At 41.0% G+C, this 1,153,433-nt stretch overlaps 4 protein-coding genes, 10 long non-coding RNA genes, 1 other non-coding gene and 4 pseudogenes across 33 annotated transcripts, besides 35 other annotated features; 10 read left to right on the top strand and 9 right to left on the bottom strand.

Moving 5' to 3' along the window:
- Positions 18,114 to 18,213: a silencer, noted in NCBI's record as "silent region_9299". NCBI's record gives its function as "represses an Ori minimal core promoter by ATAC-STARR-seq in GM12878 lymphoblastoid cells {active_cell/tissue: GM12878}" and the evidence as "EXISTENCE:reporter gene assay evidence [ECO:0000049][PMID:35858748]".
- Positions 80,129 to 80,629: an enhancer, noted in NCBI's record as "H3K4me1 hESC enhancer chr18:11519045-11519545 (GRCh37/hg19 assembly coordinates)". NCBI's record gives its function as "activates a minimal SCP1, AML or CMV promoter by ChIP-STARR-seq in naive H9 embryonic stem cells {active_cell/tissue: H9 hESC(naive)}" and the evidence as "EXISTENCE:reporter gene assay evidence [ECO:0000049][PMID:30033119]".
- Positions 92,692 to 111,105, bottom strand: LINC01255 (long intergenic non-protein coding RNA 1255). Of its 2 annotated transcripts, NR_110779.1 has the most exons (4): positions 111,080 to 111,105; positions 110,753 to 110,841; positions 93,039 to 93,143; positions 92,692 to 92,918 (listed from the first exon to the last, which is right to left on the bottom strand). It is a non-coding gene; the product is annotated as a long intergenic non-protein coding RNA 1255 (long non-coding RNA). The 2 variants fall into 2 exon arrangements; NR_110778.1 differs by lacking the exons at positions 110,753 to 110,841; positions 111,080 to 111,105 and adding an exon at positions 109,434 to 109,627.
- On the top strand, positions 109,737 to 232,570 carry LOC107985173 (uncharacterized). Of its 5 annotated transcripts, XR_001753355.3 has the most exons (4): positions 109,737 to 110,349; positions 110,553 to 110,642; positions 132,060 to 132,132; positions 151,685 to 151,924. It is a non-coding gene; the product is annotated as an uncharacterized LOC107985173 (long non-coding RNA). The 5 variants fall into 5 exon arrangements; XR_007066289.1 differs by lacking the exons at positions 110,553 to 110,642; positions 132,060 to 132,132; positions 151,685 to 151,924 and adding exons at positions 231,023 to 231,142; positions 232,228 to 232,570; XR_007066291.1 differs by lacking the exon at positions 110,553 to 110,642.
- On the bottom strand, positions 133,679 to 145,197 carry LINC01928 (long intergenic non-protein coding RNA 1928). The gene is made up of 4 exons (NR_146901.1): positions 145,142 to 145,197; positions 144,837 to 144,923; positions 134,165 to 134,398; positions 133,679 to 133,805 (listed from the first exon to the last, which is right to left on the bottom strand). It is a non-coding gene; the product is annotated as a long intergenic non-protein coding RNA 1928 (long non-coding RNA).
- LOC124904250 (uncharacterized) lies at positions 167,680 to 223,513 on the top strand. The gene is made up of 2 exons (XR_007066292.1): positions 167,680 to 167,997; positions 221,269 to 223,513. It is a non-coding gene; the product is annotated as an uncharacterized LOC124904250 (long non-coding RNA).
- Positions 172,668 to 172,903: a silencer, noted in NCBI's record as "fragment chr18:11426771-11427006 (GRCh37/hg19 assembly coordinates)". NCBI's record gives its function as "represses an EF-1alpha promoter that drives an FKBP-Casp9 reporter gene in an ReSE screen in K562 erythroleukemia cells {active_cell/tissue: K562}" and the evidence as "EXISTENCE:reporter gene assay evidence [ECO:0000049][PMID:32094911]".
- Positions 207,900 to 209,642, top strand: LOC105371995 (uncharacterized). The gene is made up of 2 exons (NR_188006.1): positions 207,900 to 207,989; positions 209,183 to 209,642. It is a non-coding gene; the product is annotated as an uncharacterized LOC105371995 (long non-coding RNA).
- Positions 269,214 to 273,536, bottom strand: LOC100130329 (solute carrier family 41 member 2 pseudogene; annotated as a pseudogene).
- Positions 280,656 to 282,927, top strand: LOC105371993 (uncharacterized). The gene is made up of 3 exons (XR_935154.3): positions 280,656 to 280,846; positions 281,408 to 281,469; positions 282,387 to 282,927. It is a non-coding gene; the product is annotated as an uncharacterized LOC105371993 (long non-coding RNA).
- Positions 449,754 to 450,203: a silencer, noted in NCBI's record as "silent region_9298". NCBI's record gives its function as "represses an Ori minimal core promoter by ATAC-STARR-seq in GM12878 lymphoblastoid cells {active_cell/tissue: GM12878}" and the evidence as "EXISTENCE:reporter gene assay evidence [ECO:0000049][PMID:35858748]".
- PIEZO2 (piezo type mechanosensitive ion channel component 2) lies at positions 450,106 to 929,428 on the top strand. 11 transcript variants are annotated; one of them, NM_001378183.1, is made up of 56 exons: positions 450,106 to 451,150; positions 533,453 to 533,548; positions 620,015 to 620,140; positions 688,447 to 688,489; positions 728,260 to 728,422; positions 742,464 to 742,674; positions 744,109 to 744,322; positions 792,401 to 792,563; positions 795,681 to 795,800; positions 798,247 to 798,285; positions 799,200 to 799,338; positions 802,153 to 802,301; positions 804,673 to 804,903; positions 808,351 to 808,474; positions 810,310 to 810,596; positions 812,491 to 812,639; positions 814,718 to 814,891; positions 819,309 to 819,350; positions 825,637 to 825,669; positions 826,046 to 826,263; positions 829,367 to 829,527; positions 836,577 to 836,753; positions 837,050 to 837,175; positions 838,564 to 838,764; positions 839,766 to 839,970; positions 840,092 to 840,193; positions 841,541 to 841,706; positions 846,796 to 847,039; positions 849,488 to 849,584; positions 851,045 to 851,204; positions 855,444 to 855,533; positions 857,060 to 857,181; positions 858,573 to 858,644; positions 862,965 to 863,071; positions 864,345 to 864,443; positions 868,154 to 868,268; positions 881,416 to 881,475; positions 883,859 to 884,025; positions 884,745 to 884,911; positions 891,236 to 891,400; positions 893,929 to 894,339; positions 895,023 to 895,281; positions 897,504 to 897,686; positions 900,498 to 900,750; positions 901,795 to 901,927; positions 903,136 to 903,283; positions 903,387 to 903,601; positions 908,292 to 908,450; positions 909,873 to 910,020; positions 917,383 to 917,571; positions 917,922 to 918,014; positions 919,304 to 919,476; positions 921,800 to 921,928; positions 924,387 to 924,466; positions 926,802 to 926,985; positions 927,896 to 929,428. In NM_001378183.1, exons 1-56 carry the CDS (start codon positions 451,087 to 451,089, stop codon positions 928,146 to 928,148), a joined length of 8,598 nt encoding a protein of 2,865 aa, NP_001365112.1. In that variant the 5' UTR covers positions 450,106 to 451,086; the 3' UTR covers positions 928,149 to 929,428. The 11 variants fall into 11 exon arrangements, with proteins under 11 accessions (NP_001365112.1, XP_011524025.1, XP_016881407.1 ...); XM_011525723.4 differs by lacking the exons at positions 864,345 to 864,443; positions 891,236 to 891,400 and adding an exon at positions 825,111 to 825,167; XM_017025918.3 differs by lacking the exons at positions 798,247 to 798,285; positions 864,345 to 864,443; positions 891,236 to 891,400 and adding an exon at positions 825,111 to 825,167.
- Positions 450,444 to 450,723: a silencer, noted in NCBI's record as "silent region_9297". NCBI's record gives its function as "represses an Ori minimal core promoter by ATAC-STARR-seq in GM12878 lymphoblastoid cells {active_cell/tissue: GM12878}" and the evidence as "EXISTENCE:reporter gene assay evidence [ECO:0000049][PMID:35858748]".
- Positions 450,697 to 451,535: an enhancer, noted in NCBI's record as "H3K4me1 hESC enhancer chr18:11148139-11148977 (GRCh37/hg19 assembly coordinates)". NCBI's record gives its function as "activates a minimal SCP1, AML or CMV promoter by ChIP-STARR-seq in naive H9 embryonic stem cells {active_cell/tissue: H9 hESC(naive)}" and the evidence as "EXISTENCE:reporter gene assay evidence [ECO:0000049][PMID:30033119]".
- Positions 450,744 to 450,923: a silencer, noted in NCBI's record as "silent region_9296". NCBI's record gives its function as "represses an Ori minimal core promoter by ATAC-STARR-seq in GM12878 lymphoblastoid cells {active_cell/tissue: GM12878}" and the evidence as "EXISTENCE:reporter gene assay evidence [ECO:0000049][PMID:35858748]".
- Positions 450,934 to 451,003: a silencer, noted in NCBI's record as "silent region_9295". NCBI's record gives its function as "represses an Ori minimal core promoter by ATAC-STARR-seq in GM12878 lymphoblastoid cells {active_cell/tissue: GM12878}" and the evidence as "EXISTENCE:reporter gene assay evidence [ECO:0000049][PMID:35858748]".
- Positions 451,159 to 462,676, top strand: LOC124904249 (uncharacterized). The gene is made up of 2 exons (XR_007066288.1): positions 451,159 to 461,747; positions 461,856 to 462,676. It is a non-coding gene; the product is annotated as an uncharacterized LOC124904249 (long non-coding RNA).
- Positions 451,564 to 451,613: an enhancer, noted in NCBI's record as "active region_13094". NCBI's record gives its function as "activates an Ori minimal core promoter by ATAC-STARR-seq in GM12878 lymphoblastoid cells {active_cell/tissue: GM12878}" and the evidence as "EXISTENCE:reporter gene assay evidence [ECO:0000049][PMID:35858748]".
- Positions 520,713 to 520,792: an enhancer, noted in NCBI's record as "active region_13093". NCBI's record gives its function as "activates an Ori minimal core promoter by ATAC-STARR-seq in GM12878 lymphoblastoid cells {active_cell/tissue: GM12878}" and the evidence as "EXISTENCE:reporter gene assay evidence [ECO:0000049][PMID:35858748]".
- Positions 521,713 to 521,882: a silencer, noted in NCBI's record as "silent region_9294". NCBI's record gives its function as "represses an Ori minimal core promoter by ATAC-STARR-seq in GM12878 lymphoblastoid cells {active_cell/tissue: GM12878}" and the evidence as "EXISTENCE:reporter gene assay evidence [ECO:0000049][PMID:35858748]".
- Positions 564,491 to 564,550: an enhancer, noted in NCBI's record as "active region_13092". NCBI's record gives its function as "activates an Ori minimal core promoter by ATAC-STARR-seq in GM12878 lymphoblastoid cells {active_cell/tissue: GM12878}" and the evidence as "EXISTENCE:reporter gene assay evidence [ECO:0000049][PMID:35858748]".
- Positions 574,170 to 574,464: a silencer, noted in NCBI's record as "tiled region #14785; HepG2 Repressive non-DNase unmatched - State 23:Low". NCBI's record gives its function as "represses a minimal TATA promoter and a strong SV40 promoter by Sharpr-MPRA in HepG2 cells {active_cell/tissue: HepG2}" and the evidence as "EXISTENCE:reporter gene assay evidence [ECO:0000049][PMID:27701403]".
- Positions 589,157 to 589,376: an enhancer, noted in NCBI's record as "active region_13091". NCBI's record gives its function as "activates an Ori minimal core promoter by ATAC-STARR-seq in GM12878 lymphoblastoid cells {active_cell/tissue: GM12878}" and the evidence as "EXISTENCE:reporter gene assay evidence [ECO:0000049][PMID:35858748]".
- Positions 593,731 to 594,220: an enhancer, noted in NCBI's record as "active region_13090". NCBI's record gives its function as "activates an Ori minimal core promoter by ATAC-STARR-seq in GM12878 lymphoblastoid cells {active_cell/tissue: GM12878}" and the evidence as "EXISTENCE:reporter gene assay evidence [ECO:0000049][PMID:35858748]".
- Positions 647,528 to 647,677: an enhancer, noted in NCBI's record as "active region_13089". NCBI's record gives its function as "activates an Ori minimal core promoter by ATAC-STARR-seq in GM12878 lymphoblastoid cells {active_cell/tissue: GM12878}" and the evidence as "EXISTENCE:reporter gene assay evidence [ECO:0000049][PMID:35858748]".
- Positions 649,910 to 650,069: an enhancer, noted in NCBI's record as "active region_13088". NCBI's record gives its function as "activates an Ori minimal core promoter by ATAC-STARR-seq in GM12878 lymphoblastoid cells {active_cell/tissue: GM12878}" and the evidence as "EXISTENCE:reporter gene assay evidence [ECO:0000049][PMID:35858748]".
- Positions 670,308 to 670,397: an enhancer, noted in NCBI's record as "active region_13087". NCBI's record gives its function as "activates an Ori minimal core promoter by ATAC-STARR-seq in GM12878 lymphoblastoid cells {active_cell/tissue: GM12878}" and the evidence as "EXISTENCE:reporter gene assay evidence [ECO:0000049][PMID:35858748]".
- Positions 670,408 to 670,517: an enhancer, noted in NCBI's record as "active region_13086". NCBI's record gives its function as "activates an Ori minimal core promoter by ATAC-STARR-seq in GM12878 lymphoblastoid cells {active_cell/tissue: GM12878}" and the evidence as "EXISTENCE:reporter gene assay evidence [ECO:0000049][PMID:35858748]".
- Positions 677,357 to 677,858: an enhancer, noted in NCBI's record as "NANOG hESC enhancer chr18:10921815-10922316 (GRCh37/hg19 assembly coordinates)". NCBI's record gives its function as "activates a minimal SCP1, AML or CMV promoter by ChIP-STARR-seq in naive H9 embryonic stem cells {active_cell/tissue: H9 hESC(naive)}" and the evidence as "EXISTENCE:reporter gene assay evidence [ECO:0000049][PMID:30033119]".
- Positions 720,744 to 720,973: an enhancer, noted in NCBI's record as "active region_13085". NCBI's record gives its function as "activates an Ori minimal core promoter by ATAC-STARR-seq in GM12878 lymphoblastoid cells {active_cell/tissue: GM12878}" and the evidence as "EXISTENCE:reporter gene assay evidence [ECO:0000049][PMID:35858748]".
- Positions 828,940 to 830,139: an enhancer, noted in NCBI's record as "BRD4-independent group 4 enhancer chr18:10769534-10770733 (GRCh37/hg19 assembly coordinates)". NCBI's record gives its function as "activates an origin of replication core promoter dependent on BRD2, P300/CBP, MED14 and CDK7 cofactors, and independent of BRD4, by STARR-seq in HCT116 cells {active_cell/tissue: HCT116}" and the evidence as "EXISTENCE:reporter gene assay evidence [ECO:0000049][PMID:35650434]".
- On the top strand, positions 840,026 to 840,091 carry MIR6788 (microRNA 6788). The gene has a single exon (NR_106846.1). It is a non-coding gene; the product is annotated as a microRNA 6788 (primary transcript).
- Positions 874,214 to 875,115, bottom strand: KIAA0895LP1 (KIAA00895L pseudogene 1; annotated as a pseudogene).
- Positions 913,839 to 913,908: an enhancer, noted in NCBI's record as "active region_13084". NCBI's record gives its function as "activates an Ori minimal core promoter by ATAC-STARR-seq in GM12878 lymphoblastoid cells {active_cell/tissue: GM12878}" and the evidence as "EXISTENCE:reporter gene assay evidence [ECO:0000049][PMID:35858748]".
- On the bottom strand, positions 932,788 to 937,742 carry LOC101927410 (uncharacterized). The gene is made up of 3 exons (NR_110777.1): positions 937,495 to 937,742; positions 936,101 to 936,354; positions 932,788 to 935,851 (listed from the first exon to the last, which is right to left on the bottom strand). It is a non-coding gene; the product is annotated as an uncharacterized LOC101927410 (long non-coding RNA).
- Positions 937,743 to 960,299: 22,557 nt separating this feature from the next.
- On the top strand, positions 960,300 to 961,354 carry LOC107987262 (uncharacterized). The gene is made up of 3 exons (XR_001753527.1): positions 960,300 to 960,422; positions 960,708 to 960,828; positions 961,299 to 961,354. It is a non-coding gene; the product is annotated as an uncharacterized LOC107987262 (long non-coding RNA).
- Positions 962,118 to 963,049, bottom strand: PMM2P1 (phosphomannomutase 2 pseudogene 1; annotated as a pseudogene).
- LINC01887 (long intergenic non-protein coding RNA 1887) lies at positions 973,255 to 988,677 on the top strand. The gene is made up of 3 exons (NR_146509.1): positions 973,255 to 973,446; positions 982,658 to 982,853; positions 986,822 to 988,677. It is a non-coding gene; the product is annotated as a long intergenic non-protein coding RNA 1887 (long non-coding RNA).
- Positions 975,362 to 976,059, top strand: MIX23P1 (MIX23 pseudogene 1; annotated as a pseudogene).
- Positions 989,690 to 990,189: an enhancer, noted in NCBI's record as "H3K4me1 hESC enhancer chr18:10609483-10609982 (GRCh37/hg19 assembly coordinates)". NCBI's record gives its function as "activates a minimal SCP1, AML or CMV promoter by ChIP-STARR-seq in primed H9 embryonic stem cells {active_cell/tissue: H9 hESC(primed)}" and the evidence as "EXISTENCE:reporter gene assay evidence [ECO:0000049][PMID:30033119]".
- Positions 990,190 to 990,691: an enhancer, noted in NCBI's record as "H3K4me1 hESC enhancer chr18:10608981-10609482 (GRCh37/hg19 assembly coordinates)". NCBI's record gives its function as "activates a minimal SCP1, AML or CMV promoter by ChIP-STARR-seq in primed H9 embryonic stem cells {active_cell/tissue: H9 hESC(primed)}" and the evidence as "EXISTENCE:reporter gene assay evidence [ECO:0000049][PMID:30033119]".
- On the bottom strand, positions 992,939 to 994,927 carry LOC124904248 (uncharacterized). The gene has a single exon (XM_047437981.1). It carries the CDS (start codon positions 994,826 to 994,828, stop codon positions 994,040 to 994,042), a length of 789 nt encoding a protein of 262 aa, XP_047293937.1. The 5' UTR covers positions 994,829 to 994,927; the 3' UTR covers positions 992,939 to 994,039.
- Positions 1,021,235 to 1,021,816: an enhancer, noted in NCBI's record as "OCT4-NANOG-H3K27ac-H3K4me1 hESC enhancer chr18:10577856-10578437 (GRCh37/hg19 assembly coordinates)". NCBI's record gives its function as "activates a minimal SCP1, AML or CMV promoter by ChIP-STARR-seq in naive H9 embryonic stem cells {active_cell/tissue: H9 hESC(naive)}" and the evidence as "EXISTENCE:reporter gene assay evidence [ECO:0000049][PMID:30033119]".
- Positions 1,038,759 to 1,039,261: an enhancer, noted in NCBI's record as "H3K27ac-H3K4me1 hESC enhancer chr18:10560411-10560913 (GRCh37/hg19 assembly coordinates)". NCBI's record gives its function as "activates a minimal SCP1, AML or CMV promoter by ChIP-STARR-seq in naive H9 embryonic stem cells {active_cell/tissue: H9 hESC(naive)}" and the evidence as "EXISTENCE:reporter gene assay evidence [ECO:0000049][PMID:30033119]".
- Positions 1,038,889 to 1,039,183: a silencer, noted in NCBI's record as "tiled region #9434; K562 Repressive DNase unmatched - State 25:Art". NCBI's record gives its function as "represses a minimal TATA promoter and a strong SV40 promoter by Sharpr-MPRA in K562 cells {active_cell/tissue: K562}" and the evidence as "EXISTENCE:reporter gene assay evidence [ECO:0000049][PMID:27701403]".
- Positions 1,039,614 to 1,039,673: an enhancer, noted in NCBI's record as "active region_13083". NCBI's record gives its function as "activates an Ori minimal core promoter by ATAC-STARR-seq in GM12878 lymphoblastoid cells {active_cell/tissue: GM12878}" and the evidence as "EXISTENCE:reporter gene assay evidence [ECO:0000049][PMID:35858748]".
- On the bottom strand, positions 1,046,911 to 1,073,648 carry NAPG (NSF attachment protein gamma). 4 transcript variants are annotated; one of them, XM_011525754.3, is made up of 13 exons: positions 1,072,910 to 1,073,228; positions 1,070,630 to 1,070,674; positions 1,068,838 to 1,068,905; positions 1,066,880 to 1,066,964; positions 1,066,122 to 1,066,139; positions 1,065,179 to 1,065,209; positions 1,059,804 to 1,059,913; positions 1,059,621 to 1,059,687; positions 1,059,276 to 1,059,346; positions 1,053,271 to 1,053,349; positions 1,051,297 to 1,051,376; positions 1,050,579 to 1,050,708; positions 1,046,911 to 1,049,598 (listed from the first exon to the last, which is right to left on the bottom strand). In XM_011525754.3, exons 1-13 carry the CDS (start codon positions 1,073,098 to 1,073,100, stop codon positions 1,049,455 to 1,049,457), a joined length of 1,119 nt encoding a protein of 372 aa, XP_011524056.1. In that variant the 5' UTR covers positions 1,073,101 to 1,073,228; the 3' UTR covers positions 1,046,911 to 1,049,454. The 4 variants fall into 4 exon arrangements, with proteins under 4 accessions (XP_011524056.1, NP_003817.1, XP_011524058.1 ...); NM_003826.3 differs by lacking the exons at positions 1,070,630 to 1,070,674; positions 1,072,910 to 1,073,228 and adding an exon at positions 1,073,517 to 1,073,648; XM_011525756.3 differs by lacking the exons at positions 1,068,838 to 1,068,905; positions 1,070,630 to 1,070,674; positions 1,072,910 to 1,073,228 and having other exon boundaries at positions 1,066,122 to 1,066,153; positions 1,066,880 to 1,066,931.
- Positions 1,073,256 to 1,073,505: a silencer, noted in NCBI's record as "silent region_9293". NCBI's record gives its function as "represses an Ori minimal core promoter by ATAC-STARR-seq in GM12878 lymphoblastoid cells {active_cell/tissue: GM12878}" and the evidence as "EXISTENCE:reporter gene assay evidence [ECO:0000049][PMID:35858748]".
- On the bottom strand, positions 1,109,726 to 1,145,040 carry APCDD1 (APC down-regulated 1). The gene is made up of 5 exons (NM_153000.5): positions 1,144,636 to 1,145,040; positions 1,131,023 to 1,131,206; positions 1,127,614 to 1,128,145; positions 1,113,892 to 1,114,213; positions 1,109,726 to 1,112,085 (listed from the first exon to the last, which is right to left on the bottom strand). Exons 1-5 carry the CDS (start codon positions 1,144,691 to 1,144,693, stop codon positions 1,111,637 to 1,111,639), a joined length of 1,545 nt encoding a protein of 514 aa, NP_694545.1. The 5' UTR covers positions 1,144,694 to 1,145,040; the 3' UTR covers positions 1,109,726 to 1,111,636.
- Positions 1,113,552 to 1,113,751: a silencer, noted in NCBI's record as "fragment chr18:10485921-10486120 (GRCh37/hg19 assembly coordinates)". NCBI's record gives its function as "represses an EF-1alpha promoter that drives an FKBP-Casp9 reporter gene in an ReSE screen in phorbol 12-myristate 13-acetate-treated (for megakaryocytic differentiation) K562 erythroleukemia cells {active_cell/tissue: K562(+PMA)}" and the evidence as "EXISTENCE:reporter gene assay evidence [ECO:0000049][PMID:32094911]".
- Positions 1,116,362 to 1,116,551: an enhancer, noted in NCBI's record as "active region_13082". NCBI's record gives its function as "activates an Ori minimal core promoter by ATAC-STARR-seq in GM12878 lymphoblastoid cells {active_cell/tissue: GM12878}" and the evidence as "EXISTENCE:reporter gene assay evidence [ECO:0000049][PMID:35858748]".
- Positions 1,116,592 to 1,116,641: an enhancer, noted in NCBI's record as "active region_13081". NCBI's record gives its function as "activates an Ori minimal core promoter by ATAC-STARR-seq in GM12878 lymphoblastoid cells {active_cell/tissue: GM12878}" and the evidence as "EXISTENCE:reporter gene assay evidence [ECO:0000049][PMID:35858748]".
- Positions 1,116,662 to 1,116,831: an enhancer, noted in NCBI's record as "active region_13080". NCBI's record gives its function as "activates an Ori minimal core promoter by ATAC-STARR-seq in GM12878 lymphoblastoid cells {active_cell/tissue: GM12878}" and the evidence as "EXISTENCE:reporter gene assay evidence [ECO:0000049][PMID:35858748]".
- Positions 1,121,869 to 1,122,163: a silencer, noted in NCBI's record as "tiled region #1128; K562 Repressive non-DNase unmatched - State 22:ReprW". NCBI's record gives its function as "represses a minimal TATA promoter and a strong SV40 promoter by Sharpr-MPRA in K562 cells {active_cell/tissue: K562}" and the evidence as "EXISTENCE:reporter gene assay evidence [ECO:0000049][PMID:27701403]".

The following is a 1,153,433-nucleotide window of genomic DNA, read 5'->3' as shown; positions in this document are numbered from 1 at the left end:
CATGGTTTCTGAAGAGATGTACAATTGTAGTTATTATCCTTATTTCTCTACAGGTAAGGTGATTTTTCTCTTCTGGTTTCATTCAATATTTACTCTATCTTTAGTTTTCTGCAGTTTGATAGGATATGCTAAGTGTAGAATGTTTTGATATTTATCCTGCTTGGCATTCTCCAAGCTTCCTTGTATTTGCATTATGTGTATACCTGTTATAATTGTCCCACAGTTCCTTGATATTCTATCATCTTCATTCTTTTTTCTTTGCAATTCAGTTTTAAAAGTTTCTATTGACATTTCTTCAAGCTCACGGATTCTTTCCTTGCTATGTCCAGTCTATTGATGAACTAATCAAAGTCATTCTTCACTTGTTATAGTGTTTATTTATAACATTTTCTATTCTTTTTTAGAATTTCTATCTGTCTACTTACTTTACCTACCTACTTTTCTTGCATGTGTTGATGAAAAAAGAGTCAAACTCTGTAAAATATTTGAAGAGATTTATTCTGAGCCAAATATGAGTGACTGGTGGTTCGTGACACAACCCTCCGGAGAACATGTGCCCAAGGTGGACAGGGCACAGCTTGATTTTATACATTTTAGGGAGACATGAGACATTAATCAAATACATTTAAGATATACATTGGTTTGGTCCAGAAAGGCAGGGCAACTTGAAGCGTGGGCCTCCAGCTTATAGATAGATTTAAAAATTTTCTGATTGGCAATTGGTTGAAAGAGTTGTCAATAGCAAGGAATGTCTGGGCTGTGATGAGAGGTTGTGGAGACCACAGTTTATCATGAAGCTGAAGCCTCCAGGTAGCATGCTCCAAAGACAATAGATTGTAAATGTTTCTTATCAGACCTAAAGGCTGTGTTGATGCTCAAGGCTGGTCAGTTTTTCCTGAATTCTAAAAGGAAGGAGGAAATAATGAGGCCTGTCTGACCACCCCTTCCTGTCATGGCCTGAAGCAGTTTTTCAGGCTAACTTTGGAGTGCTCTGGCCCAGAGGAGGGAGTCTATTCAGATGGCTGGGGTGGGGGGCTTAGAATTTTATTTTTGGTTTACACACGTTTTCCATTTTTGCCTTTAGCACTCTCATCATCTTACTAGGATTGTTGTAAATTCCTGATCTGATAATTCAAAAATCTCTGCCATATCAGAGTCTGGCTCTGATGCTCTGTCTTTTCATACTGTATGTTGTCTTTTTGTCTGCCTTGCAATATTTTGTTCCAAGCCAAACATCATTTACTGGGTAAGAGGAACTGAGTTAAATAGGTCTTTAGTGAGAGGTTTTATGCTTATCTGGCTAGGAGTTAGGCAGTGTTTACTGTTTGCTGTTTGCTGTTACTGTTTACTGTTTGCTAAAATTTTCTATGGTGTCCTTGTTTCTGCCTACCCTGGTAGGGTTCCTGGAAGTAAAATTCATGGAAGTATGGGTTTCCCCCATGTGTCTGTCCTCCATACTCCCTGGAGTTTTCAACTCTTAAGCTTGTCCACCCTGAGCCTCCAGGAATTCATCAATTACAGTTTAGGTGTTCTAACTCCAGTCCTGACTCCAGGGCAGGCTTCTGCTCCCGGTGAGCTATGATTATCTGTATATACCTGCTTGATTCTCCTTTTTTTAAGGTGGTGATTGCCCTGAAGTCTCAATTATCTGACGCGTCTAAGAAGACTTGATGATTTTCAGTTTGTTCTGTTCTCTTCTTGCCACGGTGATGGGGGTGATGACTTCCATGATCCTCAGATGCTGGAGCCGGAGCCAGAAGTTTATGCCTTTGGTTTTGTAAACTGTTCTCATTCATTGTCTTTGTTACTAAAGCACCACTGAGTAAATGTTGACTGATCAAAATGTCTCTCAGTATATGTCTGTCCGCTCATATTGAAGAGTGAGGCACTAAAGAGCTTGTTGGAAGCTGGGTGTGTGGTTGGTTAAATAATGGAATTCTTGTGGGATTACTGATTGGGAACCAAATGATTTCTTTGAGGGACCCCAAACACCAGTATCTGTTACTCTCTGTGCCTGTCAGTTTCTCTGAGAGGACTTTACAGTCTTCTGTCTTTGGGCCAGAAGGCTGCTGCCAGGATTTTGAGTTCTGAGTAGGGAAAGTAGACTGTGGGACTCAATTTTTTTTGGTGTTTTTGCATTTAGCCCCTTACCTTGTCCCTCCTTTTTTCTGTGCCTGGTGTTCTGAGGCCCAGATCCCATAGGCCTGATTTTGTTTTTTCTCAAAGAGTAAATCTTTTGTATTCTGCCTGGTCAGAGTAGGTGACTTTGGGGAATGAACTGCCCTTTACTTCATACCTTCTACCGGTTTTGCTGTTTCCAGCATACCCCTCTTTATCTTCAACATTGGTTGATGCCTATAATTTCTAATACTTTATGGGGCATAGTTTTACTTGCTGCTTTCTGGCTTTGCTTTTTTAGGTAGTTGGTTTTAGCTTTCTTTACGTTGCTGTATCACTTGCACCTGTCCATGTGCTTTTTCTATTTTACCTTTTTTTTTTTTTTTTTTTTTTTTCAGACGGAGTCTCGCTCTGTTACCCAGGCTGGAGTGCAGTGGTGCGATGTTGGCTCACCGCAAGCTCCGCCTCCCGGGTTCATGCCAGTGTCCTGCCTCAGCCTCCCGAGTAGCTGGGACTACAGTCGCCCGCCACCACGCCCGGGTAATTTTTTTTTTTTTTGTATTTTTATTAGAGATGGGGTTTCACCGTGTTAGCCAGGATTGTCTCGATCTCCTGACCTCGTGATCCACCCGCCTCGGCCCCCCAGAGTGCTGGGATTACAGGTGTGAGCCACTGCACCCGGCCGGCCAGGCTGGTCTTAAACTCCTGACCTCGTGATCCACCCACCTCGGCCTCCCAAAGTGCTGAGATTACAGGTGTGAGCCACCGTGCCCAGCCTCTTTCTATTTTTTTATTTTTATATTTATTTATTTATTTGTTTGTTTATTTATTTATTTTTTGAGACAGAGTCTCGCTCTGTTGCCCAGGCTGGAGTGCAGTGGCATGATCTCGGCTCGCTGCAAGCTCCGCCTCCTGGGTTCACGCCATTCTCCTGCTTCAGCCTCCCGAGTAGCTGGGACTACAGGTGCCTGCCACCACGCCCGGCTAATTTTTTTGTATTTTTTAGTAGAGACGGGGTTTCACCGTGTTAGCCAAGATGGTCTCGATCTCCTGACCTCATGGTCCGCCTGCCTCAGCCTCCCCGCCAATTTTTAACATTTTGTTGTATCTCTCATCTGATGTTATTTTCTCTCATTGTCTCTATCTTTGTGGGTTTTTACCTTTTAAAAATGCTATTTGATATGTGTATGCTTCAATACGATGTATTCAGGTTGGAAGTCTTCTCTTTCTTCATTACTCCTGAGGTCTTTCTGATTTATGCACTAGACTGATCCCTGAACAATTTCTCAGAAAGGTCTTGGAGTTGAAGAATAATTTTCCACAAAATGATGCCGCTCACTCTATGTTCCTTTCAATACCACTAGCTAACACTCACTGAGAACCTACTATGTGCTAGATGTTGGGCTAAACCATTTAAAACCCATCACAACCTTACAGGGTAGAACTATTATGCTGATTGCACACATGAGGAAATGAAGCGTTGAGAGGGTCAACAATATACTCAATGTCATACAGCTTGCAAGTGGAAGAACCTTGATTTGAACCAGGGAACTTAGCTCCAGAGCTCAGTCCACATGGGATGCAGATCTCCAATTCTGCAAAGGGCTAATATTAATGATATTTAATTTTGATGTAAAATAAAAATTAGGGCAAAGTATAAAACTTCTGAATTTTTGGCTGTTGTCATCTTAGCTATGGATAGGTTTTCTTTTTCAGAAGTCAAAATACTCTGTGCTGGCACAATGGCTGTCTTGTCAATAAAGATCTTTTGAAATTAGCTATAGAGCTTCCAGTTTTGATAATGGTGGACTGTAATTTGGAACAATGCTGCCAATGAAGAAGACTAAAAATACCATACAAAATATGTGCTTGAAGAAATCATATTGTTTATAAGACAGAAAAGAACATTAGCCCAATCCACACAGCAGGCGAAAGGTTCAGAGCAGCCTAGGCTGTGAAATCCCAGAGCTCATAGACTTCCTGCTTTACTCTACTCCTCTTTTAGATGGCAACTCATGTCTTCAGAATATATCAGCCTCCTGTTGTTAAGGACATAGAAAAGAAAAAGACGACAGGAGGCTGAGGATGGAGGATCCCTTGACCACCTGTCACATGACTTCTCCATTACGTGCTTTTGATACATGGCGTTGGCTGCTGAAGAGACCACCCGCACCTATATGTGAGTTGTGAATAATAGGTGCAATACAAAAGTTCTTGGTGAAGAATCACAAAGATACCTCAGCTCTGACCCTTTGGTAAAGGGGGTTGTCTGGGAGGGGATCTGGAGCCATGTTGAGAAGATGATGTAATGTTTTGGCGTAGACTAGGAAGACTTTCTGGTCTGAACTAGGCAACGGCGGTGGCTTTTCCTGAAGCCCCCAGCAGGAAGACTCCATCTGCCATATGAAATCGTCTGAGTACCTACCAGGGAGCGGCATCTTTATCTTTCTTCAGTGATTTCAGGGCCATAGCTGCTAGGCAGATGGTTCCTGTATCAGCACAGAGTTTCAGTGTGCTTACGTCTACTTTCTTGAAGAAATCAGTAGTTCTCTCTCTCCTCTCTTTTTGTTCCTAAAGGTTAATTTCAGCATGTTCAAATGTTTTGTTATATCAATAAGAATGCAGCAGCTGGCAAACCACTAGGGAGAGAGTCATAATTCTAAAAAGTTCTTGATCTGAGAAAGCAACCCGTAAATCTCCTCATCAAGGTTCCTGTGTTTAACCATATGACTAAAGAAAATGAAATCCCTTTACTAGCCTTTGAAGCCTTGTATTTCTCAGCCCAGTAAGAGTCCAGCTTCCCCCATTACCTCGTTCAACAAACCAGACCTACAGATTTCACAGCACAAACTTCTGATCAATTATGCAATGGAATCTGAATATAAGGATGTTATGACCCTTGACACCTCCCCCCACCCCAGACTTCATTGCAGGTACTCTGTTTTCTTGCTGATTTAACTCAAGGTTTCCATGTTTTGACTAAACTCAAGTTCTTTACTGGCAGATGGCTAGGCTCTAAAAGTTCACGAATGCAGACTAATTAGGTAAAAACTCTAAATTGACAAGTGGTTTGCATCCTGAGAGCAGGCAGATTCCCAGATCACCTACTGGGTGCTCTTGGCCATTCTAGGTTTAGGGCACCCCTAAATGCTGGAGGAAGGAAAGGAAGCTCTGTTCCTTCCTTGAAGACCCCTCTCACTGATGTAGTTAAGAGCCCTTTTAGGCATAGCAAGTTTGGGGGTCCTGAGATTTTTTTTCTGGGCTGAGGGTAGTGACTCATCCCTGTAGTCCCAGCAATTTGGGAGGCCGAGATGAGAGGATTACTTGAGCCCAGGAGTTCAAGACCAGCCTAGGCAACATGGTGAAACCTTGTCTCTACAAAAGATTAAAAAAATTAGCCTGTGTGGTGGCATGCACCTGTCGTCCCATCTACTCGGGAGGCTGAGGATGGAGGATCCCTCGAACCCAGAGGTCAAGGCAGCAGTGAACCAAGATCATATCACTGTACTCCAGCCTGGGCGACAGAGCAAGACTCTGACTCAAAATAAAATAAGGTCCCTTCTCATTAAAAAACTGAACCCCAAAAAGCAGAGAGGCCAAGAAGAAGCAAAGTATGACCAGGGGCAGTTAGGAGACACTGAAGAAAGACCACCCAAAAAATGCAAACACAAACCACAGTTTTATGATTAAGCAAGTAAATGAGAATTCCTTGAGTAGAGGACAGGGAAAAGAGAACAGAAAATAGGTTTGAGCAGTCTTAAAAAAGGCATTTACTTGATTCATGTCTCAGCAGCAGAGGTGTAAATATGAAGTTGTCTTAATTAACTTAGAAAAGTGTTCATACTAAGATAGCAGCATACTGCCTCCCTCCTCCCTGCCAGCCTCATGTCAGGCCACTTTTCTTTTTTTTGAGACGGCGTCTCTGTCTGTCACCCAGGTTGGAGTGTAGTGGCACGATCTCGGCTCACTGCAACCTCTGCCTCCCAGGTTCCAGCAATTCTCTGCCTTGGCCTCCCAAGTAGCTGGGATTATAGGTGCCTGCCACCATGCCTGGTTAATTTTTTTTTTTTTCGTATTTTTAGTAGAGATGGGGTTTCACCATCTTGGCCAGGCTGGTCCTGAACTCCTGACCGCATGATCCACCTGTCTCAGCCTCCCAAAGTGTTTGGATTACAGGCAGGAGACACCACGCCCGGCCGAGGCCACTTTCTTTTTCATGCGTCATGGTCTTTCGGCTTCTCCATGAATACCACTCCCCCACTAAGGCTCCCATGGGCTGGCTCTTCTGCCTGAAATGTTCTTTCCCATATTCTTTGCATTGTTTGGTTCCTTATCAAGAATAAGAGACAAGTAGATATAAGAGAGGTGTTATTGGAGCAGACAAAATTCTTCTAGGCAATATCCCAGCAGAAGCAGGGGCCTGGTGAGACTTCTGTGAGCTCTCACCCTACTGCCAAAGAGCCATGAGCTTGCATTATTCACAGGCACAGGCCCTGAATGCCTGTGTCCCTGTTTCTTTGGACCCTTTCCTGCATCCAGCCTACTGGTGTGTTTCTTGTAGCATCTTCTGTACCGATTGTAATGGTTAAAATTACTCCAAGTCTGCACTGTACCATGGTCTTTCCTTGGAGAAGACTTGAGAAGTTGAAAAGAAATGAAGAAAATTAAAAAATATCTACCTGGTTCAACTTGCAGCACAAAGATAGCCTGTGGCTCTGCTCTGCAAGAACGGTTTTATTATCAACTGGGAACATCTTTATGCATTTGAAGCTTTTGCTTCTCATTAATTTTCCTGAGATGAACAGGCAACTATACATATACATGTTTACCTAAGCAAAATGTTATTTATTTCATGTTGGTGGTTTCTTTTTCTTTCTTTCTTTCTTTTTTTTTTTCTTGAGATGAAGTCTCACTCTCTAACCCCCAGGCTGGAGTGCACGGGTGCGATCTCAGCTCACTGCAACCTCTGTCTCCTTGGTTCAAGCGATTCTCCTGCCTCAGCATCCCAAGTAACTGGGATTATAGGCACCTGCCACCATGCCCAGCTGATTTTTGTATTTTTAGTAGAGACAGGGCTTCACTATGTTGGTCAGGCTGGCTCGAATGTCTGACCTCAAGTGATCCACCCGCCTCGGCCTCCCAAAGTGCTGGGATTACAGGTGTGAGCCGCGCCCAGCCTGGTGGCTTATTTTTCTCCAACAAATGTGTGCCTACCAGATGCTAGGCTCTCCTGTTTGGGCAAGGAGGAGGTCATCCAGATGGCCATATGGGGTCCTGACAATCACCTCCACATGGGGGCAAAGCACATCTTTATCCAAGTTCATCCAGGTGGCTTCAGTCAAAGGCCTCACACAAGATGGTTGGAGAGAAATCTGTTGTGATTAGAAAAACAAGAGTTCATCAGAGACTTGCCAGGTGAGGGAGCCCTCACCAAAGGAATTCAGTAGATTAAACACGAGTTTTTTTGGAGCAGGTTTGACATAGGGTGATTTTAGGTGGGAGGTAGTAGGTAGGGCTTGGCAGCAATTGGTTAGAATTTAGAAACTAGGGAACTTAGGCCAGGTGCGGTGGCTCACGCCTGTAATCCCAGAACTTTGGGAGGCCAAGGCGGGCAGATCAGGAGGTCAAGAAATCGAGATCATCCTGGCAACATGGTGTAACCCCGTCTGTACTAAAAATGCAAAAATTAGCCAGGCTTGGTAGTACATACCTGTAGTCTCAGCTACTCAGGAGGCTGAGGCAGGAGAATCAGTTGAACCCGGGAGGCGGAGGTTGCAGTGAGCCGAGATCGTGCCATTGCACTACAGCCTGGCAGCAGAGCGAGACTCCTTTTCAAAAAAAAAAAAAGAAAGAAAAGAAAAAGAAAAACTAGGGAACTTACTAGTTTGGTGTGAAGCAAGTCAATAGCTGAAACTATGGTTTTATTTTTCTAGAACAAAGTCTGAATCAGATGTTGCTAAAGCAGGTGGAACTTTAATGGTTTGTGTTTTAAGATGTAGTTTCTGTATAGTTTATGTGTTTTGCAAGTTACGGATTCTGTGCAGTGTGTTTTGCATACTATGGATTATAGAAACCCCACTCCTCAGCCCCATCTTTTAGTTACACTTAAACCAAGATTCCAGGATGGTTACCTTCTCAGGGCAGTGCTCGTTCTAGATCCACAGTGCTGGTCACAGTATCTGTAGCTGTGTGGGAGGTCACTTGAGTTTCAGCAAACTTTATAATGTTTTGTAGTGTCTGTCGAATGGTCATTTGTTGGATCATTTGGTGAGACAGTGGCTGAGTAACAGAATTTTAGACCTGGAGGATTACACATCTGAACCCTGCAAAGCATGCAAATTCTAAGATGTAGACCAAAAATAAAATTCTAAGCCCAAACCCGACTGAATGGACCCCTACTCTCAGCCAAGAGGATTCCAAAGTAAACCTGAAAAACTAGTTCAGGCTGGGATGAGAAGTGGGGGTAGGACATGCTTGGTTATACCTTCCCTGCTTTGGAATTCAGGCACAACTGACCAGCATTAATGTTAAAAAAGATCTTAAGACTGATGAAACAAACTCTTTGTAGCCACATGATACCAAATTCCAACCTGACTCTAATGTAGCAGCACATGACAGCACGCTCTGAAAGAAATTGAAGTATTTTACCCCAAAAGATATTTCTTTGATGTATTTTGAATTGGCCCTATAAAGATGTCTCTTGTGAAAAAAATCTACATTCTATAGAGGAATCCCTTCCCTTTCCAGGTCTTTTCCTGATCCAGGAGAGATTTAACTAAGAGTCTGGACCCTTTTGGTGTCTGATAAGAAACATTTGCCATCTAATCTTTCTGAAGCCTGCTACCTAGAGGCTTCATCTACATAACAAGAACCTTGGCTTCCACAACCCCACTTAAGTACCAACATTTCTTTCTGCTGACTTCAACTATTTAGGCAGAGTTTATGGAGTTTTCACTCTTGTTGCCCAGGCTGGAGTGTAGTGGTGCGATCTTGGCTCACTGCAACCTTTGCCTCCTGGATTCAAGAGATTTTCCTGCCTCAGCCTCCAGAGTAGCTGGGATTACAGGCACCCGCCATCATGCCTGGCTAACTTTTTCCATTTATTTTTATTTTTTTAGTAGAGATGGGGTTTCACCATGTTGGCCAGGCTGGTCTCAAACTTCCGACCTCAGGTGATCTACCTGCCTTGGCCTCCCAAAGTGCTGGAATTACAGGGATGAGTCACCATGCCCGGCCAACTCTTTCAAAAAATTGCCTATTGGAAATGTTTAATTCTACCTGTAAATGACCTGTGAGCCTCCCTCCTGATCCCCCACTCCAGCCCCCGAATTTCAAGATGTCCTGCCTTTTCAGACCAAACCAAGGTAGGTCTTACCTGTGTTGATGTCTGCCTAAGATGTATAACTTTTGTCTGAACTTCTGTGTCCCTAAAATGTATAACATTGAGCTGTAACCCCAGCACCTTGGACACATGTTCCCAGGACCTCTTGATAGTGTGCCTAAGTCCAGGATCACTCATATATGGCTCAGAACAAACCTCTAAAAATGTTTATAGAGTTTGGCTGGGTGCGGTGGCTCATGGCTGTAATTCCAGCACTTTGGGAGGCCAAGGCGGGCAGATCACGAGGTCAGGAGATCGAGACCATCCTGGCTAACACGGTGAAACCCCGTCTCTGCTAAAAATACAAAAACAAAATTAGCCGGGCGTGGTGGCAGGAGCCTGTAGTCCCAGCTACTCGGGAGGCTGAGGTGGGAGAATGGCGTGAACCCGGGAGGCAGAGTTTGCAGTGAGCTGAGATCGCACCACTGCACTCCAACCTGGGGGACACAGCGAGACTCCGTCTCAAGAAAAAAAAATTGTTTACAGAGTTTTATTTACTCTTTTCATCAACAAAGAAGAAGGATCATGATCAGAGTGTATAGCTCACTTTTAGGCTAGGAGCCAAGAATAGCCAAATAAACCAGGGAATATATCCCATCCTTGATCTGTGGAGCCTGTCGTAGTGGACATAGTGGGAAAGGGTTAAACAAGAAAGATCATCTGATTTCATCATATGTTTTCCAGATCCTTGTGGGAATATTAAAGATTCTGGAAAATTTTGTGGGATCAAGGACAGCATTCTTCCCGTAAGATGACACATGAGCTGTCTTGAACACTGCGTGACCAGGGCTGCCCTTTTTCAAACTACTGTCGGTCACTCTCATGAAATTCGCTGCTGAGGAGATCTATACCCTTAGGGACATTGTCTAGTCCCCTGTAGTTCTTAGAATCATAATGTGTAGATTTTTTCACACTTTCCAAGCCTACTTTATTTATTTTTTTATTTTTATTTTTTTTCTGAGACAGAGTCTCACTCTGTCACCCAGGTTGGGGTGCAGTGGCGCGATCTCCGCTCACTGCAAGCTCCGCCTCCCAGGTTCATGCCATTCTCCTGCCTCAGCCTTCCGAGTAGCTGGGACTACAGGTGCCCTCCACCACGCCTGGCTAATTTTTTGTATTTTTAGTAGAGATGGGGTTTCACCGTGTTAGCCAGGATGGTCTCGATCTCCTGACCTCGTGAGCCACCCGCCTTGGCCTCTCAAAGTGCTGGGATTATAGGCGTGAGCCACCGTGCGCAGCTGCAAGCCTACTTTAAAGCTTGACATGAGGAGGTGTGTGGAAAGAAAAAAGCAGCCTAGGATGAGAGTCAAGTTCACAAATTCAGGATCAGTTTTCCTTCTTCATGAATTAAGTTATTTAAAAGGGTATGTCTTTTTCTAAGAATGTAAATTGACATGCCAAAATGGGCCTTGAGTGATACTTTAGGATGGGGCATCCTAAAGGTAGATGTCAGTTTACCAAGAAAGCAAGTCCCTGTCTAATTTGTAGGCAGTAGCCAAGAGGTTTGTGCTGAAAATCACACGAGTCATGTGGAATATCTACGTACTCCTATGTGGTCATCTGGTATGCCATACAATTTTATCTTGAGTATAGTGTTGCATGAGGCAATGAAATTTAACCCTTTTCCCGTTTAGAAAAAATAAGTGCAGCTTGTTACCAGCGCTCATTTCATTTTACATAAACACGTTCTTTGAGGCTGAAGCAAATCTGACTGATTTTCAATGCGAAAAATAAAATATAAAAGCTGTTGTTGGAGTTATTTCTAAACAGAACTAACATCAGAATCATCGGAATCATCTATTTTGTAAAACTTGGATTCATCAAATCTTTGGCCAACAAATGTTCGAGAATGATGTTAACATTATGCACAGGAATGCTGTCTTCTAGGATTTGACATTTTCAGCTATTGGGAATTATTCTATTTTGTAAACGGAAATACCACCACTAAATCAGGATGCTATAAATAGAATGATGTCTTTTGTTTACAAAGTCAATATACTAGAGCAATGTGAAACTGATAATAAAAGTGAGATATTTTGTGGCAAAGTTATCTCGGGGTAAATGCTGCAGCTGCAAGCACTGCCAATGAGTCTTGTTGCGGTAAATGGGAAAAGGGTTAAACCAGAAAGATCATCTGATATGCCTGTGGTAAGACAGTGTGAACTTCTGTTTAAGTCATAAATCTTAAGTATAGATCTTCTGAAGGAAATAAAAATATTTTACCCCCAAGTATATTTCTTTGACATATTTTGAAATGACAGCTGCAGGGCCAGCAGAGTGAGGTGGCTCTGCAAAGCTGTTTTTTCTTTTGTGGGGGGTGTGGAATTTGTATTTGTAGAGAATCTTCATTAATGCAGCCAGGCCTTCCCTTTCTAGGTCTCTCCAGATCTAGGAGAGGTAAGCTGAGAGTCTGACACCTTTAAAGTTCTGAAAACAGACATTTTCCATCTATTTTCTCTGAGGGCTACTACCTGTGAGGCACCATCTACATAATAGACCACCTTTGCTAACCAAGCCTCTTCCTTTTTCCTGCTCTTAACCTGTCTTGCCACTAAGACCTGGTTTTGGGCTTTTTGACTGTGCACCCACATTCTTTCTGTAACCTCAAGATGGCCTAGAAGTTTCTGTACTTCACTGGTGGGTTGGTTCTTCGTTCTCAAGGCTACCACGTATACACATTAATTAAATTTGTATGCCTTTTCTCTTATTAATCAATCTGCCTAAGGTTAGTGATTTTTTTCAGCAAATCTTTAGGGGTGCAAGGGCCTTGGCACTGCCCACCCCCAACTGTAGGGTTGTAGGGTTTATAAAAATGAAGCATCTTCTACTTGTCCTTCATTTCTTAGTTCCTAAGTTTTATTTCTATGAAAGTTTGGCTAGATCCTGTAAAGGTAGAAGTCTCTCTCGCAGTTGAGAAGGGATTTGGGCTTTCGGCTATCTGGTCTGTTGTGCTCTTTGCCATATGAAATGTTACATAGTAGCTGTGTCCAATTATGTAGGAAACAGACTGATTCCTTTAAATAACTAAAGGGTATTGTGTGGCACCCAGAGGAAAATTGGTGCCAATTAAAAAGTGGCTACTGCCCAAATGAAAGTGAGTCCAAACCCAACAGATGGCTCAATGGTATTGCTAATGGTGGAGGGTGTCCGGGTTCTTGGCATCTTGAACAAAGAATTGGACAAAATGCACAAACAAAGCAAGGAAGGAATGAAGAGTTTTATTGAAAATGAAAATACACTTCACATTGTGGGAGAGGTCTGGGCATAGGAGCTCAAGGCCCTATTACAGAATTTTGGGGAGTTTAAATACCCCCTAGAGGATTCCATTGGTTACTTGGGGTACACCCTATGTAAATGGAGAGGATGAAGTTACAGAGCTGTTTACGACATATGCCGTATAGAGAGGATATTTCCTGTTATAGCTGAAGTGTGAATCGGCCTTATTATGCTCCCTGCCTCCAGACCCTATTTTCCTGCCTCAGTATGTTTTAGATAAATCAAGTGAGTTATAGCCGAGCATTATACCTACACTAAGAAGGGAATATAAATCACAGCATTAAGGATAGAGGCATAAGTCCTATTGTGAACAGAGTTTTCAGCAGTGGTGAATCCGTACGAGTCTGCAGCAACTCACTTCTTATCTCCTCAGAAGAAATAATTCAACTGAAGGGCATAAGGCAGAGGGAGAGAGCATGGCACATTTTAGAGCAGGAAGGAAAGTTTATTAAAAAAATTTTAGAGCAGGAATGAAAGGAAGTACACTTGGAAGAGGGCCAAGTGGGCAACTTGAGAGATTCAAGTGCACAGTTGACCTTTGAGTTGGGGTTTTATTTATTCATTTATTTATTTGAGATGGAGTCTCACTCTGTGGCCCAGGCTGGAGTGCAGTGGCACTATCTCAGCTCCCTGCAACCTCAGCCTCCTGGGTTCAAGTGATTCTCCAGCCTTAGCCTCTGGAGTAGCTGGGATTACAGGCGTGCACCACCACGTCACCACGCCACCATGCCCAGCTAGTTTTTGCATTTTTAGTAGAGACGGGGTTTCACCATGTTGGCCAGGATGGTCTTGAACTCCTGACCTCAGGTGATCCACCCGCCTCCGAAAGTGCTGGGATTACAGGCATGAACTACCATGCCCGGCCTGACTTGGGGTTTTATACATTGTCCTGCTTCCAGGATCTTGAGTCTCTTCTGTGATTCTTCCCTTGGGGTGGGCTGTCCACATGCACAGTGGCCTGCCAGCACTTGGGAGGGGCGGCATGCACAGTGTGTTTACCGAAGTTGTGTGCGTGCTCGCGTGAGGCATTTTTCCCTTACTAGTCGAGGGTTCCTAGAGGTTGGTCACATATCAGTTAAATTACACCATTTTGCCTCTTAGTGCGCATGCTTGAGCCCACTTGCTCAACTCCTAAGATCTTAATCATGAAGTGGCTAATCAGCAGTTTCAGGTGTTTTCTGTTTATTGGGAGAGTGCCATTTCCTGGTGCCAGCTGCAACCAATCATTTCTTTAGAGAGACACCTGACTATCACCTGACATTCCTGATGGAGGGCCCTCTCCTGCCCTGCTTATGTCTGCCTAACTACCCACTCAAACATTTCCCCCCTCAAGAGCCCCAGACCCAACTCTTTGGGAAAACGGATGAAGGTCAGTCTTCTGTAACTGCTTCCTGCTGACAGAGGGGCAGTGGTTGTCGTTCTGAGGGTCTTGGCCTCTTGCTAGCTGTCAGGGCAGGGTGGCTCCATGGGTTGGTAAAAGCAGTATCCAGCCAGGGCCAAGGGAAATAGCGCAGGGTTTCACCTCTGTCATGTCCCACTGATGGGCAGTCTAGGGGTCTTCTGTAGAGGGTGATTCTTGAATATTGAGAGGATGGTATCTGGATCCATCCTCTGAGGATCCACTGAGGATCATCTGGAGCTTGATGGCCTGAACAGCAGACCAGGTTATTAGATTTAGAAAACATGAAATATTTAGAAAACCAGAAAGTAGAAAAAGTAGGAGACTGACAAGTGGGCCTAAAAAGGGAAGAACCCAGGAGAACCATTTCCAGGTTCCTTTCCAATTTAACCAACCCTGAGAGGCTTGTTCCCGTAAATTGAAGGGTTGATTTAGGATTTGTCTGATGTCATCTTGTACTTTTCTTGGTTGATTTACCCAAAAGGGGTATTTTTCATCTAAGGCTAAACAAATTCTTCCCCGTGCTGCTGTTAATATATTTAGTCCTCAGTGATTTCGGAGGACTACAGCTGCTAAAGAGTCGATTTGTTCTTGCATGTTTGTTACGGTTTTAGCGATGGCATCAATGTTGTTGGTTATTTCCTTTGAGATTTGGGTATAGGCTAAGGAGGCTTTTGTGATTTCAGCAATTCTGGTTCCCATACTGGCTATAATGCCAAGTCCCACAAAAAGGGGAGTTAAATAAATAGCTTTTAAATTAATATTTGTCCTCTAGAATTCTAGAATTCTCCTGAAAATTAAAGATGATAAGCTGGGAGTGGTGGCTCGCGCCTGTAATCCCAGCACTTTGGGAGGCCGAGGTGGGTGGATCATGAGGTCAGGAGATCGAGACCATTCTGGCTAACATGGTGAAACCCCATCTCTACTAAAAATACAAAAAATTAGCTGGGCATGGTGTCGGGCGCCTGTAGTCCCAGCTACTCGGGAGGCTGAGGCAGGAGAATCTCTTGAACCCGGGAGGCGGAGGTTGCAGTGAGCCGAGATCACGCCACTGCACTCCAGCCTGGGTGACAGAGCAAGACTCTGTCTCAAAAAAAAAAAAAAAAAAAAAAAGAAGAAAGAAAATTAAAGATAATGTAGACAGTGGAATTTTTGAGTAAGTGGTAGGAGTTTTCAAAGCTTCTCGATGACGGTTTCGGTGAAGTGGGTTCCTCTAATATTGAAGATGTAGACTGGAGTTCTTTAGGTAGGATGATGGTGATTGTATGAAATTCATCTGGAAGTGTCCAAGGAGGTCTTGAGGGCTGGTGTCTTATCCATATTCTACCGTTAAAGTTTTCAGAGGATCATGTTGGTGACAAATGAGATATGCATTAGGTACTCACTCCACAAATGTAGCAGTCTCCCTACCAGAGTTAGGTACACCTTACTCTGGTGGGTAATTTTACATATAATGTTTGTAAGGCTCCATTTGTGAAGTTCTATGGCACCACCAGAAGGCTAATGCAAGAGTGGGAGAGATTACCCTCATACAATACAGAGCCACATTATTACCGATATCTTTTTGTCTGACTCTGGAACCAATTTTTGATATCACACAGTAGTCTGTGATCCTGTCAAATAATTCACTTGTGTGTTGTGTTAGCAGGCCTAGCTGTAGGGAGGACTGCCCGCCTAGCATCGTGCTGCCCAGAGCATCTCGTTTCACCTCTAAATACACTCCTTTGTGTGTGCTTCTACCTTTATAATGGCATCTGCTTTAGGGAGCATCCCGGTATTTAGGAGTTCATCAATCTGGTGACCATTTTTAATTGGGCTTCCCTCTGATCTATTTCCAGAGCTTCCCCAACTCGTGTGTCTCCCTATAAGTGTGCCTGCTGTCAGTGTATACATCAATCCTTTTATCCTGAGCCACAGTGACAGGCTTTAATGAGTGTGTTGAGCTCCATCATTTGGATTGCTTTTGCCTCTGGTAAGAGGTGACACTCTAGAGATGAGTTGTGACGTGTTATGAAATGCCAGTCCTGAGGACCAGGACAAATTGATACCCTCATGGGTTTCTTAGAACCGAAAATCCAATTTCAGATGTATCTATCAACAAATGATATTTGATCTAGATTTTCTATGAGAGTCTGTAAGAAATTTATTTAAGGCCTGGAAAGTTCCCAAGAAGACATTAGCAACTGTGAGTTTTTCCTTCTACCAGTAGAAGCATAACAGATGTCCAGGCATGATGAGAGTTCACATGAGGTGCTTCTGCTTGCTGAAAGTGATGAATTTTCCCCATGAGTGGCAATGATTATATATACCACCAGGGACAACTATGCTCTGAGGCGATCCTAGGTCTCTACGTGCTTAGCTGATGCTGCCACTGCTCTGCAACCAGGCAGAAATGCCTTTTCCATCAGGGAAAAGTTGTAGTAAGCTGTTGGTCTCTGTCACACTCATAAGGCTGAGTGAAAGCCCCACAGGCTTGTCCAGAATGTTTGTGTACAAACAACTGGATACATTATAATGATTAGGTAGATTTCTTATAGGGAGCTGTTAAAGAGCTAATTTTAAATCCCAAAATGCCCACTCATGGTTAGGTTTCCAGTGGAAGGGCCCTGATACTATGAGCTTAGTGAAGTTGTATAGAAATGTAGTAGTTCAAGAAAAAATAAGAACCCATTGAAGCAACTGATTAAGGTCTTGGTTAAGGATTTATGAAAAGCAATAAAAGTCTTCTGTGGAATCCTGAGGCACAATTTGCAGTTATATCGTTGACCTTCCAAGGAAGAAAATAAAGAGAAATTGGCTGTTCTAATTTAGAGGAATCCTGGAGAAAGCAAAGATCCGTACAGGGAAGTACAACTGTGAAATAAGAGAACTTGGTACCTAGGGTAGGAGGATATTGGGGTTTGGTATCACAGGTAAGGCTATTTTATAGCTGTGATATGCTGGGTAATTGATGGCATTATCTGCTGGCTGTTTTAACTCCAAAGAAAGGAGTGCAACAAGGACTGGTACAAAGATGATTAGGTTTCTACCCATCTGATCTTCCTCTATGATTTTCCATCTCCCTGTAAATTTCAGTTTAAAGGGTTCTGTAAGGGTTCGGGCTGTAATGGCCTTGGCACCAGTGCTTCTGCCAGTCAGTGGAACTCTTCACTCATGGGAGTCTAGATCCTTATAGAATTATTCAATCTTCGTTTTAAATATATATATATACATATAAAAATGTGATTTAATAAATATATATTATTTAAATATAAGGACATTGGTAGGCTAGTATTTCAAATAACTACAATTTGCATCTTCAGGTTTCAGGGAAGAAATCTTCAGACATACCAGTCTTCTGGTAATCCCATGAACACAGTAAATCTCAATTAAATCAGCAGGCCTGGTATCACAAAGAAGGAGGAAATGTCCAAGAGGGTCAGTTAGAGGCTTAGGCATGGAGAGTTTGGGGATCATGGAAGATGTCCATCACCTGGGCTGTACAACAGTGGGGGGAGCTAGACACTTATTTCTCTCCTGTGTGGGCATCCTTTCCTTCCCTCCCCCTCCCCTAGCTCTCTTTCTCAGGGTCTCACTCTTGCCCAGGCTGGAGTGCAGTGGTGTGACCTTGGCTCACTGCAGCCTCCACCTCCTGGGCTCAAGTGATCCTCCTACCTCAGTCTCCCCGAGTAGCTGGGTAGGGGCTGCACCACTATGTTTGGCTAATTTTTTGTATTTTTTTTTGTAGAGATAGAACCTTGCTATGTTAGCCAGGCTGGTCTCGAACTCCTGGGCTCAAGTGATCTGCCTGCTTTGGTCTCCCAAAGTGCTGGAATTACAGGCATGAACCACTGCACCCAGCAGGCATCATATTGTTAAAACAAATTTAGCTTAAAGCTGACTCCTTGTCAGCTTTAAGTTTGGCCTAAAGGTTTCCCTATATATAGTGAACTGTAGCCTAAATGGAGTTGTAAACAGACTGTAGCATCTTGTGGCAATCACTGAGTTTCGGCCAATCAAAGGTGGCCAATTGTTCAAACCATATTCAAATGAGGCAAACACCATGCTGTAACCAATCCAGCTGTTTCTGCACCTCACTTCTGTTATCTGTACATCACTTTCCTTTTTCTGTTCATAAATCCTCTTCCACCAGGTGGCTGAGTTGGAGTCTCAGAGCCTATTCTGGAATCGTTCTTTGGTCAATTAAACTTTGTTAAACTCAATTCAGCTAAGGTTTTTATTGTAACAATATTTTTCTACTTCAGTTTCTTATCTTTCACGTCCAATAATCTTTTCAATGGCACTTTGCTTGAAGTATCTGCAAGAGTCTTTATCTGGGACATTCTCCTACTGTGGGGTTAAGCAATTATTTCTACATGTTAGGGCATATAACTGTTTGATTTGGAGACTTTAAAGGTAATTTTGAGTTGTGGCTTATTTTTAATCTTTTACACTGTCAAAACATTCTTTCAGATGCTGTAGTTGAATTTCAAAGGGGGTAATTTCCTGTCCTCAAGTTTAATCTAATAAAATCTCTGATTTCAGGTTTTAAGCAATTGACAAATAGAAATGTCTAAGCTGTGGTCCCTCTGACATCAGAGTCTATGCCTGAGTATGTAAATATGCTTACCAACCTCCAATGGCTTCATCGGCCCTCTGCTTACAAAACTGAAAACCTCAGGGAATCTTTACAAGTTTGTTGTCTTGTATAACCCATAAGAAAGCTGGTCCTATCTTGGCAACCCTGTTGAACCCGTTAGCTGCTCCATGGAACCACTGCCCTTGATGTCCTCTACAGTGAACCTTTCCATCAAGGCTTTTGCATCTTAAAGGCCTGCCAGCTTGCAGGCTACTTGATGTGTCTGCCAGTTGGGGTTACAGCTTTTCTGAGCTACTCTTGGTGGACTATTATCTTTTTTAGACTTAGGAAAGTCTTTGATTATGCCTCTTAATTTTGGCCTAGCCCATGGATTAAAGTCTACTTTTAAGGGCTCCCTGTCAGCTTGTTTAGCTTTAAGGTGGTTCAGATGGACTGGCAAGATAGGGAAGGGCTGGAAGGGATGACAGAGCCAAAGGCAGAGGACAAGTGTGGAAGACAGAGGGAGACGTAGGCAGGTAAAACCAAGAAGGGCTGGTGTCTGTCCCCTCAAGGAATTTGTTAAAGATGCAATTTCGGGATCCTCATTTCTTTCTGAAGTCTCCTCATACCACAGTGTGCTAACCAGTGGGTGTTAGAGATCCTGGGCCCCTTTTGTCCTATAGTGCCTCTTAAGTGGATTCAAAATTTTTCTGAAGTGTCCACTGCAGTTCTAAAATATTCATTGTGAAATTGTATTATTCCCAAAGATAACACAAGACTCCGGGTTATAATGAGAAAATGTGTCAGGAGCCCGTGTCCCGCCCGCCAGTGGCCGACATCGACCCCGAATCACTCCCGTGATGGACAAGTCATCCGCGTGTCACAGATGTCGCTTGTTTACCTGTGCCCCAGCCTCCTCGGTCGAGATGATTTAGCGCTCTCCTGTCACTAACCTGGCAGTCAGAGACTCAGGGCATAATTTCAGGGAGTGGATCTCTCCAATCGCAAAAGCCTCATGCAGGAGAGCAGGTGGAGGTGCAGGGCCATAAGGCTTTCACAGGTGACTGGCCACGTTTGTCTCAGGGAGGGCACTGGTCTACTGAGATCCTCATTCCTCAGGACCAGCTTGGATAGAGACTTGTTGGACCTGTGTCTGCCTCTCATTCTAGGAAGTTCTGTTATAAACAGACACCATCTACGACGTGCACAGCGAGACAGGGACATTAATAAAATAAAAGCAAACCAAAAACTTTGGCATATTTTCACCAAGGGATACAAACACAAACTTGATCAAATTAACAATATTCAAGAGGCTAAAAGAGGTCCCCCACAAAGGGCCAAAATCCTAGGAAGCAAAATAAGCTCAGTGAGGGAAGTGAATACAGTGGACGTGGAGTGAGGCTGGGGAGGCTTCCTCACCGTGAGGGGCCAAGCCTCCTGTCAGGGACTATGGGCCCCTCTGCACTGTTAGGGAACTGGCTTTTATGACTGCTTACTCTGGGGCACTTCTGCTGGCTGGCCTCGGTGCTCATGATGGGGGCATGTGGTTGCGCTGTGCTATAGCAAAAATAACCATTTGTTCGTTCATTCAATATTTACAGGGAGAATGCTGTGTGCTATGCGTGGGGGAGGCCATGAAGCAGCAGCTCTCAGTCTTTACCATACAACTTCACCACTGGGACAGCTAGGATCTGGATTCAGGAGACCTGGGGTTAGGCCTGAGAAATTTTGATTCCAGCAATCTCCCAGGGGATTTTTGCTCTGGGTCTGGAGTCCACACTTTGAGAATCACTGCAATGGAGAATCAAATACCCCACAGAGATTGGTCAGGGCTGAGGACAGCTGCTCTGCACACCCATCTTGTTGTTTAGGCTTCCACCTGAAGGCGCTGTCCACTTCAGGAGGCCCTGGGAGAGTTTATCTGGTGTCAGTTCTGTAATGAATCAGGGATGGAAGTGTGTGGTGATTAGAGCAGTGCGTCTAACTCCAGTGATGTCTTCACATCCTCAATGATGGCAGGCCCTTGTTCTCATCCTTCCCCCGCCCCAGCAGCTTCCTAGGGGGCCTTCCCCTGAGTACAGCCCCCTCCTCCTGCATTTCCTCAAAGGTAGCTTAAATTAAGTCTCCTGGTTGTATACACTGTCTACTTTCCCAAGGTGATATTTCTGACTTTTATCTCTTTCTAGGAGGTAAAAAGAGCTCAGTTTTAGTGTCACACAGTCCCAAGCTTGAATCCTGGCTTTCCCCTCACTGGCTGCATGATTTTGAGAAAACCGACTGTTTACATTCTCTTCTGAGTAATGAGAATGATCACACCTACCTCATAAAGATGTTGTGAGAATTAAATAAAATAATGCCTGACTGTTCAACAAAGTTGTCTACATTCTCCTTTTTTTTTTTTGAAAAAAAAAAAAAGAGATGTGGTTATGTAATTCTGAATGGCAAATGGTATACATGTATATTTTTATGGCAAAACACCACCTCCATTCCGGATCAACACAAATTTTTCCTGAAGTCAGGTTTATGTTTCTCATTCATAAAACTGAAATTAAAAATTCAGCATATAATATAAGGAGAGAAATAATTTTTTTAGGCATGCATGTGGCTTTCATTTCAGTTTTCTTCTCCATCAGAAACGTGTAATACAGCATCTATGGTGGATCTAAAGGAGGAGATCCCGAGGCTGGAGGAAGATATTTGAGGACTATCTTTACACAGTGTTCTCTCTGGATCTGTCATTCCAAGATTCTTGTCTGTAATGCGGTGAGATGTTAAAATCTTCCCATGGGACACTGTGGTGCCTCGGGAAGTTCCGAGAATTGGCAGATGGTTCTGGTGGGGATGATTTTGGTTCTCTCTGGCTTTCGGCTTGCTGGTGGACCACAGGCCCCAAGCGTCCCTTATACTTCCTCCCTGCCCCTCCAGCATGCTTGATGGTCCTGCCGGGAGGTTCTACCAGGATGCTTCCTGACATCTTACTGTTTTTTTGGTCTGCCTACTTTCACAGACCCTATAACCACATCCTTCATAGCACAGCATAAAGGAAGAACTTCCTCCCTTATCTCTCCTTTTGATCGTAGAATCAGAAACAGGCCTTTGGTATTAACCCCCATTAGAGAGATTAAGACATAAAAGGAATATGACAATAAGAGGAGAAGAAGATGAGAACATTTCAGCAGCTCCCCCGGCTGTCTGGCTGATGCCCTTGATGGCTCTTCCTTCTGTCTGCCTCCCACCTTCCCCTTCCCCTTTAACTTCCAACAGGTTTTGCTATTATTAAACCCAGGGAGACTGAAGGGGTGACTCATCACTGAAAATGGTCCCTTCAAAGGAATAGTTATTTCTAGAGGGATTTAAAAAATATTGCCAGGTGCCTGAGGGGTGTGTGTGCTATTTGTGTTGGAGAGAGCTGAAACCTTTTTCGACCTTAGAGAGGTAAAATTAGATACTTTCTTTCATCAGTTTTGCTCTAAAAAAAGAAAATCCTTACTATTTCTAGAAGCAGCTGAGCAACACTGGTAGTGGTTAAGATGACAGGCCCAGGAGTTTGACAGAAGCAGCTTTAAATCCTGTGTTTTTGCCAACTTATTCAACCCTTGTGAGCCTGAGATGGGGGCATCAAATCATACGAGCATCCCAGTGCTCTTGTTGAAGGGGCTTCTCAGGGGACAGAGGTGAAATGGAACAGATGTGGTGAGACTGGAAATACTGGACTGTTTCTCAACCTGAGGGAGCCAGCGTTCAGTGTTTTACCATTAACTGTGATGTTATCTGTAGATTTTTTAGAAAGATGCTCTTAATCAAATTGAAGAGGTTCCCTTTCATACCTAGTTTGGCAAATATCATGAATGGGTATTGGATTTTGGTAAATACTTTTTCTGTGTTACATAACTGCTAACATTGTGAATTCTGTTGATCGACTTTACAGAGTTAAAGCAAACTTGCTTTCCTGGGAAAAACCCTAGTTGGTCATTTTGTATTACTATTTTTATAGTTTATTAGATTTGATTTGCAAGTATTTTGTTAAAAAATTCTGTGTCTATGTTTATGAAAGACACTAGTCTGTAATTTTCTTTTTCTGCGATGTTTGTCAGGTTCTTTAAAATTAGTGCTATAATGGCCTAATAAATTACACTTGGAAGTGTTCCCACCTCCTTTATTTTCTATTACAGTTCATGTTCAATTCGTTCTTTGAAAGTTTGAGAATTCACTGATTAAACTCTCTGGGGCTTGAGTTTTTTTGGTGGGAAAGTTTGTGATAAATTCATTTAACACTTATAAAGCTGTTTATATTTCTTTTTAATTTTTTGAGTCAATTTTGGTAAATTGTATTTTTCAAAGAATGTGTTCATTTTGACTATCTTGCCCCAAAATTTCTTGGCATTAAGTTCATAACATTCTCTTGTTATCTATTCTTTTAACATCTGTGGGAGTTACAGTGATGACATCTTTTTCGTTGTTATTGGTGGATTGTGTTTGCTTTCTTTTTTCTTGATCAATATAGTGAGGAGTTTATCACATTTATGGATTCTTAATGCAGAACAAGTTTTTGGTTTGTTCATTTTCTCCATTGTTTTCTGTTAACTTCTGCTCTTACCTTCACTATTTCATTATTTTGTACTTACATGATTTATTTTAGATGTATAGACTGATATACATTAATGACTGCTTCTAAGTCTAAGTCTATTTACATTTCTGATAGACATTCTCACTCTCCTCCTCCCCAGGCAGGCTTCCACAGTTCACAAGCACGCCCATTTCTTCTTGCCACCATGGCACTGGCTGCTGTCACTTTAAAAAATGGTTTCCAATATGATAGATAATGGGTTTTTTATCTTATTATTGTTTTCCTTTGTATTTTTGTAGTTACTGGTGAAGATGACCATCTTTTTGTACTTTAGAGATTTGTGTGTGTGTAAACTCTGTGTTCGTGGCCTATATTAATTTTTTCGCTGGGTTGTCTTTATTCTAAATGATTTTTAGGAATGTTGTATATATTATAATTCTTAGTTTGTTCTATATGTTGCACATCATTGTCAGGTTCTTTAAAATTAGTGTTATAATAGCTTAATAAAATACACTTGGAAGTGTTCCCACCTATTTTATTTTCTATAAAAGCTCACATACAATTTATCCTTTCAAAATTTGATAGAATTCACTGATTAAACTCTCTGGGGCTGAGTTCTTTTAGTGGGAAGATTTTTGATACATTTTATGTCTTTAAATTTTTAAAATAATTTTTTACATAGAACTTAAAAAATAGGTAGTCAAAACTCTTAGTTCTAAAATGGGTTAATTTGTGTTGCTTAAGTAAGTTTACTTATGTAATATAAAATTATTATATGTGGCACTTGTTTCCATCTAGGATTCACTTCTGGGAATGGGAAGAGGCAGAAATTTAGTTTTATGTTTTCCCAGAGAGACAGATAATTGTCCTAATTTTTCCCCCCACTAGTTGAAGTGCCACTTTTAACATGTTATAAATTCCCATATATAAATATGTCTTTCTCAGAATTTTATTTTTTATTCCATGGGCCTACTTGTCTTCTTAAATGAAGAAAATACATTTAATTATTATCAGACTATGTTTGAGTTCTATCTTCATTGCTTTTAATTTTTTTTACCCTTCCAATTAATTTTTAAAATAGATGTATCAAGTTTTATAAAAACAAATTGCTTTGGGAATGTCATTGGAAGTAATATTTATTGTTACATTATGTGGAAGGAAAGGTCACTTTTAAACACAACATTATATCTTTCTCCCTAAGAACATGGTACATTTCTCCATTTAATTGGGCTGTTGAAAAGATCCTTCAAGAAAGTCTATAGTTTTCTTCAAGTAGTTTTTGTACATTTCTTATGCTTAGATTTTTAAACATTTTTTGATGCTATAGACAACAGTGGTTATTTATCCATTACAATTCTCCCTTAGATTGTGTTGGTCCATAGGAAAGCTGTCATCTTTGACACATTTGCCTTGTATCTAGCAACAGGTCTATGCTCTCCTACTAGTTCCAAGGGCTTTTCCTTTGTGGACAGTCATATAAATAAAAAATAATGAGTTTGTCATTAACTTTCTCTTTTCCTTCCTTCCTCCCGCCCTCCTTCCTTTCTCTCTCTCTCTTTTCTTTTTCTTTTTTCTTTTTCTTTCCCTCCCTCCCTTTCTTTCTTTCTCTTTCTCCTTCCTTCCTTTCTTCCCTCCCTCCCTCTTGCGCTCTTTCCTTCCTTCCTTTCTTTCTCTCTTCCTTCCTTCCTTTCTTTCCTTTCTCTTTCTTTCTTTCCTTCCTTCCTTTCTTTCTCTTTTCTTTTCCCTCCTTCCTTCCCTCCCTCCCTCCCTCCTTCCTTTTCTTTCTTCTTTCCGTGGCTGGGGCCACCAGTAAAATGTTGACTAGTAGCACAAGCAGGTGTCTTTGTCTTCTTCCAGATTTTAAAGCAAATCTTTTTGCTGTTTTAACATTGAAGATCTGTGGTATACTCTTTAATTGGGATAACAAAGTTTTTCTTTATTTTAAGCTTTCTATGAGTTTGTTTTTAAGTTTATAAATGTTTTTAAATTTTAGTATTTCCCTCAGATCTATTGAGATAATCAGATGGTTTTCTGCTTTCACAAACCATTCATTTGAAGTTACCTTAACAGATATCCTAATGTTGAAATGGCTTGAACTCCATGTATTAGCCCTTTTGTTCAGTGATGGATTTATTTTGCTAACATTTTGTTTAAGACTTCTGCATCTATGTTTAACAGTGAGACTGGCCTGCAGTTTTTTTCTTTGTTTTGTCCCTTTCTGGGGGTGATTTTATTTAGTTTTAGAAATGAGATAATAAATCTTCCCTCTTTTTCTGTTATCTAAAAGATTTTATTCAGATACTAATCATTTGTTTCTTATATAAGTTTGGTAGATCTCTTGAATCCAGGATCCAGGTTATTATTATTATTATTATTATTATTTTTTGGGCAGATTTTAAACTACGCAATACTGAAACAGTTACACGGTATTTTTTATTTAAGGGAAAATACAGACGATTATGAACTTTTCTTCAAGCTGACACTAAAACAATTCTCTACTTGGGATTTATAAGGGAGTCTGAGAACACATAGCTAGCAAATCATACGTTAACATTTTTGTAGCAATGCAGCAATGAATTTCGTGGACTTTTTTCTTGAAATGATCTCTTACACATGCTGAGGGCATGGTATAAAAATGCATCTCTTGAAAGTATTGTTAGGTGAAACTTAAGCTGAAATGATCATTTGTGTATTTAGACTAACGATAATCTGACTTAATTCAAATGTAGAATGCATGGATTTCTTAGGGAAGTGGATAGATTATGTATCTTCCAAATAATCCTCTATAAATGTGTTTTCTCTTGTTTAGGCTTTTGATAGGAATTAGATAAGAGGTAGTTTGAGATTCTGTTTTACGGTGGGAAACCACAGAGATAGCATTCTGTGATAAATGTTAGGAAGACTTATGTTTGCTTTAAAAATTAGGCGATGGAAATTCAGCAACTAGTCAGAGTAAATCTCAGTAGAGGAAAAAAAAGAAAAGTAGCTTTATAATGAGAGTCATGGGGATTCTATTCTGTGATTGATCAAAACTTGGGCTCCCAGAAACTTCACTCTGGCTTTAATTTTTAGTCTAAATACCCATCAGCTGCACACATTGTTATCAATCCAACCTCCCCACGGCCTTTCAGAGCAACTGAACGCAGGAGCTGGAGACTAAGAAATGGCTCTTCTACTTTTAATTTTTGGACTTTAAATCTAAGCCATGAGCAGGGCTGTCTGTATGAGATGAGAAGACTATTCATGGTTGGCATATATTCTTGTTTCATTTCTGTGTTGCATCATTGACAAGAATCAGAACAGAGAAAAATCACTGGGAGACGGGTGCATTTGCAATCTCATCTGCAAAGCAAGAAATATGAAGAGGATTCAGCAGCGGTGGGAAAGGTATTACGTTCACACTCCAAGCCTGTGATTCTGCGTTTCTGGGGTTCTTTACTAGATCATATGCCAGGGAGGAGGATTTTGAAGAAACAGAAGCAGTAAGCCCTGAGTTTAGGGACAGTAGAAACAACACCATGAGAGATCATGGAGGAGAACTGTTCAGGTCCATTGCTGATGGGTCCGCAGGATGAAAAATACTAGGGCAGTCAGGCATAGTGCCATGGGCCGGAGCTCCAGGGAATCAAGAAAGAGCGAAGCAATCTCTGCCCTCAACACTTGATGTCTAGTGCAGCACTGTCTAATAGAAGTGTAAGGTGAGCCTCATGTGCGATTTTAATTTTCTGGTAGCCACAGTGAAAAAAATGAAAAGAAATGGGTGACATTTATTTTAATAATATGTTATATTTAACCTAAGACACCTTAATTATGAAAATGAATTATCAACATAAAATTATGAATAGGATTTTTTTACATTTAAAAAAAGTGCCATGTCTTTGAAAGCACATCCCAGCTGCACATGCTCAAGGGCCACGTGTAGTCAGTGGCTACTGCCCGGGGCGGCACAGATCTCCAGGGAAAGAAACAGACTTGCAAACAAAGGAAGGCATAAGGCTGTGGGAAGGGCCGAGACTGCCAGACCTTGGCAAGAGTGTCGACTCATTGCTGGATGGATCCGAGGGTGACTGCTCTTGGGCAGCAAGGATCATTTTAGTTTTCTGAACCTGAGTAGGTGGTCACCAGGCAAGGTCGTTTGCAGGCTGCTCAGCGATGGCTTCATTCATTAAACCGCTCTTCACCTTCTCTGTGAGCAGATGCTTCCTGAGCCCCTGCATATTCTGGGCAGGTGCCCCAGTGCAGTGCTAGTGTGGCTCCATTGCCCATGGTCTCCCCTTCCCCGCTGCCCCATGGTCCTCCCGCAAAGGGGTTCTTCCCAGGCTCCTCCCAGGGCACCCTGACTGCTTTTCAGAATGACTGAACATAATGTGGATAATCTCATGGAATCCAGCAGTATCCCTGGGGAAGTCTCTCTTTATGAATTTTACAAATGTGGAAACTGAAGCTAGGAGAAGATGACTTGCCCAAGGTCACAAGGTTGGCCCGTGGACCAGCAAGGGTTTCAAATCAACTGAGTGCCTCCCGAGTCCTCAGTCTGCTCTGTGGATGCACAGCATTCAATCCTTTTAATGGATTAGAAAGTTATAAAAACACGAACTTGAGACATCTTCCTTTTTTTTTTTTTTTTTTTTTTTTTTGAGACAGAGTCTGGCTCTTTTGCCCAGGCTGGAGTACAGTGGTGTGATCTCAGCTCACTGCAACCTCATCTCCCAGGTTCAAGCGATTCTCCTGCCTCAGCCTCTGGAGTAGCTGGGACTACAGCTGCGTGCCACCATGACTGGCTAATGTTTTGTATTTTAAGTAGAGATGGGGTTTCACCATGTTGGCCAGGCTGGTATCGAACTCCTGATCTCAAGTGATCCACCAGCCTCAGCCTCCCAAAGTGTTGGGATTACAGGCGTGAGCCACCACACCCAGTCTGAAATATCTTTCTCAGCATCTTTTCCTCACAGTATTTCTCTCCTCAAAGCAATTAGTGATCTCCTATTTTCTGTTAAATGCCTCGATTTCAAGAAGCTCCGTATTTTAGCGCATCCTAAGGTTCCCAGTGCCACCCGCTGTCCGTCTCATCAGGGACTCTACCCGGGGTGCCGCTGGTGCTTCATTACTTCTCTGCACTTCCTGATGTACAGTTGTCTAAGAAAGATCAAAGCAGCTGGGAGTGGTGGCGTGTGTGTATAGTCCCAGCTACTTAGGAGGCTGAGGCAGGAGGATGCTTTGAGCCCAGGAGTTCCAGGCTACAGTGAGCTATGATATGCACCATCACACTCCAGCCTCGGCAACATAAGCAAGATACTGTCTCTTAAAAAAGAAAAAAAAACACGCAAAATAGGAGTGTCTCATAAGAAAGCAGCAAACCCAAATATGTTAATGAAAACATTATGTTGTGCTTATAACATAAGAGGGCGCCGTTCGCTAAAAAAGATGTTTCGGTTTCATCAGAGCCACAATGACCTAAACTTGAGCCTTATCACCATAATATTTATTTTTTGGGGGAATTTTTGATGTCCTTTCCACCTACCACTTGGTAACACAGTCAGAAAGATAAGAAACTTAGACATCTATGAGTTATTTGTTGTGAATTATTTTCTTCTTTGCACTTTCCAAATAAATACATAATCAGAATTTAATTCTTTGACAAGGTATTATATAGGTATTTCAGGACAATTTGCTTAACATTTTGTATACATACAATGACATTTTTATCCATGATTTGAGCTGTCTACTTAGAAATATGTCCACTAAAGTGAAAATCCCATTTTTTTCCCCTGGTATTTTACAGGACTATTAGAAATTGAACAATTGTGGGAAAGTAGATTTTATGCGATGTTGGCCAGGGTTCATCGCAGGCCTTGGCTGGGACTACAAACAATCAGGCACTTTGCTTTTGCAGGGCCTGGGGCCTGGGCATTTACTCGGATGGGGAGCGCTAAGGACAACCCAGGGAAATGAGGCGGAAGTCAGAACCGAGGAACAAGGTGGGATGGCGAGTCTCAGAGAGCTTTGCAGAGCTTCTCTTCCCATTTGTGCCCCTTGTGGAAGACTGGTCCAGAGGCTGCAGGTGGAGTGGCCAGTACTGACTGGCTGTGGCTGAGGGTGGAGGGGTGCAGGAGAGAGCTCAAGGCAACACAGAATGGGGAGTTTCCGGTTTTTGCCCCTAGGAAGACGAGGCAGCTGGCCAGGCCAGGAGGAGCTGTGCTGTTCTCTTGGTGTGCAGAGGGGGAATGGGGAGGTGGGCGGGAGGATGAGCAGAGGTTCAGGCAGGGCTCCACCCATTCCTTTCTCTTCCTGGCCCTGACCTGAGCTCTGAAACATTTTCCTCTATGTCTGGATTTCTTTCACTTATTTCAGTTTTGTTTCAGCATTCACTGTTTAAAAGTTAACAAAAGAAAAAATGTCTACCTTATAATTAACTAAGATTTTCCTGTGAAGCATTCCAATTTTTCAGAGATCTGAAACATTTAGTCCCAATATTTTATTATTTCCATAGCTCTCTTTCTTGTGTTTCTTTTTCAATTTTTAACTTTCTTAGGGATATTCTCAATTGTTCAGGTCATTTTCAGTTTTCTTTTTCTTTTTCTTTTTTGACATGGAGTCTTGCTCTGTCGCCCAGGCTGGAGTGCGGTGGCACGATCTCGGCTCACTGCAAGCTCTGCCTCCCAGGTTCACGCCATTCTCCTGCCTCAGCCTCCCCAGTAGCTGGGACTACAGGTGCCTGCCACCACACCTGGCTAATATTTTGTATTTTTAGTAGAGACGGGATTTCACCATGTTAGCCAGGATGGTCTCGATCTCCTGACCTTGTGATTCACCCGCCTCAGCCTCCCAAAGTGCTGGGATTACAGGCGTGAGCCACCGCGCCCGGCCTCAGTTTTCTTAAGTGCCAAATTGTATGACCTTTCCCTATCGAATGATGTTAGCTCTAGCCTACAGATTGTTATAGGTAGTGTTTTCATTGTTAGTATTTTCCTGTCCAAAGATGCTGGAGATGGAAGGGGTACCAACTACATGGCATTAAGTTTCACTGCCCCTGTGTACCAGTGGGAGATGGTGGAAGGGTTGTGGGAGTTCAGTTGTTTGCAGTTCTCTTGCTTTTAGGTGGAATTTTGCAGGCAATAAAACACGGCTTATTTTTATTTTTATTTTTATTTTTATTTTTATTTTTATTTTTACAGGGAGACAAGGTGCCTTCCAGTAGTGGTTCAACACAGTTCTGCAAAACACGACACTCTTGATAAGTTTATCCTGTGATAGAAGGAGATGAAAACTCAGAAATGACTGCTAGCCTGGACAAGTCCAAGTCTGTGATTCGAGTGCCACAGCAATCTAGTAAAATTATCTGGAGAGAAAAACCCTTGATATGCAGGTGAGGAGCAGCTGATGTCTGAAGTCTGACATGGCAAGAAAGTTCCAGATTCTGGAAGAAGAAACTAAATCCATGAAAACATAAGTGAGAGCACTACAACCAGATTAAAACAATATGGACAATTGAAAAAAGACTGAGAATGTTCACATACATTGCTGGGGCCTGTGAGGAGAGTTAGGTCCCGTGTCTGCTGCAGTGCTGGTTGCAAAGAGCAGAGAGCCCGCAGCTCCCCTGGGAGAAGAAGGCAGGGGACATGATGTAGGGTCAGGGTGTGGAGACAAAGTTAATGGCACGGAGAAGGGATCAGGAGGAAGCTGCGCGGTCCAGTGGGCACTGAACATTCAGGACCGGGAGAAAATATCAGTTCTACCCCAAGATTGCTAAGAAGAGGGGAAAAGCCCACTGGATAGGTCATCATAGAGGCGTCCACACTGAGAGTGTCACCTGAAAGAGCAGGTCAGAATCTTAGGCAAGAGCAGAAGAAAGGACCGTACTTGGTTGAAAGACAGAAATGGAGCATCCTGTATATGAGCTGACCTGCACAGCACAGGTGGCATGGTGTGTCAAAGCAGATGACCTGGTGGCCCACGAAGAGGAAGGGCTGGCGACCTACAGAAAGCAATTCAAAGATCTTGGGGGAAAACTGGAAAGAATAATTTCTTCTTTTCAGAGACAGATCCTGTCCCAGGAGGGAAGAGCTCATGATCACTGGTGGAAGCTTGGAGGATGAATAAAACCTCATTATTTCCAGATGGGAGATCACAGACCTGAAACAAAGAGAACTAAAAAGACAATTTATCTCAAGCCTCTTGTTTGTAATTTTAATTTTTAATTTTTGTGGGTACATAGTAGGTGTGTATATTTATGGGGTACATATGGTATTTTGGTACAGGCATGCAATATGTAATAATCACATCATGGAAAATTGGGTATTAATCCCCTCAAGCATTTATCCTTTGAAACTGCTGCTTCTTCTCCTCCTCCTTCTTCCTCTTCTTCTCCTCCTTCTCCTCCTTCTTCTCCTCCTCATCTTCCTCCTGCTCCTTTCTTCTTCCCTCCTCCTCCTCCTCTCCTCCTCCTCCTCCTCTCCTCCTCCTCCTCCTTCTCCTCCTTCTCCTCCTCTTCTTTTTAAGGGCAGGGTCTTGCTCTGTCACCCAGGCTGGAGTACAGTGGTATGATCATGGCTCACTGCAGCCTCAACCTCCTGGGCTCAAGCAATTGTCCTGCCTCAGCCTCCCAGGTAGCTGGGACTACAGCACCTCAAGCTTCTTGAAGTGGATCTTAATGCATTTGACAATCCTGGTGGGGCATTAGGCAGAGAGTAAATACATCCTGACCTCTGAGACCGAAGTGTCCCTCGTGCTTCTCCTCAGACCCTCCCCTTGGCTGCCAGGCTGTGTTCCCCTCCCCTCTCCTTCTCCTTCTCCCTCCTCCTCTGCCATTCTCCAATCCAGTGCTTCGTGTGCATCCAAACGGAGAGGAGCGGTCTTGTTAAAGAGCACTCCCTCTTCCTCCACCTCCTCCAGGACTCTACGCACCCCGCATCCCAGCTGGCTCCCCAGCAAGGGGTCTTAGGCCTCCTTTTTCTCCATCACAGTCTGGGTTTTTCTGGCACACCTCTATCCAGAAAATGGAAGTGACTTACCTTTTGGTTTCCCTCAGCCTCCATCTGACCCTAGCAGTAAAAATCCTGAAACACTGCAAAGACATCAAGTCATTAGGTTTTGTCTTTTTTCCTTGAAATATTGTTGACTTCTATATATTTAATTTTAGGATAGATAGCTGTTTTTTTATGCAAGTGATTTTATTTTCTCTCATTTTGCTTCTTGATACTAATATAAATTTCAGGTTAGATTTAGAAAATAAAGATCACTTGAATACTCCTGTTACATTATACGCTCTAGAAAATGTAAGTAGCAGAGTTTTATCTGATAAGTCAGTCTACATGATCATATAACATCATCCGTGAACAGTTTATCCCATGGGGACATTGAAAGTAGAAAACACTTTTCCATCTGTTAATGTTTGTATCTGCCGCTGTTACAGGAAAAGGGTGAAAATGACTTGATGGTCCCAGTAAATTACAGTCGAATTAAAGCATGGTCAAGGTGTGGTGGTCAAACGCAGAAGGCAGTCTGTGGAGTGGGGAGTTCTGCAGGCTGGGGCCCCTCTGTCTGCTGTGCTCTCGCTGTGCAGGGCTCTGGAAGGGTGAGCCCAGCCACAGCTGCTCAGTGAGGAGGGAGACAGGCTCAGGCTGTGGCTCTTTAACTCCCCAGGAGACCTGGGCCACTGGGACCCCAGAATCTTCATTTGGAGCAACAGTTCTTCACAAAGCTGTCTGTAGGCTTCACAGACTGATGCCCTTGGTAGCATCTTGTGCCAGGCCTCAGGATGGGCCTGGGTCCTTGCTTCTGGAGAATAGAGTATGGAGGTGGCTCCTGCCAGCCTGAGATAGAGTCAAGTGTGTCTCCAGGGTTGTTGTAGTTACTGAGCAGAGTCTTGTGTCTGAGACCCATATGCATTAGTCTGCTGGGGCTGCCATAACAAAGGCCTGCAGACTGAGTGGCTTAAACAACAGACATTTGTTTTCTCACAGTTCTGGAGGCTGGAGGTCCAACGTCCAGGTGTTGGTGTTGGCAGAGTTGGTTTCTCCTGAGGCCTCTTTCCTTGGCTTGCCTTCTCCCCTTGTCCTTACACGGCCTTCTCTCTGTGCATGCATCCCTGGTGTCTCTTTTTCTCCTTATAAGGACCCCAGTCACCTAATTCACCCTTACTTGTGTCTTGAAGGCCCTGTCTCCAAATGCAGCCACAGAGGGGTTAGGGCTTCAGCATCTCTGGGGACACAGTTCAGTCCGCAGCACCATTCCTGTCCCACCCTACAGAACAACAGACTGGCTGTGATTGGAGCCTGGTCCTGAGCCTCCACCAAGCTGTCCCAGTGTTCAGGGCAGTGTGCTCCAGTGCCTTTGGGGTCGGTCTGACCACAGTGTGTATGGGCTCTGGAAATGGGAGGTTGTGTGGCTCCTGCAGCCATCAGTCAGAGAACGCATGGCCGTTCAGGGCAGGCCGGCCTTAGTCACAGTCCCCACGGCTGCTCTGGTTGCTCCTCCTGCCCTGGTGACTTCCTTTTCTCAACTCCCTTAGGCACACAAAGACCCATGCATGCTTCCTCCCTCCTTCACCAATGTCCCCAGGGAAGATTAAAACATAGGTCCACATGAATATCTAAGTGGGTGAGACAAAGAAGTTCTTATTGTGCTCTTAATTTCAGCTTGGTCCAAGTTACAGCTGCTGTGAGTCTCATCTAATACATACCTATAGTCATATATGTTATATATATTTATACATGCTCACATGTGTGTGCATGTGTGTGTGTACGTGTGTGTATACAAACTTCCTCTTTAAAATATTCCTGGATCATTTTTAACTTCCTCTTACTTTAAAATATTCCTGGATATATCATTGCTTAAAGTACATAAACTTGCATGAAATGATTCAATGTTTCCAAGATTCTCAAAAGGTTAGAAAAGGAAATAAATGTCTCCCATCTTTCCAAAATCTATCATTATAACTAGGCAATGTCTAGATGTGGCTTAGTTCCTGTAGCAACTTCCGGGAATGAGCAAAGTGATCGCCTCCGAGGTGGTGCAGTGGCCTGTGGAGTCTAAGAGTTTATAGCTTGAAAACTGCTCCTGTAACAAAAGTTGTATTCATATCTGAGATGTTAAAAGGTGAAGATTTTTGCACATTTTCTTTGTTATGATAAAATACCACTTTTGAGTTTGCCGATCTCACCACTGTGAACAACGTTAGTTCTCCACATACGATGGCATTTGCCAGCTGTGCCCTCAGATTTCATTGGCTCCGTGTCTGGGTGAGTGGGAATCATTTATGTGGGAAATTCTCCATTACAGGACAGTTAATGCACCAATGGCATCATTGTGAGGTTGGAGATTTGGGGTGATGATCTGGCTGCTTGGCACCTCCAGGCTGGCAGACAGCACGGCTGTGGCCAGGAGGTAGCAGCACTAATCAGGGGCAGCAGTGATGAGTCCAGGTGTTCCTAATGAGAATTTGATGTGAATGAAACACATTACGTGGCGGTCCCAATTCAGAATGGTTGCACTTATTATATTTCTATATGGAAGTGTTTATTTAACACCACATTTGTCGGAAATTACACATATCTCAAAGCCTGTATAGGATCCAACTGTTAACAGGGAGAAGAACCACTTCTAGAAAGTTGTTTTGTTTTTACCAAATCCTCTAAAATCGATCATATTTTAGATAAATTGTTTATTTGAAAACTTTCCTCTATGACCTATAATTGGGATTGAGTCTGAACTGACAATAAATATAATTACAACTGTTCAGTAGGTTGAAAATAGAATTTATTCCTTAGTTTTGGCTACTTTGCATGAAAATGCTAATTGTATTTGCATATAAAGGAAGACTAATTACTAAGACCTGAACCTAAAATTGTATTTTCCTATGTTTAGCAAGCTGAATTGCTTATTAACATCAACAAAAATGGATGTTTCTCTCAAGAAAAAAAAGTTATGAGAGTGGTTCTTGGAACAACAAGCATAGAGATTGTCTGCAGAGGGTCTCTGACAGGCTTTTCATATCATGAGCGGAGACATTGTCTGTAGAGGGTCTCTTGGGGGTGTTTAATGCCATATGCATAGATGTGTCTGCACAAGGTCTTTTAGGGATGCTTAATACCATATCCAAGTTTGCTTCTGAGGTCATGATCAGTGGAAAATAGTGCAAAGTCCAGTTGAAAATTGTATTAGCTTCCAGTGGCTGCTGTAAGAAACTACCACAAACATGGTGGCTATGACAAGAGCTTTAAGGTTTCTGGAATCTAGAAGTCCAAATCAATGTCACGGGGCTGAAATGAATCTCAGCAGAGGCTTACTCCCGCGAAGGCTGAAGGGAGAATGTGTGCCTCGTCCCTTCCAGCTTCTGGTGGCTGCCGCTATTCTCTGGCACGTGGCAACCCCGCTCCAATCCCCGCCTGCATTGTCCACGGCTTTCTCCTCTTTCTGAGTCAACTCTCCCTCTGCCTCTCTATGAGAAGGACACCGTGAGTGTATTTAGAGCCCACCTGGATAATCCAGAATAACCTTCCCAACTCAAGATCCTAACTTACACACAATTACAAAGTCCTTTTTCCTGCTTAAGGTGATATTCACACATTCTAGGGATCAGGGCATGGATTTCCTTTGGGGGCCATTATTCAACCTTCTACAAAAATTCAAACTGTCTGGTAAAATTGAACTAAAGCAAGTGGGAGGGTGTGTCCATGTCAAACCCCAAATTCTGGGAACTCAGAAGCCTTGAAACAGGAATCCCTATAGAATTTCCAGCACAGCTCAGAGCAGACCCTTAGATAACCCACTGATACCTGGGATGGGCAGCTTGCCCCATGCCTGGGAGTGAGCAGGTCGTGGGAAAGATGGGCTGATTCTGTAGGCCGGAATGTAATGAGTTTCACTGAGGTATTTCAGGGAGCTTTGATAACACTGCTTCCAGTAGTCCTGGGATTCAAGCCCTGGATGAAATTTCCTTGAGTGGTTTTATGTTGGATCAATTGTCTTTTCTTTATGTGGCAACCTCAGAGAATCTTTGAGAGTCTCTGAAGCCATTTCATAATTCATAGGTATGGCCTTGGGCACTGTGCTATTTTGTGGTGACTAAGTCATTTGTCTAAAGATAAATATTAATATTGAATGAGAAGAAATACAATTTTTAAAGGGATCTAGAAAAAATAAATGGAAAACTCAATTTGTAATTCAGGATTAAAAAAGTCTATCTTATTGATAAAAAATGCTAATTAACTTTTATTACAATGAATACTTTTAGTTGTGGAAGATAGTTTGATTTTCTTAAACTATTATTACTTTTTAATTGCTATATAGTTAAAACAGATGAAAATTATTATTTTTCCTCCTATGTCTTAATTTGTTCATTTTTTATTTGCGATGTCAGTTGGTGTAGTTTGTAAAATGCTTCATGGTGTTACGTGTATGTATTTAATGATCCATTTCTCGATGTTAATAAAAGTGTGCTTTATGCTCATATGAAGGATGAAGAGCACAGGGAAAAAACTTTACTTTACACCCAAATCATTATTATGTGATGATGCGTTTATAACAAGGGATGTGTTATCTGGCCTTTAACCAATCCTCCTGACTGTCAAGAAATTGGTATTATTAGGCTGTTTCCTAACCTTCATTCTGTGGCCAGTTAGCATAGCTTTTTCTATACTAGTGGCTTAAATACATTTTGATGACAGAATTGGCTTAGTACCTAGCAGAAAGAAAAGTCATCCAATTTATTTATGTAAATTGATCTCCTTTCAGGAACTGTCTGTAGTTTTAGAGGGTAACACCATTCAGGGAACCACTGTGATATTGCTTAGAACCATGAAACTTTAAACTAGAAGACTCCTAAGAAAGTATGTCTTCCAAATGTCTCATTGATAGTGTGAAAATCAAAGACTGCTTTTCCAGTCACATAGCTAATTAATGGAAGAACCCATTCTAGAATTCAGATTTCTTAGTGCATTCATGGTTCTCTGTCTTTACCCTATGTTTTATTATTAAGGTGGAGGAGTGCTTCTTAAGCACTGGGCCATGGCACTCTGGTGTATCCTAGATTATTCACAGGACTATTGCCTGATTTACACCACTTGTGAATGAATTTATGTTGCTCCAGTCAGAGAGGTACTCTTCAGTAGTGTCTATTGGGAGGAATTTGAGCTGAGCTGTTGTGGGGAATTACGTGGAGTCAGGCAGGCTTGCTGCGAGTAGTAGCATTTCCAGCTCATGCCCAGGAGAGCTTGGGTTTAGTCAGGACAAGCTGAGATGCAGCAGAAATGAGTTTTGGTCAAACAGTGGCCCCTGGATGAAGGGTGGCCCAATGGGAAGGTGATGATGGCTTTGTTCTTCTGGGCATTGTTATGTTGTTGGGATGACAGCATCATAATTCTTGATGATCTGTTTCGGGTTGTTGTGAGTTGTTTGGGCCTTTCTAGTGTGCCACCAAAGATTCTGATGTTTGAAAATGTGATAAGAAGACAAACCAGAGAACCATTGAGTGAGATAGCTGGGCTGCGATGACCACTCAGATAGCTTCCTGTGCTGACAGCCTATGAGTTTATGATTCCTAGGTGTGTCAGTAGGGACTTTGGGGGCAATGAAAATAAAAATGTGTTAATTACAGTGCTTGATTATTTAACTGGCTCTCCAATTCCCTCAATATATTAGAAAACAAAGCTTTATATACTATGCATATCATTTCAATGGACACTGTCAGTGATAGTTAATACTAAAACCCACGTAGGCAGGTTGTGGCAGATTCAGCTGTTTGGAACAGGTTCCAAATTTTGGTGGGATGGATTCATTAAAGCAGAATATGTGAGCTTCTCTTTTGGGTGGGTGTGACCTCAAGTGGCCCGATCAGCAGTTCTTCCTTGGATGCATGTCATCCCTCAACAGCAATCATGTTAACGACTTATTGAAGGAACAATGGGCTCATTGTAACTGGAGTTTTTAGGGAAACACTCACAAGAAAGGCTTGTTTGAGCTAACATGTTGAACTTATTCGTTCTGAAAGGCTCTTCACTAATTAGCTAAGTGAATTTGGAAAAGTGCATCCAAGTTTCCTCCTTTGGAAAATAAGGCTTTTGCCAGAGATACCTTCCAAGGTAACTGCTGGCTATAACATTTTGTTGTTCAACGAGATCACGGTGGCTTCATGAAAAATGTCGCCTTCAGCCCTAGCAGATAGTTCCTGAAAAGAAGAAAATCTAATGAATCTTTTTTTTGTTTGTTTTTCAGGGGCTGGGGTGGGGTTGGCTCTTGAACAACCGATTCTTTCATTCTTTCAACCTTAAAAACAAAACAAAACAAAACAAACCCCAAATAAAAGTCAAACTATACCTTCAGGGAATGTTTGTATTTTAGCTGAAGTAGTACTTATGAAAGTCAGACTAGAAAAATGCTGAATACCAACAGAGTTACTAGCTTCACGCCGCACATGCTTTTTAAAAAGCCTCCCTCCGCGTAGGTAGCCATTTGTGCTTTCTCATTCCAAATGGTGCATATTTATGTTTTCTCCCATTTCTCATGGTCCCACCTTCGACCATCTTAGAACCTCCAATTGGACTTACAGGATTGAATTTCTCTGGCGAGCTTGATGCTGATGTAAGCATCAAGATATTTCTCATGCCGTTATTCTTTGCCATTGGGCTTGTAACTTTAATTGCATTCCTTCACTGATACGGTTTGGATGTTTGTCCCCTCTAAATCTCATGTTGAGATGTAACCCCCAATGTTGGAGGTGGGGCCTGGTGGGAGGTGTTCGGATCATGCGGACAGATCCCTCATGAATGGCTTGGGCCGGCCGCTTGGTGATGAGTGAGTTCTCACTCTGATTTCATATGAGATCTGGTTGTTTAAAAGTGTGTGGCACCTCCCCCATATCTCTCTTGCTCCCACTCTCGCCATGTGACATGCCTGCTTTCTCGTTGCCTTCTGCCATGAGTAAAAGCCTCACTAGAAGTCAAGCAGATGCTGGCACTATGCTTCCTGTACAGCCAGCAGACCGTGAAACAACTACACATCCTTTTTTTGTAAATTACCCAGCCTCAGACATTCCTTTACAACGACACGAAAACAGCCTAATCCACCCACTCCCAATCCCATTTAAGGATGATGTACTTGTCCTCTTATGAAGAAAGAGACAGCAGCAGGACGGTTTTGTAAGGCCCAAGGAAGTGACCTCTTCTGTGACAGCGAAGCGTGGTGGGAATCCTGGCCATCACTTTTCTGTGAAGAAATGCTCAGGCTAGAGCGTCATTGCTAAAACTCTGCCTGTCATCCCAGTGAACCCGAATGCCGAGAGCCTGCAGTGGTAGCACTGCTGTGAGTGCGTGGCTGCTTGCTGCAGGAGGCCAGTGGTCAGGGCACAGGTTTGGTGCTGGGAAAAAAGATGTTTGAGACCCGACCCTGCCAGCTCCTGGCTGTGGGAAGTCATTTAATTTTTTTTTTTTTTTGAGACGGAGTCTCGATCTGTCACCCAGGCTGGAATGCAGTGGCGCGATCTCGGCTCACTGCGAGCTCCCCCTCCCGGGTTCACGCCATTCTCCTGCCTCAGGCTCCTGAGTAGCTGGGACTACAGGCGCCCACCACCACGCCCAGCTAATTTTTTGTATTTTTAGTAGAGACGGGGTTTCACCGTGGTCTCGATCTCCTGACCTCATGATCCGCTCGCCTCGACCTCCCAAAGTGCTGGGATTACAGGCATGAGCCACCGCGCCCGGCCGGGAAGTCATTTAATTTTTGTGAGCTTCAGCTTCCTCCCCTGTAAGGAGGAGTTAATAATATTTCAGACCTCATAGAACTGTTAGGAGGATGAAATGAGGTAACAGAGGACAAACACCAGCCTGGGGCCTAGGACAGAGTAAGCACTGACAAGCACAGCTATCGTTATTCCTGAAGTTCTGGAATCTGGGTTCTTAGATCTCTTCAGGTGAAACTGAATTTCCCTGCAGTCCCTAGCGTAGGTGCACAGATTTTTCCTTTGGTTACTCAAAGGAAAAAACCCCAACTGTAAATCTGTCACATTTTCTGTTGATGCAATAGTTTTAGATATTTAAATATTCATGCGTTTGGCAAATGCATTAGGGCCAGAGTGATAAATGTAAAACATATAGATGGTTATTGGAGACATTAAAGGGAGACAGATGGTCTTTTGGGCATCAGGGATTGACCGAGTATGTATTAGTAATTCAGACTGCAACATGTCATTAAGTTTGAAGCCATTTTTCTTTCTTTTCTCTATAGGCTGCAACACTAGGTATGCTGTATTGACAAGAGCAAAGTATAACGCAGATCAATATGATCAGCTTTAAAGGGAACTGGAAGTACGGAGGATATATACCTTTAAACATATGATTTTTCTTGTAATGGGAAGTAGCTTTATTATTTCAGTTGTAGGTCAGCAGATGTAAATATTATACAAGCAATTCATTTTTGTGTGAAAAAAATTTTGAGAATATAGAGGTAAGAAGAAAAAAATTTTCTATAGTCTTTCCACTCCCAACACATCACTTAAAATGTTTTGCTGCGTTTTTTTCCAATATAAAATTTCTTCCACATATAAGGTTTTTCTTTACTTTGTTATGGTGATATTGTATGCATTATTGATTTTCTAATTCTCTTCCTTTTCACCTATTGTTATGTCATAAACTTTGAAACCCATTTTAATCTTAATAAATAATAATAATTATGGCTAACACTTATTGAGTGCTTACTATCAGACACTAACCAATTGCATGAATTAATACCTTTCCTCTTCACAGCAACCCTACCAGGCAGATCTATTGCTAGCCTCATGTTACAGACAAGAAGACAGAAGCCCAGAGAAGTTTCAAGAACTTGCCCATATGATAGACAAGAGCACACAAGAGAGTGAGGATTAGCACATAGGCAATCTGGATCCTGAGTTCGATTCTAACAACTGCTCTAAGTCATTCTCAAACAAATTATCAAGGTTATGAGGCAATGTTTATTTTAAGCAGAGGCACTGACAATTTTCACATGTAATCTTGCCTATTAATGTTGATATATCCATCACCTTGTAAAGTGCATAGCTCATAACAAGGACTCGGTGCATGCTTTTTTTTTTTGAATGAATGAATTAATTTCTAATTTGGATACAAGACATTAGCAAAATGCCATAGTAGATAAATATGTTGCATTGACTCAGTGAAATGTAAGTGAGGTAGAAAGTGTTTTCCGAAAATGGTGGCAAAAATGTTTCCCATCCTACTTGCCCTACCAGAACCTTGCCACTCCCTTTCAAATACTGAGTCCATGGCTGCTCTCCTTGAATCTTAGTGGCTCTTTGTAAGTCAGCCTCAGCTAATTAAGAGTGAGATAATTGATGCCATATGACTTCTGAGGCTCCGTCAAAACAGATGAAACAGCTTCTGCCCCACTCTCACCTGGGATGCTTGATTTTGGAACTCAGCCAGATTCTGGGTGGGAGCCAAGCAGCTGTGTGGAGGGGCCTTGGGGATGGGTGTTCCAGCCCACAGCTGCTGTCAGTCTCCAGACAGGTGAACACTGAGTCTTCAGATGACCTCAGCCCCAGGAGCTGCCCCTACTGATGCCACATGCAGCAGAAATGAGCCAGTCTCTCTGAGCCCAACCCAAATGTAGATTCATGAGGTCCATGAATGCTTGCTCTTGCTTACGCCACTGGGTTTGGGGCTGCTTGCTACATAGTAACAGGTAGCTAGGACATGAGGCTCACTGTTCATATTTATACATTTTAAGAATCACTTGGGGGCCAGGCACGGTGGCTCACGCCTGTAATCCCAGCACTTTGGGAGGCCGAGGAGGTTGAATCACAAGGTCAGGAGATCAAGACCATCCTGTGAATGGTGAAACCTCGTCTCTCCTATATATACAAAAAGTTAGCCGGGCGTGGTGGCAGGCACCTGTAGTCCCAGCTACTCGGGAGGCTGAGGCAGGAGAATGGCGTGAACCCGGGAGGCGGAGCTTGCAGGTGAGCCAAGATTGTGCCACCGCACTCCAGCCTGGGGGACAGAGCGAGACTCCGTCTCAAAAAAAAAAAAAAAAAAAAAAAAAGAATCACTTGGCTAAATAGGTAGTTGGAAACCAATTTGTGGATTAAAACAGCATCGATTTATTTGTAAAATTCTAGTATTTTATTTAGACTTTTACTATCACCTGCAGAAGTAGATACATTCTCTGACAGATAATTGTCTACTTTCAGCTAGACAATTATCAATGTTTTAACTTCTAGGACAAATTTACTTTCACTTTTAAAACAAATTTAGACTTGTGTGTGTGTGTGTGTGTGTGTGTGTGTGTGTGTGTGACTTGTTCAAGATCTAAGTAATCATGATCATCTCATTATCTTCTCTTCAGTTAAAAGGACCAAACCCATAAAAAGTGGCAGAAATAAAAACAGCAACAAACATAAATGGAAAACTTAGACCCTGAAATCTCAGAGGTTTGCTTTAAAATAATTGAAAAAAGAAAATCAAAGAGAATTTTATTTACTAATTTTATAGCTAGGTTGATTTAGGACTTGCTAGAAAAGTAGCAATATTATACTTTATTGATTTATGACTCTAGTTTTTCAATTGATATCTTTAGTTATTTAAAATATAAATGTATTGTGCCCTGATCTTGAGGATTGTATGTAAAATTGCTCAGAATCTTTACATACATCATCCCAATTAATTCTCACATAATCCCCTGACATAGTACTACATCACTCCATTTTCATAGAAGAGGACACTGAGGTTCATAGAAGTACAGTAATGCACTGCCTAACAAGGCTTTGGTCAGTGACAGACCCGGTATGGATGGTGGGCTCATAAGATTATGATGGAGCTGGACAAGCACGAATCATCTAGTGACATTGTAGCCTTTCTATGTCACAGTGCAGTACATTATTCATGTGTTTGTGATGGTGCTGGTATCAACAAAACTACTGTGCTGCCAGGGGTGTAACACTATAGCACACAATATAAGGTACAATATATAATACTTAATAATGAAAATAACTACGTTACTAGTTTATGGGTTTACTGTACTTTTTATTGTTATTTTAGAATGTAATCTTTCTACTTATTAAAAAAGGTTAACTGTAAAGCAGCCTCAGGCAGATCCCTCAGGAGGTGTTCAGAAGGCACTGTTATTCCAGGAGATGGCAGATCCATGCATGTTATTGCCCCTGAAAATCTTCCACTGGGACAGGATGTGGAGATGGAAGACAGTGATGTTGATGATCCTGACCCTGTGTAGGCCTACATGGGCTAATGCAGGTGGTGTTTGTGTGTTAGCTTTTAACAAAAAAAAAAATATTAAAAAGCTAAAAAAAAAGAAAAGAAAAAAGCTTATAGAATATTTTTGTACAGCTGTACAACCTGTGTTTTAAGCTGTTATTACAAGTCAAAAAATTAAGAAAAATTAAGTTTATAAAGTCAAAAAGCTACAGTAAGCTAAGGTTAATTTATTATTGAAGAAAAAATTAAAAACATATTTAGTGCAGCCTAAGTGTACGGTGTTTAATAAAGACTACAGTAGTGCACAGTAATGTCCTAGCCTTCACATTCAGCCACCACTCATTCACTGACTCAGAGCAAATTCCAGTCCTGCAAGCTACATTCATCGCAAGTCCCCTCTTGAGGTATATCGTATTTTATCTTTCATGCCCTATTTTTAACTGTTCCTTTTCTGTGTTTAGATATGTTTAGGTACACAAATACCATTGTGTTGCAATTGCCTGCAGTATTCAGTACAGTAACATGTGGTACAGGTTTGTAGCCTAGGAGCAATAGGCCCTATCATACAGCCTAGGTGTGTAGTAGGCTGTTCCATCTAAGTCTGTGGAAATGCGCTTTCATCATTCATGCAAAGAGACAAACATCTTATGACACATTTCTAAGAATGTATCTATGTTGTTCATTGATGACTGACTGTATGTGATCACATTTTATCAGCAATTGATGCAGACCCTAATCTGGACATAATGCAGTGCAACCATTCACTATTGCTAATGCAATAACATTCTTCAAAGCTGCATTGGATGAATTAAAACCAGAAATTGTAGATGCCTGCTACAGGAACTTATGGAGTGAAGCCATGAATGATTTTAAAAGCCTCTCTGGGGTCAGTGGAGAAGTTAGGAAAATCATTCGTGCAGCAAGACAGGTTGGTGGAGAAGGGTTGCTGACATGCTTGCTGAAGTGGCAGAAGATATTGAAGGACATCAAGAAGTGTTAACAAATGAGGATTTGGAAGAATTTGTTGAGTCGTCTGCAGAGAAAGATGAAGAAATGAAGCAGAACCAGCAATATGGACATAATCGAAGTGTGCTGAAGTGTTTCAAATTGCACAGACATTAAAGAACCAAATTATGGCATATCTTAGGATGGAATGCAGTGTTAAAATTACTCATATTCTCACTGAAGAATTATAATCTCTGCAGCAACACTTTGATGAATTGAAAATAAAGACACAACATCTGATTGCAATGTTCTTCCAGCAGGTCTTGGCAAAAAAAAAAAATAAATAAAATAACACAACAAAAAAACAAAAAAGAAAAACCCTTCAATTCTCCAGGATCCCCAAACATCAGCATCGTCTGCTCCTGACACCCAGCAAAAAATACGTTGTCATGGTGCGATGCTCTGGGGCCATGTGAAGCAGGTGATCCTCTCCCTGATGTATCATCAGGAGGGCAGTAGTAGCCTAACAATATGTCAAAATGTCTCCATTCGCCTCACTTCATGTCATCCCGTAGGCACCGTATCATCTCACATTACCACAGGAAGGGTGAGTGCAGAACAGTAAGATATTTTGAGAGAGAGAAAGGGAGGCCACAGTCACATGACTTTTATTACAGCCTATTGTCTTAATTGTTCTATTTTATTAGTAGTTATGGTTGTTAATCACGTATGGTGCCCAGTTTATAAATTAAACTGTATTTCTGGTATGTATATATGCATGTATAGTAAAAAAATATATAGCATATATAGTGTTGTGTACTATCTGCAGTATTAGGCATTCACTGGGGGTCTTGGAACTATTCCCTGCAGATAAGGAGGAACTACTATACACATTTGGAGAGATACATTTTCTTCCATAAATCCACAGAAAATCAAGATGCTCCTTGTTGAAATACCTTAAGGGCTCACAGGACATCAGTAAAGAACATACAGCCAGCTGCACGTCTTGGTGAGCCTATGGAGGGGGATATTCCCTACCTCCAAGCTGTCTGGCCCTTTGTCGGGGTGAGGGGGCAGATTTCTAAGGGCAACAAGGATTTCCTGGAGCTCCTAAATGCAAAGCTCATTTGCTTTTTATCACAAAATGTGGTCCAAAAAAACAGAGTTCTTATGGCATAAATGCTATTGTCCTAACCTCTTTGGAAGAAAAATCCATTTTTCAAAATACTACACAAAAGACATATCTAGAAAACCATTGTGAGGTTTTAGTTGCTGTAATTAAGAGCTTTCAAACTTTTGTGTAGAATGTCCTTTAAACCATTGAGCATCCCAAGTGTTTATGGTAAAAAGAATCTTACAGTTAAATGACATTGGTGCTGATATGGAAACACTGAAAATGGGTGCACTTTTGTGTATAAGTCGAATGCCCATTCAAGCCTGCAAAGGAAACACCTACTTTAAATATCCTCTCTTCTTCACACATGTTGTCATAACATAAATTGTGGTCAAGACCACGTCTCTCCACCCAACCCCATCAAACAAAAACAAAAGGTCTGCTCTTGAAAACCCTGCCCTCGTTGCTAAATCTCTATGTTAAATAAAGAGGGCGTAGAGCCATTTCTACCAGGTGCTGTGATGCATTTTTCAGTCCCTTTGCCCACCTGCTCCTCACGGCTCTTGTTGTGCAGTACCACATGTCTCCTGTAGATGGCTCTACCTTCCCATTATCTCCCTCTATCCAGAAGTGGCTGCAAGTCTTTAAGCTCCTATTAGTAGTTCTATTGGCGTTTGAATCAGGGACTATGAAATGTAGCTCCAAACCTCACTGACCTAAGTGATAGTGGATACTGTTTATGTAGAAAGGAAAGCCATGAAACATTGAAATAAGGGGAGGCTGGAAAGATCCACTTGGTGGGATGTCCTGAAGGGTGGCATGGTTTAGCCTCAGCAGAGACGCACCGAGGTGCACTAACTTTGGGTAAATCTGTAGAGTCTTTGAAGCATCACAAAGCATTTTAGTATTTTGAAAAGCTCTGATAAGTTCTGTAGAAAAAAACCTTGTTGATTTGCAAGCATTTTTTAGAGATTCTACATGCTAATTTTAACTATCAATATACATTTTTTTTTTGCCTTCTGCTTCTTGTGACTGTTCCTGTCAGAAACATTCTTCTTGGCTTCATCTAATACCTTTATACTATAAGTTTAGGGGTCAAAACTACAGTATGGTAGCCACCGCTGATTTTATATATAAAAATTTTTGGAACACAGCCACAGGCATTTGTTGACCTATCATCCCTGGGTGCCGCTTCTGTGCTACAAGGGTAGAGTCGAATGGTTGTGACACAGAAGGTGTGACTTGCAAAACCAAAAATATTTACTATCTGGCCCTGCAGGGCTGGGTGGGGTCAGGGGCAGCTCCGTGGTGTTCTGAGCGGCATTTAGCAGCAAGGTCTTCACTTTGGTGCTGTGAGGTCAAGAGGCGCGTGGCCCTGCAAGCTGCTTTGGGTGTCCTTCTCAGGCCCCTCAGAGTCGGAGTCGCTATCAGAGGAGCGGGTGAGAGCAGTGGGCACACGGGCTCCTTGTTCTCAGCATTGATGTCAGCACCAACCTTCAGAAGGAGGAAGGGGAGAGTCAGGGACCCCAGTCCAGCTGCCAGGTGCAGGGGTTTGTTTCCTGCAAAGGTGTGAGCATTCACGTTGGCCCAGAACTTGGTGACCAAATGGGTGACAAACCCCAGCTCCTCCATCTCTGTGGCTAGATGCAAGGCTGTTCAGCCCCCCTGCCACTCTGTGGCTTCCACTTCAGCCCCACTGTTCACCAGCAGATCCAGGCACTCAGGGCTTCAGGCTTGGACTGCCAGGTGTACTCTTGCGTCGCAAGAGTGGAAATGGGAAGAAAAGCATCAAAACCTAGTCCGTTGGAGTGTATGTTAAAGAATTTCAAGAAAGGTTTTGGTGGAGATTATGGAGTTCAACTGACCCCTGCAAAGATTGAAAACTCTTTGTGAATTAAAATGGCCTTCTTTTAATGTCGGGTGGCCAGCTGAAGGAACAATAGATAGGGAAGCAATTGGCCATGTGTTCAGGGTAGTAACCGGAGTTGGAGGACAGCCTGAGCACCCAGATCAGTTTCCATACATTGACTCCTGGTTAAACGTAGTCTAGACTCACCCCAAATGGCTTCAGCCCTGTCTGGTAACCTATTGTAAAGCCTTGGTGGTCCAGGCTGAGCCTAAGGCAGCTGAAAAATCAATTACGCTTAGAACCTCGGAAAAAAGAAAAGGCAACAGGAGAGTTAGGAAAAGCTGGTTCTACAAGCTCCTCCAGAGGATAGGGAATTTCCTCCCCCTTATGCTCTGATATATCCATCCTTCTTAGAGCTAAGACAAGGCATGGAGCAAATGGCCCTTGAGGAATCAGGCTCAGAGGAAAGTGAGTCTCAACCATCACCCCACAGGGGAGAATCCGAGCCTTTGCCTGTAAAAGTTAAGGAGGAAAAGCAAAGTGACGCAGTGGGCCACCTCCAGTCTGGCCACACCCGAGCCTTACAAATGCCCCTCCATGAGACTTGAGCACAAATTTATCATGATGAGCAAGGCCAGGTTCAAGTAGGGCAGCAGATTTTCATCTACCAGCCCTTCTCTGCCACAGACCTCCTAAATTGGAAACAACATACTCCCTCCTATACGGAAAAGACTCAAGCCCTCATAGACTTGATGAGATCCATTTTTCTGACCCATAACCCCACCTGGTCAGACTGCCAACAGCTCCTTTTAACACTGTTCAACACAGAGGAGCAAAGGAGAGTGACTCTAGCAGCCCTCCAATGGCTAGAGAACAATGTGCCAGATGGTACAAGAGATGTCTGGCATTATGCCTAGGAAGAGTTCCCAGAGATAGACCCCAACGGGGACCTAAATGATGCAGAGGAGCTTCAGCATCTGCAAAGGTATCAGGAGGCACTTCTAAATGGGATAAAGTCCAGTGGAAAGAAAGCAATGAATATAGGAAAGATTTCAGAGGTGCTCCAAAAGACTGATGAGAACCCCAGTCAGTTTTATGAGAGGCTCTGTGAGTCATACCAGCTCTATACTCCATTTGATCCAGAGGCTACTGAAAATCAGCTCATGGTGAATACATCATTTCTTAGCCAGGTGCAGGGTGACATTAAGTGGAAACTTCAGAAACTGGAAGGTTTCGCAGGCATGAATTGCTACTCAGCTTACAGAGGTGGCTACTAAGGTGTATGTTAACCATGAACAAGAGGAAAAGAAGGAAGCTGAGCAGAGGCTTAAGAAAAAGCCTGAGCTATTAGCGGCTGCCCTGGTTGAAAGAGAGACTGGCATTGTGAGGGGACACAGATATGGTCGCAGATGTGGTCGTGGAAGAGGTTAGGCTAGACCAGGTTTTGAAGGCCGGACAAGGCTGGAGAAGGATCAATGTGCATTGTGCAAAAAGAAAGGACACTGGAAGGATGAATGTCCAGAGAAAGATAAGGGCAATAGCCATGACCAGGGAGCTTGGCTGGAGCCTCTGGCCACCAGCCGCTGTGTTCTGAGACCGGTCATCAATCTAATCAGCCTAGCAGAGGCAGCAGGCTATGAGGACTGAGACAGACTGGGCTCCATTTCTTTAGCCCCCAGGAGCCTATGGTCTCAGTGGAGATAGGGGGCCAACAGATGGATTTTATGGTAGATACCGGAGCTGAGCATTCGGTAGTGATGCAACCTATAGGGCCACTATCCAGGAATTACACAACTATTATTGGGGCAACCGGAGTCTCAGAGAGGAGACCCTTCTGCCAGTCAAGGAGGTGTATTATTGGAGGATGAGAAGTCCAGCATGAGTTTCTATACCTTCCAAATTGTCCAGTCCCCTTGCTAGGAAGAGACTTACTCCAAAAACTGCAGGTGCAAATTTCTTTCGAGCTGCAAGGGAACATGTCTTTAAACCTGAGTCAGCCAAAGACTATGGTATTAACCCTCACCTTCCCAAGGGCTGATAAATGGAGGCTATATGCAGAAACAGCACTTAGGCTAGAACTACCAGGACCACTTGAAATGTATGGATTACTTGCAAAGATTCCGGGGGTGTGGGCTGAAGACAATCCACCCGGATTGGCTGTCTTGGTGGAGCTAAAACTTGGAGTGACTCCGGTATGGGTTCGTCAATACCCGTTGTTCATAGAGGCCATAAGTGGCATTCAAAAACACATAGATTGGCTCTTTAAGCATGGCATCATAGTGAAGTGCAGGTCCCCTTGGAACACACCCCTTTTGCTGGTATGGAAGCCAACTGATGAATATAGGCCAGTGCAAGATTTACACACAGTGAACCAGGCTACAGTTTCCATTCATCCAGTGGTACCTAACCCACTGGATGGTTATGTACTGGGCAGTTGATGGGTCACATTCCACGAGTGTTGCATAGTTTACTTGCCTGGATCTCAAAGATGCATTCTTCTGTCTACCGCTAGCCCCTGTGAGCCAGCCTATCTTTGCATTTCATTGGGGAAAAACTCAGTATACCTGGACGTGGCTCCCACAAGGGTTTAAAAACTCCCCAGTGATTTTTGAGGAGGCACTGGCATCAGATCTTAGGGCTTTCACCCCATCCAATGACAAATGTGTCCTGTTACAGTATATAGCTGATCTTTTACTTGCAACCCCTACCTGGGTTGACTGCCTTTAAGGCACTGATAACCTCCTCCATCTCCTATGGGAAACAGGATACAGAGTATCTAAAGAAAAGGCAAAATTATGCTCAGAAGGAGTTAAGTACCTAGGCTTTGAAATAAGTCAAGCAAAACGTGAGCTTGGCAGTGAACGGAAGTGGACTGTGTGTGCACTACCTACTCCAGCCACCCGGTGTCAAATAAGGGAATTTTTAGGAGCACCGCAGGTTTCTGCCATATTTGGATTCTAAATTTCTCACTCATGGCAAAACTGCTATATGGAAACCACAAAGCAGGGAGAAAAGGAGCCCCTCCTCTGGCGGGGGCCTGACCAGAAAAAGGCCTTTAAAGAAAACAAGACAGCTCTAATACAGGCCCCAGCCTTAGGGCTGCCAAAACAGACTAAGCTTTTCTTCCTATGTGTCCATGAGCAAAAAGGAATGGCTATTGGAGTTCTGATGATCCAAATGATGAGGTCATGGCAGCGGCTGGGGACATATTTATCTAAACAGACACCATAGCACAAGGCTGGCCCCCTTGTTTTAAAGCGCTAGCAGCCACAGCCCTGCTGGCACAACAAGCCAAAAAACTAACTTTAGGACAGAAATTAATCATTTGAGTGCTACACTCATTTATAACTCTCATGGACCAAAGAGGGCACCACAGGTTATCAAACCCAAGAATGACTAAATATCAAGACCTCCTATGTGAAAATCCATATATAACTGTAGAAACTGTCAATACTTAAAATCCAACCACTCTGCTGCCCATAGAAAAGCTGAGGGATCCCCTCCCTCAACATTATTGCATAGATGTAGTAGACGAAGTATTCTCCAGCTGAAGGGACTTAGCAGATCAGCCCCTTGGAGGCCCAGATGTTGAGTACTTCACAGATGGAGGCAGCTTCATATCAGAAGGGGTCTGCCAAGCTGGGTATGCAGTAGTGACCTGTGACTCAGTGGTAGAGGCTCAACCACTGCCTGCTGGGACATCAGCCCAGAGGGTGGAGCTAATAGCCCTAACAAGAGACTTACTACTAGCAAAAGGAAAAGTAGTCAACATTTATACTGACTTTAAGCATGCTTTTGCTACACTGTATGTCCATGGGACAATATATAAAGAAAGAGAACTTCTAACTGCAGGAGGCAAAGAAATAAAGTATAAGGAAGAAATTCTACAGCTCTTAGATGCTGTATGGGCTCCAGAAAAGGTGGCTGTCATTCACTGCAAAGGACATGAGGCAGCAGGAACTTTTGAGTCAAAAGGAAACAGGAAAGTGGACAGGGAAGCAAAGTGAGCAGCAAAGATGAGTTTGCCCTCTAAGGAGGAAGCTCTGGTTATGCCTCTCCTCCCAGAGATTTCTCTCCCAGAGACACCCAGCTACACTCCAAGTGAAAAGGCCTGGTTTGCCCAGGAGAATGGGAGCTACATTGAAGGAGGATGGCGGAAGTTCTCCGATGGGAGATTAGTCATACCTGAGATGGTGGCTCCCAGATTTGTTAATCAGTTTCACCAAGGGACTCACATGGGAAAGATAGCACTAGAGACTTTGCTGGGGCGACACTTTTATGTGCCACGACTCACCGCCATTACTCAAACTGTTTGTGAGCAATGTCTAACCTGTGCCCAAAACAACCCATGGCAGGGACCAACCAGGCCTCCAGGAATTCAGGAAGTTGGAGCAGCACCTTGTGAGAACCTACTTGTGGATTTTACCAAATTGCCTCTGGCTGGGGGCTATCGGTACATGTTGGTGTTTGTCTGCACCTTTTCAGGATGGGTAGAGGCTTTCCCCACCCAAACAGAAAAGGCACAAGAGGTAACCCAGGTGTTGCTAAGAGACATTATTCCCAGATTTGGACTGCCTTTAACTTTAAGATCGATAATAGACCAGCATTTGTGGCTGAAATAGTCCAGGACTTGACTTGGCTGTTAAAGATAAAATGGTAGTTGTACACAGCCTACTGTCTGCAGAGCTCAGGAAAAGTAGAACGGATGAACTGGACACTCAAGCAAGTGCTGAAGAAGTTCTGTCAAGAAGCTCACCTTAGATGGGATCAGGTCTTGCCTCCAAGTCAGGTGCACCCCTACCAAACAAACTGGGTATTTGCCCTATGAGATTATGTTCGGCCGACCACCCCCAGTCATAAATCAGATTAAAGGTGATCTCCAGGAACTAGGGGAATTAACTTTAAGAAAGCAAATGCAGGCTTTAGGAATAGCCATGCAAGAGGTCCATGGTTGGGTACAGGAAAGAATACCTGTAAGTCTAGTTGACCCAGTACATCCTTTTAGCCCTAGAGACTCTGTTTCTGTTACAAAATGGAATCCAACCACTCTAGGACCCATATGGGATGGGCCCCATACTGTAATACTGTCTACCCCTACTGTTGTTAAAAGTTGCAGGTATGGGGCCCTGGATCCACCACAGTCACCTGAAACCAGCGGCACAGGACAAGTGGACCAGTCAACAGGACCCAGACCATCCGATCTGACTGATCCTGCGATGGAACCAAACCACTGCAGAGAAAGACGACAGTCCTGCTCTGGCCAATCAGGAGGCCGGCCAGTCTACACAAGGCTGAAGATTGAGGAGTCATCAAGCCCTGCTCTAGTCACACTGGAAGCTGACTAGTCTACACACAGCCGAAGCTTGAGGAGTCTTCATCAGATTAGTAAATGTGGATAGAAGTTTTAAGTTTGATTGCTATTTTAGTAATATTAATTGTTCTGTTACACTATGCTATCATTTTTGCCAATCTTTCCTCCCAGGAAAGGACCTTTCCTGTCCGTGTTTAGTATAGATATGTTGTTTACCATTTTCCTTTTATTGGCACCCCTGCATATGCTAAAGGGAAAGCCCCTAGAAGAGTGTTCTTACTGTATGCATAACACATGGCAAGGGAAGACAAAAATTAAGACTATCTTGTCCCTTACATATTATGAATGCTCCAGGACCCACCTAGGGACCTGTATCTACAATCAGGCAACCTATTCAGTTTGTGACCCAAGAAACAGTCAGTCCTATACATGCTATGATCCAAAATTCCAGCCTGGGATTTGGTTTGAGATCCATAATGGGATGAAAGAAGGGAGGCTTCTAAACCAAGTTAGAGTCTCACCTACAAAGAGACAGACTCATCTCTGTACTATAATTCTTGTCAAGTGGCATTCACGGGATCTGCCTATCCTATAGTCTCAACTACCACAGGGAGCTCAAGGAGTAGCAGTTGTGGAAAAAGGAACTGCATGTTTCCTAACTCTACCAGCAAGGTGCCAGAATTAACTTGCTGGGATTGTGTATCGAGCTCCACCAGTTCCCTGACTACCACAAAACAGCTCATGGTATATATTAAACTGTGAGCAAAGCCTGATTGCAAAACAGATACCTGTAGTCTTATAAATCTCACTATCCTGGAACCAGATCAATCTATATGGGCTACAGGTTATCCCATAATGCTATAAAATGCAGTCAGCAAAAAAGGATAGCTTACATATTATAAGGAAGGCAAAAACCCATTCCATTCCACAATTCCAGGTCCAAAAGGAACTCCTCTCTCCAACAAAGAATCTGTTTGCCCACGTAACCTGAGAATACAGCTGACAGCCTAGGAATATCCTCATGTTATGTATGTGGAAGAACTAACATGGGAGATCAATGGCCATGGCAGGCAAGGGATTAATGCCTCAAGATGATTTCACTTTGCCTGACTCCACCACCGACCTAACTGTTTCTGGTCCAAGTGTCTGGCTGTTAAAAACCTCCATAATAGGAAGATTCTGCATTGCTCGATGGGGAAAGTCTTTCACAGATCTAGTAGGAGGACTTACTTGTCTGGGGCAATAGTATTATGATGAAACTAAAGGGAAGACCTTATGGATGTCAGAAAATAGTACCTCATTTCCTGATTTAAACCCTTTTCTTCAGATTTCCTACTTTAAACCACTCCTGGTATCAGCTAGAAGCTCTAAACACCTGGCAAGCACCTTCAGGCCTTTACTGGATCTGTGGAACGTGAGCATAGACAACTGCCTGCCAAATGGACAGGAGCCTGCATATTAGGAACAATCAGACCATTCTTTTTCCTAATTCCCCTAAAACAAGGAGAGGCTCTAGGATACTCTGTTTATGATGAAGATAAAAGTCAAAAGAAGCATAGACACAAACAGAAAAAAGGACATAGATGTAGGGGATTGGAAAGATAATGAGTGGTCCCCTGAAAGGATTATCAAATATTATGGACCTGCCACTTGGGCACAGGATGGGTCATGGGGATACCGTACCCCTATCTATATGCTTAACAGAATCATAATATTACAAGCTGTTCTTGAAATCATAAGTAATGAAACAGCAAAAGCTTTAGACTTGCTAGCCAAGCAAGCCACACAAATGAGGAATGCTGTCTACCAGAATAGACTAGTATTAGATTGCCTACTTGCCCAGGAAGGGGAGTACGTGGAAAATTCAACCTAACAAATTGCTGCCTAGAAATTGATGATAATGGAAAAGCAATCATGGAAATTACTGCCACAATGTGAAAACTAGCCCATGTTCCAGTTCAAACCTGGAAAGGGTGGTCTCCAGACTCCCTCTTCACAGGATGGTTTTCATCTATTGGTGGATTTAAGACTTTGATAGGGGGCTTCTTAGCCATCCTGGGCAGGTGCCTGATTCTGTCTTGTCTCTTGCCTTTCCTAATCAGAAGCATTCAGTTGACTATAGAAGCAATCGTAACCAGGCAAACCACTACTCAAATAATGGCCTTGACCAAATATCGATCACTGCCCAAAGAGGAATGTGTGCCACCCTACGAAGAAATAGAATATAGTGGTGCTTTCTATTAAAATATTGCCTTTATAAAAAGCACCAAAGGGGGGAATGAAGTAGAAAATTAAAAATAAGGAGTTTCTTTTTCCTATGATAGAAAGTTACTATTTAAAGTTTAAAGGCCCCAAACAACCAACCCCCACCAAGTGGGAAGTTTAAAAAGAATATTAACTGCCTGTCTGTGTACCATTAACCATATCTTTCCCCGACATATTTTGCAAGTTTGTAAATTCCTGTTTTTTTTTTCTGCTGCACAGCTGCAAGGTCACAAAACAGATAAGCATAGGCTGCAAAACATGTTTTCCCAAGATTAAGACATGTCATAGAATGATTAACTGCCTTTGTTCTTGCTTCTGTAAGCTTGCTTCCTGCATCATGTTTTCCGCACCCTTGCTTCCATAAAAGACGCACGCCCTCTTTGTTTGGTGCTCAGACTTTCTGGACACAGGTCCACTGAGCCAGTGTACACCTTAATAAATCCTTCTGTAACCCTATTGGTCTCTCCAGCTCTCTGATTTCCTGCTCCAAGCTGGTTCTTGATCCACTCAACATTTCCCTTATAGAGCACTTTATAAACCATTTTAAAGTGATTTAACTAACAAAATTAAGTATATACAGCACTTCATTTTTCATATACATAATGAAAGAAATAATTCCCATAATAGGTTATTTTCTGGGCTGAAAATTATTCAGGTAAAATTCAGTATCCATTTTATTTTATTTTTTTTTGAGATGGAGTCATGCAATTTGTTTTTCTCAGTACTGCTTAAAATAGCAATGTATTACAAAGAACCTATATAATGGATGCCATAAATAAATTTCATAAAATTCACAAGATGTTGTAATAAGGAAACTTTGAAGGTGTCAGTTGGTGTGTGAAGATGTACTTTGGTATATCAATGGGTTCAATTACACATACACGTAAACAGAGTATGTGTCTTTGTTAGCCATATATACACACACAAAAAAATATGGTAACATTTGCTCTTTCTTGGCATGTGTATTATAAGTGAATGTTTTTTTTCTTATCTGTGGATCTCTGCAATAAGCATGTATAAAACTTCTAGTAAAAGTTTAGGATTAATGAAATAATCCTTGGGAGGAGAAGGAATATGAATCTGGCACGAGCCAAAATAATTTCTCACTATTTTATTTTTGTCTGTTGTTATCTTCTGTGAACTTTTAGCCTCTTCAAAAGTAAAGAGGATATTTTTATGTGTGTTTGTAGATTTTTATGCATACATTTTATTTTATATATATTTTTATTATACACAGGTTTATTACACATATGCAAACAATAACAATGAACTCTTCAGCTCTATGTATTCATTCTTTCAATCCATTTATTTCTCCAACATAAGCCAAATACCTATTATGTAGCAGACACATTCTACCATCTCTCAGGACCCTTCCATCCTTAAAAATTTCATGTTTACCTGCCCAGCCTGAGCAAGCTGAGAGATTTAAAAATGGAGGATTAGGACTGAATCTCAATTGAAGCTTTTATTCCCTTTTTTCAAATGAAAGCATTTCTGAAGTTAGAAAATATTTGTAAAAAATAACCTTTAAATGCTCTCCTGAAAATATGTAACAGTCTTAAATATTACTATTATCAGAAATACCTGAGTCAATACATTCTATACATCTAAGTATTTAAAAAAGAGCTGTACCTATTCATTTGAATGCTGAGTTTTCTTTGGCTTTAAGTTTTTTGAAAAAGTAAGAATTACTTTGTTTACAAAGTTTGTTATTTTCATTTCAGCCCTCTTTTTTGTGGTACTTCTAAGAATGAATATGTATTTAGATGCCAATCATATGAGTAGAACTGCCTGTTCTATTATACCATATCCCACTTAATGTAAGGCACTGTGAATTATGGGATGCCCCATTATTTTATGTATTAGTAAGATAATGTTTAAAATGCTGCCAATAGGCTGAGCGCGGTGGCTCATGCCTGCAATCCCAGCACTTTGGGAGGCCGAGGCAGGAGGATCACCTGAGGTCAGGAGTTTGAAACCAGTCTGGCTAACATGGTGAAACCCTGTCTGTACTAAAAATACAAAAATTTAGCTGGGTGTGATGGTGTGCGCTGTAATCATAGCTACTCAGGAGGCTGAGGCAGGAGAATCACTTGAACCCAGGAGGTAGAGGTTGTTTACAATTACATGCGTCGGGTTTTTTCTTCTTTTCACTTCTAGTGTATTTTGATGCTATTTTTAATTAGTATGGGCAGAGGGAAAAAAGATAGCTTCAAATGGGTAAAGTTTTCTTTTTCTTTCTTTCTTTTTTTTTTTTTGTCTGAGACGGAGTCTCACTCTGTCGCCCAGGCTGGAGTGCAGTGGCACTATCTCGGCTCACTGCGAGCTCCGCCTCCCGGGTTCACGCCGTTCTCCTGCCTCAGCCTCCTGAGTAGCTGGGTCTACAGGCGCCTGCCACCACGCCCAGCTAATTTTTTGTATTTTTAGTAGAGATGGGGTTTCACCGTGTTAGCAAGGATGGTCTGCATCTCCCGACCTCGTGATCCGCCCGCCTTGGCCTCCCAAAGTGCTGGGATTACAGGCTTGAGCCACTGTGCCTGGCCTAAACTTTTTTTTTAATGAATACAAGCCATGGGTGGCTGACAATGAGAAAAAAAGATAGGCTTTAGATTCCCACAAGACTGGGTTTAATTCCTAGCTTTTCTACTTGCTAGATGTGTGACTTTGGGAACATTGCTTATCACCATGTATGTTTTCCTGTATGAAAAAGAGGATAATAATATATCCTTCAAAGGTGGTTGTGTATAAGTAATGTATGTATATATGGCATTTAATCCAGTGCCTCATACATGATTATCAGCATTATTAACTGAAACTACTGTGGCTATTATTAGCATTACTATTATTGTTTTAAACCTGCAGATAGCTCTTACTTATTGACCCCAAGCTTATTTTGAATCATAAAATATTATATCAGACTAGGGAAGAAATGGATAATTCTTTGCTTAAATTTTTAGCTACTTTAGATAAGTAACCTGAGCATAGTATCCTGCCCATCAAAGGACTTTATTTTAGTAACTTCTGCAATGTCATTTCCCAGTGGGACAAGAGGCTTCCTTATTGTCTCTTCCTTTTGGCTTTGGTGGCAATTTACAAAGATGAATCCTTGAGCACCCAAGATGGCATTCTCATCTATAGTTTTAGCACACAAAAGTGGACTATAAGGTAAATAACAAGTTCCAGGATAAACAGTGAAAGTCTTAGTAGAATAGCTCTTAAGCTCTGAGGGATCCAGATGGACAGCTCCGAGAACCAATCAGACATGGGGTTACTAGCAGAGAGAGACTTGGGTCAGAAGTTGTTAGACAGACAGATTGGGATATACAGGAAAGAACAAATTTAAATATACTGCCCCATAATTTTCAGTCAGCTTCCTAGTTCTGAAACTAGATCAGTTCAGTTAAACAGCTGTTTTCTATATCAGGAGGTGGCATGCAGATGGGCTATGCCTCTTCAGTTACAGAGGAGGAAGGTGGTGACAATCTGACATGTTTTTTGCTGCCTATATTACAAGTAGTAAGCTTAAGCTTGCAGGACCTCAGTTAAAAGGTAGGAGCAATTTCATTGAGTGCAAGACAGAAAAATGGAAGAAAAATCTGAAAGCATTAGTTTGGAGACCTACGGCCCACAAAAAATTCAGGATTTAGTTCAAACTGTAGAAAATAATAAAAACTCAAGAACAACTAACAACACATGTACTACAGTTTTTGCAAACATCATGTTTCTCTCTCCAGTCCCCCGTTAATAAAAATAAATCATAGTAAGTCAAATTTACTTGCAAAGTAAGTCTTAGTCTTATTATATTTGACCTGATTATTTGCATAAAGTGCAGTAGGAATAATTATTTGCCATACTGGCTCTTTTTATTTTTTTGAGATGGAGTCTCGCACTGTTGCCTGGGCTGGAGTGCAGTGGCGCTATCTCGGCTCACTGCAACCTCTGCCCCCGCGGGTTCAAGCAATTCTCCTGCCTCAGCCTCCCGAGTAGCTGGGATTACAGGCACCCACCACCACACCTGGCTAATTTTTTGTATTTTTAGTAGAGACAGGGTTTCACTATGTTGGCCAGGCTGGTCTCAAAATCCTGACCTCATGATCCACCTGCCTCGGCCTCATCCCAAAGTGCTGGGATTACAGGCGTGAGCCACCGTGCTTGGCCTCATACTGGCCCTTTTTAAAATTGCTTTGCTAAAACTTTTCTCCTTGAGGAATCTCAGGTTATACTCCTTGAAGCTTTGAGCCCAGTCATGAATTTGTGCCAGACACAACAGGTCATAAATATTTAGATGAGTTGGGCAAATTCCTCTCCTCTTGAGGTTCCACGATGACTTGGGGCTCCTAAGCCTGACAGAATGTGACATTCATTACTTACCTCAGGCCAGGAAACTTGTACAGGGACTCTGTAGACAAGGTATGAGGCCAGTTTTTCCAAGGGGTTTTACTGGCTTTGTTATTCAACTTTGACACCTTAAAGTATGTGTTTGTATTTGAAAGCATGCCATTCTAGTAAAAGCCTTGATAAAATAAGCAGCATCTCCACTCATTTTCTATTACAAAAGAAAACAGATTTTCATTGCACTTACGCAAATAACTATATTGCCGTAAGTTGAGAATACTCAAAAATAGTTTCTAAACCCTGAAGAAGTCAGGTAGAGAGAAAGCAATATGCTAATTTTGCTTACAGGAGTATACTTTACTCAGATTGCTGAAAGTTGTAAACAGCTCGAAAGGTTCTCTTGACTCTGAAAAACAGAAGGATTCGCAATGTTTAACATATCACCTTTCCACGAGAGTTTTAGAAGTTTGTTGTTTTGCTTCTCTCTATTCACAATCTTTTAGTTAATTAATTAATTTTTTAAGACAGAGTGTTGCTCTGCTGCCCAGGCTGGAGTGCAGTGGTACGATCTTGGCTCACCGCAACCTCCACCTTCTGAATTCAAGCAATTCTCCTGCCTCAGCTTCCTGCGTAGCTGGGATTACAGGCACATGCCACCATGCCTGGCCTATTTTTGTATTTCTGGTAGAGAATAGGTTTCACCATGTTGGCCAGGCTGGTCTTGAACTCCTGGCCTCAAGTGATCTCCCCGCCTTGGCCTCCCAAAGTACTAGAATTACGGGCATGAGCCACCATGCCCAACTCACAATTTTTAAAGTTGTCAAGACATGCATTCAAGAGTACCCCTCAGCATTCTATATCTAATTATAAACCACCTTTTGAGAAGGATTAAAACAAGACAGCAATTGTCTGTGGGTGACAAAACTCTCAGGACTGGCATAGTTAGTATGTAATCAACAAGGAAATCTGGTCATCTCTATGACACAAAACAATTTAACATAAGACTTATAATTATTACTGATAACGTATGCTGAGACACAATTATAGAAATCTTATACAATAACATATTTGTATGAATATAACCTAAAGTTAAACACCATTTTATATTTGACAATGCTTTCTATATGGTTTTAATATATCAAATAAGCTGAGTCTTTTTTTAACCTTAGAATTTGATCTTGGAAAGTTTGTCAAATATGAAAGGCTTAAAACACTGGATATCACAAAAGAGAATCCCAGGTCAATGTAAGTCATTTATTTAGCCAAAAATGATAACTCAAAAATTTTAGAAAGGGAAAAACCTTTACTCTGATAGGAGACTTAGCTTTCCAAACAAAACTTAGTAGAGATAGCATGAGGCCAACTAAATCTGTCACTTCTCTCTCCCCTCCTTTTTGTTTTAATTTACTCAAAAGGCAAACAAATCTTTTATTGTCTCTCAATATTACATAAAAATCTTTTTAAAAAGAAAACCAAATTTTATTTTTGTATTAGTGCATCTTTAATGCTAAAGCTACTTTTTAATAAAATGTTATGAATCTATCTAGTTTTAATTAATTTGAGTATAAAGTAAGATTTTCATAACTATTTATAACTCTATATTTTTTTCTTGTTAAAGAACGGATCAATGTTCAAAAAAGCCCTATTATTTTGACATATGGGCCCTGTTTCAGTATGCTTTTGTTTTAATATTTAATTTATGGAAGAACTAAATAATACCCTTTTAATTTTTGTCAACTTTCTTACAGACAGAATTCTTTACAAAGTTAATTTTCATAAACTTCCTATAACTTGCTTAGACTTTATTTTCTTCCAACTAAAAGTAATTCTTTAACTTTCTAAATTAGGCAACACTTGGTTTTTTTTTAAAACCATATTACCATGTCTTTTAAAAATGAAAAACACTTTTTTTTGTTTTTATGTGTGTGTGCGTGCGTGTGTGTGCGTGTGTGTGTGTGTGTAAGCAGTTTTAGTTACGTACCAGGTGCATAGTCTAGGAAGCAAGACAGAACTGCAGATAAAGTCTGACTCTTTCCAGCACAGCTAGGAGGCATGGCTAACTCCGCCTGACCCCAGGCCTTACCTAGAAATCTAATGGCTTCAAACCAGGTAAACTGGACAATTTTCCAAAGTCAAAGAAGCGGTGTATGACATTAAAGCACTTAGCAAATTTAACCTCTGACTTAATTTAGACCAAATGTCTAAATTTTGAAGATATTTTCGTTTTACCAATAATTTTAAAACTGTATTTCCCAAAGATTACTGCAGTCACATGAACTAAAAGGCATTAGAGTTTCTATTTTCTGACAAAATATTTAAGAGCCTTCATTTTTTTTTGAAGCCAATTAATTAGAGCCTCTTTATGCAAACATCACTCAATACTTCTAGGCAGGAGATGATCTAGCAGTTGTACCTTTTCTTTCCCATTTTATGCATTTCTGACTTGTCCTGTATTTCCCTCTTTTCTAAATAATTAGTCCTACTTTAGGACAAGAATTGGCCATACAAGATCCTCTCTCATATAAAATTTATTTCCTTCCTAACCTTTCTTACCATAGATACATCTTCATATCCATAACTTTTATTAGCCCTCTCCCCACTACTAATTTCTGATGTCTGCCCAAATCAAAAAGGTCAGGTAAAGCAAGGCAAAACTGAGCACAGCCTTAGGTTTTGAGAGGGAACTTTCTGCTTACACTTCCTGGGATTCCATGAGGAAAACAGAGGTTTCTCCTAAAATGGGGTCTGTGGCACCTTCTGTTTTGCCAAGGAGTCCCAGGCCTGTGAGAAATTACCTTAGGTCTTCTCATGTGGGCATCAAGAGTGGCAACAAGAAAGACTAGGGAAACAATTCAGTCAACTGGAAAAAACTCAAAAACTTAGTACTGTCCCCATGGTAAAGATGGATAGACTGAGGCACTGTGCAGTTTAAAAATTCATGTTCACAAGAGTTAAGCTCCACAGCTCACTCTCTTAACTATCCTGTAATTCTGCCGACTCTATGCCCAGTCACTGATGCACCTGTATTTTAGCTCATGGCCCCCTTATAGCTTAGAACCTGGATTTCATTCCTGCTCTACAGCTATATAGTTTAACAATTTTTCCTCTGAATTTGTTGTATTCTAGCACTGTATATTTCAAATTTTATTAATATTACTGAATTTTAAAAGGGGCTGTGATGTCTTTAGTCTTTAGAAATATTAAACAGCCTGTTGTGGGAAGTCAGGGACCCCAAACGGAGGGACCAGCTGAAGCCATGGCAGAAGAATGTGGATTGTAAAGATTTCATGGACATTTATTAGTTCCCCAAATTAATACTCTAGTAATTTCTTATGCCTGTCTTTACTGCAATCTCTAAACATAAATTGTAAAGATTTCATGGACACTTATCACTTCCCCAATCAATACCCTTGTGATTTCCTATGCCTGTCTTTACTTTAATCTCTTAATCCTGTCAGCTGAGGAGGATGTATATCACCTCAGGACCATGTGATAATTGCGTTAACTACACATATTGTACAGCATGTGTGTTTGAGCAATATGAAATGTGGGCACCTTGAAAAAAGAGCAGGATAACAGCAATTATTCAGGGAGTAAGAGAGATAACCTTAAACTCTGACTGCTGGTGAGCCGGGCAGAACAGAGCCATATTTCTCTTCTTTCAAAAGCAAACGGGAGAAATATCGCTGAATTCTTTTCCTCAGCATGGAACATCCCTGAGAAAGAGAATACGTGCCTGGAGGTATAGGCTTATAAACAGCTTCCCCAGGTGCGCCTGTCTCTTATGGTTGAGGCTGCAGAGATGAAATAGACCAGTCTCCCATAGCACTCCCAGGCTTGTTAGGAAGAGGAAATTCCCGCCTAATAAGTTTTGGTCAGACTGGTTGATCTCAAAACCAACTCCTGATAAGATGTTATCAATGACAATGGTGCCCGAAACTTCATTAGCAATTTTAATTTCGCCTCGGTCATGTGGTCCTGTGGTCTCGCCCTGCCTCCACTTGCCTTGTGGTATTCTATTACCCTGTTAAGTACTTGATGTCTGTCACCCACACCTATTCACACACTCCCTCTAAAAACTTGCTGGTTTTTGTGGCTTGTGGGGCATCACGGATCCTACCAATGTGTGATGTCTCCCCTGGACGCCCAGCTTTAAAATTTCTCTCTTTTGTACTCTGTCCCTTTATTTCTCAAGCCGGCTGACACTTAGGAAAAATAGAAAAGAACCTACGTGATTATCGGGGCAGGTCCCCCGATATCTGGCATTGCCCCGCTTTAAAATTTCTCTCTTTTGTACTCTGTCCCTTTATTTCTCAAGCTGGCTGATGCTTAGGGAAAATAGAAAAGAACCTACTTGAATATCGGGGCAGGTTCCCCGATAACAGCCTATAAACAAAGGACTATATGTTAAACAGTATTCAAATTTCTATGGACTTTAAAACTGAGGCAATGTATTGAGAAACACACCTCAGAAACTGCAACCAATCTACTCTGGACAAAAATTTAGACACTATCTCTTCAAAATAAGCTATCTGGTTGTACTTATGCATATACTTACATATATTGACAGTATAAAATAATTTAAAAGTGTCAAAATTATAGGCCTTACACATTTCTGTGGGCTTAAAAAATACGATACAATATAGATTTTTTAAAGTAGTCAATAAAATGCATAAACTTCTAGAGTAATCACTGAAAATGAAAATAAGAAAAAGAAAAAGGTTCATAACAAAGGTAGTAATACTAGGAATAAAAGAGGGCTCAACATTAATAAAGTCTTGTTTTTGGTTGTGAATCTTGGCCTAAAAATGTTATACATGATCCTCCCCTTCCTTTTCCTGTTGCAAATATGTAGTGATGAACCAGGTTTGCTCATGCAGATGACAATACTCCTGAAAATGGTGGCAGAGAAATAATATGAAGGGAGTATGGTTCACTTAATGATCTCATAAATTGGAACTTATTACCCCTCTGCCTCTTGCATGTCTTCAGACTACTATGTGAGAGAGATGAAATGGCTGTTTGCTACCAGTATTTTATTTGTGCTTTGTTTATTAAGTTCCTGAATAACTACTTCCAACACATTAACAGGATCATGAAAGCACAGCTACTCAAGTAACTAAATAATTACGCAAATAATTTTTTTCCTCATCTCTAAAACATGGTAATGGACAGACTATTTTTAAAATACAACACAGTAACAAGTAGTTTATTCTTAAAACTCAGTTTTGGTTTGTTGTTAAGGCCATTGCTTGGGAAAAAGGAAACAAGAGGAGGAGGAGGAACAAGAAGATGATGATAAGGAGAAGAAAACACAGACTAGAAGGAAGGAAAAAGAACACGTGAGGGAATTAGAAGACCTATTATGATACCTTTTTTCCCCTCCCTGATTCATGAAATTTGAGTAAGTCCAATATAAACAAACAAACAAACAAACAAAAAAAGCAAAAAGATACACAGTCACCCCCTAAATTTTGTTAAGAGATAATGCCGAAGCAGGTGGATCACCTGAGGTCAGGAGTTTGTGACCAGCCTGGCCAACGTGGTGAAACCCTGTCTCTACTAAAAATACAAAAATTAGCTGGATGCTGTGGCACACTCCTGTAGTCCCAGCTACTCCAGAGGCTGAGGCAGGAGAATCACTTGAACCCAGGAGACAGAGGTTGCAGTGAGCCGAGATCGTGCCACTGAACTCCAGCCTAGGTGACAGAGCGAGACTCCCCATCTCAGAAAAAAAAAAAAAGTGAGATAATGCTGCTACTCACACCTGGCTGAAGCGCCAGCAGGAGGAGGGTGCCCTGCAGAGACTGCAGGAGAAGGAGGACTCCTCCTCCTTGCCCTGGCTGTTCCTCCACTGCTGCCACTGAGGCCTGAGGTACAGCACCCAAAGCTTCCTACCCACCCGAAGCACCCTACTCATCCAAGGCCTGGCAGGGCAGGCCCCGAAGCGCTCCTACTCCCCCTTCCCGGCCTGCATACTTGCTGTCACTGCCATCACTAGCACCAATGCCAATACAACCATGGCTGCTTCCCTCAATGCACTGGCCCACCCTACAATGTTCCTACCACCTGGCCACTGCCCAGCCGTGCCCTTGCTGTGGCCGCAGCTCGCCGCCCTCCTACCGCTCCTGGGCGCTGTAGTTCTCATAGCTGCCACCAACCCCAGCAAGGCGAGTTGCAGCCGCAGGCTATCTGCAAGCTCCAGCCTCCAGCATGCAGCATGCAGGTGACTCACCCTTCTCCTGGCTGGTAACAGCTGGGTGGGCAAAGCCAGAAAATCCTAGAGGAGGATGCAGGGAGTAGCAGCATTAGAGCCTCACCTTGTCATGCTGGCCACTGGGTGGCAGGGGCCGGTTTCAATGAAGGCACTCATACCCACCCACCAAAGTCCAGCCTCTCCTTTTGGCCCAAGCTGGCCAGGAACTGGGGCCTAGAGTGGGGACTGGAAACACCACATTGCCCGGCTCCCCAGTCCACAGGAACTGCTGGGCCCACCAGGGCTGCGCTCCTTGGGGAGCAGAACCAGCAGGAACTCAGACCCAGCCAGCCCTCCCACCCAAGTGCTGTTTCCGATCCTGATGCCTCCACCCACAGGGCCCTGTCCCCCTGTGGTGTCCGCTACTCCGTGTCCAGCATGCTCAGGGGTCCCAGCCGGTCTCTGCAACACAGAGAGAGAGGAAGCAGGCCTGGGAATCACGGCGGATGTGGGGGCCCTGCCGTACCCAGGATTCCCGTGGAAACGTTGTGCACGCGTGCCACTGGAGCAGGAGCAGGAGGAGGTCGCCCTCTAGAGTCTGGAGTCTGGGGAGAGGAGGAAGCCTCCTTTCTTGGAGACCACTGCTGTTGCTGCAACCTCTGCCCCTGTTGGCAGGGCAGCCCGATAGCGCCCCTAACACCCCACCTCCTCGCCACGCAGTGTAGTAGCCCATAGCACCCCAACACATCCCTGCCTCCGACATTACAGCACCAGATAGCGCCCCAACCTGCTCTTGCTGTGGGCAGCGCAGCCCCGGATAGCGCCCCCAACCCTCTCCCTGCGGTGACCCATGCAGCCATGGATAGGACTCCTAACCAGCCCCCCGCTGAAGGCAGTGACACCCCAGCAGTGACGTCTCAGAGAGCGCTACAGCCTGCTCCCCACAGTGAATAGTGCAGCCACGGATCCTTAAGGCCCCCAATCCGCTCCCCACGATGGGGAGCAGCCCCGGATAGCGGATAGCAACCCCAACCTTTCCCTAACCGTGGGGAATGACGCCCCAGTTAGTGCACCCAACCTGCACCCCACCGCGGGCAGTGTGGCCCCTGACAGCGCCCCTAAGCAGTATCCCACTGTCAGCAGTGTAGTCCCAATAGCGCAACAAACCCGACCCCCGCCACAGGCAATGCAGCAGCTGATAGTGCCCCTAACTAGCCCCCGCTGACGGCAGTGCAGCCCCCGATGGTGCCCAGAACCCACCCCACCACCCTGCGATGGGTATCGCCCCAAACCCCTTCTTGCCACAGGCTGTGTAGCCCCCGATAGTGCACCCAACCTGGCCTCTATTCATGGGCTGTCTGGCCCCGGATAGCCACCACCGAATCCCGCCCCCCACACCTCCCTGCACTCCCGGCTCTTACTATCTTGTTTGTTTTTTGGTTGCATTGTGGCCTTCTCTTCCTTTTTTTTTTCCTGTCTTCCTCTTAGTGAAAGTGATTTTCTCTAATATGATGTGATTTTTTTGCTTTTTACTTTTTGCTTATCCTTTGTATGTTTTTGATTTGAGGTTACCATGAGATGGTCCCATAAAATTATAATGGAGCTGAAAAATTCCTATGAATTAGCGATGTCGTAGCCTTGGTAAGGTCATAGTGCGACACATTACTTCACTCGTTTGTGGTGCTGTTGATATAAACTAACCTACTGTGCTGCCAGTCATATAAAATCCAGCACGTGCGATTATGCACAGTACAGTATTGGCATTGTGCTAGCGGTGGCAGCAGCAGCAAGTCCAGGGGCCAGGAAGGGGGAGTAGGAACTCTGCAGGGCCGGCCCGGTGGTGTTAGTCTGTTAGTTTTTAACAAAAAATGTTAAAAAGTAAAAAAAAAGGTAACACATTTTTAAAACAGAAAAAAGTTTATAGAATAAGGATATAAAGAAAAAAATATTTTTGTACAGCTGTACAATGTATTTGTGTTTTAAGCAAAGTGTCATTACAAAAGAGTCAAGTTTAAAAAAATTGAAAAGTTTATAAAGTAAAACTGTTACAGTAAGGTAGGGTGAATTTATTACTGAAGAAAGAAAATTTTAAAAACAAATGTAGTGTAGCCTAAGTATACAGTGTTCATAAGGTCTGCAGTCATTTACATGATGTCCTGGGCCTTCCCACTCACTCCCTGCTCACTATCTGACTCTCCCAGAGCAGCTACCAGTCTTGCAAGCTCCATTCATGGTTATTACCCTTTACAGGTATATTATTTTCCCATATTTATACCGTACCTTTTCTATGTTTAAGCCCAGATACTTACCATTATGTTACAGTGGCCTGTAGTACTCAGTACAGTCACACACTGCCCAGGTTTGTAGCCCAGGAGCAATAGGCAATACCATATAGCCTAGGTGTGTAGTAGATTCTACTATCTGTTTGTGTAAGTACACTCTGTGATGTTCACACAATGACAAAATTGCCTAATGATGCATTTCTCAGAAGGCATCCCCGTCGTTAGGCGATGCATGATTGTAATTTGTTTAAAGTCTCATCAAAAGTGGAAGGACTGGTACCCAGGCCTGGCCAACCCCCAAAGCCCATGCTCTTAATTAGCCACTTTACTGCCTTTTTAGTTCAGGAAATTCACTAAAATCTCAGCTGGTTATGCCAATTTTTGATTAACTGGATTTCTTCTTGTAAACATTTAAAAAGGAAAATAATAGGAAGGCAATTTGATAATGAAGTTGTTTAGCAAGTCAATTCTGGTATCAGCTGTGAGTGCTACAAACTGAGAGGTCCCAGGGCTGTTCAGAGCCAGCCTGGCTACATCAGAGGCTGAAGACAGTGCAACTGGACTAAAGACAGATGCCAGAGACAGTGTAACTGGGACTAACGGGAACAGATAAGGGCACAAGAGAACTCCAGAACAAAGCAACAGTCCATGAACCCAACATGTTTGCCACCCAGGAGCTCAAACTGTGGCTGACCTCTCCCAGCGCTCAGCACAAATTGTAGATCGGGAGGTCAGATGAGCAGGCAAGTTCACCCAGTCATGGAGTGGCCTTACCAGTACTCCTGGCCCCATCTGAAGGTTCCAGACATGATTCCTATTAGGGAATAGGTTCAAATGACCCAACCAATAGCATTCAGCATCTGCCATGTGTAAGGCACCCCTTTAGAGTGTGGATGCCAAGAAGAATGGAATAGGGCTTTACTTGCCAAACACATCCAGCCAGAGGACACAGATAACCAAATGTCCTTCGCAGGCCACGGCAGGGAGCAGGTCCCCAGGAACCTTGCTGGGAATGGTAGTGCCTGCCGTTGCCTCCTCCCCACCACACTCCACAGCATCAGGTGGCTTTCTGTTTCCAGGGCACAGCCTGGGCCTCCCCTGTGTGCCCTGAACTGAGGATGTCTTTTTCTACCTGTGAAACTCATCACATCCTTCATAATCACCTAGAAAGCTGTCTCCGTCGGGAAGCCTTCTCCCCATTGCCTTGTATTCTGCATTGACCTGCACCCTCCCGCTGGCTGCCTTGCATTGGGAGCTTGCTAATTTGTTCTGCCCATCAGACAGTAGGGTCCTCAAAAGCAAGGCACATCCATTTTCCCAAGAGCCTGGCATTTATTGAGTTCCTGTGTGGACCAGACGCCAGGTTAGGTGCTTTATATATATATTGTCTATTTTATAATTTCCCTTCTCCACACATGAGGAAAAAAAGGCTCAGAGAGGTTAAGTTGAGCAAAGGCACACAGATGCTAAGTCCGTCTGACCCTTTCCACTAAATGATCCTGACTTTTGCATAATGAACCTTCCACAAGTGTTGAAAGAATGAATGACAGCAAGTAAGAGGCTGGACCTGACAAGAAAGTGGAGTCAGAGAGTGATTACTAAATGGAATCCTAGAAAGTGCTTGCAGGTGGTGAGCCCTCATGAAAACAACCAAATCTACCTTTAACATGGAAGAGTTACATTTTCCTAGTCTGTTCCTGATTTACAAATGTTCTCTTCTTCTCTTTGTCCTACAGCTATCTTGTTCTCATTCATTCATTTACTCATTCAAAAGATATTGTCTACCACGTGCCAGATAGCATTTGAAATGCTGAGAATTTAGCAATACATAAAATCAATCTCTGCTCATCTTGAGTTTTATGTCTTGTGTCTGTGTGTGTGTAAAATGCAGAGAGAGAGAGAGAGAGAGAGGGAGAGAGAGAGAGAATGTGGCATATCGTATAGTAGCAAGTGCTAAGAAGAAAATCAAGCAGGCTAAGGACACAGAAGAGGTGGGAGCTCCTATTTTATATAGGGTGTCTCGGGATCAGGGATAAAGTACAGGAATGGAAACATTTCCAGCTAAAACACTGAATATATTTTCCTAGACTGACTGAAGTTTACCCAATTAGATAAAGAAGAGCGGCAGAGGTGACACAAGACTCTCCCAGTTTCGTGACCAGCCCCTGACCCAGGCTGTCACTGAAGTCTAGGAAAGTGGCCAAAGAAATTGTGTGTTTCAAAATAAGTGGGGTGGAGAAGGATATTTTTGTGTTGAGTATTTTATTGAGAGACCTTATTAGACAATCTAAATTTCATAATCCAGCAATGTAAAAAGACCTATCAAAGGGTATCTTGCCCAAGTTGATGCTTATCTACACATTTGAAGACCATTCTGTCAGTCTAAAAGGTCGGATGCGATTGGGTAGTATGATGTGTGACAGGACCAGGAGATCCTCTTCCCACCTCCTCTGTTATAAAGCAGAGCGTTGGTCCGATGCAATAATGCAGGAAGTACTGTGTCTAATGGCCAAACCCTATGAGAGCTGACAGATGTTCTGACTGAGGCTCTGTGGGCAGAAGAAAGCCTAAACCTTACTTGGACAGTGTATTCATTCCTGTCTGTGCGAATCACTGCCCCTTCCAGCATAGAAAGGCTCCATGTAATCAGCTTGTCACCAAGTAGTTAGTTGGACTCCGTGAGTGAGGGCATCATGTTGCGGGTGAAGCATTCACACCACAAATATTGAATAATACCCATGTTGAGGCCTTACATAGAATATCTACTCTTGTATGTTCACCTCTGCAAGCCTTTTATGAGTTCTTCCATTCTCTGCCTCAGCAGTTCTGATATTTCAACTTCATTTAATGTGGGCCATTGCTACCCAGGCTTTCAAGAACCATCCTACCATGCTCCTTGCTGTATATTCAGTTCTTTATTAGAGGAAAGTGCTCTCATTTCAGTGAGCTTTTCCAACTTTATGCTCCACCAATCCTGATGCAGCCCCCTCAGCATATCCAGTCCCCTACAGAGTCTCCTGGCTTTTGCTGGTGCAAGTTGGCTGTGACCTGCAGTAACTTCAGCATATAATTTTCAAATGTAGTGGCTCAACACAACAATTGTATTATAGCTTACATATTTCAGGGTTAGGAATACAAGCCAGGCTCGGCCAGGTGAGTCTTATTCCATACATCACTGGAGTTCATTTGGTGGTGTTTATCTAGACAGTGGGCTGGCCTGGAGGGTCTCAGATAGCTTTACTCATGAGTCTGGTGTCTCGACAGGCATCTGCAAGGCTTCTCCAGTGTGATGATCTGTGGGTGATCAGACTGCTCATATGGCATCCCACAGTTACCCGACAGTATGTTACAAGAGACTCCGGTAGAAACTAGAAGGCTTCTTATGCCCTAGCCCCAGAAATCCTATTCTTCTATTTTCTGTTGGCCAAACAAGTCATGAAACCAGCCCAGATACAAGCAAAAGAGATTAGATTTAGCTCTTAATGGGAAGAGTAGCAAAGAGTTTGTCACCATCTTTAATCTACCTTACTTCCTTAGCTGACTGACGTGAATTTACCTGGCTAAGTTATGTTATGGTTTGACCCTCATTACCGACCCTGTTGGCCAGGATGGCATCTGGAGGTGAGCTTTGAGAGTAGTACACATTGTCCCACAAGGCAGAGGCCTCTGCATCAACCTTGTGCTAGTGGAAACATGAGTCATTCATAGGGAGGAAGGGCCACTTCTGCAGACCCTGAGGGCTCAGGGAAGGAGACAGATTCAAAGTGTTCCCGGGTATTCCTATCTCAATCTCAGGATTTCACTTCTTTTCATTTAGGGCCTTGACTTTGAGACATTAGACTTGCCAGGGTTGAGCCTCTTTTTGGCTTCCTTCAAAATTAAGTCCTGGTGTGACCTTTGGCTGTCCCGGCCCTCCTGCTGGAGGAGATGAAAGTCTCTTTCTGCATTGCCTTGGTGGCCCAGTAGTGTTCACATTTTACATCAAATAGGAGGTTCATTTAATGCGGCCTTAATTGTCTTTCTGCAGTGCATTGATGGCTTCCAGAAGAGAGTTTCATTCCACAGACCTTATGATTCTACTATTCCACCAGAACCTCCTGACTGCCTGGGCTATCACCCCCAGCATGGGACTCCTTCACCCTGACCTGCCCAAAGGCACCACAGTGAAATCTGCAGTAGTTTCCCGGCCGCAACCTGCCAGGGGGCATGGGTGCCCCAGGGTGGCAGTCAGTGCTGGCCAGAGGAAGGTGAGTGAGCTTCCTGTGACCTTCCCTGGACTATCCCCAGTGCCAAATGTCTTAGTTTGAGTTCTTCTGGGAAGGAACTAAGAGGCAGATGTTCGCATGCAGGATTTTTGGGGGTTAGTGCCCTCCAGAACAGCACCCATAAGAAGAGAGGGAAGCAGCACCCATAAGAGGAGAAGGTGAGCTGTCCTTGGCTCCTTCAGGGGGCTCTGAGCTCCCATGGCCCAGACTTAATCCTGGGCACCCGGTCTCTATGCTCCCATTTTGAGCAGCCCCTGTGTCCTGTGTTCACAGGTCCCTGTGTTCAGCAAGGGGCATGACCATGAGCAAGAGAGCTTCCTTCAACCAGGACACTCCTGGGGAGGGCACAGCTGGGATCCATCAACAGCGAACATCCTGGCAGGAGGAGAAAGCCTGCCTCAGCTCTGAAGAGAAAGCTCATTGGTGTCTAGTAGCATTTACTACATACCCATCCCTTTTTTTTTTTTTTTTTTTTTTTTTGAGACAAGGTGTTGCTCTGTTGCCCAGGCTAGAATGCAGTGGCTCAATCATAGCTCACTGCACCCTCCAACTCCTGTCCTCAAGAGATCCTCCTGCCTTGGCCTCCAAAAGCACTGGGACTCAGGTGTGAGCCACCATCCCTGGCCTATACACACATTGATTGGGTCAGTGGGATGATATCCTGGAGACAGGAATGAGCAGTCAGCTGGGACTATGCACAGACCACAGACTGGGAGGTCTGAGATCACAGCTCTGAAGTGGGCTTGTTACCAACAACAGCAATCAGAGAAAGGGCAACAGCAGCATCAGGGCACATGGTAGGTGCTGAGTGTTTATTGAACGGAAAGTTTTGAATGAATCTGAGTTCAGAATAACAGAAAATTAGGACTCAGGGACTGTTCTGCATTGGTTGACTGTGCTGAAATTCCCCTTTCATGTTTGAGCTGTGTTCACCCCTTTCAGAGTTTCTAAATTAAGTGTAGGGTAAGTATTATACCAAGTCCTTTCTTTTGGCTGGGCACAGTGGCTCACACTTGTAATCCCTGTGCTTAAAGCCAGGTGTTGGAGACCAGCCTGGAAAACATACTGAGACTCTGTCTGTACAAAAAAATACAAAAATTAGCTGGGCATGGTGGTGCGTGCCTGTAGTCCCAGCTATTTAGGAGGCTGAGCCCCAGGCATCTCTTGAGCCCAAGAGTTCAAGGCTGCAGTGAGCTATGATCACGCCACTGCACTCCAGCCTGGGCAGCAGAATGAGACCTTGTCTTTAAAAGAAAAAGAAAAAAAGAGTCTTTTCTTTGAGGAAGACCTGGCATGGATACTGCACATGGTAGCATTTATTAAGATGTATTATCTGAATAAATTATATTTAATATATTTCTCATGAGTAAAATGATCTTTTATGAACTAGTTTGGAAAAGCAACAATTTCTAATAATGTTTTCGTTGCATAGTGTAGTTGAAGTTCTAAGTAATTCAAAAAAATGAATTTTTGGAATAAGCTTATTAGTATTGTTAGGAAGTGTTTGTGCACTAATTCCGGACTTAGGAAAGCAGGGTAATTCTAGAAAGACTTCTAGCAGCAAGGATTGAAAGAATGAGAGGCTTCTGATCAACTAGGTGGCTCAGCCAAATGTCTGTAGCAAGTATAACCAGGGGCAGAAGATAAAGGTCTTATGTTGGAACAACATGTTTATTTGCTCCCTTGCCAGAGATGATATTTGTAGGAAGTCCCAAATAGAGCAAATATTAAAAACAGTGACAGAGATTTGAGTATAGGCCCCATATCAGAAGATTTAGAAAAACTGTAAAATGAGGACTATTGATAGGATACATAATTTAGTGATTGGGCTCAGAACTTGAATTCAGAGAAAGTGACATTTCTCTAACTCAGAGTGCAGAGAGTAGTGATGGATGGCTCTGTTCAGTCCCACACCTTCCATAGACAACTGTGGCTTCTTTTTAAAGTTTTCAATAAGACTGTAGCCTTTAAAGAAGCCTCTTGAAAATGCTGTTTTCTCCTGAACCCTGCATTTATTCCCATTTATTAGTTTAAAAATTGATGAAACATCACAAAAGTACATAGACATTTTAATTTTTTTTAGAGATGAATTCTCACTTTGTTGCCCAGGCTGGAGTATAGTGGTGTGATCATAGCTCACTGCAGCCTCAAATTCTTGAGTTCAAGGGATCCCCCCACCTCAGCTTCCCAAGTAGCTGAGACTAAAGCACGTGCCACCACACCTGGATAGTTTACAATTTTTTTTTGTAGAGAAAGTGTTTTACTGTGTTGCCCAGGTGGTCTCGAACTCCTGGGTGCAAGCAATCCTCCCGCTTCCCAAAGTGCTGGCATTACAGACATGAGTCACCGCACCTGGCCAATACACAGACATTTTTGAGCCATTCTAGATTTTAAAGCTATGAATTATTTTTTACATGAACATTTACAAATATAAAAATTTCAGCTCTACTCAGGATGCAAAAAAAGCACGCTCCACCCTGACCGAAGGAATTTCAGCACCAGACATGAATAAATACAACCTTTGAATTGGTTTCTTTGTACTCCATATTGCGAACAAATTGCCAAGTTAGCAGTCTAGAAAGTGAAAAAATAATTCTTCTGTCAATTTTTGGATAAGTTGAAAAGGACTTTTAAAATGTAGTGTTTGAACCCAGGAAGTAAATTTTCTAGAAACATTTATAACCTCTGATTTAACTTATAATTCCTAGTTTATGGCAGAGGGTCAAAGGCAGCGGTGGCCAGTCAGACCAAGCCTCCGGCGAGGTTGCCGAGTTTTTCTGGGGAGGTAAAGGGAATATTTGTACTTAAATTATTTTACTGAGCTCATTAAGGACTCTTGTCTTATACTAGATACTTATTGAAAACACTAATTGGGGATAAAACATTTTAGATCACATCAGTTGAGCAGCATGAGACACACTTTTTGATATAATTTGCCACTATTTTGACCAACTGTGGCATTGGAGTGCGTGCTAGAACTAGAGCCTATGATCAAGAATTAGATGTGGGCTTTGCCACTTACCTGGCTGAGTGAGCTCAGCACCCTGTAAACTTTCTGAGCTTCCTTTTCATCACCCACAAACTGAGGGCTCCTGTCCCAGAGTGATTGTGACAATCTGTGATGACAGATAAAAGTGTGCAGCTTTCCTGCTCAGCCCCCGGATTGATGCCTGAAAATGCTGGTAAACTTGGATTTATCCAATGAGATAGTGCATATGTAGCACTCAGCATAATGCACATAATGCCTGACATTTAGTGAAGAATCAAGGCAATTTTTTTGAAAATTCAAAAAAGAATGTTTTTCTTTGGCCTGTATATTGGGTGGTAGGGCACATTCATAAAAAGGAGACGTCAATACCACCACCTCCTTATCCTGGACTCATTAGCAAAGCTATTTTTTTAAATGACCTCTATATTTTGCTCATGCAAAAATATTTTTTCAACAAATATTAGTAATGCAAGAGTTATGTGCCAGAGTCTGTGTTAGATGCTGGGCATACAGTGATGAGCAAATTGAACTTGGCTCCACTGTGCTCAATTTCATGGGAGAGACGTTGTAGGGTGTTGTGAGAGCCTGAGAGGGCTGAAGGAAGGATGTTTATTATGAATCTTGAGCTGTGAAGTGACAGATTAATAGTGGCTAACAAGATAAATCAAGTGGGAAAAAGCAAGGGCGTGGAGGAGGGGAAAGGAGGGTGAGTTGGAGGCAGGAAGGGAGTGAATCACACCAGGTCATTGCAGGACTTTGAGGTCAGGTGCAAGATTTCAACCTGGAGAGCCATGGGGAGCAGCTGGGGGGCTTTGGGCAGGTGCAGCACAGAGACTAGGCTGTATCAATGGCAGATTTTAGAAGGTGGGGTGGATTTGGGCAGACCTAGGTCCTTTCAGAGGAGCAAATGTGTAATACTTGCAGCTCGGACTAGAGAGGTGATGGTAGAGAGGGAGAAAGTAAATGGATTTTGTATTTGTCTGGGAATGTAAATTTACAAGACCTGGTGACAAATTGACTATGCCAGGTGGGTAACAGGGAGTTTTGAGGGATTGCCTCCACTTTCCGGATTGCATATCTGGAAGGATAACTGTGCCATTCTCTGGTGGAGACACACATAAGCCTGTGAAGATCTGCGCTCCCTTTGAACATGTGGCTGGAGGTACTTCTGAGACTCCACTTAATGAACACAGGGATCTGGAATCCAGGTGAATGTCTAGCCATGGGGATTTGGCAGCTATGATCCCATATGAGGAGTGAGTGAGAAGTGAGGAGGGAAGAGGAGCTCCACTATGAGGGTCTACATGGGCACAGGCCAGGAATATGGCAGGAATGCTGTGGACAATTGTTCTATTAATAAGATAAACATGATAAGAAATTCCCCAACGACTGGGAGCCACTTACAGACTGGTTTCCTGCTTGTCTAGAATCAAGAAGGGACTGAGTTGGGAGTGTGGAGCGTACGCGTGTGTGTGGATTGGCATGACTCATGCCTTTTAGATGGAAGGCGAGACTCAAGAGAACACAAATGTAAATGCATTTCTGATATGCTTTGTCTTTGATGCTGGAACTGGAGCTCCACACTTAGGGGAACCCTTGACACACAGGCTTGGTTGCATACAGAACTGGAGGAAAGGAAATGTGTTGATGGCAGCCAACCATCAGTTTCTTTTTTAGAAGGCTTCCGGATCAAAGCTGCAAATACACACATGCAATTGTACACAGACTCATACACAACTAGACGGACTCCATATTAGTCGATATAGTCTGACAGCTAGCTCAAGGAGATGAAGGCGAATGGCTCTATTTATTTTCCTGTTAGAAGACAAAATATAAGGATGTGAAGCTGCTTACTTATCTTTCCCCTCATTGACTTAATGAAGAAAAAACAGAAAACTTTCTCAGGCAAGAATCATTGAGTCAAGTGTGTCATGATTGCTAGGAATGCTGGCAACCTCAAAACGTTGGTTCAAAAAGAAGTGGGGATAAAGAGCTGTGATTGGCAAAACTCTGTGTGGCATTAGGCATCTGTTGGGTACACCCAACCTTACCTTAAGAGGTGCCTCTAGAAAAAAAAAACACCTAAAGAGATTCATAACCAAAAATAAAATAAGAACATAGTTTATGGTAATGCATTAGTATTACAGGAATACTTATGGAAATATACATGTTATTTTATATTGTTACATAAATAACAAAAGGAAAAATCGCATTGCAGTATTTGTAAGTAAAAAAGAATTGTACAAGAACCAATGTTAAATGGTATAAAAAAGGTGGAAAATCATATACAGTATACAGGCGACAGGAAGGCAATGGATCGCTGAAAGCAGTAAAGGACAGTAGAGGACCACTTAAATTAGAATCTTCCTAGTTGTATCATCTTTCTGCTGTGTGCTTCACATGGAATCACATGGCTATCATATCATCAATAGATCCTTCTAGAAGTAACAGAGTGTTCCTACTTTGCAGAGGAATAAGTGAAAACCCAAGACTAAGCTTTATGGCCAGCGAGGTCGTCTTTCAAAGTCTCATTATGAGTGAAGGAGGGATGAAATTCTTTTGGTCACAACTCAGCTGTCTACTAGATTGCTCATGGCCGTGTCTCACTCATCAAAAGCAAATGGTTCTGCAAGTGTTTGGTGAAAGGAGATTGTCCTAAGCATTCTGGAGGATACGATTTTTGTGTCCTGTGTGTGACTGTTGTATTAAATGTGAACTGTTTGAGGCATCCTCCCAAAAATGAGTACTCTAGAGTAATTGCGGAGAAGGCCTCAGGGAGGGGGCCACTGGTAGACACTAATGGCTGTGAAGGTGAAGGTCACTGGTACACACTGATGGGTATGAAGGTGAGGGTCACCAGTACACACTGTTGGCTGTGAAGGTACACACTGATGGCTGTGAAAGTGAGGGTCACTGGTACACACTGATGGGTGTGAAGGTGAGGTCACTGGTACACAGTGATGGGTGTGAAGGGGAGGTCACCGGTACACACTGATGGGTGTGAAGGGGAGGTCACCGGTACACACTGATGGGTGTGAAGGGGAGGTCACCGGTACACAGTGATGGGTGTGAAGGGGAGGTCACTGGTACACAGTGACGGGTGTGAAGGGGAGGTCACCGGTACACAGTGATGGGTGTGAAGGGGAGGTCACTGGTACACAGTGATGGGTGTGAAGGGGAGGTCACCGGTACACACTGATGGGCGTGAAGGGGAGGTCACTGGTACACACTGATGGGTGTGAAGGTTTCTGGTACACATTCATGTGGTGTGAAGGGGTGGTCACTGGTACACACTGATGGCCATGAAGGTGAACGTCACTGGTACACAACGATATGTGTGAAGGTCACTGGTACACACTCATGTGGTGTGAAGGGGGGTCACTGTTACACTGTAATGAGGCATAAAAGTGAAGGTCACTGGTACACCTTAATGAGTGTGAAGGTATCACTGGTACACACTGATGGGTATGAAGGTGAAAGTCACTGGTACACACTAAGTGTGAAGGTCACTGTATACACTGATAGATGTGAAGGTCACTGGTACACACTGATGGGTGTGAAGGTCACTGGTATGCACTGACAGGCTGCAGAGATGAAGGTCACTGATACACATTGATTGACCTATGAGTACAACTTTCAGAGCCTCAGACAATAATAGCCCCACTGGAAAGAATTGAACCTGGACAAGTAATATATGAAAGAAATAAAAAGAGCAACATGTTTCATTTCTAGGGCCCATGATCACAGATAGTTTTTCTTTGCTTGTTTATCACGTAGACCTTTTCCATAGTAGGAGAAGCCATTTCCACTTAGAAGCACGAAAGCACCAAGCAGGAGAGTACCCACCCCAAGAATCGGGACTCCAGCCTGGTGATTCATCATGCCTGAGCCAGGAGTTCCCCTCGGATAACGCTGTGGTTTGGAATCAGACTGGGTTTAAGGAGAAGTCTTGTCAATACTAAATAGGCATGTCGAGAGATCAGTATGCAAACTCTCCTTTTTCCTATTCCAGCTTTGCATAAGGTGAGAGCAGTGACATTAATTCATTTTAAAGCACATAAATATACAGTTGTGTTTTGTGTTGTCCACACATATTCTTGCCTTACTGCATATTTTGTACATATGAACACTGGTTTTAAAGAGGTAAAACATGGTTTTTGACCTCAAGTTCTGTTGGAAATGGTACATAGATAAAGGTTAGCAAATAAAGACAGCTTCTCCTCTTTCTAATATATAATCTTACTATTTTCTGAAAATTACAGTTGATTAAAATTTAAAATTTTATCTCCCCTTTCTCTCTTATCTGGTGGAATTTTAGGGTGCACATTGCATACAGTTTAAAAATTTTTTAGAATGGTTGAAAACAATCTCTTTTTTTTTAAAGAGAAAAAATTGCATTGCTGGCTGGTGTTTTTAAAAGTTGTATATAGGCCGGATGCGGTGGCTCACATCTGTAATCCCTGCACTTTGGGAGTCCAAGGCGGGAGGATCATGAGGTTGGGAGATCGAGACCATCCTGGCCAACGTGGTGAAACCCCGTCTCTACTAATATACAAAACATTAGCCAGGGGTGGTGACGTGTGCCTGTAATCCTAGCTACTTAGGAGGCTGAGGCAGGGGATGGCTTGAACCCGAGAAGTTGAGGTTCTAGTTAGCCAAGATTATGCCACTGCACTCCAGCCTGGTGACAGAGCAGGACTCCATCTCAAAAATAAAAGTTGTGTATATTAAATAAAAATTAAAAAATAAATCAGAGCTTAAACAGGTTTAAATTTTAAATAAATAAATTACAGCATACCATGAATATAAGAGTCTGAATGGGAGGTCTAAAATTATTTTACATTAAAAACTGAATTTACCTTCCTGGAAGAAAAAAACATTTCTAGGGCTATTTTATGGTAAAGTAGTTTCAGAACTGGTTGGAAGGAAATAGGGGATTTGCCAAAATGAAAGGCATTTTTTAATTGCTGAAAACATGCTCCGTTGCTACCAAGATTTGAGGCGATTTGAGCCCCTTTGAAATTTGGTTTTGTTTTCACAGAGACACTTTTATGCATCTGCAAATTAAGTGTCATTAAAAAAATATTCTGTTGGCCAATGGGTAGACGACCTGCCCTGCCCCATGGCCACCCGGGAAGGGTCTGTAGTCATGTGGTGTTTTTTTCAAGGTCTCGTCGGTGGAGTTGTCCTTTCATTGATCTTCTTATTTATATATTTTCAGCAAAACTGTGTGTGCATTTTCAGAAGTGTGGGTTTGGGGAGATAAACGCATAGCTTTCATATTCTGAATGGGATGTACAACTCCCCCAGTGTTAAGGACAGAATTGGCTGCCATAAATTGCCACTAGAGGGCACGCATCCGCCAACAGAGGTGCAAGAACCTGCCCCCAAGGGCCCAGCAATGCAAGGACACCCAAAGCCGGCTTCGCATAGCAGAGCCCAAACCCACTACCCTCGCTCTCACCTCGCAGCTCCGCAGAATCTGTTCTTTCTCAATGCTCTGCCATCTCCTGCCATCCAAAGGTCCTCGCCTATCCTGACCCCATCCTGTGCCCCTGGAGGTCCCGTCAGCTCCATGCCTCCTGTGCGACAGCCGTGATCCTTCCTGTGCTCCCATGCCTGTTTTCTCCAGCGCACCTGGCACTGGGGCAGAGGCAGCCTCTCCAGCCAAGAGCTCCAGACGCCCGTTGGAGATCCCCACACGTGGAAGGCGTGTTTTGGTAGAAAATGAAGCATTCACCCTTCGCTATTAAGCACAGCAGAAAGATGCTGCCAGGCTCTGAAAATTCACATGAAAGCCTTTAAAAAAACTGAGCTCCTTTTATGAGAATGAAACTCACCTCTTTTAGGCATTGATGGTTTGATCCATAATTAATTAGGGGACTTGTATCTTGCTCCAGAAAAAACATAAGTGGCCAGATGTCAGTGTGCTGTTCCTGAAAAGTTAGCATATATGCAGGTGCTCCTTTTAATACAGAAGAATTGGGAGTTGTAGTGTCAGTGCTAGGCAGAGAGTAGAACAGCATGCAGAGAAACTTCTGCCTGGCCTCTGTGTCCCTTCACTGAGGTGGTCAAGCTCTTTAGTTCTGGTTCTCCCATGGGCTGGACAAACCCAGTGTTCCAGGCCAAGTCCAAGCAGATACCGAAGATCAGCTCGTGGCCTCTGAAAGTTTCTTAGTGTCAGTCGCTGAGATGCTTTCCCTGGGAGCCAGAGGCTCCCTCCTCTCCAAACTTTGAATTTAAAATTATTGGCTCCCTAAGGACCCCCACCCAAAGTATGGCTGCAGTTGCCTGTTGATGAGTCAGACTCTGTCATTGTTGGGTAGATGAGATAAAGAAGCTCATTTCTTTTGCCTTTCCCATTGATGCTGGGCACCCCATGGCCCTACTGTGTCTGCACCTGTGAGGGCGGCCACGTGAGTCTGCTCATGCAGGGACTGCCACACCCACAGCCTCCAAAGCCCTCAGCACCTTTTGCTGGATTCTCATTTTATATCAAGCCATGGGCATCGAGTAGGTCCCCCACAGTACAGTCCTGTTCCTTTGCTGAGTGGGTCAGAAGAAACCAGCCACCTTCCAAGCAACATGATGACAATTTGGAATTCTTCCAAAACACTGTGCCTGGGCTGCTTTCGTTCTGAGAGGGAGCGCCTCATCCATCTGGTGAAACATGGGCAGAGGCTGTGAGCGGGGGAATGCTGTGATAGGGTGGAAGCCTACCAGTCCTGCTCTTAGCCTGTAGTCTAGAGTTGGCAGGCCTCTGTAAAGGGTCAGATAGTAAATGTCTTAAGCTTAGCAGTCTCTGCCACAATAATTCAACTCTAGCAATGTAGCATGGAAGTGGCCATGGGTGATATGCAAATGTAAGGATAGTGTGTATGTTATGGTAAAACTTTATTTATAAAAATAGGTGGCAGACCCATTGGGCCGTAGCTCTAAGCCACTCTAATGGGAGATTAACTCTACAGAAAAATGGCCAATAAAGCAACCTTCTCACAATAAAGACTCAGAGCCAGGAATAAAAGAGACAGACATCTGTTTTTAACTCTCTTAAATCCTTATGTGGGCTCTTGTCACCCCTAAAAGCCTCTGAAGTCCTAATAGATTGCTGAATGAGATGTCTTATGCAGACAGCCTTCTCCCAGGGCAGGAAAACATAGTCACCATCTGGCACAGACCAGAGCCCATGCCTCATGCACATCTGTAGATGCTCAGATTTTGTCTATTAGGGTGAGCCTGTGGGGAGCGGGATTCTTCATACAACAGGCTGTTTTCCCCATAGAATATTTGCAAGAGAGACACTTTTTTCCCCTCCCTCCTTAACTGCATTGCAAAATGTATGTTCCATGGAAAATTCTCCAACTAACACTTAATCAAACGGCCCAACTGGCCACTTTTCCTCTCAGCTGGCCTCCAGCTTTGAAGATAATCACTGGCACCTGGCCTGGGAGTCTGGAGCTCAGACGCGGGTTGGGAAATTCTCCTGTCATGGCTGCTACAGCTTGGGAGTCCTAGGATGTCTGCTGTCTGAACTTCCAGTGTCACCAATTAGATACCTAACGATTTTATTTGGTTGTCGCAGTGATTAAAACAGTGGGCCAAGTATTGTAGATGAATTAGGTCTTGCCTCCTCCAGTATTGCTGTGTGGTCGAATGATGGGATCCTTGTCGCTGTCTTTGCTGAGCGCAGCATGCTCCAGTGAAGTCAGCCTTGGCTGGAACCTGAGCGTGGGGCCGCAGCTGAGGCACTTCAGCATTTGTTGAGGAATGGACAAGACAGACCTGCCGTTGATGGTCTGTTGAACCGCTCCCCGTCTCACTATTCCATGAGTCCTTCCAGGATCACTCAGATGGATGGAGGGTTGTGTCTAAAAATGATAATGGCTGCTTAAACTATGGCAATAACTTGTATGTACATATATTTTCTTCCAAGAAGTAAAATCTGCTTTATAGATGGTATTTCAATAATCTTCCTCCTTTTTCTTTGGAATTTTAAATGATGTGGCCTATAAAACTGGAAAGGCAGCAAAACAATAATTTGCTTTGATAAAAATTTCAATATTATTGTTTCCCTTTTCTTGAGGAATTCTTTTTTTTTTTTGATAAATTGCAGTTTCTTTGGGCACCAATAGTGTAAGACTGTCATCATTTCTCTTATGTGAAAATAATAGACTTTGTCTATTTTTACTTCCTCTATTCAGTCAACCCAAATTTTCTTTTTTTCCCCTTTTCTCACATTTCTTTACCTATTTCTAGAGCTTTCTGATCAATGTTGATTGACCAGTCTCCAACATTTCCTATGAAATGGAAGAAGAAAGTCAATAGCCTCTTGTTTCAAGTCTACACTCCTTTGCCCAGTTCTCTTCTTCTTTTTCTTCTTCTTCTTCTTCTTTTTTTTTTTTTTTTTTTTTTTTTTAGACAGAGTCTCCCTCTGTTGCCCATGCTGGAGTGTGCAGTGGTGCGATCTCGGCTCACTGCAACCTGCGCCTCCCGTGTTCAGGCAATTATCCTGCCTCAGCCTACTGAGTAGCTGGGATTTCAGACACCCGCCACCATGCCTGGATAATTTTTGCATTTTTAGTAGAGGTGGGGTTTGCCATGTTGGTCAGGCTGGTCTTGAACTCCTGGCCTCAACTGATCTGGCCACCTCAGCCTCCCAAAGTGCTGGGAATAAAGGCAAGAGCCACTGCGCCCAGCCGCTTATTCTTTTTTTCTCTTTCTCTCTCCTTCTTTTCCTTCAAATGGTTCAAAAATGCAGTCATTAAAACATTAATCTCTGCCTCCTACCTGATTCCCACAGCCCCACTTCTAAGACAATCATGACGAAGAATTTGCTGTGTCTTTCAGATATTTTCCCACACATGCACACGCAGTCCTGTGTCGCCCTCTAAAGAAGCAATAAATGGCATGCTGTTGTCAGTGCTCTGAGCTCTGACTTTCCACTCAATGCTCTGTCTTGAGGATGGTTCCCAGGCAGCACAGGGGGGCCTACCTCACCCTCTCTCTTGGCTCCCAGCTGGCTTCCAGAGCACCATAATCAGCTCCATCTTTCCCTCCTGAACATTACCCTCATGGTCCTCAGCATCCTTGAGTGTGTTGGGCTGGTTTTCTCCTGTTCTTCAAGGTTTTGTGTTTATTCCTACTCTGATGTCTTAGCCACATTTCCTCTTCCCCTGTTTGGCACCTTTAATCCAGTGCATGAGTTGTCCAGCTCCAGCCCTGTCCCTTTATAAGGCCATCAGGGCTGTGCTAGGCAGGTGGTACTCCCCAGGAACGCAATTAGGGCTTACAGTGGCCACTTTAAACCAGCACTCAAAATGTTTCCTTCGCTTCCTCTTGTTTTCCCTGGGCAGAGCCTTAAGTCCTTATGACAAATTGGATCATTGTCCACATGGATCATGGGCAGGGACATCAACAATCTTGTTCCTTCAAAGTACTGAGCACAGTGCCAGGAACGAATTTTGTTTCATGAATCCTCAGAGGGATGGCCATGTCTACCAGCCTTCCCTTGTAGATTGTGAGTGTTTTTAGGGAAGGGGCTCTGGCCTGCTTTTGCCCAGGCCACCCGGATCCCAAGGCATGCTCCAGATGCTTACCCCAAATAAACTGAGTCTCACTTTTATTGATCTCTTTGTTAATCTTTTATTTATTGTCATTTTAAAAAGTCTGAAGCCATGGTTTTATTTTACTCTGTGTTAGGATTTTCCCAGGTTGCTCATAAAATTCTAACATTTTTGTAATCGTTGACTTAGACAACATTGCATCAGATACAGGCATTTTTTCATGTCCATTAAAAGACATACCAAGATCAGAATCGAGAGCAATTCAAGATGCACAATTTTAGAGAAGGAAGAGACTTCAGCATCATTTCACACAGTTTTGTTTTATAGATGGGGCCCTGTAAGTCAGAGAGCCCCAGCTTGATGGAGATGAGAATTCAGGCCTTGCCGTCCAGGCTGTGTGCTCTATTTGGTCACTCTGCTGTCTCTGTTCAGCTCATTCTTGACCCCCCGCCCACTGTGTACTAAGACTCTCTAATTTCCATCATGTAATGGGGCCTCCTCCATCTCTTCCTTCTCAGAAGGCAGAAGCATTTGCAAGCATTTCAGCAGATGGAATTCATTGGTTAGGCATTGGTGGCTTTCTTGGTTAGGAGGGAGTAATGCTGCTTGGTAGTTCTGCTGCAGATCAAAGTCCAAAACATCACTTGGAAAGCCTCCCATTGCTGTTTGAAAGTTCTGCCTCTTGAGATAATTTTCTTGATGTCATTTTTCTTTAGAGAATCCTTCAGTCCCAGGGAAACAAACCTTGAGAGGCTATAGTTTAGCCAAATGATAAAGAGCTGGCATATTCTAAATAAATTAATTTGCTGTCTCCACTTAAGGTGAGTCCTCTTGAGTTTCCTTCACCCTGTCGGTGGGTGCTGAGGGTTTGTGATCATTCTCATGTGAAGGAAGAATCTTTTTCTCATGCAAGTTTATATTCCAGCTTTCAAAGACAAAAAAATCTCTGAATAAAAACAGTGATAGAATATTTTTTTTGGCAGACAAGGCCCCATTGAAGTGGAAATTTGAGTGTCAGGACTAAGGAATAATTAAAGATGTGTATGAGATGATTGCAACTGGTAGATGAAATGTGGGAAAAAAGGATAAAAATATATTTGGAAAGACAGAGGTAACAAACATGTCTCTTTATTTTCTAATCAATGTTTGCATTCACAAAATGTTTTAGAGGAAATGAAGTATAATACAACAAATATTATTAAATGCTGCCAGAACTCTTTCTTAAGGACAATAACAGCTAATATGTACTCTCTAAGTACATAGCAGTTTAATAAATGTTTGCTGATCCCATTTCAGAAGTGGTGCAACAAACTTTATTAAACTCCCTGTGCTTTTACTAATCTTTTAGAGACACTTTTTTTTTCAGTATGATCTCTTAGGTACCATAAGATGCAACTGTAAGCATAAACTCATAGACACAAATAATAACTATTAGAATATTGGTTCTTTTTTACAGCTTGAAAGGTTATTCTAATTTTCTGTTGAAGGACTGAATGAATTAGAAAAAGGAGGTAATTCGAGATATCTAGATAACTATTGTCTATAGAGGACTGGAGAAAGAATGCTAATTTATTTTCTTGTTTAGACATGTAGATGGCAAACAATTTGTATCCAAATTGTATGTCAATATTTAAGATGTCTCAAATCAACATTAGTGTTATCTAGTTTTGGGGATGCTATGTGACTAAAGATGCTGATTGCATGAACGAAGGTATTTGCTTTCACCTGTTGATGAAGTGTGACTGCTTCACAAGCCATATGCATGTAACAAAGGTCTAGTGTTATAAACGTCCCTCCCCTTGTTGCTGTTAGATTCGGCTGGAATTAATGCTGTATCTCTGGACTGCCACTGAAAATATAACTCCTGAAAGATGGATTATTTTGTTATGGCAACACAATTGCTATTCGGTCCCTAGTAGATCTAGGAAAGACATTGATAGTTACCACTGAATCATAAAAAATGGGAAATCTTTGCTATTGAGGTCACAGATCAGGACCTTTCCCATTCTTCTATTCTCTAGTGACTCTCTTTTTCTCTGTCTTGTCCACTTTAGCACAGAAATTATATCTTTTCCGTGGGATAAGGAAACTTATCTTTACTATGGAGTAAGGACACTTTAGGGAACGTGCTAAATGCAGCTCAGCAGTGAGCTTGACACAGATTTGGAATATTAAACCTTTTGGATCAGTGCCTCTCATACCTGCACACTCCATTTCCACATGGTGGCAGCTGCAACCCTAGAAATGGGAAAGCAAGTGCCAGTCAGCAGGACAGGAGGGAGGCAACCTCAGAATTTAGAAGCTTGTGTGATAGTCATGAACCTCCTTCTAGAACAATCCCATCGTGAGGAAAGTTGGTATTGTTGTGCTAAATTTTCATGGTGGACCTGTCTGGAATTTTAGGAGTGTAATCTTCTCATTTCCTTTAGAAAAAAAAAAAAAGCCAGCTAGAAAGGGAGGATGCACCATGCTAAAAATTACCTAATGAAACCGAATGCAACTGAGAAAAATACTTGGACTTGGTTGTTTCAACAACCTGTTCTTCCCTTGTGAAATAAAATCAGCCACACTGCTGTGTAGAATGTAATAAAGATGGGGAGTGTCCTGCTTTTAACAGTGTGCTGGGAGAATGTGTTTCTGTGCCAGTCCCTGTAAGGTTATGTGATATGCTAAGTTTTGCAAGCCTGGTTCCTTTCCTGGCAAGGGAAAACCGATAAGATAAGGGAAAACCATTTTGCTATGGACTTGCCCCAAGATGCATTCATAATGTCACAGCTCCCTTAGTCTAGCTGGGCCTCGCTGGGGCTGCCTCAAGCTGTTGGCCATTCTGTTATCTGGTCCACTCTGCTATTTTGTTATGGCAACACAATTGCTATTCGGTCCCTGGTAGATCTAGGACAGACATTGATAGTTACCACTGAGGCATAAAAAATGGGAAATCTTTGCTATCGAGATCACAGATCAGGACCTTTCCCATTCTTCTCTTCTCCAGTGACTCTCTTTTTCTCTCTGTCTTGTCCACTTTAGCACAGAAATTATATCTTTTCTGCAGGATGAGGAAACTTATCTCTACTATAGAGTAAGGACACTTTAAGGAACATGCTAAATGCAACTCAGCAGTGAGCTTGACACAGATTTGGAACGCCGTTAGTTTCAGTGTGATTTGCAGGCCCAGAAAAATAACAACAGCTTCGCATTCTGCAGTCTAAGTTACAGAGGTTTTCCTGGTAGAAGTGGATATTTGAGGTCAGGAGTAAGAGTTTTAATTAAAAATGCTTTTTAAAAACACTTTTATGTATACAATTAGAAATGTATAAAATTTAGAAAAAGACATAAATACAAAAAATACCTCTTTCATAATGGTTTCACTTCTCTTGTTTTGAAGCATGCGAAGTAAAAAGTGAAACTCTCTTTTCTTTCCCTCTGATCCTGAAAGTAACCACAGCTGGCAGTTGAACAGCCATCACCCCACCTGTTCCCTAGGCCTCCGTGTCCCACTGGACATATATGCGAAGATCTAGTTTTATAGTATTTTAGTATGTTGGATCATACTATGCATATCATTTGACAGCATCTCTTTTTACTTAAGTTTTGACATGTATATTTTTCCAAGTCAGTTCATATAAATCTACTGTGTATATGTATATGCTAAAAGTTACTAAGTCTCATACTTTTGATGAATCTGCAGGTTAATTTTGAGAAGGGTACATTATAAATAACAAACATTTAGACCATAGAGATCATCTATTTCTCTTTCTATAAATGAGGAAATTGAAACCCAGAAAGGCTGAATGACTCCCATAATTAATAGAGAATCATCAACAGAATACACGTATATTTCCTGCTTTCTATTACCTTATGTGTTTAGGCATGAGAACTCAATCTGTGTTACAAAAAACACAAGGATCTGGGCCGGGCGTGGTGGCTCACACCTGTAATCCCAGTACTTTGGGAGGCCAAGGCAGGCAGATCACAAGGTCAGGAGATCGAGACCATCCTGGCTAACACGGTGAAACCCCGTCTCTACTAAAAATACAAAAAATTAGCTGGGCGTGGTGGCGGGTGCCTGTAGTCCCAGCTACTCGGGAGGCTGAGGCAGGAGAATGGCGTGAACCCGGGAGGCGGAGCTTGCAGTGAGCCGAGATCTCGCCACTGCACTCCAGCCTGGGCCACAGAGCAAGACTCCGTCTCAAAATAAATAAATAAATAAATAAATAAATAAATAAAAGGATCTGAGAGAGCTCGTGGGAGGCTAGAGAGGCAAAGAAGCCTTCATCATTCACTCCTTCACTGAGGTTCTATTCTAGTTGCTAGGGACACATCACGCAAGAAAACAGAAAACAACCTCTACCCTCAGGAAGCTCACAGTTCAGTGGCATGGGCAGGAGGCAGATATAAACAAAACAAGTAAATAACATACGTTATATTGGAAAGTGATAAAATCCATGGAGAAAAATTAAGGAAGAGATAGGTGGGGTAGGTGGGCAATATTGTAATTTTAAGTGAGGGGGTTATTCAGAGAAGCCCTCATTGATAAGGTGACTTAAAATAACTTGAGGTGTATTGACATACAAAATACACGGATTTGAAGTGAACTCTTTTGACAAATGTGTACACTCAAGAAGCAGTCACCACAATCAAGATAAGGAACATTTCCACCACTCTCAGTAGTTTCCTCATCCCCCTTGGTAACCCATCTCACTTATCTCCCTGTCTCCCCCCCACAGCAACCGTTGATGTGCTTCTTGTCACTATATAGCAGCAGGAATTTTCTAGATACTAATATAAATGAAATCTTATGAGACGTACTTTTTTGGGAGGGATATGGCTTCTTTCACTCAGCATAATTATTTTGAGTTTCAACCCTCTCATTGAGTGTTTCAATAATAGTTTATTCTTTTTTATTGCTGAGTAGAATTTCATTATCTATTAACCTTTTGATGGACATGTAGATTGTTCCTAGTTTTCAGCTGTTCTAAACAAAGCTGCTATGAATATTTGCGTACATGTCTTTGTGTGGACATGTGCTTTGTTTGTCCTGGATGAAGCCTAGGAATGAAACGATTGTGTGATACAGTAGCTACGAGTTTAACACTTCTAAGAAATTGCCAAGCTCTTTTCTTTTATTTCTTTTTTGAGACAGGTCTCACTCTGTTGTCCAGGCTGGAGTGCAGTGGTGAAATCTTGGCTCACTGTAGCCTCAACCTCCCAGGCTCCATCTATCCTCCCACCTCAGCCTCCAGAGTAGCTTGGCCTACAGGCATGTGCCAACATGCCTGGCTAATTAAAATTTTTCTTTTTTTTTTTTTTGTAGAGACAGGGTCTCACTATGTTGCCCAGATTGGTCTCAAACTCTTGGGCTCCAGTGATCCTCCCACCTCGGCCTCCAAAGTGCTGGGATTATAGGTATGAGTCACTGTGCCCAGCCTCCAAAATCTCTTCTAAAGTGGCTATAATATTGCTGATTCCCACCAGCAGTCCATGAAGTCTCAATTGCTGTAAATCCTCATTAATGCTTGAGGTGATTAGTCTTTTTAATTTTAGACATTTTCAAATGTATGTAGTGGGATCTTATCGAGGTTTTAATTTGCATTTCCCTAATGAATATTGATATTGAATATCTTTTCATGTGCTTGTTTGCCTTCTTATATATTTTTTTGATGATCTCTCTATTAAGATCTTTTGCCATGTTTAAACACTAGGGTTGTTTTCCCTTGCAGAGTTTTGAGAGTTCTTTAAATGTTCTGAATACCTTTAGTACGTCTTTTATCAGAAAAGTAATTTGCAAATAATTTCTCCTAGTCTATGGCTTATCTTTTCATTCCCTTAGAAGTGTCTTTTGAGAGTTCTTAAGTTTGACAAAATCCAATTGACTATATTTCTAAGGCTTTTGTTGTTGGTAAGAAATTGTTGTCTAGCCCTCAGATTACAGATTTTCCCTTATGTTTTTTTCTGAAAGTTTTATAGTTTAATGTTTTGCATTTATCATCTTTTTTGACTAATTTTTGTGTATGGTGTGAATTATGAATTACGACTCTAAAATTCATAATAGTGTCCAATTGTTTCAGCATCATTTGTTGAAGACACCATTCTTTCTCCATTGACTTGATTTTGTAACTTTGTGGAAAATAAATTGGCCCAGCACAAATGGGTTTATTCTGTGACTCTGTTCTGTTCTGTTTGTCTTTATGTCTATCAGTTCACGAATGCAAGACTCTCTTGGTTATTGTAGCTTTGTAATAATCTTGATATCAGGTAATGTAAGTCCTCTCACTATATTCTTTTTCAAAGTTATTGTTGGAATTAGGTACTCTAAGTTGTTTGCATTCCACGTGAATTTTTGAGTCATCTTGTTAATTTCTACAGAAATCCCTGCTTATTGATACTGAGTCTTTTGATCTATGAAGATGGTATATGCCTCCACTTATGTAGGTCTTCTTTAATTTTCTGTCAGCAATATTTTCTAGTTTTCAGTGTATAAGTATTTTACATTTTTCTCAGATTTATTTCAAAGTAACTTTTGTTTTCTGATTCTGTTGTAAATGGGATTTCTTAAAAAGTTTAAATTTCTCATTGTTAGTTAACATGTAGAAATACAATTGACTTTATATATCTTATATTCAGCAACATTGCTAAGCTCCCCTATTTGTTCTCATGACTTTTATTTTTTTGAGATTCCATGGGATTTTTTAAATAGACAATCATGTTTTCTGTGAATAAAGAATGTTTCTCCTTTTCAATCTAGACACATTTTATTTCTTTGTCTTGCTTTATTGTACAGGGTAGAAATTCTAGTACAAAGTTGGATATGAGTGGTGAGAATGGGTATCTTTGCCTTATTCCTGATCTTACTGGGAAGCCATACAGTCTTTCACCATAAACTGACATTCTTATTACGTTTATGAATTACGTTGGATATAGGTTTTTAAAATAAATACCCTTTATCAGGTTAAGAAAGTTTTCTTTTATTTCTAATTTATGAGAGTTTTATCAATAACACTTTGTATTTTTTCAAAAATTTTTTCTAAATCTATAGACATAATTGTTTTTTTCTATGAATTATTACCTTATTTTGTTATAATATAATGAATTATATTGATAGATTTTTAATGTTAAAACAGTCTTGCATTCTTGAAATAAACCATACTTGGTCATGACGTATTTATGTATTTTTGGACTTGATTTGCTGAAATTTTGTTTATAATTTTAAATCTATACTCATCTGAAATACTGGTCTGTATTTTCTTTATAAGGTCTTTGTCTAGTTTTGTTATCAAATTAATGCTGGCCTCATAGAATGAGTTAGGAAGTATCCCTCCCTCTTTAATTTTATTGAAAAATTTGTGTGCAGTTGGTATTATTTCTTCCTTAAATATTTGGTAGCCTTTGGCCAGGCACGGTGGCTCACACCTGTAATCCCAGCACTTTGGGAGGCCGAGGCAGGCGGATCACAAGGTCAGGAGATTGAGACCATCCTGGCTAACACGGTGAAACCCTGTCTCTACTAAAAATACAAAAAATTAGGCAGGCGTGGTGGCGGGCACCTATAGTCCCAGCTACTTGGGAGGCTGAGGCAGGAGAATGGCGTGAACCCGGGAGGTGGAGCTTGCAGTGAGCCAAGATCGCGCCACTGCACTCCAGCCTGGGTGACAGAGCGAGACTCTATCTCAGAAAAAAAAAAAAATTTGGTAGCCTTTGTGTGTGTGAAGGGTTTGAACTATAATTCCTGCTTTCAAATAGATACAGGACTATACAAGGTTACTTATTTTTCTTTAGTGAATTTTGGTAGTTCTCATTTCTTAACAGATTTGGCCATTTCATCCAAGTTATCACATTCATTATTATTTATTGTTTGGAGACAAACCTGATTCTAACTGATACAAAATTTGATTTCTGGCATTGTAAATGGCTCGTCACTACTTTTAGCACCAAGTTGACTATGAGATATGAACAGTACACTGGGCATGATAAGGAATGGATGAGTCAGTCCTACAATAACATTTTAAAGTAAAAGACGACTCAAGGGAACTTGATATAGTTATCCAAGTAGTGCATAACTAGTTAGACCAAAGCGAGAGCCAGTTCGAGAAGATTGGTTTTATTTGTTGTTGCTGCTTTATTTTGTCATTTTGCCTCTAAGCTGTTTCTAGATATCTCAGAAGCTCCGCCTCCTGGACTGTGTGTAACGTGTCTTGTACAGTGGGTAAGCAGTTAACCTGGAGGCAGAAGTTCCTCATGTTTGTAGGTTTGAGGTCTGTATCATAACATTGTAGGGAGATGACCTTTTATCACAGCACAGACATTCTGTGAAAATAGGACATTGTAATTTTAAAAATGGGTCTTCCCCCGGAAAGGGAAAGACAAAGCTTTCCCCAGTCTCCCCTTTTGCAAGCCTGGGTTGTCCACTCAAGCCGACGGGCTCACCTAACAGTTCCAGGTTCACACAGAGTCAGGTGGTGGTTGGATGAGGGGGGTCTGTCCTCATGCTCAAGGCTTCCTTCTAAAGGCTCCTCTACATTTGAAAAGTTCCTGTAACAGTATTTAATGTCACTGAAATTACTGTTAGTTCGGCTGGAAAATTCTGGGGAAAAATATACCATGGGAAAAGAAGGGTTAAGTCATTGAGCCCCTGCACTAGCTGGGTTGGAGCCCCTAAGGATTCTGGAAACACTCATTTAAGAACTGACTTGATGTGATTCATTGCAGGTGAACAGATACGTCATCATTTATTTTAATGTAGAAAATAGTATTAATGAGTCTGAAGCCCCTGACGCAGCTGGGACTAGAGTGTGCCCTGCTTCTGGCAAGACATGGTGGTTGCATGGGCACAGGGTGGCCAGCACCCCTCCTCAGGTGCGCTTTTTTGTGGTTCTGAAGTCAGCTATGCAGGAGGGATCTCTTACCAGTCTACACGATCTTCCTGATAGCATCACCTCCCCCTCCCTAGGGAGCATCTACATCTTGGCCAAACATTATGAACTTAATATTTAATGTTAAAAGAGAAACTGTTTAGAAAGTCTAGAAACCTCTCATGTGCCTCGTGGCAATTATAAGATCCCTGGGCCCCCCTTAAACAAAGAGCTTTGTTCTTTTAAAGCAATTACCAGAAGTAAAAAAGCAATAATGCCAGTAAAACCTTTAAAGGCACATGTGCAGGAAGACAATTGGAGTTCAGGCTGTCTGTGGGTAGCTGGTGATCTAGCCATGGCACAGGAAGATGCTGTCTTCTGGAGGGTGAAATCTTAGTGTCCCTACAGCCATTGCTCCTGCAAACCCCATCTGTGGTTGGTGGAGACATTAGCATTTAGTTGACACTTTTAACCTTGGTTGAATGGAAGGTATTACATTACTATGGAGCATCCTCACATCTTGACGTATTGTCTACTAGGTTGCCAGCATCTTCAGCAGCAAGCTATAGTTAGGTTAGTCAAGTGATTCAGTCAGCAAAAATGGTGAGGTCGCCAGGCACCATGGCTCACACCTGTAATCCCAGCACTTTGGGAGGCCAAGGTAAGAGAATGACTTGAGGCTAGGAGCTCAAGACCAGCCTAAGCAACATAGGGAGACCCCGTATCTGCAAAAAATAAAAAAATTAGCTGGGTATGATGGCGCACACCTGTAGTCCCAGCTACTCAGGAGGCTGAGGTGCCAGGATCCTTTCAGCCCAGGAGTTTGAGGCTGCAGTGAGCTGTGACTGCACTACTGCACTCCAGCCTGGGCAACAGAGTGAGATCTGTCTAAAAAAGAAAAAAAACGTGGTGAAGCATTAGGAAAGAATTTTGCTTGTGAGTTGCCCTTTGGTGGTTGGAAGGAAGCTCGTGTCCTGGCTTCCATACTTGCAGCATCTGCCCCATGCTGCCTTCTTAGCCCCACCTGCACCCATCCGAAGCTCTGTCCATGGTGCCACCCCTCCCGCCTTTGGTGCATGTCCTTCAGCCTGGAGTGATTTCTCAATGTGGCCGCCACCTTCACTGCATGCGAGCTCCTTGTCTCCAGAGCCTACCTGCAGCTTTGACTTTCTCTTTCTGGAGAAACCCCTCCCCAGGATCTGGTTTTCTCTGGCAGGCACTGTCCTCACTGCAGAAAGCTTGCCCTTCCTCCTTTCCATGCTTCATGCTAACTTCAAATCCTTGTCTTCAAAGTTCTTTTTTCTCCCCATTTTCCTCACTCTCACACCTGTCCCAATGTTTTCGATGTCAAATGGGCTACATTTGTAGTCTTGGTCAAGAATTCCTGTTGAATAAGAGCGGGATGTCTCTCTTTCTCTCTGTGTTTTTATTGAGATGATCAGATTTATGTATGTGTATGTGGGAGCTGTTTTAAAAACTTAAAATTATGCAAGACCTCTGTAAACTTATTTTCATTCATCTGAATACATGATTTACTTACCTTAGTTAAAAATGACAGAAGGCCCTACTTATATTTCTACAGTTTGTTTTCAGACAACATGACATTTAAAGATCTTTTCATGTTAGTACATGTAGATTATCCTAATTCTTTTCAACCTTTGCATGTAATGCTATGCTATGAATTCACTGTTGTATAGAAACATTTCCCTACTGATATTGGGACTAAAGAGTACATTCCTATAAAATATTTTAATCATTTAAAAACACTTCTGTGTTTCTGTGCTTTCTGTAGAAAGTAAAAATGTTATGTTTTAAGAATTCCACCATTGAAGGGTATTAGTCACATGAAGATAAAGAGTAACTTCGTTTTGTAAAATAATCAGTTCCAGTTTCCTGTGTTTAAATATATACATGTATTTAGTTTGATACATATATATTTAATTTGTATGTATCATATAGATTTATGACTTGGGGGTATAGTGCAGATGTGTTACATGGATATATTGTGTAGTAGTGAAGTCTGGGTGTTTAGTGCACCTGTTGCTTGAATAGTGAACATTGTACCCTATAGGTAATTTTTCAACCCTCACCCCCATCTCACCAGTGTCTATTATTGCACTCTATAAGTCCCTGTGTACAATGGAACAAAAACTCTGTAACAAGTGCTATGCCTGGCATTGCAGACACACAGAGATGAATAGGGCTGTACCCTGAGGAGCCTCAGACAACCTAGACCACTGGTAATACAAGGCAAGGGAAGAAGTAGTATTGTCTTCTAAAATAGGAACAGCTGGTTTTGACTTGGGACCAGGCATAAGGGGACAGACCTGGGTCTGGGGAACAGGCTGTGGGTAGGGTGTTCCTGGGAGTTGGGAAATCAGCCTCAGATCTGCAAGAAGGAGCTTCTCTTCATCCTTAGGCGGTGGGTGTCTTCAAATGAGAGGACCCGGGAGCAGCAGGTTCTTGGACCACTGAAGGCTGTGACAAAGGTTAATAAACACCCTCTGCCCCCAATCCCACCTCGAGATAACAGCCATGTATGTGCTCTTCAGCACCTTCTGGCTCAGAGGTCATTTAAAAATTTTTTTTACAAGAATGTAATATGTAATATGTATATGTATATTTGGTGTGTGTGTTTATCTTTATATATACTGGTACTCTTGTTTTCACTGGACCGATTTATAAGAATGAACTGAAGTTTATATATATATATTTTTTTTTTGCTGCAGATCATATTCCAGCCAATAGCTTAAGAGCACAAATTGTGGTCTCCTGACAGTAACTGTGCATGCTGTATGGTTTTTAACATCGTTTTAATCAGTAACTATTCATTTTCTTATTCCGCTTTTTCTCATTTCACATTATCTTATGCATCCTTCTTTACATAGCTTCCTAACCTCCATATTTACCACTTTTTAATAACTTTCTATCCTTTCTTTGATAGAAAGGCTCAGTACAGGCTGACAGTTCCTCAGCTGTTGGGTTTAACTGGTGAGGAGGGGAAGGGCCCTTGGGAAAGAAGTCTCACTTATTGATCTTTCTCTTCACACCTGTGCACAGGTGCAATGGCTGGATTTACTGAAATGATAGAGAAAAAAACCCACCATGGTACTGTTTAACACAAAGTACTTAAGCATACTCTAGGTTCTTTGAGCAGGAGATCCTGAAACATTTGGGGTATATTTTACTAACAGAAAAAAGTACAAGTCTTCCAATATGTAAACACAATTGAATTTACTATAAATTAGAGAAAAGATTAGTGAATTCTTATTTCTTATTTTCCAATTATCCCATCTACAGCACTTTGAGGCTGCTTGCTGTTCTGACATCTTCCATAGTGTTTCATGGTCTTGAAATTTTATAAGAATTTAGAAAAAGACTAATTACTTAGCTACTGAGGGCTTCAAAGAGCTTGGTTCAAATTGAATATCTGGCTTACAATATGGAATCACCCTATTGCTTTTTCCTTCTATTGTCAGATCACTTGGTCATTTTGAAAAAGCTGCATACAGTGATACTAGAAAAAAATTATTTGCTTGGTAGCTTTTGTTAGCTTCTTAGAACATCTGTTATCAAGCTAAGTTCATCATTCCTGGAGAGCAACTAAAGCCCTAACCAAATGTGACTTCACTGCCCATGTCATGGAAGACGATGGAGTTGGATTGGAATGTTGAGTGTTTGCCTTTGGTTTCTGAGGTCTGCTCTCCAAAACAACATGGTGAAAATTGAGTTGTACACTTTACTTTTCCAGAAAGCACTGGGTATATATGATACCCAATTGGTTTAAGAACCTCAGATTTCAGGAGGCAGCTCAGTTATCTCCCTGTAATAACAGCCAATTCCACAAACCAGTTGTTTGATATGTGGGGCTTGCAGGCCCCCTGGTTTGGGGATGGAAACAAAAACACCAAATTGGAGTTGGCCTGAAACACAGCTACCCCTGAACACTCAGCTGTCTCTGGTCACACGGGCTTGGCTTTGGAGACTGGGTTATAGCCTAGAGAGGACACGAGTCAAGTCCTTGATGCTACACGATGGAAGGACATAAGGGCCTGGTCGTGGCAGGTCCATGGGACTCTAAAAATGAAGAGCAACATCATGGAAAATATTGTGACTTAAGAGAGCATCTAAGAGGCAAAAAAAAGTGATTTTTTTCCCAAAGCAATGTAGACGAGGTGTTACTTAGGAAGGTGTTAAATTGAAGTAACACTTGGCCCATTTGAAAAATCACAGGAATACCAATACAAAATGGGAAGGGACTGAAGAATTTGCTTCCTGATGAGGCAACATTAACTTTGGAATTAGGTACATCTGGCTGCACTAATAGTGGTTTTCCAACTCACTGGCAGTGTTTATCAAAATGCAGATTCCTAGGTTCTTGCCCAGATCTAGTGAATCATGATCTCTTGAGGAGGTTCCCAGGTATCCTAATCTTTAGTGAGCTCTCCAGGTGATTTTAAAACACAGCTAAAGCTTTTAAGAGCTTACGATGTGCCAGGCACTGTTTCGACTGCTTGCTATGCATGATCTCACTTAGAATGTAAAATGATGGTACGAGCTCAGTATTATCATCTGTGTTTCATAGCCAAGGAAGCCAAGGCTTAGAGTAGCCATTGGACTTGCCTGCAGTCACACAGTGGATGATGGAGCAGGGATGTAAACACATGCAGCATGTCTTTAGAGTCCACACTCCTAAGCACCATGGTGCCTGCTCAGCTTTTTATGCTCTTTGTACTCTGGGAACCACTAAACAAATTAATTAACTTCTCTGGCTGTCAATTTCCTCATTGGTAAAACGGATACAAACAAATTTAAAAGTGTAAAGCCTGTAATGGTAAATCTTGATAATGAAGAGAAGTCCAGCAGCTCTACTTTCTTAGGCTATGAAGAACATCTTTGTGATGCAATGTTCTATATTTGTGGTTTGCATTTATGGACAAACTTCAAATATGGGAATGATAGTAATAATGAAGAATTTTTTTTAGTATAGTATGCTTTCTTAGATGTCCCCTGTGCTGAGCAATTTCACTGTGGCTAAATCTGGATCCCTTCTAATCTTTGAAAATTTCCGTTTTCTTTATTTGATTTTTCTACGTTTAAAAACTTTTAGCCTGATAAAGAAAAGATGCCCTCTTCTTGGGGTCAAATATTTAAAGGCCAACCAGTTTAAACACAACTATCTGTATAAGCAATAGTAAATACACCATCCCTTTGTCTATAGTGAAGAACTTTTGACCGGTGACCTGCTCACCTTTAGAAAATACATGAAAGCCTCCAGGCCTCTATTTTTTGCCCTGGCAAAGATAACTTGCCAGGAATCTTTACAGAGGATAAAGAGAATCACTTGTTTTTAAAATTAAAATCTTTTTTTTTTAAGGTGACAAATCTATCCTTTCAAATTTAAGAGCAGGAACTTAATTCAACAGTACACTTACAAATTTACTGCCTGTTGCTAAGGCTAAATTTGACAAGGTGATCTTTTATTAGTCATTCGGCCAGAAAAAAAAAAAATGGAATCTCCGTCAAGACTTTGCTCTTTCCAGCCGCACAGGGTGACTCATGTGAGGTTGAAAGCAAGTAGCTTTGGGCAGGACTGCCCTGGGGCACAGCTGTGACCTCTAGTTTTGGTGAGTCACAAAAATAGCTGTAGCTTACTTCCACTTGTCCATTCTCATGAGGCATTTAAACAATGTGAATTGATGAACCACAAACTGATTTTTGTTAAGGGTTTCAGTACCTTTCCTAGAAAAACGTTTCTAGCATGACCTGTAAGTAGGCAGAGTAAGTCGCCCTCTCATCTATCTCTAGGAGGCAAGTTGTCTCTTCTAGAAGACAAATAATGAGTGAAATTGCTGAAGTCAGGCTGGTTGAGGACAGGGCAGGGGAGGAGAGGGAATCTACTTGACTGATAACTCAAGAATATACTATCCCTCCTGAATAATCCAGCCTGTTGCAAAAGTTTGCATAAAAAGGGTGAAATCATTGACTGATATTAGTGAATATTTATCAAGTGCCTGCTATATGCCAGGTCCTGGCTACACACCGTGATTTGTACAGAAAACAATGAAACCTGAAGTGGTTCCTAAGCCCAAAGATGTGGAGCCTCGGAACATGCAGTCACATACACACAGAGGAAGTGCGGAAGCCCAGCAGTGGCCAGCGCTTCCAGGAGAGGCCGAGAGCCGGGAAGCGTGGTGAGGGGCTGAGCTAGACGGGACACTCAGGAAAGCCTTTCTGGAGGGGTCATGTTTCAGCTGAGATCTGAAGGAGAAATAGGGTTGAACTTGCCGAAGGATGAGGAGTACCTTCTGAGTAGAGGGAAAATGTCTTCAAGGCCTGGTGGAGGTGGCAGAGGTGGGGAAAGGAATGGTTTGTCTGATGAGCTGAAAGCACTGGGTGTCGCCGGTGCTTGGGCATCCTGGGGTGGGGGGAGTAGGGTGCAGATGGAGTGAATGACTTAGGCAGGAGAAGACCACGAAGAGCCTATGGGCTTTATACCTGGAGTTGGGGTAAGCTGCGGAAGGATTTTAGGCAAAGGGTGGTAAAATCAGGTTTGCATTTTGTAAAGAACTTTCTGTTCACCATGTGGAGAACAAACGCAGATGGACAGGCCAGATGTATGGAGACAAATCAAGAGGTTGCGGCATGGGCAGGCATGGTTTCTAGGATGAGGGTGGTGGTGAGGATGGAGACAGAGAAACCTAGGAAGGAAAATCTCCCTTGACTGGGAGAGAGACAATTTACACACAGTGAGAGAGAGAAAGACTGGATTGACTGCCAGCGTTGAAGCATCTCCAAATGGTGGATGCTGGTTTTACTCAGAGAGGAACCACTGGAAGCAGACTAAGGTTGTTATTGTGGGAAATGTTACGAATTCAGAAGCATATAGTGTTGAAGTGTGTCTTTCTGATATCCCAATAGAGACAGCTAGAAAGACATCCATCTAGCTATATAGCTCTGGATCTCAGAAGAGTAATCAAGATTGGACAAAGGAATTTGGGAGTCTCTGTATGGCCATGGGTATTGATAGAGTGTGAAAGGAATGAACTATAAATGAACTTTGAGAAATTACAACATTTAATGACTGGGTGGAGGAGGATGAGCCAGCAAGGAAGATTGAGAGGGACATGCAGGAGGAAAACCAAGAGAATATAGTTTCCTGGAAACCAAAGGAAGGTGGTATTTCAAGGAGAGAGAATAATAGTCAATGGTGCCAAAAGCTACAGATGGTCCAGTAAGATGAGGAGGGAAGAAATTCCACTGGATTTAGCAACACAGAGATTCTCAGTAACTTCAGGAAGATTAACTTCAGAAATTAATGTGAAATCCAAGGGCAGGGGCACGTTTTACCCAATGCAGACTATAACAATATTTTTAGGGCACTAATCATAAAGTTTAAAGCACAGATACATACTGACCTCTGGCTGACTGATTTCAGAGATATGCCATATGGATATTTCTGGAAAGATTTGTAGCTTTCTGGACAAACAATGGGGTGGGGAAGAAACGTAGCAAGTTTACGTGTGGGCGAAAAGAAAAGCAGTCAGAAGCCCTGAGTGTTAGTCTTTGCAGCCAAAATTCAAAAGCAGGCCAGGTGATCAGAGGTGCAGCTCTTGCATCTCTAAAGCTGCAGGGCTAGGATATAATTGCCAGAATCTATGAAAGTGTGAGTGCTGTGGGTTTTGCCCATGAAGGCAGAAAGGTGCAAGTGAGGGTCTTGTCCATTCTATTGCCAGCCATATTAGTCTGTTCTCATGCTGCTAATAAAGATGTACCCAAGATCAGGTAATTTATAAAGGAAAGAGGTTTAATGGACTCAGAGTTCCACATGACTAGGGAGGCCTCACAGTCATGGCAGAAGTCGAGGGGAAAAGCAAAGGCACGCCTTATATGGCGGCAGGCAAGACAGCTTGTGCAGGGGACACAATTTATAAAACCATCAGATCTTGTGAGACTTATTCACTACCACAAGAATCAACTCCATGATTCAATTATCTCCCCCGGTCCCACCCTTGACTCCTGGGGATTACTAAAATTCAAGGTGAGATTTGGGTGGCGACACAGCCAAACCGTATCACCAGCTCTGCATTATACTGGGGGTAACTCTGCTTTTTTTTGTTGTTGTTGTTGTTTTGTTTTTTTGTTTGTTTTCAATTGGGAATGAGGCTGTCCTAGGTTTTTTTCCTGAGGTCATTTGCAGTTTTGAAATTGTAATAATTATGTTCATCAAGGTGAACATCTAATTTTGCATGCTCAATTAAGCTAATTTGGCATTTGCTGTCTTGTCTTCATCATTGGATGAGCTAATTTTTTGTACTTTTTTTTTTAATCACAGTATTTTGTCTCCCCACTTGCCTTTTAATCCTCTGTGCATGTGGCAGTGAGCTGTGGCTCTCCCTCACAGGATGAGGTCATGTTTGCTCCCCTGAGGCCTTCTTTGTGCAATCGTGGTCTCTGTATAACACCAAGGCCGCAATTTTCAGGAATAAACATAGATGGGAATGGATGATTCCCTGGTTTCATAAAACCTCTAAGCAACATTAGATAATACTCATTGATAGAAGTAAAACTGAATTATTCTCTGTGCCAGTAGTTTTTATGTCTCATAAGAGATTCTACTGGAGGGATCACTGGGTATTTCAAAGATGCTTGGAAACAACACGTTGATGGAATTGTCTTCAATGGAAAGTCATAAATGTTTGCTGATGATTTTTGGTGGGTCTATCAAAATCAATTAACCCTACCATTGTTGCATTTTGTGCTCACTTAAAAAAAATTATTGAAGAGGATGAATTTTGCAGCAAAGGGGCAAATACTCCTAAATACTGAAAACTCTTTGAATTCTAGAAGAATAGAAACCTGAGAATTGTTCTTCAATGGAAGAAATATTTAGAAAGGCAATTTTCATCACTTTGTATTTTTCCGTGAAAGTGGAATAATTAAAAACATAGTGATTTAAGCTGACTCAGAGTATGATGAAAGAAACATTAAATTTCTTCTGAGTGGGGTATTTAAAAATCATATTGAAATCTGAGGATGCTATGCAAGCTGTTAAAAGTTTATGTACTGGAATATGCACAACATATATGTTGCACAGGAAAAATATATTTTTTGATATAATGACATTTATGATATAAAATAGGACACAACTTCAACTTGGATGTTTAAGAGGAATTAAATGAGATCATGGCTGTAAAGTTCTCAGCACAGTGCCTGGCGCGGCACCAGTGCAGATGGCAGCTGGTGTTACAAGCCTCTCTCTTCTCTAAAGCACTCTTCACTAGAGCAATGCTGTTGACATGTCTGCAAGTCATGAGAACTTTTGGGAATCTTATGTACGCCCAATGTCTTTTCTCAAGACAAGCTGCACACTCACAAAGGCCAGGTGCATTGCCTCAAACTGACTGGCCCAGCTTGGGGCATTAACCAACAGTGGCCGAATATGAGATGTAATTTGTTTACAAGGTGCTTCAGCCGTTCTGTGGTGAGGTTGCATATTGAGTAGTTATCAGTTGACACATCTGACATTTTTTCAATGTCATAAAAGATTCTCGGTAACCTCAGGAAGATTGACTTCAGAAATTAATGTGTAATCCAATGGCAGGGACATATTTTATCCAATTTTTTTCAATGTTTTACATTGAAAAAATGTCAGATGAGTCAACTGGTAAAAATAAAAGGGATGTGTCATAAGATCAATCAGTAAAAACAAAGGGGTTGTATCATAAGAGGGAGAAGGGAAAGACTTGGATGGAGGAGGGGGCAGAGACAGAGAAGCTGCATCATGGCAATAATGGCATCAGTGGAGGGGCAGTCGTGGGCATCTGCTGATGAAGGGTCCTCATGGTCCAGTAAGATGGGGAGAGACCATGAGCTGTGTGGGGCTCAGACAGTACGGAGCCTACTTCATTTCTCCACTAGGCCTGGCTGTGTAGTTTCAGAGATGTCCTCTGAGTTTTCTTTCTTCATTATCATAAACCTCCAACACCTAAGGCTGTGCTTCTCAGAATTTCCAATGAAAGTGTCCCACAGTCTGATAGTCGAGATGGGGAGCCTTGGAGATCTGGAGATCCAGGCTGGAGCTGCAGGCAGCAAGCATGAGATTCCCTTCACTTTTTCTTAGGATCTCAAAAATGTACCTGATTTTCATACTTCAGTCTATAATAGGTTTATTTTAATGGGGGGAAGCCTGTCATCAAGGGAACAGATCCACTAAGAAAATGTGCTGCTATTTGAGTACCACATTTGGAGAATTGATTTGAGCAACCTGGCACATCTCTGTTCTTTACAAACTAAATGGCCAGAGAATAAGATGACTTCACTTTTTCCCAGAAAGTGGAGAGGGTCATTTGCAGTCTCTTGTAAAGATTGAAAGGGGGTCTGTAAGCCAAGCTACAGGCTCTCCTCATGCAGCTGGTCCTGGGATCCTAATTAGTATTTATCATTTTCTTTCTTTACTGCCCATTCAAGATTCTTCACTACTAACCAACATTTCAGCCGGTCTGACCAATTGGATAATCCAGGCCTTTAGCCCTGAGGGGTCTGAACTCTTAGTCGCCTTGCTTTTATAGGCGTGTGATTGAAGACATTGCTATTTCCGGCTGCCACGGAGCATGGAGGCACCTTGTGGGGCTGTAGGCAACAATGCAGCTGTGGAGAGATGCATAAACTACACTTGGCATGACAGCCCACTGTGGACAGTGGTGGTTCAGAGTCCTTGATATTTTGCTCTTTTCAGGTAATGTTTCTTAGACGCATTTCCAAGTAGCAATAGAATTCACACATGGAGCAGTTCATTTTTAGCTTCTCTACTTCTCTACAGTGTTTTAAGTACACTGATATGTTATAATTTCTTTAGTCAGTATTCAACTACAAGATACTTATCTCTATATTATTTTTTGGCTCACAGTTTTTGGGATATCCAGCTTACTTGGGCAATACTTCTCAGTGATCTTTCCAGTTGGATATTTGAAAATACAGTGGAAATAATTACATCTTAGTCACAAAAATCTACTTGATGTTATATCAGTTTATAAAAGAGGAGATGTAGACTTCCAAAATTTCAAAATCAGAACTTTTAGTAATCATCTAAAGTTATTTCATAAATTAAAAAATAATTCCAAGGATTTAATGATATGCTTTACCATAATCACAGTAAGTTGTGCAAACATATTCATAGAAATCATTAGTATATGTTAAGTACCATGCTAAGCAGTTTACTGGTATAACCTCATATAATAATCACCTGTGGTTATCCACATTTTATAGATAAGAAAATACATCCAATCAGTAGTGGAGCTGGGACTCAAAACTGAGATTGTGGAGACAGCAAATCCCATCTCACAAGGCCAGCGAGAAGACATCAGGTCAGCTTCAAAGTAAAGGCATTAAAAGACATGTAGGAACACCTTTAGGCATAAGATGGGCCCCAACCATCTGCATTTATGCTGAACCCACTGAAATGTCAAACATCAAATCCCTTTAAAAACTGTACTCTGCTGAGTCTAAGAACAAGAACTGGATTTCACCACATAAGGCCATATGTCTGCAGCCCTCCAATTCTCATGGAAGCATTTTGAAAGCACTTTCACTCCAAAACAAGTAAAAAAGATTGCTCTAATCAGCAACTCAACAATTTAAACTACATGTTGGCTTAATTAAAATACTTAGATCACAGTTGGATATTATTTCTCTATTGAAATACTTTCCACAAGGATATCATTTTTTGTGAGGTAGATTAGTAAATAGATGAAGGTAAAATATCTGAGACATGGGCTCATTCATTGGACAGAATTTATTGTATTCCCTTTGGAGTTGTTGTGGGATAATGACAGGAATGGAAACATGCATTCACATAACAATCATTTACTCATTTATCAAGAATGTATTCAGCTGGTGCTATGTGGCAGACATCCTGTTAGTTGCTATGTCTACAGATAGTGCAAAGTACTATTTTCTTAGTACAGTGCAGATTGTTTTAAAGTGTCACTAATGAGGTATTTCCATAGTTCATCTGTAGAAGCAGTGTTTTTAGAAGTTTACTGTTCTGTACTTTTATTCTTTAATAGTTATAACAATTATATAAAAGGACTAGGGATGTCATCTTACAGTTATGGAATGTTAGATTTGGAATTACATCAAGGACACCTTCTTCATTCCACAGATAGGGAACTGAGGCCAGGAAGCACAGTGACCCAGAAAAGTTTGCAGAACAATTTAGAGGTGCAGGCAGGAGTGAAACCAAGCCTCCTTATTTCTACCTTGTCCTTATTTTACTACTCTACTGAAAATAAAGTCATAAATGTTTATCCTCAAGGTGAGAAATCCATTTTAACCCATTCTAGATATATAATGTTATGAATATCTCCTGCAAAGCTCATAACTCTCCAAATAATCTCAACGGGTTGAGCATGCAATGCCAAGAAATTCTTCATTATAAACTAAATAGTTCATTAAGATATTAAATCCATACCTGCTTTGTATTTTTTAATGAAAAAGTATAACAATAGATGATTCACTTAATTTTGATAAATGTTCATTATAAACAATAAATTCCTCCAAATTTTATAAATTTTTGGGGCGTATTTTGAGGCTATTTGGAGCAACAAATATTCAGTTTTAGATGATATATTGTATATATATAACAAATATGTGTCAGATTATGTATAACATATGGTCAGCCCTCCATACTTGTGGGTTTTACATTCACAGATTCAACCAACTGTGGATCAAAAATATTTGGGAAAAAAAGGATGATTACATCTGTACTGAACATGTGCAGATTTGTTTCCTTGTCATTATTCTCTAAACAATACAGTGTAACAACTATTTGCCAACATTTACATGGCATTAGGTATTATAGATAATGTAGAGATGAGAGTGTACAAATCCTAAAAAGAGACTACCAGATAAGCCAATAAAGTGATATTCAAGATAATAAAGAACTGATAATTATAAGATCACTGCCACCAATAATTCCTCAGTGACTGAAACCTGAATATAAACTTGTAACATGAATGGTTCTTCTGAAAATCTCACAGACTCCAATTTGGCAGTGATGAATAACCTTGCAGGGTTTTGAGGCAAAGGCTTTAAATGGAGAATAAAATGACTATTAAAGAGAACACAGGCTCTTCGTGGTCTTCCCCTGAATTAGTACAGGGGAGGATGTGCATAGGTTATATGAAAATACTTTGTATCAGAGACTTGAGCATTCATGGCTTTTGGTATTTGAGGGAGGGTCTTGGAACAAATTCTCCAGCAACAACAAGAGACAGCTATATTTGTCCAATCTAGGTCACCTACAACTTTGGATGTCTTTCTTTCTTCTATCATATATCTCTATCTATCTATCTATCTATCTATCTATCTATCTATCTATCTATCTATCTATCCACACACACACACACACACACACACACACACACGTTGTAGTTTGGTTTCCACTGGAAACAGACTCTGATATTTACATGCAGATAGCTGGTTTAATGGGAAATAACACTATTTCCCACTAAGGCTGAGGAACAACACCTATTGGAGGTGAGAAGATTGGGTTGGGCCAGGAGGTATTAATATTGGAAACTCGATGGGATTGCAACAGTGGCCTCAGCCAATTCTGCAAGGAGCTCTGGGACTAGGTTGGCTTTTCAGAGTTGTCCAGCCTTGAGACAAGGAGCCCGGGCCTCTAAATGTCCCCAGCCCCTGTCTAGTCATTGGAAAAGGGATTCCTCTGGGCATGGAACAGGAGTTTAGGAGAGGAGTAGAGTTGGTCTGGGACCTGTCTGCTGCTCTATAAAATAGTCTTTGAAGAATGAGTGACTGAAATCACATTGAGAAAATGAGACTTGAGGCAATTGGTGAGTAGATGTTATTATACTTAACATAGTTGATAAGGCTGAAGGTAGAGAGATGAGTTATAATTTTGACATGTCTCCTTTTTACTTTTCTGACAATGCAATCCAGATTCTTTTGCTGGAAGGGAGACGTTTAAATGGCATAAGCCTTCCCCTTGATTGTCTGGAGCTGTGGTTGGGAAGCCCAAACAGGCAATGACTGCGGATCAATTGCCGCATTGAAAAAAGTTTTATTCAACATTAACTTCTTAGCAGGACTTTGGAAATTGGCCCAGTTCTCTATTGGCTTAGCAAATGCCTGGAAAATGGGACTTAAAAACAATAACATAAATCAAAGGGTTAGGACAAGGAGATATGGATGTCTGGGAGAACAGCTACAGGTTCTTGAAGATTAAGCTTTTCCTGTGCAGTTTGGTATCACAGCCTGATAAGCAATGCGTTTGGGAGGTTGATCCTGCTTGAGAGTAGGATAGAGAAATTAGGAAAGAAATTAAGAGTTCTAAAGGGAATTTTTTTAGATTTAGGAAGGTAAATAATTCAAAATAACAACTCTAAAAATTAAAAAAATCTCAAATGTCTTATGTTCATCATTATGGAAATAATGTTTATCTTCTATCCAAGTCATAATCACAAGATGTGATTAGAGATATTTGTGACATATTTGAATAGTCTTGGGCCTCCAGGATGTTGAAGATCAGAAAACTGTGTCATAGCTGGGATCATTGAGAGAAAAGAGGGTGTTCAGCCTGGACCCCTTCTAACAAGAGAGCTGATGATGTCCTTTGAATATGAAATTCTGATGTGCACAAAAGAAAATAAACTTATTTACATCATGTTGCTCCAGAGAAAAGAACAGGAAGCAAAGAGAAGACACAGGGAGAGAGATTTTGATTCAACCTAAGAAAGCACCTTCTGACATTAGTGTCAGGGAGACCTGGGGAAGTGGCTCTCCTCCCACTGGACGTCCTCCTGCAGAGGGAGGTGACCATCTGCAGGGACCCTGAGGAGGCGTTTTCTAGACTGAACGGGACAGCAGGCCATATATCCGCTAAAGGCCTTCCTTATCCTGGGATTTTACTACTCTGGGTCCTCAGAGACAAATTTTTCATGGTGGTTCCATTTTGTTTTTAGATATCACACCACCATGACCATGACTAGGTTGGCATGTAAAGGGGGCAGTCATTAGACATGGCCTCTTCGCCTGCAACTGCGATGTTGGTGTGGCCCAGAGAAGGGGGCAAGGCCTTGTAGTAGAAAGAGTGTGGATTTGGAATCGGGCAGTTTTACATTTAAATTCTAGCTGTTATGTTGCCTTGTATAAGTCATGCCACTTTTCTAATTATTCGACTTCTCTGCATAATACCTAAGTTAATTAGTACTTGAGTAATGATACTTAAGTTAGGTGACAGGAACTATTCGAAAGTGCCTAGCTCCCAGCAGGCGTCCACAAATGCGAATTTCTCTTTCTCCAGGACTCTGAGTGTTTCCCTTCCGATTGCAGTTATTACATGATCGCACATAATGTTCAACAGCTCAGCTCCCTCTGGTACTTCCTTCTGCCAAAACTAGGTCTCAGAGACTCACTGTGGCTGAAAAAAGTCAGGAAGGAAAATAGGCCAAGAGGCAAAGCACAGCCTGGCCTGGTATCTCTCATCTTCTTCAGAACCCAGAACATCACCTTTCCCACTAAGTTGCCTCCTTTATTTCTTACTTCTCTTTGTGACATCATCATTGTCCACATCATCTGGCCCCTGGTCCCATCTGTCTTGGGCAGGTGGCTGGAAATTTGAGCCAGTGTCCCGGGGAGATACTACCAGACTTCCTCCACGGAAGACAGGAGCATAAATGACTGGAAGAGCGGAGAGCTGGATGGAGTATGGTGCAAGGAACAGGTGCAGGTTGAACATTCCCGTCACACTGTGAAGTCCCCTGACATGGGACCTCCATCCCTGTTGCCTCTCCCAGTACCCTGAACGTGCCTGGATGTTGGCGGGATAGATGGATAAGGAAATCTGTCACTTCAGTAGAGTTTGGGAAATGCTCTTCTAAAAATTTAAAAGAGATGATAAAAATCTGATATGACATTTTACATGAGAGAGAAAAATCTAAATACTTACAAGGAAATCAATACAGTTCCTCTGTGATGATATTGTTGAAAATACCAGAGACTCTTCATGGTTTGCTCAGCATTTGTTTGTATAAATCTGAGTCTATGACATGCGTCACTATGAGGGAGGACCCTTTCACTGGTTCTATGTGCTGATGTCCTGGATATACCAGGGGCTGCTACCAGTGGTTTGGACCTGCAAGCCTCTCTGCACAGTTGCCGTGGGGAATGGAGCTGCTTGCATTATTTCTCACTTCTCTTTGTGACATCATCATTGTCTACATCATCTGCCTCTGGTCCCTCCTGCAGGCCTAGGCATCTTGGGCAGGTGACTGAACACTGGAGCCAGTGTCCCTGGGAGATAGGGAAGTCCCTCCCCATGAAGGGACCTAGGTTCTTTGTATCCTCTCCTGTAGTCCTGGGCCAATAACTGACTGCTTTATGGAAAACACACACACACAAAACAAACAAACAAACAAAGAAACCACCTTGCATTCATGCCCCAAGACTGAGCAGACCCTGTGGTACAGTTTATTCCCCAGAGGCCCCATGGGATCAAGCTGAAGCCCAGCTGCATCGGAGACCACATCCTTTTTCATTTTTCTTTCCTCCCTTCCCAATATGGCTCCCACCGACCCCTACATGTTTCTTGTGAGTGCACTCCATTGATAAATGTCTTGCACAAACATCCCCTTCTCAGGTTCTGCTCCAGGGAACTGTACCCAAGACACTACCAGCATCTGTCCCTCAATGCCACACACCTGTCATCCCACACATCAAAAGGAATCCCACGTAATAGGATACAAGCACAACTGCAAACACACTCACTGCCCCCGCCCCCTCCAACAAGGAGACAAATGAAAAGTCCATCACTCATCCAGAGAAGACTTTTTAGAGCCACTGTTCTTGGAGCCTGTTACCTCTGGGTGAGATCCATTTTCCCCCTATTTCTGTTTTAATTTTTTATATTTTCAAAATGAGAAAAAAAGGTGGGTGCAATGGCTCACATCTGTAATCCCAGCACTTTGAAAGGCTGAGGTGGGAGGATCACTTTAGGGCAGGAGGCTGAGGCAGGAGAATGGCTCGAACCAGGGAGGCAAGGTTGTAGTGAGCCATCATGCCATTGCAGTCCAGCCTGGGTGACAAGTGAAACTCCATCTCAGAAAAAAAAAATTGATAAAGGAGGAAGGCTGAACAAATCACCAAGATCATGTCGCAGGTTGGTTGAGACTAGAGGCTTCTACAGGGATGATGAAGTAAATGAAATGACTGACAACTCTCATAAATGTTAATTTGATGATTAATCTATTTGATAACAAAGTAAATTACCTGGTCACCCAGAAAGACTGCCACAGACTCTGTCCTCCGGGAGAATTTTGCTTGGCCATTGTTCTTCCAGAGCATCTCGGAGATTCTCTCTGTGGAGGTGGGACAGGGAGGTCTTAGTCACAATCACCCATTACCAACATCATTTATACTTATGCTTGAACATTTCAGGGGGCTGTTAGTTTGAGGGATTTTTCTTGTGTGACCATTCTTGTAAAACTATGGTCAGCCATGTGCCAGTTTCATTTTTGAGAATTTTATTTGTCAGGATAGTGTTGAAACATCTTTGTGAATCTCCTGGCTGGCTATACTTTCAGGGCTAAGCCATACCTGTGAGTCTTCTGATTTTTAGAGGAAATTCTGGGGCTCCACCTATTTTCATGATTTTTTTCCTTAATGACCTCAGAGCATGAGCAGGATATTATAGATTGGAGTATTGGCATGGGTTTCAGGGTGCATTTCTTCGCAAATCTGCTTTGGAGTCTTGCCAAAATGTTGCATCACAGCCAACCGAGTATTACAAGGGGAGGAATCTTCATTTTCACTTGGTGGTGGAGAAGGTACATTCTGAAGGGCTTGCTCACATTTCTGGCTCCTCCTTCCTATATATCCTCATTCCAGTTGCTGGTAATCTTCAGTTTTTCAATCAGTTCATAATCTCTCTCTCTCTCACACACATACACCCCTGGTGGCCACCACAGTTTGTCCAAACTAATAGTGGATGCTGTGCTCTGATTCTCTGCGTCAGTGGGCTGTCCTCTATTCTCTTCTGGTGACTTCCATGGAGCAGCGTCGGCTGAGGCTTGCCACTTCTCTGACCTTTACTGAAGGCCATAAGGAATCGATAACTCAATCTGATATTCTGACATTTAAAATGATGAATTCCTCTAAAGTCTAGCTATCTGATGAAGTAAGACATCTGATTCCCAAGGAACAAGACATACTGCTATCGTTAAACGTGCATTGCAGCTCTCTATCCCAGGACAATAACTTCTTGCTGGTCCCAATCCACTCTGACACTTTTTCTCTGCAACCCCATTTTGAATACCAATTTAATATGAATTTCAGTGGTTTGACAGCAAGTGATAGAAATCCTCACAACCTAGTAGAAATCCTCAAAATCTACAGAAGACTAAAAGAGAATACAGTAGGATCTCCTGGAATTCTAGGGTAAGAGTAAACTTAAGCCTCTGTTCCATTTTGTGCTGCTGGGAAACCAACAACTCCAAAATGTAGTGGCATAGAACAACCATTTTATATGCTCTGACTACTGTGGGTGAGGAATTCAGACAGGACATGACAGGGCTGGCATGGGTTGCATGTACTCCACAATGTCTGGGCCTCCGCTGGAGGATTCAGAGCCTGGGGATATGCAGGCATCTGGGAACTAGAGTCCTGGAGATGTTATCATCTGTGTGTGTGGTGGCTGATGCTGGTTGTCAGCAGACCCTCATTTGGGGCTGTCACTGGAACATCTATGTGACCTCTCCATGTGGCTTGGGCTCCTCACAACATGGTGGTCTTAGGATGGTCAGACTCTTTATACAGCGGCACAGAACACCAAAGGCGAATGCCCCAGCTTAGAAGGCAGAAGCGGACTTGCCTTTTGTGACCTAGCTTTAGAAGTCACACAGCGTTAATTCTGCTGCATTCTCTTGGTCACAAGCCTAACCAGACTCAAAAGGAGGTGAACTGGACTTTACCTCTTAATGGGAAAATGAATAGCAAGGTCTTAGAAGAGCATAGGGAATGGGAGATGATACTGTTTTAGTCATCTTTGGAAAACACAATCTGGAGCCTCCCCATGATATTTGCAAACCATCAAGTACACGAACAGTTTCTTTACACCTATTTCATACTTCTTTCCTTATTCTTATGAGTTGCTTTCCAATTCACCTGTGGGATAGGGGAGAAGATGTTATTCCATGATCTTCAATATTATGCTTTTAAAATTGGGTCAGCAATCCGTCATAAGTTTGTTTCTTTATTTTTTTTGAATTAGTGAGATACTCTAGATAAAAGAGTATTACACACTAAATTAAGGTTGTGTAGCTCCAATTACAAACTACCAAGAATGATAATATAATTTTTCTGAATGGGATCCGGTGCCCTCCCTGGTTCAGACAGCTGGGCTGGGACAAGGGTCATGGGCCCAAGCATGACCTCAGGGGCTCTCTTTAAACCAGGCGGACACTCTACAAGGGCCTGTCACATTTCCTTTGCATCATTTTGCTTCCCCCAGCTTATTTTAAAACTCTGTGTTGTCAGACGCAGAATTTCTATTCTCCCATTAAAAGTATGCACCCTCTTAGAATTCCCCAAGTGCCCTTTGCAATTAGCAAGGCCTGTGTAAATAGTTAATGAGACTCATCAGACTCACAATACAGATGGCAATGTTGCTTTGGCACAGCACTTTGTGGGCATCAATTTATTCTTCTTTCTTATACCATTTTTGTTTGAGGCAGGCCTAGGATAAATCTTGAGGTTGGCAAACTTGCCTCAGTTTTCTTTGCATGACTACTTTCAGTATCCATGCCAAACATGGTGGGTGTGAGTATGCATACACACACACACACACACACACACACCCCTAGGGATTCAGTGCCCAGGGTCTTAGACCTCATCCTTTCCTGACAGTCATAACGGCCATGTCTAATGGCCATGTCTTGGCCTGCTCTACCTGGCAGTGTTCATCACCTCTTGAACTTGCTTTGACAAACTAATTCTAGCCTGGTTCCAAGTAGGCTGTAACATCAAAACGAACAACAGAGACATTCTATTGTTGATAGCCATGCTACGGTAGAATAAAATTCTTAAGGGGGAAGAGACTTCAGTTTTTTTTTTTTTATCAATTGCTGTATCAACAGCATCTAGAACAGTGCCCAGCATATAGTGGCTGCTCAATGAGTACTTGTTCCATGTGAGATGCACAGGTTCATGTGCCATCCCTCAAAGGGATATTTGCAGTTTTGTGCTCAGGGCTTAAAAACTTGAAAAAATGAAAGACTGCCAGTCATAAGCTTTAAGGTAGAGATATTTCTGGGGGAGATGTAGCCCACAGTGCCCGTTAAGTAACAATTAGGGAGCTACTTTCACCCATTAATGCTTTTGCACGTGCCAAACCCACTTTCTCTATTCATATTCTTGGTTACTATCTGCTCAAATTCAGCAAGAGAAGGTGGGTTTCAGGATTTGGTGACTAGTGCAATTTGTGGGCCAGTGACTCACCTTAGTACTCGCTTGCATGACTTGAGAGTCTTGGATTTTGCCTGAACTATGACATGGAATAATTTTGCTATCAAAAGTGGCCTAGAGTTTGTTCCCCATTTGGTCCCCTTGACTTTCTTTTTCTTCTTTTTTGGAGACAGAATTAGAAGCAGAAACTAGGGGATATGTTTTCATATGACTTTGTAAGGCAACAAAGTTCTGCACAGAATTGAGCAGAAGGGAATTTAGTTCATTTCTACTGAAACCTTGCCTTGCTCTGGCCCACCATGCACGGTCCCTTTGGAGATCTGATTTCTGCTTTCATGGCTCAGTACTGAGCTAATGGCATTGCCAAGCCCCCAAGCTGTGCTGGCAACAGTTTCTGAGACAAGGACTGGCATAACCCATGGCTTCTTCAGGACAACGGATGTATGAATTTTTAGGTATGTACTTAGACTATACAAATAAAAAGTCAGGAAGAGATTTGCAGAGTTGCTAATTATCAATAAAATTATTAAAGAAGAATTCTGAGTTTCATGCTAACGTTAATTCATTATGTTATTCCCATTTACGTTGTCAAATTAATTTTTTGTGACCACTTGTATTTTTACGGCAGCAATTGCCAGTATTTTTTCCATAAATCACTTGTCCCATACTATATATACTCCTTAAAAACAATTCTCCTATTGAATAGGTTTTTGGGGTGCACTTCATACTATATTACTGTCTTGGACATTTTCAATGCTCATTAGCATATTAAATCCTAAAGAAATATTTAGTAAGGAAATACTGGTCTTTCTTTTTTTTTTTTGTTTCGTTTTGTTTTGAGATGCAGTCTCGCTCTGTCGCCCAGGCTGGAGTGCAGTGGCGCGATCTCGGCTCACTGCAAGCTCCGCCTCCCGGGTTCACGCCATTCTACTGTCTCAGCCTCCCGCGTAGCTGGGACTACAGGCTCCCACCACCACGCCCGGCTAATTTTTTGTATTTTTCAGTAGAGACGGGGTTTCACCGTGTTAGGCCAGGATGGTCTCGATCTCCTGACCTTGTGATCCACCTGCCTCGGCCTCCCAAAGTGCTGGGATTACAGGCATGAGCCACCGCGTCCGGCCATACTGGTCTTTCTTAACCTACAGTATCTAAAACTTACATGACCATAGGAAGCCTTCAACTGCATTCCCCCCCCCCGCCCCAAGAAATCTTTAATATGGAAAACTGATAGACTCAGACCACTATTAGGAAAACCTTGTTTGACAGAAGTCATTAGTTTATCTGCTTTAAATGCAAGTCCTGGACTACTGTTTCTAGGCTTAGAAGAACTTCTAAGGAAATGCTTTTCTCATGGACCCTATTGCTGTTTCGGTTACAATCTATTGAGTCCCTGCTGTGGATGGATTAGGCACTGGGCCAGGTTTTTACATATGTCTTCTTGAATGCTCACAATATCACAACTAGGAGAGTATGAAAATAGCTATTTCACCAATGAGGAAATTGAGCACCGTGTAGGTTAATTAATTTGCCAAAAGTCCAAGTAAACCCATGTCTGTCTGCCTATACACACTTTTGACAATGCAATATTGCCTTTCAAATAATTCACTTTTTTGCAACCTGGGTCACCCCTAGATGGTCAACCAATAGATACATATAGTCCTTTTTCATTGCTTAAGATGAATAACTTTTTCTTGTCATCATTCCTTATATAGTTCCTTGTTTAGTACTGCTTGCATGTGCAGTAGTACTGTGAGCAAGGAGGCAATGGTAGTGATGGATTATGCATAAGCTCCTTAAATAATGGATTACAAACAGGACACTAAGAGGATATGTGTTTAGTTGCTGATGTAAGCATGAGAAAAGTGGATAATGTTGGATCACGAAAGGAGAGGAGCTAAAAAATGCTGCTTTCTGTGAATGTGCTGAGCAGTGAATCTGACAAAATTACTTCTTCGGTTCTCTTGACTGCTTCCTTCCCACTTCTCCCCACTCTAGCCCCAAACTCACATTTCCAGCTATCTGAGAGTACCTGAAAGTCATTCTTTGAGTTTCTGTTGTTGGCTTTGGAAGGTTACTTCTTTTAATGCTGCACTAAAACCCCCGCTTGGGCTGCTGGTGTCGAAATGGCCTCATATCAGTTTTCTAGGTGACAGCATATTTGAAAATCCAATTCAAGCTATTACATTTTACAAACCTAAGTGTGAAACACTCCATTTATTTTGTAACAATTTGCTTTGTATTTTCAGAAGAAAAATTATTTTGCTCTTTTAAGAACAATTGTATATAATACTGTTCAATTTTCTTTTCATCTGAGAAAATTGGGCCCCAATTTCTTTGGGACTCAACTAGATGACATTTAAAATTGCATGATTTTATGCTTTTGGTGACAGTTTATGATTAGTGAGGGGATACTCGTGTGTTCAGAGACTTCCTTCTCTTCCGAAACATGTTGCTATGAATTGCAATTGTAATTACTATGCAGCTCTATGGGTAAAGTTCAAAGAGCAGGCTATCTCCAATTAGTCAGTCTACAGAATGTGTTCTTCATGGTCACTTCTAGATAATGTCATCAGAATTAGGACATCAACAAATATGCTGAGGTTAGAAAACAATTCCAAAATGTATCGTCAATGAAATTTAAAGTGCCATCTCCAGTGTGTGTGAAGTTGCAAAATGACAAATAATGTTCTACATTTGTCAGATGTCTAAAAGATATTCAACTTTAATAAGAAACAGGAGACAGAGAAGTGAGGACTAAACTAAAAATTACCTACAACATATCACAATTTAATTTTAAATGAATTTATTTGATTATTGCCTTTCATCTTACCTTCAGTTTGCCTAAATCCTGAGTTAAGTATATCACAAACTTTAATCCTGGAAAGAGTAAAAAATCAAGAGGTAAAGCATTGCATTCATGAAAGAGTTTGAGATGTCTAAGGCGTTTCTCAACTCAACTACCCAGAAAGAAAGTCAGTAAGTCTATGAGCTAATCTTGTTGTGATTAACTTCTGAACCTGTTCACTGAAGTCTTCATATTACTGCCTATGCATAAGGGCTCCTTTAGAAGAAAATTCTCTAAAAGGGGTGTATATTTTTCTAGGAATTTGTGTTGGAAGTAGCTTGGACAACAGGAGCTTCTCCAGTCAGCTTGCTTAGTTAGAAGGGGAGAATCTTCTAAAGCTGTGGCTGACCACAATGCAGCCATGCTGTTTTCCTGAAAAACCTGGACATTCTACCTTTATCTTTCTTGGCACAGGGCTATCATTTCAGGAAGTGGGGAGGTTATGTGACTGTGGGCCTTGAGGTAATTTTGTCTTGTGATATGACAATAAAATGTGCTAACCCATTTGAGTCACTTAACTAGAAATTTTTAAAAATTAGCTATTGTATTACTTGAAGCACATTATCTTTTTTTCCATCCCTGAACCACAGACTTAGGGAAATCTTTTAGGTATTTGGTTGACAATGAGAGAAGACAGACAGCAGATATTCATCTTAAAATACAAAGGATGATTCCTTCCTATTTCAAAGGAGTGGAGCCACATAGAAATTTATTTCCCAAGGAACTAGACTTATTTGACTGTTTAGTCTCTACTTTTAGAAGATTGGTTGCCTCTTGAGTAACTAGATGAATATTTTCCAACTCAGCTTAGAACCCTGGGTTAAATCGGCATCTCCAGTCAATTCTGGAATGGATCTGGGTTGGTCAAAATTAAAGTGAAAAAGTAAGATGCATGCATGAAAGAGATTATATGAAATTTTAGAACAGCCACACCTACAGGTTTCCCAGTCTGTAAACATGGCCAATTTCCCTTATTATAAGAAATGTTTTTTTTTTTTAAATTCTTACAAATTTTATGCTTTATCAATGTGCATTTCAAGTCAACCATAGCAGTCCCTCCCAAACAATGTATGCTTACTGATATCATTACATTTATTTCCAAATGTATGTCTGCTTGTTGAAATTTAGTGTAAATAAAATATTTTACATATTCTGTAACTCCTCAAAACGTCTGTGTTTAGAGAGTTGCTACTTTTATGAAACTTAAGTTGGATGTTTTGAAAAGAGAGTATAAGTGATGGGTTAAAACTTTTATGTTGAATTAGCTATGAGTGAGATTACAGTTTTAAAATTGGAATAGTGTAAAGTAGTTTGGAAACCTAGAAAGGGCCTTCATTTGGGTTGATTTCCACAGTGTTTTAAATACCATTCTTCACTAAAAATATTAGGAATCTTAGATATTGCTTTATGGGTGTAGTTTATGCAAGAAAGACACTGCAAAAGGCAGACCGACAAAGAAAATGGTTTATCCTTAGATCAAAAGAGTGGCAGAAATCTACGCATACTTTTCTTTAAAGGAAAGTGATTAAAACATGAACATATTATCAATTTATGATTCCCTAACTTGCCAACTTTCTTCAACCCACATTTCTACTACCAGTCTGGATTTTGACAGACAAATGGGATTTCATTGTAGTACTTACCTGTGAAGCAGTAGTTCTCAACACTTTTGGTTGCAGAACCTGTTAACTCCTTTAAATATTATTGAGGACCCCAAAAAGTCCATATTAATTTACCATATTAGAAAGTAAAAATAAGAAGCTCTCAAATATCTTTAATATGTTTATTTAAAACTAACAATATAATTTTTAATGGAAAGTAACTATATTTTCCAAAACAAAGAATACTTCTGTGAGAACAGTGGCATTGTTTTACATTTCCCAAATCTCTTTAGTATCATTAATGTCTCTTTAGTAATAGAAAACATCTGGATTTGTATCTGCCTCTGCATTCAATCTTGTTCTTTGTCATTTTGGCTAAAGTACGTAATGAAAATCTGGCCTCACACAGAAGTGTAGTTGGAAAAGGGAGGAATATTTTAATAGCTTTCAAGCAGGTTGTGGGTATTCTTCTATGAGACTACACCAAAACTCCACAAGTTATAGTTTCCCAATGGCTAGCTGCAATGTGTAATCTGAAACCACACCAGGGAACTTTTTGTATTTGATTACATTGAATCCATTAGTCTAGTTTCCACTTTGAATGGATCTTTTACCTTGAATGATTTTGTAGCATCATGCATGGGTTCCCTGAGCTATGTGGATCTTCCAAATGTTTATCCATTTTATTACATGATAACCCAAACCCCCACTTTTGTCAACATTCTCACTGACCTCATCAAAAAGCATTTAAGATTGGAAAGACGTTAAGCTCACTATGATACACAGTTTTCAAATTTTAAATTTAAATTTTAATTAAAAAATTTTTTTTTGCTTGAAAGTTCTATTTTTCTTTTTCTTTTTTTATTATACTTTAAGTTTTTGGGTATACATATGAAAGTTCTATTTTTTTTTATTGGGAACAGATACTCTTAGTTGTTTTTCTTAAAGTCACGTGCTTACTTTATTTTCAAGAAAATGGCTTCCAGATACCCATCTGAATAATCATAATTGATATATCAGTCATTCTCACAAGCACTATAAAAATGGTATACCATGAAAGTAGAAGTTGGGTCAGCTCACACTCAGATAACTGTACAAGTGTTTTTCTTTAAGATGATGGTTTTCTTCTATGTGCAGTAGAAGTACTTTGTGAGAACTTCCCATTTGTCTCACAGAATAATAAAAAGATGGGAACTCAAGGGTGGAGATTTAATAAAATAAAAAATTGTTACACCTTTATCAAAAACTTTCTTAAGTAAAACTGACTTCTTTTTAAATGTGGGTAGTGAGGAATGCAATGGCCACCCATACAGGTTCATACCGCTGCACTGGTTTGTGCTAAGGCACCAGCAATTTCCCCCAACATTCCTTGTGTGCCATCAGTACAAATGTCCGTGCAGTGAACTGGTTCCAGGCAAGATGGCCGAATAGAAACAGCTCCAGTCTGCAGCTCCCAGCAAGACCAACACAGAAGGCAGGTGATTTTGCATTTCCAACTGAGGTGCCTGGTTCATCTCACTGGGTGCAGCCCACGGAGGGTGAGCCGAAGCAGGGTGGCGGCATCGCCTCACCTGGGAAGTGCAAGGGATCTGGGAACTCCCTCTTCTAGCCAAAGGAAGCTGTGAGAGACTGTGCAGTGAGGGAAGGTGCTATCTGGCCCAGATTCTATGCATTTCCCACGGTTTTTGCAACTTGCAGACCAGGAGATTCCCTGGGGTCCCTACACCACCAGGGCCCTGGGTTTCAAGCACAAAACTGGGCGGCCATTTGAGCAGACACCAAGCTAGCTGCAGGAGTTTTTCTTCATACCCCAGTGGTGCCTGGAACCCCAGTGAGACAGAACTGTTCACTCACCTGGAAAGGGGCTGAGACCAGAAAGCCAAGTGGTCTTGCTCAGCAGGTCCCAGCCCCACGGAGCCCAGCAAGCTAAGATCCACTGGCTGGAAATTTCTCGTTGCCAGCACAGCAGTCTGAAGTCGACCTGGGGCACTGGAGCTTGGTGGAGGGAGGGGCATCCACCATTACTGAGGCTTGAGTAGGCGGTTTTCCCTTCACAGTGTAAACAAAGCCACCTGGAAGTTTGAGCTTGGCAGAACCCACCGCAGCGCAGCAAAGCCACTGTAGCCAGACTGCCTCTCTAGATTCCTCCTCTCTGGGCAGGGAATCTCTGAAAGAAAGGCAGCAGCCCCAGTCAGATCGGGTTCTCTGGGACAGAGCACCTGGGGCAAGGGGCAGCTGTGGGTGCAGCTTCAGCAGACTTAAACCTTCCTGCCTGCTGGATCTGAAGAGAGCAGCGAATCTCCCAGCACAGCGCTTGAGCTCTGCTAAGGGACAGACTTCCTCCTCAAGCGGGTCCCTGACCCCTGTGCCTCCTGACCAGGAGACACCTCCCAGCAGGGGTCAACAGACACCTCATACAGGAGAGCTCCGGCTGGTATCTAGTGGGTGCCCCTCTGGGACGAAGCTTCCAGAGGAAGGAGCAGGCAGCAAACTTTGCTGTTCTGCAGCCCCCACTGGTGATACCCAGGCAAACAGGGCCTAGAGTGGACCTCCAGCAAACTACAGCAGACATGCAGAAGAGAGGCCTGACTGTAGAGGGAAAACTAACAAACAGAAAGCAATAACATTGACATCAACAAAAAGGATGCCCATGCAAAAACCCCATTCAAAGGTCATCAGCATCAAAGATCAAAGGTAGATAAATCCATGAAGATGAGGAAAAACCAGTGCAAAAATGCTGAAAATTCCAGAAACCAGAATTCCTCTTCTCCTCCAAAGGATCACAACTCACAACTCCTTGCCAGCAAGGGAAGAAAACCAGATAGAGAATGAGTTTGATAAACTGACAGAAGTAGGCTTCAGAAGGTGGGTAATAACAAACTCCTCTGAGTTAAAGGAGCATATTCTAACCCAATGCAAGGAGGCTAAGAACCTTGATAAAAGGTTACAGGAACTGCTAACTAGAATAACTGGTTTAGAGAAGAACATAAATGACCTGATGTAGCTGACAAACACAGCATGAGAACTTCGTGAAGCATACACAAGTATCAATAGCCAAATCAGTCAAGCGGAAGAAAGGATATCAGAGATTGAAGATCAACTTAATGAAATGAAGCATGAACACAGGATTAGAGAAAAAAGAATGAAAAGGAACAAACAAAGCTTCCAAGAAATATGGGACTATGTGAAAAGACCAAACCTACGATTGATCAGTGTACCTGAAAGTGACGGGGAGAATGGAAACAAGTAGGAAAACATACTTCAGGATATTATCCAGGAGAACTTCCCCAACCTAGCAAGACAGGCCAACATTCAAATCTGGGAAATACAGAGAACACCACTAAGATAATCCTCGAGAAGAGCAACCCCAAGACACATACTTGTCAGATTCACCAAGGTTGAAACGAAGGAAAAAATGTTAAGGGCAGCCAGAGAGAAAGGTCAGGTTACCCACAGAGGGAAGCCCATCAGAGTAACAGCGGATCTCTCTGCAGAAACCTTGCAAGCCAGAAGAGAGTGGGGGACAATATTCAACATTCCTAGAGAAAAGAATTTTCAACCCAGAATTTCATATCCAGCCAAACTAAGCTTCATAAGCAAAGGAGTAATAAAATCCTTTCCAGACAAGCAAATCCTGAGGAATTTTGTCACCACCAGGCCTGCCTTATAAGAGCTCCTGAAGGAAGCACTAAATATGGAAAGGAGAAACTGGTATTAGCCACTGCAAAAACATACCAAAATATAAAAACCAATGACATCATGAAGAAAGTGCATCAACTAATGTGCAAAATAACCAGCTAGCATCATGATGACAGGATCAAAATCACACATAACAATGTTAACCTTAAATGTAAATGGGCTAAATGCCCCAATTAAAAGACACAGCCTGGCGAATTGGACACAGTCAAGACCTATTGATGTGCTGTATTCAGAAGACCCATCTCACATGCAAAGACAGACATAGGCTCAATATAAAAGGATGGAGGACTATTTACCAAGCAAAAAAAAAAAAAAAAAAAAAAGCATGTATTGCAATCCTAGTCTCTGATAAAACAAACTTTAAACCTATAAAGATTAAAAAAAGACAAAGAAGGGCATTACGTAATGGTAAAGGGATCAATGCAACAAGAGGAGCTAACTATTCTAAATATATATGCACCCAATACAGGAGCACCCAGATTCATAAAGCAAGTCCTTAGGGACCTACAAAGAGACTTAGACTCCCACACGGCAATAGTGGGAGACTTTAACACCCCACTGTCAATATTAGACAGATCAACGAGACAGAAAATTAACAAGGATATTCAGGACTTGAACTCAGCTCTGGACCAAGTGGATCTAATAGACATCTACAGAACTCTCCACCCTAAATCAACAGAATATATATTCTTCTCAGCACCACATAGCACTTATTCTAAAACTGGCCACATAACTGGAAGTAAAACACTCCTCAGCAAATGTAAAAGAATGGAAATCATAACAAACAGTCTCTGAGATTACAGTGCAATCAAATTATAACTCAGGATTAAGAAACTCACTCAAAACTGCGCAACTACATGGAAACTGAACAACCTGCTCCTGAATGACTACTGGGTGCATAACGAAATTAAGGCAGAAATTAATAAGTTCTTTGAAACCAATGAGAACAAAGACACAACATACCAGAATCTCTGGGACACATTTAAGCAGTGTTGACAGGGAAATTTATAGCACTAAATGCCCACTGGAGAAAGCAGGAGAGATCTAAAATCGACACCCTAACATGACAATTAAAAGAACTAGAGAAGCAAGAGCAAACACATTCAAAAGCTAGCAGAAGACAAGAAATAACTAAAATCAGAGCAGAACTGAAGGAGATAGAGACACGAAAAACCCTTCAAAAAATCAATGAATCCAGGAGCAGATTTTTTGAAAAGATTAACAAAACAGATAGACCGCTAGCCAGACTAATAAAGAAGAAAAGAGAGAAGAATCAAATAGACACAATAAAAAATGATAAATGGGATATCACACTGATCCCACAGAAATACAAACTACCATCAGAGAATACTATGAACACCTCTACGCAAATAAACTAGAAAATCTAGAAGAAAGGGATAAATTCCTTGACACATAAACCCTCCCGAGACTAAACAAGGAAGAAGTCGAATCCCTGAATATACCAATAACAAGTTCTGAAATTGAGGCAGTAATTAATAGCCTACCAACCAAAAAAAGTCCAGGTCCAGATGAATTCACAGCTGAATTCTACCAGAGCTACAAAGAGGAGCTGGTACCATTTCTTCTGAAACTATTCCAAACAATAGAAAAAGAAGGACTCCTCCCTAACTCATTTTATGGGGCCAGCATCATCCTGATACCAAAACCTGGCAGAAACACAACAAAAAAGAAAATTTCAGGTCACTATCCCTGATGAACATCGATGTGAAAGCCCTCAATAAAATACTGGCAAACCAAATCCAGCAGCACATGAAAAACTTATCCACCACGATCAAGTTGGCTTCATCCCTGGGAGGCAAGGCTGGTTCAACATATGCAAATCAATAAATGTAATCCATCACATAAACAGAACCAATGACAAAAAACACATGATTATCTCAAAGGATGCAGAAAAGGCCTTCAATAAACCTCATCACCCCTTCATGCTAAAAACACTCAATAAACTAGGGCTTGATGGAACAAACTTCAAAATAATAAGAGCTATTTATGACACACCCACAGCCAACATCATACTGAATGGGCATAAGCTGGAAGCATTCCCTTTGAAAACCGGCACAAGACAAGGATGCTGTCTCTCACCACTCCTATTTAACATAGTATTGGAAGTTCTAGGCAGGGCAATCAGGCAAGAGAAAGAAATAAAGGGTATTCAAATAGGAAGAGAGGAAGTCAAATTGCCTCTGTTTACAGATGACATGATTGTGTATTTAGGAAACCCCATTGCAGTGAAACCCTGTCTCTAATAAAAATACACACACACACACACACACACACACACACACACAAAATCAGCCAGGTGTGGTGGCGGGCTCCTGTGGTCCCAGCTGCTCGAGAGGCTGAGGCAGGAGCATGGTGTGAACCCAGGAGGCAGAGCTTGCAGTGAGTGGAGATCGCACCACTGCACTCCAGCCTGGGTGACAGAGTGAGACTCTGTCTCAAAAAAAAAGAAAAAAAAAAAAAGGAAAACCCCATTGTCTCAGCCCAAAAACTCCTTAAGTTGATAAACAACTTCAGCAAAGTCTCAGGATACAAAATCAATGTGCAAAAATCACAAGCATTCCTGTACACTAAACATAGACAAACAGAGAACAAAATCATGAGTGAACTCTCATTCACAATTGCTACAAAAAGAATAAAATACCTAGGAATGTAACTTACAAGGTATGTGAAGGATCTCTTCAAGGAGAACTATGAACCACTGCTCAAGGAAGTAAGAGAGGACACAAACAAATGGAAAAACATTCCATGTTCATGGATAGGAAGAATTAATATCATGAAAATGGCCATACTGCCTAAAGTAATATATAGATTCAATGCTATTCCCACCTATCTACCACTGATTTTCTTCACAGAATTAGAAAAAACTACTTTAAATTTCATATGGAACCAAAAAAGAGCCCATATAGCCAAGACAATCCTAAGCAAAAAGAACAAAGCTGGAGGCATCACGCCACCTGACTTCAAACTATACTACAAGGCTACAGTAACCAAAACAGCATGGTACTGGTACCAAAACAGATATATAGACCAATGGAAGAGAACAGAAGCCTCAGAAATAACACCACACATCTATAGTCACCTAATCTTTGACAAACCTAGCAAAAACAAGCAATGAGGAAACGATTCCCTATTTAATAAATGGTGTTGGGAAAACTGGCTAGCCATATGCAGAACACTGAAACTGGATCCCTTCCTTACACCTCATACAAAAATTAACTCAAGATAGATTAAAGACTTAAACGTAAGACCTAAAACCATAAAAACCCTAGAAGAAAACCTAGGCAATACCATTCAGGACATAGGCATAGGCAAAGACTTCATGACTAAAACACCAAAAGCAATTGCAACAAAAGCCAAAACTGACAAATGGGATCTAATTAAACTAAAGAGCTTCTGCACAGCAAAGGAAACTATCATCAGAGTGAACAGGCAACATACAGAATGGGAGAAAATTTTTGCAATCTATCCACATAACAAAGGGCTAATATCCAGAATCTACAAGGAACTTAAACAAATTTACAAGAAAAAAACAAGCCCATCAAAAAGTGGGTGAAGGATATGAACAGACACTTCTCAAAAGAAGACATTTATGCAGCCAACGAACCTATGAAAAAAAGCTCATCATCCCTGGTCATTAGAGAAATGCAAATCGAAACGACAATGAGATACCATCTCATGCCAGTTAGAATGGCGATCATTAAAAAGTCAGGAAACAATAGATGCTGGAGAGCATGTGGAGAAATAGGAACACTTTTACACTGTTGGTGGTAGTGCAAATTAGTTCAACCATTGTGGAAGACAGTGTGGTGATTCCTCAAGGATTTAGAACCAGAAATACCATTTGACCCAGCAATCCCATTACTGGGTATATACCCAAAGGATTATAAATCATTCTACTATAAAGACACATGCACACGTATGTTTATTGCACCACTATTCACAATAGAAAAGACTTGGAACTAACCCAAATAAATGTCCATCAATGATAGACTGGATAAAGAAAATGTGGCACATATACACCATGGAATACTATGCAGCCGTAGAAAAGAATGAGTTCATGTCCTTTGTAGGAACATGGATGAAGCTGGAAACCATCATTCTCAGCAAACTAACACAGGAACAGAAAAACAAACACTGCATGTGCTCATTCATAAGTGAGATTTGAACAATGAGAACACGTGGACACAGGGGCCCACGTGGACACACTGGGGCCCATCGGTGGGTGGAGGATAAGGGGAGGGATAGCATTAGGAGAAATACCTAATGTAGATGATGGGTTAATGGGTGCAGCAAACCACCATGGAACATGTATACCTATGTAACAAACCTGCATGTTCTGCACATGTATCCCAGAACTTAAAGTATAATAAAAAATAAATAAGTAAATAAATAAATTTTAAAAAAAGAATCCATAGAACTTAAAAAGAATGTCAGTGCTGTGAGAAAGGCAAATAATGTCATAGTAGTATTTAAAAAAGGTATAAATTATAAAAGTAAAATGATTAAAAATAGTATCATTTAAATATATATAAAATGTTATTAATATAGAAGTTACAATACAATATTAAAATAAAATAATAAAAAAGTAATGTGCCATAGGGAACTCCCAGGGATCCATGGACATACTCTTAGAATCTCTGCTCTGAGGGTTACTGGAGGGGTTAAATTAGCTAATGCACACAACATACATGGCACGGCATGTATATAGGACACCAGGGAGCCCTTCATCCCCAGGACCAATTTTCCCAGAGCTCTTGCAGCACCCAGAATGCCTCAAGTTCGCAGATACGTCTGGACCCTGTCTCAGGAAACTGGCAGTTAGTTTAGATTTCCTTTGGAGAACAAAGGGGAGAATTAAGATTGAAAGGAAAGGATATAATCAGTTAGATTTTCCCTTAGTGTCCTTGCATATCTGATTCATTATATTCTAATATTTATAACAAGGGAAGTCTGTCAGGCCACAGCACATCTTAAAAGTGTGTGGTTGCCCACTGGGATGCAGATGTCTTAATGCTGACTAGACCTGGCTCTGACTATTGGTTTGTTAGCACAAGGGGCGCTTAGAACCTGAGAAATCAGCTACAAGTGGCCAAAATACTGATTATTGTGCCACAAAGGTAATTTGTACCTCAGGATGGGTAGTCATTCTGTTTCCTTCTGGGAAGACCAATAATGATCATGAGTCTGCTAAGAGTACTGGCATTTTGCTTTCTTTGAGATGTGTTGGAGAGGAGAGTGAATATGTAGATCAATATTACATACAGGATGACAACTTTTTAAAGGGGACGTATTTTAAAGATCCCTTTGGATTTGGGCAACTTACAGGAAGCCTGGGGTTCGTGCATGTGCTCGTGTGTGTATATAGTTTGCCATGAGTTCCGCTGTTTTTTTTTGATAAGTTTTGGGGAGATGAAGACCAATTTGCCATCTGCTCACCTTGCATTTGTTAAAAGAATGTACCCGCAAAGGAGAGCAGGACAGCCTGAGCTCTACCTGTTTCTTCTCCAGAATGTCAGCAGCTTCTTTTCCTGAGGGAGCTGAGGAGCATTCACAAGTAATTGGATCCCAAGAAGATTTATGCTTTTAAAGTAACATTCTTTTATCTTGCTAGTCATCTGTCTGATTTCAGATACACGAGCAATATCAGATCATCTCTTAAAGTAAAGGCTTTGAGCAAACACTGAAATATTGCAAAATCTGAAATGCATTGACACAATAAGTATTTTAGAAATATAAACAGTGTTGAAATGTAGAAATATAGTTTAATAAAAGGTTATTCTAGGCCGGGCGCAGTGGCTCACGCCTGTAATTCCAGCACTTTGGGAGGCTGAGGCAGGTGGATCACAAGGTCAGGAGATCGAGACCATCCTGGCTAACATGGTGAAACCCCATCTCTACTAAAAATACAAAAAATTAGCCGGGCGTGGTGGCGGGTGCCTGTAGTCCCAGCTACTTGGGAGGCTGAGGCAGGAGAATGGCTTGAACCCGGGAGGCGGAGCTTGCAATGAGCGGAGATGGCGCCACTGCACTCCAGCCTGGGTGACACAGCGAGACTCCATCTCAAAAAAAAAAAAAAGTTGTTCTAAAATAAAACACACAAAAATACAATTTAAATTGTACCTCCTAATATGCTATTTTCAAACATGGTTAAATGTTTCACTAAAAAATGTAAATGAATTCATTTATTTGAGAATCTCCAAGGTTCCTTATAGCTCCAATATTCTGAGGCTATTTGGTTTCAGTCACAGTTCATGGATGATTTTAGGCAGTGGTCTATCTTGCAGCTTCTTCTCTACGCATGGCTCTGTGTGCAGTGTTCGCCTGATTCTGAAGATGGCCCACCGTTCCTGATGGGTTGTTGGAACGTTTGATGTGGCCCCTCTGTGGCTTCTCTCAGTGCTCGTGCCCCACCAGCTGTCATGCCATGGTTTCCCCGTGGCCTTTCTGGAGACAGGAGGGACAGATGAGTCTGAATGGATCCTATTTAGCTGCTTCCTGCATTCAGTTCTGTTCCTGCATTCACAGATGAGTTGGAACAATTGCCACCATTTACCCAACACTTCCTTTTCATTCCTTTCAATGCTTCCAATATAATGTGCTCGGTTTTTCAATTCTATACTTTTTGCAAAGCATGAAAGACTACCTTTTAAACTAAATTTGCTCTTTTGTTAATTCTCAGCATTCTCCTGTGATTCTTATTTTGGACTAGTAAGCATAGAAGAGGAGCTAAGATGTTATTTTTTATATAAATGGGTCATTTTAATTGTCATTTAGAAATGCCTGTTATACTATGTTACAGTATACACGGGTTATACATTGCATGAAAACTTGTGTTCTTAAGATTAAGTCAGAATCTTCTTTTTCTTTTAGAATGGAATATCTTCAAGGGTTTTTGACACAAATATCCATGACATTCATTTTAAAACAAAACAAAACAAAGTAAAACAACAACAAGAAACCTACTTTTCCACCCTTGGGAACAACACAACTATGATTTTGTCCTGTGATATATATACCCTAAGCAAAAGTCTTTTAATTGACCCAAATATGAGCTAGTGCCACTTGTAATAGGCCAGATGACATTTTTCTCTTATAATTGAAGAACATTTTGTTTATTATGACATAATCCAAGCGTGATCCTTGAAGAAGAAAAGGTTCAGGGACAGAATTTGTGTAAGATGTAATCAGAACATGTTCATCATAGGAAGTAATATGAGTTCCCACTAAACTGAATCTATGCCTTTCCAAATCATGATAAAGCTTTATTGCAAACTTTGTTTTATTGTGTTTGTTCCTGATATGGTTTGGTTCTGTGTTTCCACCCAAATCTCATCACCAGTTGTAATCCCCATGTGTCAGGAGAGGAATCTGGTGGGAAGTGATTGGATCATAGGGGTGGACTTCTCCCTTGCTGTTCTTGTGACAGTGAGTGAGTTGTCACGAGATCTGGTTGTTTGAAAGTGTGTAGTACTTTTCCCTTCACTCGCTGTCTCTCCTGCCACCATGTGAAGAAGGTGCTTGCTTGCCCTTCTCCTTCCACCATGATTGTAAGTTTCCGAGGCCTCTTAGTCATGCTTCCTCTTAAGCTTGAGGAACTGTGAGCCAATTAAACCTCTTTTCTTCATAAATTACCCAGTCTCAGGTAGTTCTTTAGAGCAGTGTGAAATGGCCTAATACAGTTCTTTTAAAAATAACATGCTTATTCTGCAAGCTTTCTAATTCATGCCCACCATAAGGTAATGTTTATAAGCGAACTTTACTGGGCATCCAGTAAAGTTCACAAACTGAAAATACATGCAACAAAACAATTTAAAAAATTCAAAACAAAAAAGTCAAGAATTTAAATGGACAACAAAAAAAGCATTTGTTACTTAAAAGCTAAGTAACAAAGCTTATAGTTTCAGAAATGTTTTCCTTTTGTAAGACCTGGGGTCTAGCCCTTGCTATGTCATTGACCATCTATGTACTTGAAATGGATTCATTTCGTGCCTCTGTGCCTCTAATAGTCTATCCTAAAATGGATGGTGAAATCCATACACATCACACATAAAAAGAAGTAAGATAGTCTTCTCACCTTTGCCACCTGGTATAACACCTGAGTAATACACCTGTCCCGCCCCGACTCCTTTGAGTTTAAGCAGGATTGTGACCCCCTCACTCCATTTCCTATCCTTTTTTTTTCTTTTTTTGAGACAGGGTCTTACTCTGTCTCCAAGGCTGGAGTGTAGTTGTGCAGTCATAGCTCACTGAAGCCTGGAACTCCTGGGCTCAAGCGATTCTCCCATCTCAGCCTCCCAGGTAACTGGGACCACAGGTGTGTGCCACCATGCCTGGCAAATTATTATTATCATTATTATTATTATTTTGTAGAGACAGTGGTCTCACTATGTTGCCCAGACTGGTCTCAAACTCCTGGGCTCAAGTGATCCACACACTTTGACCTCCCAAAGTGCTGAGATTACAGGCATGAGCCACCGCACCTGGCCTGTGACTTGCTTCTAATCAATTGCTAATGGGGCATCACTCCCTTGATTATATTAGATAGCAAAGCTGTGAGTGCTCATGCCCATGATTATGTCACGTTATGTAAGACTCTGTCTTAACAGTCTTGAGGGAGTCTCTCACTGGCCTGGAGGAGGCAGGCAGGCACTTTGTGTGGGGCCTAGGAGGAGGTGCATGTGGAGAGGAACCTGGGGGCCTCTATTCCCAGAGAGCTGCCTCCACCAGCAGAAAACTTGGACTCCTAGTTATTAGCCCACATGGAACTAATTCTTCCAACATTCACATGTATTAGCCCACATGGAACTAATTCTTGCAACATTCACATGAACTTGGAAGAAGACTCCATGTTCCTGGAAGGAAAGCAGCCAGACTGACACCTTGATTGCAGCCCAGAGAACCTTAGCAGGGGTTCTAGCTGAGCCTGCCGGGACTCCTGACCTGTGGAAACTGTGAGACAGCAAATGGGCAGGGAGTTTCTCCACTCTCTGCACCCACTTTCACTGCCCCCGCATGGTATCATCGTGCATTACTGTGACATATTTATCAAAACTGAGGAACAACTTAGGGACAATGCTATTAAAGTTAACTCCAGCCCTTATTCCGATTTCACCAGTTTTTCCATTAATACTTTTTTATTGCTCCAAGGTCTAATCCAGGATCTTGTGTTTAGTTGTGATGTTCCCTTCCCTTCCTGTGGTCTGGGTCAGTTTCTCATTCTTTCCTAGTTTTTCATGACTTGACAGTTTTGAAGAATACTGGTCAGGTCTTTTTTGCAATGTCGCTTGATTTGGGTTTGTGGAATGTTCTTCTCGTCATTAGACTGGGGTTATGGATTTATGGAGAGAATGATGAGAGAATTTTTGGAAGTGATGGAAATGTTCAATTTTTTTTGTTGTGGTGGATTCATGGGTGTATATGTTTATTAAAACAAATTACACTATGGCATAAAAATGAGTACATTTTATTGTGGGTATCATACCTCAATAAAGTTTTTGGAAATAGATATTTCATATGCACATAAATACATATGCAAACATATCAATCAATAATTAGAATTAATTATATATCTAATTGGTTCTTTACCACAAGACTGCTTAGAATTTTTAAGATTCTAAATGTACTAATGTTTCCTGTGAGTCTATAAGCATTAGATATCTCATGGAGCACTTCCAAACTTCTTAGAATCTGAGATTTTTTTTTTCTAACACTTCATAGAACCTGATACAAGATTGAGACATCCTGGTTTAAGTAAATTACACTTGAATGTGTAGGAAAGACAACAAAAACAAGGAGCGTTGTGCAATTTTTCTAGCATGGCTGGCCAAAGATTGGGAAAATATTTTTGTCCATTGAAGTGGAAATATCTCTCAGGTTTAGCATGTTATTATGTCTGTAAACGTGAAAATGTAATAACATTTTGTATTTTTCATTTAATCCATTACCTTAGAAACTGTTTGGAAACAGGCAAGGTGGAGGACTTCAGTGGAAGAAGGAAGGAACCCAGGCCCACCGGCAGCCCGGTATTATGCGGTGGTAGCTGCTAAATCTGGAACTCTTTTTCACCCTTTGACATTGCTCAGTACTTGAGCCCTGGATCTGGATGGAGTCGGGAGAGGGCTGAGGTGCTAGGGCCAGCAGCTGAGGGCCTGAGGGATGGCCCTTAACTTACAAATGGGAGGAAGAAAGTGGGGTAATGGTGAACTCTAGAAGCAGTACCCCCACTCCCTGGAAGACCCCTGGTTCATACAGTCATTATTTGATATGGTTCAGTTACTGGACACAAAAACGTATCTCTTTATTAACCTACCTGCATCTCTGTGAGCTCAAACAGTTCTCTGTTTAGAAGCTGAATTCAAGCATGAAACAGCATTAGCTGATTTTTATCTTGAGTTGTGTTTTGATGCTTTGACAAGACTTACTGGCAGGTTATGATTTATGACTTGTTTTACATGATTCGTGGGTCATGTTTGCAATTATATTGATAAGCATTCCTTGCATATGCAATTCCATTATGCACTTAAATACTAGACAGTATTGAATGCTGAAAGCATTGAATTGCTTGAAAAGTTTTTCTCAGTGGGCCTCAGACCCAAAGTCTGCAATAACAATGATTTATAATGTTTGGGGAGATTGTAAATGTACTTAAAAGTATTCAACCTATTATAATTGTGTTTGCTGCTTCCTGGCCAGTGCTGTGTCCTGAGAAATGGCAAGCACGGTCCAGGTGACCATGGTGGGTGGAGGCCGATGGTCAGGGGCTGGCACCTGGAACTGAAAGTAGCTGACTTGGATAAGGCAAGTTTGGGACTCAGACCCAGCGGCAGCACCTGGTGAAGGTCTAGCCTGGCAACCTGCGTGTGGTGTCTCAGCTGGATGGTGCCTACGGGGTAAGTGTAAGGCATCCAGGGGTCTGACCTGAAGGGAGGTGGAGGTTACTTGTTGCAGTTTGAAGAGAACAAGCAATGAGAGTTATCCCCAAGGAAGACCGGCTGTCCACAAGGCATGTCTCCCTAAGAATGCAGGAGGCCCATTGGCCTTACCGTGGTCCTTGGCTTTTCAGGATCAGAATGTGATTGTTCATCTTCTCAGAAGTATTAGAGCGAGAGGACTCACACAAAATTCACCGGGGACTGATGATTAAAAACCAAAATACCAATTTATTACTTTACAATAAGAACTCAAAGCAGAGTAGATAATTTGCTCCGCTGCACAGCTTATTCTCTATTTGCAGACAAGTCTTCGTGGAAGCCAAATTACCATCAGGAGCGTCTCAGGGAGCAGGCACTCTTAGCAAGAGGAGGCTGATGTGGCCGCCCCATGAGCTCATTCCCTTAATGGGACATCCTGCCCCATGACCAGGTTTCTGCTCTCTGGTGATAGAACATCTGTGCACAGGGCAGAAGACATGGCCAAAATTTGCTCCTCACTTGCTCTTTTCTCTGTTTGCATTACTGATCATTCTCCTTCTTCTTGACACACTGTTTCTAAGGTAGTCCAGCATCTTTCTAATTTTAATCAGGTATTGCTGTCCTGAGAGCTATTCTGGCTTTTGATAATAAATTGGCATAATTATGTTCCAATCTGCTAAGTGTTTGTTTTGGAATTTAGCTGTCAGAGATGATCCACTTTCCAAGTTCCTGGAGTAGGGAAGTTGTGGGAGAAAGAATCCCTCATAGTTGAACTGAAGCACTACCTGTAGTGACTAGTTAAGTAAAGTGATAAGGATGCCAGGAAGAGCCATGTTTAAAGACCTAAGACCCAGGAAAGCATGCAACAGGGCTAAAAACACCATTATATTCATTGGTGCATCACTTTTGGCATCCTAACTGCATGAGACACAACCTGCTCTATGATTAGGTTCAGTATTGCAGATAGAAGACAGCAAAAACATTCCTTCCCTTACCCCTCTCTCCTTCCTTCCTTTTCTCCATTCCTTCCAGCAATTAAGGCTTAATGGCTTCCATATACATCCTCACTTAAAATACAATCTGTCAAGTACTAATTCTGATTAATAACAATTTGCATTGTGTACCTGAAACATTCCATGTTTACCTGATATTGTCAGCATTTGTTTGTCATGCTCAGCTTCTATCTTGGAGACTTGCTTTTCATTTAGTGTAAGTTCCAGATAATTGGAGTAGTTTTATTCCTCCTTATCCATCAACTCCATCTTGATTTACTCCTTCAGAGATTTTTTTGCTATTGTTTACCTTCTTTTGGTCTCCTTCTTTCCTCCCAGTGGGATGATGCTAGATGGATGCTTCATTTTCTTTACCGATTGCCTCCCTGAAACATTTGCTTCAATTAGAGGAATTGGCAAATCTAAAAGGTTCTTAAATATTTCAGAAAAATAAATGGCAGACAAATTTCTTAAATAGTTAATTGTTGGAACTTCCACTTCTGGGAAGATGGAGTAGATATAGTTTTCCCTATTCCTCCCACTAAGTACAACTAACAACCTTGAACATTATATGTAAAAAAAAATAAGAAGAAGACTCTGAACAGTGGGGAGAAGAAAGCACTCTCTAGGGATGTGGGAACCCAAGAAACAGCATAATGATGGGTTCCCTAGATTTTCTTTTTTGCCTCCTGTCTTCTAGACTTGGAGCTAAAGAAATCAGCACCCTGTAAACATCAATGGACATAGACGAATAGACGAAAAGAGCCCCAACAAAAGCCTTCTCTATCTAGACAAAGGCCCGGGCAGGGAGCGGTATAGCCAGATAGAAAACTTTTAGATAACAATTGCTCTACTGCTGCTGCCAAACACCACAGAAAAAATGATGGCCAACCCAGGTGAAGGGGAGCCTAGACCTCCACTCTTATCAGGACCCTCAATCCCTCCATGGGGTGGTGTCAGAAGAGGCAGAGTAAAGAGCTTGGACTTCTACCCCTGCCAGCCAGCAGTGAGACCCCCACTTCTCAGTGTCATTTGAGGCCATGTGGGAAGCCTGTACTTCCTACACACCCAACAGGAATAAAGCTTGTGCTATAGGAGGCCTAGTGGAGATTCAGGACTTTTGCTGCCGTCCTGAGGAGTACTGAGGCCCTGGGGGGTCAATGGAGGCTATGTGGGGACAGTGTGGGGACAGTAGTGAGGCACTCCTGCTACTCCCAGTCAGAGTGATAGCTGCAGAGGTCTAGTGGGAAGCTAAGCCTCCCCTCCCGCTTCTGTCCAGCAATACTGAGGATCCTCTCCCCTGTAGGGGTTATAACATAGTCTGAATGGGAAATGTGGACTTCTACCCCCATCTGGTGCTAATGAGGCAGCTCTCCCCACCTGCTTCTACTGAAGTGGTGTCAGAGGAAGCCAGTAAGGTTTAAATAAGATTCAGAGTCTCATAAAATACCCAAAGTGTCCAGGTTTCAAAAACAAACTACTTGCCATATCAAGAACCAGGGAAACATCAACTTGAATGAAAAAATGTAATCGACAGGTGCTAACACTGAAATGTTGGAATTATCTGACAAAGATTTTAAAGTAGCTATCACAAAAATGTTTCATTAAACTATAAACAAATGCTTGAAACAAATAAAAAAGATAGTTTTATTAACTAAATAAATAATATAAAAAAAAACCAAATGGAAATTTTGTAACTGCAGAAATATGATTATCCAAAATTTAAAAACCAAGCTGATTGGCTCATTAACAGAAGAATGAGTATGAGGAAGGAAAGAATCAGTAAATCTGAAGGAAGAGAAATAAAAATTACCCCATCTGAAGAAAGAGAAAATAGACTGAAAGAAAAGCCTCAGGGTCCTTTAGGACAATATCTAAAAGTCTAATTTTTTGTTGTTGCTGTTGTTGAGAGAGGATCTTGCTCTGTTGCCCAGGCTGGAGTGCAGTGGTGTGATCATAGCTCACTGCAACCTTGACCTCTTGGGCTCAAGAAACCCTCCCACCTCAGCCTCTTAAGTAGTTGGGAGTTACAGGCATGTGACACCAAACCTGGCTATTTTTTTTTTTTTTTTACTTTTAGTAGAGATGAGGTATTGCTATGTTGTCCAGGCTGGTCTGAGTCTCAACTTCCTGAATTCAAGTGATCCTCTTGCCTTGGCCACCCTAAGTGTTGGGATTACAGGTATGAGCCACTGTGCCTGGCTAAAATCTAACATTTGTGTCACTGTAGTCCCAGAAAGGCAGGAGAAAGAAGATAAAGCTGAAAAAGCATTAAAGAAATAATGGGTGAAAACTTCTGCAATTATTATAATTTTTTTTTTTAGAGACAGGATCTCACTCTGTCACCCAGACTGGAGTACAGTGGCACAATTATAGCTCATTGCAGTCTCAAACTCCTGGGCTGAAGTAATCCTCCTGCCTTAGCCTCCGGCATAGCTAGGACTACAGGCATACACCACTGTGCCCAGCTAATAACTTTCAGTTTAGACAAGATTCACACATCTACAGATTTAAGTAGCTGGAAGAATCCCTGAACAGTTCACATCCAAATAAATCTACATCAGGACACATCATAGTCAAACATCTAAAAACTAAGGACAAAACATCTTGTAAGTCACAAAAGAGAAAATATATTTTACATGTAGGGAAACTAAAATTCAAATGACAATGATTCCTCATCAGAAACTAGAAAACCCAGAGGAAGGGGCACACCATTTTTGAAGTCCCAACCTGAAAGAAAGCAATTGTCAACCTAGAATTCTATACACTGAAAATATCCTTCAGGGATGAAGAAGAAATCAAGATGAAGGGGAAACTCTCACCAGCAGTTCTTTCCTAAAAGAACAGTAAAAGAAATTCTTTACAACGAAAGGAAAAGATACGAGAAGGAAACTTGGAACATCAGTGTACTAGACTGTTCTCACACTGCTATAAAGAACTACCTGAGACTGAGTAATATGTGAAGAAAAGAGGTTAATTGAGTTATAGTTCCATAGGCTTAAAAGGAAGCAGGACTGGGAGGCCTCAGGAAACTTATAATCATGACAGAAGGCGAAGGGGAAGCAAGTACTTTCTTCACATGGCAGCAGGAGAGAGAAAGAGAAGGAAGTGCTACACACATTTCAACAACCAGCTCTCCTGAGAACTCACTCATGAGACAGCACTAGGGGAAGGGTGCTAAACTACTAGAAACTGCCCCCATGATCCAATCACCGCTCAGCAGGCCCCTCATCAACATGTAGAGATAACAATTCAACATGCAATTTGGGTGGGGATCCAGGGACAAATCATATCAATCAGGAAGGAAGAAAGAATAACGGAAAGAGAAAAATCTGCATAAATACAATACATGCTACCTCTCTTGAGTTTTCTAAATTTATTTGATATGTAAAGCAAAAACTATTGTGCTTTCTGATGTGTACCTAAATGTGTATAGAAGAAATATGTAAGAAAATTGTAGATGTGTGATGGTAAAGAGAGGTAAATTTTCCAAACCTCACTTGACCTGGTGAAAGGTTGACACCAGTAGACTGTGCTAATATATATATATATATATATATATATATATATATATATATATATATATATATATATATCTCCCTAGAGTAACCATTAAGAAAGCTACACAAAGAGAATAAAAAGCATTGTAGATGAGTCAAAACAAGGTTCTAAATGAATGTTTAAATAACAGGAAGGAAAAAACAGAAAGGAAAATCAGAAAAGATAAATGGAAGACAAAAATGGAAGACTTCAGATGTCAATAATATTACATTTAATGTAAATAGTCTACATACACCAACTAAGACAGAAATGGACAATAATTGATTAAAAAATGACCAACCATATACATTGTATAAGAAACTCATACCATGTTCATGGATTGAAAGATTTAACATATTAAAGATGTCAGTTCTCAAATTGAGGTTTAATGCAATTCTTATACAAGTTTAATATGATTCTTATCAAAATTACAAAATTTGGTTTTGCCTATTTATCTTTCCAGCTCAATCCATTTTTTCTTTACATATTTTGCAGCTCTGTTTTTTTTTTTTTTGGTGTGTGTGTATATACTTTGCTATGTCTTACTTGGTGGATTGACTCTTTTGTAATTATAGATATCAATGGACTTACCCTAAAATTTATAAGGAAATAAAAAAAACTTAAATAACTAAAATAATTTTGAAAAAGAATAATAAAGTGGGAAGAGCCAGTCTACTTGATTTCAAGACTTACTATGTACCTTCGGTAATTAAGACTGTGTAGTATTAGTGAAGGAATAGTCACATAGACAAATGGAACAGATTCAAGAACTGAGAAGTAGCCCCACACAAATATGCTCAAATGAGTTTTAGCAAAGGTGCGAAAGTAATTCAATGGTGGAAGGATATCCTTTTCAGCAACTGATGCTGGAGTAATTGAACATCCATAGACTAAAAGGTGAACTTCAACCCAATTCCCACACTTTATACAAAAATTATCTCACAGTTAATCACAGACCTAAAAGTAAAATTTTAAATAATAAAACTCCTAGAAAAAAATAGGAGAAAATCTTTGATATCTAAGGCTAGGCAAAATGTTCTTAGACTTGACATTAAAAGCACAATTCAGAAAAGGAAAAAAACAATAATTTAAACCTCATTAAAATTTAAACCTTTACTTTGCAAACGGCCCTGTTAGGAATAATAAACTAAAAATGGGAGAAAATATTTGAAAACTACATTTTAATCAAAGTACTAATATCTAGGATATGTAAAATTGTTCAAAATTCAACCATTAAAAAATTCAATTAGAAAATATGCAAAGGCATGAGTAGAAATCTTACCAAAGAGGATATACAGATGGCAAATAAACATATGAAAGATATTCAACATCTTTAGCCTTCAGGTAAACACACATTAAAATTACAAAAGCTACTGAGGATGTGGAGAAACCGGAACACTTACACATTGCTGATGGTAATGTAAAACAGTGTAGTTACACTGGAAAATAGTTTATCAAATGAAATAAAAAATGAAACGTGCAGCCAACATGTGACCCAGCAATTGTATTCTTGGCCATTTATGCCAAAAATGAAACTTGCGTTCACACAAAACTTTGTACCTGGATGTTCACAGCAGCTTTATTCATAATCATGCCAAACTGGAAACAACCCAGATGTCTTTCACTCAGTGAATGGTTAAACTAACTGTGCTATGTCCATACCACAGAATACTACTTGCAGTAAGAAAGAACAAACTATTTACATGTACAACACCTTGGATGAATCTCTAGAGAATGATGCTGGGGAAAAAGCTCATCCGAAGGACTGTACCTTATAGAACTCTACTTATAAAGAATTATTAAAATGATAAAATTATAGAAATAGACAATAAATGAAGTTCCCAGAGGTGAGAGGGAGGCCCAGATGGAAGCAGATGTGACTATACAAGGTATCGAAATAGATTATTTGGTGATGAAATTGTTCTGTATCTTGAGTGCACATTGTCAATATCATGATTGTGGCAATGCACTGTTATTTTGAAAGAAATTATCATTGGGTAATCTGGATAAAGAGTACATGGGACCTCTCTGTATTATATCTTAGACCTACAAGTAAGTCTAGAATTGTCTAAAAATTAAAAGTTAAATTTAAAAAGAGTTAATTATTATAAATAATGAATTGATTTTAATATAAATTTTGTAACACTCTGGGAAGAATTTACTTTGGAGCTATTTGTCTCTTATTCACCTTACTCCTAGTCATAAATGAGTGTTTTTCCATTTGAAAGTTTCTGGTTTTTATTTTTAGAGTTAATTAATTTACCCATTTATCAAGCATCATCTCTTAATTCAGTACTGAATTAAGCAATTTTAATTAGTAAAAGAAAAATTATAAAACTTAGCAGTGTTTCAACCTATGAGATTCTGAAAATTGATTACAATTAGAGTTTTAGATTTTTCTTCCCCAAATTATATGAATTTCAGATCCTAGTGTTTGTTATCTTTATATTTTATTTTTAAAGATGATAAACACAGTTTTGCTTTACTTGTATTCCACTTGGAGAAAAAACATCTGGTATCACCAAGGAGCAGAGGAAACATGGAAAAACAGCAAGTTATGACAAACATAGGAGGTAGCATTACATAAAATAAATTTCACCTAAATTCATCTTACTAAGCAAATGAATTAACCTATGAGAAGCTATTTCTACACCTATAAAGTTGGTGTTATAGTATCTATTGTACTGGGTTGGGAGGAAGGCTTCCTAACTTGTGAAGTGTCCTGCAAATGTAAGTGAAGTCTTATATGGTGCAGGCAGGACAAGAGTAACTGAAAAAGTCTTTCATACAAAATGGATTATGGGTAGTGTGACATTTATTTAAATTTTAGAAGACACATAAAGAGGCATCCTTAGGTAAATTAGTAAGATATTTGAGATCATGTTGAGGTTTTCAACTATGAAAATACTGGAGGAAGTACGGAGCTGATAGGCCTTGTATGGGAGGGATTTTCACTTGCTTCTGACTTTGCACTTATTAATATTTTAAATTATGTTATTCAGGTTACATTTTAAAATATAACTGGTAAAAATAAATATTTCTGAGATATTTATAATTCACTTGTATTTCCCCATGCCCTTTAATCCACATACCTTTTGGGGCTTTAGTTATGTTTATTGATTTATAAAATATTTTTACATATTGATCCTTTGTCATGTCTTTTACTCATTTTTAAATGATTTGTTTTAAATGTTCAACTATTATTATTAAGGGCTCAGGAATTCTTAATCTTTAGGTACATTTTTATTTTTTCTTTGCTAATTTTTTATATCTTTAAAATTTCCTGTTTATGTAATAAAAAATATATTTGCGTCTATTCTTTCTAGTTTTCTAATTTTTTTACATTTGTTGCTTTAATCTATCTGTTATGTATTTGATTTTATAGTGTGAGGAGAATATCTGCAACATTTTGACTTTCAAATGTTTGTTTTGTCTCTAATTTTCACTTTAAGTATTGTCAGTTCTTGATCAATAATCACTGAGATCAGCATAAATTTATAAATATTAATTTCATTCAGTAACTTCAACTGTTGCTACCACCAAAACTTTTATCAATATACTTGAGTAGAAATCAAATGAATTGATATACAATAGTTCCTCGTTTATCCTTGGAGAATACATTCCAGGACCTCCAGTGGATGACTGAAACTGTGGCTAGTACTAAACCCTATACGTACTATGTTTTTTCCTACACATACATACCTGTGATGAAGTTTGATTCATAAATTAGTCACAGTAAGAGGTTAACAATAACTAATAATAAACTAGAGTAATTATAACAATATACTGTAATTAAAGTTATGTGAATATGATCTCTCTCTCTCCCAAAATATGTTATTGTACTGACACGGATTTCAGTCTGCTGTTAACTGTAGGTAATGGAACCGCAGCTAAGAGGAGATCTCTGTATTTACTATACTCTTCTGCCTGTGGAGTTGCAAGTGTAATCTTTCTTGACAGCAAGAGTGCTCATAGGCTGGGCACAGAGGCTCACGCCTGTAATCCTAACACTTTGGGAGGCTGAGGCAGGTGGACTGCTTGAGCTCAGGAGTTTGAGACCAGCCTGGGCAACATAGTGAGATCCTGTCTCTACAAAAAGTAAGAAGACAAAAAAATCAGTCAGGCATGGTGGCACACGCCTGCAGTCCCAGCTACTTAGGAGGCTGAGGTGAGAGGACTGCTTGAGCTCAGGAGGTCAAGGCTGCAGTGAGTTATGATTGCACCACTGCACTCCAGCCTGGGAGACAGAGTGAGATCCTGTCTCCAAAAAGAAAAAAAAAACCCAAAAACCAACAACAAAAAGAAACCAAAACAAACAAAAAAGAAAGTGCTCACCAAAAATTAGCTGCAGAAAGTTTGCAACACGTGGTCAGGGTGCTCTGGGAAAAGTTATTATTTTGGTGCAAAAGTAATTGCTGGTTTTGCCATTACTTTGAATGCCATTACTTTTAATGGCAAAACCAGCAATAACTTTTGCACCAACTAATATTCACAGCACTTAGGGAATTCAGTTGCATTTGCTGTGGTCATCATGAAGTGGAAAGAAAACTGAGATCTAAACATATTAGTGGCTAGCCCAAGTTTACCCAGCATGTTAGAGGCAGGACTTGTACTAGGAAAAACTACTGCTCCTTTCCTGCTCAGTTTTCTTTCCGTCGCACTGTAAATAACCTGAAAACCGCCCATTCATCACAGAGCATGGATTTGAAACCTAGACTGAGTAATGATGCCGATTCAGCTCTCTTTACTCCTGGGTTTTTCTTGTGTGGGAGAAAAATGGGATTAAAATATGGGCTTGTAAACTATTTGGTATTTGTAAAACAGAAATAGCCACAAATCTGTTTCTTTCTATTGTATTCTTCTTTTGTGCATTTAAAAAAATCTCTCCTCAAATTTTGTTTTTTCACAAGTTTAGCAATGAGAGCTAATACGCATGTAACACGACATCAGAGCAAGTGATATGAGATTACATTAGCATGTTCCGTTAGTTTATTATTTATTTTATTGACTGGCCTTAATGGAACTGGCATTCTTTATAAAAATGTTTCTATATCCCGTGAAGGGAATATTCAAATGATTTCATCATCGTTCAGGATCCTTCCTTAAGGTTCTAGAAATCAGTATTGGTGAAGCACTAGGTTATGTAGAAACAGTGTGAATTGGGGTGGTTAAAGGTTTAGTATGAATGTGATTAGAATGTTAAAAAGCTACTCAAATGCATTGAGATTAAGGGAAGAGACCCTGGCTACACGATCAAACAAGGCTCATATGTGCTTCTCTTTGAGGGTGGAGGTGACAGAAGTAAGAGTAAATATATAAATTATTTAGAACATATTAACATTAATTATTTCTAAAGATTGTATTCTGATGTTTCAAATTTATTTGGCTATAAAAGTTAGAATTATTAGTACTAGAAGTCATAAAATGGAAATCAAAAATTTCTGATGCCTCATCAGTAAGGCATGTTGTTTTTTCTTTTTTTTTCCCCCAGGTATTTCAGTATACTTGCTGGAGACACTGATGAATGGCCCGTCCTGGAGCCTTCACAGAGGCATGGGGTGCTTAGATACTAAAACAAAATTATTTGGCAGGGAAAAGATTGTTTATGCTTTTCTTTTATTGCTTACTAAAGGCCAACATTCTACTTTAGAGAGATCAATATTCCTGAATTGCAAACTTTTTAGAAGCCTAAAGGAAATGAATCCTTGTCGAGCTAAATGTTAACCCTCTCCCTATTACTGAAAACAGCAAAGCTGTTTTCCTGCTACAATTTTTTAATTATACTTTAAGTTCTATGGTACATGTGCACAATGTGCAGGTTTGTTACTTATGTATACATGTGCCATGTTGGTGGGCTGCATCTATTAACTGGTCATTTACATTAAGGATTTCTCCTAATGCCATCCCTCCCCCCTCCTCCCACCCTACAACAGGCCCCGGTGTGTGATGTTCCCCTTCCTGTGTCGATGTGTTCTCATTGTTCAGTTCCCACCTATGAGTGAGAACATGCAGTGTTTGGTTTCTGCCCTTGCGATAGTTTGCTCAGAATGATGGTTTCCAGCTTCATCCATGTCCCTACAAAGGACATGAACTCATCATTTTTTATGGCTGCATAGTATTCCATGGTGTATATGTGCCACATTTTCTTAATCCAGTCTATCATTGTTGGACATTTAATTTTGCTCTGCTTTAGAAGAAAGAAGAGGTAATCTCCGAGGAGCCCATGACTGGTTAGCTTTAGTTTTAATATTACAGCCAACCATTTCTTCCTCTCTTAAAAAATGTAATCTGGGTCTGTAGCTCCTGAAAACAATGTGAATATTTGTTAAGTGTTCAAAGGCCCCCCAGACCTCGCATGTGTCCCTTGTCTCACTGGGCCATGATTAAATTACCTCTTCTTTCTCAAGGCTTCAGCTTAAGCATTATCTCTAGGGCAACTTCCCTGGCTCCTTAGAGCAGTTGGCCTTCCTGGCACATGTCCTCAGAGCTGCCTATTTTTCTTCTGTCATAGCACTTCTTATTTTATTCTTAATGTTCACTTAATTTTGTCTTCTCTGCTACACTGTAAACTCCATGAAAACAAATACTACGTCTAATTTGCTTTTAAGAGCAGTGTTTTGTGCAGATTAAGGCACCTGATAAATATACATATTGCAGGACTGACTGAAAGTCATTAACCAGGCTTGCACTATGCCCAAGGCCCTTGGAGCCTAGGTGGGCATCACTACATTCACCTCAGACATGAAGACATGAAAATTCAGAGAGCTGGCACAATTTTCTCTGGGTTCGCAATGAGAGGTATTTCTGGTAGTTTCAAACCCAACCCTATACACTGCCCAAGTATATGCTCCTTTTGCTATAACATGCTTCTTTCAACATTTTCCTAAGCTCCAGATAGTTTTGGGAGGCAGGATATAGGATGCCCCTGGTTTCCCATTCCCTGTGGTCTTGTTGAAAACACTGCCCAGAGAAGTCTTCTTGCCCACTCTCAACTAAAATTATGTCAACAGGCGGTAGACTGAAGGCGGCACTCTCATCCTCTGGCTAACTCATAACTTTCTCTGATTGTTGCAGTGGACAACCAGAGAAAACTTTCTGGGTTCTGACTTGGGGTGGTAGCTTTACAGTTAGAATTTAAGACTGGGGCCTCATTTTGAAATGCTCTGGGATGCACTAGGACCACAGATTGCCAGCAACGCCACTATCCTGGAATATGTTAGAGTTTCAGAGTCCCAGGAGAAAAGTAAACCTGTCGCAGCCTACCTCACAGCCTCAAAGACATACCTAACCAGAGCAGTCTTCTACTTAGTTCAAATGAAGCTCTGTGGCCCCAGGGAGTCCAGGTCTGGTCCAGCACCTGTTTGGTATGGCCTGCAAGATAAGAATGGTTTTTACTGTTTTAGAATAATTGGAAAAATGTCAAAGGAAGTATAATATTTCATGACACAGGAGAGCTATACGAAATCCAAACTTCTGTGTTCATGAATAAGGTTTATTGGTACATAGCCACACTCATTTACTTACATATTTTCAGTGGTCAGTTTTGCACTAAACACTAGAGTTGAGTGGCTGCAACAGAGAATACCTACCCTGTAAAGCTTAAAATATTTACTGTGTTGAGCTTTAGAGAAAATGTTTGCCAATTCATACTGTAGTTGAACATTATAAAGAAGAAATTCATGCCGTTAATCAGATGGCGAGGTTGTCTCTCCCAGCAATCTTTCAATCTAAAAATCTTCAACTACTAAAAGTTAATAATCTGTGAAACTTTTTCATTGGTTCCAAAAATAGCAGCAACTACAAGTGCAAATTTCCACATCTCTCCAACCTTTAAAACCAGAGTTGGCCAAGCCAGAGTTTTTCTCATCTTGTGGGCTGGGGTCACATGTTCTGTTACCACGTCAGAGGATGTTACCATCACCGTGTCTGTGATCAGAACTTAGGCATAAGCTACTTCCACTCTCCAACATGCAAAACTACTCTTCCAAGTTGTGGGTAAAAGGAAGTGTTTGAAGACTAGGGTGCCAGCCAGTATGAACTGAGAGATGGGAAGAGTGATGCAAGCTGAGATTGAAGAGACACGTGTGATTCTGATCACGCTGAATCTTATGACCCATGTAAGAGTTTGCATTTTACACTAAAAACAATGTAGCAGTATTAAACTGCTTTAAGCAGGGAAGTGTTATAATATGGTCCTTATTTAATATATTTAGTTGGGCTGCTCGTGGAGGATATGTCAGAGAAGGATAGAATAAGGAGCCTAGTTGGAGGCATTGCAACAAACCAAATAAAAGATGCTAAGGTCTGATGTTAGAATGATGTTAGTGAAGAGTTAAGTGGGCTGATTTAAGATGCATTTTGGAGGACTATTGAAAGAACTTGGGAAAGGAGATGAATAATAGTGTTATTTACTGGGATGTAGAAGTTTGGAGGAAAGAGAATTGATAGAAAAATTCAGGAGCTCTATTTTCAGTATATAATGTTTGAAGGTCCTATTAGATCTCAAAATGGTATATTAAGTAAATAGTTTGAACTGGAAATAAACCAAGAGGAAACTGGAAAATAAACATGGTAAACTGTCTCTCTAGTTGCCATAGCAGGAGCTACTTACATCAAGAACCAAAAAGATTGGGCTTAAATGGCCTCACAGGGACAGGAGTTCAGGTATGTCATGTGATGCAAGGCTAATTGCTGAGTTGGAGATTTTATATGGAATTCGGACTTTTGAAATACCGTCAGTGAAAGAGTGAGTAGAAAATTTTACCTTTGCACAGTCAGATGACAAATGAATTTGTCTATCTCAGCCTGAGTTCTGGGTACAAAGGAAGAGTTATACCTGAGAATTTGTAACCACAGGCCTATCTTCATGTAGTTTGTGGTTTGAATACATATTGCCTACTTGATTTAGTAAACCATAAACCCATAAGCCCAATTAATATTTAAACATAGTTTATGGAGCCCGATCCAGAAATAGTGTAATATCTGTCATCAGACTAATCCTCTCGAACATAACAATTATAAACTCTGAATGAAATACTTTTTAAAGCACAGCTATTAGAAGTCACTGAAGAATAAGCAAAATCAGGAGGAAACTGATTGAACCTGGAGGAAATTTGACCCTGGAAAGAAAAAAAAATTCACTGAGAGCTACATTCACACCATTTTTCTCCTAAAAACAATCCCTAGTCCACATATTGCGGTGATAGCTAGAATTCAAGCAGAAAAAACAGTACTGTTTTATTAGGATAAGATGTGAAAATATGGAGTTCAGGGTTGTCAAAGAGACTGGAAATGGAGGAAAAAAATCTTGAAAGGAGGGAGATACAGAGGAAAGAGCACACAAATCAAATATCTACTACCCTCATATGCTTGGCTTGCCCATGAGCTGTGCAAGAGAATACCAGGAGGATGGAAGAACGCAAAAACATTAAGGCTGAAAAATCTAAGCAGAGTTTTAACTGAGTAAAAACAGAGTTGGATGTTTGAATCTTGTCAAGTTAAAAGAACTTGGCCTTTCCATGGAAATCCAAGAGAGACCATAACTTAGGAAAAACTGTTATGTCCCAACAATAAAGATGAGTTCTAAGATGAAAAGAAAACCTGGACATTTGGTATGATAACAAACATGTAGCCTCCACATGTGCAGGGTGATGAGTAAGTAATTAAATTACATTCAAGAACAAAAGTAAACACTCTTCAGAATAGAATAACAAAGTCAAGAATCTCTCTGTAGTGTCAACCACAATGCCCAGTATACAACATAAAATTACTGCACATGGGAAAAGTTAAGTAAAAGATGACAGAATCAAGAGGAAAAGCAGTCACTAGGCACAGACTATAAAACCTCCCCAATGTTAGAATTAATAGATAACAAATTTTAAAAAATTTAAAGCAAAAAAGTTTTAAAGCAAAAAATTTAAAATACAAATTGTAAAATCAATGTGAACTTACAGTAAAAGATAGTCACAGCAAGTGAGTAGGTATGGTATCCTGGTAAAGAAATGGAAAATATACAAAAAGCCAAATGAAAATAAAATGAAAAAAGTGATTTAAATTGAAAATGAGATGAATTGGACTTAATAGCAAATTAGAGAAGGCAAAAAAAATTCAGTCAATTTGAAGAATTATCAACAGAAATCATCTGATTTGAAGAGAAAAAAAGGATTTAAAAACACAGACTCAGTGACTTGTGGGGCAATTTCGGACAATATGGAATATTCTAACATGTGTAATTGAACTTCCCAAAGGCAGAGAGGGAGATAATGGAGAATAAAATTAATTGAAGAAATAATAGTCCCCAACTTACCAAGTTGTGTAACCCCCCATTACTTCATAGATTCAGGAAACACATAGAACTCCAAACTTGATAAGTGAAGAAGCAAACAAACTAACCACACCACATCTCCACATAACATGGCCAAAATGCTAAACCCAAAATTAAAAAAATCTTGAAAGTAAACATACCATATAGTGAACAAGATACTGAGTGTCTCTGAAAGGAAAAGAAAATCAAAAATCTAAAAGAAACCCTCAAAAATCTATATCCAACAAACTTCTTCAGTAAGAAGATGAAATGAGTTTTCAGATAAATGAAAGGTGAGAGAATGAATCACCATCAGACTTCAACTTAAAGAGATGGTAAAAGAAGTTCTTCAGGTTGTAGGAAAATGATGCCAGACAGAAATCTGGTTATACAAGAAGGAATAAAGAGCAGCTGCACGACAAATATTTGGACAAATATGTATTAGAACAAATATGTGAAAATGTTCTAAATTGATTGTGGTGATGGTTTTGCGACTCTGAATACACTAAAAATTCTTAAATGTATGCTTTAAATGGGGAAATAGTATGGTGCATAAATTATATCTCAATAAAACTGTTTTCTAAAATTAACTTCAACTTTTATTGTATTTCAGGAGGTACATGTGCAGGTTGATACCTGGGTATATTGTATGATGCTGAGGTTTGGGGTATGGTGGATTCCATAACCCAGATACTGAGCATAGCACCCAATAGTTAGTTTTTCAGCCCTTGCCTTCTTCTCTCCTTCCTGCTTCTAGTAGTCCTCAGTGTCTACTATTGCCATCTTTATGTCCATGAATACTCATTGCTTAGTTCCCACTTATAAGTGAGACATGTGGTATTTGTTTTTCTGTTCTTGTGTTAATTCACGTAGGATAATGGCCTCCAGCTGCATCCAAGTTGCTGCAAAGAACATGATGTTGTTCTTTTTTATGGCTGCATAGTATTCCATGGTGTGTATGTACCACATGTTATTTATCCAATCCACTGTTGATGGGCACTTAGGTTTATTTCATGTCTTTGCTTTTGACTAGTGCTGTGATGAACATACAAGTACATGTGTCTTTTTGGTAAAATGATTTATTTTCCTTTGCGTATATACCCAGTAATGGGATTGCTGAGTCAAATGGTAGTTCCGTTTTAAGTTCTTTGACAAATCTCCAAACTACTTTCCAGAGTGGCTGGCCTAATTTACATTCTCACCAACAGTGTATAAACATTTCCTTTTTCTCTGAAGTCTTGTCAGCATCTGTTATTTTTTGACTTTTTAATAAAACTGACTGGTGTGAAGTGGTATCTCATTGTGGTTTTGATTTGCATTTCTCTGATGATTAGTGATGTTGAGCATTTTTATATATTTGTCAACCCCTTGGATGTCTTCCTTTGAGAAGTGGTTGTTCATGTCTTCTGACAATTTATTTATTTATTTACTTATTTTTTGGAGATGGAGTCTTGCTCTGTCACCAGGTTGCAGTGCAGTGGCATAATCTCGGCTCACTGCAACCTCTGCCTCCTGGGTTGAAGCAATTATCCTGCCTCAGTCTCCCCTTTTGCCCATTTTTAACAGGATTATTTGGTTTTTGCTTGTTCAGTTGTATAAGTTCCTTTATAGATTATGGATATTAGCCCTTTCTTGGATGAATAGTTTGTGAATATTTTCTCTCATTCTATAGGTTGTCTGTTTACTCTGTTGATAAGAGCAGTTTAATAAGGTTCCACTTGTCAATTTTTGTTTTTGTTGCAATTGCTTTTGAGGACTTACTCATAAATTTTTTGCTAAGGCTGATGTCCAGAATGGTATTTCCTAAAGTTTCTTCTAGGATTTTTAAAGTTTGAGGCCTTACCTTTAAGTCTTTAATCCATCTTGAGTTAATTTTTATATGTAGTGATAGGTAGGAGTCCATTTCATTCTTCTGCATATGGCTTGCCAGCTATCCAAGCATCATTTATTGAATACGGATTTCTGTCCCCATTGTTCTTTTTTGTTGACTTTATCAAAGATCAGATGGCTGTAGATGTGTGGCTTTGTTTCTGTGTTCTTTATTCCTTTCCATTTTTCTATGTACCTGTTTTTGTACCAGTACCATGCTATTTTGGTTACTGTAGCCTTACAGCACAGTTTAAAGTCTGGTAATATGATGCCTCCAGCTTTGCCCTTTTTGCTTAAGATTGCTTTGGCTACTCAGGCTCATTTTGGTTCCACATGAATTAGAGAATAATTTTTTCTAAAATTATGTTGATAGCTTGATAGGAATAGCATTGGATCTATAGATTGCCATAGGCAGTATGGTTACTTTAATGATATTGATTCTTCCAATCCATGAGATGGAATTCTTTTTGTGTTATCTAAGGTTTATTTCAGCAATATTTTGTAGTTCTCCTTGGAGAGATCTTTTACCATCTTGGTTAGAAGTATTCCTAGTTTTTCTGTGGCAAGTGTAAATAGGATTGCATTCTTGATTTGGCTCTTAGCTTGAATATTATTAATGTATAAAAATGCTATTGATTTTTGTACATTGATTTTGTATCCTGAAACTTTACTAAAGTTATTTGTCAGTTCCAGGAGCATTTTGGTGGAGTCTTTGGGGTTATCTAGGTATAAAATCATATTGTCAGTGAAGAGAGATCATTTCTTTTTTTCCTATTAGGATGCCTTTTATTTCTTTTTCTTGTCTGATTGCTCTGGCTAGGACTGCCAGTATTATATTGAGTAGGAGTGGTGGGAGTGGGCATTCTTGTCTTGTTCTAGTTCTTAAAAGGAATGCTTCCAGTTTTTGTCCATTCAGTATGATGTGGCTGTGGGTTTGTCATAGATGGCTCTTGTTATTTTGATGTGTATTTCTTAAACGTCTGGTTTCTGGAGATTTTTTTTTTTATCATGAAGGAATGTTGGATTTTATCAAAAGCTTTTTCTATGTATATTGAGATGATCCTATGTTTTTTGTTTTTAATTTTGTTTATGTGGTGAATCACATTTCTTGATTTGAATATGTTGAACTAGCCTTGCATCTCAGGAATGAAGCCTATTTTGTCATGGTGAATTAATATTTTGATGTGCTGCTGGATTTGGTTTGCTAGTATCTTGTTGACGATTTTTACATCTATGTTCATCAGGAATATTGGCCTGTAGTTTTCTTTTTTCGTTGTGTCTTTGCTGGGTTTTAGTATAAGGGTGATGTTGGCTTCATAGAATAAGTTAGGGAGGTGTCCTACTTCTCAGTTTTTTGGTATAGTTTCAGTAGGATTTGTGCCAGCTCTTCTTTGTACATCTGGTAGAATTTGACCATGAATCCATCTGACATGGGGCTTTTGTGGGGGCTAGTAGGCTTTATTACTGATTCAATTTTGAAACTCTCTATTGGTCTGTTTAGTGTTTCAATTTCTTACTGATTAAGCCTTGGGAAATTGTATGTTTCCAAGAATTTGTTCATTTCCTCCAGATTTTCTAGTGTGTTTGCATAGAGGTGTCCATGATAGTCTCTGAGGGTATTTTGTGCTTCTGTGAGATTAGGTCTAATGTCACATTTTCCATTTCTGATGATTCATTTCATTTCTGATTTTCTTTGTAAATATAGGGTGGTCTATCAATCGTGTTTACCATTTCAAAGAAACAACTTTTGGTTTTGTCAATCCTTTGTTTGCATTTTTAGGTATCAATTTTATTCAGTTCTGCTCTGATTTTAGTTATTTCTTTTCTTCTGCTAGCTGTGGAGTTACTTTGTTCTTGTTTTTTTAGTTACTCTAAGTGTGATGCTAGATTGATAGTTTGAAATCTTTTTAACTTTTTGAGGTAAGCCTTCAGCACGGTAAACTTTCCTCTTGTCTTTCAGGAGAAACTGCAACTGTAGCAGCATTCCTTCCCCCCAGGAATGTGACAAAGATGAGCACCATTCCAACACCTGTTGCTGAGGCACTTTCCAGGGGTCTAGCTGTGGAGGCCCCTACTCTTCTCTAGAGCAGGCACTTCAATCTTCAGGCCAAAACTAAAATGTCTGCATGACCACACTGCCAGGTTGCCCAAGATTGGCTGACTTTGTATGCATCCTGATTAAAAATGGCATCTTGCTCTCTGGTCTGGGAAAATGCTGTGGCTTTTCCCTGTGACTTTTCTTCACAGCGTCTCCAAACTTCTCCCCAAGTTAGTTCCAGGGCTTAGGAGAAAAAAAGTGCTCTCCCTCGGCCTGGGCTGCTCAGATCCCCAGTGGAAAGGTGAATCACAGAGGGAGCTTCTCTGCCTTTCTCACGCACTGGGAATTCACTCACTTTTATCTGCTGGATGCTTGTATGGGGGCTGTTGGGTTGCATTTTCCTTCCTGGAATCTGGGATGTCCTTCATGATTCTGGTGGAATCCTGTTTACCTTCTTGAATTAAAGCTCACAGAATTGATCTTCATGCTTTTCCAAATGGCTGAGGCATGGTAAAAACCTCTCTGATCCACCATCTTTGAAAATAAGACTGTTTAAAAAGAAATCCTTGCTTTTCTTTGTCTTAACAGATGATTGAAAATTTATTTAAAAATATAATGCCATAATTTTGAGTTTATAACAGGTACAAATATTTAAAAAATGACAAAATGGCAGGAGGATAGATAAATATCTGACAAGGTAGGTAAATAGAATTTTACTGTTGCAAGATTTTAAAATTTTATATTAAATAGTATACTGTGAGCTCTAAGGAGACTATGATAAGTTAGAGATGCATATTGTAATCTTTTAAGTACCACTAAAATAGTAAAAAATTCTATTTAAAATCAGAGGAAAGAACATAGAATAATTTAAAAATCATACCAAAATAATTCATGGTAGGAGTAACTAAAGAACAAAAAGAAATGAGAAAGCATAAAAATGTAAAATGGTAGTCTAGAGCCCAGTCATATTAATATTGACATTATGAACTCCTGAATAAATACTTCTATTAAAAGGTACATATTATGAGACTGGTTAAGAAAGCAAGGCCCGCCGGGCGCGGTGGCTCACGCCTGTAATCCCAGCACTTTGGGAGGCCGAGGTGGGCGGATCACGAGGTCAGGAGATCGAGACCATCCCGGCTAAAACGGTGAAACCCCGTCTCTACTAAAAATACAAAAAATTAGCCGGGCGTGGTGGCGGGCGCCTGTAGTCCCAGCTACTTGGGAGGCTGAGGCAGGAGAATGGCATGAACCCGGGAGGCGGAGCTTGCAGTGAGCCGAGATCCCGCCACTGCACTCCAGCCTGGGCGACAGAGCGAGACTCCGTCTCAAAAAAAAAAAAAAAAAAAAAGAAAGCAAGGTCCAACTTTATGTTACTTCTAAAGTAGTTTGATTTTACAGACAGGGAGAAAATTTAAAAATGGAAAAACATATATCCTGCAACTTGTAGATATAAGAAAAACAGTGGAAGTATATTAATATTATACAAAGTATATGTATATTTCAAACAGTATAAATATAAATGCCATACCAAGAGTATTTCAAACTAAGAATTATTACCAAGATAAAGAATAACATTTTATGATGATAAAAGGAAAAATACATAAAGAAGCTATAACAATCCTAAACATGTATATGCCTAATAATAAAGCTTAAAAATTCATGAGGCAAAAATAGACATACCTAAAGGGAGAAATATACAAATGCAAAACTATGGTGAGAGATTTTAACAATGCTTTCCTGGTAATTAAAATAACTATTAAACAAAATAACAATAACGGCATAAACTGATTTGACCTAATTGATAGTCATAGAACATTAGATCGAACAACTTCTTAATACACATTTGGTGCAAAAGAACACTCAACAAGACAGAACATGTGCTATGCCATAAAATAAATGTCAATACATTTCATAAAACTAAAATTTTATAAAGTATATTTTCTGACGACAATGCCTTTAAATTAAATATTACTATAGTAAGAGCTCTAGAATAAAATTCTTCAATATTTGTCATCTAAATCACACACTCCTGAACAATCCATGGTTTAATAGTGAAAGCATAGGCTGGGTGCGATGGCTCACGCCTGTAATCCCAGCACTTTGGGAGGCCAAGGTGGGCAAATCACAAGGTCAAAAGATCGAGAGCATCCTGACCAACATGGTGAAACCCCATCTGTAGTAAAAATACAAGAATTAGCTGGGCGTGGTGGCACATGCCTGTAGTCCCAGATTCTCAGGAGGCTGAGGCAGGAGAATCACTTGAACCCGGGAGGCAGAGGTTGCAGTGAGCCGAGATCGCGCCACTGCGCTCCAGCCTGGTGACAGAGCAAGACTCCGCCCCTCCTCCCCAAAAAAGTGAAAGCATAAATGGAATTATGACATATTTCACAATAAAAATGAAAATGCAATATATAAAAGTTTGTATGAATGCAATTGAAGCAGTACTTAGAGAGAAACTAAAACAGTTCTGGACCAAGCAGACCTAATAGACATCTACAGAACTCTCCACCACAAATGAACAAAATATACATTCTTCTCAGCACCATATCGAACTTATTCTAAAATTGGCCACATAATGGGAAGTAAAACACTCCTCAGCAAATGCAAAAGAATGGAAATCATAACAAACAGTCTCTCAGACCACAGTGCAATCAAATTAGAATTTAAGATTAAGAAACTCGCTCAAAACCACACAACGACATGGAAACTGAACAAACTGCTCCTGAATGACTACTCGGTAAACAGTTTTAAATGCTTATATTAAAAAAGAAAATTGTTGTAAAGTCAATGATCTAATTAATTTTCTTTCATAAGAAAGTTGATAAAGATTAACAAATCAAAGCCAAAGTAAGTAACAAGAAGAAAATAATAAAATAAGAATAAAAATGAATGAAAAATCTTAAAAATAGGTAGATGATACTTCTGGGGTTCATGGAAGGAGCTAAATTAAAACTGTTTGACAGGTATGTATCTCCAGCCAGTCAAAGAAAATTCCTATAAGTAACGTGTCACTGAAAATACTTATAAGCCAAAATAATAGAATAATTGAGAAAATAATCTACCATGAACAAATTTTAGCTGACAATGAATACTTCATATTTGAGGCTTTCATATCATGTCTATCAAATAAAGATGTTAAAAGTGGTTAAGAATAAAGAAAAACATGAGATAAATGAAAGCTCATGAAAAGTATGAAATACATTTAATAGAAACAGAACATCCATAAATGAAAAATGTAGTTTTTGAGATTAAAACTCAGTTGATACATACAGTTGAAAGGACAGTGGAGAATTACACTATGGAACAAAGAAGATTTACCAGAATAATGCAAAAGATTTCCAAACATTATAATTATATAACTGAGATAAAAAGACAAGGAAAATAGAATAAGAAGGTCCAGAATAAATCATATAGAAGTATGTTTATTGCGGCACTATTCACAATAGCAAAGACCTGGAACCAACCCAAACGTCCAACAATGATAGACTGGATTAAGAAAATGCGACACATATACACCATGGAATACTATGCAGCCATAAAAAAGGATGAGTTCATGTCCTTTGTAGGGACATGGATGAAGCTGGAAACCATCATTCTCAGCAAACCATCGCAAGAACAAAAAAACCAAACACCACATGTTCTCACTCATAGGTGGGAATTGAACAGCAAGAACACTTGGACACAGGAAGGGGAACATTACACACTGGGGCCTGTTGTGGGGAGAGGGAAGGGGGGAGGGAAAGCATTAGGAGATACACCTAATGTAAATGACCAGTTAATGGGTGCAGCCCACCAACATGGCACATGTATACATATGTAACAAACCTGCATGTTGTGCACATGTACCATAGAACTTAAAGTATAATAAAGAAAAGAAAAATAGTAAAAAAAAATAAATAAATAAAGTAAAAAAATTGTCTTGCATAGAGAGAGAGAAGGGTGGAAAGGCAATACTTAATAAAAAGTACAGTACTTTTCCAGAATCAAAGGTATGAATTCTTCCATACAGGAGCCTGAAACTTAAGCATGATTTTTAAAATTTCATCTAGGAATATAAAACTGAAGCGAGAATAGCAAAGATAAAGAAAAATCTTAAAAATGACTCAAAAGGAAGACAGATTCCTAAAAGGAAATAACAGACTGATAGAAGACTTTTTGAAAACGATAGAAATAGAAATCCAAGTTTTCAGAGAAAATAACTCCAAACTATAATTCTATATATCAAAATAATATTTTAAGACTAAGGATTAAATAAGGACATTTTCAGACAAAAAGTGGAAATAATTAACCAGTTGTAGACCTTCACTGAAAGAACTATTTAAAGGACTTAGTCCAGAAAAAGAAATTTAATAAAGAAGAAAAGACTCAGATGAAATAATAAATGATGATTGAAGAAGCTGTTACTCATGTGGGTACATTTAAATATGTATAGACTATATTTTTTGATAGGTTATTTGAAAAAAATTTTTGTAAGAACATACAAGAAACAATTTACTTTTGAGAAATAATTTTCCAATAAAAAATGGGAGAAAGACTTTTAATTTTCTTTGTTATGAGTCTACAAAAAAGTAAACAAATTTTGACATTAGAGAACTCATTTGGATTTATTTTCTTAGAAATTTGAATTTTCATCCTAGATAGACAAAAAACTCTTTTAGATGGAAGAATAAAAAATTAGTGACCTTGAAGGTAGGTAATAAAAATTATATAATTTGTAAAAACAATGTCAAAAATTGAAGAAAAATGAACAAACCTCAGAGATTTGTGGAACAATACAAAGAGCTCCAATATATATGAAACTGGAACTTTAGAGGGAGAGAAGAAAGAAAATGGAGGATAAAACACTTGACAATGCTGAAATTCCTAAACTTGTTGAACACCTTTAACTTAACAGATCCAAGAGATCAATCTTGAAGAAGGTGAATACAAAGAAACTAGACTACACATCATAATCAAATTTCCAAAAAAGTAAAAATGAAGAAAAAGTCATGAAAGCAGCCAAAAAATGACTTAGTGTATACAGATAAACAATGATAAGATTGGTGGACAACATTTCAACAGAAACAATGGAAGACAGGTGATGTTGGAATGTCACAAGAGACTGAAAGAAAAATAAAACTGTAACCAATAATTTTATATCCTTCAAAACTATCTTTCAAAATTGAAGTATTAAATTAAGCCGTTTTCAGATGAACAACAAAGAATTTCACTGCTAGCTGCCACTGCACTCCAGCCTGGCAACAGAGCAAGACTCCATCTGAAAAGAAAAAAAAATTTTTTTTTACTGCTAGCGGATTTGTACCTTAAAGTATACAAAGAAAGTCTTTCAGAATGAAGAAAAGTAACACCTGATAGTAACTCAATCCTGAACAAGGAAGTAAAAGCATTAGAAACGGCAAATATGTGAGTATATATGTGTGTATATATACATATTTCCCCTCAATTTGTATGAATTTCTATTGAAAAGTTTCAACATTTCATCAAAAGTAATTAAAAATTTAGCTTTAAGTAGGTTGTGATAAATTAAAGATGCATGTTTTAATTTCCAAAGCAACCTCTAAAAACAATTCAATGAAATGATATTAAAAGTGCCCACAACAAATACCCATGCTGACAGGATGTTTGACAGAAGCCCTTGATTGCCAACCAGTGATGACCACTCAATATTTTAAATTAGAAAACTGCTTGAGATGGCTGTCAGGTAAACTCTTTTTGAGAGACCACTATTAGCCTTTTATTGATCCCTGTTGGAAACTGTATCTATTACTAAATGACACAAATTATTTTGAAACCTGGAATACTCTGCATGTAATGGGTTATATAAGACAAATACTCCAATTGGGAGCTAACTGCACAAAGGGACTGCATCAAAAAGAAATGGTGTATTCAAGAATACGTCACAGGGGAATCCACTGAAGGAACCCATTGCAAGCACAAGCAAGTGGCAGCTATGTCTAGGAGCCCTACATCAATCTCCCTGATGACTTATTTAAATCCATATCTGAATGAGTATTTTTGGAGGATCCCCAAAAGTAGCACAGCTTACAGAATGTAGTTCAAATGTGGAGGGCCCACAGTCACCTCAAAGTTGGCTGCATTGTAACCTGCTTATGGCTAGACAATTATTGAAGGGAAAGATTCATTCACTCAGTGGACAGAATTCAGAGTGGTGTTCATAAATATATTAACAAAACTAAGTGATATTAACAAAAGTGAGGTATGGATTGATAATGACTCTTGGGCCACAGCCAGTAAATTGATGATATGATCTGGAATATGGGTCTTAGATGACTAGAAATTAAAAGAAATCATAGTAAGGGGTACAATGTTATGGAAAAGCATTTTAGGCTTCCTAAGCCAGCTTCCAACATGGCCCCAAATAATTCCTACCTCTTGGTATTTACAACCTTGTGTGGTTCCCTCCCTTGTCATATTAAGGATGGTCTATGTGACCAATAGAGATAACTTACTCCTTTGGTCTCCCTTGTGTCAGTCATTCCAGAAAAAGCCAGCTGAAGTGTGATAAGCGGCCTTATTTAAAGGCCAGCATGGTGAGAAAAAACAGCCATTCAAGTGACATGAAAAGCAGATCTACCAGCCACCACACTCAAGCCTTCAGATGACTGCAGCCCTAACAGACAGCTTGATCACCACTCCATGAAAGCTTCTAAGGCACAACCACCCAACTAAGTTGCTACTGAATTTCTTATCCTCAGAAATTATGTGAGATAATAAGTATTATTATCTTACATTGTTTGGGGGCATAATTTGTTCCACAGCAGTAGTTTAATACAGATATAAAAAGAAAAAATCAAAGTGTGTTATGTTGATACTCAACAGTAAAACTTTCTTTCACTTTTGGAAGGGCATTGGAGGCAATAAAACAATGTTCTAGTCCTCCCTGGAGGTGGCCTAGTATGTACACGAGGTTAGTGGTCATGGGGGCAGTCAAGCAATTTAAGAAAGGCAGATCCCCCTGACTACCTCTCAGGCTCAAAATGAGACTAACTTTTATTATTTTTTTCCTATAGGTTAACTATAGACTAAAGGATTTTATGTACTGAGAGGATACGGGTAGGCAGTGGACTACACTGGCCTTTGCCTGTGGCCCCAGAAGGATAGGGATGGGTTTTGAATGTGCTGAACACTATTTTAGAGTTGGATTTAGTAATGGGAGCAAATACTTTGAATATCATCAGATGATTAGAAAAATAAATTTTATTTCAATTTAGATCCTCTACTGATGTATCTTCATATCGAGGACCCTGTTTCACCGAGGATACAGTGCAATGATAGGCTAAAATGCCACATACAATAGATGTATGTATCATACCATCCACAGAGCAGTGGATTATTAGAAAACTAGCATGGACGATCAAAACACCTGCTTACTAAATTGGGGAAATGTGTTGAAATGAAGGATTAAAGGAATGGCTTGTATGAATAAATGAATATGTGTCACATCTTCCCATGTGTGACATGAAAGATCATCGGACCAGTTGAAAGATATATTGGAAATGAAAGAAGAGGGAAGGGAGAAGATATTGTCACTTATTTAATCATTTTTACTCCTCATTTTTTATGGATACATAATATTTCATTTATTTATGGGATACATGTCAGTATTTGCTACACACATAGAATGTGTATTGCTCAAGTCAGGGCACTTGGGGTATCCATCATCACCTTAAGCACTTAACCATTTCTTTGTGTTGTGGACAGTTCAAGTCTTCCAGCTACTTTGAAATATACAATGCATTGTTGCTAACTATATTTACCCTACTCTGCTATTGAACATTAGAACTTATTCTTCCTATCTAACTGTACATTTGTATCCATCAACAAATCTCTCTTCATCCCCACCTTCCACCCATACACCCTCCCTGGTTTCTGGTATCTATCATTCCACTCTCTACCTCTGTGAGATCAACTTTTTTAGCTCCCACATATGAGTGAAAACATGTGATGTGTGTTTTTTTGTGCCTTGTTATTTTACTTAACATAATGACCTCCAGTTACATCCATGTTGCTGCAAGTGACATGATTTCATTCCTTTTTGTGGCTGAGTGGTATTCCATTGTGTATATATTGTGAAAGGAAAATAAATCTTGGGGCTCCAAAATCACTAAGCTAAAGGGAAAAGTCAAGCTGGGAACTGCTTTAGGGCAAACCTGCCTCCCATTCTATTCAAAGTCATCCCTTTGCTCACTGGGATAAATGCCTATATGATTGCCTCCTTTGGAAAGGCTGATCAGAAACACAAAAGAATACAATTATTTGTCTTTGCCTACCTATGACCTGGAAGACACCTTCCCACTTTGAGTTGTTCCACTTTTCCAGACTAAGCCAATGTTCATCTTACACATATTGATTAATGTCTCACGTCTCCCTAAAATGAATGAAACCAAGCTGTGCTTGGACCACCTTGGGCACATGTCATTAGGACCTCCTGAGGCTGTGTCATGGGTGAGCATCCTTCACTTTGGCACAATACATTTCCTAAATTGAGAACTGCTTCAGATATTTGGGGTTCACAATATACACCACATTTTCTTTATCCATTCATCCTTTGATGGGCACTTATGTTGAGTCCATATCTTGCTACTGTGAATAGCGCTACAGTAAGCACGCAAGTGCAGGTATCTCTAATACACTGATTTCTTTTCCTTTGGATAAATACCCAGTAGTGGGATTGCTGGATCATATGATAGTTCTATTTTTAGTTTTTTCAGAAGTCCCTATCATATTTCCCATAGTGGCTACACTAATTTACATTATCACCAACAGTATATGTGTTCCCTTTTCTCTGCATCTATGCCAGCCTCTTTTATTTTTTGTCTTATCATAGCCATTCTAACAGGAGCGATATGATGATATCTCTTTGTAATTTTGATTTGCCTTTCCTGATGATTAATGATGTTGAGCATTTAAAAAAAAACCTGTTAGCCATTTGTGTATCTTCTTTTGAGAAATGTCTATTCATGTCTTTTGCCTACTGTTTAATGGGATTATTACTATTATTATTAATTATTTTACGTTGTTTGAGTTCTTGGTATATTCTAGATATGAGTTTCTTCTCATATGAACAGGTTGCAAATATTTTCTCCCATTCTACAGATTGTCTCTTCACTCTGTTGATTGTTGCCTTTGCTGTGTGGAAGGTTTTTATTTAATATGGTTTCATTTGCCTATTTTTGTTTTTGTTGTCTGTCCTTTTAAAATCTTAGCTATAAAATATTTGCCTAGACCAGTATATTGAAGTGTTTTCCCCTAGTAGTTTTATAGTTTCAGGTCTTATATTTAAGTCTTTAATTCATCTTGAGTTGATTTTTATGCATGGTCAGAGATAGAGGTTCAGCTTCATTCTTCTGCATATGGATATCAAATTTTCCTAGCACCATTTATTAAAGACAGTGTCCTTTCCCCAATCTGTGTTCTTGGCACCTATATTGAAAAGCAGTTGGCTATAAATACATGGATTTATTTCTGGATTCTCTGTTCCATTGGTCTATATGTCTATTTTTATACTAATGCCAAGCTGTTTTAGTTACTATAGCCTTCTACTATATTTTGAGGTCAGGTAATGTGATGCCTCCAGCTTTATTCTTTATTCTCAGGATTTCTTCAGCTATTCAGGCTGCATTTTGGTTCCATACAAATTTTAGGACTTTAAAAAAAATCTGTGAAAATGTCATTATTATTTTGATAGAGATTGTGTTGAATTTTTAGATTGCTTTGGGAAGTATGGACATTTTAATAATATTAATTATCATGATCCTTGAGCATGGGATGTCTTTCCATTTGTTTGTGTCCTCTTCAATTTCTTTCATCAGTATTTTGCAGTTTTCCTTATAGAGATTTTTCACTTCCTTGATTAAATTTATTCCTAGGTAATTTTTTATAGCTATTATAAATTGGGTTGCCTTCTTGATTTCTTTCTTATCTAGTTCATTATTGGTGTATAGAAAGGCTACTGATTTTATATGTTGATTTTGTATCCTGCAACTTTATTTAATTTATTTATCAGATTTAAGAGTTTCTTGATGGAACCTTTAGGTTTTTGTCGATATAAGATTCTATCATCAGCAAAGAGGGACAATTTGACTTCTTCTTTTCCAGTTTGAATGGCTTTTATTTCTTTCTCTTGCGTGACTGTTCTGGCTAGGACTGCAAGCACCATGTTGGATAAGAGTGGTAAGAGTGCGGATCCTTTTCTTGTTTCAGTTCTTAGAGAGATTGCTTTCAACTTTTACCCATTCACTACGATGTTAGCTGTGAGTCTGTCATATATGGCCTTTATTATGTTGAGATTCATTTCTTATATGCCTACTTTGTTGAGAGTTTTTATCATAAACAGATGTTGAATGTTGTCAAATGCTCCTGTGTCTATTGAGATGATTATATGCTTCTTGTCCTTCATTCTGTTGATGTGATGTATCACATATATTAATTTGTGTTACCTTGAGCCATCTTACATGCCTGGAATAAACCCCACTTGATTATCATGTATTATCTTTTTAATGTGCTCTTGGGTTTGGCTTGCTAGTTTTTTGTTGATGATTTTTGTGTCTACGTTCATCAGAGTTACTGGCCTGTCATATTTTTTTTGCATCCTTGTCTGTTTTTGGTATGTGAGTAATTCCATCCTTGCAGAATGAGTTATGGAAAGTCCCCTTCCCTTTAACTTTTTGGAATAGTTTGAGGACACTTGGTATTTGTTCTTTGAAAGTTTGGTAGAATTTGGCAATGATGCAATCTGGTCCTGCACTTTTCTTTCTCAGGAAAGTTTTTATTACTGTTTCTATTACATTATTTGTTATTGGTTTCTTCAGGTTCTCTATTTTTTCGTGATTCAATCTTGGTAGATTGTATGTACTGCAAAATTTATTCATTTTCTCCAGGTTTTTCAGTTTGTTACTGTATAGTTGTTCATAATAGTTTCTGATGATCTTTTATATTTCTGTGACATCAGTTGTAATGTCTCCTTTTTCATTTCTGATTTTTCTGTTTTAGCCTACTCTCAGTTTTTATTGGTTAGTCTACCAAGTGGTTTATCCATTTTTAAAAATCTTTTCAAAAACGAACTTCTCACTTTGTTGATCCTTTGTACTTTTAAAGTATCTATTTCACTTACTTCTGCTCTCAATTTTATTATTGCTTTTTTTCCTGCTAATTTTGAGTTTGGTTTGTTCTTGCTTTTCTAGTTCCTTGTGGTGCATCATTAAGCTGTTTATTTGAAAACTTTCCACTTTTTTAATGTAGGCTCTTATTGCTCTAACATTCTCTCTTTGCGCTGATTTTGTTGTATTCCAAAGGTTTCATATGTTGTATTTTGATTTTCATTTATTTTTAGACTTTTTATTCTCTCTTTAATTCCTTTCTTGACCCAATGTTCATTCAGGAGTATGTTCTTTAATTTCCATGTATTTGTACAGTTTCCATAGTTCCTCTTGTTACTAACTGCTAGTTTTATTCCCTTGTTGTCTGAGAAGATACTTGATATGACTTTGATTCTTTTAAATTTGTTGAGACTTTGTTTTGTTTTGTGTCTTAACATAAGGTCTATCTTGAAGAATGTTCCAGGTACTGAGGAGAGAAGTGTGTATTCTGTAGCTGTTCAATAAAATTTTTGCAAATGTCCATAAGGTCCATTTAGTTCTAATGTACAGTTTAAATTCAATATTTATTTGTTGATTTTTCTCTCTAGATGATGTCTAATGTTGAGAGTGAGGTGTTGAAGTGGGGACTATTATTGTATTGAAGTCTACCTCTTCCTTTAAGTTTAAAAGTATTTACTTTAAAAGTATGAGTGCTCCACAGTTGTACGTATATATGTTTAGAATAATAATGATAATAACTTCTTTGCCTCCTTCTACTATTTTTTACTTTAAGTATGTTTTATCTGATGTAATTGTAGCTATTCCTGCTCACTTTTGGTTTCCAATTGCATGAAATATCTTTTCCCACTTTTTCACTTTTGGTCTGTATGTGACTTTACAGGTGAGATGAGTTTCTTGTAGGCAGCATGTAGTTGGTTCACTTTTTAATCCAGACAGTCTATATCTTTTAAGTGGAAAGTTTAATCCATTTACATTCAAGGCTATTATTGATATGTGGGGACTTATTCCTGTCATTTTGTTAATTGATTTCTGGTTCTTTTCTTTTCTTTCTTTTCTTTCCTCTTTCTATTTCTTGTTGTTTATCATTGACTTAATTTTTGCATATGGTGATAGGTAGAGGTCCATTTCATTCTTCTGCTTATAGATAACCAGTTATTCCAACATCATTTATTGAATAGAAAGTCCTTTTCCAATTGCTTATTTTTGTAAACTTTGTTGAAGATGAGATAGTTGTGAATGTGTGGCTTTATTGCTGGATTCTCTATTCTGTTCTATTGGTCTATATGCCTGTTTTTGTACCAATACCATGCTGTTTTGATAACTATGGCCTTGTAGTAAAGTTCGGTAATGTGATGCATGTGGCTTTGTTCTTTTTGCTTAGCATTGCTTTGGCTATTTAGCCTGTTTTTTGCTTTCATATGAATTTTAGAATAGTGTTTTTAGTTCAGTGAAAAAATGATTTGGTAGTTTGATGGAAATACTGGTAGATAGCAATCCATAGATTGCTTTGGGCAGTATGGGCATTTTAGCAATATTGATTCTTCCAATCCATGAGCATAGAATGTTTTTCCATGTTTGTGTTTGTGTCATTGATGATTTATTTTAGCAGTATTTTATAGCTCTCCTTGTAGAGATTGTTAACCTTTGTTTGATGCATTCCTAGATATTTCATTTTTTGTTGCTATTGTAAATGGGACTGCATTCTTGATTTGACTCTCAGCTTGAACACTGTTGATGTATAGACATGCTATTGAGTTTTGTATGTTGAATTTTGTATCCTGAAGCTTTATTTAAGTAATCTGTTAGTTCTAGAAGCACTTTGATGGAGTCTTTAGGGTTTTCCAAGTATCGAATTCTATTGTCAGTGAATAGAGGTAATTTCACACCTTATTTTCTTATTTGGATGCCTTTTTTTTTTCTTTTTCTTTCCTGGTTGCTCTGGATATGACTTACAGTACTTTGTTGAATAAGAGTGGTGAAAATGGGCATTCTCATCTTGTATCAGTTCTCAAGAGGAATGCTTTCTGTTTTTCTCATTCACTATGTTCTTGACTGTGAGTTTGTTATAGATAGCTCTTATTATTTTTGAGATATGGTCCTTTCATGTGTAGTTCCTTGAGGGTTTTTATCATGAAGAGATGTTGGATTTTATCAAAAGCTTTTTCTGTGTCTCTTGAGATGATCGTATGATTTTTGTTTTTAATTCTGTTTACGTGGTGAATCACATTTATTGCCTCAAGTGAGTTGAACCAATCCTGCATCTCAGGAATGAAACCTACTTGATCATGGTGAATTGTTGTGCTGTTGGATTTGGTTTGCTAGAATTTTCTTGAGGATTTTTTTATCTATGTTCATCAGGGATATTGGCCTACGGTTTTCTTTTTTTTATTGTGTGTTTGGCAGGCTTTGGTATGAGGGTGACGTTGGCTTCATAGAATGAATTAGAGAGGTGTTCCTACTCAATTTTTTTGGAGTAGTTTCAGTAGAATTGGTACCAGCTCTTTTTTGTACGAGTGGCAGAATCCTTTTGGTCCAGATTTTTATTTATTGGTTGGTATATTTTTGATTACAGATTCAATTTTGGAACTCTCTATTCGTCTGTTCAGGGTTTCATTTCTTCCAGATTCAATCTTGGGGGGTTGTGTATTTCCATGAATTTATTCATTTCCTTTAGATTTTCTGATTTGTGTGCTTAGAGGTGTTCATAATAGCCACTTAGGATCTTTTGTATTTCTTTGGGTTTGGTTGTAATGTCATCTTTTTCATTTCTGATTGTGCTCATTTGGATCTTCTCTCTTGTCTTTGCAAGTCTAGCTAGCCATTTATCTATCTTGTTTGTCCTTTCAAAAAACACACTTTTGATTTTGTTTATCTTTTGTATGGAATTTTGGGTCTCAATTTCATTCAGCTCTGCTCTGATTTTAGTTATTTATTTTCTTCTACTTGACTTGGGGTTAATTTGCTCTTGTTTTTTAAATTCCTCTAGGTATGATGTTAGATCGTTAATTTGAGATCTTTCTAACTTTTTGAGGTAGGCGTTTAGTGATGTAAACTTTCCTCTTTAACTACTTTTGCTGCATCCCAGATATTTTGGTATGTTGTGTCTCTGTTTTCATTTGTTTCAAATAATTTTTTACTTCTGCCTTCATTTCATTGTTTATCCAAAAGTTATTCATGAACAAGTTGTTTAATTTCCATATGATTGTGTGGTTTTGAGAGTTCTTATTGGTATTGATTTCTATTTTTATGCCACCCCAGGTATGAGATTATGGTGGGTATGATTTTGACTTTTTAAAATTTATTGAGACTTGCTTCATGGCCAAGCATGTGGTTGATCTTAGAGTATGTTCTATGTGCAGCTGAGAGGCATCTCTCTATATATATATATAAAATATATATATAAAATATATAAATATGATTATATGTTGTGTTTGATATTCTATAGATGCGTATTAGGCCCAGTTGCTCATGTGTCTAATTTAATTCCAGATTTGTTAGTTTTCTGCCTAAACGATCTGTTTAAAATCGTCACTGGGGTGCTGAAGTCTCCCACTATTACTGTGTGGCTTTCTTTGTCTTTTCATAGGTCTAGAAATACTTGTTTAATGAATGTGAGTGCTCCAATATTGGGTGCATATATATTTAGGGTAGTTAAGTGTTCTCATTGAATTGAACTCTTTGTGCCTTTTTTTGTACCTATTTATTGTTGTTGGTTTCATTTGTGTTTTATTTGATATAGGAATTGTAATCCCTGCTCTTTTTTGTTACCCATCTGCATAATAGATTTTTCTCCAGCTCTTAACTTTTGAGCCTATAGGTATCGTTATATGTGGAATGGGTCTCTAGAAGACAGCAGACAGTTGTGTGTTTTCTTGGTCCAACTTGCCACCCTGCACCTTTTAAGTAGGAGCATTTAGACTATTTTCATTTAAGGTTAATATTGGTGAGAGGTGACAACATGCTAGCAGCCCTCGCTGGCTCTCAGCGCTTCCTTGGCCTCGCGGCGTCTGCTTTGGCGGAGTTTGAGGAGTCCTTCAGCCTGCCGCTGCCTGTGGGACCCCTCTGGGACTGGACGAGGCCGGAGCCGGCTCCCTCTGCTTGCAGGCAGGTGCGGAGGGAGAGGCGCCGGAGAGAACCATGACTGCGCACAGCGTTTCCGAGCCAGCACGAGTTCTGGATGGGCGCGGGCTTGGTGGACCCCGCACTCGGAGAGGCCGGCTGGCGCTGCCCAGCCCGGACAATGAGGGGCTTAGCACCCGGGCCAGCAGCTGCAAAGGGTGCGTCGGATCCACCAACGCTGCTGGCCGGTCTGCACCACGCTTGCCACACTCGAATTCTCGCCGGGCCTCAACCACCTCCCCGTGGGACACGGCTGGGGACCTGCAGCCCACCATGCCCGAGCCACCCTCCCTGCGGTGGGCTCCCCTGCAGCCCAAGCCTTCCCAACAGGCGCCGCCCCCTGCTCCGAGGGCGCCAGGTGCCATCCATTGCCCAAGGACTGAAGAGTGCAGGTGCAGGACTGTCACGCAGGATTCACTAGGTGAAGCCAGGTAGGCTTCTGAGTGAGGTGGGGACTTGGAGAACATTTATGTCTCGCTAAAGGATTGTAAATGCACCAATCAGCACTCTGGGTCTAGCTCAAGGTTTGTAAATGCACCAATCGGCACCCTGTCAAAACGGACCAATCAGCTCTCTGTAAAATGGGCCAATCAGCTCTCTGTAAAATGGACCAATCAGCAGGATGTGGGTGGTGTCAGATGAGGGAATAAAAGCAGGCTGCCCCAGCTGTGTGTCGCAACCGGCTGCGGTGGGTTTGTGTGGTGTGGACGGTTAGTTCTTTTTGTTCTTCCCAATAATATTTGCTGCTGTTCATTGATTGGGTCCTGGCTGCCTTTATGAGCTGTAACACTCACTGTGAAGGTCTGCAGCTTCACTCCTGAAGCCCACGAGACCAGGAACCCACCAGAAGGAAAAAATTCGGGATATATCTGAACATCAGAGGGAGCAAACTCCGGACCCACCATCTTTAAGAACTGTAACACTCACTGTGAGGGTCTGCAGCGTGTTCTTGAAGTCCGGGAGACCAAGAACCCACCAATTCCGGACACAGTGGTAGGTGATGTTTTGATGATACTGTGAGATTGTTAATTGATTCCTTTGAGTTTCCACTGTATGGTTGCTTTATAGGGTCTGTGGGCTATGTTCTTAGGGTGTTTTTATGGTGGCAGATACTGTTCTTTCATGTCCATGTGAGAACTCTTCTAAGGATCTCTTGTAAGGCTGGTCTAAGTAGCAAATTCCCTCAGTTACTGTCTGTCTGGAAAAAGTTTTATTTCTCCTTTGCTTGTGAAGCTTCATTTGGTGGGATATGAAATTCTTGTTGGAAATTTCTTTTCCTTGAGAATGGTAAAAATAGGTCCCCCTATCTCTTTTGCCTTGTAAAGTTTGACCAGGTTATTTCAAAAGATCTGTCTTCAAGTTCTTCGTTTCTTTCTTCTGCTTCATCTATACTATTGATGAAGCTTTAAAATGTGTTTTGTATTTCATTTGAATGCACTCTTCAGTTCCAGAATTTGTTTTTTTATTCTTTTAAAAAATTTTTCATTCATATCTTGAATTTCTTTTTCCGATTCTTTCGTATTATTTTTAAGTATTCTCAAAAAAATGGGCAAAGGGCAGGGACATTCACTAGTCAAAAGAAGACATACATGTAGCGAACAATCATAAGAAAAAAAGCTCAACATCACTGATCATTAGATAAATACAAATCAAAGCCACAGTGAGAGACCATCTAACACCAACCAGAATGGCTGTTATTAAAAAGTCAAAAAGTAACAGATGCTGCCAAGGTTGTGGAGAAAAAGGAACATTTATACACTAGGAGCGAGTGTAGATTATTTCAGCCATTGTGGAAAACTGTGTGAAGTTATTAGTGGAGATTGTGGTGAAGTTTTGCTGAGGACTGAAACGCCATGTGAGCCAGCCATTTGGGCCATTGTTGTAGCAGTGAGCTGAGCATGCTTGTGCTGGGCCAGTGTACACAGTGTGGTGTGCACTGGCATTAGTGCGTCCAGATGGGTCAATTTTTGAGCCTACAAGTGGCTTACTTAGGTGCCAGGAGGAGTAGTGGTGGTTGAGGTGGGTGGGTTCTTGGACCACTGGGCAAAAGGTGTGGTGGGGCAGTGGCAGTAGCAACCATCTGGGTCTAGAGAAGTACATGCTAGTATTGCCGGTAGCTCCAATGGGCTAAGGTAGGGCAGTCTCCAGGCCAATAGGTGGCATGTGCATGTGATACTATCTGTAGTAGTGGTGACAGGGTGAGTTGGCCCCCGGGCCCCGGGGAGTAGTGCCTAGGTGCCAATGGTGTTGGACTGGGATGGGCGATACCAAGGACCCTGTACTGCATGCTTTACATGAGTAGGGGTTGAAACTGGGCTAGGTGGAATTATCCTCTTGCCTCCCCGCCTCCCCCTCACCCCCCGCGATGGGGCATACTGGTGCTGGCTGTGTGAGGCAGGGTGGGATTATCCCCAGGTCTCTGAAGAAATGCTTGGGTTAGGGGCAGCAACAGTTGCATAATGTCCCTACTACCTGTGAGGGTGGGGTTGGTTTCAGTGGTAGCCATATGCAGGCTGAGTAGGAACAGGTGCTTTGCTTGTGATTTAGTCCCAGTGGCATCAGCCCACACTTGGCTTGTATTTCTGCCCTGGCGGCAGCAGCCTGCACATCACTCGTGCTTCAGCCCTGGCAGCACAGTGATGGCAGCTGCAGGCAGGGGGACTTTGTCCAGACATGTGAAAATACATGGTGTTTCCACTTCTCAAATCTACAAGATTGTGTCTGGTGGCACATGATGCTTCAGCCCAAGTAGTAGCAGCAAACTGCAGTGTTAGTTGTAGGCAGGGGAAATCAGTGGGCCTCCAGGGATGTGGAGATGCAGGGGCTGTTGAGCCCTATGGCAGGGTACAGTTTATCATGGACCAGGCTCTCAATGACACTGTACTGTAGCTGCTTAGGGTTTGGGGGTGTGAAACCCAGTGTTACCTCTCTCTCTGGAGCAATGTCATTGTATAGTCTTCAGGAACCTCACTCTGTTAGTTTCATGGCCCACGAGGGCTGAGGAACTTTAGCATGGCTAGGATTGCAGGAGTACCCGATGGGAATGTGGACCACTGAGTATCTCTTTTCCCTTTTCCGCTTTGGGGAGTCTCTCCAGGCTCCCAGCCAATCCTGGTCGAGTAGACTCCGGATCCCTCTCCTTCATTTAGGTGTTTCCTGTCACTTCTCTCTTTGAATTCTAGTGTTCTCTCTTGGATTGTCTATTCGAAGTTTGATTACCTACTCAATATTTAAGTTCTTCTTTGTGGACGAGGTGCGAGATGTCTCTATGTAGCCATCTTGAAGCCCCCCCTAAAAAATTTTCTGTTTCTTCACTTGACCTCATAAAATGGGTCCCAGATTGCTTCTAGAATTTCTATTGCTAAACAAGACAAAATGGCAATGCCTTTGAATATAATTGGCTAAGTTCCAAAGGGCATAATCATTGTCAACTTTTCCTTTCTCATTTAAACATCTTTAGGCTCCTATCTGCTTAGCAGATGAGATAATCCTATATGCTTATATTTATCCAATCTTTCCCGGAGTCATTGGGAATGAATGAAAAGGAAAGTATAGGTTTGATTTATATTGCTACTAGCTTTATGGGCTAATCCTTTTGTTGTGCCTAATAGTTGTATATTGAGGAGGGGCATAGGTAAATTTAATAAGTGGAAATAAAGCAAATGATTACTGAGGGAAAGGAAATTAATATGTGCATAATGGAATATTGCTTTAGTGTCCATGAGACTAGTTCAGGATTAGAAAATAGTATTACCTCTTAGTTATATTACATACGTCACCTTCAAATAAAGCCAGATTATCAGACAGGACAAAGAGCAACCATATCCAACTTTATGCTATTTATAATAAATGTAGTGTGAATAATACAAAGAGGCAAATAGGTTGAAAGTAAAAATACTGAAAAAAGATATGAAAACGGTAAGTATAACAAAGAAAAATTATATTATTAAAAATAGATGGTAAGGAGTTTTGCTACAGAGATTTTTATAATGATATTTAATTTAGCAGGAAGAGGTAACACTTAAAAATATATGTGTGTGTTATAATGGAGTCCAAAATATATTAAACAAAACTGTCAAAACTAAAGGAAGAAATGGAAAAAGGACCAATTATAGTGGGAAATTTCACTACTCCTTTCTAATTGATGAAAGTAGACAATCAATAAACATAGAGACTTGAATAACACTACCAAACAACGTGATCTAAATAACACAGCTAGAATCCTCCACCCAGCAACAAAAAAACACATGTTCTTTTCCAGTGCACATGAATATTCATCAAGATAAACTATATACCGAGGCTGGGTGTGGTGGCTCACGCCTGTAATCCCAGCACTTTGGGAGGCTGGGGTGGGTGGGTAATGAGATTCAGAGATCGAGACCATCCTGGCTAACATGGTGAAACTCTGTCTCTGCTAAAAATACAAAAAATTTACTGGCCAAAGAAGAAATCAAAAGGGAAACTAGAAAATATTTTGAATTCAATAACAAAGTACAGCATATCAAAAGTTGTGAGATGTAGCTAAAATAGTATTAGAGAGTTCATTTATTGCTTTAAGGAATATTGCTATAAGGAAGAAAAGCATAAAATATCTAAATTTCCATCTAAGAAGGTAAATAAAACATATTAAACCGAAGGAAATTCCAATATCAGGAGTAAAAGAGTGGACATCCTTCCAGTTTCTATAGATAGTAAAAGAAAAGAAAATATCATGACAACTTAAATGAAATAGTCATATTTTTAAAGAAACCACATTTACCAAAACTGACTTAAGAAACAGACAACTGAACTGTCCCGTATCAATGAAAGAAATTGAATTCATAATTTAAAATATTCACAAATAGAAATGTCCAGACTCAGCTGGCTTCATTGGTTAATTCTATCAAATATTTTAGGAGGAAAAAGAAAATACTAAAGCCATAAAAGCAGTTGCATAAAATTGAGGCAAAATAACCCTTCTCAACTCACCTTACAAGGCCAGTATTACTCTCACACCAAAGCCAAAGAATTAAAAGAATAGAAAGAAATGTCCCGCATGAACATAAACGCAAAAATCCTTAACATATTTTCAAAGAAAATGATACAATATACAAAACAAGTTACAAACAACTGGGTTTTATCTCAGGAATGCAAGATTATTTAATAGCTGACAAATCCATATATTTCATATTAACATTGACAAATCATAATATTACATATTAACAATCAGGGAGAATAAGTAGGATTTTTCTCAATTGGGGTAAAAAAAGCATTTCGTGTAATTTGACTCAAAACAGCAAAAACTCTTAGCAGCCTAGAAATAAAAGATAACTTTCTCAACCTGATAAGAGACAGATATGAAAAATCTACAACCAACATCACACTTAATGGTAAAAGACTGAATACATTGTACTTGAGATTAGGGACAAGCCAGAATGCCCTTTCAACATTGCACTGGGATTTCTGTAAGGTCAGAAAACAAAGCAAAGAGAATACAGATCAGAAATGAGCAAAATTAACTTTTTTTGTAGTTAACATGTTAATGTAGGCAGAAAATCCAAAGAAATCTACAGAAATAAAGCTAAAGAAAAGAAGTGACTTTAGCGAGGTTTTTACAAAAAATAAGGTTGAGATTAAAAATGCCATTGCCTTTTTCTTTTTCCTTTTTTTTTTGAGACCGACTCTCCTTCTGTCGCCCAGGCTGGAGTGCAGTGGCACAATCTCTGCTCACTGCAAGCTCCGCCTCCCGAGTTTATGCTATTCTCCTGCCTCAGCCTCCGGAGTAGCTGGGACTACAGGCGGCCGGCCACCACACCCAGCTAATTTTTTTTTTTTTATTTTTAGTAGAGACGGGGTATCTCTGTGTTAGCCAGGATGGTCTTGATCTCCTGACCTCGTGATCCGCCGGCCTCGGCCTCCCAAAGTGCTGGGATTACAGGCGTGAGCCACCGGGCCCAGCCAAAAAAAAATGCCATTGCCTTTCTATATATCAGTTAGGAAAACACCTATTGGATGTTGAAATGAGGAACAACTCAGTTTTCAAAGCAAGTCTGTTTACAAAAGCACAAATAAAATTCCTTTGAATAAACTTAAGAAAAGACGAGTGAAAAGTATACATCTTATTCACTGAAAACTACAAAATTTTGTTGAGAGAAGTTAAAGACCTAAATAAATGGAGAAATATATCATTTTATGTATTGTAAGACATGGTAGCTAAGGTAGTAATTTTCCCCGGGTGCAGCAAGTTTTTGTAGCAATTGTCAAGGGATGGGCACCAACATTTATATGGAATCAAAGGACCTAGAAAAACCAAAAATATTTTAAAAAGAAAAAGTTGGAAATTATATACTTTTTGATTTCAAGGCTTATTATAAAGCTACAGCAACCAAGACATTGTGGTATCGGCTAAAGGATTTTCTGCCTACATGAACATGTTACAATATTAGAAAATAGAGTTGGAAATAGACCCACACATATATGTTCAATTGATTTTTGACAAGGGCTCCGAGGTAATTCAATGGTGAAAGCAGATTCTTTTCAAAGACTTGGTCTGAAGCTGTTGAATATGTGAATGATTTTAAAAAAAAGGGGGACAAAAGCAAAACTTACTTAGACTCCATCTCACATAATTCACAACTCTTAACTCAAAGTGTATCATAGACTACATATAAGAGGCATGAAGTTTTCAGAAGGAAACACAAGACAATTCTCGTGACCTTGAGTAGACAATTTCTTAAATTGAGCCCCCAGCTCCTGCCAAATGAACCATGAAATAAATAGATGAATTAGACTTTACTGAAATTTAAAATTTTTTCTTTAAGAAAATGAAAAGGCAACTCTCAGAGTACTTACCCAACACATATCTGAAGAATGACTATTATCAAGAACATATATTTAAAAAAACAAAGTCACAACTCAAAAAAGACACATGCTTTTAAAAAATATTAGAGGATTTCAAGAGACATTTCACAAAAGAAGTTATGTAAATGACCAATAATGTGAGAAGTTGGTCAGTATTACTAGTTTTCAGGAAAATGAATATTAGAACCACTAGGTACTCCCTAGAATAGCTAGAACTTAAAACACAAAACGTACAATCCCAAGTGTGAGAAAGAATGTGAAGCAACCGTAACTCATACATTGCTTGTGGGAAAATGGTGGCGCCACTTTGGAAAGCAGTTTTTGCAGTTCATTTTATAGTTAAATGCATACTTACCTTGTGATTCAGCAATTCTGATTCTAGGCTTTTACGCATGAGAATGTGTACATTCATACTAAGACTTGGATGTATTCACACCAGCATAATTTATTATAATCAAAACTGGAAATGACCCAAATGGCTGTCAACTGGAGAATGGGTAGATAAAATACAGTAAAGTCGTAACATGGAGAAACACTCAGCTGTAAAAACAAATGAGCTACTGATGGCACGCAACATGAGAAGTCTGAGAAGCGTCACACTAAGCAGCATATACTGTGTGATTCCATTGATAGAAAACTGTGGAAAAGGCAAAACTGTAGTGACCTAAAAGTTCATCAGAGCTTGCGTAAAACAAGTGGCAGTGGAGATGGCGGGGAGGGACGACAGTGACAGGAAATGAGGAACATGTCTGGGTGGAGGAAATGGTCAGTATCTGGAGTGTGGTTGGGCTCTATGATGATGTGCATTAGCCAAAAATCATCAAAATAGACACTTAAATTATTAGGCCCCAGTAAACTAATTTAAATATGGGAGGCAAAAAAAGTTTACAATAATACAAATACTAAACATTAAAACTTGTGAGTTGTAACTATAGTGACATTTCCAGAATTTTGTATAGATTTAAATGGTTATACTATTAATAAAAAAGAATACTCGTGGATTATTGGCTCATATCATGATTTACAATCAAGCAACATGAGGAATGGGCAGATTAGCTCTTACAGGAAAGGGCTGTAATCAGCCGAAGTCACACTTCTGAATATTCAGCTCAGTGGTATGGTGGCGTTGGGCCATTTTCTTCTCTTGAAGCTTCTGTTCTCTGAAGCTGGTACTATGGAGAATTCTCAGAACAGCTTCATTACTTTTGATGAGTTATTCTATGGGGCTAACTGGGTCTAAGGATTCAGTTGACTGTTATGGCTGCTGGAGGAGGAATGGGGCATACAACTGGAACGCTCTGGAGACAGAGGAATATCTCTCATCAAGATGTGTTAGAGGAGAGAAGAGCCAGAGTCCAAGAAGTGATAGTGAAGCTGAGATGAGAAGGTGGACTCTGGAGGGATGCAGGAGGAACATTGGTAGTTAATAGATTGGTGCATGTGTGTGCGTGTGTGTGTGTGTAGAAGGTGATTCAACATATTACCTTTGCTTTGGGAGAATGGCTAGAATAGTGGAGTAATTTGCTGAGGTAGGAAATATGGGAGGAGGAACCCACTAGGATGGGGTACGCTGGGCACATTGAGGAGTGAGGTGGGTTCAGAAGGAGACCTCCAATATGTCATTGGTGGTAGAGGTGTGGTGAAGGTGAAAGAAGCTTTAACTGGAATATTTGAGATTCATCCATGTAGATGAGATCATGGAAGTCATTAGCATGATGCTTACTGCTTGAGGATCACGTCAGGATGGGAGAAGGCTGGGGGATGGAACTGTGGAAGCACTAATGCTTAGAGATGAATCCACAGTGAAGACTGAGAAGAAGGGAAGCAGTAGGAAATTCAGAAGGAAATGAAGACAGCAACTTTGGCCAATGGACACTTTCTTAGTTCTTATTGACTCGGAACCAAGTTATTTCCCTTCTCTGGACCTAAGTTTTCTCATCAGGCTGATTTCGGGTTAGATAATTTCTTGATTCCTTCCAGTTTTAAAATTCTCTCATGTAAACATAGTTTTTTTATTGTCAAAGAAGTAATAATAGTTTAAACACATTTTGTGGTATTTTCATGAGAAATACGGCACATGTACATGCATATGCAAACACCTGAGAGAACAAACACCACTTCTATCAGTGTGGTTTGTCTCAAGGGAATGGCATAAAAAGATGGAAGAACAAATTGGTCAGTTAATCCAATGCAGCATCAGAAATACTCTGTTGACACAGCAAACCACAAGGAGTGTTGAAAAAGTGGCAGTGTAGACTGCTTTCTGTGCAAACATCAAGGGATTAGAAGGCAGAAGATGGAGGGTGGCCTAGTGGGTGTGACCCCACCAAAGTCACAGGGACCTGGAGAGTGAAAAATGAAAGGCAAAACCTCAACACAGAAAGCTTCTGGGCTCCTGGCCTCTGATACCCACTGCTGTTTGGAAAGTTCAACTTTAAATATAAAAGTTACATTCAGCTTTTAGCTGATTAATGGGTTCAGGCCACAACCACTGGGAAGGCTGCTGAAATCAGTGCATATCTCAAGTTTACAATTGCTTTTCAACAAGACACCCGGTGGAAAATGATGAGAGATTTAAAGATAATTTTTTTCCTAGACTAACGCATTCTTCGCATTGCCTCACTTCTCTTTAACACACTATGATTATTAAGTAATAATTTCCCATTGATGCTACCACATTTTCTTTTCAACTGATAGTGTAATACAGGCATGCTTTGTTTTGTTGTGCTTCACAGATATGGTGTTTTGTGAATTGAAAGTTTGTGACAACCCTGTGTTGAGCAATCTATTGGTGCCATTTTTCCAACAGCATGTGTTCACTTTGTCTCTGTGTCACATTTTGCTAATTCTCAAAATATCTTCAACATTTTTATTATTACTATATCTGTTATGTTGACCTGTGATCAGTGATCTTTGATGTTAGTATTGTGATTTTTTCGAGGTTCCATTAACCGTGCCCATATGAGATAGAGAAAGTAATTAATATTATATGTATTCTGACTGATCCACTCATCAACAGTTCCCCATATCTCTCTCCCTCTCCTTGGGACTCCCTATTCCCTGAGACACACAATATTGAAATTAGACCAATTAATAACCCTACGATGGCCTCTAAGTGTTCAAGTGAAAGGAATCATCACACACATCTCTCACTTTCAATCAACAGCTAGAAATGATTAAGCTTAGTAAGAAGGGCACGTCAAACAAAAGCTGAGATAGGCTGGAAAAAAGGTGTCTTGTACCAGTTAGCTAAGTTATAAATGCAAAAGAAAAGTTCTTGAAGGAAATTAAAAGTGCTACTCCAGTGAACGCACGAATAATAATAATAAAAAAAGTGAAACAGCCTATTGCTGATATGGAGAAGTTTGAGTGGTCTGTATAGAAGATCAAGCCAACCACAACATTCTCTTAAGCCAAAGCTTAACCTGGAGCAAGGCCCTAACTCTTTAATTCTGTGAAGGCTGAGAGAGGGGAGGAAGCTGCAGAAGAAAAATTTCAAGCTAACAGAGATTGGTATGAATTTTAAGGAAAGAAGCCATCCCCATAATATTAGAAACACAAGGTGAAGCAGCAAGTGCTGATGGAGAAGCTGCAGCAAATTATCCAGAAGATCTAGCTAAGTCCATTGATGAAGGTCGCTACACTGAACAAGGTAGACAAAACAGCCTTCTCTTGGAAGAAGATCACATCTAGGACTTTCATAGCTAGAGAAAAGTCAACGCATGGCTTCAAAGCTTCAAAGGACAGGCTGAATCTTGTTAGGGACTGATGCATCTGGTGACTTTGAAGTTGAAGCCAATGGTTATTTACTATTCTAAAAATCCTAGGGCTCTTAGGAGTTATGCTAAATCTACTCTGCCTGTGCTTTAGAAATAGAACAACAAAGCCTGGATGATAGCACATCTGTTTACACATAGTTAGCATTTTGAGCCCATTGTTGAGACTACTGCTCAGAAAAAAAAGTTCAAACTATTAGTGCTCATTACTATTCACAATACAAAGACATGAAATCAACCCAAATGCCCATCAATGATAGACTGGATAAAGAAAATGTGGTAAATATACAACATGGAATACTATTCAGCCCTAAAAAGGAATAAGATCATTTCCTTTGCAGGGGCATGGATGGAACTGGAAGCCATTATTCTTAGCATACTGACACAGGAACAGAAAACCAAACACCACATGTTCTCACTTACAAGTGGGAGCTGAACAATGAAAACGCATGGACACAGGGAGGAAGACAACACACAATGGGGCCTGTGGGGGGATGAGGGGAGGAGGGAAAGCATCAGGATAAATAGCTAATGCTTGTAGGGCTTAATACCTAGGTGATGGGTTGATAGGTGCAGCAAACCACCATGGCACATGTTTATCTATGCAACAAACCTGCATGTCCTGCGCATGTATCCTGGAAATTAAAATTAAAAAATTAGTGCTCATTGACAATGCACCTGGTCACCCAAGAGCTCTGATGGAGATATAAATAGAGATTAATGTTTTTAATGCCTGCTAACACAGTATCCTTTCTTCAGCCCATGGATGAAGGAGTAATTTCAAATTTCTAGTCTTATTATTTCAAAAATACATTTTGTAAGACTATGGCTGCCATAGACAGTGATTCCTCTGATGGGTCTGGGTAAAGTAAATTGAAGTCCTTCTGGAAGGGACTCAGCATTCTAGATGCCATTAAGAACATTCATGATTCATAGGAGGAGGTCAGATTACCAGCATTAACAGGAGTTAGTTGATTCCAACCTTCATGGATGACTTTGAGGGGTTCAAGACTTCAGTGGAGGAAGTAACTACAGATGTGTTGACTATGGAAAGAGAAGTAGAATCACAAGTGGAGCTTGAAGATGTAACTAAATTGCTGCAATCTCATCATCAAACTTGAACAGATGAGGAATTGTTTCTTATGGATGAGCAAAGAAAGTGGTTTCTTGAGATGGAATCTACTCTTGGTGAAGACTGAACGTGAACATTTTTGAAATGAAAGTAAAGAATATTACATCAGCCTAGTTGATAAAGCAGCAGTAGGGTTTGAGAGGACTGTCTCCGATTTTGAAAGAAGTTCCACTGCAGGTAAAATATTATCAAGCAGCATTACATGCCACAGATAAATCTTTCATGAAAGGCAGAGTCAATCGATGTAGCAAACTTCATTGTTGTCTAATTTTAACAAATCACCACAGCCAGCAGGACTTTCATCTACTACTACCCTGATGAGTCAGGAGCCATCAACATCGAGACAAGGCTGTCCACAAGCAAAAGATTAGGACTCACTAAAAGATCAGGTGATCTTTAGCATTTTTTAGCAATTAAATATTTTTAAATTAAGGTCTGTATACTTTTAGACATAATGCTACTGCACAAAATAGTATAATGCAAAGCTAACTTTTCTCTTTTTTTATTATACTTTTAAGTTCTAGGGTACATGTGCACAACGTGCAGGTTTTTTACATATGTATACATGTGCCATGTTGGTGTGCTGCACCCATTAACTCGTCATTTACATTAGGTATATCTCTAATGCTATCCCCCCCACCCCACGACAGGCCCCGGTGTGTGACGTTCCCCTTCCTGTGTCCAAGTGTTCAGTTCCCACCTATGTGTGAGAACATGTGGTGTTTGCAAACCTAACTTTTATGTGCACTGGGAAACCAAAAAATTTATGTGACTTGTTTTATTTTGACATTAATTTTATTGTTGTGGTCTGGAACTCAACTGTAGTATCTCCAACGTATGCCTGTAATCATAATTTTTTGTAGGATCAAATGATTGTAGACTTGCATAATGATTATGTTACTTTAAAGAGTAGAATATGTAATCTCAGTGGTTGAAAGGGACTTAGCTTTGAGCCTATGCATTCTGTGCGTACTGAATCGTTTTCAAGGATGGACTGGAAATGGCTTGAATTGTAACCTCCTCTATCCTGGTGTGGCCCACTGCTCAGGCAAGTGAAGTTGGTCTTCAGGTTCCCAAGACCCTCTCTTCTAAACTTCTAAATTAAAAAGAAGAATAAATCTTCCAAAGGACTCTATATAAATAATAGTTGAAATTTGAAGAAGCTTTTGTGTTATTTAAACAAATGGAGATTAGAAATAAAAGTATAGTATGTCTAAGTGTTGAGTATTATGAGAAGCAAATAGAAAGCTAGAATTATGTAGATTGGAAGGCCTGATACACTGAGTCTTAATTGCACTCTGCTGTTTTTCCATAGTGATACTGAATTAAGTTACAAAATGTATTTTCGTTTTCAGATTCCACTCTGGGACAATAAGAGGAAGTAGCATTGTTTTGAGACCAAACTGTAGACTTCTAGAGTGTTTTGCTGCAGTACATGTGGGAGTTGATTGTGGAAGTGTTTATCTTACCCTGAGAAAACCTGAGAAAAGAAAATCTTTCTAAATGACCTAGAGAAACACACATAACTGAAAAAATATATAAATAATAATAATATCTCTACCTATATATGTTAAAATATATTCTAGACTTCTAGAGTGTTCTGCTGCAGTATATGTGGGAGTTCATTGTGAAAGTGTTTATCTTACCCTGAGAAAACCTGAGAAAAGAAAATCTTTCTAAATGACCTACAGAAACACACATAACTGAAAAAAATATATAAATAATAATATCTCTGCCTATATATGTTAAAATATATTCTACCTATGATTATCAGATGTTGGTTGGCATCAAGTATGCTGGACAACTGGCATGAGGATAGGACATTTTTTTCTGAAATATTTTTAGAATCTTGCAGTTTTTACAAATTCAAACCTAAGCCCAAAGTGTACATTTGCATTTGCTGTATTTAAACCTTAGGAAGTTTTTCCATCTTGTTGAATTCATGTCTATGTTTTACTTCCATGCTTTTCTAAGAACTAAAGGGACCACTATTTTAGGGTTTCTAATGGAATTAATTTGCGTATCTGAAACACGTCTTTGCATATTTCTCTAGAAAAACCACGTAGGATATCCTATTTGCTATGTATACAAAAGAACTGTGGAATGTGTAGTGAAAGAAATTAAAGATTTCCACTGTATAGATCTCTTCTTCAGTGGAATATGTTCTTAAAACTTTCCTAAAATTTATATTTTATTTTATTTTGTTTTATGGAGTCTTGCTCTGTCACCCAGGCTGGAGTACAGTGGCGCGATCTCAGCTCACTGCAACCTCCACCTCCCGGGTTCAAGCGATTCCCCTGCCTTAGCCTCCTGAGTAGCTGGAATTACACCACCATGCCCAGCTAATTTTTGTATGTTTAGTGGAGATGGGTTTCCACCATGCTAGCCAGGATAGTCTTGAACTCCTGGCCTTGAGTGATCCACCTGCTTCAGCCTCCCAAAGTGCTGGAATTACAGGCATGAGACACTGTGCCTGGCCCTAAAATTGATTCTTAATCGTGCTTTTTGAGAAAAAAGTTCTTAGTAGCTACTGTAAAGAAAGACCAGCTGGGGTTCCCAGGCCATGTAAAGGACTTGGTCTTCATCACAGGACAGTATGTTATGTAGCCACTGAAGGGCATGGAGTGCCAAAATTAAACAGATGCAGATGGCAGCATTCTGTTCAATTCTGTATTTGATTTTTGTCACGACAATTCTGACACTGTTTGTGCAATGAGTTATGCAGCGCTAGAGACTGTTATGCTCACTGTTGCATACCTCACGTTTACCACGGCAATGAGCACTCAAAGGAGGTAGGACAGTAAGTATATGGTAGATGAACTGAGGAAGAAACAATCGAAATATATACATTAGAAAGCATGCCTAAACCTACATAAGAAAAAACTGATTTTGTCTATTTATAGTATTTTCAAGAGATTCCAACTGTGTGTGTGTCTGTTGGCCACATAGTGTCCTCATACCCTAGACGCTGACAGTCTCACAGAGGCAGTCCTGATGGAAATGTAGGTAGACTGTAGAGAATGTGTTTTCTTTCAGAAGTTCAAAAAGTGATAACCCTGAAAATGAAATGTTTTTCAGAACTCCCGAGTCTAGATGGAAACGATTTCTCCTTTAGATTTAGTGAGTCAAGTTCCATTGCTTGGGCCCGTGTGCAGAAGAGTACAATTATTAAAAATGTGACTAGAAGGGTCATTCTCCACTGACTTCTTAGGGATGTACTTGCTAGTTTGACAGAGGCAGGGTCATGGAAGTGATGCTTTGGAAGGCGGGCTGTGTGCAGGATGCTCGGGAGGAGCTGAGGACGGCTGCTTGATATTCAAGGGAGAGCTTCCTCTTTAAGTCTGTGGATGGTCAACAGAAAGCCATCACAGGCTTCAGATATATTCACGTATTTTAGAACTCCCAGTAATGTTTTCAGCTTTGTTGGTGTAAACTTTTGATAATTTTTCTTAAATAACTGACGTCAAATGAGAAAGATGTCGTTGGTTGCCTGCATCCTGTTGGCAGTGTGGCCAGAGCACCCAGTTTCCTTTCTCTCTGCAGTTGGTCTGGGGAAACTGCTATAGGAGAATCATGGCACATCAGAGCTCACTTCTGTGATTCCAGTGAGGCTGCATTCCTTCAGGCTTGACTCTAGGATTGGTGTGTGTGTGTTCTTTTTTTCTAGAATGATAAGAGTAGGAAAAGAGTAGAGTGGACCAGTTAGCTTATTACCAATGCTGTGCAACAGAAGACAGTAAGTTCCACAGTGGGGCTTTGGAGGAGGCTTCTCTGTGCCCTCTCAGACCTCAAGCATGATGGCTTTTAAAATGCTTGCCGTGGCCAAGTCACACATTCAAAGTGGAACAGGTGTTGTGGTGCCCACACGTGTCTCCTTGCTTACTGCTGCCATGCCCTGGCCTGACTTAGTGTCAACTCCTGCATTCCTTTATCTATGGGCTTGTTTTCTGGCCACCAAAACCCACAGTGTTGGCCCATGCAACAGAGCAGCAATGGGGTTACTTTGATGTGTGGGGGAGGGAATTAATATCCCCTGGGAGTCGTTCTCAGCCAATGAGACAGGTGGAGGATAAATCCCTTCAGTACTTCATCGCTTGGTTGCAAGGTGAGGCCTCTGGGCACATGCTCTGCCGTGGCTCCTGGAACTTTCTGGGGCCTCAGCACCTACTGGTCTAATGAGGCTACATGCACTGGCTGTCTTCACTCCCTTGTCTCATGGCCCTGCTCCCACTGTGATGTTTCCTTCACCTCCCCAATAAACTACCTGAGCTCAAATCCTTGTCTCAAGGTCTACTCCTGTGAGGACCAAAAAAAAATTATGTAAATCAAGTAACTTTTAGTGACAATCTGGAGCGAGGCTGAGCAGCTGCAGAGAGGACGCTCATTATACCCACAGATCACTGCCTGATGCTGTGAAAGTCTTCCGCCTGTACCACTCTCTGTGTAGTTAGAGCAAGCAATACTAACAAAGTGAAAACAACCTTCCTTAGCCCACTTTGATGATTTATCTATGTTCGCTCTTTCTATATATTCTTTTTCAATATTTAAAAAGTCTCAAGGAGATGAACTCTAGATGTTTATTCTTCTATATGAACTGAAGTTGTGCTTGAGAAGGGTAAGAACATTACAGGATCAGCTCTAAAGGATCTTGATCATTTTTAATCTATCTCCATAGGAAAATGTGGCCATCTCCATGGTTGTTGAGGTTGTCTTTTTCAGGATAAAGGATCATACTATATTTCAGGTAAAAATTCACCTTTAGAATAATGTCTGTTATTTCTAATTTTTCCCATTGGTTCATGGAACAAAGATTTATTCCGCACTTACTGTGTGTGAGGTCTGTAATAGACTCCAGTGATTCATGTGTTTTGGGAAGTATTTAATGAAGAAACATAACTCTTAATACTTTAAAAATTTTATTAACAATTTAAACCCATTTATTCAGTAGGAAGTATATTTTCTCTGCTCTAAACACGCAGATCACTTTTATTTTTCTGATGGCATTTACATTTTAGCTTGCAATATGTTTTTGTAAATATCTTCTGTAAATAGACTCTACTAGATTATAAACTCCTTGAGGAACAAACCATGTAGTATTAGCATCATTGCTCCTATGTTTCTTAAAATATACTCTATTTAAAATAGAAGCCAAGTGAATATTTCTTATATAACTTTCAGGTAATATTCCTTCTAAAACTTGTTCATGATGAAACTTAGTTACCACTTTCATATCCATGCATAATTTATTGAGATCGTCTTAGACTTACTTCTCTACACTTGGGCATTTTATTATTTAGAGAAACACAAGAAAACAAGACAACTAAAGATCATATTCTTTCTTAGTGATTAGCATACTGGGGGGATGGGCTGGGAAGGTGAATTTCTGCTTTGAGTTGGTACATGGGTAAATGGTCTCCAGGTTTCTCCCCATTGTTGAGATTCTATAAATTAGTTAGTAGGGGAAACGTGCTTATTGATAGCTGAGCAAGACCAGTGAAAGGGAAGGTTCTTCTTTTGCTATTAAGAGCACATCCCATTTAGCTTATGTAAACTTAATGGTCATAAAAAGCATTTCCATATGATGAGTGCATCTAGATAATTCTAAAAATCTAACGCCATTGCCAGTATGGAGTTTAACTATTCGAGTACCAAGAAATTTGGTGAAAATTCACAGCTAACTGGATTATTTCTTGAATTTTACTGGATGAATACTTTTGAGTGAATGTGGGAGACCACATGGATTTCTTATTCACCTGGATTTTTAAAGGAATAGGTGGGTTAAAGTGAATAAATCTAGCCTGGGCGTTGATGAAGGCATGGCAGTCTTTGAAGTGAATGGTAGGGATATGAGTGTGATTTACTATTGTTATCATAATTGAGGTTTTATTGGTTGAGGTTTTATTGGTTTTATTGGTTGAATTTGTACACAATTCTTAACATACGTATCTAAAATAATCTAAGAAGCCATGTATTTTTTTTTTAACAACCAGAAAATAGTGTGGGATATTTAATTGTGGGAGGCTTTGACTGTCTTGGGCATCAGCCTCCTCCTGCTGCTGGAGGTGGGAGAACCCATGGAACCCGATTGGGACCCCACTTCCTCCTCCACACCAGACCCTGCCAGTGGCTCCTCCTCCCAGCCATAATTATTGTTATTACGGATTAATGTGGAGAAAGCAATCCTCATAAGAACCAGAGTTGCTGCTGTAATTTCCTCTAGTTGGCCTGGAGGGCTCCCAGCGTTAGGCCAGTGTGTGGGTCAGGCCAGACACAGAGGAGGCAGCATGGCACAGCACCTGGTAAACAGAAGCAGGTCATTACCTGGAGACCCCAGTGGCAAGTGGGCTGCCCACCAGGCCGCCAGGAAGTCTGCAGACAGTAGGGAGCCCAACCAGCAGGAGGGAAGTCCCACAGGGAGAGGACCTGCAGGACTGGGCCTTTAGTGAGGCTGGTGGGCGTTATCCATCAGGGCTTCCCTTGGGGAGCGGTGGTTGGCTGGCTTAAACAAAACACACATGATGGGGACCTTTCTTACCTGACTCTGGGCTTAGTCAGGTTTCATCGTGGTCAGTGGCTGTGAGAGATGCTGGGGTTGGTGAGATGAGGAACCAGCTGTCTGCATTGCATGGGAAGGGGAAGTTTTAAAGAAGCTAAAGATATAATAACTGGATATGACTGGATTTCAAACAACTTACGGCAGGCCTAGAAATGGGTGGTGAAACAACATAAAATTATAGTAATTCACTGCATGGTTAAATATTACTGAGACCTGGCATCAAACTTCTCAGATCAAGTCAGATGGCGTAGTCGAATAGTGGCGAACTAGACCCAGGAAGAGAGAGAGGTGAGCAGGAGCTGGAGGAAAGGATTGTGTTTATGTGCCAGGCTGTGCTAGGTACTTTCACACATGCAATTTTATTTAATTTTCACAGAAATTTTGCAAAGGAGGTATTTCTTCAGGCTTGCTGGAAGTCTGGATAAACTTGTTGGGGGGTCAGTCACGTAACTTGCAAATGAGAGAGCTGGCCTCAAACCCAAGCCTACGTGACACCAAAGCCCTCGATTCCAACAGGACACAGGAGGGAAGGAAGGAGGGAGGCTGAGAGGGAGGGAGGGAGAGAGAGAGAGAGAAGGAAAGCAGGAAAGGAAGGGAAGGAAGGGGAAGGGAAGGGAGGAAGGAGAAGAGAAGGGAAGGGAGGAAGGAAGGGTAACACTCATGAACAAAGGGCCACAGCATGGCAGGGTGGAAACAGGCAGGAATGCCACCAGGAGGTGCTGGGTGGCTTAGCGTCCAGCTTGGGTCTTGCAGATCCACTGCACTCACAGGGAGACAGGGGTGGGTCTCCTGGAGGGTGCTGCTTCGCTTTTCCTCAAATCACCTAAGTTGAGCCTGGCAAAAGAATATTATTTTGAATCAGTTATTTGTGGGGAAAGGGCATGGACAATTATTATGATTGTCTTGAAATAGTGAAAAGGATGCTCCAAGGAAAAAGTTTTATGTGCCTGGGGTGTTTTACTTGGCCTTGGCTTTCCATGGCAGAAATACAATCAATCAAATTCTGAAAATAATTATTAAAACAATTACTCCTTGCTTGAGAGAGGAAAACTGATTAGATCCAAAGTTGAAAAGTCTCCACAGGCAGATGGAGGAATCAGGAAGGGCTGGGCCGTCGGCAGGCCTTGCAGCAGGTGCTGGGCTGAGGCCTGGGGGATGCTCCCTCTCTCTTCCCTCTGATGCCTGTGAGAGGGCCTCGGGCTCTGGGGGGGGCCTCAGTGGTTAATGTGCAGTTTGTAAATGCACTTGCATTTATGAGCAGGACATCAGGATGCATTATTAATGCCCAACTGAGAAGAATAACAAGAGGCTTTTGTGGTTTATGCAGTAAACTGTGTTTTCACTTAAGAGTGGAACATAGTAAATACAAATTGATGATACAGGCAATAGTAATCATAAAACCACAGCACAGGCAGGCTGACAAGAGAGGTCCCGTGCCAATTTGCAGCTATTTCCATGGCACGCATTTGCCTTTAGAACGTTTCCATGCTGGGTAGTTGGGTATCAGCAAATACTCCTGTCACTTCAGGAAGCTTTGTTTACGCACAGATCTCTGAGTTACTGTGGTCTAGAAAGACCAATTATCGTTCAGATACAATTTAGCTGACAAACTTATTTAATGGTTATTATTTTCAGAACACAGCTCTTTTATTTTTAAATAATGTGATTAAGAATATGATGAATTGAAACCAATTTTTCTTTTTTTAAAATTTCTAATAATAGAAAAATACTAGTTCTCCTTGAGACTTTTTTTTTACCCTTCTTGTTCTGAGAGAACTTGGTGTTTATGAAAACTTTAGGGTTTTCAGCAGCTAAATATGCATGTCAACAAAGAGACAGCTTGGACATGCAGGTCTCTGGTACATGAATCCTTGATTTATGAGTCATTGGACAGCACAAGTGGGCTTTTCTGGCTGCTCCCACATTGCTGAAGCCACAGCTACAGGAGCCATTGCTCTTGGTCAGGACCATGTCAGCGGCAGTTTGGGTAAAATGGGTTTCTATGGGCTGGCCAGGTAGTCTAAATCACCATGTGTAGTTACCTGGGGAAAGAGACGTTAATTGCAAACAGTCAGGTTGGAAAGGGTGATGGGAAAGGGTGAGGGAGCTCTCAGGTTGAGAGCTACCCTCAATGATTCATCAAGTCAATTCTACGTAGGCTTACTTCTAAATGTGACATATCAGAATATCTCCCCAACAAAGCCCTTGAAAGAACACTTAAGGTCAAGATACAGAAAGCCTAGCAGCAGTTCTCATGGGGTTCTTCTTAAAACACCAACAACAACAACTGTTTGTTTCTGTGTATTTGAATATTTCAGATATTTGTCTAAAATTTGCAGTGTTATGGATGTCAGATTTACAAATTATTTTCTTTCCACTCATCATAATCTATGCTCTTTATAGAAAGGGAAAGCACATCCTCAAATTCCATCTTTGTCACTTTTAGCAATAAACAATCAATTTAGGAACAAAGAAAAGACCCCATGTACATAAAAGTAAAGAGGTTGGTTGATGGTGTGTTTATGTCATGCAAAATGTGGTCTATTTTAAAGAAAACAAAGAGCACTAGAGATTTTACTCTCTTGTTTATTACTTATTTTTAAATTATGCACATTGCTTTCATTTTCTTAAAAACAAAAGATGGCATAAGTGATCACAAAAGGAATTGGGCAATTTATTGGGGGGAAATTTCTCCTTTAATAGTAAAAAATAAATTTGCAAAGAGTATAAAGCTTCAGCTGCAGAGCCATCCAGCTCCAGAGATCGTCTTTCTGATTTGTTCCAAGCCTTTCCAACATATTCACCTCTCTGTCTCTGTCTTTCTCTGACACTCATGATGTTGCTCTTTAGTGATCATAGAAGCTGCCCAATATAAACATTTCCCATTTCCTTTTCATAAACCATAGAAAAGTATAAGAAGGACTGGTATTTCTGAATCTCTTTGTTCAGAAAACATGGAGCTGGATGTAGTGGTTGCATGACTGATTTCTGAGGATAAGTAGCTAAATTATTTAGAAATGAAAACTGTATGCTTTAATGTTAGATTATGGTTTTGCATTCTTTAGTTTGTCATAGAATTTATTGCTCTGAAGAATGATTACATGATGTTTTCAGATTAGGGCCAGATGTATATCCAGAATTTAAAACTGCAGAGAGAAATGTATAACATATGGTCTGGAATTCTTAGGAAAGTTATGAAACTTCTGGGTCTCAAGAATTACTATGACATGAATGTTACAAAATGAGGTCACTTTAAAGATATTTATACTTTTTAAAATTACAGTTCTGTTATTAGCTGAAAAAAAATGAGATACTGGGAGGTTTGGGGCCAAAAACTTAGTGGCACAAACTTCTTGTCTCTGTAGAGTGTGTATTATATTCTTACCCCAGTGCCTGCAAGCCTGCAGCACCATCTTCACCATGGAAAGAGGAACACATCTGCTCTTCATGAGTTGAATTGCTGCTCTTCGCTAAGCTAGCTGCGTGGTTGGTGGAACTGGTACCCAGAGACACTAGGATGATTCTGGAGGCCTGGGTTATTTTCCTTCTTGAGGTTTGTAGCTACTTTTAGATTAAGTTTGAGCACATTGCTAGGTGTTACGGAAAAAATGTTTGTGTCCCTCCCAAATCCATGTGTTGAAGCTCTAACCCCTAATATAATGGTGTTTGAAGGTGGGGCCTTCGGGAGGTGATTAAGATTAGATGAGTTCACGAGGGTGGGGTCTCCTGATAGGATTAGTACCCTTATAAGCAGAGACACCAGAGAGCTCCTTCTTTCTCTCCCGCCGAGTGCACAAAGAAGAGACTGTGTGTATAGCAAGACAGCAAAGATGCTGTCTTCCAGCCAGGGAGAGAGTCCTCTCTAGAACCTTACCTTGCTGGCACCATGATTTCAGTCCCAGCCTCCAGAACTCTGAGACAATAATCACTCAATCTATGGTATTTTCGTATGGCAGCCTGAGCAGACTGCAGCATCGGGTGTAAAAAGAGAAGATTGAACTAAATAAAAGAGACTGTCTTACCCTCTGTAGTAGGCTGAATAATGGCCACCCAAGATAACAGGTCCTAATCCCTGGAACCTATAAATGTGACCCTATAAGGAGAGAAATTCAAGTTAAAGATCCCCCCCCCTTTTTTTTTTTTTGAGACAGTCTTGCTCTGTCGCTCAGGCTGGAGTGCAGTGGCGCGATCTCTGCTCACTGCAACCTCCACCTCCCGGGTTCAAGCAGTTCTCTGCCTCAGCTTCCCAAGTAGCTGGGATTACAGGCATTTGCCACCATGCCGGCTAATTTTTGTATTACTAGTAGAGACGGGGTTTTATCATCTTGGCCAGGCTGATCTTGAACTCCTGACCTCGTGATCCACCCACCTTGGCCTCCCAAAGTGCTGGGATTACAGGCAAGTTAAAGATCTTAACATGGGAAGATTATCCTTAATTCTCCAGCTGGGGCCTACATCCAATCACAAGTGTCTTTATAAGAAAGGGACAGAGGGAGACCCCCACACACACACAAGAGGAAGAGGGCATGTGACCATGGAGGCAGAGATTGTAGTGATGTGGCCACCAGGAACGAGAGGAAAAAAGGAGTGGGTTTTCCCCTAGGATCTCAGGAGGGGCCATGGCTCTGGTGACACCTCGCTTTTGGACTTTGGGCCTCCAGACCTGTGAGACAATTACTTTGTTGTTTTAAGCCACTCAGTTTGTGGTAATCTGTTATCTGCCACAGGAAACTAGTATCCTCCAACTTCTTACTTCTTCTGACTACAGGGCTTGTTAACTGCATATGCAAAGCTCTTACCTTGAGGTTTGGGCTTCCCTCTGTAGGTAGCACAATTCAAGTCTTAAGCCTGGCTGTCTTATAGAACAAGAGAAGGTCTGAGAGAAATTATTTTACCCTCTGGGTAATTGCTGACAATAATATGTCTCCTGTCAGGCCCAGAGATCAGACTCAAGTACAGTATGTATGATGGTATTTGGCAATTTAGCCTTTTGTTATTTCTATAGGATAGTCCATTGACTGTGTCAAGGGCATGGTGCAGAAAAGACAACTGATGATAATTAGAAAATTACTCTGCTACCAAATCGCATCTTAATTCTTTGAAAGCGCTACACTAATTTTCTTTTTAATATTTCTGTTTTGCTTTCTGTTTATGGCAAAGAATGCTTGAGGTGATGTTTCTGGAGTATGAACGTTTTATATGGCAACCAAACAAGTAGAGATAACGTTAGTCTAATAAGAGCCTCAACATTATCCTTTTTCTATAAATTATTCTAATGTTTGGATTAGAGGAAAGCCATTTGGTTGTTGGAAAGGTCATTTTATTCTCAAAGGACCAAGAGAAGGGGATCCTCTGAGAACTCTTTTACTCAAAAAGACCAAAAAAAATCCGGCCAAAATTAATTGGAAATTTAATTTTGAATCTCTGTTGGGGTTTTGGCTGAGGATCAGCCCAATAATGGATAGCACATGCATAAACTCTTTTGCTACCTCCATCTTCTCCTCTGGATTTCCTTCCTTTTTTGAGATCTGCATCGAATATTTTTCGAGTGTCTATGCTTGTTGTTCATATTTGCCAGGAAAAAAACAGTATGTGCCTTGTTCTCTTGTCAGTCAACTTCTTCTTGTGACTGTTATAGATGGCTGGGCCAATTGCCCAGTTCCCTATTTTTCTGCTTTAAATGGTCAAAACTTAAAGCATAAATACTAACCAATGCCATTGTGTCATTTTTCTAAAATCTTTCTGGTAATCTTCTAAGCTACTAATTAGTTACTCATGAAGAAAATAAAGCATGAACAAAAGCTCTGCAAATCTCTGCCTTCCTGTTTATGATGAGAAACTTTGAACAAACAAATATTTCCAGAGTTAATACCTGAGAAGTTATGCTAGAGATTGCATTAAAAAAGCATACTCTGCACAGGGGATTCAACTGTGTGCTAGAAAGTCTCATTGTCGAATTATTTCATTTCCCCCATCCTTGGCCTTTTGGGGGGTTACCCATGATCTAGTTAAAGAATCACTTACATTTTTAATTCATTCAGCATCTGAAGCATTCACACATTTGCCATGTGTTAAATTTGAGTAAAGCCCTTGAAGTGTGATGACAGAAGAAAGGATGCTAAAAAGAGAGGAGAATATCTCCCACATGTGTAGACAACCAGTATTCAGGGATCAGAAGAGCCAACAGTTCTTGGCCGCCGTTCTGATAGAGGCCTGGTTTTGACCAAATCTGAGATGTGCAAGTACAATATGCAGCAGCCCTGGGGAAAGTGCTCAGGCTTAAGCAAGCCCTGTCGAGGAGATTCTATATATCTTAGTCATCATCTATATTTGGAGCTCAGTAATTCCTGGATGGGCTGTACAGTGTGACTGAAAAATGTTTCTCAGCTCAGAGATGTCAATAATGCACATTTTTTCCTCCATAGATTTGTCTACCTTAATTTGGTGATTGCAACTAAACAGTGTTTCCTATTTGTACCAACCAGAAGAATTTTAAAAATTATTCTTTAGAACAGTTTTATTCACTCAGTCATGAACATTCCCAGACATTTGTGGCCTTCTGGATTCTGAATAAGGTAAGTCGCATAACATGTACAAGCAACTTGGAGGCTTGAAAACGACGTTGATAACAACGAGAGCCATCTCTATACGAAGTAGGCAGCTCATCATAAGAGACCATGGTTATTGGCTAATGTCACGTGTTTCTATTCCAGAGAGTTACAATTAACAGCACCAGTGATCATTGTAATGCAGTGCTCTAGGTTTCCATGAATTGAAGCTTTCTGTTTTGTAAGTACCTGGTGCCAACCAATTGTGCAATTGGAGCTACCATAGTTAAAGTTTTCTGAATTGTTACAAACTAAGTAACATCTTTAATTTGCCAGAGGAAATTGGGGGTGCTCAATGCATAAAAATTGCATTCTCCTTATCTAAAAATTAGCGAGATTTTAGTAAGTTTAATGTTTATCTAATGTCTATGTGAGATCCTATGCTAGGGATTAATGAATATAGCACATAGAATTTCTTTGGGGCAGAGAGACAAAATGAAAAAAAAAAAAATTTAAGCCAGCTGTGGTGGCTCATGCCTGTAATCTCAGTACTTTGGGAGCCCGAGGTGGGTGGATCACAAGGTCAAGAGATCAAGACCATCCTGGCCAACATGGTGAAACCCCGTCTCTACTAAAAATACAAAAATTAGCCGGGCATGGTGGTGGGCACCTGTAGTCCCAGCTACTCGGGAGGCTGAGGCAGGAGAATCACTTGAACCTGGGAAGCGGAAGTTGCAGTGAGCAGAGATGGAGCCACTGCCCTCCAGCCTGCCGACAGAGTGAGACTCCATCTCAAGAAAAAGAAAAAAACATTAAATGTGATAAACAATCAAATATATAGGGGCAATGGAAACAGAGATTTGAGGACACTGAGCTCAGCCTGAGGAGGCCAGGAGAGGTGATGCCTAACCTGAGTTTTGAAGTATACATAGGAGTTTAGCAAATACAACTGAGAAGGACAATTCACAAAGAAAGAAGAGCATAAGCAAAGGCACAGACGCGTACACATCTATGTAGGCATGATAGCTTGGAATTTTGGGAAGCAAAATGCAATCTAGAAACTGGTGAGAAAGCAAATGCAGACATCTGGTCACAAGAAACCTTGGATTCCATGTGGAGAATATTGGGCCTTATCTTCCACACGTTAGAAAGGTCATTCCAGCAGTAATGGAGACAGTAATTATAATGCCCCAGGCAAAACAAGGTAAAGGATTAGGGTGAAGCAGTCTGGTAGAGATGGAGAAAAAGAAGATGGATTTAAATTTCTTTATAGTTTTGGTTTCTTCTAAGTTTACAGTCTAGTAAATCATAACTGGGTGTGAGGTGAGCATCAACACATGAAAAACTATTCTGGGGCTGGGTGCAGTGGCTCATACCTGTAATCCCAGTATTTTGGGAGGCTGAGGCGGGTGGATCACCTGAGGTCAGGAGTTCAAGACCAGCCTGACCAACATGGTGAAACCCTGTCTCTACTAAAAACACAAAAATTAGCTGGGTATGGTGGCGGGCGCCTGTAATCTCAGCTACTCAGGTGGCTGAGGCAGAAGAATCATTTGAACCCAGGAGGCGGAGATTGCAATGAGCTGAGCTCACGCCATTGCACTCCAGCCTGGGCAACAAGAGTAAAACTTTGTCCCAAAAAAAAGAAAAAAAACAAAAAAGAAAAACTATTCTGCATGTCAGGAAATCCTGAAGTCTGGGTTAACTCCTCTGGGGCAGCCCCAGTGAATCGTACTAGGAGCTCTGTAGCGATTGTGGAGATGGATGCTCTCCCTTTTCTGGTTAGAACCAATATAAAGGTCACAGTCTCAGGGTGTGTCACGTGACTCCGATAGGCAGAAGACGGAATAAAATCCAATGAAGCCAGTGAGGTAAGCAGAATTTTTGTTCCCATTCTTTGGGAAACTATGAACATTTTAGCTAAAATTTATTTAAAAAAAAAAAAAACTGTAGCCCTTTTGTCTCTTGGTCACAATAATTATAGAGTCAGCTATTGAAGTATACAACATTTTAAGGATGTAGTTTCCTTCTGAAAAAATAAGCTAAAATAATTGCATCACTTTAAAAGTTAAATTAGTATGTAAACTATAATATTTTGTAACGACACTTTAATCCATTTGCGTTTACTTCTACACAGATACCTAGAAGTCATCTATTCACATTCAATATGCAATTACTGAGCTACTACCTTGTAACATGCACTGAGCTACTTGATCAAGGCATAAAGAAAAAGAAGTGATTTTGCCATTAATCACTTGTGGTAATCTCTGCAAATCTCTTGATGTTAGTTTATTCATGCATCTAAAAAAAAAGACATTTAGCCAGATGTCCTATGAGGTCCTTAATTTCTCTCTAAGCATTATTTTGTCTACGCCTGAAAAATTTTAACATTTTGCGTTTCATGACAATTTTATTTAATCACTGAATGATATTCTTTGTGATTTCTTGTTTCACCCATTAATTATTTCAAAATGTTGAATTTCTAAACATTTGGGATTTTCCTATGTATTTTGTTGTTGATTTCTAATTCAATCCTATCTTGGTCAGAACACGTGACTTGAAACTTTAAATTTGAGACCTTAAATTACTAAGCATATGGACCATTCTAGTAAATGTAGCTTACGTACTTGTAAAGAATATGTATTCTGTTGTTGGGTGGCTGGGTAGCTCTATAAATATCAGTTTACTCTAGGTTACTGATAGTGTTGTTCAAACATTCTCTGTCTTTGCTGATTCTTTTGTTGAACTCATCTATAAATTGCTGGCCCACAGGCTGTCAAATTAAGAATGATTTTTACATTCTTAAAAGGTCACACACACACACACTCACAAAAAGAATATGTTCAAAGCCTGAAATATTTACTCTTTGGTCCTTTGGGAAAAAAGTTGGCAGACTCTTATGTTAAAATATATAATTTGGAGTGTGGAATTATCTGTTTTTTGTTTAATTGGATCAAGTTTTGATTCATGTACTTTGAAGCTTTGTTAAATTCATAACTTGCACATCTTCCTGATGATTTGACTACTTTATCATACTGTCTGTCTTTACCTCTGGTAATATTTTTGTCTTTAAATTTGTATTATGTTATATTAATTGAGGCCTGTAGGCTTCTCATGCTTATGTTTGCATGGCGTATCATTTTCTATCCATTTACTTTCAGTATATCTGTAATTATACCTAATCTACATTTTTGGTAGACAACATGTTATTTGATTTTTAACATGCATTCTAGTAATTTCTTCATTTAGTTGCATCATTCAGTTCTTTAACATTTAATGTAATTATTCTATAGAAAAAAAACCCAAAAACTAAAAACATTTAATGTAATTATTCCAATGATTAGATATGAAGATATCATTTTATTATTTGTTTTCTACTTATCCCTTCCCTTGTTTGGATTATTTGAATACTTTCATAATTTCAATTTAATTTTCCTATTGACTTTTAGCTATATTTCTTTGCATTATAGTGATGGTCCTAGAGATTATGGTACATATAACTTTAGCCTTTTACTGCCCACTTTAATATTTTACCACCTCCTATAAGATATAGAAACCTTACAACACTATGTGTCTATATATACTCATATTTTTGATGCTACAGTTGTTTGCGCTACACCTCTACTTTAAATGGCAAATAAGAGTAAGGGAATGTGACTCACTTATGGTTTCCAGTGATCTTCATTCCTTTCTGAGAATCCAAGTTTCCATCTGCTATCATTTTCTTCAGTCTGAAGACTTTCTTTAGAAACTTTTATAATGATTTCCTTAGTTTATCTTTTATCTGAAAATATTTCTATTTTGCATTAATTCTTTAAGTATAGGTTCACCAGTTATAGAATTCTTGAGTTGTTCAGCCTCTTCTTTGACCACTTGAAAAATGTTGTTTGACTCTCTTCTGGCCACTTTGACTTTTGATGAGACAACCCCACTAACTGAATTGTTTTTCTTTATTTAATGTGTTATTTTTCTCTTTCTGCTTTCAAGATTTGCTCATCCCTTTGACGTGGAAATTTTTTATTATGATGGACTTCATGTTTATTCTGTTAGGTGTTTGTTGATCATCTTGTGTCTTTAAATTTCTGTCTTTCATCAGATGGGGACATTTTCAGTCAGTATTTCCTCAGATACATTACTTTTTCCCCATTACCTTTCTGTTCTTCTGGTACTCTAATTAAATTTATGTTGCATTGTTTTGTATTATTTAACAAGTCAGTCCCTGGTACTCTATTCATGCTTTTGATTTTTTAGCTTTTATTTCTGTTTGTCTTAGTCTGTTTCTGTTGCTTATAACAGAATACCTAAAATGGTGTAATTTTAAAGAAAAGGAATTTATTTTTTTCAGTTATGGAGACTGAGAAATCCAAGGTTGAGGGGCTGTATCTGGTGAGGGCCTTTTTGCTGGTGAGGACTCTGTAGAGTCCCACAGTGGTACAGGGCATCACATGTTGAGAAGGTGAGCTAGGTCAGGTCTGTCTTTTCTTATGAAGCCAGTAATGTCACTCCCGTGATAACTCGTTAATCCCTGAGTGGATTAATCCATTCACGAGGGCAGAGCCAACATGACACAGTCACCTCTTGAAAATTCAACCTTTAGATATGCCATATTGGAGATTAAGTTTCAACATGAGTTTCCGAGGGGACAGATATCCAAACTACGGCACTATTCTTCACATTGTGCTGGGTCGTATTCATTGCTCTGTCTTCAAGTTCACTTATTCTTTCCTCTGACATCTCCATTCAGCTATTACATTTATTCATCTAGGACCTAACTGGGACCCAATAGCAAGCCAAGAATTGATTTTTAAAAGAAGAGTTACTTATTGCAGATAATTTATTTTTTCAATTTTAGAATTTCCATTTGGCTCATTGTTGTTATTTCTATTTCTAAGGTGAGATTTCCTAAAATTTCACTTATTGAGAACATATTTATTGTACCCTCTAAAGATAGTTATCACAGCCACTTCAAAATCATCAATTATTAGTTTTAATATCTGAGTCATCTTGGGGTGATTCACAGGTGATTTTGTTTTCTCTCGAGAATGTGTTCCCTTTTCCTGGTTCTTTTTACTTTGGTCATTTTGGACATTATAACATTTTCTCCAATGCTTGTTTTAATTTTGCAGGCAATTGTCTTGTTTGAACTTGAATTGAAAACTTTATTAGATGGTGGCTCTGTTCTCAGTTTAGGTAGTTTGTCATTAGCTAAACTGCTTTGAGTCTATTCTATGAAGGCAGGTTCCTAAGTCACTCAAAGATGTGGGTAGGCATATTTTGGAATCTCTTCTTGGATTTTTCTGTTCCAAGTTTTTCCCACTCTAAACAACAGTTTTCCCAAATCAGTTTTCTAATTTCCCAGGTCAGAGAAGTTAAGTTTTCTCTCCTGGTGTCTCCACTGCCTCGTGCTATGCCAACAATACTTGTCCCCAAGCTAAAGGCCCTGAAAATGATACCTCCCTTTGTACAACTACCTTCCTGTAAGTATGTGTCTCTACTGCTGTTATGTCTACTTCTGCTCACTCCTGATGATGCCTTCAGTCTGGTGCAACAAAAAACACCCATTTCATTTATAGCAACCTGGATTAGTTCATTTTCAACCAGGATCCAACAGCAAGCCAAGAGCTGGTTTTTAGAAGAAAAGCTGCTTGCTGAAGAGAGTGGAGCTTTGTTGCAAAACTCAGGGGCATTCTCTGTGATTTTCCTATTGGAATTTGCCACAGGAATTTGCCACAGCCTCCCAATAAACTATAGACACAGTGAGGGGAGGGTCTTTTCAATTCACTGAATCATAAAAGCTAACGGGCAAGGTATTTTGCCCTGTAGTCCAAAGGGTTGCTTCATAAATGAGTTAGAACAATACATTCAAATATGGAAGTGTTCTCTTTAAAATTTAATGGGCCAATTAAGCACAATAATTTTTTTAATGGTAGGTGTTCCCAGTGTAGCAAATTGTCTTTAACTTGGGAGGTGATATTTGAACATACCCTAGACAAATTGGCCTCCTCAATTTTTACGGGATTCAGTCTTCATCCTTTGTCATGCATATGTCTTACCAGGGCATCTAAGGTACCGATGATTTTTCTAGCATCAGGTCCCATCTTTGTGATGTCACTAATGCAGCGGACCAACAAAATATCCTTCGCTGGCGGGAGGAGGATGATAGGATCAACGTCTCTGATGATTGAATTTTGCATGGCAGGAGCTATAGAATTGATGTAGTCCTGAGATAAGAACATAAATGTGTACTGATAATCTAGACAAGTGACAAATAGATTCTAGTGTTTTCTGCTTATTGGAATGTGAGAAAAACATTTCTTCTAGGTCAAGAGCTTCTTACTAAATACCTGGTATGTGTTGATTTACTCTGGGAAACATATCCAAAGGAAATAGCAGCTGCCATTGGAGTTAACAAATAGTCACTATGATAATCCACTATATATCGAGGATTTGGTATTGTTTTAATGGAAAACTTTTGAAGAATAAATTAAATTAGAAATAGAATTTTTTTTTTTTTTGGAGTGTGTACCATTCTCTGTTAGGTCGCATGTTGTAATTGGTCCCTGGTGTGTGTATTCTTGGATCTGGCTTTATTTGTTTTTTGTGGAATGAGGAGTGGTAGAGATGGAGAGTAGTATCATCGTATCTCAGTTCTTTGGAGGTGCCATTTACATGGGCTGAGATGAGAAATGTGCCCTCTGGAGTCCTTCCACCAATGGCTCTATGGGCAGTCAGTAAGAGAGTTGGAACTTCCTCACAAGGTAGCTAACTAACACAGATAAACTCATTTCACGGCCTTCAAACAAGTTAAAATCCATAAAATATGAAGAAAAATGAGTAACAGTGCATCAGGGAATTAAGCAGAGATGTTATACAGCCAGGATCCAAAAATTCAGAAGAAATATCCAGTCTGCACTAGCAGAACCCCAAGGGTCCTGCTTAGAATCCAAGACAAAATGTTTTGGAAACTCTAAGCTCTCCTACAACTGATGCAGAACTACCTAACACCCTTTCCCTGTGTTTGCCAGAAGACTTCATTTCTCTTCATGTCTTCCACCTCTGCTGCTCTCTTCTACCTCAGAATTCTTGCATGGGTTCATCTGCTTAACAGAAAGTTGACCTCAGAGGAAACTATTTGCAATAGAGACTGGGAAAGGTAGTTTTCATCTTTCCCGATTTTGATATTACAGCAAGACAAACTAAAAGTGAACAGAAACAGGTGTTGAATGACCCAGTCTACACTATTTACCACAGTTGACTTTCTAGCCCAATCACCTTTCCATCACACTTCCCATCATTTTTAATTGAAAAGTATTTTAAAGTGCTCATGACTTGGGTCATTGATAGAAATCCTTAGTATTAGCCCATGTTGAAGACTGTAATTCTTAATGCACTACATTTTTGTTTCAGACAAAAACAATCTAAGAGAGATGGTACTTTAGTAGGTTCTTGGAAAGTGCAGCCTGATGTAATAAGGCTTTTCCTCCTAATTGTAGCTCTGAGATAGCAGAGTGATAGAACACAAAATCCTTGAGGCGTAAAACCAAAGGAAATCTACAAACCCCACCATCCATCCTTATCTGCCTCTAGTTAATGATTGGAGATTATATACTTGAGTTGGCAGACAGTAGAAAAAAATGAAGATTCATAAACCCAGTTTATTGACAAACTCTTGAGCATTATTAAAGATGAGCAAACAGATTTAAAAAATATCATGGACCCTTGAAAAAGTACCCTAAATCCAGGCAGAGAGAGCACTCTAATGGAATCATAGGGCACATATGAATCTAGAAAAAAATAACAGAAGAATAAAATTCAAAAAGCTCTTTGTAATCATAAATAAAGGAAAATATAGCCTCTATGAAAAAAGAGTAAAATAATAAAGAGGCAAGCAACTGCGATAAATAAAAGAAAGGGAAGAAAAGGGAGATGAATGAAATAGGAAGAACTTCTAGGGTGCTAAAAATTTCATAATTAAAATCCATATATATTCATGTAAAAACCAGAATTGGTTCTACAGAAGATAGTATCAATAAATGTGAAGGATGAACTTGAGAAAAACTTTCCGCACAATACAGAAAAAATAAAGATGGAAAAATTATGAGCGTAGTGAATTCTTATGATTTTATGTTGCCCTGACAACATCCATTTTAAATACGTTTAGCTTTCTCATATCAGAAGCAGGACTCAATCACGCTTGACACACTTTTTAGTTCTACACCTCTCCCCAGTTCGTCAGTATGGTCTATCCAGGCGTCTTCTTACACAGCTGCTTCCTGGTGACCACCTCCCTATGGGACAGCCAGATCCCACCTGCTTGACTGGCCCTGCTGAGCGCTACACCTTGCAGGGACTGTGAGACATGCTGCAGTGACCCTCTCTCAGTCATAGCATGGAACTCATGCTTGTTTCTTTCAAATCTACCAATGAAAACTTCTCTCCAGAAGTGTGTTTGGACACTGTCCTGAACCTCAATAAAGGTGTTGACCCATGGATCCCTCATTCTCTTTCCCTGTCTGATCTCCCTGACCTCAGTGTGCAGCCTCTGGGCGTGCCGTGTGCCCCCCAACCTGTAGGTAATAAAATCTATATTTCTATCTTGTGTTTCTCCTAATTATTGAAGGGGTCTGCTGTGTTTTAAAGATTCTAAATCAAAACAGGCCAGGTGCAGTGGCACACAAGTAGTCTCAGCTACTTGGGAGGCTGAGGCAGGAGGATCGTTTGAGCCCAGGAGGTTGAGGCTGCAGTAAGCCATGATTGCACCACTGCACTCTGGCCTGGGTGACAGAGCAAGACCCTGTTTAAATAAACAAATACAAACAATGAAATAACATAGTACACATATAAAGATGAAAAGGGACCCAACACAGAGATAATTGACTGGAACAGAAACCAGGGTAATTTAACAGAAGCAATAATTAAAGATGTGATGAGGCGGAGGTGGCAGTAGAGAGCAACTTTTCTGAGCTGGGCATACAGATGAAAAGATTTTATCACATGATGCCAAGACAAAGGGACTACAGATATTCTGGCAAAATTTTCTAACTAGAAGAATAAAGCTAGCGTTTATAATCATCTAGGGTGAGATATGGGAGAGGAAGGAGGGAAAAAAGATTGACTTCTCACAAAGGAAAAAGTCAGCCTCATCTGAGACTTCTCAGATGCAATAGTAAATGCTGCTCCGAATTTTGTCCTGTCACTTTTGATTTTTTATTTTTAGAGACAGGGTCTCATTCTGTTGCCCAGGCTGAGTGCAGCTATGTGATCATAGCTCACTGCACCCTCGAACTGCTGGGCTCAAGTGATTCTCCCACCTCAGCCTTCCGAGGAGCTGGACTACAGGCATGCACCGCCATACCTGGCTAATTTCTTTTTTCTTTTTTGAGACAGGGTCTCACTCTGTCACCAAGGCTGCAGTGCAGTGGCATGATCATGGCTCACTGCAGCCTTGACCTTCCAGGCTCAAGTGATCCTCCTACCTCAGCCTCCTGAGTAGCTAGGATCACAGGTATTGCACCACCACACTTGGCTAAAGTTTTAAATTTTTTTAATTTTTTTAATTTTTTTAATTTTTTTTTTTTTTGTAGAGTTAGGGCCTAACTATTTCACCCAGGCTGGTGTCAAACTCCTGGGCTCAAGTGATCCTCCTTGCTCAGACTCCCAAAGTGCTGAGATTACAGGTATGAGCCACTGCACCAAGCCTGATTTTGTCCTCTATAATCACCACCTTTTAATGTGTCAAGACAAAATAAACACATGCTCACACATGGTTCATGCACGTGTTTGTGATATCTATCTGAAGGTAACCCATCTCTTTGAAAGATAGGTCTACATTAATCTCAAAAAGGGGGAGACAAGTAGCAAGAGAAGTATGGCAAATGGGAAAAAAGTTGAACAATTGAAATAAATAAAAACACCCGTATACCTGATTTAGAAAATTCAAATGTCAAACATTTTCTCAAAAAAGAACATGTATATTTAAAAATGATAATATAATAAAATATTTAGAATTTTAATTATACAAATAAAGTCTAGCAGTGGGGACGAAGGGAAGAGTAGATGGAAACAAAATATAATTAAAATATTCTACTGCATAGAGAAGAAAACAAAAATATACTGTTTTTGACTTAACTATGACAATGAAAAAAGGAATAGGTTAAGAAGTATAGATTAAGTACAGTTTTGAAAAGCCTGAAACTGGTTGTTGAAAACAAGATATGATGTATCTATAAATTGATTAATCTGTCAATCATCTATCTTGCCAATCTCTCTATCCATTATGTATGAAAACACTGGTTGTGATAAAAATGAAGGTCGTGTAGTTTATTTGGCTAGAGAACAAAAATAAAAGAAACAGCAAGAAAATTTAAAAACATGAAAGAGCAAGATAAAAAGATGTCTAAATAGTTCAGTTATATATGCTGTTGGTTTAACTACCGTATTAAAAGACAAAGCCTTTCACATTTTATTTTGTATAAATAAACATATCTAAAGCAAAGCTGCCTTTAAAAGAATGAAAGCATAAGTGTGGACACATAAATCATGAAAATGGAAACAAACCAAACTTCAGTATACTAAATAGTAAAAGATAATTCAATGCAAACGGCTTAAAGTGGGAGAACAAGGATTATTTGATAGATATAAGGTACAATTCTTTTTTTAAAAAATTACAATGTAAATAGTTTCACATTGCATATGTTCTTCTGTACTAGCTTATTTTTGCTAAATAGGGTTTTTAGATTTATATCACTTGAAAAGTCTTACTCAAGGTCATTTATTTTTATTGCTGCGTAAAATTCCACTATATAAGTATCCTATAATACTATATTATTTATGAATGTTCTAGCAAAGGTATAAAAATTTATGAGAAATATAAACCTAAAAATTAGTATAAAGGTTTTAATTGGGATGAATGAAGATGGATAGCCCGGGGAGAGATCACAAAGATGAACTAACTGTTCAGTCAGTGTTTTGGTTTTCAAGTTGATTTGGTGGTACACAGGCATCTGTGTGTTATTTTTATAATTTTGTATATTTCTTGTGAAATAAAAATTAAAAACAAAACAATTATTCATTTTGTCGGTATAACATCTATGACACTCTGTGCTAAAACAAATTGAATTAAAGTATGTAAAGCAAAAGATCTTAGCATTTCAACAGGAAATTGACAGAAACATGATAGCATTGGGAAACTTTAAAATAGCTCTCTCAGCATGGTGATACAGAAAACAGAGGATTTGAAAATTTACTAAATTACTAAATTTTAATAAAATACAAATAATTTGCTAAATTATATAAGCTATTCTAATAAATGCATATGAACTTCTATCCTGTACACAAAAATGACTCTCCCGTTGTTCATCGAATATATTTTTTAAATTAATGATATATTAGACAATAAAAAGGCAACATTTTTCCCAAATCAAAAATTACGGAGGCCACATTTTGTGAACTCTACTGTCATTAATTTCTGATTAGTCCATCATTTCATTGTTTAAATGTCGTATTTGACCTAGTAGTTATTAAGCGTTTGTTACTTGTTTTTTATTTCAGCATAGTGTATTCTTTTTTTTCCCTTCAACTTTTATTTCAGATTCAGGGGCTACATATACAGGCTTATTATCGGGGTATATTGTGCGATGCTGAGGTTTGGGGTGTGAATGAGCCTGTCACCTAGGTACTGAGTATATACCCAACAGTTTGTTTTTCAGCCCTTTCTCCTCTCCCTCCTCTAGTAGTCCCCAGTGTCTACTGCTGCCATCTTTATGTCCATGAGTATCCAATGTTTAGCTCCCACTTGTGTGTGAGAAGACATCGTATTTGGTTTGCTGTTCTTGCATTACTTCATTTAGGATAATGTCCAGCTGCATTCATGTTGTTGCAAATGACATGATCTCTTTCCCTTTTTACGGCTGCACAGTATTCTATGGTGTGCATATACCCAGTATGGTGGATTATCTTCGATCACATTTTGGCTAAGCGAGTTTTGAAATGGCGTAAGTCTTTTTCCCTCCAGTGTTTTATTCATTCATTATTGATATTAACTAGTATTTATAGACTCATTTATTATAGACTCAATCACTTTCTACTGTCAAATGGGAAATGAAAAAGACTCACTGATGTTTCTTGGTGTTGTGTATTGATGGTATAATTATTGGAAATTTCCTATACAGGGGACTATTGTCAAGGATCAGAACTTCTTTTATCCTGCTCCTTTGCAGATGGATCACTTTTCGTATTCATTGCTGTTTTTTAGAATAGTTTTCCATTCAGAACAAAGGGTAGATTCAGTTGGGCAGCAAGGAGATTTGTCTAACAGGAGCAAAAAAGGAGATCTGAAAAAGGAAGAAGGGATTATCCAGACTATGATGGCCAGATGGAAAGCAGGGCCGGGCATCAGGCGATGAGGACAGCCCACAAGGAGACAGTTTGTGTCTATGAATGGTACAGTCCTACACTCATGAGGTCGACTTGTAAAACCATTTGAGTGGTTGATTCACACTGAGAGATGAAAACTCATTTTCTTGATTGTTTTGGTTAGGAAGGGTTCTAGAAGAAAATAGTTGACTGAGTTTCTTGAAGGGAGAATGATGAAGAACAGAGAGAGCACTGCAATTATCCTGCTTTGAGACTGCTGAATGTACACGTTTTATTTCAGCCAGGGTTATGTGAAAAGATGAGGCTGTAAAAATAAGGATGAAATAAAAATAGGTGGAGATAAGTGCATTGCATTTCTAATTACCTACTGAGCAGTAGTACATAATGAGAGAATTGATACTAAATGCAACAATGCAATTAGAAATATTTTATTGGGTTTTTGCAAGTAACATTTGATATCTGTTTTTTAGTGATTAAAGAATCATGAATTCCAGCAAGTACACAATTGTACATTTTTGCAATTCATTATCATCGGTATAGGCAGAATGAGTTGCCGTATTATTTACATGGGGCAGAACCAAATGGGTTGATCACAGCCCTCAAGGTCTCCCTGCCCAATAACAGCCATTTTGGACACATTCCAGAAAATGGTTTAACTTTGTAAATAATGCAATCTTTCTACAATTTCCTTTCCCTCTAGGTTTTGTCTCTCGAATAATTTCAGGTGTGATCCTTGGTGTCATTGCACTAAGACCCAGCAAGGGTCTGGTGCTGGACAGGTAACGTTGAACAGAGAAACCGGAATGTTCACCCGCACTGCTGGGCTCTGCAGTTTGCACTGCAGCATCGTTTGGTAAAATAACTTGTGAGAGGAGATAATGTTGTTTGAAAGAGTTCTTTAGATCCAGTTATATATGCATTTTCTTTGGTTTTCTTTAGTGATTGCCATTCTTCCTGTCACGCTGAGAGGAGCACCTGGAGACGCTGATGTCTTCCTTTTCCTTGTGAAAGGAAGGCCACGGGTGGCTCAGGTGGTGCGCCCACTGACACAGTAACGGGAAAGGAAATTCATGGTCTCAGGCCATTGTGACCTTCGACATTTTGACATGGAAGATTTTAAAATACAAACTTAAAAAATTATAATTATGGCAACACTGAGACATTGTTCATCAAGCTTGTGGCTTCTGAAACAGATCCCATAATGTCAAACTAAGTTATGGGTCAGTGTTTTATATGGCACAGTTAAATAGCTTCCATATTTCCATGTAATTTTCTCATTGGAATTAACTTTTATATTTAACACACAGATTTGATTCCTTTAAGGAATATTTTCTGCCATCAAATTTGACAGACTCACTTCTCCTGTTGTGAATTTTTATTTACAGTAATTATATCTCTTGACAAATTTTTATAGATCGAATTTTGCAGTTCTACAATTCAGGATATTGTGATTTATCTGCCAGTTTTAAAGCAACAGAAAATCTTACTGTATGCGGTTTCAGTCAGTGTCAGTTTTACCTCTTTTTAATTATTTTCTGAAGTGAATGCACCATTTTGCCTCACCAGCAACACTGGAATTGTGTAACTAGGAGGATTATGGCTGCCTCTGCTGAGTCCTGCAGGTTGGAAGTGGAGGAAAGCCAGCAGTAACGGGCCTCAGCCAGCTCCCACACAAACTGAAGGGCCGGGTCTCTCTCCCACCACACCCCACACGACAGCCCAAAGTCTGTTTCCAGGAAGAGGGTGAGAAGGACTTGAAAATTTGCCTGAAGCTATCCGCCTCCCAGCTGTGAGAGAAAAGGGCTTGGTTCTTCCCCTGCCTGTGAATTCCTGCCCTCCCTGAGTTCTGGCCAGGAGGTTTCTCACTGGGTTCAAATTGTTACAAAGTTAAGGGAGAGAATTCCTTCTCCCTGTGGAGTTTTACCCCCTGCTCCTCTGCCCACCTTCCCAATGGATCCTTGTGGTGCCAGGCAGGAATGGGCTGCTGGGGACCGAGCGAGCTCCCAGGGCCTTTCTGCTGCTTTGTCCTACCCCTGTATTTCACTGGCTCTCTAACTTGACTCAGCTCCGGGTCAAGTCCAAAACTTCTCCCGCAAACAGACCTTCAGCTTCTCTAGTTGGTGGGGTGTGTTCGGGGGAGGAGGGTCTCCCTTTCCCACCTCTGCACCTGGGGCACTCACAGTATTTGGGGTGTCCTGCAAGGAGCTGTCTGCTTCTTTCAGAGAGCCTGCAGGTCCTCTGAGAATTGCTGATTTGTTCTTGCAGTCCATCTGGAGCTAAAATTCACAATGCAAGCCTCTGCATGCTACTCTGTCCAGAGCTGCAAACTAGTCCTCTCTACCATATTTTTCTAACATGATTTCTGAGTTTTCTCTTCTTTTCAAGGACTCCTTATGCCACACTGATTTTCTTCTGTTTTCTTCTAGAAGTTTTAGAGTTTTAGCTCATACATTTAGAACTATAACACCTTTTTGTATTAATGTTTTATGTATATTGTGAGGCAATGGTTGAGCTTAATTTTTCCTCCCAAACTGTTACCCAATTATTACAGCAAGCATTCTTTAAAAGGACTGTTTTGTTCTCATTGAATTTTCTTGGAATCTTTACCAAAAGCCAACTGACTATGTATGTTTGCATCGGTTTTTGTATACTCTGTTCTGTTCCATTGATGTGTATATTGTGCCAATACTACACTCTTTTGATTAGTTTAGTTTGCTGTAATTTTTTAAAACCAATTGCATAAGTCCTCCAAACTTATTCTTGTTTTTCAATTTGTCTTGGCTATTCTAGGTCACTTCCATAGGTTCTGAGAATAAGAGAATCAGTAGTTTCTGGTATTCTTCCTTGTGTCCTTTGTACGAGAGTGGATGCCTGGGCAAGGTATGCTGCTGAAAGACTGCATAGCCCAGCAGTTTTCTTTCACCTAGATATGGTCATGTGACACATTTCTGGCCAATCAGATGCAAGCATAAGTGTTGCCTTAGGACTTCCAAGAAGGCTCTTTGCGGGAGTAAGGCGGCACCCTTCTGGCTTTTCTTTGTCTTTGTTTGAAATGAAATGTAGAAGTAATGACGGGCTAGAGCTTTTGAAAGACAGATACTTTTAACGATGAGATAATCTATTGAAGATGGAAGCCGGCACTGAAGAGCAGAACAATAGGAACTGGAAGCCCTTGATTATTTTTTGTTTCCTTTTTTAAAACCATAGCGTCACCAGACCAGATTTTTTCTGGATTCTTTTATGTGAAAGGAAAATAAACTTCTATGTTGCTTAATCCTGGTATTTTGCATTGTTCTGTCACATGCAGCCAAACTGACATGGGTTCTAAGATTTACCTTTTCTGTCCACACATCTTAGAGAGAAGGTAATTTTATCCTTGCCTGTTCCAATGCAGTGTAAATGGATCTTTATTCTTCATAGGTTTATTCCCTGATTAATGGGGACAGTTTGAATTAAATTCTCTCTCATTAAAATGAGTACTCTTTCAAATAGTACCTAGATAGTCGTTGTGTATCCATTTCTCCCTAGTCAGCTCTTGTACTTAGGAGAAAGCTGATCCTTAGCTTTGGGGTGTTTCCTTTCGGTTTGTGTCAATTAACATAAAAGATAACTGTGCACCAGCGGCCCGTGACCTAAGCATGAGCTGTTCCTGCAGCCAACATAGAATTAGTAATCTGCAAAAGACATAGTGACGAGACAGCATCTCTTAGCATCTGGGTCAAGAAAACTTGTACTTTATTCCTCAATTGGACTTCCAGGTACGTGAACCAATACATAATTATTTAATCCAGTCTAAGTTGAGTTTTCTGCAATGTAAATATGCCTGCATTGATGAATATATTGTTTTATGGAGCTCTCTAAGAAAGTACAGAAGGAGTTACAGGCAATGGTTGTGCTGTTGGTATCTGGAAGCCATGTTGCTTTGTCTCCCAGGGCTTTTTCTTGGTATTTACTAAAATCCATCATCTGACAGGTTCTCTCAACGGGGAGTGCATCCCAAGAAATTTTTGTCTTCCCTCTCAAACTTGATCTGTTCTGTCCACTGTGAGAGTGAATTCATTACTTTCATGTGAAGTTATTTTAAGTAGATAGCCTTCACATCAAGAAATTTAGTTTGTGGTGTTTACATGCATATTTTTCTGCTTTAGCTTGCTCAAGTTGAAATTCACCTGCAAAAAAAAAATGAGTTCAAGAAGGTTTTGAAAGTGTCTCCCTCAAATTTCAGCTCTTGTACTTGCCATCCAGATTAGGAGGGTGTTATGCACTTGTCAAAAATATGTATGATGTTATTAGAAAGCCAAGTTAGGAGGAAAAAAGCAAATTCTTTTGTTGCTTTTTGCTCTATCCTTTTATTATAGAATCAAATATGTTCATCTGTTTTGCTCCAAGTTCTTATCTGTGTCCTTCTAAATTTAGGGATATTCAGTTTTCAAAATTTACCCAATTTACTTCAGACCACACTACACTGTTCTCTCAAAAATGGAAGATGTGTGAAGGAATATGCTGATGAACATTTTCTCAGTAAGCCTACATGTATACCTAGGGAGAATCAAACTTACTCTAGACAAATTGGGATTATACATAGATATGAATATGTATTCATAATAATTATTCATAACCATTAATATATCACATTTTATTTGCGTTATCTCACTGAAAATTCCTATCAGTATATACAAGGACTGTCATACTTAAATCTATTTTTTAGATGAGAAAATAGGTGCTCTGAGAGGTTAAATAACTTTTCTTAAGGTTAATCAGTTAAGTGATGAAGCTGGAATTTGAATCCAATTATGTCTGACTGCCAAATTGATTCCTTTTTTGCTATGCCATGCTGCCTTTAATTCATAGTGATTGTTACTTCAAAATCAATCTTGCTGCAGTATATATGGACTGGACTAGCTCCGTCATGCTCTTTCAGCTTGCTATTTACCCGTATTACTTTCACTAGGTACTGTCTAGAAGGGGTCCAGTAGAACCAGAAGAGTTTTCTCAGAGAGGAAGCAACATTTTACAACTGAATCTACACTACATATACAGAAGAGTCCAAAGTTGGAAACCTAAGCAATCCAAGAAATCGCTGTCCCTACAGAAGTTAAACAATAGGATACTTTCTCTCCTGCTTTAATAAATGGTTGTTATCTTGCTCTGAAGATAATTGAAGCAGTGGACATCTCATATCCTTTTCTACTTATTGGGCTAGAGTCAGAGTCACCCTGACTCTGACTTATTTTTTAATTGATAAGCTCTTCAAGTCAGAGAGAACTTGGTGCAACTCCAGGCTCTCCTAATTATTTATGGAAATAAATAAATATGGACAAGTCCATTACTAAGTCTGTAAAATCGAGAAAATATGATAAACCATGCATGATTATATTGAGTATTTAATAAAGGATCTTTGGTACCAGGCACTTAGTAGGCTATGGCTGTTGCTATGTCACTCCCATGCTGTCTACTCTTAAAAGGACTCCTTAGGTAGAATTAATTAATTGTGGCTAATAATCTGGGTCAGATTATGGAAAGTGAAACGTCTGGAAGAAGGAGAAAATTGTGGTTGTCTCCAGTGAAATCTATTTTTTGTGACCTCCCCTTGCCAGAAGTACCAAGTGGTAGACACATATGTGTGACATTGTAAAACAGGCAATCAATTCATCTCTTGCTACATCTGATGCATAAAATCAAGTAGAAGCACATAGACCTAAGCACAGATTTAGGGTTGATAAAAAAAAAAAGGCACTTTTATTGAAGTGATTTATGGGCCTTTTGGATAGGAAATGTTAAAGAAAGGGGCAGCTTAAGTCATTTTAATTATTTATGATTTTATTGTACCAGCGGAAGTCTCCGGTTCGCTCTAACTTGGAGATGCTTCTACTAATGCTGAAGGAAAAAATCTCGTGATAATGGAAGACTCAATTCTTGTGTTGTTAACTGAAAACATTACTCACGCTCATCAAAGTAGTTCACGGAAGTCATTTAATGTGGTTGTCTTTTCAGTTGAAAGTATGCTGACTCTGTTGATGGTTTCTGCTAATGCATAGGACACAAATAGCAGGCATGTCTTCATTTGTGAGTCTTTGTCATTATCTGCATTGATGGTTTTCTTAAATTTTAATTTTCCCATTTAGTAGATAAATATTTAGCACTGAACCCCAATACTGTCCCTGGCACTAAAAAGACTTCCTCCATGGAACTCTAATAGACCTCAAAGGTAAGAGCTGCAGCCCCACTAGCTCAGGGTTCAATTAAATAGGTAATCAATCAGAAAGGAATGACTTTGTTCCAGACAGGGATGCTCACACTTGGGTTAATCATAAGAATGAAGATGCCTCTGCGTTCCACACTTTCCTCATCAGCCACACAGGCATAATTATCCTGGTGCTGCCGGCTTTACAAGCAATTTGCGGGAATCAAATGAGTTAATGCACTTGTGATTTCTCTGAGAAGCGGAAGCATCTGAAAGAATGTCATTAATTTTCCTGTCTGGATTTCACTCTTCTCACTTGTTATCAGTTCCCTTGGCTGTGTGGTCCTCAGCACAGACATGCATATGCATATGTGTTTTTGCATGTGAGAAGGTGAGAAAAAAAGGAAGTGATGGGAAGAGGGACCAAGATTTAGGACCTGCAATACTGTACTTAAGAGAGGGACCAAGATTTAGGACCTGCAATACTGTACTTAAACTAATAATAGTTCTTTAACACAAAGGATTTCTTTTGCACACTTCCACTTAGTTTGGTTCTTCTTATCAAGTTGGACAGATGTTTTTCAATGTCTGGGAGGAAGAGTAAGTGGCCTTATAAATGTGGAAGTCTTTGCTGGCCTGGGAATACTCAAGCCAGCTCTATGCAGTAGTTGTAGCCTCCTTTCTTCATTCTTTCTACCAGCTTATGGTTTTTCCTTTCAGTTCTAGCTCATCAGCTTTCAGGTGCATATAATGAATATTTACGACTATTACTACCATTACTGTCAGGGAACCTATATGCTTTATAATTGTGATGACTGCAATTATTAATGAGATAATACCTTGGCTGATGATGATAAACAAAATTTGGTTTTAATCTAAGGGCATTCTAACGCTTTCAAGTCAGGCACAGGTGTAGTGGAAAGAACCCCTGACCTGGAGTAGGTCACCTGGCTCTGTCCCGGTTGTGCCAGTAATTAGATATGTATTCTTGGACGCTCTTTTAACTTCTGTGGGCCTCCAATGTCCCATCTCTAAGATGAAAATGATTTTTACAGCTCTGAAAATTCAGTGAAGCTGTGGAAATGCTATGATTCTATGTAGAGTACGTCAAAACAGTTCATGTTAGTGCCTCCAGGATTCCCAGCCCAAACTGGCAAGTGGCCAGATGTGTCAGCAGTTCCTTTCTGTCCCGCTTGGTGGCTGTTGTGCCCTTGTGTTGTCCAAGGTACCATCGTCTGATCACTGCCTTAGCTGCCCAGGAATCCTGTCCTCCTCTTCCTGCAAACTGCACTGGCTTGTAGATCACACCCTTTCTCTGTGTCTCACCCTGACTCTGTGCCTAGTCCTGTGTTGTGTGCTCTTGGGGCCTCTTTGTTAAGGCAATTCTCTTTGAAATTCAAACCAAAGCATCATTGCTTCAGTTTTTCTTTTTTAAAAAAGGACTTTGCATTTTAAGTCTTTAGATTATCAGACCCAAAGAGTGACTAATGCGAATAATGAAATTTCAGAGATGAGCCTGGGTTAGGGGCAGTAGAAGTGGTGTGGATGACTCTGGATACCATTGAGTGGCACCATGCAGGTTACTGATTGGGTATTTGATAAAAGGTAGAGCTGTGTCAGTCAATGGATCTCCAGTTGAGAAAACGTAGGGAAAAATGGTCATCGTAAAATTGAAATTATATCAGATATAGGCAGAAAAATATACCTTAAGGGAAATAAAAATTTCTTCCCATATGTATTTTTTTACTTTTTAGACTTTCCTGTTTCTAGGAAGATTACTTTGTGAGTTGCATCTTTCGGGATCACTATAAGCAACCTAATGAAATAGGAAAGACAGCCCAAAGGGAGAAGTGACTGTTTACACATGCTGTGGTACACATGAATCTCCATGTACTCACATAGAGTGTAAGGAGCCAGACCAAAATATCTATATAAAACATAACGTGTGTCAGAAACGTACCCAATTCTAGAAAATACAATTCTATCGTGTCGGAAAGCAGATCTGTAGTTGCCTGGGAGAAAAAAGGGTGGGCATTACAAAGGTGGGCATGAGAATATTAGGACAGGTGATGGATGTGTGGTATTCATGATTTGATTGTAAATTTCCTGGTGCACACAATTCAGTACTCATTAAATGTACGATTATTTTAGTTTTTCCTCCCACCCCCATCCCCAGGCAACTACATATCCGCGTACCACAGCATGTGTAAATTGTTGCGCTTATGGCTGTGTAGTTTTCCCTTGCGTGAGGATACAACAATTTGCTTATCCATCTGTTGATGGACATTGTATTAGTTTTTTAGCAAAACTAACAAAATGTCACCGAGTGCTTTAAAAAACAGACGTTTATTTTTCACAGTTCGAGAGGCTAGAAGTCTGAGATTAGCAGGTGTTGGCAGGTTTGGTTTCTCCCGAGGCCGCTCTCCTCGGCTTTCAGACGTCTTTGCATGGTCTTTTCTCTGTGTGTGCATCGCTGATGTCTCTTCGTGTATCCAAATGTCCTCTTCTGGAGGAGGAACCAGCCTAATAGCTTCATTTTAACTTAATCACCCTTTTAAAGGCCCTATTTCCAAATAGGCACATTCTGAGGGATTGGGGTCCAGAGCTTCAATATACACACTTTGGGTAGATACAGTTCAGCCCTTGACAGACATTTGGGTTGTTTCCAGTGTTTGCTTATTACAAATAAAGTTTCTATAATTATATCTGTAAAAGTGTATATGTGGACATATGCTTACATTCCTCTTGCATAAGTATCTAGGAGTGAAATTGCTGCATCTAATGGTAGTTTGTTTATTTATTTATTTGAGACAGAGTCTTGCTCTTGTTGCCCAGGCTGGAGTGCAGTGGCTCTATCTCAGCTCACTGCAACCCCTGCCCCCTGTCCAAGCAATTCTCCTGCCTCAGCCTCCTGAGTATTTGGGATTATAAGTGCCTGCCACCGCACCCGGCTAATATTTGTATTTTTAGTAGAGATGGCGGTCTCACCAGGTTGGCCAGGCTGGTCTCGAACTCCTGACCTCAAGTGATCCACCCACCTCAGCCTCCCAAAGTGCTGGGATTACAGGCATGAGCCACCATGCCCAGCCAGTTTATGTTTTATTTTTATAAAACTGTCAAACCTTTTCAAAACAGTCCTTCCATTTTTGATTTTCATCAACACTGTGTGACCATTCCAGTTATCTTGACAACATTTGGCATTATCGGCCTTTAAAAATGTTAGACCTCCTGGTGTAGTGGTCCCTTCTTTATAGTTCTGCTGTGCACATCTGTGATAACTAATGATGTTGAGCATCTTTGTACATGTTGTGTGCCATATTTATATAATATTTTGATTAAGTATCTGCTAAAATATATATTTTTAATTGGATTTTACCATTTAAAAAGTTATTTGTATATTCTTTGTGTATTCCCAGATAGAAGTACTTAGTCATACTTAGCATATATTTCCCACAGTGTGTGGCTTACCTTTTCATTTTCTAAAGTGTCTTTTGAAGAGAAAGTTTTTTTAGTCTTGATGAAATTTATCAGTCCTTTTCTCTTAAAATTCATGCCTTGTTATTTTGCTTGCCACTCATCGAGGTTCTTGGTTCTGGAAGCTTATAATTTTCATTACATTTGGATAATTTTTAACCATCAGATTTTCAAGTGTGTTTTTATGCTCCATCTGGCACTCCAGTTACAGATATAGCATACCTTTTTACATTGTCCCTTTTTCTCTAGCTCCCTTGTGTTTATTTCTGATCATGTGTATTGCTGCGTTTTCTAATGTATTGCTCTTTCATTATACAATGTCTAATCTGCTGATAGTCCTGTCAAATGTATTTTTCTGCAGATGTTCAACCTGGGCTTTAAAATATCTTTTGTGTCCCTCCTTCACATGTTCATGCCTTCCTACACCTTCTTGAACATACAGAAGAAAGGCATAGTGACTGGAAATGTCCTTGTCTACAAATATTGTTATCGTTATCATTTCTGGGTCTATTTCTATTGGCTAATAATTTTCTTTATTATGGGTTATTTCCTGATGCTTTGCAGAACTGGTAATTTTTGACTGAATGCCCAACATTGTGATTTTATGTTGCCAATTCTGGGAATTTTTTTATTCTTATAAATATATATGAGTTACTTTCTAGAGCACAGTTACGTTCCGTGGAAACAGTCTGATTATTTTACAGTTTGCTCTTAAACTTTCTTAGGCAATAGCAGTACAGCCTGTAATGGAAGACTAATTCGGTGGCACTGCCAAGGTGAGGTCCTTCTAAGTCCTCTTCCTTTCACTCTGTGCACTGTGAGGTCTGTACCAATCTGGCTGTTGGGAGCAAACGGTCCTCCTGGCCACGTGTGAGATCCAGGAATTATTTCATTTTGCCTTTGCAATGCGTCTTCCCCAGGCTGTGGGTAGTGTTCTTTATAGCTGAAAGTTATTGATGCCCTCTATTACTTCATTGTTTTCCAAAGTGGAATTTTGTTTTGTTTTGTTTTTGTTTTATTTTATTCCAAAGTCCTGGGATTACAGGCGTGAGCCACCGCGCCCAGCCATATTATCATTATTTTTTATTTTATTTATTTATTTTTTTGTAGATGGAGTCTTGCTCTGTCGCCCAGGCTGGAATGCAGTAGCGCAATCTCGGCTCACTGCAAGCTCCGCCTCCCGGGTTCACACCATTCTCCTGCCTCAGCCTCCCGAGTAGCTGGGACTACAGGCGCCTGCCACCACGCCCAGCTAATTTGTTGTATTTTTTAGTAGAGATGGGGTTTCACTGCGTTAGCCAGGATGGTCTCAATCTCCTGACCTTGTGATCCACCCACCTTGGCCTCCCAAAGTGCTGGGATTACAGGTGTGAGCCACCACGCCTGGCCCAGATTATTTTTTTAAAAAGCAAGTAGTAGACATCCAACAGGAAAGCAGTTGAAAAATTTCAAAAGTTCCGAACTTTAATCAGAAACTTTTCAACTCTTGAGAGCTCCATGTGGCTCTATGCAATTAAATTTTTTTTTGGTGATTTTTCATATTGTCTATACTAAATTACTGCTTATTTCATCTTTCTCTACTTCCTGGTTGACTCACTAAGTTCCATGAGGAGAGTAACATCAATGCAGAACAGTAAATATGTGTATTATTTGCCCATAGAGAAATCCATACGTGGCTAAAGGAAAGATCTTTCTCTCTATAATCAAGAATAATAGTGCTTTCTTTCTCTTTTTTGAGACACCTTCCTTGAGTCCAAATATTTGTTTTACCCTGTTAAAAAGATAAAATGCTCTTCTTTTTCTTATTTGCACCCTTTTACCTATCCTAAGATATGAAAAGGAAATGAGGTATTCAGTTGGTTTTCTTAATGGAATTGTCCCTTCTCCCAAAATAAACTAAAGTGAAACTCTAGAATCCTGGGGATTCTTTCACATTTGATGTGAATTTTCAACAGGACTTTAGTTCTCCTGTTTGTTTTATTATTGGTTTGACTTTTGTTTTCCTTTGGTAACATGACAGATAGTCTTTTTCCAGCAACTCCATAGTTCATGCCACCTCTTTTCTGCTTTCACACCAGGGATAATAGTGAGCTGAAGAAACTCCAGCCTCTCCAGAATGGTAGGCATGGCAGCTCCTGAATTCTGCCTTATTTCTTAGCACACAGAGCTGTGAAGGAACTTGTTCTTATTCTCAGTAGGGCTGACTGCCAAAGTTTTCCCTGAGTTTGAAAATTTCCTTCATTTTTGGCTTTCAACTCCAAGTTCCCTGGGGGGGCACACAAAATCATAGTTCTTGAAAAGTAGTTTTTCCATTAAAAAAAAAATGGGCTTTTCCAATCATTTTGTACCGAAGTGGATGAATCTGCTGATATTTCTGAGAGAAAAACAAGTACAAAAAGTTCAAAAGTTTGCTCTTTATGAGAAATGTTTTACTAATTTCCCTTTTCCTGCTCTGGGTGACTAGAGTGTTATCAATTGTTATGCTGGGCAGATTTTTCAAAACAACCATCAGGAGCCCTTCCCCATTTTCAAGTAATGTAACTGATCCCAGAAAAAACACTATGTCATATGGAGTCAATAATTCTGTTATAAATCTTGTCAATGAATGAAACAACAGGGTCAAGGATGGAAGATTAAGGACTGTTACTAAAATGACTGATTGAAATCTGGCAGTTGCTAGCACTAAATTTTAAATGAGATTTTGGAAAAAAATTAAATTAATGGGAATAAATGTGGGCACCAAAGATATAGACTCAACGCCCTGTAAAATATGATTCCCTTGGAAATGTTTTCCTCCAGTCAGGTACTCATTTTGAGGAGAGACTTGGCACATGCAGAATTTTGAATATTCAGGCAGGTAAAATAGTGATGCCATATTTATTTCCCTCTTCTACAAATGGAAGGGGCAAGACATCAAAATGTCTTCTTCTGTTATTTTTTCTTTCTGGTCTGATCAAATGTAATAAATTTACCATGGCAGAAATAAATCCATTTTCCTCCTATAGCTAAGAGTCATAATTCTTCATTTATCACAGGACTATACCTTTTCATATGCATCATCAGTTTTTGGTTGTCTATTAAATACTTTTCAGTAAGCACCAGAAGAAAATGTCTTCGTCTAACAGGCTAGTTCTTACTGAATATGTCTATCATGAGCCAGTCAGTCAACAAATACTTCTCAGTTCTGAGATCCTGATAAGGACAAGATATACAGAGTCTCTTTTATTAAGGAACTAGCATTCCAGTTGGGCACAAAAATAAATATTTTTGGTTTTAGATCCTCTACGAAGTGAACTCCATGAGACATGTTGACGTCTTGCTGGTCCCTGTATCTCTTCACCTGGGTTGATACTCAGCACAGAGGAGGAGACCAACAAATATTCTATTTAATAACAAAATAAAACCTTGTTTTTGAAGAGACTCATTATCTGTTCCTATTATGAGTTAAATATGATCTCAAACAACTCTACTAGCCCATTCAAAATGAATTCAGATCTTAGCAGGAGTCAAGCTCCCCTCTCCCCCCATGCACAGAGGCCCTGGAAATCTGCCTACAGGTCAACCCATCACTCAGGATTAGAAGCAGTCTCTCTGAGCCCATCCTGAGACTTGTGACCCTGCCAGCAAGGCTCATGACATTGCCTGGATGTCAGAATACCACCTGGCCCAGGAAGGCCTTGTTTCCCCACTGCCATTTGCAGATCTGCTTTCAGGGAACTGTGTTCCTGGAGTTGGATCAGCCTGGCTAACTACCTACTGTGTGTTGTCATACTGATATTGTTTGGCTGTGCATCCCCACCCAAATCTCATCTTGAATTGTAATCCCCACGTGTGGAGGAAGGGACCTGTTAGGAGGTAATTGGATCATGGGGATGGTTTCCCCCATGCTGTTCTTGTGATAGTGAATGAGTTCTCAGGAGATCTGATGGTTTAAAAGTGTTTGGTAATCTCCCCTCACTCTTGTCTCTCTTGCCACCTTGTGAAGAAGGTGCTTGATTTTCCTTAGCCTTCCACCATGATTGTTAAGTTTCCTGTGGCCTCCCCAGCCATGAGGAACTGTGAGTCAATTAAACTACTTTCCATTAATAAATTACCCAGTCTTGGGTAGTTCTTCATAGCAGTGTGAAAACAGACTAATACAGAAAATTGGAACCCACGTAGTGGGGCATTGCTATAAAGATACCTAAGAATGTGGAAGCAACTTTGGAACTGCATAACCAGCAGATGTCTCCAAGGCATTTTAGAGATCTTTGTGGCAGCCCCTCCCATCAGAGGCCCAGAGGCCTTGGAGGAGAAAATGGTTTTGGGAGCCAGGCCCAGGGCCCCACTGTTCTGTGCAGCCTTGGGGCAAGGCACTCTGCATCCTGGCTACTCTGGCTCCAGCCAGTTCAGTGTGAGAATGGACTAATACACATACCTCCTGGGTACTAAGCTGCTTGTAACCTAGACTCCCCCAGCCCCTGTGTCCCTACAGTTGGGCATCCAGACTGCAGTCCCTCCTGACATTTTCCCAATTCGGTAAACAGGGCCAGCAGGGGCAATGAACAGCAGTTGGATGAGCATGCTGGCTGTCTTCCATATGTCTATCCAGAGCTCCTTCACCCTGCAATGGGCTGCTGTGCCAAGGCTGCCAGGGCTGTCGGAGGCTGGAGGTCTTTGTTGTCCAGCTCCCTCCTCTGGCTCGTTGCTCCTTTCTGGCAGTGATCTTGCTCTGGCTACCTCTGGTTCACAGGTTTCAGTCCCTTTTCTTCTCTCTCTCTCTCTTTCTAGAGCTGCTTCCTCTCACTGACCTCTTAAAGGGTAGTAAGAATGTCCAGTGCTTTTAGTCCCAGGCTTTGCTCTATCCCCTTTGGCTCCTTGTACCTTAGGAAATCATCCCTTCCTCAGGCTCTCCCCACATCACCAAATTGGGCTGTGCCTTTGGATCTTACCAGGGCCCTGGCTGGCACCACGAGGACACTTACATGTCCTCGTCGAGCCCTCAAGGTAAAGCTGATGTGGTCTTGGAAAGCTAGGATGCCAGGGCACTGAGAGCAGCTGGGGCCTGTCTCAGAGCATCCTCCATTGCTGGGCTCCTTTCTGTTAGCACTCCTGCTGGTCTCCCTGACCATCGTTATTCCTGATTGACAAGAGTAACAGACGTGTTCTGCTGCTTCACATTCACCAGCTTTAATCTATCCACAGCAGATAGGCGGCCCAGTGCTTTCTTCCATAGTTGTCAGGAAAGAAGAGCCCACTTCTCCCACCAGTTTCCTCCTCTCCTCCTTTTTTGACTTTTGCACTTTTGGCATGTCTTACCTCATAAAGAAAAATGAATGACGTATTCAAGACAGCATCCAAGTTTCTCATTAGCTCTGTAATGTCACGAATAAGCTGCAATTAACCATAATGATAGTAATAACAGTAAAATAAAATCTTAATTTCCTTGTTATGAGAAATATTTCCTCTTATTGCCTGGCCACAGCATTTCTTTATTTCTATTAACTGTACAAAATGAAAGAAACAAGTTAATAGCTTAGAAACGAGCCTGCCCCAGAGTGGTGATAAATGTTAGAAAACTAATCAAGAATAGCCACCTTTCCACAAGGAGCTGTACTGTGCAAAAAGACAGTTGTCTTCAATTTTTATTGTAATTCCAATGGTCTTTGGAGCAACGGTATTTTAAAAGGATGTTTTGTTTGTTTCCCTGAATGACTGGAAGCTCTGCTTATGGATTCAGAATAACAGTCATGAAACTTATACAAGATTACAAATTCAGTACATTTCCAGTCAGTCTCTCCCAATAGCTCTGACCTACCTTATGTACTTATTCCTAGAGTGAGGACCTCTGCAAGTCCACAGCACCTTCCGGAGCCTGTGACCCGGTCCCTCTGTGTCTGTTCTCACCTAGTGCTGTGCACATCTAAGACCGCAGCGTCCTCGCCAGTGCAGCGCCCTCCAGGGTTCGCCTCAGTTAGCGCGAGATGGGAGCCTCTGTTTCTCACAGTCACACATTTTTTGGAGAAATGGTGCTTTCCTGTTAATTCTTCTGAAGACAGGATATATCTAGAAATAGCTCCTAAGTCAATAAATAGTCCATTGAAGGAGTTTTGTGAATGAGGAGAATATTTTTCTTTAATTCGAGAGCTTTTCCCAGAGGCTTGACTGTTGGAACTGGCCTGGGGTGCGGCCACCCTGCAAGCCTGTCAAATGCTTGGATATTCTATCAACAAACCACGGGTTTAACTCCATCAGGAAGGATCTCATAAGGTTACTAGCAGCTTTGAAACAAGCGACAGCGACTTTTCTGCCAGATGCGCAATTTACAATATGCCTGAGTTATTTGGTGATTTTGGGTACGGCTTGCTGGATAGGGGCAAGTTGTCATTGCCAGAGCCCAGCTCCCAAGTCTGCAGGGCTGTTTCACTCATTCTGGGCTGGAGAAACAAGGAGGCCTCTGTGTGCTTGTTTCTGGTTTATGTATCCGCACCTTGCCTACCTATAAAATGATTTCAGGGGGATTTTCCTCAGAATTAACTGGCAGTCTGTCGTCGTCCTAAAGTTGTTACCATTTGGCATGTGACGTTATGGTAAGGTTCTTGTGGGTGGACTCCAAAGCCACACGCCTTCTCCTTCTGCCATTTGCACAGGAAGCCGTTCCCCCTTGCGGAAAGGGACTTGGGGATGGTGCCTCTGCAGCTACGAGTGTGTCCGAGGGTGGGGTGGAGGGCCTGAGGAGCGGCCTCTCATCTGTGCGCCCCTTCCCCCAGGCACCTGCCAGGTGGCGTAGCATCCTGGCACTCCCGCTGCACATTTACCTTCTGTCTGGCTCCTGGGGGCCACTTCCTGGACAGAGCACATCTTTGCCCACACGAACGCATCCTCTCCCACTCTTGTCGGCAGAAGGCCACCTGAAGCCAGCTCAGATCTGATGCTTTTATGTGCGGAGGCTTGAGCATCTGGAAACGGTAATTTGTGGCTGGGCGCAGTGGCTTATGCCTGTAATCCCAGCACTTTGAGGGGACAAGATGGGAGGATCACTTGAGCCAGTGATTTTGAGACCAGCCTGGGCAAGGTAGCAAGACCCTGTCTCTACTAAAAATGAAAATCTAGCCGGGCGTAGGGGCCGGCTCCTGTAGTCCCTGCAGGTGAGGCGGGAGAATCGCTGGAGCCTGGGAGTTGGAGGCTGCAGTGAGCTGAGATCACAACTGCACTCCAGCCTAGGCGACAGAGGGAGACCCTGTCTCAAATAAATAAAGAAACGGTAACTCTTTTCTTTCTTACCACCCTCCGAATGGTGCTGTACCACAATGGGGACCTTGAAGTAGGTGACCTGCCTCCGCCATGTAGCGGGCAAAGGTAGATGCAGGTTCTGACACAGATCCCTCTGTCTCCCACAGCTTCCTCTGCGGAACTTCATCGCGGGTTCCCCAGGACTGCCCAGGCCTCCCCAGGACTGCACAGGCCTCCCCTGGGCCGGCGGAGCCGCTCTCACCTTCCACACTTCGCCGCCCTCCTGCGCTCAGGCAGCATTCTGGACACGGGATGTACAGTCTGTCTTGATTTCTCACTTTCCTTTGGCCCATGGGCAGCCTCGGCAGGAGGAAGGAGGACAGAGGAGGAACAGATTCCTCTCTGCCCTAGGGCCCAGCGTCCTTTATTGACCTCTGGTTCCCAGGCCTGGTGCCCTCCTTCTCCTCTTTGCCCTCTGTCATTAGCCCTGGGGTCCTGCCCAGCCCCTAGGCTTTCCCCATTCCTCTTCTCCACCTTTGTCAATATCCCCCTCACCAAATCCTACGCCACTCTGTTGGGCTGTGCCCTCTGTTTCCTGCAAGCACTCAAGGCAGACATACAGTCACAGCCTTATCACTCACTTACATGATGTCTTCAGCTCTCACTGAGTATTGATACAGAAATAGCGCATTTGAAAAGGTCTCAACAATCTTTTGGGAAGCTCTAATTAAATGCCTCAGGCGTCACATTAATCAATATTTTTTTTCCAAGGTACCAAGCTACCAAAGTGACCATATCTTCTGTATACAGCACTGAGTGAGGCATTCTTGGTTCAGCCAACTTATAGCCAAAGACATGTTCTACAGATGTATTGTTGGCACATATTGTTTTTTTTTTTTTTTGTCAGAAAAATAGAATTATGCTAACTCATTGTGCTTTAGGCTGGCTTCTGGGCACGGGAGACACTTGACCTATTGCAGGCACCTGATAGCATCTCCTATTATGCTTGCCTCCTATTCTAGCTATTTCATTTTTATTTTGCAACCGGCCTCAAATTATTTTAAGATGAGAGACCTCCCAAAGAAATGGATTAATCCCATCCTGACTGTCTCTTTTTGAGACAGATTCTTTTTCTGCTGAAGACAATAGCTTTTCTCTCTCCTTCAGTTGTGTTAGAGCAAATGCGATCATTGAAATAGGAAGATTAATATTCCTTCATGGTCAGAAAGATTAACGCCTAGCCTTTTAGTTCCCTGCTCAGAATTTTGGGGCTTTGCAGTGAGGTAGAACAATAGACTGATGAAAATGATAATGACTGTCAGCTAAAACAACGCAACTTTGCTTTTTTCTCCGCTGCACGGAGATTAATGGCTTAAACCAAAACTTGATTATGAACCAAATGTATAAGAGTTCTGGACTCTTATTTCAATATGTTTTTTATGAGAAAGTGATGCTTGACTGTTAGTAACTTCTTGCTTCTTTTCCCACCATACCGCATCCCCCAAGCTCCCACAAAATACCAGGGCTGTCCCTCATGTCAGACAGGATTTCAAGTTAACATAAGAGTTGTGATTTTTGGAATGCATTTCTTAGACTCGTTCAAGAGGGTTAAAAAAATCCAGGTATGCATGCCGTTTAGGATATTTAATCTCCTTCCACTGAATCACTATAAAACCAGTGCTTTATAACTTTTAAAATAAATGCTTAGTTTCACATCAAAAAGAAAATATTCCAAATAAATATAATTTGGGTCACAGGACCAACTTAAAATACCAATTATGTTTTTTTTTTAATTTCCCTCCAAATACTGATTGCTGATTCCTACATTCCTAGGGTATGAAGAGGACAGAAATCAAACCTGTCTTTGTTATATAACATGTGGGGCTTAACCCTTACTGAATTATCTTGGAGGCATTTTATAGTTATAGATTTCCTCATGCTGGAATTGAAGAAAACTGGTCGAAGCTTTGGAAGCCCAGGTTCTGCCATGTGAGGTGGAAAATTATTCCATCTTTCTTCCCCTGGATGAGAACCTCATGTAGCATCAATGGTTTCCCAGATTTTTTAGTGGAAAAGCTTTTCTTCAAAGAAATCCTTAAAAAATATATTTGTCAATTAGAAAAACTAACTAATTTAAAAATGCTTATGAAAGCCAAATACATACAACTAATATATTTGGATTTACTATGATTTTAACAGACTTGTGAACCAAGAGTACATCACACTCCCCTACCACACTCCCTCCATCCTGCCTTCTGCTCCTACCACATCATCTGAAAATTTTGGGGGTCTGTGGACCAGAAGATGGATCTCATATTTCCAGTTGTCTGTCGCTTTTGTTGAAGTTACCTATCAAACATATACAACTGGTTTAGTAGGAAAACCATATTAAATAATATGCAGTACATCTACTATGAGAATGAATTGCTGAATGATGTTGTAAGAATAATAAGAAGTGCCTCTACCTAAGTAAAACTACAAAGCAACGTTTTAAGAATGGTAACAACCCGGGACTAACCATACTCTTGTCGTTGCTCCGTCACAGACAAGAACTTAATCAGGAATGTTGTAGCAGGGAACCTTTACATACTATCTCACTTTAATGTTCACAGTGATCCCCTCAGATAATGGTATGGCTTCTTTAAATTGAGGTTCAGAGAATTTGACAGCTTGTTCAAAGTTAAATATCCAGTTAAGAGACAGTTACCAATCTTCCCAGATTTTCCCACTCTAAACTCTGGGCTCTTGGTCTGTTTTCTATAGTGGTCATGAAGACTGAGACTTTTGAGGGAAATTGATTGAAACATCCAGATTGATGAATGGGCTGTGCCTGGATTAACCATTGCGTTGAATTTTGTGGTCTTTCCTTTGAAGGAGGTTACTGACCGGTCACTTGCTGCTACTCACTTTTAAATATAGGGCTTTTATTTTTCTATCAAATAAAGTTACCCAACTGGTAAGGGTCAAACAGTCATCCAAGTTATTCTTGCTGTTACAACTTAAAAGAGAATAAAGAGCTCTCTGTGTTCAACAAAAATACCCTCATGAAAATGGTCGAATGAGGGAGGGTGCCCTGGCAGAATATATATATTTTTAATTTTTTGCAGTGTTATGTCTTTCTTTCTCTAATACTTTAGGTTGTATTTGACATCATAAGTACAAAGGGGAAAACTATATTGAATAATTTTGATTCAGAGATGTGAATTATTTAAAAACTTCGTAAATATGAGTAATAAATTACAACCCTATGTTGATTGAATGACAGGTTTCTTCTTCTGTTGTTTTTGTTTGTTTGTTTGAGACAGAGTCTCACTCTGTTGCCAGGCTGGAGTGCAGTGGCATGATCTTGGCTCACTGCAACCTTTACCTCCTGGGTTTAAGCGATTCTCCTGCCTCAGCCTCCCAAGTAGCTGGAATTACAGGTGCATGCCACCATGCCCAGCTAAGTTTTGTATTTTTAGCAGAGGCAGGGTTTCACCATGTTGGCCAGGCTGGTCTCAAATTCCTGACCTCAAGTGACCCATCCACCTTGGCCTCCCAAAGTGCTAGGATTACAGGCATGAGCCACTGTGCCTGATCTGAATAACAGCTTTCTTAGACACCGTAGTGACTTAAAGCTGGAATGATCAGAACAAAACTTGTATTATTTTCCAATGTGTTTCCCCAGTGACATTAGAGAACACAGAATCAGCAGATATTTTATGAGACTTTCATATCAGAGGTCAAAATCTACATTTCTGATAAGGTTCTTAGCCAGTGAGTGAGAGCAGCTGTTGGAGGGATAATTATACCTCCTGGCCTTAACCCATATAATTTGTGTAGTTTTTCAAAGTGAGGAATATAAACCATTTGTTTCAGATTTAGCTGGGGCACGTAATGAAAATTTAGATTCCTGAGCCCCACCACAGACCTATAGAATCAGAATTTGGTGTTACCGAGTGTTGGAATTCTCAATGACCACCCTAAGTGATTCTTGGCCACCTGAAGCTTGAGAAAAAGATAGTGTGGAAGTTAGGCAGAACTGGTCTCAAATTCTCATAGCTAATAGCTGTATGATCTCTGGAAAGTTTCTTTTTTGTTCTTATTTTTGTTTTGTTTTGTTTAAATTAGGGTCTCGCTATATTGCTCAGGCTGGTCTCGAACTCCTGGCTTCAAGTGATCTTCCTGCCTCAGCAGAAAGCTTCTTGATATCAACTTTGTGGGGTTGATATGAACCACTATGAAAGCCACTAATTCAATGCCTGGTATATCATTAGGATCTAGAAGAAATGAGCTATTACTACTTGAGGGTAAGGTTCAAGACAGTAGAGCAGTGCTTAGCACATTGCAGGCACAGTAAATATTACAGATACTCTCACAGTGTGCAGAAAAGCACTTTTTCTTAAGAGTTTAAACAATAGATAAGACCCTTCCAACAACAGAGGCATGGTGTAGCAACTACAAGGAATAGCACCAAAGGAGGCTCATGTGCATTAGGAACAGCGTGATCTGCACCAAAAGATATTTCTCACTTTGTCATAGGGACTGCTATAGGTTGAATGTGTTCCCTAAAAAGTCATGTGTTGGCAACTTGGTCCCCTGTGCAGCAGTGTTAAGAAGTGGAATCTCTGGGAAGTCATTGGGTCATGGGGACTCTACCCTCATGAAAGGATTAATCCATTCATGAATTCATGGATTCATGAGTTACTAAGGGAATGGGTTAGTTATCACGAGACTGGGTCTGTTATAAAAGCTAGTTTGGCTCATAAGCCCCCTCACCATGTGATGCCCTGTGCTGTCTCAGGACTTGGCAGAGAGTCCCCACCAGCAAGAAGGCCCTCACTAGATGCAGTCCCTCGACCCTGGATATCACAGCCTCCAGAACCATAAGAGAGAAGTTTCTTTTATATTCATAAATTACCTGGTCTTAGGTATTTGGTTATAGCACCAACGACAACAACGATGAAAAAAATTAACTGTGACAGAGACTAATTTATTCATTGAGATTCATTACTGTAGGTACAAAACTATTAACTTCAAATAATGAGATTCAGAAAATATAATTAAGTATAGAGTTTATTGAAACACAAAGCTTGAGGATGGCTACTGGGAACACCAATTCCAAGTGAATGGAGTCAGCATTTCAAAGTGGAGAATCATATAGGCAGAGACACAGAAACTGTAGAATTAAAACATTTTCAATACAGGATCAGTACATATACAGCAAGTAATTTGATTGCTTACAGATTGCTACATCCCAAGGAAGATTACTTGATTACTCTTTGATGAGGGGCAGTGGTCTGAGGAGGTCTTATCTCAGGTGCCTTTTTGTCTTCCTAACTATTTACAGGAAAAAAGTGCAGAAGTTGTAGTTGCATGTCACATGACTCAAGCTACTACATAGCCACATTTCTTTCAAAGCTCAGAATAATTTAAAGTTCCAACAGCTTTAAGTTTGAATTATTTAATTAGACAAAACCTCTTAGGGGGATAAGGCTTCTTGCAGCCCATTAACCCCTAACCTCCATCCTAACTACTTTTCATCTGTGCAGGGAAAGCTCAGTGGCAGGAACTCTGCCGGGTGGGAGAAGACGGGAGGGGAGGACAGAGGCAGCCTGGTCTTTGCCCACTCACATTTTTGTCTGGGCCTCGCTTCATTTCATCTGTTAAATTTGATCTACTCAATAACAAACTGAACAGAGAACCAACAGGCAAACTTAAATAAAATATAAAGCAGAGGATGTAATATAAAGTTAAATTTCAGTCATGAAAAGTTCTTTTTATTTTGGTATGGAGTATTATACATTATAAAGAGAGAGAGCAACACAAAGCACAAATAGGAGAGTTTAACACACCTTTTTCTCAGTCCTTCATGATCAAATATATAATAAGTACCTCTACAGAATATTTGAATGAGATAAGGTTTATCAAGTATCTAAAATACATTTAAATGTACACCTTATAAACAGACACTGAACTGATAACAACTAGTAATATATTATATTACAAACAAACAGAAAATAAGAGTAAAAATTACGTATCTCTGGCTATGAAATAATATTATAAATACCAACTGTAAAAACAAAATAGTAAAATCCCACTCATTTTGAAATTATAAAAACGGCTTAAAAACAACCTTAGGACCAAAAAGGAAGTCAAGTCTGAAATTGCAGAATATTTTGAAAATAATGATAGTAGGAGCATTCCAAATGAAAATTCATGACTTACTGCCAAACCTTATTTCTCAGAGGAAAATCTAATTTAAAATAAAACTTAGCTTGTAAAAAAGTAGTGGAAAACAAACCTAGGAAAAGCAGAAGGGAAAAATTAATAAAGTTGTATATTGTAAGTAAAAAAAAAGATAGAATTGATACATATATTAAGGGCTATACATTTAAGTGAAAAATAAATAATAATTCTAATAAAATTCAATAGATAGCTAAATCAAGAGGTAAGTAGGAAGAGATTAAGAAGGCCAAATTAGAAATGAGAAGAGAAAAAGAACCAGATTTGAGAAAAATAAAATATTTATAAAAGAATACCTCAATCAGTACTAGACAAGATTAAATCTAGGATAAAATGAAAGTATAACCACACAACTGATGAAACTGACAGAGAGAGACCAAAAGATTTACTCATTTTCAAAACTTTTGTAAGAAAGTTTTTCCAAACTTAGAAGAAACAGATGAATTTTTCTGTTACTTTGATTGTTCAAGAGTTTGTTGATTACTCTTAGCACACCTAAATAAAAGCTTTACTAAAACCAGATAAAGGTAGTATACAACAGGAAGACTATAGATCAGTATCACTTATAAATATTGATGGCAGATAAATAAAACATTAAGAAATGGATCTGGCAGTACAATGAAAGAATACATAAGGATAGTAATGGACTATAACTCATTGGTGGTAAAAGGAACTCATGTGTTCATGGAACACAAGGACGGGGCAAGGAAGGAAGAAAAGCAAGAGGGAGGAGCTAAGAAGAGGCAAAAGCTCTTCCCTATAGTAAAATGCCAACCAATAAATATACAAAAGAAATGACAGAGTTTGAAATACTATGTTGCAACCAGCATAGTAATATTTGATACAGGCAAAAATCATTAAGAGATTCTAAAATTTATGGGTAAAATTTAGATAAGAAAAAGATACTTTGTAATCTTGGGTATTGGCCCACCTCTACAGATTACTTATTAATTACAAAAAAGAAAATGTTAATTTAACCTCTTAGGCATCATGGTATCTAGGTTCACATGACCAAAAATGGATAGACTGACATCCGATGTCTCCTGATAGGTGGGATGCGCTGAAAGGACACAGCGTCAATTCTACCGTATTCCTGCTAAAAATGCATAAGCTGAGTCTAATCATTAGGAAACAGAAAGACTAGATTTGAGGGGCAATCTGTAAGCTATTGACCTGTATTACTCAAAATTTCACTGTCATGAAAGAAAAATAAATCCGGAGAAACGTGTCCACATTAAAACAGGCTAAAGGGACAAGACAACTAAATTGAATGCACCAGATTGGGTTGGATCCTGGATCAGAGGAATAAAAGCTGTAAAAAACATTGTGGGGACAATGGCAAAATTTAAATGGAGACTGTCGTTTAAATAATAGCATTGAGTCAATATTAACAATTTCCTAATTTGATAATTGTCCCTGTGATTGTGTAAGAGAATAATCTGGTTTTTAGTACATAGATGTTGAAGCATTTAGAGGAATAGGTTAATGATACCTGCAACTTCCTCTCTAATAGTTTAGTAAATATAACTCTAAGCAGCAGGGAATGAATATAGTAAGAGGTTAACAGTTGATAAATTTAAAGAATATAGAAAAACTCATTTTTATGTGAATTTTATAACTATAAAATTATAAAGTTTTAACTTTAATGTCTTATTTTTCAGAAATAATTTGTTAAAAAATAAAAATTATTAATCATTCTAAGAAGTTGAAGATGGTTCAATATTAGGACTGACTAAAATAATTCACAGTATTAAGGGTTCCAAAGAAGACACTGTATGTTCATCTCTACAGTTTGCAAAGTTACATTTCACAAAAATTTCACAAGTATTTGGCCGGATGCAGTGGCTCACGCCTGTAATCCCAGCACTTTGGGAGGCCGAGATGGGCGGATCACGAGGTCAAGAGATCGAGACCATCCTGGCTAACACGGTGAAACCCCGTCTCTACTAAAAATACAAAAAAATTAGCCGGGCGTGGTGGCGGGCGCCTGTACTGCCAGCTACTCGGGAGGCTGAGACAGGAGAATGGCGTGAACCCAGGAGGCGGAGCTTGCGGTGAGCCGAGATGGCGCCATTGCACTCCAGCCTGGGCGACTGAGCGGGACTTCGTCTCAAAAAAAAAAAAAAATTTCACAAGTATTTTTAATCTAAAAAATAATCACTGTATATTTATATATACATATATATTTATATATACACATAATATTTATTTGGATCAATTGATCCAACAGCTAAAAGTTAGAAATAATCTATGCCCATCAATGGATGAATGCATAAGCAAAATATGATATATCTATACAATGGAATATTACTCAGCCTTATAAAGGAGGTTCTAACATGCTACCACATGGAAGAACCCTGAGTGCATTGCAGGGAGGTAAAATATCTTTTCCTTCTTCCGTTGTGAGTTCTTGCTGGGGGAGCCTTCTAACAGCAGCAACAACTCATTCAGGTTCCTCAGTGTCCCCGCCGAAATCTCACATCGAATTGCAAGTCCCATGTGTCAGGGGAGGGCCCTGGTGGGAGGTGGTTGGATCATGGGGGTGGGTTTCCCCCTTGCTGTTCTTGTGATAGTGAGTGAGTTCTCCCCAAGATCTGATGGTTTAAAAGTGTGGCACTTCCCCCTTCACGCTCTCTCTCTTTTGCTTCGCTGTGATAAGACGTGCTTGCTTCCCTTTTGCCTTCTGGCATGATTCTAAGTTTCCTGAGGCCTCCCCAGCCATGTGGAGCTGTGAATCAATTAAACCTATTTTCTTTATAAATTACCCAGTCTCAGGTAATTCTTTGTAGCAGTGTGAGAACAGACTAACACAGGAGTTAAGACTGCCGCTTTCCTCCAAGTCTAGGAAAGCAGCTCCTGCCTGCAAGTCTTATGACCTGCTTAAGGGGAAAGCCAGAAGGACCTTCCTGCACATGCTGTTTCTCAAATTCCCTCAGCTTAAAAAATTCACTATGTCAAGGTGCCACATTTTGGGGTAGTGGATCCTGAAAACCTTTATTACATTAAGTGAATTAACCTTGTCACAAAAAGAAAAATGCTGTATGATTCCACTCATATGAGGTACTTACCTAGAGTAGATAACTCATCGAGACAGAGAGGAGAATGATGGTTGCCAAGAGGCTAGGGAGAGGGCTGAGTGGGGAGTTAGTGTTTCATGGGTACAGGATTTCAGTTTTGCAAGCTGAGTAGTTCTGGAGATGGATGGCGGTGATGGTTGCACAACAATGTAAATGTATTTAATACCACTCAACTGTACACTGTAGGAGGGGGAAAATGTTTCCTTCCACCCTTTTAGGTTCTCAACTAGGGCCTCTCTAACAAAACACTAATTAACAAGGGAAAAACAAATAGAAGTTTATGAACATGTATACTTCATGAATATGTGGGGAAGACCCAGGGAATGAGTAACCCACAGAGTGACTTAAAATTCAGGCTTACCTGTCATCTTCAGCTAAGAACAAGAAAGAAGTGTGTGAGGAAAGCTGGTTATGGGGAGGTGACTGGGAAAGGTATGGTAAACAAGAGCAAGGCTTGTTCTGCAGATTTCAGTCCTTGCTTTCTCCATTCATAAGAGTCTCTTGCACTTTAGAGTCATTCCTGTCTTCCTGGCACAGAGAGAGACACCCCTACGATAGGAGATCTCTTTATTAAATGTAAATTTACCTAACCAAAGGGTAACTTGTACTCTGTTTTCAGAGCTTCTCCTGTACCTGCAGTTTCTCACGATAATCAGCTCACAATAGTCCTTATGCCAAAGAGGCATGTGTGGAGGTGCCATATTCTGGTCTCCTACAACATTCAGTAATGGTCAAGATGGTAAGTTTTACATTATGTATATTTTACCACAATAAAAACGAAGAATCAAGTGATCCAAAACAATGTCCCTCCTCACCCAAAATCTATTAACTTGAGCAGGAAGATTGATCAGTTTGTGATGTGACTCTGCGGGAATGTAGAGTAGTGTGGGAAATCAGAAACCACATTCATGGGGAAATCTCTTATAAAAGAAAGAACATCCAACTGTGAAAATGAATAAAATTAAAAGCTGTGCAATACCCCAAACACTGTGAACCTTGAGAGAGATGTGACTGTCATCCGAGTCACATAGCGTGAATCATGGAGTTGCAACTTCTGCTTCTTAGAATTTAGATTAGCTCTCCTCCTCATTGTTCTTGTTCTGTAAATGACTAGGACAGACCACAGACCAGACCTCCTTCCCGTCTAATCACTGACCTTTGTTATAGATTGTTTGTTTGTTTGTTTGTTTTTTGAGATGGAGTTTCTCTCTGTTGCACAGTGGCATGATCTTGGCTCACTGCAACCTCCCCTTCCGGGTTCAAGCAGTTCTCCTGCCTCAGCCTCCCAAGTCGATGGGATTATAGGCACACGCCACCACGTCCAGCTAATGTTTTGTATTTTTTTTTTTTTAGTAGAGGTGGGGTTTCACCATGTTGGCCAAGCTGGTCTTGAACTCCTGACCTCAGGTGATCCAACCGCCTTGGTCTCCCAAAGTGCTGGGATTACAGGCGTGAGCCACCGTGGCTGGCTGACCTTTGTTATAGATTAGCTGCCTCTTTTGTTGTCCTGTACCTAACTCAGACCAGATGGTACAAAAGGTCCCATGACTGTTACATCTTCAGTGTGGAATGTTCAATATACCTTTCCCAAAAGAAAAAGACCACCTCAACCAATCAGATCATTGTAACCAGGCATTAAGCCTGGCTTAGAAAGATGTTGAAATTCTGTTAAACTTCCCTAGACCTTGTCTGTATAAATGACTCCAAACTTTGGAACACTGAGTTCTATTCTTTGGAATCTGTGCTTCCCAGGTGGCTGTCCTTAAGCTTTGTGTTCCAATAAATTCTACATTTGATTATATTTTCTGAATATTATTATTTAAGGTTGATGCAGGAAACAGATGGAGGGGCAGAAGTTGATACTCATCTCATTAGATCCAAAGAAGCCAAATGGTGGCCATCACCTGTGACATGAAGAGGGTATATTTTATGGAACTGGACAGCTTTCAGAATCACAAGCAACCTCTTCAAAATGTGATCTACTGAAACGTGCTTGAAAGAGAGAATAGGAGTGAGGCGGGCAAAGGAAGCAGAAGCCATTGTGAACTGCCCTAGAGAAACCTTGGGCATCTTTTTGTTGGGCAAAGTGGTAGAGGCTGAAACGGGGAATAGCATGTAACATTTTATTTGACTGAAATAAACAGCTGTTTGTTTTTTTTTTCTTTCATATGTAAGATAGACAAAAGGTGTTTGACAGATAAGGATTGGGGCAATGTTGGTATGAGTTCAGCTTTTTAGTTTGTTCTTTAAAAGTGGCCATCAAGATGTGGGTGTAAGGTATTTCACAGTGATTTGCATTCATTCTCATTGCTGTCACCATCAAGGCCCAGTTACTCAATATCCAAGTTTGTTTTTGTTGTAATTCAAACAAAATAAATACAAGTAGCAGGGCTTTCCATCCTTCCTGGGAATATTGTGTGGGTGCATCTCAGTGAATGCCAACTGCTTTCAAATAAAATGTGCCATCTGAAGGAGCACAGTTTCCACTCCAGACCTGCATGTACAAGACGCAAAACAAGGCACTAGCTGGCTTAGGGGAGTCATGCCTGAGAGAACGAGTTGTATATAAAACTCTGCTGAGGCTGAAAATAGCACAGATATGAAAGACAGAAGCAAAAGATATCGGGTGTCCTAAAGTGCCAGATGCCCAGGTCACTTAAAAGTGGATGACTCAGAGTCACACAGAGTAGCAGCATGCTGGGATCTTTGAGGAAAGCTGACCAACCACAGAGAAGGAAAGGCAAAGTGATTCCGCAGAGAATTGAACCAAATACAAATTTGCCTTTGTTTTTCATCCCACAGAATTTCCTCTTCACCCATGAGGTTTATAGCTATTTTCACATGACCATCCACTGAAAGGAAAATAAATCTGATCCTGTCCCATCTACTCGAAATGCCTTGTCCTTAGGCCACTCAGCTTGATCCTCGTAATAAAATCACATAGAATGGAATACATTTTAAGGCAAAAATGTGTATGGCTAATTAGGATATTTATGTATTGATAAGATAAAGATAGATGAGATGCTGGGAGAATAAAATAATTATAAATCTTACAACATCATGTCAAAGTATATGGTATATGGTCAAAGTATATGGTATAAAACTACAAAACTGCTAGAAAAAAATTACAAAATTATGAGAGAACTTGCACCTCTTTCAATCATGGGTAGAAAAGGCAGCAAAAAAGTTAATGGGAATTTAGAAGATTTAGGCAACATAATAATGTTGATTTGGTACATGTATAAGCCTGAAACTAACAGATGATATAAAACCTTATGGATGCCACTGAACTGTGAAATGTACACATAAAAATGCTTAACATAGCACATTTTATTATATATATCTATATATTTTATCACTGTAGGGGATAAAAAAATATTTTTTTCTCAGTGATTGCTAGGTTTATGCCTGAGGCCTCCCTAATAACGGAAAGATTAACAAGAGATAAACACACAAATTTGTTTAATAAAAGTTTCATTGGATATAGGAACCTTCACAAGAAAATGAAGATCCAAAGAAACAGGTAAACCTGTATGCTTTTACAGGTTTACAGGGTGGCCGGCGCCTGCCCTCAGAATGTTTGGAAACTAAGAAACATACATAAAATAATTCAAAAAAAATTTAAAAAAAAAGGGAAAAAAGGAAAAAGAAATCACAAGAAATATTAGAAAATATTTAGAAGAAAATGTAAATTCCAAGGGAATATTTGTGAAATATACATAAATCATTCAATAGAGGGAATTTTATAGCCTTAAAATACATGCACGAAGAAATAAATCTTTCCTGGATTTCTTTTATTCCTGCAAAATTCTGGTTCCCTGAACCACTGAAATGGATATAATATGAAGCTAGAGAATGTTTTCCTTTCCCCCCAAATATTTTACTTTTTGCACGTCTTGAGTATTAAACTGCGGTTATTTGTCTTCTTTTAGTTGGAACTAATTCCCTTCCATCTAAAGGAAAACAAAAGTGTTTTTTTAATTAAAAAATTTTAATTTATTTTTCTTCTTTAATGGAGACTAAGTAGAAATCCAAGACAAAAGTTCTTCTATTTCCCTGAGTGGGAAGAAGTTTGCATGCCCGGGTGGGGCCTGGGAAACTGGAAAGACAGACTGAATAACCTTGAGATCACCTGAGGGATTTAGAGAGTTATCTTCATAGGTGTTTACATTTCAAGGAGGTGAAACTGGCCGGTCCCAGCACTTTGGATGGCTGAGGCGGGTGGATCACTTGAGGTCAGGAGTTCGAGACCAGCCTGGCCTACATGGTGAAACCCCTTCTCTACTAAAAATACAAAAAAATCAGCTGGGTGTGGTGGTGCGTGCCTGTAATCCTAGCTACTCGGGTGGCTGAGACAGGAGAATTGCTTGAACGTGGGAGGCGGAGGTTGCAGTGAGCCAAGATTGAGCCACTGAACTCCAGCCTAGGCAACAGGACAGAGCAAGATTGTCTCAAAAAAACAAAAAACAAAACTAAAGGGGTGAAACTGAATTGGAAGCACATTTTATCTTTCCCCTGGAGACATTTATTAACATTCCGAAGGGAGACGAGGAACCTTCTCCCTATACCATAGGGGGTGTGCATATTTTCTGCTTGTATATGTGTGGAAAAATGCATATTTCTGGCATACTCCCAGGCACCTCACCTGCAGTGCAATTCCTTACCTCGCGTAGTGTTGAGTGGATGCTGCTACTGGGTTTTGCTCTCTCTCTCTGGTGCAAGTAGAATAATATCTCATATTGTTCACAATTTCTGACTTAACAACATGTTTTTTTAATGAAGAAATAATAAAAAAATTATTGAGTTAAGAATCAAACTCTAGAATTTAGAAATAAGCCTGGTGCAGTGGTTCATGCTTGTAATCCCAGAGCTTTGGGAGACTGAGGTGGGAGGATTGCTTGAGGCCAGGACTTCAAAACCAGCCTGGGCTACACAGTGAAACCCTGTCTCTACAAACACATTTACAAAATTAGCTGGGTGTGGTGACACTATCTGTATTTCCAGCTACTTAGAAGGCTGAGGTGGAAGGATCACTTGACCCCAGGAGGCCAAGGCTGCAGTAAGCCAGGATCACACCACTGTACTCCAGCAAGACCCTACCTCTAAAAAAAAAAAAAAAAAGAATTTATAAATAGAAGATAGAAGGCCAGGTGCGGTGGCTCACGCCTGTAATCCCAGCACTTTGGGTGGTCAAGGAGGGTGGATCACCTGAGGTCAGGAGTTTGAGACCAGCCTGGCCCAACATGGCGAATCCCCGTCTCTACTAAAATTATAAAAATTACCTGGGCATGGTGGTGGGTGCCTTTAATCCCAGCTACTTGGGAGGCTGAGGCAGGAGAATCACTTGAACCTGGGAGGCCGAGGTCGCAGTGAGCCAAGATCGCTCCATTGCACTCCAGCTTAGGGGACAAGAGCAAAACTCTGTCTCAAAAAAAAAAAAAAAAAAGAATTTAGAACTAGAAAGACAAATTCCGAAGAGTAGGATAGAAAATAATAAAAGCAGAAATTAATGAAATGAAAATGCAAACATAAACTTTTGATAAGGCTGAACTAATGTAAAAAAATAGAAATGCATAAATTTATAATTTAGAAAATAAAAGAAGAGGAAAATATGCAATTCTTTAAAACTGGAATTTAAAAAAAACAATGATTTTCACTTTTAGCAGGATAGGGAATTCATCTGATTGCTATAAAATATGTTAAATAGATATAAATATATAGTTTACATAAAATAAAATTCACATATTTTAGATATAATTCAATGAATTTTGACAACTGTATGTGCCCATGTAACTACCACCCAAACTTTTCCATAACTATGGACACTTCCCTGGGACCCCCTTCTAGTCAAGCCCCTCCTCCTCTGCCCACTTTGAAATGTCTGATTTCTATCACTATATATTTGTTTTCCCTATTCTTAACATTTAGATAAATAGAAACACACAGCCTGTGTTCTTTGGGTCTGGTTTCTTTCACTCAGTATAATATTTTTGAGATTCGTGAAAACACTAGTGCAAAATTTTAACTGCAACAGTGAAAGAGATCTTACCTCACTGACTCCATCTTGCTTCTAACCTCCAAAGCTGTCCTTGTTCATTCCTGGGAGTAGGCTGAACTAACTTTGGGAGGAACCTAGTTTATAGTTTAAAACAAACTTCCTTCTTGCCTGAAGACTAGACTGCTTTTGTAGGACTAACAAATTAGCCAAAAGATGAGAAATTGTGGTTTAGGAGTCATGCAGCTGGAGGCTACAAGATTCTGAGCCTCCCCAAATCTCTGCTGGGGATAACGTTACTATTGTAAAGCCTAAGATCAGTACTTGAGGTAGTCTGCAGATCCTGCACTTGATGGATCAACTGGTACCACCTAGGTAGATAAACTGAATCTTGTGGCCCACACCCAGGAACTGAGCACAACAAGACAGCTTTGACTCCCTATGATTTCATCTCCCACCCAACCAATCAGCACTCCTGACTTACTAACTCCCCCCAACCCACCAAATTATCCTTAAAAACTCTGATCCCTGAATGCTCAGGGAGACTAATTTGAGTAATAATAAAACTCCAGTCTCCAGTACAGCCAGCACTGAGTGAATTACTCTTTCTCTATTGCAATTCTACTGCTTTGACAAATGGGCTCTATCTAGGCAGCTGTCAAGGTGAACCTGTCAGGCAGTTACATTCGTAGGCGTTGCATGCATGAACAGTTCATTTCTTTATATTGTTAGGTAGTTTTTCATTTTTTGAATGTACCACAATTCATTTATTTTTTCTGTTGTTGACCTTTGCGTTGTTTCTAGATTTTGGCTATTTTGAATAAAGTTGCTATGAACATTCACATTAGGGTCTTTTTGTGAGCACATGTTGATTTCACTTAGATAAATTCCTCAAAGTGAAAATGCTGGCCAGGCGTGGTGGCTCACGCCTGTAATCCCAGCACTTTGGGGAGGCCGAGGAGGGCAGATCACAAGGTCAGGAGATGGAGACCAATCTGGCTAACACGGTGAAACCCCATCTCTACTAAAAATACAAAGAATTAGCTGGGTGTAGTGGCGGGCACCTGTAGTCCCAGCTACTCAGGATGCTGAGGCAGGAGAATGGCATGAACCTGGGAGGCAGAGCTTGCAGTGAGCGGAGATCGCCCTACTGCACTCCAGCCTGGGCGACAGACAAAGACTCCGTCTCAAAAAAAAAAAAAAAAAAAAAATGCTGAGTCATAGAGTAGGTGTATATGAAACTTTGTAAGAAATTGCCAAACAATTCTCCAAAAAGGTTGTATAATTTTAATTCCCACCAGGAATGTATAAGAATTCCACATTTTCCACATCTTTATTGACACTTGGTGGTGTCAGTCTTGTACGAATTTTAAACATACTCATGAAGGTATTGTGTTTTTTATTGTGGTTTTAATTTTTATTTCCCTGAAGATTAGTGATATTTATTAGTCGGCCTTCTTTTACTCAGCACAATGCATTTTAGATTGATTCATGCTGTTGCATATTTCAATAGTTTGCTTCTTTTTATTGCTAGCTAGTATTCCATTTTATGGACGTACAGCCAATTGTTTTTCCACTCCCCAGTTCAGGTATATTTGGATTGTTTTCAGTTTGGGGCAGTTATGAATAAAGCTGCTATAAACATTCACATACAAATCTTTATGATCATAAGTTTTCATATTTCTACATAAAAACCTAGGAGTGAAATTGGTAGGTCATATGATGACTGTGTATTTAACTTTATATGAAACAGTGCAACTGCTTTTCATAGCGTCTGTACCATTTTGCATTATTGGTAATGTGTGAAAGGCCTAAATTACTCTGCATCCTCACAAGCACTTTGTTGGGGTTCAGAAAAGAACACCCTAAAGTGAAGTCCTCAGAACCAGCCACACAAGCAAAGTTTCTCTGTGGCCTTCTCCTATCCTTCTGTCTCTCATCCCTCATTCTCCCTTGAGGCAGGCCATAGAAACTAGAATTGCCTTTCTTCAAGGCAGATTATAGTAACCAGAGCCCCTCTCCCTCAGAGCAAGCTGTGAAACCTAGAAATATTATTCTAACCTTTCCCCACCTTTCTGTCTAGGAACTGGCTACAGATAAATTCTCTGACCTTGTCCAGTAGTAGAGCATAAGACCCTCATTATAGAGATGAGAAAAATGAATGTCACATAGACAGGCTAAGAAGAATCCCAACAGACAGGCCTTGCTGTTTTTCCCACTCAGTTTATTGTTAAGATTATCTTTTTTTTTTTTTTTTGTCTAATCACATTTCTGCATGGCTGTCCACTCTTCATCATATCTAAGCATACAAGTGGACGGTTTTCCCTTGGGTATTTGGGTCTTCATTCTGAAGGCTCCTATGTCATGAAGAACTTTGGTTAAATGTTATTTTTTTTCTTCTTAACCTGTCTTTTTTTAAATAGAACTGTCAGCTGTGACCCTTATAATGGGAAGAAAAGATATCAGACCTTTCTGTTATTACAGTTCAATATTGTCATTTTTCTTTTGAATAGCTACTCTGAAAGTTTATACTATCTCATTCTAGTTTTATTTTGCATTCCCTAGTAACTAATGATGTTGAGCATCTATTAATGTACTTATTTTTCATTCATATATCTTCATTGATGAAGTGCCTATTAACATTTTTTATTAGATAATTTCTTACTGAGTTCTGAGATTTATTTATACATTTTTATATTTGGGATCCAATACCTTTGTAAGATATGAAATTTGCAAGGATTTTCTTTCCAGGTTATGTTTTCTCTTTTCATTCTCTTAAAAGTATTGTTAATTTTAAGTGCAATTATTTTTTTCTCTTCTGGCTGGTTTTTAAGGTATTGAATCTAAGAAATTTTTGGCTCACTTAAGGTCACAAAGATTTTCTCATATTTTCTTCTAAAATTTAAAAAATTGACATTTTACAATTAGGCCTATAATTCAAGCTAATTTTTATATGAAGTGTGATATTTATGTAGATCTATTTTAACACCATTTGTAGAACTACTGTTCTTTCACCATTGACTTTCCTTTTCACCTTTGTCAAAAATCAGTTGGCCATAAGGTGTGCATCTATTTTTGGGATTTTTATTTCATTGCCTTGATCATTATTACATTAAACTAAGACTTGAAATGAGATCATATATGTAATTCATCTTTTTTTGCAAAATATTTTTGCTAAACTGTTTTTTTTAACTTTCCATGTAAATTTTAGGATAAATTTGCTGGTATATACAAGAAATTCTGCAAAGGTATTGATTAAGATTGCCATGAATCTGTGGATTAACAGGTGAAAACTGAAAATTTGATCATATTGAGTCTATTCATGGACATGGAGTCTCTCTCAGTTTCTTTAGATCATTTTGATTTCTTCATCAAAGTATTATAGCTTACATAGATTCTATACATATTTTGTTAGGTTTATACCTATTTCATTTTTTGTATGCTAACCTACATAGTATTATGTTTTAACTTCAAATTCCAATTGTTTATTGTTGGCATATATGAAAGTGATAAACATATATTAACCTTATATTTTGCAATCTTGCTATAATTGCTTATTAATACTTATTAGTACTAAGAGTATATTTGTCAATTCTTTGGGATTTTCCACATAGATAATCATATCATATGTAAACAAAGACATTTTATTTCTTATTATCAATGTTTATTCCTTTTATTTTATTTTATTCTCTTGCATTAGCTGGAACTTCAGTGTGTTGTTGAGCATGAATGATAAGGGGAAATTCTTGCAATGTTCCGAATTTTAGGAGGAAAGTATCTCATTTCTAACTATTACATTGTTCAAGTTGAGGAAGTTGCCTTTTACTCCTAGTTTGCTCAAGTTTTTGTCATGAATAAGTGTTAGATTTTTTCAAATTCTTTTTTTCATCAATTGATATGACTATATGATTTATCTTCTTTAGCCTGTTGATGTGGTATGTTACATTAATTGATTCTCAAAGGTTGAACCACTCTTGCACATCTGGAAAAAAATCCAACTTAGTTCAAAGTGTGGATAATTTTTTTAATGCTTTGTTGCATTTAATTTGCTAATATTTTTGGAGGATTTTTGTGTCAATGTTCATGAGAGATATTGGTCTGTAGTTTTCCTTTCCTTTTTTGTAATGTCTTTATCTGATTTTGGTATTAAGGTAATCCTGGCCTTAAGTAATCTGTTAGTAAGTGTTCACTCTACTTCCATTTTCTGGAACAAATTATAAAGAATTGATAGTATTTCTTTTTTAAATATTTGGTAGAAATCACCTGTGAAACCATAGGGGCCTTGTACTTTATTTTTCGAGAGCTAGTTAATTGTTGAATCAGTATATTTTCTAGATATAGGCCTATTCAGATTGTCTATTTCTCTATGTGTGGGTTTTGGTATTTTGAGTCTTATTTTGTTTAGTCTCTGTTATCAAATTTGTGAGTAAAGAGTTGTACACAGTATGCCTTAATTATCCTCTTAATGTCCATGATATCAGTAGAAATGACCCCTCTTTCATTTCTGATATTAGTGATTTGTGGTTTTGTTTGTTTATTTTGGTTGGCTATGTTAGAAGTGAATCAGTTCTCTTCATCTTTCCCAAGAACCAGGTTTTGGATGCATCAATTTTCTCTATTTTCTGCTTTTAATTTTATTAGTTATTTTCTAGCTTTTTCAGTTGTTATTTTATTTTATTTTCCAGCTTTATTGAGGTATAATTGACAATAAAAATGTATATGTTTGTAATATACAATGTGATATTTTTATATAAGTGTACATACTGGATATTACCACAATTAAGTTAACTAACAGATTCATTCCTTCATGTAGCAGTGTTGTTTGTTGTTTTTTGTTTTTTGGTGGTGAGAATTTTTAAGTTCTACACTTTTAGCAAATTTCAAGTATAAAACAAAACGTTATTAGCTACAGTCACTATGCCATACATAAGATCTCCAGAGTTTATTCATCCTGCCTATTGAAACTTTGTATCTTGTGGCAAACATCTCTCTATTGTCCCTACCATTCATTCCCCCCAGCAACCACCACTCTCCTTTCTGCTTCTATGAGTTTGACGAATTTAGATTTCACATATAAAGATCATGCAATATTTGTCTTTCTGTGCCTGGCTTATTTCAATTAGCTCAGTATCCTCCAGGTGCATTAGTATTGTTGCAAATGACAAGATTTGCTTCCTTTTAAAGGATAAATGATACTCATTTGTGTGTGTGTGTGTGTATATATATGTGTGTGTGTGTGTGTCTACATGTCTTTATCCATTCATTCATTGATGGGCACTTAGGTTGATTCTGTATCTTCATTATTGCGAATACTTTTGCAATGTCCAGGGGAGTGCAGATGTCTCTCCAAGATACTTGTTTTATTTCCTTTGGATATATCTCAGAGTGACTTTGCTGGATCACATGGTAATTCTATTTTTAATTTTCTGATGAGCTTCTACTTTTTTTTATAGTAACTGTACCAGTTTACATCACTGTCAACAACATACAAGGATTCCCTTTTCTCCACTTTTCAACACTCATTATCTCCTGTCTTTTTGATAACTACCTTTCTAACAGGTGTGAAGTGATACCACCTTGGGATTTTGGTTTGCATTTTCCTCATGATTAGTGATGCTGAGCTTCTTTTCATGTACCTATTGGACATTTGTATGTCGTCTTTTGAGAAATGTCTATTTAGGTCCATTGCCAATTTATAAATTGAGTTATTTATTTTCTTGCTTGTGAGTTGTTTGAGTTCCTTACATCTTTTTTATATTAACCTCTTATCAGATGTGTGGTTTGCACATTTTTTTCCCATTGCCTCTTCAATCTGTTGATTATTTTCTCTGCTGTGTAGAAGCTTGTCTTCAATAGAATTTCATTTATATATTTTTGCTTTTGTCATGTATGATTTTAGGATTCTATCCAAAAAATTATCAGCCAGACCAATGTCAATAAGCTTTTTCCTATGTTTTTCTTGTAGTTTTACAGTTTCGGGTCTTACTTTTAAGTCATTAATCCAGTTTGAGTTGGTGTTTGTATATGGTGTGAAATAAGGGTCCAATTTCCTTCTTCTGCCTGTGGTTATTCTATATTCCAGCCCTATTTATCAAGGCAATTGTCCTTTCCCCAGTGTGTACTCTTGGTACTTTTGTCAAACATCAATTGATTGTAAATGTGTGAATTTATTTCTGGGCTCTCTATTCTATTCCTCTGGTTTATATGCCTGTTTTTATTCCAGTATTATAGCTTTGTTTTATTTACTATAGCTTTGCAGTATATTTTGAAATCAGGTAGTGTGATGCCTCTGGCTTCGTTCTTTTTACTCAAGATTTCTTTAGCTATTCAGGGTCTTTGTGGTTCTACACAAATTTTAGAATTTTTTTTTCCATTTCTGTGAAAACTGCCATTGGAATTTTGATAAAGATTGCACTGAATCTGTAGTTTGTTTTGAATAGTGTGGACATTTTAATATCAATTCTTCCAATCCATAGACACAAGACATTTTTCCATTTGTTTGTGTATTCTTCAATCTCTTTTATCAAAGTTTTATAGTTTTTATTATACAGAATTTTCATCTCATTGGTTAAATTTATTTCAAAGTATTTTTGGATGCTATTGTAAACAGCATTGTTTTTTAATTTTCTTTTCAAGTAGTTATTTGTTAGTGTATAGAAACATAACTGTTTTTGTATGCTGATTTTATATCCTGAAACTTTATTGAATTTATTAGTTCTAACTAATAAACTAATAAGTTTTTGGTGGCGTATTTAGAGTTTTTTTAATATGTAAGATCATGTCATCTGCAAATAGCAATTTCAGTTCTTCCTTTATTTGGTTACCCCTTATTTCCTTCTCTTGCCTTGTTCCTCTGGCCAGGACTTTTAGAACTATGTTGAATTGAAGTTACAAGAGTGAACATCCTTGTCTTTTTCCTTATCTTAGAGGAAAAGCTTTCAGTTTTTCACTATTGAATATGATATTAGCTGTGGGCTTGTCATTTATGGCCTTTATTATGTTGAGGTACATTTCTTCGACAATTAATGTGTTGAAAGATTTTTTAATATCATAAAAGGATGTTGAATTTTGTCAAATATTTTTTTCTGCATCTATTGAGATGATCATACTGTTTTTGTACTTCATTCTGTTAATGTGTTGTATCACATTTACGAATTTGTGTGTTTAAACTTTCCATCACAGGGATAAAGCCCACTTGATCATGGTGAATGATCCATAAATGTACTTTTGATTTCAGCTTGCTAGTAATTTTTTAAGAGTTCTCCCATCTATGTGCATCAGACATATTGGACTGTAATTCTCTTTTCTTTTAGTGTCCTTATCTGCCTTTTGTATCGGGGTAACGCTGGCCTCATTAAATCAGTTTGTAAGTATTACCTCATCTTTCACTGTTTTGAAAGAGTTTGAGAAGGATTAGTATTAATTCTTTAAATGCTTGTTAGAATTCACCAGTGAAGCAATCAGGTCCTGGACTTTATTTTGTTGGTGGGATTTTATTACTCATTCAATCTCTTTACTTGATATTGATCTCTACATATTTTTTCTTTCTTCATGATTCGGACTTGGTAGGTTGTATGCTTCTAGGAATTTATTCATTTCTTCTAGGTTATCCAATTTGTTAGCATACAATTGTTTGTAGTGGTCTCTAATGATGATTTGTAGTCTGTGGGATCATTTGTAAAATCTTTTCTTTCATTTAAAATTTCATTAATTTGAGTGGTCTTTTATCTTAGTCTAGTAAAGGCTTGTTAATTTTGCCTTTATTTTTTAAAAAATGACTCAGTTTCATTGATCTTTTCTATTGTTTTTCTAGTCTCTATTTCTGCTCTGATCTTTATTGCTTCCTTTCTTCTGCTAACTTTGTGCTTAGTTTATTATTTTTCTAATTTCCTGAGGTATAAATATAGGTTGTTTATTTGTGATCTTTCTTTTTCTTAATTTGGGCATTTGTCTAGCTTCTCTCTTAGAACTGATTTTGCTGTATCCCATAAGTTTAGTATGTTCCCTTTTTTAAAATTTATTTTTTTATTTCAATAGGTTTTTGGGGAACAGGTGATGTTTGGTTACATGAATAAGTTTAGTGATGATTTCTGAGATTTTGGTACTCCCATCACCAAGCAGTGTACAGTGTGCCCAGCGTGTAGTCGTTTAACCCTTACCACCTCTAGCTTTTCCACCGAGTCTCCAGAGTCCATTGTATCATTCTTATGCCTTTGTGTCTGCGTACCTTAGCTCTCACATATGAATGTGAACATAAAATCTTTGTTTTTTTTTTTCATTCCTGTGTCATTTCACTTAGAATAATAGTCTCCATTTCCACCCAGGCTACTGCAAATGCCATTATTTCATTCCTTTTTATGGCCAAGTAGTATTCCATTATACACATACACATACACACACACACACACACACACATCTCACATTTCCTTTATTTCCTTTATACGCTTCTTGACTGAGGCGCGTTTGGACTGGTTCCATATTTTTGTAATTTGAAATTGTGCTGCTATAAACCTGCATGTGCAAGTATAATGTCTTCTTTTCTTCTGGGTAGATACCTAGTAGTGGGATTGCTGGATCAAATGGTAGATATACTTTTAGTTTTTTAAGGAATCTCCACACTCTTTTCCATAGCGGTTGTACTCGTTTACATTCCCACCAACAGTGTAAACGTGTTCCCTTTTCACCACATCCACACCAGCATCTATTTTTTTTTAAATTTTTTGATTATGGCCATTCTTGCAGGAGTAAGGTAGTATCCCATTATGGTTTTGATTTGCATTTCCCTGATGATTAGTGATGCTGAGCATTTTTCTATATGCTTGTTGGTCATTTCTATATCTTCTTTTGAGAATTGTCTATTCATGTCCTTAGCCCATTTTTTGATGGGATTGTTTTTTTCTTGATGACTTGTTTGAGTTCTTTGTAGATTCTGGATATTAGTCCTGTGTCAGATGTTTAGATTGTGAAGATTTTCTCCCACTCTGTGGGTGGTCTGTAAACTCTGCTGATTATTTCTTTTTCTGTGCAGAAGCTTTTTAGTTTAATTATGTCCCATCTATTTATCTTTGTTTTTGTCACATTTGCTTTTGGGTTATTGGTCATGAAGTCTTTGCCTAAACCAATGTCTAGTAGGGTTTCACCAATGTTATGTTCTAGAATTTTTATGGTTTCGGTTCTTATACTTAAGTCCTTGATCCATTTTGAGTTGATTTTAGTATAAGGTGAGAAATGGGGATCCAGTTTTATTTTTCTACATATGGCTTGCCAATTATCCCAGCACCATTTGTTGAATAGAGTGTCCTTTCCCCACTTAAGTTTTTGTTCGCTTCTCAAAGATCAGTTGGCTGTATTTGGCTTTATTTCTGGGTTCTCTATTCCGTTCCATTGATCTATGTGCCTATTTTTTATGACTACCCTTCTGTTTTGGTAACTATGGCCTTATAGTATATTTGAAGTCAGGTAATGAGATGCCTCCAGATTTGTTCTTTTGCTTAGTCTTGCTTTGGTTATGTGGGCTCTTTTTGGGTTTCATATGAATTTTAGGATTGTCTTTTCTAGTTATGTGAAGAGTGATGGTGGTATTTTAATGGGAATTGCATTGAATTTGTAGATTGCGTTTGGCAGTATGGTCATTTTCACAATATTGATTCTACCCATCCATGAGCATGGGATGTGTTTCCATTTGTTTGTGTCATCTATGATTTCCTTCAGCACTGTTTTGTAGTTTTCCTTGTAGAGATCTTTCACCTTGTGGGTAGGTATGTGCCAAAGTATTTTATATTTTTTGGAAGCTATCGTAAAAGTGGTTGAGTTCTTGATTTGATTCTCATCTTGGTCACTGTTGGTGTATAGCAGAGCTACTGATTTGTGTACATTAATTTTGTATCCTGAAACTTTGATGAATTCATGTATCAGTTATAGGAGCTTCTTGGATGAGTCTTTAGGATTTTTCTGGATATACAATCATATCATCAGCAAATAGCGACAGTTTGACTTCCTTTTTACTGATTTGGATGCCTTTATTTCTTTTGTCTGATTGCTCTGGCTAAGACTTCCAGTACTATGTTGAATAAAAGTGGTGAAAGCAGGCATCCTTGTCTTGTTCCAGTTCTCAGGGGGAATGCTTTCAACTTTTCCCCATTCAGTATAACGTTGGCTGTAGGTTTGTCATAAATGGCTTTTATTACATTAAGGTATGTCCCTTCTATGCAGATTTTGTTGAGGGTTTTCATCATAGAGGGATGCTGGATTTTGTCAAATGCTTTTTCTGTATCTAATGAGATGATCATGTAATTTTTGTTTTCAATTCTGCTTAGGTAGTGTATCATATTTATTGACTTACATATGTTAAACCATCCTGCATCCCTGGTATGAAACCCACTTGATCGTGGTAGATTATCTTTTTGATGTACTGTTGGATTCAGTTTGTTAGTATTTTGTTAAGGATTTTTGCATCTTTGTTCATCAAGGATATTGGTCTGTAGTTTTCTGTTTTTGTTATATCATTCACCGGTTTTGGTATTAAGGTAATACTGACTTCATAGAATTATTTAGGGAGGATTCCCTCTTTCTCTACCTTTTGGAATAGTGTCAGTAGGATTGGTACCAATTCTTCTTTGAATGTCTGAAAGAATTCAGCCATGAATCTATCTGGTCCTGGACTTTTTTGGTGGCATTTTTTTTTTTTACGACCATTTCAGTCTCTCTGCTTGTTATTGGTCTGTTCAGAGACTCTATATCTTCCTGGTTTAATCTAGGATGGTTGTATATTTCTAGGAATTTATCCATCTTTTCCAGTTTTTCTAATTTATGCACATAAAGATGTTTATAGTAGACTTGAATAATCTTTTGTATTTCTGTGGTATCAGTAGTGATATCTCCCATTTCATTTCTGATTGGCTTATTTGTATCTTCTCTCTTCTTTTCTTGGTTAATCTTGCCAATGGTCTATCAATTTTATTTATCTTTTCAAAGAACCAGCTTTTTGTTTAATTTATCTTTTGTATATTTTTGTTTCAATTTCATTTAGTTTTGCTCTGATCTTTGTTATTTCTTTTCTTCTACTGGGTTTGGGTTTGGACTGTTCTCATTTCTCCAGTTCCATGAGGCTTCTAATGTCTAATGTCCAACTAGACATTAGATTGTCTAGTTGTGCTCTTTCAGACTTTTTGATGTAGGCATTTAATGCTATGAACTTTCCTCTTAGCACTGCTTTTGCTGTATCTCAGAGGTTTTGATAGGTTGTGTCACTATTATCATTCGGCTCAAAGAATTTGTTAATTTCCATCTTGATTTCATTGTTGACCCAATGATCATTCAGGAGCAGGTTATTTAGTTTCCATGTATTTGCATGGTTTTGAGGGTTCCTTTTGGAGTTGTTTCCAGTTTTATTCTGCTGTGGTCTGAGAGAGTACTTGATATAATTTCGATTTTCTTAAATTTACCGAGACTTTTTTGTGGCCTTTCACATGGTCTATCTTGGAGAATGTTTCATGGCTGATGAACAGAATGTGTATTCTGCAGTTGTTGGGTACAATGTTCTGTAAATATCTGTAAAGTCCATTTATTGTTGGGTATAGTTTAAGTTTGTTGTTTCTTTGTTGACTTTCTGTCTTGATGACCTGTCTACTGCTATCAGTGGAGTATTAAGTTCCCCTGCTATTGTTGTGTTGCTGTTTAATTTCTTAGGTTTAGTAGTATTTGTTTTATAAATTTGGGAGCTCCAGTGTTAGGTGCATATATATTTAGGGTTGTGGTATTTTCCTGTTGCACAAGTCCTTTTATCATTACATAATATCCCTCTTCATCTTTTTAAACTGCTGTTGCCTTAAAGATTGCTTTGCCTGATATAAGAATAGCTACTTCTGCTCACTTTTTGTGTCCATCTTCATGGATTTTTTCACCCCTTTACCTTAAGTTTATGTGAGTCCTTATGTGTTAGGTGAGTCTCCTGAAGACAGCAGAAAGTTCGTTGGTGAATTCTTATCCATTCTGCCATTCTGTGTCTTTTAAGTGGAGCATTTAGGCCATTTACATTCAATGTTAGTATTGAGATGTGAGGTGCTATTCTATTCATTGTGCTATTTGTCGCCTGAATACCTTATTGTTCTTTTTTTCATTGTGTTATTGTTAGATAGGTCCTGTGAGATTTATGCTTTAAGTGGCTCTATTTTGTTGTATTTTGAGGATTGGTTTTAAGATTTAGAGCTCCTCTTAGCAATTGTTGTAGTACTGGCTTGGTACTGGGAAATATTCTCAGCATTTGTTTGTCTGGAAGACTGTGTCTTTCCTTCATTTATGAAGCTTAGTTTCACTGGATACAAAATTCTTCGCTGATAATTGTTTTGTTTAAGGAGGCTAAAAATATGACCCCAATCTCTTCTAGCTTCTAGAGTTTCTGCTGAGAAATCTCATATTACTCTGATACGTTTTCCTTTGTAGGTTATCTGATGCTTTTGCCTCACAGCTCTTAAGATTCTTTCCTTTGTTTTGACTTTAGATAACCTGATGACTATGTGCCTAGGTGATGATCTTTTTGTGATGAATTGTCCAGGTGTTCTTTGAGCTGCTTGTATTTGAATGTGTAGATCTCTAGCAAAGCTAGGGAAGTTTTCCTCAATTATTCCCTCAAATATGTTTTCCAAACTTTTAGATTTCTCTTCTTCCTCAGGAACACCAATTATTCTTAGGTTTGGACATTTAACATAGTCCCAGACTTCTTGGAGATCTTGTTCATTTTTTTTAAATTCTTTTTTCTTTGTCTTTGATGGGTTGGGTTAATTTGAAAGCCTTGTCTTCAAGCTCTGCAATTCTTTCTTCTGCTTGTTTGATTCTATTGCTGAGACTTTGCAGTGCATTTGCACTTCTGTAAGTGTGTTCTTGATTTCCAGAAGTTGTGTTTTTTATTTATGCTATCTATTTAACTGAAGATTTTCCCTGTCATAACTTGTATAATGTTTTTGATTTCTTTAAGTTGGACTTCACCTTTCTCTGGTGCTTCCATGATTAGCCTAATAACTGACCTTTTAAATTCCTTTTCTGGCATTTCAGAGATTTCTTCTTGTTTGGATCCATTACTGATGAGTTGGTGTGATATTTTGGGCAATTCAGAGATTTCTTCTTCTGGTTTGGATCCATTGCTGAGGAGCTGGTGTGATCTTTTGGGGGTGTTAAAGAATCTTGTCTTGTCATATTACTAGAATTGTTTTTCTGTTTCCTTCTCATTTGGGTAGATTATGTTAGAGGGAAGATCTGAGACTCAAAGGCTGCTGTTCAGGGGTGCTCCGTTGATATGGTGTTCTCCCTTTTCCCCTAGAGATGGGGCTTCCTGAGAGTCAAACTGCAGTGATTGTTTTTGTTCTTCTGGGTCTAGCCACCTAATGGAGTTACCAGGTTCTGGGCTGGTACTGGGGAGTGTCTGCAAAGACTCCTGTGATGTGATTCATCTTCAGATCTTTCAGTGGTGGATACCAGCACCTGCTCTGGTGGAGGTAGCAGGGGAGTGAAGTGGAATCTGTTAAGGTCCTTGGTTGTATTTTTGTTTAGTGTGCTGGTTTTGTGTTGGTGGGCCTCCAGCCAGGAGGTGGTGCTTTCAAGAGTGCATCAGCTGCGGTCCTATAGGGAGGATGCAAACTTGCCCTAGGGACACCAGGTTAAGTATTCAGATTTCTCAGGCGGTGGGCAGGGCCATAGAGCTCCCAAGAGATTATGTACTTTGTCTTTGGCAACCAGAGCGGGTAGAGAAAGACAGCCAGGTGGGGGCATGGATAGGTATGTCTGAGCTCAGACTCTCCCTGGGCAGGGCTTGCTGTGGCTGCTGTCGGGGGTGGGGGTGTAGTTCCCATTCCAATGGAGTTATGTTATGTTCCCAGGGGGATTATGGCAGCCTCTGCTGAGTTGTAGGGATCACCAGTGAAGTGGGGGAAAGCTGGCAGTCATAGACTTTATCTTGCTCCCATGTAGCCTGCAGTCCTAATGGCTGATCTCACTCCCACCATGCCCCCACAATAGCCCTGAGTCTATTTCCAGGCAGCCGATGACCTGGGCTGAGAACTTGTCCCAGACCACCAGCCTCTCCACTGAGAAAGCAAGCAGACTCTCAGTTTTTTTGCATCTCAGGGAGCCTGCAGCCACAATCCATTTCCTTCAAAGGGTCTGTAGATTCTCTCAGCTTTCCTGGTATGCTCCTGTGGTAGTTCTTGGAGCAAAAGTTCGTGATGTGAGTCTCCACATGCTGTTCTGTCTGTTTGAGCAGGAGCTGCAAGCTAGTCCTGCCTCCTATCTTCCATCTTTATCCAACTCCTCTACTGTTCCATTTTCATTTGTTTCATGGTAATTTTTGATTTCCTTTTTGATTTTTTTCTTTGTCTTATTGGTTGTTTTGGAGTGTGTCGTTTAATGTACACATATTTGTGAATTTTTTAATTTTTCTCCTGTTATTGATTCTAGTTTCAGATCATTGTGTTCAGAAAAGATACTTGATATAATTTCAATCATCTTAAATTTGTTAAGATTGATTTTTTTCATCTAACACTTGATCTATCCTGAAGAATGTTCCATGTGTACTTGAGAAGAATTTGTACTCTGCTGCTGTTGAATGAAATGTTCTGTATATGACTGTTAGGACCCATTTGATTTAACATATTGTTAAAATCAAATGTTTCCTTATTCATTTTCTGTCTGGTTGGTCTCTCCATTGTTGAAAATTGGGTACTGAAGTCCCTACTATTATTGTATTGTCATTTCTTCCTTCAGCTATGTTAACATTTGTATTATATATTTATATGCTCTAATGTTGGATGTATATATGTTTACAATTTTCATATCCTACTTATGAATTCACCCCATTATTATTAGATAATGACCTTCTTTGTCCCTTGTGACTGTTTTTGACTTAAGGTTTATTTTGTCTACTATAAGCACAGCCACCTCCACTCTCTTTTGTTTACAATTTACATGGAATATTTTTCTCTATCCTTTCACTTTCCTTTTTAAAATATTTATTTAAAAATTATTTTGTAGAGATGGGAGTCTTTCTTTGTTGCCCAGGCTGGTCTCAAACTCCTGAGCTTAAACAATCCCCTGACCTTGGCCCTCCCAAAATGCTGGGATTACAGGCGTGAGCCAACTCACCTGGCCCATTCCATCACTTTCAGCCTATTTGTTCTTAAAGCTCATGTGAGTCTCTTGTAAGCAGCATACAGTTGGATTTTTCTTATTTTTATCAATTCATCCACTCTATGTCTTTTGATTAGTATTTTAATCCATTTACATGTAAAGTAATTATTTTTAAGTCGGGACATACTACTGCCATCTTATTAATTGTTTGTTAATTGCTGACTTTTGTAGTTCCTTTGTTTCTTTCTTCCTCTCTTGCTGCCTTCCTTTGTGATGTGATGATTTTTTGTAGTGGTATGTTTTGATTATTTTCTCTTTATTTTTTGTGTACCTACTATAAGTTTTTTCTTTGTGCTTACCACAAGGTTTACATAAAACATCTTATAATTTAAATAGTCTACTTTAAGCTGATAACAGCTTAACTTTAACTGCATACAAAATCTCTACACTTTGACTTCTCTCACTCCCCACATTTTGTGTTACCAATGTGGCAATATACATCCTTTATACATTGTTTATTCATTAACAAATTATTGTAGCTATAGTTATTTTTAATACTTTTATCTTTTAACTCATACTAGGTTTAAAAGTGATTTACATACCATCATTACAGTCTTAGACTGTTCTGAATTTGACTAATTTCTTAACTTTGCAATGAGTTTTATACTTTCATGTGTTCTTATGTTGTTATTTAGCATCCCTTTATTTCAACTTGAGGAACTCCCTTCACCATTTCTTGTGAGGTGCCCTCATCTCTACTAATTTTCTGCCTGATGGCTCAGTACATTATTGATGGAGCAATGTTAAAATCCCCAATTACAATAGTGGATTTGCATGGGCTTTTCTTTTGAAGTTTCATTTTTTTTTGCCTCAGATATTTTAATATTTTGTTGTTAGGTGCATACACATTAAGGTTTGTTATGTCTTCTTGGAGAATTCATGTCCTTATCATTTTGTAATGTCGCTCTTTATCTCTCATAATGTCTTTCTTCTTGAGTCTTTGAAATTAATATAGCTACCTCAGTTTTTTTTTTTATTGGAGTTAGGCTGGGGTATCTGTATTTATCCCTTTACTTTTAATTTATATATATTATAAATGCATTTCTTGCAGAAACGTAGGTAGGTTTTTTCAGTCCCTTATGAAAATCTCTAATTTTAATAGGTATATTTAGATAATTTATGCTTAAAGTGATTATTAATAAAGTTGTATTAATAGCTACAATGTTTATAACTGTTTTCTACTCATTGTCTTTGTTTTTTTTTTCTTTTTTTAAGCCTTTCTCTTTTTCTGCCTTGGGTGATTTTAATTGAGCATTTTATGACTCCATTATTTTCCACCTTCTACATGTCAATTCACTCTCTCTCTTTCTCTCTCTCTCCTTAGTTTTTGTACTAGTCAGTAGAATTTGCAGTGTAGTCTTAAACTAGTCTAAGTCCACTCTGAAATAACACTGTACCATTTCATGAGTGGTGCTGACACCTTATAACAGATTATACTCAATTCCTCCCTCTTATTGCTTATGACATTACTGTCATTCATTTCATTTGTCCATATGCTATCATCACCCAATATGTTGTTGTTATTATTGTTTTGAATGAACAGCTATTAAACATGAAGAATAAGAAAAATAAAATATTTTATTTTACCTTCATTCTCTGATTCTCTGATGCTCTTTCATTTTTATATAGATTTGAGTTTCTGCCCTATATTATTTTATTTCTTTCTAAGAAACTTCTTTAACATTTTAATCACAGAAGATCTACTGGCAACAAATTCCCTCTAGATTTCTGTTGTTGTTGTTGTTGTCATCTGATAGTCTTTGTACTTCAGTATAGGAGGATAACTTTGCTGGATACAGAATTCAAGGTTTGTGGTATTTTTCTTTCAACATTTCAGAAACAGTAGTCCTCTCTTATCTGTGGTTTCACTTTCCGTGATTTCAGTTATTCGTGGTCAATGGTGATCTGAAAATATTAAATGGAAAATTACAGAAATAAAATAATTCATAAGTTTTAAATTGTACACTATTCTGAGTAGTGTGATGAAATCTTATGTGGTCCTTCTCCATCTCACTTGAGATGTGAATCATCCTTTTGTCCAACCTATCCAATGTATACACTACCTACTCATTAGTCACTTAGTAACCATCTTGGTTATCAGATTGATTGTCATGGTATCAAGGTGCATGTGTTGAAGTAACCCTTATTTCACTTAATATTGGCCTCTTATTGCAAGAGTATTGTGCCTAATTTAGAAATTAAACTTTATCATAGGTATAATAACTTTATCATAAGTATAGAAAAAATATATAATATACATAAGGTTTGGTAGTATTCATGGTTTCAGGCATCCACTGAGGGTCTTGGAACATTTTCCCTGTGGATAATGGGGAACTACTGTAGTTCACTCCAATATTTTTCTTCATGTATTCTCTTCATTGGTTTTTGAAGAGAAGTCCAATGTGATTTTTATCCTTTTTCCTTTATAGGTAATGTAATATTTCCCCGTGGGCTTATTTCAATATTTTCTCATTGTCTGATTTTTTTTGCAGTTTTAATAAAATATGGCTACATATAGATTTCTTGATATTTATCCTTCTTGGTGTTTTCTGACCTTCCTGGATCTGTGATTCAGTGTTTGTCATTGATAGTTGTCATAAATACTTCCATGGTTTCTTCCATTCTTTTCTTTCTTTTTTTTTTTTTTTAATTTTTTTAGTATTTATTGATCATTCTTGGGTGTTTCTCTGAGAGGGGGATTTGGCAGGGTCATAGGACAATAGTGGAGGGAAGGTCAGCAGATAAACATGTGAACAAAGGTCTCTGGTTTTCCTAGGCAGAGGGCCCTGTTGCCTTCCACAGTGTTTGTGTCCCTGGGTACTTGAGATTAGGGAGTGGTGATGACTCTTAACGAGTATGCTGCCTTCAAGCATCTGTTTAATAAAGCACATCTTGCACTGCCCTTAATCCATTTAACCCTTAGTGGACACAGCACATGTTTCAGAGAGCACGGGGTTGGGGGCAAGGTTATAGATTAACAGCATCCCAAGGCAGAAGAATTTTTCTTAGTACAGAACAAAATGGAGTCTCCTATGTCTACTTCTTTCTACACAGACACAGTAACAATCTGATCTCTCTTTCTTTTCCCCACATTTCCCCCTTTTCTATTCGACAAAACCGCCATCGTCATCACGGCCTGTTCTCAATGAGCTGTTGGGTACACCTCCCAGACGGGGTGGCGGCCGGGCAGAGGGGCTCCTCACTTCCCAGACGGGGTGGCCAGGCAGAGGCGCCCCCCACCTCCCGGATGGGGCAGCTGCTGGGCGGAGATGCTCCTCACTTCCCAGACGGGGCGGCTGCTGGGCAGAGGGGCTCTTCACTTCCCAGATGGGGCAGCAGCCGGGCGAAGGGGCTCCTCACTTCTCAGAGGGGGCGGCCAGTCAGAGAGGCTCCTCACCTCCCAGACGGGGTTGTGGCCAGGCAGAGGCGCTCTTCACATCTCAGATGGGGCAGAGGCACTCCCCACATCCCAGATGATGGGTGGCCGGGCAGAGACACTCCTCACTTCCTAGACGGGATGACAGCCGGGAAGAGGTGCTCCTCACTTCCCAGACTGGGTGGCCGGGCAGAGGGGCTCCTCACATTCCAGATGATGGGCGGCCAGGCAGAGACGCTCCTCACTTCCTAGACAGGGTGGCGGCGGGGCAGAGTCTGCAATCTCAGCACTTTGGGAGGCCAAGGCAGGCGGCTGGGAGGTGGAGGTTGTAGCGGGCCATGATCATGCCACTGCACTCCAGCCTGGGCAACATTGAGCACTGAGTGAGCGAGACTCCGTCTGCAATCTCGGCACCTCGGGAGGCCGAGGCTGGCAGATCACTCGCGGTCAGGAGCTGGAGACCAGCCCGGCCAACACGGCAAAACCCTGTCTCCACCAAAAAATACGAAAACCAGTCAGGCGTGGTGGCGCGCGCCTGCAATCCCAGGCACTCGGCAGGCTGAGGCAGGAGAATCAGGCAGGGAGGTTGCAGTGAGCCGAGATGGCGGCAGTACACTCCAGCCTTGGCTGGGCATCAGAGGGAGACCGTGCAGAGGGTAGAGGGAGAGGGAGAGGGAGAGAAAGAGAGAGAGAGACCCTATATATTGTGTCTTACTTTTTAATCTGACTCTGGCATAACATTAGTAAGAGTTAAAGAAAGAGGAAAGAAACACAAAAGGTGGCTTAACAGTCAATGACAGGTTTATTTTGGAGAATAAACCTGAGAGGGGCTTTTGGATGATTTTGATCAGGAGCACTCTCTCTTACAGACTAAGAGTAGAGCTTGGAATGTTTCTTTGTGGGGAAGAAGTTTATGGCAGGGTTGGAGTGTCTCCAGTCAGAGGGGAGGTTATCTTGGGGCTGACATCTCTCCAGCCAGAGGGGAGGTTATCTTGGGGCTGGCATGTCTCTGGTCAGGGAGGGGTTTGGAATATTTCTGGTTGGAGATGTTATTTGTGGTTTATGGTTATGGTGACCTTAGCCATTAGGCTGATGCCCTTTGGATTTAGGCAGTTTTTGATCAAGGTCAACTTTAGAATGGCAGTGCTTATCCTAGATGGTGATGCGCCTGCTTTGTCAATTACAAGACAAAGGAAAAAATATTTAACCCCAAAATATATTTCCTTGCCATACCTTGAAATTGCCCTGCAAAGTCTCTTGTGGGAGAAAATCCACATCCTATAGAGAATCCCCTTTCCCTTTGTTTTCCTTCCTTCCTTTCCAGATCTAGGAGATAATCAACTAAGAGCCAGGCACCCTTTTAGGTCTGATAAGAAACATTTTACAGCCTGCTCTCTCTCTGAAGTCTGCTATCTGAGAGATTCCTCGGCACAGTAAAACTTTGTCTCCACAGTCCTTATCTTAACCTGAACATTCCTTTCCATTGATCCCAGGCCTTCATATAAACTCTGTTGCAGGAAGTCAGGGACACCGAATGGAGGGACCGCTGGAGCTGCGGCAGAGAAACATAAATTGTGAAGATTTCATTTTAATATGGACATCTATCAGTTCCCAAATAATACTTTTATAATTTCTTACACCTGTTTTTACTTTAATCTCTTAATCCTGTTATCTTTGTAAGCTGAGGATGTACGTCACCTCAGGACCACTGTGATAATTGTGTTAACTGTACAAATTGATTGTAAAACATGTGTTTGAATCATATGAAATCAGTGCACCTTGAAAAAGAACAGAATAACAGCAATTTTTAGGGAACAAGGGAAGACAACCATAAGGTCTGACAGCCTGTGGGGTCAGGCAAAGGAGCCAAACTTTTCTTCTTGCAGAGAGCCTATAAATGGACGTGCAAGTAGGAGAGATATTGCTAAATTCCTTTCTAGCAAGGACTATTAATATTAATACCCTGGGAAAGGAATGTGTTCCTGGGGGGGTGTCTATAAATGACCGCTCTGGGAAGGTCTGTCTTGTGCAGTTGAGATAAGGACTGAGATATGCCCTGGTCTCCTGCAGAACCCTCAGGTTTACTAGGGTGGGGAAAAACTCTGCCCTGGTAAATTTTTGGTCAGACTGGTTCTCTGCTCTTGAACCCTGTTTTCTGTTGTTTAAGATGTTTATCAAGACAATACATGCACCATTGAACATAGACCTTTATCAGTGATTCTGCTTTTTCCCTTTGTCCTGTTCCCTCAGAAGCATGTGATCTTTGTTAGACCGTTATTAGTAGTTCTGCTTTTTGCTCTTTGAAGCATGTGATCTTTGTACCTACTCTCTGTTCTTACACCCCCGCCCCTTTTGAAACCCTTAATAAAAACTTGCTGGTCTGAGACTCAGGTGGGCATCATGGTGCTACCAATATGTGACGTCACCCCCGGCACCCCAGCTGTAAAATTCCTCTCTTTATACTGTCTGTCTTTATTTCTCAGCTGGCCGACACTTATGGAAAATAGAAAGAACCTATGTTGAAATATTGGGGGTGGGTTCCCCCAATAAACTAACCAGTTGTTAACCAGAAAATTTAAATTTACCTATAGCCTGGAAGCCCCCACTTTGAGTTGTCCTGCCTTTCTAAACCAAACCAATCTATTTCTTCAGTGGATTTGATTGATGTCTTATGCCTCCCTAAAAGTATATAAAACCAAGCTGTACCCTGACCACCTTGGGCACATGTTCTCGGGACCTCCTGAGGGCTGTGTCATGGGCCATGGTCACTCATATTTGGCTCAGAATAAATCTCTTCAAATATTTTACAGAGTTTGACTCTTTTCGTCGACACCACTAAAGTAGGCTATTTTTAATGGAAAGCCTGCTGTATAGTAATCTTGAATGATAATTCAAAAGTTTTTTTTTTTGAGATGGAGTTTTGCTTTGTCACCCAGGCTGGAGTGCAGTGGCGCGATCTCGACTCACTCCAACCTCTGCCTCCAGGGTTCAAGCCATTCTCCTGCCTCAGCATCCTGAATAGCTGGGACTACAGGTGCCCACCACCACTCCCAGCTAATTTTTTGTGTTTTTTTTAGCAGAGTTGGGGTTTCACCATGTTAGCCAGGATGGTCTTGATCTCCTGACCTCGTGATCCTCCTGCCTTGGGCTCCCAAAGTGCTGGGATTACAGGCATGAGCCACCACGCCTGGCCTCAAATTGGTTGTAATTAAAAATGTCTTGCTGTTCTTATCACAGTAAATATATTTTGACTTTCTTATTTTATTGTTGTTTTCATCAAAGTGACACAAATGGAGTCTTCTACTCCATACTCCATCCTCCTTCTGGATGATGTAAATACAGAAGTACTTACTGAATCCTAAATGTAACACCATAAAGTTATTGTTGTTGTTATTTGTACTGGATATACAGCAGTGAGTGATAAAGAGGAAAGCATTGTAACTCTTTCTTCACAGAACTTAAACCGACTGAGATAATGAACAAGTAAACATATACAGAAATAATTTCAAATTATGGGGAACAATAATAGAAAATTCCTGTGGGTGATGGGGAGGAAGCAACAAATATAGGGTTGTCAGAGAGACTCTCTGAGGAGTTGAGACATTCAAGAATGAGACTGGATGAGTTTTAGCTCTCATTGGAAAGGTGGTTATGGCTTTCTCTGCTGCGTGCCTCATATCTGGTGTTATTTCGTATGCTGCATGGCTTTACATTTTGGCGTAAGTGGTAATTTCTCAAAATCTCGGTCTTCACTTTTGTAATAATAGGACTAATAACTAATAACTCACATATGATATGGTTGTATTAGGATAAAATATAATGTACAAAAAGGACTTGCCATATGGGATACATGAAAACAATAGGTGTTATTAATGTTGTTTTCATATTAGATACATCTGTTCCTTTTTCTGTTTAACCACATAATATTTAAAATATTTGCCCAGACATATGAGTAAATTGGCATCATATGAAATCACTCTCTAGTATCTATGCAGGCCTCCCGTAAGTCATTTTATGAATATCTTTTTACTACTTGAATTTTCTTCTCTAAATTCACTAATTACCTTTGATTTTTGTTTTACTCCACTCTTGTTAGGTAAGAATCTATGTCAGTCTTCTGTTTTTATTTCTTTTTCTTTAAATAAAAAACCAGTAAGCAAACCCAAAACTCCAACCCACAAAAAATCACCACTAAACAATTGATGGGATTCAGGTGCAGATGTATATAGTGCTGGTGCTAAGGGCTCTTTAACCTTAAAGAAGAAGAGAGTTTTTTAAACTTACCGGGTTTCCATAATAGGTTTTTTTCAGGAAAATGGCAAAATTAATGAATTGGTGAACATTGACTGTAATCTAAATCATGTTTATATTGTAGTCTCTCTGTATCTCAAATTTGAAAAGTAATGCTTGCCATTTGAAGGGTTATTTACAGACTTTATTTCATGTATACAAAATGTATAGGTAAGGAAAACTCTAATGCAATGTGGTTGTAATATAAAAATAATTTTAACCTGAATTTTTTAATCATTGGTTTTAGAAATTTGATTATAACATGTGTAGGTCTCATATTTGGGTTTCCATTGAGCTTCTTGGATCTGTGGGCGTATAGGTTTGAGACAATCTGGAAAATTTTAAACCATTATTTTTTCAAATATTTTTTCTCTGAGCTCCTCCACAAGAATTCAAATTACATGTATAGTAGGACCTCTGAAGTTATTCCATAGCTCTATGATGCTTTATAGATTTATTCTTCAGTGTTTTTTCCTTCTGTGTTTCAACATTTTGGCAGGTTTTCTTGCTATTTATTGTTTTAAATGTATTTACATTTACTAATCTTTTCTTCTGCATTGTCTATTCTGCTGTTTATCCTATTCAGTATATTTTTCATCCCAGACATTGTGTTTTTACCAGAATTTCAATTGGGAATATTGTATATCTTCTATGTTCCTACTTAACATCCTCAATATTTCTTCTACCTTCTTTAACATATGGAATATAGATATAAAATTGTTTTCCAGACTTTTACTGTGTTGAAATACCCATCACATAAAATTTACTGTCTTAACCATTTTTAAGTGTACAGTTCAATGGTGTTAAATACATATATAATGTTGTGCAACCATCACCATCATCCAACTCCATAAATCTTTTCATCTTATAAAACTGAAACTCTATACCCATTAAACAATAACTCCCATTCCCCAACCCTCCAGTCCCTGACAACCACCATTCTACTGCCTGTCTAATATAATAACTTTTTAATGTGCTAGTCTCTTAATTCTATCATTTCTTGGTCTGTTTCTATTAATTGATTGCTCTATTCATTATGGATTACATTTTCTGCTTCTTTGCATGCCTGGAAATATTTGACTGAGATCCCAGAAATTGTGAAATTCATCTTGTTGGACATTGGATAGTCTTATATTTCTATAAATATCCTTGAGCTTTGTTTTAGAAACAATTAGATATTTTCAAGGCTCCCTTTTGAGCTTTGTGAGTCAAGTATCCTTCTGAGTGTTCCACCTGATGCTCCATGAATTGTGAAGTTTTACACCCTGGCTGGTGGGAGCATGAGCCATTCCTAGGCCTGTGTGAGTATCAGGGATTGTTCCTTCTGCTCTTTGGGGTGCTGTTTTCCCCAGCTGTCAGTGGTTTCCTCACTTGGCTCCTTTTGAGGTGTTGCTGCCTGGAAATTGTCTCTAGGAAGTCAGCTGGGGCAAGTGTAGGGCTCACCTCGTTCATTTTACATCACTCAGTGCCTTGTATCTAATACATAAAAAACATTTTTCATTTATTTATCCAGTTTTTTAGTTGTTCCAGGTGGGAGAATGAATTTGGCCTTTGGCTGAAGGTAAAAGTAGAAGTAGAAGAGGAGAAAAAAATTTTAAGGAAATTTGTGTGCAATAATTTAAGTTCAGAGAAAGAGCTAAAGAGCTTACATAATCCCCCACCCTCCTGAGAGCATACTATAATTTTATCTATTTTACGTGATAAACTCTTAAAAAGGAAAATAGTCAATATTTTACTGAATATGAATGACAGCATTTTAGTAAAGGAAAATGAAACTCCTCTTAAGATTAAAGACATTTTAAAGTTATAGTTCTTTATTAACATTAGAAAAAAATCTGTAAGAAAAAAAATTTTAGATTCATTGTGGCTGACTAGGTGGTTTTAATTTTATAATACTCAGTTTTTTTTAATTTAGGGAATTATTTTTTAATACTTATTAAATGAATAAATTTTTCTTGGTGTTGTTTAGAGATCATCTAAGGAAAATTTATACATTTGCATGGAATGACTCTTAAACAAAAGGAATTTTCTTGAGATGGTAAAAGGAGCAGCCCTCTAAAAGTAGAGAAACAAGTTTATTAGAAATAAAATGATTTCTCAAACTGATAAAACTTCTCAGAGACAATGGTAAATTGCTTCAATCTTCTGTCTTGTAACTAGGAGAATACATTTTAATCCTGACCTTACCCAAATTTCTGAGCATTTAATATAAGCAAAATTAAATATTTAGAAATAATATGTGCCTGCCATACAGTCTATTCAGATTGAACAGAAGTAGTTTTGGTCAATTAATATGTTTATATTTCAATTAAACATTTTTTTTAAATTTAATTAAATGTTTTAAGCTTTTTGTTTATTACATAAACATGTTTTATTTTAAATTGTTTAAACAATTTGTGATGTTGGACACAATCTCAGGTAACTAGGACCTGTTTCAGTGCTGAAATCAATATGCTTTACAGTTTGGAATATTTCAAAGAGCTTTAAATATGTACAGGTACATTAAGATTTACCTCTTTGCTTCTGTATATTAGCTTCTGGATCTGAATGAACCAAATGATTAATTTATTGCAAAGAGATAAAAATGTATTCTTCAGCAATTAAGAGTCACATTTTAAAATAAATATTTTTCTACTTTTATTTTGTGGAATTCATTTCAAAGTGTTCCAAAACTCCTTTCAATAAATTTTATTCACTAGCTACTAAATGGAGCAATACCAAGGAAATTTCTCCTATGTTCCAACCTGCCGTGATTTCTTATAAAACTTATTACTGTTTGTTCTTTTTTGAGGGAGAGGTGGCTTAGATATAATATTTACCTCCCAGTTGTAGCATGAAAATTGCAAGAAAATTTCAGTAAGCAGTCTCCATTACACGTGGAAATAAGTAAAGTTCTATTTTTTAGCATGGAATCATTAAAAGCATTTTCATGCTCTAAACATTCTCAATGGTGCCGACTGAAGCACCACAGATAGGAAACAAAATGTATTGATCCTGTCAAGATGAGTCCTACAATTATATATTTAGGGCTGGGTAGTTGGTGTGGGTGTGTCTGTGGACCCAGTGAACCTACTGTGAGCTGGACCTGATACTTCCAATTATGATGTGACCCTTATATATGTCTACTCTGCAAGAGGGGCCATGATGTGCTTTGGGTCTTTGTCTGTCGATGCAACTCAGATACCATGTCCAGCAACCCTCAGAAGATGTGTGCATTACCATCACTTACCCACCTGTAAGATCCACTCCCCTTGAGGAAACACTCTCACCAGCAAGTCCTATTGATGCTCTCCCAAATCCTGAAGGTTCGTGTTAGTTGGATTATGTGGCCTCTTTGGCATTTTATCCCTTTCTTTCCTTCACAGGCCTTCACATGCCCAGTTGGTCTTCTGGAATTTGATCCTGGTTAATGGTCTGGTTGTCAAGAGAGAAGGTAGGGGCTTATCCTGAGAGGATGCAAGAATGTCTCATAAAGAATCTGCCTCAACTGAGGCCTCTGCATGATCATCAAACTACTGGGACAGTCACCTTCTGACCAGGGGAAGTGGGCCACTTCTGCAGGGCCAGTGGGTCCACGAGAATCTGGGAATTTGAAATTCTGAATTGTATCCATATGTTATTCCCATCCTAACTTTCACTGTTTTTTCCTTCATTACTGGAGCTCTGACCTTGGTGTAGGGGACTTGCCAGGCTGATAATTCAACCTTCTCTGAAGCTCTGCTATTTTTATGATGAAGCCCTGAACTTGGTTATTTACTCTATCCTTCAGCTGCAGGGTTTTATTTAATACTACCAAGGGGCCTGTCTGTTTTTGTAAAGTATTTACTAATTTCCCATCTCTATTTTTATTTCTCTTCAAAGAATCGATGGTACTCCCCACATTAGTGAAATCCCATAGTCCTTACACTCAGCCTTTCCTTCAGTCCTCTCAAGGGCAAGACATTGCATCAGCCAGTGTATCCCCTTTCACTGGTACACCATCTCATTTCAACACCGGTGAAAAAATGAACAGTCATCCCACTAGAGCATGCCAGAGGCTATGCAGACTCTGCCAACCACCAGAGATGGTGTCCTCAAAGTCAGCCTGCCAGTGAGTGACCTGCCCTTAAATCCCATCATAGAATCTGTTCTCTAGGTCACCTCCTAGCACCAACTCTCTTAGACTGAATCTGACTGCAGTGTACGTTACAATAGAGCTTAAAACAAAATATAGCCACGCATTGCTTCACAATGGGGACACCTTCTGAGAAATGCATAGTTAGGTGATTTCATGGTCATGTGAACATCACAGAGTGCACTTATACACACCTAGATGGTACAGCCTTCCACACACTTAGGCGATATTACTCCAGGCTACAAACCTGCACTGCATGTTACTCTACCAGTTACTGCAGGCAATTAGAACACAAGTGTAAGTATTTAAATGTGGTATTATAATCTTATGGAACCACCATCATATATGTGTTTTCTCATTGACCAAAACATCATTATGTGACATATGGTTGTGTGTCATTTGCAGAATGCTACACCTTTAACAGTCTCCCTGCATTGATCAGATCTTCACTTTGAGTCTGGCACTAGTGAAGCAAGTCTGTGTTTCTTTTCACTGGGATACTTAGTATTGAATGCTTTCTTACCTGAATTAGAAGAGTTTACCTGCATATAACTAGCTTCATTAAATGTTACAGGATACCAAGGGGGAGTTTTTTTGGGTTTTGCTATTTCATAGTGTCTTTCCCTGAAATCAAAGAGTGCTTATATTGATATTTGCAAAGTTATGCGTTAAAATTTAAAATGTAGCAGAAATGAAAAATGTTTTTTGATGGGCTTACTAGCAGACTGTACACAGCTGAGGAAAGAATCTCTGATATTGTAGATGTGCCAATCAAAACTTTCAAAACTAAAAGTAACAGGAAAAAAAAACTAAAACAAAAAAGGAACAGAATTTCTAAAAGCTGTGGAACAACCAAAAAAAGTGTAACATACATGTAATGGGAGTACCAGAAGAAGGGAGGAAAGAACAGAGCAGTATTTGAAGCAATAACAACTGAGAATAATCCCAAATTGAGGCCATATTCAGGAAGCTTATAGAATGCAACCAGGGTAAATGCCCCAAAAATGACACCTAGGCCTATCATTTTCAAATAGCAGAAAATCAGAGATAAAGAAGAAATCTTGAAAGATGCCAGATGGGAAAAAAATCCACCTATGTATACAGATGCAAATATAAGAATGATGCAAGCAAGAAAATAGTGAAATGAAATATTTAAAATGTTGAGAGAGAAAAATGTTCTACCAACCTAGAATTATGTTATCTGTAAAATTATCTTTCAAAAGTGAAGGAGATCTAAAGACTTTCTCAGAAAAGCAAAAATTGGGGAATTTATTACTAATAGACCTGCCTTGCAAGAAATGTTAAAAGAAGTTTTTCAGAAAAAGGAAAATGATATAGGTCAGAAATTTGAATCTGCATAAAGATATGAAATGCAATGGAGAAGGAATAAGTAAGGATAAAATAAAAACTTTTTTTTTATGCTTAATTGATCTAACATAAGAGTTTGGTCAGAATAATAGTGGTGACAATGTATTCAATGATTACAATATTTGATGTGTAAATGACATGAATAACAGCAATGAGTCAAGGGGCAGAAGGAAAGAATTAGGAAATTTTGTTATTATAAGGTACTCACACTACCTGTGAAGCAGTATAGTGTTATTTGAAGGTGAACTTGAACTAGATGTAAGTGCATATTGCAACCTCTAGGATGTGATATCATTGTGGATATATTTTGGTTCTTATCCACAATTCCTGACTGTCAGCTTCTGTAATCCATATTTTCTAAGTGACTAGAGGAATAAGAATATATTTTGTTAAAGTATTTGGCCTTTTGTCATTGGTTTCTGAAGTAGCTGCTGAACAATAAAGATAAAAATGTATTTTGCTGTGTACAAGTCCTTTCAAACACATCTGAGCTTATGTTCATGAGGCAGCATGGATGAAGCTGGAAACCATCATTCTCAGTAAACTAACACAAGAACAGGAAACCAAACACAGCATGTTCTCACCCATAAGTGGGATTTGAACAATGAGAACACACCAGGCCTGTGCGGGGGTTGGGGGCTAGGAGAGGGATAGCATTAGGAGAAATACCTAATGTAGATGACGGGTTGATGGGTGCAGCAAACCACCATGGCACGTGCATAACTTTGTAACAAACCTGCACATTCTACACATGTATCCCAGACCTTAAAGTATAATTTTAAAAAAGGAAAATAGTAATAAACATGGTAGACGTTAATCCAGCTATATCAATAATCTCTTTAATCATAAATTGTCTGAATCAATAAAGGTAGTTGACATTGAAATCTACTGACTACTTGATCTAACAGCAGGAGAATACACATTCTTCTCAAGCTTCCATGGGACATTTGCCGAGGCAGACCATATTCTGGAACATAAACACACCTTGGCAAGTTTAAAAGAATAGAAATCATCCAATGTGTTGTCTCAGATGACAGTGGAATTAAACTAGAAATCAATAACAGAAAAATATCTGGAAAATCCCCAAATACTTGGAGATTAAATAGCATACTTCTAAACAACACATGCATCAAAGAAGAAATCTCAAGAGAAACAAAATACTTTGGACTAAATGAAAATACAGCTTATCAAAATTTGTGGGATGTAGCTAAAGCAGTGCTTAGAAGGAAATTTATAGCATTGAATGCATATATTAAAAAAGAAGAAAAATCTAAAATGTATAATTTAAGCTTCTGCTATAGGAAACTAGAAAAAGAAGAGCAGATTAAATCCCAAATAAGCAGAAGAAAAGAAAGGAGAAAAATTAGAGCAGTAGTCAAATAAACTGAAAACAAGAAGTCAATAGAGAAAATCAATGTAGCCAAAAGCTGGTTTTTTGAAAAGATCAATAAAATTGATGTGTCTACCTGTGATAACTAAGACTAAAAGGCACAGATTACTGCCAGAAATGCAAGGGGTAACGCTATAAATCCCATAGACATCAAAGGATAATAAAGAATACTATAAACAACTCTATGCCTGATGTCAAATTTGATAACTTAGATGAAATTAACCAATTTTTTGAAAGACATAATCTGTTAGAGTCACACAAGAAAAAAATATGCAGTGTGAGCAGGCCTATATCTACTAAAGAATCAATAATTATTAATTTTCCAAAACAGAAAACACTAGGCCTAGATGAATTTATTGGTGAATTTTACCAACATTTAAGGAAGAAATTATACCAATTCTCTACATTCTCTTCTAGAAGACGGATGCAGTGGGAATATTAACTAACTCACTCTATGAGGCCAGTATTACCCTTCAGAAAAAATCTCTTCTCAACATAGATGCAAAAATTCTCAACAAATTATTAGCAAATTGAATCAAACAATGAACTATTATTGGATAAGTATAACTATAAAAAGAACTATTGACCACAACCAAGTGGAGTTTATCCCAAGATTAACATTCAGAAGTTAATTAATACAAATCATCAACAGACTAAAGCATATTAATCACATGATCATGTTAATTGATGCAGAAAAGAGATTTGATGAAATTCAACACCCATTCATAATAAAAGTGCTCTGCAAACTTGGAATAGAAAGGAACTTCCTCATATTGATAAAGAACAGCTACAAAAGCCTACAGCTGTTTAATGGTGCTTAATATTAAGTACTTATAATGGTAAGAAACAAGAAGTTTTCCTGCCAAGATCAGAAACAAAGCAAAGATGTCTCCTCTCACCAGTCCTTTACAACATCATATGGGAAATCTTAGCTAATGTTATTAGAAAATAAAATAAAATAAAAGGTATACTGATTGGGAAGGAAAAAATAAAACTGTTCTTTGTTTGAAGATTACATAATTTTCTGTGTAGATAATCCAAAAGAATTGACAAACCAAAACATTCTTGAAATTAATAAGGCATTATATTGATTGTAGGATACAAGATTAATATACAAAAGGCAATATTTTTCTATATACAAGCAATAAACAATAGGAATTTGAAGTTAAAAACATAATACCATTTAGTTAGGATCCTTAAAATAAAATACTTAAGTATAAATGTAACAAAATATTGTAAGAGTTGTATGAGGAAAACTACAAAACTCTGATGAAAGAAGTCAAATAATAGATGGAGAGATGTTCCATATTTATGCATAGAAATACTCAATAGTGTCAAAATGCCAGTTCTTCCCAACTTGAGCTATAGAATCAATGCAATTCCAAACAAAATCTCAGCAAGTTACTTTGTGGACATTTAAACCTGATTTAAAGTACATAAGGAGAGGCAAAAGACTCAGAGTAGCCAATAAAATGCTTAAAGAGAAGAACAAAGTTGTTAGGCTGACATTACTTGACTTTAAGACCTACTGCAAAGCAGCAGATATCAAAATGATGTGGTATTGGCAAAATATTAGACAAATGCATCAGTGGAGCAGAACGGAGAGCCCCAAAATAGACCCACATAAATAAAGTCAACTAATCTTTGACAAAGAAGCAAAGACAATATGGTGGAGCAAAGATAGTCTTTTCAACAAATGGTGCCGGAGTAACTGGACATCAACGTGTAAAAAGAATGAATCCACACACAGACTTTATACCCTTCACAAAAAATTAACTCAAAATGGACCATTGATCCACATGTAAAATGCAAAACTATAAAACTACTAGAAGATAATGTAAGAGAAAATCCAGATGACTTTGTGCATGATGAAGACTTTAAAAATACAACATCAAAGGCACAATCTATGAAAGAAATCATTGACAATCTGGACTCTATTACAATTCAAAACTTCTGCTCTGCAAAAGTTTTGATAAGGGAATGAGAGAAGCAGCAAAGACCTGGAGAACATATTTGCAAAAGGCACATCTGATGAAGGACTGTTATCTAAAATATACAAAGAACTCTTCAAACTCAACAATAAGAAACCAAACAACCCAATTTTAAAATGGGCAGAAGATCTGAATATACATTCACTAGAGAAGATATGCAGATGGTTAATAAACATATGAAAAAATGTTCGACATCCTATGTTATTAGGATATTGCAAATTGAAACAACAATGGAATAACCACCCTAAATGACCTGAAGAAACAGAGAAATAAACTACTGTTTACATCGTGGCTGAGATAGTGACCACAGGTTGCCCACATGGATGGCTGAGATAGTGACACCTTTGCTTTCTACTGGTTCAATGTAAACAAACTTTGTTTCTTGCAAATATACAAAATTATTTAAAAGTTTGTATAAAATTGCCCTCTGGCTATGTGTATAAAAGGTGTATATGGAATATAAATGAATTTCTTATTTAGACTTGAGTGCCATCCCCAGAATATCTCATTATGTATATGCAAACATTCCAGTATCCAAAAGGGTCCAAAATCTGAAACACTTCTGGTCTCAAGCATTTCAGATAAGAGATAATGAGCCTGGACCATTGTATACCTATCAGAATGGCCAAAATCCAAAAAACTAACAACACCAAAGGCTGGTGAGAATGTAGAGCAATAAGAACTCAAATTCAAAACTGTTCAAAAAAAAGAAATCTATTAGGCAAAAAGATAAATATTCATTAACTTAAACATCATTATTATTTTATAAGAATGTTTACTATACAACATTATAACTTTCTAGAGGAAAAAATTTATTATTAAATTTGTTTTCTGCCTTGGAAGCTTCATTACAAGACAGAGAGTGGAATACTTAAAGTTTAAAAATAAGCAAAAATATAAACTTTAAAACATATTTTCCTTGTTTTAAAGAGTTTAACAGGCACACTTTGTTCAATATAAACAACCTACTATTTAGATCATGCCGACACTAACACAAAACTTGTACCACAAGAATAAAAGTTAACACGATTTTTTTTTCTTTCCTTTATTTGATTAATGGACCTAAACAACCCCTACTGTATTTTTAAAAAATGAACTAGGCATTATATAAAATGCTTAACTACTAAATAATTAATTTGTTGGTTCAAGTGTTTAGAATATAGATTAGAGTTTTTTTAAAAGGTACTGGAAAAACATAGAAGTGTATGATAGAACCCCTGCTTGGAAACAAATGTGTGCAAATGAATGATGTTTGTAGGCATGTACAATAGTAGAGAAGAACTACCAATTTTTCTTTTAAAGAAGGGTAAGCTAAGAGTTTTATGGACTTCTTTCAAAAGCAAATAAATCACTTGCTCATTATAAATCTTGTTTATATTTTGGTTATATTAAATGGTATAGTTTATTTTTAATTAGAAGAAACTATTGATTACACAGATAACAAATATTACATTCTGGCCAATAGCAAAATTTTTAGACAAATGACAAAAGCATACCAATGATAAGTGTGAAGAAATAATTTCATAATGATGCTATTCCAATAGCACTAAGATCTTTGCTATCATCAATCCAAGGTTTAATTTTACAACAAAAGCAACATTTTTAATCTCTTTCTCTCTGTTAAAAGCATGCACACACACATCTATTCATGCACATATGCACAACTTCTCATGCCATACTGTCTCTATGAGCACAACTGAGGTTATCTTCTGTTTTTGACTACTTAAAAGTTTTCAGGGAAAAAAATCAATTATAATTTTACAAATCAATAATCAAAAATGAGCCCTTGCTGTAATTAAAGATCTCTCAAGGGCATTCTATATTTGAAGTGCAGCTTTCGGCCAGGCACGGTGCTCATGCCTGTAATCCCAGTACTTTGGGAGGCTGAGGCAGAAGAATCTCTTGAACCCAGGAGGTGGAGAGCAGCCCAGGCAACATGGTGAGACCCTGTCTCTACATAAAATAAAAAATTAGCTGGGCATGAGGAACATGCCTGTAGTCCCAACTACTGGGGAGGCTGAGGCAGGAGGATTGTTTGAGCCCAGAAGGTTGAGGCTGTGTGAGCCATGATCATGCCAGTGTACTCCAGCCTAGGAGACAAGGCAAGACCCTGTATCAATTTGAAAAAAATTAAAAGTGCAGCTTTCCATGAAGTCTTTCATGACAATTGATAGATGCAGGTGAAACAGAGTTTATCTTTTACTCAGCAGAACATTTTTTAGGTTAGCGAAACTTATCTATTTTTTTGTTAATCAGCAATTGTTAAATTTCTCCTCAGTTGGCATGAAGGTAAAAAAGCTTGGCTTGGCCTCCTTATTTTTATAGTTTGCTTTGAAGTACAATACATCTGTAAGATAAGGAAAGTTAAACTCGAGGTCTATTTCTCCTAACCTTACATTACAAATTAAACAATGATAAAGTACATTTCTTCTATGTGTGTGGTTCCAAAATTATTCATTGCAAAATCCTGTATCCTTTCCCATTTAATTAATTCCAGAGATTGAAATTTGTATCCTTGTCAATGTCAAATTATCATTTATATTATGAAAGGCATCACAAATACTATTCATTATAGTTCAACACCAATTCCTTTCTTTAAAGAAGAGAAGGTCATTTAATTTAATCTGGGCCAACCAAATCTTTCCTGGAAAAAGACAAATTATTGGCTTAAAATTTTTGGCAAGGAGCTGTACGTTTTTCTCCTTGATCATCTGAGAAGATTTAGCAGGATTTATTAGTCCCTAACATCTTGATCTCAGTCTCTAACAAACCACTGAAAATGAACACTTAAGGCTAATAAAGCTGACCCAGACAGATCAACCAATTCCATAAGATACAGGATGAAGAGGCTGGGCGCGGCGGCTCACGCCTGTAATCCCAGCACTCTGGGAAGCCAAGGCGGGTGGATCACGAGTTCAGGAGATCGAGACCATCCTGGCTAACACGATGAAACCCCGTCTCTACTAAAAATACAAAAGAAAAAAAAAAATTAGCCGGGCATGGTGGCGGGCACCTGTAGTCCCAACTACTCGGGAGGCTGAGGCAGGAAAATGGCGTGAACTCGGGAGGCGGAGCTTGCAATGAGTCGAGATTGCGCCACTGCACTCCAGCCTGGGCAACAGAGCAAGACTCCGTATCAAAAAAAAAAAAAAAAGATATGGGATGAAGAAATTATCAGGGTTCTTTTCTTGATTCCAGAAGTGATGGGCTATCCTGTCAGAAATTCATAACAAGGTAAATACCTGTGACACAGAAGCAAATAAGTAAATTACGGTGAAGATTACAGTTGAAGAAGTAGGATTTTTTTTTTTAACAAGTGAAAGTGTAAAGGAATAAAATGCCCTGGAATCACTAAAATCAATAAAACTTCAGCAGACCTATTACTTTTGGAACAAAAATGTCCTAAGTGGGTAATAACAACCTTTGAGTTCATCAGACAATTATCGTGGGTGCTACGCAAATTGAGTTAGGTAGAAATCCTGCTAGCATCGACAACCGCCCAATTACTACCAATATTATTAGTATATAGCAATAATCCTAATTACATTGGGTCAGATACACATGTTTCCAGAGTAAGGCCCAGTGCCACTTACAATCCTGGCTCTTAGGGCAGGCCCTGAGACCGATTGGAGAACTGCCAATGTGGTTGAATGTTTGGCAGTCATTACAATTCAGATGGGAGTTAGGGCAGAGAAAAAGGCACCAACTAATACGTAGTAATAAGTCTCAAGACAGGAGTATTAGACTCTGACTTATTCAAGATAAAAATAGAGTTGTAAGGTTGCCAAAACTAGCAGCAATGGCTGTAGTGACATTAACAGAATTTATACCATTCTTCTTTGAACCAACAATAACCTAAACTATTATTATTCTCTGCAGAAGAGATGCATGGAAGGTAGTTTTCTCTCTGTTAGAGCACAAAATGATGGAATGATCAAAGTTTTATTTTCCTTCTGGAATCCAGCCCAAAATAATTGCTGCTACAGCTGCAAGAAAACCCACTACAGTTGCCGGAATCTGCTTTAAGGCCAAACTGCCAATTCCTAGGTTCTACTTTTCAACGGGTGAATCCATCTTCCCTACATTTACTGCAGTGGTTAACCTTGATGCCAATGTCATTTCCAAGTTTTCATGGAGAACAAGAAGTGCAGAAATTAAAATGAAAACTTCTGTAACCTTTTTGAACACTTCGTATTAATTTCCCATTGCTGCTATTGCAAGTTACCACCAACTTAGTAACTTAAAACAACACAAATTTATTATACTGCAATTTTAGAGATCAGAAGTCCTAAATTTAAGGTGTCAGCAGGGCTGCATTCCTTCAGGAGGCTGTAGGGGAAAAATGTTTCTTTGCCTTTTCCAACTTCTAGAGGCCACCTGTATTCCTTGGCTCATGGTCCCTACCTCCATCTTCAGAGTTGGCAGTGTAGTATGTTAAATCTCTCTGATCTTTGCTTCCATCATCACATCTCTCTTACTCTGACCCTTTTGCCTCCTTCTTATAAGGGACCTTGTGATTCCACTGGACCCATGCAGACAATGCAGGATAATGTTCCTACTTCCAATCCTTAAATTAATCACATCAACATGGCCCCTGTGCCATGTAAGGTAACATATTCATAGGTTCTGGGGGATTAGGGCATGGACATCATTGGGGGATGGCATATTCTGTCTACCACAGTCCATGCTCTGATCCCCAAAGATCTATGTCCACTCTACATGCAAAATGTATTGACCTCATCCCAACATCTCCTCAAGTCTCAAACCATTGAAATTTCTCAGTGTTGTACTATATCTAACATAATGCCAACTGAAAATATTCCAAAACCAACTAGCAAAAATAGTGAAAGTATTTGCAATATCATAGTGTCACTGGATATCTTTGTTAATTTCTTTGTTTGTTTCCAAAATGATATCTTCCTCAACATCACTAGGAGTACCTTCATCTTTTAACATGGCAGTAGTTTCTGAAGCTTGCCATCCTTCCCAGTATGGCATAGTCACCATGTTTGGTGAAAGTTTGATAGCACCTGCCCATTTTTTCTATGAAAAGACTGCTGTGAGAAACTGATACTCCCTCCATGTGTTGTTCTGATCTATTACTAAAAGCCTGTGTTCCAGTTGATAATTTATCCTGCCAAATACCTTTGGTTTTTTTATTCCTGTCTTTCTGACTTTTCTGGTAAATGACTGGACCCATATTCAGCAGTAAGTTAAAAAAATTATCAGATTAAATTGCATTAAATTTAACTCCAATCTGCAAAACTTTCTCCAAGACTTGGACCACTATTGTGTTAGTAATAGATCTTCTTTATTATTAGTCATCTTGTCATAGCAACAGAATGTGTATTCCTCTGTTCTCAAACTGCATGAGGAACTGTAGCAGTTGAATCAGAACCACAAACACTGGTTTTAAATTAAGATACTGACTTTGGCCGGGCGGGGTGGCTCATGCCTGTAATCCCAGCACTTTGGGAGGCCTAGGCGAGTGGATCACGAGGTCAGGAGATCAAGACCATTCTGGCTAACATGGTGAAAACCCATCTCTACGGCCAGGCGTGATGGCACACACCTGTAGTACCAGCTACTCTGGAGGCTGAGGCAGGAGAATCACTTGAACCCGGGAGGCAGAGGTTGCAGTGAGCTGAGATTGTGCCACTGCACTCCAGCCTGCATGACAAAGCGAGACTCCATCTCACAAAAAATAAAATAAAATAAAAAATAAAGAAGATACTGACTTCATTGTATGGAAGAAAAATAATGTTTCCACTAATAAAAAATGTTCAGAAGGTGACAGGAAGAGGTAGATCTTAGGATGCACCTGACCCCAGCTCCTAGCAAACCTCAGGGCTTTTCTTTTACTGTCACCTGTCTCCATGTGGAGAGAGGGACAGAGACACTCTGGGCAAGGATGAAAGGACCATTCACTTCATCCTCAAGCATCTGAAGCTCCAGTCTCAGAGTTCCTTCCTGCTCAGCATCTTCTTACATCATCACTCATAAATCTACTTTTAATGTTAAATGTGATCAAGATTATCGCCCATCATAATAGACATGTTCCACAAATTTAAGCCCTATCTCTAGAAAGGCTGTAGACCATCATTTTGCTCTGAATCAGCAACGGTTTTGAGATTTTTGTGGCTTTTTTAGCCCATTGAACTAGCATGAGTCAGCCAGTCATTTTGAAACTGACAAAAGAGAAATTTGACTTTTGAAATTTTTTACACTGTATAGCACAGTGACTGTCCCTTGCCACCCTGCCAGCGTCCCACTGTCCTTGAGTTATATCAAAGCTACATATGTTGTGGGCCGGTCTGAGGCATTGTGGGCTATTTGATCCTTGCACTCTTCCACATAACCACCTGACACATGAACTGTGAAAATCTCAGTTGAGTTTGTTTAGAAAACCCTCACATGAGAAATACTCTTGGCTTTCTGAAGAACAGTCAGCAATTTCCCAGAATTTAATAGGAGTCAACAGGATTATACCATCATGGATATATGTCTAGCTAACTGTGATACAATCTTCTGGAAAAAAATAATGGAATTAATGTAAAATACTGGTAATGCCTGATATTTGACAGAACAGTAACACAGGGCCAAATATTTTTTTAAATGTTACGTGCTTGCATCCTTGGCTTTCGGGGTGAGGGGATTGAAAAGACTAATCTTTAAGATTTCTTCTCCTGAGAGCAATCCTAGGACTCTGAGACCACGTTTCCCAGTGGCTGCAGGTGACTGCTAAAGCTCCAGTGACCTCTTGATTTGAGACTCAAAGCTCTGTGTCTTGTCAAGATCAGCCAGGGCCTGGCACACAGGAAAATGTTTGCCTTCATGGCAGATAGTTGTTGAAATCTTACACCCTCCCATGATTATTATGGCGAAATCTTACACCCTCCCATGATTATTATGGCAGGCAAAACCAAACAACCCTTGAATCATAAATTTTAAACAACTGAAAAAATGCTTTCAGAGCCAAGAGAGGCTTTGATTTTTTCCCTTGTTGAAGATTTTTATCAAATGAGATAGAGAGCATTATGCTTTCTTCTTAACCATCATCTCCAAGGAGTTCAAGAAATTGTGGCTGGGTAGAGGCCCTTGGGATTCTCCTTTAATGATTAAATTAAAGAATGATTTGAAATGACTTTTTACATATAACTAACAATAATATTAAATTGTTGTTAAGTTCTGCATATAAGTATTACATCATGAAATACACCTAGAATGTTATATAACACACATAATATGTAAAGGAGCTACTTGTTTTATCTCCTCTTTGCAAATGAAGAAAGGATGCTTTAGACAGGTTGGATAACTAACCCAAGGCCACAAGTAACTAATCTGCAGAACTGACCTACCTGCCTCCAAAGCTCGGATCTTAACTACTATACTATATGGCAACCCTGGGAAAATAGAACAAAAAAACCTAACTTAAAAAGATACAACATATATCTGAGTTCAAATCCAACCTTCATCACTAACTCACTTCAAAAAGTGAGATTTTTGACAAACCTCACTTTCTTTAGTCACGAAGCTGAGGTGAGTTTTGAATGAGATAACGTATACAGTGGCACTCAGCAGAGTACCTGAACAAGATTAACTTGTTAATTGTTAACTTCTTTCCATTAAAAAATGAGATTTTCTTGGGGCAGGTGTGAACATCGCAGCTAGTGAGTGAGACTGCCTAAGCCCTCACTGCCCAATACGGTGGCCACACGGCTAGTTAAATTTAAATTAGATTTAAAGTTAAAGAACAACCTGTGTAAAAAATAAATACTACATGTCATGGAGGGATCTGTAAACACCAAGAGGAGTATGAGTCAGAACAACTGTGTGAAAGATAAGGTCAGATGGAGATAAATCCCTGGGGTGCCAAGAAAGCCCTGGGGGTGGGGGCGTGGAAGCAAAAGACAGCGGGTCTCTGCGAGTCACTCTTGTTCAGTCTCAGGACCCTGGGAGACACTCATGGTTTCCTGGGCTTTTTCCCAGGAATTTGGCATTGAACTTGATGTTAATCTGAGGGAGTTTCCAGTTCCTGGCTGCGAGGCTGGATGAGGACACGTGGCCCCGAGGCACAGAGAGCCCAGGGCTGTGGGCAGAGAAGAGTCAGAGCCTCAGGGGCCTCGCCCTGTCCAGAACTCCACGTGACATGACGCCCCACAGAGCGAACCTCTGACAAACAAGCATGGGGCCCGTGTTGCCCTAGTGGATGGAAATGGACGTGGGAAGCAAGGTATGGTACAGATGCTGCCTTAGAGAGAAAGATAATTACAGGCAAAACTGAGCTAGACGACTCTGCTCCAGTTTGAAAAGTTTGCCATTTGAATGGCAAAGACTGAACAGCATATAAGCGTCCACTTTCTGACAGTAACCACCTACATATGGTCAATTGTAACTATTTACACTAATAATATATGCTGGGGATTCTCTGTCTCCCCATCTACATCTATTCTCCCTGGCCTTGTCCCCGGGGAGAATGATTTCCGGGACCATCTTGGCAATGCCTTGTGCGCTGATCTCCGCTGGGTTTGGTGAAGAGGAGACTTGAGGAGATAGAGAAGCTGGAGGTCCAGGGGCTCTGCAGTGGCTGTGCTCATGTCCTGAGGAGCACACCCCTTGCAGGACACCTCTCCCGTGGCTGTGGTTCTGGCTGGGTCCTGGATGACAACTTCCTTCTGTTGCAGCCCCTTCAGGCCCTGGCTCGTAGTGTTTGCAGAAACGTGGTGCTTTGCCCTGCCCTGTTGTTGTTAACCAAATCACATACTGGTAACTAACTCTTTCACTAAACTCTTGCCCATTATCCATTTTGAGGGTTCCTGAGATGCCAACTGATCCTTGAATCTAATGATTTGAAGATGGCTGAGAACTCCTTAACAGGCAAAATAGGTTTTGTTGGCCGGGCGTGGTGGCTCAAGCCTCTAATCCCAGCAGTTTGGGAGGCCAAGGCGGGCAGATCACCTGAGGTCAGGAGTTCGAGACCAGCCTGGGCAACATGGTGAAACCCCGTCTCTACTAAAAATACAAAAATTAGCCGGGCATGATGACATGTGTCTGTAATCCCAGCTACTCGGGAGGCTAAGGCAGGAGAATCGCTTGAACCTGGGAGGCGGAGGTTGCAGTGAGCCGAGATTGTGCCACTGCACTCCAGCCTGGATGACAGAGTAACACTCCATCTAAAAAACAAAAAAAAAAAAAAAAAAAAGTTTTATTGTGGCTTTTCCTTGTGCTCTATGTTTATATGGATACTGATACGGTTTGACTGCGTCCCCACCCAAATCTCATCTTGAATTGTACCTCCCATAATTCCCTCGTGTGGTGGGAAGGACCAGTGGAGGGTAGTTGAATCATGGGGAGGCGGATCTTTCCTGTGCTGTGATAGTGATTAAGTCTCAGGAGATCCAATGATTTTATAAAGGGGAATTCCCCTACACAAACTCTCTCTCCCCTACCACCATGTAAGAGGTGACTTTGCTCCTCATTGGCCTTCCATCATGATTGTGAGGCCTCCCCAGCCATGTGGAACTGTGAATCAATTAAACCTTTTACCTTTATAAATTACCCAGCCTCGGGTATGTCTTTATTAGCAGGGTGAGAACAGAATAATACAGATACACTGCAATGAACCCCAGGTCTTGGCCAGGATCTTTCTCTGTCTTCATTTTTGTCCCTTTACTTTAATACTATTTATATATGGATGACTTCTACATTGATGTCACTTGCCTAAACTTCTACAGAGTTCTAAATTTGTATACCCAACTGTGTACTTGACCTTTCTTTTTGAATTTTCTATAGGCAGTTCACACAGAACATGTCCAAAGCAGAATCTGCCTTAATCCTCACCATCCTGCTCCCTAACCTGTTCTTGCCCATCTTCCCTACTTTAGATTTTGGTAAATTACACCACTATTTAACCAAACGCTCAAACTATAAACTTAGGTATTTATTTCTTAAGTTTATTTTTCTTCTATAAGCTCCCCCCACCGCTGCCACCTTTTTTTGGTCTGCAACCTAGAAAGAATCCTCTAGGAATAATTTTTTGCATTATTATTTGCTATGGTAATAACAAGGAAACATTACATTGAAATGCAGTGTTAATAGGGCATTTAATTTATTTAACTTACTTTGTAATATTGTGAACTGTCTATAAGTCTGTTCTTATTACACTAATGACAACTAACAAACCTAAGCATCCTCTAACTTTCAGTAACATTGGTAGCTATTTACGTTCATAAATTATTTCCTGTAAGCCCTCAGAGGAAAATTACCTCTTAATCTTTTCTTACCAAACGTCTCACAAAACCAGTGGCTTAAAGGGGAAATATTCCTTTTGCAACCACATCCTGTCCCCAGGCTTTCTCTGTGTGCCAAAGACACATGTTTGTGTTTATCCTCTGATTCTGAATCACTACTGAACTTAAATTTCTTCCTGGTGACTGCCTGGGGGTCGAGATGACTTATTTTAGATGAAATTTGATTAACCCAATGGGTACCACCAAGGAAAAATGCCGTAGATTTTTTATTTTGGTCCTACAATCATTATATGTGTGTGTGTGTGTGTGTGTGCGTGCGCGCGCGCGTGTGCGTGTTTTGCCATGGTAGATTTCTAGGGATGCAGGAATTTGCTTTTAGATATTTTTAGATATTTCCTTTTAGAGAGTGTTTGAGGCGAGAGGGCATAGATTGCTTTCAGATCATGCCAGTCTTCAGATGTCAGAAAAGGACAAAGACATAGCTAGTTCTGGGATTTATTTTAGAAAGGAGATTGACTGCAGGCAATGACACTGGGGAAACACAGGCAGGGCCAACCTGAGACGAAGGCAGAGAAGCAGCTCACCAGGCAGATGGGAGCCATCGGGATGCTTGCTGTTCTTGAAAAACATATCCTCTTCCTGCAGTATCTTATTGGAAATGCCACAGTTGGGGATGTATTCTCTTATCAGAAGGCTTCTTGTTCTCTATTAAAACACAACACCCCAGGAAGCTATTGCACCGAGCCTTAACAGCCACGATGCCACTATGATTAGTTTATCGGCTCGTTTCAAAGGGTGAATGGGATGGAGGAGAATATTGGGGCATGGAGGGGAGAGGTTGTCCTGCAGGTGAAAAGAGTGTGGGCAGGGGAATAATGGACTGGGAATGGTGACTGAGGATCTGTGTTAGTTGTTAGAAAGGATCAGGTAGACCAAAGTGCTAGGAGTGAAACAAATAAAAAAATTATTAGGCATGAGTAGATGTGTTTCTGCACCCATCAGATTTTGGGTAGAATTTCTCCCCATCCCTGCTGGCATCTGGTCTGGATCTCTCCACTTTTTTATTGCTCACAATCCTTGGTTTTCAGACACTTGTAATCCCACTCACTCTTCCTGGCCTTCCTGATTAACCTGAGATTTTAAAAACTGATTTTGTATTTTTAGTAGAGACGGGGTTTCACCATATTGGCCAGGCTGGTCTAGAACTCCTGACCTCGTGATCTGCCCTCCTCGGGCTCCTGAAGTACTGGGCACTAGCCAGGTCTGGTGGCATGTTCCTGTAGTCTCAGCTACTCGGGAGGCTGAGGCAGAAGAATAGCTTGAACCCAGGAAGCAGAGGTTGCAATGAGCTGATATTGTGCCACTGCACTCCAGCCTGGGCCACAAAGAGAGACTCTGTCTCAAAATAAATAAATAAAAATAAAACACAAAACAAAACAAAACTGATTTTGTTTTCTGCTCTGTCTTCTCTGATTTTATTAAGTTTCTGCATATAATTTATTAAATGGTAAAAGCGAAGGTTTGTATATTTGTGAGTGACGTGTGTGTTGACATATATATTTTCTCAGTTAATAGGTTTTAAAATAGTTTCTATGTATATCAAGAAACTGGTCAAGAGAGATTGCGTCTACCTTGAGATGGGGCAGAGAGAGGGTTTTCCAGGAAAGAGAGCAGAGCCAGACAGACATGAAGGAAGCTGCATATTGTGTCTGGGTGATATAATTGGTCCAACATTGCCCATGCAGAACGTGAGAACTGGGAAGTCATGGATTTACACAGGCAAATCTTGAGAATTTCTCCATAAAATTCCAAGACATCTAGGTGAAAACAATTACTTATTTATTTATTTATTAGAGACAGAGTTTCGCTCTTGTTGCCCAGGCTGGAGTGCGATGGCGCGATCTCAGCTCATTGCAACCCCCACCTTCCGGATTCAAGCAATTCTCCTACCTCAGCCTCCCGAGTAGCTGGGATTACAGGCAGCTGCCACCATGCCTGGCTAATTTTTGTATTTTTAGTAGAGACAGGGTTTCACCATGTTGGGCAGGCTGGTCTCAAACTCCTGACCTCAGGTGATCTGCCTGCCTTGGCCTCCCAAAGTGCTGGGATTACTGGTGTGAGCCACTGCGCCCGGTGAAAACAATTTTTAATACCTAGACATTTCTTTATTAACCCCAATTTATCTAAGTTACATTCTAAAATTTACTCAGTTTTATTATTCAACTAATATAGTACTCTTCTTAAGTGCCTTTAGGCTTACTTATGGTGTTTTTTTAATCTGCTGCCCATCTGTAAACATAGCAAGATGCATGTAAATAAATGGATTCCACAGAAGAGTGAGGCCTCATCTCAGCCTGCTGCCTGGGCACTGAAACTCACCCTGAGCTGTCTCATTAGCCCAGAATCTTGCACTTGGAAGACAGTAGATCAACGTCTTCTCGCTCTACAGGTCACCACCCTCAGACTTTGTCTTCAGGAAGAAATGCTTCCAGGTTATTTCTGACAATTTTCTCGGATTAAAAACATTTGAATGGGCACATACATGTGTTTTTTCATGAGCTGTGTAAACAGTTGGCCAGTAAACAGTGAGGGGTACAGCTATTTACCTTCCAGATTCATTGTAGGTTTCAGATGCACACACTCTGAGTTTATTTAGAGTTCCTTCTAAAAAAAAGGGCCCACATACATGACACAATGTAACTATGTCATTAGCATGATTTTAATATCTGTGTTGGCCAAAACTATGAGAGATATGCAGAATCCAATTGTATTATTTACTACTTGTTATAGCCCTATCAAAATTCTAGCATGAAAATACAGAGATTATAAATAATTATATAAATGATGTATGAAATAATCTAATGCTTTATTAATGAGATTTTTAAAATTCATAATAAACACTTAGATTTAGTGAGTTTCTGTTGTGTCTGGAAAAATATTTGTGTCAATTCCAATTGAGTTGGTGTAATTACAATGGCGTTAATTTGATTGTCTAAAAGTAAAAAAGAGTTGTTCCTTATGACCATTTTTCTCCTTAACTCTCCATACTTCAGAGAACATCACCTAAGAACAAGGGCATTCTCTTACATAACCACAGCATAATTACCAAAATCAGGTAAGTTACACAGCTGTAATACTATTATTTAACCTATAGTCATATTAAAAATTTGCCGATTATTCAATAATATCTGTTACAGCCATTTTTCCTAATCCAGGCTCCAACTGAGGATCATACATTGCCCTTAGTTTTCATGTCGCTTTAGTGTCCTTGAATTTAGAAAAGTTCTTTAATTTTTTTTTGTCTTTCATGGCACAGGTATTTTTGAAAAGTATATTTCAACTGTTTATTTTGCATACTGTCCCTTAATTTGTTTGTATTCTATGTCATCATGATTAGATTTCAGTTATGCATTTTTGGCAGAATGACTACATAATTGGTATTGTATTCCTCTTAGATCTGATCATTAAACGTGTTCATTGCTAAGGGGCTCAGTGAGTTAGATATAAAGATGGTTTTCCGAGTCAGTTACTTGAAATCTTCAAGGAACAGATAATGCTTCTAATATATAAATTATGCCCCAAAGCATAGACAATTAAGGAAACCCAATTCATTTCACTAAGCTTTCAAAATTCTCACATAAAATTGTGATAATGAGAACACACAAAACTAAAGACCAAATTCACATGTAAGTGTAGATGTAAAAATAGTGGGTAAAATTCTAGAAGACTGAGATCGAAATGTGAAAGGAAAATAAAACTTGGGACCCCAATTCACTCTGCCAAAATTAAAAATCAGGCTGAAAGCTGAGACCTACAAAGAAGCTGCCTTTCCTTTTGTTCCTAAGCAGAGAGGTACATATAAAAGGTTAAATATTTCCACAGGTAGCTACTCTATCTCCACCTTATCTTATATAAAGTGTGGATTTACTGAGCTCCAGACAAATACAAAATTGACCATTCCCTTACCTGCTCCTTTATCTTGCAACATGTGGATTCCATAATGTAACCATACTCTCTTTCCCTCCCCTCCAGTCCACTTGTTCCCGTTAAATATTGAAGCCGTCAAAATCATCTTTCAAGAAAGGCACAGACCTGTCTCCTGGTCACATCCTCGACCTTGGCAAAATAAACTTCAAAACTGATTGAGACCTGTCTCATGAATTCCTGAGAAAAACCTATTTGCATGAATTCATGAGCAGTTTAATTTATTAAATCATGAATATATAACATTACATCAATAGAACCAATAAGAAAAAACATACAATATCCTCTATGCTGAGAAAGTGGCAGAAGAATTTAATACCCATTTCTTGGAAAATGAAATATTGGAATATACAGAAAAGTGAAAAATCAAAAAGGGTGGTGTTGGCAAAAAAAGACTGGATAGATGGAAGGAACAATGGAGGTGATACAGAATGTAGCATGTGAAGAAGCAGAATGAAAAAGGATACATCACAAATCAAACAGAAAAATTTACTAAATCACTTTTTATCTACTTCCACAATAATGCTGTAAAGAAAACCACTTCAAAGCTTGGTGGAGCAAAGCAATAAACATTTATGATTGCTCATGAGCCTAGGGTCAGCTGGGTGGTTCTTCTGGTTGGGACAGGGCAAGGGTGATCTTGGTTAGGCTCACTCAGCTGGAGGGTTGTTGACTGGTGACTGGATGATCTAAGATGGTTATGCCTGGGACAGATATAAATATAGAAGAAAGTAGAAATTTGGTTTTGTTTGTAGCTCCTCTTAAAATATCCTATCTGATTTAAAAGACTACTGCCTAATGCAATAATTGTACATCTAAGTAGATTGATACACAATGTATTAAGGCCTCAAAATATATGAAGATGTATATTGGGACCATAACAGCCCTAAGGGGTAGGGGAACAAAGCTATATAGAAACAAAATTAAAAAAAATACTATTGAAGTAGTTGGTAGTAATCCAAACTAGATTATTGTAAGCTAAAATGCTAATGGTAACCCCAATAATAATCATGATAAAATACTCAAAAATATATAGTAAAAGAACTAACTGGAAAATAGAAGTGGTACTGGAAGATATCTATTTAACACAAGGCAGTAATGGAAAAAAAAAGGAAGAACAAAAAAGACGTAAGTCACGTAAAAAACAAATAACAAAATGGCAGACGTAAATTCTATCTTACTTATATTAAATAGTAATAGATTAAATTCTCCAATTAAAAGTCAGAAATTGGAAGAGTGAATGAAAAAAACATTGTATAAATATACGCTATATCTATCCAACAATATGTATACAAGAAACACACTTTTGATTCAAAGACACAAATTGGTTGAAATTAATATGATGGAAAGAGATGGATAACCAACAGAGAGCTGGAGGGACTATGCTAATATTAGACAAAATAGACACATGTTGTTCCTGGAGACAAAGGACATTTTATAATGACATAAGGGTAAATTCACCAAGAAGGTATAACAAATATAAATATATGTATATGTAACAACAGAATCTCAAAATACATGAAGCAAAACTGACAGAATTGAAGAGAGCAATAGACAATTTACCGGTAATAAAGACTTCACTATTCTACTTTCAACAACGGATAGTGCAACTAAGCAAGAGAATGAGATTTAATATCTAGCATTACCTTAATTCTATTTCTTTGTAAAATATATCTTGGCTATTTGTGTCCAATTGTTACACTTACACAAACACATTTAAAAATTAGTATTTCACACATTATATAAATGATGCTAAGCAAGCAATAGGATTCTTTATTTAATCATCACTTAATTGTTTTTTTTTAAAAACTCATCTACCTGGTATATATTTGTCCATGGTTTCATATTCAACTTTTATCTTAATTTTGATTTAAGTATATTTTTATCAAGCAACACAAAATTATTTTATTATATGAATTTGATTTTATCTCATTTAGTTAATAAATATAACCTATTCACATTTTTCATTGTAAAAATAAAATCTGTGTTCTGGCTAATTTGTTCTTCATGTAGCCCATGGCTTTTCAAATTGATTCATTTATCTGATTGTTCTATTTGAATTTATCATTTAGTAATTTTGTTTTCAGAAGGAATATTTCTCTCTCTCTCTGCATGTGTGCATGTATGTCAGTTTTTAATTTATAAAACTCTGCCTTTTTTTCTTTATTTCATAGCAGGCTATTCTTTCACATGTTAAATTTTCTGAGTCTTGGCATGTCTGTAAATATTAGTTAACTGTTAATACATAAGTGATCATTTTGCCTTAGATCTAGAAACCCGTGAAGTAGATAAAAGTCTGATACCAGTTTTTCTTTCATTGTGGGAATTTTAAGCATTTTATCTTGTTAAAATTCAAAAATTTTGTATCCTTCTCTTTTCAAATTTTCCTTTTTGACATTCAAAGGACCTTATAAAATTGGAGATTAAAATCTTCATCGCAGGAAATTATCTTTCTTCTTTTCTTAAAAATCATTTCATCTCTTCATTGTTCAATTCTTTCTAAAATTTCTATTAGATGAACATTAGACTTTCTGTAATGATCCTCTTTGCTTTCAAATTTTTCTTTCACTGAATCTATTGTTTTTTTTTCCTTTATGGTATGTTATGGGAGATTTCTCCAAGTTTATTTCCCAACAAATAGTTAGAACTTTAGCCATATAATACGGAATTATTCAGTTTTTATATTGACCTATCTCCTTCCATTTCTCTCTCTCCCTCTGTTTGTATATGTATATCAGTTTTTAATTTACAAAACTCTGTTTAATTTCATAGCTGGCTGTTCCTTTAAAAGAGCATAAATAGATTAAGGGCTTAAATCTCTGACAACATTAATTTGTATTTTTCAGAAGTTCTCTTCTTTCCCTTCTCCATCTCTGAGTATTTCTCTAGAACCTAATGTTTCCTTTGTTTATGGAGGTCTTTTTCTTGCATGTTCTGAGTTACATTCGAATCATTCGAATGCCTCTTGATTTTTTTCTTTTTCTTCTTATTTTTCTTTTTGAGACAGAGTCTCACGCTGTCAGCTAGGCTGGAGTGCGGTGGCACAATCTTGGCTCACTGCAACCTCGCCTCCCGGGCTCAGGCAATTCTCCTGCCTTAGCTTCCCGAGTAGCTGGGATTACTGGCATGTGCCACCACGCCTGGCTAACTTTTTAATTTTTAGTAGAGATGGGGTTTCACCATGTTGGCCAGGCTGGTCTCAAATTCCTGACCTCAGGTAATCCATCCGCCTCGGCCTCCCAAAGTGCTGGGATTACAGGTGTGAGCCACCACACCCTGCTGATTTTTAAAATCTGTACGTTTGTTTACGGAGGACAAAATGTTTAGAATGGGTAATTACGGAGTTTCCTCAGCAGCCATGAACGGTCTTTTCCTCGAAGGGCGTGTCCCTATGGAGAAGAGCAAACTCCAGGGCTGGAGATAGATGAGGTGAAGGTGCCAAGGGAAGCCTGCTTTTCCTGGGGCTGGCAGGGGTGTAGGCACAGGAGCTGGAGCTCAGATGAGCACCGATTGCCTTCACTTCATGGCAGGTCAGAGGTGCTATCCCCTCAGCACAGATCTGAAGCTAGCATAGCCTCTGCTATGCCTCTTTTTCTTGCCTAATAGCTTCCTCCATGGTTGGCCTCCTTCCTCTGCAGAAGCACAACTTTGTTCAAAGGTTTTTTTAAAAGGCACAATGACTCAAGCCTGTAATTTCAGCACTTTGGGAGGCCAAGGTGGGAGAATCACTTGAGCCCAGGAGTTCGAGGCTACAGTGAGCTATGATGGCCCTGCTGCACTCCAGCCTGAGCCACAGAGCCAGACCCTGTCTCTAAAAAAATAAAAAGAAGTAAACACATAAGAAAGGAAGATTTAAAACCAGGGACAAATATTAGATGCAGTTGTTCTTTGTACATGGGTGAAGGAGGAATACATCCTGTGGGTTGTTCTTGATTAAATACCATAATAATTAGCCAGATCTTGGTACCTGTACTTATTTAAAATTGTTTAAAAATATACTTTCATGCCTTCTGTTTTTATTTTATAGTTACTGTAGCCTTTCATATTTCTCCGAAAGTTCAAATTATATTTATTTTAAAAATCATCTTCTCTCTTCCGGATGCATTTTGTCCTGAAGAGTTGCACATGCTGCCTCTGTGTCATGGTGCTTGTGTTTGCTGCTTCTCAGGCTTGTAAACATCTCCCTCAAGCCTCCCAGCTCTCTCCTCCTCCATGGTCGGCTTATTCAGTCTCCACTTGTATTCAAGCCCTTCTTTCTTTCTCAGCTCAGGATGTTTTCTTGTTAATTGCCCCGAGAAGTAGTCGTGGTGGTCATGAGCCATTATCCAGATGCTGCTGCCTCCCAGGCCCAGCCCCAAAGGATCACATGCAAAACAGAGGAAATGCACTGCAGTGTGTTATCAAGCTGGGACCCCAGTCCAGAGACAGATGGGAAAGTCGGCGGAGGTGAGGGCAGATGGGTGTGAACCGGAGATGCTGGTCTTGATTCCCGGCCTCGGCTTCCTGCACCTGTCGGCCCACACTTCTGTGCACTCCCCCATCTCACCTGATAGAGCAATAATATGTCTTCTGTTTATCCCAGCATCCCAGCATCCCAGCATCTTCCCAGAAATCAGATAATCTTAGTCATTCACATTTCTTCAAGCTACTTTATGAACAGTCTTCTTATATGGCATGGTTTTTTAAAAAACTGGAAAAGATTTCCTGCCTCTAAAACAGTTTAAGCAAAATTGGAAAAGTAGCTTTTGTTCTTGCCCACTTCTGCTTATATTTCTGATTTTATGATTATGTAGGTATGATTATACCTGGTGGATATGATACGTAGCTTACCCTATTTTCAAAAAGATCATCTCTTTATTCCTTTAAGGTTATATTATATGAGTCATTTCTGTTCAAATGACGCCGGCTTCTTTCTTAGTTAAATTTAAAAATGTTTTTCCCAGGCCAATCAGGAACTTCTGGGATTTGAGCATGGCTACTCCCTTTTAATGTTATGAAGTTATATATTAAAGTTGATAAATAGTATCTTTATTAATTTTACCCCAGTTATTTGCACCCCTGGACATGTACCTGTAGTAGAATTCACTGCAGAAGCTCAATTTAAACGCCCTTGTTTCTGACCCTCACTCAAAATCTGTCCTTTATGTCACTTGCAGGTCAAGTTTAGTAGGTGTTATCTCTTGCAGGATAAGAAAATAGGAATGTGTCAAATAGGACACATTCCCGTAGGGTCAAATAGGAATGTGCTCTAAAATATTTTTTAATTTTTAAATTTGCTTTCTACAAACATATAAGCTTTTAAATCTATAACATTTCAAAAACAAAATAGTAGAAAAACAAAGCTCTTTGGATGACACCATCATTCACAGAGGAAAACAACAATAATGTACTCTTATAAATAAAGATGAAAAGATGTGGGTTTCACATCAGTAACTTTCAGAGTCAGGTGATAATATTCAATGGCAATATTTTTGTTAGACCTCCATCACCATTTTATTGTCTTCAAGATAACAAACTTATGTGGCATTTTAAGTCACTCAGTTGCCCAGAAATATACTTTACAATCCTTTTATCTTGGTGAGTGCACCAGGAAGTTTTATTACTTGGTATTAAATATTCTGTGAGAGCTTTATTGATTCTTTTTTAGTTATAAGGTGGGCATTTGATTATTCTTGATTTTAAAAATGTCTGGTTTTTGTTAACCTCAAAAGGAAAGCTTTCTGGAACTTGTTGGTAATCTGACTGTAAGGTGACTGACTTAGGACCTGCCATCAAGCTGCCTTGGAACACTCCCAGAAGACTCTCTGTGAGAGATGGGAGACCGCAGCTGTGGGTACCCACCCTGCCTCGATGGGGCTGCTGGTCATGGATTTGGTAGATACTAGGCATTCATATAAGACCTCATTTACATAAAGGGCTTAATTGTTGTAACCACCTCCAAAGCACTGCTTTATTAGCCAGAACTTTAGGGACTAGATGACCCCTTCAGCACCTTGTCATAGTGAACCTAAATTGTTCTGAGAGCAGTTGTGGCTCTGTTCATAAGTAGCCCCCTAGTCCCTATCTGTGGAGAGAGGGGATCAGGTGTGTGCCCTCTTCAGACCGCTCAGCATCACAGGAAGACCTTAGTCCTGCCTCGCCCTCCAATCAGCTAACATCTGTGGCTTCACATTAAACTGGAACCACTGTCCTTCTCTACCTAACAAAAGTTACATTGTGAGAAATATTTACAGATGATTAACTGTCATTGTCCTCCTTGAATCTGTAGCCAAAATACTTAGAACAATTTTTTTTGTGGCTTACTTACCAACATAAAAGATCTCAAGGGATGGATTTTGGTGTTACCTTTACTGCTGCTTTATCACCAGCTCTCTATTGCTTCCTCTTCTGTAATTTCTTCAGCAAGTATATTTTAAATTTTGTTACAATACTTATGTGTTTATGTAAGCTATTTACAACCCCTGTTTTTCATTTTATAAGGAAATAAAAATTTAAAAATTTGCAATCTATTTATAATGTAGGATCAATTTAAATCAGCATATTACCACTCTGAAGGATGGTAACTTGTTAAGCCTTATTTCTGATGATTCAATGAAAAGCTTTATCTAGCACCTGCACTTGACCCTAAGGACTGTGGTCTCAATGCTGACCTCTGGTGGCCATGTTCTGCCAGCCCCTGCCCTGCCATCCACCCCTGCCCTCTGCCTTTCCAACTGCTGTGTCTTGTGCTCCAGTCTTTAAAAGAGCTACCTTTGTTTTCAAGCTACAGCCATTATTGTGACAAATATATTGCTCCTACGCTAATATATATATATATCATGCCTTAACTCCAGGAGCCCATTTACAGCTAGTACTATTGAAACCAAGGGGTTAATTTCATCAGGTATGCCTGCCCTGTTTGCTTTTGATGGCCTGCTTTTTTGTTGTTTTTGTTTATTCGTGTTTTCCATGAAGCCAAAGGCCTTGACACTCAACGCTGATACTTAATCATCACTGACTACTTTATGCATAACATTAACAGGTCAACATGGTAATGGTTGCTTCTGTTGCTTTTCAGAAACTTGGGCCAGCTCCTGTTCAGTTCAAACTGGTTGAGACCACTGACACTTCAACGGAGCCTGTGCAAGTGCCCGAGAGGTGGCCTTTTGACTTCAGAAGGCCCAAAGTTCCACCCTTATGTTATGCTAATGCCGCCTTTCTATACATATGTCCTATGAAATACTGTGAACCCTGTGCAGAAAGAACCTGTTACTTCATTTTCCCCCACTGCCAATCACCTTTCCTCACCCTGTGTCCCTAACCCATAAATATCCCTCAGCCTTATCTTCAGGGAAGTGGATTTGAAAACTATTCTCCCACCTCCGCACTTGGTGTCCTTGGGAATAAATTCTTTCCCTCTTACAAAACTAGTGTTACAGTGATTGATTTACGGCACATGGGCAGAACAGACCTACACCTGGCTGGTAACACTATCAGGTACCAAACAATGAGGAAGAACAGATAATGCAGAATTTTTTGTATATCTGGCCTGGCTTGCAATGGGACTGACAGACTTCTCACATCACTTAGTGGAACTGTTCATTCCACCTTTTCTTTGGGCTTTCTCGGGTGATTATAGCAACACCTGAGAAGAAAATAATAAAGACATCAACACAGTGGAACTCTCCTGAAAAGCCCTTCTTGTGTACCTGCTCAGGGTTTCGTGCCTTTGTTACTATGCATCTCCATTAGGTGTCCAGAGACCACAGAAAGGTCAGCCAGATGAAAAGGTTACTGGGTCAAAATAAGTTCAGAAAAACTTCATCACAGCAAAATACTAGCCACAGAAATAGTTCTGAGGTAGGAGATCAGCAGGACTTGTTTTCTGATCACAACCTTGCTGATCTAAACAGGATGTAGCAGAGAAACTGGCAGAAACCAGCAGATGGCAACAAAAGCAACCTCTGGTTGTCCTCACTGCTCATTAGCAAAAAGGCACTCCCACCAGCGCCATGACAGTTTACAAATGCCATGGCAATGACCTGGAAGTTACCTTATGTAGTTCTGGGAACTCCTCTGCCCCTTTTCTAGAAAATTCCTAATAATTTGCCCTTTAATTATTATATAATTGAGATTGGGTATGAATATGGCTCGCCAGCAATCCGTGGGGACTGCTGCTCTGGGCTGCTACCCTGGCTGCTGCTGCTCCAAGATGCTCTGCCTATGGGATGGCCCTGCTCTGTCTGTGGAGTGGCCATTTTGTTGCCCACTGTTGCTCTAATAAACTTGCTTTCCTTCATGGCTAGCTCGCTGTTGAATTCTGAGTGAAGCCAAAAACACTTCCAGGCTGAGATGCAATTCTGGGGTTTGCCTGCCTCAGTTCTTTCTTTTGCCTACTAATTTCTATGAAGCAAAATGGCCATTACTCTGTCATTGTGAGAGATACAATTAGAATGCACTTCAAGAACAATCAGGAATAGCGTCCCTTGTGTCAGACCCTGGCAGACAGAGCTGGCAAATCACTCAAGATTTGTCTGATAACAGGAACTATCACAATCTTTTTCCAAACCACAGCTTACCACATGAGTCACACAAGGACAGCTAGCAGCACAATACAGAATAGTTGCCGGTTTCAATACCGTCTCACCAACCCAATCCAAAACTACAAGGGCCTAACTAAAACCCCAAGATCAGAAGTCCTACCTTGCAATGACTGACACTGGCCCATCAGAGTCACCAGCTCTTGCAGGATGCCGCCAGCACCAATAAGCTTTCTTTCAAAACAACTTGCGTAATCTCCTCTTTCCCCAATAAACTCTTGCCTTTTCCTTTGTTCCAGAGGCCACTCTGGTGAGTCTTTAGGTCCTGAATTGCAATCCTACTTTTTGTGTATTATTCTCATATAAAACCTTTGTACTTATACATTTATCTCTATTTTTTTATGTTGATGATGCAGGGCAAGCAAGCCCTCAAACTGGGGCTTAGCCGGGGAGGGTTCTTGGCTTTGCCCAGGAAAAAATTCAAGGACAAGCTGGTGGTGTTAGATAGCAACTTGTTTATTGAAGTGGCAACGTACAGCAGAAGCAGAGGTACTGCTCCTTGCAGAGCCATGCTATCCCATAGGCAGTGTGCCCCAAAGAGCAACGTATTGGCTGTGGGCTAGTTGTATTTATACCCAATTTTAACTATATGCCAATTAAGAGGCAGGTTATTTAAAACTATCTGGAAAGGGGGCAGGGAGTTTTCAGAACCATATAAGGTAACTTCTGGGCCATTGCCATGGCCCGTTGCCATGGCATTTGTAAATTGTCATGGTGTCAGTGGGAGTACCTTTCTTCTAATGAGCAGTGAGGGCAACTAGAAGCCACTTTTGTAGCTATCCGCTGGTTCTGGCTGGCTTCTATACTGCACTCTGTTTCAACCAGATCCTGCTCTGATCAGCAGGGTCACAACTAGGGTAGTGACCAGTGCTCAGAAAACAAGTCCTGCTGGTTTCTTATCTCATTGACAAAGTGATTTTGGTTCCATCTGGCACCATTAGAAAGTTTCACCTCTTCAGCTATTTGTTCATATTCAGAGTTTTTGTTACTTTCTGTTTATTGAAAGTGGATAGAACCAAATTTGGGGAAAAAAATCTTAATTTTTCAGAAGGTTTTATTTCAATTTCGAAGGTGTCATCATTTCTAAAGTTCACAAGTTTAGTCACACTACTAGCTCTCTTCCAGCAAGACCCATACCTTTGTTAATAAAAATAACAATCTGGAAACCAGTGTTTACACATTTTGTGTTCTGAGCTGGGGGTGGGAGGGGGATGGCTGATCCCAGGGAATGGTGTTGATGGAGAATCTCCCATGTGAATGTTGGGGTGGCTACATTCTAAAATGGAGAACACAGACTTTCTTATGTAAAAGGATGAAGTATGTGTTCCACTACAGAGTCATCAGGATCCTGGAAAGAAAAGATAAATATGACTTCCAAGAAATAAAAGTTAAGCTGTTCATAGTGGCTCCTGCCTGTAATCCAAGCACTTTGGGAGGCCAAGATGGGTGGATCACTTGAGCCCAGGAGTTAGACACTACCTTGGGAAATATGGTGAGACCCTGTCTTTGTAAAAAATAAAAGATAAAAATTAACTGAGCATGGTGGCACATGCCTGTGGTCCCAGCTGCATGGGAGACTGAGGCAGGAAGATTGCTTGAAGCCAGGAGGTCAGGGCTGCAGTGAGCCATGTTTGTGCCACTGCATTTCAATCCGGTCAACAGAGTGAGACCCAGTCTCAAAATAAAATAAAATAAAAAGGACTTTTTTTTTTGTTTTTTAGATGGAGTCTCGCTCTGTAGCCAGGCTGGAGTGCAGTGGCTCGATCTCGGCTCACTGCAAGCTCTGCCTCCAGGCTTCAAGTGATTCTCCTGCCTCAGCCCCATGAGTAGCTAGGACTACAGGCATGCACCACAACACCTAGCTAATGTTTTTTTATTTTTATTAGAGATGGGGTTTCACCATGTTGGCCAGGATGGTCTCAATCTCCTGACCTCGTGATCCACCCGCCTTGGCCTCCCAAAGTGCTGGGATTACAGGCATGAGCCACCGCACCCGGCCCAAGGACTTTTCTAGATTCAGAAATCAAACAGAAGATTCCTCAGTGGAACTGTGTGCATGTATCAACTATCGAAGGCAGATGTCTGGGGTTTTGTGTCTCAAAGTTTTCAGGACAGTCCTTGTTTCAAATATCCTTGTTCCCATTGTGTGTCTTCATGGTTTAAGAAGCATGGGCATATAAGCCCATGTAAAGTGTGAGCTGAGAATATGACTATGAGTAAAAGTCTATTATCTAACCTTATTTGTAACCAAATCTTCTACCTAGGGGATTTTTGCAAACACCTCTATGTTAACATACTGCTTGGCTCGAACTTTATTCACACTTTTTACCTGAATTTTTACCTTTACATTTTCAATTTAAAGCTACACCTGCCACAGTAATATTTTAATTTTAACTCTTAACTTGTCTTTTTCTTCTAATTTAATAACACGAGGGTTAGTAAGAAGCACTTGATAAGGGACCTTCCACTTTGGTTGGAGAAAGTCTTTTTTAAAATGTTTCCAGTTAACAAAATCTTCTGGTTGAAGATTGTGGGTCTTGAATTCTTTGTTTCTGCGGAGCCCATTAAGAAAATAATCTTTTGAGGGTTAGAGCAAGATGACCAAATAGAAGCCTACACCATTCATTCCCCCTGCAAGAACACCAAATTTTAACAACTAATTACAGACAAAAAGCACCATTTTATGAACTCAAAATTAGGTGAGCAAACAGTATCTGGTTTTAACTTCATGTTGCTGAAAGAGACACTGAAAGGGAGTAAGAGAGATAGTCTTGAATTTTCAAAGCCAACTCTCCCCGATCTCTTGGTAGTTGCCAAGTAGTGCAGATAATCTGTATTTTTGGGAGAGGGAGAGCACAGCAACTGGGGGACTTTACATTGAACTCAGCACTGCCCTGTCACAGCAGAAAGAAGAACTGGGCTGTACCCAGCTGACGCCCACCCACAGAGGGAGCACTTAGACCGGCCCAGGCCAGAGGGTGATCACCCATCCCATGGTCAGACCTTGAGTTCCAGCAAGCCTCACCACTGTGGGCAAGAGTGCTCTAGGGCCCTATGTAAACTTGAGGGGCAAGCTAGGCCATGAGGACTGCAATTCCTAGGCAAGCCCTAGGGCTGAGCTGGGATCAGTTAGTAAACTGGGGTGGGGGAGGGGGCATGCAACATACTAAGACACCAGCTGAGATGGCTAAGGGAGTGCTTGTGCCACTCCTCCCCCAGCCCCTGGCAACAACCACACAGCATGGAGAAACCGGTGTGCTTGGGAGACGCGGAGCACAGCAATTGTGAGACTTTATATTGAACTCAGTGCTGCCCCGTTATAGCAGAGAGCAAAACCACGCTGGGCTCAGCTACTGCCTGAACACAGAGGGAACATTTGGACCAGACTAACCCGAGGAGAATTGCCTATCACAGTGGTCACAACTTGAGTTTCTCAGCAAACCTCGCCACCATGGGCCAAGTGCTCTAGGGTCCTAGGTAAATTTGAAAGGCAGTCTAGGACACAACTGCAGTTCTTAGGCAACCGCTAGCACTGGATAGGGCTTAGAGCCAGTGGACTAAGGTGGCATGTGACCTAGAAAGACACCAGTGGGGTTGCTAAGGAAATGCTTAACCCACCCCTCCCCCAACCCCAGACAGCACAACTCACAGCAACAAAAGTGACTCCTTCCTTCTACTTGAGGAGAGGGGAGCAAAGAATAAAGACGGCTTTGTCTTGTATCTTGGATACCAGCTTATCCACAGTAGGAACACTGGGTAGAGTTGTGAGGCTTGTTGTATAAGAAATGCTAAAGGACGTTCTTTAATCTGAAACAAAATGATGTTAATGAGCAAGAAGAAATTATCTGAAGGTCCAAAACTCACTAGTAATAGTAAGCACGCAGAAAAACACAGAATAGTATAACATTGCAATTGTGGAGTGTAAACTGCTCTTCACTTAAATGATGAATCAATCAAAAACATAACTACAACTTCAAGACATAGACAGTACAATAAGACACAATAACAACAAAAAATTAAAAAGCAGGAAGATGGAGTTAAAGTGTAGAATTTTTGTTAGTTTTCTTTTCGTTGTTCATTTGTTTGTTTATGCAGTTAGGGTTAAGCAGTCACAGATTTAAAATAATGGATTATACGATAGTATTTACAAACCTTGTGGTAACCTGAAATTGGGAAATATACAATGGATACACACAAAATACAATTTTAAAAAGCAATAAATTAAATTATACTGCCAGAGAAAATCACTTTCACTAAAATGAAGACAGAAAGTAAGAAAGAAGAGAAAAAAATCACCAAAAAAAAAAAAAAATCAGAAGGCAAATAACCAAATGGCAAGAGTAAGTCCTTACTTATCAATAGTAACGTTGAATGTAAAAAGACTAAACTCTCCAATCAAAAGACACAGAGTAGCTGAGTGGATAAAAAAGCAAGAACCAGTGATCTGTTACCTGTAAGAAACACATTTCACCTGTAAAAATACACAAAGACTGGAAATAAAGGGATGAAAATAGATATTTCATGTCAACTGAAACCAAAAAAAGAGCAAGAATAGCTATTCTTAGACAAAATAGATTTCAAGATAAAAGCTGTAAGAAGAGACAAAGAAGGTCATTATATAATGATAAAGGGGTTGATTCAGCAAGAGGATATAACAATTGTTAATATATATGCACCCAACACTGGAGCACCCAGATATATAAGGGAAATATTATTAGAGCTAAAGAGAGAGATAGGCCCCAATACAATAGTAGCTGGAGATTTCAACGGCTCACTTTCAGCATTGGACAGATCTTTAAGACAGAAAAGCAACAAAGAAACATTGGACTTAATTTGCAACACAGATCAAATGGACCTAATTAAATATTTAAAGAACATTTAATCCAATGGTTACAGAATACAAATTTGTCTCCTCAGCACATGAATCATTCTCAAGGATAGACCACACGTTCGGTCACAAAACAAGACTTAAAACATTAAAAAAATTAAAATAATATCAAGCATCTTCTCCAACCACAATGGAATGAAACTAGAAATCAATAAGAAATTTTGGAACCTATACAAACACATGAAAATTAAACAACATGCTTCTGAATGACCATTGTATCAATGAAGATATTAAGAAGGAAACTGACAATTTTCTTGAAACAAATGATGATGAAAACACAACATACCAAAACTTATGGGATACAGTGAAAGCTGTACTAAAAGGGAAATTTATAGCATTAAGTGCCTACATCGAAAAAAAAGAAAAATTCAAATAAATAACCTAATGATGCATCTTAAAGAACTGGAGAAGTCATTCTGGGAGGCTAAGGCAGGTAGATTGCTTGAGTCGAAGAGTTTGAGACCAGCCTGGGCAACATGGCGAAACCCCATCTCTACAAAAAATGCCCTAGCTTGGACCCAGGGTGCGTGTCTCCCCCACAGGGGGCACCCCAAAGCGGCAAGAAGTCCCCAGGGGCACAGAGACAGGAGGCCAGGCTTGCAAGGGGACATTGAGGCAGCCGGGGAAAAAAAGCGGTGAGGCCGAGGAGGAGGCTGGGGTCGTCCCGTGGAGGTCAGTGCCTCCTTGGCAGCCCCTGTGCCTGCCCGGGGGTGTTGTGGAGTCCTGGCTTGCACGCAGGGTGCGTGTCTCCCCAATGGGAGGCACCCCAAAGGGGCAAGAACTCCCCAGGGGCACAGGGACAGGAAGCCAGGCTTGCAGGGGGTCATTGAGGCAGCCCAGGATAAAAGCAGTGAGGCCGAGGAGGGGGCTGGGGTTTTCCTGTGGAGGCCAGTGCCTTCCGGGCAGCCCCTGTGCTGGGCCCCGGGGTGTCCTGGAGTCCCTGGCTTGCACCCAGAATGCGTGTCTGCCTAGGCTGCCATGGGAAGGTTTCTTGAGCTCAGAAGCGCAAGGCTGCAGTGGGCTGTAATTACATCATGACAGTGCAGCCTAGGCCACAGAGGAAAACCCTGTCTCAAAAAAAAAAAAAAAAAAGAAAGAACTAGAAAAGCAAGAGCAAACTAAATCCCAAATTAGTAGAATTAAAGAAATAATAAAGATTAGAGGAGAAATAAATGAATATGAAATAAAACAATATCAAAGAGTAATAAAACAAAATGTTTGAGTTTGAAAAGACAGTTGACAAACATTTAGCCAGACTAGTGAAAAAAGGAGACAAGACCTAAATAAATAAAATCAGAGATGAAAAAGGAGACATTACAACTGACACCACAGAAATTTGAAGGATCATTAGTAGCTACTATGAGCAACAAGTTGGAAAATGTAGAGGAAATAAATTCCTAGACATGTATAACCTACCGAGACTGAAACATGAAGAAATCCAAACTTGGACATACCAATAACAAGTAACGAGATAGAAGCTATAATAAAAATTCTCCCAGTTAAGAAAAGCTTGGGACCCAGTGGCTTCCCTGCTGAATTCTATCAAACTTTTAAAGAAGTATTGACACCAATCCTACTCAAACTATTCTTAAAAATAGAGGAGGAGGGAATACTTTCAAACTCATTCTATGAGGCCAGTATTACCTGATACCAAAGCCAGACAAAGACATATTAAAATAAAAAACTATAGGCCAATTCCTCTGATGAATATTGGTGCAAAAATCCACAATAAAATACTAGCAAACTAAATTCAAAAATACATTATAATGATCATTCATCATGACAAGTGGGATTTATCCCTGGGATCCAAGGATGGATGGTTCAACATATCTAATTCAGTCAATGTGATACATCACATCAACAGAATAAATGACAAAAAAAATGATCATTTCAACTGATGCTGAAAAAGCAATTGAGAAAATCCACCATCACATTATGATAAAAATCCACAAAAAACTGGTTATAGAAGGAACATACCTCAACTTAATAAAAGCCATACTTTACAGACCCACAGCTAGTATCATATTGAATGGGGAAAAACCGAAAGCCTTTCCTCTAAGATCTGTAACATGACAAGGATGCCCACTTTCACCACTGTTAATTCAACATGGTACTGGAAATCATAGCTAGAGCAATCAGACAAGAGAAAGAAAGAAATAAAGGATATCTGCACTGGAAAGGAAGAAGTCAAGTTATCCTTGTTTGCAGATGACATAATCTCATATTTGAGAAAACCTAAAGACTACACCAAGAAAACTATTAGAACTCATAAATAAATTCAGTAAGTTGCAGGATACCAAATCAACATACAACAATCAGTAGCATGTCTAGACACCAAGAGTGAACAATCTGAAAAAGAAATAAAAGAAGTAATTCCATTTACAATAGACACAAATAAAATTAAATACCTAAGAAATAAGTTAACCAAAGAAAGGAAAGATCTCTACAAAAAAAACTATAAAACACTGATAAAATAAATTGAAGAGGACACCAAAAAATGAAAAGATATTCCATGTTCATTGATTGGAAGAACAAATATTTTTAAAATGTCCATACTACCCAAAGCAATCTACAAAATCAATACACTCTCTATCAGAATACCAATGACATTCTTCACAGAAATAGAAAAAACAATCCTAAAATTTATATGGAACCACAAAAGATCCCGAATAGCCAAACCTATCCTGAGCAAAAAGAACAAAACAGGAGGAATCACTTTACCTGACTTCCAATTATACTGCAGAGCTATAGTAACCAAAACAGCATGGTACTGACATAAAAACAGACACATAGATGAATGAAACAGAATAGAGAACACGGAAAAAAATCCATAAATCTACAGTGAACCCATTTTTGACAAAGGTTCCTAGAACATACACTGGGGAAAGACAGCCTCTTCGATAAATGGTGCTAAGAAAACTGGATACCCATATGCAAGAATGGATGAATGAATGAAGAATGAAAGAGAATGAAACTTCTCCCCTGTATTAGTCCATTTTCATACTGCTATAAAGACATACCCAAGATTGGGTAATTTATAAAGAAAAGAGGTTTAATTGACTCTCAGTTCTGCAGGGCTTGGGAGGCCTTGGGGAACTTACAATCATGGTAGAAGCAGAAGAGGCACTTCTTACATGGCAGCAGGCAAGAGAGAGTGGTGAGGGAAGGGGGAAGAGCCCCTTATAAAACCACCATATATGGTGAGAGCTTACTTGCTATCATGAGAACAGCATGGGAGAAATCGCCCCCATGATTCAATTACCTCCAACTCGCAGTAAGTGGAGGACAAGTGGGGATTATGGACATGGCAACCCCTATGGCTTGCCATATAAAAAAATCAAATAAAAATCATTTAAAGACTTAAATCTAAGGCCTTAAACTATGAAACCACTGCAATAAAGCCTTAGGGAAACTCTCCAGGTCATTGGTCTGGGCAAAAATTTCTTGAGTAATACACCACAAGCACTGGCAACCAAAGCAAAAATGGACAAATGGAATCAAGTCAAGTTAAAAAGCTTCTACACAGCGATGGAAACAATCAACAAAGGGAAAGGACAACCCACAGGATGGGAGAAAATATGTGCAAACTATCCATCTGACAATGGATTAGTAACCAGAATAGTGAGGAGCTCAAACAACTCTATAGGAAAAAATCTGGTCTGATTAAAAAATGGTCAAAATATTTGAATAGACATTTCTTAAAAGAAAATATACAAATGGTAAACAGGCATATGAAAAGGTGCTCAACATCACTGCTCATCAGAGATATGCAAATCAAAACTATAATGAGATACCATCTTCTCCCAGTTAAAATGTCAGTTATTCAAAAGAGAAGCAATAACAAATGCTGGTGAGAATATGGAGAAAAGGGAACCCTCAGACACTGTTGGTGGGAATGCAAATTAGTACAACCAGTATGAAGAACAGTTTGGAGGTTTCTCAAGAAACTAAACATAGAGCTACCATAAAATCCAGCAGTCCCACTGCTGTGTATATAGCCCAAAGAAAGGAAATCAGCATATCAAAGAGTTATCTGCACTGCCATGTTTGTTGTACCACTGTTCACAGTAGTCAATATTTGGAAGCAATTTAAGTGTCCTTCAACAGACTATTGGATAAAGAAAATGTGGTATATATACACAATGGAGTACTATGCAGCCATAAAAGGGAATAAGATCTTGTCATTTGCAACAACATGGATAGAACTGCAGGCCATTATGTGAAGTGAAATAAATTAGGCATAGAAAGACAAACTTCACATATTGTCATTTATTTGTGGGAGCTAAAAATCAAAACAGTTGAACCCATGGAGATAGAGAGTGGAAGCATGGTTATCAGAAGCTGGAAAGGGTAGTGGGGATAGCAGATGGGTGGGAATTGGGGATAGTTCCCCAACTGGGGATAGTAATGGGTACAAAATAAGACTGTAGTTAATAATAATTTACTTGTACATTTTAAAGTAACTAAAAAAGTATAATTGGATTATAACACAAAGATAAATGTGTGGGGGGATGAATACTCCATTTTCCATGATGTGATTATTACAAATTATATACCTGTATTTGGATATCTCATGTACCCCATAAATATATGCACCTACTATGTACCTACAAAAATTAAAAATAAATAAGAAACTTTCACTAGATAATAATTTTTAGTTAATTGTTTCATAAGATTAGAAAAATAAAGGAATATGTCTCCACTTACAGTTAAGGAGTTTTAGTTTCCTGGGGAGAGATTCATAGGTCTGTCAGTTATTATTTCAAATGAGGAAAACTGAGGTTTCCTAAAAGGGGTAACCTAAGGTTAAGCACAGTCAATGGAAGAGTCTTCAATGATGGAATCTAAAAACTTTTGTTATTTTTGCCAATTGATTCTTAATTATTCCATTTGTGTGCATCTCCAATCCAGGTGATTGGGGATAATACGCACAATGGCAGTGTTGGAGGAATGGCCAAATTTTACATACTGATTGAATTTTCTGTCCAGTAAAATGAGTACTTTCATTATTGTGGAGTTCCTTTGGAACATTCCAAGTTGGAATAATCTTTTCTAAAATAATTTTACTTGCTGCTAAACAGTCACTCTTCAGCATGAAAATGCTTTTAGCCAAAGAGAAAACATGCAAATAATGACTGGAACATACTTGTATCCTTGTGATGAAGGCAGCTGAATAAAATCTAACTGCCATCCATAAGAATGATACGTTGGACTTTGGGGAAAGGGTGGGGGTGATTAGGGGTAAAAGACTACACATTGGGTACAGTGTACACTGCTTGGGTGATGATAGATGCACCAAAATCTCAGAAATCAGCACTAAAGAACATATTCATGTAATCAAACACCACCTGTTCCCCAAAAACCTATTAGGAAAAATTAAAAAGTTTTTTAAAAAATGTAACTGCCATGCTTCAAAACACCATCAGGTAAAGCAAAATGTCCTTAGGAGCCATGTAAAGGTTTTCCTGGATTATCTTTTCGGCAGATATGGCAGCAATTGTATACCTTATGAACTATAGTTGGAGAAAAACATTTTCTCAAGCAACTATTTTTTCAGGGCTCCAATGAGTTAAATCATGTACATAGGTTAAAAATGATGATCTCCAGTAGGAAGTATAGATAAGTTGTTTGGTCCATACCATACTTCATCTTTGGGAGAATATGTTCCTCCTTTTGTCTTCTAATTTTCTGTTTGGATTTTGGAGCTCTGGATTGAGCTAATTTTATTCCAAATTCAGGTGCTTCTTTGAGACTTAATGTAGATTCCTTTTCTTGTTCAGATACGTTTAGAGCAGCCATTTTTGCTACCTTATCAGCTAACTTGTTTCTTTTATTTTCTGCAGTATCTGATTTGGAATGACTCGGAATTTTAATAATGGCCAGTGAATTTTAATATGGCTTCTAGTGATGGTGAAATAAGGTGTTCATTTTTTATGGACTGACCACAAGAAGTTAAAAAAAACCTCTTCGTTTCCATAGCATTCCAAAATCATGAGCTCCTCTGAAAGCATATCTGCCATCTATATGAATATTTGTAGTTGCCAACTGGTAGGCTCTGATTAATGTTATCAATTCTGCTTGATAAGCTGAGGTGGCTTCTGGAAGGTAAGCACTTTCTTTAGTTAAAGATAATATAGCATAATCCGAAAAGTAAGTCCCAGGTTCATCTTTTAAGTAAGAGTAAGGCAAGCTTCTTGTAGGTCTGTTCTAGGAGAGAGAACCTGGTGAGTTGAGATTATGCAATTGTGTGGTATCTCATCTGAAGGCAGAGACAGAGGAGCAGGGGGTTTAGATTTTTGCACCTAGATATTGTAATATGAGCTACAGAAAGAAAAAGAACTTCCTAAGAAGCTAATCTGCTGACAGAATAATGTTGAGTGTGCTATGAATTTAGAAATACTTGCAAAGAATTTGGCATGAAAACCAAGAGGGGAGATCCATCACTCTTTCTTCGGTTGCTCTTACTAACAGAGCAGTGGCAGTTATTGCCTTCATGCAAGGTGGCAATCCTTTAGCCACAAGGTGTAGTTGCTGACTAGTATCCTACAGGCCTATTTTGGTCTCCATGTTTTTGTTTCAGAATGTTTAAGGCGTTTCCTTGATTTTCATGAACAAACAATGAAAATGGAATATTATAATTTGGATATCCCAAAGATGCAGCATCTATAAAGTTCTTTTTAAATTTCTTCCAATATTGACTGATTTTCCTCTGTCCATTCCAAGGGGCCTGGCTTGTCTTGTTTTATAAAAGTATAGAAAGTTTTAGTTTAAAAAAAAGTTTGGAATCCAATTTCAACAGTATTCTGCCAGTCCCCCAAATCCTCTGAGTTGTTTCTTACTTTTGGGAGTAAGGAATGCCAAGATTTCTTTTATCCTATCCAGGTGGATAAAAATATCTTCCTTTGATGTTAGATTACTCAAAAATCTTACTTGTTTTTGACAAAAGTGAATGTTTTTTTTTTTGAGACCTTGTGTTTCTTTAAGGCTAATTGTAGTAATAAGTTAATCCCATCTTCCATGGAGGCTTGCCTACCCTCTGAACAGACAAGCAAATTATCTACACATTGCATTAAAATATATTTCTTAATATAGTCAATATCTGAGAGATCTGCTTTTAATATTTGTGTAAAGTAAGTTGAGCTCTCAGTGTATCCCTGAGGCATGACTGTCCATACGTATTGTCTGTCTTCCTAAGTGAAGGTGAAGATAAATTGAATGTCTTGATCCACGTAAATACTAAAGAATGCACTACATAGGCCTATTATAGTAAAGAACTCACTTTTGGTAAGGATGGTAATCAAAGTTATATGGAGGTTTGGCACTACTAGATGATGAGAAATGTCCATGTTGTTAATTTCTCTCAGATCCTCTACAAACATCTATTCTCTATCACTTGGTTTTCTTATGGGAAAGATTGCAGTATTACATGGGCTTGTACAGGGAATAATCAGATCTCTTTTTACATAGTCTAGAATTATAGACTTAGTCTATAATAATTACATTCTAATTATAGGTCTTATTCTTTCTAAAGCTTCTGGTTTTAGAGTCTTGTTTAAGGTTTGGAAGGGGTTTTAATGAGTCTATTTGAATTTTGATTGAGGTAAGTTAGATAGTTTTTCCAATATCTGTGGAAGACTTTGACCACAGTTGATCAGGTTCTGTCTTTAGCAGTTTTTGTAATTCTTCATCATTCAATAATTAAATGTCCTCTATGGCAATATAAATTGCAATTTTTGAATTAAGAGGATCAGATTCTGAAAAATTTATTGTATCTAATAATTCCATTTTGTCTTCTAATTCTCAGCACATTTTCCCCTTTTGGGAAAAGAATAAATTTTTTCCTATCTAATGGATTGAAGCTGAGGGAAATAAGAGAAAAACATGGGTATCTTGTAAAGAACTAGGCTGAAAAGCTACAGGCTGAGATTTACATGCGATTTGAATTGTTTGCCTGCTCTGAGGAAGGATGCCTTGTGGTAAGATTGGGTTTATTGTAGCTAATGTAGCTCCAGTTTCAACAAGCACTTGTATTTGTTCTATTTAGAATAATTTCTATTTCTCCCAGAGTATAGGTAAGGAGGGAAAAACAAGGTGCGTTTAAGTTCCTCGGAGCATCCCTATTCTTTCTTCTCTTCTTTTGCCCATTTTTTACCTCTGTTTTAGTTTCTGGCAGTTTTTCTTAAAGTGACGAGGTTTCTTGCAATAAATACACTCCACAGGGTGAGGTCCTTTCTGAAGTTTACTGGAGTATTCTGGAGGTCCAAACTGGGTGGATAGTTGTTTCGATTGCAAATTCATAGTCTTATTAGTTGTATCCTTTTGTTTTGCTTCTCTCTGTCTCTCTTCTTTAGTTAAGGTACAAGATAATGGATCAACCAGATTAACCAAATAAGAAGTCTGAGAAGTAGCCCAGTTAGGGCATTGTCTTTTTACTATTAGTGCCAATTCTTCATTTAACTCATTTAAGACATTAAAAATTGAGGTATGTGTCACTTGGATGATTAGCACACATGTCTTTAGATGATCTTGAATATTATTTAAAGATGTTTTCAAATCCTGCAAAATATATCAACTTTGTTGAAATTGTTTATTTTATTCCAGCTAACCACTCTTTGGAAAGCTAAATGGATGGTTTGGAGCAAAGCCTTTGCAACCTCATGAGTATGTCTGCAGTCTTCTTCTGAAAATGTATGAAAGCCCTTCAAAGGGTTCCTCCAATTTGCCTTAGTTACCTAATTTTTAGCTTTACTTTTTGACACAAATATGTAAACTAGTTGATACAAATTAGAAAAATCAGGGTCATAGCTTGAATGTTTTGTTCAAATTCCCTGGAAAATCCGATAGGGTCATGGTGGGGAATGAGGAAATTTTAAAATTATGCCTTTAAGTTCTACTTTTGACCATGCTTGATAAACTAAAACAGGTTATTCACTACCAGATACTGGCTGTCACAAAACGGAGTTAAAACAGCAGGAGTCGGAAGAAGGGAAAGAGGAGGAAAAGAAGGCAAGTCTGGGTAAGGTAGTTCAGACAAGGGGCTTTAAAGACATGGGGAAGCTGAAGGAAGAGAATAAGCTTCAGCAGTTTTCCTTAATTCATAAGTGGCCTTAGAGAGCTTTCTATTTTCTTCCTATAGAGAAACAACTTCTTCAGAGCCTCTTTTGGATGCTTCTAAGTATCATTGGAAGTAACTCTCCCAAGTATTTTGTTTAATTTTAGATTTGGATTTGTCTAATTGTGCACACAAATTAATTTAGGTACTTCAAAGATAACCCATTTTGGCCATTGTAGTTTGGAGTCTTCACAGGTGAAATAAAACTATTTTTCTAGCCATTAATAGGAGGTGGTGCCTCAGTATTACACAGGAATCCAGCTAGAATTTCTAAATGTAGATCTCTCCTTAAGGGAAGACTCTGTTTTAGGTGAGCAACTGTTCATAATTTGGGCTATCTTTTTAAGTAAACAAAGACTGAGAGGTAACGGTGTTTTGGAGTTGGTGTACTACTTAATGGGTTTTACTTCTTGGTATGTCACCCACAAGTCACTTCTCCCCTCTTATGTGTCTCAGAGAAACTCAGGAATCACAGGCATTTAAGGCAATTAGAGATCAGCCCTTCATATGTGCCCACTGGGTTAAGAAAGAGTCCCTCTATGTTCCTATTTGGGGATTCCCTCTCAGGCCATTGTACATGATGAGCAATGAGCTCAAAAACTCTTGCAAGACCTTAGTCACCTAAGGTGCCTTTGGTTCTAAGGAACAGTGTCTTTTGTCTTCAGTATTTATCTTTGTCCTTGTAGAAAGCTTTTCATTGGTATTAGTCACTGAAAAGGGGACTTTAGATATACCAAATTAACCAAGCTTCAGAGTTTAGACATTCAGAAAGAGAAACTGTTTCCTTCCCTGACCAAAGTCTGAACAAGAGAAAAGGCTGGACAAATTATAACAAGTAGTTAAGTTCCACAAACAACCATTCATCTAAAATAAAAGTGAAAATTCACACATTTGCAGACATGAGAATCTCTAGAGAACAGAAGTGAAACTCGTATCTTTTTTTTTTATTTTTTTTTTCGAGTTGGTGTCTCGCTTTGTCACCCAGGCTGGAGTGCGATGGTGCAATCTCGGCTCACTGCAAGCTCCGCCTCCCGGGTTCAAGCGATTCTCCTGCCTCAGCCTCCTGAGTAGCTGGGATTACAGGTGCCTGCCACCACACCCAGTTAATGTTTATGTTTTTAGTAGAGACGGGGTTTCACTATATTAGCCAGTCTGGTCTTGAACTCCTGACCTCATGATCCGCCCCTCTCCACCTCCCAAAGTGCTGGGATTACAGGCATGAGCCACCATGCCTGGCGAAACTCACATCTTTTAAAGCAGAACTTCAATTCCAGCTCCATCAACTGTGGAATTTGTTCACTTGAACGAAGTCTGAATCTCAACCAAAATTAGGGAGATTTGAAACTCAAGAGGAGCCTCATCATAGACCCCTGCCAGCTCCAGCAAGGCTGGGTGAGCAGAAGTTGTTTTGCCGGTACCAAGGCCCGGATTGTTGGAAAAATGGCAGGGATCACTGGCTGCTCACTTTAGGTCCCATCTGAGTTACCAAAATGTCAATCTAAAATAATTAAAAGGGTCAGAATCTAGTTTAAAGCTAGTTTATTCAAGTGCAAAGTTTGAGGAGACTGCCCAGGAAGCAGATTCCAAAGAACGAAAGGTAGTGTTTGGAAGTGTAAAAGTTCGGGTTCCTTTATACAGGAAAAGTTCAGGGAAGCTTAACAGAATTTCAACATCTTTCTGCAGAAGGTTTAAGGCACAGTTACAATAATCTGATTTGTTGAGGTGATCTTTTTCTTTTGGGAAAGGTATATTTAACATCCTACCCTGAAGATATACTAGTCACAGGGTCTTTTGGCCATCTGGCCTTAATTAGGTATAGAACAATAAAGGAAGGAGTTAATCTATAACAAAGGCCAGTGATTAGAAGGAAAGGAGGTCTGGTCTCTCCTCATCATTTATAGAACAAGACCAATGCGGAGGAGAGTTAATCTATAAGAAGCAGAAATTGCAAACTTGCTGTGTGACTCAGTTTCCAGGGCTTCACTTCTTCCTTGGCATAATACATTTAGAGGGTTCTGGAATTTTATGGGTTTTTTTTTACAATTATAATCTAAATAACTGAGAATTTTGGTTAACTACTAAGTCATAGTAGTGACTGTGCTGAATAGATTTGCTCTAGGTATAAAGATTTCAAACAAAGCAACTATTAATAATTTTTTGAAATTAATCATCATATTGTTATTCTTTTATGAGCATTCAGCTTCACAGGTTAGAAAAAGAGAAATAGATACATCCAAAGACATAAGAAGAAATGAAATAACACAAATCAGAAAAGAGAAAAAGCAATCAAAGATAGGGAAAAATAAGAATAAAAACAAAAGTTGGGTATTTGAAGACTAATACAAGAGACATAGCTCCAGCTAGACTGGTATAGAAAAAGAGAGAGAGAGAGAAACAGAGAAGGCTTGAATAAACACTAAATATGAAAATGAGACATAACCAGAGATGTATGAAAGACTAAAAAATAAGAAATAAATTCAATTGACAAATTTATACCAATAAACTTGAAGCCTTTGATAAAATGAGTGAATTCTTATGTCAACCTAAAAGGAAGAGACTGAGGAAAATATAGTTTAAAGAGTTCTTATAAGCCTACTGAGGAAAATATAGTTTAAAGAGTTCTTATAAGCCTAAGTGAGGACAGCTGCCCAAGACACTTCCAAGTTGCCTCAGGGAATGCTCTGTCAGCCTTTGTTACAAGCAGGTTTTTAAAGGCAAAAGGGAGCAAGGAGTGGGCTGATATAAATTGTCTTCAGGAATTCTCATGGTTTACCGAGGTAACGTTGATTAGTGATTGTTGAACTTCAGGGTATGAGTTATGGTGTTCAGCACATGGCTTCTTGGTGTTAGTGAATCTAGAGTCCACCTAGCCAGTTGCTTCAAGAGCTAATTATTTAACTCAAGGGGGAGTGACAGGACTGCTGTCTCATTCCAATGCCTTCTGGGCCTGATAATTTAAAGGGGCTTGCATTACTCAGATGAGAAGTTTATTTTCCTCTTTTTTTCCACACTTAGGAAGATATTTTATCAAAAATCCCTCAAGAAGAAACAAATATTAAGTAGTCCTATAACCACTAAAGCATTTGGATCAGCAATTTAAGACCTTATCATAAGAAAGCAATATCCCAGCCAACTTTCAGGGTAAATTCCAAAAATTTTCAAGGAAGAGATAATTCCAATCTTATAAAAACTTTCTCAGAGACTAGACATAGAGGGAATACTTCCAAATTTATTTTGAGTTTTCAATTTTATTTTATAAGTGTAATCTCATACCAATACCAGATAAGGACATTATAAGAAATGAAAGTAGAATTTCGGGGAGTTTAGTAGACTTGATGGTGGGAAGACAAGAAACTTTACTTCTGATTGTGCTATTTTCTCATTGAAATAATAAGCAAGTCAGCATCTAATATTCTCAAAATAGAGAAAATTTTGAAGTTTTAGATTCTGGGAAGTAAATAATAATTACAAATAGTAATTAGTAATTAATAGTAGATTTGCAACTCTGTTCCTGTCTCCTAGTTTTGACTTCAACTAGATCCCCCTGGGAACATACTAATAGAATTTAATGACTTCAGGATAAATGAGGGTGTTCCAGGGAATCCCTTGTAATGACTGCTTGTCTAAAACATCCTTTTAGCAGGATATACATGATCTTTTGTTTTAAAAAACCCACAATTAATGACTTTCTGAACCACTAATGTCCTTGAGAGACATTAAAATTAAGTGACTGATTTATGCTGCACACTGAGAGCTATTCACTTCAAATCCAAAATTCATTCCGATGTGTGGGGTGGGATGGGGACTTCCTAGACATCAATGTGTCATGCATTTCTACTGCTTCTTTGGTTAATCGTTAGAAAGCTTAGTACCCGGTAAGACTTCTGAGTTATATAAATTCAATTGAAAATTCATTCCTTTGTGATAGAGAAAACTTAATATAACACAGATGTCATTTTTTCTCTAGGTGAATAAATTCAATGCTGTGGCCATAAAAGCACCAGCTGTACATGTGGGATATTATAAAATATATATTTGGTCTTTGACCACATTCCCTAGCATACAACTCTTAAAATCCTTAGAATCTCTATGCTAATTTAGTATGCTAATGAGCTAACTGCGGGTAGCTCCTAGGTAGCTTCATGATGGGGGTGGTCACAAGAAAAGACCAAGGCATGATTAAAGAGTTGGGAATTCCAACCTCACACCAACCTCTAGGGAGAGAAGAAATGCTGAAGGTTAAGATGATGACCAATGGCCAGTGATTTCATGAATTATGCCTATGTAATGAAGCTTCAATAAAAAAAAACAGGACTGGGTTCTGAGAGCTTCCAGATGCCAAACATGTAGAGGTTCCTGGAAGGTGGTGTGCTGGGGCAGGAATGGCAGCTCTATGCCCTTCCTTCATACCTTGCCTTATGCATCTCCTCATTTATATCCTTTGTGATATCCTTTCAATAAAGCAGTAAACTTTAGTGTTTCCCTGAGTTCTGTGAGCCACTCTAGCAAATTAGTCAAATCTAAGGAGGAGGTCATGGGAACCCAGTTTAAAGCTATTTGGCCAGAAGCACAGGTAAAACAACCGTGGTGCTTTCAACTGGCATTGAAAGTGGCAGAGGGGACAGTTTTGGGGACTGAGCCCTCAATATGTGGGATCTGATGCTATCCCCAGGTAGCTAGTGTCAGAATTGGGTTTAATTAGAGGACATCCAGCTGCTATCTGCTGTAGAATTGCTTGCTTGCTTGCTTGCTTGCTTGCTGCTGGGGAGAAGTCCCCTCCTATCTGGTGTCAGACGCCAGTTGTGAGAGTATAGTGGGAGAAATTGGGTTTGTTTTTTCAACAACGGAAGTTCATGTTGGGGGAAAGTGAGCAAGTTCTGAACTTCAATGTGAAAAATACCCAAGCCCAGTAAAACTTGCCAAAATTTCCAGAAAAGAAGGACAAATGAATGGACTTCCTCTACCAGGTATTGGAATGTAATACAAAACTATATTAGGCCAGGCATGGTGGCTCATGCCTGTAATCCCAGCACTTTGGGAGGCCAAGGCAGGAGGATCACTTGAGGTCCGGAGTTTGAGACCAGCCTGGCCCACATGGTGAAACCCCATCTCTACTAAAAACACAAAGCATTAGCCAGGTGTGGTGGCATGCATCTGTAATCCCAGCTACTCAGGAGGCTGAGGCAGGAGAATTGCTTGAGCCCTGGCGGTGAGGTTTCAGGTGAGCCCATCTCATACCACTGCACTCCAGCCTGGGTGACAGAATGAGACTCTCTCTCAGGAAACAAAACAAAACAAAACACTGCATTAATTAAGACCATCTGGTAATATATTATTCAGGAGAGGTTAGGTTATGCTGCAATAACAAACCTCAAGTGTGGTTGAATGAATTATGAAATGCACATTTCATGCATTTCCATTTTTTCAAGCTTTCCTTTGTTTCCCTCAGAAACATTTAACTCTTGTCCTTATGTGAATATTGATGTTTTTGTTCAGTTTATTTCTTGATATTTTAACTGCTAATGCCATAAATGGGGTGGTTATTCCTATTGTGTTTACTATCCATTCCTGTTGGAATACATGAATGCTATTGTTTTCTGTATATTAACTTTGTACCTGTGTATCTTACTGTATTATGGTATCATTGTAATAAATATTGTATCATTGGATTTTCCAGGTACACAACTTTTAAAATGCAAATGTGATAATTTACCATCTCCTTTCTAATTATTATAATAACGCTGTCTTTATGTCATTTAATTGTATCAGTGAGGACCTCCAGAATAATAAGATTATGGTGTTGATGTATTGTCATGATACTAATAAATTCCATAGAATTTTTTTTCCCTACTAAGCATGAAGTCAGTATTTGGGGTGAGACTAATTATTTTAGTACGTACAAAAAATTCCTCCTATTTCTATTAGAAGTAGTTAAATTCAATTATACTAAAATGTTTACTGAACCTATGAATTACCCTATGATTTTTCACCTTAGGTCTATTAAAATGGTTAATTATATTAATATGCTTTCTGATATTGAAGGATCACGTCATTCCTGAAATTAACTCCTCTTGGTCATAGGATGTCAACTTTTAATGAGCTGCTGGTTTCTGTTTGTTAATATCTGATTTAGAATTTCTGCATAGTGAGAAATTTACTGTGTGTGGTCTTTTGACAGGTTTTAGGCTCAATCTTATGCTACTTCATCAAAATAATTGGAGAGTTATTTTTCTTTTCTATGCTCTGTAATAGCATCATAGTTATCTGATCTTTACAGGCATGTAGAAATCTCCTATGAAAGCCATTGGCCTGGCTATGTTTTATGAAAAAGAAAAACTTTATATATTTGTAATTGGCCTAATTACATTCATTAGAGTTCATTTTGGTATGTTACGTTTCTTAAAGAAGTATAAATTTCATTTAAGTTTTAAATTTATTTACAAAGAATAAAGGAAAATCATTTCTTATGCTTATTTTAATTATTTATTTAAATTATGTCTGTGGTCATTTTTATTTTATCATTTCTTATTATTTTATTAAATTGAACTTCCTTTCCTTTAAGATTTTGCTGGTGGTAGTTCTTATCGAAAAGTCTATAAATGGTTTGATATTTTTTGCCAGCTGCCTGAGGGCCCCTCGTCTCTGAAGCCCGGCTCTTTCTGAGCTCTGCATCCTCCACATGGGCACCTCCTCCACCTGATCCCGCTGGAAAGTCCTGTGTCCAGGTTACGGTTTGAGATTCCAGGTGCCTCTGAGTTTCGTTGGAAATGGAATTTGCATTTCTGTGTTTTAATCTCTTGATTATTAAGTAGTTTCTAATCAAGAAGACGTAAATTTCAACTTCATGCTACCACACTCAAACTCTAAGTATCACTTTATATTTTGGTATTTTGCTTTTTTGACATTTGAATGGAATTTAATTAATTCCAGTCATTTACATAGTTGGAGGACAAGAGACTTTATGTTATAATGTGTCATGACCATAATGTTTATATGATGTACATATGGATATATAAAATTTAAGTCTCTGTTTTTTCATGTTAAAATTGAAGATAAACTGGAATGGCAACTAATAAACCTATATTACCTTGCCTTACCTAAGGATAAATATAAAATAAAAAGTTTTATGCCTAAAAGTCTTTGGTGGGTTACTTAACAGAGATTTTTGTGAATTTCAAATATGATATTATATGAGAGAATATCTTGGGAACTGCAAAGCATAAAAAAAAGTAAGACTTACTATTAGTCATATATATTGTAATGAGAAAGAAAAAGACTAAAATAAGGTAGCCAGTCTTGATCTTGAGAAGTAAGGATATCAGCACTGGGGCTAAATACCAAATGAACTACTTTTATGGAAAGACAGATCCATTAAGCTTCTGACTTTGCAATGTCAGTATCATTGAATGTGTTTTTTTAAAGCTAATGAAATAATCTAAATAAAAAATACATAGCTTAGGATTCTTAGGATTCAAGTAAAAAGGAGCTATTCCGACCAATACCTTGATTGCAGTAGGGAGGTTGACATGACATCTCAAGTTTACATTATATATTAACTTTACAGAGCATTTTACTACTCAAAATACTGCAAACAACCTTTCCAAAAGAGTTATTTTCGTAAAGGTGGGGCATGGCAGCAGTCAGTTACATCATTTTTAAGGAGACATTTTTAGCTTGAAGGCTTTTATAAAGTCTTAATGAAGAAAATTAATTTCAAAGAATTAAATCAAGCTAAAATCTGTGTGTATGAGAAAAGTATTCCAGACAGAGAGGAGTGGAATAAAGAAATTGATTGTTTTTCATTGGATGGCTTGACAATAGTTTGGGTTTCAAAGACTAAGAAGCCATAACAGGGACTAAAGTAAATGGCGCCATGTGGAGCGTTTGGGGACTCGGAATTGGAGGCCTAAGTGTACCCAGGCACCCGTTCCAGGGTGTGCGCACCAACCGCTTAGTCTCTAGCCAGAATTTGTTCTATTTTAAAGAGCTATTCTAACTACTTTAAGATGTGGGTTTCAGGGTAAAAAGGATAACTAAATCCAGTTGAAACAAAACTTTGCTCCAGGCACTATCTGTAAAACAGGGTGGGTTAGGCCTCTCTCTGAGGAAGGTAGGTGATTTATTATCTAGTTTCAAAACCTTACTTCAAAGTGTGTGACCTCATCTGGACTCTGCTCAATACGCACCCTTGTCTTTTCCATCCACAGTGTACTGCCTTCTATGAGAATATATTTATTTTTCTAGAAATGAACAAGTTTGTTGTTATTGATTCACAAGAAAGAAATACAGGAATGTGTTTGCAAACAAAACAAGAATCAATGGGAATTCATTGCAATTAGGTTCTGTAAAGTGTCCAGCATTGTGCTTGCCATTTTGAAGATTTGTACTGTCCTGTATTTTTCTTTTTTTCTCTCTTTTTTTTTTTTTTTTTTGAGATGGAATCTCACTCTGTCACCCAGGCTGGAGTGCAGTGGTGCAATCTCAGCTCACTGCAACCACCACCTCCCAGGTTCAAGCAATTCTCCTACCTCAGCCTCCCGAGTAGCTGGGATTACAGGCGCACACCACCATGCCCAGCTAATTTTTTTGTATTTTTAGTAGAGGTAGGGTTTTGCCATGTTGGCCAGGCTGGTCTCAGACTCCCGACCTCAGGAGATCTACCCACCTTGGCCTCCCAAAATGCTGGGATTATAGGCGTGAGCCACTGCACCTGCCCCTATTTTTTTTAGTTTACTTGCTCTCTCATATTTAAACCTAGTGCGTGGATGGGACTAACTTGTCGTTCTGAAATGAAACACCTGAGAGAGAGAGAGTCTGCCTTCCTTGCAGCCAGTCCTGTGGAAGAATGGAAGGCCTTACAGGCATAGTTTGCCCCACCTGACTGGGCAGTAAATTCCATGAATAAAGGAAAAAAAAAAACCTACAGTATCTGGTGCCTAGCAGGCACACAGTGACCACACTATTTCATCAATTCCAAGTTGTGTGCAATTTCACATTTCATGCCCTGAAATCAGGGTCAATCTTTCAACTGATGGCTCTTACTGTCGTAACTGGTAGCATGTTTTTCTCTTAGATATACATAAAATCAGTGCACACCCAGCCGGCAATGATGTCTTAGAGGTGATGAACAACCACAGTTGTTAAATAAATGAAGATTTTGAGGTAAGGCCCTGAATCAACCATGAGACATGCCAATTCATCTTCCAGGAGATGAAACCCTTCAATGATCTCTCGTTACATTTAGGAATCAGCATTTCAATTTGATGTCTGATTTGTGAATAAGAACATCAGGTTCAAATTAGACAAAGGCCTTGGACAAAGGTCTCATGAGAACTTCACACAGAGGAACAGACAGATGTCTATGTCTATGGTCTACATCAGAAAGTGAGATGGAAGACTGTGCAACTTGCAGTGAAAAAGATGGCATTTATATAAATAACCTGGGTATTTTAAGACATGCACCCGCTCTCACTCTGTGTTTTAAACTTCATTTTAGAGAGGTGTTTGCTTTTAGCCTGTAATATACATATATTATTTTGCCTTACCCTTATTTTTCATGGATGTGGTTTAAGTCCCACCTTCTTTGGCCTTGTGTCCTGGTGGGCACTGATACCTAAAATTACCACCACATTGCTGCTTTCTGTTTATCCCGTCCGTGTATATCTAAACTGCAGACTAAACTCGACTGCAAGAATTAGTTACAAATGTGTCACAGGAAGCTGTACAAGCACAAGAATCCCCAGTGGAACTGCTCTCACTTTCTTCTATTAGGCTTGGCACGGAGGGAGTGGTGGCAACACATGCTTCCCTGTGGCCCAGTCTCTGAATCTGGCCAGAGGTCTGACCACCAGCATCTTCTGCTTATGGGCACCAGGTGCTATAATAAATATTATGAAAGGAAAACAAATGGAGCCTTTTTCTCTGCACATGTTTGGGGTGCATACAGCTCCCACCCTCCTAATACTGATGAAGAGTCTACATGTGAGTTTATAAAGCAGCCCTCCCCGGCGTTTGGGGGATGGGGGCAAGTCTTGTGACCGTCTGTGAGATAAAGATATATAAACTTTTACTTTGCAAATGCCTTTATGTTAATTTCCTGTATTACATTTATAGGGTGTAATACACATGACATATTTCTACTGTACATACAATATAAGCATTCATTGGAGAGTCAACAGTTTTCACAGGCAGTGTTAACTCTGCAATGTCAGGATGCAAATCATGTTACACATTGTTGCATACAAATATTGCTCCCGTTTACGATATTGCACACATGTATGTATTTTTTTACAAATGCAATATGCAGAAAGCATTATTTATTTAAAAAGGAGCCATAGGTTTTTCTATAGAAAGTGATGGAGAATGTTCAGCAAATTGCAGTGCTAAGCTCTAAAAGCAGCCTTGTGGGAAGATTTCTGCTAATATTCTCCATGTGTCTGCCAGGATATATAGTTAGATCTACAATGATTAGTTATTGCAGCTTCGAAAATGATTGCCAGAATCATTATAGTTCTATTAAGTGTACTCAATTTGAATCTCCAAATAATCTTTCTTGTGCTTTTTTTAAACAAATTATACTGAAGTTATATATAACATGGCTGGAAGGAAGCTATGGAGTTTTAGGGCAGTCTATTGCAGGCTTACCGGTTTGAAAGCAGGCCTGTGTAAATGCGGGTAAAGAGACTTTAGATTCAAGCCAGGTTTGCTGGGAGGTTCTTTGAGGTTTATAAATGTGGGCCAAACATTGAGGAAATCAGTGCTGAGGTTTGGGTTGGATGAAGCCCAGTGAATTCATAGTCTAGAATGGGAACAATATAGAATGTGATAGTTTCACATGGTTTCCATCCAGGACAAGGTACGACTTCAAACTGCAAACTGCCAGGAGCCAAATCAAAGAAAGGATTTCATAAAACCATCATGGGCTTGGCAAAACTTCCAGGCAGAAGGTGAGCAGAGTGCCTGTCACCAGGGTCCACAGGGGCTGGCCACGTGCAGGAAAGGGTAGAGTTTTCTGTCGCTTTTATTCCCGTGTGAGATTTCAGCCAGAAAACAGAAGCGTTCCTCTGGACTTTCACAATGTACTTAAGTAAACATTGTTTTTGTCCCCTTGTTCCATTGCGAGTGTGGCTGCAGTCAGAATATGGACATGCCAGAGGTCTGGTGTCGAAGAGAAGTGAGCAAAAGCCAGCTGGACAGGACGAGAGGAGCTGCCTGACATGGACGAGCTGCCTCCCTTAAGGTGGAGCCTTGCAATCTAAATCCATGATCTAGATGCATTTTTAAATGAAAAAAAACACTACTGAAATATTTCTAAGCATTTTGTGAATTTATGTATTTATTTATACATTTGTGAATATTCTCTTGTACAGGCATGTTTTGTACACTCTGCATTTTAAATAGAATAGAAATGTATAAAGGTTGTGGGACATGGGACCCCCAGGAGCCCGGATCCTATGCTGTGTCTTGGAGGTGGGGGGGCAAACCTAGGCAGAGCTGGACTGAGCAATCTTGTACAAAGGTCCCCCTGTGGTGGGTGCATGCACTACCCAAGGGAAAAGAAGTCGGTATGTCAGAAAGCTACCATAACTTGTATGCTTATCGTTATCGCAGCACTATTCAGAATGGCAAAGATATGGAATCAAAGTATTCACCAATGGATGACTAGATAAGCAAATATGGTATACATACACCATGGAATACTATTCAGCTATAAAAAAGAATGAAGTTGTGTCTTTTGCAGCCACAGGGTTGGAACTGGAGGCCATTATATAAGTGAAATAACTCAGAAACAGAAAGTCAAACACCACATGTCTCTTACAAGTGGGAGCTAAATAATGAGTGCACCTGGATATAGAGTGTGGAATGATAGGCTTTGGAGACTCAGAAGGGTGAGGGGTGGAGGGAAATGGATGATGAGAAATTACTTTCTGGGTACAATGTACATTACTTGGCTGATGAATACGCTAAAAGCCCTGACTTCAAGACTATGCTATCTATGCATGTAACGAAATTACACTTGTACCCCATAAATTTATACAAATAGGCCTGGCACGGTGGCTCATGCCTGTGCTTCCAGCACTTCGGGAGGGCGAGGCAGGTGGATCACCTGAAGTCAGGAGTTTGAGACCAGCCTGGCCAACATGGTGAAGCCCCATCTCTACTAAAAATACAAAATTAGCCAGGTGTGGTGGTGCATGCCTGTAATCCCAGCTACTAGGGAGGCTGAGACAGGAGAATCGCTTGAACTCAGGAGGCAGAAGTTGCAGTGAGCCGTGATCACACCATTGCGCTCCAGCCTGGGTGACAAGAGTGAAGCTCCATCTCAAAAAACACAAAAATATACAAATAAAAAAAGAAATGTATAGAGGGTAACAGCAAAATGAAATAATTATTTTCTCCTGCAAATGTGGCTGCTGTTAGACGTGTTAGCACCTTCACTTTCTTGTTCTCTTGAGCTCGTATGATGAGAATTTTCTTGGATCTATGGTTTATTTTGGATTTTGGATAGGTTAAATGTGGATAAGATAATCAGTAAGCTGTGGTCACACGTATGCAGCCTGCAGTGCATTATGTGTGGTGCACCCAGTTAGGAGGGATGCGCCCTGCCACCTTTCAGTAGTGTGGAAGTGAATGGCGCACACCCAGTGTGAGGAGAGCTTAACCAACTTCTATTCTTAGGTAAAGATAGACATGAACAGTCAGGGAAATTCGAATACTTTCATTCAGCTCTCCAGGTTGCACACCCTGGGGAAACACGTGCACCTGTTGGAGAACCCTCGTCTAACAATAAGATGACCATGGACCGTGATCTGACCACAGCAAGCATCGTTTTCTATGGCCAGTGTCCCAGTCAGTTTGGGCACTATAGTAAATTACCATTGCCTGGGTGGCTTATAAATAGCACAAATTCATTTCTGACAGTTCTGGAGGCTGGAAGTCTGAGACCAGAGTACCTGCATGGTGGGTTCTGTGTGGCCCTTTTCCGAGTTGCAGGTGGCTGCCCTGTCCCAGTGTCCTCACATGGTGGAGAGCGGAGTGAAGCAAGCTCTCTCAGGATGCTTATAAGGGCACTGATCCCATTCATGGGGGCTCAGCTCACATGACCTCAGCTAATCCTAATCACCTTCCAAAGACCTCACCTCCAGAAGGTGTAGGGTTTCAATGTATAGATGTTGCAGTCACGAACATTCAGCCAATAGCAGCAATGTTCTATTTCATGTCAGAATTGGATGCTTAAGAGATGAAGCAGGGCGCTGAGAGGTACTAGAAGAAAGATCCCACCTTTGGGATGGGAGTTAATGGGACCTTGTCCAGAAAACCAGCAGCTTTGGAAATTCTTCCCCGAGTCTCCAAAGCTGAGTCTGGCTTCTCCCCTTGGGTCCCCCAACACCCTCTGACCACCTCTATCAGAGCATGTGTCTCCCTCCATCAGAACTGTTTACTTAGCTCTCCTCAGTTGCACTGTTGGTTCCTCGAGGAAGGGAAAGGATTTTGCCTGTTCATTTTAGTATCCCCAGCACCTCACCTAAGGAAAAAAATTAACAGGTTACTGCTGAGGGAGTGAGTGAATGGAATAAAGCAATCAATCAAAACTTCTCTCAGCTGACTGTACCGGTTCAGGACCCAGATTCACCCCAGCTGGGGAGATGGGCCAGGAAGGAATTTGGGTGGGCTGGCTATTAGGGTACACATTAGGAATTAGAGGCCTCAGCCTGCTGTTCAGGCAGGAATCCCACAGGAATATGGACCACGTGAGAACCACATCTCACCAAGTGTGTGAGAGTGTTTGCAAGGAGGGGGAGCTCAAAGATAGCTGCATTGTTCTGGGGTGACCAGAGATCCTCCTCAATACCCTCACCCATCCTTCCCTCTATGTAAGACCCCGCACTTCCTCTGCAGATGCAGTTTTAAGACCTCTTTCCTAAAATTGCTCCCACCCTCTGGAAGGCCACTCCTAAGTCACTCCCACAAGGGAAGTGTCCAGCACCACTGGGGACTGGGAATGTGCTGGTATCAAGGGTGTGGAGGCAAGGATGATGGAGTAGGTAGAGGGTGAAGAGGACCGTCTGCAAATCCACCTGAAGGCTGCAGGAATGGGGGAAAGCCAGGAACCGAAAGGGCCCAAGCCTCAAGGCTTTTCATACTCAAGAAAGTCAGGCAGAAAGCATCTGCGTGGGGGTGGGGAAGCAGCCATGAGAGTGGCCAGGGGCGACTGAGACCCTGCTCACTGGCCCCCACCCTGCTCTTCCATCACGGCGACCCTGGAACAGAGTCGCAGGGCAGCTGAAACGTTGCTGTGACAGTCATAGAGAGGAGCATGGATGCCTTTATTTTCATTAAGTTCTGTGCTTCTTCTTTATAGCTGACTTCCCCCAAAACAGCACATGAATAAAGAAAGTGCCCAGTGCAGCCAATTATACACGTCTCTCTCACTAGATTCTGCCAGTTTGGTTTTCCTGGACATTAAGAAAAGCTAAGAAATCTGGATGGTAGCTTTCCCAAGATAGCACAGCCCTTCTGATATAGTTTGGATATTTGTCCCCACCCAAATCTCATGTTGAATTGTGATCCCCAGTGCTGGAGGTAGGGCTTGGTGGGAGGTGTTTGGATCATGGGGCAGATCCCTCATGGCTTGGTGCTGTCTTCACGACAGTGAGTGCCTTCTCACCAGATCTGGTCATTTAAAAGTGTGTGGTGCCTCCCTCCCAGTCTCTCACTTGCTTCTGCTTTCATCATGTAACACGCCTGCTCCCGCTTCATCTTCCGCCATGATTGCAAGCTTCCTGAGGCCTCCCTAGAAACCAGGCAGATGCCAATGTCACGCTTCCTGTAAAATCTGAAAAGCCATGAGCCAATTAAACCTCTTTTCTTTATAAATTACCCAGTCTCAGGTGTTTCTTTCCAGCAATGTAAGAATGGCCTAATCAGAGCATCTCCCTCCCTGTCTTCGTACAATTAATGGAGTTCTGCCTACAAGATGCTTCAATAAGAGACTTGGCCCCAGTTCCAGGAGAGGAAAGCCCAAGCCTCTCAGCTGCTGCAGAGATGTGGGCTGTATGCCAAGGAAGCTTGACCTGACCTTGGTTCCTGGAAGGCATTGGCAGTCAAGTGGAGCTGATGATGCCTGCACTCTGCGGTCCAAGGGTCTGTGGGCTGCTTAACCGCAGGAGGTCACAGGGGCCAAGAAGAGAGAGAAAATGAGCTGGGAGTTACTATGCAGGTAAGGAGTCTGCATGCTGGCTAAAGTATTCAAAGAGAATTATGGGCACAGATATTGCCCAAGGAGTCCAGCACACCAAAGTGAGGAAGGAAGGGATCTCCTTTTGAGAGCTTTTTATTTTGTCATTCATAGAGGGCATGATGACTCTTTCTGAAATTTTTGCTCAAGGGCCAAGAATTAGAACGTGCACCACTGTGAGCAGGTGGCTCTGAGATAACATTCATTGAAAGGCAACATTCCTGGGAATAATCAGATTAACTTGGGGTACCAGGCACAGTACCACATAACAACATTATTAAGAAAAAAATGTAGCTTGACTTTTGCCTCCCCAGTTGTTCAAAGCTTTCTTCTATCTGGACTCCTTCTCCACCTGCTGGCTTTACTCTTACCTTTGCCCAACTGTCGCCGATGTGTCGATGCTTTGCGTGTTGCTCTTCCGGTGAAGCAGGTCTTCCTTCATTTGTATTCACCTGGATTCACCAGTCTCCCTTCGTTCCACACGCTGTGCTAACGACGGAGGATACAGACTTCAAGGACAGGACTCTTGCCCTCCAGTAGCTGTAGTCCAAGAGTGAGAGAAAGACATGTAAATAGCAAGTGCTTTATGGAGTCATTGGGCCTAAAATGGAAGCATCTACACAGATAAGGAAGACTCGATTCTCTCATCGAGGGTCTCTCCAGTTCGGCACAGCTCTGGGGTCTGCCCGCTTTTTAAGTTTCATCTTCATTGCCACCACCTTAGACTCCGATCGTTTTTTTCTGTGTTCCTGAATCACCCCCTAGGCAGTTTCTGTATTTGCTCTTTCCCTCACCATTCCAGTCTCCAAACGGCCACTGTGTGGATGCAAATTCGATGATGTGCACCTCTTGCATACAATTCTCTATTTTCTTCCCACTGTTAAGGATGAAATCCTGCAAGGACTGATGTGACTGCCACATTTCCTGTCTCAGCGGGGCCCTTCTCTCCCTCCATCCTCCCACCTGCGAGCTTGCTTCCATTTTCTCAACTGGCTTCAGGGCTTTTGCGGAACTCCTCCACAGGCCCCTGTGTGTCATTAACTTCCATTCATCTTCCAGGTTTGGGGGTTGGGGGTCATTCCTTAGTGAAGCTCCCCTGTCCTCCTCCATGATGGGATTTGATGCCCTTGTTAAGTGTAATTACAGTGCCTTACATTTTCCTTCTGGTCACCATCACCACTTACCATTTAGATTTTGTGACTCTATGATTAATGTTTGCCTCTTTGTAGAAAATAAAGTAAGGACTAGTGTAAGAAAGAAGGACTATGTTTTTTTTGTACAAAATATTTGATTCCTTTAATAGGCCCCTCAAGGGCATAGTTTGTCTTTTATTGTAGAGGACATAGGTGTTCAACTTTACTTGCCCAGTGATTTACCTCCTCTTCTACTGGGCGGACAGAGAGATACAAAGTCAGGGAGAGAACAGGTAGACCCAAAAGCATGGCAGGCATTAGATAAACTTCCAATGTGAGACCCAAACATTTCAAAATTACATAAAACTATCTTTTATTTCCGGATCATCTGGGATCTCCTTCACTGCCTTTTAGGCCAGTGATTCTTCCCGATTACCACTCAGGGGTACCGCCTGTATTGTGGACATGATCAGTTGCATACCGGACCTTATTTGGGTCTAATTTTGAAGGGTCCAGGTGGGCTGGGAATGTTGCTGGCCTATCTACTCTATTATGTTATGTTGTTTATTTGACTATAAAATGTCAAGTGGGCAATTAATATAAACTTATTATTAGTAAATTCCATTATTAGGGACTTCTTGGAGTGCACTGGGAATGGTGACTTCTCATAAGAAACTCAATCCCATGGGACTCATTTGAGAGTCCCTTGCCTAAGGATGTCAGGATATAAAGAAGCAAGTTTTTGCTTGTATGGTTTGGGCTTAATCTCAACTCCCCTTCACATGGAACTTTTGACCTGTGACATGCAAAATGCTACTTCCCTTAGACTCCCAGAGGTCTTGGTGCATATAAATTGAGGATCAAGCTTCACTTGAGAATTTACTAAGAAAACAACTTTGTGACTAGGAGGAAATGACCTTTCTGGAGACATGGTGGTGGTTACATTATGGACAAAATTTCAAAGATAAAAACCCGGTGGTCAAGAAATTTAGTCAGATGTGTTCCATTTGTATTGAATTTGTAACCAGGTAATTTCATTTCTTAATCCCTATTTTCCATCAGTAGGAGAAAGTTGGTGGGCACCTTTCAACCTTCCCTGTTCAGTGGTGAATGGCACTGCCCTGCCTGATGAGAAGATCTTACTGCAGATTCTCCTGGATTGTAGAGACCAGTGACTTCTGTTCCTTTTGAAGGGAAATGGCACAATGCCATTTAAGGTAGAATTCCAGAGTTGTAAAAAGCATTCAAAAAAGTGATAAGGTGCTAATTGACTTTAATCCATAAGAGAGAGTCCACAAACTATCAACCTCAAGCTTAGTAATGAGCTGTCATTGTCTCCAGCTGGGAAAGCTGACATGGCAGCACTGTAGTACAGCACCACATGCTCTGTGCAGGTCTGTTCCCTGCCAGTCCCTGCAGGCTGACACCTTCATCCCGTTAGCACTGCAGTGGTGGAGGCTGTTGGTACCCTCCCAGGCTCCTTTACTGAGATGGTGCAACCACCTGACACCTGCTGTGAGTGCTGGCTCCTAGCAGCTTACTACTGCGATTCTTTGGAGAACTGTCCCTCAGCCAATGGTGTCACATTTGCTAGGGGAAGGGTGTTATGTGTCCTGCATGCACCAATCTCCCCTAAAGTTAGCACATGTGCCTCACTGCAGGTAATACCACCTCCCCTCTCCACTTCCACCATCAAGGAGCCAAAGATCAGGCCTAAGAACACATTTTTCTTTTTTTTTTTTTTAGACTGAGTCTTACTCTGTCACGCAGGCTGGAGTGCAATGGCATGATTTCGGCTCACTGTAACCTCCGCCTCCTGGGTTCAAGCAATTCTCCTGCCTCAGCCTCCTGAGTAGCTGGGATTACATGCGTCCGCCACCACGCCTGGTTAATTTTTGTATTTTTAGTAAAGATGGAGTTTCACCATGTTGGCCAGGCTGGTCTTGAACTCCTGACCTCAAATGATCTGCCCGCCTCAGCCTCCCAAAGTGCTGGGATTACAGGCGTGAGCCACCGCGCCCAGCCAATAGCCCTTTCCCCTCTGCCCTATCCTGCTTCCTTCACCCACCATGGGATGTTCCCCAAACAGGGCTTCCTTCAAAACTCAGACACACTCGAAACCCTGCCCAGGCACTACTTCTAGGGAGCCCAACTGAGGATGCCACTGCAGCATTTGCCCACGTCTGTGGCTCTTGCTGGAGTCCATGTTTAAATGCTCTCCTCCCCAAGAGCTTCCACTCTCATCATTCCTACATCAGGATCTGTGTCTAGTACCTCACCAAGAACCCAGCCCTTTCATTAAGGGAAGAAGTCGCAGACCCCCACCTGTCTGAGAACCATCTGTAACCTTCCACCCCAGGAGAGCTTCAGAGAGCCATCAGTGATCCTGTGCACCACAGGCCACTGCCGTCGTGTGGACTCTCCCTGGACCCTGCATCATGGATTCACTGAAGACTCTGGCAGCCCTGGAGGTTCCTGTTCTCAAGGGAGAGAGCTTATGATATTTCAATAGAAAAGACTTTTTTTTAGAGTTTAATTATTATTATACTTTAAGTTTTAGGGTACATGTGCACAACGTGCAGGTTTGTTACATATGTATACAAGTGCCATGTTGGTGTGCTGCACCCATTAACTCATCATTTAGCATTAGGTATATCTCCTATGCTATCCCTCCCCCCTTCCCCCACCCCACAACTGTCCCCGGTGTGTGATGTTCCCCTTCCTGTGTCCATAGAAAAGACTATTTTTTATTGTTATTTTTTGAGACAGAGTTTTACTCTGTTGCCCAAGCTGGAGTGCAGTGGTTCAATCTCAGCTCAACTGCAACCTCCATCTCCCAGGTTCAAGTGATTCTCCTGCCTCAGCCTCCTGAGTAGCAGGGATCACAGGTGCCCACCACCATGCTCAGCTAATTTTTTTGTATTTTTAGTAGAGATGGGGTTTTGCCCTGTTGGCCAGGCTGGTCTCGAACTCCTGACCTCAGGTGATCCACCTGCCTTGGCCTCCCAAAGTGCTGGGAGTATAGGCATAAGCTACCATACCTGGTTGAAATGATTATTTAAATAGCAGTTAGATACTGTAGTAGTCCAGGTTGGCCACATTCTGAACTAGTCATTCATTTGATCCCTATCAGAAGAAAATGGACTTTGGCCAGGCACAGTGGCTCATGCCTGTAATCCTAGCACTTTGGGAGGCTGAGGTGGACAGATCACCTGAGGTCAGGAGTTCGAGACCAGCCTGGCCAACATGGTGAAACCCTGTCTCTACTAAAAATACAAAAATTAGCCAGATGTGGTGATGCATGTCTGTAATTCCAGCTACTTGGTAGGCTGAGGCACGAGAATTGCTTGGACCTAAGAGGTAGAGGTTGCAGTGAGCCAAGATTGCACCACTGCACTCCAACCTGGGCAACAGGTTGAGACTCTGTCTCAAAAAAAAAAAGAAGAAGAAGAAGAAGAAGAAAATGGACTTTTATTGCCCTTGCTTATCAGTTTACCAGAAGAAAATAGCTATATTAACACGAAAATGGTATGTAACAAGTGAAATTATACTTATGCTCACATTGTTATTTTGACTAAACATTAATTTACTGTTGAGCTTTCTATAACCAAGACAAACAAAAAAAATCATGAGGGTTGCATAATTTTCATCATTGAATTAAAAAAGGCAGACCATTTTGCCAAGAAAGGCACTAATTTTGCAGGCAAAAAATTCTCTGACCATATGTGGCTGCCTAAATGAGAAGCATAGTATCTGTTGAGAACTGTGAAAAGTCTGAGATTTTACCCTATTTGTGAGATAACAGCTTAGCAAGTCACAGGTTCATGGATGCTGGTGAAAGACACTAGACTGCCTGGCCTGAGACTAAGACTTTATTACTCACAAAAACAGCAATACCCAGAGAATCGGCTTTTGTTGTACTGGTTCCTTGAGTTCCAGTTCTTCTAGGGTGACACAAAGAGGACCATGTAACATCAGCACACATACTGGTTGCATTCCAGGATGAGACTTTGACCTTAGGCCCCGGGCTGTAGTCATGACTGACCATTGCTCCAGGAAAACACGATCTCAATCTTCAAAGGCTGTTCACTAGAGAAACATTCTGGGAAAAGTAGCTCAGAATAAAAAAGCAGTCAGCGATTCTATTTGTAAGGTGTGCGGAAACCCAAGAAACCCATGGAGAGTTATCTCACAGCACACACTGAACGACAGTGTCACAGGCCATGCATGGCAGTCATCAGATGGCTAATCATTGATGGGCCTCATTTAAATCCAAAACTCACCTGTTGAAATACATTGTAGAGCTAGTTAATGTGATCTCCAGTACAGCTTTTTGTCAACATAATTTGATTTAACATCAAGAGAAAAGGGTGCAGGAAAAAGGATTAATGAACCAGTCCGAGGAGAGTGATCACAAGTGACAGCAAGAGGTGCCTGTTGAGATGGCCACGTCTAGCTAGTGAAGTCTGGCTCTTTTGATAGCCTTTGAGTCCTCTAATGAGGACTGATAGTGAAGGGTTATGCCCTTATCTGGTTGGGTGTGGTCTCTATTGGTTGGGTGAATATTTGGACCCTTTTGGCTTGACACCTTTTGAAATGTAAGATGGAGTCTTTTTCTAAGATGGAGTCACTTATGTCAAGGGTGTTCTATACACTGCCTCCTGGCTCCATTCAGCATCCCTAGGTCTTCTGTCTTATCCCTCTTTCATGCCCCACTCCCTCAGACATCATAAGCCTCAGGGCCTCCTCGGCCTCCTTTACTTGGCAGAGTCCCCAGCCTTGGGCCTCCCTTCTTCTTGGGGTCTGAATGCCGAACATCTCCCTAGGTCCTTGCTGGGGGCCCAAGGTGCATCTTGGTGAAGATAAATCTCAGCAAAGACGTCGCTGACTGGAACCTGCATCGTTCGCAGGGCTCTCTGTGCATTAAATGAAACATTGTGCTTCTTTACTGTTATCAGTAACATAACACTTTAATAGATCATGCCTCAGCGACTGGGCCATTTTCAGTACTGTCTAATTTAGAGGGTTGGATAAATAAACATTTCCAATCAGTAACAAATGTAGCTATCCTGTAGAGTCACCACCTCCATATTTCACAAATCCACCTACTCTTCCCCATGCCTGGTTACCTGGCTGCAGGGGAATACATCTCTGACATCTCTGCCTCCTGTCTGCATGCCCGGACTCCAGGCTTGCCCTTCCAATGGAGTCTTTCACATGCACACAGAATGATGCTCCTCAAAGGACATGCATCAAGTTTCCTGCTTAAATCTCTTTGCTAGCTCTCCACAGCTGTCAGGATACATATCAAACCTTTTAACAAGGTTTTTATGAGGCTGCTTCTACCAACCTCTCCAGCTTCATTTTTCATCACCCTGAACCCTTGTACATCACATCTCAAATTCGCTGAATGAATGCTGTATCAGTTTGTTCTTACACTGCTGATAAAGACATACCTGAGACGGGGCAATTTACAAAAAAAAAAAAAAGTTTTAACGGACTCACAGTTCCATGTGGCTGGGGAGATCTCACAATCTTGGTGGAAAGTGAAAGGCATGTCTCACATGGCAGCAGACAAGAGAAGAGAAGGTGGGCAGAGAAACTCCCCTTTATAAACCTATCGGATCTCATGAGACTTAGTCACTATAATGAGAATAGCACAGGAAATATCTGCCCCCGTGATTCAATTACCTCCCACCAGTCCCTGTCACAACACGTGGGAATTGCGGGAGCTACAATTCAAGATTAGATTTGGGTGGGGACACAGCCAAAGCATATCAAATGCCTTTCAGTTCCTGTGTCATCTCATGCTCCACGGACAGTTTGATATGTTCTGTCTGTGCCTGTGATACACCCTCACGCCCTCCACCTGTGCTTAGCAGGCTCCTGCTCATCCCGGACTTCAGTTCAGGAGGGTTTCCTCCAGATCAGCAACTCTGCCCAGGCCATTTTCTTCCATCTTCCCCTGATCTTCTCTGTGACAGCTCAAGTCATAAAGTAAGCAACATAGACATTTTTTGTCTCTTTCCTGCTAGTATATAAGCCTAATTAGAGTTACCTCTTGGCCCATTAAGAATACTTTAAAAATAATAATCATAAAAATATTTGATATTTATTGAGTCCTCATCATCCGCCAAGTACTGCTAGAAACACTTTGCCTGCATCTCTCATTAATCCTCTCTCTCAATGAGAGACAGATGTGGCTGCTATTCTTATTTTACAGATGCGGAAACTAAACACAGAGAAATTAAGGAAGTATAGGAAGGAAGTGGTAGAGTCAGGGCATCAGTGAGAAAATATCAATTGTTCTTTGAGAGACTGCAATTCTAATTCTTCCAGATAGGTATTTTGATCTTTATTTTACAAAAAACAAACTAAAGTGCAAAACATTGTACTTGCCCAGGTTGACGTAAGTAGGAAGGGGCTGCTGTGAACCCTTAGAACTCAGGGTGCCTGAACCAGGAGCCCGTGCCCCTCCCACACCTCATCCCTCTAAATGTCTCCATCTCAGTGAGGACCCGCATGGATCAAAGTTGGGCGTGCATGTCATGTTGTTTTACAATTGTCATTGGTAGGAAAAGATCCCTGAAAGGAGAAAAGTTCATATAGGAAGAAATCAGTTAACACAACAAAGTAATGGGGTTTTACCTACAGGAAATATAGATGCATGGCTTGAAATTAGGTACTTGAGGTGGATCACACATATTTTAGGATTGCCCCCTCAAATTATTTTACAAATGAACCTTCTGAAAATATATTTTTATATTTCAAATCCTTAAAAAAAACTGAAAGTTATAAGAAAGATCAAATTACAACGTTTACCATAAATTTTGTTAAAACTAACACATTATGAGAAATACATTTCTTTCTGTATTTTTGAAAGGTTTCAGTAAAGATCAGTGCTCTTACTTAGGATGGTTCTAATTGTCTGAGTCTGTTATGTGTTGGAGATAAAATACTTGATTTAGTGATATAATGTTTCGCATAAATTGTTTTTGTTAAAAGATACATATTCTTTGGAAAACATTCCAAAGCAATATTTGATATGAATGGGAAGTCAATTCATTAGCTTTATAAACTGAAGGAATAGAGACTTTTCAAATATGGATTAAATAAGTGGAAGCAAGTTTATATTCTTGTTGATAAGTTTAATTTCTCATAGAAACAGTGGGAGTTGATACCAGGTGCACTCTCTGAAATGCTGAGAACCTTGTTTCATGCTTTGCAGCTCTCCCTTTTGTGTATGTGAGTCCCTGATAATAATTGCATTTAGCTGATTAAATCAACATAAGATAGCTGTTTATGAATGTTAAATTCTTACTTTCAAGGTTATTCTTGATTTTGGATTATATTTTCTGGCAAGAGATATTTAAATTTTTCTCAACGTAAGATTGAAGGAATATGGAAATATATTACGTCAAGGACATAATCTGACACACAGCTGAACTGTAGAGGAAAACAAAATTATGAAATAATAAAAACCAAAGGTTCTACTCCCACTCAAGTCTGATTCTTTAGGGCTCATCAGTTCTCTTTCTTTTAATTATAGGAAAAGTGTGTAAACCTAGAAGTCCACAGTAAACAAACTCGGACCTTTATTATATCATAAGAAAATTAATTATACATATTTATGGAAATCCATGAGGTAATTTGGTTGCTTATTCTAAAATAAGCAGTTAGATGTAGGAATAACAAATCTGGAAGCATGGCTGAAACCAGACACTTGGAAGCTTGCTTTCAAATCTTTGATCCTTGCTGATTGAGACTGAATTTCCTTTTTTTTTTAACTGAGGAAAAAAAATCTTTTGTAGAAGGATCTCTGACAAAAGTTAAATTTGAGTGGAAAATTGTAAAATCACAACCTTTTGGATCTTTCAATAAGGGTTTAACCCAATGTCATGGCCTTATGAAGCTGAACCAGTCTAAAGATCCTCCCAAATTCAATTCAAGATGTTGTTGATAATAAAGATGCTAACAATTAGTGTCTGAAGGCATGTGGAAATGATTTAATGATAGACATACTAGGTAGGGAGGTTGTGGGAACTAGGCCTGATGCTTGTGATGCCCTCGTAAAGAAAATTTATCTGAATAAAGCCAGGCTCATTTGTTGACATATTTTTCATGACTGCTTTTGCACAACAATGGCAGAACATAATTGCTACCGTCATATGGCCCACCAAGCCTAAAATACACACACACACACACACACACACACATATATATATATATATATATTTTTTTTTTTTTTTTTTGTGAGACAGAGTCTCGCTTTATCACCCAGGCTGGGGTGCAGTGGTGTGATCTCAGCTCACTGTAACCTCCGCCTCCCGGGTTCAAGTGATTCTCCTGCCTCAGTCTCCCAAGTAGCTGGGATTACAGGTGCCCCCCACCACACCCAGCTAATTTTTGTATTTTTAGTAGAGACGGGATTTCACCATGTTGGCCAGGCTGGTCTCCAACTCCCGACCTCAGATGATCCGCCCACCTCAGCCTCTCAAAGTGCTTGGATTAACATACTTATATCTTTACAGAAAAAAATTTGCCAGCCCCTGGACTAGAAAACCAGTGAACAGAACGAAAGTGTTGGCAGATTCATTTTCTCTACTTCCACCCATCCATCCTGGCCATAGGCTTCTATGCCGGAAACGTTCTCTCACTATCTATAATTCTTAATTTTTGAGGTTAGTTTCTTCCCTTTTTTGATTTAGGGTTTATATTTGAGATTTTTTTCCATCACTGCTTCTAGGCTTAGAGATACTGTAAGTTTCTTTTCATTTTGAAATTGGAATTTCAAGCTGTGCAGACACTGCATGCAAGGCAGCCTGTACCGCAGGTCAGGGAGAGTGCATTCCTGGGAGTCAGCAAGTCTGGGTTTCCCTCCCAGTGTCGACCGAGTGAGCTGTGTGACCACTGTGAAGGTATTAGAATGCTCGGCTCTTCGGTTTTCTGGTAGAATAATTGAAGTCCATAAGCCTGGCGCGCCTCCTGGAATTGTTTCTACAGTGAAGCAAGAGATAAACATTTGAAAGGAATTTTCATTTTGAAAAGTCAAAGTGCAGTTTAGTACTATCTTCACTAAATATGGATCTCTGGAACTAAAACACAGAATTTCTTAAGAAGACAAAACCGAATTAACCTGTATTTATTAAGGATCTTCTGTGAGAAAGGAAATGACGCCCCACTGATGGGAGCTGACAATCATGCCGAACGATCATGCCGCCTGCCGACCTGACCCAGCTGAGGTTAGGGTGTCCTGTGGATGCCCTGAGCCACCAAACAGGCAAGGCTAGTCTCTGTAATCAGTCTTTCTAAACTTCCTGAACTTTAGTTAACTCGGATTTTCCAACTCATAGGCAGAAAACTGCATCTAGAATTGGCTTCTCCCCAAACATGATCTTAGCTGGATGAAAACCTAAAAAGCAGAACATCCAATTTCATCATGGAGCACATAATTTAAAGTGCTGCAGTTGAGCGCTACTTGGCAGTAGAAAAACAGTTAAGAACAAACTCTCTGCTGTGAACACTCAACTATCAGCAGCAATTCATAATCATGTCTGCATTTTTCAATGCTGTAGTTGATTAAGAAGGCAAGATTAAGCAATGCATCGTCTAACGGATTTAGCCTGTTTCTCCTTTGGAATTTAGTGACAGATTTGCAGAGTCCACAGTTCCACGGATGTTGGTTATTTTTGAATGTTTTTCTTACTAAATGCTCAATAATACGAAAACGCTGTCTGGGGAGCCTTTTCTTTTTTTACAGCACATTCTTATTTCAGACAAATTGCCATCTTTTTTACTCTTTCAATGTTTTTAAAATTCAAAGGGATAAACAATTAGTTTTCAAAGAATAAGAAAAAAATGAAAACAAAGGACTATTCATTCAGTGCTGCAGTACTTTAACAACGAGTACCCTGAGAGTGGAGAAAATATATATTGTTGTTAAATTAAAGTGTAAATAGACACCTAGGACATAAATTAACCTGCTTTTACAGGGGAAGATAGGTAAATAGAAAAAAACAGAATGACTTAGCCAGCTGTTTTGATTTATGGTTTTAAATATTTCATGCTATGATTTGTGTGAGTTAAGCCATAGGGCATTCAAAACTACTTAAATCTCCCTCAAAGACATTCATTTGCAATTAAAGCATACTCGTGAAGTTCTTTGGGGCTATTTTTCCCTTGAGTTAATGCAACAGGAGAAATTGTTTAAATTCAATGTTCTTTCCTCACAGTGTTTTACTGAACGAACCTAGAGGTTTCTCTTCCTCTCTGCTTCTTTGTGGTAATGGGTCCAATCCATCCTTCCTTCATGTTCTCCACCCACCCCCAATCTCATTTTTCGTATTTGTTCTCAACTCTGATCCACTGATTTCTGAGATACTTTTTTCCTGTTATTATCTCCATGATAGTTCCTTCTGAGTTTCTTTTCCTGGTTTTCCCTCTTCAGTTCCACATTGAAATCAGAGTTTCCATCTTCAGTTGTTCTGGGCCCTCTCCCCTGGGGGTTCATCTTCTCCCCTCTGTTGACTGCCACCCTTCTGTGACTCCCAAACACTGGCCTCTGGCCTGCCTTCTTTAGTCCATCCTGTTCTCAGCTGCCTGTGGGCATCTCCTTTCAGATGCAGGCATAGAACCTTGACTCAGTGTGTCCAGAATGGCGCTCTTGACTATCTCTGGCCCTACTTCTGTTTCTACTAAAATCCAGGAAAAAGAGACTGCTTTCTTCTGCCTCTTTCCTCAGTAAAATGCACTAGCCTTCTTCTAGGTGCTCAACCTAAACCTCTATTCATTTTTCAGTCCCATCTCTCCTTCATTCCTGTCATCCAGTCACTAAATCATATTGCTACTATATCTAAGTCGTATGTCCCATCTTCTCTTCTGTATTTCCCCCTAGAACAGATCTGCTTTTCACCTGCGTGACTCACAGTGGCCTCCCAACCCATCCTGTGCTCCTTCCCTGCTTGCTCCCACCCCCATACTGGTCTCCATAGAGGCATCAGAGCTTTTTCCCAGGCATAGGTCCAAACATATCAGTCTCTTCTCGTCAACCCTAAAAGCCATAGAGAATAAATCTAAACTCAGCCTTGTTGCCAAGACCTGCTTTAATATTGTGCCAAAGTAGCTTTTATGCCTTATTTTCTACTACACTTCACTCCTTTATAGACCTGATGTTTCTTTGCTTTTCAGCCTCTTGGTCTTTACTCAAATTGTTTTCTGCATTTATGCACCTCTTATCTCACTCTGTGGGTCCCTGAAAACCATATCAGTTTCATAAGCCAGCACGCATGTCATCTTATCAACGGATACCCCAGTTCATTCTCCAGCCCTTCCCCACACCACTTCAGTGAGGCCTTTCTTGAACAACCGACTGAAGACTGTGCCTTCACCTCTCTCCTCCTTCATGTCCATTGCACTAGAATCGTCTAGCCTGGCACGCCAGACCGATATGTATTTGGCTTATTGCTGCTTTCCCCATCAAAACATGAACTTGATGGGAGCAGCATGGGAGGAAGTGTTCTCTATCCAAATGTGCCAGAAGCGTTCTCTATCCAATCATGTCTGATGGCACTGTTTTTGTACATCGATTCTTCTCATCACACTCTAATTGGATTAGAATCGTTTCTTCATCAACCTTTTAAATTTAACACATTCAACTCAAGGTGCACTGTGAATATAACATAGAATATTCCCTCTTTGTTAATCTTAGGGAGCCCACAATCTTCCTCTAAATTCCTCCCTGTCATAACTTTGTCCTCTTATTCCTAAACTCAACAGGGTAAGTTTAGAGGAAATAGCCTTGCAACAACACAAAAATTCTATGTGGCAGATGTTAAATAATGTCTGGTGAATTGACTTTAACAGTATGAAAACAATTTATTGTTGAAGAATATGTTTTTTGGGTATGTAGACAGTAATAGTTAAATGAATCTGGGCTATGGAGTCAGGCAGTCTTGAGTTGAATTTGTGAGCCATTACTTACTCACTGTGTAATGTAACAACTCTGGCTTCAGACTAAAAAGTCTATAAAACTCACTAAAAATACATATCTGGTGTGAAGATTATTAATGATGACAGCTAACCTTACACAATCCTTATTTTTTCCTGTTTTTTAAATGTACTTCATGCATTTAACTGCTTGATATGTTCATTAATTTAATATTTTAAAAAATCCTTTAAGGTAGGTGTTTTGTTATAATCTCCAGTTTAAAAATGGGGAAAGTAGGGATAGTGAGATTGTCTTAAAGCTAGTAAGTGACTGAGCTGATTCTTGTTCTCAGATCCATGCTATTAGCTACAATATTTACCTGCCTTTATGTTATTAAGTAAAGTACAGTGTCCTCAGTATCCTCAGCTTCCACATTCAGGGATTCAACCAACTTTGGATCATATATATTGGGAGGTAACAATAAAAAATGACAGTGCAATAATAAAAGTACAAATAAAAACAATACAGTATAACAACTATTTACATGTAATTTGCATTGTATTAGGTATTATAAGTAATCTAGAGATGCTTTAAAGTATACAGAAGGATGCATGTTATGTTATATGCAAACACTGTGTCATTTGATATCAGGAACTTGAGCATACTAGGATTTTGGCATTCTGAGTGGTCCTGGAACCAATCCTCCACAGAATATGAGGAAGGACTGTAATGCATATAAAGATATACTTCTTTAGCTCTTGCCTTGTGGAAGATATTTAATCAACAGGGGCAAGTATTATGATTGCTCTAACTCTAAAGTTTATTTAACCACAAGCAATTTTGAAACATGGAGATACTCATTCAGCAAGAGCTGGGCAAAATCTTTTTAACTTTTGGAAGCAAATGTAATATTATTCAGGGCAGAAGATCCACATGGCAAAGGAAGAAAATGAGAACAGATGTCAAAATATCCCCTTAGCTAATTTTTATTTTGCTTTTGTGGCAAACCAGGTCTCACAAAAGCTAAAAAAGCAGGCCTCCACAACAACAATTTCGGCACTGACTGAATGGTTAGGTTAAATATTAAAGGCTGAGAAAGCCAGTGCCCTTAGACAAAGACTGGAATGAAATAAAGGCCCACCAAGAGTCTTGCCTAGGCCTTTCTCGGCCTTGAAGCATGACAAGAAAATGAAGGAATTTGGCCAGGTGTGGTGGCTCATGCCTGTAATCCCAGCACTTTGGGAGGCTGAGGCAGGTGGATCACGAGGTCAGCAGATCCAGACCATCCTGGCTAACATGGTGAAACTCCATCTCTACTAAAAATACAAAAAAAAAAAAAAAAAATTAGCCGGGCATGGTAGCTGGTGCCTTTAGTCCCAGCTACTTGGGAGGCTGAGGCAGGAGAATGGCATGAACCCAGGAGGTGGAGCTTGCAGTGAGCTGAGATCGTGCCACTGCACTCCAGCCTGGGCGACAGCGAGACTCCGTCTCAAAAAAAATTAAAAAAAAAGGAAATGAAGGAATTCTCACATTCCTCCTACCAGGACCCATTTAGGATTAAACAGGTTTTATTGGGGTCTAAATGAACTCCCCAGACCTCCATACTTTAGCAGAAGAAAAAATAAGGATAATTGTTGCGGGAAGTCAGGGACCCCAAACGGAGGGACCGGCTGGAGCCATGGCAGAGGAACATAAATTGTGAAGATTTCATGGACATTTATCACTTCCCTAATAATACTCTTATAATTTCTTATGCCTGTCTTACTTTAATCTCTTAATCCTGTTATCTTTGTAAACTGAGGATGTACGTCACCTCAGGTCCACTGTGATGATTGCATTAACTGTACAAATTGATTGTAAAACGTGTGTTTGAACAATATGAAATCAGTGCACCTTGAAAAAGAACAGAATAACAGCGATTTTAGGGAACAAGGGAAGACAACCATACGGTCTGACTGCCTGCAGGGTCGGGCAAAAAGAGCCATATTTTTCTTCTTGCAGAAAGCCAATAAATGGATGTGCAAGTAGGAGAGATATCACTAAATTCTTTTCCTAGCAAGGAATATTAAGATCCTAGGAAAAGAAGTGCATTCCTGGGGGAGGTCTATAAATGGCCATTCTGGGAGTGTCTGTCTTATGCAGTTGAGTAAGGACTGAAATATGCCCTGGTCTCCTGCAGTACCCTCAGGCTTATTGGAGTGGGGAAAAAAATGTTCCCTGGTAAATTTGAGTTCAGACCGATTCTCTGTTCTGAAACCATGTTTTCTGTTGTTTAAGATGTTTATCAAGAAAATACATGCATAGCTGAACATAGACCCTTATCAGTTTTTGATTTTGCCCTTTGCCTTGTGATCTTTGCTTTGCCCTTTGCATTGTGATCTTTATTGGCCTCAGAAGCATGTGATCTTTGCTCTGCTTTTTGCCTCTTAAAGCATGTGACCTACTCCCTGTTTGTACACCCCCTCTCCTTTTGAAATCCTTAGTAAAAACTTGCTGATTTTGCGGCTCAGGTGGGCATCATCGTCCTACCGATATGTGATGTCATCTCTGGAGGCCCAGCTGTAAAATTCCTCTCTTTGTACTCTTTCTCTTTATTTCTTAGACCAGCTGACACTTAAGGAAAATAGAAAGAACCTATGTTGAAATATTGGGGGTGGGTTCCCCCGATAGGTAACCACCTCTGGCTCCAAGACCCATCTAGATTAAGTAAATTTGCTGAGGCTCTGGAGGAAGATCTCCAGGACTCAGACCTTAGCTACAGATTAGAAGGAATCAATCACTTGTGTCTTTAGATGAATGCCCACTTACACGTAGACATATAGCTTAGAAGGTGTATAAACAGTGGAAAATGTTGTAATTTTGAGTTGGTCTGTAGATATTTTCTCCAGCCTTCTGGGAACAGGGTGTTCCCAGTTACAGAAATAAACTGTATTTTATTTCTGTTCTCTTGTATTAATGCAAGAGAAACAGGAAGTGAATTAAGAAGGCAAATAATCAGCAAATAGAACTAAGGAAGATGAGCTTTATTTACTATAGCTGAGGCAATGGTTAATACTGAGGGGATAGTTAATTCAATAATAATTATTATTATAAGTAAAAATAATTATAAATAATAATACCTTATGTTTGTCCAGTTTTTTTCAGAGTATTTTCACAAATATTAATTTATTTTCTTAAAAATATTATTTTAGGCTGGGCGTGGTGGCTCACACCTGTAATCCCAGCACTTTGGGAGGCCGAGGTGGGTGGTTCATGAGGTCAGGAGATCAAGACCATCCTGGCTAACATGGTGAAACCCTGTCTCACTAAAAATACAAAAAATTAGCCAGGCATGGTGGCGGGCGCCTGTAGTCCCAGCTACTCAGTAGGCTGAGGCAAGAGAATGGCATGAACCCAGAAGGCTGAGCTTGCAGTGAGCCAAGATCGCGCCACTGCACTCCAGCCTGGGCAACGGAGTGACGCTCCATCTCAAAAAAAAAAATTATTTTATTTGGCCAGGTGCAGTGGCTCATGCCTGTAATCCCAGCACTTTGGGAGGCCAAGGCAAGCAGATCATGAGGTGAGGGGTTCAAGACCGGCCTGGCCAATATGGTGAAACCCTGTCTCTACTAAAAATACAAAAATTAGCTGGGCATGGTGGCACATGCCGGTAGTCCTAGCTACATGGGAGGCTGAAGCAGAAGAATTGCTTGAACCCAGGAGGCAGAGATTTCAGTGAGCAGAGATCACAGCACTGCACTCCAGCCTGGGCGACAGAGCAAGACTCTGTCTCAAAAAAAAAAAAAAAAACACTATATATGTATAGAATATATAATTTTTATCCTAAAAATGATGCCATATATTTTATAGAGTAGATATCAATCTGCCCATTTGAAAGATGAAGAAACCAAACCTTAGTGACACTAAGTACCTTGTTTTTGGTCACATAGGAAACGATTCAGTCTTGAGAACCCGAGAGCTCTTTTTACAAACCAGTGGGCTTTATGTGGTTCTCAGAGGTTGGAAGGCTTGCCAATGTCATGATTTGGGGTATGCTCCTTGCCATGCTGAACATACCTGTGGTGTTTCATTCACTCAGCAGATATTTGCTGTGCATTGCCTCTTCACTAAGGGATCCGTTTTCAGGGCTGGGATAATCGACAAGAATGCAAAAGGTAAAAATCCCTACTCTCCTTGTGCTTATATTGTACTGGAGAGAAATCAACAGTGAACAGGGTTGCCCAATACCTGATGCCTCAAGTTTGGTTTTAGAGTCTAGGCAACCTATGAAACATCAACTAATTCCTTTCTGTGCTGTTAGAAAGACAGGATAAAGCCAGTAAATAGTAATATCATACTCCATTTGGTGTATATCCATTTTCATCATTAATTTCTTTTCCCCACTACTTGACTCCGAAATGATAGTTAATTTACTATTAATTGACATTCATAGTGATGAGTGAGAAGCTGAATATGGAGCATTCAAGAGAAGAAAATGAAGGCATTGATAGAATGGCTGAAATAGCCTTAGACAACAATGTTAATTGTGAAGCGTGTCTTCCATTGGTCAGGGATTGAGTCAATAAAGTGTCTCCAACAGTTCTCCAGAAAAAAAAAAAATCCTTCATTTTTTCATTTCTAGCTAAAAATTACAAAGCTCTAAAGTAAGAAAAACTGCAAAAGATAATCTTGAATAAGTAATTGCTTTTCAGTATTTTGGCCAAGATTGCACAGATTGCAGGTTGCTGTACTGCTCAGCAGAAGCCGGCACTCTGCCTGCCTGCCATGGTATAGATCAGCAAGGGAAGTGGAACTCCATGAATAATACATGGGTGTTTTTGCCACCTATCCAGGCCTGTTTTAATGCATATACATCCAGTTCAATTGCCCAGACGTCTTAAACTGATATTTAGAGAGGTGTTAGCTTATTACTGCACAGTATGTAAATGAATTTATAGCTTGTCATGAGATATTTATATTCACTTCCATTTAATAAACTGCACTAGTCTCAGCTTATGCAACTGCACCTATGGCTTCTAAAAGGCTAAAAGGATAAGTTGACTGTGGTGCTTAGTGGCTGGTGCAGCTGCTCCTAAGCTTAGGAATTTTATCCCAGTGTCTAAATCCAGGGGCTCAGCAGCCTTCCCTGCTGGGTAATTGCAGAGAACAAAGAAGCAACTCAATCACTTGGGAGAAAAAAGAAAACACTTAGAAGGCTTTCAGAGTCAGACAGTGCTCTCTGATGACAGTTACATTATTAAAATAACAGGAGTTCTGGGAAAGATCAACCTGTGTTTGCAGAGTAATTTGGCTATGGTCTAAAAAATTTCACTGAGAACCAGTTTATTTTGTGAGTGTGCCCAGAAAACAGGAATTATAACAGAGATAAATGGTATGAGTTGACGTAGGTAAAACAGTACAGGCTGACACATGAACCAACCTGAGAACATTGGAGCCTGCAAGCAAAGCAAGGAGAGTGGCTCCTGTTGGCCTTTCGCTGGGATGCGGACTGAAGAGTATGTCTGGATGCTTCCTTCTGCGAGCGTCTTCTCTCATTTCCATGTAGCACAGAATCACATTGATTTAGCTCAGTTAAAAGAGTTAATTCTGCAGCAGAAAATTTCTCAAGTGTCCTTGTGGTGCTTCTTCCCCTCCCTCCTGAGACCATGCTCCCCAAACCTCCCTTCTGTCCCTAAGCCTGTCTTTTCATTGTCCCGGCTTTTTCTGTCACTTTACGTATTTCCAACACTGACTTGAAGTATGAGGAAGATTCTACCATCACAATAGCCTTAATTATGCTTCATATATTTTGCTTATTAAAGACAGGGAGATGGATAGTTTTCTTTCCTATTTGTTTCTGTCCTGTCCCCAGGCCTGTCTTTTTCTTCTTTTCTTTTCTTTTCTTTTTTTTTTTTTTTAATTTGAGACGGAGTGTCAATCTGTTGCCCAGGCTGGAGTGCAGTGGTGTGATCTCGGCTCACTGCAGCCTCCACCTCCCAGGTTCAAGTGATTCTCCTGTCTCAGCCTCTCAAGTAGCTGGGATTGCAGGCATGCACAACCATACCTGGCTACTTTTTGAATTTTTAGTAGAAATCGGGTTTTCCCATGTTGGCCAGGTTGCCCTCGAACTCCTAACTTCAAGTGATTCGTCTGCGTTGGCCTTCCAAAGTGCTGGGATTACAGGCGTGAGCTGCCATGCCTGGCCCCCCAAGCCTGTCTTTTCATCATCCCAGCTCAAGAACCATCTGTCACTTTACATATTTCCAACACTGACTTGAAGTATGAGGAAGATTCTACCATCACAATAGCCTTAATTATGCTTCATATATTTTGCTTATTAAAGGCAAGGAGATGGATAGTTTTCTTTCCTATTTGTTTTCTCAGCAGATTAACTCATCAGTTAATCAGAAGAGGGAATTAATCAACACATTTCATTCCTTAGGGCTAATCAAATCTTTGCTGTAATCTGAAAAACAAAAGTGGCTTTTTTGTTTTTAGAGTTTGGGTTTCAGTCACTGATTACTTCAGGCTGGCTGTACTTTATATCATTTCAGATATTCAAAGAACACAACTATGTGATTTGACACAATGTCCTAAAAGTTTAAAAAATGAGGATGGTTACAAAATGCAACAGGCATAGCCTCCCTAACGTCTGGTCTTCGCACAGCAGCCTAAGAGATCCCGTTAAAACCAAAGTCATATGCTGTAACTCTTCTGCATCAAACCTGCTGAGGGCTTCCCGTTTCACATGAAATGAAAACCAGAGTCCTTCCAGCGGCCTCCCTGACCTTGTCCCTCTCCCCGACAAGCCTGGCTCTTTTCCTGTTCCTAGTATACGCCAGGCACAGCTCACTTCCTGCAGCGTTTGCATTTGCTGTTTCCTCTGCCTGGATTTCTCTTCCCCAGATATGGGCGTAGTCTGTCCACTTGTTCCCAATCGGTTTCACTTCCTGTTTTATCCCTAGTGCCTAGGCAGTGCCCACAGCAGAATATATGCTCAGGAAATATTTATGAATTAATGATTTTTGACTAGTGGGATCCAAAAGAAAGAAAGGGGAAAAAAAGGAAGAAAAATCATTTGCTTGGTAGTTCAATTTGGCCAAAGATTACCTGATTTTTTTTTTTTTTTTTTTTTTTTTTTTTTTGAGACGGAGTCTCGCTCTGTCGCCCAGGCCGGACTGCGGACTGCAGGGGCGCGATCTCGGCTCACTGCAAGCTCCGCCTCCCGGGTTCACGCCATTCTCCTGCCTCAGCCTCCCGAGTAGCTGGGACTACAGGCGCCCGCCACCGCGCCCGGCTAATTTTTTGTATTTTTAGTAGAGACGGGGTTTCACCGTGTTAGCCAGGATGGTCTCGATCTCCTGACCTCATGATCCACCCGCCTCGGCCTCCCAAAGTGCTGGGATTACAGGCGTGAGCCACCGCGCCCGGCCTCCCTGATATTTTTTCAGTGAATCAACAGTTTCTGTTTAGCGTATTATCTCCACATTGGATTTATGAATTTCCAGATTGTAGCAATGTAAAAACAATCAATGTTACGTTCAACAATCATTTTCAAATCTTGAAGAATAGCTTTCAAGAGGACGGCAAAAGTGCTGTGACAATGGCTCACTGGTAGGGCTGGAGAGCTAGTGCTGCTTGTAAATTTTGGTTGGGAATGTCAGGAAGCCTCCAGGCCACGTTCACTGCAACCAGGCTGCCTTCAGGTTCTTTTCTAGGTTGCTCTAGGTCAATGATAAATAAGTCTGCTAGAGGAAGGGTTGCCTTGTCTTAAAACAGGCCTTGGAAATTAATCCCAAGGCCAATAAGACCCTAGCTTTTCACCCATGCAGGGAAATCTCTGGGGAACCCTCGGAGTGGCACAGTGGGAGAGAGAGCTGCATTCCACAGGCATCTAGCACACTCCTCTCAACAAAGCAGCAGTCTCTTTAGCATCCTCTGGAGCAATAATAATGATAATTGCTGAGACAAATCGATTAAAACAGAGCATGCATAAACAGATACTGCTCCTTCCTCTTTCAAGAGAACAATGAAATGTTAAAATGAATGTGCAGAAGAATTGAAATGAGAGTTTGGAGAGGTGGCAGTTAGAAACTTGGAATGAACTCATAACAGTGAAGAAATATGAACAGAAGCAGTCATTTGGAAACTGGAATTTTGATGTGTCTCACACTGAAAGAGTGAAATGAAAAATCTTCCAGTTCATGCTCTGTTTCTAATTAGTGTTAGGCCTTCTCAAGAGTACTAGTCAATTAATCCCAAATGGAAAGGAGCCATCCATGCTGGATTTCCTCTTTATGAGATTTTATCTCTCTGATACAGTCCTGTTCTGTTGCTTGTTTTCTTTCTACTTTGTAAAAATCAAATTCCCATCTAACTGCAATGGAAATGCCTACTCCTTTTGGTTTCTTTTTTTTTTTAACTCATCAGATTCTTTCTCTAGTTACTCTCCTGCATCATGCTAAGTTTTTAGTACATGTTAGGTTTTTTTTAAGTTCTTTGGTATAGCGTATATCTACCACTTTATGCCATTGCAGATAATTATATTTGCTTTTATGTCGTTTCTGCAAGTTTTAAGGGGAAGGCAGGCTTAGAGTTAAATATATTTGCATATTGCACAAGGGATGCTGTTGTAGGTAAAATAATCAATATGTCAATATGAGTGGAAAGGAGAGAGAAGGAGAATTAAAGGAGAGCAGAAAAGGTCACTCTAGGTAGGACTTGAGAAGAGCAATTCAGAGTAGGGCATTGGCAGTAACCAAGAAGTCTGGGCTTCACAGTCAGTGCTGGTGTAAGAGAGGGCAGCCTCATAGTGGCCTCTTGGTCTTATCCAAACCCTGAGTGGGCAGCTACTGTACCTCATTGCTAGGTCTCCCAGAGGTATATGCACTGTGGACATGCTCCAGATGCCAGCGGGGCACATAACAGTGGACAATACCATCTCTTCCCACAAGGAGAGGGAGACAGACTTCATACAAGTCTCTGAGCATTTGAAACATGAATAACTGTGGGGTGGCCTTGGCCTGCCCAACCGGGAGACTGGAGAACAAAGACAAGCAGGCATCAAGGAGGGGAGGGGAGCAGGCACTGATAGAAGGCACGGAAGGATACTGAAGAGAAATTTTCTGATCCTGTTTCACCTCTTTTTGACTCCATGCCTGAGAAATAATGCTTGAAGATAATAAAGTATTTTCCACTGTCAGTTCTGCTTTAAAAAAGCCATGGTCCTACCCTGTGAACAAATAATCATATGTGCTAGTAATGCCTACAGTGAGGTTCCTGTGTGCTAGGAAAGATGGATACTGAGAAACCATGAAGAAGCTTTAAGAAAAGTTCTTAAAATAACTTCTAAAGCTGTAATTCTCAATATTTCAAAAGCTTTTTTAATATTGTAATTATGGATTAGGAAAATAAAGCCCTGCAACTGGCTGAAAAGCTCAGTATTTTAGAGTCTTTTTAAAATGTAGTAAAGGATTAGAATGGAAAAACTGTGATTCATTGAAGATGTGTTCTTATTGGCCATAAGAAATAAAAGTTCCTCTATAATCTCCGCATCTTAACCCACACTTGTGTAACCAACTGCCCTTCCTTCTGATTTGTTCCCTCCCCCAAAGTGCTTCTAGCACTTTGGAGCCATCCTTGCAGTTTGGACCAATGATATGTTGAAGGAGTGGTTAATGGACTCACGCTCACCCTGACCATCAGCCAAGGACCACTTTAGGGTAGAAGGGAGATTATCAGGCAGCGATGCCTCCTTCTGCATCCCTTTTTACCTGACCATGCTTTGTGGTTGATTTGCTTTATCTTAGAACTTGTTGCATGACCTCTGAATAGAGGTCTCAATTGAAATAACTTCATCATTGCATTGATAATGCTGCATTTTGACACCATCTGATTACCTATCTCTTTCTAACTTAGCATCAGACTTGTTTAAATCCAAACCTCATTTTTCAGAACTGCATAAAACTTTGAAGGCAATAGCTGTTATTGTCTGCCAAAATGCATTTCTGGACATGTTGTGAGCACTTCCTTCACATGTTGTCATTGAATTTGATTTTGGCTTTCTTTCTTGAAATGTGAAGCTGTGGCACCCAGAAATCAGGGGCTGAGTTTGTCACTGAAACTAGTGACTAGGATCAAATGATTCATCAAAGCAGAATATTATCCTGTGTTTGTTATCAAATCTGTCCATATAATTTGTTTTCACTCTGGTATTTACAAAATATTGAAGCATAATTGAAAGGTTCAAATATGTACTAAAACCTTACTATTTTATATCAAACATTTATTCTGACATCCTGAAGACATGACGACAGCACGTTTCACTCCAGGACTCACAACCACTGCCCACTGTTCATATTTCACTCTTGCTCTCATCCACTTCGATTGGAATTAGGGGAATGACCATTTTCCAAGTCTCAAAATGCCAGGAATGCTAAGAAAAATCTTAGAGTATCTCAAAGAAATGGATCCTGCTGGTGGAAGATGCTGTTCATTTCTTTTCATTTCGCCATTGTGCTTGGGCATTCAGTTGTCAAGGATGTAAAGAAAGAAGGCTCAGAGTGGAGGAAAAGCTGGAAAACATTCATTTATTTCCTTTCTTTGATTTTGTGGATGGCACAAATCAACTATATTCTAGAAATGTCTTTCTAGTGTAGAATCAAAATTCATTCTTGACCTTTTAAATTGTGTGGGCAGGAGACAGAAAAGGTTGAAAGACATGGCCTATAATAGTCTATCTGGCAAGATGAGCATAATGCTTCCCTTTCATCAACCTTGGCGTCCTTGGCTAGGATGTCACAAACGTTTTCACTGTTTTTTAATTGATTTTTTGTAACAAAATGAACACTTTTAATCACAAGAATACATTTCTATAATAAATTTGGGGTATATCATAATGGGATAAAATCCAACTGCTTTAAAAATAAATCTAATTTAACATGGCTCAAGACTTCAGACCATTTATAGGTCACTCTCTCACTGTGACTGACTTATTCTCCAATGTAATTCTAAGATGTGAAATGCCACGAAGATGGTCGGTGTCTACTTTATGAAAGGAAATTCACATAAAGGGGTAATTATCACCATTCAAGAGAACCCACAGGGTTAATTATCCTGTAATTAACCTGTAATCACCTGTATTCACATACAGGGATGATTATCACCATTCAAGACATCCCACAGGGTTAATTACCCTGTAATTAACCTGTATTCACCTGTATTCACATACAGGCATCCCTGTATGTGCCCTGTATGTGAATTTTGTCCTGGACTACTTACATCACCTCTGGCTCTTGCCTCAGATTCTCTGGGGCTCAGCTAGGAAATAAAGGTGCTGTAATTGGAGAACTGGGATCTGCTGGTGGTATTCAGGGTCATGCTTCTGGTAGAAGGGCGTTACTGATCAGATGTCTCAAAATTTGGCTCTTATGTATTTTTTGAAAACCTTACTTATGAGGAGATGCATACTTATTTGTGCTAAGTTAATATCAAAAGAGTTTTTTGACCACTTTTAATACATACTGGAAATCCATGGATGGCAGCCACTCAGCTGGGGTTTGATATTACTCCTCACTTTTCTAAAAGAAAAATCTTATTCTTTGAGCACCTTTATTAACATAATTATTTCCAGTTCTGAGTGATCCAAGAATGTGGAACAAGTTATAAAAATATGGTCATTTCCATGAGTGCTAATTATTTTTTAAAATGTTGTAATGATACAATCCCTACAAAACACTTAAATATTTTTGGATAGCCTGGGGTCCTCAAGGAACTGGTTCTTGTGGCCACTGGGCAAGTGTCTGTGCACACACAGACATCATTTATGACAGGTGCTCTAGTTTTTGGTGATGTCACAATATTTGTTTTACATTTACTAGCTTAGTTTTCGAGTTGCAGTGTTATTATTTGTTTTTTGTATTTTTTCTGTTTCACAACCTCCCATAAAAGAGGAAATCAGACCCCCTTTCTTTCCCTCATTGAGGTAACTCTGCTTAAGGGACAGTGCTAAAAAGGGACAATATTGGTATTCTCCTTGGCTTCAAGACACGATCGGGGTATATTTCTACTATTTTATCTTTTATCACTCTTTTCTTCAAGGGCAAAATAAGACCAAGGCAGATTTTCTACCCATTGCCTGATGTTAAACAAACACGTCTTATTTCCCTTTAGAAGTTTCACCGTCACTCCCAAGCATGACTCTGAGGTTGTGGGTAGGCAACGCCCCCAAATGTACCCACATGCACGTGAGGACAAGCTAATCCCCCCTCTTCTGGGCTTTCTTGAACTCCAGCCAACAGCCCATATACCCTTTTGTTTATTTTGAATTTCCCTTCAAAGCACCTATTGTACTTTTCGGCCTAGATCTTTTTTCAGGTAAAGCACTTAAAGTTGAACTAGTAATATTGAGGACAAGTATATTCTTATTTCTGCATTAGTAATAAAAAATTGATCTGTGAACTTTTGGTATTGAATGCAGGACAATAAATTGTGTTTGGTATAGATACATCCTTACTTTCCATTATTCATTCTGCGATAGCCTTAACATTAAACGTATGAAAGAAGGGGAGTTTTAATCCCTTCCTATGCAGACCAGCTCAACCCCCTCCAGAGGGCTGCATGTCAAGCAAAGAATACCTTTGTTCCACCTGACAGATGGTAGTAGAGCACCGATTTAAAATAAAGTTCAACTTCAAACATTCCTTCAGGGCTAGGAAAGGCTACAGGGCTTATCTGTCCATATATATGGGAGAACTTTCCCACAGTGAAGAGATGCTCTTATATGACAACTCCTGTCTATACTTCTGGAAGATAGATGGATGGATGAGTGGGTAGATAGATAGATAATTTAATCTCACCTTGTAGCACCCCATTATATACCTTGTTGGCAACAATTTGGTTATCACTGTTTTTTAGCATTTTTTCAATTAGATTGTTCACTTGGAGGGACTTGCCCAGTGCTATAGTATTATTTTTAAATAAAATAATTGACTTATCTCAGTTTTTCCCATTAGAAATGATACTATCAAGATATAGATCCTTATGAAAAATATTTTACTTTCATTCTTACACATAGAAAATATATATTAGATCTCATTAATTCTAAAACACATTTTTTTCAGATTTTGTTTTCTCTGAAACCATGAAGTGCCTTAAATTTGATGAAACACTGTCTATTCCAAGTTAGTCACCATCTGAATATGTTTTCTAGAAAAATGGTTGAATAGTTGCTATAGATCTTGAATTTGGATTAGTTTTTTAAAAATTACATAGAAGTAAAAACTATTCAATAGTTTCAATTAAGTGTACAGGTATTGGAGGTAATTGGATTAGCATTCTCAGAAATCTTAGGGATTTTAGATGATTTCGTTTGAGGTCAGTAAATCTGGTTGAATGTAATATTCATATTTAGCATGAAACATATGCAAGATAGTTAATGCTACTGATGCTGAAATACATGATGATATAATGTCTAAAATTAGGGCTTCTAATCATACCTGCCATTTAAAGACCCTCTGGAACAGACTCCAAACTTGGGACTTTTCTCATTGGTCCTGAGATTATGGTGGGGTTGCCCTAGTTACATTTCTGATGGGGAAGGTATAGATCTCAAGACTTCTTTTTGTTCATTGTTCCCTCTTCAAATTGCAAGGGTTGGTTAAAATATGTACTCTTGATATGTAGATTTGTAGCACAGACCTCAATAAAAGGCTCGGTGCAGCGTGCTTCCGGTTCAGCAGGCATGGTGCCAGTGTCCCGCACGGTGGGGCAGCATAGCTATGCCTTGTGAGGAACAGTATAGCGATGCCTCCACGTGACCACTCCTCCTCCCTACCTGCCGCTCCTGTCAGACCAGAGATACTAGGCATAGGACTCTGCTCCCCGCATCTTTCCCCATTATTTGGCTCCTACACTTCCCTTGCTGGAATGCACCTTCCCCCTCTAAGTGTCCAGCTTTTTCCCACAGTTTAGGGCTCAGCTAAAATCTGCCTCCTCAATGAAGCCTTGCTAAAAATCTAGGCAAAAAGTACTTCCTCCTTCCTTTGAATTCTTTTAACATTTTAGCTCCCCCGTCGCTCTAGAACTTGTCCTCATTCATTCGGCAACATCATGGTTTATTTACTTCCTATGTCCTGTCTACTATACTCAAGTTTCTTGATAGTAAGAACTATATCTTATACGTAGGTTTTTGTCTCCCACAAGAACATATATTTGAGAGCATTTTAAGTGGATGCTGACATGTTTTGTGAATTCCAATCACTATTAGGTAAAAGGAAAATAGTTTTTGTTTTCGAAGTTGCTAAACTCCAGTTCAATGTAATGTCCACACTCACATCCTGATTCCATTGGCACACGAGGCCCAACTCACCCTGGGAAGCCTGCAGTAGGAAGAGGTCAGTGTTGATATTTTTTCTCTTTCTGGCCTCACTTCCTCTCCTACTCATTGCTGCTTTGGAATCTGTCCAAGATTCTAGTTGAAGGTTGGGAAGAGAGGTAAGGAAGAGGAACTATCTTACTTATCTGGGTCTTGTGGATTCTAAAAGTTGATTCTTTCTTTCCTAGGGGATCTTCTGAATTTTTTTTGAAGACCAACCATATCACTGGGGTTCTCCTTCTTGGGTGTGTCCTTCTTTCTCTAATTGGCTGCCTTTGATGTCTTTGTCAGACTTATTTCTTGTGGTTTATTCTTTCTTGAATTCAACTCATCCTCCAAGCAGTCTACTTGGCTGGAGTCTCTCTCAAGAGGACTCAGACTCTGCGGTGGAGTTGGCCTCTGGCCCACAGAACTTTTGCAAGCTTTGCTGCTTAACACTGCCATTACAGTTTCCACCTCCCCTCACTCTGCCATCCCCAGGCAGCCAGCCAACACCTACCTTTACAGTTCTCTGGTATGATCAGGACACAAGTAATTGTGTCCTTTGTGTTCTAGGAAGCAAGTGCCAAGCTGTGGTTCTCTGGATGCCACCTTCACTTGGATATACCTATCCCTCTGCCTATGAGACAGAAAAACACAGGGCACAGGAATATTGATTTTCAATGGAATCCCAATTGCTGTTCTTTTCAGGCTCCACAGTGAATGATTTACTATCTCTTACAGTCTGGAGGTGGGTGATGGGCTAGTACCATAAGGACCTATTGTATAATCTCTTAGCAAGGGACTCATCGGTGGTCTAGTGGCCTCTCTTATCATGTGATCAGACTTGACAGGTAATGTAATGATTTTGGGGCCTTAGTAAAATCTCACACTTTGGGTCCTTAGCCAAAACTGGGACAGCAGGAAAAATAACTTTAAATGTCTTCTTAGAACTACATCTCTCCCACACCTGGCTGAAAGGGCATGATTTTGTTTAACACAGTTCCCTCCGACCCCCGTATATCCTCTGTACTTCATTGTGTGAACTACTGATCTTATGAGAAGACCCGAAGTCTGATAATAAAAATTGTATTCCTATATTTACAAATGATTTATTTAAGAATAATGGAATATATCACCAAATTTAGCCTGCTCTTAACATACAGTATTATTCACCATGGTTCTGCCATCATGATAAAAATTCTGCCTCACCTACCTCTATCTTTCGATGGGTAAACTATGCACAGAGAAGATTTGATGGAAACTATTTCAGCAACTGAAAAATGGGAGAAAGAAAAAACTACTCCAGAAATCACAGACACTGTTATTTCTATTTCAGGCATACTTTGCAAAAAAAAAATCATAAAGTCAGCGTTTTGGGTAAGAAAAGAAGAATTTAGTGAAGTTTTAGACAAAATATCCAATAGGTCTAGGGATCAAGGGTTAGCATTTCCCAATGAGCTTCATTTGTTTAGCATTTTTTTAAAATTATGAATTCACTAGTGATGTAGACCAGTGTTTTCCAAGGCATGCTCTCTAGCCTGCATATGGGAATGGGTTCTTTGCCCAGTGTGTGTGTGTGTTAGGGGAAGTAGGGAGTTGGTATAAACTAGGTTGAGGGAGGAAGCTAAGGTATAACTAACGATGCACCTTGGTTATATCTGTGACACACAGAGGTAGGCACTATTTTGTCCTAGATACATCGATAACTACTGATTTACCCAGCATCCCCTTCTAAAACTTCTCTGCCCAATCTCTATTCACGTGACTACTGTGGGAACCACCATAGAAGTATGGTAACCTCACCTCCTGGTTATTTGTTATTTGTCCAGGGGTGGGCATTGAACCCAATGCGGGTTAAAAACCCCCCTCTTTAGACATTTTAAGACAGAAAAATGAGGATAAGTCTTTTCTGGATGCTTCCATCTTCTGATACAAAGGTCAGAAAAAGGTGGTGGTGTGGCACACCCAGAAGCAGAGGGAGCTACCTGTCCTGAGGAGGAATCAGCTGCATCTGAACGGAAGGAGAGAGAGAGAAAATACTGATGCCAGCTGAGCCTGGGAGCCAGCCCCACCAATTGCCCTCGGTCTCTGACCTCCCAATATCTTCATCATAAGCTTTTCTTTGTAGAGTTTGAGGTGAGTTGGTATTATTTGAAAACCAGAGTCCTAACTGATGCATTTACTTTAACAAACGAAATAATATAATCTTCTCAACCTCACAGATGCTCTTCAAGCTGGTAAGTCAGGGCAGCTGTGGGTCTGTGAACTCCCATGGGAAGGTGGAGGGATCAGCACACCCACTTGTGACTTGCAGCTTGTATTCTTTCCCGTTTAGCCTGCCATTTACATTGCATGTCGCACTGAAACAAAAAAGGAGAATTCCTAAATGTTCTCACATGCAAGAGATTCATAATTTGAAATTTCCAGAAGCAGATAGAGAGCAGGTACAGGAGGCAGCTTCCTGCATGGAAATGACAGGAGAGGGAGAGAGTTAATATGTGACAGAAGTGAATGCTCTGAGAGCTTAACAAAAAGTCAGAGTCCAAGAAACACTGAAGGTTTATGATTCTTGGCTAAAGGGTTTCTTGGACTTGATAAGTAACAATTTTGCAAAATGAGCATATTTGCCAAAAAAGGAGCATTTAAAAACCCTCAATTAAGAACTCAAATTAAAGGCAATTTTCTTGGCAAGGAAGGTGGGTAGAGATGTGGGAATGAAGAGACGTCTCAACAATGTGAAAAGAGATAGGGTGCCATCCTCAGATCTCAGCTCAAAAGCAACAACTACCTTTGAGTGGTGCCACCGCTCATTCTGCTGTTTAAGTCCATCTGTGTATTACACACTTCATAGCGTGGTGTTCCATGGTACGTGAATGTGTGTCCAAAAGTGAAGACTTTGCTGATAACCACAAAGGTTCCCAGGAAACAGAGAGAGAGAGAAAAGAGAGAATGTGTGTGTGTGTGCATGTGTGTGCAGTGGGGTGTTCACACTGGTGGTAGTGAAAATGTGTTGAGTTCACTGAAGCTCTCTGGTTTAACTGGATGATGGATAAATTGTTCCAGCGATCACTTCTGAGAGTTTTCTGGTTAAAGGCAGAATATCCCAGGTTTACAGAATGCCTCTCCCCAAGTGATTCTCTTTGTGCAAAATCCACTCCATCATTCACTCAATCACTCAATCATCATTCATGGATTTAATTTGTTGAACACCGAGTATGTGCTGTGTTCTGGAGATAAAGACAATGTAGAGAAGAAAACAGGCAAGAGAACACAATGCCCCCAGCCCGCCAATCAAGGGCTCTTGCAGACCCCTGCACAGGGTTCTATGGAAGTGAGCCTGGAGTTTGTTCCTGCCAGTGGGTTCGTGGTCTTGCTGACTTCAAGAATGAAGCCGCAGACCTTCACAGTGAGTATTACAGCTCTTAAAGGTGGCATGGACCCAAAGAGTGAGCAGCAGCAAGATTTACTGTGAAGAGCGAAAGAACAAAGCTTCCACAGCGTGGACCAAGCAGGTTGCTGCTGCTGGCTGGGGTGGCCAGGTTTTATTCCCTTATTTGTCCCCTCCCATGTTCTGTTTCTGTCCTATTAGAATGCCCGTTTTCAATCTTCTTTGTGATTGGCTACTTTTAGGATCCTGCTGATTGGTGTGTTTTACAATCCTCTTGCTAGCTACAGGGCACTGATTGGTACGTTTTTACAGAGGGCTGATTAGTGCATTTTACTATCCCCTTGTTAGCTACAGAGCGCTGATTGGTGGGTTTTACAATCCTCTTGTAAGACAGAAAAGTTATCCAAGTCCCCACTCGACCCAGGAAGTCCAGCTGGCTTCACCTCTCACAAGGCCTCAGGCCTTCAGGGGAACCGGCAAAGCTGGATGGAGATTGCAGGATGTGACTAGGAGCTCTGAGGATGACTGAAAGGCACCCAGGAGCTGGGTGAGGAGAGAGTACACAGGCCAAGGCAGCAGCTCCCCCATGCCTCAGGGTGAGGGCAGCTCGGCTCATAGCAGCAGGGGCACAACCGCAGTGTGGGGAGCGTGAGGAGAGGGAGTGTGTGTGGCCTGTGAGAGTGTGTGTGACATGGGTCTGGTGTGAGGAGTGTGTGTAGTGTGTGGTGTGTGTGGTGTGAGGTGTGTGTGGGGTGTGGTGTTGGTATGGTATGAAGAGTGCATGTGAGATAGTATGTGTGTAGTGTGTGGTGTGTGTGATGTGTGTGTGGTGTGAGGTGTGTGTGAGTGTGTGGGGTGTGGTGCTGGTATGGTGTGAAGAGTCTGTGCAATAGTGTGTGGGGTGTGTGATATGTGTGAGGTATGAGGTGTGTGAGTGTGTGGGTTGTGGTGTGGGTATGGTGCAAGGAATGTGTGTGTGATTGTGTGTGTAGTGTGTGGTGTGTGTGATGTGTGTGTGGTGTGTGTATGATGTGTGTGTGGTATATGAGTGTGTGAAAGTGTGTGGTGTGAGGTGTGAGTGTGGTGTGAGATGTGTGAGGTGTAAGGTGTGTGTAACCATATATGAGGTGTGAAGTGTGTGAGCATGTGTGTGGTGTGAGATGTGTGAGGTGTGTATATGTGTAGTGTGAGGTGAGTGGTGTGAAGTGTGAAGTGTGTGTGAGCATGTGTGTGGTGTGAAGTGTGTGTGATCATGTGTGTGGTGTGAGGTGTATGTTGTCAGGTGTGAGGTGTGTGTGTGTGTCATGTAAGAGGTGTGTGAGAGAGCATGATGTCCAGGTAGTGGGTTACCTGGTCTTCAGCAGCAATGGCAGAGGGTAGCAGTGGGAGCTTCCAGAGAGCCACAGGCCTGGTTATGACTGGCTGGGATGGTGGGTCCCCCCCAAGTAGCTCCACAATAACAGTGGGCTTTTTGGTGGCCATGAGCTCATGAATCCTCTCTATGCTGTAAGAACACAAGAAAATATGTGGTTTGCATTTCACAGATTACTGTTAACATTTTACAGATGAGAGCTTGGAACAGCACGAAGACGTACTGACATAATTTACCATAATTTTGCAGCATTTCTGTGCTGTAGAGTGGAACACAGACTCGCCTTTGATCCCTTCAAGTAATCTCATTGCTCATCAGTGTCGCTGCCAAGCTCCTGGAGGAAAGAGACGATGCTATAAACGGAAGACACAGTGCTTCTCATTGCGCACTTGATGAGCGGCTTGATGGTCATCGATGTGTGTCCCCAGGGGAATTTGATTCCTAATGACAGGTGTGTCTCAGTACCTTAGAGGGCTTTTTGAAACAAAGTTAGTTGTTACCTAGTACCTTATGATTGTGGGACTGAGCAAAATGCTTACGTTATTAATTCTTGACTCGTATTACCTAAAGGTTTGATGGCATTTCAATACTCTCCAAATGTAATTTTGTAGCCAATGCTTAGGAATGAGCGGCTGTACTCTAGGGATTCCAGTCTCTTTCCCTTTCTTATTTTCCCCTCCAACGGCTCACCCTTTGTCCGAGTCATCGCATTACATCATTCTCAGAAGAGGTCGTGGCAAGAGCAGGGAGATGAAACAAAACTCATGATGGCCATTTTGTTCTCTTCTTCAGTAGCTCTCAGAAATGATTTGACAGGACATGTACCCACTGGCTAAAATGCACTTCAGGGTTCACCTTTGCACATGTAACTCCTTCATAGTTGTCGTCTCTTCCATCCCCTACTCTCCCATGCCTGCCCACCACACACACATAGACACAACCCTGCACTCAATCCTTAGCAATATACAACTGAGGGTAGGTTGTGGTTATCTGGAATTCCTAATTAAGAAGCTTAAAAAAAATTAAGAGAAACATACCATGTAACAGATCATACGAACCCTCTAGACTCAGAGTATGTTCTGGATCAACCACTAATGAAAAGAAGTTTAACTTTGGGCATATAACTCACTGTCTCTGAGCCTCACTTTTCTCCTGCAAAGCTGGGAATGTTGGCTTAAATGCTGCTCAATTCCCTTCCAATTCTGTGGAGTTCACATGAGCAAAATGAACTTTGCACCCCAGGGCATGAGGAATATTCATCTGATGCTTTAAGTTAGAGTGTTCTTTCTTTGCTGTCCAACAGCTGGAGATAATTAATTGCAAATAAAAAAAAATGGTCTGCAGCCCAGCTTTCAAGATGAGACACTCTGTCGATGGTATTTCCATGAACTTTGCAAGATGTATTAGTTGTGGAATACAGGCCGTTGGAATTTCCAGAGCCAACTTCAAGGATGGGATTGAAGCAGTACTTACAGAGGCCAGAACCTACCAAGGAAGAAGTGATGTGTGATTATCATAAGAGACCTGGAATCTCCGGTTTTAATTGTTGTAGTAAAACCAGTAGAGGTATGACCCACGAATTAAGCTAAATATTAAGTTTTTGATTTGAACTTTTACCACAAATGGAAAAAAATGCTTTCATTTTCAATCAGTTGTATGAAGTTATTTGGACATAGTCAGATCTTTCCCCCATCTTTCCAGTAGTAAATTTAATCTTCAGTTCCACATATAGGGAATTGGTCTATTCAATAAATTAGGCAAATGACAACAGGAAAGTTGAAGGACAAATAAATAAAAGCTCATTCTTCAGAAGGGTGACTAGAAGTACTCCTTTATAATTATTATCTGCCATTATTTTATTTTACATTAGCGTCAGGGATATTATTCCAAACTGCTATTTTTCCCTCAGTTGATCTGGGAATAAAGTATTGCCCAGGACTTCTAGGCTGTGTTTATACAAATATTTAGGAAAAGCCTTAAGTAGCCCTTAAGTATGTAGATATAAATTTCTCGCTATACAACTGTGTTCTACTAAATATTTTTATAATTATCACATAATGATGGGGAAAATACTAGTGTCTGTAGGGGGAAGGGGTGTCTGTGTGTGTGTGTGTGTGTGTGTGTGTGTGTGTGTGCATGTGTTTCTCCTATACTTTGAATGTCTGTGTCCCTCAGAAATTTATGGCAAAACTTAATCCCAAATGCAATAGTGTTAAGAGGTGGGGTCTTTTGGGAAATGATTAAGCCATGATGGCCGCACCCTGGTGAATGGGATTAATGCCCTCATAAAAGAGGCTCCAGACAGTTGCCTGGTCCTTCCATTTCTTCTGCAATTGTGAGGACACAATGTTAGTTCCTTTTGCCTTTCCGCCCCGTGAGGACCCAGCAAGAAATTGCCATCAACGTGGAACAGGCCCTCACCAGACACCAAGTCTGCTGGTGCCTTGATCTTAAGCTTTCCAGCCTCCAAAATCATAAAAAACAGATTTTTGTTATTTATAAGCTATCCAGCCTAAGGTATTTTGTTATAGCAGCAGAAATGGACTCGGACAGTTTTCATATCTTTTTCTTGAGGGAGATTGGGAGGAAAAGGGAAGAAGTTGTTAATTATTTAGTTAATTAAAATTGGCTTTCTGCAGCCTTAGTAAAGATTTGGAATTTTTTTTTGTTGGTCCATTGTCTAGCATGTTCCTACCATAAAAATGAAGTTCTTCCTAATTTCAGAAATGACTTTTTATTCAAGTATTCATTTCAATTATGTGTCAAGAATTCAAAAAAAGATAATTTTAATATTCTTTACTCAAGCACATTTTAGTGACTTTAATATCCAGAAGTTTGCAATAATCACATCAGTTCTTTGGTTTTGATAATGAAGCAAAAAGCAAGAGAAAGAACTGCATTGATCAAATGATAACTTGGCTTGGCATCCTTTCCTTGGTAGAAGAGAAGTGGCAAGACCAATTTCCTGCTAAGTTGGGGGTGTTTATCAAATCCTTAAGTTGGCTTCTGAAAGTTCCATTTCTTGAGTGATACTACCTTTTTGCTCATACAGAGCTTTTGCTCATTGAAGGCTACAAACAAATGTATTTGAGATATTCCCCTTTGGTTCAGTGAACAACTTCATCACTGCTGTCTCTGCTTGTCCATTGATGCTAAAGCGTTCCCAGCCTCCTCTCCTCCCAGAGCCAGGTCAAGTGCATGAGTTTCCTTACAGGTCTCTACCTTCAGGTTCTCTCTAATTTACTTTCATGAAACAGCAAACTAATTCTTCTAACACACTATTTATTATGATCAAGTTCCCATCTGAAATAACCCAGTCACTAATTTTATCTCAAACCTTGATTTCTACCCCAAGCGCCAGACTCACAAATCCCATTGCCCGCTTAGCATTTCCACGTGGATGTCTCATCATCATCTCATATTTAACATAGTCAAATTGAACTCCTGATCCCTTCAAACACCTCTCAAATCATGCCCCATTTCACTAAATGGCTCTCTTTGGCACCCTGCTACTCAAGCTCCAAACCTTGAAGTCCATCCCCGCCACACAAACCACATCCCATTTCACGCGATTCTCTTGCATCTAACTTTGAGGGGCATCCAAACATAACCCCTTCTCAGGACTTGCTCTGCTCCCTCTCCAGTGCAGGCCTCAGCAGCTCTCAGGAGGCTCCTGAAATTGCCTCTCAACTGATCGCTCTGTTTCTCCTCTTAATCTCCTGAATATCAGTGTCCACACTTTACCCAGAAGATTCTTTCAGAACATAACTCAGACTCCGTCACCCCTCTGCTCACAGCCCTTGGTGGAAGGGCTGAGAGGAAACTCTAGCCTTCACCATGGCCCTTTGGGGTCTCCTTGATAGGATGCCTGCCTCATCCCTGACTTCCTTCCCAACAGCTCCCTCACCCACGTTGCTCCAGCCTCACCAACCTCTGTGCTTGCCGGACTTGGGGGGCCCACAGTTTTTTGTTTTTTGTTTTTTGTTTTGGCGGAGGACGGAGTTTTGCTCTTGTTGTCCAGGATGGAGTGCAGTGGAGCGATCTTGGCTCACTGCAACCTCTGCCTCCCGAGTTAAAGCGACTCTCCTGCCTCAGCCTCCAGAGTAGCTGGGATTACAGGTGCGTGCCACCACGCCTAGCTAATTTTTGTATTTTTGGTAGAGACGGAGTTTCACCATGTTGGTCAGGCTGGTCTTCAACTCCTGGCCTCAGGTGATCCACCTGCCTTGGCCTCCCAAAGTGCTGGGATTAAAAGCGTGAGCCACCACACCCGGCCAGGCCTACAGTTTTCTGAAAGCTTGTGCTGTTTGTTCCCTCAGATAAAAAATCTCAAGTCCCCCTCCCACTGGCTTCACTTAGGCCCCTTCTCATGTGTCCCCTTGTCAGATTGACACACCCAGAGCAGAGATCACTCCCCTGGGAGCACTCCACACTGGTGACCATACCACCTCCCGATTTCCCTCTGTGCTCCTTACTCTGCTGGGATTTTCATAGCACCTTTCCTCACCTGTGGCGTGTTAGACAATGAGCCCTCAAGAAAGGGACTTTACTTTATTCACTGCTCTATTTCTAGCATCTGGATTACAGTCTGGCACACAGTAGGTACTCTGTAAATATTTACTGAATGAATGATTAATAAGGCCATCCCAGTGCCACTAACACTGTCAGCTGCTCATTCATTCTGGGCTGGATGGAACAGGCTGGTGATCTTTTTCTTTGTTCCCTATCTCCTATCTCAATTCATATAGTATATGTTATAATAAGAGTAATTTATACCCTCATTACTCTCCCCAGTTATCTTCCTGTCCAGACTACTCATAAAAACAATGCCTTTCCTTCTGAACAATATGCTTCTTACCCATTTACCTAATCAAGGCAACACCGGGTTCTATAATTTCTGGTTTTTAAAAAATTCACATAAAATGTACTCTTTGTTGGTGTACAATTCTGAGTTTTAACATACATATACATTCTTATAACCAATACCGCCATCAAGATACAGAATATTTTTATCATCCCAAAAAACTCTTTCACTGTGGGAGTCCCTACAAAATCAAACCCTTCCCCACCCCAAGGCCCTGGCTATCCCCAATTTCCTTCACTATAGTTTTGTGTGATCCAGAATGTCACATAAATGGAATCATACAGGATATAACCTTTTAAGATGGTTTTTTCTCCACTCAGCATAACATTTTTGAGATCCATGCCTATTCTTTTGTGCATTAGTCCCTTGATCTCATTTATTGCTTCATTATGTTCCATTGTATAGATATGCCAGAGTTTACCCATTGCTTATTGAAGGACACCTGAGTTGTTTCCAGTTTTCAACAATTATGAATAAAGCTGCTATTTACATTTGTGTACAGATTTTTGTGAGAAAGTAAGTTTTAATTTCTCTATGGTAAATGCTTGTAAGTGGGATTGCTAGGTCTTGTGTTCAACTTACAGAGTGTCTTATGAAGACACTGCCAGACTTTCCCAGAGGAGCTCTACCATGTTGCATTTCCATCAGCAGTGTATGAGAGTTCAATTTCTTCATAATCTCAATGGCATTTGGTGATATGATTTTTAAAAATCGTTATTCTAATAAGTGGACAATGATGTCTTATAGCGATTTTAGTTTCTGTTTCCCTAGAGGCTAATAATATGGAATATTATTTTATGTGCTTATTTGCCATCTGTATACCACCTTTGGCATCTATTCAAATCTTTTGCCCATTTTTATTGGGTTATTTATTTTTCTCTTATTTATTTTCAGAATTTTTTCATCTATTCTGGATATAAGTCCCCTGTCAGATATATTATTTGCAAGTATTTTCACCCTGTCTGTAGAATCTCTTTGTTCTCTTAATGTCTTTTGAAGAAAAAGCATTTTCTCATTGTAGTAAGTCCAATTTATCTTTTTTAATTTTTTTTTACTTTTATGGATAATGCTTGTGGTGTTAAATCTAAGAACTCAAGGTCACATAAAGTTTCCTTGGTTTTATTCTAAAAGTTGTATAGTTTTATGTTTTACATTTACATCTATAAGCCACCTTTAGTTAACCTGAATCATGTTTTTGCGTACGGTTGTACAATTGTTCAAAACACTAGTTGATAAGACTAATCTTACTCAATCGAATTGCCTTCTTATTTTTGTCGAAAACCAGTCAGGGAATATTTGAATGGGCCTATTACTAAATTTTGTATTTTGTTCCATTGACATATAGAAAGTAAGACTATGTGTTCTCAAATACCACACTATCTTGATTAGTATGGCTTTGTCTTAAATGGGTAGTGTGAATTCTCCAACCTTATTGTTCTTTTCCAAAATTGTGTGCTTATTCTCATTCCTTTTTCTTTACATGTAAATTTAGAATCTGCTTATATTTGCAAAAAATCCTCTTGGGATTTTGATTCTGATAATAATCAATAGAAAAAATTGGAGAGAATTGACATCTTAAATCTGATCTTTCAATTTGCTGATTTATTTAGGTTGTTGATTTTTCATCAGCTTTGCATAATTTTTGCTTTACAGATCCTGAACATGTTTTGTTAGATAAATATTCAAATATTTTTGAGAACTATTGTATACGGTATTATTTTTCAAATATTGGTTTCTAATTGTTCTTAATTATTATATAAAAATACAATTGATTTCTGAGAGATGGTCTTGTATCCCGTGGCCTTGTTAAACTTATTTATTAGTTCCAGAAGATATTTTTTGTAGATTCTTCGGTATTTTCCGGTAGAAAATATGTATTCTCTGAATACCAAAAGTTTTTTGTTTTTCCTTTACAATATTGCTTTTTCTTGCCTTATTGCACTAAGATTTTAAATATAATGTTTATAGGAGTGGTGAGATTAAACATACCGGCCTTCTTAGTCCTGGGCTGGGTGGTGGGGAAGAAATAGTCAGTATTTTACCACTAACTATAAAGTTAGATGTGGGCTTTCGAAATGTCTTTTTAAAAACCAGGTTAAGGAAGTTTTTTTCATTACTACTTTGCCAAGAATGTTTACTATGAATGGATATTGATTATTTTTAAATGCCTGTTCTACCTCATTTGATGTAATATGGTTTGCTCTTCTTTAGACTATGAATTTGATGGGTTACTCTTGATTGATTTTGACTATTGAATAACCTTGCATTCTAAGAAAAATTATACTTCTTTATGGTGTATTTTTTGTTATGTATTGGTGAATTTGATTGGCTAATACTTTTTGTGTAGTTATCAATGTCCATGAAGTGGTATTGGTCTGTAGTTTTCTTTACTTGAAATGTCCTGTGTGGTTTTTGTATGAGAATAATTCCATACTAATGAAATATATAAAATACAAAGAGTTCTGATTTTCAAGATATATGAATACTCGTTATTAAAAAGGGATATGTGTAAAGACACGTCTCACAGTATTTTTGTTCAGAATTTCAATAGTTATCTTAAAATTATATGAACTCTAACATAATAATAACTGGAAAATCTCCAAATACTTGGAACTCAAACAACAACCTTTTCAAAAAAGAAAAAAATCTTATGAGTCAAGAGGAGGTCTCAAGGGAAATTAGAAAACATTTAAAATGAGTAAAATGTTCCCTTCTCTTTTATTTATTAAACAGATTAGTGTAGAATTGGTGTTATTACTTCTTTAAATGTTTTATAGCATTCCCGAAATTATCTCTACATAGAATGTTCTTTTTGATAAGATTTTTAACTACAAATTTAATTTCTTTAATAGATATAAGACTATTCAAGTTATCTATTTCATCTTGGGTGAATTTTACTTTGCTACATTTTTACTTTTCCTACTTTTAAGGAAATGGCTCATTTTTTTCCTAAATTGTTAAATTTTTATGTAGCGAGTTGCTGGTATAATATAATAATTAAGAACAATTAGAAACTGACATTTGAAAAATATCATGTACAATAGTTCTCAAAAATATTTGAATATCTAACAAAACAAATTCAGGATCTGTAAGCTAAAAACTATGCAAAGCGGATGAGAGAAATAAAAAACCTAAACATATCAGTGAATTGGAAGACTAAATTTAAGATGTCAATTCTCCTTACTTTATTCTGTTGATTTTCCCTTATTATTCTTATAATGTATATGAGTTTATAGTGATATTCCTTCTTTCATTCCTTATATTAGTAATTTGTACCATTTCTCCTTTATATTTGTATGTCTGGCTAGAGGTTTATTATAGTGTTATTAATCTTTTAAGAATTGTTGGTTTACTCTTTTTTTGTTTTCAATTTCATTTATTTCTGCCATTATTTGTAATATTCTTTTTTCCTGTGTGTTTTGGGTCTATTTTCTTCTTTTTTCTGCTTTCCTGATGCAGAAGCTTAAAGTGCTGATTTGAAATCTTTATTCTTTTCTAATAAAAGTACTGAGTGCTATAAATTTTCCTCTAAGTTTTGCTTTAGCTATATCACACAAGTTTTGATAGGTTATATTTTCATTTTATTCAATTCAAATATTTAAAAATTTCCCTTAAGACTTGCTTTTTGACCCATGAAGTTTTTTAGAAGGGTATTGTTAATTTCCAAATATATGAAGATTTTCAGTTATTATTTTGTTAGAGTTCATATAATTTTAACATAACCACTGAAATTCTGAACAAAGACACTGCAGGAAGAATGTGTTAATTTGTTCAGAATTTCAGTGGTTTTGTTACATCCCTTTTTAATGTCTGCTATTCAGTTACTTAAATAATTTGAATCTTTAATCATTTCCCACATCATTTCTGACTCAGCCATCCTTGGCCATTTTATTCTCTTCTGGATAAAGTTATTGGATATTACCGGTCATTTGATTCCTTTCAAATTGTTCTATAGTCACGTGTTGCTTAACTACCAGGATACATTCAGAGAAGTGCATCATTAGTTGGTTTTGTCATTGTGTGAACATCACAGACCACACTTACACTTACCTAGATGGCACAGCCTACTACACACCTAGGTTGTATGATATAGCCCATTGCTCCTAGGCTACAAACCTGGACAGCAGGTTACTGTGCTGAATATTGTAGGCGATTGGAACATAATGTAAGTATTTGTGTATCTAAACATAGAAAAGATACAGTAAATGTGGCATTATATTATGGGACCACTGTCATATAAGCAGTCTGGCACTGACCAACACGTCCTTTTGCGATGCACAACTGTACATCCACCACTTCCAAATTATTTAATATTCTTTCCTATAAAAGCTTCTCTGTGTAAAATTCTCTATTCTCAGTTCTCTAAACACAATAGGCTAGAAGTCTGAAAATACTTGCCTTTTTCCCGTGACTGTGCCTTAGCTGTTACATCTGCAGACGATTTGGTGCCCTTATCCTTTTTCTCCCTTGCCTATGTCCTGCCATCCTTTCAGAGACTAATTAAATTTTATCTTCCCTTCCCAAGTCCCTTTGACATTCATGACTACTCCTCAAAAAACATTTTCATATATTAATGTAAAATGAAATTTCCAAGCCAGGTCATATAATCCTTAGATGCCTGAGGATAACAATCAAATACTGTGCCTCTCAGTACTCTGAGAGTAGAGTTCACTGCACATAGTAGCTTCTCAGTGAAAAGTTTTGCTCCTTTTGCTCCTTTCTACTGGTGATTTGGTGGTGAGTGCTCACTAGAAAATAAAACCTATTGTGTTTAGAGAACTGAGAATAGAGAGGGGCATTTTACACAGAGTAGAAGCTTTTAGAGGAAAGAATATGACATAATTTGGAAGTGGTGGATGTACAGTTGTGTGTCACAAAAGGGCGTGTTTGTCAATGCCAGACTGCTTATATGACAGTGGTCCCAGAATATAATGCCACATTTTACTATACCTTTTCTATGTTTAGATACACAAATACCATAAAACCTAGATAATTCTTTAACCACCGTCTTTACCCAAAACACAGAATAGCATTTCTCCAAATGTGTGTAGGGGTATATAAGAGGCTAATTCCAATGGAAAAAAAAAAGTTCTATTTTCAAAAATTGTTGGGAAACCATGTGTGGCAATCACCTATTCACCCCATTGGTGGAAGAGGGACTCCCCACTTTAAATAGCACAAAAGGCGGCCAAACACAGAACACTTAACACTGGGCAGATGGGCTGCACATCAGTTTATTAGTCATACATGCTCACAGCCAGGGCAGGAAGGCATCACACACTGTGATGGGCCACATGAGAGCTGCACTCAGGGGCAGAGGAAGCCAGAGGGGCTGTGGGAAGCAGAGCCATGTATACCAGGAGGGTGAGGTGACCCCTGGTTCCCATGGGAAGATGTAATTGGCTTGTTTAATTTTATGGCTGGTAGGGAGCTGAAGCCCATTCGATTGAGGACCAGAAGAAGTGCAGTCGGCCCAGCTGATAGGGGAATTAGCTAGGTGGGGAGCTTATCTGATGAGAACGGGGAGGCGAGGTCTTTGGGGCCTTATAAGGCTCAAAGAGGTCAAGTCAGCACTTTAAATTGATAATGCTAAGCAGATTTACTTATTACAGGACTTCCTGAAGACTCTAGTGTGCTAACGTCAGTGTACTTTCAAGAAGGGGTAATATATGTGGTGCTTCTTAAACCTGTTGATGCATGCTACAGTTGTTAAAGAGGAAGATTTTGTTGGTTGGTGTTTAAGAAATTCATTTTGAAAAATCCTGCTTTAGAACATTGATATATTCAACATGGTGGCTAAAAGTGATTGTCTACTTAATTAACTTTTATTATAAGAAGTTGTATGGGGAAAATAAAATAAAATAAACTGCATATTAACTAAGGTAAAATATTTCTGCATGCCTTTCTTTTATTTGAAAATTCCCATCCTTATTTATGCTCAACCTGAGTTTGTCTTTAGCAACGTGTCTTTTCTATTAAGTAGTATTTACTACACTACACAAATATTTTATGTACAGTTTTCTAAGATCATCTTTCAATTGGATAATATCTGTGAGTAAAATTATAGGTTTATTTAGAGGAACAAAGACCATGAACGAAGCCTCATATTAACTTTGCGGCATGTTTCTGAACACATTCTGCCCAGTTGAGGGCTGTCTCACATACATTCAAGGTAGCTGGGTCCAAGATAAAGTAGGTAGCAAATAGCTCCTCTATTCCTATGTTCTCTCAAATTTGCTGTCTCTTAACACACACAGCCATTCCATTTGTCCCCAGCCATTCCATTCGAGGCAGCTACTGCTTTATACTCTGCAGAACTCTTATTGTAATCCTGAAGAAATTGACTCCAGGAGGGATGGGAATGGTGATTTCCTTCTAATATTGAAGTATGGAGATGGTAAAGTATCTAACACTGTTTAAAATGCCTTCAATGGCTCCTTTCTATCCATCTGTTCTGCCGTCTTGCTTTTTCCTACCTCTGTGCCTCCACTTTTCCAAATTGTATTCCCTGGGCATGCTTTCTCCTCTTTGAAGAGTGTTTAAATTCTGGTGTGTATGAGGCATCAATTCATATTTTATTTTTTCCCATAAATTGTTCCTTGACAGTACACAAGATGTCCTCAGTAACACTTAATAGTGTGCTGAATCAAATTGTTTCTTTATTTATGCTGAGACCAATGTTTTTGTTTTAGAGAGTCATTTATGGAATATAATTGTAGCTCATATTATGCTGTAATACACACATATTACATAAATATAATTCTGATAAAATAGTTCATGTGTTAAATAGTGAATACACAAAGATTTGAAATTTACCATCACTGATGTGCTTTAGAATTCACAAGAATATTTTATTATTATTTTTTCTATTGTAAGATGTAGGGCCGGGCACGGTGGCTCACGCCTGTAATCCCAGCCCTTTGGGAGGCCGAGGCGGGTAGATCACCTACGGTCAGAAGTTCGAGGCCAGCCTTGGCCAACATGGTGAAACCGTGTCTCTACTAAAAATACAAAAATTAGCCGGGCGTGGTGGTGGGTGCCTGTAATCCCAGCTACCGGGAAGGCTGAGGCAGGAGAATCGCTGTACCCAGAAGGCAGAGGTTGTAGTCAGCAGAGATCGCACTACTGCGCTCCAGCTTGGGTGACAGAGCGAGACTCCATCTCTAAACAAACAAACAAACAAAAAGATGTAAAATTGGCTAGCACTGTAATAAACTTGGACAGTATTCTACTTGATATTGAGAAGTATAAACTTATTTTTCCTTTAAAAAATTATTTGTTGCCACAAAGCCACAAGTAGTACCTTATTTTATAACTTGTGAAATTAATCTGAACATAAATCACCCTAGAAAAAAATAGTGTAAATCATGGCAGAATGGGTAAAAGTCAATAGGCACATAAGCATCATAACAACCTGTGAAAGATGAGGTCAGACGGAGATAACTCCCTGTGGTAATAAGAGAGCCCTGGGAGGGGAGGAGCAGGAAAGACAAGGGGTCCCTGGGAGTCACTCTGTCTAGTCTTGGGATCTTGGGAGACACTCATGGTTTCCTGGGCTTTTCCCCAGGAATTTGGCATTGAACTTGATGTTAATCCGAGAGAGTTTCCAGTCCCTGACTGCAAGGCAGGATGAGGACATGTGGCCCCGAGGTGCAGGGCCTGTGGAGAGCCCAGAGCTGTGGGCAGACAACATAGTGGCCCCACAGAACCTCAGGGGCCTCGCCCTCTCCAGAGCTCCACATGAGGTGACGCCCTGCAGAGGGAACCTCTGACCAGCAGGCAGGGGCCCCATGTTGCCCTGGTGGATGGAAGTGGACGTGAGAGGCAGCATGAGACACCTGTGACAGGGTCCCACTGGGCCTGGCACTACCTGGCTGAACTGGAGTGAGGGCTTGGCTTCTCCATCATCTTTAAAGGGGATGATGCTATGTGTTGTAGATGTGGAAGCGATGTGAATAAACCTGGCACAGAGGACGCACGACATTAATAATTGTTTCATTTTCTAAGTATGTATGGCTTATCACATCCCAAAGCTGCATGAAGGATTGCTAGGGAGTAAATATACAAAAATTATGCAGGACTTGGAGCAATGCGCTGTCTTCCAGGGGAAGAAGGACACCCAGTTGGCATATCTGGGCTGGTCATGTAATTTAGAGTCCTAAGGGGAATGAGTCTGAAAGTGGGAAGGTGTGAGAGTATTAATTATGCCACTATAGTATATGCCAGAAAGGACTGTCCTGGCAAACTGTGGTGTGTGGCCACCTTAAGCCTCAGCAGAGGATTCCTGCCCTCCTTGGATGAGGCTGGGCCTCCTTTGAGTGGCTTCCGCGACATTCTGCTGTACCCACCATCACCCTAACCAAACTGTGTGGAGGCTTATTAAGGCTCTGTCACATTAACCCAAAATAAGCACCTGCTCAGGTGTCAGATGAGGTGCAATGTTGGGATCAGGAACATGTTCATTTAGATACCTATTCATCCTAGCTCTGGGCAGGTGGTTGAAGTTTAATATTTATTTGCCAAATGGTTGTAATGTTAAAGGTGAGTGGTATCTCTAACTTTTGTAATTTGGACCTCAACTACATTACATATGTGCATATGTAATGTATATATATCATGTGTGGATATATACATTACATTATATATAATGTATATATGTAATTCATATATAATGTGTGTAAATACATTACATTATATATAGTGTATATATACATAACTACATTATATATTATGTATATAACCTAAGCATGTGCTTTTATATAAAATGGAATCTATAATACAAGTATGTATAAAATAAATTCCAAAATGAGTAGTACATTGTTTATGCTATTGAACAAAAGCAATGTTAGGCTTCAACAGTCAAGGTAGGATTATGAAGAAAATGTAAACTTTATGCTAAAAAAAAGAAAAATGATTACTCTTCAGCCTTAAAAAAGAAGAAAATCCTGTTACCTGTGACACCATGGATGAATTCAGAAGATATACTAATTAGGTAAAATAACCCGGGCATAGAAAGACAAATATGCATGATCTCACATATATATGGAATCTAAAACAAAAAGCAAACTTCTAGAAGCAGAGAATAGAATGGTGGATACGAGGGGCTGGAAGGACAGGGAGATGTTGGTTAAAGGACACAGAATTTCAATTAGACAGGAGGAATACCTTCTGGAGATCTATTATACAACATGGTGCCCATAGTTAATAATAATGTGTTGTATACTTCAAATTGGCCAAAAAAGTAGATTTTCAATGTTCTCACTACAAAAGGATAAGATGTAAGGTAATAGACGTGTTAACTAGCTTGATTTAATAATTTACAACATATACATATATTCAAACTTGTCATGGTGTACCATAAATATGTAAAATTTTTTGTCAATTAAAAGTAAATAAATAAGATAAAAATATGGAGAAACATTGAGTTTGAAAATATATGTGATAGAATGAAGTACCTTATCCTGTGTATTTTGTTTTGCATTGTTTTATTAAAAAGTCAATATTTTTTCTAACTTAAAATATATTAAATGTTATGATAGAGTTAATAAAAGTAATTATAGAGATTTCATTTTCATCTCCGTTGTTTTAAAAATAAAAGAGCCTTAAAAGTTATACTTGTTTTCTGGTTTACTGCTTCACCTTTGTTGATATGATCATGGAGGATATTTAGATACACTAGGACATTTTTTCTTTAGGGTAGAATTGTTTGTTTTAACTGTGCATTAAAGATTTTTGCATTAGGATTAGATTACATCGGACGTATTAGAGTTAGTTTCCACTCAGTAGGAGACTTATTAATGTAGTTTTTGCTTTGAAAGACACTAAAGTTATGAAAAGAAAGGTCCTGAGGTTATACTAGTCATTTCTGATGGTAAAATCCGTTTTAAATATATTCGCATCAAGTTGGCAGTCTCTTGAATATTGAACTTCTGTTAAGTTTCACTGGTTACACATGACTTAATATTTTATTGGGTAGCAAATAGACGGAACACCATTTTTCCTGCCTTTAAAAAGTATATAAGGGCCAGGCGTGGTGGTTCACGCCTGTAATACCCGTACTTTGGGAGGCCAAGTCGGGCGGATCACGAGGTCAGGAGATCGAGACTATCCTGGCTAACATGGTGAAACCCCGTCTCTACTAAAAATACAAAAAAAAAAAAAAATTAGCCGGGCGTGGTGGCGGGCGCCTGTAGTCCCAGCTACTCGGGAGTCTGAGGCAGGAGAATGGCGTGAACTCTGGAGGCGGAGCTTGCCGTGAGCCGAGATCCCGCCACTGCACTCCAGCCTGAGCGACAGAGCGAGACTCCTTCTCAAAAAAAAGTATATAAGATACACATGATAGTAAAATGATTCTCCTGTATCCTTGATGATTGAATACACGGTCATTGCCTGTTTTATTACTCTAAAATTTCCCTTTTTTTTTCTAGATGTTACTGTCTGATTTTCTTCTGCCTTCTTTCTCATGTAGTCTTAAGGCATAGATAGTTTCTGTATTTAAAAGCTATGACCGAACATTTTTATTAATATTCTAAAAATAAAACCTTACATTTATGAAGTATGTGAAAAATTAATATCAGAATCTCAACACTTTAATTTTTACTGTGACTTGTCCCCAGTTACTGTCAGTTTTCTTTTAGAAATTGAAACAAAACAAAACCACAAATAATATAAAAATCCTTTTTATTTTAAAACTCACTCAATTTTTACCTTGGATTTCAACAGTAAATTTCAGTTATTGGACAACTTATTTAATTTTATATGCCTATTATACTTGATTTGAAAAGCAAAAGAACATAAATTCAAGTTATCAAGTGATAAATAAGATTGAAATTCTAAACGGGAGGATTTTTGTATTGTTTCAAATTGGGTTATACATAGTCTGCCATTTTTAACCTTTTCCTGTCTTTTTGAAGCTAGTAATTTAATTTTTTGTTTTTGTCCCAATACAGTATTTTATTTTACTGTGATAAACTTCAACTGAATTTTACCCACTGTGTTCTATTTATATTGACTTTGAGAAAACTCTTATTTATTTATGCATTGCAAAAAAAGTCATATGTAAGCAAAGTGCCTTCAGTGGATCAGGTATTATGCTAGGAGCACTGGATACAGAGATGTAAAAAGATGGTTCCTAGCCCTGTAGGAAAAAAATCATAGGTCAGCAACGGGGAGATAAGAGAGAGACACTAAATCACCAACCACAGCACAAGTGATACATTTCACAAAAGAAGAACACACAAAGAGCTGTGGAAAACCTGAAGTGTGATCACCTGAATTATATGATTTTATGCATTATGAAGGTGTGTCTATAGCTCTTCTTCCTTTCTTTATAATTTTGAGAAAACCTCTTTTTTCTGATTTTTAGATTTAAAAATTATTGGGATTATCATTAGGCTTTATGATATAATTATATATCAAGCTGTATTAGGGTCCTCCAGAGAAGCAGAACCAACAGGATGTATGTATGTATATGTGTGTGTGTACACATATATATACACACACATATACATATGTATATATACATAAATATATATATACACACATATAAATGTACACATATGTACATACTTGTATATACATATATATGTGTGTATGTGTGTGTATATGTGTATATATATGTCTCTGTGTGTGTATTTTTAGAGAATTATGGTCTATACACACACACACACACATACACACACATTAAATTGGAGGTATGTATATATCTCAATTCAATGAAGAATTGGCTCACATGAATCTGGAGACAGAATCTCCAAGCTTTGTAGTCTGAAGGCCTGAGAACTAGGAGATCCAATGGTGTAAGTTTCAGTCTAAGTCTGAAGGCAAGAGAAGACCAGTGTCCCAGCTTGAAGACAGTCAGGGAGAGAAAATGAACTCTCTCTTGCTCAGCCCTTTGTTCTATTCAGGCCTTTAAAGCAGCAGTCCCCAAACTGTTTGGCACCAGGAACTGGTTTCATGGAAGACAAAGTTTCCATGGACTGGGGGCTGAGGGGGCAGGGATGGTTTCGGAATGAAACTGTTCCACCTCAGATCATCAGGCATTAGTTAGATTCTCATAAGGATAATGCAACTTAGATCCCTCACATGCACAGTTCACAATAGGGTTCACGCACCCAACAGAATCTAATGCAGCTGCCCATCTGACAGGAGGAGGAGCTCAGGTGGTAATGCTCACTCGCTGGCTGCTCATCTCCTGCTGTGTGGCCTTGTTCCTAAGAGGCCATGGACAGGTACTGGTCCGTGGCCTGGGTGTTGGGAACTCTCGCTTTAAGGGATTAGATGAAGTGCACATACAGGGGAGGCCAGTGTGCTTTGCTCATTGACATGTTCATCTCACCCAGAAGCACCCTCACAGACACACCCAGAATAATCCCTAACCAAACATTTGGGCATCCCACAGACCAGTCAAGTTGACACATAAAAGTAATTATCACACTAGTCTATATGTGTAATGAAATCTTCTCAAAGAGGGAAACTACAGTAAATTATGTTTGAACATAAACAGGTGAATACCGGTGTTTTGGTCATCTTCTCTATACTAGTTTTCGCAAACTATGCATTATTCAAGATTGTCCTTACTTATTCATGTCTTTTTCCTGTATTTTAATTCTCTTTCTGCTTGGCCCCATAGTTACTTTTTCTTCTGTTTTTTAGCAAATATAATGTATAACAGCTCTGATCATAATTCTCTAAAAAGCATAAAATTTATGCTCTGCTAAAATTTTATTTATATCACCTAGTTTTGTTTTTATATACTAATGTAGATAGTCATCACAATCATACAATATCCAGGACTGAAAAATCACACACCAGAAAAGCAATTAAAGTGATAGCTTTCAGTTTATATTAATAATTGATAAGAGGACCATTAAAAATGCATGTGTGTGTGCACGTATATGCTCTCACACATAGACACATGTGCACACCACCATGACCTATTTCTAAAAGAGATATAGTCCAGATATATAAACTCACTTTTAATCTTCTAACACCCACCTCACTTTATTGCCCTGCAATTACTTTCTTTGATGCCCCAAAGTTCTACTGTAGCCTTGATTTAGAGAAAACAGAGAGAAGGAGGAGATCTCAGCATGCAGGATCCCACAGCTACTCCTGGTGCTAGAAAAGCTCCACTTTGCTCCCACCTTCCCAACTTGTTTCACAAAAAAACAGATCCCATTATGACGTAAATTCATTGATTATTGAGATCAAACATACCAACATTCCAAAGAGGAAGCATTATTGGTTTCCTTGTTTTAAAAGTCAATGTTACATGATTGCCAGTAGATAGTATATCCTATTAGGAGGTCACATCTGTAGAATTAGTCTGTTTTGCAAACTGTCTTGAACTTATTTTAAAAAAATATGTGTCAGGGTAGCATTTAGGTTTACAGAGCAGTGCAGAGTTCCAGTATATTTTCTCTTCCCTACCCCCCTTCTCTTCCTGTTTCCCCCATTATAAACCACTTGCATTAGTGTGGTATATGTGTCATAATTGATGAACCAGTATTGATACACTGTTATCAGCTAAAGTCTAAAGTTTACATTAGGCTACATTCTATGTTACATAATTATATGGGTTTTGGAAAATGTACATGGTCATGCATCCACCATTCCAGTATCATACAGATTAGCTGCATCACCCCCAAAATCCCCTACGTCCTGTTTTTTCATCCTCTGTGTCCTTTCTCTAAATTGCTGACGATCACTGATCTTTTTACTATCTCTATAGTTTTGCCTTTTCCAGAGTGCCATATGGTTGCAGTTAGATATTTGATTTCCTCCATCAGAGTTTTTATAGTTTCCTTACATAGGTTTTTATACATATTTTGTTCAATATATTCCTAAGTATTTCATTTGTTTGTTAATGCTAATGTAAATGGTGCTGTGTTTAATTTCACATTCTAATTGTTCATTCCTAAGAAAGGGGAAAGTAGCTGACTTTTGTATATTAACCTTATATCCTACAACACTCATATAATCACTTATTAGTTCCGGGAGTATTTTTTCTGATGTTTTGGGATTTTCTACACATTATCTGCAAGCAATGTATATTAATGGCAATCTTTTGTTACATTTGCTGATAACTGAGAAGCCGTTCCCATTCACCTAACTGCTATAGCCACCTACAATGCTAGTTACCAGTAATTTCGTTTTAGTGATCTATTAACTTTTTCAGCCATCACCATATTTGGTTGTGAATTAAGGAAAAAAGATTTCAGAAAAGGAGGGATAATTTGAATGTGTTGCACAGGCAGGAGTAATATTGTGTGTGTGTGTTGACAATAGGGTTCACGCTCCTATGAGAATCTAATGCCACTGCTCATTTGACAGGAGGTGGGGTTCAGGTGGTAATGCTCACTCACTGGCTGCCCACCTCCTGCTGTGTGTGTGTGTGTGTGTGTGTGTGTGTGTGTGTGTGTGTGTGTGTATGTGTGTGTGTGTGTGTGTGTGATCAATTCTGGTTTCCTCGAAGATATGTTTGGCATAAATATAGGAACAGAGGAGGAGGAGATTATGCCAAGAAAGGTATATAAAAGAAAAGTACAAGAAAGTAAAGATGAAAGATAGTAAATATGTATATATATACACACATATATTATATATTGCAATATAATATATTGCATATATATGCAATAATATATGTATATTATTGCATTTGTGTATATATGCAATATATTATATTGCATATATATGCAATAACATATATGTATATTATTGCATTTGTGAATAATAAACTCTTGTGTATGACTTTATAACATTCTGAGTTTTCACACTTTCTTCACGAAATTTGTTTTATATTGAATTCCTCAAACATTTTATTGCCTTACTGACCAAAAAGCAAATACTGCTACCACATCATGTTTAAGATTATAGAAATAATACATTTGTGTTCAAGTAAGTTAAATAATTATTCACCAAACCTTTATATCAACAGAAATTGTTACCTTTTATATAGCCCAAGTTCCTTAGACTATGAAACACTTTTTTCTTAGTAAAATTGAATACTGAAATCTTACTAAACATGTTAAAATTACATACTTTTCCTTCTTATTTTCATATGCTATAATGTCCTATTAATAAAGCTGTTTCTGATGCCACTTAGGAAGGAAGTAAAAAAGATTTATGTGGCTGTGCAAAATAGTGTTGTGTGCATTTGCTAGCTTTGCTCGTCTGCTGAAATACTTACACACAACAGGTACTTCTCAATTTTCTGCCTCCCAGTTTTTTCTTGTAATAAGAGTTAGTTAGCTTTTAAGTTATAACTTGTACTGGTAGCTGAGACCCTGTTATGAGGAATATTAACAGAGAAATCTAACTGTGCAAGTAAGGGCTATTTTTTTGTTTGATATATTCTTCTTTAGTAAGTTAACAAGAATGTAGAAGAGGTGTGTCATTAGGCTATTCCAGAAAGTTAGATAAGATAATGAAAAACAAAATCTGCATTCATATGGAAACTTGTAGAAGGTTAGTAAATAATCTGTTTTGATTTATAACAGTGAATCTGAAAGATGTAATAAAATATATTAAAATTTTGCCAAAGTTGACCAATTTTTGATAGATTTATTCATAAGGAGATGAAAAAATCTTGTGAAACTTTTCCAAATATCGTTATGTAAAAACTTGGGTTTCTCCATCATTCTGAGCAAACTATCGCAAGGACAGAAAACCAAACACCACATGTTCTTACTCATAGGTGGAAATTGAACAATGAGAACACTTGGACGCAGGAAGGGGAACATCACACGGGAGCCTGTTGTGGGGTGGGGGGAGGGGGGAGGGATAACATTAGGAGATATACCTAATGTAAATGACGAGTTAAAGGGTGCAGCACACCAACATGGCACATGTATACATATGTAACAAATCTGCACGTTGTGCACACGTACCCTACAACTTAAAGTATAATTAAAAAAACAAATTTTTTAAAAAGGGTAAAAAAAAAAAGAATCTTATTAGTCTTTTTCAAGAACTCAGTTTTAAGTTAATCAATCTTTTCTGCTGTATTCATTTCCCTCCCTACTTTTCCATATGCTCTCTCTTTTTTTTTTTTTTTTAACTATGTTGTGGTCTAATCGACAAATAAAAATTACATATATTCAAGGTAAAAAAAAACTTGGGTTTCTCTCTATTTAGATGGTCAATTCTTAGAAACCTTAATAAGATGTATGAAGAGGTTTTTTTTGTTGTTTTTGTTTTTTTTACCTTTTCTATAACCGACTTGATAGGAGAGATTCTACACTTCACTAGAATAATAGTTGCTTTCTTTACAGGCCTAGTGGGCATTGATCAATTTTGTGTCTAAGCCAGAAATTTTATCCTCCCATAAGTGCCTTCGCTTCTATAATGCCTTTGGAAGTGGTCATAACAACTTACTGGCTCCCTCTTTAATTAATGAGTTTGAGTAAACGTCTTTGACGTGTGCTTATTTTGTATTTGCCTGAGAGTCATGATTTTGCATTTTTGAAAGGTATACTTTAACATTTTATTACTAATAAAGAATTAATATATTGATTGAGAAGGAATTAAGTTCCTGATTTTCGACATGAGTAATGGGTCACAGCTTTAGCCTAGGTTTGGGCTATGTCCTGCCCTAGGCGGAGGGCTGGTGAGACAGACAGCCCAGCAGCTGGAGTAGGAGCCGCTGCAGCCGAGGCTTGGGTTGAGGGAGTGTGAGCAGGTGGGGGAAGGTGCGCTGGGGTGGCAGCTTTGGCTGAAACATCCCCACGGCAGGTGGAGTCAATGTTGAAAAAGTCACTCATCAAGTGATAGCTAAGCAGACTTATGTGTGAGGACCTATCATACAGTCCTGAGACTCCCAGACTTGCTCAAGCAAATTTTATGGGGGCTGGAATCTTCCAAATTGCTGGTGAGTCTGGGCTAGAGAAACGCTACTTCACAACATTGTTGTTAACCTTGTTTACTCCTAGATTGATGTAGACTGAAAAAGGACCCAAGTTAACAGCAAGATTTTTGTAATCAATTCCTTGACAGGAATGAAAACAAAACGTACCCTAGGTCCTGTAAAGGGCAGTGTCTGGAGTGCTAGGACCTAGAGTTAGCTCCATCTCTCAGTAGCTGCTAGGCTTTAGGCAAGGCTTCCTGTGACCCAGTTTCTCTTCTGTGCAAAATGGAGCTGACCTCCATGATGGTCACAGGATCGTTACAAGGATCACACAAGTACACGTGTGTCCCATGGCCAGTGACAACAACCCATATTTCTATCTCAACCCCTAGGAGCTCGGAACTATGCTGAGTGTTTTTTCTACAAAACTCATTTAACACACTCAATATGAGGGTTATGAGCCCTAGGAGGATGAGGTATTATTGTCGCCATGTTATAGATGAGGGTACTTGCCCGAAGTCATGCAGTTTTGTCCTGGGGGAGCTAGGTCTGGAATCCAGGCAATGTGTCCACAGTCCCGGTGCAGCTCCCTGTTTCAGCATGCTGAATCTAGTAGGGAAAGCTCTTCAACACCTTGTCAAAGCCTGTGTGAATGTAGAAAGCATTATTTTTGCTGTTACCCCTGTCCTCCAGGAATTCCCGATCTTATGGAGTTGGAAGATGGAGAATATTGCCAACCAAACAGATGCCATTACAAAGAAAGTCAAATGTGGTTCACCTTACCCAAATCTTCTTGTCAAAAACGTTTTGTTAACTTATTTTCTGCCATTGATATGATGACACCAGGCCTTACAATTTTTTTCCAATATAAAATTGTGTGAAACTGAATATGATTTTTCAAAGACAGAGGCCCCATGGAGATTCTGATGAGTCTCCCTAGGAGAGGATCAACCCACTGCTGCACTCTTGTAGAGAAGCAGCCTTTTAAAGAAGTGCTCACATGCAATTTAGGCTTAAGCTAAGAAGAGTAAGCAACAACGTGAAGTATTTCAGAATAAATAATAGCCCTGCATTGATGAGCACACATGTGCAGTTCTACCTACATCACCATGCACTCAAAGTGTGTACCTTTTCTGAAAATTAAAACATGGCATGTGTGCACTTTTGCAAATGGCCCCCCAGACGGGAATGTTGGCACTCCAGGATGGGCTTCACGCTTCACCGTAAAACCATTGTTTTGAGGCTCCAGCAGTGGTATTTGGCCAGCCTTTTATCCGGCACACACCCCAGCCCAGTGCAGTTGGAAGAGGTCCAGAAATGCGGAATGCTTTAGTCTGACTGCCATGTGCACGGCCAGCAGCTGGCTGTAGACATGGTGGAGATGGACAGAGAGACGACCATGATCTTGCTACCATAGGCTTTGCTTTAAGGACCCTATTGTTTGGGAGAAATTTTATTTTTATGTTCTCTTTTGTTTAGCCAATTACCTGCATTCTTACTTTTTTAATGCATACATTATAAATAACCTTTTCTCCTTTAGTTCTAAAGATACTCAAACTGTCATCTGCATCCTCCTGAAGGTGGGGACTCCTTGGACTTCAGCTGTAGTCTGAATGTTCCCCCCTTTCCTGGCTCCCACACACAATATTCAGGACCAGTGGGCACCTTAGATAGGGAGCCCTGAAGCAGCTTGATGCAGAATCAGGTCCCTTAGGATAGGCGTTCTTCCATGGTCTTGGGACGCAGTTCTTACAATTAGGCTTTTGCCTTAGTAGTGGCTGACTCCATCTTTCGTCCATCTATCAACTCGGGTCCTTTAGGAGTGGAGCTTCTTTTGTTCATGAGTCTTCCCAACCTCCCCACTGCATCCCCACAGGACTCTAGGGTCCTACTACCTTCTATCCAGCTTCTCTGACATCACTGCCTGACTGTTCAGACTCTCAAGCTTTGCCTACCCCTAGGTTCCCTGTCCCTCACTGTGGGAAGGATTGTCCTGGTGTGTTACACCCCGTACACACCTTTACACTGGGATGGGTCTTATGGCTTCCATCTCCTGTGGTTCGAGCTTGACTTACATTCAGCTTTGGCAGTGGGAACAGTCCCAGGGTGGGGCTCCAATAATTCCATTTCCCTTAACTGCACCAAGCCTACTGTTATATATCCCCTCATATGATTCAACTTAACATATTCAATTGATTTTTACAGTTCTTACAACACATTCATAATTTTATCACAAAATTAATCATAAATTACTATTGAAAGAAGATCTGATCCCTGCTGCATATCATCGGGAAAAAACAAGCTACCATAATTGCACATGAAATATTTTCACTCTTTCATTCCATTATCTGTACTGCAGTGAGGATTTTGGACCATTTTTCGTGCTCTCTGCAGAGTTCTTGTTCCCCTAGCAGCAGTACTCCATAATGGAGCAGACACTGGGGCAGGCGCAGCTCATGTTTTAGATTATGTTCTTCTCTTCCTTGTAATAGATTTACTCTTTCTATGTTTCATGGAAATAGGGAATATCTTATTCTAAATATTTGACTTCCTAGCATTGCTACAATACAACTGAAAACTTGCCATCTGCACCCTATACTACCATCTGTGGAGGAAGACACGCTGGACCAGAGAATCTTAATGGCAAGTATATCAAATAACAGCTAATATATTTTCATTTTCAAAAAATATTAGAAATACATAAAGAATAAAGTAAAAATCAATTATAATTCCACATTCACAGATGATTACTGCTGCATAGTTTGATATATGTTGATTCAAGTTTTTTCTATGAATTTACACGTTATATGTTTACAGAAATGGCGTGATTCTATGCATAACATTTTTGTGAACCATCTTTTCCTTTACAATATAGCCTAGACATTTTTATATAGAGATCCACATCACTCCATTGTATAAATACACAGCACTTAAAACAATCAACTCATTTTTGTAGATTTCTACCTTGTATGGAGTCTTCACTTTTATAAGCAGTGATGGCGCTGCTGTATTGACACTGCTCCCTTGTCAATGGTTAGTAACTACATTTCTGTGGGCCTATTTCTTGACTCTGTGTTCCATTCCACTGGTACATGTAGGCATTCTTTTGCAAGTACCATGGTGTTGTCTTGATTACCATCATTTCATAAGCCTTGATGTCAAGTAGTGTTAGTGCACTGAGTTTATTCTTTTTCGGTGTCCTGTTGGCTATTCTTTTTCTTTTACATTTTCATATAAACTTTAAATTCATTTTATCAATATCCACAAAATAGCTTGCTGGAATTTTAATTCCTATTGCCTTGAATCCACAGATCCTGTGGGACAGAATTAACCTCTTAACTATATTGAGAATTCAAATTCATGAGCATGGAATATATCTCCATTTAATTAAATCCTCTTTAATTTCTTTTATCAGACTTTTATATTTTATGTATATAGATCCTGTACATATTTTAGTAGGTTTGTACTTAAGAATTTTATTTTTTGAGCAGTTGTAACTGGTTTATTGCTTTAATTTCAAACTGCAATTGTTCATTGCTGGTATATAGGAAAACAATTGACTTTCGTATATTAACCTTGTATTCTGCAACTATGCTAAGATTGCTTATTAGTTCCAGAAGATTTCTTTGGTCAATTGTTTGTGATTTTCTACTTAGTTAATCATGCCATCTTTGAACAAAGGCAATTTATTTTTTCCTCCCCAATCTGCTTACTTTTTATTACCTTTTCTTGTCACTATTGCACTAGTGAGGGCTTCCAGTATGATGTTAAGTAGGTGTGGTGAAAGGGTCATCCTAGCTTAGCTCCTGATCTTTTCAGGAAAGCATTTGGTTGCTTGACATTAAGTATGATTTTAGCTGTAGATTTTTTGGCAGACATTCTTTTTCAAGTTGAGGAAGCTACCCTCTACTCCTAGTTTTCTGAGAGTTTTTATCGTTAAAGGGGGTTGGATTTTGTCAAATATTTTTTTCTGCATCAGTTATCTTCTTGCTATAATAGATTATATTAATTGATTTTTAAATGTTGAACCAGACTTACGTACTTGGAATAAATCTCACTTGGTTGTGGTACGTACATTTTATTTTGTTTTATTTTTTCAGACAGAGTCTCGCTCTGTTGCCTAGGCTGGAGTGCAGTGGCGCAATTGCTGCCCACTGCAACCTCTGCCTCCCAGCTTCAAGCAGTTCTCCTGCCTTGGCCTCCCAAGTAGCTGGGTTTACAGGCACGAACCACATACCACACCTGGCTGGTATGTACCTTTTAAAGATACATTGTTGAATTTGATTTGTTAAAATTTTATTGAGTTTTATTTACATCAATGTTCATGAGAGAGTTATGGTAAAGATAACTAAAGTTATTAAATTTTGGTGAAAAGGGGAAAATAAAATAAAAGTACACTCATGCATTGCTTAACAACAGGGCTGTGTTCTGAAAACTGTGACATCAGGCAATTTCATCATTGTGCCAACATCATAGGGTGTGTTTTTACAAACCCAGATGGCAGAACTTACTACACACAGGTTACACAGTGTAGCCTACTGTCCAAGGCAACAAACCTGTACAACATATGACTATACTGAATACTGTAAGCAAAATATGTAAGTAAAAATATGCTCTTACATTCTTGTGGGATCCCTTTCGTATATGTTGTCTGTCATTGACCGAAATGTCCTTATGTAATGCATGACTGTGTTTAAAGAGAAGGACATTTAAATAGTCTTGGGAAATAGGTAAGTAAGAGATTAACAGATGCACCAAATGCTATTTTATTATATTTTCAACATTTTTTTCTTTTCTTTTTCTCTTTGAGGTTCCACACATCCATCTATGTAGGTAACTAGCTAAAATTGATATGCTATATTCCAGTTCTAGTCTCTACACAATTGTCACAAATCCTAATGCTCTTAATCACCCATCTCCTGGCATGTGGCCTAGTCACAGGACTCAGCCCATTCCCCTAAAGCCTGGTCTTGTTTAAAGGAGTCTTGTATCTGATTGTGTCTCACATGAGCTAGCAGAGTGTTCTTCAGCTCATTATCACTGACATGCTTCCTTATGTCCTTGCCTGTTGCCTGCAAAGCTGTTTAAAGGAGCCTGCTGCTTCTTTGGAGGATACCAAAGTCCCCAACATTTGAGTTTTGCCTACTCATGCTCCCAAGCCCCTATTGTGAATTGCAAGATCATATTGGGGTCTATGCAGAAATGTAAAAATGACACTATCTCAAACTCTGGCCCAGTTCTTCACCTAGATGCCAAAGGAGTTCTACTTGTGTTCAATGTCAGAAAGCATCTTCTGGAAAGAACTGATCCTCCTAAAGATTTAAACTCAGTCCATGAGACTAGACAAGGAGGGATGACACACCATCTCTCGGCTCTCCAAGGCCTCTGATTCTTACCTATGAACACCTCATTGGAGTGAGATATTCCCCTCTCCAACAGGTTTTGGTCACTGTGCAGTCTCAGTCCTTACCTAGAAAAGATTTTACCTAAAATGCTAAAGCTTAATCCAAAGGTTTATTCTCAGGTTCTTAAAGATTTGCATGAGGATGTTCTAATTTTTGTTTAAGCTTTGATTATGATCTAAATTCAATGGTATATACTTAATCTGGACAAACACCTTAAAAATAAATACAGATGTTTAACTTCAGAGCCTGGGTTAGCATTTCTGTGAAGATTATGTTTGATCAGAGAAAGCTAAGTTGTACCAAGGAAGACTTCACAATATTTCAAAAAAAAATGTAACAAAAATTGAGTCATTACCCAGAACGCTAGCTTCTTAGTTTATTTAATGGAAAAGAGTCTGAGCTACAGAGGTCAGCAACCTAATGATTTGGCTATGGAGACAGTGTATTGATTGATTGTGTCTTCTTAAATACCAACTTGGAGTTTATTCCCAGTAAGTGTAGCTGTAATTATGTAATGAAGAATGTTTTTCTGTTTACAATTCTAGAGATAATTAAATGCAGATTTCAAAAATTCCACAATGCTGTCTTTTAAAAATAGTTTTCCTCAACAATAAGAACTAATCTATGTACAAATATTTCATTTGATTCTGGGAACAATTTATGAAGCAGTTTGTTCTCTTAGTTTATGGACAAAGAAATAGGGAGAACTGCTTTTCAAGATCACGTGGGTGGCAAGGGAACAGTGGTCCTGAATCTTTCTTGTTTAGCAGAATCATATTCCTCATGATGCCTCCACGGTTTCCAAGGATGTTCCTGGTTTTCTTTCATTTAACATTTGCATAAACTTTTACAAGAATTTCTCATGATACATTTAAAAATATATAACTGCGTATGTGATTAGCCATGATTTCGTGGATCACTAACTTGCACAGTGTCTTTCAGTCTCTGCCAACATCAGATTCAGCTGAGAGAAGAGGTCACCCAGCCATGTCCCCAGAGGCCCCGTCCTTCCAAGACGTCTGTCCTCTGTTCCTTTGAGAAGCTGAAAACAGCACAAGAATGCCAAAGGGATATGGATTCCTCTTTAGTACTTCATAATACGCAGGCTACCTGCTATTCCTTGTCTCTTATTTCTTCCAGGGAAAAACTCTGCTGCTTTGCTTAATGAAGTCAAACTATAATTTGAGAGTGGGGGGAAAATACAGTCAATACAGTCTAAAGAAATGTATAAGAATGAAAAAGACTTTGGTGAGATTTTCCCCATTGATGTGTATTTATTTGTATTGTATTATGAATTTGATGAGAGGTTTGAAAAGGCAACTCCTTATTTCATGGATTTAGAAAAACATTTTTTGTTAATTCATATCTTAATGTGGAATGTTTTTCCTTTGAACTGAATAACCCAGTTTGTTGATCACAGGATGATCTAGTCTAAGGGCCTGTGATATGGTTGGCAAGATGTTGGGTAATTGATCTTTCTCCCCGTTCCCCAGCACAGACCTCAGGGATGTGTTTGGACCTGGAGAGGCTGAGAGTGCTGGATGGTAGCAAGAATATAGTGCACTGTGTAAGTCTAAGATGAGTGAGGCACATCTGGCCCAGGTGAATGCATCTTCGGCATGTAACCACGTGGGGCTAATCCAAAACAGATGATTTGAAGAGGATTATATTGAGTTTGTCAGTCACAGACACAAGAAGCAAGAGTGATATGGTGAACCTGACCCCAGAAGACCTCAGTTCTAATTTAGATTCTGCCAATTGTGAGCCATGGGCAAAGAAATAGGGAGATCTGCTTTCCAAGGTCACATGGGTGGCAAAAGACCAGTGTACATAATTCAACCCCTCACTTTCTTACCCAGACCTACACCTCTTCCTGACTCACCCCCAAAACCCTGTTTTCTTCCAGGCATCCACACTTGAAACCTTGGATCACTCTGTACTCTCCTGTGTACGTCAGTGCCATCATCCAATCAGTTTCCAATACAGTTACATCATCTCCCCACCCCTCCTGCCTTTCACTACCTCACAAATTGGAAATAACCAATGAGATAGTACATTTGAAAGTATCCAATTACTTCAAAATAATTAGAAAAACAAAACATCAAAGTCAGAAAACAGAATAAGGCTCTACAAAGTTGCATTCAACAAATCAGAATCATTTCATCCTTTCAGATATTTGTATATGTACCAGATAGTGCTTATAATCAATATTGTTTTTGAATTATTAATAGTTTCTTTACCCATGTAACATGTGAATACAATTCACTTTGATGCAAGGTTTCAGCATTAAAGACAAGACTCATATTCCTTTTCAGAACCTCAAGTTGCAGCCCTCTGCCCACTCATCAGAAGTGACCGTGAAATCCTGCTGCACCTTCTACATCCTTTTACAAGCAGAGGTGCCCCCTCGGGAAAGATTCAGTATCAATTTGTGTTTATAAACTTATTATCCTCAAGTTATAAATCACATTCTCGCCTGTAATCCCAGCACTTTGGGAGGCCGAGGCGGGCGGATCACGAGGTCAGGAGATCGAGACCATCCCGGCTAAAACGGTGAAACCCCGTCTCTACTAAAAATACAAAAAATTAACCAGGCGTGGTGGCAGGCGCCTGTAGTCCCAGCTACTTGGGAGGCTGAGGCAGGAGAATGGCGTGAACCCGGGAGGCAGAGCTTGCAGTGAGCCGAGATCCCGCCACTGCACTCCAGCCTGGGCGACAGAGCGAGACTCCGTCTCAAAAAAAAAAAAAAAAAAAAAAAAATCACATTCTCTTAATTTTTTATTCGATAAATAATCCCCCCCCCAACAGACGTCATAAAGGTGCACTTTCTTATATTTATCTGCTCCTGGTCTTCCATAATATGCATACATCACAGCTTATCACCTACCTCACTGCTGTTTTTATTTTGCTATTTTGTTTTCAATTTCTCACTCTTATGAGCAATGTTGTGACATACCCTTTACATGTATGTTTTGTGCATGTGTGAGCATTCCTATGAAATAGATACTGGCAAGAGAAATTTCTGGATTGGAGGGTGTGGCTGTTTTAATGTAAACAGAGACTGCAAACTCCCTGGAGGTCTGTGCCCAATTACACTCCCACGAACAATATATCAATGCTACAAGTGTCTCCACATCCTTACTTGTATCAAAGTATCAAAGTTTTAAGTTTTTCAATCTGATAGGTGAAAAAAAAATAGAACCTTCTTAGTTTAGTGGACATTTTTTTATTGACTGGTGAGTTCAACATATGCTATTTTGTTTATTGATTATTTATATTGCTTCTTAAGTGGTCTTCCTCTTCATAAACATAGCCCATATTACTACCAGGTTATTGATCTTTATTTTAAGATTAAATTGTAGATTTCCCTTATGTATTCTGATCCCATCTTTTGTGCATTATCTATCATATTCTCACTACTACTCTCTTTTTGTGCACTATTTTCTCTCTGTGTTGGACAGAAATAAGGTTTCTTGGCAAAATCAAGAAGCTGATACACTCATTGGGACATATTTTTCTTTTTAAAATCTCTCTTCTGTAAAAGAAAGAATGCAAAAAGCAGCATACATTTACTAGTGTACAAATAACGAAAACCTCCCGAATAGCACTCTGTGATTCAGAACTCTTCACCTCAAATTCATGCTGTGTTGGAATCCTATACAAAAGAGTGTGCAAAGTGTGGGTCATTTACATTTCTGTTCTTCCCTTAAATACAGGAATGGAAATCCTAACAGGTACTCTGCTTAGACCAGTTTAAAGAATGTAGTTGAGCTTGAATTGTTTATGACAGCATTTGCAGCACACAAAATGCAATGTGTGGTTTTTAAAAGCGCTGAAGTTGTAGAAAAGTGATAGGCCTTCCAGTTGCTTTCATGTGCTCAATGTGTTGAGAAAAGGGATTCAGGAGAATATACTAAATGGACTTTTGACATAAAGTATGTAGACGAAATGTAGTCCAAATCAAGCCTGTAAGTGGAATTGGCAAGAAGGGCATGCAGAAGTGTCCTTTCAGAGAAAGTGGGCACTTAGCCTGTGGCCATGAACACTCTCTGAGCATCGGAATCACCCATGATGCATTTGCAAATAAAGAGTCCGTTGCCCTCTCCTGAAGACTAACTCATGAGCTCATGGTTGCAACACAGGCTCTGCCTTTATCGGAAATAAAAATCTATGCCTCTAGTCAAGGCTTCTCTCCCAAAGTTCTAACCAGCTACTATCTGACTGTTACCATATGATGACTGTTGGTGAATGAAATCAATGTGTACATAATTCAACCCTTCACTTTCCCACCCAGACCTACATCTTCTCCTGACTCACCCCAAAAAGCCCTGTTTTCTTCTAGGCATCCACATTTGAAATCTTGGATTACTCTGAACTCTCCTGTGTACCTCAGCCCCACCCTCCAGTCAGTTTCCAGACCACCAAGAATTCTATCAATAATATCTAGTGCCTCTGCTTCTCTCTTTCCACTAGTATCCTGATTTACACCCTCAAAATCTGGCCTCCGGATTACCTAACATTGGTCACACAAGATAATTCACAAAAGTTCAGCTTGAATCACTTAAATTTTCCTCTCTAAAACTTTCACTGGTTTCATGTAACCTACATGTGAACAACCATGTCTTTGGTCTGGTGCTGGAGGTTTGATGCAGTATCTTTCAGATGAACTTTCTGGTCTCATATCCCACTGCTCTTCTGTGCACATATGTCGCTTGCTCTAGTTGAGCTGGATTGTGAGCTGCCCTCAGAGTCTGTCCTCACTACCACCACAATTGGACTCATGCCATCCTCTATTCACGAACTCTCTTAAACCCCAACCCCTCATGATCACTCTGATCCTCGAAGGCCCATCTCTCAGGCACTTCCTCATGTAAACACTTTCTGTCATTCCTTAAGCCAGACAGCTTCACAAGAGCAGCAACTGTTTCCTTCCCTTTATACAGACAGACTTTCAGAATGTGGTGATAGGAGGTTTTTATATCTCTTAGCCCTGTGGTTCTTTTATTCTCTTCATGGCCACGATGAAAATAATAATCACATCTCTTTATTGTCATTAACCCTTTATTTCTACTGTAGTTCTTCAAAAGTGGAGAAATGGAAAAGCAAAGGAGGACATTTAATTTCCACTGTTGCATGAACATCGTGGATACTGTCTAAATCTATTCTATTCCTTCCCTGATCAGTAATGTAGTTTGAATAAGCAGTTTAAACTCAAGAAGCAAGCCTGTTGGTAGCCCTATTGTTTTCAACAATGATTGAGACTAAGCATATTGCCCCATTCTGGTCAATGATGGGAGTGCTTTGATGGAAGCTTTGGAGAAACATTTCCCTAGACACAAGCCAGACCCCCAGTCCCGTTCTTCCCCTGATCTGGGGCTATGTATACACAAGGAAGCATGAAGAACCAATTTGCTGTCTTATGACCATAAAGGAGGAGAGGTTTAGGATAATGCTGAGGCTGTAGCTGACAGACCAGAGGGGTAGAAAGCTCTGGGTCCTAGACATGATGACTGAACATGTAAATCAGTAATTCTGAAGACGAACTTGCTTCTGGACTCCCTAGTTGGTGAATGATAACATCCTTAAGTTGTAGCGGTTAAAACTGGTTTTCTGTCACCTGCTGAAAACATCACGTCTAAAAAAGGTGGCTGGGCATGGTGGCTCACGTCTGTAATCCCAGCACTTTGGGAGGCTGGCCCGGGGGGATCACCTGAGGTCAGGAATTCGAGACCAGCCTGGCCAACATGGTGAAACCCCATCTCTATTAAAAATACAAAAAATTAGCCGTGTGTGGTGGCAGATGCCTGTAATCCCAGCTGCTCAGGAGGCTGAGGCAGGAAAATTGCTTGAACCCAGAAGGCGGAGGTTACAGTGAGCCCAGATCATGCCACTGCACTCCAGCCTGGGCAACAAGAATGAAACTCCATCTCAAAAACAAAGAAAGTATGTCTTCTAAAACTGTTTGCTGCGGGCACTGGGCTCTATAAGACACGCGAGGTAGAAGCTGGGATTCCTTTCCAGAGAGAGATACTGAGAACCCACTCTCAAGGATCTGTTCAAGCCGATGCCCCACGCCGCTTGTATTCATTGTCTTTTTATGAGCTCTCTAAGGAGGAGTGTAGAAAACTTACAAGCTGTGTACAGATGGTGATTTCCCACTGCTGAGATGGGTACTGATAGGACCAATAATTCAAATACATACTTACATAACCAATACAATCTGAATGTTTGAAGTAATATCATCACCACCAGTTCACATTTCAACTTGAAATATAGCAAACCAAACACCAAGTTTTGTTTTGTTTTTTACCACTTCTCTTCTATTTTCTCCAACATTTTGTTATCTAAAAGTTATACACATTTTATATTGAACATATACTGGCCCCAAGTTTGTTTGTTTTCAGTGCTGCTTTTCAACACGTACTGTATCTGCAGTTTTAGCACTATGTCTCAGAGAAGTTTTTAAAAATACAGACATCCAAGCCTAGCCCAGACCCTTAAATCAGCATCTCTGAAGGTTTACATGGTTACCTATGTTTTTCAAAGCTCCATGGGTGATTCTGATGCATGGATGGATGGATGGATGGATGGATAGAGGGATAGATGGACGGATGGATGAATAGATGGTTCTCCAAATTCATTTACCTACAATAGATTCTTGTATTTTTCTTAGAGCACTTGGCAACCCCTTCAGTTCGAGTTTTGTTGTTGTTGCTATTTTCTTTATTAAATGTTGAACTTCTTGATGTAGTAATTGTGAGATACAATGATGTGGATTTTTGTAACTTACGCACTGCCTTTCACTAGTAGGTGAAGAAAGCACATGCCCAGGAATATAACACTTCTGTGTGGTATAATCCCAAAGTCTCTAGTCAGCTCAAAAATAAAAGGTATGGCTACTTCCCAATGTCCTTGTCTCCTTGCCACTGGCTCTTCCAATTTTAATGTGGCATATCCTGTCTTCTCAGCCACAAATGGGGATGTGTAATGGAAGCAAGAGCAATGAGTCCTAACCTGTGAGCCACATGGTTTGGTCTAACAGGCGGACATGTAACCTAAGCCAGGACAATGGTAAACTTCTCTGGAGTGTTTCTAACTGGAGCTGGTGGAAGTGGAGAGTAGGATTTTCCCTCCTGGGGCTGCATAAGTTAGAAGAATGTGAGTTTAGAGTTTCTTGCAATGCACTGCCTGCTGTGTGGTGCATGCTTGAGGGAAACTAACCCAGGGAGGACAATCAGAATGAGAGCAAGAGAGACTCTGAGGTGGTGAGAGCACCTGGCGAAGTTGTCCAGTGCCAGCTCCCCCTCTGTGATCCTATGGTTTTGTTAAACTCTCTCCTTTTTCCTTACACTCGTGTCAGTTAGGCTCTGCTACTTACAAACAATACTTTTTGACACAAAACCTGAAAGGAAAACTGGGGTCAGAGGAGCTTTTTCTCAGCTGATTCTTTTCTCCATACAGAACACTGAGGGCATTCTGATTTTGCACTAAGATGGGGGCATGGGTCTAATCTCTCAGCCACACAGGTAGGCTTGATGCTTAACTATGAGTCCTTTATTATACCAGTTTTTAAGAAAATCCATGTTAGCATCTGTCCTTTTCTCTCCATTGTCTACCTGTATTCAGGAGTGTAATTTTCACTATAAAATGCACCAGAAATGCATGATTCTATTCAAGAGATTATTTTGTTGTTGCTGTTGTGATGGAGTCTCACTCTGTCGCCCAGGCTGGAGTGCAGTGGTGCGATCTCGGCTCACTGTAGCCTTCGCCTCCCGGGTTCAAGCAATTCTCCTGCCTCAGCCTCTGAGTAGCTGCGATTACAAGTGCACACCACCACGCCCAGCTAATTTTTGTATTTTTAGAAGAGACAGGGCTTCACCATGTTGGTCAGACTGGTCTTGAACTCCTGACCTCATGATCCATCCACCTCGGCCTCCCAAAGTGCTGGGATTACAGGCGTGAACCACTGCGCCCAGCCAAGAAATTCTTATAATGGTGTGAACCATTACATGACTTTTCATGATTGAATTATGGCCTGTAAAATAAGATAATGCTTCTATCTTGGTATCAGGTTGGTGAATTAAATGTAGATACATTGATAAGCACACATTTGCATATTTTTCACTCCTTAAGGGCCACAATAATCTCTCTCTTCATGTGGGATGTGGTGGTGTTTATAATTTATTACTTTGCTGCAGGTGGAGGCTGTTTCAAGGGCTTCACCAGGAAACAAAAGGAAAAGAGAAGATAAAGAAAATAGCACATGACACTGAACCATTGCAAACTTAATCAAACAGTAGCCACAATCCCAGTGCAATCTGCAAATGGCAAGACAGCAGATCAATGCAGTCTGAGGCTACTGAGGTGGTGAGTGAGTTCTTTTCTGTCTCCATCTAAAAGGAGAAAAGCCCTCCTGAACAGATAGCAATTGCTGGACATGTTCCCTGTCTTGCCCCAGGGCTTTATCAAAGTTCCTGCTTTCTTTCACAATACGTCATCTGGAGGTTTCCTAGAACATCACGTTGGTTCACTCTATTGGTGCCATCATGTTTACTGCCGTGTAGCAGAGATCCACTGGTGAGACACATGCAGGCTGCAGAGTCAGAAATCAGTGCCAGAAAGTTTTAGGCAGCTGTCATATCAGTGAAGTCCAGTCATCTGGGAAATGTCAGGAATATTCCTTCCAAGGGGAACAACAAGTTATTATACCTTGCATCTTCTTCCACTAAGACAAAAGCATAGTGCTTGGAAAGCCTTTTGGATTTGGGAGGCAGCATATACCACACTTTGCAATTTTGCTCCAATTCACAGACCAAGTGACATGAAAGGCTACAAGTTTTAAGTAGAATCTGTAAGAGAAGGTTCTGCAGCAGGTTCATGCTATGACGCAAATACCCTTGTTACTTGGACCATGTGACCTGTCAGATACCACAATACCACAGAGATATCCATGGTACATGAAGATGCCTACGGAGTCCCTGATGAACCCCATTAGGAGATCCACAGTGCCGCCCCCTGGGGTTCTGCAGCAAGACCCTGCTGTCTACTGATGAGTACACCTCAGCTGAGCAGGACTTCTTGTCATGCTATTAGGCTCTGGTAGAAAAGGAGCATATGGCCGTGGGTCTTCTCTAAGTGTCTCTGTGGTCACAGCCACTCATCACGAGTTGGGCGAACATCTTCATCCTCCCCGAAAATTTCCTTGGGCTCCTTTGAAGTCCTCCCACCTGTCCCTTCCCTTTCAAAGGACAAGCACTTACCTCCTTTCTGTCACTCTAGATTAACTTGCATTTCCTAAAATTGTATATAAAATAAACCATATACAGATGGTCCCAGACTTACAAGGGTTCCACTTACAATGCTGCAAAAGTGATACACATTCTGAATGCTCCTCAACTTCACATGGAGTTACATCTGGATAAACCCATTGTAAATTGAAAATGTCCTAAGTCATTTTTGATGTAAAGGTTTGACTTAGATGGACATAACCCATCATAGGTGGAGAAGTATCTGGAGCAAGACTCTGTTTCTTCTGACTTTATTCACTTAGCATAATATTTCTAGATCCATCTGTATTATTGTGTGTATCGGTGGTTCACTTTCATTTTATAGCTGTATGGAGATACCACCATGTGTTTATCCATTCATTTGTTAATGGATGTTCAGATTGATTCCAGATTTTGACTGTTACAAATAAAGCTGCTATGAATATTCTTTATATGAATATGCTTTTATTTCTCTTGAGTCAACATCTAGAATTCAAATTGCTGGTTCATATGAAAGGTGTAGGTTTAACTATTTAAGACACTGTCAAATTGTTTTCAGAAAGTTGTTTATATCACTTTAAATTCCCACTAACAGTGTGTGAGAATTCTGGTTCTTCCGCGCCCTCATCAACACTTAGATGGTCGGTATTCTAATCGGTGTGAGGTGGTATCGACATCTTCTTTGGTGAAGTTTGTTAAAATATTTTGCCCATTTTGATGGGATTGTTTCCTTGTTATTCCCTTTTAGAGTCATTTACAATTCTGGATATGTCTTTTGCCATATGTAGGATTTAAAATATTTCCTCCTAGGCTGTGGGTTGTCTCTTCATTTTTGCTTTTAATGAATTAAATTTATCAACTTCTTTTTTTTTTTTTTTTTTGAGATGGAGTCTGGCTCTGTCATCTAGGCTGGAGTGCAGTGGCACGATCTTGGCTCACTGCAAGCTACACCTCCTGGGTTCACGCCATTCTCCTGCCTCAGCCTCCTGAGTAGCTGGGACTACAAGTGCCCGCCACCATGCCCGGCTAATTTTTTGTATTTTTAGTAGAGATGGGGTTTCACCGTGTTAACCAGGATGGTCTCAATCTCCTGACCTCGTGATCCACCTGCCTTGGCCTCCCAAAGTGCTGGGATTACAGGCGTGAGCCACCGCGCCTGGCCCAATTTATCAACTTCTTTATGGATTTTGTTTTGGCATCATGTCTAAGAAATATTTGCCTAAACAAGTCAGATTTTCCTCTTGTTTTCTTCTAAAAGTTTTATAAATTTAGATTCTGTATGTAGGTCTTAGATTCATTTGAATTAATTTTGGCAAGTGGTATGAGCTATTAATTGAACTTTACATTTTTTAGCTTAAGGATATTTATTATGCCAGTTATTTTGGCATCATTTATTTAAAATGACTATCCTTTCTCTACTGAATTGTCTTTGCACCTTCGTCAAAAATTACTTGTCTATAAATAAGTGGTCTATTTCTGGACTTTCTACTTACTTTGCACATTTAAATTGCTGAAACAATACTACTTTACTGTCTTGAAAACTGTAGCTTTATAATAAGTTGTGTCAGGTAGTGTTATTACTCTGATTTTTTTCTACTTTGATGTTGTTTTAGCCATTCTAAGTACATTGCAATTCCACATGAATTTTGAAATCAGCTGCTCAATTTAAAAAAAAAATGCTTGCTGTAACTTTGAAATTTCATTGAAGCTATAGGTAAATTTGGGGAGAAGTAACATCTTACTAATATTAATTCAGTATTCTTACCCATGAACATGGTATGTCTCTGCATTTATTCTTGTACTTACGCCTTTAATTTCTTTGTTGTTGTTGTTGTTGGAGACAGAGTCTTGCTCTGTCACCCAGGCTGGAGTGCAGTGGCGTGATCTCAGTTCACTGCAAACTCCGTAGGCCTTTAATTTCTATCAGCTATATTTCCTAAGGTAGAGTGAACAGGTCTTGCACAGCTTTTGTAAGATTTATCCCTAAGTTTTATTGAATTTAATTTTTAAATGTATATTTATAATATCTAGAAATACAATTGAATTTTGTATACTGATTTTGGGTCCTGCCATGTTGCTAAACACATATATTAGTTCCAGAATTTTTTTTTTTTTTTTTTTTTCTTGAGACGGAATCTCGCTCTGTCACCCAGGGTGGAGTGCAGTGGCGCGGTCTCGGCTCACTGCAGGCTCCGCCTCCAGGGTTCACGCCACTCTCCTGCCTCAGCCTCCTGAATAGCTGTGACTACAGGCGCCCGCCACCACGCCCGGCTAATTTTTTGTATTTTTAGCGGAGACGGGGTTTCACGTGTTAGCCAGGATGGTTTTGTATGTTTTATCAGATTTTCTAAACAGGTGTTCATGTTGTCCAAAAATACTTTTGAATTTTCCCATCCCAAACTTGATGACTTTTATATCTTTTTCTTGCCTGTTTTCACTGGGTAGAATCTCCAATACAATGTTGAATAAAAGTGTTGAGAGCAGATATGCTTCGGGGGAAAGCATTCAGCCTTTTACTGTTGTATCTGATATTAGCTCTAGGTTTGTCATAGATTTCGTTTTCAGATCGAGACGGTTCTCTTTAATTTCTAGTTTGCTGAGCACTTTTATCAGGAATGGATGTAAGGCTTTTTCCAAGTACTTTTTCTGCACATATTAAGTGAATAATGTGGCTTATCTTTTTTTAGTTTGTTGGTATGGGAAATCACATTGCTGGATTTTCAAATGTTGGACCAATTGTAGAATCCTGGGACAAACCCCATTTGGTTGTGTTGTATTATCATTTTGTATAATTTAAGTGGATTTGCTGGCACTTTGTTTACAATTTTTACATGTTCTATGTTCCTGAGGGATATTGGTCTATATTTCACCTTCTTTTGTAATGTATTTGTTTTGTTTTCATATCAGAGAGTAATGCTGGCTTCATATAAACAGCTGGGAAGTATTCCTTCCTTTTCCATTTTTTAGAGTGTTTCTGTAGAATTAAATCATTAAATTTTTATTTTTTATTTTAATTATTTTTATAGAGACAGGGTCTTGCTCTGTTGCCCAAGCTGGAGTGCAGTGGCACACTCAAAGCTCACTGCAGCCTTGAACTTCCGGGCTCAAGCAATCCTCCTGCCTCAGCCTCTTGAGTAGTTGGGAGCACAGGTATGCATCATCACATCCAGTTGATAAGTTTTTTAATAGTTCATAGAATTCACTAGTGAATACATCAGTCCTATGTATTTCATTGTGGGAATGTTTTCAACCCAAGTGCTTTATATATGTAGGGATATTTACATTATCTATTTCTTCTTGAGTGAGCTTTGGGAAGAGAGCAAATAATTTGTCCATTTCATATATTTTTCAAATCTATTAGCATAAATTTGTCCATAATATTTCTTAACTATTCTTTTTAATATCTATAAAATCTGTAGTGATGACATCTCTCTAATTCCAGATATTGAGAATTGGATCTCTTCTCTTGAGGTGTAGGTTTATCAGAATTTTTAATATTCTCACCATATCAGCTTTTAATTTTATTATTTTTTCTATGTTTTTGTTTTCTATTTTATTTATTTATGCTTTGTGCTTTATCTATATTAGTTTTCTATTGCTGCAAGCCAAATTGCTACAAACTTACTAGCTTAAAACAACATAAATTTATTATTTAAATTAAATTATTTAAGAAACGTATTATTTATTATTATTTTTTCATGGGTCAGAAGCCTGGGCATGGATCCTTGTATAAGGATCTCACTAGGCTGAAATCGAGGTGTCAGTTGGGCTGTGAGCTCATCTGAAGCTTAGGTCCAAGCTCACAAATTCAGAAATAAAAATAAGAATTCAGTTTCTTACAGCTGTAGTTCCCATATTCTCGCAGGCTGTTGGCCTGGGATCACTCAGCTCCTACGTGACACGTGTCTTCATTACAGTTCACAACATGGCTTTGCTATCTTCTTCAGGCCAGCAAAAACCTGTTTGTGATGCTTCACCTGTTTTTAAAAGCTCACCTAATTAGGTCAGTTCCATGCAGGATAATCTTGTTCCTTTTGATTAACATATAGTCAATTGACTCAAAACCTAATATCATATGCAGAATTCCTTTTGCCATATAAAGTAGCATAATCCTAGAAATGATAGCCTATCATATTCATAGATCCTGCCCACATTTAAGAGGAAAGTTTTCTACAGGGCATTTATACCAAGGGGCAAGAATTCTGGAAGCCATCTTAAATTCTGCCTACCACGTTATCATTTCCTTTCTTTTATTATTTTTGATTTAATTTGATTTTCTTAAAGCAGAAGTTGAAATCATTCATTTGAGACCTTTGTTCTTTCCAAAACAGCACTATAAATTTCCCCCATGTACTGCTCCCACATTCCACAAATTTTGATATCTTATATTTTCATCGAGTTCAAAATATTTTCCAATTATTCCTTTGATTTCTTCTTTAACCTATTATTTATAATTGTGTTACTTAGTTTCCAAATACTTTGGGATTTTCCAGAGACCATTCAGTTATTGATTCAATTCCATTACGGTCACAGAACATACTTTGTATGACTTGGATCTGTTGGTTTTAATTTACTGAGACTTGTTTTGTGACTCAAAACGTCATTTATCTTGGTAAATGTTTTAATGTTCTTGTGCACTTGAAAAGAATTCAGCTATTTGGCTGTTGTTGGATGAAGTGTTCTAGAAATGTCAATTAAGTCAGGTTGATTGATGGTGTTGTTTATATCATCTATATGCAAAATGGTTTTCTGTCCATCTGTTCCATCACTTATTGAGAGTGGGTACAGATATCACCACTTATAATTGTGGATTTGTCTATTTCTCCTTACAGGTCTGAGTTATTGCTTCCTTTATTTCGAGGCTCTGCTCTTTGGTATATAAACATTAAGGAGTGTTATATCCTTCAGATGAATTGGTCTTTTGGTTTTAATTCAATATTTGATATAAAACAGACCCCTTTGCCTCATTCCTGATAGTTTTCGGCATCCCACCACGTGGCTACTCTTTCTCACGATTACGGCCATCTGTGTGCTGGCAATGGCAGTAGTTGCATGAGAGCAGAGAGAGGAACTGGGAGAACAGACACCTTAGATGCCAGGACTACCAGGTATGATCTCCCCTGAGAGGTCACCTGTGATACAAAAGCTTAGCACTTTTATCACAAATCTCTAGTGTATGTAGGAAGAAAGAAAAATAGCATTTATTGAGCACCTACCCTGCTCCAGGCACAGCAGTTTTACTCGCATTACTACTCCCCTTACTAATAATGATATGATTTGTTAATCTCACCATTTGCCCGGCCACTGTGCTAAGCACTTTTTTTTAGATGGAGTCTCACTCTGTTGCCCAGGCTGGAGTGCAGTGGCACAATCTCAGCTCACTGCAACCCCCACCTCCCGGGTTCAAGCTATTCTCCTGCTTCAGCCTCCCAAGTAGCTGGGGCCTACAGGCGCTCACCACCATGCCCAGCTAATTTTTCTATTTTTAGTTCAGACAGGGCTTCACCATGTTGGCCAGGCTGGTCTCGAACTCCGAACCTCAAGTGATCCACCTGCCTCAGCCTCCCAAAGTGCTGCGATTACAGGCATGAGCCACTGCATCCCGCCAACACCTTTTATAGATAGTCCCCTGTAGTCTTTATGGCAGTTATGTGAAATATATCTTAATTAGCTTCATTTTACAAAAGAAAAACAAGTTCAAGGCTCATTGAATTTAATGAATTAGTCAAAGACCATTTAGTTTATAAGTCAGATTTACACACATGAGTGGTTGGCAGAATCCTAAAGACGCCCCTTCAAATTCCCCTCCCCTGTTCATTCTATCAAACATAATCTCATACTGCTGTGGAGATGTTTTGCAGGTGCAAATAATATTACTGAATACAGTAGCTGGCTTGAAGGGAAGGGAGTGTATGTTGGACATATTCAGGTGGGCCGATTGCAATGAATCCTTAAGAGCAGAAGAGGAAGGCAGACGAGTCTGCCAGAGAAAGGTAGCAGAGGGAGGTCAGATAAGTTCGAAGGGTGAGAAGAGGAGCAAGCCAAGGAGTAGGTGGCCTCTGAAAGCTGCGAATGAATCTCAGTTGACAGCCAGCAAGAAAACGGGGACCTCAATTGTAGGACAACATAAAACTGAATTCTGCCAACAATCTGAATGGCTTGGAAGCAGGTTCGCCCCCAGAGCCTACAGTTAAGGAGCACAGTCCTGTGGATACCTTGATTTTGGCTTTGTGAACCTCAGAGCAGAGGAGCAGCTGGGCAGAGCTGTGACATACGCTGACTGTGAGATCGTAAGTGGGTGCTGCTTTCAGCCACTTCTCTGGTGGTATCTGTTAGGACGGCAATAGACAGGGAACATGCAGTGTCTGCGTCTCTCCAAAGTCCATGCCTCTCCAGAGATGAAAAAAATAAGTGTCAGAAAATTAACTTGAGTTATTCAAGAATAAAATATATTTTATGTCAGCCCTACTGATGTCAGAAGGCTCAATTTAGACAATACTCAACAGTATTTAAAGAAATATTGATGTGCTCTCTAAATGTGTACTTTTAACCAACTCTAAATTCAAGAGAGCTTTAGTGCTTTTTATTCATTAACATACAGAAATGAACATGAGAAGTTTGTTTACACTCACTTTATCTGGGAAAAACAGATCTAAACAAAGAATTTGAGTGTGATAAAGAGAGCAGAGGAACAGTCTCCCCACACCCATGTTCTGACTTCAATTCACTTTGCATTTATCATAATCTGTGGTTAGAAGCATGGCAGTGAGTAAAAATGCCAGATGGGCAAAAACTGATTCCCTCTTCATTCCTGTCTCCCAGTGAACAACTCCAGACGGCCTCACCTGTCCACACTCACACCTCGTGTGCTCTGGTTGGACCCAGTCACCACAGCTGTGGACCAGGCAGGGACATGCCAGTGTAGACTGCCGAAGAAGGAAAAGTTAAATTCAAAGTTTTTAGAGAAAAGATCTGTCCCTTAAGTCTGGGCTTAGATATAGCTTCTAGGTGCACTCCACAGGACAAATGACATGTGCTTGAGAACTGCAAAAGGATGGTGGTTTTGAATCTTACTTAGCTCAGCCCCTTACTGGCTGTATAGTTTCGAGAATTATTCTATCTTCTTTTGGTTGCATTTCCTAATCTATAAAATGCACGTAATAACAACTATAAAAGTAAAAACCTGTTCTTGATAGCTAACATGTATGCAGGGCCTGCTATGGCCCAGGCAGCCACGATGTCAGGTGGCTACACTTGAGATAAACGCCCTCATCTCCCCTCATTCCTGCCTGCTCCTCCAATTCTGCAGCCCAGGCTCCCACCGCTTTTCCTCACTCGGTGCTCATGCCATCATGCACAGAATGAGCCACAGAACATGTTTCCCTGCCTGGGTGTAGGGCTGGACACGCAAGACTGGCAATTGTGAAAGGACTGGCAAAGGGTAGTAAATGAGTACAAAACACTCAGCTAGTGTTCTTACATGCAAGCTGCAGAACCCACTTCATCAGTTAAAGCTGCAAGTGAATTCACTGACGAGTCTTTCTGTGATGGCCAGAGCTGAGGGCCTAGAGGCACCACAGCCAGGGACCTGCTCTGGACATGGCTGCACAGCACAGACCTGATGCTCACAATACCTGTATTGGGCAATAAAGCCAGAAACTCCACTGCCACAGCCCCCCAAACTCTGGCTGCCGCTGCCACCGCTGTCATCAGAAACAGATGCTGCAGGCTCCCTCATGGCCCTGTGTTTTGCTTTGAGGTCTCTTGCTGGGGCTTTCAGTTGAGGTGCCTACACCACACGCTGGCCCAGATCGGGAGGGAATGCAAGGAGGTGAGTCGCTGGCCCTGTCTTGGAGATGTGGGACTTGTAAGGTAAGAAATTCCTGAAATGTCAGATGATGGTTCAAAGAATAGTGGGAAACTTTATCACATGAAACATGTTCTCTAATTTAATAACATAAACATCTGCACATGCATTTGGTGTACTATGGAAAGGAGGCAGTTCCATGCTGAACATTTGTGTCAGGGGAAGAAGAAAATACACGATAGAGTAGATTTCATCAAGAAAAATAGGATCCTTTGCCCCTGCTGAGGCTGGGGTAGCAAGCATGCAAGCTGATGTTTCTATAGTGGGGTGAGATTGTGAGCATGTACAAAGCCACTTATTTCTTGCCTGGTATAGATGAACAATGCCGGCAGTTGGCACGCTGTTCGGAAAGTGAGGCCACAGTGATGCCTTCATCCTCCAAACAGCCAGGCTTCTGGCAGGACTTGCAATTTCAGAAAGAGCTCTTCAAATATTCAGTATAAACAAAAATAAAAATGATAGTATTTCTCATGTATTTGCAGCTATATCTTCTATTTTACCCATGCTTGTTATTTCTTTTACTTTGATTTTAACATACATTTTCCACTATTCCTCTTCACAGCTTGTGAAAGTCTATGTTTCTAGGCTCTTAGGTACCTTATTAGTGCACTGCTGATAGTTCTAACAGCTCCAGAAAAAAGTAACTTTATATTTTACTTTTATAAGAGTCCAAGCATCATTGCATTACCTCTCTCCTTTCACTAGCTCTTTGCCTCTACTTCCCTTCCATCAGAAAGAACAGAGAAAGAACGGTCAAGTTAGGCATGGTAAACATGGTGATTTTTTTTCTTCCAATTAGGAGATTTTCCTGTGGTAGGCTTGCCTCCTCTACCCATTTCAGTTTTTAATATTTAAGCTACAATTTATAGAAGCCATTATCATCATTTGTTTTCTACAAGCCTCCAGCTCTTCATAAACTTGCATATAATTTTTAAGGTAAGTGCAACTTACAAAGAAATGAGCTTTCAAGTCATGGAGAGACGTGGGGGAGTCGTCAATGCATATTAGGGAGTGAAAGATGCCAGTCTGAAAAGGCTGCATATTCAACTCTATGACATTTTGGAAAAGGAAAAACCATGGAGACAGTAAAAAGTTCAGTGGTGGCCGGGCGCGGTGGCTCACGCCTGTAATCCCAGCACTTTGGGAGGCCAAGGCAGTGGATCACCTGAGGTCAGAAGTTTGAGACCAGCCTGACCAACATGGTGAAACCCCTTCTCTACTAAAAATACAAAAAATTAGCCGGGCGTGGTGGCAGATGCCTGTAATCCCAGCTACTCAGAAGTCTGGGAGAGGAGAATCACTTGAACCTGGGAGGCGGAGGTTGCAGTGAGCCGCCGAGATCATGCCATTGTACTCCAGCCTGGGCAACAAGAGAGAGACTCCATCTCAAAAAATAAAATAAAATAAAAATAAAAATAAAAATAAAAAAGTTCAGTAGTTACCAGGGGCTGGGGGTAGGAGGGAGGGATGAATAGGTGAAGCACAGAAGATTTTTTAGGACAGTGAAACTATTTTGCATGATACCATAATGGTGGATGCATGTCATTATACATTTGTCCAAACCCATAGAGAAGTTACAACACCAGGAGTGAACCCTCATGCAAACTGAGTGATGAAGTGAATGTAAGCTCATCAATTGTAACAAATGCACCATGCTGGTGGGGGTACTGATAATGGGGGAGGCTGCGCATGGGTGGAGGCCGGAGGTATATGCAAGCTCTATACTATCCTCTCGATTTCACAGTGAACCTAAAACTATGTTAAAAATAAGAATTTTGAGAAGTATTTTATACTCCTATTAAATGAACCTTAAAATATACACATAGTAATTTCTTCACAATGTTAATGTGTTGACTCACATCAGTTTTAATAAAAGATATTCTCAGTTTGTCAAAGGCTCATGTTAAGCTTTTGACAACACATTTGAAGTTTTCTGAAGGACTTTAAAGACAAAACACCATAGATTTGCCAGGCAGCACCTCTACTTCCTATTCATTAACGTTTACTCACCCTATCTTCCAAATCTGAAGATCTTCTTAGATGACTAGCTAACAATGTAATTATACCACAATCATATTGTTTCATGGAACATCAGTATCTTAATCTAAAATAATAATCGTAATAAAAAGCTCAGGGACGATTTTGGAGCCCTCAGTCTTTCAATAGAAATACTTTCAGCAGAAAGGTGCCTACGGATTGAGCCAGTCCTGTTACTTGGCCTGAGATGCTTTTTCTCAATCAGTTACAGACCACTTGGAAAGGAACGGAACTGTAGGGCTCAGTGTGTTCTGGGTGGGACAGCCAGGATTTTCCAGCAGGTCATAAAAAAGGGACACGGGTATAAAAACACATACACACAGAGACACACATGCAGTGCAAATGTTGGCTTTCAAATGACTTCTCTTTTATTTCTCATTTGAAATAATTAAATAAATTAGATTTTCATATAAATATGTTCTCTTAATTGAGCTTATTATTAGCTAAATGCTAATTTAAAATAATTTTGAAGAAGATACATATTTTCCCAATTAAAAGGCATCCCCTCCTTCCCATCCCACCAGACTTATGAGTGCCATAATACATAAGACCTTGGGGCCTGGCAATAGCCAGCAGCTGGAAGTCAAACTTCTGGCAAGGTGCATGTCTGGATGTTAAAGTTACAGCAGCAATATCGAGCCCCCTGGTCTGGATGTCTTTTGTTTAGACTCTCTTTGTTTGTTTCTTGTTCCTTTTGCCTCTGGACAAAAAGAAAGAAAACTCTACCTGAGAATTGCTTAGTTGGCATTTGGCAATAGTCTCCAATCTCAAAAAAAAAAAGAAATATATATATATATATATATATATATATATATATATATATATATATTGACTCTTATAACTCTAACCTAATGAAATGTACAATGACTAAACGCTAATAAGAAAAAGGCAGTAGGAATGAGATTTGGCTGCAAAGAAAGATAGAACATATCTCTTTTCACTTCACCGCACTTCATAACTATGCCAAATAGCATACATGAGGCTGAGAAGACATTTGGGATGGAGTGACGGAGGCGGGAAGTCTCTTCTACTCCAACGAGAACCAAGTACATTAACAGAGTGTAATCGGATTCAGTTTTCCTAAGCCAGTGACTGTCAAGGTAGGATTCAAAGTGTGGACTCAGGGTTTCTGTAAATTTGCCAACAGATTCATGAGGTCAAAACTACTTTCATAATAGAACTAAAATGCTAATTATCTTTTCACCATGTTGACATTTGTCTTGAAAGGGTGAGAAAAAATGCTGACATCTGAGCAAGAATCAAACAAGTGGCAAAAAACATTCCAGCCATTATGATAAGATTGATTGCCACACAATCACAGTTAAAAAAAGAATGTCAGCTTCACTTAAGAATGCCATTGATGAAACAGTGTTGATTACACAGTGGCCCGTTACTGTCTTCTTAACATTGTGTGGAGAAATGGTGTCTGCTGCATGCTCAAGTAGGATGGACAAGTGCCCTGTGCAGCTCCTGCAATCACGTCAGTTGCAATAAACACAAGTGTTACTGAAATAACGACTGACAAGCTTCTGTTATTCAGACAGGTTTTGGCCAAAAATTTCCTCACAAAACTGAAGAGAATCTGTTGCTTTCAAAAAAAAAAAAAACAATGGATGGTATTTGTTGCTGACGATAAAAGTTTCAAGTGAATATTAGAATTTCTGAAAACTTACAACCATCATGATGTGCCTGACAACGTCCCAGTTTTAAAGAATTTATGATAAGATTTGTAGTGAAAATAACAATTGTAAATTTCTTTATACAATGTAATGAAATGTATTAACATTTATAAAATCAGCATAAAGCTTTGAATGGATATTTCCCAAATGATAAATGTGTCATGTAACACAATCATGCTGAGATACATGATTCATTCCAAGTGAAAGATAGACCAATGAATTTCATGTAACAAAAATATTTCATTGATTTGGATACAGACTCCTCATTGCAGTTAAACTTTAAGAAATTACCATTTGTCAGCCAGGTGCAGTGGCTCACACCTGTAATCCCAGCACTTTGGGAGGCCAAGGCAGGAGGATCATGAGGTCAGGAGATCGAGACCATCCTGGCTAACACGGTCAAACTCCGTCTCCATTAAAAATACAAAAAATTAGCCGGACGTGGTGGCGGGCACCTGTAGTCCCAGCTACTCGGGAGACTGAGGCAAGAGAATGCCGTGAACCCAGGAGGCGGAGCTTGCAGCAAGCCGAGATCATGCGACTGTACTCCAGCCTGGGCTACAGTGCGAGACTCCATCTCAAAAAAAAAAAAAAAAAAAAAAGAAATTACCATTTGTCTAGTTTTGGTGTACTGTCAATGAAGAATATGTATAATAATCTGGAAAACTATTAATGCAATCCTTTATTTTCCAAACACATTGTACATCTCTGTGAGGCTGGATATTCTTCATCTACTTCATCTTAAACAACATATTGCAACCTATTGCATGTGGAAGCAGATGTTAGAACCCAGCTGCTGTTTATTAAGCTATGTGGCTACACAGGGAGGGGGAATCCAGAGAGAGCCTGGTGGTCTCCCTGAATGAAGGGGCAAAACTAAGAGCTTGGGGAGGGCAATGCAGCTGGATTTCACAGAGAAGGAAGACCTAGAGAAAAGTTTCACACAAATAGTGAGCTCTGGACATCTTTGCTCTTGAGTCTTCAGCTAAGTACTGATCACTGCACACATGTGAAAAAATTACCCAATGCTAGGAAAAGAACCACCCAAAAGGAAATGAGGAAATGAAGCAGGAGCTCACAGCAGGTGGGAAAATTTCCTGTTCCCAGTAGCCAGGGTGAAACACCTCATAATTCATGGGGCATCGGGTGGAGTACTCAGATGTCCACATGGAACACTTACCAAGATTGACCATGTTCTGAGCCATGAAACAAATCCCCCAGATTTAAAGGAATCCAAGTCATACAAAGTATGCTCTTTGCCCTCAAAGAAAATAATTTAAAGGTCAATAACAGAAAAATATCTGGAAAATCCCTAAATATTTGGAAACTAAGGAGCATACTAAATAGCCCATGGAAAGAAAGGAAAAAGGGAAAATAGAAAGTATTTTGAATTGAATGACAATAAAATTAACAATCACCTATTCAGACTGATAAGGAAAAAAGAAAGCATACAAAATTTACTAATATCAGAAGTGAGAGAGGTGACACAATAGACTACAGATACTGAGAATAATGAGGGAAACATGGATAACTTAGGATTAAACAAAATCAATAAGGAAGATAAAATGGGAAAGTCCTTGAAAGAGACACCCTAACAACACTTACTCAAGAAGAAATTGAGACATTGAATACCACTATATTCATTAATGTAGTTGAAAAGAAAGCTCCAGGCTCAGATGTCTTCCTTGGCTAATTCTACCAAGCATTAAAAACAAAATAGCAATTATATACAAATTCTTCCAGAACTTAGAACATGAGAGGATATTTTCCAACTCATTCCATGAGGTCAACATTACTCTGATACCAAAATCCGATAAAGATACTGAAACAAATGAAAGCTACAGATAAATATCCCTCACAACCATAAATGCAAAAAACTAACAAAATCTTATTTTTTTTTGAAAAGAAGTCTCGCTCTGTCGTCCAGGCTGGAGTGCAGTGGCATGATCTCGGCTCACTGCAAGCTCTGCCTCCCGGGTTCATGCCATTCTCCTGCCTCAGCCTCCCGAGTAGCTGGGACAACAGGCACCCGCCACCACGCCCGGCTAATTTTTTGTATTTTTTTAGTAGAGATGGGGTTTCACCCTGTTAGCCAGGATGGTCTTGATCTCCTGACCTCGTGATCCACCCACCTTGGCCTCCCAAAGTGCTGGGATTACAGGTGTGAGCCACCGCACCCTGCCTAACAAAATCTTAATAAATGGAATTCAATCATATATAAAATGATAGCTCATAGCATAAAAATAATATACACAGGGATTAACCTGGAAAATACTTGCAAGACTGACGCATAAAAAAGTACAAAACATTGCTGAGAAAAAGTAAAGACAAAAATAAATGAAGAGATCTATGAGTTTGCAGATCAAGACACAATACAGTTAAGATCTAAATTCTCACACTGATCTATAAATTCAATGCAATCTGTTTATAATCCCAGAATACCTTTTTGAAGAAATAAAAAAGCTGATTCTATAATTCAGATGGAAAGGCAAAACATGGGGCAGCCAAGCAACTTTGCAAAAAACGTACTGTATTCAGGTCTTACATTACCTGACTGAAAATCTCAGTATAAAGCTACAGTAATCAGTTGAGTATGCTGTTGGCATAAAGATAGACAAATAGATTAGTGAAGCAGAATAGAGAGTCTTGAAATTGACCCACACAGAGTCAACTCACTTTAATGAAAGATACAAAGGCAATTTGGTGGAGAAAGAATAACTTATTCAATAAATAGTACTGAGATAACTGGATATCTACATGCAAAAAAAACAGTGTAATCCAAACCTCACACTTTATCCAAATATTAACTCAGGAGGAATAATAGACCTAAATATAAAACTAAAGCTATGAAACTAAAACTCTACAAGGAAACAAAGGACAAACTCTTTGTGACACTAGGTTAGGCAGAGATTTGTGTGGACATATGCCGTTATTTCTCTTGGTCAAATACCTAGGAGCATAACTTCTGAGCTATATGATATGTGCATAGTTCATTTTTCATCACTGACTGGACTATAGTATAAATAAAGAAATTATAGAAATTATAAATTGTTATAATTGGTTTATATTGTTCTATTGATGAATTCACTGATAATTTTGAGTGTCCTTTAAAAGGTGACATGCCACAGCACTCTGCTCTGGAGGGCCACAGAGGGCCCTCTAACGTCTTTGGCTGAGCACAGTTAATGCATGCATGAGAGGAAGCTTCTCTTGACTGAACTAGGACGATCCAAATGAATTATCCAGATGAACAATTCAAGTAATTGGAACAATCCAAACCAATGGAACAACCCAAACAGTTCCCTGAGAGTCAGGAACAGGTCCTGTTGTCACCAGCCAGAGTGGAAAACTTGAGGAAGAGTATGGCAACGGAGTCCCTGGGTTTTCTTTTCATCTCCCAAATATCCCAGACTAGGTGCTAGAGAGACCTCCAACCTGGAATTACAAACAGGCATAGACAACAACAAAAAAAGCCCAAGTAAAGTCTAGGCCAAAGGGCCGAGAAAGAATGGCCCAGCCAAGATGGCCTCTCCTGGCCCTTATGGAGCAGAAGAGCACTCAGGCCCATACCTTCTACAATTCCAGTGGCATAGAGAGACCACATTCTGGTCTTTCCCAACATACCCTATCTGCCTCCTATAGCAGAAAGTGGCCCAGATAGGTGTTCTTCTCTCCAACAGCACTGCCAGAGATTAAGCTGGCAGCCCCCTGGAACCAAGTCACCTGGAAAGCAGGCCTAGTGACCGTCATCCCTACCTAGAGGCATTGGGCAGAGCAGGAAGCTTCTTTTGTCCCTGGGGATGGCACCATCAAGGATTGAGTAGGAGCCCTGTCAGCTCCTAGCACCCTGGAGGGCACAGTTCTCTCTACCTGCATCTTACATGTCCTACTCAACAGCAACAGGCCAGGGGAAATGCATTCTGCATTAGAATTATTCTGCAGATAGAACCAGCAGGGATTAAATGGGAGCCCCAGTGGGGCCAGGTGAATGAAGCAGACCAGAATAGAAGCTCCATAAGCTAAATTATCATTGGACCCATAGCCCCAAAAGTAAGCCCAAACCTGTATGCTAAGCCTAAACAGAGAGAATGCATGCTAAAATAGGCAAATTAAATAGGATCTAGATTATCCTAAAATAATATCCAAAAATGTCCAGGAGATAATTAAAAAATTATTTGTCTTGGCCAGGCACGGTGGCTCACGCCTGTAATCCCAGCACTTTGGGAGGCCGAGACGGGCGGATCACCTGAGGTCAGGAGATCACAACCAGCCTGGCCAACATGGTGAAACCCCATCTCTACTAAAAATACAAAAATTAGCTGGGCGTGGTGGCGGGTGCCTGTAATCCCAGATACTGGGGAGGCTGAGGCAGGAGAATATCTTGAACCAGGGAGGCGGAGGTTGCAGTGAGCTGAGATCGCGCCACTGCACTCCAGCCTGGGTGATAGAGCGAGACTCCATCTCAAAAAAAAAAAAAAATTATTTGTCTTAACAAAAATGAAAAAAAAACTTACCGTTCTAAAAAAGAAAATAAAATAATTTTACAAATAATTTTTTTTAAAAAATCACAATCCTATAATCAATCAGGTGTTGGGGGTATCTGACAAGTACTTTAAAGCAAGTGTTATAAAAATGTTTCCACAAGCAATTGCAAAATACAAAATATCAGCAAAGAAAAAGAAGTTATAAAAAAGAATCAAATGAAAATTATGTGAAAAATACAAAATAACAACAACCAAATTAAAAAAAAAAACAAAGTCCTCACTGGATGAGCTCAAAAGAAGATGAGAGATGACAGAGGATGGAGTTAGTAAATTTGAGGACAGATCAACAAATAATTTATTCAGTCAAACAACAGAAAAAGAATGGATAAAAAATTAAAGATTTTCAGATAGCTGCAGACAATAATAAAATATCTAACACAGATCATTTGGTCATCATATGGTCTGAGTCCCAGAAAGAGAAGAGAAAGAGTCTGAGACCGAAAAATTATTCAAATAAATAATGGCTGGAAACTTCCAAAATTAGGCAAACTATCTAAACTATATATAACCTACAGATTCAAATAGGGAAATGAAGCCAAAATAATAAAACCAAAGAAATTCATGACAAAACGTATCATAATTAAACTTCTGAAAACATCTTAAAAGAAGCCAGAGAAAAATGAAGCATTGCCTATAGGGACCACCGATTTGAATGAGATTTGATAATTCCTCTGAAACCAAAGAACCCAGAACGAAGTGACAAACATTTCTCAAGTGCTGAAAGTACTGTTAATTGCAATTTCTAATTCCAGCAATACTATCCTTCATGAATGAAGGGAAACAAAGTCATCCACAGGCAAAGGAAAACTAAGAGAACATTTCTCTTAATTTTAGTTCTCTTAATTTTTAAAATTAAAAGAACTACCAGCAGACCTACCCTTAAATAATGGCCAGAAGAAGTTCTTTGAACAGAAAGTATATGATAACATAAGAAGTACTGGAACCTCAGAAGGAAAAGAACAACAGACGGGTAAAAGTAGGAATTGAGTATAATAGAATATTATTATCCTAATTAATTTATGAAGTCATTTGATTACTAAAGCAGAAATCATAATACCATCTGATGTTGGGATCTGTGTGTGTGTGTATATATATATATATATATATATATATATACACACACACACACACATAAATACACATATACATATATATGCATATATATGTATGAAGTCCTGAGACATATTTTAAAAGTGGGGAAAGCAAAGGCAACAAATGGAAGTAAAGGTTCAACACTTTATTCAAAGTGGTAAAACATTAATACCTATAGGCTATGATAAGTTCTATGTGTATATTGTGATACCTAGAGAAACTGCTAAGAAAATTATACAAAGCGATATGCTCAAAATCGGCATAAAGAAAACACAATAGAATCCTTCAAAATGTTCAAGTAGCACACAGGAAGACAGGAAAAGAGAAACACAGGAACCGAAAACAGAGAAACAAACAGAAAACATAAATAGCAGCCATAAGCCTTAACATATCCATAATTAGTTTAAGAATAAATTGGCTAAACACACCAATTTAATACAGAGATTGGCAGAGTACATTAAAACATCCCATGACCAAGTAATATGCTGTGTGCACTGAAGTCACTTCAAATACAACAACATAGGTAGGTACAAAGTAAAGGGAAGGGGCCAGGCGCGGTGGTTCACGCCTGTAATCCCAGCACTTCGGGAGACCGAGACGGGCGGATCACGAGGTCAGGAAATCGAGACCATCCTGGCTAACACGGTGAAACCCCGTCTCTACTAAAAATACAATAAAAAAAAAATTAGCCGGGCGTGGTGGCGGGCGCCTGTAGTCCCAGCTACTCGGGAGGCTGAGGCAGGAGGATGGCGTGAACCCGGGAGGCAGAGCTTGCAGTGAGCCGAGATCCTGCCACTGCACTCCAGCCTGGGTGACAGAGCGAGACTCCATCTCAAAAAAAAAAAAAAAAAAAAAAGGAAGGAAAAAGATACAGCATGCTACCTGTAATAAGCAAATACAATCAACCAACTGGATCTAAATAACATGTATAGAGAAACATGCCACTGCAAAACAACAGAATGTACATTTTTAAAGCATCCATGACACATTCATCAGGATAGCCTATATCCTGGGACATAAAACAAAATTCATTAACTCAAATGAGTGTTAATGACTACCTGGAAGTGAAAGAGTACTAGCCTAGATATAGCAGTATGGAGGCAGGAAAACATTCTGCACCCACTGTACTGTGGTTCAAGTGGATAAGGCAAGTGAATGGGAAGGGATTTCCTGAAAACCATAACGTGGTTGGGGAGTTGGCTTACATCGACAGCTCCAGAATGAAACTGGAAAGATGTGAGAGGAATGGGAGTTCGAACATGTAAACCCAGGACAGTGCAGTAGGTGGGGGATGAGGGTCTGGAAAGGATGGGGGTGAGTGGGTGGGTGAGAAGCCCAAGAAGTGGCTGACTTTAGATACCTTAACTGTAAGCCCAGGATTCTTTGGGGACAGGAATGACTCAAGGTCTCAGGCTGTTTCTGGCCTGATACTAAAAGAAGGGTGAGATGGTATGAAATTTACGGAGGGTTTCTGTGGTCAGTTATGGGATGACTGTTTCAGGGAGCTTGGGCCACCCAAAGAGCAAAGCTTCTGGGGAATAAGAGTCTGAGGTGTGTCCATGTAGCTGCTTCTTAAACATCCCTCCACACATAGGAAGTTCCCACAAAAGACACTTGCCGTGATTGTCCATTACATACCAAGGTGGAATCTTCCCAAAACAAAGACACTTATTTTTAATACAATCCCCATTAGAATTGTTCATGCTCAGGGAACAGTTATGAAACAAAATTGAGATATAGCATAAATTTTGGCAAAATAATGTTTTAAAAATTATTTTACCCATCAAAATTATTATATATATATAGTAATTATAGAAATGTATTTAAAAATGATCTCTATTTAGAGATGTTTACCATGTATATATTCAATTTGGAGGTTTCAGATCAATCATATGCTCTTTAAAATTAAGTGACCATAAAACTAACTTTATGGCACCCTGGGCATAATGGGTACAGAACTTCCGATAACACTGATTAACAGTCTACAGAAATTTATAGACAAACTTTTCGGACAAGCCAGTACTGCCGAGGCTTGAGAGTTCTAAAGTTGCTATGAAATCTTCCTTAAACAATTGACAGCAGCTGCAAAGCATTTTCTTTAGCTTTATGCAGAGTATTCACGATTGCTGACAAGGCTCCTATTTGGCTTTTTTATCCCTTTAACCGCCTAGAATTACTGAAACTGAACTTGTGAGTTCTAACACTAAAAGCCTCTTTATTTTCTTGATCTTATAATGTAATATTCTTTCCTCCCAAGAAAGATGAGCTAAGCAGTGGCTTTCTTTTATAATTACGTTTTCAAAGCAAACATTTTAAAAGTAGATGTTGCATGGGAAACAAGCCTCCTGACTATTTTCCTAAATAGCTTAGGACTTCCTACAGAGCCTGCATTTTCAGTCTCAAGGATGATGGCCCTCCCAATGATTCTCTCTTCCCTTTAAACACACAGTCCTCCTGAGCTGAGGTGCCTGGGCAGCAAGAACTCGGGGATCCCTCAGACCTCAGTTCAGTTCCTGCCCCATCTCCCAAACTGCCAAGAGGATTTGCACATGGACAGGCAAAAAAGTCAACTCTCTTTCCCTCCTTAAATCTGCCAGCAGTTTGGACCTTTTTTATAAACATATGGTATGTTTTTCCCAAAGGCAAATCTAAAGTCATCACTATTTTTCTTACTTTCTTGCTTGAATTCGGGTATCTAGAGCAATTATGAAGTTGTGTGTGTGTGTGTGTGTGTGTGTGTGGTGTGTGTGTGTGTCTGTGTCTGTGTGCATGTATAGCATAACACACTTTATAGGTTAACTTCCAAGAGAGAAAAGTAACCATCAAATTATCAAATATATACACACATGTGTATATGTATACATACATAATCATATTATATATATACATATAGTAAACATTTTCTTTTCATCAGTGGAATAATCCTTTGAAAGACGACACTTTGCTGCCCCAGCAGAAGGAATGCATAGTGCTGGAAACATGGTATAACCTCAACGAATAATCTCTAATATTTATTTTTTGTGGAAGCTATAAATCTGTTGGTAGAAACTGCCCCTGTATGGCCAAGGAGTTTTTTCTTATTTAAAATGCTTAAACTTGTGTTCTCTACTGGTTTGATTATAGAAGATCACCATTTAGGATAAAAAGAGTCGCACCCATGGTATTCTTCCATTCCTACCCTCTGATATAGACACCCATTTTGTTTCAGTAATGTATTAATTACAAATGTAGTCTTCCTCTGGCCATAGTCAAATCTCACTAATCTAATCTTAATTTATCAAAATATGAGTTTTTTTAAAAAAAGAAAAAGTTTAGAGAACACGAAGTTCCACTGTGATATTCCGATGTGATTCATGGGTGTGTAGAATGAGAAAGAATTCTAAATGCATTCTTAAAAGATAAGCCCTTGTGAAGATTTGTGGGCCTTGAGGAAAAAAGATGAAGCCCTTTCAGAGAGTCTTCTAAAATTATGCTTAGTGGATTTACTAAATCCTTAAAATTATGACATTGAGTTACCACAAATTATTTTGGAATAAAAATTGATATAAATAAATATTACTATACTGTGACATTTTAAGCTTAAAACCTTTTTCTCACATGAACATGACGAAAAGCAGAAACTTGACAAGCCAAAATTATCTGCCATCATTGCTAATGCTGTATAAGAGCAAAGCTAGTGATTTTGCCAATTTATCATTCGCTATGAAATAGCTGGATTTTCTTCCACTAAATGATGTCCTTTCTGGTTAGAAACTGAAAAGTATTCTATCATGTCCCTGCTATATTTTGAACTTTGCCATACTAAGTAAACTTGAGCTCCCTAATACCTGTAAAATCCCTTTTTTTCTGACCCAATTTTCCTCCTCATTTCCAAGTAGGAATAAAGTCAAATCTTACAGGCTTAGATGAAGTTCGATAATTGCCAAATTCTCTGTGTGTTGTTTTGTAGAAAAAGAGCCACTCCCTATGGCAAACAGTGAGCAACTCAATCTACCTGTAAACAACTTCACGCATCATGCAGAAGACAGGGATTTTAGATGAAATGACCATCCAGGCCTATGTGTGGGACGCATATACTGGATTTAATAGGCTCCAGTATTCAGTCAGCTCCCTAGCACAATAAGCACTTGATAAATATTTCTTGATTATATCAGCTGCTACTAATTACAGGCTGTTTGAGAGCTTGGGCATTATCTTTTTTTGATTATTGCTATATCCTTGTTACCTGAAATAGTGCCTGGCACATAGCAGGTGATCAGTAAAGATTTATTGGTTGATGAACTATTTGGCGAATGTATAAACTGCTGGCCATGCAGAATCATGGAGTGATTGATTTGAGAATGTCAGCTCACTGTGCAGGTGTCAGGGTGCAAGTTGCAGCCCAGCCACATAACAGGTATGTGACCTGGGACCAAAGGCTACCGATGAACCCAAGTTTTCATACAGATAAAATGGGAATAATGTTTCTACCTATCTCCTAAAGTTACGGCGAGAATTAATGAAATAGATGGGAAGGAGAGGATGGCTCCCTGAGGCTTGGTGAAGCAGGAGCCCTCCGTGGCAGTGCGTCGGTGTCGAGGCTCCGGCCTGACCTCTCCAGGGGGTCGACAGGATGGTCTCCAGATGCCAGGAGTCCTGAAGGGCCGACCCTGATGAAGAAACCTCAGGTGGAGTCCTGGGGAAGCAGCCTGGGATCCCAGCCTCAGGCCTGCCCTGATGGTGTTCAGGATCAGGGTGACCACACCACACCCAAGGACAAAAGCCTCACAGGAGCTCATTGTCCTCCTGCAGGAGGGGTGCAGACTGACGTCAAAGAAGATGGTTCTAACTCCTCCCACCTTCTGCTCTCATCGAGACATGTAGCCACACCATGACACAGGCTTGGAGAAGAAGCCAGGAACAGGACTTGGCAAGGATCTCTGTCACTCCAATGCTGGCCTTGCTGGTCAAGTCACCCGCTGGGCCCTCCTACCCAGACGCCTGTGGCGGTGGCATTGTGCTGTATCCTCCCTGGGCTCTGGCCTCTGCTGTGTCCTCTATCTTTCTCTGTCTGCCATGTTTCTGAGGGCCCTAGAGCCTTCTTGGTCTGGCGCAATGTCTTCGACAAAGAACACTTTTGAATCCATCAGGGAGAAACTTTGTGGGGAAAAAAAATCCCATATCCATGGAAGGATACTGCAGTGTCCAGTGCATAGCAAGTACTCAGTAAAGATTGCTATTATATGAGTCTGCTCCAGCTGCTACAACAAAATGCCATGGACTGGGTGGTTTATAAACAACAAAAATTATTGCTCACTGTTTTGGAGGATGGAAAGAACAAGATCAAGGTGCCAGCGTTTGGTGTTTGGTGAGGCTCACTTCCTGGCCCATAGGTGCTCCCTTCTCACTGTGCCTTCATGGTGGAAAGGACTAACTAGCCCTCTGGGGTCTCTTTGAAAAGGGTACTAATCCCATTCATGAGAGTTTTGTGTCCATGACCTAATCACCTTCCAAAGGTCCCACCTCTTACTGCCATCATCTGTCTCCATCATGGTGTCTGCCCCCTCCATTCTCTCTGGGCTTGCTGGGAACAGCAGCAGTGGCTCTTCAATTACATATTTGCTCCTACCAAAAGGGCTTCATACTTCATGACATTTGCTGTTTGCAAAGCTTGAAGGACCCTGATGTAACCTATTTATTTGACAGATAATAGAATTGGATCACAAAGAGATTTTGTGACTTTTGCCTCTAGAAAGCAGACCTACTGCCCGTATTACATTTTTAACTGCTGCTGTAGCACATTGCCATAAAGTAGAGGTTTAAGACAAGAAAAGCATATAGCTCAGAGTTGTGTAGTCCAGAAGTCTAATAAGGGACTCCCTGAGCTAAAATCAAGGCATCAGCAGGGCTGTGTTTCTTTCTGAGGACTCTAGAAGAGAATCCATCTTCTTGCCTGTTCCAGCTTCCAGAGGCCCCTCCTCCATCTGCCGAGCTGGTGACACCACATCTCTTCCTTCCCTTCGCTGTCGTGACTGCTCGTGCTGACTCTCTTCTTTGGCCTCCCTGTTTCACTTTTAAGGACCTTCTGATTACACTGGACCCACAAGGATAATCCAGGATGATCCCCTTATTTTAAGGTCAGCTGATTAGCAACCATGCTTTCCTCTTTCCCGTTTAACCCAACATATTCACAGGTTCTGGGAATTGAGACATGAGCATCTTCAGGGGCCGTGATTTAGCCTGCCTGCCAATTAGGTTTTAAGGGCCAAGTGTTCCGACTGTAAGTTGAATGATTTTTCAACAGCAGTAGTATTTTCAAATTAAAAAACAGCCATCATGCTAAAACACTTCTGTACAATTGTAACCTACAGGTAAATATAGCACATCCGTGTGGACTAGAAATGGAACAAAAGTTCCAAATTGAATCAGTGCCGGAAAGAATAAAGGAAGTTGTCTCTCGCCAGTTGTAGCTTTTTACAAAACAATTCTGGAGAAATTTGAAAGATTACACTAGGCTCAGCACTGGCCTTCTTGTTAATCTGTTCCTGCAACATGGCTATGTCCTCATAAGTTATTTGGGGAAGAAAACCATCTCAGAAGATGCTGCTGTGTGCTTCAAGAGTGTGCTGTGTACACACTCTTGAAGGCCGAGGCCATGCCATGTGTTCGTGGTTTTACAGCTGTAAAGGGCAGCAATCCACAAAGTGCTGCTCAGAGCCAGCGCATTTGGTCTGAGGGCGAATGGTCAAGATTTTCACAGCTTAGTGAAGAGCTTCATGAAATAAGTGAGCCCAAAGAGGATGAGAGGAGGAAGAAAGACATCACGTCTTTGAAGGTGCTCATTTTTACCTTTATCACTGTAAATTTTTCTCCCTTGGTAAATCACAAAATTCTTGTACCATTTAACTCAAGATTTCTTATAAATATCTTGGTATAAACTAATTATGGGATGATATTAATATTGTATATCAGCACATTTTTCTGGTACAAAGAATAACTAGAACACAGTTTTCCTCAATTTGGCATAGATAAGATTGTTTTCATTAGAAAAGAACACAAGCAAACAAACAAAAACCAGCTACCTAAAGTGTTTCTTATAATGCTCCCCTCTCTATGCTTTCTGCTAAATAAATAAAAAATCTCTTAGATTATTCAACACTTAGGCTGCCGCAGTATTATTATAATTCTCTTCGCCCGTATCCCCCAAAGTGAATCAAAGGCTCCATAGATCTGAATTCCATGTTGATTTGCTGACTTTGCAGAGATCTGTGTAAAAAGTTGGCATAGGCTGAGAAAACATCCTGATCGAACAAAGACAATATATTTTTATGTATTGACTTTTGTGTGATTCAATTTGCAGTAAGTATGAGAGTAACCTTTATAAACTGTCCTACGAACTTAAAAGCAAGTTTGCATTTTGTGGTTAACTTTTCTTTTACTGTATGACTTCCAAGCTGATGACCTAGCTTATGGGAGCTCTTGAAACCTTTTAGACAAGTAATGAAAATGAATGGTTTTCCCAACACTTAGAATCATGATCTAAAAGTTGGATAGACTTTTGGGAAGGCAGACCCTATTAAGTTACAATTGTAATAATTAAGATAAAAGATAAATTGTACTTTAATTGTTTGCATAGTAAGGCAATGAATGTTTAACTTTAAATCTGCAATCCTATTTACATTTAAAATTTATTTTTAGTTGGCAAACAATAATTGTACATTTAGGGTACAATCAAAACAATGGGATGCTTTGACATAAGTATGTGAGGGAACTGACTTGGTAATTAGCGTGATTAAATCTGTTATTCTAAATAAAGTCATGGAGTTCTCATTTCCATAATAAGTAGGTATTTTTCATTTAAAAAGCCTATACTCATCATTCAAAGCATATTGGTATATTGGTAATTTTTTTCCTTTTTCCACTTTAGCAGTATGTAAAATTTTATACACTCTTTCATCAGATTATTAAGCATCATTCAAATTGTGTTCCGAGTCAATGTTTCCTCTTTACTAAATCATGAATTATGCTGGGAATAAGTACCGATTTTATGCTTTTAGTTCTATTATTTTCTTTCTATTTCATGAGTTCCCTCGGGCCTATTACAGAGTTCTGTGGAAACTGTGGGACTTTTCCTACTGAAATTTATTATTTTTATAGCTGATGAAACTAGTCTTTTTTAAACTATAGCTATTTTCACCAAAATTAATCAAAACATTATAGTTTATTATTGATTGATTAACTTCCTGATAATATGGCACTTTTAGAAGTATTTCCTTATGAAAACAATGAAAACTTTTTGCCTATATACTGTCAAAGGAATTTCTAGTTTGGTAACTTTGATATACAAACATGTTCTTACTACTTACCGTTCAGAATATTTCTGGGGCCAGGCATGGTGGCTCATACCTGCAATCCCAGCACTTCGGGAGGCTGAGGCAGTAGGATTGCTTGAGCCTAGGAGTTCAAGACCCGCCTGGGAGACAGAGTGAGACCCTATCTCAAAAAACAAAAAGAAAAGAAAAAATTAAAAAAAGGAAAAGAATATTTCTGGAAAGTTACAGTCTGGTGATTGAATAACATGTACAGATAAAATGTTTTATTTAGCTTTGGGTTGTTTTTCATGAAAACCAAATTAACAATAGCCTCTCTTCTTCTTGTCCATATTTCTTTTCTAGTCATTTTAAAAAACAAAATCTCTACAATGAAATCTTCAGGAGTTATCAATTAATTATTAGCTTTTAAACACCTGCTCTGTTCTTAGTTTTATGGTTGGTGTTAAGGATTATGTATAGGACCTGGAATCCATTTAGAATCAAGAGCTGTTTTTAGCTGGTTATGTGGTTGCCTAATTCTAAAACATGGAAAGTATCATGAATGTTATTACTCTTACTATCACTCTTAATTTAAAAAGTTACAGTGAATCCGGGCACAGTGGTTCCCGCCTGTAATCCCAGCAGTTTGGGAGGCCAAGGCGGGTGGATCACCTGAGGTCAGGAGTTTGAGACCAACTTGACCAACATGGTGAAACCCTGTCTCTACCAAAAATACAAAATTTAACTGGGCGTGGTGCCGGGCGCCTGTAATCCCAACTACTCGGGAGGCTGAGGCAGGAGAATCGCTTGAAACCAGAAGACGGAGGTTGCAGTGAGCCAAGATTACGCCATTGCACTCCAGCCTGGGCAACAAGAGTGAAACTTCGTCTCGAGAAAAAGTTAAAGTGAATTGAATCAGTTGATTAGTCCACAATTGCATATCTGTTTCTGAACATTTGGTACATCAAGATTATTTGGCAGAAACTAATATATGGCAAGAAGCTAAATTAGGCATTTAAATAGAAGGTTAGCTTTAGAGACCAGTCCAAAGTGGTTTTGTAAGTGTAGTTTATTTCTCATTTTACATTATCTGAGCCTGAATAGGTCTACCATGCATTGCATAACAAATTTTTAAGCATATTTACTCTTGCAAAAATGTCAGTGCCATTCCTTAGGAGTTTGAAATATAGAATTTTACAAAGGATAATCAAAGAAGTGGAACATGAGTGTGCTGTTCTATTTTACTGTACCAATCTAAAGGAAAATGAGCATGATTACCTTGGAATATATCATTTCTAGGATTTCTTCTAAGCTTTACTTAACATTTAATAATTTCTATGGTATACCTGAGGAATCATTTCATTGTTTTAAAATATTTTTATATCAGCCTTACACTGTTCCTTTTTTTGTCCTTTTAAATATTCCAGGACTCAGAGATCTTAGAAATATAAGTACCTAAAGTACTTGTCATATCTAATATTCTTCCAGATAGCCTCCCTCAATTCTCTTCTATTTTATACATTTGATCCACAGCATGACATGTGCTACAAACTGAAACTTGTAAATCATTCCCACTTCTGTAAGACTCTATTGAAAATAATGAAAAGCTAAACTCTTGCCTATGCGCACTGAGTCACATACCACATTCTTGGCTTGAATGGTAGTTAAGCAGAAAAATTGACTGAACAATTTCCAGTAATTCTCAGTGGGGTTAAATGACACAGGGAAAAAAGTAATAGTGATGGTTACAATGTGTAATGATAGAATCGAAATGGAAGAAGTTTGCTCATTACAATAACCTCTCTTGAAGGTGACATTAGAAACATATTATCTATTGAGTTGGAGGTTTCAACCCATTAATGGGTCACAACCAGAAAAAATTTTTTAACAAAATAGAAAAAATCGCAAACAGACTACATCATATATGGTAAAGATAAATATCATTCCGCACAATTTTGTTTCTGGGCCAGGTGTGGTGGCTCACTCCTGTAATCCCAGCAATTTGGGAGGCCAAGGTAGGCAGATCATAAGATCAGGAGATCGAGACCATCCTGGCTAACACGGTGAAACCCCATTTCTACTAAAAATACAAAACATTAGCCGGGCGTGGTGGGGGATGACTGGAGTCCCAGCTACTCGGGAGGCTGAGGCAGGAGAATGGCGTGCACCCGGGAGGCAGAGCTTGCAATGAGCCAAGATTGCACCACTGCACTCCAGCCTGGGTGACAGAGCGAGACTCCATCTCAAAAAAAAAATAATAATAATAATAATAATTTGTTTCTGGTTTCACACATGTGTATGCATGGTCTAGAAGTAAAATTTATTTCTTCCAGTGGGCTGTAGTTTAAAAGGCTTGAGGGTGATTACTCTAGAACAGTTTCCTAATCATTTCAAAATTGGCCTGAGCTCTTCTGTAAAATAGAAATCCTTGACCCCTGCTTAGGCTCATGGTGGTGTTATTTTTCTTCAGCAGTCTTCCCCAGATGATACTACTTCCAGAATATAAATTAAGGAGACTTTTCACTCTTGCAGAAGTGTTTAGGAACAAGCAGTAGCTGGAATGTGGGGTAAGGAAGTAGAAGTCCCAGACACCACAGGTCTCCCCCAGGCTCCTTCTCTGCAGGGCTCTGACCCTTAAAACCAATGGTTTCTCCAAGCCAGGTCAGAGAGAAAGGACTCCACCTGCCCTCCCTTGGCTGGGACCCAATTTGTCTCCAAAGAAGAGTCTACTTCTCAAGCACCTTGCTCTGAATGTATGAGTATGATTAGTGTAACAGATTGGGTAAAAGCCCAACCTTTTTTAACATGAAATTGGCTACATCAATAAAAAGTCAAGATTTGGTTACAAAGCAAACACAAGGTCCTCTATGAGGTCCTGATTGTGTCTCCTTCACAATCACTTTCAAGGAAGGTCATCTGTGAGTTGGGTGGAGAAAGGGAGTCCCTGCAAACAAGCTCAGTCTCATACAGAGTAGATATTCCTGGAATTGAAAGGTGTCTTAATATTTGGGATCTGAAGTATATTCTTTGAATGTCCAGTCCTCCAGCTGTCACACAGTGTTATGCAAAGAACTGCTTTAGAGGTCCCTGAAATTTTATATATATAATTTATATATATATATACACACACATATACACATTTTTATATAAGAAATATATACATATATAAATCTTATTTATAAAGCATTCCAACTCTTTGTTATTCTTCACATGTAATATGATAATAGGCTCTGAGGATGATTTTTCTAATGCCAGAAGAAAATCAACAAATTCCTCCTGAGCCTCCATTGTCATCAATTATACCATTGATTTATTCATGTATTTTCATACATTTTACTAATCTAAATGTATAGTATGGTCAAGGGTGTGTACTGATGGCCAAAAGAAAGTCTAACATGAGCAAGAGGCATTAGAAATATCATTTGACCCAGCAATCCCATTACTGGATATATACCCAAAGGATTATAAATCATGCTCCTATAAAGACACATGCACATGTATGTTTATTGCAGCACTATTTGCAATAGCAAAGACTTGGAACCAACCCAAATGCCCATCAATGATAGACTGGATAAAGAAAATGTGGCACATATACACCATGGAATACTATGCAGCCATAAAAAAGGATGAGTTCATGTCCTTTGCAGGGACATGGATGAAGCTGGAAACCGTCATTCTCAGCAAACTAACACAGGAAGAGAAAACCAAACACTGCATGTTCTCACTCATAAGTGGGAGGTGAACAATGAGAACAAGTGGACACAGGGAGAGGAACATCACACACCAGGGCCTGTTGGGGGTTGGGGGGCAAGGGGAAGGATAGCATTAGGAGAAATACCTAATGTAGATGATGGGTTGAAGAATGCAGCAAACCACCATCGCACATGTATACATATGTAACAAACATGCACGTTCTGCACATGTATCCTAGAACTTAAAGTATAATTAAAAAAAAAGAAAATAGAAAAAAATAGATAAACAAATACAAATAATTAATTCCTTAGTGCAGTGAGGGAAAAGCACATTCACTTCTCATCTGTGAATCAATCTTTCAGCTGAATATTTATTGGTGTCATGCCAGGAGGAGAATGAAATGGGATGGGATGGAGACAGAAATGTCTCTGCTTCTCATCATTGCCCAGCCCCTGTGGCTTCCTGTCCCGTTCCCAGCTCTAAGCCCACAACCCCATGAAGCCCCCAGATTTGCCGCTATTCTTACTGGCTGGAGGCCCCACAGGGCAAGAGAAGTCATCACCAGAAGGAGACTTTTGGAAGGTTCATCGCTTGGCACAAATTGGTCACCTAGGCTCAGTTACTATGCAATGAACAGAGGAGGTGTGTGGGTTACATTTTTCTCCCTAATATCCTAAACTGTAACCTGGTCTTTGTAATAGAAAGATTGTTCTAAATGGTGTTTGGATTCAAAAGTACTGTAATTTAGTTGTATAATAGATTAAATCATGCTGAATGAATTGGCCTAATTACTGATCTAATGGTAACCCACCTCTTTTTATTCTGGATTTAAAGCAAAAATAACAGAAATATCATTAAACTCTTGGAACACACAGCATTCTGCTAATTCGACTTCTTCTGTTAGATGCTTGAGATGGATTTTTCTCAAGAAGAATATCACTACTGACAGAATATATCTTCGTAAAATGAATGGATTTATTGCTGTGTCCCATAGGCTGACTCTTAAAAATCACTAAAGACCTTTCTCATCTTATTTGTCTTTTAAAGCAAAGCATATATTATGAATGCATATAAATTTAATAATATCCTTGTTAAGTTACTCCTATATTTTGATATGAACGATTCGGTGAAATTGACAAAGATCAAGTTCCTTGAAAATGAGTTTGTTTTTCTAAAACTGAGCAAGTCTGGACGAAATATGAACCAAATATGATCTTTAGAACATTTGATTGACTTTATTTTCTGAGTCAAATGTAAAGTAAACTCAAAGAGGAATGAGGGCTTCAGAGTTTACTGCTATTGACTCTGCCAGGCTCAACAAAGAAGGCCTGTGAGCCCATGGAGGGGCCTGAGAGCCGTCCCCACGCACCCCAGCCCAGCATTCATAATAATGACTTATGCACTCTGAGATGCTGTGCCCTAAACACACCAGAAAGCTGCTGAGTGTTTGACAGGTCCATAAATCATCATGCCCAGGCGGTTTTGCACCCTGTGGAGTCACTGGCCCTGGGGTTTAAGCCCTGGGTTTCATTGCCTGCTTTAGAGGGCGAAGCCAGAAAATCTCCTTTGGATGTAGCTGTAACTTTCTTGTTCATGAAGCCTACTGCAATCTCATGCCAACCTGGTTTTTCCTGTGGCTCTCTTGGACACTCGTTCCTTAAGCCATAGGTGTTGTGGCATGAAGATTTTATTCTATAGGTAACGCAGTCCTTCTGTCCTTGCAACTATGAGCTTTAAGGAGAGAAATGAGGTTTCCAGATGAAAAAGAATGCAGAATGACCAGTTCCTACAAAAGGGCAGTATCTTTTCCTTTTATTTATTTATTTATTTTATTTTTATTTTTATTTTTATTTTTATTTTTAGGGACAAGCTCTCTCTGTCACCCAGGCTGGAGTGCAGTGACATGATTATGGCTCACTGCAGCGTCAACCTCCTGGGCTCAGGCAATCCACCCACCTCAGCCTCCTGAGTGGCTGGGACCACAGGTACACACCACCATGCCTAGCCCATTTTTGTATTTTTTGTAGAGATAGGGTCTCCCTGTGTTGCCCAGGCTGATCTCAAACTCCTGGGCTCAAGTGAGCCTCCCACCTCAGCTTCCCAAAGAATAAGGATTACAGGCGTGAGCTACTGCACCCACCCTATTTTATTTATATTTAATTTACAAAGCTCTACATGGTACCCCTTAGGTCCTGGCATTAGTAAGGCCCCACAAAGGGTCATGTGGACCATTCCCTGGGTAGTCCCCTATAAGTCCTCACCTTCCACACTCCCACTGCAGTCATCTGTGACAGCTGCCACATGGCTTCTCCTGTCTGCACCAAGCAGAGGTGGCAATGTTGGAGAAATGCCCACCTCGACGTCAGTTGGCTCCACTGTAAAACCACGTCTCTGACTTCAGTTGGTACGTAGCTGTGGGCGTTCATGCCGTCACTAACCCCAAAGGAGAACTCTAAATGGTGACTGTAAAGCCTCCTGGGATTCCTGTGAGCTGGACGGGGTGCTTTTACATGGCCTCACTGTCCTGAGGCAGCAAGTTAGTTGTGAAAGGGCACCAGGCCCCAGAGCCACAAGAAAGGCTGCATTGAACCACGTGTGTATTTTCTTATCTCTGCCGAGCGCCAGTGTAACCAAAACTTGTCTGTTTCTCACATTACAAAATCCTAAATAAGCATTCTATCAGGCCCCTTAAATTAGAAACCTCATCAACAAGACGTTCAGCCAGCAACCTTGCCATTGCGTAACAAGGATGGCTAGCCACCCACACCCTCCCGCTCCATGGAACCTAGACTCAGCCAGCTGTGGGTTGTGCTGGGCAGAAATCGTTGTGTCGGTTACTCTTGCTGTTTGATTTATTCTCCTGGTTGATTTAAGTCAGAGAAAACTGTGACAAAGTGACAAGGAATAACACAATCAAAGGACCTGGATGCAAAAACTGCTGGACCACTTATGTCTTCAGGGATTTTCTGCAGCAGTGAATGACATGGGCTTGGCAATTCCCCTTGGGCCCTTGGGGCCACTGGCAAACTCCCTGATGAGAAGAATCACAGAATCAAAATACAATACATATGTTAATTCTTCAAAACATTATCTGATCATGTTACTTTATTTACGTATGGAGCTTTTTTTGAGTCCTCTGCAATCAACCTCTCCACTTCTTCACTGAAATGCGATCATCCTTAATTCTTCTCTGTTCCTTACCCCCACATTCATTCATCTTTCTTTCCAATTTTAACTAGGATCTTTTTCATATTCTGTCTCCAGGATCAGTACCATTCCAGACTGTTGCTAGAAAAAGTATTCTGGGGCCGGGCGCGGTGGCTCAGGCCTGTAATCCCAGCACTTTGGGAGGCCGAGGCGGGCAGATCACGAGGTCAGGAGATAGAGACCATCCTGGCTAACACGGTGAAACCCCGTCTCTACTGAAATGCAAAAAAATTAGCCGGGCGTGGTGGCGGGCCCCTGTAGTCCCAGCTACTCGGGAGGCTGAGGCAGGAGAATGGCTTGAACTCGGGAGGCGGAGCTTGCAGTGAGCCGAGATCACGCCACTGCACTCCAGCCTGGGTGACAGAGCAAGACACCAGAAAAAGAAAGAAAGAAAGAGAGAGAGAGAGAGAGAGAGAGAGAGAGAGAGAGAAAGTAATCTGAATCGCAAATCTGATGAGGTTCCGCCTCTCTGCGACCCCCTTTAGGGCACCTCCATCCAGCAGAGGAGCCGGACTCTCCCACTTCGGCTCCTGGACTTCTTACCCCGGCCTTCCTGAGGGCAGCCTGACCTCAGTCAGAACCACCTTGTGTCCCCATCGGAGTCTTTCCTGTCTTTGCAGATAATGAAGGTCAGCCAGATTCTCCCACTCTCCTTGTCTCTCACAACTCAGATTAAACCTTCTCATCCCTCTCTCCCTCCTCATAACTATTAGCACTGATCTCCACCACAGCCAGGCAGAAATCAGGGCGAAACGTGTCATAGCTCTTGGCCATTTGGTCACCTGTGCCTTCTCTCTGCTAATCCAGCCCCTTGAGGACAGGATGGGCCAGGTCTATGGCACCCGAGAGACGGGGTTCTGCTGTTCTCTGGGCTTGATCGTGGTCATCTGTCTGACCTCTTCCTCTTTGAATAACCTCCTCTGTCAGCCAGAGATGAAGTCACCTGTCTTGCAGAGTTACTGTTAGGATTAAATGAAACAGTGTAAACATGTTTCTAACATAGTGCCTGCAAAGCAGGAAGTGCTCACAATGATTTCTGTGTTAATGTCCTTATTCCAACAGACTACCTGACAAGTCCTCCATTTAACATTTATTCAGTCAGCAGCTATATATTGAGTGCCTGCTATGTGCCAAACACCCTACTATGTTCTGGGTACACAGAGTTGAAAAAGACACAGCCCTGGGAGGCCAAGGCGGGCAGATCATGAGGTCAGGAGATCGGGACCATCCTGGCTAACACGGTGAAACCCCGTCTCTACTATACAAAAACTTAGCCGGGCATGGTGGCGGGTGCCCGTGGTCCCAGCTACTCAGGAGGCTGAGGCAGGAGAATGGCATGAACCCAGGAGGCGGAGCTTGCAGTGAGCTGAGATCGCGCCACTGCACTCCAGCCTGGGAGACAGAGCAAGACTCCGTCTCAAAAAAAAAAAAAGAAAAAGAAAAAAGAAAAAGACACAGCCCTTTTCCATCAAGGAGTGCAGAATTTCCTTGTGGTGACAGTGAGGAAAGAGGCACTCAGCATTGGGAGTGATAAGTTCCATGATAAAGATCATAATGCAATGTTTTCTGAACACTGTGCATATGACTGATGTTTTAATCAAAAGAGCAGGAGAGGAGGAAGGAGGCAGGTTGCTTGTGGCTTTGTGGCGTTGCTAACTTGGTATCTTTTCAGTTTCTTCTTGGGGGCAGTCCAGTGTTTCTGTTTTCCAGGGTATAATGCCTATTTGATGCTTCCAAGGGGAATTGCCTGACCCGGACACTCGAGGTTATTTCAGGACTGATGTTCCAAGGAAAATGCATTATCACCTGATGGTTCTCTTGAGCTTTATTCAACTTTGCACTGCCTGCTGATGTTTTTTGCAGGAGATGTGGGGGCCAGGGATGGTCTGAGTCATATGGAATCACTTCAGATGGCAATCCTGAGAGCCTTACAGAGGGAGGGCGTGGACAGACTTTGCCAAATCATCATGGAATTTACCAAGTGGCATACCCTGAGAAATGCAAACATTCCAAGAGACACTTAATATTACTATCCTAAATGAGGAGGCACTTGCCAAGCTATGTCTGGGGTCCAGGTTGTAAATCTTAAGTTGCTATTACAGGTGTAAGATATTATGAAAAGAGAGTCTGTACTCTGACGGTGACTGAGAGATTCACGAAGCTCTTCATGGTCGGAACATAGTTATTGTTTTCGAGCTCTATGTCTCTCCTTTGTTGCTAACATGTCTATAGCACAATTTTTGCTTTGCATTTGATATACATGTGATTATGTGGTTTCCTTTACTTTTCAAATAACTTTAATCCTGTTTATACATAGAACACAGGACTACAGGGAATTTTTCAACACATTTTAATTTCAGAGATTTCTTCATGACTGCCTTCCTTAGGCTGGTCACCCACTCTAACCTCTGTGTCTTTCGAGGGCCTTAAGTAATGAAAGGAGACACGGGCCTGGGGTTCCAGGGTCCAGGATGTACTATCTGGGCTCAATGATACTGTATATTGAAGTGAAAGTGACAATGGGGCAGCAAAGGAGGCAAAGAAAAGGAGAGGGAAGCAGAGGTAGGAATACAGATGGAACAAAGACCTGCTCTTTCACTGGGATGGTGAAGGGGGCCCCCGTGGCTGGGCATAAATTGGCAGAGAAACTTGTGCTGACCGAAATCTGTGTGCTGAGGCCTGTTTGTCTTTGATCTCCCAGAAATATTTTTTTCTCTCATCTTTGTCATGGGACAATCCCAGTCACTTGTATCTGTTCCATTCCATTCTGAAAATGCTCCAGAGAAACTGAATTTGAAGGAAATAGTGAAAGCTGTAACTTGGAAGGGGAAAGGAAAGAGAAAAGGGGACGAGGAAAGGAAAAAGTGTGATGGAGAGTTATGGGAACATTTTACAGCAAGTCCTTTCAAAGCCAGGAAGACCTACTTTTTATATTCATCCGAATTTGCAGATTCATATTAATTTAATACAATGCCTTCATTGCTGTTCTATTCTTTCTCTTAGGGAAAAAGGGGAATGAAAAATGGTTTGCTGCTTCTCCTCTTGGCTGCAGAATACAATTACAAAACTGTAAAACTATGATGTTAAATACCATAGCTCCGTAATTACCAAACCAAAATACTAGGTGCATACCAAGCTACACAGTCACAAAATTGCTGCATAGTTCTCATAAACTTCATAAAACCTCTTAAAATAATCTTAATCTTTTTTATTTTTTAAAGTGTTGAAAATCAGAAGCTTTACCTATGAGACATATGAACAATCTTAAACATTAAAGTCATTTAAAAATGCATAGACAAAAGTACATAAACTGTTCAAAAATTAGAAGTCTTTTTGCTTTCATGGCTTTCTAAGGTCTAAATATTTATGAGGCGTAATTTTCTCCGAAAATCTAATCCTATTAGCAGTTTTTCCCTTGGAGATAACTAAATTAAAAGGATTATCTTAATGTCAACAGAGTTTTATTGAGCATTTTCTACATATTTGATGAAAAAGCATTGGAATTTTCCATTGTTTTGAAATTATTTAATACTTAAATTTTTCATAAACTTTTTGAAAATTTTTATTTGTATAGAAAAAGTTGAAAGGATAATACAATAAATACTTGTATGTCCTCCATGCAGATCCAGAAACTTTTAACATTTATTATATATGTACATTTGTTTCCTCTTCCTCTGTTTCTGTCTCTGTCTCTGTGTGTGTGTACACATGTAATCATATATATTATGTATAATATATTTGATATGTGTATATATACGATTTTTATTGTCTTAAGCATTTGAAAATAAATTACAGACATCATGAAATTTCACTCCAAAGAGTTCAGCAGGTATGTCCTAAAAATAAGGCCCTTCTGCAACAATACCATTATTACATCTAATTAAAAAACAATAATTTAAAAATATAATTTAACATTCAATCCATATTCAAATTTTCCCCAAAGCCCCAAGAATGTCTTTTTTTTTTCTTTTTCTTTTTTTCTTGCTCTGTCCCCCAGGCTGGAGTGCAGTGACACGATCTTGGCTCACTTGGCAACCTCTGCCTCCTGGTTTCAAGCAATTCTCCTGCCTCAGCCTCCTGAGTCGCTGGGATTGCAGGCGTGTACCACCACACCCGGCTAATTGTATACTTAGTAGAGACGGGGTTTCACCACATTGGCCAGGCTGGTCTCAAACTCCTGACCTCAAATGATCCACCCACCTCGACCTCCCAAAGTGCTGAGATTACAGGCGTGAGCGACCACGCCCTGCCAAGAACATCTTTTATAGTATGTTCTTTTTTTGATCCAAGATTCAAATCAGTGATTGTTCCTGTTAATGTTCAAAATTCCCAAAGCTCACCTGGGCAGATCCCTTCCAACCGTCTCCTGGGTTATTTGAGCCAATCCGTGTCATTCTTTGAGCCTTTGTTTTCTGTCACAAGATGTCAGAAGCTTACTTCATACTTTCTTTGTCCCGGATCTGGGGTAGCCATTTCTCTTCTGAGTCTGAATTTCTTCATCTACTGAAAAATAGTTCTTAGAAAGCCAAAAATGGCACTGGTATGCTAATTGGCACTGGGACATTATTGCTTCTTGACCCTGTCAGAAGAGAGCTATAAATACACATTTTTTAAAATCATGAGCTAATATTGATGTTTGCAATTCAAATTTAGCACTACTGTTTTTCCTAAATCATTTTATCTTATATCCCAACTTATTTTTCTTACACTAAAATTCTTGATTCCTGATAGTTTAATATTCTTTTTTTTTTTTTTTTTTTTTTTTTTTTTTTTTGAGACAGAGTCTCGCTCTGTCTCCCAGGCTGGAGTGAAGTGGTGCGATCTCGGCTCACTGAAAGCTCGGCCTCCCAGGTTCATGCCATTCTCCTGCCTCAGCCTCCCGAGTAGCTGGGACTACAGGCGCCCACCACCACGCCCAGCTAATTTTTTGTACTTTTAGTAGAGACGGGGTTTCACTGTGTTAGCCAGGATGGTCTTAATCTGCTGACCTCGTGATCAGCCCGCCTCGTCCTCCCAAAGTGCTGGGATTACAGGCATGAGCCACCGTGCCCAGCCTTTTTCTCTATTTTTTTGAAAGTAAACATGTAAAATAGGTATGATTTCTTCCTTAAATGTTTTATAGATTTGCCATTAATACTATCTAGAATTGTAGTTCTGTTGGTGGGAAGGTTTTTAATTAAAAACACAATTTTTGTAATGGATGGGGAACAATTCAGGTTTTCTATTTCTTTTTTTTTTTCTTTTTCTTTTCTTTTTTTTTTTTTTGAGACGGAGTTTCGCTCTGTTGCCCAGGCTGGAGTGCAGTGGCTGGATCTCAGCTCACTGCAAGCTCCGCCTCCCAGGTTCACGCCATTCTCCTGCCTCAGCCTCTCGAGTAGCTGGGACTACAGGCGCCCGCCACCATGCCCAGCTATTTTTTTGTATTTTTAGTAGAGGCGGAGTTTCACCGTGTTAGCCAGGATGCTCTTGATCTCCTGACCTCGTGATCCTCCTGCCTCAGCCTCCCAAAGTGCTGGGATTACAGGTGTGAGCCACCCCGGCCGGCCAGGTTTTCTATTTCTTCCTGAGTCTGGACAATTTGGAATTAAAAAAAAAAAATGTCCTTTTTTCTAAGTTGTTAAATTTTTGGCATAAAATTATTTATTTCATTCTCTTAATTTGCTTTTGATTTCCATATTATTTGTAGTGATTTTTTTCTTTATTCTCAATATTTATAATTTATGTCTCTCTCTCTCCTCCCTTGCTCACTCGCTCTTCTTTCTTTTCAGCCTAATTAGAGGTTTATTAAGTTTTAAAAAATATTTTCAAAGAAGCGGCACTGAGTTCATAACTATTTATATTTTTCTACTTCACTGATTTCTGCTCTTAGGCTTATTTCCTTCCCCTCTGTCATCTTTGAGTTAATTTACTCTTTTATTTCCAGCTTCTTAAAATGGACACTTAGATGGTTGATTCTAGATCTTTCTATTTTCCTAGTATATATTTCAAGCTATATAGTTCCTCCTAAGCTAAACTTTAGTTGCATTTCACAATGTTTTGGTATGTTGTATCTTTATTTTCATTTGATTCCAAATATCTTCTGTTGTGATATCTTCTTTGTTCCATGGACTATTTCTAAATATTTGGGGATTTTTCCAAAACATCTGCTATGATTTTTAATTTATTAAGATCAGAATATGTACTCTGAGTGATTTCAATTTGCTTATATTTATATCAAGTAATTGTTTATGACTTATAATATGATCTGTGCTTGCTACATGTTAACTAGAAAAAAATGTGAATTCTTCAATTGCTTATTACATCCTTCTATAAATCTCAATAAGCCTCAAATAGTCTACAGTGTTTTACAAGTCTCTCATATCCTTACTGATATTTGGGAAACTTGTTCTTTTGATTACTAACAGGTAATGTTAAAATCTCTAAGTATAACTGTGGTGTTCTCTATTTCTCCTTTTATTTTTTGCTTTAAGCATTTTGATGAAGAATATGTAATGGGGCATACATATTCTGATTTTTTGTCTTCTTGATGTATTAATCCTTTTACCATTGGTAAATGTACCTCTTTATCCTTGGTAATATTCATTGTTCTAATTTGCCTGATCCTTCCTTTTGATTGCTGTTTGCATGGTATAAGTTCATATCCTTTTACTTTTAGCCTATATGAGTTTTCCTACTTAAAGTGGGTTTCATGTAAACCACAGATAATTAGATCTCATTTTTTGTTCAGTCTGACAATACATGATTTTTAATGGGAATTCAGACTGTTTACATATATGTAATTATCAATATGGTTGGGTTTAAGGTCTATCATCTTGCTATCTGTTCTTTCTTCTGTTTTTCTTCTTTTCTCAACTAGCTCTTATAATGTGATTAATTTTTAAGATTGTATTTTATATCCACTATTGGCATATTAACCATATGTCTATGTTTTATTTTTTATTAGAGCAGTAGAGGTTACATTATGCATCTTTAACTTATCAAAGTCCACCTTAAAATGATATTATACTATTTATGAATTACAAAAGTTTATGAAATTATAAGTGTATTTTCATTTTCCTGCCATTATTTGTATTGTTATGTCATAATTTAATTTTACATATGTTGCATAACCCAAAATACATTTTTTAGCTTTAAGGAGTCAAGTAACTTTTTAAAAATTGAGATAAAACTCATGCATCATAAAATTTGCCCTATGAAATTGTACAGTTCAGTGGTTTTTAGTATATTCACAAAGTTATACAACTACCACCACTATCTAATTTCAGAATGTCTCACAATCCCAGAAGAAACCCCATACATATTAGCAATCATCCACATTCATCCCTTCCCCTGGCCCCTGGGAACTACTAATTTACATTCTGACTGTGAATTTACCTATTATGGGCATTTTATAAGAATAGAAGTACATTATATGTGGCCTTTTGAGCCTGTCTTCTTTCTCTTAGTCTAAAGTTTTCAGGGTTCATCCATGATGGAGCATGTATCAACACTTTATTCTTTTATGGCTGGATAATATTCTATTGTATGAATGTATGATTTTGTTTCTGCTTTCATAAAATGATGAACATATGAGTTATTTCCAACCTAATGATGGACATTTGGGATATAAATTAAAAATGCTATGAACATTCAGAAGAGTTTTTGCATGGAGATATGTTTTTAACTCTCTGGAACATACACCAATGAGTAAAATTGCTGGCTCTTATGATAATTCCGTTTAAAATTTGAGGAACTGTCAAACTGTTTTTCAAAACTGTTATATGCCTTTTTCAACAGTAATGTGCATTAACTCGCATTTCTTCATAGCACCTCAACATTTAAATTGTCTGTCTTTTTAAATATAGCCATCCTAAAGGTTGTGTTTGTACTTTTCAAATTACTAATGATGTTGATCATGTTTCTCATGTGCTTATTGGCCATATCTTCTTTGGAAACATGTTTATTCAGATCTGTTTCCATTCTTCAGTTTGATTAAATTTCTTTTTTATTACTGAGTGGTAAGAATTCTTTATGTATTCTGTATAAAAATACCTTATCTGATATGATTTGAAATTATTTTCTCCCTTTCTGTGGGATGTCTTTTCACTTTCTTAAGCATGTCTTCTTAGGTATGATTTTTTTTTAATTTTGAGGAAGTCTAACTTTTCTATTTTCCATAGCTTTTGCTTTTAGTTACATATCTAAGAAACTTGCTTCATTCAAGATCACAAATATTTATACCCATGTTTCTTCAAGGAGTCTTAGAGTTTTTACCTCTTACATATCGACTGAAGTCTGTTTTGAGTTAATTTTTGTATATGGTGTAAGGCAAGGGTCCAACTTCATTCTTTTGCATGTGAATATACAGTGGCCTCAGAACCATCTCTTGAAAAGACTATTTTTCCCCTACTGAATGACCTTAATATCTTTGCCAGTAATCAAAATCAATTGACCATAAATGTAAAGTTTATTTCTGGACTTTCAACTTTATTCCATTGATCTCTATGCCGTCCTAAAGCCAGTACCATACTCTATCGATTACTGTAGATTACTATTATGTTTTTATATTGGGAAGTGTGAGTCTTCCAACTTTGTTCTTCTTTTTCAAAATTGTTTTGACTATTGTAGGTATCTTGCATCTCCATTTGAATTAGGTTCAACTCATCAATTTCTGCAACAAAGGTAGCTGGGTCAGTGATAGGGATCTGTTGAATCCATAGATAAATGTGGGGAGCACTGTTATTTAACAATAGTAAATCTTCTAATCCATGAACACTGAATGGCTTTCCATTTATTTTGGTTTTCTTTAATTTCTCTCGATGTCATGCAGTTTTCAGAGTATAAGTTTTATACTTTGTTAATTTTTTTCTAAGTGTTTTATTCTTTCAAAATTGGTGTCTTTTAGAAGTGGTATTTTTAAAAATTTCATTGTAATATTCTTCATGGCTAATATATAAAAATATAATTGATTTTTGTATATATTAATTGTGTATTGTGACACCTTGATGTAGTCATTTATCACTTCTGAGGGTTTTCTAGTGGATTCCTTAGGATTTTCTGTATGTAAGATCATGTCATCTATAATATAGTTTTACTTCTTCTTTCCCGGTCTGAGTGTCTTCCATGTCTTTTTCTTTTCTAACTGCCTTGGTTAGAATCTCCAACTGAATATTAATAGAAGTGGTGAGACTCAACATCCTTGTCTTATTCCTGACTCTGGGTACTGAGGATGTGTTCAGTCTTTTCATCACTAAGTATGATGTTAGGTGTGAAATTTTCAGAGTACTTTATCATGCTGAGGAAATGTTTTTCAATTCCTGTTTTTTTTCCGTATTTTTATCAAAAAAGTTTATTAGATTTTGTCAAATACTTTCTCTGAATCTATTAATATAATGGAGCGGTTTTTGCCCTTTATTTAATCGATATGGTGTATTATATAGATTGATTATTGTAGGTTGAACTAACCTTGCATTTGTGGGCTAAATCCCACTGGGAGATGTTGTATAATCCTTTTAGTATGCTGTTGGATTCAGTTTGCTAGAATTATGTCAAAGGATTTTAGTTTTTTTGTGATGTGTTTGGCTGGCTTTTATGTCAGGGGAATATTGGCATTACAGAATAAGTTAGGAAGTGTCCCCTTCTCTTCAGTTTTCTGGAAGAGTTGGGAAATCATTGATGTTAATTCTTCTTTGTTTGGTAGAATTCACCAGTGAAGCCATCTGGACCTGGACTTTTCTTTGTCTGGAGGTTTTTGATTACTGATTCAATCACTTGATTGAATCTCCTGATTGAAAGACACTATGCTTAAGTAGTTGTTTTAAAGTCCATATCTAGGTATCATAAAAACAGAAAATATAACGGTGATTACTAGACACTGGGAAGGGGAAAGGGGAGAGGAGAATGAGGAGAGTTTGGTCAACGGGTACAAAGTAACAATTAGGAAGAATAAGTTCCGGTGTTTTATTGCACTTAGGGTGACAATGGTTAAGAATAAGGTATTATGTAATATATCACAAAATTGCTAGAAGAGAGGCTGTTGAACATTCTCACCACAAAGAAATGATAAATGCATAAGGTGATAGATATGCTAAATACCCAGATTTGGTCATCATACAACATATATGTATGAAAATATCAAATTGTACCCCATGAATACATACAATTACAATGTGTCAGAAAAATAAAGTCCATGTGTACTCTAGCATCATCTCTTTCATATCTGGGTTTATTTCTATTGGTTTCTCCCAGTACTGCGTCATTTGTGGTTGCTTCGTTGTGTATTTAGTAATTTTTATTGCATACTGGATATTGCGAATCTTATTTTGTGGAGTGCTGGATTTTGTTTTGCGTTTTTATTTTCCTTCCAAAAGTGTTAAACTTTGTTCTTTCAGATAGTTAAGTCACATAAGGATAAACCTGGTTTCTTGGAGGCTTATGCTTGAGCTTTGTACAGCTTTAGAGTAGCTTTTACTATGGTATAGGAGAGCCTTATTGTAAAGTCATGACCATTCTGGATTCTCTATTCAGTGCCCTGAGTGTTCAAGGACTCTCCACTGTGGTTTGACCAGAACTTAAAGGTCTCCCAGTCTTGCATCAGCTCTAGGAATTCTTTAGCTCACAGCTTCATAGCAGTACTCATCCAACCTCACCAAGTTTCATCTTCTGCCTGTGTAGCTATTATTCATCAAGAGACTTAAATCCATGCAGATTTCTGGAGTTTTTCTATGCTTGGCTCCCTCCTTTCCAGTTCTCTGTTTCCACAAGATCTAGTCACCTCATCCTCCCTGGACTGCTTTTTCTCCTTAGCGTGCTCCTCCCTCTATAGATGTCTGGAAAGTGTCACCAGGAAAAATCCAGGGTAATCATAGGACTGACTTAATTTGTTTCCTTATTTCAGTCCTACGCAGCTATTTAATGCCTTCTGTTCAGTTGTTTGGTTGTGTATAACAGGAGGGGAATTCTGGTCCCACTGATTCCACTGTGGCTGAAAGGAGAAGCCTAGCAGTTTCTTCAATCTGTTGTCATTGTTAATATTGCTGAGAAATATTTCTAGGTGTCTGAAGCTAAAAGCTGATCAGGTTCATAATTTTTGTTTGTTTGTTTGTTTTTGTTTTTTTGAGACGGAGTCTCGCTCTGTCTCCCAGGCTGGAGTGCAGTGGCATGATCTCAGCTCACTGCAAGCTCCACCTCCTGGGTTCATGCCATTCTCCTGCCTCAGCCTCTCGAGTAGCTGGGACTACAGGCGCCCGCCACCACGCCCGGCTAATTTTTTGTATTTTTTTTTCAGTAGAGACGGGGTTTCACCATGTTAGCCAGGATGGTCTCAATCTCTTGACCTCGCGATCCGCCCACCTCGGCCTCCCAAAGTGCTGGGATTACAGGCGTGAGCCACCGCGCCTGGCCAGGTTCATTGTTGTTTTACTGACTGGTTCACCAATGCACAACATGGCTAGACTTCATTCCAGTCTTTGATAACAATTTTCTAATTGCCTATGGGCAAGCACCTAAGACACTGCTTCATGTTGATGAGGGTTTTTGTTGCAGAAGTATCCCACTTCTAGGTTCTAATTTTTATTTATATCAAGATAGACTAAGTTATGTTATGGTAACAAACAACCTCAAGGCTTTGTGGCTTTATTGAAACAACAAACATTCATGTTTTTTTTAATACATATGATGAGTCCATTATGGATGGACAGGAGTCTCTGCACTTCCTAGTCTCTTAGGTGAACAGGCTGATGAAGTAGCCACCATCAAGAACATGACTAATCACCATACAAGAAGGAAGGAGAGCTACCTACGTGCTCACACTAGCAATTCAATGACCTGCCAAGAAGTGGCACACATCACTCTTGTTAAACTTCTACTCACAACTCATTGGCCAGAACAAGTTTCATGATCCTGCACAACTACAAGGGGTTTAACCAGTTGAATCCTATAGAATGCCCCAAAGAGATGAGCCAAGTGAACAGCCTGAGAGGTTATTACAGGTTTGACATAAGAAACAGGTAGTAACTGCTTAGCTTAGGAGGATCTGGGTTGTATAGTGTGGATGGCCTGGAGTTTTAAATTATGCGGATCTCAGTTCCAACACCAGCTCTCCTCCTTAATGTACGTGTGACTCAAGGACTTTTTTGTACCTGCACTCCGCTTGCTTCTCTCATTGACTAGAAAATGAGGATAATAATGCTTATGCCATATTATTTATAATGATTAAGTAAATTCAAAGTTGTGTAAAGTGCTCAGCATGGGATCTGCACGTAGTGCTAAATAGATGGTAGTGGTTATTATCATCGTCACTGTGATCATCGTGGGAATGAAAGTCACTGCCCCTCAGGGTATAAGTCCAGCTGCCTAGGATGTCACTGATCTCCTCCAGCATTTGGGAACTGCAACAGAGATCCTCATATTTCCTCATAGTAAATAGGAATTCAGAGTCAGCATATTTCTGTAGGCCCAGCATAGGAGGGTCCAAAGACATTTGGGATTTCTTCGCTCAAACATTTCTTATTTCTTCCTCCTCTTCTTTTTCTATCCCACCAATTAAAGTACGGCTTAGTTCTTTGTGTCTTTAGTTGAGCGAGGACTAGTAAAAATCAAGGAGAGAGAGTGCTATTCACAGCATCCCTCTTCCCTCCGCTGGTAATCCAGTCATTTTAATCAACCTGAAATTCCCTAATATTACCACCTTCCTTCCTGCCTCTGTTTCCCTGCACACATTGTTCCCTCAGTTTGGCCTGCCCTGTCTTCTTTTCAAGGAGCTCATCTAAGCTAGTTGTTAATCTATGAGTCTATCCAGGGCAGAGACTAAGAGCCTATTGATCTTGGTACTCTCAGTCCCTATTACCGTGCTTGGTGAAGAGTTGGGACACAGTAGATTGGAACTCTTTGCAGACTTGATTGGTTCAATCTGATTCTATGAGATATTTATTAAGCAATGTCAGTAGTATGGCAGAAATGAAAAGACAAAGGAAACACCACCTTTCTTCCAACTGTTTTGATCTGGTGAGAGAGCTAGGTATACTATCTAGTATCTAGTGAGAGAGAGAAAACTATGCCAGGATAGACATTAGCCATTGAACACAGGGGAGACCAGAGAGATCAGCAGCAGGGTTGACAAACATTATCTGTAAAGGGCAAGATAAATGTGTTAGGCTTTGTGCGCCGTACACTCTCTGTTGAAATAGCAACTCAACTCTACCATCCTAGCAAAGAGGCAACCACAGACAACATGTCAACAAATGAGCATGGCAGTGTCCCAATAAAACTTTATTGATAAAAACAGCAGACTAGATTTGGCCCATGGGGTGCAGCTTCCTGATTCTGATCTAGAGATATGGCTTTTTTTTTTCTTATTTAATAAAGGGGAAAAATTTTGGAAGGAATATACAAGTAACTGTGGAACCGGTCATTCTGTGCAATAAGCAAGTATGTGGGATGGGGAGAGGAGGCAGAGGGGGTGTGAGGGGAACAGGCAAGGAGGTCAGAAGTTAGAGAGATGGGACAGAGACAAAGTCAACCTTGCAGTTGTCCCCAAGGTTCTCTTATTAACTTGTGTGCTGGGAGCACCCTGCTCCAAGCTGCCCACAGCCTATCTAGTTTGTCCCTGAGCTAAGCTGGCTAACCTGCTAGGGTCAGTGTCTCCCTCCTGGGAAAATGATGGAATGGACATTTAAAAAAAAAAAAAAAAAGGTTCATGCCTGTAATCCCAGCACTTCGGGAGGCCAAAGTAGGTGGATCACTTGAGGTCAAGAGTTCGAGACCAGCCTGGCCAACATGGTGAAACCCCGTCTCTACTAAAAATACAAAAATTGGCCAGGCAGTGGTGGCGCGTGCCCATGATCCCAGATACTCAGGAGGCTGAGGCAAGAGAATCGCTTGAGCCTGGGAGGCAGAGGTTGCAGTGAGCCGAGATTACTGCAACCTGGGCGACTCAGCAAGACCTGCTCTCAAAAAAAAAAAAAAAAAAGTACAGCTATGAGAGGAACATCTCTACACTTACCTCCACCCGCCCCCAGACCACGGACGTTCATGTTGAGTCTTTGTGAGGGCTGCCTGTGCACATGGCCTTGAAGAATCTCCTCAGTGAGCACCTGCATTTTATCTGCTCTGCACAAAAGGTCTTCGCAGGATTACTCTGGTGACCTGGCATGCTCAGATGCAGGCGTTCATCAGAGCAATCAAGATTATGTCTCATCCAAGGAACTTTGTTTAAATTCCACTAGTATTTTTTTAAATTTACAAATATTCCTTCTCAAATCAAGAATTTAAAGTCTGTTCACACATAAGCATGGAAAAGTCTTTCATGAAGACAAAATGGTCCATCTAAGCAAATGATTTTAACAATTTTAGTGTGGGCAAATTCTCACATTTTCTGTTTTCTCCTTTGGCAGACATCTGACCAATTTGAGCCTATTTTGATTTCCTGAATGGTCAGTGTCTCGTGGGCTGGAATATTTGTGTGTGTGTGTCTCCGATGTCATTTCTTCTTTGTGGATTATTAAAATAAATTCATTTCCCTTAGTCTTTCCTTTTCCCATTTGCAAAGACTTGTTTCCTTTGTGTCTGTGCTTATCAGTGTCTTGTCTTGAGGTAGGCGTTTAGGGTGAACAGCAGTGGGTGTCCCCCTCCAAGGAGTGCTCAGCCTCCCGGGCGTTAGTGACGCCTCAAACCTGCGTTAGGGACGCTCAGGCTGTTTGTTGGGAGCGGCGCACAAGCCCCTGCTCCGCTGGGCCCGCGGCGTGCCTGCGTCTGCCTCTCTGCACCCTGCAGCGCGGCCAGCAGGGAGCGCACCCGGGAACCCCCAAGAGTTCCCATTTTCACTTCTTTGCAGGATAGTAATGGATCATGGACGTGCAAACAAAACAAACTTGGAGAGCTTCAGAATAACAGTGAGTCTGAACAGTTGCCATTCTGATTCAGTGGCTTCCTGTTACTGTAGCTATTCCTATCTATCACACCATTTCACAGAGCTCTACATATTTTACCTCTAAATCCAAGCTACAAACAAAACTAGCTTACATTTATTAAGTACTTGCCAGGTACTCATCAAAGCATTTAACATGAAGAAATGCACTTAAATATCAGGATAACACAAAAATACAAGTACTATCAACATTTCCATTTTATTGATGAGGAAATTGAGGCTTACAGGGATGAGGCTTAGCTAATACGTGGTAAGCCAGGATTCAAACCCAGGCTGATTAACTCCAGGCCCCACACTCTTACTGCACCCAGCACTGCTTCCTACATATTTAGCAAGTATGTTTTCTGTGTCAGGCACTCTGCTGAAAATTGCATATGAATAATGGACAAAACGCATGGGGCTTTCAGTCTGCGGTCACAGAAATGAATAAACATACACACACACAAAATTTAAAGTAGTAATAAGTGTTATGAGGAACAAGAGAAGGACACTGAGAAATGGAACAATGAGAGGAGGAGGGGGAGGGAAAGGAAGCTACAAGTTCGGTGGTTGGGGAAGGATTCTCTCAGCCCCACCTGGTGTTGCATTCCAGACCCCACTAGAGACAGTGCTGGGTCAAAAAGCCAGGTGAGATTGAAGAATGAGAAGAAGACAGGAAGAGCGAGCTCTCTGGGAAGAGAGACCAGATGTGTGAAGCCTTACGAAAAACAAAGAAAAAACAAAAGGAAAGAAGAACTTGGTGTTTTCATGTGGAGTGAAATCAAAACCATTTGCCCTGCTACATATCCAAGACATTCAGCCAATATCAATGCCCACTTTTAATCCTTTTTAATACAGAAAGTGTATTAGAAATAAATGCTCGTTGTCTTTGGCCTGGATCCATGACTACTCTGCAAGGAAGGGTTGTCAAACCACATTTGGGCCACCCTGAGATTGTGATTGGCTGTGAAACAGGATTGGCTGCAACACATTCAACCAGAATGGCCCAGCCCATATATCTGTCTAAATCTTGCAAGTACTGCAAGCAGACCTAGTGGAAGACCTTGCCTACAATGGGCGAAGGAGACCCAGAGCAAGGATTCTTAAGAGGTGCAGTCATCTGCAGAAGAGAAAACACTGGCTTTGTGGCCCAGCACTTTCTGTTGTGGGGCCTGGAACACTATGCCAGCTGGGGCTGAGTTCTTAAAGGTCCTGCACTAGACCGGACATGAGTGGAGCCATGGCACCGTGGCTCCATTATTTACCAACATGTCCGGAGCTGAGAACTGTGCCTGAAATATAGTGAATACTCATGAGAATTGTTGCATAAGCTGAGAAAAATCATTTAGGTGAGTGGACAGAAGGAAGAGGAGTAGCTCAGCCATTCTACTTGGAGAATAGAGGAACTTTCATAGCTTTTATTGAACATCTTGTTTCAGATTATTGGTTAATTTATTATTTTGTTTTGTGTATTAGTTTGTTTATGGGTTGCCTGCCTATGGGTTTATTAAAAGAGAAGGGAATGCGTTTAGATAAGGAAAGAAAGACTGCCCTTGAAATGTATGTTCTTGGAGAAATCATCAATGTTTTAAGTTGTCTTGGTCACTGAACAGAACAAAAAGCCAACCTAGTAGAAGTTCTTAGTTCTCACCTTTGTGCCTTTCCCAGTTATGTGATGAGCACTGGCTGCTTGTGGCCACAGCTGCCCTTCTCAGAGGATGGCACTTGGTTGAAATGAGGGGGGTCCTCCTAGGGAGGTTATGACCCCACCTCATACCTTAGGCAGCTCTTGGCCAATGACTGACTGACAAAGGGGCACAAAAGCCTGCCCCTTTTCTCAAAGTGTGGCCATCTCTGTAACGCCTTTTACATTTCCAGGTGCTCCCTGTGACCGGGCTGAGGCTCTAATCTCTATCACACTCCCCGTCCCTACTTAGCTTTCTTCCCCTGCCCACCTGCCTCCCTCATCCCTCTCCTCCTGAGCTCTTCCATCAGTCAATCACTTATATAAGAAGCCTCACTTAGGACCTGCTTTTAGGGAACCTGAATAAGGCTGGCAGGGTTCATTGTTCTTCCAGACATTGCTTTTCTTTCTGTCTGAGCTGATCCCCCAGCTGGGGATCCATTTCCCAAACTCTGTAAGCCTGGGGACCTCATGCTTACCACCTTATCTTTGTGCCTATGGATGACTGTCAAGGGAAACATTTTCTCTAGGAACTGCATTGCTAATGGGATCAAACATTGGCAACATATCGATCAAGTCTCCTTTTCTTTTTTTCTTTTATTTAAGACAGACTTTCACTCTTGTTGCCCAGGAAGGAGTGCAATGGTGTGATCTCGGCTCACCACAACCTCCACCTCCCAGGTTCAAGTGATTCTCTTGCCTCAGCCTCCCAAGTAGCTGGGATTACAGGCACACGCCATCACACCCAGCTAATTTTGTATTTTTAGTAGAGATGGGGTTTCTCCGTGTTGGTCAGGCTGGTCTCGAACTCCTGACCTCAGGTGATCTGCCCGCCTCGGCCTCCCAAAGTTCTGGGATTACAGGCATGAGCCACCGCGCCCGGCCTCAAGTCTCCTTTTCTATTGCAGTGTTTGTTTTGTCACTGGCAAATAGTCCTTCCCACGTCCCATACTTTTCTTTTTTAATTGGCATATTCTTTCTTTCGATCTGTCAATGTCTTAAATTGCAATAGTCAGACTATGTTGGCTTGTGTCTTATTTTCTGTACTTAAGGTAACTTTGCATTCTGACTTCACCAACTTTATGTTGATTTTATAGCTTGGTCCTCAAAGCGCAATCATACTCCAATCATTGCCATGTGCTGGGGGATAAATCCCACATTTATTACACTAAATTCGTGAAAAGGTTTGAATTTCACTCTTTGCTCATTTCACTTCTGGGAATGAAACTCCGTAAATACTTTCATTTGTCAAGAAATCAAGAAAGACTTTTATTACAATGGCTTCCTTTCTGAAAGGTATGTGTTATTTTAAGGATAACAAGAATCTGCAAATTGATGTTCCCTGAATATGACTTGAGTAATATAGTAGTTTATGTTTGCACAGAAGGTGCTGACTTGGATGGAGAGAATATTTCAACTTCTGGCTCTTAGTAAAGTGGTAAGCTAGAAACTTTTGCCTGGCTTCATTCCTATCTAACTCCCAGGACTGATTTGCAAATTCATGAGATAATGTCTGAGAACCACTCTGCGCTCTTAAGAGAAAGGAGCCAGATAAATGTAACGTATCATAATTAGAGCCACTGCATTTTGCTTAACTTCCACACTTCTGGGAAAATGATTAAGCTACTTGGCTTCTTCCTTTCCCAAAGTCCTTTACCCAGGTGCCATATCCTTGCTGTCTATATGGTTACAACTTTACCATTCTTTCTGTTCACACTTCTTCTTCATTTTAAGGAAAACAAAAATACAAAGTTTTAGGTAACCCACCTTAGCTAGGACAGCTCCTGAGTGCACAGGCTGGGATTTGAATATAATGCCTCCCCCCTACTCATACACTCAGATTTTTTTACTATAGAGGATAAGAACTAGCTTCCCCAATCTCAGTCATTTCATGTACTGAGAATCTGCAGGAGGTTAATGAGGTTGAATGACATTGTGGCAGGTGCACTCATCTTGTGGTAAGGGATTCGGTACTGAGCATTCTCATCTCCCAGTCAGTCATTCTTAACACGTTCTGTAGTCCCTTTAAAGCCCTGCTTTCAAGAACCACTGTGATTACAGTGATCTGTAAATGTATGTCGTGGTGGATCTTAAGGTTACCCCCCAGCCAGGACATGGGTGCTGAGGGGTGGGAGCACAGCCCAGGCCCCCTGAAGAACGCAGGTGGTGCTGCACATGGCACCCATCAGCCTGCTGTCCTGGGGCGCTGTGGGCAGTGGAAAGGACCTCAGTCCAGAGTCTGCGGATCTAGCTGCCGGAACTAACTCTCCCCACACTCGCTGTGAGACCTAGAGCAATTCATAGACCTTCATGCAACTCAGTCCCACATTGGTTGGGAATGAGGCAAAAGGTAGTTTGGAGGCAATCTCTTAACCTCTTAACAATCTCCTCAAAATGCAACTGGAACATTCTAAGTACTCAGTGAATATTCTGCTCTCTTGTCACTGTTCTCTTCTTCCAGCTTGGAAAGTAGGCTTGGGACTAGACGTGAAGCTGCCATCTTGCATACATAAAAGCCATCATGAGGAAGGATGTCAGTGGCTCACAATGAAAGGACGAAGGGACCAGAGCAGCTCAAGGCGCTGGGGATATTCTGCTGCTGCTGCTGCGCCAGCCTGGGATGGCCCATCTCTGCACACCCGGCATGTGAGGAAAGTTCATTCACGTTCGGTTAAGCCACCATAGCAGGGTTTCCATAAAAGCAATGATCATTTCATCATATCTAACAAGAATTAGAAACATCAATGCTATCAAGAAATATTTGAAATATGTCTTATTTAATGATGATCCTTGCCTGTGTGTGGTGTGCCTTAATTTATTAGGTAATAATAATTATATATATATACATATATGAATATATATTTATATTTATATATCTCACTATTTTATATATATACTCATATATGTGTGTGTATATCACATCCTATATTATAAACATATATATAACTATTAACTATTACCAAATATAGATAACTTATAATCTTATATATATAATTTATAACTTACAAGTATATAAGTACTCATATGTTGGATCATATGCACAAAAGCTTTTTCTGATAGGTGTGTGTGATCCAGAAAGTGTGGAGAGCATTTCTCACAAAGTCTCTAAGTGCCATGGTAACAGTTACACAAAGCTATGTAACATATAGGGCATAGATCTTAATAACCACTCTGAGAAAGAAGGGTAATTCATATTAATGCTCAGGGTTTATAGCTGCCTAGTTCCGAATGTTTCCATGTCCCTTGGCAAGGGAGCCACGGAGGCAATCGCCCTCCCACACCTTCTGAGATTTTAGCTCACAGCTTTATGCCACTTTTCCATTCTGAATGGAAACTTCTTTGTGAAATCACTAATGTTAACATGCCTTAGGAACTATCTTATGCAGCCTATCGTCCACTCCGAAGAGAAAAGAAATGTCCCAGAGGTGGCTGGGCATGGTGGCTCACGCCTGTAATCCCAGCACTTTGAGAGGCTGAGGTGGGCAGATCGCCTGAGGTCAGGAGTTCAAGACCAGCCTAGCCAACATGGTGAAACACTGTCTCTACTAAAAATACAAAAATTAGCTGGGCATGGTGGTGGGCGCCTGTAATCCCAGCTACTTGGGAGGCTGAGGCAGGAGAATTGCTTGAAACTGGGAAGTGGAGGTTGCAGTGAACCGAGATCACGCCACTCCACTCCTCCAGCCTGGCGACAGAGCAAGACTCTGTCTCAAAAAAAGAAAAGAAAGAAATGAAAGAAAAAGAAAAGAAATGTCCCAGAGGCGACTCTCCTTGCATCCAAGATTCTACCAAATTGTTGAATCTAATAACGTTTGCCCTTCTAGAGCATAAAACAAATGGAATTAAAGCTCATGGGGAAAAATATGCCCAACATGTGTTACTGGTTGGAGGATTCTCCTCAAAGCGGATAGTTTAAAAATAAAAACATTAATAATTATAGTAACAGTGATAACATTACACTGGTTTGTTTAATATTTCATAGTTAGCAGGTAAAGTAGGTTCAAATGTCTCATTTTATTTTTACATCAATCCTGGATGTGAAATTGGCTTGCTTATGCATAATTATGAATCAGTGTCATCATTTAATTACTACGAGAAAATTCAATGGTATAGGAACTTAATCACACACAAAATGGTGATTGCCCAATAAATAAAATGTTGCCAGAAGCCAAGGGAAAAAAAAAAAGGGTGAAAATGCTAAAATCCACCATTCGGGCCGGGCGCGGTGGCTCACGCCTGTAATCTCAGCACTTTGGGAGGCTGAGGCAGGCAGATCACGAGGTCAGGAGATCGAAACCATCCTGGCTAACACGGTGAAACCCCGTCTCTACTAAAAATACAAAAAAATCAGCTGGCCACGGTGGCGGGCGCCTGTAGTCCCAGCTACTTGGGAGGCTGAGGCAGGAGAATGGCGTGAACCCGGGAGGCGGAGCTTGCAGTGAGCCGAGATCACACCACTGCACTCCAGCCTGGGCCACAGAGCAAGACTCCGTCTCAAAATAAATAAATAAATAAAAGTTGATATACGATAGTTGTACAGCTTTTTGGGGTACACGTGATATTTTGGTACCTGTACATGGCCATACCGTCCTGAATGTGCCTGATCGCCTCATGCCCTTTCTTACTCCTGTTTCTAACAGCACATGTTAGCCAGACACTTATGCTGAAAATGATGACATGCAAGGAAAGGGGAGAAAGGACACCCCTAGCTCCTTTCCCTGTCAGCCCACTCTTAACTCGCAGTAAGCCAGAGGCAGAGAATGTTGGTAGAATGTGAGTATATCAAGAAGTGAAATAAAAACAGTTGAGTTCATTCCATGCAGTCTGTCAACTGTTTGCTAAGAACAAAGTGCATATGCCTGTACAAGCTAAACAACACAAAGTGTGTGATTTCAATAATTCTGCATATGAGTTGAATGCTCTTATATTTATTTGGATTTAAAACTGACATTGTGGAATATAAATATTTATGGTTAAATTATGCTAATAATTTAAATGATTTTGACTTTTACTCACTTAGAACATTAAATGGCCATATAAAGTGCTATGGCAATTTGAGAGAGAGAGGCCGTAGAAGAAAGGGAAAACCTTTATATTTAAGGATTCTGAGTAGCACTTTTTTTTCTGCCTTTTGAACAAGGAGCCCACATTTTCATTTTGCACTGCAGCTCACAAATTTTGTAGCTGGCCCTAGACTCATCTGAGGTGGGAGAGCAGTTATCTGACAGAATCTCAAAGAGTTGTCACTGTTTTGAGACGCATAACATCAGAAACTTGAATTTTGGAAAAGACATTTTATACAACAGGGGTTCATTCACCTTTAATTTTATAGCATGTTTTCTTTTTTAAAATGCTTGCTTTTCTCAGCTGTGTTAACAGAATACAAGAAAATGCATTTTTTCCTTCATCAGAAAGAGAGAAGGAACCCCATGCCAGTAATAATCCAGGCAAGGGGACACAGGGACCCCCATCTCGCTGAGGGATTTTGATTCCAGAGGTTTTGCTTCTCACTTGACGGGAAGCACACTGTTGTCTTCTGCTTATTTTAGTAAGGGGACTGTGATGGTTAATACTGAGTGTCAACTTGATTGGACTGAAGGATGCAAAGTATTGTTCCTGGGTGTGTCTGTGAGAGTGTTCCCAAAGGAGAGTAACATTTGAGTCAGTGGACTGGGAGAGGCAGACCCGCCCTCAATCTGGGTGGGCACCATCTAATCAGCTGCCAGCACGGGTAGAATAAAAGCAGGCAGAGGAACGTGGAAAGGCTAGACTGGCTTGGTCTCCTTGCCTATATCTTTCTCCTGTGCCGGATGCTTCCTGCCCTAGAACATCGGACTCCAAGTTCTTCAGCTTTGGGACTCTTGGACCTTCAAACACAGACTGAAGACTGCACTGTCGGCTTCCCTGCTTTTGAGCTTTTGGGACTCGGACTGGCTTTCTTGCTCATCAGCTTGCAGACAGCCTATTGTGGGACCTCACCTTGTGATTGTGTGAGTCAACATTCCTTAATAAACTCCGCTTCATATATACATCTATCCTATTTTTTCTGTCCCTCTAGAGAACCGTAATACAGGGGCCATGTACTCACATCCCAATATGAACAAGCAAAACTCTTGTCTGAAGGACCTGAAAGAATCTTAGATGAACCCATGATGTTTATCTTGTCACTGGGCAAGCCAGAGAAAGTGTCACACTGACCTACGGAGAAAAGCTTTTCAGTCAGGAAGTTCACCCTCAAGGTCTGCTTTCCTGTTTCAGGAGTGTGGCTAAGCATTTGCTCATGCCCGCCAATGCCCTCCATTTACAGAGGAGTAAGTGGATCACAGGAATGTGCTCTTGGCCCGAGGAATTGCATCTCACTGGCTACAGTATTGCTGCAGGCCCAGAAGGCATCTACACATTTGCTCTGCCTGTACAAAGATTTAAAAGAAAGCAGATTGAGCACACAAAAACCCCAAAGTGGGAAAACCCACAAAACCCAGAAAGGTCAAGCAATTTATTTAGCAACATTTCAGCAAGAGGTTGCCAGAACTGAAATGTCCCAAGTCTCTTGACTTCCTGCCAGTGCACTTTGAGTCTCCCATCTGAGAAGCGAACAGCAGCATGAAGACAGGACACTAAAGACAGCGAACTCCAGGTTTCCTGTGTGACAGTCCTTATTCCTGTGATCTATGACTGCCTATGTCGGTTGTTTTGCTTGTACTTAAGTGTTTACTACTGTTTCAATTTAATGGAAAATAGAGAAGCCCATAAATTGGAAACCATATGACCTGGCAAACGGTTTAAGCTGTGTGGGACGTCCAGTTGATGGAATATGGAAATTTCCTGTGAACTGCTCTTAAATCCTTTAACACATAGTACTCTCTGCTGCCTCTGGGATGTCATCTGTTCTTTCTGCCTGGGAACATTATTCCTTCTCTTCTCACCTAGGTAACTCCTTTATTCAGTCAACAAATATTATGCCGTCTGTACTATGGGCCCCATGCTCTTTTAGGTCCTGGGGATACAGCCATGAACAACAAAGTCCCTGCCCACTTGGAGCTTACATTCTGGTGAATCTACACTCACCCTTCAAGATGTGACATACATCTCCTTCTCAAGGGATCTGTCCTCCTGTGCCTCCCCCAGAGGAGGTTGGGTTTACCATTTATACTCTCCCCTAAGGCCCAATACTTCTTCAGAGTTCTTTGCAGGCATGTATTATTTTCTTCATTATTTATACATAGTTGGTTAATGTCTGTCTTTCATTGCTGGATGGTGACCTTATGAAGGCAGTGGCTATGCTGGTTCTGCCCACTGCTGTATTTCTGAGCCCATCAGCCTGCAACATGGGCTATAATCAATGTTTGTTTGTTGATTGTGGCTAATTGCATGCTTTCTGCTAGAAGTACTTGTATTTTTTCAATATACTTCTAGCCAAAAGGTGGCACTGCAGGAGAATAAGTGAACAAAGCTTCAAACTAGTTAACTGTAATCATTGGATGGGATCCAATTAGTTATAGGCTAGTGTTAGAACTAGAAATAGCTTATTTCAAAACTTGTACACACGCATATCCATACACATATTCGAAATCTCAATAAAACCAATGAATGAAAGTCACCTAAGCTTATTAAGAATATTAACATTTCTATGACCATTGCAGAGATCCAGATGCAGTTACAAACACAGCTAGAATCCAAATTATGATTCATTAACTAATAAATATCTATTTAGGACATGGACAAGTTGAATTTTTTTATCTCAGTGGTTACAAGTAAAGAAAAAAAACCTGTAATTTTTTTTGGTTAGTAACTTGCTTTGACTTACTACAATTTCATTGCAAAATTATCCTCCAAATTCCAGCTCCCTTCCATAAGTCTTCTTATAGCATGATAAGCCTTTCTGAAAAAATGATATTACAACCAGCAGCCTCTTCAAAGGCTTCAGCAACAAATACACAGACAGCAGATAGACAACTGCTAGATAAAAATCTGCTCACAATGTTGGCTGTAAATAATGAATGGTGGTTTCCATGTTTTAGCATTGGCCACCTGGGTGCCTGTGGTGCCCAAGGCAAGTCACCAACTTCAGCAGAGCATCCTCCCCACAAATCGGAATCTCTTCCTTTATGTGTTTACCTCCAAAAACCAAATACAAGTTTACATGGTCCTTTTATTTTTATATGAGATATATCTGATGTGGTTATGGGTGAGTGTGTATATGTGTGTGTGAGATTGTGTGCACATGCCTCTGTGTGTGTGTGTAATGGAAGTGTGTAAGTAGAATATGATTCACTTGGAAACAATATTTTGCTTTATATTCTGCTTTATAGATGAAATTTTATCCATGTCCTCATATCCTCCAATCTAGTTGGAAAGATAAGGCCCATAGACATGTCGGTTAGCTGCGTTTTCAAGGTTTTTGAACTACAGATACAAATCAGCAGTGTGCTTCAGATTCGGCATCCATATTACAATTCACAAACTGCAGTTAAGGCTACAGTATACATTTTACGTAGGCTTAGCAGGAAGATTCCACCAAAGGGCCAGATGTCAGAGACAGTGAATTTCACTGTGCGTTGCTCTGATGAGGGATAACTTCTTTAGCAGAAGTATGAGCAGACCATGTCTCCTGCACATTATTAGAAGTTGTCTAGGTCTTTGGAATTTGGAGACTTCGAAAATACTTCTGCTGTAAACATTAAATTGATAGCTTTTTAAAAATGTACAACCTCAGCATATATTAGCAAAAAGAAGAAAGCCATTCAGCTTCCAAGTTTTCTTAAGAATAAGAGCCAAAATCTCTGTGGCTTCTAACAAAAATAACTTCCAAATAAATATTGTGCCTTATGACACAATGATAATTATAAATGAGAACTAGAAATATATATATATTTAAATTTTTTAGTTAACATATATGTAAGAAAAACACATGTGACCAATGCTAGAAGATATTCTCCTTAATTAAGTTGGTAAGAGGTACCACATTCTCCACAGGCTGGATGGCATCAATGGATTTTGGCAGATTTCACTGAAGGAAGAAAATGCCAGGTTGACAAACTTTATATTCCTTGTGGGAGACATTGTTTTGTAAAGTTCCCATTTGGGACAATATCCATCTCTGAGATCTTTCAAAGGAAGCTAACAAAGTATCCCAGAGAATAACAGACATAGAGCTAAACATGACACAGGGCTAAACACATTATCTGTGTTTTCCTAGTAAGCATGATACAAACAAATTAGTGTTTGGGACAAAGATCGAGTTTCTGAATGATTTTGTCAATCAGTGCAACAGTAAACCAAATTTAGAAAAGATAAAAGCTAGGGCCAGGTGCGGTGGTTCACCCCGGTAATCCCAGCACTTTGGGAGGCTAAAGCGGCTGGATCACCTGAGTTCAGGAGTTCGAGACCAGCTTGGCCAACATGGCAAAACCCTGTATCTACTAAAAATACAAAAATTAGCCAGGCGTGGTGGTGTGCGCCTGTATTCTCAGCTACCTGGGAGGCTGAGGCAAGAGAATCACTTGAACCTGGGAGGCGGAGGTTGCAGTGATCTGAGATTGTGCCATTGCACTCCAGCCTGGGCAACAGAGTGTGACTTCATCTCAAAAAAAAAAAAAAAAAGATAAATCTAAACAGGTGAGATGAAATGCACACAAGGCAAAAAATGACACACTATGGAGAAAACCTTGAACACTTAAGAAAATGTTGATCAGTTCTTAAACATATTGCTGGGAGCATAAACATATTGCTGTCTGTCTCACTGCAGGTCACTGTGCTTTAGCATAATTGTTTGATAAATGTAGAATTAGTTCTTGTTTTTCAACAACAATAATAACAACAATAATAGGAATAATAGCAGCCAATATTCATTGAATGATTACTATGCACCAGGCATTTCTCTAAGAACTCTATAAACTGTCTCTATCTGTGTAGACTCCATATTGGGTAGGTTTTACTGCTTTCCTTAACTTACAGATGAAGAAGCTGAGGCACTAAAAGTCTCAATAATGATCAAAAGAAGTCATTGTTTGTCATTGTGGATGCAGAGAGGCATAGGGTGTCTGGTGCTTAATTCATTACCGGGGTAAACTGGTGATTATACACATCAGGTACCCATGAAATATCAAAATAATATGTCCATGAGTATTTTACATGTTTGATTTCTCCCCAAAGCATTTTTAAACTCACATACTCTTTCAAATTTTAGACAAGATTCTGGCAAACTTTGGAATAAAGTTTGCCAGGCAAGCAGAGCTCCCGAACAGTGATCAATACCCTCATGGGCTGGTGAGTCCTTAAAAACTAACCTGTCTAGACACCAGATACTGCTTCTATGAGAGCAGGGAAAATTGAGGGTTAAACAGCCCTTGTAAAAACAATGCCACTGCTATGGATATGTATGCTCAAGTCAAGTCCATTGTGAAAGAAAATACAGCTTCAGAAAGGTGGATGAGGTTTGGAGATGCTGGTTTTGAAAGCCAATGGACTATTTTCTGAGTCTGATATGAAAATGAGGACAGCGGTCTTCACCCCTGACTGCATACTTAAGAATCACTTGAGAGCTTTAAGAAAAATACAGGTGTGGGGGCCCCATCGCAGACCAATTAAATCAGGATTTCAGGGAGTGTGGAGACTGAGCGTTTTTCAAAAGCTCCCCAGGTGACTGCAACATGTAGCCAGCATGGAGAAGCCTATTTCAGATGTAGTCTAGACCGCTGAAACTTCCCCTTGAGTACATACGTTGGAAGTCTCAGAACTGGGATGTAGTTGTTAAAATCTCTAACGCCCCAGCAGCCAAGTTGGTACACACTGTGGCAGAGAAAGCTCGAAGTTTATTTGGTAAGACCACCCACCTGCTGGGAATCTTGTGCCTCCCAGCTTATGTTATTTTGAAAGAGAATTATTGTGAAAAAGTCTAGACAGTTGTTAGTATGGGAAGCCTATCAAGAACATAAGAAAGTATTCAGAGAATACAGAATTCATGTGATGACACAGTATTATTTAAAATTCAGGAGTCCTTCACCTATTAGCTCCCAAGAATGAGTCGTACATGGGGTGAGGTGGGGAGGGCATGGATGTGAAGGCAGACTTATGAACATCAAAATTAGTGGTAGATTTATATCAGGCTTCTACAAACAGGCTACACAAACCATTTCTTGATAGCATTTCTTGGTGACTGGATGCTAATTTAAGTTCTATCGTCTCCTGTAGGTCTGCTGTTGAGCTCATGACTACGCCCGGGTTTAGGTGCTATCTAAGCTTCTTGAGGATGGCAGAGCACATGGGTGGTTTAAGTTTCAGGGTGTCTTCACCATATGCCAACTGTCTTGAGTCTTCATTCAAAAAGCAATGGTTCATAGTTTTTCTGTAATTCTCAGAGAATTCGTGAAGGCACCTGAGCTCAAACCACAAGCTTACCCTGTCTCAAAAAAGGGATGTCCACAAAAGCGTTTCAAATGGCTAAAAAGACGGGGGTTTGCCTGTTTTTCATCAGCTCACTGCTCTATCCCCTCCAACTAATGCAAGCCAGGAATGTAGGTGCGGAAGGGAAGCCAGGTCCTTCCCAGTGTGTCCTCCTGATGGAATGCCAGTCCTGAACAGTCCTCTCTACAGATGCTAACAGCCTCTTCCTCCATGTCCGGAAAGACCCCTACTGTGCTCTAGCAAATCTCCTCCACTCTCGGATAACAGTTAAATAAAAGACCCAGGCACACTGCAGTCTCCCAGCTAGAGCCAGATTTCTCTAGATCTTGCCTAGAACAGGCAAAAAGCAGTGCACTAGGAGAAAGGGAGAATATTCTCAGTGCCAACGCTCTCTTTCCCCAGAGCCACGACAAGCAAGGAGCAAAACTGAGGTGAAAACGGAGAGTTCCCCCAAATGCACAAAGTGGGTGCATTATCTGTTGGGGAAGACCCGGGATTTCCCAGAGTCTATTCAGAATGGCAAGTTCTTGCTATGTGAAATATGGGCAGGGTCAACGGTGTAGATGAATTCAGCTCTATTCTTCTTAATGCCAGTGTGCACCTGTGGACCCAGCAGAAGTCGGGGTCGCACAGGACTCTCCAAGCCCCTGGCTTCTCTCCTGCCGGGCCTGTGCGTTTCCCTCGGACCTTAAACGGTTCCCTGGGTTTGGGCAAGCTCAGGGCCCGGCCGGGTGGACTGGATGCCAGGGTGCACCACCGGAATGACAGAACCACGCAGAGCCGCGGGGCTGCGGGAGCCAGTGGGGCAGGAGTGCCCGCGGAGGGCGAGCCAAGGCGCGCAGCCCACTGGCAGGCCAGGCCGGGTCTCTCCCAGGCGCGGGAGCCGCGGGTGGGGGCTTGCCCTCCGCGCCGGTGCAAGGCTCTCACTTCCCCAGCCGCTCAGGGGCGGGCTCCGCGCGCGCAGGCCCCGGAGCCGCCATCCCATTGGCCGGGGGACACGCCCGTCCCCGAGTGAGGGCTTCGAAAGTTTCATTGAAGGTGGAGAAGCGCGCGCCGCCGGGGAGCCCCGGCTGCGCCGCGAGGGCGAGGCTGCAAGGCGGCAGGCGGTGGTCGCGCTGGGCGACGGGACGGCGCTGGTTTTTCTCTTGAGTTTTAAATTGAGGCGGTGGAGGAGGGAGTGGGAGACCCACTCACCCGATATGCGCTCTGGTCTCCATTTCTCCCCACGCTCGCGCCGTTCCTTCGAGTGAGGGAGGGACTCGCAGCGCCGCCCGCGCACCGGACCCACAAGGCGAGCCCCGTGGTGGCGGGGATGGTTCTGCGCGCCTGGCAGCTCCCACCCCGGTCTCTCCGGCCCGAAGCTGGGGGGCGCAGGGGCTGAGCTGCGCTGCCTCTCGGGGATCCGCCGCGGGCCGCCTGGGGGCTGGAGGGCGAGACCCGGAGCCCGCCGGGCAGCTCCGAGAGCCGGGGCCGAGGCCAGAGCGCGGCAGCCTGCGTGGGCAGCGGAGACGAGGCCGGGCAAAGGAGACGCGGTGGCTTCAGAGGGGCTTCCAAGTAGAAAACTCCCCGGCCGCCCCCAAACGACGCCCCGGGAGCCAGGCGGGAGCACAGCACGCCCTTCTTGCCCCCTTTGCTCGCCGCGCCGCCTCCCAGGACCCTCCCAAAGCGTCCCTCTCCAAGGCCCCGGCATCAGCTACCCCTGAAGAAGCCGCCGCCGCTGCCGGATCCAGGATTCACACTAAATGGGCCGGCCGCAGGGGGCCGGGCGCCGGGCTAGGTGGCCGCCAAGAGCCTGGTGAGGGGCTACCCAGAGCCCGGTGGGCGAGGGGCGGCCAAGAGCCCCGGGAGCGTGCCCTCGGGGCGGAGAGCGTCGCGGCCCGCGCCGAGGCGATGCTCGGGTGGCTGCGAGCTGCCGGCGGCGAGAGGCCATAGACGGGCATGGGCCTTGCGTCCCACCACCCCTAGGGACCCTCGAGCCTCGCCCCTCTGCTCCGACTCGCCGGACCGACGCGATGGCCTCAGAAGTGGTGTGCGGGCTCATCTTCAGGCTGCTGCTGCCCATCTGCCTGGCAGTAGGTGAGTCTGGTCCGCTTTCCGAGGGCACTTGAGGAGGACGAGGGGGGCGCCTGGGTGGGGGACTTCTTAACAAAGTGAAGGGCTCTGGTGCTCTGGGGTTCGATTCGGGAGGCCAGCGGCGTCAGACGCGCGCTGTCCCTGGTGCACAGCCTGGCTCTCTCACTTCCCACTCTGGGGCGCGCGATCGGGGTATCTCTTAACAGGATGCTCGGGACGGGCATGTGCTGGAAACTGTTTATGTTGAATTTAGTTACACGTGGATTTTCTTTCGTGGAGTACTGACTTGTGTACTAAGGATGGCCATTGCTGTGGCTGGAAGGCGGATGCGTCCCCATCGTAGGTACAGTCAGGCTCCTACCTGAGCCCCTCGCCCCAGTGACCCTGCAAGCACAGCATGCTGTGCCTCCAGACGGCCCAGAGGCCATCTCTCCCAGACCCCAAATCCCAGCAACCGTGAAGGAAGAAGTGAAGGACTCCGGTCATTCAAAAAAGAAAAAGAGGGACGAGGTACAGGGAGACAGTGCCTTGACGTTTCTTACTTATTTTTTAAAACCTCCACAAAAGCCCCTACTACAAAAGTACTGGATGCTAAGGCTATAGACCCCCAACACCTAGTCCCGCCTCCCAGCGGCCGCCCTCTCCAGATTTTAAAGGGTTAGAAAGCAGGGTTGGAACTCCTTGGGACTGGCAAGGGCCCAGGGAGGACCGCAAGGGAGCCTCCTCGACGCCCAGACAAGCGTTGCACCGTTTCCCCAGGACTGGCCTGGCGTGCAAAGCAACTGGGTGCTGCGTTCTGGGAGTCGGACCGTTTCTGATCTTCTCCTCAAACAGGCAGTGCCTGTGACATTGAATTCCTCTCGTAAGAATGCCGGGCCCTGGTTCTTTGCTCTCCCTCTCACCAACAAGAGCTAGGAAGTAGAGCGCTTTTCACCAAGTAGTAACTGTATTTACAGAGGGCGTGGCCTTCGCAGAAAAGGCCACCTTTTTGCATCTTGACCGAGGTTGATGACTCTGCATCTTGACCGAGGTTGATCACACCTGTGTTAAATGTTTTCTTTGTGCAAGCAATCGAATGGGGGCTGTAGCGTGATTGGTGAGGGTCAGGACAGTTGCCGGGAGAGTTTTTGTAACACACTTCGTGAGTGAAGAGTCTGGGAGGCGTCTTTTCAACAAACCTCAGCGGAAAACCCAGAAAGGCGCTCCGAGTGGAGGGAAGGTGTGGCCAGGCGGGGTCCCGGGGCAGCAGGAGGGACCCACGGGTGGATGCTGGCCTCGTTCTCTACTTTGCAGTTTGAGTTTCCATTTTGCAGGGGTCTAGTCTCACTCGCATAGATGAAGAGCTAAGCTTCCACAGAGCGGATATGCACCTCTCTCCCCGCCAGCTTGAAAAGCGATTTGGGAAAGGGATTCTTCAGGTGCCTTACACACAGAGGGTGTCACTGCTCAGGGATCATCTCTGTATCCTAAGCGCTTGGCACTGTGCCTGGCACATTTACTATTTGTGAATTGGAAGCTAGTGACCGAGTTAACAAAGGGCTTTTAGCATGAAGCGTGATTTATGGTCCTCAGTGCAGACCGGGGAGGGGTCCTGGGGAGTGGCACTAAGGTTAAAGGCCGCTCTGCTCCCTCCCAGTCCCTCTATCCACCGTCCTCCTCGCCACTGTTCCTGGAGGATGGACACCCTCTTCCCCATCCCCCATCCCGCTCTCCAAGGGACAGCAGCTCACTGTGACTGTTGGAAGAGTTAGGCATGTGGTTCCCTGCAGCCAGCTCGGTCCACTCTGTGACTTGGCACCAGTGGCGGAATGAAGTGCCAGCAGCGATTGCCTGCGACCTTGCCCTGAGCATAGGCTCTTGCAGGTTGGGCTCCCTGGACTCAGCTCACCTGCCTCCAAGCCCCGCGGATGCTGGGGTTGGGGCCTGTCAGTCCTACTAAAGGTTGGTGGCCTATGCTAAAAACTCCTTCAGTAGGGCTGTAGTACTCTGCCCTCCCAAGGGGAGCTGGCCTGGTTCACAGCACTCCCAGCTTGGGTTGCTGGGCACAGGGGCTCGGGGCGGTGACTCGCAGCCAGGGTGGAGGTGGGGGGACTGGGGTCTGGATTCAGCCCTGCCTCTCACCACTGGGACCCCCACCGAGCTTCTTCTGTGGTGCCCGCACACTGTTCACCTCCTGCTGGCTGGCTTGTGCCCCAGGGCAGGCTGGGGGCTCCCGCTGCCTGAGTCCACTTTGATCCTGGACTTTCTGGGAGGAGCTCGGCTTCCAGGGGCGACAAGATAATAACCTTGGCCAACATGCAAACTGCGTCTTGCCTCGGGGACAGCTGAGTCTGCCCAGGAGATCCTGGGGCTGCCTTCTTTATCCAGCTCATTCTTCAGGACTCCCACACCTCTCTGGGTTCAGGGAGACTAACCTGGGTGTGCGAGTGTGTGCATGACTGTGTAACAGTTTGTGTGAATGTGAGTTTGAGTGCATAAGTGTGAGTGTGCACATGTGTTATGAGTATGTGTGAGTGTGAGTATGAGTGTGTAGGGGGTTAGAAGGTAGTGGTCCCCCTTGCTCAGCCTGGAACCTGTTGCTTTCCCCTGCCCTAGGAAAAGCCTCATCCAGGAGAAAGCAGAGGAGGTGGACTGGCCCCTGGCTGGAAGAGAGCCTGAGCTCCCTGGGAGACCTGACCCTAGTGACCTCCTCACGTGTTGGGTGCTTAGAAAAGATAACCTGCATTCTGGAAAATTATTGACATCTTCTAATCATGATACTTACTTACAGGGATGAAAGAGGGCTGAGCAGATATGCCACCTTATTTGAGCATTTGATTCTTTTCTGCAAGAAGTGGAGATTTCCAAGGTTATTGGAGGGTTCTGGTCTGCCTACTCCCAAGGTGCTGCTAAGTCAAATATTCAGGTTTCTCTCCTGCGCATAGTGAGTGCAAAGGTCTGCTTGCCATTAGAATCGATTTTACATTTTAGCCATCTATTTTTATATCTGGAAAAGGCAGCCTTCAAAGCTAAGCCTTTGTAGAAGCTTACATATTTTCCTTTAAGCTCATTTCTTTAATACTGATGTTGAAATTTTCCTGCACAGAGATTCCTAGTGTTTTTACTTAATGATAGATGTTAAAAATTAACTGCTATTGTGTTTAATATAATGGTTACAGATTTTTTTTCTTTTTCCGTATAAGATAAATTTTAAGAGAAGTGATAAGTGAACTCAGGCCTCTTCAATGCAGATGTTATGTGATTCGTGAGTGTTAAAAGCAAAACAAAACCATAATAGAATATGTTATTTACCATCCAAAATGAACATCCTGTGATGGATATGCATATAGTCATAGCCACCAAAAACTTTAAATATCTCCCAAATTATCTGTGACTAGTTGCTAAGTCATCTGATTTTTTTTCTTACACATAATACACAAAAAGGTAAAGACTTTCCATATTATGCAATCTCTAATAATTATAACTGATAATTATTGAACATTTTACACATATTTTACGTTTAGTTTCTTTCAACAGGATTCTACTATACCACCCGTCTTTAGGTATATGATTTGAGATTTTTTCGGTCAAGAATGCACTGGTGTATTTGTTTTTAACTGATGTTCCTGACTATTTTATTCCATCTTGCCCAGTGTTGCCTGGAGTTCCCTAATGTCTTGCCTGGAAGAAATGACTTACATATTTTCAGGGGGAAGAAAGGGGAAGCCTTGCTTGGGGGAACAGGGGATTAGAGATCATGGCTGCCCGTCCCCTAAAACAGGCAATCAGAGCTTAGGAAAGAGCAGAGCAGAAAAGGGGACTGTGTCCCACAAACAAGAATCAACCAATCAACTAGTGCTCTGAAAAACAATATTCCAATCCAGAAAGAATCTCTAAAACTCCCTTTAAGGATAGTTGGATTAAAATGTGAGTAAAAATTTGGGCTCATTTTTGAAATATATTAGATATGGCTATCTAATCATAATTTTCTCTTTATAGCATGATGTATTTTCCTGTGTAATATATATCATTTTGAAATCACACTTCCACACAGTCCAAGAATTACAAATGGAGCTAATGTCTATGTGATCAGCATTGGCCTCCCCTATTGCGGTGGCTGTAGCTCTCAGTGGTAGGTGGCTGCAGCTGCCAAAGGATTCATGGAAGGCATTTAAGAAAGTAACTTGCTTTTCTGTCACACTTTCTCAGCCTTATATAAGTAGATACTATTTATCAAGTTCAGAAATGAAAAAAGGAACAGTGGAAAGGATTGGAAATTTAGAGCTTATTTCTAAAATAAAATATTTCATCCACACAGACGGGCATGAGCATGTTGTCTCCTGAGCTGTGGGTGCTGCAGCTATGTGTCCGTCCTGTTGCTTTGTAAGTGTGTGTGTTTCTTTACGGGTGATGTGTGTTTGTTCGTAGTCAGAGATAAGCAGATGGCTTTGGACTTCACCTTTGAGGAAGGATGGTGTTGCCACTGGGCAGTTTAAGAGACTCTCATTGACCTCATGGCTCTGCCCTTCACTGTATGATTGTGGAGTTCCTTTTGTTTGTTTCTCTTTTCTTTCTGTAAAATGGTAAATAACATATTCTATTATGGTTTTGTTTCGCTTTTAACACTCAAGAATTACATGCATGGTTGTGAGATAGTGTGCACAGCACACCTTGTATAAAGCCTGACACACAGCAGGCGCTGCCTTACCTTTATGAAGATGAGCAGAGAGCAGAATGCTCAGGCGATGTCTCAGTCAAAATTAACAGACTAGGAGGTAAGAGCATGGGCCAGGAGAAGGCTGATCTGAGGATGTGGGATTCACGGGAAGGCAACTTAGTGCCTTCCTAGAGCCAAATTATGTGAGAGAGAGAGAGTGAGAGAGAGAGAGAGAGAGAGAGAGAGAGAGAGTGTGTGTGTGTGTGTGTGTGTGTGTGTGTGTGTGTGTGTTAGAGATTTTTAGTTCTCAGGATTTTTCTCACCAGTTTTACTCAATATTCCAAATCTGCAGTTGCATTTTTCTGATTAATAGGACTTAAAAACAATATTTAGAACAATTACATATTGTTCTCACTAGATCAATACTGTTAACGTTTGCTTTTGTTTTTCAGCACCATTTTTGTAGTCTTTATTTAATGTGATTTTATTTCTAACATGTCATTTTCCTTTTGGGTTCTTGTGCTACTAACAGTGAATTGTATGTGAAGTTATGTAGTAATGATGTGTATAATATGCTTTTTTGCATAAATATTCAGGAGAACTTAGAATAGCATAAGCCATCTGGATATTGAAGAACAATTGATGAAGAACAATATGATACCATGTGTATAATCTACAACATTACAGCTTATAAGATTTTTGATTTAAACCGTTGTCTTGAGGACATGGAATCAGTCAAAAAAAAATCCCATTGAACTGAGGCTAAAAACAAAAATATTGGAAAACTTTTTCTTTTTCTTTTTTCTTTTTTTTGAGACGGAGTCTTGCTCTGTCACCCAGGCTGGAGTGCAGTGGCGTGATCTTGGCTCACTGCAAGCTCCGCCTCCTGGGTTCATGCCATTCTCCTGTCTCAGCCACCCGAGTAGCTGGGGCTACAGGTGCGTGCCACCACACCCGGCTAATTTTTTTGTATTTTTAGTAGCGACGGGGTTTCACCATGTTAGCCAGGATGGTCTCGATCTCCTGACCTCGTGATCCCCCGACCTTGGCCTCCCAAAGTACTGGGATTACAGGTGTGAGCCACCGTGCCCGGTCCTTTTTTTTTTTTTTTTTGCGATAATCTCACTCTGATGCCTAGGCTGCAGTGCAGTGGCACGATCTCGGCCCACTGCAACCTCCACCTCTGGGGTTCAAGCGATTCTTCTGCCTCAGCCTCCGGAGTAGCTGGGATTACAGGCGTGCACCACCCCAGTCCGCTAATTTTTTGTATTTTTAGTAGAGATGGTGTTTCACCATGTTGGCCAGGCTGGTTTTGAACTCCTGACTTCAAGTGATCCTCTGCCTTGGCCTCCCAGAGTACTGGGATTACAGGCGTGAGCCACTGCGCCTGGCCTGGAAAACATTTTTTAAATGTTTGGCTGTCAGTCGAGGTTTGTCATATTCCTCAGAGCTTCCACTTGACCTTCCAGACCTGTCTAGGACGTGGCAAAATCAAAATGATGAGAAGTACATACTCAACATCGTGAAAAGCCCGTCAGAGACACAGTGTCTAATAATTTCATAATTTCTTAACTGTCTAGTGATTATCTAATAGGCATAGAAAATTTAGCTAAATTATTTTTAAAATTTAACAGCAACGTATAGCTTTGCATTTTTTCAATGTGTTGTTGGGTTTTTAAAAGAAAATATATGTAACAGTTACCAGCTTATAAAATGTTTTCATTGCACCTGCAGCATATACATATAAGTTTTATTTGCCTTGCTTTATCATATAGGATGGTGATGTTTTCTGATTATGACTTGCTATTTTTAAATTCCCCTTTTGTGCCGTACTGTTTGGGCACAATTCTGCATTAAACTAGGATATTGTGGATGGACATATTTAAACTCCTTTTGTATATGAACTTGCAAATTATAAATATATTTTATAAAAAAGGGATGGATTTGGTCTATCTATGAGGTTAGTTCTGCAGAAACTACTTAGGCTTTCTGTGGCCATTTCACCAGTCACCTGGAGGGGGAAGCTTCTGCTGAGATCTTCACTGCTCTCTTCAGGAGTGATTTCATTCTGCAACCCAAACTCAGGTTATTGTCGCCTCAGTATTGTCGCCAACTCTGAACTCTCCACCCCACTTCAGATTCAACTTGGTCAACACCAAGCATCCTGTCTCCCCGGGGCCTTCTCTGGTGTGCTCAGAAGAGTTCTAGGTCAAGTGAACAAGCCGTTCGTCTGCTCCTTAGCCTGCACATTTGTGACGAGACTGTGGGTGCCACTGCTGCCTTGGGTGCAAGTGCTGTCCACACCAAGCACCTTGTTCAAGGGCACGCTTCTAAGTTTTGCCCTTAAGTTTTCATCTCGGTCCACATACGTGTTGCGTGGCTCTACATTCTGTGCGCCCCGCAGCATGCAGAACCTCAAGCCTCCAACCTGGCCTCTTGGACTCATTCCATCTTTACCCTGTGTGGTGCTAGATGTGCCTTCCCCTGCCCTAAGCCCCCCAGAATCTTCTTCCGAGAAGCATAGTTGGGGCTTTTCTCAGTGGGCAATTACATTCCAGCCTTAACCTTGGTCAAACCAGTCAATCCACTGTTGCCATTCTTCCTTAAATACACCACTTGGTCATTAGCCCAACAGGCTTGTAGTCCTGACTGGCGGCAAATAGGCTCTTTTCTCCAGTTGATAGAAGGCCCCGTCAGCCAGTTCTAAGCAAAGACAATTCTGTTCTTCTTGAGTTCTGTTTTCCATGTAGGTTTCTCAGCATAATGATGCTTAGATAAGACAAACTTAGTCTGTCTCCCCTGATAGTCAAGATGTAGGTGATTGGAGCGGGTATGTTAACTCTGCTTATTAAAGTTTCCCAGGGCCGCAGCCATACTCTTCCATCCCACATGGGTTGCACTCATCTGCATGGGTCAAGACAGCCTGTTACCATGTCCACATCAAGCTGAAGGCTGGAGGTAGGAGATGCAGAAGGAACACTCCTTCCCCACCCTCTACGGGTACAGCCAGGAAGCTGCAAGAATCACTTCTGCTCACATCCAGTTAGCCTGAGTGTAGGAATCTTCTCCACCTACCGTACTGTAAAGGAAGCTGGGAAATGTCATTCTTATTTTGGTGGATAATGTGCTCAGCTAAAATGGGAAAAGTCGGTCTGTGGCCATGACAGAGAGTGGATATTAGCATGCAATAACAGTATCATCTGTGCCTCCTGTGGTTGAAGGTACCTTAGTGTGCCTTGCAGACACCACTGACATTTTTCTGAGGATCTACACTAACACCCATCTTTGTTTCTAGACCTTAGCTAGACTCAAGTCCCTAAGCATCTAAAGATGAGGCACAAAGTATGACCCATGAGATCTATACTCCAAAATAACATGATTTTCTCAATTTAGACATAAATTAGAGGAAAGTGTGTGGGAATGGGTATTAGGGTGTGGAATAATGATGCAAGGAACATGAAATTGGATCTGGTCAGTGTTGTACCTCCAGGGCTTAGAAAGGGCTCTGACAGTTTGGTTGGTGGCGGAAACAGGCACCAAAAGGTGGCCTACACTAAATGAAGTTGAAATGCCAGAGCTACCTTGGTATGCTGTAGTGGAAGGGATCCAGAGGCTTAGGGAGATTGGGATGTTACAGTGGATTTATCATAAAAGATCTGCTCATCCACCTTGGGAGGGTGCAGAGGACACACTTTCACCAGAAGTATGGGGAAAAAAATTTTTGAAGGGAGCCTCAGGTGTCCATGAAGAGCTCTGGGGCTGCTCTTCTCTGCAGGTCAGAGATTGCAGTGGAAGCTGCTGCCACTGACTGGGGGTCCTTAACTGCATTGGGGATGGTTGGATCCCAGGTGGCAGGGGCCATGTGATCACCAAAGACCAGGTGGGTGCATTGCCATCATGGAGAACAGCAGAGTCAAAGCAGCAATCTGAACAGCCTGACTTGAGAGTCCTACGGCATTGGGTAGGTGGTCATGGTGTCCCTAGAAGAGAACTCGATGGGCAGTCTACTGAATTCTGACTCGATCTGTATAAGCAGAAGAGTTCTAGATCAAGTGAACAGAAGTCTATCTTGACATACCAAAAGAAAGAGTCACGGTCCCTCAATCACTTCCCAGATTTGAGTCCCAGAACCCGTTAAAGGAAGGGGAGGCCGGTGACCCTACTACACTGCTGATTACATTTTTATTTTATTTCTCCCAACCCATTTCTTTGAGTAACAAGTGTCTTCATTTGAAGTGTAAATATCTGTGGAAAGATAAAATGGCTATTTATTACCCATATATTAGGTCAAATAGCTTATTTGCTCCCATCGTCTAGGTGGGATGGGATGGACATTTTAAATAAATGGGAGAGAGAGTATTTACATTGTGGGTACAGGTATGATCTAGATGCCCATATATTTATTAGGGCGTCATAATATCACTGGGCAATTAGGGGCTTATCAAGATGACTTCCAACACAGAAAGTAGCACATCTTTCTCAGGGCCTGCTCTACACACCAGAAACAATACAAAAATTCTTTCTCTTCCTCCTTCTTTTATTTGCATTATATGGTTTCTGATGTTCAAGGTGAAATGTACTATCTTGACTAAGAGCCCCAGGTCTAACGCCAGATTATTTGAGTACTGATCTTGGCTCTGTCATTCAGCTGTGTGACCTTGTTCAGATTGACCCCTGTTTTTGAGATATTTCATCTGGAACAAGGTAATAATAGAACATAGCTCAGAGGATTGTTGCAAACCTTAGATGTCAGTGCTTATAGAGTGCTTCGAGCAGTGCCCGACATACGGTAAATACTCAATAAATAGTTGCTTTTATGAATAGCTCCAGATACAGAAGTTAGGCACGATTATGAGTAAAACATTGGCTAGTGTGAGTTCCTTCTCATCGAGAGCAGCACAGTTTCAATGGGCAGATAACTTAGAGAACCAATCAGCTTACGAGAAGCTTTGGAACATGACCTGTTGAAAGTTGAGAATGGTCTTGTCTTTGCCGTCTTCTCCCCAATCAGATACATCAGACAGCCTCTGTGCTATGGTTCATGGTTACCTTTGAAACAACGTGACATCTTTTCTCCTTTAATTCTCCTTCCCAGGCAGAAGGATTTGTTCCTTCTGTGCTCACCCGCCACTTTGCATACTCATTACAGAATGTTGTATTAATATTCAGTTGTAGGAGCACTGTCTTGCCTTCTATGTGTCTGTAGGTTCAGGGACCTTGTATAGTCCTTGTTGATATCCCCAGCACGGAACTTACTCCTCAATATACAGATAGCAGCTATTTCAAAACATCTTTTGAGCTGGGTGTGGTGGCTCACGCCTGTAATCCGAGCACTTTGGGAGGCTGAGGAAGGTGGATCACCTGAGCTTAGGAATTCGAGACCATCCTGGGCAACATGGGGAAACCTCGTCTCTACTAAAATACAAAAATTAGCTGGGTGAGGTGGCACACGCCTGTAGTCCCAGCTACTCGGGAGGCTGAGGCATGAGAATTGCTTGAGTCCCAGAGGCAGAGGTTGCAGTGAGCTGAGATTGTGCCACCGTACTCCAGCTTGGGCTACAGAATGAGGCTTGCTCTCAAAAAACAAACAAACAAAACTACAACAACAACAAAAAAAACACTATATCTTTTGGATTGTAGGTTTTTCAAATTGTGAACATAACCTCTGATCATTACACTTCAGCTACCCAGCAAGGACTATAACACACAGGAACACTGAAGAAATATTTACCAATTGACTAAAACATTCACTGACTAATTTTTGTTTTGAACATCTCAGAAGTCTGAAAATAGAGTTAGGTCTAGTTTCCTATAGCGATTGGTTTTTAAGTCTTTGAATATAAAATTTATAACAGCCTAATATATACTCTGTGACTTTCATAAATGTGAATTGTATCAGGATGGCAATTAACACCTTTTACTTGCTTTGCAGGGAACAGAGAAGGAAAAACCCATTTGACAATGGTAAAACTTAAGTCACATCCTTGAAATGCATATTATTTTTAAAAATGTTTTTAGCTCTCCTGGAACCACACAAATCGATCTGTTTTCTCTTGCGGTCAAACCCTCTAGGGCAGCAGTTTGGCCACAGGTGCAGAAAAGGAAGAAGGATGAAGACCCTTAGCAAGCTGGTAATCTTGAACTGAAGCACCACGGAAGTGAATTAGAGAGATGGGCAGAGTTGGGCCGTCCCTGCTCCTGCCATCTCCCTCCTGCTGCTTTCCCTGGACTGTCCCTGCCGGGCAGCACTGCCTTTGGCATTGCTGCAGGTACACGGACCCCTGCTAGGGAACCTAGGCAGCATGCAGGTTGGAAAGGGCCCAGGTTTGAAGGTCTAACGAACAAATCTGGATCCTGTTCATAACGAGCTATGCGACTTTGCCAAGTTACAGAAACTCTCTGTTTTTCAATTACATCATCTCTAGAATGAGGTGTTCAAGGCTAAGAAATATTTTCACAATTCTCAGGGTAATATTTCTGCACATGCCTTTTTTAATATTAAAAGGTATGGCCATAAATCACTGCTTTTTAACCTACGGGCCGGAATTTTTATATCTAAATCGCTCTGGCCTCCTTAATAACCATCGTATGTACATACACTTAGGACTTGCCCTCAAAGAAAGGTTAGGAACTGCTAAGAACAATAATTTTTTTTTACCATGTTAGAGATGTGGTTCAGGATTTTACAAAACAGTTGATTATGAAGGAGAGACATTCTAGTTTAGGCTTTGAGCTTCTAATATTTCGATGATCCTCCCTCACCTGCTCCTAATACAGAATCATGGAGACTGTGCACACCAGTGATGGGAATAGCATGAACAAGATGTGTGAGCATGTTTAGATTCGAATTGGCTTTCTGTATCTGCAGAAATAAAGGAGCTTCATCACCCATAGCTTATTACTAGACATGCCTTTAAAGAAAACCAAGCTACATTATAGTTATTAATTGAAGCTAAACAATCGTATAAGAACACAGGATGATATAAACAAGATTTGAGTCAGAAAAAGATACTGAGTAAAATACTGAATGTAATCAGTTGCAGTATTACATTGACATTGTAGACTATGAGATCTCAGATAATTCTATTATCCATAAAAGGAAAGGGTAGGCTGCACAAACACCTCAGGTGTGTGTAGGTCAGAGACTCACACTGGGGCTCCCTACGCAGGTGTTGCTGTCATGGCTCCAGCATTAGCTGTGGGGGTGTGAGCTTCCTGTTCTTCAACCCCCTCTCCTTCCTCTCATCAAACTAAACACTGGTTTCCAAACTAAATATTTTTCAAACTAAATATTAGAGCTTGCTCATGCTTAGTTAATCCTGACTCGTGTTGGCCTTGGGGCCCAAAATCAGTCTAGCTGGTAAGCAAGGAAATGTTGTTAGCTGGAGCCAGGCTTGCATTGCAGGCCAGACAAGGCTGCTATAGCACACAGCCTCTGGCAATCCATCCTCAGTCACAAGAGAAGATGAAAGGTCAGATTACAAGGCAGTGAGAAGAGGGATCCTCATAAAATGGGCTTTGTTTCTTGTGAGCCAGTGTTTTCTAGAAGGCTCCAGCTCCTAGGATTTTTCACTAACAACCACAAACCTCTTAGCAATAACTTTCAAAGCATGATCAGTTTTGCTGCAAAGCATCATCGTGGTTGCCATTGCATCACCTTAGAGCCACACTGCATTTCTGACCCAGTGCCGGATGCCCCCGCCTCATTCACTGGACTCCACTTATCACTATTTTGAGCTGTTTTCAAACGTTAAAGTCACTGTCAAAGTGCAACAATTTCCCACCATGTAAGTTATTTTAAAAGATGTGACACAGTCCCTAAAGCATTTCTTAAATTGGGTATCAAAATTTTTTGAGCAAATTATCTTTAGAGTAAGGATGTATCCTTCCAAACTTATTACTTAGGAGAAAACAAATGTCAGATATTATCTTATCCTTATGACACCAGTTGGTTATCTATTCCAGTAGATCCATACTCAAGATTTGCAAATGGAATCTAGTTCTGGGATCTATGTTGATAATGCAGTGCTAATCTCCCAAGGAAGGAGAAGTATCCCAGTCAAACAAACTCTTTTTAAAATACCTTTGCAGGCCTAGGTGGGCGGATCACGAGGTCAGGAGATTGAGACCATCCTGGCCAACATGGTGAAACCCTGTTTCTACTAAAAATACAAAAATTAGCTGGGCGTGATGGCACGCACATGTAGTCCCAGCAACTCTGTAGACTGAGGCATGAGTATTGCTTGAACCCGGGAGGCGGAGGTTACGGTGAGCCAAGATCACGCCATTGCACTCCAGCCTGGGCAACAGAGCTAGACTCCATCTAAATCAATCAATCAATCAATCAATCTGCAACGTGAACCAAACTGTAATGTTTTATAGCTTTGAATATGCATATAATGCATTTTCTTTAAAAGAGCATATTTGAAGTGTGGATTTAATAGCCCACTGGTGATTTTGTCTTTCAGTTGCTTTTTAAAATCATACTCTGATTTTACTCAATTTTTTCTGCACCCCTGCAGTGAGATCTTGTACATTCCCCACCAGAATCGTACAGTCATCCAAGATGTTTATTCACCCAGCTTCTCCTACCTTAAAATAGCCCTGGCGTTTGTTTTCTCTGAAGTCAAAGGAACTCATGTCTGAGTTTTTGTTGGTCCATATCTCGTTATCGCTTTGGACATTACTGCTTTCTAGGTTTCTGTTTTGGCTCTTGCCCAAAGAGAGGTTGAAAATTGTTTGAAATCTTATTGTGAAAGTCTCTAAATATTCCCATCTGTGTATTCCTCATCCCAATTCTTGGCACTTCATCTCTTAATAGAAACATAAGAAAAAAAATTTTTTTTTTTTTTTGCTTACTTAATTTCTTCTTTCCCCTTAACAATTACACAACACCGTGGGTGGGGTGGGGGGTCAATATTAGAGGGTTCAGAGCTTATCCATGGTGTCTGTAGTTCAGTGCTGATCCTCCTTGGGCACTGATTTTTGATTCTCCATTCTTCACCAAATCATGCTTTGTTCTTTCTTCTCATGTAGCACTTTGAATTTTGTGATGTAATTCCTATTGGGAAACATTTTTATTTATTTTATTTTATTTATTCAGTAATTTATGACAGTGAGATACTGAGTTTCATGATTAGGTCTTTTTGAGAAATGCTGGGCTAAAACATGGCAAGACTGTTCAGAGCTTAGTGTCTACTGCAAATGGTGAATTTCTAAGAGTTTAGTACAACGTGCAGTGTTTTCCAAACTTATCTGACCACAGAACCCCTATTTCTTACCCTTGGCACTAATGTCCTGGGAGCACACATTGAAAAATTCTAGACTTTTGGACTACCAGATAGAACAATAAAAAGAGTGTATTTTGGGATGAGGGCCTTTTTAGAAGACCAGAAATCTCACTTTTCAGGTGTGAGCATGAAGCCAGCGCTGATGGGTGGTCACTGTCACAGCCGTGAGAGGGAAGGACAATTGGGACTGCCTTTTTCTTACGTGTGCTTGTGGACTTTGGTTTGTACTCTTTATTTTAGAAAAACAAAGTGGCCAAAAAGAGAGAAACAGTCTTAGAAACTAGATATTCCAGCAGCTGTAGAATGCCAGAAAATAACCAGGCTACACACATTTGCAGGTGTAGCAGCAGCATAGTGGAAAACCAACAAGGGAGTTAAAGTAAGTCACACAGCATCCTGCATCCTCGCCACCGCCTCATGACTGGACGGCCAGTGGCCTCCTGAGGGTCCTCCTGTTTCATATTTCTCTGTAATGTCCCTTCTCTATGTGCTGATCACATGGGTCTTTTCAACACTGAAGTCAGATATCATTCCTCTGCCTTAAACCCTCCAGCACTTTCTCGTTGCACTTAAAAAGCAAACCCTAAATCCTTAACTTGCCCTATAAAGCCCCTGGCTCTTGCACCCTCTAACCACACTGGAATTATTTTTGTTACTCAGTGTATTAGTCAAGGTTCTCTTAGAGGGACAGACTAATATGATATGTGTGTGTATATGTATATATATATAGAGAGAGAGGAGTTTATTAAGTGTATATATATATAGGAGTTTATTAAGTATATATATATATATACACACATATATATAGAGAGAGGAGTTTATTAAGTATTAACTTACGCGATCACAAGTTCCCACAATAGACTGTCCGCAAGCTGAGGAGCAGGGAGAGCCAGTCCAACTCCCAAAACTGAAGAACTTGGAGTCTGATATTTGAGGGCAGGAAGGATCCAGCACAGGACAAAGATATAGACTGGGAAGTTAGGCCCATCTCTCCTTTTCACGTTTTTCTGCCTGCTTTATATTCACTGGCAGCTGATTAGATTGTGCCCACCAGATTAAGGGTGGATCTGCCTTCCCTAGCCCACTGACTCAAATGTTAATTGTTAATCTCTTTTGGCAACACCCACACAGACACACCCAGGATCAATTCTTTGTATCCTTCAATCCAATCAAGTTGACACTCTATATTAACCATCACAAGTCTACCCCTTGTCAACTTGAACCCATACACATTTCCTGAGATCTTCAAGTAAAGACAATAATAAGGTCATAATTTAACGCCTACCATAACACAACTATCCCTTGTACAACCGGAAACGTGCCAATCCCCAACCCAAATACTATTACATAAAGTTAACAATACTTAAATGCTGATATGAAGTCAGTAAATCTTATGTCACATGATAAAGGAGAAAGGAAATAAAATGATTTTCTGAGTACAAGTGTATACATGCACAAACATGTTTTTAGCAAAAAAAGGAGGAAATAACGCATAACAGTTACAGTCCTTATTTCTGCAGCTGGTCACGTGGTCATGGATGGTATTGATGACTACCTTCTTCTACTACCCATTCTGTATCCCCTTTGCCTTCAGCAAGCATCTCAGGAGATCATGGTTTTTTTCCTGGTGGAGTGACCCAAACCTTCATTCCTGAAGGGTTTGGGTCATTTGTAGTGCTGCCTGGTTTGGGCTGTTGTAGTTTCCCATTGACCTTAATCACAGAGCATGGTAATACTAAGAGACGCCCTAATGGATCTCCTGTATTCCATGCATGCTGGAGATGACCCAGTGATTCTGGGTCAGTCACCGCAGCCAACACTGTAACTCCCTTCTTAGCCTGTTGACTTAAAGGTAGGAGGAGCCCAAAGTGTCCAGGTGGCAATCTTAACTCCCAGTTTAATGGAATCATTGTGTCTACTGGTGGCAGTGCTCCTTCTTCTGGAACTAAGACCTCTAGGCCAGCAGAACGTAATGTCACGGGAACAGGAAGCAAAAATTTTGCTAGTGGATCACTAGGGATGATTGTGAGTGGTGCCACTTCTACTTCTACCTTCTGATTCCCGGACATATGAATCCTGGCTATGAGAGAAACAGTACCATATATTGGATGTTGATTCAGAGCATACACGGCCTTCTGGAGAACTTTGCCCCAGCCCTGCAAAGTACTGTTACCTAGCTGGCATTGTAATTGTGACTTCAAAAGGCCATTCCACCGTTCTATCAATCCACCTGCTTCAGAATGATGGGGAATATAGTAAGAGCACATTGGATTCCATGAGCATGAGCCTGCTGCCACACTTCTTTCACCATAAAGTGAGTGCCTTGGTCAGAGGCAATGCGGTGTGGAATACCATGTTGGTGGATAAGGCATTCTGTGAGTCCATGGATGGTAGTCTTGGCAGAAGCATTGCATGCAGGACAGGCAAACCTATATACAGAGTAAGTGTCTATTCCAGTGAGAACAAATCTCTCCTCTTTCCATGTTGGAAGAGGTCCAATATAATCAACCAGCCACCAGGTAGCTGGCTGATCACCCTGAGGAAAGGTGACATATCGAGGGCTCAGTATTGGTCTCTGCTGTTGGCAAATTGGGTACTCAGCAGCGGCTGCAGCCAGGTCAGCCTTGGTCAATGGAAGTCCTTGTTACTGAGCCCATGTATAACCTCCAACCCTGCCACCATGGCCCCTTTGTTCATGGGCCCATTGGGTGGCTGGGGAAAGAGGCTGAGTGGTGTCCACACAACAGGTCATCCTATCCGCTTCATTATTAAACTCCTCCTCCACTGAGGTCACCCATTGGTGAGCACTCACATGGGATACAAATATCTTCACAGTTTTTGACCACTCAGGTCCATCCACAAACCTCTTCCCCAAGTTTCTTTGTCACCAATTTTCCCATCGTGCTTTTTCCAAGTCCCTGACCATCCAGCCAAAACATTGGCTACATCCCATTAATCAGTATATAATCACATATCTGGCCATTTCTTCTTCCATGCAACGTGCACAGCCAGGTGCATGGCTCGAAGTTCTGCCCACTGGGAAGATTTCCCTTCACCGCTGTCCTTCAAGGATTTCCTAGAAAGGGGCTGTAGTGCTGCAGCTGTCCATGTTCACATGGTGCCTACATATCGTGCAGAACTATCTGTGAACCAGGCCCTAGTCTTCTCTGCCTCTGTCACCTGATCATAGGGAACTCCCCATGAGGCCATCGGTGCAGGCTGTGGGAGAGAAGACAGGGTAGCAGGGGTGGAGATGATAGGCATTCGAGCCACTTCCTCATGTAACTTACTTGTGCCCTCAGGACCTGCTCGAGCCCGATCATGTATATATCACTTCCATTTGATGATGGAATGCTGCTGTGCATGACACGCTTTATGGCTAGATGGGTCAGAAAGCACCCAGTTCATGATAGGCAGTTAAGGTCGCATGGTGACTTGATGACCGATAGTCAAACATTCAGTTTCCACCAAAGTCCAGTGTCAGCCAAGAGCTGTCTCTCAAAAGGAGAGTAGTTATCTGCAGAAGGTGGCAGGGCCTTGCTCCAAAATCCTAGAGGCCTTTGCTGTGATTCACCTATAGAGCCTGCCAAAGGCTCCAAACAGCATCCCTATCTGCCACTGACACCTCAAACACCATTGGATCTGCTGGGTCATATGGTCCATGTGGCAGAGCAGCTTGTACAGCAGCCTGGACCTGTTGCAGAGCCTTCCCCTGTTCTGTACCCCACTCAGAATGGCAGCCTTTTGGGTCACTTGATAAATGGGCTGAAGTAACACACTCAAATGAGGAATGTGTTGCCTCCAAAATCCAAACAGGCCATGTGCCTCTTTCTTGGTTGTAGTAGGAGCCAAATGCAGCAACTTATCCTTTACCTTAGAAGGAATATCTAGACAGGCCCCACACCACTGGACCCCTAGAAATTGTACTGAGGTAAAATTTAGTTTTACCTGAAGTTTAGTAGGATTTACTTCCCTCTGCTGCCACACAAATGTCTCTCCAATAAGTCCAGTGTGTTTGCTACTTCTTGCTTACTGGATCCAGTTAGCATAATGTCATCAATGTAATGGACCAGTTTGATATCTTGTGGAAGTGAAAAGCTATCAAGGTCTCTCCGAATAAGATTATGACACAAAGCCGGAGACTTGATATACCTCTGAGGTAGGACAGTAAAGGTATATTGCTGGCCTTGCCAGCTGAAAGCAAATTGCTTCTGGTGGGCCATATGGACAGGAATGGAGACAAAGGCATTTGCCAAGTCAATGGCTGCATACCAGTTACCAGGAGATGTGTTAATTTGCTCAAGCAATGAAACCACATCTGGTACAGCAGCTGCAGTTGGAGTTACCACTTGGTTAAGCTTGCAATAATCCACTGTCATTCTCCAAGATCCATGTGTCTTCTGCACAGGCCGAATGGGAGAGTTGAACTGGAATGTGGTGGGAATCACCACCTCTGCATCTTCCAAGTCCTTGATGGTGGCACTAATCACTGCAGTCCCTCCAGGGATTTGATATTGTTTTTGACTTACTATTTTTCTAGGTAGTGGCAGCTGTAATGGCTTCTATTTGACCTTTCCCACCATAGTAGCCCTCACCCTACTAGTCAGGGAGCCAATGTGGGGGTTCTGCCAGCTGCTGAGTATGTCTATGTCAATTATGCATTCTGGCATTGGGGAAATGACCACAGGATGAGGCTGGGGACCCACTGGATCCACTGTAAGTCAGCCCTGAGCTAAAACTCCATTAATTACCTGACCTCCATAAGCCCCTACTTTAACTGAAGTACCACGATGACATTTTGGGTCCCCTGGATCCAACGTCAGCTCAGAGCCAGAGCCAGTAGTCCCTGAAATGTCTGATCATTTCCCTTTCCTCAATGCACAGTTACCCTGGTAAAAGTCTGGAGGTCTCCTTGGGGAAGAATGGGAGAAAGATTCACTGCATATATTGTCCGTAATGTAGTGGGGTTCTTCCTCAAGGGGACTCAGCCTCCCCTTCATTCAAGGGGTTCTGGGTGCATAAACTGGCTCAAGTCTGGAAATTGATTGAGGGGCTGTGATTCTGTTTTTATAATTCAAATTAGTCTTTTGTCCATTCGACCTAGAAGTTTTCTGTTTGTATAATTTAAGTAAGAATGCAGTAGGCTTCCTATCAATTTCACTTCTAGGAACACCATGATTAATTAGCCAATGCCAGAGCTCTACACGAATGAGACTATTCTGATTGCCGCTTTGCCTCTGCTGTCCATTATGGTAGCTACGCCTACCTTGCCTTTGACAGTTGAGTGCTGCCACTTGGTCCCTGCCACCTCGGGATCCAATTATTCTCATTGTATTTAAGTTTTGTAGTTGAGTGACTGTGGTTCCAAAGATGCAGGTGCTGCCCTCACAAATCTGTTTCACAAGGCATTGGTCAAGGGTATATCTTCTGGACCCTCTCAGCTGGGATGCGTAGGTCTAAAGTGACTAATCCACTCCACCATCCCAATCTCCCTAAGCCTTTGGATCCCTTCCTCTACATTAAACTGAGGGAGATCAGGCATTTCCAGCTCGCTCATAGTGGGCCATCTTTTAATCCACATTTTAACCAACCAAGCAAATAAACTATTAGAACCTTTTTTAACTCCCTGATCTGCAACATTAAACACTGAGTCCTTACTTAGTGGACCCAAATCAATAAATTCAGGCTGATCCAACTCTTTGTTCCTTCCACTATTATCCCATACCCTTAATATCCATTCCCAGGCCTGTTCTCCAGATTGTTGTTTATATAAATTAGAGAACTCAAACAGTTCTTTTTGAGTGTAGTGCACCTCCTCATGGGTCACACTTTCAACCTCATCTTTAGGGACCTGCCAGGACTTTAGTCTATTTATAGGTCTAGAAGCAAACAGAGGTGTTGGGGGAGGCTTCTGAGGAGAATCAACATTATCTTGCCTAGAAACTGCTTCAGGGGAGGCCATCACTGTTGCCTCAGGCAGCGCAGGGTTTATGTCCTCAGACAAAGGTGGAAAGGCTGATGGCAGCGTGGTTTGGGAAGGGATGTTGCCGCTACTGGGGATGGGGAAGCTGTTCCTTCTGGCAAAAAAGGTTCATCAGAGTTTACAAACTCAGTGTCCTCAGCTTCATCAGGGTCCTCCCACACATCCCCATTCCAAGTTGCAGGGTCCCATTCTTTTTCAATCAATGCCCTCACTTTAACAGTAGACACCTGGCGGGGCTGTGCATGTATCTTTCGTTGCAGGTCAGCCACTCTCATGATAAGAGCTTGTGTCTGTTTTTCCACAATTTCAGCTCTTTCTCTAAGGAGATAAGACTCTCACTCAAGGCAATCTTAGCAGATTTGAGGCTCAGTATGTGCTTCTGAAGCCTGGAGACAGAATCCCTGAGTTCATCATTTTCTTTCATCACTTTGTCCACTGAACTTAGGAGCAACCAACCAGCTTTATTACGTTCCTTGGTTCTCCACATATGGTTAAAGGTATTAGGTATAGAGTCACTAAACTCCTTGCCTGTCATGAGTGGTGAATCAGGAGTGTCAAATGCATTTATTTTGTGTAACTCTCTAAACAGTTCATGCCCAGGACTACCAGTGTTCTGCATACTGTTAGCAGTAGAGTCCTTAGCATTTTCAGGTCTAATCATACTAAGCAGCCAACTCCAGAAACCCCAAAACCAACGAAAGAACTCCATCCTTAATATTCTGTTCCTCTAGAACCACTCCTGATACCAAAATCTGTATTAGGGTTCTCTTAGAGGAAGAGAACTAATAGGATACACACACACACACACACACACATGCACACACACACACACGTATATGCATATATATCATATATACCTATATATGTCATATATATACACATACATATATATGTGTGTATATATATACATGACATATATATGTATATATATATAAAGGGGAGTTTATTAAGTATTAACTTACATGATCACAAGGTCCCACAATAGGCTTTCTGCAAGCTGAGGAGCAAGGAGAGCCAGTCTGAGTCTCGAAACTGAAGAACTTGGAGCCTGATGTTCGAGGGCAGGAAGCATTCAGCACAGGAGAAAGATGTAGACTAGGAGACTAGGCCTGTCCCTCCTTGTCACGTTTTCCTACCTTCTTTATATTCGCTGATTAGATTGTGCCCACCAGATTAAGGGTGGGTCTGCCTTCCCCAGCCCACTGTCTCAAATGGTAATCTCTTTTGGCAACACCCTCCCAGACACACCCAGGATCAATACATCGTATCCTTCAATCCAATCAAGTTCACACTCAGTATTAACCATCACATTCAGATGCAACTATTTTTGCTTTAAGTTCTTTGCAGTGGCTGTGTGCTCTGATGAGCGTTTCCTCCTATATCTCAGCCTAAATGTCACCTCCTCAGGGACCTCTTTCCGCACCCCTCAAACACCTGATCCTGGTCACTCACCGTCACAACACACTTCTGTCATTATCTCCACAGGACTTACTCTGTCTCAATTCTTTCATGTTAGTGAGTTTGGTTAGTAATATCTGCCTCCTGCCTCCTTCTCTCTCCTCCAACTAAACCGTTTGTTCCAGGAAAACAAGCTCCCACTCTCTGTCTTATTCCCTGCTGTACCCACAGTGTCTTGGGTAGGGCCTGGCCTGTAGTAAGCACACAACAGTTCAGTGCATTGCCTTAAATGTTCACACAACAGCAATGGAAATGACACCAGTGTGTTCATTCATTCCTCCATTCATTTCAGTCTCTGTTTCCTCATCTGTAAAATGCAGGCAATAAAAGTAACTACCTCATAGGGTCACTGGGGCTTTAAAAAAAAAATAGTAATGTACTTAAGGTACTGTGTAACAGTACCTGGCATATAGTAAGCATCTAATAAATGTAAATTATTATTGTGATGTTGATCTTTCATTGATTCATTCAATAAACATTTACTGGCCTATCAGGATGGCTCGATTCTGGGAATACAAAAAAAAAAAAATATGTAAGGCATGGCTCCTGCTCTTGAGATCCTCTTTAAACCATAGATAGTTCAGCTTCTCTGTAGTTCTCAGAGTAAAAAAATTGCTGATGGTATTCATCAGATCACGTGGGCCTTGGAGTATTTTGAATGATGGCGGGAGATGACCAAGAAACTGGCACTAAAGGTGGGAAGAGGACTGTGTGAGGAGTGCCCTTTACCAGGCCTAGGGGACAGTAAGATGGAACAGTCATCACTGTGGCCATGGGCGCTCAGGCTGGCGCAGTGCAATGAGGTGAGTCCTTGCATTTGAACAGAAAGGAGAGAGGGGAGTGATGCTGGGCAAATAACAGATCATTCCTCACCACCAAAACCGATTTCTGGAAAATAATAAACAAAACTGTGATAGTAAAAACTTCATGTTGAACCTACTGGGAATATTGACTTTAAAAAAGTGAGGTGGAGACTTTAAACCAAAGCAACCAGTCTCTATGCGGGGGAGCATATGGCTCAGCTACCTGTGCTGCAGGCCTCTGGTGGGCATGGACAGAACTGCCCGCTGTTCTACTTGTAATGCAGGTCTAAGGGTAAGTACAGACTGAAAGTTAACGTATTTTGGAAAATAAATGGAGTCATTATGCATGCTTTGACAACACTCTGGATAAAACCACAGTCACGTGCTACTTGTCTGTCCATCTTATGGTAGGCACCATTCTTCCTCTACCGTTGGGCACTAGAGCTGCCCTGGCAGCCCTCAAGTTAGCAGGTGTGAATGACTGTGTATTTCTCTTGCCCTATCTTATCTCAGACTCACTCAGCCACTTCATACAATCAAATTGATGAAAGCCAATGCTGGCAGGGACCTCTAAACACTTTGGAAAAATTGGCACTGCTCAGAGAGAGGATCCGGAGTTGCTGTCAGTGGGGGCTGGAATGTTGTCCTGCCCTGAACTAGACTCTCTTTTCCTGGCATAGACCTACGCAATCCTGGCTTTGAAGTTTCTTTTCCTCTTTCATTATGGTTACAACAGGACTTCATAAAACCAGGATGCTCTTCTCTGCAGGGTAATCTTTATTTGGAATGGAGTGTGTCTTGGTTTCCGCAGATGTATTGAGGAAACAATCCAACAACGTAATGAAGTGTGCTGGACTCTTAGCACTAAACACGTGTTTTGTCAGCTAAACAGAGGGGTCTAGTTGTTTATGTGATAGGAATGACTTGTTTCCTTTCTCAAGTATCTTCAGATAATGGCAAAAGTTGGATTTTAAAATTGCTGAAATGCCACATTCAACATTGTAAGTGTTGTAACAATGCTGATGACTTAACAGCACTGTCTTTTGTCGGACACATCGTAGTTTTTAAAACATATTCGCATACTTTTTGAATTATCAGCTCAAGAGGGCTTATAATGGTTTTCTTGCTTATTGCAGTATCCCCATCCTGCCTGGCAGGATAGACGGTGTGTGTATTTTGTATGTGTGCATGTGTGTGTGTGTGTGTTCTTTCTCCCATTTAATATTTGCAAATGCTCTGTGAAATGGGTATGACTCTAGATTTTACATGTGAAGAAATGAAAGGAGGAAAGGTTTTACATGAGAAAATAGAAACTCAGAAAAATTATCTAACTTTTATTTTGTGGTTAAATATCAAGAAGGTGGTAGATCTACACCTGGACTTAATTTGAGTCTAGTATACATTCAGGTACAAAAAAGCTTTTCTCAACAAGTACTGACCCTCATAAGTGGTCCATAATCTGGCTCTTTCAATCTGTTTTCTCCATTTCTGCCAGAATGATCTAAGGTGAAAATCTGACCATGTACGATCCAGCGCTTAAAATGGAGCACTGGCATTTAAAGTGTATTGTTTATTCTGAGGGGCAGGTAAAGGGGCCAGAGTTCCCTGCTGGGTTTTTCTTGACTCTACCTACAGGAAGATGATCTCATCATCTCTCTGAGGATCTCATCCTGGGGCTTGAACCCTGCCCAGAGTTAGTCTTCTGCTGGGTACTGAGACACATGCCTGCCAGTCTAGAGGGGCAGGTGGTGGTGGGTGAGTGGTGCTCCCCAAGTCTCCATCAAGGAACTATCTGGTTTGGGAAACCCTTAGCTTTAACTGCAAAGGTTTAAGGTGCTGACCATTCGGCACGTATCTTCTAGAGGAGATTTGTGCATGAATGCATATCCTGCAGGTATTTTCAACTGGCATTTTGGGGTTCTTTTTACTATTGCACAGTGATGTTGTATTTCTATGGCTTGACACAATAAATGATTTCTTAGGTAACACAACAAATGCTGGGAAGAACTAGGAAGAATTCATTGTCTTCATTCCTTTTGGGTCTTTATACAGTAGCCATTGTGATCCTAGAGGAATGGAAAGTAGCCAAACGATCTGATTACAAGTGGCTGAGTCTCCCATGCAAATATTGAGCAACTCACATTTTCAACTGCAGGTTAGCCTACATTATCTCTTACTGGATTTTTGCTCATTCATTCATTCAACACATATGTGTCAAATATCTATTGTCTGCCAGGCACAATATTATATATACTTACCTAAACTCTGGTTAGTTTTTTGTATTTATTGATTTATTTTAATTGACAAGTAAAAATGGTATGTGTTTTTGGTGTGCAACATGATGTTCTTAGTGTAAGTATACATCGTTGAAGGGCTAAATCAAGCTATTTAACATTATCTCACATACTTTTCCTTTGTGGTGAGAACACTTAAAATCTACTCTTTAAAATCTACTCTTTCAGCAATCTTAGTTTATCTTTATAATAAAGACTGCAGCTCTCTGCAATGTATAGAGATTAACTTAAATCAGTTTACTTTTTTTTTTTTTGAGACGGAGTCTCCCTCTCTCGCCCAGGTTGCAGTGCAATGGTGCGATCTCAGCTCACTGCAAGCTCCGCCTCCCGGGTTCACGCCATCCTCCTGCCTCAGCCTCCCAAGTAGCTGGGACTACAGGTGCCCACCACCACGCCCGGCTAATTGTTTTTGTATTTTTAGTAGAGATGGGGTTTCATCGTGTTAGCCAGGATGGTCTCAATCTCCTGACCTCATGATCCGCCCGCCTCGGCCTCCCAAAGTGCTGGGATTACAGGCATGAGCCACCGTGCCCGTCCCAGTTTACATTCTTCAAAAGGAAAGGATTCATCCCTAAATATACTGTGGTCACATTTCACATGAATATAGAGTGATCTCTACTAATCAACTTAATTTAGTAATGTTTTACTTGTCTAGAAATTTAACAGCATATGGCAGATTTTTCTTTGCTGGAATTAGCTTGCCTTCATTTCATTGGAAAGCATTAGTAATTGTAGCATCTACTTTACCTGCCCTATTTAAATTAGCACTTTAGAGGAAGCAAAATTAAAATCCAATTAAAATCAGATGCAAAAGCTAAGTGTAATTGTGTATATCTAGAAAGACTAATATTCCATTTAGTGCAAATATGTTTGAAACCATATGCATAACCCATAGTAAGCTTTTGTGATCTGTTGGGACATGCTTTTCTCTACTCTGAGTTTCTTAGGAGTCAGAATGATTTTAGAGCTGTTATAGTAAGCAGCATTTTCTTAGACTAGTTTAATAGATTCAAATATGTTCATTCCGACAGATTAAAAAAGTACAATGCTTACTTTTGGGAAAAAGCCGCACATTATATGTATGCATTGATATATAACATATATATCAATGCTATCATATAACTTATATATAACATATACATAGATATATATGTTATATAAATAAAGATATATTATACATATAACCTTAATTCTCAGGGAAGTAAATGATAAAGACTTGTCGTCTTGTTTGCTTTGAAACTCTGATGTCTGCGGATTTTATAAAATTAAACTGTCAGCCTGTTAGAATGATCATCCTGGCTGCATCTGGATGAAGACAATTTTATCCAAGTGTCTTATAGATAAATCTTCCCATATTCAAGGACTAGAACTCTGAGACTATCTCTCCTCAATAATGTTACTAATGAGTTTCACCTCGTTTTTTAATTAATAGAAATACATTCTTGTGAATAATGATTTTGAAAAATTCATTTCAGAACTTCGGTTTTTTTCTATGCATTATTGCTACTAGTTTTCATATTGGCAGATGAAAAGAGAATGACCATATCAGATGGAAGATATTGTGTGAATGGTTGTTCTCAGGTCAGAATTTAGAGGAAGGAAAATTAACATTTTAATTTTTCAGGTAAAATTTGTGAAATAAAATTCTTAGTGATGATATTCATTGTCATTTGCAACTGCTGAGGAGCTTACAAAACAGTTCCTGGCTGATTGTTTAAAATGAGACTGTTAAAAAGTAAATCTTGATAATGTCTATCAATGGTCCTGGGAAAGTTAAAAAGTTCTAAATAAGATTGAAAGAAGTCTTCTTGCTGGGTGCGGTGGCTCACGCCTGTAATCCCAGCACTTTGGGAGGCCGAGGCGGGTGGATCATGAGGTGAGGAGATCAAGACCATCCTGGCTAACATGGTGAAACCCCGTCTCTACTAAAAATACAAAAAAAATTAGCTGGGCATGGTGGCAGGCGCCTGTAGTCCCAGCTGCCGGGGAGGCTGAGGCAGGAGAATGGCATGAACCTGGGAGGCGGAGCTTGCAGTGAGCCGAGATAGCGCCACTGCACTCCAGCCTGGGTGACAGAGCAAGACTCCATCTCAAAAAAAAAGAAAAAGAAAAGAAAGAAGGCTTCTCATTTTGGTACATGATTTTTATAATGAAGCTTATAAGTAGAATTCACATGAGAATTGAACTTGTTAATTGAGCAGAGAACAAGGAGAACTTATCTACACATCAAAGAGAGGTTGAATGCACCTATATTTGGTCATGAAAATATGTCCTCTCATTGCTGGATTTAATAGTGTAATAGAGATCATTTTCACTGCTTAACCACATTTGCTATCAGAGAAGACTTTGACCTTTCAGACTGAAATCTTTTGGAATTCAAATGAAAGCCTTGCCAAGAGATATTTGAGAAGGCTGGGGAGCACCGGACTTACTGGGCAAGCCGAATTCCTCAGATATGTGAGAATGAACTCATGCTCCATCAGCTTTAAAATTGTTTAAAAACAGGGTCTTGCTCTGTTGCCCAGGCTGGAGTGCAGAGGTGCAATCATAACTCACTGCTGCCTTGAACTCCTGGAATCAAGGGATCATTCCACCTCAGCCTCCCCAGTAGCTAAGACTACAGTTGGGCACCACCACATCCAGCTAATTTTTAAATTATTTGTAATTTTTTTGTAGAGACAGGGTTCTACTATGTTGCCCAGGCTGGTCTGGAACTCTTGGCTTCAAGTGATTCTCCTGCCTTGACCTACCAAAGTACTGGGATTACAGGCATGAGCTACTGTGCCCAGCCAATTCTTATTTTGTTTTGTTTCAGACAGAGTCTTGCTGTGTTGCCCAGGATGGAACGCAGTGGCCCGATCTTGGCTCACTGCAACCTCCACCTCCTGGATTCAAGCAGTTCTCATGCCTAGCCTCCCGAGTAGGTGGAACTACAGGCGTGCATCACCACACCCAGCTAATTTTTGTATTTTTAGTAGAGACAGGGTTTCACCATGTTGGCCAGGCTGGTCTTGAACTCCTGACCTCAAGTGATCCACTTGCCTCAGCCTCCCAAAGTGCTGGGATTTTAGGCGTGAGCCACCACACCCAGTCAATGTGACCAGCCAATTTTATATTTTGTAATAAAACATTTTGCTTAAATTAAAATGTGATTTAATTTACATATATTTGTGACTTAAAAAAAATTGCAAGTAAATTTAGGACCAGGAAAGATATATTCTTTCTCTGACCGCAGGTCCCAGATCCATAGATGCAACAAAAATGGTAACACAGCCTTGCATAGTTAGGTATTCAAGTCATGTTTACATGAATATCCTCAAAGCCTTGTAGCCAAGATTGTAAAGATATGTCCTTAGATTTACAGTTGATTTAATATTTAGAATTTTCATAAATTGATGGTACTTCTTTAAAGCTTCCTTTTTAAATTTTCTTCTTTTTAAGGTTTTGGGATCATATCAGAGGCTGTTCAGTAGTCCTTTAACTCCATGGTGTGTGGAATCATTTGTTTGTTTTCCTGCTTCGAAACCCTCTCTTTCCTGTCTTCCTGCCTTTGCCCCTACCAAGGCACTTTGTAAAATAGCAGGTGCTCAAGAAAACCTCTGTCATTGTTTTCTTTTTGCCAGTTTCTGCATTTGTCCTGTTTAAATGCTGAAGTGACTGACTTCCCTCAGGATGCAAAAAAATGCACCAAAGAAAATTTAGCTAACAATGCAAATCAACAAACCATATCTTTTTGAGAAAAAAAAACATATTTTGTGGTAAATATTTTTCATGCAAAAGATGCCTCCGAACTTGCCCTTGAGTCATGGCAATATAATTTTATTGGTGCTTTGTAACAGATGAGAAGTTTAAAAGAAGACTGGGTGATTTATTAACCAAGTATTACATAACAAATTCTGGACTGATGTTATCTGTGGCTGGTCGTCATTTTAGGGACAGATAGGTCTGGAATGCTGGTTGGTAATATGATTGCAACACGACCACATTGGTGGAGGACTTAGTGCCCTGTGCAATTCCGACTGATTCTGATGGATGGAGACTGATTATCCTGATTATCTTATGACTATTCCAAATTATAACATGGAGGTACATTGATCTCTAAAGCTTACATTTGGGTGCAAAAACAATTGCAATTTATGAAGTATCAACTAGGTAGTAATTTCAGGTTGTGGCTGATTTTTCATTGTTCTCATATTCTTACTATTGTTTATTTACTGTTCGAAACTCTGAGACTAATAGTTTAATGCATTTTAAGCCACAGAAAGGAAAGCTATTTTGCAACAGTCGCCTCCCACATCTATTCCTCTAGTGTGATCTGGCACTGGCTATGACAAGAGGCAGTGTTTAGATGGAACAAAGGGCTACACTCAGCTTCATGGAGGTGGTTCAAGTGCTGTATTTATACTCTGGAACCAAGTTTTGTTGCCTCGTCCCTACTCTAAACCCCTGCTACCTTCGTAATATTTCATTGTGTTAATATAGCTCATAGAGCTAAATTTTTGCTTTTAGCAGAGAAAGCCACAAACACAGTTCTTTTAAAGTATAATTAGGCAAGGGCAGTTATCAATTGATGATGTTTTAATTAAGCCATAACTTGGTTTTATTTTTAATCAAATGCAAGTATTTGGCCGGGCGCGGTGGCTCACGCCTATTATCCCAGCACTTTGGGAGGCCGAGATGGGTGGATCACGAGGTCAAGAGATCAAGACCATCCTGGCCAACATGGTGAAACCCTGTCTCTACCAAAAATACAAAAATTAGCTGGGCATGGGCCTGTAGTCCCAGCTACTTAAGAGGCTGTGGCAGGAGAATCACTTGAACCCAGGAGGCGGAGGTTGCAGTGAGCCAAGATTGGGCCACTGCACTCCAGCCTGGGTGACAGAGCAAGACTCTGTCTCAAAAAAAAAAAAAAAAAAGCAAATATTTGTTCCGTGGCTTTTCCTCCATTCACCCAAATAACTATTCTTATTATCTTTTTAGTATTACTACAAATTAGTGAAGATGTAGATTCAACTCTCTTATTTTCCTCCTCCCAACCAATTCATATTCTTTTAGAGGTTCTACTAGGGAAACTGCAAGAATAATGTAACTACACGACAGGATATAAGTGTCCCTAAAGATAGATTTTCTATGTTCCAGTTGCTTTGAAGGTGAAGAATTAAAAATTCTCCAGTAGGATTGTGTCTATATTTCTTGCCTTGGGTCTAACTGTGTCTGCAACCGTTATCTAAGATATTTACTTGTACTACAGATTTTTCCTGCAGAGTCAGAGGTTTACGTCGCTCTCTCTCTCTGTTTTTTTTTCTGTAATTAACCTGATCTAAAGGATGTGATTTTCATTTGACCAACTTATTAAGTTAAAAACTCATTGTGAAACAATATTCCCAATCTTTGTATCAGTGACTTATCCTTAGGAAATTATTTTTCAATAAATCAGGGCATGTGAGAAGTTTCTCATACTTTTCATTCCACTTCTTGATGGTATGTTTTCTCTTTTTACATTATTTCTGTTATGAAACATTCCAGCATTGGTTGGCATTTGAATGAGATCCAAAGGTTAGATGCAATCGATCCTGCCTTACTATTTTCTATAATGTTCTGATGCTGCTTGGAATAGTTTGTTCTCATCTTAGGCTACTTGGAAAGCAATGACGCTAACACATCTCAGAGTTGTCACTCCAGGCATCTCAATCATTTGTGCAGTGGAATAAAAAGGAAATGAGTATGAAAGAAGGGCCAGTCTGGGACAACACCTGTACCCCCAGGGCCCCTCCAGGTCCCAGCGTTGGAGAGGCAGATTGTGTGGAAGTCAAGGTCATGCACTGTGGAACAAGACCTAGCTGTGGACCATGGGCTGTTTGCTTCAGCAGTGCTTCACAGGTGCCCATTTGTAGGGACATCTGTACCCTGAGGAATCATTTACACAAGTAGAATGAACAGATGATGAACTTAACAGAGGTGGAAGTAAATGTCAACTCTGTGGAATGTGTCAAGAAGTTTATGGGGATTGAAGGAAACATAAAAATTGTTACATGTGTGCTGACAACATAAACTTTTAGCCATCCAACTAGTACATAAACAGAAAGCTTAATATTCTTAGTCAAAGGAGTAGAAGCCAATATGCTGATCTTAGGACCCTCTTTGAATGCAGCTACTGTATCCCTTGGCTTTCAAGTGGCTGTATTTGAGTGTGAATGTCCTTGAGGAATTCAGTCTGTTGGAAGCAGAAGGCACTGACTTCATACTCCTCTGTGGGACTCAGTGATGCTCCCGCTGAAGACTGACACCTAAAGAAGAGCCCCATTGATTTCACAGCCTCTCCCACCCAACATGTTTTAAAGGTTAGCTGGATCTTTCAAATAGAGGCCACGTTTTGATCCCATATACAAACATCCAAAGGGACATTTTCTTTCTCCAATAGAAATGTTTAAATTCTTAGGCTTTGGAAACTAGGATTTACTGATGTAGGTGATGAGTAAAAGTTTCGGAAAACATTCTAAACGAACTTGGTGTGTTACATTGAAATTATGTAAATCAGTACAGGATCTGTTTCTCCTTGGATAGACAGAAAAGTTGCAATGAACACCATTATTTGTGTCTTTTAGGAATTCCATGACTAGTTGGTAAGTGCTTTTGGAGCTGTCATGTTGAGGGTCCCAAAGGCTAGAATGTGTGCTCATCCGCTAGTTGGGTACATCCCTGGTGCTGGTTATTTACAAATCGAATTGTGAAATCTGTATACTAGAATGATTTTGATTTATTTGATTTTTATTGATACATAATAATTGTACATTTTTATGGCATACAGGTGATATTTTGATGCAGGCAAATAATGTGTAATGAGCAAATCAACGTGTTTAGGATATCCATCTCCTCAGGCACTTAGCATTTTTATTGTGTTGGAACATTTCAAATCTTCTCTCTTAGCTACTTTGAAATACACAATTTTTTTGTGGGGGGGACAGAATCTTGCTCTGTTGCCCAGGCTAGAGTGCAGTGGAGTCTCGGCTCACTGCAACCTCCACCTCCCAGGTTCAAATGATTCTCTTGCCTCAGCCTCCAAAGTAGCTGGCACTACAGGCACGTGCCACCAAGCCAGGCTAATTTTTATATTTTTAGTAGAGACAGGGTTTCATCATGTTGGTCAGGCTGGTTTTGAACCCCTGACCTCAAGTGATCCTCCTGCCTTGGCCTCACAGAGTGCTGGGATTACAGGTGTGAGCCACCGTGCCTGGCTGAAATACACAATAAATTATTGTTAACTATAGTCACCCTACTGTGCTATACAGTTAGATGGAGTAACATTCAGTAGATAAATGGAATGATTTTTTTTTTTCTTTGTTTTTTTTGAGACGGAGTCTCGTTCTGTCGCCCAGGCTGGAGTGCGGTGGCGGATCTCGGCTCACTGCAAGCTACGCCTCCCGGGTTCACGCCATTCTCCTGCCTCAGCCTCCCGAGTAGCTGGGACTACAGGCCCCCCGCCACCACGCCCGGCTAATTTTTTAATTTTTTTTAGTAGAGACGGGGTTTCACCGTGTTAGCCAGGATGGTCTCTGTCTCCTGACATCGTGATCCGCCCAGCTCGGCCTCCCAAAGTGCTGGGTTTACAGGCGTGAGCCACCGCGCCCGGCCTGCAAATTTCATTCTTTCACACCCAAGAAACAGATCACCCAAGCATTGTCGAGGTGCATTTTCACACCGTTGGGCAGCTTCCTCCTCAAGAGCCCCTTGCACATATTCTATTAGTGGTTTTGGGGCTCAGAGAAACTCTGCCCTTCCTGGGATCCCCAAACTCCTAGACATTTCCAAAATCAAAGACCAGATAGGATTTGTAAAGCTGGATATTGAAGGCAGTGGGCATAATCTGAGCACTGGCCATGTTTTTATTTGCATAATTGTCCTAAAATCTTTTATGAAGAATGTTGGGAAATAGCAATTATAGCTACTGTATCTTTACAGGGTACTGTATTATGTTTGTTATTTAGCTCTAAACACTGTGAAAATACATTTTTATTACTAATGTTTCCTCCTAAAACATGTTTGAGAAGTTTCTCCCAAACCAGTTAAAACTTAAAACTATCTATTGATATTTACATTTCTTTTCAAAATGTCCATCTGTACTTGTATTTTATGTTATTTATATTTTATCATTTAAAGGAAGAAAGCTTCTCTTCATAGGCTGTAACATTCATCCATGTTTCTGTCCCTCTCTACTGGGACACAAACTTGTTTAATTAAATATAGCACTTACGGCATTTTATTTTATATTTTATATTAGTAAAATAATTTTGTCTAGTATTATCATTGCCAGATAAAAATACAAGATTCCCACTTAAATCTGAATTTCAGATAAACATAGCATTTTCTTAAAGTATAGAATGCTTCTTGCAGTATTTTGGACTCTGAAGGTTACATATGTTCTCCATATTCATAAATGTTTTGCTTAGGACTTTATACATGTGTGAAATTCTGCATTCTTCTCTTATTAGTATTATATCATAATATTTGTCTCAATACATAGGCTTTGTGGTTATTACTTGGATGGTTGTATGCTATCATCATGGAATTAAATCCCATGCTTATCTAACATTTCCGTATTTGGGACATTTAGGATGTCTCAACTATTTTTACTTACAGCAGTAATTTAAAACCTATCCTTCATGACCTCAGAAGAATTTAGGAAGTGTAGCATAGATAGAGATGAACATAAAACAAGGATTTTGGTTCTTTTGTAATGTTTTCTTAATCTCATTTTCTTGTAGGCTATTTTAAACTTAACAACTGTGTATAAAACTCAATTTTCAATTAGCAAATGTGTAGCAAATGAACATATTTATTTATCCCAAACACTTAATATAGGAGTATTTGTTTCTGAATTCCATGTTTGATGAATACTCATTTAACTGTCTATAACCAAACTGTCAATCCTGAATAGCTAAGTCTGAATGTACCATAAACTTTGAAGCCCTTTAATATTACATAGAAGACAATAGAGCAACCTGGAAAACATTATATCTGGGGAGAGACAGGATAAAAGAAGAGGATCTTAGTACTTAGGAATGTTCACATTGTCCTTACTTATAACCAGATTTAGATGATATCAACACTGCTTGCCTATTTAGTTCAAAGTCAAACAAATTGCTCCTCTGTTGTTAGTTATCTGATTTAAGAGCTAAGTCAGTGGAAGTATTGACATTCAGAAACGGCCAGTGAGCTTCTGTGTGTTTATTTGATGATTCAGAAGCCCTCCAGCCTTATCTTACTCTTGGTGGTAATTCCTGACAATCTGTGAAAATTTTCTCTATCCCGTCCTGTTAACTGCAGTCTATCTGTTGGCACTAGCTCTCTTTTCAAATATGTGGGGGGAAAAGCACCCCAACTGCCTTTTTTTTTTTGTTTAAGACAGAGTCTCCCTCTGTTGCCCAGGCTGGAGTGCAGTGGCACGATCTCAGCTCACTGCAACCTCCACCTCCCAGGTTCAAGCAATTCTCTTACCTCAGTCTCCCAAGTAGCTGGGATTACAGGTGCACACCACCACACCAGCTAGTTTTTGTATTTTTAGTAGAGATGACGTTTTGCCATGTTGGCCAGGCTGGTCTTGAACTCCTGACCTCAAGTGATCCTCCTGCCTCGGCCTCCCAAAGTGCTGGGATTACAGGCGTGAGCCACCACGTTTGGCCGTCTCTGCTAACTTTAGAAAATCCTTTATTAGTGAAGACAGTTGTACATGCCTCTTTCTTGTCATTGTAAAGAGCTCTATTGTAAGACAAACAGTGTCCTAGGTAGATAAGCTTGAAAAGTCATTTGAGAGGAGGTTTCTGAGAGTCTTGAGTGTCAGATTCAAAAATTTGGAACTTGTGCAGAGAGGCACCATTACATGAGTGATAGCATCTCCCTTAATCTAAACATTTAATGTGTTTACTTTAAGGTTATGTAATGCAACCAGACTAGTGTAATGACTTATTATAAGAGGCATATAGTTTTTGAAGATTATCAACATGGAATGATATTTGATTACTTAGTGCATCCATTACATTAATGTAGTGAACTCCACTGTTCATCAACAACGTTGTCATAGACTTGGCTTTGCCGTAGCTATTGAAATTACATGAATATTTCATCACAGTCAAGGTAGTGCTGTGATAAATATTAAAAGAGGACAATGCTAAAAAATTACATCTGAAAGGATTATGTGGTTGAGAACACACCAAGAAAGGACACGAAGGTGGACATCCTCCACTTCTGATCTTTCTTTCTTGTCACTCCTCGGGGGCAGTTTGGAGGGCGGTGGCCAGGAAGGCCTGCGTTGTCACAGAGAATGTGCTAAGGGGATGACTTACTTGCTAATATTTGAGTAGTTCCTTTTGTCAAATAAAAAATGAATTCAGACTCAGGTAAGGAGAATCTTCATCTGAAAAGACTATTGTGGTAGAGGTAAGGGTATCATGTGACCATGATACCTGCGAGGGCCTCCCAGGTCTGTAAGAAAGGGCTTTTCTGTTATACGGAGGATTGCAGGAGTGAACAAGGCCGTGAGGGTGGGCAGAGCAGGAAGAAGGATGGGACAGTGAATCCGCATATCCGGAGGGTTTTCCCTGAGGTCTGTGGATCCTTAGGAGGCCCTTTAGGAGGGCTGTCCTGTTATTTGCTCAAGGGGGAGTCAAGGTCCTGATTAAAGTTTGGTCAAGTTGTTAGTGGGTATTTTGTCCAGGTTGGTCAATGGAAACAAACAGTTTGGCTAATAATTTATGAGATAAAGATTGAGTACATGGAAGGCCTGTGTCTGGCCTTGGAGGTAAATACGGTGTGCATCTGTGAGTCCCATCTAAGTCACACAGGGAAGACAAGTTCTTTGCAGTCAGCAGTTTCCTGGAAGACAAAAGGGTTTCAGGGGCTGGGGTGGGAGAAGATGTTAACTGTTGCTGTTTTCCAGGAGCATAAAGCCCAGGTCAAGTTCAACATTGCCCCTTTATACCAAAGGTCTGTTTCTGGGATTTCATGAGTCAATCAGCCAGTTCAAGTCCACAGTTCTTGAAGGCCTACATCGTGCTGGGCACTGAGTTAGGTACCAAAATAATAAACACACCAGGACCTTTATCCTGTAGGTCTGAATCTAGAGAGCAGCTTGAACCTGAGAAAACCCTGGGAGGCAGTCTTAGATGGGCCCAGAGACTGTTTGAGAGAACCTGAGGATCAGGATATTTGAATTCTGCACAGACTGGCTTGCTCCTTCTTCTCCATAGCGCCTCTTCCTCTTGTCGGTGACCTAACTGCAGATGGAGAGAAGGAGCCCACATTTTCAGTTCAGTCCTGTGGCATTATGCATTTCTCAATAGACAGTAGAACACCAGGTGTCACTTGCATTATTTTCAGAAAGTTATATAGGTTTGTTTCTGTGCCTAATCTGGCAATTGTTGACTTACGACTAAGTGTGTAAGTCTTCTTTACAACCCTGGTGAGCCTCTGACTAGTATGCAATGTTTATGTGGTTTCGATAGCTGCTCCAAGGCCAATCTGTGTTAACTTTGTTGATGTACAGAAGACTCATCAGTCAGTGTAAAATTTGGAGACTTGACTCTCAGTAGTTCCATGTAAATAAATGATGGAGTTGGAGTACATATTTTGGTCATGACACTTAGATTCTGATGTTGTAGGCCTCTTTAATTAAAGCGTTGAAGGGTTGTTCTCAGAATGACTGGACCAGGCCTTTACTTAAATGGGTGGATCAGAATATCTCAAATAACTGTTTTTATTTTAAACTCAAATGACCTTCCTGATACCAAACAAAAAACCTCAGTTGGTATTCAGAACTTGAAAAGTCACCGTTATCTTTACAAATATCCGAATATCTGATCCTGTAGATACAAAATACCTAGAGGATTACTTAAATTAGAAATACATACATAAATATGAGTATCTGGTTATTTTGTATTCATAGGAATTCATCAGAAACCTAGAAACTCCATCTTTAAAGTTTAATCATTCTAAAAAGTCTTAAAATCCTTTCAGCTGTGAAGTTCTTTATTAATATAAAGGACTATGAAACTTCATTCACGGCTCCCCTACCATTTTCCCTCTTAAGTCAGAACCTCAGAGGATTCAAGGGGACTCATGAAGTGGCCTGCAGAAGATCGTTTCTTTGAGATCTTGTGTTTTATCTTAAAAGAGACACATTGTTATTTGACTTTATAATCTATCCATGGTTGTTTACATCTAAAAGTAATATTTAAGTTGCTTCTCATCAAGAATAATTTAACCTACAAGGAGCCTCCTGGAAGGAGCCAGGTTTCTACTGTGCACGCTTTCGGTGCAGACTGGTGCCTGGCTACGGATTCCCCGAGGGTGTGACGGTGTCAGTTCAAGAAGCCTTGTCGACTTCAATTAAGTGGGGATTGGATGTCATGTGAGCACAGGAGAGAGGAAGTTGGGGGTGGCAGGAGAAGAACTGGATCAAGACTCTTGAGTTAAAGTCCCTACAGGGTCCCAGGCAGGGCGGGCCCTGAAGGTGGTATAGAGAATGGCCACGGCATCACAGATTTGGAGGGCCCTGGCCACTGGGTGGTGCATGCTTCTCCAGAAGGGGCAGCCTATTGTTGCCACGTGCCACGTGAGCCTAGTTTTGCCAGATGGTATAATTTTTTAAAAAGAAATTGGAAATCTAGGTTTTTATGAAAAGTCTTACATTGGTTCAGGACTTGGTTAGGAAAACAGAAGCCACTGTAGATAATCCATGTATAGAGGGTTTAAATAGAGGAGATTGCAGGCTATACCACTGTTGAAAGGGATGGGAAACGAAGGCCAGGGAAGTTCTCACAGACCCCAGAGATCTCCATCTGGGGGACCCAGGTGCGGCCAGAGTCCTGGGCTGGCGTCAGAGCCCTCTGACACTCCCAGGCTGGCTGTGGCAGCTGGCAGCCCCAGTGCTCCTGCTCCTGGGCCTGAAGAAGCATCTGTAGGCACTGAGGCAGGCACCTCCCTAGTGCTTGGGGAGGCTCCCTGTCTGTCCTCTGCCCTGTCTGCCCGGACGTCCATTTGCAGCTGCACTGAAGTATCTCAGCTTCTCCTCCGTTCCGAAGCCCTGCAGTGGCTCTCATGGTGGACTCTGACGCAGACCACATGGAGGGGAGCTTGCGGGGCACAGCATCCTGGCCTCACCTCGTGTGTGGAGCAGACCTCAGGAGAGGGTGGCAGTGACCCAGTGGACCACAGACAATCCAGCCTGATCCTATACTTCAAGTTTAAAACACTGTGCTGGTCAATACTGTGTGTTCCAAAGGAAACGCACACGTGGGCCAGAGCTGCCTGCCATCAGCTTGACGGAGGCAAGGCAGGAAGCACAAGACCCGGGGCGGGCGGGCCGGGGCGGGGAGGGGCGGAAAGGATGACGAGGCATCGCATCAGAGGCCACTGACTTGCTAGCCTGGCCTGGGGCTGCTCACCGGCTCCACCTGCTCCCCTGCCCACCACCGTCCACCTCTGAAGGAACCGTTATGTGGCAGCTCCCACTCCCCCGCTCTGCTGTGTCTTTGTTGTTTGAGGAAAGGCCCAGACACTTACCTCAGGTAAACAGGTGGACTGAGGTCACATGGGGACCCACGGGACTTGTGAGGAGTTAAGGCCGCAGCGCCCATGCTGAAGCCCTGTCAGCCAGAATGCGGGGGAGGCCCAACTCCCAGGGTGGGATGATCTTTCTACTGTCTTCTTAAATAAAACGATATTTCTGGAAAAGAAAGAACAGAATTGAGATTTACCTTTTAAGACATCTTCTGTGTATGTTTATTAGAAAAATGAGGAGGCTTGCACCTGTAGTCCCAGCACTTTGGGACGCTGAGGTGGAAGGATGGCCAGGAATTCCAGGATGCAGTGAGCTATGATCACACCACTTTACTCCAGCCTGGGTGATAGAGTAAGATGCTGTCTTTAAATAAGAATTTTAAAAAGAAAAGGAAAGGCTGAAACTTCCCAAGTTGTAGTCTTGGGAAAATGAGAGCATTGCAGTTACTCCTGAACCTGTCATTGTCCACCCACCATGGAGATAAAGATGGAAATGGAAGAAACATGTTTTCAGACTCACATGGTCAAATGTTACCTTTGTCCCAATTCTAGCCCTCTACCTTTCTGTCTGACTTCTGATTAAAAAATAAATTCTTCCGTTCCACTTTAGATGACTATAATAAAGTCAAATCTAACTAGAAATTTCAGTAAAGGAAAGCAAGAAAAGAAAGATCTGTGGAAAAATCTGTATATCTAAGATTTCAGCATCTCACTTGTATCCAGAATAGACAAACACATACACATTTTTGCTTCTTAGCATTAAGGATTCTGTTTCTAGTACCTTTTTTTTTTGAGATGGAGTCTCACTCTGTCTTCCAGGCTGGAGTGCAGTGGTGTGATCTTGGCTCACTGCAACCTCCACCTCCCAGGCTCAAACAATTCTCTTGCCTCAGCCTCCGGTGTAGCTGGGATTACAGGTGCATGCCACCATGCCCGGCTAATTTTTTTGTATTTTCAGTAGAGACGGGGTTTCGCCATCTTGGCCAGGGTCGTCTCAAACCCCTGACCTCAAGTGATCCACCCACCTCGGCCTCCCAAAGTGCTGGGATTACAGACATGAGCCACCGCGCCTGGCCTATTTCTAATTCCATACTGAAATCAGAGCTACACCCCCCAGCTCCCACCTGCCACCCCATCAAATAGCTAACAGAGACGGCCATTAAAATACATGCCCAGTAATAGTGATTTTCATAGCACAGAGATTTGCTAAGGTGATTTAATTCAGCAATACCTTTGACTGGAGCTTTTTACCCTCCTTAAATGATCATGTGGACCATAAAGTGCTAATAAAATCTCCAGCTGCACTTCCATGAGGTTATGGACGTGGTGGAGTTGTCAAGATGTGTGGTTTGTAAGCTGTGCAGACTGTTTACTCAGCGTCCTTAGGAGAGGGATGCATAGTTCTCTGACATGATGTCACCCTTTGCCCAGGATGCTGGAAACAGAGGGGCCTCTGGCAGCTGCAGTTGTTGGTGGGCTGGGTTCGCCCCCACCTTGGTGCTGGTGGTACTGACAGGGGGCAAGTTCTGCCCAAGGAAAGATAACTTTGTTCTGTTGAAAATCTCTTGGAAAGAGTTTCTGTGCAGGATGAAGTCCACATGACTGTTTAACACTTCCTTTGGTGTTATTTATGTATTTTTTTACTGATGTGCTGGAGGGACCGTGTGAAGAGTGGAACAAGCTCTGGTCTTCAGCTTGCCAGCCCTGAGCTCTGCTACAAACCAGCTGTGGCACGAGCATTTCCCCTCGCACCTCAATTTCCCCTAACATGAGACAGACCAGACCCACCACACAGTGGGTGTGGGAATAAAATCAGACAACATATATGAAAATATGTTATAAACTGTGAAATCAATGTCAGCTGTTACTCTTTTTTTTTTTTTTTTTTTTTTTTTTGAGAGGGAGTCTGGCTCTGTTGCCCAGGCTGGAGTGCAGTGGTGCGATCTCAGCTCACTGCAAACTCCGCCTCCCGGGTTCAAGCCATTCTCCTGCCTCAGCCTCCTGAGTAGCTGGGACTACAGGCGCCCGCCACCGCGCCCGGCTACTTTTTGTATTTTTAGTAGAGACGAGGTTTCACCGTGTTAGCCAGGATGGTCTCGATCTCCTGACCTCGTGATCTGCCCGCCTCGGCCTCCCAAAGTGCTGGGATTACAGGTGTAAGCCACCGTGCCTGGCCCCGGCTGTTACTCTTACACATGTTACATTTAACAGCTTTTCCTAGTCAGCTGATTATACTGTGATCTTTCCCGTCTAAGATTCTGCAGGTAGAATCTGGCTATGTTTTAAGAAGAAAATACCAAGCGTTTTAATTTGAGGCACTTTTTTTTGTTCTGTTTTCTTTCTTGAATGAATGCAGAGCATATTGATGTTACTCACTGGATGTAGAGTTCCAGTGAAAATTTTTCGTAAGTAATTTCAGTGGTAAATAAGTCACCCTAACTCTTGTATTGAGTTAATATTATAACAAATACTAGTGAATGAGGATTCCTATGTATTGTTTGTTTCTGTGAAACCCAGTTGACTTTGATTTTCTCCCAACTCTACTTGGAGGTAAAAGTCAGAACCAGTGAATATAAAGAATATAAGTTTAGTAACGTATACTGTGTACTTAAAGCCGTTGCCAAGCAGCAAATATGTGCTCTGGATTTCCATCATTTTGCAGAAATGCTCAGGGAGGAGGATGTGTTTCCCTTTGCTGCAGGCTTCACTATTAGCTTTCATAATTAAATCATACTTCCAACCCTGTCGTCCTAATGTAAAATTACCTTATGATTTATTAAAAGAGAAGGTGAAATTACAGGGATTCGTAGTGGCCTCCTTGAAATTTATTAATAATTTTAGGCAGGGCCAGCATTTCAAACTCATTAATATTAAACGTGAGTCTCAGTGTTTTGAGTGTTCTTTAACGCCATCATTCAGAAGAATTTCTATGAAAGAAATCTGACTATTTTCCTGTAAACCACATAATACTGCATATAAAATTTTAGATATTTATCTTGTAAAAACAGATTCAACTGAGTTTTTTAATGTTTTACTTTGGAGAAGCAGAAAAAAACTCTGTACATGAAATTATTATATATTATTTTATTCAAATACTTAAATTTTATCTGTTTATTTTCAGTTTACTGTTATCACCCCAGAATTCCTGATTGCTGGTAATCTGATAACACCCTCTGGCATATTTGCTCATACTTTCAGAACAAAGGAAGCTTATCATGATATTTTAAAGTATAATAAGAGCAAACACTTCTATTGTATTTATGACATGCTGTGCACTGTTCTAAGTCCTTTACGTACATTTAATCCTCACAGCAACCCTACGGGATAATATCGATGTGCACCATTTCTATAGAAATGGGCTCTATCTTTAAAAGAATTCAGACAGCTTGTTAATCTACCTCCCCTTCCCCTTGCTAAAAAGGGTGTGAAAAGTTGCGGTCATTGAGATCAGAGAAAGAAGTGCACTGGGGGGGTCAACCAATGACGTTTTTTGTCAAACTGAAGCTTTGCTTAGTTCCTAGTCAAGAGCTCTGCTTAGTGATCTATCTGCCCAGGGCTTAGGGAAGTCCCTGAGCTTATTTGTTTCTCAGCCGAACTGCCTCAACTCCAGTGGGGAACTGTGGCAAGCTCCAGAGCAGTGACTTAAGTGTTTGTAAGTGGCTCAGCCCAAAAAACAGTCCCAAGCCATTTCTTTCCAAGGAGGTTTCAGGGAAAGGAGCACTGCTGGTCTCTCTTTGTGAAAAGATCTTTATTTGTGAAGGCATTCACTGTATGCCACTGTCCTTGTCCACTGCCAAGCTGGGTGCAGTGGCTCACCCCTGTCATCCCAGGACTTTGGGGAGGCTGAGATCGGAAGATCACTTGAGCGCAGAGTTGGAGATCAGCCTGGGCACCATAATGAGACCTCTTCTTTACTAAAAATTAAAAAACAAAATATCCTGGTATGGTGGTGTGCGTGGTTGTGGTCCCAGATTCTTGGGAGGCTGAGGCGGGAGGATCACCCGAGCCCAGGAGTTCACGGTTACAATGAGCTATGATTGCACCACTGAGCAACAGAGCGAGACCCTGTCTCAGAAAAAAAAAAAAAAAAAGAGAGAGGAAAGAAAAAAATGGGCCGGGTGCTGTGGCTCACGCCTGTAATCCCAGCACTTTGGGAGGCCGAGGCAGGCGGATCACGAGGTCAGGAGATCGAGACCATCCTGGCTAAGATGGTGAAACCCCGTCTCTACTAAAAAAAAAAAAAAAAATACAAAAAATTAGCTGGGCGTGGTGGTGGGCGCCTGTAGTCCCAGCTACTCGGGAGGCTGAGGCAGGAGAATGACGTGAACCCGGGAGGCGGAGCTTGCAGTGAGCCCAGATGCACCACTGCACTCCAGCCTGGGCGACAGAGCCAGATGCCGTCTCAAAAAAATAAAATAAAATAAAATAAAAGGCTGCCAAGTGGGTTTCAGCATAGTGTAGCATTTTTAGTTATCTTAAGAGAACAATGGCCAAAATAAATTTTAAGAATTTGTTCATGAATGACTTTTCCTCCTATGCCAAAAAGTGAAAGCTGAACATTTCAAATAAACAGAGAAACCCTTGGAATGACCTAAATCAGTCAGATAACCCTACAGAAGAAGGACTAGATTGTTTGGGAGTAATTGTGGCCCATTAAGCCACTGATCTTTCCTGGAGAGGATCAATGTAAATGTGCTGCTGGTTGTTGTCCAACGTAATTTTGCTTATCTTTTATAATATAACTTTTATATGGTTACGGAGCTTTACAGTCAAGCCTCAAGCAGCACTAGCATTCATGAAACATTCCCCAGCTCAGGCTTTCAGAGGACACGTGATGTTGAAATATTGCTTTGTAGCGGCTTCCAGGCTTCTGTGGGACCATGTGGTCAGACTCCAGCACTGTGCAGGTGATTATAGTTGTACAGATAAAGGATGAGTATGTTCATTTCGTCAAAACCCCACACCTAAAGCTTTCTGAGCTCATAACAAGCAGGAGAGAATGAGATAAGCTGTGCTGGGATTCTCACCACGTGGTAGTTTGAAGTGTGGAAGTGTGTCGTGAGGATGAAGATGTGAGGTGCTGGAATGCGTTTCTGAGCTATTACATATCCATAGATTTATTACAAATGGAACATATTCTTGTCGAGTTTAGTTGTGTGGTTTACAGTCTAGAGGAGTAAGTCTGAATTTTAAGTTCCCTTTCAGCCAAGGCACTGAGTGTGTCAAATGGGCGTTGTGAGTCCATATTGGTTTGCAGTCTTTGGGCGTGTAACTCTTTTTGGTTGCAAGTTTCAGAAGCAAAGCCAAATCGTGGTCAAAGAAAATGGGCGATTTATTGATACTTCCTCCATCATGGCAAGGCCTGGGACCCAAACCTCACTCCCCTTCTCCATTTCTTGGCTATGTTTTCTTCTGTGGTGGTGTCGTGCTTAGTCAAGCTGTTCTTTGCCAAATGATAGTAAGTGGTAATTTTAGGCTAACAGACTTCGAGCTAGTGATTCCCATGACAAAAGTATCTCTTTTCCATTAGCTCCAGCGAAAGTCCCAGAGAGGACACGCTGTGGCCCTGCTGGGATCCCAGCACCAAACATTGTACCTGGGGAGGGGGCCTCATTAGCCAGACCCAGTCACATCCAGTCACACCTAGGACTGGAGTGGTTCAACCACTCCTGGACCATATCAAGCATGATGGAGGAGAGTGGTCCCCAAGAGAAGCAGGCGCCGTTATACTGCATTGTAGTTATGTCCCAACATCTCAGTGCTTTGCAACAACAAAGGTTAATTTCTTGCCTGCCCTGCATGTTCATGGCATCTTGGCTCAGCCGGGCCACAGACCTCTTTGTTGTAGGTAGGCTGAGAAAGCTGCTGTCCCTGGGCACTGCCCACCTTGTGACACGGGGAGAAGAGAATGTGGCTGACCATGTGGCAGCCCTTCTAGCCAGTCTGCTTGGGCAGGACTTCAGACTTCAGATGGCTCCAGGCCAGCTTTCTCTCCTGCCCAGGAGGCCGTCCCTGCCCCACCCCTAGAGAGAAGGGCAGCTGCGTTCATTGATCTCTGCTGCCAATTCAGAATCCCTAGTTGGGAGAAAACTCCAGGCCACGGTGTCTCCTAAATCCAAAAGACACAAATCAGACTGTCTTGGTCTAGGAGAAAGAGCCTCCTGGCTTGAGGTGGGGTGGCTAGGGCTAACAGCATAGCTTTCTGCATAGGATTCTTCCTCACGATATTCTCCCCACACTGCCACCTTTTACATTCTCAGAGTATGTGAAAAGCCTCCAAATTCTGGGCTCCAAGTGTTACATAGACCATTCTCCTGGTGCATTATGCATTTGCAGGGTCCGTCTCATACTTTGGTACTAGACATATGTTATATTGCAATCCCAGTGAAAGCTATGATAAGAAGAATCCAATTTTAACATCCTATTACACTATTGTCTTCAACTGGAAATGAAGACATGAAAACCAGTAACTTTCAGTGATCCACGTGTTTTGAAAGTGAATTAAAAATATGACCACTTAGCTGGGTGTGGTGGTGCGTGCCTGTAGTTCCAGCTACTCGGGAGGCTGAGGCAGGAGAATCGCTTGAACCCACGAGGCTGAGGTTGCAGTGAGCCGAGATTGCTCCACTGCACTCCAACTTCCAGCCTGGGCAACAGAGCAAGACTCCGTCACACACACACACGCACACACGCACACACGCACACACACACACACACACACACGACCAGCATCTGTCTTTTTTAAGGAAGGCTGTGTGCTTTTAAAGTTTGTTGAAACTTACACTTTGCTTTTCTTATTTGTGCTTGGCATTTTCTCTAGACCCAGGGGCACAGAAGCAATGGAGAGTCATAGTTTTCTATGACCTGTCACTGATTATGGTCACAGTGGAAATTCTCAGTAAGGAAATGGAGATGCCAATTGTTATAAAGGGATTGTTATAAAAGGCTTAAGCCTTTCATTTTCCAGTATGTATTCTTCACTTGGTTTAAACTGAAATCACACAGAGCAATGTTCTTTATAAAATGATTTTTTGTTAAAGTTCAGATTCTATCTGGCTTAGGAGTAGAAGCACATGAATTGGCCATTTGGATGGATTATGAGTGAATGGATCTTGGAAGTCATGTCTCCATCACTCTTAATAAATAAAAATCTTGCCTGTAATCCTAGCACTTTGGGAGGTCAAGGCAAGCAGATCACCTGTTTGACAGTTAAAACTGTCTAAAGGGCATGAATCTTAGTCAAAAGGTCATCAAAATTATTGTATAAGTTGTTTATTTAATCTAAGCATCAATTACTAACACACAATTTATAAAACACATAGTTTTTATGTCCAGAATCACAGAGTTGAACAATTATGTCATGTGATAGAAATCCATAGTTTGCTTCCATGTCTCCCCTCTCATTGTCAAGAATCAGCACCCTTTTATGTGGGGGACACATCCTCTCAAACCCCTCCACAAATATTTCTTCCTAGTGATTGTCCCATTCCTAGTGCACCCCTCCCCTAGCCAAGAGTGATTGGTTCAGGGGAGACACCTGACCCACAGAAGACCAGTGAGAGTCCTTCCCTGGGATTTTTAAAATTACAGCTGGAAAAATAGATTCAGTCTCTCTCAAGTGGCAAAACTGGAAAGTGCTGTGCCTTGGGGACGGGGCAGCCTCCTGGGAGGGAGAGGAGGCCGGCCTGGAACCATCTGAAGTCTGAAGTCCTGTCCAAGCAGACTGTCCAGAAGGCCAGGAACCCCAACATTGAGGCTGCAGGGTGTGGGCCATAGGAGAATCATGGGCAGAGGGGAATCAGTCTGCAATTGGAAGGGGGCAGTGCCTTTCCCTCTGGAGACAGATCACTGGGGGCCCAATGGGAAGTGGGGTGCTCCAAAGACACCAGGGGAGAGCAAGTGTCAGAGATGATCCAAGCCAGACGCAAAACAAGCTGGCATGATGCTTCACCCCCGATGCTTCCTCTCCCCATAGCCCCATCCTCTGCTCTGCCCTAGGCAGGGGAAGGAAAGGGAATAAGGGTAAAGGCTGGCCACCTGCCACTGCACCAGCCTGGTGGGGGACAGGGTGAGATTCGATCTTCAATCAGATCAGGGTTTTGCCCACTGACAGGAGGAGACCATTCTACTTTGTAAATTGAGATTATGCTGGTAACTTATTACCAAAAACTGTCTGTTATCTAAGAGAGAGCAGAAAAGTCATGGGATGTGCCAGGTTTTTATCGCAGGGCAAGGGAAGATTAAGCTCACTGGATACATTTTAAATTAGAATGTATTTTTTATCTCATTAATTTAGAATAAGGTGAAAATAAAATCACATCTTGCATACACCCCACAATTTGTGTTTGTTCAACCAGGGACCATGGTAGACGGTCAGTCTCTTTGTTTCTTAGTTTAGAAGGGTTTTGGTCTATCCTTTCAGCATTTTGAAAAAGGGAATACATTAAAGGCATAATTCTGAATGCTTAAGTCTATAGCCTCCAAATCAGGGCCCCAGGATCCCCAGGCACACAATCACCTTTTATGTTTTTTGGTCCATCAGAATATACAGTCAGAGGTTTAAAAACTAAACATATCCAGAAATGTTTACATACTCATGTTACAAATTAGTGTGTGGTTTCAAATTTGATAGCTTATAAGTAGTATAGTACAAGAGTACAAGAGCTTGTGTGTCCCAAAAATTTAGCATGGGAGTAGCCGAGGCCTTCTGCCTGGTCGGGGTCTACATTTTTCCTCAGGATATTTATCAATCTAGCATTTTTTAAAAAACAATAACCTAAGAGAAAAATGACCATCTCGACTTAAATGCTTTAGGAAATTCTCTGTGAGGATATAAACACTGAACATAGTCATCGGTTTTTCAAATTGACAGGTTTGAGAAATAGAATGTCATGGGGGAAAATGTCATGTTTTCTCACTTAAAAATTTCAACACCTCTACACTGGAACGTCTTTTAAGAATTATTGATATGTTAAATTTTGGGCAGCTTTTTTTCTCACTGGTGCTTAAAAATAATGTTGTGTTTTATAATAGATGGTCTCTTGTATAAAATGGTACATGAATGAAAGAATTTGCTGAAAACAGAGGTTTTTTATGTTATCCTATAACTTTAAGGGAACCACTTCCGTTTCTGCTCCTGGGGCCCTCTGAGAGTGCTTCATGGGGCCAGCAAGTGGTGCGTGGGGACCCACGTGCAGCACTCGAGGCCTCAGGATTGACTCTCCATTGAGTCCCAGAACTCCAGAGGAAGTTTGGAAGTCGGAAGGAGTGTTCTTGAGGATTAGGGAGGTCAGTAAAGGGCTTGGGCTGGCCCAGATGGAATGAGCCCAAAATGGGCTTGAGTGGATGAACCTGATTTAGGATTCCACTTAGTGGTGGGGAAGCTCATGAAACATCTGAACCAGACTCTGGCCACATGGGACTCATCTGTCCCCTGGGGATGCCATGCCCATTAAACTCTCTGAAGCTGCATCTCCAGTGGGAAAGCCATCCCACCCACTGAATTCCTTGAGTTAACTATGACCCCCTGAGTTTAAGTTGGTCTTCTTTGCCCTTCTTCGTATGACCCCAGGCATTGAAAGGCATTTGTTGAAGCATTATAAAAGTGAAAATGTGGGCCAGGCACGGTGGCTCATGCCTGTAATCCCAGCACTTTGGGAGGCCAAGGTGGGCGGATCACGAGGTCAGGAGATCGAGACCATCCTGGCTAACACGGTGAAACCCTGTCTCTACTAAAAATACAAAAAATTAGCCAGGCGTGGTGGCGGGCGCCTGTAGTCCCAGCTACTTGGGAGGCTGAGGCAGGAGAATGGCGTGAACCCGGGAGGCGGAGGTTGCAGTGAGCCAAAACTGTGCCACTGCACTCCAGCCTGGGCGACAGAGTGAGACTCCGTCTCAAAAAAAAAAGAAGTGAAAATGTGGTGAGCATGACCCTGAAATGAATCAAATGGAGCATCATGAGAGAGAAGGAAACACCTTTTGGCATGGCACAAGTTGAAGTTGTTAATGGGCAGGCCGTCTTTTAAAATGTGGTGCCCTTGGTATTTACTGTGGAGTTGGCTAAGTTCCAGCCTGTTAGATCTTCTCCATCATCACTTTAGTGTCAATGACTTTTAACTCTAATACATGAATATTTTTGTGATAATTAATTCCATTGCTTTTTGGAAAAGCATTCAAATGAAAGGAAAAATCAAATGGAGCACTCTGTTGAAACATCAATTATTTTAGCAAGAGAATCAAGTGATTGTGGATTCAAGGCAATGGATGTATTTAATCAAAACACTCATTCTTTGAATCATTGTAGAAAACCTCTTTCAAGTCTAAACTTTTAAATCTACCCTACAGAGCATTGCACAACTTCATGTATGTTCAGTGAGAAAAATATCTGTCAACAAATTGATGCTTCAGTTTTCCATTTTATACATAATTATTGAAATCTATAATTATGTTGATGCATTTTAAAATACACTTACTTTTCTTAATATAAAATAATAAGTTTTTTATGACAAAAGACTATAAACAAACTATGAAGACAAATGACATACTAGGAGAAAACATTTGTGATTATATAATTAACAAAGGCTTGGTTTCTATGATACATAAGAGATTATAACAACTCAGCTGGAATAAAAGAGAAATAACCTATAGGAAAACTAGAAAATAGTATTCATCAGCAACTTACAAAAGAAGATATACAAATCACTAATGAATCAAATAAAAAGAAAATCAACCTCATTAAGAATAAAGATATAGGACGGGCACAGTGGCTCACGCCTGTAATCCCAGTACTTTGGGAGGCCGAGGTGGGCAGATCACCTGAGGTCAAGATCAGCCTGGCCAACATGGTTAAACACTGTCTCTACTAAAAATACAAAAATTAGCTAGGCATGGTGGCAGGCACCTGTGATCCCCGCTACTCGGGAGGCTAAGGCCAGAGAATCATTTGAACCCTGGAGGCAGAGGTTGCAGTGAGCCGAGATCATGCCATTGCATACCAACCTGGGCGACAAAGTGAGACTCTGTCTCAAAAAGAAAAAAAGAATAAAGATATAAATTGAAATGTTAAGAAGAACCCACATCTTGCCTGTTGAAAAACAAACGACAAAAATAAATGGACCAATTTGGTATTGGTGAGGGTGCATTTAACAAGGAACTTCTATGTGGGATATATAATTTTCAAAGTTTGTTTTTTGGAGACAAGTTTGATATTGTCTATCAAAATTTAAAATATGCATACTTTATGATCCATTAATATGTTAACCTACAGAAATACTGGCACAAATGTGCAGAGATATGTCTATAAGACTTCTGAATGCAGGACTGTAAAAAATAGTGAAATGTCAGTCCAGTCAGGGAATTGGTTAAATAATTCATGTTAACTATGAAAAATCTGCAGTCTTTTTAAAAGGCCAGGTGCAGTGGCTGATGCCTGTAATCCCAGCACTTTGGGAGGCTGAGGCAAGAGGATCTCTTGAGCCAAGGAGTTTGAGACAGCCTAGGCAACACAGGGAGACTCCATCTCTACAAAAAAAAAAAAAAATTTAAATTATACAGGCATGGTGGCTCATGCCTGTGGTCCCAGCTACGTGAGAGGTTGAGGTGGGAGGATCGCTTGAGCCTAGGAGTTCAAGGCTGCAGTAAGCTGTGATCGCACCAATGCACTGCAGCCTGGGTGACAGAGTAAGACCCTGTCTCAAAAAAAATTTTTTTTAAATAAACAAAATAAATAAATAAATTTAAAAGGGACTGCAATACATACGTATGTACTGATATAGTAAATAGATTGTTTAGTTAAAAAGGCACGCTGTCATAATAGGCAGGCTTTCAAAACAAACTCCTTCTGAGATAACAATATGAATGCCTTCATGGCGGGGAGCCCTCATGACCTAAACACCTCCCATTAGGCCCCACCTCCCAACACTGCTGCACCGGGGGTCAAGTTTCCAACACTTGAACTTTGAGGAATACATTTAAACTGTAGTGCACACTAGATGCTAATAATGAATACTTGTGGGAAATGGAATTCAAAATAGAGTGTGGGAGAACTTTCTTTTTGTTTTATACATTTTTTAATTTTGGAAAACTTTATGAAAAACATGTATGACTTTGTAAAGAAAAAAATTAGAAAACTGGAAAATAAAGAAACCTAGGAGAGAAAATTGTTACCATAATTCTACCACCTAGATATAACCATTATTAACATTTTGGGATACTACTTTTATATGTTTATTTTTTCGTGTGTGTGTGTGTGTGTGTGTGTGTGTGTATCTTGCTTCTGAATTTTCCAAAGTATCAATATTTTCTGAAATACATACTTAATAATGGCTTTACAATATTCCATTACTGAACAGTGTCATAACTAATTTAACTATTCCACATTATCTTGCTTATAATTTTTAAGTATTACAAATAATGTTGAGATTGACATCCTGATACACAAATCTTTGCCTCTATCTCTGGTTATTTCCTTAAAATAGATTCTTAGAAGTAGGTTTACTGGATTAAAGTATATGAGCATTAGTTTTTATTATTAATTCATTTTTAAAGATGAGTATATTCCAATCTTCAAAATCATAGTATGGAAGACTATGAGGTGAAAAATAAAAGCCTCACATTTTTTCTTTGTTGCCACCATGTAGCATTTTAAATTCTTTGAATAAAGACAAAACATAGAAGTCCACAGAAGTCTTTAGAAAACAGCCCAGTGGGTAGACTTTTTCTGATTTAGGAATATATATCTACCATACAACAGTATTTCCATACATTTCATTACAAAGTAATCTTTCTAATGGCTAATCAAGTGTTCATACAATAAGTATACAGAAAATACAGTCAGGTGAAAATCTACTAAAGAGGACTTGAAATGAAACTAATATGTGAAGGGGAGCATCCAGGTGAAGACAACTTGTTTTGGTGGTGGTGATTAGGCTGTACTCCTCTAAATAGCTTTTGCTGTCTTCAAACTGTGAAGCAGTTATGGCCAGGCCCTGTGTTTTCTGGTCAGAGGGCTCCCCAGTTCAGGGCTTTCTCTGTAGTAAACTCTGGACTCAATCCTTCTACATCTGTGACCAGCAAACTTTTTCTGTGAGGGGCCGGGCAGTTAATGAGTCAGGCGTTGCACAGCACGCCGGCTCTGTTGCAGTCGTGAGACTTTGCCATTGAACTGCAGAAACAGCCATAGAAAATACTTAGAAGAAGGAGCCTGACTTGGCTCCAAGAAAACTTCACTGATGGACACTGAAATTGACTTTCATATAATTTTCATGTTTCATGATCTAGTCTTCTTTTGACTTTTTTTTTCAATCATTTAAACATATAAAAAGCATTCTTAGTTTGTGGGGCGGGATTTAGCCGGAGGGATGTAGTTTGCAGACACCTGTTTGCCGAAAATGGAGCAGGGACAATTTCCAAGGAGAGGATGAAATTGCCTTGTATACAAAAGATCGTCCTACACTGGAGACAGACTTAACTCATTAGCTATTTTTATCTGACAGTGTCCTAGAGGAAAAGCCTTGCTGGCGTTAGGCATTTAAATCTTTCCTAGACAAAGCAAGTGAAAATCTTGTGCCAGCTTCCTTCTCCAGGATAGGGATTGGAGGGCTGCAGATGAAAGCATCCACCTTTGGTGATTCTCTGCCACTGTGGTACCACCCCCCTGAAGTCCATGTTGTTCCCATTTTGCTGGCAGTGGGCAGCAGGAAATGCAGAAGAATGAGTGCTTTTTATGTTAGTGTGGTCAGCCTGAGCTATGTAGGCGACTAGGCAACTCACTGTCCCTTCTCTCCTAATGTCTTTCACTTCCACAGTTTTTAGATATATCTCCTTGAAAGACAAGAGGTAGATACGTGTGTGTGTTGGGTGGGGGAGATGAGGGTGAAGGGCAGGAAATAAGCCATAAATCTGAGAAATTTAAAGGTCAACCACTTCCTGTTTCTCTTGGAAATCCCTGCAGAAAAGAACTGGGAATGGCCACAGAGAATGCTTAGTAAAGCGTCATTTCAGTTTTATCAATGAGGAAACCAAAACCCAGAAACAGGGAGGCATTTGTCCGAGAGCTCTTAGGAGGCAGAACCAGGTGTGGAGCCCGGGACCAGGCTCCTGGATTTCTGCTCTGATGTCCACCTTTGTAAGCCTGATGCCTTTGGACAAGATTCAGCATTCAAAGCCAAGCAAATTATCACAGAAGCCAATGAAATGGTATTTGGTAGCAGGACATGGCCCCTAATGCTTGGGCCAGCAGGTTCCATTGGGTGGACAGGCTTGGTCTGGCAAAGGGCACGTGGTCCTTCTCATGGCTTCTTCACCCCAGGGCTCTAGGTGGCCACACCCCACAGCCAGGCTGGCGGTGTCTCAGCCACCTTGGGCAACAGAGTGAGGGCTCCATGTGGACCGGCTTAGAGAATGGAAGCCTCACTTGGACAGCTCCGCTGGTTCCAAGCCCTTTCCATGCAGTGGAGGCAAAGCTGCCTCCCTCTCATAGTCTCTCCTTGGGCACACACACAAGAAAGGTTTTTCAGTGTTGAATTTGGAAGAAGTGATATTTCTCCCTGACAGCATCTGAATTTAATTTATAGTCTTCTCCTTCAACTAACTACAAATAAACTTAAGGCCTTACTCAACAGCTGGGCCAGAGTATTATTTTTGGAAGTCATGGGGACCAGTAAATGGAAGGGGAAACTGATTCATTTCTATCTCTCTGATCATCTGCATCGGGGGATTTCAGGGCTATTTAGACAAAAGCTTCCAAATCGGTTGAAGTCCTGAGTTAGGATCCAGGAATCATATGAAGTAGGGGTTCATGTTGAGGTTATTAACTTTTATAAACCACAAAACAGGATATGCCTATTTATTTCCCAGTCCCTTTTGATCCTTGCTTGGTATGAATAAAATAATTTTCACTAGTGTTAGATGACTTTGTTATGTTTTATGCACTCTTAAGAAATATCTTTGGCCAACATGTTGCATTAACTCTAAAAATGGGAGGTGAAGCCAAAGTGTGGGCTGCAGTGGGGGCAGAGCCAATGTTGACCTGTGTTCTAACTGAGGTCTGACTTGGGGCAACTCGCTTCACGTTGCAAATGAAAGCTGTGCCAGTGTAGTGCATAGGGTCTCTCTTAGGTTACGCACACCGTGATTCCAAAACACTGAGTCAATGGTGTCTTTCTTCGTAAGTAGCTTGTGTCTTCCTGGCATGGCAAGAAAGGGAGTATTATTTATTTCTCACTGGATTCCAAGAGAAATGAGAAGGCAGCCAATGTCTAGACTTCAAGTCCAAGTGCTGATAAGGTTTTTGTTTATATCTGTGACCTATCAATGGAATAAGAATGGTCTACCTGAGTTCTGAGGCTCAGCAATTAATGGCCATTTTCACTCATTCCATGTAGCAAACTTGGGAATCTCTCCGCCATTCAAAAGAACTCAATCAGTGTCTCCCTGGCAGGAATGAGAGCCCTTTGATGTGGGGCAAGCTTTGCCAGTGTACAGGGCTGCAGCAGGCTCCTTCCACCCCCACACTTGGTGGCATAGTTTCAATGGCACACTGAAAATGGCCCTGGGGCCCCCTTCCAGCGGGTGGCTTTTGGAGCTGTAGGAAGAGGGGACAGAGTTCCTCAGATGGCTTTCAGTCAGGCCATCCCTGTGGTGTCTCACTGGACATTTTACTAAGTGCTTCTAAATCTGCAGACTAATGTTTACAAAGGAGAGACATTTTTATGAGAACTGGAAAATGATCCCAAGCAATGTTTAAAGATATTTTATAATTTATATAGAATAATCAGCTCTTCATCCAGCTCCCATTTTTCTTTCCTGTTAGAATCTGTACAGAAAAATTCAAAAGGAATTTCTTCACTTTATTGAGAGAAATGGAAGAGCAGCTGGAGTTAGGTAGGAAGGGCCAGGGTGCCGTTGCCATCTGTCTTCAGAGAGGGGACAGCGAGGCTTCTGAGTGCCTGCACTTATTAATTAGCGACTGCTTTTGGAGAGTTGCTGGCTTGCTGCTGTTACTCTCAGGCACCTACAACTGTCTGAGTCTCCTGCATGTTGGTCCTGTGTCTTTAAGAGAACTAAGTTGCTTTACCCATGAAGGCAGCTGTAAAATGGTGGAAAAGTCGTTAACTTGACTCAAAGCCCTGGTTTTGAGTCCTACTGAAACTACTTTTTCTCTGTGTGACATTGAGAAAATCACTTCGCCTCAGCTTCCCCATTTGTAAAATTTCAATGATAAATGGCTTCCCCAGTGATTTGGGAGGATTAACCTACCATACATACGTTCAAGCTGGAACATAAAGGAGCTAATCAAATTATCACAGTAGAGAGAAGAGCCTGGCCAACATGATGAAACCTGGTCTCTATTAAAAATAGAAAAATTAGCTGGGCGTGGTGATGAGCACCTGTAATCCCAGCTACTTGGGAGGCTGAAGCAGGAGAATCGCTTGAACCCAGGAGGCAGAGGTTGCAGTGAGCCGCAGTAGCACCACTGCACTCCAGCCTGGGCCCCAAGAGCGAGACACTGTCTCAAAAAAAGAAAGAAAAAAAAACCCCAACAAATTATCACAGTTGAAAACGTGAATAATTTTAGCTATCCGAGACTTATGCTGCTCTACATGTAATGTTCACTCACTTATTCAATGCTTATTGTGTGGTAGGCTCTGCCATAGGTCCTGAGGGGATGAACAGAAAAGATAACATTACTTACCTTCATGATTTAGCCCACTGAGGCTAACAATTTGAAACTTTTAAAGTTTCTTTTAAGATAGTTTAAGATGTTGATGGTGGTGGGCGCCTGTAGTCCGAGCTACTCGGGAGCCTGAGGCAGGAGAATGGCCTGAACCCGGGAGGCGGAGCTTGCAGTGAGCCGAGATTGCGCCACTGCACTCCAGCCTGGGCGACAGAGCGAGACTCCGTCTCAGAAAAAAAAAAAAAAAAAAAAAAAAAAGATGTTGAGTGAATGGACTGGATGTCAAGGAGAAATCCGTCTTTCGACACGTCAAAATTTGTAAAGGAAAAAATTTGTAGAACAGTGTAGTGAGAGTCCCCAACTGAAGTTGACTATAGTCATCTGATCCCATCATCAGAAGAAGCCTGTTTTCTTGCTGAATTTATATGGAGTCTGAAAAAGATGGAAAAATTATATTGTTATTGTTTGTTTCTTAAATTGTACACATTGCAATGAAGTGATTTTAGAACTGCTTCAAGATATTCCTGTTAGATAGACAGGGTTTGCCATGTAGGGTGTTGGCTGGGGATCTGGCTTGAGGGGTGTGTATAGGTCACTCCCGCAAATGGCTGGCTCCGCTTTACCCAGGATGCACAGGGTTTGTGGAAAGGTCAGGTTACTATATAATTGAGAGAGAAAAGGTACTGTTTTTAGCTAAGCTACCTAACAATCTACAGCATATTATTCTTCCAATGTATCACTGGTAATCAAAGCTGCTGAAGCTGCAGTGTTTCCAGAAATCATTCTCTGGTTTGAAAATCTTCTGGAAACCAAATGGCCCTGACCTCAAACACACTCGATATTATAAGCTCTTGGGCTCGTTAGGCTTTGGGGTAAGTGAGAATGGTTTGATTTAAAAGAACACTTTACGTGCATATTAAGCCAATTTTTTGAGAACAGTTCTTGAGGGGGAATAGCAAGAGATGTGAGAGCTGGCGATTGCTCCCTGGACAGATATGTGGCCCTGTGAAGGGATGAGGGGGCCACAGAAGGTCCTCATGCCATAAATGTTCTCAGTTCCGACCCCAATCACATAGGCTACATTACTAAAAGGCAAGGCTGCAACTCATTTGTGACCCTCTTTCTTGGTTTGACAAAGCTCTTTTTGTTCACATTTTTCAGGATCCAAGGTTTGGATCAGGTTGCCTTGTCCAATTACATTTATTCTTGGTTGTGTAAAATTGTGTCTAAGGTTTTTTCAAGGGAATTTAAAAAAGAATTTTAACATTAATAACTTATTTTCCTGGTTTCAAAAGTATTTATGCTAATTCTAGAAAATATAGACTAAAATCTGTAACCACGGAATACAAATCGTTTCTAAACTATGGAGTGATAATTACTGCTGTTATGTCTTCTTACTATAGCTTTTTTCAAACAAATATGAGATATCATTTCACATATCTTAATAAAATTGAATCACATGGAATATAGTATTTTTAGTTTTCTGTATTTATTATGTTTAACAATCTCTTGGCAAATACTCTGTCAAGCTAATTTCAAATGGATGAACAGTATTCCATAATATGGACTTTTCTTAATATCTTCAACCATTTTCCCATTGTTATTTCCTGTTCTTTGTTTTTGTAAATAGTGCTTCTAATGATGTGTTCTCGATCTTGGACGAGAATTATGCTCCATTAATCTCTGTCCTGAGATCTCTTTCTATAGTCAGGTAGCAGACAACCTTTCAAAAAATACCCTTTTAGCCACCTCTCTGAGTGAAATTAAGCCTTGCATCAAAGACCACATTTGCCACACCCTCCAAAGAGTCTTTTATTGGGATACTGGCTATGATTCACTAATAGCGTGGGGAAACCACGGCCTGCCTTTTACTGACTCGTGTGGCAGGAAATTCTCTGCTTTAGGAGGTTGTCGTGTGAAAGCGGAGCCTTGCCCTTGTGCTGTGACTGAGTGGTGACACTGAGACGTGAGACTTGACTTGTGGTCTTGAGTTGGAGCTGCTGCCACTGGGGTTCAGTTCCTAATCCCTAAGTCAGTGAGTTGGCAATGAACAAACCTTTATCCCAGAGAACATATTTCCAATAAAAACAACAACACTATGAACAAGAACAAACCCCTTTCTAGCGCTCAAGATGGACAAGCCGTATGCCAGACATGGGCTGGCATCTCATTGAACCCCCACCCTATCATCCATGAAATAGTTAGCCTTCTTATCCCTATTTTGTAGATGAGATAACAGAGCCAGAATCACACCAAATGACGTTTTGTTCAATCACTTGTTTGTTAAGTAATTTGTCTAAAAATAATTTTTTCAATGTAAAAATCTTTTATTAATGCCAGTGCTCAAAAGCTACCATTCTTACAGCTTTTCTTCATTATACCTATACATTTAGTAGAAAATATTTCTTTTCTTTTCCTTTCTTTTTCTTTTTTTCTTTTTTTTTTTTTTTTGAGACGGAGTCTTGCTGTGTTGCCCAGGCTGGAGTGCTCTGTCACCATCTGGACTCACTGCAACCTCCGCCTCCCGGGGTCAAGTGATTCTCCTACCTCAGCCTCTTGAGTAGCTGGGATTACAGGCGCGTGCCACCATGCACGGCTAATTTTTGTATTTTTAGTAGAGACGGGGTTTCATCATGCTGGCCAGGCTGTTCTTCAACTCCTGACCTCGTGATCCGCCCACCTTGGCCTCCCAAGGTTTTGGGATTACAGGCATGAGCCACTGCGCCGGGCCTGAATATTTCTTATTAAATTTCAAACAGAGGTTAGAGAGGTGACATTTCATATACACTAGCATAGTGATATTAGAAGCACTATATTTGTGAATTTCTTATCTTTACAAATTGGTCTTCTCTATGCAAATGTACAGTGCCGCTTTTTAAAGAGCAATGTGCCCCACATCTACTTTTTTTTTTTTTTTTTTTTAGACGGAGTCTCGCTCTGTCGCCCAGGCTGGAGTGCAGTGGCGCGATCTCGGCTCACTGCAAGCTTTGCCCCCCCGGGTTCACACCATTCTCCTGCCTCAGCCTCCCGTGTAGCTGAGGACTACAGGCGCCCGCCACCACGCCCAGCTAGTTTTTTGTGTTTTTTTAGTAGAGACTGGTTTCACCGTGTTAGCCAGGATGGTCTTGATCTCCTGACCTCGTGAATCGCCCTTCTCTTAAAGGAAGTGGGGGATGTGTTTGTGAAAATCTGATTGGAAAGATAACATGGTTGTGCATTTATTTTTTGCCTTGTATTTATACTTTAAGCTTACTGGGCAGTTTGCCCAGAAGTAATTGACTTCCTTTGCCCTCCCCACTACCGACCACCCCTACCCTTTCAGGTTGGAAATAGGTTTCCATAGCATTTGGTCAGTCTGGTCAGTGGGTATTGTAAACCCATTAGACTGTGTCAAATTTGGTGCATCCTGCATTGAGTGGCCTCTCATTCACTTCTATTTCGGAGCTTAAAGCCAAATATAGATACTTATGTTTCACTTTGTTTTTTTGCCCAGCAGTTTGTATTCCTTTCTCCCTCCCTCCCTTTTTTCTTTCCCTCCTTCTTCCTTCTCTCTCTCTCTTTTATTTCTTTCTTGTCATTTAATCTGGCAGATAAAGTTTGGCAGCCAGCCTATCAAAGGTCAGAGAGGACCTCTGTTTTGTTCCAGGAAAAGGCACCGTTACAGTTACAGATGCTCTGTGATGGAGAATCCATAGAAAAGAGGAACCTTGCGCTGAGCTGAGCAAGAGGCACAGAAACCGGCAGAATCCAGCATCCGGGTTGTCAGGCTTCCTGCTCTCCCTTCCTACCCTTCTCTCAGAAGAGCCCTGCTGGCTGGTCAATACTGTGAAGCCCACTTTAGAATCTCTGATTACACTCTTATGCTCTTCCCTTCTCTGTAAGGAGAAGAGGAATTAGAAACTCGTGAGATCAATCGGTTCTCTTCATAGGCCTCGAAATGGCCTGGACTTTTATCAGAGGCTAGGTCAGGGCTGCAGGAAGGGGCTAAGACAGGAAATGCTCGTTGGACAGAGCTGGAAGAGGTTTGTATTTGACTTGTACTCACCTCCTCAGAGACTGCAGATGTGGCGTCTCCTTTTCCTCCTGAGGACCCCTGCAAAGCATTTGTGCCTAAGACAGAATGTTTGAGGAGATGGACACTCTGTCTGTCAACATCTTGTGCTACCAGCTGGATACATTGTGTGCTCAATTGGAAAATCCTGTAATGGAGTTGATGGGGATTTAACGCGTGCCTACCACACAGTGTTCAGAAATGCCGGTTGGAGGTTTTATTCCTTGGAAGAGGAATGGCTGCCCTCCTTGCCTGTCTTCATTTGAAACTCAGTTATACAAGCTTATCTCTTAAAACAAATTTCAAGAGTTTGGGCAGGCACATTACCTGTCATCACTGCTTGGTTGCTTATCTTTTAGTGAAGTGAATGATACCTTGAGCTCAATTATTAAACTCAATTACATCTTTTCTGTTGAAAGTGCTTGATGACACATTGATTTCGCCTGTGTTAACTGAATTCAGCAACAGGTTTTAAGTCTTACTCGATAAGCCTAAGCATTCTGTTGTCAAGACAGATTAAGATGAATTGAGCCCTGAGAGCTTAGGGGGTGGTTATCAACCATGATACATATCTAAATTGCCTGGAATGCTTTGGGAAAATGTAGTCATTGAGGTGCTACTCCTGAGGATTTGGACTCAGGAGGTGTGGAGGGGACCGCCCCAAAGATTCTGACCTGTGGCCAGTTGTAAGGACCCCTGACTAGTAAAGAGGATGCACACATGCACATACGAACCCTAGACAGACTGATAACTGCTGTTACTGATAGATAAACAGTACACTAGAAAAGTGGTTTCTATGGTAATTTAAACTGTTCTTTGCATGGTTACCTGGCTAATTCCCATTTGGAGTCCATTTCTTTACACCTCCTGGTCTTCATCCCCAGTCTCAGTCACTGTGGTTGGATATTTTCCATTTGCTTCTCCAGACCATGAGCCCCCTTGGTGTGAGTTATGAGGCTGGCCTGTATGGGTTGCACTAAGATGCCCTTCTGCCTTCTGGCTTCTGACTGGGTTTAGCCAATGGGGGTTGATGGGAGATAGGGTGCTAATGGTTGCCACCGTTGATAACCCTGTGGTTCTCTAGTCTCCTTTGTAGCTTCTTCTAAACCTAGACTACACCAATCAATATCACCCCTTCATTACACTCTCTTCAGTCCCACAATTTAAGGGAACCTTCTGTGTTCTGCCTGGATGTGAGAAACGGTACATTTGATAAAGAAAACAATTAACACATTAATAATGCTAGTGATCAAAGAATTTAAAAAACTAGAACATAGGAAAACTGATCAATACAATTCAATCAGAGCATGTTAGGACCTTAAGGGGTTCTCCTATGAATATCCCTTGTTTCTGCATTGCAGAGGTGAAGTGTTGTTTAAAATAGAAATCCAATGAATAGGAAGTCACAGAGAATTTTCTGAATTTCTCATTTAAGAAATGTGTTGTGGCACTTTTTTTTCATCTATGTTTCCTCAGTAAAGCAGCTTTTAGAAGAGAGTCAGAGTGGGAGCTCTGTCCTCTGCTTACTGAGACTTGGTAACCCACTTTTCATGCATTCATTTCAGGACCTCCTCTGCATTAATTTCCTGGGGAGACAGGAATGAATAGACCATAGTCTCTGCCTGCAGGGGCTTATAATTGTGGGGGTAGGGAAAAGACTTGTAACCAAATAGTTCAAGTGTCCCAAGTATACATTGAGGTCTGCCTAAGGTCCAGGGGGAGCAGAGACAAGGAAGTGCCTCCCTCAGCAGTCTGCGTCCAAGCAGTGACTTCTTGAAGGATATATGTGAGTGGCATCACAAAGGAAATGTAGGAAGCAGCATTCTTCATTTGAAGGTGAACAGAGAAACAGAAATGAAGCAAAAGCAGCAGGGACTGCAAGCAGGCTGTTGTGCCTGAAGTTCTGTGAGTGCTTGGAGGGTGGCAGGAGGAAAGGCAGGCACCGTGCTCAGCCTGTGCAGTGCACAAGCCCACTTGATTGGCGTGCCTTGATTCAAACATTGGAGTAGCTTCCCTTGGAGAAAGTTGAAAACGTTACGGAGGTAGACAGAAGCACATGTGAAAACCTGAAATGACGATTTTAGTTGATCTTGATGAAAAACTGTGGGAAAGAATAAGGGAGGGAAGGAAAATGCAGAGTGATTAGGTGATGTTAAGGGGCACATAAACAAGGTGGGAAATAAAATTATCAATGTTCACAGGAAACACCAGAGCTTAAAGCTGATCTTCCCACTGGACATTGAGGTCATAAGCTTCTTGAGAACCACACTGTGTTCTTACCCATTTGCACAGGAAAAATATTTTTATTATCTATACTCAGATAAATATATTTAGATTAAAATGAAGAAAAGCCAAGTGCATTGCTTGGGAGAGAGATGCTTATGTTACAGGGGATGCTGCCTGCAGAGAAGGTGGACTGGCCCTGGGCTAGCATAATCCAAGATCTGACAGTGTGCAGGGATGAAAATGACACTAAGGGTGGTGTCATTGTCTGTTCCTGCCTCTGTAAGTAAATTTCAAAGACTGAGCAGCTTATAAACAACAGACATTTATTTCTCACACTTCTGGCTGGGAAGCCTGAGGTATAGACACCAGCCGATTCAGTGTCTGGTGAGAGTCCATTTCCTGGTTCATAGACAGCCCCCCTTGCTGTGTCCTCACAGGGTGGAAAAAGGGAGTCCCCTGGAGTCTCTTTTATAAGGGCACGTATCCCACTCACAAGGACTCCACGTGTATGACCTCATCACCTCCCAACAGCTCCACCTAACACCATCACTTTGAGGATTAGGATTCAACATAGGAATTTTGGGGGGACACAAACATTCAGAACATAGCAGGTGGATTTGGCCAATTTCTTGCCATGCTACACATGGGATTGGCCACTCATTTTAATCTAAAACATACATGACAGGCATTTTGTTTTCTGCGGAAAAAAACCTTGGAGGTTGAGGAACGGTTTTGAATTAAAAATCCTGTTTCCTTTAAATATGACATTTTTAGCTCCTCTTCCTGTTAAAAAAAAAAACCCGAAATTATTTATGTGTCTCTTTTTTATTGTAAGAAAGTTTGGCTGGAGCAGCAGGGATCCATTATCACAATATAGTAGTGTTTTTCATATCTATCAATTCCTTCAGAATAAGTCCTGACAGATTTGTAAATTTGTGTGGATATTTCATAACAATACAGTTTTCCTCCTGTATGCTTTGCACTTATTTATCAGTCTCATTAGCCTGTTTTGAGACTTAAAGAACCTTTTTTTTTTTTTGAGACGGAGTCTCGCTCTGTTGCCCAGGCTGGAGTGCAGTGGCGGGATCTCGGCTCACTGCAAGCTCCGCCTCCCGGGTTCAGGCCATTCTCCTGCCTCAGCCTCCTGAGTAGCTGGGACTACAGGCGCCCGCACCACGCCCGGCTAATTTTTTGTATTTTTAGTCGAGACGGGGTTTCACCGTGTTAGCCAGGATGGTCTCGATCTCCTGACCTCATGATCTGCCTGCCTCAGCCTCCCAAAGTGCTGGGATTACAGGCATGAGCCACTGCGCCCGGCCCTGTTTTGAGATTTCTCTGTCGAATTTTCGTATCATTAGGATAAATAAGACACCGTTTTAAAAAGTCAGCTTCACATTAATTTTTATGACACCAATAATTTTAATATTACCCATTGCTGATATATCAGTTTCTAAAATTCTTTGTATGCCATTATAAATATAATTTTTTGTAAGTCATGTCAATTCAATTACATACAACGTATATTTATTGATGACTCACTCTGTCAGGATATTGTACTCGATGCTGGAAATGAAGGAGGATTAATTTATAGTGTCTGTCCTGGGTAGTACACAGGCTTCAGATGACCACATGTACCATTAGGGTTTCCATTATACCCCCTACCTCCCTTTTTTTCTCCCACCCTCTCTTCCACTCTCTCCGTTTTTTTTTTTTCCTTTCTTGCCAAAGTAGCACTTTTTGAGTGCCAGTAAGCATTACAATTTAAGTAAGCTTTAAAAAAAATTTTTTTTCTATATTTTCATAGTGATATCTGGTGTTCCATATTTAGCTTCCAGTTAACGTCTAGGAAATTGCAGCCTTAATAGATAAGGGAGAAGGGGACTCAGGAGGAAGGAAGGTTAGGAGATCCATTTCATAATTGATCAAGATAGGAGTACTGGCTTTTAGTTTATTGCCAGTGAACAATCTAAACATCAAACACTAAAACCTGTGTGTACTAAGAGCCCCCTAAATAGGGGTTGGATGTAGCAAGGGCTGAGTGGAGAAGCTTGGTCAGCAAATGGGCTTGGAGCTGCATTTTGCCTGATACGTTACAGGGGGAAGGAAGAGGAGAAATATTCCAGGAAATTAGGCAGCACATCAAAAGGAAAGGAGGAATAAAAGATGTTGGAGTGTCTTAGGAAGGGCAAGCAGGTGACTGGAGTCTGTGTTGTGATGAGGCCTGATGCGTGAGAGATGGGTTGTCCAGATTTTAAAGGGTCTGGAATGCTGGGGCCAGGTAGCTGGGGTTGGGGAGAGCCACTGTGAGGAACCAGGAGGAGTCTGAAATTGAGTCAGGCTGGTCCAGTTTTGATTCTTGGGACTGTGATCTAGGAGATCTAGCTGCCGATAATACTTGGGGCAAAATATTTATCCTCTCTGAGTCCTCTTATGTTCATCTTGAAAACAAAAATGACAATACCTTGTGGAACTTTGTGAAAACGAAACAAATATATTCATGTGTTAATTCATTCCGTTATTCACTTATTTACTTAGCAGCTGTTTTTCACAGGTCTGCTCCATGGCAGCCACCTTCCAGGTGAAGGAGGTGAAGCAGATGAACCAAAGAGCCAAATGGTGTGAAGTGTCTGACATAAGGACAGCTGATATGTGACAGAATCGGTTTACTGCAATAATTGTTATTACCATTAGTCTCTAACAACTTGTTGAGGCAAAGGAGGGGCCTGGCCACACTTGTGTACTAGAAAGCTGATCCTGGGAGCAGTGTTTCCTTCTGTCGTGTCTCAAACCTCATCTCCTGAAATTCACAACTGAGAAGTTCTAATGTGCTGGTGGGATGATGTCTGGTGGAGTTTTTATCATCTGAAACTGTTGAAATGGAGTTCTTGGTAAAGAAAATAGCAAACAAAAGCAGGATCAAAGTTGCTAAGGGTAAATCAAATCAAATCACATAGGGATCCACACTCAAGCCAACTCCATGGATTCAAGCGGGAGGGATGAGAGAGGAGGAAGCCCGTGGGAGGTGAGGAAAGGGGGCCTCCATGGCGAGGGCTGGAGCTTTGCATTCTGGCTACACAACCCGCTCCTCCTGGGATCACTTGATCTCTCTTATCTCCTGTTTCTTCCTTCCCTGAAAGAAGAATGATGCCAGTTCGTACTTCACAGGACTGTACTGGAACTCACCTGAAAGAAGGGCTTGTAGCCTAACAGTGCTAGCAGGTTACTGTCCGTGGCACCTGGCACATGCCCTACAAAATTTGATTGATTCAACAAAGGATGATAAAGAAAACATTTAATTATACCAGATATCAAATAAGTAGGGTCCCTTTCCTGCCTCTCCTTTCTCTCTCTCTCTGTCTTTTTTTTTTTTTTTTTTTTTTTGAGACAGAGTTTCACTCTTTTGCCCAGGCTGGAGTAAAATGATGTGATCTTGGCTCACTGCAGCCTCCACCCCCCAGGTTCAAGTGATTCTCCTGCCTCAGCCTCCCGAGTAACTGGGATTACAGGCACCCACCACCACACCTGGCTAATTTTTGTATTTTTAGTAGAAACAGGGTTTTGCCATATTGGCCAGGCTGGTCTTGAACTCCTGACCTCAGTTGGTCAGCCCGCCTTGGCCTCCCAAAGTGCTGGGATAACAGGCATGAGCCCCCACTCCCGGCCCTCTCCTTTCTCTTAATTGAATTGATCGATTATTTAATTAAAATTGACTAAAGAGACTGGTTGTTTTGATATCAAACAAGTATACAGCTGGCTGTCACATGGAAGCTTTCCTGTTCCTTGAACCTTAGTTGTGCCTCTAGCCTCGGAGAGCCTACCGATCTCAGGACAATTTCTGCAAATTTTCTTAGTCTTCTGCCTGAGGATTCCTACTAAGTGTCCTAAATGATTCTACCTCACATCGGATTAAAGGCAAAACTCTGTGCCCTCAGACTCTGCACCAAGCCTTTCATAAGTAACTTTGGAAGTTCTGCATGCCACAGGAAGAGCCCACACCGTGCCCTGCAGGGCTGGCACCACCTGAGTGGCTCCCCCTTTGTGTACAGGCTTCTCCTCTCTCTAGTTCCCCTCCATTTCCCCAAGCCACAGCCAGCATCATTCCCTGGAGGAGAGCATTTCTGCCCTTACCTGGACTCCTTCGGATCTCTCATTCTACGCCAAGAATTTACCAAGGAAAACATCCAAACAAATATAGTTCCTCTTCTGAGAGAAATTCTGATCCTGGCCTCTAAGTGAATACAAATATTTCCCTCTTTTCATAAAGAACCACAAAGTAGCTTTTTAGAGTAGCTGGACATAAAATGAAGTTAAAACATTTAAGTCATTTGGCCCTATAGTCTTCATCTGTAAAATCAGCATATTCACATTTGTCTAAGAGAAGTCTGTCTTTATACCAGCTTCAGGCAAGGTATGCAAAGGTAGAGAACGGTGATGGATGCTTAGCATGGGATTCCCATGGGCCACCCAGAACCATAAGCAACGGCCTAAGTGAACTCTGCAGAATCAAGAGGTGATGTCCACATCCATAAGGCAACTTCTGTGAAAGGTGGTGCCACCTCCTACTCAAAGGATGCTGCCGATTCCATCAGTCAGGTGCAGTTGGCATTCCTGCATCCTATGTGTTTAATATAATATGATAGAATCAAATTGTGGTCTTTTCCTTTGCAATGTCGCTCATTACAATCTGGAGAGAGGCATTTTGAGGTCCCAGGGTGTACTTTTTAAAGAAAACCGAGAATATTGGAGTTTGCTTTACTTTGGTTTCGGGGTTGTAATTCTGGGCAATCTGCAGCAAAAATTAACACGTTCCAGATGATAGCAGAGGAAACACACACTCACACATACACACATATACTCTAGTTCTTTTTCTGATAAAAAAAACTTTAAGAATTATTTGTTTCTCAGGATTCATTTGTTCCAAGGAAGGGCTAACCAAGTTTTAAAAATATGTGAAACATCACGCCTGTAATCCCAGCACTCTGGGAGGCCAAGGCAGGCAGATCACGAGGTCAGGAGATCGAGACCATCCTGGCTAACACGGTGAAACCCCATCTCTACTAAAAATACAAAAAATTAGCCGGGCGTGGTGGCGGGTGCCTGTAGTCCCAGCTACTCTGGAGGCTGAGGCAGGAGAATGGCATGAACCCGGGAGGTGGAGCTTGCAGTGAACTGAGATCGCGCCACTGCACTCCAGCCTGGGTGACAGAGCAAGTCTCTGTCTCAAAAAAAAAAAAGAAAAAGAAAAAAATATGTATCTATGAAACAACCTTAAAATGGTACATATTCGAGTAGAAGAAAATTAGTATTTGTCATACATATTTCCTTTCCCTTGCCATCCTAATTAAGTTGTCAATATAAAGTCTTAATTAGATTTCCTATGTTAGGTCTTACTGATAAAGTAGCTGCAGCATGCAATTTACCCCAAACTGTTAAAGTTTAGTTTTCAAACTTTCCTCCCCATTTTTGTCTGCAGGAGAAAGAAAAAGAACTGAAGTTGAGGCCGGGCGCAGTGGCTCACGCCTGTAATCCCAGCACTTTGGGAGGCTGAGGCGGGTGGATCACCTGAGGTCAGGAGCTCGAGATCAGCCTGACCAATATGGTGAAACCCCGTCTCTACTAAAAATACAAAAATTAACTGGGCATGGTGGCATGTGCCTGTAGTCCCAGCTACTCGGGAGGCTGAGACAGGAGAATCGCTTAAACCTAGGAGGTGGAGGTTGCAGTAAGCTGAGACCGCACCACTGCACTCCAGCCTGGGCGACAGAGCAAGACTCCATCTCAAAAAAAAAAAAAAAAAAGTTGAGTTGAGTAGGGTGTGTTTGCTTTCAAATGGCCAGTGGGAAACTTTTGGTCTCAGTTCAGAGTTTTTCTTTGCTTCCCTCTGCACAGAGCTCCCCAAGCTAGGCATCCAAGCCTGGCCCACAGATCATGCTGGGTTAGCACTGGGAACTCGGTCCCTCTGGCTGAGAAGTGGCCCCAGGATGGCTCAGGAGGTCAGTGAAATCATGGCAATGCATCCCATGTGTTAGTTAAGCACTTCTGATGGAACTAGCTTTTATTAATGTTTAAAAAAATTATACATGGTTTAGTTCCATTTTTGTGAAGTTACCTTGAGGCTTAGGATATCAATGGACTTGCTCGACTGGGATTACAATTTTGATTTCCTCTTCTCCTGGCTGCCCACTGGGACTCATGCGATAAGTTTCCATGTTTCCTAATGATTGGCATTGGAAAGTGTATTTTTCCACTTTCTTTGTATATGTGGTTAATAAATATCTTTCTTAGCCCTGCAAGCTGACCAAAGCCTCAAAGTGTCTGCTGTGGTTAAACAGAATTTGCATTGAATGTATTTGTAAGAAAAACATGGTTAAGGCCTGGAGCTTAGCTTCACACACCTTTGCCTTTCAGTAGAACCTCCCTGGGCTTAAGTTCTTGTGGCAGAAAGAGGTTCATGACTCAGGAAACTTTCTTGTTTCTTGCCTCTTTCTGGATGCCTAAGTGGAAATTATTACCCAAATATTATTTTTCCAGCACTTTCATCAAATTCCTTTTTAATATTGTTATTGTAGCCATGTCATTATGTTAGCCAGATGGTATGTTGCAGAATAACCAATTTGGTGAAGCTATTGGACGTTGACTCCATTGGTCAGGTGTGATAACTTTTCTCTGATATCTCTGCTTTATTTATTTATTTATGTGTTTGTTTATTTATTTATTGACAGAGCCTTGCTCTGTCGCCAGGCTGGGGTGCAGTGGCACCATCTTGGCTCACCGTGACCTCCGCCTCCCGAGTTCAAGCGATTCTCCTGCCTCAGCCTCTCAAGTAGCTGGGACTACAGGCACATGCCACCACACCCGGCTAATTTTTGTATTTTTAGTAGAGACGGGGTTTCACCGTGTTGGCCAGGATAGTCTTGATCTCCTGACCTCATGATCTGCCCGCCTCGGTCTCCCAAAGTGCTGGGATTATAGGCGTGAGCCCCGCACCTGGCCTGATGCCTCTGTTTTTGAGGGCCAAGGAAGGTAACCCCTTTATTCCTTTATTCATTCTGCACTATCATCACAGGCTTATTATGTGCAAGGCACTATGCTAGGTTCTCTGAGGACACAGCAGTGGCAAAGCCCTACTCTTAAGGGGGTTACAGTCTAATCAAGGAAGTAGCATGTATAGATGGTGAAATTCTACAAGGCCATATGTAATGATGTTGTAAGAGTGTTAAAACCAAAATGCTATGGGTATTCTGAGGTGGAAGAGACAACTTTTTCCTTAGATTTAATTTTATTTTGTAAATACAAAATATACACATAGACATCGTGAAAAACTTTAACATGATAAAGATAAAAAGCCATAGTTTTCCCTTCAGTTCTTCTTAGAAGCAACTACTGTTAATAGTCTGTTATTTTTATAGGTGTTTTCTGTGTAGATGAGAGAGGTAGCAGTGTGGAGTGGTTAGGAGTGGGGATCTGGAGACAGCCTGACTGGGATTAGTTCCCAGTTTTTCCTTGACACTGGACAGTGTGTGCATCCTTCTGAGCCTTAACTTCCTCTAAATGGTGGATATTGACCGTATCTACCTAATAGGTCAGTCCTACTATAAACAATTTGACAACCTAGTTTTTTTACTTGTTGCATTGTGAACATCGTTCCATGCCCAGGCACACTGCAACAGTCATTCTTTGTAACTGTTGCACAGAATTCCCATTGCATGATAATCCTTACTGAATTATTCCTTTATTGGTAGACATGCTTTTTCATTCAGAAAATGTTACTTTTCTTTAAGGTTATGAGGGCATTATGAGAGACGAGACAAACATTTGAGCTAATTTGAAGGATGCTTATGAATTTGTGGTTTACTGTTGGGCAGGGGGCATTCCAGGTTGGCAAAGAAACAGGCAGGAATTAATTTATTCCTTCAGTAAATATTTACTGAATGCTTACTGTGTGCAGAAATGGAGTAGAGACTGGAGTAATCGGTAATGAACAGGAAACAGCTCCTGTTCCAAAGTGGCCTAGGACCTGTTGATAAACATATTTGAGGAATCACTAATAGGGGAGTTTGGCTAGAATTGGAGGTGCATTTAAAAGGGTACGTTGTTGCTTGACTTTTTCAAGTGATAGGCCAAGAGTGGTGGGTTCTGTAACCTACTTGTCCCCCAGTAAAAGTTTGCCAAGTGGTCTAGCAAAGATATTTGTGGAGGTTAACTTAGCCTCTATGGAATTTTGACTTAAACCATCCATCTTAACTCACAGGGGCTCTTGAGTCATACCTACTTTTTGGAAGTAGACACTGATACCAAAGCAGCCTCACTTTAGGAGAAAGCAGGGAGAGTTGTGAAATATTATGCACCATTTCGTAAATATATGGTGGAACGATGGGCCAGGGAAAGTGAAACAACGTCTATGCCTGGGTTTAGGAGACCTGAGATTTTTTAAATCTAGTGATCACAAAATCAAACAATCTCAAGTTCATGAGCTGATGGAAACACCTATAGTGAGCTCAAAAATGTTATTGGAATACTTACTCTAATTTCCTGAATAAAGGATGCCACCAGCAATTTTTTAACTACCGTAACTTTCTAAGGTATGACGCTGTGGTGTAGACTGAAAAGAAGGGTAATAGAGCAGAAGGCTGAGGCAGCCTGGGAAACATCTCTTTAGACTGGTCCCTGCAAGGATTCTTTTTCACCCCTCTCCATTCTCAGTAACACAGACTCTGTGATTCGATGAAATGTAAGGCCAAATACTCTGAGTAGGTAGAGACTGAAGAGATCTGGCAAAAGAGGTTCATTTTGAGGCATTCATCCAATTCATTGCTATTTGGATGTTGCTCTGGGAGCGAGGTTTTCACACTGTGGTCAGAGGCCGCATGTGTCTCATTAGTATGGTATCATAAGCATAATCCCCAGACAGAGTCCAAGGCTGAATTCATGCCATAAAAGGTGTGTCTACTTCTCTAGCAACAGAAATATTTGAAAGCAAAAGCGATAGTTCCATATATGTCAGGGAAGAGGATGTTCCCAGGAAGAAGCAGACAATGTCAAAGTAAATTCATCAAGATAAAACAGTAATTTTAATCAATTTACGGCTGTATTAGTTGTTAAGATGTAATGTTGGGTCGCATCATGTGCTGGAGATAGAAGAAATAGGACTGCATTATAGTTAGTTGAATTGATTTCTTTTCGTGTTAATGCACACCTCAGTCCAAGGCGGATGCTGCCAAGAATAATATAGAATATTCTAAAGTCTACAGTAAAAGTCTACAAAAAATTCTATTTTTACTAAGTTCTTGAAAGTAGGAAACTATGGCAGGCAGTAAATTAATCCTGTTATAAAAAGCCACTGCTGCTTACATAAAGCCCATACAAGTGTGTGTGTGTATGTGTGTGTGGTGTGTGTATGTGTGTGTGTGGTGAGTGTGTGTGTATGTGTGTGTATGGTGTGTATATGTGTATGTGTTTGTGTGTGTGTATGTTTGTTTTTGTGTGTGTGGTGTGTGTGTGTGTGTGTGTGGGTGTGTGTGGGTGTGTGTGCACGCACATGTGTTTTTGCGTGTATGTGTGTGTATTGTGGCCTTGGCTGTCACCCCTTTTTCCATTGCTGTTTCCAGTTGCTTAGGGATGAGCATTTGGCATTTGAATGTCAGGGGACTGAATAAGATTGAAACTGATTTCTCTTGTTTGTGAAAATGAAAAATGACACTTATGCTCTACTTTGTAACACAGTCTAGTAAGCCATTCCCACCTTATTTTATGTTGAACTGAACGTGTTAGTATCTACCTGTTTTTGACATATAGAACTACCAAGGTCAGTGGTTCAAAGTTTAAAAGTACTGATATTAATGAAAATGGAGCAACAACTTCCCAAACTTGAAATCTCTATGAATCTATAAAGAGAGAACTTCTGAAACAGGCTGGAGTGCAGTGGTGCGATCACAGCTCACTGCAGCCTCGAACTCCTGGGCTCAAGCAATCCTCCCACCTCAGTCTCCCATGTAGAGTAGCTGGGACTATAGGCATGCACCACCATGCCCAGCTAGTTTTTTCTTTTTTTGTGTGGAGATGGGGGTCTCACTATGTTGCCCAGGTTGGTCTCAAATTCCTGGTCTCAAGCAATCCTCCTGCCTCTGCCTCCCAAAGTGCTGGGATTGTAGGCATGAGCCACCACACCTGGCCTGATTAGTGATTTCTAAATCAGCAAATACCATGACACAAACCAAAGCAAGCTACCAAGTCCTCCAGTCTACAAATGCTAACTCTTCACTTCCATAGATGACAAAGCCACTAAGATGAGCAGGCTAATAAGCAGTTTTAATATTTGACCTTTTCTTAGCTCCCAGTTGGCCCCCTAATTATTCTTATTCATCATAATGGTAAGAGAGCAAGTTTTATTTTGGTAGGCTTAGGAACTGTGGATTTCAGTGAAGGGCTCTTTATATTCATAATGAAATAGGTCTAATTTCAAGTATAATTTGTCTGATAGTTTAAGAAATTATGTATGAGCATAAAAGCTTTATTTCCTCATTTGCAATTATGAGAGGCAATGTGTGGTGCTATTCTGTCAGATCAGAGACAATTATGGAAGATAAACATGGCCAAACTTGAACACAAGGATTTGGGTTTTAAGTACAACTTTGTATGGGTGCACTTGTAAGATGATGAAGAGCATATTAAAAGATATTTCAAAGGAGGAAGAAGCACTGCTATTCTTTCCTTAAAATTATGCAAACTGTATTCAATCAGGATGAATTTAGAAAACTCAGTGAAACTTTTAATACTGTTATTAATATTTGATATGACATACTGTTTAATACTGTTACTAATATTTGATATGAAATTATATATGTACTGTTACTAATATATGATGTGAAGTTATATATATACTGCTTAATACTGTTGCTAATATTTGATCTGATAAGTGTATATGTTGACATAGATAACAGAATCCTACCTTTGTATACTAAATTAAAAGGCAACAAATTTTTAAACTAATGGCCAAAAAAAAACAAACTAAGATCTTAGTAATCATCTGTTCCAACTCATAGTTTACAAATAGTATCTCCAGTTGTTTGGAAAAAGCAGAAAATTCAGACCAAAGCCTTTTTTCCTTTATAAATAAGATGGTTTTACTGGATTTTTTTCCTTAGATTGGTTTCAAAATTTTAGGAAATTGAGTAGTAGTTATGATTTTCTAATACAAGTCCTTATAATCTATTATCTTGTAAAAGTCTTGTTTTCCTTTAGGCTTTACCCTAAAATCACATTGTTTTAAATAATTTATTTAATGAAATTAATGTAGAATACAATGTTTCTGTGTTTCTCTTTCTTGAAGTGTGAGGAATACTTGACTGATCAGTTCAGCGTTGTGCTGACACACTGCAGCATTGTCAGCCTTCACACATTTCAGAATAAAAATGTAATGTTAAAACATGACTAAATGGGAGAGCATATTTTCTTATTTGAAATATATCTGTAGGCCGGGCACGGTGGCTCACGCCTGTAATCCCAGCACTTTGGGAGGCCGAGGTGGGTGGCTCACAAGGTCAGGAGATCCAGGCCATCCTGGATAACACAGTGAAACCCCGTCTCTACTAAAAATACAAATTAGCCGGGCATGGTGGCGGGCACCTGTAGTCCCAGCTAACTCGGGAGGCTGAGGCAGGAGAATGGCATGAACCTGGGAGGCAGAGCTTGCAGTGAGCGGAGATCGCGCCACTGCACTCCAGCCTGGGTGACAGAGCGAGACTCTGTCTCAAAAAAAAAAAAAAAAAAAAGAAATATATCTCTATTCGCCTTTCCTGTCACACATATGTGAGCACGTTTTGGTGTGCATAAAGAATCTGACACAGGTGCTACGTGATAAGAATACGTATGTAAGCATATGTCTTGCCTTTCTGAATGGTGGTGGGAGAGACTGGCATTGTCCTTCTTGAAGAAATAATTTTTGTAACTTTCTGTAGGAAGCACCTGGGACAAGACCGCCAGTGGGCACGGAGGTGAGACTAGAGGGGGAGAGGAAGAGAATGTTCTTGTCTCAACTGTCTGCTGCTCTAAAGCATCGCTGTTTGAGACATTTACGGTTTCAACCGATGTAAAACACAGAGTAGATAATGGGGGAAAGAATTCTACACTGATAGACAATGAATCAGGTGACATAACAGCCTTTTTCCTTTCTCTCATTTCTTTGACAGGTTTGCTTCCTCAGGAAAAAATCTATGGTTGTTTAATTTTCTTTTCCTGCTCTATTGTAAACACTTTGTAGCTATTTCTCTTTTTTTTCTATTCATAAAATAACCATAATTTTGAAAGAATGTCCTTTTAAAAGCAATCAATTGCTTCAGCGTACAGAAAGAAAATTATTAAAGATACAAACGATTTCTAGAATTACTGGACCGACAGAACTGTTTTGTCAGTTCGTTTTAAAGTTGCTTATTCGGAGTAATGTTTACCTATCTACTGCTGTGGCAACTGTTAAAATAAACAAAGCTCCTTGAGGCAATAAAGAGCATTAAAACACACTTAGTAGAAATGGAGCTTCTAAACATTTAAGGCACTGTTGCCTAGGCCATTAAGAGTGAGACCTTGTTTGGCCTTGCTAAAGGGATAAAGGAACTGGGAGGGCACATCTTGCCAAAAATTTAGCTCTGAGAGCACTTACCTTTAATAGCATAATCTAAAATTACTGCCTTGAGCTACTATAGAATGGTAAATTAAAGTGTGCGTAAACCTCTCTGTGATCATAGTGCAGTAACAGGAAAATTATTCTATATCTATTGCAACACAAGTATTTTTACAAATGTTATGTGGCCACCTTAACCATTTCATATTTGCAAGAGATTTTCCCCCTTTCTATATTGACACATTGTAAATTGTCAAAGTCAAATCGATCATTTTTCCTACTTCTTGAGTTTTTTCCAAATTGCACACCATCTTTCATCTTTAGAAAATAAAACTCATGAATGAGGCAAGTCCAAGTGTTTACGATTCACATGGCAGTATTAATGTTTATAAAGCACTTCACTTGATAACTTGTTATCTCAGTTTTTGATTGTGAGTTCTTCAGGCCTGGAAAGGTCTTTTGTTTGGGGAATTACTGTCAGCTGTTGTATAATTTTGGATGGTTAAAACCAGGTACAAATAGTGGAAACTACAATGCTAAAGCACCTTAGCTAAAGCAAATAATCTTTTTCCTTTAAACACATTGACCTGCATTTTTGTTGTTCTGTCAACGGTAACATTGTTGCTGCCAGAGGATGAAGGTACAGCTCCCTGAGAATCCACCAAGAAAGGTGGGGTATCAGGGGACATTGTGCAGCGAGAATATGGTCGCTCGTTATGAAAAGGAATGAATGTGCTTTAAATGTCTCCAGATCTTGAACAAAGGCAGTATCACACTTGATAAAGAAGCAGTTATTGGCTGGGCACCGTGGCTCATGCCTGTAATCCTAGCACTTTGGGAGGCTGAGGCGGGCGGATCTTGAGGTCAGAAGTTCAAGACCATCCTGGCTAATACAGTGAAACCCCATCTCTACTAAAAATACAAAAAATTAGCCGGGCATGGTGGCATGCGCCTGTTGTCCCAGCTACTCAGGAGGCTGAGGCAGGAGAATCACTTGAACCCAAGAGGTGGAGGTTGCAGCGAGCCGAGATTGCGCCACTGCACTCCAGCCTGGGCGACAGAGCCAGACTCTGTCTCAAAAAAAAAAAAAAAAGCAGTTGTTATTTGTCTTCTAAGTCGTTTCTAGCTTGAATGTGCCATATTGCCAAGTTCAAAGGCATATTTTTCCCTAGATGGAGATAACTCACTTAAATAATAGCATTTAAAGCTCTCGTAGTTTTGGATAACTTTTGGGTAGCATCTTCACATACATCAAGTAAAATTGTGACTGCCATCTGTCAAATGGGATGATTTCAAATGAAAAGTAAGTGAAGCTGGATTTTTGGAGGTGGTTTATTTTTTATTTATTTTATTTAGTTTTTAGTTTGTGCACTAGTTATCTATTGCTGCATCCAGGGACACTCGAGTGAGCATGTTGTCAGAGCAGGACCTGCCTCCAAGCTGACTCGGGTGGCTTTTGGGTGGAAATCTCAGTCCTTTGTCACACGGGCCTCTCTGAAGGACACATGTAGCACAGCAGCTGGCTTCCCGCAGGGTGAGCAAGGGAGAGGGGATGCTCAAGACAAGCCTTAACCCTTTTGTAGCTTAGCTGTGGCAGTGGTGCCCCAATACTTTTACTGTATTCTGTTCATTATAAGTGAGGCTCTAGCTACAGCCCACACTCAAGAAGAGGTGATTGCACAAATGGATGTGAACACAAGGAGATGGGGACCACTGGGGGTGGTTTTAGAGCCTGCCCACCACCCTGGGCCACCCTTGTCCTCTCCATAGCTTGTTGGACTTTGCTATGAATAATGGTAACTAGAAGGTTGTGATGTGGGAAACCAAGACCAGGCTCTGTTCTCCCGCCTCCGAAGTTAATCATAGGAAATCTTCCTTAATATATGTATTTTGATTGCAAATAATATAAAGCCTTACATAGCAAAGTTATAAAAATTTGAAACAACAACATACATACAGAGCATATGCCATCATGTTCACAGAGGGCCCTGTGCTAAGTGCAGAGGGTGCGTGAAGGGGTCTGAGGCAATATCACACTTGATAAAGAAGCAGTTGTTGCCTGGGGGAGGTGGCTTATACCTGTAATCCTAGCCCGGCCTTGACCTTACTGAGCCCTTGACATTTCACTGGTGAGAAAGACACACAGAATAAGGATGTGGTACGGCGGTGAGGTCATGCACTTCTTGAAGACAGCACAGACTCAGGATCCCGACTGCAGTGGTGCAAACCTCAGCCAGGCTACATAGCTGTACCCACTGGGCCTGCTTCTTCACATGTAAAAAGAAATAAAAGACTTTGTAAAATGATGATAATAACTACAAGAGTTAATTGACGTGAAATGCATAGATCCGGGCTTGTCACACAGTAAGCACATTAGTATGAGCTATTACTAACATAAATGAATAGTTACATGCACTATGCATGCTCTTTAAGATGGTACAATCATGTGAGCGACTTTTATTCTTCTTTTGACCCAGAAATTCACAGAATTAGGTAATTTTATGTCCAACATGGATTAACATTAAAAAATCTCACCTAGGCTAAAAAAAAGAGAAATGTTCTATTTATTACATTTTTATTTGGGGGCCATGTCAATTGGGGTGATTTTATTGCCACCAGAAATTCTGCATACCTTGATACCCTTCGGTTTCTTTTAGATCAAGCTGTTTTCATTTTGTTTTTATTCATTCATTCATTTTGTAAGCATGGATCCCCTACTCTGGAGCAGATACAGTAATGGGTATGGAGATGACAGAGATAACAAAGATTCTACCCTACTGAAGGGCCCCACTGACGTAGAAGTACATGCAAGGGGTGCTGGATGAGACATAGGCTTGAGGGGTACCAGGGACTAAGAAATCTCTGTTGGAGGAGGGTATGGTCCTGGACAGCTTCCAGGAGGGGAAGCATGTGAGCTGTGCAGGAAGATGCCTGATGCAGAAAGGACAGGGCAGATGCAGGTGATGTAGTTTTGCAGTAGCATGGAGCGCAGGATGGGCACGGGTGGGAAACTGGAGCTGCTAGCAGAGCAGGAGCCAGGCAGCCCCAAACCCAGGGGAAGAATGATCACTTCCATGGCCACTCAGAGGGAAAACCAAAGTCCCCGGAGCCCTTGCAAGGCCTGGCATGATCCGGCCTCCTGGAGGCCTCTGCTTGCACACTGGGCTCTTTGGGGCTGTCTTCTGTGAGTTGGAAGGGTCAGGCTTGCTTCCACTTTGCCTGAGTGCTTCTCCTATGGGAATTGACAGGAATCGCTCACTCAGCTCATCACCTCCCTCACCTCTGGGCTTCAACCTCACTTTCCCCTGCAAGCCTCCCTTCCCCTAGGCTGCAGCCTTCCCTTCTCTGGCTGGACTTCTTGTGGACATAGCACTTCCTTTCCAACATACCACATGCTTTGCCTTTGACTATGCCCATTGTTCACTACTGTCTCCCCACCAGAACGTCAGCTCCCAAAGGCAGGGTACAATCTCTCATTTCCGTTTTGCTCTCTGATGTAGCCCAAACACCTGGGACAACGCCCATCACACAGTGTGTGCTCACTACATGTTTGTTGGCAGATGAATGACCAAATGTCTCTACAATGTTCTATAAAAGACTTCAACTCTGGATGAGAAATAAGCAGGAGAGAAAAAGCAGCTGGAAAGAGAATCCGAGCTTGTGTTCTTGTTCTTGTTCTTGCAGATCACCTATATTTGCCTGTCACTCCAATCTGTGGTGTGAACATTTCTTTCTGCTTTGAACCTTTAAGAAAGGAGGTTGGGATGTGGGGAGTGGTGTAGAAAGCAACAAATATGTGCATGACTCCTTTGGGATAAAAAGAACTTCTTTTCGATTCCTGTTCTCTTCTCCCATGGATTTTGCTTTATTGCATTTTTATTGCAATAAAATTATTGCATTTTGCTTCTTTCCTCGCTGACTTCTAGAATCAGCCATGGAAGCAGGCACCACGGGTTCTAATGCAGACCCTTGGCTGGAGTGTGCTATGCTCCTGTTGTCCGCATTCTGGGATTAGTGCTTCTTGATCTGGTCTTCCTGTCTGGGTACCCGCCACTCGCATCCTGATGTGTCCCCTCAGCCTGGACTGCGCCCTAGTCCCTGATGCCCAGCACTTCTGTGACCAGGAGCACTTAGGCCCAGTCTGTTCCCTGGCGTCCTCTGCTCAGTCTCCCGGGCCTCCCCTTCTTGCTTCCAGCTTCCTGGTTGTGGCAGCACGTTCACTGCACTTCCATAGGTTGACTTCCTTCCTTCCTTCTGGGCTGAAGCCCTTCTGCGAGGGCCTGCAAGGACATCCTTACCGGCAGTCACGACAGTCTAGTCTCCCTTTTGCAGTGGACTTCTTTTGTGAAAACCTTTCCCTTTGTGAAGCTAGGCTTTCCTGGTTTTTCTCATATCCGTCTCGAATTTTTCTGCTGCTTTTTTCTTTCCTACCTGCCAGTTTGCTTGCCCCCTCTCATCCCACATGTAGGCAGAGCTAAGACAAACACCTGCCTCCTTCGTGCCTCTCTTTAGTGTTCTTTCCTTCAGAGAGTTCATTTTTTCTTATTATTTCAACAAACATCTCTGTTCAGGGCTTGATCTCCATGCCCCTTGATAGTCACCGAGCAGGAATGTTGACAGTCTGTGGGGTTGGTCCCCTAAGATTATAGTGCCGTATTTTTACTGTACTTTTTCTGTATTTAGATATGTTTAGATACATAAATCCTTACCATTGTATTACAGTTGTCTATAGTATTCAGCACAGTAACATATGCTGCATAGGTTTTTGGCCTAGGAGCAGTAGGCTACACCATATGTCTAGGTGTGCAGTAGGGCATACCATCTTTGTTTATGTAAGCACACAGTTCCCACAAGGACAAAACTACCTAACAATGCATTTCTCAGAGCATATTGCTGATGCTAAGAGGTCCATGACTGTATTTGTGTCTTCTTCAATTTCTATTATCAATGTTTTATATTCTTCCATTTATAGGTCTTTCACCTCCTTGGTTAGATTTATTTCTAAGTATTATTTGTAGCTATTGTGAATGGGATTTTTTAAATTTCTTTTTCAGATAGTTCATTGTTAGCATATAGCAAATACCACTGATTTTCTTGTGTTGATTTTGTATTTTGAAACTTTACTGAATTAATTAGTTCTAACAATTTTTTGGTTGAATCTTTAGGGTTTTCTTAATATAAGATCATGTCATCTGCAAACACAAATTTGCTTTGCCTCTTCCTTTCCAATTTTGATGTATTGATTTCTTTTTCTTGCCTAATTCCTCTGCCTAGGACTTCCCGTACCACATTGAATGGAAGTGTCAAGAGTAGGCATCCTTGTCTTGATTCTGGTCTTAAAAGAAAAGCTTTAAATTGTCATTGTTGAGTGTGATATTAGCTGTGTGTGTGTTACATATGGCCTTTATTGTGTTGAAGTCCATTTCTTCTATATGTAATTTGTTGAGAATTTTTACCATGAAGGGTGTTGAATTTTGTCAGATAGTTTTTCTGCATCTTTTGAGAAGATATATGGCTTTTGTTCTTCATTCTGTTAATGTGGTGTATCACATTGACAGCTATAGGTATGTTGAACCATTCTTGCATCCCTGGGATAAAGCCCACTTGATCATGATGAAGGAGGCTTTTAATGCATTGCCGAGTGGGGTTTGCTTGCATTTTGTTGAGTACTTGTGCATCTGTGTTCATCAAGGACACTGGCCTGTAATTTTCTTTCCTTGTATTATCCTTGTCTGGTTTTGGTATCAGGGTAGTGATGACCACATAGGATGACTTTGCAAGTATTCCCTCTTCTTTAATTTTCTTGGAAGAATTTGAGAAGAATTGATATTATTTCTCCTTAAATGTTTGGTAGAATTCATGAGGTCCTGGGCTTTTATTTATTTATTCATTTATTTTTGAGGGGAGACTTTTTATCACCGATTCCAATCTCCTTACTTTTTACTAGTCTGCTCAGATTTTTTATTTCTTCATGATTCCATCATGGTAGGTTGTATATTGCTAGGAATTTATTCATTTCCTCTAGGTTATCCAGTTTATTAATGTATAATTGCTCATAGAAATCTCTTATAATCCTTTATACTCATGTGAAATCAGTGGTAATGTCTCCTCTTTCATTTCTAATCTTAATTTTTTGCATCTTCTGTCTTCTTCTGAGTCTGAGGTTTGTGGATTCTATTTCTTTTCAAAAAACCAACTCATAGTTTTGTTGGCCTTTTCTATTGGTTTTCTATTGTCTGTTTCATTTGTTTCTGGTCTGATCTTTAGTATTTCTTTCCTTCTACCAACTTTGGGCTTGGTTAGCTTTTCTTTTTCTTGTTCCTTGAGGTGTAATGCTAGGTTGTTTGAGATCTTTCTTTTTTTTTATGTAAGCATTTATTGCTATAAGCTTCTCTCTTAGAACTGCTTTTGCTGGATTCCATAAGTTTTGGTATCTTGTGTGTCCAATTTTGCTAATCCCAAGGTATTTTCTAATCTCCCTTTTACTTTCTTACTTTCTTCTTTGACTCATTGACTGTTTAGGAGCGTGTTGTTTAATTTCCGTGTATTTGCAAATTTTCTGAAATTCCTCCTGTTTTTGATTTCTAGTTTTGTACCATTGTGGTTGGAAAAGACACTTGATATGATTTCAGTTTTCTTAAAATTGTTGAGACTTATTTTGTGACCTAACTTATGCTCTATTCTGAGAATCCTCCATGTGTGCTTAAGAAGAACGTGTATTCTGCCGGGTGCGGTGGCTCACACCTGTAATCCCAGCACTTTGGGTGGCCAAGGCAGGCGGATCATGAGATCAGGAGATTGAGACCATCCTGGCTAACACAGTGAAACCCCATCTCCACTAAAAATATGAAAAATTAGCTGGGCGTGTGGCGGATGCCTGCAGTCCCAGTTACTCGGGAGGCTGAGGCAGGAAAATGGCGTGAACCTGGGAGGCGGAGCTTGCAGTGAGCTGAGATCGTGCCACTGCACTGCAGCCTGGGGGACAGAGCAAGACTCCGTCTCAAAACAAACAAACAAACAAAAAAAGAATGTGTATTCTGCTGCTGTTGGATAGAATGTTCTGTATGTGTCTGTTAGATTCATTTGGTCAAAAATGTAGTTTAAGTCTGATGTTTTCTTATTAATTTTCTGTCTGGATAATCTGTCCATTTGTAAAAATGGATATTGAGGTCCCTGCTATTATTACATTATAGTCTATCTCTTCATTTATATCCGTTGATATTTGCTTTATATATGTAGATGTTCCAATCTTGGGTGCATATATATTTACAACCATTACAATTGTTCCCTCTACTTCTTTGTCTCATTTTACAGTTCTTAACTTAAAGTCTATTTTATCTGATATAAGTCTAGCTATCCCTGCTGTCCTTTGGTTTTGATTTGCATAGAATATCTTTTTCCATCCTTTCACCTTCAGTCTCTGTGTATTCTTAAATGTGAAGTGAGTTTCTTGCAGGCAGCATATACTTGGGTCTTTAAAAGATTCTTTCATCCAAGCTATGTCTTTTGATTGGAGAATTTAATCCATTTACATTCAAGATAATTTTTTTTTTCTTAAAGAAAGTATGGTTACATTTGCCTTTTATTGCTAGATTTCTCCATTGGCCTAATAGGGCCTAATGGAGGAAAAAAATGTTATTTTTTATTTTTATATATTTAGGGTGTACAAGTGCAGTTTTATTACATAGATATATTGCCTAGTAGTGAAGTCTGGGCTTTTAGTGTAACCATCACCTAATAGTATACATTGTATTAAGGTAATCATTGGTAGCTAAGGACTTACTGCTGTCATTTTGTTTGTTATTTTCTGATTGTTTTGTACTTCAGTTTTTTCATTTCTTTCTGTCTTGCTGTCTTCCTTTGTGATTTGGTGATTTTCTCTAGTGGTATGCTTCGATTTTGTACTTTTTGTCTACTTTGTATCTACTATAGGTTTTTGCTTTGTGGTGACCATGAGGCTTGCATAAAGCATTTTATAGTATCACAGAGTATTTTAAACTGATAGCAACTTAACTTTAATCATATATAAAAAGTCTGCACTAGGCCAGATGCGGTGGCTCACGCCTGTAATCCCATCACTTTGGGAGGCTGAGGTGGGCAGATTACCTGAGGTCAAGAGTTCAAGACCAGCCTGGCCAACATGGCGAAACCCCGTCTCTACTAAAAATATAAAAATTAGCCAGGCGTGGTGGGGTGCACCTGTAATCCCAGCTACTTGGGAGGCTGAGACAGGAGAATCACTTGAACCCAGGAGGCAGAGGTTGCAGTGAGCCGAGATCATGCCATTGCACTCCAGCCTAGGCAACAGGGCAAAACTCAGTCACAAACAAAAAAACAAAAAGTCTGCACTTTTATAGTCCACCCCCAATAACATTTTATGTGTTTGGTGTCACAATTTACATCTTTTTGTACTATGTATCCCTTAAATTATTGTAGCTATTATTATTTTCAATAGTTTTGTCTTTTACCTTCAGATTTCTTGGTTAGATTTTAAGACCAGTGATGATGTATTTTAATTATCTGCTTCTCGTCATGCTCAACACAGTGATGAACATAGAATAAATACCTAATTTATTACTGTTTAATTGACATATCTATTCAGGAAGTGACACTGTTTGATCCAGTGACATCTGAGACCATCTTTTGTTATGCACCCCTGGTTTTGTCAACCTGCCTTTGTTAATGATCTTCTCACTCTCTTCTCTCTTCCCACCCACAGCATGTGCATTCCGATACAATGGGCTCTCCTTTGTCTACCTTATCTACCTCTTGCTCATTCCTCTGTTCTCAGAACCAACAAAAACGACGATGCAAGGTAAGAGAATTTTGTTATCGTATACCACAGAGTTATACAGTCTGAATGTATTTTGCTGGGCTCCTTGGGATGGCCTTTATCTAATGGCAGAGATGTTATCTATGCAGCAGGGCTAATATGGCATGGAGTGGGTGTCAAACATTTTAAGAACTACACTAAGTAGAGCTGTATAGAAGTTGTTTGTGATGCATGTTTGTCACTTACACAGTTAACAAATTCCCTATTAGGGCTTCATAGTAAGCATGGCAGTATCACTGGAATGTTTTGGCTAGTTAACACTACTAACTCAAAGTATTGTCAATAAAATAAGACAAATGGCATGACAACATTGGTACATACATTTGTTTTTTGGGTTGTGGGGAGAGTGTGGTGGCAACTGGAAGAGGCCGAGCAGCATTTGATATTTATGAGCCATTTACAGGAGAATGGGGTAGGAAGATTTGTCCCAGCCATAACTTCGTACATTAGTTGAGGTTTCTTAAATATGTCTCAATAGCATAATGAAAGAGAATAATTTGATTTGAAGATGTAGCTCCTCAAGTGTGTTTCTGCAACACTTCAGCTCCCATTCTGGTTACTCTATAAGAACCTGAAGGCATGGAATATAAAGTGGTGACTATAATTTCTGAGGCTCTAATTAGGAAACATGCTCTGGTTTGTGAATTTTTCAACTTCAAGTTCTGTCACAAGTATTAAAATTAAACCACACTGAGTTAATTTAGTAAATTGTCTTTTTTTCAAAACTCTACCGTTATGAGAAGTACGGCCTGTGCCAAATGTTGTAGGTGAGTGCAATGGCCGTATGTTTACATGAAAGGAAAAGGAAGTTGTTTGACCCCATCTATGGAGTGGTGTGGGAAAGGTCATTGGTGATTTCCTTGTTAGTGATCAACTCTTTAGAAAAAGAAGTAAAGACCACGGTGTACACAGAACAACAAATAATGACTCTGTCTTTCCCATTCTCCCTCATTCTCTGTAAACTTCATAAGGCATGTTATGATCATTCATCATAGTAGTTATGACTGCAGATGGCATGTTGATTTTCCTGTCTCTAAATAACAGTAATTCTAAGTCACCTAAATCCTTAATACACAATGCATATAAAGGGTAGAGAAATGTGAGTTTATGCAAATCCTTATAAAACTAAAAATATATTGTTAATGAGACCCCACCCACCACAGCCTCATTCCTAAAGGAATTAGCATAAACAGAATAGTTTCCGGCCTGAGAAACAAGATTATAGCATACAGGCAACTACTATTCTACGGTGTGGAGCTCCTTTTCCAAAGAAAGAAGGTTGTGCGTGCATTCACAATAAAGTGCTTTAAAAATGACTACCTTTATATATCCAATTAAGTTACCTATCACTTTTATATCAGTGTGGCCCTTTATTGTTTTATTTGGAAATCAAGTAACTGGGATTTCCCCCTACATACTTCTGTGACAACCCCTGACTTTTTCTTTTTCCCAAACTAACCAGCCCTGAATATGCAGCAATGTCAGACGTGACAAACAGTTGATGGTTTATGGACATCAGTTCATACTCAGATGTGCCAAGGACTGACACTATCAGGGACATCATAGGTGAAACATAAAATCAAAAGGAAAAAACTTAATCCTCTCTGCATAAAGAAATATCATGAACTAACAAAATGTTACAAGGTCAGTGCACAAACAGAGCACAAACAGGTGCACTGGCTTCTGCTGGCACTGCTCGTGGTAAAAGAGGAGGGAAGAAGGAGTTGGAAAGGAAAATCCACACACATCCTTCCAGTGAGCAACTGAAAGCAGCATTCAGATGACTTATTTTCCTCTTTCTCCATTTAGCACCAAGAACCATGACTAATATTCAACATAACCTCATTTATGTGTTTGTTTATATAGTTGCAGAGGGGCTCCAAGCAAGGATATCACATTTTTTTCTGAACATGTAGGCAGAACACATGCGTTTCTAAAATCTGTGTTTTGAGGCATCTTGTGTTAGACCAAGCTTGTCCAACCTGGGACCCAGGACAGTTTTGAGTGTGGCCCAACACAAATTTCCGAAGTTTCTTAAAACAATATGAGATTTATGCGAGGACTTTCTTTTTTTTTTTTGCTCATCAGATATCATTAGTGTCAGTGTTATGTGTGGCCCAAGACAATTCTTCTTCTTCCAATGTGGCCAGGGAAGTCAAAAGTTAGACACCCCGGTTAGACATTACTTGTGGTGCAAGGTCCTGTGTGGTGCATGATGGATCTGGAAGAGTGAATGCAGCATGGCTTTCTAGGGAAAACTCAGGTTCAAGCATACTCAGACTTTCCAGTGTGTGTTAATACACATTCTGTGAATTATATGAAAGTACATTGGCAAACTGAAGGGACTGTCAGCAAGTCCTGCACTCCCTGCTCCCGGGCAGCCTGCACCTGAAACAATAAGTTTGAATCAGCCTTAGGAGCCTGTTAGGCCACCATGTATTGCTGGCAGGATGTGCTAATGCAGACCCCACCTGAACTGGAAGTGGGATTCATACATGTAAGCATGGCTCCGTGGCCCTCTGCCCACCATTTGGTCTGATGAGGTATTTTTCTTGTGTGACTATTTTTCCAATGTGTATATCCATAGAGGTAGGTGCCCAGGATGTGGAGAATATTAGTCTCATAACTTAGAAGGTGGACCTTTGATGTCATTCTTGGGGCAGTCTTTTTTTTTATTATTATACTTTAAGTTTTAGGGTACATGTGCACAACGTGCAGGTTAGTTACATATGTATACATGTGCCATGTTGGTGTGCTGCACCCATTAACTCATCATTTAACATTAGGTATATCTCCTAATGCTATCCCTCCCCACTCCCCCCACCCCACAACAGGCCCCGGTGTGTGATGTTCCCCTTCCTATGTCCATGTGTTCTCATTGTTCAATTCCCACCTATGAGTGAGGACATGTGGTGTTTGTTTTTTGGTCCTTGTGATAGTTTGCTGAGAATGATGGTTTCCAGCTTCATCCATGTCCCTACAAAGGACATGAACTCATCCTTTTTTATAATATGCTGCATATAATATAATACTGCATAGTATTCCATGGCATATATGTGCCACATTTTCTTAATCCAGTCTATCATTGTTGGACATTTGGTTTGGTTCCAAGTCTTTGCTATTGTGAATAATGCCGCAGTAAACATACATGTGCATGTGTCTTTATAGCAGCATGATTTATAATCCTTTGGGTATATACCCAGTAATGCGATTGCTGTGTCAAATGGTATTTCTAGTTCTAGATCCCTGAGGAATTGCCACACTGACTTCCACAATGGTTGAACTAGTTTACAGTCCCACCAACAGTGTAAAAGTGTTCCTATTTCTCCACATCCTCTCCAGCACCTGTTGTTTCCTGACTTTTTAATGATGGCCATTCTAACTGGTGTAAGATGGTATCTCATTGTGGTTTTGATTTGCATTTCTCTGATGGCCAGTGATGATGAGCATTTTTTCGTGTGTCTTTTGGCTGCATAAATGTCCTCTTTTGAGAAGTGCCTCTTCATATCCTTCACCCACTTTTTGATGGGGTTGTTTGTTTTTTTCTTGTAAATTTGTTTGGGTTCATTGTAGATTCTGGATATTAGCCCTTTGTCAGATGAGTAGATTGCAAAAATTTTCTCCCATTTTGTAGGTTGCCTGTTCACTCTGATGGTAGTTTCTTTTGCTGTGCAGAGGCTCTTTAGTTAAATTAGATCCCATTTGTCAATTTTGGCTTTTGTTGCCATTGCTTTTGGTGTTTTAGACATGAAGTCCTTGCCCATGCCTATGTCCTGAATGGTATTGCCTAGGTTTTCTTCTAGAGTTTTTATGGTTTTAGGTCTAACATTTAAGTCTTTAATCCATCTTGAATTAATTTTTGTATAAGGTGTAAGGAAGGGATCCAGTTTCAGCTTTCTACATATGGCTAGCCAGTTTTCCCAGCACCATTTATTAAATAGGGAATCATTTCCCCATTTCTTGTTTTTGTCAGGTTTGTCAAAGATCAGATAGTTGTAGGTATGCGGCATTATTTCTGAGGGCTCTGTTCTGTTCCATTGGTCTATATCTCTGTTTTGGTACCAGTACCATGCTGTTTTGGTTACTGTAGCCTTGTAGTATAGTTCGAAGTCAGGTAGCATGATGCCTCCAGCTTTGTTCTTTTGGCTCAGGATTGACTTAGCAATGCGGGCTCTTTTTTGGTTCCATATGAACTTTAAAGTAGTTTTTTCCAATTCTGTGAAGAAAGTCATTGGTAGCTTGATGGGGATGGCATTGAATCTATAAATTACCTTTGGCAGTATGGCCATTTTCACGATATTGATTCTTCCTACCCATGAGCATGGAATGTTCTTCCCCATTTGTTTGTATCCTCTTTTATTTCATTGAGCAGTGGTTTGTAGTTCTCCTTGAAGAGGTCCTTCACGTCCCTTGTAAGTTGGATTCCTAGGTATTTTATTCTCTTTGAAGCAATTGTGAATGGGAGTTCACTCATGATTTGGCTCTCTGTTTGTCTGTTTTTGGTGTATAAGAATGCTTGTGATTTTTGTACATTGATTTTGTATCCTGAGACTTTGCTGAAGTTGCCTATCAGCTTAAGGAGATTGTGGGCTGAGACGATTCGGTTTTCTAGATATACAATCATGTCATCTGCAAACAGGAACAATTTGACTTCCTCTTTTCCTAATTGAATACCCTTTATTTCCTTCTCCTGCCTGATTGCCCTGGCCAGAACTTCCAACACTATGTTGAATAGGAGTGGTGAGAGAGGGCATCCCTGTCTTGTGCCAGTTTTCAAAGGGAATGCTTCCAGTTTTTGCCCATTCAGTATGATATTGGCTGTGGGTTTGTCATAGATAGCTCTTATTATTTTGAGATACGTCCCATCAATACCTAATTTATTGAGAGTTTTTAGCATGAAGGGTTGTTGAATTTTGTCAAAGGCCTTTTCTGCATCTATTGAGATAATCATACGGTTTTTGTCATTGGTTCTGTTTATATGCTGGATTACGTTTATTGATTTTCGTATGTTGAACCAGCCTTGCATCCCAGGGATGAAGCCCACTTGATCATGGTGGATAAGCTTTTTATGTGCTGCTGGATTCGGTTTGCTAGTATTTTATTGAGGACTTTTGCATCGATATTCATCAGGGATATTGGTCTAAAATTCTCTTGTTTTGTTGTGTCTCTGCCAGGCTTTAGTATCAGGATGATGCTGGCCTCATAAAATGAGTTAGGGAGGATTCCCTCTTTTCTATTGATTGGAATAGTTTCAGAAGGAATGGTACCAGCTCCTCCTTGTACCTCTGGTAGAATTCGGCTGTGAATCCATCTGGTCCTGGACTTTTTCTGGTTGGTAAGCTATTAATTATTGCCTCAATTTCAGAGCCTGTTATTGGTCTATTCAGAGATTCAGCTTCTTCCTGGTTTAGTCTTGGGAGGGTGTATGTGTCAAGGAATTTATCCTTTTCTTCTAGATTTTCTAGTTTATTTGCATAGAGGTGTTTATAGTATTCTCTGATGGTAGTTTGTATTTCCGTGGGATCGGTGGTGATATCCCCTTTGTCATTTTTTATTGCGTCTATTTGATTCTTCTCTCTTTTCTTCTTTATTAGTCTTGCTAGCAGTCTATCAATTTTGTTGATCTTTTCAAAAAACCAGCTCCTGGATTCATTGATTTTTTGAAGGGTTTTTTGGTCTCTATCTCCTTCAGTTCTGCTCTGATCTTAGTTATTTCTTGCCTTCTGCTAGCTTTTGAATGTGTTTGCTCTTGCTTCTCTAGTTCTTTTAATTGTGATGTTAGGGTGTCAATTTTAGAACTTTCCTGCTTTCTCTTGTGGGCATTTAGTGCTATAAATTTCCCTCTACACACTGCTTTGGATGTGTCCCAGAGATTCTGGTACGTTGTGTCTTTGTTCTCGTTGGTTTCAAAGAACATCTTTATTTCTGCCCTCATTTCATTATGTACCCAGTAGTCATTCAGGAGCAGGTTGTTCAGTTTCCAGGTAGTTGAGTGGTTTTGAATGAGTTTCTTAATCCTGAGTTCTAGTTTGATTGCACTGTGGTCTGAGAGACAGTTTCTTATAATTTCTGTTCTTTTACATTTGCTGAGGAGTGCTTTACTTCCAACTATGTGGTCAATTTTGGAATAAGTGCGGTGTGGTGCTGAGAAGAATGTATATTCTGTTGATTTGGGGTGGAGACTTCTGTAGATGTCTATGAGGTCCACTTGGTGCAGAGCTGAGTTCAATTCCTGGATATCCTTGTTAACTTTCTGTCTCATTGATCTGTCTAATGTTGACAGTGGGGTGTTAAAGTCTCCCATTATTATTGTGTGGGAGTCTAAGTCTCTTTCTAGGTCTCTAAGGACTTGCTTTATGAATCTGGGTGCTCCTGTATTGGGTGCATATATATTTAGGGTAGTTAGCCCTTCTTGTTGAATTGATCCCTTTACCATTATGTAATGGCCTTCTTTGTCTCTTTTGATCTTTGTTGGTTTAAAGTCTGTTTTATCAGAGACTAGGATTGCAACCCCTGCCTTTTTTTGTTTTCCATTTGCATGATAGATCTTCCTCCATCCCTTTATTTTGAGCCTATGTGTGTCTCTGCACATGAGATGGGTTTCCTGAATACAGCACACTGATGGGTCTTGACTCTTTATCCAATTTGCCAATCTGTGTCTTTTAATTGGAGCATTTAGCCCATTTGCATTTAAGGTTAATATTGTTATGTGTGAATTTGATCCTGTCATTATGATGTTAGCTGGTTATTTTGCCTGTTAGTTGATGCAGTTTCTTTCTAGCATCGATGGCCTTTACAATTTGGCATGTTTTTGCAGTGGCTGGTACTGGTTGTTCCTTTCCATGTTTAGTGCTTCCTTCAGGAGCTCTTGTAGGGTAGGCCTGGTGGTGATGAAATCTCTCAGCATTTGCTTGTCTGTAAAGTATTTTATTTCTCCTTCACTTATGAAGCTTAGTTTGGCTGGATATGAAATTCTGGGTTGAAAATTCTTTTCTTTAAGAATGTTGAATATTGGCCCCCACTCTCTTCTGGCTTGTAGAGTTTCTGCCGAGAAATCAGCTGTTAGTCTGGTGGGCTTCCCTTTGTGGGTAACCCAACCTTTCTCTCTGGCTGCCCTTTACATTTTTTCCTTCATTTCAACTTTGGTGAATCTGACAATGATGTGTCTTGGAGTTGCTCTTCTCGAGAAGTATCTTTGTGGCATTCTCTGTATTTCCTGAATTTGAATGTTGGCCTGCCTTGCTAGATTGGGGAAGTTCTTCTGTATAATATCCTGCAGAGTGTTTTCCAACTTGGTTCCATTCTCCCTGTCACTTTCAGGTACACCAATCAGACATAGTCCCATATTTCTTGGAGGTTTTGTTCGTTTCTTTTTATTCTTTTTTCTCTAAGCTTCTCTTTTTGCTTCATTTCATTCATTTCATCTTCCATCACCGATACCCTTTCTTCCAGTTGATCAAATTGGCTACTGAAGCTTGTGCATTCATCACATAGTTCTCCTGCCTTGGTTTTCAGCTCCATCAGGTCCTTTAAGGACCTCTCTGCACTGGTTATTCTAGTTAGCCTTTCGTCTAATTTTTTTTCAAGGTTTTTAACTTCTTTGCCATGTTTTCGAACTTCCTCCTTTAGCTCAGAGTAGTTTGATCATCTGAAGTCTTCTTCTCTCAACTTGTCAAAATCATTCTCCGTCCAGCTTTGTTCCATTGCTGGTGAGGAGCTGCGTTCCTTTGGAGGAGGAGAGGTGCTCTGATTTTTAGAGTTTTCAGATTTCCAGCTGTTTTTTCCCCAACTTTGTGGTTGGTCTTTGATGATGGGGTTTTGGTGTGGATGTCCTTTCTGTTTGTTAGTTTTCCTTCTAACAGTGAGGACCCTCAGCTGCAGGTGTGTTGGAGTTTGCTGGAGGTCCACTCCAGACCCTGTTTGCCTGGGTAACAGCAGCGGAGGCTGCAGAACAGTGGATACTGGTGAGCAGCAAATGTTGCTGTCTTGGGGCAGTCTTAAACATAAAATTCCAGTCTCTCTACTGTTCTGTAGACCGGGGCAGTCTTTAACATAAAATTCCAGTCTCTCCACTGTTCTGTAGACCAGGGCTATCCACTGTTTTGCTCTCAGTGCCGTCAACAGGACAAAGAATATCTGAGTATTATTAGATGCTTTCCCATGCCTATGTTTAAGCTGATGATTTGTTGCAAAGTGTTACATACTACTGTGCTATAGAAGAAAGAAGATGATCAGCAGTTAGATATATGACAAAATGTGAAAGAATTTTGTTTTTAAAAATGCTTGTAGGCTCAGTACACTTAACTGGTGGGTATTGTCTGATTAGTGAGGGCTGCAACTTACAGAATCATGGATTTTTAAAGTTGGAACAGCTTTTAGGAGTTATCAAGTGTATTGCAGCAACCAGTGGTGGAATATTCTACAATAGCCACGTTGACTGGTCACTTGGTTTCTTCTTAGATATTAATGGTACCAGGGAGCTATCTGCGGCCCTGGGAAGTCTATAGTATTATCAGACGGTTCTTTCTTGAATCAACCTGAAATCCACCTCCCTGCAAATCCAAGCTATTGTTTCCAACTTTAAGCAGCAAAGAAAGAGTTAACAGAGAACCAGAAAATCACTTTACAATACTGTTGTGAAGGGAATTATCAAAAGACAGGGATTTGACTAAATGACTTCCTGTTTTTAGAAATCTGGGCTTTTAGAGTTCTTGATTTGCTGTTTCAGATCTTGATGTGTGTAATTACCTCAGTAGATAAGGCCCCAACTAGCAATCAGGAATCACTCTAAGCTTTTTAAAAAGAGAACATTAAACAGAAAGGATTGGTTACTGAAGGGGATGGAAGATTTAGGAAGCCAAAAGGAATGTTGAAGCAACTGGAACATTGTCAAGGCAGGAAGGCTGGGGGGAGCCAAAGGGGCAGCATGAACAGAGCTCAAGAACGAGAGCCATCCAGGAGCCGCTAGACCCTCAGGAGAAGGTCCAGAAATGGCACTCTGTGCAACCAGATCTTGCCTGGGCCTCTTCACTGTCAGCTGTGTCCATCAGCTGTGAACATCCCAAGCTAGTCATTAGTTAAGTACCCACCATTGATCCAATGTCCTCTCCCTTCAGTCTTCATTCAATGCACAGAATATTCCTAGTTACTCACAGATGGAATTTATGGACTGATAGTTGTTCCTGCTGAAACCAACTGAAAAGGGCTCTGGACAATTTCAGAATCAAAAACTAAGAATTTATGATCTGTTGCATGACTGGAGGAAGCATCTATCCTAGGTTTGTGGGTAGGAGCACCATGGACACCTGGAAAGGCTAATGGACACAGCTGACTGTGAAGAGGCCCAGGCGAGGCCTGGTTGTACATAGAGCCATTTCTGGACCTTCTCCTGAAGGTCTAGCAGCTCCTGGATGGCCCTCGTTCTTGAGCTCTTCTCATGACCCTGCCTGGCTCCCTGCAGCCTTCCTGCCTTGTTGATGTTCCAGTTGCTTCAACATTCCTTTTGGTCCATCCCCTTCAGTAACCAATCCTCTCTATTTAATGTTCTCTTTTCAAAATGCTTAGAGTGATTCCTGATTTCTGGTTGGGGCCTCACCTACTGAGATAATTACACACTTGAAGATCTGAAATAGCAAATCAAGAATTCTAAGAGCCTAGATTTCTAAAAATTTAGTTCCATCCACACTGACTTCCTCTCGAGGCTCTTCTCTCTGTGAGAATTTCTTCTGAAGAGCTGTGTGCAGTGGATGCTATGGAGTGATTTGGGACTGAGCCTCCCATTCCCAGCAGCTGGGAGGTGTTTCCTTGACCACTCTGAGCAAAATCCCTCCCTGGGAATTGGGGGTGGCTGAAGGGAGCTGCTTTACACAAACTTCTCTTCCCCGGCCAGGGGCAGCCTGGACCCAATGACCACTCAGCACAGGGTGCCGAGGCCTCAAAGCTGGAAAGTCTCTGAAGGGCTGTGGCAGCTCCAGAGCATCCCAGCAGCTGAGGCCCCCACTGCAAGAGCATGACAATCTGATCTGTCTCTCTGTGGGGTCTGGATTTCCTCACTCCCTGCCAGGTATCCCTGCAAGGGAATTGCCCCATAACCCTCCTGCCCCAGGAATCCATCTCAGCCTCCATTGCTGGGGAACCAGATCTCGGAAGGTCTTTGAAGCAGGGACCTTTGTCCCTGATGGAGCTCGAGGGCAGAGGAGTCAGCATAGAGGTGGTGGGACCTTGACACAGAAGTGGCTATCACACCCAGCGAAGGGCGCACACAACGGGGAAGGGTGCACACACTCGGCCAGATGCTGCAGCCCAGGCCCAGCGCGGCTCAGAGGCCCAGCCTGCAACTGACTTGACCTGGGCCTGGGTGTCACTTGTTTTGGTCAAGATTTCCCCCACTGCAACTGGAGACCCAAATCCCTCAGGGTTATTAGGCTTTGTGGGGATCAAATAAGCAGACATAATTTAAAACAAAATATAAAATTACTACACAAATAGTCACTGAGTCACTGTTATTAGTTGTAGAATTCACCCTAGTTTGAATTGGCACCTCTGTGCTGTCACAGCTCCCTTTGCCTGGAATTCTCTTCCCCAGATTTTGAATGATGGCCTCCTCCCAGAATTCAGGTTTATCTTAGATGTCCCTCCTTAAAACCTCTTCCCTCACCCCCTTAACTAAAGCTGACATACCCACATTTATTTTTCATGTTATGAGCAGGTTTTATTTTTCTTGGTATTTATACCTTTCCAAAATTATTTGTGCGACAAATCCATAGCAAGAGCTGGAGTTGCACACCCTGCCACTCAGCTCTTTTATTTTCCCCCTTGATTCTCCCTGCAAACCTCCTCTGTGGGGCGACCCTGCCCCTGCCCCTTGGTGAAATTCTTTTTTTTTTTTTTTTTTTTTTGAGACAGAGTCTCACTCTTTCGCCCAGGCTGGAGTGCAGTGGCACGATCTCGGCTCACTGCAAGCTCTGCCTCCCGGGTTCACGCCATTCTCCTGCCTCAGCCTCCCGAGTAGCTGGGACTACAGGCGCCTGCCACCGCGCCCAGCTAATTTTTTGTGTTTTTAGTAGAGACGGGGTTTCACCGTGTTAGCCAGGATAGTCTTGATCTCCTGACCTCGTGATCTGCCCTCCTCGGCCTCCCAAAGTGCTGGGATTACAGGCGTGAGCCACCGTGCCTGGCTGCCCCTCGGTGAAATGCTAAGCAGTCCCCAGTGCTTCTGCCCTCCAGTTTCTCAGGCAGGAGTGCCTCATCAGTCTAGCAAGTCCCCCACACCCCAGGATCATCTCATCCATGCTCCTCTCCCTGGGCTTGGCATTCTCTCAACCGTATCCAACTCTCAGTTTTCCCAACACTGATTCTTTCATATCTCCACAGGGTGGGGGCTATGGGTTGAAAATAAATATTCTTTTTCGCAGTGTTCACTGGAGAATGAGGGAGTGTTTGGCAGGAAGCCTTGGTTCCTCAGCCTTTTAGGAGCATCTCACTGTAAACCAAGTCAGGGTTTTATGTTAATACATTTATGTAGAATGTCTTTCCCTTCCAGTATATAAACATCAAGATGGCAAGGATATGCTTTTTTGCCCGAAGGTTGCCTGATGTATATAGCAGGCGTTCGTTCAGTAAATATTTGTAGAATGAATGAATTTTATTTCCAGTGTCTAGGATTTTAGACGAACGTATGAAACTAACTCTAGTCCTGTGCTTATGTCAATCTTCATAATAGCAAACATCAGAGAATAGTTATTGCATGCAGCAGTCCTCTGGAGACAGAAGCTTAGGATATCATAAGCCATGGGATTTGGCTTTTAGATTTAATTAGGATTGCAGGATCATGAGTAATTAAAGAAATCAAGACTCTTAAAAATGTTTTATGCTTTCGCTTACAAGGATGGGCATTTTATTTAAGTATGTAATACTGTAGGGAAGGAGATGAACATTTTCTTGCTCTTCACAAACTGTGCCTTCCATTAGGATTGAGATTGTCCTGCATTAAATTTATTAACTAATGTATAATTAACGTCAGGTCAGGTCGCCCAAGAATTGCAAACTAATGAGGTATTACGGTTTTTGTTTATTTGTTTATTTTGAGATGGGGTTTCACTCTGTCGCCCAGGCTGGAGTGCAGTGATGTGATCTCGGCTCACTGCAGCCTCCACCTCCCAGGTGCAAGCGATTCTCCCACCTCAGCCTCCCAAGTAGCTGGGATTACAGGGATGCACCACCACCCCTGGCTAATTTTTACAATTTTTTTTTTTTAGTAGAGACGGGGTTTTACCACGTTGTCCAGGCTGGTCTCGAACTCCTGAACTGCCTTGGCCTCCCAAGTGCTGGGATTACAGGCATGAGCCACTGCACCCAGCCCGAGGTATTAAGTCTTTTAACCCGATATATTACAGGTTCCTTATAACTTATGATATAGTGAGTGCCACATACTGGTCAATATGGTAGAAGAGTGTATTTTATTTGGATTGAAACAGATGCAATATGGAAAAAGGCCACAATAAGTGCTCAGTAAATATTGGCTAACATGCCCATCACAGTGGCACCTGTCTGTAGCCCCAGCTGCTTGGGAGGCTAAGGTGGGAAGATCCCTTGATCCCAGGAGGCCAGTCTAGGCAATGTTGCGAAACCCTGTCTCTAATAAATTTTTAAGTGGGCTGTTGTTATTATTATTTTGAAGCACAGCATTATTAATTTGAATGTCAGAGTGAGCTAGACTTAGAAATCTTATTCTCATTTGTGTGACTATAGCCAGTCTTTACTATAGGATCTTACTAGTGCTTTCTAAATATTAGTAAAGAAATATGAAATTTGCAAGGTTTTTTTGGTGTACTACTCCAAGATACAGCTGGTGTGTCCAATTTTTAGTTACATAGTACTTAGATTAATTGATTGGTCATTAAAGAGCTGATAGCCCTCTCTACTAAGTTCATAAAATTATTTACATGAATTTATTAATTTAATTTTCACAACACACGTTTAAGGGAGCTGTTACTATGATCAATAATCCTCATGTCACAGACAAAGACTGAGTTTCATGTGGGTTCATAGCAAGCTGCAGGACACCCAGGTGCTGCATGGGTGAGCCACACTCAGCCACTGTGTTGTTCTGACTCATGCCCTTGACGACAGAGCTAACGCTCCTGCAAATTTGCAAAGAAAGAAGGAAACCTAGTCACTTAATAAATACTTGTTGGCTGATACATCACCAGGCTCTGGGAACAAGGGTCTGGAGAGATAATGTGAGTATGCTTAAGGGAGATATTTTAATATGCATTGGTGCAGATAGATCATCACATACCTGTATGTTACATAGATAATATATCATATTAAGTGTGACCAATTATTTCTTTCACCAAATATTAATTGAAGGATTGTTCTTCCCAAAAGACTATATTTGGATTTGTAGAGGATAAAAAAGGTGGAGAAAAACACTGCTCTTAATTAAAGTCACCTCTCAAACATATTAGATTTTATATATCTTATTGAGTGGTAACTCTTTCAATGTAGCAATCTTAGAAAGCCACCTCCTTACTCCAGTGATGCTTTTATTTCTCTAAACTGATTAAATTAGACTTGTCAAATTTAAAAAAAGACTAGTATAAAACAAAGGGTTCAAAGGTGACTCCTTATCATGAATGTGGAGGCTTGAGGTTTATTTGAATGAGAACAGCTGGGCGAATACACGTGGAGTAACTATGTAGTTTTCCATGATGAATGTATGTGATCTCACATGTTATGAAATGAGATACCCAGGTGAGAAGGCAGCATCCTGAGGAAGTGTTAACTCACTGGATTCATCCTAGAATCCTGACTGTAAAAGTCAAGCAGTATCCATTTGGGACAGCCCAGAGACTCAGAGATTAATCTGGAGAGGTTCTTTATCTGAAGCACTGAATTTTATGTCACATTTCTGTGTGCCAGGTACTATTCTAAGTACCCTCTATACACTAACTCATTGTATTAGAGAATAGAAAAACCATTGATTGCAAAAGCAGAACCTCCATTCTGAAATGAAAAAAAAAAATTATGAAGCTAACTGGAATAAAAATCACTTAAACTAAGAATACCACATAAGGAGGCACTGAAATTAAAGCTCTTTTCTCCTATTGAAAAATTGAAACTGCCTCAGTGAGACCTGGTACATTTTGGTCAGTCTACTTCCTGCTTTTCTTTCGTGGCTTCACTTCACCAAGCCTTTCCAGTTGTCCACAGAGGTCCTACCCACAAAGCTGGCATAGATGCTTCCTCCAGTCATGCACCAGGTCATAAATTCTTAGTTTTTGATTCTGAAATTGTCCAAAGTCCAGAGCCCTTTTCAGTTGGTTTCAACAAGAACTACAGAAACATCCTTCCATTTACTCACAATAATTGATCGTTCTGATATTATCAGTAAAGTGGCCGCAGTCTGAGATAGGGGACACGCATCCAGCTACAGTGTGACATTTACTCTCTGCTGGAAATTGTTTCTGTTTGCTTATTTAGTCCTGCCAACAAGCTATCTTTGTGAATATGTGCTCTTGCAGGCTGGAGTAGATGGACAGGTCATATCTACTTCTTTCTTGGGAGAATCAGTTATTTATTGGGGGCTAGTTGAGAAGAAATGTGCTCCAAATCACAAGACTACACTTCCTGGGCAACACTAGCCGTTGTCCTACAGCCAGACTATTTTAGAAGAATCATCATCTAATCAGTTCGTATATGAAATGTTTATGTTACACCCACACCCACACCCACACCCACACACACACACACACACACACATCCTAAGTGATGGTTGCTGTCTAAGGTGTGTTAATTATTTCTAAGAACAAAGTTGTCGTCTTATCCAAGAACTCATCCTCAGTCTGAGAGCCTTTGTTCTGAATGCAGTCTGAGATTGGACAACATTGTAATAGATGAGGACAAAACCCCACAGTGGCAGATGAAAGGGAAGGACTTCTGGTGCCTGTGTGGGTTTCTCTGAAGTCTCTTCCATTGGGTTGTGATGGCTAGCTCTCCTGGAGTAACCAGAAGACAGATAATGACCCCAGTGTTTTGCTGAGGCCCATAAAATGGCCACGGGAATAATAACAGAACTGCACACTGCCAACCCTTTCAGGCCTTGCCCCCAAAATATTTTTTCAATATGTGCTTTTGTGGAGAAGATTTTTCTCCTCCTTGTTTTGAAAGGGGTAGGTTTCTGAAATATCATTTGAGTTTTTTTTTTTTTAAACCTGGTAAATTTTGCTTTGTTATCTTGAGCAAAGTAGCAATTCCCCAGATATATTTCCTTGCATTTACACTCAAAATTTATTATTAATTTTATATATATATAGTTTTTTAGGATCTTTTCCAACATTTGGAGAGGCAGAATTAGAAAGGGGTAGGAAGGGAGGGGCTTACTGTGCTTTGGTGACAATTGTAACCAAGTGAAATTTTTAGCAGATCAAGTTAACTTTTGTAACCTGTTGTCAAAGTCCTTAGAAGATAGAAAAACATATTTTATTCTACTCTGCTCTGGACAAGGGTTCTACTTTAAAAGGAAGTTGTGCTAATCCTGTAAGTAATCGTGTGTGTGTGTGTGTGTGTGTGTGTGTGTGTGTAAAATAAACACCAAAAGCACCTTATCCTGAGGCTCTGACCCAGCATACACTTTGCCAGATCACTAATGGCCCCTCAGAAAAGAAAAACGATGCCCCATTTGAAGAGGCAGTGCGATCTGTAACTTGTAAAGACATGTTTAGACATCAAAAAGGAAATAGTAGCAGACATTTAAAGCTGATTGCATCTGGTTTTGGTTAAAAACAGTGCTTATACCATTAGGCTTATTATTATTATTATGTTTTATTATGTCATAATAAAGCAAAACACAGGAAAATATTTAATTGGGTGAATTATTAGGTGTTTTATTATCAATATCAGCTCACCACCAAAAGGAATGCTAAAAAAAATTAGACGCCTGTTTCTTGAATTTTTAAATAAATTAATGCGGGTCTTTTAGGTTATTTTAGTTGTTCTTTTTTGAGATGGTACAGATGTCATATTCCATTGTTGCCTTATATTGGGCATACACTACTCAGTCAGACAGAGGGAGTTTCAGGCAGCCTATAATTCTCAGTTTAGGAAACACTAGGTCATATTATACGACTAAAGAAAGTATTTCAGAAGCCCCAAGCTTTTTGCTTTATTTGGCTACAATAAGTGTTATCTAAAATATGGCTTCACCTTTTGTATTACTCCGTTTTCATGCTGCTGATAAAGACATAGCTGAAACTGGGTAATTTATAAAGAAAAAGAGGTTTAATGGACTCACAGTTCCACGTGGCTGGGGAGGCCTCACAATCATGGTGGGAGGCGAAAGGCATGTCTTACATGGTGGCAGGCAAGACAGAAGGAGAGCCAAGCAAAAGGGGAAATGTCTTATAAAATCATCAGATCTCTTGAGACTTACTACCGTGAGAACAGTATGGGGGAAACCATCCCCATGATTCAGTTACCTTCCACCACGTCCCTCCCACAACATGTGGGAATTATGACAGCTACAATTCAAGATTTGATTTGGGTGGGGATGCAGCCAAACCATATCACCTTTTATTTAAATGCTGCCCTGTTATTACAGTTGAGTTAGTTCACTTGAGTTGGTGTCAGTTTGTTGATCAGCTCTTCAAGTTACCATTCTTTCATTTACTCATTTGACAAACGTTACCTGGTGTCTGCTCTACCAGGCCTTGTACTAGGCAGTTAGGCATACAAAGGTAAAGAAGACAGACCCTTGGTCACCAGAATATTAATCTGGCTCTGCCATCTATTCACTGCATAATCTCCAGCAAGTTACTTGAATTCTCAGATTCCTGCTTCCTCGAATGTTGAGTGCTTGTTACTGATCCTGGAGAGAACACTGAGGGGCTGGCAGTGCTGTTCACAAGAACTCATCAGGCCTGATACGTGCTGAAGAGATGGATAAAGCCCTCAAGAGGAGGAAACCGTAGCTCCTCCTTTGACTTCTTAGGGTTATTTTCCCTTTAAAGGTGTTTACCTGTAGCTGATTTGTTTATGTATTTTTTGAGTCAATTTATTTCAGTTTTTTTGAAGCTGACTTGCTTCAAAGCCTGGACGAGACTAATTTCTGATGGAATAATTTATTAGAGCATCTGAGCTTTACTTCATCTGTAGCTATTTTGCCTAAACAGACCCATTTGAATTTGAGTTGATTCACAGGAAATAGCCTTTTGAGATGAAAATTTATATTTAACTTTCAAAAAGTGCAGATTATTAATTATAAGAAGAATAAACAGGAAACACAGTATAGCTATATGCCAGGCAACTGTCCCAAGCTTTCTACATAGTAATTCATTTAATGCTTCCATACCCATGAGACAGGTATAGTATTATTTATGTTTTACAGATAAGGAAATTAAGAAACACACAGAGGCTACTGAATAATTCCTGAAACTATCATTTTTAAAAATTGATTCAGTGAGTGAAAGCTTCTAATATAAATAATTCAGTTATCTATATAAGCATTTCCCTCATTCTGCTGTATCTTACTATAAAATTAATAGTGAGGGAAGATAAATGTAGAGATTATGCATGTTGGGCACTTGCCTTCCAACATGTAAGTAGACAATTACTGTGCTTTAAGCTGCCTTTTAGTATTTCCTCAGCATTAAGCAGGGAAGTCAAATAAACACACTGAGAATACTGGTACAAAATATGCATTCATTTCCTTTGGTCACAGAATAAGCATTACTGAGTGTCTGAAATGGGCCAGGCAGTCCGCTTGGCCCCAGAGCCATGAGTAACCGTAAGACAGGTCTTTTCAATCTTGTGGGTCACCATTTTGTCCTTTCTTCTTTCCCTCTTCCCTTTCTCCATTTTTTAAAAAGTTAATTTTGCCTAGATTTATTTTCTGCATTTTTGCTTGCCAGTATTTTGTGCCCTTAAGGGGTATTGGGGAAAGTCACTAATAGTCTCCTCGGGCAGTCAGGAGCAGGGGCTTTCAGGCTTGAAGAGGTGTCACATGCTGTTGGTGGCAGTGGCTGCCGCTGTGCTCTTGACTGTCTACACCCAGCAGGTGTCACTGGGTGGGTTGGCCTGGAACCACTTTCAGAGCTGCAGACCATGCAGGAGGAAGGCCTGGAGTACCTGAGCATGCGTGTGTGCAGGATTGCATGTGGATTTCACGTCCTCAAGATGCCTGTTTTTCCTCTTTCCTGGCAACCTGGCCAGCCATTAACTCTTACAGGTCCCTTTGCACTTAGGTGCAAAGGAATGTCACCCTCAAACATCAATGTCATCATCATTATATTCGCATTCCCTGGGGTCTAATAGCATCTGCGGAATGAAAACTGCTCTTTTAAGATGCAGGGACACCTGTCAAAGCCATACTCTTAGTTGTTGTGGAGAAAGGCCCTAACTCCCAGTGTGGTGGCTGCTGTAGTGCTCTCCCCAGATTCCCCCCGTGCCCTCCTCCTTAGGACCAAGACTTCGATTCTCCCTATTGCCTGGAGTGTTGGTGTCTGAAAGCTCATGGCTGTGTCTGTTCTGGGAACTGTTTTCTGCTAAAAGGATCTGCCTTATCCAAGCTTTGCCTCCTCTTTGTTGTGGATGTGGCTCTCATTTCCAAGAGTGGAATTTGGGGGATGGGGAGGGAGGAGAGGAGTCCCTGTCCCCTTGCCCCTTGCCCTGTTCTTGGACAATTCCCCCGGGCCGTCTTGTGGGATAGGCAGGAGCCTTTGCTGCACTGCGCGGCTCCCTCGCTCCTACTCCATTCCAACCTTGCTCCCCACCCCCATCCCACTGCTATTCCTGAATGCTCACCCAGTGAATCATCCACTTGCCAGTCACCACCACTGTGTCTGTATCCACAACCTTAGCTGACCATCCAACAGCTCGGACAAGTTTGCGTCCATTCTCTGAGAGCAAGGGCAGCAGTGGTGGGAGGTACCATGCAGTAAGGAGGACCCCAGGGAGGCACGTGCAGAAAACGGGGCTCCTGAGTGTACCTGGACAGGCCATGCCCTGCACATGCCCCCATGGAAAGGATGAGTGAAGACGGAAATCTGGTCCTTGTTTTGCTACCAAAACCTAATACTGTAGTTCTGAATTGCATAAACTAGAATATTAAGGAGTCCCATGAGTGGGCTAGCAGTGGCCTTGCAGGAAAAAGTAAGAGAGAGCGTATCAAAGACAAGTTTTGGAGCAATACACAATTTCCTGAAGATGAGCCCTGGCTCCCCACAGATGCCCCTGTACATTTCCTCTTCCACCTTCCTCAGCCCTCTTGTATGGCTTCTCTATAGCCTGGCTGCCGGAGCACTGCACAGTAGATTGTATCTGTCAAGTCCTGGCCTGCCTTGGCCTCCTTGGCATGACCATTCCGTGCAGAACTAAATGGTCGACATAATTCCTAACTGCTTTATCCTGTATTGAGAGTTAGAAAGAGGCCAGGCCCTCAGGAGAACAAGAGATGGAGGGAGCCCAGAAAGTGGCTCATAGAGAGGCAAGACCTGAGCGAGCACCCAGCGGAGCCACGGCGCAAAGGAGCACCTGCCAGGTAGCTGTGTGGACGCGTGCACTCTCTCACTTCCACAATTACTTGTTAGCTGACTGTGTAGTAGGTGAGGATTGATTACTTATTTATCACCAGTTAGCTGACTGTGCAGTAGGTGAGGATTGATTACTTATTTATCCCCCGGCTCATTCAACAGCCAGGTTATTAGAAGGCCATGATCAAGGATACAGGCTGTGCTGACCACATTTTCATAAAAGTGAGAGTTCAGCCAACACTTGTCCCATAGGAGTGAGCTGAGAGCAGTGAGAAGGTGCTGATTGGGCTGCATCTGTCTTTGAATAGCAGTAACTGATTCTATCATTCAACCATATGTTGCTCATCAAATATTCAGCAGCTAGAGCTTTCACAAAGGCTTTTTGAAGGCCCACGCACATGCAGCAGGGAATAAGGAGACAAGTTTCTGAAAGCTGGGATGGGCTGGGCTTTGTGTTTGGAAATGGGGGACCAGCCAGTTGATTGGGGGAGGAGGTTAGGGGACAGTTGCCTGGGGAATTTTTAAATACTTGTGATCCAGAGTTTTGCTGATTTTTGACCTTCTGTGGAACACCCTAACAGAATCTGAATGAGCAAGTCCTGTACATTTATTCATGCGACAACCTATCGCATAAAGATAGCACAACAGTGAGTGGTGGGACTAGATAGAGTGTGGGTTGAGTGATTCATACAACGGCAAGCAAAACCAGACGTAGCCCCTCTCAGCCAGAAATGGACTGTCTAGTTGGTGATCCTAAAGGGTAAGTTGAATTGTATAGAATACATTCTAAAGCCTAAATATAGTTAATCCTCATTATTTACAGATTCTGTATGTGTGAATTCACATTCCTGCTAAAATGTATCTGTAATCCCAGATCAATACTGAAAATGCTTTCAGGGTCATTCTTGGGCATGCACAGACTGCAAAAAATTTGAGTTCCCCAAAGCCCATGTTCCCAGCTGAGCTGGCACAAAGTGACACTCTGCTCTCTTCCTTTACTTCTCATACCATAAACAAGTGTCCGTTCATCTATTTGATGCCACATTTTTTATATTTCGTGTGTGATTTCACGGTTTAAAATGGCACCCATGCATGGTGCTGAAGTGCTGTCTAGGGTTCCCAAGCACCGGAAGGCTGTGATGTGTCTCACGGAGAAAATACATGTGTTACATTGGCTTTGTTCAGGCTTGAATAATTTTGCTGTTGGCCATAAGTTCAATGTTAATGAAACAATAATGTATATCAAATAGGTTTTCTCTTTTTTTTTTTTTTTTTTTTTTTTTTGAGACGGAGTCTCACTCTGTCGCCCAGGCTGGAGTGCAGTGGCGCGATCTCAAAGCAAGCTCTGCCTCCCGGGTTCACGCCATTCTACTTGCTGCCTCAGCCTCCCAGGTAGCTGAGACTACAGTCGCCTGCCACCATGCCCGGCTAATTTGTTTTGCATTTTTAGTAGAGACGGGGTTTCACTGTGGTAGCCAGGATGGTCTCAATCTCCTGACCTCGTGATCCGCCCACTTTGGCCTCCCAAAGTGCTGAGATTACAGGCATGAGCCACCGTGCCTGGCCCCAGTAAGTTTTCTTTTAAAAAAAATTTTTAGAAATGAGGTCTTAGTGTGTTGCCTGGTCTGGTGTTGAACTCCTGGGCTCAAGCAGTCCTCCCACCTTGGCCTCCCAAAGTGCTGGGATTACAAGCATGAGCCACTGCACCCAGCCAATACATTTTCTTTAAAACAGAAACACTCATAACACAAGATTATGTATTGATCTGTGGACAAAAATGTAACCAGAGGCTCACAGGAACCTAACCTTGTATTTCCCCTAAGAACAATGGTTCAGTGTTCGCTAATTCTATCTTCATAGCAATGCTATAGACATAACAACCATGAATAACAAGAATCAACTGTATAGATTTCACAGTAGAATGTGAGGGTTAGGTTTGTAGTGACACAGAGGCTTGAAAAAGGAAAGTACGACCATCATACTTTTTGCAACACATTTCTTTAAGGTGGTTATGTATTCCTATCTTTGAAAATAGTGTGGCCTAGGAAAGCCTCTATAAAATGGCTACAGCTTCCTCTTTAGTGAAGTATTCTCTGTATTTGATTCACAATTAGTGGTAACTTTTCTGAAATGTTTTTTAGAAGGCCTGGAACTTTAAACTTAAGACTCAGTCTGCATCTCAAAGTGCCGTACTGTGTTAGTTGAGTGTTATCCTTACAGGTGCAAAGAAGCGGGTGTGAAAGAAACTTGTACTTGTGTTTTATTTTCAATGCTTAAGTTATTATTAATAATATTTGTTTCCACATTTTGAAAAGACTTTATTTGTTATAATACAACAATTTCCTGAGGTAGTATTATTTAAATATATATTTTATGTATAATATATATTATATTAGTGTGTGTGTGTATATATATATATAGTATATTAGTATACACAAACACAAAGAAAATTTTCCTCAAAATTTTTTTATCTCAATTTTGGATTCTAAAGTATCCTACTTTATTAAAATGCATGAAAGGAATAATAGCATAAATCTTGGGAAATGTCAGTACTAACATACTGATAAGATCATTTTTACTTACAATGGTATTCTTTTTAAAAATACCAGCCAGACACGGTGGCTCAACCTGTAATCCCTGCACTTTTGGAGGCCAAGGCAGGTGGATCACCTGAGGTCAGGAGTTCATGACCAGCCGGGCAAACATGACGAAACCCCCTGTCTCTACTAAAAATACAAAAAAATCAGCCAGGCATGATGGCACGTGCCTATGGTCTCAGCTACTCAGGAGGCTGAGGCAGAAGAATTGCTTGAACCCGGGAGGCGGAGGTTGCAATGAGCCTGGGCAACAGAGCAAGACTCGGTCTCAAGAAAAAAAAAAATCAGTAAGCTCTCTGTGTATTTTGGGAAGTATATGTGTTTAGGGATAATATGGATACTTTTTTCCAGTAGATTTCATGATTCTTTTCTTACTCTCAGTTCTTGTTATACTGATAGATTTGTTGTCTCTCTCTTGCTCTCTCAACCTCTCTCTCTCCTACAGAGAAAAAATCTCCAAAATTAACATAAAAATTACTACAGTCTACACACACCTGTTATTACATGTGTTTGTGTTGTAGTTATGATTGCCAGATAAATTGTTTGAATTTCAGACATACAACAAGTAATTTTTAGCATACTAATACGTGGGACATTTATACCAAAATATTGAATTATTCATTTGTATTTGAAGTTGAAATTTAAATGTATGTGCTGTATTTTATTGTCTAATCTGGTAACCCTAATAATCATACATATATGTTCTGTGAGTGTGTGTGTGTGTGTGTGTGTGTGTGTGCGTTTAAAGGGAGGAGATATTTCCTCTTTTTTCAAATCACCATTTGCTTGGCTCAGTTTGGGCTCCATAAGATAAGCATTTGTAGACTCCAGTCTTCAATTTAATGCAAAAGTTGATCTACTCTACCAAGTGTTCATTTATACAGACATCATACGTTAACAACAAAACATACTAGAAATTTGATCAGGCTGGGATTATGGTTAGCCAATTAGACTTGTATCTGGAGTACCCCTCCTTTCTATGGCCAAACAATTTTTTTGGATAATATATTTTTGTCTTTAGAACCAAATTACTGATAAAACCAATAATTATCCTCAGATTCTTCTTTGAAGAAGTATTTTCTGTATCTCATTTAACCATAAATTTAATTCAACTTGGAAGGTTGATTAGCATCCCTGAATTATTTTATTAGCTTGAGTTACATACTGACATTTTACAATCTACTTAATGTGCTATGGATTTTATTTCTGGCATTTCTTTTCCTGCCCCCCAAAGGTGTATGACATCTGAGCAAATCTGAGACCAAGCATGCCCATCTGGTGACAATGACGATTGCCTTTCTAATGGGTAGCCTCCTCTCAGGCACTGAGATGCAGTAGCATGTAGGATGGAAAGAGTCCACATCTGTGGACAGGTCACCCTGTTCTCTAACCTCAGCTTTCCACCCTGCCTCCCACCACAGCGAGTCTAGCTCAGACAGCATTATCTCAGGGCATCATTGTTTTGCAGACAAGAAACCGACACTGGTCACTGGTGATGTTTATTCATTCACTGTTTTGATTGATGAAGTAGTCAAACTTCCTCTTCCCACACTAGCTATCTAAAATGTGGCCACACAAGGGTCAGAGAGGACTGTGTGTATGAAGTGCACATGGCCATCCCCAGCCTGCAGGCCTGCGTGGGTGGGGTGGGATCTGACCCTGTGTGACTGAGCTGTGACAGCTGCTCCTGGCTCCTCATAGCAGCCCTCCTCCTGAGACTGTGGGGACGAGGGCTAGATCTCAGATCCAGGGTCTGTCCTCTGAGAAGTCATCTTTACAGGCGGATTTCTTAGTGTTTTTCATTGGCAGAGGCAGGCTTTTCCTTGTGTGACCTCAATGAAAGTATATTTGATCATCCTTAGAGGAGATGACTAGAAGGTACTCCATATTGTCTCTCCCCAGAACACTGCTGAGAGGCAGCATTTTTACCAGAGAGATGATTTGGCCTTCAGCAAGTAATCTGAAATAGAAATGATGGATAGAAGACGCTAGCCAACCAGGAGCTCAGAGAAGATGGTCATCTAGACAGAGATACCTGGGGCATGGCAGTCATGGAGAAGAGTCACTGTCACTCTTTCTGCTCAGTCCTAGAGATAGTTTTCAATGCCACTGCATTTTGCCCTAAGTGGTAATATAGATACTGAATGAATGGATGTTACTCTGCTGGAGATTTCAATAAAGAGGTAGTAAGTAGGTTCCTTGTTGGGTTTTACTCAATTTTCCAAATTTGTATAGCATTTACATTCATTTACATTTTTATAAGTTGTCGTTAAGCAGCAATAGTTTGTATTTTTTTTACATTAAGAAGAACCATACAAATTGACATCGTAGAAAAATGATGAAAAAATGTAGTGTAAACACAAAAGACCACAGATGTGGAGAGATAATATGGTAAAATAAACAATGAGTAACATCATGATGTCCTTCAGTTCCAGCTATTTAGTATAAAAACCCACTGACCTTTACAAACAATGAAAGTGACTGTGTGGAGTACAGGATGGATTCTATAGGGCTGTTTTTGCTTTGAAATCATGCCTTTGTCTATTCATGAACTCGAGGCTGAACTTCCAAGGCCACTCTTTCCTCCAATCTGCACAGACTTTCACAGCTTCTGAGCTCGGTGTTTAATTTCTCTTTCTCTTTATCCTTAGGGCTCTTGATTAAATTTGGGAACTTGTGAATTATGTAGTCCCATCTACTTAGCAGCTGGAGGGCAGCTTCTCTGAACTTTGAATTTTGCATATTTTGCAGATATTAATACATGACTGTTTAGGGTTCCCTGGCAGATTATTCCAAAAACTTTTGGGCAGTGATGAGAACAGTTTAATTTGAAGACAAACCATTTCATAGTTCGGGTTTTAGAATTCGTCTTTTCTCCCACCTGCCTTGGACTGTCCGTTTTCAGAGGATGCCCTAACTTTCCAGGTTGTGTGCCTGGTCTCACCCAGAGAAAGGGTTCTGCTTCCACCAGAGGGAGCTGTTTTGTAGAAAACAGTTCAATGTGGCATTTCAAGGACTTTCGGACCATTCCCACTCACCCCATTTAATTGGCCTCATTCCTAATTTTTCTAGAAAAATTAAAATAATTTTAACTGATCTTTTATTTTAAGTGTTATTTGAGGTTTGAATTGTGAAAAAGTAAGAATGTTTTTCAGAAAGGAGACTAATGGAATCCAACTTCATGAAAATCAAATTTATTGGGAAGAAAAGTGGCACTAAGAACTGACTTAATGTGAAACCAAAATACACTTTTTTCGCCCACATTGAGGATAATTATGGGGACGAGGACCAAAAGATAGGAGGAATGATTTCAGAAAGAGACGTCTCTACTCTGGGTACAAATGCACCTAATATGCAGGTACATAGATCATATTAGAATATGTATTTTCTATATGAATGATACAATCCTGAAAATTACGTAACATTCACATTCCCAGCCAAGTACTTCTGTGCTATTGTTCAAAAACAGCAACAAAACATCCCCTTATGTAGCTAATTTAATTATACCACAGAATTGCTTTACTTATCAATAGTGAAGATGACAGTTAAAACCCTGATTATGTTCTGATCAATTTAGTCATTACCTCCTCAACCTTTATTGGATATTTTCTTAGTTAGGACTTAAGATATAAAGAAAAATAAATAAAATAATGTCTCTAAACTCAAGGAGTTCAAAATTTAATTCTGAGGTTATATTTAGAAACAGTGCTAAAGGAGTAAGCGTAAGGTGTCAATAATAATAATAGAAGAAATAGCTAAAATGTATTGTTCTAAAAGGGAAGAGAATGGACTTCTTCTGGACTTGTTGAAGAGCAACTACTGAAAATTCTGATTTTGGTTTGACATAGCTGATATGAAGCCTTTTTTTTTTTTCAGATGGTATTTAGCCAACAAGAACTCTATGATTTTTGAGGCTTTTCCTGAAAAGTTAAAGCAGGTTCATGTCATCTGTAGAGGTGTATATTTGACTTTCTGGACTACAGTTTATCCAAGGCTGTTCCAACTTGTATAGCTCTCATTTAAAAAGCAGAGTCTGTGTGTCTATACGGGGTGGGGAGGGTTGGAGAGGTTAATGCAGTTGTATTTCCTTTTCGTAAGAATGCATCAGGAAGCTAAATCCTTGAAGGGATCTTAAAATATCAAGTATTTTAGCTTATTTTGCTAGTTTTTAATTCTGAGAGTGGTGATGAAAAGGGGAAGAAATTTTGTGTGTGTGTGTGTGTGTGTGTGTGTGCCTATTTAAAATAGATTCAACTTAAGAAGTGAAGTTATATAGGTTAATAGGATGACATATATAATCATCCAATCAACCAATAAAGATATAGGATAATATATGTCATCCCATTGACCTATATAACCTCACTTCTTAAGTTGGATCTATTACATGTGGATCATATATATATGTTAGTTATATGACACATATAGTTATATATATGTCAGTTAGAGGAGAGTGAGAAAGGAGTATTCAGGATATTTGCTTGAATGTTTGACAGGAGAGCACCACTGTTCTGTGACGTAAAACCAGAAAATGGAGCATAATAAAAACATTCGCCAAAGCAGGCTAGTTTAAGAAGAAATCTGTTCAAACGATGTCTCTAATATCTTGGAGCCTGCAATAGCTTTTTTCCGCCCTTTCTGCCTATAGAATGTTCCATTTGTCTGTTTTTCCCCTTTCTGCCTACAGAATGTTCCATTTGTCTGCAAAATTAAAGTCAATGCATGTGTGTTATCTTCTGCAAAGAGTGTGCTGCTGTCACCCAATCGCTTGTTGAGCCCAGCATTGCGGGAGGGATTTTATGCATGCAGACCATGCTAATGAATTTCTATGTATTACTTTAAGCTATAGAGGTTGTATTCGTTCTGTTCTTTCCTTTCCCTTCCTTTCTGTTCCCTTTTGTTTTATTTTCAGCCTGGGATCTTACAGACTGCCTGAGCTTGGTTGTTAAGACTAATTTTGTGAATTAGACACATATCCTAAACAATATCTTTTGCCCAGTTATTTTGCGTAAGGATATATCAAACACCTATCCACCTATGTCTAGTCAAAGCTACAGTGGTTTCAAAATCATGATTCTTACTGTCTTCTTTTTTATCTTAAAGAGGTTGGAAACATTGGAAAATTCAAGCATAGCCCTTTATAGATTTTTTAAGTTTCATATGTTATCTAATTTGTGTCTCACCGTTATACCTATAGGTTGTATAGAGCTAATTTTATTTGTATGTATGCATGTATTATACATTTAATCAATGCAGAAATTGAAATGTTGAGAAGATACATAATTTACCCAAGAACACTTATTAAGCAAGTGGTAGGGCCAGTAGAGGAAGCCACGTTTCTGGGCTCTGATGGAATGCTCTTTCCTGACTACATGCTGCTCCTCAGCTGCACTGTGGGGTGTTCACAGGTCATAGATACATTCAGTCTTCATCCAGGGGTTTGCAGGAGGAGTACTGCCTCCCATATCTCAATGGGTGTTGGAAAATGATGAATGAGCACAAGAAACTGCATTGTACCTAAAACTTTTGGAATGGGTGGAGATTCTTAAATAAGGGCCTCCGGCTTACACTTGGCATGGGAATGGTTACCTTTTAATTTCCTGTCATTGAGTAAGTTTGAGTTAAAAATTAAGGAAGGAAAATACAACTTAGAAATAATATTGCTCAGCTAAGCAGTTTAAAGATTTGTGGCTTTTTCTTGCAAGCAATTTACATTATCCAAGCAGAATATGATGAATTATATGTGAACGGGTGGTATGATTTTTATGGCTGTGTTACTGTATAGTGGTTCTGGTGACTAGGACCTAGAGAAAATGAGAAAGGTTATAAAGACTGTAATTTTACTAGAGTTCTCTTAAAGTGTGCAGAGTATCTTTTACAATGTTTTGAGCCAATGAAAAACAAGTGTGACTTCCTCCTTCTTATCTTACATCTCACCTACTGTTGTTTAACTCAGAAGTCCAGGTGGACATAAATGCATACAAGTGTGTGGCAATGGGGTATTCAGGTTCTTACTCAGAGTCTTATTTGGTCCAGAAGTGTTTTTGATATGGAGACAAACTTGGAAAGGAAAATTCGTTTGCAGAAATTATTTAAGTGCCTAACAAACCTATATGGATGGAAACATTAAGAAAACTTTGCATATTATAGCCCCTGTTACTTTGACATAGAATCATAATTCTGGAAGAAATCCACAAAGGTCAGCAGGCTTTTCTTTGTTTTTCTTCAGTTAGGCACCAAGTCAAACAGACTGCCGGAGTCACAGGCCTGTCATTTCATATGTGTTTAACAGCAAAGTGGTCTTCTGGAAAGAGGGCTGGAAACAGGGAGAGTGCTTTCAGAAATGGCAGAGTAGGTTAGCTTCTTTTATGAAGTTCCCTCTCATTCCAATCCATAATAATCTCTCTCTTCTGAACCCCTATAGGACATAAAGTCCATATTTCACAATTTAGGACTTACAATCTACTCTAATTGCTCAGAATTTTAAAAAATAAGTGTGAATTGTGTTGAACTGAATTGTATTTTTCTTCCAATTTATTTCATAGAACATAGAATTGGAGCTCAATAATTATTTTTTAGTTTAGCTTGTTTGCAAACTGACCAATACATTAACAATAAACGTTTTCATTTCTGTTTCTTCTCTCCTCTTACGTGGCATACAATTTCTAGGATACATCTTTTAAGTTGGGATAATACACTGTTGGGGTAAACATATAACTTTCTCTGTAATAAGTGTTGCAAAACGAATTCCATACTGTACTTTTCTGTTTTATAAGCTAGAGGCGAAGGATGCTTTAAAAAGTTCTGACTGGCCGACATGGTGAAACCCCGTCTCTACTACAAAAATACAAAAATTAGCCAGGTGCAGTGGTGGGTGTCTGTAATCCCAGCTACTCAGGAGGCTGAGCCAGGAGACTCACTTGAACCCAGAGGTGGAGGTTGCAGTGAGCCGAGATCGTGCCATTGCACTCCAACCTGGGCGACAGAGTCTCGCTCTGTCACACACACACATGCAAACACACGCACACAAATAAGAAAAAAAAATTCTGACTGCAAGTATGAAGTGCCTGGGTCCACGTGGAGTTTATATCTATTGCAATATAATTACGGGATTTTAACACATCACTCTCAATCACAGGACATAACAACTGTCAGTGTGTGACCTGGTTTGGCATGCAGATACTTACCCATGAGGAGAATAATTCAGTATCAAGGAGATATCAAAGTAATTCAATTTTATTATGATTTTAATGATACTTTCTCCAAATTTATCGCATAACACAAACTCAGTAGAGCCATATCGGTTACATTGGTGAAACCAGTTTTAATTATTCAGTGCCTGCAAAAGTCTGTCAGAGTTTATATAAAATAAAATATGTATATATTTTATATTAAATATAAATATTTGATTTCTTTATTTATATCTTATTTTATTCCACAGAATGTAAGGTTGCTTACAAAAATATATGCAGCATAACACAGAGCACAGCATACGAATAAAGATATATCCAGGGATAAAATTAATACCCAAAGTCTTGCAGCTTTACCGGGGGAGGTGGGGTTGCCAGAAATTCCAAGTGTTTTAGCAGCCAAGTCAAAGAGGGAAATAGTTATGTACAGAATTCAGAGTCCCTAAGATGAAAAACATTAGGTTTTTCAGCAGTGTAGCAATTCTTAACGTTATGGCTTGGAATCAATTCTGCTTATTCATTCCCAGGAAGAGGACACAGTGAGATGCTGTGAAACCACATTCTTATAACCTCTTCAGCAAGTAAAATAACCAAAGCTATTTTCCTGCTTACCTTAGGCATAAGATACAATTTAGGAACTCCAAGGGAACAAAGGGCTTCATTTGCTTTAGGCCAAGGGGTTCTCAGTACTGCAGGCACATTAGAATCTCCTATGAACTGTGACCTGGGCCTCTAATTAGGTCAGATTCTCTGGATGAGGGACAGAGGCCTTGCTTGTATTGACAGATCCCAGGTGACTCCAAGGTGTGCCCCAACTGAGCACCTGTGCTTCAAGCATGTTCCAGGTGTGGACTTCTTGCTAACAAGCAAACATAGGAAGTGGCAGAGATTTGGAGTTCATTCCTCTGACAAGTATTTGGAGTACAGATATTATTTGCTGTTCATTAGGGGAGACACCCATGGGCTTTAAGAGTCAGAGTTTCATATTATTTTAGGAGTTGGCTTATTTACAAATATGTGCTGCACCTGTTTAGCTCATCTTCCCAGAGGTAGTTTTGTGGAATAATAATTTCATCATCATAATCACACTTTCCAACCCTCTGTGTCCATTCTTCAGGGATAAGAGTGACTTCCTATGCATATTAGAGGTCTCTGCTGTTTTTTCTATTTCCTGATAATTAGCCTGCAGATCCTCTTTGTGTGGTAGCTGCCAAGTAAATTGCATGTGTCCCCTGCTGGCAAGAGGAGTTGTGTTAGCCCATTTTGCATTGCTCTAAAGGAATATCTGAGGCTGGGAGATATGTAAAGGAAACAGGTTTATTTAACTCATGGTCCTGCAGGCTGTGCAAGCACGGCACTGGCGTTCTTCTGGTCAAGACCTCAGGAAGCTTTTACTCATTGTGGAAGGCAAGGAGGGGGCAAGCCTGTTGCATGGTGAGAGAGGGAATGAGAGAGAGAGAAAGAGAGAGAGAGAGAGAGAGGGAGAGAGAGAGAAGGTGCCAGGCTTTTTAAACAACCAGCTCTCCGTGAACTAACAGAGCAAGAACTCTCTCATTACTGCTGGGACCAAACACCTCCCACCAGGCCCCATGTCCAATATTGGGGATCACATTTCAACAAGAAATTGGAGAGAGGACAGTATCCAAACCATCTCAGGAGTCAGAAGCAGCCCTCAGCTCCATCCCCTTCTACACACTCTGTAATAAATTGATTTCGAAAGTGAATGAGCTTGCCATGCATTTGGGAACTGGGGTTGCTTCTGCTTTGCTCTGCAGGCTGAGAAGACCTTGAGTTACCTTCTGACTCATTCCTAACGTTGGTGGAAAAGGAACCTGTCTGGCAGTCAGGAAGTTGGGATCTGGTGAACACATGATACACAATTTTAAAACGATTATGAGTGCTGGATACTTGATTCTGGGAGAGGTTTTTGTTTGTTTGTTTGTTTTTGTTTGAGACGGAGTCTCGCTCTGTTGCCCAGGCTGGAGTGCAATGGCGCGGTCTTGGCTCACTGCAACCTCCACCTCCCAGGTTGAAGCGATTCTCCTGCCTCAGTCTCCCGAGTAGCTGGGACTACAGCCACAGCACCCAGCCTCTGGGAGAGTTTTTTACGCACACAAAACCCTACGTGTTTGTTTTAGTTCCACTAATAGGTAGTGGTAGGAGGATAAGACTAAGTGAAGACAAGACTAAGAAATGTTACATTTAGCCAGGCGCGTGGCTCACGCCTGTAATCCCAGCACTTTGGGAGGCCGAGGCGGGCAGATCACGAGGTCAGGAGATCGAGACCATCCTGGCTAACACGGCGAAACCCCATCTCTACTAAAAATACAAAAAAATTAGCCTGGCGTGGTGGCGGGCGCCTGTAGTCCCAGCTACTCAGGAGGCTAAGGCAGAATGGCGTGAACCTGGGAGGCGGAGCTTGCAGTGAGCCGAGATCGCACCATTGCACTCCAGCCTGGGCGACAGAGCTAGACGCCGCCAAAAAGAAAAAAAAAAGAAAAGAAAAGAAATGATACATTTAATCAGTAAATAGACTTCCCTCCTTCTCACCCATTTTTTAATAGAGAAAATAACGTTGCTTCTGTTTCAGTCAGAATGGAGTAAATTAAAACTTCTGACTGAACTATTTTGGAGAGAGGAGCAGCACAATAAGAATTTATTGAAGAAGTGTACAAAGACAGGTACGACGAGCACTAGCGTCCCTTGGGAATTCGCACACACAGCATTGGGTGAGAAGAGGCCACTAACGAAGTCCAGCCAGAGCTTTTGGACTTTTAAAGACTGTCGAATTTTTTTTTAAATCTGAGGGTTTTTTTCCCCTTCAGTTTCAAATCAGCACAACATTAGCTCGTATAAGTTTTTCAGGTATTAAAGTTATAAACCAACCCGGTAAAGTCTGAAGATAATATTTTTGGTGGAAAGTTAGGAAAAAACGTGACTGTCAGCTTTGCACATTCTTAGCAGTCCGTGATTATGCACTCCATTATGTTGAGCATCCCAAGCTTGTTCGGTCGGATACCAATTTTAAATCAAATTTTGACTTCCTCCGAGAGCGACTGTTTTGAGAGCAATATTTATACTCTTGGTATGACTGGTTCACATGACAGAAAGTGCTTCATTTCTGGCATGTGCTATATATGTCTGACTCGTTATATGGTTTATGTTTTCAGACTAGCTTTTTTCAGTGAAATGCAGTATTTTGACATTCAGCATCAGAGAAGTTTTCCAGGAGTCAAACATGTGTCATGGAATGCGTTCCTTAAGTGTGTCTTGGAGGCAATTCTGTAAAAAACATGGCAAAATGTCACTTTCTCTAAATCAACATTATGCTAACTTTGACATTAATCACAGTCTAAATACAAATCCATGACAGATAGAATGTTCACACAAATCCAGGGGCGTGTCTGCCTTAGGTGGGCAGGAGAAACCTGCACCAGTGAGATCTTGCACTCTGGCTGGAGTCCTGCCCTAAGTCCTGGTGGTCTAGTGTCTACAGCCAGGAATGATGTTAGAGTCAGATCCTGCCTTCTCCATAGGCCAGCCTTAGGGCTTTAGGTAAGTCACTTTGCCTCTCAGTCTTAGTCCCCTCATGTGTGAAATGAAGGAGAGAACAGTGCCCACATGTGTGTTGTAGAGAGGACTCAATGACGTAATGTGTTGGGCTCACGGTAAATGCTCAAAAGGTGCTGTCTATTATTGTTTCTCTCCTCTTGTCCGTATATGACCAGTCAGAAAAGGATTATCTGGGTGCCACCAGACCCTGGAACTCTGTCTCTGTACGCTTGCCCTGGAAGAGAGGGAGGCAGAAGCCAACCTCACTCATTTCTCATCTACCTTGACTGTGAGTCCAGTGCTATCCATGGCTAGAAGGGCCTCAGCAATGTTCTCCTCTCTGTCTTCTGAGCTACTCAGATACTCCATTCATTAGGCCTGTTACATGCTTAGGGTGGGCTACTTAAACAGGCGAGGTCCAAAAGAGTTCTTATCGATCTGACTTCAAAAGCTTTTAAGGGCAGTTGTTGGGAAACATGTCCTTTGTCTAGAAAACTCTACATCTGTATGTGTGCACATATTCACACACACACATGCATAGAGAGATTTCTGCTACTGTGAACAGTAACATTTTAAAACTGAAATGCATTTGCCTTATTGCTCAGAACATACTGCCTTTTTGAAAGGCACAAACCTATCCTTTGTATTTCAAAATCTCCAGAGGTATTTGTTGTGTTTGCCCCTGTGCTCTTATGACCAGGGTAGTCAGAATTCCCACCCGTCATCCATAGCCAGCCAGACTGGCTAACACATTTACACTTACTCGAGAGCATGCCAAGAATAGCTCCGTATTCTAATAGAGCAAGAGCTGAAATTCAGTAAATCGTTATTCCCAGGTGAAGTAAGGATATAATGGAGAGATGCCATTACCTTCTGTCTGCAGACACGGAAATGAATGTCCAGGAGTGGTGTAAATGTCACTTACTCCTTTGCAGAAATCTCTGACCCAGTTAAGATACCACTAAGTTGCATTTGTTCCAAATGTTGTCCTCTGTCCTGTGGACCACACTGGAGACCCGAGAATCAATGTTGAGACATAAGGCTCTCTGCTGCTGTGTTCATTTGGGTTTTGCATTTTTGCCATTCAGCAGAATTTCACTTCATAGTTTGTTACTCAATTCAAATAGCATGATTGGGGCCATGTAGCACACGCTTTGGTACATGGCAGGTCCTGAAAAATGGTAGCTCTTGTCATCATTACTTTATTGCCATCGTCATTGGAATCAGCAGTAAATATCTGTGTGTATGCGTATGTGTGTGAGAGAGAGACAGAGAGAAACAGAGAAAGACAGAGAGAGAACGAGTTTTGTCTCGTATCTTGGAAATGTGATGGTGAGAATAAAGGGTTGGGCTAATATTCAGCAGCCAAATGGATTATAAAATATTAAAATACACCCAATAGATTAATAAATAGCCATTGCCCTGAGCTTGCCAACACCTCATGCCCCATACCTTAATGTCCCAGTTCTCAACTTTTGCCCCAGGGACCATGGAATCAACTTACAACCAAGGGTAAGTCGTACCAAGAGCAACCAAGGGTTATATCTGGCTCCTCTGGAAGCCTCCGGAATGCTGCCCTGGAATGCTAGCATTAGTTATGAGTAGCTGGTGTCTATGTTAGACTCGTGGTTAAATATATTGAATATTACCCCTGGGTAATTATAAAAATGTTTTAAAAGCATAATTTGAATATCATCTCTGTGAAGAATATTAAAATATCAAATAGTATAAGTTCCAGTGTTATAAAATTCAGCTATTTTGAAGAAATAACTAAACCAAAATGAAAACACTCTAGTAGTGTTCACTAATTTTTTTTTCTGGTATAAAATGTAAGAATTAAGAGTGGAGTATACTTTCAAAAGTAATGACGTAGGAAATGTGTTTTCTGGGGAGACAACTGTAAGGTTATGAAAGGTCCTGATGGGCTTATTAAAAAAAAATTCCAGGCCAGGCGCAGTGGCTCACGCCTGTAATCCCAGCACTTTGGGAGGCTGAGGTGGGTGGATCACGAGGTCAGGAGATTGAGACCATCCTGGCTAACACGGTGAAATCCCATCTCCACTAAAAAAAAAAAAAATACAAAAAAATTAGCCAGGCATGGTGGCAGGCGCCTGTAGTCCCAGAAACTCGAGAGGCTGAGGCAGGAGAATGGTGTGAACCCGGGAGGCGGCGTTTGCAATGAGCCAAGATCACGCCACTGCACTCCAGCCTGGGCAACAGAGCAAGACTCCGTCTCAACAACAACAACAACAAAATTCCAGAAGCAACTTCATTGCATTGAAGTGGACTACTCGAGATTGCTTTGCAAATCTTGCTAATCTAATCATATAAATACATTTTGCAGAGACTAGTGCTAAACCTGAGTCAATAAAAATAGGATTATTAAGTGAAATGCTTTTTGTCTAGATGCTTGTTTTTATAGATAAACTTTGCTTTTTGTCTAGGTGCTTGTTTTTATAGATGCACTTTGCCGTCTCAATGAGTGAGTTCTTTTGGATGCTCCTGGCCCTGGACTACGTCTTGCCAGGAATCTTAAGAGTGGGCAGCACCGTCCCCTATGGAGGCCTGGGGTCCTTGTCATATATCTCGAGGGACCAGCGTTTCTAACTCTTCGCTGGAGCACGAGCCAAGCTGACATTGTTTTGGCTTTCAGAAATGAGGACAGAGTAAAACTTGACAGCAACATCATGGTGAATAAATGCCAGAGCTTTCTAATCACTCCTTCCCGTAACCACTACAAGGTTGTCTGACCTTGGGCAAGTCACTCCTTTGGGCCTCAGTTTTCTCATCACTAAGTGATGGGGGTGGGCTTAGGGAGTACTAGGGACCCTTACAGATAACTAATGAAACATGGTCTCCAAACTTTGGTTTTATAGAGAATAATAAAAAGCAATACTCTCTTTTCTTGATTATCAGATATTCCACACCTTCACTTTGGCATTTTTTAAATTACAAAACATCTTATAATTGAGGAATAAATTTCACTATAGTTGTCATTTTCATCACACCTGTGAATGTGACCATAAGTAGCGAGTGTTTATTCAAACACTTGACACCTTAGTTGTGTTTATTACCATTAGTAGCACTATAAGGGGTTGGCTTTGTGGCTGGAATGAGGATGGTAGCTTGTCTTTTAAAATTCTTTAGAAAGATCATAGTATGAGAAGCATTAAAATTAAAAGATGTATATGCAGAGTACTGCCTTCTTATATTACTTAAAGGGAGTAAAAGTTACCTAATTTTTCAGAAGAGATAAAAAATATTTCCAACCTGATGAAGGTTGTTCAGATCAAATCATAGAGCTTGCAGTTCAGTGGGGAACGCAGAAGATAAAAAAGGAACATGGCCATGGTGGAATTACTGGTTGGGTTAGCTGCTGTGAAGACAATTAAGGGGGCTGTATAGGGAACAAGTGGTGGAAGGGTCCACCTTCTAGGGGGTCAACAAGACCTGTCTGAAAAGGGAAGAGCAGCCACATGAAGAAGTCAGAGGCAGGGAGGGAGAGGGGTCCTCAAGGCAGAGAGGATGGTAAGTGCAAAGGCCCTGAGACACAAAAAACGTTGGCCTGGGGAGGAATGAAGGAAGAAAGAACTACCCCAGCAGACAGAGGCTGAGAAGCACTGAAGTTGTAAATAGTGAAAGGGTTTAGCCTTTACTCTAAGTAGAGTGGAGAACCATTAAGAGACTTTAAGTAGGAGAATAGAATGGCCTAATTTGCTTGTTTGAAAGATCCATCTGAGCCTGAGTAGCAGGAGGGAGCCGCCTAAGGGGTCTGCAGAAGTGGGTTGGAGCTAGTATCAGCATAGAGATACAGAGATAGAGAAAAGGGCACACTTCAAACATCTAATTTGGTGAAAAACCCAACAAAACTTACGGATGAATTTGATATGGAATGTGGTAGGGAGGCACTGGGAGAAATTAAGGAAAAGTCTTTTATTTCAAGTTTTAGCAGCAGGACAGTGGTGGTGACATTTGTTGAAATGGGGAGCCGGGTCTGGAGCAAGGGTGACGGAGGAAAAATCAGAGCTGCTTTTTGGACAGGTTGTGTTTGCGTTGGCAGGGAACCTGGCAAGTGGGAATGTCATGTGAGTACAATTCAGATACATTCTTAAATTGAATATGGAGAAGGCCTACACTAAATTTTAACTGTGATTGTGAAAAGTTAATGTAATTCCCAATTAATTTTTTGCTATTACGAGTTAACAAAATGTTTACAGCGAACATGATGTTCCCCTCAATTTCTATTTAAATAACTGACGGTGCAGCTTAAAACTGGTGTTGTTTAGATGCAAGGTAAAATGTTCCATGCCATCTTATCTAAATTTTTTTTCAACTCTGTTTCCTATGACACCAAATGTATTCTTTGGCACAGGGCAATTGATGAATATTTGCTGAAGAAGTGAGTCAATAGGTATTATATAGAGTACCAAGCACAAGAAAGACTAATCCTGATGAGCTGCACAGCACCATGGCCAACGCTGGCTGGCCATGTATTATTCAGACCTGATCAGATTCTCACTTTCTTCTCCTTCCAGAATATGTGAGGATCTATCTAAGGAAACATATATCCCTAATACTGCACAGTTTTACTGTCCTCAACTCCACTTAGTCACACATTGTTATGGGGGTGTTCAGATAAAGCTGAAGGACAGTGTCAATGACCATATAAGATGGCCACGTATAGACTGGGTGCGGTAGCTCACACCTGTAATCCCAGCACTTTGGGAGTCCAAGGCTGGCGGATCATCTGAGGTCAGGAGTTCGGGACCAGCCTGGCCAGCATGGTGAAACCCTGTCTCTACTAAAAATACAAAAATTACCCAGGTGTGGATGTGCGTGCCTGTACTTCCAGCTACTCAGGAGGCTGAGGCAAGATAATTGCTTGAACCTGGGAGGCAGAGGTTGCAATGAGCCGAGATCACGCCATTGCACTCCAGCATGGGCAACAAAGTGACTCTGTCTCAAAAAATAAAAAAAAATAATAAAAAATAAAGAAGAAGAAGAAGAAAAGAAAAGAAAAGAAAGAAGGCGATGTACAGAAAAGCCTAGCTTCCTTACTTGCATTTGGTACTGGAAGAAGAATCCAAGTTACAGTTTGTAGAACTTGCAGCTCGTGGTGCCACACCATGTAAATCAGAAAGTGAGAACTGAGATCTAGCAACAGAAGCAGCTACTGCTTGTCCCTCTGTGACGGTGCTTGGACTAGCCACAGGGACACTTGGCAGGTTACCCTGCACTAATCATAATAGCAGGTCTTCCTGTTCTGTGAGATCATTCTCAGAAACAGTGTTTGAAGAATTTATCAAAGAGTACTCTACGAAGGCTCTTCTAGTATATTTAACAATTGTTTCTTTAAGCTTACTTTGCTGTTAAAAGCAAAACAACATGAAACTCTCAAATGGAAAAACCACTTACCAAGTCATAAGCTGAAATTTCAGTATTGAACTGAAACGCTAAATGATAGATCAAGATCACTATGAATCCTGGAGTTAGAGTGAATGGCTATTTTCAGTTAATGCTAATGATTTTTACATTTATTTGTACAACATAATTGTGAAAGACAACCCCAAATGGAACTTAAACCCCACCGAACTCCCATTTGTTCATCAACCCAGTTACCTAAGACAGTTATTTAAATTAAATTTTCTACAGTTAAAACCAAACAGAAGCATACAGATGAATTGTGAAGTTAAAGATTATTCCAGATGACTTTTAGGTATAACTCTCATGCAAAACCTATATCATCTTGAAAATTAAATTTTAAATGATTATATCTCCTGCTTCATTGTCAATTTGATTGCTTTCTTTTTAACCTCTTGTACCTTATTCCTAGCGCACCTCAGCGTGCCCCCTTTGCTCTGACCAGGCAATTCCTGCCTTGCCTCACTGGTGAATTGACAGTCGCAGTCCTTCCTTTATTCACACACAGGTCCAGCAGAGCCCGGTTATACCTTGACTGGAGCTCAGAACTCAGGGGTCACGGCTCATGCTGTTCCTTTTCCACAAATGCTGTTTGCTTTCCTCTCTCCAGGTTCTACCCATATTCTGGGGTCTCTTCAAATTCCATCCCCAAGCCCCTTGAATTCTGGCTCCTACTTTAGTTTGTCCAAATCGCTGTTTGTCATATAAGTGTAGCTATGCACACACTCATTCTTACACAGTTTAGAATTGACTGCTCTGTGACATTTCATATGAATTGGCTTATAAAATACTTTTGGGCAGAGTCTTGTCTCATACACATAAGTGCTGTGCAGAGCTTGGAGACGAGCGCTCCCATTAGTTCAAGTGATGTGATAGATTGCTAATTTGTTTCTTTTTCTCTTTTTCCTGTGTGGTTCAGTCCCACACTCTTGCCTCTTTTTTCCCTCTTCCTGTCTAGGAGCTAAATACACAAAAATGAATGTGATCTGGTCCATGTTCTAATCCACTTATGGGTTAATTGGGTGACAGATCTGTTAACCGATAATGCATGATAAAAGTGATACAGTTTTGAAGAGGGTGCTGAGGGAATCAAGTTGAGCATTTGGTCCCTTGGGAATTCAGGGTAAGGCTGAATAAGCCTCACAGAGGGCAGTGGAGGGAGCATTCAGGCTGAGGGAGCAGCCCAGCAAGGCTGTGCAATGCTTTAGTATATGTATCTCTTTCCATACGGAGCATAGGCCAATAACAGCAAGAGCACAGTGCATCGGCATCAGCACCTGGTGCTTCGTTTTCTTTTATTGCTTCCTAGAAAGTGTAAGACAAGGAGTTACAGGTGGTGGAGACGTGGATGAGAAGAGGGTGTAGGTGGTGCTGAGGAGCCACTCCGGGAACGGGGAAGTCACAGAAGGGACCAGTCAGGGTGCAGACGGCTAACTTTGTGTCTGTGGATGAGATTGAGGCAGGGTGGGGGCGAGGCAGAGAGGCCAGCAGAGTTTCTACCCTGGCTCACTTTGTACTTGTTCGGTTATGGAGCTGACTCTATGCGACTACAATTTCAATATATTAATAAAAATAGAAATAATGTGTGAAACATGTGAAGACAAGCACCCAGAACCACTCCAAACTACCTACCTCTTCTTTTCTTTGCTGACCATGACTATTGACAGCGGTCTCTGGTGCAACTCAATTGCATGTTTGTAAAGGCGCCGTTCAGCCTGCCCTGGCAAACCGGCAAAGCAATGCGTGCTCCTGATCTGAACTACCAGTTCAGGGATGATCTTCGCTTCCTACTTGTGATGGTGCTGAGCAGCTCTGAAAAGGGGACTTCAGAAGGGACTCCTGAGGATCAGGAGGCTGAGTCTGAGGATTAGGTGATTCCTGGGGCTTGCTGCTGCTGCCCCCAGCGGAACCCAGATCTTATAGTCTGGAGTTAAGCTGAACTCCCTCTTCCACACCTACTGACTCAGCAAGAGTTGTGCAGTACCCACCTCAGGGCAAGCAAGTTCTTCCCCAGCCACTCAACCAGGAGAGAAAATGATGAGGGGTGCTCTCATTTTCTGAACAATTGTCACCATGGGCTCTGAGTAACTTCGAGGATGGGGCCTCTTCCCCTATCTGTGTCCTGAGGGCGTTACTCATTGTACTGAACATTCAGGAAATGTCTGTGTCAAAAACAGAGAGAATCTTTTCATTCCAGAAAGGCACAAAGCACATCCGTCCTGAGACACAGAGGAGCTGGGTTTCCTGAGTTCTCTTGCCAGGAGAAGATCGCCAGGATAATGGAATGGGATCGCTAGTGCACCGGGCCCTTTGAAGCCCAGGGCGCCATTCAAAGTATGCTCTGCACTAACTGGGAAGACCATTTGGAGTCAGGAAGCTGGAATTCTGGCCCAGTCCCCACCAGGAACTTGCTTTGCATCCCTAGGCAATTCACGGAAACACTAAGCATTTCCCATCAAACAAAAAATATGGTTATCTGCCCCGTTTACCTATCACCAGATTTGTGAGGATCAAAAATAACAAGAAACATATATGAATGACTCACTTTGTAAAAGACACTGTTTCCAGAGGGTTATATATTTTAATTGTAACCCCAAATGAAGTGGCTATTGTTATTTTCATCTCCATTTCCCGGATGAGGAAGCAGGGCAGAGTGTGTTGAGGCTCATCACTCTGAAGTAAAGGGGCTCAGAGATGAATGTAAGCAGTTTGGCTTGAGAGCCTACATTCCTAATCAGTGCACTCCACCCCTCAAGAGAGAGGACGCTTATAGAAATGCTTCCGTGTAAAATGCGCTTCCATCTCATGCAGGCTATGTACTACATTCAACTTGGGAGGCCAAAATCACATGTTATAAATATTATTTAAAAAAAAAAAAAACCTTCGCTGGGCACGGTGGCTCATGCCTGTATTTCCAGCACTTTGGGAGGCCACGGGGGGCAGATCACCTAAGATCAGGAGTTCGAGACCCCCCTGGTCAACATGGTGAAACCCCATCTCTACTAAAAATATAAAAATTAGCCAGGTATGGTGGCGGGTGCCTATAATCCCAGCTACTCAGGAGGCTGAGACGAGAATCACTTGAATCCAGGAGACGAAGGTTGCAGTGAGCTGAGATTGCACCATTGCACTCCAGCCTGGGTGACAAGAGTGAAACTCCGTCTCAAAAAAACGAAACAAAACAAAACCTTAAATAGACCTTATATCTTTTTATCTTCCCTTCCCCTCTCCCTTTCTTTCCTTTTTACTTTCTTTTTTCTTTTTTTTTTTTTTTTCTGAGACAGAGTCTCGCTCTGTCGCCCAGGCTGGAGTGCAGTGGCGCGATCTCGGCTCACTGCAAGCTCCGCCTCCCGGGTTCACACCATTCTCCTGCCTCAGCCTCCTGAGTAGCTGGGACTACAGGCGCCCGCCACTACGCCCGGCTAATTTTTTGTATTTTTTAGTAGAGGTGGGGTTTCACTATCTTACCCAGGATGGTCTCGATCTCCTGACCTTGTGATCTGCTCGCCTCGGCCTCCCAGAGTGCTGGGATTACAGGCGTGAACCACCGCGCCCGGCCTACTTGATTTTTTTTTCAGCCAAGTACAGATATTTCTGTAATCAAACAGTACTTTGCACTATCGTAGTGAGAGGTGACAGTGTGCACCCTCGCTCGCTTTCGGTGCCTCTGCGGCCTTGGCGCCCACTCAGGCCGCGCTTGAGGAGCCCTTCAGCTCACCGCTGCACTGTGGGAGCCCCTTTCTGGGCTGGCCAAGGCCGGAGCCAGCTCCCTCAGCTTGCGGGGAGGTGTGGAGGGAGAGGCGCAGGCGGGAACTGGGGCTGCGCGTGGGGCTTGCGGGCCAGCTGGAGTTACGGGTGGGCGTGGGCTCGGCGGCCCCGCACTCAGAACGGCCGGCCAGTCCTGCCGGCCCCGGGCAATGAGGGGCTTAGCACCCGGGCCAGCGGCTGCGGAGGCTGTACTGGGTCCCCCAGCAGTGCCGGCCCACCGGCGCTGCGCTCGAATTCTCGCCGGGCCTTAGCTGCCTCCCAGCGGGGCAGGGTTCGGGACCTGCAGCCCACCATGCCTGAGCCTCCCCCAACTCCGTGGGCTCCTGTGCGGCCCTAGCCTCCCGGACGAGCGCCGCCCCCTGCTCCACAGTGCCCGAACAGGGACCACCCAAGGGCTGAGGAGTGTGGGCACACGGCACGGGACTGGCAGGCAGCTCCACCTGCCGCCCCGGTGCGGGATCCACTGGGTGAAGCCAGCTGGGCTCCTGACTCTGGTGGGGACTTGGAGAACCTTTATGTCTAGCTAAGGGATTGTAAATACACCAATCGGCACTCCATATCTAGCTCAAGGTTTGTAAACACACCAATCAGCACGCTGTGTCTAGCTCAGGGTTTGTGAATGCACCAATCCACACTCTGTATCTAGCTACTCTGGTGGGGACTTGGAGAACCTTTGTGTGGACCCTCTGTATCTAGCTAATCTAGTGGGTAGGTGGAGAACCTTTGTGTCTAGCTCAGGGATTGTAAATGCACCAATCAGCACCCTGTCAAAACAGACCACTCGGCTCTCTGTAAAATGGAGCAATCAGCAGGTTGTGGGTGGGGCCAGATAAGAGAATAAAAGCAGGCTGCCCGAGCCAGCAGTGGCAACTGGGTCGGGTCCCCTTCCACAGTGTGGAAGCTTTGTTCTTTCACTCTTTGCAGTAAATCTTGCTGCTGCTCAGTCTTTGGGTCCACACTGACTTTATGAGCTGTAACACTCACGGCGAAGGGTCTGCAGCTTCACTCCTGAAGCCAACGAGACCACGAACCCACTGGGAGGAATGAACAACTCCAGACTCCCCGCCTTAAGAACTGTAACACTCGCTGCGAAGGTGCGCAGCTTCACTCCTGAGCCAGCGAGACCACGAACCCACCAGAAGGAAGAAACTCTGAACACATCCGAACATCAGAAGGAACAAACTCCGGACACACCGCCTTTAAGAACTGTAACACTCACCTCGAGGGTCCGCGACTTCATTCTCGAAGTCAGTGAGACCAAGAACCCACCAATTCTGGACAAAATAGCCTAGAGTTCTATGCACATGTAAGGTCATAGTATTTTATAGTTTTTACGAACTGAATTCTGTCCCCCTTAAATTCATATGTTGACATCCCACAATGTGACTGTATTTGGAGACAGGGCCTTTAAAGAGGTGATTAAGGTTACCTGAAGCCATAAGCATAGAGCCCTAATCCAGTAGCACTGGGGTCCTGTAAGAGGAGGAAGACACCAAGGATGTGTGCACCCAGAGGAGAGCCCATCTGCCAGCCAAGGAGAGAGGCCCCAGGAGAAACCAATCCTGCCAGCACCTTGATCGTGGGCTTCTAGCCTTTACAACTGAGACAATCAGTGTCTGTTTCTGAAGCCTCCCAGTCTGCAGTGCTTTGCTACCATGCCCCCAGCAGGCTGATAACTGGGTGCATGCTTCCTGCACTGCCTTGATCTTATATTGATTTTGCTCCAAGTGTAAATTATTTTGAGTTCACTTTTTTTTTCTCAGAACAAGAACTAAGCAATTTCCTTACAGGCTCTGCTACTGTCATACCCACTCCAAAGGTCAGGCCTGCACAGTTAGGGGGGCTGTGACACTGCACCTGGATGTGCATGAGAAGGTGCAGCCTCTAGGGACCATGGCATGCCGGCTGAGGCATTGGCAGCATCTATCCACTATACCCCTACCTCTCGTAGTCCTTATTTTAGGCAGCGCCCGTTTGTTTGAGTGAGAGTAGGCAGAGATCGATTACAAAGTGTTTCAGGTCTGGCAGCTGTAGGAGATTACAGACACAGATGTATGCCTGGGGTTTGTTCTTGAGAGACCCCCCTGCAAATCCCCTTCACACGTGGTGACTCTGCAAGGGGCACAGGGATTTAGGAACAACTAGGAAAGGGAAGTCCAAGGGATGCCATTGAGAAAAGGCAGCATCTGGACTCTGCCATCAAGATGGAGAAGAATGGAACTGCAGCAGAGCTGGGCATTTTCCTGGTTTGCATCTGCAGTCCCCCAGCGTCTAGATGATGCCTCACACACACTGCAGGTGCTCAGACTCATACATTGAATAGAATGAACTTGTGAAGGCATGGGTGGGAGGGACGTGGTTTTCTCATTCATTCCATCAGTGCAGTTACAGCACGAGCTGTGTGCTGGATCACCAGATCCGTGAGACTCAAAGTCCCCCAGGAACCCCACTTGGTGGTTTTCATTCACGATGGTGACTGTGTTCCTCCTCACGAATTCACAAGGAGACTAAACGCCATTGGCGGCTGAAGCAGGAGAGTCTGCTCAGAAACTCAACTCAAATTTGCATCCTTACCACCAAGAAAGCATTCATGGAGCCCTTGCAGTGGGGAGGAGGAGAGAAGGAAACATTGTTTCAGACACACGCAGGTTGCATGGAATACAAGAGTGGGATGCTTTTGTAGAAGGAAAAAGAAAATGTTTTCTTCAGAATAGAGGAGACTAGAAAACAGGAAGTAAGAACACCACACTGACTTTGGGTCCATGGAAAACCGGTTTGGGAGTTCTTTCCAGGGAGATTAGCTGTCTCCTTGACACCTGTGACTAGCACTGTTGAGTTAGGTTGTAACTTTGAGCTGGTTGAGATGGTGTGGTTTGGAGAACCGGTGGAGATGACTAGAGTTTCTTTCATGATGTAACGGAAGAGAATCATAGTCCAGGCCTGTGAGGCCCCTGGAGTTTGCATCCGTCTTCCTAGCTCCAGACAAGTCACTTCCTACAGTGACTCCATGAGGGTTAGTGCTTTTCTGCTGAGCAGGAATGTCGACTTAAGGCAGTGGAACAGTTTTTAAGCTGCATCTGCTTTTTGTACCTTTCACTTTCTATATTTCTTTGATTTATGGGGGAGAGGGGTTGTTTACTTCTTGAGTTTTTCAGTTTGGAAGATAATTAAGAAATAACTTTAAGTGAAAGATGAAAGAGCACAGTAGCAGAACAGTAACTTTCTTATAAAACAACGAATGTCAAGTATTCCGAAAGCTCTCTGCCAGGCTTCAGGTTTCAGCAAAGGATTAGCTTAGTGAGACCAGCTAATTGTTTAAAAATAAAGAGCTCACTTTGTGAAATAGAAGGTGTCATTTTGCCTGTCCCTTCCACTTAACTTCTATTTAGTGGTTGGCAAAAGGCTAGTGGCATGTAATTTTCATATTTTCAGAACACTACTCTGCAATTACTGGGGAGTTTAGACAGTAGTTGGCTGCTATGATCTTGTCCACAGCCCCAAGAGCTGTGAGTGTTTATTTTTCTAGAAAAATACATCAGTAAAAGTCCATCAGTGCCAGGTATTGACAGGAAAACAACTAGTCTGCAAATGTGCAAATCAGAAGTACCTAATTTTGCATTTTGCCTTGAACTAATGACAGGAAGTAATTGTACCCCAGGTGCCAATTCAGTATAAGCAAGCAGAAAAGTTATTGCAGGAAGTCATTTTGTGAAGACTGTGGAATCAGCAAGAGCATCAGAGGCTTTGAGCTAGGATAGTGATTCTGAGATGTTAATGGACCCCATCAGACAGACAAGGGCTGAGGTCAAGTATTACAAACTATGGAATTGCATAAAACATAATTAAAAGTCACAATCTCATCTTTTAAAAGTGGTCTCTTCTGTGTTGCCTTTTCTTGCTGAGGAAAGAATTGTGTGACTATTTTTTTAAAAATCGCTCCCCAGATCCCAAACTTTTAAAATTAGAAAATTGAAGCTTAAGTTTCTAATTTAATTCATATACAATTTTTTTAAAGAGAAGATTTATTGGGTCAGAAGAATAGATAAAATCATCCCCAAGAGAGTTCATGCACTCATTACACAAACACTTATTGTACATGTGCTCGGCACAGCCTCCAGTACTGGAGACAGACAAGGTGCTGATATGCCTCTTGTCTCCATGGAGTTATTCTGTAGTGAGAGCTAATAAACAATCAATTCAATAATTTCATTACAGATTGTCATTAGTACTATTAAGAAAACAAACAAGATGATGAGATAGAGTATATCAGTTGCCTTCTGCTTTGTAACACTCAATCACAGTATCTCAGTGGCATACAAAAATCAGCCTTTATTGCTCCCTTGTGTGTTGGGGTAGGGGGGTAAGTGCACTCTGTCCAGCCTGAGGATGACAAGAGCATCAATATAAAACACTGCAACAAGGGGGCCCAGAGTGGGGCCATTCAATAGGTCACAAGAGAAACTAGAAAACTGTCTTCCGTGCAGGAGTCCTGGAAGGCCTTTCTAAGTAGGAGACACTTCAGTGCAAACATAAAGGGGGAAAAACAGCCAGTCATGCTGAGAATTGGAGATGAGTTTACCACACCAGAAAGTACAAAAGCTCCCAGATGAGAGGAAAGAGTTACCTGTTCCAGTGATCCAAAAGGATGCCAGTGTGAATGGTAGGGGATGAACTGATATCCAGGTTGGAAAGGTAGGCAGCCTGGGCCTTGGCAGACACCATAAAGGATTTTATTTTCCAGTCTAGGAGAAGCCCTAAAGCATTTTAAGTAGCGGATTAGGTGACAAGACATATGTCTTTAAAAGATCTCTCTGGTTCCCATATGAAAAGTTCATGATCAGGAAGGAAAAGTAACAGGGAGGACCCTTAGAAGGCTGCTGCCTTCTGTGGTGCAAGGTAGAATTGGGGTAGCCTTGGACCTACGTCAATGGAGACATCAGTGGAAAGTGGAGAAGGGCTGGATTGGATGTAAGTTACATCGTGGAGGTAAGAACCAGCAGGGTTTGCTGGTGGCTTGGATGTGGACTATGAAGGGCACAAAAAATCAAGGCTCCGTCCTGAATTTTGGGGTTGATCTCACACACACACTCACGAAACACCTGTGATGGATTGTGGTGACATTTACTAAAGTGGAGAAAAATAGGTGAAGAAGTGTTTTGGGATAGAATTAAGAGATTCATTTTAGACATGTTGTGGTTGAGATATCTGTTATGGGTAGAATTGTATACCTCAAAAAGATATGTGGGTATGAGTGGACTCACATATCCACTCATCCTTAAAATAAAATGAGATCTCTTCATGGGGTTCCAAAAGGAAGGAGACATCATTTCTGTTCCTTGTCTCAATAATGCATCTTCTGCCTAATCATAGATGTCAGATTAAATGGACAAGACAAAATAGAAATATCTTTATTAGGAGCAAGCTGTCCCACCAGGCATACATGTGTGTTCACAGTAGTGTCACCCACCGTTCAGTGGCTGCTGGCGATTCTTCAGCGGGATTCACAATTTGGCCATAAATGAGACACCACAATTACGTCAAACTCTGATTAATCTTCCTGCCAACAGATCAGGAATCATATGTTAAGTCTGATCCAAGCTCATGTTCTTCCTTTATTTCAACACACACACACACACACACACACACACACACACACACACACACACACACACGACATGTTGGGAGTCCTAACCCCCAGGATCTCAGAATGTGACCTTATTTGGAAATATGGTCTTTGCAGGTGCAATCAAGTTAAGAAAAGGAGTAGTGTGGGCCATTAATTCAATATGCCTGTGTCTTAAGAAGAGAGAACACACACACACACACACACACACCACCACCACCACCACCACCACCACCACCATGCGATGACTGAGGCAGGAACCGGAGTAATGCAGCTGCAAGCAAGGACCACTGTGGATGACCGGCCACTACCCAAAGCTGGAAGGGGCAGGGAACAATTCTACACTAAAGCCTTCTCGGGGAGCAGGGCCCTGCTGACACCTTAATTGCAGACTTTTAGCCACCAGAACAGTGAGGCAATACATTTCTGTTTTTTATTTGTTTGGTTATTATTATTATTATTACTTAATAGAGACAGGGTCTCACTGTGTTGCTCAGGCTGGCCTGGAACTTCTGAGCTCAAGCTGTCCTCCCACCTTAACCTCCCAATGCACTGGGATTAGAAGTCATTTCTGTTGTTTTAAGCCACTCAGTTTGTAGTACATTGTTAGAGCAGCCGTAAGAAACTAATACAATGCCTAAGCACTTAGATCAAGATATGAATCTGAGCTCAAAAGAAGAGGTCTCCATCTGAGGATTAAAATAGTCTATCAATGCGGAGACCCTGAGGAAGAATGTTCCAGGCAGAGGGAAGAGCATGCCTGTTTTTGGCATACGATTTCTTTTATACAGAAGAACCATTCTGCAGTACAACACCCATAAACTCTGAGAAAATAAATGGGTATGAAATTTTATAGCTTGATTTCCATCCCTGGAATGATTGAAATAGATATTACCTGCACATATTATGTTAGAAATTATATTATACATACCCAGTAAAAAAAAAAAAAGCAAAACTGCATCTCAAAAAAAAAAGGCATTCATGCTTTCATAAAGATTGTGTTTATTGTAATGAAATGTTTTATGGTGCAAGTCATTTGTGGTTATTTAGAGTATTAAAAAACCCATGGATTTTCAGAATTGTAAGGGACATTAGAGGTTACGTCTTGAAGAACTCTCTTCTTAATGCTTAAGTTTTCTACATTACCATTAATAAGATATCACTTAATTTCTGCTAAAACACTTCCAGTAATGTAAGAAGCAGTTGGACTTCCAGGGCAACCCATCCATTTGACAATTAGACATTTTTGACCGTAGAGGTCAAAAACACATCTTTGTGACTTCATTAACGTGTCCAAGTTATGTTCTTTGAAAAATCTCAAAGTTAAGTCTCATCCCTCGTCCCTAGAAATTCTTTTAGATGTTTGAATGCATGAACCACGTTCTTATGAGGGTTTTCTCCAGGCTGGTGTACCTGGTTCTTCCACCTGAGACTGTTTCTAACCCTGACCCTTCAATCCTGTGCTCTCCTCTGAACTTCCCTCAGCTTGTCAGTGTCTCTCCCAACTCCATGTTTAAACATCAGCAGGACCAAGTAAATAATGAAATAAACAATTGCAGAAAGCAATTATTAGGGGAGAAGGAAATAACAAAAGGATGGAGTTTTTCCAACAAGAGCATTAAGAAGAAAAATCTAAATAAATATATCAAATCCACATGTATGGGGATGAAAACTGGGAAGGAATTTGCCTCCAGTGAAAAAACATTACATTATTTGATGGAGTTTTTCATCATGAAACATGATTTCTTCAACACCATGTACCTGTTTTGTGCATTTTTGGTTTTGCCTTTTCTAGGATTGTATTCAGAATCCCAGCATTTGTTTTCTTTTTACCTTGAGTTATCACTTGTTTAAATGAGTAACTCGTTACTTACTTTTGATGAACTAATTGCATTTCTCGGGCACACCTCTTTGTTAAGCCGCTTAACCCGACCCCCCTCATACCCACCCTTTGCAGGGGGTTCCTAGGGGTTCACTTTCTCTCTGGGGCCCCTGAAGGGAATTGTCTGGGTTTTGGTTCCTCTGTGTTGTCAGTGCCCTCCAGCCTCCTTTCTGCCTCTGGATGTTGCCTTGTGTCCTTGCTCTGTGCCTGTTTTTTCGCTCTGACCGTCTCTACCGCCACATTCTGTGTCTCTCCTGTGATTCTGCCCACAGTCATCCCATTCTCTTACATACTCTGGCCACTCTTGGCCTGTTTCTTTCCCTGTGGGATGACAGTTTCAAAGAGAGTGAATGTCAAAGGGCTCATTTCCTTCCCTCTTACCCACAGTACTCATTACATTTGCTAAATTGAGGTATTAACAGAGGTTAATAAGAGGTCCTGCTGTTGTTGGTTTGGGTCTACAGGAGCAATGGAGAAGGAGGAAGAATGAGGCTGAAGGAGGCCAGGGTGAAAAGGGAGAACAAGGAAAAGGGGAGAATGTCACCAGGATTGCCCAAGCTATTTCTCACTAACGTGCAGTTGATTTGCAAATTGTGATTGAAACAAAGAAGCCTTACAAAAACGTTTAGAAAGTTTTCATTTTCAAAATAATATTTAAAACATGAAGTTGAACATGTGTGCATGTGAACAGTTTTGATTTAAAGTGTCAGCCTTAAAGGGTTTTTTGTGTGTGTTCGTGTTTATTGTTTTCCATAAGAAATTCGAGTCTACCATAGAGCACTATGCAAATAAACAGATCTTAAGTATAAATACCAGGGCTGCAAGAGTCGTTCCTGTTCTGCAGCTTAGGGTACATAGAAATGTGTCCCTTCCCTCACAGTCAACCAGCCCAGCAAATGCAGCAGGAAAGGGGCCCACCCCTTTAGATTTGACCTTACCTTGGCACTGATTATCAAGGCGTTCTCTTAAAACATGATATTATTGATATATTCTAAAATTTTCAGGTTAAATATTTTATTTAATCTCCATAATTTGTGAACATATTATTTTATAGGGCAAAAAGGACTTTGCAGATGTGAGTAAGTTAATTACCATTAACTTCCATCTTTATTGCCAGAGAATATTCTCTTTTGAGCTCTCCATGAAATCAGGGAGGTTTGGTGAAGCACACAGAGAAGGAAGACAGAAGGAAGAGCCAGCCAGGGTGGCATGCCCCATACTGAGGAGTGAGGGGGCCCCGGATCTGGGTGAAGTGCCCCACATTGAGGAATGAGGGGGCCCTGGATTGCTGTCCCACCCAGGGTGACATCTTCCCCACACTGAGGAATGAGGGGGGCCCCGGATTGCTGTCCTGCCCAGGGTGACATCTTCCCCACACTGAGGAATGAGGGGGTCATGGATCGCTGTCTCACCCAGGGTGACATGTTCCCCGCTGAGGAATGAGGGGGGCCCCGGATCGCTGTCCCGCCCAGGGTGACATCTTCCCCACACTGAGGAATGAGGGGGTCATGGATCGCTGTCCCGCCCAGGGTGACATCTTCCCCACACTGAGGAATGAGGGGGCCCTGGATTGCTGTCCCACCCAGGGTGACATGTTCCCCGCTGAGGAATGAGGGGGGCCCCGGATCGCTGTCCCACCCAGGGTGACATCTTCCCCACACTGAGGAATGAGGGGGCCTTGGATCGCTGTCTTACCCAGGGTGACATGTTCTCCACTGAGGAATGAGGGGGCCCCGGATCGCTGTCCCACCCAGGGTGACATGTTCCCCACTGAGGAATGAGGGGGCCCCGGATTGCTGTCCCACACAGGGTGAAGTGCCCACCAGTGAGGAATGAGGGGGGCCCTGGATCGCTGTCCCGCCCAGGGTGACATGTTCCCCACTGAGGAATGAGGGGGTCATGGATCGCTGTCCCACCCAGAGTGACGTGTTCCCCACTGAGGAATGAGGGGCCCTGGATCGCTCTCCCACCCAGGGTGACATGTTCCCCACTGAGGAATGAGGGGCTCTGGATCGCTGTCCCACACAGGGTGAAATGCCCACCACTGAGGAATGAGGGGGGCCCTGGATCGCTGTCCCACCCAGGGTGACATGTTCCCCACTGAGGAATGAGGGGCTCCGGATCGCTGTCCCACGCAGAGTGACGTGCTCCACACTGAGGAATGAGGGGCCCTGGATTGCTGTCCTGTCCAGGGTGACGTGCCCACCACTGAGGAATGAGGGAGCCCCGGATCGCTGTCCCACCCAGGGTGACGTGCCTACCACTGAGGAATGAGAGGGCCTTGGATCGCTGTCCCACCAGGGTGACATGTTCCCCACTGAGGAATGAGGGGGGCCCTAGATCGCTGTCCCACCCAGGGTGACGTGCCCGCCACTAAGGAATGAGGGGGCCCTGGATTGCTGTCATTTGAACTTCCCTAGCTCCTACAGCAAGTGGAGGTGCCTCAGAGCTGTAACGCTCAGCAGATGCTGCAGGTTTCCCAGAGGACGGGGTGGACAGTGTCTACATTCATGACCCAGCAAACCATCCCTTTACCTTTTCATTCTTCTCGGTTTCTTCAGCCCCATTGCAAGGTCTCTAACGTCTCATTAGCTGTCTTGTATCCCTCGGTAATGTCTTGACTGAGGATTTTGGAACTATGTATTTGAACGACCTCTACTTTAGGAGAAATGACACGTTTAAGAATTAGAACAGCACAATCTTCGGGCACCACTCCAGCTCATTAAAAGCCTCTGTAATGGGCATCTCCTGGTGTTTGAGTTTCCCATCTCACCACATCAAAGGACCATTTAGTTTCTTATTAGGTCTCACATGAGACCATCCAGGTGGACTCTAAATGTTCCTAATGAATTAGAATGTTGCATCTCATTTTTCACCACCAGGGAGTGAGCACAGGAATGCTGGTAGGAGCAGCGGCTGGTCCATCTGCTCTACCACAACCTCCCAAATTGTTTAAAAATTTATGTGTTTCTGGTATGTGGATGACCTTGAATTAGTTATTTGAGTTGATAGAACGGTGAAATTAAGATCAAGTGTTGATAAATCTTTATTGTATTACTTTCCTATTGCTGGTGTAATAAATTACTGCAAACTTGGCGGCTTAAGACAATACAAATGTATTATCTTACAGTTCTATGGGTCAGGAGTCTGAAATGAGCTAAAGTCAAGGGCTGGACTTCTTTCTGCAGGCTGCCCCTTCCAGCTGCCAGCTGTCCTCCTTGGTTCCTGGCCCCTTCTGTCTTCAAAGCCAGCAATGACTGGTCTAGTCTTCTCCACAAGGCCACCTCTCTCCTGCCTCCTTCTTTCTCATGTAAATACCCTTGAGATTTCATTGGGCCTGCTTCGGTAGTCCACAATCATCTCTCAATCTCAACATAATGAACTTAATCACATCTGCCAAGTCCTTTTTGCATTGTAAAGTAACATATTCACAGGTTCTGGGAATTACATAAATGAAGACATAAAATATTTGATGTGAAAATTTTAGAATAAATAACTTTTTTTTTGAGACAGGGTCTCACTCTGTTGCCCAGGGTGGAGTGTGGTAGTGCAGTCACAGCTCACTCCAGCCTTAACTGCCCTGGCTCAAGCAATCCTCCCACCTCAGCCTCCAAAGTACCTGAGACCACAGGTGTGCACCATCATGCCTGGCTAATTTTTAAATTTTTTGTACAGACTGGTCTCACTGTGATGTCCAGGCTGGCCTCGAACTCCTGGGCTCAAGTGATCTTTCCACCTTGGCTCTCCCAAAGTATTGGAATTACAGGCATGAGCCCCTGTGCTAGGCCTAAATGAATAACTTAATATATTAAAAGAATGCCCTGAAAATCAGTGCCAATGTAAAGTCAAATCAACTGTTACATTGGTTTACAGACTAGTAGATAGAGAAGGATGGCTGCCTAGTTTCTGGTTTAAAGATGCTTTTATTTGCATATTCTCATAATGAGGGTTTAAAAAAAAATCAATCGAAATCAGCACCTGAGCTGGTGCCCAAGAGCGTACAGTGAAAACCAGACATTTACATTTAAATTGTCCAAAGAGGTGTTTACATCTATGTAATTGTTAAATTGAAATTAAATTTGATTAAAAGTTATTAGAATCCAGAAAACTATAATGGGCTTCTTACATTGTCTTTGTGGAGATTAGATACTTGATCAACATTAAACTGCTCTAAGTGTCCTATATGCTTGGAACTTAGATTATCAGTTTCTTATTTTAAATGTATTCCTTTAGTTTATGGAAATATTGTACATGAGAAAAAAATGCTGCTCATCAGACATTTTGGGTAAATACTTTAGCTGATATTTAGATGTCATAATGGAGCACTTATGGAACTTAAAGAGGATGCTAAAATGATTTTTGAAAGCTATAAGTAACAATCATGCAGTCTTATATACCCTTGAAAATATTTTGCTTTCAAATTTTGCTTTCAAAGATAGGGCACAAGTTGCTAAATTCTCCCCTAAAACTTTTTTTTTCGCTTTTGCAAAGGGATAAGACAATAAACACCATTGGTGACCTACCTTTCTTCGGTTTTACAGATGTTTATATTTTTAAAAATTCTTTTTAGAATTAGGATCTTGCTCTCTTGCCGAGGCAGAAGTGCAGTTATGTGATCATAGCTCGCTGCAGCCTTAAACTCCTGGGCTCAAGTGATCCTCCCACCTTGGCCTCCCAAAGTACTGGAATTTGAGGCGTGAGCCACTGCACCTGGTCATGTGGTTCTGGTGGAACATAGCTATATCAAGAGTTATGGAAAATACTAATTTTCCTTGGGAACTGAACATCAAGGGGCAGCTCTGCCTTTTTGGTGGAGACTTCCTCTAAGGCAATGGAATGGGTTCTCCAGGTTGTGGGTCTTTTTTAGAAAGTTAGAGCAGTTAAGAGATAGAAAAATGAATATGATAGAAAAATAGATATAAAAGAGCATTGTAAAGCATTATATTCTATTTAAAATAGGATTCTACTCAATTCTATTTAAGAATATTAAAGCAATATTATCCAGCATTTTAAAATATGAACACTGCATGAGGTAATAAGGACATTATTAGCTATGTTAGCCATGGGAGGGAAGACACTAAATATTTTTAAGCATAAATATACACCAAAGGAGAAGGATTAACATGCATTTTGGCTTCAATTTACATAAGAGATAAAAGTCAAACACGGCATAGTAGATTTTAATTACAAAGAGAGACTAGTTTGATATTGATATTTGCAAACTTTATGCCATCACATTTTTTAATTATTGGCAATATAATTTAATTAAGACTATTTTAAAAAATACAATTGTAGGACACAGATTAAATGTAAATAAGTTCTGTTGAATAGATGACTGAATAAGGAAAGAAAAGATTTTATCTGAAAACTAAAATATCAAAGAAAGACAAAATATTCAAAAAGTTTCCAGGTCCCATTGCAGTCTTTAGGAGGCTATTTGTGTGTTATGACTGAAGGATTGGATTGTAACAAATTATAGAGTGGTTAAGGGCCAACCATGCCTTCTTTGTGTTTTCACACCACGTAGCATGGGGACTTGTGCTTTGAAAATGTACAATGAACTGATGTCGCATGAACACATCAATTTAGCACATTGAAAAACTAATCTAACATTTAGCAAGGAAGCTGAAAGGCAGTAGATTCATTAGAAAGTTAAGCATACACTAATATAATTATTCTTTTAACAAATATTGACTGGGCTTCCTCTCTGAGCCATGTAATTCTCTGGGCTAAATATGTAAATATGTGCAAATAAACATGGGCCTCGTCCTCATGGAAGTTGCCATGAAGGGCAAAGTAATGGCTTGATATACTCGGATTCTTTTATTATTTAATGACCCCTGGATGTTCCTGAATATCTTTGCCTATCCCATTTTCTCAGAGCCCCCCATTTCAAGTTGGTGAGTTTTTCACAAAGCAAACAAACAAACAAACAAACAAAAAACAGGACTAGAGAATAAATAAGGAGCTTAACCAGTACCCACCCTTCCAATGAGTGACTCAGTCAGGTGCACTTCCAGTGCAGACGTGGTTTGTTGTTTCATTTCTGTTCCTAGTGGTGTTGTGGACCCGTGTGGAGTTTGCAGAGTCAGACTTGGCTCTTAGAGGATTGTGTGATTAGGTGTCTGTCATTCCCAGGTTTTGTACAGTGCGTTACACTTCTCAAAACATGTTGAGTGCATTAAATCAGCATCTGCTCACAGGGACCCTGTGGAGCATACAGGCAGCATTTTGGATGGTGCTATTTTACAACTTTGGAACCCAAAGCATGGAGTGATTATGCTTTAAGGGCTTTAATTTCCCTCTGGTTTATGTGTTACTCAAAGACAGGTGCTATCCATAGCATCTAGCACAATACCAGTACCTAGTAGGTGTTTGGTACATGGTTATTGAACTAAAGATACACAGAATTTTGAAATCTGTCTTTGATTAGGAATCTATTGGTTAAGAAAATCTTGAGGTTTCAGGAGCTCCTTCACAGTTCTGCTTTTCTTTTCATGCAATTGCCTGTACGTATTCATTTACTCTTGCTGTTATAACAAAATGCCATCAACTGAGTGGCTTCAACAGCAGACGTTTATTATCTCACCATTCTGGAGGCTGGATATTTGAGATCAAGGTGTCTTGAGGCTTGGTTTCTCCTGAGGCCTCTCTCTTTGGCTCGCAGATGGCTGTCTTCTCTTTGTGTCTCCATGCGGTCTCCCTTCTGTGCCTGTCCGCGTCCTACTCTCCTCTTCTTACAAGGACACCGGGCATACTGGATTAGGCCCACCTCTATGACCTCGTGCTACCTGAATTACCTCTTTAAAGGCCCTATCTCAAAAGACAGTCACATTCAGAGGTACTGGGTGTTAGGACTTTGACATATGAACTTAGCATATGAAGGGGACACGATTTAACCCATAACAAGACATTTATCTTTATAGTGCCCACATATATTATTACTTCGTATGATACCAAAGAAGTGTAATGATCTTGGAAAAGTGAGACTTACTTAAATGTTTAATAAGAAGAAAGGTGCTGCTACTCTCATACGCTGCTCTCACACGCGCCTCAACCAGTCCATGAGCTGAGCTGGGCTCAACCTCCCTTCAGCTGAATCTCCAGCACAGTGGTTCTCAGCCCTGGCTCACTGTGGAATTACCGAGGGAGCTTTTACAGTGTACCCATGATCTCGCCCCCACCCCAGAAAAATGAGGTCAGAACTTCCAGGGGTGGAGTCTGGACATCCATCCTATTCTTAAAGATTCCCAAGGGGCTTCAATGCACATCAGGGCTTGTGAAGCCCAGCACTCTTCAGAGACTCAGCAATTCATTGAAAATTATTTAATAAGAGTCCTTGGGATACACTGCCCAGGCAAATAACAGTGACGTGGCAAGAGCAACCTACCAGGATTCCTACCCTGAGACAATCACCAATTGTATGAAGCAAGAGGGTAGGTCACAGAGATTCTGAAGGATTTGAACACAATCACGTACGTAGTTAAGTAACAGAATTCAATCTTCAAGACAGTACAAAGGATAATATGAGAAGTCAGTAAAAATGCCATTTTTATTGTATAAAAAGATTCCTACGTCTGTTTCCCCTATTGAATTAATCAGCTGAAAGATTTATTATTATAGATGTCAGGAGGACTCCAAAATATTTATAATCTTTAATTGCTGCTATAGCACAACACACACTTCTTGGAAACTTAAGCCTTTAGAACACCCGCTTACCCTTAAATCACCTAGCTGGCCTGTCACCCCCTCTGAAACTTGAGGGCTCCCAATGCAGGGACTGGGTGTTGTTTACGTCTGTCACCATAGCACCTGACATAATTCTGGCATATAGCATGCAGTCAGCAAATGTTAAAATGGATGAGGAAATGATAAATAGATATGCAGAAGATGGAACTTTGGACCACAAAAGCAATTTGAAATCTAGACAGTCAGGTCTAGAAGTCCAGAGACATCAGTTACCCAGGGTCAGAAGCCGAGTCATGTTTTGGAAGCCAGTGAACTAAACAAGAGTGGGCCTAGTGGATAGCCAAAGACAGGCTCACACAGGCAAGCAATCTGGGAACTGGGAAAGTCGTTGGTGGTCCACGACATGTGCAGTTGGCCAGGAAGTTAGGTCGTCCTGAGGGTTAACTAGCAGCTGACAGTGTGAACTAATTAAGACAAGGGCATATGTTTGGGATTTGCTTTGATATATCTTGATTGGACAGTAACTGGTGCTACGGTGTCATGGGCCTATTTTCAATGCAGAGACAAGCATCTTGCATGATTAGCACAGAGGCTGCTGCTGTGGCTGGAACATGAATTGTGGCTCAGAGGCAAAGGTAGTTTGGTCAGTATCTAGACAATTTAGCAAAAAGATTCCTTTCTAAGATGACATTTCCAAATTCAATGAATTTGCTGCCCACCAAGTGATTGATGGGAAAAAAATTGGTAAAAGGATTCCCAGGCTTATGTTTTCCTCATATATACATATATTGCACTTTTGTCAAATACAGAAGTGCTTGTCAAGTGAGGAGAAAGATGTGCCCTTTGAAGGAGGTTGGAAGCCAGTAGGACTCTGCCTGACTTCAGCTGGTGGGGCGCATGTTTTATATTTATTCACATATTTGTCATTTCTGTGCTCTTCTTTTCTTCCTGTAGATCAGGGTTACTATTTAGTGTGGTTTTCCTTCCTGAAGAACTTTTAGCATTCCTTTTGGCTGTAAATCCTTCTGGATTTTGTTTGTCTGAAAGTATATTTACATTTGCCTTCATTTTCAAAGGATAGTTTTGCTAGATACAGAAGTTTTGGTTGAAATTTTTTGCCACCCCCCTCAGTTCAGCATTCTTACCTGTCGTTCCAACATCTTCTGGTTTCCATTGTTTTCGATGATTTTAGTCATCAATTCTTTTCATTGTCCTCCCTTACTTAATGTATTCTTTTTCTCTGGCTTCTTTAAAAATTTTCTCTCCATCTTAAGACTTTCAGTAATTTGACTATACTGCATCTACGAGTGATTTTTTTCTTTGTGCTTATGATACTTAGGGCTTATTGACATCCTTAAATCTCTGGAAGAGCTGAGGACTGAGTGAAAGGCATATGAGGAACTTTCTGGGTAATGTAAATGTTCCAGATCCTGATTCTCGTGGTGGAACCCTATATGCATACATTTGCTAAAACTCATTGAATTGTACACTGAAGATCTATGCATTTTGATTTCTTTAACCTATATTTTATGCTAGAAAAGAGACTTAAAGCATTTACGTTAACAAATGTTACTTTATGAAAGCTATATTTATTAACTTTCCTTAAGTGAGTCTGTTATGACTAAATCTGGGAATTCAATTCATCATTGTTTTTGAGAATACTTTTTAAATCTCAGCACACATTTTCATCTTCTAAATGATAGAAGCCCTGGTACAAAAATACAGTTAGATAGAAGGAATAAAATCTAGTGTTTGATAGCAAAATAAGGAGACTATAGTTAACAATAATTTATTGTATACCTCAAAATAAATAGAGGAGTAGTTTTGAAATGTTCCCAATTCAAAGAATTAATAAATGTTTGATGTGATAGATATCCCAGTTACCCTGATTTGATCATTACACATTGTATGCTGGCTTCAAAATATCACGTGCTTGATAAAAATGTCAAACTATTATGTACCCATGATAATTAAAAATAAAAAATATATAGGTAATATAATGAAAAGGATACTTTAAGATCATTTTTTAGACTACTAGGGAATAATTTTTTTACTAAGAACATACTTCATAGTCAAATAATAGATAAGACAGAAAGGGATGCACCTGAAGATTCATATACCAAAGAAGGAAGGAAGAGGAAGAGCATGAGGGAGGGAGGCAGGGGAGGAGGAAAGAAAGGAAAGAATGGACTGAATAGACTTGAAGATGATGGGAAGGAGGGATTTGTAGCCTTGGGCTGGCTGCTGTGTTTCATAGCAGATGCGGGAGGGTAAATGGAAAGCTAATAGACCAATACGAGGTAAAGTTTGGATCTCCATAAATTTAACTCTGAGGAGGCAAAGAGTGCTTGTTCCCTTCTTTGCCATATACTAATGTTCTGCTTCCTTCAGCCTTTTGCCCCCATGAAAGCTAAAGATTTTACATTGTGTTCCCTAAGATCTTAAGCCACAAGGCTGTGCTGATTAACATATGACTTATGAGCTTCACCTGATATATTTCATTCATTCGTTCAGTTATTCAATCAATATTTATTGTATGCTGCCTGCCAAGCCCTTTTCTTTGCATTGGGAATTCAGTGGTAACAAAGCAAGACAAACAGAATCCTTGCACCTGTGAAACTTACATTTGAGAAAGTAAGCAATTAAAAAAAGATAATTACAAGTAGTGAAGTGGTGAAGTGTACAAAACAGGGTACTGTGATAAAAAGCAGTTGGGGAGATGGTTCGCATTTTAGCTTGGATGACCGGGGGTCTTCCTGAGAGGTCCAAATCTGTTCCAAGACCTGAGCCAAGGGAAAGAGACAGGCATGTAAGATCCAACGAGAGAAATGGAATTGTCTTCTTGCCAGTTTATAGATAAATGAAAAAATATCATTATAGCAATGAAGACAAATTCATAAGAAGGTTTGTTTCCTAAAATGTGATGGAACGAGAAGTGGAGGATAATCTCAGCCTTTTACTGGAGACTCCCTTTGTAGATGAGTCACTGCTCTTTGCGTGTACATACAAACAACACACAGAAGGCCATGCAGGCTGACAGCTGCCTGGCCTGGCTTCCAGGGCATGAAAGCACAGTTCAGGGTTAAGGAGAATAAACACAGCAGGTCACAAGGCAGTTAGTCATAGTAACCTGGTGTGTGTTCTTTGTGGGAAAAACAAGAAGATAACAGCACAAAAAGTCCCTCCTCCCGGCCAGCTAAGCTGGGCCTCTCACGCCACTGGGAATGCATGAGTGAAGGAGCTTGAGGAAGATGGGAAGCAGGCTGAAGCACATTAGCAGTCGCTAATCTACACCTGTCTGTTATGAGCACCCTCTCAGGTGTGTAATGACGCCCCCAGCATCCCTGATACCGCTCCTTGATCAAGGCTCTGAACCTCAATCTGCGTGAACTAGAGGCAGTAAGTCCTTTCTGTAACTGTTCATGCCTGATACTCAATACATGTTAAGCTAAACTACATTTCTTCCAAAGATATGTGAAAGGAAAAAAATAAAAGACAAACGCAAAGTTATATTGGGCACAAGAGAATGAAGTGTAGCATGGTGGGAACTTTGTATCAGGGTCAAATTTATTATTTTCCTAAAGGAATTGCAGGATAACTCTGTACAGGAGACATCTCTAGGTAATTGCTGGAAGAATGCTCCACAGGGAAGAAGCCTGATGTGAAGGGGAATGGACTCAATAGCCTAATTGTTTTTCCCCCATTCATTACCATTTGTAGGTCCCTTGGGACAGAATTTGGCACACTGGCTGAATAAAATAACAAGAAGTCTGAGGACTTCTTGTTGGCTTGAAGTGGAATGTTCTTGCCAACATATATTGAAATCATCACATAGGGATCACCTTTTTTCATTATTGTGATTTGCATTTATTATGATAGCCTCTCAGTCAATATTTAATGGCACATCTTATGTGCAAAGCCCCATGCTAGACACTCAGGAGTGTCCAGAGGGGCATGGCACTTGTCTCCTGCTCTCAAGAAGCTTACAGTCTGGTCACAGTAGGAAACGCACAAATCAATTATCTGAAACATATGGAAATGACTTCTCTGACAAAACTGCATTTTGTTGAATGTCATGACAATTCACTTTAGGAAATTACACATTTTTGTAGGATGCTTTTTTCCTCCTTTGAACAATAGATTATCAAGAGCACTGAAGTTCTCAGCAAGGAGATCCATTGGCCTCAACATTTCTTCACAAAAGAATCTCCCTTCTGATTTTGACAGCTTCATCAACAAAGCAGCCATTTCTTGTATATTATTGGTTTATTTTGCGTTTTCTCCCTTCCTTATCCGTTCTAAACTAACTCCCTAAGGCAACTGGGTGGAGAGCAACTGTGTGAACATTAAACCATACTTTTCATGTTCTGAATCATCAAACAAATTACTCATACCTTTTCTTCCCACATGGCTACTCCCTGAGATAGATGGGTTGATATGTAGTCCTTTGAAAGAAATATGGGGCGGGGGCTGTGGGGGCAGCAATTCAGTCTGAGAAACGTGTGAAATCCCAGAATCAGAGATGGAGTAGGGCCAAGCCCCCAATCTGGAAATTTGGAAGTTGTGTCTGGTAAATATCTACATTAATTCCTCTCTCTTCTGTTCCTCTCTGAAGTCTGCAGTATTTCCATCCAGGGGGACTCAGGAATGGTACACCTGGACCCCCTCACAGTCCTCAGGGGTGTCACTACTCACACCTCTAACCCATGTGCTTCTCATAGATCCCTGGGAACGAACAGGGCATGGGACAGGAAATTCCTGCAGAAAGAAAATGTCTGCAGTCAGGGAGTTTCTGCAGGCAGGCCCACACTTACTCCCTACCCCTTCTCAGGCCTTTGCAGAAAAACATGGAAACCATCATTTGTTTAGGGTCAGAGTTGTGGAAGGCATAACATGGGTTAGAAAACAAAGTAAAAGCAACAAAAATAGTGACTATTAACTCTCTTCCATTAGTCCTATTTAGCAGGTCCCTGAAAAATGTAGTTGAATATTGTTTTGTTCCAATGTCAATGAGGGGAAAAAATCACTTTGTTTCCAGGTCCACCCCCATGTGGAGTTTGCTTGTTCTCCCCAGGTCTGTGTGGGATTTTTCTAGGTACTCTGGTTTCCTCCCACGTCCCAGAGCTGGACATGTTAGGTAAATTGGTGTGTCCACATGGTCCCAGTCTGTGTGCTAGTATGTGAGTGTGCCCAAGATGGGACGGTGTACTGGCTAGGGCTGGTGCCCGCCTGATGCCCGCCTGGTGCCCTGAACTTCCAGGTTAAGCTCCAGCCCCCTGCAACCCTGAACTAGAATAAGTGGGTAAATTATTATCTGACTTGCTTTTATTAATCTTTCTTAAATGTATGTGTAGTTCACATTTATTTCAGGTGTTTAATATAGAAGTGTTTTGTCCTTATTTAGAAGTTTGGTGATGTTTTTGTGACCAGAAATATGCCTTAGGAATTTAACTCTTCTTTAGATCAACTCGACTATGGTTTAATTGTTTTTGCTATACATCGTTTTGCTTAAAGCCGCAGTTTCCAGGAGCCTACTGATGATAAGTGAGGATTTACTGTGGTTTGTTAAGTGAATTGGCAAAACAAAACAAAACAAAACAAACAAACAACAAAAGAAAACACATCCTAGACCAGAGGTTTCTGTTTTACATGGAAACTTATCTTAGTGCTACAGTTAATACCACACACGTCCTGGAACCTCACTGCATCACCCAGACTCCAAGTGCCATCCTGCCTGCTGGAGGAAGACCTGGGAGGGCACGGCAAAGACATGTCACTGGACATCTCCCAGGTTAGAATCTCCTTGTGCTTAAGGCTGTCCTTGACCTCATGCAACGGATGTTGGTCATTCAAGGAGGAAGCCTCTGGTAGCAGGAGCGCCTCTTGCCTCACTTCCTCTGTTTGAGTGGCACTGGTTAATCAACTGATTCTACTAAAGAAAATTCTTTACATCCCCATTGGATGTTTCTATTGGTCTGTTCTCTGCTGAACCTGCCCATGGAGGACCATGAAAATGTGTGAGAAAAGCCATTTTATTGGGGTGCTTGAAATTGGATTATCCAATGTGGCCTGCTTTCCATAGTTCAGCTTTTCAGACTTTAGCAGGGAATTGTGTGCTTACACAGGGTTCTGTGTGAACTAACACATCTCTGCCTGAATGTGTTCCCCGCCGCCGCCAGTAAAACATTGCAACAAAGCAACTGTCTCATAATATTAAGAATATTAGGCATATCTTTACAAATTGAGCTCTGATATTTTTTCCAATTTCCTTCTGGAAATGGTGAAATTAGAGAAAGTGAAAGTGTGTGTGGGGTCTTCTCCAGGGAGCTGAGCCCTGTGAATGCACACAGTGAGTGCTGGTGTTTACGATGTGTTGCAAATGGGTCAACACTGTGCTTTGTTTGTTCCCCATAAGTGAGGACTGACTCTCAGATATCATCAATGGAATGCCTCCTAGGGAATTTCTTGAATATCAAAACACAGTCCTTTTGGTTTCTTTTTACTGATGAAAATTTTACTCTGAAGTATGCTTTCTCCAGCTAGAGCAGGGATCAGCAAACTACAGCCTATAGACTGAACCAGCCTCTACTCACTGCTGTATTTTGTATGACCTAGGAGCGAATGTAAATGGTTGAAAAAATCAAGAGAAAAATATTAATTATTTGTGGCGCATGAAAGTTATCTGAAATTCAAATGTTAGTGTCCATAACTAAAGTTTTATTGGACTATAATCATTATTAATTCGTCCATGTATTTTCTATGGCTATTTGCTACAGTAGCAGAATTGAGTCATTGTAACAGAGACTATGTGTCTCACAAAGCCTAAAATATCTACTCTCTGGCCCTTACAGGTAGAAGATCTAGAATTTCCAACTTTGCTGCAAGTTTTGGCTCCTTCCAAGTCTTTTTTTCTTCCTTCCTTCCTTCCTTCCTTCCTTCCTTCCTTCCTTCCTTCTTCCTTCCTTCCCTTTTTCTCCTTTTTCTTTTTTGAATCTCGCTCTATCACCCAGGCTGGAGTACAGTGGTGCAATCTGAGCTCACTGCAACCTCTGCCTCCTGGGTTCAAGCTATTCTCATGCCTCAGCCTCCCGAGTGGCTGGGGTTACAGGTGTGAGCCACTGTGCATGGCCCATTTTTGTATTTTTAGCAGAGACAGGGTTTTACCATGTTAGCCAGGTTGGTCTCGAACTCCCGACCTCAGATGATCCGCCCACCTCAGCCTCCCAAAGTGCTGAGATTACAGGCACGAGCCACCACACCCTGCTTGACAAAAGATTTTAGAAGAGCAAATCCTTACTTCTGATTTCTGGAAAATGTGCACACACAACACATAACAAAATACAGCTACATAGGGGACTGGAGGATAATCACAGTCGTGATTTTCACTGTCTGACAGTGAAGTCATCTCTAGCAGGGTCAAAGAAGAGCGACAGCAGAAAGAACTTGCACTCTCACTGTGCCTCAGGGTGACTGGTTTGCTTCGAAGTTCCCTAGAGGAATAACTTTTTCGGTGGTGCATGCCTAGCAAGATGTGCTGACTTTTGGCCTTCTCTACTAGCTGCTGAGGAAATCGTGGCCAGATGACCCATGCATAAAAATCCACCATAAGCCATAAAGTACCTTCTGAGCTGGAGACCATATGCTAGCGGCAGCCCTGCCTTCAGGAGGCTTACATCTGCTTGAGGACAATCAATATCCAGATCAAGATGACCAAAATGGCTCTGTGGCATGACACACAATCCCCTCCATGACCAAGACACATATTCTTCCAGGTTCCAGGGGTGGTTGACTCATGACTCCTAACAGCTGAGTTCCTTTCCAATAATTGCCTTTAACTGTAGGAAGCTGTCTTGCCCAGGTAACACTCATGTCTGGGGACAGCCCATGTTTAATTTCTGGTCAGTGCTGGGGGTGGGCTTGGGTACAGAGGCTCAGCACCTTTCCCTCAATTCTAGACAGTTCTGGAGGGCTCCAGAGCTCCCTATAGAACTGGCTGAGGGCTCTGCTGCCACTGCCTCATGTTCAGCTTCTCTTTTGCCTCAGTCTGCTCCCAGAACTCTCCATAGGTGTCCCTGCCGGGAGCCACCCCAAAAACATCCTGCACTCAGTCTCCATCTCAGAATCTCATTTCCTGGTAAGCCAGCCTAGGACAGACACTGATATTACAAGGTACACATACCCAAATGTCAGATACAGCATGCGGTGTAGGAGTCAGAAAGAGATCCCTTTGGTTCAGGGGTGCAGGGGACTGTGCTGTAGAAGCAATGAGCCCTGCTCATGAAGATGCATTTAGAAGGAGGAAAGGAGTGGCGACTGGTGATGCTGGCAGGTCCCTGTCCTCTTCCCTTGTCCCTGAACTATCCTTCCCCTATACTCTGCAGCACTGTCTTCCTCTCTGATTATATCAGTTTCATTGTGAGGTACATTTTCAGATTTTACAGCCCTTTAAAAGTTATTAAATAATAGGATATAAAGCCAGGGTAATAAACGATAGTTCCAAATGGGAGGGAAAAGGAAAAAACCTACTTTCTTTTGGCTCCGTAATATGCCAATACAAAATTGGAAATAGAAAATTGAGCTTTTGCAAGGAAGGATTTAGAGGTGGGGCACAGTGGGGAATTCCATATCCCACTTGAAGGCATGCAGTGGAAACTTTCAGTCCAGTATATGAAGGTGGAAGGAACTCGAGGGGAAATGATGCTATCATTCATTCTTCCATTTGCTTTTGTGATGTTCCCAGAGTGCTTCCCTGTGATTCACTCCTTTTAGCAAAATTGGGTTTTGAAGAGTGCTTGAATGAGATTTCCAATGGAATAGAAAGTAGACATGTGTTCCTTCTCTTCATTTGTATTAGTTTGATACCAGTGAAATGGCCATTTTTATAAGTCAACATGGTTAGGTATTAGCAACTTCATGTACTTAACCTACAAGGTTGACTTCTGAGTTTATTTCGAAGTCCCAGCACATTCTTCCCAGCTCATAGGTGTTTGTATTTAATCTCATTTAGAATTTAGAAGAAAATTCCCAGTTTTATGTATCAATTTGCTTTTTATTTGTTCCACCTGGAGCATAAAATTGTGGGAAATTCTTTAAATATAAATACTTGCTTTCTAAGACAATTTTTCTAAATTTTTTCTAATGTAGTCCAAGTGCATGAACTGCAGAGTACAGTTGTCTCTTAGTATTCATGGGTGATTGCTTCCAGTATCCCCCAAGATGCTGAAATCCTTGGGTGCTCAAGTGTCTTATATAAAATGGCATAATATTTGCTTATAACCCATGCTCGTTCTCCCATATGTTTTAAATAATCTCTAGATTATTTATATTACAAAAAACTATATAAATACAATGCAAATGGTTGTCATACTATCTCTTTTAGAGAATAAGGACAAGAAAAGAAAAGGTCTGTGAATGTTCAGCACAGACTAAAACATCTTTCTAAAAAATATATTTTTCATCCATGGTTGGTTGAATCTACTGGATATGGAGTCCACAGATATGGAGGACCAACTGTGCTTTTACTAGGTTTTTCTAATTGAGCTGTAAATAAAAGATCAAAATATCAACTTGGAGGTGAGCTGAAGAAGACTTTGAAATACAGAACTCTTCAAACTCTACGCAGATTTGGTATCCAATACATTAACTTATCTATAAACTGATTTTTTTTTTTTTTTTTGCTGTTGCCTTTCCACTGAGGAGGCTCAGAGTTCTCCTTTAAAAATTTCTGACATTTTTTGGCGTGGATTGTTTCTTAAGTGGAAAATTTCAAACTTAGTTTACAAAAATTGGCACACTCCAAAGAACCATGGATCCTCCACATTTGCATGCCACATTTAAATCATTGAAAGCTACAGAATGGGAAATGTTGGCTAAGGAAATAGCCTCTGAATTACTTTCAGAAGTAGAGTAAATGAGGCATTAGATTTAAATGTTTGTTTAAATCCCAGTTCCTGACTGGAATCTACGCAGTGACAATCTTTCTTTTTTTTTTTTTTTTTTGCTGTATTTGAGAAAATATATCAGAAATAAATAAAATGTATGAATAAAACATGCTAAAATTTGTTTAAAAACTCTACTTCCTTTCCTTATTGTTAATTTTCTCAGTTAATATTAACATCAAATTTATTCTGTTGGCATTCTAATAATCACAGAAAAAATAGTATATAAGTGTATAGTTTGGTATTATGCCATTATAGCCATAGATTACTTATTTTGCAAATCTATTGTCTGGGTTACTTTTGGAAATAATTTTGGAGTTAGCATGAGTTATGAGTGGATATTTATTAGGTGACACATCTTTGAATTATTCAGATTTAAATATACTCATATTTCTTATATAAATGAAGGTGCCTAGTTAAAACACGTGGGCAACATAATACCCTCAATTATTTCTGTACACACCAAGTATTTCCAAATCCAAAAAAGAGAGATTTTTTTCTAGAAATTCCATGAATTAACTGGAGCAAGACTGTAATTAAGGAGTGTGTGTGTGTGTGTGTGTGTATGTGTATGTGTGTGTGTGTAAACAAATATCTTTTTAATCCATTTCTGTTGCTCTTCTTCATTTCATGAATTCCACGTGTTTTTTTGGTACCATTTCCCTTCAGGCTGAAGAACTTACATTAGCATTGCTTTGATAGCAGGTTAATTTTCCTTCCTCTGAGGATATTTTCTTTTTGCCTCATTCCTGAAGGACAGTTTCACAGGGTATAAAATTCTAAGTTTATAATTCTTTTCTTTTGCAGATTTAAAGATATTGTTCCACTGTATGCTAGTCTTCATAGTTTGTGATGAAAAATATGTGGTCTTTAAATTGTTTTCTCCCTACACATAATGTGACATTTTTCTCTGTTTTCATTCTTTAGTTATATTAGTTTTTCAACAGGTTAGTTATGTATCTGGGAGTGGTTTCTTTGAGCTCATCCTACTTAGGATTTGCTGAGCTTATTGAATGTGTACATTATGTCTTCACCAAATTTCTGGAATGTTAAAATACTGTATTATCCAAATTTTTTTCTGAACCAATCTTTCTGCTCTCCTTTGATAACTCTAATGATGCAAATGATAGACCTTTTTATTTTGTCCCTTAAGTCTCTGAGGTTTTATTAACTTTTTTCAATCTTTTGCTCTCTGTTCTTCAGATGGGGTAATTTCTATTAATTTCTTCATCATTACTAACTCATTTTTTGTCATTACCACTCTGCTCTTGAGACCATTAGGTGAATGTTTAATTTCAGATACAGTGTTGTATTTTTTCTGTTGTTAATATTTTTATTTGATTAATTTTTGTAGTTTGTATTTCTCTGCTGATAATGTTTATCTTTATATTTATTTCAACATGGTTTACTTTTACATCATGGAGCCTGGTTATAATGGTTGGTTTAAAATCATTTTCTAATAACTTCAACAGTTGTGTAATTACAGGGTTGGCATCTGTTGATTGTCTTTTCTATTGATAATTGATCAGATTTTCCTGGTTCTTTGTTTATCAAATAATTTGGGATTATATCCTTGACATTTTGAATATTACGTTATGTGACTCTGGGTCATATTAAAATCTTCTGCAGAATGTTTAAGTTTTCATTGTCTCTTTCTTTCTTTCTTTTTTTTTTTTTTGCAGGCAGTCAATCTGGTTGGTCTCAGGCTGAAAGCTTTGTCTCACTCTCTGAGTAGTGGTTCCAATGTCAGTTCAGTTCTCAAAACCTTTGCCATAACATTTGGGTCTCTCTTGAACATGCACCGTTCAATTATCAGTTTGGGAGTTGGACAGTTCTTTATGTCACAGTTCAGGTCTCAAAGCTTTTTGAGGGCTGTTCCATGAGTGCATGATTTGGGGCAACACTGGGACTCTTATTGATTTATAACAAATTAGATGATAATTTTTCTTGCTCTCTTCTCATAAGGATTTTTCCTTTAATCTTTAGTTCTTGGGACCCCTCCCCACAGCTCCTTTGGTCAGAGATATAAATTTGGGATGGGAGAGTTAGAGGCCTTCAAAGCAGCAGAAGCAGTTCACTTTTGCAACTGGATATATAAAGTATGTACATAAAATAATTGCAATCAGGTACTCAAACAAATACATGTATGTGCATGATCACAGCAGCAGTAGCTAAACTGTATAAACAACCCAAATAGGTGAATGGATGAAAAAAATTCCCTGCATACAATGGAATAATATTTAGCCATAAAAAGAATGAAGTACTGATACATGCTACAAGGTGAATGAGCCTTGAAAACATTATACCAAGTGAAAAAAGTGAGACACAAAAGGCCACATACTGTATGATTACATTTATGTGAAAAATCCATAGGGACAGAAAGCTGACTTACAGTTGCCAGGGGTTGGGATGGGGGAATGGAGAGCAGCTGCTTAATGGCTGCTTTTGGAGTGACGACAATGTTTTGGAAGTTATTTACTTCCAAATAATTGCACAACATGGTGAATGGACTAAATGCCATTGAATTATTCAACTTGAAATGATCTATTTTTTATTATGTGAATTTCACCTTAATTAATACATATTTGCACTCAAGAAATCTGACTATAAGGGAATACTTGACAAATAAAACCTACTTGTTTATAGCACATACATAAACATTATTTAACTGATCTTAAGAAAATGTCTCTGAGGGTCTTGTTCTCTTCAGTGAAAGCAACAAACACTACGGTGGAATTGAGAACAAATCAAAAGATATTTCTCCTTTTCTTATGCTTCCATTTATTTTAAACTTTTGCTTGTTTTAAAGGCTAATAAAATTCAATTTTATTAAGCTGAGTTTTAGTTTAAGTAACTGATTACTTGCCCAAACTCTATTGTTTCAAAATGTAGAAAAATATGAATACAATGCATTTTAAAATGAAATACACAAGATATTTTAGTTATTTGTTTTCTTTTATGACATTTTAGATCTTTAAGCTTCATTTTTTTATAGCAATCACATGTTTTTCCTGAGGGCATTTTATGGGCTTCTCAGCCCTAGATTCATGTGAGCAGTATGCCCTGAGGCTTTCAAGTCAACAAAAATAACTGTCCTGAGTCCAGGGCAAGCAGAGAATCAGCATAGTGGCCCCATGGCAGCAACTCCACAGCCCTGGAGGGCAGGGGTGAACACAGTCACTGGAAAGAGGCCTATGTGAGATGTGTGGTTTTTCGTGGTACAGCTTTGACTGACAGTTAACAGTTGCACAGGTTTTAATGGAAACTTCTCTTGGGCTACTGGGAAATAACTTTCTCCAGAATGGGTTTGTGTAATGTGGACCCAGAGATATTGAACTTCTGGTATCTCAATATTTTAAGTGAACTTCTCAGAATTTCCTCTCCTCACTCTACAATGTAATCAACTCATTTAGCTTGATTTCTTACCACCAAAGTAGAGTTTTATGTGGAAACTAAAGAACTTTTGTACACCAAAAGCAACAGTCAGCAGAGTGAACAGACAACCCCCAGAGTAGGAGAAAATCTTCACAATCTACACATCCGACAAAGGAACTCATTCAGAATCTACAACAAACTCAAAGAAATTAGCAAGAAAAAACAAACAATCCCATCCAAAAGTGGGTTAAAGTCATGAATAGATAGTTCTCAGAAGATATACAGATGGCCAACAAACATATGAAAAAATGCTCAACATCACTAACGATCAGGGAAATGCAAATCAAAATCACAATTTGATACCACCTTACTCCTGAAAGAATGGCCATAGTCAAAAAATTTAAAAAAAAATAGATGTTGGCATGGATATGATGAGCAGGGAACGCTTTTCTTTTTTTTTTTTTTTTTTTGAGACGGAGTCTCACTCTGTTGCCCAGGCTGGAGTGCAGTGGCACGATCTCGGCTTTTGAGATCTGCAACCTCCGCCTCCCGGGTTCAAGCAATTCTCCTGCCTCAGCCTCCCAAGTAGCTGAGACTAAGGCACCTGCCATCACACCTGGCTAATTTTTGTAGAGACAGGGTTTCACCTTGTTGGCCAGGCTGGTCTTGAACTTCTGACCTCAGGTGATCCGCCCGCTTTGGCCTCCCAAAGTGCTGGGATTACAGGCGTGAGCTACTGTGCCTGGCAAACAGGGAACAATTCTACACTGCTGGTGGAAATGTAAACTAGTACAACCACTGTGGAAAACAATACAGAGGTTCCTTAAAGAATGAAAAGTAGGCTGGGTGTGCTGGCTCACACCTGTAATCCCAGCACTTTGGGAGGCTGAGGCGGGTAGATCACGAGGTCAGGAGTTTGAGACCAGCCTGACCAACATGGTGAAACCCCGTCTCTACTAAAAATACAAAAAAAAATTAGGCATGGTGGCATGCACCTGTAAGCCCAGCTACTTGGGAGGGTGAGGCAGGAAAATTGCTTGAACCCTGGAGGCGGAGGTTGCAGTGAGCCGAGATCACACCACTGCACTCCAGCCTGAGCAATAGAGAGCAACAGAGCAAGACTCAGTATCAAAAAAAAAAAAAAAAAGAAAGAACAAAAAGTAGAACTACCATTTGATCCAATAATCCCACTACTGGATATCTACTAAGAGGAAAAGAAGTCATTGTACGAGAAAGATACTTGCATATGCATGTTTATAGCAGCACAATTTGCAATTGCAAAAATGGGAATTGTCCATCAATTAACAAGTGGATAAAGAAACATATATGTGATGGACTACTACCCAGCCATAAAAGGGAATGAATTGATGGCATTCACTGCAACTGGGATGGGATTGGAGACTACTATTGTAAATGAAGTAATTTAGGAATGGAAAACCAAATATCGCATGCTCTCACTCATAAGTGGAAGCTAAACTGTAAGATGCAAAGGCAAAAGAATGATACAATAGACTTTGTGGACGCAGGGGGAAAGTGTGGGAAGGGGCGAGGGATAAAAGCATACAAATTGGCTTCAGTGTATACTTCTTGGGTGATGGGTACACCAAAATCTCACAAATAACTACCAAAGAACTTACTTGTGTAACCAAATATCACCTGTTCCCCAAAACCTATGGAAATGAAAAATTTTAAAATTAATAATAAAAAAAAAGCAGAGACATGGCCAGGAGCGGTGGCTCACGCCTGTAATCCCAGCACTTTGGGAGGCCGAAGCGGGCAGATCACGAAGTCAGGAGATCGAGACCATCCTGGCTAACATGGTGAAACACCGTCTCTACTAAAAATACAGAAAAATTAGCCGGGCATTGTGAGAGGCGCCTGTAGTCTCAGCTACTCAGGAGGCTGAGGCAGGAGAATGGCGTTAACCCGGGAGGCGGAGGTTGCAGTGAGGCGAGATCGTGCCACTGTACTCCAGCCTGGGCCACAGAGCGAGACTCCGCCTCAAAACAACAACAACAACAACAACAACAACAAAAACGTAATCTATCACATAAACAGAACCAATGACAAAAACGACATGATTATCTCAATAGATGCAGAAAAGGCTTTCAACAAAATTCAACACCCCTTCATGCTAAAAACTCTCAATAAACTAGGTATCAATAGAACGCATCTCAAAATAATAAGAGCTGTTTATGATAGGCCCACAGGCAATATCATACTGAATGGGCAAAAACTGGAAGCATTCCCTTTGAAAACCGGCACTCTCTCACCACTCCTATTCAACATAGTATTGGAAGTTCTGGCCAGGGCAATCAGGCAAGAGAAGGAAATAAAGCGTATTCAAATAGGAAAAGAGGAAGTCAAAGTGTCTCTGTTTGCAGATGACATGGTCGTATATTTAGAAAACCCCATCGTCTCAGCCCCAAATCTCCTTAAGCTGATAAGCAGCTTCAGCAAAGTCTCAGGATACAAAATCAATGTGCAAAAATCACAAGCATTCCTATACACCAATAACAGACAAACAGCCAAATCATGAATGAATTCACATTCACAACTGCTACAAAGAGAATAAAATACCTAGGAATACAACTTACAAGGGATGTGAAGACCTCTTCAAGGAGAACTATAAACCACTGCTCAAGGAAATAAGAGAGGACACAAACAAATGGAAAAACATTCCATGCTCATGGATAGGAAGAATCAATATCATGAAAATGTCCATACTGCCCAAAGTAATTTATAGATTCAATGCTATCCCCATCAAGCTCCCACTGACTTTCTTCACAGAATTGGAAAAAAACTACTTTAAACTTCATATGGAACCAAAATAGAGCCTGCATAGCCAAGGCAATCCTAAGCAAAAAGAACAAAGCTGGAGGCATCACGGTACCTGACTTCAAACTATACTACAAGGCTACAACAACCAAAACAGCATGGCAGTGGTACCAAAACAGAGATATAGACCAATAGAACAGGACAGAGGCCTCAGAAATCACACACATCTACAACCATCTGATCTTTGACAAACCTCACATAAACAAGCAATGGGGAAGGGATTCTGTCTTTAATAAGTGGTGTTGGGAAAACTGGCTAGCCATAGGCAGAAAACTGAAACTGGACCCCTTCCTTACACCTTGTACAAAAATTAACTCAAGATGGATTAAGCACTTAAACATAAGACCTAAAACCATAAAAATCCTAGAAGAAAACCTAGGCAGTGCCATTCAGGACCTAGGCATGGGCAAAGATTTTATGCCTAAAACACCAAAAGCATTGGCAACAAAAGCCAAAATTGACAAATGGGATCTAAGTAAACTGAAGAGCTCCTGCACAGCACAAGAAACTATCATCAGAGTGAACAGGCAACCTACAGAATGGGAGAAAATTTTTGCAATCTATCCATCTGACAAATGGCTAATATCCAGAATCTACAAAGAGCTTAAACAAATTTACAAGAAAAAAACAAACAACACCATCAAAAAGTGGGCAAAGGATATGAACAGACACGTCTAGAAAGAAGACATTTATGCATCTAATGAACATATGAAAAAAAGCTCATCATCACTGGACATTAGAGAAATGCAAATCAAAACCACAATGAGATACCATCTCACACCGGTTAGAATGGCTATCATTAAAAAGTCAGGAAGCAACAGATGCTAGAGAGGATGTGGAGAAATAGGAACACTTTTACACTGTTGGTGGGAGTGTAAATTAGTTCAACCATTGTGGAAGACAGTGTGGCAATTCCTCAAGGATCTAGAACTAGAAATACCATTTGACCCAGCAATCCCATTACTAGGTATATACCCCAAGGATTATAAATCATTCTAGTATACAGATACAGGCACATGTAAGATTATTGCAGCACTATTCACGATAACAAAGACTTGGAACCAACCCAAACGTCCATCAATGATAGGCTGGATAAAGAAAATGTGGACATATGCACCATGGAATACTATGCAGCCATAGAAAAGGATGAGTTCATGTCCTTTGCAGGGACATGGATGAAGCTGGAAACCATCATTCTCAGCAAACCAACGCAGGAACAGAAAACCAAGCACTGCATCTTCTCACTTGTAAGTAGGAGTTGAACAATGAGAACACATGGACACAGGGAGGGGAACATCACACATCAGGGCCTGTCGGGGGGTGGGGGGCAAGGGGAGGGATAGCATTAGGAGAAATACCTAATGTAGGTGACAGGTTGATGGATGCAGCAAACCACCATGGCACATGTATACCTATGTAACAAAACTGCACATTCTGTACATGTACCCCAGAACTTAAAGTATAAGAAAAAAAAATGTGTGTGTGTGTGTGTGTATATATATATGTATATATGTATGTATGTGTGTGTGTGTGTGTGTGTGTGTGTGTGTGTGTATAAAACCTTCCAAAAACAAAAAGAATGTACCAAGCATAGTTGATTTTACTGGTGCATTCTATAAAACAATTAATAAATAAACAATATCAATTCTTTACAATCTCCTCGGAAAATAAGAGCAGAGGAAACACTTCTTAACTAAGATTACCTTAATACCAAACCAGATAAATATACTACAAAAAATAAAATCTACACATTCTACAGATTAATATTTTCATGAACAGGCTTGCAAATATTTTTCACAAAATATTGTCAACTTTATCTAAAAAAGCATAAAAAGAATTATTCACCAAGACCAGGTGTAATTTATTTCAGGTATGCAAGGCAGTTTCAACATTTGAAATTCAATATATATTATTTACTACATTAATAGTCTAAAGAAGAAAAATCATTATTAGAAAAAAAAATAATGTAACTTCTATATAGGGGTGTGTGTGTGTGTACACGTATATATTTAAATATAAAATTATATAATATACATATATTGAGCACATATCTTTGGCATTATGTAAATATGTAACATTTATAAACATATAAATCTACAGATGTATAATAAAATTATCATGTATATATTTGTCTTATAAGTAAACTTTCATATGAAAATTTTAGTTTCAAGGGCTTGGGGCTTGTCTGATTAATACCCCAAAGCTGCATGGACGGGGGCAGACCAAGGCCCAGAATGTTCAGTATGTATCTACTCCTCTCCAGCTTTGAGTGGAGAGAGTTGAAGCAATTTACTGTTCTATTCACAGAATAACTTTATTAGAGGATTAACCAAAGAGCTTGTCTTATTTTATTTAGTTACTCTTATTTGTTCACACCCAATTCTCACTCCTATTTCCCATCTCCTCATATGAAATTAATCAAATGTGTCTCACACACATTTAAAATATACATAAACATATTTGTAAGATACATGTTATTATATCCTTAATTTACCTAAATGATTTTGTGTTATGTCTCCTTTTGTTTCTTACCATTTTAACATAATATTTTTTCAAGCACCAGCTATGTTGTTTGATGTTCTGCCTTAATGCATCTAATTGTTAAAAATATTTCAAGATACATGTTCACCACATTTTTACATATTCATCTCTTCAGAAGTGGAAAATTAGTATATCTCCAATTCCCTGCTCCTACACACAATAATGTGGTAAATGTCATTATTCGTCTCCATGTAGTCCTGCTGTAAAAATTTATCTGGAGTTTATAATTAGGAATGTGATGACTGGGTCGGAGAATTAGGCATACTTAAGTAATGGCTTCCAGAAAGGCTGTATCAATTTCACTCTACTACCAGTATGTTGTTTCTCTTTACAAAAACTCCCTATTATGATTTTTTTCTAATCTGTGGGGTGTAAAATGTCATTCATTTGTGATTTAGTTATAATTTATCTACAATAGCTTTAGCTTCCCTGTATAAACATATTTCCCCCTCAGATTTTCCCTTGTAAGCTGCTGACTTAGATGTTTTACACGTATTTCTGTGGGTTGACCTTTCTTCCTCTTGTTGACACACAGAAGTTCCTTATCTATTCTAAATATTAATTTCATATACATTTTAGATGCCCTAATTATTCATCTGTCTGTAAATATTATTTATGTTGGCATTTGTTGAATCTCCAGTTTCCGTGCAGTCAAATCCATCTCTCCTTTTTTTTTTGTCTTAGAGCTTATGTTTTTGCGTATTGCTTTAGAACACACTCGTCACTCCAAAGTCACAGTTATTATTTCATATTTTCATCTGTTAACTCTAGAATTTAATCTTTCAGACTTAGGTCTTTATTGATCTGGAGACCACTTTTGTGGCAGGGATCCAGTATTATTTTTTTCTATATGTATTGATCTAGTTTGTCTTCTAGATAGCCTATTGTTTTCTTTTTAAAACTGATTTATTGAGGTATGATTCTCATAGAAAAATCTGTACAATTAATGTATACATTTCAATGAGTTTTGATGATAGACACCCATGAAATCATTGCCGCCATCAAAGCCATAAACATATCTGCCACCCTCCAAAGTCTCCTCTCTCTTCCTTTATTATTATTAGTGTTTTTGTTGTTTGTAAGATCTCTTAAGATCTTCCCTTGTAGCAATTTTAAGTGTACAATACAGTATTGTTATCTATAATCACTATGCTGTATAGTAGATCTTCAGAACTTCTTTATCTTGCATAACTGAAACTTTGTACCTTTTGACAATTGCCTCCCATTTCCCTGCTCTCCACCCCCAGCCCCTTATAACCACCATTCTACTCTCTGCTTCTACAAGTTAGGCTATTTTAGATTCCACATATACATGAGATCATGTAGTATTTGTTTGTGTCTAGCTTATTTCACTTAACGTAATGCCCTCCCTCCATGTCTAGTCATATTGTTGCAAATGGCATGATTTCCTTCTTTGTTAAGGATGAATAATATTCTATGTATGTATATGCCACAATTTCCTTATCCAATATTCCTTCAGTGGACATTTAGGATGTTTCCATATCTTGGTTGTTTTGCATAATGCTGTAGTAAACATGGGTGTGCAGATAGGTTTTTGACATCCTGATTTCAGTTATTTTGAATGTATACCCAGAAGTGGGATTATTTAGCAGTTCTATTTTTAATTTTTAAGAATCTCCATACTATTTTTCATAATGGAGCTACCAAGTTACATTTTCACCAACAGTATATAAGAGTTCTCTTTTCTCCATGTTTCCCTCTCCAACACTTGTTATCTTTTGTTTTTCAAAAATAGTCATCTTAACAGGTGTGAGGCTTTCTTAATACATTTGTGCTGCTAAACGAAATGTCACAGACTGGATAATTTATAAAGAATAGAAATTTATTACTCATAGTTCCAGAGGGTGGGAAGTCCAAAATCAGCATGCCTTCAGCTTTGGTGTCTGGTGAGACCCTGGTCTTTCTGCTTCCAAAATGGCACTGTGTTGCTTCATCCTCCAGAGGGGATGGACACTGTGTCCTCACATGGCAAAATGGCTGAACGGGAATGAATACATTTTCTCAACACTTATAGAGACCCTAATCTTATACCTGAGAGCTCAACCCTCATGTCTTGATCACATCCTAAAGGTTCCACCTCTTAATACTATCACTTGGGTAATTAAGTTTCAACATATGAATTTTGGGGGTCACATTCAGACCACAGCAGAGGTGGTATCTCAACTTGTGGTTTTGTTTTGCATTTCCTTCATAATTAGTGATGTCGACCAGTTCTTTGTATATCTGCTAGTTCTTTGTATGTATTCTTTGGAGAAATATCTATTCAGGTCCTTTGCCTTTTTGTTAATGTGGTTATTTGTTTTTTCATTATTCAGTTGTTCTTTATATATTTTGTATATTAACCTCTTATCAGATATATGGTTTACAAGTATTGTCTCCAATTCCCTATATTACTTTTTCATTTTAGGGATTGTTTCTTTTGCTGTGCAGAAGTCGTTAAATTTCATGTAATTACACTTATTTTTGCTTCTGTTGCCTGTGCTTTTGGTGTTATAACCAAAAAGTCATTGCCAAAACCAATGTCAAGGAATCTTTTCCCTATGTTTTCTCCTGGGTGTTTTGTAATTTCATATTTTTAATACATTTTGAGTTGATTTTTGTATATGGTGTAAGATAAGGGACCAATTTTATTATTTTGTACATGGTAATCCAATTTTCCCAATACTGTTTATTGAAGAGACTATCCATTCCCCACTGAGTATTCTTAAGAGCCCTTGTCAAAAATGAGATGGCTATACATTTGTGGGTTAACTTCTCAGGTCTCTCCTCTGTTCCATTTTTCTGTGTGTCTGTTTTTATGTAAGTATCATACTGTTTTAATTACTATAGCTTTGTAGTATAATTTGAAATCAGAAAGTGTGATGCTTCCAGCTATGTTCTTATCCTCAAGATTGCTTTAGCTATTTGGGGGTCTTTTGTGGTTCCATACATATGTTAAGATAATTTTTTCTATTTCTGTGAAAAATGTCATTGGAATTTTGATAGATATTGCATTGAATCTGTAGATTCCTTTTGGCAGTATGGGCATCTTAAATACATTAATTATTCCAGTCCATGAACATGGGATATATTTTTCATTTATTTGTATTTGTTTTAATTTCTTTCAACAATGTTTTATACTAGTCAATGTACAGATCTTTCACCTCCTTGGCAAATTTACACCTAAGTATTTGTTCTTTTTGATGCTATTGTAAGTCGTTTTGTTTATTTTTTTCTGAAAAACTTATTGTCAGTGTATAGAAACACAGTTGATTTTTATACATTGATTTCGTTAATTGCTGTTTTACTGAGTTTATTAGTTCTAATAGTTTTTTTGGTAGATTTTTAGGTTTTTCAAAACATAATATTATATTATCTAAAAACAGGAACAATTTAATATCTTCCTTTTCAACTTAGATGTCTTTTATTTCTTTCTCTACCATAACTGTTCCGGTTAGTACTTCCCATACTATGTCAAATAGAAGCAGCAAGAGTGTGCTACTGTTCCTGATGTTAGAGGAAAAATTTTCAACTTTTCACCTTTGAGTATGATGTTAACTGTGGTATTATAATATATGGTTTTCGTTGTGTTAAGGTACATTCCTTCTATATCTAATATGTTGAAAGTTTTCATTATGAAAAGATGTTGAATTTTGCTAAATGCTTTTCTTTGCATCTATTGAGATTTTTATCACTCGTTCTGTTAATGTGGTGTATAACATTTATAGATTTGTGTATGTTGAATCATCCTTACAATCCAGAGATAAATTCCACTTGATTATGGTATATAATCCTTTTAATGTGTCATTGAATTCAGTTTGCTAGTATATTGTTGAGGACTGTTACCTCTATGTTCATCAGGGATATTGGCCTGTAATTTTCTTTTCTAGTAGAATTCTTTTCTGTCATTGATATCAAGGCAATGCTGGACTCATAGAATGAGTTTGGAAGTGTTTCCTCCCCTTTAACTTTTTGGAGGAGTTTGAAAAGGATTGCTGTTAGTCCGTCTTTAAATATTTGGTAGAGTTCAACAGTGAAGCTATGTATTCCTAAGTTTTCTTTTGTGTGAGTTTTTGACTTAAAGTGTATTTTGTCTGATACAAGAATACCCAATCCTGTTGTCTTTTCATTGCAGAAATATCTTTTTCCATCCCATTTTCAGCCTATGTGTGTCCATAAAGTGTGTTCCTTGTAGGCAGTGTATAGCTGGATTTTTTTTTATCCATTCGGCTACCCTATATATTTTAATGGGAGCAGTTAACCCATTTACATTTAAAGTAAATATTGACAGGTAAGGACCTATTATTGACATTTTGTTAATTATTTACTGACTGTTCTGTAATTTCTTTCCTCCCTTCTTTCTCTCTTCCTGTCTTATTTTGTGATTTGATGATTTTTGTAGTGGTATGCTTTGATTCCTTTATATCTTTTGTGTATCGACTACAGGTTTGTCTTTTGTAATTATCATGAGTCTTATGTAAAACAAACCATGAAAGACCCCAAAATAGCTAAAACAATCTTTTTCAGGAAGAACAAAGCTGGAAGCATCACACTTCCTGATTTCAAATTGTATTACGAAGCTATAGTAATTAAAACACCATGCTACTGGCATAAAAAACAGACAAATAGAACAATGGAATAGAATACAGACATGAGAAATTAACCCATACATGTATGGTCAGCTAATTTTTGACAAGGGCTCCAAGAATACACAATGGGGAAAGGGAAGTCTCTTCAATAAATGGTATTGGGAATATTGGATCACACAAAACAATCTGTTTTAAGTTAATAACAACTTGATTTCAATCACATACAAAAATTACCTGTTCACTCCCATGTGCTTTTTCTTATTAGAGTCACAATTTACATCTTTTCTATTTATATCTATTAGCAAATTATTTTAACTATAGTTATTTTTAATACTTTTGTATTTTAACTTTTATATTAGAGTTCAATATGATTTACATATCACCATTACGGTATTCTGATTTTGAAAATGAACTTATCTCTACCAGTGAGTTTTATACCTTCATATATTTTCACGTTGCTGATTAGTGTCTTTCAATTTCATTTTGAAGAAATCCCTTTTGCGTTTCTTATAGGGCAGTTCTAGTGGTTATAAATTTCCCAGCTTTTACCTTTCTGGGAAAGTCTTTGTTCTTCATTTCTGGAGAACAGCTTTGACAGGTATAGTATTCTTGGTTAGCACATTTTTTTCTTTGGCACTTTGAATATATTATCCCACTCTCTCCTGGTCTGTAAGAGTTCTGATGAGAAATCTACTGATAGCCTTTTGAAGGTAACCTTGTATGTAACAAGTTGCTTTTCTCTTGCTGCTTTCAAAATTCTTTGTTTTAGAATTTGACAATTTGATCATAATGCTTTTCTATGAAGACCTCTTTTTACTCAACCTCTTTAGAATCCTTTGGGCTTCCTGGATCTGTATGTTTGTTTCACTCTACAGGGTTGGAAAGTTTTCTGTCATTATATCATTAAGAAAGCTTTCTTCCCCTTTATTTTTCTCTACTACTTCTTAAACACCAGTGTTTATATGGGTTCACTTGATAGTGTCCTGTAAGTCCCATAGGATTTTAAAAACCGTTTTTTATTATTTTTTTGTGTGCTTGTTCCTCTACTGGATAATTTCAAATAATCTGTCTTTGAGTTCTTTGATGTTATTCTGCTTGATCAAGTTTGCTGTTGAAACTCTCCATTAAATTTTTCAGTTAAGTCATTGTATTCTTTAGCTCCATAATTTTTGTTTGGTTCTTTCTTTTGGTTTCTTATGGTTGAATGTCTCATTTTATTAATATATTTTTAAAAATTTAATTTAGTAGTTTATCTATACTCCCTTGTAGCTCACTGAGCTTTAAGATGGCTATTTTGAATTCTTTGTCAGCTAATTTGTAAGTCTTAATTTCTTTGGGGTCAGCCACTAGAGCTGTATTTTGTTCCTTTGGTGATGTCATATTTTCTTGAATCTTCATGTTCTTGAATTTTTGAATTTTTTTTTTGATTATTCATTCTCTTGAATTTTTAAAAAGATGTCTTAAAATTTGAAGAAGTAGTCACCTTCTCCAGTATTTACTGACTGGCTTTGGGCCAGAAGGATCTTCACCAGTGAACCGGGTTAGAGATTCTGGGAGTCTCTCAGAACTTTTCTATGGATGCACCTGCTCCATTCTTCTTATTCCTTATTAAGAAAGAAATCTTAGGATTGTGTGCCTTCTCTCTATCCAACAAAACCAGGCCTGGTACTGATAGCATTCAATTTATATTCCCTAAGGCAATGCCCTGAAGTACTGAACGTTGTATACCTTCTCCCTCACCAGTAGTGTCAAGCCAGATGCTAATATTTGTACATGTTGAGATCTGTGTGCTATCTGAAGGAGCTTGTGCAGGCCATGCACAGGGATGTACAAGGTGCTTTCCATAGGAAAGGGTGGCACAGGGTGCTGGGGAAGTTCATCAGTTGGTTGTGGGGGTCCTCAGGCAAGTCATCCTGTGGGGTTCAGTGGTGGGTCTCTTGGTGGAGTCTATGAGCTGATTAGTAGAGACTGTGACTGGCTGTAGAGAATTGGACACCAGTTGTTGTGCACTCTCTTCTCCCTGCTCCTAGGCTTATTCCTTCAGTGCTCTGGGTGAAGTGAGACAGAAAGGACCTCCCAGCTAGCTAACATTTCACAAGACCGCAAAAATTAGGCACACACATCACTCACTTTCCCTAGTAGTAGAAATTGCAGGCCAATCAGGCCTCTGTTGATACCAAGTTGTGCCACCTTGAGGGAGGGGTGACATTGGTAAAGTGAAACTACTTATCCTCTTTAATATTTTTACTCTTGGGTTTTTTGTTCCACAGTAGGGCTGGAAACTCAGCCAGATTCTGGGGCTCCCACAAAAATATTCATGTCCATGGGTGCTTGCCAATATTGGTGTTTCTGTGGAAATGAGAGCCAAAACCTCCTATTCTGCCATCTTGCTGATACCATTTCTGCCCTTTTTCCTCTCAATTTGTAGAGTTGGCTTTGACATTTATCAAGTTAATATAAATAAACTGGTATGTTTCTGAGCAATATATGGTATTCCAATTGACTTCTTTTCCTCTCCCTAAGGAATATAAGTTTCTGTTTGTTTAAACTTATGGTTTTGGCCAGGCACGGTGGCTCATTCCTGTAATCCCAGCACTTTGGGAGGCTGGGGCAGGCGGATCTCTTGAGGTCAGGAGTTTGAGACCAAACTGGCCAACATGGCAAAACCCCATCTCTACCAAAAATACAAAAATTAGTCAGGTTTGGTAGTGCACGCCTGTAATGCCAGCTACTCAGAAGGCTGAGGCACAAGAATCGCTTGAACCTGGGAGGTGGAAGTTGCAGTAAGCCGACATCATGCCACTTCACTCCAGCCTGGGTGACAGAGTGAGACCCTGTCTCAAAAAAAAAATAAATAAACATATGGTTTTATAACATATTTTAATATCTGCTATGATACACCAACCTCACCCACTTTCGATCGTATTCTTCAAAATTTCAAAATTTACATGGCAATTCAGTCTTATTTTTCCAAATGTATTTTTAAAATGTTTGTTGAAATTCTTCAAAGCATTCTTTTCTTACATATTTTGAAATATACTTGTCAAAGGTGTAAAAGTTTCTACTGGCATTTTATTTTAAACTGTACTGAATTTTTAGACTAAATTTTGGGGAAATTGACATTTTTATCATATTGAGTCACCTCATTCATGCATGTAACAGATCTCTTCACTTATTTATACCTATTATTTGTTTTTCTATTTTTTTTTTACAATTTTGTCAAGAACGGTCTTAAGCATTCTTTTTTAGGTTAATTCTTAAATACTTTTATCACCTTGTGACTGTGTGAGTCAATACTCCTTAATAAACTCCCTTTGATATATGCATCTATCTTATTAGTCCTGTCCCTCTAGAGAACCCGAATACACCTAGTAATGGATATTTACAAACAAATAAGCAAAAAGCTGCTGCAAAATTTTGCATAATAGAACTCTTGAAAGCTTTCTCTTTGAAATCAAGAAAAGACAAATATGCCTACTGATGCAGTTTGGATGTTTGACATCTCAACAGGTCTCATGTTGAAATTTGACCCCCAATGCTAAAGGTGGGGCCTGATGGGAGGTATTTGGATTGTGGGCTTGGAGGAAGGAAGTCCCAGTCTCAAACCCTCAAAAGTAGGGAAGCTGACAGTGCAGCCTTCAGTCTGTGGCTGAAGGCCCAAGTGCCCCTGGCAAACCACTGGTGTGGGTCCAGGAGTCCAAAAGCTGCAGAACTTGGAGACTAATGTTCAAGGGCAGGAAGCATCCAGCACAGGAGAAAGATGGAGGCCAGAAGACTTAGCCAGTCTAGTCCTTCCACATTCCTCTGCCTGCTTTTATCCTAGCCACATTGGCAGCTGATTAAATGGTGCCCACCCAGATTGATGGTTGGTCTGCCTCTCCCAGTCACTGACTCAAATGTTAATCTCTCGTTTGGCAACATTCTCACAGACACGCTCAGGAACAATATTTTGAATCCTTCAATCCAATCAAGTTGACACTCAGTATTAACCATCACACTAGGTTAAAGAGATTCTCTTCTATTCTTAGTCAGCCATGAGTATTATCATGCCTGGATGGTGAATTTTCTTCAGAGCCTTTTTCTTCACTTAGGTAGAAGATCAAATGCTATTTCTCTTTTAATCTGCTAATACGGTGAATTACATTAATTGATTTCTTAAGTGAAAACAATCTTGCATTTTTGGGATTAAACCCAACTTAGATACAATATATTATCTTTTTCATATATTAATGGATCTATTTTGCTAATATTTTATGGATTTCATATCTATTATGTGTTACATAAGATGCCATTATTTTATATGTCACTATGAAAGAACAAAAAACTGTCAATGAAACTATGACATAACACTTTAAAAAAAATTATCAGTCAAGGTCCAACAAGTGTAGCAGTATCCACAGGTGTTTTATTAATATATAATATATACACATATATATATACGATTAATGTTTCTCTATGATTTATTACAAGGAATTGGCTTACACAATTGATATATAAGCTGGCTAAGGAAGTTCACAGTCAGTAGTGCAGGCTGTCAGGAAGAGAACATCATGGGCACAGGGTAAAGTTACTCTCCACAAGTGACAGTTTCTTCTCTCTCACTTACACACACACCTCCGACTAGTTTTCTGGCCTTCTAGTGGATTGAATCATGCCTTCCCAGGTTATGGAGGATAGTCTCCCTTAGTTAACCACTTTGATTATGGACTTTCATGACATCTGTAAACTCACAGCAGTGCCTAGATTTGTATTTGATTAAATAACTGTGATTTACAGCCTAGCCAAATTGACACATTGACAAAACCTTTTCAATTTTTTTGCTAATAAAATTGCATCTTATTTCTTTTTGATTATTGTTAATGAAGAGGTATGTTCATTTTTGTAAGATGATTTTGTATCTGAATCATTTTCTAAATTCTTATATTCTGATAGTTGGTCATGGAGTTAGTTTGGCGTTCTCTGTTGATGATGATATATAATCTGAAAATAATTCCATTTGATCATATTATCTGCAAATAAGTCTAGTTAACAATCTTCATTGTATCTCTTATCTTATGGCATTGACCAGTACATCCAGTGATATGTTAATTAGTGGCATTCATATCAAGTGGCCTTGATCATTCTCTGATACTGGTGGGACTAAGTCTAAAATTCCACTATAAACAGGATGTTTGCTTTATTATAAATCCTTTAAGGATGTTTCCTTCCATTCCTTTTTTTTTATGTTTTTAAAAATTATAACTAGGTTTTGAACTTTATGAAACATTTCTTTGGTGCCAATTGAGAAAACCATGATAGCAACCCACTAGTGTGTGAATTATACTTATTGATTTGTTAATGTTAACTATACTTTTAGGGTTTTTCTATAATAAACCTTAACCTATGTATTATATTTTTTCTATGCTATTTCAGTTGGTTAACACATTTAAAAAAAATAATTCATATCTATGTTATGAGTAACATGGGGTTATAATTTTCTTTTCTAGCCTTATTTGATTTTGAAATTAAAGTTATTGTGACTTCATAAAATGTTTTAGATAACTTTTCTTCCTTTTGTACTTCCTAGAATTATTTTTCTAAGACAGGAGTTATCTGTCCCTTCAAAGTTGGCAGCACTTCCTTGTAAAATGTTTTGGTCCAGGACCTTTTTGTAGTTCCACTGTAATGTGTCATATGATAAATAGGAAATTATCCTTCTTTTACAGTGAATTTTTAATAAATATAAACCCAAATATTTGATGTTACAAAGGGAATAAGATACCATTTAGCTATAGACTAATAATTAAGATGATAATTATTACATTCCATATACTTTTGAGTCGGTCTATCTAATAGGTTATACAGAAATATGTACAAGAGACAGCACCAGTGTGTTTCATCTTAAGCTCTCTCACAATCTCTGCACTTTTTATCCCTTAGGACATACGGGACGGTTATTAAAGTCTCTGTGCTTCATCAGTCTTTCCTTCCTGTTGCTGCACATCATTTTCCACATCACGTTGGTGAGCCTTGAAGCTCAACATCGTATTGCACCTGGCTACAACTGTGAGTATTATGGTGTTTTCTTTTATTGTTTTCTTTTATTTCTTTTATATACGTGCATAATAAAGCTGTGTGTCATCGCACACATAGAAATCTATGCAATAATTAAATTATAAAATTCATGGAAATTTTTGGTCTTTGGCAATGCAGTGTAAATATATATAAAGAAGCTTTGCCATGGAAGATTGGATCATGAGATTAAGTTTATGAATGACTCTTCAGCATGTATTGGAGATCACCTCCTATCTGCATGTAAGACATTTTCATTGAGCTTAACCTAAAATTCAAGAGTTACAGACAGCCCTTGGAGCTTTCATTACAGCGAGTAAAAAAAAAAAAAGGTACAATTTCTAACATGATGAATAGAATATAAAAGTTGAATAATATTATATGAAATTACATGACTATGACATTAATCCTATTACAAAGAACAATGTTAAAATTTCTCATGTTTTTATGGGAAAAATGTAATGACACATGTAGTTTCTTTTCTGAATTGGAAGGTTTTTTTTATTAGTATTTATAGGGAAACAGTATCTCTTAAGCCCCTTATATTTTGAAGTTATGATCTGAAAGAGTCAGTATACATGTTTTATCTAGATAGTATTATCATTTGAAAATTTACCTGTCATTGAATAAATCATACTTCAGTTTTTGTAGGATGTGTGATTGTTACTTGAAAAAACAGAAGCAGTCAAGTAGGTGAAAGCAATTCATATGTTTTCAGTTAAACTAAAGAAACCCTGAGATATTTGAAATAGACTGTAATAACAGTTTTAACTTGTCAGTTTTTCTTTGAGGAACCCATTTGTGGGTTTGAAATTTCCTGGCCTTTCAGAAGCACAAGTACAAGCAAACTTGCTTTTCCCTGTAAAGTAAAAAGGAAATCAAAATTCTTCGTGGATCAAACAGTATTAATTTAAATACAGTGAGGAATCCTTTAGTAAAATTTATATACATAAACTATTATCCCTCACTGCATAACTGTTAGATAGAGAGCTAAAGTTAGTGTTCAATCCAGCCATTTTATTGATTTCAGAGTTCCTTTGATAACAATGCCTATCAAGACGATTTTTTAAGATCTATTTTTAAGGTATGTTGTTTTCTAAAAATTGAAATATAATTCACACACCATAAAATTCACCCATTTAAAATATACAGTTCAGCAGTTTTTTTGTTGTTTTTGTTTTTGTTTTTTTTTTGAGATGGAGTCTCACTCTGTCACCCAGGCTGGAGTGCAGTGGCACAATCTCAGCTCACTGCAAGCTCTGCCTCCCGGGTTCACACCATTCTCCTGCCTCAGCCTCCTGAGTAGCTGGGACTACAGGTGCCTGCCACCATGCCCAGCTATTTATTTTATTTTATTTTTTGTGTTTTTTAGTAGAGACACTGTTTCACCGTGTTAGCCAGTATGGTCTCGATCTCCTGACCTCGTGATCCGCCTGCCTCGGCCTCCCAAAGTGCTGGGATTACAGGCGTGAGCCACCACACCTGGCCACAGTTCAGCAGTTTTTAGTATATTCAAAGGTTGTGCAGCTATCACCACTGTCTAATTCCAAAGCACTATCATCACCCCCAAAGGAAACTCCATGCCCATGAATAATTATTTCTCATTCCCTTCCCAGCCATCTCTAGGCAACCACTAACCTACTTTCTGTCTGTATTAGATTTGTCTATTCAGGACATTTTGTCTATATGCAATTATACAGTCTATGACTTTTGTATATGACTTCCTTAATTTAGCATAAAGTTTTCAAGATTTGTCAATGTTGTAGCATGTATCAATACTTTAACCCTTTTCTTGGCTGTATAATATTCAATTGTTAAAATGCGATTTTAATGTTTGATTAAAAACCACATGTTATCCCATTATTAAAATCTTGATGAAACACAGTGTTTAAATAAGGGTACTTTGGTTATGTTATCTTGATAAAGAGCATTTATTATATTTCACCAGGTTCACATCTTTTGGGACTTAATAGAAATGTTAGCAACAATAATGTTAGTAGTAGTATTATCTTATATGATACAGTGCTTATTAACCAAAAATCATTTGGATATTTCTTAATAAGGTACTCTCAGGACCATAAGGAAGAATCTTATAACTAAAGGTGTTATCCAGATAAAAGGCTTTTTCAAAAATGATGAGTTCTTCATCATTAGAAATATTTCATTATAGGATGCATCACAACTTATCAGATTTTTAAATTTTGAGTTTATATATATATATATATATGTAACTTATTCATGTCTGCAAAAAAATTTAGGTTGCTGAGTAATATAGGAAGGTGGCTGGAGGGTGGAAGTGAAATTTATGATCTCTTCTGACTCACAAGAGTCTAAGTGTTTCTAGTTCAAATTGATGATTTTCCATAATTCTACAAATGTCAAAATAAAAATATGATATGAAATCCTAAAGCAACATTCTTTTCTCTGCATTTATAACTGTAGTTACTCTGTGTTCTCCTCCACAGAGTATAGACAGACAGGCAAGCTTACATACACACACACACACACACACACACACACACACACATATTTGTTCTTGCTTTGGCTCCTTCTTCCCAGGCAAAAAGTCACAATACCTGGACACTTCAGGTGGGACCTCTACTAGTACCATGAAGAAGGGAGTGGTGAAGGGAGGTGATGGTGAAGGGAGGTAGTCATCTCAAGTGTAGTCACAGCTGGCCTCTTGACCTGCCTCTTTCCAGGCCTTCCTTGCCCAACCAGTATTAAGGAGCTAGGTCTGCCTCTCCTAACCTCGCTCCTAAATATATGGGCTTTGATATTTCCAAGTCTCTGTCAAAGACAGTTTTTATTCATACACAAATGCCCTCTGCAGTCATCCTATACTGCAATACAGTTTGAACATGTCAGCATCTAACATAACATCTTCCCTTTCCTTTTTTTTGCTATCCCCAGATGAAAGCTCTACTCTGTTATGAGTCAATTTAATAGAAGTCATAACAGTAAACTTTATTTCCATAAAGTTAAATTCCAATTTGAAGTTTATTTCTGCAAAAGGTTATAGTTCCAATTTCAAGTTCCAGTATTTTTGATGAAGTAACCAATAGAGAAGGGATATGTGAAAGATTGAGTGAAAAAAGAAAAACTTGAGTGTTTTACTTCCAGCCATAGGAAACTTGAAGGTGGGTTTATAGAAATCATAAATTTCTTCTGAAAAACTAGTGATGCCTGTAATCGCATTGGCTCATCAGGTGTTGTAGATTTTTTTGGTTTAGTTTTATGTGTAGCATTTAAAATTAATACATTCTTGAAAAAGGATAAAAGAGAAGAACAAACAAACTTCAGAGCTTTGCAAACTAATTTAGTCCAAGATTGACACAGACCAGGTTTTCAGCCCAGAGCACTTTTTAATGATCAAGTTATATAAACTGAAAATACTGTTAGTGTGGGTAATGGAAACACTGACTTTTAATTTAGAGTTGACTTCACTTCACTAATGTTATTGTTTCTCAAGCATTTAGAGTTATGATTATACCATCAGAGATGTAAACACAACTCAGTCATTTCGATATCCCAAATTTGAAGTTTATCCTTTTTTGGCATCTGCATAGATAACATAGCAAAAGTTCAAATAAAAAGACAAAACCTGTCTTGGTCATCAGTGTTGTACATTTTGAATGTTTTTTGTATGTTCAAGACATTGGTAAATTAAAATTAAAACCCAGACAAGTCGATCATATTCAAGTAGTATTCAAATTCAAGACCACCAAGCGCTCATTTATAGGTGTTAAATTTTGTTTTCCTAACAACTTCTTTCCCCCATTTAAAATGCATACCCTCACCCTCATTATCGCAAAAGGTCCCGGCATCTCTTAGGAATCTGACATAAGTTTTGGTGGGACAACAGTAGCATTTATAAATATTGAGTCATTGAAAGTTCTCGTTCCTCCAGAGTCCTGTGAATATTAACTGGCAGTAATAAAGATTTTTTCAAACCACCCTATTTAGATTTTGACTAGTTGGCAGGTCTGTTAAAGGTGCCGTTGTGCAGAGCTGAAACTTAACAACACTCCCTTCTGCCTTTTTTTTTTCCCCTCATTTCCAGAACAGTGTTCTTATAGGTAAGTGAGGAGTCCATGGGGGCAGGGGACACCTATGTAAATTTTGCTCAAACATATGTTGTGCCGCTTACTAAAATATTTTCATTCCACCAAAACTATGCTACTTAAATAAATGTAAACCCGGTTTCAATTATGTCATTACAGATTACATAGACGTAGTTTGTTTGACTCCGTGTTAGATGTGTGGCGATGTTAGTGAAATTTGAAGGCCAGTCTGGATTCTTGTGCTGTGCTTAAAGCATGCTATTCATTGAAAGAAACTTTTGAGTTAGAAACTATATAGGGAAAATTTGTGATGATAATATCTCCTGTTTATAGAGCATCTATGAACCATGAGACCCTAGGGATTATTCTATTCCTTTTTCAATTAATGACTCCTTCCTTTCTTGTTCCAGGTGAGCTTTGCTGTTCTTTAAGTTAGGCACTCTCTGTATCCAAGCATTGTCCTATTCATTCTCTAAACAAGTCCTCAGGGTGGACAGGGCTGTGCAGCTGGACCCCTGTGCTCTGTGTGCAGGCCCCAGCCTGAGGAGGAGCTGAGCAGGAGATTCCTTCGTCAGGCTCCATCCAGCGGGAAGCAGCGAAATCCTCTGATTTACATCAAGAGGCTGGTCTCCTGGCCAAACCTTGCCACGGAGGGCTATGCCTTTGTGTAGTCTCTTTTCTCCAAGAGGGTGCCCTTTTTCTGTATAAACGCAGTGCCCAACCTGCAGATAGTGCTGAGGTAGGGATTGCAATGAAGAAACGGGCTCTAGAGGGCAAATGAGTTGCATGAAACCATTGCATGTCTCAGCTGGAGTCTGAGCACGGATCTGTCTGGCTTTCCATTCTTCCCCCATCTTTACGGAGCTCTTTATTCATCGTGTGTGTAAGATTGTTTCCTCCACTGTGGCTCCTAGGACTTTGGATAAGTCTATTTTCAAAGGGCTAAAATTAGCGTTTCTGATACTTAGTCCATGACTTTCCCTTGCTTGGATATTTGTCCTTATAATTAACTGAATATTTTCTTTGCTTCCTTCAATGGCAGCATTCCTGGTTGGATTCAGCTTCCCCCAAAGGTTAGCCCCCTCAGATGCATTGCTCTTTCCCCCTGTGGGAGGAGGGGCATCTAGAGTTTCATCTTTTCTCTTTTTACAAGCACATGAAACTTGGTCCAGAAGCCCACCAACCAAGAAATTAGGATGGGCCTCAGTAATGTTTTTTCCTGACATGCTTCTATCCTTGAAACACACAAGGCTCCCAGTGCCAAGAATCAAGGTATCAAGCGTCGGCCTACGACAAGAAGACTGAGGGACAGACCCAGCCTGGCAGTTTATCCTCCCATCCCGACGACTGTGGGGAGGACTACAGAGTGAGCCACTGCTGTGTATACTCTGCTTGCCAGTACAAGTGCTGACTCATCCCTTGGCACACAAAGCTGTAAACTTCACCCCATGCTTCGTTAGTTGTGCTAATTGGAGATGGACCCTAGATCTGCAGAATCACCTGGTGGATCCATCCTCATACAAATAATTCCATTCTCACACAAATGAAATTCTTGATGTTAATTTTTCATATTTGAGACAGTACCCTGGAGAAAAGAGCTAATAAGTACGAAATGGGAGACAAAATATATAAAAGCAAACTCACACCCTGCATGTTCTGAGTCATTTTTTGAAACCACTCTTGGCTGCCTGCTTTCTTCTGATAGCTGATCAGTGAGGAGGCTTGGGTTCCTCACCTTGCCCCGTCCCCTTCTCTTTCCATTCCCTAACTCATTCAGGCACAACACACAGCCTTCTTCTCTCCTCGGGCCAGCTTCCTGAAAGCAGATGTTGCCGCTCAATACAACAATTTAAAAAACTGGTCCAAGCTATATCTTTACTTCTGGCCACCTGTGCATCAAAAGATTAGGAATCCATTGTCTAATTTATCTGAAAAGTATGTGGATCATATATATACCTTCTGATCATGTATAGGAGAACTTTGCCTTAAGTGCTGTTTTCTTCCACCCCTGGTGATTGAGGCACTGCCTCACGGAGACATATGCCGACCTAGATGGAGACTGCTGCTCTCCATAGTGAGCAAAGACACATTTATGATCAGTAGATTCTGGATGGAAGCATTGCTGAAAGAGAACTTTTGTAGCCCAATATCTGATGGAGTCAACGCTCTTGGAGTAATGAATACACATTGTTTTTACTGCCAAAAGCTAGACACAGGCACGAAGGCGAGCTGAGTGGTAGCACTGCATGACACCCACCCGTATGAACAACCCTTAGGCCAATGCCGTGTTGATATTTTGATTCACCTTTAGTAATAGATATGGATGCTCACTTTATGCAGCAGTTTTCAAATAGAATATCTCATTTTATCCTGACAAATATTTTTCATGACAATTTTTATGCTATTTAATATATGAGAAAATTTAGGATCTTGGGTGACTGTGAGCTAGTTGCATATCGTATTACTGGTGGGGAAAGTGAGTCCCAGTGTGCCTCAGTTTCCTCAACTGTCAAAGGAAGATAACAGCTATCATCTCATAGGTTTTTGTGAGGTTCGAGTTAATATAGGCCATGCCCTTGGGACTGTGCTTGACCCATTGTAAGTGGTCAAATAGTACAAGCTGTTGTTCATGTTGTTGCTGTTATTAGAGAAGTCCTAATTCTTGCCCAAGGTCATACACTGCTACAAGGTAATAGAGGCAACTCCAAACCAAATCCTGTCTCCAAATTACGCACAGTCACATGGATGAAATTTGGAAATTACAGAACTTGCATGGTACCAAATCATTCTCTATGATAGTCTTTTTCAGTTTCTTGCCAATGCTGTTATATTGGGGTTTGTACCTACTCTACTCCATGTGGTTAGAATCCCAAATAAATGGGCTAAATGGCACTGGATGGAAGGCAGCATCAGTGATGTGTGTCTTTAGTGACCCTGAGTTTTTCTTCCAGAATTTTTCACCTTCTTAGCAACCTCTCCACCGCAGTCTCTCACTCCACCTGCCCCACAGCTGCAGCCTTGGGCCTGGCCTGGCCTTCCGAATATTTTATGGCCCTCTTCTCATTCCGGCACCTACCTGAAAGCTTGTCATCTGCTCCCATGACCTGCAGCTCAGAGGAATAGATAATAAATATATTATTCACTATTTATTACCTTTCCTACATTGTAGAACTTTAGAAGAAAGAGGAACATGATGGAAGAGTTAGGAGGAAAATGAACTAACATTTTCATGTAAACTAAACTAACACTCTGCTGCTATTATCTCTCTCTCTCTTTTTTTTTTTTTTTTTTTGAGGCGGAGTCTCGCTCTGTCACCCAGGCTGGGTGTATTTTTAGTAGAGATAGGGTTTCACCATGTTGGCCAGGCTGATCTCAAACTCTTGACCTCAAGTGATCTACCCACCTCGGCCTCCCAAAGTGCTGGGATCACAGGTGTGAGCCACCGCACCCAGCTGCCATTGTTATCTAATTCTTACCATATCTCTTAAAAGTGTTGGCTTTCACTATCGTATTACTGGTAGGGAAAGTGAGTCCCAGAGGCAAAAAGTGCCTCGCCTTAGGCTGCTCATTAGTGAGTAACAGAGCCAGAATTAAATTTAGGTCTCCTGGACTACACAGTCTGTACTCTTTCCAGTACACCCTGCACCTTCATACATGTGCTGGGGAAAATTTTATGCAGAATTGGACTTTGGTTAATTAGATTTTGAGGAATAGATATGATTAGGATACATAAATTTTGGAGGCTGTGCTGGGTGAGAGGATAGTTAATCTAATATACTAACTCTGGTTAAAGTATGAATGGCCGGAAGTGACTGTATATGCTTGACTTGGTAAATGATATTGGCCTTTAGGAATATCTTCACCCCTACGAGTGCATCATGGGGACAGTCGGGACTGCATGGCTGAGGAGCTGGGTGTGCATTCATCATTGGGGATATGTTTTCCCAGCCTCCTTGAACCCACCGTCCCTACCACCTCCTCCAAGTGGGTCCTGTCACAGCCTTGTGTCAACTTGTTAATAACCAAGGTCTCCTTGTCTAAGATGGTTTTTATCTGTATTTTTAAAGCCTGAGGAAATTGGAGATGTTTTTCCTAAAGATAGAAATAAAACAGTAAATAACAAGAATGTACTGGATGACTCTTGGTGTTCAGAAATTTACTTCCCTGAAGTGTGTGTCGCCCTGAGATTCTAGATCCTGAGGCTGTCGCCAGAATTACACATAGGTAGTCTAATCCATTCTCTACACAGCAGTCTTTCAAAATTTTGAAGATGGCTTTGATGCCACATCAGTATTTTCCCAGATGCCTCTTGAGTCCCTTATCCTCTGCTGTTTGCCAAGCTTGTTGGTCAATGTTCCATGGCTGAGTGGTGAGATAGCATCAGTGTCTGGTCATGGGGAGTCTCCAGGGCCTGATTAATGCCAAGCATCAAGGGGCAGTGACTTTCCTTGTTCTGGTAACTGTCCTTCCCATCGGTGGAAATTGCCGTATTGTGGATTAATGTAGAGCTTTTCTGACCTGAAACATAGATCTGTTTCTTGTGAAACCCTATTTATGTTTCTCTAAAAGCAGATATGCTCCCATCTTTGATTTGGGATTTTGATTCTGCCCATACACAGAGCTTCCTTCCCTACCTTATATCACCTTTATCTCATCCCGTAATAGGGCAAAATTTCTAGAGTTCCTGGCATGGATCAAGTACTCTAACAAGCCTTCCTTTCCTTCCTCTTTCTCCTGACTCACCATATCTCACACCCAGCTGTGTGTGTGTGTGTGTGTGTGTGTGTGTGTGTGTGTGTGTGTGAAACATCTTTTTTGTTCTAAGTTTTGCTCTAAATCAGTAGATAACATCTTCCATGTATAATTTCCCACTATGTTCCAGGCATATTTATAATGTCTTGATTCTGCATTATAGTCCTGCTAGTCCTTGATATTTTACTCATTTGCAGATAAAGAGACTTAGCAAAAACAGAAGAGTTAAGTTGTGAAAAAAAGGAAGAAATGTAGTGATAGCATCCAGGGTCACCCATGGAGGGTGCCGGGGCCCTGGGCACCCGTGTGCATGCAGGGCAATGGGCTCATCTAGACGGGCGAAGAGCTGCAGGAAAGCTGTATTTCTGTACTTCTCCCTACCCCATGGTTCTCATCTCCTCCTTCCCGTTGCCAATTCCAATAAGCTTTCTATTGCCTGGCCATGCCTTTGCCCATGTTATTTCCCTGGAAGAATGTCCTTACGTACTCTGCCAGTCCTCTGCCAGGTCCATTCTTCAATACTGGCCACTTCCTCCAGATAACCCGAGTTAATACCCCCAGGTAGAGGGGGTCAGATGTCTTTGGGCTCCCAAATACCCAGAGTATCAGTCATTAAACTTTTAATGTTGAGTGATAATCACTGATTTTATATGTTCTCCCATTAGAATATGATCAAATTAAGGGTAGAACCTCTCATGTTTCATTTTTTTTTGTAACCTGAGCACTGACCACAGTGGCTGATGTATAGCATACTGCCCAACAATTGAAGAATGAATAAATGAATTAATAGCAGCCAAAAAAAGGAGAAATAAAGGTATGGCAAAGACAAAATTTGATGACTCTCTTGCTTTGTTTTGTGACCGATTCTCGGTGGTGTCCTCACCTGCTGGACCTGCAAGTAAACAATTGAGGAGAGCGGCTAAGTGCACCCATGCCCTCTCTTGGCCAGGAGCTCTGTCCCCTCACTCCTCTCCTACAGGTGCATACCCCAAATCCTGCTCAGATAGTTGTTCCCATTTCTCATCTTTTTAATTCATGAAGAAATATTAGAATGACGTGTTTTATTTCTCTTTAGAAACTATTTATCAATTAAGTTACTTGGTATTTATTTCCTTCGCAAAAAAAAATTTGGATTTCCATTTGGATTTGGGAAAATTAAGACAGAAAACCATAAATGAGAAAGCTAGAGTTAGAAGTGGCAAGGAAGGAAAGAGAAGAAAAGGAGGTGTGGGACTGTGCTTTAACAAGGAGGTCTCAATAAGAAGTGAGGGCAGAAGAGCCCCTAGATGAGTAACAGGGAGTCATGATCCTCACGCCCGTCTGCTCCCCACCATGCCGACCAGTCCTTGCTGTAAGACAAATCACAGAGCAGGAAGTTTAAAATGATTTGGGATTGATTTGGTTTGCTTAAATAACAAATTCTCTAACCTCAGCTTCATGATGCAGCATTTCTAGTGTAAATTATTTACAATAAAAGCACTAACGCAAGTCCGTGTGGTATGGAAGTAAACTCAACCTCAAAATTATAGACGAACAATGTAAAGCTATAACTGTATGTTTCCAAATTTATGGAATATGGAAGGACATTTCAAAGGCATTTGAAAGCAGCAGAATTGGGCTAAGCATAGTAATGACATTCTAGAAAATATTATTTGTATGACATAAGCTTAGTTATTTTTCAGACTTACAAAATTGATGTATATTTTAGGGCTTAGGTAGGTGGATTTATAAATAAAAACCATTTTTTCCTAGAATCAGGAGTTTGGATTTGGACAATTCTTCTTGATTTTGAATATTGAGAATATAATTTAGGCATCTAGAAGCTTGGCAAAGCAGTTGCTAATATAATTTATGCCTTACATTTACTTGAGAGATATTTAAACATTTCATGGTGATTCATGTTGCAGAATATGAGCATAAAAAACATTAATATTATATCAAACGTTAATGTAAAAGTATTATAATGCATTATAAACAACTGTTTTGCATATTGATTTACCATTTATTTTTTGAAAAAAGTATTTTCTTTGCAAATGTGTATCACATTATTGATAATTATTGTTTTAAATATTTTTTCTTTACCTTGCACTTTTATTTAGTATATAATCTCTTATTTTATAAATGGACATAACTCTTGAAGAACCCCAAACTATTGTTAAGAAGTAACACTGGAGAGTAAGATTTGATTGCTGAAGTCTAGCACTTCCCATCAACATACCACCATCATTCTTCACACAGCTAGAAAATATTCCTAAAATTCATATGGAACCAAAAAAGTGTCCACATAGCGAAAGCAAGACTAACCAAAAAGAACAAATCTGGAGGCATCACATTACCTGACTTCAAACTATACTATAAGACCATAGTCATCAAAACAGCATGGTACTGGTATTAAAATAGGCACATAGACTAATGGAATAGACTAGAGAACCCAGAAATAAAGCCAAACGCTTAACAGCTAACTGATCTTTGATAAAGCAAACAAGAACATAAAGTGAGGAAAGGACACCCTGTTTGACAAATGGTGCTGGGATAATTGGCAAACCACAGGTAGAAGAATGAAACTGGATTCTCATCTCTTACCTTATACAAAAATCAACTCAAAATGGATCAAAGACTTAAATCTAAGACCTGAAGCCATAAAAATTCTAGAAGACAACATTGGAAAAACCCTTCTAGCCATTGGCAAAGACTTCATGACCAAGAACCCAAAAGCAAATGCAACAAAAACGAAGATAAATAGATGGGACTTAATTAAACTAAAAAGCTTCTGTACAGCAAAGTAATAATAATAATAATAATAATCAGCAGAGTAAACAGACAACCCACAGAGTGGGAGAAAATCTCCACAATCTACACATCTGACAAAAGACTAATAACCAGAATCTATAAGGAACTCAGACAAATCAGTAAGGAAGCAAAGAATCTCATTTAAAAAGTGGGCTAAGGACATGAATAGACAATTCTCAAAAGAAGATATACAAATGGCCAACAAACATATGAAAAAACGCTCAACATGGCTAATTATCAGTGAAATGCAAATCAAAACCACAGTGTGATACCACTTCAGTCCTACAACAATGGCCATAATAAAAAAAAATAGATGTTGGCATGGATGTGCTAAAAAGGAAACAATTTTACACTGTTGATGGGAATGTAGACTAGTACAACCACTGTGGAAAACAATGTGGAGATTCCTTAAAGAGCTAAAAGTAGGACTACCATTGGATCCAGCAATCCCACCCCTTGGTGCCTACCTAGAGGAAAAGAAGTCATTATATGAAAAAAATGCTTGCACACACATGTTTATAGGAGCACAATTTGTAACTGCAAAAAATATGGAACCAGCCCAAATGCCCATCAGTCAATGAGTGGATAAAGAAAATGTGATATATAGGCCGGGCATGGTGGCTCACACCTGTAATCCCAGCACTTTGGGAGGCCGAGGCAGGTGGATCATGAGGTCAGGAGATTGAGACCAACCTGGCTAACACGGTGAAATCTTGTCTCTACTGAAAATACAAAAAATTAGCTGGGCATCCTGGCATGCGCCTGTAATCCCAGCTACTCAGGAGGCTGAGGCAGGTGAATTGTTTGAACCTGGGAGGCAGAAGTTGCAGTGAGCCGAGATCTCACCACTGCACTTGAGCCTGGGTGACACAGTGAAACTCCATCTCAAAAAAAAAAAAAAAAACAAAAAACAGAGAAAATGTGGTATATATACACATATCATGGAATACTACTCAGCCATAAAAAAGAACAAAATAATGGCATTTGCATCAACCTAGATAGAATTGGAGATCATTCTTCTAAATGAAGTATCTCAGGAATGGGAAACCAAACATTGTATGTTCTCACTCATAAGTGGGAGCTAAGCTATGAGAAAACAAAGGTATAAGAATGATACAATGGACTTTGGGGACTCGGGGGAAAGGGCAGGAGGTGGGTGAGGGATAAAAGACAACACATTGGGTACAGTGTACACTGCTCAGGTGATGGGTGAACCAAAGTCTCAAAAGTCACCACTAAAGAACTTATTCATGTAACCAAACAACATCTGTTTCCCAAAAACCTATAAAAATAAAAAATAATTAAAATTAAATTAAAAAAATAACAGCTACTCCAGTGATTCAATCTGCACTCAATATTGAGGGCTCCTAATGGAAACTATAACAAGAAATGTGGATTTCTCTTATGGGCAATAGAAATAATTTAACAACTTTTATAAAGGAGAGATAAATGTAAAGATTTGTGTTATGAAACAATGCACTCTGGCCATCTGTGTGGAAGAGGGATTGACAGTGGAGAAGACTGGCAGCAGGAAACTGTTGTGCAGGCTGTGGCACTAATCCATCCAGAAGGAATGACAGCTTTAGCTAGGGTGGCGATGATGTAGCAGAGAACTGAAGATGGTGGGGAGATATTAAGGAAGAGTCAAGAGTTTGGAGAATGAATGGCTTAGGAGTGGGCTACTGGGAAGAAGGAAAGACCTAAGATGATGCCCAGATTTCTGGCTTGAGGAGCTGGTGAAGGACTATACCTTCCTGAAACAGGAGCTGATGAATTCCAGCGTGATGGAGGAGGGTTTGGATTGAACTCCAGGTGTCAATGAGGGACCTGGTTGGACACTTTCATTTTTGCATATATATTTTCACATTTTATGTACATTATGATTGGCATTCTGTATTTGTTATTGCATCCATTTCTTTATCCGTTCAGAGCAAACATTTACGGGAATCTGTACCAGACATTATTTTAGCTTTAAAATTCTTTGGTAAAAAAAGTCAAGTATCCTTCCCCTCATGGACCTTATATTTCCCTACATCTGTGTTCCTATGATTGTCATCAAACCTGGGTGAAAAGTAGAACACTTAACTGCTCCATGTCATGTTTCTACATTTCTACATAGTCTTTATAAATACTTCATTTCTGCCATAGTCTTTCCTCATGTTGATAGATAAAAATGTTTCAAATCTTTCCCTGGGTGGTTTTGATTTTTGTCATTCAATATTATGAGCATTTTCACATATAAATCTGTTGTTTATTTCCTTAGGATAAATTTATAACAGTGGATTTATAAGGTCAAAGAATTTGGACGTTATTTTCACACTTTCTAGACTGTACCATATTGTTCATCAACATGCTTGTACTTCTCAGAATACCACTAGCCAAGATAGATAGATAGACAGATGTTTTTTAAAAGAGCACCATAATATTTCAAGCCTCTGAACGCTTTGAGCCTGAGAAATCCTTACTGACAGCCTCACTCCAGTGTACAAATGAGCAAGAAACACATTAAAAATGCCCTACATCATTAGTCATTATGGATGTACAAATCCAAACTGCAATGAGATAAAGTGTTACACTCAATAAGATGGCTATAATAAGAAACAAATGACAAAAAAATAAAGCGTGGCAATAACATGTGTTGACAAGAATGTGGAGAAACTGGAGCTCTCTGCTGGTGGGAATGAAAATCATACACCCAGTGTGGAAAGCAGTTTGGTGGTTCTTCAAAAAATTAAACATAGAACTGCCACATGATCTAACAATTTCACTCAGCCATAAAAGAATTGAAAACACACACAAAAGAATTGGAAACAGGTATTCACACAGATACCTGTTCACAAATGTTCAGAGCAGCACTATTCATGTTATCCATGAATAAGTAGATAAATAGAAAAAATAGATTAGAAATAATCTAAATATCCATTAAAGGATGAATGAAGTTATATATGTATACATAAAAAATATATGAATATTATTCAGCCATAAAACTAAAGTATTGGCAAATGCTATAACATAGAGGAACCTTGAAAACATTATGCTAAGTGAAGGAGCCAGACACCAAGTTCACATACTGTATGACTCCATTTAGATGAAGTATCCAGAATAGGCAAGTCCATAAGGACAGAAAGCAGATTGGTGTTGCCAAGGGCTCTGGGTAGGGTAGAATGGGGCATGATTACTTAATGGGTAGGAGTGTTTCTCTGGATTGATGATGGTGTTCTGGAACTAGTAGGGTGGTAGTTGCATGGCCTGGTGAACAAGTACTGCCATCAGTTTGAGTAATAGCCCTGAATTGCTTACTTTCAAATGGTTAATTGTTTGATATGTGAATTTCACCTTAACAAAGGAGAAAAAAAGTATACCGTATTCACTAAAGTCTCATTAGCATTTCAGTAAAGCTTTTGCTAATTTAGTAGATTTTAAATAACCGAATGCTTTTTTAAAAATAGTGAAGATAAATATTTTTCAATGTGTTTACTATTTGTGTTTATTTCTGTAGAATATTTGCTATTATTCTCTGCAAATATATTTTACAAGGTTGATTTTTAAGAACAGATTTTTGTTAATTGTTACTACATTGAGTTTTTAAAAATATTATAATCCATTGTCCCTATTTTTTCTTATTGCTTCAGTGCTATACACTCAGAATTGATATGTATTGTACTCTATTTTTTGCTCATGTTTATAATTTAAAATGTTTAATCACTTTAATTAATGTGGAGGTTAATTAATCACTTTAATTAATTAATCACTTTAATTAATGTGGAAATTATTTGGTATAGAGACTTTGAAAAGTGGATTTTTTTCCCCAAATGGCTGTTTTTCCATCATCATTGATTGAATAATTCTTCCTTTGATACCCATAGATGAGCTTCACTCATTCACAAGGCAGCCTTCTTTGAGGTCTGGCAGGAAGGTGGTTTCTTGGGAACCTTGTAGAGCCTGTCTCTCTAATACATCTTTTTCTTCTCCTTCTCTTTCTCCACTTTCTACTCCCCCCTCCCACATTCCTTTTTATTGTGAAACTTGAGGTTCTATTTGGAAAAGATTCTGAATAAGTCTGAAAAGACAAAATTCAAGTGGAAAATACAGGTCTTGGAGGACTTCAAAATGCAGATAACAGCCTAAATTAGCATCTACGGAAATACTCAGTCGTCTTCATTTCAGAGTAAGGCATAAACTATGTGTATGTCTTAATACCAAACCATAACACTGACAAATAGCTTTTGTTACGGTAGTATTATTCCATGTGTTTTAAGACTCAGTTTAACCTTAATTTATAGGTGCTCTTTGTCTCTCACTCTACCATGAATTAAGTCAGTAGGAAAAGTACTGCCATCTATTTGGGAGAAACAGAAGATAAATGCAGAAAGTGAATTAAGTTTTTTTCTTATTGTAATCTAATGTAACCGGTTAATGTGGAAAACCATTTTTTAAACTTTTTCCGGATGTTATGCATCTATTCAATGTCTTGACCTTAAATGTGATATGTATTTGGTGAGACCTTTCTATTGTACCTAGGCAGAGATACAGAAACATTGCTTTTAGTCCAGAGAGTAAATGCCACTGTCTTAATAGCTATCTAATATCTCACAGCAAACTGATTCTTTCTAAGAATATTTCTTTCTTTTTTTTTTTTGAGACAACATCTCACCATGTCCTCTGGCTGGAGTGCAGTGGCGCAGTCTCAGCTCACTGCAACCTCCACCTCCCAGGTCCAAGAGATTCTCCTGCCTCAGCCTCCCAAGTAGCTGGAACTACAGAAGCATGCCACCGTGCCCAGCTAATTTTTGTATTTTTAGTAGAGACAAGGTTTCATCATGCTGGCTAGGCTGGTCTTGAACTCCTGACCTCGTGATCCACCCACCTCAGGCTCCCAAAGTGCTGGGATTACAGGCATGAACCACCATACCAGGCCAGATATTTCTATTTAATTTTGACAGGAGGAATGATTCTGGGTATATGTATAGCCCCAGACCAATTTTAGTCTTTTAAAGTTTATGAGATGATAGAGGTGTATGCATTTCACGACAGAATATAGCTTTCAGGGCTGTTAGAACTAATAGCTCAGTGGGAAAAGTCATCCCTCACATTGCTAGCATGGGCTCATAGTATGTGATCACTGGAAAGGGCCTTAGCAGCCATGACCCTTCCATTTAAAGAGGCTAAATGATGGATTTATCTTGGGGATGAAATTACAAATTAAAAAACTGAGATGATACTACGTCTCAGGATGCCTACTGAAAGTTTGCTTATGGAGAAAGTAATTTGTACTTGGTAAGAGGAAAAGTCAAAGAAAGAGGGGCAATGTAGCACAGCTGAATGAGGCAAAAATGCCTGGTCTAGAGCAACATGAAATAAAGTCACCTGAAGTGATGGGACTGTTGATGGGGAAACATCACACCTACAGAGACTGGAGGAAGCTTGGCCATGAACTCTACACCAAGGAGCAAGGAGCGAGCCCTGCGTGCAGCTCCTGGGATCCCAGGCTTTAGGGTTGTCCCCTCACAGGAGTGTTAAGGGACAATTGAGAAAGTGTGGAAGGAAAATGCCAGTTGTGAGTATGAGGCTGTGGGGAGCCGAGGGAGGGCCGTGAGTGACCAGGAAAAGCTGCAGGCAAGCGGAGGGGAGATGCAGAATGGATGGGAGAAGGGCTACGATTGCGTATTTAACCTGTTGCCAGTGTAGCCTGGGATCACCATCGTTTTGCATTATTTTTAAGACTCTTTCATTGAACAGAGCATCTGGAAATAATTCTAATTCAGTGGCAGTTTTGAGGATCAGTAGAATCTCACAACATAAAGAATTTGTTGTCATGCTAATATAGTTGATTACAGTCTGCTTGGAAAAAAAAACTGAACGTTGCGAGAATCAGTGGTGCATTTCTGGATGGCTTTACACAGAGCCCACAGAGTGCAGCAGTTCACCTGAATTTATACACACCCTCCAGGGAAAGCCAACACTCTTCCATGCTGATGCGTATGCTTGTGAGATGTTTTCATTAATGGATCTCTAGGGAAAGTCCTTGTGTCTATTTCTTTGTTATTTGTTTAAATTTGTTTCCTCTTAGATATAAGAGCTATCTAGCTATAATGACTTTAACACTTAAGGTTGGATAAGTGTGGACTTGTATCACTTTTGAAAAAAAAAATCCTTTTTTACTCAACTCAAATTCTCTTTGTGGAGTTGGATTTCCAGCACTGTAAATAGAGTGCAAAACTGCCTTTATTTACTGCTGACTTAAAAGCATACCTGGCTGTGGCATTACAAATGAGAATCTCCTGAGCACTATATTCTATACAAGCTGACTCTTTTTGAAATTTTTTTCTTTTTTTAAAATTTTTATGTTTTTAATTTTATTTTTCCATAAGTTACTGGGGTACATGTGGTATTTGGCTACATGAGTAAGTTATTTAGTGGTGATTTGTGAGATTTTGGTTCACCCATCACCCAAGCAGTATACACTGCACCATATTTGTAGTCTTTTGTCCCTTGCCTCCTCCCACACTTCCCCACAAGTCCCAAAGTCCATTGTATCATTCTTATGCCTTTGCGTCCTCACAGCTTAACTCCCACATATCAGTAAGAACATACGATGTTTGGTTTTCCATTCTTTACTTCACTTAGAATAAGTCTCCAATCTCATTCATGCAGGTCACTGCAATTGCTGTTAATTCATTACTTTTTATGGCTGAGTAGTATTCCATTGTATGTATATACCACAGTTTCTTTTTTTTTTTTTGAGATGGAGTCTTGCTCTGTTGCCCAGGCTGGAGTGCAATGGCACGATCTTGGCTCACTGCAAGCTCTGCCTCCCGGGTTCACACCATTCTCCTGCCTCAGCCTCCCGAGTAGCTGGGACTACGGGTGCCCGCCACCACACCCAGCTAATTTTTTCTTGTATTTTTGGTAGAGACGAGGCTTCACCATGTTAGCCAGGATGGTCTCGATCTCCTGACCTCATGATCCGCCCGCCTCAGCCTCCCAAAGTGCTGGGATTACAGGCATGAGCCACCACCCCGGGCCATACCACAGTTTCTTAATGAACTCTTCTACCAAATGGAACATTTCAGATGACACAGTCCAGTCTCTTCATTTAGAAATAAGGAAACAGAGACACAGTAGTTATGTGATTTTTCCCAAGGTCCCTAAGAGAGGTGATTACAAAGATTGCAGCAGGAGGTTTAGCCAACGCTCGTTTTAAAAGATTTTTGAGAAAATCTAGAATGTAACTTTTAAATTAAGGTTGGGGGACTTTTTTTAGTCTGAGTAATCAGCTCAGGAAAAAACCTCAAACACACAGTTAATTTATACAAACCAATCAAGTAAAAATAGGTGCCCACCCATTCAGGAAAAAAAAAAAAAAGTCTTTGTGGCTACAGTAGTGTAGTTGCTGCAACTCTATTTGTTCTTAATGTTGCCTAAGGTGTTATGATACCCTGTGTCTATAAATGACTTTTGAGGGGATTGGGTATCTCACTCTTCATGTTTTTAATACTTTTAGGGTTTAAATGAAAATAATTGAGTATTAAAACAATATCTTTTAGACTAGAGAATTTCTACTTCTGTGGTAGAGTTTGGCTGTAAGTGCTTCTTGAAAAAGATAAACATTGAATGTATAAGAATTTTTGCTTCCTGCTATACTAAAGCTAGCCCCTTTAAGCTACATTTAAAATATTTAAAACTAGTTCTAGAATATTTGGTTGAATAAAACCAATATTAATAATTATAGTACATACTATGTTGGTTTGGCATTTTTAGGATTTTATAACTTCAATAAAAAGATATAAAGCATTCCCATTTCTGTCAGATCAAGCTCACAGCCTTATGATGTCAATATCCCAAAGCTGATAAAAGCACGATTTACTTCAATTTGATAATTTGTGGACTTGTACAAATATAAAAAGATGAACGTCTATATATAAAATAAATTTAAGGTTCCCTGACAGTAGGAATATAGCTGTTTTAACAGTTACTCAAAAAAGAGTCAGTGTTTAGGAAATAAGAGCTGTCTCTATTTCTTTCTTACAGATATTCTAAGTTTCTAGGGTGCAATAAAGATTTACTAACATAAAAATGCTTCGTGATGAGATTGAAGTTTACGTAATTTATTTAACTTTATTATAGGCGTGTTAAATAAATGTTTTACTTAAAAGAAATGTAGATGTTTGTTATATTAGAGCCATAAATTTTGTCTAGGTCTGAAAATCTTCTCTTTACCCTTGGACAACTCACTGTTCCTCAATGGGACTTTGTAATTTCATGAAATAAAGGGTAGGTAATGGAGCATATGAATCAGATGGATGTTTCATACCAGGTGTTGGCATACATACGCAATACTGAGAAACTGACAAAGTGAGATGCAGAGTCTACACAATCAATTTTAAAAATTGATTCTTTATGTCTTGCTGAATGTGTTATAAGACATCTCATGTCAACCTTTACAGTGGATTGTCTACATGTGATTTTTTGATGTATTATTAATGAACTTGGATATGTGACATTTCTCTCCATTCAAATAATTAAATAATCCAAACTTAAATTATTATTTAACAGCCTGCCTTTAGATAATTGTTAAGTGTAAAATAAAGAAAGAATGTGAAGTTTTTGATGAAATCTCTATAAAATCACTTGCCCTTTTCCATGAACTCAGCTGCAGGGAAGTATACCTTTTACTGTGAAGACTTTGAGAACAAAACAAGACAAATACAAAGACAAATGGAAAACCATTTAAAACAGCTCTTTTAGTTACTAGTGTAAAAATTTGAATCAATATGCTAGTGGCATGCATTTTACTAATAAGCATACATTTCAGTTGTAAGACTGAATCATTAATACATATTTTTGCTGATGACATATATTTAATGTCTTCCCTCTACACTACAGTTATAGGTAGACATTGTAACAGTCACAGGCATTTATTTTACTCTTGGAATTATTTATTATTAGCTTTGAGTCATGGTAGTAAACATTCTCAATAATGATGTAATTTTTAAATTTATTATGCTTTTATAACTGTGCCAGTAAACTTTATACTCAATAATATACAATTCTCATAGACTTGGTATTTCAATTTATATCAAAGTGGCCAAATTTATACCTTAGACTGTGTCTGTATTTTTATAGTTTTAACAGTTACTTTAAATGATGGGTTGCCCGAAGTACATGAATGCATTTCTGGGAAAAGTAGCTTTTTGTTTCTATTAAGGCAAAACTGACAGGCATTATTGTTGTTTAAATTTATTTTTAATTGAGAAATAAGTATTGTGTATATTTATGGGGTATGAGGCGATGTTTTGATCTATGTATACCTTGTAGAAAGACTTAATCAAGCTAATTAATATATCCATTACTTTGTGAACTTATTTTTGTGGTAAAAATGTTAATAATCTATTCTTTTAACCAATCTGAAATATATAATACATTATTATTACTTATGGTCACCATGCAGTGCAATAGATTGCAAACACTTAGTCTTCAGTCTAACTGAAACTTTCTACCCTTTGAACAGCATGTTTTGAAGTCCCTCTCCTCAACTTCCCCTCCCTTTACCCTCTCCTCAACTTCCCCCTTTACCCCAGCCCCTGATGGCAACCTTTCTAGTTTCTGTTTCTATGAGATGGACTTTTTTAGATGCCACATAAAGCGAGCTTATTCAGTAGTTGTCTTTCTGTGCCTGGCTTATTTTACCTAGTCTCAAATGGCAAAATTATTCTCTTTTTAAAGACTGTATAGTATTCCATTGTGTATATACTTTTATAACACATTTTATTTATTTATTCATCTGTTGATGAACACTTTTCAGGTTTTGAGGAGCCACTACACTGCTTTGCATAATGGCTGTACTAATTTACATTCCCACACACAGAGTGTAAGTGTTCCCTTTCCTCCACATTCTTTCCAACATTTGTTATCTTTTATCTTTTTGATAACAGTCATTCTAACAGGCATGAAGTGGTGTCTCACTGTGGTTTTAATTTGCATTTCCCTGATGACTGAAGATGTAGGGCAGTTTTTCATGTATCTGTTGGCCATTCACATCTCTTCTGAGAAATGTTTGTTCAGATTCTTCGCCCGTTTTTAATCAGGTTATTTGTATATTGCTACTGAGTTGCTTGAATTCCGTATGTATTTTGGATATTAGCTCCTTTTCAGATGTATGATTTGCAAATATTTTCTTTCAATGCATGGGTTGTCTTTTCTCTCTGTTAGTTGTTTCCTTTGCTGTGCAGAAGCTTTTTGGTTTGATGCAATCTCATTTGTCTATTTTTTGCTTTTGTTGCCTGTGCTTTTGGAGTTGTATCCAAGAAATCACTACACAGACTAATGTGGAGCTTTTTCCTTATTTTTTCTTCTAGTAGCTTTACAATTTCAGATTTTACATTTATGTCTTGTGCTCATTTCAGCGATTTTTGTATATAGTATAAGAAGAGGGTATAATTTCATTCTTCTGCAAGTGGAAATCCAGCTTTCCCATCATGTTTTTTTGTTGTTGTTGTTGCTTTGTTTTTTTTTTGTTGGTTTGTTTTGAGACAAGAGTCTCTGTCACCCAGGCTGGAGTGCAGTGGCACAATCTTGGCTCACTGAAACCTCTGTCTCCCAGGGTCAAGCGACTCTCTTACCTCAGCCCCCCAAGTAGCTGGGATTACAGGCTCACGCCACCATGCCTGGCTAATTTTTGTATTTTTAGTAGAGATGGAGTTTTACCATGCTCGCCAGGCTGGTCTTGAACTCCTGACCTCATGATCCACCCACCTCAGCCTCCCAAAGTGTTGGGATTACAGGCGTGAGCCACTGCACCTGGCCTCCCAAAATCTTTTATTGAGGAGACTGTCCTTTCCCCATTTGTGTTCTTGACACCTTTGTTGAAAATCAATTGACCACATATACTTAGGTTTATTTCTGGACTGTATATCCTGTTCCACTGGATGATTTCTTTTTTTTTTTTTTTTTGAGATGGAGTTTTGCTCTTGTTGCCTAGGCTGGGGCACAAAGGTGTGATCTCGGCTCACTGCAGCCTCCGCCTCCTGGGTTCAAGTGATTCTCCTGCCTAAGCCTCCCGAGTAGCTGGGATTACAGGCACGCACCACCACGCCTGGCTAATTTTTTGTATTTTTAGTAGAGACAGGGTTTCACCATGGCCAGGCTGGTCTTGAACTTCTGACCTCAGGTGATCCACTCGCCTCGGCCTCCCAGAGTGCTGGGATTATAGGCGTGAGCCACTGCGCCTGGCCTGGATGTTGTTTTTATGCCAATACGATACTGTTTTGATTACAATCACTTTATAATATATTTTGAAATCAAGGAATGTGATGCCTCCAGGCTTGTTTTGCCTTGTCCAAGATTGTTTTAGCTGTTTGGGGTCTTTTGTTGCTCCATACAAATTTTAAGATAATTTTTTTTCAATTTCTATGAAGAATGACATTGGAATTTTGAGAGGGATTGCATTGAATCTGTGGATGGCTTTGAGTAGTAGGGAGATTTTAACAATATTAGTTTTGCCAATCCATGAACATTGGATATTTTTCCATTTATTTGTGTCTTCAATTTCTTTAATTGATGTTTTATAGTTTTCAGTGTACAGCTCTTTCCTCTCCTGGTTAAATTTATTCCTAAGTATTTTTTGATACTATTATAAATAGAATTGTTTTGTTAATTTATTTTTGGACAGTTTTTTGTTAATACATAGAAACTACTTATTTTTGTATGTTGATTTTGTAATCAGCAACTGAAGGGTATTATTATTAGGCTATTGACATTTTTTGAAAATCATGGATTAAACTGGATCAAGACAAGGCTAATCAGGTGAAAACTCATTTCCAGATAGCCACATCAGTCAAAGCCTTATATATGAATTCCATAAAATACTAATAATAATGGAAATTGGACTTAAGCAGAGAGAGGACTGCTCCCTCCCCAAAGAAAGGATGTCAAAGATTTAGGAAAAGCACAGCTCAGGTTTATTCATTCATCATCTAACAAATATTTATTGATCACCCACTATGGTTATAGCTACTGTTCTAATGCTGGGGATATGGTAGCTTAAAAACAAACAAACAAAAAATTTAAATCCTTGCTCTCAAGGAGTGTTCTATAATGTGGAAAACATATAAAAACAAGCATGATAATATTCTAATGGTAATACTTACTTACTAAGAAAACATCAATCCAAAATATAAAAATGAAATATTGGAGTTCTCTGTACTTAAAATTTTATATAAGTTATGATAAAATGGAAGTGGAAATGTGAAAAATATAGTAGAGATCTTCTTACATGGTACCCCTGTGTTAGCAGATGTTCTTCTCATACACAGGGCTCCTGTTTCAGCAGATATCTTCCTCATAACATGGAGCTTTTGTTTTGGGGTCAGTTTACTTCCAAAGCGTGCACTCTCTAAAGTTGTTTACACAGAACTGAAATGTTATAATAAGCAGATTGAAGCAAAACACTAAAATACAAGCACTTTATTCTAGTGGCTGCATGATGACACCTCTCACCTCAGAATCTTCAGATAACAGGTAACCAAGAAAGAAAACATCTAGACCAGATTCAAGGACTACAGGCCTCCCAGACAGGCCATGCCAATAGCTGTCTCCTTGCTCTCTTGCTCTTCTGTTTTCGTTTTCCTACCTGAGCCCAACCTCGATTGCTCTTCCTAAAGTCCTTTTTGTCAATGGAGATTAAGGCTGATCTTGATATGAATGTAATTTGGCTTGAGTTTTAGAAACTCTTTCTGTTTAAACCCACAATTTCAATTCCAGCACAAAATACAATTAAAGGAAACTTTTGTTCTCCTGGAGCTGTTCAAGTAAAGCGACCCCCACATCTCTCTCGGCTTTCCTTTGCCTCCTCTTTCTTCCTTTTGTGCCCCTCTTTCTTCTCCTACTCTCATCTCTTCTTTCTTTCTACTTCCTCCTCCTTTTCCCTATTCCCTTTGTTTCCTTCTATGTATTGACTGGCAGCAATTTTTGATGTATTATCTAAAGTGCAAGAATAATTTTAATGAACCCAGAAAATATATTCAATCTCCTGAAGTTTATACTTTTCTGGGGAGATCAAGGAAAACATTACTAACATCAGAGAGAAATGAGAGAAGAAGGCCTTGCATTCTGAGTTCTCTGTTCTCTTTAGCGTCAGATGCTTCTCATGCGTTGCTTCAGGTCCTCCTGGTCTCCCCTGTCTCTGGGACCTGTGGCCACTTGCTTCTGCCACAGCCATCACCATGGCAACCAGTCCCAAAAGTGGACTGCAGTGGACTTCGAGTGCCGCCATCACTCTAGCTCAGCCCTTTTTCTTCTCCCTTCCCCTCCTCCCTCTTCTTCTCATCATTATTGTCCATCTATGAAGGATTCCCTTACCCACATAAATATGCAGAGACACCATCAATGTAGAATATTTCAAAAAGTCAACATCACAGGATGCAAGATCAACATACCAAAATAAATTGTATTTCTACATATTGGCAATCAACAATTGGAAATAGCTTTTTTAACAAAATGTTATGTACAATAATACAAAAAATACTTTGATATAAATCTAAAAACAATGCAAGACCCATATGCTGCAGAAATAAATGAAACAAACCCTAAATAAATGCAGAGATACATTGTGTTCATGGATTGGAAGACTCACTGTTGTTAAAATGTCCTTTCTCTCTAAACTGATCTATAGGTTCAACACAATTCTAGTCAGAATCCCAGCAGGATATTTTTGTAGAAATCAACAAGCTGACTCTAAAATATATATGGAAAAAAAACTACAATAGCCAAAGTAATTTTGAAAATGAAAAATAAAAATTTGAAGATTTACACTATCTGATTTCAAGACTGAGTTATATAGTGTAAGGCCTAAAATTTCACAGGCTGTCTTATATTTTTAAGCCTCAAGGGACCCTAAAGGCCATATTGTGAGTTCCCTGCTTTCAGCAGATGTGACCCTGTGCTGAACCAGCTGCACACCACCTGGTCCTCAATCTGACAGACTTCAGTTCCCTGCCAGCCGCAAATCATTAAAACAAGGCAGTATCGTCCTCACATAGTAACCAGGGGCACCCTGTGCTGTTGATATTCAAAGCCTGCCTCTCTCTTGCTGCCCCTGCTTGTTCATCTGTTCCCAAGTGCACCCCGGTGTGGCCCTGTGTGGTGTGCAGTGTCCTCCCGCAGGACCATGAGTAGATGTGGGTAATAAAATGCTGCCCATCTATCTGCCCAGTGTTGCGATGTGTTCAACCATCTCATTCTGTTTAGGGCAGTGGATGCCTTCCTCACTAATGAGGTGAATACGAGGTCATCATAGCACTATAAAACCACAGTAATCAAGCCAGTTTGCTATTGGTGAAGGAAAAAAAGAGTACAGAAATAGACCCACATGTATGTGCACGGCCACTTGATTTTCCATAGAGATACAAATTCAATTTTGTGAAGAAAGAATACACTTTTCAACAATAGTGTTTTTTTATATTAAAAAAAGAACTTAAATTCTTAATTTGCTCCATATACAAAAATTAATTAACTCAAAACAAATCATAAACCTAAATGCAAAGATTGAAACCATAAAACTCTTGCAAAAAATATAGGAGAAAATGTTTGTAATCTTGGGTTAGGGAAGGGCAAAGTTTTCTTAAATACAACATCAAAATCACAACTCATAAGAGAAAAAACTGATAAATTACACTTCATCAAAATGAAGAACTTCTGCTCTTCAAAATCCAGTGTTAATACAATAAAAAGGCAAGCCACAAATTGGAATAAAGTATTTACAAACTATATATCTGATTAAGGACTTGTATCCAGTATTTATGAAGAACTCTTAAAACTCAATACTAAGGAAACATCTCATTTTTTTTAATGGGCAAAATTTTTGAATAGACACTTTACCAAAGAAGATATACAGATGATGAATAAACACATTAAAAGATGTTTAACATCACAGTCATTAGGTAAGTGCAAGTTAAAAACCGGAGATGACTACTATATACTTCTTAGAATGAAAAAAAGAAGGAAGGAAGGAGGGAGGGAGGGATGGAGGGAGGGATGAAAGGAAGGAAGGAAGGAAGGGAAGGCATTCCAAATGCTGAGGAAATATGGAGATGTAGAACACTTGGAATTCAAATACATTTCTGGCGGGAATGTACAATTATATAGACACTTTGAAAAATAATCTTCCAACATATTATAAATTTGACCATATACTTACTATTCAGTCCAGGAATCCCACTGGGTGATATTTCCTCCGGTGAAGTGAAAATTTGACTTTAAAATTTTAAGCAAATGTTTAAAGCAGGTTTATTCGTCATTGCCCCAACTGGAAGCAACTTCAATGTCTTTCAGCAAACTTGGTCCCTGGATGGACTACACAGGTCAACAATAGAAAGCAACAAACTATGGGTACATGCAAGAGCATCTCAATTCAGCATTATGTTAAGTGAATTCAGACAGTATCAGAATGCTACATACTATATGATTATATTTACAATAATTAGTGAAACTGTAAGGGTAGAAAGTGCATCATTGCTCACCATGGGGTGGAGGATCAGGGGAGTGGCTGACTACAATGACCATGGAGAATTTGGTGGGCTGATGGAACTTTACATTTTGACAGTAGTGGTAGTTAAATGACTGTATGGATTTGTAAGAAATTGAGAAATTATACATGCAAAAATTTTACTCTGTGTAACTTATAATCTAATAAGAAAAAAAATGATTTAAAAAGAGCCAGCGACCACAGTGGTAACACATTGGAATTTTCCTCTCACTGTTTCACTGTTTGTTTTGGGGGCTCTACTGAAGAGTAGAGAGATCAGAGCAGTAGATTCTGGTTTTGCTGTACCACTAAGCAGCCACAGGTTCTCAAGATCATGATGACTTTCCCCAAGAGCTATTGTGGAGGCCAAATCAGATAATGTTTCAGAGACAGTTTCACAATATAAGAAGCCCTATACTTGACAAAGTACAGTTATAATTATGTATAATATTTGGCAGTGATAAATTCTTCATAGCATTTTCCTGTTTCATATCTCATAATCATTCATTAATTTGGCAAATATTACTTGAATATTTTGGCACACTCTTGTCCCCAAAGTGTTCTAGCTCCAGGGAATGATAGATAAGTAAGCTACAGTCCACTGCCCTTGGGGAATTCAGAATCAAGGGTGACAGGTAGACTTATCAACAAGTCCTGTAATAACATATGATGAAGCTGGTACAGAGATAAATATGAGATAAAAAGAAGTGGTTCCCAAAAGAATGATTAAAGTTCTCCTCCAGGGGTGGACCTTGGAAAGTAATCCAAGAACTTGGAAAGTCTTAGATATCATTTATAGGAGTTTAGAATTTAACCTATAGGTGGAAGGGAGCCACTGAGGGTTTTAAGTAGTGGTGGCAACACAGCAGATGACGTTTTAGAAACATTATCTGGCAACGGTGTGAATTTTTGTGCACATACGTGTTGGGGTGTGGATATGCATGTGTGTGAGAAGGGATTTGGGCATTGGAGGCAGAAAGACAGGTCAGAGACTTGTCAAAGTTAAATAAAATATGTAGAGATGAATCCCTCAACTTAATCGTCAGATTTCATTTGGGATACAAGAATTGCAATTCGGGGAAGAGTCACAGACCAGATGGTCTTTGGTATGTCTGAGAAACAAAGAGAAGGTTTTATAAAGAAGGGAAATGTTATGTATTGTCTTGTGAGAAAGTTCTTTGGTATTAGTAAAGTTTTGGAAAGCTGGAAAGCTCTGATTGGTTACTGACAGCAGTGGGTAAAATTAGTCATAGAATTGCAGCAGGTGGTTGCAGCAAATATTAGATAAAACCAGTTTCGGGTTACAGCAGGTAGTTTCAGCACCTGGACTTGCAGAGAATTACATTTTTGGAGCAATGTTGTGTGCCCTGAGTGTTTTTTTCCCCCAGCTTCTCAGCTGTTTCAGTTGGGTATAACAAGAATGACCCAATTTGTATGATCGACTTTCACAGACTGTTGGGTGAAAAACAATGAGAATCCAAACTAAGGCAATTGCAGAGCGATTTTAGAAAAGGAGACTGCTTCAAGAAATATTTTGGGAGTAAAATCAGCGAGGCTTATTGTCTAATTCCATGTTGAGGAATGGGAGACAGAAGCTAACTCAGTGGATGAAGATACCGTTTAAACAGTGTAAGGCCGGTACGAGGAAGCTCGGATTTGGTACAGAAGAGGGAAGAGGAGGAAGGGGAAGGGAAAATGTTTGACAGGTTTGTGTTTGAAATCCTGAGATCAATGTGTGTGTAAATGGATCTATGGTTTAGAAAAGAAATCTTAGAGACACAAAGTTGGGTGTTATCAGAATACTGGAAATAGATAAAGCCACATATACAATAACTTACTTTTCTCGTTCCCTAGTTGGAAGAAATAACCAAAGACACAAGTAATATTCACCCGGTGATCAGATATCACAGTGAAATGACAAAGTATCATGCCTTAGTTTTTGCGAGTGTAGATTTTGTTCAGTCCTTGTCTTCCATTCTGTCCTTCAAGCATGTGTTTTGTTGTGTTTTTGAGTCTCCCTCTTCCACTAGATTGTGAACTATTTCAGAGAGGCTTATTTCTTTCTTACCTTCAGCTTTAAGCCTCGTGCCTGGCACACAGCAGACACTCAAGTTTTTAAGTGATGTGACGACTGGTGATTATCTATTGACTTTCCCCCGTCTCGTTACATAGAGCATACTAATTTGCAAATGAAAAAAGTGGGCTTATCTATGCTAACCCCTTGGCTGGAGTTAAACTATAATTCATAATTTATTTTCAATATTAACCCTCATTAAAATATATAGGGTACTGCCAACATTTTTAGAAACTCTTACCAAATGTAAATCGAGTTCAACACCTGGTTCATTCATTTTTTAAAAGTAATATTGTTTTTCTTTGTTTTCATAAGATTTAAAACAAACCATCATTACTGCCTCAATCTTATTCACCCAGTGTTTTTTGGTGAAGTATTTGAAATGTATTGCTGTCTTTCAAGGACACTATTAGAAGGCCTTCTGAGCCAGAGGAGGCTGCCTTCTGCTTATCGGTCTTGTTATCAGTGACAGTCATTGTGGAGGATGTAAGTTGAGAAATAGGAGAGGCATCACTTTGACCACAACTGTGTGTCAGTCTCCTGAATGATTTTCCCTCCTGTTTTGAAGTATCTGATAATGACTTCTTAGAGGGTCTGGAAAGAAAACACCTTCTCTCTGCATTTCCCTTAGATACTCTGCATAAGCTGGCCTTGTATGAATGCAATAATTTTCCAACCAATTGTGGCTGGTGTCACAACCAATTCAATGCACTTCTGAGATTGTTTATCCAGATGGAATAGAAAAATGTGGTGCAGGGCTGCTGCATGGGACCCGGGAGCCAGAATGGCTGACTTTTACCCTGACCTCACTTTGTGCTTGTAGACAGAGTGGGAATCCAGGTTCTTGGAGCTCTCCTGTCACCCCTGGGCTAGAGAACAAAGCCCTTGGAGGATGCCTACGAAGAATGTTGAGAACAAGTGCGATCTTTAGCCCAACCTCTTTTTTAAAAGCATTATTTGAGCATGTTCAGGTTGCTTTAATATAATTTGTTTGATTGTTCTTGTTTTTGTAGGGTGTATTGCATTGATTATGTGAAGGGCAAATGTACATAGACTCATCACTCATATCCTGCATTAGTATTGATTTAGACTGCTACAAACTGGCAGGAAATGAGAAAAAAATGTTTCCTACTTCTCAGTCATAAGCCAATTAAAAAATTCAAAATGTATACAATTACTTCCTCGGAAATTTTATCTCAGAATAGATATAACTACAATTTCTACTAACCAACAAATGACCATTTCTGTATGATGAATACTCAGGGTTCTAATATTCAGCCTTCTTTTAAGGACTTTCTAATTTTGCATTGAGATGGACACATTTCATCTATTATTCAGGAGCAGAGAAAACATGCTTTCATAAAAGCAACCTGTTTACAAAAGGCTGGCTGTTATAAACAGGCCGTAACACCCTCACATATATTGTTATGAAAGTGAAGGTATGCATCTGTATGTATCTATACAAAACACACCATTTAATGTATTTGTGTATTTGTATTTCTGTAACATACACACATTATAAAATCAATCTAAGGTCAAATTCTCCATCATAAGTGTGAGTTGACAGAGAGGATCATATCTTTGTAAAATATTATGAAATTATATGGCAGTTTGGAAAAAGAATCAACGGTGGTTTTGTATCTGCTTCCAGACATTTCCCCCTCTGCAAGCTTAAATTTGCACACAGTACCCCACAGCACTCGAGCGCGTATCTCTATCGCCAAAGTGATTTCTATCATGTCCTAACCTCATTAGTGAACACACTCACAGACTCTCAACACCCATTCTAATCAAGAAGCAAGAAAACAAAATGCATCAATCTTAAAACATCATCAATGCAACAAATTAAGCACAAGGTCAAATTTCATTAGGGTTATTTGGCATTTGCTGGTAGTGAAAGATTGCATTAAACCAAAAAAAATGCATCACACGAATTTTTTTGTAACACATACCCTTTAGTAAGTCTTCTAAGTCAACAAAATTAATTTTATCTCGTAAAGAAGCTTTGATAAATAAAGAGCTGTTGGTCAGAATATAAAGATAGTTCAATCACATACATGATTATAGTTACAATAATTTTAATGTAATATTGTATTGACTCATCCATGTATATTTAAATTTTTATTATATATTGAAATTATTTTTAAGACATGCAGATTAGCAATAAAACTAAAAAATTACCTATGTCTTAGAAATCTTGGTGTGCTCCTCCATATACTTGAAAGCATTTCCATTTAATGTGATAATTGATATGTTTAAACTGGTCTGTCATCCACTGTTTTTTCTGTTTGCACTATCTGTTCTTTTCTTTCTTTTTTCTTTTCTTCTTTTGTAATGTGTGCTTTTAAATTTCATTTTTATTTTAATTGTTTAATTATTTTAGTGGGTTTCTTTGGATTTATATGATTCACCTTTAATTTATCACAATCTGCCTTCAGGTAATACTAAACCACTTCATTTATTATGAACTTTGCAATAGTATACTAGCATTTCTCTCTTCCCAGCCTTTGTGCTATTAATGACATATGTTGTCCTTATATATTATAAAGCCCATAATATATTGTTATCATATTTGTTTGAACATTCATCTTTCAAAGAGATTTACTTAATGTATAAACTATCCTATCTGCTTACCTATGTAGTGACCATTTCTAGTGCCCTTTCTGTCTTTTGTACCCCCACAGTTTCATTCGGCATCATTTCCTTCCATCTGAAGGACTTTCTTTTTTGAGAGAGAACTCTCTTCTTTGAGAGCAATTCTTCTGAGAGACTCTGCTGGTAAAGCATTTTAGTTTTCTTCTATTGAAAGTAGTTTTTGGCCTTCACCTTTTTTGATGTTTTCATGGCACATCTTTGCCCATCTTTTTACTTGCAATCTCTTTATTTCCCCTTCATTCCTGAAACATACTTTTATAAGACACAAAATTTACAACAGACAGTTATTTTCTTTCAGTACTGAACTTGAAAAATATTGTGTCACTTTTTTTCTGGCCTCCGTGGTTTTAGGTGAGATACCCATTCTAATTTGAAATGTCATTCCCTTAGACGTAATGCATCATTTCTCTCGGGCTGCTTTCAGTGCTTTTTCTCTTCCCAAAAGATTATTTATTCTGAAATCTGATTCATTTATTTATTTTAGTTTATTTTCTGCTTTTTTTCTACAGATTTTTTTCCCTTCAAGTTCATCATATTTATTCTATCCTCTATCATCTCTCTCAGTTTTACTATTATAACTTTCTAATGTGTTTAAAGATTTTGGATTTGTAACTTTTTTATTTCATAAATTCCACTTAGTTGTTTTTTTAATAACTTCTATTTTGTATTAAAATTTTCCATTTTTTATTTGTTTTAAGATAATTCATAATTGCTGGTTGACGTATGTTTACAATTTCTGCTTTAAAATTCTTGCCAGATAATTCCAACATCTGATTTATCTTAGGGTTGGTGTCTGTTAGTGCCCTTTTCTTACTCAAGTTATAATTTTCCTTGTTCTAGTTAGGATGAGTGATTTTTAATTGTATCTATCATAGGTGTTTTGGATATTGTATTATGAGATTCTAGATACTATTCAATCTTGTTTTAAACCAAGTAGTTCCCCTATTGAGGTTCAGTATGAGGGCCAAGTGAGTATATATGTTCAGCTTTCCACTAAGCCCTGGCAGCACCAGCCCAGCGGAGTGGAGCTCACTCACACTGCCTCATTGCAGATGGGTGAGGTGGAAGTTCAGCTCCTCCTCAACCCTGATGACACTGTCTTAGTGACTATTGAGCACTGTCTCTCACCATCTCATTGCCTTCAAAAGGGGATGTAATCTCAGCTCCTTGCTCAACCCTGTTAACACCAGGGAGAGGAGAAGTGGAGGCCTGACTCACACTGATTTGTTGCTGCAGAGTGGGGGTAGAATCACAGTTTCCCAGTGGTCATCCCTTTCATTTTTGAAAGATATGTTTGTAGGGTATAAAAATTACAAATTGACATATATTTTGTTTTTCTCCTAGTATTTTTAAAATGTTGCTCCACTGTCCTCTCACTTCATTGGTTCTGATACAAAATCTGCTGTCATTCCTATCTTTGTTTGTCTGCCTGCAACATGACTTTTATCTCTGGCTGCTGTTAAGATTTTCTATTTTTCATTGATTTTGAGCATTTAAATTATGATATGCCATAGGGTGATTTTCTTTATCTTTCTTGTTCCTAGGGTTCATTGAGCTTCTTGAATCTATACATTTATGGTTTTCATCAAATTTGGGAAATATTCTGCCATGATTTTGGGGTCCAATTACATGTATACTGTGCCACTTGGAGTCACCTGTACCTCAGTAATACTCTTTATTTTTATTGACTGTTTTTCCTGTGTTTCATTTTGGTTAGTTTCTGATGCTGTATCCTCACATTCACTAATCTTTTCTTTTGCAGTGTCTAATCTGCTTTTAATCCCCATTCAGTGTGTTTTCAATTTCAGGCATTATAGTTATTATCTCAAGAAGTCCAATTTTTTCTTTTGATGTCTTCTCTATATCTACTTAACTGTTTGAACATATGGAATGCAATTATAATAACTTTTTATTTTCTTGCCTTCCAATTTGAACACCTTTGGCAGTTCTGGGAAGATTTTGATTGATTTTTTCTGCTGATTATGGGTCCTATTTTCTGCTTCTTTATATATGTGGTCATTTTTTATTGGATACCTAGCTTGTGAATTTTACCTTGTTGGGTGCTAGACATTTTTATATTCCTATACATATTTTTAAGCTTGGTTCTGAAATGCAGTTAAGTTATTTGGAAATGTTTTGATCTCTTGGGGGTGTTTTGTTTAAACATTTGTGAGGCAAGACCAGACCAATTTCAATCCATGGGCATTTTTCCCCACTACTGAGGCAAGACCCTTTTGATTATTCTACTCAATGTAGACAGTATTCCTCTGTGAGAAAGGTGGGCACTGTTCTCTCTTAAGGAAGAGAGGGTCTTTTAGAGAGTTTCAGCCAGGTGCAGTGGCTCACATCTGTAATCCCAGCACTTTGGGAAGCTGAGGTGGGAGGATCCCCTGAGCACAGGAGTTTGAGGCTGCAGTGAGCTATGATTGTGCCACTGCACTCCAGCCTGAGTGACAGAGAGACATCTTGTCTCTAAAAAATAACACCTAAAAATCATAGGGCGTCTTCTTCAGATTCAGGTAGTTTCCTCACATGCATGTACTGGTCACTACTTGGCTGAATTCACAGATCTCCGGGGCCCTTCTTCTGTGCTGCAATCTATTCTCTAATACTCTTTCCTGTGAACTGTAGCATTCTTGACATCCCTGGATTCTTAGCTTTGTCTCCTCTACTGAGGGAGTACCCTGGGTTCTGCCTGGCTTCTTCTTCCCTCCCTGCACTGCACATGGACATTATCTCACGGCAAGAATCTGGTAGCAACAGTTAGCTTTGCTTCTTTTTCTCCCCCCTTAGGAACCACTGTCTTTCGTTGCCTGAAATTCAGTGTCTTGAAAATACTTGTTTCATAAATTTGTCTTTGATATGCTTTTATTTGTTTTGCTTTTGGTTGTCTCTGGTGGGAGAATAAATCTGAATTTTATAACCCATCTTGGCTGAAAGTGGACACTGTCTCATCAATTTCAAGATATTATTTTACTCACTCTTGCCTCTAATGTTGTGTTCACACTAATTTTCCTCCTTTTTAGGCAATCTGCTTTTCCTGTCAGGCTGATTTTAAGAAATTTTCTTTGTCTTTGGTGTTCTTTACTTTCACTTAGATATATATATATATATCTGTTACTAAGATATATATATATATATATATATATATATCTGTTACTAAGATATATATATATATATATGTTACTAAGATATATATAATCTGTCACTGAGATATATATATATCTGTGTCCATTTGTATTTTCATTTGTGTTACAAAGGCTGTCATAATACAATTCAATAACTGATGATTTCATCAATCTGAAAAAATTGGTACACGTTATCCCACCGAATATTGTTTCTTTCTTGGTCTTTTTATTTTTTAGTTTTTAAAACTCTGATTAGGGTAGAACTCTGTCCTTCATGTTGTATTTTGGATAATTTCTTTTGAGCTTTCATTTCCTGATCCCCTATTCACTTGTGCCCAAACTGATGATTGCCTCATCCACCGAGTATTTGTTTTAAATATTTATGTTTTCATTTCTTATTTTATTTTTTGTTGTTTAAAAAATCCTCATTTGTCATTGCATTAGTCTGTCTTCATGCTGCTGATAAATACATTCCTGAGACTAGACAATTTACAAAAGAAAGAGGTTTATTGGATTTACGGTTCCACATGGCTGGGGAGGCCTCACAATTACGGCAGAAGGCAAGTAGGAGGAAGTCACATCATACGTGGATGGCAGCAGGCAAAGAGAGAGCTTGTTCAGAGAAACTCCCATTTTTAAAGCCATCAGATCTCGTGAGACCCATTCACTATCATGAGAACAGCACTGGAAAGACTTGCTCCCATGATTCAGTCATCTCCCACCGGGTCCCTTCTGCAACTCTCACATATCTCTGTATGGAGACACAGAACTAAACCATGTCATTCTGCCCCTGGCCCCTCCCAAATCTCATATCTTCACATTTCAAAACCAATCATGCCTTCCCAACAGTCCCCCAAAGTCTCAACTCATTTCATCATTAACTCAAAAGTCCACAGTGCAAAGTATTATCCAAGACAAGGCAAGTTCCTTCCTGCTTATGAGCCTGTAAAATCAAAAGCAAGTTAGTTACTTCCTGTATACAATGGGGGTAAAGGCATTGGGCAAATAAAGCCATTCCAAATGGCAGAAATTGGCCAAAACTAAGGTGCTACAGGCCCCATGCAAGTCTGAAATCCAGCAGGGCAGTCAAATCTTAAAGCTCCGAAATGGTCTCCTGTGACTCGATGTCTCACATCCAGGTCACACTGATGCAAGAGGTGGTCTCCCACGGCCTTGGGTAACTCCACCCCTGGGGCTTTGCAGGGTACAGCCTCCCTCTTGGCTGCTTTCACTGGTTGGAGTTGAGTGTCTGCGGCTTTTCCAGGCACATGGTGCAAGCTGTTGGTGGATCTACCATTCTGGGGTCTACAGGATGGCAGTGGCCCTCTTCTCACAGCTCCACTAGGTGGTGCCCCAGTAGGGACTGTGCGTCATGGCTCTGACTCCACATTTCCCTTCCTCACTGCCCTAGCAGAGGTTCTCCATGAGGACCCTGCCTCTACAGCAAACTTCTGCCTGGTTATCCAGGGGTTTCCATGTATCTTCTGAAATCTAGGTGGAGGTTCCCAAACCCCAGTTCTTTACTTTTGTGCACTCGCAGACTACTCAACACCATGTGGAAGTTGCCAAGGCTTGGAGCTTGCACCCTCTGATGCCATAGCCCAAGCTCTGTGTTGGCCCCTTTCAGCCATGGCTGGAGTGACTGGGACGCAGGGCACCAATTCCCTAGGCTGCACACAGCACGGGGACCCTGAGCCTGGCCTACTAAATCACTTGTTTTACCTAGGCCTTCAGGCTTGTGATGGGAGGGGCTGCCATGAAGAACTCTGACATGCCCTGGAGACATTTTTCCCATTGTCTTGGGGATTAATATTTGGCTCTTCATTACTTATGCAAATTTCTGCAGGTGGCTTGATTTTCTCCACAGAAAATGGGATTTTCTTTTTTATTGCATTGTCAGGCTGCAAATTTTCCGAACTTTTGTGCTCTGCTTCTCTTCTAAAACTGAATGCCTTTTACAGGACCCTCTTGAATACTTTGTTGCTTAGAAATTTCTTCCGCCAGATACCCTAAATCATCTCTCTCAAGTTCAAAGTTCCACAAATCTCTAGGGCAGGGGCAGAATGCTGCCAGTCGCTTTGCTAAAACATAACAAGAGTTGTGTTTGCTCCATTTCCCAACAAGTTCCTCATCTACATCTGAGACCACCTCAGCCTGGATTTCATTGCTCATATCATTATCAGCATTTTGGTTAAAGCCATTCAACAAGTCTCTAGGGAGTTCCAAGCTTTCCCACATATTCCTGTCTTCTTCTGAGCCCTCTAAGCTGTTCCAACCTCTGCATGTTACCCAGTTCCAAAATCGCTTTCACATTTTGGGATATCTTTTCAGCAGCGCCCCACCCTACTGGTACCAATTTACTGAATTAGTTCATTTTCATGCTGCTGAGAAAGACATTCCAGAGACTAGGCATTTTACAAAAGAAAGAGGTTTATTGGACTTACAGTTCCACATGGCTGGAGAGGCCTCACGATCGTGGCCGAAAGCAAGGAGGAGCAAGTCACATCTTACGTGGATGGCAGCAGGCGAAGAGAGACTTGTACAGAGAAACTCCCATCTTTAAAACCATCAGATCTCGTGAGACCCCTTCACTATCATGAGAACAGCACTGGAAAGACCCACCCCCCATGATTCAGTCATCTCCCACTGGGTCCCTCCCACAACATGTGGGAATTATGGGAGCTACAAGATGAGATTTGGGTGGGAACACAGAGCCAAACGGTATCAGTCATTTTGGTCTTTTGCTTCCTATTTACATTTCAACCTTCATTTTTGTTTATTTAAATACATTAAATCAATTTATTTTATATTCTGAGTCTAGTAATCCCAATAACTCTCAGTTGTTACTTTTGGTTTCCAATTATGTTTCTTTGGGTTCTTGAATGTTTTCCTACTGTTACTTTCATCTCTTATTCCTGGAACATTTGTCCTAGAGAAATACTTAGAGGCTTAGAATGAAAACGTATTCCTTTTTAAAAGAATGTGTTTGCTTCTACTAGGCAATTGAGGGACTCTACCAACCTGGTAGCACTTTAAAATGAATTCTCAGAATATTTTCAGATCATTTAGGATGTGTGAATTTGTGTGGGGTTCATTTCCAATTAAAATTTATACTAAACAAGCAACCCTTTAGGGTCCCAACTTCATTATTCAGATGTCTTCATTTGTACTGTCTACTTGGGGTGTAAGCGGGGATTGATAATCATCTCAGAGTGTTCTGTATTATTATCTAATATTACAAGGGAAAGGGAAGACAATTCTAGAGTGCGAGCCTGCTATTAACTTAGTTTTTGTCCTCTAAGGATTCCTTACTCTCTCTAAGGATTCCCACTTTCAGTCACTGATGCATTTAAATGTCTAAAAAATGTTGACCCCAACATTTTTTTTCATTTTTTAGTTGGGATAATTGTTTAGGGTGTCTAGTTGGCCATACTGACAAAAATGGAAGTCCCTTATGTTTAAGATGTTTAAATTTTGAGACAATTGATATTTTCAAATCAATGTTGTAATGCTGTAAGTAAACCCAGGCAAGTTTGGTCGTGTACAATTGTTATTTTTAGTAAATACCAAAAATCCTTGTTATTTAGAAGAAATGCAGAGCCATATATATTTTCTCTATAACCTTGCTATAGTAATGGGTAACCATGAAAATATATCTCAGACTGAATTCTTTTTTTTTTTTGAGATGGAGCCTTGCTCTGTAGCCAGGCTGGAGTGCAATGGCATGATCTCAGCTCACTGCAACCTCTGCCTCCCGGGTTCAAGCGATTCTTCTGCCTCAGCCTCCCCAGTAGCTGGGACTACAGGCGCGAGCCACCATGCCCAGCTAATTTTTGTCTTTTTAGTAGAGATAGGGTTTCACCATGTTGGCTAGGATGGTCTCAATCACTTGGCCTTGTGAGCCGCCCGCCTGGGCCTCTCGAAGTGTTGGGATTACAGGCATGAGCAGCAGTGCCCGGCCTGAATTCTTTTAGACATGTGAACATTATCAGCAGGCACAAAAGCAGTAATGTGTCCTGTCCTATATTCTTCATAAAGTCCTGATCCTAGTTCTAGAAAGAACTACAAGGATACCTTATGTAAAATGTTCACTGGAGGAAAACACTAGGATATTCTGCAGGTAAGATTCGCTTATGTTGTTGGCATCCATGTAGCACTGATCCTGTGAAATCAGTATCTAGACCCAGTACTTTTACAGAATCACTGTACTTAACTAAAAGGTGCTAATCTGTTAGGGTGAAGAGGAAGAGCTCACTAGATTTTTATTACCAATTCATGCCAGGGCTTTATGAGGTACTCACTAATTCACGCATCTTGAATATCAGCAATCACCAATGAACACTCACTTTAACATTTATTTTAATAAATAACAAATTCGTGTGCTAATCAAAGATGGCCAAAGCCTCCTCTGAAGTGTGTTTTTTTGTAGGAAAGGCTGGCGAACCACTCCCTGGAGTTTGTTTCTGATGAGGGGAAACTCACTGTCCCCAGAGTATAGATAATAAGGAACTAACATAGTCATATATATGTCCCTAGAGTATACATAATAATGAACTAACACAGTCATATGTCACACTGCCTCTGCCGAGGTATTTTTTTTTTAATTTTATTTTACTTTAAGTCACGGGATACATGTGCAGAATGTGCAGGTTTGTTACATAAGTATACATATGCCGTGGTGGTTTGCTGCGCCTATCAACTCATCATCTAGGTTTTAAGCTCCCCATGCATTAGGTATTTGTCCTAATGCTATCCCTCCCCTTGCCTCCTAACCCCTGACAGGCCACAGTGTGTGCTGTTCCCCTCCCTGTGTCCATGTGTTCTCGTTGTTCAACTCCCACTTATGAGTGAGAACATGCGGCGTTTGGTTTTCTGTTCCTGTGTTAGTTTGCTGAGGATGATGTCTTCCAGCTTCATCCATGTCCCTGCAAAGGACATGAACTCATTCTTTTTTATGGCTGCATAGTATACCATGGTGTATATATGCCACATTTTCTTTATCCAGTCTATCATTGATGGGTATTTGGGTTGGTTCCAAGTCTTTGCTATTGTAAATAGTGTTGCAATACACACAGGTATGCATGTGTCTTTATAGTAGAATGATTTGTAATCCTTTGGGTATATACCCAGTAATGGGATTGCTGGGTCAAATGGTATTTCTGGTTCTAGATCCTTGAGGAATTGCCACACTGTCTTCCACAATGGTTGAACTAGCAAACTACAGGCCTCTCACAAATATACATTTTTTATTAGACAGGTACCACTTTTGTGGTAGATAATATAACTTTTTTGCATCCTCATTGTCAGTTCCAGCTATTCTATTGGCATATATCCATGAGCTAAACAATGGCTCAGAATTAAAATTTTGGTACAACCCAAAATATAAGATTTATGAAAACTCCCACTTTTTAAAGAATTGTTTCTTGAAAGCATGTTAAGAATGTAAACTTACATTTTTTTTTTGTTTTGTTTTTTGTTTTTGAGACAGAGTCAGTGACATGATTTCGGCTCACTGTAACTTCTGCCACTCTGGGTTCAAGTGATTCTCCTGCCTCAGCCTCCCGAGTAGCTGGGACTACAGGTGCCTGCCACCACACCTGGCTAATTTTTTTGTATTTTTAGCAGAGACAAGGTTTCACTGTGTTAGCCAGGATGGTCTCGATCTCCTGAACTTGTGATCTGCCTGCCTCAGCCTCCCAAAGTGCTGGGATTACAGGCATGAGCCACTGTGCCCGGCCTAATGTAAACTTACTTTTAAAGTGTGAATAATTGTTACCTAGTTATCTCTTTCATGTTAAAGAAATGTGCTTTTTGAAAAGTCATCTTCATTGTTCAACATAAATTAATTTATAAATATCTATTGAATATTCTCCTTTTTTTCTGGTCATGAAGAATCTTTCAGTATGTTTATAATCATCTATTAGAACAATATATTTTATTCATGACAGGTAAAGCCTAAATAATTAATTTTCAGTATTTTTCTGGAATTGCTCAAATCTAATTAAAACTACAAGCTAAAAATACTAAATCTTTGTTGACTTCCCAAGGAGGCCTCTTAAGGAGACTGATTTATGAGCCTTTCCTTCCTCCATCTAGCTCCGGATTTTTGGCAGAAGTCAGTGCCTAAAATAGGTGTTTGCTTGTGGTCAGACCTTGCTGCTATTAATACCTATTAGATGCCTAATATATTAGCTTTTATTTAGTACTTTATAGTTCTGTAGCACTTATCTCTTTGCAAAGTACTCTTCACACAATTATTTCAAGTTTTGCAAAGAAACATAGGAAATCAGTCTTAGTAACCCCATCCCACAGATGAGAGGTCTAAGACCAATGGCCTCAGTCCCGGTTAGTTCTGTGGGCTGAACTGAGATGTAACCACAGGTCTTCTGATCCCAATTGTTATGCCACAATGCCTTACTTCCCATTTTGATGAATTAGAGTGGAATTGAATCTAAAATGAGATCTTTACATGCCATTTCAGATGCTAAATTATTTGCACATTAGAGGCAAAACGTGCCTTCTATGTAGATGATTTATTTGAAAGTCACCTGCGTAATTTCTTGCTAAAAGCCACTTCTCTCATCTCTACTCCGTTCTCTGAAACCCACCATTTGTGTCAGAACTGGTTGAATTATAGCAGTTTTTTAAAGGAACACTTTAACGTGACTTAATTTATCATTTTCCTAGATAACCAAAAGTCCAGGCAAAGGCTATGAGAACATAGAGCATAACTCAGCAAAATGTCAGGGAAGAAGCTGTGAAAAGGACTCCTAGGACATCCTGGATTGCTTAGGAGAGACCAGAAGTGGCACTGGAGGATTAGGCGCTTGGAAGAAAATTCCCAAAATTTGGGAGACAAAGCATTAGGGGAATGAGAGGAATGAAGAAAAAATCCAATTTTGTGGGAATCCAGCTTGATGTTTTAATATAGGGTCTGTTTTTTCATTGCTTTCACCTGTTACATGGAGCTTTCACCTGTTACATGGAGCACAAAGACATAATGAACTAGCTCTGTACGGAGGGGAAATAACATATAGATATTTAGGCAAATCTGTGAGACTTCCCAATAATCTGTCAAATCCCAGCCACAGGATGAACATGGACCTCATCCTCCCTGTATGAAACTCACCACCAGTATTGTGGGCCTGGGACATGTGAGATGTCACATGCACAAGCTGCTCCAAAGAACATATCTCCAAAGGGTTTAGGATGCCCCAGTTAAGAGGCCAACCTCAAAACCAAGAAGATTTCATGAAACCTCCTTGTGTTTGCTAGGAAAGAACCCTGAAATCTGTAAAGTACTAACCCAAGGGAGGTCACTCTTCATTCATTCACATAGTAGTTCCTAGCATTAATGGCTCCACTGAACTATTTCAAGGAGCTATGTTTAATTTTTTGCCATCTCCTGGTCATTACACGTAATTTTCTAGTAAATAGTTTACTCTTCATAAACTAAATATTCATTTCTCTTGATGACAGTAAGCTGGATAGTCTGTTGTAGGAGTCGTCATTGTGGAAGAACCAGAGTAGACTTAAAATAAAAATTCTAAACAAGCTTAAAAACTTCCCAGATCTCCAGGACCGTAAGGGAAGAAGTCATGGGGGGATTCACAAGGAGGGAGTCAGTAGCTAAAGGGCTCTAGCACAATGCCCTGAGCCTGGTTTCACTGCAGGATTCCTGCCAGACGAGCTGCACACTGGAAGGAGCACTTGTTGGTTTGTCTGCACAGTCCCACAGTTTTGTCTTCAAAACAGAACCCAGCAAAATTGAGCTTTCAATATTTTGTTTTTCTTATCTCTAGCAAAGATATATTCCACTGGGCTATGTTTTTGATTGCCTGTCCTGAAGCGATGACATCTGACTGTTTCCTTCCTACATTCAAGCACTGGAATTCTAGCCCCAGGCCTTTTAGTTTTGGCAGAACTCTTACAACTTATCTGCCAGGCCCTTAACATCCCCCCATCCAGAAGAATTAGCCAACTAGCACATCAGCAAAAATAAAGGGACAGTGGTAGGCAACATTTTCGCATCGGTAGCCCTGGACCAAGGACTTGCCACAGGCTGGTTGTTGCAAAGCCTCCATTCTTTGGTTTCCTAAGACTTTTTTTTGTTCTTTTTAAAAAAAATTTTCGGAGGAGTATGTTAAAAGGCAACCTCAATGAGGCCAGACTCCAGGAGACATTCCAAGACAAGCTCCACCTTTATAAATCCCATGAAGGTTTATGAGCTGTAAAGTTTGCATTACTTTTTATAAAAAGAGAAATTGCGACATTGCAATTTCAGAACTCAGATGCTAAAACTATGCTGACTAGAAAGTAAGGCAAGGCCCCAAGGAGAGGCATTCATGCTTTGCGAAAGAAAGCATCACATTTAGTTCTAGAAACTGCTGGGAAGGCAGATGCAAGCTCACAGCCCTAATAGTGATCTCCACAAACCATTGCTTCTCTTGCTTTGAAAAGTAATTGGAATTTTGGTTCCTATACAAAGACCTCCCAAGACATCTCCAAAGATACCAACCTGTGACCCTGTGTAGAAAAGAGAGTTTTGAGGCTGCCATTTTTAATAAATTACTTCCCATTATGGCCCACTATCACATCTTTCTTCAAAAGTCATAAGAAAAATGACAGTACTGAAAGTTTTGGAATGTCCTTCCAAGTAAATGTGGGTTCAAGAAAGCTGCACGTGAGGAAGGTGACTGTTGGTCCAGCCACTGCCGGAGCGTTGCTGCTGGCGAGGCAGGAGCAGGGGCCGTGGTCATGCTGCAGATGAGAGAAGGTGGAGTGAACAATGTGGCATGCTCGGCCCACTGGCAGCAGAATTAAGAGTTCTGGCACTTCAGCAGCGGCCCCAGTTGCTCTTGGTGAACAAAGTTTGCCTTGCTAGAAGCCAAGATTTGTTCATGGTTCTAATCCAGCCAGTTTCTTTTATGCACACTAAAATATCTTTTTCATAAAATCTTAGGTTCTCAAGACTTGAAAGAGCAATGTGCCCCATTCCTTTCACCTCTGCACTGAATTTTATCTACAGTACCAGGAACAGAGTCTTTTCTCAAACAATGGAGAGTTGTCATCCAATTCTGTTTGCTAGGCAGCTCTTCTTTAAAGGGAACAAAATCTACCTCCGTTGTTATTTTCATCCCCAACTCCTAATTCTGCCCCCTGAGTAGCTCTCAGCTGCCTAACTGCTCTTCTGGGCAGTTACAATCTGAGAGCAGTTACCTTCCTCTTTGTTCATTACTGTGAAACAATTCAGGCTTCTTCCAGGCAAGCAAATCTTTCTATTCATAATCATGTGTGGCATCGCGGAGAACATTTTCTGCAGGTCTCCCACAGCATACTTTCCCCAAGAAGAAAACCAGGAATTCTACCATGATATTCTCCTCACATACAAAACATGACATTTAAAAAAATGGTAACAGCTATCTATATAGTTTAATGGAATTAGGTAAGGACGAAAACAGAAACAGTCTGATCAGAGAAGCAACCCTGTAGCATAGTGGTTAGAGCACAGACATCACAGCCAGGTGGCCTGTGTGAGAATCCTGGCTTTTCTGCTTCATGATTGTGTGATCCTGGGCGAGTCAGTTAACCTCTCTGTGGCCTCGGTTGCCACGTCTGTAAGGTGGATATAGTAATAGTCCTTGTCTTATGTAGTAGACATGAGGATTAAATAAAATGAGTTACTATTTGTAAACCCTTAGAATAGTATCTGCCGCATGGTAAGTTACAATTTAACAAAGGTGAAATTATCCTGCTGGGTCAGGTCTCAAGAGGAGTGAAGAACAAGGCATTAAGTTAAGCCCATTATTCCAGGTGTTTAGGCTTAGGTTAGGTGCTCTTGGCTCTGCCCAAGGAGCCCAACACACACACACACACACACACACACACACACACACACACACACACGTACACACAATACTGACAATTCCTAACCCTCCTCTTTTCTAATTCTTTTCACACAACTCAAGTTACTGACTGAGATCAGTCGAAATTCCTTAGCATATCAACAAATGCTCTCTGAAATTTAAAAATAGGAATGAAAATGGGTTTTCTACCTGACTTGCGGGGGAGTGGTATTGTAAAAGCCCCTTTCATACTTTTCCACTGAATTTTGCTCGCCATGAGAGCCGCAGGAGTATGAATGTGCACCTGAAGCTGCAGGGCCTGAACACAGTCATGGACCTGCTTCTGCGCCTGGTGATGACTTGCAGGGAGGGACTTAACCTCACTCCTGGATGTGGAAGCCTCACAATGCCTGCCCTTCGTCACCCATGTACTGGGAAAATTACAGTAGTCACTACCTCCATAGTTTTTAGAACATGACAAGTTTTCAATTAACACTCCCTTTTTTGTATGAAAGCACTTTAATGGAATCTCATTGGTGGCACATGAAAGCTAACAAAGTCAGAAATATTTTGATAGACTGAAATTGTTTCCAGTATTGAAAAATAGCGGCATCATGCCATCTGTTCACCTGAGTTACCACCTGTATTAGTCTGTTCTCATGCTGCAAATAAAGACTTACCCTGGACTTGGTAATTTATAACAGACAGAGGTTAATTAACTCACAGTTTCACATGGCTGGGGATGCCTCACAATCATGGCAAAAAGCAAAGGGGAAGCAAGACACGTCTTACATGGCAGCAGGCAAGAGGGAGCTTGTGCAGGGGAACTCCCCTTTGTAAAACCATCAGATCTCTTGAGACTTATTCACTACCATGAGAACAGTTTGGGAGAATCCACCTGCATGACTCAATTATCTCCACCTGGCCCTGACCTTGACATGTGGGGATTATTACAATTCAAGGTGAGATTTGGGTGGGGACATAGCCAAATCATGTCACCGCCCCTTCATTCCAACCCATGAAAGGATTCTTTCCATGACACGTCTGCCTGGCACACAGTGATAGTGTGCAGGGTTCTTAAATTCCTCCAGCAAGTGTCTGGATGGATATAGAGGAGGTACAATTCCATCATCCCAAATCAATGGAAAATGGGATATCGGACATAGTGTATTCCCACGGTAGCGGGACTCTGTGTAGCATGCACCACAGTAACTACTTAAGGGACACATAATTAACTCTCTGTTAAAAGGCAAATAACAAGTAACAGGTTAAGAAACATATTGCAAAATAAATGAAAAAATATTAATATTTCTAATATGTAATCTTAGAAATGAAGAAGAAAATTACTCCAATGAAGAAATGGAGAAAGACAAAAATAGGAAATTAAAAGGAATTTTAAGTGGCCAATGTAATGTAAACGTTCAGTTCAATTGTCATTAGGATAAAACAATGTAAGTTAAGGAAAAAGCTAGGTATCTTTTTTTTTTAACCGATTAAATTGGTAAATATGTGAAAAGTTAATTGCCCACTGTAATCTCCAACCTTGTAGCCTTGTCCCTGGTTACAGTTTTTTGGCCATTCTTCCCTTTCTTCCAAGGAGTTCTTATATGGGCTAATAGGGTTCTTTGCCTCCAGGGTCCTCACCCTCCTGTTTGCTCAGCCTAGAATGTCTTTCCTCCACTCTGTTGTGCCTAAATGCCCCTTCCCTAAGTCCCTTTGCAACTTAGAGTGTTCTCTCCTTTCCTTTTCATATTTTTTTTTTTTACCTTTTTTAGAGAAGGGGTCTGGCTCTGTTGCCCAGGCTGGAATGCAGTGGTACAATCTTAGCTCACTGCAGCCTCGATCTCCTAGGCTCAAGTGATTCTCCTGCCTCAGCCTCCAGAGTGGCTGGGATGACAGGCTTGCACCATCACACCTGGCTAATTTTAAAAATTATTTTGTAAAGATGGGTCTCCCTATGTTGCCCAAGCTGGTCTTGAACTCCTGGGCTCAAGTGATTTTCCTGCCTCTGCCTCCCAAAGTGCTGGGATTACAGGCTTGAGCCACCACGCCTGGCTTTTCCTTTTCTTTTCCTTCCTAAAACTTACTGTAATTTTCAATCATGTCACTGCCTGTCATTATTGTGTCTCTTCTGCTCTGGATGTAACTGCAGAAGGCTAGGACCATGGGTGGTTTGCTCATCCCCGGAAACACAGTGACTGATATGCTGCTTAGATTATGGGAGCTACTCGATACATATTTTCCAAGCAGGTGGAGAATTCATGGCTATGTGATGATGTGGGTTTTTTGTTTTGTTTTGTTTTTGAGACAGTCTTCCTCTGTCACCCAGGCTGGAGTGCAGTGGTGCAGTCATGGCTCACTGCTGGCTCGACTTCCCAGGCTCAATTGATCCTCCCACCTCAGCCTCCCCAGTAGCTGGGACCACAGGCATGTGCCACCATACCCTGCTAATTTTTGTATTTTTTGTAAAGGTGGGGTTTTGTCATGTTGCCCAGGCTGGATGTGAAGTTATTAAGTCTCTCAAAAAAGTGTTGTGCTTATATAGTATGTTTAGTCATATGATATTGTTGTTTTGTAGGCAAAAATACTCAAATACCACCAACTTAGGTTCAACTTAGAACCTAATACAATTTTCAGAAGACATTTTTAGTTATAAGTTTGAAAAGTCATAAGCAAGGCCATTCTTTCACTATGTCTTGATCTAAAGATATATCCGTATCTAAGGATGTGTAAAGGGACAGCTGTATTCACAGCGTCATTCATTATTGAAACAACCAAAAAAGACAGAAACATACTGTGCCCAACCCAGAGGAACTAGCTAAATAAATTAAGGTACATTCATGCATTGAAATGGTTGGTGGCCATTACACATGTATTTTTTAGGAATATGGGTTGCCCTGAAATAATTTTATTACAAGAAATTAAGTCTGTTACATTGCAGTCTGTGAGCTTTCCCTCTCTCTCTCTCTCTCTCTCTCTCTCTCACACACACACACACACCACACAGAGAAAGAGTGAGAGAATGAGAGGGAGAGAGAACAGAAAGAAGTCCTGAAGGATATGTAACAACTTGTTAACAGTGGTTAATTTCTGTATGGTGGGATTACTCATGATTAAGTGAATATACATTACTTGTGTAATAAGGAAAAATCCTTTGAAAGTATTAAGTTCTAGAGTCTATTAAAATTATAAGTAGATAGGCCAGGCATGGTGGCTCACGCCTGTAATCCCAGCACTTTGGGAGGCCAAGGCAGGCGGATCACGAGGTCAGGAGATCGAGACCACCCTGGCTAACATGATGAAACCCTGTCTCTACTAAAAATACAAAAAATTAGCTGGGCGTGGTGGCAGGCGCCTGTAGTCCCAGCTACTTGGGAGGCTGAGGCAGGAGAATGGTGTGAACCCAGGAGGCGGAGCTTACAGTGGGCAGAGATGGCGCCACTGCACTCCAGCCTGGGCGACAAACAGAGCGAGACTCCGTCTCAGAATAAATAAATAAATAAATACAATAAAATTATAAGTAGATATATATTTAGATAGCTGGATGACAGATAAATAGAGAAGAGAGAGAGTAGGAAGAATTATTCAGTTGAGATCTACACCTCAGACCCTACCAAATCATGAGTGACTTGCACCTAATACAGTTACATGTCAGAGTTCTTAATTTTATAATTGCAGTCTAGAATAGCAAATATAAAATTCTACCATTTAAAATAAGCTATTCTTTATTTATTTTAAAGTAAAAAGGCTTAGAAAAACCAAGGACAGCCTCTGTATGTCATACCATGGTGCTTTTAGACAAACAATAGGAGGTTACCTATAGAGACATCGGTTACCTACAGAGACATCAAAGACCTCTTTCTCTAAATTTAAGACACATTTGACTTTAAGACAGAATTTCAAAAAAATTTATCTTTAATAACTGCCTATGTCTTTGTTTTTGACAAGATGTTTTAGTTATTTTACTCTCTTCAAAGGATAGAGAGAAACTCATTAAGTAAATGTGACCAGATCATGTAGGTTTTATCCATGGTGTTGTAAACCAAAAAGTATCTGAAATAGGTCTCAATCAATTTAGAGGTTTGTTTTTGCCAAGGCTAAGGATCATGACCTATGACACAGCCTCAGGAGGTCCTGAGAACATGTGCCCAAACTGGTTAGGTTACAGCTTGATTTTATACATTTTAGGGGACAGAAGTTACAGGCAAAGACATAAATTAATACATATAAGGAGTACATTGGACAGCCCAGAAAGGGGGAACGTCTAAGTCATAGGTGGATTTAAAGATTTCCTGATTGGCAATTGGTTGAAAGGGTTAAGCTCTGCCTGAAGAGTTGAAATCAGCTTTAGTTAAGGTAAGAGGGTGGGAGTTGTGGAAGCCAAGTTCTTGTCATCCAGATGAAGTCTCCAGGTAGCTTGCTTCAGAGACAATAGATGCTAATGTCTTTTATGGGATCTTAAAGGGTGTCAGACTCTCCAAAGCGACCTAGTAAGGAAAGGAGATTTTCTAAAGAATGTAAATTTCCCCCACAAGAGACAGCTTTGCAGGGCCATTTCAAGATATGTGAAAGAAATATATTTCAAGGTAAAATACTTAGATGTACCTCAAGGCCTGCTGTCATGTGATGCTATACCAGTCAGGCTGGAATTTGGTATCTTATTGCCACAAAAAGTTTGTTCTGTCAGTCTTAGGATCTCTGTTTTAATGTTAATGCTGGTCCGTGGTGCCTCAACTCCAAAGGAAAGAGGGTATAATGAGGCATGTTGGACCCCACCTTCCTGTCATTGTCTGAACTGGTTTTTTAGGCTTCTTTGGGCCTCCTGGGCTGAGGGGCAGTCCATTCAGTCTCTTGGGGGCCTTAGAATTTTATTTTTGTTTACAGCACCATAAAGGAGGATCAGGAAATAATAACATATCTCCCACCACTCCTACTTTTATAAACCCAAGATCTCCCTCAGGTCAAGCATACACATTCTAACATTCCGTCCATCTGCTCTATTGTATCAAACTCCATTAAACACTGTAAAAGACTAAGTTATGGGAGAGGATAGCGGGATCTGTCCTGAGACCCGAGAGGTTGGTAGAGGCATTTTCCTCTCACAGTCTTGCCAATAACTTCTCAGCCCCTCAAAGGCTGTGGATGTGATTTTCTACTCCTTTTTTGAAATGGTCTCAACATGCAACTTTTGAAATGCAAAATTTTTGTTTACAGCAAGCAACTGGCAAAAGCATTTTGTTCAAACATTCCAATCTTACTTAAAGATATGGGAAAACATGTCTGAATCTGATCAAAATAATTCGGAGTTTCTTTGCGCTGGTCTGGAATTCATAGCATTATGAATTGCCTCAGTCACAACAGCATATGTGGGGTACCCATGCATGCAGCAGCATAACACCTTCATATGATGCGTGCACGTTTGCAGCTCGCTCACACTTTTAATTTCTTTTCTTGAGTTCTCCATTTCAGAAGGGCAGTGAGTTGAGGTGCTCCAGCTCATCACATAAACAAGAGTGTTTTCTATGGCTCTAATTCATATTGCAGCTGTGGTTAATGCTGTGAGTGTTTACATAAAGACTGATGCATGGATACCTTTACAACAGCAGCTGGGAGACCACAGTCAGCCAAAACCTCAGCAAAGTACCGTAAATCATTTTGAGTCAGCAGTGAGACAAACCAAAAAATCTTTTTTTCTCTCTCCTGTTAATGCATTTGAATTAAACCATTAAACAGGGATGAAGGTGAAGTGTTGTAAAAGTTTTGCACAAGTAGGACAGGGGAATGTTTGACTTTGGACACCGTGAGTAGACGTGCATTACTCTGCACCTTTCATCCCAAATGCTTTATAGGCTAGTTCCAAATGTTCCTCTTCTTTGAATTACTGCCTGGGAAGAGATGTCTTGGCCGGTAAAATAGGGGAGAAATGGATGCTCCAAGGAAGATGGCCACAAATCTCTCTAGGTCACTAATAAATAGGGGGAACTTTTGGCTATTATAATGTTAGATCCAGAAAAATCTGAATTTAATGCGTACTTGTGGAACAGGATGTGATGGCATGAAGGCCTGGGATCTGAATGGCTAAATCATTTGTTCCACATTTATAACATTTATTCATTTACAACAAAACTTTTGTGTTTATTTTATTTATAATATTTATGTGCCAGGCACTGTTTAAGAACTGGACTTTAAAAAAGGATGAAACTCTGGCTCCCTCCCCTCAAAAGGGAAGTGCAGAGTGCTTGGTGGAACAGGGAAATCACAGCACAAAAATAAAACAAATCAAGCGTGCCTGTCAGTGAGAGTCCTAAGCTGGCAAATGAGAGCAGTGAGTATCCAACAGCCCCTCTTTGCTTGGAGCGGCCATGCCTCTGTTTTGACTTTGGTAAGACTTCTGTCTGTTTGACAGGCTTGATGAAACGTTTTCTTAGATGACAGTGTACTCTGGAATCAGAGTCCATGGAGCTTCCTTTGATTTGAAGCCTTCAGGTTTTCCCTCATAGCTCCCCCGCTTTCCCTTACTGTAATATGGAAACTGATACTTATTCAAAGCCAGACTTCATTCTTTCTTTCCTAATGGCGTGTATGAGCCTTCACGTATTGCTTTCTTGTGAGATCACAGCTGCAAGGCTGCCCTATGAGTGGGGCGTCACCACACCAGTGTATGGTATTGTTATTAAGGAAGGGTATGCTTGTGAAATTTTGAATCTTCCTTAGTCTAAATACATTAATCCACGTCTAAGTTCTTTGGGTTTGGTCTCCTGCCCTCTTTCTACACATTTTATTCCCCTAAAAATGCAGTTTTTATATCTCCAATTTGACCTAAAGCAAATAGAGTATAAAATAAAATAAAGCGAGCCTGCTATAGTTATCAACCCCAGAAAAGCTTACGAGTTGTAGACAGCACTAGTCTGGCTTGCTTTGAGCTGGACTACTGAAAAACCACAGAGAGAGGAAAATTCTGTAGTTTGTCTAAGAACGCTTTACCTTTCATTTTAGGTACGATTAAATACCTCAAATTTGAAAACACTATATATATATAGACTTTTTAAAAGTCTGATATTTGCTGCATTCTTTAAATGTGTATTGATTGCTTTTCAACTGGTTCAAATTTAAAACTAAGGGATTCTGCGCTGTGCCAAGAGATTAGTCAGACATTCTTTTGTGTAAATGTAATGTTCACAATATTTATCAGTAAAAAGCATGAATCTGAAGAAAAGGCTTGGCTGTCACAGAACTGTTACATCAGCTCCTCTCCGATGGCCTGGGGGAGCCAAGGCGTCCCCCACCCACGGCCTGCGCTGCAACCTGTCTCCTTTAAACAGACCTGGAAACTGCATCCTGCTAAGTATCCCATCTAACCCATTTCAAATTTCTGTGCGTAAATCAGAGTCCTCCTCGGAGGCTTTGCTGAGCCAAGAACTTGAGCTTCCAAAGGGGTCACCTTTAAAAAATAATAATAATAAAATAAAATAGGAAAAAGAAAAGCAAAACCCTGACCTCTGAGAGATCTGAAAGACGAATCAGATAACATGGAAAAGTGGCTGCCAGTCTCCGGAGAGAACAGAGGATGCGAAGCAAAGAAATCCAGGAAGTGTGCAGCTCGCCCCCTCCTCCCGCGTGTGACCCAGGTCAGAAACGCAAGGCTCCTCCTTGGTCCTTGTGGCCACTAAGTGAAACAAAGTAATGAGTAAGACATTTGTATTCTTTCTTTCACAAAAGGAGATAGGAAGAGCTTGTGCGGCAGGAAGTGTCTGTTTCACCGTTAGACTGCATAGTTACTTGGACATATATGATAAAACCTCAGGAAATGGACTAATTCAAAAGGGTGTTCAGTTTAATTGTGTTTCCTACTCAGTGACAGCATTTTAAGTCCTTGCTGTTGAGAATCTTTCTATTACGCCTTTAATCTTGCTCCAGCAAGAACATCTCAGAGTCGTGGTGGCTGCCACCCTTGGCAGGCTGATCCTACCAAGAGGACGGGGTATTTTGCCAAGTGTGCAGAAAATGGCCCGGACATGATATTTTTCATCAGCTCTTGCTTTCAGTTTTTTTCGTTTTCAATTATTCCTTTTCCTAAAAGCTGAGTACTAAAAGGAAAAAATGCTCAATTAGCATAAAATGGAAGTCTGATTGTTGAGGGGGCTACCTAGGTGGAGTCACTGTGAACTGCTTTTTTCTGTAGTTGATTTATTGGGCCCAGATTTTCATAGGCTCCTATTTTAAGCCTGTTTCATCTGCCTGATTGAACTGAGCCCGTCCAGCTGCTAAGATAGTCACCAAAAATATGTTCCACCCACTAGTGCACTGCAAATTTGTAATAACCAGATAATGGAGAAAAGATCTGGATTGTAGTATTTACTGATATTCATGGCTTAAATACTCCTACCATGGGCGATGCCAAGCTGTGAACGTGACGCCGCTGAATGTGGAGTTGGGTAGAGATCCCGAGCAGCTGCCACCGCCTCCAGCACACCCGGTCTCCCCCGGCAGTGGTCAGCCAGGAATGCCCCTGAGGGCCAAGCCCTGAAGATCTGTGACCTCCTGCACCCTGACTCAAGTCTACTCGTGTAGGCACTAGTTTTCTGTAGCTTTCTCACCATCCAGTGCTCTCCCCTGGAATGCAAACTGAACCAGAGAAGGAAGCCTGGGGAGCTTCTGCCTAAGATCTTAAATGAAGAATTAATATTTCTCTAACAGCAGCCAGTTGGAGGGAGTGTAGCTAACTTAGAATGAGTGAAAGAACAACCATAAAATCAAACCTCAGATTACAGTTCATCCGTCACTTTTGGAAACAAAAAACAAAAAACACTGCTTACATTAAAAAACTTTTGGCCAGGCGCGGTGACTCATGCCTGTAATCCCAGCACTTTGGGAGGCTGAGGCGGGCAGATCACGAGGTCAGGAGATCGAGACCATCCTGGCTAACCCAGTGAAAACCAGTCTCTACTAAAAATACCGAAGATTAGGGCGGGCGCCTGTAGTCCCAGCTCCTTGGGAAGCTGAGGCAGGAGAATGGCGTGAACACGGGAGGCAGAGCTTACAGTGAGCTGAGATTGAGCCACTGCACTCCAGTCTGGGGGACAGAGGGAGACTACGTCTCAGAAAAAAAAAATTTTTTTTCACTTTTTGTATAAACCCTTGCATTTTGACATTTATCTCCTCCCTCTTTATTTTCTTCATGGAATGTGTGTGCATGCAGCCTGATTATTTTTATCACCTGTCCCTCAGTATGCCACAAGATCCGTGTTTACTGCCGTATCCTACTGTCCATTATATTTGAGGGATCAATCAACATTTATGGAATAAATTGAGTGAGTGTCTTGCTTTTACCTGTCTCATGGATGTTATTAAATTAGCGGGTCTGTTTTATTTCCAACATTTTAACCCAAAGGTAATACCTGACATTTAAGAGCAAAGCTAATTTAAATAATGACAGAACTAATCATGTAGAAATATGCAATGTTCTCAGGAATATGGTACTTGAAATCAAAATCTTGAAATGTGTGACACATGGTAAGATTTTTCTACATACATTTAACAATACATTTACTATTTTATTATATATCATGGCATATATTTTTATCAATTGTATTAAAAATGAAGAACTATAAACCACCAGGCCCTCCATATAATAAATAAACATTATGGTCTTTTGTCTGAACTTTGTATTTGACATATGTTCAGGAAAAAGAAGAAATAAGCTGCTATTGTAAGTTTAAACTAAATGTGCTTCATAAGTTTTTATTTTTCATAAAATTTTTAACTATCAAAGTGTCTATGGCATTTCTTTATTTAATTTTAACAAGCGAACATTACTATTTGGCACACACTTCTGGCAAGGTGGAGTTTGTAGTTAGTGTAAAGAAAGCCACAAGCTGTACAAAGCAATTGTAACGCCTTATAAGATGCCCCAAGGAATATAAAAGAAAAAATCCTCCGCCTATGGAAACTGAGAATGCTCCATTGAAATGCTTGCCAGTATTATATAAATCATGGCAAATAAGAAAAATGAAATTACCCTATTTTCTTCTTATTTCTCTCAAAAGAGAAATTTTTGTTGGGCAAAAATGCAATTGTTTCTTAAGATACCTTGTTGGTCGACTTTGCATGTGCTACTTTTCTCAGTCATTTTGTGTCCTTAGCACACGTGTGGGGCCGCAACATAGGACCTCTTTGAACTTCTGCACAAATGACAGAATCCCCGACATTGCATTTATGTTCTCTTGTGTATTTTTAAGGGACAGTCTCATAAACACCACCAATCTGAATATTTTTATAAGCCCTTTATGAAGGATTTAAGTTTAAATGAGTAAGTTACTTATGGATTTGACCTTAATACACATTCTATGCTTTTCCCCTAGGATAATTTCAGGGGAATTTTGGCAAACAGACACTAAAAGCAAAAGTATATAATGCAACATGGATAAACTGAAACAAACCACAAAACATAACGGTGCGCCAAATTAAAAAGAGAAGCGACACTAAAGCATCTTTATGTTCATTTTAACTCACACTTTTGCTTCAGAGTGTGTATGTTGCAAGGGTTGGGTGTGTGTGTTGGGACAGAGTGGAGAGCAGGAATTGGGCTGTGGTGGCTTTGGACAATAAGTGTCTTCTGAGCCATGCCTGTCTGGCAGCATTATTCATTTAAACACTGGCTGAGAACCTTCAATTACTGGTGGCTACCATTTATCTACCACCTACTTTGTGCCAGAGACTGCTCAGATGCTTTGATTACATATCCTCATTGCAGTTATGGGAAGAGTGTGTTGACCTTCATTTTAGAGATGCCTTGACTGACTCATAGAACTACAGCACGTGTCCCAATATGATATCTGACCCATGGCAGGGAGGCAAGTGGGGATTCAAGGCCAAATTAATTTGCTGCAAGAGTTGAATCATTGCCATCTGCCCTGCTGAAATTGCAGGCATGGGTACTTCATTTACAGTTCTGAGAGAAAACTGACAGAGGGAGATGAGCACCATGGGTGCAGTTTACTCAAAGTATATGCAATAGCAAGCTACTCTGAGGAGGGATAAAAGCTGAGTGTCATTGAAGCTACTGAAACATATTTGAGACCTAGAAAATAAGTACAAGTGAAGCAAATATTAACTTACAAAGATGTTGTGGCATTTAAGGGTCAAGACTGCCAGGCTGTCCTTAGGGAGATTCTCTAACGTGGCCTCTTGCTCAGACACAGGTCTTTCCTCTGCTGCACCGGACCACAGTCACAGCCACTCTTGCTTCATTGGAATGCTGAGATCCACCTTTGTTCCTGAAAGCACATCCCTGGAGGTGGAGTACAGACTTGGAATTATAACAATTCTCACTTTCTAGTGATTTGTCACTTAGGAAGTAATTTGCCTAGAGATTTTTATCTGATTACATTTTTATTTCATTATATCATGAAGTTCATGTAAGAATGAGTACGATGAAATCTTATGCAAGCGTCTTAGAATTTCATATAAACCAGAGAACTGATCCATTATAGAAGCAGAGTGTAGTAACAGTCTGAAGTCAAGTTTAAGCAGTTTTCTGGGCAAATGTAATGCTTATGAGACGGTGCAGGAAACTCCTATTCATCTAGCTTTGAAATCACTTAAATTATGGTTACTGGAAATGTCTTCTATAGTCAACTTTTTTGAGAAAGAGACAGAAGACAAATAAACCAATGGGTATCAGAGGTTTGTTTTTAAAGTAGCTTTCAGAGCATATCATGGAGCCCATTCAAAGGCAGCTCAGAATTTCAGACTTACACAGTAAAGGTCTATTCTTCATAATGAAGAACATGGCCATATGCTTAAGTATTTTCTAAATTGTCTAAAACAGATGGCTTTATTTTGTATAGTTTTGGTGTTCTGTATGTTATAGTTCTTTGAAAAGTATAATCTATGTAAGGATTTTGTAATAACTGCATTTATGTAAATACGGTCAGCCAGCTTGCCTCTCCATGCACTCACAGCTTATGAGTCCTGCCTGAACTCCCTGCCTGCCTGCCCATCCCCTGCTGCACATCCCCTGCTGCACATCTGACCCCAGGACAGTCGTCTTCTGTTTCCTCTGCTCTCAGAGTCCTCTGTCTGTTCATGCCATGCTCCTCTACTCATGCTCAGGGTCTTCTCCTCGCTCAGCTACTAAGGAATCTGGAAACGTCCTTTCCTCTGTGTTGTCAGCCTCTGCTCAGCCCCTGGTTCCTACCCTTCAGTTTATAAGGACTCCCATGGGTCTTGCACTAAAGGGCCACCTTGTCCTTTGGCCTCACCTCATCTCTTTGTCTGTCTCACCTCCCACCTGCATTCTCATCCCTTTCCATCTCCGTTTTTTCTGTTTTTTTAAAAAGAGAAGTATCAGGGAATCTGCCCCGACAGTCACATAGGTTCTTTTCTATTTTCCCTAAGCATTGGCTGGTTTGAGAAATAAAGGGACAGAGTACAAAAGAGAGAAATTTTAAAGCTGGGCATCCAGGGGAGACATCACATGTCGGTAGATTCTGTGATGCCCCACAAGCCGCAAAACCAGCAAGTTTTTATTAGGGGTTTTCAAAAGGGGAGGGAGTGTGTGAACAGGTGTGGGTCACAGACATCACGTACTTCACAAGGTGATAGGATATCACAAGGCAAACGGAGGCAGGGCGAGATCACAGGACCACAGGACCGGGGCAAAATTAAAATTGCTAATGAAGTTTTGGGCACCATTGTCATTGATAACATCTTATCAGGAGACAGGGTTTGAGAGCAACTGGTCTGACCAAAATTTATTAGGCAAGAATTTCCTCTTCCTAATAAGCCTGGGAGCGCTATGGGAGACTGGGGTTTATTTCATCCCTACAGTCTCGACCATAGAAGACGGCCACACTCAAGGGGGCCAGTTCAGAGACCCACCCTCAGGCGAGTATTCTCTTTCTCAGGGATGTTCCTTGCTGAGAAAAAGAATTCAGTGATATTTCTCCCATTTGCTTTTGAAAGAAGATAAATATGGCTCTTTTCCGCCCGGCTCACCAGCGGTCAGAGTTTAAGGTGATCTCTCTCATTCCCTGAACAATTGCTGTTATCCTGCTCTTTTTTCAAGGTGCCCAGATTTCATATTGTTCAAACACACATGCTCTACAATTTGTGCAGTTAGTGCAATTATCACAGGGTCCTGAGGCGACATACATCCTCCTCAGCTGATGGGATTAAGAGATTAAAGACAGGCATAGGAAACCACAAGGATATTTACTGGGGAAGTGATAAGTGTCCATGAAATCTTTACAATTTAAGCTTAGAGACTGCAGTAAAGACAGACATAGGAAATTATAAAAGTATTAATTTGGGGAACTAACAAATGTCTATGAAATCTTTACAATTCATGTTCTTCTGCCATGGCTTCAGCCGGTCCCTCTGTTTGGGGTCCCTAACTTCCCACAACAGAGAAGTCTGTCCTCATTGTCTCTCCTTCTCTACCTTCCATTTAGTTTACAACTCACTGCTCCGTCACCTTATCTTTTCCACAATTCCACTGAAACTTTTTTGATACACATCACCATCTTCTCCAAAAGGCCTATAATGAATGATCACCTGTAATCAAAGCTGGCCTCTATTAGATTTGACTCCCTCTTTCTTAAAACTCCTCCATGCACATTCTTTGTTTGTTTGTTTGTTTTTGAGACGGAGTTTCGCCCTTGTTGCCCAGGCTGGAGTCCAATGGCAGGATCTTGGCTCACTGCAACCTCTGCCTCCCAGGTTCAAGCGAGTCTCCTGCCTTGGCCTCCTGAACAGCTAGGATTACAGGCACCCACCACCATGCCCGGCTAATTTTTGTATTTTTAGTAGAGACAGTGTTTCACCACATTGGCCAAGCTGGTCTCAAACTCCTGACCTCAGGTGCTCTGCCCACCTTGCCTCCCAGACTGCTGGGATTTCAGGTGTGAGCCACCGTGCCTGGCCTGCACATTCTTACACCTCCTTTTGTTGTCTTAAGTAGTTCCTCTTTCTTGATCTGCTTTTTAAATATTCTTAATTTCCCCCAGATTCTATGATTGGCCGTCTTGTGTCTCTAAATACTCTTGCTGAAGTAGCAGAAAAAGAACACAAAACTTGAAGTCATGGAAACCTGGGTATGAACGAGTTGTAACAGCATGTTGACTATATTTCCAACAAAATTGCATGAAGGCTGTGTGTCTGAGTTTTCTCATCACATTTTATCAAAAATCTAATTTTAATGTCACATACTACCCACTACATTTAAATAGCATATGTAAACATTTTATAATTACTGCATATTTAGGCTATTTCCGGTGTTCATATTGTATAATTGCCAGGAATTTTCAGTCCCTAACTGTTCCGATAACTTTTTGCTGACGAGTGCCGTATCTCCTAAAAGACACTGGGCTGTGGGGGTTGGCTTCTTTCTTTCTATGATTCCCAACACACACGCTATGCACACTCTCTCTTACTGCCCAATTGCCCCATTGTTTCTGAGAGTGGGACTAGATGTAGAAAGATAATAGAAGTCAGGGGAAGGTGGGGTGATCATGATATTGATAAGAGCAAGAGTCTGGCTTTCTCAGAAGGAGGCTTCTATTCAGGAATGACACAGTTGCCCAGTTTCTAGTTAGTGCGAATCTTGTGTTTCTGAATTAGGGGGAACACTGTGGGAAAAGAATGAAATATACTTGTATCTTTTTCAAGGCTGGCTTGTTTGCTTGGTTTCCACGGGAGACATACACATACAACACTATAATTTGAGTTTTGCAATTCAGTTAAATTGACCTATTAGTGAAAATTCCTTTATGATTCTATTTTCAAGGTTCTTAAAGGGATTTTTACTAGTAACTCAACTTACTCTGTGTGTGTGTGTGTGTCTCTACTTTCCAGTGTGTCTACATCTACTTTAGTGGGAAGTTGGTAGAGGAAGCGTTATAGACTGCCAATCAGAACCAATCTTAAACCAGAAATCTTGTAGTCAAGGATTATCTTGGAAAATTCATTATTTGATGATGGAGTTAATTATTTAGGATTCATGTTTCTTTTGAGAGTAATATGGAAGTAATTTTTGAAAAGAAACAATGTTAAGGTGTTGCAGTACCCTCCATGCATAGATGAGAGTGTTGAAGCATGGATGTTTGTGAACAGACCTGCCCTAGTCTCTACAAAGAGTGAGTAGGTGTGGCAGGGTCTTTTCAGCCTGACTGGCCAACCCAAAATGAGGGCATAACACATGTGTTGAACTCATTCAATACCTTCTTGAGTTGACGTATTTGGATATTAAAAAATTCCTAAGGGCCAAAAAACAAATATAATATTTGTTTGCACTTACTGGGACAACAAAAGAAAATTGAAAAATTCAAAAGCTAAAATGGTAGAAATTAATCATGATAAACATTCATCAGTTCTATTCGGGGAAGTTAGTATATGAAATTTTGAACCTAAAGGGCAAATGAATTGGCTGCAGATATGCCATATTTGGGATTAAAGGATTAAAGACAAACATCTAATAGACAATGGGCATGAAGAGACAATTCACACAACATGCACATAAAATGTTAAAATTTCTGACAAACCTAAGAAAATTTATTTTATTACTAATTATAAAAATGTAAGTTAAAATAAAATGTTTTGTAAAAGATAAAAAAGATTTATAAAAAACTCAACTCTGTGTTAAAAAAATTCAATTGAGCACATATATTTGAATAAATTTGAGGGTTAGAATTTTGGTAGCGTTAATCAAAATTTTACATATACTTATAATTATACTCCTAGGAATTTGCCCTAAAGGAATAATTGAATGAATGTTCAAAGATATAGGTATAGTTGCTCATTGCAATGTTATATATAACAGCAAAAATGTAGATATAAATTTACATATTAATCAGAAATTAAATTTTGTTAAACTATGGAACACTATATAAGCAGTAAAGTGATTACATGGCTATATTTATAGACATTGAGTTAATTATATATTAATATGTAATTAAAGCAGGATTCGAAATAGAGTGGTTGTATTTTGTATGTGCTGGTCTTAGTGTGTGGGGGAGTCTATGCAAAAATAAAAGATTTTTAGTATTTTCACGTTTTGTAAATCATTGTTATTTTACAAATAAGGAAAAATATAAAGCTATTTATTTTGAAAAGCGCACCATTGAACATATGTTGATAGTGAGACTGATGAATTCTGACTTTTGTCTTTTATGACGAGATCACCCACCCTTCACATAATATGACAAAATATTAAGACATTATGAAAAGAACTGATAAAGGATACATGGGATAAAAAGCCAAATATAAACAACAGCAATTATCATATACTTAAGGTTGTGCCATCTAGATATTTATGATCAGATCAGGGAAAATAGACATTGCAAGAGTATTAGGTAGATGTGAAAATGATATTTTAAAAAACAATGTGTCATTAAATATGAAAACTATTAATTAAGGGATGATAAATAATGTTTTGTCTTATCTCTTTTACAATTACTTTTAATCTATTAATGATGAACCTCATGTGGGAAATAGGACTTGGAAAATTTTATAGATCTCACCATTTAACCCAAAAGGCTGAAATTACTCATTTGCTGAGAAAATTGTATTCCTTGGGTATATATCATCCATTAGAGCAGCCATTTCTGGGGTTAAACAGATTTCAGCTAAATTTCAACAGAAGATCATCTTAATATTGGCAAAGTAAAATGTCACTATTAATTGAGAGGAAAAATCTATTTTTCTCTTAGAATTTCACATTATGTTCAGTGTTCAATGCATGGTAAAAAATCTTGGCTCCTTTGATTAGATATGAAAATCTCTTCCTCTGAAGAGTTAAAAATAATGTAAATGAAACTTCTGGCAGAAAAGTTATGAGTGGTACAATTTCCTGATGTTTTAGTTTCATCACCAATTTCTGTGCCAGGCCACATGTTCAGCTGCCTGGCAGCCCCTACAGTATGTGAAAATATTTCCCTTTTTATAGGAATATGCTGGCAAAAAACCACCACTTCCATGAATTATTAATCCTTTTCTGCTGATTATTTTGAAGAAGCAGAGGGGCAGGTCCACATTCAGGTGGCTCTCAGCGGCTGAGACATGCTTCATGAAAAACTGTTGAATTAAATGAAAACTGTGCCTCCTTTGACCACCAGTTTTACCACTACATTAGGTAACCTAGAGGGAAAACGAAGTTACTTTTTTCTGTAGTAAAAATTGAGCAATGAATCCATTGAAAGAATGATTGGTAAAAGTAATCAATGAAGAAACATGATGACCAAGTGAATAATGAATTTACAATATGAAGACAGAGATGTCTTCTTTTCCAGTGATGATGTTCATGAAAATATAAAACTGCAAAATGAAAGGAGCCTGTTAAAAACCCTTTTGTGTTATATTAAGGGAGGAGAAAGACTGAAGGGTAACTTGTCTAAGGAAATAAAGATGACCAGAGGCAGAGCTGTTATTAGAAATCAGATGTCTGATTTAAAGTAACAAGCAAAGCCCTGTGGTTTTAAACCACTATTACAGAAAAAAATTAGAGGAAATAAAAAATAATCTCCCTTGTTCCATCAGCTGCGGAGAGCATATTGGTGGGTGACCGACCTTTTGTCTATGTATATTTGTACAGAACGAACTCCCCCTGTACTTGGGGAGTGTTAAACAAAATCAACACAGGAGAATTCTCAGGGCCTGGATGGAAGGTCGTGTGCAAGGAAGTTTGATGACAGAGAACTTCTATAGGCATTCACAGGCTTCCAGAATTCATCATCAGACACTACAACTTTGTGGAATAAAAAAGGTATTTTTTAAAAATTATAATCAGATGGCAGGAGGCAGGAGACACATGATAGGGAGGAGAATAAAAACAGGAATATGGAGAAGGAAGGGAAGACTAGAACTGAGAGGTGACAGCGTGCTGGCAGCCATCGCTCATTCTTGGTGCCTCCTCCGCCTTGGGGCCCGCTCTGGCAATGCTTGAGAAGCCCTTCAGCCCGCTGCTGCACTATGGGAGCGCGTCTCTGGGCTGGCCGAGGCTGCAGCTGGCTCCCTCTCCTTGTGGGGAGGTGTGGAGGGAGAGGCATGGGCAGGAACTGGGACTTTGCTTGCACTCGCCGGCCGACGCGAGTTCTAGATGGGCGCGGCCTCACGGACCCCACACTCAGAGCGGCCTGCTGGTGCCGCACGCCCTGGCAGTGAGGGGCTTAGCACTCGGGCCAGCAGGTGTGGAGGGGGAACTGGGTCCCCCAGCACTCCTGGGCCGCCAGCGCCATGCTCAAATTCTCACCAAGCCTCTGCCTCCTCGCCTCGAGGAAGGGCTCCGGACCTGCAGCCTGCCATGCCTGAGCCCTACCGCGGTTGGCTGCAGCACAGGCCCGAGCCTCCCCTACAGGCGCCGCCCCCTGCTAGGCGGCTCCTGGTCCCATCGGCCACCCAAGGGCTGAGGGGTGCAGGGGCGTGCAGCGTGGGACTGGCTGCCTGCGGCCCTGGCATGGGATCCACTAGGCGAAGCCAGCTGGGCTCCTGAGTTGGGTGGTGACTTGGAGAACTTTTGTGTCTAGCTGGAGGACTGTATATGCACCAATCAGCACAGTGTCTAGCTCAAGGTTTGTAAACGCACCAATCAGTGCTCTGTGTCTAGCTACTCTGGTGGGGACTTGGAGAACTTTTCTGCCAAGCACTCTGTGTCTAGCTAAAGGATTGTAAATGCACCAATCAGCACTCTGTGACTAGCTCAAGGTTTGAAAATGCACCAATCAGCACTCTGTGACTAGCTCAAGGTTTGTAAATGCACCAATCAGCACTCTGTGTCTAGCTAAAGGTTTGTAAATGCACCAATCAGCACTCTGTGTCTAGCTAATCTAGAAACTCCACCTTTAAGAACTGTAATAGTCACTGCGAGGGTCTGCGGCTTCATTCTTGAAGTCAGTGAGACCAAGAACCCACCAATTCTGGACGCAGAACACAGTTCCCAAGATGAGACGATCCAATGGGTAAATAAGAACATTGGCCTTGGGGTCCCTAATCTCTAACCCTTGGTTTCCTCACCTGAAAAGGGGATGTAGTAATAGTACTAATTTCACAGAGTATTTGAGAAGCTTAAGTTAGCTAATATATAGGAAGCTAGCACCTACTTGGTAAGGGATTAATAACTGCAAACTGTTTTATTGCTATGTTAATTTGGGGGAAATGCCACTCTTGATTTAAAATAGGACTAAAGATGGCTAGAAATTGTTAAACTTGCTTTCCTTACTACCTAAAATTTGGATGTTCAAGGAATTGTTCTTATTTTCATTGTCTATCTTGAGTGCTCTTTGAGATACAGGTATCAGAGCCCCGACTTAAAATGAGAATAGGTGACCCAGGTTATTTTTTCTTCCCTGTAACTGGGAAGTGAGGGAAGGCGAGGGCATCCTGATGGAGTGCACAGAGGCAGATGGGGATGCCATGAGGGGTCAGCCTCCTCTCTCCATCCCTGCTTCCCTCTGCACACGTGACCCATTCTTCCCTCTTACACACAGGCTGTTGCATGTGGCAGCAAACTTGGTCATGGGTGAGCCTGGCTTTCTGGCAGCTGAGGAGAGAGAGCTTCCTACCAGATAGGTGCAGAAACTGGCAGAGGTTCCATCTTGACCCCATGTAGCTAATTGTGGTGCAGCAATGTTATTAGAGAGGAGGGAAAATGGAAGCCACAGAGGTTGATAGGTAGATAGGGTGGAAGAGGGAGGGTGAGAGGAGAATGGACAGGCAGAGCTGGATTCATTCGTAAAGGAGCGATGGCTGGTTTACTTATTCAGGAGGAAACATCCTACCTGAAAGGAGCTTAAAGGCTGGTTTGTCACCCTGGACACACGTGGTAGACATTGGGACCTGCTCTGCAGCTGAATGCAATTTAGTCCAAGGTTTGTTTACCGTGTCTGGACTCTGCCATCTTCCGCTCTGCATTTCAATTCTGTTGACCGGATACTGGATCTACAAAGGACAGTTTCTGAAAGTGAAGAATCACAGTTCATTATTTCTAACTGCTTCATCTAAGATTTGAAAGGAAAAAATCCCTTCTATGAATTACAGTTGGCCCTCCGTATCCATGGGTTCTGCACCAACAAATTCAACTGACCTCAGATCGAAATTATTTGAAAAAGCTTATTTGAAAAAAATACAACAATAAAAACAATACAAATGTAAAAAGCAGTACAATATAACAACTATTTACATAGCATTTATATCTATTACTAGGTATTATAATTAATCTACAGATGATTTGAAGTATGCAGGGGGCTGCAAGGTTATATACAAATTCTACACTGTTTTATATGAGGGACATGAACACCTGCAGATTTTGGGGTCCACAGGGGTCCTGGAATTAATTCCCTGTGGATACTGAGAGATGACTGGACATCCATTCTCCATGCTATATATTTTCCTTTTAATTATTGTTGCTGTTTCGGTTTTCCTGAAAAAAAAAAAATAACATGTTTTAAACTTCTCTACATTATAAATCTCATTTAAAAAGTGTTGAATCAAGGAAGTCTGCCAGCTACTTTTGTTTTCTCTACTTTCCCCGTGTTGGACTGCTTTGGCGAAAGTGAATAATATTACCTTACTATGTAAAGCATGGTTAATGGCTTTAAAAGAATTCCCCAGCAACTGAATAATGGGCTGCCAGAAATATTCGTGGTGCCAAAGGATCTGGACATGTCTGTTCCATTTATTGTGTGTTTCTTGTTTCATCATGACTAAGTGCTCACAAAAGACATAAAAATCCAAACCTCTAGGGTATGTGGAGTTTGAGGGCAGAAACCATATTTTAATATATCTAGTCTCATACCTAGCATGTTAAGATGGTTAGGAAAGTATCAATGGCAAAAAATGATGAGCCTGTGGTATGTCAGACACTGAAATTATTAAGTTGATTTCTGGTGAATAGAAAGAAGTCGTTCTGCCACTGCTGTTGTGCCTGGTTGAGTGGCCTAATGTTTATTCTCAGGAGTACTGAGTGTCTTGCATCGAAACCTTTTGACTTGTCCTGCCTGTTTAAATAAGTTTACATTTCGCAGAAGTAGGAAGATGGGACTTATTTTTAAATTAAAACTCCCTGTTAAAAAAGCCTAACAATATAGTATAGCAAAATCATTTAAATTAAAAAATTTACCTGAATAATAAATGGAACCTATTAAGAAAAGTAATTGAACCTATTAAAAATAAAAAATAAGAATAATACTGAAAATATCTGAGAAAACAGTGGAAATGTAGAAAAATGTAAAAGGTGCTTTGTTTCTTCCACGAAGCAAGAGAAGTCAAGCCGAGCAGCATCTCAACCTCCTCACCGTCCAATCCTTCCCTCCGGGGACCCTCCACACTTGGCCTGTGCTTGGCCATCTGGTTCTCATTTTGGTAGGAGACCCTCATCTCTCCCACCTCATAGTCTAGGCAGGCAGTTGCCACGGTTCTTGAACACACTGTGGCTTCCACAGGTTATGTATTCTCTGCCAGTCTCTTAATTGCTAGGATTTCAGGGGCAGGATAATTGTCTGAGAATTACACATCATAGACATGTATCAAAATATCACACTGTTCCCATAAATATGTGCAATTATTATGTGTCAATTAAAAATAACAATATTTTTAAAAAGAATTCCTGAGAAAGGGATTCTTAATTGTTTTGCATGTGACTCACAGGTCAGAAGACATTCACATGGGACCCACTCCCCTGGGCCAGGGGCCAAAAGAAATTCCTGGGCTGGTTAGCTCAAAGTCTGTGTTTTTTTTTTTACTCCTACTCAGCAAAACATATTGGAATTCAGCCAGAGAAGAGTGACTTCATGTGAAAATATAAGCCTGAATCTGCTTTAAATGTGTTTGTGTGTCTAATCCACATCCGAAATTTAGTCATTTATTATTTATCAGAATTATTTAAAACACTCCATCATGACCAACTAGTATGAACCCAGGTCCCCTGGCAAAACCCCATGATCATGATCTCTTGGGACTAGTTCAGTCCTTAGAGAAGTCCAGAGAATTGGCCCTGGGGCCTCCTACTCCTCTTGAGGAAGCCTAATGTCTAGGAGACACTTAGTGGCCATCCGAAGATGAAGCCTTTGAGGCAGAGTTCTCAAGAAATAAACCTAAGCACCGTACGAGTTTAATTTGACTTTAGGAAAAGAAGCCAGGTAGCTTTTCAGCTGCCTTTTAGCTGGGGACTCAGTGCTGAACCCACCGTTTCCTATTGACAGAAGTAACTCTATCAGAAAGGCAGTAATTATCAATAACTACCTGCTGTGATTATCAAGCACCTAGTGCACAACACAATTTATGAATTTAGGGCTAGGTGGGTATTTACCTGCAATAGTTACTGAAATCAGAATATGTTTACCATTGACTAAGCATCAGGAAAATGTAAACAAATGGCACGGGTTAGCACAAATCCTTACTTTTGGTAAATGCAGAATTTTTATTAAAAAGGTTTTTCCTAAAATTTAGCACTTTTCCTTATATCAGGTACTCAGAAAATTATTATATGCCTGTGACATAGGGAAGAAATATTACATAGAAAAATTGTATAACATCTTTTTTATACCCAGCTGTCCATCTCTTATGGATTTGGATATACTGTTCTTGATATCAGTTGGAATAGCATTTTTGTGTTCTTCTGATTTAACATGTTTAGCTTAAAAAAAAAAGAATATGTGAATTCTGTGGTCAACACTGGTAAGATAAAGGCATGGTGGGTGATGTGTTGGAACTTCAGTGTCACCTGGCTTTCCAGATTGCTCCACAAAATTACAAGTTGAATTTTAGAACGTACAGCTGTTTGATTACGTTTAACAGGAGAGTTCCACCATATTTTTCTGAGCAGGACACACTTAGATTTTTAGAGAATTATTGGCGTGGCCTAATGCTTTACCAGAGGGGTTGGCATGGAGAGTTCTGTCACATGCATATTTTGTTGTTGTTGTTGTTGTTTTGTTTTGTTTTGTTTTTTCAAGATGGAGTTTTGCTCTTGTCGCCCAGGCTAGAGTGCAATGGCATGATCTTGACTCACTGCAACCTCTGCCTCCATGTTCAAGTGATTCTCCTGCCTCAGTCTTCCGAGTAGCTGGGATTACAGGTGCCCACCACCATGCCCGGCTAATTTTTGTATTTTTAGTTGAGACAGGGTTTCACCATGTTGGCCAGGCTGGTCTCGAACTCCTGACCTCAGGTGATCTGCCTGCCTTGGCCTCCCGGAGTGCTGGGATTACAGACGTTAGCCATTGCGGCTGGCCACATTGCAGGTTATATGCACTTAAATCCCTATGTGGACTCGACTTCTGTATATGCGGACTTTTTATTAAATTTTCTGTACTCTACAAAGGCCATCTGGGACTGGAGGTGGGGAGTAATGCATTTGAAGAAAAACCAGTCATCCTACCTAAACATAAAACCAAATATCTAGCGTGTGTGGAAAAGCCGAACAAAACTATCTGAGTCCTTGATGTGCCCTGATTATGTCTCTCCCTTCCATTACAGGCTCAACATGGGAAAAGACATTCCGGCAGATCGGCTTTGAAAGGTAAGCAAGGGTTGGCATGTCTCCATTTTAGTTACTCTTGTCTTTTAAGTAATTTCTTCTAAGTAATTTATTGATTATAAATCAATAGTCCTGTCACCACCCTTTTGGTAACTGTATGACCTTGATCAAGTCGTCATTTTGCCCCTCCGAGCCTCAGTTTCTTTGTAGAGCATTACTTCATAAAGCCTTGCCTGCACACAGAGTGGAAATAAAGATAGAATGGGGCAATTGATGTGAAAACGCATCTTGAACTGTAAAACAGTACACAAAGTAAGTTACAGAATTAGAGAATCCCAGGAAATGGTTGACTCTCCCCTAGCTTCATCACCTCCTATGTCATAACCAATTCTACAGTTTTAGAACAGAAAAGTTTATATTTCTATTGATGTCTTCCCAATTATTAAAAATGTTAGATCTTATTAGCCTTAAGTGAAAACCTGAGATGATGTTTTTCTTAGCTAAAAGCATCTCCACACCAGCATCTCCCCAAAAGAAACAAAAATAGACTCATTAAAACATCAGAAAATGTGCTGGTAGGTCCATGCATTTTCTTTTCTTTTCCTTTCTTTTTCTTTTTTTCTTTCTTTTTTTTTAAATTTTGTTGAGACAGGGACTTACTCTGTTACCCAGGCTGGAGTGCACTGGCATGATCTCGGCTCACTGCAACCTCTGCCTCCTGGGTTCAAGTGATTGTCTTGCCTCAGCCTCCCAAGTAGCTGGGATCTCAGGCGCCCACCACCACACCCAGCTTATTTTCGTATTTTTAGTAGAGACAGGGTTTCACTATGTTGGCCAGACTGGTCTTGTACTCCTGACCTCAGGTGATCCGCCCAGCTCGGCCTCCCAGAGGGCTTGGGATGACAGGCGTGAGCCACTGCACCCGCTGGTCAATGCAGTTTCTAAACCACCTACCTTGGAATGAATGTTAGCATTTTGCACAGCTTTCTACCAGTGGCATTTAGCATCTTATCTCAAATTTTCAGTGGAAATATAGCTATTGAAAGAAAAAAAGTCATTTTAATTTCATTTTACTGTCACAGTAGGTTTTGACTAGTTCTTTTTACCATATTGAAAATGTGTTTGTCTCTGTATTGATGAAGCTGACAGAGCACTTAAAGTATACAAAGGAAATAATAAAATACTTGAAAATGCATTGTTTCTCCTGTAGCAATAAAGAATAGCACATCGGTAGACCCATGTGGTAGCAGTTTCTTTGCCACTTGTTAATTGATTCAAAGATGATTTATTTCCCTACCAACACCTACATCAGCACCATCGCTGTTTGCTGTCTCAGTAAGTGCTCATAATTCTTAAGGTATTGCGGGAAGTTGATTTGGGGTGGTCAGATCCCATAGGCCAACTTAAAAGAAAGAATGGAAAGTCATGCCCAGCTTTAGTTCCATGTGAAATCTTTTTCTAAAGCGTCTTTCCCTTGATCCTTCTTTCATAATATGAAACATCTAAAACATACACAAAAATAGAGATAATGGTAGAAAAAGGTCACCTATCCACTCCCCAGCTCCAATAAGTCTTTGCCACACTTACGTTATTTATTTTGGCTGAAACATTTTAAAGAAGTTCTCAGATACTATGTCATTTCATCCCTACATAGGTCAGCATGCATCTCTGAAACAAATGGGCCATTTCTTCCAGAATAGTGCCATCATCATACCTAATACAAATAAGTCTTTAGCATTATTTAATACCCAGTCAATATTTACATTTCCTGATCATCTCAAAAATGTCATTTGTATTGGTTGCAACAGGATGCTATGGAAGCCCAGACATTCCATCTCATTATCACTTCCCTTAAGCTTCTTTATTTAGATCAGTGCCCCCCAGCCCCTCCAGCTTCCTTTCATTTTTCTTCACATCATTGACTTCTGAAGAAACCAGATCGGTTGTCTTACAGAATATTTTACTTTCTGAATTTGTCTGTTTGCAATATTGTTTGTTATTCTAATCCCTCATTTCATGTAAATTCAAATTATTTCACGTTCAGCCTCTGGGAACATATATGTGTTGACTTCTCGTCCTTTTGACACAAACCCATCACTCTATCGTTTTCGTGTTTCCTGCACAGTTAGATGGCCCAGGCTCATCCCCTGTTTCTCCTTGGCTCAGCCTTTCCTCCCAGCAGCCATAGACAGTGGATGTAAAAGTATTTCACTAAAAGTTTATTTACAAAAACAGGCAGCAGGCAGGATTTGGCTACTGTCATTTGTTGACCTCCACTGTAGACTTTGGTCATCACCTGGCAGGTAAAAAAAACTCCTGAAAAAATTGCACAGGCTACCCAGACAGTCAGCCACGCAGCATCCCGCACAGTTCCAGGTTTGCCTGGTTCCAAAGACTGAGCTTTCAACACCATACCACATGGAATTCTTGGGTATGTTTATTTTTGAGCCTAGAGTTTCAACCATTACTTTTCAGTACTTATAGTATGGGTCCATTGAGGGCCTTTGGTGATCATTCTGGTTTTTGGATGTCTTAACATGTCATCCTGTGTTTTCCCATGTCATCTCAGGTTTTCTCGTTTAAGGGCCAACAGTATTCTGCACATCACAACAAGCGCCTTCAAATACAGGACAGATAGTGATCTTTGAGGTTCTTGTATATTTACAGTTGCAAAGACTAAATGTCAGCAGTACTGTTATATATGGCTTGTCTTTTTTCTTCTCAAGTTTAACCTGTTCTTTCTCTTAAAGGGAAATTCCAATTATATCTTAAATACAGCTATCTGGTTCTTTAGAGCAGTCTTAAAAGCTATCGATCTTTTCATCACTATGTCCTTCTTTGAAGTTCATCCATCAACCTGGTTGCCAGCGGATTATTTTAAAGGGATCACATCTAAATGAAAAGAAGTAACTGAGTCAGCTAAAGCTGCAAAGCTTTTTCTCCAAGAATAAAAAAAGCAAAGACGCTTTCTGTTGTGTAACTGTTATACTGAAAGGAAGACCTAGAGGACCTGCCCTGCCTACCCTCCTTGCAGTAACACTAGATGGGATAGTGGTGGACCTCCCCTGAGATGTTGTTCAGTTGTCTCTCTGGAAGCTGTGTGATTATATGCATTGTCTCATAATAAATACACGTAGTCACAGTTTATGTGGCTGTACTCATAATAATGTGTCATTTACACCTTCACACAATCACATTTTCCCTCTGTGGGGCTATTAGTTTATTGTAAGACTTCATTACAGAAGTGTGTTGTAATATAGAAAGAAAATGTTGTAATGTAGGTTTGTGTATCTTCTCAGTCACCTCCCACTCCTGGTACTACATTAGTAATATCTACATAACAAAAGCAGACTCAATTTTTTTTATTATAGATAAAAAGAATCTGTGCCTATCAAATGTTGGTTTCAATCAGCTCACCTTTCTGTGCAGATTTTCTAAGCTTATGATTATAAATATTTCCAAATCACAGTCATTTATTAGTCTAGGATAGGGTGATGCCAGGTGGGCGTGGCTTTGTACATTCGTGGACACCCTGCCTGTGCTAATCATGTGTAATCAGTGAGGGTGGCTTTGAAACCAACAAGCTTGGAGCTAAAATGGCCCAAATTCTTGGTGGCTTAATACAACAAATGTTTCTTTCTCACTCCTGCAAAATCTGATGAGGAGAATAGACAATTCTATGGGGCAGCTCGCCTCCACGGGGTGTGTCATTGGTAGGCTGCATTCTCACAGTGCTTTCATCTCAACATGATGCTTGAAACAAATACATCTTTTTTTTTTTTTTGAGACAGAGTCTTGCTCTTGTTGCCCAGACTGGAATGCAGCGGCGTGATCTCAGCTCACTGCAACCTCTGCTTCCCGGGTTCAGGCGATTCTCCTGCCTCAGCCTATCAAGTAGCTGAGATTACATGCACCCGCCATCACACCCAGCTAATTTTTGTATTTTTATTAGAGACGGGGTTTCACCGTGTTGGCCAGGCTAGTCTTGAACTCTTGACCTCAGGTGATCCACCTGCCTCAGCCTCCCTAAGTGCTGGGATTACAGGCGTGAACCACCATGCTCAGACCATCTTTCTTAATTCAATGATTAATGCTGTTCTTATGGTGGCTTTCTGAAATATGGGCTTCTAAATTCTTCAGTTCTTTCAGATAATACACAAATATTTCTGGGAAGTGTAGCAACCTGTTCTGAAATTATAAAATTTCAAAGTTCACTTAGGCATTGAAAGAGGACTTGGACAATTTCAGACTGGATTTTAAATGTTCCCTCTGGGAGTGCCGTTTGTCACTACATCTCACAGTACTCAGGCACCACACGGCCATGGGCTCAGGAAGGCGACAAAAGACAGGATATAAGAAAGTTCTTGGGCCGGGCGTGGTGGCTCACTCCTGTAATCCCAGCACTTTGGGAGGCCTAGGTGGGAGGATTGACTGAGCTCAGGAGTTCGAGACCAGCCTGGGCAACATGGTGAAACCTCGTGTCTACTAAAATACTAAAAATTAGCCAGGCGTGGCGGCATGTGCCTGTAGTCCCAACTACTCAGGAGGCTGAAGCAGCAGAATTGCTTGAACCCAGGAGGCGGAGGTTGCAGTGAGCCCAAATCGCCCCTCTGCACTCCAGCCTGGGCGACAGAGCAAGACTCTGTCTCAAAAAAAAAAAAAGTTCTTATAATATCTATCATAGTGATCTCTCAGTGAGTTCTGAACACAATTTTCTCTATCTAAGGCTGCGTTTTTTTGTCTGGGAAAAATATATCACCAAGTAAATAGGCTTGAGTATATTAATTTGCCAGCAGAAATCAAAGTTTTTGCTTACTGGGAGATCATATTGCTGTCTATTTAAAAATAACAATATTTTACTGATCTCTTGCCCGTTTTTAATTAAAAAGCAAAGACGATATTCTCAGTCATTCTGTGTAATCAGAACATTACTTCAGATTACCTTATGATTAACATTATTGTATGTGATTTTATTTGATGCTCCACTTGGATAGTGGAACAAAATATCTTGCTCCTTCAAAGAACATTTTAAAATAGAAATCACCCTGAAAATAGCCTTCTGCAATGAGATAACAAATATCCCTAGTTTTTTTTCCTTCAGTGTAGACATAATTCAAAAGGCCTAGCTCTGTCTTTTGGGGTGACCGCAGCCTTCCATAGCTCTGTCTGTCAGCAAGCCTCTTCCCCAGCATCTATGTCATAAAGAAATTTCCAACCACCTCCCAAGTTTTAGATATTATTGCTCAGTAAAACCTGTCCTGATGGCCCACTCCCAGGAGCATGACCTCTTCTCATAATTCTTTTCACATTCTTGAACATGTAAGGAGGAGACTCTCTTAATACCCTGGTGCCGTGGGCAATGCCTGATATATACTAGCTAATCTGATGTTTGTGGGATAGATTAATGACTTCTTAATAGGGAAATTGGAGAGTGCTTATAAAAGAGTGGACTTAGGAAAAAGTCAAGAGAGAAAGGACCCACTGTCTTTTTGTCATTACGTTGCAGCAGCTTCTGGAAGTGTCATTTGTCACTACAACTCACAGTACTCAGGCACCACACTGCCATGGGCTCAGGAGGCGGCTCACTCCTGAGAGTAGAGGGAAGAGAAATGTGGTCCACCTTGCAAGTTTTTTTTTTTTTTTTTTGAAACAGTTTCGCTCTTGTTGCCCAGGCTGGAGTGCAATGGCATGATCTCGGCTCACTGCAACCTCTGCCTCCCGGGTTCAAGCGGTTCTCCTGCCTCAGCCTCCTGAGTAGCTGGGATTATAGGCATGTGCCACCACACCCGGCTAATTTTGTATTTTTAGTAGGGACAGGGTTTCTCCATGTTGGTCAGGCTGGTCTCAAACTCCGGACCTCAGGTGATCCACCCACCTCCGCCTCCCAAAAGTGCTGAGATTACAGGCGTGAACCACCACGCCTGGCCAACCTTGTAAGTTTATAAGCCCGCAGTACATGGCATGGAGAGATACACAGTACCTCTGTCTTAATTCAATGATTAACCCTGTTCTTATGTTAGATTTGTGAAAGATGGGCTTCTAAATTCTTTAATTCTTTCAGACTGTATGTGCATAAATATTCCTGAAAAGTTTAGCAACCTATTTTGAAATTATAATGTAAAATTTTGTCAAAGTAGTTTATAATCGGGGAAATGACTGGGAAAAATGATTTTTTTAAGTTGTTATTTAAGATTAAGACCAAAATATTAATTTATTCTCTTCTTTGAACATTTTTAAGCCTGTGCTTCCTGCCCACCCCTGGGCTATATTTGGAGTTTTCAGATAAACATCACAGGAATGGAAGTGTGATTTATCAAATACTTACACTATGCTGGCTTCTGTGTTCACACTTTGCTTTAGGATTTATTGAATTCCCACAACTTCCAGAGTCAGATTCTACTGAGTTATGCTGGGCGAACAACCCCATATCTCAGTGACTTAAAAGACCAGAGGGTGATTTCTTGCTCGTATTAAATGTCAGCTGCAGAGGCTGTGGATTGACTGTGGCTCTTCTCCAGTGCCTGCTCCATCCTGGGATCCAGGCTAAAACACAGCCCTCATTTGGTACATGGCTTTCTTGTGGCTGAAGAAGAAATGCCTTGGCCATACCAGGCAGTGGCTCTTGAAGCATTTGCTCAGTGTGAAGTATGCCACCTCTGCCTACTTCCAGGTGCCAAGCCCAAGGCCTGTGGGCACAGAAGCACGCTCCTCCCACAGGGTTCCACTCTAAGCCACACATCACACACAGGGATATAGAAGACCGTCGTAAGAAAGGAGAGTGACTGGGGGGAAGTACTACACAATCTACACAGTAGACCTTTTCCATCTTACAAATGAGTAAAGTCAAATCTTAGAAGTTAAGTATTTTACCCAAGATTGCACAGCTAGTAGAGGCAAAAGCAAGCGGTAACTCGGTTTTATGGGCTCTACCTTCTATTCATTCATAATCTACCATGCTGTACGTGTCCATAAGGGTTTGTTGAGCACACATTATGACAACAATGCTGGGTGCTAGGGATGATGGGAAGAATAGGTCTTGGTCTTAGAGATGATACCATTTATATTTTATGTTTATACATATCTCCTCTATATGTAAACATAAGGTACATAACTAAACGGTATCATGTAACTGACTATTATATTTTATGTTTACACATAACTCCTATATTTTGTATTTTTATGAGTTACATGCTACCATTTAGTTCAATCACTTGAAAATGTTTTTGGAGCAGCTGCTGCTGCTGTGTACCAGGTGCTATTCTAATGATATCTATATTACAGAAGTGGAAGAAGGAGTAGGTCAATGTGTGAGGTTGAGGCAAGGCCTGGCTGCATAGTTGGGGGACAGGGATGGGAGTTGTCTGTGAAAGCTTAACTTCAGGGAACATCTGGGCAGAGTTTTGAAGAATGGCTTCATTGGCATTCATCCATCTGAACTGTTAGGGATAAAGTGTGAAGCCACACTTGATAAGACATGAAATCTGGGTATGGAGTGGAAACCATGTCAGGAAGTATCTTATAGGCAATGCCAAGAAGTTTGAATCTTTTTTTTTTTGAGATGGAGTCTTGCTCTGTCGCCCAGGCTGGAGTGCAGTGGTGTGATCTCGGCTCACTGCAAGCTCTGCCTCCTCCTGGGTTCATGCCATTCTCCTGCCTCAGCCTCCCAAGTAGCTGGGACTACAGGAGCGCGCCACTATGCCCAGCTAATTTTTTTTATTTTTGGTAGAGACGGGGTTTCACCATGTTGTTGGCCAGGATGGTCTCGATCTCTTGACCTCATGATCCGCCCGCCTTGGCCTCTCAAAGTGCTGGGATTACAGGCGTGAGCCACCGTGCCTGGCCTTGAATCTTATTCAGTAGTAATGGGGAGCCATTGAAGGGTGTAAACCCCAGAGAAGGTAAGCTTAGATGTGCTTCTAGAAATGTCACTCGAGCAGCAATATAGACCAGATGAGCCAGGAGTTCAGCTAGGAAGCTGCTGCAGTAGTTCAGGAGAGTGATTATAATGTCTCGACCAAGATAGGGACAGTGTGAGTGTGACATGCAGATGTATGCCAAACGCATTTTAGGTAAGTAGAATTCGAAGTTACAACTTGGTGAATAATTGACTGTCAGCGTGTAGGGGAGGAAGGATTCTGGAATGAGTACAGCCCATGGGTTGGTGCCTCCCCATAGCTGCTGTCTCCCCGGGGCAGCCTGGAAAGGCTGGGGATAAAAGCCCTGTTGCCCATCAGTGAGCAACAGAAGTAGTGTACAAATGCACCAGCTCCCCATTCAATTCCTTGGACAATTCGAGGCACATTGCATAGGGTTCTGCAGAAGCTTCCTAGAAACTTTCTATACCCATGACCCACGAGCAATGCATTCTTTCTTGTCTTCTATCTCTTCTCCATCCCTTCCTTTTGGATTTTCCAGGATGACTTCCCAAATAAACCACCTGCACCCAAGCCCTCTGTTCAGGGTCTGCACTTTGGAAAACCTGAACTATGATTTCAGTGGTAAACTCTCTTAAGTGATATGAAACGAAACAACCTGGATTCCAGTTTTATCTTTGGCTTGGATTTATTCTTTTAAGGTACAAAATGACACTAATATTATTTATACTATTACTTTAATTACCAATTATACACCTTTATAAGTCTGTGGCTCATACGTTTTTGGGAGGAGGGGTGTCATGTCTTAGATCCCTAGAGAATCTGATGTAAACATTGGACATATAAACAGAAAGTTTTACATTCAGTGTCAGGGAATTCAAAGAAGCTCAAAAACACACTGTCAGCTTATCTCAGTTTAAAAGCCCGGTTTTGGATGCAGATATCAGTGTATTTCTTTCTCAGATGACAAAATCTACAAATGTTCCTTCATGCCCTCTGTCAATTCCTTGGAAGCAGATGGGCAATGAGTTAAACTTCGGTCATAGCATTCTGCAATTTGAGACCTCCAGATACCCTAGAGCAGCAGTCCTCAACCTTTTTGGGACCAGGACTGGTTTTGTGGAAGACAATTTTTCCACGGATGGGGGTAGGGGTAGGGATGGTTTCAAGGAAACTGTTCCACCTCAGATCAGCAGGCATTAGCTTCTCATAAGGAGCATGCAACCTAGATCCCTTGCATGTGCAGTTCACAATAGGGTTCTCGCTCCTATGAGAAACCGATGCTGCTGCTAATCTGACAGGAGGTGGAGCTGGCCTGCCTCTCACCTCTTGCTGTGTGACCCGTCTCTTAACAGGCTATGGACGAGGACCAGTACCAGTCCAAGGCCCAGGGGTTGGGACCCCTACCCTAGAGAGAGCCTCTCCTTTTTTTTTTTTTGTTTTGCATATGTTGACACTGAGACACAGAGAAATTAAGCAGAAGAGGTGGAAGTGTGATTTTTATGAAGATAGAGTTAAAATCCGGATCTGACTTTGTATTTGATAGATTCAATCAGATGAAGTTGTATTACTAATGATTTCATTTTGCCCCCATTTGATAAGAATGTTATCAATAATAATAGTAATCATATTCTACTCAGCACCCTAGGGCATATTATGTATTCATCAGTTTTATTAAACTCCACAATGCTCTAAAGTGGCTGTTGGCACCACACTAGTTTATGGACATAGAAACCAAGGTTCAAAGTACTTCACCATGTGACCACCCAGCTCAAAGAAGTAAACAGCAGATTTGAACTCTGAACGCCACCATCCAACCTGCTTTCTTGCTTTAGGTCACAGTGGCAGTTTTCAGAAGTAACTCTACTGTCCCTTACTCTTAGTGTCACCTGCAGTGTGTGTGTGTGTGTGTGTGTGTGTGTGCGTGTGTGTGTGTGAATAGAAGTAGGTGATTTACCTTCCCTGCTTCACACCCTGTTACAGCTCATGCACAGGCCAGAATCCTGGTATCAACCATTAGAAAGCCCAGAGAGAAAATCCTGAGGCTCAAAGAAAACCCTGAGGGTCTCTGATGGTGGAAGTATTTGCAGCAATTCTATCCTATATTCCTTATACAAAATAAAGCAAACACCTGGAGCCCTTTTGCTTTGATACAATGAGGCAAACTTGGAAAACACCAGAGAATCAGATGGGATGGATTCTTCCTCAGCCCACCACCATCCTTCGGCATTTGCTGAACTTTTATTAAAGTCACAGAATTCAGGTCTTTCAGATAAGACTAGTGTGAACATACTAAAATATTCTCTGGCACTAATGAAATGTGTTTGTTTTTAATAAATCTTTTTTCTATTCTTTTCTTTCATTTGAAAAACATTGTTGCATGAAGAATTGAGCATAGTACTAAATGCTAACGTTGTTTTCTATACTATAATTAGCATGGGTCCAGGGAAAACTCTGAATCTTTGCTAGTGGCTGACTGGGGCACTGAATTGAAAGGATTTTAGGCAAAAATGAAGGTTGTGGTTAGGTAAGAGAGATACTGCGCATGTGTGGAGGCAGAAGTAGGAGCACGTCTATTTTCCATTCTGGATGAGAGTTTGCCAGGGTGATTTTCCTATCCCCAGCCTAGTGTGTGTGTGGTTGATGTTTGGTACCAAAATGCAAACATGAAAGGTTTGGAAGGACACGGTGACTAGTGGTCACTATGGTCACCTTAGGCACTGATAGGGAAAACTGACGTGCCAAGACAAAGACAAACTAAATGGTTAATCTTTAATCTGGGTGAAGTACTGACTGACAAACATACCTCTAACTTAACCAGAATTCTGACTTAGATTTTGTTCAAACCCATTGTCATGAGATATCTGCATTTCATCATAAGATAGTAGGCAGAGGTCTCTTCCAGTCTTGCTATAAACACTTAAGTGCCTGTGACTCCCACACAACGAGAAAAGTTAGCTCTTAGGAAAGAAGCTTTTACATGTATGTGATACTATATAATCATTGTAACGAAACTTTCCCTATGCAATTGATCAATTTCGATATTTGCCCTGATCTGCCAAGGTATCTTGTGTGTACTTGAAACACAGATTAAAAGCCAGAAATTAATATATATACATGTGTATGTGTGGATTTAGGTGTTTGTGTGTGTGTGTGTGTGTGTGTGTGTGTGTGTAACAAAAGTAAGTGATTTATATTTTTAGGCTGTTGAGAGCTTTACCTAGGACTTCCAACAGAGAAACTAATTAGCTTTACCTTCCTTTATTCAAGCATAATGACATAATTTAATAAGTGTTTGGTGAAAATATCTATTTTTCTTCTAGCAAAAATAAGCAATCCTTCACGAAAACTTCTTTCTTTCAAAACATGGCTGGAAGAAAATATTCTCTGATTTGTAATCTCCATCTTCCTAAATTGGATCATTATGACTAATATAAACAGTCTTCGAGTTAATGAATGACAATGAGATCCTACAGAAAACAGTGCATTCTTGAACTAAAAAACTGAATTCCCAGGTCATTACCTTGACTGTTCTAGGAAAGTCAGAGGTGTTAGCATGAACATTGTAGGTTTCATGAGGGGCATGAAGAGATGAACTATATGTCACTGAAACATTTCAAGTCTTGGTGTAGACAGCATGATGAACAGTAGACAGGAAATTCATGCTGTTTGATATGGAGGTAACAGTTGGGTGTTGAGTGTATAAAATGGAATGTTTAGGGGAATTGTGCTAATAGGCAGCTACAAGAGAAGGCTTCATATTTCTTATTTGTTCTGCATCCTACGTGCAAGTCTGAAATTAGCTCTCTGATATCTCTAACCACCATAAAATGCCTTTTCCATAGGCATTTTATGCTGAGGAAGCTCAGCCAGTGAAGCACCTTACTGGAGACAAAGACATTACTGCTCAATTAAAATGACAGCTTTTATTAGGTGGATTTCATAGGAAGTGTTTGAGTTTTCCATCCAAATCTTTGGAAATACATTATCCTAGATAAAGTGAAAACAGTTTCTTCCTGATTCTTCATTTTCCTGATATACCTCTACACACACACACACAAACACACCTTCCTAAGTTTACACAGAATATTTGAAGTAGCGAACAACTACAGGATTGTCCCAGTATTGTATGACTTCCATAGCTTGGTTGTTTCATTCCCAGGTCAGTGGAGATTCCAAGAGGTTGAGTAACTTCTTGACAGCTGAACGAAGGCAGTTAGGTCTTTTTAACTATAGAGCCCATGCTTCCCTTTGCTAGTCTCTGCAGGCCCCACTGGGGTCTTCTTATGTGTCCAGTGCAATCCCGTTGCCTGGATGTGAAGCTGCCTAAATACATGTTGTATTCTCTGCCTCCCTGCCTTTCTTGGCGTCAGTTGATTGCATCCTTCATTGCTTAGGGACCCAGGGAAGCTTTGGTCAGGCAGGACTCCCAGGCTTCGTATGTTTACTTAATCCTTTTCTTTCAACCCCATCTTGGCATTGCTGAGCCCCCACCCCACTCCTTGACATTGCTCCTATACCACGCTGATTTGCATCTCTGATAGAAACACCTTCCTGTGGCTGAAAGATTGATGTTCACTTCTCCTTTCTACAGACTTCCTGCTATACTTACTCAGGCATAGGCTAACCCTCCCTTCCCTGGGAAGGTAATGGCCCTTCCCCTGATCTTAAGCCTCATTCCAATATTTCCTTACCTCATTCTTCCTAGACAAGAAAACAAAATTATTTTTACTAAAACACAGCTATAATCCAATTTTTCACCTATCTACTGAATTAATTTTTAACTCCCCAACCTAATATTCAGGACGTCCCCCACCCACATTTTCAGTCAAATTATCTCTCACTACTTCGTTCTGCACACATTTTAACTTTCCTTATGGTTGCAGTCTGACTTCATCCCACACTTTCTTTCTCCTATTTCCTTTTTTTTTTTGAGACGGAGTCTCGCTCTGTCGCCCAGGCTGGAGTGCACTGGCGCAATTTCGGCTCACTGCAAGCTCTGCCTCCTGGGTTCACGCCATTCTCCCCCCTCAGCCTCCCGAGTAGCTGGGACTACAGGCACCTGCCACCACGCCCGGCTAGTTTTTTGTGTTTTTAGTAGAGACGGGGTTTCATCATGTTAGCCAGGATGGTCTCGATCTCATATACAATATTTTACTAAAACTCTGTCTAAATATATACAGAGTCTCTCTTAGGTAAAACTTTTACCTCTTAGATCACATCCATGCAAGGGTGGAATGCTGTATTCATGAGCGTGTGCTTAGCACAATGCCCTAATGCAAAGAAGATATAAAATAAACATTTGTTGCACTTAATTTAATAGACAGTTTGTAAGCCAGGATTTTATGTTAAATTTTTTTGTCTGCATAACCAAGAAGGACTTGAGGAGCTTGCACCAGCCTACCTCAATATCATTCGATAGCAGAGAAAGTCTTTGAAGACCGTGTATTTTATTAACATGGAGCAATCATTTCCTGTATAAAAGGAAGCGTACTTTAGAAATATGTAAATTATTGTATTACATAAAAGACTTATTGCCCTTAATTCAGAAGGGATATATTAAATAGTTACAGTTTGTTGGTTACAGATTGGATTTTCCTTTCACCTTGAGTGTACACTTTTAGAAGTTACATGTGCACTTAAAAGTGTTTAAATGTATTAGTTTGTTCTCATGCTGCTGATAAAGACATACCCGAGACTGGGTAATTTATAAAGAAAGAGAGGTTTAATGGACTCACAGTTCCACGTGGCTGAGGAGGCCCCACACTCATGGCAGAAGGTGAAAGGCACGTCTTATGTGGCGGCAGGCAAGAGAGAATGAGAGCCAAGTGAAAGGTGAAACCCCTTATAAAAACATCAGATCTGGGCCGGGTGTGGTGGCTCACGCCTGTAATCCCAGCATTTTGGGAGGCTGAGGCGAGTAGATCACCTGAAGTCAGGAGTTTGAGACCAGCCTGGCTATCATGGTGAAATCCCGTCTCTACTAAAAATACAAAGAAATTAGCCAGGTATGGTGTTGGGCACCTGTAATACCAGCTACTCGGGAGGCTGAGGCAGGAGAATCGCTTGAGCCTGGGACGTGGGGGTTGCAGTGAGCCGAGGTTGCACCACTGCACTTCAGCCTGGGAGACAGAGCGAGGCTCCATCTCAGAAAAAAAAAAAAATCAGATCTCCTGAGACTTACTCACTACCATGAGAACCATATGGAGGAAACCAAGCCCAGGATTCAGTTATCCCTCACCGGGTTCCTCCCACAACACTATTAGCAGTGTGGTTATCAGAGTAGGCAGTGATGTTTAGCATTTTTACTTTTTCATTCAGGGGTCTTAGGATTTGAGGATAGACATTGCATCGTTCTATTGCTGTAGTGAATTAGGAGTGACTCACCTTATGTGGGGTGGTTGAGAGACTTTTTTTCAGCAGAGATTATGTGGAAGGCCATGGCAGAGAAGTAAACAATCCTGCATACCACACCTCACCCCCAACTCTTTTTGGCAGTAGGTGGTGAGCAGAACTGAACCAACAGGAACCTTCTTCTCAGACATGAGGTGGAGGCCGGTGATGCCGGACCTCACACAGCAAGGATCAGTGAACTAACATCCTGAATTTGTGAGCCATGAGACCTGAGAGGGTGTCACTCAGAGGGCAAATGGCAAACCCTGGTCAGTTGTCTACTCAGTAGCACAGGGAGGCAGCAACATTAAATTAGGAAGTCAGGGAGGCCTCACATACGGCTTCCAGTGGCTTCTTCCAGATGCTGTTTATTGACCTGCTTGCCATAAACAGAGAGAAAATTGTTTTCACTCGGCCATCATGAGAAATGTTTGGGTTTGAAAACTTCTCTGCACTCTACTCTGACCAGTTAAATATATTTATTTAGAAATCCACACAGATAATCGAATTCCATATTGGACTGAGTGTAATTTCAGTGGATTTGCTGGTGTTTTTGTATTAGAACACTAATGGATGGAGACTGCAGTGCAGGGAGGATAAGAAGACACCTGTCCTTAGAAATCTGAAACCCAATGGTCAGGCCTCGCCCCACATTGTCAGATGGTCACCAGCACCTTCCAGAAAACAGGAGTTTAATTTTTTGAAGGAAAATAGTGGTAGGTAATATGAAGGCTGCTCTGTTTGACTCATTCACTATTACTAGGACCCATGGTCTGAAGGGTTAGTGTTTGCTCCCAGTCCCCAGGAATACTAGTGTGTGTTCTGAGTCATCTGCACATTGGCCTAAGTTACTTTTCTTTTCTTTCTTTCTTTTTTTTTTCGTTTTTGTTTTTTTTTTTTGAGATGAAATTTCACTCTTTTTGCTCAGGTTGGAGTGCAATGGCATGATCTTGGCTCACTGCAACCTTCGCCTCCCGGGTTCAAGAGATTCTCTTGCCTCAGCCTCCCAAGTAGCTGGGATTACAGGCACACGCCACCACGCCCGGGTAATTTTCTGTATTTTTAGTAAAGACAGGGTTTCACCATGTTGGCCAGGCTGATCTGGAACTCCTGACCTCAGGTGATCTGCCCACCTCAGCCTCCCAAAGTGCTGGGATTACAGGCGTGAGCCTGCCCGTGCCTGGCTCTGAGTTTTAGAGACAGACAGAAACAACATCATCAGCACCCATTACACCTGTTGCTGGTAGTCCATTGGGTAGAGATGAAATGTGCAGGTCAGAGGGAGCGCCCCATTTCCCAGGTGTTAAACTGAGGATCACTCCAATGCAAATCCTGAGTGAGGCAACCCCACAATCACCAACCCCACACGGCACTGCTACTGCTGCACAGGTACCCCAACAAACGGCACCATTCCCCGGCACTCTGTTCCAGCTGGGGGGCTCTGGTGTGGTCACTGAACAACCTCATGAGGCCATTGACTTTCTTTTTTGACTTACTATTATTATTATTATTTTTGAGACGGAGTCTTGCTCTGTTGCCCAGGCTGGAGTGCTGTGGTGCAATCTCGGCTCACTGCAACCTCTGCCACCCAGGTTCAAGCGATTCTCCTGCCTCAGCCTCCCGAGTAGCTGTTATTACAGGTGCGCACCAACATACCCAGCTAATTTTTGTATTTTTAGTAGAAATGGGGTTTCACCATGTTGGCCAGGCTGGTCTCGATCTCCTGACCTCAAGTGATCCACCCACCTTGGCCTCCCAAAATGCTGGGATTACAGGCATGAGCCACCATGCTCGGCCATGAGGCTGTTGACTTTCTACCAAATAACCTGGTGGGAGCTAGAAGCCAGTGGCATCTAAGTGCCTGGAGGACACATGTTGCCTCTGGGCAAATGACAGCCCACTGAGGCTTCAGGGGGAGGAATGACCATGCAAGAGCACGGGCAAATTCTTCATTACAGACTCTCATCTCAGGAAAGAGAGGGAGGGATTGTGGGATCTGCAGACATCTAACATCAAAATGTTAGTGGTGGCAGGTATCCCGAGCTGCTGGCAGCGAATCTATACGGGTCTACAGCAACTTCAATTCTTCCCTCCTCAGATGAAAGAATCTGACTGAGGGGCACAAGGCAGAAAAAGAGGCCAAGGCAAGATTTAGAGCAAGAGTGAACATTTATTAAAAAGCTTTAGAGCAGGAATGAAACGAAAGTAAATTACTCTTGGAAGGGGCCAAGTAGGCATCTTGGAGGACAGATGTGTGGTTTGAGCTTTTGACTTGGGGTTTTATGCGTTGGCATACGTCCGGAGTCTTGCGCCCCTTCTTTCCTGATTCTTCTTCCTTTGGGGTGGGCTGCCCACATGCACAGCTGCCTGCCCGCACTTGGGAAGAGAGCATGCGCAGTGTCTTCACTGGAGTTGTTTGCATGATCACTTGAGGCGTGCTTCCCTTTACCTGCGAAATGTCCCTGGAAGGTCATACTCTGCTATTTTGCCTTTTTTTTCTTTTTTTGGGACGGAGTTTTGCTCTTATTGCCCAGGCTGGAGTTAAGTGGGGTGATCTCAGCTCACTGCCAGCTCCGCCTTCCGAATTCAAGCGATTTTCCTGCCTCAGCCTCCCAAGTAGTTGGGATTACAGGCGTCCACCACCACGCCTGGCTGTTTTTTTTGTATTTTTAGTACAGAGGGGATTTCTCCATGTTGGCCAGGCTGGTCTCAACTCCTGACCTCAGGTGATCCGCCCCCATCGGCCTTCCAGAGTGCTGGGATTACAGGTGTGAGCCACCGCACTTGGCCCATTTTGCCTCTTAATGCACATGCTTGAGCCCATTCACCCACCTCCTGGGATTTTATCAGGAAGCTGCTGATCACCAGTTTCGGGTGTCTTTCTATCTATACGGAGACGGCCTTTCCTTGCTGCTGGCTGCGACCAATTACTATTTTAAAGAGACAGTTAACAACCACCTGACCATCATCTGATGCTCACCTGACTTTCCTGGTGGCGGGTGGGGGCAATCCTCTCCTGCCTCACTCATGCCTGACTAGCTACCTACTGTAACAAAAGCACCTGGGTATCAGGAGGAAGCTGCAAGGTCATCACAGTGCCTAGCATTTAGTAGATGCCCAAAGAATATTTAACAGATGTGTTTGTGAAATTGAATGCTAAAAGCAGAAATTCATTACAGTATAAACAGTTAGCTGTTACTGAACATTCGGTCCCACCAAATTTAACAACTATAATAAATGATGATTTCTTATACCATTCAATTAAAAATGTTTGTTAAAAACGTACCTTATAGCCAACATTGAGATGAGCATGAATGATGAAGTAGGTAAGAAGAAGAAATGGTCTCATCCTGAACTGCTCACCCATCTGAAATAGATGCCCCAAAGCTCACTGTTCATATGGACAGCATTTACTTGAATTACCAAGGAACCCATGCAGAGAGACCCTTGCATCTGGACTGGAAGGGAGATAATTACTGCGGGAAGCTGGATTCATCTTGATGAATTAAAGAGGGGTCAATATTTGCACAGGGAAGGGAAGAGTCTACAAAGGACAGGGACAGCAGTGAGGTTGAGGTGGGTGTGACCTGCCTGCACATCGCTGAGGAATCTGACCTGGCTGGAGCAGAAGGCTGGCATCTTGCAAATAAGATAGAAATGCACACTGTTCAAATGTGTAGGCATACAAATCTCAGTGGCCACAGCTCACTCTGGGACTGTTTATTTTATTATTTTTTTAATTTATAAAAATAACAAATCTTTGTTTAGGAGAATATCTCATTAACCTAGCCATAATTCAATAAATCAGTGATTTTGTAATAGGTCTTGAACTACTAAAACATAATTTCCCAGAATTTTAAGCAAAGGGATTCGCAGTAGAAACAGTTTCCTCTGAATCCAGCATTGTTAATTTTATCCTGGCCATAAATTTTCTATTAGGGAAATCCCCAGGGAGAAACCACTGAAGCAGCTCTGTTGAAATACTGCAGAAAAGGGCTCAAGGACCTTTACTGACCATATTTCTTTCTGAATGTTGAGATGTCAGAAAACAATGCCTACCATTTAGTACAATTTCTGTTATTTTCAACAGCTACATATTTACAGATGTAGCTTGTTTAAAATATTTCATTTGTATGAAGTACTTGTTAGATTTTGGTGGTGATTTCTTCATTTACATTTTTATGTTTTCTCAGATTTTGCTTTTCCTCTCTATTCCTACTCACCACACTTGCGGTCTTTATTGTTTCATGCTAAATTGCTTCTGTGCTTCCCTCACCCCCGCCCCTCTCCCCATCTTTCTCTCTCCCTCTCTCTGGTTCATTGAGGTGCAATTTACATTCCTAAAATTCTACCCATTTTAGGTGAGTAGTTCTATGAATTTGAAAATATACACAATCATTTAACCACCACCATAGTCAGGATGTGTGTTATCTTCATTATCCCCAAAAAGAGTCTCCTGCCCTCGGCAGTCAACCTCCCACCTCTTCCCCCAGCCCGTGGCAACCACTGATCTGATTTTTCTTTCTCTGGCTTTACCTTTTCTGGATTGTCATGTGAATGGAATCATGGAGTCTATGGCCTTTTGTGTCTGGCTTTTTTCACATGGAATAAACCTTTTAGATTTATCCATAGAGTCACAAGTATCCATACTTGATTCCTGTTTAATTAATTAATTTTTATTTATAAATAATACATAATAATTGTACATATTTATGGGGTACATTGTGATAATTCCCTTTTATTGCTAATGGTATTCCATTATATAGACATTATATAATCAGTTATCTGCTGATTGGTTGGTCGATAATTGGGTTGTTTTCAGTTTTGGGCAATTATGAGTAGAGCTGCTATGAATGTTTGCAGGCAGGTGGTTGTGTGGACATCATATTTTTCTTTCACTCTAGGAGTCTCTTAATTGGCTGTTCTATCTTCAGTCTGACTGCCTATCAATCCTGCATTACCCTAAATGTTTACCGGACCCATTTCTGAAAATTAAAGCACACTTGAACTGCATGAAGAAACATATTTAAAGATATTCTTGGGTGATTCTATTTGTAGTATGTCTACCACTCTATTTTATGTGCTTTACAAATTTATATTTTCATTTATTTTATTTGCTTAACAGAAGCTTTACCTTTTGACAGTTAAAAACTCAGAGCTATTTATCACTCATTTGATTACTATTTTATTTCTGAAAAATTTGGAATTTTTTATAGCTAATTACTTTTAGCTTGTTATAATAGATTTGAGTACAGCCTTTGAGATCCCTCACCTGCAGTCTCAAAATTGCAATGCTCTGAAAACATTTTAGCCTAGTTTTGTGATGGCAAAACCTGACCTGAAGTCACCTGGTAGCTGAAGGGAGACCATTCCTGTGAGTGCGAATTGTCCTCATGTGTGTGTTTGAACAGGGCCAATGCCTAGTGTCTGCATCAAGCGGTACATCATGTATGTAACATGTGTCTTTCTGCATTCTGGAAAAGGATGAATTTTGAAGTACATTTGGCTCCAAGAGATTTGGAAAGAGGATTTGTACTGTCTTCATCTGTTCCCTACACAACTGCCTTACTTGTTTGATGATGGTAGTCAAACTTTTTACTGTGACCGCAGGAAGCAATGCACTTTCTTTTATTTTTTTTTAACAGAGTCTCAGTCTGTCTCCCAGGCTGGAGTGCAGTAGCGCAATCTCGCTCACTGCAACCTCTGCCTCCCGGGTTCAAGTGATTCTCCTGCCTCAGTCTCCCAAGTAGCTGGGATTACAGGTGCGCACCACCACACCCAGCTAATTTTTGTATTTTTAATAGAGACAGGGTTTCACCATGTTGCTCTCGAACTCCTGGCCTTAAGTAATCCACCTGCCTCGGCCTCCCAAAGTATTGGGATTATAGGCGTGAGCCACCGCTTCCAGCCAGCAATGCACTTTCTGTTTTGATCTGGTACAACACGTGATTTCAAACTTTCAAAGGAAAAAAAAAGTTACTCTTACCACTTGCAAGGAGATTCGATATATTTTTTATTTCCTTTGTTCTATTATATTACAGAAAAAATAAAGTACTGGTTGATTCCCACTAAGTTTATTTTATAATATGCTAATTATTCATGACCTGCATTTGGAAAAACACCAGGCTAAACACCAGTGCTCAGCAGGAGGGATGGTAAGCTCAGAAGCGAATTAGAAGTTTATTCCTTGATATGATTTGGCTGTGTCACCACCCAGATCTCATCTTGAGCCGTAGTTCCCATAATCCCCATGTGTCATGGGAAGAACCTGGTGGGAGGTAATTGAATCATTGGGGCAGTTACCTCCATGCTGTTCTCGTGATAACGAGTGAGTTCTCATGAGATCTGATGGTTTTCTAAGGGGATTTTCCCCCACTTCACACTGCACGTCTCTTGCTGCCTCCATGTGAAGAAGGATGTGTTTGCTTCTTCTTCTGCCATGATTTTAAGTTTCCTGAGGCCTCCCCAGCCATGCTGAACTGTAAGTAAATTAAACCTCTTTCCTTTATAAACCCAGTATTGGGTATGTCTTTATTAGCAGCGTGAGAACAGACTAATACATTCTTGTTATAGCTGCTTACTCTAAGCTGTTCCCTGAAAAAAATGGCAAATGCTATATTTCATGGCACTTGCAGACTCAGCCACATTGACAAATGAGGCCTGCTCTGCCTTAGAAATGTGTACTGTGGATTACATTCATAATCCTCACACTTTAGTTCAAGCAAATGGAGACCCTGAGACTGTGTCCTCACTAAATAGGAGTAAATCACTGGCTTCCCCTGTATGGGCTGTAGTTTAAACACACAAGATTTTACTGGCTTTCCATTTTGCAGTACTTCACAAGAGCTTTGCTAGCCAATTAAAGCATCACAGTAGGAGCTGGTCAGTTGGAGTTTGATGGGGGAGCAGATTTGCTCTGTTATGGGATAAAGAATTTATCTCAGGAATTAGGCTGTGTATAATTATGGACAGTGCTGGGGGAGCCAAGGTCCAAGAGGAAAGACAGAGACATGGTGACTAACCAGTCAACCTGAGACGTCAGCAGTTAAAGTGGGACCCCGATGGGGAGCCCCTGGAAAGGTCCTTGGGAGCTCTTTCTTCTATGTGGCTAACACATCCACGGGGTGGCAGCCAAGCATCTGGCAGTGGACCTGGGGCTGCTGTGGTCCCCTGGGCAGCTCTTAGGGAGGAGAATGAGGATGAGGGACCCTACCTGACACCTCCTTGTTAGTCTGTCATCCACTGTGTAAAGAGCTTCAGAAACAGTTGTCCTGCTTCACCTGTACCTTCCAGGTCACACACAGGTAGATGTCTCTTTGGCCATTTCTAATTCAGAGCCACGAAATGTTGGGATTTTGGGGACAATCCTCAGCTTGACCAAGTTGATAAAGAACAACCCAGCACCTATGAGGTTACTGTAAAATGCAGATTATTATTCTAAATGCCCTTAACCGTCATCTTCCAAAAACATAGTCTAAATACTCATGATTAATTTCCCGAATCTGCAAATAAAGACATTAGAGTCACACTTTATAGTTTTCAGGGTCAACCATTGTGTCCAAAAGCCTTAAAATAATTCATTATCAAAATCCAAAGATTTCTCAAGGTAGCTTAACAAGAACACTCTTACTTCTACTAAATAGGCAGCAGTTCAGATTAAGTTGCTGCTATTTTCCTTATCTTGAACATTTGCTCAGTGGTAGTTTATTCAACAGTCAAGTTACAGAAAGGGGAAAAAACTGATAGTACTTGGGGAAGGATGAAAGCCGAATTTGAAACCTAGAAGATGGCAGGTGACGGAAGTACCTGTGCACACCTGGGTGGACCTGTGTCTGTCCTCCTCTCTCTTCTCCATCTCTTCTCTTTCAGCCTCTTTTTACCAAGAATCAATAAACTGCCTTTTCATCATTCCTTGCCTTTCCATTTTTCCTTCCTTCCTTTTCCCATCAAGAATTGAGATTTTGGTATCCACAAAGTGTGCACATTAGGATCATGAAATGACCCCTTGAACTGTTGGCTGTAGCAGCATGCTAGGTTTCTGAAAAACTGGGTTGTTGAGGGAGAGGGGTTGCATGGAGGTGTTGGTGGAAGTGTACCCTGTATGAGAAAGTGGCTCTGTCTCGGGGGTTGCAGAAGTGACAGCTGGATGTGGCAGTTGCTATGGATTGGGAATTAGTTACATTAAACAAATCACTGATGGGGAACTTAACTAAATATATTAAGGATAATGGGAGCCATGTTTGTCACTATCAGAGCAAAGATTTACAAAGCAGAGGCTAGAAAGAATCCTGAGCAGTTAAACTCAAGTTGAAAGTACCAGAATGAACACGTGGGTTTTAAAAACACAGATACACAAGAAGATATGGAAATAGTTGTAAAGGCATATGCGTGTGTGTGGAAATATATGCAAAGGACTCTGTCAAATAAGAGGACCCAGAAGCAATGTCGCCCCCGTAACAATGCTACTCCAAGTGCCCAGCTCTGAATACCAGGGTGCACAAAAAGAAAATAGGGCTTTCTGAAGGAATGGAGCCCAGAGAGTAGAAAGGCTTGGAGCAGAGAAAGTAGAAGACAGGCCTAAAAACCTTACTGTGTCAGAAAGTAGAAGAATGCACAGTGAATGACAAGGACATTTCCCAGGAGCCAGCGTGGAGGGGCCCTCACAACTCAGGGGCAATTTCAGCATCAGAATTGTAGTTTCAAATACAGTCTATCTAATAAAAGAGAAGTTCATGCATCCACACTGATATTACTTAGCTAAGAAATTGATTTATTGGAGGTAAGAGGAAGTGCTTACTTGCAAGTGCTTACTTGCAGCCAAATACCAATTCATATTTAGGGGCATCAATGACCACCATTAGGCAGCCATCATGACAGTTAATACAGGCAGGAGTCATTAATGTCTGCTAAAGTTGGTGGGTGGAAGCTTGATAAGGCAGAGGACATTGATGCAATTTCAGAATATATCCTTACAAAGTTCAAATCACATACAAAGTAAACATGATGACCCAGCAGACAAAGCTGGTGCACGCCAATTCGACTAGGTGATCACGGTGGGATGAGCTGGGGACTTGTGCCTCCCAGTGTGTTGAACTGAGAGCAGTACAGCACCATGTCTGTGTATGTTTTGCAAGAATTCATGAGCCAGGTTGAGGATCATCCTCCATAATGAAAGACGGTACTCATTCAGATTGTCAAAGGCATGAAAGACAAAGAAAGACTGAGGAGTTGTCCCAGAATGAAGGAGACTAGTGAGACACAAAAAACTGAATGCAACACATGCTTCCCAATGGGATCCCAGGCACAAACAAGTACAAAATGCTGTGAGTATGTGTGGCAAAATGTGAATGGACTGCACATTGGATGGCAGTGTTGTGTCAATGCTGGTTTCCTGTTTGGGAAGATTGTATGGTGGTTGATATGGTTTGGGTATTTGTCCCCACCCAAATCTCATGTTGAATTGTAATCCCCAATGCTGGAGGTGGAGCCTGGTGGGAGGTGTTTGGGTCATAGGGCTGGATCTCTCCGTGGCTTGGTGCTGTCTTTGTGATAGCAAGTTCTCAGTAGATCTGGTCATTTAAAAATGTGTGTCGGCCAGGAGCGGTGGCTCACTCCTGTAATCCCAGAACTTTGGGAGGCTGAGGTGGGCGGATCACGAGGTCAGGAGATTGAGACCATTGTGGCTAACAAGGTGAAATCCTGTCTCTACTAAAAATACAAAAAATTAGCCAGGTGTGCTAGTGCACACCTGTAGTCCCAGCTAATCAGGAGACTGAGGCAGGAGGATCGCTTGAACCCAGGAGGCGGAGGTTGCAGTGAGCCGAGATTCCACCACTGCACTCCAGTCTGGTCAACACAGCGAGACTCTGTCTCAAAAAAAAAAAAAAAAAAAAAAGTGTGTCACCTCCCCACTCTCCCACAACTCTCCGTCTCTCTTGCTCCTGCTCTGGGCCTGTGATGTGCCTGTTTCCCCTTTTACCTTCTGCCACGATTGAAAACTTTCTGAGGACTCCCTAGACACCAAGCAAATGCCAGCACCGTGGTTCCTGTAAAGCCTTCAGAACCGTGAGCCAATTAAACTTCTTTTCTTTACAAATTATTAAATCTCAGGTATTCCTTTATAGCAAGACAAGAAAGGCCTAATACAGTGATAATTTATTAGAAGGTCCTTATTTGGGGAAAGTACAGTAGTTCCCCCTGATCAGCCATTTCACTTTCCATGGTTTCAGTTACTTATGGTCAACTGTGGTCTGAAAATAGGTGAGCACAGCACAATAAGATATTTTGAGAAAAAGAAAGAGAGATCACATTCACATAAATTTTATCATGGTATAATATTATAATTACTGTAATTTATTATTAGTTATTGTTAATCTCTCACTGTGCCTAATTTATAAATTAACCTGTATCATAGGCATATATGTATAGGAGAAACATCATATATATATAATGTGTATATGCGTATATATATATGGTTTGGATATTTGTCCCCACCCAAATCTCATGTTGAATTGTAATCCCCAATGCTGGAGATTACATATATATATATATATATATATATATATATATATATATATATACACACACACACATATATATGTGTGTGTGTGTGTGTGTATATATATATATATATATATGTATGTATAGGGTTTGGTACCATCTGCAGTTTCAAGCATCCACTGGGGTTCTTGAAATGTCTCATCCCAGGATGAGGGTGGATACTGCACACACACTGCAGTTGTCTTGTCTTTACTTATCTGACACAAATGCGCAAAATGCACAAATGCACAAAACACCATCAGCACACACTTCCTGAATATGGACTGAGCTTCCACTTGCTTGGTTCACCACACTTTGTGTGTGTGTGTGTTAGTGATTTTGTCTTTTTATCCATCTCCAAAACTGCTTGTCCTATTTACACATTCTCTTTTGCGTGAGGTTTTCTTCGGATTCTGGCTTTATTTTCTTCTTGATTCTTTGCACTTGACATTTTGTTTCCTCCTTGCTTCTAAACCTATGTACTTGACTTGAATAGGAACAAACCCTGGCTCATTTTTAATCCACGCCCACAGCCCTGACCACTCCCAAGCCCAGCTTCTGCTAGTCATCTGAAATTCTTCTAGCAGGCCATTTATGAGCAGAGCAAATAGCTTGGTTTACTCTCAAATTCTTAGGAGGGATGCATTATGTTTTTTCACTTTGTAATTCAGGAAAGCGAGAAGCGAAATAACTTGCCTTATGTTCACATAACAAGAGAGTGACTTATAAATGTTCCCCAATACCTCTCCAAACACTTAGGAAAACAGTCAAGGTTCCCAATGACCCTGACCGTGGTACCTTTCAAACCTCCCTCCTACCATTCGTTCTCATTTCTAGATGACAACAAAATCATTTTGCTTATAATCCCATGGACACATCATGTTGTTTCAGACTGCCTTCAAACCCCACCACATACTTCACCAACTGAGGGAACTGTTCCTATCACCTCCTTGACAAATACAGTGTTTTATTCCCTTTTTATTTATTGATTTGTTTTTGAGACAGAGTCTCGCTCTGTCGTCCAGGCTGGAGTGCAGTTGCTCAATCTCGGCTCACTGCAAGCTCCACCTCCCGGGTTCATGCCATTCTCCTGCCTCAGCCTCCTGAGTAGCTAGGACTACAGGCACCTGCCACCACGCCCAGCTAATTTTTTGTATTTTTAGTAGAGACAGGGTTTCACCATGTTAGCCAGGATGGTCTCGATCTCCTGAGCTCATGATCCGCCCGCCTCGGCCTCCCAAAGTGCTGGGATTACAGGCGTGAGCCACCACGCCCGGCTTTATTCCCTCTTTATGCTGAGCTTGCCACACACGTGTGGTGTTGCATTCATCTGTTTTTCGGGAATGTATTTTCTTCCATATCAGCCTCTCCTAAGATACACAGGCCTATACAAAGCACACTGGCTTTCTCAGCACTGTCAGCCTAGGGCTTGGCAAAATGTCTATGATATGATAGACGCTCACACATATTTGTGGAAATAAATGAGAAGGAATGGGTCCAGTTTGTGGTCTTTAAGTCCAAAGTTCATGCTGTTTTCGCTCTTCCTTGTTATCTTCTAGTAGTGACATACAAAGATTCTTGCTTTTTTCTCCTGACCCAGTGTTTATAAAGAGGATAAATGTGCTACTCTGTTGGAGCCACCCACTGTGTATCTTATCTTCTTTTAGTAAAATTAATTTTAGTTCATTTTTCTTAAGTTATTCGATGCACTAATTCCAGCAGGGGGGACATCTGATGTGATGCACTGTGTTCACTGCCAGTGTGGTAGAAGGACGGAGATTTCTGCTAGTCGTTAATGGTGTCCTTATACCCCACCTCCACGAAGCAGGCAGCTCACTAGCCAGGCAATGTGGCCAGTGCTTTGCTTCTCACTTGGAAGGCAAGCCATTTCAGGATGTGAGCCATGTGGTGTGGCTCTGTTTTTGTGCCTGTTATGGTGGAATTTTCCCCTTTGTCATACATAAAGGATTTGAGGACTCCAAACAATAAGCTATAAGAATAACTAGGGTTGGAGGAGGACGGAATATCCCTAGCAAACACACAGAAAGTAAGTAAGAAAAAGACAAATGCATAGCAGCACTAATCACAATAGCCAAAACAGGAAATCAACCTGTGTCCATCAATGGATGAATAAAGAAAATGTGGAATAAATACTCAATGGAATATTATTCAGCCATAAAAGGAAGGAAATCCTCTCATTTGCGACAACTGGATTAATCTAGAGGACATTAGATAAGCCAGGCGTAGAAAGACAAATATCACATCATCACGATTACATGTAAATGGAAAATCTAAAGAAGTAGGACTCATAGGCCAGTTGCGGTGGCTTACGCCTGTAATCCCAGCACTTTGGGAGGCCGAGGTGGGTGGATCACAAGGTCAGGAGATCAAGACCATCCTGGCTAACACAGTGAAACCCCGTATCTACTAAAAATACAAAAAAATTAGCCAGGCATGGTGGCGGGCACCTGTAGTCCCAGCTACTCGGGAGGCTGAGGCAGGAGAATAGCATGAACCTGGGAGGGGGAGTTTGCAGTGAGCCAAGATCGTGCCACTGCACTCCAGCCTAGGCGACAGATTGAGACTCTGTCTCAAAAAAAAAAAAGAAGTAGGACTCATAGAAACAGGGTAAACTGATACTTACCAAGGGCTGAGGTGGGGAGGATTGGAGAGATGTTGGTCAAATGATGCCAAATTTCAGGTACACCAGGAAGAATAAGTTCAAGACCTCTAGTGTACATCATGGTGACTCTAGTTACTAATGTATTGTATTCTTGGAAATTGCTTAGAGAGTAGATTTTAAGTGTCCTTCCCATGAAAAGAAGATAAGTATGTGAGATGATGTCTGTGTTGACTCACTTGATTTCATAATTCCATAATGTATTTCTCTAATGTATAGTTATATATGTATATCTAACGTATGCCTAGCTACGTAATAAATATCTATAGTTTTTATTTGTAAGTTCAAGAATAACAGTAACAATAGCAACAAGAGGTGCTGGTGAGCATATGGAGAAAAGGAAACCCTTGTACACTCTTGGTGGGAATGTAGATTAGTGCAGCCATTATGGAGAACAGTATGGACTTCCTCAAAAACTAAAAACAGAACTACCATGAGACCCAGCAATCCCATTGCTGGGTATATATACCCAAGAGAAAGGAAATTTGTGTGTCAAGGAGATATTTATACTCCCTTGTTTATTTCAGCACTATATACAATAGCCAAGATATAGAATCAACCTGTGTCCATCAACAGATAAATGGATAAAGAAAATGTGGTACATAGGCCTGGTGCAGTGGCTCACGCCTGTAATCTCAGCTCTTTGGGAGGCTGAGTTGGGCGGATCACAAGGTCAGGAGATCGAGACCATCCTGGCCAACATGGTGAAACCATGTCTCTACCAAAAATATAAAAATTAGCTGGAGGTGGTGGCAGGCACCTGTTGTTCCAGCTACTCAGGAAGCTGAGGCAGGAGAATCGCTTGGACCCAGGAGGTGGTGGTTGCAGTGAGCTGAGATCGCACCACTGCACTCCAGCCTGGTGACAGGGCAAGACTCCATCTCAAAAAAAAAAAAAAAGAAAAAAAGAAAATGTGGTACATATGCACAATGGAATGTTATTTAGCCATGAAAAAATAGTGAAATCTTGTCAGGATAGAATTGGAGGTGATTATGTTAAATGAAACAAGCCATGCACAGAAAGACAACCATCCCATGTCCTCATTCATATGTGGGAGCTAAAATAATGGATCTCATAAAAATAGAGTAGATTGGTGGTTACCAGAGGCCAGGGAGGAAAGGAGAAGGAGGAGATGATGGGAAAAAATGTTTTAAATGAAAACCTTTGCATAAAAAAGAAAGAATTGTCTTTCTGATAACATGCTTCCTGTATTTCATATGTTTGAATGTAATTGTATAAAACGAAGTTAATATATTAGATTTTTAATGTCCTTACTAAATACAATTTGTCAATTCCCAAATGTTGTTTTTGAAATATTACTAGTTGAGATTAAAAGATTTGAAACTAGAAAGGAAGGCAGAAGTCAAATGCAAGAAGAGGCAGAACAGTTCTCTCAAGTTGGGCCGGGGGTAACTGGAGAAAGGCCTTGGGTCACTGAATTTTTGTCATTATTTTTCTTAAGCAATAAGAAAGTATTTCTGAGGGGATTTCAGGATCAAGAGAGGCCACTGTGGCCTTCTCCTGGCGATAGTCCTGCCATGGTCACGGAATCAGCCAAGTAAACACATGGGGAGCTCTCGGATGCCTGGAGAAGGTGACAGGATGAGAGACGAGTGGATACTGTGTATGACCTTGTCCGTACCTAAATATTGCCCTCAACAAGTTAAGAAGGCACACATTAGTTTTGATTAGGATACGTGTAAAAGAGGCGGGTGAAAATTCAAAGTGATAGAAACTGCATCAGCAGAGATCTGGATGTTGGAATGACTCTGTCACTGTCCTGGGATGATGAGGAGCCTGGAAGAAAGAGTGTCAGTTTAGAATCAGCAAGAAGTGAGATTGAAGATGGCAAAAAAAAGAGTACTGTCGTGGGGCTGATCACCAGGCTGAGGGAGGACTTTGGATTTGGCGCTCTAGGTTTTGGGGTATTTTTAATGACTTATCTAAGAGAGTCACAGGACAAAAGGAGTGAGTTTTATTGTTTTGGAGTTTTTTGTTGTTGTTATTCAATTCTTTTGTTTGTTGTAGTCGTTCAATAGCAGCAGTTGTGTGTTGGTAAATGTTTAACAACTGGCTCTCTAGGGAAAAAAATACTGATTTGCAGCATTTATACCAATTTCCATGATCTGATGCTCCCACTGTGGTAGACTCTAAGCTAGTAATAATCTTTCATGGAGCACAGAATTGGGAAGAGTCAGTCCCAGGCAGTTTCAGCAAACTCCTGAGGAGCAGAGTGCATAAAGGCAAGTAAGTGATGGTCCCCTTGGCCCGGCATCCTACTCTCACCTCTGTGAATGCCCTCCGCCAAGGCCAGGGAGTTAGGACTCTTTTAACAGACCTGCTGCCTCATAAATAACCAGTATACCCTTTTAGGAGAATAAAGCACTGTGTGTTCCAAATGGAAATTAGCAACTCTCACAGTGAGGTTAGTAGATTCAAATACTCAATCCGTGTGGCACTCACACAAATCCGGCCACCAATGTAAAATACATCATACATACATACATACATACATATCTATATATCTCCTGAAAATCCAGCAACAATTCATACCTTAAGGTAATTAGATATCTGCGTTTAATGACTGTTTTGTGGTTTAAAAAAAGGTACCTAATTTCACAGAAACAAGCTAACTGTTTGTTTTCTCTAATGCGTCATTAACTTTGGAATCCCTTGATTTGAATATTGGAAGTGATTCTCAATAAATGTTACATTTCCTTCCAGAGTTTGTAATCTAAACCTTTCTCTATTTACACCAAATATATTAGTCTTGCCACACACATGACTTGCTATATGAGGTCAGATATTAAATAAACATAGTCTCTCTCTCATATCAAAATTATATATATATATATATATATATATATATATATATATATATATATATATATATATGATATGTGGGAAGCAGTTGAAATGGAAATCAGGGGTCTTACCATTTTATTGAGTTTTTGCTATTTGTCTGCCTTTAAAGTTATTGAAGCCAAGTGACTAAAGACACCTGCATCAGAGTCATATTTAAGTTTAAGACAAACAAAAGTAGACTATCTCTCAGCGTGTGAACTTCAGAAGCCACTAGGGAACCATCTTAACAGTTCCTATTTGTTTAAACAATGCTCATTTGACATTTTAGTCATGTTGTTGTAATTCAGTTGAAGGTGACCTTTCCACCAACTCTGATTTGCCCCCAAAAGTTGTTCTTTGTGAACTTCTGAAGATGACTGTGATGGTCCTCTCACCTGGATGCCTCACAGCAATACTCCAACATTTTTCTTCTTTCCTGGTCTCATCTAAATTTCATTGCTGCCTTATTTTGGGTATTCATGGTAGAAATGAAATTTTGGAGTTGGAAAGATCCTAAGAAGTCACTTTGTAAGGTGAGAAATTGAAACTTAGAAAAATAAAGTAGTCTTCCCATGAGTATCCACCTGTCTTGCTTCTTCTCTGGTCTTTGACAGGAGAATGGCAATTGAATTTGATTAATAAATTTATCAGACCAAATTCAGGCATGGCCATCAGTGCCTCAATTGGTCATTATCCCAGTCAAAGTAATTGGTGTAGTATCTTTCATATTCGTTCTACACAGGAAAATATAAGCAGTCTGACTGTTGCAGCTTTTAAAAACAGTCTGAAGTATTAAAGATACACTTTTGTATCTACCAACCAGCTTTCACCAAGCTTAAGAACTTGAGCATTACCAATACCGTTAATTGTATCCCTCTCCCCTGCGCTGAAATAGGTGTTTGTCATTTTTATAGTAGTTTTTATGCATGAAACCCTAAGCAATCTATATTTTGCATATTTCTCATTTTTTTCACCATTATGATATACACTCATATTCACAGATGTAGACCTGGATCACACATGCACTTGTACTTATTTATTGCTGTGTAGTATTTGATTTGATGGATATGCCATAATTTAATGCCTAGTCTCCTCTTTATGGACAGGTAAGTTATTTAGAAATTTCAGCTTCCTTGAGTTCCTTTCAAGGGGTATAATCACTGTCTGAACAAGTAAGATCAGTATGACTCTAACAAGATTGGAGGCTGGGCACGGTGGCTCACGCCTGTAATCCCAGCACTTTGGGAGGCCGAGGCGGGCAGATCATGAGGTCAGGAGATCGAGACCATCCTGGCTAATATGATGAAACCCCGTCTATACTAAAAATACAAAAAATTAGCCAGGCGTGGTGGCGGGTGCCTGTAGTCCTAGCTACTCAGGAGGCTGAGGCAGCAGAATGGCATGAACCCGGGAGGCGGAGCTTGCAGTGAGCCGAGATCGCACTACTGCACTCCAGCCTGGGCAACAGCGCAAGACTCCGTCTCAAAAAAAAAAAAAAAAAAAAAAGATTGGAAAGGACTCTTTTGCCTGTTCGAGAGAACATGAAGTTTGAGGTAGTTTAGTATGTGCTTCCGTGTAAAACACGTCATTGTCATGCACCTGGAAAACAGTGCAGCTTAGGTCATTTTATGGGAAAATGGACACATTGGTCTCACTGATTTATTAAAATGGGACTTCATCTACACAAAACCTGGTTAGCCTGATTCTGTGCAGAATTGGCTTGAAATAAAATTTAATTTATTGTTAAATGCCCTGTAGTGTATACTTATGATTAGGTTAGAGAACCTTACACACATATTTATGCTATGCACTGTCCCTGGATAATCTAATTTACTCTCTTGACTTTAGCTAACACATGTGAGAAGAAAACTCTTGAACCTACCTCATCAGCCATGACTTTGCTCCCAGGCACAAACTCCATGTGGCTTTCAGTTTAAAGTCTCACCTCTGCACCTGAAAGTCCTAACCACACCTGACACTCATTGTGAAAACACCACCTGCACTACCAGCAGCCACGTCACTGTTTCTCCTGTGGCCTTCATTTCCTTGGGGATCATGTTTGTCCTTTGCTTCAGGTCTTTCTGTAGTTCTGGTTATGTGATTTTTTTTTTTTTTCAAAACATCCAAGCTTTGTATGGTCTGACCTTACCCTGTGTTTCTGACTTTACTTCCTTCATATATAACTTCACAACCAATACTCTGTGCTTAGAGACAGTGTCTGGCACATAGTAAGTGCTTAATAATTTTTTTGAATTAGTGAATTAAAAATTCTGTCAAATTGAGCCATTTAATGTTCATTAGATACACTTCATTTCTTTTGTTTTTGAAATATTTTCTCCAACACATTTATTTAATAACTATGAACATATGTTTTAATGAGTTATAGCTTCCAATTTTGACAATGAAATCTGCATGTGCAAATAACTGAAACTTTATTTGTAAACTCTCTGTGATCTCAATGCCATTACCAGGCAACAGTAATGTTCCCTCCTCTTAGTGTTTGTGTATTATCTTCCCCGAGCTGAATTACAGAGCTCTTTATGGTAGGTGTCTCATCTAATTCTTCAACAGTGCTTTGCACAAACTATCATGATAAAAAGAAAAGAACAAATATTTGAAGAGGCAGCGATATGTCCTGGAGCTAGCATGCATCCAGCCAGCCTTTACTGATGGTTTACACTGCACCATCTACCATGCTGGTCCCCAGGGAAACAGATGAAACAGGCAAGGGCTTCTGTTAGGCAGATTGGTAAATCAGTGAGTGACACAGTGTTAAACATCTACTGATGGAGGATGTGGGAGGGATGGCGGTCCATTCTATTCTGGAATGGGTGTGGAGGGGCAAGGTAGGAAGGGCTTCACAGAGGAGACATGGCAGGTGTGTTTTTAGAGATGAGGAGAACCTGAAGCATACTGGGAGAAGTTGGCCAAGGGAGAAGACTGCACACTTGCTCAGAGGGAAAACACTGGCGCGTTCTGGGTACGTGCATTCAGTATGGCCGGAATTTGAGGTAGAGGGAAATGATGGCAAGAGATAAGGGAAACCAGATCTGGGATGTGGAGGGCCCCTTGTCACGCTTAGGAATGTGGATGTTTCCTGGGGGCCGTGGGGTTGACATGATCAGCTTTATGCTGCTAAAAACTAAACTCTGATATTAATGTGGAGGCCTGGCTGGCAGAGGGGACAACCTGAGATGAAATCATCAGGATGCTGCTACCGTCACCCAGAGGCCAGACCGGGCTGTGGGGATAAAGGGGAGGGCTGGGAAAGGAGACGTTAGAAGTCAGAATCTCCTCCAGTCTTTCAGTGAGAGAATGGAAGCTTCCAGGTTCTGTTTTGGTCACTAGGTTGATGACAGCCGTGTTTTCCAAAATTAGGACTATAGGAGGAAGAGCTAATTTGGAGTAAGAATAACACTGAATGGAAAATCTATGGGATACTGAAGTACAGATATCCAGTAGGAAAATGGATATATGCTAATGTTTCTCAGCGGACGAGTTGGACTGGGCATTACATTATTTGCCCTTAAAACCATTTCTTAAAAATTTAATCTAACACTATTTCATTCTAAAGAGCTAGTGTTCATGAAACAGCTTTTGGGAAATGGTGTGCTAGAAAATGTTCATTGATCTGTGATTCTGATTGAAATGAATGGATAAGTCACCATGTGGATGCTGATTAGGGCCTTGGGGATGGATATCATCCAGGGTGATCTTGTAGAGTGAGAAGAAAAATAAATGAAGAACAGAATTTTGTGGACTCATCAACAATTAAGTAGGACGTAGAGAAGAGTCTGGTGGCTACAATACAAGTCAGAATTTCTTAGTGGGGCTTCCCAGCAACATGAGTTTTCATGGATATTCATAGGTAGGTAGAGAATTAGAAGAGAGTGTAAGAAAACCACGGGAACGGAGATTTGGGAGTAGAAGGGGTTGGTCTTGCTTGTCAAATGCAGCATGGAGGTGGAATGTGATGAGAATTGGAATGGGTCACTTGGGCCTTGCAGTTGGGAGAGCAGGGGCAGCCCCTGAGAGGGCATTTTCTGAGCAGTGGTGGGTTGAGGAGGCCTGTTGCATTAGGTGGATGATGGGCAAGGGGAGCCCATGTAGTGAGTGTTGGCTCCAAACACAAAGTGAGAAAGTAAAAAGCCTGAGCTTGCTGTCAGGCTCTGTCTCCAACTGTGTATTTGAACCAGGCATTCAAAACTCATTGGTTTCCACATTCTGTAAGATGAGGAAATGGACTAGACTATTTCTAATTCTCATCCAGCTCCATAATTTCAATGACTGACTTAGTGAACGGATGGGTAGTTGGGTGATTAGATGAGGGAATGAAATGAGATTTACCGACTTCCAAATTATTAAAGACTTATTAAAAACTAAATGTATAGAGAAGGTAGGTGTATAATTATGTACATTAGTATAGTTTCCAAATTATTCATTCATTTCAAAGAGAAACAGAGACCAAGGAAGATTCTGTAGCCCAGCACTTCCCAAAAGCTGCTCCTTGCACACTAGCTCTGTCACATGTAATAGTCTTAGAAGAAACTGGTAAGAAATGGTTTCCAGGTCAAATAAATGTAACTGTTTTACTACAGAACTTCTCAAGTCTTTTAGTATAATAGTATGCATTGTGAGTTTCTCACATTGACTGGACCAATGACTGTTTCTTTTTTCTCTTTTGTCTTGTTTTGTTTTGTTTTAATGGAATGCATTTCTGAGGACTGGCATTCTGATGAACGTACTTTAGTAAGCACTGAAGAAGGAAACACAATTGATAAGATGGTCTCCAAATGACATATCAGTCAGACTATGACCTGTTTATTGTGCATACTTTTCAAAAGTATCATTGTTTCTGCAATGGCAGTATTATGAATGCACTGCTTTGTTAACTCAGCAAGCCAAGAGTAGTAGTTAATAGTTTAGCACCTCTATGGCTGAATGATTCCATTCTAAGTAGGGGTCGCAGCCCAATTCTGGATTCAGTAGCTAAATTCTATCACAGCAGGTGGAGTAATTGCTTTAGCAAACTACATTCATTTATTCCCTTAATATATGTGTGTTATAAAATGTCTCTTTTGGGACCAAGAAGCACAAAGCTGAGACTGTTGCCTCAAAGTGATGTTTGCAAATTGGGGCTTAATGCAATCCACAGGTGGGAAAGATATAAGGCTCTGGCTTTCCTGCTCTGTCTGTTGTGGTGTAAGAAGCAGCTGAGGCCACAGCTGGAGTTCTTGTTACTTTAATATAAGAAGTCTTTTTCTCTCGACTGTACTTGGATGGTGCTTTTCATAAAATGACACAGTCAATTTGTTTTCCATGAAAGAGCTATAATAATCGATTGCCAAAAATCCACCTGAGTAGTACCAACCTACTACTACTCCTGACCTCAGCCCCACACCGAAACAGCCACCCAAGCCTGGCCTTTTTTCTTACTGGTCTCTTTTCTTGATCCCCATTTTTTCTCATTCCTTGATCCCCATTTTTTCTCATTCTAATGGTATTAATTCTAGTTTACCCTTTTCAATCATGTTAGGTAGACTTTAAAAGTATACAATGAATCTCTGCAATTTTCCTATGATGAATTCATTCATCAGATTTCATTACTATAATATAAATGTAGTTTGGATGAAGCTCTCTTAATTGGATTTTCTTACTCTTTCTCCAAATGAAAGGAATTTGCTGTATTTTAAGACCTTTAACACAAGCATTTTTTTAAATGGGGTAAGAGTTTAGAGGCGATTTGTAAAAATTAAGCTTTCACAGGACAGTTCCTCTTCCAGATCATTTTTTAAGTTGATTTGTAATAATTGTACATATTTTGGGGTACATGTGATATTGGATACATTCATACAATATAAAGTGATCAAATCAGGGTAATTGGGGTATCCATCACCTCAAACATTTACCATTTCTTTGTGTTGGGAATATTTTAAATCTTCTAGCTATTTTGAAATATATAATAAACTATTATTAATAATATAGTCATCCTACTGTGCTATTGAACATTAGAACTTATTCCTTTTATATAACTCTATTTTTATTCTCATTAACCAACTACTCCTCGCTCCCCCTTCCTGCCATCCTTCTCAGCCTTTGGTTACCACCTCTCTGTATTCTCTGCCTCTATGAGATCCACTTTTTTAGCTCAGACATATGAATGAGAACATTGTCTTTGTGTGTCTGACTTATTTCACTTAAAATAATGACCTCTAGTTTCTTCCATGTTGCTGCAAATTACAGGATTTCATTCTTTTTTATGGCTGAATAATATTCCATTGTGTATATACAGCATATTTTCTTGATCCCTGATTCTTGAGTGTTGATGGACACTCAAGTTGATTCCATATCTTGACTATTGTGAATAGTGCCGCAGTAAATATAGAAGTGCAGATATCTCTTAGATATACTAATTTCCTTTCTTTTGAGTATATACCTAGCAGTGGGATTGCTGGATCATATGGTAGTTCTATTTTTAAGTTTTCGAGGAACCTCCATGCTGTTTTCTATAGTAGCTACACTATTATACATTTCCACCAACAGTATACAGGGGTTCCCCTTTCTCCACATCCTTGTCAGCATTTTTTTTTGTCTTTTTGATAATAACCATTCTAACTAGGGTGAGAGGATAACTCGTTGTGGTTTTGATTTGCATTTCCTTGATGATGAGTGATGCTGAGCATTTTTTTACATAAGCTGTTGTCCATTTGTATGTCTTCTTTTGAGAAATGTCTATTTCAGTCATTTGCCTGTTTTTAATTGGTTGTTTATTTTTACTATTAGATTGTTTCAGCTTCTTATATATTCCGATTATTAATTCCTTTCAGCTGGATAGTTTGCAAATATTTTTTCCAATTATCTAGGTTGTCTTTCCACTCTGTTGATTATTTCCTTTGCTGGGCAGAAACTCTTTAGCTTGATATAATCCCATTTGTCTACTTTTGCTTTTGTTGCCTGTGCTTTTGAGGTCTTACCCAAAAAAATCTTTGTCCAGACTAATGTTCTGAAATGTTTCCACAGTGTTTTTTTCTAGTAGTTTCATATTTTCTTCTAGTAGTTTTATAGTTTTCTTCTAGCAGTTTTCATGTTTTCTTCTAGTAGTGTCATAGTTTCAGGCTAGACCATTTTTTAAAGCAAATCTGATTAGATTGAAGATTGATTCCTAGGAGATCCTAGATTAGAAGACTCTTTAATTAAGTTTTAATTTTTATGTATATTATAGTAACAAATACGTGGAAACATTCTATTTATAACAGTAGTTGACTAGTTAAATACCGTCTGTCCATTAGTATGATGATATATAAAAATAAATCATCAATGAGTTGTAAAAATGTTAATGACATGTTAAATGAACAAATCAGCTTGCAAACAGTAGGTAAATAATGAACTTAGTTTTGTTAAGTATAAATGTGCACATCCATGTATAGAAGGAAGATTGGAAAGGAAGGCCATGTGGATACATACATGGGAAAGCGGTTGAAAGCATAAAAGTGAACGTAGGGAGAATGGAGTATAATTCTGTTCTCTATGTGGCTTTTGGGAAGTTAGATTGCCTTTTGAAGCCTTAGTCTTTTCACGTGTAAAAGGATAATAATGCCTAACTCAATATGATGGTTGGTTGGATTAATTAATAATGTGTCTAAAGCTCTTAGCACGAAGTAACTGCTCAGAAAATGGTAGGTATTATTGATAACTTTTATTTTCCAAAATATTAACAGTAGCTATTTCTAGATGCCAAGGTTCTTGCTATTTAATATTTTTAAATATTTTCACCAAAATATATAATATATAATGTAAACGAATACAGTGTGTAATCACTTAAAGTGCATATGAATATGTATATATGTGTGTATGTATTTACATGGTATATTGCCCTATCTTTTGCTTCCTTTCCCTAAGTAAGTTGTATCTCTGATAAACATTTTTTCAAAGACTTAACCCTCCTTTGAAGTTCTATGCTTGATTTTTCCATGGATCATCTTATCTTCCCCAGAAGTTTTAATGCTGGTACAGACTCTTGACTCCTCTACCTGTATCCTCCCTATTTTAAACTCATTTTGTAAACCTAAGTCTGTATAACTTTTTCTTCATATCACCTAGTCATTTCATTAGCTTTTTCTTGTTACAGCTTATTTTATATTATATGAGTGAGCAGAGAACATGCCGGGAATCGCTCTTCATGTGGCTTTAATAATAGTAATAGGTACTGTGGTTACAGCACTACACATCACTAGAGCACTGCAAGCCCAGTTGCTCAGTGTTGCAAAGGCACACAGGGCAGGCATCTAGCACCGGATGAGGGACATGGCTGGCCCGTGTCGTGTGCTGAATGGTGTGAGAAGTCTGCCAGTGCCTATTAAGCTCTGGTGTCTTGCAGCAGAGTGAGCTTAGCCAGAACACATTTCAGCTGAGGTGATGTGTGCTGGCCAACTATGCTGGCAACTCAGTATACTGCCTCTCATTCCCATATTCATTACCACTGGACGCCTCCCAAAATCACAGATGGCGTTTGTATTACCTTCCCAGACAGATCTCTCCTCCTTTTCCAGTTGAAGCCCTTTCTACTCTCCACTTCACCTTCTGGCCTTTGCTGCCTGCTATATTATTAAATATATTTGTTTCAGGATCTCAATTATAACAAAAATGCCCTATATGTGTGAAAATTATCTAAGTGTCAATTGATGCTGCTCTTCTCAAAATGTAGGCTTAGTGAAAATATGTGTTTCATTCTTTACAAAGAACTTTCACGAACATTATTTCATGTATATGTATTTATATTTTCTTCTAAAACCGTGACCTAGTATCTCATGTCACTTGAACAAAATAAGGAAGGCAAATAGTATTACTTCCTCAGCACAGCAGAACAGATGGCTGTGAGAAGCCCCCAGCAGGATGCAACTACTAAGTTTCAGACTTGGACTTGAACTCAAATCTTCTAAGTTCAGTGTTGTTTCTCTGGGATTAAAAGAGAAAATGTACTGGATCCACCTTTCTTGGAACAATACAGAAGACAAAATCAACCAAGTATACAAAATAATGAAGAGGTCCTGGATTCCAGGATTACTTTAACATTTTCTCTATTTTCCTTGTATCTTTGACTTATATCAAAAGTAAAATATCTTCTAGCTGCTAGTATGTATTTAGTTTTAGACTGCTTCAGCTAGATTGCAAACAACTGCATTTGTACTGGACATGTGGTTTATTTAACAAAAACATAGTCCATTAGGACGTTTTAGGAGTGAGGATTGGTTCAAAAGTTCTTTATAATATTTCTGAAACTCCAGGGAACACTGGAATCTTCCTGAATGTGTAGATTTTGTGAGACACTGAGGTCAATAAAAAGCTTTCTTGTACCTTTTAGGGAGAAACGGAGCATCTTTTATTTTAAATCATTAAGAAGACCAAAACATCCTATAAGGCAGTTTAACCGTAGAAATATAAGAACTAAATTTTTTTCCCCTCCCCTTGTTTTTCCTTTATAGCTTAAAGGGAGCTGATGCTGGCAATGGGATCAGAGTGTTTGTACCTGACATCGGGATGTTCATTGCTAGTCTGACCATCTGGCTCCTCTGTAGAAACATTGTTCAGAAACCTGTGACAGACGAAGCAGCACAGAGTAACCCGGAGTTTGAAAATGAAGAATTGGTAAATCCAACTCCATGTCTCTTCCTTCTTTGATTTCTGAGGACCTTGACCCTTAATAAGTTGCAGAACTATGATAATAACAGCTGAGCATACAGAGCACGTTATGATTCACAGTGCTTGACATAAACGTTTACTGTCAAATTGCATGACACCCTCGTGCAGTCCCGGTGGGCAGACACTCTGGTCCACACCTTAGCCATGAGAAGACAGGCTCAGGGGTGTTCATAGGTAAGGGCCAGGCTTTGACCCACCACCCCAAACTATCACGTGATATTATCTCGGAGGCTAACCGTGCAAGGTCATACATAGTGTTATGGTTCAATTGGTCTGGGTACCTTAGTTATTGCAGAATATTTAAAGAAGTAACATCTGGTAGTTTTAGGGAAAAAAATGAGTTCCTCCTTGCAGGGCAGCTTTCCAGTCTGTGCACCTTGTCCTGCTCAGTGGACTGGTGTTAACTTGGCATGCTTTGATCAAGTTGTTTTAAAGCACTCCAAGGGGGAAAAACATACATATTTGGAAAAGTGTGAGAATTTTAAAAAGGTAAAAATAATGAACGAGATGTATGTTTGCTAGCTGGTTGAAAGGTTTCAGGAGCAACTGCTGAATTGGAAGCTTGTCCTATTTTCGTCCTTGGGTATCAGAGCTGTCAGACGGCTCTCACGCTGCCCCCTGACCAGCCTCAGGACACTGTTATGTTCTAATAACTGTACTTTGTTAGGTGAGGTTAGGAGACATCAGTTTAAAGAGTAATTGATTTATTAGTGGAAAGATAACATTTATAAAGGAAAAAGTGACTATTTTATTTGGACATTTGATGCAAAACGCTTGCAAGTACTAAATGTTTTCAGTCATAAGCTTTGGCAAGATATTACACTTATAAAACTGAAGTTAATTGAAGTTACTTATATTGAGAATGTTAACCGATGAGCCATTGAGGGAGGAAAATTCTCACTTATGGAAAATGATTTATATGGTTCACAAGAAAGCAGACAATTTCCTTGTATGCTTATTTAAAAAACAATAAAGGAGGGATAGAATTCAATAAACCTATGCAAACTAGAAATGATATTGTCTAGCCAGGCACTGTGGCTCAGACCTGTAATCCCAGCACCTTGGGAGGCCCAGGTGGGCAGATCACCTGAGGTCATGAGTTCGAGACCAGCCTGGCCAACATGGTGAAACCCTGTCTCTACTAAAAATACAAAAATTAGCTGAGCGTGATGGTGCTTGCCTGTAATTCTAGCTACTCAGGAAGCTGAGGCAGGAGAATCACTTGAACTCAGGAGGTAGAGGTTGCAGTGAGCCGAGATCACACCACTGCCCTCCAGTCTGGGTGACAGAGCGAGACTCTGTCTTAAAAAATATATACATTGTCTAAAATTCTTATGGGTAAAAGATATGCAATCACCTTGCTTATCAATATTCTGCTATTTTTAAGGCAAATGTTAAAATGATGCTTGGTGTAACAGTAATTATAGTAAAGTCAAAGTCACTACTAACCACTTACATCTTACTTTCAAGACTTGACACCATAAGGCATGCATTAGTGCCCTAAAAACGGAAGAGTGCTTCTTCTTCTTGTTGACATTCCAATTGTAAGACAGAGGATTTAAATTTTGACTATTTTTTACATTTACAGTTTGAAAATGACTTTATTTAAATAATCTTTACCAAAATTTGCCTAAGTTTGGGGAAAGTAAACCAGTAACTCACATTCTTCAGACTGGGTATTTGTTATTTTTATGATTTATAAAAGCAAGTTTTTGTTTGTTTGTTTGTTTGTTTTTTAACTTAAGTTCTGGGATTCATGCGCAGAAAGTGCAGGTTTGTTACATAGGTATATATGTGCCATGGTGGTTTGCTGCAACCAACAACCCGTCATCCAGATTTCAAGCCCCGCATGCATTATTATCCTCATAAATAATAACTATAGAAGGAGGGGAAAGGATAAGTATTGAAAATTGAGTGGACTTAGAAGTCAGACATGGAGGCCGCCTAGTGTGTGATGCTGAGACAATTGTTTCTTCTCTTTCTTCTTCTACAAAAGAGAGACACTAATACTATATCACCTAGTAGTTGTGAATGCTAAATAAAATTTCTAATAAAAAGCACCTGCCACAGTGCCTGCTCATTTTGCTTGCTTAGATAAATTGCTATTTGCTCTGCTCATTTTGTCCTTCTCCAATTTGAGAGGTAGTAGTGCAATTTCAAATTCCAATGTTCCTCTTAGAATTATTGAAACTTAAATGGGAAGATATTTTGAGGCCAACCCACTCAGTAAAAGAATCTCTTCTGTGCCATTCATAACAGATAACCATGAAAGATTTACAAAGCTTCTTATAAAAATAACTTACATGACCAAGGACAAATGCTGTTTGCCATAGGACTAAGAAAGCCTACATTGATCAATAAAAAGCCACGGCTGTGAGGTCATGATGAGGTGCCATTCATCTGATGAAGAAAAGAACACAATGCAGTCACATGGGTTAATTCTAAAGTCACATTTTCTTCCTGATTTCAATTTTCAGAGATAGATTTAGGATACTTCACTTCCATTTGAAATTTGCTTGAATATGTAAGCCTTATGTATTATTAATCACATTATTTAAAGATAACAATAAGATGGACAGATACTCTAAACATTATTTATTAGGGACATTGAAAATACTAAATATAATTATGGAATTATTTTCCTTCTCAGTTACATTTGTTTGGGGCTATTTTACATCATTGATTTTTATTCTCTTGTCACGTTCCAGCCCATCAGGTAGCCCAGGAGGAACAGGGTGGTGGGTGAATCTTCTTAGATTAATTCACAAGGAAAAATTGCTTCCATGTGACAATCTGGACTTGAATCTGAGAGGAATAAAAGTACCTGGCCAAAATAAGCAGGGAATTTATTTTATTTTTGACACCACAGCATATTTCCTGCTGCTTATAAATCTTGGAGTTTGCACTCTAGAATGTTTGGTTTTTAAGGATACTGAAAGAACAGTGTTTGCTGGCATTATTTCTTCTTTCATTTATCTCAGTGGAGAAATGGCAGGATTAATCTGCTGGTGCCTGTGAGAATTCCTTTTCAAAAGCGGTGTTGTTTTAAAGCAGCAACTAATCCGTGGGGAAGACTCTTGGGTCTTCTGTAATCTTCACTGATTTGATAAGGCTCAAGTTTGGTGTTTTAAAGGTGTTCACAAATCCAAGGATTCCCCATAAAACCCCCAGTGGAAGTGGAGATGGCAGTGCAGTGGGAGCCTGTGCCTTGCTCCTGCATTTTACTGACAGCCAACTTCAGCAAGGAAACCCTTCTCCTCAAATGTCATCAAAGGTTCTTTCTCAACTGACACATCTGTGGTCTTGCTCATTTGTTCATTTTAATTCAGAAGCAGATCTACAAATCAGTCATAACTGGGAGAAAGTTTCCTGATCTGAAATCTTAAATAAGAAGAGTTGTATTATGAAGATTAAATTGAGTAGAAAAGAGTTATTTACATAATAAAACAATATATCATTTCACCAAACTGACATTATCTTATATAATCCTATGCTTACAATTCTTTCTAGCTATTATATGAGATTTGAGGCCTTTCTTTTAGATAGTATTTTAATGTATTATTAAGCCAAATTCTGATAGATCAAATGCTTATTCAAATAGGATTTGCAGTTATGACTTAGCCTGTGTAAAGAGGCAGCTTCTTAATAGACTGACAAGTCAAATATGAAGGATAAAAAGAATATTCTATTATAAGTCATCCCCATCTGCTAAAAATTCAGGGATGCAATATTAAGTCCTGCTAAATTTATTCTGGACCTCAAAGATTTTGCACCCTGCTTTCTAATTCCTAGTGTCTATTAGCCTGTCACAGCATCTGCATTCTAGCACATGACATGACCAAATGGGCTGTGCTTCAAGTCTCAACTCTGAGGTTCAAGTTGCTGTTTTTTTTAAAGAGCAAGAGACAAAGACTGAGAGAAATCAATCATTTTGTTGTCTTCTAGTTAGGCTTTCAACATGTGCTCAGTTCTAGCCTGAGATTTAGTCTAAAGTCTCCAGCTTTAAATTTCCTGGATCCCATTTCTTCAAGTACACAGACATGATCATTTGAAACATGGAACCATTCAGAATGGTAAGAAGCTGAACGGCTGCCCAGTTGCCTTGCAAACTTTGCACTTCATGACTTAGTGTGAATGGAAAGCCTTCTTTGTTGTTGTGCTAAAGGCTGTCACTGCCACTCTTAGTGGGTAAAGTGGGCGACTCCCTTTGCTGGTCCTTAAGGTCACTTTCAGAAACTGGGCAAAACTTCCTGTCATACATACCTCAAAATGTCGGACACTTGGTCTGCCTTCTTGGGGAAAACACTTTCACAATTTGGACAAAGGTTTTACTCCTAGTAGTTTTAGATGCCATTAGTTTCAGTAGAAGAGACGATTTTTTATTGTAGGAAGTCATGGATCTATTTATTGTCTTCTGGAAAGTTTTGGTATTTATCACAGACTAGTTAACTTTGAGTCCATGACTGACTTTATTCCCCCAGAGTCTTCCAGCCACATCCCTGGTCACCAGGTGAGAGCATGGATGCCCACTCATCCTGTCCTCTGATACCAACACACCTGTGGAACAGGCCCTTGGGACAGTCAGTGAGAGCCACCTTCATTGCATACAAAGGCGGCCAAGTGTGGTGGCCCACACCTAAAATCCCAGCACTTTGGGAGGGCAAGGTGGGCAGATCACGAGGTCGGGATATTGAGACCATCCTGGCTAACACAGTGAAACCCTGTCTCTACTAAAAATACAAAAAATTAGCCAGGTGTGGTGGCGGGTGCCTGTAGTCCCACCTACTCAGGAGGCTGAGGCAGGAGAATCGCTTGAACCTGGGAGGCAGAGGTTGCAGTGAGCCAAGGTCACGCCACTGCACTCCATCCTGGGTGACAGAGTGGGACTCTGTCTCAAAAAAAAAAAAAAAGGCAGGGATATTATTATTGACAATATGTTCATTGAGTGGACATTGCCTAGCATGGACTTGAGTATACAACTCATAATAAAAATGATTTAAATAATTCGCAAAGAGGAAATCAACTAAAGTATCTTTAAACTATTTAAACGAAATGATTACAGATTAATCTTCATTTTTATTTCGCCCATTTAATTAATTTAGCAACATTTAACAGCATGTACCTCTTCTCTGCCTTTTTCAAAGAATCAAAGCTCCAAAAACGCCTTTCACCTTTAACTATCTTTTTAGATCAATATTTTTACAATTTCTTGGAATATGTTGTTCTGTCTTTGCAGCATTTGATAGGTGATTTCATGCATTTGAATTGCAAATAACCACAAATACCCCATGGGAAACTTGTGTGAGGCAATTGCAGAGCCCCTGTGTTCCTTTCTTGGGGGGTAGAGTAGAGCCTGAGATGAAAGGAACCAGAGTCCCACCCCTCATGCTATCCATCCCAACTCCAGAGAACCTGCATCACTCAAGGAATCTCAGTCACTTCTTCGTACTACTTTCCTCCTTTAAATTGTAAATACCCCTGAAATAGAATTTCCACCCACTTAATGTAAATAGGTTCCCCATATTGCTTTGAAAATATTGGTCATATGTTTGGGAGCGGGAGACACAGCTCCTTCCCCTACCTCCACTCCTTCTTCCCACTGACTTACCCATCAAGGTTAATAGAAGCTCCATCTACCCAGCTGCTTGAGCCAGAAACACTGATGTGACATGGATTTCTTGGGGCCTTTGTCTGTCACCACCAACAAATCCTTTGAATTATACCTTCAAATTCTGTCTGAAATCAGTCCACTTTTCTCTACTCACTGCCACAATCCTCACCAAGCAGCCACTGCCTCTCAGCAAGGCCTGAAAATATGTTCTAAATGGATCTCCCCACTTGAGCTTCCCTTCTTACCCTATCCAATTGATGCTGCACACAGCATCTGGATTATTCTTGTATAATTAAAATTAAATTATGCCACTTCCCTAGATAAAACACTTCTTTGGTTTCCCATTAACCTAGAATAAAATTCAGTCTCTTGACCTTGATGCTCATGACTCTGCATGGTTTGGCCACATCCTGCCTTCATGTCCTCACCCTGTGCTTTTGCCCCACTCCCTCACTGTGCTGTAGCCACCCTGCCCTTCTCTCTGTGTTTGGCTAGGGTAAGCTCTCTTCCTGCTGGGTCTCTTCCAGGCTGTTCAATCTCATGTAGATGTCTTCTCCTCACTCTTGTCCTTCTGGACTCTGCTGTACAGTTTGCTCTTGTGCAGATGCTCTTCTCCCGACTCTTGTCTTTCCGGGGCTCTGCTATGTAGTTCACTCTTGCACGGATGCTCTTCTCCCCACTCTTGTCCTCCTGGGGCTGTGCTGTGTACTTCACTCTTGCACAGATGCTCTTCTCATTCTTGTCCTTCCGGGATTCGCTCTTCAGTTTATTCTTGCACAGATGTTCTTCTCCATCTTGTCTTTCTTGAGCTCTGCTGTGTAGTTCACTCTTGCATGGATGCTTTTGTCCCCACTCTTGCCCTTCTGGGGCTTTGCCAGGGCACACTGATATGTAGGTGAACTGCTCTTGATTGACCATTTCTTGCTAGGGCTTCAGAGAAGGATGCTTTTTTATCTATGGGCATGTTTATTTATTCAGTATATCTTTACTGAGAGCCTACTATGTGCCAGGATAAACAAAAACTAATATTTAACAAGAACTATTTTTTGTTTTCTTGCTTTGCTTGCCAAGACTTTTGTCCTTTTTTAAAAAAATCACATTTACCTTGGGAATAACTAGAGTAGGTCATTCCAAATCCCTTTAGTCAGACGTAATCTCTTTTTTCTCTCAATGTCCTTAGGACCTTATATTCTCAATTTATAAGTAGTTATATCTTCCCTGAGTGACTACTGGGGTCCCTCAGAAAACCACTGGGGTCCCATGTGGATTTTCATTTGTTATCCCACCCTGGACCTAGCACTGTGCTTGGAGCAGAGCCCAGTCTTGGTTAAAAAAGTGCTGAGTGGAGGGAGGGATAGATGGAGGAGACAGGAAGGAATACTGTTGATTCTGAAACAGTACCTTCTCTGCTCAATATTTTGACACCTTCATATCAAAGATGTGAGTTTTGTTTGCATCTTAGTCTATCACAAGTAATTATATGGGTTCTGAATCTTTCTGGAAACTGTTGAGCACCAAGAAGGAATTGTACATCCTCAAAATGCTGCCTTTGTCATCACTGTATAAATTTTTTATTTTTGGAGTGAATACCAGGGTGAATCATTTAGAACAGCTACACTTAGCTGGTTCCTACAAGAGAAAATAGGTGGTTCAGGATGAGTAGTAATCTCTGGAACTAATGTGAACTGAGTGGATGATATAGGTGTGTGTGTGTGTGACTGCTGATTTGTTTTGATTGTGTTCCATTAAGTGATTTTTACAAAAATATCTTAAAGAAAAAAGCCTTTAAACAGTCAATTGTATTTGGCTAGTCTCCATTATTGTTCATTTCCCTTTCAAATGATGTTCAGATGATTCTTAAAGACTATTGCCATTCTAAGTAGGTGAATTAACCTGGGAAGTTTTAAAAAAGTTCAAGTGCAGGGTCAGAATAGTTCCCAGACCTATGAAGTCAGAATCCTAGGGGTAGGGGAGTACATGTGGTAGGAATTGGACTAGTTTTTTCAAAGCTCCACAGATCCTTTAGGCATTGGTCTAACTGGCCACTGTCTGCTGATTCAGTTTGTCCTTCCCTGTTCTTTATTAAACTTTCATTGCTTTGTAGATGGTGGTTGAAAGCAACATCTATACACTCACTTTTCCAAATGAAATAGGGACTGCTTAAGCTGATCTTAGGAGTTTGGAAGAATAATCTTCCCAAAACAAATGTAGCAACAGAATAAAATATTTGCTTTATCCATTAAATGCGATCACGTTAGGCTTGCATAAGGTACACACAATAGCATTCAAACACATCTATCTTTTTTTCCCTCACTGCTTCCTTTCACAAGGGAACCCTGGGGATGAAATTCATCTTCTGCAGTGAGTCACAACCTTGTCTTTTCCTTCCTCTGGCTCTTGTATTGAGATGAACCCATTCTGTTAAGATAAATTGTTAACTTTTAATAATAAACAATGAATAAACAATTGATGACACTTCAGAAAAATGCTCCTTTTGCCTCCCAGATCTTTTGGCTCATTATACATGACTTTGATACACTTCTATAGAAATGTTTTTAAAAGCTTGGTTTTAACCATGAAGAAGAGAAAAAAATGGATTCAGCTGCATGAAAAGCTCTGCTCTGAGGTCCAAAGCTCGACTGAAACCTAAAGGAGGTTCCAGAGATAATTTATTTCAATCTATTTTCCAAATAAGGGAGTCTGCTAGGATATGATTAAAAAAATATATTTTCAAATTGTGCCTATTCAGCTGAACCCCTATGGAGAATTCATTGATCAGTGGTTGCCAATGTCGGCCAGGGCCTGAATTCTGGAGGGGCTGCTTCAGGTCACCCCAGAGAGTACTTTAATCATACAGCTTCCTGGAATTCATTCCCATAATTTCTGATTTAGTAAGTTTGAGGTTGAGCCTGGTCATCTGCCCTCTTAAAGGTCCCCAGGTGATCCTTAGGATTTATTCCAACCCAGTTGGATTTTTAGAGTGCTTGGGAGTAATGAAACATGGATGTTTGTGTCCTACCAAAAGTGATTTATTGTGTCTTCTTTGTCCAAAATTGAGTGGAAATCATGGTGGATGCCACGGCTTAATGGAACCAGTACTGCTGTAGGGTGAGAGGATGTTGTGGGATGAGATGCAGAGACGCAAAGGTTTAGATCCCGTCTCATTGTGGGATGAGAGCTTTGTGTTTAGGCCCTCATTCAGGGCCCTAACAGAGAACAGGCTGGCCTTGTGTAAAGTTGATTCCATAGCACCTAAAGTTTCCTTATGTGAAATGAGAGATCTTACACTAATACATGTTATCAAATGTTGAAATCAGCAACTTTTATCTATGTTTTCCAGTATTCTATTATTTTTATTTTATTTTTAACTGACTAATAACTATTATATATATTTATGGGGTATATAATGTGGTATTTTGATACATGTATACATTGTGGAATGAGCAAATCAGGCTAATTAGCATATTCATCATCTCAAATACTTATTATTTATTTGTGTTGAGGACATTAACATCCTCTCTTAACTATTTTATTTTTTATTATTTTGTTTTATTTATTAATTTTTTTTTTGAGATTGAGTCTCATTCTGTCACCTAGGCTGGAGTGCAGTGGCGTGATCTCGGCTCACTGCGACCTCTGCCTCGTTGGTTCCAGTGATTCTCCTGCCTCAGCTTCCTGAGTAGCTGGGATTACAGGCGTGCGCCACCATGCCCAGCTAATTTTTGTAGTTTTAGTACAGACAAGGTTTCACCATGTTGTCCAGGCAGGTCTCGATCTCCTGACCTCAGGTGATCCACCTGCCTCAGCTTCCCAAGGTGCTGGGATTATAGGCATGAACCACTGTGCCCGGCCAACTATTTTGAAATATACATTAAAAACTACAGTCACCATGCAGTGCAATAGGTCCCCCAAAATCATTCTTCATGTCTAAGTGAAATTTTGTACCCCTTGATCAGCATCTGCCCTTTCCAGGTCCCTGGCCTCCTTCCCCAGCCTCTGGTAACTACCCCTCTACTCTCTACTTCTATCAGTGCAACTTCTTTAGATTCCACGTATAAGTGAGATCATGCCGTATTTGTCTTTCTGTGCCTGGCTTATTTCAATTAGCATATTCTTCTTTAGATTTATGCATGTTGTTGCAAATAACAAGATTTCCTGTTAAAATCATAAACTTTTAAAGAGGTGAGATAAAGGACTTAAATATCTTTAAATAAGTTTTAGATTTTGACATGGTCAATAATCTGTATAATCATTTATTTGACTTTTTAAACTGTAAAGAGTTTATTTTGTCTTCAGTTTCTAAGATGACTCAGGAACCAGGGAAGTTAAATCTTTATTTACAGCCTTTCCTCCTCCTTAGCCTCAAGGCCAGATTGAAGTTCTGTTCCGCTGCAGGGACAGCTTACAGCTCCAGCAAGCAAGACTGCCTGTTAGTAAACATGCGAGAGTGAGTCCATGCTCTTTCAGAGGTTCAGTGTTTATACATCAGCAGAAGAATCACTTTGGGGGAAAAAGCCTGCCTGTTAATAAGCCAGCCTGACGTGACTAATGGCAGTTCTGGCCCTGACCTACCAGGACAGTAGGGGCTCACAGAGTCTAACCCGTCTCGCTCTTGGCTCTCAGCTTGGCAAATTTAAAAAGTATTTCCAACCGACAGCCCCAGGGATTTCTGTATAAAAATGCTGAAAACCCTAAAGTACAGTGGTATGTTTATAAAAATCACAAAGGCCCAATCCTTCCTAAGACAGGTCAGGGAAATGCATTTGTATAACCTCACAAAGACATCTTGATCAGAGATTTCTATTTGATTTAATCTACATCCGTAGCAATTCTATAATTGAATAAGAACACATTTATTATGAAAGTCACAAGTGTGTTTCTGACTGTGACCCAGGAGGCCCTTGCTGTGTTCTTTCTTTGGCTTCTTTTTCAAGTGCAATGACTAAAGGTTTTGGCCAAACTTCCTTCCTAGAGGGAGATTTTAAATGTGTTGCTCACCTGTTGTGATGGGGAAAGAAGCAACAGATGCCTGATGAGCAGGTCATTTGTGTGTTGACGATGGTGTGGGTGTCCTGGCGATAGCTCTGGTGGGTGGATTTCTTTGTGGGGAGATGGAGTAAGCTGAATGGAAGAGCTGCCCTGGGACCCGGGCCTTAGGAGCTGGAGAAGGCATCCTAAGGGGTGGGAACAACCTGTCCCACAGCAAAGAGGCAAAGAGAGCTTGTGGATTATGGATTCTGCTAGTCATTTCTTGCAAGGAATGCTGACAGGCAAGGAGATGGCATAGATCTGGAAAGGCAGAGTGGTCTTAGGGGCAGCAGCACCTCGAGGAGGGCCATCTCTGTATTCCCTCCAGGTAACCTCAACAGGCTACTGACGTTTAAACCATCATATGCTGGCGAATTCCAAAAAGCCCTCTTCAGCTCCAGCCCCTCTCCAACACTCCAGACTCCTATAATAGCTGCCTACTGGATACCTCCAAGAAGAATGCCTGAATGGGGTCTCAGAACTGAATTTTCAAAACAGAAATGTGGACTCTCCGTCTCCAATCTGCCTCCCTCCTGTCTGTCCTCCCTAGACAAAAATAGAGGAGCTACCCTGATTATCATCTATCCTTCCTCCCCACTTTAAACTTCCTAGCTGCACCTACTAATCTAACCTCCAAAACAGACTCCAAAGACAGGATCTTCACTTCAGCCCCACCACTCCCTCCCCTCTCCTCCAGCACAGCCACCACCTCCCCGCTGCTGCCTCCCTCTGCTCCGCCCCAGGAGCAACTAGAGTTATGTGGCAAAGCAAATCATGTGTGCCTCTCATTAGACGGAGTGGTTGAAGATCAAAGTCTGATTTGAGTAGGTTCAAGAGAAATTAGGTAGGGAAGCATTTTTACTCTAAATGGAATGGTGAGTCCAGCCCACTCTGCTGGAGTGTTTCACCTTAAGAGACAAACGTGGGTTGAAAGGATGTGTTTCTTTAAGGTGAGACAGCAAGGCGCCCTTGCCTGTTAACAGGGGTGATCCAGCAGAAAGAAAGCACATTGTGATGCAGGAGAGAGAGCCAGGATGGCTGGGCTGTTCTCTCCCTGGTGTCCTGAGCAGATGGGATGCAGTCATCATGGCTGGAGCATATGCAGCTTGTCTTGTTACAGGAGGAGGGCAGAGTGCGTGCGTGGCAGGCCAGCTGCAGGTGAGTGGTCTGATGTACTGGCTGGAGCTGGCAGCTCCTCTCTGGGAGCAGTAGAAAGCAAGGTCATCCTCTGAGAATGAGATGGGAATTGTTCTCTAGGGGAGCGGAAGTGGCCACGGGCCTGGGGACACTTACCCTCTTTCTGCACATGCCACCAAGCCTTGGACCAGCTCTTTCCTCCACCCGGAATGCACTTTGCCAGGACTTTCACAGGGCTGGTAACTTTGTGACATTCAGATCTTAGCTTAAATGTCACCTCCTCAGAGAGGCTTTCCTTGACCTCTGAATCGGAAACAGCCACCCAGTTTATCACTACCACATCACCCTATTCGACCTCCCTGAAGGGGGCATTCATTACTGTGAGATATTTAGCTGGTTAATATTTTACTTGTTTACGTGTTTATTGCTATATCTCTTCCTATATATGCTAGGACACACTAGGCCCTGTATGGGTAGAAAAATCTTATTGATTGAGCATGAGATGTTCCTTTTGCTTCAGAAAAAAATATACAAATGTGTCATGATGAAATACAGTAGAAGTCAAGTTGAAGTGGCCCAGGATTAAATCCCTGTGGGTGTGTGTAGGTGGGTGGAGGGCTGGCTGGGTGCATCCTGTAGCCTTGGCTCATCAATAGTCAACTCCAGTCACCCACTGTGTGCACCCTTCTGGGCACACAAAAGGCCTCTGAGTCCTGAAGGCCGCTTTACGCTTAACTAGAACTTGGCACTGGCACTCCAGTCCCTGCCTTCCTCCCGTGAACTTGGTCATAGTAAGAGGTCAGACACCGTCAGTGAATATTATGTAACTATCTGACCTAAATATATCAAAAAAGAACCATTAAAAATGGGAACATGGAGAGGCCAGACCCTACTCTTTAAGTCTTAAATAGATGCCTGAACTGGGCTTAACAATTCTTCTTAGCTTTGTGAGACTAAAGATATGAAGTCTGTCAGCCTAGAGAAAAATGCACACAAAGTTTCATGCATCTCAGACAGACTCCTTTTGCCTTAAGGTGATGGCTTTATTTATGATTTATTTTCTTCTTTTCTTTTCTTTTTTTTTTTTTTTTTTTTTTTTTTGGGTTGAAGTCTCGCTCTGTCGCCAGGCTGGAGTGCAGTGGCACAATCTCGGCTCACTGCAACCTCCGCCTCCCAGGTTCAAGCAATTTTCTCCTGCCTTAGCCTCCTGAGTAGCTAGGACTACAGGCACGTGCCACCACACTCAGCTAATTTTTTGTATTTTTAGTAGAGACGGGGTTTCACCATGTTGGCCAGGATGGTCTTGATCTCTTGACTTCGTGATCTGGCCGCCTCAGCCTCCCAAAGTGCTGGGATTACAGGAGTCAGCCACCGCACCCAGCCACTTATTTATGATTTCTTTAAAAAAAAAAAAAAAGAAAGAAAGAAAGAAAAAAGAAAAAGTCGTAACCCTTCTAGGGAAATATTCTAATTAGCCAAAGAATTTTTCCCATTTATTCTTTAAACGCAAAACGAACAAGCAAAAATGCCTTAGCATACCCAGTTTAAAATAATACATGGAAATATGCATATGTTCTGGTACATGTGTTTACTCCCTAAATCTCTGCTTAAAGCACTTAGGTGCTGAGCTGCCGAGGCTTGAACCAGCGTATCATTCTCTAAAAGGATGAGACAGGAAGCAGCTCTATATTTAGCCAAGAGAAGCCCGGGACCACTCATCCTTCCACAGTCAGGAAATATGGAAATAGTGAACAAAGATAAACTTAGAAAAAAACCAGAATTTCCTAAGCATTGATTGGACTCACCTTTCAGTCGAAGCTGTGGATAGTTTTATCAAACTTCTTATCACCTTGGTGGCCAACTCTGTAAATTTGAAGATCCAAACCCAGATCGATCTAAACTAAACTTGTTAATAGATGTTTCAGAGAGTTTCTTCTTTGCTTATTAAAAAAAAAAAGCACAAATAGGGAATATGACATGTTATTAGGGACCCTATAATTGTTATGTTTACTTCTTCCAGAAAGATCAGAGTTACTTGGGCTTATACGGGGATTATCAGAGACCTGAGGGGAATGAACTGGTTGTCTTCCCTTTTTTCCTGATCTGTGAAATTCACCACGTTGACTGACCCATGAATTAGAAGCTCTATAATCTGCTGGCTGGATAGGCAGGCTCCTGGACTTGAGTGTTTCCTGTTTGTCATTTATTTAGGCTGAAGGAGAAAAAATTGATTCAGAAGAGGCACTGATCTATGAAGAGGATTTCAATGGAGGAGATGGTGTTGAAGGCGAGTTGGAAGAAAGCACGAAGTTAAAAATGTTCCGCAGGCTTGCCTCTGTGGCCTCTAAGCTCAAGGAGTTCATTGGCAACATGATCACCACTGCTGGGAAAGTCGTTGTTACCATCTTACTGGGCTCCTCGGGTGAGTGTCTCCCACACTGGCTGCACGTAGCAAAAGGCACAAGCAGTGCTTTGGTGAATGAGAGAAATGGTTGAAGAAGAAATGAAGGAAACAGTCTGTTCCACCACATGAATATCATAACTGTAGCTCTTGTAAAACTGGCCACATGTACAAACCACACAAAATAATTTTTCCGGGTTAGTTCTAGTTTTGATGTTTTTAGATGGTTTCTGTTAACCTCTGCAAAATAATCTTTTTCTATATATGCTAAGCGACTCCATTTTCTAGGTTTAGATTAGAATAACAACAATCCTCTTCCTTAGAGCTTTGGAATGGTGACCTGCTGCAATTAACAATGTGCATGCACCCATCACAAGCCATATTGTGGGTTCTGGAGGTCTGTCTGCTTACATGAGTCCATAGTCACCTTAATATAACTCTCCAGGATAGACTATTTTTCTTCCTAAGTTAGATTGTAATCTTCCAGCACAGACGCTCACTTCCTTTAAATTTTGGACTTGGACCGCTTATTCCATAATAATGTTATCTTGATCTTTTCCCTCCTTCCATTCCACTGCTCACCACTGCCCCGGAGCTATGGGAGGCGTATTAGAGTAGACTCAAGCAAACTGCAAAGATGCAGCAACTTAGCTGTTTTTTAATAGTGGGAAAAATGGGGGAAATGACAGTAGAATTTCTCAAGAAATAAACCACAACATTTTAATGAGGAGTCCTTTCAAAATGCCCAATAAAACAGACTCCTTTTGCCCTAAGGTGATGGCTTTATTTATGATTCCTTAAAAACACTTTTAAAGGAGTTATTGGCCAGGAGCAGTGGCTCATGCCTGTAATCCGAGCCCTTTGGAAGGCCAAGGAGGGAAGATCACTTAGCCCAGGAGTTCAAGACCAACCTGCGCTACTTGGCAAAACCCCATCCCTACAAAAAATAAAATAAAATAAAACAAAACAAAATAAAATAAAATAAGCATGGCACAGTGAGAGTTTAATTGGCCAGGATGTACTAGTTAACTTAAAAAAAAAAAGTAGTAAATTATTATAAAGAAAATGGTGTCAGGAAAGGTTGGAACAGACATACAGATACATGAATTCTTGAAAATTTGGGAGAAGTAGAAAGATGGAAACAGGCAAGTAAATATGCAGATGCTACTGGTATGAAAAGTAGACATTTACTTAGTTCAGACGCCACAGGTGGAATTTTTTTAATCATCTGGTATATCTTTGTATTTATAGTTATCATTTCATATGTGACTTTTTCACAATAAATCTAGCATTAATTTTTATTATATAAATCAAACATGATTTTTAAAAATTACTATTTTAAAAAACCTAAAAACACTTGAAGGAAATTCACATAATTTCAAATAGTCACATTCACTGAATGATAAGTGAATTTCCAGTTCTACCTGACTTTGTGATTACGTTTCTCTTCCTTAGGCATGATGTTGCCGTCTTTGACATCATCTGTGTATTTTTTTGTATTTTTGGGTCTGTGCACCTGGTGGTCCTGGTGCCGGACGTTCGACCCATTGCTGTTCAGCTGTCTCTGTGTTCTGCTGGCTATTTTCACTGCTGGACATTTGATTGGACTTTATTTATACCAGTTCCAATTCTTTCAAGAGGCAGTTCCACCCAATGACTACTATGCAAGGTAAGAGAAATCCTTATGGCATTTCCAGGAGAGGTTGTCCCCCCACGCCTTTGGGACCTTGGTTTGGCATTGTGAATTTACAGGGGTTATTCTTGATGGCAGGCAATTGCTGTGTTAAGCAAAGATTTTGTGGGGGTGGGTGAAGCAGTCTAGCACTTTCATTGTATTGGATGACACAGTCTGGAAGGAAGACAGTGGTCTCTTCAGATGGAGATGCCGCTGGGATGCAGGAGGACAGGGAGCTGTCATGTGTAGGAATAAGACACAGAGTCTCAGCTGGGGAAGAAGATCAGGAAGAACATTTTACACCGAAGAACAATAAGGATGTGCCACAGCATCCAGCTAGAAAGGCGTTTCATGGGCCTAATATACGAGAACAAATTAAGCGTCAGAAACATTAACTAATTGTAAAAGCTTAAAAATAAAAGTCCCAGCCTGGGCAACATGGTGAAACCCCATTCTACAAAAAAAATTAGCTGGGCATGAGGGCGCACACCTGTGGTCCCAGCTACTCAGGAGGCTGAAGTGGGAGCGTCACCTGAGCCTGGGAGGTCAAGACTGCGGTGAGCCATGATCACACCGCTGCACTCCCACCTGGGTGACAGAGTGAGACCCTGTCTCAAAGCAAACAAACCAACAAACAAATAAATAAGAAAATACATAAGTCTCTGGTGTGAGAGAGAAAGGGAGAAACATCAAATACTTTGCTTCGATTGGAGATGACTATTACACCAAATCCTTACTATGAAAATGAGAATTAAAGGTAAAGAATCTAGCATTTACTTTGACTTTTAATAAGTCATTCTCAGTGAATGAGAGAAAATTCCTCCATGCAGGATGATGTTAGATAATGACAGGGCAAAGGAATAATAGAATTAGAGAATTACTATTCATCAATCCTTAATGATATGTTCTATTATGTCCACACCTGAAATAATTACTATAAAGGTCGTGGTGGTTGCACAATGACAAAGTAGAACCTTGTTGGTGCTTGCTAATTGCAAAGAAAAAAAATAACATCTTTCCAAAGGTGTGATCAATATCTTGAGGAATTGATTGAAGTCAACATGATCAAAACTGAGATAGCTTAACATTTCACACCTCTCAGTGTGATGCAACAGATGAGCTATACAGCATCATATGGTTAAGACTTTTGACCTAACCTCCCATTTACAGAAAATATAAAGGCTAGGAAACAGTTTAAATAGCTCCACAAGAAAAACAATCAAAAGAATTCAAAATGTGGATTCTGCAAGGCAAATGAATGGGTCTTTAAAAAAAAAATCAGCATGGAAAAGAGGCCTGCATAGAGAGTGGAGGCAGCAACTGTCTAGTTCAGAGGAGCACAGTAGATACTTAAACCTGTGTGAAGCACAGCTGTAGATCAGATCCTGGTTCAACAACAAATTCTTAAAACTTTTTTGGGGTTAAATTGGAGAAATTTCAATGTTCACTGGATATTGGACTATAGAATTATTGCTGATTTCTTAGGTGTATGATGGTTTTGTGGGTAGACAGAAAAATGCCATTATTTTAGGAGATACATGGTGAGTTATTTAGATAAGCTGTGCCTTGATGTCTGCAACTTAAAAATGGCTTAACAACCAACATAATAGATTGATAGATACATACATACATAGGAATAGTTAACAGAGAGAAGACAAATCAAATTATTTAAACTAGGTGATCAGTATAGGGTTATCCACTGTCCTATTTGAACTTTTCTTTGCATGAGGAAAGGTTCATAATTGACAGTTCCAGAAAAAAGAAAGGGGACAGAAATGGTAATGTTAGCAGTGAAACACATCTGAGTCTCGCAGCACCAAAGTATGTTACTGACAGCGAATTCCCATGGATCTGCTGCAATTTCAATTTTTGCTTCCTTAGAAAAATGAATTCTACTGAGGTGCATAAGGCAGGAGAGACTGAGGCAAGTTTTGGAGCAGGAATGAGTGACAATGTATTAAAAAGCTTTAGAGCAGGAATGAAAGGAAGTGAAGTACACTTGGAAGTGGGCTAAGCAGGCGACTTGAGATCAAGTGCACGGTTTGACCTTTGACTGGGGTTTTATACATTGGCTTGATTCCGGGGTCTTGGGCCCCTTTTCCCCTGATTCTTCCCTGGGGGTGGGCTGTCTGCATGCACAGTGGCCTGCCAGCCCTTGGGAGGGGCTGCATGTAGTCTGTTTACTGGAGTTGTGCGCATGCTCACTTGAAGTGCTCTTCGCTCACTTGAAGTGCTCTTCCCTCACCGAATGCTCCTACAAGGTCATGTACCAGTTAAACTCCGCCATTTTACCTCTTACTGCACATGCTTGAGCCCACTCACCCAACTCCTGAAGTCTTATCGGGAAACTGTTGATCACCAGTTTTGTTTTTTTTCTGTATATTGGGAGACTGCCTTCCCAAGCCCCCAGCTGCAACCAATTACTATTTTAGAGAAACAGTGTAAAAACCTCCTGACTATCACCTTATGGTCTCCTGACGTTCCCGGTTGGTGGGTGGGGGGTGCCCTCTCCTGCCCCACTCATGCCTGACCACTTACCTCTGTAACAGTAGAAGAGGGTGTGAGTGTTAGGTGAAGACGGTGCCAGAATTCTCTCTGCTGTGCCTCTGGATGGTAATGTAGTGCTTTTTGTCTTCTTGTTGAGAAATGAGGAACCTGCAATTTAAAAGAACATGAATATTATTACCATACCAGCAATACAGGTTTGCATCCTTTCAAGACATCATAATGTGGTTTTAATGTGATCGTAAATTATAAAGACAGAATGTGTGAGAGGGCCCAGTGGCCTTGCTTTGATTGATTTATGTGTAAAATTTGGCCGTGGTAAAACTAGTTGTGGCTGACTGTGTCTATACAGTGCTAACAAAAAGAGAGAGAGAGAGGGCACATGCTATAGAGAGCTATTCAGTCAAATCCTTTAAGACCACTTAAATTCAGTTAAAATAAGTAAAAGTTGGTGCTGGACACAAGCATCCACACCCACACACACACACACCCATCCACACACACACATTCCCACCTTATTCTAAATCCAGTTGGCTCAGTTGATTGTATTAGCCTGGCAACTGGAGAAGTGAAATTCAGTCTAATAAGAAAAGAATTTTGTATAGACACAGTAAAACTGGGGAGCCTCTTTAATAGTGCATATTCACATAATATTTACTCCAGGCAGAAGTGAATAAAAGCTAAATTTCAGTGCAGACATTATTTCTAGACTAAATTAATGCTTTTAGTTTCCTTTAAACGTTTAATTTTTAGTTTGTTGAACACATATAGCAAAAAGTTTTGTACTGCTGAAAGAACTGCCTTTTAGAGGATGACTTAATTGAAAATGTAAATATCCTCTGTAGGGCAGAAGTTTTTTGGTTTTTGGTTTATTCTTTCTACTGGCTTAAGGATCTTTTATGCCATCTAGCGGCTGAGGGTAGAAAATACAAAGAATATTCAGAACCACCTCGAAAATACTAGATCAGGCAAACTTTCTCTGTAAAGCTTAGTAAATAGTTAAGGCTTTGAGAACCATATGCTCTTTGTCACAGTTCTTTCAAGAAGTCATTATAATGTGAAATCAGCTGGGCACCATGTAAAATGATCATGGCTGTATTTCAGTAAAACTACAAATACAAATTTGCATTTCATATTCCTTTTACATTTAATGAAAATTTTTTTAAATTTTTCCCCAACCATTTAAAAATGTAAAAATCATTATTAGCTCATACATGGCACCAAAACAAGCACTGAACTACACTTGGCGCAGGGGCTATAATTTATCATCTTATGGTAAAGATATTAACAGTTCTAATAGTGTAATAACATCATATTTGCTCTTCATTTGAATTGTCATAAAAGTAAAATTATAATTTATTACAGACATTTCGGTACATCATCCCCTTAACAGTTTAAAAGGTCTGTTATTATAATCTCATAGAGTAAGACATTGGAAGTTAAGTTGCTTATCAGGGAATAGAAAATGTGAGCTAAACAATGCAGTATGTAAAGTTCCTTGTTGTAGATTTCCTCCCCATTAACTTGCCGATAACAGGACATTACATTTTATTCCTTTAAAACATGGAAATTAGCATATTTAAACCATAGCTTTATCCTAGGGCATAATTTCAGTGTATTGTTATTAACCCCAAACTCTGAGTTGGAAGAAAACAAACTGCAGACTGGCAAAAAAAAAAAAAAAAAGATAAAAGAAAAAAAGAAAAGAAAAGAAAAAGAGAAAGAAGGAAACAAACATAGAAATAAAGAAAATCACCATGGGTGGGTGTTTATCACAAATTTCATAACCACGGAGACTCCAGCCCTTCTGTCTCACTTCCTGGATAGATAAAGCTGCCCTTAAAACAGTCCAAGCAATTTTTATCTTCTGGTAAAAAAGCTTTCAAATGTGCTCTCTGGTGAGAATTAACCTTATTTTTAGAAATATTGAATTGATATTTTTTGTCACACTGTTATACTAAACACATGTTTTTTGGTCATTTGGAAAAATAAAATAATAAGAAAAAACACTTTAAAATGTAATCCTTATTCCCAGAAATAAATACTATTGCTTTTTAGCCAAATTTTTTTCAGAATCTTTCTTATGTCTATAGGTACTTTTTACAAACAAATTTTGAATCATATTGCACATACTATTTTATAATTTGCTGTATTTATGCAAACTGTGTATTTTCCTATGTTATAAAATGTTCTAAAATGTAATTTTCATAGAGTGCAAAGTGATTGTGTAGCTATATTAGAATTTAGTCAACCCCTGAGTTTTAACCACGTAGATGATTTCTCATTTTTGTTCTCATGAATAAGGCTGCAACAAGTGCCCACATTACTTCTAAATCTAAACAAAACTTAATGATGAGCAAGTTGCAACCCCACATTCTCGCAGCTGTGAAAGAGCCTTTGCAGGGCTGTGGGGGTGCTTGCTTCTGCTGGAGGATGCACAGGTGTCCAGGTCCTAGGCCAACATAATGTTAACTAGCTTACCGGTTTGCGATGCCCTCCCCATGCATATGGTATAAACTGAAATTCCACGCCGATGTGTGGCACAGGGCTGGAGTTTCATTTTTCTCTAGAGTAATCCCTTCTTTTCACCCCATGGTCCCAAAAAATCACGTGCTTCCTTCCAGTTTCATCTGCACATGTGGTTGAGTTTTTGCATTACTTTTATCCAGGAGAGGGTGAGAATTAGTGATTCCCTTCCGTTTATGCACACAGGTGTGGCACGAGCATATTTTCCAAAACAAAATGTAGGACTTATTATGTGACAGAGATAGGTGTACTTAGGGGAGGTTAAGATACTGGGTCTGAAATTGAGATTATTCTTCCCAAATCTGAAGTGCTGTAGTCTATTATAACAATAACTGCAAAACTCAGTGACCACACTCAGAAGTTGATCCAGCAGAAGAAAGCTTCAAGTGTATCCACATAACTAAATCTAAGACCAGTAATATACCATTCAAAACAGTCTGTTTAAAAGAATAGAGCCCTATGGCAGCTGTTAGTCTGGCAGGTCTCCCGAAGAAAAATGGTGAACTAAACAAAATTTGCCTCAGCTAATGCAAAGTAATTTCTTCCAAAGGTTTTGTATTTTCATAGGGAATTTCAGTAGACAGCAAACACTACAGTTTGCAAGACAGGAAGCAAGAATGGAAGAATTAATGTTATGAGGCTGATGTTCGGTTTCCCCCAGCTCGAGGTGTGCATATCCTCATGCGTTTCCTACTTGTAGGGCTGGCCCCGTTTACGGTTCAGGGATCCTTGGGCGGCTTCTGTCCTATAGGCATCCTGCGTTAACGATGCAGATGGTGCCCTGAGCAAAGCAAAGGAGCCGGGGGCGGGAGGACTCAATTCCTGTTTCACTACTGGGAATCTGTGGCCTCTGAGAGGCTTTAAAACACACCTGTACGTGATAAACTTGAGTTTTTCTACTTGGTGGTGCTTTCAGTTAAAAGCCAATTTTAATAGTTTGGCCGCACATCACAGCCTGCGTCCTTGTGAAGAAGATACCTAAAGAAATTCTGGATTGGGAGAGGGGCCAAGCGCAGTGGCCCAAGCCTGTAATCTCAACACTTTGGGAGGCCAAGGCAGGTGGATCACCTGAGGGCAGGAGTTTGAGACCAGCATGGCCAACATGGCAAAACCCCGTCTCCACTGAAAATACAAAATGAGCTGGGCGTGGTGCCACACACCTGTAGACCCAGCTACTCGGGATGCTGAGGCAGATTTGCTTGAATCCAGGAGGCAGAGATTGCAGAGGTTGCAGTGAGCTGAGATCGTGTCACTGCACTCCAGCTTAGGTGACAGAGCGAGATTCTGTCTCAAAAAAAAGGAATCCTTGGGTGAATTCTTCTAAAGACACTTCTTGACAAAAAGAGGGCTTTTTGTTGGTTTGCTTATCTTGTGGTGATCTGGATAATTCAGTTTAAAGTTCTGAAGTACTTAGAGTGGAGGGGATGGCAGGAGGCTGAAATGGATGCCTATGATTTCCTTCATCATAATGTAAACACTTGGAACCTATAGATTTATTTCTAGATCCTACTAATGAACATTTAGCATATGTTCAGCACTGAAATGAGCATGCAACTTTGAACAATTCGTTAAGTTGTCTCTTTTAATCCTTGACTGGCTTTCATTCCAACTCATGAACTTTCTCTAGATCATTCCCAAGAGTCACTGCAGGGGTCGGACTTGTTTGCTCAAGTTCAGTTTGTTGTTTTGCTGCTTTTCACCTTACATTGTGAGGTTTCAAAATGAAGGGTGGGAAGGAATGGGAAAGATTCTCAGCCCATTCTCTATGAAAATAGCATTCTCTCTTAAATAAATGTACAATGATTTGTCCTGTTACCCTTTTTTATCATCTACTTCAATAAATCATGATAATTAGAAAATGAATTGTTTAGTGAAGGAAAAGCTCACGTTTCTGTCAATGTTAAAACAATGTAAAATAAGAAACAGCAAAACCTCAAATTCTAGCATGATGAGTTTCTTCTAAAGTTAAAAAACAAGCATTCCAAGTGCAATACCATTTATGTTTATACTTTCTTATAATAGTTGTAAAATATCAATTATATGCAAGGAGAAATAAGTGCCTCAATGCTGTATATCTTTCTTCTAGTTTGGAGAAGCCAGTGGGGTCATCTAGAAAATGAAAGAATGCAGTCAGCTCTTCTGTTAGGTCTGCCGCGGTCTTGCTTTGCAAGCGGCTACATAATCCGGTTATTGAAATGAATGTACTTTTGCACCCCATCAAGATTGCTAGAGTGTGCCTGTCTTGCATTGGGGTGATCTGAAGTTTCATAAACAGAAACAGCACAGAAAGACTAAATTGTGTTTAATGGAGACCAGTTGGCAAAACCTTCATCTGAAATCGGTCCAGTGTGTGGAGAAAAACAAATGTAAAGCACGTTATTATAATGCTAAGGAATGCAAATGAACCCAACCAAGCTACCACTTTCCCTTCACCTTTTTGTTAGAAGATGGCATTGGCAGCAGTTAATCTCTAGTGTTTAATTTGTGAAGTTGGCAGATGATACATGATAAACAAGTGTAGGTTTCATTTTGAAAAGATGCTTAATGATGAAGTGACTTATTCTACAGGTCTCATTCAGAGTTCATTTATGCTTATCTGAAAGGTAGAGTTAGGTGCCCCAAGAGAAATTGACTTTACACAGATAAGTGGAAAATCAACAGAACTTAAATACTTGAACTCTGAGTTCATCTGGACCTTGGTATCGTTTGGGGGCCTACGTGGGTGTAGTGGGGACCGGGATCCCAGGGCAATGAGGTGTCCTACTCAGCCACGACACCTGTACTGGGTACAAAAGCAACTGTGGCTTCTCGCCGAGCCCACGGGCCTTTGCACTGCGTGTTTATCCAGCCCAGTGACCTAAGACTTCCCCACTGCACCTTCCAGACTCTCAGCCTGGATTAAGTGTTCTGGGCCAGATTTCTCTCCTTTTGCCCACCAAGGGCATCTCCACGGTCTTCCTTTCAGTTTTTATGGAGAAGATGCCTCTGTGGGCACCTAGAATTCCCCACAGTTAGCCAGACTCAGTGACTCATTCTAAAGGGTCCATAGCTAGGATTGCAGCTCACCTGCAGTCACCTGCCCCGGCTGCCGTCATGTCATCTGGCCAGCGAGCATCACATGGGTTCCACTGATTTAATAATACCACACTAAGAGGATTCTGCTAATGCTCAACAGCTCATTCCCTGGAGTCCACGGGCTCGAGATTGAACCTTGGCCCTGCTATTTTCTAGGCAGAGCACCTAGCAGAACTTTACTAAAACTCTCTGTACCTCTGTTTCCTTATTTATAAAATAGGGGTGAAGATAGTGCCCAGCCCAGAGTGGGTGGGTGTAGTAAGCAGGAGAGAGCATATCAAGTGCTACTGATTTTTATTGTTGTAGTCATCAAATATTTTTATTATTCAAACTCACTTCCCCATTTCCAACAGTTCTAGCCTTATCTCCCATCATGCCTGCAGTTCCCCTGTGCACATAAAGCAATTCCATCCCTTATACTGTTTCCTTTGCTGGAAATCTCCTGCTCACTGCTCTCACTGGCTCCTGTTTGTCCCTTAAACCTACCCATGCACCTCCTTCCAGAACCTTCCATCTTCCTTTATAAGGAAGGAAAATTATCTTGTAGGCAATTATTCTGTGCAAACTTGCTTTATAACACCAGCTGCATTGGGCCATAATAATCCCTTCATGCATATGTCTGACTCACTAGGACCCAGTTCTTCAGAGCCATGATGGGCTTTTTTGGCTTTGGTACTCTCAGGATTTAACACTGCTGACATACATTGGCCTCTCAGGAACTCTTAGTTCAAGCTTCTTTTCTCTCTCTGTTTCCTAAAACCCTTGTATTTTATCTCCTTATATATCAGAATAATGTAAAACTTGATTTTCTTGAACTCTAAGTGATAGGTTTTGCTATGACCCCACCCAAATCTCATCCCCGGTGGGAGGTGATTGAATTATGGGGGCAGGTCTTTCCTGTGTTGTTCTGGTGATAGTGAATGAGTCTCACAAATCTGATGGTTTTAAAAAACGGGAGTTTGCCTGCATGAGCTCTCTCTTTGCCTGCTGCCATCTGTGTAAGATGTGACTTGCTCCTCCTTGCCTTCTGCCATGATTGTGAGGCCTCCCTAGCCATGTGGAACTGTAAGTCCAATAAACCTCATTCTTTTGTAAATTGCCAAGTCTTGGGTATGTCACTTTCAGCAGTGTGACAATGGACTAATATACTAAGCTTCAGATGTGGCCACTGGCTATAAGATGTGTGGGGAAATTATTTTCCAGAAAGGTCATCATCAATCTTCATACACCCACGGCACTCCCACTGCCTCAATCCATCCACAGATTATTGAATATGAAGCTCTGCTTAGGAACTAAGTGAGGCTTAATGGTATAAGTAGCCATGGTTCTTAACGTGGTGTTTGCAAATATTTAGTTTTTGCTTTAGAAAAATGATGGGCTTTAAATGTATTTATTTGAGAAACTCCAAAAGACCTTTATCCTTGATGCTTAAAATAAACATGCCTAAAGTAGTCAGTAGCTTTAACTTTTGAAGACATGAGAGACTTCAGTTTCTATTCAGTATGTCCTTCAGAGACCCAGTTTGCTTTTCATTGTTGAGAGACACTGGGTAATGTTTCTTAATTAATGTGGGGGTCCTGGTCTTGAAAATGGGGCTCCTTTACCTGCTGCAGAGCAGTGTGGTAGAAATTAGTAAGACAGTGTGCCCGAGGGCTACCCATCCTGGTAACTAGCAATCAACCAAAGAATGTCAGTTCCATGTTCCCCCTGGAATTTTCTGTAGAAACACATGTATGTGATTTTTTTATTATTATTATTAAACTGCTACATGTGAGGGTTAAGTCAGGATGTCTTTACTGATTTCCAGTTTGTGTGGAATCTAGTAATTTAGTAAAATCTAATCCAACCAAATAACTCCTCTTTCATAGTCTCTTAAAAGCCTAACCACCATCCTTGTATTACTGAAACAAAAAAATAAATCCTGTCTCTGGAAAAAATTAGTATTATTTAATTGTGTTTCTTGGTATTCTCCCAGTGAAACAAAACATGTTCCTTAAACATAGTTGAAGTTGTGTGTGTGTGTGTTTATATATATATATACACACACACACACAATGGGAAAAATTATAATAATAATTATTCCCCATAGGTTATGAATATTAAATGGATTAATATTTGTAAAATGGTGTCTGGTATGTATTAAGAACTATAAAGAGGTATTTGTTAAATACATTAGTTAAATACATTGTCCTCATAGTTAACTAGACATTCATCATTTAATTAAAACTATAATAACATGTAAATATAGTTTGTCCCATATCTCGTCTTTAAACTGTGATTTCAAACAAATTTTGGTTTTAAGCAATCTACTTTTAGGTGCTTGTGACCTGACTAGAAAGTGCCGTCATTATTTGGTCAGTTACTTTGTATGAAGCACTTGCTGAGTGTCTTGCATCTCTCATTTAATTCTCATAATAACCCTATGAGGTAGGTACTTTTTTTTTTTTTTTTTGAGACAGAGTCTCCCTCTGTCGCCCAGGCTGGAGTGCAGTGGTGCCATCTTGGCTCACTGCAACCTCTGTCTCCCAGGTTCACGCCATTCTCCTGCCTCAGCCTCCCGAGTAGCTGGGACTACAGGCACCCACCACCACGCCTAGCTATTTTTTTGTATTTTTTAGTAGAGACGGGGTTTCACCATGTTAGCCAGGATGGTCTGGATCTCCTGACCTCGTGATCCACCCACCTCGGCCTCCCAAAGTGCTGGCATTACAGGCGTGAGCCACCGTGCCCGGCCAGTAGGTACTGTTATTTTTATGTTCATATTTTAAACAATGCAGAAAAGCCACCTTTATTTTTATTTTATTTTATTTTATTTTATCTTTTGAGACAGTCTCACTCTGTCACCCAGGCTGGAGCACAGTGGTGCAGTCTCGGCTCACTGCAACTCCCGCCTCCGAGATTCAAGTGATTCTCATGCCTCAGCTTCCTAAGTAGCTGGGACTACAGGCATGTATCACCACACCCGGCTAATTTTCGCATTTTTTGGTAGAGATGGGGCTTCGCCATGTTGGCCAGGCTGGTCTCGAACTCCTGGCCTCAAATGATCCGCCCTCCTTGGCCTCCCAAAGTGCTGGGATTACAAGCGTGAGCCACTGTGCCCAGCCCACACCTTTATTAAATGACAGAACCAGGGTTTGAGCCCAATTCTCTCTGACTTCTAAGGCTGTGCCCTTATGACCTACACTGGGCATAATCACCTTCATAACATAGTAAGCCGACATAGTAATATGTTTCTACAGCCTTCCTGGAATGTTTATGAAGACTCCCTTCCTACCATCCTGTTCCAGAACAACTTCGTGGTAAACCAGCCTTTGCACTTTGTCACATAGAGGTTTGGAAGCTCAGCAATTTGAGCCTGCATGAGGGACATCTGTAGCCATAACACCATGAGGTAGCCCATTGGTCTGGACCTAATGGGTGTGGAGTGAGCTACTCTTGTTGGATGCATAGCATTTGAACCCTGGCAGGGAGCACTGCTGGAGAATTCACCTGGCAACTCGAGGTCGGAAACTGTATCTCATTGACCTTTGTGTCTCTCAGTATCAAGTAGCATGTCAGCATGCCCGAGGTACCAATGAATGCTTGCTATGTGAAAAAATTACCCTTTCTACATTTAGTCTTTCAAAATACGAAGTGGATAAAGATTAGGCATGGTTCACAGTTAAATTTTTTTCTAAATTTGCTCCAAATGATCATTATGTATGGACATATCACAAACTATGGCTGAATAGTACATTTAGGTGCTTTCAAGTTTAGAAATTAATAGCAAATTAGTGGTGGTAAATTTCTTGAAGTAGAAAGATTGACTTTTTTCAAGTTAAGAGAACAGCGTATAAAATGAAATCTAAAGAGATCTTTTGAGAAATCTCATTCTGAAATAAAACAATTACTTAGCTATCAAACTTTTTATTGGAAAGTGTGAGCGTATAAGAAATGAAATCTAAAGAGATCTTTTGAGAAACCTCATTTTGAAATAAAACAATTATTTAGCTATCAAACTTTTTATTGGAAAGTGTGATCATCTTGTTTGTTAAGAGTTAAGATCCTCATCCATGTTCTGTATTTTAATTTATTGCAGCAACACCTCATTAATTTTTCAGTTTGATTGTAGATAAGCCAATTTGGCTGCTTTGTGAAGTATTTTGAGAATAAATATACCAAGATATATTGCCTCATAACTACTTGGATTGTTGAAGTTCAGAATGTTGCTTATGCAGTAACTTTTGCTGTTTTATCTGCTTTTTAGCTCCAAGTAGCCATGACTCAAGGATAAGAGATTAGCTCTTAAAATGAGAAGCAAGATACTTTTAAATTTTCCCTACAGAATTTGCTACAAAAGCTTTCTGCTAAGACAACTTGACAAACGTTTTAATAAACTTGCTTGTTACTCATTGTTGAGTTTTTCTTAACAGCTTTATTGAGGTATAAATAATATGCAGTAAACTGCACATATTTATAGTGTCCAATTTGATAAGTTTTGCCATAAACACATCCATTGAAACCATCATCACAATCAACATAATGTCTTAGTCTGTTTAATGTTGCCATGAAGGAATACCTGAGGCTGGGAAATTTATCAAGAAAAGGGGTTTATTTGGCTCACAGTTCTGCCGGCTGTACAAGAAGTGTGGCGCCAGCATCTGCTCCTGGTGAGGGCCTCAGGCTGCTTCCACTCATGGCAGAAGTTGAAGGGGAGCCAGTGTTTTTAGAGATCACAGGGTGAGAGAAGAAGCAAGAAAACAACAGAGAAAGTGCCAGGCTATTTTTAACAACTGGCTCTCGAGGCAAGTAATAGAGCAAGAACTCACCCACTTTCCCTCCCCAACCCTTCATGGAGGGCATTAATCTATTCATGAGTGATCTGCTCCCGTGACCCAAACACCCCTGATTAGGCACCACCTCTAACCTTTGAGATCAAATTTCAACATGAGATTTGGAGGGGACAAACATCCAAACTATAGCAGATAAATGTACATTCATGTATATTAGGTTGGTGCAAAAGCAGTTGTGTTTTATGCCATTAAAAGTAATGGCAAAAAAATAAAAAACAAAAATAAAAAAATGCACACCAACTTTTTTTTTTTTTTTTTTTGAGACGGAGTCTCGCTTTGTCGCCCAGGCTGGAATGTAATGGTGCGATCTCGGCTCACTGCAGCCTCCACCTCCAATGTGCAGACAATTCTCCTGCCTCAGAGTACCTGGGACTACAGGCGCACACCGCCATGCCCAGCTAATTTTTGTATTTTTAGTAGAGACAGAGTTTCACCATGTTGGCCAGGATGGTCTTGATCTCCTGACCTAGTGATCCACCCGTCTCCCAAAGTGCTCAGCTTACAGGTGTGAGCCACCACGCCCTGCGTTGCACCAACCTTGTATATATTAATATATGTGTGTGTGTATTTAATCCTGTAAAAAAAATAAGTGGAGTTACAACCCAAAATTACAATACTATTAGCTTTTATAATTGCCCATGTATTTACCTTCAATGGAGATCTTTATTTCTCCACATGGCTTTAAGTTACCATCTAGCTTTCTTTCATTTCATCCTGAAGGAGTCCCATTAGCATTTCTAGAAGGGCAAGCCCCCCATTCAGCTTTTATTTTGAAATGTCTTAATTTCTCCCTTAATTTTGAAGGACAGCTTTGCCAGATACAGAACTCTCAGTTGACAGGTTTTATTTTTCTTTCCTCACATTGAATAAATCAACTCACTGCCTTCTGGCCTCCAAATTTTCTGCTGAGAAATTAGTTTATAATCTTATTGAGGATCTCTTGTACATGATGAGTCACTTCTGTCTTGCTGCCTCCAAAATGTAGCTTGCCTTGGCCTCCCCCACTGTGGCTCAACTACAAGCTACATCTTTTCAGCTCATGAAACTTGCCAAACTCTTTCTGGGTTTCCCTCCCAGCACCAGGGGAGGGAATTTAGTGCTGAAAACTCTCTTGATGCAGTAAGCTTGAGCAATTTTAGGGATTATCTTGTTTTTCTCTCACCCCTCAAAGATTGAGATCTACTCTGATATATCTCAAAGATTGAGCTCTCCATTGCCTGATATGCAATGTCTGCCAAATCATTGTATCATATATTTTTGATTGTTCCAAGCAGGAAGGCAAATCTAATTCCTGTCACTCACCTGAACAAGAAATAAAATTCTGTGGATTTATTGTTGTTATGCCAAAAGTTCAAAACGTTGTCTGTCCCTTCCTCTACAAATCATCTCAGATCACGATGCTGGCAAACACATTGAGGAACCTTTCCTTTATCAGGAACTGCATATGGCTCTCCTCATATCCCACATCTAACTAGTGTGCCTGTGTCATCACTGATGGGAAGGAGTTGGGTAATAATCTGAACACTCAATTAAAATTCACTGGGCAAGAGGAATGCATGTTTTCTAACATTTTTCTTGCTTCTCTGGAGAATCTGGTCTCCAGACCCCAAATATAACTGTCAGAAAGAATCTGGCCACAGTGACAGCTATGAGTCTAGTTCATATAGCAGATCCAATTCATTTATGTAGAATGCCTGTTAAAGTGACTTAATTGATTCAATTTCAGTATTATCCAATTACATATTTTCTGAGAGGTGGACTGAAATCTTTTTTTTTTATTGTCAAAAGTGGATATTTTGGATATTTACTATAAATAGATTACTTGTATTGAGCTAGATTTTTCTCACCTATTATTCAAGAGAGACTGGGTTCACTTAAAATTATAGAAGAAATCATACTTAACATTAATGTTGATATAAAAATGGTGTATTCACCTTCCTTCCATTGCTACCCTCAATAAAAAAGGACCAGCTCTAACGTTCATTCTCATGATTTACTGGATTTGGAACGGTTAATGTGACCACCAATTCAATATTTTACCCTTCTAAACCTTTTAATTTCATTGTGATTAACATACATGGCACAAGCATGCATCTCGATGAAAGTAAATTATGTATTAATTTTATCTCTATGACATCAAAAATAAATTAAAAATTCTTATAGAACAAATTAATAACATGCATTTATTTTTTCATAAAGTTAGTATTTGACTTTCTCTAAACTCACTTTGAGCTACGTTTCCATGGTACATGTTACACATTAAAATATGTTATGTATTCCTTAAAAAGTTAATTCTCAAGAATGATCCTTTTGACCCATACTTTTTGTCAGGTCATGCTACCACAATATTTCTTGGAAAGTTATAGCTATATTTCATGAAATTAACTTCAAACAGTTAAGACTTTATCCTCCCAAAACAGAAACATTTAACCTGTACTTTAAGTGAGAAGATGCAAGTTTTTGTGAGACTCAGCCAATTGTTTCTTTTCCTAGATACGCTTGTTTCTTTCTGAGCATCTGTAAGTTTACATACAACTTCTCTTACAGAAGATTTATTGCTTTCCCCGTTACAGCACACCTCCAAAAAATTGATTATCCAGTCTTTTTGCTTAGCTTTCTGGTAAAAAAAAATGATACTCCTTGGTCAATAATTCACAGGCTTATCTTTAGTGTCCTTGCTATAGATTAAAATGCAAGTGCAGAAAGCCAGCTACTATCCTGGGGTTGAGATCTTCTCTTGGGTTCAGTGAGCAGCCTCCATGCCCTTCAGGGTTGACTCCTGCTGCTTTACTGCCAAGCCAGACATGGGGCCAGCCATCATCTCCTCCCTCCACCAGCCAGCACATGAAGTGGTCTGGCAAAGTAATTCTATGGGAGGAAAAGCTTGACAATCATCGGCATAAGGGCTTAACAGACCAGAGCTAGTTGCCAAAAACCATTCTACCATGGTTGAGTAGTATTCCCTCTAGAGTGCAGTGCTCTTTGATGACAGGGGTGATATCCTATTTATCTGGATATCCCCACCACTGCAGGTAGAACCCAACACAGAGGACACAGCAAATACTTGCTGAATAAAAGGACAAATTAATAAGTGAGTCCTGTAATGGAACTATCCCATGACTAATGCTTTTTCTTTAGAGTTTTCTGGTACTTTGAAAAATATCACATTATTTTGTCTGAGAAATAAGGCAGTGGGATGATTTGAGGCCAGCAGACTGGGACTTGTGAGTTTCACTATTTACTATTTTTTCAGTTATGTGAAACTTAAATCTCTACATATTCTAGAAACAATAGCAGATGCCTTGCAGAGCTGTTGGTTGACATGTAACTCATCAGAGGAACCCTCCACTTGCCATTACTCTCCCTCTCTTCTATGTAACTTTGGTTATTGACTATGTAAGACTTTAAAATGTGGCATCTAAACCCATATTTATATTATAGCTATTTAGGGGAAATTATATTTGTGGGTAATAGAAGTGCCTACATTTATGACCTCTCATCTTGGGCTTCTTGATAGGGAGGGGAGGTTGCCTGGCTTACGTGTTGAGCTACGTCTTGCTGTCATAGGAAGTAACCCAGGAGTGTGGAAGACCAGCTGGTCATGGGAGTTCTGGTTCTGACTCATTTCTCACTTTTCTCTCAGAGGTGACAGTGTGTTCAAGCATGGGAAAGAGGCCATAAATTTGCAACACTCATAGAATATAAACATTCCCTTATGAACCCTACAGATGACATCAGAGAAAGAATGCCTGTGATAATTAAATGTAAGCCCCTTCCATGTGGCCTCTATTTGTCCACCACCAATCATAGTTCTGAATACAGCACACCCTGCACCTGATGCAAAATTGTCCTATGAACAGATTGCTTTTTATTATAAGGCAGTATCCTGCAAACATAATATGAAGCCCAATTACAGTAAATTGGCAAATAGTTAAGACATGTTTGTGCCCCCAAAAGCTTCAGAAGCATGATGCAGAGCCCAGGGGACTCAGTGCAAAGTTTTTCCAAGGTTGAAAAAACAATGTAGTGTGAAATCTATCAGATTACAATTTGCTCACACACAAAATAAAATATCTATGGGTTTGGCATGGAAACATGTTTAAAGCATAAGTAAGAAACCAATAAAAAAAAGATGGTTAAACATTGGCTGTGTTTTCCATATGATGCAAGGCAGGGGGTAGGGTGGGAAAAGGAATTGGAAGCCGAACTAGCAAAAACTTATTGTAAAAGACAGTATTATAGGATGGGATGCCACAAGAAATGGAGAGAAACTTGCTGGAAAGATACCTTAAAGATACTTTAAAGACAGTTCTAGCCTTTTTCCCACAGAGACGCTTGTGTAACATGGAGGAAATTTTGCTGGGTGTGGTGGCTCATGCCTGTAAACACAGAACTTTGGGAGGCCGAGGCGGACAGATCACCTGCGATCAGGAGTTCGAGACCAGCCTGGCCAACATGACGAAACCCCGTCTCTACTAAAAATACAAAAATTAGCCGGGCATGGTGGCAGGCACCAGTAATCCCAGCTACTCGGGAGGCTGAGGCAGGAGAATCACTTGAACCTGGGAGGTGGAGGTTGCAGTGAGCTGAGATTGCACCATTGCACTCCAGCCTGGGCGACAGAGTGAGACTTCATCTCAACAACAACAACAACAAAAAAAAATGAGGAAATTTTATAAAATGGTTGGGAACACAAACATTGCTTTGTGAGGATATCTGACTACCCATGCCTTTTTGATGGTATGTCTTTGTTTTCATTCATATGTAAAAATTAATTCTGTTCTGTCCACCCACAGTTAGATTTTAGGCCTTTTCTTACATAGATTGTACCATAGAATTTTGGATTGGGAAGAGATATTGATACCATCTACCAGTGGTTCTCAAGCTTTCTTGCTGGCCCCAACATTCTAAAGGATGTGCATGGTGGTAAGGATGGGTCATCCTCATTACCCCCATTCCAGCGAGTCCAGCGTGATGGAGCACTCTACAGGTACCTGGATCAGCACTGTGGTATGGAAGGTGAGAGAGGCAAGATGGCTGCAGTTGGAAAAGGTATTCTCAGAAGATGCTGTGTTCCCCTCACAGGGGACTTCTTTTCTTCCCTTGAGGATCAGTGAGAACTTAAAGGCTCTTCTCATTCTAGACTTAGGAAAGTATAAAAACAAAGTTAGTGAAAGCTGTCAAAATAAAATCCCCTCAAAGCATTGATTTCCAGGTTCTGTTACCGTCCACAACAGGAGTGCACACCATCCCCTCCTCCTCACATGCTTCTTGGCATGGAAAGAGTTGTGAGCAATCCCTGTGCGAAGAGTGTTTCTTTGCCTAAGAAACTAACATACAGGTTATGAGTGTGTAAGAGTGATTATACCCCACAATAGAAGAATGTGTGTTTTGCTGAAACCAAACCACAGTTGTGAGTATCCTCAGTGGCCCTTCCCCTTCCTTTGATCATATTACCAAGATGAAATAAATACATTTTTCTTGGCAAAAAACCAAATATTAATAATGGAACATAAAACAATGTTGTAAATTCTGTACATGTTCCCAACCACCACTCCAAATCCTCCCAACCTGTGCAGATATTACCTCCCCTTAAGAGATCCAGTTCACTTGAGCAGGATTGAGGTTCTATTCCATCTTAAAGAGGACACTTGTATCCTCTTGTTTGCCAATGCCATCAATATGGTATTAAGCTCTGACCTAGGCATAAGACAAGTTTATGTTATACATTGTCATAATAATGATATCGTTGTAGCCAGGATTTCTTGACCAACTATTATAGGACATGGCCTATGGTGTGACTTTATATGTTTGACATCATATACCTCATTACCTTAACCTAGTAATTAGCCACAAAGTAATGGAATTAACAATAGCTTCACATTAAACAGTTGCAAGTGATCTGGTTTCTAGTTGTAGCTCCTTTCCTCAATATAGTAAGTGACCTTGAGCAAGTTACAGCCGGGCTAGCAAAGTGGGGAGGTATTGGGTAGGGATGGGGAGGAGACAGGAGTGGAGAGGGAGAGGTCAGCAATTGCTAACATTTTTTTCATCTCAAAAATATTCATGATTTGAAATAGATCCACAAGCCTTCAAATAAGTGAGCCAATAAGCTCAGGATGGGATTGTTTGCTTAGACAGGAGTCTACTCACTACTGAGAGTCAGCATTATAAATTCCAGGAATCATCAGTCAAGGGGGAAGAGTTGATCTAACTCCCAACTCTTAAATAGGAGATAAGGGGAGTGATCCTGGAGCATAACTAAGTGTGTCGAGAGTAACTTTATTCCATTTTGTGGTACTTTGCTCATGTAATCCAGTACCTGGGGGAATCATCACAAACTGTTCATAAAGTCACAGGAAGGAAAAAAAGCATAAGCGACATAGGCTTATTTGGACCTGTTTACATTAGTTTCTGACACTGATATTACTCTGTCAGAGTGAGCAAACATTTTTCACAAAGGACATTACTATAAAAACTTTCATCCGATCTTTGCAATCGAGCATTTGCAAAAGTACTGTGAGTCAGAGTTGGACTTTAGTACAAATTACTCGAAATTTAAATGATCAATGTAAGAACTCAGGCTGGACGCGCTGGCTCATGCCCGTAGGCCAAGGTGGGCGGATCATCTGAGGTCAGGAGTTCGAGACCAGCCTGGCCAACATGGCGAAATCCCATCTCTACTAAAAATACAAAAATTTGCCAGGTGTGGTAGCACGTGCCTGTAATCCCAGCTACCTGGGAGGTTGAGGCAGGAGAATCACTGGAACACAGGAGACAGAGGCAGCAGTGAACCGAGATCGCGCCACTGCACTCCAGCCTGGGTGACAGAGCGAGACTCCGTCTCAAAAAAAAAAAAAAGAACTTGGTTAGGAGTTTTACTGTGTAGCTAAGTTTGGTTCCAGGCATTCTGCCAATATACCATTATGTGCATATTTTAATGAAATGATGGTGTAAAGAATGCTGGAAAAATAGAGAAAAGATATCTGGAAAGTTTCTCTGTCTTTACAGAAAGATCTGTTTTGTATTTGACAACAAACACTCTTCTGTGGCTTCTTGTTCAGTATTCTAAATATGGAATGTCTCTTTCTCATCCTGTGTTTTCCACCTCCTTACCAAAAAAAAAAAAAAATGAGGTCATTGGAGAGGCCTTTAACCTAGGAGAGCTGCAAAGACTGTTTGGGCTGTTATAATAATATACTGTAGGTTGGGGGCTTAAACAACAAACATTTATTTCTCATAATTCTGGAGGCTGGAGAGTCCAAGATCGAGGTGCCAACAGAGTCGGTGCCTGGCAAGGGCCCTCTTCCTGGTTCACAGATAGTACCTTCTAGATGTGTCCTCACATGATGGAGGGGTGAAAGAGCTCTCTGGGTCCCTTTCATAAGGGCACAGATCCCTTTCATGAGGGCTTCTCCCTTGTGACCTAATCGCCCCTCAAAGGCCCGACTTCTTAATACCTTCACATGGGGAGTTTGGCTTCAACCTAAGAATTTTGGAGGACACAAACAAAACAAAAGCTTATGATCACGCCCTTGTGAAAGTGAGAGTGATGGAGGCAGGTGTGGGAAAAGGGCACTGGAGTTTCTTGTGAAAGCTAGCGGGGAAGAAACTTAAAGGAAGAGCCTTTCTGAGGCTGGTGTTCTAGGCACCCTGCCTTTTCTAGGAAGCCTGGCCTTGTGGAAAGGGAAGGGCTTTGGAGTTCAGACAGGCCAGGCTTCCTCTCTGATCTAGCCTCCTGCGGCTTTGGCTTCTTCTTCCTACAGTTGCTTACATGATACCTACCTCATGAAATCAGAGAGGTGTTAAAACAGGCTGTGGGTGTCAAGTGCCTGACACCCAGCAGGGATTCAATCACATTCTGTTGCATTCTCCCAAAAAGACTCTGTGACTCCATCATGAGGGATTAAAGGGGAAGCCGGCACCTGCATCACAGAGTGGGGCTGGGCTAATAGTGATAATATCATAGTTGTAATAGTTAAGGTGTATTGAGCACATAGTATTGTCGGGTGCTAGTTACTTCATTTAATCCTCCCAACAACTCCATAAGGTGTGGTCTACTTTATTATGCCCATTCTAAAGACAGGAAAATTGAGGTGTAGATAAGTGATTTGCTCCAAGTCACAGGATAGAGATGGCAAAGCCAGAGTTTGAATTCAAATCTGACTCTAAGTATTTGACAGCACAACAGAATGACTACAGTCAACGATAATGTACTGCATATTTTAAAATAACTGAGAGTGGAAATGGAATGTTCCTAACACAAGGAACTGATCAACGCTGTAGGTGATGGACACCCCACTTACCCTGATGTGATTGTTACACATTGCATGTCTGTATCAAAACATCACCTGTGCCCCATATACACTTACCCATAAAAAATAAAAACAGAAATTAGCTTAAAATGTTTAAAACTCTAATTCTGAAGCCTGTATTCTAAATCACTCTCCTATTCTGCTCTTCTACTGCATGGAAAAGTTTTGAGGTCTGTAGAAAAGCAACAAAGACAAGGATTAGGAGGAATGTGGTCCAGGGCCAAGCCTGTGTTGACAAGGGCAACCTTGGCTTCAGGGAAAGGGCAGCCTAATGCGTTTTTTAAACAAAGGATTTGCAGATGCATTTTTGTAGGCAAGTCTTGAGGCTCCAAACTGGGGAACAAACACATATTTGACCCAAAGCTGACTAGAAAGAAGAAAGTGTCTCTCCAGAGAGATATGAGAAGCTGAGAGGGCTTGGGTGAAGCCTGCGGGTAGACACAGATTGGAACTGTACTTGGCTCTGGAAGCCTCTGCGAGGTGAGGTCCTCACAGCTTGCGTGGTTCAGGTGCAGTTTGGGCTGTACAATCTCTCATCCTTGTAGTAACTGGGGGCACAGACGGGTTATTCTGAACTCCAACAGAAATAAAAACCCACCGGGGAGCGAGCTGCCTGCATGTTCTGCCACCTTCAGCCCCGCCCCAGGAGATTCCAGGGGTTCTGGGGCAGGGCCCAGTGTTAGTGCTTTAGAAGATCCCCACATGATTCCAACAGGAGAGGGCGAGGCTGCAGGTGTCACAGTGGGCTCCGAAGTACCAGAAGAAAAGAGAACACAGGAAAAATAAGTGAATCCCAGTGCGTCAGAACTGTGTTTCATCTCTGTGCTGCCACTGACGCACCCAGGGTACCTGTTACCCTGGGCTTCTGTCTCTGAGCCCTCAACCATGCTCCATGTGCCATGTTCATGACGACTGCCCCATCCTGCCACTGTGTTCCTTGGGTGTTGCTGCCTCTCTGCCAGGAAAAGCCACACTTGCTCTTCTGGGGCTGAGATTTCTCTCGATGGCATGTCTGCCAAGAGCTGCCAGCAAGGCATATTCTGGAGAAATACCTTCCACATCCCTCAGAGCCTCCAGGATCCTGTAGTGGGCTCATGGGAGCAGCTGTGTGAGGAGAGTGCACCCCCGGAGGGCAGGCAGGGAGGCGGAAACGTGGGCTCCTCCAGCCTAGGGACCTGCCCACCAGTGTTTTTCAAACTATGGTGAAGACAGGAGTTACCTGAGGTGCTGATCAAAAATAAATGCTTATCCCTGGGCCCCACCTGACTTGGGAACCCGGAATGTCCATGGCCCGGGTCTGAGAATTGGCATTTTAACAAGGAGCCCACGAGGAGAAGCACTTCATATCACATAATCCTGGGCGGGTGGAGCCACCGTGTGTCTCCCATGGAGGGAACTGATGGAATTGCAGAGCGGTACATTCCCGGGTAGTTCTTTCCTGCGTTTGTTCAGTCATTAAACAAGTACTGTTATTAAGCATCTACTCTCTGTTCTTGCTAAAGTAGACAAAGTACCCCTCCCATCTCCACAGGGCCAATTGGGTCTCTATCAAAACATTGCTCAGCTACTTACTAGGCGCTGTAGGCATTGGGTAAATTACTTAACCTCTCTGTGCATGAGTATCTTTGTTTCTCGTATTAGCATAATAGTAACCACATCTCCTTTGGGTGGCAGATGCTCTATGTGAGCCTCCATCAAATGAATAAGATACCCACATTATAGCTTGTCTACATGTGGTAGCCCTTACTTTCACATATATCCCCCCCTTCCCCTAAATTCTAATGAGAAAGTAGAAATGTTCTAGGCCTAATGAGAGTATTTCCAACTCTGTTTTTGTTTTGTTTTGTTTTTTTGAGACAGAGTCTCACTCTGTCACCCAGGCTGGAGTGCAGTGGCATGATCTCGGCGTAGCTGATTACAGGTGCCCACTACCACACCTGGCTAATTTTTGTATTTTTTGTAGAGGCAGTGTTTCACCATGTTGGCCAGGCTGGTCTTGAACTCCTGGCCTCAAGTGATCCTCCCACCTCAGCCTCCCAAAGTGCTGGGATTACAAGTGTGAGCCACCGCACCTGGCCTCCAACTCTGTTTAATTGTATCTATTCAGCATTGTTTTGGGAAGAACGTTGAGCTAATCAGTGCTTTCCAAGCTATGGTAGCCTGAGAATCACGGAGCTTGGGGACCAGAGGGACATTTGAAAAATGCTTACCCCTGAACCTCACCCAGACTTAGGAACACAGAATACCTAGAGATGGGATGTGGAATGTCATTTAAACATTTTTTTCATTTTTAATTTTTGTGGGTACATAGTAGGTATATATATGTATGGGGTACATGAGATATTTTGATTCAGACATGCAGTGCAATGCATAATAATCACATCAGGTTAAATGGGTATCCATCACCTCAAGCATTTATCATTTCTTTGTGTTATAAACATTTCAGTTCTACTCTTGTAGTTATTTTAAACTGTACAGTAAATTATTGTTGACTGTAGTCACCCTGTTGTGCTATCAACTCTAGATTTTATTCATTCTATTAATATTTTCCCCACCCCACTACCCATCCTAGCCTCTGGTAACCATCATTCCACTCTCCATCTCCATGAGTCAGTTTTTAAAATTTTTAGCCTCCACATGTGAGTGAGAATATGCAAAGTGTGTCTTTCTGTGACTGGTTTATTTCACTTAACATAATGACCTCCAGTTCCATCCATGTTGCTGCAAATGGCAGGATCTCATTCTTTTTTATGGTTGAATAGTACCATTGTGTGTAAGTACCACATTTTCTTTATCCATTCATCTGTTAATGGACACTTAGGTTGCTTCCAAATCTTGGCTATTGTGAAGAGTGCCGCAGTAAACATGAATGTTCAGATCTCTTCGATATACTTCTTTCCTTTTTTTCTGGATATATACCTAGGAGTGGGATTGCTGGATCGTATGGTAGCTCTATTTTTAGTTTTTTTGAGGAACCTCCGTACTGTTTTCCATAGGGGTTGTGCTAATTGACATTCCCACCAGCAGTGTACAAGGGTTCCCTTTTCTCCACATCCTTGCTAGCACTTTTTATTGCCTTTGTTTGGATAAAAGCCACTTCAGCTGGGGTGAGATAATTTGTAGTTTTGATTCGCATTTCTCTGGTGATAAATTATGCTAAGCACTTTTGCATATGCCTGTTTGCCATTTGTATGTCTTCTTTTGAGACATGTCTATTCAGATCTTGACCAAATTTTTAACCAGATTATTAGATTTTTTTTCCTATTGAATTGTTTGAACTCCTTATATATCCTGATTATTAATTCCTTGTCAGATGGATGGTCTGCAAGTATTTTTTCCCATTCTGTGAATTGTCTCTTTACTTTGCTAATTGTTTCCTTTGCCGTTCAGAAGCGTTTCAATCTGATGTGATTCCATTTGCTCATTTTTGCTTTGGTCGTCTGTGCTTTTCAGGTATTACCCAAGAAATCTTTGCCCAGACCAATGTCCTGGAGATTTTTCCCAATGTTTTCTTTTAGTAGTTTTATAGCTTGAGGTCTTAGATTTAAGTCTTTAATCCATTTTGATTTGATGTTTGTAAATGGAGAGAAATAGAGGTCTAGTTTTATTCAAGTGCAACCAGAGGCATAAAAGGGGGGAAAGGACAGTCTCTTCAATAAATGGTGCTAGGTTGCATTGGTTGTCTGTGCTTGTGGGGTATTATGCAAGAAATCTTTGCCCAGACCAATGTCCTGGAGATTTTTCCCAATGTTTTCTTGCAGTAGTTTCACAGTTTGAGGTCTTTAAGTCTTTAATTCATTTTGATTTATTGTTGTGTGTGGTGAGAGATAGGGGTCTAGTGTTAATCTTCTGCGTATGGATATCCAGTTTTCCCAGCACCATTTATTGAAGAGACTGTCCTTTCCCATGTGTATGTTCTTAGCACCTTTGTCAAAAGCAAGTTCACTGTAGATGTATGAATTACTGGCTTCCCTATTCTGTTCCATTGGTCTGTGTGTCTGTTTTTATGCCAGTACCATACTGTTTTGGTTACTAGAGCTCTGTAGTATAATTCGAAGTGAGGTAATGTGATTCCTCCAGTTTTGTACTTCTTGCTCAGGATGACTGTGGTCATTCTGGGTCTTTTGTGGTTCCATATAAATCTTAGGGCTTTTTTTTTTTTCTACTTCTGTGAAGAATGTCATTACTATTTTTATATGGATTGCACTGAATCTGTAGATTGCTTTGGGTAGTAAGGACATTTTAACAATATTGATTCTTCTAATTCCTGAATATGGAATATCTTTTTATTTTATTGCATCAATTTTTTCCATCAATGTTTTATAGTTTTCATTGTAGAGATCTTTCACATTTTTGGTTAATTCCTAGTTATTTTGTTTTGTTTGTAACTGTTATAAATGTGATCACTTTCTTGTTTTCTTTTTCACATTGTTTGCTGTTGGCCATATAGAAATGCTACTGATTTTTGTATGTTGATTTTTATATTCTGTAAGTTTATTGAACTTGTTTGTCAGCTCTCAATTTTTTGGTGCAGTCTTTAGGTTTTTCCAAATATAAGATCATATCATCTGCAAATAAGAACAATTATGACTTTTTCCTTTCCAAATTGGATGCTTTTATTTCTTCCTCTTATCTGATTAGCTAGCTGGGACTTCCAGTACCATCTTGAATAACAGTGGGGAATGTGGGCATCCTTGTCTTGTTCCAGATCTTAGAGGAAAGGCTTTCAGAATTTCCTCATTATGTATGATACTATCTGTGGGTCTATCATATATGGCTTTTATTGTGTTGAGGTATGTTCCTTCTATATCCAGTTTTTTTTTTTAGGGTTTTTGGTACAGCATTTTAACAGCTTCGTCAGGTGATCCCAAAATATCCTACTTTGAGAAACACTGAGTTAAATGCTCTGTGTGATGCAAATAAGCATAAGTTATAAAACTTGTATTTTAGAGAAGTTCAGGGATCGCCGAGAAGATGACTTCTCTACACACAGAAGTATTAAATTAATATCAATCAAATGCAATAAGTCATGTGAAGGAACTTAGGTGAAAAATCATTTAAAAAATCATTAAAATGTAAGGGAATGCCCACCACTTGAATTAAGTAAGGAGTGAATGGTTGAGAGGAGAGAGCCCAATGAAGACATGACATGCTGAGGAAAGGCTTCCTGGAGGAAGCAGCAGCATGAACCAGCAGCAAAGCTCAACTGTCTCTGTTGTTAATCTCAGCATACATTGAACTCATGCAATCATCAAGAAGCATCCACCAGACACTGAGGATGCAGCAGCTTGGAAGTGATGGGGTGAGATGGAGCTCTGGGCATTAGCTAGTAAGGAAGGGAAATGTATTATAAGACTGTCATGTTCTTACAGATGCTCAGACTCCAGACAGTAGAGTTCCTCTGAACATATGACCAGTATTGCCACCCGCATGGTGCTATTATTGGCATAAGGATTTGGTATGAGAAGAACCAATATTTGAGTTCCGGACCCTCTCTGGGCACCAATATCTCACACACTTTGCAATAATTCAATGATCCACCTAGAACTCACACCTTTATGTATATTTTACCTTCTACTTTCAGTTTTTTCCAGGGTCATTTAGGAAACAATGGAAGGAAAACATGAATCCCTTAATTGAAGAAGCTGTTAAAATGCACCAAAATCCCCAACCTTTTTGTTAAAATAGGAATTTCTTCAGGGCAGCAGCTCCATTTCTCATTCTGAAGAGGTTCGTTGTCTGATGTCCAGGTTAGTTAGTGGGCATCCAATTTTAATAACTTTAAATTGTTGGACTTGGGGAAATTTTCCATTATTGACAAGCTTTTAAGAAGATAGGGAAAATTTTCTATCAAATAGTACTTCAACATCCTGTCTCAAACTGTTGAACTTTGAAGCTAAGTGATACTTATGACTACATACAGGATTGGTTTTACTGTAAAAAAAAAAAAAAACAAAAACAAACAAACAAAAAAAAACCGTCATGCTATTTCGAGCTTGTCTAGGTTTATTGAATGCTAAGTTTGCCTTGGGGTTGCAATAGTTTATATGTTTATTCATCTTTTGCTTATAAAATCTCCATCAACCTAGTGACCTGGGGGTGACTTTTGTCCATGAGATTTAATAGTTTTTTTATGTTTTGCACAGGACAGATTTTTACCATAAATTAATTTTCTGTTAGATGTCATTGAAGAAAACAATAGTAAAATAGAAGTTAAAGGCTTTATTCAACAGCTACACATCAAGAAGCCCCTTAACATGAGCTAGTTCTCTAAGTTGAAGCAGGATTGGAGTAGGACAGGTAGAGAGAAGAGAGGAATATGTGGCTGTGATCTTGTCCAAGGTTGTAGTTGCCTTCATCTGTAACTGCTGCAAAATCTGTAGTTGAAATGATTGAAAGACGATGCCAATGGTTCATGCCCTTTTCTTGAGGTGGTTGATGCAATACCATCTGGCAGTTCTAGAGCAGTTCTTTCAAAAACTGTCTTTGTAAGCCTGGTGAGTTGTCTGTTGGCTGCCTAATACCACCTAAGCTTCAGGAGGGGAGATGATACAAAAGACATAAAGGCAGGGGGAGCAGAGAGAGAAAAAAAGGAGGCAAATGTTGGTCTAAGCAAGAAAATTGGGTTGATTTTGATTATTAAACATTAAACATGGGGAAAATGTATGATTTAAAAAGTGTTAGTTCTGTTCTTTGTTATAAAGGATTTTAATCAAAAGTCTTTGTAGTTACTATAGAAATGAAAACTGAGGAATATACAAGGGTGTGAACATAGAAAGAAAACAAAGGTGGCAGAAAATGGCATACTTTTAAAAAGAACCTTTAAAATTATAGTGGCGATGCACACTCATTGGAAAAAAATCTAAATATTTCAGAAAAAAATAAAGAGCATAAAATTGAAAGCCTTCTTCCTTTAACTTGTTCGTATCTGTAATTCAGTTTTTATTTTTCCACCAGAGATAACTGAGGCCAGTAATAGGTATCCCTTCAAACATTTTTCTATATATTTATGCATAAATATATATCTATTTTCTATATATCTATGCATAAGAACATAAACATAGGTCAGAGTGAGGCTGGGAGGGTGAATATTGAATGCATATTGCTAAGTGAAAAATCCAACCTTTGAAGGCTACATCTGAATAATTCTATTTGTATGACTTTTTGGAAAAGAATAAAGAGATGGCAAACAGATCAGTGGTTGCCAGAAGTTAAGGGAGAGAGGTGGCAGAAGGTTGAATAGGTGAAGCACAGAAAATATTTTAGGGTGGTGACATTATTCTGTATGGTACCGTAGTGGTGAATACGCAACACTATACATTCGTCAAAACCCATTGCACTTTATAGCATAAAGAGTATGCCTTAATGTCTGCAAATTAAAAACTAACCAATTAGAGGTTGGAAGATCTCAGAATGGAATGTAGACTGTGACAAAAAAAATGTAAGCATATAAACAATGTGTTATTTCACTGAAGGAAGATGGAAGAAATTTGCTGACTTAGGTAACTGGAAATGAGTGGAGATTGTATGACTGAAGACAAAAGGAACTGCATATAAGCACTGTGCTTTATTTGATTAGTTTCCAATAGAAGTACATGTTATCAGTTCTGAAATCACTATACATGTATAGAGTGATTAAACAAATAAGTAAATAGATGGCAGATGAGGCAGCAGGTGTCTTCCTGTTTGAGAGGGAGGTTACAGATAAGCAACAAGGGAAGGCTAGAACAATATGATAACAGATTGGAATTGGAGTCATCATTAGGAACTCATATTTACTTTAACATAAATACAGATGGTGATATGGATAAATATTTCTATATCTGCGTATATGCACACATATTTTCTTGTTCTTTCAGGTGAGAGGGCCTAGAAGCAATGAGGAGCTGTTGCAGTGAGCACAGCTAGTGCCCACATCTTGGTTTCTAAATACCACTCTCCAATAAAAGGAACCAGGGCTCCTTGGAGAAATGGCTGATACTAGAGTTAGGTCAGGGTAGTGGTCAAAGATGGAATAATTTGAGGAACAAAATAAATAAAGTTGTATTGGAGTAAAACCTTGGGTATAAAATGCATATTGTGAGTTTATATTGATATAAGTAAATGATTGAATGAATAAATGGGAGATAAGAGGCAATTCTGTCCAAAATGGAAGAATTCAGAATAATTCCTAACTTTCCACCCCATTGAGTGTGGGCTGTGCATTGTGACTTCTTTCCAAAATATAGAGTATGGAAAGTGGAGGCCAGGCATGGTGGCTCACACCCATAATACCAGCATTTTGGGAGGCTGAGGCAGGCAGATCACCTGAGGTCGGGAGTTCGAGACTAGCCTGGCCAACATGGTGAAACCCCATCTCTACTAAAAATACAAAAATTAGCCTGGCATGGTGGCACATGCCTGTAGTGCCAGCTACTTGGGAGGCTGAGGCAGGAGAATTGCTTGATCCCAGGAGGCAAAGGTTGCAGTGAGCCGAGATTGTGCCACTGCACTCCAGCCTGGGTGACAAAACAAGATTCTGTCTCAAAAAAAAAAAAAAAAAAGGAAGAAAGGAAAGAAAGTGGAAAAAAAAAGAGCAACTTCTTTGTGGAGAGACCTGACAAACACTCAGCCAAGTGATCAAACTTAACATCATCAGGTATAAGTCATGTTGATAGCATGTATCCTTGGAATGGTGTGATGAGAATGGCACTTTACCCCTGCAACCTTTCTCCCCCAAATCCTTAACCCCTGCATAACCATGAGAAAACAAACAAAGCAAAACAAAGGGGCATTCCACAGAATACCTGATGAGAACTCAGAACTGTGAAGCTCATCAAAAACAAGAAATATCTAAGAAGTCATTGCCTAGAGGTGCCCGTAGAGACATGATGATTAAATGTAATGCAGCATTCTGCATGGGATTCTAGTGTGGATAAAGGACATTAGGTGGCCGGGCATGATGGCTCACTCCTGTAATCCCAGCACTTTGGGAGGCCGAGGCGAGTGGATCACCTGAGGTCAGGAGTTCAAGACCAGCCTGGCCAACATGGTGAAACCCCATCTCTATGAAACATACAAAAATTAGCCAGGCATGGTGGCGGGTTCCTGTAGTCCCAGCTACTCGGGAGGCTGAGGCAGGAGAATCACTTGGACCCAGGAAGTGGAGGTTGCAGTGAGCCAAGATCACACCACTGCACTCCAGCCTGGGTGACAGAGAAAGACTCTGTTTCAAACAAAAATAAAGAAAATGACATTAGGTGAAAACTAAGAAGATTTCAATAAAATATGGACTTTAGTTTAAAATCATGTCTCAGTATTGTTTTGTTAATTGTGACAGATGTATCATACTAATGTAAGATTTAACAGTCGAGGAAAATGGGTATAGAGAATTCTCTGTAGTATGTTTTCAACTTGTCTGTAAATTTAAAATTGTTCTAAAATTTAAAAAAACACTTGAAATATATCTTGGAACTTGTTTCATATCAAATATAGATATGGATATATAGATAGATGGATTTTTTTATTATTTTAAATGGATGCATAGTATTCCATAATATACATATATATGTCATAAGTTATCTAGAAATCTAAATCTAAATTTCTCTGTCATGTTCATTTAAAATTTTATTAGCTTTGCACTATTACTGTTCATAGCCAACAAATATCCTTAAATAAACATGAAAGCATATATGCAATAACTTGTCTGTATCTAAATAAAACATAAAACCTAAAGAAGTTTTGAAAAACTCCAGCAGAGAAAGCTGCAGATGGGAAACCAAGGCTCTGCAAATATTAAGGTCTTGAAGGCCTTTATATCACCTTCTTGTTGCCTTTATTTTAAATACATTTTTTCCCACAGACTATGGAGACTTGTCTCTTGCTACTCTCGTAAATTATTCCCTAGCCCCAGATTTCTAGAGTAGTCTGTGGTTTATTTATGCAATGAAATACTACCCAGAAGTTAAAATGGACTATATTATATATGTGCATAAAATATATATATAGGGTTAAATTCATATAACAATTGTATGTATTATTTATGGGTGCATACATATGTAGAAAAAGTGAGTTAAATATTCATGGGAATGATATACACTGACCTTAGGATAAGGCTTGAGGAAGAAGGAAGAGGAGGAGTGAAAGAACTGTAGGCAAGGCTTTAGCTATGCCATGAAGTTTTAATTACTTTTTCTTAAGTGTGCTGGCAGAACGAAATGTGGCAGAATGCGAATATGTGCTTCCTCTGAGCAATGGGTGTCTGTGTATGTTTTATAAGTCCTATCATTACATTCAATTAAAAAATGGAAAGCCATTCACCATTCATGTCAGTCTCTTGTGTTGTTGGTAAATTATTGTGGGATTCTTTTTCCCTCTGATTCTTCAAAGACTAGCTTTGTATTGCTTGTATCTGCACCTGTTGATTGCAATTACATTTATCCCTCCCCTCCCTTTGTTTCTCCACACACTCTGTACTTTTTGAACTGGGTTGTTTCCATTTAAGGAAGGCCATATTTGAAGATGAAAACTAAGCATATTTGAGGATGCGTGAATGAAAAAAATTATTCCTTCAAGCATTCACCAAAATAATGTGCAGCTTTGATTCTTTTATTTTTCACACGTTCTAGATAACAGATGGCACTTTAGGGCTATTAACAGGATGTGTGAGAAAAAATTCAGGGCTATATGTAGTGATTCTTTTAAATACTCCCGTTGTTGAGTGGACAATTTAAGTCATCATAGTTGTGAAGGGAATAAAAGAGAAGCGGCAGGTTGTTTTTGTTAGAAGTAATCTCCAAAATACAAAATAAGAAAGTAAGAGAAAATTTCCTACTTTTGCAAAATTAAACAATCTGAAAGCTCAAATTAATTATTCTTAATAAAAAACAAAAATGTTAATACATAAATAAAAAGAATCTTTTCTGTCTAAAAAGAGAACCTAGACATTTCAGCAAGCCAGTGCAAATTCTTTCAAGCTCTCTACTTCTACCTATTCGGTACCTTATAATGGAGTTGATGTTACTGGCAATAGCTCTAAGGTCATAAAATGTCTTAAATACTTTCTGAATCATGAAAGAAAAAGTTATATCATTTTCAAATCATCTTAGTATTAAGAGATATTCTATTTGTTTTAAAATAGCAGCCTGTATAATGTCTAAGAAGTTCACAGACTTCAATCTAGCTGAGTTCCAAAAGTTTGTTGAGCCGCTGATTTTTCTGGGTTAGATATAAATGTTAATTTCCAAGTTTAATTTATGAAAGTTAGTTTAATCCACAGTAGCAGACTTCTGTTTGTTGGCTGTCTTTTGGTTCATACTCCCTTTTAGAAACTTGGCAAGTAGACATTCATTAGCCGCTTAGTGCACCCCAACGCGTTCACAAAATTGCAAAGAGAAGCATTGATAACATCTAACAGGAAATGTGGTGAGCCGGCTCCTGCTGTGCCGTTCTTTAGTCCACAGGTTCACTCCTTCCCGACCTATGAGAGCTGATTCCACTAGGCTGATTGGAGGCCAGCAGACACTGGCCTGGTTCCCTCCATGCTTTCCAGGGCTGGGACTTAGCAGAAAGGAGCCTGGTGCTCCAGCATTCCTAATCAGGGAGCTTCTCCAACTAAGTGTCAGGGCCTCTAAGACATAATAGGAAGTTTGTTTCAGTGTTTTCTCAAAGGTATTTTTAGCCATCACCACCCTGGAAAAGGGAATTTTAATTACTATCATTGATTATAATGGTAATTTTAAGAATACCAACTTTATTGGGAGGAAAAGTTTCAGCTATTTATTTCCAATATAAAGCTGTAGAAAATGTTAGTTAGGGATGGGTAAGCCATTAGCAAGAGATGATTGACAATATTCTGACTTAATACTCTAAGTCACTGCTATCCCAAATGGCAGATCAGTGCTGGTCCATGAATTGTTTGAAACAGATTTTCAACAAGTTAAATGCAGACGTTGAGAGAAAGCATTTAAAATTTATATAGCACAATGACATTGTGGTGACATGCAGGCATGTGATCATTTTCTACTAATTATTATTTTCTGTTACATTTACAAATGTATTAGTACAAATGAATAGCAATTTTTAAAGGGTCTCATAACTTGAGAAACACATTTTAGAAGGTAAGAAACTTGTTAGAAAATCTATTTTCATTACAAAATGTGTAACTTTGATTTTCTCTGACAAATTTATACTAGCACTATTGCATTTGTAATCAATGACTCTAATCACGTTTAAATTTACAAACAATATAAAAAGAAAGTAAAAAGAGAACAAGGAGTTTTCCTGAGATTCTCTGCTAAGAATTCAAGAAAGACAAAAGTGTGGAAGAAGTTGAAAGAGGATGTATGTTCACCTGAGGTCTATGTTGTAAATGGTGAGAGACAGGGAGGGCGCAGGATGGTGCTGTGGGTAGAATCTTTGATGAAAAAGGTGGTGGTGGGTGGGGGTGATACTTGACTCATATTTCCTGGTTCCAGCAACCTGGAAAACTTCTAGGTTGTATCTGAAATGAGGTAAGAAGAGAGAAAATAAGGCAAGATGTAATTATTCATTTTAATGTATAAGCTGGTTACAAATAAAATATTTATTATTCATATAGTGTTTATATATAGTAAGCCTTTGATAAAAATATTGTTTTAATCAGAACATTCTACTTCTAGGTGGGTAGGTAGATACCTTTATGCAAGTATATATTCATATTAGTCAGGCAGGTGTTAAAAAGATATGTGAAGTGTACTAGACCAGCTATCCTCCTATAATCAAAGAGAAAACTAGAGAAAATATATGAAACAACTGTTTTCAGATGCTGAGCTATTGGAAGTGTGGGTTTATGATGGCTGAGAGAAGGGAAACAACAGGATAGGCTAAAGGATTTTTCCAGCTTTCTACCTGGAGGAATTTACTGTACATTATGTGGGGAAGGGAATCCAAACTGAGCATGGTGGTCTTGCTGAGCTGAAGATGGGAATTTGGAGAGGATGAGAAGGCTGATATTTGTGGCACAGAGTAATGGAGAGGAGAAAGACAGAGAAAGAGCTCCAGAGATCTTCAAGGAGTCATCTAGACACTTTAGCTGAATTCTAAGCTGTGCATGCATAGGTAAGACTCCATGAAGTCAGACAAAGCAAAACTCCCGGGGAAAGAACAAAAATTGAGGAACTGTAAAGTTAGTAACTGCCAGAGCTCATATAGATTTCTGAAAATATTTTAGCTTTGGCCAGAGTGAAGAATTCTTCTACTCTACTGGGACTGAGCTAATCATACCGTGAAGGTTACTGCAGGCCCATCACAACAAAACCTATAAACAAGCCTACTAGGATAAAGCTGATGCAAGTAACTTAACTTCCTGCCAGTATAAAACTCAACACTTTTTAAATGACAACAAAATCGAGACACTCGATAATGTAGAAATAACAATGTTCAGCATCCGGATGAAAATTTTTAGACATGTGAAAAAGCAAGAGAAAACTCAAGCAATGAAAATCAAACTATAAGTGAAACCTCCTTAAAACAGCTTTTTAAAATATTTTCAAGATTACAGAAAATGGACATAATGAAAACAGGAATGGAATTTATAAAAGAGAATTGATGGACAAAAAGAACAAATGAAACTGAGGAGCTACAAAAATACCATAGCTATAATAATCTACTGAATGAGCTTAAGAGCAAATTAAATACCACAGAAGAAAAGATAGATGAACTTGAGGATAGAATGATAAATCCTACCCAAATTGAAGCACAAGAAGAAAAGAAATTGAGGAAGAAAAAAAAAAAACCACTGAACCACATAAGCTATAGGACAGCTTCAAAAGGTCTAACAGAAGTATAACTGGAGAAAGATGTGGGCATAGACAAATGTATATTAAGAAATAACAGCCAAATGTTTCCCAAATTTGTTGAAAAATATAAACACCCTGTCCAAGAAGTTTAACAAACTCCAATCTAAACAAACAAAAAGAAAGTCCCACAAAAACACAATATAATTAAAAAATTTGAATATCAGTGATAGAGAAAAATATTTAAAACAGTCAAATAAAAAGACACATTATGTGCAAGGGAACAGTGGTAAGAATTATCACACTCTTCTCACCAGAAATGAATGCCATTCAAAAAGCAATAGGATAACATTATTAAAGTTGCTTCTCAAAGGGAAAAAAACTATGAACCTATAATTCTGTATCTGAGAATGTAGGTAGAAGAAATGAAGGTCAAATAAAGATATTATCAGATACGAAAGACTGAGAGAATTTTGCACCAGCAGACCTGCACTACACAAATATTAGAGGATGCTCTTCAGACTTAAGGAAAATGATTTCAGGTAGAAGCTTAGCTCTACAAATTACAAGCTCTTGAAATGAGATTCACCTTTTTTCTATCTCTGTATGAAGTTTTGTGAAGATATTATGTCTTCATGTAAGAAGCTGCAGCAGTTTCTTGCGACCGTGAGAGAACAAGCATGAAGGTGAACACCGATGATGCATTGAGAACAACATTGAGAAAACACCTGTGTAATTGTGCATTGAATTAGCTAACCTGGAACTGCTCATCTTTGGATTTTTTGTTAAGTGACATGTTCGACATTGATAGAGCAGTCAGCATTAAAATCTGATCAAAGAAACAGGCAGTTTCACATCCTTCATAGCTGAGTCTTTGGAATACATTGGTATGCTTATATCTTCAGCATTATTCTTTCCATTGATTAATAACTGTAATCTAAAATCTTTAATTCTTTTTTATTTTTGAATAGATATTCATTAGAATAATGAAAGAGAAAATGTACACTTTAAGAATTTCTTCTACTTAACGTTTTTAAAGATTGCCTCTTTATCCAAAAAACAGTATACCATTTATAAATATTTAACTGTATATCATACAAATGCCTCCAGTTTTATCCAAATCCACTGTTAAATTACCCATGTAATTATTCCAGTAGAAATCATTATACCTTTTTATTGTTAATTTCATCAATGCTTTACTGTAAAGAGTCTAGGTGTACTTAAATGCAGTTCTCAGAGTTCTTCTTATGACAATTAAATGGAACATTTCCATATTATTTTGGTGGGGGACGATGTGTATATTTACTGTTTAAAGTGTAACAAAAAATTATTAGCCACTAACAATATAGATAAAAAATAAATGGCCAATAGACTTACTTTAGGGCGTGCTTTTCAATGATTTCAATGACATCTTTTTATTCCTGTTTCCATTAAAATGAAGCCAATAATTCGGTTATATATTCTAACTGAAAATGAGACTATGAAATGATAGCCCTTCTAGTCTTTGACAACAGGAGAATAGTTGAGGAAAGTGATGCATTGACGTGAAGCGAAATGGTAGGGAACACCCGTGAGGATGCTCTAAACAAATATTTTGAGACTAATATGAACATACAATACTGTATGTAAATGAAAATTCCAAACTCATATCTTATTTACTGTCCTCCATCAAACTTATTCAGTTAAATAAGAAGTACAGATGAGATAGAATTTTTAGTGATTTAGCAAATTCTCAGTATGCAATTCTTATTCTTTCCATTCCCTTTCTGTTACATTCCTATATTACTATTGATCCTGCAACCATTTTCAAATCAACACAAATAGCTATTTAAGGCTGTCTCTGTGCTCGAATTCATCTAGAGTAAATCATTTTGATACTTCCGTGATGAAGAATTCCCAGGAAAATATTGGGTATACACAAGTGTATATTCAGGACATATTCAAGGCTATACATAGAGTTTGTTCAACTTCATTCACCTGCCATGAAATGGGCTACATATTAACTTCTTATTAGTTTCTTATTGTAAATCACCTTCCCCTCAATTCCTTTTAAAGCCGTGCTGAATTCAACATCATTGAAGGTTAACATGGAGTAGTAATCTAAGTACTTCAAGAAATTTCTTATATCTAATCTAATAGCACTTTGGCAGAACAGAGATGACAAGGAACGTGAAGTATGACTACTTCTTTAAGGGTATAAATTGTGATTTCTATCTCCTTGTTGATGTTCCAGAATCTATTTAGTCTATTTATCTGTATTTTTTTCAAGGGACAGAGAAACAACTCAAAAAATAAGAAAAAAGTATATACTTTATTTAGCATATGTTGTAATCAGAATAGGCTATGAAGGAAAACGTTTAATTCAGGTAATAGTCTTCTTAGAAACATTGTAAAGTCCTACTTTTTTTTTTTTTTTTTTGACAGAGTCTTGCTCTGTCGCCCAGGCTGGAGTGCAGTGGCACAATCTTGGCTCACTGCAACCTCCGCCTCCTGGGTTCAAGTGATTCTCCTGCCTCAGCCTCCTGAGAAGCTGGGACTACAGGCGCCTGCCACCACACTCAGCTAATTTTTTGTATTTTTAGTAGAGACTGGGTTTCACTGTGTTAGCCAGGATGGTCTCTATCTCCTGACCTCGTGAACCACCCACCTCTGCCTCCCAAAGTGCTAGGATTACAGGCGTGAGCCACCGCGCCCAGCCATAAAGTCCTACTATTTTGAAGAATGTTTCTGTCTTGTTCAATCTTAAAACATGAAACAATAAAATGAGGCCACGGAAGAACTTTAGAAGGTCATAATCAAATTGTCTTATAGTGTGTAAAAATATGGTCTATAAGTTTTTTATGAACAAGATTGTGCCTTATAAATTTTTTACACTCTGCCTTTTCCTATACTAGTGCCATGTATCTAGCTTTAATAAATGGATACTTCGGGTATAATTTCATTGGCCTTATATTTAATGTTCACTTAGTTATATTTAAGAGATCAAATCTCACCTCAAACAACTTTTAATAGAGTGTTTTAATTCTATTGTCAAATTGGTGTTCATCGTATTTGATATTACCTAAAATATCTAGACAATTAAACAGGGTGGGATATGTTTTTTATAAGGGAACTCTCATTAAAATGGTATTTGCTGGGATGAGATTTAAATAGCAGGTAAAATATTAGTTTCTACTAATAAGAGAAAAGAACTTTCCAACTGACTTTAACTCAATGCTTCCCAAACTTTAATGTGTATATAAATCACTTGAGTGTCTTGTTGGAATGCAGATTTTCATTCAGTAGGTATTGGGTGGGGCCCAAGTTTCTGTATTTCTAATGGAAGAAGCTCTGAGGGACAAGGTCCTAGAAAACCTGCACCATTTATAATTGTACCATGCCTAATTTTATTCCTCTGCTTGATGAGCCCCAACGTATCTTCAATGTTTTAAAAATTAATACAATAAAACTGCAGTGAGAAAAGATAAATAAATCATTTGGTTCTATGTATTAGTTTCTATTTGTGCAAAAAAGCAAAAATACAAGTTATTCCAGCAGTTACCACATCTGGAAATATCAGACATGGATTTCATTGAAATCCTCCCTAAGACATAAATTACATATTCATTTGAAAACGTACTGACTCATTTTGCCTTAACTTGACTTCTTCAGTGATGCACCAATTTTTTTTCCTTTTGGGTATTGTCAATACTATATAATGATTAGTGGAGAAAATCTATAGATTTTTATTGGGTATTTAGGTGTTGCCCCTATTGTTTTGTAAGCATAATTAATTTTCTGATGAACTTTTGTTTATAAAAGTCTTTGAAAACATTTCTGATTATTTTTGATTGATAATTTCAATTAATCATTCAGTCAAACATTCCTGATTGATAGTTTCAGTTACATATTGCAAAATTATTAGTAAAGCTACTACTAGGGTTGCCATTATAATAATCTGAACATGGCCCATGTATAGAAAACATGTAAGTGCTTTGGAAGCATCTAAGAAACAATATTTAGGCTCTGAAAGAGTTTACAACCCATTTCAAGCCACGAGACACAGAAATATAAAAGAACACTAATGGCATAAGACTTCGTGATCTTTGGTTAAATGAGAATTACAGATATTAGGTTCACCAAAATGTCAGTCACACACAGCATGGGAGGTGGGTCTGGGGATGGAGAGGCTTCAGACTGGCAGAGGTTGAGAAAGACAATTGACAAGGAAGCTCCTCCCAGTGAAGAGCCGAGGGCTTCCAGCATGAGACTTAGGTGTCTGCTAGGCAGGGAGTCTTCCCAGCTCCTGCCTAGTGGGATTTGATCATAACCGTAATCCGGTACCTGTGTTGTGTTTCCCGCACCTCCTTTCTCCAAATGGGAGTTTTTATTGCACTGATGATGTTTCCACTCCACTGACGTGTGCTGGGTGCAATTTTGTGGACCTGTAAGGAGCGAATAACTGAACTGTAAGAGAGGACCAAGCATCACCTAGGCCTCCACCTCATGAGCTGTATAACTGGGTAGAAATTTGGAACTGTTTTTCTTGGAGAGGTAGAAAGTATATTCTATGTGTGAGAAGAAAGTGTCCATAAATATTTAGATTATAGCTATAATGTACCATCAGAAGACTGTTCTCCTTCTTCTCTTGTTCCTGAGTGAGAGCACTCCCAAATATTATCTAGGTACGTTGCTGTGGAAACAAAAGATGTATCATTCTAGCTTGAACTATATACATCTATACTTTTATACAAGGAAGAAATTGATATCTATCACATAAGAAATCTGGTGACCCTGTAGCTTACAATCCAAAACAATTGTATATAGGATATTTTCAAGGCCCGTTTCAGCAATTCTAAGTTGAAGTGTCATGAAAAGCAGTTCAAAAGTCGTATGCCTATCATTTCTGGTCTTCACATTACCTCTTTGAGATACGTTATTTACTAGCCTCATTTTCCAAATGAGGAAATTGAGGCTTAAAGTGGTTAAATGTCCTACTCAGGGTCACGTAGGTAATCATTCAGGCAGGGCTCGAATCCATGTCTGGATCACCATTCTTTTCTTTTAGCCCTATAGCCTCTGATTTTAAGTTTATCCTGAGTTCATGCTAAGGCAATTTCATTTAAAAGGTGTGCTTTAAAATACTAAGTAGAATATGTGCCACTTGAATTTTCATTGTTTTTAACCTTTAAAAATAAGACCCATGTTTTGTTGCCATTAGATTTATGCCATTAGAGTGGGGAAAGGGTCGGTAGGGGATGGAAGAAAAAGAAAAGTTAATTATTTTTAGTGCCTGGCCATTTTCCCCACAATTAGTTTTATAAGCTGCTGCAGGGCACCTATGTCTACTTAAAGAATTAAATCCCCAGGGACCATCGATGGGTGGCTGCAGTTATTGCTAGCTTTATATCTTCAAACATAATTAATCCGTAAGGTTGAACTCTTTCCTCTGAACCAGGACTCGCTTACAGAAACGCAGCTTCCTCCCCCTTTCAAGGCTGCTTGTCATGTGTTCCCCTGCTCTCAGTTGAGCCCATGAGTGTGTCTCATTGGCCAGTCATCATGGCCACTGATCCACTTAGCTCCTGGTGTTTCATGAACTTTCTGAATACTCTGCCTGGGAATTCCCATAGGGAGCCCAGGATGCTTGGAGTCTGTCACCAAACCCTTTCCAGGGAAAACGGTATGAGAAGAGGAATGGCTGAACATCCTGGGGGCTGACAAGGCTTCCACCTTGACAGAGCTCAGCCGAGCTTCAACAATCCTCCTCTCTGTTGAGTGTGGTTTCTGTGTTTTGAGTCTAGTGTCTGTAGTTTGGACTCAAATTCTCAAACTTCCTGAAATGCATCTGCCTCTTTGTGGCTACTTCCCGTTACCATTTCTTCCTCCATTCATTTCAATTAAAGGATGTGGGGTTAAAAATGAGAAGATTATTAAAATACATTTCCTCTAGAAAATTATTTGTCCCCAAATATTCGTTTTATGCTAGTTGGAAACAATATATTTCCTGGCTTCCTAAAAGGATTGGAAGCTGTCTTGGAATTAGAACTCTGAGCTCTTCAGGAAAAAAGAAGTTTAAATTAAAAGTATGGGACGGGGCACGGTGGCTCATGCCTGTAATCCTAGCACTTTGGGAGGCCAAGGCGGGCAGATCATGAGGTCAGGAGATCAAGACCATCCTGGCTAACACAGTGAAACCCTGTCTCTACTAAAAAAATACAAAAAATTAGCTGGGCGTGGTGGTGGGCGCCTGTAGTCCCAGCTACTTGGGAGGCTGAGGCAGGAGGATGGCATGAACCAGGGAGGTGGAGCTTGCCGAGAGCCGAGATTGAGCCACTGCACTCCAGCCTGGGCCACAGAGCAAAACTCCATCTCAAAAAAAAAAAAAATATATGGTGTCCCATCTCACACCTATTAGGATGACTACTCTGAAAAGCATAAAATAACAAGACTTGGCAAGGCTATAGGGAAACTGGAAGACTGTGCACTGCTGGTGGGAATGTAAAATCGGGCAGCACTGATGGAAAACAGTATACCAGTTCCTCAAACAACCGGAGCAGTTTCTCTATTAAAAATAGAATGGTCATACGATCCAACAATTTCACTTATGGCTATATATAGAAAAGAATTGAAAACAGGGTCTTGAAGAGATATTTGTTCACCCATGTTCATAACAGCGTTATGAACAATAGTCAGAAGGTGGAAGTGCCATCAACAGATGAATTAACAAATGGGACATACATATGTATATATTTATGTATTCAGCCTTAAAGTGGAAGGAAATTCTGACACATGCTACAACATGAATGAACCTTGAGGCCATCATGCTACGTAAAATAAGACAGTCACAAAAGACAAATATTGGATGGTTCCACTAAATAAGGTACCAGGTAGTCAAATTCACAGATTTAGAAAGTACAATGGTGGTTTCCAGGGCCTGGGAGGAGAAGGGAATAGGGAGTTTTTATTTAATGTGTACAGAATTTTAGTTTTGCAAGATGAAAAAGTTCTGGCGATTGGTTTCGCAACAATATGAGTGTAATTAATACCACTGAACTGTGTTCTTAAAAATGTTTAAAATGGCCCGGGCGCGGTGGCTCACTCCTGTAATGCCAGCACTTTGGGAGGCCCAGGCGGGCAAATCACGAGGTCAGGAGTTGGAGACCAGCCTGGCCAACATGGTGAAATCCCTTCTCTACTAAAAATACAAAAACTTAGCTGAGCGTGGTGGCGCGTGCCTGTAATCCTAGATACTCCGGAGGCTGAGGCAGGAGAATCACTTGAGCCGGGGAGGCAGAGGTTGCAGTGAGCAGAGGCCCAATGCACTCCAGCCCGGGTGACAGAGTGAGACTCCGTCTCAAGAAAAAAAAAAAAAAGTTTAAAATAATCAGCTTTATGTTATGTGTATTTTGCCTCAAATAAACATTTTTTAAGTGTGCTGCTATTTTCAGTATTACGTATTTCTTGCCAATGGCTGGGATCCTGTATTACCAGAGACGGAGCAGATGTGGTCTGGAGCACACCTGAAAACAGGTGGAGGTTTTATAAATCTGCCAACATGTGCGAGCAGAAACAAGTGCCCTGCCAATTCATAACCACCGCATGTTGTCAGATGTTATGAGTGCTTCAGAGAGAGAGAAAAGCGTGCAAGTAAGTGCTCCGTGAGGAGTGGAGGGACAGCTATAATGAGTCCATGGAGGCCCCCAGAGCCGAAAGAATGAACCGTGCGCTGGACCTCAGGGGGAAGACTCATCACAGTGCTGCGATGAGCAACCCTTCCTGATGTCGCGATGTCCTCTTTCATCACAAAGCATGGAATGAATTTTTTAATAACTTTTATTATAGTTTCAGAGGTACATGTTCAGGTTTGTTATATCTATAAATAGCGTGTTGCAGGTATACAGATGATTTCATCACCCAGGTAATAAGTATAGTACCCGATGAGTGTTTTTTACATCCTCGCCCTCCTCCCACCCTCACCCTCAAGTAGGCCCCGGTGTCCCGTTATTCCCTTCTTAGTGTCCGTGTGTACTCAGTGTTTAACTCCCACTTACAAGTGAGAACAACAAAGCATGGAATGAATTTTTATTCGTAGTAGTCTGAGTAAAGTGCAGTTGAAGGATCTTGGAATCATTCAGGCTTGCTTCATATTTTGTTACCATTGGATATTTGAGTCTCATTGTTTCTTCATTATAAACCTGGATTCTCAGTTTAAAAACACTAGTGTTGGCCGGGCGCAGTGGCTCACGCCTGTAATCCCAGCACTTTGGGAAGCCAAGGCGGGCAGATCACGAGGTCAGGAGATCGAGACCATCCTGGCTAACACGGTGAAACCCCGTCTCTACTAAAAATACAAAAAGTTAGCCGGGCGTGGTGGCGGGCGCCTGTAATCTCAGCTACTCGGGAGGCTGAGGCAGGAGAATGGTGTGAACCCGGGAGGCGGAGCTCGCAGTGAGCGGAGATCGCACCACTGCACTCCAGCCTGGGCGACAGAGCGAGACTCCGTCTCAAAAAAACAAAAAAGAAAAAAACAACAACAACTAGTGTTATTTCTGAACCATATACATTCATTTATTGCTTCATTCAGAAGGTAAAGTTCAAAATGTTTGTTAATAGCCAGTAGAGAACAAAAATAACTCTCTGCTATGTATGACCTAAGATACACTTTAGGTAAATAAAAGTGCACTTTTGTTGCCTTTGTTACCCTCTTATTCTGTGTTCTTATTTCCTAAAGTGGGGCACTAAAATCATGGATGTTGAGATTCAAGCAGCAGTGATTTTTCTCTGAAAATTCCAGAATTTGTTTGTATATCTACAGTTTCTTACCTTTCTCTCTTTTTTAAAAGCAGTAACTTTTCCATCTGTTAATCTCTGCTCCTACCATAACCGTGATCACCTACTTACTCTTAGTGTATTTAATTCAGTTAAAAAAACTTACCTTTAAAACCTTCCGTACCCTAAGCACTGCCATAAACGCAAGGTGACAAGACATACACCCTTTTTGGAAGGCGTTAGAATAAAAATGGGCAGCAAAACAAGCACGTAAACTAAAAATAGCAGAAATTCAAATTATGACTACAAATATCATTGTTGTGGAGGCATAGGGAAAACTGAATCTAAGAAGGAGAAATCATAGACATTTCCCGGCGATGGTGACTTTGGAACTAGACCTAGATGATGCCAAGGATATTAACAACCAGCGACAACAAAGAGATAGGAAGAAACGTGAATGAAGTGTGCTGGGAAATGGCTTCAGGGTATTGGTGAATATTAACTATAAGGAATATCAGGCCTGAAGGAAAGAATGATGAAGAACCAATGCTTACGACAAAACTTAATTATCATAAATTAGCATGAAGGTTCAGATGATAGGCCATGGATGTAATGTAATTATGCATCCTGAACAGCTGGTATCCTGTGTGACCCCTGTAATATTTTGGAATGATTGAGGTATCTGGAAGGAATACAGTGACATGCACATATTATGGGATTGCAGTTGGAGTTGGGGGCTGGTGTTATCCTAAGAGGTATCAGAGAGTCTATGAAGCTCTGCCTGTCCTATTTCTTGGATCTTCATTGCCAAGGAGTGGGTAAAGCTCACCTGGTACATATACCCCCAATTCTTGATTTGGGGACTCCAGAAAAGTCATAGCTACTGAAAAGCCTCCTGGTAAAACGAGGAATAGCAACACCAAAGGGATTGAGATTTTATGGTAAACCCCAAATAATCTAGCAGAGCCAAGGTTTTTGTCTGGGAGAAAGAAAAGGGGACCAGGTTGCTGAAGACCTCAGGGGTGCTTTTCTGGGACTCAGGGCTTTTCTCCAGGAAATGGGGGAGTAGGGAGTAGGATGAGGAGGGTGGCGTAGAGAACATGAGCTTCCCCAAGGAAACTCTGGCAGCTGTCACAATGTGCAGAGAAGAGAAATTAGAGGTAGGGAGACTGCCCTTGGCATAATAATTGAAGTAAGGATGTGTTCTGTGGACAGAAATGCTGGCCATGAAACAGCAATGCAGACAGACCAGGTTCCAAAGTGGGAGTGTGGGCCCCAAGGGTCTGATGTGTCTCTACTGGGGACTGATCATCTCTTGGGGACCTATCTTCAGCTATCTTTTGGGAAATAGAATCTGTGAGTTCTTAAGTATTTAACATAAAATCTTCTAAAAACTGTCCTTTCTTTTTCATATACTTGCGTCCTCACCCCACCCATCAACATTATTAGATTTTATTAGGAAGTGAAAGCTCAGACATCGAGTCATTTACCAAATACATTTGTATACATTATCAGTAGAATCGGGCCTAGGATCAAAGATAAACAGAAGATGTTCCAAATGCATGAAAGAGAAAAGCTTCATCTTTACCTTTTTATTTCCAAATAAGCAGTACATTGGGATGTGCTGCTCTGTAATTGTGTCATTGTATACTTCTCAAGCGAAGAGATATTTCTATGGAGAGATTTAAGACAGTCAGGAGGAGTACCCATCCCCACCACCCACTGAAAGAGAGGGTTTCTGTGACACCTTGCTCTGTCCAAGCTAGCACATGGCCTTAGTGTAGACAGAGTAGTTCCTGGAGAGCAGGTGCAATAGTATCAGTTTCTTTGTACTGTGAGTATCAAGATGCAATCCTGGGAAACAAACATTGAGTAAATTAAATAATTGTTGGATGCTGTGTAGTATCCTAGAATTGCAGTGCCAGAAAGGATGTGAACTTCAAGTACAAATTTCTCATCTCACATATGAATCCTTTCAACAGTATCTAGTTTCTTTAGAAAAAAAAAAAGAGAGAGAGAGATGCCAGGTGCGGTGGCTCACATCTGTAATCCCAGCACTTTGGGAGGCCAAGGTGGGCGGATCACGAGGTCAAGAGATCAAGACCATCCTGGCCAACATGGTTAAATCCCGTCCCTACTACAAATACAAAAATTAGCTGGCATGGTGGTGCGCACCTGTGGTTCCAGCTACTTGAGAGGCTGAGGCAGAAGAATTGCTTGAACCCGGGAGGCGGAGGTTGCAGTGAGCCGAGATTGCGCCACTGTACTCCAGCCTGGCGACGGAGTGAGACTCTGTCTCAAAAAAAAAAAAAAAAAAAAAAAAAAAAAGAGAGAGAGAGAGAGAAATCTTAGGTTTTATAGTATTTGCATAGCTTGATTAAAAAACGTTCCTGTAGGAGACAACAATCTGCTACTGGTTAGCTTCTGCTCATTTTTTTAGGTCTATACATTGCTAATACAAAATCTAAGTCTTATTATTCAGTGTTAGTGTAGGAATGTGCAAAATCAGTTTGGAATCAGTTATGTTATCAGTGGCAAGGTATGTAATGTCTATATGATATGAAGCATTTAGTTCGCTTTACCAACAGCTACAGAAAATTACAATTAAAATTCTGTATGGGACAAAACAAGTATTTTTAAACTGAGAGTTGATGAGGTTAGTTCTAGCATATGTGCCAGGCGTGGAGCAAGGAGAAGGACTCAGCGGCTGGAAGAGCTGTCACTTAGATTAACCCAAGAGACTATCTAGCTTGTCTGATTTTACATCGAAAAGCTTTCAGTTCTGTGTACTTTATACAAGAAATTTACATTTTAATCTAGGGCTGCAAAAACATTTTCAGAAAGTTCTACCATTCTAAGTGGGGCATAACTTTTTTCACTCAGGAAATTGTTATTTAAAATGCTAACTCCAAAAATAAATCTGTCTGGAACTTAAGATAAAAAGATTTTATAATAAGAACAAGTTATGACATAACTTATTTATTTCTGATAAAAATGAAGAAAGTTAGTTTAATATCTATTTAGCTTACTTTAAAATCTGTGTTCATCAATACACTAATATTACACTTGCATTGTGATAGAAAACAGCATTCACCCTGAGAGATTTTACAAGTGGAAGGCATGCAGCCTTTGAAGATTCTATAACTGAAGAATGTAAGATAAAAATGAAAGGAAATTCACATATAAAAGTGCAAACAGGCTGGGTGCAATTGTTCACACCTGTAATCCCAGCACTTTTGGAGACTAACTTGGGAGGATCACTTGAGCTCAGGAGTTCGAGACCAGCCTGGGCAACATAATGAGACTTTGTCTCTACAAGTAATTAAAAAAATAATAGTTGGGTATGGTGGCATACCCTTGTGTTCCTAGCGACTTGGGAGGCCAAGGCAGGAGGATCATGTGAGCCCAGGCACTCAAGGCTGCAGTGGGCTGTGATCATGCTGCTGCACTCCAGCCTGGGTGACAGAGCGAGACCCCATTTCAAAAACAAAAAATAAATAAAAGATGCAAACAGTAGAAAGGTATGAAACTCACTTAACCTATAAAGTTTTATGCATTTAGTAGAGTCTTTTCTTAGAAAAATTGCCCATCAAAATGAATTTCTAAATGAGTCATATTTTACACAGTTTTCCATTATATAATCAGACACATTCTGATTAGTAGAAATCAGCATAAAAATTAAACATTTCAAAATGTAACAGACTCAAAGTCATATTTCAAAGAAAATGATTAGTTACTATGCTTTGAAAAAATCAAATTGCTCATAAATGGTATTTGATAGAAATATATCTTACAGAAATTTTACTGTATATTTGACTTTCATGGCTAAACTGTAGAACTAGCCCAATAATGTCAACACTAGCTGAGTACAACTAATGCTGAACCTAGCCAAAAACAAAATATTTGCTCATTTAGCTGGACTAGTAACATGTTACCACATACTTGGCATTTCTATAATACAGGGTTTTAATAGGGCTGATTAATAATTAAAACATTTCTAATAGATGTGCAAGAATTTAGTATTAACTGGATTTTTGAACTGATGTAAAGATCTTCTGGTTAATGTTGATGTCAATTTTATACATACACATATGATTACTGAATGTATATATTATATGCATATTATACATACATGTCCACATATATTCTTTAAATATGTAATTACGTATACAGAAGGGTAATTGAAATATCTACAATAGAACGGATCAACCTAGGAATAGCTCACGAATGTATCAAAAACAAAGTACTTTTATTCAATGTTGGAGACATATAGCTTATTGCATCTTTTAAGCATTTTTCTTTGTTTTTTAACAGGTTGTTTGGTATCAAGTCAGTAATTCAAACGGACTGTTCAAGTACTTGGAAGATCATAGTGAACCCGGACCTGTCGTGGTACCACCACGCCAACCCTATCCTCCTGCTGGTGATGTACTACACTCTGGCCACTCTGATCCGCATCTGGCTGCAAGAGCCCCTTGTAAGGACAAAAACATTTTCATGATCTTGTCTGCAAAGTAACCTAGAATCTCCACGTGAAATGATTCACTCCTGTTCTCTACTGACTAATCGATACTCTATTCCAACACAACTCTAGTGTTCTGGGTATGATGTTTTAATTCTGCAAAGAGTATTAAGTGAATATAAATACTATCAGATCAAAGACTAGCTTCCCTTTACTACCACAAACTGCTGGTAAGAATGGCAGGCAGTGAGAAGAACAGAAGACTCATTTTTGCTGATCACTTACTGTAATATGCCATGTCATACATTATCTCATTTAATAAACTAAACAACTCTGATCAATAGAATAGGTATTATACCCATTTACAGATGAGGAAAATGAGGTTAGAGATGTCAGTTTTTCTAAAATCACACATTTACTGGATGGTACAAATCAGATTCTAATCCACATTTGACAACAAAGCTCAGTTCTCAGAGACACACACCCCTGTTATCAAGAGGACTGGTGTTTCCCAAATCTCCTCCAGCGCTCTTAGCCTGTGAAGATGGAGTGATAGCCCAGCTCTTGGTGGTGCCTGTTGCCTCCTGAGTATCCCCTTGTGAGGGATGGGGATTCGAATATTCTTCCAGCACAACTGAGGGTGTTTATTCCCTATGAAAATATGAACAAGGACACAGCATTTCTGAGGGGAGGACTGAAGCCTGGGTGGCTTCTCTTCTCTCTTTTCTCCTTCAGTGACAGAAAATATCAGCCTGCTTTTCTTTCCCCTAAATGACTGTCAGGAGCCCGGTTGCAAGGTTGCTTATTGACACATGAAGGAGACAAGCTGTGTAGACAGGGTGGCCGCACCTTTTCAGGCCCCACCTGCGGGGAACCCTACAGCTGGGGACAGTTCTCATGAGCATGGCCCAGCCTGAGTCTCTGCATTCCAGTCCCCCTCCTCCGAATCACTTCTAGCCTGAGGCCCTGCAGAAGTTCCCTACTTTCTCTGTCTGTCTTTGTACCCACAGACCATTCCCACATGTTCATCAGTCAGCCAGTCAATGAGTATTTATGGAAGGCCAACTGGATCTGAAACTAACCTAGGGGCCAGCATAGAGCAATGACTTCAGTAGGCAGGGCCCCACTTAGAGAGCTGTACATTCTAAAAGAGAAAAATGGTCCAAGAGAAGCAAACAGGTTGTAAATCAGATAGTGACTGTAAAACTGCAGGAGGCGCATGGCTCCGGTCATCCCTGACAGAAGCGCCACCTGCAGAAATGAGGATGGTGCTGTCTTCCTCCTATGTGCTACCTCCCCCCCATCTCAGTGGCTAACAGCCATCTGTGGGATTAGGGTCTCAGAGGCCATCCTTGTTAGCAGGGTTCTCATGGATCATCTTTCTTTTAGGCCACTGATGACAGTTGTATAGTAACAAAATGATTTATGGGTGGTAAGGAATCCCAGTCATGTTGTGTTATATTTTTCTTCAGTTCTCTTCTAAAATTTGACTGTGCCAGTAGAATCATTAAAATTGTGTCCAATTCCTCCACAAACATGCATATGTATATGTATATATTCACAAATAAAAACATGTACATAAAAAATTAAATATACATATATATTTTTTTGAGATGGAGTTTCACTCTTGTTGCCCAGGCTGGAGTGCAATGGCATGATCTCGGGTCACCACAACCTCTGCCTCCTGGGTTCAAGCAATTCTCCTGCCTCAGCCTCCTGAGTAGCTGGGATTACAGGTGCCCGACACCACGCCTGGCTAATTTTTTTGTATTTTTAGTAGAGACGGGGTTTCGCCATGTTGGCCAGGCTGGTCTGGAACTCCTGAGCTCAGGTAATTCACTCGCCTTGGCCTCCCAGAGTGCTGGGATTACAGGCATGAGCCACCACGATGGGAACTATTTCTGAACAAACTCTTATACATTATGGAAATTACTTTAAGGCTTTCTAGTTATTAAGATTTCCCAGCCCATTTGCTTTCTCTGGGATATCCCATGTCATCTCTTGGATAATGCAGTAGCTTGATGAGGGCTCCGTTATAACTTTGGGTCCATGCGATATTCTGCTTCCACTGCCATGTGCTGTCTGGCAAGCAAAGGTAGCAGAGAGAGAGCCGGGAAGACCTTCTAGGCTATAGGCCACACAGCAACAGCAATGTTATAAATCACGAGGTCTGCAGGGGTATGTAGAGAAGTGGGCTTCAAACTATCATCAACATTTCATGTGGGCTCTATTTCAAATGGGCTGGGACGGAAGGCCTGTTGCATTGAGTCAATGAGAAAAAGAAGCTGATTATATCATAGTTCCAGGTGACCTGGTGCATTTAATGAAAAATACCGGCCACCAAATGTGAGTGCTGAAGTAGACATCTATGAAACATGTTTGAAAAAGAGAGAGAGAAAAGTCAGTGTCGAGACTTCAGTGTAATATGTGGCCCCCACCTGGCAAATGTAACGCCCCTCCCAGGGAGTTAGGGTGCCCTGCTTAGGAGTTCTACTCTGGTGCACTGGGACCCAGACAATGAGACTAAGTCCACTCCACTCCAGTATCAGTGATGCCTGACTGCCCTTTTCACTAGGACACTTTTGTTGGGAAAACATGCTAAGGCACCGAAGCGCTTCTGTTCCTCGTATTCCTCTCTATCACCTTTCCTAGACCAGTTGTCTAATTTAGGCAAATGTCTCATGTGCATAGATACGCTCTTGCTTAGTGCTGTGTGAGCTCTAGATGATTCTGCCTTCAATACATCCAGTCTTAATTGAAGATTGCCGGCAGCTGGCTTACACGGTTAACCGCGCACCTTTGTGAAGGCTCTTGGCTAAGAGCCATGTGCATCTCTGCTTTTGAGTGCAGTTGAGAATGCACGTGGAAAAGCTGTGGATATTTAACAATGGAGCATATTCTGTAATGCATGGGGCTTAGTAGAATCAGGGGACATTTAATACTGGTGTACTTACAATTACAGGGTGGTATTTTTGTCATTTTTTAAAGTGTCTTGATAAAATCCTGTATATTGTAAACATTCACTTTGAAAAGTCATCATACTGAGCCAAAATGAAAAGCTCTGTCTTGGCCACCCAGGCTGTCTAGGGAACTGCCTCAGGAAGCAAGACTGATCCTGTTTCTGTGTTTCAGGTGCAGGATGAGGGGACCAAAGAAGAGGACAAAGCCCTGGCTTGTAGCCCCATCCAAATAACAGCGGGGAGGAGGCGGAGCCTGTGGTACGCAACCCATTACCCCACTGATGAGAGAAAAGTAAGCCATGATGAAAGGGATTTCCGTTCCCTAATTTTTCTGTTTTTGTATTTTACTGTTGAATATGAGCCTTATAATATCATATATATCATATCATATTCAGGTTGCTTGTAGTTTATAGAAACAGTGATTTAGGAGAGTTAGTACCAGAGAGGGAAAACTATTTCCAAAGAAAATACCCAGATCCCGTCAAGAACATCATTTTATATTTCCGTGCTTTCTACTGAAATCTCCTAATCTTAAAAAGAATGTTCCTATTAAAAAATAATTTTGTAATTAAAACAAACAAAAGTAGCAAAGCAATCTGTTAGCACTGGAGGGTGAAAATTTCAGTGCTGAACTATATTGCAGAAAATAATTTTACTCTGTCGGGTATTTGGTTGATTTGGGTATTTGGCAGACAATTACTTGAAAATAAATGAAGTGAGCTCATCACTTTGAGGCAAACAACGGACAATAATTGTTACCAGTGATAAAATTTAAGCATTTGAGTAAAAATTAGAATTTTTGAAAATTCATATCTACTGAGGGCTTAAAAACTTTCCAATATTTGTGGACTTTTCTGATGAGATGAGGTGATATTGACAAATGTGCTTTTTACTCATGGCATACTGAAACTTGTCAGTATTTGGTAGAGTTCGATACCTGTAACTCACTGAAACAGCAGTTTCCGACTCACCAACACCTGACATGACAGCACGTGGATAAATGATCCAGTCGGGGTGCATGATATGCCAATGGGTTTTAATGTAGCAGAGTATGTATGAAAAGTTCACTGATATGGTTGCAGATTCTGCACTACAACTGACATTCAAGACTACACTGGTTGAGTCTGATCGAGTAGCAAAGACTGTCCACAGTTATTTAGACAGATTATTAAAATACCTTTTTTTTTTTTTTTTGGCAACAGAGTCTCGCTCTGTCACCCAGGCTGGAGTGCAGTGGTGTGATCTTGGCTCACTGCAACCTCTGCCTCCTGGGTTCAAGCGATTCTCCTGAATCAGCCTCCCAAGTAGCTGGGACTACAGGCATGTGCCACCACGCCTGGCTAATTTTTTTGAATTTTTAGTAGAGATGTGGTTTTGCCATGTTGCCCTGGCTGGTCTTGAACTCCTGAGCTTAGGCAATCCGCCTGCCTCGGTCTTCCAAAGTGCTAGGGTTACAGGCATAAGTCACTGCGCCCGGCACTAAAATACTTCTTTTTGACCAAATTGCATACCTATGTGAAGCCAGATTTTCTTTATCTACTTCAACCGGAACACCACATCACAACAGATTGAATACGGAAGCAGATGTGAAAATCCGGTTGTCTTTTATTAAGCTAGACATTAAATAGATATGCAAAATTATAAAACAATGACACTCTCTTCACTATTTGTTTTAAAAAATAACTATTTAAATTATTTATACTAACACACAATGGGTTTTTTTAAATTTTTAATGAATAAATACATAAGTAAATAAGTATTTTAAGACTACCTGGTCTAATTTCTCGTATGGTAGATAATTGATAGATAGAACCCACATAAATTAAGTCTCTTTGGGACCCTCAGTGATTTTTAAGAATGCAAATGAGTACTGACCTAAAATTGTGGTAGAACCACTTGCTGTGCTAATTATTATTTGGGGGAAGCCCAAATCACCTGGTAGTAATGTATTACTAGTTAAAAAGTAGAGTCATATAATAATCATTTTGTTGTAGACAGTATGCAAATCTTAAAATAATCTCTAACCACATTACAAATCAATTTTTCTTTTCTTTTCTTTCTTTTTTTTTTTTTTTTTTTTTGAGACGGAGTCTCGCTCTGTCGCCCAGGCTGGAGTGCAGTGGCGGGATCTCGGCTCACTGCAAGCTCCGCCTCCCGGGTTCACGCCATTCTCCTGCCTCAGCCTCCCAAGTATCTGGGACTACAAGCACCCACCACGACGCCCGGCTAATTTTTTGTATTTTTAGTAGAGATGGGGTTTCACTGTGTTAGCCAGGATGGTCTCGATCCCCTGGCCTCGTGATCTGCCTGCCTTGGACTCTCAAAGTGCTGGGATTACAGGCGTGAGCTACCGCGCCGAGCCCAATTTTTCTTTATTATGAAAATTCTATTTCTTGAAACATAAATACATTCAGAATTCTGCAGATGTCTCAAACGGGTACAAAACTAAGCGCTTATTCTTGTAGAACATAACCCTTGAAAAACATGGTAACATTTATAGACTTGCTTATCTGCTGTATAACTAAACATTAACATCAAGAGCTGTGAAATAGTTGTCATAAACAGCAGCATCCAGCTCATTTATTTGTCCTTTTATATTTTGCATGGCAATATTAATATACTAGCAATCAGCAAGTTAAAGAGAATGGGCTTGTGCACAGTAAAACTTTATAGATACATAAACAGTAAAATGCTTTCAGCTTCCTTACTAACATGCTTTCCCGCATTGCTTTTTGCAGCTTTTATCCATGACCCAGGATGACTACAAACCATCTGATGTTAGTATACCCTTAGAATTATCATTTATGCATGTGTAAGTGATGTAAAGGCAACAAATGGAAGTAGCTCCTTTGAGTCTATTTTAATGATCTATTAAAATTTCCATAAGCTTTTCCATTTTTGGGCATAAATTATATCTGGTAGATTGCTGTTAAATGAAATTGAGTATAATCATACAAAATATATTTAAATTTTAAGAAGCTTTGTGGGCTTTTTAAAAAGTGTTTTGTTCTGTAGCTATGCCTAATTCGTAAGTAGGAAGTTTTGCATGCCCATGGGCGCACATACACCTGTGTATTGGTGGGTGTTATGTTTATCTCAAAAATTGTAAAGCCAAAGAGACAGAAGGATGAAACAAGCAATTGTACTTAGTGGTGTAGTAAGGACATAGCAACCTGCAGTCAGGCAGAGATCCCCAGAGGGTGATGCCTTAGCTGAGATCCAAGGGATGTTTGCATTAGTCCTGTGCAGAGCCACATAGGGCATAGGCAGGACAATGTTGGACCACAGCCCAAGAAAGGTCTAGAGTCCCATATAGATGGAGGGATGGCTGAGAGGTGGACAGTAGCAAAGGCTGAGGCTGGAAAGATCAGACCAAATCTTGAAGGCCTCCTTCAGCCATTTACAAGAGTTTGCTCTTCATACTGAGGACAGCAGGTGCGAAGCATGGTTTCAGGCAAAGTGCAACAAGATCAGATGCACATTTTCCTGCGATCACTCTGTGGAGACTAGAGTTGGAGAGGGAATGTACAAGATTCCCCTTACTAAAATATTTGGGCAATTGGCTAAGTTATTCAGCTTGTAATCAACTCCTCACTGTTCAGTTAGGGTGGAGGAAGGGAAGTGGGGGTATGTCTGCATTGAAAACCCAGAGCTGCTGTAACAGTTGTCCCTTTCTCTGCACTCCCGGCAGGGCCTGCTGGTGACTGTGAACGGCAACCCCGTGGATTACCACACCATCCACCCAAGCCTGCCCATGGAGAACGGCCCTGGCAAAGCCGACCTCTACTCCACCCCTCAGTACCGGTGGGAGCCCTCTGATGAATCCTCAGGTAGGAGCCAGCCCTGCACTCAGGGTCGCATTTCTTCCTCATTTAGAAGCTTGGCCTCTCTCTTTTTGTTGTTGTTGCTTATTTTATTTTTTTAAAAACTGTATCCATGTCAGTGTCATTAACCTCACTTCTTTAAGTTCTGCCTGCATTTTGCCCCAGCATATTGCTAGTTGTGTTCTATCCTTGTATACAAAGTAAGTGACATAATTGAGGCAAACTTTTAAAATAAAAGGTGAAAATAGTATTTTAAACATGTCAACTTAGGTATAGCATCTATACATATGTTGGTCTTTCTTTTAGTTGATATTGTAATTATGGTCAGTGGTTTTCCTGGTTAATATATGAATTTTTTTTTTTTTTTTTTGAGACAGAGTCTCGCTCTGTCTCCCAGGCTGGAGTGCAATGGCACGATCTCAGCTCACTGCAACCTTTGCCTCCCGGGTTCACGCCATTCTCCTGCCTCAGCCTCCCTAGTAGTTGGGACTACAGGTGCCCACCACCACGCCTGGCTAATTTTTTGTATTTTAGTAGAGACTGGGTTTCACTGTTTTGCCCAGACTGGTCTCAAACTCCTGAGCTCAGGCAATCCACCTGCCTTGGCCTACCAAACTGCTAGGACTACAGGGGTGGGCCACCGCACCCGGCTGAGTGTTTTTTAAGAGTCCTTTTTTTTGTCCATTTTTTAAAAAACGAGGTTGTCTTAACTTTTGCAAGGCTTTTTGTCTCCCTTTTCTTTCAGTTGTTTATGTTGAAGGAGACCACTATTACTAAAGATGACAAATTGGTGACTTGGGGCTGAGTTTCACTCTCAGATTTGATTTTTGGTCTGCGCAGCATTTAAAACAAATTCAAATAGCCATCATTTAAAAAGCTGCACCTCTGACCTAGAAATGGACACTTCTGGAATCCCTTGAAGACTGTGAAGGTCTGGCAACACTAGTCCCTCACCTCTACAAAACAGCAGTTAGATGGACCTCTATTGTCATTGCCCCTGCAAGGGACCAATTGCCTGTCACCAATCCATAAAGACAGAATTACAAAGCGACTATAAAACTAGAGTGGATTTGCATCTCTATTTGTATGTAATTACAGCCAGAGTTCTTAGACCTTGTCGTGCCTTTAGTGAGTGGCCACAGCTCTCCAATTTGCATCTGTGGTACATCACACATACTCCAAGGGCCTTTTCGCATAACTCTTTATCAGGTTTATTCTCATGTCTGTTCTTCATAATTCTGTATCAGTACTTCCTGGAGTTGCCCCACAGGGCTTCTTAATACTTAACTGTACAACTGGTTAGTCATATTATCTGACATTCCGCAGTAAGGTTAAATCAAGGTCAGCCACCACCCCCACCCCACCCTCACACCCAACCCATGATGACACCTGAGAGCTGCATAGCTTCAAACTCTACTGTTTCGTTCCCTGTTTCTGCTTCCTGCATGTATGTGTTTTAGTTTGCAGCTCAGGCTTAAACTGGAAAGTTCAAGGAAACACAGTGCTTTCCAGTGTGCTCTTCAGAGCATGAGCACCAGAAGCAAACACACAGGGCCCAAGAGTCAGCATCTGTGGCTTCTGACGTTTGAGCTGTTGGGGTCACAGCCTAGACAACCTTCTACTTACCCATTACTTTCATGTGGACAAGTAAATTGAATTTTGCGTGCTGACACGGACAACCCAGACATACTGAAATCATAAACTGGGCTTTCAAAAGTGAAACAAAAGCTGGAAAGATTTTAAAAATTAAATCTATATACACAAAAAGTGTTAACCAGAGAAGCAGCATGGCAGTAACTCTAAAATCCATCAGATTTGGTGTTTTCACCCCTGTCTATGATCCCAGGGACTTTTTGTATAAACTGCAGGCTCATCCAGTCCTACTGCAGGAAGAATGAGAGCCAGTGGGCTTCTGCCAAGGACACACCATCGTCTCATTGCAGAGCCCATGTGGAGTAGTATGCACAGTCACTGATTTTTCAGTCATTTATACCTCTTTATGCTGCTAAGAAACTTTCTCCTGTAACCCACCTATACATAGCCCATTTGATTTGAACAAGAAAGGCAGAAAGGGCAGTCTACTTAGTGGCTTAGAACAGCACTTAGTATGACACACTTTCTCTGGACCAGGAACCTGGCCATCACTAGGCTGGTTCCTCTGGCTCAAGGTTGCTCATGAGATTGCAGTCAAGCTGCTATCTCAGCTGAAGGCTTGTCGGAGAGGGGGAGAATCTGCTCCCAGGCTCACTGTGTAGCTATTGGCTGGCCTCAGGCTCTTGCTGACATCTGGCTGGCAGAGCCATCAGTTCTCACACCTGGGGCTCCCCATAGGGCTGTTTACAGCATGGTAGCTGGCTTGTCTGAGGACAAGCAGGTGAGAGAATAAGAGAGAGCACTCAAGATGAAAACCACAGTCTTTTTAAACAGAATCTTGAAAGTGACCCTTCATCCCCTCTAGAGTGCCCTATTTGTGTTAGAAGAAGCTTGTCACAGGTCCCACCCACACTCGAGGAGAGGGCCCACACAACAGCATGAACACCAGGAGGTGGGGGCTCTGATGACAGGTTTAGAGGCTTCATTCCGTATCTTCTTACATGGAAATTTTCCTTTCTCAATTATCACATGCTAGATCCCATTACACTGACCATGCAGAACTTACTGATTCTGTTTGAATTTTAAGGGCTTTATGAATGGGAAACAATTTCTGAAATCTTAAATAAAAGGCTATACCAAAACCATACATGTGCTGCATTGCTTGGAACATTTATACAAATGTCACATGTTTGCATAAATAGTTAAATAAAGTATTCGTCCATCTAGAAAAGCGAGAGGAGGAAGAGGAAGAGAAAGAAGAATTTGAAGAAGAAAGGAGCCGTGAGGAAAAAAGAAGTATCAAAGTTCATGCCATGGTCTCCGTATTCCAATTTATTATGAAACAAAGTTACATCTGTGCCCTCATAGCTATGATGGTATGTATGATATGATGATAGGTATAATATGATATGTATAATATGATATGATGGTATGTGTGCCATGACGGTATGTATAATATGATGGTACATATATAATGGTATATAAGATATGATGGTATGTATGATATGACATGATAGTACATATATGATGGTATGTAAGATATGATATGATGGTATGTATGATATGATGGTAGGTATAATATGATGATATGTATAATATGATATGATGGTATGTGTGCTATGATGGTATGTATAATATGATGGTACATATATAATGGTATATAAGATATGATGGTATGTATGATATGACATGATAGTACATATATGATGGTATGTAAGATATGATATGATGGTATGTATGCTATGACGGTATGTATAATATGATGGTACATATATAATGGTATATAAGATATGATGGTATGTATGATATGACATGATAGTACATATATGATGGTATGTAAGATATGATATGATGGTATGTATGATATGATGGTGTGTACAATATCTGATGGTATGTATGATATGATATGACGGTATGTATGATATGACAGTATGTATGATATGATGGTATGTATGAGTGGCGGCTGCCAGGGTGCTGGAGAAAGGAGACCACAGTCCCACTGGCTCTAAGTGCTGCTATCTTCTCAGGGCTAGCAGAAGTATAGGGATCCCCCTAATGCCTTGGCAGAGAACGGTCAGCTGCGTTAATTTTTCATGGGATATTTATACTACAGATTGTAAAATTGTGTCCTTTTCAATTCTATTTATCCTCCTTTTAAGTATTAATACATTTCTTCCAAATTAGCTTGTCAAGTCAGACTATCTCTTATTTTGCCAATTTGAGAGGACATATTAGTTTTTTTAAATGACATTGAAGGTCTTCAAGGTTAACATAGGCTACTTTTATTCGTTTCAGATAGTGAGAGTTATATTCACATCTTATCTTAGATTTGGGTGAGACGTAATTCCTTCTTAGCTGCAATAACTTTTTTTTTTTTTTTGAGATGGAGTCTTGCTCTGTTGCCCAGGCTGGAGTGAAGTGGCACAATCTCAGCTCACTGCAAGCTCCACCTCTCGGGTTCACGCCATTCTCCTGCCTCAGCCTCCCGAGTAGCTGGGACTACAGGCGCCTGCCACCACGCCCGGCTAATTTTTTTTTTTTTTATTTTTAGTAGAGACGGGGTTTCACCGTGTTAGCCAGGATGGTCTCGATCTCCTGGCCTCATGATCCGCCCGCCTCGGCCTCCCAAAGTCCTGGGATTACAGGCATGAGTCACCAAGCCCGGCCAGCAGCAATAATGTTTTACCAATATGAGCATCAAGCAACCGTGGTTCCCTAGAGCACCTTCCAATTGTGAGCTCTCAGTTTATGTGTGTTTCTACTCACCATCTGCAACATCACACCTTCAAAACAGACCCTTGGCCCATAGATAGAAGATAAAAGAAGCTATAATCTCTCCTTTTCCCAAAAACAAATTTTCTTAGGAAATTTGATTTATTTTTGAGAAACCTAATATTCTTGTTTAAAATACAACTCTTCCAAATTCTGTGGTCAACAGTGAGATCCTATGGACACCTTTGATGATAAAAATAAAAATATTCTTTAACTCAAGGGACACAGAACCTAGGCACGGTTTCCCCAGGCACTCAGTCCAGGTGCTTCTCAGATGAACCTGTGTATGCTCAACTTCAGTTTCCAGTAAGGAACACAGCCACATGTGAGAGGAGACTGGGAAAAAGAAAGCACCACAAAATTGAAGAGGCTAATTTGGGGATTGCCAGCTCTATTCTTCAAATAAAATTAGTTCTGTGTTCTTTGGTTACTTTTTGACATTTTCTGTACATCAACTGCTACTTTAAACTGCAGCAAATCTCTCATTCTGAGCTCACAGGAGTATACCATTTTTTTTTCTCTCTAAGCCAGATAAGTTTGGTCTTTTCTTTAAAGCAATAGAGCTGAATAAAATAAAATAAAATAAAATAAAATAAAATAAAATAAAATAAAATAAAATAAAATAATAAAATAAAATAAAATAAAATAAAATAAAATAAAATATTTGAATACACATTTTGCTACTTAACTGAAAAAAGTCTATTGTAAAAACAACACAATCCTTCATTAAAAATGTGCCCTTGTCCGGTACCATTCTGCTGTGTTAATGGAGCTACAATGTTAAAGCTTTAAAACCTCCTGCCTTCCAAGCCACCACTCCACGGCTTGGGGTCTCCATCACTCCACCACAACTCTCTACTCTCCCTGGTTTGAATATTATGACCTTTTCTTTTTAGATAGTTTTTACCTTACCAGGGCGGGGGGGACTGAGCATTGTATTGACCATGGTCGTGTTTCCTTTTCTGTCCTCCGGAGGCCTGGAGCATCACCTATCACAGCTGGCTGACCTTCGTGCTGCTGATCTGGTCGTGCACTCTTTGGATGATTCGCAACAGAAGAAAATATGCCATGATCAGCTCTCCCTTCATGGTGGTTTATGGAAACCTATTGTTGATATTACAGTATATATGGAGTTTTGAACTTCCTGAAATTAAAAAAGTTCCAGGATTTTTAGAAAAGAAAGAGCCAGGAGAACTTGCTTCCAAAGTAAGTGAATAGAATACAATAAAACAAAACAATGACACAAAACCACAATCATCATCATAATCGTATCCAAGAGAAACCTTATAAAAACAGGTTCCAAATATTCACTGCTTTGTAAAAATGAACAAACATGAGACTGTAAGAAACAGTTTGCGGTGCTTAGAGGCCTCTATAATTTAAACATGAACATATATTACACCATGATTTAGCTTTTACTTAGGAATGACAATGTTTTCCACTCAAAGAAAACTTGTATAAATGTTTTTAAGTATAAATCCTACTAGAGTAAAAATTAGGTGTGAAAATAGGAAAATACAGTGCAAAATGTGTTAAGGGATTATAGGACTGTCTTTGATTATCATTTTATAAAACATGCTTAGTGCATTAGTGTCACAGATAAGTATTGATTATTCATGACGTTTTTCTCCAATTCTTTCCTAAAGAACATTTTTAGCAGCAAAAATGAAGTATGACACTTGCTGTTTTTCTTCTACTGATTATATGATATGTTCTTATCTGAGTTAGAATGTTCATACTCTTCTCATTACTTATTTGCTTTCATGGGCCATTTTAACAGTTTTATTTCAAAAGATTAGGTTTCCCAACTTACTGTTTGTTTTGTTAACAGAATGGCAGACTAAACACACATTCCCTTTGTGTTAATAATTTAGTTTTAAGACAGTAAAAATAAACGTGTTTATATTGAATGGGTCTTGGAAATTAGTGTCTTTGGAGGAGATGGTCATTTCATGAATTACATGAAATTCACCTTTCCTGGGAGCAAGTGCCCGCTTTAAGGGTTGCCACACACCCCATATCCAAGGCAAGCAGGTGTAAATGGGGTAGAGTAGACTAGGGCAAAGTTTGGTCTTCGTAACAGATTTTTGGGTGAAGAGCTACTGGGGTAAATGAAACACAATCCAACAGGTGAATTCTAGTGACAGAGGTGAGAATATAACCCCTGTGTTCATGGACCAAGGGAATGTCATTCATTGATTCATTCATCCCAAACTCCTATGCCTGCTTCTCCATGCTGAAAATCCCACGTTATACTCTCACTTACAAGGCACCTTCATCTAACACTCTTTTCTTTTACTCTCTCTCCCTCTTTCCTCTTAAACACAGACCCACACACACATATTCACACACAATTGGTAACTTAGTCTTATTCTATTTTAAAAAATCAAAATTATTTTCTTTTGACTGTGTAAATTCATCACAGTCTCACTCCGAATAGCAATGAAACTGCTAAAATTGCATGCCAAGTCACTAGTTGAATTGTCTCCTGTCGAATCTAAAATTAACAGTTCTTTAGGAGGAAAACATTATTTGGGAAATAAATTTGTTACTCGTGGAAAAAAAGAGTTACTCCGGGAACCTAGGTTCTGCACTTATATTTTAATGCACCCAGGAACTCAGAAAAAGTGCAAGGTTTTGTCATAGAAGATAGTAATACATCTCCAGGCTTATAACATTTCTATTACAATAACATTTGTAAAGCACATTTTTTTTTTTTGAGACGGAGTTTTGCTCTGTATCCCAGGCTGGAGGGCAGTGGCGCAATCTCGGCTCACTGCAAGCTCCGCCTCCCGGGTTCACGCCATTCTCCTGCCTCAGCCTCCCGAGTAGCTGGGACTACAGGCGCCCACTACCACGCCCAGCTAATTTTTTTGTATTTTTTTTAGCAGAGACGGGATTTCACCATGTTAGCCAGGATGGTCTCGATCTCCTGATCTCATGATCCACCTGCCTCGGCCTCCCAAAGTGCTGGGATTACAGGCGTGAGCCATAGTGCCCAGCCAGAATGGCTATAATTTTTAAAAAGGCAGATAATAACCAGTGCTACTGAGGACATGGAGAAGTTGAAATGGTCACACACTGCTGGTGGGAATGTAAAATGGTGCAGCAACTTTGGAAAACAAAGTGCCAATTCCTCAAAATTTTAAACATAAAATTTCCATAAGACCAGCAATTCCAGTCCTAGGTTCATTTACCCAGGAGGATTGAAACCATCTGTCCACACAAAAACTTGTATGTGAATGTTCATAGCAGCATTATCCATCATAGCTAAAATATAGAAATGATCCAAATGCCTATTAACTAATGAAAGGATAAAATGTTGCATGGCCATACAATGGAGTATTATTGGGTGTTTAAAAGGGATAAAGAACTGTGCATGCTACCAGTGGATCAACCTAGAAAACATTATGCTAAGTAAAAACAATCCATTTATGAAAGGCTACATATTATATAATTTCATTCATATAAAATTTCCAGATTAGGCAAATCTATAGAGACAAAAAGTAAATTCGTGGTTGGCTAGGGCTGAGATAGGGAGAAAAGGAAGCAACTGTCGTGGGGCTTCTTACACAGGGTTGATGAAAATGTTGCAAAATGGATTGCAGTGATGGTTGCACAACTCCGTGAATATACTAAAAACCACTGAATTAGACAATTTAAATGGGTGAATTGCATGGTATGTGAATTATATATCAATAAAGCTATTTTTAAAAACCTACTCTGTGTGACCAGGCATGGTGGCTTATGCCTGTAATCCCAGCATTTTGGGAGGCCAAGGCAGGCGGATCACCTGATGTCAGGAGTTCGAGACCAGCCTGGCTAACATGGTGAAACCCCGTCTCTACTAAAAGAATACAAAAACTAGCCGGGTGTGGTGGTGTATGCCTGTAATCCCAGCTACTTGGGAGGCTGAGGCAGGAGAACCACTTGAATCCAGGAGGCAGAGGTTGCAGTGAGCTGAAATCATTCCATTACACTCCAGCCTGGACAACCAGAGCAAAACTCCCTCTCAAACAAAAACAACAGCAATAAACCTACTGTGTGTTAGGTACTGTATTTCCTAAACAATAGAGTTCCCCTAAATCAAAAGGTTTTTGATTTCTTAGTCCTTAAGAAAATGTTACTATGAAAGCATGGGCACTTAGAACTAGTGTCCCTTCAGCTTTAAAAGATTAATAATAAGGGGTTCTATTTTCTGGGATGAAATTTTCCTTTTCCCATCTACGGAATTCTTCAAAATAAGGAACATTGCAGTCAAGGGAGTATTATGCAAGAAGTACATCTTCCTTTTACAATTGTAATGACGTCACAGTCAGGAGGGAATCAACCACGGACCAGCACCTCAAGGAAGACCACCTGTTGCAGCTGATTTCCTGCCCAGGTGGAAGTTGTTAGAAAGGTTGGGTTCATCTTCCTCAGGACTTGCGTGGTGCTTCTGGCACCCAACACAAACATGGGAGCATCCTCGGAAAAGGGACTTAAAAGCAGTGAATCTCAGCTGAAGTCAAGCAGGTGACCTGACTCTGTCTCCAATAAAAAGGTTTATTTATTGTGCTCCCACTGGAATGCGGAGAAAATGTTACATTTGTTGAATGTTTTTACATTCCAAATGGTTGCTTAATTCTTGTTTTGCTGCTTCTCTACTTTCAGATCCTTTTCACCATTACTTTTTGGCTACTGCTGAGGCAGCACCTCACAGAGCAAAAAGCTCTGCAAGAAAAGGAAGCTCTTTTATCGGAAGTCAAAATTGGCAGTCAGGAAAATGAAGAAAAAGGTAAATTAGTGTATATGTGTGGCTGGAGAGTTTGGTGCTCAGCAAAATTACAGAGAAAGAGCCCCAAAATACATCAGACAGCTTCAGAATAAATGAAACTGGAATGTAAACTTGGAGCAATAAGTAACGTTATTACAGCGTGTGACTTTTGAGGTACACGTGAGAGTTGCACAGGAGTGCTAAAAATGTGCCAGTTGGGCCGGGCGCCGTGGCTCGCGCCTGTAATCCCAGCACTTTGGGAGGCCGAGGTGGGCGGATCCCGAGGTCAGGACATTGAGACCATCCTGGCTAACACGGTGAAAACCCGCCTTTACTAAAAATACAAAAAACTAGCCGGGCGTAGTGGTGGGCGCCTGTAGTCCCAGCTACTCAGGAGGCTGAGGAAGAGAACGGTGTGAACCTGGGAGGCGGAGCTCGCAGTGAACCGAGACCTCACCGCTGCACTCCAGCCTGGGCGACAGAGCGAGTCTCCCTCTCAAAAAAAAAAAAAAAAAAGTGCCATTTGATCCTCACGAAGGTGATTCCCAATGAAAGAAAAACTGAGGCTCTGAGAAATTAAATGCTTCCTCCCAGGTCATACTTCTAGTGAGTACTGGAAACAAGAAGCTAAGTCACATCTTTCACATTTAAAACTTCTCTCTTCTTTCTTAACAATAGTATACCACAATGTAAAAACAGAGGATGATGATGTTATCACCTTGATAATTTTAGACCTGCTATATAGGTAAAATAAGAACAGCTTGCTCCCTAATTCCCTAGGTATGCCAATAAATGTAAATTTAATATTTGTAGAATGGATTGAAGACTATTGTGAGGTTAAGAAGCACTGTCTGTGAAAAGGAGCCTAGAAATGTCCACAGAAGCTGGGCTGGTCACCTTCAGATTAAACCAGTAACCATAAGAATGAATACAGGCATATATATATCTCCATACACACACACATATATTTATGTTTAGTTTCTTATTTGGACCTAAACAATGAGTTGTTTTTCAGTAACAAAAGTCTGTCTATAAGATTCAAATCTTGCCTGTATGAGTTTGGATGTCTCTGTTCAACATAGTGATTAAATTAACCAGTTAATTTTGGTAAAAAATGGTTAATTTGAGATCAACTGTTGCTCTGAGCCCTCACTTGATTTTCACTCTTCTCACTGTGAATCTACTAGTTGTTTGAATAAATTATTCAAATTAACCCCAATAATTATTTTGAAATAATTATTCAAGTTCTTCAAATATAAGGCTGTGTAACACAGAGATGACTCTTATGTATTTTAAAGCAACACAAAATAAGTTTTTTATTTTGATCCATTAAATTGTTTTAAACTTAAATTACAATTACTCTTTCAATCTAATTTAAATTAAATTATGTTTTGCTGTAACTCTTAAATTTTTAGTTATTTAAAAGTATACTTTTTGTTTAAGATTGTTAGCATTAACCACATTTAGTAAAGTACTATTTGGATTGTCTAGAGCCATGAAGCAATTAGAATTTGAAATTGATATAGTCATTTAGATTTGTGCTATTGTTGCCTATTTATTTTTTACATCTCACAGTACTTAAAGCTATCACTGGATATCAGAAAGAAAAAAGATCTTGTATATAAATTAGTGTTACCAAATTTATTTTCTTGTAAACTATATTTTGAGAAGGTTATGAAAATTGACTTTTAATCTAGTTATAAATGTTGCTGAGTTTATGAGAATAGTCTAAAATCATCCAAATTATACAATAACTTAGAAAATGCATGCCTCTACATCCTATACCTATCACATGGTCAAAGTGTGGTCTGCACAGATAACCAGCTAAGTATAACAGCACAGTTTTCTATTTGAAGATGAGGAACTTCAAGATATACAAGTGGAAGGAGAGCCCAAAGAGGAGGAAGAAGAGGAAGCGAAGGAAGAGAAGCAAGAGAGAAAGAAGGTAGAGCAAGAGGAAGCTGAAGAAGAAGATGAGCAGGACATCATGAAAGTCCTGGGCAATCTGGTGGTGGCCATGTTCATCAAGTACTGGATCTACGTCTGCGGAGGCATGTTCTTCTTCGTCAGCTTCGAGGGTAAAATCGTAATGTACAAAATCATCTACATGGTGCTGTTCCTGTTCTGTGTGGCCCTATACCAGGTAGGTACACAGTTGACCATTTTAATTCTCACATCTCTCCCAGGAGTATACATGAGCTACCTCTGCAGAGATTTTAAATCACTAGAATCTCATGAACATGGATAAAGTGATTGGCAAGATTCAAACATCGTATCCCAAGAATCCTAAAATGGGAAATGACTGTCTTCAACTTGTTTACTATTTCAGAATTTCAGGGCTGGGTGCAGTGGCTCATGCCTGTAATTTCAGCACTTTGGGAGGCAAGGGAGGAGGACTGCTTGAGGCCAGGAGTTCCAAACCAACCTGGGCAAAATACTGAAACCTTGTCTCTACAAAACATTTTCTTAAATTAAAAAATTAGCCAGTTGTGGTGGCACACCTGTAGTCCTAGCTTCTTGGTAGACCAAGGCAGGAGGATCACTTGATCCCAGGAGGTCAAGGCTGCAGTGAGCTATGCTTGTACCACTGCACTCCAGCTGGGCAACAGATTAAGATGCCATCTCTAAAAAAAGTAAAAATAAAAATTTTAGGTTGTTGAAAAATCAGGAAAAAGTTCATACATAGGTTTTCCAAAAATTATTGATCAAAAAAAATCTGTAAAATTGAATTACATTTCTATTTCTTCCTTCCTTCCTTCCTTCCTTCCTTCCTTCCTTCCTTCCTTCCTTCCTTTCTTTCTTTTTTTTTTTTTGAGACAGGGTCTTGCTCTGTCCCTTAGGCTGGAGTGTAGTGGCGTGATCTCTGCTCATTGCTCACTGCAATCTCTGCCTCCCAGTTTCAAGGAATTCTCATGCCTCAGCCTCCCAAGTAGCTGGGATTCCAAGTGTGTGCCAACACCTCCAGCTAATGTTTGTATTTTTAGTAGAGACGGGGTTTCACCATGTTGGCCAGGCTGGTTTCAAACTCCTGGCTTCAAGCGATCTGCCCTCCTCGGCCTTCCAGAGTTCTGGGATTACAGGCATGAGCCACCGCACCTGGCCTGTAAAAATTGAATTATATTTTAAAATAGTAATTTAAAAGCTGGATAATCTGAAGTCGTAGAGTATTCCTAGGTATACTTTTGCATTTCAGGCTTTAGGGTCAGAAAAAGATATATGTGTGGCATGTGCCTGCTCTTTGTGTACATATATATATATGTATAGTGCATTGACTGCTTTCATATTTCATTAATTAAAAGAATTTCATTCATTAAAATAAGTTAATATATGAGATACATTAAAATGAGTTACTTCTCCACAGACTCACTTTTAACTGATGATAAAAGAGAACCCAATAATAGAAACACATGAAAGAGTAAAATATCTTGCAGGTAGCCAACAAAACAAATAAAGGAACTACAATAAACAAGAGTACATAATATGTTAAGATAAAAAAATCTCAAAAGAAATCAGTGAACTTTTGAATACTCTTAAAAATTCAGGATGGATGTTCTCTAATGAATATCCACAGCTTACGGTAAAACGAGATGTCTTTTTTCTGTGGTTGGTTCACATTTTCATTCATACAATATTGCTTTCAATTTCAAAATGGATGTGGTTTTCTCTGAGCAATGATAACCACAATGACAGCAGCACCTACCCTACTGTTCCTTGAGCGCCCCCTATGGGCCAGATAGCTTGCAGGAACCCATAAGCAATATCTATTTCATCCTCGTAGCAACCCTGCAAAATAGGCACTTATGGAAGGTTCAGCCTCTTCCCCACACAGTTAGCAATCATTTATAAAACTGGGGTTCTAACCCAGGACCACTCCACTGTGATAGACACGGAACATTAAAAACTAGAAATGAAATAGACTTTATTTTCAGACACTTGTAAATGTATCACTTGTCTTACTTGAATTAAACCAAATATTTTTGTGAGTTTTCCTAAAAGTGATTTTTTCTCATTTTTTTTTTTCAATGTCTGATTTGCAGGTGCACTATGAATGGTGGAGGAAAATTCTAAAATATTTTTGGATGTCAGTGGTTATTTACACTATGCTGGTGCTTATCTTTATATACACATATCAGTTTGAGAACTTCCCAGGCCTGTGGCAAAATATGACTGGACTGAAAAAAGAAAAGTAAGTGATTTTGAGTTGAAAATGATGAACAAGATGAAGACTTGAATGCATATTGTTCAAAGCATCTTTAAGGAAGATTTTAGTAAAGCATGATGTCATCAATGTCTATAAGTTCCTCAATAATAGAAATTAAAACTGAGTCGTTTTTGTGTTCTCTTTACTTAGCCCTTAGCTTAGAACATAATAGGCACTCCATGAATTTTCAGAATTTTAATGAAATGACATTTTCTAATGTTAGTTTCATGTGAAACACACCTAACACTTAGTCGTGCTTTCTGCCCTCCACATTGGAGCTCAGTTCTTCAGTTCTTAAGTAAGTTCATGCACTTATAACATAAAGTAGCAGACTTTGCTCATTTATGTTGCTGGGTGCTTAGATTCTAAGGAGTATTTAGCGCCAAAAAGAAATAAATTTCTCCAAGTGCTCATAGACTTGTGATGATGAGATGGTGTTCCTGTGCATGTGGGAGATAGTGCTCTATCCTTCTCTAATTTTCTTCTGTAAACTTCTGAAATTAGTTTGGAAATCCAGCCAGCATTGGGTTTTGAGCTGAATATATTGATGTGGCTGAGAAGGGAAGTCCCTTAAAAGTCTCTGTCCCTTAGAAGGGAAAGATAACTGTGTAACTACACCAACACAGCTGAAGTGTCTATACAATAAGCATTTATTAAATGCTGTCCATGTGCTGACACTGTTTTGTGCCTGGAATATGACAGGGAACAAGACAGACAAAATCTAAGCCCTGTAGATCTTATATTCTAGCAGAGGAGACAAACAAAACTATTTAGTGTAAAATAAGTCTATTATACTTTGTGACAGGTCTGTGAAGGAAACAGACAACAGGCTGAGGCAGTGAGTAAGGGGGAACTATAAATGAGTGACTGGCACGGGCTTTGCTGAGGAGCTGGTTTAAACTACAGTTGAAGCATTAGAAGAAGCTTGTCTTAGGAAAAGTGTGTGAGTTGGAGTCTGGGGTGTGGAAGGACATTTCAGGCAGAGGGAACAGCACATGCAAAGGTCCTGAGGCAAGTCAGAGTTTGGCACAGTTCATAAGAGGAACTGAAGACAGGGGGTGAGTGGACAGCGAAGAGTGGGGAGAATTCAGGCAGGCAGCTGGGATGTGCATGGCTTGTAGGTAGCATTATTTGTATTTTATTCTTGGTGGAATTTTCCAATCTTTAAAGATCCCTTGACTAGCTGAGAAAAAGCGATGTGTGGGAGTAGAAACAAGGAGACTAGTTAGTAGGCAGCAGCAGCGGTCCTGTGAGAAATGATGGGAGCTTCCCCTAGATTTGGTGGAGGCAGAGACGGATAACAGGAGTGGGCAATTCAAGAGGTGCTTTAGGATGCTGAAGGAAATGTGGATGAATGAGATATGAAAGAAAAGAACACAGGAGGCGTCTGACTTCTCAGTTTGCGCAGGGTAGACAGTTGTACCATTTATTGGTTCAGGGATACTAGAGTGGGGAGAGGGATGTGGAGGACAGCTTTGCCAAGAAAAATAGGAAAATCAAGAATACTGTTTTGGAAGCACTAATATAAAATAACTGTGAAACAACCAATTTCCAGTAGCAATTTGGGCACGAGAATCTTACAGGAGGAGCCTGCGCTGTAGATGCACTTTGAGTCCTTGGTGTAAGGATGATGTGTAAATCCACAGAAGAGGATTTCCCTAGGGGGAAAGCACAGCTGGAAGAGAGATCAAAACAGAGTCCTGGGGAAATTTCAGCCTCTAGAGGTCCAATAGAAAAGGGGGAGATCATGGAGGAACAAGAAACCAAGAGAGTGTGATGGTGTCAAGACCACACTTGCTTCAAGGAGGACCAGAGGTTTAATTAAATAAAGCTGAAGAAATAGTCCTGGAATTTGGGAATGTCAAGGTTTATTATTGACCATTGTTAAAGTAGGTTAGCTGGCTTGGTGGAAACGAAAGCCATATTGGACCATATGGGAGAGAGGGATTCAATAAACGATAGACCTGACAGGAGTGTAAGACTGTGATGTAGTTTATCACAAAGAGTTTGTGACTTCATTGCGTAAGAGAGGTTCCTGCTTTTTATTTTGTTTTGTTTTGCAGGCTTGAGGATCTTGGCTTAAAGCAGTTTACTGTGGCTGAACTATTCACTCGCATATTCATCCCAACCTCCTTTCTGCTGGTGTGCATTTTACACCTGCACTACTTCCATGACCGGTTCCTTGAACTCACAGACCTCAAGTCCATTCCCAGCAAAGAAGACAACACCATCTACAGGTGAGCCACTGGAAGAAACACAGACCTCTTATTAGCAGGAAGGCAGCTCTTCAACCCTACCTTAGGTTGGCCACCTTGCGAGAAGCCAGTAATCTAAAAGTTTCAGCCTTGAATTTTCCATGAGTATCAGCTTGTGAGAAAAAGAGGAAAACATGTGGAAGATTCTGTGACACGTTCTGAAACAATGGGTAGTGACTTATGACTGGTTAATGTAAAGTGATCTTGATCGTCTTGTGAGATATTCAGAGTAGCTGTGGAGACTTAAATATTTTAGAGTTGATATGTGTATTTGTGTCTAGGCTGGTTATATGTTTTTAGAACATTTAGGGAATCTGGCTAATTCAGAGGATTTTTCCATTATGCCAACCACAAGTACAGAAGTCTTGTGAGAGCATAGCAAAAGATGATGGGCAGTTTTCCCTTCCACTTTGGAAATAAAGAACTTTGGCTGAAAAAACAGAATCTGCAATTGACTAGTAACTACAATCATATTTAAGAGGACAACATGATGACAATATCTTCTTTTAGCAGCTTACGGCTGTTTTATCCTCATCAATAAATATACATTGTTTGCAAATAACAGATGGGATATTACTTTTCCTGCCCGTATTTATTCAAACCACAATGGGTTATCACAAATCCTTCACTGTGTTCCATCACGGGGAGATCACAAGCATTCTTTTAGTGAACGCTGACAATGGTTTTCCTTTCTGCCTCATGTTTAGCCTATGATTCAGATATTGGAAAAATACTTGTTAAGCAGCTAAGGGAGCAAAGGGCTGTATTGAGAGGAGCACAGAGGCCACGGATGAAAATTCTCCTTAATTATTTGACTTTAAGGGAAAAAATGCAGGTATCAATAGAAGATGAAGTAGGAGTTCATGATATGCATTTCGTAAAATGCCAAACTTCCAGCGTTCTGCTGTGTAGGAACTAGAGTTATGGATAGACCCAAAACATTTATTTAATGATGAGAAACATTTTATAATCCTTGTTTATGACCAGCAGATTCACTTTTCTTATTGTGTTGTGTTTCGCCTATCATTCTGATACTTCAGATGACTCGTAACCCATGGAACCAAGAGGTATCAATCAGTCATGACTTGTTTTGCTATCTAGCCACCAGGAAAATCAGGCTCTGCTAAAACCTCTCTGCTCCCAAGGCCCCAGCAGGGAGGAGGGCATGGATGGGGTCAGTGGTTTACCATCTCCATATCTGTACTCCTGCTACCTTCAGTGATGATCAAGCATTAGGAAAAATAAAGTAGTTATTAGAAGTTTGGGGAACCCTAGAAGATATCAGTCATAGACAAACTTGATGGGAGGGAAAATCACCCCAAGTTTAAAAGTTTACAAAGAGAATGCCTGCACATAAAAGTGAGAATTGTCAATAATCAGAAAAAGGATTTTTTTAATCATTATTTTGACATTGTTTGTGATCTGTGTGGATAAAACTAGTATTTGATATTTAATTCTGACCATGTAACATGTTTAAATTTACTATAAGCCCTCACCATTCTTTTCAAGGGCCCTATTCAATAATTACAAAGTATTTTAGTTAGCAGAGCCAATTTATATGTTTGTGAAGGAGTTGTAATTATTAAGCATTGCTAGTGAAATCTTTTTTAAAAAAAAATCTTTTTTTTCTTCCAAATGCCATTTCTTCTCTTGCATATTCATTTTTTTTTCTCACTAAAAGTGCCTCCAGCATGCAGGAACCTTTTTCTTGCCATTTTTCTTAATGTGGATGTGTCTGAGTCTTCTGTCACGCAATCAAACAGAGATATAATTCACCATTTATCCAGAAAAGTAGAAACATGCAGGACCACAGTTTTGCAGAAGACAATTTGGTTCACCAGCCTAGAGACTCCCAAGGTTTGGACCTAGCGTATGTGAAAACTGAATTAAGGTCCCACAGAATTCCCTTTAAGCGTGTATAGCAGTGTTTAGCCTATGCAGGTTCTGGGGAAAGACTGCAGCCCACGTCAAGATGTAGGTTCTATGTTTCCTCAGCTGCCGCTTCACAGCCCTTACCCTGCACCCCATGGCAGAGAAGAAAGATCTAAATGATCTGTACCGATATGAGTCCTGACTTGCCTTCCTTGCAGCTGTGGCTTAGCCCTAAGCACTCCCTTAACGGTGAATTTTCCAAGTAAATGTAAAGGGTGAGGAAAGAGTGTGTAATGCCAGTTCTCTGAAGAGTTTAAGGACATAGGATTTCATTTTTCGTTCTATGAAAATTTTATAATATATATTATATAATATAATAATATATATAATATAAGAATATAATATTTAATATAATATATATTATTTAATATAATATATATACTATATAATATATTATATAATTATTTATATATAATTATAATATATTATATAATTATTTATATATAATTATAATATATTATAATTATTTATATATAATTATAATATATTATAATTATTTATATATAATTATAATATATTATATAATTATTTATATATAATTATAATTATATTATATAATTGTTTACATATAATAATATAATATATCATATAATATATAATCATATATATTATGATATATATAATTATATGATATATAATATGATGTACATTGATATATATTAATATATAATATATAATTATAACATTTTACATATAATATATAAAATGTTCAAAGCTTAATATATAATATATATAATGTTCAAAGTTTAAATATATATATATATTTTTAGCAACTCTTCCTCATGGGAGTATTTTCCTTGCTCATAATTTTCACCTCACAGTATTTTTTGTCCTTGGAGTCCTAATACAATGGCTACATTAAAATCAAAATGATGAAGAAAAAGGAATATTTTGAGAGTTAGGATTGACTGTCAGGCTTTGCTTTCTCTGCTCCTGCCTCCTAAACAGTTGCTTTACAAGAAATGGCCCACAGATCAGGAATAACCGATTCGCTCGTTAAGCTGATTTCCACACTGTTGTCTCTGGAGATATGCAACTCTTATTTTCCTGTTGTGTCACTTGTTGGTGTATATGTGCTTATGCACACAGATGTAATGTAGGCACATGTCACTTGTGTATGAAGCAGAATTTATTATGTTTAGACTTACAGAATTTACAAAGTTAGCCTTATGAAAATGTAATAATATAGGAAGAAATTATTATTCCTAAGGAGGCAATCTCAGGAATATTATTTCACCTATATATTGATAGAATTTCATATTATAAGAATTATAACGTATAACATTGTTTATTATATAATATATAATTAGCAATGATTTACAAAGGACTATTTAAATATTCATTACTGGTTTTTTTTTTTATTTGAAACGGAGTCTCGCTCTGTTGCCCAAGCTGGAGTGCAGTGGTGCCATCTCGGCTCACTGCAACCTCCACCTCCTGGGTTCAAGTGATTCTTCTGCCTCAGGCTCCCAAGTAGCTGGGACTACAGGCATGTGCCACCATGCCTGGCTAATTTTTCTATTTTTAATAGAGACGGGGGTTTCACCATATTGGCCAGGCTGGTATCGAACTCTTGACCTCATGATCCACCTGCCTCGACTTCCCAAAGTGCTGGGATTACAGGCGTGAGCCACCACACCCGGCCATATTCATTACTTTTATAGCTCTTTAATTTATGCAGGTTTGTTTTAGAAAGTATTATTATGCATAGAGAAATGAAATGACTTTTTTTAAACTATAGTTTTAGCAAAACCTTAGAAAACAACATGTTGAATATGGCCGCTGAGTAGGATCCTTTTTTTTTTTAATTCTGGGGTAGCAGCAAAAATTAATTTTTTAAATTATATTTTATTTCATAAAATGTACCTTGAGGCCAGGCACTGTGTCTCACACCTGTAATCGCAGCACTTTGGGAGGCTGAGGAGGGTGGATCACCTGCAGTCAGGAGTTTGAGACCAACTAAGCCAACATAGTAAAACCCCATCTCTACTAAAAATACAAAAATTAGCCAGGTATGATGGCATACACCTGTAATCCCAGCCACTTGGGAGGCTAAGGCAGGAGAATCACTTGAACCCAGGAGGCGGAGGCTGCCATGAGCTAAGATACGTCACTGCACTCCAGCCTGGGTGACAGAGCAAGACTCTGAAAAAAAAAAAAAAAAGGTACCTTAAAAAATTTAAACATTACAAATTTGTAATAAAGTGTGTGAGATGGAGAGGGATGAGAAGAAGGGAGAGGCTTGTTATCTTTTAGCATTTTTCCTGAACATTGTCTGATTTAATGTTGCTACTGAATCTTGCTGTCTAGACTCTTCTTCAAGGCATGAAGCCTGTGAGGGTGGCTACACTTGATGCTAGGAAGCTTAAGGGAGTCCACTTTGTTCGTCTCTGTCTAACAGTCTCCTCTCTTTCTCTCCAACCTGTCTCCTCATTGCATCCCTGTGCTTCCGTCTGCCACCTCGTAGCCATGCCAAAGTCAATGGTCGCGTATATCTAATAATAAATAGGTGGGTACTTCAATGTTTTCTCTCTTATTTTTGTTCGAAGCTATTTCTTGCTGTGTTAAACTCTTAACTGCTTTATACATGAAAATCGTGTTGTCAGATAGTGGACACTGGTCTTCAGGTATGCTCATGGATGTATTTTGCAAACCAAACCATTTGGTATCTGTACCGACTGGTGCCGTCAAGTGGATGTGGAGGCTGTTGAGGGTCTTCAGCTGGTGCTCAGCCTTTGGCCTTGGTTCAAACTTACGTCCCATTCATTCTGTTCTTTGGTAGAATTAGTGCAAGGCTTGCCTGAGAACTCCCCTCCCTCTTGAACACATAACTGAGAGCTCAGCTCAAGAACCACCTCCTCCACAAACCCTCCCATAAATGCCAACATTCCTGCTAAGAGTAATCCGCCTTCCCTCTGAACCTCCGTAGCACTCCATCACTGATGCTGTCCCGACACTTGCCTTCCGGTCCTCTGTCTGATCTCCTGCCTGCTTGTCTTATCTGCCTTGCTAGAGTAGGGGCATAACCTTCTCAGATCTGGACTCCCTCTATGATTCACCAAGATGTCCCCATGTCACCTAACCCCAGCGCCTTACCCATGAAGTGATATTTGATAGCTATTTCCTAAATGAAAAGAAAGTAGTCACAATATATGGTTTTAAAAACATCACTTTCTTCAAATATATCTCTACTTGAAAGATCAACATATTATTGAAGAGGGATATTTTACATCACCAGATTTCATATGTTTGCACAGCACAAAAGGCACTGAGATGGCACTGAGATATGGACTTTCCTTCAGATGCATATCACCTAGCTAGGGAGATAAAACATATAATGTCCACACAAAATAAAAAGCAAGTTTTGATAAATGTCGTGCAATAGGTTATCCTCCAGAGTTATCCTTTGGGATCTAACTTACTAAAACTATTTTACTTTACTAAGTAGGTGAATTAAAATATTCACTCTTGTAATTGCATGTCATTAGTAATAAAGCTAGTAATTTAGTAAGAGAAATATATCTTGCAATAAATCCAATTAACAAAATAATTCTTCAAAAGATTTGTTGGTTTTCTACCCCGTTCGCTTTTCTTATAGGTAAAATCCTAAGGCAGACAACCAAATTACAAACCCTAAGAGGCAGAACTTCTAACCAAGTATGAAAAGCAGAGTCACTTGTGGATTGCTGAGGGAGGAGGAATGAACGAGGCCTGTCAGGTTTTTTGGGGGCTGGTTTTTGACAACCTGAAAAAGAAACATCAACAACAGGTTTTTCAGCTGATAGGAAGAGAAGTAAGAAACAGACTCTAGCTAGAAATCCTGAGCAATAATCTAAATCCCATCCCTCCAAACATAAGGAACTCCTCACTCTCTTTTTCTCTGTGTTTCTTATGAAGCATTTAGCATTTGCTTTGTAAAGAGAAAGCTGAGACCCATAAGAGGGCAAGAGTTGGTTTGATGGGCTCCCTTGGCAGCAACTCGTATGACTTTTGATCCCGAAGGACGAGACTTATATCATGAATGGGAGCTTATGCCCCTTATCCCAAGCCACAAGGCCAGCTAATTCTCTCAGGACTTCTTAGAAGTATCAAAGTTCAAAGTCACCCCAAATGACCAAAAACTTGCAATATCCCATCTTTACCTTCTTTCCAGTGAAATCTCCTATTTTTGTGTGAATATAAACATGTTAAGAGCAGCCAGAGGCCGGGTGTGGTGGCTCACGCCTGTAATCCCAGCACCTTGGGAAGCCGAGGCAGGTGGATCATGAGGTCAGGAGATCGAGACCATCCTGGCTAACACGGTGAAACCCTGTCTCTACTAAATATACAAAAAATTAGCTGGGTGTGGTGGCGGGCGCCTGTAGTCCCAGCTACTCGGGAGGCTAAGGGAGGAGAATGGCGTGAACCTGGGAGGCAGAGCTTGCAGTGAGCCGGGATGGTGCCACTGCACTCCAGCCTGGGCGACAGAGCGACTCCCTCTCAAAAAAAAAAAAAAAAAGAGCAGCCAGAGCTGTGCCTCAAAGGAAACGTTATCAAACAAGCCTGTCCCTCATTTTATAATGTGTGCTTCTGAAATGCTGTATGCAGTGTTGAGTAGGGCTGATTATCCATTAGAATGACAGGGTGAATCCTTTAATAAAGTATATAAGCTTGCTTTCTCTCATTATTTCTTTATGTTCAGTGTTTTATAAGGAGAATAAAATGTTTATAAATGTTAGTTCTGGGCTGAAAGAGGGGCATACCTACAATTCAACTTAAGAGTTGATTAAAATTTAGACATGACTTTACAAGTTGTAAGGTAGGGTAGTGTATTGAGGACAGTAGGCCACTTTGATAACATTTTAAAAATATAGATAATTGTGGTTAAGTTGCAACTGACCTAGTAAACAGTATACATTTTACCAACACACATAATTAAGATGTAATATTCAATTCACAAACCAAGTGCCTATATGTGAATACAATCTTCTGAGAGTGCTTTTGAGTTCTAGATAATAATTTATCTTAAACAGTAAAATTATTTTACTTTAAATGTTACTTATATTAAACACTACACAGGTGCAAGTCACCTTTCTGCTAATAGTCTAATGATAACAGTGTCAGTGCAGTTTATATTACCACATATTCCAAATTAGAATCATAAAAACAAATGACATTCAGACTAAGGAGATTTTACAATGCTAGAATTTCCATTTTCTTTAATGGAAAGTAGTTTACTATGCAGCTTTTCAAAGTCAGGTTCTTGTACAGAATTAACCCTCTTTGAGCGTCCCTGTCAAGTAATTTGTTTCTTCTGTTTCAAATAAGGATGTATCTCCAGTGCATAAAATTTCTTCACCCAAGATTCAGTGAATTATAGTGCACCCCAGGCACAGTACTACATTTTGTAAGGGTGATGAGTAGAGCAGGACTGGATTCTGTCTTCAAGGGGAAAGTCCCCAGAACCCATACTTAGAATAAAATGACAGAGTCACAAATGGAGAAACACACACATTGGGAGTTGCACAAAGCTGTGGAAGTGTAGAGTGAGTGAAGACACAAACAAATACTTGTCATCTGCTCCGTTAGAACATGAAAGGAGAGAGCCATTTTGCTTAATGGTCAGTGAGAAGGTTAGAGCTCAGAGCCTGAATAAGAGCAAGGAAACAAAGTTATCAGTAATGTTAAAGAAAACCCTAAGAGAAGAAATGCACTTCCTGTGGAGAAAGACATCCAAAGCAGCCTGATTGAAGGCAGTGGAGGAGGGGGCTTCTCCGGGAATCCTGTTCATCATCATGCGTATTATTTGGAGTCCCAAAGTCAAAATCCTGCATATGACCACTAGGTAATTTGCACCTGATATTCAGTAAAGAATTATAAGTCTTATAAGTTCCTTAGCCTGAAGCCTGATGTTCAGTAAAGAATTACAAGTCTTATAAGTTCTTTAGCCTGAAGTTTCCAGGAGTATTTTTACTAGAGTGGGTTTTTAAATTTTGTTTTTGGAAAATCAAGATCCATTTTCTTTTTATTTGCTAGGAAGGAAAAAAAAAGCTGAATTAAAATACACAGGCTTTCCCGGAGAGTCCATACAGCTGTTTCTTCTAGCAACCGCAGCTGGGTCTGCCTCGAAAGCTTGCATTTGTGCAGAACCACCTCTGCCGCTCCCACTCCTCAGGGAATGCAGTAGTTGAGATTACACACAGAAAGCCCAGTAAACAGAACCCTGAGACCATTGGGAAACAGATTCCCGATGAAGAAATGTTTGCTCCTTTTTTTTCTTCTGAATGGCCTTCTATAAAATAGCCAAGTTCTGTTAAAGAAGGCGCTGATGACAGAATCATAGTCTAAGTTTAATACCTTCCGTATCATCCATCATTGTGCAGGCTCTTACAAAAGCATGTTTCTAATTCTGCTTTTTCTTTACAATGAATTTATGATGCAGATTATCAAACCATAATATATGAAAATCTACCATTAGAAGATGGCTCCTTATTTTAAAATGTTTCCTGTGTAATTAACCACTGTGTTAACTGCTTAACAGAAACCACCTTAATTTTTACAACCTCCTATAAATAGGCACTACTGTTTCAGCTAACCGAGACTTAAAAGATAGGTTACATAGCTTTCCCATCTCACCTAGCTAGCAAGTTTTCTGGTGAAGACTTGAACCCAAGTCTTTTAACGTTCTTCTCTATGGCCTCTAAAAACAATGTTACCATAAAAATGAGAAAAAGAGAGAGAGAAAAGTAAAAGGATTCACACAAGTGTCTTTTTGAAACAGTATACTTTATTCATGCATTTAAAATATTTTTATCTATGTTTTATGCACACAGTTTTTTACAATACAAGGTACAATTCTCTGAAATTTCTCAAGATAGTTAATAAACCCCTAGACTAGTAAATGACAGCCTGATACATAATTTCTTTTTTTTTTTCTTTTTTTGTCATCCATTACAAGCTCATGAGGTTAGACTGCTCCAGAGAGGGTCTGGAGTTTGTGGCTCTAAGGTCAGAGGGAATGAGCAGTGTTGGATGCAGAGATGCCCTTCTCATTTGTCCGCAGCTGCATCTTGTCCCATTACAAGTTTCTAGAAATCAGCCTTGTGGACCTACTTCCAAAAGGCTTACTCCAGTGTCTTCCTCTGATTCTTTCATTGAACGATCTCTCCTCAATGCACCCTGCCTGTGGCATGGCAGTTTGGGGGCATCGTTGCTTAAGGACATCTGCTGTGTAGCTGTAGTAGCAGCTGTGGAAACAGCCTCCCCTCTTTGAGTTTCACTCTGTTAATAGCAGTAATTGTTAGAAAGTAGTTTTCTTGTCGTATGAGATTGCAGCAGTGTCAATGTAGACCTTTAAGATTCACTCTGAGGTGGTCCCACCTCACACTGCAACCACCGAATTCCTTGTCTTAATAAAGGTATCTTTTCATTTATAAAATGCATCCCTGAAGAGAACAAATACATACTGACGACTGTGCAGCAGCCGATCACTTCCACATTTAATAACATTTCACATGGAGAGTCCTGACAAAGCAGGAACAGCAAATGTGTTCCCTGAGATTTGGTGTGTGGCACTGGTATAGAAGATATGGGTTGCAATTTTAAGAGTAGCTAACTTCTCCAAAGTCGAGAGGATGAATTGACTAGCTTAGGAAAATAAGGAAGTAGTATGTCAGCCTAACTCCTTCCACCAATGTAAAACTCGCTTCAGATTCTCTCTCTTCATTAAATTAACAATCTGTTTCTGGCATACTATCATTTACCTGCTGGACATCCTGTGCAAGGGAATTGTTTGAATGATAATCTAAAAGCGTAGGGACAATGTGGATTCCTTACGACAGTTACCCAAAATGATAGGCATGTTTACAAATATCAAATCAACAAGTTGAAAGTAAACCTGCATTTTATCTAATCAAACTTCCTCATTTGGTAGAAAATTAATTAACTTTCACAAAGTTAAATAGTTTACTCAGAACCTACAATTATCCAGATAGAATAATATTATTTATTGTCCATCTTGTTTGAACCCTGCTAAAAATTTCTGGATTAACTATGATAAATAGAGAAGACTATCAGTATGTCTACTAGGCTTTTTCTTAATGTAGACTTTATTGCCCAGAAGTTCTTTAAAACATTAATTTGAGTATGAATAAAAAGATATGCTTTTAAAAAAAACTGTAGGAGAAGGATGGGACTTGTTATGGTCCACTAAGAAATAAACTGTAACATCCCAGGCTGCTGAGTGGGCTCACCGGAAGCTCTCTCTCCCTGTATTCTTTCTCTGGTTCAGGATCTCACACAGTCTTCCCACGGTTGCCAATCGACAGTTCGCATCAGTAACTCTCAGGTGGGGACATGATGCAGACGTCTCACTCCTGAAAACACTTAGCTTCCATGGCACATGCTTTAGATGGCAGAGTGGGATTCGTCTACACAAAGGTTGACTGAAAGCACACATTCTTTCAAGAAATTTTTAAAAACTTACCAAAAATGTGAATGACTTGATTCTTGCAAGATGGTTTGTTGCGTTACTAAAAAAGCATGATATAATTTGCCTCAGCAGTCTCAGTATGCTCTCTCCTTTACAAACCTGCAATCCTGTCCACTCTCAGATCAGTTGCCATGCCTAGGGTTCAGAGCAAAGCACGCTATTGATGCCACCCTGGAATGCATTTGGCATTAGGGCGTTACTGCAACAGGCATACAGGAATGCAATAGTGGATGATATGTAGCATGATATGTGATCTCTGACATTCCTTATAATTCTTCTGTTCTCATCTCCTTTTTTTCCTTTCTATTTCAATTACTATGAGCAGCATCAAGAAAAAATTACCAATCCACCAAAATGAGTAAGTCCCCCTGTGAAGCCATGAAATGCTTGCTCTACATGATGCCATTTCATGCTTCTACACCCTAAACTCTGACCATTTTCTCCTCTGGGAAAAATGTCAAGTTTAGGTGTTGATAGCTCTCATTACCAACTAATCACTAGAACCCGAATTAAAAAAGCTAACAAAACCTAACCAAGTTTACAGTTTGTTTTTAGAAAGAACTTAAAACAAACAAACCAACCAAAAAGAAAGTGACAAAACGCTAACACCCCACCTTGTGAGGTCTTTGTACATGCACTGATTTCATTTGTGTTTATCCTCCTTTTACTTGCCCCTCAGTCAAATCTCTCCCAACACCCTTTCCTCTTCTGACTCAGCTGCTCTCTGCCAACAGACTGGCCCACCCGGAAGGAAGCCTCCCGGACCTCACCATGATGCATCTGACTGCCAGCCTGGAGAAGCCGGAGGTGAGGAAGTTGGCTGAGCCTGGGGAGGAGAAGCTTGAGGGCTACTCTGAAAAAGCCCAGAAGGGTGATCTTGGGAAAGACAGCGAGGAGTCAGAGGAGGACGGAGAGGAAGAGGAGGAATCCGAGGAGGAGGAAGAAACATCAGGTAATCAGCCCACTACCAGCAGCTGGTCAGAGAACGCTGGCTGTCAGACTGAGTGAAGGAAACATTGACTTGCTCCAAAAGAATATATATTTGACCCAGTCCATGACATAAAAATTGGAGTGGTTTTTGTTTGATTGCTATAGTTATAATATTACTGTTCCAATTGCTCCAACAATTTCTTTTTAATTCTGACTGAGTAGAGACCAGACGACTGGTTATCAGTGACTGACCCTCAAGTAGTGCTCCTGTCTAGACACTGGTGGGGCATGGTGTTGACCACGTCCTCAGTCAGAGCCTCTCTGTTTCTACCAGATGCAGGTACAACCTGGCTGTGCAGAATCTCAAAGGCTCTAGACATCGCCCTTACAAATGCATTCTCAAGAAACCATTCTGAGACTTTTCCAGGAAGCCAATAATTAAGAATATATTTCTAGCTCTGATCTGATGCCTAAGGACATGGGAACTGGAGGAGAAAGTCAGCAATTGGATAATTATAATTTCAAGCAAACTCCTAGAGATGTTTTTGTCAATATTGTTGTTACAGGAGTTTCAATCTTTATTATTTGGGCTCTTCTTTTCTACTTCCCTTCCTAGACTTGAAATAATGTTTTAATAGAGCATGATGAACATTGAGCAGCCTCAGTGATCAGGACATGTTATCTGACAGAGAATATAAAGTCTATGTAGCAGTTTCCAGAAAGACTGGGACAAACCAGAGAGCATCATCTCTGGGGTGAGGTTCTGGGGCTATGATCTTAAGATGCTGCACTTGTCTTTGCTGGTCAACTGTCCTTAACAAAAGTAGAAAACAAAAAAAGTAGCAAGAAGACCCCTTCCAAAGGTTTGTGCCCCTTAAACCTGGTGTTCTTTCCCCACTCATCTCAGAACACAGAGGAGAGGACTGGAAACGTTCTCTCCATATCTGAGCATTGTGAATTCCTCAGTGTGAAGGGGAGACCCCAGCTCTGTGAGGCCAAGGACTTAAGTCTAGGATTTTATGACACTACTTCAAGATGGATTTTGAGCTTTGCTAATAGGTCCTGCCCAAAATTGCTCAGCCACTTTTCTCTCAATCCCTCATGTCTGTGGCAGCTACACGTCTAAATCATGCTCATTTATTACCTACACCTTTTTATTGACTACCATCTGAGTCACTCTCTAAATACAGTAGTCCTGCCTTAGCCTTGGGGGACATGTTCTAAGACTCCCAGTAGATGCTAAAACCTCAGATAACACAGAACCCTGTATACACTATGCATGAATTTCTTTTTCCTTCTTCACAATTACACAGATAGAAGAGTTGTTCTTACCTTAGATCTTAGCAACCTCAGCATACATTTTTTTCTTTCGTTATTAATAAAATTGAGAATTGTTAACCATTCACTTAAAGGAAGCATTTTATGGCTTCTCTCTGGCATATTCAAATTGCCAGCATCACTACTCTTTCACTTGGAGCCATTAGAAAGTAAAATAAGAGTGACTTGAACACAGCACTGCAATACTGCAGCGGTCACTCTGAGAACTGAGACAGCTATTAATTGACTGACCACTGGGCAGGGAGTGTAGACAGCATGGCCCTGCTGGACAAAGGGATTCACATTCCAAGGGGAAGGACAGAGCGGGACAGCATGAGATTTCATCCTTCTACTCAGAACAGTGTGTAACTTAAGACTTCTGAATCATTTCTGGAATTTTCCATTTAATATTTTTGGACTGTGGTTGACTGCAGGTAACTGAAATCTTGGGAAGCATAGCCATGGATAAAAGAGAACTACTGTAAGCATACTTCACAATAACTAGAACCTTACTTAGCTTTCAGAACCAGGCACAGTAACTGTTGCATATACCCAAGCCAGTTAAAGAAGCTACTTAAAGAGATACTTAGGACTTGTAATCTGCCAAGACAGACTTGTAAGCTTTTGTTTACAAACAAGACAGGCTGATATTACAAAACAGTCCTGCTGTGACTTTCAGTCAATAAAGTGAGCCAGCATAGTCCTTCTAGATAGAAGCATGACTCCTGTTTTAGCACAAGGTAGAAATAATAAAATAAGTAATTTGATTAAAAATTATCATTTGAATGAATCTGACCATGTTTCAGAAAACCACGGGCTGAGTCATTCTGATGCTTAGAGTTCACTTCTTGTTCTGACAAGGAGCAAGCTCTTCCTGCCCATGCAGGGCTCTGACTGGTTCACTTTTTCATGGAAACCAGAGAGCTTTACCACTCACCAGTTAAGCCTTGTCGAAGGAGACAGGCCATTTATAAAAGTGCCGTTGTGGCAAGAAAGATGTCTTTTAGAAGGAGTTAAGATTATTTAACATTCCTAGAATATTAGAAAATTATAGTTTGGTCTTAAGAGTAAATAAGATTAAGGGGGCTGGGGGCATGGGCGCTCATGCCTGTACTCCCAGCACTTTGGGAGGCTGAGGCTGGTGGATCATTTGAGGCCAAGAGTTCAAGACCAGCCTGGCCAACATGACGAGATCCTATTTCTACTGAAAATACAAAAATTAGCTGGGCATGGTGGTATGTGCCTGTAGTCCCAGCTACTCAAGGAGAATCGCTTGAACTCAAGAGGCAGAGGTTGCAGTGAGCCGAGATTGTGCCACTGCACTCTAGCCTGGGCTACAGAGCAAGACTCTGTCAGAAAAAGGAAGGAAGGAAGGAAGGAAGGGAGGGAGGGTGGGAGGGAAAAAGAAAAGGAAGAAAGAAAGAAAAGTAAATAATGTTGATCATGCCACTGCACTTCAGCCTGAGCTACAGAGCAAGACTCTGTCAGAAAGAGAGAGAGAGAAAGCAAGCAAGCAAGCGAGTGGAAGGAAGGAAGGAAGGAAGATAATGTCAAAATCCTTCTTTACACTAATTTAATCAAAAGGTGGACAAAAGCCACATTGTCCCTCCAAGTCTGAGAGTATGATATCTGTGTCATCATGACTTGGGATTCTTACATCATCCTTATTCCAGATTTTGGTTTTCTTAGAATTCATCCACTGTAATTATTTTGCAGCCTCTCATTCCAACCTGAAAGTTACAAGATATGCTTTAAATGATAATATTTTTAAAAATGTTATGCTCTTGTCTGTACTTCCTATTTTGCAGACTTAAGGAACAAATGGCACCTGGTGATTGACCGCCTCACTGTGCTCTTCTTAAAATTCCTGGAGTATTTTCACAAGCTGCAGGTGTTCATGTGGTGGATTTTGGAGTTGCACATCATCAAAATCGTTTCCTCTTACATTATCTGGGTTTCTGTGAAAGAGGCAAGTGAACATTTGTCCTATCATCAGGCTGAACAGAACCACAGTAGGTCATCATTTTCCTTTTCCAGCTGTCCATGATTTTTTTAATGTGATCCGCATTACATCGGAGTATCAAGACTCCAAGACTAAGTACTTACACTTACAGAAATCCGAGGGTCAGCAGCACTGAGAAAAAGGAAAGAGGCTCGTGGCTGAGTTTCTCGTTGGCTTGGTCATATTACAAAGGCTACTTATTTTCATCGAATCCTTAGGGAAGAGTGTGAGAGCAGGCTGCCCTTCTGCCCCTGCCTATGGGAATCTATCTCCCTAAATTCTCCAAGGAAAACAGTAGCATTCCAGTTTACATTACCAAGGAGAAAGCTCAGGTTCCAAAATCTAATAAAATCTTTAGTAGAGTTCACCTTGTTTACTACTGGATTTCTTGAGATACAATACAAAGTCTTCAGCCATGCACCTGTACTGCACTTCTGTTTCCTTGATTGTAAAGAAGAGAGTCGTCATCCAGCCAACAGATTATTTAATGTTCACTGCAGAGAAATTAGCTTTCTTTCCTTTTATTCAACAAATAGTGTTTGCATACTTCTATATGCCTGGATTATTTCTGAGTTGGTTACAATTCAAGAATTCTTTGCCCTCTAAAAATTAATCAAGGGAGTACTGCCTATAATCTTTAAAAAGTTACATATATAACAGTAAAATATCACAACTACAACACTACAAACCTAAAACTTTTCACAAATAGGTAGCTAAGAGATGAACCTTAATTTGAGCTCCATAGTCTAAACTAGAACTTCTCCCCCATTTCATACAAACCATATGAAATGGGCAGGGAATCATTGCCAAGTGGGAATGAAAACAGAAGCCATTCTATCTGCGAGATTCGTGGGGAAATGGCAGCGGCTCCAATGTTAAGTCACTGGGCGTATACGTTAAATGGAGCCCAAATCTAGCCTAGTATTTATATTCATTGAGAGCCAACATTTAAGCATTTTAACTGTAGAGGTGAATTGAACAGTTCAGATAAAAATTTCAGGGTTAGGGTATTAAAGAGAAATGGAAAAGAACAAGAGAAGGCATTTGACAAAAAATGCACAGAGACCATTTCTGAACAAATCCAGTCTGAGGTACAGGTGACTTCTGATTCATGAGAAGCTGCGTGGCAGGGTGTGAAGGTGTGTTCAGACAGTGTGGTGATGGGAGTGGGCATTGGGGGAGCGGAAATTCATGGGAGTCGGACGCAGAGAATCTGCTGTCATAAATCCATCCTGTTGTACAATCCATCCATCAGAAAAGGGTTAAAGGATGCAATTTCTTATAGATCCTAAACAAAAGGCAGACATAACTTTTTCATTATCCTTAATGAGTCCCCAGACATAAACTTGTTAACAGACCATCAAGTAAACAGAATATCTAGTTACCTTGTTACACTCTTGGGAAAACAGCCTTCCATAGAGTATCACCACTCCCTTCTCTGTGATTCACACATTGTGCAGACTTTCAGAATTTTCATTCCTAATTTCATCTCTCTCACCTTTAACTTTAAAACAAGTGAGAGACTCCTGAAGCATAGAAATCCTGCTCTTTCTGCTGCTAGCATCTGCCAAATCCCATTGCTGTAAAATTGTTTCAGCCACTCGTGTTGTGCGTGATGTCACCCCACCTGCATGGGGGGTTTCCGGCCCTGAAGCTTTGGTCTCTGGGTTCTTGACAGTGTGTGCATTGCTGGCTCTTTCTAATGTAATTGGCACACTAAGCAATCAATTTGGTGATGACATCCAATCAAAAGACTTCTCTTCAGACCCTCATGGTCCCTTTAGAATGCATCCTACAGGGAAACTTTCCTCCGTGTCCCTGAACACAGCGCACTTTCTGATCATTCCTAAGAAATACAAAATCCTACAGTGACTTAAGTGAGCAAAATCTCACTTCAGTAGTTAAAATTGTGCACCCACAGAGAATCATCGAGACTCGGGTCCCTCCCCAGGTAGAAGCTCCTCCTTTCTTATCTGATCCTTTCTTTCTCACCCACATCTCCTTAAAATCCACCTCGCAGAGGCTCTTTAGTCCTTTTTTAAAAAAATCCACTGTACAGAGGCTCTTTATTCCTTCTTTTGTTTTATTCTTTCCTGGGCTGGAGCTCAGACTCACAGGCTCAGGGCAAGGCCCCCTGGGATGGGGATGTTGTGACTTGGCCTGTGCCATCCCATGATGGCCTCACGCTCTGGGCTGGCAACTGGCGGGTAAACCTGCCCTTGCCCTCCTGGAGGCTCCACGGTGGGGCATCCCACAGCCACTCTTGGCCGGCACTGACACCCAGCCCCTGGTTGCCAGCACCTTCTCCTCCTGGACTCCTCTGTGGAGTCCTGCTGCCCTTCCAGACAGCCTTCCCCGCAGCCTTGGAGCAGCTCTGGGTGCTCTGTGCCTCCCCATCAGGACCAGGGGCCACCCTCACACAGGCCCTGCTCTGCTTGTACACATGGAGCCCAGCAAAGAGACTCTGCACCCTGTAACCAGAGCTCTTCATCTCTTCTGGCCCCATGGGTACCAGTGCCCAAGCTCCAGGGTTCACGCATCGGGCTCCGAGTCATTAGCTCCTCACTCGGGCTGCGCGCAGAGGACGTTCTCCTCCCTGCATCCCCACCTGCCCCATCATCTTGGCACTGGGGGCTTGGGGGACAGGCAGGATGCAGCCCCTCTCCACAAAGAAAGCTCTTCAGGAGCTGTGGCAGCTCTGGGTTCCAGACATCCTTACCCAAGGCCTCAGTAAGGGTGCTTGTTTTCACAACTTTTGGGTTCATCTCTCCTGCAAATATTAAACCTTTTCAAAGTTAGCATCATGAAGCATCTGAAAAAGAAGAAGTTGCTGGAAAAGAAACAGAGAAACCTTTATTTTCCATCAGCATCTTATTCAGGAGTGACACTGCTTTGGAATAATCTAGATTTAAATATATATATAGTATACATAAACATTTTCTCCTCCTTTTGAAATACACAGCTACTTTCTAATTCCGAAGGCTATTGGACAGCTCTGTGAGGTCAGTGAGTCTTGAGCAAGAGCCACACTTTCTGTTAGCACCTCAGCTCCTCCCTGGGGGGCCTGGCCAATTGGAGAAGGAAGGGAAGGGGAGGGGAGGGAAGGGGAGGGGAGGGGAGGGGAGGGAATGGAAGGTGGGAGGAAGGAAGGAAGGAAACTTTTGCAGACCTGAGGTTTCTCCTTCTTGTCTGTCTCATCATTGTTATTATTTTCACTCTCACTAAGCATTCATTGAGCCTTTATTAAGGACTCACAATAAAGTGAATGCGTACATGGTGCTAGGTGCTAGTGTAGTAGCTTGAAAGACACACTTCTTGTCTGAGCTCACAGCCTGATGGGAATGGCTGCCAAATAAAACTAAAAGTGATAATAACTGCTGTGCTAGAGGTGTCCACAGTGAGCACTTGCTGCACAGGGAGGAGTATCTCTTGCAGGCGGTTGCAGCCTGGAGGTGATAGTTGCAACTGGGGTTCTCTGGGAGAGGGAAGCCAGGGATGGGTAAGTGCAGGGCCCAGGAGGCTTTGGTTCTCAGAGGCCCCTTCCCTTGAGGCAGGGCCCTCAGGCCCCACAAGGTTATATTCAGATAGGATGACAACCTGTGTACAGGGCTTTTTTGGGAAAGCACTATTGCATAAAACTGTTTCTCAAAATCCTTGATAGTAAGAATCACCTGGACAGTTGTTATGTACGTGGACCAGCATCTATTTCCCTAAAATTCTAATTCATCAGGTGTTGGTTGTGGCCCAGGTATTTGTCATAGTCATTGTCCTCCTCCTCCTCCTTCTCCTCCTACTTCTCCTTCCCCTTCCCCTCCTTTCTGCTTCCCCTTCTCTCTCCCCTTTTCTCCTTCCTCTTCTTCTTCCTTATCCCTCCTCCTCCTCCTGTTCCTCCTTCTTTCTTCTTCTTTCCTTCCACGAGATTCTTACCATCAGGAAAATGATGAGATCATGATCTCTTTAGATAACAGAACTGTGAGAGGGCAAGGCGCACTGAGGTTTGCACTGGGCTTGATATTTGTATGGAATGAAGTATCATACTTCATTCACTGAGCCCCAGTTTTTCTATTTGTAAAATGATAAAAATAAAAATATTCACCGCACAGAGGCTCTTTAGTCCTCCTCTGATTTGACTTCTCTAGGATGCTGAGGACAGGGGATCCTTTCCTTGTCATTGAAGCTCTCCTTTCTCTTGTTTTGGACATCAGCTCACCTTCCCGGCCCCTCCCCACAGTTTCATCAGGCCCTTCCTGTCTCATTGCTGGACTCATCCCGCCCTTCCCACCAGCTTCCTCAGCATGTTCCTCAGTCTCTGTCCACAGCGTGTTTCTGTTCTGGACTCTCATGGGTGAGCTCACGAGCTCACAAGCACAGGACTCCTGCACTTGCTGCGAGTCCCAAAATCTGTGTCAACTCACTACTCTCTTTGAACTCCAGGCCCCTGTTTCCACCTGACAGCTGGGCCTGACCCCACTTCTTGAGTGGCCCCAAAGCTCTTTCAGGTGTCCTACTCACTCCCTCTGCCTCCATTGCCCTTTAGATTACTCTTACAGATTCCCAGCTTTGCCCAATCCTTTCTCCTTGCAATACGTATTCCACAATGCGGCCAGAATAGTCTTCCCACAGGGCAGATATGATCATGAGAGACTTCTACCTGAAACCTTGCAGCAGCTGCCTGGCATCCTCACCGTAACGTGGTATAAGACCCCCGGGATCCAGCCCACACCACTTCACCTTTGCCATTCCTGGACACTCTAAGACGCTGGATGGGTTTTAAAGTCCCCTGACAGGTTTCAGATCACACTTCTCTCACAATGAATCACTTGCTTCTCCAAGGATGGGCAGCCCATGCTCTCCCAAGTCTGGAAGGACCTTGGACCTGCTATTTCTTCTGCCTGTCTAACTCCTGTTTATTCGTCAGGTCTCAGTCCCCTTACGCTGTCACCAAGTGCCTGTGTGCCTCCATCTGTCCCTCCCACATGCCTCCTGCGGGCAGGGAATCCTCAGGGGATGTGTCACCTTGAACCTAGTTAAGACTTAATGAAAGTTACCACCTTTACTTCCCTTTCTCCATCACTCAGAAAATTAAAAGTTCTGAATAAATTAATTGTGCTGTCTTTACTAAAGGCCTTAGATACATAATAACAGACATAACTGAGTTAATTTCACAGCATCTTTAATAGGGTTTGCTTTTTAATATCCAAATTGACGAGACACTTGTTGATGACTATGGAGGAAGAGTCAATTCGCTAATCTATCTGTTTTGTTAAAAGGTAACATGTTTATGAGTGAGTTATGGTTTGCAGGGCCTTTCCATGTACAGTATTTCTTTCATCTTCAATTAATTCTATAAGGCATCTCTTCCTACTTTAATATTTCAGCACTTAATTCTCAGAGAGCTTCCTTGCATTGGACAGTGACAAATAGTTGAGCAGAAGAGTAACAGGTAACAAATAGCAGAATTAAATACAGTCATGTAGTCTCCACATTTTCTTCTTTTATAATTTTTTAAACTTTTTTTTTTTTTTGAGACGTAGTGTCACTCTGTCACCCAGGCTGGAGTGCAGTGGCACGATCTCGGCCACTGTAGCTGGGATTACAGGAGCCTGCCACCACGCCCGGCTAATTTTTTGTATTTTTAGTAGAGACGGGGTTTCACCATCTTGGCCGGGCCGGTCTTGAACTCCTGACCTCGTGATCCACCCACCTTGGCCTCCCAAAGTGCTAGGATTACAGGCGTGAGCCACCTCACCCGGCCTCTTCTTTTATAGTTTTATAAGCCAAGTAGGTAACTATGTCTTTTAGAGCCCACAATGCTTAGCCCACAATGCTTGGTACATGTTTAGTTGTATCAAATGAGAGCATGCTATTATTTCTACCTGAGAATATTAAACATTTCTAGGATATTACTTTAACATAAAAATATGCAGAATAAATGAGCGTTTCCCATGCCTGAAGAAGATGGTGGTCCTTCTATACTGTCCAATGGACTATTAACTATAAAGAATTGCTAGAAATGTGGGAACATCTGGCCTGATCAACGAACTCGCATGCAGCCCAAAGTCAACAGGTTCAAGCTGAGTTCATAACCTTGCTGCTCTGACCAGCTTCCCTATCAGCGTTGCTGTCTCAGTAATGGCACTGTTATCCACTCAGGCTCCCAAGTGGAAACCTGGGAATCACTCCTTGAACTTTCTGTCTTACCCACCGGCCCACCAAGCCAATCAGTCATCAAGTCCAGCTAATTTTGCCTCCCATGTTGAATCCGCGCCTCCTCCCCATCTTCCCTGGGCTATTGCCGCGGCACGTGAGTGGGTCACCCAAAAGTCGTGTCCAGTCCCCACAATGGGCCCTCCATTCATCAGTTACATTTATCTCAATAGGAAGCAAATCTTACCTCCAAATTCCCAGTGTAATGCCCTTCCACAGCTCTCAGTTTTCTGAAGAATGGGCTCCCGTGCCATAGCATGGTGTAAAAAGGATCCATCAAAACTTGGCTGTAGCTGCATCTCCAGCCTCACCTCCTGTTGCACTTCACACTTTCAACTCTGAACTTTCCAGTCGTTTGTTGTTGCCTGTCCCCACCATGCTAGCTCATGCTTTCCTGCCTTCATTCATGCCTCCTTTACCTAAAGAATCCACCTCTCATCTTTCTTGGCTTGGCTTAGTTCAGGCACTGTCTCTTCTTGAAAGTGCTTCCTGACCTCCACATTGGACCAAGGACCCTTCTGGGCGCTCTCACAGGAGCCTGCCCACATTGATAGCTTAGCCAGTGCTACATGATATTGATGTCACCTGATGATATGTCTGTCTGCCATACAAGACATAATGCCCTTGAGGGGTGAGACCATAACTCACCTACTTTAGTACCCCAGCACCTAGGGCAATTCCTTGCGCATGCTAGGAATCCAGTCTGCTTTTGCCGAACTGAGTAAATCAAGTCATCCTGTTTTGTGGCTGTCCTGTTTGTTATGCCGTGTTACGTATTTTTGTCCCCATTTCTGGTTTTACGTTTTCAGGTGTCTCTGTTCAACTATGTATTTTTGATTTCTTGGGCTTTTGCTCTGCCGTACGCCAAGCTGCGCCGTCTGGCTTCAAGTGTCTGCACAGTCTGGACGTGTGTGATCATCGTCTGCAAAATGTTGTACCAGCTCCAAACCATTAAGCCTGAGAACTTCTCTGTTAACTGTTCCTTGGTGAGCCTCGGTGATGGGGGAATATTCCTGACTGCCCTTTAGCAAAGCAAGGCAGATACTTGGGGAACCCCCATCCCCAAGCACATTTGGCCTGACCTGGCTTGTAAGTCACCTCTCCCTGGCTGGTCGTGCTCTGGGCCTGTGTTAAGCCTCGTCTCATACTGAGGTCTCCCCTGAAATGGGCCTGTCCCTCCCATCCTACCACTATCATTTTGCTCAAGGCTGAAGAAGAAATAACCTGAGCTCTCCTAATCTGTGGAGCTATTTTTTTTTACTCCATTTTCTCTTCTTTTTAGCCAAATGAAAATCAAACAAACATCCCCTTTAATGAGTTGAACAAGTCTCTGCTCTACAGCGCTCCTATCGATCCTACAGAGTGGGTCGGCCTGCGGAAGTCTTCGCCTCTGCTAGTCTACCTGAGGGTAATGGCTTTGTCGTGCTTAGTTTGGGCCTCCACTCCGTTATATAATAGTTCAGGATTCTTTTCCATGAGACGCTTAACATCACATTTGATAGTAACCATATCTTCTCATGTGGGATTTGGCATCACCTTTGCAACAAACTCTAAGTGTTAAAATCAGTATTGTGGCATGTTAAAGAGAAAATGATCAAACGGTCTGAGATTGCTTGAATAAAGTATGACAAATACATTCATTGGAACATTATACAATCATGTTAAGACCATTACAAGATTAAGGTCGATGGGTGCATTAGAATTGAAGCATGTCTAAAATATAGTAAGATTTTTAAAAAGCAAATTTCAAAACACTGTGCATAGTATGATCTCTTCTAGACACAAAGAAAAATATTAAGTAAAGTATACCAAATGCTCAATAGTGGTTATTTCTGAGAAGCGGATATAGCCTTACAAGACATTTTCGCTGTGTAAATTCTGTTTATCTATAGTTTTTAATAAAGAGAATCTACTACATCTAGAAGTAATAAAATAAAACATATATTTAGAAAAGGAAACGAGTACAAATAGTCATACAAACATAATGAAAACAACATGCTTCAGATTTTTCACATTTTATTTTTGTGGATTATCTGAGCAGTCCTAATCATGTTACACTGGCAATGCATTTAAGGGTACAGCCTCTACACTCAGCACCTGGGATTTTTAAATGTATTAAGCAGCCCATTTTCTTTGTGGACCTTCTAGATTTTTCATCACATGGTAGATATCTTTTGTACCAGTACCCACCATAAATAGCTGTTATGAGGATAAAGCAAATTGGTATTTGAAAAGGGTGATCGAATTGTGTCTGGAACCTATGGTTCCATAAATGTTAACTATTTTCATTATCTTGAATAATAGTTATATCATCACTATTATTATTTTACTGTTGTCAGCATGCTTTTCAATCTATTGCTGTCTGTAGCCAGATTTCAGGAGTGTTCAAAAGCTTCCCCCTAAGCAGCTTCCCGTTCATTTAGCTCAGTGCGTCCCAGGATGTCTCTGTACTGTTTTTGCACTTCTGGCTGCAAACAAGGCTGAACTGCCCTCCTTGGATAACTGGAAATTGCTTCCTTGGTGTGAGATGTGTAGTTGTGAGAAGTAGGAATGAGCAGCAGCATCTTATGTTTGGAGATTCTAGATCCTATGACTTTGGAAGTTAGCCTGATTTTCTAATATAGATAATGCCACAATAAATAAGACAGAGAAAACGAATATTGAGCTCAAAACTGCTTAAGAGAGGTGAGCTTTTATAAAACATTGTCCTTGTAGCTGTGCAGAATGTGGGGATTGCTTGAAATTACCAAATCATAAAGCCTCTGGCTGACACATTTGTGTTTCCTTGCTTTGTAGAATAACCTCCTGATGCTGGCTATCCTGGCCTTTGAAGTCACCATTTACCGCCATCAGGAATACTATCGAGGTCGAAATAACCTGACGGCCCCTGTGTCTAGAACTATCTTTCATGACATTACAAGACTACATCTAGATGATGGACTTATTAATTGTGCCAAATATTTCATTAATTACTTCTTTTACAAGTTTGGTCTGGAGGTGAGTTTCCTTGCTGATATGTTTTATTTCTCTTTTCCATGAAAATTCAAAGAACTGCTTCTGGCCAATTGGCCACTGGAACTTTGTGATACATCTGCAGGCATGATAGCTGTCCCCTTGAGAAGAACAGAAAGTATTTGTACTGATGGTTAACTGGCTTGACTGAAAGTTTTCCAAGTTTGGGTGCTGAACACCCCCCTCCACAGCAGTGCCTTGGCCTCTCTGGATCTCCAGAGCCATCTAAATGCATGGCCATCAGTTGCCGTGTTAACAGGTTTCTTATTAAGAATAAAGTATTAATCTTCTGCCTGGGCACGGTGGCTCACGCCTGTAATCCCAGCACTTTGGGAGGCCAAGGCAGGCAGATCTTCTGAGGTCAGGACTTTGAGACCAGCCTGGGCAACATGGTGGAACCCCATCTCTTCTAAAAATACAAAAATTATCCAGGCGTGGTGGTGCACGCCTGTAATCACAGCTACTTGAGAGGCTGAGGCAGGAGAATTGCCTGAACCCAGGAGGCAGAGGTTGCAGTGAGCCAAGTTTGCACCACTGCACTCTAGCCTGGGTGACAGGGCAAGATTCCATCTCAAAATAAATAAATAATAAAGTATTAATCTTCTTTCTTTTTGTGCATTCTGAAACCATAAGCTGCAGCCAAAATGAACTGTTTTAACCTAAAACGATTGTGATAGTGCCTGTGCCTTCATAGAATGAAGTAGGAATGGTGATGTTTCATGAGGAGATCAAAATGGCTGTTCTCTTTATTGTCTGAAGTGGTTATGATAACAGCTACTTAGTCAGTTTTTCCCTGGGAGTAATCTGTACAGTATTTCTGTCTTCACGCTGAGACACTCAAAAGAGCAAGCATTTGTGAATCTGTGCAGACAGACTTGCCCTGAGGGACATGGGTCTCCGCCATCTACACAGACCTGACACCTATCACCAGTCCCCTTTCCCATATGCCTGATTTTTTTTTTTTGCCTCTTTTCATCTTTACACAGACCTGTTTCCTAATGTCAGTTAACGTCATTGGCCAGCGAATGGATTTCTATGCCATGATCCACGCCTGCTGGCTGATCGCTGTCTTATATAGACGCAGAAGGAAAGCCATCGCAGAGATCTGGCCCAAGTACTGCTGCTTCCTGGCATGCATCATCACCTTCCAGTATTTCATCTGCATTGGCATCCCACCTGCTCCTTGCCGAGGTGAGCCTGCCCTTCCCTTGAGCCGTCTACTTTTAGAAGAAGCCATTACTGAGCGGACGGCTGGGAGAAGAGTGGTGAAGAAGAGTATTGATTGTGCTGTTCGCCACTTCCCTCCCTGCAGATTACCCGTGGAGATTCAAGGGTGCCAGCTTCAATGACAACATCATAAAGTGGCTGTACTTCCCAGATTTCATTGTGCGGCCCAACCCTGTGTTTCTCGTCTGTAAGTGTTTCCACTGCAGGGCCACAGAGTGCTGGTATCCGGGTTTACTGTTAATCATTGTTCACGTGCTATGCATTAGTGCCTTTTGTCTTCCACTAGACTTCGTAATCATGTAAAGGCTTGTCTTATGCATTAATATCACAAGTCATTAATGGCTTCTACTCACCCTATTACATTTGCAAAATTAATAAATCAGTGTTGGAAATGCCATATTCACTTGCATAATTTCACTTCCCCCAACACACACACACAAACACACACACACACACACACACACATTTACACAGCCACCTTTCAAAAGACAGACCAGAGAGGAAGGCTTTTGTGTTTTCTGACTTGGTGGTTTCTGGCTCCCAGTGCAGATAAATAAACCCTGAACATGGGACAGTGGATGCTGGGAGATGCTTCCCAGATTTTAGTTGCTCTAGAATTGGGCTGCAGCCCCAAGGCCTTCCCATGGCAGCTGGTGATCCAAAGGTCAGAGCAGCTCCTCCAAGACCAGAGTGCTGGGTTTTACAGAAAATGCAAATGACTGCCCTGCCTAAACAAGTTTAGGTTTAATTTTAAAAGCAAGGAAGCAGCTTGTGTTCAGGCTTCCAGGCAGGCTTGGCCTCAGCCCTTTGTGGGCAGTTGCTGGGAGGACAGCTCTCTCAGGCTGCGCTGTGCTGTCCAGCACAGTCCACCACCTCCACCTGCTCTCACCACACTTGCAGTGTGGCTTCTGCTTTGGGGACAGTCTTTGGTTACAAATGCAAAGGAGGATGGAAAGGATAAAGAAAAATGAATGTCTGCATCCACCACACATAAAAAGATAAAGATGGGGAAATTGCTCAAGTGGCCTCCTTAAAACTGGTGGGAGGTAAAAAAAATTAGCCAGGCATGGTGGCGGGCACTTGTATTCCCAGCTACTTGGGAGGCTGAGGCAGGAGAATGGTGTGAACCCAGGAGGTGGGGCTTGCAGTGAGCCAAGATCGCACCACTGCACTCCAGCCTGGGCGACAGAGCGAGACTCTGTCTCACACACACACACACAAAAATGTTACCCTCTAAGAGACTCATGAAGACTAGTAAGTAGCACCTAATATTTCTCTCACCGATGTGCAAACAAAATTCAGAGACTCCCCACGTAAGCTCCTGGAGTGTCTGTGGTCACTCTATGCCCTGCAAGGTGGAGAAGGTGTGACTTGGCCCCGACATTGGACTCCAGGATGAATTTTACTATGAACTTTGGGAACACAACTCACTTAGGAGCTGGGGAATGGCTGTTGCTGTGTGATGACTGTGTGTTGCATTATGTAAATCAGAAGAGGATGAGGCGGCTTAATGATCTCACCTCTGTCTTGTTAGATGACTTCATGCTGCTTCTGTGTGCCTCCTTACAACGGCAGATTTTTGAGGATGAGAACAAGGCTGCAGTGCGAATCATGGCAGGTGACAATGTCGAGATCTGCATGAACCTTGATGCGGCCTCCTTCAGCCAACATAACCCTGTGCCAGATTTTATTCACTGCAGGTAACAAGAGCTTCACATTTGCTAAAAGCCACTTTGATGTGTGCATTTCCATTACATTGCTCCTCTATACTTTCTCTGCTATACTTGGGAAACAGATCTGCTGAATTGTATACACTGAAGTTAATAAATGCTGGACAATGTGGTTCAGCAGCCTGGAGGCTGAGCCTCTGAATTATAGCACTGCACCTGCTTTTGTCAATGTAAACCGCCTCTTTATGGCCTCAGTTCTCCTCCTCTTCTTCATACCAAAACTGACTTGTGCCAGTAATACCAGCTCTCCAGTGGAGGGTCCTCCTGCTCATCTCTTATCCCTCCTCTGCATCCCCATAGCTCATCCTCATCTTTCCTCCCTCTTCCTCATCCCCCATCTTTCTTCCTTATCTTTCATCCCTCATCCTCATCCCCATAGCTCATCCTCATCCCCATAGCTCATCCTCATCCCCATCCCTCCTCCTCATCTTCTGTCTCTCCTACTCATCCTCCATTTTTCATCTTCATCCCCATAGCTCATTCTTATCCCCACCCTTCCTCCTCACCCTCCAGCCTTCTTCCTCATCTTCATCACTTATTCTCATCCCCCATCTCTCATTCTTATCCCCATCCCTCCTCATCACCCTCCATTCCTCTTCTCATCCTCCATCCCTCCCACTCATCCTTAATCCCTCATCCCCATTCTTACTCCTCATCCATCCTCCATCCCTCATATTCATCCCCATAGCACATCCTCATCCCCCTTTCCTCCCTCTCATCCTCATCCTCCACCCCTCCTCCTCATCCTCTATCCCTCATTCGTATCCACATAGCTTATCCATATTCTCCATCCCTCAACTTTATCCCCAACCCTCATCCTTATCCCCATTTCTCCTCCCCATCCTCCATTCCTCCTCCTCATCTTTCATCCTTCAACCACATCCCCATAGCTCATTTTATCCCCATTCCTCCTTATCCTCCATTTCTTCTTCTCATCCTGCATTCCTCCTTCTCATCTCCATAGCTCATCTTCATTCCCATTCCTCCTCTTCATCCCTGCTTCTCCTCCTCCATCCCTCATCCGTATCCCCATTCCTCCTTTTTATCCTGCATCCTTCCTCCTCATCTCCATCCCTCATTCTCATCCTTCATCCTTAATCCCCATTCCTCATCCTTATCCCCATTCCTCCTCCTCATTCTCCATCCCCCCTCCTAATCTTTCATCTCTCCTCCTAATGTTTCATCCTTCATCCACATCCCCATAGCTCATCTTTATCCCCATCCCTCCTCATCCTCCATTTCTCCTTCTCATCCTGCATCCCTCCTCCTCATCCTCATAGCTCATCCTCATCCCCACCCCTCCTCCTCATCCTCCATCTATCCTTCTCCTCCATCCCTCCTCCTCATCTTTCATCCTTTATCTGCATCCCTATAGCTCATTCTTATCCCTCATTTCTCCTACTCATCCTCATCCTTCCTTCCTCCTCATCCTCCATTTCTCCTTCTCATCCTGCATCCCTCCTCCTCATCCTCATAGCTTTTCTTCATCACCACCCCTCCTCCTCATCTTCCATCCATCCTTCTCCTCTTCCATCCGTCCTCCTCATCTTTCATCCTTTATCTACATCCCCATAGCTCATTCTTATTCCCCATTTCTACTACTCATCCCCATCCTTCCTCTTCATCCTCCATTTCTCCTTCTCATCCTGCATCCCTCCTCTTCATCTCCATCCCTCATTCTCATCCTTTATCCCTCATCTTCATAGCTTATCCTTGTCTCCCATCCCTCCTCCTTATCCCCTTTGCCTCTGCCTCATCCTCATCCCTCCTTCTCTTCCATTTCTTTCTCATCCTCCATCCCTCCTCCTCATCCTCCATCTTTCCTCCTCATCCCCTATCTCTCCTCTTCATCCTCCATCCTTTATCCTTATCCCCATCCCTCCTCTTCATCCTGCATCCCTCCTCCTTATCCCCATCCCTCCTCCTCATTCTCCATCCCTCCTCCTCATCCTCCATCTTTCCTCCTCATCCCCTAGCTCTCCTCTTCATCCTCCATCCCTCATCCTTATCCCCCATCCCTCCTCCTCACCCTCTATCCCTCATCCTTATTCCCCATCCTGCCTCCTCATCCTCCATTCGTCTTCCTCATCTCCCATCTCTCCTCCTCATCCCTTGGTCCTCATCCTCACTTCTTGTATTCACTGGGCACTGAGGAGGGGTGGCTCCCTAGATTCCACCCTGTGCCTGTGCTCTTCCTGAGCAGTGTCTCCCCTGTGGCCATGCAAGGGCTCCCTAGCAGCTTTTCTGTCCTCCACCATTCTGCCCAGCCTCATGACAGCTGATCTGGGCCATGTTTCCCTCACAGTATTTGTGCTTAAACCGTGCTCGACCTCTCACCATGCATTCACCATTTCTGCATTCCCTGGGTTTCCGTATTGAGATTTTTGTCACCCAAGGCCCACTTCATGGAGGGCAGGCCCACTGTGCCTCTGCAGTCAGATCTTCAGTCTTTCAATGCCTGTAACATTCCACTCAGCTGCCCACTATAGTCAGCTGTCTGAGGAAGCTGCTGTGACTTTTCATACCCCCTTATTAGCTGTATATCATGGGACTAATTTCCTAACCTCTGATCCTCACTGATTAGTGTCTGCCCTATTGAGCCATATGAGGTTGCAGTGAGAAGCTCATGCAGTCACAGCACACATGCCATCCATGTGGAGATAGGTCACTGATAGTACCCAAGCCAGCCGACCCCACACATGGAGTCTCTCTCCAGCTTCCGATCTTCCAGAGATTCCTGTTTACATGGTGTGGATCATCTTCTGCCTGGTGTTGGTATCTGAAGAACCCATCTTATCCCCACTTCTAAAGTGTTGCCTTAGGGTGAAGATCATGTCTAACTTGCTTTTGTATTTGTCCCCATCCTCCTACTTACAGTTCTTGGCATATACCAATGCATATACCAATACAGATAGCTGTCAGCCACCTGCTACTCCCTTTGCGCCAGGCTCTGTTCCAAGCTTTGCACACATGGAGCCCTTTTACCCCAGCCCAAGGAGGTCATGCGGTTATCCCTGTTGTAGAGATGAGGAAACTGCAGCAACGAGATGAGACATAGGCAACAGCAGAACTGGGATTGGAACTCAAGCAATCCAGCTCCCAAATCTGAATGTTTATGCGCTTAAGTGCCTCTTGGTAGCATAAGAGGCTCAATATGAACTGAGTAAATCAGGAAGTGAATTTGCTTTAAAACAATATGCTATACAGACTTGACCATTCTATTTGTGAATTAAGTACCAGACTAGGCACTGATCTAAGGTAAGACTTCCATTTTTACCTCTTCTCTGGGATGCTAAGAAAACAATCAGTCCAGCCCAATATTTACTATTGCAAAGGGAACATAAGTATTTTCAATGTATTCATGAAAAACCTAAATCATAACTCAAATGGAAAGCTTTTGTGTGCCATTGATTTTTAAAGCTGATTTTTGTTTTAGTTATTTCAAATTTTTGTTCTGTTTCTCAATGAGGACTGCCAGAAAAGTGACCCCACTCAGGAATTGACCTGTCAAATGCCACAGCAGTAAGTAGGAAGCCAGCGCACATGCTTGCTGGTCAGAAGCACAGCCATGCTCCCCTCTTCCTCTCCAACAGGGGTCAGCTCCGCAGCACCCTGGGATCTCTGGAAAGTGGCCAGAGCCCTGATAGTTAGGTGGCCCCTTAGCCACAGTACCTGTCACCAGGGTTCAGTCTCTCTATTCAGAAATCCTTAAGGCTCCGCTTTGAAGCGTATTTATCAATGTTTTCCATGTTATCTTCACAAGCTTAGTTTTATGAATTCTGGACCCAAAGTGGGTTCAGTGCCAAGGTGTGAAGGCCAGAGCTGGTAAAGCAGGAATTGACTGCTGTAGGCAAGGAAGGAAAGGTATGGAAAGAATAAGCTGCACTCACAGGCACACACACTCAAAATGCTAGCAGCCCAATTCCACTGAATTCAAACCACACACACTTCAGAAGGCCCCTAGGCTCATGCAAATCACTACCTTTATTTGTGATGATCTAGGGTTACAGGGAGATACTGACATTTCATTCACTCTCCATTATGAAGTCAAGGAAGGGTTTTATGTATTTTAGAAAAAAAGTTATAAAAATGTTTAAGTGTTTTACTTTAAAAAGAATAAAGGGTAAAAGTTTACTTATCTGAAAAATGTACCAAGGCACAACTTAAACTCATCCCCCTAATAATGCTAGATAGCTCAAGTGTAGTGCATATTTTATTAAGCAATTACTTATTAACATCCTACAGAACAAGAACCCATTAATCAAAGAATTAATCCAGAATTGGTTCTCCTATGTTTCTTCCCAAATGCGCCAAAAGAAACCACCAAAGCAAAACTCCCAAAACCAAAAGTTCTAATCAAGAAATGCAGTTGGGACTTGGCCTGTAGGTGTGACTCCTGTCAGATGACATTGACCCGCAGGCTAGAGCTGCTGCTTGTTGCAAGACTGACACCGGAACGCTGGCCTCACCTTCCATGAGGAAAGCAGCAGGGATGGGTGGCCCCCAAAAGGGAATCCTGACTCATCCTGAGGACCTCCAGAAACAGAGTATTGGAAAGAACAAAAAAGCCCCACCATGGCTTTGGATAGTTGGTCAGAATCACCTCCCATCTGTAGGGAAAGATTTCCACCTCTAATAAAAGCTTTGTGTTCAACATAAATTTGTTTAACTTCTAGTTCATCCATTCTTAACTTTTCTTTCACTAGCCAGAAGGCATCCGTATCTTAGAATTTCTTTTGCCATACAATTATTCATGCCTCCCATAGAAACAGAAAGGAGAATTTTGAATACTCAAGTGGTAGGCAGAAAATGTTGTTGTTTGTGAGAAATTTGGCCTGAATAAGGTGACGAGAAGCATACACGGTTTCCAAAACTCATCTATTGGTCTATTACTAACTATTTGAGGGTTTCCTAGATAGCAGGATTAAATGAAAGCTCACAGTCTGATTTGCAAGGTGCAGCAGAGAGCATGAATTTCTTCCCTTGTTAAAGACTTTCCTGATTTTGCTTTTGTTTGTTTTGTTGTTGTTGTCTTTTTGTCACTGGCTTTGTTTTCCAGATCTTACTTAGACATGTCCAAAGTGATCATCTTCAGCTACCTCTTCTGGTTTGTGCTCACCATCATCTTCATCACTGGGACCACCAGGATCAGCATCTTTTGCATGGGGTACCTGGTGGCCTGTTTCTACTTCCTGCTCTTTGGGGGCGATTTGCTGTTGAAACCCATCAAGAGCATCCTGCGCTACTGGGACTGGCTGATCGCATACAACGTTTTTGTGATTACGATGAAAAATATCCTGTCAGTAAGTGGTTGCCACTGCATAACACATTTGCGGTTTTCGTGTAAGAGTAAACAGTCCACTCAGTGGTTATTAAAAGCCCAGTGCTTGTCATGTTGCTCTCTTAAAAGCCCCAATAAGATGCTGCAAATTCAGAATTCAAAAACCATTTATTTCTCTCTGTCTTGCCACGTTAAACAGAGTCCTTTTTCCTCATTTTCACCATTTCAAGGCCACATGGCTAAAGGATATGTGTTCATAGGAATAAATTCTAAAATGTCTTTTACTAATTAAAATTCTGTCTCTTCTGAGGAACAATTTGTCATCACTCCTGGTATGAGTTATGAAGTGGCCCTGTTAAGAGCTGAATTTGAGCCACTGAATCTTTTCAAAAGCTGTATTATGTTGGCAAAAAGCAACGCTCTTATCTAGAAAGAACTGTAGAAGTGTGAGATAAAATGAGCATGTTTCTCTATGATACTGGGTGGAGTAGGGAATGAGGTGGAATGGGCTATTATAGGCAAGAATGTTTTATGTACTCAGAAGATGTGGGTAGATAGAAGAGAAAATGCAGCCTTCTGTCTGGCTGTCTCTGAGTATAGACATTCAGATCAGGACACAGCTAGAGCAATGTACGGTTGAGGGACCCTCCCCCCCCACAACCCGCACCAGGCCCCGACGAAGCTTGGCTGCTCTGCTCTTAAGTAGCTATGTTTCAGAACACAACTCTTCCCCTAACATGACATGCAACTCACACTGCCCACTAGTAATTCCAGAGTCACATCAACCTATCAGGACACAACGACACCATTTCAGTGATTTAGTGCTGCGGGAAATTAAGCAACAACCTCTCCTGAGCTGAAGGAGTTAATAGCTCTCTGGCTGGCGCTCACTTAAGGTTTATCCCTGTGCCTGCGTCTCAGTCTCCCAGGCTGTAACTGCTGTTGCACTGAGAGAGCAGTGAGGAAATCTCTTCTGCTTCTTCCTTCCTAGCTACTTAGGGATGAGCTCTCCAGGCAATTCAGTTGTGATATCTCCTTGATTTTCGGGGGGGCACGTGTATCACTGTGTCTAGAAGTCTTGGAAAGCCAAGTTTATGTAGCCATGAATAGGTATTTGGATAATTTATTTTGTCTGAAGTCCATTGAAAGGTTAATTTTCTAGGTGATGGTGAAAGTGACTTATTGGTCACTTTTACCCCTCTGACATCAATTTACATTTGGAGTAGCATTGAGAGTTGTTGAAGAGAGCATGAGACAGGACAACAGAACTCTGGTTCATTCTAAAGCCAGTCTGATGGTGAGGAATCTGTTGCCAGAGGCTGATTTCACAGCCATGCTTGGGAAATGTATGGATTCAAAGTTCATTCATTCATTCATTCATTCCGTAAACCTGTACTGTAGACCTGTTTTTTACTGAGCACTATTTGATGTATTGAAGAACTAGAGATAAACAGTTGTCAGGTTTTGCCCTCAAGGAATTCACATTCTAAAAAGGAAGTTAGACCTACTTATAAATAATTATGATGCAATGGGTTAATGATAATTATTACAACATTTTTGAGAAACAAAAGGATGCCTAATATCTTGCTTAGATAAGCTGGGAACAGGCTTCCTGGAGGTGATGCCATTTGAACGCATCAGAGACTCATAAATAGATTGAAGGGTCTGCAGGGAGACAAAGGGGGAAGGCATTCTTAGCCTGGAAAACAGGAACAAAAGCAGGACATGATGGTGTAGGACTGGAATATTCCCAGGGCTGGGGAATCCATAACGAGTAACTGCTGCTGTTGGAGCAAATCCTGATGATATTCTCCTTCCTCACATGTTCCCAGGAAATGCACACAATGTATCTGTCACATTTATGTATTTGCTTGCAATGATTCATACTTGTTTAAACATTTTCCAACTCAGGATTTAAACTTAACTATAACAAAAAATTCATTGTTATGAGACAACCACCTGCCAATCTACAAAAAATACTCCTTTACCGAGAGAATTGGTCAAACAAGACTCAAAACACATACTCTGTTTTGTTCTAAGAACTACACCCTGCAGCTTAGGTCTGGGATGACCTCCAGGGAAGAGCATAGGTTATATGTGTCTGGCTTGTAAGAAAATAACTCTACCAAAGTCCAAGTTCTAGGGTTCAGTGCACACCCATTCATTATCACAGAGTTGGGATTTATTTCTATGATCGTCCAAGATTTCTTCTTGATAAACTGGTGCTTCCAAGTACAGAAAACATTACATGAAAGACCTTTCCTTTCCTCGTTAGGTTTAATTTTTCCCAGGAATTTACATTGCTCCTGAAGCACTACCACAAGGTGACTGAATTTTTAGGTACAATTGGCATCTCCTGGAATCCTTATCACTGAGACCTTGTGAATTCTTGCACATGTTGGGATCATAAAACACCACTTTTTTTTCTGGCTGCAGAGCTTCAGGATTATCCCCCTCTTTTGTTTTTCAGATAGGAGCATGTGGATACATTGGAACATTGGTGCACAATAGTTGTTGGTTGATCCAGGCTTTCAGCCTGGCCTGCACAGTCAAAGGCTATCAAATGCGTAAGTATGAAAAGCAAGTGTGAAGGCAGAAAGGCAGAAGAGGGAGGATAGTTGTATTGTTCTAGTTTTAAAAGTGGGCCAAAGCACATAAAGATATAAAAGTGGGGTCAGTTTTCTCCAGATGGAGGCTGTAGAACTGTAGTACATTGTGAATCTATTGTCTATAACATGAGATGCCTTATGCTAAGCCTCTTTGATCATCTTCTTGAAACTTCTGAAATGCTGAGGACTTGGAGTCAGGGTCTGGAGATTGGATGTAGTGCTGTAGTAACTCCCCGGACTTTTTGAGTCAAGATTAGGAAGGATTCTAGAAGCCCACTCAAACCTGCTGTTGCTCCACTTAATGTCTTGGGGCATCAAGTAACTCTGACTTCAGGCTCCTCCTGTCCTCAGGAAGCTCAGAGAGCTTCAAGCCTAGGGAAACAGTAGGGAGGAGCATGAGGATTTCTAGAGTTAGACTCCTGCCAAGACAAAGGCAGAAGTGTCATTGCCACCACCCTGCCTCTTGCACCAGAACCAAGGACGACATCACACGTGGCCTACCATGGCACCCAGAATGGGTGCTACTTGGACACAGTGCTCTCTCTATTTATTTATTATTATTTATTTATCTATTTTTAAAAAAATATTTCAAGACAGGGTCTCTGTTACCCAGGCTGAACTACAGTGGCACAATCATAGCTCACTGTAACCTTGAACTCCTAGGCTCCAGCAATCCTCCCACTTCTGCCTCCTGAGTAGCTGGGACCACAGTAGCTGCCTCCTGAGTAGCTGCACCACTATGCCTGGCTAATTTTTTAATTTTTTGTAGAGATGTTGCCCAGGTTGGTCTTGAACTCCTGGCCTCAAGCAATCCTCCTGCCTCAGTCTCTCAAAGTGCTGGGATTACAAGCATGAACCACCACACCCAGTCTTTTTTAAAAAGATTAATTTTTTTTTTATTATGTGATTTCTATTTCAGGCTATATTTTGCCGAAGCCTCACTGGGACGTTGTTTTTCACTTAAGATAAGGCATACTATTGATACTCCTTCTAATAAGCCATGCTGTGCTCATTATTCTGCTGGTTACCCCTGGGTATAGCCCATTCCCAGAATGGGTGTTTTCTTTTGTATAAGAGCATTTCCACTGGCACTGGGACATTATTTCTCTGTGGCCTTTGTTGGAGGTCCCTTTCTTCCTAAGAGAGAGAAATACTCAAGAGGCCTCCCACGTAAAAAGGGCCCTCCTGAGCCTTGTAGTGTGAAGAGTTCAATGCATGGTCAGCCTTATGAATCAGTGTTGATATTGGATTGGAAGTGTGTGATCTCCTTGTAAATAAATCAACTCATAAGTAAGTCAGAGCATCAGAATGCTGCTTTTATGCCTATATTTCCCAAGCCTGACCATACCTCAGATTTTATAAAATTACAATGAAAATGGATGTTAATTTTAATGTGTGTTTTTCTACTGTTACTATAGCTGCTGCTAATTCACCCTGTACACTTCCCAGTGGGGAAGCAGGAATCATTTGGGACAGCATATGTTTTGCCTTCCTCCTGCTGCAAAGAAGAGTTTTCATGAGTTATTATTTTCTACATGTTGTGGCTGATATAAAAGCTTCCCAGATTCTGGCATCAAGGTGGGTCAGGCCATGAAATCAGGTGGTTTCTCCCAGGAAACTTGCCTGAAATAATATTGCACTATCATTTCTGTCTGAGCTTGCTTCTAGAACCCACAAGAAGTTAAGAAATCCCTTCCAGCAAAACCAATCCAAGAAGAATTTAGCACAAGGCCTGTAAAATAGAATAGTAACAGGAAAGCCTATGTAACCATCAGACTTCTCAAGGAATGGGGGTGCCATGGAAGGCCAGAGGTTCACTGGTCAATTGAAGCCCTTGCAGAATCCACCACTTCTCTAGAAGTGGCTCAGTCTGGTCTCAGACAAAACAGCAACATATGCCACGTTGGTCTGGAGTTTAGTCCATCTTACACCTACCTCCCCCTACTAACCTGCTTTTCTTCTCTGAGCCACTGACACAATTTGCATTACTACCTGTTTTTTCCCCTAGGCTCCATTCTTCTTCCAGTTTTTGCCCCTGCTCTTGTAAGTTTAGGAAAAAAGACTGGGGAGAGGTAATAAAGTGAAGTGCCCTGAGGTGGGGGTGGGTGTCGATGACTAGCTCTGTGGCCCCCAGCTGCTGTGTATGTTCCTCTCAGAAACTCAGACCTTGCCTAGGTCCCATCAGATGCTTGGTGTGAATAAGCTGATGGATACTGGGTTCTATTACATGAAATTAGCAATATCTATCATTTGACTCGAAGTTCAGACTAATATATCTGTGTTTACCTACAGTTTCGCTAGAGTCTGTTCTCTTTCCCTGCCATGATAAACACAATGTTTATTTCCAAGGTCCATTTATATGATGGCAGTTGTCAGCCTCTGTTACCTAACTTGGAGTCAAATAGAAAGAGGCCCTAGTCGGGGACCTGCAGTTAGTCAGAAGAGCCTTGTGGCACACCCAGCCCTCATTCCGTGGATGACAATGACTTTATGTACCGCACTGCTCCGGAATTCATTGTTATAATCATTTTCTAATACCCAGGACATTATTTTCAGAGCAGAATACAATGTTTCATTCCAATAGTAACCTTACTTACTTGTATATAAACAGCTGGTATTTTTGCAGGTAAATGCATCTTGTTTGCCTTTCCCAAAACATTTGGTCTGTAGAGGTCCTTATATAACCTATCTGATGACTTCCGCTTGAAAACAATCTTCCTCAGGCTGCTAAGGCAATGTGCTCTCCTAATTTCCCTTTTTCCTTTGTGGTTCAGGCTTCTAGGTCTTTTTTGCAACCTCTTTCTTTGCCCATCTCTCAAACGAGAATGTTCCCCGGTGTCTTTTTCCCAAAGTTGTCACAATGATTTAGAAATCATGCCCATCATGTTATAGTAAGAATGATGACAGTGGTTCAGAGTACAGTTCATGCCTATTGAAGAAAAGCCGTGAGTTGATCAATAAGCAATGAACTCATAATAGTGTGTTCAAAGAATTCACATTCATTCATTCATTTTTTCACTGCCAACTCTGTTACAAAGAGGTGATGTTCACCTCTGCCCTCACAGAGCTCACAGAGTAGCAGGAAAGTGGCACATGAGCAAGCAATTCTACTACAGTACACCTGGTATCGTCTCAGTCCATTTGGGCGGACATAACAAAAATACCATAAAGTAGGTGGTCTATAAACAGTATACACTCAATTCTTACAGTTCCACAGGCTGGAAAGTCCAACATCAAGGTTCGAGCAGATTCAGTGTCGGCCGAGGGCCCACTTCCTCATAGATGGCCATCTTCCCACTGCATCCTATTTTGGTGGAAGGGGCAAGAGACCCCCCTTGGGCTTCTTTTATAAAGATAGTAATCCCATTCATGAGGGCTCTGCTTTCCCACTCAATCTACTCCAAAAGGCCTTACCTCCTGTCCGTCACCTTGGGAGTCAGGATTTCCACATGTGAATTGTAGGGGATGCAGACATTCAGACGACAGCAGGTGTGATGGTAGGAGACACTCCGGGAGCCATGAGGTCACATCAAGGGAATATAACCAGCTGCAGGGGCGTGAACCAGGTGGCCTTCCATTCCCAGTGCAGGCTGAAGGATGAAGAGGAGTTAGTCAGAGGAGAAGGCAGGGGAAGCAGCCCAGTGAAACTACGGAGGGAAGTAGCCATCAGAAGCTCACAGTGACTGCAGCGCTGAGATTGGAAGATGAGGACAGTGAGTGGTGAGTGATAAGCTCCAGGCCAGGAGAGGCCAGGTCCTCAGGGGGCTATCAGCCCAGATATGTCTTTAGAAATACTCCCACAGTCTTAGGAAGGCCTTGCAGTGTTTAAACAAGCAAGTAATATGACGTGTTTGCATTTCAGGAAGCTCACTCTGTTTGTGGTATGGAGAATAGATGGGTATAGGCAGCGCTGTAGGCAGAGAGACAGCTAAGCAGCTGCTATGATAATCCAGGGTAGAGATAGCAGCTAGACCAGGATAGGATCACTGAGAAAGATATTCCAGAGGCAAAATAGGCACAGCTGGAAAACTGCTTGGAAGGAAGGGAGACAGTGATAGAAAGGGAAGCATAGAGGGTGATGTGCCCAGGATTCTGGCTTAGCCAAACGGTGGTGCCAGTCCCAAATATAGGAACTCAAACAGGGAGGGAAGACTGACCGCAGTTGTGGAGTTGTAGGTCTCATGGGCACATGAAACTCAGCCAGTTGGGAATTCCAGTGGGCAGCTGCATGGACAGGCCTGGAGAAGTGAGGAGATGGAGTGCCATCATCACACAGATAGTATTGAAGGAGGTGAGTTGCAGCTGCTGAGAGGGGGTGTGAGAAATGAGAAGAGAACCTTGGAGAACATTCAGGTTTGAGAGATGGCAAAGAAAGAGGTTGTAAAAAAGACCGAGCAGCCTGAGCCACAAAGAAAAAAGGAAAACTAGGAGAGCACGTTGCCTTAGGAGCCTGAGGAAGATTCTTTCCAAGTGGAAGTCCATCACATAGGTTATATAAGGACAAAAATAACAACTGAACATTGAAATCGGTGACCTTGACAGTGGGGTCAAAGCCAGACAGCAACAAGCAGAGGTGGGAGTTGTAAAGGCTTAGAGACATGACCGCAAGACATCTGACTGTGAAGGGGGAGTGATGTAAGTACCTACATAGGAAAATGTGGGATGTGGTCGTGTGTCGGTTTTCTTTTTCGTTTTTTTAAGGTTAGCAAGACTTGAGCATATTTGCATGTTAATGGACAGAATTCGGTACTGATGGAAAGATTGGAAATGCAAGAAGAGAGGAAGAAGCAGGAATTTCGTGTCCCCCAGGCTATGGGTGGGGAAGGGACCTGGAGCACAAGGCAGGCCTAGTCAGACAAAGGGTACCTCTTCCACTGTCCCTGCAGGGCAAGACGCCTGTGGGAGGGATGGTGCAGGAAACTGAGCAACTTACTGCCTTAAGATTTGTGTTCCCTCTGGGAAGCAGGAAGCTAGGTCATTTACTAGGAGTGAAAAACCACTCCACAGACTTCAAGACTTGAGAAAAGCGTAGCAGAGTTTGAAACAGCCACTGTAGAGAAGCACAAGACTTTCCAAGGAGGCGGGGGCTCTGCAGAGAACCATCTGCCCAAGCAGGTGTTTTTTCCAGCAGCTGCCAACAGCCCCTCTCAGGACAGGGCGGGCACACTGTCAGGTTCCTGCAGATTTGGGATTTGTGAAGCATGTAACAGTGTGACAGAGTTGAGAATGTGAAGAAGGTTGAGGAGATTTATGGAGACACTGAGGTTGACCTGAGAAGTGAGAAAGAACAGAAGGGAGTGGAAGGACAGGAAGAAGAGAATCAGGGACAAGAGACTAGATGTCCCACAGATGGAGCAGGAACTGGCCTTCACATAGTCCCTGAAGGAATCCCCAGTTTCTGCTAATTGAGTAGAAAATGAATCTGACTGTACCCTTTTTGCAAATTTCTCCTCTTGGTATAATTACAATAAGGTCAGGTGAGAATGCTTTACTGAAGTCTAACGTTCAGTGGGACAGGTTTGAAGAGGCTCGTGGGTGTCAATGTCTTGGAGAATACAAAACACTTTCTCTTTACTGATCTTCACTACTGGGCTTGTGAGCAGCCCCTTCACTCCCAGGGGGAAGGCTGTGCCCTGTTCACCCAATGGGAAAAGGCTTCTAGAAGGGGCCTTGTTGACTCCTGCTCCCAGCCAGGAAACTACAAGCAGCTGCCATTAAGAGATGTTATGTTTTCTAACCCTTAGTAATAATTTTCAGGAAAAGGGGAACAACAATGGCAAGAATATTGACTTGTTCATGTTTCCACTTTCCCTTTAGAGGAGCTGAACTTTTCCAGGCCACAATTGTAAAAGCTGTAAAGGCAAGAATTGAGGAAGAGAAGAAGTCCATGGACCAGCTGAAGCGACAGTAAGGATGCTATTGATGCTCATCCTCCTTCCGTCTTCTGATTGTGTGACCACATTCAGCTGGTGCTCCACTGTTGGGGAGCCTCAAACCCCTGAAAAATATATATGTATGGACTTTCACAACTTCCTATTTATTTATTCTTGTGCGGGGGCAGTTGCTCATGCCACTAGACTGAAAGTGAAAGCAGTTTAACAGAAAGATCGCTCCAGCATGGTGGAGGTGGGCGCTATCTTGCAGAGGACCAGGGATCAATTGCTAGCTGAGTGACTTACTTTAGAACCTTGAACAGGTCATTTAAGTCCTCTAAATTTGAGTTTTCTGTTTTTAAATTAGGGCTCACAATTCTGCCTTCCTGGGTTTTTGTAAAGATTAAACTAGCTAATGAATGACACAAGGTCTTGCTCAGTGCCAAGTACTTGATATAAGCATTCATTACATCTAAGGGAGTAAATGTGGAGTCAGCTTTGGAAGCATAGTTTTAGATAATATCATCCAGTCTCTTTGGAAAGAAACTGATGACCCTGGTATTAGATGACTTAAGAGTCAACACTAACTAGAGGCAGCACTAGAAATATAAGCCAGAGTTCTTTATATCCCATCTAAGGTTTTTCCCACCATCCCATTCTGGATGGGCCAAGGGGTAGACTGACTCCACTCCGGAGACTTGGGAATTCCATGGAAAATAATCTTCTTAGAGTGAAATTTCCAGCAATGATGGAACCTCTGAGGACTGTTTGGGGACCAGGTTTAAAAGGTGATGGCCATGGAATTATAAGCCTAGATACTTTCCCCAAGCAAATGGAGACACCATTTGCCCCCTGGGAAAGTTCTGTAAGTTTGCTAAGGCAGTTTTATCTCATTCAGACCTTATTTCCCAGCTTTTTTTCCCAAGCAGAAATATTTCTTAGTATAAATTAGATTATTCCACAGCATTATTATTTTCATAAAGACATAAGTTATATATAAAAATTATAATGTAAATGCAATATGGTACAACTGTTTTTATTGGTGTTTCTAGTTATCCAAATCAGGTCTAGAAGAATAACAAATTTGGACTCATGTTTAGAATATGTTCCTAATTTCCCATAAGTGAGGTCTATTACTGTAATTCTCTTTGCTAAATCTTTCCATTTGTTTAAGAATCCAAAACTTGGGAGAATAAAGGACTTGTATTTCATAATATGCCATGTTCAAATTGGCTATGATACAAGATGTGAGTGGACATCAAGTATAGCTTACCTAACTTTAGCATAATCATTATTGATCATATTATTAAGACTGGCATCTATGCAGTGCCAAATAACATGGGAATACACACACACACACACACACACACACACACAAATATGTATATAAAAGAAAGGAGATCCTTGTTGCTAATGAGCAACCATTTTACAATTCACAAGTATTCCAAAGTAGTTTGTCCACGAATTTAGCTATATACGTAACAGCATAAGTCCAAAGTACTGACCACATGAGAACAATGAATATGTTCTTGGCATTACTAATGTTATTTTACTTTATAGGATGGATCGCATCAAGGCCAGGCAACAGAAATATAAAAAGGGTAAGGAGAGGATGCTGAGCTTGACCCAGGAGCCAGGGGAAGGCCAGGACATGCAAAAACTCTCTGAAGAGGATGATGAAAGTATGTCAAGACATTTTCCTCTTATTCAAGTTTTAACATTGAATAATAGCATGATATTGAGCAGGGCTGTAAAATAACATTACTTCTTATTCTGCCAAGATTATCGATACACTTTTTTGATTCAGCGAGCTTTATTTTCCCATTGTGAATGGATATATTCATTAGTTTCATAAAGTATGTATTTGATAAATCAATTAGTTTACAAGTATCCACTCTTCAGCAAGATAGCTTTAACAAATACATAACCTAGCTTTTGTTCCACAGACATCTGTTTCTGCAGTAGATTGGCAGGATTTTGTTTAATTTGTTTCTTTTTTGGTTTTGTTTTGTTTTGTTTTTGAGACGGAGTCTCGCTCTGTCCCCCAGGCTGGAGTGCAGTGGCGAGATCTCGGCTCACTGCAAGCTCCGCCTCCCGGGTTCACGCCATTCTCCTGCCTCAGCCTCCCGAGTAGCTGGGACTACAGGTGCCCGCCACCACGCCCGGCTAATTTTTTTTGTATTTTTAGTAGAGACAGGGTTTCACCATGTTAGCACGGATGGTCTCGATCTCCTGACCTCGTGATCCGCCCACCTCGGCCTCCCAAAGTGCTGGGATTACAGGCGTGAGCCACCGAGCCCAGCCCGCTTAATTTGTTTCTTTAAGGGATATATTTCCGATATACAGTATACTGCTATCTTTTATTTCTATAAATTTTATATGGAAATGAAATATGTATGTGTATTTTATGTGGCACCTGACCATTGGTACCTAAAATATCATTCAATCGTTGCCTGCTCAAATGAAACTTACCATGAAATATATATTGATTATATCTAATTATGGATTTATTATATCAAATTAAAGTTTAAAGGATCTTTTATAGAGGCTTGCATGCTTCTCTATGTGAATGGAAGGGAGAAATAATGCATGATATTTTCCCAGTGCATAGTATCTATTCATGACCAGGAAATTTATATTTTCCAGCCATGCATTAAAATAATCACAAGAAAAAATTCTGCTTATTGTAATTTATGTACTTTAACAAATTATTTGCCAGTAAATGATTCTGTAAAATTTGGGGGATGCTTCCTTTCTGTTAATACAATGGAATATTCAATGTGAGATGTATTTTTGACAGATAATCCTTTCTTTTTTATATGTCTTTGTATGCCCTCAGTCACTAAGAAGAAAGTGAAGATGTAGCATACTGTTAAAAGAACAATTAGTATTTATCTTGTGAAATTGACTGTTAATACATGTATATTTTTCAGATTCAGTATAGTTCCTTTACCTGACCTCTGATATACTTTTGCAATTTACCTAGATTTGACAATTGAGTTGTTAAAGCGTGGTTTTCAAAATTTGTTTTCTCACTTTATACGAATTAATATGTGGACGTATTTTATTTTAGGAGAAGCAGACAAACAGAAAGCCAAGGGCAAAAAAAAGCAGTGGTGGCGGCCTTGGGTTGATCATGCTTCCAGTAGGTTTTCTCGATCCCCTTACAACCTCATCGACTCTAACCCTTATATCCTTGACCAGAATTCAGGCGTTCCCGTGACCCATGTGTTCCATGCATGGTTTGATCCTTGTGACTTGATAGGGGGTCGGAGTGTAGGAAAATTTTAATGTCAGTGGGTCTTTGAGCCCGGGGTCCAATTCTTCCAGAGACATCAGCACAGACGTTCTGACATTCTTGTGCTGGCTGTAGAAAGCCAAACACGTGGCTTATAGACTCTAGGGCATAATTTATGGGCTCAGAAAGGGAAGAAGAATTGAATATTATATTGCCCAATTCTGAGGTCGAGAGCCCTATTCACATACATATTTTATGGCTAAATACCCTTACTAAAAATGAGCTTGGGCTCCACCTTGGACTCTGATTTAAGGATGATCATTCTATTCAAAGGGTCAGTGACCCTTTCTCTGTAAGGCACTAGGCATGGATGCCAGTGAGCCTCCCCTCCCCTCATTCCCACAGCTTTGATTTTATTTGCATTTAAGGATTTTTGGCAATTTATTAAATAGAAAGATGAGGGATAACTTAAAATGCACTCACTTTCTTACTACGCCTCCTCCCCAATTTCAAAAAGGCACTCTAAATTCCAATGCCCACATGTGGCACAGCCTTCAAGCCACCTGATGCTCAGAGACGACCAATGAACAGCAAAAACCAGAAAACTATTTTTAAAAGCAGATCCTGATAGCCACATAGAATGCAGTGTGTTTCCCTCCTGATCATAAAGATGAATGAGGAATTCTGGAACTCAGTGGCTATATTTGCTCTGCTTAGCAAAGAAAATATCACTATAGGTCGATGGGATTATAGTGGAATGCCCCATTCCAATCCAGTCCTCTTTAAATTTCATAGAATATTGAATAATTATTATTTTGCAAGTTACGTATAATGTCGTCTTCAGTCTTTACATGATGTCTCCATACTTGCAGCTAATCTAACTGGACAAGGAATATCACTGAGACAAATAACATCACACAATTGTAGGAGTGAATCTACTAGGAGGATATTTAGAATCACTAGGAAATCAAATAAAGTAGAACTTCTTCCCATACCTAATTATTGGTTTCACATAGATCTGACGTTGGCCTCTCTCTCCCAAGACATAATTTTCTAAATCGGCAAGCTAGTTTTTAATAAAGCAATATTTGAAATTTGCTTGGTATATCTGGATGTAATCAAATTTAATCCCAAATATTGAATTTCAACATTACAACAAAAAAAGAAAAACACAAGATTAGAAAGAGTTTTATTTAATTTTCTCCCCAAGTCCAAAGACAAAAGATTCCAGTCGGAGTCCAGTGTGACTCTTCTATTTACTGTTCAGGGTATGACAGTCACGCTAACAATCTGGTAAATGCAGTGCACAAATGCCTATTTCTATCAAGTCACAAGTAAACTGTGCTTTTCTTTATGTTTTTAAAGGGCCTCTGCTAATTTAGAGAGACCTATCCATTTCAAAATTGTGTCATATTGAATGTTTTTTCACCTCACCTGGGGTAAATTCCCACCGCGGTCATTGTGGTTGCCTTTCCTTTCCTCATGTAAAAATCGCATTTGCAAAGGAATTGGATATGGTCTGTGATAACTATCTTACAAGTTGTAATAATATAAAGAACTTCCTGTGAATGTTGTTGACTTTAGATTTTCTGGTTCATTTCACCCTCATTATATCAAGTTATTGAAGATTGATGTTAAACTACATGTGCCTTGTTACAAAACCTTATGATGCAATAATGCAGAAATGTGTGTAATTCATAGTTTGGAATCATATTCAGACTGTGGTGTTAAATTTTTTGCTGCAAAATGTATTTCTTTTTACAAGTGAATGAAGAATGAAAGGGAAAGAATGTGTGCTGTATTGTTGTGTCTATGATGAGTTCCAGAATTTATCTTTAGATCTGGAAGTACTTTGTTGGAAGCCCTTAATTTGATCTTTTGAGTAACTGGGCTTTCAAACAGCTATTTCTTAGAGAAGCCAAGTGTAAGAATTAGTGTAGTTGGATACACATGTGTAAATCTATTGACAATACAAAAATGTTGCTATGTTCTTGATGTTATTAGTAAGCAGTGAAGATTTTAGCATGGTCTGTATAGGGACAGATTTCCTACTTCCATACCTATGTACACACACAAGATTGCATTATTGCTGTTCAATGATACCTTCCATTCCAATACCTTATGTTTCAATATTGGTTCAGTACTGCCTAAATTAATACCAAGCTTCATCTTATTGATAAATATCTGAAACAGAAGGCCAAGTTCTGAGGATAAAAGTAGTGGAATTTAAAAAGTTAATTTCCAACTTAGTAATTTAGCAGTAACATCAACATCCATGATATGTATGTGGACACAGGCTGGAGTCAGGTTCGCCATCTGAGCTAACAAACACGTGTGTAAGAGCTTTTCTACTCACTAATTTAACAGATGGCATGAATGAAAATGTGCTCTGTCATTTTCCTAGTTTCATTTCAATAACATTTTATAAGGAAATAAGAGACTTTTTTACATTTTCTTTTTTCTTATGTGATAATTCCACTAGCTCACATAAATATTGGTGGTTTCTAATGGTAAAATCAATGTTACCACTGCTTGAGATGAAAACCTTTTGAACTTGTCCATATGAATAAAAGTTATCGAAGGTATGATTGAATACAATTTAAGCTAATGTTGATTTTGGAACCTATAATGAGGGTAAAATTCTCGATCTTATAATAGTCTGTGTTTTCCCAAACGACCACGTGATGTAGAGTCCACATCACTTTCCTGCAAATCTCTCGGCTTATGTGAAGGCATTACTTTAATGGTCTTCTTCACTATCAAATGTAATGCTGTAACTTTGGTTTGTTCTTGCTTATTCTCACTTGTGTTGTATTGCATTTATTTCCCAAGGCCTGGACCCAGTACTCTGGGCCTGGTTCTTTCTTCAAAATGAAAATAACGAATGACAGTGCTTCTGTTCAAGGATATAAGGCCCAATTCACCCACTGTGTATCTTCATGAATGGAGGCTTCAGATTTTTCTGAAATCGTGGGCAAAATTACTTAACTTTTGGCCATGTGAAGTGATATTCAAGCAATTAATTTTAAACAAGCCAAGGTTTTCCATTACCTTACAATGTATAGGCCCAAAAGACAACTTAAGATCAAAATATGTCATCCAAAAGATGCCTGAGCATTTGAAAACCTGAATATAATTTGAAAATATGTTTTCCTGCGATGATGGGACATTGCTTGTAGCATCAGAAATGTATATGTTGGGCCTCTTTTCTCTGGTAGACTTTAAATAATGATCAAACTGATAAAGATTTAATTTATTAAATTTCCTTAAATCTCTGTACGTTGTAGTTTTCTCTGCTCCCAACTCTTGACACAGGCATTATGTTCTTGCAGGGAAAGTATCAGACAAGGCAAAGACAATCCATACTGTTTGTGCTTTGTGTCTTGTGGTCAGTAGAGTGCTCCTCAAATTTCAGAAAGCTGCTGGGGAGTTCCTTGTTGACCAGAAGCCTAGCAGTTGTAAACCCTATGGACCCTGTCTGCCATTCTCAGTCTGTCTTAGGGCTACGACACGTGGAAGCAGCCAGAGCGCTGTTGTTGGTGGTGTTTTTGTTGTTACTGTCATTGTTGTTGTTGTGTTGTGTTGTTTTCAATGTTACCTGCCCATTTCATCCTCATGGCAGTGTGTGCGTGTTTTTTTGTTTTTTTTTTTTCAAATGTCTTGCCATGTATGTTTTGTCCCTTGTGTTACATGTGGAGAAGTCAGGTCTGCACAGTGTAAAGTGAAGGAGGAGATTGGTGACACTGACCTTGGTCCTGAATCGTCCTGATTGGCTTATCTGCAACGGTTTGGGCCCATTCAGACAAAGCCTAATCCTCCACCTCACTTTGGCCTTGTCTGAAGACCAAAATTGCTGAATTTTGAAATGATAGTGTTCAGTTATTTTGGTCATCTAGATAACAAAACTGGCTGCTGCAGAGTTGATCTGCTTCATCTATGTAAATTTTACAATGAAGAAGGGAGAACATACCAGATCCACCCTGTAGTGGCCAGTTCTCTTACATGGCAAAGACAAGGCCTCATACTCTGTAGACCCAATATGCCAACACCGCGTAGCATTAGCCGAAGATGAGTTCTCTTCATCTTGTGTGTTTTCCTCTCTGCCAACATCTTTCGTTGTGGTTCTCTTATGGACAATTTGTGTATCTTTAGGGGACATTTCATTAATAAGCCCCCAATTTCCTTATATGTCTTTCAAGAAATGAGTGAATATTTTGTTTTGCTTAGTGGTCAGGAGTGGAGATTATTATTTGTTTGAAACGGATAGTGAAGAGGAGGAAGAGGAAGAATTAAAGAAGGAAGATGAAGAACCTCCACGAAGGTCAGCATTCCAGGTAATTATGGGGAAAATCATTTCTTTGCTAGTTGGAAGAGCTTTTCTTATTGACGGACCTTCATTGCAGGCCTAGACACCTCCTGTAATATTCATATGTCATAGCTCCCCGAAGCTTCTGATTTACATCTGCAATTCTTTATTTCTAATTAAATTGTAATGATGCCTGCTCCCAGCAACACCGTAATTAGTATCAAGCAAGAACCATGTACAGCCCAGGTTTTCATTCACTGGCACTGAAACAGTTCCTGATACTATAAACAAAAAATAAAGCTTCGTTGGGTGAACTCAATGTTTTTCTTGCAAGCAAAGTGAAAAAGACTTCTCTGGCATTGCATTGGATTGCTTGAATGGACTTACATTCAATGTAAGGCGATAATGAAAACAAAATCCTTGCTTTGTTGTGGAGCAAATGATCATTTAAATGTTGCTTCAGAGTTTGAAAACCGTTTCATATGTATTGCTAAAGATTTGAGAATATATTGAACTAGTAATAAAAATATGTGGCACAGTTCTGGTTTTTTCAGCTTAGCTACCTTTCTGTTTTAGAACCTGCTGTCCCATTCTCAGCTATAGCTCACCAGCCTAATGTAGCATATTGAGTGAATGTGAATCAATGCTTGTTAAAGATGAGGCTTTGTCATTAGAGTCATGTATGGGATGAAAATTGGTCTGTGTTTCTTTTATCAATTAACTACACACTAGGGCTGTTATTTCCCATTTGTTTTCCTACGAGGCACATAGAGTGATGTCCATCAAGCCACATGATATGCCCGTGATAAGGCCTTCGTCAGTTTTTTGGCCAGGACTTCTCAAGTGGGTGGGGCCCATCCATGCTTGTTTCCCAGTGACATAGAAAAACTGAATTCTCCATAGAGACACCTTGGTCTGATGCTTTCTTTCTTCCCCCATTGCTTCTTGTGTCTGTTTCTTCATGACCGGGTTTTTGTGCATGTTTGCAGCTGGCTTATCAAATACTAATGACTTAACTCATTTATTTTTATTCGAAAGAGTTTTCTTCTAACCACCACTCATCGTGCAGCCAAGGAGAGAACATGAACATCTTCACTATGTTGGATGGATTACATGCAATGATTGACTATTTTCTTTATTCCTAACTTACAAGCAGAGCACATTTTATTCTAGCTTCAGTGACTGGCATCTTTTAACCTAGTTGGTGTAACTGTAGAGACAAATTCATGCTGACATCATATATTAAATTACTAGTTTTTGGTTTTTTCTACTAATTACTCTTGCTTTGTCCTTCTTTGTAGAGAGCTATTGGGAAGTTTGCATCAGCCATTTTAGCCTTGCCAAAGTCTGTCATTAAACTTCCCAAAACTATTCTTCAGTATTTAATCAGAGCTGCAAAGGTATTTGATGTTTTACTGATGTGTAGTGTGTGACTCTCTGCTCTGTAGAAATGTAGAGAAATATACCTTCATTGCCCTATCTCTGCATTTTCTCGGTTCTATAGATGGTACCATGAAGGAATTACAGGAACGTAAAATATTAGAAAAAGTTTTCCAAAACAAGTTCTTAGAAGCCGAAGTTCTTATTATTTGACTCTTGCTCTTAAGTGGACACCAGTAACTATCGAAAAATAGAAAGAGAAAATGCAGATACAGATATACTTGCTGTCCTTCTCATGGTGTTGCCTAAGTCACATCTCATTTTAAAAGGGTCACATCTGGTTGCATGAATCAGTTCTGATGAGTAAAAAGGGTGATAATTTTTCTCAGAAAGCTGGTAAAATTCTGGATAAGCTAATAAAAGATGTCTTTTACTCCGTCTCTCATTCGGGTCCCTTTCAGTCTCCGTCTTCCAGTTTCTGCACTCGGTACAGCCAGCTTCTTCCTGGGCTGATCCACCCAGTGCAGTCTGCGGGCTCCTCAATCCCACAGATCCATGCTAGGGCTTTTGAGTACACTGTCAAAAATTATTTGTTGATTAACCTAATGCACAGTTGAAGTTATTCAGCTACCTATGCTGTAGTCGCTTCGTTACGGAAAAACATTAATAATGAATTCCTATTCTTACATTTTATAGAAAGCCCTTTCTCCTGAACTCAGTCAGGGGCAGCCACTAAAATGCTTTGCTCTGTATGTCCCTCACCTGTTAAGCGAGTAGTTCGATAGTGACATAGACCAGTGCTTCTCACATTTTACCCTGGGGTCTTATTTAAATGCAGGTTCTGATTCAGCAGGTCCTATGGGACCTCACAGTGTGCATTTCCCTCAAACTCTCATGTGAAGCACAACCGTGGCTGGGCCTTGAGTAGCACCATCCACACCTCCAGGTTCCTTCTGCTTTTAAAATGCCAGGATCCTGTTTTTTAGTGTAGTATTTACCATTTCTGCTTCTCCCAAATTCTTTTCCTTTTATTTTCTATGACTACCATATGACTTTCTCAATTCATATTTTAGAATTTATTTAAATGAAATATAACAATGTAATTATCCTCCATCTTAGTTTCTTTTCAAAAAAATTATCTTACAGACAACATAAAGAAGGTGCTAGACCACACCTGAATCAAAGGACAGATGATGAAACTTCACCAATTTCAGTTAAGGATCTCCACTTTGATAAAGCTCTCCCTGTCTTAAAGAATAAGTGTATTTTCACATAAGTTGTTAGTAAAACAAATCCTATATTCCCCTGATATATATGGTAAAATTTAAGATAAAGTCAGGAACGCATGCTACTGGTAGTAGCTCTTTGGAGAGCTCAAAGGTCTTTCATGTAAATTTCCATGTATTTTTCTACTCCTGGTTCATGGAGCTTGTGTCTGATTTTCCAGAGAGGCGCATCCAGCTGGCTGACAGGTGCAGGTGCAAAGTAAGAATTGGGAAGTTCTGGCTGGGCGCTGTGGCTCACGCCTGTAATCCCAGCACTTTGGGAGGCCGAGGCGGGCAGATCACGAGGTCAGGAGATCGAGACCATCCTGGCTAACACAGTGAAACCCCGTCTCTACTAAAAATACAAAAAATTAGCCGGGCGTGGTGGCAGGCGCCTGTAGTCCCAGCTACTCGGGAGGCTGAGGCAGGAGAATGGCAGGAACTGGGAGGCGGAGCTTGCAGTGAGCGGAGATGGCGCCACTGCTCTCCAGCCTGCATGACAGAGCAAGACTCCATCTCAAAAAAAAAAAAAAAAAAATTGGGAAGTTTGGTAAGAGCCTTCCATTTCTTGACTCAGTAAGGATTGGGACGTTTCCCCCTCCTCTTCATTGTCAACGTTTTTCTGACCCTCTTAATAATTCCTGGAACTGTAAAATGTTTCTATTTCAAAACATCAAAGTTAAGATAATTTACCTACAAATAAGGAATTACCCTATGACTCCCTCCTCTCTCCGTTTTCCCCAGTTTGCATACCTCAATTCTCATGGCAGTGAGGCAGCACTGACATGCTTCTTCTTTAGGGGTCCTTTGTTGAGCCAGGAGTGCCCTTTTATAAACCAAAATGTTAATGGCACCCACCCTTTCTACAAGACTTCTTCGATTCCACCCTTCACATCCCTTTTCCTCTCCCCTTTTCCTCCCAGTTTCCTTTTTCTTCAGAGAAAAAGAATTCCTCCAACTTGTGCGCCTCATATTCACAAATCCTCAATTACTTTTTTGTTTTCTATTTTCGGGATTCGTGCATCATCTAAAAGCAATATTGTGATAACACTTTTTTAAAGGAAATGTCACCATATGTTGCTCTTAAACCTGAAAATTTCTTATGTTCAGTAATCAGATTATTTTAAAGCAATCAATATTGTGCAGAGGCAAGTTGCTTATTAATGTACTATAACTCAAAGATATTCTTGATAGAATTCCCAATTAACACCCAATTAACATAGCCAATAAACATCTACTAAAAATTCCTTTATTCAGTCCTCCTGAAAATTCCAGTTCGTCTTCCCATTATTTAAAATATGCTTTTGGCATAAAATAGAATAATTTTTTGCCTCCTGGAATTTGTTATTCAGAAATAATACAGATGTTGCATTTGTTTTAATTTCTCGTGAAATTCAGATTTCTACCAGTGAGAAAAAAAGAAACAGTTTTTCTATTATAGTAACCTATGACCCTTCCATTTCCATATATGGAAAAGTTGAGTCTCTCTTTACTTTCTACTGACTTCACAATGCCACTGATTTGCTTATGCTGTGTTTTTCAAAGATTTCAGAAATCTGAAAATACTATAGAATAAGATGAACAGATCTGGGTTTAAAGAGCTCCCAGAAAACATTTATTTAACTTTATCATCATAATGAAAAACCCAGCTTCCCTGAGACCCAGGTGTGTTTGTGGTGCATGAGAGGCATGCCTGCTTGGCTTCTTGTTGCTATATGGCTGACTTTTTCTATCAAGGTTTTCTTTTTGTTCTTTCTGCATGATTTGGGAGACTCTTGGTATGGGGGCTCTTCACAATTGCTCTTTCCTGGTTCTCAGTTATAATATATTAATGTAACTATTTTCAGCTCTTGACTGAAAATGACAAAAGGCAACCAAAAGCCCCACAGTTTTTCTTTAATGCTATTCTGGAATAACTCCTTAACCTTAATATCACATTTTTTTTCCTCGCAAAGTACTAATCATTCTCCAAATCCCTTTCTCAAGTCATTGGTAATAGCTATTATTCAGAAGGGAGAGTATCAAATGCACAAAACTATTTTCCCAAAGTAAATAAGACTACTAAAGATGTTATTTTGCTTTTGACTCAAAGTTTACTTGTGATGGGAGAAAGTACTGATACTGAATGAGACTTCCAGCTTATACCTATTGTGGACAGTGCAAAAGCATCAGTAATAAGTATCACAAATTGTGGTGAGATGTAGGGACTTGGGAGAAATGATGGTTTATTTGGTGTACCCAAAGTTTATCTCATGATATCTGTGATACCAGATGAAATATATTACTACAACATCTGTTGTCTTTTTCTAAAAAAAAAAATTGAATCTCATGATAATAAAAATAGCCCGGGATGTTTAGTTTGTGTTGGGAGGAAAAAATATTTCAAAAGTCAGGAAGCTTGGTGTAGGTCCCTTTTATTTCAAATTATTAAAAGGCCAGAAAATAATTGAACTTTCTCCCTTCAGTTTGTTTATCAAGCCTGGATTACTGATCCTAAAACAGCACTCCGACAAAGACACAAAGAGAAAAAAAGGTCTGCAAGAGAAGAACGGAAACGAAGGCGGAAAGGATCCAAGGAGGGTGAGTGGTGGGTGGGGTGGCTGTGGTGGGTGTGGCAGGTTTCAGGCTGTGCTCCCCAGCCTTGTCTGCAAAGGACAGAAACTTCTGAGGGATTAAGATTTTTAAATTCTAAAGAATGCCAACAGTTTTAATTTGTCCTAATTGGTCATTTCTGACACTTGGAATAAATTAAAGCACAAAGTTAGGAGATATATATATATATATATATATATATATATATATATATATAATCTTTTAAGTAGGAAAAAAGGAGAGTTGCAAATGAAACCCAAAAAAAGTAGAAGAAAACTTATTTCTTACATGGATATTAAGTAATAAAAAAAAAGAAATACTACAGGACATGACCTGATCAAGTTAAAAATTGTTCTTAGAAAAAGCTAAGGCCAGGCGCGGTGGCTCATGCCTGTAATCCTAGCACTTTGGGAGGCCAAGGCGAGTGGATCACGAGGTCAGGAGATCGAGACCATCCTGGCTAACGCGGTGAAACCCCGTGTCTACTAAAAATACAAAAAATTAGCCCGGCGTGGTAGCGGACGCCTGTAGTCCCAGCTACTCGGGAGGCTGAGGCAGGAGAACGGCGTGAACCCGGGAGGCGGAGCTTGCAGTGAGCCAAGATCGCACCACTGCACTCCAGCCTGGGCGACAGAGGGAGACCCCGTCTAAAAAATAAATAAATAGCCAATAAGAAAGATGAAACTTTGGCAATTTAATCAAGAAAAAAGGGAAAGCACACTTAAACAACACTCAGAAACAAGCAAACAAAAGGAACATATATTCAGCGTTATACCAAGATATTTGAAAACATGATATAAACACATCTCTAAGGGTAAAAATATTTCAAACTATAATAAAAAAATCAAAAGCGAAGTTGAAGTGCAGGTGATTCACTCAGGAGCAATATTTTATTGTATATATCAGACTAAAGATGAGTATTCTGTGTATGTTAAGAACTGCTAGAAATCAAGAAAAGAAAAATTCAATTCAATCAATGAGAGCGTGTGAAAAAACAATTCACAGACCAGAAAACAAAAATGACCAAAAGGTGCTCAGTCTCACTATAATACAAGAAATACAAATGAAATATTCTGACATACTGTTTTCTTAACCCATTGGATTGACAGGAACCTAAACATTGGATAATGTCACTGCTTGGGAGCTAGTAGGAAGATAAGTACTTACATATACCATGAGTTGTATTGTGAAGTAGTAGGTCTACTTTGAAGAGTTGTGTGTCATTACCTGCTAAAAGCTCAAGTGTTACATATCATAGTACAGATCAGTCCCACGCCTAGGTGTTTGGCTTATTCTATAGCAGTACTTGCACATGTGCACAAACACACATGTCTAAGAGCATTCATCAGATGCTATTTGTTAATAACAAAAAATTTCGAAACATCCTAAATGCCCATATGAAGAAGAGTTAAATACATTATGTTACTAATATATTATGGAATGTTATTCAGTTCTTTCAAAATGAGATTGATAGCTTTGAGCTGGTATGGAGAACAATTCCTGACACATTATTAAGTGAAAAACAACAGACTGCAAATGGCACGCACATTATGAAATCATGAAACAAATGAAGTCAGAGTAGTACCTCAAGACAGTATTTTGCATTTTTAATGGGTGCATATAATAACTTATGAATGCAAGAGAAAGATCAGGAGGAATATTCACTCATTAGTAACAGTCGTTACTTCTTGAGAAAGTGGAGATTAAGTGGCATGATTAAAGATAAGCCTCATCTGTTGTATTTTGTTTCTTTTCTTTTTTTTTTTTTTTTGAGACAGAGTCTCGCTGTGTCACACAGGCTGGAGTGCAGTGGGGTGATCTCGGCTCACTGCAACCTCAGCCTCCCGGGTTCAAGCGATTCTCGTGCCTCAGCCTCCTGAGCAGCTGAGACTATAGGCGCACACCACCACGCCTAGCAATGTTTGTATTTTTAGTAGAGACGGAGTTTCACCATGTTGGCAGGTTGGTCTTGAACTCCTGACCTCAAGTGATCCGTCCACCTTGGTCTCCCAAAGTGCTGGGATTACAGGCGTGAGCCACTGTGCCCGGCCTGTATTTTGTTTCTTTACAAAGGAAATGTATCCATAGATGGCTTGTGAAATATAAAAGGCATTAAAAAATAAAAAGGAAAAGGTAATTTCTAATGGAACTCTAATTACAAAGTCTCTTCTTTTTGACCTTTCTTCTCCCGATACATCCTAGTAACTTTATCTTACTTTATTGCTTTAAGAAGACAAAATTAATACACAATTGCTGGAACAGGTCAAACAGTAAAGAGGTACACGTATAATCTGCCCCAACCCAGTCACCTCAAAATCCTGTCCTCTAAGGTTACAAATCCTAACAGTATGTTGTGTTCACTTTCACTTCATTTCTCATGTGCACACACGTATGCAGGTGGTTTCCTTTATTGGTTTTTGTTTTTTTTTTTTTTTTTTTTGAGACAGAGTCTTGCTCTGTCGCCCAGGCTGGAGTGCAGTGGCGCCATCTCAGCTCACTGCAAGCTCTGCCTGCCGGGTTCACACCATTCTTCTGCCTCAGCCTCCCACGTAGCTGGGACTACAGGCGCCCGCCACCATGCCCAGCTAATTTTTTGTACTTTTAGTAGAGACGAGGTTTCACCATGTTAGCCAGGATGGTCTCGATCTTCTGACCTCATGATCCGCCCGCCTCGGCCTCCCAAAGTGCTGGGATTACAGGCGTGAGTCACTGCGCTGGCCTATTTTTTTTTTCAATAAGTTCATGCTTTACAAATTACTCTTTCATTTTCATTACCAATGTCATGAACATTTCTCCAATTAAGTATTTATAAAATCATATCATTCTTTTTTAATAGCTTCAAAATATTCCATAGTGCAGATATGCATAATTTATTCAATCCTCTCACCTTTAATGGACATAAGGTTGCTTCCGGATTTTTGCCACAATGAACAGTGCCATAATAGATATCACTGCACAAACATTTATACGTCATAATATATATGAGTGTGTTTAAATGCTTAGCAAAGGTTAGGAAGAACATGCATTTTCCACAGAACAGATTCGCAAAAGTGGGATGACTTATTTAGAGTGTGCCTGTTTTTACTTTAATAGATATTTTTCGGAAAGGTTTTAGTACTTTGCCCTCCTCCATGTGAGGGACAAGAGTGTCCAATTTCCTTTGGCCTCACGCACAGGATTTTACTCCTGTTTTTATCATTTTTCTTTCTAAGGATGACAAATGGCTTTTATTTTCATTTGAATGTAGTTGAATTCTTAACTAATTAAACTGAGCATTTTTATTTCACATTTTGTTGGCGATTTTTTCTTTTCAAGTCTAGGATTTAAACACTTTTAGCATTTTCCTGCATCGTTCTGTCGGGTTGTTTGTTCTTATCAATTCATGCTATTTATATGTCAGGCTTCTTATCCCTTTTTTTCTTTTTTCTTTTTTTTTTTTGTTATTACTGTTTTAATTGTCTGGCTTCCCTCTGGACTGGGAGCTCAGTGAGGATTCTGACCAGTAACTTACACAAAAGGCGCTCTGCACCTCACCTGGTCCAGGAGGGGTTTAGGACTTGGGCCACCAAACTCTAGGGCCTGTCCCTCAGGGACAACTGCAGCTGCTCCTAGGCTATGCCAGCCTGTGCCAGAGACCAGCTGTGAGGGTGTGGGCAAAGACAGGAAAAGCAGAGGCCAGTGGAGGGAGTGGGGACAGGGCCAAGGGAGCTCTTGGGCTTGATTCACAAGGCCTGAATCACTCTGTATGTGTGTGTGTGTGTGTGCGTGTAATGGGAGTGGGGCTAGGAAAATCGGTGCCTTCCAGAAGGAGTGTCTTGTTCCCTGCCATGGAACCTTCAGGAGCTGCTGCTCCCAGCCACAGGAAGTAGATCATATAAATATGGAATAAATACATGACCAGTGAGAGAGGCAAAATGTTGGAAAGCACACCCCAGACCAACTGGGTCTCTACTACCCCAGGTAGTACCCCAAGCTCAGGCCATCAATCACCCCAGGAGAAGGGATCCCGACCCCCACCAGGACCCAGTGAGAAGCAGACAGCACGAATGCTGAAGGAGCACCAAGGGGACAGGTGAGGGAAGGGAGAGACTGGAGTACCGGGACAACCAAAGCCATCTTATGCAAGAACAAGTTTCTATTCCCAAACCACCCTCATCCCCATCAATGCTCAGCTCCCTTCCTGCCCCCATGCCTTCCCTCTGCTCAACACAGAGCTGGAGGCAGGAGGGCGACTCAGTTTGCCAGACATGCTGCTGCAGATCCCCAGGCCCCAGGGAGGCTAGCAAGGGACACAAACCCTTTGATGTTGCCACTCCTTCTCAAGGAATGCTCCTGCCCTCCCAACACCCCCCAAGAAACACCCAGACCGTGGAAGCACAGAGCAAACAGCTTCATGTTCTGGGGGCCTATCTGGAGCTTCTGTCCAGGGCCTCTGTCTGCAGCCCTCAACCTACATCAGTCGGGCAGCAGGCGACCCAGCTCCGCCACATCCAGCCGGTTGGTGGCCATGATGTGCTTCAGCTGCTGCCGGTAGCGTGCCAAGTCCTGCATAAGGTGGGGCATCCGGGTATTATCCAGCACCCCATGGGGCCGCAGGTGGTCCACATCCTCATAGGACACCTTGCCCAGTGAGGTCAGCAGCGGGAAATCGATGGTCTGGCGATGTCCCAGAATGCACAGGATGCCGTTCAGGTACACCTGGTCCTTGCTGAATTAACTTGGCAGCGAGGTGTCTGTCTGGCCGCGCTTGGCGCGCGCGCAGTACTCCCAGCGCACGTCGGCGTCCCGCACGTAGCGCGCCAGGTCCTGGAAGAGCTGGCGGAAGGACAGACGCACAGCGTGGCGGCTGGTGTAGCAGAGCAGAGCAGCGCAGCGCGCCACAGGAACGGCTGCTTGCGGAGCAGCACGCTGTGCAGGGTGGCCAGGCCCTCCTCGTGGGGTTCGCCGGCCGTAGCCCGTACCGCAGCCGGCCCTCCGCGTTGTGCCACGGCTGGCGCGCGTTGTTACCGCCCCGCAGGTAGTGGGTGCCTGCGGGGAAGGCGAAGGGAGGCAGCGCTGGGCGGGGCGTTCGGGGACCCACCTGCTCCACCTGGCCGGGGCTCTGGCCGCGACGCTTCCATTCTCATGCTCCCGAACACAGGCTCGCACACAAGCTCTTCCAGCCCCAGGCAGCGTGAAGCCCCTCCTCCGGTGGACTCGCACCCAAGGATCCACAGTTGCTCACATATATGAATCCTCTCCCACCCATCCCCCCACCACCCTACACCCACGCACCCACACACGTGCACGAACTCTCCCGAACTGACATTGCCCCCAGCCCTCCTGGACACAAGAATACATATACCACCCTGCCCAACATCCTGGGTGCCCATATTATTCTGAACAGTCACGCTGATGCCTTCGGTAAAAACCACCTCTTGCCCAGAGCAACAGGATTCTCGATGAAGAGGGACAGACAGATAGAAATAGTGGTTAGTGCCCTGCACCCTCCTGCCCAGCCTGGCCAGTCGCCTCCTAAACCAGGCGCCGTGTGTCCTCAAGCCAAGTCCATTCCCAGGATCTGGCCTTCCATCCACCCTGGAGGGCCCGCGTGGTGGTTGGCCTGGTGGGACCCTGAGCGTTCTCCCTCTGGCCTGTCAGGGCCTCACCAGCCCTGCCGCCACTGTGGAGAGAAGTCGGAGAGGAAGTGGAGAGAGAAAAATATACCCGAAAGGACCAAGAGATGAAGGCGAGCCCAGAGCGTGGGCAGGCATGTTCTGGCCTACCTCTGTGAGCCAGAGGGCGGAGGCGGCTGCTCAGGAAGGGAAAGCCCCGACCTCAGGAGGGACAGGGGAGAAACAAAAGGGGGAGTTAGTGGGGCCCCTCCTTCCCACGACTCCCAGCTCCCAGGCCCCTTTCATGCCTACCCATCCACCCGGATACCCACACCCTGACCTATTTCATGCCACAGCATGCCCTCCAACCAGTACTGGCGGGCTCTGGTCAGGTTGACCGCCAATGTGGGCCGGCTGTTCTCCACCATCATCACCGCCTGGGACAGCAGGTCTTCACTCAGCTGCACCACAACCTCTTCGACGCAGCCCTCCTTCTGCTGTATTTACCCACAATGGACCATATCTGGCACTTGGTGAGCAGCTGCCTGCCGGTGGCAGCCTCAAAGTGTTCGTAGGTTCCAAACTTCTCCAGAACAGCCTCAATGATGCCAACTGCCTGATGGATGAACTGTCCAGAGGCCTCGCAGTACTTCAGCACAGCCATAGGCATGGGCTCCTGGTACTCGAACTGTGGATTGTAGGTGTAATGCGACTGAAAGAACTTGTCTCCCTCACGGTCCACGTTGGTTGGCCGCAGGGCCACCAACATGCAGGGGCTCTTGCTGGCACTATGGCCTGCATCGCTTTGAGTCTTAGTAATGTGAGGCAGGGAGGCTGCAGGCCGCAGGGTGCGCCCACCTGGGTTCCATCGCCGTCCAGGTGGAGGCTGTCCCAGGGTGCCACGCCCCCGCCGGCCAGTACTATTTACAGAGTAGGTGCTCTCACTGCGACGCATGTGGCCGCCGTGGCCCAGGTGCATCTGTGAGAACGACTGCTGCTCAGGCTGGGGCTGCAGTGCTGGGGGGACTGCCAGAGCCACGGGCAAGGCCAGGGACTGAGACCAGGGGTACAGTGGTGGCCCATCTCGGTCTGAGTGCTTCAGCCTATGACGCAGGGACAGCAGACTGGTAGGTGGGCTGGTGGGTGCCTGATCATACGCCTGAGACCCCGAGTCCAGCACCATTCTGTCTTGGGGGTCACATCCAGCTGGGTCACTCCAACTCCCCACACTGTCGACTTCTGGGGACACAGAAGGGTATGTGGAGACCAGCATGAGTGGGTGTGACCAGAGGACCAGCAGGCCCTGTACTCCGCATTGCCTTTGGTGGGCCCAGGCTCTGCTACCAGGGGTCTGATTGGCTGCAGCATGCATTGCCTCCAGCAGACTTCACCCAAGTATGCTGGGCCAGGAGAAAGCACTTTTGTTTTCGTTTTTGTTTTTTGAGACAGGGTCTTGCTCTGTCACCCAAGGTGGAGTGCAGTGCAATGATCATAGCTCATTGCAGCCTCCAACTCCTGGCCTCAAGTGATCCTCCCACCTCAGCCTCCCAAAGTGCTGGAATTAAACGCATGAGCCACCATGTCCAGCGGAAAGCAAGAGTTTTAAACACCCACCTAGATGGTGGTTACTGGAATCCTCTAAGCCTGAGCTCCTGAAGGCAAGGACTGAGCCCCTTATTCATGATTCTAATCTCTGTGCTCAGCACTCACTTAATCTGGGAGGTGGTACAGTGCAGCCACAGCTGCCTGGGCTGATTAGGTAGGTGAGAAGGCCTCAGGGGCTGCCTTCTGCCTATGGCATCTTCTCAGTGCCACCCCTGCCCACCCACCTGGCTTTACCCACATCCTCTTGCCCATTTTTCCTCAGTCAATTTGAATGTCTGAGGGCCCCATGCTTATGCCAGTACCCCCCAGAATACCCTCTCTCCTCTGAGCCATCTGTTGAAATCCAAATTGGAATCTGCTTTTGGGGAGCAGAGGGAAGCTTCAGCAAATCCAAGCCAATCTCTGCCTTGTCCCCTATCTGAGGGATCTTTCGAGTGGTCATCCAAGGCCAGTGACAGGGCGCTCACCCCAACTCTGTTCCAGGACTCAGTCCAATCCCGTCTCCCCCCAGAGACTGCCTGGAGAGGCTCCAGCTGCCGAGCTCCCTTGTCTGGTCAGCAACTCCCTTCCAGCATTTCTCCTCTCTCCTACATCATCAATCTCTTCCTCTCTACTGGAGTCTTTCCATCAGCATAAACACATGCTGTTATTTCTCCATCTTAAAAAACAAAACAAAACCCTCACTAGTACCCACCCTCCTCCAGCTACAGCCCCACTACATCTCCCTCCATCTGCTCCTATTGCAGCACATACCTCGAGTCATCTATACCCAGTCTCCAGTTCCTTCTTTCCCGTTCTCTCTTAAATCCACTCCAATTAGCCTTTTATTCCCAGCTCTCCATCCAAATTGATCTGATCAAGGTCACCAATGACCAGCAATGACCTTCATATTGATCAGCACCCAATACAGTTAATCACTGCCTCCTGGAGGCCAGGCGCGGTGGCTCACGCCTGTAATCCCAGCACTTTGGGAGGCTAAGGTGGGCGGATCACCTGAGGTCGGGAGTTTGAGACAAGCCTGACCAACATGCAGAAACCCCATCTCTACTAAAAATACAAAATTAACTGGGTGTGGTGGTCCATGCCTGTAATCCCAGCTACTTGGGAGGCTGAGGTAGGAGAATCGCTTGAATCCGGAAGGCAGAGGTTGTGGTGAGCCAAGATCATGCCATTGCACTCCAGCCTGGGCAACAAGAGCAAAACTCTGTCTCAAAAAAAAAAAAAAAAAAAAAAAAAAATCACTGCATCCTGGACACATGCTGTCCACTTGGTTTTCCAAACACACTCGAACTTAGTTCTCCAGTTCTCATGCCTTGCTGGTCATTCTTACCTTCCTGACCTCTTAACACTGTAATATTCCAGGACTTGTCTATGGAAACTTCTTCATTTATGTTCACCCGCTAGGTGTTCTCATCCACTCTCGTGGTTTTAAATACGTTAGCTCAGACTTCTTCCATAAACTTTAGACCAGTGTGCCAATTTCAGTGCAATTTGAGATTATCCCTTTTTTGTATGTTTCAGATATTTTTTCCAACCCAAGACTTATATTTTGATTTAGTTATGGTATATGTGGTCTAAGCAATTTTTATTTTTTTTCTTGTGTCAAATGGGTCTAAATTTCCCCTTGCAGTTTCCAGGTTTCCATCTTGCTTTTAAGAAAGTCTCTTGGCTGGGCACGGTGGCTCACCCTGTAATCCCAGAACTTTGGGAGGCCGAAGGGGGCAGATTACGAGATCAGGAGTTCGAGACCAGCTTGGCCAATATGGTGAAACCCTGTCTCTACTAAAAATACAAAAAATTATCTGGACATGGTGGCACGCACCTGTAATCCCAGCTACTTGGGAGGCTTAAGTAGGAGAATCACTTGAACTTGGGAGGTGGAGGTTGCAGTGAGCTGAGACCGCACCACTGCACTCTAGCCTGGGTGACAGAGTGAGACTTTGCCTCAGGAAAAAAAAAAAAAAGTCTCTCCTCCCAAATATGATGCAGATGTTTCCCAGATTTTCTATTAATTTTACTTACATCTTAATTTTTTTTTTTTTTTTTGAGATGGAGTCTTGCTCTGTTGCCAGGCTTGAGTGAAGTTGCACAAAATCAGCTCATTGCAACCTCCGTCTCCCGAGTTCAAGCAATTCTGCCTCAGCCTCCTGAGTAGCTCGGATTACAGGCACATACCACCACACTTGGCTAATTTTTTGTATTTTCGTAGAGACCGGGTTTCACCATGTTGGCCAGGATGGTCTAGATCTCCTGATCTTGTGATCCTCCCACCTCGGTCTCCCAAAATGCTGGGATTACAGGCATGAGCCACCGCACCTGGCTACGTCTTAAATTTTTATTCTATGAAGTGGAGATCTAATTTGTTCACTTTTAGATGGATAGACAATTACGTTATTCCAGTTTATTAAGATGATTCATCCTTTTCCTACTGGATTTAAATGCCTCATTTGTCAGTGTTAGGCTCTCTTTCTTCTCGGGTGTGTTTTCAGACTCTGTATTTTGATCTTCCCTTGTATTGTCTCGCTTTGAGTCAATGCCACATACTGTTGAGTCTAGTAACTATAGAGTTCGTTTTAATTTTTAGTGAGGCAAACTCCTCTCACTACCTTTTTTTTTCAGAATTGTGTTTGCTGTTCTCAGACATTTGTCCTTCCGGAATGTTTGGATCAGAACAAAAATTTGTTCTTTGGTCATCTTGAAAATAGCTCCTTGCTCTGTGTCATAAAGATTATTTATTGTGCACAGGCAGCACTCTTAACCTACCAATCAAAGACAGCAATAACTTAAAGATACTCTTTTAATGAATCTTTACTCAGCACTTTCTTGGTACGAGGCGTCATGTCTTCCAGATAGATGAAGCACATGGATCCCATTCTTCTGAAGTGCCAGCTGTTGTCATATGTGCCTTATGTATACTGTAGTAACTAACTCGATCCTTGCAACAGCACAGGGTCATTTTATTATCCCTGCTCTACAGAGGAGCAAATAAGGTCCCAGAGAATGAAGCAACTTGCCGGAGGTCACACAGCCATTCAGTGAGTAGTGGGTCTGAAATTCCTACTAGACTTCTTTGTTCTAAAGCCTTTCATTGTAACTGGTAGGCAAGATAAGTATAGGGAAAAAATTCCTAATGATATCAAAACTGCAAAGTTCCATTTTAAAAAGTAGAGATAAATTAATGTGGGACCTGAGGGAGAAAGGATTTCTTGTAGCCAAGTATGTCTTCAGGGAATGCTCCATGAAGAAGGGAGTATTTGTACACAGCCTGACATTCTAGCAGAAGAAAGCAAGCCCATGCATAAAAAATAAAGAGCAGGTCAGCTTAGCTGGTCAAGACCGGATGTGGAGCAGCAGTAGTAAAGAGGATGGCAGAAAATAAGTTTGAGAAGATTCTTGGAGTCAGATCATGAATAACCTTAGATAGGGTAACCAGATAAAATGCAGGAAACTGAGCCAGGAGCTGTGGCTTATGCCTGTAATCTCAGCAACTTGGGACGCTGTGGTAGAAGGATCACCTGAGCCCAGGAGTTTGAGACCAGCCCGAGCAACATCTCTAAAAAGATTTTTTCTTAATATAGTCAGGTGTGGTGTTGCACACTTGTCCTAGCTACTTGGGAGGCTGAGGAGGGAGGATCACTTGGGCCCTGGAGGTCAAGGCTGCAGTGAGCTATGATCACACCATTGCACTCCAACCTGGGCAACAGAGCAAGACCTGACTCTAATATATATATATATATATATATATATATATATATATATATATATATATATATATACATACACATACACATACACACACACACACACACACACACACACACACACACACACAGAATATATATAGGACATATATATGAGATATATATATTATATATATATATATACACACAGAGAGAGAGAATATACATATGATATATGTATTCTCTCTTTATATTACCTGGGCTCCATATATATATATATACACACACACACATATATTCATATATACATATATATATCCTCTCTCTATATATGAAGCCCAGTTTGAGTTTTTAACATAACAAATAATGTTTAGCTTAAGTATAATCTGGACATATTTCATGGAACATACTTATACTTTAAAAATATGAAGATTTAAGATACCTACCTCAAACTTCACGTCATTATTTGAAAATTCTCAAGATGTACTTCCTCAGAGCAACAGTATGACAACATCCTCTATCAGATGACAGCATCAACACCAAATTATAAATGTTCTAGCCTCATCCCTGGGTCTATTTTGTGTCTCCTAACCTGATTTTTTCATTTTACTTTCTCATCTACCTGTTATCCTTCTATATTTCATATGTAACCCTAAACCACCTTATATCCTTTTTGTAAAAAGGTTTATTTGGAATCAATCACTGGTACCCAAATAAATAAAATTAAAACCTCAAAAAAAATGAAGATTTCTTAAAGAACTAAACATAGAACTACCCTTCAATCCAGCAGTCCCACTACTACATATATATTCAAAGGGAAGAAAATCATTATATTAAAAAGGTACCTGCACTCACATGTTTATTGTAGCACTATTCACAATAGCATAAATATGTAATCAACCTAAGTGTCCGTTGATGAACGGAGGACTGGATAAATAAAATGATATATATGTATATGTCATGGAATACTACTGTGCCATAAAAATGAATGAAATCATGTCTTCTGCAGCAACATGGATGGAACTGGAGGCCATTATCCTAACTGAATGCAGAAAGTCAAATATCTCATGTTCTCACTTATCAGTGGGAGCTAAGCAATGGGTGCACATGGGCATACGGAGGGCAGTCATAGACACTGGAGATTATCAAATGCGGGAGAGTTGGGGACAGGGGGATTGAGGGTTGAAAAATTACCTGTTGGGTACAATGTTTGCCATTTGGTGATGAGTACACCAGAATCCCAGACTTTACCATGACACAATATGTGCTTGTAAGGAATCTGCACTTATCTCTCCTAAATATATTTTTAAATGTTCTTAAATTTAAAATTTCTTGTTTATCTTACATTCAAATTTAACTGGTTATCTTGCACTTTCATTTGCTAGATCTGACCTTTTTAGCCTTAAATAAGAGGCTATGAAATGAAATGAAATCCTATAATGTCATTTTAAGATATGACAACCATTTTCTATAAAGAACCTCATAGCAAATTTATTTATTTATTTATTTATTTATTTATTTATTTATTTATTTATTTTAGACAAGGTCTCACTCTTTTGCCCAGGCTGGAGCGCAGTGGCACAATCACGGCTCCCAGGTTCAAGCAATCCTCCCACCCTCAGCCTCCCAAATAGCTGGGACTACAGGTGCGCACCACCACACCCAGCTAATATTTTGATTTTCTATATGTTGCCCAGGCTGGTCTCAAACTCCTGGGCTCAAGCTATCCTCTCTCCTCAACCTCCCAAAGTGCTGGGACTACAGGCATGAGCCACTGCACCCAGCATTGATAGTAAATATTTTAAGGTTTACTATTCATGAAGTCTCTGTTGCAACTCAAATCTGCCATTATAGGGCAAAAGCAGCTATAGATAATATACAGACAAATGGGCATGACTGTTAATTTCACATAATTTTCACATGCACCAAATACTATTCTCCTTTAGATTTTTCAACTATTAGAAATATAAAAGCCATTCTGAACTCACAGGCCATTTGGCAACAGTCAGCCCACGAGTACTGGCCGGTACCCACCAGCGAATGTAGTTTACACATCCTTGATTTACATAATTTTTATGCTGGCATGGAGTAAAATAATCTAAGAGCTATGAATTCTAACAACCTTTCCCCAAGGAACTCTTGAAATAGAATGTCCTAGAGTTAATTACAAAATTCCTTTTAATCTAGAAGAGTAACATTGGCATTTAATTTACCCTAGATGGAATTTAACTCATCTTTATTGAACACACTTGGCAGGTCCTGTGGAATGGGAAGACCGGGAGGATGAACCAATCAAAAAGAAATCCGATGGACCAGGTAACAAAATAAAGACAAATATGAGCTGTGGGAACTTTGAAAATGATACCTGCCCAGATCGTATATAATGGAAGGCTGCCTGAAAAATTGTGAATCGAACACTGTTTTCTGGACTATGAGTAAATAATCAGTATCCCTTGGAATCTCATCTCCACTGAAATTGCAAAATGACTCTTAAAAGTAGGTCTGGACTTTATGCAGTTGGATAAAATGTTGAATTAGTGTCAGTTTGTAAATTCCTTTATGCAAGCACCTATGAAAGAGGCTTTTAGGGAGCAAATTCTTAATGTCCCATGGAAGCCGTCAGAATGAAGGCACACACAAAAAATACTGGCAATTATTTTTAAAAAACACAGAGAGGAGGAGGTAAATGAGAGAGAAGTAGGACTGGCAAAATTAGTGATACTCTAGAAGGTTAGGGCCAAACTCTTCATTTTAGGAGGGGAAAACCAAGCTCAGTGAGTTGGTGACTTGTTCTGGATTCCACAGATAAGTAAGAGAGTCAGGGATAGAACCCTTGTCTTCTAACTGCCAGTCCAGCCACAGTGCCATTTGGGCTCCTCATAGTATGTGATTTGGAGGAAGGTATCTTTATGCAGGAAGAAAAAAAGGCCAAAGCCTCCAAATGAAATGAACTCGATGCTCTCTAGCCCTCTCTAATCATGCCATTTCTTCGTCTGCTTTGGAGCGCCTATGCGGTTATCTCTTCGTCTGCTTTGGAGCGCCTTTGTGGTTATCTATCAGCAGGCCAGGCGTCAGGCTCTTTATGTCCCCACACAAATGCTTCCAAGCCTCCCCTCTGCTGGCACGAAAGGAGACTTACGGAAGGCCACCTAATGCCCTCCACCGTGCCAGTCCTCAAACCCAGTCTTCCAATTCTAGGTCATTGGACACACATATATGTGGACCTGGACACTCTTATTGCTGCAAAGCCTCACACCGTAACAGCTGCCAACACTTCAGATCACATGTCTTGTTTCTCAGGCACTTTTTCGAGAGTTTGGAGTATATTAACTTGTTTAACTCTCTCAAAACAGGGAACTGAGGCAGAGAGAGATTAACCGACTTAACCTCTTAGTTGTATTAACCAAGCCTATAGAACCACTAAAGAGTAGAGTTGGGATTTGAACCCAAGGAGTCTGAATCCAGAGTGTGTGCTCTTAACCACTGTGCCCTACTGCCCCTGTGGTTAAAGTCGAGTCCTCACTTTCCCTGTTGGTGAGTCGTCACCCAGGTTCACAAAGCGCCTGTGATTCACGTCTCCAGTGCGGTGGCTGCAGCCTTACAATCAGGCCCACTGTAGCAAAACCACGCCGTAATAATGTTCACCTTCATCATTTCTAAGAAAACAATTGTGGGTATGAGAAAATACATGTCGAAAATATAAGGAGCTCCTAAAGTTCATTGATGGGTGTAACTCCAAGCCTTTCATCCTCCAGAGCCAAGCTTCCCCTTTATGTCTACACAGAGCAGCTAGAGGCTCTATCTGAATGATTGTGAGAAATACATACCTTGCTTGAGATTTTATAAAGGATGTGAGGAGGGGCGGAGAGGGAAACATAGGTGCTCGTGGCATCTCCTGTTCAGCGGCCACAGCGACTCACTTCATTCAGCTTCAAGCAGCGGCCGTTCTCTTCCTGTGCCTCCTTGCTCAGCAAAAGATACCCGCTCTTTTCCTTGCTTCTTAAATGTACCTCATGGAAGACTGTTAGGTGTGACATGGTTTTGAGGTTTGGGTGTCACCAGGGTAGTGACAGCACAGGTGGGAAATTGTCACACAGAACATCAGATGTCACTATATACACATATTATATAAGGAAGCTAGAGAAAATGTCATGAAGAAAATCAGAAAGAAAATATAGTTCCTATTCAGTAAATGGAAGTGGACCATCATAAAGCTCTCATCCTCATCGTCCTTCCCTTGAGTGGGTTGAGGAGGAGGAGGAAGAAGAGGGGTTGGTTTTTCTGTATTAGGGGTGGCAGAGGCAGCAGAGGTGGAGGAGAGAAGGTGGAAGGGGAAACAGAAGAGGCAGGCACATTTGGAGTAACTTTTACTGAAAACAATCCACGCGTAGAGTGGATCCACGCTGTCCAAACCCATGTTCAAGGGTCAGCTGCACAGGGAGCCGCCCTGCTTTCTGTTTCCACTAAAGATTACAAGTTCTATCCTGATTTGGTCTGCCACTGCGTGTGTGCAAAGCCCCACAAAAGCTTCCTGCATGGCAGCTCTCCTCCGTGCGTCATGAGTATCTGAGTCACATGCCTTATTAGATGCACGGGCCAAGAGCCAGGTCCAGCTTTGGTAAAACATCGCTGGGCTACACAAAAGTAAAATCAATGGTATTTTGTTCCTTTAACATCTTGTTGCCTTTCTTCCTCCTAGATAATATCATCAAGAGGATATTTAATATTTTGAAATTTACCTGGGTCCTATTTCTGGCAACAGTGGACAGTTTCACTACTTGGCTTAACTCCATTTCAAGGGAGCATATTGATATATCTACAGTTCTGAGAATTGAACGATGCATGCTGACCAGAGAAATTAAGAAGGTAACACTGCTGGTGTAATTCTTTTTGCTCCTTCCCACATTAAGAAGACATTAAAAGTCAATGTCCAAAACTCCAGGTAGGATAAGACAAAGCCCTTTCTTTCCAGGCAGTTGTGGCATAACCCCTTTGCTTTTCTGTATATTTAAATCTATTCCACACTAAGAATTAAAATAATTAAATGTCATGCACATGCACCTACACACACACACGTCACAGAATGGCAACTTTATTCATCCTATCCCTCCCCTCACCACAGTTTGCAGGTGTACAGACTTTGCCTTGTTCTATATCCCTATATCTAATAGAGAATTATAGTTTTAGTCTAGAAAGTGTAGAAAGTGGTGTTTGTTTTCTCCCACCTGATCACTGAAGTCTGGAAAGTTTGATCTAAAACTTTTTTATAATAAAAAGTAGGACATACGCAGAATAACAAAATATATGGTTTAAAGACTGTATTTTAAAATAATAGTTCATATCTTGAAAGGTTACTATGATTTGGCAAAATTATCTACCTATAAGAAGACATTTACTTAGATCTACCTAGTAATGTTGGAAACCACTTATGAAATGAGTCGACATCAATCCCCACTTGCCTAGCATGGTCCTAATCCTTATCCAGGCATGCATGGGTATGAAAAGCTGTCTGTGTTGAGAAATGCCAGGTGGCTATACAGGTAGATGCCTCCATAAGAACTGTGGCAATGTCTCATTCTCCTCAGGGCAATGTTCCAACTCGGGAGAGCATCCACATGTACTATCAGAACCACATCATGAACCTTTCCAGAGAGTCGGGACTGGACACCATTGACGAGCATCCCGGAGCTGCTTCAGGTGCACAGACAGCCCACAGGATGGATAGTTTAGATTCACATGACAGTATCTCCAGGTATTTCACTTTCTAACAATGGGTTTACTTTTGACAAAGGTAAATGAGGTGGATGTCATCAAATATAAGAAATGAATGTGTGAGGTGAAAGTTCATCAAAACCATGCATGGACCCCCACCCTCTTCCAGCTGTCGCCATCTGTACAACAAACTATAAGGAACATTGTCCTCACCTAGAAGGAACCAAATAAAAGCAGATATCAATAAGACACTATTAGCTATACCTGTGTGACCCAAAGGCACAGTATAGAGATTTCCAGGCTGGAGGCAAGGAAGAATGATCCCTCCCAACCCCAAAGTTATTATTTGTGGGACATCTTTAGTGCCTTTCAAGATAGCCGATCCACAGTGTCTTCTACATTAGGGTCTTCTACTTCTGTTGCTATCCTTGATCTTTCCCTTCAGAATTGTTACCTTAAGTTTTATGATAAAAATTCCCAAAAAGTATTCTGTTAGCTTCCATCTTCTCTGAGTTTACTATTGTATGCATTGTTTCACAACAGGATTGTCAGATGACACAGTACTAATGGGTTCGCCAGGGGCCAGCACTAAGCACTGTACCTGGGTTACCTCATTTTATCCTCTAAGACCCTACGAGATGCATGCTATTATTATCCCTGTTTTGCAAAGACAGAATTCGGTTACAGGGAGATTAAGAAACATACCCAAAGTCACACAGCTAGGATGTATATAAAAGCGGACCCGCAATCCAAAATCATGTGGTTTAGCTCAGAACCCAAGCTCTCAACCACCCTAGTATGCTGTCTCTCATTGCCTCTTCCTGCACCGCAGACCAACTTACTGCCTGTCCCAGAAAAGCCTCAGAATTCTTTGCATCACAGTGTTCTAGATAGCTGATAACAATTGTACAGAGCTAGATTCTAAATTAAAGCAGAAGTCCCTGTCTTAGGAGGAAAAATCGCCTTGTTAGGGTGAAGCGCTAGACCAAATGAATTACACCTTATAGCCACCTTCATGGGTAAAGAATTGTATCACTGAGAACATTCATGTTTTATGTTTTTCATTAAACATGTTGAGTATCAGCTATTCTGTGCCAAGCCCTGGGCTCTATTCTGGGAGAGGCATATAAAGATAAGAGTAATCCCCTAAATGGTTTGAGCCTAGGAAGAACTGAGATAAGGCCATTCCCTCCTAAAATGCTTGCCCTGGGGAGGACAGTAGAGACTGGTGTCTCTGACTGCTGGTCAGAAACTCCTGGATGGCTTTAGAGTCACACTTTAGAGCGAGGCACTAATGACCTGGAAAAGTATTTGTCCTTCACAAATGCTGGATATATTTCCAGATGAAATAGGAGACGGAGCTGAGACCATTTTATTGATATCAAACCCAAAATAGACAACTGGATGTTGGAATTACAAACTGAGTGAGGAATGTGGGTAAAAAAAAAACCAAAAAGTTTTGCCCTAAAGTGCTAATTAACTGTTGCTGCATTCCTGTATTTGAGCCTCTCTAATTATGCCAATTATTTTGCTACCCAATAATTATTATTGAGGCAGATCCATATTTATTGGTATGAAAAGATCTTTGTGATATATATACACAGTAAAATATATACATATATTTAGTAAAAATCCAAGTTTTAAAATAAGATGTATGCTAAGCCTAATTTAAAATATATATATTCATGCCTAGATTGATTTAGAAGTAATATTCGTGCAGATAACACTGTGCATGGGTGTATCCCTGCCTGCTCCCCTAAAATAGGTATTGATTCTTTTAAAGTCTTTTGAGGGATAATAAAAGAGACTATATTTTTCTTTTAATTGGTTAATAATCTTTGCTTATTTATGAGTTCCAAAGACACAGATATTTCATCTATTATTGTATATTTTTATGGAAAGAAGAAACATTTAGGACAGAAACTCGTTATGATTTCAAGGTCAAACATGTATTTCCTAATTGAGATTTGGTTTAAAGTTTTAATTCATAGAATAAAATGACTGATTATTGGAAAACTGTGTCATCATAAAACTTTCTTTTTCAGTGTCTTTCTACCCAAGAATATGCACATTTCTCAATTATTAATTTCTGAAACCATTAGTAATATCAAAGTTACAAAGAGAACATTTAATATCATATCCTTCCACTGGTGAGTGTTACCAGAGCGTCACTGTGTCTTCCTGAAAACCTCCCACAATCAACATTTTGAAAGGGGAGCTTCTGTCTTCTTCTTTGACAGATTCCATTCAGACAAAAAGTCATTCTTTATTTTGAATTTTATTTTTACTTTTTGAAAGCTATTATAACTGTTCTATTTAGAAGCTTCCAGATGTATTAAATTCATTCTTATTGCAACAATCGTCTCCCTATCTATTGATCATTGTATTTAAACTGAATCATTCTCTCTTTAATTTAATTCAATATACTTAATTCATTTTAACGCTAAAACTTAAAATCCGTGTCTAGCTCCATGTTACCTAAGCTCTTAAGTAGTCCAGCTAGGTCCTCCCTTAATCCTAGAGGGACCCTGCATGGGCAAGTCTGTGAAAGCCTGCAGGTTTGTGCAGCAGGGTGGGTGGGGAGCCAAGACTTGTCTGAATGTGGTGAGCACTCGAGATGCTGACTGGTGCTGCTTCCTAGTTACAGGGTGAACGAAGGGATATTGGGGAATCTAAACATTTCTAAATCTACCCGCTGTAGGAACTATTCATGATCAAACAACCCTTTTTCAAAAACCAAGAGAATGATAGGATGAAAGAAATGCTGAGATTCTCTACACGTAAATGTCCCAAATGATGTTTCTTTTATTTGTTTGTTCATTTATTTTTGTGTAACATTCACACGCATCCCACTGCTCTCAGCTTTGGACTGTACTGCTCTGTATATATCCAATATGGACTGGGTCGGATCCAAACTATGTCTTTATTACTTTTAAATTCTAAAATAAAAGGCTCAGACAGCTCTAGTGAACTTAACCAAAAGTCATGATCATATTCAACTGGAATCGTTTCCTCCTGCGCGGTGAAGAATACGATCACGTACATGCGTAGTATTGAGTTTGAATATTGCACCTTTGCATCTTTCTTCGAGAAAATATGCTGCCCCATCATGTGATTTGTAAAATTTTTCAAATGCCTTTTTTTAACCTCCCTTCTTGCTTCATTTTGTAATACAGAGATTTTTTTTTGTTACCTGAATCCCCAAGTGTGGCAAGCGAAATGGGTAATGAATAGAATTGCCTTTCTTCATTAATTTGTGATGACATTAACAGTAATTGGTGACATTTTTTAATGAACCTCTTTTGAAATTTCATGAAGCCATATAGTCTCCCACAGGGAAAAATCATACAAAGATACAATTTTTTTCATACAATCTCAAGGGTTTTATAGGCCTCCTGAGTATCACACATGAGCCTGGCTTGAAAAAAGATGCTCTAGAACCAAACTCTGAATCAGTGGCCTCAGAGAATATTCAAAGGTGAATTGAAAATAAATTTTTCATAAAATAAACATAGGTGAATCCCATCTTTATGACTTTTAACTACATAACAATGAACAGTATGCCCCATGAAGAAATTAAATATTATAAATCACAATTAAGGAGGAAAAACAACTGGTTAAAATAAACTCAAGTAACTGCCTTTAAATCTGACCTAAGATTGCAAATAGGAAACCACACTCATGATAAAAAATTGTGAGTTAAGAGATATTTAAATTCATCGATTGCTTTTTGACAAAGACTGTCAAAATATCCCCCCAGTTTTAAAATGGTCAGTCAGTAAATACAATAACTAGTAGGAAACCAGCACCTTTAGAATTAGGTTTTAATGTATTTTTATTTTGTTTTTCAACCTAAAGAAAGGGGAGACAGAATAGGGCCTATCTTGTTGCCAGTAAAGGAGTTACCTCACTTGCCCTTTTCTGCAGTGAGCTGTATTTCTAATTTCCAAATCATCATTTGTCTACACTGTAGTCTCCAGGGAGCCATGCTGATTGCTGGAAAGGTAGTAACCCTCCCTAGAAGAGGTTCTGCAGTGGAAGTCATTGGGAAGGGTCTGGTGGCCAGGAGGCTGCCACTCCCCAGTGAGGTCATGCTCACCCAGTGTGGCCAGTGCCCTTCATGGCCCCTGCTCCGAGGCCAGTGGCATGAATTTTACCTTTAAGCAGACAGTAGACAGAGTCTGGGTGGGATCCTAACAAGTGGATTTGTAGTCCCTTTGACTTACGAGAATAGTCACGGTTTCTTTCAAATCCAGATGTAAAATGGCAAAAATTTTTTAATGGTTGCTTTATATAATCAGATAACACAGAAAACATTAATTAACATTCTGAGGGGCATTCCCAGGTAGGAGGTGGTTAATATTTTAAATATGTCCTCTGAGGGGTTGCTGTGTGTTCCTGTGGTGCTGGCAGTGGGGGGGCCCGTCAGGCAGGTGATGGCAGCCGTCCCCTTGGGCCTACTGTCGGGGCCTATTTTTATACATTTCCTCCCCTTCCTATTCACTTTTAAACTGTCCTGGATTGTGTGATGTATTAGTTGCCCTACCGGGAACCCAACTGTGTGGGATTATGTGGGTTCTGAGAACTCCATCCAAGAGTTAACAAGATAAACAGGGCTTTTGAATTAGAACCATCGGTTCCCATGAAGAAAACCTGAGCAAAGCTGCAGGAGACTGCACAGGCTATGGGGTTGCATCTCTGCAAATATTAAATGAAATACAGAAATGCGAAGTCCCCTCATCTCAGAAACATAAAATTGGGGCCCCAGAAAGGGGCACTGATTCATCTAAAACCCAACAGCCAGTTAATGTCAGCATCCCAGTCCTCACTGTGTTCGTCCAATGCTTTTCTAATTTATCTTGTCATTGTCTCCTCATTTTGTCCAGGCCATGGTGACATTGTGACATCTAAAAGAGTTAGGGCAAAACAAAACAAAACAGCCTCAATGTCCTTATTAGAGAGTATTTTGGTTGCTCACAGGCTTATCGCCCTCACTGGCTGCCCCTGTCTTGGTCACATAGCTGTAACATGCACAGCAGCATGGCCGGCCCCACTGGAGCAGTTATGGCTTGTGCTCCAGCACATGGGACCTGAAAAACTCTTTTAACAGGTTCCATGAGTGAATAACTCAAATTCGCTCCTCCCAGGCTTGCAGTGGTCATTGCATCCTGAAAGTCTTCCATCTCTGCCTCAGGATCCTTGGCCAACAGTGTATGGCTGTGCAGGCCAGGCACCTAGTACTCTCCTAGTGAGTTCACTTGATGACAGAGTTCAGCCTACCACGTTCAGCCTGGAAATCAGGCAACCTATATCTCTAAAGATCTGTTTCTGTTCCCTGGGTCAGCCAGCCCATGAGCACACAAGTTGGAAGATAAGTATTCCAGTTGCTTTCTGTAGAGGATCTTTGGGCTGTCTGTCCCTCTTTGGGGTTGAGCCATGTGTGGGAACTGAAACTATGCGTGTGTCACACCTCTGTGTGCCTCCTCTCATGAGCATCCTCACCCAGCAGCATCCTAGGCCTGGATCTGCCATCTTCCCTCGCCAGTCACTGCTCCTTTGGGTACCAGGAGATGAGGGCTTTAGGCAGTGGGTTCTCTTCATCATGGCATCCAACAAGCCCTAAAACATGATCCAGAAGAAAAATTAGGCAAAATGAAAAGTTAACAGACAAAATGACTCTGCCATTGCTCAAGTTCCTTTGTTCTTTCCTTTACAGCCTTTTATTTTATTTCTGATGTTGGTTTATATCCACTGCATATTAAACCAGCATCCCGACTACATGCAGAGCATCTCATTTGGCTTAACTGAATATCACTCCAAAAATGGGGTGCAAAATTCAGTTTGTTGTCATTCCTGAGTTTCCCCTCTCTAATTCTGAAGACCGTGTTAAAAAGAAAAAAAAGATTGAAATATTTTATGTAAATTCTACATGAGCAGTTATTTCTGTTCAAGCAAGTTGGTTAATAAATGCTCTTAACTCAGGACTGCAAGCTCCAAATAAAGCATATTTTCTTTCATTTAAAAGAAACCCTCTGTTACGAAGTTATAATTACATAAATTATACATTGTGAGAAAAATATTGGGACTTGTCATTTTTCTGTTTCTTAGTCCCACCCAGAGAGTGCCATTTTGTAATGTGTCACTAGCCAATATGTTTTTTAAAATCCAGTACTCGTGTGTTTCAAGGTCCTGCACACAGGTCCATCCCCATCCCTGAGCCCCGCTGCGGTGGCCTTCCTTGTCGGTGGTGTTGGTGTCATGTGTGGTTTGCTGCATGGCAGTGTGTTGGTCAGTTGATCCGTGTGTAACCTGTGTACAACTTGGTGTTTTAACACTGTGTTTCTGTAACTGTTTGCGCTGCTAGCTGCTACACTGAAGCAACCATGCTGTTCTCAAGGCAGTCCACCCTTGATGATTTAGATGGACAAGAAATTCCTAAAACAAGCGAGCGTGCTCGGCCTAGGCTCCGTAAAATGCTCAGCATGGATATGTCCTCCTCATCAGCTGACAGTGGCAGTTTAGCATCAAGGTGCTTAACTTGTGCATGCTTTGTTCTGTCATTTTAATCACCTCTTCCCCCCCTTTATGTCACTGCAAATATAAGTTCTTGTGATGTATGTTTTTATTTCATTTTTATTTTAAGAATCTGCATGACTAACCGAAGCATAATCACCACTGCCCTCTGTGAGATGTAATTGTTCTCAGGACAGCATTATATTAAACTAACCGCTCTTTAGTTTTTGTCTGTTAGGAGTTTCTTTAAAAATCCTTATCACAAACATTCTCCTCCATGTTTTCAGTATTTCAAACTTTCCATTTTCAGAGACATAAGCATGTTTCCTCCATAATTTAGAGCTTCTGAGGGCACTACTCAAAGGGGGAACTCTGTTTGCAAAGGTAGAAAACTTCTTCTCTTGATGTAATCAAAAGATGCATGCAGTAGGAAAAAAATCTAAAAATCTATCATAGGTAGTCATTTTTAGTGAATATTAAATAAGTCTGCATGTTATCTGCCTAATTGACATAAAAGTCAGAATATAGTTTACCATTGGTTTTTAAAAAGAATATTATGCAGCAGAATGCATCATCTTTGTAGCCTATAACTTTTATTTTGGGGAAAATATACTGTGGCTTAAGTTCTCCCAAATCCTACCCTAAAACAGTATTCATTTAGAAATAAAATTATTTGCATACAACCCGAAAACTCTTTTTGAATTGCCTTAGGATGGTGAGGGGGCACAATGAAGTCAGCAGCTACACTGTGTTTCTCCTGACACGAAAACAGCCTAATCCAAGACAAGTTTCGTTTTGACTGCTCATGGTGGCAAGTCAGAGGGCATCTTCTTTTCACTGGCAGCCGTGTATCTCGGTGCATCCCTGCAGTATGCTGACACCTGGCATTGATGGGAATGCCTTGGCCATTTGACAAAGTCCTCTGGCGGGCATGTGCCTGCCATGCCAGTCCATTTTCTTGACCTCTGAAGGTACCCTCCACCCCTTGGTGCTACAAGAGATCCAAACCAAAGGGAGCATGATTAGGACTGATGACAGTCTTACTGGCCATGAGACCTGGTGCGGGGTTGGCTCCAGTAGTCTGCAAGTTCCCTGGGCAATGGGTCAATGGCATGGCCCTCCTAGGAAGTATATCTAATTGAGGTAAGTCTTAGCAAAAATCTGTTTTGGGCTGGCATTTCACCAGCCCGTACATGATGTGCGCACTCAAGGACACAGCCCTGGGGATTCTGAACACCTGAGCGGGCATCAAAAGCTCAGGCCAATCTGGTTCTTCAGTCACAGGATGCCGTGAGCCGCTCTGCCAAGGTTCATTCATTCATTCATTCATCCATATGTCTATACTGGTATCTGTGACAAGAAACATGGGTACAGTCTATGCATTTGAGAATCTCAGTGTTTATGGAACCCTGGTGGTCACACGTGCCATTCAGATAAGAGTACGTATTTCAGAGTCTAACATGTCACCCTCCCACATCCAAGACAGATTCCCAATCTCCAGGTGGGTTTTGCCCCTCTCCCGTCCGTGGCTGGATGTGTCTGAGGTAGAGCAAGCCATGAATGTCACTGGCTGCCCTCTTGTCATTGGCCAACCTTGTCTGCATGGACGTGACAGGGAAAGTTTAAAGGAACAAAAGAAGGAGACAAAGGATATGAGAGAAAAGAACAGAATGCCAAAGGCAGGGAGTGAGGATGAGAGTAGAGAAGCTTCTGGAAAAGGACTACTCAAAGAGGAACTGGTAGAAGAAAGTAAGTAAAGTTGTTGGTAGGAGAGAACAGAAGCGCACCCTGGGGTGGAGTGGGCAGCTGGAAGGGAGAAGGGCCAAGGAGAGCTTGCGTGGGAAGAGAGTGGCTGGAGTCCCACAGGGAAGGGGAAGCCCTGGGCACAGTGCAGGGAGCTGGGACGAGGGTGGAGATTCCGCAGACGGGATGCACAGAAATGCAAAAAAGGCAAAGGATGGAAAAGCAGGGTGGAAGAATAAACATGAAAGAAGGGTGGCATTTTTTATCAAGCACACAGTTGTTCAGTATAGCCAATATTTAATCATTCCCATTCCCATTCCCCCCTTATGGTCTGGGTGGGTCTGTTGTGTAGGATGGAGGGTAGAATACCTATTTGCTAAGACTTAGCTCTTGGTCAAAACCTTCAGAGCTTCTGCCCTCCAGAGATGCCCCTCCTTGAAGCAGACAGAGCAGTGGGTAAGCTGTGCTGTGTTGATATGGCAACAGACTCTGGAACCCGAGGCTGTGAATCTAGATACTCCACACTTGTTACGGGGGTGGGTTTTGCTCTTTGAGAGCCACGTGACTGGCTCTGGTTCTAAACTGTGTGTGTGCACTGTCAACATTTGCATTGGAGAGGCTGCTGTTTGCAGTGGCTGCAGAACAGGAGTGATTATCCTAAAAGAACAAAGCAGATGGAATGCAGGGGGGAAAATGGGGCATTTCCTTAGGAGTTCTGATGAGGTCTCTCAGGAATGGGAAAGAACCCCAGGAGTGTGGATGCTAAGACATGGGCTCTGTGCCCACGCTTTCTCCCAACAGCGAGCCCACGCAGTGTACCATGCTGTACTCACGCCAGGGGACCACTGAGACCATCGAGGAGGTGGAGGCTGAGCAGGAGGAGGAGGCAGGGAGCACGGCGCCTGAGCCCAGGGAGGCCAAGGAGTACGAGGCCACTGGGTACGATGTGGGAGCCATGGGTGCCGAGGAGGCCAGCCTCACCCCAGAGGAAGAGCTGACACAGTTCTCCACCTTGGACGGGGATGTGGAGGCCCCACCCTCCTACAGCAAGGCTGTGAGCTTCGAGCATCTGTCCTTCGGCTCGCAGGACGACTCTGCAGGCAAGAACCGTATGGCAGTCAGCCCGGACGACAGCCGCACCGACAAGCTGGGGTCCAGCATCTTACCTCCCCTGACCCATGAGCTGACGGCCAGCGAGCTGCTGCTGAAAAAGTAAGGGTCCAGTGAACAGATCAGACACATATCCCCAAATCACCACTTAAACATAATGCCCTAATTCTGTATACAGAAAAATTCATATATAGAAAAAAGTTCATCTGGACACTTAGAGCAAACAGACAATTCCAAGACTTCTTGCACTGCAAGTACAAAGCAAACTTCGCTCCTACCATGACTGGTTCTAGAACCAGCAAAACCCAGAGCCTTGTGTTGACATTTCTTTCTATAATAAGGTCTGATATTAGGTTGTCTCTGAAGGAAAAACAGGAAGCCGGGAACACAGCAGGAAGGATGGTGCTAAATGAAAATCAGTAATTTGGAGAAATTAAAGAAAGGCATGGCCGGGCGCAGTGGCTCATGCCTGTAATCCCAGCACTTTGGGAGGCTGAGGCGGGTGGATCACCTGAGGTTAGGAGTTCAAGACCAGCCTGACCAACATGGCGAAACTGTCCCTTTACTAAAAATACACACAAAAAAATTAGCTGGGTGTGGTGGCAGGCACCTGTAATCCCAGGTACTCAGGAGGCTGAAGCAGGAGAATGGCTTGAGTTCGGGAGGCGGAGGTTGCAGTGAGCCAAGATCACGCCATTGCACTCCAGCCTGGGCAACAAGAGCAAAACTCCATCTCAAAAAGAAGAAAAAAAATAGACATATTATCATGTGGTTTGCTTTAACAGGATGTTTCACGACGATGAGCTTGAAGAGTCAGAGAAATTCTACGTGGGGCAGCCCCGATTTCTGCTGCTCTTCTATGCCATGTACAATACCCTGGTGGCCCGCTCGGAGATGGTGTGCTACTTCGTGATCATCCTCAACCACATGGTCTCTGCCTCCATGATCACGCTCCTGCTTCCCATCCTCATCTTCCTCTGGGCCATGTTGTCCGTCCCCAGGCCCAGCCGCCGGTTCTGGATGATGGCCATCGTCTATACTGAGGTAGGCCTGGACGCAGACCCCTGTGGATGGCTTCAGGCGGCTATGCAAGGGGAAGCATACCTTGTGTCCCTGTGCCCTCTCTTGAGACGGGCCTGCCCTGATCCCAGACAGTTTCACATGGAACATGCAGTTCCACAGACATTCTTAGATACACAAATCGTCAGCAGCAACAGTTACCTAGCACTCGCAATTCTAAAAATCTTTTCACACTGCACACCTCACGCACGGCGGGTACTGGCATCATTCCCATTTAACAGATAAGGACACAGCATCAATGAGATTAAATAAATGGCCAGAGTTGCCCAACTGGTGAGGGGTGGGTACACGTTTGAAGCCTGGTTGCCTAACCTACGATATTAATCACTGAGACGATAACAGGCTTCTGCAGAGTCGAGCACAATGCCTGGCGCCACCGGGGGTTCAGTGAATGGACCCTGTGTTAAATCATACAGTCCGGCACTTTGGACATAGTTTGAATACATCATACATACTTTTCATTTTTAAACGTAAACGTAAAGTTCCATACGTCGCAACACAAAATTGTACAAGCACCCGCTTAGCATCTGAAGGGTGGATGTCAGCCCATTTTCATCCCATGCGGGGTATGAGGAGCCTTCTGCTCACTCTTATGTTCCTGCTTTTCTGTCCTGACCTATTCAACATAGACAGGATCACGAATGCCCATGAAAACCATAAAGGGACTTTAAAAAAAAAAGCTCGATATTCTTGGTGCCTGGACGACCATGGTGCTTTGTGCTCTCAGGTTTGTGAAGAGACTGATTTTCTTCCCTGACTTGTAAGGAAAAGTTGTCACTTTCAACAGTGCTGTAATTACTTCTTAAATGACAGTGCTCATGCTAGATGCACACCCAAAGCCCAGAAGTTTTGTAGGTTGTAAGTAATTCAGTAGCAAAATTAAAACAAAGCTATACAGTAAAGCATCTCAAAAGTATTTGGTTGAAAGTATTGATAGCATGCATCTTATTTCCATAAGGAAAATAAAGGATGTGAAGTCAAATATATATCTATTGCTTGAATTGGCCAATCCAAGTTAATCATCCCTAAACTTTACTTTCATTACATCACTTCAAGATGTAAATGACTGCCTGTTTAGGGAATGGGTGCCAGTCTATAACAATGTGAGTACATTTATCAAATTCCCTTTCTTACCTAGGGCTGAAGTAAGAGGAAATACCAAGAATGTGGAAAAGGGAACAAGAGCTTCTTGTATAGATTTCACCTTAAAAATAAAATATTTCTGGCTATAGTCCCAGCACTTTAAGAGGCCAAGGCAGGAGGATCACTTGAGGTCAGGAGTTCAAGACAAGCCTGGGCAACATAGCACGACCCCATTTCTACAAAAAAATAAAAAACATTAGCCAGGCATGGTGGCTTACACCTGTAGTCCAAGCTACTTGGGAGGCAGAGGTGGGAGGATTGCACCCAGGAGTTTGAGGTTGCAGTGAGCTGTGATTGTGCCACTGCACTCCACCGTGAGCAAGAGGTTGAGACCTCATCTCTAAAAAAATAAATAAAATATTTCTATATAAGTTAAGTTGAGGCTCTCCCTTTTCTTGTCACATTGCACTGAGGACTGAAGTAAGTGGGAAATTCTTGATGTTGATTTACTCTATCATACAAACCCCGTGTCAGAAACCAAGAACCCTGCTACGCACCAGAATACAAAGATGAATAGAAAGCAAATATTCATTTCTGTTTTTTAGTGGCTCCCAGACTAATGTGGCACACAGATATGATGGAGGAAAGTGAAAACTACATACATCCTAACCGTGTGATATGCTCCTATAGATTGCGAATTAAAGAAATACAGAAACTAGAAAGATACGAGTATGTTCTGTTCATGTTTCCCTAAATAATATATTTAATAGCTGCGTAATTATATCAATATCTAATTAAATAAGTATAATGCCAACACCTCAAAAAAGAGGAAATGACTAATCAAAGCGGTGCCCTGAGAAGTCTGACTGGCCTTGCTGGATCTACAGTGAAAGACACTGTGACGGTTAGATGCTGCTTCTGTTATGAAGTCAATAGTCTGCGAGAATGATAATGTTACTATTCCACATAATTATGTGCCTGCCTACCATCAAAACTGTGAAATGCGGGTCTCTTTCTTAATTGTTATATTGCTCTTTCCCATATACAGGTATATCTATTCCTAAAAGGAGTAATGTTTTAAAATTTCTGTCATCTGTGCGTAGGTGGCAATTGTAGTCAAGTATTTCTTCCAATTTGGGTTCTTTCCCTGGAATAAGAATGTGGAGGTGAACAAAGATAAACCGTATCACCCCCCAAACATCATAGGAGTGGAAAAGAAGGAAGGTTATGTTCTCTATGACCTCATCCAGCTCCTGGCTCTGTTCTTTCATCGATCAATTTTGAAGGTACTGCATGTTAACAATTAATCAGTTCAAGTTGGTCATCTTCCTAGATAACCTGGACCGTAATCTTCCTAGATAACCTGGACATCAGGATTGGTGATGGGGCTGAGGGGCCAGTGAGTGGTATCTACTCATATGTTTTTTTTAAAAAAAAAAAGAGAGAGAAAAGAAAAAGGTTAAGTTCATTTAGCTGACATTTTTTCCAACACTTGTGGTGCTAAATAATGGAACTTACAATAAATCTGGGAGAATGTTTCCCCATGTTTCCAACCTAGGTTAAATGTGTAATCGTGAATCCACTTTTGTGGAACATTGCTTGAATGATGTGCAATATTCTAAGGCCGGATACACTAAATTCTGCTTCTGATTTAAGCCAGAGCATCAGACAGCCACAATGTGTGTGGATCATATTGTCTCATCTCCATCCCAGCTTCTGCCTCCCTTCTTCTAGTAGTACTGCTTTCATTGGGTAGCTTCTTGTCATGAAACCACTAGCTGTTGGTGAGAAACCACATATTCTTTAAAGTTGCCCAGTAAAACCCAGAGCTGTGCTTTCTCCTGCTTATTGTGGAGGAGGCCACTCATGATCCTGCTGGAGGAAGGCCTTTATACAGCATGGCCCTGCCTCAGCCTCAGGGACTCCTGTCCTTCTGAGCAACTTCATGGGTTTTTCCTTCTCACATGCTGTGAATTATAAACTAAACTTGTAAATACGCCATTTAATTCTAATAAATAGAAATTATTGCATAGCATAGATTTTATGTATGAATATACCTCTTGTTACAACCTTACTTTCTTTCCCTCGTCTTAACCTTGTCTTCTTATATAAAATATTTTAAATTCCTTTTATCCAGGAGTATCTTTCTTAGTCCCTAGAATCCTTTTTAGAACCAGGCTTGGCATAAGTTAATACATACACGTACATATACATACATGCACACATAGATATGTAACAGTGTGTTTAACTTCTTCTGCCCTAGCTCAGTGAGCTATTTCAAACTCGGTTTCATCTGAGTGTACTCTGGTCAGCCTCCTCACTCTAGCTTCCATCACTTTGCAAAGTACCCAAACCCTCCATTTGGAGGGAGCCTTAGCTGGGTCATTGGGTTGTGGCAGGTTTTTGAAAGCTATGTATCTAAGGAAATCAGTTAGCAAAAATTGAATTTGCCTAAATCTTACAGTTCTTCTGTTGGATATGTTAATTACTTGAATTTATTTAGTATACTGATTTTTGTTATGAACATATTAATAAATGTATTAACCTTGTTTTTTAGTCTTAGAAATTCACTTTTTAAATTTCAGTATTTAATACTTGATGGTATAATTTTGATCACTTCAGAATTCTCTTGCAACCTTTACATTCTTTTGTATCATTTAAAATTATTATAACTCTTTAGGCACTTTTACTATCTTTTCATCAATGTTCAAATGGCTTAACTGCTGCAATTTTATATTTAAAACATATAATAAAATCTTGGTGTTTCATATTGATCTTATTCTTTTTTTGAAAATTTCAAATATATGAATGTATATGAGATTTGAGGTAATGGCATTATGTTAAAAATTTTAATTAAATATATAAAAATAGTTTTTAGAATGATAAATCTTTTCTTAAGAAGACAAGCTACCCCATAGCTTTTGAAAAAATAAATCTTTCATATAATGTTGCCATGAAAACCAAACAATTAAAACTGCAGAAATTTCAAAAGTGCTTGAAACCATCCTATTTCATACAAATTGCTGTATATTTGATAAATAATTAGAAGAATTGGCAAACAAGTAAATATACTACTGAGAAAGTTGTGAAATAATCTAAATATATGAAGGTTGGCCAAAGAGGAAACAACTCTTAAAATAATAGGAAAGAAATCCATATAAACTGAAAAATCCCATTACGAAAAGCTAAAATGTTTGTTATGTTTATAAGAATACATTCATTGAATATGTTTAAGAATAACACATTTACAAATAAACATTTAAGAGTCATCTGTCAAATGAGTGACTGGTGGATTGATCATTCTCGGAGTTGGTTTTGACCAACTGATTTCTGACAAATTGGCCTGGAGCTCTTGTCCTCCATGTACGAGTCAGAGAGAAGACCAGGCAATGTCTTAGGAAGCAAATGCGTGGCCAAAGAGCTCAGGGGAGAGCTCCGTCCAACAGCAGCAAGGTCATCAGGGTGACTTTCCATCCAATAAGTCAAGTCACTGTAATTTCTTCCTTAGTCCATCTGCCAAAAGCTATCTGTCTCCATCTTAATTATCAGCTAAAATCTTATTATCTATACCCACCCATCTCTTCCCTACTGGGACCCTCATAAAGCTCTAGACAAGCTTTCTTTTCTTGTGTATTAGTCCGTTTTCATGCTGCTGATAAAGACATACCTGAGACTGGGCAATTTACGAAAGAAAGAGTTTTAATGGACTCCCCAGTTCCACACGGCTGGGGAGGCCTCACAATCATGGCAGAAGGGGAGCAGGAGCAAGTCACATCTTACTTGGATGGTGGCAGGCAAAGAGAGGAGTGCTTTGTTCAGGGAAACTCCCCTTTTTATAACCATCGGATCTCATGAGACTTATTCACTACCACGAGAACAGCATGGGAAAGACCTGCCGCCATGACTCAATTACGTCCCACCGGGTCTCTCCCACAACATGTGGGAATTCAAGATGAGATATGGGGACACAGCCAAACCATATCATCTTGCTTTTCTAATCTTGAAGGACAGTTTGTTGGATGAGATTTTGTAAGACAGAATACCAAGGGTTCCACCTGAAACAGTAGCCTCATTTGTCCCTGTCCCTGCTTTCTCAGTGCCATGGCTTATGGGATGAAGATGACATGACTGAAAGTGGCATGGCCAGGGAGGAATCAGATGATGAGCTCTCCCTCGGTCATGGCAGGAGGGACTCCTCCGATTCTCTCAAGTCCATCAACCTGGCCGCGTCTGTGGAGTCAGTGCATGTGACCTTCCCGGAGCAGCAGACAGCTGTCCGGAGGAAGCGCTCCGGCAGCAGCTCCGAGCCATCCCAGAGATCCAGCTTTTCTTCAAACAGATCCCAAAGAGGTATCTGTCGACACAATATATCTAGGCTGTAGTTAGCTCCCAGGTGGCCTTGTTTTTCTGGTGCCTGTGGGTCTGGGGCAAGGGAGTGTATTGGGTGCTATCAAGAGACAGACATTGTTATGTGAAAAGAAAGGGCTTTGAAATCAGAGAAACCCGAGTTCAAATCCTGCCTCAGCTGTGTGACCCCATTACCCAAAACACCTTATTGTATCTCAGGACAAGGGTTTCAGATAATTGTGAAAAATGGCCGGCACACTGCCTTGTACCTAATAAACGCCAGGCTCATGATAATTTATTTGTGTTACATGCGAAAAATCTGCAGGGCGTGTCCAGAGTGCTATCAATCACAATGTATTTTTTAAACATATTTAGATGTAATTGATGAGAACTTTTAGCCAAACTATGGTTATTTCCTAGTCTAGTAATTAATTTTTTCCCAAACAACGAGTACAATCAGAAAGTAGATATGCCTCACAGCTGCCCCTCTTGGAATCACTAGGCTTTTGTATCTGTGGGGCTCCTGTCTGAAGCTTTTGTAATTATGGGGCTCCTGTCTGAAGCTTTTATAATTATGGGGCTCCTGTCTGAAGCTTTTGTACTTACGGGGCTCCTGTCTGAAGCTTTCCATGCAGTGGTGTATAGTCATCTTCAGAACCTGCTTTTGAGGCAGATACTGGCAGATTATGTCATATTCATTTTACAATTAGAGAAACTAGAATAGGAAAACAGACATGGGGCATCCTATCTGGAACACCTGCATCCTAGTACCCTAGTTAGCACAATAAAAACTATCCTTCCAGTTTATTTACTTCTGAAACAAAGATTGCATAGCAATCCAGGAAAGAGCCACCATGGGGTGTTAAACCCCACAGGCCTGCGATGGGAGCAGAGTTGAGGACAAATCCCAAGGCCGTGCATACTCATCCTCCCAAACAGTCCTGAGCTATCCCTCCACCATGTGGGCTCTGGGTTCTGCTTCTTGGATATTTAGGTGAACAAACCCCAGGCTCCACCACCCATCTTATGATCTCTTTTTATTTCTAGGCAGCACAAGCACCCGAAACAGCAGTCAAAAAGGAAGCAGTGTTTTGAGTATTAAGCAAAAAGGCAAAAGGGAACTTTATATGGAAAAGCTTCAAGAACATTTAATCAAAGCAAAAGCCTTTACCATAAAGAAGTGAGTCCATGAGAACATATGGCATGTGTGCTTTATTGTAGGGTTTTGGGCTTTATTATTTCCTATAAACCAGGAGCAGAGCAGAGAAGTAACTTCTCGTGTCACAAATGTTATCTGCGTAAGGCAGAATGAAATTACCCCTTTTTGTCTTGTTTTTAAAAATCATTTTTCTGTAAGTGTGATTCATTTTATATCCATTGCATTTATGCACATGCTTTTTCTATTTGAACAGAGTAAATGGGTCATTTCAAGGGCTCATGGATTGTATTCTTAGGCATTATCATGGTGAAGTCCAGCCAGACTGAGAGGAATACAGTGTCAATGCTGGAAGGGCCTTAGACCTGCACTCTTATCCTGAGAAGGGGATGGAAGTGCATGGTGGGGAAATGCTTTGTCCATGGTCATACACCTGTTACCCAGCACACTACACAGGTCCCTCCACCTGCTGGGGATGGAAGTGGTGCATGGGACTGGGACTGCCAGCTGGGAGTGGAGCCCTGGACAGAGGCTCTGAGAGCAGGAGAGCCAGTGGCACCTGAACGTGGCGTTGAACTGAAGGCAGGTCCCAGAGCAAAGATAGGGCAAAGGTTAGACAGACAAGCAAGAGCCAACAGGACACCACACTAAGGCACAGAGCAAAGCATAGATAAAAGGCCAGGGGAGTATGTGGGAGCCAGCATGGACACAGGCCCTAAAACAGGAGGAGCAGGGGCGTTGCACATTCAAACGCGCATGGACCAAGCACTCCAAGTCTGAGCGCCCTCATGCATTCCCTCATTTACTTCCCACCTTGGCCCTAGGCATCAGGTCTTCTCATCACTCCAGTTTTACAGATGAGAAAACTAAACACAGAGGTTACATAGCATGCTCATGGTTCTCGCCGGTGGTGAGCAATTGAATCAGGCTACAAACCCAACACCTCGTTCCCAGGGCATCATACCATTCTATTATGCTTCAAGCAAGAGGAGAGGGCTGTGGTGCCATCAGCAGAGAGGGCTGCAGTACCTATCTTGGCAGTAAATGTGTATACGCTCTCCGTTAGAACAGGAGCTGTCCACAGCGGGACTATCCTGAGGCAGAGAGAGGAAGGTGGGACCTGACTGGAAAGAGGAATGCAGAGGAGTGGCATGATGGCAGTGTCTGGTCATTTCTGCCATCCTGCCCTTCCTGAAACAAGTGGGTTGGGGGTGGGGGTCTCCATTTTGCAGGACGCTGGAGATCTATGTGCCCATCAAACAGTTCTTTTACAACCTCATCCACCCGGAGTATAGCGCCGTGACTGACGTGTATGTACTCATGTTCCTGGCTGACACTGTGGACTTCATCATCATTGTCTTCGGCTTTTGGGCCTTTGGGGTAGGTTGGGGCAAAGGCCACAGCACCCGCCCTGACCCATGGCGATGGCGCTTCCTGCCATGAATTGCCTCTCTTGGGCATGAATTTGTTGTCTCTTCCCCAGAAACACTCAGCAGCTGCAGACATCACCTCTTCACTGTCAGAGGACCAGGTCCCGGGGCCGTTTTTGGTGATGGTCCTCATTCAGTTTGGAACCATGGTGGTGGACCGAGCCCTCTACCTCAGGAAGACTGTACTGGGAAAGGTCATCTTCCAGGTCATTCTTGTGTTCGGAATTCACTTCTGGATGTTCTTCATCTTACCTGGTGTGACTGAGAGGTAAGGTCTTCAGAAGCCAGAGGCACCAACCTGCCTCCATGCAACTGTGTTTCCTGAGGTGATACTCGCATGCATTGCACAGCAGAACTGCTGGCCACAGGCAGAGCCTTGGCACAGCAGCACCACGGGTAGGAAGAGCTAAAGGTTTGGGTCAATAGTCAACGCAAATCCAAAGTGTGAACTGATTCCTCAAAAATATTTTAATTACATATTATCTACATTTGTAGAAATAAGGTTTCTATAAATAACAACGGTGACAGCCTTAATAACCTGAACAAACCTAGGGTATTTGTGCTGTGTTTCTCTCTACACCTTAGCAGAGGTGGAGGTAAAGTGGAATATGGTCTTGGGGGCATTTTTGAGAGGGAGAGAAGGCACAGACTAAGTCATGAGAGAAATAGATGAACAAATGGAGGATGCTTAATGGATAGAAGAAGAGATAGAGGGAGAGGGTTGGGGAGCAGATGATAGAGTCTCCACATAGGAGACTGGTGGGGGTTAACTGCAGCGAGGTTTGAAAGCACCTAGCAATGTCTCAGCTTGTGGTAAGAGAAGCACGCAGACCCATCCTGCTGGACTCTGCTGCTGTTAATACAACTAGTGCTGCTGGTCAGGGTGGCCAGAAGCTGTCAGGAAAGGGCTGGTAAGATCCTTCAAAGTGGCTGCTGTGCTTCCCTCTGTCACCTAGAACCCTAAGGAAAGGGTGTTGACCTTCAGTTCCCCAGTGTGCCTGGCATCTCCAAGCTCTGCTCCCTCCCAGCCTTCTTCTCCCCAGCCTCCAACCCAAAGTCTACTTCCTCCTTACTCTCGAGATCTCTGTTCAGATAACACTTCTCTATAGACTGTCTCCCACCTCACGCCTCCAGGCAAAACAGTGTTTATGACAGTTGGTGCTCATGGATGAACAAATGATCTGGTCATTTCGGCAAAGAAAAACAAAGTGGAGTTTTATAAATGGGAAATATCTGCTTTGTCAGGTTATGAAAGAAAAGGCTCTGCAGAAGGTGAATGTGGCCTTGTCCATATGATGTAGTAGGAATAGGAATTTTTAATAAGCATATCTGATTTTATGTACACAAGCAAACTATAACTCTTCGTCACTGGCCTGGGGAGCCACATACCTAATCCAGTGAAGCTGCCATCATCTGCTGTGGCTCTGAAAGCCTCCTCTGGAACTGCACTCCCAGACTGTGACATGCTAGTTTTTTAAAAAATTTATTTATTTATTTATTGTTTTTAGGGACAAAATCTCACTCCATCACCCAGGCTAGAGTGCAGTGGCATGATCATAGCTCACTGCAACCTTGAACTCCTGGGCTCAAACAATCCTCCCGCCTCAGCCTCCAGAGCAGCTGGGGATACAGGTGCACATCACCGCTCCTGACTATTTTTTATTTTTATTTTTTGTAGAGATGAGGTCTCATTATGTTACCCAGGCTGGTCTCAGAGGCCTGGACTCAAGCAGTCCTCCTGCCTGGGCCTCCCAAAGTGCTAGGATTGCAGGCATGAGCCACTGTGCCCGGTCAATGATGTACTATTTTAAACATCCTCAGGTATCTCTGAAAATCTTCATGCTTAACAGAAAATTTGATCTTTTGATCACACCTCTGAGTCATTTGTAGCCAAGTCTTATGAATAACATATCAAACAGGCAGGCTAATATCATTTGGGAAGAATGAATAGAAAGTAATAAAAAAAATGGATTTTACGTATGTGGCTCATAAGTAAACCAGTTCAAGTGTAATTCCTATTGAGAAAATCCAAATTGCTTCTAACAGTAGCCAGAGCCTAATGGCTGCTTTTGTTTGAGTGTTTAGGTTCTGACCGTTCGATTTCAGTATAGGAATTATTGCTTTATAATAATTATAAAAATTATTATTAAAAATAAATTCTAATTATAAAATTATTGCTTTATAATAATAAATGGTGACAATGCAGATATTTTTAAAGGAAAGTAGAATTGGGATACTTTTTCCTGAGTCTACAGTAGAACTAAATAAAGGATTGTTACCCAGAAGAGACACAATAACCCAGTTCTCCATTCCACACCATATATTGGGAGATTAAATATAGCCCAGGCTATAATAATAATTCAGATGAACGCCACTGCTTGTACAAATATTATAATTTTTTCATGAGAGTGTTGTGAATATTGTTTGTAGGTATTTAAAATAGAATACATAAAATACATTTTTCAGTACAAAACCAACCTTCACAGAAACTCTTAATTTCAGAGAAGAAAGACACCTTAAAACGCTTTCCAAGCCTATTACCTAATTTTGCAGATTAAGATAGATACAACCCAGAAAGAAAAGTGATCTCCCCAAAGTCATTCAGCCAGTGAATGGTGATACTAGATCCTAATCCCAGGCCAGCAAAATAAGTAAAAATAAAAGACATCCGGATTGGGTTGGGCATGGTGGCTCATGCCTGTAATCCCAGCACTATGGGAGGCTGGGCCAGGTGGATCACAAGGTCAGGAGTTAGATACCAGACCAGCCTGGCCAATATGGTGAAACCCCGTCTTAAAAAAAAAAAATGCCTTATGTGGTGTCGCGCGCCTATAGTCCCAGCTACTCAGGAGGCTGAGGCAGGAGAATCGCTTGAACCCTGGAGGCAGAAGTTGCAGTGAGCTGAGATTGCGCTGCTGCACTCCAGCCTGGGTGACAAAGAGTGAGACTCCATCACACACACACACACACACACACACACACACAAAATCCAGATTGGAAAGCAAGAAGCAAAACCATGCGGCAGATATGACAGCCTATATAGAAAATCCGGTGGAATCTACAATAAGGCTGTCAGAAGTTATAAATGAACTTTGGAAGCTTGCAGATACAAAACCAGCATACAAAACTCAATTGTATTTTTATATGCAAGTAATAAATGCTCAATAATTTGAATTTTTAAGAATATCATTTACAATGCCATTAAAAATATGAAAAACTATCATATTTAGGGATAAATATGATAAAACATGTACAAGACTTGTACAATGAAAATATAAAAGGCATGGCTGAGAGAAATTAAAGAAGGCCTAAATAAATCAAGAAGACTTAAATTCATGCATCAAAATACTTGTGAATTTCTCATGAATTTGGGGGAGATGCAGTTTCTCCCCAAATTGATCTATAGATTGACCACGGTGCACATCAAAATTCCCAGCAAGATTTTGTGGTAGAATTTGGTAAGCTGACAAAAATTCATATGGAATTGCAAAAGATCTAGAAGAACTAAAAGAACTTTGAAAAAGAACAGTATTGGAGCACTTATTCTTCCTGCCCTCAAGCATTATTATAAAGCTGTGATGATCAAGCAGTGAGGTGTAGCCTCAAGATTCAGACGAACAGAACAATGGAACAGAACAGAGAGTCCAGAAATAGAAGACCCACAGTCCCAATTCAGCTGATGTAGGGAAGGTGCAAAGGCCATCCAGTGAAGACAGAACAGTCTTTTCAACAAATGCAAATGGTGCTGGAACCATTAGATATCTCCACGGGGGTGTGGGCAAGAGAGAGACAGAAAGAGAAGGAAGGAAAGAAGGAAGCAAGAAGGAAGGAAGGGGTGAGAGAGAGAGAAAGAAAGAAGGGAGGGAGGGAGGGAAGGAAGAAAGGGAGGGAGGGAGGCAGGGGACAAATCCAAAATATGGCACAGAGAGAAATATGGTGCTTGTATCAAAACATTCAAGTATGGATCTTAATTTTAAGGACAGAGAAGATTATACCAAACTCTTACCAAGTCAAAAGTTTTCTTTTTATTTCCTTTTTAAAATCTGTACTGACCATGTTTAAGACATTTGGAGAATGCTGCATTTATCCAAAGTTTAAAGTGGTCCTATAGCTCATCATTCTTTGAAATTATATTCTAAAATGTTTTTCTAGTGTGAAATTTAATTCTACTATTTTTTTTCAAACTTGTGCTAGCAGTCCTGAACTGTACAATACTATGTCTCTTCACTATTCACCTGGAGAGAAGACTACCATCTGTACTGTTGAGGAAATCATTAAAAATAAATAAACATCAGGTCATGGAGTTATAGATTTGCAGAACTAGGAAGAATTATCAAATAAAGACACTGATGTCTTGAGAAATGATGGCTTGGGAAACAAACCCCATAACATATAGACAGAACTGGAACCAAATCCAGGTGTTTCCAGAGTTTGTTAATCCATTACTTATTTTTATAATGAATAGTAAAAAGAAATTGAGAGTCCACCTATCAGAATTCTTTCTCCTACATATTCCAAATGGATCCTCTCTCTCTCTCTCTATATATATATATATATATGTGTGTGTGTGTGTTTATATATATTTTTAATATATCATATATATAATGTATATAGGCTTTTTCTTTCAGGAGTCTAATTTGGACTATGGTAGCTGCATCATCTACATAGTGAGAAAATATTTATCAGTAAATTCACTTAATAATTTATTTTAATTATGGCCTAAACAACAGTATAAGACAGATTGGAGGCACCATTCACAGGAAATCATTTTAATTATTGAATTTTTTTATCCCACCTTTTGCCTTTGAAGTGATCCACTATGTGTAGACAGTTCATTAGAATTGAGTTGGAATGATGAAGGGGAAATTCTGTTGGCCTGTTGTTTTAATTTGACACTGCCATCCTTTTGTTTCAGAAGAGTATTTCATTGCTTCACTTTCTGTACTTTTACATTTTAGGAAATTCAGCCAGAACCTGGTTGCCCAGCTTTGGTACTTTGTGAAATGTGTTTACTTCGGGTTGTCTGCTTACCAGATCCGTTGTGGCTACCCAACGCGAGTCCTGGGGAACTTCCTCACCAAGAGCTACAATTACGTCAACCTCTTCTTATTCCAAGGGTAGGACGCTCTGCAACGTCACAGTCACTTATGGGGGAAGAATAGCGGTGGAAAGGCATTTTGATTCCCAACTGGGAAGTAAGGGGGAGAGGATGAATTCAGCAGTGGGAATCGTTGTGGAACTCTTACGATGTTGGCAAAGGAACAAATATGCCTCTTTAAACACCTTTCTATGTTTAATTGCCACAAGCCTGTCCAGGTGCTGTTCTACATTCATCCACGTGGGTTAGTATCCTGCATAATTACTGTGATAATATTTGAGAATGAAAAATAGGGATACATGATCTGTAAGTATTTATATACTTCTGGGCACAAAAGAACACAGCATGTGGAGCCTGGACTATTCCAAATAACTTGGGAATTCCAAATTATCCTTAGAATTTTTTGTATACAGTAAGTTCCTCCATTGAAAAGGAGCATTCTTTCTGCCTAACACCAACCTGAATGCCATCACCTGTGTGCCCACGTAGCAAGTTAACTACTCAAAGCACATGTGCTCTTCTATGTGACAAGTTCAGCAGTAGCATCTCCTCTCTGTTCTCTCGCAAATTAAACCACGGCATAAAAAGTGAGACAGTCCGTGGCACTGCTGGCTCCTCCTCAGCACCAGACAGAAGAGGTGTCGAGTGCCTTCAGATGCTGTGAAGCGCTGTGTGTGGGGTCGTGTTTCATACAGTGCTAGCCTGTGACTGGGCCTGATGTTGCTTCCAGGGATTGGATTTATATTCACTTGACAGGGCTGAGGCATCCTAGGGGAGAATTTCTGAGTGGCAATCCACACTGCTGTGAGGGCCCTGGGAGAACCCAGATTCTCCAGGCTGGGAGAAGCTCTGTGTCAGTCAAGAGACAAGGAAAATTCTTCAGAGCCTGGAGGAGCCCAGGCCAATCCCTTCTGAAACACAACTGAACCACAGAGGCTGAGCCAACACCATCACTGTGGTACTCCAGCAAGTCCTGCGGCTGAGGGGCCTCACACCCTGGCTCCCTACAACCTCTCCTTCTCCCTCTGCCTTTATCCATTTGCCCTCATTTTTAACCTACCAGGTGCACCACCCCTACTAACTCATCCAGCAACAGAGCCGCAGTCATTCAGCACCGCATGGCCAAGGGTCTCGTAACATGAACAAATAAATGTGAAAGAAGCTGAGTCACCTTCACACCTTCACACTTATTTAAAAGGGAGATCCCAGTTGGTTATGATCATCAGAGAAAAGGAAAAGAATGAAAAAATACAAATCCATAGATTCGACTTATAATGAAAAGCAGTTGTGTTCCAAGTTGGGTTTTACTGGAAGGGTCACCTAGAGAATTGTTTCTGAGTCATGAGGTTAAAGCAGTTAAGGAACTGCTTGAGCTCCTGGGTGAGCAGGGTGGTGGGGGCCACCCACGAATGTCTCTCTGACGAGATGTGTTTCCTGCCAGGTTTCGCCTCGTGCCCTTTTTGACTGAGCTGAGGGCAGTGATGGACTGGGTGTGGACGGACACAACTTTGAGCCTGTCCAGCTGGATCTGTGTGGAGGACATCTATGCTCACATATTCATCCTGAAGTGTTGGCGGGAGTCGGAGAAGGTAAGAAGCCAGGAGATGTGCCTTATTCCTGTCTGCTTCTCTTAGATACAGGCTGGTTATAAGATGAATGTGAACTTCTGCTCACAATGAAGGCATGAGGCAAAAACTACCACAACCTATAAATGTCCCAGTGATTTCCAACCCACTAGAGTTGGGAATTTAGACTTACTGCCGTCATAGTCGTCAATAGCATCCAGATGTTTTCTTCTTTCGGCAACTTCATATTGTAGTTATTTTTAAAAAACGGTATATTGCTTGCTATATCCCAACAACTCTTAAATGGCTCCTTTGGGAGCAGAAAGGAATGTGATGTTATAGAGAAAAGTGGGGCTGGTGGTGGCTTGGACTCATGCTTACTTCTGACTCACTTTTTGAAGAGGGATGGACAATTTAACCTCTTTGTGCAAAGAAAATTGAAGTGCAAATATCTGCTTATTCTGCCAGGCTGAATATTAAGGTTTAAATATGTCTAGATTACTATTATTTATTGCACTTCTCAGAAGTTTAATATATGGAAGAAGAGTCTGTTGCATAAGAGCAATAGGAATACCCAAAAAACATTAGCTGGGGTGATATGAAATGTCTTTCTTTCTCGTCTCAAAATACCCTCCTTGAAAAAGGCTCCTCTGTATGATTCCTGGTGTGTTCTGCAGCTTTCCCTGGGAATTTCAGCGTTACAGTCATGGGGCCTGTTGTACTGTGCTCTCTGTTTATGGGTTTGTGAAGTGAGGGAGATGGGGCTGGCAATATACTTAAAATCATATTTGCTTGTCCTGATTTCTAAGGAGCAGAGGAGTTGACAGGATGCCAGAATATGAGAGCCTCTCTATCGAAGGAACATTGAGGGTAGCAACTAGGGTGCCAAAGCGTCTGGAAATCCTGACACACAAGGAAAAGTAGGAAGAACTAGGGATTGTTTGGTCTAAAGTAGAAAAAAAATAGGGGTATCTGTGCAGAAAAAGTAGATGTTTTTAACAATTTGAAATGTTGGAAAGAGATGAGAAATTGAAATTAATTTGTGAGACTTAAGAAAAACAGAATTAAGACAGGTAGGCAAAAGCTCCCGTATGTTTCAATGGAATATGAAGAATTTCTAACAACCAAAGCTACCCCAAAGTACATGCAAAGGATCACACACAGGGGACTTATGAAACCTCTGCCCTAAGTCTACTTCAGACCCTGGAATCACTCATTCGACAGATATATCAGTTGTCTGTTGCTGCTAACAAACTACCTCCAAATACAGTGGTTTAAAAATCAACTCTTTAATTGTGGCACATACACACCATGGAATACTATGCAGCCATAAAAAAGAAGGAGATCGTGTCGTTTGCAGATACATGGATGAAGGTGGAAGCCATCATTCTCAGCAAACTAACACAGCTACAGAAGACCAAACACCGCATGTTCTCACTCATAAGCGGGAGCCGAACAATGAGAACACATGGACACAGGGAGGGGAACATCACACACCAGGGCCTGTCAGGGGGTAGGGGGCAAGGGGAGGGATAGTATTAGGACAAATACCTAACGCATGGGGGGCTTAAAACCTAGATGATGCATTGATAGGTGCAGCAAACCACCACGGCACATGTATACCTATGTAACAAACCTACACATTCTGCACATGTATCCTGGAACTTAAAGTAAAATAAAATCAAATAAAATAAAGTAAAATAAAATAAACAATCATTTTATTTGCTCACAATTATGTAGGTCAGCAGTGTGGGCTGGGCTCCACTGGATAGTCTTGCCTGGAGTCAGTCCTGTGGCTGCTATCGTCTGGTGGCCCAACTGGGTGTTATTCGATGGTGTCACTCAGACACCTGCAGGTTGCATCTGGCTCTTAGCCAGGCCTCTCTCTCCATGTATTCGCTCATCCTTAGGGAGACAAGCCCAGGCTTCTTCCCCTCGTGGCAGCACATTCCAAGAGAACGAGAGGGAAACCTGCAAAGCCCTGTGAGGTCTAGGCTCAGAGTTCCACCACCAGTGCTTCTACCACATTCTTCTACTTGGAGCAAGTTTAAAGGCCAGCCTAGATCCAAAGTATGGAGTAAATGATAGGGTTGGCAAAGTCATGTTGCAAAGGGTCATGCCTACAGGATTGAGATGAATTTGAAGCCTTTATTTTTGCAGCCTACTATAAACATTGACTAAGACTAAGCACATTCTTATGTGCCCAGAACTCTACTAAGCATGAGAGTAGAGTGGTGACCCAAACATACAATGCCTCACCATCACGGAACTGATGGCTCAGTGGACAGAAACAGGTGTTAATAAAATGGTGACACAAGCTGAATGATGAGAACACATGGACACATGGGGTGGAACAACACACACTGGGGCGGGCCTGTCATGGGTTGCGGGGAGTGAGGAGGAAGAGCATCTGGAAGAATGGCTAATGGACACTGGGCTTAATACCTAGGTGATGGGATGATCTGTGCAACAAACCACCATGGCACACTTTTAACTATGTAACAAACCTGCACATCCTGCACATGTACCCCTGAACTCAAAATAAAAGGTGAAGAAAAATAAAATGGTGACACAAATAAATTCAATATATATGACAGATGCTTTGGCAGAGGGGCACGTGATACTTTGAGAGCCTCAGGAAGGTAGGGCGTAGGTCTGAAACAGAGAGCTAATGGAAGAGTGTAAGTTGACTGGGTACAGGGAAAGCATCTACATTTTTATCTTGGTTCCTAGGTCCTTTGCCCTGACGCTTGTCTCCTCTCCTCCACTGTTACAGGGAGTTATTCAGTGGATCTTTTGCCATCCATTGAATAAAGATCATATCTTTATTTGCTAGATAAGGCCTTGACACATCTTTGCACTGTCTGAAACATCCTCTCCACCTCCTCATTGCCTAACTCCTTCCCAACCTCCAGATACCAATGAAGACACCTCTGTTTCCATGGACCTGCCCTAACCCCTCAAGTCTAGACCCCATCTTTCACTGTGGGCCCCAACAACCCTTAATACTTCCCACATTGGGGCTTGTTGTCTCTTTTTCTGTCTATTATGAGCTCTGTGATGGCAAGCTCAGTGTCTGTTCATCCATATATGGCCTAGGAATCACTTAATACCCTGAGCCTAGACACACAGTAAATGTTTGTTGAGCAACAACTAAAAAGAGTTGCCTATTTACAAACGCACATATCTCAGTGCCTCCCTATGCTGTCCTGGCTACCTGAAATAGATCCACCCATCCTCTCTTGTCTCTGACTCTCTGGAGCTTAAGCTACTGGTTCTTTCCTGGTTTACCTTCTATCCTACTCTTCTATCCTCATCTATTCATTCCTTCCACATTTTTAGACCCAGAGAGAGAAGAGAAATTCAAGAAGCCAAATATGTAGAGTTTGGGATACGTGAATACTGAGAATAGATGTTGAATCTTATATTCGCTAGATTGCTAGTGATCTTTGCACAATGAGTTTCAAAGGTAGGATGGGTGCTGACACCCAACTGCAGGGACTTAGGAGCTCACTGGAGGCAGCGTCTTGGAGGGATCAAGCCCAACAAGGGCACAGAGAGATAATTAGTTCAAAAGAGAAGCAAGCCCAGAGGATAATTTCAAAATGGGGAGTGTTTGGACCTCTCTGGAGACGATAAGGAAAAGCCAGAAGAAAATAGTAAAAATTCTAATATCAGGAAGTTCTGATGGGGGTCTGGAGATTGTAGAGTCAGAGGCACAAGTGAGCGAGTCAGTTGTGGCAAAGAGCCATCACCATCCTGCAGAAAGGGCAGGAGGAGGAGAGGCCAGTAAGGCGCAATCTCGTGCCCGCAGCCTGCGTTCTCCATAAGATGGGGGAGCTCCTCTGCTGAGAGCATGGGAAGACAAGGCCCTTTAGGTACAAGAGCTGCCAGAAGGCTCGGGAAACTGACAGTGAGACGCCGTTTCACTTGGGCGAACAGGTCACGGTGCTTAGGAAGGGGGTTTCCAAATCACAAAAGCCCCTGAATGATCCCACCCAGTGTGACCATCTGCACGGATGCAAGACCGTGTTTGTTGGAAGAAGCGGCAGCTGCTCTGTTCTTCAGCTCACTGCCTTGGAGCCACCAGGTGACATTTTTCACACTGTCATGAGGTGGTTGCAGCCACCACCCCGCCTCCCAATGAGGGAAGGCTCGTTCTGGCCTATAACTCGAGGCATGCATGCCAACAAAGACTTAAATTACCTTTTTATTTTAAAGAAATAAGAAGCCTCATTTTAATATATCACAGCTACTTAAGTATATACTTCCATCCTATGCTAAACCAATGGCTACTTCAGGATATTAGCCTTTGAAATCATCCATGGCAAAACTTCCTGAGACATTTAGGTAAGTGGGAGGTGATATTGGGGAGTCTGAATGAATCTGGCCCTGGTTAGTACTAGTCTGAAAAGTTACTATTATTGATCCCCTGTCTGGAATGAAGTGGAATAATAAGCTGCTCTTAACAGTAACTCTTCCTGGGTGTGATTCCACATTGAATGTGACAGGCTGCAGGGGCTTTACAAACACACTTTATGAAGCAAGAGCAATAACCTGAAAGGCAAAATGTTGGTCCGAGCACACACAGTGCAGGCCACTCACTCTTATTCTGCTTATACCATGACTTCCATGCACCACTTTCCAGAACATTTCAGGAAGCTGATTGGAAATGCAGTGCAACAGGAACACCAAGCAGGAAGCACAGTGAGGAGCTGAGTTACCAGCGGCTGCCATGAGCCATGATCACGACACCGCACTCTGGTCTGGGTAGCAGAGCAAGAGACTATCTCAGGGCAGCAGAGCAAGACACTATCTCAAAAAATAAAAAAGAAAGAGTTGAATGGCCTAGGAAAGGGGTAACGGAGCAGCGCAGGACAGGAAGGGGACAATGCCTTTGAAAAGGGAGGGGAGGCTGAATGTGGTGGCTCACGCTTGTAATCCCAGCACTTTGGGAGGCCAAGGCAGGTGGATCACTTGAAGTCAGGAGTTCAAGACCAGCTTGGCCAACATGGTGAAACCCTGTCACTACTAAAAATATAAAAAATTAGTCGGGTGTGGTGATGTGTGCCTGTAGTCCCAGCTACTTGAGAGGCTGAGGCATGAGAATCTCTCGAGCCCAGGTGGTGGAAGTTGCAGTGAGCTGAGACTGCACCACCGCACCCCAGCCTGGGCGACAGCAAGACTCCATCAAGAAAAAAAAAAAAAAAAACAGGCCGGGCGCAGTGGTTCACGCTTGTAATCCCAGCACTTTGGGAGGCCGAGGCGGGCAGATCACGAGGCCAGGAGATTGAGACCACCCTGGCTAACATGGTGAAACCCTGTCTCTACTAAAAATACAAAAAATTAGCCAGGCATGGTGGCGGGCACCTGTAGTCCCAGCTACTTGGGAGGCTGAGGCAGGAGAATGGCGTGAACCCAGGAGGTGGAGCTTGCAGTGAGCCAAGATCGCGCCACTGCACTCCAGCCTGGGCGACAGAGCAAGACTCCGTCTCAAAAAAAAAAAAAAAAAAAAAAAAAAAAGAGGAAAGACAGAGAAAGAAAGAGAGAGAGAGAAAGAAAGAAAGAAAGAGAGAGAGAAAGAAGGAAGGAAGGAAGGAAAAAGGAAGGAAGGAAGGGAGGGAGGGAGGGTAGGAGGAAGGAAGGAAGGGAGAAAATTTCGAGAGGAGGGGAAAATTGGCTGCGTAATTTGAGATGGATTAAGAGGCCTTTCCCCTGTTGTCCCCTGGAAAGGCAGTGTGAGGGCTGAGCAGAAGGAGGGAGAAGCCTCTGGGAATTTTTGAGATGAACCTCAAAGAGACTGGCCTTCAGGAGAGGAACCAATGTGGTCCCACTTCAGGTGGAACAGACTAAAACCGCCCTTGGCAGAGATACATTAATCTTCTTTAACTTGCAAAACTTTCATGATCCAGTGTGGGTGCTGTTGGAGTGACAGGAGTGGCCTATGATCTAAATTTGCCTCACTGAGAAAATAATGAAAGAGCAAATCTATACACTTGTTTGCATATCTATGTGTGGAAGCATGTATGTGTGTATATATATTTGTGAATATATATTTCAGATTTTAAAATATGGGACCCTAGTCTTCCTTTCAATATAGAAAATCGGGAAGAAAATCAAAATACACTGCTACTGCTATCCATATTTGATGCTGTTGAAAATAGTCAACAGTATCAAATGCCAGTGCAAAAATATCAAAATGCACTGCTACCATCTGAACTTCATGCAGTCTCCATAGTGCAGATCCATAGGGTGCATTGCCTTATGCACACTGAATGCAGAGTGCACTACGCACTGGCCCTGGCCCACCACCCAGTCAAGCCTCCATTCTCATATTTCCGGCACCATCTTTGGCACTTAGTGTCCAGGCTTGTAAAAGCCACTGTAGTCATGTCCTGTACTGACTCCCAGGTCTCTCTCCTGGTGTGTAATCTATGGCTAGTGCCTATGGGTAAATGTTAGATTATTTTTCCTTACTTTAATCTGCTGAAATGAATGGATCCCTCCTGAAGATAAATCACATTGCCAAGTCGGGGAGTGGGGTTGACCCCATGTTCTGCATGTAGCTTGGCCTGAGGGGTAACCCTGAAAGGATGGAGGTCATGGAGCAGCAACACTGAAGAAAGAACACACATGTAGATCAGAAGCAGGTTCAATGCCAGACAGCACAGCTCCAATTTCCACTTGTCCATAGTCTTTAAGCAGGGGGCTTAGTGGGTCCTTCATGAATCTATATTAAAGCAAACAGAAGTGCTCCCAGCCTTACTGGTGCACAGGCTCCTGTAGGAGAGTGAGCCCCTGCAACACGCACCTGCCCTCTCCCCACTCCCTACAGCCAGTGCCCAGAGGGGGCTCTTCTAATCATACAAATCTTACCTTAGGTGTCGAACAACATTGTCTTTAACAACACGTGTCATGAATTAAATTAAAAATCATGTTTTTTCACCCTCCAAGGGCAGGGAAGGGTCAACTGAAAGGCACAGATTTTAAATATTCAGGAATTGAAAGTAAAGTATCTTTCTCTCACATAATCCCTTAAAACCAGAAGGTTCATTCGGCCGGATACTTGATCCCTTGGTCCAGGAGTTCATCACCAGGAAAACCCACCCACAGTCTTGAAGGGAGAAGGCCGCTTAAGTCCTGTTGGCCCCTGTGGATCCACCAGGGGGTACTGGAGCGACCTCAGGACAGCTTCACATCACTACCTAACTTCATTTCGAGATTGGGACAAGGTTGCTATCCCCATTTCAGAGCGAACAGAGAAGATTCAGGGCCAAATCCATGTTCCCAGCACCACAGGAAGAGCACTCGCTCTCCCCCAATCCCGCTGCCTGCGGGAAAGCACCTGAGCCTGAGCCTGAGCCTTGTCTGAACTCTCTGTTGCAGAGATACCCTCAGCCACGGGGCCAGAAGAAGAAGAAAGTGGTGAAGTATGGCATGGGAGGAATGATCATCGTCCTGCTCATCTGCATTGTCTGGTTTCCTCTTCTCTTCATGTCTTTGATCAAATCTGTGGCTGGGGTCATCAACCAGCCCCTGGACGTCTCCGTCACAATTACCCTGGGAGGGTATCAGGTGATCTCTGTGCACACCCCACCTACCAGAGCCTTGCCCCACGCCACATTCCTTTATGATAGCTGTCTGTAGGGTGTTTAGTCATGGGCTGCCGACCCTGCTGTCGGCATTTGACTGCTCAGCAAATACTTGATGTATGAATAAGGTGCAGAAGACACTGAGAGACTAGTTTCCCTTTGGTCTTGAGCACGGGAATAATCACTCCAAAAAGAGATCTCGGATGCCATGTATCATGGGATAAACATAGCCTACATAAATGGGCTGATATCCTACATAAATGTTTTTCTTTTGACTCAGGATGCAGAGAAGAGCTGGGGAATATTGACAACACTGTTCTCTTTGTTTTCCAGCCTATTTTCACAATGAGTGCCCAACAAAGCCAGTTGAAAGTTATGGACCAGCAGAGCTTTAACAAATTTATACAAGCTTTTTCTAGGGACACCGTAAGTAAATCCCTATAGTAGATTTCTGTGAAGACCTCTCATCTAGGGAAGTTCACTCATTGTCATTTAATGCTTTGCCATGGCCTGAGGTGGTGGGAAGGAGGACTTTTCAGGGTTTATCAGTTACATAGAGCACATTCCTGGCCACTGGCTACTTTGATAATCTAAGAAGTTATGTCTATGTTGTTGGACATTAGTGGTAATAAACATTTAAATATTGATCCATTTTAAAAATTGTTTAACTTTTTAAATTGTGGTATATATTCATCTCTTGACTAGTAGGCCTACTCTGGGAATCTGTCCTAAGAAGTAATTCAAAATATGAGAACGCTCTATCTAGGCACTGGCTTATGAGTGCATTCTCTGCATTAGCAGAACTAGAGGCAATTTGCGGTTCAGCAAACAGGAGCTGGTTGAGGAAATTAAGGCAGATGTATTACATGAATTTGATTGGCAAGATACTCTAGAGTGGTCATAATAGGAGAAGGAGCTTCTACTTTTCATTTTATTTACGTGCCATGTTGTCCAAAGATTTTCTAAGCAACTTATTTTGTAATTAAAAAATTCATTACAGAGACTATAAATGACATGACAATTTCTCAAACTAAAACATAAATTTTAAAAAGGCTATTATTTTTAAAATTACAAAAAATAAGAAATACATCCCCTAAAACTTAAAACAACAATTATGTTCTGGTAGCAGAAGGGTGGCTGATGTTATTCTCTTGTCTATATTCCACACTGTTAATAATATAACATAATCCTCATCATTAAAATTTGTCTTATAAATAATTTTTTTTTATTTAAGAGAGTGAATAGGAAGGAGATGCTTCTTTCTTCTGTAAAATTATCACCTATAATGCACACTGTCAAAACTAATCTGGAACAATGAGCAGTTCTTCAGAGAGGGTTGGGATGTCCTGAGCAGATTGTTTTGTCTCTCTCATGACAGAGACGTTCCCCCATAGGTGATAAATTTCCTTTTTAGTGGAAAGGAAAAATGACACTAAATTATCTGTTTTTCCTTTATTGTTTAACTGGAATGATTCCATAGCTGTATTGATGGTAGCAACTGCTGGGATTGGATAATGTAACTGGAAACTGCCCATACCTGTGGGTAAGGAAGCCAAATTAGTGCAATGGAACACTCAAGACCATCCATTATAAAAATATTCCCTTCAAAGGGAGAAACCTTTTCCATACTGCCAGTTAAAAGGAAGAGTGACTGCTTTCTTTATACAGCATGATGCATATAATCTATTTATGCATGTGCATTTGTGCACATACAGGGTGCTATGCAATTTCTGGAAAATTATGAAAAAGAAGACATAACAGTAGCAGAACTGGAAGGAAACTCAAATTCTTTGTGGACCATCAGCCCACCCAGTAAGCAGAAAATGATACACGAACTCCTGGACCCCAATAGTAGCTTCTCTGTTGTTTTTTCATGGAGTATTCAGAGGTAGTTACTGTATTTCCATGTATAATTTATCCCTTTCCCCAGTCTAAACATGGAGTTGGGGGAGGGAGGGTGTGGTGGGATGGAAGAATGGGAACTTTAGATTGATGTGGATCTTACTTTATCATTATAGCCTTGGGAACTTACCTTCAATGCCAAAGCTAACATTTTTATGTATTAAATAATGACTTGCCTAGGAATCACTAACCAGACTAAGAACTTCTCAGTTTTCCTTTTTTGTAGTTTTTAGCTAACTTTAGTTTTCTGGTTTTGGGGTTTTTGTTGTTGTTGCTGTTTTTTATTTTTGCATTCCAAAATCCACTGTATTTTATTAGCTTAATGTACAATTGGTGAAACAACACTTAAATTTCAAATGTTTCTTACTATAATGCAAAATAGTATTACTGTGAACACCTCCCTCATGCATCACTTACAGCACTATTATAAATCTACCACAGGGAGCCTCTCCACTTAGGTTTTCCTCATGCATCTTAGATTTCACTGTCCATAATCTTCCATGGAAAAGGAAGTGAATTATGCCCACCTGAGAGAGAAAGGCCGTTCCTAGCTCTGATGCAGCAAGAACTGGCCACGTGCTTTCACATAAACACTAGAAATGAAGGCAGAGCATCAAGTGATTTGAAAGTTGATTTAAATTAATACTGGTTTTTAGAAAATCTAAAATTGTTTCAATGCAAAAAAAATTTTGAATGTAACTATAAATCTCCAAAAAAATCAATATCCTGCTCCTTAAAAACTGAAATCCAAATAAATTATATATTTTAAAGTTGGGTTATTCTAGATAATAAGTTGTTTTTAAAGAGAGGCTGACAGTGAGTTCTGTGAGCAAGAAAGAGAGGGTAGAGAGAAGAGAGGCAAGGTGATGATTTACAAAATGAAACAGTCTGGGGGAATTTTACAACTTTCACCAAAGGCTGAAGTTTGGTCTAAATGATAAAGAAATTTCAGGCCGATTGTGGTGGCTCACACCTGTAATCCTGGCACTTTGGGAGACTGAGGTGGGCAGATCACTTGAGGCCAGGAGTTTGAGACCAGCCTGGCCAACATGGCGAAACTCTGTCTTTACTAAAAATACAAAAATCAGCTGGGAGGTAGTAGCGCATGCCTGTAATCCCAGCTACTCAGGAGGCTGAGGCAGGAGAATCACTTGAACTAGGGAGGCAGAGGTTGCAGTGAGCTGAGATCACGCCACTGCACTCCAGCCTGAGTGACAGCAAGATTTCGTCTCAAAAAAAAAAAAAAAAAAAGAAATTGCAGCCTCTGGAGGCCCATATTATCACTTGCATTCCACCAATACTGGGGAAGCCCTACCTGACCCCCTTCCAACGTGTGAGATGCGAGGGCAGCTTGACTGTCTCCGAAGAGAGAGACTTCCTGAGAGTCCTCTCTGCCCAGCCTGAGCCAGTGGCCAGCACGTGGCCCCTGCTTTGTTTTTCCTTGTGTTGGTAGAAAGAGCATATCTCAGCAGAAGTTCTCACATCCAAATACTGCATCCAAAGCCCAACAGTTTAGTGATGCAGTTTTGGGAACCTCAACATAATACACTAGTTGATTAACTTAGCTCTTTCATCACAGTTTTGAGACTTAGAACCCTAAGCAAGCTTATTTGGGCACACAAGCAGTAGGTTCATTTGGGTCCATGAGAGTGACTTGTTAGTTAGAATTAAAAAAGAAGCATGACAGGTACAGAAGAATGCTTTCTGGCATCTAAAATTTACAAGGAAACAGTTAAAAAAAATACAAAGTGGGGCTGTTCAGAATGTAAAGAACTCCTTCAATCCCATTTTCTCCTTTTAAGTGTCCCAAATTCCTTATATCCAATTCTGTACAAATTACCAAAAATTTACTTTCTAGCCTTTTCTTTAAAGAGCTACTAAAAACAACAACAACAACAAAAACAACAAAAAAACAGAACAATTAAAATTCAATTTCTGACTGAATATTCTTTTTAACACATGGAGTTTGTTTATTGCCGTGGAGACTAACATCATTGGGTTGATATAAGAATATTTTAGAACCTCGTATTAAAACATCAAGATGGGTTCTCTTTTGGTCAGCAGGTTCCTCCTTTTTCTCACCTTCAACTCTGTTTTAAAAGTGTTTGTGGCCTCCTTGGGTTCTATTAACTCGATTGTCTAAGAAGCTGAGCATTGAGGTGAAGTAGACTGAAAGGGTCAGGATTGACCGTTGTGGACCCAATGAAAACGTGGTGACATTAATCAAATTAAGAGTTAAATATGTTGTAAATCTCTTTTCCAGACTTCTGAATAATCACTGACATTAAGCTTTTTTTTTTTCTTCACAGAAACTTAAGTCTGGGTGCAAAATCGGAAATAGCAACAGATAAGCTTTCTTTTCCTCTTAAAAATATTACTCGAAAGAATATCGCTAAAATGATAGCAGGCAACAGCACAGAAAGTTCAAAAACACCAGTGTAAGTGTATTTTTTCCTACTAATAGAGCTTTGTTAGGTATATGCAGCTGGTACAAAATGTCCATCTACAGATTCATGTGTATGAGGAATGCAACTTCATTCTTTGGTAACACAAAGTTAATTTCTATTTGGAGGCCCCATTTTGCAAGATTAAAGAAACTTAATCTCAGCTATGGAGTTTTCTGTCCACTGTCCCCAGGGTTATGTCTATGTTCCAAATGAGGGTTTGGGCCAGGCATGGTGGCTCATGCCTGTAATCCCAGCATGTTGGGAGGCTGAGACAGGTGGATCCCCTGAGGTCGGGAGTTCAAGACCAGCCTGACCAACATGGTGAAACCCTGTCTCTACTGAAAATACAAAGATTAGCTAAGCGTGGTGGTGCACATCTGTACTCCCAGCTACTTGGGAGCCTGAGGCATGAGAATCACTTGAATTCTTGAGGCAGAGGTTGCAGTGAGCCTAGATCGCAGCACTGCACTCCAGCCTGGGCAACAGAGTGAGACTCCATTTCAAAAATAAATAAATAAATAATAAAAAACAAATGAATGAGGGTTTGTATGGTGCCAGGCTACAGGGAGCTCATCAGTGCATGGAAAGTGCTGGCCCGCTGGGGCTTCCATTGAGACAGACATTATTCTTCCAGGTCTGTCTTCAGTCTGCAGAGTGGCTGTCTCCCTCAGCTATTGGGACCCATTTTGGGGCACACTAGAAATCATCATGCTGATTCTCATGCGATTTGGAGGTGTGGGAGCTCTGGCAGGTCCACCTGGGTTCATATGGCCCAACATAGTATGTGCCCAGTGGTATCGCATTCTCCCTGCCCTGCCCCCGGGGGTACTGGGCTATTGGTGCCTCCAAGGGCCCTATTCAGGAATGGGACATGGGACTGCACTAAAATGATTCAGGCCTCTTGTCATTCATGTCTGCCACCCGATCGTGGGTACCCACTTCACTCGTTCACCCTCAGTGGAAAGAGGTGGGGCTCAAGGTTCCTTCTTAGGGAGCCACTAGTGTCAAGCACATTCTCCTCCCACTCTCTGTCCACCTGGCCCAAAAAGTATTGATCTCATCTCTAGATGACAAACCTTGCTCTTATCTGACCATAATCACCAAAAGCCAGGCAAAGACCCTGTGAGACCCTTTTCTACTATTATTCCTGCCCCTGGGTCTCTGAATGGGGGTAGAGTATACACGGTTGAGGAGGACAAGGGGTAAAAGGAAATTTGGAAAAAAACATATTATATATCTCAAAATACTATCCTGCCACTTAAGTACTCCACTTCCAACAGATGAAAGCTGAGATGTTTAGATTCTAATATATGAACTAGCAAGAAAAAAATGATATGGATCTAAAACTGCTAAACAAAATAGTTCAGGCATCCACCAGTGATGGCCCCAGTTTTGTCCTCCAGACTGCCCTGGCCCCATTGTAATGCATGGAATATATGGATCACCAGGGTGCAGGCCTTAGAAATGTTCCCAGACTGAGATATGTTTTGCGACTCACTAAAGTTGAAGGGCCCTTGGAGACTGTCAGATCCTCTCCTATCACCTCCCAGATGATAAGGCATATCTACTCAAGAATGTATTGAAGGCACTGGGCTTGTGGGAGGCAGAGGTCACTCGAGGTCCAGGCCACCATCTCTCTTCACCTCTCACTCCCCTCTAGATCAATTCATGAAGTCTACTTGTGTATTAGTCCATTCTCATACCGCTAATAAACACATACCTGAGACTGGGTAATTTATAAAGGAAAGAGGTTGAATTGACTCACAGTTCCACATGGCTGGGGAGGCCTCACAATCATGGTGGAAGGCGAAGGAGGAGTAAAGGCACATCTTACATGGCGGTGGGCAAGGGAGCACGTGCAGGGGAACTGCCCTTTATAAAACCATCAGATTTCATGAGACTTATTCACTATCACAAGAACAGCATGATGATGGAGGAAAACCTGCCCCCATCATCCAATTATCTGCCACCAGCCCCTCCCATAACATGTGGGGATTACGGGAGCTACAATTCAAGATGAGATTTGGGTGGGGACACAACCAAACCATATCAGCCTGATTATAGGTATGTTTGAAAATCTAAAAATTAAAATTTGAAGCGTGCTTAATGGTATGGATAAGAATTGGAGGATCCTAGCAAGAAACAGTGCCCCTTGGCTTCAGAAACAAGCTGCAGAATTGGGAAAAGGCCTGTGGCTGTTTGTAAGCCATCACCGAGCTTGTTGTACAGACTTACATGCAGATACAGATAAAGCTCAGTGAATTTGCTCCATATGAGAGAGTTTTGACTGTAATAGGAACCCGTAAATTATGATGTCTACACATTGTACAGATATATGAAACTTTCACTATTATTTGGTGATACAAGGTCAACAATAACAACAAAAAATCAATTTTAGGTGGGTAAAACAACTAAAACGTAATTGTATCTTTTTTTTCTTAATGTACAGGACCATAGAAAAGATTTATCCATATTATGTGAAAGCACCTAGTGATTCTAACTCAAAACCTATAAAGCAACTTTTATCTGGTAAGAATGAGAAAAATTTGTTTCAGAATTGTTTTCAATCCTAGTTTTATTCAATTTCAACAGTTTGTGCTTTGGACCTTCATGAAACCACTTTCTAGTTATCTCTCCCTGTGTGACAGACTATATATGAAACCCCTGACAGCCTTCACTAGCCCAAAGGAGTCACTCACTCACCTGGGACCCACATTCTTCATTTTCTCTTTTTCATAGATATGGAACTTGATTGACGTATATTCGCACCAAATTTCTTATAGTACTGATTCATCAGATTATAGACTTGTTTCTATTAGCAGCCAGATTACTGACAGGAAACTGCCTCATACATTGCTAAATATGTCTGCCCCTCACAATAAGAACAGTAAAAATATAGCATGAAATGTACTTGATTCAGCCCAAGGATTAGTAGTATCACTAGAGGCACTTTAGTGATTGAATTTTCGCAATATAACTTGGATGGTATAAATTCATGTTTCTGGATTCTATTAATTATCAAGAATTGCTTGACTTCATGGCTTGAACCAGAAGCAGATGTATAGATCTGGACAACGCGGAAAACCAGTGCAGTTATCTGGCACACATTAATTCATTCTCCAACATGGGCCACTACACACTAGGCAATAGGCCAGGCGCTGGAGCCTGGGCTCCGTGCTGCTGTGTTTAGCTAGAAAGATGCAGACATAAGTGAAGAGTTGGAAAGCCACACAGAGATTGGCCTAGTAGAGGCCCAATGGAGGGCCCTGGGGATGGGCAAAAGGCCGGGCTCCACATCACACACCTTTCTTCCTCAGCAGTAAATAAGTATCTCTTACAAGGTATTTGCAAGACGCATTAAGAAGTTTGCTATTTCCCTTTCAGTCAGGAATAGTTGTAGAAATGTTTCATCTGGACATGCAGATTGCTCAACAATCAGTAATTTCCCATGAAATAATTCTGTCCCTCCACAAGCTCTTCCTGAGGTGACTCTGTGCTGCAAGCTCCTGTGTTTCCTCCTTACAGCTGTCTCCTGACTTCAGAACCAACATTCTTCCTGTTCCTGTGTGTTCTGGGTGGTTCACCTTCTTCCTTGATAAGGACTTTGGCTCTAATAGGATCATGCTGTGCCTTACTCTTCTTCATTGATCCATCCTTCCATGCCATAGACATTTTTTGTCAAGTACCATTCTTGGATTCCTACCATCTAGGACAAGCTTTTCCAACCTGCAGCCCATGGGCTGCATGTGGCCTAGGACAGTGTTGAATGTGGCCCAACACAAATCTGTAAACTTTCTTAAAACATTATGAAATTTTGGTATGATCTTTTTAGCTCATAAGCTATCCTTGGTGTTAGTATATTTCCTGGGTGACCCAAGACAATTCTTCTTCTTCCAATGTGGCCCAGCGAACCCAAAAGATTGGACACCTGTGATCTAGGAATTTAGTATGAAATGATGCTGATGTTGCTCCCACCTTCACACAGTTTAGTTTATAGTTCACCACCATGTTTCTCAGGGGAAGCACCAGTATCATTGGCAGGAGTGGAATCTTCTTAGAAAGACCTATACAATGTCACTACAAGCTTTTTACCCTATCTTTTACAACTCTTTTGCATTCACCCTAAACTCCAATAAAAGTAATCACTGACCCGATATTATGGTTCTCAGAGATTTGCTGAGCTGTGTCCCATCACTCTTCCTGAAATGAGCTTCCCTCCTCACCCACCTTCACCTATTGAAGTTCTCACTTGGCGAATCTCAGCTCAGAAGTTATCTCCTCTGTGAAGCACCCATGGAGCATACTATCCAGAAGTGGTCTCTCTAAGCCAACAGACCTTGTCAATGCTGGTCCCATGGTGGCTGTCATGTGCCCATAAATTGTGCTTGTGTATACAGTCTTTTCCCATGGAGATAAGGAACAATGTTATATGCAATTTTGGAACCCTTTAGCACCTAATTGAGTGCCTTCCTCCTATGAGACATGCAACAAATGCTGGTAATATGAATGGACTGGTTGATTTGATCACAAGTCAGAAATTTGGGTTTTTAAATGTCTACAGAGTCATTTGGGATTATCAGCTCAGCTGCTCAGGTGGTGGATCCTCTACTTTTGCCCTGTGGTTTTGCTGCCATGCCCATGTAGCAACAGCGGCTGACCTCTCTCACTGAAAAGGAAAAATCACTTACATACCCAGGGCCCTCTCTTCCTTGCCCATTCACGCTTCTAGTATGTCCATGCATCCTTTTCATCCTAGAACCTTATGCTATAGTTAGTAACCAGATTTTGCCATCTGAAAACTGTTGCTGTGCATGAAATCCTAAAATTCTCATGTCAACTTAATTTTGCATTTCTACCCTTCTAGAAAATAATTTCATGGATATTACCATCATTTTGTCCAGAGACAATACAACTAAATATAACAGTGAGTGGTGGGTTCTCAACCTGACTGGAAACAGAATATACAATCCGAACTCTCAGGCCCTGGAACTGGTGGTCTTCAATGACAAAGTCAGTCCCCCAAGTCTGGGGTTCCTGGCTGGCTATGGGTAAGGACTCATTGAACAATTCACAGTTACAAGAGTCTACTTCTGTATCATGTAAAGTTGAGAGTGGGAAGCCTTTTATCTTCTTAGAATTCGCTAATTTTAGAGCTGCAGTATTAAAATGCACACATCCTTGTGTGCATTTTATTTCAAAAAATGAGGCACCAGAGTCCCAAAGAGATCAAAACTCCCAGTGTGACTCACACAGCCCAGGTATATGGCTTCTTTACTCCACGTCTTCCTGTTATGGCACAGTTTAATCCAATCCCATGTTTACTTGTATAAATTAGCACAGAAATATCACTTTTCTGCTTAGATTTCCTTCTAATCCTTAGCAGATGGATCTATTAGACATCCTGCTTTTGAACTTCTGAAACATCGCATCATGTTCTGATGCTTAAATCCTAGGACACGCACATCCCCACAAGACACAAATGTAAAATATTGTATTTCTCAAAGTTAGCCTCATAAGAAATGATTTTCACCCAGAATTTTATAAAAATTAATCTGAGAGACAGTATTGCTAAAAGGAAAGGAGCCTGCCACAGAAAATCATATATAATTACATTTCTACCAAATACATTATATGGTTTATGCATTTAATATATGCAACAAAACCACCTAAAGTTCATACATGAAACGGTTAGCATTGATTATTTACAGAATGTGAGATTGTAAAGGACTTTCATTTTTCAAGTCTAACAGTTCTGTAATACATAATTCTATTTTCTATTTATAATAATTCTATAATAAAAAGTCAACTTTTTAACCAAAGGGAAAAAATGTAAGATTTGATTTGCTTATTTCTTCTACAGAATTTGAGGGAAAGTAATATTTTTTTCTTTTAGACATGCTTTTCTTTATTAACTATATTTAACTGCTGTATGCAATTTCTACTTACTGTTTTTTTCAGTATTATGGGATTATATGCTTCAGTTGTCCTTGTGATTGGGAAATTTGTCCGTGAATTCTTCAGTGGGATTTCTCACTCCATCATGTTTGAAGAGCTTCCAAATGTGGATCGAATTTTGAAGTTGTGCACAGATATTTTTTTAGTTCGAGAGACAGGAGAACTGGAGCTAGAAGAAGATCTCTATGCCAAATTAATATTCCTATATCGCTCACCAGAGACAATGATCAAATGGACTAGAGAAAAAACAAATTGAAACCTTAGAACACAGACTGCAAATAATGTTAACATTTGAATTTTTTTTAAAAGCACAATATTCTCATAAGAGCTAAGCATTTCTAGTTCGACGGAAATGGTTTGTTTCTCTTCTGATAGGTAGACAAAAGGAGCTGATATCCTTCTGCAGTAAAAGCTACCTTGCAAGTTAAGGCACTGTTGAAAATGTTATTTGTAACTCCATTTCTCTGAAATCAGGGCTACTTGCTTTATGTTTTAGTCAACAGTGTCTCGCATTCTGATTGATCATGTGAAGGAATCATTTATGGGCCCCGTCCCTAAGAGAAACAGAAGAGGAGTCAGAAAGAAAGATGCCTGTGTTTTCCTCTGTGGGGCCCGTGCACTTCCTGGAGAGATGCTACAATGCAATATACAGCGCTCCATCCCCACTGGGGAAGCTGCTGTGATGAGACTAGATGAGCCTTCAACACACTCAGAAAATGCAACAGCAATAGGGGGCAGACAGCTCCTACCTGTGTTTCTAGGAGCAAAAGAGAGGGAACTAATTGCCCGTGAAGACGCCAGTGGAAGGATCAGCCTCATTCTAAGCAAAAACATAGTATTAGTGATACTCTTACTGCCTTATCTTAACCAAGGACTAATAGGATACCTTTCCATTAAACACCAGTGACTTCTCAGGAAAAAAAAAAAAAAGGAGCAAAACAAATGATGTGTACACCTGCTTTGTTATGGTCCACCAGTGACCAGCTTCAATGAGGGGAACCATTCTGGAGGGCTGCGGTCTCCTGTGCAAACAGACATGAGGCAGAAGAGTAAAAAGACCAACCCAGTGGGACCTAGAATACTTTGTAACTCTTTAATAACTGAGGTCAGGACCGCTCTTCTGCCTTCCCCTTCCCTTAACGTGCTTTTTCCCATTTCCATGATTTAAGGCAATGGTTTTTCCAGTATGTGACATTTTCCTTCCTGTTTTTCAGGTATATCAAAGAGTTTACATATTCCAATTCACATTTTTACATCTGAGACGGGTTTTTTAAGTTCATAATTATGAAAGAAATATGTATATTGAGCTTGGGGAAATAAAAATGGCCTTTTCTTAAATTATTATTATTGGTAATACAACCTCTTCATTAAATAACAATGTAGCATGAAAAATTTATGATTGAAATGTAGTTTTCATTCCATATTAAGATACAGTTTCTGAGAAGAATCATTGAATGGACTAGAATATGTCAAAAATTGATCCTGTGTAGTTTGGGTTCAGGGCTGACTTAAAATAAAGCACATCCTGCAAAGTCATTTTAAGAATATTCCTTATTTTGCTTTTTTGCATGAAATAGAAAATGGATTGTTTTGATACAGTGTACAGTTTTTTTTTTTAATCAACTGAAATAAGAATCCACTTCTTGCTGGTTCTGTTTTGTTTTGTTTTCCTCATATAAGCAGAAAACAACTAACAAATAATTTCCAAAAAGGAAACTATTACAGTGAATATGGAGCTTTAAAAAAGTAGCAGACTTCAAATGATTTTGTGTCTTGTACAGAATTAATTAGTGCATATTTATTCTTAACACGGTGAAAGCCAGCACGCTTCCCCCTGTGGAGATAAACTGCTTCCATCATTGCAACAATAAACTCAAACCACTTAGCGGAATTCTTGCATGAAGTTCTGATTTCCCAACAGCAGAAAGAATCATGGTGCATATCTGGTTGTGAGTTCTTTCTTTTAAAAAAAGTCAACAAGGAATTTCCAGAAAGCAAATTGTAGCTCATTTAGAAAAGATTAGGCATAGGAAAATGCTCATGAGAAGAAAACGTAAAGATCAGAGGATACCAGAATTGAAATATTCCTCAAGAAAACAGTTTCCAGGGTGTCAGGCAAAAGCCTCCAGATGCGTTGAGAGGAACATATTGCAGGAAAGAGTGCCGGCCAAAAAGGGCACTCCTTCCAGAATTGCGTGTGCTGGACTGGAAATCACACAGAGAATGCCAAAGCCTGGCTTCTGGTCCTGGCCCAGTCACTATGGGGATGGGAGACCTGGGCAAATGGGTCTCTCACCCTCCTCAAGCCTCCTTTATCTGACACCATCAGGGATCATCAAGCTCTAAACAGCAACATGTTAAGGTTCAAAGGGCGCCCACCCCAGCCAAGCAGCCTGCTGCCACCTTAGATTGGGTTCTCTAAACTCTGAGACAGAGTCACATGAGGTCATTTTAGGGCAGTGATCACAGGTTATACAGGTCACGGAGGAAGGCAGGTCCAGGCAGAGAGAAGCTGCAGTTGCAACTGAGCCCTGGAACTGGGGTAGCCCTTCCTTTATCCCAAGCTAAGCCAGGGGTGTTTGGATCCCACACCAGCAAGCCATTGTCATAGCCATCCCCTGGGCAAGGACTTAACCTTAAATGAGGGTTTTTGCCTTTGAGGGACAGGGCCAGCCATGGGCATGTGGGTGTCCAGAGGGGATCCTAGGAGATTGCATTACCCATCACTGTCTACCCTTGGACACCGGCTTCCAGAGTAAGCCTGTGAGGTCTTACTTCTCTTGCAAGGGAAGAGCAAAGTGAAAGGAGCTACAGGCCCCCCTGCAGCTGGTTTCAAGGCCAAAGTGAGACTCATCACCCACCCCTCCCGCACCCTTTCGAGATCCCTTCACCCTTGGCCAGCAGCCCTGGCGGGGTCAGCCAGACCCTGAAGCCGAGGGGCCCAAAGTCCTGGTTTCAAGCCCTCCTCGGGTCCTGGCTACAGCTTTGCCTCTTTGTCATTCAAACTGGGCACCAAGCACCAAAGAGGGATGATCCCCTGAGCACCAACATACTCTTCCCTGCCTGGCTGGGTGGCAACAGCCTCCTTGTTCTGCTGACCTGGGTTGATTAGCCCAGTCAGTAAGGTGACCGCTTGCCTTGCCATATCTGTGGCATTTGTTCCCTTACTGTACTTCTGAGTCATCCCTTCCCAAACCATGTTTTACTTTTTCGCTAATTTCTTCCCGAATGCTAACTCATTTCTGAGTTTTCTAATTCTGATTTTTATTGTTCTTTCATGTCTTCTATTATTTTCTGAATTTATGTGAGTTCATTTTGAAACACTGGATTATGGTTTCCACCCATTGGTGAGCATGTCTTTCTGGCAAACTTTGACAGTCTCAAAGGCCACCAGCCTGCCCCTTATTCTTTTTCACTGGCCACATTTGGTGTTGGATTGATGCACAGTCCTTCCCTGTCACTCCTTTGCAGGGGTTGTTTCCCTGACGTCAGGGTAGGAAGCTCTTCCAGCTTCGCAGCACTGGAGGCCCCTCCGCTGTGGTTTTCACTGGTTCCTAAGTGCGCCCTTCCTTCCTGAGACCTCCGCTCTGTCCCCCCGCCCACTCTGGGCCCTCTCTTCCCAGTAGCAACTGGTCTGCGCTGCATAGACTCTCCCCAACAGCTTCTTCTCAGGGCCGATGTGGCATGGGGCCTGGTCGTGGGAGGGAGCTACAACCTGTCACTTTGGAGAGTTTACAGGCCTAGCCCTGCGCAGCCCCTCACCCACCAATGAGTATGGGGAAAAGAAAACCCTCCAGGGTCCAGGGGCCATCGCTTGTTTGGGTGACCTGATCCCAGCTCTGCCTGGCAAGGCCGTCCTCGTTCCTCTCTTCTCCCACCTGTGAGGGGCTCCTCCTGCAGCTGTCATGTCATTCTTTGGAGTCCAGGTTTGTCCTGGCCTAGTTCTCATCTGCACTTCTTTTGTTTGTTTGTAGGGGAGGCAATAGGGCATGACTGAGGAAGTGCCAGGCTCTAGACTGCACTACCTTTATCTGCCCAGAATTCCCCTACACAGACTCTTAAGCGCAATATTGAATGAGGAAAGAATACATTACATTTCATGGAGAAAACAGTCTGAAACTACATTGCCCAAGTTAGATTTGGCATAAAAGCACTTGGTACAAACAGTGCACACAAATGATTGGTTCTCAGAGTCTACATTGTTTTGAATAAGGGGCATTTTTAAAAATTAAAATATTATTATTATTTTTGAGATGGAGTCTCGCTCTGCCACCCAGGCTAGAGTGCAGTGGTGCAATCTTGGCTCACTGCAAGCTCCGCCTCCCGGGTTCATGCCATTCTCCTGCCTCAGCCTCCCGAGTAGCTGGGACTACAGGTGCCCACCTGTAAGCTCCGCCTCCCAGGTTCACGCCATTCTCCTTCCTCAGCCTCCAGAGTAGCTGGGACTACGGGTGCCCACCACCACGCGTGGCTAATTTTTTTGTATTTTTAGTAGAGACGAGGTTTCACTGTGTTAGCCAGGATGGTCTTGATCTCCTGACCTCGTGATCCGCCCGCCTCGGCCTCCCGAAGTGCTGGGATTACAGGTGTGAGCCACCGTGCCCGGCCTAAAATATTAAAGTGTTATATTAAGACATAAGTATCTGTGGTTATATTCCCACATATTTTTATTGAACACATTTGCCTATTATTCAATCTATTTTATTAGGATTTTCAGAGTAGTATTTTTCCCTATTATTTGCTTTCTAGTTTATAAAGGTTTTTATCTTTATTTTTTTTTTTACTTCTTTGTGTTATTCTGTATTCTTCTTCTGACCTTTTGGGTTGGATACATAGCTTGGTACTGAGCTATCTAGTGTGTCCCAAATCAGAAATATAAATGCTGCAGACTTAGAGAACTCATCATTTGGAAGTTTATTTAAATATTCCCCATTACTTCAGCATTGCAAATTTGAGTATTACATTTCAGCTTTTAGGCTGCATGTGAGACCATGTCCAGATGTTCATCCAGACCCACAGCATGGCAGAGGCCTTGTTGTTCACTGGCAGTCTCCATCAGACCTTCCGTCCCAGGATGTTCTTTGGAGGATCTTCAAAGGCAACCTTCCTGTGGCTGCTTCTCCGTGTTTGCAGTTTGAAAATGGACTAGAACCACTAGCACAAGACAGCGGTTATCTTGCATGTCCATAGCAAAGATATTAGTATCTTAAATGTTTAAATTATTATCCTTTACAATGTTGCCTTTTCTAAGTTTGTATTATTTATACTTCTAACACCATTACAGTTTAAACCTGCAGTAAGACCTTTGGGAAGCCCTGTGTTTTCTTCCACGTAAGACTAAGTTCTGTACCTGAGACCTTCACAGCAGGGTTGCCACAGACGTCCAGAAGCACGGCAAGTGTAGGTATGAAAGCAAACCAGATGGTGAGAAAGGGGAGAGAAAGGCTTGCGGAGGGAATGTCCTGGAGGGAAGTTCGAAGAGACAGAGGAACTTCGGCAATTACGCTAGCATCGCAGACCTGACCCCCGCTGGAGTTTCTTTAAGGTATTCAGGGAAAGCCAGATAAAACTGTGCCTGCCTCTCCCACCCAGACCCTTACTCCATGTGCAGGGGCAGAGAAAGATTGCTGGAGATGGTTTCAGGAGCTGAGAGACTAATAATATCAATAATGTTCCAGTATTTGCTCTTACGACTATGTGTCAAACCCTGTGCTAAAAGCATGAGCAGTCAGAAACAGAAAGAGGGTTAGAGACTTGCCAAAGATGTGGTGGAGCCAGGACTTGCCTTGTTTCCCAGGAAGCCGGTCTGCACTGTGGGCCAGCCATCCTGCTGGCACTGCTTCTCCACCAGAGGCTCCTGTTGCTGCCTGGCGAGCACTGGCCGGAGAGCACCCCCACTTGTCAAATCGTGCCCCGCACCTGGGTTCCCACATACCTGTTTGGTATGGCCGGTGTGGGGGTTGGGTACTGGTGAGCAACTTTCCTCTATGCCACCTCTGTGCCTTCCACGTTATTTATTTCCCAGGCTAATGAATTACCAACAGGGAATTTTCAACCTGCATCCTTCAAGTAATGAGGGCAGTGGAAATGACTCTCCCCCAGCACCTCACCCAGCTCTGTCTCCAGCCCCTTTGCTCTGAGGTCAGAGAGTCAGATGGCTGCAAAAGCTGAGAGTATTCTGAGCTTACTCTCAGAATACTGAGAGTAAGAGGCGTGCCAGGTCTAAAGTGCCACCCAGGTCAAACTTGGGCGATTGGACGACCCTCCAAGGACTGCTAGAACCTCTGAGGTGTCATACTAAACCACAGAATCAGACTTTCATGCTTGGTGGCCTGGTCTTTCCATATTCCTTGATCATCTCACAAATTAGCTCACATGAATACAAAAATGCTTACCGATACGGATGATATAGAAAAATACGACTATTATTAAGGTCAATGCTTTAACAGATTAGGTTTTGATGTCTTTTCTATCTCAATCAAAATGAGACTTGGGGACATTTGACACTGACAGCTGGTGAAATCTTACCCTGCCCTTCACCAGATGCTCCATGCCATTTGCACTAACAGTACCCACATGTGCTTCAAAGCTGCTACTGTCGAAGGGAAGACAGCCCTCCAGCTCCACCCTGTCCTGGGGAGCTCGTGCAATCCACTCACCCTCCTTGGTTCGGCCACTTGGTTCTCAACCCCACATAGGAGGAGCACTTTCCTAAGCCACTGAGATTGTCAGACTTCCCTGGGGAAGTCTACTCCTTGGATCAGCCAGAAGGCATAGAGAAAAGGGGAGAAATTACCTTCCAAAGTGAAGGTTGTCTCTCTGTTCCCAACCTTGATGAAATCGCCAGAAAAGAACGTTTGACAGAGAGGCTAAGGCACTTTCTGCTGTGTGCCCCCTGGTCCCAGAGAAACAACATGCATTGTAGTTTTCATGGGGGCAGGACCCTTGCTAAGTGCTGTACGTACATGATCTCATCCATGCTCACCGCAAACCCAGGGGGCGGGTATTACTTTTCTCATCTTCCATATGTAGAGATGGACACACAGGGTAAGTGCTGCTCAGTGGGGCGTGGCCAGTGCTCAGAACCACCTGTGCTTCCCGGTAGCAGGAAACCACCATGCTATGTGAGCGAGTCCCAAAGTCCATCTGCTAGTTATACATCCATTCTTTTATGGATAGACAAGTGAAAATAGCTGAAAACAAAGACTGCTCCCAAGTAACTTTTTGGGGTGTGAAGTACAGTACCAGCATTAAGATAATGATAAAGTATAAATGGGTGTCTCATTCCTAGTCTATCCTTGTTGGTCATTCCTACTTTTCCATTTGTCTTTGGCTGTAGATTTAATGTTTGCAACAAAGGAGTTATTGGTCAAGATGGGAATGTTAATTTACCTGAGAAATCTGAGTATCTGAACAATAGTGTCATGATTTCTACAAGTGTCTTATTACTGACTAGAAGACACAAGGTGAAATAAACAAATTCATAGGTTAAAAAATGTTTCAATAGTAAACATGAATAGTGTGCACAACATAAAATAATAAAGAATTGTGTTTAGAGAAAGAAATGGAGAGATTCAGGGGGATTTTTTGAGTTGGGAGAAGATTTTCCCCAAAGTCTTTCTTCCCCCCAGTGTTTCTTTGCACACATTCACATTTCTAATTCTCATTCCTCTGGGCAATGCAGTAACACCAGCAAAATAATGTGCGTGGCAGGCAAGGACACACCTCCCGGGCCTCGGCCCTCCTGCAGCTCTTAGCAAAGCCCCTGCCTCAAGCCCAGCTCTGCACCTCAGGCCCGACTGCGGGATCCGAAAGGCTAAGGGGTTGGGATTTGGTGAGTTCCCGCCTTTCTCCAGGATGTGGGGAGTGTGCCGGCCTCATCTATCTCACATGTCTCCACGTCTGCAGCATGGGCATCTTCCTCAAGATGAGTCCATCTTCCTCATGGGCATTTTCTCCCTTGGTAGGAAGTAGGGAGAAAAAAAATATTTACAGCTAACACTAAATGTTAATTTAAAACCCTTTACTCAAAAGGAAGGAACTGAAGCTAAATGTCCCAGGTAGTGACCACGCAAGAGGAATGGGAATTGCTGATGGTATTTCAATAGCTTTGGGCCCTAATTTCTAGACTTTCTGGCCCACACTGAGGTCGGGAAAGAAAGGGCTTCTGAAACGCCACTGCACCCAGGAAACCTCAAGTTAACCAACCAGGTGTTTCTATTGTCAGTCCATGGAGAGACTGGTGCAGCCCCCAGAGCTGCTAGAGAGCAGGGGTTGGGTGGGGGGCTCAAGAAGAGAAGCTGAGGATGTGCCTTGAGTCCCAGGAAAGGTCGAAAGAGCTGAGCTCCTGGAGCAGAATTCTGGAAAAGCCTGTGGGGTGGCCATGCAAAGGCGCTGTAGCACAGCTTGGCAGCTTGCTTTCCAAGAGATGGGCTGGCACCGAGCCTCAAGTCGGCAAACTCCTGGATTTTAGAAGAACAATTAGTTGACATTATTGCATCACGATCAAGCAATGTAATGCAGCCCATAGAGAGGCTCCCCCAGGGTTGAGACTTGGAAGAGGCGGCCATGTTCTATTCTCTGCACCTGCAAACTTAGTGCCTGGGTGCAGCCTCAGACACCTGGAGCCCACCAAGTGGCCCCGTGTCCACCACTGTAAGCCCCTGGGCCATGTCCTCTACATGCCTGTCGCCTTCCTCAGTCTCTCAGCCTGTTCATGTCTTTACTCCTCATGGGTCCTGCCTCATGTTCTTCCTGGCTTTGGTGTGTGTTGTCCTCATTCACTGACAGTTTCAGCTGCTAGTTGTTTGGTGGTGGGGGGTGAGGGTGTAGAATTGGGAAAATGCTGCCGAACCAGCTTCAGTTTCCCAGAGTGGAGGAGGAGGTGGAAAAGAGGCTTTCAACATGATCTGGCCTCCAGGTAGAAACCCAAAAAGATGATGGGACTCTCCCTACCCCTCTGGAGTTGTCTTAGACTCAGGGTTTCTGTCCCCTTCCCAGCCAAGTTCCATTTGTAAAATATAACTGTTCCCTTCCACTTCTCAGCAGTCATCAGGCTCTGGGCTTCTGAATGACATGGTTGCCTTGGGTGTAGATTGGGTATTCACCAGGCTCCAAACCATACTCAGAGCTGGCCTGGGGAAACTCAGACGCTGATGAGTCTAAGGGTCGCAGAATGTGTGTAAACGGCCTGGCTCTCAGTGGAGGGTCAATTAATGTGAGCTCTCCCTCGAAAGTAGCCTGAGAGCAGCCCCAGGTTCTAAATAAGTCATCATCCAACTCAGCCAGATCTGCTCCTCCGGACTCCTGTGCACCCAAAATATGAAGTCACCCTTTGAGAGGTACTTAACATTGGCACTGAAAGCTGCCCCAAGGATTCATCTTTCCCCTGATGGCTCTGTCTCTCCTACCAAGGTCACTTCATGGGTGATGCATGTCACCATCAATGATAAATTTCATCCATGCCAGCAGATTTAATTCCCTCTTGCCCCTGGCAGGCAGCTCCAGGGACTCTAGATTGATAACCCATTGGCACCTCAAACTCAATAGCCCCAATACCAGTGTCATGATTTCCCCCTCCAAGCCCCCATTATCTTGCTTGCCTGTTTGCGAACTCACTCAGGCTGAACATCTTGGAGATGCTGAATCCTCATGGCTCAGGCCCTGAGACTCTGATACAGGGACAAGGTCCAAGAATCGATCTCTGTTTAGCCTGTGCAGATGGTTCTGACATCAGGGAGGCCTGAGGGCACTCCTCTCCCACACTACTCTCTGCAGGATCCCCGCTACATCTCTCCATATCTAAGATACCTTGCTATCTTGTGGAGGATGCTCAGTAAGCACTGATTCTCCCTCTCTCTCCCAGCCAGGATGGCCATTCCCTGTGCCAGGCCCCAAAGGCTTCTGCTTCTCCTCACCACTCCAAAAAGGGGTGCTGAGACACTGAGAAACTAAAGCTCCAGACATGGAAGCCACATATTCATTTCCTTTACTTTCACTTCCTGATCATTTACACCTTCTCAGGTGTAGGTCAAATGCCTAATGAGAAAACTAGGTCGAGTTTGTTGAGAAATGCAAAGAATATTTGCAGCCTTTTAAAAATGATGGCCAATAGCTCAGAGCCAAGTGACAAATAATTGGAAATATCTGGTTGGCCTCATTAATAAATGATATTAAATGAAGCAAAACTAGTGGCCCCTGGCCTGGCCTCTAAGCTTACTAGCAAAAGCAGTGAGTCACCTACTTGGCATACATTCAGGAACACTAAGTCTCACACCTCACCCAAGATCATTCCCCTCCCACTGTGTTACACCCAAAAGGATTTTGAGAAGAAAAAATAAATTTGCTATCCTTAGCTACTAGAGAGAATGCCTAAACGCAAGCACCAGGAAAGGTAGCACATTGCCTTGAAGTTACGGTAAGGGGTGGATTGCCTCTGGGAGACAGTTTTGATATATGGGAGGGAAACGAGTGAGTAAATGACAAGGTGAGAGTAGGGAAAACTGCAGCCCCCTAGGCAGGCACATCACCCAGGAAGAGTGCCTGGAAAGCCGCCTGACTGTCTATAGGATGCAGTGGTCTCTAAAGTTAGAAAGTATAAAGTCCTTTTACCAAGTCTAAAACAATGCTAAATCATAACTATACCTCCTGGTGTGGGAATATAGAAAATGAAAATTTTACTACATAAAATTGGGTTTCCTCTGTTAGCTATTTTTTTGTAATTCATTTATCTTTTGACATTTTTAATCAAAATGACATCTCAGTCACAGCCAAGTTTCTTTCTGGGAAAATGTTATTTCCATGAATTTTGTTCCATCTCATGGAGGAAGCTTTATGCAAACCAGAGGCACAGTAAGCTGAGGGAAGTTGCAGGGTTCCCTCCCCTGATTCCCAGGGCCTCGGTTAACATTCTACTCTCCCGGCCCAGAGGAGCCGCCCAGAGTCTGACCTCTGAGGCCACTGGCACATATGCCGGGAGCTTTTGGGGCCAGGCCTTCCTAACACAGTCATAATACATTACAGAAGGCACACCAGCAATTCTAAATTATGAATGATGCTGTATCGTGGCAACCAGGCTGATGCAAAGCAGTGAACTATTAATGAACCTTGCCGATGACTGCATCTCACACCATCCGTCACGTTGCCCTGAGCCCCACAGCAGATTCGTAGCCAGCAGTTTCTGTTTTGCTGCCCTTGGGACAATTAGCCCATAAAATGAAAGAAAAGAAAGAGACAAAGACAGTGAGGGAGGGAGGGAACAAGGGAAAAAGAGAGGGAAGGGAAGGAAGGAAGAAAAAACAACCAGGAAAACAGAGAAAAGACCTCTGATATGAGTTCCTACATGGAAAACAGGGCCCCTCTGCAGAACAGGCAGACAGAGGGCTCTGCCACAGCGTGGCCCTTGCAGACCACAGTCGCCCTAAGAGCCTAATCAAGTCCCCTTCCCAAGCTAGGTTCGGGGCATAGAGAGCACCAGAGTTGATTAGGCTCCACAGGCACTCCAGAAGGGAATTGAGCCAAAGAATCAAGGGGAAGTGTAAACATAAATCATCACCCCCAGGGACTGCCTAACGGAAACCTGCATGAAAAGGATGTAGGGAATGAGCTACAGAAAAGGGGATACATGTTTCAGAGAAAGAATTAGAAAGAGGGAGGTCTACAAACTAAGGAAACCTCTCCAAAAAACAACTGCTGCTCTTCATTCGCCTCACCGCAAGTCCTTCAGCTCCTCCTGATCACAGGGGAGTGAGAGGCAGCTCGCTTGCTCGCCAGGGCTTGCTATTTGTTCAGGTGGCGAGAGAAAGAACCCAAATGGGTCATTTCTAATACAAGAATTTGCACCAAAGAAATCCATCCAAACAACCTCTAGGGAGACGTGTCTTTCATAGCTGTCTGGCCTCCATGTGTTGGCCTGCCTTGTCTAGGAGAAGGGTGGGCAGAAGACAGAGCCCAGACTTTGAGGCTCTTTCTTTGTGGTCTGGAGTTGTGGCAGGGGCACAGCTGCACAGCCTTCCCGAGTCTCCATGTGCTCAAGAGTAAGTCATGAATAACAAGCCTGCAGTGGCCTTACAATGGTGCTAAAGAATAAAACGAGATCGTGGATAGCCAGCTACAAATAACTACCTGTGTCAAGTCCTGTCCATTAGTAAAGATGGCCAGGTAGAGGAAAATGACATATCCTCTTAATCCATATTTGTATCAATTTTGACAGAGATAAGAATACAGAACAAATGTACAAAATAATAAATTGGACCTAACTATATCACCTTCAAACATACATAAACATAGCTGCAAGGAGAAATGGACAAAACTAGTCATAGCCATGGTGGGAGATTATAATATCGCTCACTCAGAAACTCATAGCTCAAGCTGAACAAATAATCAGGAAATGGTTATCAATTGATATCCTGCTGTGCCGTTTACCCGACACATTTCTCCCCTCTTTCAGCCACATGGTCGGATGACACGTCCTAACTCCATCTCCTATGCATGGCTCTGTGTGATGAATTCTGGCCAATGAATGAAAAGCAAAAGGGGTATGTGTCACTTTTGGCCTGGAGCATTTAGTTGCCCATGGGGAAATCCTCCAGAACTCTCTGTTCCTTTCTCCCTTACCCTCTGACATGGCAACTGTCAACATTTGAAATGTAGTTGTTCCACCAACCTGTGCCTCTAAGAGCTACCACTAGCAGTCCCCCTGCATACCTTTAATACTTATGTAGCGTAGGTAAGATATAAATCTTATTGTTTTAAGCCACAGAGGTTTGGGGATTATTTACTACCGTAGCATGATCTAGCCTATCTTGACTAATGTGTTCTTAAATCAACATTAAATTAAATTACAAATGATTAACCAAAAATAAATGATTAAATTATGGTAGAACATAAACTTCTATGGTAGAATATAAATTTCTAAATAATTCATGAGTTTAAAAAATGTACTGCAAACATGTCAAGCTCATCAAAAATGTAACTGCTACATATCTGTTGTAGTCAGTTGGGTTGCAATTGATACAGGAGATAAAAAGAAATTATTTAGGCAGTTAGTGAGGCTAGAGAGTCCTTGGGAAACCTTCCCTTTTAACAAAAAGCAGCTCCCAAATCATTTCTTTCCTAGCAAAGAGCAGCCTATAAAATCCAGCCGCAGACATGGATAAGCAAGCTGGAAGCTTGCACAGGTGAATGCCAGCAGCTGTGCCAACAGGAAAAGGCTACCTGGGGGCCAGGCATGTTCAACATGGAGGCTCCATCTTCCCTTTTTGTCAACCACGTGTGCAATAAAGAAGCAGGCAAGATGGTGCTGGCCAGGTAGAGAAACAATTTGCATAATAAAAAGATTAGGGTAGGGCAGCCAGCTTCCTCTCATGTTATGTAAATGACACGCCTGGTCCGACCAATCTTTTGGACCGTATGTAAATCAGACACTGCCTCCTCAAGCTCATCTATAAAACCCCATCCATTTTACCACGGAACCGGAAGACCCACTCAGAAGCCCCTCTCTCTCTCTGCAGGAGAGAGATCTATTCTCTTTTCCTTTTGCCTATGAAACCTCCGCTCTTAAACTCACTTCTTGTGTGTCTGCAGCCTCAATTTCCCTGGCGTAAGACAATGAACCTCAGGTATTACCCCAAACAAATGATGCCACTTCACTATAACAAAGTACCGAAAGGGTTGCCAATGGTGATGCAGAAATTTATTTCTCAGTCCCAGAACCTGGAAGTCAGAGATCCGGGTGCCAGCGTGGTCAGCTCCTGCTGAGGGCTCTCTTCCAGGTGCACACTACCAACTTCTTATATTTGCACACGGCAAAGAGCAGAGAGAAGCAAGCTCTCTAAGCATTCTTTTAAGGGCACTAGTCAGATCCATGAAACGGGAGCCCTCATGACCTCATCTAATCCTAATCACCTCCCAGAGGCCCCACCTCCTAACACCATCACATTGGTAAGGGGAGGATTTCAACATTTGATTTTGTGGGAGACACAAACGTTTAATCCATAACAACATCAAAGCTTGTACAATGTAAAAATAATAGGAGGCCAGGCATGGTGGCTCACGCCTGTAATCTCAGCACTTTGGGAGGCCAAGATTGGCGCATCACCTGAGGTCGGGAGTTCGAGACCAGCCTGACCAACATGGTGAAACCCCATCCGTCTCTACTAAAAATACAAAAATTAGCCGGGCGTGGTGGCGTGAGCCTGTAATCCAGCTACTCCAGAGGCTGAGGCAGGAGAATCGCTTGAACCCAAGAAGTGGAGGTAGCAGTGAGCCAAGATCGTGCCACTGCACTCCAGCCTGGGCAACAAAGAGAGACTCTGTCTCAAAAAAAAAAAAAAAAAAGTAAAACAAATAAAAATAATAAATAGAAAATCAAATTTAGTATCATATATGTTTTAAAAAGAGCATATCATGACTAAGGTACATGCCATTAATCCAAGGATGGCTCAACATCAAATAAAATGAGAGAAGCAGTAAAATCATCACACGTTAAATTCAGAATAGAAGTATTTGCTAAAATTCAATGCTTATTTATAATTTATAAAAATATCTTAGTGAAGTAGGAACAGAAAGGAGCCCCCTTGAGAGGATAAAGGTCATCTAACAAATGGAACAGTAAAACTTTAGAGACCCCAGCAAAGTTATGAACAAGACAAGGATACTCATTAGCAATGATTCTAACAAACATTACACTGGATCATCTCAAGAAAGCACCAGGACATTGAGACAATAAAAGAAATGAGAAATCTTAAATATTAAGAAATGTTTTTAAAATGCTGTCTTTATTAATATGATCGTCTATTTAGAAAATCCAAGATAATATACACAGAAAATAAGTAAAACTAATAAGAGAATACAGCAAGGCTATTGAATAATAGATTTACCTATAAAAACAAGCAGCATTCCTATCAAATAGAAATAACCAACTCTGAAATGCAATAGCAAAAAAATTACACTCAAATCATGCAAAACAGAGGGAAGGCCTTTAATATGAAAAAGCCTAGCAATAAATCTCAAAAATGGTGTGTAAAACCATTATGGATAAAATTTTAAATTTCCTTGAAGGATCTTTAATGAGATGAATAGAAGTCATCATATTTATAGAAGTATAACTCAAAGTCATAAAGCTTTCTTACAAAATTTATTTACAAAATTAATACTTTTCAAAATAAATATAGATCAACAGTAGAAATGAGAAAACATAATTTTAAAATGAGTGAATTTCAAGATAGACAAGTAGAATTATTCAATCCAAAGAACAGGGAGGAGAATAAAAAAGGCTGGAGAAAAACAGAGAAAGCCACAGAAACCTGTGGCACAAAATCAAGCAGCCAATATACATAACATAGATTCCCCGGAAGAAAAAAAAAAAAGAAAAAAAAAGAGAGGAGGGAAGAAAAACTACTTGAAGAAATAATGAAGTTTTATTCAGAACTACTAGATCTTTGAAGAATTGCCACACTGTCTTTCACAATGGTTGAACTAATTTACATTCCCGCCAAGAGTGTAAAAGTGTTCCTATTTCTCCACAGCCTCTCCAGCCCCTGTAGTTTCTTGACTTTTTAATAATCACCATTCTGACTGGTGTGAGATGGCATCTCATTGTGGTTTTGATTTGTACTTCCCTAATGATCAGTCATGTTGAGCTTTTTTTCTTTTTATTTATTTATTTACTTATTTATTTTATTATACTTTAAGTTTTAGGGTACATGTGCACAACGTGCAGGTTTGTTACATATGTATACATGTGCCATGCTGGTGCGCTGCATCCATTAACTCATCATTTACATTAGGTATATCTCCTAATGCTATCCCTCCCTGCTCCCCCCTACCCCATGACAGGCCCCAGTGTGTGATGTTCCCCTTCCTGTGTCCAAGTGTTCTCATTGTTCAATTCCCACCTATGAGTGAGAACATGCGGTGTTTGGTTTTTTTGTCCTTGCGATAGTTTGCTGAGAATGATGGTTTCCAGCTTCATCCATGTCCCTACAAAGGACATGAACTCATCATTTTTTATGGCTGCATAGTATTCCATGGAGTATATGTGCCACATTTTCTTAATCCAGTCTACCATTGATGGACATTTGGGTTGGGTCCAAGTCTTTGCTATTGTGAATAGTGCTGCAATAAACATATGTGTGCATGTGTCTTCATAGCAGCATGATTTATAATCCTTTGGGTATATACCCAGTAATGGGATGGCTGGGTCAAATGGTATTTCTAGTTCTAGATCCCTGAGGAATCACCACACTGACTTCCACAATGGTTGAACTAGTTTACAGTCCCACCAACAGTGTAAAAGTGTTCCTATTTCTCCACATCCTCTCCAGCACCTGTTGTTTCCTGACTTTTTAATGATCGCCATTCTAACTGATGTGAGATGGTATCCCGTTGTGGTTTTGATTTGCATTTATCTGATGGCCAGTGATGATGAGCATTTTTTCATGTGTGTTTTGGCTGCATAAATGTCTTCTTTTGAGAAGTGTCTGTTCAGGTCCTTTGCCCACTTGTTGATGGGGTTTTTTGTTTTTTTTCTTGTAAATTTGAGTTCTTTGAAGATTCTAGATATTAACCCTTTGTCAGATGAGTAGGTTGCAAAAATTTTCTCCCATTCTGTAGGTTGCCTGTTCACTCTGATGGTAGTTTCTTTTGCTGTGGAGAAGCTCTTTAGTTTAATTAGATCCCATTTGTCAATTTTGGCTTTTGTTGCCATTGCTTATAGTGTTTTAGACATGAAGTCCTTGCCCATGCCTATGTCCTGAATGGTATTGCCTAGGTTTTCTTCTAGGGTTTTTATGGTTTTAGGTCTAACATGTAAGTCTTTAATCCATCTTGAATTAATTTTTATATAAGGTGTAAGGAAGGGATCCAATTTCAGCTTTCTACATATGGCTAGCCAGTTTTCCCAGCACCATTTATTAAATAGGGAATCCTTTCCCCATTTCTTGTTTTTGTCAGGTTTGTCAAAGATTAGATAGTTGTAGATGTGTGGCATTATTTCTAAGGGCTCTGTTCTGTTCCATTGGTCTATATCTCTGTTTTGGTACCAGTACCATGCTGTCTTGGTTACTGTAGCCTTGTAGTATAGTTTGAAGTCAGGTAGTGTGATGCCTCCAGCTTTGTTCATTTGGCTTAGGATTGACTTGGCAATGCGGGCTCTTTTTTGGTTCCATATGAACTTTAAAGTAGTTTTTTCCAATTCTGTGAAGAAAGTCATTGGTAGCTTGATGGGGACAGCACTGAATCTGTAAATTACCTTGGGCAGTATGGCCATTTTCACGATGTTGATTCTTCCTATCCATGAGCATGGAATTCTCTTCCATTTATTTGTATCCTCTTTTATTTTGTTGAGCAGTGGTTTGTAGTTCTCCTTGAAGAGGACCTTCACATCCCTTGTAAGTTGTATTCCTAGGTATTTTATTCTCTTTGTAGCAATTGTGAATGGGAGTTCACTCATGATTTGGCTCTCTGTCTGTTATTGGTATATAAGAATGCTTGTGATTTTTGCACATTGATTTTGTATCCTGAGACTTTGCTGAAGTTGCTTATCAGCTTAAGGAGATTTTGGGCTGAGACGATGGGATTTTCTAGATATACAATCATGTCATCTGCAAACAGGGACAATTTGACTTCCTCTTTTCCTAATTGAATACCCTTTATTTCTTTCTCCTGCCTGATTGCCCTGGCCAGAACTTCCAACACTATGTTGAATAGGAGTGGTGAGAGAGGGCATCCCTGTCTTGTGCATTTTCAAAGGGAATACTTCCAGTTTTTGCCCATTCAGTATGATACTGGCTGTGGGTTTGTCATACATAGCTCTTATTATTTTGAGATACGTCCCATCAATACCTAATTTATTGAGAATTTTTAGCATGAAGGGTTGTTGAATTTTGTCAAAGGCCTTTTCTGCATCTATTGAGATAATCATGTGGTTTTCATCATTGCTTCTGTTTATATGCTGGATTACGTTTATTGATTTGCATATGTTGAACCAGCCTTGCATCTCAGGGATGAAGCCCACTTGATCATGGTGAATAAGCTTTTTGATGTGTTGCTGGATTCAGTTTGCCAGTATTTTATTGAGGATTTTTGCATCGATGTTCATCAGGGATATTGGTCTAAAATTAAAATTCTCTTGTTTTGTTGTGTCTCTGCCAGGCTTTGGTATCAGGATGATGCTGGCCTCATAAAGTGTGTTAGGGAGGATTCCCTCTTTTCTATTGATTGGAATAGTTTCAGAAGGAATGGTACCAGCTCCTCTTTGTACCTCTGGTAGAATTCGGCTGTGAATCTGTCTGGTCCTGGACTTTTTTTGGTTGGTAAGCTATTAATTATTACCTCAATTTCAGAGCCTGTTATTGGTCTATTCAGAGATTCAACTTCTTCCTGGTTTAGTCTTGGGAGGGTGTATGTGTCGAAACATTTATCCATTTCTTCTAGATTTTCTAGTTTATTTGCGTAGAGGTATTTATAGTATTCTCTGATGGTAGTTTGTATTTCTGTGGGATCAGTGGTGATATCCCCTTTATTATTTTTTATTGCATCTATTTGATTCTTCTCTCTTTTCTTCTTTATTAGTCTTGCTAGAGGACTATCAGTTTTGTTGATCTTTTCAAAAAACTAGCTCCTGGATTCATTGATTTTTTGAAGGGTTTTTTGTATCTCTATCTCCTTCAGTTCTGCTCTGATCTTAGTTATTTCTTGCCTTCTGCTAGCTTTTGAATGTGTTTGCTCTTGCTTCTCTAGTTCTTTTAATTGTGATGTTAAGGTGTCAATTTTAGATCTTTCCTGCTTTCTCTTGTGGGCATTTAGTGCTATAAATTTCCCTCTACACACTGCTTTGAATGTGTCCCACAGGTTCTGGTATGTTGTGTCTTTGTTCTCATTGGTTTCAAGAACGTCTTTTTTCCTGCCTTCATTTCGTTATGTACCCAGTAGTCATTCAGAAGCAGGTTGTTCAGTTTCCATGTAGTTGTGTGGTTTTGAGTGAGTTTCTTAATCCTGAGTTCTAATTTTATTGCACTGTGGTCTGAGAGGCAGTTTGTTGTAATTTCTGTCCTTTTGCATTTGCTGAGGAGTGTTTTACTTCCAACTATGTGGTCAGTTTTGGAGTAAGTGCAATGTGGTGCTGAGAAGAATGTATATTCTGTTGATTTGGGGTGGAGAGTTCTGTAGACGTCTATTAGGTCTCCTTGTTGCAGAGCTGAGTTCAAGTCCTGGATATCCTTGTTAACCTTCTGTCTCGTTTATCTGTCTAATGTGGACAGTGGGGTGTTAAAGTCTCCCATTATTATTGTGTGAGAGTCTAAGTCTCTTTGTAGGTCTCTAAGGACTTGCCTTATGAATCTGGGTGCTCTTGTATTGGGTGCACATATTTTTAGAATAGTTAGCTCTTCTTGTTGAATTGATCCCTTTACCATTATGTAATGGCCTTCTTTGTCTCTTTTGATCTTTGTTGGTTTAAAGTCTGTTTTATCAGAGAGTAGGATTGCAACTCCTGCTTTTTTTTTTTTTTTTGCTTTCTATTTCCTTGGTAGATCTTCCTCCATCCCTTTATTTTGAGCCTATGTGTGTCTCTGCATGTGAGATGAGTCTTCTGAATACAGCGCACTGATGGGTCTTCACTCTTTATGCAATTTGCCAGTCTGTGTCTTTTAATTGGAGCATTTAGCCCATTTATATTTAAGGTTAATATTGCTATGTGTGAATTTGATCCTGTCATTATGATGTTAGCTGGTTATTTTGCCCGTTAGTTGATGCAGTCTCTTCCTAGCATCGATGGTCTTTTTACTTTGGCATGTTTTTGCAGTGGCTGGTACTGGTTTTTCCTTTCCATGTTTAGTGCTTCCTTCAGGAGCTCTTGTAAGGCAGGCCTGGTAGTGACAAAATCTCTCAGCATTTGCTTGTCTGTAAAGGATTTTATTTCTCCTTCACTTATGAAGCTTAGCTTGGCTGGATATGAAATTCTGGGTTGAAAATTCTTTTCTTTAAGAAGGCTGTATATTGGCCCCCACTCTCTTCTGGCTCGTAGGGTTTCTGCCGAGAGATCCGCTGTTAGTGTGATGGGCTTCCCTTTGTGGCTCAACCCAACCTTTCTCTCTGGCTGCTCTCAGCCTTTTTTCCTTCATTTCAACCTTGGTGAATCTGACAATTATGTGTCTTGGGGTTGCTCTTCTCGAGGAGTATCTTTGTGATGTTTTCTGTATTTCCTGAATTTGAATGTTGGCCTATCTTGCTAGGTTGGGGAAGTTCTCCTGGGTAATATCCTGCAGAGTGTTTTCCAACTTGGTTCCTTTCTCCCTGTCACTTTCAGGTACACCACTCAGACGTAGATTTGGTCTTTTCACATAGTCCCATATTTCTTGGAGGCTTTGTTCGTTTCTTTTTACCCTTTTTTTCTCTAAACTTCTCGCTTCATTTCATTAATTTGATCTTCAATCACTGATACCCTTTCTTCCACTTGATCGAATTGGTCACTGAAGCTTGTGCATGTGTCACGTGGTTCTCATGCCATGGTTTTCAGCTCCATCAGGTCATTTACGGTCTTCTCTGTGATGTTTATTCTAGTTAGCCATTCATCTAATCTTTTTTCAAGGTTTTTAGCTTCTCTGCGATGGGTTCAAACATCCTCCTTTAGCTCAGAGAAGTTTGTTATTACTGATCATCTGAAGCCTTCTTCTCTCAACTCGTCAAAGTCATTCTCCGTCCAACTTTGTTCCCTTGCTGGCGAGGAGCTGTGTTCCTTTGGAGAAGAGGCACTCTGATTTTTAGAATTTTCAGCTTTTCTGCTCTGGATTCTCCCCATCTTTGTGGTTTTATCTACCTTTGGTGTTTGATGATGGTGACGTATAGATGGGGTTTTGGTGTGGATGTCCTTTCTCTTTGTTAGTTTTCCTTCTAACAATCAGGTCCCTCAGCTGCAGGACTGTTGGAGTTTGCTGGAGGTGCACTCCAGACCCTGTTTGCCTGGGTATCACTAGTGGAGGCTTGCAGAACAGCAGTGTTGCTTCCTGAACCTTCCTCTGGAAGCTTCATCTCAGAGGGCCACCCTGCCGTATGAGGTGTCAGTCGGCCCCTACTGGGAGGTGCCTCTCAGTTAGGCTACTCGGGGGTCAGGGACCCACTTGAGGCAGTCTGTCCGTTCTCAGATCCATGCTGGGAGAACCACTACTTCAAAGCTGTTAGACAGGGATGTTTAAGTTTCTGCTGCCTTTTGTTCAGCTATGCCCTGTCCCTAGAGGTGGAGTCTACAGAGGCAGGCAGGCCTCCTTGAGCTGCGGTGGGCTCCACCCGGGTCAAACTTCCCAGCAGCTTTATTTACCCACTCAAGCCTCAGCAATGGCAGACTCCCCTCCCCCAACCTCACTGCCACCTTGCAGTTTGATCTCAGACTGCTGTGCTAGCAGTGAGTGAGGCTCCATGGGCGTGGGACCCTCTGAGCCAGGCGTGGGTTATAATCTCCTGGTGTGCCATTTGCTAAGACCGTTGGAAAAGTGCAGTATTAGGGTGGGAGTGTCCCAGTTTTCCAAGTACCATCTGTCATGGCTTCCCTTGGCTAGGAAAGAGAATCCTCTGACTGCTTGTGCTTCCTGGGTGATGCAATGCCCCACTCTGCTTCGGTTCATGCTCCGTGGGCTGCACCCACTGTCTGACAAGCCCCAGTGAGATGAACTCCGTACCTCAGTTGGAAATGCAGAAATCACCTGTCTTCTGCGTTGCTCATGCTGGGAGCTGTAGACTGGAGCTGTTCTATTTGGCCATCTTGGAACCTCCCGCCAACAATGTCTTTTTGTCCTTTTTGATCTATGTTGGTTTAAAGTCTGTTTTGTCTGAAACTCAGATTGCAACCCCTGCTTTTTTCTGTTTTCCATTTGCTTGGTCGATTTTTCTCCATCCCTTTATTTTGAGCCTATGTGTGTCATTGCATGTGAAATCTGTCTCTTGAAGGCAGCATGCCAATGGATCTTGCTTTTTTTATCCAGCTTGCCACTCTGTGCCTTTTAAGTAGGGCATTTAGCCCATTTATCTTGAAATATTTATATTAATATGTGTGAATTTAATCCTGTCGTCATGATGTTAGCTGGTTATTTTGCAGACTTGTTTATGTGGTTGCTTTATAATGCCACTGGCCTGTGTATGTCAGTGTGTTTTTGCAGTGGCTGGTAACAATCTTTTCATATTGAGTGCTCTTGTCAGGAGCTCTTGCAAGGCAGGTCTGGTGGTGACAAATTCTCGCAGCATTTGCTTATCTGAAAAGGATCTTATTTCTCCTTTATTTTTGAAGCTTAGTTTGGCTGGATATGGAATTCTGGGTTGGAAATTCTTTTCTTTAAAAATGTTGAATATTGTCCTTCGCATCTCTTTGGCTTGTAGGGGTTCTGGCTGAAAGGCCTGTCATTAGTCTGATGGATTTCCCTTTGTAGGTGAGCTGACCTTTCTCTCTAGCTGCGTTTAACATTTTTCCTTTCATTTTGACCTTGGAGAGTATCTGATAATTATGTGTCTTTGGGGTGGTCTTCCTATGGGGTATCTTACTGGCGTTCTGTACATTTCCTATATTTGAATGTTGGCCTCTCTAGCTAGGTTGGGGAATTTCTCATGGATAATATCCTGAAATATGTATTCCAAGATGCTTCCATTCTCTTCATCTCTTTCAGGGACACCAATGAGGCATAGATTTGGTCTCTTTACGTAATCCCATATTTCTCAGAGGTTTTGTTCATTCCTTTTTATTCTTGTTTTTTTCTGTTCTTGTCTGACTGTCTTATTTCAGAAAGCCAGTCTTCAGGCTATGAGATACTTTCCTCCACTTGGTCTATTCTGCTATTAATACTTGGGATTGCATTATGAAATTCTTTTAATGTGCCTTTCAGCTCTATCAGGTCAGTTACATTCTTTTCTATACTGACTATTTTGTCTGTCAGGTTGTGCATTGTTTTATTGTGATCCCTAGAGTCCTTGGATTAGGTTTCAACATACTCCTGTAGCTCAATGATTTTCATTTCTATCCATAGTCTGAGTTCTCTTTCTGTCATTTCAGCTATTTCAGCCTAGTTCAGAACCCTTGTTGGAGAGGTAATGAGGTCATTTGGAGGAAAGAAGGCACTCTGACTTTTTGAGTTGCCATGGTTCTTTCACTGGTGTTTTCTCATCTTTGTGGGCTTATTTTCCTTCAATCTTTAGGTTGCTGACCTTTGAATTTTCTTCTTTTATCCTAGTTGATGACCTTAAGGGTTTGAGTGTGGTATAAGGTAGCTTCAGCCCACTGGCTTCATTTCTGGAAGATTTTATGGGGCCAATGTTCAGCTCCCAACTCCTGAACTACCTGTGCTAACTCTGGGGAATTTGTATTGGGCCCAGACTTTGTTCTCTGGCTCCTTGAAGTTAAGAATTCACTGCTCTGGGGGGTGTAAGGTGCTCGCAGAACGTTGGTCACTACACTCCAATGGGTGGTGCCAGCCAAAGAGTTTTATAGTGCAGTGACAGCAGGATTCTCATTTGCATGTGCCAGCAGCAGCAGTAGCAGCAGCAGCAGCAGCATAGTGGGGTGCACACTCATCAACTGCAGCAAGGTGCTAGTGGGTGCCGGCATGCCTGCCCCCCTGTGGGCATTCACCACAGTGGCAGAGGCAACACAGCTCAGGGAAGGGTAGGGGGCTGCTGCTGGCGACTGTGTATGTGGTTGCATTGGTGATAGTGTTGCCTTGGGGGCACTGGCGGGCTCAGGTCTGTGCCTTCTCTGTATTGCATGAGCAGGAGTGGTCACTCAGGGCAGGAGAGGATCTGCTGTTCTCTGTACCTAGTTTCACTCCCACGGCAGTGTTGGCACAAGGGCAGAGCAGGGCACTGGTGGTGGGAGTAGAGCTCGCTGGCTGTGTGCCCACCAAGGCTTTTTCTAAATGGTGGTCAGCAGCGGGAGGGCGGCTGACTGCACTCTTGCTGCAGCAGTGACAGGGTGGGGTGTATGCACACATGCATGTGGGTCGGACAAGGAAAGCAAAACCCGTCCCCACAGACATGCTCCAGCCAAGCGACGTGGGGAGTTGCTGTGGGCCCAAGGGAAGCTACAGTTTGGGGAGGGAGTATGCGGGCTGGTGCTTTGCCGTGGGGGCCTCCCTGTGCTGGAGCCCTCTTCCAGTCAGGCAGGGTCCACTAGCACAGAAGCTATGACCCAAGGCTGCCCTGCAAGCAGGCATGACCAGGCTGGGGCCCCAGGACTTTCAGATTGTAAAGTCAAATGGTGAGAATAATTTATTTTCCTGAAATAATGACTTAAAATTAGTGGAATGGGCAGCAAGTGAAGTTCATTAGCATCTAAATAGAATTTGTTTTTGCCTTGCGTGGAGGAAACTTACGCACACGTAGTGAGGGAGTTGCAAATTGTATTCTCCCCTAATAGTTCACTTTTCAATCTCAGGATGCTCTTTAATTAAAAATTAAACAGGATTCTAGGCCGGGCACGGTGGCTCACACCTGTAATCCCTGCACTTTGGGAGGCCGAGGTGGATGAATCACTTGAGGTCAGGAGTTCAAGACCAGCCAGGCCAACATGGTGAAACCCTGTCTCTACTAAAAATAGAAAAATTGGCCGGGCATGGTGGCGCATGCCTGTAATCCCAGCTACTCGGAAGACTGAAGCAGAAGAATCACTTGAACCTGGGAGGCAGAGGTTGCACTGAGCTGAGACTGTGCTACTGCACTCTAGCCTGGGTGACAGAGTGAGACTCCTTCTCAAAAACAAAAAAAATATTAAACAGGATTTTAAATTAAACCTAAATGGCAGGACAAGGTGTCCTCCAGAGCATGCACCCAAATTGAGTAAACCTCCAAGAGATCTCTCAATGGACTAAACTTTCTGTAACATGTTTGAGAGTGCATTCTAATCATAACTGCAAAAAAGTAGTTAAAATCTATGTTTGAAAATTAAAATTAAACATAGAACCCTGAAAATCTCTATGCAACTTTATCCCACAGAAATTTTGAAAAACAAAACAGAGCACACTCCGTTGTTATTATAGCTTTAAAATATAGCAGAAATAGTGGCTACATTTTTGAAAGTTCAGTAAAGTTCAACTTTCCGAGCCAGAGCTTGCAAAGAGCGTAGTTGAGAAGTAGCCCCCAGAAGGGTGTGGCTAACACAGCCTCTGACTTCAGAGTCAGGAGAGCAAAAGGCCTTGCCTACTGCAACTTATTCATGTGAATCAATAACTCTTGTGTTTACCAACATTTTAAACAAACTTGACCATCTAGAGAAGAGTGGGCAGAAATAGTGCTGTGAGGATTGATCTTCCTGTGGTTGTAAAAGCACAATGATCTTGTATAATTTAGTCTGTCCTGCCTTTGTAAACTTTGAAAGCATGACGTCTTTATATCAGGATCTAATAATAGCTATTATGATGACTCTTCATTGTCATGAAAAAATATAATTAGGTTTTCATATGGTCTAAGAAGGTAGGAAAACGATGTAAAGATTTGTGAAGGATGTTAACTAAAATAGTTAAAATGAGTCCAGCCATTATGAGCTTAACTCAGGTACCTGGAACATTGGCTTATATGGAACATTAAATTTCTGAAAAAAGCTCAAAAAATGGGACATGCATGTACATATTCCTACCATGAATCTGACTCCACAGGGCTACAAAATATTTAACCTTCATTTCAGGAGTGCTAGTGTGCTTCAGGTAGGTTTCATACAGTTTATTTGTCCTGACAAAAAATCACCCTATCAGCCTTCTCATGAGCATCCAGTGACAGAGATGTGGAAAAGAACCTTCTGTGGGGAGAGTAAAGTTTGAAACAGTGAGGAACAGAGGATGATGTTCGAGAAGCCACAGGAGGAGACACCAGTGGACACCAGCGAGGAGAGGAGCCAGGGAGAAGGAAATGGGGAAGACATTCCTCAAGGAGCAGCTCTGAGCTCCGCGGCTTTGGGGGCCATGGAGTCACAACAGCTTAAGATGTCCCTTCAGCACCAGCTGGGCATGGGCAACAGTGAGAGGAGAGGGTGGCAGCTATGACATCAGTGTTTGTGTCTTTACCTGCACATGGGGAGAAAATTCCATCTGTTTCCCATAAGTAGGGTCATCTTTGAACAGAAGAGGCAGTTGTGTGTTTCCACAAATGTGGCGACATACATTGTAGGACACACCAAGACTTTGCTGTAGCCGAGCCATAGGCTCTTTAGACTTTGGCGGGTTGTTCTCTTCCCCCTATCCCTTCATTTCTTCTGTCCACCAAAATGTATTGAAATCATCCTGGGAGCCAGACACTGGTAGGTGCTGGGGATATAGGCAGGAATGTGCTTTCATGAGAGACAAGAAAGCCTGACCTTGCTGCCACAGAAATTTCATTGCACTGTGAGACAGAGATGTGCCAATAGAAAGATCCACATAAGAAGCATAAGAAGAAGCATAAGAAGAGCATAAGAAGCATTAGAACGGGCGTGAAAGTCCATCCAGGGGACATTTTTGACCCAAATTTGAGAGGCCAGGAGAGCTTCCTGGAGAAAGTGACATGTAAGGCAAGACCTGAAAGACAAACCCAATTACCTGGGGAGGTGAGGAAGGAAGAGGGACAGGTGTTCCAAGAAAGGCAGATAGCATATTGAGGGGAGCAGTGGGAAAGAGAAGGGGAACTCCAGGAACTGAAGTGATCCCCACCACCAGAGCATGGAGTGTGAGTGAAAAGTCTGCAGAGGGCTGGTGCCCGGGACCTCTGAACACGGGAGGCCAGACAGTATTCTAAGATCAACGGGAAGCCATTGCAAAGTTTCACCCAGAGGAGTAATGTGATCAGATTTGCATCTTAGAACAGTTGTTTTGGCACTTCTGACTGGAAGGGCAAGAATGGCCAGTGTTGTTGTTACCTGAAGGGTAAATGTGGCCCACAATATGAAATGCAGTGAAGAAGGAGACATATGCATATATGTTAAGTAAATATAATCGAGGTATATTTAGCAGACAGAATCAATAGACTTGATGAGTGATGGACTGGATGTGTGAGGAGTCTAGATCACTTCCAGGTTGCTGATTTGGGCAACTCAGTACTAATCAATGAAAAAGAAGATCCACAGGGAGGAACTTGTCTAAGGGGTGAGGTGGGGCTGAACAGCTGCGTTTGAGACTGGAGAAGTGTGTGCTGGGCATGGGATGCACAAGTGGAAATGCCTTTGGGTCTGCAGCTCAGACGTGGGCATGACCAGCATAGAGATAGAGAGGCCCCAGGCTGCCAGGTGAGTGTGATCCCCAGGTGATGGTGTCAGCTGAGAAGGGAAGGAAGCCCCTGTGAGGACACTGAAGTGGCGAGGGCAGACAACAAGGAGTCCACAGGAGACAGGAAAGGAAGAACTAGAGGGAGGAGCCAAGCCAGGCATGTGTGGTGACATAGGAACCGAGGGAGAGGACATCTCAAGATTGAGGGGACGCTGCACAACAGGAGGACTGTGTGGTTTTTGGCCACGTCCACAGGAAGTCACAACAGGCAAGGAAAAGAAACTGGCAATCAGACATGGAGTTGAGGAGTGAATCAGAGAGGAGATGGGCAGGGACAGCAGGGTGAGGCCTCTTTCTGAGGAAGTTTGGCTAAAGGATAGATCAGCTGGGACACATGCTGGAAGGGTGTATGGGGTGGAGGGAGGAACGGTGGAGGGCAGGAGAGCCTTGAGCCTGAGAGAAGAGTCTCCTAGAATAGAGAAGCCGAGGTTAAAATTGTGGGAGAGAGTGGGGATAACTGAGTGACAGATAATCAGGAGAACAGAAGGAGCTCCAGAATCATGACAGAGAGATGACCTTTGCCAAGAGCACAGCCCCCTCCCCTGTGACAGAGGGGTAGGACAAAACAATTGGTGTTCAAGTGTTGGTTTAACTATGTCCTTTGAAACATTTCTCCACAGACACTGCCCAAAGCAGTCCTTCACTACAGTGGCAGATACACCTGCACATCTTCACCTAAAACAGTGACCTGACCAAGCTAACTGCTGCTGCCTGGAACACTGCCCTTACTTTAGAAATGTCGACCAGATTGTAGGATACCCAAACAACCTTTTCAAGCAGAAAGCAAACAGATTAAGAAAGTAGCCAGATGAGTTAGCGAGCCCAACAGTGACTTTTGTTTCTTTTTTTCCCTGTTCCCTTTTCTTTTCATGATAGGAAAGGCTGGACAGGGATGCGTTGCAAAAGCAGTGATCTAGCTTATCTTGCCACCACCCAGGATGGCCCAGGATGTGGGTTCTCCTTGAATGAATGTTTGGCAGTCTGGCAGCCTGACATGGTCTGCCTCCTTCTTTGGTCTGAGCTTGCCCACTGCTTAGAAAGGGCCATGGGCAGTTCTGTCAGGGAGTTTTCCCAACATTGAGAAGGTGACATTTCTACTCCCCGTTGCAGTCTGCACCTCTGACCTGTGGTCAGCAGACAGGACAGAGGCACTCAGTAGACAGAGCTCAGAGGACAGCACTCAGTCCCGGCGGAAGGTTCAATGTCCAGCTTTGCACCCACCCCATGTGACCACAAGCAGGCTCCATGACCTTGTGGGTCAGTTTCCTCACCCTGTTCAGGAGGAATTGTACTACCATCCTGTTAGGAAATTTGTGAGGATCACTGCGTTACTCATGTAAGGTCTTTGGAAAGTGTCATGTTACTGTTTATTAACTGCTTGTTGGTGGCCTGGCTGAGCCACATCCTTTATGAAAACCAGAACCCCTCAGCAGGTGTGGATGTCTGTGCAGCCTGAGACCCTTGTGTGAACAGCCTTCTGGCAGCTGTTTTTTCCCCTTGCCACAATCAGTGCCTCCCTGTCCCCAGGCGTTGCTTTCTCTGCTGGGTGCTGGGTGCTCCACTGTTTTCCTACACCTCAGTTGTCTACAGGTGTATGTCTGTTCTGGAATCTAACTGAGGTGGCATCGATAGCAGTTCTGCTGTGGCACTGCCCTTCTTCTTAGGTTGTCTTTTGAGAGCAAGAGAGGTCCCTTCACATACCCCAAGAACTTACCTGCATTTGCCCACATAGTCTCCATTTAGAAAATGGGAAAAGTCACGTCTGCCTACCTGCCAATGGGGTAAGAGGTAAGTTTCTTGTTGAAATCTGAGCAGAAAAACATGACCAATTCTATACCCATTGAAGACATGTATGAGAAATTAAAACAATTCTTTTTTTTTTATACTTTAAGTTTTAGTGTACATGTGCACAACGTGCAGGTTTGTTACATATATATACATGTGCCATGTTGGTGTGCTGCACCCATTAACTCGTCATTTAACATTAGGTATATCTCCTAATGCTATCCCTCCCCCCCCACCTCACAACAGGCCCCAGTGTGTGATGTTCCCCTTCCTGTGTCCATGTGTTCTCATCGTTCAATTCCCACCTATGAGTGAGAACATGTGGTGTAAAACAATTCTTTATGGACTGTACCTCATATAAATTCCTAGAATTAAGTTCTAAAAAAAAATTCAAGGAGGACATAATAATTTTCTATAAATTAGAAAATTCTATACTGTGCAATTAAATAAAATGGCAGCATAGCTTTGAAACTAAAATCAGATAAGGTAAATTGAAGTATGTGATGAATAAAAATACCATAAATTCTGACCAATATGATTTCAAAATATGATATGGTAGATTAACATTGAAAATGCAATAAATAAAATTAGCCACCATAAGAGGTTAATAGAGAAAAAATATGATTATTGCAATAGATACAGGAAATTCATGGAATAACATTCACCATATATTTACGGGACAACTACCTTATAAACTTTAAATGACTTATTGCAACCATCTGAATTAATGTTGCTTAAACAGCGTGTATCTTGGCTGCTTAAAAACCAGATAAGAATTTCCATAACATTAATTTATTTATAACACCATATTGGGTGTGAACCTATCATAAAGTTCACCCAACTATAAAGGTACACAATTGATGATTTATTAAATTGACACTGTGTGTAGCCATCACCATGACCTAACTTAAAAATGTTTCTCTCACTGAAGTTCTCTCTTGCCCATGTCAATCCCTACTCCCATCTCCAGCCCTAAGCAATACTGCTCTGATATTCTGTCTGTATAAATTTCCCATCTGTGTAATAGAAATGGAATCATACAATATATTATATTGAGGTCTGACTTTAATCATTTAGTTATTATTTTTGAAGTTAATTGATGCTTTAGCTTGTGCCAGTCATGTGTTTTCCTTTTCATTGCTTCATAGTCCATTGTGTGGATATATAAACAGTGTTTATTCATTCATCAGTTGATGGACATTTAATTATTTCTGTTTTTTGTATTATGAATAATGCTGCTTTGAGCATTCATAATACAGTCATGTAATGTATAATAACATTTTGGTCAATGATGGATAGCATGTATGATGGCAGTCCCATAAGATTATGATAGAGTTTAAAAATTCCTATCACCTAGTGTCTTGTAGCTGTCACAAGTGTGTAGCGTAACACATTAGACAGGCATCAGTGATGATGCCGATGGTAAGGAATCTATTGGTCTTCCAGTTATGTTAAAGTACTGTATAGAATGTACAACTATGTGCAGTATATAATACTTGGTAGTGAAAATAAATGACTATGTTCCTGGTTTATGTATTTACTGTGCTATACTTTCTATAATTATTTGAGAATATATTCTATCTGCGTATTAAAACAAACCACTTACCTGTAAAACAGCCTCAAGTAGGCCTTTGAGGATGTATGCTAGAAGGTGTTGTTATCGTAAGAGATGATAGCACCATGTGTGTTTCTGCCCCTTCCAGTGGGACAAGATGTGGAATCGGAAGGCAGTGACATTGATGATCCTAATCCTGTGTAGGCCTAGGCTGATGTGTGTGTCTGAGCCTCAGCTGTTAACAAAAAAAGTTTAAAATTTAAAACTTAAATTTTAAAATAGAAAAAATATAGAATAATATTTTAAAAATTTGCACAGCTCTACAATATGTTTATGTTTTAAGGTAAGTAGTATTACAAAATAGCTGTTTTTAAAATTGTTAAAGTTTATAAATTTTAAATGTTACGGTAGGCTAAGGTTAATTGTTGAATAAATAAAAATATATTTCTATAAATTTAGGGTAGTCTAAAGATACAATGTTCATAAAGTCTATAGTAGTGTACAGTAAGATTCCAGGCCTTCACATTCACTCACCATTCACTCACCGAATCACCCAGAGCAACGTCCAGTCCTTTAAGCTCTGTTCATGGTAAAGTGCCCTATACGGATGTACTAATTTTTATATTTTATACCATATTTTATTGTAGCTTTTCTATATTTAGATTTTAGATATATAAATGCTTATCATTTTGTTACCTTTGCTTGCAGTATTCAGTACAGTTACATGTTGTACAGTTTGAAGCCCAGAGCAATTGGCTGTATCATACAGCCTAGGTGTATAGGGGGCTATGCCATCCAGGTTTATGTAAGTGCACTCTATGATGTCTGCGTAATTACTACATCACTTAACGATGCATTTCTCAGAACACATCACTGTCGTTAAGAGACACATGTCTGTACAAATGACTTTGGAGAATATGCTTTCAGTTCACTTGGAGCATTCCTGGGTGTGGATTTGCTGGACCAAATGTTAAGTTCAAATTTAATTTTTTTTAAGAAACAAGAAAGCTATCTTCCAAATTAGCTATGCCAATGTACATTCCTGCCATGCTGCATAGTACCAATTTCATTGTACACTGTATGGTAAGCCCCAGCATGTAAGAAATGAATAAAGTAACACATATAAAGATGAGTATAAAGCAAATGAGATTATTATTGTTGTTATTGTCTTTGTCAGATTCTCAAAATAATTAAGAATATATTTTTATATAAATGTGCTTGGCAACATAGCTGAAAACAGCATTAGTAGTTATATACTTTTATCAGTAACAAAGACATAAATTTTCAGGGAGAAAAACACTTGTAATAACAATGTCAGAATTAGCATACAAATTCTGCAAAACATTTTTGGCAGTTTAATTGGGGCAGTGTTTTGTAGACAAATGAACAACTTAAGTAAGGGGAATCAACAAAACTTGGGTTTCAAAAGTTATCTGGGTTTAGAGTGTGAAACTTCGTCGGAGGACACACACCTTGCGTGAATGAGATGCCTGTGTGTGTGTGGACATGTTGGAGGAACAGCATAATGGTGGCTTCCTCCAGAAAGGGACATTTGGGGGAGCACCAATGGCTCCTGACTCACAGTGGATTCATTCCACCTAGACAACACAGCCTGATGTGGCCTGGACATGAATGGAGGTCAAATGGGCAGTAGCTGAGAGGATCAGCCCTGACAAGGGCCAGGGTAAAAGACCTGGGAGTCTCTTCAGGTGCAAAGTCTTCAGTTGAAAAAAGGAGGTGGTCACAGGAGATACTGAGCTGGATCAATAAAGTGCAGGAGAGAGAGTTGTTGGCCCTGGGGAGTGAGTAGTATGGACTCTTAATTTTTCTCCTCCCTCCATTAATTTCTCTTCCAGTGCAGACTTCAGTCTTAGACTTCCCAGCTGCCTTGAGGGATTGGATGAGCCTTGGCCAGCTCTTGAAGGTAAAGGAAAGCACCTACAAAGATTGGCATCTGGGCTTGGCTGTGCATGTTTTCTATTCTGGGAAAATATACATAACACAATATTTATTTGAACCTTTTAACAAATGTGTGCACTCAGTGGCATTCAATATATTCACAGTGTTGCATAACCAACACTACTATCTACACCTGAAATTTTGATTATTTCTAACGAAACCTTGAAGACAGTAAGCAATATACTTCCTTTCCCCCTATTTCCAGCCCATGGTAATTTCTTTTTCTTTTCTTTTTTTTTTTTTTTTTTAGGAAACAATAAAATCATTTTAATGTGCTACTTTTCATTTTGAAGTCGTTACAGTATCATTTGCAAAACTCAACAAGGAAAGATGCCTGTGGATGGCCGTGTTCTGGGAGTCACTGTGATGAGGTGCTGCCTGCTTTCGCCCAACCTGATCTGGGGCTCAGACAGCTAACAGGCCCGAGTGGCTAGGAGGTTTGGAGGGAACCAGGTTTCGCTGTGATGAAAGCACCTTGCTGTGGGCTGGGAGGTGGGAGTGCAGGGCAGCCTGGGCCCCCCTGGCCCCATACTCAGATCGGCAAGTGCCCAGTGGAGGCCACATGGCCCCAGCACCAACCAATGTAGGGTCTGTGGGTCCCAGCATTTCCACATCCTGAAAAGTGAGACGTGAACTGTTTCCTAGGCAAGTTCTCTTCCACTGTGTTCTGGATGAGGTCTGTGAGCTCCTTCCAGTTTCACAAAGAATGTGCAGAAGGTGGAAAGAGTGAGGGACGCAGGCCCAGCTGCAGCTGCACTCAGGCCCCTCAGTCATAAAGTCCGGGTGAGGGGCTGAGTAGGCGCTGACAGGAGAACAGCCCCTGTTCCTCTTCCCTAGCCAGGTTCTCACACGTCCCTGAGGAACTAGAGAGGAACGCCTCTGGGAAGCCCAGCCAGAGCCAACTGGAAGGGCCTTTTGGTGAAGTCTGACATCCTACATTAGTTTCTCTGGACCTGGGTAAGAACCGGCCCCCAGGGGAAGGACTGTTTTGCCAGCACCAACTCTCCAGCTGGGCTGTTGGTTCCCATTGCCTCCCGTCATGGATACAGAAAATCAGCCAGGCTATTCCTAGTGTAGTAAATACAGAGCTGGCTGAGGCAGGGCCAGCTGAGGTGCAAACTCCATGGGGTTTGCTGTCAGTCCGCCAGCCATCTGTCCAGCAGGCCTCAGCTTCACAAACAGGAAAACAGAAGGAGTGCATCTACTCACTGGGTGTCACACTGCCCCTGCTCACAGCCACCACCTGCATCGAGGCAACCTGCAGGCGGGAGTTTGGTTCCAGGAGGTGTCTGTAAACTTCTGTCCTGGGGTGGGCCACTGCAGATGGCCTGTCCTTGCTTTCTCATCACCAAATCCCCGTTTTGGTGCTGACGCATCCAGACGTTAAAATCGCTGATGTTTTCACAAGACCCACAAAGAGGGAGGGTCCAGGCACATTTTTTCTTTCCGTATCACCCTGGAGTGATGGGGAAATTTCCCCAAAAACCATGTGTACTGTGATTGCACATATTGGGGTGGGTATATTAGACTAGGGGGCCGCGGATGGGTGGGGAAAATCTTTCATGTGAGGTATTCCTCTAAGCAATTCTTGACAACTCTTTTCTCCTCCCTTCTGGAAGCTTCTGGCACTGGAGGTGGAGGCACGGCATGTCAGGGGTGCAGGTCAAGACCACACATGCTTGGCACAGTACACAGAGCTTGGCTGGGCTGTGGGTGGGTGAGCATATGCAGGAGGGCCCTTGGCTTTGGCCACCGAATGCCCCTTGCTGGCTAGTCAGCCGGGACCACCCCTGCCCCTCCCACTCACACATTAGGCAAGCTCTTCACAGATCCTGCGTGTGTCCTCAGGCACAGTCATGGAGTAGCCCACGGTTCTGGAGTCTGTGAAGGTCTCGTGGTCGTTGCCACCTGGTATGATTTTGTCTCCAAAGAAATAAATGGCTTTATAACCGTCGTTTTTCACATGTCACAGGCAATACCTCTTGCCCCATCCATCAGGAAAGACATCAAAGCTGATCTGGCCTCCTGTGAAAAACATGAGGGCTTTTCCTGCAAACTCTTTCCTTGATCTGCTACAACTTTTTCTCTTATATTTTCTCTTTTATTGAATTCATAGAACTCAATGCATTCTTCTTGTCTGCAGCTTCTTCCAAATAGGGGACATGTTTAACATCCCATTTCAGAATTCAATTAAAGTACCCCTCTTCTTCAGGAGTTTAATTTTTGCATTGCAGCTCAGACAATAGTTGATTAAATCTTGGATTTGGACCTCACCCAGGTGACTTTGAATATTCCATTTACACGAGGATTTCCCATGTTTGTGTGCTACCAAGCCATTTTCTGGAAACACGTAATCATATTTTTCAACCACAGCATTTCCCAGTTGCTCCTGCGCTTCCTCAAAGTCCAACCTGCCTACCACTCCGATTTTGATCTTCTGCCTCAATTTTTGTAGGAAGTCATCCATTTCTTTGGTAATTTTCTGCTGCGGGGTGGTCAGGGTCCCATCAACGTCCAAAAGGCAGAGCACTGGGCCGGGTGCTGCCATGTCCCCGGTTTCCAACTGCACCTTACAAGACTGGTTGGTACCAGCCCATGGTAATTTCTATCCCATCTTCTGTGTCTGTGCATTTGATTATTCTAGGCACTTGATTTTAGTAGAATCCTACAATATTCCTTTTGTGTCTGGCTTATTTCATTAGGCATAGTGTTTTCAGTATCCATCCGCATTGTATCATATATCAAAATTGTTTTTTACAGATGGATGATGTACCATTACATGTATATACCACTTTGTTTTTATACATTCATTTGTTCACTGATAGTTGGATTTTTCCATCTTTTGGCCCTTGTGAATAGTGATGCTATCAACATTAGTGTACAAATATCTGTTTAAGTGCTGTTTGCCATTCTTTTTGGTATATACCTACTACTAGAATTCCTGGGTCCAGTGGTAGTTCTATGTTTAACCTTTGGAGCAACTGCAAACTGTTTTTCACAGTGATTGCAACTTTATACATTTCTACCAGCAATGTATCACAGTTATAATTTCTTGTTTTCCTTTAAACACTTATTTTAAACTATTTTCCTTTAAAAAAATTATCCGGCCGGGCGTGGTGGCTCACGCCTGTAATCCCAGCACTTTGGGAGGCTGAGGCAGGTGGATCACAAGGTCAGGAGATCGAGACCATCCTGGCTAACACAGTGAAACCCTGTCTCTACTAAAAAATAGAAAAAAAATTAGCCAGGCCTGGTGGCGGGTGCCTGTAGTCCCAGCTACTTGGGAGGCTGAGGCAGGAGAATGGCGTGAACCCAGGAGGCAGAGCTTGCAGTAAGCCAAGATAGTGCCACTGCACTCCAGCCTGGGCGATAAAGCAAGACTCTGTCTCAAAAAAAACAAAAAAAATTATCCTAAGGCCAGGCACAGTGGCTCACACCTGTAATCCCAACACTTTGGGAGGCTGAGGTGGGTGGATTACGAGGTCAGGAGTTCAAGACCAGCCTGGCCAAGATGCTGAAACCCCGTCTCTACTAAATGTACAAAAATTAGCTGGGCATGGTGGCACGCGCCTGTAATCCCAGCTACTTCAGAGGCTGAGGCAGGAGAATCGCTTAAACCTGGGTGCCAGAGGTTGTGAGCCAAGATCAAGCCACTGCACTCCAGCCTGGGCAACACAGCAAGACTTCGTCTAAAAAAAAAAGAAAATTATCCTAGTAGGTGTATATTGGTACCTGTTTGTGCTTTTCACTTGCATTTCCCTAATGACTAATGATGCCGAGCAGCTTTTCCTCTGCTGGGTATACCTCCTTTAGAGACTTATATATTCAGGTACTTTGCCCATTTTTAGAATTGTCTTTTGTCTTTTGTTTATTGTTGTTGTAGATTTTTAGGAGTTTTAGAATATATTCTAATTTTTAATTTCCTACAAGATGTATAATTTGCAAATATTTCTCCCTTTGTTTAGAACTTTAGATGTACAAACTTCCTTAATTTGTATAAAATTGATTTTTTTCTATTTATTATACTTTAAGTTCTGGGATAAAAATTGATTTTTTTAAGCATTGCCTTATTTTTAGTGTCATATTCATTAAAAGGTTGCTAAATTCACTGCTATGAAACCTTATCCCAATATTTTCTTCTGAGAGTTTTATAATTTTAGCTCTTATATTTAGGTCTCTGACACATTTTGAATTAATTTTTCATATGGTGTAAAGTAAGCATTCAGTTTGTTTATCTGAATGAGAATGTGCAGTTTTACCAACATCATTTGCTGAAGAGGCTTTCCACTTTCCATTGTATATTTATGGCACTTTGTTGAAGATCACTTGGCTATATATGTATGCGTTTAATTCTGGCCTATCAGTCCCAGTGGTCCTTATGGGTGCCCTAATTCTAGGACCATACTTTCTGAGTATATGTAACTGTATTGTACATTTCAATCTCATAAACGTGTGTCCTCCAACACAATTCTTTTACAATGTTATTGAATATTTGAGACCCCTGGAAAATTCATTCAAAATTGAGGGTTTTCTTATCCATTTTTGCAAACATGGTTGTCAGCAGTTTGACAGGGGTTGTGGTGCATCTGTACATCACTTTGTATAGTATTGCACTTGAATAATGTTTAGTCTTCCTGTCCATGAATACAGGATGCCTTTCTACTTATTTATATCCTCTTTACTTTATTTCAGCAATGTTTTGTTCTTATTGAGGTATAAGTATTTTGCTTCCTTGGTTAGCTATCTTACTAAGTATGTAATCATTTTACATGTTATTGTAAATGGAATTACATATGCAATTTTCTTATTGGACTGTTCATTGTTGGTGTATATTAACACAGCTGCCATTTGAGTGTCAACCTTATACTCTGCAACTTTGAACTTGTTAACACTAATACATTCTTATACATTATTTCATATTTTCTATATATAAAAAGGTAGAGAAGTTATTGGCTTCATATCTATTTTCTCAAGATATGAAATGTATATTGCTACTGTACAGTTAAATTCATACTCCCTACTGAATGATGTCCTTCCAAATGGCCTAGTTAGATTGTTCAAAAAATAATTTGTCTTCTTATTCCACAATTTATAGTTTTAGTTCTTTCTTCAAGATGATGTCTTTGTTTTTTTCCTTTTAGTAATACGTAGTATTTCTCATTCTGTTCTGCACACCAAGGCTCCCTGTTAGCTAGTAACTGGAAGAATATGGCAATGTCTATTTTGTTTTTGCTTTAACATCATTAATTACCTTTTAAATTACTAATATCAGAAATTTACAGTGAATCTGGAGTGGAGGAAATGTGCAGGGAAGCATTTCACAAATGAAGGAAGCCTGACCTTCCTTTTAACATGGCTTCCTTCTTTTCCTGAGACGGAAATGTATACTGAGCTCATGACGTGTGAGAGCCTGTTGCTTTTGCTTCTCCTCATATCATGAGTTTTCCCAAATATCTAATGATAATGTCTGTGTCTAGGTCCATTTAACTACCACAACATGATTCCTAAACATATTTTTTGTGTATTACCCAGAATTCTCTACTTACAGACATATCAATAATATACTTTCACCCAACCCATTGCCCTCCTCAGAGGTAAGAGATGCCCAAAATGGTTCTCCTGTCGCTTCATCCCAAGCACTGCTCCAAGGCTGGGCTGTGCTCATCTCTGTAGCTGGGCAGTGGGCTCAGGCAGAGCCACTTACATTTGGGAGGAATAAGTCATATGAGATAATAGTGTATCATGAGTTTAGAACACCAAGATGATATAGCAGGTCACTCTCCTCTCCAGGTAAACTGGTGTTCATCCCATTGGACCAGGTATCTGTGGATTTTTTGTCAGGTTACTGGTTCATTTTGTAGACAGCACTCACTTAAAAAAAATTTTTTTTGGAAGTAGCCACTGCATGGAATCAGGATGTCACCAAAAGCATTTTTGACACCTAGAGCTATCTGATTCCTTCAAAACCAAGTTTGGGCTAAGCTGAAGTGGTTATTTTTGGACAAAACAGGTCTGTGTTATGGAATCAGCCCTGACTTGGAAGCTTATCTCCTGGGTTTGAAAGCAGCTCTGAATCTTGCTAAGTTGTGAGACCTCAGGCAAGTCAGTTCACCTCTAATTGACCTTGCTGACCATACACAACACACACTTTACTTTTAGTACCCCATTCAACCCTCACTGCAAACCTCACCTAAGTTGTGGTAGTTTACTGTCCAGACTCCTTAGATGGAGAAACTGAGGTGCTAAATGAATGTGCCCAAACTTGCAGGATCCTAAGTGAAGGAGACAAGATGTGAACCTAGACATGTGGCCCCAAGGCTGAAGCAAGTGAGTCGTTGAACTGCAGTTATCACGCCGAGAAGGGTAGCTCTCAACCCTGCCATGAGTTATAAGCATAGGTGGCTCCCTCACTCATGTGTGTCCTAGAATTCTGCGAGTCTGCAGACATCCCAGGCATTGGCTGTGATTACAGGGTGGCCACAGTAATCACATAGCTTAGGGCAGACATCAGTGAATGTAACTGTATCACTGGGCATAGTCATTGGTGTGGGCAGTACAGAGAGGGCCCAGATACTTCTCATGCCATGGCCAGGTCACAAGTTCTGGTCACTGGGAAGCAGCACTGAGAGACTTTCATGAACTTCTTTCAGTGCTGAGGATACTCCTCAGCATTTGGCCCCAAACAGGTAGGATTGAAGAAATATTTTTGAAACAGTAGAGTGTATTATCACCAAAAGACCTAGGAGTGATCAAATCCTGCAAGCTACACATGAGGCACAATGACAAATAAGGCAGCAAAGGGCCATTTGGTGATTAGTTCACCAAACTTGTTGCAACTGTTTGTACTGCAGAGTTAAAACATACCAGTATTCAACCCACATCTCCTCTCCTGAAATAAACTGTCCAACATCAGCTGGCCAGAACAAGCACAGATATTCTTCAAACTCAACTAATATGCATACATGACAAAGAAAAGGCGGTCTGGATGAAAAAATAGTGGGTTATTAATAATGGTTATTTTAAAGGATATAATTTCAGTGTTTCTAATTCTGTCATTGATTATAACAAAGGATTAGTGAATAAATACAATAGACTGTTTTGCCTGGAATTGAATCCAATCTGTCCATTAAACTTTGCTTTTATTCAAGTGCAAAATCCTAAAACACATAATAACTGCAGTGACAGCCAATGTGGATCCATTGACATAAAAATGGTCTTGGGGCATAAATCTTACAAGCTAATATTGTTTTACGGGGTTTAGAAAACCATTTAGCTGGGTTTCAAAACCGGCAGTGTGAGTAATGGGATTCTCATCAAATTACAGCATGTACTTCAGTACTGTTTGTAGACTGACTTATTCTTGTTGCGTTAGGTTGCCATTAGCAAAATGCCAGGGACTCAGTTTCTCACTCCTTTCATGCTCCTCTTTCTTGCCTGTCTTTTCATGAGGAAAAATTTTCTAGCGCAGTCCAAGCTGTGCTTTTAACCGAACACATCCACACACACTGTCCTATTGTCTACCTTCAGCAGAGCTCCCTGGATAAATCATGAACAGAAGCATCTATGACCGACAGTTGCTCTGTGTCCTTCTAGCCTCGCAGGAGTTTCCAGCTCATGAGGGCAGAGGAGATGAAGAGAGGCCGATCGACGTGAGGGTGAGGTTGCCTTGCTTTCCCTAAAATAGACATGTTCCTTTCTTGGTTGCTTTTTCAATTAATTTTACATGTGAAAAAAACGATGTGCATTATAGACATTAAATACTGTTTTCTGGGGTGGTGGAAGAAGAGATTCTTAGCAACTGATATGTAACCCAAAATGACATTTACGTATGATGGCCTCAGGTTATAGACTGTATCCCTGGGGTCCTTGTTCTTGGAAGCAATGTCTTCTTGGATTAAGCATTTTGCACTTGCCGACCTAAATGGACCTAAGAGATACACCTTCTAGGAAAAACTCATGTCTTTTCCAGTGTGCATCCTACCCTTGTTTTGGGAGCCTTGGAGTTGACTACAGTTTCTGATGCAGTTTTTAATGCTCTTTGAGAGAAACAGAGCCAGGTGCAAACAATCCACAGCTCAATGTGCCCCTCATATAGCTTTGTTTCTGTATTGCAGGTCGTGCAGGTGGCCCCTCTGAGGTGTGACTCCAGTAAGTACTCTGGAATTACTTGCTGAGAAAGAAAAGTCTGGATGTCAAGAAAGGTGTGACATCCTTGCTGGCTTCAATGTGAAGAGCCACCCTGATTCTGGGATTCTGATAGGAATAAGGGTAGTGGACTTTTTTTTTTAAGTTCTCCAGGCAAAAATTATGACCAAATGTCTCCATCTGATGAAGCAGCTGCATTCCTATGGGGGCGGTGGGCTGTGCGCTTGCCTGGTGTCTTATGAGTCTGCATCGTGTGATATGATTGTGTGTGTTTTCGTATAGGGGAGGCTGTGTGTTTTCTCAGGAGAGATTTTCCATTTACACAGCACAATTGCCAGTCTCCACTTCTAAAAAGTAAAATCCACCCCTGTTCTACTCTCTCCATACATGACTAATTCACCCGTGCCAGAGCCACCTTTCATTACCCTCACTGCTCAGGTGGAGAATCTGAAGGGCCAATGGGAGTGGCCCCAGCTTTGGAGCTCCTGAATGAAAAAGTCAAAACATGAGCTCAGGTGTGTGGCCCAATGCTGACAGTCACCTGCTGACATGCACTTATGCGTCAGTCACAGGGTGTTCATCACCATGCAGGAGTCCAGCATTCATGTACAAGCCCTAAAGCACTGAGCCTGAGAGATCCCAGACTCTGCCCATCACCATAAAGTGACCTCCATGGTCACATAACCCAGAGCAGTTATAGGCACATCTTCCTACAGACCAGCATAGTCCTCAGTGTCAAAAGCACAAAGATCCCCGGATGTTTTGGGTCAGCTCACAGGTTCTAAGATGTGGGGGACCATATAGAACAGTTCTGAAGTTATTTTGCTCAGCAGCTGGCCAAAGCTTATAAGGATCAGTGATATATTTCAGTAGATTTAGTAATGTTCACAAGCCCTAAAATGCTCAAAACCTGCCAGCTAAAAATGGTGAAGAGAGACAGATAAGAACACTGCTCCACTCAGTGTGGTTTCCGTTGCCTCGTGGCAACTCTGTTATACATCTGGATTAAGGACCCTCAGCCTCAACCTAACCTTTCCTCCATGAGGAACCGTCTCACTGTTAACTGACTAGTGTAGCCTGCCTGGCCATTAGCCTACGTGAAATAAAGTTTTGCTTTAAAACAAGTGTAAATCTCATACAGCAGATAAGTGCAGTAGCAGCAGCATCTTGCAAGTTGTAAAGAAGATAGCGGCGATGTAGCTGGACTTGAAGCCAGACAGGAGGAATTAGGGAACTCTGTCACTGAATTACAGCACGCAGAGTTGAAAACCATTTGTAGACAATTTCGTGTTACAGTAGGTAGCCTTTAGCTAGTAAGCAAAGGTCTCTGTTTCTCATTTCTTTCCTGTTCATCTTCATTGTTGTCCTTCTTCCAAAACGGCAAACAGCCAAAGCAGAAGGCAATTTCAGTATTAATCTAACTAAGGTTTTGTGTAGTTTACTATCATCCAGGTAAGCAAATATAACTGCCTGCCTGCGTGCCTGCCTGTCCCCAACCCCTGCTCTGCGTTTTCATTTAATAAATATTTTGGTGTTCTACTTACCATGTGCTAGATTTTCTGGAAACCACAAAGAAAATGAGGTAGAGTCTTTATATTGACAGCTGATAAGTTAGATTTAACATAACTGACAAAAATTAAAAATTGCAACTTTTATAAAAATACCTTATATATGTCTGAATACATACTGAATGTAAGGTAGTTGACAAAAATAATTACACCTGCACTTACGGGCAGTTTCTCATGAACTTGTCAATTTCTATTTTTTCTACTTCCTCATTTCAGTAGATGATGCATATCTGAACCTGGAAACCGCTTCCCACTGTAGAGCGTGTCTGAGTCATGTCCCTTAGCTTCAGCAGAGCAGATCCAGCAGGCTCTGAGCTTGACCTCTTTGCCTGAAGCGAGACCTCTAGGTAACGTCTCCAGGGAGGGTGGCACAAAGGATCCTGGATCTCCTGATCACAGCAGCCCAAGAGTGCCGTGTGTGCACCATGGCTCAAGAAGACTTAAAAAGGGGAAAGTATGACTATTTCTAATCTGTAGTATTTCAGTATTTTTAATGTTTCGGTAATCTGTATGAAAAAGAATTTGCAATAAATAGAATAATTTGCCTAAAATTGAATCTATTTCACCAATAAAATTGGCTTTTAATCAAGTGATAAATCCTGTAAAATAGATAATAAATGCAGTACCAACATAGTTTGATTCTAGTACACTGAGATAATCTTGAATACGTTAAGAAAGTCTTGTTTGTATAGAAGAGTTTCAAATCATGTGAGTGATGAAGGGACCCTTCTGTTGAACCTTGGTGTGCATTTTAGGTCCATTTTGGGTTTACTCCTTTGTGCTGCTTCATGATGCCTTAGGACAAGGACAAGGCCTAGGCCTCCTTGTCTCAGTTCCCTCCTGCTCTCTCTGTTGCCCTCCTCCTTCCACCTGGAGCATGGCCCAGCATCAGGTTGGCGCATGCTGTGATCAGCTACCTCCATGTACCACACCAAGCAAAGCTCTCTGGGTGACACAGTTGCCACCACCAGGGCACTGACCCTTACTCTGTGTTCTCCTAGCTCCTCCTGAGGGTGCTGTAGGAGACATCTGCAAAAAAGAAGATGCTGGCAATGTAAGACACTTTTCTTGGTCTTAAACCGAAATGTTACTTTCCTGGCTGCTTTCCTTTCCAGTCAAATATACACATGGGAATCTGACAGGGTGCATTATCTATGATGTCCACAGTTCCCTTGCTGGGTGGTACTGGTTGGCAGCCTCTCACCAACCCACACCTGGCATACTGGGGCCTTGTAGATGGCAGCATTCCCTATCCACTGCAATGCAGAGGACTTTCCCTCAGCAGCAGTTTTCCCCATGGATTAAGAGTTGTGAAAGTGGCTGGGTCCGGTGGCTCACACCTGTATTCCCAGCATTTTGGGAGGCCAAGACAGGCGGATCACCTGAGGTCAGGAGTTCAAAACTAGCCTGACAAACATGATGAAGCCCCGTCTCTACTAAAAATACAAAAGTTAGCTGGGCTTGGTGGCATGTGCCTGTAATCCAGATACTTGGGAGGCTGAAGAAGGAGAATCGCTTGAATCCGGGAGGCGGAGGTTTCAGTGAGCCGAGATCAAGCCACTGCACTCCAGCCTGGACAGCGAGACTCCTTCAAAAAATAAAAATAAAAATAAAAAAGAGTTGTGAAACTGCCCATCTAAATAAACCTTAAAGGTAAATTCTATTGGAAAAGTTCTTGTCTTTTCTGTAGGTGTACTTTGTGCTAGTTTTGGGGGACTTTGACCTTTGACTCTACCACTATACTTACAATTTTCTAAAGTTGCCAAGAGAATAACAGATATGTGTGACATGCGTGGCATCATCTAATCCTCCTAATGTGTTCTATAATTGCAGATGCCATCAACCTCAGAGGGGAGTATTTACCTTGAAATGGCTCACTTCCTGAGGAACAAACTTGCTGGATCTAGTGTACGGAAACCTGATTCTGGGTTCCTTTGGGAAGGAGCATTACGGGCCTGGTGAGAGCAAATGACTTTCCAGTAGAAAGCTATGGCCAGAGAGGCTGCAGGAATATCTGTGAACCCAGAGGAAAGACCAGGGAATCCTGTGTGAGGCAGTGGGGCTTCAGCGGGACTAGGAGTGGGTAGCCTCTCTCAAATGACTTCTCCTGTTGTTTGTGTTTCTCCAGTGTGGGTGCTGGAGAGCATAACTGATGAGGAGGACTCTCCAGCTAGGGAACTGCTTTCCAGGTGGGACTCAGTGGGCAAGGGTTCCCAGGGCCCTTCAGGGTATTCCTGCTGCTTGGGAGGCTGAGGGAGGGGGCATAGAATCAAAAAGAAAAAGGAAATATGTGTAAAGTTTGGTTTGGTCTTTTCCAAGTTTATTGGCGTAGTGGTGAGAACTGTCTCTATGGGCTATGAGGGTGCCGTGTTGTTTAAAGATGATCTTTCCCAAAACACCTTTTCTGCCTCTGCATCTGCCAAACATCACAGCTTCTGCGTTGGATTAGTCAGCACTCCTTGATATTGTGCAAAAGAGGTTTAGGGTTCCCTCAACCTGTGGTGGAGGGAAGGTGAGGGCCACGCCTCTCACAGGCACATGCTTGAACCTGGAGACAAAGTACTCCTAGGGTTTGCCCAGGGCTGTAGGAAACCTTGATGATCATCCTCTGAACTTTTAGGACTTTTAAAAGCACATTCATGTTTCTGTCCTCGCTGTTGACTCCTGGTTTAAAGGGATTGCCCAGGGTGGATGACAGAGCGAATATTCACTCTGGGTTCACTGCTGGAGCTCCAGTGCCCTGGGAGGGGAGAGGAGAAGCCTGACCTTGAGCACAGCTCCAGCCTCCACTCCCCACCCCTATCGCAGGCTCTGGGCTGTGGTTTCATTTTCCCCAGTTCTCTAACTTCTCAGGAAGCCCAGAGTTTCTCCCTAAAGAAAGGTGGCCCTGCACTCTTTCCTCTCCTCCAAAATTAGGCTTCAGTAGTTGTCCTCTAAGTTGATATTTAGACCTTAAAATCTAGACTTCTTGGATCAACAAGAAATACGCAGGAAGTTCCACATGATCTCGTGTGATAGCACGTAACTTAGTGCTACAGGTGACAGTTTTATTTTTGGAGGAGTCTTATTTTACATAGGGAAATAGAAAACTAAGTGGCTTCCCTTGAGGCAGCCCGAGGGCTCCACTGGACCCAGAACTCTGAGTTCTGATGCTGCCTATCATTTGCTTTTCCTCATGAGCTCCTGGACCACCTCATATCACCAGCACCCTCTACCCAAGGTCCTGGAGCCAACACTGGAGTAAAAGAGCACAAGAGAACTCCTTAGAGGTGGAAGGTAAGACAGCCCTGCTTTCTCCCTGAGATTTCTCTGCAAAAAGTGCAGACAAAAGTAAATTGGAACCCCTCAATGGGGTTCCATTGGAATTATCTACAGAGTTTTAGAGTGGGGAAGGATAGCAGAGAACATTTAATTCAACTTTTTCTCTTCCCAGATACAAAAATTGGGGTTATACCTTTAACCCCAATGAAAAAATAGTAGTTTCTTCATCATTACAGATGTCCCTGTTTTTTTGTTTTTTGTTTATTTGTTTGTTTGTTTTTTGTCTTTTGTTTTTGACGGAGTCTCGCTCTGTCACCCAGGCTGGAGTGCAGTGGTGTGATCTCGTCTCAGCTCACTGCAACCTCCACCTCCCAGGTTCAAGCGATTCCCCTGCCTCAGCCTCCCAAGTAGCTGGGACTACAGGCACATGCCAACATGCCCGGCTAATTTTTTATATTTTAGTAGAAATGGGGTTTCAACATGTTGGCCAGGATGGTCTTGATCTTCTGACCTTGAGATCCGCCCACCTCAGCCACCCAAAGTGCTGGGATTACAGGTGTGAGCCACTGCACCCGGCCCCTTACCATCTCTTATTTCTTCCTCTACTTATGCTCTCTGCCCTAAATGGGGTCCTCAGGACCATCCATCAGTGTCTTCATAGAGAATGGAATTTGCACCTTCTCTGTGGGATAATGCATTGCCTCTACACAGTTCATGCATATTCTATGAAAGCAGTATCCAGCCATTAACACATTACTACAGTGTTTACCAATGGCATTCAGTGAGTTTGGACATGATGGACAAGGACAGACTCAGAAGGGACTAATTTCAAGAGGGTACTTTGTCAAGTCAGGCCAAGGGTCCCTGAAGGCAGTGGGGTGAAAGGCAGCAGCCAAAAAGGATGTTTGACATTTTCTCATTTTCCGGTCACAATTTTCAAATAGACCTATGTTGTCACAGGAATTTGCAAAACATCTCAAAATTAAATTTTAACACACGTATAGAAAGCAGGGAAAACACGAATGTACAGCTCAGTGATTCCTCACAAAATGAGCACCCATGCACCCCTAGTCAGGTCAGTATTCCAGACCCACTAGCCACCTTTGGGTCCCTTCTGAAGGTGACTGCTGTGACTTCTAATGCCCTGTTTAGACTTCTCCAGGTTTGCATAATTATGCATAGAAGAAGTCAATATGTATTGCTTGGTGTCTGGCTTCTTTGCTCACGTTGTTTTAGAGATTCAGTCAGGTAGTTAAGCATAACCATAGCCCTTTCGTTTCCTCACCGTATAGTATTCCACTGCGGTCACATGTTGTAATTTATCCACTACTATTGATGGATATGAGGATTTTTTTTATAATTTTGGCTATCACAAATAATGCTGCTTTGAGCATTTTTGTCAATGTTTTTGAATAATACAGGCACCCATTTCTGTTGAGAAGATTGTGAGAAGGGTGCATATCTTTTATTTTCATTAATAACACCAAACTTTTTCCTAAATGGTTACATTAAATTATGCTCCTTTAACAGCCTACGAGAGTAGCCATTTCTCCAAATCCTTGTCAAGTTTTAGTTTTATCTCTCATTAAGAGTTGAATTACTCTGGTTAGTCTTTCATTTGAATAGCCTTTTATTTTTAAAATGTAACAAAGAAAAGAAACTTCATCTTATTCTAATTATGTTAATTTTCGTAATCAAATTCAGCACACCATCAGGCATCTCGAACAGATAAGTGGTGGTAGCTTACTTTTTCCTGAGCAATGCACACATTTTCCATTTACAAACATTAATATGACCGGGCACAGTGGCTCATGCCTGTAATCCCAGCCCTTTGGGAGGCTGACGCAGGCAGATCACTTGAGGCCAGGAGTTTGAGACCAACCTGGTCAACATGGCAAAACCCCATCTGTATGAAAAATATAAAAACTAGGTCCAATATGGCGGCACCCAGTGGCGGTGTGAACTGTGAGGAGTTCGCCGAGTTCCAGGAATTACTCAAGGTGATGAGGCCTATCGATGACAGAATAGTACATGAATTAAACACTACAGTTCCAACGCCTTCCTTTGCAGGGAAAATTGATGCCAGCCAAACCTGTAAACAACTTTATGAGTCTTTGATGGCAGCTCATGCCAGTAGAGACAGAGTCCAAAAAAATTGTATAGCCCAGACTTCAGCAGTAGTAAAAAACCTCTGAGAAGAGAGAGAAAAGAATTTGGATGATTTAACGTTATTAAAGCAACTTAGAAAAGAGCAGACAAAGTTGAAATGGATGCAGTCAGAACTGAATGTTGAAGAAGTGGCAAATGACAGGAGCTGGAAGGTGTTTAATGAACGCTGCCAAATTCACTTCAAGCCGCAAAAGAATGAATAAAAAGTTTTGTTTTTTTTAATTTATTTTTTTATTTTTAGGACTGGCTCATCTCATGAGAGCTAAGCATGACAGATATCAACAGGGCGGGTTTTCTAGGACCATTTCTGAGCCAACAGTCCAAGACGTTTTGTTGATTTCAGCCCCACTTAGCCAAGACCTCAAGTATAAATAATTCTGATAATTATGGAGAAATCAACTGCTATTTTATACTGATTCTGAAAAAAAAAGTTTTGTAACTATTAAAATAATTTTCTGAAAAAAAAAAGAAAAATATAAAAATTAGCTGGATGTGGGGGCACATGCCTGTGGTTCCAGCTACCAGGGGGCTGAGGGATGAGAATTGCTTGAACCCAGGAGGAGGAGGTTGCAGTGAGCCGAGATCATGCCACTGCACTCCAGTCTGGGTGACAGAGCAAGATTCTGTCTCTTAAAAAAAAATTAATATATCAATCATTTTGAATTGTAATCTTTCTGTAATGCTTCCTTTTAACATTTACAAACGGAGGAAACTAAACTATTGAAATTTGTGAAGTAGTAAAATTATGATTTCAGCTGTGCCCCTTATCCTGCAATACTCATTTGTCAGTGCCTTTAGGACTCATGTCACATGGATTAAACTTAGAGTGAAACACAAAGCCAAAATTATGGCCAGGGGGTTGTTGACTCACATGACCTCTTCAGGAGGCAGTTTGGTTCTGCCAAGGTTAAAGATAGTGTAACTTTCTAGCCATCCTACTTCCAGGAATGCTTCACCAGATACAATCATGCATGAGTGCCAGGAGCGATGCAGAAAAAGCTGTTCACTGCAGCATGGTTTCAATAGCAAGATTACTTTATAGCTCTTAAATAATGAAATGGATTTACATTTGAAATGCAGAATGGTAGCTAAGATGCATTGACCAGTGATATATGCAGAGCTACAGAAGACTTTGTTTAAATATAATCATGCAGAAGCATGCGTTCCTGGTGCTTGTCTGTATTTGCAGATACAGTGCAGGGATGATATGCAAACAAAAATGCTAACTTGGTGTTTGGGAGTTCAGAGTGGAAGGGAAACTTCCTTTCAAACCCTTTCAGATATTTAGAATAATTTCTAACCATAAATATGTAATACATTTAGAAATTAAGTTAATAAGAAAAGCTTACAGTTCTGTTCTTCTCCTGGGCACATGTCTGGTGGACATGGGGCTGTCATAGTAAGTAATGTGTGTAAACTGAGAAAAATCCAAGAATGGGAGTCTGCTTTTTTCATCAAATGATTCTTAAGAGTAGTAGTGTGGTGGTTATTGCTCATTGATATATTACAAATATGTACTAGATAATTTCTGACATTTGAACTGTATTTACATGTGTTGAATTGAAATACCTAGATAAAAATTGAAATACGTAGATAAAATATTGTGACTAATGTAGGCAAACAATAGCTTTTTTGGCATTTTACAAACTGATCATCATTCCTCATGGCACAGGTTCATGTGATATCAAGTAGCTTGCTTTGTTTGGGAAAGGCAATGATGACTGCAAGAATCACTTCAAAAACTAAAGCACAATGGAGATTTCAATTGTGTTCTGTTTAATATTTGAATATTTAATTACATTCCCAGGTTATTTCTCATCCTAATAGTTCTCACCCACATCATGTGGGTCCCATTAGTACAGGTATCTCCGAGTGCTCCACTCTTCCATTACATTGAGTCAATTGCTCATGACCTTGGGCCTCCAATTGGGGCTATTTTCGGGCTATCCATCTCCTGGTCTATAGTAAAAAGCCAATGAGCAGATAAGTGAATACTGAAAAACATTTTTCCTGCTGGAGTGAGAAATAAATGGTCTCTTTCAATAGGGTAGTAAAATGCATCTTTCCCAACCTATTTATATGACTCAAAGCCCAGATGTGGTTAGCCTTAATTCCTGATTGTCATCTATGTGTGTAAATACATAGCACATACATATTCTAGTCTCTATTTCTTATGAAATGTTTTTGTCTCCCATGGCACAGTGCAGAAGAACACAGGTGTTTGTGTCAGACAGCCAGGGTCCAATCCTGCTTCTGCTGTAGTGCAATGTAGGTAATATCTGGCCTGCATTTGGTTTATATGTAGGAGCTCTGTCTTGGTTTAATGATTTTTAAATGCTACTAAATTCAGCTACAGAGGAAGCTGTTTAGATTTGTAGAAAATGGAAACTTTAAAAAATTTTCTTCCCAGAAGCCAAGAACACTTGACTCATGTCAAGTCTACTTATTTATCCACCGGTCCATCTGTCTGTCCATCTACCCATCATCCAACCATGGAACTCAGTGCCAACTCCTGAGGTGGTAATGCATTACAGACTCTCCTGTTCTTTCTAGTCACATATTAAAGTGTTCATAAGTTGACCTTGATTGTGATAAGCATCAAGCCCACTTTCTCCAACACTGTGGATTGCTATCCCCCAACACCCCCTCCAGCTCAATCAGGCAGGTGGGCTCCTGCACTTCATAACAAGCTTACTAGAATATTTCCACCACCTACACAAGAGGGAAAAAAAGTTGTCTATTCTTTAATATTTTGTTTTAGCATGACATCTTTCATGAAAATTTCTCCAGTAGCCACTCCCAGAGCTTGTTTTTCCCCTAATATTTTAAAACCACTGAAAAGGTTTCACAATATGCCATGTCATCTTGCACAATACATTGATTGCCTTGTTTTCTTTGGTTTGGTTTTGATTCTTCAAATTGACTTAAGGATCAGTACTTTCTACTCTGTTTATTGCGTCTGTGCTCCTGAGGAAGATTAACCTCTGGTTTTCCTCTAGGATTGCAAGAGACAACCCTGCTTTAGAGATGAGAAATCTGACACTCTAGAGGTGAAACACTCATCTAAGAGGACCAGGGAGTTAAGTCCATGTTTTATGCCAAAGCCCATTGTTTTCCAGCAGCCATGACATCATTTCTTACTGTAATGGTAAACACTTGGTAGAGACACTCACCTTTAAAATCTCCTGTGGTTGGTGGTTTCATGAGTATGTTGTGTGTTCCTGGCAAGGTATTGTACAGCACTGCCTATGAGACATGGAGGAGTTGCACATGAAGGCCGCCTGCATCCTTGGGGGGAGTTCCTGAAGCTGCTTCCCATGTTTCTCACAGGGAGGCCAGGGAAGATCAGCCCCATTCTGTACACAGGCAAGCCATGAACTGAGGACATCCCTTTCAGGCTATGAATTCTGAGGAATGTTTCTAAGGTGTAGAGAAACATGAAAAACTAGAAATCCATTATGTCTGGAGGTAAAAACAGAAGGCCAGAGGGACAGAAGTGCTTGTGCAGTGGTCAGAGGCAGGGATATTTGGTGTGTTTGCTGCTCTGCTCACCTCGCTCTTCAACCTCCCTGCTGGATTTTTGGAGTCATTTGGGTCTGGGTGTCCCATTTTGGTGAGTGGCTTGGACTGGAGGAAGTCCATAGAGTATGGAGAGGGTACTGGAGGCTGAGGTAGAATGAGGTAAATGGGAATTGGATAAGATGCACTGGCTGCATTTGGTGACATTTCTGCCTGAGTAGGTATTCGAATATGCACTGCCACTTCGTGGTCCCCCTGAGACAGCTGGAGAACTGAATTGACTTTCACTGCTCTGTAATCAGATTGTTTGTAGTAGTTTAATTTACTCGTCAGGTGACAATAATTATTGAAAATATTCCTAAAATGAATTTTCTGCCATTATTATGAATAGTGAAGAAAATCGAAGCCTTTTTGGGAGATCAACAAAATGCTGACTTGGTTTCTATGTATGCCTCATGGGTCATAGCACCCAGCCACTAGCCAGTGCTTGCACCCTCTGCTGGCCCCAGGACTAGGAGGTCAGGGTAGCCTCTCTGATGAGCCTCTGACCTCCAGCCTCAGTAGTGGCAGCACCCCTTCTCCATGGACTTCCACACCAAGGTCCAGAAGCAGGTGTCAGAGAGAGAGAGAGAGAGACCGAGCTCCTCCTCACAGGGGGTTGCCGAGGGCCCCCTGGGCTCTGCCTAGAATGCTCTTGGAGAAGTGCGGATGGAGAAGCAGATTAGAGGCTCCAGTGGTTGGTTCCAGTGAAACTAATCAGAGTGCTAGAGTGCTAGAGACAGGAGAAGACATTTAGGTTAATTTTATCTCTTTCCACCTACAAAAACTAAGGCCCAATTTTTAAATGAAATTGTTTTTCTTCCTTTTATGTGTCTCTAATTGTACCTGACTTTTGCTGACACTCCCGACGTTTAACCACATATTCACAAAACTTCATTCATGTTTTTCATGAGGGATGCAATTCTCACCTGCTCTGACAGGTGAATGCACCATCCAGATGTCCCTATATACATCACATGAAGGAGGTAACAGATGAGTCATCCACACACTAACACAGATGAGTTTATCAAATGCAGCCATTAGGGATGGGCCCATGTTACCAAAGGACAGAGTGGGGGAAGGTGCTCATTCCAAGAGGCTGCTGCAAGAGTTCAGTCAACCCAGGACACCTAGAGCCATCTGGGCCTGAAGCCAGGGGCTGGCAAGTGACAGAATGGACCACAGAGTCTTTTTCTCCTTCCACATTTTCAATAGACCATATACTGTCATAGTATTTTGTGAAACATTTAAAAATCTAAAGTACAACATACATACAGAAAACACATGAAACCTAAATACACAGCTCTGTAACTTATCACAAAGTGAGAACCCATGTAACTACAAGTCAGGTCAAAAACTAGAAGTTACCTGCACCCCAAAACTGTCCTTGTATCTCCTCCTTTCCAAAGCTAGCCACTACAACCTTGTGTGCCAGAGTTCGCTCTCTTTTAGTTTGTGCTTATTATAAATAGAGTAACTCAGGATGTGTGTTCCTGATGGATGTGTGGCGGCTGATGACAGAACTACAAGGAGAGCAGTGCCATGCACTAAACCCTGATCTTGTTCTGGGCATTGGGCTAAAGCTTTCCGTGGCTCATTCCATTTAGTGGCTGGAAGTTGCAGAGGTTTCAGAAGCTCATCCAAGATTCTGGAGCCTCCATCTCCAGCCCTAATGCTGTCCGCCTTTTCACCCAGCCACCACCTGTTTCAGGAGAACACACAGAAGTGATGACCTTTTCTGGACAGGCAAGTAAATCCTGCTGTTTTTATTATTCACGGAAAAAACACTGGCTCATGGGAGGTGGGAAGGTGACAAACTCATTCTCCCTGGACCCCAGGAACCACAGATAGGATTATACTGACTACCAGTATTTTATTCGGTTAGTTCTACCTACATGCATCCTGTAGTATTGAAATGCGTTAGGCTGGCATTTTTGGCCAATGTACTTTACATTCTGGGTTAGAGGTTTTTAAGATTCACCTGTGTAAGCTGACTTAGTTTTCTGTAAGTTTGTGAAAAAGTACAAAAATGGTGATCTCTTTTATCATACAAATAATTTCTTTTTAATAGAATGTTTTTTCTAATTAATGTATTAATGTACTTTTCATTCAACACATTCGCTTACATTTGAACTATTTTATGAATGAATGTTTAATTGCATAGGTGAAGATTACTAGTCACGGGCATTTTACTAACTGATTCTCATTAGGCATAGGTTCATGTGATGTCAAGGAGCTATGTTTTGTTTGGTAAAAGTAATAAAATAGCACAAGAATGAATGCAAGCACTGAAGCACGATGGAGGCGCCTATCATGACTTGTCTATGATTTACATCACTCGTTGTCTTTCCAGGTTGCTTATCATCCTGATAATTGTCATCAGCATTGTTTGGGTCCTTCTAGCACAGTTTCACAAAATGGGCAACTCTTCCGTTAGGTAGAGATAATTCCATTTGAGCCTTTAATTGCATCTGTCTTCCAGCTTCTTCTTTTGGAAGAGTTAATTAAAGGGTAGATACATTAGAAATTTTTTTTCCATGTTAGAATGAGCAAACCACAATGTTCATTTACCTGGAGTAGCAGAATGCTTCCTTTTGACCTCCCAAGCTCATCTCAATTTCATTGCAGTAGCCCCATTTCTTAATGCTCACCAAAGTGTGTAAATATAGAGGGCGTTCCTGTAGTCAGGTGTTTCTATTTCTTATGATCTGTGATATTTATACATAGCACAGTGCTCAGCAGCACAGATTTGGGAGTCAGGATGCTTGGATCCAGTCCTTACTCTGATACTGAATAGAATTGTGATCTTGAGCAAATCCCTTGAATCTATGTAAAAGTATTATAATTCTACCTTATTTTTGAGATTCCTGAGACAATTAAGGTTTTTTTTTTTTTAATGAAGCCCTGGAGCACTAGATGTACCCTTATCATTATTATTATTATTTTCAGGTGTTGGTCAGGTTCAGCGACATTAATATCTCTTTGTCTTTATCTTCATCTCTCAAAATCCTCTGCTTGCCTTTATGCAATACTGTTTTTCTTAAATGTAATTCCTTACACAGGAAGACTGAGGATTACCACCAAATTTTGAAAGTAAATAAAAGCTCTTAATTATCAAAAATTTTAATGGAACTGTGAAAACCACCTAATATCAACTTTCTAAACTGTATAACAAAAGTCAGTTCTGTTTATTCTACAAAGTGAATATTTTTGAATCTATGTATAATTAATTATATTAATTACATTTTTCAAGGAAACCCACCATTTTGGATCATGGAGTGCAGGATTTATGAGTCTCCTGGAGGCTGGAGAATCAAAGTACAAAGCCGTGTTCCAGCTCTGGAGTGCAACAGCCCACTACTAAATACACATGTATTTGCAGCCTTTTTGGCTCAAGGCTAGATGCTTGTCAGTCCTTAGGTTGAGAAAGCAGGCATGGTGACAATTATGACCTCTCCTATTTCCTCAAATCTCTGATTCATTCTTGCTTCTAATGCAGGATACCCTCTGAGGTCAAATCATTGGGCTTGTGGCCATGAGACCACAGACTTTGCCTGGCTTCCAGTGACTGTCCGAGATGACCTGTGGAGTGCACCGCCTGTACTTGGACATCACTGTCTTTTCGGATCCATACCCGTCATCCTTGGAATTTCCCCTGCATCCAAACCTGTTCCTGATACAGGTGTGAGTAATGAGTAAGGAATTTATGGTTTTATTTAAAGATAGGAGCTTTGCTTTTTAAAACTGCTGCTCATGTACAGGTCCCAGGCCAGTAGAATCATGGCAACACAGATTCCCAGAGCTAGAAGGAACTTGTGGTATCATTCAGTCATCCAATCAAATAATATTTGCACCTAATCTGTACAAGGAACCAGTGACATAAGGAATAAAGGATTAGAAAATGGGCTCCACATAAAATTTTTTTAAAGGAAAACCTCACAATGCAATTGAGAGGAATATTTGCACCGTTCTTTTTGGATATCAGGAAGTAAACAGAGTTCCCCATGAGAATGGGAAAGACTTCCCAGCAGAGCTGTCATCTGGGCTGGACCTGTTTGTGGGTGAGTAGCATTTCACACACAGCATGCACCAGCACAGAGATAAAAAAAAGTTCATGGAAACTGTGAGCAGAAAGAAGCAAAATAAAACACTGAGGTGTGCTTTTGTCTTTCAGGTTGTCACAGATGTTTAATACAGGTTAGCATCCCAAATCCAAAAATCTGAAATCCAAAATGCTCCAAAACCCAAAACATTTTCAGCTTCTAAATGATGCCCAAAGGAAGTGCTCGCTGGAGCATTTCAGATTTCAAATTTTTGGATTTGGAATTCTCAATCAGTAAGCATATATAATGTAAACATTCTGAAATCTGCAAAAACCCAAATCGGAATCACTTCTGGTCCCAATCATTTCAGATAAGGGATACTCAGCTCTCATGTGTAACATTCAGTGTTGGTGAGGATGGGGGGTAACACCCACTCTCTGTAACTGCTAGAAGCATATGAATTTGTATGATTTGTAAGAGGGCAATTTGGGAGGACCTATCTGTTTTAAAATTCTCCTAACCCATGGATCTCATCCCATTTCTAGAGTCTTTTATGTAAAATATTTCTACCATTAGGAGAAATATATGCAAGGGGACTTTCTATGTAGCAATGTTTTAATAAAATAGAAAATTGGGACAAACCAAATTTCCATCACAAAGGAAATAGATACACAAATAATAATACACTGAATATTATGCAGGTTTTAAACATCAGAAAAGGGCTCAGCTTCTGATCTCCAATGATGGTGTTGAAGTGGGTCACAGCCGGTTTACACTTGGTTTTCATGTGGGAACTCTGGGTGTCTGCCTTAGTTTAATGATTTTATATGTCACTAAATTCAGCTAATGGAAAGCTATTCCATGCATGGCAAAACGGAACTTGAAAACAGTTTCTTGTCAACAATCGAGTGGACCTGTTTTATGTACAACCCACGCCTTCATCTGCCTGCCCCTCAGTCTGTCTGTCCTCACAGTCCTCATTCATTAGTGGAACTGAGTGCCCACTGTTGGGTTGACGATCAATTCCATAACCTCCCTGTTCCTAGTCACACATCAATTCTTCAATACATCCCTTTGGATCACTTGGGATTAAACCTCCATCTCCAATTTCTTCCCCAGACGTATTTCTCACTCTTCTCCCAGCACACCCTTCAGCCCATCCATGCAGGTTTCTTTGCTTTTCCCACTTTACACCAAACTCTCTGTTTGTTGTTTTTTTTTTCTTTTGAGACGGAGTCTCGCTCTGTCACCCAGGCTGGAGTGCAGTGGCGCGATCTCGGCTCACTGCAAGCTCCACCTCCTGGGTTCACGCCGTTCTCCTGCCTCAGCCTCCCGAGTAGCTGGGACTACAGGCGCCTGCCACCACGCCCGGCTAATTTTGTTTTGTATTTTTAGTAGAGACGGGGTTTCACTGCCTTGGCCAGGATGGTCTCAATCTTCTGACCTCGTGACCTGCCCATCTCGGCCTCCCAAAGTGCTGGGATTACAGGCGTGAGCCACCGCGCCTGGCCCAAACTCCCTGTTTTTACTCCAACTTTTACCTCCTCTTCAAGACAAAACAAGCAAACAAAACTGTAACAGTATTTTTAAACTTAGCTGTAATCTTTCTTCCTTCATGAACATTTCTCCAAAAGCCATTCCCATGGCTCTGTGTGTTCCAAATATTTTTAAATATTAGGTATAAGGTTGAGCGTTTCAGGATATGCTGTTTTGAGCTGTACACTAACTGTACTGTTTGTATTGATTCTTCACATTTGAGGCATGGTCATTGCCTCCCACTGCTTTGGAGAGTTGATGTCAGTGCTCCTGAATAAGATTGGTGCACAGTTTTTCTTTTTATACTTAATTTTTTGGTTTGGTATTAAAATTACAGTGTTTTCATCAAATTAATTGTAACTAGCCCCTTTCATCAATTTCATGGAAATATTTCAATCAGATTTGAATGCCAACTCCATTGTAATTTTGGTATTTAGCCACTAATACTATTAGGGGTGTGTAGGGGGCAGGAGGTGGAGCTGGGGTAAAGAAAGGGAGAGAAAGATGGAGATGAGGAAAGATACTTCTTAACTACTAATTAAATTTATATAATGGCTATTGAAGTATTTAGGATTTTTCTTCATGAATTCATTTTAGAAAATTATGCCTTCTAGGATTTTATCTATCTTGTACACATTTTAAATGTCTCAGCATAAATTTCCTCATAATATCCACTGATTGTCCATTTTGTAATCTCTGCTACCTCTATAGTTATGTCTTTTTATTAAGTTCTGATATGAATTTTTGTGATTTCTCTTTTTTTCTTGATAATACACTTTTCTCAAAAACAACTGTTGGCTCTGTTACCCCTTCCCGCTATTGTCCTTATTTTCTCTTTCATTAATTTCTCTTCTCATCTGTTATCCTTCCATTACATTATTTGGATTTCTTCTGATGTTATTTTTTTCTAACTTAAGTTGTATACTTAATTTTTACCTTTCTTTCCTATTTATTTTTGAGACAGAGTCAAGCTTTGTTGTCCAGGCTGGAGTGCAGTGGCAGGATCTCGAGTCACTGCACCCTTTGCCTCCCGGGTTCAAGCGATTCTCCTGCCTCAGCCTCCCCAGTAGCTGGGACTACAGGCGTGCACCACCACATCTGGCTAATTTTTGTACTTTCAGTAAAGACATAGAGACGGGGTTTCACTATGTGGGGCAGGCTGGTCTCAAACTCCTGACCTCAAGTGATCCTCCCACCTTGGCCTCCAAAAGTGTCAAGTTCCTAATTTCAATAACTCATCTCATAGATTGCTCTCACATAATGCTCTTTGCTGCATCTCCCAATTTTCAGTTTGGGCAATTTTTATTATTTATTAGTAAGTGTTATTTAATTTCATTGTGATTCTTACAGAGATTTGAGTTTAGAACTATGGTCTACATTTTCTCATATTGCAGCCAATGCTCCTGTGCATGAGTCTTCATATTTTGCAAGTCTACTTTGGGATAGATTTTGAGATGTTGGACGATGGGTCAAAGTGTTAGTGCTTATGCAGCTTTGCTAGATGTTGCCAAACTCCTCTCCACAGGTGCTGAGTCAGCTTTCTTCACAACAATGTGGGCACAGCCACACTAACGTAGTTACATGTGAAACTTCTAAAATTTTGTCTTGAAGTGGTTTCTCAGTATAGTTTTAATGTGAACTTTTTCACATTTTGAATGAGATTAAAAGCCATTTGTTCTTTTGTTTTTCTTTGAACTGTTTGTTCATGTCTCTGACATGCTTACATGGGCTTGTTGGTAGTCTTTTCTTCCCTATTTTTAGAGACTTGTTATATATTAAGGGTAATAACACCTTTGTGTTATGCCAGGCCTGTTTTGTTTTTTTGTTTTGTTTTGTTTTGTTTTTCCTGTTTACCATGTATCTTTTGCACTTTATTGAACTTTAGGTGATACAAAATTTTTCTATTTTCATATAATAAAATTTAATTATAATTTAATGATATTCTCAAGGTTTCTTCACCGCTTTCAAGGGGGTGTTCACTTTCTTCAGTAACGTGTGCTGCTTTGACAGGGAACAGCCAGCGTCAGCTGAAATCGGAATTCTCTGTCTCATGTTTTAGAAGAATTGCTCTTTCTTTATTTCAGATAACCCTAAGGAATATCTTGGATGTCTTCACGGGGCTTATGACTTATTCTGAGGTTTACAAAATAGAGGCCCCCAGCTGAGCAAAGAGAGGGCTGCAGCGCCGAGGGAACAGCTGCCGGACTCACCGGAGAGGCCTCCTGGAGCACGCCGGGACCCCCTCCACCCCCTGGCTTTGGCTGCATCAATGGCTAGTTTGCCTGAACTATATCTGAGCCACTGAGAGTATTTATTAAGCAGAGAATAATTTTGAGTTTCACTTTTATAACTTTTGTTTCAAAAGTTGTTTTGGATAATTTAATGAAATGACTGTAAACCAGAATTCCCCTTTTCATTATTTCTTTGTGTCAATATAAAAAGAGTTGATGATTTTAAAAGCCAGTGAGATGTCCCTGTCTGTGGATGTCAGCGGGAGGGTGGGGTCTGACGCCTTTCTCTGGTGGCTGTCCAGGAAGATTGCCCCAGCTTGCACTCCCTTTTGGCGGGTTCCAGAGCCTTCCATTTGAAAGGAGCATCTCTCACCACTCTGCCCCACCCAGCACCAGCTCTTCTGGAACCCACTGACTTCCTAAACACTTTCTTCCTCCTTCACCTCATTGAATTCAAGACTTTAGAAAACAGCCAAAAACTCTAGAGGTGGGGGTGGGTTCGATCTGGAAATCCCTGCTGTAATCTTTTTAAGGGAATCCACTGGAAATTATTAATTTATGTTTTAAATAAAACCATTCCTTACTTAACAGAATATTAAGCCACTCATTTTTTTAACAGAACTTTCGAGATATAATTAAAATGCCATAAATTTCACCCCCACACAGTGTACAATTCCAAGGTTTCCAATATAGTCACAGAAGTCTCTGCAACAATTACCACAATTTTAGACATGAAGACCATTTGTTGGCAGCCCTACCTGCCTCTATGTGTATGTATATAATTTTAATATTGGATTGGATACTATAGTAATATTGTACTGTTACCTATTTGTGTTTTTATATTGCTGTTTTATTTTATTCAGATGAATAATAATTATCTCCATATAGTCATACATTTATATAGGGTTAAACACACCTTTTTACAATTCAATAAATTAAATTGGTCAGGTATGGTGGCTCACGCCTGTAATCCCAGCACTTTGGGAGGCCAAGGCGGGTGGATCACCTGAGGTTGGGAGTTTGAGACCAGCGTGATCAACATGGAGAAACCCTGTCTGTACTAAAAATACAAAAAATTAGCCAGGCATGGTGGCACATGCCTGTAATCCCAGCTACTTGGGAGGCTGAGGCAGGAGAATCACTCGAACCAAGGAGGCGGACATTGCGGTGAGCCAGGATCGCACCATTGCACTCCAGCCTGGGCAACAAGAGCAAAACTCCATCTCAAGAAGAAAAAAAAAAAAAAAGTAAATTGTTTTTAATTACATAAGAAACACGTGTTATTGTTATAGAAATTCACATAGTGCTTCGGTCTATAGAATAAATGTATCCCCACCACCTCCCAGCCCACCCACTCGTCTGCATTCACCTACACACAGTTAAACATGCACATATGTTTCCGTGACACGATCTTGCTTTGCATATTGTTCACTGACTGGCTTTTCCATATAAGATTTAATTTGGTGATTATTGCTTATCAGTACCTATAGGTCTCTCTCATTATTATTTATAATTACATCATTATTCCATAGGGTATTTTACCACAATTTGGTCACTTTTTCACTGAGGAATTTTTATGTCAGTTTCAGTTATTTGTTATTGTTACCAATGCTGTACTGGGCATCCCTGTATATCCACCTTTTTGTTGCATTAGTTAAGTGGTTTTTTCCTTTTATGATTGATTTCTAAAAATAAAATACTGCAGCAAATGTTAATGTTTAATATTTTCATAAAATTAAAAATCTGTGTTCCAAAAAGAAATCAATGGTTTATACTTCTACCATCAATGTATGAGAATTCCTATTTCCCCACACCCTTAATTACATAGGAAATTATCAATGTTTGCCAATTTTATGATTTTAAAATATTTTTACTTTTAATTTGGATTTCTCCACTTATTAGGGAGATTGTGCATATTTGTGTATGTGTGTTGGCCGTTTGTATTTCTCCCTGTGATTTTCATAATGATACGTTTTCCTAGTTTTCTAATTCATTTAGTGATATTCTTTATATGTTCTGCACATTTATTATTTCCATATAATTACTGAGTTTTTTTTAAGGTCTGTGTCATAACTTTTACTTTGTTTATATTGTTTTTGTTTTGAAGAAGGTTTTCTTTTTACATAGTCAAATTTTCAATATTTTCCTTACCATTTCTGGATTTTGTGACAGGCTTTCAATAGTTGGTCCTTCTAGGGCTTTATTGATTTGTTTTGTTTTAAAGAACATGCTCAAATCCTACATTATATAGTGATTTACTTGTTCCCTTTATAACACGTGGTAGACATTACTAGTTCCAATTAATGTAGATTAAATGTATTCTTTTCAGTTGTGTAGTAATTCATAGATACGTTCTGATTTCTTTATTCTCTGTTAGATGGATATTAAGCTTATTTTTTAAAATTCCCACCACTAATGACTTTCCAGTAATCATCAATATACATAGATCCCCCCAATGTTTTTGTTTTTTTGTTTTTATGTAGTATACGAATCTCAAAATGGTATAATTGAGCTACGATAAATTTAATTATAATTTAAAAAATACTGACATTATTTTTCACAGAGTTAATCAGATCACACTCTTACCAATTACATAAGTAGGCCTCTTCCTATGTAGGCTCAATAGCACTAAAAGTTTTTTAATAAAAATACTAATTTGGTTTGTGAAAAATCCCATAGGTGCTTTAATTAATCAACTAGTTCTATTTCAGTGAGTTGCCTATTCAGTGTGTGTGTGTGTGTGTGTGTGCGCGCGCGTGTGTGTGTGTGTATGTTTATGGCTGAGCCAGCCCTGCCTGGGCCACAGCTACCCTAAACAGAGAGGAAGGACTGTAGGTCAGAATCACAGCCCCCCTGAGGAGAGAGGTGTGTGAAGCAGAGTGGGGTGAGGTTCCCCCTCCCCTATGCAGGGGGTGAGCAGGATGAGGACAGGAGCCCAGGGAGTGGTGCAGACACAACTCCCACTTCCTGACACTGCTTTGGAGCTTGGGCTCCTTCAAAGCCGCCTTACAGATCCTAAAACCTTCATGGGGGCACAGCCACTGCATGCAAATAAGAGCTGTTACCTGTCTGTCCCTGGGCCTCCCTCTCCTGGGTTCTCACAGCTGACCCAGTGGGTGGAGGGGGGTCCTTGCTGTCAGCGTTGCAAGCCAAACCTATCCAGTGGGCACCCTGATGGCTGAACTCCCCTGGAGGCCCTGAGGGGTTTCCCAGCTGGGAGGGGCCATCTCAGGAGTGTCCCCACTGTCCCCCATTGCCCTCAGACCCCAAAGCCTTCCTGCCTCCCTGACACACCTGGGCATCTCAGTGTGAGGCCCGCAGTTTTCTAAAGCTGTTCATGGTGTGAGAGAGGGGCCAGGGCATCTGGGAACTGTAAACAAGGGTGCTGTCAGTGGAGGGGTGGTCCCTCCCTGAAAGGAGCCGCAGCCACCTGCTTTCCAGCTGTACCAGCAGGGCATGTGTGCTATTTCCTCTCTGTCGGTGTTTCCTGTGAACTCTGCCTCCCGGGTTCAAGAGATTCTCCTGCCTCATCATCCCCAGTAGCTGGGACTACAGGCATGCACCACCACATCTGGCTAATTTTTGTACTTTTAGTAAAGACACAGAGACAGGGTTTCACTATGTGGGCCAGGCTGGTCTCAAACTACTGACCTCAAGTGATCCTCCCACCTTGGCCTCCAAAAGTGTCAAGTTCCTAATTTCAATAACTAATCTCACAGATCGCTTTCACATAATGCTGTTTGCTGCATCTCCCAATTTTCAATTTGCGCAATTTTTATTATTTATTAGTAAGTATTATCTAATTTCATTGTGATTCTTACAGAGATTTGAGTTTAAAACTATGCTCTACATTTTCTCATATTGCAGCCAACGCTCCTGTGCATGAGTCTTCATATTTTGCAAGTCTACTTTGGGATAGATTTTGAGATGTTGGACGATGGGTCAAAGTGTTAGTGCTTATGCAGCTTTGCTAGATGTTGCCAAACTCCTCTCCACAGGTGCTGAGTCAGCTTTCTTCACAACAATGTGGGCACAACCACACTAACGTAGTTACATGTGAAACTTCTGAAATTTTGTCTTGAAGTGGTTTCTCAGTACAGTTTTAATGTGAACTTTTTCACATTTTGAATGAGATTAAAAGCCATTTGTTCCTTTGTTTCTCTTTGAACTGTTTATGTCTCTGACATGCTTACATGGGCTTGTTGGTACTCTTTTCTTCCCTGTTTTTAGAGACTTATTATATATTAAGTATATTAAAACCTTTGTGTTAGGCACAGAGTTTACTCACACCACACTCTCATCAGCCTCTCTTTTATCTATTTTTTTCCTTTATAACTATTTCAGATCATGTTTCCGTCCATCCCTGAGTCACCAACCCAAGTGTAAATAATGTGGACCACTCTTCCAAATAATCTCTACAGATACTTAAAGAATTCATAGAGTGTGTTTGCATTTTTGCATTAAATTATTTTCCCCCTTTAGGCCTCATCGGTTTTTTATTTTTTCTGAGATTTAAACTCATACATTTAATTTTATCCATGTGTGCCTGTGAGCCTCTTCCGTGACTTCCAACTGGTCAGCATTGCGTCAACCACACTTTCCTTATAAACGCCCTTGTGCCGAGCAGCCAGGTTGCTACTGATACCAGCTCCCTCCTACAGTGAGGACGCCTCCTGCATCTTTCCTGCCTCTGAACGACAGAGGGCTTGGTGCTTGGAGAGTGCACACTTAATGTTCCTGTGTGCTGAGGAAATCCCTCAGGATGGTTGACCTCCTAAATACTCCCAGTTGTGAGAGTTTGACTCCCCATAACCTAACTAGCAATTTATTTTGATTCTTTTAAATTGCAACATTAGTTGTCTGCTCAGCACTCACTGGTTTCATGCCTGACTGAGAAATAAGTGTGCAGTTCTGGAGTGTCCACGAGAACCCACGGGTTTCGCTTGCCCGGGCCGTGCTGGCGGGCGGACCTCCATCCCTCTCCCTGCTTCCAGCCCAAGGGGCTCTGGCTGCTCCCGCCACTCCCATCGCGCTCCGCCCCAAGCCCCATCGCGCTCCGCCCCAAGCCCCATCGCGCTCCGCCCCAAGCCCCATCGCGCTCCGCCCCAAGCCCCATCGCGCTCCGCCCCAAGCCCCATCGCGCTCCGCCCCAAGCCCCATCGCGCTCCGCCCCAAGCCCCTTTGCTTTCCCTTTGCCCTTCGTGGAGGGAGCCTCCCACAGAGACGTGCTGGGCTTCTCCACAGCCACTGCTTTTGCCTCAGGTGGATCTGAACCTATGTTCATATGACTTTTATTCATCCACATTTGCCTTCTGTAATTGCTTTGTTGTAATATTTGTCCATTTTTAATTAGGTTTCCATTTTATTTGTCTTTTCTATTTTTTTTCAGAATTCTCGGTAGTCCTTGCAAATATCTTTCCATTGTTTGATACCCTGTGCAATTTTACCTATTAAATCCTTCTTTGAACAAAACACCTTAAATAATAGTCGTGCGGGAACTCACAAGGTTATGTGGTTTCTCAGACAGAATAACACACCATGTACTCACTTTCGTCTGTCAAATTCACAGAAACCTCAGCAAGTTTGGCATAGTAAAGCATATGAAAGTGCACTCAATCACACATGATCAGAAGAATGCATATTCAAACCAGAGTTTCTCACTTCTACACCCACCAAAATAGACACGTTATCAGAGAGAAAAATGCAGAGGGTTGGTGAGGTTGTGGAGGAACTGGAGCTATCACATGTGACTCTGGGAACATACTTAATTTCATCCACTTTGATAAATGACTTTCTAGGGTGTACTAGAGTAATCGGTACCTGTGACCCTACAGTCCCACTCCTGCTACCTATGTCCAAAATACATGTATGAGGCAAGGATGCTGGTGTCCCCCTGGGGGGCTTTATAGCAGCGTCACTTCATGTAACTGTAGCAGGACAAGCCGCAGACAAAACCCCTCAGACACCGAATTAAAGCAGGAACGGCTTTATTCAGCTGGGAGCTTCGGCAAGACTCACGTCTCCAACAACTGAGCTCCCCGAGTGAGCAATTCCTGTCCCTTTTAAGGGCTCACAACTCTAAAAGTGTCTGCGTAAGAAGGTCATGATCGATTGAGCAAGCAGGGGGTACGTGACTGGGGGCTGCATGCACCGGTAATTAGAATGGAACAGAACAGGACAGGGATTTTCACAGTGCTTTTCTATACAATCTCTGTAATCTATAGATAACATAACCGATTAGGTCAGGGGTCAACCTTTAACTACCAGGCCCAGGGTGTGGTGCTGGGCTGTCTGCTTGTGGATTTCATTTCTGCCTTTTAGTTTTTACTTCTTCTTTCTTTGGAGGCAGAAATTGGGCATAAGACAATATAAGGGGAGGTCTCCTCCCTTATAACCATCATGATAAACAGAGTGAATGTAAAACATAGAGGGTGAAAACTCATTGTGCCAACTTCCTACAATGTAGATGTTATATATGGACAGGACCGAGCAGTACAAAATGCTGAATGTGTCATCACAATGGAACATAGGTGAAATTTACATGATATTCACGTGTAATTTTCATTCAGGCACAAAAGAGTGCATACTGTAGGTTTCCATTTATACAATGTTTAAAAATAAATTTAAAATATGTTGATCATGACCAGAATAGTGAGTGTCTCTTGGAAGTTACTGCCTAGGAATTAGCCAAAGAGCGGCTGCCAGGGTGTTCATATCTGGGCGGTGGTAACACAGTGTTTGTCAGAAGGCAACAATCTGTACAGGTAATATACTGTGCACTGCACCACAAGTAAAGCAACCATCAAATAAAAACAAAGTAACACAAACTATTTTTCCATACGCAAACTTCCATCCTTACTGTCCCCTCTGAGTCCATCACATATTTTAAATAGAAGTAACTCCAATCTTGCATGCACACTTCTGGATATAGAGGGAACACACAATGCTCTCTCTTTTAATCGGGACAATCATGACAGCAAATTCAGCAAAAGACATCACAAGAAAGGCGAATTAAAAGCCAAACTTGGCTGGGTGTGTGGGCTCCTGGGGACAGTGGGGTGTCCCCTCCCCTCACTCCAGCTGCCCTGATTTTCCAGCACAGGATTTGCTGGCCATGCCCTTCACTCTGTTTACACATCGCCCCCAGCTGTGAACCCCTCTAGGACCTGGATGTGACTCAGTGTTCAGCACCCCTAGGGTCTCACAGAGCACTGGATACTTATGCCTGTGCCCAGGAAGTACGTACTGGATGAAAGATAACACTAGGCCATTGATGGCTACGCTGGAAGGAAAACCCAGGGGCAGGGAGGTGACGTCTCCCTCATCTCTGAATCTCAGTTCTGGGCTCCCTGGTGCCACAGTCATTAACCACGTGCATCTGTATTTTAAATTAATTTTCAAATGTAATCTCCAGTACCTCATCACACCAGGCATATTTCCAGTGCCCGATAGCCCTGTGCTCACAAGGCAGAGGGAATATTCCCGTCTGTGCAGAACAGGCTCGTGGCAGTGGCTCCAACCTGGGACAGTGTGTTTGTGAATCACCGACCTGTAGGGTTGGAGCCCCACATTGATAAGGCTGGTAGGGAGAGCTGCAATGATCCGGAAGAGAGGGGAGTGGCACGTGGAAAGGGGGTCCTCTCTTGATGTGAACGTTTGCAAATGTGAGCAGTGACTTGTTGAAGGTCTCTGATTCCAGAGAGCCCAGGTTAGTTCTGAGAAAGCAGAGGACGGAGCAGGGAGTTGCTGTGGCAGCTGGTGTGGCCTCCCCTGCAGCAGGGAGGATGGGTAAGTGCCTCTGGGTAACACCTTTCTTGTGGTACTTGTGTCTCCAGAGCTTGGATTGGCAACAGGAGACATGACTCCAGCAGTGACGATGATGACGCTCCAGGTAGATGGGCACCCTTGAGAGGGGACGCCATGAAAGTGGCTTCCCGGGAGCAGTCCACTCAGGCCTGCAGCTTTGGAGACCAGGGAAGGAAGAGGGAGATGAAATTAGAAAAAAAGAAAATGTGTTATGTTTAAATGTTCATGACAGTAAAAAAAAAGTGATTATGTCTAGGGCCTTTGAGTGTTGTGTTTGTCATCATCTTTTCTTGCTTTGCTTCTCAAACATTATCTTTCCCTCGGGACCTGCTATTTTCTGCCTCTTCCACACCAAATCCCAAACACTTGGGTTCTATTGGTTATCATCTCTTGAGAATCGGCTTGGTTTCTCCTGACTGCTTAGAATAAAATGCAACAAGAGACTGGGTTTTGGTGCTGGCCTACCCTGCAGGATGTCCGTGGGTGCAGCTCTCCCCAGGGCACTCGACACTGGGAGTCAGGTGGGGGTAGAGGAAGTGAGTCTCTCCTCTCTGCACTCTCAGGCGGGGGTTGGGGGTGGGCCCCTCCTGTCTGCACTCTCAGGTGGGGGTGGGGACTGGGCCCCTCCTGTCTGCACTCTCAGGTGTTGTTGCAGCAACTTAGTGCTTCTGCCCCCTCTGCTGACTCCTGCTTTGATAGTAAGGGAGGAGACCACCCCTCATATTGTCTTATGCCCAATTTCTGCCTCCAAAGAAAGAAGAAGTAAAAACTAAAAGGCAGAAATGAAATTCACAAGCAGACAGCCCAGCACCACACACAGCCCAGCCCTGGTAGTTAAAGATAGACCCCTGACCTAATCGGTTATGTTATCTATAGATTACAGAGATTGTGTAGAAAAGCACTGTGAAAATCTCTGTCCTGTTGTGTTCCGTTCTAATTACCGGTGCATGCAGCCCCCAGTCACGTACCCCCTGCTTGCTCAATCGATCACGACCCTCTCATGCGGACCCCCTTAGAGTTGTGAGCCCTTAAAAGGGACAGGAATTGCTTACTTGGGGAGCTCGGCTCTTGAGATAGGAGTCTTGCCAATGCTCCCGGCCGAATAAAGCCCTTCCTTCTTTAACTTGGTGTCTGAGGAGTTTTGTCTGCTACTCGTCCTGCTACATTTCTTGGTTCCCTGACCAGGAAGCGAGGTGATTGGCGGATGGTTGAAGCAGCTCCTTAGGTGGCTTAAGCCTGCCCTGTGGAACATCCCTGCGGGGGACTCCGACCAGCCCTCCGCTCTCTGACGTGGATCATGAGAGCATCCTGGGCAGGCAATTGCCCCAGTGGGACGCCTCGCCAGAGCAGTGTGTAGCAGGCCCCCGTGGAGAATCAATGCAGTGGCTGAACACCGGGAAGGAACTGGTACTTGCAGTGCAGACATCTGAAACTTGGTAAGACTAGTCTTTGGAACCTGCAAACCTGCCTACTCCATTTGAGTGGAAGCGTGGCCTGATCACCCACAGTGTGCCTTTATTGGCACTTTGGTTTTTGTTTTTGACTTGACTTGGATTGCTTGATACTTTGGTTTTGGTTTTGACCTGGCTTAGATTTCTGGATACTCTGATTTTGGTTTGGTGTAAACTGCAAAAGTGTGTGTGTGCCCTTTTTACCTGTTCTTTGTTTTGTGGTGTGCGTGTGGTGTGAGTGTTGTGTTTTGTCTTGAAGAAGCATGGGTCAGGCACAAATAAGCCCATCCTACTAGGAACCATGTTGAAAAATTTCAAAAAAGGATTTAAGGGAGACTATGGAGTACTATGACACCAGGAAAACTTAAAACTTTGTGTAAAATAGACTGACCAGCATTAGAGGTGGGTTGGCCATCAGAAGGAAGCCTGGACAGGTCCCTTGTTTCAAAGGTGTGGCACAAGGTAACCTGTAAGCCAGGGCACCCAGATCAGTTCCCATACATAGACGCTTGGTTACAGCTGGTTTTAGATCTCTCCACAGTGGTTGAGAGAACAGCAGCATAAGCGAGGCAGAGAGAGAGACACAGAGAGGAGAGAGAGAGAGGCAGAAAGGAGAGAGAGAGGAGAGAGAGAGAGGCAGAGAGGAGAGAGAGAGAAGCAGATAAACAGAGGAAGAGACAGAGGCAAAAGGAAAGTCAAAGAGAGAGAGACAAAGTCAAAGAGAGAAAGAGAGATATATACAAGTAGCTAAGAAAAAACAGTTTATGTGCAAGGTGTATAAGGAAATTAAAATATACCTTTGGTAAAAGAATTATAAGGAGGCATAAGAATATAAATTTTTACCTATATTAGAAGGTTAAAAATGTGTATACTTTGTTTTAAAGGTTTAATCAAGTTTTAAAATGTACACTGAAAAGAAAATTCTGTGTGTAAACATTGGCTAAAGTTAGAGGTATCATCCAGTTTTGCTGTAAACTGGACATTAAAATAAAAGCATAGCAGATTTTTCTTAAAGCACCAACCTGCTCTTTAGCAAAAATTATAAAAGGTTAAAAAGAGTCTATAAAATCTTACCTTATGGTCAAACATTAAAAATTGGATAAATATGTCTACAAGGTTTTATTAAAATTAGGTTTAACATTAATAACACACTAATATAAAGGTAAAATTTAGCTTATCTGGTATAAAAATCATACAAATAGCATTGCTAAATGTAAAGTGGTATTTGCCTTTCTTTGGTTTAAAAACTAATAAAAATAGGTGCTAACGGAAATTTCTCAGTAAGAAGGCACCAAGGACTATAAAGTCCACTGCCAAGGTCCCCACATTTAAAACAAAAGGTCAATTTCTTAGAAATTATATACTCGGTGTATCTTCCACTTTCCTTTCCCTCAAAAACTAAAAGTCTTTTAGTACAGGTACCACCCCTAGAATTTCCGGTAAACCAGCACCAGCCTGAAAATCACGTTCTTATCAAAGGGTGGAAAGAAGAAAAACTCGAGCCAGCCTGGGAAGGACCCTACCTTGGGCTGCTAACCACCAAGACTGCTGTTTGTACAGAAAAAAAAAGGGTGGACTCACCACACCCGAGTCAAGAAAGCGCCACCCCTTCCAGAGTCGTGGGCCATAGTCCCAGGGGAAAACCCTACCAAACTAAAGCTGAGAAAAATTTAATTCTTTTCATCTATTCTATTACTCTTTCTTCTTTCCTTGCTCTGTTGCTGACCATCTGGTTATTAACATAACCAAGTCAATTTCACCTTGAACTATTGCATTTAATGCTTGTCTTGTTAGACCCTGTGGGGACTTGCCAAGTCGAAGACAGCTCTCTACTTCAGAAAAGTACCTCTGTCCCTCCTGACTCTCCTCAGACTGGGCATTAGTAAACTAGGACCATTTAATCCGGGCAGATTTCAATAAAGACCCCAGTGCCAACCAGGAGTCTTACCCCCAATGTAGAGCTTTAATGCCTTAGTTGGTCCAATGTTCTGTGGACCACTAAAGAGCAAGGATGGACTGCCCCAACCGGTTTTTGTAATTTCCTAAAATCATACATTCATTTTACTAGAGGATCATAGAAGTTAAAGACTTAAAACAAACTTTGGCAATTAAGACAGCATACCAAGATGCAAATACCTGGTTAAAATTGATCAAATATTCCTTCTGCATGTTAAACAAAAGCAATTGTTATTCTTGTGCACATGGCAGGCCAGAGGCCCAGATTGTCTCGTTTCCACTAAGGTGGTCCTCCAGTTGACCAGGCGTAGGCTGCATGGTAGCTCTTTTCCAGGATTCTACAGCCTGGAGTAATAAGTCATGCCAAGCTCTCTCTGCTATATCCCGAAGTCCGGCACCCTGCGGGTCAGCCCCTGAGAGCCATCCAGCTTCCATCTCCCAACACTAAGTTCACTTTGTGTCTCTCACGACAGGCAGGAAACAGCATTCCTTGGAGACCTGAAGGGATGCAATGAGCTTAAGAATTTTCAAGAGCTTATCAATCAGTCAGCCCTTGTTCATCCCTGCGCGGACGTGTGGTGGTATTGTGGTGAACCTTTACTGGACACTCTGCTGAATAACTGGAGTGGCACTTGTGGTTTAGTCCATCTGGCTATCCCTTTCACCCTGGCATTTCATCAACCAGAAGGAGAAAAAAATAAGACATCGTAAAGCGAGAGAAGCCCCTTATGGGTCTTTCAACTCTCACATCTATTTAGATGCAATTGGAGCCCCACAAGGAATAACAGATCAATTTAAAGCTTGAAATCAAATAGCTACAGGATTTAAGTCAATATTTTAGTATGTGACAGTTAATAAAAATCTAGATTAGATAAATTACATCTATTACAACCAACAGCAACAAGCTTTTCATGAATTTAAACAAAACAAAACAAAACAAAAAAAACTCATGTCGGCCCCAGCCCTGGGGCTACCTGACCTGACAAAACCCTTTACACCCTGTGTATCACAAAGAGAAAAAATGGCAGTTGGAGTTTTAACCCAGACTGTAGGGCCCTGGCCAAGGCCACTGGCCTATCTCTCAAAACAACTAGACGGGGTTTCCAAAGGCTGGCCCCCATGTCTAAGGACTCTGGCAGCAATGGCCCTGTTAGCACAAGAAGCAGATAAGCTCACTCTTAGGCAAAACCTAAACATTAAGTCCCCCATGCTGTGGTGACTTTAATAAACAGCAAAGGACATTATTAGCTAATGAATGCTAGACTAACTAGATGCCAAAGCTTGCTCTGTGAAAATCCCCGCATAACCAGTGAAGTTTGCAACACCCTAAACCCCACCACCTTGCTCCTGGTATCAGACAGCCCAGTTGAACATAACTATGTAGAGGTACTGGACTCAGTTTATTCCAGTGGGCCCGACCTCCGAGACCAACCTTAAACATCAGTAGACTAGGAGCTGTACGTGGATGGGAGCAGCTTCGCCAACCCCTGCAAAGTGACTCTGAAAAAGACAACAAGCCCTGCTCCAGTCACACCCGGGAGCTGACTGGTCCATGCACAGCCGAAGCATGAGAAAACTCATCGCGGGACTCATTTTCCTTAAAACTTGGACTTGTACAGTAAGGACTTCAACTGACCTTCCTCAGACTAAGAGCTGTTCCCAGTGTATACATCAAGTCACTGAGGTAGGACAAAAAGTCGCTACAGTCCTATTATTTTATGGTTATTATAAGAGTACTGGAACTCTAAAAACAAAGCTTGTTTGTATAATGTTATTCTATGCAAGGTACGTAGCCCAGGAAATGACCAACCTGATGTATGTTATGACCCAGCTGAGGATCCCATGACCACAGTTTTTAAAATAAGATTAAGAACTGAAGACTGGTAGGGCTGTTCACTTTCGTTTATAAGTAGAATGAGTATATACTCTAATATAATGATAAGGAAAATAGCATGGTAAATACATAAACCAGTGAAAGTCATTCGCTGTCATTATCAAGTATGATGTACCGCACATAATTACATGTGCTGGACTTTTACACGACTGGCCATGAAGCAAGTGTGTTTATACCAGCACCGCCACTAACACATGAGCAATGCATTGCTATACAACTTTACTATGGCTCTGACATCACTGGACAATAGGGATTTTTCATCTCCATTATAATCTTATGGGACTGCATGTTCATATGTGCAACCCATCATTGACCAAAACGTTATCTGATGCATGACTGTATTTTGTGTCTTGCTTTCCTGCTAGAGTAATGCTTCTTAAGCATGCATTTACAGTTGACTCTCATGATTCATAAATTTGGACTTGACAAATCTGCCTACTCGCCAAAATTCACATGTAACCCCAAAGTCAATACTCACAGTGCTTTTGAGGTAATTCACAGGCATGCATGAGTGACACAAGATTTGAGTTGCTCAAATGCACGTTCCCAGCTGAGGTGGAACAAGGCGATGCTCGGCCTTCTTGTTTTGGCTCACGCTGTGAACAAGCTTCCTTAGCATGGTCTAGTTAGTGTCATTTTGCCACATTTTTGTGCTTCCTGTTGATTTTGCTGTTGAAAAGGCCCCAAGCACAGTGATTTCGTGCTGGCTAGTGTTCCTAAGAGCAAGAAGGCTGTGATGTGCCTTACAGAGAAAATACGTGTGTTAGATAAGCTTGGTTTAGGCATGAGTTTTAGGGCTGTTGGCTGTTATTAATGTTAATATATATTAAATAAGGTGTCTTTAAACAGAAACACAAATAAAACAAGGTTATGGACTGGGCACGGTGGCTCATGCCTGTAATCCCAGGCATGATTGGGAGGCTGAGGTGGGTGGATCACCTGAGGTCAGGAGTTTGAGACCAGCCTGGCCGACATGGTGAGACCCCCGTCTCTACTAAAAACACAAAAAATTAGCTGGGCGTGGTGGTGCGCGCCTGTAGTCCCAGCTACTCAGGAGGCTGAGGCAGGAGAATCACTTGAACCCTTGAGGTGGAGGTTGCAGTGGGCTGAGATCGCACCACTATACTCCAGCCTGGGTGACTGAGTGAGACTCCATCTCAAAACAAAACAAAACAAAACAAAACAAAAAATACCCCAAGGTTATGCATTGATTGGCTGATGAAAATGTCTTGGTCAGAGGCTTGCAGGAACCTAACCCTATAATTCCTCTAGGGTCAAAGGTTTTAGTATTTACTAATTCACTGTTTGCAGCAACTTTTAGAACAAAACTACCATGAGAAATGGTTGTATTTTGTATTCCCCAGTACAAGCTAACACAATGTTGGCACATAGAAAATGCTTAATAACTGCCTGCTGATTCACTGTGAAAAAGAGAGAGAAGAGAACCTAACTTTTCTTCCAGTGAAGTTATCTGATATGTGTTTGTTTGTTCATTTGGTTTTTTTTTTTTTTTTTTTTTTTAGATGGAGTCTCGCTCTGTTGCCCAGGCTGGAGTGGAGTGGCACAATCTCAGCTCACTGCAACCTCCACCTCCCAGGTTCAAGTGATTCTCCTGCCTCAGCCTCCTGAGTAGCTGGCATTACAGGCATGCACCATCATGCCCGGCTAATTTTGTGACATGTGTTTTATAGTTTGCATAGTGTGCAATGATTTTTTATTTGGCTTGTGTAAATATCCTCCCAAATCTGATTCAACTAAGATTGAGAATATTCCCGTATATGTTGTTCCCTAATAACTGTATAGCTTATATAAGCTAAATTTGTATGAAAAAAATTAGAACATGTCTACATTAAAAGATCAAGGGCTCAACATTCTCATTTTGGGTCGGGAGAATGTTTCCTGTCATCTAGCTCAGCGGCTCAGTAATTTTCAAATTTTTATTTTATATAACACTAAAGGAATGCTGAAAAACTATGTACTGCCCCACCCATTCTAAGTTGTCCACTAACATTTTTTTTCTATTCTTCTTCTTCTTCTATTTATTTATTTATTTATTTTTATTTTTATTTATTTTTTTGAGACGGAGTCTCGCTGTCGCCCAGGCTGGAGAGCAGTGGTGCGATCTCGGCTCACTGCAGGCTCCGCCCCCTGGGTTCACGCCATTCTCCTGCCTCAGCCTCACCAGGTGCCCGCCACTTCGCCCGGCTAATTTTTTTTTTGAGACAGGGTCTCACTCTGTCACCCAGGCTGTAGTACAGTGATGCAATCTCAGCTCACTGTAGCCTCACCCTCCGGGGCTCAAGCAACCCCCCCACCTCAGCCTCTCAAGTAGCTAGGGTTACAGGAGCACTCCACCACACCTGGCTAATTAAAACCATTTTTTTTTTTTGTAGAGATGGGGTCTCACTTTGTTGCCCAGGCTGGTCTGGATGTATGGAATTCTTAGGATGGCAGTGATTGACCCAGCATACTGAGGAATATAATTTTGGGTTTTATTATTTGATGGGCATATTCCTGGTGGCGTGGATGTATAATAATTGGGAAATCTGCAAAATCCTTAGTGAATTGTGGGCACTTATGTTTTCTTATTTAGAAATTTATTCTTTTTGTCATTTCCAGAATGTATTAATGGTATGATCTTCCGTGAGTGACAAAGGAACTGGAAGCCAGGGACCCCTGCATAGGATGTACATGCTGCTCACACAGGAGTAAGCACAGTGCCTGGCTTACTTACAGCATCACTGTCTTTGTGATCTCAACTATTCATCTCAGAGCAGGGCGGATCATCTCAGATGGGGTGGTGCAAATCTGCAGGCAGCTAGGCAGACTAGCCCTCAGATGAGACATGGCACAGGCAGGATTCGAAGAGGGGACTCTGTACCTGCCAGAACTGATGCTGACAATTTGTAAAAAGATAGTATATCTTGGCAGGATTGACATATTACAGTGCGGTGGCCTGTTCTGTGGCAGCTGGGAGGAAGAGCAGCTTTTTTTTGTTTTGTTTTTTAACCTTAGGAAATTAAAATCTTTCCTAGTTGACCTTAAATCCTGAAACAAGTCAGGCGCGGTGGCTCACACCTGTAATCCCAGCACTTTGGGAGGCTGAGGCAGGTGGATCACCTGATGTCAGGAGTTCGAGATCAGCCTGGCCAACATGGTGAAACCCCATCTCTACTAAAAATACAAAAATTAACTGGGCGTGGTGGCACATGCTTGTAATCCCAGCTACTCAGGAGGCTGAGGCAGGAGAATCGCTTGAACCCGGGAGGTGGAGGTTGTGGTGAGCCAAGATCGTGCCATTGCACTCCAGCCTGGGCGACAGAGTGAGACTCCATCTCAAAAAACAAACAAACAAAAATCCTGAAACAGGTCAGCCTTTCTTAGATTCTGTCCATCTCAAGCCTGTAGGGCACACCCTGGTGTGATGAGTAGTTCTATCTTCTCTCTTTCTGTACTACACGCCTTCCCTCTGTAGTACATGGAAATGCTACTCTTCTGGCTGGGTGAGAACTGAATCATTCCTCTGCTCTTGCCTAGAGCCCGGGGAGAAGTCCTGGCAGCAGGTCCCTGGCTAGGATATTGATATAGAGTCATAGAAAAACTGGTAAGAAAAAGAAACACAAGTCATTCTTTTTCTGCTGCTGGCAGAAAAAAAAAAAAAAGGAACATGCATTAAAATTCACAGGACTTTGGCTAGGTGCAATGGCTCATACCTGTAATCCTAGGAATTTGGGAGGCTGAGGCAGGAGGGTTGCTTGGTGCTAGGAGTTTGAGACCAGCCTGGGCAACATAGCAAGATCCCATATCTGCCAAAAAAAAAAAAAGAGAGAGAGAGAAAAAAAAAGAAAATTCACAAAATTCACAGGACTTCTAAGATAGCCATAAAAATGTAAAATTTAAGTAAAAATAATGAAGTAGGGATCGTGTTTCTACATTGTGAGTTGGGCAAAATGTGTGGAAGTTTTATTGTTTTGTGTAACATTTAGCACATGTAAGTCATATATGTATATATAGGATGTGCCCACTGTGGGGTGTGTGTTGAGTCTAGGTGTTGGGGGACATTTGCGCTTGGCATTTGCTAAAAGTCAAGTGACTGGTGGGGTGGAGAGGCCAGGGCCACAGTAGTTAGTATGCTGTGACAAAGAGTGGTGGAGTGGTCATCTCAAGTCTTCACTGCCATAGCTCACCCGCTCCCCAAACCCTACTGCTGCAGGAGGTCACACGCCACCTGCGGATGGAGCAAACACATGCAGACAAGACAGGCCCCCCGCCACTGCTGGCACACGGGACACCCACCCAGCCTATGGTCCTGTCTCTGGCTGGACAACGTAATCAGAATAACAGGTAATCCTTACTGAGCACTAACTATGTGGCAGACACATGTCCAACAATTAATATATAGTAAAGTGTTTAATTCTTACAGCAATATTGTGAAGTAGGTACTGCTATTTAGTTTATATTTCTTACCTTTTTCCTTTTATTTTTAATTCTTTTCTGAAGTGTTAATTTCTAAGTTTTCCTAACTTAGATTTATGTTATTACTTCATATGTTCTATTTACTCCCTTCAGGTCTTGAGCTTGTTCTGAAACTGTAGGCTACAGCTTTTATCTGTTTCGTGGTCATGTCTCTGTGGTATGCTTTCATTGTGTGTGCAAATGTCTTCTTCCTCCCTTCCTCCCCTCTTCCCTTCCTCCCTTCCTCTCTCTCTCTCTCTTTCTCTCTCTCTTTCTCTCTTTCTCTTTCTTTCGGTCTCGCTCTGTTGCCCAGGCTGGAAGTGCAGTGGCGCAATCATAGCTCATAGCACCCTCAACCTCCCAGGCTCAAAGTATCCTCCCACCTCAGCCTCCTGAGTAGCTGGAACTACAGGTACATGCCACCATACCTGGCTGATTTTTGATTTTTTATTTTTTGTAGAGATGAGATTGCTGGGATTATAGGCATGAGCCACCGCACCTGGCCTTCATTGTTTTTCTGATGATAACTTTGTACATCTTTGATGTCATTTCTTCTCAAGTGCTCCTCCTTAGGCAGGTTACTTCTCCTTAACACCTAGAAGGAGGCAGAGTTCCGGAGAGCTTTTGCAACTTCACCTAGTGTCTTGGTTCATTTGGGCTCCTTTAACAAAATGCCATAAACTGGGTGGCTTATACACCACAGAAATTTATTTTTCACAGTTCTGGAGGCTGGGGAGTCCAAGATCAAGACTGGACTTGACAAATACAGACATTGGTAGATTCAGTGTCTCGTGAGGTCCTGCTTCCTGGTCCACACAGTGCGTTCCTGCTGTGTCCTCAGGTGGCGGTGGTGGAAAGGATAGGGAGCTCTCTGGGGCCTCTTTCATAAGGGCACTAATCCCATTTGTAAGGGCTCCACCACCAACACACAATCACCTCCCAAAAGCCCTTCTTCCTAATACCATCACATTGGTGATGAGATATCAACACGTGCATTGGGAGGAGTGAACACAAACATCAGACCATAGCACCTCACAAACTTTTCTGTTGTTTTAATTAGTGTGCTAAAATAGGGAAGCTTGCCTTAGGAAATTTCCCTTTTCTCACCTTTTTCTGCACTTTCTTTTTCTTACATTTCTCTAGTCTACATCTGCAAAATTCTCATTCCATCTTAAGAGTCTCCCCTCTGTGAGGGGTCTTAATCCCGGAAGGAAGGATTGCTCTAGGCTTTCAGTTCTCACCATGGGCCCCTTGCACTCACTCACTACTGCATGGGGCGAAATCCTTCCTGTTTTCAGCTGCTGTTCTTGCCACACTTTCCTGGCGGAACCTGATGCTATTTTTGGATTCTCCTCTCTTCATGTCCACCACATGCTTTGTCATGCCCTTGTTTTTATCTGTGCATTTGCTGACTTCACTCAGGTCTTGCAGCTGTCTGTGGTTCCTCCTCACGCCTCTTACATTTGGGGTTTGTGGGGATACCTTGTCAACTAGTTTTGTTCTAAACCTTGTGTAGGGATTTTTACTTTTGCCATTTAGTTGCTCGATCCATAGCATCTAATGGATAAATGGCTCTTCTTCCATGTTTATTAGGAAAAAAAAGAGGAAAATTTTAATGAGTCATTTTCAATGATTTGAACTATGGACTCTGTCTTGAACTAAGCACATGAATGCAAAATAATCACAGTAACTCTCCCAAGGAAGTTCTAATAACCAAGCTGCTTAAAAGGAATTACCCTGAAAAGTAACTAAATCAAGGCTCCCTAAACCAGAATCTCTGACAACCATGTAGCACATCTTACTGTTTTCCACTCATTCCATACATTTTGATTGAGAATTAGTGATGTGTTGGATTCTACTAAATGCTATCATGGTTATAAATAAGTATGAAGCTTGGCCCTTCTCTCAGGGAGTTTCAAATCTGTCTGGGATTGTATTAGACACAGGAGGTAGGAAGATAATTTGTAAATTATAATGACATAAAATGTATCAATCATTTAACATCTCAGTGCAGACTGACTAAAATGTATCATGTGACAACCTCCCCACCCCCCATAGTTCTCTGTAATTATTTGTTTGAGACAAGGTCTCACTCTGTTGCCCAGGCTGCAGTGCAGTGGCAAGATCTCAGCCTTGACCTCCCGGGCTCAAGCAGTCCTCCCACCTCAGCCTCTCAGGTAGCTGGGAGTATAAGAGCATGCCACCAAGCCCGGCTAATTTTTTTTTTCTATTTTTATTTTTTTTGAGATGGAGTCTTGCTCTGTCGCCCAGGCTGGAATGCAGTGACGCAATTTCGGCTCACTACAACCTCTGCCTCCTGGGTTCACGCTATTCTCCTGCCTCAGCCTCCCAAGTAGCTGGGACTACAGGTGCTCGCCACCACGCCTGGCTAATTATTTTGTATTTTCAGTAGAGATGGGGTTTCACCGTGTTAGCCACGACGGTCTTGATCTCCTGACCTCGTGATCCACCCGCCTCGGCCTCCCAAAGTGCTGGGAATACAGGCGTTGAGCCACCACACCTGGCCACTTGTTTGCTTTTTGAGACAGTCTTGCTCTGTCACCCAGGCTGGAATGCAGTGGCACCAACTCAGCTCACTGCAACCTCTGCCTCCTGGGTTCAAGTGATTCCCCTGCCTCAGCCTCCTGAGTAGCTGGGACTACAGGTGTGTGCCGCCACACCTGGCTCATTTTTGTATTTTTTAGAAGAGATGGGGTTTTGCCATGTTGGCCAGGTGGGTCTCAAACTCCTGACCTCAGGTGATCCACCCACCCCGGCCTCCCAAAGTGCTGGGATTATAGGCATAAACCACAGCACCTGGCCAAGGTTGTTTTAAGTTGCTAAGTTTGTGGTCATTTGTTGCATGACAATTTAAAGCGAATACATCAATTCTCCACAAAAGTTAATCTCTTGGATTTTAGGATCCTACTCTCCCTTTTCCCAGCTTCATCTTCATGTCCACAGCACTGTCCCTAGAATGATCTTTGAAAATACCAAGTAGATGAGATTACTCAGCACCTAGGATGTGAGAAGGCTGAATGCCATGAGATGAGGAGTGCTCGGCTTCCTGAGTTTCATTTCCTCCCATAATGCTCACTGACACAATGCAGGCAAATGTCTTACAATAATTCAGCAAACATGGTTAAAATATAAGAATGGTCTCTCCGCTTGGTCAGGTGGCTCACACTTGTAATCCCAGCACTTTGGGAGGCCAAGGTGGGAGGATCACTTGAGCCCAGGAGTTTGAGACCAGGAAACATCGTGAGACCTTGTCTCTACAAAAAATTTGAAAATTAGCTGGACATGGTTGCACATGTCTATAGACTTAGCTATGCGGGAGGCTGAGGCAGGTGGATCACTTGTGAGTCTGGAGGTGTTCACGCCACTGCACTCCAGCCTGGACCACAGAACAAGACGTTTTTTTGTTTGTTTGTTTTTTGCTTTTTGTTTTGTTTTGTTTTGTTTTTGAGATGAACTCTTGCTCTGTTACCCAGGCTGGAGTGCAGTGGCACTATCTGGGCTCACTGCAACCTTCACCTCCTGGGTTCAAGCGATTCTCCTGCCTCAGCCTCCAGGGTGGCTGGGACTACAGGTATGTGTCACTACACTTGGCTAATTTTTTTTTTTTTTTTTTTTTTAGTAGAGACAGTGTTTTGCCATGTTGGGTTTTGAACTCCTGACCTTAGGTGACCCATCTACCTCAGCCTCCCAAAGTGCTAGGATTACAGGCGTGAGCCACCACCTCCAGCCTTATTTTTATTTATTTTTGTGATAGAGTCTCACTTTGTTGCCTAGGCTGGACTGTAGTGGCACAATCTTGGCTCACTGCAACCTCCTCCTCCCAGGCTCAAGCAATTTTCATGCCTCAGCCTCCCTAGTGGCTGGGATTACAGGTGCGTGCCACCACGCCCAGCTAATTTTTGTATTTTTTGTATGATGGGGTCTTGCCATGTTGCCCAAGCTGGTCTCAAACGCCTGAGCTCAAGCAATCTGCCTGCCTGGGCCTCCCAAAGTGTTGGATCACAGGCGTGAGCCACTTAGCCTAGTCTGATTCTATTTTTTAAAAAAGAAAAAATCTCTCAGTTTTGTCTATGAGGCTCTCAAACACCATTTTATATTGGAGTTTCCAAGGCTTCCGTAGTGTAAGCCAGGATTTTTAAAACACAATGTGGCAAGGATACCACAATGTTACCACAACGCAACAATGTGTATCACAACAATGTATATACCACTATGTATACCACAATGTTATCCACTATAGCTGCTCCCACAGAAAAGTAGTTTACAAGACAGTGAAGTACAATATGAAACTGAAGATGTTAGAGAGGAAAACAGTGATTTGAAGAGTACTCTATAGAATTGAAACCAGCTAGCCCGGCACATTGGGGAACACCTCTGGTCCCAGTTACTTAGGAGGCTGAGATGGGAGGATCACTTAAACCCGGGACTTTGAGGCCACCCCAGGCAACACAAGAAGCAAAACCAAAAAACCCAAGTAGGCCGGGTGTGGTGGCTCAAGCCTGTAATCCTAGCACTTTATGAGGCTGAGACAGATGACTTGAGGTCAGGAGTTTGTGAACAGCCTTGCCAACATGGGGAAACCCCGTCTCTTAAAAAAAAAAAAAAAAAGCCAGGTATGGTGACACACGCTTGTAATCCTAGCTACCCCGGAGGCTGAGGCATGAGAATCCCTTGAACCCGGGAGGCGAAGGTTGCAGTGAGCAGAGATCATGCCACTGCACTCCAGCCTGGGCGACAGAACCAGATTCAGTCTCAAAAAAAAAAAAAGGTTAATGGCATTAAAAGTCAACTAATAAAATTAGTTAAAACTATGGACTTTAATGTTGTTTTAGCAATTTTTTTTTTGAGACGGAATTTTGCTCTTGTTGCCCAGGCTGGAGTGCAATGGCTCAGTATCAGCTCACTGCAACCACCGCCTCCCGAGTTCAAGTGATTCTCCTGCCTCAGGCTCCTGAGTAGCTAGGATTACAGGCGCCCGTCACTACGCCTGGCTAAATTTTGTATTCTTAGTAGAGACAGGGTTTCACCGTGTTGGCCAGGCTGGCCTCAAACTCCTGACCTCCAGTGATCTGCCCACCTCGGCCTCCCAAAGTGCTAGGATTACAGGTCTGAGCCATCACGCCCGGACAGTTTTAGCAAATTTGACAAAATGTGGGTAATTTATTCATATAATATAAAGTACCTTTTGGCCAGGCGTGATGGCTCACCCCTGTAATCCCAGCACTTTGGGAGGCCGAGGCGGGCGGATCATGAGGTCAGGAGATCCAGACTATCCTGGCTAACACAGTGAAACCCTGTCTCTACTAAAAATAGAAAAAATTAGCCTGGCCTGATGGCGGGCTCCTGTAGTCCCAGCTACTTGGGAGGCTGAGGCAGGAGAATGGCGTGAACCTGGGAGACAGAGGTTGTAGTGAGCCGAGATTGCGCCACTGCACTCCAGCCTGGGCGACAGAGTGAGACTCCATAAAAACAAAAACAACAACAACAACAAAAAAAACAAAAAAAACCACCTAATATTCATTAATTGAAAATTAGAAATTACATTAAAATATTCGGTTCTGTTTTTTTAACTATTCTACTTTTATATATTTTGGGAGATTATTTTCTTTAAAAATTCTGTTTTATATGTTTGATTTACTAATTGTTTTATCTGTTTACTGAAATTAATATATGCGAGTAGGAAAATTACCTTTCTCTTCCTTCAGCCTCCGCTGGCTCTGCAGCCCTGAGTCTCCGCGGAAGCCTCCCGCGGCGGGCGGCGGCGGTGCCTTCTACCCAGTGCCACCGCCTTCTACCCGGTGCCACCACCACCGCTGCCTCCTCCGCTGCCCCAGTGCTGGCCGTTCCTGGGGACGGACGCCGGCGAGCGGCCGTGGCCACGCCTCCTGGCCCGGGGCCATCGCCTCCCGGCCCGGGGCCACCTGGAGCCCACGCTGGCTTGAGGAGCCACCGCCGCTGCCAAGTAATAGCGAGCCAATGAAATAAATCACCCACAAAGTATCAAGGACGTGGCTGGCAGCAGAATTCAGTGAAAGCAGAAGCTGGGGCTCACACTCCCGGAGCACACGAGAAACACAAGCCTCTCTCCTGTCACACACGAAGCCATGTTCAGAAGCAAACAACAGCCTGGAAGGTGATGCGACCCCCTTGTAAGCCTTGAGTAATAGTCAAAGGTGAATCATCAGAAAGAACCACACATAGGGCCCAAGTAGAAAGATTTTTTAAGTGGGAAATCAACATAAGCAAAAAGCAGAGGACAAATGTGTGTCATAAGAGATACTACACAAGAAAGAGGGAGAATTTAGATAAGTACTTATCCATAGTCAAAGAAATTACACACAGAGATGCACGCGCGTGCACACACACACACACGAAAACAATATTAGAGTTCAAAGCAATTTTCTAAAGAAAAAATAAAAAAAATTTAAATGCGAAAGAGATGAAAGTGGCATTGCAAGTAACAAACATGCAAAGAGTAACCACGAATTAAAACACAGAGGCAAAGTAGGCAGGACAGAGCATCACAGGACAGTTCTTAAAACGATCGGCCGGGCACGGTGGCTCACGCCTGTAATCCCAGCACTTTGGGAGGCCGAGGCGGGTGGATCATGAGGTCAGGAGATCGAGACCATCCTGGCTAACAAGGTGAAACCCCGTCTCTACTAAAAATACAAAAAATTAGCTGGGCACGGTGGTGGGTGCCTGTAGTCCCAGCTACTCGGGAGGCTGAGGCAGGAGAATGGCGTGAACCCGGGAAGCGGAGCTTGCAGTGAGCCAAGATTGCGCCACTGCAGTCCGCAGTCTGGCCTGGGCGACAGAGCGAGACTCCGTCTCAAAAAAAAAAACAAAAACAAAAAAAAAAACGATCAGATAGAAGATGTCATGGATGACCCAAACGCAAATGCACCATGGTCACAATTTCTTCCCAAAGAAGAAAGTGAAGCAAATGAAACAGAAAAGACTCAAAATTATCAAAGAGCCAAAGGACAAGCACGGTGGGTGGGTATGCACACTCCTACCACTGCCCCCGAACAAAACTGTGGAAAGGAGAGGAAAAGAGTAGAGCAGGTGAAATCCTCAAACTAAGGAGTACAAAGAAAGGAATGGTAACACGTCTAGCAGGTCAGAAAGCAGAGAGCGGAGAAGGACCGAGATAGCGGAATCTAAGTGCCTATGGAAGGGGATACCAACAGGAAGGGGCCACTCCACCCCCACAGAGCCCCAGAAAGTCTGGAAACTCGATGTGCCAGGAGTCATAGAAATGAGGTAAGAGTGGACAACAGGGAAATGGGTCCAAATTCTGGTTGCAGAGCAGTTAGCGCCCCATAGCCCGCGGCCCATTATGCTCAGTTGAGTGAAAACCTCTTGTTCAGGATTCTGGGAGCAGGAGAACAGGACTGCCTGGGAGGACTGAATGAGGTCTGCTTCCTGCCTGCAGGACTTTCCACCCTGCTACCTGCTCATGGGAGATGGGCCACCATAGGACATGGGGGGAGGGTCTTCTCCAGAAAGACCACTGGCCCAGAGAAATGACCTTCAGATACCAAACATCTGGAGTTTCCGAAAAGAAGCTTCTGGATACCTATTCAAATCACCCTATGCAAAGCCCATTTATCCACAAGCCTTGCCCATCAACAGCTCTTCCCATTAGCCTTTTGGTATGCCCCTCTAGAGTTAAGGGAGTCACAAAGAACCACCAGACATTTAAGGTCGTTCAGCATGAAAGACAGAAGCCAAAACATACACGAAAATGGAATGTAGAAGCAGTTTTGAAAAGCCCAATAATTAGAATTTTCCAAAAGACAATATACTATATTGCACTCAAAAAATAGAAACAGTTTAATAAGAGTGGGGTGAGAGCAGAGGAACAAATGAGATAGAAGGTATGAAGAAAAGGTTCAGTGGAAATTAAATACTGATAGCTAAAATGAAACATGCACCAGTTGGTTAAAACTTAAAATTAATAAAATTCTCCAATACACAGAAAAAAGGCAGAGAGATTAAAAAAAAATAGGAGCAGAAAGATTAAAACATTAGAGGGTCAAATCGGAAGTCAATATCCAACTAGTAGGAAACCCAAAAAGAGACAACAGAAGAGAGGAAATTACTTTAAAAAAAAACAAAAACAAAAACAAAAAAACAAGAAAATATTCCAGAAATAAAGAGCTCGGTTTTTCAGCATAATTCATGAAAAGAACCACTCCACAAAACATAATAATGAAGTTTCAGAACACCAGAGTTAAAACAAACATTCTAAACAATTCCAGAGAGAACGCTTGAGAGAGAGAAATTGCCAGGATGGCAACGGACTTCTCAACAGAAACGACGGGAGCTAGAAGATAATGGGGCAATGCCTTCGAATTTCCAAAGGAAGAGGATTGCTGATTTAGAATTCTAGTCCCTTCCAAATAACAAATAGGAGAATAAAAACAGTTCAGATGTGCAACAGGGCAAAACAGTATCTCTACCCCATTTTCCAGGAATCATGGGAAGGTGTGCTCCACAAAAGTGAGGGAGTAAATCAAGAAGAGGAGAAATGAGAAACAGGAAACAGGAAGCAGGGAGAAGAGCAAAGAGAATCTTAGATGATGAGGTGAGAGCCCAGCATACAGCTGTCACAGCCCTGGAAACCAGGGAGGCTCATGGTGTGGAGGGGAGATTATGTGAACTGTTACAAAAGACAGAAGCAGAATTGTAAGATGGGGTTACAACTCCTTTGGACATTTTGGAAGGATCAATTATGATTACATGTAATTATGATTACATGATTAAAGACAAGCAAATAAAAAAGTGAGGCAATTACTAATTTAAGGAAAAACAAAAAGTTGTACAGCAAAGAGTATATAACTATGGCACTCTGTCTTCTCAGCATTTACCCACTTAGCAAGTATTGGATGAGTAATGATTTCAAGTCAAGCATTGTTTTAGGCTCTGAAGTGAAGCAGGAACAAAACAGATGAAGTCCTTTGATTGCATTCTTTAGGAGAGGAAAGACAAGTACAGGCTGTGGAATAAAAAAAAATACAACAGGGTAAGGAAGATGGGGAAAGTGCTGGTTGCTTGGAGACATGTCTCCATTAGAGATGAAAAGCAATCAATGTTGTTTATATACTTAAAATAATGTAAACTCAAAGCACAAATTCAACCAAAATTAGGTTATAACTATGTTGGTTAGCTGAGGGTGAGTGCATAGACTAAGAGGGAAAAATCTCAGCATTCACCAAAGGAAGTTATTAAGTAATGTCCAAAGTCTAAAAATCAAGAAAGAATATTATAAGCTTGTTATTTAGAACTATAGAAATATAAAAAGAAACAAAACATATGAATTGGTTGGCTCTGGAAAATAGGGTTGGGAACTGGAGAAGTGTGGGCCAAAGAATATTCAACTCCAAAATTATGTGCATATATTACATTAACAAAAATAATAAATTCATTATTTAAAGACTCACAAAGTATCAACAGAAACTAAGGATTAAATAGTCCTGAAATAATGACATACTTGATTTTACAGCTTGTTAAAATTCAGCCTTCAATACACACACATACATACACACACACACACACACACATGAAATGGAATCAACACCAAGTTTGGTGCAGAGTAGACAATGAACTCCAAGGGTACAGAAGATTTACATGTTCATCTAGGCAGAAGATCCACATGACATACAAGGGGAATAACTGGGCTGGGCTCAGATTCCTCCAGTGCAATATTCAATGCCAGAAGCCAGTGCAGTGTTATTTAAAAGGTTTTGAGTGGGAAGAGTGTCACCCAAAATTTTCATACTTAGCCAAGTTGTATATAACGTAGAAAAAAAAAAAGGCAGATGCTGTCAAGCAGGCAATACTTCAAGAATTCCATGAGCGCTTATTGGAAAAAGAAAAACTGAATGATGAAATTTAGCCAATTGAAAGATGAATCAAAATAATTTTTTTAAAAAAGGAAAAACTGTAGTCAAAGACTAGTGGTGAAATGCTGATCATCACTAATCAGAGAAAAGCAAATCAAAACCACAATGAGGTATCATCTCACCCATTAGAATGGTTTATTATCCAAAAGACAAAAAATAACAAATGCTGGTGAGGCTGCAGGAAAGGCAAACTCTTATACACCATTGGTGGGAATGTAGATTTCTACAGCCACTATGGAGAACAGTATGGATGTTTCTCAAAAAACTAAAAATAGAATGACCAGAAGATCCAGCAATCCTACTGCTGAGTATTTATCCAAAAGAAAGGAAATTATTGTATCAAAGAGGTATCTGCATCCCATATTTATTACAGCTTTTATTCATAATAGCCAAGATATGGAATCAACCTAAGTGTCCATCAAAGGATAAGCGAGGAAAGTAGGATACATATGCACAACGGAATATTATTCATCCATTAAAAAGAATGAAATCTTGTCATTTGCAGCAACATGTATGAGACTGGAGGTCATTATGTTAAGTAAAACAAGCCAGACATAAAAGCCAAATATCATATTTTGTCATATGTGGGAGCTAAAAAGTGGATCTCATGGAGGTGGAGAGTAGATTGGTGGTTGCCAGAGGCTGGGAAGGGTAGAGGCGATAGGGGGATGAGGAAAGGTTGGCTAATGAGTAGAAAAACACAGAGAGAAAAAATACTATCTTCTGTTCAATATTAGAGTAGGGAAATAATAGTTAATAGTAATTTATTGTATATTTCAAAATAGCTACAAGAGAGGATTTGTAATGTTTCCAACACAAAGAAAAGATAAATGTTGGGGGTGACTGACATCCCAATTACCCTGATTTGATCATTACACATCGTATACATGTATGAAAATATCACTCTTACCCCATAAATATGTACACTTATTCCAGGTCAACTAAAAAGAAAAAGAAAAAAAAAAAGACTGGTGGTGAGTTCTAAATCTATCAACTATAAAACTAAGACTAAAGAACTAGAAAACTTTGGTGAAAAAAGAGAAGTGTTAGGAACTTTGAAAATAGAAAAATTTTAATATAACTTTTTTTTTTTGAGACAGAGTCTCCCTCTGTTGCCCAGGCTGGAGTGCAGTGGTGCGATCTCGGCTCACTGCAAGCTCTGCCTCCTGGGTTCACACCATTTTTTTTTTTGTATTTTCAGTAGAGATGGGGTTTCACCGTGTTAGCCAGGATGGTCTTGATCTCCTGACTTCGTGATCCGCCTGCCTCGGCCTCCCAAAGTGCTGGGATTACAGGCATGATTATATAACTTTTTAAAAGTCAGGACATTTTAAGAAAAACTATTCAAGGACCCAAGATTGTACCAATTGCCCCATATTTCAGAGCTGAGAATCAACAGAAAATGCCTAAAAATGCTTAAAATAGTTAGAAATACAAGCATAAACAATCCTTTTTAAATTTGAGAAGAATCTTACAGAAATGAATACCTCTGATGAAGAAACATTTATCTGAATTTCAACAATTATTTCATTTTTTTCTTTTATTAAATTCAATGGCGATTGTTATAACTTTATTTTTAATTAGTAAACAGAATCCTATATAATAATGTGTTTATCTATTGACCCTTTCACCAGTATCCACACGGAAAGGAGACTGGAGTGATAGTCACAAAGGTAACGTTTATTTCTGAATAATAAAATTTGAATGAATTTTTTTTCCTTTGCACTTTTTGGGTTGCTTGATGTTCTTTTCTTTTCAAATGAACAAAAATTAAAGAATTTCCACAAAACAACAACTAAAAAGAAATATTTACTAAACCAGTTATTTTGTGTGAGACATTATGTGTGGTTAAGAACTGTGGAACTCTGCATGGACTTCTAGTTGGAAAGGCAACATTGATGGGGATGGGAATTATGATGATGGAATTACAGAGAGATAAATAGGTGATACACAGTAAAGATACGTGATGGACAAAAAGCTAAGCAGCCAATTAGATAAGGAAATACAGAATGTCACAGGGATACTGGGCCAGAACACCTTGCATCTATATCTGTATTATTCATTGATTTGTTCAGTAAGGAAAATAAAAGCAGAAAGATTTCTTGGCAGTAACTGTATCCTCTAACTCACCAACTGAGCAGTAAAATATCCCTCCTCAGTGCTATTATTAAAATGTTTCTCTAATTTCTTCATCTATAATACCAGGAACCTAACGTTATGCTAATTTTCAGATTATTGTTTTGATAAAGAGGATTTTATTTTCAGATTGTAATATCTACACATTGAAGGGGAGACAGCTGTTGATCTTTTAGCTTAGGCACACAGGCATAAAAGGAAGGCTGGTTTCTCAGGTCAAGAGGCCATCGCCACCATTCACCTGGTGAAAGGAAGCTGAGCCAGGGAGGAGGGCCACAGTGTGGGTGATGAGGGGCACCTCACTTTCAAGGGGCCCCATGACACTCCCGGCTGCTGTAGTGTTCATTCTGGTGTGCACGTGCTCAGGAAGTCAAAGAAATAAAATCAGTAATTTTTTTTCATGCTTCATCTCGTATGTGTTCAACTCTACCCCTTAAATTTTGAGTTGTTCGAAATAAAGAGCCTTCCCTCATGTATGCATGGGAAGAAAATATCCTCTCCCAGGCCCCATGCACAGTCCCGCTCACTCTTCTGCGAGCAGTGAGAGCTGCGGGCAATATAACACTGAAAATTGTCCTTAGTCTCTATGTATTTGTTTCTCTGATCCGAATAAGCAAGCAAAAGCCCACAGGCCATGCGAAAATCCCTCCCAGGGAATGTGCAGTGATGGCTGCCTCTTCCCAAGCCCTGCCTTCTTCCTCTGTGAACACAGAAACCATACAGATGTGGACACACAACCGGAAATGCCACCCCATCAAAATGGAAAACTAAGTGGATAAATTGTTGAAAAGCCAACTTACAGACTCTGAGGAATGCTGGATTGAAAGCACATTTGTCTTCTGTTTCTTTTTTCTTTTTCTTTTTTTTTTTTTGAGATGGAGTCTCACTCTTGTTGTGCAATGGTGCGATCTCTGCTCACTGCAACCTCTGCCTCCCAGGGTCAAGTGGTTCTCCTGCCTCAGCCTCCCAAGTATCTGGAATTACAGGCACGTGCCGCCATGCCCAGCTAATTTTTGTATTTTTAGTAGAGACAGGGTTTCACCATGTTGGCCAGGCTGGTCTCGAACTCCTGACCTCCAGTGATCCACCCGCCTTGCACTCCCAAAGTGCTGAGATTACAGGTGTGAGCCACCATGCTTGGCCTCATCTTCTATTTCTTCAGCATTTTTCTGTGGAATTTTGGAAAAGACAAAGTCCATTCCCAGGAAGGAGCATGACCACAGAATGGAGAGCAGAATTACCAGAAAGACAAAGCAATACAAGTTGCATAAACAAATGGATATATTTGCTTTTTCCCCTGTAACAGGAAGTTTGAGTGTAGTTAGAAATGAACTGACACAGCGGCTTAAAAACATTATGAAGTTCTGCTGTAAATTTTTTTTTTTTTTTGAGACGGAGTTTCACTCTTGTCGCCAGGCTGGAGTGCAATGGTGCAATCTTAGCTCACTGCAACCTCCGCCTCCCGGACTCAAGTGATTCTCCTGCCTCAGCCTCCCAAGTAGCTGGGATTACAGGTGTGTGCCACCACACCCAGCTAATTTTGTATTTTTTTTTAGTAGAGACTGGGTTTCACCATGTTGGTCAGGCTGGTCTCAAACTCCTGACCTCAAGTGATCCATCCGCCTCAACCTCCCAAAATGCTGGAATTATAGGCATGAGCCAACCTGCCCAGCTGCTGTAACATTCTTAAAAACGTTGACATGTTGCCCTATGAATGTAAGACACAGGCTAGGCCTTCAGACACTTCCAGGGTCAAGACTGGGAGACAGCTGAAAGGGAGGGAAGCAAGGAGCTTTCTCCAAGGGAGATTATGCTTTAGTATGGGGGAAGGAAGGGGATCCCCAGTGCACGTTTATTCCACAGCATTGCCCGTCATGAGGCAGTGATCCTGTCTTGGATGAAAAAAGATTAGGTGACCATGTCTTGGTTAGACCAACCACAACTCATCCTCTTAAGTGGAAGAAGGGCTTCCCTTTCTTGCAATCAAGTCAGATCCACTACCAACTAGACAAAGTGGGGTTTGATTCACAGGGAGGAAAGGAAACGCCCACAGTCTAGGCAGCAGACAGGATGATGGCGCAGCTTCTGATGCCTTGGGTTTGTGCCTTTATGTAGACAGCAATTAGAACAAGGAGCAGAAGAAATTGTTTTTATTGGGTACTTTGTAGGAGGCTGAGTCTCCAGTGGTACTGATTTGGGGCCCAAATGAGACACAACAAGTGCTAGAGGGTTTGCTCCACAGAATGTGTGTTAGTCATAGAATGCTACATAGCAAATCCCTCCAAAACCTCGTGCCTTAAAACAAAACAAGATTTTTATTTCTCACAGTTTCTGTGGATTAGGCATTTGGGAAAAGCTTGGCTGTGTGGTTCTGCCTGGGTTTCTGATGAGGCGGCAGTGAAAATATCAACGGCTCCTGCAGATCTGAAGGCCTGGGCGGGGCTGAAGGACCTGCTTCCGAATGGCTCCCTCCCACAGTGGCCTGGCCCAGGATGAGTGATCCCACAGGCAAAGTGGGAGCTATATGCCTCCATGACCTTGCCTCAAAAGGCAGGCACCATTTCTTCCACCGGCTTTTGTTTTGGGTCAGCCCAGATTCGCCATGGGAGAGGGCTGTGTGAGGGCATGAACACTAAAAGGCAAGGCCATTTAGAAGCATCTTGCGTAAGAGTTAAAGAAAGAGGAAAGAAACACATGAAGTGGCTCAACAGTCAAAGACAGGTTTATTTTTGAGAGGGGCTTCTGGCCACTTTCCGTCAGGAGCCCTCTCTCAGGAAAAGTTTATGGTGGGGTTGTAATGCCTGTGGCTGGAGGGGAGATTATCTTAAGGCTGACATCTCTCAGGTAGGGGAGGGGTTTATCTTATGGCTGGAATGTTTCCGGTCGGAAATGTCATTTGTGGTTTATGGTCATGCTGACCTGAGCCATTAGGCTGATGTCCTTTGGATTTAGGCAGTTTTTGATCAAGGTGAACTTTAAAATGATGGTGCTTGTCCAAGTTGGCAATGCTCCTGCTGTCATGCTGGAGGCTGGCTAACCCCATCCTCCTGTATAGAAACTGGAACTGCTCTGATAGCTGTGAGAGGAGCAGGATGCTGCCCCTTGGGTACTCGTGGAAATAATACTGGGAGTGGAAGGGGCTGGTGGAGAACAGCCTAAGATTTTGCAGTTCTGCAGGAGCCATCCAAGAAGTCATGGTGGCTTGGACATTAGTGTTAATGTGATGTCATTTGTGCCCCAAAGCTGGAGAGAGCTGGGACAGTCTATTTCCTTGATTTATAAGTCGACCTCCTCTGAAGACCATGAGTTCCTCAGACAAATAACTCATGTTGTTTATCTTCAAATTCCTACTGCAGAGCACGTTGTCTGAAACGTGGAATGTGATTCCCAAATGTTTGTTAAATGAATAAAATGAGTGAGTCAGTGGATTCCTTTGTAGGCAAATTTTACAATAACTCCTCTTATTAGAGACCTTAGAAAGATGGAGGTGGAATTGGGGCGGGAGATGAAGGAACACAACCCCAGATCACACAGACTCAGGAGTGGTGCTGCCTGGAGCAAGGATGGGAACCCCCCGGGCCTGCCTGCAGAGGCTGTCCCCCACCAGCCATCCCGGGAAGCAAGTGATCCCTCACGGCCACCTCTGGAGGCCTTTACATTTGCTCAGGACTTTGCCATCCTGGAAAATGAAGAGACAGGCAAGAGACAGCACCTGGGTAACCTCTGGGGGCCATCACGCCTAAGCCTTGACAGCTGAGGCGTGCCTCGCCCTGCTTCTGTGGCCGCTGTCCTTATCCAGCCACCTGCAAGGGAACTGCAGCCATGTGGAAATCACCTATAGCTGGAGAGGAGCCTGTCCAAGGGGCTTCTGGGATAAGCAACAGCAGGAAGGGAGATTAGCCATCAAAACAGAACTGTGTAGCTCCAAATGAGAACAAAAAACTTAACTTTAAAAAAAAGTTACCTAATAGCAGAATAAAGCGTGAAGAAGCCTGTCTGCAATGAGTATAGGGGGGTTAGAAGAGCAAAGTCATCCAGCTTTAGTGCTTGGCAAGCTGTCCATTTTCCAGCCCCCCTGAATGACTTGAGCAGCTCTGTGGGCCCCACATGTGCAGCCAGTAACAGGATCTCACCCACCCCAACCCAAGGGTCCTGAGCGTCTGTCTGCAATCCCCACATCCCTGCTATAGAGGGGCAGACAGAACACATATGCTGCCCATTTGTGGAACCTATTGATTCATAAGAGGGACTAGTTCTGAGGCAGGCACTGGCTGTGCTAGAAATTAATTCACTAATCAATTACTCTCACATCCCCGGTCTGCGGGATATTTCTGTGCGATGGATTCCTCCTGCCCCACTGAGCTGCGGCTTTGGTTTTTATAATAAGATGGTGGCGGCGGGAGGAGCCAAGATGGCCGAATAGGAACAGCTCCTGTCTACAGCTCCCAGCGTGAGCGACGCAGAAGACGGGTGATTTCTGCATTTCCATCTGAGGTACCAGGTTCATCTCACTATGGAGTGCCAGACAGTGGGCGCAGGTCAGTGGGTGCGCGCACCGTGCGCAAGCCGAAGCAGGGCGAGGCATTGCCTCACTTGGGAAGCACAAGGGGTCAGGGAGTTCCCTTTCCGAGTCAAAGAAAGGGGTGACAGACGCACCTGGAAAATTGGGTCACTCCCACCCGAATACTGAGCTTTTCCGACGGGCTTAAAAACGGCGCACCACGAGATTATATCCCGCATCTGGCTCAGAGGGTCCTACGCCCACGGAGTCTCGCTGATTGCTAGCACAGCAGTCTGAGCTCAAACTGCAAGGCTGCAGCGAGGCTGGGGGAGGGGCGCCCGCCATTGCCCAGGCTTGCTTAGGTAAACAAAGCAGCCAGGAAGCTCCAACTGGGTGGAGCACACCACAGCTCAAGGAGGCCTGCCTGCCTCTGTAGGCTCCACCTCTGGGGGCAGGGCACAGACAAACAAAAAGACAGCAGTAACCTCTGAAGACTTAAATGTCCCTGTCTGACAGCTTTGAAGAGAACAGTGGTTCTCCCAGCACGCAGCTGGAGATCTGAGAACGGGCAGACTGCCTCCTCAAGTGAGTCCCTGACCCCCGAGCAGCCTAACTGGGAGGCACCACCCACAGGGGCACACTGACACCTCACACAGCAGGGTACTCCAACAGACCTGCAGTTGAGGGTCCTGTCTGTTAGAAGGAAAACTAACAAACAGAAAGGACATCCACACCAAAAACCCATCTGTATATCACCATCATCAAAGACCAAAAGTAGATAAAACCACAAAGATGGGGAAAAAACAGAACAGAAAAACTGGAAACTCTAAAAAGCAGAGCACCTCTCCTCCTCCAAAGGAACACAGTTCCTCACCAGCAACGGAACAAAGCTGGATGGAGAATGACTTTGACGAGCTGAGAGAAGAAGGCTTCAGACGATCAAATTACTCTGAGCTACGGGAGGACATTCAAACCAAAGGCAAAGAAGTTGAAAACTTTGAAAAAAATTTAGAAGAATGTATAACTAGAATAACCAATACAGAGAAGTGCTTAAAGGAGCTGATGGAGCTGAAAACCAAGGCTCGAGAACTATGTGAAGAATGCAGAAGCCTCAGGAGCCGATGCAACCAACTGGAAGAAAGGGTATCAGCAATGGAAGATGAAATGAATGAAATGAAGTGAGAAGGGAAGTTTAGAGAAAAAAGAATAAAAAGAAATGAGCAAAGCCTCCAAGAAATACGGGACTATGTGAAAAGACCAAATCTACGTCTGATTGGTGTACCTGAAAGTGATGGGGAGAATGGAACCAAGTTGGAAAACACTCTGCAGGATATTATCCAGGAGAACTTCCCCAATCTAGCAAGGCAGGCCAATGTTCAGATTCAGGAAATACAGAGAACACCACAAAGATACTCCTCGAGAAGAGCAACTCCAAGACACATAATTGTCAGATTCACCAAAGCTGAAATGAAGGAAAAAATGTTAAGGGCAGCCAGAGAGAAAGGTCGGGTTACCCTCAAAGGGAAGCCCATCAGACTAACAGCGGATCTCTCGGCAGAAACCCTACAAGCCAGAAGAGAGTGGGGGGCCAATATTCAACATTCTTAAAGAAAAGAATTTTCAACCCAGAATTTCATATCCAGCCAAACTAAGCTTCATAAGCGAAGGAGAAATAAAATACTTTACAGACAAGCAAATGCTGAGAGATTTTGTCACCACCAGGCCTGCCCTAAAAGAGCTCCTGAAGGAAGCACTAAACATGGAAAGGAACAACCGGTACCAGCTGCTGCAAAATCATGCCAAAATGTAAAGACCATCGAGACTAGGAAGAAACTGCATCAACTAACCAGCAAAATAACCAGCTAACATCATAATGACAGGATCAAATTCACACATAACAATATTAACTTTAAATGTAAATGGACTAAATGCTCCAATTAAAAGACACAGACTGGCAAATTGGATAAAGAGTCAAGACCCATCAGTGTGCTGTATTCAGGAAACCCATCTCACGTGCAGAGACACACATAGGCTCAAAATAAAAGGATGGAGGAAGATCTACCAAGCAAATGGAAAACAAAAAAAGGCAGGGGTTGCAATCCTCGTCTCGGATAAAACAGACTTTAAACCAACAAAGATCAAAAGAGACAAAGAAGGCCATTACATAATGGTAAAGGGATCAATTCAACAAGAAGAGCTAACTATCCTAAATATATATGCACCCAATACAAGAGCACCCAGATTCATAAAGCAAGTCCTGAGTGACCTACAAAGAGACTTAGACTCCCACACATTAATAATGGGAGACTTTAACACCCCACTGTCAACATTAGACAGATCAACGAGACAGAAAGTCAACAAGGATACCCAGGAATTGAACTCAGCTCTGCACCAAGCAGACCTAATAGACATCTACAGAACTCTCCACCCCAAATCAACAGAATATACATTTTTTTCAGCACCGCACCACACCTATTCCAAAATTGACCACATACTTGGAAGTAAAGCTCTCCTCAGCAAATGTAAAAGAACAGAGATTATAACAAACTATCTCTCAGACCACAGTGCAATCAAACTAGAACTCAGGATTAAGAATCTCACTCAAAACCGCTCAACTACATGGAAACTGAACAACCTGCTCCTGAATGACTACTGGGTACATAACGAAATGAAGGCAGAAATAAAGATGTTCTTTGAAACCAACGAGAACAAAGACACAACATACCAGAATCTCTGGGATGCATTCAAAGCAGTGTGTAGAGGGAAATTTATAGCACTAAATGCCCACAAGAGAAAGCAGTAAAGATCCAAAATTGACACCCTAACATCACAATTAAAAGAACTAGAAAAGCAAGAGCAAACACATTCAAAAGCTAGCAGAAGGCAAGAAATAACTAAAATCAGAGCAGAACTCAAGGAAATAGAGACACAAAAACCCTTCAAAAAATTAATGAATCCAGGAGCTGGTTTTTTGAAAGGATCAACAAAATTGATAGACCGCTAACAAGACTAATAAAGAAAAAAAGAAGAATCAAATAGATGCAATAAAAAATGATAAAGGGGATATCACCACTGATCCCACAGAAATACAAACTACCATCAGAGAATACTACAAACACCTCTACGCAAATAAACTAGAAAATCTAGAAGAAATGGATAAATTCCTCGACACATACACTCTCCCAAGACTAAACCAGGAAGAAGTTGAATCTCTGAATAGGCCAATAACAGGATCTGAAATTGTGGCAATAATCAATAGCTTACCAACCAAAAAGAGTCCAGGACCAGATGGATTCACAGCCGAATTCTACCAGAGGTACAAGGAGGAGCTGGTACCATTCCTTCTGAAACTATTCCAATCAATAGAAAAAGAGGGAATCCTCCCTAACTGATTTTATGAGGCCAGCATCATTCTGATACCAAAGCCGGGCAGAGACACAACCAAAAAAGAGAATTTTAGACCAATATCGTTGATGAACATTGATGCAAAAATCCTCAATAAAATACTGGCAGAACGAATCCAGCAGCACATCAAAAAGCTTATCCACCATGATCAAGTGGGCTTCATCCCTGGGATGCAAGGCTGGTTCAATATACGCAAACCAATAAATGTAATCCAGCATATAAACAGAGCCAGAGACAAAAACCACATGACTATCTCAATAGATGCAGAAAAAGCCTTTGACAAAATTCAACAACCCTTCATGCTAAAAACTCTCAATAAATTAGGTATTGATGGGACATATTTCAAAATAATAAGAGCTATGTATGACAAACCCACATCCAATATCATACTGAATGGGCAAAAACTGGAAGCATTCCCTTTGAAAACTGGCACAAGACAGGGATGCCCTCTCTCACCACTCCTATTCAACATAGTGTTGGAAGTTCTGGCCAGGGCAATTAGGCAGGAGAAGGAAATAAAGCGTATTCAATTAGGAAAAGAGGAAGTCAAATTGTCCCTTGCAGACGACATGATTGTATATCTACAAAACCCCACTGTCTCAGCCCAAAATCTCCTTAAGCTGATAAGCAACTTCAGCAAAGTCTCAGGATACAAAATCAATGTACAAAAATCACAAGCATTCTTATACACCAACAACAGACAGAGAGCCAAATCATGAGTGATATCCCATTCACAATTGCTTCAAAGAGAATAAAATACCTAGGAATCCAACTTACAAGGGATGTGAAGGACCTCTTCAAGGAGAACTACAAACCACTGCTCAAGGAAATAAAAGAGGATACAAACAAATGGAAGAACATTCCATGCTCATGGGTAGGAAGAATCAATATCGTGAAAATGGCCATACTGCCCAAGGTAATTTATAGATTAAATGCCATCCCCATCAAACTACCAATGACTTTCTTCACAGAATTGGAAAAAACTACTTTAAAGTTCATATGGAACCAAAAAAGAGCCCGCATCGCCAAGTCAATCCTAAGCCAAAAGAACAAAGCTGGAGGCATCATACTACCTGACTTCAAACTATACTACAAGGCTACAGTAACCAAAACAGCATGGTACTGGTACCAAAACAGAGATATAGATCAATGGAACAGAACAGAGCCCTCAGAAATAACACCGCATATCTACAACTATCTGATCTTTGACAAACCTGAGAAAAACAAGCAATGGGGAAAGGATTCCCTATTTAATAAATGGTGCTGGGAAAACTGGCTAGCCATATGTAGAAAGCTGAAACTGGATCCCTTCCTTACACCTTATACAAAAATCAATTCAAGATGGATTAAAGACTTAAACGTTAGACCTAAAACCATAAAAACCCTGGAAGAAAACCTAGGCATTACCATTCAGGACATAGGCATGGGCAAGGACTTCATGTCTAAAACACCAAAAGCAATGGCAACAAAAGACAAAATTGACAAATGGGATCTAATTAAACTAAAGAGCTTCTGCACAGCAAAAGAAACTACCATCAGAGTGAACAGGCAACCTACAAAATGGGAGAAAATTTTCGCAACCTACTCATCTGACAAAGGGCTAATATCCAGAATCTACAATGAACTCAAACAAATTTACAAGAAAAAAACAAACAACCCCATCAAAAAGTGGGCGAAGGACATGAACAGACACTTCTCAAAAGAAGTCATTTATGCAGCCAAAAAACACATGAAAAAATGCTCATCATCACTGGCCATCAGAGAAATGCAAATCAAAACCACAATGAGATACCATCTCACACCAGTTAGAATGGCAATCATTAAAAATTCAGGAAACAACAGGTGCTGGAGAGGATGTGGAGAAATAGGAACACTTTTACACTGTTGGTGGGACTGTAAACTAGTTCAACCATTGTGGAAGTCAGTGTGGCGATTCCTCAGGGATCTAGAACTAGAAATATCATTTGACCCAGCCATCCCATTACTGGGTATATACCCAAAGGACTATAAATCATGCTGCTATAAAGACACATGCACATGTATGTTTATTGCGGCATTATTCACAATAGCAAAGACTTGGAACCAACCCAAATGTCCAACAATGGTAGACTGGATTAAGAAAATGTGGCACATATACACCATGGAATACTATGCAGCCATAAAAAATGATGAGTTCATGTCCTATGTAGGGACATGGATGAAATTGGAAATCATCATTCTCAGTAAACTATCGCAAGAACAAAAAACCAAACACCGCATATTCTCACTCATAGGTGGGAATTGAACAATGAGATCACATGGACACAGGAAGGGGAATATCACACTCTGTGGACTGTTGTGGGGTGGGAGGAGTGGGGAGGGATAGCACTGGGAGATATACCTAATGCTAGATGATGAGTTAGTGGGTGCAGCGCACCAGAATGGCACATGTATACATATGTAACTAACCTGCACAATGTGCACATGTACCCTAAAACTTAAAGTATAATAAAAAAAAATAAAAAATAAGACGGTGGCACCCTAGCGCAATAAAGAACAGTGCTGGCCAAGAGTTTCTAAGTGTCTGGAAACAAATCCAGGTGTGCTGGGACCTTACTGCCCCTGCTGTGGCTGGGGAGTCTATGAGAGGAAATCTCAGTGAGTCACCTGGCTTGGGTGAGGACAGGGCAAGCAGGCACAGAGAGCAAAGTGCAATGCCATCCTGACCCTGAGATGTTCCCCTCCATCCTCAGGCCCAGCTTCCCAGGGAACTGGCACAGACTGCTGTGCACCCCCAGACTGGGTACGGGAGGCTCCCCCAATGGGACTCTCATTCTCTGGGATGCAGGGAATTCTACCAGCCCCGCGTGTGTCCCATGGTCAGTTTCAACAAAGAGCTTACAACCAGTTCTCCAAAACAATTAGTCTTGACCTGATGAGACTGAATTCCTAAGCTCAGGGGTGAGATTGGCCATGGTCCTGCCTGTGCTGGGAGCACTGGTACCAACCCAGCAGGGTCACTGTGGCCCTTGTCCAGTTTTGCAGCCACATGCTGGCTTTTCTTTACCTAGTGAATGGGCAGGAACAGAATGGTCCCCAAGGGGCCAGAGATCCATTCTTGTCCTGGGAGTTGTGAGTGTGCACAGGATGCAGTTGCCTTCTGGAGCTGCCTGTGGGGTCTCCACCCTGGCAGAGATGGCCACATTGTGCTCCCAGAAGCAGCTTCCTGGCCCCATGTCTTTGGCCTGATTCCCCATTTGTGGTTATTTAAAGCTTACTACAGACGACAGATACACCCAAATTTCTTAAATATGTCCCTTTAGGAAGGCTATCCCCTCCTCCTGCTTCCAAACCTCACCTCCAGCCACCAAAACAGCCAAGCCTGGAGGTCGATACTTGCCTCCACTCCCAGAGGGGGCTGTGGAGTGTCTGGAGAAGAGAGCCTTTGGGTTGTTGTGGGCAAGTCCATGCATAGCTCTACCCTGATCCACACTTCCAGGACCTGGACTCAAGCCTCCTCATCAAGGCACTGGACTGCCTGCTCAGGGCCTCCATGGCCTGAGATTCTAGGAACCCTCAATTCCTATGTTTAGATCCATTGATCATCCTGGCCCTCTCTTCTGGCTGGACAGCTGCCTAGTTCTGAGGATTAGGGGACATCCAAATTCTGTAGGACCTGAAGCTTATACAATTTGAAAGTGTCTTTAAGAAAAATATAAAAATAAGAATACAAAATTAACGGCCAGGCGCGGTGGCTCACGCCTGTAATCCCAGCACTTTGGGAGGCTGAGGTGGGTGGGTCACGAGGTCAAGAGATCGAGACCATCCTGGCCAACATGGTGAAACCCCGTCTTTACTAAAAATACAAGAATTAGCTGGGCGTGGTGGCATGTGCCTGTAGTCTCAGCTACTCGCGAGGCTGAGGCAGGAGAATCAGTTGAATCTGGGAGGCAGAGGTTGCAGTGAGCACAGATCACGCCACTGTACTCCAGCCTGGCGACAGAGCGAGACTCCATCTCAAAAAAAAAAAAAAAAAAAAAGAATACAAAATTAGGTACAAGTGCATCTTTATTTGGCAGGAGAAAAAAAATCACAGCACTCAAAAATTTTAAAAAGTTAACAAGTACCATGAATGTCACAACATCCAGAAAAAAATTTAATTTACTCCGTGTTATAATTTTTTTATTTTTGTATTTCTTGAGACTGTCTCACTCTGTCACTCAGGCTAGAGTGCAGTGGTGCAATTATGGCTCACTGCAGCCTTGAACCCCTGGGCTCAAGCAATCCTCCTGCCCCACATTCCTGCATGGCAGTGACAACAGGCACATGCTACCATGCCCAGCTAACTTTTTAATTTCTTTGTAGAGATGGGGTCTTGCTATGTTGCCCAGTCTGGTCTTGAATTGCTTGCTGGGCTCAAGCAATCTGCCTGCCTCAGCCTCCCAAAGTGCCGGGGTTACAGGTGTGAGCCACTGTGCCCAGCCTGTAATTTTGTAACAATTTCCCTTATATTCTAGGATTTCATACTCTTTGTTCTTCTTTTTATATGACAATGATTTTATACTATTTTTCTATAAAGAGAATAGATAGTCTTCTGTAGCATGATCGGTCAAAATTTATTTTCTATTATTGATCATTTAGAAAAGCTCCTTTTGACCTAACAGCTTATTATGGGTAATGCCATGTCAAATTTTGTCAAATTTGGGGAAACTTCTAGCGTGTTTATTTTATACATAAAATGTAAGATTTCAGGACATTTCAAGTTTTCTTACATAGTAGCTAACAACAAACATATTTTAAATTATCAATGTTTATTAACCAGTTTGTCATTGATGTTCTCATTGTAATGGCATGTTACAAATTTTGTTAGTATCAATGATGTCAGCGTTTCAATAAATCAGCCAGAAATCTAAATCAATCTCTTTTGGCTTGCAGGGCTTCAGTTGAGAGGTCCGCTGTTAGTCTGAGACATTGAATCAACCTGAATGCCCATCAATGATAGACTGGATAAAGAAAATGTGGTACATACACCATGGAATACTATGCAGCCATAAAAAAGGGATGAGATCATGTCCTTTGCAGGGACATGGATGGAGTTGGAAGCCATTATCCTTGGCAAACTAACGCAAGAACAAAAAAACAAATACCACATGTTCTTATTTATAAGCGGGAGCTAAATGATGAGAACACACGGACATATAGAGGGGAACAACACACAGTGGGGCATACTGGAGGGTGAAAGGTGGGAGGAGGCAGAGGATCAGGAAAAATAATGAATAATAGGCTTAATACCTGGTGATGAAATAATCGGTACAACAAACTCCCATGACACCAGTTTCCCTGTGTAACAAACCTGCACATGTACCCCTAAATTTAAAATAAAAATAAAACCTCAATCATCACCCATCATGTTAGCGTGCTTCACTCCCCTTAATTCGCAGCTGCCTCTCAGTTAACTCATGTCCTGCTGCCAGCACACCCTCCCCTAAGCCTCCTATGCACAGATCTCCATCTCCAAGTCAGTTTCCAGACAACTGACCTGTCCTGGGTTGAACAGTGTCCCTCCCAACTTCATGTACCTCTGGAACCTCAGAACGTGGCCTCATTTGGATATAGCATCCTTGCGGCTATGATTGGTTAAAGTGAAGTCATACTGAATTAGGGTGGGGCCTAAACCTAATGACCTGGAGTCCTTATAAGAAGAGGAGAGAGAGCACAGAGACAAGAGAGAAGGAGGCCAAGTGAGGACAGAGGCAGAGATTGGAGCCATGAAGCTGCAAACCCAGGAGCTCCAAGGACTGCCAGCCACCATCAGGAGCCAGAAGAGGCCAGCCCGAGAGGGTCCTCCCCGAGAGGTCTCCCCCGAGAGGCTTCCAAAGGAGTGTGGCCCTTCTGACGCTTGGTCTCCAGCTTCCTGTGGCACTGTTACAGCTGCCCTAATACATGACTCCAGACACTCCCCTCAGCCGGACACCAACATTTCTCCAGCCATATACTTCACACAGGCGATCTGAGATGGGAAGAGAGGTTGGCTTACATTAGAACATTTTACACAACCATATATGAACACGATGTTGGGGCTTCTTCTCAGTCCTAGAAGTTGCCAATGCATGGCTGCTTGAGGGAACAGGCTAGGGTCCGCCCACCACAGAACCAAGCGTCCATCTCTGAAGACATCCGGGTGAGCTGCAGAGCACAGCCCAGGCATTTGTGTTGCCAGGACTCACAGGACCATTTATGAAATGTGATCCTCCACAAACAGATGCTCAGAATAGATGCATGGATGGATGGATGAAAAGCAACCTTGATGTAAAATATAGTCCTTATCCCTAAATCTTAATAACTGACAGTGCAGAAGAGATGCTGGCTGTATTGTACAGCACAGTGGAATGAGACAGATGCCATCGAGTGCCCATTAGCGCAGGCTCTGGGAGCTGAGAGAAGAGGGGAGCCTGGGCAGCAGCTGCTGGAGCCTCCCAGGACTGGGCAGCAGAAGACCAAAATCCTAAAGGATAGGAATGTTCTACTTCTTTTTTAAATTAATTAATTTTTTTTTTTTTTTTAGATAGAGTCTTACTTTGTCACCCAAACTGGAGTGCAGTGGTACAATCTTGGCTCGCTGCAACCTCTGCCTCCCAGGTTCAAGCGATTCTCCTGCCTCAGCCTCCTGAGAAGCTGGGACTACAGGCACCTGCCACCACACCCAGCTAATTTTTATGTTTTTGTAGAGATGGGGTTTTGCCATGCTGCCCAGGCTGGCCTTGAACTCCTGGTCTAAAGCAATCTACCCGCCTCAGCCTCCTAAAGTGCTGGGATTACAGGCATGAGCCACCACACCCAGCCAAGGAAAGAAAAGTTCTAACAAGCGAGAGGCACCCTCCCTCCTGCAAGGCTGAGAGTAGTGTGCTCTGATGCCCCAGGGGAGCTGAGTCCCCACTCAGAAAACTTGTCTCTACAGGAGAAGGCTGTGTTCCCTTTTTGCACAGTGGATTTTTTTATTTATTTAATCTATTTATTTATTTATTTATTTTTGAGATGGAGTCTTGCTCTGTCGCCCAGGCTGGAGTGCAATGGCATGATCTTGGCTCACTGCAACCTCTGCCTCTCCCAGGTTCATGCAATTATCCTGCCTCAGCCTCCCAAGTAGCTGGGACTACAGGCGCCTGCCACCACGCCCGGCTATTTTTTGTATTTTTAACAGAGACGGGGTTTCGCCATGCTGGCAGGGCTGGTCTCAAACTCCTGACCTCAGGTGATCTGCCCCACCTTAGCCTCCCAAAGTACTGGGATTACAGGTGTGAGCCACTGCATCCGGCCTAGTGCAATGGATTTTAGAGCAGACTTGATGTAGCCATCAACGTTGTGAAAACTGGCTTGAGGCCTAATGCCTATTTCCATTTTCCCATAGCAAGGTTTATGGGTGCAGGAAATGTGTATGAGACCTAAGATAATGAATTTTTATACCTGTGAAAGTGGAGAAAATATAAATTTAAAACAACCTGCAGGCAGAGGTAATTAAGTAATTTTTCATAAATACTGAGTCTTCCATTCTTTAGAGACCTTGAAGTGCACCTGGTCCCAGCCCCCTCATCACAGAAAAGTGAAATGCAGAGGGGCTGAAAACCCTGCTTATGTCACAGCAGGGCCCACTGGGTCCTCATGCCTGACCCCCAGGCCATCACTTTCCTGTCATGCCAGGAGAAGTCCCTGCATGTCAAGTAATTGCTTTCAGAGATTAACCAGAGGAGAAGGTGTAAACCTGGCATCTACTTTACCCCTATATGAAACAGCTTTAGGGATGACATGTAAGCCAGAGCTCCACAGTTAAACAGCATGGCAGCTGAATCCTCACAAGGACCTTTTTGGAAAAAAAAAAAAAAAAAAAAGGTAGTGGCCAGGCACAGTGGTTTATGCTTTTAATCCTAGCACTTTGGGAGGCCGAGGCAGGAAGACTGGTTGAGGCCAGTTCACGAACAGCCTAGGTAACAGAGTGACACTTCATCTCTACAAACATTTTTTTTTTTAAATTAGCCAGGCATGGGGGTGCACACCTGTAGTCCCAGTTACTTGGGAGGCTGAGGCAGGAACATTGTTTGAGCCCAGGAGGTGGAGGCTGCAGTAAGCCATGATCAGTGATCAGGCCACTGCATTCCAGTCTGGGGAACAGAGCAAGACACGGTCTCAAAAAAAAAAAAAAAAAAGAAAGAAAAGAAAAGAAAAAGAAGAAAGAAAGAAACCTCTCAGCCCAGGCAAACAAACCAAGATGCAAGATGGCTGGTCACCCTAACTCTTCAGAGAATTCCCACAGTATTTGTGGTTTTCCCCTCGCTTTCTTTTCCTATGTCTGGTGGATTGGTAAACTCTTTCTCAATGATATATTAGATTAAATATGTAAATCCAATGAAAACCTATGAGAACAGTTGCAAATTACCCCACCTCCTGGATCAAAGTACAATTGGCTAAGTAATGGAAATTGTAATGGTGATGAGCCTTCAATCTTTACCCAGGAAAGTCAATGAAGTTGTGTTTATGCCCTGTCTGAAGGCAGTCCTGCTCTTCCATGACTTACACATGAACAGTGTTCCTGATGTTTTGGGAGTCAGAATATGGATCGAGGTGAGTCAAAGTTAACCAATGAATGAGTAATGAATTGGTTAACAGAAAGATTATTGTACCTTAGTTTCCTCATTTACCAATCAAATGTAGTAACAGTATGTACTTCGTAAGATCCTTACAAAGGTTAAATGAGTTAATACCTGCAAAAGCACTTCGGGGAGTGCCTAGCACATAGGAAGGACTCTAGACGTGTTCCTAAAAAAAAATAAATAAAAACTGCGTGGGACAGTTTTTGTTTTTGTTGTCTTTCTGATGCAGCTAGGAGCTATGTATGCATGTGCTTATACACAGTCACACACAAACTCATGTGAAGAACATGCGCACAGGAGTGAATATGAGAAGATTTGAAAATATATTTGAACCTCACTTTAATGTAAGGCCAAGATTTAAACCAAAGACAAATGAAGTTGACTCTTTTCTTCATGAACAATTTCTTTAAAGGGTGAAACTCCCTCATTTACAGAACTTTTGGCTCACACATAGCTGTGTTCACACCACTTTCAGCCAGCTGTCCAGACCGCGGGAAGCGGGACGCGTGGGCAGCCTTGCTTCTGAGCTTCCACCTCCACTGCTTGCCTGAGAACATCAGGGAATCTGCCTACTTCCCTTTGTTCAGCCAGTAGCAGATGTCTGAGCTCACTTTATTAGAAGGAGTTTGCTGGGTCACAAGGGGTTAGAACTTGGGAGGGGAGTTAATACAAGCACCTGAAACAAGCACAGTCCAGACAAAAGTGACAGGCAGATGGGTCCCTGTTTCTGGGGGTCGCGGTGGTTAAAATGACAGAGAGATGGGCCCCTGTTTCCAGGGGTCATGGTGGTTAAAGTGACAGGCAGATGGGTCCCTGTTTCCAGTGGTCACAGTGGGCTTGGCACCCAGTGAGCGGGGTGGAATGAACTGGAGATGACATGGCAGGAGGGGCTGGAAGGGGCACTCGAACCTGACCTTTCCAGTGGGAGGGCTGGGGTGTGTGGACATGAGGGGCGGGGCAGAGGGAGCCAGGCGGACGCACAGCTAGGGTGCTGTGGGGCCAAAGGCAGGGAGTGGTTTGAGAAAAGCACATGGAGTAATGTAAAGAGATGAGACAGCGGGCACCGGCATGAGAGCCCAGACTCAGGGCCTCCTCACCGACAGCCACATCCTCCTGGCCACAAGGCTGGATTTCAGCAGGGTGTCTTGTTCCAAAAAAAAAAAAAAACCAAAAAAAAAGTGTATTGATGTGCTCAATTCCTATCAGTCAAGCCTATGGTAACCATGATAAAAATGATATTTTCACAATGACAGAGATGGTGACAACAATCAAGACTTGATCATTGGGACAAGGAAGGATTGGAAGAACCAAACACAACATGAAGGGAATTAAGTAGGAGGTAGAGGAATGGGAGGAGGGAGTTGGGTTCATGGAGCTTCACGTCAACGAGATAATAAACAACTGGGTGGGGCTGAAATTTTAGAAGAGTCATGGCTGAAGATAGGGATTGAAAAAGCACCAACCCAGAGTTGAAAAATTAAAGCCATGAAAAACTGGGGCTAAAAGCAGGTGTAGGGAGAAACAGAGCCTGGGAGCTAGGGTCCCTTGAAAGGCAGGTGGGTCAGGGCCCCTGGAACTGAGGTCCAGGTCTCTGATGACCATCAAGTCAATGCCAGTCCCTCCAGCCCCCAGACTATAGCCCCTGATGGTGAACTATGAACATCTTGTATCCCACTTCCCATCCAAGCCCTGGGGTGCATCCTGGGGGCCGATGACAGTGTCAGGCATCCCTGTGCTTGCCATGGGCCAGCACCCCTGGGTGGGTGGAGATGGGCTGAGAGCCAGGCTGCTGTGGAGAAAACACCTGAAAGAAGGTGTCTCCCCATCCCCCTTCAGTGCTGCCCCCAAGACCTGAGCCGTCTGTGTTGTGGTCATCCCCAAAGTAGGTGAAGGGAGGATAGAGTTTCCCAGGTAAGATGGAGCCTGTGAGAACCCAGGGACCCTGTACCCTGGCCTGGCGTGACTCAGGAGGCGGATCTGGTGCAGAGGCTGAAATTCAAGAATCATCAGAAAAATTACCCACAGGAAGTACTGTGTCCACAAAGAGAGAAAAGAGAGAAAGGGGGAGCCCCAACCCCTATTTAAAAAGTCTGGAAGAGGAGAAGGGGCCCCCAAAAAAGGGATGAGGTGAGCCAGGATGGGACCGATACCTTTGGGAGGGTGAGCAGACGCCCCCTGTTCTGCTCTGCTCTGCGAGCCCTGCCCTGATAGATCCTGTGTCTACGCTAAGTACATGCCAGCTGGTCCTCACACGAGAGCACAGGTCTTCCTTCCTGGCGGTGGAAATGCAATCACGGCCTGAGGCCAAGAGCCAGGGCCCAGGGCAGGGCACACCACACATAGACGCTTGGACCAAGCATAGAAAAGGGGTGGATTTCACCCTCAGGGATGCTGAGCTGAGCCCAGCGAGGACATGGCATTTTCTGGGCTGAGGACAGGTCTGCTGAGTCAGAGGCAATGCAGTCAGACTTCAGATTTGTACTCTTGCCACCGTCACCTGGGATAAATGCCAGCCGTTTCACCTTCATTGGTTCCTTTGAGAGACCAGATGTTTTCCTTTGGAAATTCGGAATTTGAAACATAAAACTGAAAGAGCAGTGCCAGCCTGTCCATAAACCGGTTCCCTGCCGTCCAGAAGCTGCCAAGCCACCACCCAGCCTCAGCCTGGCAAATGGACTTGACCACGTCAGGGTTGTTGGGTTCACCTTCTACATCCTTCCCAGAAAGGCCCTTCTAAAGTGACTTCCCAAACGTGTGCCAGGCATCATTCTAAGTGGCTTGCATATGTTTCCTCATTCAATTCTCCAACAACTCAGCTGTGAGGACTCCAAAGAACCCCATGTAAAGGTGGAGAAACAGAGGCCCAGAGAGGGAAAGTCACTTGCCCAAGGTCATGTGGCCCGGGGCACTGGCATTGACCCCTGCAGGGCGCCTCCAGAGTCCTCTCCGGTAACCACTGGACTACGCTGCCTGTCAAGGGTGGATCAGCTCATTTGGGGTCCTTAAGCTCCTTGAAGCGTAAATCGTGTTCTATTCTCTTCCGTCTTAGCACATCCTGACAACCATGCTAAGCAGGAACGATCACCGAAGAGGAATGATCACCAAAGAGGAAGCTAGTGTAGAGGGGTTTATGGGTTTTCTGATATCACACCTGGAATTGGAATCCTTGTCTATTAATTCCAAGTCCTGGGCCTTAACAACAGCAACAGAAGTAGACTTTTACCCTAGGTCTAGGGAGCAGAACTACAGCATGTGGCTGGAAGAAGCCCCTGGCAGCAAACGCCACCCTGGATCACACTTGATAGAGAAAAACACCAGGGACTTAGAAGCAAAAGATTTCATTGTGAATTTCTACTCCACCAACTCAATGATTTAGGGTAAATTTCTTAAATTTGTGGAAATGATCCTACCCTGATAATGGTCTTCCTATTGCCCAGGGTTGTTAGGCATTGAAAACTAACGATGCCCTCTGTAAACTGTAAAGTGCTGTGTGGCTGCCAGTGCAGTTGTGGTTGCCAATGATAATAAGATATCTTTTCTCACTAGCGCTATGAGGGTTATGAAATGGCTATTTCTCACCATGGTAAAAATTCCTTCTCTCGGGCAGGCAAGAGCTCAGTGCTGCTGTGCAGCAGAAGCTTGAACTCAGAAAACCTTCACATCACTGCCTTTGAGGTGTGGGGTGGACAACCTGCGGGTAGTATATCATGGTTGTGTATTCCTGGGATTTCGTCCACAGAGTGTGAGTGGATGTTTTCTGAGAGGTCACTACAGTCCAGTGTGTTACAGACGTGCTGAGTCAAACAATATTCAAGGGCTTTCTTGTCTATAGCACTTCTCAAAACCTTTAATAGGCTGTGGCATGTAGTTCCAGAAAATATTACATAGAGTTTCTTAAACATTTTCAGCTGGGTTTTTTTTTTTTTTTTGGAATTTTTTTCAAGGAGCATCTCTTCAGAATAACCATCTGTGACTCACTCTGAGAAATGCCGCATGCTGGAAAGAGTTAAGAAACAAACAGTTGAGATGAAAAAAGTACTGGGTGGGCCCTCGATTCTTCAGAAGGCTCATACCTTCACCTGTGGAGCTTCTAGTGCAAATCCATCTCCCCCTCTCGCTCTTTCTCTGTGCACTAATCGCTTACATATCATTGTTACTGGGAGCAGCAAAGCCTGTCTGGGCAGGGTGGTGGATATCCTGAAGGCAACTCCCACAGTGTTTTACTGAGGAACCTTCATGCCTCCCTGCTTCCAAGCACTTACTGCCTAACGATCTCTGTGTAACTCAGAGGAGGGTAGGGTAGGGCAGGGGGTATTTTTCTTTTTCTTTTTTTTTTTAAGACGGAGTCTGGCTCTGTCACCCAGGCTGGAATGCAGTGGCGTGACCTCAGCTCACTGCAAGTTCCGCCTCCCGGGTTCACACCATTCTCCTGCCTCAGCCTCCTGAGTAGCTGGGACTACAGGTGCCCGCCACTATGCCTGGCTAATTTTTTCGTATTTTTAGTAGAGACGGGGTTTCACTGTGTTAGCCAGGATGGTCTCGATCTTCTGACCTCTTGATCTGCCCGCCTCGGCCTCCCAAAGTGCTGGGATTACAGGTGTGAGCCACCGCGCCCGGCCAGTAGCGGGTATTCCTATCAGAAACTTTTGAATGTCTCTGGGAAGCTAAACTAGGAAAACCTTCCTCTACTCCAATAATCTAGTTGGAAAGGGAAAAAAGAGCCAAGGACTTTGTCTTTCGGTGACATTGTGAACTTTCAAGGAGGAGAGAATAAATCCAGTCAGTCAGACAAAAAAGATGACAGGTTGCTTGGGGGCCCAGACAATACACACCCTGATGTAGCCTGTGTAGGATTCCAGGACTCAGAGAGAGGCAGACAAATGAGGGGTGACCGGTAAGAGCTGCTTCCAGAGCTTCAGAGCAGACCTCCATCCTACATGACCTGTGGGGGGAAGGGGTCCTCTGAGTGCTGTGGCTGCTAAATTGCCAGGGTTGGTTTGTCAGACACTCCTGCACTGGGTCCTCTAATGCAGGGTTCTGTGGCTTGGGGCTAAAACAGTGCTTAGATGTGCCTCAAAAGAATATTCCAGACCAGGGCTATCCAATAGAACTTTCTGCAGTGATAGAGATGCCTTCTGTGTATGTGTGCACTGTCCAAAATGGTAGCCAGTAGCCACATGGCGCTATGGAGCATTTGAAATATGGCTAGTGTGACCAAAGAAGGGAACTGTATTTTATTTTTCATTTTAATTAACTGAAATCCTAACAGCTGGCTATCCCATAGGACAGCGCAGATCTATGATGGTGTGTGCAGACATTTCCTAAGTGTTTACGGCAGAGGGGTGAAAAAGAGGGATCTTGCATTTTCAAATCTGTCTGTGGTTCCCAGGAGGGGACAATACCCCAACCCAGGGTGCAGCCCCTGCACACGTGTGAGGACATTTTTGGCTTATCATGGTTCTTGAGGGATGCCATGAGTATTTCCTGAGTAGGGCCAGGGATGCTCAATGATGGGCAGTGAAAGAACAGACCACACAGAGAACCGCCCTAGAGAAGCAGTGCCCAGGACAGAGCCTCAGCCACACTCAGAACAGCTGTTATCCACCATGTCATTTTGTCACGGCTCAGGGCCAGGAAAGGGACAAGGGGTGAATAGAATAAGCATTTGCACGCCGAGTGTCTGTGTACATGCATGTGTACTTCAAAGAACACACCCTGGCTGCAAGTTTTCATCTGATCGGTAAGCGCAAATCCTATGCACCAATTCTATAATTTATCCTCACTCTCTGTCGGTAGGGTAGTAGGCTTGGGATTGGTCCGCGTAAAGTCTTGGTCGCAGTGGGCCCTGGTGCTTTAGTCAGGACCAGCTTTCTCCCTGCTCTGGAATCTGTAAGCTTGCTCTGCGCCACCTGGTGGTTAGAAAAATTCTGACCCTGGACTCTCCTTGATAAACCTGAATTGTTTCTTATGCCAAAAACAGAGGGAAGGCGGGGAATAAATTGCAAATAAACGTGTTCGTTCCATTCCAAAAACGTTTGCTAGTGGAAGGCAGCATGAGGTGGTTATAAGCTCCGATGCCAGGGAAGCGCTCTGGAGAAGACCCTGACAACGAGAGGGCCTCACCGCCCCGAGAGCTCACCAGGCACAAGCACCTCCCAGGGGACGCCCCGGCTAAGCTCCCTCCCAGGAAAGCCCCCTCAAGGCTTCGGGACAGACCTAACTGGGTTCCACCATCTTCCCTCCCTCCCTGCCCGTTTCTCACGTGGGCTGCTGGCTTCCCTCCATCTCACCTTCCCTCACTCTCTGTTTCCCTTCTGTTCTGTGATCTACTCATGTCGCACCCCTTGTGGCTGCTTCTCCACAGACTTGCAATGTGCCCTCTCTGCCCTGTTTCCTTCATTCCGTCTGTAAGCAGGGGGCTCATGGCTGCTGCTGGACACACAGCCTAGGCTGGGGAGGGGCAGGGTGAGGGGGCATTTCAAGAGGGCAACATGGACAGCCTGTGGCGTCGTCACCAAGCCAAACATGCCCTGTACTTTAGAGAGCAAGGGCTGAACAAGGAAGCCTGTGGACACAGGCACGCCAGGTCACAGCTGCTCAGAGGCGAGTCAGAGATGTCTGGATGAACTTGGGCTCTAACTTCAGCAGCCTTTCCTATGCACTCTTATGGGGTCTCAGGGTTTGCTACTGCAGCCTGAGAACATCCTGGGCTTCCTTAAGCCTCCCCCTGCTCCCCACAATGGTGTCCTCCCCTCACTCCCAGGGGGAATCTCTGAGCTTAATAATTCAAGCACGCTCAACTGTGACAAGGGACCCGTGTCAGCATAGGAAATGTTATCTGCCTCTGTTGATTCCTCAGTAAAGAACCTCAAAGGCCTCAGCAAATGACTGCGTGGCCTGTGAGAACCCTTGCCACCCTCCCAGGGTGGACCTTGGATCTAAGATCCTCACAGCCCATGGCAAACTCCTCCAGGATGGAATAAAAGCCAGGGTCAGGGGTGCAAGGGGCTCCCAGGTGCACATCTAGACATGAAAGCTGCATGCCAGAGGGGGCCATTCATGCCTCACCTGAAGCCCCTGACACCTGGCTTCCACATGCTGAAGTCTGGCTCAGACACCTTGTGCTGGAGTCCCGGTAGCTCCACAGGCAGGTGGCCAGTGCAAATGTACAAGGCCCACACTCTGAAGGCCCTGCACGTGGGGATGTCTTGAAGTTCTCAACAACTATCTTAGAATTTATGTTTTGTAAGCTAAGTCTGATGGGACAGTGGAGGCTGCATCCTCCTGCAGGGTCCATCCAATAATGGGCCATTGGCAGCCCACTCCCCGACCCTGCCCAGAAAGTGCAGCTGCACTCCCCATCAGAGATGGGCACAGGGAGGGTTGGGCTGGATGCACACCTTGTGCCACGTCACAAGGCATGGGTCCACACACCCACGCAGGTCTGTTCCTGAAGCAAGACATGGAATAGCAAACGAAAAACACCATGGCAGGTCAACAGAGTGACTGCAGAGGGAGGTCTCTGCATTTCCTGCATGTTCATTTTGCACTGGGCCCTGCAAATCATGTAGCCAGCCTGGCTGTAGAGCACCCCCTAACTCCAGGGTCACTGCCGGCTGGAGTCACCCGGACCAGGATGGATTACCAGCAGCTTCTGGAAACTTTTGGCACCCCTACCATTCTAGCTCACTTGGGGAACATGTACGTGCATGTCCTGGACCAGGTGGCTGTGCAGCTCAGAGATGTCAGGGAACTCCCTCCAGATGCCTGGGCCACGCTGATTTCCACTTGTCAAGTAACTTCTGTCATCCTGTCCCTATTCTCACTGGAATTTCTGGTGACCATCAGAGCAATCTGTGCCTGTGAATTTTCTGTCTCTCCTGTAGCTGTCTACAAGGCACATGGAGGAGGTAAGGAGCTGAGAGGATGGGGACAGAGCCAGGGTCTGGTGGCCAGTGAGTCCCTGTGGGCCAGAGGTCACAGCTTGCCACTCTGTCCATATGGAGACTCTCAGCCCATGCTCACCGCAAGAACAAGGACTGAGGTGTGAGGAGCCTCATGTGTCTCAGTGGGACTATGCTAACACCTTTGCCCCACTCACTTCCTCTTCTTGTACTGTCCACTCTCTTCTCTGATAATAGGGATACATTAACTCACTCTTTTTGTCAAGAGAATCAATCAGTTAGGATCATAGCATTACATTATTTAAGATGATGCTCAGCTCTGAAAATAGGAATGGTGGTGGGGGCGCACTCAGTCCTTCAGTACTAACAAGTGCTCTTTCATCATAAACCAAAACTTTGTTGGTGTCACTTCTAATTTCATCCTATCATTTAGGTCAATGATAGAAACATACAAGCACTCAGAAAAAAAGGCCAGGTGCTTGGAAAATTCTGGTCTTTCTCCTGTATAGATCCTGGAAGAGAGGCATTCGGGCTGGCTAGGGGATTTGCTTCCCATTCTGGAGAATGAAGCCTCCAGAGACATGAACAAGAGAATGAGATGTTCCAAATAGGTTTGTTCTCAATTATCTATGACCAAAAGCATCCCAAAGACTGACAGGGTCACAATGCTAGGGCGCAAGACCGTCCTTCACTTATGGGCCTGAATCATAGGTGCAATGGTGGTTTTGTGGTCCTTCAGCTAAGGACACTTGACTTTGTTATTGCAGAACTAAGCACATATCATTGTTTTATTTAGGACTGAACCTAAATCACACTTAAAAAATGAAACATGAGTTCAATTTTTAACACAACCCTTTCAAAGATAGGATCCAACAAGCAGTCTATGTGATAAGCCACTGAAGTGCTGACTGTCCCCGTCAAGGTCTTCGGTGCAAATCATGTAAGGTGTAGATTGTTCCACTTCTTGAACTGTAAAGCCCAACCTCTAGAAAGGGCTACGGAAGTACTTTCAGTAAAGAGGAGAAGCAAGATTTCTGTGTATAGGTTCAAATATTTGAACAGGGCCGTTCAGACCAATTTTGTTTCTAATTTCTTCTTTCCCAATCACTGCCCACCTCACGTATCATTCCTGTGAAATCACTGCCAAATCTCATCTTAGCTTCAGGCAATAAAAGCTTTTGGTTTGGCTCTGAGATTTGGAAAAGGTGGCACCCAAGAATCATGGAAGAGATCCATGCTGGGCCCTGAGAGGCAGGTAGCTGAAAGCATTTCCATGTGCTTACGTATTTCTCAAAGCACATGTTGAAATCCTGAATGTGCCTTGGCCTACTATCTAGTAGGGTATGTTCAGTCTCTAAAGTAGGCATGGAGGGCTGGGGAAAACAAAGAATCCCGTAAGTTAAATAAAATTCTTCATGAACTGAGTAGCATGGCGTCTATTTGTTTTTAAAAGTGTTGGGTAAGTATTGGTGAGTAGAAATGAGTGGGAACCACATTACTAAAGGCCTGCCAATTTCAATCAAAACAGAATAGCATTTGCTGAGTGCTTTTGCTCATGTAGTTATTAACAGTTATTGAAAGTGTAATATGTGCCAAGCACTGTTCTAGGAAGAGGGAGAAAGGGTGCCATGGCTCTCGTGGAGCACATTTTAATGGGGGAGACACACAACGAAAACATCAACACACAGCACAACTTCCAGAGCCGGGGAGTGCTATAAAGTCAAATCAAACAAGAGCAAGAGCAATCTGGGGTGGAGGGAGGCGATTACAGGTAGAGTAGCTGAGGACAGTCTTGATGTTTATCGTATACTTTTTTTTTTGGTGAGACAGACTCTTGCACCGTCGCCCGGGCTAGAGGGCAATGGCACGGTCTTGGTTCACTGCAACCTCCACCTCCTGGTTCAAGCGATTCTCCTACCTCAGCCTCCCAAGTAGCTGGGATTACAGGCACCTGCCACCACGCCTGGCTAATTTTTTGTATTTTTAGTAGAGATGGGGTTTCATTATGTTGGCCAGGCTGGTCTTGAACTCCTGACCTCGTGATCCGCCCACCTCAGCCTCCGAAAGTGCTGGGATTACAGGCGTGAGCCACCACACCTGGCCATTGTGTACTGTTTTTCAATCGCTCTTTACAAGAGCTTTGCACCTGTGAACTCTAACCCCACAACTGCCCTGTCAGCAGGTACCGTTGTCCCCAGGTTATCCGGTGAGGAAGCTAGGGCATAGCAGATGTCAGCCTCGAGGCAACATCCCCGAGTGGGGAAGGACCCAGACAAAAATCTGCAAAACGGCCTCTAGGCAGGGACCTAGACAGGCAGATCCTGTGGCCAACTGGGGAGTGCCCAGGCATGGGGACAGGATAGCTCCTCACAGACTGTCCTCAGCCACCATCAGGCCATGTTGAAAACCAAATGAAGTCTGCTAAAATGACTTAGGCTTTAGTCTGAAATGCATTGCACTGGTTATCAGGAAAGTTTGACTGTCAGAACAGGAACTAAGTTCACTCTCTCAGCCATCATCCTAATGTTTATTGTCTACCATTTTTAAATCACTCTTTACAAGAGCTTTGCACCTGTGAACTCTAACCCCACAACTGCCCTGTCAGCAAGTACCGTTGTCCCCAGGTTATCAGGTGAGGAAGCCAGCCTGCCTGGACCCCACAGCCTGCTGTGCGGTCCCAGTTAGGAATCCAAGGCAGGCAGACTTGCTCAGAGCCACACTCTCCAGCACCACACAATACCACTGCCATCGGCTTCAAAGAATCCCAACAGGAAAGCCCAACGTGCTTTTTAAGAGATATTAGAATAGTTTACAACAAAAGGTGCCTTAACCCAGGTTCATATTCTTACACATGGGGAAAAGGAAGAACTTCTTTAGTAAGAGTCAAGTGATGTCCAAATCCTGGGCTGTCCTTTACATGCTCAGGCCCTGAACCTTCACTTACCGATGCCGCTTCTGCAAGGATGCTCCCCAGCCAGCCAGGCCCTGCATCTGATGTTCCCCACGGTATGGTTTACTACTTGGATCAGAATTAAGATAAATGTTGAGATCTGATGGAAAAATGTTAAGTATGAGACATGAAAAAGCAAAGGGAGAAAGAAATCTCTATGACAGAGACCCTGATTTCAATCTTCCTGGATGTTCCAACTCCTTAGTGCAGGAAAATCTGAGACCTGAGATTACCACAGGATGAAAGCCATAGCATCTGATCTAGGAAACCAGCCAGTCTGAACCACGCTGCTTAGTTTTTAACAACCAAATGCTCACATTCCTATTTAAAAATCAAATTAAAAGCTCAACCTCCAATTTGGCCTACTGTTGTTTTTCATTTAACATAAATGACAGAAAACCAAGAAGCCAGTTCAAACAGTATCTCCTATTAGGAATATTAACATCAGAAACATTCAGAGTAAATTAATTCCTCTGAGTTTGTTTACTCACCTGAAAAATGGGGATAAGAGAATGACTGTCAGGGCTACATGTAATAATATGGTGAAGCCACCCGGAATGTGTGTAACAACGTAACAGCGACTGCTGTATGATTGCCTATATTGTTTTCTACTAAAGTCCTATAATGAGAATTAGGAAAAGTTAATAAAAAATAACTTCTGATTGACCTCAAATGCTTTAAGATGTAAGTAGATTGTATCATCCCTAGCATAGCTGGTTCTCCTCTCCCTCTGCCCCACAGGCGCCCAAAGGCTCTGGCCCCTTTATGATTTGGTGAACGAATGTAGGTCAGGTGTCTCACTTCTGGGATGAGCAGCACATTGCTGGTACAAGACCATCTTGAGTTCCTTTCTCCTATCACCGGGATCTGTGGTCCCTTGTTCTGCCCTGAGAGCAGCAGACATGGGGCAGAGCTGACCTGTGGTGGACATGTGGCACGAATGGAAATGAGCCTTCGTCATGTTAAACCAGAGATCTGAGGGTTATTACTGCAGCATAACACAGTCCTTCCTGACCATTCAACTTTTTATGAAGTCATAGCTTCCCGGTAATAAGACCATCTTATCTATAGTGGTGGTTGGTCCATTAAATTTATCAATATAAAGCCTACTGAATTATGAATTTATCAATATGACCACTAAATCGTGACCTAAAATGCATGAAACATGAAAAGACACGGGAACCAACTGAACAATAATAGATACTTCAATCCAAATCAAGTAGGGGAAGATAGTACTTTCAACCTGATTGTAGGTGCAGAATTCTTTCCATCCAAATCCCACTACAGAATGTTAAAATAGGTTACAAAAAACCATAATAATAAACCCAAAGACAAAGACTTTAAAATGCCATGGTCTACTGCTTTGTGAAACTGAACTCCAAGCTGAAAGGCACAGTCCTGGTGTCCCCCACTGACATGGTACAAAAACTAAAGTAAAAAAGAAGGCCGACCATGCTCACCTAAGTATGCACAGAATCTCCTGCAAGAATTTAGCACTCATGGCACACATCTCAGTCTTCGTGCTCCAACTGTGCCGTGGTCCCAACAGCATTCTGGCCCTCCCAAGAAGGTAAATTTGTTCTTCTTATTTGGCTAAATTAAATGACTTACCCCTGGGTTAAGTAAAGAAATAAGTATTTCATATCGATAAAGTCAACTTTAGTGATAATACTTTCTAGTTGTGCTTAGGAATAAATTTTATGATCATTATGATAATCTGTGCAGGTTTATATTTAAGGTTCTTAAAACATTTAACAAAATCTTACATATTAATCTTTTGATTTTCAATGTTTAATTGTGATTGAGAATTTTTCACAAACAGTATTTGAAAATCTGAAAGCTCAAATTACCATTATGTGTATGTTGGATTTACTAGCTTTACAAGAGTTACTTAAGTAGTGGGAAAAATTTTTTAAAGTTTTAAGGCTGTTTAAATTAGGCTCCTTGAAAAATTTAAGAGAGTCAGATATTAAAAAACTATCAAGGTAATGTAACTCTATGGGAGCTAATTAGCCAAGTTTGTGAAGTGGAGGTAATTATCTAACGGCATTTTATTCAGTGTCCTTGAGTATTAATTAAAAGCCATGTAAGTTGTTTCTATGCACAAAACCTTGTTGGAATAAAAACAATTCAGTGGAAAGTTTGTTTTCCTTTTTCAAAATTGGTGTTTGCCTCAGTCCTTCTTACCTTCAAGACGTTTTTAATATCCTTAAATTTAACTCATCACATTAAAGTCATTATTGAGGGTTTCTTGATGAGTCGAATGAAAGCAACACGAGGGGTGACAGCAGCAGGTGGACTTTGCTTATCCTTCCTGGCTATCTCCTCTTGCTGCTACAAACACAATAGTGACCACAAACCACATTCAAGACACTCCAAGGTGTCCTGGAAGAAACACAAAATCACACGATGTCCAACAGCCACTCGTTCTGCATTCTTTCTTACTTCAACTTCTCCTGAATCCAGGTATCAAATTATATTATTAATTTCCATTCCATGAAAGACAGGGATAATATTACATAGTTAGCATCCAATAAATGTCTGATTGTAAGTAAATCTGCTAGTATTTAAGGTGCTAATTATGTAAACAATTTCACATCAGTTCTCTTAGCCTCCTAATCATACATGGTTTTATCTCACTTAACCCAATCAAAGAATTACTCTCTTGGAAGAGGTATTAGTCTTTCATCTCACCAAACAGCAGTATATGTAGTATTACAATAACTGAATGACTGGTATTTTAAGAAGCTCAAACAGTTTAAATTCCCAAAGGTACCTTACTCCCAAAGAGCAGAAAAGACAACTGCAGATAACAAAATACTGTCCTTGTAAAATAATGCTGAAGTCATATAATTAAGAGAATGTGTCCCTGGAAAAAAGAAAATTAAAACAAGCTAAACAAAATAAATAATACAAAGAACAATTATATTTATATAGTTTCAGGTTTTATTTTCATAATTATCTTCCTATAGAAGCAATAATCTGTATTTCCATAACAACACATTTAATATTCTACTCATCAGAGTTGGGAAAAATAGGAATAAAGCAGATTCCATACAGAAATACCGTACTCTGCATATGTACAAATAAATTCAATATATTAAATCTATTTTGTAGCTGGACTTCACTTACAATGTAACAGAACATTGAATATTAGATTCTGAGCATATTCATGCAAACTTCCACTTTGGTGAAAGTGATGACAGTGGAGTTCTGGAAGACAATTTTCCTTGTAAACACCAAGTTTTGCACTTTGGACTATGCTCTCAAGATAGAAACTTACGTGAGTGGAAAAAGAAAATGTATAAATGTGAAACAAATATTCCTTACCACACAGAATAACCCTGACAACAAACAATATCCCCAAGTCCTGGTTATTCAATCCTCACCGTGGGCAGGAAGGGTGAAGGAGGCTGCACCTGGACACAGCCTTTTGTGTGGTTTAAAGCATAGCTGCGCTGCTGCTACAGAATGCACTTCATCATCACCTTTTTTAAAAAAAGTTTTCAGTACATAAGAAGAGTAAAATTAAAAAATTTTTTCCCCCAGACTTTAATGGGTAATATGATCTATCTATACATAAATAGTCTACAGTATCTTTAAAGTATTGCCAAATCTGTTTAAACAGATTACTAATTAGCTCAAATGAGCATTAATGTAAGACTCCAGAAGTTTCCGATTGGATCTAAAGGATACAAGCTGCAATGATGGGATCTTTGAAACACTGCAATGTCCTTAAATGCAAATGTCTACATATAGCTTGTTCATAGTTAATCCCAATATCATTAATAAAAATGAGGTGCTACCTGAAGAACTATGCCAATAAATTAAGGAAGAAAAACATTAAATTTATTAGCATTTTGTATCAGACTTACAATAAAGACTGTATACCAACATCCACGCACCCGAGACCACCTCCCAAAGGAGGATGTTATTCTAAGCTCTCCCGCAGAACTGTGACTAAAATCACTTCTGATACTCCACCTTAGTGTTTTCAGGAAGTCTAGCAAAATTAAGCAACCTATACTCAAATAAGGTATGACTCTAAAAGAGACAGAGACAGGGCATGGATGAGCAGGAATTACTTTGGCAGCGTGTACCTGCAGAACGCACACTGCTGGTGTCTGTAGCCTCTTTCCAATTAACAGATTACGAGATGGGTCTAAGCCACACAACAGGGTGAAAAAGGAATGTTTCGAAAACAGCATTTTAGGAAATAACTATAAAGGATCAATATATTGGCAGTGCGGTGTTTTAAATATTGTCTTTCTAAAACAATTCTTCCCTTTCAGCTAAGTTTTCATAGTATATAGCATTTTCCATGTCAAGTTATGACGGAGTTACAATCAAAATAAAATAAACAATCAAAATAAACTGTTTTGGAGGGAAGAAATATATCTGTATTAGACTGATGGAAACATTACCTCATTCTTACAATGTTAGAAAGATATTCATAGGCTGGGTGAGGTGGCTTATGTCTACAATCCCAGCACTTTGGGAGGCCAAGGCAGGCAGATGGCTTGAGCTTAGGAGTTTGAGAACAGCCTGTGCAACATGGAGCAACTCCATCTCAACAAAAAAAATAAAAAAAAAATTACAAATTAAAAATAAAAACATTAGCCTGGGAGCCGTGATTGTGCCACTGCACTCCAGCCTGGGCAAAAGAGTGAGACCCTTAAAAAAAAAAACAAAAAACAAAACAAACAAACAAACAAACAAAAAGGTATTCATTACCCATTAGCTCCTATTTGGTCAAGAACCAAGTAGATTTGAAGACAGTCACTGTATGTATTTTTTAGATAGAAGAAATACCCACACTTCAGAGAGGACTGAAGATATTTATAGATCACTTCAATATGCTACCTTCAAAATTTTTCAAACTCATAATATATAAGAGCTTCAATGCATCTTTTATTGGGCTAAATAATATTGTAAGGCTCAAAATAACTTCCTGTCCCCATCTCATCTCTGAAAAGACTTAATAATTTAAATGTATCTAACATCATGGGGGATAAATTTACTTTTCAAAACAAAAAAATTTTAAAATGATTTATCAGTAAACATCACCTTTAGCAGCAATTATTAAATGAAACGTAAAAAACAATTCACTAACAGTAACTTACAAGTGTCCAAGAGAGAATACCTATGCTTATTACCCCTTTTGTTTAGAACATAATTTATGTATAATTTGGCTTGCAAATTTTTTAATCAATGTATTAAAACATGACAGTACATTTTCTGTTAATTCCTGCTGGTGTCTTAGAAAAGCTCTTATGGAAAGAAAAAGATATGCTTCACAGGTAATGGATACAATGAGTGATTTGGGAAGATGGTAACTAAAAACTAGTCTTTATTAGGATCCAAAATCATGACTGTAATGAAGTACGGATATCCCTAATCTATTCCCAAGTCCTTGAAATGGCATGTCAGGATTTTACCTTTGTTTCCCTTTTCTTTTCAGCAAGCAAAATACTAGCATAGTCCTCCTGAGTATTCATCTTCCTCTTCATCAGCAGCCGTGGCAGTGACACCATCAGGCTTGGCCTGTGGTGTTGCAGGTGATTTCTTCTTGATTCCCCCTCCTGGAACCACCAAACTCAGGCCCAGCTTAGCATACTGTCAACAACAGAACATGTTCTTAAAAGCTGGATAACTAGAATCCTAACATGTTTTACTCAGCTCTAAAAAGACACAGCCTGGCTCCCCACCCTCAGGAACACCAATTCTACCATTCAGATGGAAAAACAAAGCCCAACAATGCTGCTCCCCAGATGCCTCATGACCATGGTGGGACAGGTACACAACTAGTAAAAGTTTCAATTATAAATTTTTTTTAATTAAAACTTTAGAAATATATATATTTTCAAAACCTATGTAAGACGTTATTTAGAAAAAAAATTATCTACATATATCATTATAATAAACAACTGAAGGCCTTAAGTTGATCTGATACTATGATGATACTCTAAAGGCCTAAGGCCAAACAGGTACTTACAAATCTACTGAAAAAGACAAATGAGAAAAAATAAAAACTTATAGTCATGGTTCACTTTATGTGCAAGACATCATGTGAGGATATTTCTCACACACTGACTAATGTATTCTTCACAACAGTCCAGCAAGACAGGTACTAGTGGCTTCATTTTTACAAATGAATTAACTGAGGCTTAGAGATAATTAATGACCTGCAACACACAGCTAGTCCTCACAGATTTTCATAGGTCTACTGAATTACAAAGGCCACTACAGAATGGACCTCTTTCAGAGAGTCCGTCTAAAAGAAATGAATAAAAGCAACCTACAGAGGACAACAGATAGAGGAAAAGTGGAGAAATGAGCCTCAATTTTAAAATATGTATATGGTCAACAGAGTTAGATGGGTGAGTAAATGGCTATACACCACACAACTAACATCTATTTTATCTAAATCTATGGTGAAATTCAATGCAAGTGGTCAGTTTCCTTATGAGTAGTAGCTTGAGAAGAAAAAAAGAGGTAGGAAAAAATCTCTTAAGTACATGGGTAAAAAATAATCTCACTAGAAACCTCTTTCTTTCAAGAGAAAAGATGAAAGCTATGCAAATGGGTCCACTTACATCATTGTCCATGTACTTGAAAAGCGGTGAGTTGCAGACATCTGACACCTGATCTTGGTCTTGCTGGTCATAACCTTCAAGAAGCTGTTCCAGGGCAGCACAGTCTTCACTGCCATTGAACCCAGGGATGCTGCAGTAAGCACAAATCACACGTCTTCACCTTCTCCTTAAAAGAACACATCTCAGGCAGGGATGATTCTGCCCCTGGCATGTGACACTGTCTGGAGACATTTTGGTACTTAAAAGTGTGGGAATGCTAGTGGCATCTAGAGGGCAGAGACCGGGGATCCCGCTAACCAGCCTACAGTGCACAGGACAGGCCCGACCACAAAGAATTATCCAGCCCAAATGTTAACAGTGTTGAGATTAAGACTGCTCATGTTAAACACCGAGAAAATTCCTCATTTTGATTTCTGTAACATAAATCTGATAATTTTTTCCCCCTTTTTCTTGTTCTTTTTTTCTTAGAAGGCAAATAAAATGACTAAAATGACTAAAGTCATTCACTTCCATGGAGGTCCCCTAGAGAAAAATACAGGAAAGGGAAAAAAAAAAAAGGTGTAAAACACCCACTGTAAAAGATGAAATGGTAGATGAGCACTCCTAAGATTTAGAAATGACAGTTTCATGGCCAGGAACATGTGTCCTAGCAGCAATCTTAGTTGTAGACACAGAGGTGTCGCCACTGCAAGTCAAGAGGGCCCAGACAACGTCTTACCTATAGCTCTCCCGGACACATCTTTCTGCAGCTACATAGTCATTTCTGTGTAGATGAACTAAGACTTGAGCAATTGTTTTCTAAAACAAAAGAGAGGATCATGGTCAAATTTACATCTGTTTAATAAAGTCAATAACCTGGCAGTATTGAAAACACCTGGAGTTTAACTTTCAGAGTCTTTGTTTGTATAAACAGAGATTTATAAATGCTATAGTAACTTCCACGGGACACCTGAGGGGAAATATCCTAGAACAGTACTTTTCCAATTCTCATGTCCTGGAATTTGGCTGCTAGGGGCAAGCCTGGGATTCACCCATTTCTAACAAATTCCAGGGGGCACTCCTGCTGCTGGTCTGGGGACCGCACTTTGACACAAGCCTTAGATCACAACCACGTTTTAAAGAGATCTCTTTCAAATATCTACACAGATTCAATCTTGAAAAGTGAATAAAAAAGAAGTGGGGGGGACCCGTAACACCACAATGATACTTAGAATCCTTAAAAAGAAACTAGGAAAAAGATGTATGAGTGAAAACTTCAGATAACAGAAACAATGATAGTATTGATAAGTCAACAATAAAAGTAGTAATAAGATCAAGGATATGACTGATAAATTACTGGAAAAATAGGTCTTCATGAAGTATTTTTCCATCTTTTGGTGTCTCTATTGTTTAGGTAACTTTTACTGATCTATCTTTAAGTTCACAAAGTCTTCCTTCTGTCATCTCTGAGATTAAGCTTATCCAATTATTTTACTTCAATAATGTATTTGCCAGTCCTAAAATTCCCAATTAGTTCATTTTTATAGTTTCTATAAAAATAATTTTTCCTATAAAAAACAACAGGTCCTCTTTTCTATTCATTTTAATTGTGTTTATCTTTACCTCATGGAGCAACTTATAGTTGCTTCAGTCTTTATGTGATAATGCCAACAACCCTGGTCACTGCCGGGTTGCCATCAGTTGTCTTTTCTCCTGAAAACTGGTCATATTTCCAGGTTCTTGCATGTTGAGTAATTCTGGATTGTACTGTGAATGTGATGCTGCACAGCCTCTGCTTAATTTTCAGGAGAGTACAGATGTTTTCAGCAGGTAATCACCCCAGTTAGGTTCAGACTACATGTGGTGCCTTGTTTTTGGTGGATGGAAGTTCTACACTTAATTCAAATCCTTTGCTATGTGGCTTTGGGCCTGTTCCATGCATAAGCCCTTCAGAGGGCAGTGCAACACTTCGACAGTGATGAAATCTTAGCTCTCCAAGCTTTGCGCTGCACTGCTACTTTGAGGCCTGTCTCAGCACAGCTGAAGAGTAAACCCAAGACTTGTGTGGGCCACATCCACACTCAGGGGACTCCGTTTCCAGCTCTCTCCTTTCCGGAATTTTCTCCTTGCTCTCTAGCTCATTTTCCTAGTTCCTCTGGCAAAAGAGACTGGGGTCCTTGTGGAGTTTTATCAACCTGAGCCATCATCACAGTGTAGCTCCATGCCTGGGACAAGCTTGGAGCAAAGCCAAAGGAGAGGAAAACAATGGGACCTCTTCTCCCATTGCTGGTTAGAAAGGCGGGGTTTCTTTTGGAGTTTTCATTGTTGCAGCCTTTGCTGCCCAGCTCCACAACTGTGGGCTTCTCTCAGGGCAGGGCAATGAATGCTGCAAGAGGAAATGGAAAAAAACCCGAGAAACTCATTCCCATGGTGGTTGTTTCTCCACGTGTTTGCTCCTCTCCTTAGTCTCTTTTTATTTACTTTTCAGAGTTCAAGGGTGGTTGCTTTTGTATTTTATCCAGTAGTTTAGCTGTAATCAGCAGAGAAACAAGCTGTAGTGGGCTTACTCTATCTTGGTCAAAAATAGAGGCCCATGAAGTATTATTTTACAAAAACATAGAAATACCCATAGAATCCTTTCTTAAGTACTTATTCATACCAGTATAAAAAATCATCTAATGTAATACCAAAAACAAACACTTTCAAAGAATACCTTATAACAAGTTGGATAATTCTCAATTTCCTTATAAATATTTTTTTCTTTCTGAATAGAGAGTGCCGCCTCATCAAACCTAAAACAAAACACAGAAATGTAAAAAAAGCAGGTCTAAATGATCTATAGCAGAGGTCCCCTGTGAAATGTACTTGACATCATAGATTGTAGAGACACCAGGAGGACAGGTATTATTAGCAGCTGCCCCAGGACCCAGGTTTCCACATGCTCTGCTCATCTGGCTTACCTTTCAAATGTCTGACTCCCCACTTTCAGGCTGCACGCTGACAGAAAAAGCAAAAGAACTCAAGGATGGGTTAGGTCAAACGGGGAGTTTTAAGCTTAGTAAGGACTGTCCAATAGCGAGTGTCACGACTTCTTCGTGATACGTACTTGAGACGATCTTCGATTAAATCACCCAAGATTTCTTTCCTCCCGACTGAAAGAACATCCAGACACCCAAGGCACTCGGTGCCTTCCCCCGACTGTGTCCCTCCATCACATACTCCGCTGCTGCCCCAGTGGCCCTAGCAAGCTCTGAGGTGCCTAAAAGGGCAGCAGAGGGGAGGCAAGTTAGAGACCTAAACAAAAGCCTTCCTGCATCTTCAGTCTTCAACATTCATCTTTTCCATTGACCCTCATACATTCTCCTTTTCTTCCATTTTGCCCAATGGCAGAATGAAGACGAAAGCAAGGAAAGGGGTCACCAAAACATTTCCCCCAAACCCTCCAGGCCCTTACCCCTTTCTCATTCCCCCAGCCCTAATTCCATCAAACCCTAATTGAACCTCCCCTCCCTGCAAAGCTGTAGTATACTCCAAATGCCAGGACTCCCTCAGTAGTACAACTTGAGACTGAGTGAAATGTACAGTCTTTAGCCACTGCTCTCATCCCAATAACAGTCCACGGTTATGGGAGAAACTACCAGGGTCTGGGCATTGGGAATACACACAACCAACAGCCAAAAGGGGCAAGAGTCTGTACTATCGGGATTCAAAGGGAGGTAAGTGGTATTGTAAACCAAAGTAAAAATACAAAAATGTTATGCTTGTTATGCTATATGCTCTATTTTTCTGTCTTTTTATTTTTTTTTGAGACGGAGTCTCACTCTGTTGCCCAGGCTGGAGTGCAGTGGCGACATCTCGGCTCACCGCAACCTCTGCCTCCCGGGTTCAAGTGATTCTCTTGCCTCAGCCTCCCGAGTAGCTGGGATTACAGGCGCCCACCACCACGCCCAGCTAATTTCTGTATTTTTAATAGAGATGGGGTTTCGCTATGTTGGCCAGGCTGGTCTCGAACTCCTGACCTCAGGGGATCCACCTGCCTCAGCCCCCCAAAGTGCTGGGATTATAGACGTGAGCCACCGCACCCAGCCTGTATGTTATCTTTTTAAAAATAGTGGCATGTATACACAGACACACACACACACCACACACACAGTGGCTTGGCTTATGCTATTATGGCTACTTACATCATGAGTTAAACTGAATCTTTATGGGATGCACGCTGGCAACTTAGTGCCTTATAAAATGACACTCATAGGAGAAATGCATTCTGAATTTCCACAGGTCAACTTGATAAATTTTTGGAACAAAGTCAATTTATAAGCTGGGTTTGGTAGCAGAATTCTAAGAGTGCTCCCGATTCTTGCCCCTTGTAAACATTTCCTCTATAATCCCCCTTTAAGTGTAGGTGTGACCCTCGGAATATGATGGGCCATCCTGTGATTAGGACACAAATCAGCTGACTTCGAGTGAATCACTGTCTGTGTGGGCCTGACTTAATCAGGTGGGCCCTTCCTTAAGTTAGAGGCCAGAGTACTCCTGATGTCTCGAATTAGCAGCAAACTGCCATGCTGTGAACCACCAATGGGGGCACACGGCCAGGAACTGAAGGCAAACTCAAAGCTGAGAGCAGTTCCTGGCGAACAGGCAACAAGAAAACAGGAATCTCTTCCACACAGCTGCAAGGAAATCAATTCTGCCAACAATCAATGAGCTTGGAAAAGGACCCAAGCCTCCGGTGAGATCAGCCCCCTCCGACACCTTCATTTCGGCCTGGTGAGACCCTAGCTCTGCTACCTAGCTACACTAGGACCTAGCTACACTGTATCCAGACTTCTGGCCTCATGAAACTGTGAGCTAATCAGTGAGTACTGTTTTAAGCTGCTAAGTTTGTAGCAATCTGCTATGCAGAAATAAAAAATTAATGCAAGGCGGACTACAGCTACATGTATCTGTATCATTTATAATTGTGACCCTGAGCTTATAACAGATCCTGTTTTATAAAATAAATTATGGTCAGAATATTCTGTGCCCGTCGTGTCTAGATTATATCATTCTATTAGCAATCTCAGTATTTTAAACTTTTCATATATTTAACTATAAAGGGTGCATTCTTTACGCATAAACTGTTTATTTCCTTGACATAATATTAGCATTTCTATGTGCTAATATATAGTTACCTAACAAAAGAGCCAAGCCCTTACATGAGTTTGTAGTCGAAAAAGTTGATCGACTTTGCTAAAAGGCCATGAAATTAGCATACAAAGCCATCTATTTTTAAATGTATCCAGAAAAGTATTAGTTACTTATTATAATGAAACACAGATGCTTTCAACTTTTCCATCAGGTAATACTTAATATTCCTAACAAAATGACAAGAATTTGGTTTTGCTGAAAAAAGAATAAATTGTTTTTATCTTCCCCAAATGTAACAAAATTGAAACCCCACAGAAGTTATGTGCAAATGGCAGAAAACTGTCACAGAACCTCATTCATCCCCAAGCTTTCAACAGACACCTTCTACACCACAACTCAAACTGTTCCTCTGGCCCCAACTATTTCCTGAACTCCAAAACCTATTTTTAACTACCTACAGAAATGTTTAGTTTATGTGTCATATTCCCAGCTAAGTTTATTATCATCACTGATAAGTTTGTTTCTATATTCCTTATCTCAGTTATTGATGGCACCATGGACAGAACAGTTATGCAAGACAGAAACCCAGTGATTCTCCTTAATAGCACACATCCCACCCCTGAACATATACACACCCAACCCTCCTTGTGTTTAGGATCTAGTGACTGTCTCAGACAACTGGTGAGAAGCAGCTCTTTTCTTTGCTAAGTGAGTCTTCTAGGAGGGATTTGGGTTCACTGAGACCACACACCTTGTCTCAGAGGCATAGACCTTCTCTCAGAGGCACAAGGTCATGATCAACTTGCTGGAAAGGTCTTTTTTTCTTTTCTTTTCTTTTTTTTTTTTTTTGAGATGGGAGTCTCACTGCAACCTGTGCCTCCTGGGTTCAAGCGATTCTCCAGCCTCCCGAGTAGCTGGGATTATAGGTGTGCGTCATCACACCCGGCTACTTTTTGTATTTTTAGTAGAGAAGGAGTTTCACCATTTGGCCAAGGCTAATCTTGAACTTCTGACCTCAGGTGATCTGCCTGCCTCAGCCTCCCAAAGTGTTGTGATTACAGGCATGAGCCACTGCACCCAGCCTGGAAAGGCCTTTTCTAAAAAGGAACAAGGGCACTGGCCTTGGACTGACTTTTCCCAGATGTAATCTAAATGAAACTACGAATCACTTCTGAATTTTGACTCTCCAAAACTGAAGGAGAAGCAAGAGATTAATATATTAAATAGATTCTTTGCTACACTAACATAGAAAGTATTAAATTAGGACATCTTATGGACTCATGTTAATGTAAAAACATAAGTGCACTAACTAAATATAACAAACATAAAACTTTAGACTCCATGCCACACAGTCTATTAGTAGATGTTGCTTGTGTGAAGCATAAAATTACCACCTGTTTAGTTCTTTTAGGCAACAGATGCAATCAAATAATAATCTAAGCACATAGTTAATATTTTCAATTATCACATAAATCATCTCAATAATGTCTCCATCACTATAAACACTGCATGTTTTTTCTTATCCTGCACTATTTAAGTTCCCAATAGAAGTACCATGACAGTAGACTTAATTTTTTCATACCAAGATACCCAGCAACACTTTTCAAAAGATCAAATTCCTTCATGTTCCTGCACAAATTTAAATTAATTTTTATATTGTTAATACACTTCAAAAATATATTTCCATAACATTTTTGTTGAGCACAGTAGAAAGTACCATTTTAAAATACATTTTTCCTAAAAAGAAAAAAAAAAAACCAATAAAACAAAGTCACGAATAAAAGCCCTGGATTTATAAATGTGCCCTTTGAGCACATCTACGCAGCATTCTCACTTCTGCTGCTCACTCAACTAGCATTCTCCCCTCTGCTGAGGCTTTGAAGAATTTAACACAGTAATTGCTTTAAAACAATGGCTTTCATCAGATGTGTCCAAACCGACTGGCAACACTGGTAATGTTTTGAGGATGATGGTGGCCCCCATCCCTAGTGGAGCTTTCTAAAGGAATATGCACAGGCAGCTGGAAAACGTTCCTCATCTGACCTCCCCCGAAAAGATCCTGGCCTCTCTCCTTTCCTGCTACTCCCTCTACAACACAGCTTTAGATAATCTATACCTTGAGAAACAAAAGGAAAGAAGATGTGGAAAGCAGAAATACTTCAGGGGAGCTGATGCAGTCTGGACTTTCACACAGGGCTGTCCTTAACTTCTGCCCCTTCCTGCAACTTCACTTCCTTCACCTTCCATGGGGTCTTATAGTAAGGGGCTTAGCGCTCTAGAAAGGCACTGGGAGTCTTGTCGGGGAGCATCAGGAGATGAGAACAGAAGAGAAAGGAGGTAAACTATGCTAAAACTTGCCTCCTAGCTGCCCTGAAAAGAATGAAGGACACTGTTTCTAAGACATGGGGCCCCTGCTCACAAGTCAGAACCTTGGTATCACCTCACAGTTCAGCTATTTTGCCACAGCCATAACGCCATCACCAAGAACAGCTCTGCTGCTGTAACAAACACTTTCAGAAACTAAAGTGAACCATTTTTAAGTTGGGATTTGTCAGAGTTAGCATTTCATTCACTGATTTCTGGGAAGCGACGAGTAAGTAATAAGATGAATAAAGATAATGACCCCGGACTGACATTTAAATTAAACTTTCCTTCATGATTAAAGTCCTAATTTAAAAACAAAATGAAATTTCTATTCCATTTAGACAAAAAAATACTCCTCAGTGAAGGAAGGTCCTATAAACAAATTAATCTAAATGAGATTGTTTAATAGTTAATTCTAGATTAATTTATTCTCATATTACTCTAGACCGGTTTAAATTGTATTTCAGAATCTGCAGTCTTCATGAAGAAAAAATTTAATTCAGTCTCAGATAGGATAGATTCATCAGTCATTTCTATTTTGATTCCTTGACATATTAAATGGATCTTGGGTGTTTTCTGTTACTGGGAAGCTTTGGACAAATTTCAATTAAGATATCTGCAGACTTACAATCTCCTAGAGATGTTTATCTTAAATATTATTGAGACAGAATTTTATTAATGAAAAAAATTGTTTACTAAAAGTAAACTGAGATAAAGTAAAAAAACAAAAGGAAATCCCAATAGGATTTTAGCTTTCTGAGGTTCAACTATTTGTGCTTCAGGTCATATGTGAAACGATAACAAGGTAAATATTCTAATAATGACACTATTTGTCAAGAACCTGTCAGTTTTCATGGGTGAGTGTTTATGCATCTTTGTCATTTATCCTAATATTCTTATTTTTCCTTGAGAGAGATATTATAATCCAACCAAGTAACAGATGAAGGAAACTGTTCCCTTTCATGTTGCTGAGCCAGGGTTCAACCAATAAAAGCACAGTGCATGATAAATTTGGGCATTACACTTTCAAAAAACAGCAGATCTTTTAATATCTAATTCAGTGTGCCTACTGTCTAGTAAATGTTAATATTCTATTGTGTGGCCTGGTGTGTCTACAGCTTATACCAAAAAATTAACAAGCTATCCCCCAAATTACTTTCCAGTTCCAAATGTGGATTCAAAGTATAGTTAAACACACAGCAATAGTTTTTAAAGACATACCTACGTCCTCGTACTAGTAGTCTGGAGGCTTTTCCTAGTAATTCAACTGCCTGTCGTAAGCGTTCTTCATTCTGAAGGAATCAAAGAAAAACAAGTGTTGGCTGCTTTAATGTTGAAATGTTTTTATCCCCTAATATTTATTTTGTAAAGAAGTAATGGCACTGGATCAAGGGGGGAACACGAAAGCTGCTAGTTCATTTCACTACTCTCTAACAGAAAAGAAATAGCGTGCAACTGTGAGCAGGGAAAAGTTTTAAAAGTAGCCACTGCACTTCTCTATTTTCCTATATATTATTAATCTAAACATTCTAAGTAATTAAAGAAAAAAATAAGATTCAAACTTACTTCAAACACATTAGCTGTCTGTTGATATAACTGTACAGCCTTCTCTGGATCAACATTTTCTATAAGCCTGAATCAGACAAGAAAACATGTCTTATATGAGAAATGGAAAACTTGTTTTTCAGGGACCTCTTTAAAACAAAAAGACAAGACTTCTATGCAGAGACTTGTCCATCTCACACTCACTTTCCAGCTCGCTCCAAAGCCATGGCTGCTGTGTCTGGGGTGCCGTTTTCTAGATACATCATGCTGGCCTTCTCAATTAGCTGAACGGCCTCTGGTAGTTTCTGCATCTCCTTTGGGCAAAGGATACAGTAGACAGGTCAGCAAATGCATCAATTAAAGAAAAACAGAGTTAACAATCTGAAATGCAATTATTTTTTATTTTAAGTTCTGGGACACATGTGCAGAATGTGCAGGTTTGTTACATAGGTATACATGTCCCATGGTGGTTTGCTATACCTATCAACCCATCATCTAGGTTTTAAGCCCCGCATGCATTAGGTATTTGTCCTAGTGCTCTCCCTCCCCTTATTCCCCAGCCCCCGACAGGCCCAGGAGTGTGATGTTCCCCTCCCTGTGTCCATGTGTCCTTGTGGTTCAATTCCCACGTATGAGTGAGAACATGCGGTGTTTGGTTTTCTGTTCCTGTGTTTGTTAGTTTGCCAAGAATGATGGCTTCCAGCTTCATCCATGTCCCTGCAAAGGACATGATCTCATTCTTTTTTACAGCTGCATAGTATTCCATGGTGTATATGTACCACATTTTCTTTATCCAGTCTATCACTGATGGGCATTTGGGTTGGTTCCATGTCTTTGCTATTGTAAATGGTGCTACAATAAACATACGTGTTTACTGTATAAACATACGTTTCTATAGAATGATTTATGTTCCTTTGGGCATATGCCCAGTAATGGGATTGCTGGGTCAAATGGTATTTCTGGTTCTAGATCCTTGAGGAATCCCCACACTGTCTTCCACAACGGTTGAACTAATTTACACTCCCACCAACAGTATAAAAACTTTCCTATTTCTCCACAGCCTGGCCAGCATCTATTGTTTCCTGACTTCTTAATCATCACCATTCTGACTGGCGTGAGATCTCATTGTGGTTTTGATTTGCATTTCTCTAATGATCAATGATGATGAGCTGTTTTTCATGTTTCTTGGCTGTATGTCTTCTTTTTCTACAAGGAACTTAAATTTACAAGAAAAAAAAAACCCAATCAAAAAGTGGGCAAAGGATATGAAATACAATTATTTTATCCCTAATTCATGAAAGTAAATGACTCAAATACATTGTATAGCAATAAAGATATTTAAAATGAAATGCTTCACATGATTACTCTCCCAATCAAGCTTCATTAAACCCAATCAAAAAGGTACCAGGTAATTTCTACACAGAGTTCATCATCACTTCACAGACCTTTGGGAAATCTATGAAAATAGAAAAAACCAAAAACCTTGCTCTTTACTGTTTTCTAAGCACTTCTTATTCTTTAAACATTTACCAAGTCCCTACTACATACAAGACCTATGCCAAGGATCACAAACTGGCAGCCCAATGACTCTATCTCACTTCCAAGTGTGTTTTGCTTGATCCATGCAGTATTTTTAAATTAGATACTTTCATGAAAATTGTTTTATGGCTTTCTTCAAAAAAATATCAAAAGCTACGGCATCAGCAGGCTTGCATCCCTGTATGGCAACAGGCTGGGGCTGGGCAGCACTGTCCCGCCACATGAGCATGCACCTCCTGGCGCTTCTCCCCGCTCTTCACTTCCAAATGCCCTCCACGTCCCAGCTGCTCATTCATTTTAGTTATTCCTCTACACCCTGAGTTCATCTGAGTTTGCAACCCTCTTCCATGACTAATAAATTCTGTATCTTACTATTAATCTACACATCTCAGGATCATGCAGTCCTAATGTCTAATATCTCCAAATCAAACATTTTAAAAATAAACTTAAAAAAAAACACCGTTTAAAAGCTAGTTATAAAGTTTACATAAGCAACTTATTTAGTGTTGACTTGCTGTATCTTAAGGTAGGCTCCACACTGACATCTCATGGGTGGTTTACAAATCTGCCTATTCAGTCCCTTGCTAAGTTGACAAATTCATTAGGATACCCTTAACAAAACTGGTCTCATTTTCGCCAACCCCAAAACATAACTTTATTATTTAGCTATGGAAACTAACAATAACACAGACTGAAAGACACTGTATGAAATAAGACTGCTATCATTCACTCAAGCAGAATGAAATGCTAATGCATTTCCAAACCTCAGTGAAAAAATAAAAACAATACTTTTTTTGTTATAAAACCAAAAGTCAATGAAAGAATCCGAGTCTACAATATCTGCTGAAAAATATCTGAATGAACAGGGGAGGTAAACCTAACAAAATCTCTCTCAGACACATTAGTCCTGAGGGTCATTTTGGCTTTTAAAGAATACAACTGAACCTTGAACAGCAGAGATTTAAACTGTGCTGGTCCAATTATACGCAGACTGTCTTGCTCCTCTGCCACCTGAGACAGCAAAACCAACCCCTCTTCTTCCTCCTCCTCCTCTTCCTCCTCCTCAGCCCAAACGTGAAGACTATGATGAGGATGAAGAGCCCTATGATGCTCTACTTCCACTTAAAGAACACTAAATATATTTTCTCTTCCTTACGATTTTCTTAATATTTTCTTTTCTCTAGCTTTATTCTAAGAATACAGTATAAAACATATTCCATACAACATACAACATATGTACTAACTGACTGTTTATATTATTTATAAGACTTCCAGTCAGTAGTAGGGTAGTGGCTCACGCCTATAATCCCAGCACTTTGGGAGGTTGAGGCAGAAGTATCACTTGAGCCCAGGAGTTTGAGCCCAGCCTGGGAAAAACAGCGAGAACCAGTCTCTACCAAAAAAATTAAAAAATTAGCAGGGCATGGTGACATGCACCTATAGTCCCAGCTACTCAGGAGGCTGAGGTGGGAGGATCGCCTGAGCCCAGGAGGTTGAGGCTGCAGTAAGCCATGATTGTGCCACTGCAATCCAGCCTGGGCAACAGAGCAAGATCCTGTCTCAAAAAAAAAAAACAAAAACAGGCTATTAGTAAAGTTTTTGGGGAGTAAAAAGTTATATGTAGAGTTTCAACTGCACAAGGGGTTGGCATCCCAACCCTTGGGTAGTTCAAGGGTCAACTGTATTTCCTCCCCAAATATACCTACCCACTAATTACATATATAATGTGAATCTACAACATAAAAGCATTTGGGAGGATAAAAAAACCACAGGAACTATTCGTCATGAGTTTTACCCAGTAGATAGAGCAAAAAATACATTAGAAGGCAGTAAAAATGGCATCCGAGTCCTATTTGTTGTTTAAAAATTAGCAACTACATCTTCCTGTTTTTGCGTAAAATCAAGTGAGGCTGTGAGTAAGAGGTCCAACCACAATATTGATACTTCTCCATAAAAAATGATGAGCTGCCTACTTGAAAGTTATACCCTCCACCATAAATATGCCTATTTTCAATGGCTGTGTGCCAGTGGAGCAAACAGGATATGAAATCACAGCAGTCATCAAGTGACAGAACCAAAGGTTGATCCAACAAGTTTCTGTGGCTTCCCTTGTGCATATGTCTACAAAATGGCACTCCCCAAGCCTTTCTGGTGAATCAGTGTGAAGGTTTGTATGACAAATTGGTAGAAATTTTAGCCCACAGAATTGTGGACCACGTAGCTCAGGGGTCCTGTGCTCCCAACAGTGTCCAAAGGCATTTAATTTAAATATAAGACAATGCCAGAAAGCATTTTCCTTCATCTGTTTCCCTATCCACTAAGTTAATTTTCTTTCATTCAAAGTAGTGCCTTTCCAACCCTCAAATTAAATAGATACTTGAGCAATGGAAATGATGCCTGAATAATAACTTTTGATGAAGATTCAAGTCTTAGTACAGCTGTTGTAATATAAACTGAGGCTGTGAGAATTAGAGTGTTTGAGCATTTCTTAAACAGGCATGAAGTACACTAAGAATGTAACAGCCACCTGGGAGCTTCCTAATTCTCAGAGGAAAATGAGACATAAGAAGACCAGAGCAGATCCCCAGCTTCTTTGGCCGTAAGAGAAACTCTATGGTTTCAAAGGAACTGTGGTTAATAACCTAACTTGCGGCACCAAATACCAATTCAGTTGCATGTTTGGCCAGAAAAGCTTTATTTCAATGGATATATAATAGTTTATAATAAGGAAGCATCATAATTTATTTAAACACTTTCCTATTATTATTATTACTTTGAGACAGAGTCTCGCTCTGTTGCCCAGGCTGGAGTGCAATGGCACGATCTCGGCTCACTGCAAACTCTGCCTCCTGGGTTCAAGCAATTCTCCTGCCTCAGCCTCCCAAGTAGCTGGGATTACAGGCGCCCGCCACCATGCCCAGCTAATTTTTGTATTTTTAGAAGAGACAGGGTTTCACCATGTTGGCCAGGCTGGTCTCGAACTCCTGATCTCAGGTAATCCACCCACGTTGGCCTCCCAAAGTGCTGGGATTACAGGCATGAGCCACTACATCCAACCTCACTTTCCTATTATTCAAAATTTAGATAATTGGCATTTCTTCAAGAAACAACCTGATGCATAAATCTTTGATCTCTCTCTCTCGATGATAGACTCACAGAATTGAAATTCCTGGGTCAAAGACTATAAAATCTTTTAAACTAAGTATGTTAACAGCTATTACTAACATTCTTTAACTTTTCGGTATTTTTTATTGTCTACAATGAGCATGTGTTCACTAAAAAAATGAGTAAGTTCACATTATAAAAGTCATAGAAATTAAAAACAAAAGCTTTACTAAGGTAAAAGTTCTTAAAAACAAAGCTTTATAATAAATACTTGAAAGTAGCTTTTACCATTTTAGAAAAAAACATTTTTAAAAAAGAAAGACAAATACTTCATTTCAACTGCCAGCTGGCATACTTTGAAAGTCAGCATCATAAAGTAGTATGTTCTGTCTCACCACAGCAGGACATTAATTCCTGGCCTGCTTTTGAGGAGCAGAAGTACAAACAGTGGCACAGGTACATTAGTTGGAATATTCCATGCAGAATGAATTAAAGTAGCAAAAGCTTAAATCTGTGGTTGTTTCTGCTGCCAACTGTTATTCACATAAGTAAAAATCTCTTCTATAACCCATGTATGATAATTTTTTAATATTTATAAAATTTTACTACATTTAGATGTCCTTCTCAAAAGTAGAGAAACTTCCCATAGAGCTCTTTTTATAGCAATACACATCTATCCTGGTTATAGAGCTTAGAACATTAGTGTTCCCAGTTCACTCCAATACATTTTCTCTTAAATTTCACTTTTAACATTCCTTAAGACGTACAGAATGTATTCTATGGGTCCAATTAACGTTACCGTGGACAGAAAATCTTAACTTAGCACCTCTTGCCTTACAGTAAGGAAGCTTTTCAACTTCAACAAAAATTCTTGTTTAACACCTTGTAGTTAATTCATTTTACCTACACAACAATTGTGACATAACATTACTGACCTTCAACATCATTCCAGCTTGCTCATAAGCTCTGCAAAGAGAATATAATTTCTCTGATGAGATCTTAACGAAATAAGGGGTAGAAGAAACTTTCTGGTGAGGAACTACTGGTAAGGAAAGTGACTTCAATTACAATGGGCTCATGCACAACATATCACTTCAGGCTTATATTACCACACAATATAATTTTTTATTCTTTTTTTGTGGGGAATAATGGCTTAGAACATCAGACATTTGAGTTAAAGAGATTTTATTTTGCAGATGCAAAATTAAGTAAGGCTCAGTAAGGTTAAATTAATTTCCATCTGACAAACCTAAACCTAAGTTTTTTTGTTTGTTTGTTTGTTTTTGGGATGGAGCCTTGCTGTGTCGCCCAGGCTGGAGAGCAGAGGCACGATCTCAGCTCACTGCAACCTCCATCTCCCAGGTTCAAGCAAGTCTCCTGCCTCAGCCTCCCCAACAGCTGAGATTACAGGCACGTGCCACCACATCCAGTTAATTTTTGTATTTTTAGTAGAGACGAGGTTTTTCACCAAGTTGGCCAGGCTGGTCTTGAACTCCTGACCTCAAGTGATCCGCCTGCCTCGGCCAACAAATAACTACTCTCCACAAGGCAAGAGAAAGCTTCCTGCTTCATCTCCACAGGCACCATTAACTATCAAACAGAGGAAAAAAGAGATCCTAACTTATTTTTTTCCCATAGGCTACTGAACAAAATGCTCCTAATAAAATATTATGGCAAATTTAATTTAAACTCTTTACATCTTACAGTTAGGAGTAAGTCTTGGTTTTTAAGGTTTAGGTAAAAACTGAAGCAAAGAGAAATGATTATTATTTAAATCAATACAAAATTTATAATTTGGGAAAAAATTACCAACCTACAGAAAAACAGCAACATTTAAAACATAATTTGCAAATACATGAAAACATGAAGAATACTTACTTGGCAGCATGAAAAAGACTGAATGGAAGTAACGAAGTCAAAGTTAAGGAAAAAAGAAAAAAATCAATAGTTTCTATAGATCAACTATTTAAAGACAGTTAACTAAATCACTGACCCAGTTGGTTCCAAAAGACAAATCCTACAAACAGGTAAAAAAGAAGTAATTCAATACCTGTCAATATAGTTTAAAACTACATAATTCCCAAAACCACTAACAAAACACTGCACAGATTTTAAACTATTTCTATTACGCAATAATCTGAAGTTTTACTGAAGTACAAAGTTATTATGACTACAGTTTGCAAATAAGAGAAACATTTTTTATTGATAAGTTTGCAAACACCTCAAGAAAATGTACTGTTTTAAACTACTTATAATTTTTATTTCAAATACCTAAGGAAAACTGTATTTAAAAAAATTGATACAGTAGTTCACGTGTTTTCAATACCTGTGCTACTTCTTCATTCTTCAGCACATGTCTACAGATTTACTTTACTTCATCCCAAGTAAAACCATCATCAAGTAAAATCACAAACAATAGAAAGTAAGTATTGTAGCTCTGCGAACCAGTGTGGACCTTATAATCAAACTTCATTATAAACGCTCCTTCATAGTTTAAAAATACAGAATTTTTCTAATCATTTTCTAATTTAAAAACATTTTACTTCACAGGTAGTAAAGTAAATTTACAGCAAGAGAAAACAGCTTGTCAAAATCATCTAATTGTTTAATTTCTTTTTAAAAGTTGAAAAAGATACGCCCTATTATTTTCATGGGCAACAGCTTCCCTCAGGCAGGCATCTTTTGCTTGCTCAAACTGTTTGGCATTTTTAAAAGCAACAGCTGAAATAGAAAAAAAAATTGACTATTTCCATCATTAAAAACCTCAAATGAATCATTACTGAAATCTGCATTTTATATGAAGTATTATAAACATACTTACTTCAAATACTTAGGAAGTATCCTAAAACTATAAAATATTACTTTTTTCTAAAGCAATTTCCTTACAACTTTTCCAATTATTGGTAACTTACGAGTATTTTTAAAACTTTTTCTTTTTTAATTGTTGACTACTGGCAACAAATCAGTGTTTCTTCCACTCAAAATCAAGAAGTCTTTCTAACACCAACACTCCCCAATACTCCCCAGTAACCGGCAGATTCTTCAGTCACAAAAGACAGCACCTTACTTCACCAGTTTTACCTTTAAACGGTATTTTGGGTATAGGTCATTCGATTAGGTAGAAACTGAGGGCCAATAAGCACATTTAACAGTTTTTTATAATAAACCTTCCTTTTGGCACAATCTTTAAATGTCTAACAATGCATTTTTTTAAAAAAACAATCTTTTATACTGTTTACTATCTATGAAAAAGATGTCTCACTGTTCAAACAGCTAAAGCATACTGAAAGCTGTTTTAAAAGTGTAATCATCAAAACAAAACAGGAGTGCTTATAACATATGATCTTACAAATTTTGGAAAACTTATCAAGGGTTGCTTACAAAGAAGCAAAAAGCATAATGCTTTAAGAAAAGTGCTATTTGTTAAAAACACTCTTAAAATTCTCTTTAATAAAATGTGAAAACCAAATACTGAAGCTATTCCCCTCCCTGCTTTTCCATATGTTGCTTTTTAAAAAATTTATTCTGATTAAATAGGTTTTCCATAAGCCCTTAAAGAAAATAAACAAAGGATGCTTCAGGGGGAAAATTTCATCTAAAACATTTATTTTTGAATGTAATTCATGATCTCAGAGGGGCAGAAAACAAATCTGTGTTAAATTTCCCTCACAGAGGAAACTTGCAAAATGTTGTTCCCTTCTGCTACAGAAGCCTCCTTGCATGAGTAGTCCACAAAATTCATACAAAGTTTGAACTTTTAATAATTTTCAAGTATAAGATAAACAATTTGCATGATGCAAAAAAACAGAATTTACTCAGATTTAAATAAAAGTACTGAAGACTCATTTGCTGTTTAACCAAAAGCACTTGCCCCAGATGATCTCTATGCTAGGCTAACAAATGTGATAAGGGCTATCGCTGAAATACAACTGAAAATGTGTTCAAGGTACTTCAAAATTTTGTTATATTTATACTGCAAATTATCACAGGTATGCTTAAAGCTATCATTCTGTAATTCAGAATGCTACATTTTTAGTAAATTCCCTTTCTGTTGCATATTTTAGATTGTTTATATCTTATATAAAGATAAATTGATTAAAATATGTATATAGCTTAACACTTCATGAACACTGAACAGATACACTCAAAGTGAGGTTCATAAAAGACATAAAATACCAAGCAAACATATGATTTGCGTATCAGGTTAAGATGAGGCTAAGTTAACAAAAAATTTAACAAACTCCTAATTCAATAGAAAGTATAATAGAGAAATATGGCAAAACTCATGGATATGGTATTCAAATAACTGGAGTTAAAGAATATATAAGCAACGCTAAAAACCCACTACTGTGTATCACCAACCCCGCCCCATCCCTGCTGTCATAGACAGCAGGTACCAGGAACTCTGACTCAGCTCTCAACACATCTGAAAATAACAAGTGGAAAAAAACTCAAGGGCTTGCACAGTTGTTTTGTTTGTTTTTTAACTATTAAAGCCTTATAGAAAGCATATGAGTAAGTATTATGGTGAAATGAAGTTATCAGACTATTTTAAGATTACATACTGGAGCAACTGGACTATAGTCAAAAATACCTGCTTTTCCATATTCAGAAGCGGCACTGTCATAATCTGGCTTCCATTTTAAAAAACCAGTTTTCAGGCTAGAATGAAAAAAACACAGTTAACAGGAGTTACCAACCACATTTATAAGTCAGATCTCTGCTTGTAATGACCTTCTAGGTCTTTAAAAAAAAAAAAAAAAAGGAGAAACCATCAGGCACAAACTCTGTGTCACCCGCCTCCATCCAAACTTAGGCCTAACAAACACAACCTCACCTCTTTCACTCCCACTGTCACAGGTACGTGGTTTTCCTCCTAGAGGTTCTCAATTCATGGTCCCTGGACCAGCACCATCAGCACTAACTGGGAACTTACTAAAATCGTAAATTGTTGACCCCATCCCAAGCCTACAGCACCTCTGAGGTTTAACGAGCTCAAAGGTGCATTAAAGCTTTAGAACCTCTGAAGCACAGTATCGACAGCAGAGGGATTCATGAAACTGACGCACAGACAAGAGTCTAGAGACATAAATGGAGGCATCATAAGCATATGTCAAGAGCATAGATGAGATCAGATCCCCTAGTGAGACTGCAGAGAGAGAACAGAAAGACTAAGGAATACAATCATTCAGTGAAACAACAGAGGAAGTAGGCAAAAAAAAAAAAAAAAAAAAAAAAAAAAAGTGAAAACTCGCCACCCATAAACAAGAAGGATAATCAGAAAGGGAAGGATATTACAAAAGCCAAGAGAAACTGCTTTCTAGGATCACTACTGGCTTCTTGGATGCCAAACCAAAGGACAATCAATTTTGAATCCTTAACTTACTTGCCTTTTCCTCAATATTTATTTTCTTATTTTAAAATAATTTCAGACTTAGTTTAAACTAATTCAGTAACTGTCAAATTTGGGTGTGCATAGAAATTGCCCAAACCATCGTAAATTCTAAATGTCATTCAATTAGTGAAGGCCTGCTTGCACAGAACACTGCTTGCTTCAAATGACTCAGGGGAGTATCTTAACTGAAAGATGAGGCATCTGTATGAGCACTCAGAAGTACAGCCTTCATTATGTGACAGCCATGGGAACTGCCACAAAGTCATAGCTTCTTTTTTTTTCTTGAGATAGGGTCTCGCTCTGTCACCCAGGCTGGAGTGCAGTGGTATTATCTCGGCTCACTGCAACTTCCGCCTCCCAGGTTCAAGTGACTCTCGTGCCTCAGCCTCCTCAGTAGCCGGGATTACAGGCTTGTGCCACCACACTCAGCTAATTTTTGTATTTTTAGTAGAGAAGAGGTTTCGCCATGTTGGCCAGGTGGTCTCGAACTCCTGGCCTCAAGTGATCCGCCCACCTTGGCCTCCCAAAGAGCTAGAATTACCGGCATGAGCCACTGTACCCAGCCAGCTACAGTAACATTTTTTGCCAATTAAATTTATTCAACATATTTAGCATCTAAAACTTGTTTGTGTATATAGTGTTACAAGATTCAAATTAAAATAAGCAATTTTTCAAGCTTACCAAGAATTTCACTGTTCAGAAAAATAATATCCTTAAATTGTGGTGTGTCTACTCAAATCTACAAAATTGAGGAAATATGCAATATGCAAAATGCTAACCCTCTGTTCCTATCCCATAACAAACATTACATTCTGTATATTAACATAATTTTTTTAATCCCACTAAAAACAAGATACAATCACTCCGTCACCTAATGTGCTATACACGGAAAGACCCAGAGAGTTTAAAACTGGGCAAACCATCCCAAGTCACATGAACACCACTAATAAGGAAGAAAGATATACAGCTAATTTGGGTTTAGCAGCCATACCTGTTAGTCCTTTTGACCTTTTTCTCCAAAGAATCAATAAGGAAACTGACCAATTTCCACAGAAAAAAAGAAAACAGCAAAATTACCATCTGTGTGGGGATCAATTTACAAAATTACTCAGCAATATTGAACTACGTCATCATTAGAAAATGGAGAAAAATCAAATATCTCCTAAGCTCCTGGCCCATTTTTCCTACCACCCACTGAGTAACTCTGTCTAGCAGCATTTCAAACTAACACTTCAAGCCTGAACTCCACACCTCCCCGCCCCACCTCCCTGCCCCAGACCTACCCACCAATCACATCCATTAATCTATATCCCCTATCTTGGCTGAAGGCCTCTCCCACTCGTCTCCCAAGTTAGAAACCTAGGAGTTAACTCTTCATCTCTACATGCAGGCACCTCATTAAAGCATGTCAACCTTACTGACAAACATCACCCAGTCCTACCCCTGTACTGTTATTTGAATTCAGGCCATCACCACCTCTCCCCTGAAGTCGACAACCCACTAACATGTCTGGCAGTACCTTCATGGGAGAGTCACCTTTCCTCCTCTTCCATTCCCCACATCCTGAGCATATTACCTTTTCCTTGCTTCCTATCTCTACCATACCACACTGAATACTTCTATTCTAGCACTGAACATCCTATTTTTAGTCCTCTGTTAACTTGTCTGCCCACCTGTGAATTCTAAGCTCTTGAAGAAGGGACCACTTTTGGTTACTCCAGTATCCTCTGTGGCTGGTACAGGTACACAGAGACAACTTTGTAAATGTTCGTTTACTGAATATGTCAAAGTCCATTCTCCACACTGCTGCCACATTTCTTTTTCTTTTCCTTTTTATTTATTTATTTTTTTGATACAGAGTCTTGCTCTGTCTCCCAGGCTGGAATGCAGTGGCGCGATCTCCGCTCACTGCAACCTCCGCCTCTAGGGCTCAAGGGATTCTCCTGCCTCAGCCTCCTGAGCAATTGGGATTACAGGTGCGCGCCACCACAGCCGGCTAATTTTTGTATTTTTAGTAGAGACAGGGTTTCACCATGTTGGCCAGGCTGGTCTCGAACTCCTGACCTCAAGTGATCCACCCGCCTCAGCCTCCCAAAGTGCTGGGATTACAGGCATGAGCGACAGGGCCCAGCCTGCTGCCACATTTCTTTCACCAAAAGCAAATCTAACCGAGTCCACTGGTTGGATGCCTACAATAGCCATGTGAGAAGCTGTCCCTTCACAGTCTGGCCCCAACTCTTTTTCACTCCAGCTCGTCCCCTGGCACTGTGACTACACTACATTCACTGTTCCCAGAGCACATTTTCAGGCCCGCGTATAATACATACTACAGGTTGCGCACAGAATCTCTTTCACAAGATTTTCCCTCCGTCTAAAACATTCCGTATTTTTCAAGCTCTGCTCACAAATCATCTCCTCCTCAAATTTTCTCAGGCAGAATAAACTTCTCCCTCTGGGTTACCTATGCACAGTTAATACAGCTTTTTTGTGGTCCCTATTCCACACACTATTCTTATTACAAATTTTGCGTTTGCTCCCACTAGAAAGCAGAATGTTGTGGGAACCTCCTGCACCAGGAGAGCCCCAGCACCTTACACGCTGACTGCCTCGAGTCATGTGATAGAGCTTGAGTTTTTCCACTGTTTGAAAACTGGCTCTGCGATCTTTCACCTGTGCAGTTGGGGGCAAGTCGTTATGAGGCTTCCCTGAGTCTCATTTCCTCTTACGAAAAATTAGAATCTCTATTTGGAAAGTTATTGTGAAGATCTCAGCTTATGAAATTATGTATGTGAAGCACCCACCACAGAGCACAATGCTGACTTTTTCTTTTCTTTTTTTTTTTTTTTTTTGAGACGGAGTCTCGCTCTGTGGCCCAGGCTGGAGTGCAGTGGCGCGATCTCGGCTCACTGCAAGCTCTGCCTTCCGGGTTCAGGCCATTCTCCTGCCTCAGGCTCCCGAGTAGCTGGGACTACAGGCGCCCGCCACCACGCCCGGCTAATTTTTTGTATTTTTAGTAGAGACGGTTTTCACCGTGTTAGCCAGGATGGTCTGGATCTTCTGACCTTGTGATCCGCCCGCCTCGGCCTCCCAAAGTGCTGGGATTGCAGACGTGAGCCACCGCGCCCGGCCCACAATGCTGACTTTCTATTAACTGTAACTGCCAGATAAAAATGCACTGGAGTAATGAAACGGGGGGAAGAGGCTGCCAAAAGGATGAATTAAGGATTATCAGTTCAGTCCCACAAACATTTGCAGGGTGCCTACTACGTACTGTACCAGAGGTGGCAGGACATACACATCAAAGGACGAACGAAGCACAGTCCCTGCCCACAGGGACAGTAAAATGCCAGATGACAAAGGTTCACCGAGGAGTTTTTGGGGTAAACCTATGGTCCCCTCCACACAGGGGGCTCTTCTAGGGCGGTGGTTCTCAACAGAGCGATGTTGTTCCCCAGATGACATTTTGGGTTGCCACAAATGGGGAAGAGATGCGACCGGCACCCAGCAGGTAGAGGCCAAGGATGCTGCTAACGAGCCTCCGATGCACAGACAGCCCCCACCACAATCTTCAGGAGCAGAGCGCCCAAGTAGAGAAGCCCTCGCCCCGCAGCACTGCGCCGAGTCCCCGCCCACACCGGCTCTGGGGAGCGGACTTCCGGCGGGGTGGACCCACGGCGCTTCCCGAGGCGCCGCAGAGCTGACCCCGACCCCGGGAGTGTGACCCAGAGGACACCGAGCCCCGGCAGCCCTGCGGGCACCAGCGCGCCGAGGCCCCTCAGCCCTGAGCCCTCCCTCCCGCCCCCCCCGGGTGCTAAGGCCGCGCCAGTGAGAGACGGACCCGGCGTCTACACACAGGCCCCCGGAAGGTTCTCACTCACTATTTCTCTGCTTTGGCGAGGTGTTCCAGCCCCTCGTTTATCTTCTGAGCCGCCATCTCCACAGTCAGGTCTCTGACGTGGAGAGAGGGTGACCCTGCCTCTTCCTCCGGCGCCAAGAATCCGCCCAAATAGGCGTGGGAACGCCGAGGAGGAAGCTGGTGCAGCGCGACAGTCGAGCGGCTACGGAGGGCCGGAGGGCCCAAGCCGCTGCGACGAAGCGGGGCTGGGAGCCTGCCGGTGCGCCCCGCAAAGAGACATTGCGCAGGCGCAGCGCGTCAAGGCTGGCCCCACCTAGGGCATCTAGCGCAGGCGCGGTGAGATACTGATGGGGCGTATTCTTTCATTCAATATTTGCAAAGCACCTAATATGTGTCAGGCACTATTTTAGATGCGGGAAGATCAGCAGACAAAAACTCCCGCCCTCTTGAAGTCTTGCTTTTTCATTAATGTGAAACTGCTGTGGATCCTGTTTGTAGGGTTAATTGGCTTTATAATTTATTACATCTGAAGTTTCTCTGTATGACAGATAGAATAGTATTCTTCTATCCATTCTGCCTTTTGGGTATTAATTGTATGTCAGTCAAGAAACGAAACAGACTTGTAAACCCTGATTACTGTCAAATAATCCGCGCCCAACCCAAATAATCGCTCTAATATTTCAAGCCGTGATAAGTGCTCTAAATGGGAAGTTGAGGGATCTAAAGTCGCGTACAGTGGTCTGGTAAAAATAGTAACCAGTAATACAGTTGGCTTCATTCATAATTCATGGTGATTTCAATATCCACATGGATGATTCCTGCAATGACTATACAGCCTCTCAGCTTCCAACCTCCTGTGATCTTTCCCACACTAGCGCAGCCACACATTCCTGGGATCACACCCTTGACCTTACTCATAACTGTGTACCCTCCGTAGTGTCAGTTTCAAACAGCTCACTTTACTTCCCCTTTCCATTCCAGCTCATACCTCCTAGTGCTAGTAATTACTTAACCTTCACCAGATTCCTCACCTTTCCCTATCCCTCTGCTCTTACACGTCCTTCTTTTCCCAGCATAAATTCATGTCCCATCATTTTAGTGCGTATACTCTCAACGGCCTTGGCTCCCTCTCCCTCCTTTCTCCAAGCCAGGAAAAACCCCAGCTCTCCACCTACTCTGGAACTGCTCTTGAGCAAGTGAATTTGACTGGAAAAAAACAAACGAGGATGCTAACATTACTCATTTTAATGATCATAAACATTAAGCCGACCTTTGGTGCTGCTGAGCAACTCTCCTATGTTTCCATGGTCAAATCACTCACCCACTCACTTGGAGGGCTGTTCACACCTTCCTTCTCAAAACTCCTACACAATCTCTGCTTGCCTGCCAACTCTCACTTATTGTTGAATATGAAATAACTATTCGAAGAGTTCTTCCCTTTGGCCTCACCACACAATCGATCGATCTTCCTGCATCTATTTGCCAATCAATATTTTGCATTTTTTCTAGTGCCAACAGGTGAACTGGCCTTGGATTTTTTTCTCTATCCTCACTTTCTTATTTAGTACCCACACACAAGACCCCTCTTCATTTGGTTGTCTAGCCTGGGCTTCCTTTATAGGAAGGCAGCAGAATTTCAAGAGAGTGAAAGTGGAAACTTCAGGCTTCGTAAGGCCTGGACTCCCACTGCACATTACTTCTGCCACATTTTATTGATGAAAACATGTCATAAGGCAAGTTCAGATTCAAGAGGTAGGAAAATAGAGGAGTGTAAAATACTTTGGCCATGACTTCCAATTCACCACAACTCTGGGATGACTGATTAAATATAAAAGGACTGTTACCAGTGGAAAGCCTTATGTTTTCAAGTGAGTTTAGATTTATTAACCACCCAATACCATCACCCTCTAAAACCATTGAAAGTGCCCAGAAAGTTTTCTAAGCCTATAACCTCCTCCACATTCTCCCTTATTTATTCATTCATTATTGAATTATTGTTTACTGAATGCCCACTCTGCACAAGACATTAAGCCTACACACCTAGGACCCAATTGTTGAGCAAGAGATATAATGCCTGCCCTCATTGCATTCATGATCTATGAGAGGATACAATATTTAACTTAATTTTACTTTGGCATCAACAAAGAAAGAATGGGAAAAAAACCCCACGATAGTGATATAGCAGTTATTAAGAAATACTTTTTAGGCAGATAGTAAGGGTAAATGTTCTCAGTGGAAATTTTCCTGTTTTAAGAAACAACCCCTGAACCATCTCTTTTCTAACAGAAAAGGCAGCTTGAAGAGCCAGGCCCGCAAGCTTTGATATGCAAATGTCAGTCCTTAGAAACTGAGTTCACTCAACATGGTGATTCCGCCATCTCTTCCTTGTCATCAGGTGTACCAAGTGTCATGGCCACCTCCAGATAACACCATGTGTTCAGAACATCACGGTGACCTGTATTTGCATATTAAAGGGCTAAGGTGGGAGGGCCAGGTTTTTCGAGAGCTATGTAAATGACACACCTGGTCAAACCAATCCCCTGGGCCCTATGCAAACCAGACACCACCTCCTCCAGGATCCCAATATAAGCAACCACTTTTCCACTGCACACTGGGTTTTCTCTTTGTTCAAATCCTCCCTACCTCTGTCTCTGTATGGGGGAGGTGTTTTCTTCTTCCTTCCTTCTTTCTTGCCTATTAAACTTTTCACTCCTTAAAACCACTCCACGTGTCCGTGTTGTTAATCCTATCAGCACGAGACCAACAACCCTGGTGTTCCTCCATTCGTTGGAGCTATATCAATAGCCATGGGCATTCAAGGGTTCTATGTTTCAAAGGACCCTTGACCAGGGAAGCCGTGGTAAGTATGTGCTAACATGCATTCATAGTAAAGGGGAGAAGAAGAGAGAGAATGGGCACAGTAAAGGTGTAACACAAATGCCCCCACTTTCTTCCCCTCCCCTTCTCTTCCTGCAATAACATTGAGGTGGGAGTTGAGCAAGGGGAATTTAAACTGAGAAGTCAGCTTAGAAGAACTGAGAATGGAAAGCATGGACCAAATGATGATAGACTAAGACGTGTAGTTTCCCAAGCTAGAATCGATAGTGTGACCCCAGGCCTTGTTGACCCATAAACGTAATTCTTGTTATCACAGCAGCTACCACCAGAACCTCAGCAAAAGTTGTCTTTGTGACTTCAACTTACCTCTTGCCTCCTCTCCTAAGGCTCTTTAGACGCTCATGTCCTCCCTCACCTACCCCGTCAACATACAGACTTGCTGGCTGCTGGCCCAAGTGATTCCATCTGAGCCAATCCTCTCCTCTAGTTCTAGAAACTCTTTTTCTTTATCCTGCCTCAATAAAAATGTGCATTCCTGAGTGATCTACTTGTTTTGGATGTGACTAAAATGATTCACATCAAAGTGTGAATGAGGCTTAAAATAGAGCTTGCAAACCCCATTCCTTCTCTCATGGTGGGCTTAAGTCTCTGAGAGTTCTTTAAGCCTGCATCCCCAGGTTCCTTGTCTACACAAACCTGCTTCCTTCCCCTAGCCTAGTCTGCTGCCAGGAAGCAAAATCCTTGGACCTACCTCCCACAGCTGAATGTTCCAGTCAAATAAAAGGTCTTTGTCATTTCTTGGAGAGAGGGTTTGATGGGTCAAATGAGCTCTATTTCAAATCAGGAATCATAAATAAGGAAACATAAGAGCTCCTATATCGCTAAGTTTTCTTTGTTTGTTTAATTGCTAGTAGCCTGACTGTGTAATTTTACCCTTTTCCCCCACAAATATACTGTTATGTTATACAAGAGATACACTTCTGAGACCCAGCCCAAGAGGTTAGCCATGAATCATAAAATCATTTCTCTGGGAAAATATATTCTGAGTTATAAATAACGAATTTACAAAAAACCTTTGGAACAAATTCTGCTATCATTTGACAGTTCCTTTCATCAGAATAGGATTTTAGAAGATTGTTCTTGGCTTTTTTTCTGATAAAACTAATAGAAGCCATTATGATCTGTATTTTTTTTTCTGGTTAAGTGTTAATGAATACATTGACTTTTAAAAATCACCACTGAATCTCTATGAGATTAATATGGAGAATTCGTTCTCCAGATTCCTGTGTCCAATGCCTTCTTAGCAGCTCCACCTAGACATCTAAAATGTCATACATAATCTGTTCAAATCTGAGCTCCTGATGCTCCCATACCTGCTCTCCCTTCAGGCTCAGCCATGCTGGGTTCATGGCAGCTTCACCCTCTCCTTGCCCAAACACTTGGAGTCATGCTCCTCTGCTCTTTCTGTCGCACAACACATGCAATCTGTAGGAAATTCTGTCGACTTTGCCTCCAAAAAGTGCCCAGAGGCAACCACGTCTCCTCATCTCCCTGTCCACAGCCACCGCGTAGTCTGTTAGTTGCCATCGTCTGTGACTGCACTCACCATCTGTGTTCAGAACACAGTGCAGTGCGAATTCCAGAGCAGAACTCAGTCAATTTTGGCTGAAAGTCCTGTGTCATTACGGAAGAAGAGGAAGAAGCATTTGGACACTTGGAAGGTGTTTTCTCTCAAGTCTGGCCATGGCCCTTCTTCAAGGTAATTTCTTTTCTTTCTTTCTTTCTTTCTTTTTTAAATTATTCTTTCTTTTTTTTTAGAGACAGGGTCTTACTCTGTCACCCAGGTTGGAGTGCAGTGGCATAATCATGGCTCACTGCAGCCTCAAACTCCTAGCCTCAAGCAATCCTCCTGCCTCAACCTCCCAAGTAACTGGGACTGTGGGTATGTGCCACCACACCTGGCTATTTTTTATTATTATTTTTAGTAGCGACAAGGCCTCACTATGTTGCCCAGGCTGATCTCAAACTTCTGGGCTCAAGCAACCCTCTTGCCTCAGCCTCCCAGAGTGCTGGGATCACCAGTGCACCCCCCTGCACCCAGCCCTTTCCAGTGATTTCTTTGGCTTGTATTTGCTTCTTTTTGCTGGGCTTTCTCCACATTCCTCTCAACCTCTCCTGCTCTAACCTTTCACAGAACCATCATTATTAATTTTTTTATTTTCAATTGAATTTCAAAATCAAAGCAAGAGAATGAATGTTTGAAAAGGAGAAAGAGAACGGGGCCACACCCACAGGTGCCAGCCATTGAAGACCAGGTAGACTGGCATCCCCTAACCATAGCATAGCTTCCAGCGCAGCAGGAAGCTGGGCCAGGTGGGGTCGGTGGGGAGACGGGTGCCAAAGGTGCCTGGAGTGAGAGTGGGATTAGCAGCGTGGAGCTTGCCTGAGCTCCCAGGCACCTGATGGATGCTGGCAGCTAAAACCTCCACTAAACCCTAGGGCCCCTGGTCACCATTTGCCAGAAACTCTACAAAGTGCTTTAGAAACACTGTTGTTATCCCATCTCACATATGAGGACTGAAGGTCAGAGAAGCTAAGTAACTTTCCTAAGGTCACACAGCAAGTAAACGGGAAGATGGGGACTTGAACCCAGACCCATCTGACTCCAAATTTATACTTGGCCCACTATAATGGACCAGAAAATGGTCCTTATTTTGTAATAGTTTAATAACCACTCACGCAACACCGCTGCTTAGTTGTATGGACCAATTATTAATTTTCAAATGTTTTTATGGGGGAAAAAATAGTCAGTTTACTACATACCTGGTACTTTACACCTACCTGCTTTGAAATTTTAATAATAATTGGAAAATGAGAGTTGGAAGTTTATTAGGTTTGACTGAAGTAAGTTGTCAAATGGCTGAGAAAGGGCCACCCCTAACAGATGCGCCAAGCATATTATACTGAGAAGTCCCACTTAGGTATACGTTGGCTGGGGAGAGTCCTGGCGTTCATTCCTTCTCCCGCGTAGCCTTATGGGTCTCTTCAGAAAACACATGGTGGCGCTGCCTGCACGTGCCTTTACAAGCTGCAAGCCGTCCAAACAAAAGTGGTTAGTTTCTGCCTCTTGGGATTACAGTCAGATTCTGGCAACATTTCGCATTCATAACTGAACTTTCCACATAAAAGCGATCTCTCTCACTGTTTTGTACACAAAGTGAGGCAGCATTGTCCGAGTACAGTAATGTTGGAAAGAGATGAAGCATTGTAAATGTTTAACAACAGATCTCTGTTAAATCCACTCTAACGAACACAACCGTTTTGATGAATATTATTTTTAAAGAGAGAGAAAAATACAGATCTTCCTTTGCAAGCTATCTTTGAATAAAAGATAAAACCAACACACTGAATTGGCTTAGTGGAAACCCGTCATGTATTTCATTAGACCACTTGCAGATAGCCTAGTGCCAACCTATAAATGTTCTCTCTTGAAAACCACATCCCATAGATATACAGCAATCATTTTCTTTCAAGGAGGATATATTCACGCAGTTACATTTTGTACAAATATAAAGTAGGCAAAATTGAAAGAATACAACATAAAACATGACTCATTAATGAAGTTTGTGAATTACTCATTCACAAACTGCATTAATGAATTTTTTTAAATAACATGTCTTCCAAATTAAGAATTCCTCAAGAAGTGCACGTTTGGAAGCTGCCAGGAATAAAGAGCTGTGGACTGGGTTTATGCTATTCATTCTTTAGGCACTCATTCAACAAGTATGTGTGGAATGGTTTCTCCATGCAGGCACTGTTCTAGGCTCTGGGAGACAGCCCTGAATGCAGCAGGGATTCACAGAGCTGACATTCTAGCACAGGGCATATGGGTGGGGTTGTGGAGTCCAGTAGGAAACTGGCTAAGGCGGTGTAGACACAGTGCTAGAGGGGGTCAACACTCAGGAAAACAAAGCAGGATGTGGGAATGGGAGGGCACCCGTGAGTGTGGGGTGAGTTTCTTCACCAGGTAGGTGACAATGAAATAAAGCTCTGAAGGAGTGGTGGCCTGAGACCTGGGATATCTGGACAAAGATAGTTGCCGATAAAGAAGGAATAGCAAATTTGTGAGGCAGAGTATGCGGGCGCCTGGCCCCACATTCCAGGGGAGAATGGGGAGGTGACGAGGTTGCAGGGGCCAAGGGTGACTTGGCTAGAAAAGCAACACATGACTCCCTTTGTGAAGATTGGATTAAAATTATGCAATGGTTGCATTAAGTTTGAAAATCTTCAGGGACACATTTCTTGCAACTTCCCTCTACTCGTGTAATTAGAAATGAATAAATGTTAATAAGGAAGCTGAAAAGGCTCTAATGGTCTAGAACGTTATATAAAGCTTACTGGAACATGACGTTCTCAAAGTGTACTAGGATTGCAAAAGCAGCCACAGGACCCTTATTTTCCAGATTCCTGTGGAGCTGAGGAGGAGGAATCACAGCCTAATGGAGGGACACATGGCAAAGGAGCATGGAGCTGTGTGCTAGCAGGTGCACAGCGGGGTCATGGCCACTGTTGTTCAGTGGGGCCACCAGATCACAGATGAACACTGCAGCCGTTTCACATGTGACTGCCCTCATCCTTCATTTCCTATCCCCCACTGCGTGGAGCCCTTGGGTCACAGTTACGGCTGGAGGAGGCTGTGGATTCAGAAACGCAGTTGTGGATAAGGAAAGGTTTAGCACTGCCCACAAATGAAAAGAGACCTTCCAGATTTAGAGAAAAGGAAAAAAGCAAACAAAACAAAATAAAAACCCTCTTTTCTCCAGCTCCCAACATAATCAGAGATGAAAGAAGACAGTTTTAGCCTGGTAAATAAGAAAATAAACAAGAGCTTGAAATGGATAAGTTTTTTCTTCTAAATTTGTTTTTGCAAAGGGTTTTTCTTCCCTGAAAAACAAAATACTAAAATAGCAAGTTGTGTTTTCATTTATAAATCCTTCTCAAGAGGAAATCTAATAATAACAAGGGGTTTCCATTGGATTCCAACTTATTTCATAATGTAAATATATTTCTATCCTCTGGGGAAAAAAGCTTCCCCAAGCCAGGTATTTATCGTTTAAATTTGTGATTTTATTCACTTCCATTTTTCCCTCTCTTTTACCTTGAACAGCCTCTCAAACTGAAGAGGAGTGTTCAGTTCTACAGCTTATTAGATAGGGCCTCTTCATTCAACGATGCAAAGTTTAGAAAGAACGTGGACGATGACTTGCTATGTTTTGTTCTACATCCAATCAGAAGAGTAGCTTGTGGCTCAAAAAGTCTTATCTTAGAAGATCAAATGTCCACATTTTAAGAGAGCGGGGCTGTATACTAGAAAGAAAAATGGATTAGAGTCAGTCATACTTTCAAACCTCAGCAGTATTTCTTATGTTATTTAAAGACATATATTATCTGGTTTCTTTGAGCTTCAGTTTCTTCTCCTATAAAATGGGAAGAATAATAATGTGGTGGATTAAAAATGGCAGCCAAATCTCTGACCCTCTTCCATTGAGAGGGGGACTCTGTCCCATCCTCTTGAATGCAGGTGGGTTTTGTGACTGCTTTGACCAAAAGAACAAGGATGTGATACTGTGCCAGTCTCAGGGCCCAATCTTCAAGGCACAGGCAGCTCCCACTTCCCATCTCTCAAAACATGAAATAGCTCTTGGAACCCTGAACAGTGCAACTCCCTTGAGGCTGCCATGATGTGAGGAAGCTCAAGCCACCCCGGTAGAGGTCTATGAGCAGAGAAGCAATGGCCAGCTGCCCCGCATCTCCCAGCTGCAGCCATTAGAGCCGTCCCAGCAAAGCTTCCAACCGTGAAGCTGAGTGGAGCTCCTCTGACTGTGCCCTGTCCAAATTTTCCATCCACATCATCAGGAGATACAATAATACTGTTTTAATCCATTGAGCTTTGAGATGGCTTGTTAAGCAGCAATAGATAAACATACTAAATGCTTATGTTGTGGAGCTACTGTCAGTTTTACAAATAATACCTCCAAGGCGCCTACACAGAATGGACACATAGGGAACATTCAGTAAATAGGAGCCATCATTTGTACTGTTGTTCTCATGATCTTCCCACAAGAGCGTTTATTAGAAATGTGATCAGAGAATCCTTTCTGAGCTCACAGAAGGCATTGAAATCCCTCACAGCTGACTTGCGTGGGAGTACACGGGCTTTGGGATGGCAAATCCTTCCTAGCCCAAGCCAGTCAGGTGCAGGAGAGCCACTAAAACCCTGCCAGTGCCTGCACTGCCGTTAAACATGTGTCCTCTCAGTAAACGAGACATGCTGTCCCTGCATTCCAGAAACATTGCAGCTCCACCTTGTTCTTGTATTTTTTCCTCCCCTATAAATCTCCCTGGTTACCTAAACTCAGTAGGCAACTAAGCACAATTGGGTTTACAGAAGGCAAGGTGACCTAAGAGATCTTTGAATGTAGCTGTTGATGTCCAGACTGCACGGAGAGCAGTCCAGCCAGGTTGAGAGCCTCTCAAGCACTTATGGTCTCCCTACTCCCAAGTGACCTTCTCTTTGGGGCACAGGTATTTAGGAGACACTTCTAATGATGATTGTAGACATCTCGGGACCATTGAGACACTGATAATATTAGGAAATAAAGTACTTTCAATGGAGCGAACTTGAAGGATTCAGAATCCCAAGATTCCTTAACCTCTCCTGCTGAAGTCCACTGCTCCCCATCCTGGCTGCTGTCAACACCTTCTCTAGCCCGGCCTGCTGGACAACTTGCTCTTCCTGATTAGTCAATCTGCCACCAACCTGGCCTCTGTTCAATGCATCCTCTCCTCTGCAGCACGGTCTTCTTAGAGCACCAATGTCACAGTGCACTCACGCACCTCTTTGTTTTAGTCCTTCTTTACTAATGGAAGAAAAATTTACCAACTGGAGAAGCCTAGGTTTCCAACCCCTGTGTGCCACCCCTCACTTCTCTGACTGATGGCTCATGGGTTAACTCTCTGGGAGGAGTGAGGGACAAAAGCCAGGATGACATGGCCCACAGCTGATGGAAGCAGCCAAGGCCAGCTTGGAGGGGAGGGGAGGACCTTCTGCTTAAGGATTTCTTCTATTTCTCACAGTCAGCCTCTGGATCTAAACTGGGACTCTTAATATCAGTCCAAGTTACCAGGACCAGGACAAATAACTTGGAATAAGGTGCTTTTTTCCGTCAGTTCTTTCAAACTGTTTGAGTAAAAAAAAGAGATGTAACTAAAAGCAGAAAGTTACAAAGCAAAACGAGGGAGGGAAGAGACTTCCAGTCAAGACTCACATGTTCCCCAGCCAAGCCGGGACCAGGCGCTCAGCTCTTGTGCTGATGCTTTAAGCTGTCTCTGTCCCCTAAGGAGAACAGCTTAGGAGTCGTCAGAACCTGCTCGAGTTCCATTTAGAAGCCAAGTGCCCACTTTCCCACTGTGCCCCATGTTGTTTTCCCGTTACCAGTTTCTCCTGTCTCACTCCTGTAGCTCAGGTTTTCAGCTTCTCCTTTTCATCCTCATCTCCAGCATCCCCACAGGAACCTTCCTGGACAGGTTTCTGTTGCTCATCTGAAGTGCAGGCCCTAGCTTGCTGCTGCCCTCCCTTCGGCCTTGTTGCCTTTGGAAGGGCATTCTCTGCATGGCTTCTTTTTGCCCTGGGTTGGCATTCTGCCACCCATCCCACATCATTCTCAGAACAGAACCACAAGTGAGCTGACAACTTCCATCCAGTGAGTTACGTAAAAGCCACACCAGTAGCCACACAGACACATGGAACCATGATGAGGATGCAGCATTTGCAGGCAATTCCAGGAAGAGTTTCTACCTTAACAACGACTTGCTTTAATTTCCTCTGTTCCTGAGCTTCAGTGCTGATCCTACAGATGAAGAGAGAAAGGTCCTTCTCTCATGGTGCAGGCTGAGGACAAAACAGCAGTACACCTGAATGTGTCTGTCTCCAAGCCATCCCCAAGCTTCCGTTTCAGTCATTCTTTGAGCTGTGGCCTTTACCATGGTAGAACTTGAATTTTATGGTGTTAACCTTTAAAGCCAAGATGGAACCTATAATTTAGATAAGCGCTGACCAGCAGATAACTTCCAGTTTACACTACAGCATATGTCTTTGATATTCAAAACAGGCTTCCAAATCAATGCTCTTACTGAATTATAATTTTATACATCTTATTTATTAAAAATATGAATTTACGAAAACAGCAGAACTTGGCAACTTTAACCTGTCCTTTATCCATATTTCAAGACTCCTGGGTTGTATGAGAAGGTGTTACCGTGAACGTGCCCCTCCACCCCACACCTTGCACAGGCTTCCCTATCAGGTGGGTCAAGTTCAGCTCCCAGAGACCAGTTTGAGGCCCTGGCCAGCCTAAGTGAGGTTCCAGGAGTTGGTGTGAGGGTCTGTCTGTCTTTTGATTCTCACAGTAGCAAGAGCATGCACTACCTTACTGTTGAGACATTGAACAGGAAACACATAAATCTTCCCACTTGTTGCTGGGACCATCTGTGTGTAATTTTCCCAGAGAGATTCTTTTTTTCTGCATCCTGAGTAAAGAATTCTCTTTCTGATTCTTAGGTAAGTACTGGAGCTTTTTGCACAGAATATCATTCACAATGAACTTTGCTCCTGACAATAGTTTTAGATAGGGAATTAGTGTAACATTTATAGTAGGACAAAAATCTATATGTTTTATATAGAATATTTTTAGATGATACACAAGAATTTTTGAAGCTGAAGTTCTGCTCTTTTTACTCCCAGTCCTATGATGAAATCTGTTTACTCTCTGTTCAGATTTTGTAATATTCTGAAACTTTGAATTCTGTATAGAGCAGTTTTTAATGAAGCGAGGCTCTAACGCTGGTAGGGGACCCAGATGGCACATGCAGTGTTTGCTTGCTCATCAGAACATGTTTTGCCAAAAGTGTTCCATGTGCAAGGCACTGAGATCTGCCAAGGGCACCAGCAGGGACAAGTCGGGAACAGTCCCTTCCCTTGAGGAGCTCACTTTCACAGCAAAAGAGACAGATAGTAAATCACAATTTTAGAAACTAGAAATATGGAAAGTGTTGCCAAGGAGACTAAACCTTCCCCCTCCAAGGGGGTGAGGCATGGGGTGCATTAGGGAGGGCTGGACATGAGCTGCATCCCAACAGCACAGGGAAAGCTGGGGGATAATAGTCTTTCTCTCTCTTTCTTTTTCTTTCTTTCTTTCTCCCTTCTTTCCTTCCTTTCTTTCTTTCTTTCTCTCTCTCTTTCTTCTCTTTCTTTCTCTCTCTGTTTCTTCTCTTTCTTTCTGTCTTTCTTTCTGTTTCTCCTTCCTTCCTTCCTTCCTTCCTTCATTCTTTCCTTCCTTTTTTCTTTCCTTTTTGTTTGAGACAGAGTTTTGCTCTGTCACCCAGGCTGGAGTGCAGTGGCATAATCACAGCTCACTGCAGCCTCTACATCCTGGGCTCAAGTGATCCTCCCACCTCAGCCTCCTGAGTAGCTGGGACCACAGGAGTGTGCCACCATACCTGGCTGATTTTTAATTTTTTAGGTAGAGTCAGAGTCTCACTATGTTGTCCAAGCTGGCCTCAAACTCCTGGGCTCAAGCAATCCTCCTGCCTCAGCTTCCCAATGTGCTGGGATTACAAGCGTGAGCCATGGCACATGGCCAGGGATGACAATCTGAGGAAAGACTCATCAGTGGAGAATAAGCTTCCAAGAGCCTGGGACCCTGGTGCCTGAGAGTGCCACTTGCAGTTAAGGTGTGAGGCTGTGGAGGCCAATCTAAGAGCAACTAGCACAGCACTTTCTGCAAATGTGGCACTCACTGTAGTATCCATCAACTGAATAAGTGATGTTTCCTTGGCATGTTACAGGGTGCATCCTGAGCCTGAAGGTTGGGGGAACAGGTTGAAGACTGATGATATGAGATTTGGAAGAAAAGATAAGTTTGAGTAAGTCTGGTATTTTTCACATTTGGAGGTTCAAAATTTTAAAAATGAAGATTTGGGGTTGACTCTTGCATTATAAGCAATTCCAGGAAAGGGTCAAATGCTTCTTAAAATGATAATTATTATAAAAGAAAAGAAAGAAGCAGTGCTCATCTGGCTGTGGCTTGGTTGCCTCCAGTAAGGAAATCAGCCTCAGCCAGGCTGGCAGGGCGCTGAGGAGCAGTGGATGCTCCTCCCATCCATTTATGGGGCTGCACGTCTCCTTCTGTGGCGAGCAGGCTGTGACCCGGCAAGGAAGAAGCCCCCGTGAAGCCCGGATGCTAGTGTGTAGGGCAAAGAAGACCCAGAGGGCATCCCTGCCCCACCCACACACACCACACACAGAGAGACACACACTACACACACACACACACACACACACACAGAGTCCCATGGGGACACACACAGAGACACTCATATACCACACAGACACACACATCACACAGGCACACATATACTCAAACATACATAGAGACACATAGACACACACACAAATACAGACACAGATTCTCACACACACATACACACACACCCATCTTAGGAAGAGCAGGGATTTATTTCCCAGAGGAGAAGCTGCCCTGGATTGAGGACTTTAAGAAATCCCTCTGCCAGAAGATAAGAAGAAAGGAACAGGGAGAACTCAGGAGAGAGGGTGGCATCTGTGGGCTCGCATCTGGAAGGCCGTCCCTTCCCAGGCAGCACAAGGGGATCCGCGACTGAGGGAAATAAGAATTCTTAGCCTTGTGCTTCCAATGCTGAGATCCTCCGGACTCCATGCGAAGCCTTGCCATTGAGGTCTGCTGTCATTGGTCAGGAGTAGACTGGCCGGGCAGGAGGGACCCTGGAAAAAGTAACTCCTCACTCCCAGCCATTGTGTGAGAGAGCTGTCATGAAGGTGAGAGACACAGCCATGATTAACTTCAGAGGAGAGAGAGACTTATGAGGCTGGGCACATGGAGACCCTCTAAGCCCTCTGAGGATGAAGATGGTCATGATCACCCCTCCCCCAACAAGAGTCTATCCAAGAACATCCTTGGATACATTTTGTAAAGCAAGGACCCTTCCACATGGAGGTTACACAATAAGTGGTGTCGCTGTGAAGGAGAGCAATTTAGAGTTTTAAACTTGGATAGGTTTAACAAAAACCGTCACATCAAATATTCAGCAGAACATACTCCACATACAGACTGCACCCTCTGGGCATTTATTGACACCTAATAAGAGCATACCTTAATTACATGAAAGCTCTGGGAACAGACAGTTAAGCCTCTTTGATGGGAATGAGACCTCGAGTTTATGACTTGCGTAACTAGGAGACTTGCTCCATCAATCTGCCTTTCATTAGCACATAATAACATCTCATTTTTATGGAAAGTTCCTTCAGTTAATTTTCTTAATTAGATTTAACTGAAGGATGAAAGTAAAATCTTGCTACACAAAGCCCTGGTAAGGAAGACCTCTGTGTTTAATGCAGTAATTCAAACATAAAAGCCACATACATCAAAGGTACACACAAATAAGAGAATTATGTTTTCTAAGGATCCTTGGAGCAGTGAAGGCTAATTTCAGATGGACCCAGGGTTGTAAATTTAACCGAAAACGTCCATGCTTGGATGGAATGTGGGGCAGACCTAGGGTATGTAGCATTGGTATCCTTAATCCATATTCTAAAAGATACACCAGCGTCTATATTCCTAACTGGAATGAGTGTACCATGCTGAGCAATAAATAAGTGAATTCCTCTGTGTTTAATAAATTTCCCACAAATGGGAAATCTCTCCCTGCTGTCAGAAACAATTGTGCTTTTTCCTGAGCAATTAACTTGTTCAAGTCATATGAAATTTTAAGCCACATTACCACGTTAGCATCTAGAAAGGCTGACATTAAATATGGCTCAACTACAGCTAGAGTTTAAGATTTGACAGCACAGCCTAAGTATTCCAAGGCCACATCTGGATTGTTCTTGTTTTCACAGCCCTACATTCTGGTTGTCCAGATGCACTCAGCTATTTTTATACTTTATTTGGTCTTCTTGAATTGTAGGTATTTCCGTAAGCTGCCTTGAATCATTTTTGGAATAAAGTGGGATATAAATAAGTAAATAAAGAAATGCTGATTGCAAATTAAAGAACTCAAACAATTTAACCATACAATATAAATGAATGCAATAAGATCAAAGCCAAGAATAGAAATCAACCATTCAAAAGCACAAACAATAAAGCACTAAGATAATCAAAATATAAGTTGACAGCCCACTTCTCCACTTCTCTGCTCTAAATACAACCACTTGCTGTCAGACCAAGGTGATGTTCCCCATTTTATCTTTCCCTGAAAAAATGTCCAGCTCTCGAAGCTTCTCGGTCTCTCATGGAAATAAAACTCAGCAGTCCTGGCTTCAACAGCAATCTTGACATGCACTAATGTCTTGCCATGCAGACTAATCTGGTTCTTCCATTGCAATTAAGTATCTTCTATGAGCTTTGATAAGCACTGAATCTGTCAAAGGTAAAATATTTCAGCAAGTATCTTCACACAGTATCTGCTATTTTGTGAATTACATATGATGCATGCCATAGATGCCAAAAACAGAGATAAAGTTGACATAGCACTGCGATAGCTTCCAGATAGATGCAACAAGTACATATAAATTATTTATTTCTGAAAAACTTTCAATCTTTGCAAGTTCTTATACTAATGGCTTATTGAATCTTTGCATTTCTACATCATGTAACATAAAAGAGATAACTCTGGCTTCCAAATCTTTGAGAATATCAATTCTAAAATGAATGTAAATCTTATTTTAAAAACTATAATTTATCTATTTCACCAGAATTGGTCCAGGATAGGGGAAGTAGTGGTACTAATATTATTTTCATTGATTCATCTACATTTCTTTTATTCAGCATTTTCATAGAAATGTTAATTTGTCAAACTGGAGCTTGACCAAAGGTGCAAGAATGGAGCAGTGACTTAAAGCAGTGGTGTCCAAGTGCTATCAGGAAAGAAATTACAAGTCTTCCAAAATGGAATGAGAAGCTTTGGAGATCTGAGTAATGTCTCTGGAAGTGACCAAGCTGACATGGAAAATTCTCTATCAGTTACAGCATTGAGAGGATCACAGCATTGTGTGTGGAGTAGAACTAGATTGTTTCCAAGGTTTCTTTAAGTGTAAAAGTCCTGTTTGTTGCAACATATTTGCTGTTCTTAAATAGTGGATGGGCTTAGCCTCATTGATCAATTTACTTAATGGCGGCCATGTAAAAATTAGTGAAAAACTACCAAAATATGTGTTTGAATTTAGAGTAATTGACTTAAGTCATACCATCTAGGATTAGCTAACCTGCTATTTATCTTATCTGCTCTGTTTTTGCTATACAGCAATACATGAGACTGGGTAATTTATAAAGAAAAAAGGTTTATTTGGCTCACCAGTCTGCTGGCTGGAAGATTGGGCATCTGGTGAGGGCCTCAGGCTGCTTCTACTTATGGTGGAATGTGAAGGGGAGCTGTGTAGAGATCACATAGTGAGAAAGGAAGCGAGAGAGAAGGGCGAGGTGCCAGGCTCTTTTTAACAACTAGCTCTCATGGGAACTAATAGAGTGAGGGATCCACCCCCATGGCCCAGACACCTCCTATTAGGCCCCACCTCCAACACTGGGGATCCAGTTTCCACAGTAGATTTGGTAACATTCAAGCCATAGCACCTTCACATTCCGTTGTGTCTTTGCATGACTCCCAGGAAGAAAGCAGTTAGGTCATGTAATTAGCATGAAGAACAATGCTGGGACTTCATAGACCTTACAGGAATAAGTGGAATAACCATTTTTGTACTTGTTTGTTATAAGATGTTGGTATGTGCAGCAAAATTTTACATGATAGTTGCTTTTCTTATACCATAGTGCCTGGTGATAAGGTTGTAGAACTAGAGCTTGTGGGGCAAGGTTGTAAAGTCACAGATCCCCCACATGTGCCAAAATAACCTGACAATTATAAAGAGCCAAGCTCCCATTCCTGAAAGTTGTTCTGGAGTCTTTTCTGAGAGATGGAACACAGTAAAACAGCATTGGTATCCAGCTTTCTGTTTGTAAACAGTATTATTTTAAAGAAACAGATTATAAAATGTATTAGAAAAGAGAAAGACTTGAGTTTTTAAAACAGGGTCAATAAATACAAAGATTTTATTTTGAGTTAATCAAAGATTTTAAAAAATATAGAGTAGGCCATACTTCAGTGCCTATTATAAAAACATATTTTAAAATTTTGGTTTTAAGATTTGGCAAGGTCTTGTGCTTTCAGCACATAATAGATTTTGCATCAGAGATATTTTCTGGGATCAGCAAAATTTGTGTTATTAAATACAACACAGAAATAACAATTCTAGACAAGTTTAGGTTAAAACATTATTATGTGATTGAAAATAGAATAGGGAACTCCAAAACTAACTCCTTTCACTAAAACAATGATTATGCAAGCAAAAGTTGTTACAATAAGCTTTTTCATATCTCTGGAATTTAATTTAAAAACTTACAACAACAAGGAGAATGACTAAAGAGGAAGAAACTGCTGAAATTTGTGAAGAGATTGTGGTAGCATTTCAACACATCTGTCCATGATCCTTTGTTCCAGAGCATGGCAGTAGCCATGAACACAGGACCTGTGTTCATGGTGCAGCTTGCTGGTGCTAGATAGAGCAGTGTGGGCTTGTTCTTGGAGAACTGTGTAGGTGGACATTGATCTGCCTGGTGGCTCCCTGAGGGATTCGTCCATGGGGCTAAACTTTGTTTTGCCCACCATAGAGTTTTCTCAGAGATAAGTGGCTTTCCAGGCAGTGTTTGTCAAATGCATTTAAAGGTAAATATACTAGAAGTAGCCCCTAAAGGGCAGGCAGCAGGCAAGCCAAAAAAATCTGGGAAGGAAGGAGTTGGGGAAAGAGATACACAGGGGAACAAAGGCTTTGAAAAGCTCCCATGCATACCAAGGAAACGAAAAGGTTATACTAATGCCCAGGACCAGAACTATGTTCATGAAAGACCAGAAAGGACCCTAAGCTTTTACTTCTGGCTGCTTCTATGCTCTGTGCAAGCAGGAAGTGAGGGCTAAGGCAGAGTTGTAAACAGCCCGGCTAAACATGAAATGAGTTTCCTCAACAGAAATCAATCTGAAAACCCAGGAGTATTGTTTTTTTCTTAGTGGGGGGTTGGTGTTTTTTTTTCCTCTGGGCACTTAGGGAAATCTCTAGCTAACAGCTAAGCTAACAGAACAGACACTTCAGTGACCATGTGCAACAAAGAATGCAGTCTTTACAAAAATAGTTTGGAAACATGTCACTAAACAAACCACTCCAACCCATAACAGACAGCAACAATAAACCCTGGGCAAGGGTAAAAATCTGATTTCCAGAATTATCACATAATATTTGATATATAAATATTTGAAATAACCAATTTGCAACAAAAATTATGAGGCATGCTAAGAAATAAGAACATGGGGCCCATTCACAAGACAAAAGGAAATTAATGAAAACTGTCCCCAAGGAAAGCCAGACATCGAACTTGCTAGACAAAGACTTTGAATCAGTTGTCTTAAATATGCTCAAAGACATAAAGGAAACGAGGAGAATAATATTTCACCAAATAGAGACTATCAATAAAGAGATAGAAATAAGAAAAGAAACCAAGTAGAATTAGAAATCCTGGAGCTGAAAAATACAGTAAGTAAAATGGAAAATTCACTAGGTCAGTTCAACAGCATATTTGAGATGGCAGAATAAAAAAATCAGTGTTCTTTTTTAAATATTTTTGTTTTTGTTTTTAAATAAACATAGAAATTAAGAGAAAAAATCAGTGTTCTTAAGGATCTTTCAGTTAGAATTATCCAGTCTGAGGAGCAGAAGGAAAAAAGAATGAAGAAAAATATTTCTACGGTCTCCCTCTCTTGCGGAGCCTGGACTGTACTGCCATGATCTCGGCTCACTGCAGCCTCCCTCCCTCGGGCTCCGGTGATTCTCCTGCCTTGGCCTGCCGAGTGCCTGGGATTCCAGGCACGCGCCGCCACTCCTGACTGGTTTTTGTATTTTTGGTGGAGACGGAGTTTCGCCATGTTGACCGGGCTGGTCTCCAGCTCCTGGCCTCAGATGATCTGCCTGCCTCGGCCTCCCGAGGTGCTGGGATTGCAGATGGAGTCTCGCTCATTCAATGCTCAACGTTACCCAGGCTGGAGTGCAGTGGCGTGATCTCGGCTGGCTACAACCTCCACCTCCCAGCCACCTGCCTTGGCCTCCCAAAGTGCTAAGATTACGGCCTCTGCCCACTCACCACCCCGTCTAGGAAGTGAGCAGCATCTCTGCCTGGCCACCCATCGTCTGGGATGTGAGGAGCCCCTCTGCCCGGCCGCCCCATCTGGGAAGTGAGGAGCGCCTCTGCCCGGCCGCCCCATCTGGGATGTGAGGAGCGCCTCTGCCCAGCCGCCACCCTGTCTAGGAAGTGAGGAGCGTCTCTGCCTGGCAATCCATCATCTGGGAAGTGAGGAGCGCCTCTGCCCGGCCGCCCCCTCTGGGAGGAAGTGAGGAGTGCCTCTGCCCGGCTGCCCCAAATGGGAAGTGAGGAGCGCCTCTGCCTGGCCACCCCCTCTGGGAAGTGAGGAGCGCCTCTGCCCGGCTGCCGCGTCTGGGAGGAAGTGAGAAGCGCCTCTGCCCGGCTGACCCGAATGGGAAGTGAGGAGTGCCTCTGCCTGCCGCTCCCGTCTGGGAAGTGAGGAGCGCCTCTGCCCGGCCTCCCCCTCTGAGAAGTAAGGAGCGCCTCTGCCCAGCCGCCACCCCATCTGGGAGGTGAGGAGTGCCTCTGCCCGGCCGCCCCATCTGGGAAGTGAGGAGCGCCTCTGCCCGGCCGCCCCGTCTGGGAAGTGAGGAGCGCCTCTGCCCGGCCGCCCCGTCTGGGAAGTGAGGAATGCCTCTGCCCGGCCGCCCCCTCTGGGAGGAAGTGAGGAGCGCCTCTGCCTGGCTGCCCCAAATGGGAAGTGAGGAGCGCCTCTGCCTGGCCACCCCCTCTGGGAAGTGAGGAGCGCCTCTGCCCAGCTGCCCCGTCTGGGAGGAAGTGAGAAGCGCCTCTGCCCAGCTGACCCGAATGGGAAGTGAGGAGTGCCTCTGCCTGGCCGCCCCTGTCTGGGAAGTGAGGAGCGCCTCTGCCTGGCCACCCCCTCTGGGAAGTAAGTAGTGCCTCTGCCCAGCCGCCACCCCGTCTGGGAGGTGAGGAGTGCCTCTGCCCGGCCGCCCCATCTGGGAAGTGAGGAGCGCCTCTGCCCGGCCACCCCATCTGGGAAGTGAGGAGTGCCTCTCACAGGCCGCCCCATCTGGGAAGTGTACCCAACAGCTCCGAAGAGACAGCGACCATCGAGAACGGGCCATGATGACGATGGCGGTTTTGTCAAAAAGAAAAGGGGGAAATGTGGGGGAAAGAAAGAGAGATCAGATTGTTCCTGTGTCTGTGTAGAAAGAAGTAGACATAGGAGACTCCATTTTGTTCTGTACTAAGAAAAATTCTTCTGCCTTGGGATGCTGTTAATCTATAACCTTACCCCCAACCCTCTGCTCTCTGAAACATGTGCTGTGTCAACTCAGGGTTAAATGGATTAAGGGCGGTGCAAAATGTGCTTTGTTAAACAGATGCTTGAAGACAGCATGCTCCTTAAGAGTCATCACCACTCCCTAATCTCAAGTACCCAGGGACACAAACTGGGCCGAAGGCCGCAGGGACTTCTGCCTAGGAAAACCAGAGACCTTTGTTCTCGTGTTTATCTGCTGACCTTCTCTCCACTATTATCCTATGACCCTGCCACATCCCCCTCTCTGAGAAACACCCAAGAATGATCAATAAATACTAAAAAAAAAAAAAAAAAAAAAAAAAAGAATGAATGAAGAAAAATAAACAGAACCTAAGAGACATGTGAGACACATACCAACATACCAATGTATACATAATGAAAGTCCCAGAAGGGCCAGGCATGGTGGCTCATGGCTGTAATTCCAGCACTTTGGGAGGCCACGGCCGGCAGATCACCTGAGGTCAGGAGTTTGAGACCAGCCTGGCCAACATGGCGAAACCTCATCTCTACTAAAAATACAAAAATTAGCCAGGCGTGGTGTAATCCCAGCTACTCAGGAGGCTGAGGCAGGAGAATCACTTGAGCCTGGGAGACAGAAGTTGCAGTGAGCCAAGATCATGCCACTGCAGTCTAGCCTAGGTGACAAGAGTGAAACTCTGTCAAAAAAAGGAAAAAAAGAAAAAAAGTCCCAGAAGGGGAGAAGAAGTAAGTAAAGTTAGGAAAAATATTTGAAGGGAGAATAACGAAAAGGAGCAGAAACAATATTTGAATAATGGCCCCAAACTTCCCAAATATAATGAAAGATATGAATCTACATATCCAGAAAACTCAATGAACTCTAAGTAAAAGAAACTTGAAGAGATTCACACTGAGACATTATTACATGTTGAAAGCCAGAAACAAAGAGAAAATCTTGAAAGCAGCAAGATCAAAGTGACTAGTCACAAACAAGGGACCATTAATTAGATTACCAACTTATCCCTCATTAGATACTGTGAAGGCCAGAAGGCAGTTGGATGGCATTTTTAAAGTGCCAAAAGAAAAAAAAATTGTCAACCAAAAATTATAAATTGGCAAAACTATCCTTCAAAATGGAGGAGAAATTAAGACATCCCTCAGTAAACAAGGCTAAGAGAGTTCAATACTAGTAGACCCACCTGCCCTACAAGAAATGCCAGCACGAAGCCTTCAAGCTGAAATGAAAGAACACTAGATAGTAACTGTAAGCAACGTGAAGAACTAAAGAACATCAGTAAAGTTAACTACCTAGGTAAATATTAAATCCAGTATTATTATTTTTAAAATTTGTAAAGCCTCGTTTTCCATATATAATTTTAAGAACAAATGCATAAAACAATAATTATAAATCTGTTTGCATAGGCACACAATATATAAAGATATAATTTGTGACAATAACAACATGAGGGGGCAAATGGAGCAACATAGATTCAGGGTTTTTGCATACTATTGAAGCTAAATTGAATATTAATTCAAACTAGATTGTTACAAATTTAAAATTGTTAATTGTAAACCTCAGGATAACCACTAAGAAAACAAATACAGAAATAATAATACGAAGGAAATCCAAATAGCACACTATAAAAAAATCAATTAAACACAAAAGAGGGCAGTAATGGAAGAATTGAGGATTTTTTTAAAAAGACATATAGAAAACAAATTTTTAAATGGCAAAAGAAATTTCTTTCTTATTAATAATCACTTTTAAAGTAAATGAATCACGCTTTCTAATTAATAGCCCAAAATTCACATAATGGATAAAGAAACATGCTCCAGCTGTATGCTATCTACAAGCTACTCACTTTAGATATAAAGACACAAATAAGTTTAAAGTAAAAGGGTAGAAAAAGATATTCCAAGAAAATACTAACCAAAAGAGGGCTGCAGTGTCTATTCTATACTAATATAAGAGAAAATAGACTTTAAGTAAAAGTTGTTACAGGAGACAATGAAGAACATTATATAGTGATAAAAGGTCAATCCATAAAGAAGATATTATAATCATAAACATATAGGCACACAACAGAGCTCCTAAACATTTGATGCCAACATTGACAGAATCGAAGGGAGAAATGGACAGTTCTAGGATAATAGTTGGAGATTTCAATACCCCACTTTCAATAATGGATAGCATAACTGGACAGAAGATCAGTAAAAAGATACGCAACTTCAACAACACTATAAACCAACTAGACCTAACAGACATATATAGAACTTTCCACCCAACAACAGCAGAATATACACTCTCAAGTACAAATGAAATATTCTTCGAGATAACAATACATTAGGCCACAAACAAATCTCAATAAATTTTAAATGACCTAAATCATACAAAGTACATTCTCTGACTACAATGGAATGAAACTAGAAACCAATAACAAAGGAAAACTGGAAATTTCGCATATACATGGAAATTAAACACAAACTTGAACAACCAATGAATCAAAGAAAGAATTTCAAGAGAAAATAAGAAAATACTCTGAGACAAATGACAGCAAAAACACAACATACCAAAACTTACAGAAGGCAGCAAATCAGTGCTCATATAGAAATTTGTAGATGTTAATAGCTACATAAAAAAGAAAGAAAATCTCAAATCAATAAACTGTACACTTTCAGGAACCAGAAAAACAAACTAAATCCAAAGCTATTAGAAGGAAAGAAATAAAACAATAGAATAGGAAGAGTGAAACAACAAAAGCAAAAGTTAGTTCTTTGAAAAGATCAAGAAAATTAACAAACTGAAAAATAAAAGGAGAGTAGATTCAAATTACTAGCATTAGAATTAAAAATACAACCTTAAAGAAACAAAAAAGATTTTAAGGCAATACTATTAAAAAGTGTAGGCCAATGAATTAGATAATCTAGATAAAATGAATTAATTCTAAAAATAATAAACTATGAAATCTGACTCAATGAGACACAGACAATATCAACAGATCTAAAACAAGTAAAGAAATTGAATCAGTAATTAAAAAAACAAGACAAGAAAATCCCAGTACCAGATGACTTCATTGGTGAATTCTACCAAACATTTGAAGAGTTAAAATTAAACTTTCTCAAATTCTTCAAAAGGTAGAAGAGAAGGGAACACTTCTAAATATTTTATGAGTTCTGCATCACCCAAATACCAAAGCCAGGTGAACATGTTACAAGAAAAAGAAACTACATACAAATCCCTTACAAATACAGGTGGAAAAATCCTCAACAGAACTCTATCAAGCTGAATCCAGAAACATATTAAACAGATTACACATCATGATTAAGTGGGATTTATCCCAAAAATGCGAGGGTAGTTCAACATAACAAAGTCAATCAATACAACACACCACGTTAACTGAAGAAAGGAAAAAGAAAACAACCCATATAGTCATCTCAATTGATGCAGAAAAGGTATCAGACAAAATCCAGAGGTCTTTCATGATTTAAGAAAGAAAGCAGTCAGCAAAACAGGAATACAAGGAAACTTCCTCAAGATGGTGAAGGGCATTCATGAAAAGCCTCACAGCTAACATCATATTCAACTGAAAAACTGAATGCTTTTTCCCTATTATCAGGAACAATACAATAATTTCTACTTTGACACATATTCAACATTTTACTGAATGTTCTATTCAGAGCAATTAAGCAAGAAAAGAAATATAACACATCTACATTGTAAAGGAATAAATCAAACTATCACTATTCACAGATGACATAATCTTATATATAGACAATACTCAAGAATCCTCATAAAAATTATTAGAGCTCATGAATTCAGCAAATTGCAGGATAGAAGACACACAAAAGTCTAGTATATGTCTGTACACTAGCAATGAACAATCTGAAAGGACATTATGAAAACAATTCCATTTACAATAGCATTAAAAAGAATAAACTAGTTTGGAATAAACTTAACCAAGAAGGTGTAAGATTTGTATACTGAAAACTATAAAATATTGAAAGAAATTAAAGAAGACCTAAATAAATGGAATGTATCCTGCATTTACAAAGTGGAAGACTTAATATTGTTAAGATGACAATACTCCTCAAATTGATCTACAGATTCAATACAATGCCTTCAAAAATCCCAATAGTTTCTTTTTTTGTTGTAGAAAAAGAAAAGCCAATCGTGAAGTTCATAAGCAATTGCACAGGACCCCAAATACCCAAAACAATATTTAAGAACAAAGTTGGAGGACACATATTTCCCAATTTCAAAACTTACTACAAAGCTACAGTAATCAAAACAATGTGCTACTGGCATTAGGATATACCATAAAGGTGTAGGTTAGATCAGAAACATATGGATCATGGAATGTAATTAAGATTGCAGAAATAAACCCATACATTTATTATCACTTGATTTCAACAAGCATGCCAAGATCATTCAATGGGAAAAGAATAGTTTCTTCAATAAACAGTGCTGAGGTAACTAGATATCCACATATAAAAGGATGTTGGACCTTGATCTCACATTGTATACAAAAAATAACGTCAAAGTATCAAAGATCTAAATGTAAGGGCTAAAACTGTAACATTTTTAGAAGAAAAGATAGGGGTATATCTTCATAATCTTGGATTTGGCAGTGGTGTCTTGCCTATAATAACAAAAGTACATGCAACAAAAGAAAAAACAGAAAAATTGGGCTTCAAAATTAAAAAGTTTTGTGCATTAAACTGCACAATCAAGAAAGCGGGGCATGGTGGCAAGTCCCTGTGGTCTCAGCTACTTGGGAGGCTGAGGCAGGAGGCTGAGGTGGGAGGATTACTTGAGCCCAGGAGTCTCAGACTGGCCTGGGTAACACAGTAAGACTCCGTCTCCACAAAAAATTTTAAAAATTAGCTGAGCTTGGTGGCAACATACCTGTAGTCCCAGCTATGAGGAGACTGAGGCGGGAGGATCACTTGAGCCTGGGAGGTGCAGGCTGCAGTGAGCCATGATCACACCACTGCACTCCAGCCTGGGTGACAGAGTGAGACCCCAACTCTTAAAAAAAAAAGAAAGGGGAAAAGACAGCTCACAGAATAAGAAAAAATACTTGCACATCATATATCTGTTAAAGATCTAGGATACAAAATATATAGAGAACACTTACAACTCAACAACTAAAAAACAAACAACAATCCAACTCAAAAATAGGCAAAGAACTTGAATAGATATTTCTCCAAAGAAGATATACAAATTGCTAATAAGCACATAAAATGATGGTCAATATCACTAGTCATTAGGAAAGTGCAAATTAAAGACACGATGAGATACTATTTCACAACCACTAGGATGGCTATAATAATAATAATAAAAAAAAACTGAGACTAACAAATGTTGATAAGGATGCAGAGAAGCCAAAACCCTCATACGCTGCTGGTGAGAATGTCAAATGGTAAAGCTGTGGAAAACAGTTTGGTAGTTTCTCAGTTAGTTAAACATGCAACAACCCTATGACCTAGCAACTCCACTCCTAAGTATACACCCTGAAGAACTGAAAACAAGAGTCAAACAAAAACTGGTATATGAATGTTCATAGCAGCACTATTTGCAATAGCCAAAAGATGAAAACAACCTAGATGCTCATCAACTGATGAAGAGCTAAACGAAATGTGGTCATCCATACACTGGAATACTATTCAGCCATAAAAAGGAGTAAAAAGTCCTGATACATCTATAACATGGATGAACCTAGAAACATTATGCCAAGTGAAGAAGCCAGAGAGAAAAAGCAATGTAATGTCCGATTCCATTAAAATAAAATATCTGGAATAGGCAAATCATAGAGACCGAAAGCAGATTAGTGGTTGCCCAGGGCTGGAAAGTGGCAATGGGAGTGACTGCTTAAAGGGTACAGCATTCCTTTTGGAGTGATGACAACGTTCTGGAGCTAAATAGTGGCAAAGGTTGCATAAAGTTATAAATGTACACTGATTCTATACTTTAATATGGTTAAAATGCTGAATTTCATATGATTTTAACACAGTAAAAAGTTATTACTCAAATGGTTATTTATAAACATTGTCTTTGTCTACATCAACTATACGTTAAATTTTTCCGAAAGTGATTAACTTTCAGAAAAACAAATAACTCATTGCCTTAAATGATTATTATTTCTGTTACCTTATCATCACTATTCAATTGCAGCCTCTTGGGAGAGGAGTCAGTACTTATAAATCTCCATAGTTCTCACAGTGCCTCTTTCAATGTCACGTATGTAATAGTTCCTAAAGTAAAATGACTCGTGGTGAAGAGGAAGGCGTCAAAACCACAAGATGCACCATGAGAAGTTGCATAACGTCACCCTCTCAGAACTCCTACTTCTTAGGCATCTACCCTGTACCACGCACACTCACTTCTAATCTCTATATCAACTCTGTGGGTAGGTCCACCAGCATGCCACAGGGATAATAGTTGGTCTGCTAAGACAAAGAGTGAGTTGAATTGAGAATACCATAAACAAACAGTTTCAATATACGTTGAATATTTTATTTTAGTCAAAAACATGTAAACATACATTTATGCATCAGTCTTTTCATAACAGACCAGGAACATATCTTGGCCCATAGTTGCACCAACTTCCTGCATACATCTCACTTGTAATGCATGCAGGTAGCTTGTAATACTAATAACTTAGAGACATGTGTGAAATCATTAGAATTCAGATTCCTTCTATATTTTTACATCCCTCCACCTCAGTCAGTAACTAACAGTTGTCTTATTTATACCTTACTCAACAGCAATATTTTAAGTCACTTTGCATATCGTCTTTCCATCACATTCACCTTGGGTTTCACGGAGACAACAACTTTCTTTACAAAATAAATAAATCATTATTTTATTTATTTATTTTTTGTTTTCATCAAAAAATTAACTTTTAAAATTATTGTACAATTATAACAAAAAGAACAGCAAGCATACAGAAGCTTGGGAATTAAAACTTACTATGAAGGGGCATACAACTTAGCTTGTGGCAGTAGGAGTACCTGGGCGTGCTAGAGTCAAGTCCTGCCTCTCCATCTTTCTTTTGCACAGGAATCCCCTAGAGAGCTTAATGAAATGCAGATTCTGGTTCAGCAGGTCTGGAATGAACCTGAATTTGTGCAATTTTAACTAACTCCCAGTTGCTGCAATGCTGCTGGTCCAGGGTCTGCAGTGTGGGGAACAAGTCGCTGTATCAGGCCATGCACAGCAGCCAGCATACTTTTCTGCAGCAATGGGAGTGCCATTAACCCAGAAAGTTGGTCAATGCAAGTCCAGCTTCTCCTCTACTGGGTTAAGAATCCCAGTATATAAGTGAGGAAGCTAAGCACAGAGAAGCTGAATGACTTACAAAATGGGCAAGTGCACAGTATATGAGCAGGAATTCAAACACGGGCCTGTTTGGCTCCAAAGCCCATACTCTTTCCACTTCACATCTAAGAAAGCCAAAAGCAGAGCACCGAAGAGCCCAGGCATCCACAGAGGGACCTGGAGGAAGTGGATGGCAACCCTGCCCAACCCACTCAGAGAAAACAGCAAAGGGAGAAAGCAGGCCCCAGGGCAATAGCTTTGACTTGCTGGCCGTCTTTAATCATTATAAGAAAAAGACTTCATATTATCTTCTTCTGTTTATGTATTGTCACAAGAACTTTGGGCTTGCAGAATTCGTATTGCTTTTTAATTATTTTTATCACCACAATTTCCTCTGACATCCTGGTGTTTGTCAAGTGATTTGAAACTGAAGTTAACTTATTGGTGCTCTGTTATTTGGGAAAATGATCAGAAACAAAGCACAAGTGTTAAACTGGGCACAGTATGGTGATATTAGTGCCTCCATCATTCCCCAGGAGAAAGGTTGTTCGAGAAATAGAAAGTATTGCTATTTTTTTAAACTAGGCTGATCCTATGAATTCATATTCAGTGCTTCATTATACTGAAAACTGCACATGACTTCTTTGGATCTTTGGCTCAATAATCACTTTGATGTTTTATTTATTGATGCAAAAAGTACTTTCCTTTCAAGTTTGTTATCTCTCATTTCAATGGAATTTTTCAAAGTATTAAGAAACTAGCTCCACAGTACTGTCTATCCAGTTTTAAATTGGCACAAGATTCTAGTGTTACTAGTGCCCCTGGGTGTTTCCTGCCATTTAGTTTCAAGCTAATAAGGAAATGCAGAGGTTGGCTAGAATTTGCTATGAATACTGCAGATAGACATTTGTGCTGGAACACACTCAAAGAAGGTTGAGAGAATGCATTTTATCATACCAGGCACTTTGTTTTTTTGCCCATTGAAATGATTTGTATTTGGAAATCAGAGCTATTTTTTGTCTTTGGCCAAATCTTTCATGAAGTCTGAACTTCCATGTTTGTGAAATCCATCTGTGACATCATTGAGTGGTTTTCACAGTGAAAAAGTAATTGTCAAGGAAGACAATATAAAATGTAATATATTTTTGGGAAAAATGTTTATTCCAGTCTCTCACCCATTCTTTCAAATAAAGTTACTTGGGTTTTGTTTGTTTGTTCTGTTGTTGCTATTAAGTGTAGGAATTCTTCATATATCTTATTTATGAATCCCTTATCTGATGAATGGTTTGCAGATATTTTCCCATTCTGTAGGTTGCTTCTTCACTGTGCTCATTGTTTCCTTCACTGTGCAGAAGCTTTTTAGTTTGATGTGGTCCCATTTGTTTATTTTTGCTTTTGTTGCCTATGCTTTTAGTGTCATGTCCATGAAATCATAGTCAAGACCAGTGTCATGAAGTTTTCACCAATGTTTTCTTCTATGAGTTTTACAGTTTCAGGTTGTATGTTCAAGTCTAATTTACATTGAGTTCATTTTTGTATATTGTGTGAGATAAAAGTCCCAATTTATTCTTTTGTATGTTGATATCCAGTTTTCCCAAAACTATGTATTGGTGAAACTATCTTTTCCCTATGTGTACTCTTGGTAGCTCTGTAGAAAAGTGGTTGACTATATATATATGTGGTCTATTTCTGGTCTCTCTATTCGGTTCCATTGGTCTATATGTCTATGTCTTCATGTCAGTACTGTAGTGTTTTGATTACTGCAGCTTTGTAATATATTTTGAAATCAGAAAAAAAAATGATGCCTCTAGATTTGTTCTTCTTTTTCAATATGTTTTGGCTATTTGGGTTTTTTTCATATAAATTTTAGGTTTGCTTTTTTCTACTTGTGTAAAAACTGTGATTGGGATATTGATAGGGATTGAATTGAATCTGTAGATCACTTTGGGTAGTATGGACATTGTAACAATATTATGCCTTGCATTCCATGAGTAAGTAATGTCTTTCTATTTAGTTGTGTCTTTTTTCCTTCATTAATGTTTTGTAGTTTTCATTGTATAAGTCTTTCATCCTTAGTTAAGTTTATTCCTAGAATAAAAAGCCAACCTACAGAAGGGGAGAAAATATTTTCAAGCCATATATCTGATATGCAGATATATAAGAAATTCCTAAAACTCAATAGCAAAAAATCCTAATAACCCAATTAAAAAGTGGGTAAAATACTTGAATAAACATTTCTCTAAAGAAGACATGCAAATGGCCAACAAGAATATGAAAAGATGCCAACATTACTAATCATCAGGGAAATCCAAATCAAAACCACAATGAGATATTACCTCACATCTGCTAAAACGGCCATTATTTTAAAAAAAGATAGCAAGTGCTGGAAAAAATGTGAGGAAATTGGAGCTCCTGTGCAAGACTGGAAGAAACATAAAATGGTGCGGCCACTATAAAAAACAGTATGGAGGTCCCTCAAAAAATTAAAAATAGAACTATCATATTATCCAGAAATCCCACTACTGGGTATATATGCAGAAAAACTGAAATCAGATCTTGAAGAGATATTTGCACTCCCCCTTTCATTGCAGTATTCAATGTGTAAGATATGAAATCAACGGAATTGTCCATCAGTGGATGAATGGATAAAGAAAATGTGATCTACGCACACAATGCAATATTTTTCAGCCCTAAAAAAGAGAAAATCTTGTGTATGTGACAACATGGACGAACCTGGAGGACATTATGTTAGGTGAAATAAGCCAGTCACAGAAGTACAAATACTGTGTTTTTCACTTATATGAGGAATCCAAAATAGCCAAACTCATAGAAATAGTGAAATGGCGGCTTCCAGGGGCTGGGGTGGAGGTACTGTTCAAAGGGTATAAAGTTTTGTTACACAAGATGAGTAGGTTCGAGATCTGCTGTACAGCATGGTGCCTATAATTAACAACATTGTCTTGTGCACTTAAAAATCTATTAAAAGGGTAGATCTCATGTGAAGTGTTCTTACTACAATAAAAAAGATGTCTTTTTAAAAAACACACTAAATGTCTTGTCATTGAACTTTTCACATTGAAAATAAGAGTATTGATTAGTTCAAAGTCATAGTGACGCTATATATCATTTTTGGGAAGATTAATAAAAAATGGAGACACATAGAAAATAGCTTGGGGTAAAAATATGAAATTTAATCTGAATTATCAGATATATAGTCTGCCACTAGAATAGAGAGTGAAGTTTATATAATGTGGAAAATATTTTTCATCAAACTTGTCCATGTGGAACCTGGGCAGTTCAGCTTGTTGTGTGGCATCACCTCTTCTCTACTGTCCATTCCTCTTGCCCAGTAGCTGACCTGCCTACACGTTAACAGGGTTTGTAAGTGCAGGAGAGGTGACTTTGGGTGGAGACATGCACCAGAAGATTGCGTTTGCTGAAGAAGTATTTTACTACTTATGAAATGAAACACATCCTCAGAAAGGCTGGCACCAAATTTGAAGCAGGAAGTCCTCATCTGAAAAAAGTGATTCTAGCTTATATTCACTTGTTCCCTCTAATAAAATCAGATATTCTACAAAGAGAGAAAATCAAACTCAAGAGTCCCTCATCAAAAGGGAAAAATGAAGATTATTTACAAAAGTAGAGACCACAAATTTAGAAAAATCAACTAAAGCTAGTGCAGTTCTCTAGGGCCAGCAACAGTGGGAACCAATATATCCAAGACCTGAAGGGGCAAAGGAGGAAGTGGCTGCTGGTAACCTAGACATGGAGGTCTTGTGGAGAGAGCCATGTGATGGGAGTAGGCACCTCTACCCTCTCCTCCTGCCAGGGATCACCCACCTACACCCTGTTAGCTGAATCCAGTTAGAAGGCAGAAGGCAAGGGAGCCGCTGCTATAGTCAGTGTGGGGAAGGAGGATGGGAGGGGGTGGAGAGGAAAACTGGAGGGACCGGTAGGAAATATCTTCATAACTTACTATGGAGAGCATCACCTGGATTTTCCTCAGAGCCTATTCTGCTGAGCTTGGCCTCCCTTCCTGAGTACTTCATCCTCAAAGTGTCGGCAAGCCTGCATATTTGAAGTGACCAGACCATGGCCCAACTCACAGCACTGCCTTGCAGATGGAAGCAATGGCTGGATGTTTGACTTGGGTGCAAACACTGGGAGAAGTTACGGAGGGTTTGAGTAAGTGATGACTAGGCAACAGATACTTTATTAACCATTTGCAAATGTGGCTTCACGCAGAAGGTAGGATAGGCCAGGGCCAATATGAGAGTAGTGTGCTAGAACAATTCACTAAAGTATACCGGTGGCCCAGAAGAGTGTGGACATGTAAGGGTACACACTTCTGCCCAGAGGATCCCTCACGTAACTGTGTGTCCACAACACACAGTTATGTGAGGAGCTTCATTAAGGACATTAGATATTTCTCCAGCTTCACCTGAGATGTTCAAATATTTGTCACTTGAAATGGAAAATCAAGTGTGTGCGTGAGTGTGCAGGAGCTCGCCTTGAAGGCACCTTCCCTCACTGGCCTGGAGACCTTGGGCCAGGAGAGATCTGGAAGGAATTGTTCTTGGACTGGCTCAGGAGCTGAGGGTCACTCAAACCTGAGAATGTTTGAAAGGTGAAATCGCCCATCTGCTGTAGGAGGGCACCCATTGTTCTGCCTGGACAGTTTCTGGGAGGAAACAGTTTCCTCTGACTTTCCTCAGCCTGGATCAAGGCACTGAGATTGGTGATTCCCACTCTCATACTGGAAAGCAGAGTCTGAGGCCCCGCTGATCTCTACTTTTTCTCTCCCCAAGTCAGGAGCCAGGCCAGAGGCTTTGTAAGCTTCACTGAGTTCACATGCTCTGGAGGGGTCAGCGGTGGAGGCCTTAAAAATAAAAAGCTGTTGGGGGTTGGAGTGAGAACATGGAAAGTCATAACCAGATTTTTTAGTAAGAGTTTAAAACTGTAAAGTATCTTGCCGTAGTAAGTTGTTATGAAAATTAATCAAGTATGCTTTTATGGAACTGAGTACAAGACCATATGATTTAGTGTGCATTCAAGAAATGGCTGTTGTTGCTCTTTTTGAGAAAGCCAGGCTAAAATTCTGGGGCAAAAAAAGGAGAAGAGCTAAATCAATGCTCTTTGGCTCCTTGGCCCTTAACCTCAGAAACCTCCACTTTTATCATCTATAACATGAGATTAATGATACCTTGTCAGTTGGTTGAAGTTTCCAAGGCATTCAAGGCAGTATTCATTAGCCTTACTTTAGTAAATATTTTAACAGCTGGCCAGATTTGTTGGGCTATGTAATCCAGCGCATGCAGTGAAGAAGAATTGTTTTGTACATTGGCGAAATACATATGCGACTGCAAGAGGAAAAGATCTTCATGTTGACAATGGACAAAGGTCTACACTGCAGGTAGGATGCTGGCTGCTTCTCTTCCTACATAAATGGCAGAGAATGCTGTAACGAATAGTATTGCTTTTTAATGGGCTCTAGTACTTGCACTGCGGCGCTCTCCATTTGATATTAGGAAGAAAACACCTCCTAAAAGTTATGCAAAAGCTGTGCAAATGACTGTCAAGACAAACCAGCCCCATGTTTTACTAAGGTGCCTCTCATGTTTGTCGGGCATAGTACAGCAGCAGTGTGGGAAGAGAGCTATCTTGTTACAGTTCTGTTTCTCAGACTGTCTTCCCAATCTTACCCTGCCAAACTGCTTACTTCTGACATAACGGGGTATTCCCTCTTCTGCATTAGAACCCATAGGAGACTATAGGCTCTTTTAAGGGACTTCAAAAAATGCTATGAGTTAAGGATACTATGAAGCTAATGAACTATTTTCTTTCATATAGGTAATGCTGGACTCTAGATATAAAATAGCTTCATTTCCTAAATGAGTTGGAGAATAAAACTTCAACACATAACAGATATCTCAGTTTTTCAATCTAAATAAACTGATCTCAGGGCAGATGTATTACCCTAGTCCTAGCCTATGAGAACTTGGACTGTGTTATTGAGGAGACAGAAAGATGTTCTGCACGTGAGCTCTCTTAGTAGATAGTGGTCCTCACTAGTTTGCTATCATCTTGATTTTCTGAAGGTCAAAGTCTCTCAATTGTCTTGCATATGTAGCCTCATCAGCTGCAGAAAGAAGACTAGGCCTCAAATGCCTAAAGCCCTTGGAAAATACAATTTCCAACCTTCTGGAAGTTTCTCCTCTGCCTTTCATTTCACTCGAGAAGACGCAACTTACTGAGAAAAAGGCTGGAGCAACTCCTTAGAGGCTGGCAAGAGTGCCAATCCTTCCTCCAGCTCAGGAAAACAAGATTTTGATCAAGACAAGACTTTGTTTCAGAGGCTGAGGCTGCAAAGCATAGCAATTTGTGCCCACAAACTCTCTTGTGTTTCTGAATTCCAGTGTAACAGCTGAATGAGATTCATTAAATGAAGAGGGGGTAGAAATGCTCATGGAGTGTTTCAGAGGCCATAGGCCATGGAGGTGGTTGTTCAATAGACATCAGAAACAAAGCGACCAAGCTGAACCTGTGGAAACCATGGCCTTATTCTTGGAATGGGAGGCTAGGAGTCAGACACTGCAACCTGCTTTCAAGAGCAACTGTGCATTGGAGTAAACGAGGTGCATGTGCGTGCAGTTTCACAGCTTGGGTGGTGTGCCACTGGGCCTCAGGTTGGTCTCTCTTGACTAGGTATGACTATATAAAGTGCAATGTGTCAATCTGATCACATCTCAGCCAATGGAGAAGTTGGAGGCCATACTTCTCTAGCTTTTTTCCAAGGCAGGGTTACTTCTGCCTAGTCAAACACCAGGAAAATGGGATTATGACCAAACAGGAGCCCAATTTTACATTTAGAGATTGTTGACCCAAGCCAGGAACACTCAGGAACAGTCTTAGATTTGGGGATTTGAAGAATTTAATTCTTTTATTTAGGACATGTGATTCTTTTACTGGTAAGAAAAGAATGCTTGGCATTTTCTCATAAATCTAGAAATTGGTGGAAAACATTGATCCAAACTGCATTTGTTCTTGATGCAGATATTTCCATGAAAGATGTTTGGACTCATGAAAGCTCAGATGTCTCAAGAAAGCCAGAGAAGGCTGTGTGGGGTAGGGAAGCTCTCTGCTTGTGAGTGGACCCATTCTCTCCCTATCCCCAGGCTCTTTGGCATTTTCCTTTGAGGACAGTGTTCTGCAATGCCTAATTAGATGCTGTCTGTTGGCTTTGGTATCCCATCGCTGTGTTCCTAGTTTGTCTTACAAGGATTGGGTGTACCATGTTAAGACAAAACATTGCAATGTTAAAACACAACACTGTTGTGAAGATCATCTTTGTTTTCAGAATGTATTTTAAGAGCTAGTGGAGTAGAAAATGGCCGGTTTGTTGTCAGTAAAGCTCTTCCTTCACCCAGAAACCACAAGAGCCTGACAGTCAAGTCATTCTCACAGGTGCGTGTGGTCCCTATCAGGGATGTGCTGGGCTGCCAGCCTCCCTGACGGGCCCTTTGTGGTGGCGCTGCTGAGTTACCCTAGCATGCCACCACGGGATCAGACTACTGCTGCAGACTGTTATGACGATGTCACCCGGAGGTGGCAGACCTGAGTGTGAAGCGTGATCCTGCTCTCTGACACAGGAACTTGTCATGTCTGAGGAAACTGACCTTTAGTTCTGTACCAGCTAGAGTCAGGAGGCCAGGAATTTCCTTTTGAGCCCCAGGTCAACTTGGATTGTATGAAGTAGAAGTCTAAGTGACACCCAGATTTTGCTATTGCCCAAAGAACAGCTTTCTGACCTGGCCCTCCTCAGCCTGCTCCCCAGCGGAGGAAGGCTGTTCCCAGCAGGTCTTCTTCGCTCTTCACCACCTTCCCTGAATCTGGTATTCCCACGTAGAACGACCTGCTCCTAACTGAGTGGGAGGCTGGCCAGCACTGATTGCATGCTGTGTACTTTAAGCTTGTGATGGAATATTTAAGGGCCAGACATGCCTTCCTCAGATAGAGCAACGTGGTCTCGAGTTAAAATTTCTGACACTCAAACTTGAATGGCTCTTAGAGATCAATCACTGTTTCTTGGAGGTGATGGGAAATACCGTAACGTGGAGATCATCATGGGACACTGGGGAATTTAGAGTCTTATTTGTGCTAACATGACACAACCAAGATAAGTTGGAGTGTATGTGGGTGAGATGGCAACAGGCAGAAAGCTAAGGTGCCAGAGATCCGTGAGTAAATTCTATTGTTTCTTGTTGGTAAGGATTTATATTGTATCAGAAAGTGGTAAGACCACAGGAATTTCATATCATCCCTAATAAATATATACATATACATACATTGTATACACGTTAATATCTATATATTTGGGTATACGTGTATGTGTGTATATGTAGCATATTTTTAAGAAGCACAAATAGCTGAGTCTAGGGGAGTGCTTGTGAACTGCATTGTGGTAAATCACTGAGGTATTCTTCAGCAGTGAATACAGTTTTTCACATGATTTTATTACGTCTTTTAAAGATAGTATCAGTTGTATTTCTGAGAGTATTTTGACATCTTTGTTTATTGAACTTGGTGGCCATTTAAGTTAGTATTTTCATTTTGAATAAGCCCCCTCAGTCTGCACCACAACTTAAAATATAACCTGAAGCACTTTGGTACTCTATGTGGTCGTTGTAACTTAATGCCACACTGAATGCTGTGGCATTTCATAAAGTTACTTTTTTTTTTTTTTGAGATGGAGTCTCGCTCTGTTGCCCAGGCTCGAGCGCAGTGGCACAATCTCGGCTCACTGCAAGCTCCACCTCCCAGGTTCATGCCATTCTCCTGCCTCAGCCTCCCGAGTAGCTGGGACTACAGGTGCCCACCACCACGCCTGGCTAATTTTTTGTATTTTTAGTAGAGACAGCATTTCACAGTGTTAGCCAGGATGGTCTTGATCTCCTGACCTCGTGATCCACCCTCCTTGGTCTCCCAAAGTGCTGGGGTTACGGCGTGAGCCATCACACCTGGCCAAAGTTACTTCTTAAATACAAGGATGGCTCTTTGCCGTGATCATGGTTTCCATGTTTGCTTTCGTTCCATCTGGCTTTCGGTTACTCCCATTTCCCTTTCCCAGTCTCTGTGAGCGGTAACACTTGGTATCGTATAGCATCATCTGCGATACTCCAAAGGAATGGGCAGACATGCACTCCTGCGCCCTTCTAATGTCCCTAGGAAAGCAGCACACTGACCCTGAAACTGCCAGCACAGAGCCACATCAGCAGCAGGAAAGACACTGAGTGAGCCAGTATGTGCAATGACAGGATGGCTTTACACAAAGACTCGGTTGCATGCCAAGTCAGGGTGTAATGGAGCAAGCCCCCAGGGCAGACCATGCCCACTGCACTCTCTCTGAGCAGCTGAAGTTCTGTCTCTGCATGTTCATCTTAGAAGGTGGCATGGATGCCAGAGTGCAGCTTCTTCCGCCTGCCCCTAATAAGACAGTGAGTCAGGGCTCAGGTCCCCCAGGAAGAGGAAACTGCAATGAACGGGCACTTTCTCTATCATTTGTGTGGCATGTACCACACTGCAGCCACCCGTGTCACTGCTCCTGTGTAACAGGATTGATGTTGCTATTTTCCTAATGATCCTGTCTACTGAGAAGGCAGGAAGCCACATGCCTCCTGCAACAACCAGAAGCCAACAAGCCAGTCTCCTCTCTCAACAAGGTAAGACAAATGATGTAAAAATAGGTTAAATTACTTCGAAACTTTAATTACAGATACTTTTCCACGCAACATTTCTGAAATGAAAGCTTTGATTCTCCCCTTTTTTTGCATAAAGGCTGGGAAGGTGGTTTGGCCAGACCGTACATCTTTTTGTATATACATATCTACACCTGTGTCTCTTCTTTATTAATAAAAGGTGTCTTGATCACAGTCCCAAACCAACTCTGCATTGGATTCCAGCATATAAAACTCAGAGAGTAAAACAATTTCAAAGGAAGACAGGCTGCAACCACAGGAAAATGGCAGGAAAAGTTGTAGCTTGATAGTTGTTTCTTCTAAGTTTAACTCAGAAATATAATAATAATTAAGAGAAAAAAATAAGAGGCCCTAGCTTTCATCCCTGCTACCAAACACGCTCGTCCAGAACTCTAGGCTGTCTTAAAGTGCAATTACTGTTGTGAAGTTGCTCAGGCCAGGGATCAGGCTGGACGGAGTTCAAAGCAGAAACTTCAAACACTCCTTGCTGTTCATGACTCAGGGGCTGGGAGGGAGGGAGAGGAGAAAAAGAAGGACAGTTCTCTGGCATTCAAGTGCATCAAAAGAATAAATGTCTTTTCTTTTGGTAAAGCAAATCTGTCAATAGTAAGGAATCCTGGTTTGGAAAAATAGAACTTTCTAAAACTTCTATCTGCGGATGTTCCAATGCAGCAGAGGGACAAGGCAGGCAAGTGCAGCCAGCAGCAGGGACCAGGTGTGCCTCCCAGGGGCCCGGCCATACAGGCTGCTTCCACTGTCTTCTGCGAGGTCCTCTGCCCTCGGCGAAGAGGAGGCACACTGGACCAAGGGCATCTGGTAGGACGTGGCTCTCTTCTCTGGCCTGTCTGGGCTGGACCCGTCGCTGGGCCTCTGACCGTTGAACAGCAGATAGCGCCCCCGGGCATCCTGTTCCATTTTGAAGATCTCGTACTCCGTGTGAGGTAGTTTGATGCCCAGGGCCACGCAGCCATTGGTGTGGGTCACATCCTGCTGGATGCCCACCTGCCAGGAGCCCTCGGCCCCGCACTCATTCCCGTTGAAGACGTTGAGCAGTGAGGCTGTGGCCGCATCCATGGGGGTGACCTTCATGTGATTCACTGCAAAGGAGAAAGGAGAGTTCCATGACTCCAGGGAGTAGGCGTGGGATCCAGAAACCCACCCAGAAAACACTGGCCACACTCTAACTAGACAAGGCTTTCTTTTCCAAAAACAATCCCACCTACAGACCCACCCATCTGACAGCAGTAGTCATCAAAGCACTGTCAGGCGGAGAAGAGTTCAACCTGTTGATCTGGGTGGCAGTCACACCGATATGCTGCAGGTGTGGCCATGCAACACAGACCATCTGGTGTAGAAACACTGAGCCCAGAATACAGCTGGGAGTGCCTGCAGGCAACAAATAAAACTACAGCTCGGAGTGCTCCTAAGGAGTTTTATTTGGTGATGCTGACTCGTTGGGATTGAAAGAAAAATATTCAACAAAGGCTGGAATTTTGCTTTTATCAAAAGGTTTTCGGGTTTCTAAAAGTTTTGGTGTCAAACACCTATTCTGGTTGGCATTCTCACACATTCCTATGGGCCCATACATCAGGCATCTAAAATAAGTTAGGCTGCAAGCAAGAAAAATGTGAGTGAATAAATTAAATACAAATCCCAGCTTTTGTGGAGAATTGCTTCTGAAGGTCCCTCCAGGGGGCCACTTCCGTGTATAACACGATGAGCTTCAGGGTGGAGTCAAGTAAAGATTGCTTGCTTTCAATTAAGTTTCTCAAAGGGCCTGTATTCCTGGAGCAAACCTTGCTACCCAAAAGGAGGGCTAAAGTCTTCCAGGACTTTCTGGGTTAACAGAAACATTTTTATAGTAATGGGACTGAACCCTGGAACGCCATCCTGGAGGAGTCACCTGGGATCGAGGCTATCCCTCTTTATTTGGTATGATAGGGCTGACACCATTTTACAAAGATGCTCAAACTTAGGGGGAAAAAAAAAGCAACCTTTTAAAAATAGCAACCACAAGCCCTGCTTTGTTGCTAGCAGCCTGGTGCAGCTCCTTCCTCCCCTCCTCGTTTAGTGATAAGGACACAGCCTGAACCTTCCCACAGATGCTCCCACCTCCAAGCAGGTGACAACCTCTCAATTACACGACAAGCTCAGGGTTGGAAAGGACAGCTCTGAGCACCTGAGGTGTCACTAACACCTCTTTATTGCTCACTCAGGAAAGCACTGTGGCATGCAAGCAAACGCAGTGTTATTAGAGGGGCAGCATGGAATCTGCCAGAGTTGTGTATAAAGAACACAAAGTGCAGACTTGAGATTTCTTTTTTTGTTTTTTAGAGACAGGGTCTTTCTCTGTTGCCCAGGCTGGAGTACAGTGGCATGATCATATCTTACTGTAGCCTCAACTTCCTGGGCTCAAGCGATCCTCCTAGCTCAGCCTCCAGAACAGCTGGGACTACAGGCACATGCCACCACATCCAGCTAATTTATTTTATTTTTTTATAGAGTTAGGGCCTCACTATGTTGCCCAGGCTGGTTTCAAACTTCTGGCCTCATGAGATCCTCCTGCCTTGGTTTCCCAAAGTGTTGGGATTACAGGCATGAGCCTCCGCACCTGGCCAGAGATTTCATTCCCAGTAACATCCTCCCTGGCTGGCAACTTCCCACAGGCAGTGGCGTGGACTCCTCTCGCATTCAGGCCTGCAAGTGGAGGCTGTCCACCTGATCCATTTTGAGCAGGGAGAAACTCAGAGGGCGTTGGGAAGGACTGAGGCAGAAATGACTCCCCAATTTCTTTCCTGGGAACTCAGGCAGAAAAGAGGTCCTTTCCCTCAGCTCTGCCTCCACAAAAATGTCACAGGGCTGTTTATTGGCTGTGATACTGGGACTTGAGATGGGAATCCTACCTTTGAACACGAACTCGGTGCCTCCCATGACCCTGGACGAGAGGACGCCGCGGCTGTAGCGGCCCCGGGCGTAGATGGAGAAGGTGGGGTGCTTGCACACCGGGTCTGAGTAGTGGTAGTAGTGGCCCTCCCAGGTGTTGTTGTTGTCATGGAAGATGAAGTGGCGGGTGAGGAAGAGGACTTCGGGGCGCACCTCACAGCGCTGGCTCACCCACTCCCCGTGCAGGCCGATGGTCAGGTCTGCCTTTGGGGGCAGGATGGGAGGGTGGTGCTCGTCTGACCGATAGATGATCCGACAGGCGATGCAGGCATGGTCGTGGTTCTGAAGCCAAGAAACAAACACATTCAGAGGCCTCTATCTTCCCAAGGGAGCAGTGCACACATGCTTCCGGCAAATGGGGTCTCACCAGGCACCAGATCACCATCACTGACAACCTCGACACCAAGAACCAACTGGAATCATGCTCCGGGCACAGACAGAGGTGAGAGTGATGTGTGAGTGCACACGTTTGCCTGACAGTACAGACCTATGCAAACATTTCAGGTGTGATGTGGACACTTTAGAATCCTATTAAGTTTTCAGACCACATGCACTGGACACTTGATTTCAAAAAGAAATGATGGCAGCACCTCACACCCATTAGGATGGCTACTATCAAAAAATGCTATCAAAAAATCACAAGTTGGCAAGGATGTGAAGAAATTGGAACCCTTAAACACAGCTGATGAGAATATACAATGGTCCAGCCACTATGGAAAACAGTAAGGTGGTTCCTCAAAAAACAAAACAAAACAAAACAAAAAACAACAAAACAGAATTACCATATGACCCAGCAATCTCACTTCTGGGTATGTACCCAAAAGAGTTGAAAGCAGGGACTTGAATAGATATTTGCACACCCATGTTCACATCAGGGTTATTTACAATAACCAAAAGGTAGAAGCAACCCAAGTGTCCACTGACAGATGGATGGATCAACAAAATGCGGTCTATCCATACAATGAAATACTCTTCAGCCTTAGGAAGGCAGGAAGTTCTGACACCCGCTACAATAGGGATGAACCTTGGGGACACCCTGGTAAGTGAAATAAGCCAAACACAAAAGGACACTGTATGATGTCACTTATATGAGGTTCCTAGAGTGATCAAATTCATAGAGACAGAAAGTGGAATGGTGGTTGCAGGAGCTGGAAGGGGGGGACAAGGAGTGGTTTAATGGGACTAGAGGTTCAGTCTGGGAAGATGAAAAAGTGGATGGTGGTGATGGTTGTATAATAACATGAATGCGATCAGTGCCACAGAACTGCACACTTAAAACTGGTTAAACGATACATTTTACATTATGTGTATTTTACCACAATTAAAATTTATTTTAATAAAAAAAGTTAGGAGACACAAAGAAAAATAAAAAGGCCAGCGCTCCACTGGCTGTGGATGAAATGGAGTTGTGTAGGAAACGCAAGGTCCTTTAGAAGAGGGAATGGAGGAGGCGGCCCGCAAGAAGGGAGAGCTGGAAGCTGCGGAGCAGCAAGCACACGCGCACACTGCCCTCTGTCCCGGTCTGCCCGCCTCCAGGTTCAGAAGGTTTCTGCGTTCCTCATCTGCTTCCTGCTTTCTCAGCTTTAAGCAAGACGGCCACAGCTCTGACCTTCCAGAAGACCCTCTCTTGCCTGGTCTATTTTATAACACGGACACAGCAGGGAACAAGGGCTGTCTAGGTTTGTGGCACAGAAAGGCCTCTCTGGTGAGAGGTGCACACGTCAGAGATGCTGGAAGTCAGGGCACAGGGTGCTTGAACACAGTGCCAGTGCCTCGCTGTCTGACCAAGGTCTTCAGACACCTCTGAGCCCGGGCTGCCTCCTCCTGCACCTGGGTCATCCCTCCGCTATTCTCCTTCCACCCAGGGGGTGCAAAGCTGGTAGGCTAGCAGAACGCTGACCACTAGCAGCACGTGCCGATCGGATCAGGCTGTGGTAGGGAGGTAGAAGTTGGTAGCTCAGTGTTCTGGGGACGGCTGGGCCACCCCAGCCCCGTGCTCCCATGCCATCAGTTCATGGCCTCACATCTGTCCTGTGGCCAAGGCTGAGGGGCACCCACTGACTGGGCAGGCACACACTTGTTCTCTAGCAGTTCTCTAAAGTTGGAGATCTCAGTCACCAGGGTCTTTGGGTTTACAGCCCTCACTCAACATGTGATTTCGTTGTGGTCGCTGTTTGGTTTCCCAGAGAGGGCAGGAAGAGCTGTGGGCTTCCCAGCTGCTGCTCACTAACTTGCGCTGCTGCTGTGTGCATTAGATGGGCATAGAGTTGCACTTCAGGCGAGATAATGTTTCCTTTGCTAACATGGTTTGTGGCTTGTAGACAATTGGATCAAAGAGCTGCAGCATTGAGATGAAGGCCAAGTCCTGGGCGTCCCCAAGCTCTACGTGCATTTTTTGGCCTGCAGTTTCCTACAGAGGGCTTAGGGGCACACGGAGAAACTGCCTGCAACCTGTGCTCAGCAGTGAGCTGCCCTCTGCAAGTTACAGGAGAAATGGAGATGAGCTCCTGCATGAGGCCCATTAGGCCAGAGCTTAATTACGTCACGGAAAGATGTCTCCGGCCAGTTCCTGGGGGCCAAGGCCAGCCCCGGCCGCTTCACAGCTGGTGATTTTGGGCAAGCTATTTATTTCTCTCCATTTCAACTTCCTCATTTTTACAATGGTGATCATTATACTTACTTGCATAACTGCTGCAAGAAATGAACAGCAGATTAAGGTGGTTCCCACTCAGTGCACCCACTTGGTGTGAACATTAAATAAAGGCCTTTCTGACACCCTATGTGCCACTATCTTTCAAATGCACCTTAAGGTGAAGAAAATACAAACTGAGTTAAAAGAAAGCATCACTGAGTACGGTAGCTTTGCCTTTACGTTTCCTTGGTCAACTACTATGGGGTAAAGGTTCCAGAGTTTTCACCTTAACAAGAGTTCTGATATTCAAAACACAGGATGGAAAGTTAGTATGACATAGTGTGCCCAGCCCAGGGCTCCTGCATAACTGCTGGAACAGTCACCATTGAAATCAGGCCTGTGGTCCTGGTGTGGGGACCAGTGACACCCCCTCTGACACTGGCTGGGAACTTGGATTCAAATCACGAAAACTTCACAGCCAGGAAGGTGGTGTTCTCTTGTGATGCCTGTTATCAGACACAAGCTGTGCAGGAGCCGGCCCCTGGCTCAGCACCACCTACAGGTGAGCCCAGCACATGCTGAAATAAGAGAGGCCACATGAAGCACTCGTACCATCAGGGTAACAAGAAGCGCGGAGTCAGATCTTCCCGTCAGCCAGGAGGAGCTGCGCACTCCTACCATTTGCAGCTCATCGCTGGTAGTGGCTACCCCCTCCGCCTGGGCAGGTCCCCAAAGCCTAGCTGGCAGCCCCGCTTCCCCAACCCCAGCCTTCAGCTCCCCTCTGCGCCATTCCCCACAACTTGGTTTGCCATCTGTAATTTGGGAATTTAAAAACATCAGTTGCAACTCCTTCATTTCTGGTCATTCTAAGGAGGTGAGAGTCTCAATTCCTGAAAAGATTTAATTTGTCAAATACCAGGATCAATTCAGGAAGAGCTCAGAGAGCTTCTAAGGTGGGGGTGGGAGAGAGAAATGAAATAAGGGACGTTAGTTCTTGCAAGAGATGCTTCTGGGATGACGTCGAGGAGCAACTGCTGTTTGGCTCAGACAAGGCAAAGGCTCGGGGGAGGGGAGGGGGCACTGCTGTCGCCTGGGCTGTTCCAGAATGAGTGTTTTCAGAGGTGCTTTCCTTTAGCAATAATGAGGCCGGGGTCCTGAGCTCCGAGACGAGGACCCAGTGGGACTTGGTCACTTCAGGAGGTTGATGGTCCTGGCTGAAGTGTTGCTGTTCCATAGCAGAGAAAAGCAGGCCAGGCACGGTTTTTGTGTTTTTGTTTGTTTTTTTTGTCTTGTGGAGAGCACAGGCGCAGGGAGGCTTGTTTTCCATCAGGTGGGCCTGAGAATTTAGGGAGGGTGCAGGGAGTGGGAGAAACCTGGCTCTTGGGTATTGGTCTTGCCAAATCCCTAAACTAGATGCTTTTTTTTTTTTATTACTGTGTTTAAAAAAATACCTAACATAGAATTTGCCATCTTAGCCATTTTAAAGTATATTCACACTGTTGTGCGGCTACCCCTGGAACCTCTTCATCTTCCCCAGCTGAAAATCTGCACCCACTAAACACTAACGCCTCATTCTCTCTCCTGCCCCTGGAAACCTCCATTCTCCTTTCTGTCTCTGTGGATTTGACTATTCTAGGTGCCTCATCTGAGGGGAACTATCACTATTTGTCTTTTTGTATCTGGCCTGTTTCACTTACTATAAGCTCCTCAAGTTTTATCGATGTTGTAAAATGTGTCAGAATTTCCATCCTTTTAAGGCTGATATTCATTGTATGACTATTCCACATTTTGTTGATTTATTCATCTGTCGATGGACATTTAGGTTGCTTCCACCTCTTGGCTACTGTGATTGATGCTGCTAGGACCATGTTTGTTCAAGTCCTTGCTTTTAATTCTTTTGGGTATGTACCCAGAAGGAGAATAGGTGGATCAATTTGGTAATTCTATGTTTAATTTTTGGGGGGAACCACCGTACCATTTTCTGGAGTGGCTCAATCATTTTACATTTCCATCAGCAATGTATAAGGTTCCAATTTCTCCACATCCTTCCCAATACTGGATATTTTCTAGTTTTGATCGTTTTGTATTTTGTAATAGCCATCCTACTGGGTAAACTGATAGCTCATTGTGGTCTTAATTTACATTTTTCTTTGCCAATTTTTTTTATTTTTTATTTTTTTTGGTTGTTGACTAGTTACCTTTTTTTTTTCTTTTTTTGAGACAGGGTCTCACTGTTGGAGGTGGGAAAGAGAAAGTCTGGGGGTTGCCCAGGTTGGAGTGCAGTGATGTGATCTCAGATCACTGCAACCTCCACCTCCCAGGCTCAAGCAATCCTCCCACCTCAGCCTCCCAAGTAGCTGGGACTACAGGTGTGCACCACCATGACTGGATAAATTTTTTTTTTGTATTTTTTGTAGAGACGGGGTTTCACCATGTTGCCCAGGCTGGTCTCAAACTTCTGAGCTCAGGGCAATCTGCCTGCCTCAGCCTCCCCAAGTGCTGGGACAACTCTTTAGCAGTCATGAAGAAGCCAAAGTTATCATAACAAGCAGAGTTGTTTCTGGCCTCTGTGGATACTGTCAACGAGGGGACAATTTTAGCTACCGTTGAATAAGGAGACACCTCTGTATTGTAACAAATTTTAAAAATATCATTTATGCTAATTCTCATAATCTTTGGCCTGAATAAAAATTAGAGACCTACAGGCACAACTACAGAGAAGCAGAAATTAAAGCCTGTATATTGTATTCATTCTAAAGTTTCTCTTTTCTGAGATGTTTTTCGGAAACAGTATTCTTCCAAGATGGATACATGGAAAGAGAATTAGATATGCAGTTTTTAAACATGATGAGTGATTGGTACTGTGGAGTATCATTTGCTCCGTAAAATTATTCCCTCTTTTTTGGGGATCCATGTTCCAAGACATGACTCTCATTTGAGAAGTGTCCTCTCCCAGGCTCACCAACTTGGCTTCCACGGCATCCCCTTTCCCCGAATCTTAGAAAGGGCTATTTAAAGCCAGAGCTTCTGTACCCAGAAGATTTGAAGGTTAAAGCAGAGGAACCAGAAAGTGTTTCCTTGTTGCTATTCTTTACACACACTATAAAAAGCTTTCATCAGAAAGGGGAAGGGAGAAAAAGGATCCCATGCAAATAATCTCTGGAAAAAAAATTAAACTTGTTCTAAAAATGAGAAAGAAACTTATACTTTATAAATGAGCAATGTTCTAGGCAAAGAGTGGGGTTCTGCCTACTCTGCTCTCTGATTCCTGCTTAGCTCCAGGTAACAAGTTAAATAGCTACAGCTTGCATTTACAGGATATTCGAGTCTCGGAGGCTCAAGTACAGCATCTCCTTAGACTTTACAACCTCCCAGGAGACCATGGGTACATTTTACAGACGAGGCAACTAAGGCACCTGGAGAGAAAAAGTCAGATGACTTTACAAACCCAAAGTGGAGCCAGGATGGTAATTTGGTCTTAGGACTTGCTGAGTGCTGCCTCCTGGCCAGAGCTGCCTCAGGCTGCAGAGAACAGACGTTTCCCCAGCAAGGACTCCAGCCCAGGAAAAGGTCTTCTCCGGCTGATGACTGATGGGGATTCTCCAGGCTTTCTCTGTTCCCTGCCACTGTTTATTTCTGGAAAGGTGGTTCATCAACATCTGCTGACAGTATCTGTTTGTTTTCGCCATCTTCCCAGAATGGAAGAAATTACTTGATGTGATCTTGTGAACAGATCAACTAAGGAAGCAGGCTGCATGAAACACAAGCCTTCAAAAGCAGTGTTCCTTGAGCTAAAAGTTTTGTTCAAGAAGGAGGAAAAATGGGAGTAGATGATGGAAACTTCCTTTCCTAGGGTTTTGTTCCCTCGGATAAAAAACACACAAATGTTTCTCACAAAGAAACCTGCAGTGGCCAATGGCCCACGTTGAAAACTTTCTTTGTAACTGCGATGTGCCAAGTATTTGATTAAATTTCTGCTGTAGATAACCCTGCAGGTACATCCTTCTCGGGTCTTCTGTATTACGAGTCCTTTGAGGCCAAGACCAAGTGTTCTCTCTTTGTCATATTTCCCATGACATCCAGGAGAGAGTTGCACAGGGTTCTCGGCTAACAGGCAAACGGAGAGAAAGCTGGCATTGGACATGTAAAGAATTAAATGGAGTAGCTAGCATTCATCACAAATGATGGGCGCCCACCTGCCTTGTGGGAGGGAACTCGGGGTGCTTTTCCTATCTGGGATTCTAGGAGCTTGTGAATTGGGGCTCATTTTGATCATCTAAAGGGAGCATGATGATGCCACTTTCAGAAGGAAGTGGGTGAAGAGCTGTGGCTTTAGGTACAGACTGCCCAGGCAGGCTTGCTGTCTATCCAACACACTGAATGTTTGTGTCGCCTCAAAATCCATGTTAAAATCCTTACCACGAATGTGAGGAAATTAGGAGGTGGGGCCTGTGGGGGGTGACTAGGTCATGAGGGTACAGCCCTTAAGAAGGGGATTAGTGCCCTTATAAAAGAGGCCTGAGAGTTCTCCAGCTGTCTTGCTGCCACATGAGGATACAGAGGGAGGTCAGCAGTCTGCAACCTGGGAGAGAGCCCTGACCAGGATTCCAGCCTCCCACCATGCTGGTGCCTTGATCTTGGCTCTCCAACGTCCAGAACTGTGAGAAGTGAGTGGCTGTCCCCAGTCCATGCTGCTTTGCTATGGCAGCCTGGATGGACTGAGGCACCTGCTGCCCAGCACCCACTCTCCACAGGTGAGGGCAGCCCCTCAGTGTACAGACCCCGTGCAGCTGCGTCATCCCTGCCAGGATGCAGGCACCTCTGTGGTGCCAGGGGTACTCAGAGAGCCTCAGGGAGGCTGCACAGCCACCTCGGGCCTGTTACCACTGTCCAGGAAGGGGCCTGGGCCAGGAGGATGAGGGAGAAAAGGAGAAACCAGGCTGCTAATTCCTGAGTCTGTAGTTGGCTATGAAGCAGAGGGGAGCAAAACTCAACCAAACACTTCTGCACCCTGGAGTTCAGCAGGGGCAGCTGGTAGGTCCTTAAGAGCAACATTAGCCTTCTGGAAATGGACTTCCAAGGCAGCTTAGAATCTGAGAAGTGAGCTCACAAAGGCCTTTTTTTGTTTTAGTTAACATTAGAATAATAAAAAAGACCATTTTGCCTCACCCAGCAACTGGAGAAAAAGGACCCTAAGAAGATGGTTCTTTAAGAGAAAAGACTTTAAGAATGGTTTCCGAAAAGAATTTTTATTTCTTTTTACTTGTTTCTTTCTTCCACTCCTATGCATTTTGATTCATTTAAATAATTAAAGTAGACTTATTAAATCTGCTGTAAATCCACTGGGCACTCCTGGCTGGCCCATCCTCTTCCTTTCTCCCCTGGGGCTCAGCAAACACTCCCTGGAGTAGGGACCTCATGCGTACTTTTTAAATGGCCAATTTCCTGCTTTTGCAGGGTTTCCTCATGTCCTCTGAGCTTTCTTGCCTTTTAAGGGATAAAATATTTACCACTTGCATTGTCCCTGACAACAAATATTTCCTGGTCCCCTAACTCCTTAAATAAAGCAACCTTGCATGCCTGTTTATCTGCTGAAATACTCTGGAGTCAAGAAATATAATGAGCTGTTTCTGCAATAGAAGTGTCTATCAGCAGCCTTGTAGCCCAGTGATTGTGACACTGCACACCTCGGCCCAGATAAAAGGTCCACAAAAGCAACCCCTTCAGGGTCAAGACCCCCTCAACCTATCCCAATTGCCAGCTCTGTTTTTTCATAGAATTGTGCAACATTTGCTGCCTTATAGGAAACACCTGGCTCCAGGGAGCAGTCACAGTTTTCTTCTAGGGTTCTCCTTCCTGTAAGACTAGTTCTTGAAACTGTCTTAGGTCATGACTTCTTGAACTTCTGGTTGTCCACCACCTCGTCCATCTCCCATCACCTCTGCAAATCCACACTAGCAGAAAGAAAAGTGGTATGGAATTCTTCCACAAGCACCTGGCTCCTTCTATACCCCAGAGACGCAGCCGCCCACCCACCCAGGAGCCACACCAAGCACATGCTCAGGAGACGTCCCTCCATGCTGGCTCCTGCAGCTAGGCTGAAAAGTCCAGGCTCCAAGACCACCTGACTCAACATCCCCATGGTGTCACTGACATCAGGAAGCTGCACAGGTCACACATCCTCTAAAAAGCCTCTGAGAGGCAAGCTACCTCAAAAACATATGCTGGCTCCAGCCTAGCGGCTCCTAAAGAATTTGAGAGAGAAAGCACAGCATGCTCTTTTTCTGCAGTTCTCAGGTACTCCCAAAGCCCGGTGCTTTTCTCCCTCCCGTGTGTAGCTCCCCTGCTGTACATGTGCTGGGATCGAGTATTTCAGATGCACAGCCTGGGGAAGGCTGTCTGGTTTTCAGACAGCCCCTTTGATTTACGATCCTGTGGTTAAATCAGTGCAGGATTTTGGAGAAAGACCAATTCCATTTGCTTACGAGTCTGATCCTGAGGCTCTGGCATCTCTAACGACCTTGGCAATCATTTGCTTTTAATTACCATTTGATTCCATCCCTGAAAGAATGAGCCTGGCTTCTACCCCTCCAACTGCATAGTTCTGAAGAATCTCGGCAGAGGATTATGGCTGCTCTGACGCTAAACTTGATTCAGGCAAAGCATCTTCTTTCAGGGTTACTTTACGCTGTCTTGACTTTTTTATAATGAAGAGTAGCCAGTTCCATCCTGAATGAACCCTCCCAGCACACCTGAATCTCTTCAAACGTCACTTATTTGCCAAAGGACTCTGGACCTCACAGCAAAGCTGTATAAAGCTTAGAAAAACAAGTTGACTTAAAGTTTCTATTTTTACACGGTGTCCTGTTTCTAGAGGGGCTGAGGCTCGTGGTTTGAAACTCAATTTAGCATTTAAACTAATTTTCAGCTTGGTCTCTATGGACCAGCAATTAGGGAAGTAGAAGAGTTCAAAGGAGGAGGTTCCAGCCTCTCCTGGGCAGGCGTGTACGGTCTTTGAAGACGTTCTCCCAGCCTTTCTTCCTGTCTCCGCTGGCGGCCACAGACAGCTCGGACAACCTGCTGTGGCTGGGCCCGCGTGGGCACACAGTGCCCAGTCTTTCTGGTGCCCGGGTCTGGAAAGACACCAATGGCTGAGTCCATTTTGTTCCTTCTCAGAGCTGTCCTGGGGAAGGATCTGAAAACTTCCTGAAGACTCCGCTGCACACTGCAGGCCAAGAGGTACAAGGCGAGAGACAAGAGAAGAATGGACCCTTTCAGCTACCAGAGCCACTCGGCCTTCCACTGACCCCCCCCCCCCTCAGCCATCTTGCGAGGCAGCTAGGCTGGCTCAGGAAGCCTGGGTCCTCCTTCCAGCTGGGCTGCCACCTGCATCTGTGGCCACAGCATTCCTCTGGGTCTGGGAGTGTTTGCTTGCTTTTTTTTTTTTTTAATCTAAATTTTCTGTGATGACTGTGCTTAGGTAATAGAAGATCACAGCACAAAATGCAACAGGTACCAAAAGTGAAGTCTCTGTCCGACAATCCCAGATAGACAACTCTGTCACTTCCTCTGAGGCAGTCATTAATTTCCTCCATAAATATCTGATTCCTTTGCAAAGAGTCCCTCTTCTTCTCCTTTCATTATTAGTTTTATGCAGATGGTATCATATTATTCACGCTATTTTATAACTTCCTTTTTTCCTACTTAACAATATGTCTCGTGTAGTATCTAAGGTCCTAAAGCTCTTTCCACCTTAATTTTCTGTCATCAAGGAATCAGGCCTGGGATTTAAAGAGTCTATTTCTTAAGAATCTGGGTAAATGTTCCCACAACTGCCTTAGCAGAGCAGGGAGGAGAAAATGGGAGGAAGTGTTTTATGGCTAGGCATCATGAAACACTTTGATGTTCCCTGGTCAGTCGACATTGTCATTTTCATTCCTCTCTGAGCCATTGGCCCAGAAGGGCGACTTACTCTAGGTTAAGAGAGATGGAGCTTTGCATTCAGGCCCTATCCTGATGCCCACAGGATTCTGCACATTAACCCTATTGATTCTTATATTTTTGCCATTTTACAGAAAAGGAAAATGAAGTCTCCAGTAGGTCAGATAACTACCAATGCCACACGGCTGATGACAGCAGAACTGGCTTCCAGGATTGGCTACCGTTTCTGAAGTCCACATACTTGCCAATTTGTCCAAAAGGTGTTAAATTCTAAAAAGGTCAGCTTTACAATTGCTGTCTTTAATTGCCATGCCAATATTTAATAATTTTCACTTGTGGGGCATTTTCCCTCCAGGAGCCACAGACAGGTCTGCAGAGGGACATTGACGGGAATGAAGTGTCCCCTCCTGGAGTACCCCTGGGCGCCAGCCTTAACAATGCTGACTGGGCTTTCAGACTCCATCTGCGGAGCCACACCCAGGAGTGCAACGGGGTAGAGAGGCAGGTAAGAAAATAAACGTGATGATGGTTAATTTTTCCCCCAGTACTAAAAAGAGCAGAAGAGATCAGAGCCCGTGCAGGCGCATGAAGGTGAGGAAAAGGAACCAGAACCTGAGTGGGTGCAAAGGACTAGTCCAAGGTCGGGTTCGGAGCCCACAGCCCGGCCCACGCCCGCCCAGCAAGTTCCCCAGCCGCACCTGCCTCCTCACTCAGACCTCGCACTCAAGGCTCCCCGTGCTTTTTGGTGTTTTGAGGCTCTTTGGTGTCTCTGCTAGAAAGTGGGCAGGCTTTTCCTATTCAGCAGACCTTCACAAAGGCCCCGAGGGAACGGCGGGTTGCGGGGATGCTCCTGGCTAACCCCAGGTTTCTGGATTATCTGTGGGCCGTTTTAATTCATGACATTCACACCTTCCTCCCGTTACCTGAGATCATTTGAAAGATGGCGGCCGGGCGGACGGTGGCTCACGCCTGTAATCCCAGCACTTTGGGAGGCCAAGGCGGGCGGATCACTGGAGGTCGGGAGTTGGAGACCATCCTGGCCAACATGGTGAAACCCCATCTCCACTAAAAATACAAAAATTAGCTGGGCATGGTCGTGGGAGCCTGTAGTTCCAGCTACTTGGAGGCTGAGGCAGGAGAATCACTTGAACCCGGGAGGCGGAGCTTGCAGTGAGCCAAGATGGTGCCACTGCACTCCAGCCTGGGTGACAAGAGCAAAACTCCGTAAAAAAAAAAAAAAAAAAATCCCAGAAAGGTGGCTAGACTATACTCAGAGCGAGCCAAAGGTAGGTATGAAGCCCCTTCTCCTGCTACTATCTCAAACCAAGTGGACCTGGCCAGTATAAAACAAGAGAAATGCTATGCAGCTACAGTGTCCAGTGCCGCCTTTGGGCAGTGCTGCCAACCAGAAAGGCCCCAAAGTATAATTCGAAGCCCATTATTCTTACCCATTTTCCCAAGACACCCACTCAACCCTGACCCAGAAAGCACACCCCAGTCCAGGTATCACCCTATGAGCCGATTCTCCTTCTGATACCTGCCCAGGGGAATCAACATGTTGAAGGGCAGAGTTTTGGTCTCCTTTCCCTGTGTCCCATTCTAGGAAAACCTCTGGGACCCCCTGACAGCTGCAGCAATGGAGCCGGCATCAGAGGCTGCCCTCCCTCTCTGCCCTAATTCATGTTGGCCTCTTCAGTGCATTTGAAACTTACAAGGCAGAATGAAATGAGCCTGGCTCCTGATCTGTGTTGGAACAAACCCCCAAGGGCATCCTGAGCCGGCAGGAATGCTGGGCCTGGGCACATGGGCTGAGCACAGGGCTTCATCTCACACGCGGGGACACAGCCATGAAAAGATTCATCCAGAGGAAGCAGCCTCCACCAGGTGGGCTTTCTCAGTAGCTATTTCATTATTATAATAAGAGCCACTTGCATTGCACAAGCTCACAATAACATAGATTAAAAAAAGATAACACGGAGCAGTCTTTGGCAGAAGTGCCCTGTGATACCTCTATTGGTTATGAGTAGTCTTGGAGGACTAATAAGAAAAAAGATTTTTAAAAAATGAAGAAACCACCAAACAAAAGTTAAGCAGGGCTCCACAGTTACAGAGCCACCGTGCTAGAGAGTGTTCCACGAAGTCAATGGGGACGGCCGGGGAGATACTCCACAGAGACCTGCCCACCGCCCACCCGCAGCAGGCCCGGGTCTGCACGTTCACACTACGCACTGGGCAGAAGCCCACTCCCCTCCTGCCTGGGACTTCACAGGCTCTGCGGGGAGATGGTGGAGGTGATCGAGTTACACATGGACGTGTACTCTAAGCTTGTGGGAAGGAAATGCCTTGTGAATTCCAAATATAATTACTAGAATATCATTCAAGGAAAAGACATTATAAGGTTTAATTGTTTCCTGCTCTCCTTAGTCCCCTCTTCTGATTATGGTGACTTTACATTTTCCTTAGTGAAATGAAAAGAACGTGGGGTATGGAGGAAGGACCTTTGGACTCATGGTCCAGCAGGAAAACTCAGTAGCCGCGTGGCCTGGGCAGGAGCCATAACCCCTGGGACCTCAGCAGGCTGTTCTGCCTAAGAGTGTCGGGACTCACCAGGGTGACTCTGGTGGACAGTCTCCGTGGAGTCTAACACCCCACACAAATCCCACTGTCACCTCCCCTTTCTGTCCCTCCCCGCCTCCTCCAGGGCCTGGGTAGCTGCTATTGTTTAGTATCTTTTCCAGGTGTGGTTATGACATCGCCTTCACACTGTCCTCTTGGAATCACTGAAGAGGTTCCTGGGATGGGAGAGCTGAAAGGAGCCTTAGGAATTTTCTAGAACCATCATCCCATGCCACCACCCACTTCAGTAGGATAACCGAGGTTCCAAGTCACAGAGCAAGTTGGTGGCAGACCCAGGTCTCCTGACTGGCTAAAGCACCCTCAGCCCCAGCCTTTCCCATCTCCTCCCACCTCGCAGCAGCCCCACCTTGGCCTGCCCCGCCATGATGCAGAATTCCCCCTTTCAAGGGTGCCCTAGAGCCCCCATGGCAAGCCTTTAAGAAGGATCACCCACTTTACTCAATAAAGAGGAGAACACAGAGCTCTGAGGTACCTTGGCATTCTGCAGAGGGGGCTGGTAACTGGAGGGCCGGTAGAACATCCTCTGGGTGGCATCAGTGTGAATGTCACCAAGGAAGAGCTCCTCGACCAGGTGGTCGAGGTTGTGGTGAAGGTACTGCTTCTCCACCCGGATGAGCTGAAGTTCATGCATGGCAAAGTTCACGGCCTTGGTGCACTCACAGCCGTTCTCCTCTCGCCAGAGGTCATAGGCCACGTCCTGCACCCAGGGACCCCCGTCTGCGAGGAAGCCCGGGCATGTGCGGTTCACCTGCTGGCCGAGCTTCTCGGCCACCGCCTCTGTGTGGCAGATCACCTGGACGTTGTGCAGCTGGTAGTCGGCTTCCGTGCCCCCTCGGATGATCCAGGAGGCCTGGCGGAGGCGGATCTTGCCCCGGATGATGAGAGTATAAGTGGGATTTGTGCACCGGTTGCTGCCATAATAAAATTGGTAGGCCTTGAAGGTGTTATTGTGGTAGAATCTGTAGGACCTTGTGATGAACTCTGGGCCTGACCTTACTTCACAGCTGGGCAAGAAAAGGGGAAGAAGAGACCTTTGTAAGCCTGAAGGTATGGGAAAGAGATTCATTATAGTATTAAGAAATTACAGAAATAATAATAAAGTGCTGACGATGGGCCAGACTCTGTTGTCAGCCCTTTATAGATACCAACTCATTGACTCCTCACAACAACCTAGGAGTTAGGTATTATCATCACCCAGGTTTTACAGGTGGGGAAACTGAGGTTAGGGAACATGCCCAAGAGCACATGACCAGCAAGTATCAGAGCCAGTCCATGAATCCAGGCAGCCTGGCTCTGATGCTGTGCTCCTAATCACTCTGCCTCAGCCAGCCTTCCACTCGCTTCACGAGCAGGCCAGGAGGGCAAACACCTGCTGCCCTGTGCAGGCATTTCTTTCTGGATAAGGAGGATGAGTGCTGTGCTGGCCTATAAAAGAAGTTCCCTTACGCTAGTTCAAAAACGGTCGACTTCCTGAACACTTTTATTTTATGGACCTTGTCTACAGCAGGCAGGTGCAAAATGTCTGTCATCCTGAGACAGAATCTAGTCATCTAGCATCTTCTTGTCCATTCAGAATTAATTTTCTCTCTAGTAGAAAAGTAAAGGGGGCAATTAACTAAAAGCAAAGCTGGCACAACAGAAATAAGGGTTCCTTTTGTTTATGATGGTTGCCAGTGTGGCCTTAGATGAATGCTAGGTTCCTGAGCCAGAAGCACTGAGACAGAATCTACAGAGCATAACAGCAGCGGGATGGAATTGAGGGATTTCACAAACGGCTCTGTCAGCCATTCACATATACTAGCTGAGGCTGCAATGGGGGTACGGGGAGGTACTTAAAGCCCTGGCCAAATGACCTGGCCTTAGCCTTTTGTTAGCTCCTAGTCTCAGTTACGCCATGACTTTCAGCTCATCAATTCTGGCCTTCCCACTCTGCTCTCATCTATGATGCTAACACAGATTCTGGTTTGAACTGACGAAGCGCTGCTAAATCAAGCAGTCAGGCTAAAATGCCAAACACAAGTGGTTTTCAAAATTGCTAACATTTTAATTTGCTCATTGATGGACTGGTGAAAGATAAGCATTATTTAGACAGGGGTACCGTTGCTATGTAACGTTTGACAACTGATGTCGAGTAACATCCTATGGACATAAAGCACTCAACAGTACCTGGGGTATCTGTAATCTTAGAAAAAGGAGAGAGCAAACACCCCAGATTTCTCCCACAAGGAAAGAGAAGTTTAGTGTAAGCAGTGATTCATGTTAGATGAGGTTTAGAAAAGAAGATCCCTTTTGTTTAATTTTTTAATCTAAGCATCAACAGTCTGTTGATTCTGCCTGCCACGTACAGTGGATCTCAGGCCCACTCACTTCTCAGTTGCTCCTGCAGCTCCTCTTACCTAAGCCTCTGTGCTCTCTAACCAGAACGGCTGCAAAGGTCTTTTAACTGGTCACCCCCAAATCACTTTTTCTCCCGTCCATTTGCCAAACAGCAGCCAGAATGCTCTTTCAAAAAGCTGAATCATATTTTAAGCATGGCCCCTGCTGAAAGCTCTTCAATGACTTTTCAGTTCTCTTAGGTTAGAAGATCTGGTCTGCAAGATGCCTTAGAGCTGGCCTACCCTCCCCAGCAGCCTCATGTGAGGCTGTCTGCCCTGGTTTACTGCATCCCAGCCACAGGGTTCTCAGCCAGCAGGTCCTCCAATCTAGCCAGCCTCTTGCTCACTCTGCATCTAGCCTGGCATCTGGTTCTTTAAATACAAAGCTCTTCCCACAGTCTTTGCACAGCCAACAATGTCTCAGCTCAAGGGTCCCCTTCTTTGGTAGGCTTTCTGAACTCCGCCCTGATTTTAAAATGGGGCCCCCTGGTATTCTCTTTTAGCACCTGTTGCTGCCCCAACCCCTCCACTTTCATAGTACTTCTTGTGTATTTACTTATAAAACCCTTGAAGACAGGGACCAGGTCTGTTTTGTTCACTGCTATATAAACAAAACTTAAAATAGTGTTTGGCATATGGTAGGCACTCAATAAATATTTGTTGAATAAAATGATAAATATTTTAAAAGTATGTAACATGAAGGTTGTTTATACAAATTGTTTATCGTGGTTATTTGGAGAGACCTCATTTTTATGAAATAAAATTCTGGGTCTTCATCATCTTATACAATTTCTTTTTTTCTCTTCTCCATATTCATCTGATCCCTCCCCAAGGAACTTGAAGGCTGCTATCCATATCCCGGGAACAGCGCACAGGGAGAAGTGATCAGATCCCAGAGTTAGTCTTGTTAATTCTCAGCAATCTAATGGGTAGAAAAAAAAAATCGCAGATCTGCCTCTCGGCTATTTTTAAAAGCTCTAATGGAAGATAAGCCAGAGCTCAAACTGGGATAAATCTCAGCTTCATAGCATGGAAAAGAATCCAAGAACTGCACCCTGGCTAGTAGAGGTAGCTTTTAACTTACTCTTAGAACCCTGAAGCCATATATTAAATTACCAGAATATGGCTAGAATATTTAGACCATCCGGAGCTTGCAAGTCATGTTTCAGGCTTGGTGAAACACAGTCTCTTAATTTCACTTGCTAATGGTTTCTTTTTATACACAAGTGGTCCCATAGAGTTCAGTAAACAAGGATCTATTCACTCACACTGTGTGGTTAACAGGAGTACAATATAATCTCTGCTTTAGCATAAGATTTCTACAGTACTTAGCTCTTTTTCTTAACCAACCATAATTTCAAAGAGTGGTTTGGTTCTTCATTAGAACTTGGACAACACCTAAATCATTGTAAATGATATAAAGTCTCTGCATCTGAGAACCCATAAGAAGGGTCTTCCATAGTGGTGTGCTCTCTGGCCTCTCCCAGACCCCACCTGTCCTCTTACCCTGTGGAGACCCAGTGGCCCTCGATTGTAGGTGGCATCTGCACTGTGATCCTTGCACCATTGTGGAGATGTTTGAGCATGTGATGGCACTGTGACTCCTTAAAAGCCCTCCAGGCACTTTTCTCTAAGGACCTAGGATGAGACCTGCTGTCTGGATGAAGGAGGGCAGAACCCTCTCCCAGCCCTGAAAAATAAAGGTGGAAAGTTAGCCAAAAGAAGAAGTAGCAGCAGACATGAATCAGGCCAAACAACCACCTCTGCAGCAGACAGTGGCTGAAGGTGGGAAATGATTGTTTATTCTACAAGGTGTCATCACAGTGCGTGCTCTCGTGTATGATGCACATTCCAAAGTGGCAAGTGTCATTGTAGATCAATTCCCTGGTGAGAAAACTGAGGTCCTTGGAGATCACCAACATAACTTGCTTGAGGTCACTTAGCTAGTTCCTGGCAAAGCCAGAGATCAAATCCATGCATCTATGAAGCAACAATGAAGGTTGTGCATCTGAGGAGTGTTTGTGCAAGGCGGCCAAGGGAAGGTGACTGGCACTGTAGCAGAGAGAAATGAACATGTTCTGGAGTCACCAAAGTGGAGGAGGTGGGGAGAGGTGAAAGAGGTGTCATCAATAAGGGTGAATTTACACAATGACAGATTTAGGTGAGGAAAGGAAAGAACAAGGAGACCAGCCTCAATGAAACTGCAGCCTGGGCAGTGATGGAAGGAGAAGGCCCAGGAGACTAGGAAGATTCCCAGCTGGGATGTGCTTGCTGGCTTGGCTCCATCTGCTTACACCAAGCCATGCATCTTCTGGTTCTCTGTCTTCAAGTGGATGCCCTCTACAGGGCTGCTCACCACGTGGTGTGAACCTTGCACCCTCCTACAATAGGGACGTGGTGTGACATTTCCCCCCCAATTATCTTCCAAGTCCAGCCCCTCACCCTCACAAGGCCAGAAATAACCTAAACATACAATACAGGGCTTTAAATTAAGAATAATGGCAAGAAGATTACATATGTTTATTTCCCAGGGGTAAAGACATACTAGCAGTAAACTTATCTTCAGAACGAGTCATGCAGGTTGGCCACAATCTACCCATGCAAAACTACCACCAGCCTAATGTTCAGAATAAAGCAATTAAAACTGGTGGAATTATTATCTGAAAGCCACGGTCTCCTCTGATATTCACTCCTGAAGTGATTAACAAATCAACAGGCATTTATGGCGGACCTACTACGTATTTAGCCCTGTGTTAGCAGAAAAGACACTAGTTAGACAACTGTACAAACTTTTTTTAAATATACAAAATAAATAAAATGTACCTGTTTGAATGCTACTGGTGAGGAAGCAATTATATTTTTTAATCAACACATAAATAGCTTCATAGAGAAGGCACGGTTTCTGAGAGATGATTTGAAAATGAGAAGTTAGATTCAGAATATAGTCACTTACAGCAACATGACGAAAATCTACCTGGATAAACTGAGACCTGCAGGATGGTAACTTCAGATATCTGTTAAATATTCAGATATTTACCATCATGTGGACAAAACATTCAAAAGACTAAACTAGTTTTTGATGGAAAGTCTTGGTGTTGAGAAGACAGAATTTTCCGTATCTGAACTCCCAGATTTTCCCTCTAAGTAGAATTCTGGCTTTGAGATGGAAAGACAGCTTCTGATCGTTCTTACAGATTTTACATGCAATGAATGTCAGTGAGACAAATATACCTAAGGGTATTACTCAACTAAATGAAAATTGTGAAAAGAGATTCTAGACAAAAGAGGAGAGTGCCATGTTCAAATTAAAGGCAACCTCACTCAGCCCTGTTTAGCCAAGTCCCCTGATTCTTGCCTGAGCTAGAATGGGGCAAACTCTAAACATGAAAACTCTGCCTAGTGTTGTTATTATTCATGGTCATGGTTATTAAGCCAGGGCTTCCTTTCCTGAGGCCTCAAGTTCCATTGAGGCAAGGCATCTCCACTAGAGTGGTACTCCTGGGCATTCCCTCCCCCTCCCTCATTCTGCCCTCCCCTGGTGAAGTCACATGAGTTATGGAAGTGGAAGCAAGCATGCTTGATTCAGTCATTTTTCTCTTTTCAAAACCAGCCTATTTACAAAGCACATGCATTTTGATCAGCTCCCCCAGGGGGTGAGGACCATGTCCCTTTAGTTGTTCAGCTGTGGCACTGGGCCAGATGGGAAGTCTGAAACATTCGGGGGGAACTATGAGCACTCCTATCATGGGCACCCATCTACACTGTGTCTTTTGATTAAGTATTTATCACTACACTAACGTTTTAATCCCCAAGTGCCTCACCCTCGTGTTGAACGCCCCCTTAGTTCTGAACCAGAGTAGGGGAGAGGGGACTGCTTACTGGACCTCTGCCAGCCTCAACAGTTGTAGTTATCTTGGTAACTGTCAACATTTCCTCAGTGTCCCTGCTAGGCAGTCAAGGAATGAAACCAGTATAACTTGCTGTCTGGTGGGTCAACAGTATGATCGATTTTGATGTGGCTAACTTAAAATAGATTTTAGCTAAAGTTACAAGGTATTGGGAGTTGGGGAAGATTCTGCTATAAATATGCTACTAAGCATTCAGTAAAGAAGCCATCATCTCAGTATCAACCAAGCTATCTTCTAAAACTTGATTTGTAAACCTCTACACCCTGCAAGTATTTTCCCATGAAGATAATAAAAGCCAGGAGTGTAGTGGATGTGGATTAAAATCTCTATAGCTCGGCTGCTCAAGTCTGAAACTAGATCTGCCACTTGAAGGATTGCATTGAATCCAAGACATCAAGCAGTGTTAAGATGTATCATTATTTTATTATCAGTGACAAAACACGCACATTTACACAATGATATGATGCCTTAACAACAGTCACGAGATACCCGTGAATCACTTGCAGCAGCCTCCGATGGCACTGACATTTCTGTATCTAGTCAAAGACATCTGGCAATTTCTCTTGCATTTGGTGGCACTGCTGCACGTGTGACAGATAATCTGTTTGCTCTGCACGTGTCTCAATAACAAAACAAAAACAATGCCTTATATTTTTTGGGCATTCTCCTTTCCAAGTAGTTGATTGATGCTGTGTGAGAAAATATGGAGTTGCAGTTATTCTTCCAGCAATAAATATTTGCTTCACTAATGTCAAATTAACACTCCACTGCTCTATTAGAAGATCTGTCTGATTTTCACTGTGGTTTTTCTTTTCAGTGCTGAGAGTGTAATTTATGAGTGAGGGAAGAAAAAAACCAAGCATGCTGACTCAGATGTGTACTCTCTTGATGTTCAAAATCAGCCTATTTGCAATGAATCTCCAGATGAGTCCCAAGGATGGACATAAAGGTGATGTGGGGACAGTATGAGCATCTGTGTTCTGGTTCACACAGGCAAAGGGAATGTCACCCCTCATGGCTGCTGCCTGGAGGCCAACGGAGACTGGGGCCCCCACTGATTGTGAGATGCACACGGCCTGCAGAGATCTTAAAGTACGAAAAAGATGGGTATCTTGCAGTCACTAAAACACAGTATTAGCGCAGTGACCTTAAACAAATCACTTAACTCTCCAAGCCTCTGTCTACTCGTCAGTTATGAAGGGATAAAAACATCACCCACTTCTTAAGGTTGGTTTCAGTTTAGCACCCTGCCTTTCATTCCATGTTGGTTGGTATTATTTCAAATAATGATACGGCTCTCAGACCACCCTCAAAAAGTCCCCTCTAACTAACAGAACAGTTAAAATCATGGTAAAGTCACATGGAGGAGCCAGGCTCACTCTGAGCTCTGAGGAGGACAAAGTATAAGGACATAGGGCCTCCAGGCAAAGTTAAATGATGACCCTCAATGTAGAAGAGAGTGAGGCCCAAAGTGCCAAGCTCTGCAGTTGCTGCTAAGTTCTACTCAGTTTAACAAATACCTATCAAGGAGGCTGGGCACAGTGGCTCATGCCTGTAATCCCAACACCCTGGGAGGCTGAGGTGGAAGGACAGCTTGAAGCTAGGAGTTTGAGACCAGCATGGGCAAGGTAACAAGACCCCATCTCTACAAGAAAATAAAAATAGCCAGGCACAGTGGCACATGCCTGTAGTCCCAGCTACTCAGGAGGCTGAGGCGGGAGGATCACATGAGCCCAGAAGTTCAAGGCTGCAGTGAGCTATGATCGCACCACTGCACTCCAGCCTGGGTGACAGAGTGAGACCCTGTCTCTAAAATAAACAAATAAAACACTATAAACCTTTATTTGCTATACTTTAGGAGCCAGAAACATAAAGACTAACAAAGATGTTTTTGTGTGTGTGTGTCTGTGTGTGTGTGTGTGTGTGTGTGTGTGTGTGTTTACTTTGAAGCTTTTAAGGTCTCACTGGCCTGGATGTCAAAGAACAAGGGTCAAAATGATGAAGGAGGTTCTGGGAAGGAAGTTAGGGAGTTCAAAGGCAGAGAGAGAGGGAGTGGTGGTTAGCATTTGTATGGGTCATTCATAAGACTAGAGTCACACGGGAAAGGAGGCCTACAGTTACGTTTTTAACCAGTGATGGAAGAAATACAATCTAAGAACCTCCAATATGCAAATCATTGGAAAGCAGGAAAAAAAAGACATTAAATAGCCCAGGGTTTCTAAAGATCAATATCCATTTTGCTATTGCTCACATTTGACAATGAGCACAGCTCGGAAACCCAGCGAGGCTGGCAGTGCAGCCAGGGCACCCATGTGAGCGGCCAGATGGAGAACCCCAAGGCTGGCACAGCTCCCCAAGAACACAGTGATTTCAGGCTCACACTCTAGGGTGATATTCTATTTCTAAGATGGAAAAATGGGGTTGGTATTTATTCCATTTTTATCTTTTCCCTTCAAAGTACCCAACATCTTCATTACTCTTAAGGAGCAAAATTAAATGGGTCAAGTGAAAGAAGTTGCAGTAAGGCAGGAGAAACTGACTCTTAGGGCTTCAGTTCACCACTGCAAGTGGTATCCAGTATTTACTTGGCTCATCTGATGTGGCAAATGTGGATGACTTTCCTGTGAGTACTACTTCTGTTAAATGGCTGGGAATTAAAAAGTCATTTGAAGCACCAATTTCAGCTGCAGCAGAGGCCAAGCATAAAAGTTAGACCGGTAAACCCCAAAGCTTCCTTCTCAAGAATCAGTCATGGTGTGCCCTCCAGGGACACTTGTCTCAGATTTCTGGTCAACTAAGGAGCTCCTGTGTTTGTTGCATCGCCTGAAGTAAGTCAATTCCAAATTCGGGACTAGAACTAGCGAATCATTCATTCATCCAATCAGTAAGGCTCTGAAGGGCCAGGCACTGTTCTGGACATAGCATCTACAAACATTTTGCCCCAGGGAGTCTCGGTTGGGCAAGAAACTGTAGGGTTGTAGAGGACTCTAGACAGAGGGGGCAGGGTCTGAATTCTTCCTTGAGGGCTCATGGAGAGGCATCTCTGTCTTGAATATGGAACAGAAGTGGTCTAGGTGGAGTGTGCTTGAGCACACTCAAGCATGGGGGGCAGGAGTGAGAGATTCGCATAGGAGGCTCTAAGAGAAGGGGGCACGGGGTGACCTAGGACAAGGGGCAGAGGGAGGCAGGGCCACAGTTGAGAGCACCACACATCTGTTAACGCAGAGTGGGGACTTCACTGGAAAGGTGAAGGGGGGGCCACCAAAAGATTTTCTGCAATGTCGTGGTATGGTAAGAATTTTATTTTGGAAAAATCACTTTTCTGGTTTTTTTGGAGGGACATGGGGGACAGATTGAAAGCAGGAAGATCGATGATAAGGCTACTGCAATGGTTCAGTCTTGTATGATTTATTGACTGGATAAATGAGAAAGATAAAAGAAGGGAACAGCTCCCAACAAACTACAGTAAATCTTTTGTGTAGTGTTGGAGAGGCAATGACCATCTCTTGCATCTTGTGGGGGAAAGAATTACCAAAAAGTTATATTAAAAAAGGAAGGAAGGAGGGAAGGAAGGAAGGAAGGAAGGAAGGAAGGAAGGAAGGAAGGAGGGAGGGAAGGAAGGAGGGAAGGAAGGAAGGAAGGAAGGAAGGAAGGAAGGAGGGAGGGAAGGAAGGAAGGAAGGAAGGGAGGGTCACAGGAAGGAAGGAAGGGAGGAAGGGAGGGTCACAGGAAGGAAGGAAGGAAGGAAGGAAGGAAGGGAGGGTCACAGGAAGGAAGGAAGGAGGGAGGGAGGGAGGGAGGAAAGGAGAGAGGGAGCAAGGGGGAAAGGAAGGAAGGAAGGAAAGAAGACAGGAAGGAAGGAAGGAAGCAAGTAATTTAGCAGTACATCTGCATCTGAAAAGGAACTTTTGTAAAATATATATACAGCCTCCTTTAATACATTTTAAATTGCATAAATCAATCATCCCAGTGTTTAGCAATGCAAAGTTCAAGGACCGCACTAATAATAACCATTCCCGTGTGAGTACACCTATTATTTATAATAATAAATGTGCTTATTATATATAATGCTAAGTTTTTAAGCCCCCCCCACTTAATTGGATTACTTGTGTAATTGGAAGTGTTGGTTAATCACAATATTCAGTTGTTGAAACTTCTGCCATTGTATGCCAAGTGCAGTTTGACCTTATGATCTTTCTTTGACGATTCAGGTTCTTAGAAGTGCCTTAAGGCACTACCGTGCCTGTAGAATGGGGCTGTGGATAGAAAGGTATTGGAATGAACACGTAACAACACTGTGTAGACTACGGAGTTTTTTCCTCTTATTTTACAGATAAAACAAGAGTTAGAAACCATATACTATATGTGAGAGTACACACACAAATAATGTCAACATTTTGATTAGTTGAAGATTCTAGATGTTAATTAAGGGGACTAGGGAATGGAGTTCCCATTCACTAAGATTTTGTTGCGAGTGAATCTGCAAAAAAGAGTTATCTGAAAGGATTAAACAAATATTAAGAAAATGGCTGTGAGTTTTTGGTCTTCAAAGTGGTTTTGGGTAAGTCATCTAATATATGCCTTTCTTTTTCCTCTATAAATTAAACATAATGATCATGATGATAATGACTAATGTTTGCATTACACTCGACAATTCACTTTATGTATATATCATCTCATTTGATCAAATGCTAGCTACTATACAGGTACAGAGGCACTCTTGATTGAGAATGTGTAAAGTCAGTCCATGGTACTGTCTAAACTTGAAGCTCTCCAGGGACTGTTCCCAGTCCAGAGGAATTCTGAATAACGTTATCCAAATGATTCCACCATAAAATGGTCTCAAACATTGGGGGTCCAATGGTCTGGGCCCTGATAAAATTATTATGGCAAAGGGAGTAGTTTCTTCCAAATGAATGTCAGAGAATAAAGTAGATTCTGGAAGGAATGGTTCATCTGTTAGAAACAAATTAAGCCCTGTGTGCTTTAGGACATAATTTTATAGACAACCATATCCAGAGCACTAAATGAGATCCTGGAGCTCTGGAGGGCTCGGTGGTATGTAAGTGTGTGCACCTGCGTGTGTGCACTAGTGATTTACTCCCAAGGAATACATTACCCCATGATAGTAATCCTAAATGACTGCACAATGATTGTAAACTACAATCATAATCACCATAGGCTACCAGAGAGTGAAAATTCCCAAAGATATCACATTTTAAAAACAGAGTTACCTAAATGAAAGGAAGCACAGGGTTGACCATTGACATGGAGGTTTATGCCCTAAATAAAAGGCCTGTGTGTCAGGTTAACTGTTCACATCCCCTGAATTCACCAGATCATGCACATAGAAAGCAGTCCTTGGCATAGTTTCCAAAGGGAACACACACAGTACTTCTGCTAGAGCCATCCACAGCAGATCTCATTCCTAAACCCATGGTGTGCTAAGGAAGCACGCCAGTGTACCCGGAAACCAAACAGAGCCTTTGTAGACAGTGAGAGAAGAAAAAGGGTGGGGTGCCTGCTGGACTTTTGCAAGTCAATATTCATTCATTCAACAAATGGTTGAGTGCCTACTATGTGCTCAGGTATCTCTTAGGCTTGAATCATTGCGACATATACAGGAAAAAGTGAAATAGGACAGTATACTCCATGTACAAGTCCTTGATTTTTCAATAAAGTTTTTTTTGCTTGTTTGTTTTTTGTTTTTTTTTTTTTGAGACAGAGTCTTGCTCTGTCACCCAGACTGGAGGGCAGTGGCACGATCTCGGCTCACTGCAACCTCCGCCTCCTGGGTTCAAGCGATATTCCTGCCTCACCCTCCCGAGAAGCTGGAATTACAGGCATGCGCCACCACACCCAGGTGATATTTTTGCATTTATTTTTTAGTAGAGACGGGGTTTCGCCGCGTTGGCCAGGCTGGTCTCCAACTCCTGACCGCAGGTGATCTGCCCGCCTTGGCCTCCCAAAGGAGGCCCTTGGCCTGGGATTACAGGCGTGAGCCACCGTGCCCGTCCTCAACAAAGTTTTAACAATCTGAATTATCTAGATGAATATATTCCACGGTTTTTCACCTGCCGATCTATATTGACTGAGAAATCAAAAGTTCTGATCTATTTTACACATAATAAAATGTAAAATTATTTGGGAAGGAAACGATAATTTTCAAGCACACGTGGGGCTAAACTAATCTTTGATCAGGTTAATCTCTATACATGTACTCTAAGGCTTAAGGGAAAAAACCTGAACTTGAAAAGGACTAAGTATAATGTCAAAATATCAACCATTATGGAGAGCTTAAAATGATTCTTTTCTGTTCATTTTGCAAGTTTCTGTACTTTATATAATGTGCCCTGTATACTTTAATAATCAGACTGAGAAAAGTGTTCTCGTTAGAATTGTTGTGATACATAAAATGTGACTGATTAGATTAAGTGCAAGTAATTACTTAGCCATGAAATTGCCTGCCCAATTAAATAAGCAGTCATTACTGTAAATGTGTGCTTTGAAGTGGGTGCTGGTAGATAAACTCCAGCACAGGTTTCCATTTTTTTGAAATAAAAGCATGTATGTATTGCAGACTGTACTGAATTTTACCACCATTGTGGTACTTCTGCTTATCAAGTTCTTGTTTTTATTACCATTTTTTTTGCAGTAAGCTTGCTGCTTTTGCCCATCTTAAAATCTTCATATCTAAAAGTCGTCTCTCTTTATGAGCAATATAATAAGGTCAAGTTTTCAAATTCCTGGCTCCACTTGACTTTAGTTGAAAACAAGTTACTTTTCTGTGCCACTTTATAGTGCCATAGTCCTCAGGGTGGACACTGGAGCTGAACCAGAGGTTGCAAAGTTTGCATGTTGGATCTGCAGCTGACTAGCCACATCCACCCTCTTCAACACAGTTGTGGTCTGTGTGTGTGTGTGTGTGTGTGTGCACGCTTGTGGGATTCCCAGCAGGGAAAATAGTGCAATCAACTGCAGTGTGCCATCCACTCAGCTCTGGGGCTCTACAATCAGTATTTCTTCCCTTCTCTCACCTAGATATTCTTCAAGAATCCTCAAGGAAGGGAGAATGCTACCTTTCGGCCAGTGGACCTGGCAAGTGGTGGCACTTGGCACATAGTAGGCCCTCATAGATGAACTTTCTGAATAAATGGTTAGCTGAATGAATGAAACCGGAAAACCCTTGCAGAACAGAATATCCTTAATAATTTTAGGATGATACCATATCCTTTCTCCAACCTTGAGATGTACATACCTATCACATGACTTTCCACAATAATTTTATTCCCAAACTGGAGAGGACTAAGCAATGGCCTATGTACACAAAACCAACCCATTAAGAACTCATACGTCCAGGATGGTAGCGGATTTTTTCCTGGTTTTCCCTGCGATCACTTCAACTCCAGGGGAAGAGTCTACTGAAGACATGCCTTGCTGTGTATCTTTCAACCGATGTAGACAATCACTAACACATCATCTTCTATTTCTGGTCTGAAATGTTTTATGCCTCCCTTTGATTGATTATATTGTCATCAGTCTGTCCCTAAATAGTAGTATGTAATTACACAGACATATCACCCACCTATATTTAGTTCTTTTCTCATTTAAGGGGAAAAAGAATGAACTCAGCTAGTATAAAAGAATGAAATTGGCTTGTCAATCTCTTTAACAGAGGATATTTAACATCTGTCTGAGACCCTTGCCCCTGTTGGGTACAGGTGAGTCATGCTTCTTTTCAAGACTTCATTTTCTTTTTATGACTAAGAGGAGGGAAAAAAGTGCAGGAAAGAATGTTTTCTTGGTCACAAAAACTGTCCTTAGTAAAATAGTTTTTCAAAGATTTCTATTTTACCCTGTATAAACGTTTCCTCACATTATGTCGGTTAAACTCTCATTTGGTAATCTGCAAAGTTTTTAAAAGTCTTGACAGAATAAGCTTTAATGAAAGGAGAGAGCTGAAAGAGCCTTCACCTCTCAGAAAAGTCAACGAATTCTACAAAAGTAAACAGGGTGTGGGAATAGAACATCTCTCCCAACATCAGCTCCAAAACTCAAAATCAAATGTTTCCATTAGCAAAGAGAATCAGGCACTCCACTGCGGCATTACAGTCACACTTATTCTGGATACCTCATGCTAATCTGTGTTTTGGAGCTGAATGGTTTCTAGAATTTGACATCTGAAACTTTTGTGGCTTTTATCTAAGCAAAGAAAACAGTGATAATGGACATCTTCCAGCTGCATACCTTCATGACATTAAATAGGCTTTATTTGGATTAAGTACTGCAATTGTTTTCAGAATTTGAAGAGGAGGAAAGTAAAACTGACATGTATACTTTTATGCCATCAAATTTTGAACTTGGGTCTCGCACCACATTTGCAGTCTTAAATAAACAACAGGCTCAAGTCTTGCCAGAGCCTCATTTACTCACTGATAGGATTTAGGGGTGATTTATAAGTTGCAATGAATTGAAATAGAAGTAGCCACAAAACCGAACAAAGACTGGATGCCAAACATAATGGTTATCTACTGCATCCTCACACAGGATGCACTTCTTGCACTTCTTAACCTGACTTGGTGGTGTAACAAATAAATCTCTAAATGATGTGTGAAACTAAATTTATTAAAGTTTATCACAGGAACATCCAACACCATAGAACAAATGCTTTTATCTACTAAGTTGACCCATAAATAGACAAATGGTATCCTATGGTTAGCAAAATAAAATGCCTATTTATCAGGAAAAAAAATCACTAATTCCTTAGAAGATTTCAAGAATTGCCTTCAGATTTATAACTTCTATTTAAATATATGATCACACTCCATCTGTTACTACAGAATTCTTAAATGCCTGCAAAGCGCCTATCAGTTGAGTACGACATATTCAGCAAACCATTCCCTTGGTTAGGTTGAGTAATACCCATTTGCTGTTAAAAGTACTTCAATCAAGTAGATGTCATGGGGGAAAGGGGAAAGGAAGAATATCCCATTCTTTTCTGGTGCTTTACATTATCCTTGCTAATTATGGCAAACCTTTCTTAAATCCTGAGGATTTATAACTTGAACAATGATTTCCTCTGTTTATTTTCTGCACTAGAGTCTGATACTCTCTGCTGGATCTAAGTAGACCTTTGAGCAACATTAGTTTTAATAATTGTGCCATTGCAGATTCTTTCTGAAATTGGATAACTTTTTATCGGTTTATCCATGTAACCCAACTCAACTTTGCAAACCTCCCTTTTTATCTTATCTTCATATATACATATGCACATATGTGTACACACAAATGCATACACACATACCAGCACGCACACGGTCTGTCTCCACTGTGCTCCCATTTATAGCTCAGACTGCCCTTCCCAGTTATTTCCTTGCTCCCCAATCCCCCTCCCAACACCATGGGGTCTGGGGAGCCCTCCTCCCTCAGATCCCCGGAGTTATGGAAGATTCCAGACTCAAATTCTCAAACTCAGGAGATTTGGAGCTCCTGTCTTCATTGAGGATATACTTGGGCTCTTGTTACCTGTCAGCCATTACTACCCCAGCTTGGACTGCTAAATAGGAAGTATAATTACAACCCCTACCTCTCAAAATAGGGAGAACATGTTCAGAGTTACCTTGTGTACAAGGTTGCATCTCTGAGGATCACTTTTGTAGTTTAAAAGGCAATGATTTTACCCCAAAAAATGCTGTTCATGCCAACTTTTTAAGTAATTTTTTAAATTTTAAAATCATTTGACCATACTATCTTTTTTCTTCACAGATATTACAACAATTTTTTTAAGGGGGACAATGTTTCCTGTTTCATCTCTCTCTTTTGTTTCTTGTGTGTGTGGCAGCTGCTGTTTGATCTGTTCATTGGCTCTGATTTGTTTCATGTTTCAGCCAAAGATTAAAACTGCTCTGTAATTCTAAGCAGATGGGCCTAGGAGTCCAACCCTATAATTATACCTTCTCTCTTTTTGCCCTCTGCAAGCCTTCCATCCCGACTGTTAAAATTCTGGGATCACTGGGGCTCTGAGTACACCTTGGCAACTGGACAGGTCTGGCCCAGCCAGACAAGTTCACAAAGCCTGTGGAGCTATGCGAGCCATCCACCTGGGGCAGGACTACAAAGAAAACAGCATCCCGGTGGCTTGTGGGTTAACAATTCTTCCCTTTCCTTGATCCTCCGGAGGGAAGGTCCTCAGCCTGACTTTCAGTCCTGGCTACCATGCATTCTGAAGCCGGAGCCCGCTACAGGTTTGGGGTGGCTGTGGTGGGTGTTGAGGAAGGAGAGCCGTGAAGTCATGCTGTTGAAACGTCAGGTGTCTGACCATTAGGGACAGTTTGCTCAGGACATCCACATCAACACGACGTGATCTGCCACGGCTTGTCAGGATTATGAACCCGACGCGCCATAAAACCTGCCTTGTCCACCCCAAAGAAATTCTGTCTTGGTGTTTTCAGCGCAATTTCTGGAACCCGCTGAAAGGGCTGATGTTCTCTAGCTAAAGGTTTACTAGAACCCCTGGGGAAAAGTGGCACTGGAAGCCCAGGAAATGGGACGTCAAGTTGGGGTGCACATTGGGAGACTGGTAATAATGATTAAATCTTGGCTAATAGGGGTCCCCTGTTTCTTAAAATTACACCCAGAGAACGCAACAGTCCACTTGGGAGAAAACCCCACAACCCCGCCTCAATCGCGAGGCAAAGTGCAGGCAGACAACAAACACTAGTTTTCAGAAGGCAGACAGACGTGTCTTTCCCAAATGATCAGTTTCTCTTTCCACTCTCCTAAACGCTTGGAACACATCAAGAGCCTGCTGCATTCTGGCATTTTGGAAAAAGGCTCGCAGAGCCGGCGATTTCATGGCAGTGTACAGTTGGAAAATCCAGCAGAGCGGACGAAAGTTTCCCTCGGACTGGATGCAACGGATTCTGGACATAAAAGGTGTCTGCGTGGGAGAGCTTCCACCCTTCCAAAAAGAACAGTCCCGCAGCAAAGAGCTCCGGGCGCCCTGGGGGAGAGCGGTCCCAAGCCTCGGAAAGTGGGCAGAGCCCCCTCTCCCAGGGCTGAGACGGCAGGCGCGGGGCTCCCCTCGGACCCGCCCCGCCAAGGGGACAGTGTAGGCCGTGCCGCGATCCAGACCCGACGCCTCCGCGGGCTCCGCGGCGCCCGGGCTGCCTCCGCCGGCTGGGAGCGCTCGAGTGGCCCTCGGGAACTCACCGTGAAGCAGGAGGGCCGGGAACAGGTATCTGAGCAGGAGGCGGCGCGGCCAGGACATTTCCAGTCCTGCTCTGGGGCCTCCCGCACGCCGCGCTCCGATTTGGTGCCCGGGCAACTGGGCGCGCGCTCTGCCCTCCGCCTCCGGCCGGGTGCGGCCGGGCCAGGCCGGGGCTTCAGGCGGCTGCCGCGCGCCCCATGCCCGGCGGGCTAGGCGCGGGGCTGCGGGGCGCGCGCTCTCTGGGCGCCGTCGGGCGGCTGTGGGCGCCCCGGCCCGGTCCGCGTCCCGGCCTCTCTGCCGCCCGCCCCGACTTCTCCGCGCCCGGCCCCGCGTCCCGCCCCGGCCGCCGCGTGCGCCGCTCTGAGCTGCAGTGGCCGCCACCGCCACCGCAGCTGCAGCGTCTCTTCATATTTCCAGCGCGCCGCCGGCCGGGCAGCCTGGCCGCGGCACGGAGGAGGGGCCCTGGAGGGGGCGGTCGGGGGAGGCGACGCCGAGCCACCGCCCCCGGGCAGCCGCCGCCGGGGGGGAGCGCGGAGACTTGAAAGGGCGCGTCGGGCAACGCCTCCCCTCCTCCCACTCCGGGCGCCCCTCCTCCCCCCGCTCCCCTCCCGCTTCCCTCCTTCCCCTCTCTCGCCTACCCCTCCTCTTCCAGCTTCCTACCCCTTCCATCCTCCCCTCCTCCTCTCCTCCCTCCAGGCCCCTCTGCCTCCCTCTGGCTCTGCGCACCCCTTTCTCTCCTCCCCGTCCCCCATTCCGGGCGCGCTTCCTCCTTGGAGGGGGTGGGAGCCTTTGGCCCCGCACCCCGCCCGCAAGGAAAGAGAATGCGCGGGTCACCCTTCCGCCTCCGCCCACTCCCCTGGGGAAAGGTGTTCAAAGGGGGTGCGGGCGGCGAGGCTGGAGGCCTGGCGTGGGATCCAAGCAAAGCGGCCTGCTGAGCCGGGGTGTGTGCCAGCGCGCAGCCATGGGAGAGAGGGGAGACCAAAGAGAGAGTCCTGGAGGGTTGCTGGGGGTGAGGATGCGTCAGTGCTGGGCCCCCTCGTGGGTGCGGTGCAGGTCTTCACTACAAATCGCCTACCCCGGCCCAGTGCCTGGCTCCTCTGGGGAGCACGGAGAACCTTGTCATAGGCCCCAACCTGGGAAGGGCACGGTGTAGGAGGCAGGAGCCCGTTCACTTTTTCCTCCCCCTTCCACTAGGCAAATGACTTGTTGAAACGGGAGAAATCTCCGAGAAACGCTCCCTGTCAGTCTAAGAACGTGCACTTAGGCCCCTTCGCCGAGTCCTCTTCTCTTCCAGAGCAAATTGAATCACCACAATCAAAGCTGATTTTATTTGTGTTCGCGGTCTTGTGGGGGAGGGGGGACTACATGGGCGTTTGAGACCCAAAGGCAGGAAGAGTTTCCCCTGGGGTCCTTCGTTCTCCAATGCGGGTACAAGGCAGTGGCCATCTGATTTACCTGGAAGGTCCCTCCTCTGCCAAGGGCCTGCTTGAGCCCTTCCCCTCTTCCAGCAGTTTTCCCCCTCCTAAGGTTAATGTCACCTCTTCTCCACACTAGGATAAAGAGCAGACAGGAGACCCAGTGGAGTCTAGAGAACATTTCTTGACGCAACCGTTAGTGTTTTTCATTTAAAAAAAAGATTAAAATAAATGCCTGATTTCCCAAGAGAATTCTCTGCCCCTTTGAACAATGCAATAATTCAACTCCTTATGTGTTAGACTTTCAAAAGTAGTTGGATCTTAGCAACGGTATAATAGTAAAATAGATGAGAATACATTTGACAGTTTCCACTTTTCTTTTTTTTTTTTTAACCTGAGAAATCCATGGGTGTTTTGATGTGATAGTGCTGACGCTGTTTGATGTGTCTTAATTTTTATCACCATCATTATCATCTTTCCATCATTAATACAGAGGATCATAAGATGTACCAGCTGCTCAGCTCACACGGATGTTGTGAAGATTAATGTGCTCCTGTTTGCAAATCTTGAAGATGAAAGAATACCTGTGTGGGCAAAAAGAAGATCATGAAAACGATGCCTATGAGCGCAGGCATTATTTTGTGTTAGTCTTGCTCTGCCACATCTTTCTGAGCCTGACTTTGTACCTGATCGTTCTCTCATCCCAGTTGCTAGGCTTGGGTAGCAGACTATGATTTGTAAGATTTGAATGTTTGCCAAGGGCCAATCAAATTTTCATTTTAAACCAAGAATTTGACTTCTTCACGAATGTTGGGCAGTTGGAAACGATGTAAACAGCATACTTGGTTGGTTATGCAGAACAAAAGCCTTGTCACCAAGAACACATATGAAGTGGTGTTTAGTTTTTCAATGTCTTTTAGTCATTTGATGCCTTTTAGTCCATCAAAGAATATTTGAAACAAGCAAATGGCTAAGAGAGTGTTAGGGGTGGTGCATTTTTGTATAAGCAAATAGGTTGACAGCAATGGAAAAATGTTTAGGTTATTCATCACATATTAGAAGAACAGTTAGGTCATGTATGTGCTTAATTTTTTGATTTTGTTATTAAAAAAAGGATAAAACCAACAGGTCAGCTGTAATTTGGTGTCATTTTGACAGTCAAGTTGCTTCAATTTTTGTTTTTCCAACTGGTTTTACTGGTGTGGTATAAACGTAGCCAGAATGAAGTCAGCAGTTTCAAATTTGTTTTGCCAGTTTATTTTCCCCATGTAGTGTCATAGATTTAAATACTCGACCCTCAACATAACATCCTGCCAGAGTTACTACTGCCTGAAAATGTCCCCGCAACGTCCAACAGTCGAGAAGATCTAGATTTGTCCGAGGATAAGTTCATTTTCTGCATTACTTTTCACTTCTGCTGTTAATGTACCTCTTTCTGGAGAAGAATAATGAAAGGAAAAGGAAGACATGTAAATTTGTCTTAGAGAGGTTATTTGTGGATATATGTTTAGAGTAATAGAACTGGGAAGCAAGCATTGCTAGGGAGGTAATAAGTGGCTGTTAAATCCAGCACAGAATCGGGACCCCTGAAATAAGCACAGGGAATTCCCCAAACCACTTACGAGAACCCAAGCCTCAAGCAGGAACATGTGGAGCCCAGGTCCTGGTGATAATGGGAGTGTCTTTGGCAGGGACAGCTGGACAGGATCCCCTTAAGAGCATCAACAAGTGTGTTAGAATATCTGGAGCTGTTCATAAATAACCCTGGCCATGCTGATGGAGAAGAGGAAACTCAAAGGAGCTAAGTTCCCAGCCACACAACACATCGCCTCTTGGAACGCCTGTGATTTGTTCAGTTACCAACTCACGAGGCCTGTCACGTGTCTACCAAGCGGTTTTTTTTCCACAAACGCAGTTGCCCTATGAGCTTCTATAATCGCCTGTCTTTGAGTCAGAACCAGTCCTTTGCTTTTCCCTAGGAACGCTCAATCATGAGTAAATTTCCTGGGATGTAGAGCTTGGGTGATCGCCTTAGCTTGATTTTCTTAGGAGGGTGTCTTGATTTTTAGTGAGTACAGAGTAGTAGAACGCTCTATTTCATTGTTGTCCTGGGAGGCACAAGGACCAATGCCCCTTAAAACCTGGGCTACAGTTTGGTTTTCTAACGCAGTCATTGTGAAAATTGGTATAAAGTTGGGCCATCATGCAAGTCATTTAGTCATTTGGAATTTCTGAGATTCTAGGCCTTTTGGTTCTAAGAAGGGCCAGGGTATTTAAAACATGGATTCTAGAACACAGTCAACTATGAGTATGGTCGAAAGCATTTGACTACCCTCTGAGTCCTCAGAGCCTACAAAATGTCACCAGGAATAGACTTTTCTTGAAACTTGTCAGATATCAGTTCCAAGCTTGTGAGGTTACATTAAATTCCCACAGACTGGAAGCATCCAAAGGCCAGGAGTGGTTGAGTCATCACCATTCCCCTTTTAGCACCTAAGCCAGTATTTCCAGTCTTTTGCCCACAGCAGGACTTTGAGAAATGGTAGATATAAAATTTCAAAAATCCTACACAGCTCCCTCAGAGGCAAAGACAACGAAATTATCCTGAGGGGCCCTTAGAAGGGGGCATATTTTGGAGTTATATTTTTTAAACACGTTAACTAGAACAAGCTCTATTTTGAAAATAAAATGCAGTTTAGATATATCCCTGAGCAACACAGCCTCTGAGGTTAAGAAATTAAATGTTACATTCCATTTTATACTCCTGGCGTTTATCAGAGAAAACAAATAAAATGTTTGTGAGCTTAGCAAGCATTCATTCATGTTTTGACCAACTGGTGAGTATCAGATACATATGTACAACCACCTGAAATTAGGAACAGGTATGTATGAAGGGGATTTGGCTTAATTGTTCATTTACCCTCTGTCACGAGTCTGTTTGGGGGACTGATGAGAAGACTATGGACCTTCCCACTGGAAGAAAATATGAGATGACCTCAGGGACAGGAGACACTCAAGGACCTCAATAGCATTTTTGTCTGTACCTTCATGTGACTTAGAGACGATTCTTCCTTTTAGTGCTGATTGCCTTCTATGTCTAACTGCTTTATCTGCGCAACTAAATTATTTGGCCCTTTGAAGGCAGGAAGAAAATCGGGTATTATGTGTGTGTCTCCTCCCCCAGCCCCTTCACAAGTCCTTCCATAATGGGCATTTGTTGGACTCGTAAATGAGGCAGGATAAGATCAGAGCATCAAAAAATAGTCTTTATGAGCCACCACCACCCTAAGCCACTTCGGCACCCAACTACAGAAACAGGAAGATACAAAAACTCTGGTATTCACTCCGAGCATACCCGAGGTTGTTATGGCACACATAGCAACACTCAAACAAATACAACAAATAAGAGGCAGCCTGGCACAATTGCTAAGGAGCCAGATTCTCTGGGCACAATCTCTCAGCTCTATGACCCTGGGCAAGTTACTTAATCTGGCTGTGCCCCAGTTTCCCCATCTATAACATGGGGATAATAGCAGCATATACCTGCACATAGTTAAGTGTTACATAAGTGCACCCTAAATAATAATTCACTGACAATAATGAGCTTAGACTAGACCATACATTCTCACCAATAGCAAAATTGCCCCCAAGGGAGCAAAAATTGGTTCTTAGAGGGGGAGGTGAAAAAACTTAGATATTACAATGATTTATAGCCCTCCAAAAAGGCAGTACTTAAACAGATGTAAAGTGTATCCATGGTACTTACAATCTAATGGGATGAGTAAAAAAAAAATGTTTAAAAAGCTTCCTTCAGGGGCAATAATAAAAAGGAAGTTCGAGAAACATTGTACAAGATGAAAAATTATAAGATTAGTCGTATTACAATTAGTCATGTATCAAACATTTTAATAACTTTGTTCCTTTAATTCACTATGTTTTGATTATATGAAACCAAATATGTTTTACTTCAACTGACCATCTGGGGTGGCAATCTACCATCTGATTACATCATTGTAACATTACATTCAGTGTTATCTTTCATTGAGATAATTCAGCTATTACTAGTCTCTCTTTGCAGATGGGAAAACTGAGGCCAAAGAGTGGTTTGCCTAAAAGTCACAACTTTAAAGGGGCAGAGTCACTGGGTTTTCTGGCTCTCAGTAAGGTGCTATTTGCAGCTCTAAGACTAGACAGAAAAAAAAAGTAGAAAGTAGAAAAATTGATTTAGATGTGTTTTGAGACATTCAAGCTAAAGGGGAAAGGTAGGAATGTTACATAGGCTATTTGGACATTTATTGCAGTTGGTATCTGGTACTATAGTTCATTATTTCATGCATAAAATATTCAAACGTTTTAGTGTTTAAAACAGATTATTGCACGCTGTAAGATAGGCAAGTGGACCAGCTAACTACTAAAATGCTGCCCACTGCCATGAATCTCTGAAATTTTCAGTATTAGGACTTGACTAGTCCTTTTAGAATGTACACATTTGTGTGTGTGTGTTTTGGATTGTGCATATTCAGGGAGAGGAGCCATATGAAATCACATTTCATCTAGCTGAAACTTAGGTCTCTAAAGCAGAGCTAAGCGAAAACAGAACAGTCCTCTGGGCCACCAAATTCAACATCACAAAGTTCACACGATGCCTAATCTCCATAGTTGTATAAAACTTTGAAATGCTCAAAAGATTTTTCAAATACATGGTCTCCTTTGATCACCATGCCATTTTTTTTGAGGGTCAGAGGACAGCCAAGGCTGTTTAATGTAAAGACGCAAACTTGAAGTTCAGAGAGTTTTGAGATGCCTCTACAGGCGCTGAGGGTTTATGTACCTTCTGTTCTGCGAGAGCATACCAGGTGCTAACTTAGAATGTGTTTTATTTTCACATACAGAAGTTGGTGACTTTGATGCTTCTGTCCTTACAAAAAGAGAAAACTTCTACAAACAGACACAAACCCAAGGCTGGAGGATTGCTTGAGATCAGGAGTTCGAGACCATCATGGGAAACACTGCAAGACCCTGTTTCTACAATTTTTTTTTAATCAGCCAGGCATGGTCGCACATGCCTCTAGTCCCAGCAACTTGAGAGGCTGAGGTGGGAGGATCGCTTGAGCCCAGGAGGTCAAGGCTACAGTGAGCTATGATTGCACCACTGCACTCCAGCCTGGGCGACAGACAGAGATCTTGTCTCTAAAAGAAAAAAAAAAAAATGCCCCAGAGTCAAAAATAAATTAACCCTATAAACCTAAGAAAACCTTACATGCTTGTATAGTTTATTGTCTTACACTGTGTCTCTAAATTTTTCATAGGCTTTAGCCCAGTGCCTAAATTAGTAACTCTTCATAGACTCTTGATTGATTAGATGAAACCAAATGTTTTACTCCAGCAGACCCATTCGAGTTAAATGAACAACAGCAAATATGGTGGCAAATCATACTGGAGAAGAGACTAGCATCATAATGTGCACCACGTTAAGTTCAGCTTGGTCTGGGAATGGCTTAGCCTTACTTGTGTAAAGCATGAACTATCTGCTGCTTCTACTCCCAATCCCTGTATTCTTGGAGAGCCTCTAAGTCTGCGTACTCAGCACACGTTGCTCTGCAGTGGCAAGGAAAATTTCTTGAAGCAGGGTCAAGGACACCAACCAAAGTCTGGAGAATTTATAGAACAAAAGATCAACATGGCTATGAGCTCATCCAGAATGAGCTACAGGACAGCAGGTTTAGGCAGGAGTCTCTGGGCATAAGAGGTCAATCAGTTGGCTGATCTTATGTCAGTGGGGACGGCCATACAGCGGTGGGCGCAAAACATCTCCCCCTGTGAGATAGCTGGATGAGCACAGTCTCCATCAGATGTGGTGTCCACAGGGTGCCCCAGAGATGCAGCAGGTGGTAAACTGTAAAGCTGTACTGCTGGCATTTAGACCAGACCTTTGTGCTTTTCTCTTGGAACTCGAGGGTTGAGCAACTCCAAAATCATCAGTAGAAGTAGATGCAAGCAGCACTTAGGTGGAACTCTTCATCTTGCGGAGGTGATGTCCACCCGTGATGGGTGGAAGAGAGCCTTGAGTCTCAGCGGAGGGTTTAGGGCTACGAGGAAACCGAGACCCCTTGAAGTCAGACCTTCTCCTGAGTATGAACTCTTATTTAGATTCCAGGTCTCCTCATCTCATTTTAGGGCCTCTTCCACCTCCACTTCCACTTCCTGTGCTTCAAGGTCATATTTTATCTCTCATAATGGTTAAAAACTTGGAAAGCAAGGGCCTTATGAAACATTATGTGTATTCAATTAATTGTATGCCAGATTCCTGTTAAATGTGTATACCACATCACAAATTCCTTTCTTCATTGCATCAATTCCACCTTTGCTGCTTCTAAAGATATGTTAGGCTTTCCTGTTCTGGTATCCAAGTATTTTCTACTTCACCACAAGCCCCTGGTTTCTAACCATTATACAGTCTTTTAACACAGTAAACTAAGCAATGTCAGTCTTACCTGTGGTACTTGTGGGTGTTGTTTTGTGTTGTGTTGGCCTTGCTCGTCATAGCTGTTTCCTTTGTGCCCCTCTGTGGGATGGCCTTTGTGCTTCCATGAGGGTGAGCCATGGGGAAAACATTCCAGAAGAATCTATTCTTGTTGCAGAGCAGGCCTGGATTGTCTGGGAGAGTGACAGACAAGCAGAGACATCAGAGGCCACATTCCCGTGTGCAATCTGCCATACTTTATAGGTCCTCAAACTGCCTTTCCTGTATTTTAATGCAGAACAAAGTACAGAAAACGTTCTTTGCCACTGCATAGCTGGATGTGCAGAGTATGCTAAGACTAGTGGCCCTCCAAGAATACAGGGAGGGGACGATAAGGGCAGCAGTTGTTCATGCTTTATGGAAAAGAGACGAAGCCATTCCCACCCCAAGCTGAAATTAACTTGGTGCACATTGTCACCAATTCCATGGAAGCCACTGTGGCAGACAGACCTCATGAAAGCAAACACTCTTCAAGGTGGGTCGTCTTGTTATAAAGCCATCTGAAGACGGCTGACCCAGCCTATTGTACTGAATTCAATAGCTTGGGTTTTAAATCTTGACCAATCACCTGCACAAAACTTTGCTTTAAAGACCCTCCCCTACCCCCTCCCACACATTCACCTCCCACTGTGCCAGAAAGAAATCCCTGCCATGGAACCCAAGCATTCATTCATGCAGGTCTGACCCCTGGGGTGTAGAAGATGCTGGAATGGAGGAACTATAAAGTGCTTCCAGTCAGGAGTTACTACAACTACCACCAGAGGACACATCCACCTATGTGTTGTCCAGCTCCAAGACCTAAATCCTCACCTTGGATAATAAGTGATGCTGACAAATATGCTGTATTCTATCTGCTGCTGGC

This window comes from Homo sapiens, chromosome 18, assembly GCF_000001405.40.
Source record: "Homo sapiens chromosome 18, GRCh38.p14 Primary Assembly".
Lineage (NCBI taxonomy): Eukaryota > Metazoa > Chordata > Mammalia > Primates > Hominidae > Homo > Homo sapiens.
The sequence above is the reverse complement of the archived record's forward strand: the minus strand, read 5'-3'. Positions and strand labels throughout refer to the sequence as shown.

Bases quoted from the DNA above. Each gene is read 5' to 3' on its own strand.
- NAPG (XM_011525754.3), bottom strand. From the start codon at position 1,073,100: ATGTCATCTGGGGAACAACATCGCTCTGTTGAGAACCACCGCCCTAGA. The intron at 1,059,688-1,059,803 runs GTGAGTGTGAGA...TGTCTGATTCAG, and splicing joins GCTTTGGAGCGAGCTGGAAA to GCTTATAGAAAATGTTGATC. The intron at 1,059,347-1,059,620 runs GTAAGTTTGAAT...TGATTCCTTCAG, and splicing joins AGACAGCTAATGTGTTTGAA to AATGAAGAACGCTTACGACA.
- PIEZO2 (NM_001378183.1), top strand. From the start codon at position 451,087: ATGGCCTCAGAAGTGGTGTGCGGGCTCATCTTCAGGCTGCTGCTGCCC. The intron at 825,670-826,045 runs GTAAGTCCCCCT...CTCTGCCAACAG, and splicing joins TTACCAATCCACCAAAATGA to ACTGGCCCACCCGGAAGGAA. The intron at 894,340-895,022 runs GTAAGGGTCCAG...TTGCTTTAACAG, and splicing joins AGCGAGCTGCTGCTGAAAAA to GATGTTTCACGACGATGAGC.
- LOC124904248 (XM_047437981.1), bottom strand. From the start codon at position 994,828: ATGTCTCCTGTTGCCAATCCAAGCTCTGGAGACACAAGTACCACAAGA.
- APCDD1 (NM_153000.5), bottom strand. From the start codon at position 1,144,693: ATGTCCTGGCCGCGCCGCCTCCTGCTCAGATACCTGTTCCCGGCCCTC. The intron at 1,128,146-1,131,022 runs GTAAGAGGACAG...TTTCTTGCCCAG, and splicing joins GGCCACTGGGTCTCCACAGG to CTGTGAAGTAAGGTCAGGCC. The intron at 1,112,086-1,113,891 runs GTAGGATTCCCA...TCTCCTTTGCAG, and splicing joins CACCGAGTTCGTGTTCAAAG to TGAATCACATGAAGGTCACC.